A 1,126,061-nucleotide genomic window follows, 5' to 3' on the forward strand; every position below is an offset into this window, starting at 1 on the left:
TTTTTTTTTTTCTTTTTTTTGGTGTGTGGGGGGAAGGACAAAAGGGCACTAGTGCAGGAGTGCTTCGGGAAGGCAACGTTGGAAAGGGAATAACTTCATTAAGGAAAGGAGAGATTGGATAAATTTTGTCTGTTGATTCAGTTGAGGATGAGGATTATGATGGCAGCTGCAGCAAATATCCTGGGCACATTTTCCCATAAGTCACCATCAGGTGTGAGTAAATTAATTGCTATGAAAAATAGAATTATTTTCATATGCATGGCTATGAGATCACTTTGTTACCATAAGCAAGAGCTTTGCAGTCAGGAATAATTTCCTGAGGGTCTCTGAAGGTTTCCTATTGTAATACAAAACAAGTTGTTACAGAGCAAGGGAGGGCAAGAATAGTTAGAGAAATGAGCATTAACAATCTCCATTCATTAGCAGGAATCTGTTAAAGGTCTGTGGTAGTTAATCATATTAAGTAAATATTGGCGAGCCACAATTAAAAAAATATTTAGTGGCCTGTTCTAGAAAGCTTTAAGTAGATACTTCATTTATTGTCATATAAACAATTTTGCTTGTTTTTGTGAAGTAATTGGATCTTTAAGTATTAAAAGGTTTAGATTTTAGGCTATCTCCCCAAATGCATTTCCATTTAAATAAATACCATTATTTGAAGAGTCCACCTCCATCACAACCTTTAAATTCTCTCTTTGAACAGATGTACTTATGTGAAGTTAGTCTCTTTTTTTCCCCAGCATATTGAACTACCAGCTTCCACCATTCATCATCCAGGTATTTCTGAATATTTCAAACTGAAACATCATATGACATTAGTTTCAAGTGGTTTCCCACCAAAGCTATGATCCCTACATAATTTCTGACCACAAAAAAAACCCACAAAACAAACACAAAACACCGAACCACCAGATCCACCAAAAAACCCCAAACAACAGAGTTTGTAATAAAGCCTCAAAACAAAGTAAACTACAACAAGAACTTGTCAAAATGTTTCACTGAACTCCAGTTTCTCTTATTTGGATCCCATCAGTCATTTAGAAAGTAGATTTCTGTTATCTAACCAAAAGCCCCCACCCCACTCAAAAATAAATGAACTTTAAGAAATATGTTATAGGTAACATTGGCTCCGATAGCCAGTTGAGATGGCAAAGAACACAGCTCTTTCATTAAGATTTAAGTCAAACTTCAGTTCCGACACGTTTCCCCAGTGGGGGTACGCACCTTTTCTGGACAAGTCAAGGTTCTACGGCAGCCTTATAGCCCATATAGCAAGGCTTCTCAAGAAGCAGGGGAACCGCCACTAGCAAGTCCTGACAAATCCTGGGCAGATGGGGGGGGGGGGGGTGGGTAAAAAAAGAAAAAAAAAAAACAAACAACAAAAAAAGAAAAAAAATAAAAGAACCAAACAAAACCCCAACAAACACACACAACAAAAAGAGGCGAAGCTGGCAAGAAAGGCTTCCTATAACCCTAGGTAATATAATGTGACCACCATTCCCTGGTCTTACTCACTTATTTTATACTTTCTACCGATTTCAGAGAGAGAAAACGAAAAGCACTCTCATCCTTCCTCCCCTAATCACACCTAAAGACCACTTCCCTTCACCCCCAAATCCAAACAATTATCCCTAGTGCAGCAATATCTTACATGACACCGTGTTATGTAATGCTTCTGTCTCTCACTTCAGACCAATCCTTCCAGAAACAGCTTGCTCTTCAATAAACTTTAGTTATGTTGTACATAACATGCTGACCTCCGAGAACAGCAGTAAGCATATCTTACCTCCCTAGAAACAAAGCACCACAGCCATTTCTAGCATTAAACACCAGGGCCTATTTACTAGTTTATGCTTTAAACATTATTGCAATAGTTTCAAAAATTACTACCCCGTCACAAAAGATCATAATGAGATCTTATGGCTCTTGATTGCTATTAGTCACCTTCAGGGCAGGATACATCACTTGGATCAGGTGCCAGAAAGCTCGCAATAAGTGAAACTAAGCTTCACTCACTCCAGTAAATTTTGTAACGATGTACATGTTTTTAAGCTGCAATAACTCCCTAGATCTGAAACAGACATTGTACTTCTAAAGCACAGGTAATGGCTTAAAGCACCCAATGGCTGAGACTGCCCTTGGATGTTACCAGAACACGAAAGTTGCTTCATAATTAACAATAAATGTGCAAAAACGAGAACAAATTTCAATGGAAGCCTTAAAGGCGCAGGAGCCGGCCATCCCCATGTGCCCAAAGTCGAGCCGGTGGGGAAGGTCGGCCTGGCTGAACAGAGCTTTGGCTGGGACTTGGTGGGGGAAGAAGGAGAGTTTTGTGACCTTTGGCAGAAAGAGCAGGCAGCTCTGGAGGACTACAGCGATGTGGTGAGGTTGGGCAGGGAGAAAATGAGAAGGGCCAAAACACTACTAGAACTTAATCTGGCCACTGCCATAAAACACCACACAAAATGTTTCTATAACTACATCAGCAACAAAAGGAGAGCCAAGGGGAATCTGCATCCTTCATTGGGTGTGGGGGGAACATTGCCACGGAGGATGAGGAAAAGGCTGAGGTACTTAATGCCTTCTTGGCCTCAGTCTTGAATAGTAAGATCAGTTGTTCCCTGGGTACCCAGCCCCCTGAGCTGGAGGATAGGGACGGGGAGCACAATGAAGTCCCCACAGTCCAGGAGGACACGGCCAGTGACCTGCTGCTCCATTTAGACACGCACAAGTCCATGGGGACGGATGGGATCCACCCGAGGGCACCGAGGGAGCTGGCGGAGGAGCTCGCCAAGCCTCTCTCCATCATTTATCAGCAGCCCTGGCTACCCAGGGGGGGCCCAGCTGACTGGACGTCAGCCCACGTGATGCCCATCTCACAAGAAGGGCAGGAAGGAGGATCTGGGGAACTACAGGCCTGTCAGCCTGACCTCGGTGCCGGGGAAGGTTATCCTGGGGGTGCTGGTTGATGGCCAGCTCAGCATGAGCCAGCAGTGTGCCCAGGTGGGCAAGAAGGCCAGCAGCATTCCAGCTTGTATCAGAAATGGTGTGGCCAGCAGGACAAGGGAAGTGATTGTCCCCCTGTACTCAGCACTGGTGAGGCTGCACCTCGAGTACTGTGTTCAGTTTTGGGACCCTCGCTTCAAGGCAGACAGAGGTGCTTCAGCATGTCCAGAGAAGGGCAATGAAGCTGGTAAAAGGTCTAGAGAACAAGGCTTACAAGGAGCACTGAGGGAACTGGGGTTGTTTAGCCTGGAGAAGAGGAGACCGAGGGGACTTTACTGCTCTCTACAACTACCTGAAAGGAGGTTGTAGACAGGCGTGGGTAGGTCTTTTCTCCCAAGCAACAAGTGATAGGACAAGAGGAAATGGCCTCAGGTGGCAGGGGAGGTTTACATTAGATATTGGGAAAGATTTCTTCACCAAAAGAGTGGTCAAGCATTTGAACAGGCTGCCCAGGGAGGTGGTGAGTCACCATCCCTGGAGATATTTAATGAAACGTAGACGTAGTGCTTAGGGACATGGTTCAGTGGTGGGCTTATCAGTGCTAGGTTAATGCCTGGACTTGACGATCTTAAAGGTATTTTCCAACCTGAACAATTCTATGGTTCTATGATTCCAAAGAAATGTCCTCAGTACGTCTGTATCACCAAGAGCGTCTGCTACAGGCATGCTGCAATGGACTACCCATACTAATAGTACCATCCTCTGCACAAAGAGAAAGCAATCAACTGGCTTTAGTTACATTATGGGTCAGCAGTACAATAACCCTTCTTACTCCTTATTCAGACCCCATCAGGTCATGCATACTGTAGATTCCTATCTTCTCTTTGAAGTACAACTTCACATCAGGAAGACATTCTTCACTGTGAGGGTGGTGAGACACTGGCACAGGTTTCCCAGAGGAGCTGTGGATGCCCCACCCCGGCAGTGTTCAAGGCCAGGTTAGACGGGGCTTGGAGCAAGCTGCTGTAGTGGCAGGTGTCCCTGCCCATGGCAGGGGGTGGGAACTAGGTGATCTTCAAGGTCCCTTCCAACCCAAACCATCCTATGACACCCTTAATACACCCACATCTCTTGTCATATAAGTGTATACAAAGGTGTTTGAAAGTATCAATGCTGTGTTTTGGTTTAGGTTTTGACAAAGAAAATGTTTCAAATTAATGAAACCCTGGAAACAGTTTTACCATTTGTTATCCTAGACGTGTCTGGAAATTTTGTCATAACTTTCACAGCTTTCCTCTGATATTCAGCATTGTTTTGACAGAACCAAAACTTCCTGTGCATTTACCTTATTTTTGAGTGAAACATTTTCCAGGAACAGTTCCTACAGTCACAGTGAAACTTATACAGGGATAAGTGACAGAGAATCCCTACGGGCAAACTGCTCCACTGCTGGGAATAAGAAAACCTGAGGTTTCTCAGGATTTTGTCCATCCTGGAACAAACAACTTAACTGGGAGTATGCTACATCCTATATTATACATAATATACATCCTATATTATAAATTTGGCTACAAAACCTTGACAGGTTTGTAGGTATGTTCCACATAAACACATTTTTCATGAAATCGAAATATTTTTTTGGCTCTTATTTGACTAAGAAGCCCCGAACATGCTGCATGAAAGGCTTCTGTTTCAACAGATGTTCTAACTGGTGAGCTGAAACCAACATTGTAAGGCCCGGCCCTTAGTTCCCATCTAAAAAATGAAGTCATCCCTTTGGTATAAATATATATTTAAATGTTTTCACCTTGCTTCCTTGCCCTCACCCTTTAGATAAAAGGCCATAGAAGTAATTAAATATTTACATACCTACCTCCTCTCCACACAGTTACATAAAGAGGATAACAAAGAATTCCAGGTTTACTCACAGATCTGCCTTTTACAGAGCTTACATAGCAGTAAGAAATGAAAATATTTGAAGTGAAATTAGTTTTGTGCTGACAACTCATACAAATTATGGGACTTCAATTTGAGTTTCTCTAGGTGGAGAACAGCACCTAACCTTTCAGCTCTCCTATTCCAAGACAGAATCATCCTGAAAATATAGCCAAAGCAATGAATTGCCTCTTTCACTGAAAGGAAGGTGATTTACGTTACTTGGGACTGAGGCACATCTTAACAAACTATTACTGAATAGTATCTTTGATTTTAAATTAAATGTCAAGCATAGTTATACAGTGGTGAAGTACCCTCAGCTGCCTGGCAAAGTGTAACATATTGCATGCAAACCGTAAGGAGATAAGATAGAAAAAAATAAAGCAACTGGAAAACCTGAACTGCAGAAAGAGAGATCCCAGAATGGACACAGACAAGCGTTGTTGCTCCAATTTACTTTGATGTCCTGCCACAACATGGCCAGTCTGCTTCCAGGGAGCCCACATTGGCATGAAAGGGAGAGAGGGCACAAGTTTAGAAAAGGTTGCATGAGAACAGAAAGATTTACAAACATAAGCAAGAACCTTCAAACTCATGTTACTGAACAATTTGCTAAAACTCAGAAGAGTTATTTGACTGTAACTCAGCCATTTTAGCCAATCAGTTCCAACACCTAAACATTTTTGTAGGACATGTGGTGCACCAAGCATAAGGCAAGAGCAGTCACAAGTACATCTACAGGTATGAACGCCGTCTTTAGACACCAAAAATATTTTATGCCACTTGATGAAATCACTGCCAAGCTATGCAAACAGTACTGCCACTGAGGTATTCTAAGGCTGAACCTCAGTGTGCCACCAGGCTGTACCGGGTGTCCGTGTCCAGGTGTCAGCCTGGGGCTGCAGAGTCTCTGTGAGGGGGGCATGGGGCTGCCCTGTGCCACACGCTGAGAGCTCCAGCCAGCTCTGCAACCGCCCCTCCGCAGGGCACAGCTCAGTCCCTCAGCACCTCCGGGGTTAAAGACACTCAGGAATGGCAAAACACTGTATGGAAGGGAGGAAAGAAACCATCCTGAAAACACCAAAGCGAGAGAAGGACACACATAGTATCAAATCTGTCTTTTGCATGATGGATAAAGCCAAGTTGGACAGAGCTGCGGCTCCAAGCAGCAGCAGTGCGCTGCCTTGGTGACCCCACAGCTCCTTAGCAGCCACCACAGGAGCCGCAGTCCTTACATCACCATGAAAAACTCTGCTTCAGATACCACCACCACCACCCAGCAGGGATGGGTGCATTTTGGCTGTGTGATGGCATGAAGACCCTCCACCTTAATTCCTTTTGTATGTAGATGCCAATAAGCAATCAGGAGCTTCAAATAATGATCAATATTACATTCTTATGATGGCCTGACTCTACAACTTACACTATGTGAAGATATCACGTAAAATGTTTTATACAAAAGTAGTCTTAATAGAAAGCGATACTTAAAGTAAAAACCTAGCATCATTCTCCAGTTTTGTTTCAGGGGGTGAAGTGGAGGATTTCATCAGCTTAGCAAATAAAAATGAGTTTCATGTGGTCGTGACTGATCTACATGGATTTCACAGTCTCAAGAGTCAACAGAGCAGTTAAAACTTCGAAGCATATGGCTTTTACAGCTTCAGTTAATTTGTGTCTTTTTACTATGAAAACATTTAAAACACCTGTCATTTTTAACTTATGAAGTTATTATCAAGTTCAGCTAACAATGGAATATTGCATATTACTGAAATAATTAGTAACCAATTTTCTCAAAAGGCTGATTTTTTTTAAAGAACATGACAATAGGAATAGGTCTTTTAATCTTCATAAACTCTTTCAGGATCCAATATTGACAATTTCATTTCCAAAAGTCACAGATGACAACCTGCTGCAATCTCACCTTTGCCTGACAAATTACCGCTAATGCCATGCAAATACTCATGCAGATGCTGATCTGTTGCTTATTCAACTACTATAGTTTCTAATTGGAGTCAAGTACTTAAGAATATTTCTATACTCAAGCTTGCGTTTGTTATCCATTTTCTCAAGGAAAGCTAATAACAAAGCTAGTAACTCTTAGAACTCTCATTCCACTTAACAGCAAGCTGAGAAACACAAGATTGCACTTGTAAGCATCCCTTCATTGGGCAATGTTTCCTGTTCACATCATATAGGGCTATCCTTATATCCATGACTGCGTTGCCACTGAATTTATTATGATCACTCCTGATCACTTTACCTACAGTAAGACAGAATCTTGACCATATTATAGATATTTGAGTAGTACATTTGTCTTTCTCTGCTTTATGTATCACTGCTTACATTTATATGGGATATAATTCATGGCTACAATTTTACTGTGTAATATACTACTCTATCAGATTGTATGAACTGCATAAGTTAGATTTATAAGGTAAGTTTCTGGCCTCCATAAAACATTTAAAAGCTGTTATCGTAGCATCCTTAAGCTTTTAGGAAATGCTCAAAACCAGAAACTTGACTACAAACCTCCGCTGAAACTGCAAAACCAGAAGGTACAGCATTGAATTTCAGATAAGGTTTGGATGCATCATGATGCAGCCATCTGTACAGCATGGAGATAGCCCAGATAACCTTCGGGAACATGTATGAAAGTATTATGATATTCAATGAAAATAAAGTCGAAGAAACTTATTTTACCCAAGACTGAAAAGAGAGCTGAAGTCAACAGCAGGTTGACTTCCTACTCACCAGAAGGTTTATCTTCCCACTGTACACCAAGAAGGACAAGACTTGGAATAGATCCCAAGCAGTTTCTGAGAAACATTTAATTGAATAACTACTTTTTACACAACAGGACCATATAATCGATAGTTTAGAGATATGAATGAGACCAAATACAGGTATTTGTACCTGCCATCCTTACCTAAAAGCATTATTTTAAAACTGTAATCAGAGTATTAAAGATCAAGCAAATACATATGAAAGCCAATCTATCGCCATCCTGAAATACTGCCAGGCAACCTTTCTGAGGATCTTTAAATAACACACCATATTCTTCCTCTTGGTGAGGTGGGGAACAACACCTGTAGGAAAACTTTGGTGCATCAGGTAACACCAGGAGATCAGTATAAATGAGAAGGTGAGTCATTGTATAAATATTTCAGGATCAAAATACTTTCAAATTGTTATTGAAGGAATTGAGAAAAACTTAGTGGGGAAAAAAATAAAAATCAGCCATCCCTCATTAGCATCCTTCATGCAGGCTGTTTGTGTCAGGAAACAGCACTAACCATTGTAAAGGAATATTAAATCAACACTCCACTATTTAAGCGGGGGAACCACACTATTTCCTTTTTTTTTTTTCAGATTATTATTAAAATTACTATTTAAAGATGCTAAAAAAAAATATTCTGAAAGATGTTTGTACTGGTTCCTAAACAAGTTCAGTTTAGATTATTATACACTGGTTGGCTTCTCTTAACTTGTTTTATTAATCTTCAGTTTCTAACTTCTTTTGTAGTGTTGCTCTTAACTGATCAGCTCCTGAATACATCAGGGCATTGCAGAAAGTATCTCCATTTGCTCATTCTTCCCACCCACAAGGGGGTGAGGAGATATAACAAACTGCTCTGAAAAACTGAAATGCTGGAAGACTTCTACATAAATCCAAGTTTTGTATCTACTTTCTTTAAAAAAAAAAAAAAAAAAAAAAAAGTCAATATAATGATTCTTCTTGAAGGAAACAGAACCCAGCCAGTTAGGGGATAAAGACCTTGCTGTTTTTAAGTTAACACCATTCAACTACTATCTCACTAATAACTTCTGGCTATAGCAGGGACTTCTAGATATTTATATACTTAATCCTACATTATCCAACAGGCTTGGCAGCTAGCATAATTTTGCAGGGAAATGCAGGCCTCTTCTTAAAGATACAGTGTGGTAAACAAGATCAATAACTTTTTGTTTCTTACAGGACTCAGTGGCAGGGCAAGTTGCAGTCAGATATTATTTACATGTGAAGCAATGACCGACACAGTGATGACTCTGGATATGTTAATAGTCCTGTAATTAAAGTACATATCCACTGCACAGCACCAATAGACTCTAAACATGCATTGCATTAGTCCTGCACCTGATCATTTGATCTACTAAGAAAAAAAGAAGTAGTAAAGAGACTTGAAAATAAGAAACTTCAGTGAACAGCAAAGAAAAAGCAGCAGTTCTTCAAATCTAAAAAGAACAGCCTAAATGTATACTAAGCAAAGAAAGTTATTTTTTTCCTCTAAATCCAGAGTGAATTAAAGCTTTTTAGTAAAGCTTTTCTGAACTCAAAAGTTTAACACTTTATAGCTTTATTATGTAACTGTGTATTTGAGATTGCAGGGCACAGATTGGTCTAAGAGTGCAAGGAAGTTATTTTGTTGTATGAAGATGTTCACAAGGGTTTTTTTTTCCTCCCACATTAAGAAATCACAAAACCACTTGTCACATGTAAACTAAGTAATTCATAATATTTAATCTGCCCGAAGGACGCAATTTCTAAACAGTAGAAAGAGAAAGTCTTCTCTTAAGATTGGGAAAACTTTGAGGCATACTCTTCAAATTGATAAGGATGTGCCAACGTGTTGCCCATAGTATATTACACAATATGAAGGTACAGAGAGAGGTTCTAGAAAAAGGAAGAAAAGATTCAACAGTGAAATTAAATGGGAAACTAATTATTCCAGTAATTTTTGTTCAATGCACTTCAAGATCAAGACCACAGTGGGAAGGAACTTGTGTTTAAAAGCCTTCCCCCACCCCCCCAAAGACAATCCTCCACAGGAACTTGAAAACAGCTTAAAATTGTGCTTACAGAAAAAAGAAAAGTACAGTTTTTAGAAGCTAAATTGATTACATGCAGGAACATCAAACATTCAGAAGCTGCTACTAGTGCCAAAGTAAATTTTTAAATTATTTTATTATTGACCCATTGGTCAATTAAAATATCTTTACTATGCATTTTCTGCCTGAAAATAAAAGCCACTTGGGAACCATAGCATGTTTGTAAGCTAACAACACAGTACTTTTAAAATATCCGTAACCAAGTTTTCTTTTGGTTTAAATTAAGTTCTTAATGAGGCAGGGTTTGTGTTTGGGTTATTTTTTTAAATAATTTTGTTATAAGGACCCATTCCATGTATCACCACTATCCTGCTCACCACCATAACACTAGGCCAGACAGCACTTCTGCTGAGAAACTTAAGCTACTGTAAGAAATAATTACAATTTTCAAGCAGAAAATATGTGTATACTACTTTCAGCAGGCAGCTGACATTTCATTATTTAGGGGTGACATATCATTACTGTGTTACACTCAAAGGTTAAAATTCTAGCATGCTGCTGAAAATTTAAAGTATACTGAAAAGCCACTACCTTATTTATAGTGACTTTCCCAGCTGCAAAGTGTGGTGGATGACACGAGTTAAATGTTTGCTGGGAGAAAACCCTCTCTAGTACTAACAAAGTAAACAAACTATAGTCAGTTAGCCAAAAATTAATTGAGGTGTAACCAGAAATGAGCCTGGAAGGCACCTACCCCTTCACTGCCACTCAGAAGTCATTCTACAGTCTATTCATAAGAACAACTTGGAAATTTTTCATTTCTGAGCAACGTCCATGGAAAAAACCACTTTGTACCAAGTAAGCTAGCTGTATTCTTCCAGCTCCGTATCTTACTTTTCTTATGGGGTACAATCTCAATTGACTCATTTGCAATAATTTGTAATTTTGCCCTTTGTAGGCTGGCATAGTGAAAGCTGCTGTGCAAGGAATACAAGCCACTTGGTTATAACCGACGCATGCGGTGTGAGCCCTGCTAGAGGAACATGCCATGACACAAGTGTACAAGAGCATTCGACTTTCGGGAGACAGCAGCAAAGTGCTGACCTCGTCAAGGGAAGGCAAGCCAGGGTTTTAGCTGTAGGCTGAGTGACAACACAGAACATAACTGAACAGAAAATACTGCTTACACAATGCCTGAGGACTGCACTGCAGCTGAGCACGCTACACACGTGAGGAGAGATTTCACGTCCTGGTGTTGCAGCACAATCAAACTAGTAGACTGCAACAAGGCTTTACCGTTGGTCAGAGTCTACTGTCTGCGCTGTATCTCCTTCCTCCAGAGGTCAGACCATGCTGCTCCTCCTCCAGCTGACCCCCTGTCCCACAATCCTCAGGGCTATTTAACCACTTAGTGGGAATGAGCTACAGCTGCACATCATCCATGTCAATCAACCCACTGCCTCTGAGGCAAGGCCACAGCTGCACATTATCAATAATCAACCCACTGACTCCATTCTTCTACATCCTGGAACACACGCTACAACTTAGGGAGACTTCCCTGAAAATCACAGTCAAACCATAGAGCCAAAATAGTCTAAATCAACCCATCTTCAAACCTGCTAGTTTCACACCAACAGGTACAAAAAACCTAACCAACAAACACAAAAAAAATATCCAAGTTCTTCTCCGCTGTCCTCCAGTTCTTTGACTTTCTTCTTGGAAATGAAAGAGAAAATAATGATCTTGGCTGAACATCTGTGTCTATTACTTCCATAGAGAGAACAATCAACTTAAACATCTCTCTACCCTCTAACAAACTTGTTCAAGGAATAATTTATTTGATGTTTCCCTGTCTGAGGGATGCAGTCTTAGAACAGATGTTAAAAAATAAACAACCCCCCCCAAAAAAAACCCCACCCTTAACAGTAACATGGGGGTATGGCAAAAAAAGTTCTAATTTCTCCCCTCAACATTCTGACCTAATGTCTCTTTTTCTTATTAACTACTTAACATTTAAGTATCCTTAAAATACTGCAAAATAGACTGTTCTATCTTAGCCATAGACTCTTCAGACATTGGAAAGATCACACAAGTTGCAGGAAAACCTCAAGTATATTTTGACACACACCGGGCCAGATAAAAATGATTCTTCCACGCGTTTACAGGGCAAGTGACATTATTTCAAAGTTCTGGAAGGGAGAGACAACTAGTAGCCTCCAGGAAGTGCACAGACTTGCCAGTAGTACAGCATTTTGGCATGATACTCCAAGCTGTGGACAAGCCTGCCTTCTGATAGCACTCATCAACTCTAGTAACAACACAGGGCTTCCGTCGGAGCAGTAACTCACTGCTTTGAGCGAGTTACACGTACCCCGAGATACTTGTCCTCCGTTTGTATGTTCTTTACTGTTAAATCAGCAATGTTATGGTTCTTCTATGCTCTGCTTAGTATTACAACAGTGTGGCAGGAAGTTTGCAGGCAGGTGATCTGAAACTATGGTTTGCAAAGATAATGGAGCTACTGCAGAAGCTGCCTTGAAGATAGCTGCCAGCCCAGAGAAAACTGAGATTTCAGACACACTTTGGGGTTTGTATGTGTGATTTGAAAAGAAAAAGCCCAATAATTTTTAAGCTTTTAAAATTCCATTTGCACAACCTAGTATCCTAGAATTTGAACAATCAAATAAAGTATTTGAAATAATTCTATTTCAAAGCACAGAGGGAAAGAGAAAACAAGAAAAACTGAAACCCCACTGAAACTCCCCTAAGTCAGGTTTAAGAACTGCCATTCAGAAAAAAAATTCTATTGCAATACTGTCATAAAATATAATAAATTGTTTCTTTTGAAATAGCAGTGGACCATTTGGTAGAGCTAGAACAGTAAAGCAATCAGCTCATGATATTTTTGAGAAATCAGCTACAGCTCAGGCCTTCAATTCTGCAAAATGCAAACATAACCTAAATCTCCATCCAGCAGGTCTGTCTCACCTGGAGTACATATGAAGTACTGTGCAGAACAAGTACTTCTGAGCTCAGCCTTAAAAATGTGAAATCCTATAGTTTCCTTAAAGGTGGCAAATATTATTATTACTATTAAATTAGTTGAAATAACCATTCTTTTCTCACACTGTTCTCATGGTGAGAGGTGGTAATTTAAAATGTAAACATTTGAGCACATTTACATTGTTCTTCTAATATGTGAGAAAGAAGATGGTGTGTTTTTCAGAAAGCTCACAGATACACATGACTATACGTTTTTCATAATTCTAATATTTCTTTGTAAACAAAGACCGAATCAAATTCTGCCTAGACTTTCTCACATGCAAACCTACTGACACACGAATAACAAGAATCATGACAGTGCTTACTCCTTTGAGTGGGATATCTTCTCCCATTTGTAAGATAAGGGTAGTAACTTCCGGTTCCACTGATGGAAGTGGATTTCAGGGGGACTTTATTGGAGCACCTAAACTGAACTGGACAGGTTTTGAAAATGCTCGGCAGTCAAACAGCTCCTATTTACAATACATGACAGTTAATGGGCATGGAGAAGGTAAGAAAGTATTTTGAAAATTCATTAAACCCTTATGTTGGGACCATTCTTTTTCCTTTAGATCTATTTGTCCTTTAGTTTCTCTAGAATTTGAGCTGTTTCTTTTAGAACTGGTTTCTTCTTGGAAGCCTTTGTCATGAAACTCATGTCAGCTTGGAGTCATCTGTAAGCCAAAGAAGGAATTCAGGTTCACATATTGCAATTTTGTCACATGTCTTCATATACTTTCACCCCTTTTAGTGCATCCTTGACACATCACAGATATTTCAATAGCTTCTCTCCAGAATGATCTCCTGGACCCACCATGTAGCTAAAAAGCTAACATATATCATAAATTACTTTTGGTGCCACCACCCTTGGGTAGGCAACATCGACAAAGAAATTAACTCTGGTGGTTGTGGTTTTGTTTTACAATAAAGTACGTTTCAGCTAGGTTGACAGTCTAGCTAGTTGGAACACAGAGACTAGGAGAAACAGGACAAGACCAGGTTAAAAGACCCTGAGATATCAGCAATCTCTCCTTTAACCTTGCTGCAACTCTTCTTTACAAGATGCCTAAGCCTCAGTGAGTTATAGCTGTATTTACATTTTCCTTTCCTTTTTTTGCAGTCCACATATATTACGTGCTCAGCAGCATACCCAGTTCTACATCAAGTTCTGCCAAAGCCTTAGAGGGACATAGCAATGAAAGGAAACACAGAAAACTGAAGTTCATAAATTTTAAATTACTGTAAATTAAGACAATTAAGAAATAAGAGGAGAAAAAAATAATTTGCAGAGCTGAGAGGACATATCTTTGTTAATAGATAATTTCTAACCTATGGTAGGAGGTGCCATGTCAAATGTTAAGGTGGGGAACAGGAGAGGTTATGTTTGGTGGGTTGAAAGAAACAGATTTCTAACCATTACTACTAATAAGCTGCACATACTCTTGAGACATGTTCATCAGGTTGCATTTAGACATGACTTGGTATCTAAATGGTATCACAATGATTTTTTTCTCCAAAGCATCCTTCAAAACAACTGGGGAGGGGGGAATACTTCCTTTTTTTTTTTTTTAATTTAACTATTAGGTGCCATATGTTAAAGCAATAGTTCATCACAGCCAAATATTTAAAATACTGTGATACAACCCCACTTCTTAAGTTAAAAAAAATATAAATATTTGCATCCATCAATACAGCATTTAGCCTGAAAATACTTTAGATATTTTTTGTCTTCTACCTACTCCAAAGTGATTGCTTTCCACAGTGTTCTTTGCTTCAAATGTTATTTGTTAAATGCACAGTTTAGGAAATAAAAGTTTGTAAAAGCAATTCTAAAATTTTCAGCCAGAATAATTTTCAAGCAGTGTCTAAAATTATATAGTATGACAGTTATTTTTTAGAAATATTCTTTTCCCTCTGCTTGTCTGTCATATTATAAGGAACAGGGAGAAAAGGGAAAAACGAAAATCAAAAGCATTAGTCACCATATGCACCATTCAGCAGATTAAGAACATAAGAAGCCCTAACCATTTTCTGAAACCTTTCTATCTTCTGGTTTCCTTCATCCTTGCAAGCCAAGTCCAGAACTTTTCTGAGGTTAAAATCATCCTGCCAAAACATCTTGAGCCAAATAATGCCTCTGACTTTAGGAAGAGCTGCACACGTATGTTGAAGAATAGAAAGTGCACTGCAGCATGTGTGCTCCAAGTGAAGGTAGGCTTCCAGTCCCTCATGAGTCATTCCTTGCAAATCCTTCTTCAACACTTCCCATTTACTAGATCACAACGTGTGACATTCTTCCCCACGCACTTGCAGGCATAACAATAGAAGCACAATAAGCTGCTTAAATTAATTTCTACAATTACTACTACAAAGAAGATAATGCACCACACTACCTGATTTAAGAACATTTTCCCTGTTTTGTGAAGATCTGTTTATCTCTTCTATTCTTTAGTCATTAACAATGCATACATCAAAGCTGGCTTTAACTGTTATTAAAAAAAATAAAATCATAGGCACTCATGGGAAGAGTTACTAAAGATCCTAAATCTTCAGAGTCAGCATTCATACTGACACACTTCGACACCTCAGAAGAGGATTTACATATTTTAAGACTCGTTCTCTTGCCAAAGGGCTATTCTTTGGAACCTTATAACCTAAACATGTAGTTATTTTCTACAGTAGTTTGACCACTTCTCTAATATGCTTGCTACATTGATCCCAACTGTTTCCAAGATTGAGCTACAGCACGCATACTGCCATTTCACTCTCTCCTGCCTGGTACTGCATCTGCAGTTCCAAAAACATTACATGCGACAAACAGTTAACCATATGTTCCACGGTTCCTTTATTTGTTACGGAGGCATTGTTTCAGAGCAGATACAGGAATTTAAGATGGAAAGAATTCACGTAAACATATTTGCCTGCAACGATATAGTTATTTAGATCAAGAACAGTAAGAAAAATCCAATACAGCAGGATGAAGGTGGTTGAGCACCCAACACCAACACATAACCTGTAGTTCAAATTCTCACCTAGGTAACATTACTAACACATACTCCTCAAGGAGTTACATTCCGAGATACCTACTCGGTTTGAAACACCACAAAAAGGAAATTAATTTCAACAAGTGGGTCTGGAAAAGTTCAGCACTAGAGCTCAGCAGCAGCAGCAGCAAATGCGGTGGCCCAGTCAGAGAGAGGCAGCGATACACAGGTCAAGCGTTCATTCCCCCAATGCTGATCGTGTGTGCTCCCCAGAGACAGCTACAGTAGGATGGTATTGACAAGTACCAGTGATGTACACCTCTGATGGTATATTATATGGAAAAAATTGGATGTTTCGGACCTTGCTAGAGAAGGTGAAATCTTTTTTCAGATAGCACATTGTAAATTACATTTACTGACAGGCAGAGAAACCAGTGCTTTTAGAATCATCAAGTTTCTGATGAGATCTCAGCTTTTCTGCTAACCTGGTATTTCATTTTGGAGGAAGACTCCAGCATCCTTTGACATGCTAAGTTGTGCTGAAGGTTTGGCTGTATGTGTGTAAAATCTGACCTTCTGACTGCATCTGATCTCCATAAAGATTACATAAAAGACTGCTTCCCTTTTGTCAAGGGACTTCAACTCCCTGGTTTATCCCTAAGGTGAAAAAATTCAGTTTACAACCACAGAAAAACATATTATTATCTTCAAAATAGAAAAAAAAAAATCTAATAACTGAAAACATTCATTATTTCAAAATCTTCATTTTACATGCAATTTCATTAAAATGTTTGTTGAAAACATAAGCCAAATATTATAATAGAATTAAAAAAATACATTTGTGCTCATTTTCACAGAAATTGTCAAAACAAAATTATCTTGATTTCAACAAACCCATGTCCATTTGTTGCTTTAGAAGCAAATGGAGTATTGGTAACAGTGGCTCAAGAGTGAGCTAAGAAAACAAAAAAGAAAACAACTATTGTTAATATGCTCCTCTGCATAACTTTGAACACAGCAGGTAAAAAGGCAGAAGAGCAAAAATACAGAACATGTTTTAATCTAGACTCAATTAAAAAAATGGTTTGGACCAAAAGTTATTCTTTATGTCTTCTGGCTAAACATAAGGCAAGATTTCCAAATTTTAACAAGTATGCTTTTCAACTTGTAATTAGTTAAAATTGTATCAAAATTATACAGAAACCCAAAATTATTTTAATATAGTTTAATTTTAAAATCTGTATAAATTCTGAAAGATGTCTTTTTTTGCCATTTGTTCTAGCCAAAGTAAAAATTTAGCCCTCATTCTTCAAAAGGAGGATTTTCAGCATACGTATCGACTATAATTTTCACACTGAAATTCATTAAAAATGTCTGGTTTGCTCAAGTGGTGGCTCTTCCAAATAAAATGCAATATAATTCTGAATACAATCAGGTTGCAACGCTACCACAACCAACCAGTACTTCCCACCTACCCTGCACTCCTAGAACAAAGATTATTGAGAGCTGAAATAAAAAAGCACAGCCAGGATGAAGGAGAATCTGGGTTTACCTGGTACAGAAAGAAGGCAATGGAAATTTATGGTAAGCTATCCTGATTCAGGATACTACAACAAGTGTAATAAGGGTAGCTGCTTTTCAATTTTGTAAAAATAGCCATCCATTTTCTGTACAAATATACGTAAGACACTTCCTTCAACACCTCATCTGCTTAAGCCAACAGTTTATCAGCCTGTTGAAAAAAGTTGTAGGTCAAAGTTGTCATGAAAGAAGCAGAAACGACAATTGAGCTGAACTTTTTTTTTAAAAAACAGGTGTATGCTTACAAATGGCACCGCTGGAAATCCATAGGCTTAAAGGCAGGCATGCTTTTACATACCTTGCTGTTGGATAAAATTGCTTGTCTGATATCACTAAGCCTTTGGAGAGTGGCTATTCTACTTCGCATGGATGCAGCCCTGCACAGATCACACACCCAACAGAGGGGACACTGGGGGCCCTACTCCCAGCTACTAACAGTCCCAGGCAGCCTATAGGGCTGTCTCATGGTCTGTGCTTTTTTCCTAGCTTATAAACTGCTCACCTCCTTGAGCACAACCCCGGAAAAGTTTTACAGCTCCAGTCACACACGTTTCCAAGCACAGTCCTGGTTTCTATTACAACATTTTTTTAACTTTTTTTTTTTTTCCAAGGGATGTAAAAATGGAAAGTCATTCTTTCATTAGCAATATCCTCCTCTCAAAAATGGCCTGTTTTCTTTTAAACTTCTAGTCCCATTAATTCATCAACAGCTCCAAGTACAAGTCTCAAATATCTTACATGCAGAAAACCATAGCTGACAGTGTCTAGAAATAAATCAATCATAGTATGCTAAAGCTGTGAAACCTCCCCTAAAATGTACTAGAAATCCCTAGTGGAGGGAATCAAAGTCTTCAGAGCATGTCTGCTCATTTCCCACCTCTGCAAGTCACGCCAGTATAATGCTGAAGCAGTTTTCTCCAGCTACTCAGTTTAACTTCTCTTAGTAAATAAGATGTTCTAGAGCATGGGAATCCGCAACTCCCCAAGGAGGAATAAAAAAGGGGTTGAGAAGGGAAAGAAAAGATCAGTTTCATACAAAACATTTTCTAAGTCTCAGAACCTGGTTTTTATTTGCTAAAAATGGAAAGCTGAAGCTGCCTTTGAGATAATTATAAAAATATAACCTATCAGTTTCTCTTGGCTCTTGTTCATTAAAGGCCGAGGCTTTTTTTTTTTTCCTCCCTTTCCTTTAAGTTAACTGCTCTGCTGCAAAGGGCATTAGAAATAAGGATTGCATTTCAACTGAAGACAAAGCAAAAAGCTTTCCTTAATTATGTTGGTGATTACTTGAACAATCCTCCATTTGACAGTACAGTTGTACTTAAAGAGAGGAGAATATCTTCATTACACTGAAAAAAGGAGGAAGTGTGTTTTTTCTGGCTTAAAATTGACAGACTATGAGCTGGACATAAAAACTTCACTTAAACTCCAAAAGTTCAGATAAACTTTCTGAAAATACCAGGTTTTTCCCTTGCACAAATATCTGCTACATAATTCGTATTTTATGTTCTTTCCAGGAACTCCTTCACCTCCCAGGGACAAGCTAACCTCAAACCACAGGAGCAACAGTGTGCTATAGTCTCCATTACTGGTTCCATTTCAATATCTGCTCTATTGTATTTCTATTTGTATTACAGAGGAGTCAGCAAAAAGTCATAATGATCCTGACACATCTGGCAGTGCCAGAGGTGCAATATAGCAAGAACACTTACGCAGCTTAAAAGCAAAGGGAAAGAAACCACCATCGCAAGCCCCAGCTGTACAAGGTAATGCCATAAAAAGCTGCTGTGCTAACAACAGGATGGTGATGATTGCCATCCAGATAACAAATCATCATCTTCCCAGGTTTAACCTTCAAAATAATTTCAATATTCATTCTTCAGCCACCCTTTTTAACCCTGTTTTCCAGACGGGTGACTCAGGGAGCTTCAGAGTCAGATCCTCCTTTTCCTGATGGCAGCGGAAAACCCCAGCTGGCTGTAGTTCCATAGCTAACTGGGCTCATCTGGTTATCAAGCACACTGAGCTGGACCCTATTCCTGAACTGATAATCCCAGACACTTTCCAATGTCTGGCTAGATTTGGGTAGGCTCCCAGAAATCAAGCACAAGACAGGAATAATCATCTTTTGAACACTGGGAAACAAGGGAAATAGAGACTTCATTAAAAGGTTAGCCAGGAACAGCAGTTTCCCTGTAGTGCTGAGCACTGCTTTTCTACTGCAGAAGAACAGGTCTTAGCTGACAGCGTCGTGTATTAAACCACAGCCACCGGCTCAGTTACGTTCACAAGTTTGAGATTTATCTGGTTTCATGGAGCATTAAGTTTCTCTACTTATACAGAATATAAAAAGTCCATTTGCTCTGTGTCACGTAAGCCTGCTCCACCAAAGCACAGACAGATTTTCTTCTTTACAACTCCCATCACAACCACCGGCGTGTTCGCAGCCCACCCGCTGGCACGGCGAGGGCACCCCGACCCAGGGGTCCTGCAACCCAGCAGTCACCCTGCGCTTCCAAACGAAGCTCATTGCTTTTCGACACCTCATTGCAGCTAACCCTGCTATGTGACGCAGAGGAAACAGAGAAAGAGCTCAGCTCAAATACTCCAAGTTACACTATTTAATGAATTTTGACTTAAAACCTTTGACCTGAACCAGCCACAAACAAACCTTTAATGAATTAGCTACCAAATCTACCCTTCAGATTTTTAACTATGTCCTTTCCCACAAACTTATCTGATTGTTTTAAGATTAAAAACTCAACAATCAGCTGCCATTTAATGATTTCAATTAATAGCATTTTCTAAACAATAGCATGTATGAGTAGTGGGAACTCAGGTACAATTAAACTTGCTCATTATAGAGCATTGCAAGCTTGTTTACTGTAACTGCGTTAAGTAATTTTTCCCTTCTGCTTTAAAAATAAAAAGCCTCATTTACATCATCCCCAATGGTCCAATTTCAACCACAGTTTAAAGGATAAGATTTTGAGGAAGAAACCATGCATTGTGCCAGCAGTCACAAGACTTTTACGATACAGATAACTGAACATTTTTCTATAACAGAGCAGGCATGGTTCCACCATAATTGCCGTCAACAGCACAACCAACCATCTTACCTCAGGAAAACACCACTCCGCTTTTGTTTTCTGTATTAGGTCTACATTTGGGGTGGGGGGAAGTAGAGTAAGGTATCAGATCCTGCTGTCTATCCCTCTTCAGTAGCTCAAGTGCGCGTACTGAAGTACAAGTATCTCAAGCTCTACAGCCAAGAAAATTCACTTTGAATTGCTCTCCATTACACAGCACCCAATTATCTATCCCTGTAACACTCTCCTAAATACACATATAGAAACATGTATATAAGGAAAAAAAAATGCATGCACATCACTACATTAGAAAGTAAGGACAGACATTTTTATTTCTCAAGAAATAACTCCTTGACCAACTTACCTACAGAAGCTCCTCTCCTTGTGATCAGACCTCCACAAAAACACCACCACTTGATCCCTCAGCTTTTTAAAGAAAAACCTGAGCCCTTTCCCTCCAGGTGAACCTCCTAATAGCTGCAGCTGATCTCACCCTGCCTTGGTGGGGGAAAGGAAGAGGGCTATCAACCTCTACTGATTTTACCTGGCTTAAAGTCCCAATCTAAGCTAAACTTTTCATGCTAAAGCTTTTTTACCTGAAAGCCTTCCAATGTTCAGAAAATTCAAACTGAAAGTTCCCTATAACACCATTACCAGCCCAGGCTGTGTAATTTCTTACTTACTGCATAATGTTCAAGATTTCACACACCAGCAGAGAACCACATATGCTCTGCTCTGTCTATATGCAAAGTTCACTGTATCTTCCACTAGCATCACAATCAATACTCCCTCTCTGTATGTATCGGGAGAAAGGGGCAGTTAGTCCACCTCCTATGGAAACCAATCCACTTTTAACAAAAAAAAAACCCTACACACATTTATGAGACTAAAAGAAGTATGGCTTAGTAGCCTTGTGGTTACTGTATTCCATGAAATGTGAAGCCTGAGTTTCCAACTATGTCATAAATATCTTTCTTTGTACCCAGTGACATCTACCATAAAGAACATCTATGGCAGGGGTCCTCAAACTTTTTAAACAAGGGGGCCGGCGCACGGATGAAGTGGCAGGAGGTCATCTGCGGCTGCTTGGTTTCCTCCCCCAACCCCGGCGGGGTGGGGGTGGGGCGGGGGGGGGGGTCTGTAAATACCGGGGGGGCAGATTGAGGACCCTGGGGGGCCGTATCCAGCCACTGGGCCATAGTTTGAGGACCCCTGATCTAGGGCTTGATAGCAATAAGCTGTTGTGGCACCCTGCAAATTGCCTCCCAGCAAAATGCACTTCAGCAGTGTCCTCCTTCTTACACTATTTGCATTAATTTCTGCACAATAACAAAGCTTCAGGAGGTTTTCATGTGGAGACACGCTTCATTGCTGCAGTAGGGAGGAGAACTTAATACAAATGTTCTGTTCTCAAGAATGAAGATTATAACCAGTAGGAATTTACATAAAATGTGGTAGCAGCACCTTTTTCTATGATGGCATCACTTGTTGGTTTGTTTTTTTTTTTAAAAAAAGACACAGCTCTTCTAAAAAACTATAGATATCTACATTTATCATACCCTCTGGCACGTGGATCTCTTTTAGACTCATGTCACCCACTTCAGGTCTCCACATTCTGAGTGTGGCAAGAATTCAGTACTCCTCCTGACCAGTTCTAAAAAGCCTGTTTTGATTCAGTGTTTGGAGTATCTAGCATATCCATGTATATGGGAAGCAAAAAAGGTTCCTAACTGTGAGAGATTTCTACCAGCAAGGCCAAAAGTTCAGCCAAAGCTGTAGGTATCAACATCCATTATTCAGCTTGGTACTTCTTTGTCAGAAATTGATGTTAGAGGTCCAATTGCCCCAGCAAAGCAAACAAAATCAATGGGACAGAATCTGTTCATTTTCAGAAGACTGAACTCCAATTTGTCTGTAAGTTCAGAACAATTAGATTCAGAATAAACAGTTAAAAATAAATATTAAATTTTAAATGGACATATTCTCTAGCCTACCATAATCGAGGAACTATAGCAATGCAACGCTGGGCTAGAACTGATGCAACAGTAAACTGGGCCTTTAAATCACACCTTCTTGCCATACATCCATGTATTAAGCTCTATTGCTCCATGTTCATAAAGAAAACTTCTTAAAAATGTAAAATTACTTAACTTTTTACTCTGCAAGTGTTAGGGTGACGCATTACAATGAACGTACAAACTAAGAGCGAACACACAAACTCAGAGTAAGAACAAAGGCGTTTCTTTCGTCAGAGTAAAAACAAAGGCATGTTTCTCTCTGCTATCCATACTGTGTAGCCTGATCATGCAGCTGCAAAAGAAAGATGGGTAACATTAGGGGATGTTTGCAATGCGGTGCAATTCTTTCTGTACCTACAGATACATGTGTAGCTACTCGGTGTGCATATATTAAATCTCATTAACTATGACAGAGATATACACAAAGAACATGTTGTATATACCATACCTATTCAGAGAAGCGCTGCCAGAAATTCTCAGAAATGCAAAAGCTCTAGTCATATTTGCTATTGCAGAGCAGATCATTTCAGACTCTAGCTGCTGTTAATCTAAGCAGCTCTTTAGCCACTTTCCATGCTTAAGAACACCTCGTGTGCTGCCCCACAGTTTTACGCTGACATTAGTCAATACCTTACAAGTCGGTTCTAACAGTTCCGATAGCGCTAAGCAAGATCCCATGCCTACATTCAGCGGCATTCCTCTGCCCCCAGCCTGGCTTGGCATGACTGCTCCCTTGGTGCCACCCTTTCGAGCCAGCAAAGCAAGGAAGTGAGATAGAATAGAATACCTGATCAGATTATTCACTGAGCTCTTTTCAAGCAGTGAGAGACTGAGAGCCTGGAAAGAAGCTGGAGCATCCATTATGTTTTAGATATTTCAAAGGTGTTCTACAATTTATCATGCTTCAGACTTTTTTGATGTCTTTTTCTGTACTATTTTGTAGTTTTTAACTCTAAACCCTACCTATATATTTTATAAAGTTCCTTTTATGATAAAAGAAAATATAACGATTGGAATTTTGTATTTACCTGAACAAAAGTGATCTGAAGTTGGTTTAGAGGAATCTAAAACTTATTATTAAAGACTAAATTCTCTGCTTCTTAACTTGGCTCTTTAGGGCCCAGGTTTGCCAATGGATAGCACAAACCTGATCAATTTTGACCACTTACCACAATTATTTAAAACCAATGACATTTCTTAACGAAAGTTAATATGAATGAATATTTGCAAGAGGCGAGCTTACAGCTACCTATTTTGAAATGAAAAGGGTTTTTTCTTTGTTTTTAACCCTTTCAAATATTTATATAGTTTCCTGGTAAAGATATATAGCATATGAAATAGGTGGTGATGTAATGTGTAATTAAGATTTTATTGGATCTCATTTGAATGAGTTACATAATTCAGGTACTCATTAAGACTCCGATTAGATATATTTTCATCAAAATAATAATAAATAATCTATTTCACTTTGTGGTACCTTGTTTGTGAGCAGCTTACAGTTTCACTATATTGTTTATTTCCAGTTATTGATTCCATATAGTCTAAGCAAATTTATTCCTATAAACCTTTTATTTCCCCTGGTAAGTTTTTTATTTATAACATAAGAAATGTGATCTGAAGAATCATAGCTCACAGAGTCAAATCCTGATATGATAGTCACCATCATGAATTCCAAATTTACTTTCTATGAGAGTTCATTGCTGGATAATAGAGTCAGAAACTCCACAGAAATCTCCTGCCAATCCATCACGTAGGGAATGTATTCAGAAACTAGAGATAGGGAGTAATAAAAAGCCTTAAGATAGGTGAAATATTGTCTCCTAAAAATATGCTGATGTTAACACAGATAGCACAAACTAAGTTTGCCAGAAAGTTAATGTAAACAAGCACTAAAAACATGTATTTTTTTTCAAGCAAATGACCCCATGCAGGTATTGCTGCTGCCAGCACCATGCCGGGGAGCTTTGCTCGGTGGCAGCAGCCCTGACGGCAGGGCACAAGCAGAAGTCCCGAGACTTTTCTCTCTTCTTCTATTGGCTTTTTTTTCTTTTAGCCCTGATAAATTAGGTGCTGGGAATATCTGGTGGCTGTTGGGACACAAGTGGGAAGCGTGAAAGGCGGGATGATGATGAATTGATGCTTTTATTGTTGCTGTAGGCATCCCTTGCTTCCCTCCCCACTGCCAGGGGCTCCCCTGGCTTCCTCCAGGCCCATTCCTGGGAAGCAACGCTGCAAGAGCCGCTTAGGCTCAGTGTTTCTCAACTTACTACAGTGCTGCTGGATACTAAAGCAGTTGGTGACTGGTAATACTGCGTTTCTTGCAAAGCCCCATCCCCCCAGTCATGAGAAATCTGGTTTACATTAAAGTATTCCGTCTAATCCTTGCACATTCCTCGCCTGCAGAGCCGCCTTCTCCCCAGTGCTCCTGTCTGTGAAGCCGAGACCAGGAAACTCCTTACACGGGTATAATAAGTTCAAGCCCGGAATTTCAGCCTGGCCACTGGTGTGTGAATCAGAGTCAAACTTTTGAACTGTGTGTTTCTCATTGAAGCTCACACCTGTTATTTGTTTAGCTATGTAAGATACTGACCCAATTCAACCGGTAGAAAAACACTTCTCCTTTGAAGACTCTGGTGTAATTTATTTAGCTATTTCTGGCCAGTTCCTGAGAAACATGATACATGACTGAAGGATTTAAATAAGCTTGTTCCAATTTATATGATTTTCCATTATTAAGTATGGCACAGAAAGAGCAGGATTTCCAATGTATTCTGCTGTCTGTGTGGCAGCCAGAAAAAGCCACGTCTTCTGTGCAAATATAACCAGGCAGTAAAGGCCATTAGCAGCCCTGCCATGGTGAGGCACACAAACTGGAACTGAAAGGATGGGGCTATAAGTGTTCCCAAAATATCTCATGGAAGATATTAACATCTGCAAAGTATGCCTGCTTTTTCAATGACAGCAGCAGATTTGGCTGAGGATCCCTATGTCGCTCCTAGCTTGAGAACTTGATATGCATCCTGTAATTTGCATCCACAACGTTCGTATCACAATTTGTATCACAAAAACACATTGACCAGTAAAATTGGAGGGGTCTGAGTTCCCAGGTCAGAGCTTTTATGATATTTTGTATGAAATACCCTTCTGGACCTCTTACTTTTGTAAGATTGCAGCCTTTTATAGAAAAAAGTGGGACTGGATGAGAATGAAAATGCTTCCAACTTGGAAAATATATACATCAGCTATGTTCTTGAAAATTGTTTTAAAAGGTGAATATCCTGATGATAGAATTAGCCAACATATGTTAGACAACAAAAAAATTGTCCCTCATTATTTTCAAATCCCTCTGAACAGCTACTTTGGGAACCATTCCTTTAAACGAAGCGCTTACCCTTCTTTTAACACCTCGGTGTGTGAAGGGGGTACTTTTTCTTCTTTACAGCAAAAGCAAAACCAATGGCTCAGACATTTACACAAATAAGCATAGCTTCAGAACAGAGTTTTTTGTAAAATAAAACCACAAAACGTTAAAAGAAAATAGAGCAACACGCATCAGCAAAGACCTAATAGCCACTTTGGATCCAGGCTTCAAGTGTTTTCCCAGGGAGCTGGCAAAAGGACCATCCCTGCAGCTTGGCAAGATGTCCCATTGACAAAGGTAGCACTTCAGCATGAAAACATCTTGTGTTTACAATGCAAGTAGGTCACAGAGGCACATATTTTTCACTAACTTTGTGCATTTTAAACGGTCCTCCATTAGCATTTAAGGAGGATTTCTCTCCTTAGAAAATAATGAATTCTATGAGATTTGATATCATGATCAGAGGAATCTCTTTTGTAACTATGAGATACTGATACATGGTTGCATTTCTGTAGAAGATAAACGGATTAAAACTAAGGAAATTACTATTTAAGTATGCTTACACAAATCTCACTGCCTGCTGAAACAATGAGTAGTATCTTTTCTCACATATGAATGAGAAAGGATGCAAAGTCTAGAGCATTCAGTCCAGAGTTATATGCATACTACGTACTTTAATTCCTTTTATTAACTGCATTGTTGTGAAATTGACCCTAAGCAAATACTTTATTAGTTGCCTCTGCTATAATTTGGCATCAAACCCACTCAGTATACTATTCTTTGTCTTTTGTCTGGACTAAGTTCTTTCTAATTTATTGCTGTATATCATTTGCAATAGGATCCTTCAAGTTTCCTCTCTTAACTCATGACACCTGTTTTTTGTTATTTTAAAGACAGACACAGACACTAGGGCATTCACTCCACACATTGTAAAAACACTTTTAAAGGGTGGCACATACATGTGTATAAACAGAAACAAAAAGCCTATTCTGTTCCCAAAAACTTCAGAGTTTAATAGAGTTGGGCGACATGGAAGAGGCTGGGGCTTTTGGTTTCTGTGTCCCTGCCCCTGCACCGTGGGGTGACATGTCACAATTTAATATTGCAAACTTGTACAATATAGAAAAGAATCATTTCTGATTCTGAGCCCCCGAGGTCAGTGAGAGCTAAGGAGCCCAGCAGGACGCAGCTGGGAGCCATTACTGCCCCCGGCCCCGCCACTGCCAGACCATACCTGAGGATTGTACGTGTGCCATTTGAAAACACATTGTATTTAGTGGGAATAAATTCTTCTAAATTCATCTATGATTTTAAGGTGAAGGTTTGAGAGTATCTCTAACAAATATCGGGATAGGTAATGTCATTCGGTTTACATTTTTAATTTATTCACGTTAATGTTACGGAATCAGTCCAAAGGATTTACCTAAGCCCATGCAAGCAAAGCTCTGTTACCAACCCAGAAAGACATGTCCAGTCAAATATAAAAAAAGATGTTTCTTGCCCAATTTTACCCTGCATGACTTGTCTACATTTTAGGGCGTTCTCTAGTTCATATTGAAGCAGAGTTTTAATTTGTTGGTATATTAAAATTACTGGGAGGAAAGTTACCTCGCCAGTAATACTACCCTCTGTGCAGCACTGTCAGCCATCTTGCAATGTCACATAATTCCTTTTGAATTTTAAATATGAACAATGCCAGAGGGCAAGCAATAACATTATGGATGCATGTGGGTTTTGTCTGACAATAAAAAACAGAGAAGTCTGTCATGGGCAGATAGAACACTTTGAAAATTGAAGACATCCAATTACAGTGTTATAGACCAAAGAATTATTATTAAAAATATTCTGTGGCTATAAATCATATTTTGCCCACATACAGCAAACTCTACTGAACCTCAATAAGTAATTTGAAACACAGTGTTGTACAAAATTCTGAAGTTACAGAGCTGATGTTTCCAGCTGTATATTTGTAGTTGGTCACATACTGTTTTTCTGTTGCATTATTAACACTTTCCCAGGATTTTACACCCCTTTGCTGACTTCACCCTAGCTCCACACTGCCTGTTTGGCTAGGTAATAACAGCAACAAACCCACAGGATTTAAAGGTTCTTTGTTTTCTTTTTTAGTACTTCCTAAATAACCAGAACTATATTGAATTGCTAATGCTTGATTGTGGTTTTCCTTAGGAAAGTCCTTAGGAAAACCTTAAAGAAGGAAAAGTAATGTAAACAATTCAAAGAGCACACAGAATTTGACACAGTTTGCCAATTAATTCTTTCTCTGCTTGACCACGGTTTTACCCATCCCTTGCAACATGCTGAGCTCCCATTATTACAACGTACTGCCATGTTCTGAGAATCTTAATACCATTTTATGAGCGCTACAGTGTCAATATAATATCACTTGGGTTAATTTTCCCTTCAGTAGTCAGTCACTACCTAAGACACGGCCATTATTTTCTCACTGGCAATAATCAAAGGAGATAGAGTTTGAAATTCTCATTTAGGTATTTAAGAACTTGAAAGTGTATTTAACTTCAGGCTTGATTAGTAAGCCTATGGACTTCAGTGAGCAACGGAAAAACAAACTGGCTGGTCTAGGGATCAAGTTTCAGAAATCCATTTTCAAAATACCATTCTTCAGAGAGCAATACATTTGTATTAAAATGAAAATTTGGATAATAGCCAAAGCCTCAGCTATTCTAAGTTCCGTCAAAATGTTCGTGTATGAAAATCTCCAAAGCTTCAGTGCAGGGATGTAAAGTTATATAAGCAGGCAAGAAATTATAGAGATTACAAGAATTGTACTGTTATTGTGTTACTTAAGATGCTTCCTTTAAATTTTTTTAGGAAGGAGACTATCTGCTTCTTTAATACGGGCTTGGGCTGAAGAGAAGTCTTTGAAAAGCAGAGGTAAATATGACTGTCAAAGATATTTCACATACCCAGGTGATTTCCTGTCTATGCCCTAATTATGCAGAAGTGCAATTATGTTGTGCGAAACTACACTTAGACCCCTTTAAAACATGGGTTATAAACAAACAAAAGATCCATAAGTCTGGAATTTCATAACTGCTGCAAGACGTACTATAAAAAGCATAAACGTGAAGAGAAAATTTAAAAGATAATGTTTCCTTTAAAGGTCTCAAAACAAATACTTCTGACTATTCTGCAAAATACATGCTGGGATATCAAAAGCAAAATTTATGTTCCACAGAAAAGGCAAAAATCTCTTTAAAAATTATTGTGCTTTGGGGAACCGAATTTGTGACTCATTAAGAAGTCTGATTTTCATAAAACATTAAATGTCCATGCACTGAAAATCAGGCTGCTAACAAAATTTTAAGTTTTTCTGAAAATCAAGAGTACTGAAACTATCAGGTGACTGTTGAGAATCTACAAAATATAAAAGTATCTTAAGGAAGCTTTTATTGTTTATTGTTATTTTCCACTAGTGAAACTTTAAAAAGTATAAGGTACATTCTACAAAACAAAAAAAAAAAAAAAACACCACAAAACAAACAAACAAAAAAGCCAAAATTCAATATGGAACTAGGAGTGGGCAAACAATTTATTCAGTGAATTTTGCCCTTTTCCCTTAAACTAAGTATTCACACATATCAAAACAGTTTTTATCATTCATACTGTTCTCTAAATTATTGATAAAACCTTATTTCAGCCTTATTTCAGTTTTGGGTTTGTTTTTTTTTTTTTTTTTTTAATTGAACAGTTAGTATGTAAATGTGCATTTTGTTGCAAAAGTCAAATGGGCATTTTGGACTTCCCAGTTGGATATTTGAAACTTTCAGAGAAATTGGAAAATTAAAGGAATGAAAAATGCTGGAAGCACCTCATGTGAGCCACAAAGTTTCTCAAGAATTTCCACAATATCTGCTTATCAGCTGTCATATTTTGGCCAAGAATCATAGTGTGCATATGAAGGTTTTATGAAAACAGATCATCACAGATAGTTTTGCAATTGTCATCTGTGTTTGAGGCCAGAGAAGTGATGGCCTAAGCCCTTTATTCAGTATTCACTAAGGCAAGTTCAGGTCTAAAAACTAGTGCTCAGACCTATAGTAGACGAAGGAGGGAGTGGGCAGAGTGGATAGGAAGTTAAACACATAGCCATCATGAAAAACACAACCAACAACAAATACCACCAACAAAAAAAGCCCATAATTCTATGTTTAGAAAGGCTTGGTATTCAACAGACTGACAATTTCAAATGACAAAGAAATATTTTCCCTGGAATTATGCTGAATCTGTGTGAGATGATGACCCATATGGTATATGACGTATATGCCTCATGATCTTGATTTAGCCAAGAATGCTGAGAAGAATATTTATGCATTTTTCCTAGAGCAGAAAGGTAAAACATACTCAGTTATTTTTTACTGTATAAAATGATAGCTGCTGATGGGTGAGATAACATAAAACTGAACCCTAGCAGGGGAGGAGCAGCACAGTGCAGACATTTTCTCCTACAGACACACATGTAAAAAAAAATATATTTAAAAAATCTGTTTGTTTTGCAGTTCTCATTTCCCAGAACCAAATATTTCAGAGATGTTTGCGTTGGTTTCCAAATAGCTTACAAAGCCCAGGCCTTGAAGGTTTCCAAACGGAACAGCAAAGCTCGTCAGTGATATTAATGTTTGGTTTCCTTCTCTTTTAAATACTTATTTTTTTTCCTAGAGCAACATTTGGACAGAAAGACTACAACACTTTTTTTGTTCACCCTTTTTTCTTTGTTTGATAACAGATACTTTCAGAATCAGAAAATGACACAATCCAAGAAAACATCCCACCTGCTCCAGAATCAGCCAGAACTATCAAAACAATTGAAGTCACTGGATGATAGATCTGCCTTTGGTCTGATATATCAAAGAAGAAATACTCAGTGTTTCATATTCAGAAGCATTATTTTAACAAAAATCAGCCAATCAACCACCTCAAGAGATATGACACACTGGTACAAACCTTTATCTCCTAAAGATTTCTGAGGAGGATTAGAGATCACATTGGACTTTGAAAGAACAGACCTGTAAATGGTTATGTTTAATATCAATTAGGTTTAGTTATGGTAGAGTTAGACAACCTCTTGATGGTCATTTCTAAATTTCATGGCTATGATTCAGCAGAGAAAACTGAAAGGATATTAAATAGGCAAAGTAATGAGAAACAAAAATGACTTGGTAAATGTTGTGCAGATTTGTACACACTTTCTCCCATAGAAAGGAGGAAAATCAGTTCTGAACTAAAGTACTTCCCACATAGGGCTGCTCACAGAAATAGTAGGAAAACAATTTGTCAAAGCAAAACCTTTCCATAGAAATATACTGGGTGCAATAAAAACTGAAGAGAATTTCCTAGTTTTTAACTTAATGTCAAAACAAGACAGTTACTCCAACTCTCCATAGTTAAAAAATATTTTGGTGAACAAATCGAGGGGAGCAATGATAGATGGCTCAGCTCCTGGCTCTGAGCAGGGATCTGGTTCCTGAGGAAGCACTTCCATCAGCCTGCTTCTGTCTCTAGCACTGTCTGCACTGACCTGCTATCATCAGTCAGAGATCCCAGGAAGCAAAACACTCCCAGCACTGAATCTTTCACCATTATAAATACTAGCTTGCTATTCTGCTGAAGGTGGATATGGAGACATATGTTTCATTTAGAAGTATCTCCCATTGCGTTGCCTAAAACTTAAAACATTCCATTATAGTTTGAAAGTACACTTCATTAAAAATTTTTGATACTATTTCCTTCCAGGTCTCAGGCGTATAACCAACACATGACTAGTTCTGAGATACACAGGTATATCAGTCTGAATGCTAGCTCCATCTGACTTCTGGAGTCAAACAATGCATGTTATAGTAAAAAAGGAAATTCAGGTCATACTTGTATTGACTATTATTTATGATGTTATAAAGAAGTGTCCTGACTCCTGTTCTCAAAACATATTCTGGATGCTCAGAAGCACCTTTCTGATGACATCATGCTCCTTCAGCAGTATTAAAAGGAGGTAAAATACATTCTCTTCTATTGTATACCACACACAAAAAAGCAGCATCAATATGCTGACTAGATCTACCGAAACAACAGTGATCAATATATACAGGAAAAAAGCAAGTGTGTAAATGTGTTTGGTATATAAATGCTCAGTAGAAAGGGGTTTAATACCTCACATTCTTAAGCTATTCACTAGCATTAAGAGCTGGATTTTGAAGCACATAGGACATAAGAATACACATACTGGCTTCAAACCAAAGGTTTATCTGGTCCATTAACCTGTCTGTAGCATCAGCAAGAACAAATACCCAGAGACGTGTATAGCAGCAAGACAAGCACCCTATGATACTTCTCCCAGTACCCAACAATTTGTATTCCAGGGGCTCCCTGAAAAAAAATAAATATGTATTCTCTGTATTTAGTAAGTCACAATGGATTTACCTACCATAAGTTTGTCTCAATCTGAGGTAAGTTTTCAGCACCCAGAACATCCTGTGGTTAGAAGCTCTGCACAGCTTAATTACATATGGTGTGAACAAGTTACTTGTTTGCTCTGATGTTTTTCTTAGTCACTTTGTTCCTATTTCCTGCTCATAAAAAGCACTGAACAATCAGTCTCTGTACTGTGCAATCCATGGGACACATTCTCACTTGCCTTCCCAGCTCCAGCCATCCCTTCTCTAGGCTGGAGTGCCTTAGCCATCTTAATTGTTCACAGTCCAGAAGCCATCTCGTGCTTTTGATCATCCTTGTTGCCTTTTCCTGACCCTTTTCCAATTCTGCAATATCTTTTTTTGATGTGGCAGAACCACACACAGTATTAAAGATGCAGATGCATCACAGATTTATACAGTTATGTCATGAGGCTCCTCTGTTTTGTTCTCTATTCCTTTCTTAATAACTAATATCTGATCTCCTTTTTATCTATTGCTGTAAACTAAGCTAATGTTTTTCTAGACCTTAAATGTTCTGGCCTGAATTTTCCTTGAGCTACCTTGTTACTGAATGGGATTGGGCAATGTTTTTCACTCACTCCTCCATACATGAAGGTTTTACTCTTGTTAATCACATTGTATTTATCTGCATTTAATTTTGTGCTTCTCAAAGCTGAGTCACTGAAGAACTCACAAGGTCTTTCTGCAGCTCTTTGAAACCATCCTCGTTAGGCAGGAAAGACCTACTAGAATTTTAGTAAAGACTTAAGAAGGTTTTAACAAAATGAGTTGTTCATTTTTACAGCTAACTTAAAAATTGGAATGATAAAAGTGATAATAAAGATAGTTTAAGGATGTTTGCCAAGAAGATTTAGCCAGTTTAAAAACACATAGAAAAGTTTAAAGTATGTGGAAATATAAGAAGAAATATGTCTTCCTATTGTTCTTACATTGGTTAGGAAAAAAATGTCATTTTTCACAGTAGACTAACGCACTGTTATGGTTTTGGCTTCAGCTGGGTTTTTCCACCCCTTATTTTTCCAGTGACCACCCATTTTCAGTTGCTATCATGTCAGGACTGCTGGTACAATTCTAGAGCTCTTTCAAGAAACTCACGACTAAAAAAAAAACACCAAAAAAACCTAGCAACAAAACACCACCGCCACCTTTAGATTAAGGCAGCTTCAAACATTTTAAAAATAATGCACTTTCCAAAGCAGCACCCAGTACTTCCCATGTTTAACTCCGTATCAGCTTTAAGAACAGCTACCAAGAGTTAGCAGAAAATCCAGTGGCATTTATGAAAGAAACAAACATCACTTATGAAAAATTAGTATGATTTTCCTTCTGCAAGATTGGCAAACTTAAAATAAATAAACAATGCATATGTACTAGCTGTAATAATCATGACAGTAGCAGTCTTTCAGAAACACAATTCTGAGATTGTTTTAAATGTTTTGACTTGTCTTCATCACAGACCTCGGGTTTTAACCCTTAGATTTTACCAGCACCAGAAGGTCTCTCTTGGGATCACATAGGAGAGTTTGCATTAAAATAACGAGAATCCACCTCAAGCACAGCCACATATCATATAACAAACATTTAATTTTGGATTTCACAAAAGGTATGTTTATCAACTACCATGTTCCACTAAAATTAAAATCTACCTTTGTACCTAGCTACTGATGTTTCACAGGTTACATTCCTTGAGACAACACAATGCAATCAAAGAATATTAATGTTGTAATATGGCTAATTTAATAAGTCCTGTCTGCCAACAGCATTGCCAGGGAATACTGACATCACATGGCTTGGGCTGAGGGAAAGCTTGGAGATAACTCTGCCAAGGTGTGTTCAGATATGTTCCAGATGATTTTATCTGACATTTTCCCAGACATAGTTTATTTAATGAAATATCTCCTATATGGTCAAGCAGGTAAAAAAAATTTGTCAATGCAGTTAAAGGAACAGAAAATGGGGAAATTTTTTATAGCAAAATTTATCTAGAAGCAAATGTCATATTGAAATGAAACACAGAGTTTTCTTCTGGCAGTGGGCACAACTCTGCTTTCATTAAACAGATGGAAATTAAAAATCTTTAGCTAAAATTGAGCATCTCTACCAGCATAACTTTTCACTGGATTTTTCATATAGGTGCAAATGCAACCAGCGACCAAGCATCAGAATGTATTTGTACTAAAGAGACGAGTATATTTTGCAGCCTTAAATAATGTCCCTAAATGGATGAAGATGGAAAATTTAACTCTGACAACATTGTAACTATTAGAGAGGATCCTAATGACAGATGTTTTCATTAGTTAAATTAGATGAATGTACCAAGGACAGCTTATGCGTGATTTTATTGCTTACAACCAGAAAGCAGTTTAACCGGCAACTGCCACTACATTCAGCAGGTTAAAAAAAAAAAAAAAAAAAAAAAAAAAGGCAGCATCTGATGGTACAAAAGGTGATTGTCAAAGGGGAAAGAGATTAAAAAAAAAAAAAAAAGAAAAAGAAATAAATTGTTGTGAAAGCAGGCAAAACATCCCAGAGTCCAGAAGCAGACCATATGTCCTTTACACCATCCTTTAAAAGGAAATAATTTTTAAGTTAGCAAAATATAACGCAAACTATCCTCCCATTCTGGATTTGTATCTAACTCAGTAGTCTTCTCCATTTTTGGTATTATGTAACTACTCTTAAACATACACCATAAAGTACTCAATTATTCGGCATCCTGCACAACCCTGGATCACCTAAGTTCAGCAGGCCTTCTCCTTACCAAGAGAGGCCGTTAAAAGGAAAAGCAGCATCTGGAGCTTTCACCCCCAACGCTGTCCCCCTGGCTCAGCCTGAGGTACCAGAAGCAGCTTATTGTTTCCTTTCTGCACCATCATTTTTCCTGGGGACTCTTCCGGGAAAGAAACGATGCCATTTCCTCCCATAATGACAGTAAGAGAGAGAAACTGCGGATAAATTCCTCACTTCATCTAGAATTTAATTGGAGCCAAGATTTTAGTACCAATTTGATAGGCATTAAGCATAGGACAAAGGAATGTTTATATTGATATATAAAGCCATACTTGAACCGTGTGTGTATATGTACACACACTGCAAATTTTTTTGAAAGTACGGTGTACAAATCATCAATCCATAGATCTGTAAAAATATGTAAAATAATAAGAAAATTATGTAGTGTTTATCCAGTGTGTTTTCAGTAAATGTCTTGTACATGATTTTTATATTTTCTATGAGAAAAACAGCAACAAGGCTGCTGCAGTGCTGTGACTGCACTGCCAAGTGTGCTGGACTATTACAGTTTGGATTTGGCATATTAGGAAGAGCAGCTTAAAAGTTCTTGTAAAGATTGCAGTATTAAGAGTATAGTGAGAATGGATTCATTTTGTACCGTCTTCTGTCCTCATCAAACTGTGCATTAATCAGTAACACTTTCTGTTCTTTTTATGATATTTTTCAAGAAAGAGTCTTCACAACTCTAAATAGTAATATTAGTAATATAAATTGTGATAGCGCAGTGGGTATGTTTTGCAATTCATTTCTGCATTAGCATGACCAGAATGCATAAGTGCCCTTGTTCTCCAAGAAATCACTATCAATTTAATCATTCTGAAATTATGGAACATCACTTCAGTCACTGAAAAATATCTGCCTTGACTTTGAGGGCAGACAGTCTGGATAAGATAGAGATATCCCAACAGAACAGCAAAGCAGCAGGGTTTACAATGGCTGGATCAACAGCTAACAGTAATTCTAGCATACTTCATATATGTTTGAGATATGAGTTAAGGAATCAGAAATTTTCTATAATCCCCTCAGGAGTGCTGAAAAAATATGCTTCTACAGTACTGAGATGAATTATTTTAGATATATACAAGTATACACCAAATAATTATTTGTTCCAGGTGGTAAAATACACGAAAAATTGATCCATTGTTAGAAAAGACCTTAAACACAGACGTGGCTGCATGGATAATTGTCTCTTTGAAAAAAAAAAAAAAAAAGTAATTGAAAGGTACTGAACTTCTAAGTAAAATTTTAAAGATGCGAACAGCAGGAATGTGCATGCTACCTTATAATAAATTTATCATTTGCTAAAAAAAACCCCCAGCTATACCCTCCTCCTGACAAATTTACTTACGTGCAGAGCAATAAGGAAAGATGATGTCAGCTGTGTTACCTTGCTTTGGTATCAAATTCAAGTTAAGTTATGCTGAGTTTATTTTGGTAATTTTTATTCTTTTATGGCATTTCTGTTCCTCATGACTTAACTTCAGTAATATTAGTCTTGCCATTGGCAAACATATCACTACAAATATTGAAAGCAACTCACCTTAACATCTTCATGAGTATCTCCTATGATTAAAGTTTCTCTATATCCAAACTGCTTTTAACAGGTTCCTACCTAGTTTCAAAAGCTTGCCTGAATATTAGTCATGCACAAAGTTTTTGGGGGTTAATTAGGCTGATCATTAGCTATTCTACATGATCTGTAGACACAGATTTGCTTCTCAGACACAATTGCTTCAGCAGTTACTAAATGTGTGTTCTGAATGCTAAGGTGTCTAGATAAGAGCAGCAATTAATGTGGCAGATTTGTACTGCAACACTTCACTGGTACCTACTCTATGATCTATCGACTAGATCAGCTAATAGTAACACAGATAAATTATAATTGTATGAATTCTGTGTGTGCAGCATCCAGTGAGCAATCTTATCTCTTACTTTATTGTTTCATCATACGCATTACTGATAAATCTGTCTAATAATCAGACAATTCCATATCTTTTTTCTTTCTCATTAGTTACATGCAGTGATGTCGCTAGTGCATAATAAAGTGCTGTCTACTGGTAGCTTCAGTAGTAGGCTAGCACACATCTAAGGCAGATCTTCTTACCTAGCTAGAATATTTGTCCTACCAGAATGTCAGGACTTCAGCCGTTTGCCCAGGATTTCCCAATGAAAAACGAACCCCACAGAAACTCTCCAGAGAAGTAAGAATGACATATCCAGAAAGTACTAGATTATACAGATGAGATATAACTCCAAAATATCTCAACCTTACATGATACACACAGGTTTTCTGGTAAACCTAGGCAGAAATATGGGAGCCTCACCTTGCGCATAATGAGCAATGTGAAATCTGTATTTCAGTACGGGTAGCACGTCTTGCACATGTGACAGCTGTCACATCAGCATGTCAATCCTTTCAAACACAGCAACATTTTAACCTGAATTGAGAGTAGATTAAAAAGAGTGTTAAAAATAGTGCCTCTACTTAGTAGTGTGTAGGGACACTAGGAATGCAGCCTCCCCAGGCAGCCCAGCACGCTTTAGTTCCTTTATGGGAAGAAATTTCTTTTAATAATCCATATCCATTCATTCAATGACACTCTGCTACACACTGAGCTTAGATTCTTAAAAACATGTAACAGGCAAGAGACTGAAAGAAGATCCCTATGTTACCAAATTACCCTGAGATGGCAACTTAGTTTACTGCAAAAATAAGTCTAAAAATAATTAGTCACACTGTGCAATTGTCTTGGTTATTTCTATAGGGTGAATTTTACACTTATGTTAAAATAGAACAGTTTCAGACAGACATAGTGATGGAGCCGCTGTTTATATCAAGAAGCAACTCTTCGAACAATTTTCAGCCCTTTTTTGGAGGTGTTTTTTCCTTACTTATAACAGCTTAATAGGCTGTACCTATATCACATTTATGTGTACTTCCTGGGACCACCATACAAAGGCAGATCTATACTTAGCAGATCATATTTTTGGTCACAAAGAGAGAAAGAACATATTCTTTATCAGACCCTTATTTGTCTAACAAAGTCTCAACTCCTCTTGTCATCCATACCACCCCACTCCCAGCTCTAAGACCACATGGAGCAGATAACCAGCACTCCTCTCAATAGGAGGCTTTGCCTCCCAAGAGTCCCACGTCTGTGGTCTCACCAGTACTCAGTTCCTCCAGTCCCTCTCTCTCATTCCTGCTCTTGAGGACCTCACAGAAAAACCTGACTCTGCATGCTAGTTCTCCCACGCACGTTAGGTTCACCTCAACAGTCTGAACTTTGATGAGAACAAATAACAATCTTCACAGAACCAGCAAATGAGGTGCAGGACAAAAATAATCAGGAAAACTGTGACAACACTGACTACAGTAACCACTACAAATTCAGACAGAAAGACTTCAGGACCTCAAAAAAGAAATAAAATCTCTGACTGTAGTAAAAGAGACTTGTATGTTTGCATATCTATTTCTATCACAAGATTAAGAATTTCTTCAACACAAATGCAAATACACATTACAGGAAAGATTAGTTCATAACCAGAATTACTTGATTTTGATTTTGCTTTACGGCGATTAAGCTGAAAAATTTACAAAGGTCAGAAAAAAACCAATAGAGAATCTTATGTGCTGGACAGTGTGTACATATGTTCAACATCTTTTTCACCATTCAAGCTTAACTGAAAAGTGATTAAGTTCTTGCTGCTATCATAAAGTCAGTCTTACAGCTTTAAATAAAACTGTTGACTTCAGTAGCCTGTTAATGAAACTAGCAATTTCCTACAGAACAAAGCCATAAATGTGACAACTTTCTCTGTACTTTGAAAGTTTATTGAAATAAAGCAGCAAGAAGTAATTTTTTGAGATCTCTGACACTAGTCGCTAAGTACAGAAGCTAAGTTTCCATAAAATACAGTACTTCTTTCTCAGAAACAGTTAAATTTAGGACTGAAATTCCATTCGGTGTCCTTCTAAATAGCATGATGAAGAGTTTTGAGAAGCAAGATCCTTGTTTAAATAATTTTAAGAAATTTTCAAAACTGTATTTTTAACTCATTATTTGTAAAAAAGGAAAGCTACACAGAACTGTAGAAATTAATTTGAGATGCTGCAGCCTTTCTTTCTGTGTCATATATAAAGTAATCCTTCTACCTGAAACAGTGTAAAATAGTAACTTCACATAAACATTAATTTCTGGTACTGATATAAACCACTATATCCCATTATATGTATTCAGTGAGTTAACAGGATTGGCTGAAGTTATCTGAAGATAACTAGCTTCACCAGTTTTCTGGAGCCTAAAAGCACAGTTTTAAAGAATGAAGCAAAGAAATGACACCCTACCATGCAGCAGTCAGCTTTTTTGTGAGGCATATTTTAGTACTCAGTAATTTATCGTTCTGCAAGAGGCATGTTTGCATAAAATAGTCATCTTAATCAAAACCTCTTAAAAGTGCTTTCATTCAAACTACATCTACATATAAATTAAGTGTCTGGCATTTAAAAACAAAACAAAGGCTGATCTCTAATTTTAGGAAACATAAGTGATAGCACTGGACACTAACAGACTGTTTTTGATCTCAGGTTGGCACATGCACAGAACTGTGATCTCCCTCATATTTGCATGTTTCTCCACCTGCTTTCATGACCTGGGTCACTGCAAGGCCTCAAAAAACTGTCCAGTTTTTGCTTTGTTTCAGTACAAAATTATGTCCTGCTGTGACATTGCTACTCGCTCCACATAAATCAAGCAAAGGATTTGCTTGACAGAAGCTCAGATCATCTTGTCTTCTACAATCATTTTTATTAGTACTACCTGTACCTGTGGGCAAGTGAATGAATACGACTGTACTCAGATGCCCTATTTACCGCTTATTGTAGTTTGCCTAGAGAACATGAACCCGCTGCACTTCTTGTTTCCTTGTCCTTAGTGTATAAAAGAATGAACTTTCTGTATCTGACACATACAGGCTCTGCCACAATAAAAAATCTGCAGTGGCAGGCCAAATACCTTTGCCAAGGATAAATAAAAGAGTTGGTTATGCTCCTGCCACATCTGAGAGTTGCTGGAAAAGACATCACTTCTACCCTTTTCACACCCTTTAGTTAAATCTCTGTAGCCTCTCTTACCACCCTTCCTCATCTCTGAAATGTCTGCTGCTACAAGTTAAATAGTTATTCTCAGAGTTTTCCTTGATGCCTTTGATAGCTTTGGCATTGAACAGTCAGTAGAGCGAGTCTTTGGGAAGCTGTAGTACTGTCTCAGAAGCAACAAAGGCAGACATTCACCTTGGCTCTACTTTTCTTTGGTGCACAAGTTACATTTCTGCTTTAAAGACATATACATTTGAAGGGAAAAAATACAGCTCTTCCATCATATTTAAATGGCAGCATTTAGCATGAGAGCAGAGTTCACGGTTACGGATAACTGCTACAGTTACTTGGGGCCAAACTGTTTATCACTTCTCTACTTTGGGCAGAACTCCTTAGACTGAGAAACTCTATCCATACTAATCTGAGTAACACTTTTGTTTGGTTGGTTGGTTGGTATTGCACGAACCACTTTAAGTAGTTATGGAAGCGTACTGGGACTCCAAGATACTTTACAGCCCCATGACAGTTCATATCATACAGCTGCACAGGCAAAAGTAGCTCCTGATTTAAAGGGCTTAAGCATTTTCCTTAGCCAAACAGAGATCAACAAGTTGGATGGGGTTTCACTGAAAATACTCGTCTCACTATAGAGCAGATACAAACATATGTTGTTTGTCTGCAGCTAATTTATACTTTCACTTCTGTAATGGTCTTAGTTCCCACTGGGGTAGGAGCAGCCGGGGAAAAGTTAAATCATAATCACATAAGTAAATTATCAGTGACACCTAAAAGCAGTTGCAAACTGCCTTATCATTTCAATTAAACTGAGAACTCAGCTGGTTTATGTCTGCATTAGTCAAGCAGTACCAATCAGTAAATTATTGCAGAGGCAAACACCATAAATCTTCATTGACTAACAATGATGAGGAATTTCCTGCAACTTCCTCTAATTGATCCTTACCCTGGAATTTTATACCGTCCCGACAGGACGCGCAGCACTGCGGTACCCAGGAGCCACATTCTGCACTTGCCTATTTCCTGCTCCTTGGAAATCCATCACCCTGTTTCTCTCTCTGTTAGTGTTTACATACAGTGAGAACCCAATCTATGCACAAAAGATTAATAGTAAGTCTTTCCAAGAAATACCTAACACCTTTATAGCGGTGATCAATACACAGGTTTAAAAAGCTTAAGAGACTGAAAAGCTATGTCCCCATGTGTCACAGTAAGGCACTGAGATGCTGTTACTCCGGGTTCAGATGCCTGCCATTTGAAAAACACCATGTGATATGACGAACAACTAACCATATTTAACACAGCTTAACACCAGTTCTTATCACATTTCTAGCAACATTTGGTGGTACAGTCTCTGGTGGGAATTTGTTCAGACTTCTCAGAATAGTTTTGGGTAGCATGAAATTGTAGTTCACAATGGGAAGATACCAAGTGCTCTACCACATATTGTTATATAGGAAGATTTATCAAAAGGTGTAGTGCTGAAGTGCTGTCCCTGCCGTCACTCACAAAGCAGCTGATAATATAATATGTAAAAAAGTACATACACTCCTAGGGTTTGGTTTGTTTACCAACTATGCATTTTCAAAGGCCCTTACTAGGGACAAGTAATTCCCAACACTCCTACTATACCCTGATACATAATATATAAGGTTATAGAAAATGTGTATTCATGAGACTTGTTTGGCTTTTGTCAAAAAGAACTGTGAAAAATTATGATGGAACAATTTTCATTTCTGACACATTGTTTTTATAGTTCATTCATGACTGGGAATTGAGGGGTTTAGAATTTTGTCTGCTGCAGATGTCGCAGAGAGAAGAGGAGCTACAGAGCTTCTTACTTTCTGCTTTGTTGCTGACAGTGACACGAAACCTAAAGGAAATACTTCTCTTGACATTAAACATGATGAGTAAATCCCTAGGCTACTCTCCCACTTTACTACATCAGAAAAGCCATGGCACAAGGCATTTGGGAGCACATAAAAATAAGTATGTTTTATAACCAGAACTGGCCTACGGCAAGAAACTTTTGAATTTCAACACAGGACCCTGGAATTGTTTATTATAATAATAATGATTATTACTTAAAATCTAGATAAAAGCTCATAAAGTTTAGTAAGCCTGGCAGACAAATGGAATATTTTGGGTTTGGATTAAATTTCTCTTTAATTGCTTTCAATATGCACACTAACTCTTTTCACTATATTTCCTTTATCCAAACATTTTTTCTGAGGTTGTAAATGCCAGCGTGACAAATTCAGTGCCAGTAAAAGAAGTCAGAATCTTTAAAAAAATACAAATTCCTCCAGCATAAGTAAATAAGAGAGGGGGGGGGAAATAACTAAATAAACAAACCATAAACCACCAGAGAACCCATTTAAATTCACAGCTGCGGTTAGTTGTCAGGTAGCTCAATTAACTTTGATCCTTTTGCAGGGTTGAAAGTTCTGGAGAATAGCAAGAGCATGGGAAAACCTTTCAGATTTGGTCCCTGCCTGAGCCAATTATGAATACAGGGCAGTTTGTGGGTTTACCTCTCCAGGAGATTAGCAAAGATTGCAGTAACCAAACAGAACCTATTTGCCTAGAAGACAGAAATATCCCCCTTCATCTCAGGATGTATGGTATAATTATAATGATTAGTACTGTTTCATTTACTCCACCTTTTGATTTTGATTTCAGCATGTGGAAAAAATGCACCCCAGCCTCTAGTCTCATGGGCAAAGCCCTCAAAGGGCAGACCAGCCAGCTGTACTTACGCAGAGCAGCCAGCTCAACCAGACAAAACCCCTCTACAGTGTTAGCAAGAGTCCATCCTCACCTAGGAACCTCCTAGGTCCTACCTTGCCTCAAAGATCCATTCAACTGAAATTGCAGCTGGCTCTGATGCGTGATATAAAGGCAAAAAGCAGTTCTTTGGCTAAGTTAAAGATGATGCTTAGGTCAAGTTTCTCCTTTAAAATAGGCATTCCTTTTCCTAGATCAAAATACTCTCTGCACATGAAACAATATTTTCTATATCATTCCAAATAACATTTCATCAATGCCTTTTACCATAGTATCAAATTTCTCTCCTGTAAACACCTATCCCAGTCCAACAGAAGATTCAGCATTCCTTTATTTCTGGCCACTGCTCTGTGGTCACAGCCATCCTGCATCTGACAAACACAGCCAACTGTTTCATCTCTATCTCTTTCCCCAAAGCGCTCCCACACAAACAAAAATTATTTTACTATACCACAAAAGCACAATGTTGAACTTTATATCATTAACCTGATCCCAGTAATTCTACTTTACAGAAAAAACATTCCTCCTACACAGTGCTCCAGTTCTCCCCTCTGTTGAGGATTTCAACTTTATCATCAGCAAATTTCTTTGCCATGTTCCCACCTTGGTATTGGCACCACTGAGGAAAATAGCTGTGTGATCCCAAACCCTGTATTTCAAGAACCCTGTGACTACTCTCCTTTTATTCAGAGGGTTCTCCCTCGCTCATACTCATTTGTCTCCTTACCAGTTCACTACTTCACAATTCTTCAGCTTAAATAACATTTTCCCACAGTACATACCAAATCAGCTCCTCAGATATAACTAGACCAGAAGTTTACATCTAGAAAGCCACTACCTTATCTAAGAGATCAGAGCTATCTAGCCTAAACTGTTTTTCATTGCTTTTTACACCACTCTCCTTTATCACCAGTTTTATCAGTGTTTGTTCTTTAATAACACAAAGCCAGCCAATCATTCTGATATATTAAATTCACCACCTTCTGCTTTTACATTATATATGGCAATATCCATATCTCTATACACGTTACTACTGAACCTTTCGCTTTTCTGTCCAAGTTCTATATGATCTATTGTCCTCCTTACTTAAAACCCAGAAAAAATACTTGGATTGGGGTTTTTTAGCCTTTTTTCTGCCCCTGTCTCTTGCCAATGAGATCCATGCCTGACTACGGCTAGGAGAAAACGCATTTCAGGATTCAGTTTCTTACCCTGATTAAGAGGTACCTTATGAACGTCTATCTAGACCCAAAGGGTTATACCTGCTATTCCATCCTCTGTTAAAACATTGTTCTGAAAGAGAGATGCACATATTTGTTTCCTTATGTTTCCTAGAATTTTATCTTTTATTTGAAGTTGAGAGGTTAATACAGGAGGACAGGTTTTTCTTCTGTTTCTCATGACTGGGGGGTGGGTGGGTGTGGAGGTGTCTTTCTGTCTCTGAATTTTTTAAATGTGAAAGAGACAGCAATGCAAGAACTGTACTGTGCCATTTTATCCTCACCTGCTGCTTCAGGCACTGAATTATTAGTAAAGTAAGAAACAAACCTGAAAATATTAAGTTTAAAGGGAGCAACGACAAAATGTAAGAACTATTTCTAGAACAGGCATGGTTCATGAGGCATAAAGACACTGACTCTTAGTTAAATGGAAATCTAATGAATCAAAGACACCTAATTAAAAGTCCAGTGTAAACACTGAAATTGTTAGCCTTTACAAGTAACAGGCAAGAAACCAACTAAGCTCTTATACATCTGCATGCTAAATGGCTAGATTCATTTTTCTTTGCAAGGCCAAGTTAGCTGCTTACAGAAAAATATACAAAAACGTTTTGGTCTGCATCGAGACTTTCTTTAATCTTTTAGGAGTTAATTCCTTAAATGAAAACCTACAGAAGTTTTTTATGGCTTCACTTTGTTAGAGACAGAGAGCAAAAGCAATCACTAATCTACAGCCATTTTCCACATTCTTAGCTCATATTTTCAATTTATGTGGATAATTAATATATGACCATTTAATTCCATTAAATTTTAATACAAGTGTTCAAAATGAGCCTTACTCAATGACCATTTCACTTTATAACCTGCCACCACTCTAATTCTCTTGCTATCCTTCTCATGTTCAATAGCTTTTATTTCAACAATCAGATTTTATCAAATTCAAAGTCTGTTCCTTTTTTATTTTTAAAGAGTACATAAGCCTACATCATTCTCTTAAAGCAATACATCAGCCAAAGCTATAAAGATGTAACCTTCTCTGTGGAAATCCAATCTAAAAAGGTATTTTTTTTTCTTTTTTGTTTTAAATCTTTTTTATCAATTGTTTCAATTTCCAGTTAAAACCCAAGTACATTTTAGGAGACTATTCTGACAAATTACAGCAAAATGACTGCATTGATAATTGCAAAGTTCAAAGCTATAAAATTAAAATTACTGTTCTTTCATTTGCTGTGACAGAGCAAAAGAATCAACAGCAGTGCACAAACTGGCCAATAAGACTTAAGACTTCATTTAAAATTGAAAATATCTCTAAACTGCTCCTGAAAGTCTAATAATAATACATACACATGCAATATATATTTTTTTAAGACTAGATTACTACTTGCTGAAATAAGTTACATCATAACTGGAGGGATACAAGCATGACTCGAAAGCGTTGGACAGTTTTGCTCTAGAAGAGAAAGTGCATTAGGGAACAGGGAGCTACATAAAAGCAACATAAAGATATTACCACGCTTTCTATCATCACTCTCAGCTGTCCCTGATAGTCTGTGACATCTGCGACATCTGTGATGTAGCCTGGAAAAATTCCCCATATCCCTTTTTAACTTGACGCTTTTTCCAGTGAACATTATTAAGCAGGGGGAAAAAACATCCAGAAACAAACCTGACACAACATTAGTTGAAACCTAGTGATTTATGTTTGTTTTCTTTTCATCCAGGCCAATGCAATACCTTTCTGAATCTTTTATGATGCTTGTTACAGCTTTTACACCTGATTTATTTCACACACTCTGAATCATCCCAAATGCAGATGTATCTGTTTTAAAAGATTTTGCTGAGACTTGGAAATGTTTTTCCTTTTCTGTTAAGACTACATAAGCATCCCCTTGAATTATTATTTGCACAAGTATACAATGACAACTTCTACTATTACAGAGTTCAGACAGGTTAATTTTTAGTGGCTCACATGGTAGTAAAGGGAGAAAGTAGGAAACATCTTCCCTTTTTCTTACAAAGAAAGACTGTGGGGACTCAGAAACTACTTCAGCAGTCCAGTGGAGCAAGGCTAGATAATGATACCTGAAGAGAATTCCAAGGACAGAGAGATCTCTATAGATGATGTGGTAGCAGACGTATTTTTACATCTGAATGGGAAGAATATTTTTGCAAGGTCTGTTAGCACAATAATTTACCAATCACGTCCCCCAAAGTTTAATTAAGTAGATGTTTACAGAAAACTGATTTCTTTTTTTCAAGAGCAATTCTAAATGAATGAGAGGCATTTTTCAGTGAGAGGGAAGGAAAGAAAAAAAGCACCAAGCACAATGTTTCATTAATTTCAAAGTTAAACTTTCATCTTTGTTAAAGGTTTTGTTATATTTCTCTGAGGTTGTTCATGTAAAGAGAGTGTAAAAAAAATTCAAGTAGAAAAAAATTAAATAATGGCAAATATTCAAAATATCCTTTCCCCATCATCAGCTTTAAGATTAGGAAGCACTTTTTGCATTAGTTTAATGTTTCAATGGAGACAGGATGTCTTCTTGTTAAAGCAAAAATGTTTTTTAAATTTGTTCTACAATTTGTTCATTTTACAGTAAGAATATTATAATACATATTTAAAGCATAGCTTACTATACTAACCTGAGAAGAATATGTAAAATATTCCATTACTTTCCTGGTGCGTCTGCTATCAGACCCAAAATATTCAGGAAATGCCCCTCAGTGTTACATGGGTCACCATGAACTTACTGAGGAAACACAACATTTAACTGCCAGTAAAACCGTTTGCTTTTTTCCAAACAAGACCCTCAGAATACGTACGTCTCTTCAGGCCTGAGGTTTTGTAGAGATGTTGCTCCCCAGTGAGCCAGTAGCCCTCAGGGTAGCTGAGAACAGTAACAATTTGGTTCACATTTGCACACCTGATCATGAGAACAGATTTGACGTATTCTGCAGAGGCAGGCTGACTCAGTGACACAAGCTTACACTGCTGTGCCTCAGAATATTTTATATATATGTATTATTTTTTTAATAGGTTTTTGATAAATCATGCTTGGCATTTTAAACATTTAACATAGTGGACAAGTCAATCAGTGTAACACTATGGCCAGCATTTTGCAAACCACCTAACAATTTCAGTCTTTTTTTAAAATGTTGTTTCACAATATGCTTAATGCATGTGGAAACACAGGTAGTGTGCTGTGATATGAAGTTTGATTGAAAACCTCTGTGCTACACAAAAACACATTCCCCTTCTCCAAAGGAAAGAATTATATTCAGAAGACAATCAGGGAATGAAATTGTTTTGTTAGTAGGATTTGCAAAGATGCTTCTCACATCTATAATGAGGAAATGCAGCTGGAGAGAGAAGACAGAGGAAGCAGAAATTCTAAAACATCCAGAGCACCTTTTGCTCCTTCTTGTAAACTCTTTGGGCTCTTTCAAACCATCTACATCTACGTTAACTGACAGAATTTAAGTATATCTGCATGAATATTCCGTCTTCCCAAACATGTTTTTAGTACGTGTCCTACTGTCACATGTGATTGACAAAGCACAGTTTCGGTGCTCCAGTATTTAAACATTCTTCTGAATTATCTTTCAAGGATACATGGTGCAAATAATTAAAATTTCTGTAGTTTTATTTTCCGGCCCACATTTTGCTCCTGCAATCCCTTCCACACAAAAAGAGAAGAACAGTCCACCACAATGCCTGAGCTTTCTTATACTTTTTAGTAGCTAAGGTGAGCAGATATCTCCACAGCTTCCAAGGATGCAACTGGGTGACCTGCACTCCCAGCTTGTAAAGCGGCTGTATGCACCTACACACCTGTTCATGTTTCATAGGTAGCACCAGCAAACAGATCAGGAGGGTATGAGTATAAATTATTATAAATTATTATTAAGAGTTTCAAAAACAAATACAAACCAATGTAGGTAAGAGAAACAGTCCCCCATCGGTTTTATTCATCAAAATAACATATTTTCGCATTATTCCTCCAAACTGTACACAGTTGGTGTGTAAAATTTATTGAATATAACCGTGGAACAGGTAGATAGCAATAAAAACCATCTTAAGTGTAAATTAACTCAATATTTATCTCATCTAATATGCAAATTAAGACAATATATTCTCATTAACATCTACTCCCTTTCCTTTAAACTAAACTGAATCTCCAGCTAAAGCAGAAAGTATGTCTGTAGTTGTCTTTGAAGCAAATGAGGGCATGATGAGCCTCCCCCTTCGTTATGAAGTGGGGTTCTCAGGAGGACTTACCCTGGATGAAGCACAACATAAATGTGCACAATCCAAAAAACTAAAGACACACTTAGTACGGTACCGTATTATGCACTAATAAAATACAGATCAGGAAAGGGTAAATTCCAGATACATTCTGAAATTTAAATGTGCAATAAAATGGAAAAGCATTTTCTCCAGGCACACGCTGAACAGAAACAAATATGACATAGACCTTGCTGACAATCTGGAAAGCAGCAAGAGGATTTTTCAGGAGATAGTACATCTTATAAGCTCTGAACTATATCACTTACTACAAAACAATGCATCTGCTGTGTGGAATCTGTGTTAGTAACAACTTGGTTTAAAAGCATATAGCTTTCTGTTTCGGTTAAAAAACAAACCAACCCACCAACCCCCCACCCCCCTCAAAAAAAAAACCACCAAACCCACCAGAATTGCACTTCTAATGAATGGTGCTGCCCTCCCAGCCTCCAAAGATTGATGTGATGACTTGATTTCTTTGCTAGAGAAGACAACATATTATTATTTATTAAACCAGTTTTAATCTATCATTGTCCGCAACAATTGTTCTTGATTAGCAATTTGAATTTTAACAGTTGCACACGCTACCTGCATGCAGCTGAAGCAATGAGCTGTGGCTTTTAGCACCCTTAGGGAGCTGAAAGGTAGAAAATGTTGCAACGCAGGATTGTTCTTAATTTCCATATGTTGCTAAGCAGTTCAAGTGTCACCAGCATGGTGAAGTGAGAGCTCCCAAATAAAAATATGCAGGGAAAGCAGAGGTCATCCTGCAAAATGAAGAGAAGAAAGTCGCTCAGTAAAGTGAAGGGAAACAAAAGAGGAGATCTGCCTCTGAACCTGCTCCTCCAGAGAGACCTGACTGTATCAAATCTGATAGCAGATGAGCCCCTAACAACTTTAACTGCTATATGTACAGGCAAGAGCTGTACAGAGACAGGGGCTTCTGCTGCCGGGCTGTGCAAGGGAAGGGAAATCTGCCGGGAAAGCCCTGCAGGGCTGCAGTTCATGTCCCCTCACCCCATCGCCTTCTCTCCTGCCAGCTGAGAAGCTGCAAGGCTGTCAGCCAGGCTGGCCTGGGAGGAAGAGAGTGGGCAGCTGTGCATTAGAAAATGTACAAATAAATCTATTTTACAAGCCTTCAAAACAACATCATGCGCTGGTCATATGGCAGGATAAGCTAGGTAACACGGTAGAGCTAGAGCAGCTTAGTACAGGGCTGGTCCCAGGATTGCATTTGAGCGTCATGACAAACAACAGTGACTATAACAAGTCTAGTGTCAGCAGTGGATCTACCACCCTTCTGAGAGATGCTGACACACTATAACTAGCTGGATCTCCCTTAAAGTTTCAGTCCTTGAGGACTGTTTTTTAAAACACTCAACCTGTACTGCAGCGGTACTAACAGATCTGACCTCCTCTAATTCCAATCCCCAGGGCACAGGGGGTAGCCTGGAGCTGCCGACACTGCAGGCTACAGCCAGCTGTGCTTCCTCTGTGGATGGAGAACACAAAGAAACTTGGAGGAGGTCACCATCACGGACCCTTCTCCTGATAGGGCACATTTCCTACTCATTACGGCACTCTGCATCCTGCTCCACATCAGAAACAACCGTAGCAAAAGGGCAAATCAAGTAAGCGGATGAGTTTTATGTTCTTTGGAGGTTATCTTACCAAATTCCCACCACCTGCTTTAGTAGTAGTAGTAGTCATATTGCAAAAGCTTGCAATTTAGGTCCTGGGTTTGTTTATCCCTTATGTCTTCCAGAGTTGAGTAGCTAAGAAAACCTGTGCACAAGAAATGGATTTAGCCATCTTCTTCCATATTGTCTATGCAATATGCATGTCCATGCAATCCTCTACATCCTTAACTGGGACGAGATATTGCTAGTCTCTTTTCAACCAAAACAAGCCAAGTTCCTCCAGACAAACCTGTTCAAGTCACTCCATTATATACCCGAAGAGGGGCACATCCTTGCAGGGGTACGGAGCTGGTTACCAGTGCTGGTTGTTTCTTAAGACTGTCAGGACACACAGTACCAGGAACAGGGAGAACTAAGAAAAAGCCATGTACAGCTTTAAAGACAGCAAAGAATACTAGCATTTTAAAAACCTGACAGTGCTTTTATGGTTTATAAATCCATTTTGTTTTATTTTCCTTCATCTTATTTGTGGCAGACTCATGTACTCGTGCTAAAAATTCTTTTCAACTCCAATGTTTTTCTTTTGCAGTATAATCTTGGGGGAAAAAAAAAAAAAAACCACAACACTTTTCACATTACTGAAAAGACATCTAGTATGTTTTATAGTCTCCAGCACCTGGGAAAAAAACATAACAATTGAGCAATATGACATTTTTGGGAGAACATGAAGGCAATCTCTAAATGAGATTTTAGCTCTTAGGCAGCTTTAGCACGCTCTGATACTAATCTGGATCCGATCTCACTTCCAGGAGTGATGTGAATTCAAAGCTTAGGCCGTTTTCCAATTAAAACAAGGTAACAAGCTGCTTTTTGCAGGTAACTGGGAGATATGCACAGGTCCTGGCCCTCCAATGTCAGCTTTTGAACTAGAAACCTCAATTTAAGATGTTCTTTCTTAATGTACTTGTTCAAAGTTCCCAGTTCTTCCCCCCACCCTTGTAAAGCCCCCAAGGCCCCCTCAGAAATACCGTCCTCCCAGCAGACACCCCCCTTCCCTATCACTCTTGTAGAGCTCTGGCTTCTTCCCTGAGGACTTATTGTAAATTCTGTTATCAGCACCACCACCACAAGTTCTTTGCCAGGCGCCTTTCCCAGATTTGCCATGCTGACTAGCAACACTGTCTTACCATCTCCAGACACTGTGGAAGGTACGTTACTGTGCCTGTTTCAGTGCTTCCCCAGAAATCTTCCCATTCAGGAGCGCAGTGACTCCATAAAGCCACTGGTGACAAGCCACACGTCTCCCTGGCTGCTCACACAGCATGGCCAGGAACCCTGTCCTGTGCACCTCTGAGTTGGAGCACGTTACTTTGCCATCTTTGTTCCGGAGAAATAGAGCACTTTCTGATGTGGAAACCTCACCTTTTTACACCTTGCTTTTGCCTCTGGAAGCTCATGCAATGTTAAAGCAAATCATCTCTGGAGAGGGAGCCTATTATTTGACCAGGGCATTAGTTTCACTTAAGAGCTGTGTATTAAAAGACACAGACCTTGAAAAAACAGGCGAGCTGAACATAAAAAGCAGACGATGCTTATCTTCAGGAAGACAAAATCCAGCCACACTAACAGCAGCATACAGAATTGATCTAACGCAAGCAGTCATCTAAACAGCATTACAGTAGTTCAGAAGCAGTGCAAAAATACAGTTTGGTGTCCTGTGGATTGAAGGCAACATGGGAAAGAAAACAAATCGTGAGGTTCCTCAGATCAGGTCAGTTCAAACAAAAACTGGATTTCTTGAGGTATCCAAAATTCTGAAAGTTGTTTTTGTTCTAATGTCAAAGCAAAAACGGGAAATCTGTATTTTTCCACAAAGGAACACATTACTATTTTCTCACATTTTCACAGAATCCAGTTGTATTTGATCTGTGAATTTTGCAAATGCCAGTGCCCCAATACAAATGACACTTACATTTGAAGAAAAGGATCATGAAGTACAAATTTATTAGAGCTGCATGTATGAACAATGAGCTGCCCTGCGCTCTGCTTGCATGGTGCACAGGAGCAAGACATCATTAGAAAGGAACATTAGGACACATGCCAGAAGAGCATTTAACTGACTTCTCTTGTAGCACATGAAGTTCTACAACATTAAGCAACAAGATAGAAATAGGTGCAAAATATCTAGAATATCTAGATACCAAGATATCCTCGTGCAGGGATTAGACTCTGCTGTGCTGAAAATGAGCACCCCTCCCCTTTCCAATACTCTTTGAAATCCTGGCTGTGCAGGAGGTTTCGCGCTGCTCTCGTCAGTGGGTGTGATGTTTAGCTCTGGGGTTTTGCCATCTTTCAAAAGTGTGTATTTCCAGAAGCACAATTTCAAATTTACTTTGGAGATGAAGTTTTTCAAATATTAAAATCAACACTACTGAGGAGCAACAGGAAAATAGGAAGGTTATCTTTAGATAAAACCAGATTTATTTTTTTACAGATATGATGGATTTTAGCAGTTGATATGCATGCAACGTGACATATTTTGCCATTAAGGAAGACCAAATCAATGTGGAAGTAATGAGCATTTGTATACAAGCAATCACACTTGTTGGCTTATAAAAATGACAGGTAAATAACTGAAAGCTCCCTTTTCCTGTCTTCATAAAAATCACAGAGATCCTAGAGTTCTTTCTATTCAAAGTATGACTAGAATAATAGCTTGCAAGAAACAGACAGACTGAGCTATTTGCCATTAAACAAGATTTTCCTATATAATTAACAGAAGTTTATATGCCCAGACATCACCCTATTAAATGTGACATGAAATGTAACCAATAAATAATTAAGTCTCTGATTAGTTATAAATAAAAGATCAACAATATAATGTTTTAAGAGCCACACTCAATCAATATCAGTATTAACTAGTAATTACTGAAGACTTATCACATTAAAAAACATTAAAATAAAAGTCCAAACAGGAAAAAAATATCTATTTGGAAAGGGTATAATTAAAGGAATTTCTTACATCTTGTGCAATCTGTATCTTGTATCTCATATATTTCATTCCTATATAAGCATTAGTTTTCTTGGCTAAAGTGATTACATGCTGCATGTTAAGAATGACATGATGTGTCAAGTTATTCACATTTCTAAAATCCTTGCTCAAAGAATGCATGTTAGTTAACACTTCAATACTTCGAAATATTTTTCAGTAAAGCAAGTGGTTCATTTCTTATTAGTTGTTCCTGTCACAATAATACCAATAGCACTGACATGTTTTCTTGAGTAAATACTGTTCAATAGACAGGGTAGAGATATTTTAAATACTCCCTCACTCTCCGTCACCAAGGCACTTCTTATAAGAGAGCTGTAAGTCACTGCTTATTACGTGTTTCTAGGCATTCACACTAGTGAGGTTGTATCTAGTGTTTATTTCAATGAGGCAGAACATGTGGAGAAATCTTCACTGCTGAGCGCACACGCAATAGTTAATGCATTGTATCACCTGCAGTTTGTATTCAGTTGTTCTGGAAAAGAGTACTGGCAACTGTTAACGCAAACAGTATAGACATCTGCCAGGTGTTGGGTGGCAAAAAACCCAACATACCAAAATGTGTATTTTGTTCTGCAAGAAAACTAATGAAAAAATGAGTTAAGTACTTTCATAACGTACTTGTTCCATCTACTGACAAGATAGAACAAAAATGTACCTTTAACTTCTATTATCAGATATCCTACATTAAAGAACCTTAAGCTAAACAAGTTTGTTTGGATTTGCTTATGATATATAAATTAATATAAAATTACGCACACACATGTAATTATTACTCTCCTTCCATACTTCTGCAACCAAAAGGGGAAAAAAAAAAAAACTAACGAACCACAAACTAAACCACAATGCAAAAGAGACACAAAAATCTAGTACACAGTATCAAGCATTTTGATAATTCAGTAGGGGGTCTGCTGTGTTCCACATCTAAATTGCATGGCATCAAAAAATGGTAGAAGCATTAGCCCCTAAAAAAGGGAGAGTTTCAAGTTAAATGGTCTACGCACACATGACTCAAATACTACTTTACTGTTTTTGTATAAAGAACTTCGGTTATTTTCAGGAAGACAAAAGATTCTTGTCTTTCAGTAGTTGAAGTAAATGCAGGACATCAAGATCTGCAATTATACATGCACATAAATGGACAATATGCGCTAATAACCCACAACATAAATGAAGTGATTTCAGCTGAATCTAATGCACAATAATCAGTATGCCACCTAATTATCTAAATCACAGTATCAAAATCAATGAAGAAGGAACAGTAACTTTTAGACAAAATACACACACAGACACCGCGCGCAAGGCAAGGCTCATAATTCTTTCATCTAAGGACGTGACCTAATTAATTCCATCTTAATGAAAGAAAATATTTCCTATAAAAAAAAAAAATCTTTGCATAATCAGATGTTGTTAGAATTCGTATTCCTTCTAGCTGACGCAAAAATGACCCATGAAGGCAGCGGGAGTCTCAGTGCTGCCATGAATAGTCAGCATCCACACTGTTGACTAAATGTAATCAACTATTTTGACTTAATTTTATTTATTGATCCTGGTAGTCAAAGGTTGTGATGCTATGTATAGCATATGTAAAATATGGTCTTCCTTGGTGCTATTTCTGCACACAACTGTGAAGCAGAACTAATACATTTAACTGATAAATACATCAAAGGGAGCATGTCTAAAGCAATAAACATCTCCTGTGGTGGTGATGTTTATGCACTACAGGAGACATTTTGCTGAGTACGTATTATCCCTTTGATGTAGTTATTATTATTATAATGAAAGCATTAGTTGATTTTATTGCTTTTTAAACACCACTGTTGTCCACCATGGCTCCATTAAATGTAGCTGCGTTCATTAATACTGGGAACGGAGGGGTTTTCATTTAGTTGTGGATGAGTTTGTTGGTAGAATGGCTATCACACTGTAACTTCAGCTCTTCTTTTTCCTCTTAGCCTCCTTATTCTAAGGTTACTGTTAGGGATCAACAACTTTGTGTTTACACTGAGATTCATATAGAGCTTATATCAGCAGTCTGACATTGAAAGTTCTTGTAATGCCAGAAGATTAAAAACCTGAAATAGTCAGTGCACAAAAGAAACTCATTCTGGATTCCAATTCTTATATCTCCCTGAAAGAATTCCCATAAAGTTTCCATTAATTTCTGTTTATTAAAGCTCACCATATATACAAGCCTAGTAACAGGTCTCTGTTAAGTCTCAACAAGACTGAATGTTGCAAAACAGCCTTACCACAATAATATATGCAGTGTGTGCCCCCAAAATGCCTACTCAGGCATAACATTTCGTGGTCAAATATTTATGCTCAGACTTTTAAAATTCTAATACTATGTTTATAGTCAGGATGTCAGGGATGATACCTTGAGCTCCAAAGGAGGGAAATTTAGATCTAGCAAAGTACACTTCTTTCTGCAATTGGTCACTAAGTTTTCTTTAGAGTAAGAGTCCTGTGTTAGTATGGGCAACCTTCTCATTCTGGAAATCAGTTGCGTAACGAACACCAAATCCTCTGTCCTGAAGGATACTAATGAACATCAGCACTGGAACAGGTTGTTCAGAAGCTGAATATTCAACCATGGAAGTTTAAGAGCCAAAGGTTAGATAGATCTGTGCTTGACCCGATTTAGCGGTGGTGACAGTTCCCCCTCAAGCAGGAGGCTGGACCAGAGAACTCCATAGGTCCTTACTACGACTCTATACTAAACATGTAGCAGTCATCCAGTGCCACCTTCTTTAATGAAGATTTTCACAAATGCAATAATGTAAGCCACCTTCAGAGGATGCTCTATCTTCTTTTAGATATTTTTTCCCCCCAATAAACACCCATGGAACCATACAGAAAGGCAAACTGCAGAACCAGTGCCACATATATATAGCGAAAGAGGTAAGCACAGAATTAAGAAAAACCACCCAAAAGGATGCTTTGAGTGTGTTAAAAAAAAAAGATAAATAATCTTGGGGCACTTTTCAGGGACAACTGCAATTTCAATATATGTCTACAAACATAAATACAGTAGAGACAGCACAAGACAATTTTGGCAAAAACAATGCTATCCATCACAGAACTTTGGAAATTACTTTTACTAGGTTAGAAACAAGCTAGAGTTTTAATTAATACTTAATGTTGGAAATTGGTAATCAACTGCAGCATTAATGAAATTTACTACCACAGAGTTCTAAACACTTAGCATTTCAAAGCAGAGCACCTAACAATATTTAAAACTATTTTTTTAAGATAAATTAGAGCACTGAACAGACAAAATAATTAAAAATCCTGATGTACCGGTCAACATGAATATACAAGCATGTTCCATAAAATAGATTCATTATTTAGAAGAGCAACACAAATAACTTCATATTTACAGTAATTTAATTGGAAGAGGTACAAAAAATTCTAAATATTTACTGATTAGACACTGTATCTATATACTAAAAAATGGGGAGGAAGGGTTAATGCACCGCAAGCAATATCCTCACAGTCTAGCTTCAAGACATCCTGTAGTATACTTCTTTTCTGTGTCCCTATGAAACTAATCACAGGTTTCTTATTATGGTCAATTAGGAAAGTGCTACTCCAGATGGGTAGTTTTCAAGTAAAGTTTGCCAGGAATTCTCTAGACAGCTTCTAACTGCTCTGGAAATGTGAAGAGTGTTAAAAAAGCATCAAGTGCCAATATCACATGCTTCCTTGATGCATGCTTTAAACAAACGTCACCACCTGATATTTGCCAGAAAAATTGTAGGTCAGTTATAGTGTATCAATCCAATGCCTAAAAATGCCTCTGTTTTCCATTAAGCTGTTTCGTGGTGAACATGGAAACTGTGTCATGAAACATATGGGAATTTGAAAACTGTTTTATTTAGAAAACTAGATAAATAGGAACTCAGTTACCAAGTCTTCCTTAAAAAAGGATCCAGCTATTTGCAGTTGCCTGTGATTTGTGTCCTGCAGATGAAAAAACACGATAGAGGAAACTACACTAATCCATGGATCCAATTAAATGCTTCCAGAAGGTAGCAGCTATTCAGTGAATGAAAATACGGTGTTGGAAAGGAAGGTGTCAAAGGCAAATTAAGCTGTAAATTAGAGTCAAAATAGGACAAAGTCAGCAATGTAGAAGCAAGCAGGTGTTTCGTATGTGCAAGATGTACCACTTAAAATTTTAAAAACTAACAGTTTGCATTGTTTTGGTCAGGTTCCAGGTTTGCCCAGGTTTTGAAGATAGGTCACAGGCTGCCCTCAGGTCTCATGAGATGCAGGAGTTAGACGAATAGGTGGAAGAGAAGTATATGGTCCTAATGATCTCTGTAAGAAAATACTGCAGAGCTATCCATCATGCTCAGACTGCTGATTCAACATTTGAGGAATTCTTACTCACCACAGGGCAGGACCTTGATTATTGCTCAGTTACAACCTCTGCCAGGGGTGTGGGGCACAGCGCCAACAGCAATGTGTGAAGGAGCAAAGGGGAGAGATGTAAGCATCAGGCATACTTTAAGCCATGATGGCATCTCTCACACTCCAACCTGGGACTTAATCCAAGTTATTTAAAAACCTGACAGAAGAATGGAGAGTTTGGCTTGTGTATGATATGTTACACATCTCCCTACATTGCTCAGTATCATTAAATAAATAATAATAAAAAAATAATAAATGAAAAAGAACAATACACCCAAAAAACCAAGAAAAACCTGCAAAAATACTCAACAAAACTATGTAGAAGAAGGAATGTGAATTTTCTTTTTTAATATTTCAGCTGCTTAGCGGGTATTACATGTGACCCAAAGAAGAATATCTAGGATAAAGGCAGCTGAGAATTCTCCAGAAAAGCAATCCTGTTTGTGAGGAAAAAAAACTTAGTTTTTTTGGTTAAATTGTTTCAGAAGAACATACTGGCTTTGATTACTTTCCTATGAAAAAACTTTTCCTGCTCCACACTGGATTTTTCAGGGGAACACAAATGCCAGTGCTACAGGCATTAAGGTCCATCCCAGGAGTAGGACGAGTCTCATGGTCTGATTGCTGTAACCACAGGCAGGCTGCTCTAAGCATGCCGCATCCTCATACTTTCACAAAAATTCCTGCTGGGAGCTGTGTGGGTTTGTGCAATGCTGCATTTAAACATCCATGGCAGGATGTGGTTGCACAATCAGAGTATACTTGCTGGATCCTTTGTTGTGGCTGTTGTTTTAATACATTAATCTTCTCTAGCCAACTGTGTCTTGCATTATCAATCTTTCATTAACATAGCCCCTTCCTTCTGATTTTTTTTTTTTTTTTAATACAAGGATTAGTGCAGCTGTGTCTCATCAGACCTCTTGTGTCTTTTTCTGGGACTTTGTAAGGGACTCTGATTAAAAACTCTCTCAGCTGCTGTTCTCTTCTGCATTTTTCCTTCCATGTTGCCACTGAATATTAACAATCTTATTGTTCCCTTTTGTAATTACGTTAGCACTTGGGCACTTTAAAGAAAAAAAAAAAAGAAAAGTATTTTCTACTGAATGCTTCCTCCCCTCCCCTCCCCCCCCCCCTACTTTTTAACTAAAGGCTATTTGAAAATGCAACAGCATGGTTTTAGAAGCCTCAACAGAGGATGTGGTTCTGGGTTCTCCTCCGCTAGCATCTGCTGGTCTCATTGTTTTCATAGATTATTCTTCCCTGAGTTGTATATTTTAACAGAACTTCTATTCAGGAAAAAAAAAAAAGCCACAAAACCAAAAAAAAACCCCAAAAAAACCACCAACAAAAAACCCCACCACAAACAAAAAACTGTGCACCTTTTGCTGTGGGTCTTTTATGTCTTTAAGTGCAAGACAAGTTTTCATCTGCAAATTGTAAGACAAAAACCATTATAGTTTCCACTGATTAGTAAAACCACTAGCCAAGCAGACAAAATACAACTTGAAGAAAAGCCATCTAAAAAGGTCTGAAAATGTTCCTCTTCTTCTGTAGTCTTATTTTTAACTGAATTGTTGACTTAGAGCTTTCACTTGCTAAATACAATCATCTAATAAGAGAAGGGTACTGGATATACATTAGACTCTTTAAAATCTATTAACTTTTTGGACATGTATGTTTTTCTTAATTGGTACTTTCATAATAAAGTACCCCTCAAAATTCAGCAATTGTATGCAGTGAAGTTCCTAAAAGCCTCAGAAGCACTGCAGTTCAGGGATCTTTTTCATTAATATATACAGACTATCTGGATTGTGCTTGAGAACTACATAACAAACTTAGGGTTTTTGTAAGTAACTATTCATAGAATGCAGATATTTTAGTCAATGTCATTACAGAATGCTTTGTAATTATAGGAAAGAAAATTAGAAGATATATTTGTAATACAAACTGCTAACTATTTTCAGCTGGCAACGTTATGTCCTTGCATGAAAATTATGCTCTTATATTCCATGACCGTGCATGAAATGTAAAGCTCATGGTTCCGATAAAAGACAAAAAGTGGGCAAAAAATATAAAAAAATAATTATTGGAGTTGCCACAGAAAATAAAGCTAATATTTGCTTTCTTTGATCTTTTTGTTCCCCTCTTTACAACAAGGCAGAATGCAAAATTATATTTAGCCTTTTCAGATATTTCTATTTGTCCAACCTCTCTCAGAAATAACAGCTGATTCCTAGAAAGGCATTTTAATGTGATAAACCTAAGAACAGGAGATTGCAAGAGATCATGTAAAGAGGGATAAAAACAGGGTTCGTTTTCATTTCAGGGATGAGACCATGTTAATGTCAATGAGCATTTAACAGTGCATCTGGTCCTATACAGAAATACCAGTTCCACAGAATTCTAGCCAGGAATTTTATCAATTATGTAGGATCAGAATTTGAATGGAAGGCAACAAACAGATTTTCAATGCTTTAACATACTCATGGTATAACATCTTACTTGCTGCTTTCTTCTACCATTGTGGCCAGATTACATCCTCAAATATGTGAGAAGTATCTAGATGAATTTTAAATGAAGATGCACACAACCTGAAGAGTAGCTTCCCCACGCTGAAATTATTTCCTCTTTTAATATATACCAATAATATCCCTAGGAGAATTTGGCAGCTATTTTGAGCAAGATGATGGCTTATACACTTGTTTTATCAGGTTAAAGAAAGAAGCTCTTTAATGAATAAAATTTGCTTTGGACATTTCTTCTTTGCATATGTCAAACAAGTAATTCTACTCACAAGTGGACAGTGACTTGTGATTATTATGAAATGCAGAAGAGAAACTATCAACAAACCAGATGATACTAACTAGGATAGAAGACAGCAGCTGTAATTTTCTGTGCTATTCCTGTAAATAAGAAGCCAACAACAAAATGCCACTGGAAAATCATTTTATTCACTTCCACCCTTCCCAACAGTCAGCTTCTCTAAGTACACCTTTCTTCATATTTTCACTCATTTTCCACAACATAATTATTCTATGGGCCACCTATTGCCCTTGATGTGAGAGGGAGTTGTGTGCACAAACTGAAGACAATGTATTGCTCTTTGTATCTACAGTTATTTTTCCAACTGTGTAAGACACTGTTCTCAAGACTTTGCTATAAATTCACAGGGGGGGAAAAAAAACAATAACCCAACTAACTTCAAATTTGCTATCTTGTCCTGAGATACCTATGAAATGTATGATAGTTTTTACAATTCACAAAGTAAAATAAGGATGATTTACAGCATTCTGCAATGGCTGATGACAACCAAGGACATCCGCAGCACACTTCTTGTACAATAGGCCATAAAAAATGCTGCAAGTCATCATTTACTAGCCTGCCTTGCAGATCCTCCCAGGAAGGGAATCAAGCCACCCAAGCATTCCTGTCGTTCTGGGAACCGTCCCTGGGAGAAGGGGGTGGGTTTTCATCTCAGCAAGCTATTAGTTCACCTGCAGAACCTCACAGCTCAAAAGAACTGGCAGACTTTTCACAAGCCGTGTTTGCCTCCTGTTCTCTCCATGCTTCTAAATACTAACACAATTTGGCTGACGCTACACCTACAGCTGCAGTTCAGGGGTTTTCCTGCGATTACCCCAGAGATGATTCAGAAACTATTGTTGTTACTGGTAAATTCAAACTTGCTGCCCGGTTCAATAAAAGGGACCCTATTAGGAGAAGGAACAATCCAATATACTCCCATACATGCCACAAGGGATTTGGAAATTATTACATCTACTGCCTTCTCAGAGCTGTATTTCTTTCTTGACATTAGAATGAAGTGTCTTGTATTTTCCTGTAGAAATGATTTTTATGAAGGCACATAAATCAATGGACAGCAATTATTTAGGTTTTATTAGATCTAAACTATCTTAATAGGGCACAGTCACATTATTTATATGCTCAGGGGAATAAGCTCCTTTCATCTTTCCATGATGCTACCTCCAGTGCTATGCAACCCTTTACTACTACTTTCTAGGCATTTCTCCCGGTTACCAGGATCAAGACAGGGATTCATCTGACCAAAGACTGAGTTCTGAGTGTCGTCTTCTTCCCACACAGTGTAGCTGAGGAAGAGTAACGAAGCCATGTAACCTTTTTGATGGTTCTGAGAATTTGGCTGCCCATAATGGCGAAAGAAGAGAGCTGCAAGGAGTTCCTTCTGCTTTCTGAGGGATTTCACTGGATCAGGGCTGCTCCGCAGGGCAACATCTGGAGGAACAGTCATTCCCTATCTTAGGGAAATCATCCTTCGCTAGCTGTTCACTAGACACACTACCTACTTACCACGTATTTTGTTATTGGTTGAGCCCTCCCCAGTGTCTTCAGGATCCCACTCCTTCCTCTAAGTAGCTATTTTCAACCTTGTAAAGAAGATTCTGCATTTAAATTCCTTTAAAAAAATTTTACTTCATTTCAGACATACCACAAGATCATTACAAATAACTGATAGTAATTTATAAAGCCAACAACAAGCCTGTGCTTTGAGAACTGAATTCACTACAAGATCTCAATATGGTTGAATCTTCAGCAAACAGGAGCATGTGAGACAAACACCCTGCTAGGAAATACAGACAAATCCTCATCATACAGGGACAGTGACAGGCACAGCAGCAGAGGAAGCCACAGCTACACCAGGAGCTAGAGCTCACTCACTCAACCTCACCAAGGGAAGCAACAATTCCTTCTATTCATTGTCTTCCTTGGCTCAAGGAAGGAAAGATCAGTATTTTGAATGATCATCTACAATTTATTTCAACCAAAAATATCACAGTAGCATATTATCTTACATATCAAAAGAATTTGCATTGTTACGAGACCAGAAGCCCAGAACTGCCATATTCGTCTTAGCTTTACTATCGACAGTGAGTTATGCAACGTCTCCTCTGTTTCTGCATTTATAAAAAAAATAAAAAAAGAAATCTTAAAATAAATAGTCCTCACTTAAAGTCCTCTCTCAAATTAAGTAATGCAAGGGTTAAATAGCTAATATTTTACTGAGCTTTGAAAACAATGTCTGACAATCTAATGCTCTCTTCTTTCCTCGACAGATGGCTTAAAAGAAATCTGGGAAGCCTTAGCCATGGAAAAAATTACTAGCCTTAAGAACAATTCATATAACAGATATCTGAACACATGGCTGCCTTTCAACACTTATGCTTAAACTAGGAATAGGATTCAAAAGCCACCATCCTCTAGAAGCTTTTCCCTTTACAAAGATCCCACGTTACGTCTCTGTTATCCCTCTCCTCAAATGCAATGTTGCCACGCTATTTACTGAGCTGTTATTTCTTAAGTGACTAAACTAAACCAAACATCTACATTAGTTTAAAATTACCAAGCAGTATTTTAACAGTCTATAAATATAAGAACTTAATATGAATGGCATCAGAGTATTAAGATTGTTAACTGAGTAGATAAACTTTTTTCAACAAAAACTACTTGGACAAAAAAAACCAACACATAAGAAGATGCCTCCACTCAATATTTTCAAAAAAAGTCACACTTTTGCAACTCCTTGAAACTAATATTTAATGCAAAATTAAATCCAGGTATATATTTAAAAAAAAATAATTTCAATATAAACAGTAGAAAAATGCCAGGAAAGGTTTCTATTTAATCTCCTTTGTTCAATGTTAAACAAAATCCTTTTTCAATTTCTCAAAACTATAAAACAGCAATAAGAACAGTAATCTGCCCAAGGACAAAGCATTTGGACAGGTATTTTCAGTAATCCAAGCCTTATCCTCTTATTGCCCTCACCCTTATTTTTTTCCAGCCACTGCCCTGTGTCCAGTCACCAGGTATGGTGCAACCTTTCCCATTCCATCTCATGTCTCATATCCCTTATTGATATTTAAATCCCCTTAACATTATAAATTATATCCTTTTTGTGTGTGTATGTGTATATATATATATATCCTATTTGCTATTCATAAAACTGATTGCTATCTTTCTGCTAACTGGTCTGCTGACCTTTGATGGTCATGTGAGTGGAAAGCATCTTCTTCAAGTGGTCAGAAAACATCCAAGCACATGCTGACCATCACTGTAAATAACAATCAGTGTCTTAAAGAAACCCACCACTGTTCTGGCAAAAGCATCTAAAGACAGTAACTATTGATAGGGGTCAGGGCTGTGCTGGAGGCAGCTCAGTACAATCAGCTGTTAAAACCACAGCTAGCTCCACATTCTGATGGCCCCAGCAAGGCTCTGAACACACTTCTGCCTGCACTTCGGCTGCGAGGGCTCCTCATGCCAAAGGCTCCTTGAATGTTTTCCAGCCTTGGTGAGTTCCTGAAGCCTCAGGCTGGCACATCAGCCTCTCCATGCCACAGCGTCTGGAGGATTCTGAAGTCTACCTGGTCTCTGTCCACACACCTGCACCAGCAGTGAAGTAAACACCCCTAGCTGACTGTGCTAACCTCAGGCCACCCAAAGGAGAGCCCCAGCTCCTATAAGGTAGTGTCTGGATCTGCCTGCCACTCGGCCCAAATCCCAAAATCACCATAATCACAGTAGGATGGACACTCTTCTGAATCCACCATGGGACCTCTGCCACATCCAACAAAAGGTAAGCACACTGCCAAGCCACACACCCCATGCAGTCATCCCAGTGCCCCATCATACCCACAGCCGTACAGCCTAAACCCTACCATGCCTGATGGTATCCAGGGACCACTGGGATAGCACATGCTGCAATTTAACTCTTCCCAACACCTTCACCTGCACACCTTGCACACATCCAAAACGTTTTCTGGTCTGCCAGATACACCATTCCTGTCTCACACAGCCCAGAGACTTGGATTTTATATACTTGGAACCTCTCAAATGCTGATGTACACTCATACAGGGCCACGCAAATAAACACAATTCTCGCAACCCAAATCTTACAATACTACTCATTAGTCAGGAAAGCTAGAGAGCTGGAGATTTACCTAAGGAAAGGTAAAGGGATTTTAGCTGCCGTTTTACTCACCAACAGCATAAGCTTTAGTCCAGCAGACGCATATTGCCTTTAAAGGGACTTTCTTCCAAGCACAAGAACACAAGGCTGTTTCAAGTGACAGCATAGTCAAAAAAAATATAGGTAAATCTGGTGACAAAGTCATAAGTTTACATACTTATATATATAAGCTTTTGATAACACTTCTTTAGAAATAACTGGCCATGTTCTGGACCCAAAGTACATGGGCGGCTGATACAATAGCACATTTATCCACCTAATTATTTACTAAAACAGCCCTGTATGACATCCATGTATTCAGCTTAATGGATAACTTGACATTAATTTCCTCATTCTGACCTTGATCCAGTACTACTCCCAACATCTTCTGCAAGTCATTTCCAACTATGGCCCAGTTAGGATGGGCCTAGCATGCTTGATTTGTATTTATTTCCCTCTCTTATCTCTTTCATTCACGTTTTTGCCTTAATCAAAGTGTCGCTATCATTTGGAGACTCACATCAAATCTTGACTTCTTAAAGACCACCAAAAGTGGTCTGTAGCTGTGCACATCACAATGACTTGAATGTCAGAGTCTTGGGGAGGGGTGGGGGGGAAGGAAATACATCATTTGCACTGTCCATTTAGCTTGTCAGCTAAATGCTTGCAAGAAAGATGAAAATCTTCAATTTCCTTTAGGAAAACGGATATTTAGGCACAAGATATAAGACCTCCATGAGTGTTTAGGTCTGTGTCTGCTTGCAAATGAATGAAATTATGATAAAATACCTTTAGTGGCTGCTTTACTCCCCCTAGAGCCCTTTCTTACATGCCAGGAAAATAGGAGATTCCTTTTCAGCGCTTTGCTGAATCCTAGCAAGGCTAACAATAAACCTTGTAGCAGGCGCTGATTATAAAAATAAATGACATTAAACGATGCATATACTATAGAGGAGACCCATCAGTATTACTTCTATTGCAAATAGTGGTCTTTCCATGTTCTAAGCAAAAGCAATTCCCATTGCCTGGGAGCAAAAACTATCTTACTACATTAGCTTTCCTTTATCTGTGCTTATTCCATTCTTTTACTCTCCTTTCTCCCTGCTCTCTGGCATATCAATATGCACTGGCACTTTCTTCTTTTTCATATCTTAAGTTCACAAAAGTTTGGTCTGAGCATAATTTATTTCAATTCCCATGCACTCTGAGCAAGCAGATAACAAGCCAAGGGAGTTTCTGCACAGAAGCTGAAGGACAGAAAAACCCTCCATCAAGACTCGCTGTACACACAAAACTGAATGACAGTTAAATATGCATTGTAAATAGACTTTTTCCCTTCTGCTGCCTTTGCACAGTGTGATAAAAACCACCAAGACACAGGGGGACTAGAAGTATAGTTAACTCTGCTTTGGGACATGTCTATTACTAAAAGTTATCCAGACAACATTTTTCAATGATAGTCAGTAGCACAAACATCAGTTTGGCCACTACACCATCCCCTTTGTCTTATCCAAGGCCAAGGTCTCCATATTCTTCTTTTTAGGCCTTCAATATTTGACTTACAGCATTTCCGAGTAGCTCGGAACAAAACAACTCAAACAGAAATGTTGTAATTGCTGTGAGGCTAAACCATGCTGGTGCCTGGTTTGTCAAGAGGCACCACAAAACACGGTTACTAGTATATAGGGTGCCAAGTTCAAGCAACTTGCAAATGACTCCTCTGTTACAACACTTGTAATTCTCATGCATGTTCAGTCTGGCAAAATGGGCAGATACAAGGGGACCTGAGCCCAGCACAAAGCTGGCTCTGTGGGGACAGGGACAGTGGGCTGAGGGGAAGGTGGGGATGGACAGGTCTTCTCTATTCACAAGTTTTCTAACAGAAACAACCAATGTGAACTATTAAATGTAACAACTCAACCTGCCACATCACCACCAGCTTTAGATGGAAAAGCAGCACAGCAGTCACTAGACCTGCATTCTTCCATGATGTTCATTTATTAGAAAATAATTCATTTTTATTTTGGTATTTCCAAGTGAAAAAGAACAAAAGGACAACATCAGAAAAGAACAATGACATCACATCACAAAATGACTGACCAATACCGAAACTGAATCCCTGATTTAATTATGTGAGACTCATCAAAATGAATCGTCACCTGTTCCCAATACCGCTATTTCTTAAGATAGCCATGCACAAAAACAAGATTAAAAAGGAATCTGGTATGTCAGCTGTGTATATCCAAGACAGAAAACAGACACTGCTGTGGGGACTTCTAACAATAAATACCTAATACCAAAGGGGAAAATGGAGGCATATAAATTCAGAGAATAAACAATCTGCTGCCCTTAGGCTATTCCCCTAACTGTTCCATATTCAGAAAAATACCTCTACCCTCTGACATGTGGATTAAATCAGTAGGAATCCCTCAAGTGTAAAACAGGGTATTCACTACTAATCTCACCGAGATGGACATGCAACACGACATCACTAATCTGTGGGGGAAACAAAGCAGCCACTGTATTAAGCAACCAAGTGAATGAAGAAATAATTTATTTAGCAGAGATGGCCTTCTAATAAACGTAAAGCCAAACTGTACTCAACATGTTTAGCATGACCTTTAGAATACAAAGTTGCCTAAGAGTGGTCTATTGCACAGATTTCATTGCAATTAAAATTTTCTAAATCACTGGGAATGTGGGAAAATACAACTGCTATGCAAAGTCAACATATCAAATTCTCTTATACTAGAAATCACATTACATTTTACATTTATATTACATTATTTAATTCCATAGATGTATCACAAGCCTATGAAAACCATTCCATTAAATTAATGCTGTATGTCTCCATTAACATGATGTGCTTGATTAGAATGCCACTATATATTTATTTCCTTCCCTTAAAGGCCTAATCCCATAATACTTTATAAAGATCTTATGCAGAGATTGAGCTCTTTTTCCCCCCAAAACCTTTCATCTTATTCAGTTTGATTAGGGTCATGGGGCCAGGCTCATCCCAAGTATAATTCCAGTGTATTCAAAAGAGCTACACCATGGATCATACTAGACCACATAAGCAAACATTTGGTGCCCTACATTTGGCAACACAAAAGGATAATGTATTTACTCTGTTTTCAGTCTGAACCATATTTTGATATATCATTTGAGATGCTAATGAGTCAAACAGCCATTTACAAGAGTAAATACTCCAAATATAACACACTACTAATTAACTCCCTATTCTTCATACTTTGTTCAAATCTTCCAACCCTTTCAGTAAACAGTTTGGGTATGATGTGCTGCTTGAGCTCTCAGGATAGAATTATCTCATGCAAGTTTCTTTAACCAATCCACCTGAGACTGAGTCGCTGGAATCTCCCTGGCTCGCTTAAGGGTCAGAACTCACGACCATCATCTTAAAGTTCTTTATCTTCCTACCAACCATGCAGTAACTTCACAGTAAATACAACAAGTTAAATTTGTTTAGTTCTACATGTACCGATCTCTATTATGCGTCCTTTAAAACAATATCATCTAAGGACAAAACCCACTGAATATGAAAGATCAACAACAATTTTTTCATCTTCCTGCCCAATAAATTCCCAGTGTTGTAAATTCTGCCCTGTTCAACAAGTATGCATTGTACACAGAGACTGCACTGAATAATCCACAACTCTCACTCATTTGGAATGAAAATGAAAAAAATAGAAGCTTAAAGGAAGAAGGTATAAGAAAACTGTGGAAGTCTTTGGAGCCACACTTTCTAAACTGCAAATATTTATAATTTTTATCTCATCATATAAAACTTGGGCTTCAAGATCCACTCTATTTAACATCCACTGTTATGAGGTCAATAGCCCCCATTCATTTCTCATACTCCATGTTTACTGCCTTCTCATTCCTTTAATAATAAAAAGGTGCCACAGATAATTAAAAACAAACTCAGTCCCAGCATTCATTAAGGAAGAAAATATGATCTTCTGAAAAGCTGTCACGTATAATAAAGCAGTGTTATCTGCCTAGAGTTACAGTGATTTCAAATGGACCAGTCTAGAGGAAGAAATCCACCAAAATGCAGTTAAATTAATTGCTGTTTTACAAGGGGGAGCATAAAAGATGCAGCAATTAATTGACCTACTGTTTGAGAAAATTTCCCTATAGTTAACAATCACTTGCAAAAGATGAAAAAGGCAGTCTCTTTCATTTGAAAAAAGGCTAATGAAATCAGCAGAAACTAACACTGCCAGTCTGTCCAGTATCTGTGAAGTATAAAGCAGAAAAACAAGGAATATCCATGCAATGGGATAAATTCTGAACTCATTTTTATCTATGCAGCTTTGCTGCACCTAACAACATTATTTCAAATTAGGGATGGGGTTCTCCCAATACCCTGAAATTTTGAATATTTAGCCCTAGGTCCATAGTTACCTGGGTGAAGAACAGTGTAATTTGAAATTAATTGAAAAAGTCATTTTAGGTTTTGGGATTCAGAAAAATATATGGGTTTACTCACTATAAGAACATTCTACTTACTTGTTCATAACTCTGAAACAGCATTGTGCAAAATACCTTGAAACATGGTTTATTCACTTATCTGCAATTACCTAATTTTTTATGCATAGAATTCCTAGTGATATTAATTCTTTCTAAGAAAAAACAAACTTACACACATATTCCAAAGGCCTCTAAAGCCTGCAAATATGTACAGGCACGTGGTATAAATGCTGCCACTACTGCTTGCACAAAAAAAAAAAATATAAAAAAAAACCCTAAAGAATGTACAAAATTCACAGGCATAACATGTACATAGATCCATCAGGGTTTGAAAGGAGAAACACATGCATGGCTGTGCCCCACAGAAGGGACCTTGCTTCCACAAGAATAGAATAGTGTCAAACTATGCAAAGTGTACGTACAGAAAGGAGCACTACATTCCTAAATGTCACAATTTCAATGACAATGCAGATTTCAGGAAACAGGAAATACAGCTCACATGATGTGAGCCACTGAAAGTTTTATACAATAGCAAAATGGTGTCCTCTAGCTTATTTCTCCCCTTCCTGATGATGCCTGAATTTAGTCAGGATTTTTGGCTGCCACTGAATATTGACCCAACAATTCCATAAAACTGTCAGTGACTCCAATATATCTCTAAGCTGTAATTGTTCAGTATCAAGTTAGCATAATCTCGACTATTTTTCTGTAGATGCATTACCCAAATTCATATACACTGAAGTTCTTCCACTACCTTTTTCCATGCTCAGTTCTGTGAGGTCATCTGGCATTTTTTGCCAACAACACAATATTTGAGGACTCAAAGGGGTTTCATGTCATCTGCAAAATGGGAGATCTCGGTGTTCACTTCAGTCTCCAGATCATCATCTTGCATAAAATCAGCATAAAACCTCTAGGAGCAGAGGACTGACTTTTCTTGAACCAAGAAGTGACCATTAAGATCACTGTTTCTTCTATGTCAAGAACAATGATTTTTTTAATTTTTTTTTCCTTTTTGGCCTTTAGCATGTAAACTTCTCAAGAACTTTTTAAAAATACAAATACATTATATGCCCGCTGAAACCTTTTTTATTCTCCTACTTTATTGACATCTTCATGCAATTCCAGCAGCCAGTAGAAGAGGATTTCCCCCAAGAGAAGTGGACCTTGTCCTAACAGACCAAATTCATTCTTCTGCTTAGTGATTTTATTCCTTAGATGAACTCTTCCATCTCACCATGGGCAGAAGTTGTGTTTATCTGTCCACAGTCCCTCTCTAGCACTTGACCTAGAGCCTATCTTGCAGCTTCAATGTCCATTTCAAAAATATTAGGACTGGAATCCACAGGCGTGGAAATTCTGATTTTGAGCCAGCCTTGATAAAAAAATTATGAAATGCAGGCTTTAGAAAATGCCTCCTGTTACTGGAGAAGAATATATGAGAAAACTAACATTTGTTTAGTGTTATTTTTCTTTCACTTTATAAGCACCTGAAGATTTCAGATCAAAATTAGACCCCAATGAAGAATGTAAATTTCACAGCTCACAGTTATGAGAAAAAAACCATGTGTAAACAGCTTGTAAATTTTGGGGAAGTTCTCTAAAAGCTGTGGGTTTCTCCCTTAAAAATGGCCCTACTTCTGTGAACAACAGGATATATGCTAAAAAAAATTATCAGAGTTTCTATGAGGCTTTTTAGAGCTATGCTGAGAATTTTTGTAATAGCCTGATTCAGTGGTCAAGAAAGATCAATGTATGTTATTTTGCAATTTAATTCATCAATCTAAATGTTATTGACCTATTAATATAAAATATAATAAAATCCTCTTAAAATAGTTTGGGTTTTAATAGGAGTTTGGGTTTTTTTGTTTTGATTTTGTTTCTTTTTTCTTAAGTCCACAAACATACCTAAACACACAAAAAAGGAGTTAAGGTAAATGACAAAATACTAGACTTACATTTTCATGTTTAAATATTCTATTACCCACTCCCCCCCCTTCCACACACATTACACATTTCAAAAATCATGTCAATGGATTTTACTTGAACAGATTTCTTAAAATATGTAGATAACAGTTCATGTCTTTTTGGTGAGAAATAGCTATGGTATATCCGCTACCAGATCAGATCATTTAATCAAACAAAAAAACTTCAGATTGTTCCAGCTAAGGATTAATTGAGCCAGCTTAAGTCAGACAAAATATATTTTTGGCATTGCTTCTGACAGATGAAAATAAAGCAAACATTAAGGATCAGCTTGCAGCTAACAATATGCAAAATTAAAGAATATAAAAATTTTAAACTTTTATGGGAGTGCTGATTAGCTTTTGTTCTAAAAACTGCAAAGAAGAGACTTTGCTGTTAATCTTGTTACACATTCACTTAGCAAACAGAAACAAGGATCTTTAAAAATTCTGCTATTCAAACAGGATAATAGACACAGAACGAATACTATGTATTAGTGGCCTACACAGAAAAATATTGGGTTTTTTAAATTGGACAGAAGTAGAACAGTAAACTACTCAAGTTACCTCTGAAATCGCTTATGACTTTGTAAGCTTGTTATAACAAAGTATAAGGACTGTGCATTTTTCATTTGAAGGTTAAATTCTCAATTAATTTTTCAGCATGTTGCCATCTTTGCTGAGTGTGGCTGCTAGCTGCAGTAAAACAATAGCTTTCACTGTCTGAAATCACATGTTGAATTCAAGACACAGTCAGAGATCTAGTAGGCTCAAAAGTACTGAAGCCCAAACCAGAATTATTGCATAAAACCAAAATCCAAACATCAATCTGAGTTTTCAGATTTTTAAAAATTCTGTTAAAGGAGGAAAAAATTACTACTCTTAATTACATTTATTCCACGTTTTTCAGAATCCTTTGTTTTTTTTTATGAAAGCAAAAGACTTCAATAACTGATGTCTTAAAGGCTTTTCAATAAAATGCATGAAGAATAAACAGAATGCATGTAGAAATATTTTAAAGGTGAGTACCTGAATGAACTTTGTCTACAAATAACAGGCTTAAAACCGTAATCTACTGTAAACCCAGAATTAACAAGCATCCCACTGATGAAGAATATTTCAGACTATACTTTGTTAAACGGCATTTCTTGATACTTTAGAGAGCACAGGTCTTTATGACTCAACACAAACTGTTATCATCTCATATGTTATCAACATAAACTGAACTATACGTGCATCCTTGCTTTTCAGTCTTGCTCCTCAGTGCCTCACAATAGCACTGACAAAAGAGCTACCTACTGCACCTTTCATAAAAAGTTTAGCTCCCAAATTTCTTATCTTGTGTTATTTAAGAAATCCAAGTACCTATAAAAATATCTAGATTCTCTCCTACAGATTCTTTCCTTTTCACTCTACATTTTCCCTAGAGCACAAGCAGCTCCTGACCATGAGAACTTCGCTATGTTGCCTGTCCCTCTCTGTTTATGCTAAGCTAGCCTAAACACATTCTTTGTGTCATAAATAATGAACAAATTCTTACAATAACACTTGCATGAAAGCAGCTTTAAAGCAGATGCAAATACTATGAAGAAAGATTTAAGTTTGAGAAAGCACAAATTCCGATGGAAAACTTCTGCTCAAGGTTGGAGCCCAGAAGAAAGAAAAACATCTAACTAAAGTCAAATGTGTTACAAAAACAACAAATAGCATTTCCATGGTAGTACATATGGCAGCATAACTAAATTCTGTCATGGACTACAGTTAGAAGTGAGGCAGCTTAAAATTCTGTCTTATCAGACAGTCAGTGGGAAAAAAGTGACAAAGTTTAGGTCTAAGAACGTTACAGTAATGCTCCTACACAGATAAGCAAGCTGCCCCTTGGCCCTGAGATCCCTGCCCAGCTTCCTGGAGCTCCCAAGCTCCGGTGCTCAGAACGATGCTCACTGATGACAAGACACCCTCATCTTCAGAGTACAACGACACGTGCAGAGTACTGTTGGAGTACCGTTCATTAAATGGACTATTTGTCCATTGAGTAAAAATTATTGATGGATACATAACAGCCTTCAGTAACAGATTGTAAAGTATAAACCAGGTAATATTTCAACATATTTAAGACACCTAAAATTTATATCAGGTCACCAGAGCACACGAGATCCTCTATTACTCATCTCACAAAGGTATTATGCAAGTAGATGTAGATAAAAATAGAGAAACTGAAGTACAGAATGTCTTAGGTGATTTGTGGCTGATCAAAATGGAAACCTCTGCCTGAGCAAAGACGTACATGCGGTTTTCAAGTTGCAATTCATTGTTCCAGTCCACAAACAGTCCTGTCTGTCCCGCTGTGAACCAAGTCAGCCAAATCTCCACACAGATTAATCTCGACTACCACACTTCAGATGCCACGTAAAGCTATGGAAAGGCTTCTCAATGTCAGACCATTAATCTTACGACCCTTAAAACATTTCTTTGTTTAAGACTATGAAGAAAGACCTTCACTCAAGCACAGTTGCAATCAATGGAGAAAACATTAATCACTTGAGAAGTGGTGTTTTGAGACTCATGAAATTGAAATGAATCGCAATATGAAAAATGCAACTATTTTTAAGGGCTTTATTTTGTTAACATTCAGTCACTCAATCTGCTCTCTGCTTATGTGTTCTTTGAGGGGGGAGAAAAGCATTTAACTGTTGTTTTGATGCTCAGTACATGCTCTCTCCACCCCTGGGTCTGCATCCCTCTGTGCCACACTGCAGGCTGCCTTCGGAACTGACACGGAAAACTGCAGCCTTGAAAACATCATGACAATGGTCTCATTCCCACTGTTATCTTTGAATACAGCACCTCAGTTTAATTCCCCACACAAATAAGGCTGAATTTACCTGTGGAATGACAGTATGATTATCTGCCCTTCTATGTTTTTTTTTTTTTGTTTGTTTGTTTGAAAAGGCTCTGCTTTCATCAGAGGCTTACTGAGACCTGCATTCAACCTTGCAATAAATGAGAAATTTACTCGCTATTTATTGACCTATTAGCTTTGAAAGGCTTACTTAACTAATAGGTTTGGATCTTGCAAAGAACTCAATAAATTGGTGTTCGGAGTAATGTGTCGGTGAACCAGTTCACAAGTGCAGTTTGGGAGAAAAATAAAAGGCAGCTGATGATTTCAGTAACTCCTCTTCCCTGGCAAAGGCAGCTCAGGTTAGGTAGAAAATGAAGATGCGCACACTAACTGCCTAACTGCTTGACCAGTCCATCACGGTTATCAGTCAAATATATTAAAGACTCTACTTGGACAAATGTGTGGTTATCAAAGCTACGATAATGTGATCTCTATGACAGACCTCTTTGAAAGCCATTTTCAGAAACTGAACAAATTTTTACCAGTTTTACTTACGGTAAATAACGGAAAATTTTTGCATAAAACAAGACATCAATTCTTTTGAAGAAACTATTTGTTTACGTTCCAGTAAGTCATGAGCTGATTGGAAAAGCAGTCCAAGAAATGTGTAGGGTTTTGTCTAGTGCAGAAACACCAGGCTGCAGTCAGAAAGGACAACTTTAGTTTCCTATTGTGACAGTGATGTTGCTTGCAAAAGAAGATGACTACCTGGCTGCCTTTCCTCACAGAGGGCAAGATCACGCACATTCCTGACAGAGCCGGGCTTTCCTTTCAGACAACAGCAAGACTCTGGGATCTTTTCTAGGTGGCAGAAGATTTGCCTGAGGTTCTTAACATCAGAAATTATTTCAATGGACAGACCCTGTCCCTACTGAATTTGAAGTTTTGCCATGCAAGCAAAAAACAAGTACTTTGCCTGCAAGTACCTACAAGACAGATCCTACAACACAAGTGCATCTCAATAGCTCTTTCAGGAATAGTCCCATTAATTCTTTTGAGACATGCTGTGTGAACAATAAACTCTGCCTGTGTTAAAGGATTAGAGTCTATTTCCTAACAACAAAAAATAGACCTATCTGAAGAAATACGTAGATTGCAAATATAGATTGAGCAAATGTTGCCCTCAGCTGGATGCACTAAAGCCTGCTTTACAGCACAGTGGTAACAAATTAAACAATACAATGACTTTAGCCACTGGTAGCTAGATACAGACATCTTTCATGAGAGTCCTAAGCTTCCAAAGGATGGTAATTCATTAGAGGGCTGTAGTAATTGCCTATTAAAAACCCAAAACCAACCATCCACACAGTAACAAATTTTAACCTTCATGGTCTATGCAAGGAGAAGAATGGGGAGTGATGCACCACCTCTAAAACCCTCCATTTCATTTTGATTCTGCTCCAGTGCCAAACTTCATTTGTCTTGGGATACAAGAGACATAGCTGGTAACATTTTGACCACCAATGCGTAATGGAACAAAAACGTGATGATGGGCTGTTGGCATTGCTGGGTGTTGCAGGGGGCTTAGGAAAGGTATGCGCTGGGAGTTGTGAGTGGAGGACATGCATGAGCCAAAGAAGATTCAAAGTTATTCTGAGTCAGCTGCCTTCACAGTCACGCCACCTCCAAAGCAGAAAAGTAGTAAAATAAAGGGGGGGGGAAAGGGAGGGGAAAAAAAAAAGAAAAGGAAATACGTTATTCTTGTGATTGTTATGTTAGGATGCCCACAGACCTGGGGTAATATAAAAGTTTCAAGAAGACAGAAGATCTTCAGAAAATGATTAAAACATTAGTATCTGCCAGCAGGAAAAATGTGGTGACACCACCAAGGCTAGAAACCACTTCACTACCTAGGTCACAGAAATTGTGGTGAAAGGGGGGTAGGGGTGGGGTTTGCTTTGGTCCCTTCACACTACAAGACTTAAAACTGATTGCTTGAAAATAAACATAACAATTGCGTTAAATTTTATAGCCAAAAAATGGAGACTAACATAAATAATGAGCTCACTAAGCATAAACTGTGAGGAATCTTTTTCATCTAGTAGAGGATTTCAGCTTTTAATGACAGATACGAAAACCACCTTGCACTGTAACAAAATCTAGTGCTTTCAAAGACTTCTAACAAAATGGCTTTTAACGCAGTTTACATACATGTAAAGTTAATCTACCTAGAGAACCCATGCTCTATATAGCAGAACCATTTCAATGAAAATGTAAAAATACATATTTTGTATTAGTTTTGTTCTGGGCAAGGCCTCCTACCATACAGCGCCTGTGTGTACTTCCTGCTACAAAATTAACCAAAGAAATTTAAGCTGAATCCTATAGTCGTTTCTCATACTAACCCATGTAGAACTTGTTTAATGACTCAAACTTCAGTGTGCCAATTAGAAACTTTCCTCTCTAAACACCCATGACTCCACAGTAGGGAAATTTGACTGCAAACTCCAAAAACAGAGCATCTGTTCTGCCATAGCTGTTTTCAACCAACGTTTTTTTAATTCCATTGATTTTAGTATATTCAGATTTCAGTTCTCCAGAAGAGGCAAATTCATGCACATGCACATGCACCTATGTAAGTATTTTTGTTACAGAGATCAAAGGAACCTTGGCAAAATAATGTACATATTTGTCCCTTATTTTTTGACATATGCCTTTTTTTCTTTTTTTAATCTAGTGCTCAATAAATTCTTACTCTGCTGTGGCTGTACTGCAGAACCCTCCCTTTTATTCAACAGATCAGTATACAGAACTTAGGATTTTTTCACTCTTTTGCTGTCAGAGCTCACAATGGATTTATAAAAGACCACGCTACATTGCTAAAAGCTGTATTATCTAATTTCATTTAATCATCAACAAGTCTTACATGCTAAAGAGCATCTCAGCTAACCAGAGGCCAAATATGGTCACTGAACTAAATGTTTATCTTTTGCTAATTATTTTTCCAATTACATTTAATGGAAATAATTTATTTATTGGCCTATTTTTGTCTCATTAGCAACACATGCAATTTCAATTAGGTTAATTAACTACGTTCCACCAACCAGGCAATCTCAGTCATTTATTCCTTAATAATTTTCCTCCTTCTTCGACAAGTCAAATAAAGCTTTTGTTTGGAGCAAATATGTTGATGGGGGAGGGGCTTTAGGTGGGGGATGGTAACAACTGTTTTATTAAACACCATGATCTGATAAAGCCTGGTGGTGCCAATCCTGTGTACCAGTCATCAAATAAGAAATGCAACTGAGAAGGAAAAAGTTGTCATGAGGCATAAATAGAAAAAATCCATAGGGGAAGAAATGATGCAAGAGGATCACTGATGAGAGAAATTTTGATCACTATGTGCTTTGCTGTGTGAAGGATGCTGTTTCTTAGATAAGCTACAAACAAAAGTTTAGCAGACATTGTGCTTTATAAGTAGATTGAGGGCAGTATAGAACATGTAGCATAAACAATTTAAGCTCAGACTTTAATAAAAATCTTTCATTTTTTTCACTTGTTCTCTGCCTACCTAGCATGTAGTTGTGTTGTTCTATGGATTTGTTAATCAAACTCACATTTTGTAAGAACTGCACGCTGCATGTGAATACACCACAGATCTAGTCAGAAGAGAAGCGATGAGTTGCTTTTGTCCGCAAGTTTTTAACCTCAGCTACAAAGCAGAAAAAGACAACTCAGTTTTCCATAGGATTCTGTTAAGTTCAGCATTGCTTTGATATGTGATATTAATCTACATACATATAAGAAGAAACAAGCAGAGAAAACAGCAATAATACATAAGCTAGCGAGTAGGTCGTTTATGTACAGTTTTTTTCAGTATAAATGGGATTTGGTACATATTTTATCAAACCCACATTCAAATACGGATTTAGAAAAGTCTATTTGTAGGGGGGTTTTTACGTATAATGACCAGACAGCAGCAGTTTATGTATTCTAAAGATACACTTTCATACTGGAAACCCTAAGACAGACCTGACAGAATCATGTGATTAAAGCAGGACAATAATTTAAAGAATAATAGCCTATTCTCTACTCTGGCAAAAATTTAGGCTAGGACACAAGCCCTGTACACTAGTATCTTTAATCAGGGCTTATGTATGAAGTCCTAAAGTGTATTTCAACAACTGTTCATTGACTGGGTTCCACAATGTATCCAATTCTGTACAGCTCTGTGTAAATATATGTAAACCGAAGTTTACTTTTGAAAGAAAACATTAGAACAAAAGGCATTTATTTCTTTGGCTCTTTTCTTTCACTTCGAATGATATGGCCATGCAAACATTCAGCTGCCCTTGTTTTTAATACGTGTTTACACAGTGGCACCTTAGTACTGTTGAGTCTCCAGAAAGCTCTTGGAACAGACAGTACCTCTATGCTTACTTGTACATAGCTAAATACTGTTCTTAATTCTAATCGCCATTTGCATACCAACAGGTAAATCTGGGTAACACCTGAATTAATTATACTCTACTCAATGACAAACTAACCAGGTCACCATTCTGCTTTTATTCCCTGCAGTTTTTATTAATTTCTTACTTGAACATTGAAGATTATGTTTATCTAAGACCTGGATCATGTGACAAAATAGTAGTCATATTTTATCTTAGCAGCTCCTATTTATTTTTTTTTTTTTTATATTATTAAGATGAGAGGTAAACTCCACTTTCATCACCCAATCCTGACGTATAACAGCATCATGGGTGCAATTATTTCCTCTCTTGATGTTAATTTATTTCCTGTAACATGCAGAAGAAAGGGAAGTTGGGTGTTTGTAGCCATGCCTGGGAAATATTAAATGGAGTTTTGGTCAGTTCAGACACTCAGAAGCATGGAACTTCAAATCACAAGGAAAATTCAGCTATAAAGCTTTGGCGAAGCGGGGTGGTATTCTGGAAACACGCCATCCTCTCCAGGTAGTCTGATCACTCTTTATGCATCGTAACAGAAAAGGATATTAGCAGATAATCCTTTGTTTGGGATCCATTCCAAATTTACAATATCAAGTAACTCAAGTTGGTGCAAAACTGTAGCCTTGGGGATTATCTCAAGAGATTTGATTGAAATTCACTTTTCTCAAGAAATGTCTTAGCACAACAGTCTGGGAATCGGATATAAGCCAGCCTTATTTTTAACATCCCTCACCTTGAATTTTTCCATGCTCCCAGTAGTCTTGCGTTAAATGGTCTGCAAAGTAGGAATAGTAACCTATACATGTGATCTTTAATTTTGCTAATCCTGTTACAGCCCAAAAGACCAAAAATGCCTTATTTGACCCACTGTATCTCTGTTGAGCTTTTTCAAGCACTATGTGCCGCAGCATATACTGGACTTCTAACACATTTGTTAGAGATGCAGAATTCCAGGATTTTTCCACTGTTTTATGGAAAACAATATTGGGGGTGGGTGGGGTGGTGGCGGTGAGGGTGTGGGGGCTGGGGCGTTATCCTTCTTTCTCCTCCTCGTTTCTAAAATGTTACTATGTAACATAGTATAGTATCATGATGTGATACCCTATGATGAATTAATGTATTTACTGGACTTCCACAAATACAGACCAGCTAATACTTATTAAAAAATAACTACATACTGTATCAACAAAACAAGTACCACAAAAAAACAAGGAAAGCAATCTGTAGACATCTGGATCAAAAAGAATGAGATCTTTACGTATATGACCATACCAAAACAGGATATTAAAGTTATAATGTATACTTTAAAGTATTATTTTCTGTTACTAATGAATTATAAATAAATGTGATTTGTGAAAGCAATATCTGCCAAGAGCATTATTCTCTCCTGAAAACATATCCTAAACTGCATCTTTTCTTCGTGTCAATGTTGTCCTAACCTAGACCAGAAATGCTCAAAGGGGACATTTATTCATTAAACTGATACTGCCTAGTTCAGCAGAGTCTTAGATCTGTTAAACACCTCAAAAGAAGTTAGACCCTAGAAAAGTTTGTACCAGGTAATATGCACATAGATAAACAGAGACAGACACACAGAAATATACAAACAAGCAAACACTGATCCTCAACTCAAAAGCTCCAAGAATGTTTTAACATCTCCTTTAACTATAAATTTAGATCTTTAACTTTGTAATAATTCTTCTTCCATTCATGCTATGCTGGTCTCTTCCTTTCAAGAGTAGATAGCTCTGATTGATAGAAGATACTACTGATGTAACTAACTCTTAATAGCTGTTGTCAAGAATAAACTTGCTCACTTGACCTCAATGCCAGATATCTGAAAGTACTATATGAAAAAAAAAAAAAATATCATATGACTGGCCTTTATCAAGTGGTCTGAAATCTGCATATGGACAGAGCTTAAATAATCTTTCCCTAACCCATGTCATTAAAATACTAAGCTGGTTTTTCCTCTAGTTACAGAATGTTAATTATTGACATAAATATTCCAACCAGAGATACTCCTCAAGATGCCTCACGGTTGATTCATTAAATATCCTTTTCAGTGAGAAATCTTTCAGTGGAATTCTTCATATGAAAGGAATTTAAATTATTCTAATTATTAATTTGATTTCAATTGAATGGCAGCTGAACAAAGCAGGTTTAAGTTTTAGTCATACATATTAGATGTTAAAGGTTTAATTCTTATGTCAATAAGGCTTAAAACTTTCCCATTAGCTAGTGTTCCTACACTAAACTTCTGAAAAATGTTAGATGATTGCAACAATGTCAAATAAATGCATTCCCACAAAAATATACACAAAAAAGTAATTTTCAATGTCGTTATTATGTAGAAACATCATACTGTTCATCAACAACATATTAAGAGCTCATTGAAATAATAGAGTGGCTACCGTTATTTCCATTAGAAGCTTTATAAATAATATCTGCTGTTTGGTACATTAAGAGAGCACAACTGTGTAATAATTTAAATGTCAATACATCTTCCTTGTGAGAGTTTCTACTTCTAAACACAGGCATCTGGCCTACTGTAGGAAGAATGAGCAATTCCCTCCTCTTCCCCCCCCTCCTCCTCCTCCTCCTCCTCCTCCTCCTCCGGCCTCAACATTTTAGCTGTGGACCAAAGTAGTGCTTGCCATTCCCATTCAGTTGTCCCTCCAATACTAAATAAAAACATATTTAAGAAAAAAAAATATTATTACACACACGTTTTTGTAAATAGAGTCTCTTCAAAATACACACACACACAAATTGACAGCCCTTTTGGATCATTTGTCTTGATGTTTTAATTCTGAACCTAGAAGAAGGGACAGGGCAGGGAACAAACACAGCAAAGTATAACTTAGATAACTGTCACAGTCTGATAAAACTAAGCCACTCCAACAGTGTAATAAGAAATCATGAATTATCTGTTCCATCATCTCTTTTGTTATGAAGAAGCTCTTTATTATGCCAGAATCTTTACTTAGAAAGAGTTTTCAGTTATACAACTGAATTTTTCATGAACAGTTTGCAAGCTGACATTCAGGGGAAAAATAAGAGCTTTTAGATACTGCTGTGTCTAGCTATTTTGCTGATACATCTTACCATTTTAATACTGGCAGATACTCCTTTACAGACCCTTGGACATTGTATAGAATCTTCCTGTTTACATCACTTAAACAATAATTGTTTTCTATCAAAGCACCAAACCTATTGTTCAGTTACAGATAAAGAAGAATTCTGGGCTGAAATTTTCCACAGCAAATCTGAGACACTACAAAAGAAAAAAAAAAAGTGTTATCCGATAAAACAGGCTTGCATTGCTACCCCAGCACCTGCTCTTCAGTAGACCAGTATTATTCTGCACTCAGATGAATGGTGGAGATATTTCTGGTAAAAACATATGGACCTTCACCCCCCTCAGGTCTTTTACATTGCCTGACCGACACGAGTTACTGTATACTAGTTTATTACTGATTAGTTTATGAGTTCCTATTATTTACTCCTTTCTTCTAAGCCAAATCTCTCAGGTTCTGATTAGTCAATATATCCTTTGATTTTTTACTGTGAAAACCAGGTCTGATTGAAGTCTTCTTCAGTCTCAGATACCTGCCCTTCAGCAGATAAGGGCATTTTGTTCACTGAAAACTGATGAGATTTTTAAAAACGTGACAAAATGAAGTAGTCTCTATTTTTGTGATACCTAATCAAAATCCCACATCAAAGTTTGTGAAGGAGAGGAATGGATAAGGAGGAGAAACAGGGTGGGTGCATTGTTTAACAGAGTACTCTGGCATGGTATGAAAGTCTTTTATTTTTTACACTCAAAATCTGTCAGACGGTTTTAAGAATAAGATCTTACGTGGATGATTTCCTAATCCAAATTTCAGAATATCATTTAAACATGAATGTCTGCAACAGTATAATATGAAGATCACATAGGTATATGTTTTTGCTATCTCACCAGTATTATTACTGTACTTCATAGCCCTGTTCTTTAAAGGTGATTCATGACAGTGTCCTGGTTTTGGCTGGGTCACAACAGAAAAAATTATCATAACATAGCATACTGTGGAGTCCAGTCTTCAGTTCTGTTAAAACACTTCCATTAATTAGACAAAAAAAAATTGTTCACAGAATTCTTATGCAAATTTCCTGTGCATGAAAGAATTTGCAAGTGATGTAAATTTGGAATTGTTATCAATGCAAGTGGTCAGAAATGGATCTTTCCCCCCCTATAAAACAAGATGGCCAGAAAATGGCAGAAATGGAGGAAGTAAAATGACAAGAAAACAAACTGATTTCAGCAGAGAACTGGGGATTCAATGGCAGACAGAAACCATTGGTAAACAGAGATGCCCAGGCTTGTTGTTTGATATTAAGCCATGGTAAAGCACTGAATTTGTGCTGCATCTCCACCCCAGAACTGAGACTACAAAAGAGCAGTTTACAGGTGCTCGTGCATAGGTCTTACACACCTTCAGTTATATCCAATACATCCTTTATCACACATCTCATTTGCCTGTGCTTCAAGGCTTCCAGTAGAACTGCAAGGGATCCCAGGACCAGTGCTCAAACCCAGGAATAACTTCAGGCTGCAACAGACCTTGGACATGACACAAAGGCTAACACTTGCAAAAATACCATCTCTTTAAAGCTAAATATTCAGGAGCTGAGTTTTCTATCATCTGGCACATCTGTTTGGATGTATCTTAAAAAATGATACTTCCTGATTCACATTGACACTTTCTCTGCACTCATGCAGACAGAGAAGGGTTCTAACAGAAGGAGCTATATCCAGATCTGAACATAAGTTTTATTAGTCTCATAGCTTTATACAAATTACAGCTGAAGATGTTGGGGCTATTAATGAAAAAATATTCCAAATTTTTATTTTTAAGAAATGTACAAAATTTTTTCATCCTCCAAACTAATTAGGCTGATAGTTCAGACAACAGAATACAGCTGTTTTCTAGACACCTTTAAGTTCAGCTAACTCTGAACTCCTGTTTCATCGAACCCTTTCCACGCTTGTTTCAATGGCAACAGACTGCAAACACAGAAAAATACCCACTTTAATTAACTTTTACTCCTTTCCAGGGGGTGTTAAAAGGAAACCAAGAGCTATTACAGAGACAAAGTGAATGAGCCTTCCAGGCAGCGAAGGCTGTTACATTCAATTGTTTGGCAACACTTCTTTTCAAGACTAACAATTTCAGAGACTTATGTTCTTAACAGAACAGACTAAAACTCTTCTGATGAACAATTTTCCATCAGAAACTGCTGATTTTCTGGATCAAAATGTTCTATGGGAATGTTTATTCCACTAAAACTTCTGATGGAAACCAGGCAGGCTAGCTAGAGGGCTGGCAGACCAGCTTGGAAGCCAGCCCACCAGCCAGGCTGGCAGGGAAGCAGGCAGGCTGGCTGCCCAGCATGTCCTCTGCCCAGTTTGCCAGTCCCTCTTCCTCTAAGAGTTCAGGCCGATTATGTATTATAATGATATTTATTATGAAATTAGTCAACATTTATAATAATAAAAGACAATATTTCAACCTTATTTAAAAAATACTCCAACAAGGTTGGCATGAAAAAGTGTTCCATTTTTTTAGAAAGGTAGTTTAAAAATTTTCTTGTGTGAGGAATATTTATATTTTTGTTCCAATTCAAAACAATAAAAAAAAAAGCAAGTGAAACACTGGAGTTTCTACAGAACAGGAGCTCCAGGTTTGAACCATGTTGAGCTGTACACAAATAGCTCCCTCTTCTAAAACAGGAGCCATATAAAGCTACAGCACTTCCCAGTAACAGGCAGAACTTGAAGACAGTTATTGTACAGTATTACCTTTACTCTTCCAACAATGTAAGGAATTTATTAATTTAACAAGGCTTAAGGACTTACGAAAAGTGTTACTTTCTTCTTATTCATTCTGAAATGATATATTTTTTAAGAAAGTAATTGCTATCTTTATAACTACCAGGAGTTACACTGGCAGGACTTGAAAAACACAAACTCAGATCAAGGAGTTAAAACTCCTTTGTTTCTAACAGCCCCTAAGAGCATCTGGACTACTTATTCACATGACCAGAAGCACACAGACAACCAAACACAAGAACCAGTTGCACCGTATACACAAATACAATTGAACATCGGACAAATACAAACTTTGCATACCATTTCTTGACAGGAATTACAGTTCTGGTGTCCAGCATGAGTGAAGAAATAAACCACCATGAATGCAAGACATGTATTTTGGTCATGTGACATGCACATCTAGGATGTGCAGACTCTACACCCCTACAAGAGACTCCCCTATTACCTTCTAAAGGGCTAGCTATCACTGTCTTCAACTTAACAATATTCCTTATTTAACTACACTGACAGGAACAGACCTCTATGCTCAAAAATCCTGTTCATGCTTAGAACTATAACACTTACAGCTTGAATTCCTGAAAACCTTGTAGGAATTTTCCCTAGAATAACTGCACTTAAAAATTCCAGTGATGAATAAAAGGAAGTTACTCCATTATCCCTTACCTCTCTCTAAACTTTCAGGGAAAGTCTGCATGTATTTGTTTACTTTTATGGCACTAGAGCCATACTGTTGCGTGGGGTTTGGACATACTCCTATATGAGATCTATTTCATCTTTATTATGTTGTACAGGTGAGAGCCATGAATAATCTGAACATAATGGAGAGGATTCACAAATAAGCCACCCAAGATACCTTGCACCACTGGTAAACTACTTCTTCCAGAAATCTAATGTTTTTTACCAGTTTAAGACCACCATTACAATCATCTCTACAAATATTCAGCAGCAGTAGTAGAAGCCTGCATTTAAAGAACTAGAAGCTGACTTAGACATGACAAACATCTGGGGTTCTGGATTTTTTTCTATGCTGAAAGACCTTTGTTTCCATAAACTTCAGAAGCCAATGCTATCTGTGTTCACAGCATTTAAAAATAACTTTGCACTTACCACATCTAGCATTTTTACTCCCTGCATTGCAAACACTATATATAGCACGCATGAACTCACGTTGAAAAGTAAAGGTGACACAAGCACAATGACACAAACAGGACATATAGATTAGGAAGTATTTATAGACTGCAAAAAGAAATACATCGACCATATTGCTTGACCCATGAGGCAAGGGCAAACTGAAATTTCTTTGCCTACATGTTAATACAAAGAAGAACTGAAATATATTCTGCCCCTACAGCACCCAAACACCACGGAAAAAAACAAAATATACTGCTAATATGGTGGTTGTGCCATGTGCCACATACTAAAAAGTTCTGAAATAACAGAGAGAAAATGCCTACTTGAAAGTACTAACATTGCAAGAAGTAGCATTGGTGATTCACACAGGGAATATTCACCAGTTCAACTTAGAGTCCTATAAATTGCAACAGAAAGAACTCCTAAATTAGGTATTTTAAACCTGCAGGTAAAAGAGGTAAATATTCCTTCTAAGTGGCACCTTCCTCTAAGTCAATATTGATTCAAGCTTAATATCACAACTCTATTATTTTTATAAAATAGAGCTAACTCTGGAGTTAATCATAATCAGGCTTCAGGAACCTTATGAATAAATATTGTGAACATTTCAAATATCAAGAGATTCCATAAAACTGAGTTTGTACTGGGTTTATATCACTTGGTTAACCTTCATTTCCCAATATGAACTAACGAATAACTTCACTGTGCACTATTCAATAGCTTCCACCAGATGTGAATACTAGATCTCAGGTCACTGTTTTCAGCTGGTACAATGGTGCAGAAGGGTGCTCCAGTTCCACCTTCTTATCAGATGTATGAACCTTGCACAGAAGATGAATACCAGTTTCAGCTCAGCAGAGGAGCTGCAGAGGGTGCTCATGAACCCCACCATGGCTGCCTGGGCAGAACAAGAAAAAGTTCCTGTTCAAGAAACCAAAAGCAAAGCAAGCTGTTCTGAAAAACTTCAAGTGAAGCACATTACATTGATAATGTCTGCTTCATAAATGAATCTGAACCAAAGTTACAAGGTGAAGCCTCAATCTTTCTTTAGTGTGAGGTTTTCCTTCATTTCGAGACACTACAGTACATAAAGGGCATGACAGAGAAGATGACTTGCCTGCTCACTTGCAAAGTCTTTAGATAAGGCAGCTACGGCATTTTTCCAAAGTAACAGAAGGATAAATCGTCCTTTCTTCACCCATGTAAGTGAAGTAAAAATAAATCCCTGTCACGTGACTGCAAAAAGCAGAATTCACCCAGAGCTACCCACTTCAAAAGCTGTTTAGCTATTAAGATTTTTCTCCTCCCCACTTCATCCCCCAGTGCCTTTCTTCACCTAGGGACCTTAAGTCACCTGCAGCAGATCCTCAGCTGATGTAAATCACCATAGTCCATATAAACTAACAAGAGTTTGACAGTTGGTATCAAGTGAAGAACTGCCATAAAATTTACCTCAGCTTTAAATCTTGCACTATCAAGCCCAGGAAACATTTGGTAAAGTCTGTAAGATCAAGGTCTCTCACAATGGTCCCTAAGTTTAAAACTCTGTGGTTTTCCAACAGATTTCCAAGGATAAGTAAACTTTGACTATTAACTTTTGTAAAAAGAGATCATTGATAACTCAATTGGTTGAGTTACCTGAAAGATTACATCACTTGCTGCTTTAGAAGTGTTCATGATTTCTGCTCTGGTACATCATTAGTTAGTGCTACAGAGTGTGTAACTGTTGGGCATGACATGAAGGAAACAAAACCAGATTTAGCACCCAGTCCACAAGGCGGTGCCAGTTACCTGAACTGAAACAACGGAGTTTTGTGACTAGAATTTTACTGATTAAGCTGTGTAGGGAGGGCTTGTGGGTTTCTGTCTTTTCTTAATCCAATATAAGTTTTACTGTCTCATTAGTGCAGATTAGGAAATACTTGACTTTAAAAATTTATTGAATGTTGATGAAGAACAACATAAACCCCTATGAAGTGCAATATTATTTAGGAGTCATATTCTGAGTAAACTCAGCTAATGCATAAACAAGAGTAAATATTCAAGTTTTCCATAAACTATATCATAGCATCATAGCCACCACAATTAGGACTGAGGAAGCATTTTAGTTAACACAGTTTCAGGGCTCTTACCTGAACACATTTCAGTACAAAGCAAGGAGCACATGCAGGACTCAAGGGGGTTCCACCACACTGCTGGAGCCATCCACTTTTAAAGCAGCCTCTAATCAAACCCAGACCAAGAGCGACAAACAGGACTAAATGACTGTTCTGTGGCATAAGTGAACTCAATAAGTATTTTCAGGCCAAGGTCCTAAAAGGCTATTACTGAACAATCAAGACAGCTGGTGCTAACAAGAACCCTTACAGAGGCTGTTAGCAACTCAGAGGTCCATGACTGAATAACCAGAGACATCCTTCCTTGTCCTGCTCCCCTTGTAACTCATCTTGCAATGGCTTATATCACACCTGATCTATAGTTGAGGTGGCGCTATCAATCCTTAAGACTCAGTGAGTCATAATTAATTTTAAAGTTTTCCATCTCAGCTGAATCATCCTATTCCTCATGCATGCAACATGAAACTGGGGGACTAGAGAATTAGTATCCCTCAGGTTTGTGTGACACAGTATGTTTATTCTGATTTCAGATGGCTTGCTTCTCCTCTCATAATTCAAAATGCATTTACTTAAAACTCAAATACTTGAAACCTTAAAGTGACTTAAAGGCATTTTTTCATCTTTTATATTCACCTGAACAAGCTTCACTAGCACACTGGCAGTACTGTTTCATTTTCTAATGCTGTTGCTTCCACGGAGGTTTCTTGTTGCTGTCAGGGTTTTTTTGGGTTTATTTTGTTTTTAAAGGAAGTCAACAAAAAACCCACACCCAGATACAGTTATGACTAAGTATCAATAGACTAGCCTTGTATGTGACATTTAAAGTGTGTAGATAAACATAAACTATGACATGTTGTAGTACATTGTGTTTGGAGAAGGACCTCCAATGTTCACAACTCTGGCTGTTAACACACACAAATTCTCAGCACTATACAGAATTATTTAATTTACTCCTCAACTAAAATGCATCTTTGGCATATTAGACTGGATTTCATTACTCTCTAATGTGTAGTAATAAAGGCAATTGACCAGTTAGTTCCTTGCTAACTGGAAAAAAATATATTGAACGTCTCTTAATTCTCCCACACCTCCCCACTCCATGACCATTAACAAGTCCCACTACACAGAATTGCCCAGGAACTTTCTGATAAACCATCTTCCAGGGCTGGGGTGGGGTGGGAGGAGTGATAACTTTTATATATATATATATATATATATATATATATATGTGTGTGTGTATATATGTATATATGTGTATATATATGTATATATATATGTGTATATATAAATCAGTCTTGAATAAAAAGCTGTCATGGAAATGTAGTTATGGACAATACTTCTATCTGTAAAATTCTTCAGGCTCAAATGGAATTTCTGGTCAAAAGTCAAAGCCAAAAATAACCAGAAAGCCAGCAGTTAGGTTACAATATGACCATGCTTCCTGGCAGGAATTAAAATCACCCTGTATAACATTTGAAGCTTATGTCTCTATCAGTAGGCTTTTTGACTTTGTGGCTTTTACCATCTGCCTTCTTATTGACAGATAAATAAAATTAAAGGCTTATTTTATCTTGATGTAGAATAAAAACAATTTTCAACTCATCAAACATCTTGTTTTCCAGCCATCTAGTAGTCACTGAATGAGATGTTTACATGATGCTATGAATTACTTGTTATCTGTATACCTTCTAATGTTACTTCTTTCTACACAAATATTGAGTAGTAAGTAAATTCCTGCAATTTTTTACTGAAGGAAGAGTATTTTGAAAAATTAAGAAAATTGGCCAAAAAAAATATATTTTGCTTTTTCCTTTGATTATGGGTCCAAGCAAAAAAAACCCAAAAAACAAAAACAAAAACCCCACAACTGAACAAAACGTCACCCAAAAAACCAACAAAACACAAAACCAACAAAACAATAAAAAACCCAACTACATCACACCAAATAAAACCCCATGTATATATGCTTAATCTGTACAAACACAGGTCCCCACATTCCTACTAAGTAAATAAATAAATAATATTCTTAGAAAAACAGTCCCAATAAAGTTAATGAACAAGAACTACGTAAGTGTCGTTTCTACAATCAAATCCATATTGGTCTGTTGTAAGAAGCTTCTTTCCTTTTTACAATGTCATCCTCTGAATATTAGTGACAAGTAATAGATGAAGTTTTCTGGCTACATTTGTGGTCTTCTTTTGAGAAGCCCTTTATTTATAATAATATTAGGCATAGCTTTTAGAGTGTAGATGGAGTGCAAATGCAAATGGGGATCTTTCTAATGTCTTATATTTCAGATTGTAGCACCATCTCATGAATCTGCCATATAATACAAACACTGCACGCTAATGAAAATGAGGCAGCAGAAGCTTGTACATCTATTTGTGTTCTATCATGAAACAGACTATCAACATTTGTAAAATCCCCAGAAGCACAGCTACTAAGATATATTTATTATCAAGTACTGCTATCTGTTCCATAATTTAACACTGAAGCTAGATTTCTAATGATAAACCCCATTTTTTCAAATGGTTGACTCCTCTACCACCGCTTCCTCTAAAAAGGAATCGGTTTCTCTGAAGTGTCACATGCCACACCACAATCAGGATTAAAGCTTTCCTGACATGCTTAGGGGAAAAATAAAAAAATCCCTAAAGATTTATCTACATTAAAAAAAAAATGTATATACATGGCCTGAAAAAACATATATACAAAATCCTTACATACAACTTGAGTCCTTTTGACAGGTGCACCAGGTCTCCAAGGAACAAACTTTTTAATACTGGAATGTTAATGTAAAGAATGCCAGGGGCTAAACAAAGCTGGCTGTAAAGAGTAGGAACTAAACTGACCTCAAATGTATGGCAGTGGGAAAAGGCTGTTTACCTCAACCATTTCTAGGTTTTTACTATTCTTTAATTCTCTTTAAAGCAGTGGCTTTTCATCATGCAGGTAGCTGGAAATTCAAAAAGTACATCAGAAATACTCTCTTAACATTGTCTATAGGAACATCCAAGCTCTGACTGCACAGGCAGCTGTCCCCACACATTCCCTGGAACTTGTCCTGAGAAGGTCTGTACAGGCAAAAAACAGTAAATGCAATATGGTTCTCCAAACCAATTTTAGCTTCAAAATTTTCCACAGCTCCCTGGCTAATCTGCCTAATCTGCACCCTGTGTCAAAGTGGTGATTCAATTCATACCTCTTAGGGTACAGGAAAAATATCCTGTTGTGAAGTCAGTGACAGATATGCATTTCTAAGGAGTTTTATATTAAGAAGGAAAAAATTGTCACCCTTTAAGCCACCTTTGATCAACTTCTTCTCCAAGTACTTTGATTAAATTTATCTGTCCTTCTTGTTAATTTTGTCAAACAATAATTTTAGATGACAATGGCTTCACTGCTTTTATTATTTAATCCTCTAGAGTCAAATCTTGTGATCTCCATGAAGAAAAAATCTCATACGGGATTCTAAGAGTGCTTGTACATACAAGCATTCCAGAATCTTACCCAAAATAAAAGAAAAAGCAGCATCACAATCATTACCATAGAAACAAACTACCACAGACATAGTTATTAAGGAGAATGAAAAGTAAAAGCTAATTTATAAAGACAACTCACAGTCTTCAGTCTGTTTTAACAGACATTATGCTTAATAGAATAGAAATAGATTTTATTAAGCACTGAACAAATTATCAAAATAATATTATTATGTCCTTTATTTAAACAAGGGCAACTATAATCAATATAAGATCAAATAAAAAGCCTAATTCTGCATCCTTCATAGATTTTCAGTAACATCCTCCAGCTTAAATTCATCACATCATTTCAAATCAGCATCGGATTTCCTTTTTGCCTGACTGTCCTATAATTTTCTCCATGGCATTGTCTCTGTACACTGAAGATGAAAATATCCTAGTAAGTCGCTAGGACTAGGGGCAACTGATCCTATCTAGAAGTTATCTTTCAATAATGCAACACTGTTCTCACTTTGTTTTAATCCCCTTTTATATATAAAAAATACTATTTTTCCTTAAGAAACATAATTGTCTCAAATATACACACGTCTAAATTAAGGACACAGTAACAGTGATGAAGGTTTGCCCTTGTCTTTTGAAGGTTATTATTCCTATCTGAAGCTTCACCGAAAGAAATAGCTCAAAGAAAGAATTATAAGCAAGATCCAGACTAAATTCCACTCATTTCAGATTGTGCACTGCCTTGAACATCTTCAGGTTTCCATAAATTCATCTTAATGACGAACTTGCCACTGAGCCTTTCTGCAATTTCTATAAAGCTACATATCACACTCCCCTGCAGTCTTTACTTTTTGTCTTCAGTGTCCTGCTGTTGATCTTGATATGCATTTTCAATTGCACACATATCTATCTTATCATTAAGTCTCCAACACTGAAAAAGCATACAGAAAAAAATACATATATGAAAAATAAGAACATAAGACGAATCTGTGATGAAACATACATGTACATATATGTTATAGACGTATATGTATGAAACAACCGAATATTGATTTTTTTCTTTTTGCTTCATGGCTATGCATAATCATATATTTAGTAAGCTTAAAAACCCAACAAACTGATGAACTACTGGATAGTTTTAAAGAATCGGTATTCATTGCACAACAAAACTTGTCAGATCTTCGGATATGCTTGAATTGCAGCAACAGACAACTACAGATACTCGTCATCTGACACAGTAAACTGCTCATTGACGTGGGAATTTTTTAGATAATTATAGCATGGGTTACCAGGATCTTACATATGCTGTATTAAATAAATCCCCGTCTTGACAGATGGGCTATGGACTGCTCACTCTTGAAGCTGAAAGGGCCAGTTCTGGGCTCCCTGCTGGCAGCAGCTTTGCCCCCTCCCAAGGCTGCGGTGCAGCAAGGCTGCACAAAGTGCTGCATCGGCCGTGTAGGACCACAGCAGCAGCCTCTGCTTGAGAAGGGCAAACAGACAAGGTGGGAGGGGGAGAGACAGGTTTGAGACCAAAAATTAAACCAGATATTGAAGAACAGAAAAAACTGAAGTATCAGTTTCAAGGCCTGCTCATCACAAACTAGACAGTCCTCCAATGTAACTATTCTGGTTATGCTTTAACTCCCACTGAAGTCAACAGTTCAGACAGCACTGCTTTCTACGTTTCACATACTTTCTGCTAAAAAAAGAAAGTGGGGAAAGTAAACGTGAAAAAAGCAGCGTACTGATTCCTCAACATACTGCCAATGAATTTTTAATGAATAAATTTTGAGTTAGTTCTCTATGCTGCAGAGCTCTCCCCACACTCACATTTGAAGAAGAAAAAAAAAAAAAAAAAAAAAAAAGGAAAACAGAATCATATTTCTATTTCCTAAAACTTTAAATTATTGAAGAAACCTCTTCCACTTCAAAGTTTTACAAATCCATATTATATTTTGAACAAAATCCTCAGATTTTATACCATTCCCTCTCATTTATGTTGTTACACATACCGTGGCATTAGGCTTAAAAGCTAGGCAGCAGTACTGTTCCAAAGGCAGCATAGCAAACAAGAAAAACAATTAAATTTTGTATGTTTACAAGTGAAAGTCTGCTGTAAATAGCCATGTCAAGTAGTTCTTGCTGTGGGAAGGTGGGATCAGAATGTCGATAAGAACTGACTGTGAGAAGGAAGGAATAGCGATCAGCAACAGACTGCAGAAGGCAGAGCTGATACAAGAGAGAAAACTAGATTTAGCCAAGCTGTGGGATAAAGAAAAATAAAGGAAAAAAGGAAAAAAAAAAAGTAAAAAAAAAAAAAGTAATAGAAAATAAGGAAATCCTGGTAAACTGGATCGGGGGTGGTGGAAAGTGACCGAGCAAGAGAATAGATCACAATTCTCTGTTTTTCCTGCTGCTCTGCATTGGTCTATGTTTTTTGATCTTTCTTCAAATATTCGATTCCCCATGGATTTTGTCGTTTGCAGTAGACTGCTTCACACTGCCAGCACTGAATCTGGAACACCCAGGCTGGTGGAACTACCAGCACTATCAAGCCTTTCAGTCTAAGGTGGGAGAAAAATTATTGCATATTGACTGTCTGCAAGACCTAAGAAACAACACGAGCAAACCAAGACCATGACTACTTGGCACTATACATTGCTAATTAAGTGTCATAGGGCTAAGGGATGTTTCCTCCTTAGGCTCCTAATCCAAAGATACTCCTTTATCTCCAACTCTGCCCCACGCTGAGGAGCGTGTTAACCTGCCAGTAACTACCAGTCCAGAAGTGAGAATATGGCAAAGTACTTTGAAGCCTCAGGTAGAAAGTCCCCAGCATGGGTAGCCCAGTCTTTCTGATGTTCTCATTTCTCTCTCAAGTGTCCTTTCTTTGGAGAAAAGAGCATCTGATCAATGATGAGTGTAGCCTTATTAAGAGTAAGGAAACTATAAAGCAATAGGAAATAAAAATGCCAAAAAGGGGTCAGACTGCAAGGTTTCCACTTTGTTAGCCTAGTCTGGCATTTAAAGATAATACAATAATACAAACAGTAGCATTCATTACTAAATGTTTTGTCAGTAGAATCATTTAAAATAATCACATTATACATAAATATCTTTTTTTTTTAACACTTATAAAGGCTTTCATAGCATTAAAAAAACCCCCAACCCTCTCCAGTTCCACTCAAATCTTACACTGTCTGATAAAAAACTCTCACCATGAGAAAAAGCTAGCCGTAGCTCATTCTCTAATCATTGCCTGGCATTAAGAGTTATGAGAAATCAATTACAATCACTATTAAACAAGGAGGTCATCATCAACATGCCAGTAGCCTTGACAGAAAAGTGTGTTAAGAGCACAATCACTAAATATAATTTCATACAGATATGTCTCCTGTGATCCGTTTAAATGTGGGAAGTCAAAGGAGGAAGAAAAATGATCGCTATATGAAAGCCTATAATAATGAATAAAAAGTTTATTTAACAATACTTAATATGGCATCATTGCTGCAATTAAGTAATTCTCAATAAATAAAGAGGAAGGATCACTGGAATCTATGCAATCATTTTGATAAACTTGCAAATCAAAATAATCCAGCAACTTTGACGTCCAGCATATAAATATCAAATGGCAGTGTCCAAAGCGTCACACAGTTTTGGCTGCCTAGACTTCATTGAGAAGTCTCAGTTTGGCCATTTATAATTTGTATTATGTGTTTTCTTCTAAAGTTTCACCCAAATAGATACTATGCATTACAATCTCTTGGGGCAGGGGTGGGGTGGTGTATACACACATATACGTATCGCGTAGACATACACACATATACATCAACTGCTGCTGAATAAAAAGGGTTCTGAAAAACACAAAACAACCGTGGCCTTTATCCCCTCCCACCCACCCTCTTTACTTACTGCCTAAAATTATATTTGCTATTAAGTTTCTTCATAGAAGCCATGCACTAAGCTTCTACCTTCTGGAATATTCACAATGAAAATCCATTTAATTTCACTGGTAAATACACATTTCATTCATTCTACTGTTCACAAAAACCTTTACAAATGGACATCTGATAATTCCAGAATATAAAACTGTGCCATGTGCCAACAGTAGCATCCTTAGTAAAACAAATTAGTTTAATCTCAGTCTTGGACTTTCACTGATATTCTACTATAAATTTGAAGTCTTGAACCTGTCGGCATCCAAGAATGCACCTTCAGAATAAAACAATGAAAAACAAGAAATTCTAAAGAAATTTAAAAATTAGGTCTTCATTTCACTTCAGCTTTTATTTCCAACATACTGTTCTGAAGTGTTACTGTATTTTTCAATTTTGGGGTTTTCTGATTCAGTTTGAGGTTTTGTAAGGTTTTTTGGTTTTGTTTTTAGAGTTTGAACTACCTATAGAGATCACGAACTGAGAAACTAACAAAAAGAAAAACTCACAAATTTTAAGGAACATTCAGTTCTTCTGCATATATACATTTCAGCTGACCACAGATACCATGAGACAGCCTAGATAATAATTACAATTTCTTTTTCTGCTAGCAAGCCATCACAGTAAATATTCTTCTTCAATATATGACCCAATACAAGCACACTGATTACCCTCCTCTTGATATTACACTGATGGGAGAGCAAACACATACGTAGTTTTTTCTCAGACCTATGTCCACCACTTTTAAAAACTTCTCTGGAATGAAATCATAGTTCATAACAACCTAAAGGTACTTTCTCATACTCTTAAATGGCAGCAATACTTTCTGCAGTTCTGCCACTACACTCCTACGTACATTCTTGACGTTGTCACTTTGAGATACAACTTCATTTGTGGAAGAAGCCACCATCAGAAGACAGCAATTTAACTGCAAATAGCGGCAGTTGTAGTACCAAACATTTTCTAAGAAAAGCAGGATTGAACCAACAGATGCTGTCCTTCTCTTTGAATTCTGGCTCTTGAACAATTAGGATGTTAAAGAACTAACTCTTACAAGTTCCTCCTGCACAAAGAAACATCAAAATACTTCTGTGCTCATTTGAATCTCAAAATGGAAGCATATTTGTTTTTATTCTGCAAATGAACGTTACATCCTTAGCGTTGACAACCACTGTAGCAGATTAAATGGTCTGTGCAACAAGATGTACCTGCATTCAAAGTCAGCAGAGAGAAGGATGCAGGAAAAAGATAGCCGCAGGATGCAATGATAGCCAGACCTAAAGCACTTTGTTTATTTGAATTTCTTACCAGCCATCTGTATTTTGCCTTTACAGAGTAGAAGTATTGTCTCATTTGCCCTTGACAAGATATAAATTAAGAAATGCTGCTAACACGCATTCTTTTTAAACAATTGCATAGATTCTCATTTCAAAGGACATTTTAAAACCATTCTCCCTTACAAAACATTAGCATATGCTTCTTAAGTGCTCCTGAAATAAAATTTGTATCACTACAGTCACATGGCATTATTCTGTCTACAACAGCTAGTATCAGCTGCCTTGTTGAGACTTGAATCAGAAATCCATTGCTGCAAATGTTTTCTCTAGGGTATATAATTTCACCTCTCACTCCACCTGAAAATTATAAGGCAATCTAAAAACATCCTCCACTCCTCTTTGTTGTATGAGCATCTCTTTTTCACCAGCCCACCTCCCAAAAAGATCAACATTAATTCAATAAATATATGAAAACAAAATTCCTTCTCCTCAATAACTGCAAAGCTTGCTTTTTAATCAACCTTAAAAACTACTACTACTTTTAACATGTTCAATAAAAGCGATGAATTAGCAGAACTGAAGGAATTGTGTACTCATTTTTCATTTTTTTTTTATTTTTTTAAACAAGTCTTAATTAATAACAGTAAATCTTGAAATGTTATTGTGTCTTAACATGCACAACTCCTGACCTTGAAACCTGTAGTGTCTGTCATGGCCTTGCTGTCAGAACTACCATCTCTATAACCACGTGAGATCTTGTATTTAACTAAATCAACTTGCAGTGACAATCATTTTGGTTTTGAAATGACCTAGTGTTTCAGTTTCCCAGTATACAGTTGAATTGATTAAATAAAGGTATTCATATTCATAATGTTATTTTACAAGGCAGGGATAAAACCAGATATTTGCATATTTTCAGACCAATGTCTGTTCAACTGAAATTCCTGCAATGGCTCAGACTGGCTTGAATTAAACTTCTATTTCTCCATCGGCTCCAGTTAGGAGAGGTTTTGTTGTCATATGTTGCAGAATTATGCACTATAATTACATTAAAATCTTATATAAATAGGCTTAATTTACCATTCTAAATAGAAAACAAGAGCACATTATTTACCATATAGTTCAGCAATAAATGGAGGAAAGTGCAGACTCTGCTAATACTGATTTAGGATGCTGAAAATTTTATAAAAAGATGGGATACTCATTTGAAATAGGCAATTTCCCTTGATTTTTGTGCCAAGCATCGGTATAGAGTGGACCTGCTACAATAAAGGCAATGCTGAGCAGAGATTTCCCCCCACACACACACAAATTTAGTTTTAATCATACTTGACTGATTGAAAAAAGCAGCCATGCTATTTAAAAGAAGTAAAAGGAGGGGGGCACAGGGGAATAAGCAGCTGATAAGTACAAGAATAGTTAAGACAGTATCCATTGGGGAACACAAAATCGTGTTTCTTTAGAAACAAAGTGATTTCGTGCTCTAGATTTAACCTGGATGGGGAGTTATGCAAGACAGACTTAATCAGCAAGAGCCTTTCACTGGGATGAAAACACATGGAGTCTTAGCAGCACAGAACACGTGAGCTGTTCCCCACTAACTACCATACGCATCATATATGTCTTCGAACCTGTCGTGTAAAGCAAGCTCCTGTATTTCCTCAACCCAGCTTCTGCACAGTGCTGTGGTCCTATTGATTAGGGATGAAACTTTGCAATGACAGTAGAATGCAGCAAACGTAAATCAAATCAGCAGGACTACTCCCGATTCAGTGGAAAGATTCCTGCTGAGCCCATTTTGCAATGAATAAGGCCTCACGGGGGCAAGACTATACATTACATAAGCATGATATTAAAGTAAACAACCATATTCTTTCATTCATGGTGGCATATCTGCTGCCTCAGCAACATGCACACCTTTTCAAAATCAGAATTTGGAATATTGAATTTGGCTTCAAACATTGGTTTTCCAAAATAATCATATTACAAATCAACATCTGAAATCTTTAACTCCCATGACATGGATCTGTAAAGTCACTGTAACATCAGAGGTTAAATTCAAACACATCAGCACAACAGGTGAAAAAGTTTATGCCAACTTGACTCATGAACAGGGCATATTTTTCAGAACATTACAAATAGCAGAATAAAGATATTGGAGATTCAGGTCTATTCAAATTTCAAAGTGAATGATAGAGAGTCTGCAGTTCTCCAGAGAAGCACACACATACGAGTCCTGGACAGATGAAGATTCTACCACACTTTGTATGTGTCCACTCTGATATACCAAACTTCTCTTGATGATATTGATCTTAATACTACAGTTCACAGTTATTCCACAAAAAAACAACTGGTCACCCTGCTAGGAACTTAAATATCTAAACCCTTTCTTCTTTCTAATCAAGTTTCAGTATTTTGCTGTTGAAAAACTCAGTTTTAATTTTTATAATTTTAGTCCAGATGGATTGCAGGCTTAGATAACAACATAAAACTAGTTAATCAACTTTCATGCCATATTTATGCTGTAACAGGGAGGTTTTACTGTTGTCTGCAGTTTACCAGTGCATGCTGTGGACTATGGCCAGTGTTTTATGTACTCTTAAAATTGCAAGCTGCAGCCCACTTTGCCATCAGTGACCCTTTGCCGAACATAGATTCGGTTAAATTTAATAATAATAAAAAAAAAGAACAACCAAAAACCAAACACAAAAAAAAAACATACCAAAGAACAAACACCCATACAGCAAGCAGAATTATATTTCACATACAAAATTTATGACTTCTCAGTCCTACTAGTTATCTTGTGTCAGAGAGCCCAGTTAAAAGTTAAGAAACATGTATTTCCTAGTTAAGAAACATGTATTTCCTAATTAATTTCTTATGACATCACTATCCCCATTCTAAATCCAAGTTTTCAGCCAAATTCAGAAATTCCCAGTGTGACTGTATCTCTGATGATCACATTTTGACAATAGTGCTGCTTTGGTTTTACTGGAGTTATTTTCCCCAGTATGCTGAAGGACTTGCATGGAAAAGAAACTGTCAAATGCTGGTATGGCATTCTATGTTTTATAAATCACTTGTGCACATTTATGGCAGCAAGTAACTTAGTAATTAAAATCAAATTCTATAGCTGTTCAGAAAAGTCAAGACTGATAGCAGACAACAATTAACAGTAGATATTTGAACCATACCGATTACATATAGCTTGCAATTAACATAATTACTCATAAATTATAATGCATAATGTGTTTTGCCTTACATGACCAAGAAGCAGAAGAGTGGGAAATTACTTGTATTTCATCAACTGGCTTTACTGCATCACCATCACTTAAGCATTGGAACTGAGCCAGTTTACCCAAAACCACAAAGGCAATCCCAGTGGACTTTGACCAATGCATTCAATTAAAGTTTGCCTTTAACAGCTCGTTTCACCTATACATGAAGCGTGGGCAACATTAACCTATCCCACATTGTGGTTCGGAGTTTTTGGGTGTTGGTTTTGGTTTGTTTGGGTTTGTTGTTGGGTTATTGGGGGGGGGGGGGGGGGGATGCCCGAATTTTTCTGTGTTTTTGTTGGTTTTTGTGTGGTAGGTTTTTGTTACAATAGTGTAGCACAAATCAGGTTTCTATGGAGATTATATGTGGTCTATAATTGATATTATTTAGATTAATAAATATTTGAAGATTTAACGTAACACAGATATATGCTTTATTTATCACAAAAGAAAGGTAGTTTATTAGCTTGAAACACAGAGAGAATTGATACCCGTCACAGTAGACACCTTGTTTTTTTCTCCCAATAAGAAGCATTCTGCCATTCCCAATGATAAAAAAATAAAATCAAAATCTTATTTATAGTTTAAAAGTTGTTGTAACATGGGAGGCTATAAATTCATCAGCAAAGCAGGACTTAGTATTATCTGCAGGTTCCCTGGATTAGTTTGATTTTAAGGAGAATAGGAAGGTACAAAAAAACTACAACCACAGGGTAGGGCTATCATTTGAATTATCTCAAAATTTGGAAACATTATAGTAAGTTCCAGTATCAATGGCTTAGTGGAGTACAGATGAAATGACTAGAAGAAATATTTTCTCAGATAGTTACAAAGTCCTTTTAACTACATGGCTCTGAATCTTGAGGGAGATACATTTCTATCTAGAAATTGCTTAAACACCTTCCTACAATAGCAGTTTTTGAAATTTCATTGTCCTGTTCTTTTCCTCCCTCTGTGAATCTCCTGTGTTGCACATTTTAAAGCCAGCTGAGGCCAGGTCATACTCTCAATAGTTAGTCTGAAATTTATATTTTATTGTCATAACTAATTTTGACCTTTCAGCTTTCCAAGAAACTGCAGCTGTTTAAACCAAAACAATTATTTTCGTAACCCCACTACTTCTATTTTGTTGCATTGTGTTTTGGTTTAGTATTTTTTAATAAAATTCCATTAATTGTCAATAATACCTTTTAAAAAAATATTAATTTTAAAAAATATTTGTTTCTTGCTGGATAAACTGCACTCCAAGTAATAAAAAGCTGGTTTAAATTTCATTTATTTATTGTCATGTCAGCCACCACAAACAATAACTAACTATTCTCTAAAATAATAAAACCATCCTGACCTCTAAAAACCATTTCACATTGTTTTCGTTCTTTCTATAACAACGCACTCAAATGGACGGCAGCAACAATTACAAACACATCTGATATTTCGTAGCATAAAGTGTCCAAAAACCTTTGTGAGAGGACAGGCCTGTAGAGCACGTCCAGAACGGACTTTAATGATATCCAGAAACATGCAAATTGCTTGAGTACCAGTAACACTAAGGAGCTGCAACTCATTTACCTTCCTTAAAAGATAAGTAAGCAGGGCAGGGGGGGAGCAAAATCAACTCCTTGCTGATGTGTCTACCTTGTTACTGGTTGACAGTAACAACAACTCAAGTTGACATGGCATTTGTAACTGCTACAATGCAGTCATTTTTGGGACACTAATGCAATGCCTAAACCCTGACACAAGCAAGAACTACAGACCACTTCAAAAGGATCAAAATAATGTTAATTTAATCAAAAAGAAAGGTCTGCTTTGCAAAAATATTGTACTGAGCCAAAAGGTGATTTGTTCAAAACAACACAGCCTAGGATACGACCCATAGTGGGCTGAATAGAAAAGCCATGATCTGCTTTTAACAGTGACCTCAGAGAAAGGTACACAAAAAATCCCCATAACAAACAGTGAAAATACTCCAGCATGTTTTTGTGATTAGTTAATAACCAAAACAAGAACATTAATGATGTTTTTATTATTAACACAAAATGTGGTTTTGTCAAGAGTTTGACTGATGATGCTAAAAGTTTAGACATTATTTCCACATGAAGCAGAACTTTTGTTTCAGAGTTTGTAGGCCATACCAGTTCAGCTCCAAACAGGAGCAAAGTTAATAAACATTTTCTCAGATCTCTTACCTTCCTTGCCAGTTACATTTTACTGCTTTGCTTTATTATCTGCTTGTCTTTTTTTCCACATTCGTGTTCCACCCTTCTTCTGTATCTCTCCCTTTAAAAACAGAAGAAAAAAGTCTTTCAGTATTTTATAATTGAAAGCATGCTATCTTCCTATCATTATAGGAGCCACACACTACTTCTTTTGTCTTATCAGTTGAGACAGCACCTTGCACTGAAGAACCTAAATTTGTGCAAACCCAGCACAAGACACCAATCCTAGTGGCTACCTTAAATGGTATTAGCACACACTTACTAAATTTAGCAGCATAATTGTGGTTCAGTAAGGATTCACCTTCAACTCCAAAAATAACCTCAATAGATGTATCTTACCCTTGTCTGTGAAAGTTAAAGAGATCAACTGTATGCTCCTTTTGGAAGCCTTGGTCCTCAATGTTCAATAGCAAACAGCTGGTGACAGACTTCCCATTCCAGACCAACAGTATTTCCAATACTAGGATCTGCAGATTTCTTCATCTTTTGATACAAAGAGGCATTCTTGTTGTCAACTTTAATTTTTTACTGATCCATTAATACTAAGAAATGCTATTTGAAATAACAGAAGCCTCTGCTTTGCAAAAACCTGTCCTCTTATGCCCCAACATCCTCCTTTCCACAACTGCTTCATTAAATCAATTTGTAACACATTCTTTACAGCCTTCCTGCAGTAAGATTTCTCTGTTCCTTTACTCCTGCATTTAACTATTATTGAAAAGAACAGGTTCCATCATTAGTTGGGAAGGATAAGAAATACTGGTTTTAAAGCTTCAGTGGAGATTCAGCTATGGAGTATGGTTATTGCCAAAGTTTCAGCCATGAGTAGGGCAAGCATGACTATCACTAGTGCCACACAGATGTGGTTGTTACAGCTGGTAAATGGCACAGTGTATTACAGCTGAGACTACAGAAAATCAAAAGCCATAACTACCAGGCCCAGTGGAATAAACAGTCTTCTTTCTGCTAAAAACTTCTTTTCTAGAATTCGACCAATAAGATATACCTTAACTTTAGACTCATATTGGGTTTGCCTTTTCTTGGCTTTTTTACTATTCCTGCCCAGATAATTCTATAATCATAAAGAATATAATATACTTTGTGTACCTGAATGGTAAGGGAGAGTTACAGAGCTTACTAAATTATATGTACATTTAAGCAACTCTTGATTTTTTTAAAGCAGAAAAAATTAATACTGCTGTTTTACAGGGGTTTCTCCAGTGATCTTCCATCAGCCTCGTATTATATAACTAGATTCACCAAAAAAATTAAAACCTTAACTCATATACCCAGGCTCCATTATGGTAACTATTTTAAGTACCCAGATACACAGTATTAAGGATTGTTTCTCCTCCTGTCTGAGAAAAGGATTAATCAAAAAAAGTAGCTGTACAAGTGGGAAGGTTTTCAAAGTATGGTTCTTATAGGAATACTATATTAAGCCAAACAACACTACAGATACAGTTTCTTAAAATATCCTCTGAGAGTCTAGGTCCCAAACTTTTCCACCAAAAATCACATGAATATTGCCATAGGTTCAAATTAGATTCAGGACTGAACTTTTTAATGGCAACAAGCATATTACAGGAGCATAATACCAAATGTGATGCTGACTTCATTCATCTGAGCACCAAAATCGCAATAGCTCGGTGTCTAGACTGGAACATTGACGCACAGTCACACACAGAAACCTGAAAAGCACTGCTATTTGCTTAAGGAGGTTTAGTAACTCACACTATAAGGAGAGAGAATTGGAACCAGAAAAGAATATAGGCCTCACTAGCACTGAGGACTAACCACAACATTTTGGGTGTTTCATAAAGCTGGGGAATTCATAATTAAACACCTCATCAGAAGGAGAATTAGTTGCTTTAGAGAAAATGGGCTACCATGGGAATCAACAAGAACATTAACGTGAAATTCTGAGACACCTCTTAAAATCCCATACTTCTCTAGAAGCTAAATAATTTATTTTGGAATGCAACAAAGTAACTATTTAAAAAAAAAAAAAAAAGAAGGTCATAATTCTGTCAGAACTTTTTTTCAAAACAGTGGTAATAATAATGGAAGTATTGATTCCCTTTTATTAAATAACTCGGGATACGTGAAAGAGCATAATATTTATACTCAACTTCCAACAATCTCCTAAGGTAGAGTATACTAAATGATGCAGTTACTCGAGTAACTAGTTCTCAGGTTTTGAAGCTGAATATTCTGCTATTTTATGTAAGTATTTACTGTATTCACTAATTACTGTGAACCGGGTTAGTAATTGAAATGTGCTTTTCCTATCAGATTTCTAACTGACCAGCAAGCCTTTGCATAACACAAACCAGCTGCAAATGGATCACACCAGAGCCACATACTGACACAGCTCCCCATATCATCTTTTCCTAGATTAATATGTCAATATTAATAAACCAAAGAATTTCAACTATTCATAACCACTTATGGTCTAAAATGGTTTCAATAATAATTTTGTTGTTTAAATCAATGGTTTAAATAAATCTAGCCAACACTGTTAAATCTGTCTCTAAGTTGTTTCACTATGTTTTATAGTCCTTCCCTTGACATCAGTGCCACTGTCAGGCATTAACTATGTGGTTAGTCTTCTGAGGCTACAAATGTTCCCCAAATTCCTTCTGTTTTTACTTTTTTCTGTTTATTGACGCCTCCTCCTCTTTAGCAATCTTTTTTAAGAACCTCACACAGCCCTTAAGAAAGACCGTGTAAGGTCGCTGCTGTTTGCAAGTACAGACTCTGTATTTTAGAAGTTCAGATGTAGGTAACAGGTGGGGTTTCATGCTTTTTTTCTGCTTATGTCTGCAGATGGGTCTCAGTGTGCTGCAGATATCCTAGCCTTCAGTTTCTTTGGAACAATCAGCATGTGATAATCAGTGCTATACTTCCATTAACTATCCCCTACATGGTTCAGTTAGTAAGCATCAGATTTCTTTCACCCTTTTAACCAACACAACTAGAAAAGAAAATCACAGTCCAAACCCCTGCTTCATCGCAAAGTGATGAAACTTTCCAGAGGGTTACAGAACTACAGTCTATTACAACTGTTCCATTATTGCTCCCAGTATTGCCTTCAGTTGTTCTCTTTGTATGATATACAATTCACAGTAGTGGGACTATCTTAAATGAAACATCTATTCATAGCTGCAGGGTCTCCATAAAACCAATGATGACTTTTAGTCCTACTTGCCAGTGTCCTATGTTTTTACACATATATCTAGCTAACGAGAAAGAAAAAAATAATATTGGGAAAGAGTAAAATCAAGCCACCACTAAGTAACAGAAATGAGGAGACAATCTTCCATTTAACTGGAAAGTCCCTTATTACCTATTCTTATAGAAACACTTCTGAATCTGTCCGTAAAGCACAGTAGTTCTTCCCAGCATTGGACTCACCTGATCAGATATCAGAAGACACTTCCAGTGAGCCCTAAATTATGTCAGAATTTTTTACAACCCCTCTTTCCTTAACATCAAACACAGGAATGTCACAAAGAGACCCACAGGTTTAAGAACTGGTTTAAAAAAAGAAATACTGAGGTGGCTAAACCTATGCTGAGGCAAAACTAGTTAATTCAAAGAGGAAGAAGGATGAACTTCTCAGAGCTTGCCTACAGCTGTGGAGGGCATCACTTATTTGCCAAACAATAGTAATATTGAGGGGTCTGTGGGCTTTTTTAGGATCCTGTTGTTCTTCAAGACTTACTAGCTGTAGTATCACATAATGCCTACTTCTGTTTGTGACTCAACAGAAAAAACTTCATTCCTCTGTCAGAAATCAACAGAAACTTTGGTGTTGATCATAGCACTGCCCTGATCCACGCTCACAGCTCAGGCTGTGGGTGGTGGATTCTCTAACTGTATGGTGTAATGGGGCTGCAATTCAGCCAGGAGACCACTCGCATATGTTTTGATGAATGAGGAATATAGATTTTTTTTTCTACCAATTCACAAAAGGCATTTCCTCACTGCATTTTTAAAAGATAGAGTTTCTACTGGTGCAGTCCACATTTGACATGGTAAAATTAACAGCCATGTAAAAATTTAAATTGTGCACTCCTTTTAAAGAAACTGAGGAGCTTTACGTAACCCGTAAGTGTAGTCTCTTCTTATGAAAAAACTAAAATTTATAACATTTAAGTGCCAAGCAAAACATCACCCAAGCATTTTGTCCTAAACATACCTTGTGTATCTTTACAAATTATGCTCAGACAAAGGATAGTGTACACTTGCAAGATGCATTGCCTCCCAGAGCGGAGCACAGCAGAACAGACAGGAGGACAGGTTTTTTAAATGGCATTCCATCACAAACTCTTTACATGCCCTGCAGGGAGCGATTTCCAATCTGCCTTACGCAAAGGAATGGAGTCTCTCTGACTATTCTATATATATTTTTTATTTTATTTTCCCTCAGTATGCTCAGGCTATGAATGATTGCTTAATATTTTTCTTTCATCTATCTGCTTAGAAGATGTGATGATAGTGGAAGGTAAGAAGATTCCATTATCACTAGAAGAAAGTTATTTTAAGTAGTATCACCAAGATTCAACCACATATATTTAATTTTATAAATATTTTTAACATCAGACTGCATTCTTCTCATTCCTACTCTCAATTAAAAAACAATAGGCAGAGGGTTAAAGGGCTTCAAAACACAAGTTTGACTGTTGCATGGCATCAATTTTCTTACCTCTGTAAGAAAACTTACAGAACAACTTTCAGAATATGATATATCATTCTCTCACTCAAATTTTTTTTCCCTCCTTGGCTGAAGAGCTTCCATGGACAAGAAACCTGAAAATAGGTACTTCAAGAAAGAAGCATCTTGGTGTGTGTTCATAGCTCTATAATCAAGCTCAGATTCTCTTTTATCCTGATTGTTAACAATCATGGTAGAGCTCACAACACTAAGTATAGAGCAATGCTTGGGAAGCAGCTCTGCTTGGTAGCTAGCATCTGCTATTACGTACATCAGGAATTTCTATATGTGGAGAAAGGGTTATAAAAAAAGGGTTTAAGTCCCAATACCAGAACTATAAAGAATGTACTTTATTTCAAAGGGTTTAGTCACCTGAAGAAAGCCTAAAACATCTAACTCTACAGAGCCTCTGAAATAGAATCTCTGATCAGTAAATAAAATAAAGTGGGTAACCAAACTTCTTTTCAAACTTTTCTTTTTTTTCATACATACATGGGATTTATTAGGCAATTTCTTTATTCAGATGAATGCTCAGCATCTTAAAGGATTTCAGAAACAAGCCCATACTAAAATACACTTCAGTATGAAATCAGCAGCATTTTCAAAAGTAGTCATTCTACTTATATTATCTATGAAGCAAATAAAGAAGTTTTTATGAAATGCATACAAAAGCACATGAATAAAAATCATGCCTTAATTCCACACACTTTCAAACCTACCAATATGAGCAAATATATTTTCTAATTTGGATATCAGAAAGTACAAAGTGATCATAAATTATCTAAAAACTTGTTTTAGGAACACCTAGCTGTTCAGAGTTTTGTTTTGTAACCGTAGTATTTATTACAGAAATGTACTTGACATTATAGTTCACGTGGCACTCATGATAATTCTGTAATAGAAACTGGCTGCTATGATTTCCTGTAAAAAGCATGATTCATTCTGGACCAAAACCAACTTAAATACTATCTGCTTTCACTTAAAAGTTAAGAGATTTCTGGCATAAAACGTTAAAATTGATTAGTAAACTGTTTTACTGCATTTTTAACCCTTCTTCTCAACCAAAAGGCCCTGAAAACTCAAGATGCCACCTACAACTTGGTTAAATTAATGAAAAAGTAAGACCAATGGCAATAACTGTAATATCAAAGTTTATATTTCACTGAAGGTCCCAATGCTAAAAGTTGTGGACTCCTATAGATGGTGAAACATACACTACAAAATTCAACAATTACCCAACTACAGAGAGGTTATTTGATCCAGCCAAAAGCAAAAAGACAAAATGTAAATATTTGGCAAGAAATACACTTCATTTTTACCTTATGATACTAAATGTTGATAAAAATATTTTAAGAACAATATTCACCAGATTGCTTTTGAAAGCAAGTGATACAGGACGATAAAACCTGTCAATATTTAACATTCAATCTGAGGATCTCACAACCCTACATTTGTAAACTAGGTATTAAAAAATTTTCCCTGGTGAATATCCAACACTTGGGACCACTTCCTGCAAATCCTGGGAGGAAACATGGAGAGCAAGGTGCCACGAACCCCTCAAGATCTGTCCCTATCATTACAGGGTCAGTGAATAATTTTGCAAGTAGGTCCCCTAAAATGTTATTCCCATGTTACAGATAAGAAAACAAAGACATAAAATTGACTAAAGATGAAAGTCCATAGAAAAAAAAACAACAAACAAACAAGAGAGACACCTAACAGCAAACCCGTCTCTTTCTTACATTGATTTCTGGTTTTGTTTTTATCCATCATTGCTAAAACTCACTTCATAGTAAATAAAAAGACTCTATTGCTTCAGTTTCTCAGAGAAATCTGCATGTGCAATCCATATTTCCTGTTTTCATCTACTAAGGGACTTAACCCCTACAAACTGACAATAGCTACTATGCATTGGAAGAATTATTTAATTTTTCATGTGGAATTTTCTGGGTTTGTAGCTTCTATGTCCCCTTTGATTACTTAAAAAATATATATTGTTTTATATTTTTCCACATTTGTGGGTTTGTTTAGTATCAAAAGAAGCTGAAATGCAGGGATTTGTAGGAAAAGATTTTTGTTCCTGTACAAGCATCAGTGCAGCCACAGGTTTCAGCTACAGCCCTGCTGCTTTTATTTTTCACATTTGATTAAGAAATAAATACAATATTCTCCTTATTTGTAGTTGACAAATCTCTTCTGAAATCTGGAGCCATGCTGATGCAAAAGGAAACTGAAGCCCTGTAAGTTTACAATAAACAGACCCTGATTTCTGAGATAGTCCTCTCAGATTTGTAATTTAACCCATTGGACTCAATAAACTTTGAGTAAGATGAAATTACAATGAACAAGTAAATATACACATGATTGGTCACAAATATTGATCTGTCTTTAGAGTCTCCATTTCATCTTATTCTCTGTACCATTTAAAATATACTTGATTGGAAAAACTAAATTCCATTTTTAGTAACAATACAGTAATGCATAAAACACTATTTGTAGGTGTTTGAGAAGTATTGGGATTTTTTTTTTTAATACAGCAAATACAAAATAAACAATATATTACATAAAATAAGTTAAAGGCAACATTTTTTGCATCTTCTCTACTTTAGATATGCCCTGGATCCTTCCGCATTTGATTAAACAGGAAACATATCCAAGAAAAAAATTGGATTTGCCCTTTTTTTGAGTTTCATAAAACTAAAATTCCATATTTAAAATCTGTTAATACCACTTGAAATATTATTTATAGCCCTTTTAAGAAACTTTCATGGCAAACTTACATGGTATGTAAGTTCACTGTCCATAAATTTGGTTTTGGATGGCATGCCCTCGTCAAAACATGTCATTCCTAAAGTCAAGTGAGTATCTATAGTCTACAAGACTTTCTCAATAAAACAAGCTTTTGTTAATCATCAAGCTCTTCCCATTTCAACCACAAGAAAACCATCACATTTCTAAAATCAGCAAGAATAACAAAAACTGGTCTTGCAAATAAGTATCAAAGCACTTAAGATCAAAACCCAACTGTGCTTTGTGTTTGTGAAAGTGAATCGGAATAGGACTTAGATGACAGTTTCTACACAGAGAGAAACTTCTTGCAGCCAGAAGAGTAAGCCAAGTATCTGGCCTAGATTCTCTAAAACATCAGAAGAGGCGTTGCTTAGATGATGAAATTCCATGATAACATTCCTTGTGTCATAGGCTGAAGACTAATGGTAAGCTTTACATGTTTAAATACTTTATTAGATTTACACAAGTGGATTTTCAGCAGTTATTAATATCCCCTTAGCTGGATGCAATAATGCATTATCTTTGGCTCTTCTCTGTCTAAACAAAATACACCACCTACTGTAGCCACAGCTATTGAACACATCATTGTCAAGAAGCCGCTCATTTATTGGTAATGGCAGTTGGCCATAAATGATCTGACAGGAAAATGCCTCTGCTTGGCGTCAACAGACTAAGAGAAACTATCTTTTATGGTTTAGTTGGTAAACTTTTCTTGTTATTCTATATACGTGAATATGGATTACTTTCAAAGTCCCATTCAAAGGTTCCATCTATGTGATAGAGGCAAACAAAACAGTCAAAAAAACCTAAAGCAAAATTAGCACCTTCAATTTCAAAGATTTATGAACATTGATTTTTAGCTTCAAAAACTGAATTTTAAAATAAAGGTGTTTTTAGGTACTAAGAGGTATTACTGCTTTGTTAAGAACATTATTTAGGTCACATAGACATGCTCACAACCTATATACATATCCTGATGTTTAGACAGTCTATGACATTGTAGTAGCATAAGTGAAATTAAACATCTCCTCCTGTGTCTTATAAGACCACCTTTATTTATGCCACAATCATAATAATTATTTGTAAGCCATATTACTTGCCATATTACTGGCCCAGAAATAACTATGTAAGAAAGGAGTATGCATTTACAAAGAAGAGCTTCTAGAAGCTTTATCATAACATTTCCTCACATCATTCGATATGCTTGGCTGGAACTCTGAGTAAAAATAAATTATCACTTTAAGTTTGAAGGTGTACTTTTGTAGTGGATTAAAATTCATGCATCTTTTCATTTGATGACTGCTTCAGGCTTTCTTTTTAGGCAGCTTCAAAAGGGGGAATATATATATACTTTTTTAATGCTGAGCTGCCTTTTTAAGCTGGACAAATAGGAGTTACAATGTGCTCCAAGGGAAACAAAAAAGGAGCACATTAAAAACTGTCACTTGTATGAAGAACATAACTCCCGAAATAGACATTTCGACATTTCCAGGACAAATTCAACACTATCACAAGCAGACTTCTAAAATATTCTTATTAAATTTGCTGGGAAAGTAAAGCATCTATAGTACAAATCCCACCAACTTTCAAGTTTAAATATCACTTTGCTAAACATCTGACTCATTATTAGGATCTAAAGAGTTACAAAGCCTACATAGCCATCGATTTTATCAACAGAAAGTTGATTATTTTGTTATTATTCAGCAGAATCACTGAGATATCCAGTTTGAATATGCCTACAATCTTCAACTTTGTTCAGAACGTAATTCTGTGCATAGTGTTTAGTCATCTGTGCCTATAGAAAGAAATTTAGTCAAGAGAATTGTAACATAGTTTATATAGCTCCTAAAATCTTCATTTATTTTGGTAGTAGTGTATTTTTTGCTGTAGTAGTTACATCAGTATAGCTCCTACTACTCTGGTCCTGCCCCAACACCAGAATACAGTTTAGTCCTCTGAGTTTACTAGAATATATCGCTCCAGCACAAACCCTTTTCTCTAGAAATGGCTATATCCATAAGTGGAAAAGATGCCACTTTAATCAGGTTATTATATGAAAGGAACGCAGAATATGATGTACAGAAGTGATTTGAGAACTTTGTCCCTAACCTACAGGTTTTCAATTCACATCTCACAGGGAATTATGCAAGGCATCTGAGAATGAGGGTCAATGACCAAATTGTTTGGTACAAAATTAAACCCCACTTCCACAATTATTTTTTGGAAAGGCAGACAGGTCTGATTCAGGAGGGATTCATGCACATTCAGCAAAGTATTAAGGTCTATGAGAAGCAAAACAGTTGAAAAATTCTGAAGAATCAGACAGCTGGTAAATAGATTAGGAAGATAAAATGCCATAACAATTTCTAGGTGAATAAAACTTCCAAAATACTTTAATGCACAATTACTTGTAACGGAAACAAAAAAAAATACTGTGCTTTTTGAGCAGAAAAGATGGAAATTTATTATTAAATTGTCCTACAACACTTTTCAGAATCAGCCTTTAAAATTTTACACCAAACGCCATTTTATATCACTAGGAAGAGCTGTTTCTTTCTGTGTTCTATTAAAAAAAAAAACCCAACAAAAAAAAAACGGAAAAATTAAAATAAATAAATAAAAATACTATTAACTTTTACCACCACTCAAGACTGGTCTATACTGTTCAGGTAGGCAGTAGGATTGCCCCTGGTTTAAAGTCATCAACATTTACAAGCTCTTCAGAAGAATCACTAATAGATGGCATAGATACCTTACAACCACAGCAAGGGGACAGAACTATAACATGATGTAAAAAATACATTCTGTAATTCTTGGCAAAATGGTACACTTGGTTTTGTCTAATTACTGGTGGGATGTTTCTTAAGAAAATATTCAGCAGGACAGTGGGGCAGAGGCTCTAAGAGTCTCTTCACAGTGTTTTCCCTTCAGCAGAGCTGATCTGCAAGAGCCACGCACTGCAGAAGAAGGCGGAGAACTGTGCAGAATTCCCATTGCGGCGCATCTAATAGCAATTATGAACCGCACAATTTAGGTGGATAAAAACCGTAAGACATTCCCAAAAATATAATTCAAAAAAATAATAAAATACCTTTGTAATCACCATGTTTCAATTCTCAGGAAAATAAGAATTTTAAAATAAGAATCACCTGTCAGAAGTTGCAGCCTACAAACTCCAGCAGAAAAGGATTGTTCACCATGGTTAAGATGCCTGACCCAGTGTTGTCTCAGCTGCCAAGAGCACACAAAGAATTCATACAACTTAGCCAAGACCAATTCTTTGATCTAGCAGTGAATCTCCATATTACTTTCCAATAATCTTCACAGATTATGTGTGACCTTTTGCTGTTTCACTAATAACTACTTATAAAATATAACAACATATAACTTAAATGTGCAAACATTTACTGCAACAGCTAAAGGTCTGGCCAAATGAAATTCCTGATGCTGCAGTCATGGAATACACGAGCAGGCATCATAAATCTAGAGTCAATTCTGTATGCCAAGTTGTGCAAATGAGCTCAGAACACACAAAATCCTCTGAAATTGAGAGATTCAAAGTAAACGAGGCTTTTGGATAACACTATATAGTAGTTTAATGTTCTGATTTTATACATGTTGAATAGCAGAACAGGGAGAGAACTTGCTCCTGACTAATACATTATCCCAGGAGTAATGAAACAGAACTGACAGATGCGAATGAAAGCCATGCTGATATTTTCTAAAGATGTATTGCTTTTTTTTCTTAGTAAAAGAAAAATAACAATGCTTTCTGGGGAAAAGCCAGTTCTGTACAGCCATATTTTAACAAGGTTCAAGCAGAACAAGAGTATCAATAGGAGCCAAAAACCAACAAAACAAAAATCAGAAAGAACTGATAAGTCAAGCATCTGAAATGGATAAATTCATTTTACAAGGCACAATAAAATTCTCTGTTCTGTACATCAGACAGTCATTTAGAGCCTACTTCACCGTAGCTCATTAAAGATTTCTATTGACTTCTGTGATCTTTGGTACAGGTGCTGAGATTTTTGTAACTATAAAAAGATACTATTCCAGTTTGCACAGGTGCAAATTACAGTACAAGATGGAAGAAAAAATAAAATTGAGACCCTAATGTATCCTTTTATGGCATAAATAACAATTCAAAAGGTTAATCTAGTAACACCGCACAGATGGCTGTTAAATGAGACATTCTCTGGGTTGCTGAAGGTGAAGAGCACTGAAAAAGTCCAAGATTTGTCCCTCCATGCTGGAGGAGATTGCAATCTCAGATTATAAAACAAACTTTATTTCACTGATTCAAAAAGCAATGAACTTCTCTTTTTTTGATATATTACCTTGATAATGCTGTATCTACAACAAGCTATTTTTACCTTGTCATCTCAGTTCTTTTTTTTTTTTTTTACGCATACTGTACATATTTAGACCAAAATTTACTCATTTTCTATGCTTCCTGAAAGAGTTAGTTTCAAATTTCTATTAAAAAGTGCCAGACATACAGCAATGCACCTTTTTTTAATGATTCACAACATTGGTTTCCTTCCATAAGGAGTCTTGCAGCATCGGGTGTAGGCTAGAACTTCACCACAAATCATAGAATCATAAAATCACGTCAGCCAGTAAATACCCCCAGAGGTCATCTAGTCCAGCCTCCTGCTGAAAGAACATCCAGGAAGAGCAGCAACTGACTCACATTTTTCTTAGCCTTTTTCTTTTGCTCTTGATGCACTTCTCTAAGACATTACGGTTGCCTTTCACATCCTTCTTTTTTTTTTTTTTTTTTTTCAGCTCCAGCTGAGCTTTGAATTTTCTAAATCTACCCTTGTATGCTGAGGCAGAGTCTCCATATTTCTCCTGGGGTAGCCCATCGTTACTTTTATTTTCTCCGTACCTCCTTCTTGCATTTGAGCTCAATCAAGAGTTCCTCACTTATCTGGCCTTCTGCCATACTTGCTTGACTTAAACATTGTAATAGACTGGTTTTGTGCTTTAAGAAGGTTGTCTACGAATATCAACCAGCTGTCCTGTTTCCCTTAGACCATCTATGGCAGTCTTCATCAAGCCTGCCAAGAAGGTCCTTGAGTAAGCCAAAACCTGCTTTCCTAAAATCCAAACTTGTGATTTTCCTCTTACTTTATCTTACAGGATTCTAAACTCCACAGTCTGATGGTCACTGCAGGGAACAATGCCCTTGCCCCTCATATCTTTGACCAGTTCTTCCTTGTTTTTGAGCAGGACATACAGCAGGACATCTCCCCTACTCTCAGCTCATCATTTATCTGCCCCAAGAAAATGTCTTCTGCTTGCACCCAAGCCTATTGTGCTTCCAACAGAATTTGGAGCATCTGAAGTCTCCCATGGATACAACAATCTATGTCTTACCTACACATGTGAACATTAAAATTTGTTTCACCAACATCGCATCTCTGTCTCTATTGGCAATGGCACCACTATACCCACTTTCAAAGGCAGCAGTGCTACCACCTTGTCCTGTTTGTCCCTGCAACACTGCTACTCAGCTGGAGTATATACTACTACATATGCCACCTCCTGAGAGTTACAGATGTAAGGTCCTACCATCCAGAATGAGTTAAATGATCAGCATAGCAAAGTGGAGAACTAGTATAATACATTTTTATTCTCTGTTAGCTTTCACTGCCTATCTTCCTAGTGTGGCTGTTAGTTGTTAGATTGTAACTATGCTCCAACACGAGATGCTGTGACTAAAAGCCAAAGTACTTTCTCATCAGCTTGACCCTCTAACTCACATCCATGCAGAGGGACACAAGTTATCGTATTTCACTGCATCTACAAGAACTGTGTCAACAATTCAGGAAAATAAATAGTGTAGGAAATTGCTACCTTTGCTTTTAGAAGCAAGCAAAACAAACACCACTTGCTCACAAAATTTTTTGAACAGCATGAACAAGAGACTTCGAAGACACACGATCTTTCCCTTTCTTTTCAGCTCAAACAAGGAACATTTTTCTCTTCTCACTCTTCTTATCTCTTCATGTTACAGTGACTTTTTCCTCCTTCATGCTTAGGCAGTGGAACTGAATGCTGATGAGACAAAACTAGGTGCAACACTAGACAGTCACTTTTAGTCTGATACGCTGAGCTGCTACCCACCCAGCTCAGGCTCTTTTAGTGACAGACAAGCCAGACATACTAAACTGCAATGAGTTTTATTCATATATGCTAGGCTGACCAGGTCAATCAGTCATTCTTAACCTGTGACAAATAAACATGACTGGTTGGGGGAGGACTGGAAAAATAAATATATCTTAACAATTCTGACTAATACGTTACATCTTTGTGAAAGAGGTAACAGCAGCCACACAGCCAAAACCCACTGAAATTTCCTGTTCACAAGAAAGCCATCTTACTTCCAAAAAACCCAAGATATTTCCAACTACGTTTACCTGAAAGCTCAACAAATAGCTATGACAAATATTTTAAAGTACCTTATATGATGACATAGGCACTGTGCTGGAAATTTCTTAGCTTTCCAACAAATTATGGTATTGACAGATCATCGTCATGCCAATCTATTAAAGTAACTCATAATTTACGGATGAAAATTCAGTAAAGAGTAAACATTAGAATCTAGGGTCAGATAGAACTTCCTCAAAAAAATAAAACAAAAACAAACAACAACAACCTCACCCAAAAAAAGCTTCTATTGTCTTGATTTACAATATCATTGATCACATGTAAAAAGCTGGTAAAACTGCTAGAGATCTGCAAAAGAATAAAAATTTCAAAGCAAACAAACTTAACGTCTTAAAATCTTTAGGATGACATTGAAAATCTAATGCAGCATCTTGATCCAAGAATCAAATCAGTAAATTATATCTCATTACTTAGTGTCAAATATAGTGCATAAACCCCTTTTTTAATTTTCCCAGTCATTTACATTCATATTTGGATATTGCCACAAAGTTTCCATGATGATTAACCAAAATTCAGAGATTTGGGGGGGGGTTGAGCTATTTTGTGTTAGCTCGCAGACTAAAATTGCACAAACTTGCAATGGTTAAATGGCTTAATAGCTAAAATTTTAATTCCCAAAGAGGTGCAGTATAAATACATCGGGAATATTAAGTTTCATTATGTTTTTACAATTCATGATCCAGAAGTAAGCATTGGAACAACTTTAAGAAACTTCAGCCATGAAGTCATAAATCTGTTTTTAGCTAAAATGATCAAAATTTTACTTCTCCATGCTGCCAATCAAGTCAAGTGGGTTTTTATGCATTTTGGAGACAATGTAGCCTAAGGCCTTGCAGGAAGTTAGAGCTGAGAGCATTGCAGGTCCTTACAATTCTTGATCTTCTTTCTCAGGCCATTTTCACTTTTCACAACTAGGGAACAGCCAGGATCTCATTCTCACACGCTCATAGTACAACAAACTGAAATGAATGTAGCTCTGCTGGTGATAAGAGATGGATGAAGGAATGGACAGGAGGGTGAAAGCCAGTGGCACACCCAGGGAAACACAAAGCATACATTATAGGGTAGCACAACTCCTGATTTCATAGTGCTAACACTCCAAGTCATGGTGTGTACATCGGTTTTAGTCTACCTTTCCGTGGCTATATAACAGACTAAATGGAACAAAACCAAGTCTTGTGCAAAAAAGCAAAGCTCCAAAAGTCATACTGTGCTACAATATTTTTTTTTTAAAAAAATATAATATGCTCAGTATGTCATGAGATCTTTCTAGAAATTTAACAAATGCTACCTAAAATACTCTATTTTTTTTCTTTAATTATTATTCAAAGCCAGCATGGAAGGTTATTCCAGAACTTCATTCTTCTAACAGAAATGGTATTAGATTTTAATTTCCACTCTAAGTGTATTTATGCTTTTTTGTACCAATTTGATCTCATAGAATTATTATTTTTAATTTAAAATAATCCTTCTCCAATATTTACTGCCTACAAATTTTCAGAAACAGTAGTCATTCCCCCTCTCAATCTTTATTTTGATACACTAAATAAGCCAGGATCTTTTTATTGCCTCCATTAAGACTTGTTCTTCATTCCTCTCATAATACTAGTACCACTTTTCCACAACTGCTCTTACTTCCCTGCATGTTTCTAAATTGACACACAACTACTACCATATTATATATACATACATACCAAAAATGAACTATTACAGAAGTTAATAAAATGTACATTACAGTAACATTACAAAAGAAAACCAAAACAACAAACCCACAAAAACCGCGCCACCAAACAACAAACCAGTATTTCTGTACAATTTATGCATCATATTTGGAAACTGCATTCCAACATGTGGATTTCAGTGTTATTTCCTAAGCAAACTTCAGAATAGGCTTAATTCCAGAATGGCTGTCAGTGTTGGCAAAATTTAAAAAATAAAAATAAAAATAAAAATAAAAATAAAAATAAAAATAAAAATAAAAATAAAATCAGCGGGGGTGGGTGGGGAGATGTAAATTTGAAATCTGGAAAAAAAGTCACCCGTGACAATAAAAATTCTACACAGTTTGCTGTTAAACGATAATGGAAACTAGTTTTGAGAGAGGCCTCACCTGAAGATGGAAAATAATATGGATATGCTATTCCCTAACAGAAAAGGACTCTTGAATTTCATACAAGCCAAGAATTAATTTTTATATGACAAGTGTACAATGGTCCCAGTAACAGACTGTAAGGAATAACACTGGTGGTCTACTTGATGAAAATTATTTAGGAATTATGATCTACACCATGTGAAGTTCTGCCAGATAGTTCACTGTGAATTAAATTTAAGAAGTTAGGCCTTAATTAAGCTACATTCTTTCCAATTGGCCTTCTTCCCATGAGTCTTACTTAGACAGAAGGGTATTTGCCTCTAATCTTGAACCTAGGCCTGAAGCAGCTCAAGATTAAGTACACTGTGCATCTCTCCTGCATTTTCCAGGTATGTATCAGTATACAGCCAAATAATGTAATCTCCATTCTCAGAAACATTGAACGACTGCAAAAGACAACTTTCAAAAGGGTTTCCTATTGTTTAACAGCTTGCATGAGTATTAGTAGTTAACATTAAGAAAAAGAACTCAAAGAAAATATATTTTAATTAACACTGATTAAAATTTAAGATGTGAAGCAAGAGCATGAATATGAATTACAGTTCATATGCAGAAACGTGTCCTTTGCTAAGTACAAATAACATACACAGAAAAATATGACAAAGGAACACATTTCACACCTTAGCTACTATACAAAGTTAAGGACACAAAAGTAACCTTTTTGGTTTGTTATGCCTTCCTAATTCAATTAGATGAGACAAACTAAGATGAGGATTACTTTTGCAAAGACTTAGCACATTATTGGCGTCTGCCAGAAAGCTTTTTCCCTTTTTTTACTTCCTGTAAGAGAAAACAAGACAATGGCCTTTGAAACCTTCTATTTCTTAAAACACAAAGATTAGTACTTAATAATGAAAGCCTTTTATTAATTTCATCAACAAGGAACTCATTTGACATGCTATCTTCTTTTTCCACACTGGCATTAAATCACATTGCCAAAAGAAAAAAAACAAAAAACAACACACACAAGCATCAAGATTTTTAGTGCAACCATTTAGCAGTGCCACGATTTCTTACTGCCTTTTTTTGTTAAAAACAAACCAAAAATTTACTCTTTTCCAATGATGTGTCCTCAGAAGGACTTCAGAATGAAAACCAGATTTACACTAGTTTAGGGAAATGTCAGCACTTCACAGGCACAACAGACAACGCTCTTAAAACATAGGAATCCGAGTGTACAATAAACTATTACAAGTACACACAGCAAGTTAGCTACTCTGCCATGCGGGTACTCCCAAAAAGAGCTAACGCACTTCCATTTGTGCACCAAGGTGAGACATCCAAATCATCCCTTCTAGGAAAAAGCAGTATGTGTAAGGAACAGGCTCACCAAGCATCCTCAAATGAAAGCCTAAAATCACAACACTGAAACAGAGCTGTGCTTGTATCTGTCTGCAAGGAACCTAACCTTTGTGTGCCAGTCTCAAACACAGCTCCTTACAAGCATCTAAAGCCAGTTGTGCAAACAAACAAACAAAAAAAATCTGTGAAATACATTTAGTGTAAATAGAAACTTAAAAATGAAACTCCAGGGGGAAAAAAAAAAAAAAAAAAAAAAAGGTAGTTTATTGATTTCTACCCTTAACTAAACTACTTACATGTCTGAAATGGAAGCAATATATCTTTATTTACACAATTTTTCTCTTACTGGTTTATCACAGATCCTATAGAAGAACATCTATCTGCATATCTTGTTAGCAGTATCTAGCACGTTGCCTACAGACAGTTTTCCTGAGTGTCAGCTTCTGCATGTGAATCCAACACTCTCTCTCACTTTCCTTTTATTATACTGAATAGCTTAATTTCTCCTGTTTTTCCCATTTGTTGAAGATTCCTGTAGAAACCGTATTTATAACCCAGATACATCAAATAAAGTGACATTACACTTCTGTTCCTAGAGAACAGAGACAAACAAGAAGCATAATTTTCTTTACATTATTCGCTGTTGTCTCTGTCTTCATATTGATGCTCAGTTCCTACAGAGTAGGTTGCATGTTATGTAATAGCAATGTGTATTGATAATGCAGTAAACAATGTGCAAAAATCTCATAAAACTTGGTCAGGCAAATCTATTCTTCAGAAGGTTCTGAACCAAGCTGGTAACAATGCCCCCCTGCCTCAGCCTGAAAAAAAATAGAAATATCTAATGGATACTTAACCTTATCTTGCCACACTTACATTACAATCTAAATAATGCTTTCTTGATTTTTTTTTTTAATGTAAAAATACAGTACACATCATAACAAATCATTTGCTTTTGATTCTCTTTGGACATTTCGACTGACTACAATATGTCTTTTCAGACTTGCCAGGTATTATAGCAATTGTTAAATAAAATTTCATTTGCGCTAATAACAAAAATCTGTTACAAACTTCATGTTCCAGTTAGCATTGCATACAGCGTGCACAGAAAAATGTCCAAGCTAAACGTAACACAGTGTGACCTAGGCTCTGGGCAGAGGATGCTGTTGGCTGCCTGAGCAGCACTACTCTGTATTGTCCCACTTCTCCCCCTACACACACCCTCCTGTCCCTGTCCTTTACTCCTCATTCACTGTAGGCATTTGTCTGCTGAGAAAATAGAGGCTGACAGGGAAGGTCATTGTGACCAATTGTAAGTCTCAGCATACAAATGTGCCTTTTAGCTGTTGGCTCCACAAACAGTGACCGTGTCGCATTATTGATAAATCCTTGAAAAGACTCTAATGTATCTTCATTTCAGAAAACAACTGCCTTCAAGGTTGCTCTGAGAAAATAGGCAGCCAGAATGCTGAAGAATTCTCAAAGTTGGCATTCTCCTGAAGATTAAAAGATAATAACACTTCTATTAGAATCACTCTGCTACGCTGTATTGATCTCATCAGGGAGGCCACTGCAGGTCTAATATGAACAGAGCAGTTTTAGAATTAATCACAGGGGTTTTTATTATGGTTCATAGGGCTCCTCATTCAAATGGCATCGTTTGCAATATTTATGGCCTAGATTGGTTGCCATTATTAAGTGCAAGTGTGCCACATGGTGTCTGGCCTGCTGTGTTAAAACACAAAGTCATTCTTCAAAAGTAAATCTTATCTAAACTATGCACAAAAAGCCAATTACTTTTTGATTTACATTTTAATTTCACATTCAGCTTTCCCCTTATGTACAAAAACCTTACTTAATCTTTGTTTTGGATTAACTAGCACAGGCATACAAGGTACACTTCGTATTTTAAGCAGACTGTTACAGCATATTAATGCACTCTGCTCAGAAAGATATATATTTGGTCAATGACAAGCTACAGTTTCTCCATGAGAGAAGTAAATGAAAAGGTAGAAGAAATATAGCATCTTGGAAAGTGGACTGGCCACTGATCTTCAAGATAAAACTGATTCATTAAGGTTCTCAACTTCGACTGTGCATTTGAAAATGAAAAAAAGTATTTGCCATAGCAAGCCCTCACTGACCAGTTCCAGTAGTAATTTAAGGTACAGCTCTTTAATTTCCATGCTCCATGCTTTTTTAATTTATTTTTTTGAATCTTCTTTGCCACTTTACCTGTGCTTAGTTAGATCATTCCTGTTTACCAAATCTCAACAGTATTTTCTTGCCATGGTGGTGACAGAAGTTTGATCTGAACAAAGGTGAATGAATACATGCACTCCTGATGCTAAGGTATTAAATGACCTAAAGTCCTGGGAAAATGTTGGGGGGGGGGGGGGGGGGGGGGGGGAGCAGAGTGTGGTTTTGGGGTTTTTGTTTTGTTTTGGGTTTTTTTTGGTTGGTTAGTTGGTTGGTTGGTTGGTGTTGTTTGCTTTGGTTTGGTTTGGGTTTTTAAACCAGCAAGAACCTAAGAAAGCACTCTCCTTTTCCTCACTGAATGCCAGGACGGTCAAACAGGCTGCAGGAGCCTGCAAGCACACTGAACAAACAATTAAGCCCTATCAAGCACACTCAGTTTAGTTTACATCTATACCCCTATGGCAGGGTTAGCTAACTTACTGTCATGTTCTTAAAATCATCCCATACAACAGCAACAGAAGGAGTGCTGCAAACTGTAGGAGCAGGAGGGAAGGGAGCTGTTTCAGACTTGTTACAGGGGGGAAAGCGTACTGGTTTTGTCATGGACTCAATGGTTTTTTTTCAAAGCCTATGACCTCTCTGAGGTAAACAACGCAAGCACAGCAGAGCTGCATCTTTCTCTGTGGAAACCACACAAATGAGTAACCTTTGCATAGGCTTCCGCAACTGGCAAGGCAAACTCTGCAAAGACTTGATTAGAATGAAAGATGAAACATTTTGAAACACATCCCTCAACTCCACAGCTTCTCCAGGATGAATAATTCTGACATTTCAGTAAAGACCTGGCCCAGTAGCCACACAAGGAACAGCCACACACACAGAGAAAAGGTTGTGCCTGCCTTTGCACGGCGAAGGGCACCTGCTGGGGCGCTGGGGGCCGCCTGAGCACTGCCCAGCCCCTGCAGCCCCCGGCCCCTCAGGGGCACAGGCCAGGCCGCAGGTCGGCCCGGGGCGCGGTGCAGCACCTGGTGCCCAGCCTGGCTCCCTCCGGCACCGCGGCCCCACCGGTTACCTCACGCCTGCTCGTGGCACCACCGGGCTGGCCGGGCAGGCCCTCTCCGCCTGGCCACCACCTTGCTGCTCCGCCACGGGGGCTCCTTGCCCCGGCCAAGCAGCTGGGATCCAAGGCTGAACTTCCACAAAGACTAGCAGCAAATACGGTGATTTGGTCCAGAAACACATGGAGGAAGGGTGGGCGAGGGCAGCATTTTGACTGCATCTCTTGTTAGCGAGGTGAAAAGCAGCCCTGCTCTTGAGGCCATGCTTACGTATCAACATGACTTATTTACAAATACATTCCTAGGTGCAGACTTCGACAAAATCAAGTCAGAAATTGCATTATATACAAACAAGGTCCTCCTCCATAACCAAATACTGTTTGTCCCATATAAATTTATCCAAACTACCATCTGATTTTTCCTCCTTTGCAGTTTTTACCTCTTTCTCTTTTAGTTGCTAATCAGAAATCTGATGGAAAAGATTTGGCTGTTGGGATGGTTTGATTGTTAAAATCAGCCTTACTGCATAACCACTGAAACCCAGGGTTTACCTTCATGTTTCCATCACATCCTGGTCACTCTCAACCGCTTGTTGGAAACAGGTTTGGAAAACATGGGTACACCTCAGATCTTTCCCACACAGCTCAGAGTTTAACTAAAAACCATCAGCACTAACTGAATATATGAAACTGTTAAAAAAAAAAAATCCTTCCTGAACGTTAATTATTTAAATATTTTTTTTTGCTGAAAAGGGTTTCCAACATCCCTGGTAATGTTTACTTTACAGTATGGTAAACTAAAGGTCCATAGAATTTTTAGTGAATTTGGGCAAGAAAACTGCACTGGTCTTTGCGAGGCCATATAATGAATCTACACACCAGTTTCCCATTAAACCTAACAATTAATCTGTAATAATATGAATAAGAATTGTCTAAATATCTGTTAACTTTTGAATCCATCACATTGTCTTAATTCTATTTGAAAGAAAGCCTTTATTATGATACTCATTTAATTTGAGGGACTAATTGTATGTGGTAAGCACATACCTAAACGCTTTGAAGGACAAAACCACATTTAATGAACTTTGAGAATAATTGTATTTATATGCTTAGTCAATGCATAAGAACAGGTATGCTGCTCTACGCTCTTTTGTCCTGAAAGTGTGATGTATTAAGCAGTAATACTGAAAAGACAAAAATAAAAATGAATCTGCAAACACCCCCCAAACGCATTAAAACTGCAAGAGATATATTATTACAGGCTTTTAATTTGGTATCCAAAACCAACACCAAGTTCTGCTGAGATGCATCTTCTCTCCGGTCCCAACCTATTCACATCATTCCCTGTCTCAATTCAGTTCTTCCAGGATTATGCATCTACACATATTTTTGGATTCTTCTAGACTAAATGACTTGAGAAACAAAATAACTTTTACAACAGTATCATATATTTGAATACACACACACACACTTTTCATCTTTCACTTATACTGACCCACTCATAACTTCTATAAATAACTTGCACTGTAAACAGCTCTCTTAATGGCTACCAATGAATACATGGGTAACAAAGAAACTGACCCACCTGAATTTCAGCCTGAGAGCCAATGACAGTATATCACAACATGCTATTAAATACATAGAAAGCAGGAAGAAACAGCTTTATTATACTTAGCGGCTTACTCATACATTTGATGAACACTTTAAAGCCAACAATATAGCATATGATGTCTCCTCAATATTAACAAAATTAGAACTGAGATTGGAATACAGAGGTCTGAATCCCTCTCCTCTCACAACATCCTATGGCATCCACTTGTGCTCTTATTCTGATAGCTAGTGAAAAAAAGTAATATTTCTTTTTAAACCACTACATATTTTATGTGTAACAGAACTTCTGAAAATAAGCATCTGGATCACAGCACCATCTTATTTTCCCATCTTTACTAGCTAGGCTCCTGAAATAAAATATTGACTATCATTCTCACCTCTGACAGATTCAGACCCAAGCCTCCTGGAGTGAAAGATTAGGAAGATAATCCATTTTGAAACCTTACTGCAAGATATTAACGTTTTAAAAAACAAAAGTGATGGATGAATATTGTTCAGGTCAAATAAGATCAGAGTGCTAAGAAGAGCTAGTCAATGTTAAGTTCCAACAAACACTGTATGAAAAAAATCCAAACCATAAAATCGGGCACCAAATTTGAATCACAATGTGAATTTAAACACTCATATTATTGCTAGTTGGTGTCTGATTTAAGGACGAAGTTATAATACAGTTTTTAAGTTTATTCCTTACGTACCATAGCATGTTTTGGGGGAGATAGTTGTGATAACCACACCGTTATCATTATCTTTCCATAATGTCATTTTCAGCAATTTCCAGCCTCTTCTGTATGTGCATATGTTTCTACATACACACTGTGTATCTTGATACACACACACACATACACACCCCATGCAGTACCTTTTCTACCACTAAATCGAGCTTTCATATATGCACACACACACACATATATATATATATATATTTGGAAATACTGCCTTCTGAAAACCTCCAAGTGCTGTGTTCAAAACCTGCAGATCATATTTCAGGCTCTATTGGATTTATATTTTTTTTTTAACTGAAATTGCCTATGCAATACTGCTCAAGTGGTTGTCATTAATTATACAATTCTATTTATGTCATAATTTAGTGTGCACTTGAGAACTGCAATTCAGATTCACTTAGATTTAGTTGCCCAGCTAAAGGGAATGAGACTAATTGATACATTAAAAGGGTGAGACTTTGACTGGGTAAGATGAGAACTCCCAAAACAGATATAACCAGAAAACATCTCCGGAGGATGTCAGGAAAGGCTGGTTTTTAAGCTGAATACATGGAAACTGTCTAGAGAATATAAAACAGGGCAGCATTCCTCATTGGGGCAAATTGCCCAGTTCCACCCAAGATTCAAGTATTCTCTGTGCTTTTACACATATTTAGGACATTCCTTAGAGATTTAAGATGTATACTACATAGGACTCAGTGCTATGCCTCCTGTAGCTTTCTAAAGGAAGAATGCAAAACAGGGAACCAAGCAGGCAGGATTTCCTGAAGAACAGACAAAAGAAATAGAAGACAAAGATTTTTTCTTAGACCCTGTTTTAAGTAATGCTGCACTGAAACCGAATATATTTTGACAGTTTTATTAAATGATAACGAAGTTGGCAACAAAAAAGCCCAACTCAAAAGTTTAATTTTTAGAAGAGAGATCTCTAGCAAGAAGTGAGCTTTGTGAATGAAAAGAGCATGATGGGGTGCAAACTACTGCTGTAAAAGCCAAACTCTTGATGTCCTCAGGCACCCTGTTACTTAAAAGGCTATGCAGACAGTGACCAGCTCCATTAATTTTACTGTTTAGCTCAAAACACAAAGCATGCACCAACAGCCTACTAATGCATACCAGCTGTGACACAGCAATAACTGTGAGTGGCACTCTCTCTAATAGAGTACTAATCTGCCTATATTGTATATATGCTTTAAGAATCCTTATTAGTGTAAAAACATTAAAGATAAGCACCAGGAATAATGTTATAGTTTGTGAAATATGGCTCTTTCCCATAAAACGTAAGGCATCCGCTTTGTAGCTTGACCCAGATACTATAATGCTATAGAACCAATCCAAACAACAACAGGTGTGTCACCATTTTTTCTTGAGGTTATTTTATAGATGAAATGGTAAGAAACTACAGAACAATTATAGAGGGACCCCTCAAAATAAATCCTTAATTTCACTTGTTTTCTATCATACGTACTGTGCTAGAAACTGCAGGTGACTTCCTCAGCTTGAGTAAATCCATATATTCTGTTCTTTATAATGATTTTCAAATCACCAACCAAAAATTGCTTCTAGTCAGAAGCTGACAGGCAAAATCAAGCCCTCACAAACATGTTTTATTTTCCTATTGCTGAAAGAATTAGGAACTTAACAGTAGTAACTGTTTAAATACAGTTCTCCTGCATCAAGGTACCTTAAAAGAGCACAGGTTGCTGAACTTCCATCTAGCACAGACATGACTTACAAATCAACAGGTAACAGCATCATCCTATAAGGAATTACTTAACCATCACTGCACTGTTAGTAAGAACACAATGAAGATATATTCCTAACTCTCAGCAAAGCTTGATAGCTCAGGCTCTGTGGCAGAATAATACAGAATCCCAATCAAAGCTGAGTCACAAAAATTCAGAGCAAGTATCTTCCCAGACCTGGTTTTGCAACTGCTCCAGGAGCGAGCCTGCTTTTGCTCACTGTTACCAAATGTGTAGCCATGGCTCCAAAGACATAACAGGGAAATGACTGGAATTATGCAAGTAGCATAAAGTTTCAAAGTATTAGAGCTCTCTGATCCTAGGCGCTGTCAAAACACATAACAAAAAGGAAGGGATGAGCAGATCTGCCAAAACATGCTTAAAGGTGTATGTATATCCCTGTGCGATGATTAGATGTTTTACCCAAACGCGTTAGCTACAAGCTAGCTCTGCAGCTCTCTATTGTTTAGGCCTCCCACACAACCACCCACGCAGCTCAGTTTTTTCACAATTAGTCCAGGCCAACAGTGACACACTCTCACTTCTCAGCTGCTTCTGCCTACCTGTAAAGTAGCCGGGAAACCAAAGAGCTCTCCAGAGCACCAGCACCACAGCCTAATGCTGCTTTATCTGGACGCTGCTGTCTGCTGCCATCCCAACCCCTGCCTCTCTTCAGTGTACTTCAAGATCCCATAACTGAAACACAGTTTGTCTAAACACCACCACCACCTCACACCCATGAAAATACCTGGAGTAAAGGTTAAGTTTAAAATTAAATTTCAAATGTGGAGTTATCTCCTAATTTCTTCCCAGCAATACTGTTTGAAGGAAAATATGAAATACTGCAGTAAAAAGCAGCACATGCATACATCATGTTCTTCCATGAGTTGTTTAGCTTTGATTTTGGTGCAGAAAATAAAATACAGTTGTGGACTTCAAAGTCAATGACCACTTAGAGAAGGAAGAAATTCCCAGAATGAGTTGTCTCCAGTCAACTGATAATGCACCATTTCAGAAAAACAGTTTTAAACTGTCATTGACCTACTTATTATACGCTTGACTACCTCCTTGAACAGAGGAAAGCCATGCATGACTACATAACAGATATAAAAAGCAGATGATATACGGACTTCCTTTTGATGGAATCTGATTGCTGGTTTCTATAAATATGAAAATACATTTTTGTGGTACAAGCAAAGGAAAAACATGCCTTAGTCTCCTAGTTATTTGAAAATGCAGAGGTTTTTCACTGTGAGAAAACACCTGGACTCTGCCTCGGATGGAATGATGAACATGCCTCAGATCCCTATAGCGTAAGTCTGATTATATCTTCCTAACTCCGGTTCAGGGTTTTAATATGACAGAGATTCACTGTGAATACATGATGAAGATTCATTTTCATTTTCATACTGGGAAGTGTTTACTGAAGAGAAGCTCACCTGTCAATGTACATTGACATTCTCCCTAATTATTTTTGATTCCCCATGCCCTCATCAAGTCCCTGTGATCTTCACCTAGGGACCACATCTAAAACCCCAGTTGCCTTAATCTTTTAGATCAAAGTGTGGACTGAATACACTCCAAGTCAAATTATGGGGGTAAACTATTTTCAAAGCTAAAATCATAAATAATAGGCAGGAAGTGTGTAGCAGGGGGAGGCTGCATAGCACTTTTCAACTGAGGAACGTAAGACTACCCCTTAACAGAGCCATCACTGAAGTATAAAGACCACCTCACTAAGCCCACAAATAACATGAGCTTTAGAAGGGGGAGTGCAGATACTTGGAGGTGGGTAGGGTGGTAGTTACACCTTGTATCTTTTCCAGCTCACAAAGTTTCAAAACAAGACTCAACACCTTGGTTTAGAAACTAGATGCAATTTTATTTAGGCTGACACCCTGCCTGTTCACCTCCCAATGAAGAAATATACTGGCAAAGCTATTTTAATGCTCACAGCAAAAGTCCTCCTAGAGTTTCCATGCCCAGCAGCAGCAAAGACAACCCAGGTTACTGCAGTACAACTACGGTACCTCCCCTGTGGCCCACCATGCACATTGCCACAGAGCATCAGTGGGACCCAACACATTTACGCTAAGAGCACAGACACTTTCTACTCAACCTGTTTAGCAGCTTGGAAATCTCTCTCCAGCATGCTCTACTAGACCACACCAGTGTGCCTGGCATAACTCAGGTTCAATTTATCAGGGGCCACTAAACCCATGGTGTTCATTACCCTGAGTACCTCTCATTCAAGCTGAACATTAAGATGCTTCTACATCAGGGGTCCTCAAACTACGGCCCACAGGCCAGATACGGCCCCCCAGGGTCCTCAATCCGACCCACGGTATTTACAGACCCACCCCACCCCCCACACCCCCCCGCCGGGGGTTGGGGGGGAAACCCAGCAGCCACAGATGACCTCCTGCCATTTCATACGCACGCCGGCCCCCTGTTTAAAAAGTTTGAGGAGCCCTGTTCGACATCAAATTGACTCTCAGTTAAGTACAAACTGATGAAATGTCCACTACCTGTAGTAAAGCTACACTATTTCTACCAAATACAAGTTTGTTGCTGCTGTTGTAATTATTAAACCTTCTTTACACGCTCCCCAATTCACTCTCAAACTAACCCTATTTCAGAAGTCAAATCACCATATCCTAACACAAATTTCTAATTACTAGAGATGGGGAAATTGTTATACTCCATCCACAGATCCTGACAACAGTGCCACACCCACTTAATTTCAGCTGCTCATATTTCTCTGGTATAATGAAAAGAATTCGCACACAAGGAATGCTGTGCCCATTCAGTGCCTAGCTGCATACGTCAGATTATCAACTGCCAATTCATACTGGTTGAATTCCTTCCATCAATGATAATGAATCACTTCTGTTAGCATAGGGTTACACACCATGTGTCTGACTATCCTTTTTCCCTCTGAAAAAATCATCTGAAGAGCTATATACTGAATTTTTGGATATGGAGAAATTCAACATTAAAAATTATTGATGCCCATCCTTTATCTGTTTGCATATACAGTCAGCAGGTTGGGCATAGAATGTTCACATAGCAGCAGTGGATTAGTATTTTTAAACAATTTCTATTATTGATTTAACCACTTGAAGCTGCTGGAAGCAGAGTTCCTGTCACAACTGTTAATGTAAAAGGCATTAGGGAAAATCCCTACTGTGAAGGTGTGCAAAAATGTTCACATATAAAATGGTGAGGTTTCACTTTTCATCAGCATCATGTACAACCAAAAATCCCCATTTTTATTCAGCTTAGTTAGATAAGAAACATGAAAGGGGAAAAGCTACTATTATCTTATTCTCATTTACTTTAGTCCTGTTTAAAGACCAGATCCTGCAGTCTACCCAAACTGAACGGTACTTTTTTTCTCCCCTTAAGTTGTTCCATTAAAGCTAGTGCAGCCACTTGCAGAGCAAGGCTATTCAAAGAGAGGAAGGGTATGCATGTAGCTCTGCATGATCACAAATCCATTAGCAAGATCCTTAAAAAATGAAGAAAGTAGCTCTGTCAGAAGTTGGAAGGAATCAGACCCTGCAATACTTACAACAGCTCTTGGCCAATTCAAAGGGTAATTTAAGTTTCGTAATCAAGTTAAAGTAAATATTGCTAAGTGAATAACTGACTTCCAGACCACATGAATCAAGAAGAAAAAATCCATTTAATTTTAAGTTTTGTCTTCTTCGCAGCTTAAAATTCATTCTGATTGAGGCTGGATGTGAAGTCATAGTCTAAAAGCTACTTTAGTATAGTTCCACACTTGGCATGTCTTACATTGAATATTCCCACTCCTAATTTGCTATTCTAAAATAACTCCTGTGTAGACAAGCTCTTATAAGGTTCATGAAGGAAACATTTCAAAAAGTGTAACGATTTTCAAATTCACTGATGGGCATTACATCTTTCACTTATCTATCATGTTAGTGGCATCTTTATTCTAAGTGATTATTTCATGGATGCAAACAAAAAATTAACATATTATTGCCATGTATCAACTTCTTTCGTTGCCTTGACAACGCTGCAATTCAATTCTGTCAACACTGAAAATTTAAAAGTACAAAAATTTGGAAATTGGGGGAAAAAGTTCCAAAATATAAGCAAGTATCAAAACCCAAGCACATACCACTCTCACCACACAAATCCAGATGTATTTCACTTGTGCAAAATAAGAAAGCAAGGTAATTTTCATATGTAAGTGTAAAAACTTGCCCTATCACTACTTCAAAATATGCCTGCATCCTGAACATTTGTGTGTGCTTACACTGTGATTAGGCACGGATTAAAGTGTTAAACTACTTCAACTTTTTCACCAGCATCTAAGCATCTGTAGCTCTATGGACTTCAAATGGCATTCAAAGCATCACTACTCACACTGGAATGAGTGTGACCTACAGACTTCAACAATAATAGTCAGAAAAGCATAGGGAAAATGCTGAAACAAGTTGCCTTTTTAAAACGTTACTGTTCTATTCTGGTTTTCTATACAAAATTGCCATAATAAACTTCATGGTTCCCCACTAAGCTGCTAGCATGCTTTTTTAAACCTGCTTGGTCCAACTGATACATAAAACGGGTCCTTTGCTGCTTTCAAATACATATCTGGCAGAACTGCAGATTTGAGGAGAATGATTTTCTATTTAAATTAAAAACAGACAAATTACAAGAAAAAAATAAAATTAACCAGAGCAGAAATGAGATGATTGCGCAAATTCAGCACCTAATCAGGAAATTTATTATACAGAACTTAGTCCTGTAGAGATCCAAAAGTCTAAGGGTACAGCACAAGTTCAACACAAAAATTGTCTGTTTGCATGCAATATTTCGGTGATGCCGATTCAGAAAATACTGCTTCTGAAAAGCAGTATGACTTAGATTTATAGTGCAGGAGAGAGCTAACGTACCCACTGAACCCATGGCTCTATGGGTATGCCGCTGTTTGACAGTCCTATTGTTGATTATACTCATTTTCTACTTCAGCAAGCAGCAAAATTTTATGAGATCCACCCCCATAGATGTTTGTTCCCTGACACAATCTGGTCTACAGTTACAGAAGTTGCTAAATATGATTATTGCCTGAGAAGCAAGGAGAAAACAGAAATATTATAACTGAATATGCTAATTCTAGTGATTCTTCTTCTTGCCCCCCACCCAATAACATCAATATGAGGCACTATCATTCAAAGCCCACAAAATCTACAAACAGAGAAACAGAAACCAGTTAATTAGTAGAAAGAGTGTTCAGTTATATTTGAAAATAGTGCATGGATGATATTGCATTATATCTTTCTCAAACAGTAGTTGGGTTTTTGTCGGTTTTAAGCAAAGATTAAAATGTTTGTAATTACCTAGCTGTCAAACTGTTGCATGGGTGTAAATGGGGATAGAACTATTCATTGCTGCTGGGACCCAAATCTTATATCTGTAATAACAAACATCTGATAATGTACAGAATAAAAGACATATTCTGGTGCAAATCCTTCATTCATTTTTCCTGTATGTAATTTTTCTGAGCAGTCTGGTGTCATCCTGTAAACAAGTTATTCTCTTCTTTTGCTGTTTTGCCCCTCTGAGTAATTTAACTGAAAGCAGAGCACTGTGCCCTCTACCCTACTTCCTCCCAGTGACTTCTGATAAATTGAGGTATTTTACACCCTGCATCAAGCAGGTGTATTTGTCAGTAATCATTCTCCCTGCTGCATTAAATTGCATCCTTTCATTAGAAAATGTTGCCAAACAAAGCAGTACTCTAACAACTTCTCATTTCCAGGCATATTAAAGGGTTACATCTTAGACCAATTTCAGTTATACATTTAGACTGAATCTCCCTTAGTAACATTGTCCCATTCTGAGCTGATGACAAAACCTGAGCTATCCATATGCTTAATTGCACTCATAAATGGAGCTCTTAACAGTCTGTGGTAGTGATAGTGTTACTGTTGCTGTTTATGGAATTGTTCTCCGATTCCCTTTTTTGTAAGCTGAAATATTTTTCCTAGGAATTGCACACATTCTGATTGAGAATGGTATTTTTCATGAAATGTACTTGGCTTGCAAACAGCAGCAGAAGGGAAAGGGAAGGCAAATGAGAAATAATGGAATGAGGTAAAGAAAAGGTAGCTGTGTACACAACCTGAGAGGAAATCATCCCAAGTGTGATCTTGGGCACAACCAAGCTCCACAAAAGGGGCATCAAGTTATCCAAGCATCCAAGGAAACCATTTGGTCCATGTGTCTTGTGGCAATCTCTTTCCAGACAAACATTACCTGCCAAATTCCCTGCTAGGGCATATCCCAGCTGCCCAGCCTGGACAGCACCTACAAGATGGTAGGAGACAGTACACAAACCACAAAAGAGATCCACACTGCATGTTTTTCTCAGTATCGTGTCAGCAAGGAAAGGATTCAGTTTTGTGAAGAAACATGAAGATGCAAACATAATGATCTTTGTTCATAAAGTGATTCCTTTAAGGTAAATTATCCACTTCTGGAATAGTTCAATGGGGAAATACACAAGTCTATATGGGTAACAAAACATTCAGATCATATAATTTATGTTTTCTTAATATTCATTGACACGAAAATTTATCTTGACTTGTTGCATGTGTTTTTAATCTTTTCCCTGGGGTACACAACGATCTGTATTATCGCCTACGAAATTTCTTAATACAGCATATTGACCAACACTTTGAAATTACATTCCCATTTCAAATGGGACACAATTTTAAAATGGCAACAATGGTTCAAAAAATAATGAAATAAATGATTCACTTAAGCTAAACCGTTATGCCTCAGGTTAACAGAAAACAAAATTGCTGACTGGAAAAACTCCTGTTTTGGATGGGGAAGACAATCTTGGTAAATACTATTTCTAACTAACTAAAGTGAGCATGACTGGGTGGTTTAAAACATTTTCTGAAAATTATTTTCTAAACACTCATGCTAGGACAAAGAATTCTAACTCTGGAAAAGTACTCTTAAAATCAAAACCTTTACTGAATTGTTTCATCTGATTGAAATGCTGCTTTTGAAACTTGCAAAAACTAAAAAAAAAAATGTTACAGAATACATCTTTTTTTCTCTCTGCTGTATGTATGGGCTTCCTCCTCTTCACTATACTAATATGGAATTTTATCAATTTAGATGTAAATGCCTTCCTTATAGGCAATGATTGCTTACACCATTAATGATTTTTGGAAGATTTCTGAAACTACGTCTATGACATATCTGATTCAGTTACATATCTCACCACAAGTACCACTTGGCCAGAGGTGATCGCCCAGTACTGTTCTGCAAGTATAAACACTAACATTAACAAAATTATACTCTTCATTCTATTGCAGGACATCTGACAGGAAGGTTATCTGATATTTGCTAACTGGTTAAAGCCCCTCACCCTGTAACTACAAACTGTCAAAAGGATATAATGATAGAAAGATCTTCTATAAGCTGCAAAGAAAGTATTTAATGATTTATAAGCTGGTCAATGGGGTTTAAAAGCACTCAGACATGCATTAAAATGTGTCTGAGACAGGAGATTGAAGTTAATTTTCAATTGATTCTGTCCAGCAAATGCCACTTAAATAAGAGCATCAGAGTCTGTATTTTTTTCTTCCCTTTTTTTCTTTCTCCTCCAGAAGGAAAAAGCTTAATTAGAAAGATATCATTCTGGTTTACAACTCATAAAGTACGTAATTGCAACATTTCAATAATAATTTTTAGATGTGTACCATACTTGAAGTAGCTTAAAGAATTTGATTCCCTACAGGGAGCTGACAATTAGGTAATACAGTGCACAAGCTAGATCATAAAAACACTGAGTATCACTGTTTCACTTAAGTCTATTTTACCTTGCAAATTTAATGCTCTTCTAACAAGAAAGAAGAAGTTAGGGAGAATCAATTTCACCATTTTAATATATAAAGAAAAAGAGATCTGACTACAGCCTGAGAGGCTGGAATCATATTGATTTTGCTGTTTTTCACAGGAGTGTAATATCAATTCTGTGTGCAATTATTTTGCATTACTAATCAGCTCATTACAAGCTAGTAAGACAATGTTAGTTTATGGTACAATACACTTGCGGTTCATTTGCCAATACCAATAAAATTTCACAATGTATCAGGTAAAATGTTTTTTTGTCATTTACGATATCTATAGAGGCTCATCTGCAGATCTGGTTTATTGATAATGATATAACTACCAGAGATGGTAAAATCATGTTGCACATGAGGAAATACATTTACAAAAGAGCAAATGTCTTTTGGTCTGTAAATTAAGCATCTGTAAAGCAACAAGAAATATCTAGTTAAAGGTACTTAAATTGGGTAAGTATTCAACTAGTAGCCTGTTTTACAAGTAATACTATATATCTCAATTCTGGGTCCCGCACATGCAAGACTTGGGCACAGCCACTGGAACTGTCATCTTTAACAGTAATATCAAGATTGTTAGCAATAACAATATAGCCTATGACACTGCAAGAGCCACATGATAGAACCCTTCTAGATCCACAAAACTTACAGAGCATTGCATTACAAAACTGTAAGCAGCATCTTAAGATGGCTGGCCAAATTTAAAATTTCTTCATAAACTTATAATCTATATACTGCAGTTGGGTTTTGAAGCTTCAGGGATACTTCAAATATGCTGAAATTTTCTATTTTGTTTTCCTGCAGCAGTGTTTTTCCCATAATAAAGTATGCTATAATTTAGAACACAAAGGAGAAAGAAAAAATGTATATATTGAGTACTTGTTTATTTCTATAAATCATAAAACTTATTAAAAAAATATCCTCTTGAAATTTATTTCAAATAATGACACAGAATAGGAAATGTAAGGACAAATAAACCACTTACTAGAAAATAAAACATTTATATATATATATGTTTGTGTGTGTATATATATATATACACATAAAATTTACTCAGCCTAAAATTATGATTGCAGAGTCCTTTTAGCATGAGGTTTGTATTTGCAATTTTCACAAATTATTTTGAGGCATCACAGTTGAGAACAGAACTTAAAGCTAGTCCCCTTCCATGTATGCTGAAGTTCTTAAATACTTTCTTCAGTATGTATTGTCTTTTCTTCAGCATTTCTGATTTGGTTCACGGTATACTAGCTATCTTTCAAGAAGCAGTCAGGCTATAATATTTCTTCTTATTTCCTACTCAGGTTTTGTTTATTCCACTATACTGAGATTTGCTTTTTAACCACTGCAACATTTTGTGGTTTTGCAAATAATTTATCTTCATAACAATACCCTGAGTCAGAAAAATGGCAATACAGAGATTAAAGAAGAAATTGTACACCAGAATATCCAACTGAGACATGTCAAGTAGGACTGCTATGTGAGTAGGACTTCATAGTGAGTAGAACTACATGTATACCAAGCTGTTACAGTAATGAAATCCAGAAATACTGCTAATAATGCCTAACATTTCTCAAGCCAGATACTACCCCCCAAAAAACCCTAAGCACACACACACAAATCTGAAGAGCCCTGCGATTCAGAGGTCAGGTTCCTCCCCTTTTCCAACAGCCTGCCTACCCAGCCATTTTGCAACATTTATTCTGCACTGGAAAAGTTTTTTGTACATTCTGAAATAGGATCAAGTTGAAATAGATGACACTAAGACTTCCAAAAGCTAGACCTTGGCAAGTTTCAAATCTCTGCTGAAAAGAAAAGGGACATGACCAGCTTTTAAGGAAAGGCCGACAAGCACACATTTTAAAAAAATGAAATAATCCTTTTCCTAGTTCGGTCCTAAAAATATGTCTACATATAAATGTCTACATTCAGCTAAAGTTTTCCAAAATGGTTCGATCCAAAGCTCATTCCCAAACAGATGAAGACAGATATTTATCATGGGAATTATGTACAGCCTCAGTAAAGGGCATTTTTATCAGTATAAAATATGTATTAGGCTTGTTTGAACCAGATTACTAGAATGTCAATAGCTTTGAACAGTCACATACAACTTAACAACGTAAGGTTTTATGCTAGAATATGGCTTGTTCCACTCCTTCTTCCAGCTCTTACTTTTATTATTCTTACAAATGCTTACTTTTTTTCATCCTGCCTGAATTAGATGCGTAGTTAGGAACATCTTCAGTTTTCCATCAAACTAAGTAATTTGGATGCCAAAACCACTCACCTAAGTTCAAACAAGCATCCCAATTCTCAAAAAATAAAAGATACAAACCACACCTTCACAATCTAGCACATTGCTATTATGGTTTTCAGACAAAGCCACTAAATACAAAAGCTTAAGAATAATGTTTATCAACAGGTATTTCTTTGGAATTTCTGATTATATACCTGTCGCTATTAAGACATACTACTATTATGGCATGTAAGACTGTAACTTCATGTTTTATAATACTGTTATGTATTTTAATATTGTGAGATTATCTGCTAGATATCATCCTTATTAGATATTAGGCAGTGTATTTATCATACTTAAATGCTTCACAGTTACCAAACCTGAGAGTATTTTTATTAATGTATACAAGTGATAAGAAATACAGAGCACAGCAGAAATTCAGCTGAGAACCAACATTACCATCCATTTCAGAGTCACTAATATTTTTTATCCGTTGTGAAAGGTGATTTGCCCTGAAATGAAATGTTTATCTTGGATAGTCTACCTCACAGCAGTATCCCTTCTAAATGCTCCTTGAAAATACTTTCAGATATTATCTCACTCATATTCCTCCTTCCTTCTTTCCTTCCCCTATTAAATTCTAGGCAGAAATATTTGTTCTTCCTTTTCCCTGCTTGATGTGGATAGATTGCTGATGTGAAGAATTCTTGTTTTGTATATGATACCATGCAAGGGGCACCCTGATGTTTTTCTAACACTGAACTCCATTCAGCGCAGCAGTACCGATAGACTAGCTAAAATACCACTGCTTAAGCAAGAAAGGAAAGTACCACTACGGTAATAGTTATGTTTAAACTTGTTTATGGTCACTATTCACAGAGAGATTCAAAAATTTAAGGAAGCCTTGTATAATACTATCTCATTAGCTTCCTTTTAAGCAATAGACAGCCCTTCCATCTTTGCACAAAAATTAAACACCACAATCTGCTGCATTTAAAAAATACCTTTCAAAGACTATTTCCATTATTATGAGGGATTGAAATATTGCATTTACAGCATAAATATATCTATTCGCTAAACACATGGCTAGTAACACCCACACTTACCAACTATACCAAAGAGTTGGGGTTTTTTTTCCACACAGATTTTCACAGTAAACAATATGTTTGTAATTTTCACATTTCACTTGCTATCTTGGACCTGATTTCTCTCACTATCTCCTTTCTCCTTTGCACAGCTATAATTTAAAATGCACAGGGCACACAAGTGATGCACGAGAGAGTAATCCTCACTTCTCTTGCCACTTAATGTAAATACACCAAGATTCTGTCAGTATGACCAACCTGAAGTCCTTATACAGCACCATGACAATAAAGTAGTACAACAAAGAGACCAGAGAAACTGAATTCACTCCAGACCTATGAAAAAGGTCATTTTAACTAGATCATAGTGTATCAACTGGAAAGTCAAAGTTAGTCAGGTGCAATACTAACCAGATTTTTCTGTGTAGCAACCACCAAAACCTGGCACTCTTCAGCCTGACCTATAACATTACATGGTCAGAAATAATATTTTTTCCATAATCTAAAGAAAGACTACAGCCTAAACTCAACAAACAAACTCTCTGGGCAGTGGTATTTACCTTTCCTGTAATACTGTCTTAAAATAAAAAGGAGAATAATACTTTTGTGTTGGGAGGTTTCCACACATTGATTCAATTTTTAATAGATTGTAATATAACAGCAGCTGCATCAATGTAATTCATCGACATGGCCAGCACAGCTGGAGTAAAAAAGAACAGATGATGTCTATGATCACACAGCAAAGTACTGTCATCAAACACACACTTTCATGAAAGGCTGATATGTAGACAAGGAAGATCAAGTTGACACTCACCAAAACATTCAGCCATACTAGTCCTAAAGTCTCTTAAAAGAAACCAAACCATCATGGGATAAGAAAGCTCTCACAAGGCGGGAATAAGGTTATACATTTTCCCAGTGGAAGTGTTACAGCAATCTGGGCTAGTCAGCTAGCCAGTAGTTCACGAGGAATCAGAAAAAAGGACTGGTTAGATAGCAAAGTTCTTGAGAAGTTGGTAAGGCGTTACTAACGGTAGCATACACAGAAACTGTGGAAAGCCCTCCCAGTACCTAGTGACTGTATGATAAAATGGCAGATGAAATGTTAAGCAAATATCATATCCTGAATACTGGTTATTCTTTTTTCCTCATCTCTAAATGACTATATATTTCCTAGACACACAGAAAGGTACAGAGCAGGGCAGGAAAACTAGAGGTATAGAACAGTTTCAGTGTGAGGAACAGCTATACCTATACGTATGAATGTGCATATGCATGGCACGTGTGTGCATGTGCATATGTCCATGCACATACACATGCATATAGTAAAAAGTCTGCTGACTGGAAGACAGATAAGTGAAGGATATGATGAAGATCTGTGAAACTGTACCTAGTCAGTACAGAAGCAGTCATCAGTGATCCTGTCTCTGCAAGTAAAAGACTAGTGGCAACAGAAAAAAAAATGTAGTATGTTCAGCATTAACAAAAATATTTCACTTCTTCACACAATGTACAGTTAAGTGGTACATTCTACATCTGGAATCTCAGAATGCTAACACACACAGACACAGACACACACACACACACTCATATTAAAAAATCCATTATTCTGTCAAAGGTCATTAAACAAACATACACAGTAAATCTAGTGCACAAAGTCTCTAAGTCACAACGCGTGGGACTCTGAGAACATTCCCGACAATTATCACTACGTCTCTACCCTACTTTTCCACAAACATCCATTGTAAGAGGGCAGGAAGCTTTGGTGTAAAACACAGCTGCAAGGCTAGAAATTTAACCAGTTTCCCAAGTCCAAATCCAGACAACCATTATTGTTTCTCCTTAATACATTTTGCAATAATTCAGGAAAACCACTTTATACAATTAAACATGGTTTCACATTCCATATTTTGTTTTTTATTTACAATTCATATGTTCATATATCTGCGCAAGCAGGGCTGCCTACTTCTTACCCAAATAAAGCGGAAAAATCAAAGGTCTAAAGCAATTAGTCAAGCTACACTGCCAGTACTTAAATGAACCATCTGTTCAAAGGTATATGAGACCAGAGCATTTTTGAGCTGTAAGGCAGCTCTCTGATTTCTGCAATATCTATCTGTGATTTGGCAAAATTTGTCCTTGGTTTGGAAAGGTTATGTGTGCTGCTGTTTTGTAATGAAACACAAAAAGGGCACTAACGTCATCCTTTTATGTCACAGAAAGATACAATTCTGTCATAGGTTTCCTTTGGCTTGCAGGGATCTGGGTTTTGGCAGAGCGAGAATGTACACGAACACTTAAAACTGTGGGAAAAGCCACCCAAAACTTTTTTCCAGAATGCATTGTGCAAACTGTCATGGAAAAAACATGGTCAAGACAATGGACTTAATAGTATTTCACTATGGCACAATGAAATTCTTCCTGAATGAAGAAATTTGACCCTGTCTTACTGCTCAACTACAGCTTTTACTTTAGATGGAAAGGGGAAGCAAAGAATAGGAGATTGCTTTTTTTGTCTTCTCAAAACCAGATCTAAAGCATGACTACCTCCAGCATGCAATTCTAAAGTATTTTATTAGTACATCACTGACATTTATATATGCCAAGACTGAACATGCTCATTATGACTGTTTATTAGACAAAAGGCTACTAGTAGAATGATAATTAATCAGTTGGCATTGATTGAAATTCTTGATGAAATGAAGCATGAGCTGTTGAAAAATAATTGAATGTAATCATAAAATCCATGAATCATCCATGGAAAGCACATTTATTAAACCAGAATTCATAACTAAGATATTTTGTCTTGCTATTTTTCTCCTCTTTATTCTTTTTCCTGTTGAATAAAAAAGCCAGATGTTCCTACAGCAACTCTGAAAAGAACAGACATCAGTTAAATATCCCATACAATAGCAGAATATGAGGTTTTATATGGGACTAACAAACTCAAAGAGCTTTTATAAGCACAAAACTAAAACCTGGTATATCCCATGATAGTACATGAAAAGCAAAACTTTTTATGTTAAAGAAGTTAGTAAAACTATAGCAGCCTTTGAAAGAAGTGACCAAAATTTTCATTCTACTATAACTGACAAATTTAAGATTAACTTAGGATACATCTAGCTATTCTTTCTCAGTACTATTTTTTAACAGAAGAAATACATGATGCAGTTTCACAGTTTCAAAAGCATTGACAGAAGCATCCCTTTGCAGACAGAAATTAAGGTACTGGTGTTCTTTATATTAAATCTATCATTGACTAAAACACTGATACAGCCAAGATGACTAAGGCTTCCAGTATTAAAAGTTGCAGACCATATTATGAAACAGATATTTAAGAAATGGGATTGAGTTCAAAGGTAATCTCATTTTCTGAAGATTACAATCAAGTAGTTTTATGTAAATTCTGCTTTTAGACATCCTTAGTAATGATCAATACAACTATTATATAAATTAATTCCCTCTTACACTTACTCTGCCCTGACAGAAGCTAAAATATTTGTATTACAGGCAAAATTGTAACCAATTAATCCTAAATGTTAGATTAGACAAAAATACATCTTTAATTATGTAATTTTACGTTAAGGAAACTAAAAAGCTCAATGATTTAATAGAATTTCAATACGAATTTTTGTTTCTGCTCACTATATAAATTGAAGTATTAAAAAAAATAAAAATACTCACTTTCAGTGTATTTAATACCCTGAAGATGTGAACAAACATACAAGGTACTGATTTACCTCTTAAATCACAGAAATATGTATCAGAATATTTGAAGTACACAAGTATTTCTGTTGCAATGGTTCATGTATAACAGAAAATCTTATATCCTTCTTCTCATATCCACAGAGAGCCTAGAGTAGTTTAGCAAGTCTTAAGAACAATTCTTTCTTCAAACACCATGTAGCTCCAACATGAAATTGAAGGTGGGACTAACAGGTAAGCAATGACTAAAAATATCTTTCAATTTCCACATGGCATTTCTTCTGGATGAAGAAATATCTTCTTTATGCAACAATAGCACCCATCTTTTACTACAGCTAGAGCTACAAATTCCTTAACTGGTATCATTTATTCATGGCTAGCCCAAACAGGAGGACTAAATTATGCAAGATAACCTCTGAACTCTTTAAGCATTATTTTAGCATCCATCTAGCAATGCAGAGTACTGACCTAGTTCTGCCAAAAAAACTTTTGCAAAAGTCACTATGATAAAAAAAAAAAAAAAAAAAGTCATTCAAAATGCCAGTTGAACAAGTGGAAAGAAGGAAAACACTTTGTGCAAAAATTTCTGCAGCACATGATTCCACAGGTACTGCCATCCCCTTTGCTATAGGATACAAACATTGCTCTAAAGGCATTAATCAAGGATGTGTCGACAAATATGACCAGGCGTAAGAGAAACTGGTTGCGCTATCAGACTTTCAGCCTCCATTTTCCTCCTAGGACTGTTTTCCTCTCTCAGAGGTACTGCAAGTCCTGAGCTTAAATGTTACAGAGGAAACAAAGGAGCATGGGAGAGGTTTTAAATGATTACATTAACTACAAAAGACACTACAATAAATTAATTTAAAATACAGCTGAACTCTACAGAGGTAAAATAAAATTTAAATATTAGCAAATCAACTAAAAAAGCTTTTAAAGCAAATATGTTTATGTTGCTCAGCTGCATACCCTCTGGTATACCCTCTCTATTCTGATGTACATATAAACCTTTAGGCAGACAAGTATTACAATCATGACATTATTTTAATAGCGCACTCAGAAACTACCTAAATTAATACGTACCCATAGAATTTAACAACTAAGTTGTTAATTTTAGTTGACATAGATTTTCCATCCCTACAACTTACTTGCTGAAGAAAGAGTGATTACATTGAAGTCAAATCAAATCTGATTTAAGGTAGACGAAGGCAAACTACTGCTTTTGTGCCATTACCAAAACAGCCACAATGGCAGCAGAAAGAGTACAGCAGTTCCTGAAATTTTGCTGTCATTATGTTATTTAGACATTTCACTGAGCAGAATGATATGACAGAGTGACTATTGCCATCATTGATAGAGCATCCACAGTAAGAAGATAGTACAAGGTGAGCATAGGCTCAGCCTGCATTTTACAGATAAAGACAATACAAATGCAAGTTCTAAGAATAACCTCTTGTAGAATTTTATCAAATAGACTTTGTTTCTATGCATTATTTATCCACATCTACATTTCAGCAAAAATGGCTTCATTCAAATTAATTGATGATTTCCTATGGAAATTCTTTTGAAATTAGTATTACACATAACCTGGTTTACGTTATATTCTAGCTTTGCATCATCACAGGCATCCAATAATTATAAGTTGAGTTATTTAAACTAAATAAATAGCAAATAAAGACTGCTTTTACTTGTTTAAATCAACAAATAAGTGTGGGGTTTGGCGTTTTGTTTTTTGGGGGGATTTTTAGAAGTCTGAGTAACTCATGTACAGGTTTTCTGGTTCTTTCCCTGGTATTATTTCTGAACCAGCGCATTTAAGATGGAGTGTTCTACAATGTTCAAAAACAAAATGAGATAGTTCAGAAATTAAAAATTAAACACGTAGAAGATGCTGCTATAACTAGGAGCCATGAGGGTTTAATGAAAGTCCTCATAAAATTCTTTTAGCATGACAACAGCAATTATTCCTTTTCTTCCTCATCAGCCATTACCCCTTTACTCCTACATTCTGTGTATTAAACAAAGCAGCCCAGTCTTGTAAGCAGGTAGAAAAAAATCCTTGCAGGCAACCTCATCACAGCCCTAATAGTCCCTGTGAAACTCTGGTATTTAGTCCCTATCGTGTTCCCTTCCTGCCCCACCATAGGCAAAAGATTAATGGCTTTACCCCCATGTTTTGAGTTTATTCAAGCCAGACAAATGATGAAGCTGCAAAGTGATTTATTGCAATTTCTGACCAACTATACCTGATGTCTCTCAAGAAAAAAGCCTCAGCAATGTCCAACATCCCTCATTTGTTTGGTTGAGTAAATTTGTTAGCCTCCAGTTGCATAGCAAAAGAAAGGAGGCAACATTGGTGGATTTTAAAGAATAGTTCTTTCAGAATTAGAACCCCTAACCATCAAATTGAGAACAGATATAAGTAAAAAAATAAATCCATATTTACAGCTTTTGAAGAACCCATATTAGAATGAAATTATAAAACCTTATAGGACTCATGCTCATGACTATGTTCTGATTTCACACAGTGCCACTGTGCACTACCCTAGATACTGCAGTTACCTGTGCTTTGCTAGGACGAGTGAGGAAATCTCTGGATATTGCTGCTTGGCTTACTATGTAAGGTGCAGCAGCAAGGAGGAAAGCAGGGAGCGAGTGCTCCTGTGGGTACAGCACAGACGCAGCACAGACAATTATGAGAAGACAAAAGCTAGAACAGGAGAAACAGAGGAGCTGCACCGTGTGCTAAGCAAAGCAGAGAGAGGAAGCTCAAAACAGGAGGAGGAAGGGATCCGATCTGCTGCTGGCTATGTCAGTAGCATGTATGCAACCTTCACCTGTAAGAGAAATATTAGATCCATTTTCTGCCTGCATGGTTTTACAATAGTATCACAAGTGGCTTAATTTAAGGAAAATATTGTGGAGTTTTAAAGGTTTAAGAACACATTAGTAGGAAATGACTACCACACAACTCGTCGTAATGCCTGCACATGTTGAAGTACTCTGCATTTATTTCAAGTGTTCATCTCCCTGCAGCAAACATTCTGCCTTTACATATCTTGCTGCTTTTCCCCTCCCTTCCTGCTCAACTTTTCTATACTCTCCCACAACTGGCCTTCCAGTATACAGCATTGTTTCCCCTCCCCCCCGCCCCATCACATTGCTGCTCTAAAATGGTGCAACATACACAGTGCAGGAAAAAGTGCTGCTCTCGCTACATTATTTCTAGCTTGACAATGGACATCTGGAACTGAATGGATCCACTGTGACATCATGCAATACTTTCTGGTTTCAGTACCAGAAAGCCTTATGTGTTTCTCTCCAAATAAGAAGACAAACTCCTACTGTGTGCTTCCAGCACACAAAGGCTAGCAGCAGTCCCAGCCTGGCCCCCTCTGCCTCCACATAGCCTGAACCATACGGTAACACTGCATCTTCCATACAGAGCAAACACGACCCAAGTCCAGTTTTAATTTTTACACTTCCAAAAGGACTGAATGTCACGATAAATACTACATACATCCCACCATCAACAGCAGCAAATATAAGCTCTGCTACTTGTGTTTCAAACAGTACCTACAAACTGCAGGAGATCAAACAGTAGGAAAGGGTGTTTTTCTTTCCTGGACTGAGAGACCAAAATGGCACATAACATTGTCCAACTGCAAAAATATCATCCTGTGTTTTCTGAAGTTCATCACGCTTACTCTGAAACAGCTCTCAGCTGCTTACAGGATGCTATGCACAAACAAAAAAACATGGGTTTTGTCTCTGATGGTTATGAACGTAGCCTTAGTAAGGTTTGTCTACCATATAATCTTCCCATAGCTGACTTGCTGCACGAACACTCGAGGTAATGAAGGAAGTCCTGACTCCATGGTTACAGTAGTTGTGAAAGATGCTGCCTCCTAGACAAGAGTGTGCCCCCCAGGCGAAGTGGGGGTATTCTGCCTCAAACCAGTATCAAGGTCCTGCTGATGAAATAAGGGAATCCTTGCTGTTGCTGAAGATTATCTGCCTTCTACTTAGCTCAAGTGAGAGTTTAGTACCATCTTTGCAAGAGTCTTACAAATTGGGAAAGAATGTTGTTTTACAGAGCTGATTCTGAACATATTTTGAAGGTTTGTGTTTGTTTTTTTTAAAAAAGGGTGGGGGGATACAAAGAAGCAGTCCCTGCATTCAGCAGTGATGGTACATAATAAACAAGGGTAAAAGACACTTCACTGTTAACCTTAGCAATATCAAAATAGTTACTACTTTTCCTCCTTTTCATTTTGAAGGACAGAAATGGAAAATATAGGGGTTTTTTACAGCCAATGAACTCCAAATAAGAACAAGAAAAAATAAAAATCACATGGTCAATACTACTCATTCAGTTATGCATTTGTCACAAAATGCAGAGAATTTATTCCTGATAATGGCAGATCAGATCACAAAAATAAAAGGGCTAACTTTGAACTTGCTCCCTTTATAAATATTCTGCAAGAAGATACCACTCTCATATGTTTTCCAGTGGTAGCAGTGCTGCTCCCAAAGCAATGAAAGCTGCAATATTAAACTAGCTGCTTACTCATCAATTTTCATGTGTCTCATTGGCAAGTGGCCCAGTCACAGAGAAGATGTTGCTGTAATTAACACTTCTATACCCCAAACAATGTTGACTGTTTAATTATTAAAATACTTCTTTCTAACTAGGTATTTTCAACTAGTGGGCTTGACAGAACTGAGAGAACTCTTCTGTGCACAGGTTTGCTCAAAGAAAAGTTGTTCACTGTCAGATAACTTAAATTTGAACATTTGGGGCTAGCTGTATCCTTAAATGCAAATTCATAGTTCCTTTGCCACTAAGCAACTGATATGAAGCACTGAACTTGTTATCAGGCAATGAGAAGTTGAAGGTCCGCATCTAGTTCCCAATTTCAGTCATATTTTCTCTCACATTGAATTTTTCATTCCTCAGTTAAGTGAAGCAAACAACATTGACAGTATTCACGAATGTTTGGAAAACTATTTATGTTCTTGAAAATGGGTATTTGTTTTTCCCTGACAAGCCTGTGTGTTTTGCTGATAGCAGGAGAAAAGAGAATTAAATGCAGAAGTAAACGATTAATAGCCAAAAGATCTTGCTTTCAGTGCTTTGTGTACCTGTCAGGTAATTTTCAGTCTGGGATGCATGCACGTAATCAGGATGGAAAGGGAAATTTTTTAGGTGTGTAAAGATTCCTTAGACTTACTTATTCCCTGATGCCTAACAGATGGAAGGTCCCTCTCCCATTCCACATGGGAGTAAAAGGCCCCTGACTTGCACAAAACCCCCTTGCTATATAGAATACGATATGCACTGAGGGACTAAAATCAACCTCCCTTAACCATTTCACTCTGTGGCAAAAAAAAAATCAAGCTAGAATGCCTCTGTAGTATCAAGAATCTTATTCCTTCAGTGCACTCAAGTATCAAATTATTTCAGCCTCTAAAGGTAGTGGTCACTGTCACAGTAAAACTGGTGAATGGGTTCAGCAAATGAAGTTGTTCTAATGCAAATGATTAAACCAATCAGCTACTTCTTTACAAGAAAATATGTAATTTTAGCAAATTTCACTATTATCACAGTGCCTTACTTATCCTAATATTAATCTAAAAGAGACTACTCTTCTTTTAGGTCTCTCTGGAGTGAGAAATGCCAGTCACTAACTCAGCTTCTGAACCATTTTGGGTGGCTTTTTAGCAACAGCTAACCAATGTCCAAACATCACAGCGTTTTAACGATCCTTACTCAGCAATGCTGTAACAAGCAGAGTATGAAATAGAGGCTCTAGACACTCTTATTAGAACATACATTATACCTAAAGAACTCAGACTTATCTAAAACTGTCAACTTCTGCTTTTTGTGTTATTGTGTATCCTGCTGCAAGGCTACATACAGTTTGGCAGCATCACACATGCAACATAAGTTCTAAATAAACAGGAGGTCACAAAGCTCACATTCTCAAAGCTGTTATAGAAATTGCAGGCTTCATCCAATCTCAAATCCCAGTGCTCACTTAAAAGATCTAACCATATAATTAAATGTAGGTCAGCTTAAAAGTGGACAATTCTTTTCAGGCTTTATACAACACTCTTCAGTAAAGCCTTCGGCAATTCTGTTCTTTTTTCTTGAAGGACTGACAGATCATTGTCAAAACCAGGGTCTTCATGGTAAAAAGTTTTAACTCAGAGAAAAAGGTACAACAATGTAGGAGGAGATGCTTAAAAGAGAATAAATCTCTAGCTTGCTTTCTTCAAAGCTAGAATTCTTCCCTTGTCTGAGACATACTGAGGACAAGTTTAACCCAGGGTAACTCTTCTGTAGTCTAATGGCCTTACACCAATGAGTATTTTGACCCAAACTGTCTGAGACATGCCTGGAAAAAATAACCTTCTATTTTCCTCACAGTCCTGCTGCACAGGGGGAAGTCTTTCTTGTCACTCCCTCTAGCTGTCATCTCTTAAGTTTTATCTAGAAATTCTCCCCTGGCTTTCGTCAACCCCTACTAGCCATTCTTCGTAAGAGCAGACCGGATTAGATCGTCCCTTGCTCCAGTGGATTTTACTCAGATATATACTACCATAAGTGTTAGAAGAACCTGGCCTTGGGTTTTGGAGTCCTGCTATGGTTTCTTTTTAATCAGAACAGAGTAAGACTATCATAATAAATCAATTGCTTGACTTGAGGCAGGTATGCTTGGACAGGTTTCTCCACTTTTACCGTGCATTTTTAAGGCAAAGTAACACAAAAAGTAGTCAAATTATTTTTCTGAAAGAAAAACTCTTCATGGGAGATGAAGGAGTATTGGAGCCTGAGAAAGCAAAGGAGAACAATGAAATCCTAACCCATAGGTAGAAGCTGCCTACTCAGGAAAGGAAACATTGTCGTGTAGCTTTACAAAGCATACATCAGCTTGTTTTTCAACTTGGCTATATTCTTTTTCAACTTAGATCTATTTTAATCTCAATAGAATTCGGCTCACTGAATCTTTTGTTCACTTTAGCACAACTTAATCTACTCTATAGAATAAATAGAATCATATTAATTTGTCATACTTCTACATATGAACTGAGGTATGTTCAATAATTTCTCATCACGCTATTCTTGAAATTTTGTGTGAAAATATACTCGTTTAAATTCCTTTGTACAGTAACCTATACTTTTTTCTTATCTTTCAAAGAAAAAAGCAATATGTTCTTAGTGTTATTCACAGATATTAGTTATCTAAATATTCTAGAAGAAATCTATGCATCTTAATCTTTTGTTATGGAATTAATTCATAATTTAATTACTTAAGATTAAAGACTGCCTAATCTAGTTGTAAGCTTTTCCAGTCAGTGTGTAAAACCAGTGATACACTGCACCATTAGAGAACCCAAATCATGGTAATAACTAAGAAACTTAATTCAAACAAAAGCCATTTAAATGAACACCTAAACTCCCCATATTTAGACACATTTCCTACTTCAGATGTTTTATCACTATGCAGTATGAAAAAGCATCTTCTACCCAGTGTACAGTTCAGCTAATTACCATGCCAAGAAAAACAACACAACAGAAAAAACCCAATCCAACACACACAACATACTCAAACCACCAAGGTCCTTTGTACTGGACAGTTTTCATTTCCACAAGGAATCCCTATGTAATGGCATTATTGAAGATGTTCAGGGCCAACAGATTATACAAGATAAATGAGCTATAACCAAGGAAAGAATCCAGGCTTAAGCACTTATTTCTCACCCTACCTTTGCTCCCTCACTTATGTTTCTGCAGGGCATGGCTCTCCTTCCCCAACACTGATAATACTGCAGTAAAATTTTCTGCCTGGATCTAGTGTTATTATAGTAATAAATCCACATTATTTCTATATTACTCTATAAACAGATTCTAAACTATATTTTCCATGTATACTGGCATGGTGGAAACCTCTGACATCATCACTAGGATGATTTCACCCAGACTCAAACAAACTGAAGCTTAATTTCTTGATTTTTGATATAAGTATCCTTTCTTGATTTTTGATATAAGTATCCCTTCTTCATGCAAACATATAAAACTCATGGAAAAAATGTTCAGGTCCTTCTAGAAAAGCATACATACAAGCTTTTACAGGCATACATGCATCACTTATCGAGTTCTCCTAGTAGCCTGACAATCTGGATCCATCCATATCTGCACAGCAGGTGCTCCTTTCCACAGTATTCCTGGCATCAAGCTATCACCATGCAAATACAAACACTCAAAACCAGCACCACAGCACATGACTGTTAGTACTAGTACAAACACGTACTTGCCAAAGGCAGGTATGAATACTATGTGTGAGATGAAAATTTTATCCTCCTCCTGTAGCAAGTTTTGACAACTTGTATTATTTATTATTTTAGAATTAGATTCCATCTCCCTCCGCTCTTCTTTTTTTATATTAGTATCAAAATACAATATAGAGCATTCAGCCATTATGCACTTTGGTACAGCCTGTTCCATGAGTAGGATACCTGAAGTGACATATCATGCCTTAAGTCTCTGATATAAACCTGAGACATTTGATACAGGTCTTGAATAATGCCTTCTGCTGGCCTCAGCGGAAAAGAGATCAACTGCTGGCTCTTCACAAGTAAAAAACCCTTTGTAGCCCACCTCTCCAGCGTACTGAAGACACAGCGAACATTCTGGTATCTACCACATCCTCCCTTTCCATCCCTCTTTTCTTCAATCATGTGTTGAATTGAAAGGATTAACCTCTCGTTTATTTGATTTCCAACTGGGAAGGAGGTGTTTTCTTCTCTTAGACAACTAGAATTGTACCTACTTCAAGTCATAATTTTGAGCAGCCCTTTGATAAAAAAGTATATGAATATTGAGATGAAAGACATCTCGTATGCTGAGCTGCAGATTTCCTGCTTGAATAGGGTCTCACTTGTATGAGTGGATGAGAACAGGTCCACCAAACTGGAGCTGGAACTGAAAAAATTCAGTCAGTCCAAACCGAAATACACAATTATTTATGCTATTGCACAACAAACATTTAAATAGAGGAAAATACAGTTCAAAAATACAAATGCTGAACCAATGCATTCTGCATACTCCTCCACCACAAATTCTTAATATAACTTTGTGAAAGGCTATGTTATCTATATGCTCAGCTAGCTTACCTGACCGCAAGTCTTCAATAAGGAAAGCTAGGTCCTCTTTTAATAAAACAGTGAAACAAATTTAAACCATCACCCGTTTCTTCCAAGTTATTACTGCCACTGGAAACAAATGCTGAAAAAGTTTCCAATACTGTTTGTAAATACTGAACTTGAATTTCAAAATTAGGCACTAATGCACAGAAACAAATCAATGCAGAACAGAAATACCTGTGACATTTCCAAACATCACACAAGTAGCATTTGTCTTCTCAACTGATGTAACATGATTCACAGGCTTGTAAGAAAAAGCCTTCTTGTATGATTAATATGGGTAACCATTTAAAATATTTGTTCTATGACTACTCATGTGCTTTCAGTTCTACACTTAAAAGGCCATAGGTACATGCAGAAAAGCTCTGAACACTGAGTATTTCTTCTATCAGAACACTGAGTAGTTCTACTATTCTATCCTTTGAGTGCATCTAAGTTAGTGGAAAGCTGGGTAACTGGCAAGCCAGATGTAACGGCAGGTAAAAATCTCACTTCTGATCTCCAGAGAATTAATACTGAGGAATGTATATTATGAACAATTGCTAATTTGGGGATTTCTTCTTTTCTTAGTGTTTCATATTCTTCATCAAATATCTTTGGATAAAGACATATTATTCATGTCAGAATTTAAAAATCTTTGTTTCAGCACAGAGCTGAAATTATCACTAGGGCAGTAAATTAAAGTCTTAGATTTTTTAAAACCAGAAGGGAAAACCTGAACGTTCAGTGAGATACACATTTCTTCTTGCCTCTTCCCCTTGATTTGTTTTCTTTAAGACAGACTAAAGTCTGTCATGCCTTTTCTATTTGCAGAATAGTATTTGTATCCTTAGACTCATCCCTTTGGCATTCTACTTGGGACACACTACATCTCACAAGAAGACAGAAACCTCATTAGTGAAATATTTCAGTTTCTGAAAACAAAAAGACAGATGCATAAAAACACAAACGTGAGCTGTATCTTTATACTCTAGCAGCCTGGATGCTTTGAAAATCTCTGAAAATCAGGAAATCTCTGAAGCAGAGTAATAAAGGTAAATGAAAATTAGAAAACTGATTTAGTAACAATTATTTTTTTTTTCAGAATTCTTGAGATTCTGTTTGAGGACAAAGCAGCTTTTTTATTTAAACTATTAAAGTTTTGCATGTGACAACCCTGTTCCCAGGTCTGGCCTTTGTGGTTGAGCACAGTTATGTCTTCCTCTGACTGTTGCAAACACTTACTCTCTTGGAATATTAAAACTACTGAGAACTACACGATATTCAGAAACTGGTTTAGCATTAAGTGTTAACAGTAGGAAAATTAAATTATGATTAGGTAAATGTAAACAAATCATAAACTTCACTCCAGCATTAGCTGGTGTGTCTGCCTGCCAATTAGCAATCAATTTTTAAGTAGTCTCACTGGGTCTTTTGCAAGGCACTACAATTTTCCGAATATACACATGGTGTAGGCTGTCTGCCTGAGCCTGCTAGAAAGTGCTTGCTTCACTTTCAAGAAATTCCAAAATTTTTTACTGCTAACACGTACTTGAAAGCAAATTATGAGAACATTCCCAGATTCCACCATATCTGCATCAAGGTGATGTCAAAGCTAGCAACAAACCAAGATAAATATATACTTGTAGTTTCCCCTAGAAGAAGGGTCTTATGCAATCCCTTCACATGGACTCCATTTCAGTAGGGCATAAGGTGTGTTAAAAGTGCCCGATTCAATCTCCAATCCTCAAAAAATAAGGAACAGGATTTTTATGGTACAAACCAATGAGTGATTTATATTATATATATACATATGCTACAAATATAATGGGTGCCACCTACATTATTGATTTGTATACTTCTTCATATATATGCTCTCTCATATTAAAAGCCTGAGATTGGTGCATCAAAGGGGAAACATCTTATTTTACTAATATCCTAACTTCTATATATTTGGTCAGCTTGAAATTTCTCTGGGAACAACTGATTACTCTTCCTGAGGGCAACTGAAGACTATCAGCAGCACAAAGCAATTATAACATGGGACAGATACAGCAAGTGAGGAGCTTATAGCAGAAGTGGAAACTCCTACTTGTGGAAGCCTCTCAGGAAAGGCAAAAGAGAAAACTACAGAGATTTAGTGTCTATTTCAATGGTTCTTTGAAAACTTTCTGTGGTCTGCTTCCATTTCTCTTGCTTAGAACCTGACACATTTCAGTAGTTTCTGTTTCTCAACATCAAGGGAAAACATCTACAATTCTACCTTAAAGTTCTGGTAAATTTGGATTTCAATCATCACAAGAAGAACTTAATTTATTCCCAGGTGTTTTTATAAATACCAAGCTAAAATGAATGCAGGATGCACTTAGGAAAAGAGTTCCATAACACTAGCTTCACATTAAGTTCAGCAGGAGTCTGTTGATCATTACCAATAAATGACCATTAACAGTCTCCATTTAGTTTTTCAATCCAGAAAAAGCAAGTGTTCTTGCCACTGCAAGTGAAAAAATCCCCTGCACCACTCTGTATGAAGAGCAAAGCACAGATGTCTAGCTACAAATTATATCATACAGTGTTTGAAGGAGGAAGAAAAGGAAAATACCTGATCTCCAACAGAGAGGAATTTCCATTTTTATTAAAAAATTATTCACCAAATAGTCTGTTACAGATATTAATACACCCCAGTATGGCCAGTAATAAAATTACTGTTATAGAGCAGAGAATAAAAAACCCTTTTGAAATAACCAGCTATATATAATCAAAACAAAATTATCAGAAATAAAGATTTTTTGCCCCAAACTATAAAAAATCTTTTATAAAAGTCAAACTAAAGACTTCCTTCAGCAGCCAGCAACATTACTGTGGTTTCTGCTTAAATAATGCCTTGGACAGGACTGCAGATGCCACTCCCTTGAAAGCTTTAAAAAGCCCACCAAATAATCCTGCACAACTCTCTCACACTTCCCATTACCCCAGATGTATATTGCGATGGCCAAGCTGAACCTTGTTCTGCATTTATGCAATGCCAGTCTGTGCTACAAATAAAAAACTTGAATTAGAATTGCTATCCAGCAGATCCTTCCCAGAACAAAACACAACACAGCAGTTTAGTATAAATGATCAAAATAGAAAATTATTACTATCGAATAGTATCGCACACTCCAAATCATTCATCTTTAACACTATGCAGTCACCTTATGTTACCTAGGACAGCGATAAAGATTGGAGAGTAAAGACAACTACCACTGTTTTATTTCAGATTTTAAAGAATAAGTTGAATTGAATATTCAGGATAAGAGAACACTACAAATGGAACAACCTTTAGTATTTGGTGTTACGTATGGAGTTTGTCACTTAATGTTACTTATCATCCTTGTTTCCTGGTCTAATACCAGCATGACTGACATTTTTCCATTTCCATAGCATTAAGTCTGTAATGCTTAAAATATCTTGTGAAATACAGCACTCAACATTTCCAGACTCTAACTTATCAGCACAAAGGGAAAATAATGCTTGTATCATCAGTAACCTTGTCTGTCCTAAAAGGGTAAACCTCCAATGTTCATCCTTTTTCCACCTGTTTGATAAATTTAAAATTGTAGGCACTGTTCATCAGTTTTCCAAAACAATTTATCTCATCTCTATCAACTGGCTCAAGTGTGGGAACAAGTTTTAGAAATCTGCATACTGCAAATAAACCTGTTTCCACCTGGATATACTCTGACATATTTTGCTGCTGGATGATGCAACTCTGCTTTTATTCATGCCATGTTCCTCTCACACAAACCCTGTTCTTCAAATATCACCAGGTGATAAACTGAAAGCCCATTTTCACCCTCCACTGTCTGGACTATAGCAACCAGTCCCAAAAGCAGAGACCATACAGACCAGTCCTCCCACCATCAGTCTAGTGTTTTCTCCTTGAGCTGCTGTCAGCAAACTGTTCAGCTTGAGTTTTCTGGTTTATACTTCGACCGTGTGATTGAATACACTGAGATATGGCACATTAAATACACACGACTGAATGGCACCACTTATTTTTTCATAGCGTAATAAGAAAGGTTTTTTCGGAAACTAGTAAATAACTTCACCAACTTTTCTCTGGGAAAAAAGCAAGTGTGCTATCCCTGTTAAAGGTTGCTTTCCTATACCTCACCAATCTGCTTTAAGTGGTTTATGGTGCATTTTCCCTCACCTTATCTCAAGCAGCTTAAAGTAAGCATATGGTTGGAAGCTGCAGATGGCCAGGACAATAGGAGGAGGGAAAAAAATTAAAAAGAAAGAAGAAAATATTTTTCCTCCCAAAGAATTCTCATTTAACCTTCATGCAGAGGGAGAATCTTGTCGAGGGTTACCATAGCAGTGTGTTCCACATCCAGCATCTTAACCTGTGAGACAACCGTAAGCCTGCAGACTGAAAATCTTGCATGCAAATAGGACTTGGTGCTGAGCAGGGCTGAGTACACTGAACTCCTGGAGACTTCAAATTGCAAATAAGTGGAACCAGCCTTTTATTCTTTTAATGTACAGTACTCCTTAAAGCCTGTTTTCTTGCTAACTCATTTTCACATGAATTTTACTTGTCTGCACTACTATTTGTCATTCAACATCAAATAAGCTGTCTAACCACCTGATAACAGATAACTGCTCCTAAACCGGTTTCAAAACTTCTTTAAAGGGGAAGGAAAGCGTTTAGAAACTAAAAAAACCTAACAACAGTCTCTTCCTTTGAGTCTACAATCATCTGTGAATGTCCTCTACCTCTACTCCTCCCTGGGTATCTCAAAATGCGCCATCTGTTTCAGAGTAAAAAATTATGTATAGGAAGTCTCATGCAGCCTAAAACGTGACCGATACAATTCCTTTTTCTCCTTATTCCTCTTCCACCACCTGAGTGTAGCTGGGTGGGCGTTTTAAAGGTGCAAATGTATTAGGAAAAATAATCAGCTAATGGCATTCGCATGTGTTGAGTACAACTACTTTCACATCAAAGATTTATTCCTGTCTAACAAAAGACGTTGAACAAACATCCCTAGCAAAAGCACCTTCTTACAGTCAAACTCTGAATACCTGAATGCTGCATTATAATATCTTTACTGAAAAGTGATTGCAGTGACACCAATGACTAATTGTCACCAAGATGAAAGAATATAATGTGACACTGTTCATTTCAGCATAACAAGAAATGCATTTTAGGAAAACTGGTAGGAAAAGGTGCACCTTGAAACATCATATTAGAAATGAAATACTCTTCTCCTGGCAGCATTAGGTAAACAAGGAAAGCTGAATTTCAGCATCACTTAAAAGGAAAGTAATAATTTATTACAAAGTAATTATCATTACTAAAATAAAGAAACAGAAAGGTGTCTGTTTCAAAGGTCCAGGCGTTCTGTAATTTCTCCCTTCTTAAGTCAGACTACTTCAATTTATGTTAGCTGAGGATCTAACACAGCACTAATACTTGAAGTGCATTTAAAAAGATTTTTGTAGTAACCCAAAAAGGCCATTCTGTGTGGAGGTGCAGACTCCAGGCATGTTCAGATCAACAGAACTGGCCTTTGTCTGGGATATGTTTTCATTACTTAATTGGAAATCTGTTAAAATTTGTTAATACGTAGCGAGACCTCACTATGCCAAAACACAGGACGTCTGTGTTTGGAAAGTAGTCTTCCCCGATTTGTCCAGCTTTTATACAACAGGTTCATTTTACTGCACTGTTGTATTTGACAACTCAGTTTGCCACAGTTTTGCTCTTTTATATATGCTATCCATAACTTCACAACATATATACAGGTTATAAAGTTTCTTTTACAAAGGCATTGCACAGAACCACAAACCTCTACAAGACACACCAGAAAGCATGTCTATTCTGCTTCATTGCTTTCAGCCTAGCCAGGGTGAAATTTTATAAGGACCTTAAGAAGAAAGAAGGTGACAAACTGCCTGTCAAAGTCAGACAGGATAATATTTTCAGGACTTCCTAAAGAAATTTTTAATATATATATATATGTGTGTGTGTGTGTGTGTGTATAAATATAGATGTGTATATATATGTGTGTGTATCTTCAAAAAGATGGGAGGACATCAAACTTTGCAACAAGTTTGTCATGAAAGCCGGCTTAGTGAACAGGAAAACAAATTTGAGACAAAAAAAGCCCAAAGGAAATCTGAACAAAGCCTCCTGTCCCACAGCTAAACAGCTGCCTACTCTCACACAGGTTATACTTCAGTACTATTTTTAACAATGAATGGCAAAGCAGTAGAAGTCAAACACTCATTAACATGTAAGCCTAGTTTTCAGCTTTTGGCTTCAGTGACTAAAAAGCTGAAAGTATTCGAGAAGATGGCTGTGCAGCGGCAGATCAGGGTGAATGTAGATCACCGCTCCTCTCCAGTGTGTGCAATAACACAGCGTTTCTAAGATAGCCCTCCGTAGTCACAAAGAAGTGGGAAAATGGAAAATCTGGAAGAGCTTGCAGCACTGCTGAGCCCCAAAAGCTCATGGAAGCTGCTGTGGCCCAGCAGCTGTGGAGGCCATTTAACTTACTGAAATGAGTCTCACGGGAGTGCATTTAATTTAAGTCCCTGAAGTTAACACCATTAGAAGATCCATTTCCTTGATGATTAAAAATTAAACACACAAGTACTTCAAAGCTTTTGGAATAACTTATAACTAATGAAGGACTAATTGCTTCACTACATGTCTTCATATAATGATGTATAAAAAATTGGTGTCAACTGTCTTATGTCAACTTCCACATCAGTTAATTACATGTTTTCTATCAGTCATCCATAGTCACAGTTAAAACATGAGGATATTCCTATAATTAGTTTTCTGATTTAGAGAAAGAGACAACTGAAGGAAGTGTTTAAAACTTGGTTGACTCTTTTTTTTAATTAAGTTGAAACAAGCATTACCATCTTAGAAATCAACTCCATGGCCAGTTGGCTAACGATAGTTACATTGCTGAGGCTTGATTCACCATTAGGAAATTCTGCGTTTTAGCAAATGTAAGTCCACAAATTTCAATTAGTTTGTTCTTATTTTTTGAAATATCAGAAGCAACACCTAGTTATTTATCAGATTAATAAGCACTGAAATTTCTTGTGAAAAGAAGTCTAACGTAAAATTAGTAGGCAACCTCTACCTCTGTTTTGATGGAAATAAAGAACTAGTAGGAGTGGAGACGAGATACCTTCATCTCATCTTTTGCATTCCTTACTGATGGGGGAAAAGTCTGCATATCACAAGCATGAAATTAGTATGTAGCAACAGCACAAATGCCTTTTGAGACCTAGTTAGTGAACAACTCCCATATAAACAGCTGTATTGAGTTATGCGAGTTTCTTACACTAATAATTAACCTAATTTTAAAATACATTTTTTAAAACAGAATAAAGACATTATAACAGCTCTGTCTCAGAAGCTTCCCAAACACAAATTAGCAAATAAAAAAAAAAAAAAAAAAAAAAAGACTAATATACTACAGCTACAGCTGCTGCTCTCTAGCTCCAAACTAAAGTACAGCTTCAGCAACGCTAGGAAGTCAAATCAAGTGGACATTAAACAGATACTGGAGACAGTGAGAATACCAGAAGCTGTTTCAGGGATAGTCAAGGGATATTACAAGGCAGTACCTTAGAATTTAAACCATTCCCTCCCAGCCTTCTACGAATGAATCCTTTACCACCTCCACCCAACCCAAAAAAAACCCAAACCAACCAACCCAAAAAAATCAAACAAAAAACCAACCACAAACAAACAAACAAAAAAAAAAACAACAAAAAAACCACCCAAACCCAAACAAAACAAACGCCAAACAAAACAGAACAAAACACTCACAGGACAACACAGAACAAATCACCGCCACCACCACAAAGGTGTCAATGTATCTGCATTTGTCAAAATATAGATGTTTATCTATGGATCCAGGTATATTTTTTTCAGAAATACCTTATTCTAAAATTTTAGTTCATTCCTGCAAGGAGATAGTCATGAACAAAAGTGAAATCAGTGAATCTGACTCAAGCCATCTGAAATCAGGAGGAAAACTCCAGACAAAGACTTCTCCCAAGTGTGCAAGTCCTATGATTTAACCCTGAGAGAGCGGTACCCTGTAGTCCTCCAATACAAACAGTAGATACATTCAAAACGTTAGAATTGTTAGAAGTCCCAGAAGCTTATGAGAAACTTAATTTGATTATTACCCAAGAAAACAGCAGTAACTGAATCCATTTGTTCCTTATGATGGTGATGATTATTTTTAAAGCAGAGTCACTGGGGATTACTACAGGTAGTCACGTTCCTGGTCAGCTACCAGCACAGCCCAGGGAAACACCATAACTGACACAAATCAGACACATGACACCGCATTTTCATAAGTGAGTGATAGAAAGTTCTCTAAAGAGCACCTGCAGTTGATCACAGAAATGCGTGAGGGGATGGTGTGCTTTTGTGATTAATGAAAACTAGAATCTGGATATCAAAAAACTCCTGACACCATTATTAATTTTTATATTATTTTTTTAAACAAAACAGCTAGCTTTATTTCCAATTCTCAAAAAAAAAAAAAAAAAAAAGTATTGAGGTTTAACTAAGAGCATGATTCCAAACAGCAAGGGCATTTTAAAGGCAAAGCCAACTCAAGAGTTTTCCAGACCTCTACCACAAAAATTACTGCCTTTGTTATATTGAAATATGATATCCACAGCTCTCAAATTTCAGTGTGTATATGTCTGAACTAAGTCTAAGAAAAAAAAAAACCAAAAAACCAAAACAATCCTCAGAAATACCTTCCCTTACCCACAAACAACACACTGCACTACGTGGAAGATTAAAATAAAAGGGAAAGGACTTGACTTGAATTGTCAGCCCTGTTGGGCACCAGGACCCTGGAGCCCTCAGCATCTCAATACAGGCAGGATTCGTAAGAAAAACAAACAAGTCAGGTTACTGCTCCCACACACCTGGCTGCAAGCAGAAGGGCCAGAGCACAAACCCATCCCCTGCTAAGACACAGCCTTAACCTCCTCTCCAGGAGCATGCAAGCTGCATGACAAGCGTAACCTCAGCCATTGGCAAGGACAACTCCTTCACCCTGTGCCGCCAGCGATGCACCACTCTGAAGCTACACCTATCGTTTGCCATACACAGCAGAGGGTCAGTCAAGCACAGCTCTACTTCGAGTAGAGACAGATCTAAATGAAACACTTTTCCTAACAGCGCTGAACGCATCCTAACCTTCCGTGAGTGGAGTGCCACAGTACCTCACTTGAAAGAGTCACAGAGGCACCTCTCACTTCAGAACGGCTTCTTGCCTCTTCACAGCTTTTACAGATTGCTCCTCAAGAGTGCATCCTTTTCAAATGCCGTTTAATTCCCTGGAATGAACTTGAAATATGATGGACATGAAAAGGAATAATAAACTACGTTATGTGCGATTGCCAAAAAGGATGTGCACTCACAGAATCCAGCTGCGTATGTGCTTCTCTTACATATCTGATCTTGAATCGCAGCCTGCCCTAGATGGGATGCAATAAGGACAGCCCACCCTGCTCTGCAATTCATTGTTCTACAGAACACCTGAATTACTGAAGTCTACTTTCACAGACACAGAACACTTTTTCCAAGCTTACAGGAGAGATGCTGCTTTCTGTAGTAAGGACTTTAGTCTCTTAACAAGATGCAACAATGGAAAATCCTCCATACATCCGTACATTCTCCCTACCATGTCTAACTTATAAGGCAATAAATATTTGCAAGGAAGGTCTGTTTCACATTTTAACCTATCCCCATTCTAAATCAACAGAAAGCAATTTTATTACCATTTGTACATAAAGAGACCTGCAGGCATTAGTTCCATTAGATTGCAAGACTTTACCTTTATTTTGATCATTCTCTCTAAAACATCTTATTTCACCACTACCTGAATTACCCAAGCTGTTTGGCTGGCATTTTCTGATGGTGCTGAATTTGAAACTCTTTTTAAAGACTAAAAAAAAAATAATAATAATAAAAAAAATCAGCAGAAGGTGGTGGGGTGGCAGGATGCCAGGGACAGGCAGGGGAAAATCCCTGGTGTAGGTGACTGAACACATGGGAAGTTTAGATACCTGCATTCCTCAGTCTACTCTTTGTATGTCGTTGTCTAACATATTTTTGTTGATACAAGATTGTAAAGTCAGAAACCTGACTAGAAAAGCTGTTTTCAGTGCTACTCTCATCCCTTCCTCATGTATTGAATAAGCTTTCCTGAAAAAAGGGTTTAAAAAAGAACACGAAGAAGCTTTAAACACTAAACTCTGTCTCTGTCGAGAGAAGCAAATTATTAATTTTACCTTCAAACATAATATACATTCACTGTGAGGGTGCAGTATATAAATCTCTAAAAAATATACTCTTACTTTGCAACTTTGAAATGAAGTCATTTGAATTGCTTTTAGAAAAATATACTGGGTTTTGTTAGTAGGCTCCCAAAGAATAAGCCATTTTAAAATCTGCATGTAAAATAATGTTTCTAAGTGAAGGAGCTGGAGTGATTTTTCTCTTCTGTTTTGCTTATATCTTCTTTTTCACAATACCCTGTTAGCCACCCTGGCCAGGAGCAGCCCATATCCACCCATCCCATGGCCCAGTAAGACATGATGGGGCCAGATATGCACTGTGGACTCTTCGGAGATAAACTCATAGCTCTTCCTACAGCCAGGAAAGTAGCATATTGGGGCAGTTCAGTTCTTTCAGAAGTAAATTTAGAAAAATCTTTTGAAGTACAATCTGACATCTGCATAAAACCATTTCTTGAAAACAACAAAGAACCATGGTTTAGATGTCTCTAAGAGACAGAGCAGCAGTCCCAGCCCTGTCTGTAATTTGTACTTGTCACAGAGCAGTGGCAGGGGGGGCATGTTAATTCCCTGAGGGGGCACAAGCACTGTCCTCCTCTTGGGTTTTTTATTGAGAATAGGACAATCTAGAAAGGAATTTCAGATAAAAGACACCGGTGACAATTCTCTACTGCAAGGAAGTTTGTAAACATTAGAAATTTCTTGGATATTTCAGCTCTGATGACTGATGTTGCAACTCTGAAGTTGATGAGAGTTTTGACATCTACATTTATGAATCCAAAATCATATGACAGTCCTTCCCCCTGCACCCCCCCCTCTTTTTTTTTAGCATGCAAGTCATGCAAGTCTTTCCAACAAGAGCTGCCAAAGAAGTATGCTGAACCAGTACTGGCTCTACAAAGAGTCCTGGAAAGTGAAGATATATTATTCAAAGTGGGTTTTTTAAGCTGAGAGCACAGGGGGACTAAGCTGAGGGAGGGGAGAAAGAGCAAATGGATATATTTGCTTACCACTTGACAAGTTAAGAATCTTATGACACCACAGCCAAAATACAGAGACTGAACAATCCTTATAAAAAAAACTAGAAAAGGCACTAAGGCACTCCTTTGCTCTCTTTTTTAAAACTAAAGAGATGTTAATAGTTTACGCCATTACGATGAAAAGTCAAAATCAACAGATTTTAAAAATTATTTTCCCTTGTGGCTACCATTGGCTTCAATCAGTAGCAGGTACAATGGAAGCGCCGTGTTTCACAGGACTCAAGATGACCGATGGCATTTTAAGCTCCATGTCATCTAATGCTGCTCAGAGCTTAGGCTGCACGTTGGGAATGGAACAGTTGCCAGTACACCCATTACTGCTCTTCATGTGAAAGCAAATTTATGAGTAGAATTAAGAGAAAAGCATTTACTACATAGTTTGTGCAATAAACCACATTAAATCAACACACAGTATTTCCACTGGCAAAATTTACTTTCTTGGAGTGACTTTCTCCATCTACTATTATTCAGTAACTTGAATTTTACTATCCATGAATGAAGTAAGAAACAAACATACTGAGAGAGTTTTAATAAATTATGCTGGAAACAACCCCCAAAACAATGCAGTTCACAGATAACATAGATGTTAGGGTAAAACAAACAAACAAACAAAAACCCATTAATCATTTAATATCATGTATAAAAGTAATGAGATGGAGCTGTATAAAACCAAATCTAAGATAGATCATTCAACTAGTCTACTTAAAAATCATAAGTCTATACAAAAGTTGTCCCAACTTGCTTAGTTTTTAATTAGTAACTCCTTTCAAGTAAGCAGCACCAAGTAGGTGATATAATTTCACATATATTTCCTTTGAGAATGACTTCAAAGATGTCTTTGTTGCTAAAGAATAATTTGGTGACAAAAAAAATATCAAAATATACAACAAAATTAAAAATACAGGCTTTTTTCCATTGTGGTTAGGTAAAACACAAATACACACCATCTCAAAGGTCACCCCCCTACTGCTCCCCCCCAAAAAAGCAGCACAGCACCACCCCTGTCCCCCACCCAAAAACCAAGCAAACAAAATAAGTCTGCAATATTTTTCTGTGTTCATTTATATACCTGACAGCATCTGCTGTCACCATTATTTTCCCTCAAATAAACATCTGCTCCCTGGTGTTTGGAATTATAATCTACAAGTACTCAGTGCTAAGGGATGTAATGTCAAAAAGCTGCAAGTATTAAATGATATTTTTTGTGTCCTGTCCTGCTATCAAAACTAAAATCTCATCAAGTAAATATATCATTTGGATTTTATCAGTCCAGTTCTCGCATATCTTTGTCTGCAGATGAGAAAATATTTGCCAAATCCTTGTCCTAAATGAATTCATTAAGGACTTTGAGGTCGATTGCAGTGGAAACAAGAGGCCATAGTTTATTTGTTCCAGGTTTAGTAAGAGTCTTTGCATAAACACAGTGAGCAGAATTTAGCCTATATTCAAGATCACCACGTTCCCCGGTGTTCACTACAGTTGATTCAAATCTTTACATTCTTCAGGCAAATGAACAGAATACTATGCATTTTACCAACTCGTTGGATTGATCCTCAAAAATAAGATGCAAAATTCCTTAGGGGAACAAGGTTACTTTTGTACCATAATTTTATGAGCTACATGGCCCTGCTGTGAGCCGAATCACCTGCGTGCCCATACTGCTGTTCCGGCACTGCCTGCGGTAGAAACGTAACCCTGAGAACAACGCACAACTGCAGCTCTGCATTATTACTTATTCCGGTAATTAAGCCTCATCCTTCCCCTTAATAAATAAATAAGGAACTTCAGAAAACTTTAATATGAAATTACAAGTAAAATGAACACAACCTTAAGGGACATTTCTTCACACATATTTCTGCATATACGTTTAAGTTTACTGCAAGACCAAACACAGATGGCACTAGGAGGACAGTCCCAGGTTATTTGACTAACAAATTATCCTTTTAACAGGAAGGCATATTCGCTTCCAGCAGAGTCACATTTAAGAAAGTCCCAATGTGGCATAGTTGTGTGCCCTCAGGTGTAATTTCTTAACCTTTCTGAGGTGCAAAATTTGAATCTAAGACTGTTATTCTGCAATTAAAATAATTCTAAAATAGCTATCACACCGTACGCACACAAGGAAACAACTAAAGGTTACAAGGGCAACCTAAGATTTTTCTACTTTTTAACATTTGAGACCTAAAAAAACCCTGTAAGGCTGCAAGCAGGTTTTTGACCTTGGTATTAGGAAGATAAAAGATTTTTCATAATATGTATTTAGAGTTTGCAAATTACCTGTATTCCAGTTACCTTCTACAACACCAATTAGAGACAAAGACCCTGTATATTATTTGAATGCTACTGTATTCTGCTGATAAATGCTGGGGAAAGTGAACACATCACATAGATCCAAATAGCAGAATCAGTTTGAGATCGGTACTCTGGAGCAAAATGCCCAAAAGAAGCTGGAACATATCATGTTGAGAAGTGACAGCCATTGACCCAGTACACTGGCTCAGCAAATGGCAATTAACAGGGCAGACTGCCCATCTAGCTGCTACCATTCAGGAGACAGAAGCCTAATTCCCAAAGTTTGGTTTCCAGAGCTTCCACTTCTTAGAAGCATCGAAACACTCTTCAATGACTGCAAAGATGCTTTGAGCTTGGCAAGAAACAACAATAATAAGGACAAACTGTGATTCCTGTACGGCGAGCTCATGTGAGGACATACGGTTACACAGGGAGCTGCTTTACTCTGCTGAATTCCCCTTCACAGATGACAGTTTGGGGAACGGCAAGGGAGCTGCTACTTGTGCTCTTGCACAGATGGATGGGAAAAGGACACAGCGGACATCCCATACAGCAAGCTGAATTAGGAGTTAAACAGAGCCAAGAAGAGGGTTTATGGTGTTTACTCCCTCCTAGTAGGGGAAATAGCTGAATTTTAATTCTCAGGCTGAAAATAGCTGAGTGAAATTAAACATTCAATAGCAGTGCTAGCAGAGAGCTGCCAGGGCTCAATGCCTCCTCAGCCACATGCACATGTCCCTCGCTGCGCTGGCACTGACAGCACAGCCCCACGCAGAGACCCAGGTTAGGGAAATGACTCGGCAGAAAACCAACTCATCAGCAAAATGTTAATCAGTTAGTCACCTCCCTGATTCGACTTAACATACAACAGTACAAATTCCCTTATCAACAGGAGCGGAAGGAAGCGGCAATATGAGAAAGCAGAAGGGACAACAGGGGCATGGTTGCTGAAGCCAGAGCTTCCAGCAGGAGTTATTTGTCCCAGTAGACTTTAAGCCGTACCCCTGCTTAGCCCTGCTTGCTTTGAGCCAGAGGAACTTACTGTGTCTTAACCTGTCAGACTGCAAGGCATCACACCTACCTATCATACACCAAGGCAAAGCACCCTGAGATGCACCAGAACATATCCCTTTGGGAGAGGACAGAAAGCTTTCCAGCAGGATGCTGCAGCAATCTCCACCACTCAGATAAAAAGGACAGGGGACCACTTCTCTTGCAGGGTCCCTTTAATGAACAGTGCAAGATACTGTTTTACAAAGGGGAAAAATAAAAAAAGCATCCCTCCAACTTTGAGAATAAATGACATGCAAGCTAAGGAACGTCAGAAGTGTAGCTGTGCTTTAATGATTTCTTACACCACCAGCTCATAAAAATCTGGTAGTCCTGTCTGGAATTATTATATTTCTATAATATTTCTTGAAGACTGTAACTTTGATGGGCATTTGTCATGATGACCCAGGACCAAATTCCTGATTGAACGATTGCTTTCACCTGTTCTTTTAGACTTCACACAGTTATATTCAAATCTAAACATCACATATCAGTCAGAAATGAAACACATCATCTTGAACAAAAACTAAGTTTAGGTGGTCTTTCCCACCTGTATCTACTTAACATCAAGAATTGGTAATTTTTTTTGTAAAACACTTTGTTTTTTTAAATATATATATGTGGCATCTCAAACAAACAAAAAAACACCCTGCATAAACCATACAGTAGTTTTAAAGATTTAAAAATTGTAATCTGACCATCCTAGAGATGTGAAAGTTAAAGCAGCTTCTTAATTCCCCTCTGTGACCTAATTTTTGTAATTTTTGGAAGTACCTTCTGTTTTGGCGGTGCTATTCCTGATTGGGTGCCTGCTGGCAGACCTTGGACAGATCAGTCTAGTCTTACAATGCTGGTATTTACACTAGTGCAAACAAATAGCAAAATAGGACCAAGCAGCTGCTTTCTCTTTGGTTCCTATGCAAATGAAAGATAAGAGCCCAGCCGTATTAGGCTCCTTGTTCAATCACACAACCCAGACTCAGTCTTTTCAAGGTAAAACTGCCTTCAGCTGGCACAAATCCCAGTGTCTTATTCTGGCTTTATGGGGCTTTTCACTGCTACAGCTGTCAAATTAGTGACAGTTCAGTATAGCTTGTTGATGTGCACTCTCGAAAAAGTATGAAAAAGGCTGAGACCATCTGATCTCATTTTTACTTCTTATACTGTTCTGAACTGTCATACTGGATGTGTTTTTTTCTCACACTTCAGGGTAGTGAGAACTCCACAGTGGGTCTGAGAGGTTCAAGATAAGTTCATTAAGTCAATTTGTTAATCATCTCCATGAATTGTGCTCCCATTTCTTATGAGGCTTCATGTAATAGATTTTATAAAACCTTAATGAAAATCTAATTAGAGCCAAAGGTCTTTGAAAGATTTCTTTCTTCTTTTTTTCTTCGCTTCTCCACCCTCCCCCCTTTTTTTCCCCTCTTTTAATTATGAAATTGTAGGAAGGGACAAAAAGGGACAGTAAAGGAAGGGACAGTAACAAAGAACACTTTAGAATAAGCTTCAAATTGTCAGCATTTTTCTTTCATATTCATGTGCATCTACAGCAGACATCTCGATAAGATTCTTGATGTTTCTATGTACTGATATTCCACCATAGGAACTGCTATTATAGGAGATACTCAAACAATAGGCACAGCACTAGACCTGCATGGCTCTTCTTCAAACAGGTCAGTCTTCCACATCTGTATCTCTTTAATCCCACAGCTCAGTGCATCTTTCTGTGACCAAATTATCTCAGACTTTTACAGATCTTCATAATTATATATACACACTTGGAGTATAAGAAGGCAGTACCAACTGAGCTATAGCTTTTGAAAGGGTTTTGGTTGGTTGGTGGTTGCTTTTTCTAAAAATTATTTTTGGTATCCTGAATACATATATATTTGATGCTTTTTGTATTTAAATTACATCAGAACACAGAAGAAAGCCAGGTAAAACTCCATGGATAAATAAAAGTGTTACTATTCAAAGATGCATTTCAAGGATGCCACTACATAGCTCTTGCTGTTAGTAGCTCCAACAGCTGACAGGATAGCTGAGGATCAGTCCCATTCCAAAGTCATCTTAGCCATTCACCCTTTTGTCCAGCCATAAGTTCTGCACCTAGCTGTAGGGCAGATATTTCAGCCTGCAAACACAGGCTGTGGCTCTCAGGCTCACCGATACGGGATACACATTGCGTAAGTAACCCAATTGTTTTTAGGGAGGTTAAGTAACTGTTGTATGAATATAAACAGCCCCAAGAGATTATTTCAATCTGGAAAGTACAGTTACATATTGCATTGCCCCCCCACCCCCCCAAAATTATTCCCCCCACAGCCTATTGGAACAGGTCTTTAGCTGCACTGGAAAGAGACAAAAGCTGCTGATTGTACCTATAGATCGCACCTATGTATTTTCAAGAGATGCCTTCACCCCGCGTCCCCACCAATTTATTGGGGGGGGGGGGGGCGGGGGGAGGGAGAAGAAAAATCACATGGGAATCAACTCAACTCAATTAATTTTACTTCCTAAAGATATAGATTCAGTATCTTTAAGATACGGATTTTGCAATTATCATCAGCTCAAAACATGGTTCACCAATGTAATGTAATTCTATATGCTATTTTACTCAAAAACAGAAACACAAAGGAATTATTTTTCAGCTCTTACCTCTTTCACTTAACACCCTTGTTTCTAAACATGCAAACATAAAAAGTCTTTAAGAACACAAATTCGTTTGGGGGTTTTGGGTTTTCGGGGCTTGTTTTTTGTTGGGTTTTTTTTTTTCTTCCCCCAAAAAAATACATTTGTGTGATACAGGGAATTTTTTTTGTTCATTTTCTTTGGAAGGTTTTTTTCCCACTCCCCTGAAAAATCTAGTTTTTTCACTAATTTTTAACGATTAAGAAACTAAGATTGCCTACTAAGTAGACTCTTCAGAATATCCAAATTTGCATTTATAATAATAAGCAGTAGTAAGGTTGCTGTATTTGTCTTAAGTATGAGAAAACAGAGGAAAAAAAACCTGCAAGCCACTACATCTCACCTAAACAGTATGCAAGATGTCAAAGACCTTGAGGGACTAAAATAATTACATCAATTTGTACTATGATTCAATAGAAACAAATGACAAATAGTTTCAGCTAAAAAGAACAAACAGATGTACCAACAGGGAACCAAATCCTGAGGTCTTTGTTCAGTCTTAATCTGGCAACTCCCACTGAGATCAACTGACTTTGCTTGAAGATGCGACAAGTTTAAATTGAACAAGGCCGTTAGGATTTTCCCTGTGAATAGGCTCTATACAGGAGCATCACAGAGACAGAGCTGTATGTCATACTGGATAATACACTGCATACAAGTTAACAATAAAACGCTGTCACATAAAAAGCTAATGCTATTTAGGTCACAGCACTAAGTATATAAAATAAGCACGATTATCCAAGTCCCATTAGGTCTCAGTCAGAGCGCATGTGTTTTGGAGCAGCACGCTTAGGAGATGGACAGATCAGAGGGAGTTCAGAGAAAATCATCTAAGATGATAAAAGGTTTGGAAAATAAAAACCGTACTTTGAGAAAACACCACATGTTAAGAAAACTTTAGAAAGTCAGTAAATGGAAAAAGGAAGTCACTGCAAAGTTTTCAAGGTTCAACTAGATAAAATTGTTTCCTAAACCATTTCTACCATAAAAAAGTCACTTGTGTCATGCAGCAAAATATATAATAATAATATTTGTTTACTGCCCAATTTTTTTCAGTTCAGTGGTAAACTTGTAAATTAAGACTATTAATTGGTGTTAATCTCAGCAATCCCATCCAAGCTGCCACTTACACAGATTGAGTAATACCACATTTTTCTGGAAATCATGCTACAAAATACCAGAGGTAGTAGATTGGAGTACTAACATCACTTCACGTTCTGCCATGCTGCCCGGGTTTTCAAAAGTTCTAAAACCTCAGATGTTAAAAACCTTTGAGCACATTTTTCAAAGTCCTGAATGAACAGACCCGCTATGGAAGAGTTTGAGTGCTGGAAAACCAGAGCTTTACATTTACACTTAATACGTCCAGCCTGTTTAACTCCCCAAAAAGGAGTGGCTGTGTGTGCTTTGTGTCGTCACTGCACCATACAGCACTGCGCCATGAACCCAGGCCAGCTCCAGCTCCACTCCCAACAGAACTACAGAGTCATGCCAGCGCAGTGCTGTATCTAAGCTAATTACACTCAGAAAAGGAGGGAGGGACAGAAGACATATTAATTAGATCAGGAGGAGCATCCCACTGACATGTCAATACTGTTTTCTGGACTTGCACAAATCACTCTGCAGAGAAATGTGCTGCACAGTACAACAATAGAGAGGCTCCTTTTTCAGGAATAAATTGATGTGCAAGAAGAAAGCTTTCTAATGAAGTAAGAGGAAGCGAATGGGATACTGAATCTAGACAAAAATCAAACTGGATTAAGGTTTTAAGAGTAAGGGCAAACAACCAGTGGTGCAAGCTACCAAGAGAGATGATTAGAAGACTTCAGACATGATTTCTTCCCCACACTCCCACCCCAGGTAGAGATGCAATCTCACATACAAATGTCCAGCTGGGCTTAACACAGCAATAACTTAAGGACTAAGTCATATAAGAGGTCACAACAGATTTTCTGCACCCTTCTGGCCTTAATACTTACTGACCCAAATTAAAAATGTATTTGATGCTGTGCTGCAGGTCTGGGAACTATACAGTCTTTTGTTATGTTGCCTACAACCACGGGTGAAGTGACATACTGCTTTTTAAGTGCCCTTTCAACTGAATACAAGAATACAACTTTGTGTGGGAGGAAAAATGAGAACACTGTAATATGCATGATAGGAATAAACAGCAGCTGTCTACACATACACGAAAGCCCATCACCAAATTATAGCACAAGATACCAGGCTGCCCCCTTTCCTTGCTGTAATTTACTTTCTATGCATGGTAGCGTGAAATGAGGAGGTATTGGAGGACACAATGTTGGCACTGCACAAGCAAAACACTTATTTCCCTAGGTGTGGATGAAAAATTGCATTATTTATACAGAATTGATGACACAGAAGGCATTGTGATAATAAGAGACTATTTTAGGGTGTGTGCAACCCAAACAAAACTGCACTATAGCCATACTTTGCTCCTTTACTGGAACTTGTGTGGCTGAATCTTGTTACACCTTTTCTCGGCATTTCAGAAAGTATTCTTTGTTTATTTTGCGTAGACTTGCATTGGTACCCCCAGTGGGATTTTAATTTGCCGTGCTAAATTGGTCTGCTTGTCAGGTAGCTTTTCAGTCACCAAGCCAAGCAAGCGAAAGGCAGAGGAAAGTGAGCACCTAACTCCCCCAGGTGCACACACACACACAAAATAAAATAAAATAAAATAAAAATCTGTTTTTCTGCTTAGGTTAAACGACGGCTGCTACAGGAAGGGCATTGGCCAGAAATACAGAGTCCCAAAGCCTGTGCCTTACATAAGGTAGGGAAATGCAGTTCTTCCCAATTCTTGACTTGCTCTAAGCAGATGGCTGTACTATGAAAAGAACAGAACAAACAGTTTTGTTTTCTTAGCAGCATTTTCTTTAACCCACATTCATAAGTGCAAAAGTCAGGAAGGACCGTTCAACACTTCCAAAGGCCAGATAACTTCTCCCATATTAATCACTCATGTTACTCCTCATTTCTATCTTTAGGTTCAATATTCAGAAGAAATATACTCTTATTTTGAGTTTTCTTCTGGAGGAGTTTTGGGAAAAGGTCCAAGTATTTTTGTGGCAATATTTTGTATCTACAAAGGTACAATTCAGAGTATCTGCATCTTGATTTGTACCTACTGTGTGACAGGCACGAAAAAACATAGCTTACGTTCCCAACTGACTGACAGAATAAATCCAAGTTTCAAACTTAAAAGCCTTATCCGTAAAGGGAAATCTGTGTTGAAAAATTTTCCATAAATCTGTTCATGTTCATCCTGATTTAAGATCAGGATTAACTCAATTTTTAAAATTAAACCTGACCTAGGCCTCCTAGCTGTGATCAGTCCTATAGCAACATATATTGTGTAACTACTTTCTCAATATCAATAAAGGACTAAAGACCTTTACCAAAAAATAGTTCCTGTATTTCCTGGGGATGCAAATTAGAAATCTTACAGTTCCTTTAATGTTTCAAGTGCAAATCCAAAGGCTTGGATCCAAGAGAATATTTATTTATTACCATCAATTTACCACCCCTCTGCTTCTGACAATACTATTTCCATGTCATTTTTGATGCACATACTGCTGTGCAGTTTCAAAACCAAACCAAACAAACCACACCAACCGAAGCTGTTTCCCTTATACCTAAACCTGTAGGGCAATATCTGTAACAGCTGGTATTCCCAGGTTTTCTGAAGTCTATAAAGACAAAATAAAACAAAAGGCTAAAATACTGTTTTAAAAGTTAGGGGACAGGAATTTGCCTTTGAATGTGAGATGACTACTCTTTCTTAAAGCAGAGGGTGGGGGGTGGGGAAAGTGGCAAAAGTTGATTCCTTATATTCTGATTTATGTCAAACACTGAGAGAAGACCTCGAATAAATATGTAGGCTTTTCTAAGATTCTGAGATTCAACTTAGATTTGTGCTCTTTTCTGCTAGCAGTGTACATTTTCATTTTAATAAATATCTTACCTATATGCATTCATGTGCATGCATTTATCATGGATAGTTTCCCTATTTTGATTACATATTTTTCAGTCTTCTGCAAATTAGTAGAATATATACACATGGAGGACCTACATAAAACAGATCCAGAAAGAGATGAAATCAAAATCTCAGTGAAAATGTGGGAATAGTTTGACTTGCATTTTCTCCAGACAAAAAATAATATTTCTCATTTTTATTCTTGGATATTATATGCTACAGTTTCACCATGACTTTATAATTCAGCACTAGAAAGGCAAAGGGCCAGCTAATCAACTTTTCTGCTGCTTGAAACTATTCCCCAGAAGTAATATCACACAATGTTATCAGTTGCTACTTTATTAAGTTATTTTAAAGAATACCTGCTGGTACAGTATCTCTCTGTTATTCACAACATATTTCAACTAACATATGATAAATATTTCAGTAGATTTTTTTTTTTTTTTTTTTTTTTTTTTTGTATATCAGAAGTTTCCTGGAAAGTTCTCTTGACAAATTTTATATTGTGGTATACTGTGTATATGCTTAGTATACCTTAAGAAAAAGCTTAGAAACAAACCCACTTTTCAAAAAAACGAACCAAAACACTGAATTAATACCCAAAATATCTTTTCAGAAACTCAGTTAAATTAAATGCTTGTTTAACTTCAGGAACCATAATCTCCATAGGTCAGATGAGATGTTACAACAGTTCGAAATGAGCTTCTCGAACTTGATGTGTGATTAAGCTGGAAAACCATTTGTTAAGAACAGGGAAAAGCACAAAAATGAGCAATTTACTGAAAAAGGCATATCCTAAACTAAACTGTGTAATACTGTTTGTACTGTTAAAATATTGTATTAAAGCAATGAAGATGTATTAAAACACTGCAAAGGGGGAACAGCAGAGAACTGGACGGACTGCAAAAGACAGCTGTATTTACACATATAGCCAGTGCCAATTTTTAAAGTCTAAATTTTAGGTTGCATTGAGCAACAGCCTTACAAATTAGGTCTTGTAGATGATGGCTGCTCTCTGTAACCATTCAGAAGGTGAGTTCACCCCTACACACAAAGAATCAATAAGATCCAGGAGTTCACAGTATTATTACATTTCCAATTTCCATCCAAGTGAAAGTATGTGATCCCATACCCTCTAGATTTCAAAAAGCCATTACATTAAATCAAAACCCAAAGAAAGCAGATTAAATATAAATAACAAAGTACTTTAACACAACTTTGAAGGAGGGCAAAAGAGTCTTGAAATTTGTTGTTTTCAGTTGTTCAACCTGTCACTCAAAACTCTGAGGAGAAATGCAAAGCTTACATACGGATAGTACTGCAAGTGCAATGACATCAACACAGCAGCTGCTTTGGTCTACTAAACCAAACCTGGCAGGAATAGAGCATCTTTGAACTGTAAAATGCTATGGGAAAATATAAACCACTTCCACAAGTCCATGTCTCTGGTTAGCAACAGTGTTGGTGACTAACACAATCATGACTCTTGGTGGTATTCACTCTGTTACTTGATGGGTTTAGTAAATTTTGCTGCAGTAAGATCCTCTTATCCCCATAACAAAATTAGGGCTTCATTTTACATAATTTATCATTTATTTCTTAATTTTCAGGCCAGCTGTTGCAGTTTCATAGCAGATAATTCATTGTTCTCTCTGTGTTGTCTAACAAATCAGCTTTGGACACTGTGCAACTATTGCAGCAAAGGCTGCTCGTGCTTTAACAGAGTAAGATCTGTCACACCAATAGAGGATAACCAGATAAAAGGGAGAAACCTGCCTCTGTACCACTTTGATCCAGCTAGAGCAGGGGTCCAACCCCCGGTGGGGGGTGGGGGTGGCGGGGGGGTCTGTAAATACCGGGGGGGGGCAGATTGAGGACCTGGGGGGCTGTATCCAGCCCATGGGCTGTAGTTTGAGGACCCCTGAGCTAGAGAATGGCTAACACGCGTCTCTGCAGACTCCTCTGTTGAAAACTTTAAAGCACATTTACTCCTTTAAACATATTATCTTAATTAGGTGAAACAGTACTCCTTAGGAGAAATGTCTTTTAGAAGCAGGAAGAATCCCTCCTCACACTCTCTCACTGTAGTGACTATGTCAGGCTAGTCATCTGTAAGCTCTGCAACACCGGTTTCATTGTCTTCTCACTAAAACACTGATTAGATCTGCATCTGAGGTTGTAATCCCTGGGGATCTAGGGAAGGTAAAATAACTGGGGGAAAAAAGAAAGGAAAAAAATTGGCAGAACAAAGACTACAAAAAAACAGGAGGTGCACTGCATACTATGTAAAATCTAAAAGCTATATGGAGCTCCAAATTATTTTCACTAGGGTCAATCCCTGAACAATCTTGTGGTGGAGCACACAAATTAACGCAAGCATAAAATATATATTGACAGAATTTTTCTAAGAGAAATAATTCAGGAGGTTGTGGTTTTGGTGGGTAAGGCTTGGGTTTGGGGTTTTTTTTTCCAGCAATTCCATTATAAGGAATTCTCATGCAAGAGCTAGTGTACCACTCATTATATTCTATAATAAGAATTGTCAAAGCTTTTTTATTATTAGCAAAGACACCACCTATTTTGACAAAGAAACCTGAAGGAATGAGTGATTCTAGAATGCTGTATCTATCCAGTCAGAAGTTCTTTTGTGACTAAACTTGAAAGAAGCTTCGGAGAATGCTTAGATGCTTAGAAAGGAGTACTCTGTATGGATGGGAGAACACACAGGAACAGGAATCCAATACGCGTAAGTGCTAACATCTCTTTCCTGGTAGTTTTGGACCAGCAAGCCCACAGCAACGCAGCAGATAAAAAGTCTAGCTTAAAATTGCATGAAGGAATTCTAGTAGATAGGAAGAGTCTAGACACCTGACATCCTAATCAACCTGCTCAAGATTTTTTCTATAGTGACTGTAGCAAATAATAATGGAACACCACACAAAACAAGACAACTGCTGAGCTCATTTCTCCTTTTGCCATGCATCTCACAGCTGTGTAGATAGCCACACACAAAAAGTTGCAGCCCTAAGACTCTGCACGACTTCCTCCCTCTCCACTGTTCCCCCAGCAGATTTCCTTGGGCCTCAATTCATTTGTTGCCCTTTCACATCTCCAGCCCCCAGCACCGCCTCAGCCCCCACGGCTTTCTCCCTGCCTCTTCCCAACGGCCCCTGACCCTCCCCAGGTCAGTCCTGTGCTCAGTCCCTGCCTCTTCTGTGGTTTCTTGCTCATGCTGTAATTTTCCCCAGGGGCAACTGCCCCACATCTCAAATAAGCTCTCAAAAGGCAAAAAGAAAAGTCAATCCACTTAATTTCTAAGCAGGCTTCTAAAAAGTGTGACAGGAGAGCTGATGAGCATACAGCACATTTCTGAACAAATACAACATTAAACAAGGCATTGCTTCCCATCCCCAGGACTGTTTCCCTGGCAGGCAGGTACCACGCCGCGGTAGCAGTGCTCTCACGCTGCTGGCACTGCAGCAGTGCTACAAGTCTGTACGGCATAAAGCATGGATGGCTGAAAAATTTATGAGGTTTAAACCTGAGAAAGATTGAAATGCTACTGATTGGTTCTGGGTGCTCGGTAGGCATGACAACTTCTTTTGTGATTAAATCTAACAATAACTTATTTTTAGGGCCTTCTGACATAAAAGTCTTGGCTGCTACAATATTAAATAAGAGATAAACCCAAGGAAATATACCTGTTACTGAATATTTTCTTTTTTAAAAATCACCTTCCTAATACGGCCAGATTAAGATTTCAATTTAGAAAGCACAAACATCTGGAAACATCATGGGTTTTGTCAGGACATAGTAAAAGAATTTTACGATTCCTAGAACCAGTTTTGGATAACCATGTACTGCATTTCCAGACTGAAATTCTCCAGGTTGTGCACATGAAGGCTGAAATTTTACAACTGCTTCACAATTTGAGCAAAATTCCAAAAGGGAATTGGCTGCAGCCATCAGGACTTAAGACCCTCTTCATCAAGCACAGCCCTTTTGCACTTGTGCCCATCCGCTCAGATACTGTTACTTGAAAAATCAAAGCTGACCACACAGCTTCGTACCTTCCTTAAAGACTTACTGCCCAAGCCATAGCAAAATTTTAACTACAATGAATTCAATACAAATTATATTATAGGCATCAGTGAGGACAGGACATTGATGCTGAAATAGACGGAGATTCCTTGAGATACTGACTTACTTTTTTTCACTTCTCTACTAGAATTTCTCCCTATATATATTATCTTTAAAATCACCGAGCGTAACAATGCCTTTCCTCCTTCTGCATGCTGACATTTGGAATTCAACTCTCAGATTGAAAAATAAAGTGATCAGTGGTTGGGAGAAAACGCCTCCCATTGAATACAAGAACAGAAGCAAGGATTACTGACTGGAAGCACTACAAATGAAGAGTAAACAAGTCTGTATCACTGGAGGCAAAATTAAAACATAGTTGTTTAAGACAGATTCTGGGTAGCACAAATATACTGGCAAAATTCAGCTAGGAGCAAAATATCTGACAGCTTTGACAGATACTATCAAGCTGAAGAGGCTGAAGGCATTACTACTTGTAGGTGCTTCTGTATTTCTATTGTCATCTAGAGTCCAGCTTAAAAAATGTCAGGGAAACTGGGGAAGCTGAGGCACAAGGGAAGGTCCCTAACTACCACCCTGCAAAAAGGGAGTAACCTGTAGTGAATGGCAGAGCTGATAATTGGCTTCAGATGTTTAAAACCACATCAGTGCGGCTTTGCAGAGGATATCCATTACAAACCAAGGTAACGGGACCCACAGAGGGCAAAGTGAACAGGGGAGAGCACTTTTTCAGTTAAGTTTCTTAAGAATTTACACGACCACACCGCTGCACCCTCCCTTCCCAGTACCTTCTGAGTCTGCTGGCCAACATTAGTCTAACATTACATACCTTAACGAAAGAGACTGTTATGATGAACACTGAATCTTATAATATTTTAAATGGTGAAGATACACATTATCTGAACCAGTATTTGCTGCTCTACAGAGAGAACAAAGAGAGAACTGGAGAAAGAAGAAAAAATGTATCATTAATAGCTCAAAGCTTTTTCTTGTTCAGTGATGGTAAGTGCAAAGGAAGGTTTATTAGGAGAAATTACTGAGGCAGAAACAGCGTGGTGATTGAGGAATTTTTTTGTTTATATCCCATAGTTTAGAGATAACAAGAAATGTAATAGGTAAGGAATGGTTTCTTATGTACATTTTCTTACTTATATTCTTACCTGTATTTCTTATCTAAAAATAAAAAAAAGGTATTCAAACTTAACATTTGTATTTCTTAATGCATACAGGAGATGATTTGATTTATTATGACATAGTAGTTAACCATATTTCAAGGAAAATCAAATTTGTTCCTTTAGACTCTACTAAGAGGTAACTGAAGTATGAACTGCTATCAAAACAAGCTGACCAAAACATGCTGTCTTTAGGTTTTGCTGCTAAATGCAGGCTTCAAAAAAACTACACACTGAAAGTACAAACTAGTCTAGTTTGTCCAAAGGGTAGAGTGTGAACGAGCTGTTATTGTCTCAGGTTCTGAATAGTCTTCCCCTTCTTCCCAATTTATATTGGAAATGTAATAGGGATTAAAATAAACAAGCATGTTAATTTGATTTCAGTCCAACTACTGAATTAGGATACTCCTTATGACATATTCTGGGAAGAGATTAGAAAAAGGCTTTATTTGAAAACAGCAACAACAGAAACCATAATTGCTAACTGCTTTCTCCCTGGCATCGCTGTAAGGCTTAAGTTCCCTGCATTGCATGTTTGTACTTGTCTGCGCTCCGACTCCTGCAGTGCCACCAGCTCTCAGAGCGCAGCAAGCAGTGTTAATGTCACCTGTAGAAAGGCTGTGCGCTGCCAACATTTAGAGAAGCACTGAAGCCCATGACTAAAACAAACAAGGTGGGGGGGAATCACTTAATCGTGAACATTCTCACAGAAAGGCAGAACCACAGTAATTATATGCTACAACCTGTATGAAAAGCAGGATCAGTACAGCAAACCATTACCTATGCATTTAAACTTCTACTGCCTGAAGTGAGCATCAGTGGAACAGGTCACATCATCATTTTTAGCAAAATCAGGTCTTTAGAATTACATAAAATTCAGCTTTTTGTTATAATCCAATCCTTTTGCATCCAGAGCAAAGAAAAGCTATTTAGAGAAATGAGTAAAACTTGTGTAATAAGAGGATCACCTCTGATCAGAGCCAGCAAATGGAATGAAGCATGACAGGGCAGGAGGAAGACTCTGAGAAACCTTTTGCTAACAGTGTGTGGGGCTCATGCTCACTCTGCTCACGGAGGCTTGTCTTGCTTGCAGAGCTACACTAGGAGGCCACCCACTGAAAGTCTTCGGTTTTGAAATGATCTTCAGTCAGTGTTTTGCTACAATGTGCAAGTGAATGAACAGCAAAACTTGAGAGCCAGTGTTGCACTCCTTAGAGTTTTTCTAAGCAACGTGGGTAAGGTTAGCCAGTACACAAGAACACACAAGGATAATTAACTTCTTCTCTAGCAGATTAAATACTTTTCTGAGATAGTAAGCATTAAGATAAACTGTTAAGCTTTTCAGCTGCACTTTCTAATATCCATAATTGTTTAATTTAAAAGACTGGAAAAGAAGATCATTTTATGCCTTTGCACAAGAAGCTCCCCTCCCCCCCACCCCAACAAAAAACCCCAAAACCCAACAACCCTTAAGCAAGGGATTTGTGTTAACTGTCTTACGATAAATACAAAGCATGGCAAGCTGGCCTGAAATTTGCAGAGGTGAGGCTTTCCACCTTGTTTTAAACAGTCTTAAGGGCTTTCAGACCTACAGCTATTTAATTTCATATTACTACTACAGTGCAGTTCTTTGCATGTCTTTAAGGTAAGAATTCACTAAAACACCCTAATTTAGTCAGCTATGAATTTCAGTTTCTTCCAAAGTCCACGAACAAGCTTATAATCATCACATCACTGTATAATTCATTAATTTTGTTATTCATACGCAGGCAATAAATAACACTGAGGTCCTATAACGTTTTCATATGTATAACTGAAAACCTATTGCAAGGAAAGCTAGTGTTAATATCCTCTTGCTGTAAAAAGAAGAGCGACACGAGTGGCTTGCCCATAAATAACTTATCCCCATCAGGTGGCCAACAGCAGTGCTAGAACATTTTGTTTTGTTACAACTGTAATGTGTGTTTTACTCACTATGCTAAACTGCCTTCCAGCTTTCCTAGCACAGCACAGGCTTCACGATTAGAACAACTTGAGAGACGTAAAGAAACACCAGCTCCAAGGGGGATTCCAGTGATGGTTGACATCACCAGTGAAGTCCATCCCTCACTGACAGAAAGCAGATGGTTCAGACCTCTTGAGCTGTGATATGCTTGTTGAGAGGGGAATGGTTTTAACTCCCACTGATAACCACAGCAGGGCTTTCTCAGGCATGGACTTGTCTCCGCTCCTGAATGCCTAAACAGTTAATACCTTTGGCCACCCAGATATCTAGAACGGTGAGCTCTCCTTTTGATTTAAGAAACTAAAACTTGAATATCCATGTTTTTGTTACTTTCTGGTAAGTCTCTACATTAAATCCAGCCAACAGTAACAGTCTTACATGAATAGTAGTTCTACAGCAGGAAAATGCTCCTTTCATGATGAGGCAGAAATGGGTAAAAGCCTGCTACACCAGTGTTGTTCCAGTTACTGCTGCCTACATGCCAACTACAAACCCCAACACTAGAAATTCAAAACTGCTAATTTCCATTTACTGGAGGCACCAAGACATTTCAGTGAGTAGAAGCAAGATGACAGATGTAAGCACATCCTTCTATGGCCTCAGGAATTTACTGGTCTGTTGTGGTTTATTGCTGAGTATCTGGGGGTTTGGGGTAGCTGAAAGAAAACTTTCTTAAAAGAATCTCTTACACAATCGGTTAGATTCACTGACACCCTACGATGCTCGGAGCAGAGCCGGACTACGTTTGGTAGTCAGCTAACACAGCAATGTCAGACACAGAACCTGACATCAAGCTATGGTCCGACAACGAGAACAGGATTGGCACTGCAGAGGCACATGCAGTCTGTGGGCTCAGTAACAACTCAATCACACAGTTGGAAACACGGTGATGGATTCTTTAAGAATGCATATATTTGTGTCAGTAAATGCAAAACAGAAATCCAATTCTGTGCACTGAGTGTGTAAAATCCCAGTTATTTACTGAACAGTAGATTATGACCTTATATTCAGAATAAGTTTTGTTCATCCATTTTTAATAAGGTGCAGTAGTCTTTGTTTTCTTTCTATGTCCCAGAGAGTGCTGTGGGGCACTTTGTAAAATCCTGGTAAAGGTCATATCATTAAAATCAGACTTTTTCTGGTTTTTCAGGGGTTTGGGGTGGTTTTTATTTTTGGTAAGGAATCGGTAATTTTTATGCTTGCTATGACCTCTCAAGAAAACAGTGAATCTTTTCACAGAAGTAGATGAGGATAGGTGAATTACATGGTATAGACTTCACACTCACATACTATATAAGGGGAGTTAATCAGCAGGGATCCTTTGCTGCAAAGTAGAGGTTTCAAAGACCTAAACTAGAACTTCTATTGCCTTAATCATTAACTTTTGGCAGTTGCTATTTATCAGGTATCAGACAACCGGAGACACAGCACATACATAAGAAGAAAACCTCAAAGATCAAGAACGTTTCTACAGATTAGTTGAAAGCCACCAGTATTTTAAACTTTATACTTTTTTCATTCCTGGCAGGATCCTTCTCAGTCTTCCCTGTGTTGCTAGATGTCATCTTCCCCTGGTTTTTAACTCCTCCATCTTCCTCACAACAGCAGCTTAACTACACCAGCAAACTAATCAATCAACGGTGTTTCCACCTACTGCTCCAAGCACATTAGAAATAAGGTACTTTCTCAGTACCATACGAAAAAAACTTCTTTAAGTACCCTTAAAAAAAAAACAAACCAAAAAAAACCCCAACACCTGCAAAATGCACAACTATTACTCCAAAGACAGTTAAAATTTCTAAACTACATAGTTACCTACATCATTAACTAAGAATAATAGCACCTGCTGTACACTGTTCACACAATGTCTTTCAATTTTTGAGGACAAAACAGTGCATGTGTTACTGAATCTTAACTTTAGCCTAAGGAAGAATTACGCGTATATGTGCACCTACACATCTCCCTTGAAGTTACTCTAAGTTATGATTTGATAGCAGGTCTGCACATAATTAGATGTGGGGTCAGAAGAGAACAAAATGTTACTTTCTTCTGGAGTCTTCTGTCCCATTGCTCTTCAGTGTAATGTGCACTATATTATCTTCATTTCACCTGCAGTACTTTCCCTTCACCATACCAGATAGGGCTTTATAAACCTAGCATAGTGCTTTTATTGGGTCCTACATGGGATTACAACATGGTCTGTATATAAAGAACTGAAATTCTGCCTGACTATTTTCATAAAGAGACAGTCTTTTTTTACAACTTGTATTTCTAAACATTCTCCAAAAGGTTATGTCCTGGTTTCAGCTGGGATAGAGTTAATTTTCCTCTTAGTAGCTGGTGCAGTGCGGTGTTTTGGATTTGGTGTGAGAACAATGTTGATAACACACTGATGTTTTTAGTTGTTGCTAAGTAGTGCTTACTGTAAATCAAGGACCTTTCAGTTTCTCAGGCTGTGCCAGCAAGAGGGCTGGAGGGGCACAAGGAACTGGGAGGGGACACAGCCAGGACAGGTGACTTGAACCAGCCAAAGAGGTATGCCATACCATGGTACCTCATGCTCGGTACATAAACTGGGGGGGCTGACCAGGGCGTGCGGATCACTGCTCAGTGACTGGCTGGGCATCAGTCAGTGGGTGGTGAACAACAATAATGTGCATCACTTGTTTTCTTTTCTCCCTTCCATTTGGATTTCATTCCCCTCCCCTTCTCCCTCCTTTTCATTATAACTCATTATTATTAATTTATTTCAATTATCAAATTATTCTTATCTCAAACCTTGAGTTTTACATTCCTTTCCAATTCTTCTCCCCATCCCTTCAGGGTGGGGTGGGTTGGGGGGCACGGACAGTGAGTGGCTACATGGTACTTAGTTGCGGTTAAACCATGACAGGATACAAGTGTATCTGAAAGTCTCTGGCAAAAAAGCAAGCCAACTGTATAAACACTTAAAAGCATTCATCAGTTTGGAAACTGAATCCTCCTGAAAAGAAATCAATGTGGAAATCCCCATTTCCAATCACTATTATTTCTAGCTTAAAGTTGCTTCTGACATCTTCTCATGCATCCCTAAATCTCACAGAGTTCTGGTATTAATAGCACAGCGCTTTAACGTATTAATCATTTATATACATATGTATGCTTGCCTTAGTTCTTGTACATTAGACAGGGAGCCTGCCCTTAGTTGCTTCAGCTATAAAGTGCATTAGCTGGGCAAGGAAATGCATCCAGGCCATCTGATCACAGCCTGGATGTGGTGATGCATTTGCAAGCACAAGGTAGTTCTAAAGCTGTCAGATCTGGATTCCTTAAACACAAGCCAACACCATACTTTTGAACTGTCACCCGATTAAAATGAAGCTGCTGAAAATTTAATATTGTAGGCAAGCTGGTTCACAAAGTGGCTTGACATCACTGGTCCTGAATTATTAGAAGCAGACAGAGTTAATAATAGAAGAGGTTTCATATGGTTACACCAGTTCAGAAGAGATCAAATACCTGCAAATGTATCCCAATTTGCTCAAAGGGCAAGTGTTTCCTATCTGCCTGCTGGTAGAGATTGACCAAAAGAGAGAACTTCCTTACTTCAGAAATCATTCCTGCAGTTACTCGTTTTTATCTTTGCCATATTAAAAACATTCGGTTCTTCTGACTGTGAAAAAGAAACCATCATTAGCACTACCTAGTACTTTAGATAGAACAATAGTTTAAAGAAAAGAGAAGAAAAAAACCCCACCAACAACCCACAAACCTCAAATATCCCATTACTACATGGGGGCCTGAACTTACACCTAGTAGCTGGTTTCTGTGCCTCTCTCTGCCCCAGGAGCAGCTTGAAGTACTAAAGCAGCAACTCCTTCAGCACTCTGCACCAAAGCCCCCCAGCCTGCTGACGCCTCGCAGAGCGATGCTGGCATGCAGAGAGGCAGCCAGACCTGCCTTGGCCGTGGACAGATATTCAGCCTCAACAGACTTAACAGCTAAGGTAGAGAGATCTTTAGAAGCCTGACAAACGTTTGTAGGAATTATGACACTAATTCTTACTATCCATTTACACCACAGACATCTGTTTAGTTGGAGACTTGTGGCTTGACGAATTCATTTATTATTTCAAATGCATTTAAAAATAGAGTAATTGACATTTCATACTGTAACTATTCACCAGTTTGACATTACTATGCACTTTAATTAATATGAATACCTAAAGCTTGGAATTGAAGAGAGAGCTAGGTCATATTAAAGTCAATAACTGTCATGTTTCAGTTCAAATTCAGACAGAAGAAAACTTGACAAGTCCGTCAAAGCTGACACTTCAACAATACTAGCTAAAGGGGATGATACCAGATGCTTGCACCAATTTAAAGAGCAGTGGTCAATACTCTTTAAAAGAAAAATCTTAGGTCAAGTGCAGTACTGCTACACGTTAAGTACTATCAAACTTCACTTGAACGATATAGTGAAGAAATAAGCACAACTCTATCCAGTTTCCAGTTAATCAATGTTGAAGTCATACGGGGGTTGTAGCTTGGCCATATGTAGCCCTTTCCACACGAGGCATTCTCCTCTTCTGTGGCCATGGGGTTAGCTCTGAGCTGCCAGATTTAGAGTAAAAATAAAACAAAACAAAAACCTACCACACAGCCCCTACACACCAATACGCCATCCTACGCCTCCTAAAGCGATGCAAGAAGGAATGCAACTATACGCTTTAGGCAGAGTATGTTTACAACTCACGTTTAAGTTGCCCTGAGTCACTCTTCCTTTGATGAAATCCAAGTATACCCTTCAGGAAACCCTTTAGCTTTGACTTTAGCAATTCCACTCTGGATAGTATTTCTCCCTCAGTAACAGTTTATGAGAACAAATCTACCCCCTGCTTACTAAGTTTGTCTCTAATTCATGCTCTGTCACAAATGATATTTAAAGATAACTTGATAACTGTGTCAATTAAACATCACAGGAAAAAGACGTATATGTGCTCAATTTACTGTTTGCTATTCAAAGTGGGGAAAAACAAGTCTCAAAATATAATTTTTAAATAGCAAAATCAAGGAATTTGCTAAGAGTGTGTTGTGCTATCACTAGGTTTCTCATGAAAATGTAACAATATACTGGAGTTAAATTATAAAGCTAAGCAAAGAGAAACATTCAGCAGTGGCTGTACAAAATTTTCCATGTAAACCCTATTACATCTAACAAATTCAGATATAAATTAGATGGTTAGCATGTTATTAAAACATGTAAATGAGTAAATATAACTAAACAAACACCAACTGTGCACTGAACACAACAGGAGAGAAAATGAGATCAATGTAGTTCCTTTTAGATCAGGTCTACAGCTTTGTAATGAGACCATGAACAATTCTGCCCAATATATATAGTGTCTGGAAAATGTAACAAGTGGTCATCTACCATGCATAAAGTGCCAGCTTCTCTTTTGCCTAGCGAGCTGTAAAGATACAGCCCTGGTAACCACCCCACACTGCTTGCATATCCACACAAGATTCCCTTCTATCAGTGCACTCTTGCATCACACAATTTATAGAGAACTCACCACTTTAATGAGCCATTTTAATGCTGGACCTATAAAATATACTTCTAAAAAGAAATAATGCTGAAACATACTAAAATTTCATTCTCTCATGAGAAGCACAAGAGTGCAGGAGTGCAAGCCAAGAGGGGTTTTGTAAAGCAGAAGCGGTATCACAGGCTGTGTACAGCCACTAGCCATGTGCCTATTTCATGGCATCAGTAACTGCTCATACTGTCAACCTTCGCTTATTCCTGAATCTTCTTTCTCCAAATACCTTACAACATTATCAAAGCCAAAAGTATTACAGCCAAGTAGTAGTGATGCTGTGATTATGACAGCAGCAGATGTTCACACTGTGTATTATATTTTCCTCTAATCACTGTTTCCCCACAGTAATAACCGAGGTGTGCTATCTTTTACCATTAAGAAATGGTAATCAGGGTAAACAAATTTCTGCATTAGAAAAAGCAAATGGAAGGGGTCCAGGTATATTTTTCTACCTTTTCTTTTACAATAAAGATTTATTAACCAATGACATAAATTTAATGCTGTAACTTTCAATAGCCCTGACCTTTTAATGTTCTTTACTTTCTGCTCTAAACTCCAGGTTTGCTGTCCCTGAGCCAAGGGGTTTTTTGTGACCTTTTTTTTTTTTTTTTTTAACTTTCAAGACCACAGAGCTTTTTCAGGCTTTTTATTATCCATTCTACTACCAACTTTGTTCAATAAGACTGCAAATCACTTGTGGGCAGAAAGGTTGGCTGAGAGCAAGATAAAACGTGTTCTCCAAGGCTAACTGATTATGGTCTGAAGATATTGTTAATGAGTATCTGACTCTTTGTCCGTTGGGTATACTTTAAACATGTTTGCTTCTACCTCTCTTAAAATGACTGAATCATCACAGTGCCAGTTTAACGCTTACGGTAACAATGGGTGCTACAGACACCCTTATGAGAGAGATCTGGGAGTTAAGACACGGGGATTTGTATAGCAGCTATAAAATTCCTTGAGTTTGTATTTCCCACCTGAAAGGAAGTTTGGTAACCCAGCACATCCTACCAGACCAACACAGCACCAGCACATCCTACCAGAAAAATCCTGCACCTTAGCATGGAAGTAACTTAAAAAGTAATAACAGAAAACAAATCCTCCAGGTGGAAAATAGGTGAGGTGTTTTCTTCTAATCAAACAAACAATGCACATAACCCACACTTACAAGCATTTCTTAAATAGTTTACCACGTAACAGCCCTGTGCAACTTGGAGTGCTGCACATGCAGTTACTCCACCAAATTCTTCTGGTCAGTCAGTTTAAATCTAAAACCATCTCATGGAATCCAGGCAGAAACCTCAGCACGAAATGACAGCAAAATCTGGGAGTAAAGAGGTCGTCATTGCTGCTTACATCAAGGCAAGGCAAGGTTAGCAGTTTGCTTCCTTCCCAGTTAATTTCTTTATAGCCACAGGCTTTCAAAGTGGATCATTGCTTCCTTCTAAAGGAAGACATTCACCCTCATGGCGATAACTCTGTGTTCACCCCAAAGCCACATGTCGGTCACAGACACACCAGAGCTGCCAGGGCTGGCAATCCTCTGCTTTCACCAAAGGCTGAAGGAACAGCTTTCCTCCCAAACCACTCCCTATTTTCTCTTTTTCTTCAGCTGTTACAAACATTGGGATTATCTGGGTTTACCAGGTGCGCATATCACCACCTGGATTAAGAGCCAGGCAACAGTGTGGAGCCTGCTTAGCCACTGCTACCCTAACAAATGCCTCACACTCAGGCCAAAATTAAATTCTGTTGAGCTTTTTTTTTTTGCCATTTAGAAGAATCTAGTCCACTGTTTTCAGCTACATATTTTTTTACTCACATGTTACACCATAAATTCACAATTCCTATAGACAACATTAAGCTGTAAACTAGCAACCTATTGTTAATATTCACCATGACTGTGTTCTCTCTTCAGGAAAGACCTTTAGTTAAAAACCTATTCATTATGAGTGAAAAATAATCCTAAATCACCAATGGAAATTGAATATTGAATTTTCATTTAATGGTCTACTAACCTTGGTTGGCAGTTTTCTTTTATGTACACCTTAAACTATAGGTATAGCAGAACACTACTCTCCAATTAAATACTGGCTTAAAACATCCTCTAGTCTTGCAACTTACCAAGACAGACCCTGACAAAGCTTTATAATGCACAACCTCAGAAGCTTTCTGCACCAGAAAGACACAGTCATTTTTTGTCATGCTATTTTTCACTGGTTTGCATCACTGTATAATACAACTCTAAAGAGAGTTAGCTAAATTAACCATCACAACACTATAGATAACTTGCAGAAATGCAACATATTGCCTTCTTTTAAATTAGGATGTATTTTTAAAATTAATTGGGTTATAATAGTGACACTGTGCTCTGAGTAATTGAGTGAAAATTGCTATTATACAAAGACTGCCATCACTACGTAATTAGTACACTAGCAGCCCCTACTTAAGGCATGAATCTTCTGTCCACGCAAATGCCAGGGTCAGGCAGTTAAAGCGGCCTCTAAAAAACAAGGCAGCACTTCTCTCCTGGCTCACATTTATGCAACAAAACAGGCATCTTCCCAGTGAAACAAACAGAAAGGCTGAGGCTGGGGGCAATCAAGCAGCAGCTCCGAAGGCCAAGCAGTCAAAGCTGTCCAGCGCGCTCCCCTGCTCTGCCTGCTGCTGCGAGCTCAGCGCCCCCAGCTCCTCCATGCAGCCCTGCCCTGCAGATCTGCCTGCACGTCCGCTCTTCAGCTGTCCATGTTAACGGTTCTGCCTGAACAGTACCAGTTTGGGGCTTAAGCTTGTTTTCTTTAACTTTGGACCTTCACGCCTGCCATACGCTATTTTAAATGTTATTTCTTATTTGGAAACACCATTTATTGTGAAGAAATCTGAAATACCAAATGAGAATGAAAACACATTGTTTAATCTCAGCATTTTTGTTTTGACAAAACATGTTAATTCTAACAGCCTGCAAGGAATTTTCATTGCGTCTAGCTCAAAATTGTCCAGCTCTGTTTCATTTCAGGGTAGGATAAATCTCCAAGGCATTTAGGTATTTCAGCAAAGCTGATATTTATTGGTACTGATCTGGAAATTATTTTTTTGAAATTTTAGAACTTCTTGGTCTACATAATTGTGCATGAAGCATTAAACGAACTTTCTCTCATGGTACCAAAATCTATCAGTGTTCTTCAATTCAGCTCCCACAGAATTCACTTTAAAGTGACCAATGTTTTCAACAGAAGCAAAATAAGGATGCTGGAAAATTCATGTTAGCACAACCCAGGCTCTGCTGGATATATCAGAGCCCCACCAAGATCAAACCATTTGAAAAGCATATTCTTATTCTCCAATTTATTTGTGTATTTTCAAAGAACAGCTTGGATGTTACTTCACTTTCTTTCCTGCTTCTGACAAACCAAAATTTTGAACATAAAAAAAAAAAAAAAAAAAAGTGTACAACCACAAACTTTCAAGCCAGAGAAAACAAAGTAGTGTGATTTTCACAGGAAAAAAAGCTAATACATTTTGAAGCATACAGCACTTCTCTTAATGCCAAGAATACAATACCTCAGATCACTGACCCATTTACTAAGAGTGGTATCAAATTAAATATAAGTACAAAAATACTCTCATTCCCAAAGCACTTTTTTTTTTTTTTTTCCCCAGGTTTATACAGCAGATGAAGCACAAATTCACTTACTCCATTATTCTGTCAATACAGCAATTATTATACACAGCAGGAATTTAATCACTCTCATGATATACTTAGAATGTGCAGACCACTCGTTGGGTTGATTTCCACGTTGGCTACACATCGAACACAAGTCCTGTCGCTTCCTTTCAGGGGCTGGTCATTCCGTTTGAAATTCCCACCCAACGCACAGATACCAGCAGCCCCAAAACCAGCACGCCTGGCAAACTCACCAGAATGAGGGGCAGCAGGGGGGACAACAGGTTACCTCTAAAGGAGCCTTGCAGCAGGTTACTTCTTGAGAGACACGAGGTGACAGAAGGGAACTGTTTTGGGCACCTGACAGGGAGAAGCGTGGCTGTCATGTAATCGCAGCCTGGCAGGGTGCAGACTGGCTAAAGCATAGCACAGGTCTTCATCCACAGCAAGTATCCTCCTCCACACCAACACGGCATGCATGCCAAAGGGGAGGATGCACACGGTGCCTAGCTCCACCATGGCCTGCAGCCGTTGAATGCTCGCAGGCTACTATACTTCAATGCTTTCGCACAAGTCTGTTTTTCAACTATGGAGGAACATAAAAGCCTGATCCAAGATGATTAAAACCAGCAACAATCTTACCATCACCTCTTATGGGTTTTCAATCTGCTTATAAAGTCCATTAATTCACTTAGATTGCTTTGTAGTTTAGTACTTCAACATTCAATTCTTCCAAAAAGAATTCTTTGAAGATGCGAACAAGTTCCAACCACAGAAGAATTTCGATTATTTAATAAAGTCCAGTAAAATGAACCCTGCAGTTAGTGTGGAAAATTTTGCTCTACTAGCACACAAACAAAATGTAAACCCCTTGGTCCAAGAATAAGAACAGTCATTCAGTCCTTTCATTTTCCCAGCTTTGGTTTTATGTTCCTTACACCAAACAGAAGAAAAATATTATAAATAAACACCATCACCCCCAAAAAACCCACCTCAAATTCCCCCAACCGAGTTACACTGCAGGGGGACAGGGGACAAAAATCTGTTCAGTAGACATCCACCTGTAAGTGCAATTAAAATGCCAGATTACTAACAAAAATATGCATCTTAAATAGCTAAATAGTTAGTGATCTGATCTCATATCTCTCTCACTCTCAATAGATTTGTTTCCAAAGTTTGGTATGGAAACTGATGGTTACCATTCTTCAACAACCAGAAGAGATTTAGAAAATTCATGTATGTTTTTATGGAGAAAAGATCACTGCCCTTTAAAACCGTTGGACATTTGTGTTAAACCATATGCAACTATGCCTCATTTTCATCTTCCCCAACACCCTGAGGTCTTCAAACAATCCAAACAATCAGAAGAGTTTTAGAGTTTCTAAAGTTAGCGTTTCCTACTGTCAGAAACAGTAAAAAAAAAAAAAAAAAAAAAGGTAAGTCAGAAAATGGATTATTAACTTCCAACAAGGTAAATCCTTCATTGCATGAAAATAAATTATAAATTATATCATGAGAGTGACAAACAGGTTAATTTATACCTAAAGTATTTATCCACACTAAATCATTTCTGTTTACCATCAGAATAGAAAGAAAAAATTCTGTAGCTAACAACTACAGAAACTCAACTCAAAACTGCAGGTATGGCACAAATCTTTCCCATAGAAAAAAAGGCTAGAAGCATAAAAACCCACCACAAGATTTTAAGTACAAACACTATAGTTTTTTCTAGTGTAAATTATTGACTCTAGCGATGACCTTCAACAGCTGTATAGCAGATTCAGTGTAATAAAATTCTGCCAAATTACACGCACTGAAATGCTAACCAATAAACGTAGATTTATCAAATGACAGATAAAGAATTATTATTTTTATCAAAGGGATACTATCAGCAGTGATTACTGATGCTTGATATTGAAATAGACACCTCTGCTGTACGTACATGCCTATATTGCTTTTATTTTCTAGTCTCACTGAATATTATTTTTCCCACTGTACATGTCTCTTGATTTCAGTTTTGCAGTAGGTTATTTTAAGCACAGACCTTAGAAGTCTCTGATAGTCCTGAAAGACTGATCTGCTTGGTTTTGCTGTAATAACATAAGCAGCTCTCATCTTATTTTCTCAGAAGGTTACTGCAATGCTCTATTTCTTCTGGAATCATTCTTTTCATTTGTCCTTTTTTTCCTACAGGTACAATTAGAATGGTGAAACAGTACTACATAAAGCGTTCATGCAACTGGAGAAACCCTGTCTGCAAAACAGCAGTGCAAGACATCCAGCAACTGCTGCATGAGTTCTGCAGTAGCTTGCTCTGCTTTCAAATGTGGCTTTAATTAAAACAACATATTAAGGCTGCTCTAGAGAATCAGTTAATTGATTATAGATATCCTTTCAGAATGAGCTTTACAGGCTATATTGCATTTCATAATAATGACTGGAAAATTCTAAGGTGCCTATCCAGCAAAAATATGCATATATATGTATATATGCATGTGAAAACCTTCCTAAATGCATTAATGTAGCTACTGTATATAAACCAGGATCCACACGGACTGTAAAAAGTAAAATAATGAAAATCCATGTGCAAGCCAAGTCTTGTTCCTCTTTATACAATTCCAGAAGGTACATCATTAGTGTATCAATCATCCATCCATAAACACTTAAAAATACAGATACATAATCAGTAATGATTTGTGGAAATTCTGAAGTAATCCTCCTGAGTGCATCTCTCCTCTGTAACTATGCCTTGGGGCCATGATAATCAGCATGAGAAGCAGAGAACAGATTTAAGAGCTTTCATCTTGAAGCCAATTTGTATTCCTCCACTTATGTACAGTTCCTACATAGGTCTGTATCATCCCATGCTGGAGTGCTACTGTAACGCATTTCTCCAGAATTCAAAGCAGATAACCCCACCATCTCCACGCAAGCCTTCTGAAAAGGTATTAAAGAGCAGAGGACACTTTTGAGTTACTTTACCCTCCTCGTTTCTCTGAAAGGTTGCACTGAGACCATACTCACATAATTCTTTCACTACTCAGGGAGTATTGTGTGTATGTGTGTGTCTGGGGGGGGGGGGGGGGGAGGGGAATAAACTACTGCACAGTAATTTATAATAAATCACTCATGAACCCATCAACTTAATCTTCATTACAATCTATTGCTACAAAGATTTCTATAGTATGACAGAAGACTTACTGGGTATAAAGATTTGCCTGAGGGCTGAATGTAATCAGAGACGAGACAGAATAAAAACACAACTAGGTTGTTAGTACTGCTATATACGAACATATGAGGAACTCTTAATAATGGTGGAAATCATGGGAAAAGATGAATGTTTCTCACTAACTCTTCTCAGGATGTCAAGACCTTGCCACATTCAATACATTCTTCACAGTGATATTCCCACTGATTTGAGGAAGACATCTGGTTCAGCCTATGGGAAGCTTTATTCCCCAACACCAGCTTTTTGCAAAGTCCTGTAGAATTTAGTACAGTTAATCAGGGAGACTGAAGGGTGAGCAAATGGCTTGAAAATGGAAAATTACCTTTTCCTTATTATTTCAGCAAAAATACCCTTCAAAAAAATCCAGAGAAAACAACAGAGGGACAGACTTATGGATAATCAAAAATGCTAGTGCTTTTGTCAACCTAGTGTGTCTCTCTTTCCTTCTACAAGTTATGTTCCCTCACAACTGGCCAAACCAGGTAAAAACAGTGAACAGAAAACCTCCCGGCTGACAGATTATAGACTGGTCCAAAGCAGTACATTATTTCCCTGTCAGATGCCTGAGGACCTATAGCTTTGTGGGATCTTAATCTCATTGTCATGTCCTGATTTTTTAACCTGCTAAATGAAGTAAAACATTTGTTTTGTAGCCCATACTATCTTTGTAGCATGAACTGTCTGCTTATATTGACTAGATTGAAGTGAACCAAGGAATTACAGGCATGTATCAAGTCACAGTGAATCCTGATATAGACAAATACCTAGTAAATGCCATTTGCTATTGCAAAGCAATTGGGTCATGTATTTCTCCACTTCAGCTAAACACAAAATTAATACACTGCTGATAAGGACAAATACCAGCGATTCAGCTAGATGGTAACAGTCCACGGCCACCAAAAGGGAAGGTCTGTCTCCTCCATCCCTTGTGGCATTGTGCCTTCCCAACACCTCAGTTAAGCCCTTTGCCCCATGTCAGCACTCTTGCTCGCAGCGCTTCTTACTGACCTAACTGCATTTGTTAAGCCAGCAAAAGACTATTTCTTGGGAAACCATCCCAGTGTTGGGGAGGAAGTGTTTGAGGGACACTGTGGGAGAAATGTCTATAGCACAGGATGGTGAAAATGCACTACCAGAGCACCTCTCAGCAAGACTGAACCCAAACATCGGTGTTCGTTCCTGCAAATGAATTAGATATAATTTTCAAGTCATTTGAGTTCTCCAAAAACTAGGTGATTAGTCTTTTGGCAGTGCATGAAGTGGGACGCAAGCATGGATGAGGCTGAAAACAATCGAAGGAAACAGAATGGGAAATACTGTTTATCAGTAGAAAACAGGGAAAAGAAGAAAACAAAATCTGAGTGGCTCAAGGAGGACGCCTGAGGCAGGCTATCTTTAGTCTAACCCCTTTTAGTTACATAAAGATCAGAGTTTCTGTTTGTTTTTTCTATGCTGCTAACTCAGAGGGCCAGAAACACAGCATCAGCTGCAGGTTTGTGAGATAATTTGCAGCCTTATGGCTGAAACATATTCTAGAATGTGCTGGAGACCGAGAACTAATGAAGACTTCTCCCTTGCTCTTTGCCAAACAGGCCTGGGTTCTTTCCTGGGTTCTTATCAGAAGTGCTAAGCACAGCAAGGCAGATATCATATTGGAGGTGCAGCAGCTGTGGGTCGATCAGGTTTATACCTGATTAGTTATTTGCAAATCACTACCCTGTCTGTAATAGTCCGGTATCACAGAGAGAATTTCATTAACCGAAGTATTTTTACTATGCACAAAATAGGTCAATACATTAACATGCACACAGACACTTGAGTTTGCACACGTATACCCAAATAGATTTTTCATTAGATCCAGATCTCAAATCCTGTTTGCCCCTGCTGCCCATTAAATTCCATTGATTTCTTCTTCCACTCTATCTACTACTTCCTGAATGTTTCTGAGCTGTTTTACAAGGAGACAGTAAAACCACTGCAGTTTCCACACAACTGAACTGCCTACAACTTCCTTCTTTAAAGTGTTCAACTTCTTGCTCCTCAAGTGTTTGTTTTTGTTGGTTGTTTTGTTTAAATCCTCTTTATGCATACACAGCCTCGCCTGTAGATCCTGTCTCTGGGGATAGGCAGGGGTCCTGTCCTTCCTTGGTATTCATATCTGTCTCAAGTTTTGTGTAGTCATTCCCCCCCACCCTAAATCATTATACTGCCATGGACTGAGCATTTCTTGGAATACATCATTTCCTCCCTATCTGTCAGCCTAGGCTGCCTTCTGCTTAAGACATATGGAGAGGCATTCTTTCTCCTTAAGGGGTGACCAAGCAGACAAGGCTTGTAGCGCAAACTCTTCAGAAAAAAAAAAAATGCTAGGAATTGCATGGCTTCAAAATAAGCTCTGGGGAGCCAAAGCGGATAAAATTGCAAAAGCACAGACAAAAGCATTTCTCTCTGATGATCCAAACAACATTTGCTGTAGCTGATGATTAATCTTGCTCCTTAAAACAATTTTTTATCACCAGTTCTTGCTAACTGGTTGGTCTGTTGGCCTGTTGGAGTGGTGAAAGGACAGTCGCTTGGGGCAGTTGACTTCCAATTTGCAGTTGGAACATGTCTCCTCCTGGTATGCAACCAAAGATATTCAAAGTTCAAGAATTCTGCTGCTTTGCCAGCAAACTGATCCGGCCAACTGCTAATCTGTTCTTCAAGATACCATGGTCACATAAGATAACATTCAGAATTCCATTAACCTAGAAGATTTCAACCACTTTTTCCTTCCACCTCACAAATAAAAGTAAATGAGATCAAGTTTTTCCTCACGTATTATTCTCACCACATTTGTCGTGTTTCAGGTCTGTTTCTTGTCTGAATCATTAAAGTGCCTTGATGCACAACGGATTAAGTACTTAAATAAATAGTTCACTTTTCCTCTAAATTGCAAAAGTGATTTCAATTTTTTAAGCTGTTCACAGAAAACATTTTAAAAAGATAAACATCCTATTCATTGTGCAAATACAGAATATATTTTCATGGCCAGCTTTCCTAAAAATGTCTACAAATGCCTGTAGTTAAAGACAAAAGTTGTAAAAAACATATTTTTTTTTCTATTTGTGTATTAAAAGATGTAATAACTGTTTCACATCTAATGGACACAAACTTGAACTACTCAGAACCGGATTGGCCGGTCAGCCAGGTATTTTCAATGACCCCAGTGCAAAAAAAGTTTATGCCAGGGTGAACAAGCCCTGCTTGTTTGGACTGTAAACCTCATGGGAGAAAAGAGGAGCAGCTCTTAGACTTGGTTCATCTGCTGCCGAGAATGAGGAGACCCAGCTAGCAGACTGCCTTACTCCCATTCCAGCACTCTAGTAACAGGATTTGTCTAGCGGAGTCTGTCTTTAGAAACAATACAGAAATATTTGTTTAGATACTGTTTATTTCAGCATGAAAGATGCTGGCCAAACATTTCCCTTATGTTATTTTTGTGCCCCAGGGCAGTCTCAGATGGGGATTGATGTCATTTGCTTGAAATATTTGCTGTAAAATAAAAGATGCTTATTTTTCAGCTAGGAAATCCAGCATGAGAAATACAGAAAGGCTGAATTTGGCACTTTCTCCTGCCAAGATGGCCAGCACATCGTGCTCTCTGACTACACTTCACATCTGCTTTTGCCCTGCAGTCTTGCCACAACTTGGAGTCACATTCATAATTTCTGAAGTGTTTGGAGCCTAAGTTAGAAGCCTATCACCCTGGGCTCCCTACAGGAGGCATCTCAACCCAGGGAGCTACTGACCAACCTTATTTCTTTCCACCATCTCCACAGAGCAAGGGAGCTCCTAATTTGGGAGGCTTACGTAGGTGCTTAAGGTTAGACAGAATTAAAACCATGATGCCAATCCAAATCAAGTACTAGATAAGTCAACATTAGACCCACTGTGACCACAAAGTGACATCTTTGACACTGTTAAAATAAATCTCTCTGCATCAATCTATCAGAACAGTCAATAGGAATCACTGGAGAGAGATCCACTTTCCCCTTCTCCAATCCTGACTCAAGTTAAATCTCTTGTTCGAACTTACCCTCTATTGCTCCTGTATTACCAGTTAATTGTATTATCCCTGATAAAAGTATCTAGCTCACATTCCTTCAGGGGCTGGGAGCTGCACCAGCTCCCCACAGACTTGCACTGGGCACAAGAAATCCTAGTGCATTCCGTACAGGGCTTCCCTTCAGGTCAAGGTCCAAATCGCATGCTTTCAGATGACAGGCTCCACACACAGACAAGTACTTGTACTTCATATTTCTAAAAATATAACACCAAAATGCATCTTGTAATGAATTATAGGTACAGTTCAAACCTCACAATTACATCTGCATCTGCTCAGTACTGTTTGCCAACAGTATATCATAAATACTTCATTGCTGACTCTAGCAGTCATTTCCACTGTAAAAATACCTTTGTGCTTTGGGTTGTCCTCATTAGCCAAACTATAGGTGAGAAAAATTCTTCACCACTTTCCCCAAATAAGAGGTTTAATAAAGAAAAGTTATAAATCCATTACAATACAAATCAGCACCCATTTGAAAAGGCTGGAATTTTTAAATGCAGTATCAGTAGCCTACGCCTACATATTCAATTTTAGAAGTACCACTAAAATACCAAAAGAAATATTTATAAGTATTAATATTGAGAGACAGACCCCCTGGAATCAAGGGATAGAGGAAAAATTTTCCTTGATACCTTGAATCATGAACTGTCCATATTGTAGGGAGAAAAACAAACTCCAAGATGGGAAATGCAGAGTAGATTTATAAGTGCAATATAGGAATACAGTCTGTTTCAGGTAAAGGACCACATAAAAAGATTAAGAAGGAAAAAAAAAAAAGGCCTTGGCTAGAGCATGGGAAATTAGGCAGTGATGTTAGCATATCTCACCGTACATTTTATATGCCTTCCTGTATTTTCAGCTCAGAAATTTCTTAATCTAGGTGTAGCTGGTACATTTAGTGACATCTATCGATCTTCTATGGTTTTGGGGTTTTTTTTAATATATACAGCTACCTTTGAAAAACATTTGTAAAGTAATTCAGAGCCATTTTTCTGCCTGTCTAAAATATGTGATAGAAAAGCAAATATTTTTGTAATAAATTCCATCATACTATCCAAAAAAACCCCAAGGAATTTAATTTAATGGAGACTTACAGACCTACAGGATCGCTTCTCATACAACTGTCTAGATAGGAGGCACAGGCTATATAACACACACCCAACATAAAAAAGTAGTAAGGATACTCCTTACAAAGCAGATTCAGTATTTACTGCTGTCATAATATTCCTAAAAAGTGAAAGACAGGATGTAGTTCCTGGGTTTAAAAACTTTTCCTTACATGGCAATAATTCCATTACTTTGCAAGTATGCTACCTGATTTCTCTTTTCTTTTAGCAAATGGGCAACCTGGAAATGCAGAGCTCTTCTGCTGCAGTAGTAGTACAGAAAAGATCCAGGTTTTAATATAAACTTATATTTAATATATTAATATAAATATATTAGTGTGTAATATAAGCTTATATAAATATAAATATAAATCAATTTAATATAAAAAGATAATAAAATAAATAATGTATACAAATTATATAATTAAAGCTAGAAAACATGTAAGTGTATTGTAGTCTAATAGAAATCAATCACTACCTGATAAATCAGCATGAAACAAACAGAAAAAGTTACACAACCTAAACATAACACGGGAAAACAGAGTGATAAAGAACATAAAAGCAGTGAAACAGAACAGGATTATTTGGGGTGCAAGGCGAACAACCACCACCTACCCTTGGTAACTGCAGAGGGTATTCCACAGTTTCAGACAAAAATGAAACGTAGCCAGACACGCAAGGGAGCATGCTGCTGAAACAAGGGAGCCCTACATTTGAGAAGGCAGAAAGGCAGCATATAAACTGAAAATGCAGCTTCAAGAAAATTTCTTCAGTGATATTTCTGTAGTATATACAGTATTTCTATGTTCTTTCTTGTTATTAAAAAGAAGGGGACAAAACAGTGATTTGGCCTTAACCCCTTAGAGCCATTAGGGTGCTCTTGGAATACAGTTCTTGCTCTGCATAATACCAGCAATTCAGAGTGATGCTACGTAGGGACATTTCTCTTATTTCCCCCTTCCCCTCTAGACTGTTTTTTAAAAGTGCTTACCAAAATTAATGAAGAGGCAAGACACTGACCGTAGAGCCATTAAGCCTGTACTGAAAATGCATATACTGTAGCACAGCGGCACAGTCCCCTGCTGCACACAGCTGACGAAACGTATGCCTTTGCTATAACTGTATCCAAAACACAGGGAAAAAGCGATTTAGTTTCTCAGGGCCCTGAGTCAATTGCAATATATGAGTTCAGAGAGCTCTGAAAATTCAGAGTATTTTCTTAGAGGTCACAATCACATTAAAACAATGCAGCACAGCTTTCTTTTGTTTAACTTTACTTGTATATTTTCTATCCTTCGTTTTGTCAGCCATAAAAGTTCCTTGTGTAACCATAAATTGTAGTTAATATGGCAATTTCTCTGACATCTGACAGGTTTCATCAAATCTACAGGGTTTCTGTAAAATACATAGTGAACAAGATGATGTTCCACAGTTTGTTTTTTTAATTCGTAACAGACCAAGTACATTAATTACTCTACAAGTTGTACAGGAATATCAGAGAGGCATTTTTATGAGATATGGTTATTATTAAAACATAACCATATGCATATTAATTACAACTGTTCATTAGAGGACATTCAAAATATTTGTGCTCCAGACCGTGAAACAATTACCATGGGAAAGCGCTTCGCTGTTTTTCTAGCCTGCTCTGCCCTACTGCAGGGGTTACATTTATTTGTTGTCAGAGGCGAGCACTATTTTCTCTAATGGATTGGCATTTCCAGGTCAGATGAGGTCAATCTATAACAGCAATGTTTCAGGGCTGTTACCATGTTATGCAATCAACGCCGGGCTCGTTCAGCCCAGAGCCATTCAGCGTTTGGAGGAAGAGTTTCACTGGCTGCCAGGGAGAAGAAAGCCAGCTTGCAGAGAGCGATTGATTTCAATAAATGATAAACTCCCACTCACTAAATGCCTAACACTTCTAAATCAATTAGAGCAGGGCAGAGATGGAATGATACATGATGTCTGCTCGCAAAGGCTTGGAAACTATTATTTTCAAAGACTTAATTTCCTTTTTTGATACATTTGCTTCCTTGACACTAAACCATCCAAGTCCAGGGCAGGAACATCAAGTCACATGAATAGGTTTGACAGTTTTCACTAAGACTACTTCCGTGAATGCAAAAATTTTCACAAGTACACTCAAGCTGTGAGAAAGGTGTGTTTGCCTTCTGGTTTATATATCCATCTAATTTAAAAGAAAAGTAGAAACTTTCCAAAGGACTGGGTAGTAGACTCAGAACGCCACAAATTAAAGTGTGACATGACATTCCCTAGATCCAAGCAATTTTATCTCTCCAAAGACGTTCCTTTTACACACTGCTCTTACAGAGGCTGCAATCACTGCAGAACTAGGCAGGGAAGTCTTTGTTTTCCTTGAAGGGTGTTTTTCCAACACGTGTCTTTTAGGTGATGATTGGGGTGTTTGGGTTTTTTTATTTTCCTTTTTCTTCTTTTTGGTAAATCCTGAACTTTCACACAGACACCAATGCCTAAATTAAACTTACTACAACCAAAGAGAAAAGGTTTTTTCCCCTTAAAAAAAAAGTGCTCAAGAAACTGAATATAATGATTTTTCTACTTTTACCTTTGCATAATAGACAAGACTTCAGGCTGACAACTCCGTATATTCTGTATAAAACACTGGCACCCCCTCAAACAGTGCGTTTCCACTTAGTTTCCTCACACTCCTCAAAAAAGGTGTTAAGCAAGATTTTGACCTGTTCACAGTGGTGATAGGCCATATGCCTTCATTCAAATGCATCTCCATTTGTCTCTTAGTCTTAGGAACATGTTCTTGAGAATAGATGTTAATTTCAGTCCACTTCAAGGGCAGTCAAGGCATTAACTTAAACCAGAAAGATGTTCAGGTCTATATAAAAATCAGATGCCAGAAAAAGATAGAAGTCCCTTCTTCCTGACACAAAGAAAAATGTATTATTTTCAGCAAAAATCTTTTCAATAATCCTCTCTTCTCAGCACACTCTATTGTAAATATTTCTGTGCAAAATCTAGACACCCAATCCTGTAGACACTAAACCACACTTCTGAATTGAGTAGCATTAAAGTGCTGATGCTCATAAAGGCTCACATTTTCTCTTCTGTTTGTAATTCTGCAAGGTAACTGCAGTTCCCCAAAGTAAACATCTCAGATACATAAATCACTTCTTAAAAAACAAATACATTACTGTGTACATATAGCTTACTATTGCCTCCATATACCATTTCCCAGAATGCTTCTGACCTCTGCTTCTTCATTTCGTAAGAGGCCCATAAGAGGCATAAATATTTCTCAGGAAACTAGGGAAGTGTTTAAAACCCTTCACCCTTCAACAACTACCATGAAAGTAATAATAAAACAAGCAAAAGATCAGCTGTCAAAATGGTGGAAGGCATGACAAGCCAGGCTTTTCATATCACTCATGAACTCTCTATCAGTGAGATACCGCATGAAGCTACCTTTGTAAACCTAAATGCTATAAAACAAGTTTCAGGCTGACATGACCTAAATTAATTTTCAGGTTTCCGCTGACTGCAATGCAACGTCTGCTTCCTCCAGCACACAAAGGTTAACATCTTCCTCAGCGGACAACCCTCGTATGTTAGCAGAGTGTTAATGCGGGGGGAAGACGCAGGAGATAAGCGATACAAGTACTCTGCCTCTTCACCTCACCACTGAGGACCACAGTGTATTTGGAAATACTCTTCGGAGGCTACTGTTAAAGCCTGTAGTAGTCACACAGCACACAACGAGGCACTCGTACTCCCTCCTCCTGCTTTTCAGCAATGGAAGCACCTGAACTCATCTTACACAGTGAAATAAAACAGGGATTTCAGGCTAGACACAGCCTTATCTCTAGTACAACTCGCTGTGCCCTGAACAAACAGATAGAGGCACAAGGAATAAAATGAACGATGGTGTTTGTATCTTTTTAACTGTGCTAACAAACCAAGTGCTACCCCATGCTTCACTGTTGACAAAAGTAAATGATACACCTTGGCACAACATCAAACTGTGCAAGTCCAAACAAGCGGAACTAAACAGCCAGGGACCCTCGGGTAATGGACAGTCCTCACTGTACGTATCATCTCCAGGCAACAAGGCCAAGGCATTTTTAAAAAGGAAATTAAAATGCTTGCTACAGGTAATTGAAGATTATAGGCCAACACTAAGAAAATTATGATAAGGTTAAACAGCTGGTATGACTTACACAGAATTTATGTTCTGAGTAAGTAACTGCATTTTAAATTGATGTTCCAACACCTAAAAAGATAAAGAAACTATTCCTGAGATTAAAAGGTACAGCTGGAAGGGCAAGCACAAATGATTTATACCACATAGTTTTGGTGGAGAAAAAAGGCGGAAAATAAAGCAAATGAACTCACGAGGGAAAAAAAATACTAGTATTTTGCTCTGGACAAATCTGTTTCAATGAAATCTCAGTTTAAAACTTTATCAGCACTGAACATGTGCAAAATTCCACTGAAGACAATAGGACAAATTATATTTTCAAGTGCTTGTTAGATCAGGGCCCTACCTTCCAGGGAGAACTGTTTGCTCAGCAGTCCGATTGCTTACTGCTGGGGAAGATATTACTTCCTTCCTTTACTGCAGCCACTATGGTCTCTCTTACAACATTAAGACCTGCTATCACAAACATTTCGCATCATCCAGCACACACGCTGCCATCTCAATTGGCCCAATTTGGTTTTTAATCAGTACCTCCCAAATACCAGTACTTCCCTAACATTTTAAAATTAGGAGCGACATTTTTTGTTGACAACGTGTGTGATGACATGGTGATATGAAATGGTCATTCTGACAGCTAGCATAAATCAGTATCACACTCTTTAAATCAGCAGAACGAAGGCATGATAAACAGCTGAAAGTCTAGCTTACATGCAGATTATAAAAAACCAACACAATCGTAGTGCTTCCCTTTCCCCCTCTCCCACCCCAGTTTGGGCTTAAATAAAGGAGAAAAAGATATTTTTACCACAAACTTAGCGAACAAAACGTTTTCTCTGAAATATATCTATAGTATAATAAAATTATGTTAGAATAAACACACTGTAACATCTTTGCAGAGTTAGAACAGTAGAACAGCTGCCAGATTTCAACTGCATGACCCAGGCAAAACCTGAAGATGCTTTCTTGCACTCTGTACCTTGGAGATTTCATAGATTTCTGAATTACTACATTCTTCTTTTGTTTTTCCTGTGTCCCTCGTGCCAGCACTGGCATGTGCATTAGGAAAAAGAAAAATAGAAACACACACAAAAAAAAAAGGTTCCAGTCCTACAGGATGAAAAACCCACTGTTGTAGGGAATGCAAGTAGATTACAGATAAGAATGTATACAGTCTGGAAATAAGGGGGAAAGCTTCTCAATGTCCATTTATTTTTCTTCTAAAATATGGGTATATGCTGCCACAGAAGTTTCTCAGTTCATTCAGCAGCAAACAAGTAAGGCATCACAGAAGGTGGTGGGGGGGTGGTGCGAATCATTCAGAGGGGAAAATGATTTCATGATTAAAGCACTGGCTGGAGACCCTGGAGATCTGAGTTTAGTTCTTATCTCTCTCACAGACCCTTAAGCATGTCCTTAGGCAAGACACCACCCTACCTTTTAAATGGAAGAAATATTTTCCAGCCTCTCAGCCCTAGTCATCTTCATTTTTTCAATGGACTCCTAAGGACAGACAGAGCTTATACTTGGCAGCATTTGGCATGAACGCTTCCTGGTCTAGCTTGGGGCACCAGCTCAGGAGCAGTGCAGAATAAGCCATCCGAATGCACAGTGCCACTGTAACATCTACCAAAACATCTTCAGAAAAAAAGAAACAACATCAAAAACAAACAACCTGGAGACAGAAGTTTAACTTACTGATTTCTGGGAAATCACACTGTGCACAAACACAGTTTTGTTTCCCAGTCATGAGTCTTGCTAAGTAACTCCTTTTGATAAAAATTCCTCAGTTATTGGAAAAAGACTCAAGAAGGTGAACTGATTATCAAGAGCCTCTCTGTCTCTAAGCATGCAGAGAGCTGAGCTTAAGTCTGAAGAATATGAATCACCTTATCCATGTAGTGGCCTCATTAGTCATGCTCACTACAGATAATTTTCAATAATACAATGAGAACTGAGAAGAGCGTAAATACACTGAATTTCATATAAGACTGAACACCCTAATAGTTGCACTATTAACCTGATTTAACAAAAATGATGTGAATTTGGATCTGACAGCCTCTGTCCATCACTCCAGAGCAACAACTGTTCATCACTATAAGAAATAGCATCTCTGCTCCAAGTTCAAATTCCAGCAGACTGCCCTAGAAAACTCTGCTTAGTTCTACACTGAAAATGGGGATTTGCGCAAAAGATAAAGCATTTAATGAAACACATATGCAGTAAGTTATCAAGATCTTCAAGACCTATGTAGAACATGTGAAATGCAGGACCATAGCAAACTGATATATTTTTCTAGGAATATTCCTGCTACCTCAGCCGTATGTCCAATTCACTTAATGGTTAAAAGCACCATCTTAAAAAGACAATGCAGTAAACCTAATCCTGACCCCATCCTCTATTAAATGCCCTCGTTCACTCCTATCTTATGGTCTAAACATACAATCTTATAACATTATTTACTTTACTTTTATTTGAAAAGAAATTTTGAGCCTCTCCAGCTGAGTGCAAAAGAGCACTAAAAGTATCTTTTAAACCTTCAGAAAAAGATGACTATGTAAATATGAAATGTGTTTCTCTAAAGTTACAGTCTGTCATACAGCTTACGTAAAACTAGATAGACGCACTCTATTTCAAGATGTAAATAAGAATATAATTTCACTTCTAAGGACAGAAAATATATATTGATATTTGCATATATTATACACACACAGGTGTGTATAGATCCATAACATGTTCATGTATACTGTCAATATAGAATTGATTTTCAGTGTATGCTGCTGATCTTTCCAATAGCACGTTTGAATTCACAAATAATAATTAAAAGTCACAGCTGGACTTCTGTTCAAACATTGTCAACAAGCTTTGGGGTCATTTAATGTAATGTGTACATACACCTAAAGCGCATTATTTGCCATTTAGAGTAAAAGCATTAGAAGAGGATTCATCAGATTTCCATTAGGAAATAGATTTAACAACCTATCTATCTATAGTTTATGTTATAAAATTGCACTAATATCACTGCAAATGCACTGGAAAAAAACCACAGGAGTAGGAAAGTAGCTGAAGCTGTTACATCATATCTTTACTTTTTTATTATTTTTCAATTTGAATTACATAAAGCTAAACCAAATGTTTTTGCAACTTTTAAACAGTAACTAAAAACACTCTGTAACTTTCACATTTTTTTTTAGTTTTGAACGGGAATGAGCTTTGAAATCCTAAAAATCTCTATAAAATAGAATTTCAGGTCTCCATATACCTCTGATGAGATATATTTGTTCAAATTCACGATGTCCAAATGGCACTTAGCTGTGGTTTTATTGCAAAAGCTTAAAATCATTTTCTTGGCAACTATACAGACTAAAGGCTGACAAGATGCAGATCTGACTCATGAGGCACCTCTTTGCAGAGATGCCGTTAGGTTGGGTTTTGTTTGAGGTCTGTCTGGTTGGTTTAGGGTGGGTTGTTGTTTTTGTTTTTTTTTTTTTTTTTTTTTTTTTGGGGGGGGGTGTGTAAATACCATATAATCACTAGCTTTTAATTATTAGCAATAGATTACTTCATTTTCCCTTTAGCACAGTTTAGAGACTATAAATTAAACTGATCTATCCCATAGGAGTCCTAAAACCTAACAAAAAAACTCATTTGGAAGCCCAAACTCGCAAAAGAGTGACACAGAGATCCTAAGTAGAAGTGAACTCAGTGAATACGTTTATGAGCCAATTTCCCAATACTAAAGCTGAGAAAGTGTTTTAAAGGAATTTTAAATCCCCACTTCATATTTTAGGCTTAAAATATCCTCTTGAAAGAAGGGGTTGGGGGGAGGAGAGAGGGAATATTGGTGAGCAAATAACGACTGCAGCTTCTCTGAAATGTAAAAGTTGTCTTCTCAAACAGAATTTCACATTTACTTGACAAAGTCTGAAATCTTCTTTCCCATCTCAAAACACTGAGCTGTACCTTTTCACTCCTCCTCTAATTCAATAAAATTAAGAATTGCTAGGATTGTTATTTCCCTTCCTTCTCTCTCTTTCACTCCATATCCTTGTCATCTGCGTGCATGCATGTAGGCATGCACACAGCACAAACCCCCATCCCCTCCAGTCTTATTCAACTTCAGAAAACATTCCAAAATTATGGAGACAGTGTCTGGGATTTTATTTTGAAAAAGTGATTGAAGCCAAGAAAAAGCTGAACACTTTCTGCAGCAGTATTACCAAAAAAATTCCTAACAAAAAAAAAATTTCAAAGCCCACATTTTTTGGTGAAACACTTTCATAAATTCTAACTACAGTAGTTAGGAAAATTCCTAGTAGTGTGATGACGAGTTCACTTAGAAGCTGAAAATAGGTTTGGCAACAAAATATCTTGTAAAGAACACACCAGAAAGTTTAACTATCCCTCTTCGCTTCCACATATTACATGCCTCAACTCTTGCCCTAAATATCAGTAACCCAACCACACTTCCCAGCAGTTGGAATAATTTTACATCTCTAATATATCACACACACAAAAACCATACAGATGTAAAGAATTCCCTATTAATGACACATCCTCTTCATAAGTACAATTCTGAAAGAACATAAAAGCTGAAGCTTCCAAACCTAGGAGATAAAGGAGGTCATGGTAGCAAGTATGACAGCCTGCATTTACTGTGTTTCTTTAAGCACAGTAAATTACTAGTAAATGTACTAGTGAGGATCACTTCAATAGACAGAAGAGGATAAAACCCCCTGGTTTTCCAATAACTTTCCAGCTTATCACCCCTAGTCTTCATTTCTGCAGTAGATGCCTAAGGACAGAGAGAGCTGATATGGACAAAAGGAAAGACTTTATTTCTGTATTCAGGAGTCAGGGATATCATGGACAGGGAGCCTCACACAGCCAGACACTGGTAGATTTATACAAGCAAATTCAAGGAAGTTCTTATGACCTATCATTACGTGTACATTCTTTTCTGCCTTGTTTTCACAGATGGAAAAAAACGTGCAAGTCCTCTTATTGCAAGGCCTAATGTTATTTTTATTATGGCATTCTTTATTACTAGTTTTTCTGTAGTTTGGGATCAGAATAATTATCTGGAATATATCTCTACTCCGCCTTTCTACTATCTTTACTTTTAATTTGGTCCAGTTTAATGCTTGTTTAATCCTGATTTTAAGTAAACATGTAGGAATGCATCTTCTATTATCTTTATAAATACTTCCAATTCAAAAAAAACAGAAACAAATTATATTGCAGCCTGGGAATTAGGCTACTACTAAGAAAATTTTCATTTAAAAATATCATAGTAATTTAAGCTTGTTATCAAAAATTGCTGTAAGAGACAGTTGTACATCAGGTTTTTTCATAAATTTCATTAAATCAAGGCTCACAATTACAGCATCTAAACCAACCAGATGCTACAGTTGAGACATAAAAAAAATCCTGAATTCCTTGTTCAAGCAGGACTCCTCTTCAGCCAAGCATCCTAAGCTCTGTAGTGCTTCACGAGCAATTTGTATAGGTTATTACAAACAAGAACCATTAAGAGAATAAAATGCTTCATTTATTTGTTCATCATGTTGATAAAATATCCTCTGGGAAGAATCTTCACAAACAAAACCTGGAATTTTATTTTTGCCACCTTCTTGAAGCAAAAATAAGGACAAAACAGCAAAGCAGGGGATGACGATGGCACCCACTTGAACCACAGCAAACATACGTTTTGAAGAATCACCACATGTAAAGGGCATCCCAACAAATCTAAGTTTTTTAGTTCATTATTCAAATGATATGATGATTATCGACTACCTCATTTTAGAAGTGTATATATATATACATATATATAAAAATAAAAAGAACACGTAAGCTATTGTTTAAAAGGAGATGCATCAATAAACTATGGTACTATCCTACAATAAATTAGAAATCTTTTTCCAATCAACTGAAACTTGTAAAGTCAGCCTACAAAATACATAAAACAAGATACTAGAAACTGCTCAGAGACAAAAGAGTAAGTAACATCCAGCAGGTAAGTAAAACAGCAATATTAGCAAAATTAACAGATCCAAACATTTTTTAGTTACAATATACAGCCCAATGTAGCCAGGTCCAGAGTCCAACAGGTTACTTCATATGGCCAAAAAAGAAAGGGGTGGAGGTGGTGTGGTGGGGGTGTGAGGAATCACATTCAACTAATTACATCTTTCTGAGAATTCTTTTTCAAGTCAAACTTTCCAATCAATGATTAACCATCTCCAAGTCTGAGAACTCACCTAACTAAAGCACTATCTAAGATGTACCAGTCTGGGCATCAGCACTTGCTCAGATGATAAAAAATCTGACACACGCAGAACTGGAAAAATGCCTGAATATGTTATATCCTGACAGACTGCATCTACCCCGATACATCAGAATAAATCTGTAAACTGCAGTATAAGTTTGCACTGAGGAACACAAAGATTTCTTTTTCCCTTCATTACATATGCATGCTCTATAAATTCTGGGCTTATCTGTCACCTATAAGTCAGTCACAAAAAACTTGGTTAAGACAAGCTGGTGCAGAGAAGGGCAATTCTAAGCTCCCACCAGCACATCCCAGAGCTTCAGTGTCACTAATTCCCTGGCCACCCCCAAGGTGTATGTAGGCTCTCTTCCCAATGCGCGATACACAGGGTTCATAAGGGTATTGCTTCCTGATCCAAGGGGAAAATGACCTTATCCTTCTGTGCATGGTGATGTACGTAGCTGTCATGTTGTCTGTCAAATCCCGGCAATTTCAGAGTCTTGTCAAGAGACAGAAACGCCTTGCAGGCTTGCCAAATGGCCCTGACACTTACAACTCTTACGAGCACTAATGCGATATTAAAGTTTCAACTAGTTCCATTCTACAGGAAAGGTCATATTTCAAAATCAATTTTATTCTAACTCAGAACACAAGCTGGAAATGCTGAGGATTCCCCCCACCACAGCCACCATCCCACAAACAACAATGAAAGGATACGGTAGCCCCAAGAGTTACAAGTCTCACAGGTGGAGCATTTCACAGAAGTAATTTTGAGGCAGGAACAGAGAATTTGAGATACCTTAGCAAAGACACAACACATCATGCTTCCCATTGGCGTGGGGCAGGGCGGGGGGGGAGGAGGGGGGAAGAGGAGAATTATACACTTGTTACGCATATAAAGGTTAAATTAAAATGTGGATTTAAAGACTGACATCGTATCTGACCTTTGCCGCCCACAGAGACTTCAGGAAAGAACATTTTTTTATAAAATATTGATAAGGCTAGCCTTAAAAAAAGCTAGCAAAAAAATCAGTGATATAATAATATAAACCCAATTATTAAGTATAAATCCAGCAAGAAGAGTGCAGCTTTTTCTCAGAACAACTGCAGCATGCCTGTGATACTCTTGTCTATTCTGCAACACAAGGGACAACTGCAGCTCAGCTAAAGGTACGCCACCTCACACGCTGACACCACCACAACTGGGATAGCAGATTTAAGACCCATTGGATAACTGACCACCAGCTACCAGGAGAGCACAGTGAACTTGATGCTACAAGAACTAAATTTCAAGTGCTATCCAAAGTGAATAGCTGAAGTTAGCTGGATGACACCTATAGTAGTTATGATCACCCTTCTATTTTTCTGGAAAATAGAGCCTGAGCAGCACTTAAACCTGCTCTATCTTTAAAGTCTTGTCCCAAGGAAAACACAGAATATCAGGGCATACAAATAATATCTAGAAGTACTCTGGATACAAATCCTGTGCTTATCAGCCTAGGTGCACAACAGGGTGTAGTCACCAACTCCCTAGGAAGACGCTCAATGAAGACAATTGCAGTTATCTCAATTGTATGTAGGCATTCAATGATTTTGTATACAAGAACTCTATACCTTACTGATAAAAAGGAAAAAAATACATCAAAACACAAAATTACAATACTCCTAGTTAGAAAACATACCGAACAATAACAAAAAAACCCCAAACAAACAAACAAACAAAAAAAAAACAACATAACCCTCAGAATGACATATGTGTACAGCAACTACTTACACAAACAAAAGTGCATTGCACCAGCGAAGTCAGTCACACAAGCCCAGTTGTCTAGTCTGGCAACTTTTGCAGGAGAGCCTTGATTATCATTATCTGTGTCAGCATGTCAATGGAAAGAACTTTCTATTTTCCAACCACTTTTTGAGATTAGCCTTTTTTCTTAGAGTGTTCCACTAATTGTTTTTTCTTCACTTGCATCAGCAGGAGACCCAATTATAGCTCTATCTTCAATTTGCAATAACCTCCTTTTTAAATAGCCTAAGTCACCTTTTCACCTTTTATTACAGAGATAGCATAAAGGTCTGATAGAGAAATAGTGTAAATCCTAAATTCCATTTTTCAGAAATAGGATTTTATAATTGTTGGTCACTTTCCTTGATTTAATTTAAATCACATTTACATCCTAATATGACCTAGAAGAAACTATTTCACAGTCACAGTTTTCTGTATGCAGTTTTAGATTTTAATATTGTAAAAACTCCCTACTATTTTTTCCGATTAAAATTTATTTTTTTCTCCAGAAGTCCCATGATCAGTGAATCTATTGCCACTCACTGAAATTTGTGGTGGTTTTGTTTTTTTTTTTAAATAAATAAGTAAGCCATTTATCCTTGGGCATGCAGACTGTTAACCTTGAAAGCTGCTGTATGAGTTTGACTGATACGTATTGGATGCACAGAGATGAAGAAACTGGGGCAGTATTTAGCTGGAGCAAACTCCCAAGACACTATTAGTTGTGATTTCAAAAAGACAGCTCTCACTTCCACCTGGCAAATGCAATTATGCAACAGAAGTGTAGTTCAACAAAATAAACAACAGTTCAGACCTACAATTTACAGAATGACGTGCACTATCTACTTTAAATGTACTTGAGAAACAATGACAATAAATCAAAGTGCTCATTCATTTTGGGAACCTGAATCACCAGAAAACCATTCAGTTTTCACTTTAAAAACAATCTTATAAGCAGTCAGTACCATAACAAACATTTTAAAATAGCTCATATAAGTTGACACTTTGAGAAACCTGCTAACAATAATTAATATTATTGAAAAAGAATTTTGTAAGCTTTGAAGAAAAATAAGCCTTACTGAACTCCACTCAGCAGAAACTCTTTCAACTCAAGATAAAAAACGCACTGTACTCACTAGAGGAAAGGAAGGTTAAAAAGGGATAGGACTAAGATCTTAAGATGCCAGAGGAACTACCATGATAGTGCTGCTCTTGCTTTTCAGAGGGCAAATGCTTTGAAATAATGGTAAACACTAGAAGATGACTAGTAAGGTGGGCACTTCATTGAAGTAAATGAGTTTACACCTGCAGATAATTTGCCTCTAAAATAGACTCATTTCTAAAAGTAGTGCATTTTTTAAACTAGTGATGAAAAGTAGCAAGACATTTCACAGCTAGGATTTAGATTTTCTTACAAAAGGTAAAAGTAGCCCTAATGCTTCTCCTTTCCTCCTTTGACATTTTTGAGTCTGGCACAGAATAGTCTTGACTCTTTTGCTAGCAAGTCAAAGTCCAAGATCAAAGAACCGGCCAGAGACTGTTCATAGACCCAGAACTGTCATCCCAAGCTCTGCACACCCAGCTCTGATGGGTTAGGACCCTTTCTGCAATTCAGTCTTCTTGCCCTTCAGAAGTACAGAGCACTTTTGGCTGCCTCCCCTTCCTTCGGGCCGTCAGACAGCTAACCCTGTCTCTACCTGCTGCAGATCTTAGCAGCCTCTTTGCCAGAAAATTAAAACACCTTCAAATTGTCACATGTTTATAGTGACTAGGAAGAGAAAGATAACAAGAAGAAGAAAAAAAAGTCTTAAAACACAGATTCTAGTATTTATCTTGATCTACTAGGAATCACAACTTAATTTCAGCATTAAAACAGTAGCTATGAATAAGTATTTAAATGCACTTTAGAAGAGGAAAGGTAGTAATTTAAACAAAAAAAAACCACAACAAACAAACAAAAAAAAACCAAACCAAAAGCTAAAATCCACAGTAGGAGCACAATGCACACTATCCAAGCCAAGGACTAAAGAACCCGCATGTTTCCTGGTTTACCTGGAAAGAAATGAAGCATCTGTCCTGCCACACCTCCTATTGCAGCCTTACACTCAAAACAGAGTGACAGATCTGTAGGTGGGAAAAAAATCCTGGAGACTTTACCATCAAACTTCATCATCAGAGCTGCACCGGGAGTATAACCTATATACACTGAGACTGCTCTAAAGAAAAATCAGTTTCACTCTAACTACTTTAACATTCCATAAACAACTTAAAATATTTCAATTTTGTGAATTGTACCTGTGTGTGTGTGTGGGGGGGGGGGCGGGGCAGGGAGATGTGTGTGTTTTCTAAGGCATCCTACTCTGTAACAATTACCTGGATTTCTTCTGTTCCAGGACAAATTAATACAAAATTCACCAAGGCAAGGTCTATAAACCACAGACTTCCCTGATCACTAGTGTGCAGCAGTCACCAGCAGTTTTAATGCAACTCAGGTTCATGGAAAGAAATGTTTCAGACTCCCTGCTGACTCAGGCAAGCACCAGGGCTCTGGAACAACCCCTTCATTTTCCTCAGGGGCAGCCAGGTACAGAAGAAGCTTTTTATTCAACTGCTGCATTGCACCTGTTTTCGTCTCTTTGAAGAGCTTTATTTGTGTATGTTACAAGAAAATAAGTTAAATATTATTGGAAATGCACTAACAGAAGTGTATATTTCTTGCAGCTGAACAGCCCGTACTGGCTATGGGATCTGAAAGCACTAAACAAGATCTGAGAGCACGGTATACGCACAATAAACTAAGATAGATGTCATACTCCAACCTGAAAAAGAAAAAAATCATTTTCACTGCCACTGTCAGTATAATTAATAAGTAACACTTACCACATGGTGACATGAAGGCAGAGGGGGTCAGCGTGGGGAAAGCAGCGTGAGTGGCAGCAGCATGACAGGGTCTGCCCTCCTGCCCAGCGCGCACACACCACCACCAAGCAGTGGAGAGCGGGAAAAGCCAGCTCCTGGGCTACGGTGCCAGGCTGATTGACTAGCACAGCACACGTGCAAGGAACCACGATAAACATTATAAACCAGACACAAATCCTGGCCTGCTCCATGTCCTCGGCTGTCCTCAAAGAACGACGGCTTCGCAGGCATCGCCCGCCTGCCAGGGCTATTCCTGTGGCTCATCTACACGAACCCCTGAGTGGAGCAGGCCCGCAGCTACTGCTGACTGGAAGGCTTTGCTTCACAGGTTTCCATACCAGCTTCAGGCAAAAACAAAAACTGTTTTCACCGCCTCCGGGACACAAAAGTGCCGGCCAGCAGCCGCGTGCCAAGGGCCACCTCAGGGCGGCGGGCGGGCGCGCCCCAGGGCCTGTGCAGGGGCCCACCCTGCTCTCCTCAGGGGCGAGCAGCAGCTCTGCCACCCCCAGGCTGAGGGGCCCACAGGTGACAGGCATTAGGCTCCCCGGCCCTTGGGAGGGCCCAGCCTGGCACAGGTGCAATCAGTGCTGAATTGGGTCTGGCCAAGCCCCCCAGCAGCCCTCACAGCGCGGCGCTTGTACTGGTGGCCAGGAAGGGGGTGATAACACACCAGCGTTTTGGCTGCTGCTGAGCAGCACCCGCACGGCACCAAGGCTGTCTCGCCAGCCCCCCCTCACCTGCAGGCTGGGGGAGGGCACGATCTCAGGAGGGGACGCAGCCAGAGTGACCAAAGGCATATTCCATACCATATGATGTCTGCTCAGATATAAAAGGCAAGAGAAAGGAGGAGGAAGAAGGGGCATTTGTTATTTACGACGTTGGTCTTCCAGAGCAACCGCTACGCGTGCTGAAGCCCTGCTTCCCAGGAAGTGGCCGAACATCGCCGGCTGATGGGAACTGAAGAAAAACATTTTTTGTTTTCCTTCATTTCCCCATGCACGACTTTTGCTGTTGCTCCATTAAACTGCCTTTAGCTTGACCCACAAGTTTGGGGTCTTCTTCCTCACTGTGCTGAGGAGCTGGGTGGGCACCTGGCGCCAAGCCTGGGTCAGCCCCTGCAAGCGCCCATGATTGCAACTGGAAATCAGGTGGGTGGGTGTGTGGGGTAAAGGGGGTGTCAGAGCCCAGCTTTCCCACCACAGCGAACAAAAGCCAGAGGCATTCTAGGCGGCACAAAACAAGGTGTTTAATATGAAAAGCAACAGGTTTGGCATGACTGTCACACCCACACCAGCTGCAGCCCACAGTCCAACTGGGGTTGCATGGCAGCCTGGCACCCACAATGGGGGGGCCTGACCATGCCCACAGACCCCAACACCCCTCCTCAGGTTCTGCCACCTGATGTCTCAGCTGTGACAAGCCGTAACAAGAAAAACATGTCCACAAGACGAGCTCACAGGTTAAGCAGGTAACACAGCAAACCACCCCGATACCATGCAAATTGCACCAGCCTATTCCTCTGCTCTTATTAAAAACGCAAACAAAACTAAAGCATTTGGGAAACCGCAAAATTTGGAGTATTTTGCCTTTTATTTTGTCAAAATTACCAGCCAAATCTGATAGAAATTGACAAATAACTTCTACCTTTAACCTGCAGTCTTTCAGTGAAATAATTGTGAGTTTCTAGTCAGTGAGATATGCTCCAGCTAACACGTTCTCCTCTCTTCAGCACGCTAGTCAAATAATAACCTAATCATAAGCTAGTGTATATGTATTTGGTTACTTACAGGAAGCACATTCCAAACAGCACACATGCATAAAATAGAAATCACGTTGCTGGTAGCCAGTAAAGACTCCCTCTTTGTCCAGAAGCCTATATTTATTTTATAGAGAAGACACATCCTCAGGCCATCCCTTTTGCCATAGTGTTGCAGTAAGGACAACAGTGAAATCCCAATGGCAACTTGTTCACAAAAGCTGTGACACAAGCTGTTCCAGACTAATGCTCAGTGCATCTAAAGCAAATAAACTTGGCCATTATGTAATCATAAATTACTGGTGACTTTCCTATGTTAGTGACAGCATTGCAGTATATGTAATAAATACATTAAAAGAGGTGGAAAATCTGCTGAGCCTAAGCAAAGTACTGCAATATGCTGTGGAATCATTGATAGCTGTAGATGAGCTACGGAGCCAGGTAAGCTTATGGGATTTTAATGTGTGATTAACTTCTGACTTATATCAAAAGGAAATTTCTGTCCAAGGAATTTCATCCATGAATTTTCCACAGAACTGCCTCAGAACCAATGTATCTGTGTTGCATTATATTTCCAAAGCTCCCTGCACTGCTCCTGTAATTTCAGCTTCTCCTCAGGGGGGCATTTTCTTAGGAGATCTCCCCAGGAGATTTTGGGTTGCATAGCGCTCCCATTTTTCCACTTGAGAAATCTGGAAAGAAATGTTTGAGCAAACGCGCAGTTTACCATGCACCATGAATAGCACCCTGGGATAGACTGCGTGACAGATTTAATTCACGTGGCTCAGTTCTTTAGCACACAGAGGTGTGCTGCTATTCCTGCATCGCACAACACTGCACGTGCACAGACAGCACTTGCCGAGGATGTCTGAAAAGCAGCATTCCAGAAAAAGGGACATGCTGAAAATCCAGAAACTACCAGTAGGCCAAGTTCTTCACAATTTTTTCACTTCCTGGGTCAGTGGTGCTCCATTATGTCCCCAGACCTTATTTATGAGTCTTCAAAACCCCTTTTCCAGGATGTCTGTGTCTTCCTTTAAACGGCCAGCACATCAGAAATGCCAGCAGGCAGTAGCTACAGAATGCTGCCAAACAACGTCTAAACAAAAAAACCAGGCCCATAAGGTGAAATCCTAACCATGACGCTGTCATTCTTGTATTCTTTATCTGAGATTTAGCAGGTGTGCAATCTTCTGTTGTTTTTTTTTTTAACAGGTGGAAAATGTCATCTTGTCATGGGAGATTCAATGTAAAACACTCTAATGCTCTGTTGCAGTGGTTTATATATCTCAATGTTCATCACCTAACGATGACATAGAATAACTTTTTCTATTCTCTGAGCCATAATTTAGTTTGTCAGTTACTGGCAAATATATGTCAGTGTTGCACCCCACAAACATGTGAAAATATCACATGCATTGTATTGTTAATAATATGGTTGTAAGTCATTCATGGCAATTAAACTTGCATTACAATTAAATCTCTTCTGACCATGATGTTCCTGTTACGCCGTTTTATTATTGCACAGCGAAAAGTACAAATAAATGTATACCCTACAAGAAAATGTAATGAGATATACTCACTTGTTTTAACTGGTTTTAAACATTGTCCTTTGGAAAGACAAACTGGCATACAAATACATGATACAAAGATTTCACACCAAAAAGAATTTGGGGGGTTTTGTTTGTTTGTTTATATTCCTCAACAAATATGCCCACTGAATTCCAGTTATATACCAGTACTAGATATTTTATCTAATAGATATTTTGAGCTTTGGCAGGATATTTTTAACTGTCATTTCCCAGTTGAATCAATGAAATTATAGTACTATCAGAATAGCATATCTGAATTCACACCCTCAAGTAGCATACCGCTTTCCAAGTATTATTTAATATTGTTAGTTTTGTCTTCATAATTTACTTCTCATAATATATTATGTTGCCTACACTAGCAAAAAGCAGGAAATAATTAAATAACTTACCCAACAAGATTTTCAGACCAAAACTCCTTTTCAAGGGATAGAATAAAGAAAACTCTTAATTTCAATGGACCTAATAACAAACCTTTCCTTCCCACAGCTGTGGTACTATATGTGTAGAAATTTCTGGCTAACTCCCATTTGAGGAGGTGGCAAATATTCCTATTTTGAGGACCTAACACTTTTTTTTTTTTTTTTTTTTTTTTTTAGTACTGGAGTTCTAATATACTTTTAACCCCACATTCTGGGAAGATGAATTCAAACTACAATAAGCAAAGACAAGGAGCACTGGAATGATGGAGGAGCTATTGTAGAAAATAAAAGCTTTGTCATGCTTAGTCTCAGCAAATCAAAGGCTAGGAGTGTTATTTAGAGAGGGCAGTCATATCCTACCGGAAAAGTGAAACCAAACCCTCCAAATACTGTACTTGAAAGGTGGAGCTGGAGTCAGTTATGACAGGAGCTAAGATGTTGTGGCTGTTAGTTACTGAGAGCAAATAGATCTATTGCCCCACAAGGCTTCTTACAGTTCAGTGTTTGTCCCTTGCCATGATAGTGGAGGGCTTGAGTTATGAAGTGGTCACAGTGAGTAACAGAGGGGACTGAGCCAGGGTGCCCTTTCAAGGAGAGCTACCTCTGCAGGACAACAGCCAGATGATGTCTTACCATTCAGGTGTAGACTTCAAACAAAATGTTCTTCTTTTTTTTTTCCTAAATTGCATTAATTACCCAGTCTTGCCTTGCAGGGAACATTAGTTAGTCATTAAAGCACAGTGGTAGGAATCATAAGGTTGGATTCTCTCTTAACTCTTTCAAAGCTTTATTGTGGCTTTTTTCCTAACCTTCTTCTGTACCACTGGAATCAGTATTTTGCTGTCGCTCACAGGGGAGCTAGCAAATAACTGACAGATTATTGAAATCACTTTCTGAAAGCTCTCCAGGCACCTATCTGCATCTGTAGATGTCTAAATGCATTTAAAATCTGGCCTTAAAGTCCTCCAGATTGGTAAAGCATGGCTAGATAAGTGCTACAGAGGTGTAAAATATTATCTCAGTTATTAAGCATACACGTTTCCTTGGTTACAAGTCAGGTTAAATAATGCCTTTTTTTTTTTTTTTTTTTTTTTGGTGCTACATGCTAATAGGCTTTTGCAAATTAATTAATGTAGAAATTTGGCGTACTAAGAGAATTACTTGAATGATGCCTGAAGGATTACTATTTTTTTAACTTCATTTGCTTGAAACATTGAAAGTAGGCAGGAAATGTCAGGTTGTGTGTCTGAGTCTTTATACTGTACAAAGAAATAAAGTAGAAAAAAAGCTTTTTTTGTTGTACAGAAACAAGGAGAGTCACCAGAGAGCATTTCAGTATTCCATGTTATTCCTGTTGCTAAGGAAACTTTCCTTCATCTGTGCTCAGTAAGAAGACATCCTCGATAATTCCTCCACGGAAGGATGGCATTACAGATCAGTGTCAGAAAAATCAGCTGACAATTAACCAGAAAACTAGCCACTATAAAGTTTTACCAGGAGAGTTCCCCGTTTCTTTTACAAAGTCCAGAATGATCTGTAGCAGGGAAGAGCCTGGAGGAACTATAAAAGGTCTGCATGATTACTCTTATCCCAATAGAATTTCCTTCAAGAGGCAAACCAGAAAGAAACAGAATAAAACTAATCATATGGCCTGGGTTTTTTTGGCATTGTCCCATTAGCTAATATCCTGTAGACTCTCAACTGTACTTTCTAAAAGAAAGTAAAAACCTCCCTCACAAATAGACTAGTAAATGTTTACTATCACTACTTAAGCCACCCTAAAGAGAGCAGGAAGTAAAGAAATCATAAAAATCTCAGTAGTCTGTAGTAGATTTCACTCTGTTTCATGTGTCCATTTTCAACCCATTACACATGCACCACCATGGCTTTCAGTACCATTGCTCACAAAAGAAGGTATCACTTACCATGAGAAAAAGAGCAGAGTTGTCTCTTATAGAAATAATAGGTGAGGAGTGTGCCATCTAATGTATGTTGCAAGATTTCTTATTCTTACCCAGCGAAGATTTACCTGCTTTCATTACATAAGTTTTGAAATGCAAGCTAGCAGCTAGCTTTATTATGCCCTTTAATACAAATCAAATACTCTAAAAATACTACATTTCCTGGGGGAGTTTGGAATCATCATTCTGCCACACTGCACAACACAGTAAGAAGGGGGGACTTTGCTGTATCTCTCTTCTTACATGCAAAAGGTCTGCTGCTCCAGGACTGCCTAGCTGACCTCCTTTCTCCAGCAGCACTTCACCACAGACACATCGAGAAAGAGTGCAAGAAATGCATTCCAGCATGACTCTGTTCTGACATACTTCCCAGAGAAGGCAGCTTCCAGCAATCACTAGGTTAGAGAGGATTAAACCTATTGCTTTACCCTGTCTGTTTTGTCTAATAGTCACTAATGACCTTATGCTTTGTGCTTTTGTCTAATTGCATTTTAAAGCCATTTGCACCTTTGCCTAGTGTTAAAATATGCATATCATTGGTCCCAGTAGTGTTGCTCTCATAGAAAATGTGATACACAAGACGGTAGACCAAATTGTCATTTGGTATATGCTTATGTATGGTAAAAATGAGAAAAAGGAAAGACTATGATACCCTTTCTCTTTCCTGAAGGGAAGCAGTGACTGGCTTATGCTATGCCACTTGTAATATTCACTCAGAAAATATTACGCCTTCTGAAAAGGAGATTAACCTTGCAGGCTTTACCCTCCTGTTCCTACTCCATGTCATGTCTCTGCTTTATCAGAATTTCAGATCACGATTCCACCACCTTTGGTAGAAAGTCTATTTCCAGAACAAATTTTTGTTTTCCTCTTTGAAGCCATTTGTTTTGGCATACAATTCCCACCTGTTCCAGAACTGAGATAAATGCAAGTTTCAGCAAAGATACAGTTCACTTCCCCCCTCAATCACCAAATGTAACTCTACAGTATCAATCCTAGGAGATACACAGCTCTAATGCATGCAGAACTGGTCTTTCATCTTTAGGTCTGGATGTGGACTCACCTGACACAATTTAGGAAAAAGCCATACCTTCCCAGCAGCATACTTCCTGAAGAGATTTTTCTCCCTTGATATAAGGGATTTCAATATTATTTTCCTGTTCAAATTCCTTTGTTTTCCAGGATCACAAGGTTTTCTATTGTATGATGTAGAGCTGCTGAGAATAGCTTCTCTTTTTTGTTAGGTATTAATGCATATTAGCCATTTGTAAATAAGGTGCTACTGAAATACGTGCATCTGGATAACGTATTAACATCAACATTTATACCTTGGCTTACAGTTACGTCATGGACACAGATAACCAAATCCAGTCCATTCACAGGCCAGTTCCCTCTTCTGATTATTAAGTCGTCTCTGTTTTTCCTTAACAATGTGCATAGCCTTCAGTAGGAAGTCTGTGTATGCAATTTCAAGCCATGAAATGTTCTTTCTTGTTCCTTCTTCATCTCCTGGATGACAGCCCACAAAACAATCTGAACACATCCAGCACCACTGCATGACCTTCTATACTGGCCTGTTGAACGTGACGACAGCGTTACTTCTCTGGAACCTGCCAAAACAAGTCTTACGCTGTGATGTATAAAACTGTAAGCAATTCCCTCTTTCCAACAAATTGAGAACCTCAAAGGGATACCACTTCTTTTCAGATGGCTTAGGTTTTGCTCATAAGACCCTAGCTTTCATCTTGGTTAGCAGTGAATCTGAAGGAATGGAAAACACTGAAGTATTGTGGTATGTCTGGAATATGAAAGATACATTCTGTTGCTTCTTTGATGTCTCATGAAAGAAAACTGAAAGAATACAAATGCAATATCATTAAAACACATTACTAATCCAGCAGGAATGGAGAGGCTTGCGCATTACAAATTTTTGCTCAATGCTACTTCAAACTATGATTTGTAATCTATTGAGGAAACTGTCAGGAATAATGGCTTTCAATATGACAATTAATTTTAAACTTTATTGAGCGAAATATGGATCACAATTTTTTACCACCATTTTGAGATACCTTGAAGTGGCAGTTGCTGGTTAGAGAACAAAAAGCCAAATGGCATGGCTTAGATATACAGAAAATGGAAGATAATGATGCATGAAATAAACAGAGAAGAATTGAGGAAAATACTGGAAAGTGGAAGTGCAGAAAACAGTTTGACCCACCAGTGAGCCTAGTCCTATTTCTATGGAAATGAGCTCATTACTGCTAATTTTTTTTTTTTAAGCTCCTAGTTGATTCGTGAAGTGCTTTTTGAATTCTGATAAGGGCTTCATGAATCACTGAAAAAAAACATTTGAACAAAATATCTAGAGTCAAATGATTACCAACTCCCATAGATTAATCAGCTGTCTGAGTACTTTATATAACAGATCATGCACTAGGAGAGCCAGCTTTTTTCCCCTGGTATCATAAGTCTATAATGTTTCATTCTGCAAAGAAAAGGGATCATGCTTCTGAAACCTAATTCTGGATGGTTACTCCATCCAAAAGCCTATATTAAATAGGAAAGACATCTTTGATTTTTCTCCCCTGCTGTTTCCATGTTTGATCTGTTTTAAAAATCAGCATCACGAGAATTGGCCATAGAATTGCTCTCAGAAATAAGAGCATCTGTGGTATCCATACAAACAGTGCTTTCACATTTGTAACCAAGTCAGTGTTGGCTGTAGGCACTCCTAAGCAGGCAAGGGAAATGCCCCAGGGCCCAACACCGGTTCTTCTTAAACCTTCAGGATGCTGAAATACAAATCAAATAAAGCAATGGATTTAAATAGCAAGTAAACTTTCTTTTATAAATCCAGCAATTTTTTAAGACTGCCTATAGACAAGAGCAGAGTACATGTCTGTGACAGCCAGATTTTTAACTGAATGGTGAATGACTTTACATGTTATACATACAGCATCTACACTGAACATCTTTTATTAATTCTCTTAACACTTTAAAAAAAATGTCCGTGGCAAATTCTGTGACTGTCTGCTAATTCGCCTTGTACTAATTTTCAAGGTGTGTGTAGGTCACTAGCATTCTCCAGCATACATCTTGTAACAATGCACTTGCTAGTAATCGCACAAAATAAATCTAACCCTGTTGCATGTAAGTGCGTTGTCTCTCTTTTCCAAAACACCTCACATTTAAAAATGACTGAATATCATACTTCAAACGTGACAAATAGAACAGAAATAACCAGTCCTCATCAGAGATGCACAGGTCATGGTGTCCTGCGATGTGCATTCATTAAACAGTTATAGGACTCTGCACTGTTCATTTCAAACAATGGGTTAAGTGACATTTGAAGTGTGAGTACTTGGATTGTCTTTTAAAAACTTTAGAGATGGGTGGACATGCACACACACACATACACACACACACACCCCATTCTGCAGTTATGGCAGACCTTAGATGATTTTCATTTTAAGACCAACAGGAGGCTGAGAGATAAAGCTCATGATAATTTACATGAGGTATTACACTGGTGTAAATAAGAAATAATTCGTCATATATGACTCCACTGAACTGGCAGAGACTTAGACTGATTTAATTTTTATAGAATGCAGAATTAATCTTGGAAGAAGGTTATAAAATTATAAAGCATTATGCTATTCAGTTGATAGCATTATTAATAATGCAAAGACAGTACTTTCATTGTATATGCTCCTATACATTTGGGCAGGAGTTGTGAGACACCAAAGCTGCTTTGTTAAAGTACTTCCAAGGTTTTCTTTTCGCATCTCACATTTCTACACTTCTCAGGGCACCAGAAGCCTAAAGAAATCAGCATTTGAAGAAAAAACAGACAGAGGATTGATGTGGAAAAGGAAAATATCAAAAAGCTATTTCTCTTAGCCGTGAACTCTTATGACAAACTTGTAGAGGTGACTACAAGTCTGGAGTGAAAGTTTGTGTGCTCTGCTTATGAAGTGCAAACTGAAGGTCCAAAAGCACTCTGGTATTTCTGAGACCTTACACTCCCAGGCTTTTTAATTGCATCTTGATTTTTGACATTCTTGATATCTCATTTCCTAGTTCCCTAAGGGAAGACTATGTTGTAGGATGGAAGAACAATTCACTATTTTGGGTTATTGAGAAAAAGATAAACAATAACAAAGAGATTATTCTGTCTTTATTTCCACTTATAGTTGGGAGTAATGATACTTTTTTTTCTATTCAGTTCTGAATTCAAGATGATGACACTCATTCAAACTAAATCAAAATACAATAATATAATTACAAATTAACAAAGAGCAGTATTCCCTTACGTGAGGTGCAATGCAGACATACACCATATAGTTACCATTCCAAAATTTAAAGGACAGGTGAAGCAGAGGAAAATGGTAAAAACAGAAGTATCTTGTTAGTGCTGCCAATCAGATATTGGGGAAGAAGCCCCTTACTTTTTTCTTTATTTTAATTATTTCTATGGGGTTGTTATAACAAAGATTTCAAAAAGTGAAAACTGAAATCACTGGGAAGAGAGAAGTGATCCTGGGAAGGAGATTAAGTTTGAGATAGAAATACGCTAAGGAAGGCTGCTGGAAACAGTAGTGAGTCAGCACAAGGTAGAATGTCTAGAAGAAAAAAAAAAGTATTGCTCTTACATCTCAAATCATGCTATGCCCCCCCCGCTCTCTCTCACAGTTTTAGTTAGGCAAAACTACCCCCTTTCACAGCTGTACTTCCTAGCTCGAGACAGAAAACTCCACTTCAAGTCAGAGTCATCATGGAAGCCCACATTTTTTTTAAAAAAAAGTAGATGCAATACTGAATATTTACAGAGTTTGCAATTGTATTTAAGTATTAAAAAAACTCTTGAGCAGATTGTGGCATATTCATACTGTAAAGATAAGGTACAATGTGCAAAGTTGAGTTAGAATTTGGATTTACAGATTTCATAAATGCTATTTGAATCACAAAGATTACCTGTCAAAACAATTTATAGTTCCTTTCCTCACTGCAGTCCTTTAAGTTCTTTTGCCTAATTTTGTTTTAAGGGTAAGAATTACATAATGCAGAAAATTACAGTTATGCAGCTTTGTATTACACACAAGGCTCAACCGATACTACGGAAAGCAAAATAGTCCACTTCTGCTGAAGAAATTTCACCAGCAGAAATCTACTTTGTGGAATTCCACCTGGCTTAATACAGTAACTGAAAGAACAGTATCCAAGCACTCTTTGCACAGCTATAGTCCTTTTTTCTCCAAATATTTAAGTAGCTGGACTTTATTCTTCTATTTGCCTGCACTTTTCTACTAGTATTTCATATTAATTTGCCTTTTTCAACAGCCATTTGATTGGGCAGGCATCATACTTTTCCCATTTTGGTTTCAGTGTTTTAAGAATACTAAATCATAAAAAGTTATATTAAAAAGAAAATGCTTCTGTTTTCTCCTAGTTAAAAAAAAAATAAATCATACAGAAATGTGAATGGGTCATAATTCTTTGTCCTTTTTTCTCTCCAGGTTAGAATATGGACAGGAGACAAGCTCATATTGGAACCCAAGTTTTGGCCAAACAAACCGTAAGGCTGGCTGTGCCACGGGCTGAGACTGACATTCTTGTTCAGCTCCCAACAGCAGCACTTCATTTCCTTAAAGTGGGAACACCGTTGCCATAATGCAGGTGTCCCAACCCACCATTTCTTGAGGGCTACAAGTATTCTCTAGTATAATGGTTTTTCAATAAACATTTAGCTAACCACACAGCACTGGTTTTGCTTATTTAGAGCTACTAGGTGACGTTAAGAGACTTGATGCACAAGAGTAAATAGCTTCCCAATACCCCTTTTGCAGGTAAGCAAGTGTTTCATGGACACTCATGATTACAGTGCATACTGAGAGACGTGATGCCTGGATAAAGCAATCTTTGTGTTACAGCGTGGTTTGCTCTGTAACGTATTTGATAGTTCTGTCATTAAAGGTTTCAGTAAAGAAGCTTTGGTGGCTTCAAAGAGTCATTTAAAAACTTGTCCATGCTACATTAACATGCCACAAAAATAAAACAACAGAGCTACTTATTCCGAGTTTTAGCCAAGATAACACTACTTATGTGTCCACAAAGAGCAGCTGTAATGCTTCGCCCACCCAAAATATTCAGGTCTACTCGTGCTATACAATAAGCTAGAAACTCTTTATTAAAGAAATATTTACAGAGATGCCTCAGTTGTGTTTCCTTGCTGTGTGCACAGAACATATTATTCTTTTTGATTCCCTTTTTTCCCCCCAGGATAGACACATGCATGTTTACATTTTAAAAAATCCCCAACATATAACAATCCATGGTCAGTCAATATAAACCCACCAGAAAGAAAATATCATTGATCCAAATACACAGTCCTGATAAAGTTAGTGCCCTGAATGACTACATAAGACTAAGCAACCCAGTACTCAAGCGTTTTTTTCCTTTTAATTGTATTGTGCCTTCTCTATCCTCCTTAGGAACATAATAAAATACTGCATTGTCAGTCTCTATGCCCTTTGCCTTTGCTCTGCTGTAGTATATTTACACCTCTTAAACAAGTAAGCTGAATTAAAAGCATTTACTCAAAACCTTTTTTTCTGTAATACTGATTACCAGTGTTTTCATCTAGAAAATTTTGAGTATGTTTCAGTTTTCATCGTATTAATGTTGACAGACCTCCTTTATCATTACTTTAATTAACAGCAGGTAAGGGAGGCAAAGTGAGTATGATGCTATTCTACTTGATTTAAAGTCTGCTTGTGAGACTCTCTCTCAACTCGTAGTTGAAATTGTCTTATCTCATACATTCCCAGGATTACTGTTTCATGTAAATGTCATTTTTGCTGTCCAAAACATTAAAAAAAAACAACCCACACCAGTGTGATACAAGTACTGTCTCTTTCCGAGAGACATGAGGGAAGCTGTATGTAGGCTTTTGATCAAAGACAAGATCCTGACTTCAAAGTAACACCTCATCTGTAAATATATTACTCAGTACTCTTAGTAAAGAAAGGGAGACTCCTTGATTTCAAATAACCTAAGGCTAATACGGTGGGATTTGCCCGCATTCGCAGAGTTTAATCTTACTTCTCTGAATACTTATAGATAATTAGACACACAGATTTTAAAGACTTTGGGTCGTAATCTCCTCTTATTTATGTAAGTCTGACAGACCGTAGTCCAGTATTTCACTGGAAGAACACCCGGCTTATTGTGGACTGAGAGAAGAATGTGGAAAATTTACAAATTTCAGAAGCATCTGAGAATTATTTTAAACCTAGGTCTTCCACATATAGCCACAGAAAGCAGTGGCTAGACACCTGCAGATGCTCTACCACTAATTTGATTGGGGTCTTCTAATATTTTTTGTATCACTATTAGAGATGTCTTCATTATTTCTTTCATTGCTGCAGTCTAGAAAAGCACCACAAAATTCCAGATTATCTTCAATGGCTTTGAAGACACTGGCAAAGGACATTAAGTTATTTCATAGTATGCTAATCAGCATGGACCATGGTGGTAACAGATCATATAAACAATACTATTTAAGAGCCAGCTACAAAGCTGCTAATTGCACATGCAAAGAAGCAGTTTTGAGTGGGCACAGAGGGGGCAATTTTACCATCAACTGACAGTATAATCAATAGTGTGAGTGTGCAGATGCCACTCTCATCTGTATGTAGCCAACAGGAAATTGCCTAAGGCACTGAAATCAATGACACTTTTCTGCACAAAACCTTTTTTTCTCCAGAGGAAAAAAAAACCCAAACGTAATTCAGTGATCTAGGTATTGTTTATAAATCATATTAATTTCATTAAATTAAAAAAAAATAATAATCCAGCTATCGGAAAGAACCAAATTTTGGTTTTCAGAATTCTAAATGTTGAGGTTATTCTAAAACATCCTGTTGTTTTACTACAACTTCTTATGTGTCTCAAAAGTAGAAACAAAATTTTCCATGTACCTGAAGTGAATGTTCAATATGCTATAAAAAATGTAAAAGCTGTTACTTCTAATTAGGGATTAAAACCTCTTGAACATTCAAGACTGTTAATAAGCTGAAACCAGCCTTTGTTTCTGCCATATTTACTCTCAAGGTGTGCTGCTTCTCATTTTCACTAAGCGTATTTGCTGCAGTAAATGCATAGCAAAAAGAGCTCAGAGTTCCTTGTCTGGATTTGAAAAAGATCATTTCCTCCTAGGTTTCTACACAATACTTTCACTATCAAAAAGGCAGAAATTTAGTATTGCACCCCATCTTCTCCTTCCTGCCCACACAGCTTACAAGTGTTATTATCATGACAGGCAAGAGCAAAGCTCTGTATGTTCTCCACGGTGTGCTACACTGCATGCATCCATAATGCAGTGCTCAGCTGTCTCTGCCTCCCATCACACCCTGCAGTGCCTCACAACCTGCTCTTTAGGAGAGACGGGAGCAACTTGCTTTCACTGTGTCAGCTACAGTAATATAATTGCCTTATGGACATCTGGGCCATATAGCAGAAGGTGTAGGCAGGAATGTACAGCCCCAGCATTTCCTAGCTCCTTCACATGACAAGAAAATGCCTGTTTGTGCTCTAAGTGTATCTGAGACTTGCGTCCAAACAACAGACTTGTCCAAGGCAAGAGACTTATGGCAAATGTGACCCAAAGAAGGTGGTTCCCATCCTTTCTGTACCAGAAATCTAAAGTAAAACATTTCTCAATGTGAACATGCAGATCGTGTGGCAGCTTTCTTTTTAAAGGCCTGCTCGAGACTAACAGCCACGGAACAAAACACAACACGAGCCACTAAGTCCTACAACATTTATATAAAATTTGACCCTACAGAGATGTCCCCAATTTCCACAAAACCAGATCAGACACTTTCCGGACTTGTGCTGTAAAGACCTGACAGTCGCTGTTTGTGCCATTCGCACAGAGTACATATCCTTTAATATGCTTGGTTGCATTTTGCCATCTTTATACTACTGTCTTGCAGTGAAACTCCCACAACTTCTTGACGGGTGAAAAATTAAACGGTATAGCAGGCACAGAGGGAATTTGCAGTTTGTATAAGATTAGACTTAGCTGAAAAGCTAAAGGCATACCTGGAAACACTTTTAAAACATATAAAATTCATGAATACTTTTCAGTTTGCAGCTCAGACATAAATATGTGTAATGGGCATGTAACAGACATCTTACCTCTCCAGCATGGATATGTATCTGCTGCTTCAATCTCCCTTGGAAGCAAAGTGATTTAATGTGCTTTGCCTGGTAAGTCACCCTCCAGCAAAATAAATTTGATTTCTGCTGCAATCAAAAGGATTTAAACAAAATCACCTATCAGTTCTCCCTAGGTTTATTTATCCAAACGTCCATTTCAGTCTTTCTTTTCAATATAGAGAAATTATACAAGGTTTGTTTGAGGCAATCTTTACGATTCTTTAAGGATAGGTGTGAACTAGTCTTAGATGGCTACATCGTTCATATGCATCATATTTCCCGAGTCTGTGGTTACATGCAGCTCTCTGTAAGTCACTTACCCTGTTATGCTCATTTGCATCTCTCTGTCTCCTAAAAGCAAAGGTCTGGCAAGGAAAGGAGAGGGGACTCTGTGTTTCCTACCACTCTCCCACCATGCCCTGCACATACCATAGCCAGAAATTTCCAAGTGCATTAGTCTCCAAGTAAACAAGTAGAAAAAGCAGCCATGTGCTATGAAGCAATATCAGCTTTTAAAAGATATATTTCTAATTCTAAGCCTGTAGGTAAAGTTTTACATAATTGCTCCAGCAAATTTGTAGGCCCAGTCTTGGTGATCATTCAGTATCAGTGTGGAATTGCAGAGGTGCCAGACATACCTAATTTCTCTTTCCTTGTGTTATGACTAACTGCTTCAGGCATCACATATAGTGCATGAAAATCATTGCAAAACACCCTTTTGCTCAACAAAATACATTTTTAACCTTCCTGCTCTTTAACAATATTCAAACCATCCAAAGTAACCTCCTGCTAATTAGTTTTGACATATGATTTATTAAACAATGGAATCAGAGTATTTCCCATAAAAGAGAAACTGGCAGTAATATTTCTTAATTCAGACACGCAGGGTCTGCACGATTAATAAACCAGTGTAATAGTGTCCTGTGACCATGATTTTTTCACCTGTCATTACTGAAGAAAATTGTCTAGCAACCACTGAATGCTCACACAGAATAGGTCATGATTATATTTTTCCATTAATTCTCCATGTCATAATGTTAAAATGCTCAAATCAAGGACATCTCAATGGATACTTAGACAAAGAGCAAGCTTCTTTTTTCTTCTACAGTACTAAACAAATTATTTATTCCACTCGATTCACACAGATAATTTTAAACAGTATTTCTAATAAACTTTAGGCTAATACGTTGAAAATCGTGTTTCCCATTTGAAACTGTACAATTTTCAAAACCGCCTAAACCTAGCAGCTCTTATTGTTATACTTGCTCACAAATCTTCATAAAAACTCACAAGGTGCTTCAGAAAACACTGATTCAGCAAATATTTCACAGCACTATCTTAATTTCAGCAAATTTACAACTTCAGGATGTACTATCACATATTTTAGCCCAGAATGAGGGAGGACTTACCTGTCCACAGAGATCACGTTGTGCAGGCAGCTGCAGGAGGTCAGAGCCCAGCTCTAAAGCAAGGAATTTGAACCTGAAATCTTGCACTGGGATTCTCAGGATCTGATGTCTGACAACTAATTTTTTTTAAAAAAGGTATAATCAAGTTCATCAAGGAAATGGGAGCTAAGGCTCTCAGACTTTCAGGATCCTCTATCCCACAGAAAAAAACACTTACTGAAATCTGAGGAACTGTGTAGGATCTGCAGATACTGGAGGCTGAGAAGAAGTCTGTGAAAGCTGAAGTCAGTGAACTCTGTTTCAACTCAGAAAACTAAAGCTGAAGTGGGTAGTTTTGTTTCTATGATTGTTTGATTTGTTGGTTTAATACCTACGATTTGAAAAGTTCCTCCACAAAATTCTTAACAATTCCAGGTAACATTGTGAATCATAAAAAAAAAAAAAAAAAACCAAAAAAAAAACTTTTCCTAAATTAATTTTCCCCAGAATATATCTACCAAAGTTTGGGATCTGTCCTTTAAAGTAGGACGCTGTACTGGAAGAATTAGGTCACTGACTTGTTTCCTCATTGAACATTTGAGAATCAGGCTTCCATTTGCCTAGGAATTCAATACCAGTCAAGTAACTTTCCCTACCGCTCAAGCACCTCATATTCCATCTCACTGGAATAAGAATGAAATAAGAATGTACCTGATATTTTCCACAAGTATTCTGCATCTGTTTTCATATAATATTTTACGCCCAATTTGGGTTACAATCGAGCTTAATTGTGCCAAATTATCAGCAGGCCATCTTTTGCTCAAAATCTTTTTCTTCTCTCTACTGTCATTTTTACAGGCAGCTCAGCAGATAATTTTATGCTACTGCAGTCACACAAGGCAGATTCTAATATTGATCTGAATTTTCCCCTTGAATATGATTTGCATTCTTAGCCTGATCTATTTTTTTTTTCTTCCCATAGAACATGATTTACATTCTTATGTCTGGCTGCTTCATTCTAAAGCCATCTTGAAAAAGTCTCTTTCTAATCATCCTTCTATATTCATATGGGAATAACTCTTCCTACCGATGCTTAGCAGAGGAAAATCTCAAATAAATTGATGCTATTCTTGCAGACTATAATGACTGGAAACTGTATTTGTTGATGGAAATTAGAAACTTTTTTATAGCTTACTAATAATCTAGCTTTGGGACAGCTAATTACTAGGGATTGTTATGTCTGAATACCGAGGAAGTGCATTCAATCTTCCGGCTGGTCTAAACAGGAAAAAAACGGCAAGACCAGCCAAAGACCATCCTTGTAGCACAGTAGTCTCCAGTACAAAAACCTTGTTTTACATGAAGCAGGAGAGATACATTTTCCTTGGATTAAACATAAGTAGGTTGGGGAAAAATTAATTTCCCTGTAACCATGGCCTATTTCTGCCTGCGCTCCCTACCCATTGCACATGTGTTAGAGGGGGCATCTTCTTTCAGATCTATGAGCATGGCCTCGCTCCTTTTGGCCTGTTGGACACCCTGCAGAGGACACCCTCCTTCCTTCCAAGGCTAGCTCCTCTTTCCTGAGACACAGAATTGCACCCTTCAGGGACACAATCCATTATATCTGACTATCAAAATGAAGGGGGAACTAATAAAATCAAAATGTTTAAGTCTCATGAATTTTGCCCAAATTTAAAAGAACACCTGGGACAATGATCAGCAATGCTTCTCAGCTGATCTTCCTAAGTTCATTTCCTTTGTGATCTCAGTTTCTAAAAGCACCTATTTTTTAATTTATTTTTCTTTTAATATGAAAACAAAGATGCCTTCTCAAAATTCTTTCTGTGAGGTCTGAATGACAAAACCTAATTTAACTTTCTACTTCATTGCAGTCCCCTTACCATTCTTACATTGATCTTTTTCCACATACTCTTTATTCACTGGCAGTAGTAAATATTATACTTACAGTTCTTGAAAACAGCTGACATATGACAGTTGTTCAAAAACACTGGAAGAGGAGGAATAGGAAGCCACGTTTCCCTAGCATTCTTTGTAGTAGAAGTATTGTATCACACTAGAAAGACAATAGAGAGGTTTTGTACTTCACTAGTCTAGTTGGTTTTGAGTTTATTATTGCAGTGCATCATATAGAAAAAGGAAATGGTCAGATTTTAGGAAACTCCAGAGAGGACTGACTCAGGCATACAAGCATGTTGAGTGCCTCACCCAACATAAACATCTGACTGGAACTCGATTACTTAAAAATTCCCCTAAGATGCCAGCATAAGAGTTTTAAATATATACTAAAACATTGCATTTTGCACCATATGCAACAGTTTCCCTCAGCTTAAAGCAAAATACAGTACTAAGGACAAAGGTTCATGTAGCTTAGAGTATTATTTGCCAATACACATTTAAGTGACAGGTAAAAACAGGAAAATCTGTGGTGGATTTCCTGGTTATATTAACTGAGTACTACTTTTTTTCAATTCATTTGAAGTTCAATTCATCTTTAAATAAACAAACAAAAGATATTAGTAAATTTTAGTAAGCTCCGCAACTGATTTGAATCATGAACACCCACAGATGCTCGCACCGAGTTCAATTCCCCATTCATACCTGCCTTTACCCACCAGCAGAAAAGACGGGTGAGCCAGAGAGGAGCTGTGACTCTATACTTTGCAAAGGGAGGGAAATCTGCCCTGGCATAGTGATTTTGTGGGACTGGCAGAATATCTTTCACATCATCAGAAACTGCATCTCAGTGGTGCTCCTTTCAGTTGTAACCCCTGTCAGGCCTCTCATCCATCAGCACGTTGAGTGGTACCATTTGGCAGAGGGACCTGCAAATCCAGAGTGTTTACCTAAATAAGCCACTTTCACTGCAGAACATGCCCTTAACCAGACCACAAGATTGCAGCACATGCATTTTTATACAGTGCAAAGTATTCAGAATTCAGTCCATCACTGGAATTAATGAGGTGATCTTACACAGCATTGCAATCTACAAATTACACATTTAACTAAATCACATTCGCCTGTGCTATAATTTATCAGGCTTTGTAACTTCCTAGGTCTTGTATTTGCCCAAACAGAGCTGAAGCCTGAAGTTAATAGCTTAGTGACCTTACACTCCATATACAGTAAGTTAAGAGATGTAGAAAACATTAGAGGTTGATTCGGATCTATGATGAGGCAAATCACTCTCTAGAGAGGCCTAAATTACCTTCTGGAAATGTCTGTCTCTTCATTGATTATATAGCGAGTGGAGGATGATTAGGCTCCTAACCTGTGCAGTTAGAAGGAACGAATCTCTCCTGAGCATCCTCAGTCCTTTCTCAAACTGGGCCTTTTAGTCTGTAACATATTTTACGTCACCACTTTATTAATGATCATGTCAATATGCTCAGAGTTTTACTGAGATGAGAAACCAATGCACAATGTCAGACTATGTTCAATGGAGGTTAGCTTTTTCTTTTTAAAAGCACAAAAAAGAAACATGCAAGTATGTGGCTACAACTGCAATACATAGCATTTCTGACTGCTTCATGCACGGAACTTCTTATTGCTGTTTTTCTGATTATTAATTTATTTCTTTGTTGCTGTTATCTTTTTGACCTGTATTCTCAATTCTGTTCTTCCAGAGCAGTTTCTTGGTGTTCTTCAAGCTGTGGTAGGCCATTAGTCTGTGCTTTTCATTCCTGGTTCTATACTACCTCTTAGAGAATAGAGGTCATATAGATTTTTTAATATTATTTTATATTTGGAGATGCTTGCTTTCCTCATTATTTTAAGGTGTTAAGTAATTGCTCTCGACTTCTACCTATCATAACACAGTTAATGGGCTGATTTCTTACAAAGGTCAGCCCTTTGAACGGTGTAGTACAGTCAGTCACGGGAATAGAAATGCAGCAAGTTAGCTACCCTGATTTCTCAGCCTAAAGATGCTACATATTTCTAAAACAGCCTCTGACCTGTTAATCAGATTAGTGGAAAGACCTAATCCTCTGAAATACTGATTGCTCCTCAATAGTTTTTTTGTACTCCATACTGCCTGTAGTGTCTTTTACATTCAGCATCCTCTTTTGTCCAGTAACACCCTCAAGTAATTGATTCTTTCCTATGTCCTGTATTCTATCAATGAAAATATTACAAACAACGCACAAAAGGAACATAAATATGCACTATTAAAACAGAAATCCTATAATGAACAGATAACTTTTGGAATGAATTTGTTATGAATATAAATTTAATATCACTCAAGCTGCATTTTTATTTATGCCTGTATCTTGTAAGTATTTCTTACTTGGCACTGGTGTAAAGACTAATTTATTAACAAGTTTTAGCAGCTATTTCAGTTCCTTTAAGCAGCTTTGGAAGGTGCCTGTGCTTAATATAGCCAAGTGGTTTTGTTCATGACTAAATTCATGTGTCATTTCATACATTATTTTTATTTATTTTATATATCTATATATAAAGATAAATAGAAAATACTAAAAGTCCAGCAGCTACTTACTTTAACCTGGCAACGTAAAGTTGCCATCTGTATTGTGTGCACCAGTTTGTTAGGAAATCCAGGGACTCTGGAAGAGTTTTAATCCATGCAGTTGGTAGTCTCAAGTGTCAAAACATCTCCATTAGTGGCACACCAACACTTTGCCAAGAATTAAAATGTCAAAAGCCTTATGGCACTTCTGAAACCATCACCAAAACCAAAGCAACAAATCTGACACTTGAGATTATCATTGTAGAGGGGAAAAAAACATAACCCTTTTCAAGACCAGCACAACACATGAATCATTTCAGAAACAACTCAATGTTATATGATGCATGCATGATATGCTTATGGATGGAAGACAGGAAGACAGGCTCCAGTAACTAAATATTCATTTTCAAGATCTTGAAAATGCTTTCAAGTGCTCAGAAGCCTGCTGCCGTTCACCTTGTAGGCTGTATGTGTCTATGTATTATACAACATGACTATATTAGCAGCCCAAGGGCAGACTAGAAACTGTCAGTTGAAGCAGTGAATTCCCATCTTAAGGCAAATACACAACTGCTGCTAATATCAGGATTCTCACAAATACAGCACAAGAAAAAGGGGTCAACTGGAGAAGTGAGGTGTGAGAGACAAGGCATAGAGTTATCTGTATAAGATATGCAGTGATAGTTTTGCTCTTGCAAAAAGAGAGAAGAGAGAAGAGTTAGGAATAACCTTCAAAGTAGGAAAGAAGAGAGTATGTAGAGGATGCTTTCAGTATGAAAAATAAATTAGGTTTGACAAATGGAGTGGTTAAGACACTGAAAGATAAGCTATCTTAATTTGGAAAAAGTTACGAATACTGGGTATATTCTCTAAAAATCATTTCACTCTGCTCCATTAGTAGCAAACATACTTCTGGAAGGTACAATTAGATTTGTCACAGCTTCAAAGAGTTACCCTCTAGCTTGGCCTCCTCTTTTTTTTACCTTCTCAATGCAGAGCTTGCTTGTTTGCATACATCACCGTGCAACTTGTTCTGGTTTTGTTCCTAAATTTCATCCATATGAACACAGCCTAAGAATGAGAGGATATTTATTAAGCAAGAATATCAGCTCAACTGATAGTCTAGCACATGAGGTCAAGCAAGGACTCCATATGGGCTTCTGTGGCCAGAGAAGGAGAAAGGAAAAGAAACACCTGGTTTCTGATCTGAAGGAGACTTTCTAAATTCTCAGAGTTGAGAGGAGGTTGGGGGAGCTTATAGCTGAACCACAACACTGTACTAATGAATGCCTTAAAAAATACACAACACAAGGCAGAGGCAGGCACAGACAGTCTGCAATGAAATGTTAAAATGTTCTCTAAACAAGCCCCATAATCATGAATACAGAGCAACAGAGAATTTCATATTTAGACTTATTCAAGTTTTCTGAGTCACAAATTAGCACTTTTAACAGCTTATCTTTTTCCCAATTGACTTTAATCAAGTGTTTCAGAAGCTGGAAAATGTTTTAAGTGAATAGAGCTCTTAAGCAGAGAGCCCAGGGAACAGAACAGCAGCTATTTTGTACTCTTTCAATGTTTTTGATATGCTTTTTTTTTTCTTTGATGTTGCATTTTTATGGTTTTCAATATAAGTGAAGCACCACAGCTGTAGGTTTCACAAATAAAGAGAGAGGTACAGGCAGAAAGAGACCCTTGTGGTGACAAGTTCAAGCAAAAATTTAAAATAATTTTCTTGACAGTGTCAAGTTCATGATCTTTTAAGTGTTCACTTTGCTATGACCTCTAATGCGGTTCACGTAGACAAGAGACTGATATTCTTCAAATGACAGAATCCCTTTGTTTTCCAATATACTGTATGAAAATACAGTGACTTTTACTTTTTAAATAATACCTCAGGACAAAAAAAATCAACACACTTCATAATACATGTCTTTAAAGGGTTTTAGCCAAATGGACTCAGGCAACCCTAGTTAAATTTTAAGGCAGACGGTCTTGGAAAATTTTATTAAAGCCTGCCATGAAACAAACATACGCTGTCTATAATCTGCATGACAATGACAGAAGCAAATCTTGGAGAACATTGCATCATAGCAGGCTCATGAAGTATTTGTTCTTATTACCAAATATATTCAGTTCTATCTAAATACGATCTCCTTGACATACTGTCATTAGATCTTTCCCACTGCCTTACAGTGCCTATTTATCATCTCACACATCCGTCTACTGTCCATGCATCACCTACTGTAAAACACTGCTGCCCTCCTCTCCTTCGTTCTGAGCCATAGGCTATATGAAGCCGAAGCCATATGAACCGTCTTTCCCACTTTTGCCTCTAAATGTCTGTACTTCTAACATAAAGTTTCAACAAATGTAATTAATATCAGCAAATAATGGGAAATCAGTGCTTGCTACTGACACATAATGTGAGAGCTCTCAGCCTACTGTTTGCTCGGTATGATGCTATGTTATGATCCCTCAAACTGAACTAAGCTGTTGGGAGCCAGCCTAGGTGCCAATGGGCTGGATCCAAGAAATTGCTCACAGGCTTCTCCATGCACGTTGCTGGCAGTGTCATGACGGCCTGTGCCCTCACTCTCTTTCAAACATGATTCCTCAGAACAGCTGCAAGTGGCAGCACTGGCTGTGCAGGTGGGTGCAGCCAGCTCAACTGCTGAATGGAGACCTGGGTCTTGCTGCTGTGCTGCTGCTCGCTCTTCCTCCAGCTGCCTCGTGTCAGAAAGAGCAATGCCCATGGGCATCCCGCTCCAACAGCAGAGCTACAGGAAGCCAGTTTACCCAGAGATGCAGGGTTCATCAATGGTGCTCCACATTTTTTTTTCAGGGGCTCTCAGAGGTGGAGTCTGCCACTTAACCTAATACAGATCATCAAAATTTAGGATGAGATGTGACAGTTTTCCAGGCGTGTCTGCATGCTCCTCTGAGTGTGCAATCTCTTTCAGTATTTAACAGGGCAGATCAAGCTCTCCTTGATCCAACGCACCAGCCAAACTCCGTTTGCTCAGATGGTATTTTCCCCAACCAAATTATTCAGGGTTTGGCCTCAGTCTGTCTCCTACAAAAGTAAGAAAATTTAGAAGTCAGGTGACACCACGTTTCCACTCACTTGTTATGCTGCTTGAGCATTACCAGGAAACAACTCCTAAAACTAAGGAACTAATACTGAAAAATCATTATTATTACAAAATAACTGTGTCTTCTAAAACCTTACCTATAAAACTACTTTTGAAAAGGTTACTTTCTCAAAAAATACAATGTCTTTCATTAACTTCTGGGAATAAAAGTAGCTACAGAGCTGACAAGACTAATGACAAGGCAGTTCAATGGAGTGCCCAATGGAGATTAGGTTATCAGAGCTCCAACACTGACTTGAGAAATCCTTTTGAAGTCATTATGATTTAACAATTAATAGAAAGATTTGTTTGATAGCTAGATGCAGTCAGATGAAAAAGACATTCAGTTCCAATTACCCATTATTTTGACTGTAACAGATTAACAGCATACTTTGAAGCATTTTTTATCCAAACCAGTATAATTGAAAGTGAAAAAATTCAATTCACCAACTTCACTACGTTTAAAAAAGAATACTGCGTTCTCTTTTAATAACAAATGTGCAAATAATCCTGACTTTGAACTGAAAGGATGAAAGATACAAGTCAAAACCTCCGAATCAGTGATGATCATTTTCTATTTTATCAATTTTAATACTTACACAATATTACTGTGATGGTTTTCAAATATTTTGTATTACCTGCACTGGTATATATTGAACTAGATAGTAAATGTTCATCCTACTGAAGTCAATGGCAAAAATCTCTTTTCTTTTTGAGGGTTATTCTTTATTAATTGGGTCTCTTGATCCTGACCCTGTTAATTGTTAACAGCAAAGGGATCAAGAGACCCGGGACTGTGTCTGATCTGAGTTACAGCTATTGAATGTGCTCTGAATATTTCATTATAAGACTTAATTTTGCACCAAGAGACAACTTGAAATAGCTATTATTTTTTCTTACCTGTACTTCCCATTGAATGTTTAATGCTTCTCTCACTCTCTTCCCCAAAAATGCTTCAAATACACTCTAACTTGTTTTCGAAACTTTTCTTATTTCAGAAAATTTAGAATGGACTGGATATTTCTGTTGCACTTTTCCCTTAAAGTGCCACGTTATTAGCTGAGTATTGAACTATGGAGCTTTTAATATTACAATAATTGATGCATTTGAGTCTTCTGCTACGTGCTTTGTATATTTCATTATATTTATTTTTTGGTTTACTGATTTAATTTTCCAAGTGCTTCCCTAGTAAGACTTTTTTTTTTTATTAAAAAAGTAGTTTTGTTGATATGTACTTTGATTGGCTGATTATCAAGCAAGTCTTAATTAACTTTTATCCGAGTTCAACTACTAAAAGCTAATTTTCCATGGCCTTCAACAGAAGCTGCAACTTCATTTTTTCCCCATACAGACCTTGAGAATTACTTTGGTGAATGAGTATGTGCTTTTAAGGAGAAAGAATATGATCTGTGTATTTGTAGTGGACAGTTTTTCAGAAACATCATAAGTATCTGGTAATACAAAGCTGTATAAAAATCAGTGTAGGCTGAAAATAATGTCCTATTTGGCAAGATGTAGAAGATGTGGAGTTAAAAACACAGATTTTTCAGATTTTGGAATTGGTTTCCATTAATTGAAATACATTTTTGATTACTTTGTTATTTGTCAACTTAATTATTTTTATATTTTTCTGAGTAAGTCACAACAGCTAACCAATTCCCTTGAAAGGTAAAAGTTGGTCTTTTTTCATAAATTTGTTTGCCTCAGCTTTCAAATCTTATAGAAACATTAAATATTTCAACACACGACAATAAAATCAGAAGTGGCAGTTTGAAATATTTATTCTAAAATAATCAAAAGAATTCTTTGATGCATACCTCAATAATTATTTAGTACATTTTACTCTTATAAATACATTTCTTTGCCTTACAGATGCAATGAAAAGCTCTTAAAAGATATTTCAAATGAATAATTCAAACAATGACTGACAATATAATTGTTTATATTTTTTCATGTTGGCACATTCACTTTATTCCTTCAGTTTATAAACCAAGTTATCACTCTCTGTGATATTTATAAAAATTGAATAAATAAAAGAAACTTTGTAAAGATGTCTTGTCAGTTTTTTTACAATGTATTTGCTAATCTGCTCCCATTATTTTAGTTCTTTAGTTGAGAGTTTCTGGTACCACTTGTATACCACTTTGGTGGGATTTTAGCTATACTAAGAAAATGCATAAGCACTGGCAATTAAATTCCTTATCAATTTTCTGCAGCTTATTAAGTTGTTTTATTGTAAAGGAAGATTAGTGTCTTCAGTAGAAGCAGGAAAATACCTAAGCAGGAGTCCATGGATTAAAGCTGTGATATCTTGTACAAACCCATCTTCTGAATGAATTCTTAAAGAGATAGAATCAAATTGAAGTGGGAATGTAAGGAAATTAAATAAAAGTATATATTAAAAAAAACCACCAATCTGAACAAGAATTAAAATACTAACAGGGAACTGGAAAATTTTTCATATGCATGGAAGAATCTCTTAGGGAATGAACTAGGTATCTTGTGAAGGAAAACCATCTTGTAAAAAAAATCTTAATAAATCTATAAAAAGCAGGACAGTGATAAAGCTCCAAAGAGAGGTTACAAACTCACTAAGAATAATAATCTGCTTGGGGCAACCCAAAAAGATATAGGCAGATATAAGAACAAAACAAACAGCAATAGCAAAGGAGCAGCTAGGAAATGGAGACCAAGACACAGAATTACGGCTTACAAGGACAGAAAGGACTTTGAAGTTACGAGCTTGGCAGCAGCAGCACCAGCTCATATAAAAAAGGAAATATGGGTGGAGGTGCTTTCATGTGAGCAAAAGTAGCCTCTCCTTTTATCCTTATTTCCCTGTATTGTATTAATGGCTATGGACCGCATTCCGTTCAGACTGAAGCGTGTTTCCCAAGCTGGGGATGCAGCACACAGCTCCCTTAATGTACTTCTCACAAAGCTCATCCTACCAGTGCTATTCCTGACATTATATCTGAAATTACATTTTTACTTTCTAAGTACTCGAGCTTCCCACAGCTATCCCACAGCACAACATCGGATTTGAGAAAAATGAAGGCTAGCTTAGCTAGTATGTGTGTGAAGCAGTGCAGGCATCCAACACAAAAGATGTGAAGTTATGTACTCATGTTACTCAGAACCTAAAATTAAGATTCAGATTTGACCACTGTAATCACTAAGTGGAAGTTTGAATTAGGTAATATCTGAGAGAGGATATTGAGAGAGGCATTTAACAGTTTTTGACTCAACTGTCAGAACGTTGCCACTTGCCTAAAAAAATTCAACAAGTATTTCTGAGGGTACATTTTGTAAACAAAAGCATCAACTTGGAAAAACAGAGCCTAAGAAATGCTTAACTTATTAACTATTGGGAGACAATGTCATACATTATGGCTGTGAGGAAGCTGAACGAACAGTTGAATTTCAGAAAATCAATTATGATTAAAGCAGGATGAAGTTTTAAAGCGCGGGGGAAAAAAACCTACCAAAAATATTCTCCTGGGATCAATGCCACCTTCTCAATTTTCTGCCAGACAGTTATGTTTAAAAATATTTTGTTCAGAATTCAGACATCTGCTTTACTATGTGTTTGTTTTCCGGTTTTGTGGTAGAGGGACTGGCAAGGGAAGAGGTCTGCTGTTTAAAATTCTGGGCTGCCTCTGTCTTCTTTGTTTTCAATTTATTAACTTATTTAACTGATTGAGAAATATATTTAAAAATTTGCTAAGGTCTCACTGTAATTCCAAATAAAATTAAGTATGTGCTTAAGTACTTAATGGAATGAGAGGAACAGTCACTTTACTATTTGGTTTTTTGTTTACTATAGACTTGTACCAAACAGAGTTCATTGCTTTTCAAAAGAAATACATAGAAAACTTTGTTAATTCAATTAAGGAGCTGAAAGCACACAATAAGGCAAGGCAAAAAACATCATCCACAAAATATGTGATTTTTTTCTTTTCATTGCAGCAGCACTCCAAGGCAAAAGGACACATGGGCAAAGGGTGGCTACCATTTATAGTACCGCTGCATTCTGGAGGAAAGCCTTTTAGACTGTCTTGAGTTCTGAGAGAAAGTAAGTTCAAAGGGCAGAAGGTTGCTTAAATTGATCTCTAACAACTAACACAGGAAAGGAGGAATGTATTGGAGAAAGGGAGAAGTCAAAACAAATCTAAATCAGAGGGATTTATATGTTGGTAGCAAACAAAGCCGCCATAAAACCTTGCCTAGTAAGGGTATTAATATAAGTGCATATTGCTCTGTTGGGGAGGAACATGTTCCTCTCTTAAAAGCTAAGAACTTCACAGCATTTTTATGTTCTCCTGCTCTCATAAATGATGCTTTGTAGCATCGATTCTGTCAACACTGTTGCTAATCCTGAAATTTTCTGACATTTTCCATTTAGTAAAATAACAAAAGTTTAAAATTTTTAGCTTTGACCTTGACATAATGAACTGATGGATCACAGCAGGAAAATGGAGATAGTATGATCATATTTGTTCCAATCTTTCCTTCTAGTGCTATCAAACCTGCAGATTAAATTATGGGTTTTATCAGAGATGTCTGGAAAATGGATATTCTTTTTTTTTTTTTTTTTTTTTTTTTTTGGGGGGGGGGGCGGAATCTCAAGTACAAATGTTTCACATTAGATGGGGGCAAAAGTCCAAATATACAATAATTCAGGAAGAGTTTCCAGAAGAAAATGCATTTAGGCACAAACAACTGGGTGCATTTTTGTTCAGCTTGCCCAATTTAACCACCTCCCTACAATCTAAGTGAATATCCAATTTAAGATCCAGAGAATGTTCTTTGCTGTTATGAAAAAAGCAAGTTGCTATGCTGTCTTCTGGATAGGCAAGAGCTTGGTACATTTAACACTTAGAACTTGTTTCCTACTATTGCTAAGCCAAGTCTCGTATTAGCTTTGATGCACTAGAGCAAGTCATGCGTTGCCAGAAATCTGGGTGACCCAGGACAAATCACTAGAGTGCTTAGGTAGATAACACTTCTCACCAAAAAAATAATAATCCAGGTAGAAAAAATTTAGAATAAAAAGTTGAGATATTAAAATGCATACAGTACTAAGAACTGTCTACTTTGTGCGATTCAGGGACCAATCAAGTCTGATGATAGTCAAAAGGCAGAGGCGAAGTAGTTTATTTTCTCTTCTTTAATCCCTCTCTTACTAGTAAAAGCACATCATAAAAAGAGCAGTGACATATAAAAACTTTAACTGAAATCATAAAATGCACAGATGTGATACAGACACTCTTGCTTCTGCCTTATATTAGTTAAAACAAATGTTGCGGCTGGTATTGTAAGACCTATGATCAATCAATCAACTTGGCTGACAGCATCGCTTCGTATAATGGGATCAGTTAGTTACGTTATATATGTCTCTTCTTTGGACAATTTCAATAAAAAGGTGTAAGAATTGAGGACTGGAAACAAGTTTCTTAATTTGCATATAATATTGTTTTATCATCATCTTACTACACATTCTCTTCTTGTTCTGTCTTTACTCCCTCCTCCTTAGAAGACCATCTCAGAAGGGGTTTATGGGCTGAAATTTAAACTTCTATTACTCTTTAACATATACCATACTGCCTTCAAACTTTATACAGACTGAGAACAGTCATGGCCAACACTTCGACAGAGCAACCAGGCAGCCAGTCTGCCTCATCCAGGCTTAAAAGAAGGTGATGAACCTAACCTTTGTCTGGGTTAGCATCCTTTCTAACAGTATGACAAGCAGTTAGTAACTGACAGCATAATTTATTCTTTCAAGGCAACATCAGGAACCATAGCAATGGCAAATGAAAAGCCATTATCTTGTGGGATCTCTACTGCATCTGGTAGCATAGCTCACATGTAAATTGGTCATGACCCAAGTGCCATTAGAGTAATTGATAAAGGTTTTGCAGGGATGTTGATGGACTCATATTTCACTTATAAAAAGGCCTTCCCAAATCACTCTGGCCATGAATATCTATTCCCAGTGGGTTTCCACAGGAAAGAAAAAGGGAATGCTGAAGGTAAAAGGGACTGAATGACAAGAAACATAGTGGGGAAGGACAAGAGCTGAGCAACTGCAAGGTAGAAAAAAAAGGAGGTACTACAGGCTAAAAAGGTAGGAAGCAGCTAAGAAAAGTAGCATTTAGCAGAGACAGCTGGCTAGTAAGGACGTAACTGGAAATGAGATGGTTGAAAAGATTTGAAGATTCGTATTGTCATTTTAGCCATTTCAAGTTCTTCCATGGGTTTCTCAATACCAAAACCTAATCTGAAGGATTAAATCTTGACTTGTTAACATAGGCCTTCTGTCTTTGTTTCTGCATGAGACGACTTGGCTCTTTCAAACCATATTAGATAGGTAGATGTTTATAGATCCTGCATGTATGAAAAGAAATACATGTGACTTACCCATTTTAGGTCAGGCATCTTATCTCAGTCCATCACCTGCTCCCTCTAGCAAGGTGAAAGGAATGCCCTTCACTTCAGTAGGAAGCTTGGCACACAGAGCTGAAGGTTGGCAAAAAGTCTGAACAGATGAAAGAGGTATCAGTATTACAAGTAAAACCCTCCAGAGATCTCTTCCACAAAAATGATCATAACCTTCTGACACATTATCAAGGCTGAGGTTATATATAAGTTCCTTTCATGGAGAAATCTATAGAATCAAAAAACTGAAACAAAGCAAGGATCTTAAAGCCATTTGTCCACTCTCCCACCTCTTCAGACAGGCCCAAGGGCAAGCCTGCAAAAGGCTGACAGTGGTGGTTTCAATGTTGCTTATCTTCAGCATGATCCATATTGGCAGTTTTAACTTAAATCTACTGCTTTGTCTTCCAAAGAGGGACAAGTGCTTTTAATAAATCTCTTCCTGCACCCTGTGTTAGCACTTCATTTTCTCTAAACTGAGTAAAGCATCTATCCTGATTAAACAGACATCTGGGAGAGACAGGGGCAACAACATTGGTCCTAAAATCTTCAGGACTGCTCCAGAATACCTTGTAGCAAATGTCTTGGGTCAGTAGTTTACATTCAGAACAAAGATAGATTTTTTCATGTTGCATACTAGCTTCTTTGTGTCTAAGTCAAATGTTATTGGAGTCAAAGAAAATGACCCAGACTGACCTTTTCCCTGTCAAAGGTGGCTGCTTTCCCACACTTCACAAGCTTCATGTTTCTTTCTGGTTGCTAGATGCCAACTAGTAAGTGAAGCTTGAGGAAGAGAATTCAAAACAGGTATGTCCACCTGCATTTTCTCAAAGAGACTGGATGGGAAAAACAATTGTTTAGAGTCATCATATTCCATTTGTTAAAAAAATAGTATCCAGTGTAGTGAAAATCCTTGAGAACTATTTACCTTTAAAATATATTCTAAGTAAATTCAATGTCCCACAAAAGGAAATCGTGCAACTACATCATGAACATGAGGTAGACAACCACATTGTGTTGTAAACAGCCATGTCAGTGGAAAAAGGCTGTTTGCTTATTTTTATTTTCCCTCTAAAATTGTAACTGTCATGTAAACCCTTTAGTGAGAAGATCAGAGCTAGTCACTAAAGTGCTAGTCAGAAATGCCAGGCACTGCAGAAACCAGAATTTTAATTTGAGTTTTGAATAGAATGAAGCCTTAACATAGCTCTCAAGCTATTTAAATATGGAAAAAATTAACTGAATGAATGAAAGAAAATAACACAGCTGTTGACTATTTAAAAAGGAAGAGCGAGACTGAGTTTTTGTAAGTTCAAACAGGGATGTTCAGAAATAAGTTCTTATAAACTATGCAAAATCATATGTTTTACAAATATACAACTGTATATCTATTTATCTCTCCAGAACAAGGCTTTGACAGTAATTAATCATGATAAAGGTTCCTCCAAGATAACTCAAAAATATTTAACTCTGAAGGAGCCTGCAAATGTTTGGTTATGTTCATATATATATATATATATATTTATACACACACATTTGAAAGTAATTGACTGCAAAGTTCATTTAGAAGCATCTCTTCTTTCCATACAGTATTTATCTTCACCAAATTATTCTGTAGCATCTGGGATGACTAATTTAGGCAAAGAAAATTTCCAGCTAAAACCAACATCCAACTTTTTTATAGCTTTTGGACTCCAACAACATAATAGCTACTCAGAGAGTATACACAGACTGCTCCACCCTCATGCCGGGCTGACTTGCAGCAGCTGTCCAACATATGTCTCTAAGTTCTTGAGTAGTTTATTTTGCCATCAGAGCATTACAAAATGTAAAGGTTTTCCTTTGCAGGCAAAAGATTTAAGTGGGTCAGGATCAGCACGTTAACCTGAGCTCCCTAGCATCCTGCACACTTACAATTCTACCTCCCTGAAGAAATATTTCCTTTTTTGTACAGAACCCCAGCATTGCTCTGCAGAATTCATCTGACATCTAATTTTTTAAAAGAGAGAGAAAAAAAGTAAAAAGGGCTTATAATAAACTCAGAAGCCATTCAGGCACTGATAAAACTGAAAGGCCAACTGACAGTTATGCATCTGTCCCTACATTCCTACTAGCTGTCCCTTTTCCCACTACTGCCAAAAGTATTGGATAATGCAGCACCTTTCATTCTAATAATACGCGTAATAGATCTCTCTGCTTCATATTTTCAGAGCTTGTATAGGTCTGCTTATCTTCTGTAAGCCAAATAATTTCTTTTCATGATAAACCCTCCAGGGCTTTGCTTGGGATTTTTTGATTAAAAGAACTTACTTTTGATAGGTTTGTAAAAGTATTTTCATTTCTTGAATTTTCCACTTACTCCCTTACAGGAGTGGCCCCACAAGATTCTTTAGTGGTAAACAGCTGGGCTAAGTCCACACTAGATCAGCTAAAAGATGAGGAACGAAGAAGAAACTAAACTGCTAAAGTTAAGTCTCTGCTGCTGCCCCAAGACCGAAGTGCAACCAGTCCCTTTCCTGGCACAGGTTCTTGCTAGTCCATTGTCCAGGAATGAAATCAGGACCACATTTGCTGCCTGTCAGCCCAGGACTGCACTTTCTTTCCCTGTGGCTGGAGCCCACATTAACTCACCTTGAAGATGTTAACTCGTCTCTTCTCCAACAAAGCAGGGGAGCATTACTTAGGAACCTCCCAAACTAAATGAGACATCTACCCCTTCTTCCATTCACTTTCCACAGCTACGACTATTTAATGCACAGTTCCTTTTATTAAAACCTGAGCACATTTTGAATTCCACCCCGAATGTATTTATCCTTGCCAGTGTTTTTAAACCTATTCAACTTGTAGAATGCTCCAAGATATCACAGCTTGAAGAGCCCAGGTTCCTGTTTTAGACTCTCATTCCTACAGTATTAAGTCTAATCATTTCCAGTACCACCAACTTAATAGGCTGCAAAAACTTGATAAGACAATGTAATTGCCAGGTTTTATGTATATTCTTAAAATAGCTATGTTCCTCATAGAGGTTGTACAGGATATAAATGTTAGCAGAAACAATTAAAGAACTGAAACAATAGAAGCAGATTAGAGAATTATAGCATGCAAAACCTGTGAAAAATCCCAAACAAAATGTCCTTATTCCTTGTCTTGCATAAACAATAATTTCAGATACTGGAACAATTTACTCAAAACCAGAAAATCTCATTCACTATGAATTATGAAGATAATATTTACTAGTGCTACAAGAAAAATACGTATAAAGAATCTTGTTCAGGTAATTGAAGCTCCTGAAAGGAATGAACCTTATCTTAAACATTTCAGGTATTCAAGCCAGTGGAAAAATACAGTCATTTACTTATTCCAAATATTGGTGTTCAACACATCACCAGTTAAAAGGCACAATCTTTATTATAAGTTATTTCCATCCCCGGTGTTAACACTCACACAAGACAAGACACCGCCTGCTTGTGTTAAAGCCCCAGCCTTCTAAATCTAGTGCTGCGATTTCTGTCTGTAGCAGGTCAAACAGAAACTTATTATTTCAAGTGTATCAGAATTAGCCTCAAAGAAAATGCATGGTAGCACTCTCTCATCTACTATTCAAATATCTTTAGGCCTCACTTGCAGACACCTTTTGGCAGATGTTCCCCTATTTTATCCAAAGCCAAAAAAGGTCAGCTCCCTTTAGTAACACAACTGTAAAAACACAAATAGGATTACAGAACAGTAATCCTCTAACCTTGACTGCTAAAGTGTATTTTCTTCTACATATCTCTTGATCACATTTTAACATATGCTTTGTAACAATATTGTCAGGAAGTATTGTAGTTAACTGTTCTATTATGCATCACATTAAAAAGACAGCAAGGTTTTCTCAGGGAAACAAAGGGTGGAAAAAAAAGGATTTGTAGCAAAGTGGTCTGGAAGACACTAGATTAATCTTACACTCTAATCAATCTGCAAGTGAAAAGATACTTGGCTCAATCTGTCAGCAAAATCAGACAGATATCTGATCAACTCAATGGAAATCCTTTTATGAACTCAAGCTACGATGAATACTATAACCTTACTTGAAGAAATGGCATGCCTTGTACTCATATGCATGGTAATAGGGATGAAATTTGAAGTCTGAATACCTGATCAAGGCACTTCTTTGTTTCATGAAAGGAATCACTCCATTAAATGTTTAGGCAAAGGATGGGAGGATGAGACCTCTGAAATAATGATCCTGAGAACTCCTCATAACAGAAAATTTCTACATTACATGACTAGACAAATTCAAAATATCTGCTCAGTGCAATAAATCTGAATGAGAAGAAAAATTACCAAATTAGAAGGAGATTTCTGACCAATATTCTTGCAGATTTCCTGCAATATAAATTTATGCTGTTGGGATAATCAACATAAAATATTATGCATGTAAGTGCAGCAAAGGACAAAGCAAATGGAACTACTTTATAGCTCTCTATGCTCACCTGAAAGTCCAGGTCAACATTAGATTTTTCTAGTACATTTGATAATCAGACCCTTCATTACCTTATGCCTCCAACTGCTATATTATAGGGTACTATAATAGGGTAACCTGATACATTAAGGATGTTAAGCTTTTATTCCAATCACATCCAGAGGTTGCAAACCAGCTGCTTCTTAAAAAAATCAAGCTGTACGTGGAATGACAATACTGCAGTCAAAGCTAGGGTTCAGTTCTATCCCTGTTAGCTTTCACTATCAAGTTTGGATACTGTTGAAATCTATTAAAAAGCATCAGGAAAAGCAGCAGTCTAGCTGCATGTCTCATTCAAATCCCAAATGGGCTTTCCAGTCTATGCTTTGCTCAGTGGTCCTGCAGTTACTATGGTACCGAATCCCAAGCATTCTCATTTCAAGCTGTCTCAGGTTAGTCCCTCCTGTAGCTGCACTACAAAGTGGGGCAGTGTAACAACAGGGAGCTTCACCAGTTTTCTCTTTGAATAATGACATTCCTTCTCTGTAGGAGGGGAAAGCTGGCCCTGAGCCACCACAGAGGGGTGGGAGGACTCCTGTGGATGCTGCCCTGCCTCGCTCCTCTGAGCACCCACCTCTTGCAGAAGTGGCAGCCTAACTGAGCACAAAGGCACGACAATGAGGTTGTTTCCTCCACTTCAACCACAGCCTAGATGTGCTGCGTTCTGGCAAAGTAGTCATTCACTTTGCATTTGACAATTCTGCTTTTAGCTGGAAGCTAAAAGTTCAAAAGACTGCACACAAGCAGAAAGCAAGGGAGGAAAAGCAGAAGGATATTTAAAAAGCTATGGCAATAGAGTTTAAGATAAAGGCTGAGGACATTCTTTCGCATGAAGAACAAGGACATAGTTTTCCACACTAAATCCATACGCTAAACATACAAGTCATTTGGGAATTAAACCTCACAGAGTGCTCAGATACTTTAGTGGAGAATGCTCATTGACTCCAGGGCAAGGTTTTGTCTTAGTTTTGTTGAACGACAATGTTAAAAGCCTGACACAAAGAATATTTCGTCAGATGATGTCAATCCCTTGGCTTAGTTTATATTGGAAACTGGGCAAAGAGGGTATTCTAGGGAAATACCACGTTCTTTGAATATTAGGAGGTTCTGGAAGCTCACTGAGACACACAAGAGCGCAAGCACCTGCTGTGCTTTTCCTGAAAACTTGTCATTTCCCACATGGAAAAAGGAGACAGACAGAGGGAGGGGAGGTGTTGAGTCCTAGTGTGGGTAGTTGTATTGCTGACATTCAGCAACAGTAGGCTGACTTTCAATGCTGAAAATGAGCCAGAAAGTCTCAGAAGGAAGTTTGCGGTATCTGAGAAACACTGCAAAGAGAGAAGCTAAAATATTAAGCAGAGCAACACAGCAATTGCTATTTAATTGACAAGCAGATACTGAGTTTGGAACAAGGTAACTATGGGAACTTCCATTTCTAAGAGACATTTGCAAGTCAAGGCCATGGCCCACTGCTCAGTACTTTCATGAAAATTTGTAGACCAGATGCTCAGCTTGTATGCTGACTTGGTTCTAAGTGAATCTGTCTTGATTTACACCATCCAAGAGTGTAGCCTTAGCACATTATTAGATTTGCAGTGATAAAAGATATATGTCACAGTGTTAGAAATAAGTCAGTTTATAAAAGTTAAAATGAATAAATAAATCCAATTTCAGCGCAGCTCCTGATCTCTGAAGAATATTTCAGCTACAGTGATTATGATGGCAAGTAATGATAAAACATGCCAGCAAACACAACAGACATACCTAAGACTACAAAACAAAAATTCTGTCATTAAAGTTCCCCCGTTCCATTTTGATGCTATCTATTCATGTCTAAACAAGTGCTCTGGGAAACAATGATACCCAAAAGGCCTCTCCATCTAGGAACATGTGACACAAAATGAGCCAAAACCTTCATGACCAATTTTTCAGTTCCAGTACTGAAATTTCTATTCCCAGTGCCAGAGAGACATGCTTACTACAGCTAAGCAGTCTGTTGTCCATCACTTCAAATACAGCTTCACAGGTATTAAAAATCCACTACTGTTGTTTAGTTTCAAGGCATAATTGACAAAGATTTGTATTTGGGTACAGCCCAAATGAGTGGCATGTCTCTTAGTTTGATCTAGACTGACTTATTGTAACAACTTTCTTTTCTTTGCTTCAGTTATGTGCAGGCTGTTCTATCCATTGTTCACTGTAGACCCTATTCCTGATGCGTGAGCAAAGGTTTCTGAAAAATATCAGTGGAGAACTGAACAGAAAAACCTGACAGAATGTAAGATTTTGAAAGCCACATCTTCCTTGACTCTAAGGATGCTGCTAGATAAAAACTAGAAAGGGAAAAGTATCTTTTTTTCTAGCTAGATAAAAACTAGAAAGGAAAGAGTATCTTTTTTTCTAATCTAGCTGGTAAGAAAACACATACGCATCTGGTGATTGTAGACATTACAACAGTAACATGGGGTTCCACTGAATTTAACAAGAGAGAGAGAAATAAATCTTTTACTCATTTAAAGAAAGGCACACATAAAGCTGTATCTTATTGAAGTCTATCACCTACAGCCTATGGCTTCCCTCCTCCCCCAAATAAATTTTGGGCTCTTTCTTGCCGAACAGTGGCCATTGTCACAAGAACTCTGCATTAATATTCTTACTGTAAAGGCACAACTGTTCTAACAGAGAGCTTGAAGCAGAATAACTCTTATCTGCAAAAGAGAATATCATTACGGGCTCCAATAAGAATGAATTAGATGGAAGGATATTGAAGAAAGAACAGAAAACAGCTGCAAAAAGATAAATAATTTACACAGAATTCCATCTAGGAGCACAAAAATCTTTTTTAAAGTCACATTCTTTTAAGCCATTGATTTCTGAAAAGAAACAAAGAGGTGCTGAAAGATAAATGACAGTCTAAAACTACACACAGTGCACTTAGCAAAATAAGGGAAGAGTAAGGAATATAAACAGTACACAAAAGATGCTAAAACCAACAGACTCATCTAAGCCATATTTATTGGCATTAGTTTTTCTTCAAAAAATGTACAATTGCTCTTTTATCATAAGCACTTCACATTAATCCAAGCTGTATTTTGGGAGTTTGTTGTGTATGTGCCAACTTTCATGTAAGTGAGACATGATTATTAGGCTTTTAAATAAAATATGTGAAACTCAAAAGATGGTCGAGATCATTTGTGCATTTTAATTGAATGACTACTAGGAAAAAAAAGGTATTTTTATCACATCACATCTTAATAGAGCCTCTGGATTAAATACTAATTAATTTGCCACCAAAGTTTGCTGTTAATCAGTTGCATGTCAGCATACATTTTGAGTGACATTTAAATTATAAAGTATAGTGGAATTATCTCCAGTCTTGCAAATTACCTCTTTATAAAAGTCAAAGTAAACACCATGCGCTCACAAGAGGTATCATTAGTGTCCTATTTACTCTCTGCATATTTCTTTGGATTACAGGTTGTCTCAGTCCATACATATAACACTTAGATTGCCTTAGAAAAAAGGAGTTGCAAGTTTTAAGGCTGACCTTTGAATATCCAACCTCCAATGCCCAACCTCGTTAACAAATGTCCCATTAGGTTTGTGTAGCCGTGTTTCTCCACAGCAGAGACTAAACTGAGCCTCCCATAGAGCCCTGAAAAAGCTGATGACTCCATCATCAGTACACTGGCCTTGACTCAAGCTCTTAGAAATAGTCTAAAAACTACAGGAAATTACCATCTCCAGTTGGGAGATGTATGAGTTGAGTAGAAGCTCACTTTCTACCTTACACCTGTATGAAACATGTCCATCAATAGTAGAACAATTGTCACCAACTGTAGAACAATATATAAAAAAAGATGGACTGCTGGGTGGATGAAGCAATTAAAAGAAATAATTGACGTAGTATCGGTAACAGTATCACTGTAACTGTGGTTTTATATTAAAAAAAAGTAACAAAAACAATTCAGTAAATGAGGAAACCGCTTTCTTGAAAGAGGAATAACTGGGACAAGGAATCAGAGAATTAGTTTTTAGCTTTCCTCATTTGTGAACAGTCTATTAGTATTTTATAAAAATTATAATTGAAGTGTCAGCTCCTTTATGTAATGTAAACTAAGGAAGAAGGTTGTATAAGGGGATTGAATTATCAGGCTGATTAAAAAGCTATTGAGACTCAGTGTGTATCATATATATAACCATATATGACAAATGCATCCATTAAAACAGAACTTCACAGAACTTCAACATAATAGATAAAGAAGGTCTTCAGAGCAAAATTTAAAATTTGTCACAGCACAGGAGAAATAAAATCATAATTTCTACTGAGATGCACAGATTCCAATGGCCTCAAATTTGTCTAAAATCCAAAGCCAAAATGTGGAAAAATCTTGATGGATGACTCTCAAAGCCTTGACAAATCCTTATTTTTTAGTACAATTAAGAAGAAAGCAATGATGTAATATTAGTTCTAAATTATAATTTTGGTCTCAGTCACATTTTCCAAGGATCTTGAACTTGGCCACTGATCTCAAACCAACAACTGATTCTAGGTACAGATTTAGGGGTTAGTCAAGTGCAATCACAGGGGAAAGGAAAATGTCTCAAGAAGACAAAAAAACCCCCAACCTCCTGAGCATCCACATATGTAAGAGATATTTTTCATTTACCATTGCAACTCTTTATATGTAAAACTTCACCATGATGGAGCGAAAATATCAGTTCTGGAGGAAAGCATGTTGTATGCAGTGTCTTTTTCCTCTTCTTACCTAATTCATGTAACCTTTACAGAACCCACAGACACCCAACCACTTGGAATTTGTGCAGAGGGTTCTTGTGCAGTAGACTCACCTTATTCCCTCTCTTTTGTCTCCACCATCACAGCTCAGCAGAAAGAATTGTTCTTATACATAGGTGGGAGAGTGAGATAGTTACCAAGGAAACAGGCTTAGTTTGACAGAGATTTGGAAACCCAAACCCAGCTGGAGATGGGAAATCTGAGTATCCTCCCCCAGAAAGCACTTGAAAACTAGATGCAATCTGGTACTAATTAAAACCCAGTTAACTCTTACCTTTCTTCCCATTGTGAATCCATCTTTCATTTTACTTATCTACGTTGTCATAATTCTTTTCTTTGGCTAAGTGGATTCTAAGAGAACAGTAACGAACACTCCTGACAGCCAGCATCTAAAAAGAACACACAGATATATCTTTCTATTTAGAAGGACGATTACTCTTCTGTATTCAGGTGAGGAAAGTCTGAGTTGTGCCCTTAGGTACACATGTGGGACTCTTACTTTAAATGAAATTCAATCAACATAACCAAGACCAGAATTCCTCCTAAGGCTGGAACTCAGTCCACAGTTCAGTACAGTACAGACATGCCATTGATTACTTGGAGAGGCACTATAAAAATGATTCAAAGCACCAGGACAGATCCTGAGCTGGTGTAAATCAGTGGCAGTCCCATTGATTTACTCCTAGCCAGAGGAGAGCTAATCTAATTTACACAGCTAAGGATCTGAGGCCATCACATTTGAAGAAGTGGGTAGTGGAAAATGATATTGCACAGAGGAGATATATCAGTGGAATGTAAATATAACAACAAAACAAGGATAGTGAGGAACTGTTTGAGGTGGTTAGAGGTGAAAAGTCCTAGAGTCCAAGAGTAATGGCCATGAGCTAGACACGAGAAGATCCACAGCTGAGTAAAGATGTATTTTAAAGAATGGACTTAAGAGAATCTTTTCCTCAGAGAAAGCACAAATTAATAGTATCTCCTGATGCTTTCCCTAGAAAGTTACAATTGAATCTGAATTTTACCTTAACTTGAATTACTCAAGTTTAAAAGTGGTCATAGCTGTGTTTCATGTGGAAATCCACGACTAGAATTCTGCCTTTACAGAGGGCGGAAAAAACCCCAGCATTATGTACTTGGAAATATACACCAGAAAATTAAGGATGGGGTTTTTTTCAGGCCAAGATTCTGTGATTTTTTTATCATACTGAGATACAAGAAAGACTGTGGAAGTCCCAAGAAAATTCACTGTTGCAAATGAATAACCAGCACATTTCATGGTTTAATAATTTTTTGCCATATTTCAGGAAAAAGAGGTGGTGTAATGAGAGAAGAACGGAGCCATAGCTTTGGTGCAGTGAAACTTTCCCAGATGAATTCACAAACAGCCTTTCTAAAATAATTTTGAGCATCACAATTCTACATTTCAGATAATAGCAGATGAAATCTATAAAGGCTTCTAAGCTAAAACCTCAATGAAAACAAACAACAAATTGGTATCATGGCAAAGCAAATTAAATTTAATTATTTAAACAGCTGCAATTGTCTTGAAAAGGAACTCTGGCTAAACCTTCTGGGATTTTGGTAACATATTATCAAGGTTGTTGAAAATGAAGGTTGTTTTCAGTAAATGTAGTTAACTGACGGATGAATTATGCATAATGCCTCCAAGGGATGACCAAGCCTTGGGCAGAGTAAGCTTGTCCTCTCACACACCCCTGACCCACCCTCCCCGTTGCAGGAGGAGTTCAGCTTGAGCCAGTGTGGGCAGGCTTCATGAGCTACCAGCTGATGATGCTCAAAGATCCAAAGGAAGATTTTTCCAACAGTCAGATCACAGCACCACACGCTCCCTGCCACAGGGATGTACCACATGAAGCACATATACTTTGTTAATCCCCTTTTCACTAGTGAGCAACTTCAGCAGTCACCCTGGGTGTGAGGTCTAGCAAGCACTTTTTTGAACCTGCAAGGGGACTATGTTCTGTGGAGCTGCCCTGTTTCAGCCACAAGATATCGTTCCCCTTGAGAAATAACGATAACATCAAATCTGAATTTTCTATGATGCACAATTTAAACCATCTAGGTGATGACTTAGAGGATGCTTTTTGTACCACTGAGTTCTGAGTCTAAACTCTCTAGATTTATCTAGTCTCCAGCTATCCAAGACAAATCATTTTCTTCTTTAGAAGCCTAGGATTTAGAAAAAATAATAATCAGATTACTAATAATCATTCTTAATAATTATAATAACTATAGATATACATAGTATTTTTCTATTATTTCTCCCCTAGCATTCTGGCAATTCTACAAACATTACTTAAAAGTGTGAAGAAGCCAAGTATTATGCAGAGTGTGGTTCTTTGGTTCCTCTGAAACTCTTTATTTAGACTGTTGAGTGGTAAAGGGAGATGGAAGAACAGATCTGCATTCCCAACGCCCATCTGACATTTAGCTCATCAGCTACCCATTGCTGGTGGATTCCAGGAATGAGAAGGAACTTAAGACAGGGAGACCAGAAGCTGTACTGGTATATACAGCAGCAAAGCCTAAACTACAACTTTCTACTTGATCCTCTTGTTTTTAATTACTGACTTCCTATGACAATGATTGTATTATATCTTTTCTCTGTTCAAACACTTGCAGGTCACTTGCAGCTGGTTAGAGGAGACTATTAAAATAAAAGGCCTATTTAAGTTGAATAGCATACTATATTTTTTTACAGTGTCAGATGCTGTTTCTCCTATTTCTGGATTTCCTTTCTTGTCAGTTATTAGTCTGAGTCATATAGATAGCGATATTTTCACATATCTATAAAGCTATCTATTAATGTATACTCTTATATTATTAATACAGTTCTACAGGTTGGTTTGATAAATATAGAAGCCATTTTCTTCAGTTTTTTTCCAAAAGAGTGGCTTGGGTTATTTCTAGTCAGATTTTATATTTTGTTTATGGCTTTATGAGCAGCAAGATAATTTTAAGAGGGGTAACTCTCAACAACTGGAACAGAGGACTGGAAAAATACGGGGTTTATTTTTTTTTTAAAAAAAAACCTTTCTGTAGAAGCCCGGGCCCAGCAGGCTGTACTTCAGTAAACTGAGGCCTGCTTCCATGTATAGCTCAGTAAGTGAATCACATAGAAATAACCCCCTTGGCCCTGTTCCTAAAAGTCAGAGCAACAGTTGACCTATCCATCTTTCTAGTTCTGCACATGACTTTCACAGAGAGGTCATTATTACTGCTTAACAATTTCTTCCCCTTGGAGGTGTTTTTTGACTGAATTGAAAAGGTGCAAGGAATTTGGTTTGTGATTGACCCAAAAGGCTTATTTTCCTCTTCCTGAAAACCAGTGAGGAGGTCTAGAGGTACTATAGAAAACGTCTTCTACGAGGCGTCAATAGGAAGCTTTCAGGGTATGACACCAACTGGAACTTGCTAAATATCCAAGGTACTGCTTCCATTTCACTCTCCTTATTTAGCTGTGTCTTCTGCCAAGGATGTAACTTGAAGCTGGAATCTGAGCTATAACTTGATACATCAACTGTAAATTTTCTTGGGTTTCCCTAAGCCAGTCAGTTGATACTATTTACAGTAACACCATTGTCTGGCATCAATATACAATCATAATACACCATGTCATGTAGTTTGACACATTTTAAATTAAAATTGAGCAGATAGTCCTTTCCCATATCAAGTTCCACTATCATTAATGAGCCACATATTGTTCCTGAAATTTAATTGTTTTAAAACCATGATGTTAATTCAGAGATCTGCAGGTGGAGACTGCCAGCTGGCAAGCACTAGATGAGAAATGACATCGACCTTCAAACGTGTATCCACTCAACCCTCTGAGAGATCACCTTTTTCAGATGCAAAAACAAAAAACCCAACACTTTACTGGGAACAGCAAAGAACCTTGGGAGTTGGTCCAGAAACCTTTATGAAAAAATCAAACACACTCTTCATATTTCAAGATGATTCTGACTCCATATAACAGAATAAGAATTCTTTGGCTGTTTCCCATATCTAGGCTAAAATGCTTCAGGCTACCCTTTGTCTTAAAAGGCCATGGCATTGCTTCTTGCCTTGACAAATCTGAAACTCTTCCTGGGTACAGGCTATCTACACATAGAAATGGATCACTGCTGACCCAGACACCATGATTAACATTGGCCATCTCTTAAGCAATGACAGAAATTTCTGGAAGTGGAGGAGGAATCCCATATCAAATTAGCTGCTGGACACTAAAAGTTTCAAAAACTGGAAGCTCTGGGGTACAGACTTACAAAGAATCCATGAAAGCCAACCTTTCTTACTTAACTTTGAGGTTTAGAGGTAGAGACTCCAAACTCTATTTGATTCTAGTTTTCTGAGAGCAACTAGATTCAACTAACATCCAAGAAAAAGAAGTGTCTTCCTCAGATCAGGTGAAAACTACAGGGACTATCATATCAAAATAAATTTAATAAATCCGTTAAGACCTGAAACTATGTGCTGCTGTAGTCAAACTGGAAAGACCCTGCTTAAATGAATAGAGTAAAATCATTTATTGAAGTTGGAAATGTACCTACCACTGGAGTATTAAGTGGGAAATAATTTGTACTGTGACAGTAGCTTCTAGAGTTTACCCACATCTAGAGTCAGCAACTAGCTTTCAGATTTCCATTCGGTTCCTGTTACTGTACAGTCTTAAGAAAAATATTAATCTTTGGTTTAAATATTTGTTATTATATCATATATCATGTTGGAAGTTTAACATTCTTGAAACAAACAGAGAGATGAAATTAGAAACATCTTGAGAAGAGCATCCTTGTTATCAATCATGTCATCTTGAACATGTTTAGAAGCTTGCTGCTGGCGCCAGGAACGGATGTTTTATTCAGAAGAATGTATTTAAAGAAAATGACAGCACTTTTCAATGCAACTTTTCTAAAACAAGAAATCTTTCAAGTCTTCCAAGCCATGTGGACTTCAACATTCCAGTGATTAAGACTATTTTCAATTATACATACTTTTTCCATTATTTTTTCATAGCTTTAGGGTAGATTTTCAATACTCTGCATGAAGAACTAGACACACAAATCACTCACAACTATTAATGGGAATTGCACAGACGGTGGAAGAACTGGTACAGAACAAGAAAAAACAACTCAAACCATCAAAAACGTGAGAAAAACCTGTCATGAACTTTGCAGCGTGGATAGATCTGTCTTTTCTCATCTTGCCAAACTGCACACTTTCAACTTCCAGCCCAGGAAGTGATAATGTCAGAGCGCCATAAGAAAATTAGAAACGGTGAGCGTACCTCTGCAGTTGTATGTCTTCAGGATTTTCAGAAAGCAATCTTTTGGTCTAGATAAACACAGAGATGGATGACCTTGTGTGGTCGACACATGCTGGAGCTTCTGTGGTGGGCTCTGCACTTAGAAGAAGAGACAAATATGATGTTCCCATGTTTCTCTGTTTCCATTTGAAAGAACTACAAGTGAATGTGAAGAGAATATAGAACATACTTATCTGTTTTCATTGGAGTGTTCATTAGAAAAAGAACTGCGATAGTTAAACAACATTTGTATATTTAATTTTTTTAGATCAAGGGAACTGTTAATGAAATCACAGAAACTCACTTCATTACTCTCCTCTGTTGCCTCAGCAATCCACTTTTCTCCAAGAAATGATCTCTCTAATCTAATTTCATCAATATAACTTCAAAACCAACTTAATTAAAACATTCATTAAACCAAACATATCAGTCTCAAATTTGTTAGACTTTAATAGTGTGAAGAAAGGTGCCATTTTCTTTTAGGTTTTTATGACAGCTATAGACAGACAAATTCCAAGAGTAGAAAGGTTTGAGATTATGATATGGAGAATGGCTGAAATAAGCCCAACTCACTACTGCACCTCCCCTGTCCCTCATTTATTTTTAAGTGCAACAAATGGCGTTTGATTTTGTGCACCATTCATTTTCTCATGGCATTGTAAATGGACTTTGAGGAATGCTAACCATGTATGTATGCATTCAGATTCATCAATCATGCAATAAGCACCCAGGCCAGCAATTATGCCCCAAGATATTTTGAAATATGATACCGCATTGTGAACCTCTTACTCCCGACATAAACTCTTTACTGATGTTTGTAGTATGCAGTTTCAAAACTAAGCTCAAGTAATTTCAGTTTTGCCCTCAAGGATGTGTGTAGTTGAGAAAATACAAGCTGGAGTTTGTGACAAAAATTATTCTCCTTTTTGTATATTCTCAGCCAGGAAACTGTAAAATACAATTGTTCAGTTTAAGCTGAAGAAATGTATCATTAAGTAATGTACAAACAGTGTTCTTCATTATGCTGTCAGAATTTCCTTGAAAGGAATTTCATCACAGTATGATGTGAAGTATCTAGCAGAAAAATATTAAAGCAAGAAACTATATAAAAGAGTATAGAAGTGCATAAAAGTATACACTTGATAGATAAGTTGGACATACTGAAAAGTTATTGCTGTGTTCTCCACTTAGTAGCACAATACCTAACTGCAACTTGTAACATTAACTGTTCTGTTGTTTAGTCATTTTTATGGCTTACTGGAAAAATAAAGCTGTCTGCTGTCATTTCAGATGTTTCTGGATGGTAGTCTGTTACACAGACAAAGACTAAAATATGTAACTTTATATATACGTAATACCATCACTTTTACAACCCAGAGACTTTTAAAGTTAAATTAAGATTCTTGCTCAAGAGCTGGTTTCTGAATCAAAACTAGAACAGCAAAATGGTGAACAAATGGAAAGTGCAGCTAGAAATTATGGATCACATTTTCTCAAAACTGGGTGCATATGTTCCACAATAAACTCTGAAGTTTTCTGTTCTCTGGAATTTTCTCAATTTCTGCAGTGTTACTTACTGGCATGTTTTATTCCGCAACCACAAAACCACAATACTTAAAAATGGTGAGAAAGCTGTGTACTTTGCAACACATTTTTCTAGACAAAAGGCGTTTGGAAAATACTGACCTTTGCCTCTTAAAACACGTTACCTTCCTGGCACATTGGGATTCCCAGGTTCTGCTGGGAGAAAGAGTGTGCCTACTTGCTGCTGAGATACCCACCTTCTTAGCCCACCCTCTTGTGGGAAACATACCTGGAAAAAGCAAGGAGCAAGCAGCGGGGACACACAGAGCCTTAACAGCAATCAAAGCTGGAGGAAAGGCTTGACCTAAATTTGTTTATTTCAGGGATGACTTGGGGAAGTGAAGACAGTTTGTGATTTCACAAAATGAAATTTGTCTAACAGCTATCTATGAAAGGTAAATTTAAGACAGGTGTCAAAGACAGTATTCCTTGCCAAGGAGAAGATTTAGTCAACTCAGGTCATACGAGAGACACATCAAAAAAAAACCATCAAACCCAAACAACAAAAAAAAAGAAAACCATTTTAAAGAAGCCTGTTTTCATACTAGGTGTTCTAAATAGCTGACCAGTGTTCACTTGGCAGCATTTCTTGGCATATAAAGATATTTACATGAATCACAAATAATTTATGGCTTTAAGTACAGAAAACTCACTAATGCTAAGCATTCACCTGCCTTGCTAGAACCGTAAATGTTTATAAAAACTGGAAGGAAGACATCTGCTAAGCCTAACACATTGGTAGTTTAGAGAAACAGTTTAAAAATTTATACTTCCTGGAATTTTTAGTTGATGTTTTTAGTATGATCTTTGCAGGGTTGATTTGTGTTCTCATTTGCGATTTTTATGACATAAGGTCTACTACATAAGAAAATCTTGATCATCACTAAAAAAGAATCTAAATAATGTCCTAGCACACACATCTGCTCTTTCCCTTGACGCTTCTTGGAATAAGGCTGGCAAAGTAGGTGAGTAACTGCAACGTTCTCGTCATTGTAACTCTTCTGGAGTATAAGGTATAGTTACACTGGAAGTGAACTCTTATTGCATCATATAGTCTCAAAATGAACAGCAATCTCTATTTTTACTTAGAAGAAAACAGACTGTATCTCATCTGTTCAGCTATATTTTATTCCCAGCTGCTTTTTATGTCCTTGTTTCAGATAAAAAGATACTGGAATCTTTCAAGTGCCTCAGAGAGCCCATTTTGTCAACTCTTCTGAAAAGGCTTTCAAACCTCTGCGCTAAAGGGCTAACCTCCATTATGAAGGACACACAACAGCTCTTAGGTCTCTGCACTAGCTCTACACTGACATCTTTCTTCTTGAAAAAATAAAAATTATAACCATAGATCATGCCTACAGATCTTTTAATATATGACATTATGTTAATTAAAACTAAACATCGATCAATAAAAGTTGGGCCAATAAGCACATACTGGTTTGAACATATAAGATGACCTCAAACAAGATGAGCTAACAGCTTCTTAGAAGTATACCTAAAGCAAGTTGTCAGCTCTAAGACAGCTGGTAATGATCAGTTTTGGCACAGGTTTATAAAAGCAGCCTAACATGACAGAGGTCTTTTGAGAAAGTACAGATTGCCACCTTCTCAACATTTTCCTTTAGTATCACAAAAAAATTCAGTGCTGTAATGTTATAATATGCAGCACTAAAAGCTACTCCTATTATTATTAGTCTGTATTTTGAAATCAAATGTACAAGAACAGATTTTAAAAATCCATTCAGATGCTAAATAAGCAGCCACATTTTTAGAAGTTCAGCTCCCATTCAGCTATGAAGAAAACAGGTTTTGAGCTTCCAGCTCCTTTTCTCAATTGAAGTTTAGAAATCTGCATTTGCCTGCCTAAGTGGGAGCTAGAAACTATCCAGTATCCAGTTATCCAAATAGCCAGTTCAAGTAGGTGCCTACTCATACATGATTAAACTCCTTCATTCACTCTTATCAATTTCAGCCCTCCCTACCATAACACATTTCTCTACCAAATCACTAGCAATTGAGAAGAACTAACAACCTTTTCTTTATAAGAATTATCCACAGTAAACACTATTTTACCTTGACACTGGGGAGCTGGGATTTGCCAGACAGAAAAGGTAGTTGTTATGCTGTGCCGCACAGTATCATACTGCACCTACACAGTACTGTGAAACACTGAACATTTTAAGTAACGTTGCAGATCAGCATTACAAAGGAGATGCTCTTATTTTGTCAGAAGTTTGTAGCTTTACTAAAAAGCTACCATAAGCATATTACTTCTAATATGCAAATGTTTTACCTAGGAACCCTTCAGCAAAGATGAACAGTGCTTCTGAGTGGAAATGGACAGTATTAAAGAGAAGGATGTGGGGTAACCAAAGTGCAGCTCCTGAAGCTCACACCCTCCCGCTCCCACCCCACTTGGAAGATTTTAATGTTGACAGTATGTGCAGGCACAATCTCTATAGGCACTTAAAGTTCTGCTTTACATAAAAGCTCTCAGATTCAGTAGAATAAACAGGAAATAAAGATTTGACAGTAGGTTTGCTTTTCATTACACACAAAAATTCAACATAGAGGTTGGGAAAAAAGCCCTGTACATAGCGTAGAAACAACAGGGTCAGAGGTGTCACCTTTCGCTGCAGAGTATCTGTACCAGTTAAAAGAAAGCCACCTCCTTTTCTTTTTTTGCTTTTGTTTTCCTTTTTTTTTTTTTAAAAAAAAAAAAAGAATAAAAGGGAACATTGGCCAAATTGCAGCATGGATATTAACAGAACCAGGATGTGCAGAATATGGTTAGTCATCAGTCTGCCACTCAGGAACAAAACCAATCTTATTAGGAAAATTCAATATTAGAAGAATAAAAGAGAAGAAAAATTGTATTTTTCATATTTCTGAAAAACCTACTTTTCGTCAATGAAAGGTGTCTTATTAAAACAAAAAAAAAAAAAACAATAAAAAAAAGACTAATGAAATAAAGACTCCTAGCACATCCCATGTGTAAAAAGACTCACACACTGTGACGTACAATATAATCTTTCATTTAGGTCTAGAGTATCATAACAGGTAGGGTCCCAGAAGTCAAAAATAAGCATGTTATGATCATTGGCAGCTATTAAACTTATTCTAATAAATTAAATTATGAAGCAAGATATTATTCCTAACATTTTACAAGTTCATTATGATAGTTTACAAGGAAAAAAATATTGAAAAAATTGTCTTTTGAGGAACACCGAGAAGGAACAGGATGATGTGACATGCAGGAAAAAGAAATCCCATGCTCTTTTTAAAATCAGAAAGTTACTATTTGCACTTACTTCAACGATTCTGGATAAGGCAAATAGCCCTTTTCTTAATATCTTAATGAGCAACCACCATTCTATATTCATGTGCAACAAGTGCATTAAGACAAAACATGGCAGTTATCTTAAAAATAAAACAACTATAAATCAGACAAACCCAGGACAGTTAACTTGATTTTCTGTCTTCAATTACTCACTAAACTTGTTGTCTCCTTTATCTAATACCAACTGTAGGTCTGCTGACTCACAAATAAATTCAAGCTGAGCGTGCCAGGTGATAGTAGTTTCAGGTTTGCTTATTTGGCCTTGGCCCTTACATTCAAGCACACACGTGGTTGGAGGTAAGCAATCTGTTTAGCATGATTCAAGCTTTATCAAGCATTTTTGAGGTTTTTCTTCCCTACCTTTAGTAATCATCTCAAATAAATATTTATGCTTTTCTAAATAGCTGAGCGTCAGTACTTATAAAAGTGTGGTTCAAGTGTTCATACAATATTTCTGTATGGTTTTGTTATTATTTTTGTTCTTAATCATTTAATGTGAAGGTTGGTTTGGTTTTACTATGCATTTTGTGTTTTGTGCTTTACCAAAAAGTGATGCAAGTACACTAAAATGAACAAAATCACCAAAACTTATTTACAAACACCACACAAACTGTGGAAGGCACACAACCTTTTCTGTTGTCAGCCCAGTTCTTGCTGTCCCTCTGCTTCCTCATGCTCAGTGATGCCTTCAGGACCATCCAAGATCCGTTGGTCAGACTGAACTCTGCCAGAAGACATAGGACATGAACAAGATAGGGCATTTCCTATATTATGCAACCAAATCCTATAGGTTGCATAAAAAGTTGCAACTTTATTTTGATTTTGAAACCAATTCTCCAGATTCTGACCACTCCTGGCTGAGAAACATGTTGAAATAAAACTTGAAGTGAAGGTCCATGACTCATGCATTGAGTCTCTGGGAGTGCAGAGGCACTGATCAGCACTGTGTGCAGGGTCTCCAAAATGCTTAGGACAGGTCCATAATCAGCTGAGCATACTCCTTTAGTAAAATACTACTCACAAGAGTTTAGGAAAGCTGTTGTTACAGCAAGTGCTTATCATCATGGGACTCATTTAATGACTACTGAAGTCAATAGAAATACAGGCCAAGGGCAAGGGACGTTGACTTCATTAAGACTCACAGTCAATCTTAAAAGATACTCCAAAGGTTCTTCTGCAGTCTCTTATAGCCCTTGTTCAAATAGGTATTTAGTCAATAAATTAGGCTATGAACTTGTAATCCTTTAGAGCAACCCCTTCCTTTTCAAACAAATGATAGCAATTTCCTAAAGGCAATTCATACTTGCTTTTATCTCTTGCTACAAGAAGACAAGCCATGAATAAAATTAGTTAATGGGAATAATGGAAGGTTGCCATCATTTTTCAATATTTCTCTAAGGAAAACACCTTGTAAAAAATGGTATCCCATATCTTCCTTTTCCTTCCCATTGCAGCAACTTAGCAAAGATTATAATTAATAAACTGGAAATATAATAAACCCAAACAGCATGATGAATGATCACACACCCATTTCAAAGTTTGGTACTATCTAAACTGCACTGCATCAAGTGGGATCATCTAGAAATTATGGAATAAATCCCTGAGGTTCTAGATAATGGTTGAAATTCTGTTTGCAATATCAATACAATATTTTACACTATGTCACGAAACAAACAAAAACACATACAAAAATCCCAAACACATCTACAACTGCATTCTTATTATTCTCGGTTATTCAAAGAAAAGCAACACAACAAAGAAATATATTTATCCTTAAATAAAGCTTTTTACTTCTGAGTGATCCATAATCTTGGAGAATATCACTGTATGACATATTCAACACTTCAAGTAACAGGGAAGGATGTTGGCTGATGAGGTTTAATGATCAAAACATCAAAAATGAAGTAAATCTTTCGCAGCAAGACAAAATGAAAGCAAGCTAACAACTGGAAATATTGCAGTGTAAGTCTTGAAATCCAAAAGTGAGCCCAAGCCGTATTAGACAACCTTATAGGAATACGGGATATTAAACCCCAAACCATCTATAGGCTGAATCAGGACCCAATTTACGTCTATGCTAAATCCGTTGTTTTCTATAAAATGTTACAGGATTAACTTCAGATGGTATTTTTCCTGGTGAGGTATTTCTTGGCATTATATGAGCACAGATAATACTTTTTAATATAAAAAGACTTTTTCTTTGGTCTGCATGCCCACTTATAAATTTGATCTCTTTTATGTTTCTCACGAAAGTGTGCCTCTTTTCAGGGCAGCCTAGCTGAGTTCCAGCTTACAAATGTATTTATTGAAAGAAATACAGCAATAACAACTGTTCTTTTGTCTCTGTGAGAAAAGGCTGCCTAAAGCCAATTATCATTTATCATTCCAGATCCACATGTTATGATCACTGTGTTAAAAAAGAAAGTTTAAGAATAAGGAGCCAATTTAATATTTTCAAGTCCAATCTCATCAGAAAGGATTCCTTACTTGTATTTTATGTTGCTTAGCTTAATTGTCAGGTTTTATTAATTTTGTATGCTAAGCTGGAAACATTAGACACAGGTTTCTCCTTGGGAGAGCAGCAAAGCTAAAAACAGCACAAGCACCAGAGGAAACTGTGTTTATAATTGCTCTGTTTCTTAGTTGGACTTTGTCAGCTCAACTTGGGTGGCAGAATGACATGGAGAGAAAAAGCTCTCTTTGATTTGGAAAAGGTTGTTTGCAGGTGTCAAAACAAAGTCTACTAGAAACCAAGGGAAAAATTAAATGCTGTGAGCCATTATTGCAGGTGTGCTCTAGTGAAAATTATCATCCTATTGTTTTTGTCTCAGTAAATACACTGTGCAGTTGAGGCCAAATGTAGCTTGGAAGGAATTTAAAAGACTATAAACTTACAGTGAAGCTCAAATTTAGACTTCTTGGTCCAAACACACAGATTAGAAATTATTCATCCATCTAACTGAAGACGGGAATACAATGCACGCTGATAATGAACAAGCTGACGAATAAATATGCAAAAAGAGGCATTTCTGACACTGCACGGATCTAACTTACAGCATTTAATAAAGAGCCACCTTAGAGGCTGTCTGCAAGTAATTAGTGTGCATTGGCAATACACCTCCCTGTGCAGAAAAAAAGCACTTACGCCATGGTCCAAAGGGGCACGTCAGTGGCTGCACCTGCTGAAGCTGCCCCACGGCAAGCAACTGCCAGGCTCACACTGCCAGCCCTGCCCCGGTGGTGCATGACCACTCAGCCGTGCTCTGAAACGGATGGAGACCATCACCAGCTTCATGGAGGTGGTCTCTCTGCTTCCCAATTCAAGTCTGGCCTTAGGTTTAGGACAGAATGACTGTTTGATCTAGGACCCAAGTTGACTTGAACGTGGAAAGCAGCTGTCTGCAGGTTTTTTTCAGGGCACTGACTGGAAGAGTAGTTGCTCCTACCATCCCACAGCTAGGCTTTGGTTTAGGACAGAGACTGCCTTTTCCTGATAGCTCATTCTTGTATGCATACACTTGACAACAACACAGATGTTATTGGGGGATCAAAAAAGATCTTCCGAAGCACTTCAAGATGTATAATCCAGCCTGAAGTAGTATCCCCTGCAATATCCTGGAACTAGGATTTGGAGTCTTCCATGCAGTCAGTTTCACACTGATTCAAAAATTATTTAGTGATGAATGATGAATTTTCTCCTCTGTTCCCTCAGAGCCTGACTTTTTGATACAACGCCCTCACCTAGTAGGTTCACTTTGGGGTTACTGAGTGAGGTGGGTGGATTCTTAACAATCTAGGTGACAATGTGAGAAGTCCATAAAGAGAATAAGGTAACACTGTCGGTCAAATGGACACTAGGTTACCAGTCTGGGGGCAAATAAAACCAATCCAACCACCACTGGAACTCTCCTTAGGGAAGAATATCAGCAGAAATAAGAAAGACAGTGTATAAGGACCAAGGGACACGGCATGAGCATCCTTAGTATGAGTAACTATCAATGTTGATGTTCCTGCAAGAGTGATACACTGTAAATGGGTCTGAATGCTAAATGGGGCACTCTCAAAAGAAGAGAGGTTTACTAGTCCCTGTGCTGTTGGAACCTATTAATTCTAAAGGGCGCATCCATGACTTTAAGAAGAGAAATGTCCAAGTCCTTTGCAATGCCTAAGCTCTAAGAAGTGCCTTTTGAAACTGGAGGAAAAGATGAACTCTACAAAAGAAGGCTGACGAAGAAAAAAAATACTTCTCACATGGCCAGTTCAAGGAAATTGAGCCTATTTATTTACACTGATATAAAGGGAAGGCAACGGGCTCATAGGAGCTGAATGTGCAAATGAAACATCCTTATGGTGAAAAAGTTTCCAGTTTCAAATGTGTATGCCTATAACCCAAAGTCAGTAAGGGCACGTGTATGCTCTCAAAGACAAAAGTTATTGTTTCCTCTAGAGTGTTATACCTTGGTTTTACATGTTAAAAAGTGGTCCAAATGTCATAATATTAAAAATCATTCATTTCACTTTTTTTCCATGGTTGAAGGCTGGCTCTGCTGCACTTACAACACGCTTTGCCTCAGTAAAGCTCAGACGTCACAAGAATGACTTTATGTTGAGTTGGCTTCCATAACATCTAGCTGTGGATTATAATTTAAAAATACACACGGGCTTCTACGCATGAAAAAGAGAAGAAAGATACACTGATTAATCATTCCCAAAAAAGGTTAAATACAAATATACTTCAGAAAAATGAAGCTGACCTGAATCCACAGGTTCAGAGTTCAATTAAGTTTTAGGTTAGGGTTGTCTTTCTATGTTTGCTTAGCTCAAGATATTTAATTCAGTGCAACACACATTGACTCTCCAGAGGTATTCGTAACAGCAAATTACTTTAGTTGTCTATAATGCTGAAAATGGAGGAGTTGATATATCACAGATGTCCCTAAACTCCCTTCCCTAAAGTACTCAAAAACTGCAAATCCACTGTCAGCTTCCTTATCTGTACCACAGCCATTGGTACCAGCCCAATTCCATTAAGTCTAAACTGATAGTTTTAATTCAAAGGACCTTATTTATAATAAGAATAAAAGAAAATGGTCAGAAAATTAGAAAACTTCATTTCTGCAACCCACCCTTTCCTTAAACTACAAAGAAAATCAGAGCAATCAAAGCATATTGAACAGGTTCATGTCTTTTCTGAACCAGAAAACACATGCCAGTGACCAGCAGCCTGTGTACCAAACCAGTGCAAAACCCTACAACAGCATTTGAAAGGCACAGAGTAATTTCTGCATATTTTGATTAAAAGTTTTAATTACTTTCGATATAACAGGGCAAAAATCAAGGTAAATCCCATGATAGCCAGGGCCATTTACTTCAAAAAGCTACCTATTTGTAACTATATTATTCCCTTACACTAACTGGCAATTTTACATCGCATTTTCTACATATCCAGTGATCACTAGGACAGCTGCAAAAGAATTCTCATTTATCTGTTGGCAACCAACATGTGATCCCTAGTTCAGAAAACACCTGAAACTGTTAGTATTGTAGCTGAAAACTCATATGGTACCACCTCAATTTTGCATTATGGTAGCCACCATAAGCACCACAGCTTATTATTGATGTTACATCTTCAAACACTTTCACTGATATATCAGAAATCAATATTCTCAATTAAAAATCTCACAATATTTCTCAGATTACACTGATTCTTTATCATTTCACTATTAAAATCTTTTGCTTGTGCCTGTACTAGAAACATGCATTTTGCCCCTACAGAGACAGCTTGAGATGCCATTCACTTGCAAAGGATTTGTCTGCCATGTTAATAGCTTTTTGTCATGCAGCACATCAAAAAAAAAATGATCTATGACAATCGAACAACAGTTACGACAGGTGGAAAACCTGTGGCATATTAAAAGGTGTAGTCGAAATAGCTTTAAAATTTATAGCTCAATTATAAAAACACAATTTAAAGCTCATAAGAGGGAAGCAGAGGTAGACCCTTGGAAGTTACTTTCAGTTCAGAAAAATTTACTGCAATTAAGATTCCAGAAATGAGCTATAAAGAAAGTTCAGTAGTACATTGAGGTCTACATTTATGTCCACTACCTTTATGTATATATTTACTCATGGCAACTGCCATGAAACTGAAACAGCTCTCTACAGCCTTCTAGGGAGCTGAGTAGTCATTGCCTGTGTATAACAGCAGGGAGATGGCATTCAACAGCATTCACTGGTACCCCAGTCACCCAGTGAAGTCGTGGGTGTGTCATGATCCAGCTTAGCAGCAGACTCAGAACAAAAACACTTAACCATTATGCCTTAAGTTTTTATACCAAATTCTGCAGTAAAGACTACAAAAAAGGTCATTGTTTATGCAGTATTCATGCAACTGCACAGTATAAACAAGAAAGCAGCCAACGTCCCATTGCAAGACCTAGTTCCCACTAGAGCCTATATTGTTAACAGAAAACATTTCTGAAAATAGACAAAGCCTTTTATTTTGGGCATCATCCATGACAGCATACTCCTATCTTCCCATAATGCTCAGGCAAATTATACACTGCAAAAAAACAGTAGGTTTCAAACACCCTCAAAAATAGAAAATGTTAGAAGTGAAATACCAATAACATATTCCAAAAAGCAACTGAGCATCTTGGTTTATGGAGTAGAACCTCATCATTAGTTAGATAATCTTCTCATCACTGAGCATGGAACTTTATGGAGTTTAGATGAAATTCAAGATATTCTCCATTGTTTTGTTTCTCAGACATCACAGTTGCTACCACCAGTACCATTTCAGGACACCTGAAATCAGGTATTTTATTTGAAAGGGGATCTTCTTGGTCAATAGTAAATATGTCAGGGAGATGCAGAGTGCAGGAATTAATGCCGGTAAGTTTTGAGGGCAGGGCTGTATAGAGGACAGCACACTGCTTGCAGGGAAGAAGAAAGAGGAAAACAGCTACTTACTATGTTATCTGGTTGTTTCTTTTTTGTTAAGTTTTTATTTGGTTGCAATTTCAGAAATATAATTAACAGTCCCCAGGCAAAACTGAAGAGGTGGAATACTAATGGAAATTTTAATCTTCAGCATAAGAAATCAAAAACATTTGAATAGCCTACATACACACATATCCATTATTTAACACTTGAGACCAATTCAAATGTAATATTTTCTTACCACCTAGGTCTACATTTCTTTCTGAAGTAAAATCATTTTAGCAGTTCCATTTCTATGCCCACCTGTCCCTCTGAGAGACATTATATTAGTAAGTGTCATGTTTGTAGAGGCAAGAATAGTACTTTTAAACCTCTGGGGTGGGTTTGTAAGCATGGGGCAGGTGGGATATTTCTGTACTAAATTTATTTATTTAGGTTATGGTTCTTACAAGCAAAGTAAAATAAGCCTGGAATCCTTGTACAAAGGTTCATGCTGCCTCAAAAAGCTATTTTACTTGCTTGCTTGCTTGCTTGCTTTCTGAGGACTGCTCCAAGATCACTACAACACATCAATGTATTTCTGCTACGTTTTATCTTGTCTAGTACAGATATTCTCAAAAACAGTCTTAAATGTTCTGTGATCTGATGATTCTGTGAATGAATCAGTGAGTCACACATAAGGATGAGTTCATGCTATTGCCCCTCACTGGACTCCAGTCATATGCCATATTTTGGAGGATACTATGATACCACATAACAGGTTGTGTATAAGAAGGGAGATCTCCTCTTAGATTTCACAACTTGTGATGTGATTTGCATCTAAGCTATATATACATGAATATATATATATATATGCATGTGTATATATACTTCATATATTAGGCAGATACATTTAAACCGATTGCTCAACGTAAAAGTCAATTACAGCTAGTCAATGCTCATTTGATAGCTGAGAAAGTACCACTGACCATTTATCCTTCATTTCAGGTTTAAGGAAAGTGTCAAGGGTGACACTGACACCCATCATAGAAGTGAGGGGAAGAGAGGCAGAGAAGATTAAAAAAAAAAAAAAAAAAAAGAAACAGGAAAAATGAAGAAGGATAAAAATAGAATAAAGAAAAGAAATGGGAAGTATAACAACTTCACTGCAGGTGTGAATTGCTGTTTCTTGGTGTTACATCTCAGTAAACAGAATAAATGCTTGGTGGTGTGTGACTGCTTTCCAATCAGTGAGAGCAACGTGCTGTGACTAGTAATGGATCATCTTTCAGCCTTCCTTTCTATGGGGAAAAAAACCAATGACAGTGATTATGGTAGACCTAGACTGAAAAAAGGATTACTGGTCCATGCACTAAGTCAGGAAACTCTCTAATTTCATGAGTTAAAATCATTATTACAGTTTAAACTGGGTTTCACAATCAGTGTGACTTGTTTGTAAAAATACTATGGATAATCATTAACCCTTTGCCCACATACTTCAGAGGTAGAAGCACTATCCGTCGCATTCCTCTGACAGTTTTGCTCAGATTGCCATTTATGCCATAATAAAATCTTAGCAGAAACAGTGTGTTTCCAGACAAAGATATGCTAGAGGATCACTATTAATGATGTCCGCAGGTGTTCTATATACTCAGTAACCACGCAATTTTGCAAGAAAGGCATTTAAATTGATGAAATTGGCACAAGCATTTACACGCTTAAAAAAATGTAACATGCACTAACAGTATAAACCATCAACTACAATAACAAACATACGCAAAGTGGCTGATTCCATGGTCCTTGTCCACCACAGATGAGTTTCATAAGATGAGGGGTTTATTTCTGGTAACAGAGTATTTACATTTCCTAGTGGAAGGCCACTTCTTTTACCATGGAGAGCTGCATCATTGCCTAGAATAGTTAATGCCAGCTCAGGTTGCCAACAGGTGACAGGAATTTACAAAAAAGAAAAACAGTTTGTGTATTTGATTCCTCAATGAGCCAGCCCTGAGGATTCAGAAACTTGGAACTGGGATTAAAGGAGGCAGATGTAAGTTTTATCTGAATATTGAACAGTTACAAGCTACGCTATCACTAGCCATTTCTGATCTGCTCAGTGTCCCCACCCCCATTTTTAAACTACTTAAGGTAGCAGTTTAATTTCTTCTCTTACAAAAAGATATTCCAGTTACTACAGAGCTCTGAATGATATCGAATCAATGTCAAGTGCTCAAGTTCTTTTTCATATATCAGCGTGACAATCGAAAGAAATGGAAATTACCTTCTTGTGATCTCACCAAATCCTGATTTTTTTTGAGGGCCGTTGAGCTTTAAGTCATTCCTATAGATGATATAGCATAGCCATTCCTCAAAGCCTACAGAAACCTTGGCAATCACTAGTCTGCTGGGGTATTAGGGTACTTCTTATCTTACTGACCAATATTGTCTTACTATTGCTCTCCATTTATGTTTGCTTGGTTTGTTTCTCCATATCTCTAAAGGTAGACACAGAATTATGTGAAACCAAATGCTTTTTCCATCATCATGGCAACTTACTGCCTCAGGTTGCCACCTTAGAGGGGGAAATTGGATGTAAATAATGTCACTTAATGTACCAAATAACATTTATATGCAGTAAAATCCTCCCTTCAAATACTAACTGCCTAGTCTTTTTTATAGGCTAACACTTAGCAATTAAGCCACTGAACATCTGGGCTTCCGATCGCTCAGTAATCATTTAAATCAAAAAGAAGATCCACTGAATGCCTCTATGGGTCATAGTGTAGAAGATAAGCCCAAAGCAAAATATCTGTGGCACATACAGAAGAGCACATTCTGAGAACAGCTGATGCCTCTTATTCAAAATTTACTAAAGCAGTGTAGGAAGCTGAGCATCCTGATGATTTATATGGATAAATAACTTGGTGAGATGCAAAGGTTTGCACATCTTTATTACAATAAAACAACACCTGGTGCCCTTTTGTTACCATCTGCATGTTCAAAATAATTTGGTCAGCATTATTGGCTTGGAAGATATCCAGAGAGTCAAATTATTCACTAAACGCTACGTATGAACTGAGGAATTACAAGCAGGTTTTTGAAGTATGCGAACAACAAAACTTTACCACATGTTGCCCTAGCTGACAGCTTAATGGCAGAAGGAACAGAAGGCCTCCTTTTATTTATGAAGCTTACTCAAAAACTGCTCCTTGATGTACCTCACCTACCCAGATTTCCCACAGGAGGAAGAGGACATTGCAGACACTTGTCCCTTACAACTGCATCATCTGTTTGTGAAGCATGTCTATCCTGAGAAGATCTGCATGTCTGCACTTAATATTACTAGTAATTTCAGAAATAAAATAATAATAATAATAATAATTTTTAAAATGTAATAATTAAAGCAACATTTTTTGATCTATTTTGCTACAATCAAAACATGTTAGCAGACCTTGGAAAGGAGGTTAAGGAAATGGCAGTACATTGACTGGAGGACAAGCACAACTTCAAATTCTCATGGAAACTTCTCCAATACTTCTATGTTACAAAGAAGCTGGTTACAACTGAGAGAATCAAACATCACACCAAGGAGCTACTCATACTAAACAATTTTTCATCAGAAATTGTGAAAGACATACTTCCTTCTTAAAAATGCATTTCAATCACTTGTTCATTCAGTCACTGCTCTTAATCCAATAAGGAACCTCTTTAGCACCTGGAATTCCACCTATTTGGACTGGACAGATGGAATTCAGGCATTTCTGTTTCCTGGCTATTGTCAGTGTCAGAAGTTGCGAGCATTCCGAAGTGCAACTTCAGAAACCACCACGCAAGGTCAGTGGTACCGTTCTTCACCTCTCCCTTATTATGATTGCCATTTCATTAAGTGCATCTTTCAGCAATTTACCAGATTTTCATGGAAACCAAATGCAAATGGTGGAAAGAGTCCGTGAAATGTCACTAAAACCAAAATACTTCATTGACTTTATAAATATTTTATCAATTAGACTGAGGAAAAATCAGGAAATGTACAGAGCATCGGGCTTACTATGGTCGTATTCGCCCTTTTCCCTACAAGTAGCTGTGGAGCAACTCTGATCCTTTCACAATCCAGCCACAGTCAAGTCAGATTATAGACATTACAGTATCTGTAAAATTGACCTACCTTTTATTTTCTAAACACTATTTTTCATGAATTACTGCCTCATCTGCTTCAAAATGCATTGACCTGAAACATGGAATACAGGCTAGTAGTCTAGAAGCAATGTTTCATGTTCGTATAAAAATAAGTGTAGTGAGGTTATTTTAGAGTACAGAAAACCAAAAAAATCATAATTTGGGTTTCCTTCAAGTGCTCTTCTAGCAATCACTTCATAACAAGAGGTGCATTTTTATATTCAAAACCTAGTCCTGTAGTTCAAAACTTAGTGTTGGCTTATCCCCTGAAGTATTTGAACATGAAAGATATCTAATATGAAAATTAGCCTCTGTGAATAAAATTTAACCAACACCAGATTATTTTTTTCCTATTGAAAAGGAAAGAATGTTGCAGTATCTGCCTTTCCTAACAAGATGTAATTCTAGAAATTTGACAGAATCAGAAATTAGCTCATAGTGAATGTTTCCCATAACTATGAGCCTTCCTTTATTAATGCAAAAAGGTTATTTACAGTAAATGTAAATAGTAACAGAAGACATAACAGAATTCTTGGATATCCTGGGGATAGTTTGCTTACACAGAACTAGTTTAATACTCTAACAGGAAAAGAAAAGGGAAGGAAAAAAAAGATAAATGCTTTTTTATTATTAAAGTGTGGCTCCACTGCCCAGATGGAGGATGTAATTGAGCAAATCCACAGTTAGCATCACTGTAAGTGGGCTTATTTATACCAGCTCAGGACTGGTACAATAAATAATACATATAAAATTTGGATACTGTTGGACTATTCAAATTTCATTGAACTTTTTTTCTTTAGTTTTCTAAAAAAATACAGACTGGGAACAAAAGAGCCACAGTCTTTGTTGCCATCATGTCCTGCATAGGAAACTTGTCTCTCTTCCAGTTGCTCCACAGGAATTATATGAAAAATGCTCAAGTCTCTGATCTTCCTTGTTCATTTTCATAAGAACAGACAATGTTGGGGAAATTTGCCAAAGACGGAGTTACCGTTTCCTCTTTTTTGTTCTTTTGTTTTGTTTTACCCTTTGAAACAAGGTGCAATCTCAGACAATGTTCTCTGTCCAGCGCTGTGAAATCACACTGCTAAATATGGTTTGTGCAAGTTTCCAGCACTGCACTGATCCTGCCGTGCACAGTGCCCACAGGCACTTGCTCTGCTGGGAAATTAAATTCTCTAAACCAGATTAAGGTAAATTTACAATCTGGAATTCACACAACATCAAAGCATATGATTTAGACAACACCAGTCTCTAAACAATTATAAACCCTAATGTGAAATATATATGCTGAGGAAGAATTCTCAACCCTAAGCATTCTCCAAATTGCCCAGAAAACATCGCTACATATACAAGTAACATTCAGTAGCTGTAACTTGGTCATCTAGGTACAGAATAGAGCCCATATGGGTTCACTTGAGGTTAAGTGGAAAGTCTGGACTCCAGCTTTAGATTAGCATCAAAATGTGAGATCTACATTGAAACTGGAAAGGATCTATTGTAATTCTATTTCAAAACCCCCCTCCTCCCCACTAATTTGTCACATAGAAGTTTTCTGTTCACATCATAGATACTGTTCAAGACATTTAAAGTAGGTTTGTTTTTTATTTGCTCATGTACTTGCCTTTGGAACATCAAAATGGTTTTAAGTTTTCATACCAACAACAGTAAAATTTGCTGGTATTTTTTTCTTCCTATGGTCACTGACATCTGAAGGTTAACTTCACCAAATTTTGTCGCTTGGTTTATTGACAGGTCTGGCATGACAGAATTAAAAGCTTGAGTGATTCGCTGATGTTTAACATTATCAGAACCAGTCCTGTGTAGAAGTAGGGAGTGCTTTTTATTCCCATAACAATGATCATGACAACAGCCTGTAGGATGAAGATGAGCTGAGAATGTGAATGAACATTTAAAAAAAAAAAAATATATGAAAAAGTGTTTGTGTCTTGAAAGCATACAGTATGTCAAATCTCATAGCAAGCACTTCTCAAAACTGACTGCACCTAAAATTGGCTTCCACCTTACTCTAAAAAACAAATGGACATTTTTATACTAAGATTGTACCAGACATTCTAAGCAGTGCTAGCACTTCATTGCTATCTGGGTTTCTGGCTTCCAGAAGGATTATTTACAGAGATCTTGATAAAATAGGCCCAGGACTCATAAGATACCTACTTACTCATGAAAGTAAAGACAATACTATATTCACTAGCATAGATTTACCTGTGCGAGTAGAAGATGAAGATAAAGATGTTACAGGATCAAAATCCATAAGCACCTACCACCTACCCACAAACAGTAAAACCGCTGTGGTTTTTTCCTATTGTAAAATGATAATACAATTCATAAACATATGACTTACATTATAGAACAATGAATCTCTGGTGTCACACTAATTAAAAAGCTAGTATTACATTACTTCCTCAAGGGCTCATTTTATAATTTTTAGGATTATAGCACATTGATTAATTTATACAAGTTTTTAATCCCCTAGTATTTAATGAAGACTAGGAACTTGGGAACGTGTGTATAATTTAGATTTGTATAATTTTATTACATAGGAGAAAAGTTAAACTGGTCATGTACTACTTCATGTAGAAAAGTGTCTGAGCACACCAGTTCAACCATCAGCCTATTAACCATTTGCAATGAAAATTTGAGTCTAAATTAATTCTAGGGTTATTAGATTATTTTTCAGCTTGCTAAGGACTCCAACAAGCATTGCTTGTCTTATGTGCTTGTCAACTGCCTTTTAATTAGCTACTGTGTAACAACTGAGCACAGTGGGAAACTAATATCTGTTCAAGTTATCTTCCATATCATTTAGAGCGCCTTGAAAACGACATTGTCATTATCCTGTACAGCCTCAGATTTACCCATTCTGGCACATCAAGTTAAAATAGCATGCTGCAAATAGAGGTTCATAAATGCATTGCAACTAAACACAATAGGAGCTAGCAAAATAAATTGCCGAAGACAAAATTTTCTACAAAGATAAAATGCTGAATTGTGTTTTAGACCAATATCTGGCTCCTTTTTTACAGCCTCAAAAATGCAGTTCGATCACCTAATTGTCAAACTGTTAGACCTACCCACAAATCATAGGCTCACAAACAAAAGAAATTTAAGTCTTCTGTATATAATGTAAACATTCTCAAAAGCTAAAATTTCAGGAAACATAATCCTGAATCCAAACCCAAGCCTCATATATATACTTCATGGGAGGAAACAAACCAATCAAACCAACCAAAAAAACCTAGGCACTGAATCTTGAAGACACGTTTACCCAGACCTTATAATAGGTCAGGGACATACCTCAACTCTGGGCAATTAAACAAGAGAAACAGAAAAATTCTGGATGCTTAGAGTATATTTTCTGCTCAAATGATGGCTACAGAGAATTCAGATTACAGAATCTCCAGCTGTCTACAAAGTGTAGATACAAAGGAAGAAGAATGATTATTTAAAGCACTGAAATAACTTTTTTACGGAGGTGGAGGGGGGCACATGGTTCTATTTACAATGGCACTTCCAGACTCTGCAATCTTTTCACTCAGGATGCTGTAAGTTGTTAGAAATAAGGAGCAGAAGTAAAAGAAAAAAAAAAAAAAAAAGGAAAATAAAGAAGTAAACTTGCACGGTCACAAGTACAAATTGACCTGACCAGTGAATCTTTTTAAAGACAGATTTACAAACAATCCCTTAATGACATGTTGCACAAAATTTTTTCTTGTTTTTGTCATTTGTAGGTTTTACAGAACAGCCTTTTCAATTTTCTCCTTCCCCTTAATTTGGATTGACTAGATTTAGATGATAATAAGGAATTAAAAAAAGACACATGAATGTTGGTTAAGTAATAATTAGCATTGATAAGCACGCTGGTCTGCACTCTGAGAATTTGGGATTTGCATTCTGCTTCACATAACTTTTCTGTTTGGCAGCATCTCAACACTCCCTTCACACAGATGTAATCAACTAAACATGGTATCTGTCTGGATGGGTATTGACAAAGACATTTACTCTTGTATTTATGTTTTCCAAACAAGCGAGCTAGCATGATATAAACCACTACTTAACACCTTGCACAGATACAACTTAATAATGCTGTTACTCAGGAGAATACCTACAGTAAGATAGGAACAGCTACTGTGTTGGTAAAGGTGGTAAGTTGTCTCTACTATGTGAAAAAAGATGTTCCAAAGCCTAATAATTAACTTGAGTCAGCAGACTATTTAAAGAAAATTCCTTTTTGTTCTTATTTTAGAAAGATCTAACACTGACAGCAATGCTAAAAATTAGACTTTGGTGCTGAAAAGTACTCAGCCATAAAACATTTATCACTTCTTGCAAAGGAAACACCTTTAGATTATTAAATATATAGGTTTATTTCAATGTACAGTGTAGTGCTAGGCAGAGAGGTAATTACACAGCAGGGAGAAGTGTCTCTGTAAAGGCAGCGGGAAGAAAAGGCCTTGTTTATTTCAACTCCCCACAATTACATTCATTTTCTAAATGTTCTTGAAAATCTTACTGGCCTGTCATGTTTCCACCTCAGATAGCAGAAAATGATTAGGGGTATGAGCAGGAGTCATGTTTTTCTTTGACAGTGAGTGTAGAAACAATGATAATTTTGGTCTCAGTGTCTTGGGGGGCTTAGATACAGCACATCTAACAAGGTTTCCCTGTAACAGCTTTTAATTGCTTTTCAGTGCTTTTAACTTGCAATATTCATATAGATTAAAAATTAAATTCTCCAGATACTACTTCTCTTGTTTTTCATTTTTCAAATGCAAAATTAAATGCAAACAATTATTTTTCAAAATAATGTAAGACAGAATATGCAGAAATTATACTTGAGCAATACCATAGTCTTTCATCACCTACACACATTCACAGGAAGGAATCTTTTTCTGTGATGTAATCTGGCAAATCAAACAGACGGAGAGTCTCCTTGTAGACTGCATAAGCTCTCTCTGATTAAAACACAATTCGGTATTATTCTTTAGGTTTCCATTAAAAATTCCATACATTCTTTTGTAGTGCTATTACCATGACACTTCCAGCATCACCATAACTCACTATTCTCACTAGGTGTCTACCCTTTTGCTAACTCTCACTGTCCAGCCACTCTTATTGTCCAATGTTGTTCATCCCGCATACACAGCACAGTATCTGTTACACATCCTGTCCTAACAAGCTGTGCAACAGTGTGCTTCATTCCACATCTGCAATCATCGTGGGATCATTTATGGAACTGAGTGGCTCTAAGTCCATACTGCGGTAATAGCAATAACTAATTCCACGTTCATCAGTTTGAACTAGGTAACCGTTTCCCTGAGTGTATGGGACATTACAGTAGCTGACAATTTCTTTGCTTTAGGATGTGTTACTTAGAATATAAGACCTATATAAAGCTAAGTGATACTGGCTCTGATGTTCAGCCAAGACTGCCTAGATCCTTTCTGTCATAAGATTCTGCTTTAGTTGCTTACAGGTTTCTACACTTTAATTGCTCTGACTGACATTTTCCATTACAGGCTGATGACTGCCTCATCTGCCTCAGGCTTTTTTTTTTTTTTTTTTTTAAGTTTCAGCAAAAATGATTCAGCTTTTTTAGAGAACAATTTATGTTGAGAATACATTGTTCCATTGTTCCTACCATGGTATATTTTGCCATTTTATTGAGAATTCTAGCACTCTCTGTTTCACAATAGTGGCCTGATGTTTTACATCAAGTAAATGTATGAAGAAGCTGGAAAATTCATCCAAATCTAGACAACTTACAAGTTTGGGGAGAACTGCAGACAGCATGTTTCAAAAAGCGTGAATTGCTAATGCTGCAAATTGAAGCATTCAGAAGTCAGGAGCAGCAGAACTAAGTAATAAGCAGCAGCTTCCCCCTGCATGTAGGTGTTGTGATTTCATATCATATAGCCTTGTATTTCATAATTCAGAAGCACAGGTGACTGAATTAAGGTTGCATATCTTGATTTTCCCAAGTTCTGAGTGTTTTGTGTTGGTTGGTTTTTGCTTTTGTTTTTGTTTTTTTGCAGACTATCTTATTCCTTTAAACATTACTTGATTTTGTTTGGTATTTCCAATAAAATAGAGCTGAATGCAACATATGCTTACTTCAAAATACAAATCTAGGATTCTCTACCTAAACTCTGTTGAAAACACATAAAGGTTTCATGCTAAAAAAAAAAATCTGAAGTAGACACTTGATCAAACAAGCTATTGTTGGGGTGGATTGCCTGGGAGGGCTTGTATAACTCAGTTTAGTAACATCAGGGATCCTGTCTGAAAAATGTGTTCAGCAGGAGGATCTCTAAATGATTTATGAACAACTGAATCAATAAGCAACCACTGGTGTTGAAAATGTCTTTTGAAGTATGGTATCCCAGTCTGCTTTTACAGTGTCTGTCTAGAGTCCAAAATAAGGAAGCAGGTTGAAGATTAACATCTCAACAGGCTCTTGAGGAGTAGGATTTCCTAAGGAAATCTTTCTTAGTCATTTAACTGCTATTGCCCCTCAGACAAAGGTTCTGTTAGAACAAAATTGAAGATAGTGTCATGATGGAAGCACTGGTGATACAGGAGTTTCCACTCTGCAGGTGAGAAGTGCCTGTTATTGCTTGTACAGATGCAAACAGGATTATTTTCAAGAGGGAAATGCCAACATCTTGAAATGTTCAGATTGTGCATCATGCATAATTTTTTGCTGATAATCTGAATAAAGAATGTTCAATTAAAAAAAAAACAACAACAACAAAAACAAAAACCACTAAAAATATTAGAATACCAGAAAAATTCCTTTTCTGTTTCCCAGTTAGAAATGCTACAGCCATTGGTTGTGTTCTTTGCCTGTCCCTGAGATAGTGGAGCAAGCTGGGAGCACTATTCCCAGAGCCAAGGACTCCACACACAGATAATGGTGCAAGAAGCTCTGGGCAAACTGGTGGAAATCCAAGGGCTTGCTGCTGAGGAGAAGAAAATCTGATGCTCCTAATTTGAGTTAGGGGTCCAAAAGCTTCTGGGTTTACTGTCACAAAGCAGTAAACTCAACATGAAGATGAGCTCTTCAGCATACAGGATTACTTATGTAAAACCAGGATCAGGCTCCCAGGCTTCTAGGCTACCAACCTTAGGACTAAGAGCCTGGGGCAACCATTACTACAGTCTTATCCTTCAGCTGTAAGTTCTGAGAAAGAGGACAACAAGATCTATCAATGCACATTTCCATCCAGAACAAGGAACTGAAGTCAGAAAAACTGAGTCTTGATGTTCTTCTGCTAAGAATACCTACAAAATCTGCTAGCAGGAGTTGTATCACTCCACCAACAAAAGTGACAGAATAGCAACCTTACAATGCTAGCAAATGTGTCATATATTCATGGTTTCAACCAATAAACGGTGACAGACATCCTTCTAATCATTTTCTAAGAAAAAAAATGCTGAGTAAAAACTCCTGAGCCACCATAATAATTATGTTCAAAGCCATGAGAAGTGCCAGGTATCTGAATGGACTTTAAAGGTACTGAACTTCACTGACTATCAACTTCACAGATTAAAGATTTTCTCTTACTTTTTTTTTTTTTTTTTTTTTCAAGGGGGAGATAACACCAGACATCTGGCTGAATGTTAACATTTCTTACTAAGGACTTGACAAGACAACAGATTCACAGTTAATGAATTCAAAGCTTCATGAATATATAACAACTCTAGCTTTGCAAGTACGAGTGCTACCTCCAGAGAGCTAAGCTACAGAGCGGTGATGCTTTCTTTTGTCAGGAAGGCTACCCAACTATGTCACCATAAAGAATCTGCTGATTTCCTTTGGGATCACCACTGGTTCAGAACGGCTCTATCTAGTTAGGATAAAACACACCAAAAACATAAGCAAGTAACATAAGGCTGATTATCTTCCCTTTCAGTGAAGTTTCAAATTCCTCATGACATATCAGCGATGGATGCAGAGTTTTTAAAAGACCCTGTGGCAAGAATGAAAGCACTCAGAGTATAAGGAGAAAGGAAAAGCTCATCACAGCATACAGAGGGAAAAAAGCTGGCACACAAAGAAGGGGTCCCTGACTTGATGTCTGAACAAACTACTCCAGATTGCAGATGGATCACTGAAAACAGAGGAGTTTTGTGCTGCCAGCGAGTATTTTTGCCTAAAATGTACTAGAATCTGGAAACAATAGGAAATAAACCAGAAGAGCTCAAAATGTCATGAATAATGTAGGCATATGTTATAATTAGGCTGCATGAATACAGCAAAAAGTCACCATAAATATTCACTCTGATATTTATAGACATTTGCTATGGTCACACTGACTCACCTTGCCATGAGCATTCCATAGACTGGCACAAATATTTGTAGAAAGCAATTTAGAGCCATGGAAACAAAACTCCATCTGCCTGGGTTTGTTGTCTGAATTGTTCGCAGAGTCAGTCATTGTAAAGAATGAGTGCAACAACATACAATACGACACAGACACCTCACTGCTGGTCCTCTGCCACAGACACCACAAGCTGCAAGAGCGCGACCCAACTATGCATTACCACCAGTTGCATTTGTGTTCAAGCAAGTGTCAAAGCATATTGGGACATTGCTATTATGAAATATTCCTCAAAAACAGATTTAAAACAAGTGCAGCAAATAACTAAATGTGGTAAACATGGATCTTGATATCTAGCCTTCACAGAAATTACAATAATAATGTTAATAGCACGGCACAATTTAGGACCACCAGATCTAATGGCATTCTTGATGTCCCTCTTCCTCCTTTCCGAACAGGGAAAAGAAGAAGGATAGTACCTGCAATACCACTTCTAAATGTCTTCCTTACAACTGTCCCCTAAAAGGAGAGACCCTTCACTCTGTACTGTTTACTCTGGACAGCAATGGGTTACACAGGGAGTGAAGGGAGAATCAGATATAGATGCCCTGTCACAAAATGTTTAAGCTAGCTCTGTGTGTACACATCCCTTCACAATGAAAAAATAAAACAGGAGCTGTCAACAAGATTATTTTAGAGGAAATCAGATAGCAAAGCATGAGTAATTACCTCACTAAATCAAGTAATCTCTTTAATCTTAAAAGGAAATTTCAAACCTTCCTTTTAGCAAGCTTTATTTCAGCTTCCATACTCAATTTAGGTGTAAAAAATGTTTGGTTTTATTTTTAAGAAATGTATAGCAGGACTGAACTCTGAAGACCGTGTCTTGTTGGGTGTGAAGAAATTATTTAAGACAAATTATAGTGCTGTCACACTCATACCTCATAGTTTAAAATAAATCTTGTCATATAATTATACAAAGCTTGAGTTTGTTTAACAAATTTCTCAGAGGTATTTCTGTGGCACTACATTTCCCTTTGCCTTTGATTATACCCTATCATTTCAGTCTTCTCCCTCTATAGCTTTCTATGTTTTATTGTGGTGTTTAACAGGTTGCATTTATCACATCTCTTCAGCTGGGCTAAAGCAGATAAAACCGTGAAGTCTCAGTACAGTTCTTGGCAGTCCACAATTAAAGAATTATTTAAAAACAAAGGCACCCCAAAAAGGGATTTCTGCTCCCAAACTAAGAGCTTCAATAGTAAGAAACTGGGTCTCTAAAAACAGTTTTGATGTTCCACCCACAGGTTTACTGAGAAAATTAAGGGAAAAGGAAAATTCCTTTTGCATTTTAATTTCCATGCTATATTCTCAAAATGTCAGGGCAAACTTGACTAGAATCAGCCAAGTTATGATAATTATTTCAAGAAATTATAGTCTGCAAAAGAATCTGTCTTTTCCTTTCTCACTTATCATTGAAGTCTGATAAGCTGCGAAATGTTCAAGAGTAGTTTTTATTGAGGCAACAAGACGAAGACGGGCAAAGAACTGTCATCAGAAAAAACTTAAGCACAGCTCCCTAGGAAGTGCTTATCCAACTTGATGTGATATTATTGAAAGAATTTAATTGACCAAAACATTAAAGACAAGTCTAAAAGTACACCCTCCATGGGAAATGTGAAGCACTTCAGAAAGCTGGCAAGTCTAAGTAACTAGGCCTGATTTTGAAAGATGACATCTCATTTCACAGATGTTATTTACTGTAAGCCAAGAATAATATTTATGGCTTAATCACCTGATCATCATAATCTGGTTTCTTAGTGACTCATAACTGCAAGTACTTGTGAACATATGATTACACCTCCAGAACTGGAAGGCTGCATAAGGCCATCTTAAAACAGGTCAATTAGCGTTTTCCAGTCCGTATACCGCCAAGCCATAAGATAGGTATTTTCTCGTTCTCTGACCAATCTAATATTATGTATCTCTTGAGACCAAACCCTTCCCCACTGGTGGTTCTAGAGATACTGTATCATAGCTTGGTTCATGTGCTCACTAATTAAAGGTACCTTACAAAATGTCTCAATGTTAAGCTGTGGCTGACATTAACAAGCTGTTAAATTAAATCTTGATGCAGATTTGAGGCCTCCCCTCAAAACTCAAATGCAAATGTGACTGTTTCATTAATCAGTTAGGATCAGTGGAGCTCACACGGAGGGAAATAGTAACTTTTAAAGGGCAATTGTGTTTGCTTGATTTTTTCCCTCGGTATTTTCTGACTGCTGCTTTTCTCTCTCCAGTGGTAAAACTGCAGCTGCTTCAACTATGACACATTCCTACTACTGGATATGTTCTGCATGTATCACAGTCATGATGTCATTGCGTTCAACAATATCCTTGCTGAATTCTGTAGTTTTGTTTATCAGGAATAAACTGCCTGTAGTTTTCTGGCTATGAGCTGAAGGCTTCTAGTATTGACATCTAAACCAAAAAAACTGAAAAAGAAGAGAGGATATCACAGCCCCACCTATTTAGTTTATAGTTTAATATATCCATCAAAATCAGATTTGATGGATATATTCACAGGATCTAAATCAAGATCTTTTAAAATACTACCTTTATTCCAACACTACTTCATAATCAGAAGAAACTTTACTTATAGTAATTATTGGAACCAGATGTTGTTAATAAAAAAAAGAGCAAACAAAATAATAAGCAGCTACTTCAGGAACTTCGAGCAAAAGCAATAAATAAAGGAAAAAAGTATGTGTATTTTCAATAATCAATCATTCCTCAGTAGATCTCTTCAGTTGTTAAAGAAGAATTTCCACTGAAGTCCACCTCCATCTTCTGAAAGAGTGAGAGCCCAGCTAATTACTTTATTTCAGAACAATAAAGATTTGCCTTTCCACTTTCTGTTCCGTGGCCCTCCAAGACACTTTGGTGGTGGTGGTGGTGGTGAAAGAAGCTATTTGCTTGTGGCAAGAACAAGAAAATCTTACTGATGAAAAATGAGGCAACTTTTTCGTTTTTTTCTATTAAAACAATAAAACCCAACATGTGCCAGTTTCACTTTCCATTTTGAAACACATTGGACAGCTGCAGGGCAGAATGTTATTCCTTCATTATTCTCTGTATTAGTCTTGAAATAATGCTATTTGGGATCAATGATCACCTCAGACATGCTAATATAAACACAATTTGTTTCCATAATAATTGGCATACTGCTATTTAGTGCATTATAAACAGCTGTATAAGTTAATCACAGATTCATACAATGGCTATGCACGCTGCAATTTGTCTTTACAGAGTTACTACTGTCAGATAAAGTTTTTATCTATTCTTAATTTTAAGCATTTAATTACATTAGTATTCGCACCATAAAACATACAAAGGGGCCTCACCACTGCCCTTCATGAGATGAATTAATTTAAATCATAAATCCACTCTCTTGTAGAAAGGAACACCCAAAGAATCACTTTTAGCTCATGGACTATCTGGTGTTTTCCTTCTGTTTAAATGAAATACTCTCACTGTACTCTTACTGGAGTGCACAAAATGTCCATTTGACATTGCGCTTTTCGTTTGCTTTCAAGTCAGAGGAATGACCCTTCCTCTATTAGTTTATTTAAATGTCACTGAACCTTTTGGGGGATTCTGCCCCATAAGTGATGGTACATATCCTGTAAATCAAACCTGTAAAAACATCTCTGGCCTTCACATTTGGCTAGATTACCCTCTAAAAGGAACCATTTCTCAAATTGATGGCCTCTGTGTTTCAGCACACTTTACTTCCAGAAGCTGAAACCATGATGGGAAAAAGCAAAGAAAACAAAGAGAATTTGGCATTAGCAAATTTTACAAATGGATCTTAAACCCCAAAGTGTCAGACTGCCAGTCAGAGCCCAGACCAGACTTCACGCTTTGTCCTTCCCCCAACTGTTGTTGTCTTTTCCTTGACTTACTGTACATTCCCACGCGGTGACTGACTACGTACAGATTAACCAAATGCAATTTTCACAAGCCACCAGACCAGGATAACACTTTTCTGCATATAATGCTTGACGCTGCTTGTCTGCCCATGCATTACAAGATGCCTTCACCTTGCACTAAATGTGCATTGCCTGCTGCCTTCCGACATTCCTTAGGCAGCTGCCAGACTTCACTTCCCTGCCGTGAGTACATCCAGGTGCACACTGTCTTCGTATACACACCTTCGCCTGCCTATTCTTCGTGCACCTCGTGATGTCTCCTCCCGTAACAATGACTGCTGGCCTCCCGGGGCAGGGCTCAGGGCCTACTTCTACTCATCCTTCTGCACCAGCCCAGGCTTAAGAGATGCTGACTTTAGAAAAGTGACTGATGGAATTATGTGTAAGCTAAGGAAGGGATTCCTTATATCCTATATAAATAAGATTCCTTCTCTTGTGAGAGAAAGAAAAAGGGATGAGTTTCTAACGGTAAGAGGAAAGGTGTGCAAGACCAAAGAGAACTGGTGAAATGGCTGCAGGATGGGACCAGGGAGTGGAACGAAAGGGTAAAGTCTGGAGCTAGCCAGTGCTGACCCCTGGGGAACACCGCTGGCCACGGGCCTCCAGCTGGGCTCTGCTGCCGATCACAGCCCCCTGAGCTCTGCCATTCAGCCCGCTCTCAGCCCACCTCACCGTCCGCTCATCTAGTCCACACCTCCTGAGCTTGCCCATGAGGATGTTGTGGCAGACAATGCCAAAAGCCTTGCTGAGGTTGAGGCAGACAGCATCCACCACTCTCCCCTCGTCTACCCAGCCAGTCATTCCACCAGAGAAAGCTATCAGGCTAGTCAGGCATGACTATTTCCCCCGATGAATCCATGCTGACTACCCCTGATAACCTTCTTTTCCTCCACATGCTTAGAGATGGCCTCCAGGATGAGCTGTTCCACCCCCTTTCCAGGGATGGGGGTGAGGCTGACTGGTCTGTAGTTTCCTGGGTCCTCCTTCTTGCCCTTTTTGAAGACTGGAGTGACACTGGCTTTCCTCCAGTCCTCAGGCACCTATACTCTTCACCATGACCTTGCAAAGATGACAGAGTGGCTTGGCAATAACATCTGCCAGCTCCCTCAGCACTCAGGGATGCATCCCATAGGGGCCCATGGATTTTTGCATGTGAAGCTTGCTTAAGTGATCTCCAACCTGATCCTCCTGGAGCACAGGAAAGCCTTCCTTTCTCCACACTTCCTATCTTGCCACCAAGGTCTGGGAAACCAGAGGGCAGGCCTTACCAGTCAAGACTGAAGCAAAGGCGGCATGCAGTAACTGCCTTCTGTGTGTCCTTCATCAGCAGAGCACCCACCTCATTCAGCAGTGGGCTCACATTTTCCCTAGTCATCCGTCTCCTGCTGGTGTACTTGAGGAAGCCCTTCTTGTTGTCCTTGACCCTCCTCACCAGATTTAATTCCAAATGGACTTTAGACTTCCCCATTGCCTCCCTCCATGTTCTGACCGCATCCCTATATTCCTCCCAAGTGGCCTGTCCCTTTTGCCGCATCCCATAAACTTTTTTCTTCTGAGTTTTGCCAGATTTGTGAGAGCTTTTCTCCTTGCCTTAGCAAGAGAGAGAAAATAATGTTCAGCAAGCTATCCGCTCACTATACATGAGGTATTTTCTCACTACCACGTGGTTAACCCAGGTGCCTTCATATAAAATGTATTTAAGAGAGACTTTCACTGGTACCCATACAAAGAATTTCCCTGCTTTGAAGTCATACCCATCCCATTTCTTCCAAAATCCCTTTAGGCATCTATTTTTCCTCTACCCTGCTGAGTACTATTAACAGGTTTGCAAATAAGCAAGGGGATTAATTTTGCCTCCAAACAGGAGACAATGATCTAAAGTTACACATAACTTATGTAGACAATAGAGAATAACGTAAACCCGATTCATATTCTGTAAGCCAAATTCATAATTCTGCAAGCAAAAGGATTCACTCTCTCTCCAGTGGCTACTGACTCTTTAAGAAAACATGAGTAAAGTGATAAGAATCTCCAGCCTCAGTACCAGAATGACTTTAAAATTTCAGTGGTAGTTCCTTTATAATCATAGCTTTGCTGTTGGTCTTCAGGAATTTTCAAACTAAGCAAACATTAAATTCAAGCAACAATAATAAAACCAGCTCACAAATAAAGTAGCCTAGAAACATGTCTCAAATGACCCAATATTTTAAACTGCGCTAAGTCATTTCCTCATTTCCCATTGCTCAGATGCCCTAGCCAGCCATAAGAATGATATAAAGTATCCTCTAGCTATAAACTCCATCCATAGTTAAGTCCTGAAAAGAAAATACGTATACTAATTTTCTCATCATTAAATCACTAATTATATTGAAAAAAACTGCAACACACTGATTTTTTTTTCTTTTGCCCTTGGGGAAAAAGTTTGTATGTAATTATCAGTTTCCTAACTCTTTACTTTCCCTTTTGTTTTAAGAATGAAAGAAACTCTTTCGTCTGTCTGCACAACAGTATTGCAATGAGACAGGCTGGAGGAAATATGAAACCCAGCGATGGGTCGGGGCTCTGGAGAAAACAAGCAGTATCTATTCCTAACCTCTTATTGACCCATCACTGGCCTTAGACTAACAAGTTAAACATTCAATTAGTAGAAAAGAAATGGATGTGTCATTTATTAATTTGGAAGAGAAAGTGCAATGTTGTGCATATTAATTCACCTAATATGCCGCACAGCATCTGAACTTCTGTTAGATAAATCCCATCCAGTTTCAGATACTCAGTCCTAAGAGGCAACTCAGTAGCAAAATGTCTTACACACAGGTCTCTGCATATTTGCATTACATAGAGGAAATTTGGAATTAATCATTTCTCAATTTCAACATGTCTTGAACCTTGTTTATTTATCATAGATTGAAGCTGCCTAACTCCTTGTTATCTATTCGTTTTAACTTGTTTTCCATCCTGTATCTATCTTCCCATACTCCCTCATTCCCTGCTCTTTGCTTTGATCTTTAACTTCTATCTCTCTTCTGATTTACATCTGTATTTACAACCACCCTCCTATAACCCCATTACAAAAAAGCCTCTTCAGCTCAACTGCCTACTGAGCTGCCTGTCAGACTGCTCTCCTTCTCCCCTCAGTCCCCAAGCACACTGCCTTGCATCAGTGCTCCCCATCTCCACTGGGCCACATCCTCTCAGGGCAAATGTCACCAGTGCTACTCGTGCCCTCTTCCTTTCCTACCTCTTATGACAGGCTGGTATCCTTGTAGGATCATTATGGACTGTGTGGGTGGAGTGGTCTGCAGTGGCTGTACAACCTGGCTGGATCATTGGCATCAAAGCTTGAGGTCAGTGGTTTGAAGCCCAGCTGGCAGCTGGTTAACAGTCGTATTCCACAATGGTCTGATACAATCTGACATCTTCATCTGGAGCAGACTGCATCCTCCAACCAGTTTGTGAGTGGAACCAAACTGAGGGGGGAGGGCAATACGCTGGGAGACAGGGCTGCTGGGCAGAGAGACCCCAACAGGGTGGACAAATGGGCTGACAAGGCCCTTGTGAAGTTCAACAAGGGCAAGTGCAAAGTTTGACTGCTACTCCTCTCCATTGCAAGACTAGAAATATAATCTCAATGCATTCTATGCATACTGTAAAAAAAAAAAAAAAAAAAAAAAAAACCTACACAAAATTTTCACTGCCATGAGTGGAACAGACTAAAACTTCTGTAACTGCCATGTAAGTCCCTCGGCATTCTAGCAGCAGCATTTCACTACTGCTCAATAAAATATGGATATTGCTTATTTGTTATTCTATTGTCTGACCTTGCGAATGTCTGATCACCACCCATCCACACAGCTTGTACAGAAATCCTCTTCCAATCTGTTGTGCACTATTGAAGTTAAGAAATTAAAGCTCGGGCTGGTTAATTAGATGTAAGAAAGAATGGGACACAGAAATCTAAACTCAATATAATTCATTTCTGGAGACAAAGAGGTCAAGTGTGCATGACACTTGAGAGCTTATACAGCTTTCCTAGGTACATATTCAGTAGTGTTAGTCTGAAGCTTCAATGGGTAGGCAGCAACATCCCATGTCAGTGACACGCTAGGAACTGCAGGTACTCCTGGAATCACACCACAATTTACATTGGACAAAAGACAGTTTTAACACAAATAGCTCTGTCCCACAGTTGGAATTCCAAGTATCTGTCAAGCATGAAAGGGAAGCTGAATGAACAATATACGTTTCTTCCCTTGGCCTCCAAGTGGAATTAAAAAATTAATCTAGTTAAAATATATTTATCTGTCTTGTCTAGTTGGTAGCTAGCATTTGAAATATCCCACTGCTTTCATACAAACAAGATGCCCTACAGGTAAACCAGGCTTGGGGCCCCATTTCACAACACCTTCACAGTTTTATATGTTCAAAAAGAGTTCAAGACCCATACTTACAAATGATAAACAGAAGTTAAACTGATTATTTTAGTCTTTGGATGAAATCCAGTGCCCCATTCCATTAGGAAAGCAAGGAAGTATAGAAATCTGACTCCAAGAAGCTAAATACATTCATGTATTGACATGAACATTTTTCACAGCAAATGTGGAATCTTTTTACAATGACAGATGAATGATAAAATTTTGTTTGTTCTTTCCTATTGTATATAGATATTCTTTACACGTGTGATCATGCATATTTCACTGCATCACCCTGTTACAAATACTGGGTTGTTCTGAAAAAGATGTTCTGAAAAAACCCTCTTAGCCATAAATTGTTGTAAGACCCAAGCTTTTTTTTCAGATTTTTTAACTGCAGAACACCATTTTCCCAGACCCCCAATTGCATGTTTCCTTGTAATGTTTTGATATGCAGCCATTTATTTCATTGCTATTTTGCTAATTCACATTTCCCTTAGGTGGAAGGTCTGAGGACATTTTTGTGAGAATAGATTGCACTAGCTAAATTTGTATTTTTCTCCAGAAGACATAAAAATTGCTGCAGGATGTTTTGTGTATATGGTTAATGTTAAGACCATTTTTCTTATGAAGTTTTATTGTTGCAGAGAAGTCAAGTGAGTGGACTTGCCTTAAATTTACAGACAAGGCAGAAACCTGATGGTTTACTCAAACAGTAATAGTATACACTAGCTGGCAAGGAGGTTTACAAAGTGTCTGTAACAAAGGGCTGCAATATGGAGCTTCAGGAGATCTAAATCTGGAACATTTCAACTTGACATTTCATTTGCTTGTATAAATCACTGTGGAGGATGGTTGAGCACTCAAGTTAAAACAACACTTAGATTATCACATTCTGAAATCATGAGTCAAAGTAATAAAATTGTCTAAATAATGTGAAGCAGTCTTATTTGGTGCTCTCCTGAAGTAATTACAGTGCCTAGTTGGTCATTTTCTCTGAGTAGCAACCTCACAAGCAACAGAAATCATTTTCATAATAAAAGCATAACAGGGAAGGATAACAATATGTATTTTAAAGCAAAATCTATTTGCAGGAATGTTTACATGTTGTCTGTATTAACACCTCTTATTTTTTAGAAGATTGCCTATACAAAACAATTTGGAAGAAACAATTAAATTTCAAAAATCTAACATGTTTGTTTTCTGTTTTGCTTTTCATTAGGTTTGGGGGATTTAATTTCCACACTGTTTAAGTCAATAAGGCTACTTCCGGGTGTAAGAACAAGAAAAAGCTTGAGTGAGTAGGATCTACCATGTGGAAATATCTGCTTGACAGTAATGCCTATAGTACAGGAACTATAAAAAAGAGTTTCCAAAATATTTTATTTACACTCGGGCACATTTTCTGCGAATATAACCCTGGGAGCCAAAGAAAATCTTGGGAAGGAAGTAAGGAAGATACATCGACCCGTAGAGCTGCTCCACAGCCACTAGGCACTGCACTAGCTGGGCTAGAGAGGATGTCAGAGATGACAGCCCAGATCCAAGCACAAAAACACAAGGATATAATTATTGTCAGAGTATTTTATCACTACCTCTTATCTTGCACAGACAAGGTTACAGCTCAGGAAAATAAGGTGGGAGAAGCTGGAAAGACAAAACTATCTTTGCCTTATGGCAAAAAATGCATTTTTGCCTATGTGATACAAAAAAAATAAGGAATAAATAGAAAGTTCAGGTTTTCACAGCTTGGCTGTAGATGAAATGCATCTCGTACAGCCATGAAACTATACTGGAATAAGTGCCACTGGGAAAATTAATAACAGGAACAAGTGATCTCATGAGTACTGGAACTAGCGAACCCTGTTTTTTATAGATTTGAATTGTGTGCTTGGATTCTCTGGTGTTTAATAAAGAGAAGCTTTGTGTGCTTGTCTAAACCCCTGCCTGCTTCAGCCTTTCCCTCCATGAATGTACAAAGGGAGCAGTCATGACATCTTTGGAATTTGTTATTTTTTAGAATCTTATTATTTTATTAAATTTAGTTCAAGTTCTCCAACTGGATAGACAACCTTCCCTGCCCCACACTCAAGATGAGGTGTTGTAAGACTTGATTTCTTAAGAAGCAAGATGAAAAAATACCCAGAAGCGTCTTCCCATTCTACCACAATTGAGAGGAGCTTCCATAAACATCCGCCCAAGTAATGCATTATCCCTTGCCCAAACCTGCTTTAACATTCTTCTTTTCTGCGATGCTGACAAAAAAACCTGACAATGATTAGTTTGCTGGTGTCCTGAGACCACTGCTTATCTCACAGACCAAAAGTGCCTCATTTTTTCTTGTAGTTTTCAGTTTGTCTGTCTGCCCACTACCTCATCTTGGTTGGATTTAGACTGCAAACCCTTTGATACAGATATCACACTTTTACCCCATTTGTTCCTGCAGCAAGAACAAAGTAAACCATGTCTATAACCAAGTTACCATAATGCTGTATTCATTCAATTAGTACATAATAATTATATTAATAAAATGACAACTGAGCAGGATACTTGTTAGAATCATATAGTACTCATCACACTGACCTGCTATCATTAAGAAGGGACTGCCAGTTACTCTAATGCACTGAATGAGATACTATTCATATGACAAACGAATCTGTCAAATGGTTTTACAAGCCTGCCCAAATTCTAACAGAGTGTTTATCCAAAGCAAACCACTGCTTAAAGTTGGCAGACTCATTATTTTTCATATTAATATGTGTACCAACTTGAGGGTTACTACTAAACCATTCTAGGCCTCCCTCTACAGATGGATTGATGATTGCTCTTTGATTTATGGCTCATCACCAGGACATTATTCACAAGGCCTTGATAACTCATTTATATTGGTCAGCATGTGTATCTGACTTGACAGAATCATTATCCACATTATCACCAGAACTCACACACGGACCTCTGCCTTTGCTCTGGAATTGATATTGGATTTGAAATCACTAAACACCATTCAATCCACTCCCCTTAGAGCCACACTGTGCTGCTCACATTGCACTGTAGTCACATACTACCTAACGCCCATTGCATTCTTTTTTACATCTGATCTATGAACAACACTAACTTTTTATACCTGTTCTACATTATGTGATATTTGAGATGTTACATCTGTATTTAAAGTGTCCGATGGTAAAAGACAAAACCTTGACATTATTAAGCTCTGCCATACTATCTTTATTTGTAGCTAATTTAAAATTCTATTGCACCTTCAGTGCAAATTCTATTTTACCATTATTTTATGCAGACCACCACACTCTACGAACCCATACTCAGTCAAACCTTTCCAAATCAGAATAGAAATATCAGTTCTGAAAACAGAATTTCTTATAATCCAGAAAAAAATTAGTTCTACTCTAGTCTGTGAAGCTTTGGCTTCCACACTCATAAACACTTCAAACAGTTAAAAACTGAAATTAAAAGAGGGACCAAAAGAGGATGAAGGTTGTCCCTCTTCTGCTATTTCATGGATTACCTTACTGCTTTAGACCACAGGAAAGAATGAGGAATTATAAATACAGGCTCATAAGCATATGTTCTTCATGTTAATGCATTTTGTCAGACAGCCTAGTAAAGGTAATATTATCTTTAAGCAGTTTTCAGCAAGAAATGACTAGACAGACTTATTTCCCTTTCAGGTGTTATTCACATTCTCTTATGAAGTTATTCAGTGCTTAAACAGAAATACAGTCAGTAAAGATTTGAGAGATCATGTGAGAGAGAACCTTCAGCTGAAAACTAATTCTAAGTGCTCATTTGCACAACCAGAACAGTCACTTTTCTATGGCTTTCCTTCCTCCTGCTGCCTTTTTCATTGATACAAAAAATGAGAGGTAGAAAGCACCAAGTTCATTATCTGTAATTCTGAATGTCACAAGATCATTTCCAAAATCCAGATTATTACATCACCACTTTGGCTTCTAGAAACTCATTTATTTCAGACCTGTTTTGCATTTCTGACCTGTTTTGCTATTTATGTCAAAAGATGAATACTGTCACCTTAGCTGCCACTGCTTCTGTGTATCTGTACATAATATTTATTTCAGTTTCAATTTATTATCATAAACCCTAGGATTATAAAGTTTTTGTTTCAGGTGATAAGTTTTGCACCCATATATTTTTATTTATTGTGCAAGTTAAACTATACAGGGACTTAACTAACTACACATAAATTTTCATGAAAAAACCATGGCAACAGAACATATCCCACACTGAACATATCCATCTCTTGAACATCATCTCCCACTAGATCTTCTTTAGCTAACTCAAACGTCACTATGACATTTTCAGTGTGTAAATAAACTATGTATCATGTTAGTATTTATCCTTAAAGTTCTAAGATCAAAAAAACGTAATAGCTAGTTTCAAATTGCTATCTATCTAAACATTCATCCCAATATGTTTAACAATCAGGACTTTATCATGGTAACAGTTCAGTCAAAAATAAAGATATGTGAAAATTACAGCAATGGGAGCTATAGGATGCCTGTGTTGTTATTTAGCTGTAGAAACTAAAGCATGCCAGACATGTATACTTTACTATAAGATGGTCTTGCCAGATGTCATAAAACATAAAAATGTAATACGTGTCAAACATTACTTTTCCTATCAAGAGAAATTACTAATTTAGATTTAATATGTCTAACTCTTCTAATTGTTTTAGTAGTGATTGCTAGGAAAGTCCATTTAAAGCTATTAAGATTTAAAAGAAGTAATCATCACAGGGCACTTCAGCAGCAACCTGAATTAGCCACACAAGACAAAACCTCTGCTCATTGTTTAAAAACTGTAATAATAGGAAGTATTTTTTTCTAATAATGTTGATGTAAACAATCCTGACTATAACTGACCAGAGTAACTCTTTTTGCCTTTTTTTTTTCTTTTGTGACATTCAAGACAGATTCAGAAGCAAAATCCCTCATGATAATGATGAAAATTCCAATGCTACCGTCAAAAGAACCTGGTTTTTGCAAGACTGAAAGGGCTTTTCTCTTGCACAAGGTTATTCCTTTATATCTGGCAAAACCAAAAGAGAATTCTTTTCCAGCAGGCTGAGCCATTAGGATGAAAATCCCATCTTTTGAACAAGGCTGATACCTAATCTTTATCACTGTATTGATTTAAAAGGGTTGTGAGATTTAACCATATACAGCTTAGTTGCCTGACAGACAAAACAGAAGAAGGAGAAATCTATGCCAATCAAACAACATTTCTTATGAAAAAAAAATAATCTGAAATTAAAAACTAAACCACAATATTTTGGTTGTCTAGAGAGAAGTAGAAATTCTGAAAAGTTCATTTTAGGAGCTAACAAGAAATGAAATGCCAGAATTGTCAAGTTAGTAGTCTTTCTTAGTCCCCTGCTCAGCAGTTCACACCCTCAGGATATAGACTCAGGACCAATTTCTGTGACAGGGTGATCTGCTAAAGAATTAGTATATGTGATAAAAATGGGGGAGTGGGAAAAACTGTCTTTTTGCATTTGTGTTTCAACCCAAAGCTTCCTTATTACCTGAACACTGTCAGTCTTTAAGAAATAGCTCGCTAGATTGGCTTGGTAATTAGCTGAAAAGACAAAGGCTAAAGGTCAATTAGCCTAGGAGGCAAAAGCTAATTGCATACTCGGCTTCAAGAGACCAGCTGGGAAAAGACAGAGCCAATGGCCAGTCAGAAGTGCTCCTCCAAAGTCTAAGAGGGGATTTAGCATAAGGAGAAGGAAGAAAGGAGTGGGAGTTATAGCTGGGTTTCTTTTTTCCTACTTGTAGAGTTAAGTTACCCTGGGAGTTGAAAAAACCATGACTCATCTTGAAGGATTATTTTAAAATGAGACAGATTCACAGCTCAAACCAATCTTTTGACAATTCCTTTCTCTGCCTGAGAAGACTGAATCCTAAACGCCTGAGGAGAGCTTCCACCTTCACAAAAGTGTTCTAATCATCATTTTTGCTAGTTTAAGGGATTATAATGTTTCCATTTTTTTTCTTAGGCAATCAAACCTTTACCGGAGCAAAAACTATAAATTGAGTATTCCACTTCTTAGGTGAGAACTCTTACTATATACCTGCAAGATTCGTTCTGTGGATCCATGCAAACTCAACTGGTCCATGCCAAGTAGACCAAGTTGTACTTGAGGAAGATTTAGCTAAAACACCATAGGAATGGGAAGCAGTTCATTCACAGTGAAACTGATAACAATGAAATCTTTTCAACAGAAGAGTTTAAGAGTAGTAAAAGCCAATATCCTGTACAATCTAGTGGGTTAAGCAATAAACGTTGGAGTGTGGTATATCTGACTTGTTAGATTCTTCCCTTAATCTTGACCTCAACATCTTGTCCCAGCTGAATTCATTTGGTAGGCTTAAGTAGTCTCAAGCTTAATAACACTTCTTTTTTTAGGAATTTGCTATTCAGCGCACTTAAACATTCCACAGACTACTTTTCTGTAGCTTCTAAACATTCAACTTGCCTCACAGACCTCAGATTTTAGCAGAACGGTGCAGTTGTTTCCATAAGAACATGTTCTACTGAGGATAATGCTGTATGCATATCCAGGAAAGAGGGCATCATCAGATGAAGGTCTCTGCTTGGTTTTTTTGGGGGGAGAGGGTAAGGAGTGGGTGTGTAAGGGCTCACCTGCATGGTTTCACATCAAAACTGGGGTCTCTTTATTGGCATCATCAACACCATTCTTTTTCCTGTTGAAGTAGAAGATATTTTAATAGGGAATCTTGGTCACCCAGATTTTCCCTGTTCTATGTGAGGAACTGATTATACACGTAGCTATTGTAGTTCAAAATCAATGAGCTTCCATGTCTTCAGTTTTGTCTACTGAAAGTTTTGATCAGTTCAACATTAGGCACAGTCATAGAACCACAGAATGATTGAGGTTGGAAGGAACCTCTGGAGTTAATAGTGAGGAACAAATGTACTGTAAGACCTGCCAGGTTTCCGCTTCACTTCCTTTACTGTATGATTAGCAAAGTTCAGTGCCTCCAAACTGGCATGAAGGTGTTTAATGTCAGAGCTTAATAATACAGCATACATTAAAAATATAAACACAACATTTTTGCAGCTTAGAGAAAATATTTGCCCAAGACAAGTTAAAAGTATGTAGCCGTTATCGTCTAGTGTTTTGTTAGATATAAAATGACCCTTTAAAGCCTTCTGACATTCTCCTTAAAGCTGAGGATTGAGGCTATGACCTTTTTAAAGCCTTCCAAAGAGCTTCACAATCAACCAACTCTTATAGAGAAAGTTTCATTAGAAGCCAAAGACTTTTTTATAAATGTGGTTGCACAGTTGCCCTCTCATGAAAAATGGGCAAAATCAGTTCTTGTTATTTGAAGAACAAACAGCTGTTGGTGCTGAATGAGTTCAGAAGACATGTTTTGTAATTTGAATCCAACTTCCAACACAAGAAATTTTTATTAAAAGCAGGGGGGGGGGAAATTACCATAAGGGACCCGGGAATACTGTGGAGTGTGTATCCCTGGAGTTATTACAACATGACTGCAGAAGCCCTGAGCAGCCTTTTCTGGTTGCATCCAGTTTTAGTAGGAGTTGGACTAGGTGACTTCTAGAGGTTCCTACCAACTTAAACTAAACCACCAGCTGAAGTTAGCATCCTTCTTCCTCTGTGTTTGCAATGCTAGGAAGGGAAAAGACTACTCATAGGTGTTGAGCTGCTACGGATGACTGAACTGCAGTAAAGGAATCTCTCAGAAATAGAATAGGATAGGATAGGACAGGTCAGGATTGGATAGATCTGAAGTGTGAAATGTGTCACTGTCAAAAAGGGAGGAGTTTCCACCCAAGTGGAGATAGAACAGGGTGATGTGGCTACTACTAGTACAGATACAGTAGAAAGGCTATCAGCCTCTAGGGTAATGGGTAGCTTTGACTATATACTATATATGTCACTCCCAATATACCTTCCTGTTTTACCAGTACTTAACAGAATATTTTTTAATTGCTATTCACGTAAGACCAGGAATAAATTGCTATCACACTGGAAGCAAAAGCAAACACAGGAAAGGAACTGAGTCCAAATCTCTGTATGAAGGGTTTCTTGCAATGAAATTTATAGCCATCTGCTGCTCAGGTCCATCTTAAAGGCAACGACCTATCTATTCTAAATACACAACGATTACATCTACAGTGGTACTGCATCTTGTGGTTATTGAATAAAGAAAACAAGTTACCACATGTTGCCAGTTAAAAAAATAAACATAGTCATTCTGCTACATCTAGGGATTTAAACTTCCTATGTCTATCATTAGTATTGACTGAAGCATTGCCCAAACCCAGAGACCTACAATAGGCAAAAAGAGAATTAGATCATTCTAAACAAGTCCTGTTGGAGGCCTCAAGCACCGAGTCTACAAAGTAGCTTCAATGCTTTAGAAGGCATTTCTGTGGGCTGCTTGTGTAAATATCAAAATAAGCCACTTCTCAAGAAGAAATGAAACAATCTGGTAAAAAACAGCATCCAGTAAATAAACATTTGCAATAACACAGCAAATAATCTGGAAGATCATGATGTAACTACCAGTTCTCTTTCCATTTATTTTCTCTTGCTTCCCGAGATCTTTTTTCCTCTCCTGAAAACTTTTTTCCATTCTTTAGTATGCACCAGACAGAGCCTTAGATCCCTAGGCTTTAACAGAGAAGCCACACTCTCATTTTTCTATTAACAATATCATTTTTGTTTCTGTCAGCCCTTCGGTCCTGAAGACACCCAGACCAGAGTCATTCATTTTTACAGTCATTTGTAGCAGCACAGACCAGCCCACTAGGCACAATGCACAGTGTTTGCATGCTAATGGCATTGCACAGGTATGCTGCCATGGCTGCCATTGGTGGCAACACCGTTTCACAATCTCCTGACTTGATTCTCTACAGTTTTGTCAATCAAAGTAGCCCACTTTGTGCCATAATACTGAGTGTCCATCTGCCGGGTTTGTTAGAAACCTGGCCAGCAGTTACCTCAGTGACACTTCCTACACTAACATCCTAGAGAGGCTTCTCCTTGCCTCACTGATGCGTTGCCAACTCTGATTCCTTTTCCTCATGCAGGATATCTCTCTAAAGCTTTTCCCTCACCATTTTTTAGAAGACATGCTTTTATCAATAGGACACTGTTATTAGTTGTACTATCTCCCTCTATCCAAGTATAATTTCCTCAGGTAGGAAACATTTTCCAGCTGGGGACTGCTGCAATACGGCACATTATAGCTGCTGCTTCACATCCAGAGGTCCCCATGTTGACAGCAGAAATAGATTGCTGCAGTGCTGCTCCCACTGACAGTAACAGCATAGATTTGGGATAATACACATTCACTTCTTTTTATTGGCATTGCTAATTGTGAAAGGGAGTTGATTAAGCAGACAGTTTTGCTCTTTATGTTAGTTCAACCCTTAATAAATCTAGTGAGAGTGGCAAAGCAAGCACCGATTCACACACATTATAGTAATTTCACAACCACTGCCTTCTAGAAAGAGAACTGAAGCTACTAGGGGAGGGAACAGTCATGGCAATTTTTGTTCAGTGAAATGGCTATGGAAAATTCAGCTACAAATGATCATTTTCACTCTGTGCCTAGCTGCCCCAGGCTTCTTGACAGTGCCCTGCCCATCACCAGGGCAGGCAGGGGCAAGGAGCTCTCAGCTCCGCTCAGGCTTACTGCCCACAAAGAGCTTTGAAGATCGACCGCTTCCACAACAGAAAAGTACCTGTCGTATGACTCAGAGGTCTAACCAAAGAAAATCATTGAAAAAGAAACCTAATATGAAAATGTTTCTGTAAGGAAAGAATTTCAACACAGAGGGGGCTTCTGTGTATATTAGTAGGCTTCATTTTATCTCCTTGTGGAAAAAATCTCCATTAAATGTTTCAAAAATACTCCTTCAAGACAGATTGTAAGATGGGACTGCTCCCATAAAGCAAATTATCAGTTCTAGAAGGGTAAAACTCTGAAGACAAAGAGAAGGGGTTCCATCAGAGGAAAAACATGGTGCTCAGTCTCACTGCATAGGGTCTGAGTGCAAATGCACACCTGCCCTCAAGCACATTCAGTGGTCTCCTGAGACTCATAAAGACTACAAAAAGAGTAGATTCAACTTCTGAAGAAGGTTGTTTGAATCACCTAAAGCCTGTTCCCAGGTTCATGATTATCGGGGAGTAACAAGAATGACTCGGGTAGTGTCAGAGAGGTTACAAAGTCTGGAGTATTTCATGGCAGTTGGTTCCTTGCATAAAAAAATATCTTATGGCTTCTTCTCTTACTTAAGCACAGAACCTGTCTACATTCTGGCTCTCTCCACATTTTTTCTTTGTCTGAAGAGCAGGGACGTGCCCAGAAGTTTTCCGTTCTTGCACAGCAATGAAAGAAATGGTCTCATACCAGTTGCAGCAGCAGGGCTAGGAAGTTTGAAACATTTGCTGAGGTCTTTAGGACTGGTCTGATCCTGGCAGGCCCACCCTTAAGATCTGCTCAACTCTTTTGCTTTTTTCATATGATCACTGGGACCATATTTAATTTGGGTAGGGAAAAAAAAAAAAGAGGAACCTTTCAAAAGGTTTTGAACAGTCCAGGGTTCGTTCATCTTCCCGCCCCCCCCGCCCCCCACATTTAGGAGTATGAGAAGGAATTTCTGTAAACTAGACAGCTGTGGCAGATTCAGTAAAAAAAATATTTATTTTCTTTCTAAACTTATGAAAGTTGTATAAAAAAGGAGAGTGGTGCATAACTCTTTTAGCCACTGGCTGGCACTGAAACCTGGGACATTGATCCATAAAACCCAAACTCTCAAACTGCCACAGAGAACTGAAATGCCCTCCTGTGGAGACTGACACAGAGGGGACTGAGAACTTCCCTTCACCTAAGTTTCCAGTACCCCAAAACCAGCTCCTTCCTTTACAGATGCATGCATATCTCTGTATTGCAGTCTGCGCTTTAAATATACCCTAAAGGCAAATTTAATCTCTTTGATTTAGCTTTCCCTCAATAATTTAGTCACACACATCCTTACACAGCACATCCACTCAGTCACACACATAAACAAACAAATGAAGGAGTGAAAACCTATGAATTAATCAAGCTATTTCCCCGAAGACTCTGAAAGAAGAAAGCAAGGGAAATTGTAAATGATATTTCTATTTGGGAGGCAGCTGGATTTTATCACGATGGGGCCATCCAAACATATAAATATCTGAGATAAGAAGGAAGAAGATGAAATGAAATGGATGGAAACATTTGTGCTGTCAGTAAGATGAAAGAATAAAGTTGTGGGTGCAACATAAAATGATTCTTTAAATTAGACCATATCCTCAGCATCATATTTAATATCCTTTCCACTAATCTGCCAGGAAACTATTCCTGCTATTCTCAAACTTGAACCTAACCTTCTCTTTTCTACCCCAATAGTGCTTCAATGCATAATAAATGGGTTACACCCACCAGTTAACTAATGTGGTTGACAGCAGCCTAAGGCGAAACTAGTACTTGCCTGTCATTTGTTATTTGACAGCACGGCCCACTTGAACATTAATACAGCCATTTACTGACCATTAAAATGGTTATAGATATTTTAATTATAAGCCCATGGCTTCAAATTGTATTTATAAAAAAGACATTAATTTATAATCTATATGTGACCAATTTAGTCCCAGAATGAAGCTCCAGGCAGTTACTACATTTAAGCACAATAGGATTCTGATTCTTTAGCTCAGACCTGTCTCATTTTATCAATATTCCTTAAATGGTTATCTTCTGCCCCCTACACTTTTAAATTACAGGTACACAATGAATGCTTGAAGTGAGAAAACAGGACACTGAACTTGTTTTTCTAGTAAAGTATTTCCTGAAGAAAGAACAGTAATCATTTCAAATCGTTCCCAGAAAGTTAAACAAAAAAAAAATTAAGAAAAAAAAAGTTCCCTGAGAATTTTTCCAGACTGCAAAATTCACAAAACAGCTCAGAAAAATGGATTAAAAAAAAAAATTCCCAAATTATAGCAGTTTTATAAGTGTCGGTGAGTGTGAAATAGACAATTTATGGCATATGGCATATGCTTTAGAGATGGAAAAAAAACTTTTTTTGACCAAAGCAATTACAGACTTCTCTAGCAACAGAAGCAGACACTTCATCAGAAAGTCAGATTTCTCTTTGTAGGTAGGTAGAAGATATCATTGCAAAACTGGCATCCATATGGGGTATAAATTTGAGTAAGCCTTCTAAAGGAGCCAATATTGTGGTGTCCACCGACCACCCATTGTCTGATGTAGAAATACATTTACAAAACTTGTATTCAATTTGTGCCTGCAGAAAAAAAACAAAACATTTGGAATTTATAATAATTTACAAATAGACCCCCAAATATTTAGTCTAAGATTGTATTAGTTACTTGTTTATTGACAAACAACCAAGAGCCAAATTACCCTAATGTTTCCATTAATTTTATTCTGCTTCTACTGGAAGTGAGCAGAGGTTAGGGTGCTCTGCATATGAATGTTTAGAAGTTTGATTATGGAAATAAGACAAAATGCTAACAATCATGAGGTAAGTTCAAACCTTTAAAAAAGATAATGCTCACTTATCTCTTTATTGTGCATGCCTCTTTATCTCTTCACAGTCCTTTTCCTCTATGATCTGCAGAGGTGATCTTTTCACCCAGTTAAATCATCCTTATCAAGTCTCCTGAATGCAATAACCTCTTTGGCACATTACCTATCTTTTAGGATTTGTATGTAATATATTGTGTTCTTCTTTCTTTTTTCGTTTTTCTTCCTAGGAGGTTACACCAGGGCTCAGAATTGTTGGATTACTGATTGATTTCACAATTGCTTTGTACTCTGGGTTGTTTTCATCTGTGTGACTGAGTCTGTTGCAAAATGAATACAAAACATTCAAAAAGCCAAAACAGAGAAAAAATATCGCTTTTTTTTTTCTCTCACAGAGATATATAGAAGAGTTTATTTAATTACACACACATTATTTAAGATTGGAAAAAACTCAGCTTCTCAGATATTTTTATGAAACAGAAGAGAATTCTGCACATACCAGATTCAACATCAGACAAATGACCTCAAATTCTCTCTCTCTGTCCATCAGCATTTTGTTACAGTGCTGTAGCATAAGTTTTGACCACTATCCATGGAATTAAGACTGTTTACCAAGCCCTAACAATAAGCTGTACTTTTATGAAGTACAAAAATGATGCTATAAACTGTAGCAGTGGTAGAGTACACCCTTGAAGAATGAACCTTCCTGTACTGTAGCATTGTGGCTTTATACATGTGGTTATCAGGAAAACATGTCCCCATTTTCATTAATGTTCAATTCACTTCACAAGTCTTCTCTCCTCTTGATTTTATGCAGGTTTATAAAAAAGAAAAATCTAACATCAGTCTGGGATTGGTATGGCAGGACTCCGGGAGTTGAGGGTGTGTCCAGTGCCTCATTACTCTCTGTCTCTGCGCTGTTCATTATAAACAGAGCTAAGGAGGGATGCTGTGGCATTAGAGAGTGAAGGTCAGTGTGACTTCCCCTGATGAATACAGGAATCAATACCTAGCTGAGTGAGATGAAAAGTGGGTTTTCTGTAAAAACAAGATTTCAGACTGCAACTAGTTACTCAAAATTTCTATTGAATGTTTCCAGCAGGAAAATTTTCTTGTTGTTTTTAAACGCTTAATTGGCAGTTGTAACATCAAAAACATCAAAGTGATTTTAATTTGGATTCTTATACAGGTCTGGCTGTTATTCAAAGATTCCTGTCACCAGAAACTTGATTGTATTTTCAAACTATTAGCATGAAACAGCCAAAATAAGCAATATAGAAACAGCTGAGCAATATATCTAGCTACGCTTTCTTATCTCTCTCTCTCTCTCTCTCTCCAAATCAATCACATATAGGAAGTTCTTTGTCTAAAGGCACCCTTATCCTTCTAACTCTTACACCCATGCTCAGTTTTAAGAAGGTAATGAGACCTAGTGACTCTGTGTCATTCCAAGATTGCTGTATAAAATGTTTAAATATAGAATGCTGACAAAGAAAGGGGAAGCGAGCTGGCTGCCATCCTCTGAAACTTTGCTTACATAGTGCGTGCTTTCCACTTCCGCCCATATATTCTTACAACCCTCATTACTCAATCCACGTTCAGCCTGCCCACTTACAAATCCCCGGTAAGAACCATCACTCCTCAGCCATCAGTTGTTTAACAGTGGACCTGCCTGCTGCTCAGTATCTCTGTTATTTTAACCTGTTTTCTGGTGAAACATGATCTCTACCATTCCCTTCTGTACAGGACTGATTTGGGGCTATAGTGTTATTTTAAAGACTTGATTGTCAGTTGAGCATCTGCTTTTACAAAACTACCATCCCAGCAGACTAATTTGTTTCCAGTTAAGAAGGGACACAATAATAACACACTGCACAAAGTCTCCCAATCCAGTATAGCTGGCACAGGCTCTTAGGGAGTGAATCAAAGCCATCCTTTCCAGAGCAGTGACTCACCACAGCTTCATGTATGAAACCCTCCACTGGAGGGAACCAGTTCTGTGCTTGTCATAGTAAATTTATGCTGGCCAGGAGATACTTTTAGACTGCTGTTATATCTATTGTTACTGACACCCACAAAAACGTCAAAATAAATTTAGCTGTACAGAATTAAGGATCATTTTAATACAAAGCTTGTTTCACTCTAGATGGGTCAAGTAGAGAGTTAACTGAAAAATCACTGTTATAAAAGCATTTTTGTTACTATCTCTAGTTGCCAAATTCAAGAAAGCTTGCAAACAAACAAGCAAAAAAAAAAAGAAACCCCCCCCAAAAAAAAACACCACCCAAAAAACCCAAAACAAATGCAATGAACAACAACAAAAAACAAAAACAAAAACAAAAACAAAACACCCAAGGAATGTTTATTAAAAAACAGAAAGTCTGAAAAGAATCAGATATTTGGGTGGAAAAAGAAGAGAGATACTGGGAATTAAAAAAAAGATTGTTAACACTTGCATTATTTTTCTGTATTAAATTTGTTCGCTCCTACAGGCAAAATGGGGCCTCTGCACCTGAAGTTAAAGATGGTCACAATCTTTGAGCCTACAAACAAGCACTCCAGAGCACCACAACACTCCAGCCATCCAGGCCCATTTCCAGGAAGATGTGACAATAAAACACATGTTAAGGCACTTGCTAGCTCTGACGCAGCAGCTTCCTCCAATGGAGCACTAGTCTGAGCTGACCCACGTGCTGCCTTCCATCACCCGCTCACCAGCAATAATACCCAATTGTCTAGGAACTCTAAAATTATAAGTTTCTTTGTACATATTTGTTATCTTTGTATAGATAGTCCTCCTATGCATTCGAGAGTTTTTACCCCTCATCACAGCCTCCTAATGGCACCAGAAGGTGAAATCTGAGATCCGGGGACTTCATCTGACCCCATGTATGGAACACAAAAGCAGGAGAGAGGCCAAGACTCACACACTTGAACCATACGAATAGTCTCATTGACTTCAATAAATATACTGGTATTAAGAGAAATACTAAGAATTTGGCTCAACATGTGGAATTTCCATCCAATATATTAGTCTTTCCTGTTCTTTTAAAATAAAAGAGCACTTTGGATTTCCTTCATATTTATGATAATATAAGCTCACCAGCTCATCAGAAGAAATAGATTCTTTATCTTTACATCCACAATGCTCTAACTAGTGCTTTTTAAATTCATAGACAGGCTTCCTATGTGATTAATTAATAGCATTAAGAAATAGAATTTTTGTATTTTTACCATTTTTGTGTCATGTTCTACAGTGAACTGTAGGGTGGTAATACAAGAATAATTTAGAGATATATTAGCATAATAATTAGAAGCCTAGAAGTCTTTATAGTGTTTTTAATATTTATGCTTGATAAATATTGCTCTATTTGTCAGTTTATGCAGTATAAAGTGAAACTTAATGTAAGAAGGTTATTAGCATAAAATTAGCATAATGAGTAAAAAGCAAAACACAAAGGTAATCAAAAATAACAGAGGTTGTTTCCTCTTGCCTCTCTCAAAGGACATACTTTACACCCATAAATCCATGTTATGGAAAACAAATTTCATTTAAATTAATTATGAGGTTCTATTATAGTTGTGAAAAATTGATATCTTTTAACAGTTCTTCCAGAAACTGCTTTTTTGTCTTTTTCAAACTTCTTCCACACAGTCTATCTACTCAAAGAATGAGATAATTTTGGCCACACTGTTTAGGAAAAATGAATTTTAAAAAAGGACATTTGTCCAATGTAGTAAGACCATTTAGCTGTGAGTTAGGGATGACATGAAAATGTCATACAAAACCAAAAAGAGACCACAGATTCATACCACTAATGAAACATGGCAAACTAACGACACTAATGACAGTAAGGAAAAAGACACTAACGAAAAATGGCAAACAGCAATAGGCAATGTTACCTGTACTGAGACACCTATCAGCTAAACAATTAGTTTTGCACTCACAAAAATTTAGGTGAACACAACATTTGGAGCCTGAAGTTGCATGCTTCAGAGTTCATGGAGCACAACTCTGATAGCAGATACCTGACACCTATTTTTGCTGACTTGTACAGCTTCCTAGTGGTATTCCAATCTCTTTTCAACCTCCTTCAAATACAGCTTCCAAAAGTTTGTCCTGTAGTAGTGAAGCCCATGGCTTTACAACCATCTCTTTGAGACAAGGGCAACTGACCCAGCAGGGATGAGATCTGATAGAGGAAAGAGAGACTGGAAAGAGTCCATTCCTTAAGCTCCTCTGATATGACCCACTTCAGGTTTATGAGGGAAAACATTCTAAGACTGGTTAAACCTAGCCAAAAGGGGCTTCAAAACTATTAAGCCATTATTGTCTGGGAATAAATATAAGAAGCAGTTAAGCTTCTTTCTGATAACAGAAGCTGAAACAACAGCAAACATCTGTCCAGAACATACATCAATACTCAGAATTCTGGCCTGAGAATAGAAGAGCATCACTTGGATGGGTTTTGAGAAGATTTATCTGTGAAAGACGGAAGAGGGGAGAAGCTGTACACACAGACATCTTTAGGCCCACACATTTAATCCTCCAAGGGATACAGGTTGCTGAAACTCGCTGCAGTGTCACCCCTACACCCTCTTTTCCTCAGCCATGACTACCAAGTTAGAAACAAGGAAGTAATCCATGGAAATCACTACAGCAGCTCCGTGGTCTCTGAAGATTTCTCAAAGCATTCTGGCAATTTCTCCACTTTTTTGATGCCTTAAGAAAAAAACTGATACAAACCCATGCTTATGCAAAGCACTGTTCTCAGGATGTGTCCCCACTTGTCATGTTCACGTGCAAAAGACCACAGAGTGCAAAGCAAGAAATCCATGTCTGAACACCCAATGATTTCATCTCCTATGTCATCTTCCACAACTCAATCCTCCTTATTGCTTAAAAAGAGCAACTAGCCCAAGCGCTCACCCACAGCTGAACAGTCAGCAGCCGCCTTTGACACTCTCCTCAATCTCCAGTGATGAGAATACAGGTATAACAACGTGAACCTGTGCTCACAAAATTTTTTCCTACCTGCAAAAAAATGATCACATTCTTGACATTTCTGCTGTAGTTGGTACAAGGAGTCCAGGTCCTAAAGTCACTGACAAAGCCAGATCTCCTTGGCAACATATATAGTAAAACACAGCTTGCTTTTTTCTAGTATGATTATTTTTATGGTACCCACTATAGTATTACTCATCAGAAGGCAATTCTTGGTTTACACTGAAAATTTATGATCCTTTTCACTCCACCAGTATTTGTAAGATATACTAATTACCAATGTAAGGATTTGTGGAACAGATCTGGAAATAATAGAAATAAGCCTTTTAACAGGCACAGTAATTATGCAGACACAACAGATGCTAATAACAATTTTCATTTCTGTGGAAAAAATGATTAAGGTTTGAAAGTACAATAACAAAGAGGCATAAGAAGAGTACAAGGGGGCGTAGATGACATGAGACAATGTATGTGTGATCACAATTGCTAATTTTAAAAGAACTTTCTCATTGGAATAATCTCAAAACCATCTCAACAGCAATCTGTTTGCCTTTTATGCTACTTCTCTACTTCCTGTTGCCCCAGCTCTGCTATTTACCACTTCTGGTTCCTGTCACAGGCAAAACGTCAAACCAGGTGTAAAACCAGAGTCTTGAATATCTGCTTACTAATAATTCTCCCAGAATCTTTCTGAATACTTTAAATATTTGTCTCTAGCAACCTGGTAAACTGGAATAATTGCATATCAAATGTTTTTAACAGCTTCACAGGGGCAGGGTGTTGTTTTTCACCTGGTGTCTTAAACCACTCTGTGTGATGTGTTAAGTTCCAGTGCTGAAGTCGTTATGTATCAGTAATGCCTAAGTAGAATCCTATTAAAATACACACAGAGAGAACAAGAGACACATCTTCAAATTACCACCAAGCTCAATGTTTAATATATTGAGTGGTGGAATTAAAGTTCATAGTTCCACTTGTGTTAGTGGCAGACTTCCTGTTAAGTCCAAAAAATCGTTCATTAAGATAATTAAAGTTCTGGGCCATCTCACCCATCAATCAGTCTTTCTTCTAAGCATTTAACAGTTATTGCTGAATAGACTCTGAAATAACCCATAAACTCAGCACAGGTTTGCCAGAAATTATAGGTGCTTTGAGATCGCTAGGAAAGGAAGGTGGCACATAAATCAAAGGCATTGCCATCATTTGATGCTCCTCATGTCGGCACTGAAGTGATTTTAATCATTAAGGGCTGGTATTGCAGTCATTTCCATCGGAAGTTGGGACTACAATTTACTTCCAAGATCAAAAAGGGAGGTGAACTGGCTGGTGAGGTGTTGCATCTGACATTACAGCAAAGATCCCAGAAACAGAAGTATTTATTAATGGAGCTGTCCTTCAGAGCAAAGCAAAGAGTAATACACCTGTTAAAGATATTTTCCAATCAAACCATTTCTTCCCCAAATGTCAACACAAAAAATAGTTTAGCAAATTCCATTGCACTGTGGAAGAAAGTTTGGACCCTATGCATACAGTATTTTTTGAGAATAATGCACCCCTCCTTTTCACACCGTAAGCCACAGAAGCTACTGAAAGAAACAATTAATCAGAACACACTACATTTAAGTGTGCTAGGTGTTTTGTCAATTACTTAATGAAACAGTGGGTATGCCGGCATGACAGCATACAAGAGTTAGCTTTAAAATAGGCACTGTCAGCAATGTGGCTATGGTAGTTTTGAATTTAGTATGAACTAGCATCTTGATAATTTTTCTCAGTTTCTTATATAAAATTTGCAACTAAATGGAACTATTCATCACAGCTGCCCTGGTAATGTGGACAAGGCTCGCCAGCATGAAGTTGATTTGAATAGAGATATACAAGCAATCCCACAATCCAGATGCCACCTCATGGTAAAATTTCGTAACAATTGAAGGAGTGCTGTGTTCAGTCATACCTGTTTGTGGATAAACCCTGGGAGGGCAGATCAAGTCCCCAAGTTCTTTCATATTGCGACTTTCCCACCATCTAGTGGCTGAAGAGTTACAGATAATAAAAACTTTTACCAGTCCTGTACCTCATGGAGATTTTTTAAAAATTCTTTTTGTGTATTGGTAAGGCTCCTTGGTTTTTAAGGAAAAGATCAAACAAGGCTACTTTACAGCTGCCATTTTCTGCTTCAGCATCTAAGTTTTCAAGTTAAAAAAAATTCTTAATCTGAATGTAACATTTATAGTAGCTAGGACCCCAGAGTAAGCCCTTGCAGTGGTATTTGCCAGCAAAGGAAAACAAGAGCAATTAAGGAATTGGTACCTAAATCACTGCTGACTGTTACACTCAAGAAAGAGAGGATGGACATCACAGTAGGCAAATCATTACAAACGTCCTGGTTTTACAAGACTTTGGGAGATGTTAAGACAGGTTTGAGAGGGTGTCACTGGGCCCTCCCCTGCTCTGTTACAGACTCTGGGACAACACCTGGACATGCAGGGGTAAGCTGGAAGCTGTGGTTTTCTGCGTTGTTTCTTCTTAACATATTCAGAGTTATTTATGGAAGTAAAAGTTCAATCATTGCTCAGTACTTTGAGAAATGTGTTTTAGAAATATCAAAAAGGACCCTTTTAACTTATGGCAAACGTTCACTTTATATATATCCTTCAAATAAGTGCCCTAAATCTGTTCTGTGAGCATATACAAAGACTAGATATTCAGATTTGTGGTACTGAGATTAATTTGGGGAGTGCTTACAGAAAGCGATGAAAAATAAGACACTGATCTAGATTTCTGTTGTTCTCTGGCAAACTTAGAAAGAACAACACATGAAATGTTCAGTCATAATCTTTTCTGTGACAGATTTTTGCAGGACTTAAAAAGTACAAAAACTACTGTTGTTTTACAAAAAAAAGTTTCAGATATTTGTAAAGTAAGCAACTAGCAGATTGAGTAAATACCCCCTTTGTCTTATATTTCCAAGTAAACAGCATCATACTATTAGCTCTCAGCTGCATCCTGGTGGTGGAAGAAGCCATGTGAGAACACATTTTCCATGGGTCATGTCGTCTAGAAAGGCTAAGGCTACCTAGAGGCTCACCCCAAGAAGAGTTACTGAATGGCTGAGACCGTTTAAGAAGCCAGAGCAGTATTAAAAATAAATATATGCCTTCTGCTATATATATGCTATCCATATTAGAAAAAAAAAAAAAAAAAAAAAAAAGAAACTTTAAATCTATTTTAAAGGTCTCTAATTTAAATCTTATATGATAAAAACATTTAACCACCTTAACGTTAAAATAGCAAAAGTTTTCCTGACCCTATTGGATATAACTGCATCTCCCATCTAAAGTGTAACAGGTAAAATTGTACAGTGCTGTTCAAACACATATCCCACCAGTTCAAGGAAAAGTTTTAATAACTTCATTTTCAGTATGTTCCTGCACCTGCCATGAATATATGTGTACTCTGGACACAATTTTCAAATTCAAAAGTAATACAAGATCCTCTTTTCTACTTTAAGATAAAGGAGTATTTAAAGGTACATGTCAAAAGCAGTTCTTAGGAGCTTGAGCTGCTATAAACTCCTCAGTAGTAGTCACAAGTCTATTTCCTATGTTCAAACCTAACACTGAAAAACTACAATTAAATACCCATTTGGCCCTTTCTCCTGCAGATTTTTTCCAAGTCTATAGTGTAATTTGTGTGCTTTGCCAATGGAATCACTTGTATTTTTAATTTTCTATTTTAGAATTCTCAAAACGCAGTATCTGCCTTTACATTCAACTGAACGTATGTGGATTCCCCGCTCATGCTGCCCTTCTTCCCATCTATGACACATCCATTTATTTTAATCTGTATTTTCTTTCTTTGCAATGCTCTACACTAACACTTTTTGGCAGTGATTTTGATGTAAACCCCAGTCTAAAAGTGAGAATTGGGCAAGGAAACACATTTACTTTCTTACAGAGACAAGGGAAGAAAAGAACAGCCAAAGAAGGTCCTTGATTTAGGGTGATGAGGACCACGTTTAGTACTATTTTGATTTATTTGCAATAAAAGACTTCAAGCACTCTCCTCCTCTGATAGCTATGGGCATGTGAGGAAAAGGAATATTAGAAATTATTGCAAATTAAATATTATAGACAGCAGACATAAGGCAATCCCCTACAGACAGATCATGGTATCTTACACATTGCGTATCATAATGTGAACACCTCCTATGGTAAAAATAACTCACGGTATCAAACTCTTCTGTAGCTATAAACCGACACAGACATATAACAGAAACACTTCCACAAAGCTATTAAAAAAATCATTGAAAGAACAGATCAGCTTTGAGGCAGTTCTTGAGAACTAGCCTATATAAATATATTTTTTTTTACCGCTTTGTGCTGTGTATTTGTTTCTTTCTTTCAGAGTTTTGGCATTAACTGGCAATACACAGCAGGGAACTGCATGCCTCAGAGAGATTTACTGCAACCTCAGCACAACAATACTGGGTGAAGAATGCAGCACCTGGTGTGTGCAGACAGGGACCTCAGTACTGCAGCACACTAGCAACTGCTAAACATGCATCAGGACTGTGGCCATGCTTTGGAACAGTCCAGTTACACTTCTTCGATTGTCCCAAGGTTAGCATGAGGTCGTTTACTTCCAAAAGCCAAAACCGCACAGCTTATAGCTTAAGCTTAGAGGCTCTTTGCTTTCCTTTGCCAATCCCAAGCAAAAGATATCATTGCTAGCATGTTCAGAGACAGCCCTGTTTTCTTCTCCCTCCTCGTACTGGTAGCGTTGTCACTGCAGGGTGGGAAAAAACAGAATCTGATCTAGAACCATTAAATACCAAAAATTCACAGACCGCACTGAGGTGAGTATCCACAACAAAGACGCTTTTAATCTGGGAAGCTGCCATCTGACTCACCATCCCATCTCCACTTCCTCTCCAGGTTTTAAAAATAGCAAATTCTAGTTATGAACGCCTTTTGTGACTCGTGTTTTTGTCAGCAGACAAGGAATTAATCAGCACTATTCCCTGATTTTAAATAATGAATAAAGAACGCAGCAAGATGTTATAGATAGTTTATAAACAAAAAAGTGGCAGAGCTCATTTAATAAATTATTCATTCTGAATTATTTTGCTAAAAACTAATATATAGTACCTGTACATATGGGAGGGAAAGAGAGAACATTAACAGCTTTTAGACATATTTTAGAAATGTTCATGCCAATTGTATATAATTTTCAAGGTTAATGGCTTTTTGATACATAATAATGGAACTCCCATTTATTGCACATATCCAAGTTGCAAAACATGTTTCATTTGCATAATCATAAATTGCAGTTGAGGAATCCTCAGCATGTGGTTATTCATTTGATGAAAACGTAAATTTCAATTTTACTTCTGTTCAGTTGCATACACACTGCATTTACTGAATATAAGAAAAGGCATTTTGATTTAACCAATGAATTCAGCTCACTACAACCTACTAAGAACATTTTGAGTAGCCCAGAATTTTATAACAAAGTACATTTTTAAGCAATGATTTATAATTGACTTATCTTTTTGTTATAACACCTAGAAAAAGTTACTGTTTATTTTTATGCAAATAGATTCCTTTTAGAATGTAAGATTGTTCCACCCCTTTAGATACAAAGTTAATGTAGTAACATTGAAAAGAAAGGCATTCATTTTAAAAAATTAGTTAAAGGGAGAGATGTAAGCTAACATTGAGTGAAATCTCAAGGAAAAAATGGTTTCTTGTGCATGGGACCTAAAAGAGACTCTGATGTAAAAATGAATACTCAGATCATCTGATATGCTTACATAAGCTGAGAATCTAGGCCTGGCTGTGTCGGAGGGGTAGCTAAATATATATGTCTTTTTCACTTGCAAACTGGATATATTACAGTGAGGCATTCCCAAGAGACAACAGTCATAAACTATCTTGTAAAAGTCTTGCATACAAACCTGGTTCAAGAGCTTTAAATTACCTCTTTTAAAGTCAAGAAACTTTGAAGATAAAGAGAAACGTGTCAAAAATGGAAGTTGTGTCCTGCCTCCTTCCGTGATGTTACAAGTCTCTGTTACTGATACTTGTGTTCATCACTGTGATTGAGCCAGCTGAGCGACTCTCATCATGCAGTTAATGAGAGCTCACTCATCATCAGAGCCTATTTCCAAGCTACAGAGGAGAGTAACAGGTAGAGACTGTGATCCTCAAAGGGACCATTTAGTTGGCTGAAATTAATTTGTTCTGACATTATAACTACTACTTCTAATTAGGCCAAGTTCATGATCTTTATAGAAGAGAAGTAAAGCTCAGAAAGACTAACAAGTCCAAACATTTTGAGACAGTAGAAGTAAAATCTCTACCAAAGCAACTTTGGACTTAATTAAAAATGTATCTGATAATCACAGTAATGGGCCTTACTTTAATAAATAATTTTTATTGCATATCTTGCGAAGATTAACTTGGATACTATTTCTCTTCAGAGGTAGCACAAGTATAAGTAATTAAACTTTACAAATTGATAAAATCTAGCATTAGAATTCCATGCTTGCTTTGCTTCCGTCAACGATTCTCCCTCGCCTCCCAAAACCCATGCACATTCCTCTGCATTCTTTAGCTGCAGTCTTTGTTTGCTTCTGACTTTAGAATGTTATCTCTAGATACAACTCTACAACAGCCACAGACATGCAGACATACTTCTCCTTTTTACCCAAAAATCCTGGCTGGATAGAAAAAGATTTGGGCCACTTGTCTATAATGCCTTGATGCCCCACAGCTCAGTCAGGGAAATAACTGCAACATACAGAAACACCAGAAATGCACAGCACATGCATACATCCCCTCAGTGGTGATAAAGATCAGTCGGTGCATGCACAGTAGACCTTACCTACCCATCACACACAGGACTCGATGTAACATAGCACATTTTCAAAGCTTTCCAGGCACACAGGATCTGCTTGTATGTGCTGCATCTATGGCCCACACATACGTCCCACACAACAGAAAAATGTTGGATTTCCTATGCCTGCCTCGCAAACCAAAGGTCATCACAAAACTACATTATGAGGCAACTGTTGCCTTTGTTATATCTGGTCTGATAACGTCTGGTATGAATGAGCTGAGACATTTGGAATACAACGCATGCTACAAGCCAATACTCACAACGCGACCAAATGTCCCTGCCAATTCCTAGAATAGCTGGCTTGAACAAATTAAAAATATTCAAAAAAAGGAGAGTGAAATACGTACTTTGTTATGCCTTTGCTCCAAAACTGAGGAGATTCACCATCATAAAACCTTGTGATAGCTTGTGATTTCCTTTGGACAACTCATTGCTGAATTTCATTTTCCTGATCTATCTCATGAAATTCCAAGGTCTATTTCTGGCAAAACCAATGGATTTTGATGATTGCTGTACAATACAAATATTTATGACATATATTTTCCTACTAGCAAAAGTTTTTTTCTTTTTTCTTAGAAGTGACAGTTCTAGAGCAGAATGCAATGAACTTAGAAAGTCAAAATCATCACTGAACTTGTCTGCAGTATCTTTATATACGTGTATATATAGAAATTTATATATATTTAGCTACAGAATTCAAAATTGTAATCTGCTATGCAGTGTGGTGTGTTTCCTTATGTTCTAATCACCTAAAGTAAACTGAGAAGAGATACTAGATATGCAATGAGGAAATTTCTAGAAAGAGGGATCCCTCCTAGAAAAAGAGAGGCGTCAACAACTCAACCAGCTGGCATTTCTCTCAAACGATCTGGCATAGTACCTATGCTAGCTAATTTTCATGGCCCTGGTTGAGGTCTTTGCTGGGCATTGTCCAGACTACTGTGCTAAGCCTCATGCATCAACTAAGCTCCTCTCCATCAACACAGACGCTGGCTCTCAAAGCCATGGCGCACTTTTGGACACAGTCTTCCTTCAGAAGCAGAGCTTTGTCAAGAATTTAATGCCTTGAGACCAATTTGGCAGTAGCACCATGGCAGGCAGGTAAAATGAGTGGCACCTAAAACCGGACTGATTTTCTATGTGCTTAACACTGCATTATTCTGCAGAGAGCTGAATTGCTAAATTTCACAGAAATCAGTAAGATGAAACAAAGAGTAATTCATAAAACCTACTAACCTATTACTTTGGATGACGGCATAATTTGCAGACCAAATTAAGAGCTCTGAGTTCAGCTCCTTATGTTCTAACTCTAAGCATCTCTGTGTTTAAGACAACCCAATTTGTATTTATCCCATTTTCTCCTGTGTATGAAATGACAGCAGTATTATTCTGGACAATATGGCACAACATAACAATATGGATTAAAGAGGAAATGAGAATTATATGAAAATAATGTGAAATTGTTGATGTCAATGCCAAAAATGAAACCAAAAAAAAAAAACTTCTCTTGGTGTTTGCATTAGCAGCTTCAACTATCACCAGGGGATTAAACAACATACTGTAGGAGTAATTCAACCAGTAGTTCAATAACTTAATTGAGCAAACGTGTTTAGTGCTTAAGTTTTTCCATCCCATGAAATAAATATACATTTCCAAGCCAGCAACGCCACCCACGCGCACAGCTGAGAAGCCGTGCTGCTATTTCCATCCTGCTGGACCACACCCTCACGCACCGTGCCCCAAAGGCAGTGGGTTTGCTCCATATGTCACTGGGTTTAAGCCATTCTATTTGCTTGCATGCCACTATCAGTATCAAATCTGTCTTTCAATGTACTGCATTATAATGACGCAAGAAAAACCAAAACAAACCCCTGACCATTAATCGCTGCATTTCTGAAAGACCTAACTGGGAAATTCAGTGTGTGCAGCTTGCAAACTAAGAGCTACCTAACGAAACAAAATGCAACTGCTTGAGTGAAGATGAGACAGCATTCTCACGTAAGCCCACCACGAAATGCTTCAGCATTTATATACATACTACACCCACACTGAAGTTTTGTCTTTGTACTTTCCAGTTACCAGGGATCCTATTTAATTATGTACATAAATAATGGATAGTATTCCTTTTCTTGTAAGCCATTACTGTTCTTTCTTCATTTGTTTATAAATTATTTGCCGGGTTCATTCTGCAAAGAAAAACGATAGCCCTTCCTCCAGGAAGTTTAGAAACTAGAGAAAGGCAGAAATAGAAAATGGAGGGAAACTCTTTTCCAGTTATACTATTTTGAGTCCAAATCTAATAGAAAAAGAGGAGCAGGCTATAAAATTTGTTCCAAATTGAAAGGCAGATCCTCAGCTGGTACAAAATGCAGCTATGCCAGCTGACCAGATCCAACCGATGATATAGCCCTGAATTTTCATACATCCTATCAAATGCTGTCAGCAAATTCATGACACTAAAAAAAAAAACCAAAAAAATATAAGTTATGAATTACCAATGAAATAAAATAGAATACTAAATCCCATATAGTCTATCACCTACACATTTTTATATTTGAGTGCAAAGTCAGGCACCATTTCAGTTGTTAACAGCAGATCTAACTTCCTCCCTGCAAAGCTTTGAAAATGTTCTAGGCTAATATCACCCTTGTTAACTATGTCTTGAAATATCACAGATACAAATGTCACTGTTTCTTTCTGCCACACACAGAAATACATCAAAAAGCTTGTTTAAAATAAGGAATTAAATTACCAAAACAAGCTTCCTTTTTAAATTTAATGAAGACTATTCCATTTGTTATTACCTCAAAGAATTTTTATGCCACAGGATTACGATGGTAGTATGATCACAATTCAGCGTTAGTTACAAGGTGAGTAGCACAATTATTCAAATGTGACCTATTTTTATCGTAGAGACAGTTTTTCAATTTTGAATTCTGCCTTTATTGAAATGAGAATGAACTTTTTATAACATTTAAAGATAATGTGCTAGGTAGGACCATTGAGGCAAACACATTCCCTATAGCAGCTCACGTTTCTTGCTAAAATAGCACATAAAATACAGCTAACCATTATTGGCCAACCTAAGATGTCTGGAGAACTTGGGCTTCCTTTAATATACCAGTATTCTTCATCCCTGAAGGAAGACAATACAGTGGATCTGGTTATGTAGACCAGAAGCTTTAAAAAGGGGAAAAAGAAAAAAAAAAAAAAGTAATAGAAGATGCAACTGTCAGAATAATTTTAATGAAGTTTTTTCACCCTTACCCCAATGTAAAAATGTGAGGCTCTTGAATAACCATCTGGATTTGCATACTGTGAGTCAGAATATAATTATGTGATCTATTCACATGTTCAGCATCTAATCAATTGCAACATTCTCGTGAATCACACACTCCAAGCCATACTCAACTGCAAAAGCAGCTTCACCAGGTAACACAGACAATCGAGGGTAGACAAGGTAAACTGCATGTTTGGGTTAGGACTGCAGAAGAATCTTTCATAATCTAAGCCCAACATTTTCATGAATAAGGCGCTTAAATTCAGTCATCATTTTAACAGTAGAACATAAATGGTACTTAGATTCTTTAGTGCTTTTCCCCCACATAAAGATTCCAAGGCACCTTCACATAAAAAAACATTCGTTATTCATACATTGTAAACAAAAGAAACCTTTTAAGAGACTTGGAACTTCTCAGGACCAAGTATAAGCAGCAACAACTCTCATATTTGAGAAATGCAACATTTTTAATCTAAAAAAATCTATAGGGTTGTATGCAAGAGGATTTGGGTTTTCAAAGTTATTAGGCAAAGTCATCATTCAAGACATTGAGTTAAAACAAAAGCAGATATTAAGAATCTATGAGAAAAAAGGCCAAGTCAAGGCATTTATAACAGGTTTTGTGCAACCTCATCTCACAGACCTGATTTCTCAACTATCATGCTCCAAAACCACAGTGTAAGTAAAGCTTCCAGCCAAAGAAATAGGACTGAACAGAAATTCATGCAAGGATCATTTGGCAGGCATTAAAATAAGCTCATGGTCAGATTCGTAATACTTACCATAGGCAGCAAAGGTATATATTCCAAGAGCTTTTAAATACCAGGCTTCAGGCCCCAGATGAAGTCACATGTTTCTATTCCCTTGATTGAAAAGAGACAAGTACTTCTTGAGACAAGAGACTTCCAGAAAAAGCAGGTATTTTTGTATCTACGTTCAGAACCTGTGAGAGGGATCTGACTCACGATGGAGTCTAGTTCTCTAGCTGCTCATACTTGGCCTTGAGATGCACGTTCCTCACATTTTATGGAATTTGTGAGCAAAAATAAAATTACCTATTAAGTTACAGAATCTCCTGAGTTTTTTGATAGACATTTGAAACTTCTCTAAAATGTTCCCTTGGCTTCTGACACATAAATTCCATAGGTCAGTAGTAGTCCTAGGCTCAAAACTAGACAACCTCCATCTTAAATCCTGTGGCTGAACTCCCCAAAGACTGGACGTGTACAGACTGCAATTCTCTACAGAAAGCTCTGAAACTTTGTTAAGTTTTCCAAATTCCATCTGAACCAGTCTTTATTCAGACAAAGTTGCCCCTGAAGTCAATGACAGTCAGAAGTGCCTGAGTAAAGATGAGGATTTGGACATTAATGGTGTATTGTTAGAAAGAAAGAAACAGACCAAACTAAAGAAACCTCAAGTTTCTAATTAGTGAGGCTATAAGGCTGCTGCAAGAAAACAGCCAAGTGCAGGGTCTGTAAAATAACACCATGTTCTTTCCAGCACTTTATATTCTCAATGGGCCTGATCCAATCCTTATTCAGAAAACATTTCACAGACGTCAGGCACATTGCTATGCAGTGATCTGCGATCTGTTTCATTAATCCAGAAAAATTCTAACTAGCAACACAACACCCTCTGATAATCCAAAAGCACAGCAATAAAGAATGTTTACTACTATCTAGTGAGCCATACATAATATAGTTCATCAAACTTCCTTCCTGCAGCAGCAAAAGAAATCTGCAATATACCTTGAATCTTCCATAAATATCAGAGTTCTAAGTATAGATAACAGTCAAATTAGGAGCTGTGCCACTAAAATAACAAATGTACCCAATAAGGATTACAAAGCAAGGCAACCAAAAAGCTCACATGTATTTTTACACTCAGCGCATAACAATTTTGAGTCCAAACAAGCTCTCTTTGTATGCTGCAGGAGGGTGGCCCTCCTTTTGCAGAGCAATTGTAGGTGCAAAAGAAACATCACAGATCCCCAGAGGGAGCTGAGCTTCAGTGCTCTGCTCCTCCGGTACAAGGCCACACTGTTTTACACCCCAGGTTATATAATACACCTATCTAAAACAGAGAATCATTCTTAGGGCAGAGAAATCAGTACTGTGTATAGCTACGATCTATTTTCCTATGTAATTTTTATTAATAATTTAATATAAAGACTGTTTCTGCTCTATAGCAGCACTGAGCAAGCTGTTTGACATACAAACTAATTATGACTGGCAGGCTGATTTAAATAAGAACAAGTTACAAATCAGTTTATTATAACAAAAATACAATGTTGCATTTTGGCTATTTAGCACTGTACCATCTATCTTTAGAACTGCACATTTATAGTATTTTTGCTGAACTATCTCTGCAAATCCTTTAATGCTAAATTGTATTATATCATCTTCCATCACTGTTAAATGTATTTCAGGCTCTGAAAAAAAAGGTCTTACAGAATGTGGCAAACTCCCCTATAATGCAACTCTTCTAATTTTGTTCATCTGCATAAAGGTAAATTCTAACTCTGTCTCAATTGATTTTTATACAGTACAGTGAATATGAACTTAAACAAATAGTGCTATAGCCTTACAGCACGGAGAAATGCATGGAGGCAGAGCAGTCCATTTGAAGGAGGACATGAGTTTTCAAAATAGCTCACTCTGCTGGTGTCCAGCATGTGTCACGCATCCTCAGTTCATTAAGGAAACCAAACACAGGAAAGGTTCTCTGCAAGTAAGTCAACAAACAGAGTCTGAGTTTTGTAACCTGTGAACTATAAAAACATTGCAAGCAAGTACAGACACAGCTGAGCCAATATATTGTAACATCAGTCAATTATCTCTTCTCAGGACAGTAACACGAGAGATGATGACTTAGATACGTGATATGTGAAGAGAAGACAGCAATATACTTTAGCTTAGGTTCCTGCCTTTCAGTGCTCTTAACCCAAAACAGCAAACTATGGAAGCAAAAGGGGAAAGAGAGTCTGGTAACATTTCTTTGAAGCTACAATTGCGTTTAGGTAGTCTGTGCTCACCTCTCTTGCATTTGCATCTCATGAATGCTCTAAGAAACAAATCTGCCAACTAAATGTCTGCAGAAACTGCAAATTTTGAGTAAACACTGGAGCACTTGCAGAAAATGAGTTTATAATACAGAAAGACCAGGTATTAATAATGGAAATCATATTAGAAGATTTATAGTCACCAAGCTACGGAACACCAACTACATGACTTTTAAGTTCAATCAAAAGAGCTGGTGCAATTCAATTCAGGTAAACCAAGCACTTGTAATTGATTTCTTCTGCCTTTAATTTGCAGACACAGATTAAGATTTCTTAGTCGACATGATTCAGAGAAAAATAAAAAGTATATCCTTGTTGCTGACAATTTATAAGGAGAAAAAGTGCTAAAAGAGAATAACATAAAAGAGTCGCTTTGAATTACAAATTTGCTCTAGCACATCTCCTGGGAGGGCTTACTGGGTGCACAGAAAATACAGTCTTGTTTAATAGAATGGAATGTGCTAGAATACAGCACCCTGTGTTCATAAACCCTGCCCCTTCCCATGACATCTAGGTGGTTGGACATATCTTCTAAACTCACATGTTATAGCTAGCACAAAGTACAGCTTTATTACAGTTATTTCTGGCTCTAGTATTTTTCAAACATGCACAATGCAAACATTTTCTGCAGGAGCTAGTTCTGAATGAATAAATCAGGCATCCCCAATGCTGACGGATACTGAGAAGACTCAATAAAATAGAATCACTCCAGGCTCACCCATCTTCTGTTATCATTGGGAAAAAAATGTGCTTTTCCTCTTACTGCTAAAAGATGTCTTTTTTGAGTGGAAATTAAAATACGTGTTATTTAAAAGGCCATGAGATATCAATATATTTTTTTGTGTGTGTGTACAGGAAATATATATATTGATATTCATTAACTATTTACTAGAAGTGTTTGTTTTCTGATACCTTAAAGAGTGCATTCATTAATGGTAAAGAACAGACAATTCTGACACAGAAATTCAATTTATAAACACCAGTAAAGGCAGCATTCTCTAGTAAGCAAGGTCATAGATGGGAACTTGAAACATATGGATTTAATTCAAACCTGTATCACTAACTGTTGCATGACCAAAGGGGAATCACTACCCTTTTCTGCACCCTGCACTTGCACAGTCTATTAGGATGGCAGACTGCAGGAGGGTAGAGACTGCTGAACTTGCCACAGAAGCCTCCCACTCTCTGTTGGATCCTCTAGATTACAGAACTATAGTGACAGTAATCAGATGAGAAAAACACAGGGAATGTAAGTCCATTTCCATATCTAAAATATACCTCCATCAGGAAAACACAGTGACGCAGTGTACTTTATGGAAATTTCTGTGATAACCAGAGATGGAATCTAACCATGTATGTCAATGAGTCAATACACAGTGTGCTTTGGAACAACTGACTAGATCCATAATCAAAGCAATAATGGGATCTGCAATTCCTTGCGCCAGAGGAAGGACAAAGTGGAGTTTCTGAACTCCAAGAGAACCATTTCTGATGCAATGCATTACAGAGTTAGCTATTGGACTCATGAAGCTATCAGCAGGACTTTCTGAATGACAGTTAAATACCTCCAAGCTGCTTTTAACATGTATCCTGTTAAAGTGGCCAGATAGATTTTAATAAAAATGCTAAAACACTCCAAGCTCTTCCATACAAGCAGACTCCAGACCTCTGCAGTGTTAACTAATCTGATCACTGGAACCAAATGCATTGCCACCTGTGCTTTCTAAAAGTACAGATTTTTGTCTGAAATAGAAAGCATGCTCCATGCAATATCGCACTGACCACAGAGAGCTTTCTATAAAACCCAAAATGAAGCTACTTTTACAAGTTTCTCTTAAGCGGAGACCAAGTTTTGGAAAACATAACAGTTAAAAGGTTGCACATATGCTTATGAATTTGGCATCTCCCCCACTTTTTTGGTTATCATTAATGACATTTACATCAACGAAGGCTGAGCAGAGGAAAGTGTCCCTTTTATTCATTGTTCCTCATCTGAAGTTTTAATTATAGCTCCACAACTGCTATGAGGTAGTGATGGCTGCAAACCCGGGAGCGGAGGAGCAGAAGGGATCATTGCATACAAATATTCTGTTACCCTGCAGTATCCTAAATATTCTGGATTTAACAAGCAAGAACAGAGGAAAAGTACGTATGTTAAATAATCTGAATTTATAAAGTTTTCCATGAAATGCTAATGCCTTTAGATGTGAAAGAGTTTTGATTAGGATATGTCTAGTATTGCAGAGATGCTGGATATGCAACATCTTTCAAACTAGATTTCAAAAAAGTACTCTGCAAACTATTTTCTTGTTACAAATTCTCAGAAACTCTGACAAACTGCACTGCAGGCATGGCACACTGTAAGTCACTAACACTGTAATTAGCTGCTTTATAACACAGTTTGACTATAGTCCTCAGCTGTGAGATAATGAAATAAAACATTTCTAATATTACTCTCACAAATATTAATATGGAAATTGGATATATTAGCTTTCAAGAGAACAGAAATTTACCCTGGCATGGAAGCACAGTGAAAAAAATTGAAAAATCATTTCTTTTTGGCAGCAAAGAAGAGAGGTCACAGCATGAGAAGGTAAAACATACCTGAGGAATACAAATTTTTGGATACAATTTGATGATGATTTCTTTCAACAGCAGTCCATCTTTCTTTGCCTTTCTGTTCGTACCACTACATCCCTTGAGCTTCATGCCCAGCCAGGCTGAGAAACTGAGCAAGGTTAAAGCTGTGCCCCAGCTTTCCAGGTCAGGTAGGTAGAAATCCACTGCAGCACACAGCCCTGATCTAGTTCCTGCCATGACTCACACAACACAGGGGGCCAGCAGCACTGGGCTGAGAGACAGGAGGATGAGCACAACCAAACTGCTGCCCTGGGCGCAAGTAATGCTGCTCCTACCACCAAGCTGTGGCCCAACACAGGCGCAAGTCCCCTCCCCAGCTCTGCACCACTACTCAAACTGCTGCCCCAAAAGCTATTTTGGGCAAGCGTGGACAGAGCACACGCTCCAGACTGGACAAGAGCAAAAGATACTGCTGTGGCTGAGGCACTGGGCTAAGACTCAAGATGTCAAAAATGAAGTTCACCAGTCTACAGTAGACTTACTGGTCCACCTTCGGTCTGCCAAGCACTCTCTCCACCTGTCGTTTCCCTGTGGGACAAGGACCTCTGACCATTTGAGTATTTCAAATCTAGGCAGGCACACTCCTTTACTCCCCAGTTTCCAATGTCTCACGCATCAGGGCCACCATACACTACTGTCACAGAATAACAAGAAGGATCCTTTTCAAATAGCACTCGCACGTACATGTAGCTCACGGTGAACATGATGGACAGCTATACACAAGTGAGGATTAGAAATTAAAAGAGTAGAAGAGACAAACTATCTGCTAGCAGCTGATAATACTGCAGGGGAACAGTAGGAATAAAACACTGCAGAAGAGTTGTCAACTTCCCTCTCTTTTCTGTGGTGGGATTAGTAGAAAAGGTTAGACTATACATTATCCAAAAGTCATTCTAATGATGTATCACTCCGAGGTTTTCATAAAATTAATCTCTCAATAATAAGACATAATACAGGTTTCATGCATACTAGGTAATTAAAGAGCTTGATGAATAGATGAAAGAGTGAATGTTCTGGATCCTTAAACAAATCACAGCTTTAAATTTCATTAATTTTAAATTTACTCCAAGACGTAATTTAAAATTGGCAAAGCTTACCTACCACTGAAACCAGAAATCATTAAATAAAACTGAGTTATACTATTTATTGTTGTCTCAGGCCAATAAAATACATCGACTTACAATATCAGGATGACAAAAATATAAAAAAACCTCTACAATATTAAAAATAGTTTGAAAAATTCACTGCAGCTCTTGGTTGAAAATTTAAACAAGGAAGTCAGTTCACAGATACTTTCTCAGCCTTTTCATTTTCTGTCCTGTGCCTAGGGCTGCCACACTGAAAGGTTTGTAATAATTTAACCATCATGTGCTAGAGTTTTGAGGGGAAGGGGAGAGGAAGGCAAAGACAGTACTGATTCTATCTAGATTTTAGGCAAAGAAAACCATGCAAGACATTTACTAAAGTCTGCAGAGGATATCTGAATGCGTGCAGTACTCTGAAATAGCACAACCTGAGTAAAACAGAGACTGCTTAAAGCAGTTCTTCAGTGTTTCAAATGTAATCAGAGTGAAAACTGTAAAATGCAAATAGGGAAAACGAGAGAACAACGACACATAACTGAGAAAACAGTGACTTAAAAAATCCTTTTTACTAAGACATCAGGGAAAAAAACACAAGTGATTACAAAGTAATCTAAGAACACAGTGTGGCAACTAACTGTCTGGGGCAGATCTAGTGGTTTGGTATCTCGGGCAGCTGTGTTGGCTTACCCACCTGACAGCCCCAAAACGTGCCATCTTGGCTCTCCCAGCACATCGTCCCATTCCTGGCTCTAGCCCCACTGCCATCAGTAGCTCACTAAGTCAACAGAGAACTTTTTGCATTTGCCAAGTTCATTTTCTGGTGGTTTAGTGAGCTCAGCAGGCAAGGAGTGCCTTGTTCAGCAGCAGTGGGCTTGGCACTATCCCACTCTGTTAATCTTCCCCCCAGTCCTGCCACACGCACACAACTGCAGGGACATTGGGGCAACTTTTACTCTTACTGAAGGCACATTGTTAAGATCTAGCTCTGAAGCAATTAAGTGCACTCCTGTACAGGAGCGATTAAACTCTGCCCCAGTGCTTTTTTGAATTCAAGTCCAATATCTTCATTATGTCTGTTCCTTTTGAGACTAGTTGGTGATGTTTCTCCCACAAATGCCTGAAAATAAATGCTCTACAAATGTAACACGAGTGGGATAACATAAACTGCCTCTATGCTACAATGCTGTATGTAATGTTTTCAAGATTCTGTGCACATCTTTTTAGGTCTATTTTCTTTATTTGTTTTATTATTCTTAGATACTAGATTTTCTTATCTTTTCTTTTCTTCAGTCAGTCACCGATGACTTATTCTCTTATGTAGACCCATATAATATTACCTTTAACTGCTGACATAACTTTCTCACTCATCCAAATGCAGCAGATGAAGGGGGAAGAGCAGTCTTTTCAGAAGTGGCCTCTGCTGGCAATTACCCAGCATATAGACTTCCTATTGTTTTGCTAACAACTAGAAACTTGAATTATCATTTGCTAGAGCTGCAGAAAACCGTTCTTGATTTCATTACTGATCATATCTTTTATTTGATAACAATCCTCACACCAATTTAACAATTTCTCTAAACTGTAAGACTAAAGGAGCTTAGCAAGGAAACTTTAGCCATGATTATGCTTTGGTGAACACCACTGTCTAAATGTAGCTCCCGGTCCAGCAACACCCCAGACTTTAAGTGTTCCTGACCAGAGCAATTTTAGATCCTAGAACTGAAATAAAGCAGATTGACTTCCTAGTATTAAGAATAATTCCAAACAAACATTCAGACTGCCAAAGGGATAAAGAGACACTGAAAAAAACATTGATAAACAAATAGACTGAGAATCTGTGATGCTCATGAGATGCGTAAGCAACTTGCTGAAACAGCAGAAGCTGCAGGTCATCTAAGAGCACATAAAAAAGATATGTGGGAGTTACGACACTAACAAGAAAAAAAATGAGCAAAGATGGATTGAAATACATGGTCTGCGGTTCTGCAATTAAAATGTTGAAAAAGGAATTATTTTACGATTTTCATACCTGAAACACTTTAACAGGGGCTTTAAACAAGTGCTCCCTAGAGATCTATCCGATTAGCATGCTAAAAATCCCAAAGGAAAACACAGTTCTGCTTACAGGCAGTGTCCAAGACTGGATAAAGAATCCATGCGTACCCCAATCTTTCTCCATTGCCAAAAGAGACGTATTACTTGGACTGCTACTGCAATGTCTCACATATTCACATCTGACACCAAATTACAGGGTCAGGGATACCTGAAGAGACAACGTGAATCAAGGATATCTGACACTGACAGAAGGGAACATGCAAATACTCATAAGATACCATAAAATGTTACTTTTGCAACTATTACTTGTCCTGGGCTGAAATAGATGGAGTTAAACATGTGTATTTTCATAAGGACCATTAAAAGGAATTGATTTCGGAAAAAACCCACATCTTTAACTGGCTGATGAAATCCAATTTTACATTTTTATCCTCTCTGACCTGAATCATGAAATTGCATATACAACGAAGCATCAGATCAAGACTGTACCTAGATTACTGCTGGTTGGCTTGGACTAAACCCAGACAACAACATGGTATTAATGGTAGATTGAAATATCCTGTGAAAAGATTTTATCTACCTTTTGATGGAAGAGTACATCTTCTTGCCTTACCTCAGTTCAGAGGCTATATTAGATCCTCACAGCTGTACCTCAGTGCCCCAGTAGCAGTTCTCCTGAAGATTGATTTTTATCCACCTGAGTTTGATGAGAAAGGAAAGACCTTTGCTTTCCAATAATGAGACCTGTATCACGCCTTTTACTTTCACAGACAGGGTTTCTTTTAAAAGTTTTAGCTCTGGATTATCACTTAAATAGCATGTACCAATGCTGTGGTTCGAGTTGGTTGTCTAGAAGTTTCTAAGTTGCATTTAAAGAATTCTATCAATTTTTAAAGGTCTTAGCCTAGCTGAGATGGCACCTATTTTGCTATGTAATGAGTTAGCAGTTACAGTCAAGACAGACACATAATATAGTTAATCTCCTTTCTGAAGCACTTGTTAAATTGTTAGCCAGCATGCAATAGTCACATGTGGATGCTTATTATTCTACCAACAAATACTGTATTTCATTCTAGTTTGTTTAGTATGAACAGTTCACAGCATATTCTTTGTCACTTAATTTCCTGTGTATATTGTGAACACTTACAAAAACTCAACAGGGTGCATTGGCGCAACCTAAAGAAAGAACACAGAACATTAATCAAATTACTATATTAGATGCTATTACATGTCTTCAAGTTGGAACTAGTACATACTGACTTTTACAGCGTTCTTTTTATTACATCAGAAGAGATCAAAATAACTTATTAGGTCAATTCATCCTTTTTGCTTCTCTTGCTGATCGTGCAGGAAAAGGCACACTGTGAAAGGGAATGTGAAAAGGGGCTCTATCCAAGCATTGTGGGGAAAGGAAGGGCAGGAAAGCAGTACTGTAGCTCTCACACTGCATTCTCTCTCCTCTTGTCCCTGCAGGGAGGTTGGGTTCATGCTCCCCTGGCTGCTGGACGTGGTAGCACTAATGCACCACATTCCCCCCACATACACCGTTTCTACTGAGGTGATATCTGTCCCAGGGCTACCAGATCTGTCCCTTCTTTTCCTCTGTTGCTTCCTCCACCTTCCGTTTTGTGTTTCTGTCAGGAGGAGAGATCAGCAAGTGTAGAGCTTGGGCATTCTTTCTCAGGCAGACAAGAATCAGCAAAGCACTTCCAGTTACCACAGTATGAAACAGACTTTTCTTGAGAGCCTACTCAGACAGCTAGCAAAACTGTGTTGGAGAAAACATGTCAACAGTCCCTTCTACCCCATCAAAAGAAGAAAAATGTATCTGAAAACTCCTCTGCTGGGAAAAATTGTTTAGTAGATTTTATATCCTTTGAAAAATAAATTAAGCAGTTTCAAAATTTACAATTAAATTAGGATGCAGCCAGTTATTCTCTATTCACAGCCTGCTTTAATTTCCTCACTTTAGGAGGTCTTGAGAAGTTTTATGCCCACTGAAAACTATTCAATACTTGTACACAACCAAATCCCAACTTTCCCCTTCATATTTCTGTACCAATACCTCTACAAACATATCAGGACTTTGTCAAAATTCAGATGAAATAGGATATTGTCAGTGCAAAGAGGTACATGAAAAGCACACAGAAGAAAAGATTCAAAGTGAGTCTTCCTAGTGTATTGCAAATACAAATTCTATATAAATGGCTTTTTGGTTGCACTGCTGCTTTCTAGAGTTCAACACTGCACTTGTCTACTGGTTGCAATGACTTACAGTCAGGAAATGAACAAAATTTACTGGTAATTATGAAATGTTTTGGAAAAGAATTGTACCAGTTTCTCTCCATATTCACCTGATTTCATGACCAAGCAGAATTCATCAGACATTTTGTAATGCCTGTGGGAAGCACGGGACAAAAAAATAGTAGAAAAAGAGTTGAAGATGCTTTAAAATAAAGAATATTAGTCAAAGAAGAGATAGCAGCAGAAGATCAGAAAGAGATATGCTGGATTTCAAAGGTACCAAAGGATAATGTAAGGCTAAAGTACTAGAAACTTAACACATGCCTCAAAAATGCCCTGATTTTCTGAGGTAATAAACACCTATTGACATCTTGACATCACCTCCATGCTCCTGGCTGAAAGTCACAACTCTTACCAAGGAGAATAAAACAAAGGCTTTTAGGGAATGCTACATTTTAAAATCTTGGCCTAATACCCAATGAAAGAAATGTATAATCACAGTCTCTAACCTGTGACTCTGTAAGGTCAGAGTCCATGTGCATGACTCTTCATCTTTCATGGGAGTGAAAGTACCTACGAAAGTATCGGGCAGTCAGTCCTGCCTTTCTGTTTGAGGGAAGGGGGCTTCTCAGTGGGCTGGCCTTCATCTCCAGCATTCACTTCTGTCATCCTTCTCAGCTAGACTGTACCAGGGTTGTGCCGAAAGTTAGAGGGAATTGTTTTCTTTCAAGGGTCAAAAGCAATCACATTTGCATTGCACTGATTGGATGCATTCAGCAAAAGGTGCAAAGAGCAATGTTAGCAAGTAAACGATTATATCAATTATTTAAATTAAAGGTAGGGAGTATCTGCAAACAAGCTGGAGTAGGAGAATTTCTCCAAAAACCATCACTGAGGAATCTGTAACTTTGAATTCATTCACTGAAAGAATTGGCAATGAATAATTTCAACTGACAAATACAGTGCTTTCTTTCAAGAATTTACTTGCAAACAGGCTATAAATTTCATTAATTTCTTCACTATTTGTGATCCTTTAGCAATTACCTCGTATAAGTAAATTTAAACTTACAATTAGTGGTTAAAAATGCCTGTTCTTTTTTACATCTTACTGAAGTGACATGTCTAGCTTTCTAATCAGCTTCAGATTTTCAATAAATTCAACCTCCCAAAACTCAGCTTTCCAAAATGCTTCTTCTGGATTGACTGCACTGCTATTTATAGAGACAAATACTTATGAATCTCAGCCAGACAAAAAATATTCTCAAGAATAGATTGTTTTAATATAAGATATAATTAAATTGCAACTGTTTTCTGAATTTACTCAGTATATAAAATGTCCTAGGTAAAGTTTTTACTCAGCAGCACAGAGCCCAGCTGGAGGCCCGTGGCCAGCGGTGTTCCCCAGGGGTCAGCACTGGCTCCGGTCTTGCAAATCCTTGAATCTGCAGCCAGGATTCAAAGAAAGTTTAATAAAATGAGTTGAAAACAGAGACTACAGGATCTGAATGGTAGGTCATGACAGCAAGTACTGAAAAGGCAACATAACATGTAAAACCTACAGCCCAGCAGGAGCCCAGTATTATTTATACTTTTATTGATTCAAGGAATCTTTTGACTTTATCAAACCCACATATACCAGCCTTCCAAGTGTGACCAAGTTCAAGCAAAATGAAAAGGCTTTAGTGCACTGAGCTTTCTAAATTTCCTGACAATTAAAAAATACAGGATGAACAAATTGCAAAGACCACCATGAATAGGGTTTTATTCTGCAGACTTGTTTCTGTCCAATACAGGGTGGTTTCTCTGCACATCATTAGACCAGTTCAAATGGTTTATGAAAAAAACCCACCATCCTGTACCATCTTCATATTTGTGTTCAGACCATGCACAATGGTGATCACTGAAGCTGTTATACAAGCTACCTGACAGGTGTCTGCAAAGATGAAGGGTGGATAACAGATCACAGTTAAGAAATCTTCCATATCTGCATTTGAAAAATACTTCAAGATGGAACCCATTGCCATTTTGTGTGACCTATGCTAACCCACCTAATGTTGAAGTCTAGATTTTACCTGGCAATATAATTTTCAATAACAGAGGCTGTAATGCCATTTTGCACATACTCAATTTGCAAATTTTCTCTTTGCAACACTTTGACTTTCAAAACTGGAGTCCAGGTGTGTCATGAGTTACTTGTTTACAGTTTAAGGTCACGGGCTCTGCCTTGTACAGATGACCTGTAATGATGACAAAGATCAAAACACTACCCATTGGTACATCATTTTGAATACACACAATTTTTTGTGGTTCTTTACCACATAATGAACAAAAAGTTTGGTTTCTCATCTCAAAAGACTACAGAGGATGAACTTTCTTTGTAGCTGTACAATACGAAGTCAGCCCCACGTGAGAGCTCACTGCAATGACCATTACAACAAAGGTAAGGTGATAATTCCTTCATGGTTGTAACTGCTTTCATGCAGTTATTTACAACAACAATCCTTTCCTTGTAAACATTTTACACCACCATCACCCCCCCAAAAAAAAAAAAAAAAAAAAAAATCTAGGTCAGATTCTGCAATGGAGCTGAAGTGAATTGCACACCCAGATTTTCCTGAAGTTGGCAACGACCCTTCCCCATGCTCATTTGTAAATCCCAGCACTATCAGTCATGTCTACAAAAGCTATCAGGAGAAGAAAAATGAGATAAGCAGTAAAAAGAGCACTCAGGAGAAGCAGCAGAACTAAATCTGCTTAAGACTCAGTTCCTGAGCAGACACCACAAAGAGACTAAAGTGTTTATGAAAGGTAGAAGACAGCTTGCAGAAGCATTAAGATACCAGCAAAGGGGAAGGCATGGTCTGTGGATTTGTTTATTTTAGTTGTTGTATAAAAATTATAATAGTTTCCATTTCACTGCAATCTTTTTAAAAGAAATTACATGGGTTACACACCCCAATTACCTATTCAGAACATATTGTCACAGTTAGAAAGAAAACTACATTCTGGCCTTTGGCCAGTTGTAATGATGACAGAACCCTAGAAATGCACTTACAACTTTTGAGAATGGGGAAGGGGGGCGGGAGGAAACCAAGCCCCATAAAAAACCCAAAGAAACATAAAAGCACCCAAACTCTTATTTTTAAACACAAATTATGAACTTTGAAAGGTTATAACAATTCCTTTTGGTCTACTGTACTATAAAAACCTGAGGGACCTTTGCTTACACTTTATAATGCATGCTCAACTGATATAGTCAAGACATTGGGTACTTATGTTTATGCAGTGCATAAAACATCTTCTTTAAATGTATCCCAAAACAAACCTCTTAACATAGCACTTCTAAAATAAATATTCTGCTGTTCTGAACGCAAGGAATTTATTTTCGTAGTCTCATCGGCACATAATGGACAAAGAGTTTATTACCCGAGATGCCAGTGCCCCCAGGGAATGCACCTTCCGCACTGTTCTCAACCTTTTCCAAAGGAAATACAATTGCACTTGTAAAGTACAGCATTATGTGACAGCAGTGAATGAAACCATAATTCTGTTTACTAGATATTACTTACGCTGTGGAAACAAGAGAATGATGATTTCTAGAGGGACTATCAGGATCACAAACCAGGCATTTACCTGGACATTTTTATTACATTTTCTTTTATTAGTCTTTATCAAATCAAAGCTGCAGATATGAAAATAAGATAATGTTTTTATGTCTTCTCTCAATACTAAATTTTATGATATTACACTTTGAGACATGTTTACACACACTTGGCCACCAGGAAATAATATATGGTATATAGCCAGAGCTGCAGAAAATAAGCTGTTAACCTCATGAAAAGTTTTAGTCAAACAACTCAATATTTTATTTTTTTAGTATACGATGAATGCAAACAATCAGCTTTTGCCATTAAAAGTAATGTTTACAGCTTTTCATTTGAAGAACTCTGCTGGTCTGATGCTTTGGGGCAGAAAAATTATATTTGGCTTAAAACTCTGTAAGTGACAAATATGTTTTTCACCTGTCTATATTTGACAAAATTATATGAATTACAATATTTTAATGGTTCTTGCTTATTATCTTGCATGAGTCAATACTGACAGGACCAGAGAGTGCTGGGTATGAAATCCTCTATCAGACCAAATGGCGGAGTACAGAAAGAAAGACTGTTAAGAGGGTGAAGACAAAGTTATAGCACCAGCTGGAGGAATGGAAAAGAGTACAGATGCTAATGTATTGTAGTACATTAAAAAGGATGGGTAAGCAAACCACCTCCCATGAAGTGCAAATGGAAGTCTGGCATCTAAATGCATCCCAGGGCTCAGTCTGAACCCTCAGCTCAGCTAGGTACAGTTGTTAAAGATGGAGATCATCCAACTAATAATGAGGTGTCCTGAGATTAACTATGAACTGAATGACAAGACATTTATTCCTTTAAGAGACCGAGAGAGAAGTAGAGTTGGACATATGTCACCTCTGAATGATCAGCTGCATTACTGTGACTTATGTTTTCACTGCAATTCCAACTTTTTGCTACACTGGTACCTTTGTTGAAGAATTTATTTGTTGTATAATGAAGATGCATTTACTTCAACAGCAGATAATGTTTTGTTTTCCCTTTTTATTATTGACTTGTCAAAAGGAGAGATATGATAATAATAAAATGACAAAATAACATGTTAATTGTTGAAATAAATGGGATGTATAATACATCAGGTAATGGTAATTAATTATATGGCTGATATACATAATGTCAGTTACTCATTACTCCTCTCAAACACTCACTATTATCCATACTTAAAATTATTGGTAATCCTATAAATAGGCTTAATGAATTATAATAACAATGAATCCTAACAGTAAGAAAGGTAAATAGGCAAACTCTAAACATAGTTAAGGGAACAGACTTCCAGGAGACAAATTATTTCAGAGTCAGATGGGCATACATTAAAGATGCATATTTTTCTGCCCGTTCACACAGTCCACTCGTAGCACAGTAACCGGTGAAGTTTTTGATTGACTATTAAAACTAGTCAATAGTTTAAATAGTTTGTTCATTTTATTATTTCCAAGGTTCATCATCAAGAAGCAGGGGATTAAAAGCAAACTGCTTATTTAAGTCAGGCATTGTTCCTTTCCAAATATATATGCAAATTTATGCACCAGGGAGCAAAATTGCATGTCCGGTGCCAGGCTTTCAGTTTTGGCATCTATGTCTTCACTGCTCCTGTTTGAAATATGTATAATGTATAACATGTATAAAATATTAAATTCTTTGAAAACATCATTTTAATTACTCTTGAAAGACTTATCCAGCTGTTAAATGATCCAGGGTTAACCGAAGGGCTACTGCTATAAAACCATTTAAACAGACCATGGTGATTTTATCAAATTTCACAGCTGTTCCTGCAGCAAATGCAGCTTCTCAGAACACAAGATTTCTAGTTAATCTGGTAACAGTAATTTTGCAGAAAACCTGCATCAAAGGAGAAATTGCTACAGAGGAACTGCCTGAGTGGATTGGACCTGCAGTCAGCCCAGTCCAGAAACCTGTCTCCAGGATGAGCCAGCACCAGCTGTTCCCATGAAAGTAAATACATAAATGCATAATACACAAATGTAACTCAGCCTACAAAAGGTCACTCTGGTTAATCGCTAAGACATGGAGGCTTTCTTTTTCTCCAGTGTACTTTTTCAGAATCACACCATGCAAAATTCTTAATCATACTTTGAACCTAAGTCTCTTGGTTCAAACAGTGATGGAATCCATAATTTGATCAAATGTTTGAAGATATATCCTCCTTTATTTATTAAAGATTTTTCACATTTCTATTCTAGTGTTCTTTTATTAGGTGATAATTTCTCTGAATCCTTGACTATTTTGTAGGCTTTTATCTCATTCCCCTTATTCTTCATCCTCGTACAGTGAGCAGTCTCAGTCATTTCAATTTCTCTCCACATGAGAGACTGTTTCTATGTCTGATCTGATTCTCAATACCCATAACTTCCAGCTGAGGGAAGCCATACAACACTTCCTCAGGTAATCCATGCCAAGAGAACAATAAAGATAGGATCATTTATTTTAGTGTTAGAACCACACTTCAGCTAAACCACTGTTTAGCTGCATCTCAGATGCTGTATTTATCTTGTCTTATGGACTGAACCCAGAGGAGAACACAGATCTTCCAGCCAAACCATGTGGAATTGGCTTGTGTCCACACTCCTCTGGGGTGGTCTGACCAAACTCATTTTGCACAGCACTTGGCTAACGTATCCTTCAAGTCCAAGACAATGAGCTCAGTCCTGTATCCATGAGATGTAACAACAACAATAATAATAATTTTAGCTTTTTCAGCTCGGAGTACTCAGGGTAAAGAAGGCAGTTGGGCTGAAGCTCCCAAGAGCTTTATTTTCCTAGCATGCTTTCAGGGTGTGCGCCAGAAATGAAGGACTTTGGATGGAAGGCCTGCCAAAATCCTGTTGATGAATTATCTTGGTCAGAAGGAGGCAAAGTTTTTTCAGCTAATGCCCACTTGCCTGGAATAGGACCCTGGATCCATAAAAGCTGTGCTAAGTGTGTAGGTTTCATCCTGAAATTTTGTCTTACTCCAGAAGGAGGCCTATTCTCAATGTGGAAATGATCACTCACAGAAAATAGTGAGCAAACCTTAGCATTCCCAATCCTTAAACTTCAATGCCAAATGCAGTTACACTCAGACAATTGATCTATTGATAATAAAAGAAAATAATAAACAGCACTATGTCAACATGTCAACATTCCAAGCCTGCAGACCTAGCAGAAATTAGCAGCGAACTTGGTTCATCAGGTTTATATTCCCAAGCCCCATATCTGACCCCAACTATAATAAAAAACACAGGTCTAATCACTACACAAAAAGAGCAAACAAAGCATTAGACCATACAGACAATATTCCTAACTGTGCAGGCTACAGAATACAGCAATAAATTGAGCTTGCAAAGCTTTTATACCTTCAAACACTAATTGTAACTCGTCATCTAACTTCAGCCCTATTGAACACTCACCCTCCCATCTATCTGCAAAAGCCTTAGGAGCCAGCAATAAATGGGGCTCCTGAAACTACCTCAGAAATAGGAAACATAAAGCAAATTCTTTACTGGATTCTTCTGGGTCCTTAAAACTAGGGAGAGAGCCGGTGTCTCTACACTTTATGTTCCGCTTTATGTTCTCTCTTATAGTGAGAATGGCTATAAGTTCAAGATAATTCAAATAATTTCAAATAATTCTGCTTACAACTATATATGAAAGCTCTTTCTGAGTTAGAAAGGTCTCTGGAATGCTACCCAGAACATAAAATTTTCCTTTATATATGTGGTTCAGGAAGTCAGGCTGCATTTGGTGACAGTGAGAAAAACTACAAACTTCCATAATGCTTCCTTTTATTTTTCATAGTAGAATTATCCTTCACATTATGGCTATGAAGCTGAAAACAGCTTATATTCAAGTGGCTGCATGAGCGTCTTCACAAAAGTTCAATCTACAAAAGCCACCCAACCCATGAAAAGTCCTCTAGTTTGATCCTTTGTTAGGTTAAACATAGCATCTCTTCTTTTTTTTATCTTCCTAAATTATGATGGTCCATTAGAGTTCCCTTTGTTCTTCCTTAAGCCAAATATTTTTGATCACTAACAAATTTGAAGTGTAACTCCTACAGCTCAGGCTAGTAAGTATGCACATTTGTGTTAATAATCATGCCTCTGACTTTGGGAAACTTTACAGGTATGTTACATACACGTAAGATAGAAAAGCGGTGTAAGACATGCTTCTGACTTGTGAAATATCAAATCAGACATTGATTTCCCACCCACCCCCTTTATGCTGCTTGTGTTTTGTTGTTTCCTATCATATAACCATATCAAACTTAGAAATAAATTCAACAGGTCATCAATTAGACCAGAGTATGCAACTAACTGTACAATAAGGTTTAGAGATGAAGAAGCTAAACTAAACATCTGGTTTGCCTGAACTGCAGCAAGAAAGTTACCCTGCATTTCCCGATTGCTTATGGACAAACCATCTAACCAAGGGGACTTCTGATGAGCAGAGTAATTGCATGGGTAATTATGATTCTAGTTACCCAGACCTTAGCCATGTTCTGCCAAATAAGCCTCTGCCTTTTCAGACAAGCTGCTGTCTGGTCTCCCGTGAACCTGAAAGGTTATGTCTGAACTCCTAAGTGGCGATTACAGTAGGCAAGATGTCAAAACCTTCTGTCAAATTACTGTATAAACTGGATGTTTCAGATTCCTGAGCTGTCAGTGTTTTATACTGCTTGCTTCAAACTGTTGAATATTTCTTCTAGTCGTGCATGATAATGCCAAAAGTCACTGTGACAAAAAATACATTTTGAACAAAGGCTAAACAACATAAACGCTTTAACTTTACAGATGGCAGTCAGAACTCAGCAGATGGTGAAAGAAATCCCACAGGATGTTCTTCTCTCCCTTCTCTTCCCCGCTCCCCGCCCCCCCATATATATATATGAGTGCATGTGTGTGCGCACAAAACAGCGAAGTGTCCTGATGAAATACTCCAAAGGCTTTCACAGAAGAAGTATCTATCCTTTTAACAAAATTCCACTGCCCATTTTTAGAACAGAAAAGATCCAGCCAGGACTGGGTACCAGAGAGGGAATCGGGAAGCACGTGTCTGTTCATGAGTTTGCCACTAACCTGTAATACGTCTTTGGACAGGCATTTCTTTGTTCCTTTTTCTTCCCCTCCCATTTTCTGTCCTCTTTATTTTTATTCTAAGATCCTCAGGGAGGAGACTCTTTCTGTCTCTGACTGTTAAGCCTTAAAACAGCTTGTACCATGCTGGTGCAATTCAATCCAGCTTCTGTTTCACAGAAAGTGTTAGAGAGAAAGTACACTCCATAGTCTTTTCTGCATTTCACAGAACTGATTATAAAGTTCTCCATAAAATGGAGCTATGCCTGACAGAGGGAAAAACATGGGCAAGGATAAACCATACAGAACCTAAAATCCTCTTTTTGCACCACATCCTTTTAAAAGGCGGGGGACAAATCAAACCAGCAGAGTGCCATGCTAACAGGCAAGATTGTTTCCAGTTCCCTTGGTCATGTTGTAACTCCTGCACAGCACTACACTGTTCCATATAGTTAGGTATCACTTTGCATTTGCACCTTGAGATTTTTACTACATTACACTTCTGTATATCTTCTAATGCAAATGCATCTCAAAATATTATATATGAACTCTTTACAGTTACCTGCAAAACCCCCTGCCTGTTGCAGAAATGTCACTCATGTAGGAAGCACCAGCAGCTCAGTGGTACACAGCAGCTCCGGGCACCAGTGCAGAGCAAAGAACTCCATGCCCACTTGAAACTACAGGTGGGATTGCCAATAGGCAGCATTGAAAAACCCAGGCCAGAGTTCAGTTTGGGTGTTTTCCAAAACTGAACTCTGGCCTGGGTTTTTCAACCAGCCTTTTACTTCTGAAAGAAAACCCCAAGCACCTTTAATGCGGACAAATAATCAGAAATTCTCTTTCATTTGTATTGCACGAGAACCCCCCTATAAAGCAGCATATTATGCATGCCACAGTATTGTTCAGCAGTCACACAACCATACCATGCACTGACCCATCAACCATACTCTCCATAACACTAAATTCCCTGGCAGCTTACTCTCCTGGAACAAACTGACTCATTTGAACTTGTCATTATGATCACATTGCAACTCCACGTATCTTCTGCACAAGATCCAAGACAGCACTCATCTGTAAAGCACTACACTTTCTCCAGGAATACAAGCAGGCACACAAAATGCCTCTCCCTCACCTACCTTCAAGGGGGTGTACTATAGCTGGCTTTAATCATTTATATTTTTCAGTCTCTGATAGATGTATGTGCTGATCTTTGTAGGAGTGAGTTTTACATGCATGTACAAAGGGCTGTGAAAATTTTCCCTTCTGCAAATAGGAATTCACTTCTTTGGGGTGACAGATCCAGTGTGGACATCATGGACGTAACTGGTGAAACACACAAGAGACAGCTAAGCCGCACGTGCCACTACTTTTAAAGATGCTACTAAAATCTGAAGTTGGTCACATAGTCTGAATGGACTACAGCAAGAGGAACGGAGTGACAAGTTTAACTATCCTGAAATTACTGAATCACTGAACAGATGCACTGGTTTGATACAGACCTACTACAGCCTTCCCAAAACAAGGAGTATCAGACATATGTCCTGAAAATTGTACTCATAAGAGTGTACTCAACTATCTTGACACTTACAATTTTGGCAACTCATAGACAAATCTGTTGTTTAACCAGAGAGAAAAGCGATTTTTTTTTCCCCCCATACTTTCACAGCAACCTGGTTGTCCACAGCAGAGATGATTTCAGGTAGAAGAAAGCTGTTATGTATTTACATGACACCGAGTACAGTATGTTGTAGGTTGAAAACACATGCCAAGCACTTCACACCATCTACCTCCCCAACTCAGGAAAATGCTTAATGCAGCTACACACATAGTCCTCCACTCGAAGGCAAACTAGAGAAGGCCTGTTTGCAACACCATTCAGTAGATCTAGAAACTGTTATGTAGCAGCACCAGGTGTGCAGAACAAAGCAGGTCCAGAAGTGGGAGCCAGGACTACCTTGCTGAATACAAAAGGATCTGCCCTTGAAATCCTAGATTACTTCTTGGGAAAGAGTATTTAGGAATGGTCTGGCTTCAGGTCTAAGCCCTCACCATTTCAGCCCAGTGACACTCACAACTGTGCCTCCTTCCAGCAATCACACCAGACAGGTTGGCTGTTACTTCCCACTCAAAGATCTGCATCAGTCATAAAACTTTAGCCAAGCAGTGATTTTTTTAAGAGAGATATCTATCAGCTGTGATGCTTGACCAGTTAGCCCGTCGGTTCCACAACAAATGGTACATTTAAAACTACAACGTCTCTATTACAATATAGAGATTACTGAACTTCCCAATTACTCTGTGGTCCCTGAACACAGAGGTTCAGAGCTGGGTGTAAAAACCTGATCTGATCGGGACCTTTCTTTAAATGGAAACTCAGGCCGTGCTAGTTCCAGGCCTGAGAGCCCAGTGAACACAAGCAGGCTGTTTGCTGGTGCTTCTCCCCAGTCCTCTCTGTCAGCCTCAGGCAACGGACAGGCAGCCAGGATGAGGAAAAACGCTGCAGTGCCAAAAGCATGGAGTGGGAAGGAGACCAGAGAGAGCAAGGAAGACAAGAACACAGACAGAAGCTGGACATACCAGAGACCCTCACTGCTTGATCAGACCAGGAACCAATACAGAGAAGCAAAATAAGACTGGAGGCACCAGTGGAAATGGAAGAAACAAACACTGAGTATTACTTAACTACAAATTGGATTGTTTGGATATAGGACAGGTTCAAACTCAGACTGTACAGGCAACTACATTTCTAGTATTTCCTATATTTTGCAGATGGGACCGTGATCTTTATAAGGGTTTTATGAAATAATTATTATGGATGTGGGTGTGAACTACAGATATAAAAGCTGTCTGAGGTATCTGAATTCTGACAGAGTTTGGAATTCGAAACTACTCGGAGCTCAGTTCCAGGGGATTCATTTGGGCTCATTTTTAGTTAAAATACTCTCAGCTGAGGTCACATGGTTGCACAGAATAAGGGCAGTTTCTAAATCAAACCACTGCAGTATTAGTAATAGATAGGATAGCTCCATCTTTCTGTCAGGAGCCTTTTATATTTTTTCTGCCTCAAAGGAAAAAACCAAAGCTGATTCTGGATGCCTCTGAGCCTGGTGAACAAGTTACATTAAACCTCTGTCTAAAATAGCTATGCTGGCTCAAACACTTTTTTTTCATGAAGAATCTTACCCAAATAAGAGGCTCATATCTCAGAAAAGATCTTACAGTAGTCTACATTAATTAAAGATAAGATGATATCATTACAGAGATAGACATTGTTATCTTCCCGCCCAATGTTAGCAAGGTTGCTTTCATGCCTACAGATGAACACTTCCAGACAGATATTTTTTAAAACCTCCTATTGTGTTTGAAAGTAGCTGCCTAAACAGAATTACAAAGTTTCACAGGGAAGCATATTTTTGGGTCTGATACACAGCTCATTGAAGTCAAAGAGAAGGCATATAAAATCATACTTAACTGTCTCTACTCTAGAAAGCTTCTTTTTTTTTTTTTTTTTAGCAAGTGCATATATAATATTAAATGTATAGCGAGTTTCTTTCGTTTTGTTGGATGTTAAATAAATGTTCAGAGGAGATACTTTCAAGAATCTACCTGGCTTAAGCTTGACAATAAACCATTACGGGGGCAAGGGAGGAAAAAAATGGCTGGAAAGGTTTCAGTTACTGCTAGAATTTGGAGATATATAGTGCTTAAAGCACTGAGAACTCAGCATGCATTTTCTTCTTCAGCAGCAATCTCAAGCAATGAAATTTTTTTAGTGTACCCTGACTTCAGTTAGTATCATATCTGAAGATGCAATCTAACCATACTTCACATGAGAAGTTTACACATAATAACAATGATTTACCTAACTTCATGGGGAAACACAAGCAAAGGAGTATTTAAAGTAGGTAAAAAGGGGTTGTTGGTGTTGGCTTAGATGAACCCCTGATAAAATTATTCTTGTTATTTGAAACCAAATACATAGTCAATCTCAATATATGCAGCAGGATCCCGACGGATACACATGCAGGCACTGCAGCATTCCGCTGAGGTGCATGTATGGGAAAGATGCCATTATGAAACATCAGAATAGAGCAGTGAATCCTCCTTAAAATGGGGAGCCCAACCCTGTCAAGAGACAGAATTGTTGAACAGAAACCAGTGGTGAAAACCAGATGGTGTTTATGTTGAACTTTGTATATTTACAAATGAATTCAGTTTTGCTTTATTGTTTTTCAGCTCTTTTATAACAAAGGACTCTAAGGCCACAGCTGTATAGTCAGTAAATATACAGGATAAAAGAATCTCTACATATGACTTCATTCAGTTAAAGAAGATGTAGAGCTACTGTTTGATTTGTTACATAAGTGTACGAAAGCAGTAACAATCGATTAAGGCACTTTCTATCTCAAAAATTAAAATCTGCATTTTCCCTGGCAGTTCAGACAGACTGTTAAGTGCTGCCTAATGGACCTTTTGGGTTTTTTTCCTCCTTCAGTGTTAAGGCAAGCAGCTACCACATTATTTTCTGCTTCCAGGTCTTAAGGGAAATCCGAAGGAAGAAGTACTACCTAATCCCCAGATTTAATCTTTGAGTACCCTTTTGCTTGGAGAATTCCTATCATAAACCTGAGTTAGTTCATGGCAATCGAGGTTCACAAGCAGTCCAAAAAAAAAAAAAAAATCACAGCAAGAAGAGTCATACCTTGGGAGATATGTTACCATGGTCACTACAGTATATCCCTGGATCAAAGTGATCCTTTGCTCTCAGAATACCCTGAGAGTGAAAGCCCTTACAGAAGTTAATAACAAACAAGCTTCATTTAGATCTATGGAAACACTTAAAGTGGTACAGAGGTATCCCTACGAGGAACCGTACTGCACTCAGATATAAACCAGGCTCTGGGCTAAATGAGCTACTCTAATTCCAAAATACAAAATTCCTTTCTGCTTTATTTTCAGAAATACACTGCCTGTATCAGTTAACATGTTTCCAGACTGATTCTGCTTACTAGTGGTTTCCAACATAGCACAAGTTTGGTAAAATACTAAAAACTTCAAACAATGCACTTTATGAAAAGGGTCAGGCAACCATAGTAAAAGTGCTACTGCCCTCAGCCAAAATTCAGATGCATGCCTGGCTGAGAAAGAATTCAAGGCTAGTATTTAAAATGCAAGATGAAAACCAGCTGAAATTATCATCTTTCATTTTGGAATTGCAGGCAGATTTTTGATACTTAATGTTCTTTGTGACGCAGTTAGGTGTTGAGTGTTTTTCCCAACAGTATCTGAACACCTAACTGCCAAGAAGAAACACCCAGGCACTTCTAAAATTCCCTAGAGACACCTATTTCTACCTCTAGCATAAAAATCTGGCTTTTATAGATTGCATCATCCCGTGAAATAAAGGAGCTCTGAGGAAGTGTGACCACCTGAATCTTCAGTATCTCAAAAGAATTTGTATGCTACATAATGGTAATACCACAAACAAGAATTTGTATGCTAACCTATGCTGCAAGTGCATGCAGGTGGATCCACGCATCTTGGAATGCAACCCTGAAACCTTTTCAGTGAGAAACTAGAAAGCTACTGCAAAGTAGCTGAAAGAGACATAGATTATATTTCAATGACCTTCTTGAGATGTATTCCTTACTTGCAGTCATTTAAACATGTTTGCATCCACAAAGAATTGAACAGAAATTATTCTGTGCACAGAGGCCAAGAGCTGACACTGTTAACCTATGGAGTTGGTGAGCTCTTGTTTGTGCTTTCAATCTCTTTTCTAAGATTTTTAAAAACTGATAAGTCAGAGAGGTTAAAACTGTTTTTTAAAGCAGTAAGTTCTTTACAACCTCTTTGGAAATCAAAAGAAAATTGTTACAAGTGTTACATTGTTTCTCATAGTGAAGTCTTAGGAAAAAAAAGTGTAAAGTGCTTTTTGGTAAATTTAGGTCTGGTTTATGGAAAAATTTTTCTATCACTGTATCAGTTTCAGAGCCATGCACGGGGTCAGCCCAGTATTAATGACCAGGAATGCCTTCCATCAGCATTCCCTGCTTACCTTCCCTAAAAAAACAGCTACAGCAATATGCTGCTTCTTTGCATCAGTATAATAATACTCACACAGGAAACAGGTAGGAAAGGTGCTGAAGGGAAAGAGAGTATTGACTCCAGTACTGCATTGCTTGCAAAGTTTCAGAGACAAACCTTTTCCTATAGCCAGCCTCTCTATGGCATCCTCCCCTGATATCCTTTTAACAATGTTTGCTTAGGGAAGACCAATGCAGACATCAGAACCCAAACCGGGGCAGAGCAAGCCTGCAGAATTAAAGAAAACGGATGATATTGGCACCGACCACCTCCTCCCTTTAGTCTCTGAAAGCTTTGGGAAGGAAGCCTTTAGTTCCCCTACAACCAGGGCCTGCACCCTGAGCTGCATCCCTACCTCAAAACTAAAAAGTATTCTCCCTGTATCCATTTCAGGAATGTCTGCAGCGGTGGTAGGAGCCTGGCCCAAATCCCACGTGCATAGAGAGGCAGATGTGTGCTTCACTGCCTGCTCAGAGCTTTTCCTCCTCCACTTGCAACTGTTTGGAATTTAACACCCCAGAGTACCATCAGCATTCAAACTGCAGGGGAGACCTTATCAAGGGGACCTGTCCTCCTCCACGTCAGCGAGTGGGAGTCTTTCACTAATCAAGGACTTCTAGGGCAGGGATGCAGGAAGGGGAGGCAATGGGGATTATCTGGGCTGCTGCCCTTTAATGATTAAAGGTTTTCAAGTGTCAAGAGCAATTTCCAAATATCAATTGTTTTCCTCTGCATGGCTTCACTGCCACGTTCTGTGTTTAAAAAGTTTAGTTACATATTTTATGAAGCTCATCTGTAGAAAAGGCAAATGCCTCAGAAACAGTGATTTCGATTTGGTGACAACTGACTTCTGAAAATAGTACGTTTATGCAATGAGCTTAAGCACAGCAGTCCCAGTTGTTGACTCTCCTCATGAAAATATTGATTCTAAGCTCCGTAGCTTATAACGTTTTGATCCACATTCTGGGCCTATTGATTTACCTTTGATACTTCAATCAAACTGTTGTTTATGTCAACAGCAAATGTATCTGATCTCTCCAAAATAATTAGGTTAATCACAGGAGGATCTACAAAAGCCTTGTTTTGATTATGTCATTATGCTCTCCTGGGGAAAACAGGTAAATTTGAAAATGTAAAAAAGAGACAGTTGTTAGCCTTTTCCTTCTGGCATCTTTGAAATGTTTTTAGTCCCAGTTTTCCTTTTATGATATCAGGCTTTTACATGATTGCAGGTTTGCAGTATGCTTAGTTATGATTTCCTCAGTGGCTGACATTTTGCAACACATAATGATTTAGCCAATATGAGCAGAACTATCATTACACAATTTATTGTTCCCCAAAGCATTATCTGTTATAGAGACTATTAGGCCTATCAGCTACATTTTACAGAATTTTTATTAGAATTATTTTAAACTCCAAGGAAATTAATCCCTCCCTTCACATCTCCTGTTCCAAGATTTTTCCATTTTGCAAAGCAAAGAAAAAGTATTCAAGCACAAAAGAAGTGAGGGTAGTTGGTAGTTCTCCTGAAATCATTGTTATTTCTCCTTGTATAAAAAACCAAATGAATAGTTCAGGATTTTTACTTTTTAGGGTAAAATTCTCCTTTAACTTGCACAACAGAAACAGACCTGTTACCAGTGGGAATTCTGTGAGAGTGCTGAGACCAGCTGCAAAAAGAACCGTGGATGCAATGCCACTGTTCAAAAATGTATTTTTTATTTGATGAATGAATTGCTAAAGAAAAAAAAAAAAAGCACTAAAATTTTTTCCATTCTGGAAACAACTACTTTGTACAATAATCCTATTGTTCAATCATCACTACAGTTTCTATTGGAACCATGCCCAGAAGCACTAAACATTTTGTTCTAAAACTGTTGCGTACCTTTTCTAGGGGCCTTATACATTAATCAATAGTTTTGATTACTCAATCCTATTATTACTCCATTTTTTGGAACAAACCGTTAGACTTATTAATTACACTGAGAAAGTTATTTATCTTCTAGCAGAACAAAAAGAGCTCATACTGTCACTGTCAGAGAGCTGTTTAATGCACTGTGACACGCTGAACTCCACTCAGCTTCATGCTCTTTCCCTCCCCTCTGATGGTGTCATTGAATGATAGGATCAAACCTTGGGTTATGGAGCCACAGGAGGCTTCCCTGAAGATCAAAGTGCTGCTGCTGCTGCTAAAGGTCACTTCTGAGAACGTATTTCTCAATTTGAGAGGGAGCTCAGCTACTGGAGGCAGTGCAAGGAAAACAAGGCTTGTCTGATGTTGAAACTCAGCTAGGCCAAGGGCACATTAAAAATCAGGGAATGGATGCCAAAGAAAGGATGCATATAATTGAAAAGAAGGGAGGGAGGAGAGAGGAGGGGGAGAAGAAGCACCTAGGAGAAACACTGCTGATTTGGGGGGTTTGTTCGGCTTTACCCCTCATTATGCATGCATGAAATCAGCTCTCCCTGTGTAGTAAATTTCTGCATCTGTCAGGAAGCAAGAAAATCTTGGAACTGCTCTTCAGAAAGAGTAGAGCAACATTACCGAACAAACCAGGGTTGGAGTGGACCAAAAGAAATTATTTTCTGTGCAATGCATTACTGAAGAGCTGAACAAGGAAGCAGAAGTGCTGCAATGACACACATTTCTTGAAGATAGAAAGAGAACAAAGGAATAGGTGGTTTCTAGACATTTCCTTTCCATACAAAAGCAGTATTTATGAAGACAGTTACTCCCCTGAAAGGGCCACCTTCTCTTACTTTGCTTATTATGTAAGGTTATTATTATTTTTATTAGTTAAGAAAACAGCCTTTTTCTTTAAATCATAGCAAGAATTATCATATGGTTGTGTAATTCAGAACTTACAACTCTAAGAGAGCGTGGGAGCCACCATCTAACAGCTTGTTAGGTCTCATGCATATTCTATGCTGGCTGCTGCAGTGTGCTCAGGGTGACATCATAACCTGAGCTGCCGAGCATCTGACATCACACCTTCTGGAAGAACGTCTTCTGCCTGAAATAGCACGCAAGAGCTCAAGCCAGAACATACAGTACCTATTCAAAGTGTACAAGTAGCACAGATTGAACACATGTGGGATCCAGCACTGCTGAAGGAGAAGGAGGATATAATACCACACATCTACCTCACACAGAGCTTACAAATTTCAATCCATTCAAAGCTGCAAGTTTTTTTGTAATACCTGAATGCCAGATAATGCAAATTCTACTGCTATTATGATGGCAAACATAAATATTCTACCTTTATCCCTTTGAGAAAATTTCCTTTTCTGTCCTTTTCAGGGATTAATTTCTCTATACAATTCAGTGGATAGTGTTTGGCCTTTCTTCTTCAAGTGGTTTTGTGTTAATAATTCAACCACTGGTTTCAGGAACACAGGCTGTCTCTTTATTCCGTGTCTCTACAGTACACAGCTTAACAGAAGCCCTTTACATACTTCCAAATATTAATAAAAAGAGAACGATATGGACTCAACATGGATTTGGGAAAGGCATCATTGTGCAAGATGTTAAAACAGAAGTTGTTCATTTTTGTCTGAAATAGTTTGGGTTTTGTATGGCTCAAGAAGTAAGGATAAATTTACAATCTATAGTTTTCAGAAATGAACAGAGAAAAAGGAAAATCAAATAAGAGAATTTTTGCAGCTGTCTTAGATTCACAACTCTAGTGTTTTAAACCAGTTTTTCCCTGCAATGTCTAAATTGACAGATTCACAATTTCACATTACAAGTCAGATAAAATCTCAAGAACGATATATTGATTTTTTTATAGAGGATTGGAGGTAAACCACTTTTTCTCATGCTACAACTAAAATGAATCTCAAATATTTTATGGGATAAAAAAATCTCAGCAGAGTTGAAAGTAACAATAATAAGAAAGGGCCTGCTTAAACTCCAGTGAGTTCATTCAGAGGCTGGGGAGAGATGACTTTTCATTTACCTAAAATTTCCAAATAATGGGAAAAGTGTGAAAACTAAAAAGCAAAACTCACATGCTCACAGGTTTCCAGATTATCACGCCTTCTACCTGTGACCCACTGGCCGCTAATGCTATGTCCTAAACAGCGAAATCACTGTGAACCACAGCATTTTAAAGGCCGATTTAAAGGCCCGTCAGACAAGTTACTTTTCCCTCAATAGTCTTCCCTGAAACATAGCTCAACACATTCCTCTAATTTCACATATGGTAAAGAGAATTGAAACCACTAGCATATTTTAAAGATTCTTTTCTAAAATGTCATCTTTTGATATGCAAATACTAGGCCAGAAATAATACCACTTCTTCCACTAATGCTCTATTCCTTAAATCTAAAGGAAAAGAAGAATCAAATCAAAAAACAGCTCCAATTTCTACTCCTTCTGTCAGGTTGCTTTTAAAACAATATGCACAATAAAATCTCGTAGTTAAACATGCCAGGTCAACATATTGCTTCAATTACTGTCACATAACCTTTTTCAACTTGATATCTGTTATCTTATCTCTAATAGATAAATACCCACCCTTGGGAAAGGATCTGTGCATAATAAACAAGAAAATTGAGTCGTTCTTCTAAGACAGCTGTCACCTGGCACAAGAAGTGGTGATCAAATGATCCAAAATAGCACTCAAGCAGATCAAATTAAGGAAAAAGGTTGGGTTTTTTTCCTGTGCACAGATGTCACTCAATAGGGTCAGTTCCTCCTACCTGCTGTTCCTAAAAGAATTAGTTCCTAAAAGGCAAGTTTTAACAAATGTCCTTTTCCAGTAATGTCTGACTCCACATCAGCTGGCACTAAATTTGATGTGCTGGACAAAAGGAAACCAGGCAATGTAAATCATTTATTAAAGCCAGTGCAATCTGGATAAACAGTAGATTCATATCTAAACTTGGCAAGAAAATCAGAGCAAAAAACCTCTCAATTTTGCAGGGATCCAGAAAAAAGTGAAAAGCTATGGAAGACCAATAAAACTTTTTTGGCATACCATCTGGAAGTATCAGCAGTTTCTGATTTTGGAAAGAATGCATTCTGCTTTTAACTGCACACAATACCTCGTTTCTGCTTTCATGTACTCAAGACCAAGAAGCCTTTTGACAAACGGCCCAAAAATCAATACATGTTATTCTGTCTTACCTAGGTATGTGCTCTTTGAAAACAAACTGAGACATCTTGCAACTTAACTAAACACCGCACAATAGCTTGGCCAATTCTGCCACCAGGAAGTATGACTGCAACACAGTCAAGACCTGCAGACTTTGTAAAGGTTGTGGAGCACTAAAAATGAATGGAGGAGGAAAAAAACAAAGGGAAGCAAGCCCTTCTTATTCTTCTCTTGAGGGACATAACCTGCAACACGACAGCTTCCACCTATGACATCCACCACTCTGTGCTTCAATCCAACAGAGTACTTAACTCGTGCATTAAGCCTGTGAATAGACCGAATTCCTCCCGATTTTTAATAGAAATTCATACCTATTTAGTTATGAATGCCTGACTAGATCAAGGCCCAGGTTACACGGATGATGAGGTTTATTGCCAGACTGTATAAAGAACAGGAGCAAAGGTTATACAGTTTCCTTCTCCTTAGATGGAAAAAGGATGTCAAAGAAAGATGAAAGCAGGAAATCTTCCTTAAACATAAAGCCCACAAATGGCACTATCTCCTCACAAACCCTGGTGCTGTAGTAACAGCTATGCAGACTGGCTCGTGGCTGTAATACAATCAGAGTATGCTTTAAGAACTTATCTGTTCTTGCGAGAATCAAATAAAGGAGGAACCTGGAAGAGAATACCCCATGTGCCAGAGCCACATAATAACCATCTGATCCAGGACAAATGGCACAGTCCTCCATGAACCCAGATGCTCCTATGCTCTGATATAAATCTGAAAACAGGTTTTTCACCAGATCAATTTACATGAAGAGTTCAAAAGGCTTATTTTTCATTCCAACAGAGAATTAACACAAATGTCATAAGTTGCCAGGGAACAGACTGTCACCCTCCAACTGCTTCCTTCCCTTCGAATACTTGGAGGATACTGTACTCCAAGTATTGCCTTTTAATCCTGTGTTCTGGTGTAGGTTTTTTAATATGTGCTTGCTGTATCTGTACAAAATCTGAAAATGCAGAGTAGCCTACCAGACAGAGCTTTGGCTTGGGATTTAGGAGACCTGCAAGCTGTTAGAAGATGTTAAGAAGGCTGCAGTAAGTCACTTCCTTACTCTGTACTTCAAGCTCTGCATTTTGGCAGCATAATATCGACATGCTTTGAAATTGGTGGATGAAAAAAATCTTTCAGACTTTAAAACACTGGAGAAAGCATAAGCACACACAAAAGACACTTTTGCTAGAAAGGAAAGATACAAGCAATCTGTACGGAACCATCAAGATGTCAGTTAGTCTGTTTCTAACAACTACGACACACAACTTCCATAGATCATTCCTCTGATCATAGATCATTCATAGATCATTCTTCAATCATAGAAGCATTACTGTGACTGGCAAGCCACCCCATGAGCTTGCTTTAGGCTAACCAGTTCATGAGCGGCAGGGAATCTTTCACCAGTAGTAGTGGAGTTCAGCGTGGCCTGCTAAACTCATCTGAAAATGTTGGGGTTTCACCGTCAAGGCCACTGTCCTGCTCTTAGTGCCCAGTCAAGGTAGTTTAAAGGTATCTCAGTTATACACCAGATTTCCATTTCCAATACAGACAAGCACTTAAAGAAAAGGCGGTTCAGTTTTACTAACACTGAGTTGATCAGTGCTGTACCTGAGACCAAAGACTAAATAGTCACAAGCTACAATTAAGGACACTGCTCCAGAAGTCTCCATTCTGGTCCATTGCACAACCAAAAACTGAAAACAAAGTTAACATGTATCACAAGCACCGTAGTAAATGCTCTCCAGCTCTGAGGTAGTCTTGCAGAGATGAAGGAACAACATAAGCAGATTCTGTCTCCATGCCTCTGCCAACCATTTAGAATGCAGGGCTCAGAGGACTAAGGCATGGAATGCCCAGCTGTGCTAGGTAGGCTTAAAGTATGTTGAAAGGTAACGTGCCTTCACTAAACACTGTTTTCAATTAATTATTTAACAAAGCTCAAGTTTCATAGGTGCTTTCAGGGTAAAAGACATTGTAAAGTGTACAGTTGTGCTTTCAGGGCAAAAGACATTGTAAAATGTAAAGCCCAATATTCAGCATTTCGACACAGGCAAATCTAACTTGGCTAAATCTGATTGTTTCTAACTCTCACTCACTGTCTCTTCTGTCTTAAATTCCCAGCCTAAGATGGCAACTCTTTCCCCCATAATAATAGTTCACCACGATAGGCTGTATTCTTATGGCTTGTGCTGCCGTAATGACACATTATGATTTCAAATACAAAAATGCATTACTAGAAAACGCATCTTTTAAAGTGCTCAATATATTTAACATGAGAGCTTGCAGCCTCTAGATTGTTGATTTAAATTCAAAGCAAGCTCACAGTACAAGAAAATTCTGCCATCTGGCAGAAGCTAAAGCAATTCGCAGCATGAATGGGCAGGTGCTGACACCCCGAAAAGACTGCCCCGAGGAGTAACAGCTCTGGATCTTCTCAGCTGAGGTACAAAGTTTGAGCGGGCCAGACACTAGGCTGCTTATTGCGCTTCTGTAAGTGCCCAGCAGAGTAAAAGACAGTGCACACAGGCACAGCAGGTAAACAGAGCTTTGCGGTCTTTTCAGTGTACTTCACTGGAAATCAAATGAATGCTGAAAAGGGGAGGAAAACTCTTTGTTGATGAGATACAGGCTGCCTGATGTCAGTTCCAGTGACAAACACATCAGGCTGACTATGCAGATATCTGGAGAGTTCATCTCCTCCCAGACAAACTGTGCACTTATTTTCCAAAATAATCATACTGAAATAAAAACATGCTGAATGAGTCGTACAGAAGGAAACTCCAAAATACTGCCTATGTTTTCAAGACCAAGAAAGAGAAAATAGACAGACAAGCACTAATTAAAGATTAGATTTTGAAAGCACTAGGTGAAACCCACACTCCTGTCCTAGAAAACAAGGTCTGATGGTGTTGCCCTCAAGAATTACTTTTCATCTGATCCTCACCACAGCCTTGGCTAAAGAAGAAAGTAGGTCCACTAACATATCTCATATCCAGATATTGCACGGAAAAAACTGTACATACCACAAGCATCTCTCCAAGACCACGTAGCGGTTTTCAATATAAACAAGATTAAGGAGCTTAGGGAGTCAGGCATCCAGTTCCTCTTACATGAAATGGCTGGTTAGCTCCCACTGACATAGGAGCTTGGGTTTATGCAGTTCAGTAAAGTTCTGGTTTATCATTTTGGAACTGTTTAAAGTCCATTAAGAAAGCAGGAAATTTACCTGCTCAAGAACTTCTTAGGATCTGGGCACCCAAGTCCTTTGAGTTCTTTCACTGCAGGGGAAGCTGATACAGAGCAGCTTACTGACTTGCCACTAGGCGTATGTATGTACACCACATGCTTCACATGTTACATAATTTACATATATAAATACTCTTTTCCCTCAACTTTACAGTGTAATAGGCACGTTTCATAATTGCAATGCATTGCAGCCTGCCATGGGACAACACAAACTGTACAGGCTGCAAAACTCACCTGCCAACACAACTTGCTAAAAAAATTCATTTTTCTGTCTTCAGAGATGACTGATTTTAAAAAACAAACTAACAATCTAAAATCCTGCTCCATAAGGGCTTCCATGCTAAAACCCGGACTGTACTAACATATGTTTTTTGTGTAAAGTGTGACAGAGCTGTAGTCAGCAGAAACTGAAATCAGAAGTAAATACTTTGGGGAACTTTTCCTGATGTTGCTGGAAAAGAATGCTGTCTGGAGAAAGAGCACTGGGCGCATATTTATTTAGAGGTCAAGAGCACAGCTCAGCTCAATGTTCTGCCTTCTAATGCACAGAGAGAACAAGACTTTCCTGGCCAGAGAAATAATTTCTGTACTGTACATCTGGTTATAATATCAGTACTGCAGCCTTTTTGGTATTCATGACAGGTTTTAGAGGATTATAATACTGTTTTCTTTTTATTTCAATTATTCTGGTAGATGCTAAGTCTGCTCAGAGAGTGATGGTAGCTTTGAAAGAATTAGGAAAGCTATGCCCTTTCAAATATATCAAACCACTCCATAAATGTCCTTTTGAAAGATGAGGCAATTCTAGAGACTTTTACAAACAATCCAAACAACATATTTAATAGTAACTGAAATGGACCTGAGCAATTTGATGACTTTCCGGTGTTTAATTCTAATAGTGTTTATAGATGCATTGTAAGGGAAAGTAATTTACTCTCTTCAAAAGACCAGCCTGGTTAGTTTGGACTATGATTACAAACTGGTCATTGAAACTGAAGCGAATTCAATGGTGCCTGTAACTTGCCTTCATATGCACAGACCCCTTTATTTGTGAATTCTGACACAAGGAAAGGATGTTTGCTCTGAAGGAGTGCAAACCTAGCAGCTCAGACATAATAGATGGGGACACAACTTGGGCAGCTGTTTGTACAACCCAGCGGTACTGCAGCTAGTGCTGTGCTGAAGGATGAGTGCTCTCCCAGGAAGCCAACTATTTTGTTGCCTCTCTCCATGTACTAAAGAGCCCCATGCCTCCTACTAGGAGAACCCTGAGGGAAATATGATCATCTGACAAATATGTTACACCTTCAAGGAGTTATCAGCTGTAGGAAAGCTTTTACTTAAGGAAAAGTTCTCCCAGGGGCTCTTCAGGCCTGACAGTTTCAATAACACACTTTTAAATGTTTCACTTAAAAATGCTGCAAATGCCTTTATGACAGGAAATTACATACTTAAAATAAGAAATTAAACAAAAATCACCCAGACCTGCTTTATGATGGATCCAAAACAAGCAAGTTCCTTGGCAGTCCTAGTTCTTGCTGCCCCAGCTACGCCAGCAGACTGCCTCCTTCAGTGACACCTTGGTATGCTAGCAGACATTCCCATTTGTCTCTGAGCAGGAGACAGCCAGCTTACCATATTTTCGGAAACAGGTAGAATGTGAACTCTAATTGTTACATGCTTTAAGGCTCCACAGTTGCATTTTATGAAAATAAATAAATAAATAAACTGATTATGGAAGTTCCTTTAGTAGATTAAAGTTGCACTCTATTAAAAGCCCAAAGTTTTCCTTAGACATGTCCTTATAAAGGCAGCTATGAATCCAATTTATATCTCTACATATTCACTCTGGACTTCATTTTCACCACAGTCACTTGCTCCCTCCCACACACCACGATGGATTAATAGAAAGCACAGACAGTTAGTGGAGACTTGGATACTTTTCCCACTCAACTTAAAGGTGTAGAAAGCTACAGGAACAATAATTTGATAATGACAGAAAGAAAGAAATTTTGATTCTTATTTTACGGTACTTATGTCTAAGTATTAAAACTAATTCCATAACTCGAAACATCCTTTGAGGAGGACAGGAAGAAAAGAACAAAAAAAGAAAGAAAAAGAAAAAAAAAAAAAAAAAAAAAACAAACGAAGAAACACAAATCCAGGGTTGAATGGTATGAAGATGAGTTCTAGTACCTTCTTTCCAGAAATGGGGCCATCATGACTGGGCAGAGCAATGGGATTTTGCATTACTGCTCCATTTTACAATTTGCTACTAAAAAAAAAAAATTAAAAAAAAAAAAATCCTAGATTTTCAGCAGTAGACACTTTTGAGATTTTCCTGCTTTTTGTCCTCCTGAAATGTCTGTCTTTGTGTTTTGCCATGTACCCTCTTACACAGCAGGTTTCTCTCCTCCTTTCCCTCTCTACATTTGGAACTCTTTGGCCCTTTACCCATTTGAAGAAGGAGGCCTCTTGCTGCTTTCACAGGCACTGCTTGCTCCCTGAATATTTAAATACCCCAGCTCCTTTCATGAGCTGCAAGACACCTACATCAAGGCCTAAAGGATCTAAGCAATGACCCTGATATTTAGATCTAAAAAGTTGTTGATAGTCAAGTTCACCCTCAGCATAGTTTCACTGAATTTAAAAGACTCACACGTGGGATACATTTGGTCCTCTGTGTTAAAATTGTAGGGATGATCTAGTGATACATAATAAGCAATGACACTTGAGGGAGTTCAGCATCTTTCAGTGGAAGGATTTTTAGATCTGTACCTTTGTTCCCAAACAAGTTAAATGAATAATGAAATCTCCCTGCAGTGAGAACAGCTGAACTTAATTCAGAGGAAATTTCTCAAAGACCTGCCTTGGTGCCTAGCAAATGTGCTTGTCAAAAAGAGTTGCTCCTTCCCAGGTATTTGTTTTAGAAATTCCCTGCCTACAGGATTACACAAAGTGGCTCAGGATAGATTTATGCTTTAAGCAGGTTTTTATTTTGTAGGTTTGAAAATTATGCTTTTTATTAGCATAAATGTGACAGCAGTTTAAAGACCAAAATTGTATTCAACAAAATGAATTTCAAGCTAATAACTCTTCAGATAACCAAAATACAAACTCCTGAAGATCAGTACAATTTCTTTGAGCAGTTAATCCTTTCTCCTCTACAATAGCAACTGTCAATTTATACTGTATCTGTAAGATTGTCCCTATATCAAATTGGATGCTTCCATTCTGAGGCTTCAAGTGTTTTGGACAAACGACAAAACTACCTGGATATCTGATTACACAATCTGTACCTCAGGAGAAAATGACATACTTTGCAATTTAGAAGGGACCAAGTTAAACCCTAGTGTTGTTCATTGCAATCACTAAACTGAACTAATAGAACAGTAGAATTCTAACATATCTATCTTAAACAGAAATACCAATTCTTATCTTTAATAATCACCACAGTAGAGATGAATCCTTAATAACTGCAGGCTGCAAGAATTACTGAAACAAGCATTGAAATCTGTAAGATACTTCAGTTTTTAACTCTTCAGGAACTACACTGCACATGTAGGCGCTTGTCTTACACACCACCAGCAAAAAGACATCTACAGTAGTGTAGTATTTTAATTAGATTATTCAGGCCCTAAAGAGGTTACCTAGATATAGTACATTTAATCTTGATGGTTTTGGTAGGATAGCTCATCTTCTAAACAAGAGGGTAGATGTCAAATTACCAGAGCTGAATCCTAGTGAATCCTATTCTTCTGTCAATCCCCGTTTTCTTTTCAGTTTCAGGGATGATTTCCAAGCTACTGTTTACTTTTGTAGTTTTTGTCAGCCAATCCACAGAAGGAAAACAAATTGGGTAGACTAGTTCTAAACAGACTGCCAATAAAAAATTTAAACACTACTATCCAGAAGTAGAGTTTAAACAGAATTTTAAACTAAATCAAAATGTCAGAGTAAAGGACCATCAATGTAACAAGCTCTGATGCACTTTACCTAAGACACTGCAAAAGAACATCCTCATTCCTGAATCTACAAAACTGTAATTCAATGTTGAATCCTTCGTGCAATGGCTTGATGCTCAATGGCCTATGGGGCATATAAAAAGTAGCACGCCATTGCCTGTGCTCTGAATACGTGCCTCTTCAGCAGAAAACTTAGGCAGAGCAAATGGATATATTTAAGAAAAAAAGCCATGGTGAGGCAGGGGAAGCCTTGGATTTCACTGTATGTGGAACTTGGCAGAGTGTCTGGGAAGAGCACTTTCTTCTTATTGTCAGTAGTTTCTTTAAAACCTGGCATTTTAGGCCATGTGTCTGAGGTTTGACTACACGGGAAATTTCCCATCAGTCATAACTATATTCTGCCAATTCTGCTATGCTATTCTGGTCTAACTCCCAGTATAAACATAGCACACAAAAGGAATTTTATTTTTTTCCCCAGGAAAATTAACTCCAGTCTGGATTAATCACTTCTATTCTGGAAAAGAGTTTCTAGATGGAAAGGTATACAAGGTAAGAACTTTGCTGCATGGACAGGTCTTTATGAGTTAAAAAAATTGTTCCCGAGGAACTTCCACATTTGTACAAAGTGTCAGTGCCAGCTATATGAAAGCCAACAGCAGATAAAACAACTTGAATAAAGCAGGCTGGGGGAAAAGGTTGCTTCAGGTATGGCTGTAAGACTGAAAGGCGGGGATGTGAGAGTTATGAATCTCTCCTTGCTATAAATCACTCAGCGGTGTTCCAGCTGAGTTGAAAAATAAAAAGAAAAGCACTGGGTTTTACAGCACACTCGGCATTGTTTGTTTTGTCTGCCAAGTCTATTCCTCTTCCTTCAATGGAGTGCTTGTGGTTTGGGAATGACTTTTAGCTGGTTCTGTCTGTCTCTATCTGAGGCCCCAAACTCACATTTCTAAAGTGTCATATAAGCTGAAAGTTTGTACTTCTGTTCTCCAACCTTCAGCAAACACTGGAGTGTTTGTGTCTCAGTATTTATGCCATTTCAGCAAGTACTTAGAGAATGAAAACATCAACTCTACCATACAAGCACAGAGATTCAGAAAACAAAGTTTAATTTTGAAAACACAAACATACAAAGGAAAACAAGCCACTCAGCAATACCAAAGCCTCCCACTAATTGGAACCATTCCTTTCCATGCTATTTATCAACTGTGGATCCCATTCCCTGCTGCACCACCTGCACCACTAAGCTCAGTTTCAAGTTTCTCAAATCTCGTAGTGCCAGGAATGACTACGTTACCCAGACACTTCCCTGGAGTTCCTTAACAGCCTTTTCCAGTGCATTAAACATTGCTTTTACTTTGGCTTAAAGAAAAAATGGGAGAGAACAGGAAACAAAGATATTGCAATAGTTGTCGTACTCAAAATCCCAAAGCAGGTTTGGTAGGAGGCACTGCAAGAGAACATATCTGTCCATTCTAACAAGCAACCATGATCCTGGGACCCTCTTTTTCCCAATCAGAATGGAAGCAGCAATGACACTGTGAGAGGAAACAGCCTCACAAGCGTATGGGCTGGCAGAAGGCCACCTGGATGGTGGCAGAAGACTGAATATAAATCCTGTGACATGTCAGCTTCCACACTGGCTATGTCCAAGGCTTGCATAGAATGGATTACTCTCAAAATGTATTTTGTAAGAAATATCAATAAGACTCACCAGACAACTGACCTCAGAATTCCAAAGATTTGTCAAAATGCTCTCCCTCTCCAACCCAATGGAAAGAAAGCAGGGAAAACCTTTAACCACCTAAAATGCAATGACCAATCCTTCTTTATGCAGCTTTTGCCAATGCAAGTAGAAGTAGTCATTAAAATATGGAGCATGAAACATCACAATTCAGAACAATTCTTTGCAAAATTAAGGGAAATTTGCAAATAAATACAATCATGTGATTATTCAAAGTTTATTTTGAACCACGCTTTTCCTTAGAGAGAAGATTTAATCCAACAGGAGGTACATAACACATGGAAAAGGGAAACCTCTAAGAAAGCTGTAACACAGATCTGCTTGGATCTCTTATCTGCTTGGTCTTTAATAATCCTCTAAAGGGCAAATTAAGCTATGCTTCCATGATCCCTTCTGTCCAGAACCAACTGAGATTGGAAAAGGAGAATAAAAAAGAAAAAGAAGTCATTGCTGCTATTCCCTATTTTCATTACGATTCTTACGGAGGTAAACTAATGGTTCAATTTTTTCCGTACTTCTGCTGAGTACAATTTGTTACGCTGAGAAACACTACTTTCTTCTGTTAACTTTGTGGTTTGTGGACCCACACATAAAGCGTTTATAATGTATTGTGAGGAATACCCAGGTACACACTACCTCTTTTCAAGTGATCAGCCTGACACAACAGTCAGCCTTTATTCAGATTTTAGCACTAATGTCATTGTTAAGACATAGACAACCTACCTGTTTGCACTTTTTCCTCATATGGATTTGATTTACTAAAGTGCTTCACAAGTAATAACAAGCTAAGGCTTTGAAACTCCTTGTACAATAGCTAACTATTAGTAGGACCATTATCTGGCAGAGATGACATCGAAAACTCCCTGACTTTAGGCTACGCTTCAAGAAAATCAAGCAGATCTGTGAATTATCAGTTCCTGTCTTTCATGTTTTCTGAATTTAACTCATTAAAGCATGCTGCTGTGAGAATTCACAGCACTGTGGAAGCACAAGTAACTTTAATAGATGAAATCTGGCTCCAGTGAACTGGGCATGAGGACAGTCTGATGGGAGATCTGCCATTCAGCTCAGGGAAACCCCTGACCCTTCTATCAATCCAAAACAGGTTTCCCCTTCAAGTGCCATCCTTCCAGACCTTCCATCAGGACAGTTCATATGTCAGCTGTAGCAATTTGCTAGCAATTTGTTTCTCAATTATTTCATACTTTGAGCAAAACGTATACAAAATTAAACTGAGTATCTCCTCACATTGCCCACTTTGCTTGCTGTGGTTTTTCTGTATTGATTCTATTTTCTAACTCAAATGGCAAGGTCAGTCTCTGGGCTCTATTCCTGCATGCAGAAGGTTGCACAGGGCAGCAGACCAGGCTTCCATGGTGCAGCCATCCTAACAGTAGTCTCCACAAGAAGGACATGGTCACATAAATGCTGGCATACAAAGAAACTGCTTTCATTTTTTAGATCTGCCTGCATGTGGAAATATGCTTATTTGAGTTTACAAGCAAGGTTAAGCAAGCATATTACACGTAAAATGCTGCTTTTATGTGAACTGTATGGGAACTTAGCCCTAGAGTGCTCTAAAGCCTTCTGTTAACTTCCCTCTGTGGTATGCATTTAATACTTGAAATATTCACTGATATCTCACTGCTTTGGACAAACATATTTTAAAAGGCTTTTCTAACAACTGTGTTAGAAGTACGTACCTTGAGACGGATTTGAACTATAATTAAAACAATCTTTCTAAGACCGTCAAGACCTGAGACACTGACCCAAGACTAGGTAACACCATCATTTCGCTCATTACTAACTTCAGATTTCTTCAACTGTTACAAACTATTTATTTTAGTAACCCTGTGATGTGTGATGCTTCCACCCAGACAGAACTGGTAAGGGAGGAGACTTCACTACAGGAGGCAGGTTGTAATGAGTGCCCAGACACTTCTCCTTAAGAAAAGGTAAGCACCTGCCTCAGGTGTGCACAGGTTGATGATCTGTTATGATAAGTGGCTGACTTGCAGAAAACAGTTAAAAACAGTTAAAAAAAAACAGTGGATTGTTGGATGTTTTTTTTTAAAAAAAGCACAGTATTAGAGGGTCCAAGATAGAAATAGATAGGTGGTTTCAGAACCATGTTCCTGTAGTGGAGACCACAAAGAATGACGCACCTTGGACACCACTGATGCGCAAAAGCAGGACTCCAGTCTCCACCCTCCTGCATCACAACCAGAAACACATACAAAGCCTTGGCAGCAACAGACACCCACGAGCAAGGTCTGCACAGAGAAACTACACTAGCAGCACCCCATAGTTACTGCAAAACAAAACACTGAGCGCTGGTAGTGGGCGACTCTCTCTTAAGGGGCACTGAGGTGCCCATCTGCTGGCCTGACAGGGATCAGGGGTCCTCAAACTACGGCCAGCGGGCCACATACAGCCCCCCAGGGTCCTCAATCCGGCCCCCGGTATTTATAGAACACACCACCACCACCCCGCCGGGGGTTGGGGGGAAACCCAGCAGCCGCAGATGACCTCCTGCCACTTCATCTGCACGCCGGCCCCCTGTTTAAAAAGTTTGAGGACCCCTGATCTAGACGTATGCTGCCTTCCGGGAGCTAAGGTCTGAGATGTTGCCAAGAGGGTGCCACAACTTGTCAAAAGCATGGACTACTAAATACACATCAGCTCCTGGCTTCACGGCTGGGTGCCATCGTGAGGGTTCTGGCTTCTTTGACAATGGAACGTTCTTTGACTATAGCCTATTAGGGAGGGATTAGATCCATCTGTCTAGAAGAGGCAAGAAAATCTTTGGCAGCAGGCTGGCCAACTTGGTGAGGCAGGCTTTAAACTGAAGGACTCGAGGGGAAGGGTCCAAAATGGCAATGCTTATACAATCACATCCAATTGAGGAATAAGCAAGACCAACCAGAGCAGCGATATATGTTCCTTAGCTGCGTCCAAAAATGAGTACCAGAAGGGCAGCACCTCAAGGGTGCGCATGGCTATGGTGGACCCTCTTGCACACACCCTCCAGGAAACCTGCATGCTCGATTACCTCTCTGAAATGTCCGTACACCAACACGCAGCATGGGGAAATAAACAGGACGAACTAGAGATCTGTGTGCAGCTGCAGGGCCATGATCTCACTGCAATTACAGAGGCACAGTGGGATAGCTCACATCTGGAATGTTCTCATGAATGGCTATGTACATTTTAGGAATGACAGGCCAACAAGCAGAGGTGGTGAAGCTGCTCTTTATATGAGGGAGCAACTGGAACATATCAAGCTCTCGCTAGGGGTGAAAGCGGAATAAGTCAAGAGCCTATAGGTGAAGAATAAGGGGAAGGCCAACAAGGGTGACACTGCTGTGGGTGTTTACTAGAGGCCACCTGACCAGGAAGAGGAAGTCAACAAGACCTTCTACCAACAACTGGAGGTAGCCTCACAATCACAGGCCCTGGTTCTCATGGGGGACTTCAACCACCCTGATATCTGCTGGAAAGACAACATACCTAGGCACACACAGTCCCAGAGGTTCCTGCAGAGCATTGGTGATAACATTTTGATGCAGATGGTGAAGGAACCAATGAGGCAAGGTGTGTTATAGCCCTTGTCTTCACAAACAAAGAAGGGCCAGTTGGGGATGTGTAGGTTGGGGACCACCTTGGCTACAGTAACCATTGAGTTGTTGGAGTTCAGGGGGAAGCAGAGCATTAAGTAAGATTGCAACCCTGGACTTGAGGAGAGCTAACTCTGGCCTCTTCAAGGACCTTCTTGGAGGAATCCCATGGGTTAGGGCCCTAGGAACTAGGGTGGTCCAAGAAAGCTGGCTAATATTCAACCATCAGTTCCTCCAAGCTCAAGATGCACTGGCATCCCTATGAGTAAGAAATCAAGCAAAGGGGGCAGGAGACCTGTATGGATGAGCAAGGAGCTTCTGGCAAAAACTCAAACAGAAAAAAAAAAAGTTTATGGGGAAAGGCCACTTGGGAGGAATATAGGGATGTGGTCAGAACATGGAGGGAGGCAACAAGGAAGTCTAAGGTCCATTTGGAATTAAATCTGGTGAGGAGGGTCAAGGACAACAAGAAGGGCTTCTTCAAGTACATCAGCAGGAGACGGATGACTAGGGAAAATGTGAGCCCACTGCTGAATGAGGTGGGTGCTCTGCTGATGAAGGACACACAGAAGGCAGTTACTGCATGCCGCCTTTGCTTCAGTCTTGACTGGTAAGGCCTGCCCTCTGGTTTCCCAGACCTTGGTGGCAAGATAGGAAGTGTGGAGAAAGGAAGGCTTTCCTGTGCTCCAGGAGGATCAGGTTGGAGATCACTTAAGAAAACCTGACACTCAAAAAAGTGGGAGGAGCGGCTGATGCACCAGGAGGCTGCGCTGCCCTTCAGCGAGACCCGGGCAGGCTGGAGAGCTGGGCAGAGAGGGACCTCATGGGGTTCAGTAAGGGCAAGTGTAAGGTCCTGCCCCTGGGGAGGGACAGCCCCACACACCAGTACAGGCTGGGGGTGACCTGCTGGGGGGCAGCTCTAAGGAGAAGGACCTGGGACTGCTGGGGGACAGCAGTGTGCCCGGGTGGCCAAGGAGGCCAGTGGGATCCTGGGGTGCATGAGGGGGACCGTGGCCAGCAGGTGCAGGGAGGTGATCCTGCCCCTCTGCTCTGCCCTGGTGAGGCTGCACCTGGAGCGCTGTGTCCAGTGCTGGGCTCCCCAGTTCAGGAGAGACAGGGAACTGCTGGGGAGGGGCAAGTGGAGGGCTGTGAAGCTGATGAGGGGACTGGAGCATCTCCCTTATGAGGAAAGGCTGGGAGAGCCGGGCCTGTTTAGCCTGGAGAAGGCTCAGAGGGGACCTTATCAATGCATACAAGTGTCTTAAGGACAAGGGTCAAGAGAACAGGGCCAGGCTCTTGTCAGTGGTGCCCAGCGACAGGACAAGGGGCAACAGGCACAAACTGCACCACGGGAAGTTCCAGCTGAACATGAGGAAGAACTTCTTTACCCTGAGGGTGACAGAGCCCTGGCACAGGCTGCCCAGGGAGGCTGTGGGGTCTCCTTCTCTGGAGACATTCAAAACCCACCTGGACACGACTCTGTGCAGCCTGCTGTAGGTGACCCTGCTTTAGCAGGGGGTTGGGCTAGATGATCTCCAGAGGTGCCTTCCAACCCTGATCATTCTGTGATTTTGTGATTAATATGCTTTATGTGTGAAGTACTGCATAACACTCTTGCTATTATAATGAACAACTATACAAGTATGAATGTAGCTGGTGTTCAGACTTCTCATATTCACTTACAACCTAAAGAACTAGTTCCTACAGGCACCTCTAATGTTACAACAGCATCAGGATGACTGACGTTAACAAGCACATCCACAGCTGCACAATTAAATATCCAGGTATACATTAGCCACAGGCAGGATACAGTGAGGTTTGGACTACATTTAACTTCTAGTGAGCCAAAGAGTTAATACTCTTCACTTTACTGATATAAATTATATTGTGAAGCACTTGATTTTTAGCTCGCTTCCAATCAATAGAATTCTTTCCAGTAATTTCACTGGGCCATGTATCAATAATGTAACATTTCAACAGTACTAAAGTAATTTAATCGAGAAATTGTTTCCCCAAAACTTGATAATTATTTAAGGTACAACCAGTTCAAATTTTTTGGAAACCTGATAAATGTTAGTTCAAAGACAGACATCTCTAAAATTAGTTGTTACACTTCACCGAGGCTGTCACGAAACCCAGAATGTTTGCTCTCTTTCCTGTATTGTAACATACAGTAGGTATCAAAACAATCTATATTTGCTTGGTCTTTTTCTATAAGAAAACTAATGAATTATTATTATACACATTTAATATGTTATTAAATCAGATGTCATTTGCTCTTTGAGTGAGAAGTAAAGATTGAGTTCTAGCTAGTCAGAGGCATAAACTCAATCAAGTATTAATAGCTGAATTACTTCCAGCAATAAGATACTAAGGCCAAGCAGAACGTCCAAGGTCACTACACTCCAGATGGTACACTAATATATTTACAGGACTGATGCCTCCTGGCATTTTCAATTTCTTACGTTGGGTTGTTTTTGGAACCAATCAAATTGAGAAGCTGGCAGCCGCAATTTGCCCACAAAATTAAATTTAAAGGATTATAACTCCAGTTTTAAGCAGTGATTTGACTGTATTGATGTGAAGCCACTATACCCAGCTCTTGATTTTCACTGAATGATGACCACAGCATATCATAAATTCAATCGGGACAAAACAGACTGGCTGTCCGTAGAGAATTTTTTTCCATGCTCACAGCCATTGATTTAAACCTTAACTGAGTCAACAATCAGGAAGATAGCAAAAGGACCCTACAATAAATAACTGCTCCTGATACGGGTGCCTGAAATATTCTGCATTCCTCCACACTAGGGAAATTTTAAATAACAAAGCTTTTCATATAGGCAATTATGCTCAAGCAATGCATATACACACACATGATTATGCATATTGATGTCCCTACCTACAGGTGTGGAATATGTAAACACAAACTTACAACTGTACACCAGAATTTTTGCACTTGTGCACAAGCAAATGCACTCTTTATTAACTGCTGTACCAGAATCCTAAGGAACTTTTGTCAATACAGCCAAAAATTTCCTAGAACCCTGTCAGTCAGAGATCACAGTGCCCAGCTTTGCATCCATGCAACCAGAGCCTACCTACAATAATAGTACGTTCTGAAAGGGGGATAGGCATTTATCCCAACAGTAGCCTGAATAGCCTGCTCAAGTTAAAGATGATTTGTGTAGCACAAAGAGCTCAGAGGGGCTCTAAGGCATCCTGTCCTATAGGATACTACTATGAGCTAATGAGCTAGCAGGAAGGGGGGTGGACTCAGCTGATTACCTAACACAAAAAGCAAGCACCTCCAGATCTCTCAGAATAAACAATGCTCAGAACCAGGTATTGGAAGATGCATCCCCAAGCTTTGTTACTCAAGCTGAGCAGTAGAGCCTGATTTTATATTTTTATAGATATATATGTAAAATAGCGCGCGTGTGTGTATGCGTACGTGTATATATATATATCCATATATGTTACTATCCAAATTTAATTTGGAAAAAAAACGTTCTTAACTTATTCCTAGGCTTTCTTGGGCAGTCAATCCTGCACACTGCTCATCTTTAAGCACCTAGCTCTTTGGGTCTTACATTTGTGGTCTCAGTTGTTTATATAGGCAGCAAGCACAGGAAGGCTGCAACAGACTGTCAGGCAACATGACTTCAGAAGTAAAAGATGCAGCACAAGAACTTTGCTCTGTGAACAGGCACCTGAAGTCTCTACTGATGATCTCTACTGAGAAGTCCTGTGCTTTGGGAAATTCTCAGCCCTTCATCAAGTTTCTGAACTACATTTGGTAACCAAGGCAGCATATTCCTTCAAGACAAATCTCCTTTACCCACTGGCATCTTTCAGAGCAGCACTACAACTCCGGTGTTCATATGCCATCATGATATTCCAAAAAGATTTACCACTAAACCAAGAAAAATGCAATTTAAAACTTCCAGTTCCTCCAGGTTACGCTATAGGGATTTTGTATTCAAATATGGACATTTAATATAGCCTTCCTCTCCATCCTCCCAGTGATGTTACTATAAGAACCCATATTTTGTCATACATGGCTTTTGTCTGTGTCGCTGTGGGTCTTACCTCTCTGGCTTATGCTTCTGACCTCTAGCAGTTCCAATTTAAAGCTTTTATTACTGCACCAGCAGATCTGTGACCAAAGTTGGTTTTCCTTTTAAATTTTTTATCTTGAAGAAACCTTTAACTATTGCAGTATGATATTGATGATCTAAATATTCCAACCTTCATAAATAAGTTATCAACAGTGTTCTATTTATACTTCCATGTACGTATACACAAATCCAAAGTTAAAAACAGAAATTACTTCTACAAGTTTTTGTCACATTAAATGCACGGTCGCTCCCAAGCAGCTCCAGAAGAACTGGGGGGGTGGGGGGGGGACAGGGACATGGGACAAAACAAAAACAAAGAAACCTCTTTAAAAATACATGTGCTCAAGGTACTGGTTCAATCAGTATCCATGACATACCTGGATGGAGCTGCTGGTGCAAAGAAAATGGAGGCACCAAAGTTTTTTTCTTTCAGAAAAGGCTGCCAAGATTTGGGAGAGCTGGCCGTACTGAGCAGCCAGCAGTTTACATTAGATACCTTCAGACAGTAAGTGCTCACACCCAGAAAAGAAAAATAGCAGTGAATTTTTAACTGGACTTTTTAGTATTGGACAGAAAATGAAGCACACAATGATTCTTAAATTATTTAACTGGGAAGCAATTCCCCTACTTAAAGAAATTAGGCCTTCAGTAACAATGTCTCTCTAACCTCTTGTTTTCCAAGCAGGAAAAGGAAAGCAAAGATCAGAGTGAACTTCCGAAAACAGATGACTCAAAATATTATTTCATAATACATGTCTTGTCTTGTCAGAAATCTCCCCGACATCACCTCAGCAAAAACAGGTATTGTGCACTATGAAAGAGACACCATTTGCTTTTACCTCAGAACGCGGCGCAGCGACTGGCGCGTGCAGTTTTGGCGGGAAGGCGCAGCCCGCGGCCCAGGCAGCGCCGCGCCAGGCGGCACCGCAGCATGCAGCATGCGGCCCCAGGCCCGCGAGGCCTCCCTGAGCACTGCCTTCCCCACCCTCAGGCGCTCCATACACTTTAGTCACTCGCATGTTATTATTTTCTCCCGTGGCGAGAGCAACAGGCACATCAAAGCAGGTAACATCTCTCTTTCAGAGCGGAGTTATAAAACAAACAATTTGGAAATGGTTATGCTCTTGGAGATTAAAAAATCCTGGATGACAAACTAATTCCTCAAAGTGATAAAGTGACATGTTTTCACAATTTCTTTGTAGTGAAGATCAGGAGGCACAAACCTGACAAGGCTCAAGCATCGGCAGCACTTACAATTGCGATACGTCTTTGCCCATTTGTATAAATGGCTGTCATGGAAAAACTCTGTTTCGAAATTCAAGAAAGCCGAAATTCAAGTATCTTCCACTTGCAACTGCAGCACCCTCAGTTCCCAAATTCAGTTTGAAAGCGAAATATAATCCACAACTATTCTGAAAAGGTGGCATCAATCATATTTGTAGTGTCTCTCATATAGCACTCATTTAAGAATTCAAATGCTTTCTTTAACAAGGTGTAATACTGAGCTTCAGTTTTGCATGTATTAAAAATAAAAAGGTATATTGCCCAAGTGTGTGTGGATATAGGGATATTACTAAGATCTGAGGTCTCCATCTAACACACGCTGCTGTAGCTGGATTAACATACGGATGCATGTGGGATGCATCACTTCATAGAACAGATTTCACAATCTCCAGATGGGAAAAGCTGAGAAATAACAACTGGAAAAGAGGAGGTTGGGAATGTTTGGGGTTTTTTCCAAACAAGGCATATGGCACCAGACATTCAAATAGGGAAGTATTCTTGACCAACTGGATTAATGATGGCACATCCCTGTTCAGACCTGTTTATAATCCATGAACTTCCAGTGACAAATTTGAGATGTCCAAACAAACTTTGCTAGATCCACCAAAGCCTCTGAAATATGAAAGGTCTGCCAGCCTAATGTTCTTACCACAGTATCTGAGCATTCACATCCAGAAAATTTCAAAGCCACATTTTATATTTGCAGGGGAAGTGTTTGTGTCCATCTGCACAAAGTTAAGAAACATGCTTCAAAGCAAAGGATGAAGGTCAGGAAAAACACTAAATAATATATATTAAAACAATTGATAAATATGGAGAAATTGCAGAATCTTTGACTAGAACAGAGAAAATGGCATCAAAGATGTGTTCATTTGCATTTTCCTGTAAATAATTCACTTGCTGCTGCATACTCAAGCTAATGGTCCTTTGTTAAGCAGGTGCCATAGAAGTCTTTTGTCCATCCTAGTCAAATGTAAGAAAGTAACTGAAAGGAAACCTGCAAGATTTAGGGTTGCAAGGCCAACATGCAAGTCTCCATCTCCTTTTCAGCATATTTGCCATCTTTCCCAGCACCTGGCAACGACAGACTCCCCCACAAGAATTGTCTGTGATACATTACTCTTACTGTGCAAATTAAGAATTTAAATGTGTGTGCTTAATCATACGCAACTTGATCTGCTAATTCTGCATCTCTCACTGCTTTCACAAGAATCTGAGGTCCACCTTACCCCAGCTCATACAATTCACGTTTTGTTCGATGTAGGTGAAATTCAATAAACATTGTAGCTTAAAGTACAACTAGGGCTACAGAATTAAGAACTTTAAAAATCTCAGCAAGTAACGTCATATTACAGAGATACAAAAATCTCACAGTACCTTCATATTGTGAGAGTAGAAATTAACACTGCCATTTAATGCATTATAGGAATTTGCAGGTACCATCTTTATAACAGTTACCAGTATCTCTGGATCTTACCCTATAAGAATCAGCAAGGAAGCATTTAGGCTTTGACAGTTCTTGTTTTTCAGTCCTTGCTTTGTTTCTGGATCGATGGACAGGTAGCTGTAAACAGATCTTTGCAACGCTGTCTTAACACAACCACAGCACATGGCATCGATTCACTGTCTATGGGATAGGCTATTTTGTAAAGGCAAGACCCTGAAAGCAAAATCTGAATCATAGTTGGTGATGTTTGGATAATAATGTAGAAAGCAAATCATCGCAAATTATCCCTTGAGAATTTAAAATAAACTACTGCATCACTTTTTTAAGATACTATGCATTGGTGATAGTTACTATTTATAGCAAAAAGAAAAGATTTTAAACTATATCATGCATTTAAAGTTTAGGTTATGCTGTATTTTGTTGTATTACCGTAAAGTGAATGAGCCAGAGAAAAATCAGTTAATATGATGTGATATTTCACAATACACTAACAATGCTGTAAAACAAAATAAACCTTGTTTCAAAGTGTTCCACACTGTTGATTTAATATTTTTTTTTCCCAAAAAAAGAAAATCTAAAGGAGAAAATTCACACACTGGTAATGAAACTTTCAGCATTCAGATATGGAAGAGACAAATGCTTTGCCATGAGTAATGAAGAGCTATTTTGAATTTTTAAGCCTTCAGGAGGTTTTTATTAGATGATACCATAATACTAAAAGTTATTTATACATACATAGGTATATGTAATCATATAAATATAAGCAAAAAACGAAACTACATAAATGAGGGAATTTTGGAGATGATGCTACCAAACCAATTCGAGAATTAATAAAACAGAAGTCAGTTGGTATTGAGATGCAGCGAGTTTCTTTGAATAATACAACCTTTCAGTTTTAAAAATATGCTTCATCTCCACCTACATAACTATGTAACACAAACACAGAATGGTGGAGAAACTGACTTTAAGAGGACAGAGTGCGTATAATCCTGCCTCAGAGGATTTGCCCAAAGCTGAAACACTGTATCCCCACAGTAAACATTTGTTTCTTGCATATCAGCAAGCTAATTTCATTACCAGTCAGTAAATATGGTTCTTAAAATTGAAATTAATAACAACTATACATACTTAAGCTTTTCAGTGATTCTGTATATGAAGAGCTGATATCCTTGGTGTCCGTTCTTTAGTAAGTGACAATCAGTTATTAAAGCACTTACAAATGCTTCGGTCTCCCATTTTTATTTTGAGGGTATAAAAAGCTATGCAATAATGACAGCAGTTAGGACTCTTAATAACCAGGTTTTGCACAAATGCTTGTTTTTATTTAAGATAAGAAGACAATCATAAATTATTATTTTATTTGTAAAAATACAGAATCTCTATTTAGGGTTGGGTGAGGCTGGACCATTTTCTTTCTTACAGAGCACTGTAGGGCTCAGAGTCATCTATCTTACTCAGACTTGCAGAAATGATTTAAAAAAAAAAAAAAAGACACCTATCTCTATACATGAACTGCCCTTCACCTTACCTAGAGATATTACCTTGTAAGTGCAGCAGTATATTGGAAAGCTAAAACTCTAGTACCTTTTCCCAGTGAAATCTTAAGGGGGAGTAGGGGTAACGTCTCAGGCAAACCTGTTGTGCCCTGTATCACAAAAGGATAGCTGCTCATGGGTAGTTATCTTAACAGAGCTGAGAAGCAGACATAACAGCTTTTAGATAACCACAAACATTCTTCTGATTGCAGTCGTAGTAAAAGGACATCTGCAAACTTCAGCCATACCTAGGTTCTCTACAGCCTATGCACATTGTGGGTGTTAGCTGTGCTTCTGATCTCGCACAACTAACCTGAAAAATTTCAGTAGCACAAGAGAACACATCAGCACTTCACAAGTCACCTGAAGAACTGCACTAAATGCAGCTTGCCTGCTGCATCCTGGGTGGGACAAATCAAGAGCAGAACAGCTTGAAAAAATTACACAGAATTTACAGGCATCATTTAGGCTTTGATATAGAGCCCTATTAAACAATCCTTGCACTTTTGCTAGTTCAACTCATCTTTTGAAAAATAAAAGTTCAATAAAGAGGACAACTTTCAGCTGTGAAAGAATCGTAGTTCCCTTTTGCTTTTAACTTTCCTTCAAACAATCCTCACTCTGTATCGGGCTCCTAACTTTGGGAGGCAGAATGTCTCCATGCACATTTTTAGACAGAGGAGTTGTAATGGTTTCAGGAACTCTTTGCACAGTGTGTTGGATAAGCCAGAATAAATGACGCATTTTTAGTAGGTTACTGAAACTGCTATTACTGTGTATTTTAACCACTGGCCCTATGTACTGATGACCTGATAGCCTAGTTTTCCCAAAATGCTATTGGGGAAGCATTTCATCTATCACTTTATTTTTATAGCAGCCTTCAGGTTAAAGCACCTTGGGGTACCCTACAATATTAAATAAACTAAAACATCAAAGCATATAAAGCAAGTTAAAATAGCAGTCTAAGATATAACATAAGACTGCTGCCTAATTCCAAAAAGCTGCTAGTTATTCTTTAGTTCTTAACTATAAGTATAATGAATTTCCTTGGTAAAAGCATGAAATTTAATATGACTGAGAGCCAGAAGAGGTCATCTAACTTGTATTTTCAAGGATTTTTCTAAGTGCAAAGAAATGGTTGCCAGTAAAGAGGAAAGAAACCTGTTGTAATGGGTACAACTGACTGGCCTGGAGAAAGTTAATGAGAAATTACAGCAACAGGTCTCAGGAATCCTTTTGCTCTCCACGATAAAAACTATTCCTATTCAAAAACTCTATGTCCCTTTGGCAACCTGAAATAGCAAACCCTACTGATTATACAGCTCTTAGTTAAAAGCAATTTTGTTGATGTCTTTTCAAGAACTTATCTTTTACTTTAACGTTAAGCTCGCTTGCCAAATGCCATGCTATACAAGTGGTATGCTTCTGTTACTGCATTTCATTACACAACTCTGGATCTGATCTTTGTACATCACATGTTCAGTTGGAAAGAAACAACCGACCAACCAAAACACACACACTTTTATTCTTGTTCCTGTCAGACTGAGCAGTTAGATAACATAACTCTTCCCGGAGTTACTTGCCATTTCTCTAGAAATGACAAAGCGGGCATTCACATAACAGATCCAGACTATACATATTACTGCTAGAAATAATCTTCAGTGTAATCCATACTACTAAACCCAGCAGGTCTTCTAGCTTCTAAGACATTTTGATTTGATTCCACTGAATTAACAGAGCCCATAATCAGCTTTCTGCCTTGTATTGGTTTAAGCTGTCTATATGTACTACTCTAATCTTACCCTGGTTTGCTGTGCCAGAGTCCCAGGTGTGGGTTCTCTTCCACCCAACTGACAACGCTAGGAACACATGCTAGGAGAGCTCTTGCATCCCAAAGGGAAGGAGGGCTGCTCACAGTCCTTCCTCTTCCTCATGTATGCTATCCCCAGGGACTCATTCTCATATTTGAAAAATAAGGTTTCTGTTCCACCAAGAAACTGGCAGAGATGACTTCTTACCTCTGAGACCAACATAAATAAAAACTGACAATTTATTTTGTGGAAAACTCATCACTTCTGTTCAGCTGAAGACACACAGGAAAAGATGAATAGCAAAACTGTCCAGCTGGCTTATTTTTATGTCTGCTGTGCTTCCTGAGTGTAAACTCTAGGGGACCTGCAAATACTTGACCATAAATGATGAGTAACCTATTAATGAATTGAATCCACCCATACAGAATTTCAAGTGCACAGAATACAGGCTACAAAAATACTGCACATAAGCACCATGCATATGCAAGCGTTGTGTCGCTTCATGCCATAAACTGCTCCAAACGCCTGAGCTCTTCAACAGACTTTTCAGCTAGCACAGCAAGACCATGATGGCAGCCTGTGAGTCAACAATCACAGAAAGAGTGAACTGTAATGAAATTCCTTGTAATGTCAAACTTTCTAGATTCTTCCATATTCCAAGGGAAAGATCTTTTAAAGTGAATTCTGCTCTTCCAGATTGGTTAGTACTCCCACTGCATACTCTCAATTCCTACACAAATCAGCTGCATTCATTTCACATATCTGACACACTGACTTTATGCTAGATCATAAAGTTTACCAAATTCTGTATTTTATATAGTCAATAAACTGTAGTAGGTACAGAAACCTAACAATACATAGAGGAATAAATAACTGGAATTATGTAAAGAACCCTTTCTCAATTTGATCTAAACCATGAACTTGCCCACATTTAAAGCCAAGCGACAGGGAAGTGGTGATGTGCCCAGGAACCCTCACCAGATTCTCCTAAGACAACTGAAAGTTAAAAACTCTTTAAAATGCAACTGTACACACAACACATGGGCCTCACAGATATTCTTAGGCCCTTGAAAAAGTCAACTAGCTCTGTGGGGGAAGGCTTCCCCACCAAGATTCAAATCTTTGTCTGATAGATTCTTCCTACTCCACAACACATGCCACATTTACTAAAATACGTGCACATCAAAAAAAACACGTTAAAGGTATTAACTACTGATTCTGGATACCAGCTGCACAAATTTTAGCATGGGCAGAACCACATTACCAAATCAATCCCTTTATGCAATTAAAAAATAGTGTAAAAAAAATTTAGTTTAATCAAACGGCAAGCATGGAAATGGTGTGCTTTTGTGGGGATCTCATTTTAAACAAGATACTGAGCAACTATACCCAGGCTCTTGTTATTTCAGTTTTACAAATAGCAAATCCTCTGCTGTTCTCAATGCATATCTCTGGCTGGTTTCGAATGTATCATGCTGCCTGCTGTTCCCAGCTCAGCTCAGCTCTGACTGGGTCAGTTGCTGTTTTGCTCACTTCATTCCAAATGTTATCAGAGCACCACAGTTGATTTTAAATGCTATTTAATTACGTAAGAATTTTATTCCCAACAAGAACTACAAATCATAAGGTTACCATCAGAACTTATGAAAATAAATGTATTTAGTATAAGCCCCACTTAATACATCATATTCTATCACAAGTATAAGACATAATGTTATTAGCTACTAAAGATCTGTGCTTTCAGCTCTCTCAGACACACGCAAAACAGATCTAAAATTAGTAATCAGCAGAAATGATCAAAGGACTCACATTCATTTTGCATAGATATACAGGAGCCAAAGCAGCACTTTGGTGAGTTTTTGACTCATTTTAATCCCAAACTCTAATCGCTAGACAATAACCATGCAGTTGAAAGCTGCAGTGTGAAAGTACAGTTTTATATCCATCCTTTGAAGAAAAACATGGAAAATTAACACTGATAATACTTCAGTATCAAAGAAAAAGTGAAAAGGTTTTTTTTTTAGCTTGCTTTTGCAGGTGCTGTCAAAAAACCCAGACAATAACATAGTATTTAGGCTTCATTGGGACTGAAAGTGACAACAAGCTCTACAGCAATTGTCCATTACACTTGCTTTCTAACCATTTGTACTATCCCCAGTACTTTAATTCAGAACTGCTATAAAACCTGTCATATTTGATGGGAAATGCCACGAAGCTGCAGTATCAGCAGCTTACATCATGAAGTAGGATGCTGTTTCACCGAGTGCCACTTTCCCTATCAGCTTGGGCTTCTCACCTCTTCCATTTCAGAGCTGCTTTCTCTTTCCTCCTTGCCTTTACTTCCCAAGCAAAAGCAGAAGATAATTTGGGAACGTTACTTTCCTCATATGTATTTTCCTTTTTTTCTGAAAACGAAAGTAACTATTTGCTGTATGTGGGAGATTTTCAGACATAACTTTTCCCTATTCTCTTTACGAAAAATATCACATAAACAATGACACATGCATTATGTTATTACAAGATCCTCTAGGGCAAAAAGACAACGTAAAAGAGCAAATGCTTCCAGGTATTAAATGCTGCAAAAGTAAATATCTGGATTCCAAAGAAGTTTTTGCACCAGTAGATATGCATATGCCATTACTGTATATACAAATTATACATGCAAATGAGTTGTGATTATTTCCATGCACAATTATCCTGCCTGCACCTGCAAGTAGAATATTTGCACATACGAATTAAGTTGGTGTATTGTTTTTATCTGTTTGTTATTTGTTGGGTTGTTCTTCTTTACACAGATGGTCAACATTTATATAAATTACAGTACAGCCCCAACATTTTGATTAATTACTAGGATACTCTCACAGTAAAGGCAATAACATACTACCATGTGTAACTAGCCTGTCTACATTTCCTTCAAAAAACATAACAATTGAGCATCAGTGAAAAACTGAAAGAACAAGTGAGACACATAGTAGCTTATACCAAACACCTAAAAGTATAAACAAAATTTTAAACATGGGTGAAATGGAGCATTTACACCTGCTAAAAGCTAGGAAATATTCAGGACCATATCAAATATCTCTCTGACTCATACCATAAGGCAGCTCCTGTGGTAGGTGGTTTTGACTAGTGACCAGCAAGTACACTCCACAAACATGTACTCAGTCATGCTCTACAAGCAGGAAGCCCATGCAGCTTGTTTCAGGCATCTTGCATGCAACTTTGTTCTTCAGAAAGACTAGTTGTCTTTCCTTGTCTCTCCATTACGGTTACATATACAATACTAGAGAATGGATTTATGGTGATTATTCGAGAACTAATTCTATGAGCCTACGTACAGTGCTAAAGTAAACAAATTCAGTGCTTTTCCTATTTACAAATGCCTAACTCAGTCACGACTTGTAACAGAAATCATGATTTGTGGAAATCAGGCTCATGTAGTCACCAGTTTATTATGAAACAGTTTATTTCAGACTTGCAACATTGCTCATGGAATTGAAGAAAACCCCCTATAGTACAATAAACGGATTATAAAACTTTGCATCAGAGCCTGGATCTTCAGTTCATTAGAAATAAAAATTCAGTCCCATTAGCTCCCTCCTTGAAGATGCTCTCTTTTACACTAACCATGTTTAGCAGCAGTTTGCTCCAGCTGACCTTAATTTAATCTATTTTTCACAGAAGGATTGCTTCAGGGTTAAAACATTTTTGTTGCTAACCTCTGCACATGTTCTAGTACTTGGCCCTAAAGATCTTATATCTTTCTGAGAACATTTGCTTCGCAAAAACATCGTGGGAGTTATCATTTTTTAAAACATATAAGATAATTGATTTGTAATTATCAACAGGGAGAAATACCATTGCTTGTGTTTGCTAATCTAATTGTAAAATATATTGCTCTTTTCAAGTCTTAATGTATTGCCTCAAGTGATCACCACTTAGGCACCAACAGGCTAGAGTAAATAGAGCGACAGCAGGAAGTCAGAGAGGTAGTATTACCCAGTTCTTGCCATAATAAATGTTCTTTCTGACTACTGTTTCAGTCCATTAATGTAATTTCTGAGGGGTTTTCCCCCACTGGGATGGAGACCAGGTATCAGTGCTTTGAAGCAGGATCATACTTTGTAACATAATTTACCTTGCTGGAAATCTTGTGCCATATGCTTAGTTACATGGGGAGACGGCCTAATTAATGCATAAATGTCACTTTGCATGCACCCATGGGTGCACTCCCATATGCATGCATGGGCACCCACACACTACGGCCCTTGCTGTATGAACTTCCATACCTGAAACCCTTTGAAACCACAATACCGAGCTATCAGTCTGCATCTTACTTTTCTGATATTCTCTGTTGAGTGTCTTGTGATTCTTAAGGCAACACTAATCTGAAAGCAGCAATTTCCTCACAGCTAAAAATCTGTCAGTGTCAGCACCACAGTTAAACTTCAATACCTTTGTCGCTAACAAAGAACAGAAAGAGATTAAAAAACCCAGCAATTAGTTGGCCTGAGGGTGGTGGTACGTGGGGCATACCCTAAGCTATATCAAATCAAGAGTACCCATGCTTCAGCAGTCTTTGGAGCAGTTCCCTAGGGCATGGTTTGTATTTATAGTGTGTCCCTGTTTGATCAAAGTAGGTAATTAAAAAGTAGGAAAATGTCTACTTTATTCGTAGCTTCTAGATTTTTTTCACAATATCTCCATTCCTTACTCTTCCAGCCTTCATTTTTTATATCATCTAACATGTTTAATAGACCTTTCTTTCTATTTTAGGTTCCTATGAGCGCTAGGTGAAGAAAGGTCTCCCAAAGGATTGGTTATGAGGTTTTGTTTAATTTTTTTACCCTTTTAACAACACTTGAGCTAGAAGTCTTAGGCAGCATAAATTGTTTAAACTGGATTCTGATTCAAATCTTGTGAAAATGCAAACTCTAGGATTTAGTGCACAGAACCATTTTTTTTATATGTTCAGTATGAACGATTTTGGTACAGACTTGAAAAACATTATTTTTTTTTTCCACTTGTAAACTAAGTTTCCAATTCACCAATAGACAGATTCCAGGCCATCTTCATACCACATTTTTTCAATCCTAAAGTCCATGTGTCTGGATTCCTTTCCAAAGATAATTTCTTCATATTTGCATGGATCATCAATATAGTATCTTAATAAAGAGACAGTTTTGTTTTAAGATCAAGTTCTCGTGATGTCGTAAAATAAATACAGCTACATGTTTTATAGGAATTAGTCCTTCATTAAACATATGTAAGACCAGTTTCTTGTTAGGAAATTAAAAATTACTGAAAGCTAGATTAAATTCATAGACTATTCTTATAAGGCGATTTTATATTAATAGCTATTTTGTTGATATGAACAGACTCCTCATTGCTCTGAGGCTGCCATCACTTATTCACTGTATTCTCTCTATTTCACCAGTAGCTTGCTAAACTGTTAATGCTGCATTAAACTCAAAGAGTGGAGTGAATGTAAAAATTGTCACTACGCTGCATTACTGAGCCAAGAGGAGATTCAAACTGCTCCAAGTGTAGTACTCAATATATAAGGTCACCACAGGCATATCACCATCAGACTATGATCTTTTTCTGTTGTTATTACTGTACTGAAAATATGCTTAATGCTGACCTTACAGACACCACCTTGGATGAGAGAGGCTGTACAGCAAGCCAAAAAGCGGTAAAATCAGCACCCGATAGAAGTTTGATTTTCCACAAACATTAGAAGGGCTGGAGAGATGGAAAGCAGATCTCTCTAATTCAGCTTTTGCTGTTTGTAGAGTAGCTGCCTGAAAATCCATCCCTAGCTCCACAGGGCCCTCGCATATCCAACCGATAAATGCCCACCGGGGCACGTGGCAGTGTGCAGCAGTACACCCACAAGGTTCGGATGCTCTGCAGCACAAGGAGGGCCTGAACAACTGTTGCTCAAGGTCAGGCGGAGCTGAACAGCAGCACTGTTTTATGAGCAACACCAGTTGGCAGGAACATTAAAACCCCACTGCTTTCATCAATTGCTGTGACTTTATGGGGAGAAAAGGAAAGTTAGTTACTAGTAGTTTATGTTCACATTGTGCTTTCAAAGCCACAAGATGCTTTAAACACAATTGTAGAAACAAGCTGAAATGCCCTCAAATGGGTTTCATCACTACACAGCTCTGCTCAAGGGTAGTTTTTTAAACTGGCAAAACACTCCCACGCAAGGGTGTTTCATGCTGGCACGCTGAGCAGCACCCCCACACTGCCGGTGGGCTCTCACAAGGCTTTCAGAAACAACACTAGCTCATACACAACGAGCCTCGCTCTCTTCTGCTGCCCCCCTGCCAGCCCCACGGCTGAGAAAGTCACCCACTGAAGACCAGAATACCCTGGCCTTGATGAAGAACAACTCATAGCAAGGTTTAAACTGAAAGGGGAATTCCACACCATTTTATACATACGGACAAGACTATTTTTCCTTCCTTCATTTTGAACAGTGGTCACACGGAGAGCTATGGTGCCCTGGAAGTTCAGGGAGAGCACTTCCACCAGCCCTGCCACCACACAAAGAGAGGGTCACCCAGTCACATGGAAAACACAGGCAAATCATGGGAGCTACAGTGGACAAATGTAACGCAACTTCATTTCAAAAATCTTGGTATCTGGCAGAAACAAAAGAGACCTCACATAGAGATTTACGTGTTCTTAAAATACCAGTACACCTACACATCTACCAGGAAGTGATGCCTCTTCTGCTTGCTGACCTTAGTGCTTGGGTTTTTTCCTGCAATTGTGCTTTAAAGGCAAGTTCTTGGCTGAACAAACCAAGCAGATGTTGGACTTTATTTCCAAACACACACACCCCTTGGTGGTTTGTTGTTTTTTTTTTTTTTTTTTTTTTTTTAATCCTAAGAGCAACTAAAAACTGCTTGCAGTAAGGCATTTAATTTATTCATCTGTAAAGGGTAAAATATACATATAGGCTATTTTTTCCACACTATACCCTACTTAAGTCAATGCTTATACATAACACCACAATTTAAGCAAGTTTTGTTTAGTTTTGGGGTTTGCCTCCCCTCCCCATCTGGGGAACAACACAGTCTGATCTCTACAGGCTGCTTTGAAAATTGCATAAAAAGCATAGAAGCATTCTTTTTATATACACATATATTTTTAAATATGATTCCACCAAGCCATTAATGTCCACATGATAAACTAGCAAGTTTAGCTTCTGCTATTAATTCAACATCTAATAGCAATTTTAGCCAACAGTCAGTAACTCTTGGTGGTGTAAGTAATGATACAGTTCAAAAGCAGACTCTGACAGCTTAACCTGCGCTGACCCAAACATATATAAAAACTCTGGCTTTAGACTGTTTGGCTGATGCATCATTACTACACAGTAAAATACTTCAAAATGTCTCTGTCAGTCCTCAGGGGATTCAAAGATCACTTGAGAATTGTTCCCACTCGTTTCTTACAGCTATAAAAATGCATATAATAATAATTTCAACAGTCTTTTCAACAATAATTTGAAAATACTCTCTTGATGCTTGTCAATAGGTATATTTAACACAGACCCTTTATTCAGGTTCCTCTGCCCACTGAAAACAAACTTGATGCAAATTTTATAAAAATATATTTGCACTGTCCTCTAGAACCTCCCGTTTTGTCTTGCAAAAGAAAAAAGGTTTTCAAGTTGAAACACTAGGTACTTAAAGCGTAAAAGTTCCCACATTACACTGGACTAGGCCAACCATTGTCACAATTCACAGATTGCTTCAGTATCTGGAAAACTACATAACTCCTGCTAAGTTTAAGGACCATAAAGAAAGCAAACATACGCGTAGTAAGAGGTCTGAAGATAAAGAGACCAACAGAGGGAAGGTATGATTTTAAAAGTAAAATAGGTAATGCTAATATATACTCTGTAGCAAAGGTTTAAAAATAAAGAGAAGCAAATATGACAAAGATAAAAGCTGCAGTCTCTGAAATGTATCATAAAAAGGGTTCTCACATATTCCTTTGGTGGTGCGTTCAGCAAGCAAGACGAGAAATCTGAAACTGCGTACAGCACGTGGTTCGGCCTGAGACGATCAATACGACTTTAAGTAAATCAGGAAGGAAGGACTATTACTACTCTCTTCTACCTGTTTTGCCAACATTCACACACAAACACATTCTGGTTTGAAGTTTATGGAACGTCACATGGTTTATCTTATTATGGAATATCTCACCAGTGTTTGAGAAAATGCCCATATACAGGACCACATGCCGTGTTCTGCAAGTAACACAGCTGGACAGTGTAACCATATCTAGCAAATCATATTGCCAAGACACCACTGCAAAAGAGATTCTGAACCTAAACTCTTTATTTGACAGACGTTGTTTACTTTGTATGTTGATCTTATAAGGAATTTTGTATTTGTACCATCCCACAAGAAGTCAGAACACTTCAGAAATGTGCAGTTCTTTTCAGACTTCTAACATATTTTTACCTACTTTTTCATTAGGACTATTAATTTGCCTGAATTAGAGGTTTGTGATTGACAGTTGTATTTTTCTGCAAATAACATACTAGCCCTCCAAAAAAAACAAAATGCCCAGTTGAGACAACTGATAAATTATCAGTTAGAAAATACAAGTTTGAAATGTAGCTCTTCTGTTTGCTTTCTCAGGTCACAGGACTTTTCACTAGAAAGATACCTGGCCCTAGCCATGATGCAGAGAGGAACACTACAGAAGAAAATCATGCCATAGCATCCTCCTCATGGTACCGGACTGGGATGGTCAAGTTTCCTGACATGGAAAATCACATATCTTCATATGGCCAAGAGCCACAAAACACTCACACAAACTTAGAGACGTAGGTGACAGCAGGGACAGCTCCAGAAATCTTGAAAATGCCTTACATAATGGAAAAATGACATTTTTCCAAGCTCTCCAGTCTCCCCCTCTGCTCCTGGAGAGACCTATGTTAAGACTGCAGCTGGTCAGCATGACCCAGAGATAATTTCAGAGTCATTTTCTGGCTTGTGTTTTCCCCAGACTAGACAGCTGAATTACTCAGCAGCTCCTCCACTACCACCAGCCCTTTTGGGGGAGCTGCATTTGAACTATTTACATTTACAGGAGATTCAACAGCTAGAGGGTCTGCTCCTGTTGTACATTGTTGGTCTTCCTTGATTTCATTATCTTGAGAGCTGAAGGGGACACATCCAGATGACATCAACCTTGTGCAGTAAGTGCCTCTCAGAAAAGCACACCTGTACATGCAAAATGTATTTAGACTGTTTTCCTATATATAATCCCCTACTCCTGACACTTTCAAGTGGTGAATGAAGTCTGGATGATCAGGTTCTGAGAACATATCCTACTGAAAAAAAAAAAAAAAAAAAAAAAAAAAAACCACCAACTGCAACCCCACCACTGGCTTAATCTCTGAATGGGACAGTGCAAGCAACAGCCCCAAAAGCCAGGAGCTTCTCTTTTACACAGGCAGGAGCAGTTACTGCTCTGGGTAACCCTGTTCTTCACCTGCATTGTACCTTCACACATGAATGCTCAGCTGAACAGATGTAAAAATATTTTAGAAAGACTTTCAAGAGAAAGCTCTTATTAAAAATCCTAAGCTGCACACTGTGTGGAACAATAACACTGTCTGACTGAAAATGTCATATCCTTGTCTGAACGGCCCAATACCTTATGTGCTCTGAATAAAGATAGAGATGTAATTGCTTTTCTTGTTACGACTCACTTGTGCATCATAGAGTTTTTAATATCCTGCAGAACACATGTATTGTGGGAAGGAAGCAGGTGACAGCAGTAAACATATGTAATGTTATTTTTCTTTATGATAGATATGAGCAGGGAAGTCTAAATGATGGCTTAGGTTTTTAATAATCAACTATGGGATCTTAGGGAGAAAGTGTGCATTTTGCCAAGAGCAAAATCGTTAGAACTTTAACTCCAGCCATTGTGGGAAATTTCATTCAGCTAATTGTAGCCATTAAGTGACAGGTTATGCAATGAAATTACTCCAGCCTCATCTATGTTCAAAAACAGGATGCTATCAGCAAAGTAGCTTTTTCTGAGAATGAATGGAGTTTAAAAATGTTCAGTGTTGTTAAAAGTCTAATGGACTGCCATGTAAGAGGAGCTGACGTTATACAGCTTTTGAAAAAACGCACGAGGAGGTGCAGAAGAGTTCTGAAAGAACTGCAGCTGACAACATCTTTAAGTTTTCATATATAGGGAAAGCTTGTAAGTACTCTAATCTAAATAATTTCTAAAAATTTGGTGAAGATATAAAGCCAGACCACTCTACCTTGGCACTTCACAGACTGACATAGTAATAAACTGCATAAATAAATTAAAATGTGTATTTTTCTAGAGCAAAGTGTGTTACTGCATATACTCTCTGAAGATGATTTCTAACAGTCTGATTATGCTTCCCACTCGCACACTGTCTAAACCAAACAAGCCCTTACTGCAGGCATCTCCCTTCTTTGATGGCTTTGGTCCAAGCCCTATAAGCTTAGGGCTGTAGGAGGGAAGGGTTTACAGATGAAGCCCTGCAGAAGGAAATCAGAAGCCTGTTGGTTGAAACCATAGGCACACACAGTACAGAAATGCCTGAGCTTTCCCCAGGTCTGTTCAGATAATGCTGCCCAATAGCTTCAGTAGGGCTGCCAGGCATCTTGGACAACTATAGAAATTCTCTGAATCACCTGGAAATTTTCCCAAACAGAAGCATCCCTGTCAGCAAAATGCAGCTCCATGGTAGACTGGCTGGACAAAGGTGTATCCTCCTCATTCGTGCAGTTCAGTAGAGTTACAATGCCAAAAAACTGAGGGAAAGGAGAAGCTGAATGAGGCCAAACCTGAAGTCACCAGACCTCTCCAAGCCTGATAAATCCACCAGCCTCACCCCAAGGATTCACATTCCCAGCACATGCACACAGCACTGTCTTAAGGAAAGAAGAAATCCCTCACGTTTCCTGAAGCAATGAAATAATCTGAGTCTTTCTATGAAAAGCATACAAAGCATATTAAGGTGATATTAATTTAATTAAAACAGCTAATCAGTGTTTTGCATTTGTAAATTATGACCTCAAAGTTTCTCATTATTAAACTGGAAAATCAGAAGCAAGAGGCACACCTGGATTGCCAGGATTTAACAAGTTTGCCTCAAAGCTGTGCCAGGTCAGGGAGTGGGATCAACCCATTCATTTATATGATGATGCTTCTGGCTGTTGTTGGAATTTCCCTCAGCTGCGAATAAATTCTAATGAAAGAGAAAGCTAAAGCAAATTCTTCTCAAATCCCCAAAGCTCTAGGCTGTTACAAATGAAAAACAGTGCTGATGAATTGAGAGAGTACGATTCAATTCTAACCACATCCAAAGTACATTAAACAAACTGGTATTAAAATATTGTCCTGGGACAGTATGAATTCTGCTACATACATGGGAAACTAAGGAGCATCCTTCTGGGATTAAAGCCTGAGCATAGGACTTCCGAAGGGTTTTCTACAGAAGGACTTAAGTGACGGCAAACCAACTTATTTTCTTAATCCAGTGCTGATTTTCGAGTATGTTAAGTCATTTGTATAGCTCTTATTTGGTGGTCCTAAATTCTTGTAACTTAATCCTTATCAGACTATTCATTTGCAGTGATCTAAAGCAAATACAGCCCCACTGGGAGATGCATACTGGTCGTTTACCTTGCTTATACACATTGCCTTCACACCTCTGCTCAATTCCCCAGCTTTTCAAGTCAAACCAGAGGGATCCAAAGCGATACACTGCAGATGCATATTCAATTTTTTTCAGCCATACAGTAATACAGATAAATCCTGTTAAGTCCCTAATAAATGGTTTCTTTTTTTCCTCTAGTCAGATCTTGCAGACTCTTCAGTTTGCTAAGTATGTTCTCAACCATTCAAGCCCTCCACTTCAAATGAACGGACAAAGTCTGCCGTATCAGGATCACTGAAAAGGTCAGTTCATTACAACCCGTCTTCGGGTTTAGACTTTCCTCCTGCAAAATCAACTTCATAAGAACTGGCCTGCTTTTGAAAATGCCAGCATGCAGCCCTATAGCCACATATGCTCCGTGTGGGCCTGAGCCACCCTGCTCTACCTTTGGGCTGCGGCTCCAGCCCACCTCTAGAAGTCAGTAAGGACACTCAGTTTTCAGCAGTGCCAAGCACAGAACAACACACCCCTGGAAGACTTCCCCGTCTCTACTGATTTTCAGCTCATGGACTTCCACAGTTACTGGTATCCCTGTCTTTATAGTCTAGAAAGCAGTTTTCTTTCACAAATATTACTTAATCTCATGACATTTTTTTTACATTTACAACATTCTAACATTACACAATTAAAATGGAAATGTTAAGAATTAGATATGCACATCCAACTGAGTAATATCAAAGAAGTGAAGATTTAATTTCATTACGTCCTTGGAAAAAATTACAATTTTAAAATATTTTTATTTTCAAATTAAGATTATTTTAATAAAAGGCTTCATATATACAGAGGACAGTATTTCTTGGTCAGAGCAAAGGTGTACAGCTGGGCAAGATGGTTACACTGCTGCTGAAAACAATCCTGCTTTTGCAGATAAACAGGACATCACATCTCATGTGTCGCTCTACCAACTGAACTTCACTTAAATATCTGTTCTTTAGTCTCCCACATTCTACCTTACCAAATATAAAATTTAAAACCACAAAAAGGAAAAACAGGCAGGGGTGGGAATAATCTTTAAAGCATGCTACCGTGGTTTAAAAACATCAAAAACAATTCCTTGTAATCAGACTGGTACAAAACAGTAGAATTTATTCTCAAAATTAAAGACAAAATGTTGAAAAGCAGTAAGTTTTAGATTTAAGGCTTCAAAACACCTTAAAGAAAATAGTTTAAAAATTGGGTTTAAAAATCAGTAAGTTTTAGTTTTAAGGCTTCAAAACACCTTAAAGAAAATAATTTAAAAATTGGGTTTAAGTGCTAAGAACTTCCTTGGCAATGCTAGTGGGACCTAGAATCATTCTGATTTAATTCCCTTGAATTTCAGAAAACTAATAATGGTTCTAAATAATTATAAACTGTTATTATATTAAAATGCATGATACATGCTGATTAGATCATATTAAAATAAAAAGAATAATTTGAATTATTTACACACAAAAAAAACCTGAACGTGAGACAAATCTATGGACCATAAAGACAAAGAAAAGAATTGCTCTAATAGTAACAGCTCATTGCACAAGTAACTTTAATAAATATTAGTTATGTCTGAATTGCACCAAATAAAGAATTTACACAAAAAAATACCCATATGTACTTACTGCAATAAAGTCATTTAATGCTTTGGCTAACTCAGTTCAAAACTCATTTTTAAACTACTAGATGCACAGAATGATTTTTCATTAAGTGCAAAATATTCAGTATATTACAAATTATCCAAGACTATGATGTGAAATGCTTTTGTGACAGCAGTTTTATTTAATATTCATTGTCAGCTTCTCTGAGGATAACACTGAGAACTAATAAATTCAGAATGTATTAGTATTATAATACACTACACAACTTATATTTAGTGTTTTATACTAGCCATTACAGTATAAGGCAGGTACACTGAATACAAAAAGATTAGATATACAAAATATATTAAGACATTAAACTAGGTATTAAAATATTCCTGCTCTACCCATAGTTTAAATCTATCTGTTGAACATTAAGCTGGGGGCAACATGTTTGTTTTTCTGGTGACTTTTTGCCTTCTCTGTAACAGCTGAGGCAAACTCCTGGCTCTGCCTTGCTGTGCCCCGGTAACAGTGAAGTAAGGGCTGTCACAACCTTCAGACAATTTGGTTCACAGCCCAAGTAATGCACAAATGTGGAATGAAATCGCTAGCTTTCCTCTGGAGTAGCTGTGAGTAGCCTTCTGTGTGGTTTTATGTCGCACTGAACCTACCATTGCTTAACTTGTGCTCTGCGTGATGGGTGTTGTTCAGTCAATAATTTACATAGCTGAAGAAACCGTTTGATACAATGTGACTGAAGAACATAAATACTTTTTAAGGAACAGTTTCTACATTTCTCCCTGAACATGTGTGAGCTACTGGCTAGAAGAGAGATCAGATACAGCCCAACGCATTTATAGGCTGGTTTCCTAAGATGTCGTATGCAGTGCCATCACCCGCTTGCCGTCTGCCAGTCCTCTCTACAACCCTAAACATCCGTGCCTGCTGGCTGGTTTCAGATAGGGATCTAGCAACATTTGTGACTCTAAATGCTGCCACAGAAAAAGAGTGATGCTATTAAAGCCCCCACTGAAGAAAGGCTGCTGTACAGATTCAAGCCTCCAAACAGAGACCACTGACTGCTCATGGCACGCACACAAACGCCAGCTCATTGCAAAGCTTCAGTCACCCCTTCAGCCTCTGTCTCAGCAGACTGGAAGCAGCAGATGCTCCAGAAAGGCAAGCCACGCTGGGGGTGCTTGGGAAGGGGCACGGTGGAAGGAAAGAAGTCACTCACTGAACAGCTGTTTCCAGTCCTGGCACATGGGGAGGATGGCTGCACTGGCCTGGCAGTGTTGGGGCACGGCGGAGGAGGCACAGCTTCTAAGACTGCGGAGCAATGTGCAGGATGTATGGTCTGCTCTTCAAAGAGAGTATTTTGGCCAAAAGCATCAGGCACACAGAGCTGGCTGATTTCTCAGAAGAGGGCGATATTGAAAAGAGAAAAGTATTCATCTGATAGAGAGAAGAAGGAGGTCTTGCTTAAAGCACCCCTTGCTGAAGCCCACTATCCTCCAGGCCTTAGCCACACCGCTGTCCTTACCTCTGCAGTCCTCATTGGGTTGCCTGCTCTTCAGCCTTTACAACTGCTTCCTCAGCTTCACTCCAGTCACCCTGTTTCTTGGCAGCTCCTCACAGGGAATCATACAAGCACATTACACCCAAGTCCTTCTTTCCACCGCGCAGCAAAGCGGCACACTAACAGAACGCCCTTCCTACAAGCAAGCCATTCTGGCCAAAGGCCTGTGAGGGGAGCAGGCATTTCAGGGGAGGGCTGCAGAGGTCGCTATCATATCAATAATTCAACAAGAAAGGTCAAAAAGTACTGGGGAATACAGTAGGATAACCATCTATGGCTAAAAGACATGGTGGACTGAGTCCCCTTGAGGAATCAGTGGAGCAGGCCATCTTTAGGCGAAAAAGGACACAAAGACATTCTCTACCCTGTCTCCTGGTACAGAATGGAGAGATGGGGAAAAGATGACACAGACATCTGGAGAATGCATTCTTCTTTGGATTTTGCATTTACTGCCCAAGAAATGGCATCAACATTTAGTCACATTTCCTTCCTTTGACTCAGTTCAGTCCTGGACAATCAGCACATTCCCAGCCCCCAGCACTTCAAACCTGAGTGCCCTGAACACTTGCAAGAGGAGGCAAGCAGCTGCACATACAGAAGAGATGCAGGGCATTAGAGCCACCCATAATTGAAAAGATATTAGGAATGTTGACATCAAGTCTGTTGTGCTGGTTTTGATCCTCCACCATGTCAAAGTTTAGGTTCAGCCACCTTAATATAATTGAATTTAAAAGGTCAGTCAGCTCAGACACAAATCTAATGGAAATCTGGCTCCAGTAGCCCTAGTGCTTAAGAAAATACTTATTAAACAGTAGTGGTAAACTACTCACGCCTCTTTAAAATGAATAAAATTACTATTTGTCTAAAAAGTCAGCAGTCAGCCCGAATTCATTTACACCTGTGAAATACTCAGATCTCTGAATCAAGTCAATGTACAAACAAATGATTAGTAGCAAGGAATAGAAAAGCTTCTGTTACACTTACAGGTACATAACATATGCGTCTACTTATGTCTTTGGCATTTACGCTCCTGGAAAGTGTTCAGGTTAAAAAAAAAAACCCAAGCAACAAAACAAAACAACCACACACGTACACAAAAAAAAAAAAACAAACCACAAACAAAAAAGAATTGCTTTGTAACTGTGACAGCAGACAGATCTTGTAGAAGTGATAGCATGCATCTTACCTTGGTCAGGCAGGGGCCATCTTTTTCTTTCCTCAATTTTCCAGATAACTGACATCAAGCTGGCTGACTTTGCTCGGGGTGCAAGTGGCAGGGACTGCTGGCAATAAAAGGTGTAGCAAAAGGCTGGCAAGAAAATCATCAAGATGGGACTTCCATCAAATACGGTAGGAAAAGGTCAAATGAAGGGAGATGACATCATTCCTGCAATGATGTAGTTAATTCCTTCACTCTCATGTCCTTCAAAGTTTTCAAGATAAGAGAATGATATGATACTGGGTTGGAATTACAAGCATTTGTTGTGTCTAATTGCTTGCAAAAGTGAAAGGTTAGAGGCAGCTAGCACGCGTTGGATGTACAAATCAAGAATGACAATAATACCAATTCTAGAGATTCATGCAGCCTAAGGAAATACTGCCACCAAAGCACCAAGTTAAAAAAAATAAGGCTGACCAATTCTCAAAGCACAAGCAGAGCCAACTTGGCATTTGGGCAGGCTATGGCTCAGCGAGATGAAATTCTTTAACATTGACACATTAGCACTTTTAACAAGCAGTGGAGCAGAAGAAAGAAGAGGACATCTGCTTCTCAAAAAAGTTTGGCTCCTGCAGAACAACGGTGGCTCAAAAGTCAATTTCAGAAGCTCTTGCTGACCACTTGAGAAACTTGGCAAGGTCTCCCTACCACTTCTCCTCTTCTGCTGAATTGCTCACTAAACCAGTACCTTTTTTCTTTCTCTCTTCTCCTTAGCGCAGTACCATTCAGCAAGAGGAACAACATTACCACACGCCACAGGGGGATTAAATCAGAATTTACTTGTAAGTATTCCATTTCAAGAAAAGTCAGGTCATTCTCCAGTGAAGACAGACTGCCATTACATGCAAGCTTGGATAGTTTTTCAACTTCAGGTTGTGTTTTCTGTATGACAAACCTGAGGCTGATAGCCTCCTTCACTGCACAAAATATATAGAATTGGCCATAAGTCTTTAAAGCCCTGATGTATTCCAGTCCATTAGTTTTTACAGTTCAATTTATGTTGTATTATGAGGAGATGTGCTGAACTGCCCAAAAGTACAGATTTGCCAAACTATCCAAAAATAATCTGAAAAGCAAGAAAGTCAGGATACCAGCCAAATCATAAGCAGTATGGCCATTTTGCTACCAGTTCAGCTGGTAATAAATTTTTTAAAGCACTGTTAAACGTATCTAGATGAATTTGACTTTATGTCACATTTTCTGCTGAACATTTAAAGAACTACTGATTTAAAATGAAACACACAGACAACTGATACAGGTTCATGTACCGCATGATAACACAGATCTCACCCGCTCTCTTAGCTTTGCACAACATACGATTAACCAAGTTGTTACATCGCCACACAGTAATCAAAAGTGATTACCTATACCAGAAACACAGCTTCCAGGTGGATTTTGCAATATGAAAGGGTTAGCTGGCAAAGAGAGAAGTCTCAAGGAAGTAGAGCTAGTGAGAAAAGAAGCAGCATCATTACCATCACAGCACATCTTCCTACTGTAAAGGAGTAAAGTACTGTTAAATTAAGTTCATCTTCTGAAAGTCAAACATGTTGGGACTTTATATTTGCTTACTCTAAAATTTACATGACAACTGAAGTATTACCCAAATGCAAGGTCATCACATAAGCAGGAGAGAGCCTCTCTGATCACTTCCATATGAAACCACAGCATGTAGTGGAGGTTTGAATTATTTCTGCTTCTCTTCTACACAGTATCTGATAGAGAATTCTAGGCTCCAGGGCCATCACTGTGCTGCTTTGCAATTCATACATATTCATGGAGAGACTCTTCAAGAGTCACTTCCCTAACTGACATCTGACAGTTCTCTGACTTCTAAAGTGCGCAGCTACCCATTTTCCCCTCTTGAAAATAGGGCAGATTAAAAATAATATCAAGAACAGTTAACAAACGCTGGGCTGGCTAAGTATCCAGTTAAGAGCATTCTGTAGATTTATACATAGCTAGGTTGTGATACACTGATGTTTTGCACTGCCATTAAAAACAAGCTGAGAGCAAGGCAAGTTTGTGCTAACTAATCGCAGCAAATTCAAAGTGAAAAGAACCTGCATATAGAGATATGTTTGAAAATGTGCTCTGGAAAACCATATCAGATTGTTATTTGAAGACAGTTGTACATTAAATACCTCCTCTTGGCCAGTATCATTTATGGCATTTTATAAGCAGTGTTAGCAGTCCTGCTGCAGCGGGATGTTAAACTCATTCAAATTCAGCCTCTTCAGGTCAAGAAAATGGACTTTTAACAAGTGGCAAATTAAAATGTCAAGAGCAATCGTATAGACACTTGTTTACAAGACTGTTATTGTGTTGTTTTACAGGTCCAAGAAGGTTTGTATTCCTCAGAACCTGCTGTACTAACATTTTCACCATAAAGAAAAGGTACCAGATAACATCAACAGGTTTGTGACACCTTGACTTAAATTGCAGAATTCTTAGGCAAGGATAGAATCCCTCACAATTCTCAAGTCTTTCATAGTCAATTATAATAAAGCAGAGTGATAGGCATCTGCATTTCTAAAAAGCATATCTAGTTGTCTCTCACAGAGAGAGGATGACCTTCAAATCATGCTGTTTATAGTTGTCATTTTTACTGAGCTCTTTAACTGTATTCAAAGACTTTGCTTAGCATATTCGTTTTCCATGCAATAATAAGATCTACCATAAGTACAAATCCCAATTCACAGGCACAAGATGAACACAGATTTCAGAAAATCAGGCCAATAACATGTCCTATGTAATGTTTTACGGTAATTCACAGACTGTCAAAAGACCATATGTTGGCCCCTGCTTATGTACAGAACAATTCACCCATCACTAGGATCCTTTGAAGTGACATCCTTCTTCCTTTCAGATGTCATCAGTGGATGAAAGTAACAAATTTCTCAATGGACTTAATCTGAATTCTATTCTGGTCAAAAGATGGGCTACACCAAGCACTATATCAAGATCTTCGTGCCCTTTTTCCTTGAGGCAGTAAATTATTGGAATAGGATGAGAAATGATACATATCATACTTTTGTGAGTACAAGTATGTTAATGGGTAATAAGTCTATAAGACGAGCTTTATGCTACAGAAAAAAAAAAACCCAAAAAAACCCCACAAACTACTCTGTTCTGCACCAGCTGATATTACAGTGTTAACTAAAGTGATATGTAACATCACTTCAACATGGTAGCTTCCAGTAGTTAAATGGTTAACAGCTTTTACTGACAGATTTGATTTTCAATCTTTCCACACTGAGATAAAAGCAATGCAATGTCTTGTTTTGGTAGGAACTTGGGCTTGCGTTGCTGATGTATATAAAGGAATTATTATACCCTTATTTTAGAAGAGGTATATCAAAGAAATGCACTTTGCAATTGGCTATGTAAGAGGTAATGTTTATGGCACTATCTTAAAAACATGCAAGTGAGTCAGAAACTTTCATTAAAATCTCACTCTACAGTAATCCATTCCTTGCAAGCAATCTATTTTTCTTTGAATTGACAGGTAAAAAGAGCCTATGATTTCACTGCTACTCGCCTTGGTAAGAGTAAGGAGCTATGCTGAAGGTGGAAAACTTTCCCTGCAGTTTATCTCCTTCCCTGCTGTTTGAATAATGCTAAACATTCTCAAGGAGAGGGCTGTTTTATATTGTTGTTTTCTTTATTTCAAACCTATGTATCCAAATCCTACAAGGAATGAGGTAACCAGTGAGATAACATGACAGGTCAGACTAAATATTTTCATACGAAGCCCATATTCTTGCCTGTATTCTACCGTTTCTTCAGGAAATAATTTTTTTAAAAAAATGCTATTGTGGCTTTTGATAAACATATTCTATTTCTTATTATATAAACTTTTTAAAGTTTATTGCAAACTGATGCTTTGCTTGTATTTTACAGCGCCCAGCCTAACCAACCCATGATTAAGATTTCTAGGTACTACAGTAACACCTGCAACAGTGACAGAGTACACTTAGGTAAGAATTTTAAGATTTCAAATGGTAGCTTAACAGTTCTCTATTTTTCAGTCAGGGTTTTTAAAACATTTAAGATATTAATCTTTAAAACATGTTTATTTAACTAATTCTGGAGACAGAAAAATTGGGACAGGGAGGTCAAGCAAGTCCATAGCAGAGTAAAATTCAAGTCTCAAAGCCCTTGCATTAATCATACAATCCCATACAATATACTGTGTGACATTATAAGGTATTACATTTAGTTCTGTCAAAGACAATTCAGGGACTCACACAGAATAAGCTACAAAACAGCCTCTATGTCAATTCTTCCTTAAGGCCTCTTTAATTAGCAGGTCAGCAACATAACAAACCACAACGGCTCCCTTAGTATTCATCAAGCCAGTGTGTAGAGCAGATAGGGTTTTTTTTTTTTTCTTTTAAACAAAACTGTGATTATGTTCTAATTCCAGGTACTAACATTTCTTTCAGATTTATTTGCTGAAAAGTAAGTCTAGATCTGGCATATAATTTGCAAAGAGAAATCACAAGGTTGTATTATCGGCTTTGTAAATGGCCACTGACTTCAATAGAAGTGATGCTACAGTCCATAATGAGAAGGGGAAATTACAGGCAGCTGTCACATTTTACACACATACCTTTCCATCCCACGCTCCACGAGGAAAACACACACCTCCCTGTGTGAGATGAACTGCTGGAACAAAAAGCCTGATCGTGCAAGAGGGCTGAGTGCCTCACCTACCTCTGAATTCAGTGGGGGCTGAGACACTCAGCACCTTGCAAGATTGAGCCCAAAGGCATTATCAAGTCAAGATTTCAGGAAAAAATAGTTCCAGCCCTCAGACTTACTGAAGAATTGCATTGTCTTATTTAAACAGTGAAGAACCTTGGGGAGACTGAATTTCTGCTGTTACAATGCCTGCTGAGGAGGTCTGAATGACATCAATTAAGAAGAATCTTGGCAGGACGTAATCTGTTAATTTTATGCCATTTACATCCATTCTCTTAGCAATGCCAACTGTCAGCATTTGAACTGTTTAAGTTCTCTTTTTCTCCTTCTGTCTCTGCTGCACAGCATTGCAAAAGCTTAAGTTGTAAAAGGATGCCTCAGCATCCATTGTCACTCCAGGCTTCAGTGGGTCTTTTCCTATGCCAAAATGTGTCACTGGCATCACTGTTATTAGCTCTCAGCAGTGCACTATTATTCCCAGTACATCTGTTATTGCTAGGATTACTGTGTGCTTGTATGCTAGCTCTTTTCCCCTCTCTGTACCTCATAAACTTCCATACCTCATGGGTATATCTGCCCCTATGTATTTGCCTTTGCCCTCAGAGATCTTCTGTTGCAGCACATAGTCAGCAGAACTGCTAAAAACCACGGCTTTGCAGCTCAGGAAAAAAAGGAGGGGTAGATATAATTTCAATGAATCAAACTCCTTAAGGAGATCTGTACAACATCATTTGGCTTCATTTGCATTTTCTGTCTATTTCTGGCTGCTATGAGAAAAGCTGCTTCAGTATACTTGCAGATAGAACCAAACAACAATCATAAATCAGTAAAAACCTGGGAAAATGTTTCTACAACAGTCCTGCCTAATGTTGGAGAAAAACACCATATCATATCTGCAAATTATTCCTGGTATTCACCAGTCTGAAAAAGGGTTTGAAGGGATTGTTCTCCAGCCGCCCCTGGTACTCACACTGAGTACAGCTGCTACTACCTGGGGCACACAGGCTGATAAACTCTGACCCAAGAGGCCACAGTTTCCACTGGTATAAATCCAGACTTAAGTTTAAAACCACTCTTTCATTAATCTGATAGCTCCTTTTTTTCTGCCTGTAACAGCTGCAAGATCAACTAAGATACAAACACATATAGTTTCAAAAACTCCACAAAAATAAGTTTGTATTTCCTCCTTGACCACTGTTATTTCTCAAGATTGTTCATTATTTACTTCTTCCTGAGTATTTCTTGTTTGCCATCTTAGTTCTTTCCCGTTTCCCACATTTTCCATCCCATCTCCCCATACTTTCTGTTTTCCCCTTTCCTCGTTCCATAAGATTCTCTTTCCATTTTTGCCCTGTTGTGCATTCCTAATTCTCCTTCCCATGCTCCCTAACTGATTGCCTCTCACCCTTCCTGCAACCACATACATTCAGTTGTCCCTCCTTCCCCTTCACGACCACTAACCAAAGGCACCAGAAATTCTCAAATTGCACCATCCTCAAACCATTCATGCAAACATTACATTTCCTATTTTGACTCCAAACCTCTCACTGTTGTCCTTTTTCTCTTCCTCAACTAAAAAGACACTCCCTTCCCTGTTATCACCACCTCCTTTATCCATTCAGATAAATGAATTTGTACTAGACCAAAGCCCTTAAACTACTTAGATTTTGGGATTGGCAAGGCGGATTTTGAAGGGATAGATTTACTACTGTGCCACTCACTGCCTTGAACCTTTTAAGTCTTTGCCCAATCTCACACACAGAGACAGAAAGTAAAATTTAAGAAATGGGTTTTTGCTTCAGAATTTGCAGTCTGTTAGGTCTCTCTTTTCAGTGAGAGGGCTCTGAAAATCTAAACCCACTTCTTGATGAATAAAAGACAAATACACCTCTGAGTCCTTCTAATGCCAACAAAGACACTAGGTATTCGTCCACTTATTGTTGAATGTTCATTTAAGCCACATACTTCTCTGAAATATTGGCTGGAAATAGTCCAGTTGCTTAAATATAGGCATTGCTTAAATTCCTGTACTTCTAATGTGAGAAATACAACAGGTGCTACTTGCTACACAGGGTAGGCAGAATAAAGTAGCCTCCTATTGCGCCTAGAGTATCTGGAAGACTCTGGTGGGCATCACTGCAAGCAGTTTTCATAAAGGTTGTTGTAGTGAAAGAAGAGATACTGCAGTTAATATTAGAGCTTTTACGTTGACCTTGTGTGAAAAACACATTGTCCTGTGTGACAGAGGGTTTAATAGCTTGCACTGAAAAAAGGGTAAAAATATCCCAGGCTGTTTTAAAATACTCGGTATACACAGTATTTTCACTTACACACAGGATTCTTGTTACAGTTAATTTTGAACCAAATATAAGCACTAGGAAATTAAAAGCAGGAATATCCGGACAACATAGCATTTGGCTTTACCGCAGATTGCAATGGTTTCTGTTGACATAATTACTGCTGAAATTACTCCTTCACAGCAAGCACATTCAATATAATGCAAGAGCCAAGAGAAAAGAAGAAACAAGGAAGACAGATATCTTGGGTCAGTTGGGTGGCCAAGCAAGAAACTGTTACTGAGAACAGATCAGAGAAGCCTGTCATCACTCTCACCTCCCATGCACTTCCTCTGGAGAAGAACACAGGAGACACACAGCGACGATTCGCCTGCTCCCACGCACCCCTTCCCGCACACGCATGCCCATACACTCCCAGATCTCAAAGCTCAGAGCTCTCCCTAGGACTTCCAGTGGCTGAACTTTCCTCTTTTGTGCCAGAAGCGAGAACTGTCTCACAGAGCTAAAAAAAAGGTGTGTTTTACTGCTCAGAAAATTGAGAAACATTCAAGTCTTGTTTTACTGCTCCTGTAATGACAAATTCGATGTTAACTTCTAGGAGGCTAAATTTTATACAGCTCTGTTTCATGCAGACGTGTTTGAAAAGCTGTTCAAAATGCATCAATAACTTACCATTATCTACCCTGCAGGAAGTATCAAGGCACTCAGAGAAACTAGCGTGGTAATATAAAATAACTTTCAGGTGAGTTGGGGGGTGTGAGGGGGTGGCTATTAGGATACCATATTTATAGCATAAATCCTTAATCATTCAACAGAATGCTTCAGCATGAAGCAGAATCTAACCTGCAGTTTGTAGGACAGAGACCCATCACTTGGAAGCTCAGTTTTACTGTCTTTTGTCATCAATTATGGCAAATACAGATTCTGTTTCCCTAACATGAGAACTTCTATCTAGACACATCCTGACTTATATTTAAGGGAGTATCTCAAACAAGGATTTACTTTAGAGTCAATAAAACCGTAGTGTTAATCCAATTTCACAGATGCAGCCAACCAATTTATTACTCCAGGGAAAAGTATTTTTTCCAACCTAATGATGAACTAAATAAGCAGCAATCTCAATTGCCCATGATCAGAAATGTTTAGCCCTAGTAGCTAATTAGTAATATTTACTTGCAATGTCACAAGAGTGTATCACGAGTTTGTTAAAACTTATTAGACTTTTTTTTTGTAAGGTGAAAGTCACCTTTAAATGCACACTTTGCAGCATTTTCATCATCACCACCCCCGCAGTGGTATTGCCTAAACACAAAATGCAATAATTTTTTGGTAAAAATCAGTATCCTTTGTCATCGTTCATCCTTCCAGTTTTGACTGACAGGAAGTTTTCCATCAGCCCCCTCTGAAACTTATTTCCAGTCTTCCATCCCCAGAGTGCTCTCTCAGTCCCTGTTAACACAGCAGTTCCCTCAGAAGGTAAATAAATGACATCACTCTAGACAGTTTGTTCAGGTAATTCCGTAACATTATCACACAAGTTTCCTTTTACTACAGGTAGGTAACAGTGGAATAACAAGCAAAATGAACCATCAGGGAACTTTTCTTGTATAAAGCAAACATTGTAGGTTTTGTAAAGGAAAAGCTTCCTAAACAGTAACTGAAGACATATCTACTCTAACGTGCACCAAAGAATTCTCTGTTGGGTTGTTTTTTTCTTCATTAAATCAGTGTTTTACACAGTGATTTCCTCCCCCCCCCCTATTTATCCCTGTGATCTAGAACCAAAAATCTCAATTACAATCTGAAGAAAGAGGCAAGATACTGCTGCTGCTGTGTGTATCACTGGCACACAGAATAAGACTCAAAACCTAGTGAAAATATTCAGATCTATATTACAGACCAGATTTCCTGCAAGGAAAATGATCCAGTGTCTCTGTTCAGATTAACTGTTTAATATTCTGTTGGAATACATCACACAGATACCCCGGCAGAAAGAACAGCATTTCCACAAGCTTAAGTACAACGCAGTCATTTCTCTGCTTCAATACCTGCATGCACATTGCGGTACAAGGTTCCTACCAGTGTTTTTAGTCATTAAATGTCTTACGCAGCTTTTACAGAGCTTTCTACTCAACATGAAGAATATGTTATGTAAACTACATTTTTGGGGTGGGAGGGAGATGGTGTACTAGTAACTTTATGAAGAAGCCTGCCACGTTTCTGTGAAAAGGCAAAATATCTCATAGCTACAGCAACGGTTCATTTTGATTCTTTCGTAAAAGCTATCGGTCAACAGCCAGTAAAGTCTGTTAAATGTATGACGCTGTAAGATTTCATTACCACCAAAAATACCAATCTCCTGAGCTGACGAATTATCCCTGACAATTTATAGATACGTTCAGCGGACGTTTGCTACTACCATTTTTTATGCCAAATGTATTTTGTCTCTTACCAAATAGAAACTGAACACCCCATCCAATATCTCTTACCAGTCAAGTCTTTCATTATGCATAGCACTCCTCTGGGACTCAACGCTTCTTGCAACCCTGAAAGAAACAAATGTTGAATAGATTATATTATGGGGCTGAGTTTTGATACTACTTCAGATGATCTGATAATCCTGAAAGAATATATTTGCTAGATTAATTCCCCATAAAATTTTTGGGCTACTCTTTACTACAACAATATTCCTAGTTGTAACACACATGGATGTGACACTTTATCAACACTAGCTGCTTGCATCATCATAGACCTCACTGATACTCTACATGTGCAATCTGAATGCAGATGAACACTGGCTATTTTTAATGCATCTTTTAACAGACATCTAAAATGCAGAAATTCAACGTTTATCTACAGATACATCATGCTGTTCTTTTCTATTTAACTGAGCAAGAGGGTACTAAGGCTTCCATTACAAGGATTTAAGCCAGAAAAACATCATTCTTCCTTAAAAGTTGAAGTCCTGGGTTTTATAGTTGGTGTCTGACCTTGTAAACATACGTTTTGTACTTGCCAATAACAGCCCAAAGTTTTGTCCCTGTGATTAACTGCACAGTTGATTCATAACACTGAGCCAGCTCATTAAACTGGCCCAAGGCTAAACATTTGAAATAGCCTAATCAAATATCTATAAATTACACCTGCAGTTAATTGTGGGTGTAAATCTGGATCTCCAGAATTGGAAGCCAGATCTTACACATAGCCTTACAAACCAGAGCCACTCTCATGTCTGCATGGAAACCAAGAGCCTTCCCAGCAGAATGGGAGGCAGTTCTGGTACAAACAAACCACCGAGAATAAAGCGGGCAGTTACTGTTTTCACACAAAATCAGATTCCAGTAGGAAACAGAAAAATTTTGCTCTGAATATTTAATTCACTTACTTTGTTTGGAGTGCATTTTAAGTGCTTATATGTATAGCATCAACAGGTTTTTAGTAAATACCTGTTTTCTGCTTTAAGCTTTTGTTTGATTTATTATTTGTTTTCACCTTTTACTTTTCAGAGAGAGTGGCGCATGGGTTTAGAAAACTAAGCTGGCTGGTCTCAATAATTATCGCCACCATTCTCTCCCCTTTATTTTTTCATCCCATGAAAATTCAAAGGTGGGGTTTCTTTTTAACACAAATTTAAAAGCAAGCTACTATACAGTAATAAAAAAAAAAAAACCAAGCCAAATTACTTTTTTTAAAAAATAAGGATTTATTAATTTCTTCTAGGAGATATTAACTGCATCTGCCAAGTGACATATTTTTAACTGTTGGTATGTGTAGAGACACTGAGTTTAATTGATAACTGGAATTACAAAAATCAACAAATTTTAGGATTCAATGGAGAAAAAAAGAACAGAGTAGTTATAGTAGCTTGTTAGAAGGTTACAGCACTACGACACAGCAACATACACTGAAAATGCATATGTATAAAAAAAGCAAAGAAACATTCATTTGATTCACATTCAATTCACTTCAGCTTTGTGAAACCACTTAGGGACTGATTTCCAGCACTAGACTGATGACTCTGCAAAATCTCCCTGCAGGCACTAGCGCACAAGGTGAGGGCACAGGACCTGCTTAAAGACCTGCAGGAGCATCTTCTCTTTGGAACTCCAGGAATTAAATGTTATGGCCATGGAGGCAAGAAATGCACATGGTGTGCGCAAGGGACAGTGCTGAACTACCTTGCTTCATAAACTTCATATGGCGCTACGTCTTGACTCCAGATTACTCAACCAATAGCCTTTCTTTAGCTAGCTTTGGTGAGTTACAAGACAGCCAAGGCACTGCTGTTCTTCATCCCTATTTTCCAAAATAGGTGAGGAACAACACTGACTCGGAACCAAAAAATACAAGTCACCATCTTACCAGTAACATAGCTTAAAGGAGGTTTTGAGTATTGGAAGAGTATTGCTAAAAAAAAAAAAATAATCAAGTAATAAGAAGGTGGCAAATTAAGTTAGAAATAAGTACCATTAAATTGATAACCACAAGAAACATTAACAACTCCACTGCTATTAATAGGATGGAATAGTGTTCTCAAAAGATGATAGAATCTCAGGTCTGTGAACTAATAGTAGCACTTCCTCAGTATTCAGTAATGCTGAAACACCCTAAATTCCCAGTGCTATGCAAAAATACAGCAACAGTAATGTTTTTACTTTAGTTTCTGAAATAAAGTTTTTAAGAGATCATATTTCCTGATACATATCTTCCGGTGAGGGGAGAAAGAAAACGCCAAAATTAAAGAGGCTAAAAGGTACACATAGCTGATAGCAAGAAGAAACTAAAGCTGAACAGACAAACTCTTATTCACATCACTCTGATGTTCCTGTAAAAGGATGAGTCCTATTAAAACAGAACATCAGCATCAAAGGGAACGAGTAGAGGTTATAAAAGGAACACCAAAAAAAGCAATGCATCTCAAAAGGATTCCTGCCAAGGAGATGCCAGCTGTCTCCACTGCATCTACTGTCCCACAGCTTAATAAAATACATGGAAATTATTATTTTGCAAAGAATGATGCTGTGATTAGGTGAATCTATCACGACGCTTTTTCTTACAACAGTGCAGATTAGAAACATCACATTCCTACAGCTAAGGAGACAGGGAAAAAGAAAGAATTACAGATTCATGGAAAGATGGAGTACTGCTATTTTCATTCAGAGCTCATAAAAAGTTATTTCTTCCCTCTTCAGCAACTGTTTTCACTCTTAGATAAAGAAGGTAAACTGTGTGGAGTATCTCCTTCATCCTGTATTTCTTATACAACCAAGACTCCCATCAACTTCTGTAAATCCTTGAACCTTGTGGGGCAAATACATAACCAGTGTCAAGTGCAGAACTGTAGCTATCTAACAGTCATACCAGGATCAATGAAGTAGATATTAACCAGGGAGTGGAAAGAGAAACAAACAAAAAATTACAACATCTTATGCTCACATTCAAAATGGGCAATAAAACTGACAACTAAAAAAAATAATTAAAATAGTTCCCACCCAGTTGCTTCTTTAACATGTTATTTTCCATACAGTACACACACAGCCACGAACAACTCCCTTTCTAATTAAGATGTTGTATTTCCTCTGTCTGACTAATGAGTATCTGATCTGCACATATTCTAGAGTTCTGCATCAGAGTGAAACACCAGATTGCTCCCTTGCCTGCAAATCAGGCTGTGCTGGCTAGGGAGTGTTACAGTGGTGTTAAGTGAAATTTCCGTGTTCAGCCATCAGTCAGGACATTATGCAGAGGCAGGCAGCAGTCTTTGTCACCTTCTACTTTTACAAAGCAATGTAATTTTGAGAAGCAAGAATATTCTTTAAAATAGAGTTGAATAGTAAGAAGAATGAGAGACTGCCTTAAAACGTCAATCCCAGAATACCTGCAGTAGCTAAAATGCTGTATAGAATCAAGAAAAGGAAAAAAAAAAGAAAAAAAAAAAGAAAAGAAAAGAAAAAAACCATCATGTTTTCCCTTGTCCACCTGTTGTGAAGAATGAGTAAATGAAGAAATGAGAAAATGACTGGTTTAAGCCCTGAGAGTGTCACCAGGTTAAACAGCTCAGTCATTGCTCTGTGCTCAGCTTGTAAGTGTCACACTGTCCTTGGAGCAGAGGCTGAATGGGAAGTTTGCCTTCCAAGGGACAGAAATATCCTAACTCATTGTTCTATTTCCCTGCCGCACAGTCTAACAGAAGGTCCTCTTTGCCCTGACACTGGGCTCCCTGACTGCATCCATGGCTATACAAGCAAATTTACAGTTGCAAACCCACATGGTTAATATCTTTCCTTTCTGAATTTATCACCCTTAAGCATACCTTTTGCTAGTGAGCTGACCACATCACTACCCAGTAGAAGTTGTCTATGCAGGGAGAAGGACCATAAAATATACTGCTGCTTATAAATTAGTTGTACACGTGGATCCCTAACAATTTTTTTCTGTCTGCAATGTACTAAGGTTTTCAGGATTGCATTGTTTGTATTATGGACCAAACTCTAAGAAAGGGCAAGTATTCACAAGCCCACCATTTTCACAGCTGCAACAGCTAGCCAGATACTCCAAAAATAACTGGGAAACTACTGATGCAAAATGAACAGGCCTCTGTGTACTGTGAGAGTAAGCCATATTCTTCCCAAGGAATTTGCTTTTGCCTTATTCCCAAGTGGAGGTCCCAGTATCACTGCCCTGGGGCTAGAAATGAGACCTGATTTTTGCATAGGATGTTTTCAGTCGTATCAGCAGCAGCCTTATTTTAAAAAGGCTGAAGCTACGCTTCCTATCTGACTGAGGAGCAAACTCGTTTCAACGGGCATACGTGTTTCTGTCTGGTTGCACAGGATGCTATACTGGACTCTCCTGCACATGTGCACACTGTTCAACCCTCCACTAATTGCCACAAATTACAAGCACTCAAGCGTGACCATCTAGTGCATTCAGCTGTTCATCAGAAAAAGCCTAAGAAAAGGGAGCAGATCCAGAGAACAAAGCATGAGCTCCAGGCCACAGGCAGTGTTACGGGCTCCAGATACTGTTGGACAGAAGTTGGCCTCCCTTCTTCTGGAAATACTATTTTTCCCTCACACGTGCTGCCTCTGAGATTTCAAAAGCAATAGAAAGCACAGAATAGAACAGCCCCTAAGGCAAAGGGGAGGAGGAAGGATCTGGGACATCTAGGAAGGGGAGCAAAGCAAGGACAGTTGCTTTCTGAGTATAAACTTTGTCACGGTTTAACCCCAGCTGGCAACTAAGTACCACACAGCCACTCGCTCACTTCCCCTCCGCCCCCCATGCGGTGGGGAGAAGTGGGGAAAAGGTAAAACTTGTGGGTTGAGAGAAGAACAATTTCATAATTGAAATAATAAGAACAACAATTCCAATGAAAAAGAGAGAGAGAATGAGAGAGGAATAAAACACAATGGGAGAAAAAAAAAAAAACAAAAAAAAAAAAAAACAAACCAAACAAACAAACAAGTGATGCACAATACAAGTGCATCCGGTCCCCGAGCAGTGATCGGCAGCCCCCAGCCAACTCCCCCAGTTTATATACCGAGCACGACGTCCATGGTATGGAATATCGCTTTGGCCAGCTCGGGGCAGCTGTCCTGGCTGCTCCCTCCCAGCTCCTTGTGCACCTGCTCGCTGGCAGAGCATGGGAAGCTTGAAAAGTCCTTGGCTTAGGGTAAGCACTACTTAGCAACAGCTAAAACGTCAGTGTGTTATCAACATTATTCTCATACGAAATCCAAAACACAGCTCTGTACCAGCTACTAGGAAGAAAATTAATCTACCCCAGCTGAAACCAGGACACCCATCCACTGGACAGATTAATGAACTGCGTTTAGAACTCAAAGCCATTTTCCTTCCTGATGCAGACACAGCCTTTTACCCTTAAATTCACCGTCACCACCACCTCTTTTTTTAGAAATGCAACGCCATCCCAGCAGTTCGGAGATCTCCATACAAGCACATGTTTGTCTGTACTCAACCTATTGCACTGACAATTCCATACCAGGCTACACTTCCAACCAGCACAGTCTTGAACACAACCGACAGAGAACAGCCTTCTAACACAGATTTTAAAACCAACTTTCAGGTTTTTTACTCCAGTGTAACAACACTCCAGTGTAACAACTGGGGAAATCTGCCTACACAGAACGTGATGGCCTTACTGCACATTAGGTCTCTTAGCCACATGAAAATATATTCCATAACAAGTGAACAGTAAATCTCAGGGATCTGGAGACAGGTAATATGAATGACAACTACTCGTAAACTGTTTGGAGTGTCTGAACAGGTACTTAAGCCTTGAGGTGCGATATGAATTATGCCTGGACAATTCAGCTCTCACGTATGTAGACTGCTGCTGTGTCCAGAAGGTGTCATATTTATTGAGCACATGCAATCAGTCCCAAATGCCCTAGATATGTCAAAGTTAATTCATCTACATATGTGCTAAACATAAGCTCAGGCTTTGAGACATCTAGACTTGCTCCAGCCAGATACAATTATTGTTCAGAAGTCCCAGTCATCCATGTGACAGATCTCCAATCTCTACAGACCAGGACTCCAGGCAACAAAAAAGAAGCAGGTGAAGAATACCAGGCAAAGGCCAGCCTTGCCTTCTGCAGCTGGGGCCAAGCCCTGCAGAACCACCACAAAGAAAGCCTTCACTGCAGCCAGTTCAGGCCAAGGGATGATTAAAAGCAGACAAGATCAGGGTTTGGGGATCTGGATACAGCACAGCAAGCACAATTCAACTGCAAAAGCCCCACTGGGGTCGTGTAACCAACCTACCAACTGCAAGACTGAGTAACTGCACCTGAAGCCATGCTCCAGCGAGCTACCACAAGGCCTCACCTCTGCTAACTTAACTGTGTTATACTGCTGCCTGGTTCAGCTTCTCCTCCTTTCTGAACCCACAAAAATTCTCTTGCCCCCCCTTTTATTCTGCTTTGTTTCTTCCAGCAAATATCTGTCACGGGTTCTCGCCAGATGTTACTGATTTCTTTCTTGAAAGATCAGGAGGTCCATCCACACACTCATCTTCAGAAAAGAAACTTTTTTTTTTCCATTGTCTTGTGTTAAACATATTTTTCCACTTTGTCTGGGACTTCCAGGCAAGCATTAGTCATAAAAGTACAAAGTATTCCCAAATGCAACTGAAATCAATGGGGTAGCAACAAGGTCTCCCTCAGCAGATTTCTACGCCAACAGTATCATATATATACCATACCTGCCTAGCCTATGAATAACCTTTTAACTCCATACCCTCTTCAGTTTATTCTGAAGTTTACTGTTGCTTTCCCCCCTGTCCAGCTGTCCCTCCCCAATGTATTTTGAGGAGATCCAGGCGCAGGAGCCCCCAGGGTGGCCTGCACAGCTGCTCTAGCTCCTCCACGCTAACACAGAAGCTGCACTACAGGTCTGAGGATCTTACACAGAAACTGCAGTGGCATCTAGAGCTCCAGATCAACGGTAAGAGCAGCTTTATCTCTAAAATGGATATGGATTCTTTCTTGCAATGGATTTCCTCATCATGTTTGTATTAGGCTGCTAATTAACACAGAGCAAGCTAGTTTCTTCTTTCTGCCACAGTCTCCAGATTGATCTGTCCTAGAAAACTGTAGCAGAGGCAGTCTTTTTTTTTTTTTTTTTTTTTCCAGTCTGGTGAGTAAGAAGGAGAAGCAGCAATCACGTACAAGAAAAGTTAACATGGTACAGACAGACCCAGCCTTCCAAGCGAAAAGGTATAAGGTAGTGCCATCGCCCGTACAAATTTTTCTCTCACTTCAAGTTTTTAAGGGTTGGGGGTCTTTTTAGATCTGTCTTAAAAGGTATCAAGATATTTGGCTACACCCTTAGTAGATATGAAAAAAATGAATCGGTGAAAGAGAAAAACAACTTCATGAAGCGCATGCAGGAGGAATGTACATGTGGCCACAGACCTGACAAAGCCCAGAGAAGAGTCATAGCCCTGTCAGTTTTCTGGTTGCTTAAAATAGCAAATACACTGTTTAAAATTGCTGCATTTAATTTCTTATCTTCTCATCCTCCCACAGGAAGAAGAAAGGTGTCAGCAAAGGAAACCTGAAGTGTAGAATCCAGTTGTACACACAGCTACTCCACTTTCATACTTTTTAATCGAGACTTTGTCCCATAACAGTCCTACAGTTAGATGAAGAGACTGGTCCAAAAGGGCACAACACAGTTTAATTGCCTGACCCCGGGCCAGCTGACCTTCCATCAACCCACCGCTGGGCCAGCCAGTGTTTTGTTGGCATCAAAAAACAGTGATAGTACTGAACTATATTTAGTTGCATTACATTCTCTCACCTATACATTGTGTTTGGCCATTGAAGGACAGAATAATATACAGTCCTGATGCCACAAAATCCTCCAGCATATTTCCTGCCTTGGAATGGGAATTGCAGTGAATAGCAATGAGGTTCTGCTAAAGAAGATATTCTCTTTCTGTAAAGTACACAAAATCAGAGAGGACCGTATTTTTTTTATTTCTTTTCTGAAAATTATTTATAAGAATAGATTTACAAGAACAAACCCAAGTATGCTCTAGAATGGAATATTTCAACCCATGTTCAAGGTACTATTCACTATGACTTAATAATTTAAGTGCATCCAACACTGCTTGAAATCAAAATAAAGAAAAAGCATGTGAAATATGCTTAGAACTACTTGTATTTCCCTTATTAACAGCATATTTTTCATGCCTTATTTATCCTTTCTGCTGGCATATCTGCTGCAGACTTTGAATCAAAGTAAAGCTATGTTCTTTTTTATTGCCAATTTTGACTGGATCCCTGATAATAAACCATTAAAATGACAAGCAAATACATAAAACAAATGGAATCACTGATGTTCTTGAATATAATAAGCACACCTCTCCTCTTTCTCTCTTGTCTTATATCTGAAGAGGATTTTTTTATTTTTTAACATAATCCATAATTCAAAATTATCCTACTTAGGCACCAAATCATTTCTACAGCTAAGTCTTTTGGAGTTTCATACTACATTCTGTACAAAATTAAGTGAAGGTAAAACTGGTGCTCATTTGTGAATATGTTCATACTGTTTCTCTGTTTATAGACTATTTTAAATTACTCCAAGCTTAACAAAATTTAACACAGAAAATATTTCCTGTAAGAAATCAAGCGACCAGCAAAACTGTCAATTATCAATATGATTTACTGGTCAATTCTAGGGGATGCTTCTACATGGATCTGTGTTCCCCCAAGTCTGTGGCAAGCTTTATCTTAGCCTTGTAACCTCTAGAGCTTCCACACCCAGGGCTCCACACGCAGGTTTGCATCTTCCAGATTTTGACCACATTATTGAGGTTGCCACCTCAGAGCTCTTGTATCAAGAGAAGAGAAACATTCAGCACATTTTACTGGAAGTTACCGAACAGCAGATAAAGGAGTAAGATAGCTTGAACTGATCTCACAAGCAAGCTGACAGCGCTCGCCTTGCTGGAGCAATACATTATGTCTACGCCTCCCTAAGTGTCTGTAAGCTTTCTAACCACTATGACCTTCATGCAGCTCTCTTAGAGAGACTGGAACTCAAGACCACCAAAATGCAAACCTCAGGATAATCCAGGATTCAGCAATTACTGCTCTTTGAAAGCAGTCCTTGGAAATCCTCCCTAGTATGGCCAGTCACTTCAATCACATGGAAAATGAAGAGTTTCCACAGAATTACGCCCATTAATGCTGATACCAAGCTATTACATTGGTCTGTAGTCCAGACCACTGCACTGCAGATATCTTACTAAGCTGAGTCTTTGTTTGTTGTTCCCAGAAACACACACCCTACAAAATGACTTCCAGCTACAGAAGAAACAGATTTATTTTTTTTTAAAAAAAAAAAAAAGAAGAAAAAAAAAAACAATCCCCTACATCTTAAACAAGAGTTCATTGATTAAACAAGAACCTAAACTGGTAAGTCCTTACCCTTGTACTGCTCAAGACATTTGGGCCAAATTCTCAGCACCATAAAGAAATTCATATGAAGTAACTTTTCATCAGCTGGGAGATTTACAATGTAGGACCTAAACACGGAGTCACAAAGAATGTGGGACATGCACACGCATTTTAGAATTTGCACACCTGGCACACATGTAATGCATTTGTTTCTCTCAAAGCAAAATCACAGAAGTTAAACAACATTCCTGATTTCTGAAACTTCTTTGCAGAGAGATAATATTTCTAGAATCTTCTAGTAATCTACAGCTTGTTAATTGTGGTTTAAATTTGCTATAGCTTCCAATCCCCACTTAAAGTCCTTGAAACATTTGTTCTCGTTTCTGTTTGGTTATTTAGCGACCATTATAGTTATTTTTCTTGACAAAACAAACAAAACCACTCAACTAGATTGAACTCAAGCTGTCTCCAGTCCAACACACTACAGCAGCGTAACCTTGGGGATGCTTTCCACTCAGTAGTAACAGCTCCTATTACAGCTCTAGCAAAAAGCCACACAAAACCCTGTGACTATCACATCAAGGCTGTTTCAGCAGACTCATTCCATACTCCTGAAATCAGGACTTGGTGGTCAGCAGCGGCCCGAAGTCTGGCGCTGACTGGGGCCTTCCAAATGATCATTCTGCTTTTCAGACAATAAGCTTTTCCCTTTCACTATACGAATCCCCAACCTTCCTGGCAGATGTATAGTTTTACAAAGACAGAATTAGTAAACATCTCAACAGTTCAAAGGATACCTAAAGATGGCTCCGTCTCTAGCCCATCACACTGCAGTGTGCACTGGACAAGTCAAAAAGCCCTGCTGGGTAAAAACCCAAGGACTCCAGCTGCGGACCTCTGGAATAGACTGACCAGTCTGAAAACATGACAAAGAACATTAACTATGTATTGCTTAAAATAAAAATTGAAACATGCCAACTTCTTTTTATAAACAAAAAATATCATGTGTAAAAAGTGAATTAAAATATCCTCTTCAGAGTTCTAGAGGATACATATATTTACTGCTCCTGTTAATTAAAATCTGTTTGGGCTTATTCCTACTGTCCCTAGAACCAATGGAAAGACACCCTCCAACCTGCCTTCTGGCCTATACGTTACAGACAAATCGGGTTTAACATGTTATTGCCCCTTGAAAATGCATATTACCTTCCACTTAACAAGCTTTGAGTCAAAATCTACCTTCCTGTTATACATCATTCACCTGCGGGAAAGTCTTGCCAGCATTACCAAAACCTACTTTAGAGAACAACCACATTTTATAATCCAAAATAGCTCCTCATCATCTTAAACATACAGAGAGCTTAGATAGTCACATATCCACCTTCCAGCTGCCAACAAGCCAGGGACACCATGATGGTACATTTAGGGTTAAATTAAGATCTTGGAAGATGGTGGAGACAACAGCCTGATAACTATATTTTACGTTCTCAGGATTTTTTAACCAGCTGTGTTTTCAACAAAAAAATCTGAATCCCCTTAAATTGGGATGCCCTTTGCCTTATTTGCTCTTTTGCTTCTGAACTTTCAGAGCTCACATCCTCCAGCTCTTCTCCACAGCCACAGAAACAAACAAATAAACAAAAAAAAAAAAACCTTAAATGTTGCACAAGCTCAGAGTGCACAGTTCGGCAGCAGATGGTTACAAAGACACAGTAAAACTTACATGAAAAGGAATTTAGAAAGAGAGAAAGAGGTTCACTGCTGCTCTCATTCAGGGTGAAATCAGGGTTCCCCGCCCCCCCCCCCCCGAACATGCTGAGTTCAACGTCCAGCTCGGTTAGGACTTACAGAATGCTCAAAGGTGGCCTCGCTTCCTCCTTTGTGAAACCCATTTGCTATGAACACGAACAGCATTCAGAGCTGCTTCCAAGTTTTTTCATTTCATAACTCAAGATACAATTTAAAGGGAGTCCCATATTGATGTAAGCAAGATGTTTTAAGTCATCTTATGGTTTCCAAAGAACTGCCTTATGGTTTATTAAATTGAGAGGGGGAGGGCAGTAAGCAGTGTCACTGATCTGGCTCATTGTGTCAGAATAATGCAGAATATAGCTGGTCATAAAATTACTACAGCCTACATGTGCATAGTAACACCTGTCACGTACATAATAATATCACCAACAGCCTGAGACTTCTTTCCACAAAGACTGTTTTGCTTTCTCGTGTATTTTATCACTTTCTAAGACTTCAGGTTACTTCTGTGTGGTGCTTTTCCCCATCAGTAAGAAAGCCTTTCTCCCTAAACTGTAGGGGTGCCTTTGAAATGCACACGTTGGAATTTATTCCCATTACAAACCTGCTGATCCAAACAAGCTTACAAACAGCAAGACCCATGTCCTGTATTTGCTAGCCTCCTCTTTATATATTTTCAGCTTCTTCCCACGTCCTCCATTCGCCTGGCTGATAACATGTGCTATCTGGTTTGGTGTGGCTGCTGCCTCTCAAAGCAAGCATGGATTGAGTTCTGCCTGACTCTCCCCGAAGGAGCTTTAATATAGGTCTTTTTCCTCTAGCTGAGGATTTTCACCAAACTTGGGGGAATTTAGTACCTCTGCAGCCTCTATATTACTGTCAGCTTCAGTGGAAGCAGGCCACTGGGTTCAGAAGTTGTTAGCAGGACTAATGCACAGGCAGGCAGACAGGTCTACTGTGTAAAAGCGTGTGAGTACTGAAAGTATGAAACAAATCAGTTAAATTTTTTAAAAAATCAACCAAACAAAACAAACAAAAAACTACCACCTACCACCACCCAAAAAAAAAAAAAAAAAAAAAAACCACCAAAAACACACAAAACCACTACCAAAAACCTACAGTCTTTTGGCGAGTCTTAATCTGAATGTGAAGGATATTAGGGCATCTCCAGTGCCATAACATATAGGATTTAAAACCCACACAAGCGATTTAGGAGCCTTTTGTAAATGGCACTGAGTGTGGCAGAAGGCTGTACTCACAGGCTGTACCTGCGCAGGAGCAAACCCAGTCTTCCCAGCTGAGGAAGCTCAGGAGACATTGGAATCTGGAGGGCAAGGCAGCACCAGAAAGAATAGGAGCAGGACAAGAGAAACGGAAAGTTACACAGACGATGTTTTATAAAATGGATTTGTCCTACCAAAATTTAAGTCTGAAACAGTATTTGAGCTTTTACTTTTCATTTATTTCAACATTCTACTTCATGAATGCTATAATATAAAAAGCAATTCAGCCTTAATTATAGTGGTTTAGCTGGGTTGCTATAATTTTCCTGTCCCTTAATTCTCCCCGTGTTTATAACTATCTAAGAGCTTAAGCTCTGGTAAATTTTTTATTCTTCATAATTGCTAAGCCTGAGCAGAGCAATAAGAGCTCCATGCTTAGCACTTCCTTCTGTAATCTAAAGGCATACTGTGCCAAATATAAGCCACTTGAAATAAGTCACTGTGGGTAGCAACGTATATGCTTTAACTCATGGTGCACAAAGTATCTGATGTCATTTTTCAAGTCACCCACATACCTATTCATCTCAAAGCCTACCCCACTGCCAGACACAATTGTAAGACACACTTCTACAGCAGAAACACTCTTCTATTTTTATCCTGTTGTTATTCCTTCGTTAAGTAGTTACAAGCTACTTTTTCTACAGTTTGATTTTACTGGAGCAATTCACACTTGGAACCCAAATAAAAAGAATTCCTGTGTGTTACCATGTGCCTGGGACACGATTCACCAGACCTGTGAAAGCGAAGGATGGCAGTGCCGGGGAGCGTGAAAGAATTAGATCCTTCACCCAGCAGCTTTCTCCTTGCAGAAAGAGGGTAAGCTTCCACTACTCTCTCCCCAGAGTCTATACAGGAAAACAAGCGATCCTTTTAGCAACAAAAAATAAAATGGGCTATTTTTGGTCACAACAATGTGCAGATTTTGCCCCAAATAGGCAAAGAATTGAAAAGATACATTTTTTTAAAGAGTGGGGAAAACCTTAGGCAGCATAGAAGAATATGGGAGAGATTAAGGAAATTATTTCAGATGTTGCAAGATCTCAAATTAAACAAAAAAGAAAAAGTCCCCAACTCCACCGAGGAGGCAGACATTTCCTCAGAATTCCCATTTGACCATGTATGAGGTGGCCATTGCTGATGTAAAGTAATATTCCTGCTAATCCAGCTCCGATATTTTGTGAACAGACCAGCTTCTACAGAACCTGAGAGAAGTTAAATCCTATGTGCACACCTATGCAATCATCTGAGCCCCTCCATGGAACCTGCCACCCAAACGGCTGTATCCCTCAGAAACACCCCTTCTCATGCTTGTTGGCCATTTTCATTTTCCCCCTTTCATGTATAACTTTAATTTTCAAAATTTTTGCCCAGGGCTCTTTACTGGGCTCAACTGCTTTACACAACTGGAGCCATCCTCCTTTAGAGCACCTCACTGCGTGCTCTGACCATGCCCAAGCCACTTTTTCCTGAAAGTTCCTCATCTAAGGATGTGTGTGTCAATGTCTCAGAAAACAAACACACACCTGATAACACAGGCTGGCTAGAAAGCACAGATTTCAAGGCCAGTTTACAAAGGCCTCCTCACCAGGGCCCGAATCTCCAACAAACAGCTTGCCGCAGCTTCAGTTTACAGAGTTCATAATTGTTCTGGGAGGTGCATTACAGAGTAATCAAAATGATAACAATTCTCAAAAATTGCAGCGGGTTGTGTGGAAAGATTAAACAGCTTGGTCTTATTCTCACTGGGAAACAGGAGACTTAGCAAACACTGAATTAACATTTTTAATATCATGAAGGGGAATTAATAACATGATAAATATGGGAGGTGGAAATCAAGTAATAACCTATCGACAGCAGGTATTCTGCTGCTATCTGGAGGCTAACAAAGGAAGAAATATTTTTTCTTGTGAAATCGCGGTAGGGAGCAGAGCATGCATGCAAGATTCATGCAAGCAAGACAGTAAACATGGGGGGATGAAGCAGTAGAATACGGGGGACCATGCAAAGTCTTCACAACCAGCTACACACCAGAAACTCTGTGACTCATTTTAGAGGATTTGATACAAGTGACATTGTGCAGCAGGGGCAGACAGGTGTGATGCCCACTTGCATACATCTTGTCACTCACAAACACACACAAGAGGCAAATGAATACTTTCCGTGATCGCACATCCATCCATCCACCCAAAATGGCAATTCCCCACTGGAGTACAACACATGTGATACAGTCTTTGTTTCTTTTCACTTGTAAGCAAAATAATTTCCAAGCAGTGTTGCCATCATGTTTAATTTAGATGTTAAAACATTCTGGAAACCTTGAATGAATTCTGGAAACATGAATGATGGCTCTTAAAACATACTCCAAAGCTGCCTCCTAGTCTTTACACTAAATACAAGAACTTGAGAGGAGGAAAATAAAAGCAGGCAAGGTTTCATTCACTTTCTTGTCACCTATTTAGTCATGTTTACTTTTTGTTTAATAATTAAAAAAAAGGCAAAAACATAGCCTTGTATCATAACATAACTAAGTATTTGGAGTCAACACACACAGACCTGGGTAAAATTTTCATGCCACCCTTAAAAAATCAGCATGACTTTCAGAAATATGCATCCATTCCCCCCAAAAAAATCTGCATCTTCTCAGCACCGGGCTATATAGGATTAATGCAACCTACAGCCAAGGCTAAGTATATCAGCTAGTTTTAAGTCACAAAGCTCAGGTATTGCTAGCGTAGTAGCTGTTGCTGCTTATATGGCATTCCTGCTGGAATATCCATCCAGCTTCTTAAGTAGATTTTGCAACTCTCTCCAACTTCCTAAAGGTCCTGTGCTACCAACATCGGCATTAGTAAGCTGGAGCTAGCTTAGGAGAGAGAAGCAGAGAAGTAAAACATAAGCTACAGGAATATATATACAAAAAATCTGTGGTTTCAGACTTGAACATCATGAAAAGGGTTCTTTGCTTGATGTTCAAGCCTGAAAACACTGATTTTAGTACAACAAAATAACAGTTTTTATTTCATGATTCAGTTATAGCTGAATACAGAGTATCTGTACACAAGGGCCAAATCCTGTTATCAAATACAGCTACTGTTTTGCTCTGAAGCAAAGCTGGCATGCAAGGAAGCCAGAAAGAGTGCTGGGCTTTCTTCAAGTCACCTACAAACATACCATTCACACAACACCACTGTAAACTAACAAATCCAGCTCCCCATGCCCTGGCATTATATTAACCTCTTAAATTATTTACATGTTTGCAAAAATTGTTGTCATTTTACCACTTACTTCCTTTTTTAAGGCAATTCACTCGAGCTTCATAATGCAGAAGTGACAAGACGTGGGAAGAAAGGTTAAAAAAGCCAACCGATCCTGTTCCGGAATACAATTAACAGTACTTTACTTTCACAGGGCAGTTCTGGCTTCGTAAACATAATGATAGCTTTACTCCAAGGTTGAAATGAGAGGGCATTCATTTTTATTACTAACATACCTTGACAAAGGTTCCAAGATCAAAGACAGACTGTCAGCATAATTGTAAAATAATACTTTCTTCCCCACTTTTAATTACATGAAATAGCTTTTCTATATTATTAATAACATTCCCCACCATTAGAGTAAAACTTGATTAAAGGCATCGCTTTATGCACAAACACAGAGGAGGTTTGTATAACAAAAGAATGAGTTACATTTTCAAATTGCAAACCGGCAACAAAACTAAGAAAATGTGCTCGCTTCAAATCCAGCCAAATCCAGGCAGTTTGAAGCAAGACTGTTCCCTCTGAAACTTTTACATCCCCAAGAGGCAGTTGCCACAAATTTAGCTTGAAAGGCCTGCCATGCAAATGAAAAGTTTTATGCTCACTGAACTTCTCTTCTGAGAGCAGATCACCTTTCTCACAGAAGAAACTGTGATCCCAAGTCAGATCCAGAGCCCGCTGAGCTCTCTCTGTTAATTTCAGTGAATTCTGGAGGAAAAATTTCTTCACTGAAAGAGTGGTCAAGCATTGGAACAGGCTGTCCAGGGACGTGTTGGAATCACCATCCCTGGAGGTGTTCAAAAATCACATGGCTGCAGTGCTTAGGGACATGGTTTAGTGATGGACTTGGTGGTCCTGGGTTAACAGTTGGACTTGATGATCTCAAAGGTATTTTCCAGCCTAAATGATTCAGTGACTGTATGATACCCTGCTGTTACTCTGCCCCAATATTCTTACTATATCACTAGAACAAAATAAACACACAAAAATAGTGCTCATTGTTGTATTAATTCTTCTCAGTTTGACACATCGTTCTCTCCAAGAAAATGCCTTGCATTTGAACATCTGAAGGATTAAGTTATCTAATATTTTCTGCATCCCTGTCTTCCACGACTTACATTTGATAGCTTTGGTCCAGCCTTACTCACTGAGCCATTTCTGCAAACGATTAGCCCTCTGCTGAAAAATATTTTGCATTGCTTTGATTGCATTTAATAGAGAAATACTGTAGTACAAACTAAAAACAAATTAATTTAAAATAGATAAACTTTTATGGATGCATTAAAAAAATTAAACAAAAAGACAATTTGCTTTCCACATGAATTATTTAGATGTTTTTGCAAGAGATGAACTAACTGCAGTCATTTCATAATCCCCAAAGCAGTAAATACAACAGCTCACCAACGTCACAATCACCATTTGTGCCAGAGCACATGCAAGCAAGTTACAAACTTTTTCCATATTTAATGTGGCGATTACACTTATTTTTTCCAAGTTGCCTTGCCCTGTAGTTGAAAGGGCTGGGATGGTGCATCTTCTCTGTGGAGTAGCATTGTTACCCCATTAACTCTGTTAGCAGCAGATCAGAGAGGAAGCTCTCAGAGCAGTTGCGCACAGTCTCCTCCCAAGCAGGGATATAAGCACGTAAGCAATCCCATTATTTCAGTTGGAACTACTCAGACATTTATAATTAGGCATTGGACATGCATTGTTAAACTACACATAAAACAGTGAGCGTCCCACAGCAAAGTTCTTGGTAGTATCTAAACCACCATTTTTACAAGGGTGGAAATGGGAGCAGATGAATGTGTCTGAAAGGAAAAGTCATCTAGACATCACGGAATCACGGCACAGCTTTCTTTTAAAGGTTACTTGCCTCTGTGTGTAACAGCCGTCCCTTGTGATGCCTGCAGACCTGCCAAGTTTCAGAAATGAACAGTGCATCTTGCACCTTATTCAGAAAGTCAGTGGCCTTAATTCTCAGTTCTGGGCCTGCCTTCCACCATCCTGGCACCAGCGTGGAAAAGCCACTTGAAGAGACCAGAACCTACAGCCCAGTGGGCAGTGCATGGCCAGCAGCAAGTCAGGGCTGCAGCTCCACCTTCCCAATTACTAAAATCACCCTTCAGTCAGATCAGGGGCAGACAAGCTTTGGCCTTTCCAGACCTGTGAGAAAGCCAAGACCTGAGGTGCACATACTTTGGCCATGCAACTTCCAGTATTTGATCTATATTTAATGCAAAAACACATATCATTTCAGCAGTACACTCAGCCTTTTAAAATACAGCCTAAAGTACACAAGCCAGTTACACGGCTGGACACCCTCCCTATACCCCAGTCTGCGGTGGAAGTCCGCTCTCCAATGTAACAGACCCGACGGCACTGTCACACATATGCTTTCCACAATAGCTCCTAATATCAATACAAAAAAAGTAAAAGAATCCCAAGAAGTAATAAATCCTTTCTCCGGGAAGTTAAGATGCCTCATATGGGAGGAAAATTGGGTATCCGGCAATTTTAGAATTGTTTAAGAAGACAGTGTTGTATTTATTTCTAATCTAGGCGAGGAAAGGAAAAGGGCTCTTCAAAAAAAGTTTGTTGCTCAATATGGTCTTTTGCAGTAGTTTAACTTCCTTTATTATTCATTGAAAATTATAAGTGAAAGCTGGGAGTCACAAATGGAAAAGAAGGGCAGCTACAACTTCAATTCATATAAGAAATCTCTCTGGAAAACATTCTTATTTTGTCTCAGCCTCACCTCCCAGTAACAAAACCATAACGGTTACAACTGCTGTCCTCTTGTGTACCCATTCTCACACTGGAAATTACAACTAAATTACAAAACAGCTTGTCCAATACTTGTGAAAATAAAATACACAGTCCACTCCACCACAACTAATTAATCTTCTTAAAACTGCATCCCAGAGTGATCAAATGAGACATGAACTCTTTCATGAGAAAAAAAATCCCACTAGAGTTCCTTAACATCAAATGTAGCAAACAGCAGCGTTTCAACATTGGCATCACCATGTTTGAACCCCCATGTTTGCATATGTAAGCACACATTTGCATGTAATCATTTTGTATTATTAATATTTATTAATATTATTATTCGAAGGTAGCAGTCTACCTACGCTCTGCGAGAGGTTTGTATATATGCAGGCAAAACCAGCTCATGAAATGAAACAGGAATAGATTGCTTATGGTTAAGTTCATTAAGAGAAGAAAATATACAACCACCTTAAAAACCAAGCAAAAAACCACACTCCACCTCTCAGCACTTACTGCTCACAACAGCTCCGCTGTGAAGTTTTACAGCATAGCACTTCTTTTGTCTACCCGGTCCTGGGAACCCTTTTGCACATTTTCATATAGTTTGTATTACATATGGAAACTTCAGCTTCTCTCATGAGACACAGTTCTACAGCTATTTTCCCTAAATAATAGCCATCTGTTCTGAATGACCTCCCCAAACAACTCGCTTTGTTAATGGCAACTTTGCTACAGTTAATACACCAGTTGGGATTACTCCAGCCAACTTTCCATGGGCCTCCATTGTTATGAAAACCTATTATCAAGCAATTAAATGACAGCAAGAATGTAATAAAGTACAACAGCTTTACTTGTATCATTATCCTGGGTGCTGATGTTAATGAAAGGCTATCGCACCCTAGACTGTAATTTCTAGATACTGTCATACAGGAGAATAACTCCTGTCAGCAGCTATTTTCAACCTTAATGGTTTGAGCAATTACAATCCTTGCTAAAACCCTTCCCCAGTATTTTGCCCCAAATTAAATTAAGGACAGCTCTGAGATTATCTTCAGGGTTTGCTGCTGAAGGCCAGGTGTAAAGCACACAAGGCTAGTCTTACCTAAATCTCGTCCAGTTTTTGAAGGTATTTGTTTGTTTGATTTCTTGTCAGACAGGCAAGCCTCATGGAGGCACATTCACAATTGCTCATCCTCTGTGTAAATGAAACAATAAACCAGCTTTCTAAATTCTCTATTCTGTACTTGTCTCAGTAGAAAATAATGAAGTTGAATTACCCTTACAGTCCTTTTAGTATCCCTCTGGCAGGTTGGATTTCTGGCACGACACCTTTCCTTTTCTTTTCTCATTTCTAGAACTAAACATAAACTTAAATAAACCTCTCTGAGAAACAAGATGCACATAATTGCCACAGATAACACAAGATGTCTAGAACATTTCATCTTTCTAAATTGTCCTGGGTTTGAAATTTATGCAATCGGCATTTTGTATTTCTGATATATAACCTAGCAGTAGGTCTAAAACAAGTTCTTTTTTTCCCACCGTGAAAATAATCTAAAAATTTATGTTGACATGAAGTAGTACTTTCTCTATCAGTGAGACGATCCAAGTGCAGTCATACTGTTTGGCATAGATTCAGCTAATATGCATTTATAGCTCTCCTTCCTTGACAGAAGACAGTATATTTACCAGTCTGTATGTGCAGTTAGGCTAAAGTGTTGTTTTTCACTGGGACTCATAACCTCTACTATTTGGAATATTTATTTTCTTCCTAAGATGCAATAGGGAAAGTTTATGCAACTCACTATATCAATTCTACATCAATACTACATACAGGCTTCTTCCAGATAGCTGATCAAAACAACTAGACAGAAAAGCTCCCCAGTATAAATTACCAGATGAGAGACAGAATATGAATGAACTCTTCATTCATAAGTATTTTCAGATTGTTTCATAATTCAGGTGATCTTACCGCAACTACATTACTTATAAGACAGAAGTGTTTGACTCTTATCTAGTTACACGGGCAACATGTGAGTACACTATCCCAAGAAGGGCCCTTCAGAAGGAGATTTTTTCCAAATCGAGTGAGAAACGCAGGATTCGGTTACACCACTTCTTAGAGGAGATGACATTTATGTTTGTTGCACTTCTCAGAAGAAACCACAGCAGCTGCCAAGCAGGATGGACAGACGTGGTAGTCTCTCCAAACCCACGCCCTTTGCCATCCCAATACACAAGGACAGTCAGAACCACTTTTCTTTCCTTCGGGCCCATAATCCAAGGCAGCAATGGGAAGGACTAATGTGATACCTTATCCCTCCTCGCTATCCTTCACATAAAATGATGTTAAACTAATATTATACTACTGAAACATTATCTATAAAAATTGTAATAAAGCACAAGGGAAGCTTATAATATATAGGAATGCTCACTGTAAGTTTCTGCCTACTGGGAAAAAGAAACAGGGAAATAATACACTAATATAATAACACAGATCAGATTGTTTCTTCGAAGAACACTGATAATAAAGCAGAAGACTGGAATTATGTTCTGTAAAACAACTTAGGCTAGCACGAGGAAGACCTGCACATCACTCATGCTGCTGAGAGAAAAAACATACATTTCCCAGCTCCCTTATGAATGCCAATTTCATCTCTCCCAACTCTCGATTGTCAAGCAAAAGAAATACAGTGTAGACTTGTATAACAGCCAAACAACTGACATTTGCTTTTGGTAGCCCCTCCAAAGTTGTGCACCTTCAAAATCAATATTTTTTACTAATATCCTCTCTGTTCCTCATCATAACAATTGTTTGGATGTCTTGAGACCTGCCTTATTGAAAATATCTTGCTAGATGTGTCCTTCATACCTACAGTGATGTTATTCTCCTATTGACACTAGTGTTATTTCCAAACACACGGGAGAGAAATGTAACATAGCTGAGTATTTCTGAGAAGTTCCCAAGAGAGAATTTTGCCCTTACAAGAGTTATCAGAATAAGCTTTGTCTGCATATGTTGTAATGGACAACTGCTAAAAAGGTCCAGAAAGTCAGGGAGATACAGTAAAGATGTTTCTGAGGCTGCACAATGGGTTTTTTTCCCCACTTTGTGTCATGGATGAGACAGAGTAAGCAACAACCTGTAGTAGAACTGGATAGTGGGGTCTATTTAAAAACACCAAGGAGATTAGAGCTTTTACCCTCAACCTCCTCAGTGCTATCTTTGTTTGTCAGGTCTCGACTTCACTGTCCAGCAGAGGAGTTAGACCGAAAGTTGTCTTGCTCCAGATGTGCAGCTGCGCACAGTTATTCCTCTCGGGTCTTCTTGGCCAAGGTCCCCAGGCATCCCACAGTATTCGTCCCCCTACTTATATCCGATACCCAGGATCTTTCCTCCAGACAGGATCATCACCACCTCCTTTCTGGTCGCTCTTTTTTCTGAGACCACTTCTTACGTTGGGAACCCTTCTTTTTCAGCACCAGTTCTGCTTTCCAGAACCCCAAGGCCTCAGTTCTCCCTATGTAATCTCCATACAAAAGCCCAACACATACCTCCTAATCAGTGGTTCTGGTTTATGTCTCCCTATTAACTGGAGGATTTGGTATGTGCCACTTGTTTAATTCAGGCATTATCAGAATTTACAGCCATCCCATACCAGGCTTCTGCCTGAGATGAAAAGATCAGTTTTGGACATTCACACACACAGTTACAGGCCACCTGCGAGCATTCACAATTTTTTTTACCTACAACACTTTGATATGAATTTATTAAAATACAGCTTTATGATGAATAGTCAGCACAATTTCCTGATTAGACCTTAATTATAGACTTCCAGGCAAAGCCTATGCACAGGTACCCTGCCCTTGATGAAATCTGAAGACAAAACCAAAGCCTGCGGGCTGACAAGCACAGCAAGGGCTCTCCTCAGCATGCTTGTGCTCCCTGCAGGCAGAACGGCGAGCACACGTGTTGATATGAACACAGTGCCCAACCCATGGTCATCAAGACATTTGTATTCTGGGGCACTGGGCACCCTTGACATCGGTTGCACTCTATGAAGTGCAACAGCTGGCCTCTATTTCTGATGCTGAGCTTCCATTGGAAAAGACAGCCCCCACCAAGGGGAGCAGAGGGGGAAGAGAGCAGCGCCGGCACATACGTAAACTAGATGGTTTAAAAAGTGGAGATGTATGCTGAGAATAGACAAACGAGAGGACTAGATCGTGCTCTCACTTGCACCAGCATAAAACCAGGATGGCCCAAGGGAACTCAGTATAGCTGAACCTACATAAATAAGGAGTGGTGAAATCAAGCTTTGAATAGCAAATAATACACTTCATGATAGTATTAATTTCATAATACTGCCGCATTACCTGCCTTTCTACATTAACTTGCCTTAGAATAAGAGGGGTAAGATTAGTATACAGCTGCTAACCATCTAATCATTTGTTACATAAAAACATACACTGCTTTAAAATTAGGCTCTGAAATAAAGGGAGAAAACCTTGTAAATAATAATTTGGTTGGGTTTTTTTTTTTGGGGGGGGTGTTTGTTTTTTTAGAAAATTCTGATAAATTTTGGAAAATAGCATTCAAGACATCTACTCATTTGCTTCACCTATAAAGACAGAGAAGAGGCACTGTTAGTTTTTTCTTTCCCCCTACAGAGTGCTAGTGAGGCAAGCTTATTGCCTGCACACATCATTTGACATCCTGAAAACAGAGCGAGTGCTCCACTGGCAGCAAAGGAAGATAGAAGCGTTCTCAATATTTGTCACATTCCCTGATTGGTTCTCACTCAGCTATTTGGCATGGAAATGTGAGGAGGAATGGAGCTCTGTAAAACAGAACATGGGGAAAAGCACTTGCAACAAAGCATCATCTTTTTAGAAGTGAATGTTGAGTTAGGAGACAGAGACAGGAAAATGCTCCACAGTGATTCATTTGATAATGCCTTTTACACAAATAAAGAGGAAGTTAATTATTAAGTCCCAATTAAGTATGTGTTTACTACTTTGCTAAAACCCATTAATTTTTAAGAAAGCATACAAGCACACACTTAGCTTCAAAATAGGTACAGCTTCAGTATGTACCTCAAGTTCACCATATACCAGAGCACTCTGCCAAACAGGGATAAACACAAAAAGCCAATGTAGCTTCAACTTCTGGAAACTGCTTATCATAAACACGATAAGCACACAGTCAGGTAGCAAGCTGGACCAGAATTTCATATCCAAAGATGATTGTGAAACACTTGAAATGTAAAGAGAAAATTCAGTTACCCAAGGAAGCTCAAAAGAAGGCCATGCTTAATTTGACTCAGATTTGATTGAAATTCACCCTCATTCATTAAGAGGTCTGAAAACTTTCAGACACCCTAAAATTAACTCTCTGGTTGCAGAGCAGGGTACACAGGGGCCATTTTTCACAGGCTGGATTTCCTATACAACTTTTTTCACAAACGTATCAACTGAACTGATAAAGTTACACAGGCACTCCTAATCCACATATTAGCAAACTATGTTTGTTTTAATAAATAACGACACCTGGCAATGTCTACCTATAGCCAACTGACGTAAAACTTCCAAAACATATTGTGTGTATGCACATGTATAGGCACGTGTCTCCATTTCTGCAGCCACTCCTGAGACCAACATACATTTAACTACATTTAACTAACATGCATGCAACTATTTGATTAAATAGATTATCAGGTTAGAATAAAATTAGTATAAAATCATACAGTTTATTTTGCCTTGACTTCAGCAGGGCTAGCATTTATGCTTAATTTAAGGGCTGCACCTTGTGTCCTGTAACTCATGTGAAGTAGGCAAGAATTATTATCTCCCTGCACTTCAAAAACGGGAAACTGAGGCAAAAGAAGGTTAAGTGACTTGCTCAAGGACACCCAAAAGGTTAGAAAGGATGCTGAATGATGAATAGGAGAGTGGCTAAATAGCCTCTTATTTGAAGCCTCTAAGTATGTACACTGACATCCATTAAAAATAGGCTCTTTACTACTTTTAAAATGGTTTGTTGGAATTTTCCAGCATTTTGTGTTTCTTTTCTACTACCTTCCACCAGCAGCAAAGTTCACACACATAAAAGCAAAAATTAGCATTAAAAAGTTTAAAAGTTATTCTGACGTGAGTGATGTTGAACTAAATTTAAAACAAATTCAAAGTAAGATTTATCATCTAACCTCCACGTTATACCCTTGTGCTAAAGCTCACAGCGTTACCTTTCAGGTAGGCGGCACCTCTGCTGCATGCAGTCAGACCTAAAGAACATCAACAACTTGCCCACCCGAGGGAATGTCCTAGTGCAACTGCTCCTGTCTTCAACACAAGCCAGTCACAAGTGCAAGTCTGCCTTTAAAGTTCAACTTCCTTATGTTTGCACCTAGATGTTTTCTTAGAACATCAATTCAGATTTTTCAAGTATACATCCATGATGGTCCAAAAGCAGTTGTATTTGAGCAGTCTCAGCATATAAGACTCGCCAGGTATTGAAAAGATCAAATACATATGATGCAGAAAAACTGTAATTAAAATTGGAAGCCATGAAAACTCCAGGCATTTCTTATTGTCCAAACTGCACAAAAGGGGAAGACTCAAAGAAAAACTTCCAGCTTCTTTTTGAGCACAAACAACAGGCACTCCTGAACTAGAGAAGCCAGGGTCACAGGGAGATACATCATGGCTATAAATAATTCTGATTTTAAGGCTACAGTTAAATGAAAACAGAAAATACAACTGACAGCACCTATGCTTCTTGTCTTTCTCTATATTCTCTTACAATTGACCTTGAGAATACTTAATTTTAGCCTAAGGGTGGAAGGAAATGTTCTTCTTCACTACAATCATTTAATAATAGCGTGTCCTCCTGCTGCTCAATATCCAAGCAGACACTGCTTTTATAATACCTTCAGAACGTGCTTTGTTCATACTGTTAGCTACTGCCTAAAGCATAGGGACTGCATATGCCTAAGATCTAAAACTGTAACACCAGTGCTGGGCATCAAGTATTCAGATGCAATAAATCGCAGTATCACAGCATAGTACAATATCATGAAACAATTCATCTGCCATTCAATACAGCTATTTAGAAAGCTACTTCTGGGGTGGGGGCTCCTGCCCCCTCAGCTGGAGGGAAAAAACAAACATACATACTGCTAAATCAAACCCCAAATTGAATTTTGATTCAACAGGCATTTCATCAAGAAAAAAATCTCTGCAAGCAGTTTGGAGATGGGGTAAAGTCAGATTGTTAAACTGTATTTTGTTCACATTTATGAAATGCTACGGTTTGACATTGTCAGACGTTTGCTGATAGATGAAGGGAAGGCGGCACAGGCTTCACACCGCCACCGAGCAGCCCCTGAACCCTGGAGCCGCACTGCCCTCTCCCGAGCTCTCAGCACGCAGAGCCAAACACAACCCGCTTTTCTCAGGATGCAACCGTAAAGCAAGCAAAATATCTACAAACGCATTTCAGGCATGTTGGATAGACTTTGCCGTTTTGCAGCCACACTGGAAAATGGCAGAGAAGTCTAATGCACGAATACGGCTGCCTGCCGCAGTCCTCTGTCTTTCCTTGCTAGAGATTAAAAAGCACAGATTTTTAGCAACAGTCAGAAGCTGGGGATCCTTCCAGGATGGAACACGAGCAACAATGATGTCTCTCAGGTTACCTTCTTGTACATAGGATTAGAAACAACCTGAAATCAGCAATGTTCAGGAAAACCCTCTCTCTCAAGAGCAGGAATGTATCCAGTATGCTGCAGGATGACAAAACACAGTCTGTAAAAGGAACTGGGAGCTTTGCTCTCTGATACCATAGCAAGCAGTGAAAGAATTATTCAACCAAATAACATCAGGGGCAATTTTGAATACATTCTTACAGCAATGCATAGCTGCTTCATAATTCCAGAAGGGGAAAATGCATGTGCATTCACATTTATAATATACTGTGATTTCTGGAACAGTCCTAATAAGTACGCAGACCAGCTGCCAGGGAGAAGGCCATTTGTGACTGGAACTAATGCAACCGCATATATCATTCCATCATGCAACAAACTTCAATGGTAGAAATCTGGATCCAAATTGTATATAGTATATTTCCCTTAAAAGCCATTTGCTAGGCTAAATATAGGCTTAATTTTCAATAAAGCCAGTTAAATACTGCTTATCTTCATTTTGTCTACCATAAAATAGTCTCTTGAAATAATTTTTTCCTCATTTTCCCTATTCACGCATTTTCCCAGCCCTCTCATTTGACTTCCTGATTTCGGCTCCAGCCCTGCTTTACAAGCTCATTCCTATTGAAACGGTTAAAGTTCTTTCCCATCTTTCTTCCAGGGGTTCATGAGGACACACGCACACCATGCAATTCAGGTTTGGAGGACAGCGAGTGTAAGGATGATTAAAAACACCGTTTCATTTCTTCCTCTTTATGCTTAGCGCTGCCTTTTTCCTTTGCTGATACACTACAATTGAGTGATACACACTGTAACTTCATTTAAATAGAAATCATGGGTCATGGAGAACAAGATGACCACAAGCCAGCTTTTGTCCAACAAGTCCTTTGCTGCAGCTCTAACATAGAAGAAGTTCAAGAGCTTTTGAATTAAAAGGATTTCTGCCGCAGAAAGAGAGCTAATGGCAAAGGGCACAAGTCCATACGCTGTCTTGAGGATCCACCTCTTCCACCGAGTTCCCAGGAGATCCCACAGCTGGAGGACCAGTCAGACCAAGAAGAGATACTCCCACTCAACAACTTTTCATGGTTTTGTCTGATGTTAGCAGATCACTACTCCTTGCTTATGTTAATCTAATACTTGCTGTCACCAAAGTAACATCCACATATTTTAACCTTTCTGCTCACAGTTGTTCCTTTCTTGCAGGCACCTCTCTCCGTGATTCTTTGCTCTCTTCCATTTAGAAACATCAGTTCTTTCCTAATGCTTTAAACCAAGCTTAAGTTAATGCTGCTGTTCTGTTCAGCAACAGCAAGAACTTCAACTACCAAAGCACCTTTTCATGCCAAAACATCTGTGTTTGTGCACCAGCAACAATGATTAATGTCAACACAGCTCTGGGAATTGTGTTTGTTAATTAACTGCTGATGTAGAGCTAGCAGGCAGAGTACAAAACATGGCGTTCCTACAGGGTGTACACAAATACTTATTATTTTTCTTATGCAAAAAAACCCAATGGACAACTTATTGTTTGGGTTTGTTTCATTTAACAGATTACATTTTTACACTTCCTATTAGGTATTTTGGGGTAGGGTCTCCTCGCCTGAGTTCTGCCAGCCAAAAAACTGGAGTAGGTGAACAGAAAATTAGGTTGGGTTTCTGTATTTCCAAGCCTTCTGAGCTAGGTCACCCCTGGAGTAAGGCAATGTCTGCTCTAAAATGAAGTGTGATAAAATTCTGAAGGGGATTATATGATACAGTTTTCTGTGATAGCAAGAAACTGAACTCTGTGACCCAGAAAGCCCCTTTCAGGTCCTATGTTGCTAAAATGCTACTTCCCAGGCACCAGTTATTAACAGCTGTAAGACACCAGCTATAAGAGAACAATCTGAAGCAACCTGCGTAGCAGATGATGCCGACAGGAGACATGCAGCACTCTTTTGGGGGACCACTTAAATCAGCTGGTCCTGACAGAGCTCTCTGTTGCTCTGGAGACCGCAGCCATTTGGGGCATCCAGATAATGGGAGAGCAGAAACAGCTCAATCTAACTGGAATCTATAGCCTGAAACATTCAGGCTGAGGCTCTGCACACCAGACTCACTCACTGAAATATTCCCCACCTAGGAACTGATCCATAACAATAACCTCTCCCCGTGGTTCACTGCGGAACCCTTTTTCCTATCCTGGATCCTAGGATGCTGCTGTAATTGACTCCATCCATTACCTTAAAATGTTCTCCAGTTTATCCTGTCTTTACCACATCTAGCCATTGTAAAAATCTCTTCTGTTTTACATCTTCGCTGTGCTTTCAGCAATGCTATTACTCCTATAATAAGCTTAATGAGGACACTGAGTGGAAGAGTCTTCACATAAATCATCACAACAGAAAATGCTCCGGAGATGCATATAGCAATGTCACACTGCCCTCTGTTGAAATTTGAGGCACTGAAGTAATTTTTAAATTTCTTCCTTCTAAGGACTAAAGGTTAATTATTTAATATTTTTTAACTGCAACAGCTCTTTCCAGCCATTAGAGAAGATGATTATTTTTTCACGGATTACAACATACACATTGAACAAAGTTTAACTAGCTGTCAGAGAGAGAAATCCTAACATCTCTAAAGTCAAGGGGGCAGCAGGGAGGGACTGCAAGTTCTGAACCTGAATATGAATATGCCTTGCAAACCTGAAGACTTGCCCCAACACTAATCATAACAGACCGAGCCCTTTCAGCAACAGTAGTCAAATCCACCCGCAAGCCAAGCTAGCTCTCGCCAAACTCTCATGGACTGTCATGCAGGCCGCTTCCTTCCACAACCTCTGGCAACCACGGCAATCAACCTCTCCTTAAGAAAATTCACTACAGGTAATACTTCTTCCTCAGCAAAAATGGTTAAGCTGTATAACGCCTTGGGAGGAGGTGCTGACTGGTCTGCAGGTACCGCTAACACTTACCCTCTAAGCTGTAAAGGACTCTCCTGCTGCAGAGCTCACCCTGTCTCTGCAGCATATTAAAAGCATAAAACACAAATCATTCTTCCTCTGCACTTATCAGATTGTGCCACGTCTCTTATTATAAAAATCCCAGATGACATTCCATGATTACACCACAAAGTTTTTGACACACACAGACCCATACTTTAATTAGCCCACTTCGCTTTGAACACATTGCCCCAGAGATGAGTCAGGAACAACGTTCAATAGAAGTGCCGTACTCCCCATTCAGCAAGTCTATTCTTAGGTACAGGAGGAAAATCAGCCTGCCTGAGAAACAAGTATATACTCTGACCCTGTTCAGCCTGATTTTACCCTTAGAGGGGGTGGAACTTGGGGAAAACATCTTCTGAAATTATTGGCAGCAGGCCATCGTCAGGAGAGGGAAGGTGCTGGAATGAGCAGCTCATGCCAGCTGCCCCTTCACATGGAAAGCGGGGGGTAGCACTACCGAGAGGGGAGCTGCACAGCACAGCGTACCCTGCTCTGGCTGGCTGTCCTCACGTGGCCAAGGAAAACATCAGCAAGTACTATGTGTGATAGACAACGAGAGCAGCTTTAAATTGACATCTAGTTCAGACAGAACAAAAAAGGACTGGCCTGTATATTTCAATTATATACTTTCACCATTCAACAACAGCACAGTGCCCCCCTTCAGAGACGTTCGCCCTGTATAGCTGACAGCATGGAGTCTGATGACTCACGAGCAAAGCCCATTTATCCTGATTGTTTGAATACATACTTTTATCATACGTGACACCCACAAAAGCAAAGGCAAGCAAGACTCTTCAAAATGTATTTTCTAGTAAAGATAATGTTTTCTACCTCAGTGACAGCTACAATACCAAATCCAACTTATCAGCGCTCTTCTCTGATCTAAAAAGTAATTCATCAGCTATATTATTGTATCTAATAAGAATATGTTATAAGGTCTCAACTTCGAAAATGCAAGTCAAAGGCATTTTCAAGAACCCCATGGAGCTTGTTTCATTATCCTATGCTTGCTGCAGACATGAAGGCATCAGCCTTTCTTCATTTAAATTACAGTAAAGAATGAGATTTTGGGTGGCTCTAAAAATCTCTTCATGTCAATACTAAAAAATTACATCCTGTGTAGCATGGCCTAAGAGGTTAGGACATAAGGCTAGGAGCCACATAAGTCTGATCCAAGTAAACTATTAGATACACAAAATCAAACACACACTTATTTCAATTTCATCACTGCTAAAACAGGAATATACTAGCTGGCTCTGTTTACAAAACTCTTTCAGGTCTGTGAAAGAATGATCTGGCACCCCCTAGCAAGCTGGGGCAGGTATTTGAGGCCATGCAAGGACAGCACCATGACGGAGGCTGAGCATATTTTAATTATGTATGTACTCCACCCTGGAATAAAGGTGGTCATAAGAAGCACATTGAGCACCTCCTCTTCTGTTAGGAACTTCAACACCAGCAGTGATCTGCAGGCTGATTACCCGTGTCACTGTCACTTGACAAACTTTTTATCAGGACAGAGGTAGAAAACACACTTTCCAGATATACACACAATTTTTTTATTACCAGAACAATGTGTAATAGAAAACAGAAAATGTGTATTCTGAAGGCTAAACATTCAGACACACACTTAACAATAACACACTTGAAGCCTATGGGTAACAGCATTAGTCAATAAAGACGGAGATCACAAAACAACTCTTCCCAATAGCTGCCAAATGCAGATCTAAAGAAGACAGGGTGCATCATTTGATGTTTGGAGCCCAGTTCTGTTAAAACAAACAAAGAACAAAGAAAAAAAAAAACCACACTGGGTTACCAAGAATCATGTGTTAAAACTCATGGCCGTGCCCATGTCAGTCTGCAGGAAAAAACTGACATTTTCAAATCTTCAGCTGAAGAACATTTCACCCTCTTCTAAGTCTGCTGGCACAACAGTTTTACAACACACTTTGGTTTAATTTTTCAGTATCAGTCCTAAAATATTAAACTCTAGTTCAGTCTTTAAGACTTGAGATCATTCAAAACATAGAGTGAAATTTCAAAGAACAGAGATAAATGAGTTGAAACCAGACAGTTTCTACATAGCCCTGTACTGGTTATTCTACAAAGAGAAGTATGTCCTTTTTTGCTACAAGTTCAATGCTAGAAACTTATATGCCAAGCTAAATGGAGGAAAAGCCTAAAACCAAAAAACTTCACATACCTACTTGTGCTTGTAATACCACATATAAACCTAGTCAATGCTAAAACTCATGTATGTTTACATCTGCAATATATGTTAATGCCCTTCGTTTTTCAAAAGATGGTATCAGAGTACATGGCAATGCCACATACAAAAACTAAAAAGACCTTCAGCTTGTCTGCTCTCTTCTCCTGTTGCTTCTACAGTCATACCTTTCCCAGTTTCTTTAAAATTTGATTATCCAGAAGGGCAATATCACTGTAAGACTGCAGAAAAGCAATATATATTCAACGCATTCATTTCCCTTTGCATAAAGTAAACATATCTAATATCATTCAATTCCCATGTTTAGCTTTCTCTGCTTTCTGTCGAATACAAGCTTTTTTTTGTTTGTTTTGATTTTAATCTGTCAGTCAGTTTAAGGTAGGCCATTTCATGACCATAACCCCCTTCCTCCCCAGCAGCAGACGGGCTCAGCTTTTTGCTGGTTCAAGAACACAGGCTTCAGAAACATCATCTGCACATAGCCTGCTCTTCACAACTTCAGGAAAAACAAGTTAACCAAACTAATTATTTTACCTTACGGGCTGAAGGGACATTATGGGCCTGAGTCACTGCTCTCATCACTTCATTTTCAGCTCCCTGCCAGCAGCTGAAGCCAGCGGCAATGCTGCAGCGCTGCAGGCAGCCCCAGCCTGCGCCCCCAGCCACGCGTGTGCCCTCAGCCCTTGCACGTGAAGAGCCCTGTGCGCACCCAAAGCCCGAGCACAGCCCTTCTGATCCAAACCCAGACTTTGCCAGTGCAGTCACCTCTGCAGAAGAGCAGTGTTTGGCAGGCTTGGAACAAAACTGAGGCTTGAGGATTAAGAATTTATAATGCAGTTTCTACTTCTGTTTCGGTCTCAAAATAATTAAAAAAAAAAAAAAGGAAAAGAAATAATCGGAACCATTTGAAGTATTTTTCTTGCTAAAAACATCAAAAATATTTGTGATTTGTGTACTGCTTTATAACATCAAACAAGTCCTCTATATGTCATATTGCCTTTGGTTCAGGACCAAGTCTGATGAGCCCAAGACACCAGCCTTCATTGCCTGCTTGGCTGTACAGCTCCAGCCTGCTCCATTCCCTCTACTGTTTTCACAGTCTTAAACAAATAATGGACGCTGTAACATTCTCATACAACATGAGTGTTTTCAACATTCTTAAAATATTTCTGTTAATGATCCCAGCAGGCTGGGATCTACCTGGGGAGCAGCTCTGTGAAGGGACCTGGGGGTCTGCGTGGACAACGAGCTCAAGATGAGTGAATAGTGTGCTGCTGCAGCAAAGCAAGCCAACAAGATGTTGGGTTGCATCAACATGGGCATCACCAGCAGAGATAAAGAAGTCAACATCCCACTCTACTCCACGCTTGCCAGCCCACACCTGGGATACTGTGCTCAGTTTTGGTCCCCAATGTGGGCAGGCTAGAAAGCGTCCACAGAAGGGCCACAAAGATGATCAAAGGGCTGGGAAGCCTGCCATATGAGGAACGGCTGAGAGCACCAGGTTTGTTCAGCCTTGAGAAAAGAAGGCTTAGGGGAGACCTTCTCACCGTGTTCCAGTAATTAAAGGGTAGCTATAAAAAACATGGAGACTCCCTTTTTACAAGGAGTCACATGGAAAAGACGAGGTGTAATGGGTAGAAGTGGCTGCTGGGGAAATTCTGATTGGACACGAGGAAAATTCTTCACAATGAGAACAACCGACCATTGGAATAATCTCCCCAGGGAGGTGGTGAACTCCCCAGTATTGGACCATTTTAAGATCCGACTCGACAGGGTGCTGGGCCATCTTGTCTACACCGTGCTTTTGCCAAAAAAGGTTGGACCAGATGATCCCTGAGGTCCCTTCCAACCTGGTATGCTATGATTCTATGATATTTCAAAGAAAGTCATATCACTTTCTCTCTCTATGTACAGTTTTTCAAAAGTTCTGTACAACTGCTCTTTCACAAGCTGCTAACACTTCTAGTTTCTTCCTGTCTTTGAAGATGGAGAGGGGAAGTTAATACCTCTTCCAGCAACTTTTAACTTTTACAGCTAGCATCATCTCGGCAGTGCACAGTGCCTCAGTAGCCTCAGGGCATAGAGCAGTCAGATGTTGGATGAGCTAACTTTTTATAGGACCTTGCATTATCCTTCATACTCAGTCATATTATTTTTCCTACACGCTCTACCAGTTGCAACCAGGATGTACAAACAAAAACCAGGAGATCTTCCATTCAGGTTCAAATTATTTTGCATGTTAATGAAAAATAAAGCACAAAGATCCATTGCACTTTTTAAGGGTGCCACCTAGTGTCGAGTATAATCAAGCAAGAACACAAATTTACGATTGCGCTCCTATTTCTCAGAGGAACTTGCTCATCTGTGTTCATTGGAGACAGCAGGGTCAGACCAAGCCAGTGGCCGCTGAAGACGTAGCCCAAAGCCGTTCCTGGAAGAGAAACGGCCAGACCGAAGTGCTCTGGCGTGGCCAGGACGGGCTCAGCCCCAGTTTATTCCCCAGAGGTTTATCTCAGGCATCCACAAAAACCAACAGAAAGTTTTGCTGTCTGCAGCGCGGAGCGCAGAGGTATCGTGTTTTGTTCATGCTTTCCCAAGCAGTTTCCTGTGAATATTTATAAGGTAGGTTTAACATCAATGCGGTTTCAAGCAAACCCAGAGAGCACATTAGACAATCTGAGAAGGCACACATTAGATGCTGAGATACTAAGTGAGATCTCGAGAGAAATAAGCCACGGAATTAATTTATAATGCTATTGTGTTTTCTGAATGATATGGCCCATTATATGTAAGGTACCTATTTAAGTATTTTGCCTTTTCTTCAGCCTCCAGAAAATAAAGTTTGAAGAGCATTCTTCTCTGTAAAAGCTCTCTTCAGTGTTTTATATTACACATGAAGTCTGAATTTCTTCTACAATTATTCAGATAATTTATCTACCAAAAGTGTAAAACGGATAATTTCCCAGCTATGAAAATACCAGTATTCTGCTTCAATACATGCTGTTATTTCCTTACCTACAAAAAAAAAAAAAAAAAGTAACTGAAATCATTATCTACATGTTACAAAGAGATTTCAACTTTTTAAAAAGCTGAGATAAGTAAAATTGCCATTCTCAAAGGTCTCCTTTAAAGCAAGTAAGGTACATTTTATATTTAAAGGTGAAGTTTCTTCTTTCACCCGAAGGGCTTTACATTCTCATCTTGATGTATTAATTAAAGCACATTTATGGTGAATTTTTAATTATCTCCCTAATAAATGGCATCACAAGGAATAAAATGCTCTCTTCACAAGCCTTTCTAGACTCCCCCGTGTCTTGGAAACAGCACTACTTCCACAGCAAAATAAGAATGTAAATTGCTGGGAGGACTGAATGCTGATGGGCAGGGACCAGATGGCTGCCTTGCACTCTTTCCTGATCAAGGAGTCCTACAAAATACTGCAGCCAGAGTTCGCCACACAAAAAGATGAGACTCTGCTGTATTTCCTTCCAAAAGATATATATTTTTCCTACCACTGAAAATCAGAGGGAAGGGATGATTTATTTTGTTTTTTCTGGGTGAGGTTAGTTCCTCTACTCCCTTCCCTGGGCCAACTCGTGCTCCTCTGCACTCCTAGGCAGAGAGGGAAAGGACAAGGTATTTGTGGTATTTCCACTCACCAGTGCTGTTGTCATTTATCTGGAGCACAAAGTCAATCTTTGCCCAGTGGAGGACCAGTCCAAGAGTGCGTGACTGCAGCTGTATCACCAAGCATAGCCAGGCTCAGATTGTGGCAGTTCAGCACCTCCCGAGCTATGACGTCTCCGTGCCGTCAGCAGTCACACAGGGGTTTTAATCTACTAAAATATGTGGCTAGCGGGAAGCATCATGACCACTACAAAACACCACCTAAGGTTACTCGGTTTTAAAGAAAAGGAAGAATGACTATACAGAAAACACTGATGTCGGTCAAATGAGAAAAAGTGCAACCTGTTGTACAGAATAACCGAGGCATTCAGATGGTGAAGGTATGTGACTCTACCTTTTAAATGCCAAGCAATGACAGCACACAGCAGGTGAGAAATGGGACTAATTTACTATCCAAACAGTAGACAGTGTTGCCTTTTTGCCCATATTTATGTACACACATGTACAAAATAAATATTTAGGATGGCCTCTAATCTCGTGGGAAGATTTGATTCTCGGGTCACTTTCCAAGAGTTACTTTACAGAGGACACTCCAGACCCTGCCAGACAAAGTTTACAGGCACACGTTTATCAAAGAGTAAACCCCAAGTATAATAAACCTCATCACAGTGAATTATGGTCTCCCCCTCTGAGAAAGGGCTAATAAACACCTCTGGGGGAGGTGACTGCTGACAGTTCGCTTATCACCCAGCTATCCTTCCTGCAGAAGGCCAATGATCACATCAACCCAACACTTCTAAATAGCTTTTAGTGTATTAAATGAGTAGAGGTATTACTAATTCACTCATAGCTGGAGCTATGAATGCTTTTATTTTGTAAAAGCTAGAAGGCAATTGGTATCATGGAGCTAAAATCCTGTTTGCCGTTTTCAAAACAGACTGCACCTCATAGCCTCAGTACCTCTGGCCTGTTGCCAGTCACTTTAAATACAGAAAAACAATATTGGAATACATTACTGCTATACAGAATACTTCATCGATTAACAAGGAACATATGACTATTTCTTTTAACCACATCTAGCTGTTCTAATCAGTTTTCTTCTCTTTTAGTTAAGAAAGCTATTTCAACTGTGCAGAACAGTAGTAATAGCATATTTCTAAATACACATGCAAGACCCTAAAGTATCATGCCACAGCATTATACAGAAGAGCATTAATGGACTACAAGACCAAAAGTGTAGCATTAATTGACAATTGCACTTCTGTTATTTGTGAAATGGAGATTCTTTTGTTTATTGTGCAATGTTTAAAGGTCTAAGAAGCTCTGGATAATTGAGAACAGGTATCTCCTAACTTGCATTGAGAGGTATCTGTATGCACTGTGACCAAATTCATGACTAGGTACATAAATAACACTTTCAACATATTTAATGATTAGCATCCCTGTGGTATTTTTCTGTTTAACTAAAATTCATTATTAATGATGCTTTAGCAATTACATGTTTTCCAAACTGCCTCCTCTTATCTGCCAAGACTTCAGGATTTTTGCAAGATTTCTCCACTTAACCAGTTCAGAAGCTACTATTCATTTAAGGTGCTAAACAGAAAAAAAATCAATAAGAGTTGTATACATTATGTATTGTCATTACATGCTGGCATGATTCCCCTGCATAACAGATTAGGCTACATCTCCAACATGTTGATTTCCTAATAAAGCTTATTAATTTGTCTATGGCAGTTATCACCTTGAACTACCACAAATTAAGGATGAGGTATTTCATTTTTAACATTTTCATTTATATGCTTATCTGCTGAAGTGCAGACATTATTTTCATGCAAGTTACGAGGTGCATGAATCAGATTCACTTGCTTGTAAACTCTTAGTAGCTTATAATTAAATAGCTTATTTTATATGCATGCAGGGCAGAGATTTACTGCATGTGCACTGTCCTGGCACGTGTGCAACTTCCCTTGCAGACCTGCACAGCATAGGCACTACAAACCTCTATTTTTATACGTAATAATCAAAATCATGCATGATTAGCATTACCCTATAGAAGGAGGACAGCACAAAATTGTGATGACTGACCTAGGTCTGCTGAGGCCATCCAGTGCTGAGCACCCTTAACTCACACACAAATGCATCAGAGGGCAAGCATTCCTGGGGTTTTTTGGTCCTGCCTGGCCATGGTTAACTCACAGCTGCTCACATGGGCTGCGTGCGCCAAAAGCACAAGTAACCAGACTGGGTAACAACAGTGTAGGGCGGTCACTGGCTGAGTCAGTAACACCGCAATAAAACATTCAGATTGTATATCATGGCCTTAAATTGCAGAACTCCCCCATGGCAGAAAAGGCAGAGCAGAGCCCTTCAGTTTGAGCACTCAGCAGTCAGAATTTTCATCAGCTTTAATGTGCGCTTTATTACCCCCCACAGAGCAGGCAGTGTGCAGGCTGCCTCTGAGAGACGGGAGGAATCCTCTTAGCTGTATTCTGGTCACAGCTCCTGCTCATCGCTTGTACAGTAATTCAGTGTCAGAGCATGGTTCCTCGTTTTCATATTCCTATCTCATTTGTGTCACGGGGACAAACTGGAACAGGAGCATTATTATGCCATATATTGGCGGGAGGTCACAGATGCATACTGCTAACTACAGCAATTACTGCCAACGGAAAACCAGCAGACACAACAGAGCAACAACGTGAGGCATTGCAGCATATCTTACCTTTCAATGGGGCGGGGGGGGGACAATGGACAGACGGACACAATGACACACTGAGGACTGTGTGAAAGCAAAGTACAGGTGACTTTAACAAGATGATGGTGCTTCCATTTACAAAGCACTATGTAGTAATCAGTATACGGTTAAAATTAAAAAAAAAAAATCTATGGCACTTACAGTAAAATAGCACAGACAGCTGGAACCAAAGTCATGGAGCACCGTTTGGGAAGTTACGCAAGTATTCTGCAGAAAGGTCATTCCTTTCCAAATTACGCTGCGAGCAAAAATGTCTGTAGCCTCCTAAAGGCAGAAAAGCCACAGATTGCAGACCTTTCCCCTTGCAGCTAAGGCCAAGCCACAGCCACAAACCCCTGTGAAGTACCAGGGAAACCGCCAACTTTCTCACAGAAATGCCTTTTCTTCTCCAAAGAAGTCCAGCTGAGCCCTTCTCTCACTTGACAATAAAGCAGGTCCATTACGTACCTATGGTCAACCTATGGTCTCTGGTTTCTTTCTGGTCCCTTCAGCTGATATCAGAGCAGCCAAAATTTAGCTCTTAAGAAATTGCTATTTCCACTCTAACATGAAACACATCAGAAATTATATTAATAATCTCTTGCACTTGTCATCCACTGAAGTATCAACCTTTTGACAGCTGAATAGTTGAGGTTGTATCAATAAGTGATGTTAGTAAGTTTTTCCATAATAGATAATGCATCCATCAGTTGCTGGACAAACTTTTTATTATAGCACTACATCAGATGAAGAGGTGCAAAAAAGATTAATGAAAAAATGGTAAAGTCCCCCTTCGCCAAAGCAGTTTAACAAAACGGCATTTACAAAATCATGACAAAATAGCATAGAAATTACTAGAGAAGTTTGAAGAGGGGGAAATGTGTTGAATTATGCATCATTTGGCTGAGTTTTACACAGCAAAATATTTATCAGAAACTTTGAAACAGCAGTTTCTTCCTGAAAATTCAACAAAGCAAAACATGGATATCTGCCAGTTTCCATCTAAATTCTTCCAAATCACTAAGTATCAGCACAGCTGCATTAGCATCAAAGGGAGTACTTGGGAAGTAAGGCACTATTCATGGCAATCTATCCCCTGGTTCTGACTAACACCTACTCTGGGATATGCACTTAATTTCTAAATAATTCACTTCCAGTCATGTCTTCATTTTCTGCATAGACCTAAACTCACCTGAATAGCTGCACCATATTAACGACAAGGGAGCATTTGTCCCAAAATTCACATTTTTACAGGATGTGTGTATAGCCACAGCTTTATGCCCTTAATGGAGACTGCCAAGTGGCAGAATATAAAACAAAGACCTGTAATTAAGCCTCATTTACCTTAGCCACCCTCTGCTCCAGCAACCCCCAGAGAGCAGCCCTTCTCCCTTCCTTTGCCTGGCTTCAAATAAAACACACAGCCTGCCCCAATCTGTCTCTCGATTCTGCACCACCTCGGTGTCTGCTGATAGCCCACCCTAGATTCGCCCTTTCTTCAAAAAGGAGATTAAAGGATCAAAAACCTCTTACCACCTCTCACCGGGAGGTTTGGCTAACACCCTAAAATATTCCCTTTCTTGCAAGTATATGATTATTAGTCCTGTCCCATCAAGTCAACCTAAATGATTCCACGCCACCCAGGAGCTTTCGCTCCAGCTGCGGTGGCAGGGAGGCCCCTGCAGCACCACCCCCACCACCACCACCCCCAGACACTGTGCAGCCAGCCCGGCTGCACACGGAATGGATTTTCTGTCTGCTCTGTGCTGTGAAAAGCTTTTGCTCTTCACTTCCAACCTATCTAAAATATTTAATGAATATTTGAAATGGGCACCAATGTTTAGTTTGCCTTCTGAAAAACAAGGGGGAAAACATATGGGTAATATGCAGCTTGTTTTGCAAAACAATAATGAAGCATCTGGTAACTTCTCCAGGAAAAGAAATGAAAGCTGAGAGGGTATTTTACAGAACTTGGAACATACATGGGATGGTGTACTGTTATCCAGCATGTGTCTAAACACACACAGTCTCCTAGCACAGCTTGAGGAAAGATATTTGGTATATTCATTGTAAATCTCTGGCAAGCACACCATACGGCTACTCTGTTCCCGCCAGCAGGCACGGGAGCCAATCCTGCTCCCATACAGTCAGCCCAGACATAAGACATCCCTGAAAATGCAGAGAGTAAGGCTCATGACAGAGCTGCAGGCAGAATCATACCTTCATTGTGGCATCAGCCGGCAAAGCAAATCCCTCGCATGCCAATGGATTATTTCCTGCTGGGGTAATACACCTATCCTAAAATTCAGGTTTTCCCTGTGTTTGAAGTTTATCAAGTCTAATTCTATCCCCTGCTATGACAAATAAGAAAATTCAGTTTGTATGATTTAAATCCGAGGCATCCCAAACATACCTTCAAGATATTACATTTATTGTATTACTATACTACCTATAATCATGCATAAAACACCGAATTTAACAAGCAGTACCTATTATGCACTACATAGTGCTCAGGTACATGTATTAAGTAGTGTATGTTGAGCCACACTATCAGCTGGTATAACAGACCCAGGATGTGCCTTAGTAGGGTAAGAAAGGAATACTAATTAGAGAACGGCAAGACAATTTATACCCAAGTTGTTATAAAATACTATAAAAAGGATCGATGCTGATAGAGGGAAGGGCATGCAGCTTGAATACAGTCAGCAAGGACATGATCAAAGCTAGGACAAATAGACTGCAAATACCGTATAATGTGCAAACACCTCTAAGGTATGCATAAGAATCTGAGAAGCATCCTCACAGCAGGAGGCTGCAAGCACATTTGGCATGGCCTAATTTGCCAACACATCACAGCCAACTAATAAAAGCATTTCTCAAAGACAGGCAAGTTCTGCTGGGCTGGCCTAGCACTACGTAGTAAAATTAAAAAGCTGTTCTCCACACAGCACCCATCCAAATCTTTGTTACGCTTGCAGCAGTGTATGTAATACATTGGTTGAGGGGGTGCTTTCTGCAGAAATTCGCAGTGGGAGGGCATCGGTCAGCAGGCAGCCTCGCATTAGCAAGGGTAGTTCAGCGGGGGACCGCAGTTTGGGTCCCTGCTTGCACCTAGTGCAGGACCAGGGCTTGCTGGTCCCCTCACGCCTCGGAGGGGACAGTTTACACACACTGCTCACTCCCTGCTGCCCTGGAGCACGCGGGCTGCCAGCCCGGGCCACCGAGCCCCCACATCCCCGGGACATCAGCGAGCATCTCGGGTGCCTGAAGTCGACGTCCATCTGAGCTGAGGAAGAATTTTCCTTTTAGATGCAGCTTGTTTCCCTGAGTAACCCTCAGAAACACCACGCCTCGGCTGTGCTTCTTCAAAGCAACAACTCTGCCCCAGTTGCCTTTGCTCAGGAAATCCCCGGAGGGAGCAGCGCAAGGGAACAGCCATGCTGCTGAGCGCCTGGGGAGTAGGAACCCAGCCACAAGGCAGAGCCCCAACTGTCATGCAGCGACTCTGCCGCCACAGGAGCTGCGCTAAGCTGCTTTACCTACTCCCTGCATGTCCCGATGCAAGCGCAAAAAAGCCCACACCAGATAAGGAGGGTTTCATACCTATTCCCCAGCTGCAGCGAAAGTTGTACTCTGTCCCTGAATTTGTTTTAGCTCTCCAAACCCATCGCTGTAGACAGACCCTTGGGCTCCTGAATACCTGTGTCCTTTGAAAATTAAGAGGGGGAAGGTGGAAGTTTTGAAAATTTCAGCCTTCACCCAAACCAGTCTTCTGTACAAGCATGTGCAATGCCTAAGCTTGCAGATTTCCAAGGAAGAATTAATTATTAATAAGTTAATGCAACGCTGCTGTTTTTGGTCTCCTCGCAGCTGTCAGGGAGGCACAGATGCAGCACCACCTTCTGTAATTGGAATCTTTATTTTATAAACAGTGCAATAGACTGTGTTTTATCTCCTTTGATCCCTGTGTAATACAATCAAGGCTCACTAATCAAGGCTCCTTCCCCTTTGTTTGCCCTTCAAATGCTGCAGAGAGCCTCTTCCTGCTGGATATTGTCCTTATGTACATGGCACAGCGAAAACGTGTGTGATACGGAAGGCATTATAGAGAGGTTTTGTCCTGACTTTAAGGTGTCTCCATAGTGCCAACTGGCAGCACACACCAGCCTGGCCCGGTGCTGTTCTCCTAAAGATGCCATTACATACCAACAATTAACAAATCTATCAACAAATTTCTTTTACAATTCTTGGTGCTACTGACTTTAAATACACTGCAGAAGAATAATAGTGCCTGGATGGTATACAAAAACATATCTAGCCAGCAGGCCTGAAATGTGAACAGAGCAAAGCAGCTCCGCCAAACCACAGAAAGGATGGAAGCACATACAAATCATAACCCTGTGGAAAGTCCTTCAGTTGCAGCCAGAGCAGAGGATATCGCTGCGGTTGCCTGACACTTGTAACTGCAGAACACCGTCTTCAGTTGGAAACATTGACAAATCTTAACTAGGCAAGGCATTTCCAAAGGGAGACATTTTGTGTGAGCATTTCAACCACAACACTTTTGCCATTTCTGAGAAGGACCTTGGAGCAGGATTTTTTATGATTTTTTTTTTTTTTTTTTTACACAGAGAATTTGTAAAGGTAGGTGAAGCTTACCTGCCTCCTAGCCTTGCTGCACTAGGCTGACTGCCTTGCTCTTTCAGCCCACAGGGAAGCACAAGACCCTCTCTCCAGTGAAACAAGGGTCAGGCCCACTCAGCTGCCTCCATCCTGGTTCTGTGCCCCAGAGCCACCTTCCTGGCCATCTTCCCTCTCTCCTCTCAAATAGGTGGAGAGAAATCCAGCAACAAACAGATCAGGAGGCTTTGGATCAGAGTCTGCCTTGCCTACCTAAACCCCAAGAGCTCAAAAGCTTTCAGCTGCATCCTATTCACATCTTTTCCTTGTCAGCTATCCCTTGACGAGAACACAGCCTGACAGGAGGGAAGGAAGAAGGAAATTACATAAGCAAAACAAAAGTGTAATTAAATTCCCTCTGCAGATGAGCAGATCAGGTCTCAGCTGTTACTTTACTTCATTCTGTCACATTCTGGACTGTTCTTTAAGGAATCTTCTGATAAATGAAACTAAGAGGCCAGCTTAAGGTTTCCTTTTTCCAAGGAGTGCCAACTGTCTGGTCTCTTTTTTTCTCTCCACTCCGGCTGTCTTATGCCATTCTTGCTAACATGAGCATTGACTGGGTGAAGCACAAAGCATATATTTTCAAGGTACTAAAATGAAACCACTAAGACCATGGCTGAATTATGCAGGAAGAAAGCATGTTTCCACCAAGTGTCAGCCTCCCTGGGGTATAGTCCTGAGCTGTCTTAGCGACTGCTTGCAGCAGTAACAAAAATGCCAGCTGACTGATACTGTTGGCATTTCTAAGGCATCTCATCAATCACAGCTTAAGTCTTTCCCAGTGAGTAACTTAGGAAAACAAGGCCATTCCTCCTGCTCATCCTGCTCTGATGATTTTCAGTGGCTTCATTATTCTGAGGTACCGACAGATGCTTTGTTTCTCCCGTGGCACAACTTCTAGGTGCAAACTACATTTGATTTAGCGCACAGATTAATTCCTTACCCCATCTCGCTTTTCTAATTGGAAAAAGGCCTGAAGCAAATTCAAGGAAAATTGTCCATGCTTCCTTCTTTCATAATAAAGCTCTGCTATTTTTAAAAAGCACACAGAAGATGTTCATCGTAAGGTAAGTTTTCAACACTTGAAGGAGAAAGAATATGAGGTTCTAAAGAGAATGCTAAGCATTATCATACTGAACTGCTATACTCTTGTTCAAGGTTATTAGGCAGAACAACCTGAAGAAGTGGGGAAACTAGATCAACTCCAGATATCTTATCCGCAGGCAGAATATCATCCTGACGTTCCTGGAGTGCTTCAAGAGACCAAGACAAACTCAAGAGGCTAAGGTCAGTTAAAGCAGATTAGATCTTTTAAGAAATCAAATGCAAATTACTGACCTACAACAGGCCTGCACATCCCATGTCCAACAAGAACAGTATTTTTGCTCAATTTTTGATAACTTATTTGCAATACATGCAACCTGAGACATTGCAAGGCTACTACAAAAAGTGCTGAAATAGTTCAAATCAGTAATCTAATCACTTACATGGAAAAATTACCTTCTTTTTCAGATACTTTTAGCAGGTGGCTATGAAATTCTGGCAGGCAATTTATAAGAAAACTCTTCAAGACTCGTAAAATGAATAAGCGTAAATCCAATTTCTTACATAAAATTATGTCTAATTTTCTCTCAGCATTCTGATGAGCTGAAAGCTATGGCTTGTTTTTTGGGGGTGCAAAAAAAGGAAACAGCAAAGTCTTAAATTTAGGAATAGAAATTATGAGCTTTCAAGAAAGTTGGAGGGAAAAGGAAGTGAATCTTTCAACTCAAAAATGCAAGGTAGACAGGAAATCCTTAGTGTTAAATCCTCAGCAAAGACCACACAACGGTACAACCAGGCTTAATGTATTGACAGCTTTATTTCTCAACTTTTAACTTTGTAACATTTAGCAAAGGTTTCAGAAAGTAATTCTTTCATACAGCTGTTTAGTTTACTTTCAGGGCACTTGATTATTTTGGGTTTGGGTTTTTTTTTTTAGCTAATAGGAGAATGGCAGTGATAGTTTAAAAAAAAAAATTACAGCTACAGCAGAGGAAAACTGTCCCTGAATACCATTTCATGTCCATGACAGAGTTATTTCTGAAATTCAGACTCCAAAACCTATCAATTTAATGCATTAGATGGATTTGCATGCATTTAAATTCATTACTTAAAATACCAGCAACTGTGCTCATGCAAAATTAACATGCACACACATTTGCCTACATTCACTCATTACAATTTAACTGACCCTTATTAAGAGCTACCAGTGTTCTCCCAGGTTGTGGAAGTGATTTACATAAACGATCCCTAAGAGGGGGAACTAGGGCTGCAAGTTTTGCCTTCCTCAACCTACTTTAAAATCTCACCAAAAATTCTAGAGGAACCAGTTCCTCATCTTGGAAGCAATGTTTCAGACCACGAGCAGCTACGCTGGAACACACCAGCAGCAGCCTGTATGGGAACATGTTTCTGCTCAGTTCAAGAAACAGTAGGCTTGGTTCAGTTTGACCATCACAGAACGATTTCTCATTATATTAGCCACAGAGTTAATTGGTCTTATTTAGGAAGGCATTGAATATGAAATGGAATGGCTTTACAAATATTGCAGTATCCTTAATGACAGAGATTTTGAGAGTATTGTATCCTATACTTTTGGGAGGACTTTGTAAATGCAGTCGGACAGATGGTTGGATGACTGCATATCTATACAGTTTATTAACTGTGTGAGTTACTAATGATCGTATTTCCAGCCAGTTTTACCCACTGCTTCTAGCTTTTATGCTCAAATCTGCACATGCAATTGCTTAATCCCTGCACTCAAGTGCTCACCCCTCAACCTCACATAACCCAGATCCCTGCATGCAGTCAGTCAGTGCAGTTCCAGTAAATAGGGTAGTGCGAGGGAGCAGACAAAGATGTCATGCTGGCGTGCGCTCAGCGGGTGCGGAAGCTGGCTACTGCTTCATCTTTTGTGCCCACAAATCCCCAGTCACAGTTCCAGAGGACAGCTTTCCAAAGCCTGTCTTCTGGTCTTAGGTATAATTTAAACAACAATCATTCCAGGAAAAAAAGATGAACTATTAAAGCATTTCTACACTATTTAAGAAGGTCTAAGTAATGACACGAATTCAAGTTGCTAAATGAGTTGAGGCTTACAGTTAAACATGTCACTTCAAGGAACCACACTGCTCTGCAGTCCCTGAACGTTTGGCCTTGGGGCTCACACAACTGTGCTACATACCGTCACACAGAAACAAAAGTCTGACCTTGTTCACTTGTACTCAGACATCCCTCCCAACTGTAGTGAAGCAGAAAAATGTCAGATTCTGTGGAAACAGCACTTAGGAAACAGCAAAATTTGTATTACTTGAAAATTCAAATGGAGTTGTTAGGATAGGGTTGGTTTTGGAGAAAGACTTTGGGACCTATAGGTTCAGTTTAAAAAACCTTTATATGTCTTCCTCTAAAATCAAGCTTATATTTGATCGCTTCTGTAAAAAAAACATATTTTGTCAGAGAGTCAATCTAACAGCAACACATTTCTTTAAAAAAAAAAAAAATTCACAGAGTGACTACCGACTTGTGGCACAATGTTAACCCTGCCATCAAATCCTGACAATAATTTTATTGTAAATAGGAGCAATAAATGTTTGCCTATCTCAGCTGCAAAGGACATACAGCTTATATGATCCAAACAATTGCCGGTAATACGCACAAAAGTAAGGAAAAAACATTATCCAGATTACTGAAGGGGCAACCTGCTGCAAGATGTTTATATAGTATAACTTGTAGGAATATTCATTTATCTATTTGCTTAATACAATGTCCAGTACATGAACATTATACTTTGCACCATCTTATTTACTACAGGGAAGAAGGTTAATACAGGAGAACACATTAAAGGTCATTTTCCTTCTTTGAAATAATTAAGTGTAGCACCGCAGAATCCTTTTGAGGAGATTTGCAACAGAAAGTGCCTTTAAATAATTCCACAGGTAACTGCATTAAAATAAATCCTCAGACACCGGACATTTAACAAAGAACTTGGAAAAAAACAGCAGGCCCCTCCTGAGAGAGGGCAGTGTTTTCTTGTCCCAGGTTTTTGTAGTTTTCAAGCCAGCAGTGTCCATGGCACACCATTTTGTTCTATGGCTCTTGTAACCACAGTAAGAAAATTTTCTTGTACTTATAACTAGATTAATTCCAGTTTTTCATGTTGGAGTAAACCTTTAAGGGACTAGAAATATAATACAGTCTGCACTGTCATTTCACCCAGGTCTCCCAATGTTACAAAAAACACTGATGTCATCACAAAACTTTAAAGGGAAGCTCATTAAACAAGTGCGGGAAATGAACTGAAAACGCCATGTTCCTGTGGACAACTGTGGTGTTGGACCCTGAAACTCACCCTGTCAGCACACAGAAAAGGGATCTTCCATTTGCAGCAGACAGAACTGTCAGAACTCATAAGACACCGCGGGGGAAACTGGGTCGGCACCACAGTGAGGAAAACCCCAGGAAAACCCCATCACCACCGGCATCAGTGAAAGAACACGGTTTCCTGCCTCCATTTGGGGTGCGGTATTTGTGTTAAATGGGGCACTTCTAAGAAAATATTTTAAACAGGTGTTATTTCAGTGTTGCCTTCTCTTGAGGCAAAATAGGTAAAATATACAAAGATTATGATAATGAGATGTATGCGCAAAAAAGAGGGGGGAAAGGAAAGAGAAGTGTCCTGCATTTTAACCAGCAATTATAACATACACAGCAGGAATCGCTGCGGTCACCCCATACATAGGAAGCACGGAGTGGGGCAAGCATGTTTTCCCTAAATGAGGTTATAAGAGAAGCAATAGGATGGGGCAAAATCACTGGGTACAGAAACTCAAGCTTCATAACATTTTGATGGTCTTTGTTAGTGCTGACAGCTATAAGGGCACTGCCTTGTTTGAATTACACCAGTTAACATTTTTCAAAACAGTGGCAAGCTTAGAAACACTGCACACCTGGTCTCCAGTTTCACTGAAACGTTACGTCAGCCTCAAGCTGACCACGACAGTGTGAGCCCCAACAATCTTCTTTCTATTTAGCACTTACTGGGCATCAGCAGCCAGCAATGAGATTAACTACAAACCAGGCTTTCAATAGCCATTGTGGACTTGGCTCAACTTCGTAGATTTCTTTTGATTTTGACAATTTATCGCTTTTCAGACTGAACAATAATCATTTGTTTCTACATGAGTCATGAAAACCTGAATGGAAAAGCCAAAGTGATGAGAGCTTTCATCACGTTCTTTAAACATACTTAAGCTAAGAGCTGGAAGTGGCGGCGCCAGTAAATCAATGATTGCTGCCTGCTCATTAATCTTTATGCCTACATTTCTACCTGTGAGGAGCAGGCAGCACTTCTAACCATGGCCACAGTCCCTCTGAGGTCAGGGTAACCCTCCAAAGAGGGCAGCAAGATGCTATTGAAAGGCTTCTCCTTCTGGCACAAATCACTGTGGCATAAACATCAGAAATATTTTTCTCCTGCACTCTGCTGTCATCTACATGACTGTATTTTTTACCCTTAGACCCATTACAAGCATAATGGAGAACACATAAATGAATGCACAATGATTACAGATATTTATATGCATCCTGCTACTAAGAGATCACGCCTATAATTCATATGTGGTAAAGCCACAAAATTATGAAGGTCTTCCTACCACTGCCATTTATAATCCAATGGGAATCCATTATGTTTTTATTTCTTGTGTTACAAGAGGCAATTTATGACTGACTGTATATCACATTATGTTTTAGAGGTGATGATAATGTAAAAGCAGCCTGACCTCAAAATGGAATAACTGATTCAGGCTAAATGCTGTGTCACAAAAAGTGTACTTGGCTCCTTAGAGAAATAAGAAACTACAGATAAAGCTTTTGAAACTTTAGTTACGGCATTCATTTTAGAAAATCATCTTCATCAAAATAATCTCTTTCTGGGGTCATTTAATTTAACTTTCCTTTAGGAGCAGAGGTGTGGTTTTATTTGACTTTTTTAATCACAACCAAACAACAAACTCAGCCTATTTCAGAAGCTTTAAAATAGCCTGTTCTCTAATCTTTCAGTCTGGTCATTCCCAAGCCATTTTGTGATCAATACTGAGCTGTTCCCAGCCCAAATGGAGATTTCAAGACTGCTACTATTTATCTACCTCCTAATTGCATTATGAGGCATAAACTCTCGGTGCACTTACTTGCACTTGAGTTACTGTGATGACATCACTAAAAGAGGCCAAGAATTAAAGAATTACCTAGCAATAAAGTAACATTTGTGATAATAACTATCCTACATCCACCACAAAAGCTGCATGCCACTCCTGAATGTGAGACATAATATGAATGTTCCTTTATCTTCGTTATTATTATTGGTTTTGTCATTATTTCTAAGGGTAGGTGTTCTGTTACATTCATTTTGTCTCGTAGCAGCAATATAATTTTGTTCATCCTTTGCAAACCTACCACATTTTAATTTTCAGCTTCTTAAGTTTCCAATATGAAGGATAGCATTGCCGTATTCTGGTTACGGTTTTTTAAAAGCTGTAAATTCTGTTCTCTCTTGAAGGGCTGCTTTTCTGTGGGTACAAGAATTTCAGAGCAGATTCATAAAAATTGACAGCTAGCTAAACTTCATACATTTTGACCTCACTAAGGGTTCAGTTTCACCTGAAGTAGACCATTTATATTGGCATAATGTGTTACGCAAGTATAGCTGAAGTCAAATTACGCTTAGTAAGCTAGACTATATTTTTAAAAGAAGATGAAATAATGGCTGTAATATTTAATGTGCCACTTAACTGTCACATTAATAGTAAATCCATCAGAAAAGATGACAGAGCTACAATGATTTAGCAGTTACCAATCCAGACCATTAGAGCTTTAGGAGTAGGACCAGTGAACAGCATTACGGGACCAATTCACATCATTTCTCATAGGGAACATTCATCCCTTGAAGTTCCTCAAAAGTCCCAATTAAATGGGACTTGTTATGAGGCTATCCAAAGTCAGTTGCGGTACCAGAATGTGGACCTAGCAAGTGTAAAGCATTACTCCATTTCCCAGGTTTGAGTGGGATATGCCTCTTGACGTGACTTCTATGCAACATCTGAACGATCTGCAGGCTGTGCTACTCCTACAGTACCTAAAGACAGACAACTCCTTCTCAGCGTCGGCCAGGAATTCCTGCTTAGACTCACCTGCGCTAGCAGAGGTGAACTGTTTTCAGTCAGACCACTTCCCTGAAGCAACTCGGCGAGTATCTCGGAAGTGTGAGAGAGGAGAGGGGCCAGGACACAGGACCAGGGTAGCCCAGCCTTAGATCGGATTCAGCTGCCGTGAAGCTGAATACCTCGAGGGGAAGAGCTGAGGACTGATTTCAGTTTCCACAAAGTCTCCAGCAGCTGCCGACTGCAAGTACAGATAACAACTTTCCCATGCTGTACTTTCACACCAAAGTGTTAAGGTCTAAACTGTCTGAATCTTATTATATAACGTACAAGTTATAGTCTAAGTTTAACTTAATACTAAGTAATAATTACATCTGAATGATAAAATATATATATAAAGTTATGATTTTAAAACCATTTGTTAAATATTATATCTTTTAAAATTTTTCATTGTTGAAATGGAAAAACAATGTTAAGTTTGCTTGCTGCATTCAATGCCTGATCTACTTCTTGTAGGTCTTGTCATTTAGTACCTCTTAACTGACGGTCCCTAAACCCATCTGCACTGCATTTCATGTCAGTTATCATTTAGGATATCCTTTAACTCACTGAAGGTAAAAACAGCCAAGAACTGAAAATTCAAAAAAAAAAGGTAAAAATTCAGGACAGCAAAAGACTTAAAAATGCAGGTCGAAATAAATCCTGGGCTAATTTATGATTTTTCTATAAATCCAGCATAATTCTTAAGTTTACCTGTGCTGTGCTTACAAAAAGACAAGTTTTGTTTGCAGGCAACTTAACAAAGTATTTTCTTTAGTTGTCAGCATGCTTAGAGTCGCATGATATTTGAAGGAAATAAATTATTTTCTTGACTTTGATTTACCCTTTCCAAGGAGTTGCTTTGAAGTGGCTCAGAAACAACAGACTTATGTGGGATGCGCTGAATTTTTAAATTTCTTTTCTAATGAAGGATAATCTATGAATTTTAAACTTTGTAATTAATCTCTTTTATCCTGTAATGTGGTTAAGGCACTAGTTTCAACACAAACCAGAGTAAGTTATACCAGTGTGTCGGCCTGAAAATGAGGTGCATTTTCACTGTTACAGCAGTGTGCCACAACTTCCAGAAAGGAACAACAGGCTGCCAAGTAAAAATGACAAGGAAGAGATTCCTATCAAGGCTTCGAAAATGTCAGAGAAGAGAATGACGCTGGTTTAACTAGTTTGGTTCTGTAAACATTTTGCCATTTCAATGAAACATCTCTGGTAGTAGAAGGGGGAGGAAATGTTGCTTTTGTTAAATATTCAGTGACACGTTTCAAGCCTTCTCCAGGAGTCTATTTTAATTTTATTTTTAATATCATCCTGACTACATAGCATTTCATACTGAAATGGTGCTTTCTTCTTCTTATATTAAGCAAGCCCAATGTTGGACAAAGGTGCAAATTTATCTCCCACAGTCTAATGCTTGAACTTTGATTGAGCTTCTGAATGTTTCAGGAATGTCAGCCCCAAGCTCTCTTCACTCACCAAGGAAAACCGCAATTGCCCAAATAGCCGCCTTTTTATGGAAAGACAACAGCTTGAGTTCCACCATGCCCCTATCTGTCCCTTAATTCACTTTAAAGGCTGCCGATACAGGTTTAGCAGATGCTAAACGTGACCCACGTACCATTTTTCCCTTGGGCACTGAACATTGTTCTTCAGCCACGTGCTAGAACAAGAGAAAAGCTCCACAGCTGATTACAAACATCCTGACCTATTTGATCATTTGGATTAGAAAGCCTCTAAAGATTATACATGAAAACACACTGGTTTACAATTAGCTCCTTCAGGCTGTATACTGTATAAATTTGTGCTTGGTGCACTCTGTGGAAAACAAAGCTTGAAGCCCTTGTTTCTATCTTTAGTACTGGCTTCTCCCAATAATAAGTTTCATGGCCACTGTGGTCTGCTCAGAAACTCAAGAGCCTCTGGCCACAGATAACCATCCACTAAGTAACCTTAAATGTTATCCTCTCAGGGTGAAAAAAGTGTCTTTAAGATTAGTCTGGCTTTCAGGTCACATTCTTGCATCCTTCCTGAACTCCTGTTTCCCAGGAGATTCTGCTCAGTGATGGATACAATGTGTTTTTCCTCTTGTTCCTAAAAGTCGATTCATTCATCACACTAGGTGGGGTACATTTTTCAAGCACTGGAAAGAGAGCTGGTCAGCACAAAACAGCGTCCATGAAAGATAAAAACTGTGGTGAAAACAGACCTGGGCTAGTATCGAGGAAGAGTCCAGAGCAGTGCAAAAAAACCTCTCCACCCAGACAAGAGACCTTGTATCGAGCAGCTCACTGCACCTCCCTCTCAAAAGCTCTGTCCCAACTGATGTTCTAATTGTTACGATGCATTAAAGGTTTATTAACATTAACCTGGAATATCACCTAAAAAAATCCAGAATTTTCTCTCGTGTTTGAGGCCTATTCAGAGAAGGCACCCAGAAAGAAAACTGCTCCATGTACCGCCTGGATTAGCATTGTCTACATAATGAACCCAACTTCATAGACAGAAATTATCACAAGTATTTTCCACATAAATTTTTAGAAGACAATGACTTTTCTCCACATATATTTTCTGCTTCATGGTATCTACACTCATCCTCTTAACTCTCCCATATAAATGCCAAAAAAGATCTTTTAGAAAACACAGACCAGCTCTCGCTACAAGTGAAGTCGTATATGCCACTATAAGATATGCCTCACCATTTACTCTTTCACGTTACAACCAAAAGGAATTAGGATGTAATTAACACACATCAAATAAAAAAAATACCCATAAGATTACTGAGAAAATTTCCTTTTAAAATCAGAGGGAATTAATAATAGGGTTTGCCTTTGCACAGTACAGATATTCACATTTACAAAAAAGTCCTCAGTAATGAAAGATTTTGCTATTTTACGTACGGCTGTGACTTTGGGACAGGTCACAAAACTCAAGGAACACAGTTCCTATAGGAACTATAGGGGAATCTATAGGGGTAGTTATTATTGCACTGTGTATACATAAGCAAACCGATTGTTTTAAAACTTCAGGCTGCTCATATGAAACAAAATGCCAGAATACATTTTGAATTCAGAATTAAAAGCACCATTACACTATCAGCATAGAAAAAAATTAAACCCTAAAGATGAAACCCTTCTACTGCTGTTGATTTTCCTGTATCACTAATCTACATGTTCTGTTACTTAATCTACCAGTGTGATCATTGATTTTAATGGGCCAATGCTAATGATACTGTGTTTTAAAAGCTGTCCCTAAATACAGAAAAAAAGACAGACAGATGTCATAGCCACAGAAGAGACACTAACAGGGCAGAAGATGTCTCTCTGCTGAAGTCATATCAGCATGCAAGGTGATTACCATATCTTGGGTCACAACAGCTCTTCAGGAGGGGATTTCAGATGTAGAGAAAGTGGGACACAACCCTTATCTATTGCAGAAGCTGACACACACAGCAAAGGGAGTATGTTTTATTTTTAAAATGGGACTCTTCTTTTTCCCTTCTATTTCTAAAACATATTAGCATTAAAATACTATACCAACAGAAAAAAAACCAACAACAATTCTCTCCTTTTCCTTAAATTTTGCTTTGTTTCCCCAATGGCCAGTTTCTAACGTGTGAAAAAAAAACAATTGCAATAGAGAAAAGCCCACTTTAAAGGTATAAGTTTAAGATTTTACAACAGTCTATACCTTATTTCAGCAAAAGTCCAAACACAATGTACTTCCTGTCCCAAGCTCCGTTATCCAGAGGAAATCCTTTCGATAGAAGCACAGATGGGTCAAAACAAACCAGAGCTACTGTATTCAGAAAGAAAAAAAAAAATCCCATTCCCACATACTATTTTATTCAAAGTGTATTTGACAGCATTTACTGGCATCCAGATTGCATCTTCCCCTTGCAACATGACACGTGGCTTTAACTGAATGCCTTCAAAAGGCTGAGAAATTAGTTGCTTATTTTCTTTTCAGCAAAAATCTCCTATTGTGACCAAGGAGGGGGGACATTTCATAGGTCATCCACTAAGCAAGCACATGCAACAAATGTCATGGGAAATACTTGGGGTACTTGAACTCCAGAGCACCACCTGGCAAGATCAACGCAGTTTCACTCTGTGACAGATGGACAGAAACGGTCACAGAGAGGTCATCAGGGAGCAGAATACCTCACACCTGACTTCATCGGGTATGTTCCACATTTTGCTCTCCTAAACTTCAAAGATCCTTTGGCCCTACAGATCCCTACAACAACCATTAAACCCTTGAAGAGAATGAAGAAGAAACCCTTGACAGCAAGCAGGCCTGCCCTGAAGGGATGGTAGGAGTTCAGTATGTGTATGGTATACATCTTTCCAGCATCATCAGTTTAGGTTTTTATTACTGGTGAAATGCTTTGTGAGTATTTGCATCATTTATACAACTGGAAGTAACTAACACTAAAGAGTTATATAATGCATGTAACAAAATGTAACCAATCCAATTAAAACCAGAAGTCAGCTTCTGCTTTCCAGAAAATGAAGGCAGCATTTGATTTTAAATGGTAATAAAAGCCTTTAAAATCACCATTGTATTCCTTACTACTTCAGAAAGATACACTTCCAAGTCATATCAGCCTCCGGTAGTAAAGCCAAAATTCAGATCACCTCACTCATGCTAGCAGTACTCCTAAAGGAAATGGGACAATTCTCCCCAACATGGGGTACAGAGCTAGTTGTATTATCATAAAATTGTGGGTCATAGATCAGAATCCAAAATGAAAAATCTAAGCCATCCTTAAAGAGATATGATACACAAAAACTATGAAGTCAATAAGGAAATCAATAGGTAATAATATTTAAGTTGATCACAGATTTGCTTCATAGAATCATAGAATCATTTAGGTTAGAAAAGACCTTTAAGATCATCAAGTCCAACCATTAATCCAGGTCTGCCAAGTCCACCACTAAACCATGTCCCTAAGAAGCACATCTACACCTTTTTTAAACACCTTCAGGGATGGTGATGCAACCACCTCCCTGGGCAGCCTGTTCCAACGCTTGACCATCCTTTTGGTGATATTCAGTCACAGAATTTAAAGTAAGCTCACTTCTAAAACTTCATTAAGCTACAGCCAGCTAAGTCAATAAAAATGTTACCCCGGTGCCTTCAACCCCTTGCAGGAGTGGAGAAAAGAGCACTTTGTAGGCTAAGTCTGAACTGAACACCTCAAACCAATGTGCCGTCTGCACAACGCTGAGCACAACAGGGCCCTATTTCATTCTGGACATCATAATAAACTTCATCAGCAAATGGTCCCAGCAGGTCTGATCGTTGTTTGTGGCACTGCACACGTTTTTGTAGATGAGGTGCCAATGAAGCTAACATGAGGCGGTTTAGTCACATAGCACCAGAACAAGCTCCTACATCACACTGTCCTAGAGTAGCTTATGGTATACGTATCCAGTCATCCCAGAAAATATTTTTGGCATTGGGTGGGCTATAATTATTGTTGCTGGGAAAAATCAGCAAAGCAGGAATGCCCGATTCAATCACCCTAGATGCCCTGGTATCGCAGGAGGGGGACTGCTCCCTTCTGCTCTTCAGAGGTTTGAGAGGCACGGTTTCATCTGCAGCACAGAACAATCTGGTAGGTGCTACAGAAGCAAGCAGCACCAGAGAAAAACCAGAGGAGCTGCAGGAGGGAGCAGGGGTAGGATGTTCAGTGCACATGGACTGGGCAGGGAAAAAGGAGGAAATGCAGTGTGCTGGCTGGAAAAGGAGGGGGTGAGACGGGAACCCATAAACAGCCAAAGAAAAAAACAAAATCTCAACTTTGTGACAGGAATATCTGCAGTCACCCAACCATCACCACTTGTTTAGTCCCAGCAATTCCCTTCAAACCAGCATGCCAGACCACTCCATGCCAAGGAATATCTCCAGCACCCCAGGCTCTTGGCTACACCTTCTCAATAAAGGTGCATGCAAATACACTGGTCTGCCTAATAGGCACAACTTCTCCTAGGAAGTAGAAGAAAGAAATTTTCTGACATTCCAGCAATAAGCAGAATCAAGCAAAGATTGTTAGATCACTAAATTCTTTAGTTTTCACAAACCATACATTTATCCTTCAAACTATATTTGTCCATATTTATTAACAAAGGCACATGACATAGTGGCCTCATTTTCTCAAATGCTTGTTGGTCTCTTGATCTGTAAAGGCAAATCAAAACCCGGAATTTCTCATTTTCCTGATTTGTGATGCATTAAGCCCTTGTTGAATAGTTCAACTCTCTGACTACAGCTGCTCTTTATTTTCCTCTCTACCTCCAGACTGTCAAGCCAAAAAAAGCACAGCATTTTTTCAAACACAGCCAAGACACCTGAACTGGTGTCTAACTACTGCAAAAGAAGTAAATCCACACTTTCAACTTTTATTCAAGCTATTGTAAAAAGTGTTTACACAACTGTTGTTTACAGCCTTAGCAGAAGCTCTTTATATTTACACTTGTATAATTATCAGAGATCAAGTCCACTCAAATAGTGTAAACTGACTCATCATAAAAAAAAAAGAATAATGTTACAGGCTTTCCTGCAGTGTATTAAATATCTCAGCCTGCCTATAGGTGCAGCACCACTGTCAAATCATGCTCAGGTACCCATTGTTTTAGTCTTAATTAGACCTCTTTTAAAACAAATCTACTTTTTGTAATGATAGCAGTAACATCTTTTTATTATTTTTTTTCCTCCAGATAAGACAGGACAGAAAATCTTTGCTATGACAGTCAAAGAGTACATGGGAAACAAATACTCTGTGACACACAGATGTGCTTCCTTATTTCAGTGCTAGACAAGCTGTCCCACGCTGGGCTGGAGAAGGCATCTTTTACCCACAGTGAAATCCCACACAGTCAGGACCCCCTCCCACTTGAACTGAAATGTTCTCTCCAGAGCCACGCCACATGCATTTTCTCTCCCCACCCAGATGGAAGCCACGAAAGAGCATCACCCACAGCCAACAGCGCATTCCAGCTTGTTGACTCACTGCATTTCACTGCTGTTGGGTTAGGTGCCTTTTTGTTTCCAACAAGCCAGATTTTTAAAATCTGCTCACATCTAATGCTTACACTTCAGAACACCTCTGCACTCATTTCCTACGTGCAGCCCTAGCTGTGATAATGCTCCACAGGGATGGTTACAAATGGCTCATATTTTATCCAAGCCTCCCTTAAACCAACCTTTCTGAAAACGTAAAGGAAACACGTAGAAGGCATTTCTCACTGTGCTGCTGTACACCTGCAGACGCCGGCCAAGGTCGGGGAAGGAAACAACAAAATTCTTCAAGAAAGCCAGTTCCTTTGTCATCGGAAACACTGGGCAGGAAACACTGGAAGCATCATAAGAAAGTTTTTCTAATGAGATCTTAGCTCAGCCTTGCTGAAGCCAAATCCAGACGATCATCGTAGGTCCCTTCCAAGTAAAATAGTCAATTCTATTCCATACAGCTTTGAGGAAGAAACGCGCTAACATTCAACTATTTCAGTCCAATATTCAAAGAGGCCAGATCCTCACGTTCACAGAGTTTCTGTGCTTCAGACCACAGAAACAGCCACAGAACGCTGGGTTGAGGGGAGGGCAGGGTAAAGGTCTGGGTCAGACCTGCTCTGGCTGAACTGCCCCATCCACCGAAGGGCCTGGATTTGGGATCTGTTGCTCTGGGGTTTGGCCTCGGCAGCCTTCAGAGGAGGCTATCAGTTACTCTGTAACACAATATATTAATTACCAGCTGCTTTATTTCATACATACTTGAAGCACATTTAAAAATACTGCACTTACTGTGCCTATAATACACAAAGGGTGGGTTTTTTTGAAAATCCTAGTGTTTTAAAAATATGCCTTTTCTTTTTAAAGTTAAATCAGCATAATTTTCTGCTGTGTTAAACTGGTGACAAGTCAAAATAGCTGTAAATCTACTTGCAGTAATTCAAGAACATTTACCTTTCCTCTTGTTTATTGTAAATATATCTTTACGCTATAAATTAATTTAGTGACATACTTTTTCAGCAGCACGCTCAGAATATAGATCCTAATAGAATTGTTCATGTACAACCTCTGCAAACCAGCAAGATCAATCATTTTTCTGTTTCTCTGAATTTCCAAAATTAATGTAAATCCTGAAAAGTCAAAGCAAGGATTTAACTGTCCTAAATTTTCCATTGTGCTTTTAAATATACATATTCTCTCCTTTGAGATTCTGTTTGGATGTTAGTAACCAACTCTTACTCTTTTTAATCTCTGTAAAAGAGCACAGGGATGGGCACAGCATAACCATTTGTACATGCAAGATGAAATATCAGCAAAAGAAATTTTTCCAAGGCAGATATATTTCAGCATGAATCATTAATTCCTAAAGCTTGAGTCTTTTCATTATTCATTACACATTTTTCATTCTGCATTATTCCCTCAGTTAGCAGAGTTGCAATGAGATCCATACAGCTCCATAGTGTTAGCATGTAGCTGGGAAGACCAGTCCTATGCCCCAGCACTATCAAACTGAGCAATTCACAGGTGACCAGAAGATTAAAAATTACTTTTCCACTGCATTGCAAAGATCATAGCCACCGAAATTTGGCATTTTATAGACCAAGCCCTTCAATCTCTGTTGAAGGTTTCTAGTGTTGACTAGTTTCCCTGACTAGTTGCAGGATACTTCTTTATGCCAAAACTACAAACAAGAAAACCTAAACCCAAATCCAGATGTCATCAGATCTTCCATCACACTTGTGCTGTCAGAAGCTACAAATATATTTATTCAATTATAAATATATTCCTTCCATTAACAATTAAATGTTATTTTATCAGTTCTAGGGAAAGACTGAAACTTTATATTCCACATTCCACCGTAGTGGCTAAATTCAAACTAGTGAAATCAGAGCAGCTTCACTGCAGAGGAGACAACATCATAGCAGAGAATGGCCTTCAGCATTTAAATAAAGGAAAATACTAGCTGCTGTTGCCTCCACAAAGATGGCTCAGTTTCAATGGGTTGGGGGAAAAAAATCTATACTGACTGATTTCCAAGCCATTAGGATTTCTAACACATACACTCACTGGCTAAAAGAGGCACAATGCAGACTGCCGGATAGAACAATACGTGGGGGACTGTCAGCGATACACTTAAACCATCTGCATTTGCACAGTGTTTGGCAGCAAAACCAGAAATAAGGCAGCCTAGGTCTGAGGGTATAATAAAGAGAGTGGATATAAATGAGTAAAAGTCACTGAACCGGTTTACAAGGCATTAGTGCATTGGCTCCCAGACTCCAGCTCCTCAGCAAGAATTCTTTCAGAGCAGCTCTCTCCACTCTCCTTTTGGCAAACGCTCAGACATGCTCAGCCCAGTGGACAGATCCACAAACAGCTTTTATAGAAAGCACGTGTACTGCCTTCCCTTTTCCCTTGAGCTACTTTAACAAAACAAAACCTCAGTCTGAAATCCTGTGCCCTTGGGAAAAGGGTGGCAGCAATTTGAGACTCGGGTCCATCTGATCTCTGTCGCAGAAGCCTGTGGAGTCTCACACACAGTCTGTGCCGTGCAGCGGAGCCCAGACCCCACACCTCGCACTTCTCCATCCCGTCACTGGCACCTCACACATCAATAGCAGGGTGTTGCAGCCTCTCTCCCACTCCATGAAACCATATGCCAGAGAGATCTGGCCAGCCCCAACCGTGATCTGCCAACCAGCTGGGGCTGGCACGCCGTGCTCCCAGCAGGGCCATGGCTGAGCAGCAGCAAGACAGCACGTGTGTGCACGCGCCTCAATAAAGCACAGCCGAGCATTGCTGGAAGGTGCTCCAAGCGCAGCAGCAGAGCTCTTCTGCCCACCCCTGCATGATGAAACTGGGGGGGAAGGGAGAGGTGATCCATGACCTGGTTCAGGAGACACTAACGTCAATGGCATGACTTCACACATGGAGATTAAACCACTGGAGTGTAGGCAGTTCAATGTAACAAGATAAAAGGAATATCTAGAGACCTCAAGGGGCATCAATGAAAGCATTTCAGATATGGGTCACCTCATGTCCTGTAAACACCCAGTGCAACTTCCCTTCCAGGAACTTGTTTATTTGCAGACTCATCTAGCACAGAACAAAGCACTAGTGAGACACACGCCTTCTCTGGCAAGTGTGCAAGCGGATACAGTGCATAAGCGTTGGGAAAGACACTGAGGAGAATGGCGCCCCAGCATCACCCTGAAAGCAGCCCCAGTTGTGTGACATACACTTTGTTGTACCTGCTCTTTCCACCTCAGTACCATATAATCTTACTCTCAAGATAAAACTCCTGCTGCACTTGATTAGCCACACGAATCCCAGCACCACAGAGCTATTTGTGTGCTGCAGCTTTTGGGATGACATCTTTCCAATGTCTGGAATGGTCATTTGGTATAGAGCCTGCAGTTCAAGCAGTAACCTGACTTTTTATCTCCCCTGAGGCTCTCACAGAACAGTAAAAGGCAAAAAAAAAAAAAAAATAGGTTTCAGTGGTTTTTGAAAGAAAAATCAACATCATTTCAACCTTTATTAAAGTTTATCTCAAATCTTCTGTTTTAGAGCTCCCTAGCAGACGTGCAACTTCGGAACAAGTCAAACAGTGCTGCTGAGCACAGGGACCGAGGTCTGCTGCCCTTGGTCACCCTACCCACCGAAGTCAGGAGCTTGCAGCCAGGAGTTTCAGCTGGCAACATCTGACCCATCAATGGGGAGAATGTCATATGAAAGCCCATATCAGGATGGGTATGTGTGTTATGTAAATAATGTAGGAAGGAAGGAGAGAAGGGCATATCCCTCCTTCTCTCCAGCTCCGTCCTGCTGATATGCTGCATCCCTTACAGAGCAACGAATCGCAGCACACAGTCAGGACACGAGCACAGCGTCCAGAGAAAACACAGGACAAGGCTCAGAGGGAAACCTCCCCAGTCCCTCTTGCCCCAGCAGCTCCACAGCACTACCCCTCCATCACCTACTACAGACTCTGGTTCTGTTTATTTTTAAAATTAATGCCACAGGCATAAAGAGTGTTTGCACTGCAAACTTTACCAAAAATTAAAATGGATGTTGTCCTTCTCATTTCAAACCTGGCATAATAGAGAGAGAGAAAATCTTCTACACCAAAACATGAGCTTCCCATTTACATTACCGGAGGTGAACACTGTGCTGCTTCTACAATCAGCAGTGTTAATGAATGAAAGGTAATGATTTTCATCATTTTGGTTTAAGTGGGAGAAGAAAAGACTGTGTTGCTTTGCGTTTCTATTTTAAAGGACATTTCAATTAAAGCAGATATGTTCTTTGGGAGAAAAAGTTTCACTGAAATGACCGTTTATCAAAAAACATTTCTGGAAAATATTTAATTTCTGCATTAGAGTGGCTCTTCAAACTCAAATCACATATCAAGGTTAATGTGCCTGAGTTAGCCTGCAACCTTGCTTGTTAAAATCCCCGCAGATTGTGTTTTCTATGAACAAAACAAAGGGATTCATGATTCCTTTCTTTCAGTCCATTGGTAAGGCAGTTCCGTTTTACAGCTCCTGCTCAGGGTGCTACTAAGTTTTAGTACAATATGGGCACATTTTCTAACATCTATTTTTTCCTGTAATTTCCAAACAAGGAAACAAGATCATTTGGGATCAATCCCTGCTGAGCATTTTAGACGCAAATCCTGCAGTCATTAGTCTTTATGCAGCCAGAGGTCTCATATATGATGAGAGATTTGCCTGATCATGGAGCATTGGATTTAACCTTCCACGAGAGATCCAGATTAATGAAATGCATATGGTACAGCCACAACAGTACTCTGGAAAACACTTCAGAAAAATGCCATCGCATGTCCCCAGTAAACGTTCAATTCCACCAGTTCTAACTAAAATACCTCAGTAGTTTTTTTAATACGCCTTATATTACAAAAAAAAAATAAATAAATAAAAGAAAAGCAGGGCTACATTCTTTGTTTAACAAACCTGACAAAAGGAAGCTGAGTCAGACTCACTCCAGGATACGCACCTCATCTGTGACAAAAAGGAAAACAGTTACCAAGTGGAAATGACTAAGAGCACTGCACTGCCCTGATTAAAAATCCCAGAAATAACAACACAACATGGTGCAGATATTATGCTTTCCACATGGAGCAGTAATTGTTATTTTTTAGACTTTAAGTAATGTTTCTTCCAGAGAGGTTTCAGACAACAGTCAGATACAATTGCAAATTTAAAATGAGAGGGATTTTACAACAATTATCTGATCTATTCAAAATTAGCATTTCAAGTTTATTTTTATAACTGAAGGAAAGCTTATGCTCTACCCTGCCATAATTCTTAGCTGGTCATAAAAATACTAACACAATATTACTGCTGTGACTGAATTTCAAATCTTGGCAGACCTTCACTTCCATAGTGCCTGTAATGTGCTGGGTTTAGCAAGACAGACTACTAGGTCTAACCTTTACAAACTGTTACAAAAGCATTCTTGAGCTGTATTGCCAAGTGTAAAGCCCTTCTCCAGTGAAGAGTTGGATATTAGGATGACTGCTTTTAAGAAATTAAAACATCATTAGTTGCAGCTGTGACAATAGCAGTCTTTGGTTTTGATGACGGTGCTTATTAAGAAGGGCTTATTTATCATGTGGAATTTCACCGTAATTAGAATCACTTGCAAAGAAAAAAAAATATCCATGTTTACTCAATGAAAGGCATGGGCTGTTTTAGCAACTTTTCTGGAATTAGTGCTGGTTAGGAAAGCAATGAACTTGATCCTAAAACCATGGTTTCCATGAATTCTTTGACGAGAACTTCACAGAGCACTGATCAGATGAGACAGCAAACAAGCACTACAGTGAAAAACTGAAACAAGATATAACCAAAAGCTATTAACATAAGAGTCAGCCTGCCTTGCTGACTAAGCAGAAAGTAATGAAATTGGAGTTTCAGATCACCTGACCAATCTCCTCAGCAATAAACAAAATGTAATTCTGAAAAAAGATGCAAGCTTTAATCTCATATTTATTCTGTGCAGTTATCAATTTCACTAACTTATACTAACCCACTCACAAGTATCTGTGTTAGTGAGAGCAGTCAAATTTAATAGATTTAGCATAGTAAATGAGGGCTCTGTTTCTGCCCATTATAACACATTGTTCCTTTCAGCAGTAGCAAGATGACAGTTATTAGATTCCCAGAAATGTAAAATTCAAACTATGCACAAGCATCTTCAAAGCAAAGTTGAGTTTTACCCCTTTTATACAAGAAAGGAAAGACTGTTTTAAACTTTACTAGCATAAGTAGTCTGGAAGATTGCTCAGACACCAGCACTGAAGTAACATAGGCTAACATTACAAAGTTTCACAGAAAGAGATGCTGATCTGAACCAGACACATCTAATCCAGGTGCCACAAAGTCAAAAAACAGCAGCTAGCAAACATCTGTGGGAAAACCTCAGAGAAAAAGAGAAATGGTCCAGTAGGGAAAGCTGGACATAACATGGAAGAAAACTTGTACAGCAGTGGTGAACAGACCAATGAAAAAGGCCTGGTGTCATTTGGAAAAAGGAAATGCAGAAAAACACTGTGAAATGTAAAGTAAATCATTATCGCTCCTTTTACTCGTGCCACCAGCTCCATCCATGAGTCACACATAGTAGTGGAAAGTTGTTAGATGCCAAGGATTCTATTAACTTTTTACCTATCCCTTTCACCTCCAGAAGTTTCACTATTAAATAGGATTTCTGGCATAAAATGAGGCACCTAAAAGGTAGGTATATCTGCTAATGTCTCATCATGCATTGATGTTTCTCAGCAGCAAAACTTGGTGTGAATTAGTATTTGGTTTAAAATGTTACCTCCTTGCTTGCAAAGCAAGATGTGGTGCTTAGTGATGTAGATGTGGTGCTTATGGACACGGTTCAGTGGTGGACTTGGCAGTCCTGGGTTAACGGTTGGACCTGATGATCTTAAAGGTATTTTCCAACCAAAATGATTCTATGATTCTATGAAAAGATACCAGTCATCAAGGAATTTTTCCGAAGTCTGTTGATTTGGCCCTAATGATAAAAAGAAAGAAGTCTGAAAGCTGAAGATCTACAAGAAAACATGCTTGCTAGCATTTGGAGTCAGCAGCTTTGAAAACATGATGAAATTCATCACCTAGGAAGAGTAGCAGGACAAATGTCTGGGATTAACCAGAGGGCATGGCATGGTCTGAACCAGTAGGAGTTTTGCCACCTTTGGAGAGGGCTGCAAAGATAGGGTTTTCATTTGTTAAAATCCCAACGGACATAGCCAGAAACAAGACTTAAAGAATCTGTTCAGCAGAGATGAAATGTATAAAGCATAATGTGGTCTTGAGATATTAAATCAGGTTTCTAAAATTTAAATGAAAGTACCTTCGTCAAAGCATATAAATGGTTTCCAGTTATACTATTGAGCTCTGAAACACAGCATGCTGAAAATACCTATAGAAACTTTCTCACTTCTTTCCTTGAAACTTTCTGTAGAGATAAAATAAACCAACTAATAAAGCTTATGCAGCTGGCATCAAAACAGACCTTGATAATCTATGTCTCGGGGCATATATAGAGAACATGGGGGGTTTCTCTTCTCCTTTTCTGAGCAGCGGACGTGAAGGGCTCCCTTATCCTCATTCTTTGTTTAGATTAGCTAAATAGCATGCTCACTCCCAAGTCCACAGATATGAACATCAAAGGCTATGCAACGGTTGTAAATACAGTTGAAGTCATTTGCAAAAGTAAATCATATCTGGGACCGTTGTCTGCTGTGCATGCCAGATTATCACTGAGCTGCATCCTGACCAGATAACTGCCGTTCCCTGGAAAACTCCTATCAACATCCTCCCTGCTCTTCTCTCAATAATGTCACAGGAACGGCCTATTTTCTTGTAAGAAAACTTAACTCTGGTTGGTCTCCTTATGTAAGACTTTGAAAAATGTCTCCTCATTAGTTGCTTAACTTTTCTGAATAATTAATGCATCAAATATTTTAAAAAGCTGTTCATCTTTGCTGCTGTACATCATAAAAATGTGAAACAGTCTAACCAACCTCAGCCTTCTAGCAAGCCGGGAAATCAATGCCATCACCTGTGCTGGACTGTGATGACAAATAGGGGCATGAGAGTATTTAACTGTGGAACATTATAATTTAAAGTCCTACTTAAGATACATTGAACATTTGTCCACATTTATTATAACTGGTTCGAAAAAAAAAGTGAGTTTTAAGTTCCACACTTCTCAGATTTCCTTCTGCATTATTTAGTAAAAAAATTCCTCTTCCATCTGTACTGTAGAATGCCAGAGATACACCCTTGCGTTCAGTTTCAAAATGCAGATAGGGGTCAGAAAACAGCAGGCAGCACAGAAGAATGCATCACCATACTGCAGAAAGGTTTGAGTCCTCAGGCTAGGCTGTAAAAAAGCCCACTGGCTCATCAGGCTGGGCTCACTGAACGATATCCTGGCCTAAGTTTTATGTGGGTGACAGTATTAGAGACACTGATGCCTGTGCTTTGCCACGGCCCAGCAAGCCATCCTCAGGAATGTCACACAGATGCTGAATCTTTCCCTTCTGTTTGCCCTAAGTGCTCTCAAGACTTAAAATTAACCATAATCAAGGTGTTACAAACATTTTCTTGTTCTGGAATGCCCACCTATGCTGTCTTGCTTCTAGGGTCATAAATCTACATCGAGTGGTGACAGAGCCTTATAGGAACCTGGCCACATTCTTATAAGGGCCTTAGCTTTTCTGCTTGCAGGTATAAAAATCCTTATAGACAGAACATCTCCAAACTTCTCTGAAACCAGTTTGTGCAAAACAGGCATAGGCTCTGCTGATCAAATACCAGACACTATTTAAAGTACTATTCAGATGTTTGCTAACTCCTAAAACTCTTTATAAAACAATACTAAATAACATACCAACTTTTGTGTTTCTGTCAGAGCCAATTTCCTTTTATTCAGCTCCCTCATTAGAGTCAGCAACAAGTAAGTAGGTATAGCAATAATAAGGCTAAGTTTATCTTGTTTCCTCCACTCCCTTTTCTCACTGTATTACTAAGATTTGGAACAATAACAGGATGCCGGGATGCAGGATGGGAAAAGGCTGACTCCCAGCTGGAAAACCTTGGAGACTGGAGAACTGAACACTCCCAGTATTGCTTAACGAAAAGAGAAGTGGATTTTTCTATTTGATCTTCATTTTCTGTGTACTGCTTAATATTTTGGGATATTGCTGATTTTAGTTTGCCTGACTTGGGAACAAACCGAACCTTCACCAACTGTGACTCAGGTAAGGGATAAATGGTGTTTGCTGTCATTCAGTTATGAAGTTCATTTCTCAGGTTTTTTACTTCCACCAAAAATCTCTTCTAATGCATTCAATAATTCAAGAAATACCAGCAGACAGGCTATGCATTTTATACATACCCACAGAATCCTTTGGGCCTAACTTTGATGGCACTTAAACCAAATTAAGTGCAGACAAAAGCAGAGCTGTTTACAATTGACACTGGAAGAGGAAAATCTCTGGCTTTCTTGGGCTATACCACAATATTCCCAGATTGTTTAAAAGAAGAGGTATTTTGTACTTTTTTGTAGTTCTGTTTTGTAATATCTAGATTATGTTGCCAAAGCTCATTCATAATGGAAAAGAGACAGAAATGATACTGCAAATTTCTCCTGTAAACTCTTAAGGAAAGGATTTTACTTGCAGTGTGGACAGTTACAGACAGTACTGTTTGAAGCAAGCAGGTGTATGCTGTGCTATGGTTTGATGCGGTATGTTTTATCAGAGTGCGGGGTGACTTAGTATCTGTCTTTAAGGTGCTATGGATTTATTGTGACCAATGCCAAGAGGAGGTGAAAGCCACCATGTATACTATCCAGTTTTGGCATCTCTCTCCTGCTGAGAGATTTGTTTAAGGCTTAGAGGAGAGTTTACATAAACACATCAGTGACTAGGTCTCCTAAATCTCAAATTTAAAGTGCCCCAGGTACTTTAGCATCCTAACTCTGGAATACCAGGTTTTACAGCCCCTGTTCTAAATGACCAGCGATTCTTATTTTAAAAGTTTCTTGATCTCTGTGGTTCAAAAAGAGCAACTTATTCTGACAAGGTGTTTTACAAGCAGTGGCTTGATACATAAAGTTGGCTGAAAAGGCTTTATCTTATCCTAAAGATAGTGTAGCAAGTCCCCGAGCTAATAAGTTTGCTGTATGGCTTGCAGAGACAAAGTACTTATGCATAAGAGATGAATAGATACTGCTTTTTTTGTGAGAAGTCTATTCTGCAATAGTGGGTCTGTCAGTGTGCACAGTACCTTACCGTGCTGGTTGTCATGCTGTAATAAAGATAAAGGAAGGAAAGAAATGCAAGGGAAACAGATATGGAAGAAGATTAATTTCCGTGAGAAAATCTGTTCCATTCTTAGCTACCAAAAGCATTAAAAGTTGGTTGCTACTGCAGTTAACAAAGGTATAGTTAATCAATGTGTCCCTGCCTCCACTGATTAGAAAACATTATATAATTTGTAAAAGCATACGGTATTATAGATGTTTATGTAGGAGAAAATATTAGTCAAAGGCAAAGATACTCCAATGATTTACAAAAGCTTCTCATCTTAGGTTAATTTGTGACTTGTAACAACAACCAATATAACGGAAACAAATCACAGAAAAGCTGACTTGTAATTTATCTGTGGTATCTCCAGGAGGTACTTTTTATCCTTAAATAAAGGGTGACTAACAGGAGAAAAGGACACCGAATTAATTTAGCATATGAAAGCCTTAGAATAATACAGTATACTAGAGAGAAGAATGTGAAGTTACAAACAATAAAACAAATGAATTTGAAAGCAAAAGATAAACTCAATTAACAAATCATTCCTGCTTTGTCCACAAACCTGGGCTTTATTCGTTATGCCTGCTACAGCTGCACTGCATTGTAACAAGAAGTATTTGCCGAAGTTTTGCTCTTTAACATAAGATCATAAAACTGTTTCTTAAACATTTTAAAACAAATGCTAGCACTGAAATTATGCCATGAAACAGCAGCTTAGGCAGAGACAGTTCCACCCAAACAGTTAACAAACAGGTTTGTTGTCAGGTTTGCTTCATATCCTGCCTCTGCTGAGTGAAACTGCAAACAGGACCTAGGTAAAACTCACTGGGCATGATTTAGAAGCTCCTCTGATTTATAGCACTTTATGGAACAAAGAACTTCACTGTGCATATGTAAATCGATTACTTCAATTGATATTTCAAATGGAAAATAGAAAAACTTTTCTAAAATTCTTTTTTATTGCCAGGGCACATATCAAAAAAACTACAGGCTTAAATCAGGCCATCTAATCCTTTATCTTTTCTTAAAAAGCACAGGTTCGCAGCATAGAGGTAACTGATCATTTCTAGCAGCTGAGCTTTCTGTAAGAAATCTTCATGGTTATTTTTGTCATGCGTTCATAACTCCAGTTTTTGCTCAGGTCCCAGAAGTTTAATAAAGATGTTCAAATGTTAGTGCCAAGAATAAAATAAGAGGTTCTCTGTCTTTATGAGAAATTTGTCAGCCATGAAAATATTTTGGTGTATTTTTTTTAAAAAACAAGTATCTTTCCTTTTGTTATCTTATGGGTTTAGAAATCAAAAATCCCTCAAAGTTTAGCCCTGACATGACTGGCTTCCCTTCCACCCTAGAACACAGCAGGCAGTGATTATTTGTGTAAATCAGAGATTTGCTAGAATGGAGAGATGCCCAGCTCATAACCACTAAGGTACAACAATTCCTCACCCATGCCTTTGAAGAGCTCATCAGAATCTGAACTAGGAGAACAGACCTTAGCAAACCCAGAGCTGGATACCAGCTTAATTCATGGTGAGAGTTTGCTTGATCCACCTGTGGATTTCAGTTCGGCACCCTACTCCATTTGAAGGGTCTGTGCAGGTATGTTTCCACCACAAACACAAAGCAAACAACACTCTGGTGTCATGATCAGGAGCTACCATTTTTGCTGCCAAGAAACTTACAGGCATCCGGCTTCAGGGCCTGTCCTCAGCCCACGTACAGAGGCCACTGCAAACCCAGGGATCCCACCAACATGACTAATGCTGGGAATAATGATGTGCAACATGAATGCACGTCTCTCACCAACTCACGTGCCACCTACCTCCTAAATTCTGCAATAAGTCTGATCTTGAAATATAAAAAAGGAATAAAAAATTGTGAAGAACATGTTTACAGTTCAGTGTGAAAATACAAATTAGCCCTTTCATTCCATGAGAACCTGAGCTTCACTCATCTTGACCTGAATTTCAAATCTGTCAATACACGTGAGACTAGCTATATTTTCAACATAGGATTTTGCTGAATATGTGAAGTTCTCTCTGTAACATACTTCTGAGATGGATGTTATTTGTGCCATGAGTCTGTTTTGTGCATATGCTGCCATACACACCTGTTGGGTGGGCAGTGAGAAGACCTGGGGCCCAGCCCCCTAGGTGCTAGTTAAAGCCCACGGATGGTCACAGGAACTGGAACAGTTCAAGAGCTGTGTTTCCCAGGGCTGGACAAAGACAGGGGAAGGGCAGAGAGGAAACTTAGCAATCCATTGCAGGTATTCACACTGCCTACACTTCAGTTTTGGTACTCTGAATATATCCAAGTAAAGATTTACAACCAGGAAACCAGAAAGGGTCAAGCACAAGGATGGACACTCAGGCAGACTTTTCTCCAGACAGGTATTTTGGTGTGAGACAGCAAAATTGTTTTACAAAAGATTGGGAGCCCCATGTGAAAGTGTTACATGGTATCATCCATGAAAGGATCCAGAACTTATAGTGAAAAATGACTAATATTTTAGAGAAAAGGCAAGCATGGTACCTAGGACACACTGCAGAAATTGTACAGGGACCTTTCCAAAAGGCCAGCCCTAACACTGTTATCTGAAAGGCAAGGAATTACAGAGCACCACCATAGTTAGAGGTAGACCAAAAGCAGAAGTGTTTCAAATTCTGCATTTTTCAAAATTCGGAGAGGTCAGTTTTCAGAAAGTCAGCCTACATGTCATCAAAACCCTCCTGTTTCTGTCAGAGGTTTCACCACCATCCTCTGCAAAATCTTTAGGAGGAAGAGCCCCCTGTTTCTAGCACACATTATTTTAACAAGCCTACTATCAGTCTCCACAAATTAGCAGTGGCCTGTCTGGCTTTGCCCTCACTGAAGTCATCCATTTCTCTGCATCCTCCTCTCTTTCCCAAGCCCACCAGCAACATCTGGATTGGTCCTCCTGACACCTGGCAAAGTTCACGGGGCACAAGGTGGGTTATCTGCAGCACACACATGCCCTTGTCCTTATTGTGTATGACAGTGTGAAGGGAAATTCCACTTCCACAGTATGTCTGGAGGATACAGTTGAATTCCTTCTCCTGTCTTTGTCCACATTTCTAATGCTTTGGTAGGATCAGCCTTCCTTTTCCCCTTCCTTTTATGTTGCTATCTGATATGAATTTCTGATCTGGAAATCCTCTAGGAGTGCAAAGTCTACCTTACAACATACCAATTGAGGAGACTAAGGGGCTAATGTTGCTCTCATGCAAATGATAGGAAATCCTGCCATTGATGGGAATTGTTCCTGTGATATGTTCAGCTTCATCGGCAGAACATTCCACTGGCACACAGTTTTAGGTTAGCTTCTCCATTCTTTTTGTAGGATACTCCCTCCCTCCACCTCCAATCCTACACCTGAATTCAGAGATTTGTATTATCTCACTGGGTTTTATTGCCATAGTCTTTCAGATATATATGATCTGTATGCAAGAGAACCTGATTATTCATGTTAGCATTAGACCAACCAATCAATACTACTAATAAGGTATCAAACTCTTCACCACCTGAACTAGGAACCCAAACCTACAATGAAATAGTATATACTGTCTGTTTGCTCAGAACTGTTCATTTAGCTTTTTCGACTGTCATTAAAACATAAACAAATACTGCTACACTATGCACATTTTAGTATCGCCCAGATTAGCAATGCACGCCACCTAAAGCATGTATCCAGTACGGAAATTAAGAAGCAAGGGCAGAAAGCAGACAGCAGAAAAAGCAGGAATGATTTTTGGAATGGGTTCATTTTACAAAGACAACAACTTGACAAGACAAAACTGTTGTGGAGATCTATCATCCGTTGCACCATTTAACACATTTGCTTTGTACAACAGATTTGCCAGCAGCAGCCTTGGTAAAAGTTTAGGATTAGAATAGATACTGAATCTTCCGGTAATTGCACTTGGAGACAACCTAAGTTTCAAACAGGAAGAAAGGGGCACATTTCTCTTTGGAATACGTTGCATCATTTTCCTGCTGTGAAATGGTGAGCTGTATTACCTGCCTTATATGGATTGATCTTGGGCTTCTTTAAATGAAGAGGAAGCCTTTATTCGCACAAGAAAGGAGTTTTCAGTGGCCATGATTAAAATATGAGCTGTGAGAGAACTAAATGTTCCACTTACACAGCCACTAACGAAGGAGAAAAAAAAATTCCCACCTCAGCTTAAGAAGTATCTCCAGCTGTGTTCCGGATTCAGGCAGCAAACCCACAAGTGCAGCACTGATGTGAATAAGAACTTCCCAAACAGCCAGGTTACTTTAAAGCCATCAGCTCCTGGGGGGGATGCAGGCTGCTCCCCAATGCTCACAGCGCTGTGCCCCAGCAGGGCAGCAGCAGCCACCAGCCTAGATCCTGGGTGCTGGCTTAAGAAGACCTGTGAGCAGATGCGACCCCAGGCCAGCCAGCTGAAAGCCCCCAGCTCTCACTTTTATCACTGCCACAAAGACTTCTTTCTTACCACATTGTAAACAAAAGCATGGCCTGCCTTGAAACAGGGTCACTCCTGGAGTCACATCTTACATGTTGGACTAGCACCTACTATGGCTGCAATCATCGCCTCTGGGCTGGGGTTGTAAAATTCATCAGACTAATGACCTGCTTAAGCCAGTGCATAGATACTGGAGCAAAACACCACAAAACACTGTGTTAAATCACAGTCACTCCCACATGGAATCAAATCCATGCAGAAAAATGTCTAGCTCTAAAATAAGTCACAAAATTTACAACAGCTTTCCTCATCTATTTAAGCTCCCCTGTGTCTGAGGCCTGAATTTTCAGGCCTTCCAGCTTCCCTTTATCAGTACTGTAAGCTGGAAATGTGCTTCCCTAGTGTTATTTTGATTTGAACAAGAGATTTTCCTGACAAGAGCTAAGCTGTAAGTAAAAACACTGAAAAGCTTGTTGTAAATTCGTAAGAGCAGTAATAATGTCGTATCATCTCACAACACATGGAGATTATAACAATGGAAATGTTGCAGGAAAAGACTAACTCTAGGGGTGGGCAGAAAAGGTCTTAAAGTTAATTAAGCCTGGTTTGGAAGTCTAGCTGAATAAGGGCAGGAAATAGAGAAGAATGAACTGACATTTGAGTTAGACATTTTAAAAAAGGAGAAAAATAGTAATTACCAAACAAAATATATCCAGACACACCCTGGTTTTTCAGCCTCTTGCCCAGCCAGAAAACAAGATATTTATGTATATGTACATGTTTTCTTTATCTGCCACAAAATTAATTTTCAGAGGAAATACTAATGCATTCAGTTACCCAGTAGAATAACCTGGACAAAAGAACTGGAACACACAGCCAGCTAAACATGGTTTCTCTGGTTCAGATTACCATTAGCGCAATAAATATCAATTACTGCGACCTGTGCATGATGCTTGTGTTCAAGACAGATACTTTTGCTCTTGAGCTTTTGTTGAAGGTAAATGTCAAAAAAATCTTATCTGCTGTAAACACAACTACACTGTACTTTTTTAAAAAATAAAAATCATATTTATTACCTGCAGTTCCTCAAAGGATGGGGACTTTTCCTTAATCAAAGCCACTCTGTTGCAGCTCTGTGCTAGGAAGCCTCTCTGATATTAAGGCTTTATCTGGAAACAAAGAGGAAGTGGAAGAAGCTCTATAATTGTCATAGTGTACCTTATTTTGTTTCAGCTTGGCCAAATTCTTAAACATTCAGTGACAGCTTCAGCTAATCTCTGTGTACAGCAGAGCTAACCAGGGGGCAGTATCAAAACAGATAAATTCTGAAATGTGCCTACAATTTGTTGCAGGAAACAAAGCTTCTGTTTAGAGATGCCTGAGAAACCTTTTTAGTGATCATAAACATCTCCAATATACCCACACCGTTCCACCTCTGCACTGGGATGAGCCAAATAATTTTTGGAGGATTTCCTCGTCCTCTGCTCACCCAAACCCCCACTCTCCAAAAATCAAACAACATTATCTGAGTGCGGGAAGTGCAGGGGACAAGGGAGGCTCAGTGCTGAGACACCTGCACTGTGACTCTCCTACCAAACCAACCATAGTTTGGGCTAAGCAAAAGAAAATTGGCTCAAGCAAGCAAGAAAAAAGCTGGATCTACAGCCACATAAATACACCACTGAGAGTGGCAGAGACTCAATCATTCCTCAAAGTCAATGAGACCCTGACTGCTGTATCATCCCTGAAACAAATTTTTGGATACAAGAATGGGAACAAGTTCTTTGCCTGTCTGTAACACTGGTACTTCATCACTTTTTTCAGCATCTGTCTTTATCAGTAATTAATCTGATGGGACATATTTTCCTCTTAGCTTTGTATTTTGGACAAAGAATTAATAGGGGAAAATGTTTGCAGTTCCAAACTATGCATGCGGAGTTTATCCCACCCATCTTATTAGCTCACTTCAGAACAGAAAGGCTGTACTTAATGCAGCTAACCCCCCCAAAATAGCTCAGATTTCAACAGCATTTGGCAACTGTCATCAAAAGACAAGAACAAATTTTCTGTCAGTCAGTTGTTAGCTTCACCCCTGCAACATCTGTAAATGTCCTCCTACCTTTGAGATTTTGGGCCTTGGTGCTTGACTGTCCCAAAGACTTGCCTCTGAATTCTCTCAAATAAACCAGCATTCAGCAGCAAAGGATTTTTTGTGAGCCAAAGTGAGGTCATGATTGTATCTTGCACACCCAGCTAACAGATAGTAAATGTTATGAGTCTACTGATGCAGTTATCAGGATACCTTTGAAGGTTTGTGTTGTAAGGAACAGAGCTGAAGTAGCACCACCAACAAAATTATTTCTCTGGTTGTCCAACAGGTCATGCCTGTATGTAACGGGTCAGATTCAAAGCAATTCAGAGCAAAGATGGACAAGAGCACAAAGCACGATATTTCTGGCCTACTATGATGGCTGACTGCATCTGTAGTACTGCACTATTCATAGATTAAAATGAGCAAAGCTTGCTATAGATTAGTCTTTCCCCACTCATGCCAATATTTCTATTTTTATTAAACTACAGCTAACATATTATTAGGCACATCACTGATGTAAAACAAACTACAGTAAAGTCAGGAGAATTCACTGGTACAAGATCAGATCCTGCACCTGACTCATCCTGCTTCTCTTTCAGATGAGGAGACTTCTAGCAAACAAACTGCAAATCTACACATCCCTTTTCCATAAAGGCTTCTTGGCAAGGAACAAAGACCTTTGCAACCTCTTAAAACCTTCTTCCTCACTCCTCTAAAATCATTCTGTTTACAGCAAATGTCTTCTTAGACCATATATTTCTTATTTTTAGTTCATACTCAGCCTTTTCATACACCCTTCTCTCAATATTTACTGCAGCACTTTAGTCCTGGAATCAGCAAGTCACTTGCTAAAATGCAAGCAGGGGAGTCAGGAAGCTCTGGGGGGACATTCAGGTAGATCTCATCATTCCTGCTCAACTGTCTTCAGTACACAAGCTCTCACTCAACTAGCCTGGAGGGTGGCTTTATTTCTTAAAAAAAAAAAGAAAAGAAAAGAAAAAAAAGCACCAAAACGGTGCTTGCCTCCACCGATTTTAGCCAGTTCTGTATCTGAGGTAGAAGGACCGGGAGACCAATTTTGCTACCTGCTTTCCACCAGGCAGTGAATCTTTAACATATACATGGTATTTATAGATCTTTATAGCCAAATTTCTTTACTGCTGAAAGAGTCATCTGTCCTGGCTGTGGACTTCATCCACCCATGAGACGAAGTTGTATTTTGTATCATCCAGGAGGGAATTTTTGGGTGAGTTGAACAGACAGGGGAATAAAATCATTAATACATTTTCCCCAGACCTACCAGAAACTCAAACCTGAAATGACAAAGAACTTTCAGATTAGAATTATTCTCTTTTTCCTGGAAAAAATATGAGAAGCCAAAACCAGAGACAAAATCGGAAATGCTGAATTATGTCCTCAGCAATATTGACGCACAGTGCTGCAGCATCAACACCAAGAACTGAATAGGACCAAATGCACACAAGAGGGCTCTCACAATACTGAGTGACACGGGGGATTTTTGAAGTAGCAAGTTTAGTTAAGATATTGCTGAAGTGGTTATTCATTCAAAGGTACTATCACAAGTATAAAATGTCATTTTATAATCAGTTTTCAGGCAGGCATTTGCTCTTCAGTCTGTTTAGTCATCAAAGTGGCTATTTACTCAAAGATACTATCACACATATAAGAAGTCATTTTATAGTCAGTTTTCAGGTAGGCATTTGCACTCCAGACTGTTTAGTCATCAGTGGAAACCACTTCTCAGATGCATAAAATCAACATAAGGACAATCAAAAATATAATACCAGATAGGCACTAGGTCTGTTTAAATCAGCTCAATAATCTGGAAATGAAAAAGCACCGCAATGTTCTCAGGAAAAGCCTATTTTTAAATGAATCATTGTACACTGTTGAGAACATGTGACAAGACAGGTTTAATAAGAAACAAGAGAAACACTGAGTAACCACCCGAAATAAATTGTATCTGAAAATGCAACAAAAAAATGATTGCACCAAGTCAAACATTGCACAATTTACTTCGTTTTTTAAGTGATGTTACTAAAGTTTGAAGACCTACCCTAGTTCCCATTCTCACTGTACTTATTTACGTGCCCCCAACTCTGCTCCCATTGTAAGCTCAAAGGAGCGACAGAGGATCACAGTTTTGCAGCTTCGATGCCAAGCAGACACTGGAGTGAAGGTAACAATTACACCCGTGTGATTGCTTTGCTGCCATGTTTCTCTGGGTTTGTTAGCAGCTGGTTAGAGCAATGTTGTGTAATTACGAGACAAAGAAAGTGGGAGGACAAAATCTGAGACTTGTTACTTCTGACCCTGGTCCACTGTCAGGAGATGGCAAACACACTGAAGTCCTCTGTGCTTCAAAGGTACCTTTTGAAAGGGATATTGCTTTTTATCTAGCTGCAGTACTTCACACAGGAATGAGGAGGCTTTATCAATTCATGTTTGTGCAGCCATTAAAGGCCCCTGACCGGCAGTGTTAAGTATTGCTAGGACTATTCTCTTTTAATGGTGTTTTGCTTGCTTACCAAAACTACAAGCATTGCAAAGAAAAAGGTAATTTATCCCCCTCCTGTGTTTGGTATATTACCTTTCCATTTCTTAATGCTGACTGCATTCACACATTTACCTTCGGTCTTTAACATCATATAAATGAGAAATTAATGTTAAAAATGGATTCTGTATGGCAGGGTTGTTCAGGGTCGTTTTGATACTTGACACTAGGTCAGATTCTGCTCTGTATCTATCATGGCTTCACTGAGCATAGTAATTTTGGAGGTGTTTAGATGATGTATCAAAGTAATTTTCTTGCATCTGAAAAAAATTTTGAAGGGTTCTCCACTGTATATTGTAGGATTTAATACACTGCAAATTCAACATTATTTTTTGCACACAGCTCCTTAGGAATATTGGGAAGGGGTGCAACAGACACGAGGGGGAAACAGAATCAGAAAATACTTATTAAACTAAACTAAAGCTGTCTAAAGTCAACTTTCCTGAAAAAGCTTTTGTGAAGAATTCTTTCTTAATTTTCTTTCTCTTTTAGCCCAGCCTGCGCGTGCCCATGGGCACACACCCATCCTGACACCCCACTCCCCAAGACACCACAGGGCCAGGGCCCCCACCCACAGCAAAGGCAGCTTAAGCTGAGCAAAAGCCCTCCTTCAAGCTCCATTTTTCTCCCAGCTGACTGAATACAGTATTTCAGATATTTAGTATTCCCTACATTTACATGGCTGCAGGCACGACAGCTAAGGTTTGATTAAAAACCAGAAATAGCAAAATTGCCAGTACTGTGGAATGGAATAGATTATGTCCTATAGTATTGATTTATTAGTAATGTTGTTGATATTTTCTGCTTTGATTAAACTCTCATTTTTGCATGGGGTTTTTAATTTTCATTTACATTGTTCAGATTTCAGCCATGACACTGTAAGAAAAAATAATCAAGTTTCCAGCTCAATCATCAACAATAATTTCATTTCCAGCTTTTCTGACAATCAGGTATGCAAATTATCTAAACAATATGGACACAAACCTTTTAAAATATATTTCTTTTCTGGTGAATGATAGCCACTTCAAGCAAATTTCTCTCTTAGGATGTTCCTTATCACTATTTCTAGTACTATAGCTGTTTTTCAGATGCTGAAAAATTCTCAAAGACTAGCATAAGATTTTAGTCCAATCAACCAGAAAAATACATCATTTCAGCTACAACTGTCTCCTCATTTACCAAAGTTTAGAAACCTGGTTTAACATCTATTTAGCAAGCAAGCATAGAAGAGATTTCTTTGTCAACTAACCTAACCTCATACAAGCATTAATAAAGAATTTTAGAGTGAGAAGTAAACCAGGTAAGAGGCAAATACCTACCACGGAAAAAAACACAAATGTTCACAAGAATATTTCATCAAATGTGTTTTCATTACATGGAGACTTTATTTATACTGGCTGCTCATTGACCTTACAGTTGATTCCTTACCAAAACACCTTGTAAAATGCAAATTTTTAATTAGTACAGTATTGTCTGTATCTCTGCCTGACATTTGTTTAGTAATTACTCCCAATCTGCAAGAAGAAACTATACCTTATAAGTCATGTGTCTCATAAATCAGTTTGAATACCAGAATTTCTCAAACTGTCTACAGCACCCTGCAGACCAAGAATTATTTGCTAAAATAATTCAACGCATAAAATGAATAATGTTGGTGGGAAACCCATCATTTGCTGAAAGAAAATTTAAGAGCAAAGCAAGAAACTTAACTACTTGAATAAACCATTACCCTGCTAACTTTAAGGAACATTTATAGTCCCTGCTTAAATTGAAAAAAAAAAGTCTGAATTATTGGTCTAATCAGTTAGAGACAGAGGGGTAAGTGGAGACTGTATGTGAAGGTAGACTAGTGCTGGGGCCGCATGGCAGCCTGCCAGGGAGAGCCACACGTGGCAGGGCATGCTCTGCCATTTCCTTCTGCAGAAGCATGTGGCCACAGGGTCATTATTTGAAAGGGTGCATCTTATTCCCTTTTCTCAGTCCTGGCTGCCACAGCAGACATAAGAAGAAATGAAAAGCCAATCACTGCACATCATCCAACCGTCACCCCTCAGAAACTCGCTTGCTTCTGACTCCATGGGAACACACTCCCCTGCTCAGGCATGGGAATATCTCTCTTCTGCTGCTATCTCTGGCATTTCAAATGAGGTCTGCTGGAAAGGAAAACTATCATGGCCAGAAAAAGAGAGAGCATTTAGTACAGCTTGTCAAGAGCTAACATCCATTCAACATGGCCTTCACACCAGGACAGTCCCCTTACCTCACTACTCGATAAGGTCCTGCTTCTGAAGCGTCTGCATGTGCTACCGAAGAAGGGTATTCTTAAATATTGTGATGAATTCAGCTATGTATTCAACAGCAGAGGACTTCCAGCTGCCAAATGGAAAACTTGCACGGTATCACAGAGACAGTCTTTTCAGAGTCAGCCTGTTCTATAGAGCAATGCCCATCAAATGTCCCTAGAAAAGACAGCGTGCAAAGTGCTCGTGTGCTGTGTTACTTCTACCAAAACGAGAAACTTCGAAAGATGCTAGAGACAAAGTAGAAGTCATTTTTTTGCAAAAGGCTCTTTATCTCCATCTGTGTTTGACATACAGTGCATACCAGAGGGCAGACCAAACTCCACCAAACTGCTCACAAAGGAACCACTAACTTACAAAGGAGGCTGGATGAGTATTAACAAGGAATCCATTAATGAGGAGTTAAAGGAAGTCAAGCCACCTTAAAATCTAAGAAAATAAAGATGGATCTGCTGAGTGGAAGGGGTAGCTTAAGCTTCAGCTGAAATGTGCATATATTTAAAAAGATTCTGTCTAGTGCTTCCTGTATTAACGGCTATGCTTCCAACAAGGCCTGAACGGTGTGAAACACGAACAGGCCACCTACTTCAAAGGAGAGTTTGCATTTGCTGCATGGATCCATCAGAATCATCAGGATATTACCTAGTCCCAGAGCTCCTACACAGATAACCACGCACTCGTTATGAATTTGAGCCTTCAGTTTCTGATAAGCAGTGTCCCTGTATGAGGATGCCAAAGGCCCAGAGTTGCTGTTACTGGTAATCACCTGCTGGTAATCACCCTCAGCAACACCAAGAGAAGTACCCTGAGGAGTCTGGCAGAGGGCATGGCTGAATCTGAACTGAGCATTAAGAAACAGAGAGGCAAATACTGGGAAAATATTTCTGGGAAGACATCAAATTTCTCTTTACAAAGTAGATTTCACTGAGACCAGTATGCTTTAGTGGAGATTTGACTATTTCAGTTTAAAAATGCTTTCTGCAAGGATGTTTGTAGATGTGTCACTTCCAGTGAAATGAATGGGCAACTGAAGTGGCCAGTATTGTCCTCGATTTTCCCAAGTAATCTCCACCACAGCAGTACAGCAGATCTCCACTGTACCACAGCAACAAGAGAAAATGACATTTAAACACTATGGCCTGTTTTTCCAAAACTACAGCCTGTACTAGTCGCTGTTAACCAACTATTTTCTTTTGGCTATCATGTTTTGTAATTTTATGAATAAAAGACAGACTTAAGCGATCACAACAGAATCCTATCAATGGTGTCCAGTTTCCAATTGTAGAATGTTCATGTACACAAATAAAGCACAGTAAAACAACTAAATCTTACTTATTTTTCTAAAAATATTCAGAGCCAAAGCGCATAGACTACAAAAAAATAGCTAAATTGATTCAGTTTCATATGACTCCACAGAACTGTATAAAACACAGCTGAGCTATTAAAAAGCAACTTCAAAGCCACCTTAGTCATTTCCTGCACAATCGTAAAGAAGGAATGTTCCTCAGCTTATGTACAACAATGCAGAAGAGAAGTACAGGAAAGCAAAATTTTACGGCAAATAAAATGTTTTTACTGACAATGATGCTGCACCACGGGATAACACTGATTGCCTAGTTACCAAAGAGTAATTTTGGAAACATCTCAACACCTTCCTGCCGAAAATATTAATTTAATCTCGCATCTAGCAACCTGCGTGATGTCAACTTCTCTGTCACAATTAGCAGTTTTATTTTTGATGTGCATGCTGACAGCTCCTAAAAGCTAATGGAAAGTGATTTATGTGTAATTTAAAGTCTGATTATTTGAGTGTTAAAAGTTCCCTGACAGTCCTTTATATTGGGAAGGGGAAATTTAGCACAAAAATGAATCAGCTTTGCTACATGAAAATAACTTCTCAATCTGATATGAAAGTCAGGCCTCAAGTTTGCTAATATTAACATATGATGCAAAAACATGGTTTAACCTGAGAATAATTTCACAAATGATCATTTTGTAGATGGCAAAATCTGAGAACAGGGGATGAACAAACTTTACATGCCTCTTCAAACATTTCAAAAGACAAGAAACTGAATCAATAAATTAGCTCTCTGAGCAAGATAATTTGCTAAATTGTACTTGGAATTGATTGAAAATTTCACATGAATCATTTTTTCCACCAAAAAAACCCAGATTTCATTTTAAGTCAATATTTTCCATATGAAGATATTGACTACAGTATATTTTGTGCCAGGGAAAGTAAAAACATTGCATTTCGGTTCATCAAGCTGGAACATTTCATTTCAAGTTAACATAAACTTTGACCTGGCTCAGCTTTGGTGCTGCTTCCCAAGGCTGGTCTCCCCTTGAGCTATGCTCTGCAGCCAGACTGTGCTTCCCGCAATGCGCAATGGGTGATCTTCACTACTCAATCTTCTCTTCAGATTAACTACAGTAGCTCAAATGGATAATGGCTTTTATGCTAGCTTTCAAAACTTGCACATTTTTTTATTTCATTAAAATATTTTTGTTGGGGTTTACAGTTGTCATCTAGTTAAAACCATTTCATGGAAGGAAGCAGCCCAATATTTCAAATTTTGATGCTCAGACAAATGAAAACAAATACAGAAAGCAATTAGACTTTCCTGTAGAAGGAAAGTCCATTTGCACTTCTATGTCTGCTCTCTCTGATTAATTTGATTCTGTTGTTATTTATAGTTTTAATATTTTATATTACTTTCTAGGCTACAGAAGAAGATGAACCACCTTATCCTACTTTTCTCATTGTTCCTGGCTCCAGCATTTGCTGACAAAGAAAGTCAGAAAACAAACCAAAACTTTTCTTCAAACAATGCCAGTCATAAACGACAGAAAAGAGACTGGATATGGAACCAAATGCATATCAAAGAAGAAATAGATACACCATTACCACACCACGTTGGCAAGGTAAATGGCAGTCTGTTAGCAATGAATAATTAGAAATGCAGACAGCAAATTAGTATCTTGAAAAATATTACTTGTTTGCAGTCTAGGCAGAACAGAATCTCATGTTAAAATCTCAAGAATGTGGACCCAGGGTAAATCAAGAATAATGTCAAAGGGATTCTTACTCTTTTGAAGAATATAAATAAATTTTAGCGAATGGCAAGTATGGAGTATCCACAGTGCAGAAACAATTGCATTGCATGCAGGTGCACAGTTAGGAAGGAAGTCTGGCAGCTTATGTATGTCAATATTTTTCTGTAGCTCAAGATCCTTTCAAAAACCTAGGAGATCATCTGATAAAAACATATGCATTAAAAAACATACACTTTACAACTCTCAGCTTGGATACAAAAGTGTTATGTTTATGAATACTGTTACACAATTAAAAAATTTCTTGCACAAAGTGAAAGAAAATAACTTTTAAAAATAATAATGAGCATTGACCTGCTTGCAAACTCATTTTCTTCAGGGCAGCGCTCATAAAATCCTATGATTAACCGCATATCACCCAGACAAAGTTCTTCCAATCTAGTCTTTCAAATTGAACTACTTTGACATTTTTCAGATAAATGCAGTTGTACGTTTTCCTCCCATGTACAACAATCAGCATCTGTCAAGGCTGTCTCAGTAAAGTGAAACAGACCTTTCTGGATCAGTGCTGCTCACTGGCAGAAAGCACAAGAGAGAGAGAGAAAAGAGGCTATAGGGTACCCTCAGCTAACACAGGGTATCTCTGTTTCATTTCAGACCAATTCAGTAGCAGATTGAGGAGAATGCTTCTATTCCTCGAGCTGTCCTAAATAAGAGTAATTCACTTTGTACTGTGTGCGCTCTGTGGACTTTCAACAGTGGAATGCTTCTGATTGCTTTTGCAATGGCTGTGTTCAGTGCATTGCATTTGCAGGATTGAACACTTGATAAACCCTTTAAAAAAGGCCACAGCAGCAGCGTGGCAGAACTGAGTGACAGCTGCAGGAATATGCTGATACATTTTGATTTTATCTTTCACGACCTTGGATGCTTTCCTTTGTATGTTCATCCCCAGTTTTAGAAAAGGCAGTCTTGGCAGTCTATACCTTTTACACTGAATAAGTAAATAAAAATTGAGAAAGAAGACACAGACTATACTATCTTTGAGACAAGGGTGAGGTATTTCTCATGTTACGCCTCCAGATCTGTAAACTGTTCTTCAGCAGCACCACAGCCAGAAGCATGATTAATTATGTGGAATGAGGGAAGAAAATTTTAATGACACATTTCAAAATAGAAAACAGTAAATGACAACTGCAGGATAAATCAAATCCTGAATACCAAACAGTTGCAATTTATGATAACATCAGTAACAAAAGACTAGAAATTCTTGATCAAACCCAGCAATTGTTGACAAATAGCTTGCTGAAATAAGAATGCTGACATAGCGCATGGAAAAATTGTGGTTTAAACCTTCTACAAGTGTCCTTAGATGGGTGAAGGTATAGAAAAGGAAGAATCATTAGATTATCTGCAGATTAAATAATGTGCAAAACCATTCGGGATTGGATTAAATTACATTTTAAAATTGATTGATGTTCTTTCCTTTTACCAACCCTTTTTCATTGCATATAATCTTTAATTGTAAAACCTATGGGGTGGAAATTTAATCTTACTGTCATAGCATTAGCCTAAAGACTGACTGTCAAAAAACTGCATGTGACTCCACACAAGGAAGCTGTCAGCTCTGGCAGGAATTCTGCTAAATGCTAAGCAATAGAGACTGATGTTGAATAACGTCAGTAGCTGTGAACATAGATATGATTCTGTATTTCTGTGAAATCTAAGCAAAATCTCTGCTAAGTTCAGAAGGTTACTCGCCAACAAGAGTAGCTCAAATTGAACGTGGTAGTGTCTGCTATTTCATACATAATGAGGTTAATGATTTGTATGTGTTAACTGCATGAACTAAGTTTATGTCTTTAGGAAATGTGAGATATGATCTAAAAAGAAATTGCTTCTTGATATATAAGCAAGCAAGCTTCAGTCTGGATGCAAGTTTCATCCTTTAACCCTGCACAGCTGTAGCTGCTGTGGTGCTGTTTGCTCAGTAATACTTCAGCTGACATCAAAAGTCTTGGTGGTTATCCTGGTTTCAAACTGAGTCTGAAGAAGTCCTGATTGTGTGTATCTTTCGTGTTGCATCTGGATGCCAAAGCCCACTTTTATCTCTTTGAAATATACTTTCCTTCTAGATCACATCAAGTGTAAGGAACAACAACGCTAAGTATATTATTGAAGGTGAATATGCCAACACTATTTTTAAAGTGGAAGAAACCAGTGGTGATGTATATGCATTTGAGAGGCTAGACAGAGAAAAGAAAGCAGAGTATGAGCTGACAGCTCTCATTATTGACAGAAGAAACAACCAGTCACTGGAACCTCCATCTAAATTCATTATCAAGGTTTATGACATTAATGACAATGCCCCTGTGTTTGTACAAAAAGTATTCAATGGATCTGTCCCAGAAATGTCACCAGTAGGTACGTTATTCCATCACTCATTTCCCTTCATGTCTCTGATTAATAAACAGAATTTCTACTAAATATGGTGTTTGAAAATCTTTTTGTAGGAACCTCAGTCACCAAAGTGACAGCTGTAGATGCTGATGACCCAACAGTTACTGGTCATGCCACAGTTACCTACCAAGTCATTAAAGGAGACGAATACTTCACAGTTGATGACTCTGGTAGGTCAGATACACAAGTGTCCTTACAGTTTGTAGAAAACAGTTTTAAGGGTTTTCATTCTCACAAGAGGGATAATAATTCAAAATATAATTTTAACCATAATTTAGAAAATATTTTTCATTCACACTCACACAATGCCACTGTTCGCCTCTGGAAATGAAGTAATAAACTCGGGGTATCAGGTGCCATGAACTAAATGAGAAGATAAAAGGTCTTTTTTTTTTCCCCACTGATTAAGAGACTGACCAGGAACCAATATAAGTTCGTGTTTTCAGTTTAGCCCAGATACCATTCCTTTGACCAAACATGAAAAGGAAATACATAAATTCTGAAGCAGCATTCAATAATCAGTAACTCAAGCCTTTGCCTTCCTAAACTTTCTTGTTTAAATTTTGCCTACTTTTAAAAAGAATGTCAGTATCTCTTGTAACCTTACTACTCCTCTGGAGCAAAATAGCTCAGATAAAGAGGTGTTCAAACAAACTCTCTAGATGCTGTAATGACTAAGTTTAGGCATTGTTAGACTGCTTCTAAGCAGCAAAGTTCAGTTTAAAGGAAAGTATAGTACAATATCTTCCAAATATTTCATTGTGTAGAAAGACTTGTAACATTTCTAGCCTTAGAAAAATACCGCTGTAAAAATGCTACTTAAAGCTGAATGTGTGGCGTAACACAAAAATTTGCTGTTAAAATTAAGAGATGTTAGACATGCTGCAAAATCTAATAATATTCAACATTATTTTTCAAAGGTGTGATTTCTACAACAAGGGCTGATTTAGACAGAGAGAATCAATCAACATATGAAATTATTGTTAAAGCAAAAGACGCTCCAGGGTCTTCTGGGGATTCAAGCACAGCTACAGTCGTTATCACTTTAACCGACATCAATGACAACTTCCCAGTATTCAAACACCGTAAGTATCACGCAAGCACTGTAGCATTTGGAAACCAAGGGGTGACACAGCTATAATGAATTTATATCAGGGTTCATCACAATTCAAAACTTCTTAGAAATGGACAAAAGAATCTTACATATTCAGAAGGTCTTCTGTATTACAGCCCTAGCTACGCTTCCTGGGTGAGGCACACCTAGAGAAGAAAATAAAAATCAGTATTAATTTCATCACTTTGTACAAGATCTTGACAATTTTGAGAATTACTTATACATTTATAAAAAATACATCAAAGTTCTGTCTGCAGAGACATATAATGCTGAATTCTCATTGAAATATCTTTCTGTATGTCTATACACTAAGAAGAAATTTTAACTAAGTTCTAATTTCTGTGTACTCACACTTCATGTCTTTTTTGTTGTGTTTTTTAACAGCATCGTTTCACTTTAAAGTTCCGGAAAATATTTCAGTCGGAGGAGAAGTTGGCAGAGTCAAAGTAGAAGATATTGATGAACCACAAAATAGAAATACAAAATACAGTTTTGTCAGAGGAGATTACAGGGACACCTTTGAAATTGTAGCAAATCCATTTACAAATGAAGGAATCATTAGGCCAAAGAAGGTACTTCTCCCAGTAACAAAGATGATTATTTTGTTTTTCCATGTGTAACAAGAGTGTTTGATTCAGTTTGGGATTAGCAGCAGGAAAAAAATGGAAATGCGTGGAAGTCAGCATGAAATACATTTATCCTGAAAACCCTGTTCTGTAAGCTCTGTGAGAAGAGCTGGTGATTCACTAGTTCATTTCAACTGCCAGTCCCAGGAAAACATAGAATTACTGCAGAGCACAATGGGGATGTCAGATACTTAGGTTACACACTTCAGGCTCCTCTCAAACTCCAGATATTTGGATGGTTCAAAGTGATTTTAAGAGCTGAACCAACTGACCAAGTCAAAGAATCTTTCCCTTCTACAGCCCATGTGAAACCAAAGTAGAAAATGTGAAGAACTTCACCTGACCATGCTTCTAAAAGTGCTCTTTACAGTTTGGCACTTGCTCCAACCTGAGCCACAGCTCTCTTAATTTCCTCAGGGTGTTTTCAGAGGTTCCCCACTAATTCCTTGTAACTCTGTAAGAGGGCCCAGACTCTCCAAAGCCTTTATTATGGTTTGCTCTTGCTTTTTTAATTCTCAGATCTACGTGATTTGTACCAAGACTCTTCCCTGCATTATGCAGAGCACTGCCAAGCCAAGAGTTCATTGGTTCATTGATTTCATTGACTTACAGTAAAAAAAAAAAAAAAAATAAAAAAAAAGAGGGAGAGCTATAAATCACCTCCTGTAATCCTCAGATTGACAGGAATGTGTTTTTCACTTCCAAATGTCTCTCTAACTGTTAACACTAGAAATGTCATTAAGAAGAGAAAACTTTAAGGGAAAAAAGTACCAAATATTCCAAGACCAGCAGTAAAGTCTTCAGTTGTGGTCACACTAGATGTAAGCAGCTTGCTTTCACCAAATTCAGCCTTTCCTCTGGTCTTTCCAGGACCTGAGGAATCCATTGCTTGCAACTTCTGCCCAGAGGAGAAGCAATAAGAGACTCCACAGATATACGCACTGGTTGATTTGAAATCAGCTCATCTTTTAACATGCAGTGGGCAAAGTTCACCCCACTGTTTGTAACATGCTTTTGGCTATGCACATGTCATGATTTTAAATACACAATCATGTGAGATAAAATTTCAACCGCTAGATAAGCACTATCACTTCCATTTGCAATGTCTATGTCTACTCAAAGAGAAAAACAGAAGTCACCACAATTAATTACTGTGTATTTCACGGTGCTTTTATAATCCCAGGCAATAGTGCAAAGGGACCCAAAATTTGAAATAAGCGATAGCTTGGGCATTTCTTAGTGCTCTGGCTCCTGGCCTTCCTTCCGTTGTGTGACTCCTTTCACAATCTCAGTCAACGGGAAAAACAAGGAAGCGGATGCCAGTTATCATTAAATGTCCCAGCTATCAGTCAGTGCAGCTATGAAGTCTGCCTTCAACAACTTCAGAGCAGAAAGCCTAGCAAAGGAGAATATGGTCCCCAGCCTTTGAGAAAAAGGAGCTAAACAAGTTTTAGTAGCTACAGAATTATAAAAAGAAAATTACTTAAACCAAGAAATACTTGCTGACCCTAGAATACTGGATGGATCTGTTCAAAACCAGTTGTTGTTCAAGTCACTCTATGAAAGAGAAGTTCTGGTTGGAAATGCTTTCCCAAGTTTGCTAAGATGCAATTTGGTAATATTTCCAAACACGAATTAGAGCACAGAGCTTAAATTTGCATAGATAGTTAATGCAAAGTTTACTTGGACATCTCCAAAGCAAGAATATCTGTGTTTGTCTTTTTTTCTAGCCCCTGGACTTCGAAAAAGTAGCAGAATACAGGTTTGACATTGAAGCAACAGATCCCACCGTTGATCTTCGTTATTTCAAATCCGGTGGCTCTAGGAGCATATCAACAGTCACAATTGAAGTCACGGATGTTGATGAGCCTCCTGTCTTCACTAAACTACCATATGAATTCAAAGTAAGGGAAAATGATCCAGAAATAAAAACACTTGGTTCCGTTTGGGCACACGACCCTGACGCAGCTAAACGGAAGATCAGGTAACACGACATCAGCTTTAGTAACTGTTTTAAAGTTGAGAGTTTGTTAACGATTCCAAGAATTTGACAAAGCAATGAGATTTTGGCCCTGATTTTTGGAATGTGCATGCCATAAAAAAAAAAAAAAAAATCCGATTTGATTTTTCCAGCACTGCAGCCATGGACATATATATATGGTAATCAACAAATACGAACGCAAATTACATTTACCCATGTAATTATCACATAACCTTACAATAAAGCATTTGCACATTTACAGCAAAATGCATAATCCTGGGTATCTTCATATGCTTATAATTTATTGTTACATTGTGTTCAAGCATGTGCTTTGAAAAGAACATAGATTCTGAAACAGCAAAAGACAATAATCTGGGAACTTTTCTGATGGATATATTTCGCTCTCACAGCTTGCACAATTTCAGGGAAATATGCTCAGGCCACCTGGTCAAGTTATTAACATAATTTGTCAAGAAATCTCTGACCTTCCACTGCTAAGAACTAAAGTGAAATACAGTATTATCACCCTTGCATTGACATATTCTTTTTAAACAAAAAACAGATTTATTCGACGAAGAGCTAGTCCTAATGGAGACTATATTAGGGTATCTGATACTGGAATTATTCAACTTCCCAAGCCCCTGGACAGAGAATTCAGTTCCTCATACAACATCACTGTAGCAGCTCAGGAAATCCTTGAAGATGGTAAGTGCTATCTACTTCCCTATTTGGAAGAAATCAGTATACAGCTTTACAGCAGGACTAGCTTATCAAAAAGGAAAGCCACAACCTGACAGCCTGTTTCCACTAAGCTATGAATGAAAGGGGTGTTTGCAGGGTTTGCACAATAATCTTCCAAATCAAATGAGTACCTACAAACAGGCCAAATACAGTTTTAAGATTTGGGCCCTGGCTGTTATAAAAATGAATTCAGTTTGTTACAAGGAATAAAAAGAGCGTGAGGAGAGGAAGCAAGCTTGGGAGACAGGAACAAGCCTGTGGTTAGAGCAGAAACATCCCAGCCAACTGCACCCACTCACGCAGGTACAAAATCACGCTCCCACCCCACCGCCCAGGCAGCACGGCCGCACAGGCATCCCCGCACAGCTTCGCTCCGGTTCAGGAAGCAGGGCCGGCCTTTCCAGGAGGGTGAAAGATATTTAATAATATTGACGTGGCCTGTTCTGTGTCTGGTGCCTTAGTGCCAGAGAATGATGCTGGATCTCATAGCCACACAAGGTGATGAATCGGGAAGCCATAAGCAATTGTCATTTTCTTCCTCACAGATCGTTGATGATTTAGCCGCATAGGAGAGGTTTTAGGAAAATATCTGAATCTGTCAAAGGAAACGTTTTAATTAATGATGGAGCTAGAAACTCACCGTATTCATCATGCAGGAGGCACAGAGGTACACACAAACAGTGGAAAGGCAGGACTAGACAGCACTGAGATTCCAGACATCTCAGAGACCTGTACTACTGTTGTCATTGCAGGCCGTCCTTCTGACAGAGAATCACATGCCCAAGTTCACGTAATAGTTACTGATGAAAATGACAATGCTCCAGAACTTGTTTATCCTGAGGAACCCAGAGTGTGTGAAAACGCTGCACCAGGAAAGGTGAGACAGGAGGCAGTTTTTCCCCTTAAATCTGTATTACCTGCTTGCAAGCTCAAGGGAAAGATGTCTTTTAATAGAAGTTAGTCTCAGCTTTCATACCTAAGCACTTAACCATTTCACTGATTTCCACAACACCAGTGGTCAGAAATCTCTCTTCAGGACTTTACACTCTTGGAATATTGAGTTTTATCTGCTTACACACTTGGGCTGCACAGTTCCTTGCCCTCCAGGCTTTTAAATACATACACGCATCAGCAATTGAACTGTGAAATACAGTCAAGCCTTGCAGAGCAAAAATTAGCAATTCAGTTTTATCACACAAATGTTCATGTGATACTGAGAATAAAACCACTTCAAAATACTAAGAGAAAGACTGCTGTATATAACACCACTGCAGTGTTGGATAGCTCTTTGAGGAACCTGTGCTAGTGGAAGGTGTCCCTGCCCATGGCAGGGGGGTTGGAACTAGATGGTCTTTAAGGTCTCTTCCAACCCAACCCATTCCATGACTGCATGACTCATCAGTGTGCAAGTATCTGCATGCACAAATGGTGTGAGACATTTGGCCTCAGACACAAGTATTTAGCCCATACATGTAATGTTTGTTTAATTAAGAGACATTGTCACAGACTGGACTCTGATGGAATCTGTTAGAACACACAAGGTGTTATTTCACCTTTAATTTAATTTTTGTAATACCCTTGGGCCATAATCATACACATTTTTATATTTTATACATCTACCCCACTTGATTTTTTCCAAGACAAGCATGTCCTTCAAGAGTGGCAGTCTCAACAACATTCGATGAATAAGTCATACTTCTAAGTTGAACATTTTAGAAGACAACCATCTTAGGTATTTAAATGAGCCATATGCCTTTGAGGAGAAGACTTTTTTTGTGCTTTAGTTACACAAGATTTCCTCTTTTGTTTCCCACCTGTGAATGAAGGGGCAAGACTGCTCTTTGTGAAGACCTACAAGGAAATTACTTGCCTTGAAAGAACTTGAAGAGGAGCACCACAAGATATCTTTGTCCTGCCCTTTACTGAAGGGTTATACAGGATACACAGCCCAGCTCTAACTTAAATACTGTAAGCTGTTTTATCACTGGAGGCAATGTATGCTGAAAATTATGACCTCTTCCATCTTTGCAGGTCGTCATCAGGATTTCAGCTACTGACAAAGATGAAATATCACCTAGAGGTTTCTTCAAATACTCCCTGGCCACAGAAGATAGCAACTTCTCCTTGATTGAGAACTACGGTACCGTATCCCTGCAATGCATTTTCTCAGTTAGTCTAAGTGAGACACTAGGACACAGGGAAGAAAAGCTGTGGCAATGACCTATGATTGGTCTAGCTGAGCTAAGTAACAATTTATTTTTAAAGGTTTAACTTACTGGGGGGAAAAATGTTGTTTGTTGCCACCCAAGTTTCACTGGGTTTGCTAAGGGCTGTCTCTGTCTGAGGGGAAGATGTACCAACTGACTGATAATCTATAAGGAAAATCTGGTAGAGATTATCACTTAATTAGATGTCATTACTTCTTCCAGATAACACAGCTAATATCACTGTCAAATATGGACAGTTTAATCGTGAACTTGCCAAAATCCACTACCTGCCTGTCATCATCTCAGACAATGGTGATCCTGAGCTCAGCAGCACAAATACACTTGTCATCAGTGTCTGCAAGTGTAATGAAAAAGGCAACTTCACTTTTTGTGAGGAAAGAGCTAAACAAGTTGGAGTTAGTATACAAGCACTGGTGGCAATTTTTATCTGTATCTTCACAATCATTGGTAAGTATTGGACTTCTGTAGTGTTCTCTGACTTAAAATGTGGGGATTTTGTTTTGTTTTTTCTTAACTGAGATCTACAAAAGCTTTGTGGATATAAAATGGTCACGAAAGCAGAAATACTGTAATTATTGGACTCATCTCACTTTTCTTTCTATTTGGCCCGTTAGCATAGTTTCAGCTACAAAGCTGTTCATTCTATTGAAACGGCTGAGACACTGGAAAGGCTAATGCACGTTTGCATAATATACTAGATTTACTGTTACTAGGCTCACATGCAGCTATAAAACAGGAAATTTGTGCTGGAACAACAACAGGATTCCTGTTTCCAAAGGCTGAACTAGTCTAGAAACCCTTTAAACAGTATAATGAATGTATATACATAAATAAATCTGTAACAAATCAGCAGATCAGTACCTATTTGCTGTATTGGGAATCTGTCAGAGAAGGGGCAACATTTTTTCTTGTTTAAGAAGAGGCCTCCTTTGCAGTTACCACGTAACTGGCATTTGACGCCTGGCACTAAAAGATTTACCAGTTCAAGGCAGTAGTTGATTCAATGAACTTGTGACACTACGCATTTGTTGTTGTGATTCCAGCTCAAGAGTCAGTTGTACAATTCCTGTACAGACTGAACTCCTTCGAGAACATAAAAATCCTACAGCTAAACTATTGTTTAATAAATGTTTAAAAAAAAAAATCACTCCAGAAAAAAAAGTCAATTCAGACTGTGTTAAATATCTTAAATGCAATTTGTTTGACTTCCTTACTTCTCTATTTACACACGCTCATCTAAGTTTTCTTTGCAGTGATCACATTGTTAATTCTTCTAAGAAAGAGACACAAGAAGGATTTGAGCGGTCTTGGGAGGAATGTGGCAGAGATTCATGAGCAGCTTGTCACTTATGATGAAGAAGGTGGTGGTGAAATGGATACCACCAGCTATGATGTGTCTGTACTCAACTCCGTCCGCAAGAATGGTATAAAGCCAGAAGCAGTTCCCTCTCCATATGCACAAGTCCAAAAGCCTCCTGGAAATATACCTTCTGCTGCTGGAGAAATGGAAATGATGATTGAAGTTAAGAAGGATGAAGCCGACAATGACAGGGATTTGCTGCCATATGACACACTTCACATTTATGGCTATGAAGGTGCCGAGTCCATTGCAGAATCTCTCAGTTCTTTGGAATCAGGCTCCTCAGACTCAGATATTGATTATGACTTTCTAAATGACTGGGGACCCAGGTTTAAAATGTTAGCCGAGCTGTACGGATCAGAGCCAGATGAAGATTTTGTGTATTAAGTTCAATTTAGCCATGAATTTTCTCCCTCCCCCTACAGACAGACATCAAGAGACTGCCAATGGCCAAAGAAGAACTCGCAGCTCTTCACTCAAGCCATACTAGAATTTCAAACAGACATGAAAAAAAAAAAAAAAACCAAAACCAAACCTGACAGCAGTAGAGTTAAAAACAAACACACAGATCACATATATTGACTTCCCCAGCACTGCTATCCTTGCCAACATTCAGTTCTTTCCCCAAAACTGCTGCTCGAGGACCTGCTTGAGTCTTCTAGGAAACAACTCCTCTCCCTATCCAGATAGACACTTCTCCTTAAAAAGTGGTTTTGTCCCCAGTTTCTCCTTCATTCCTCTCCTCCTGTACTGTTTTCATCAACATGCATTCAAGGTCACCATCCACTGGAATAGAGAGGTGTGGTGGTGGTGGGAAGGAATGTTTTTAATAACCTCCTGCATCTCCAGCCAGCTGGTTTGTCTGGCCCTCTTGTAACATCTTTATTGGTATTCCACTCTTTACACTACTCAGCAGACGAGAGGTGGAACACATGGTCTATCAATTAATATTAGAAATTATTCCATCACTTTCAAAAAGAGACATGATTTATCCTTCTTTCCAATCTATTAATTATTCTTGCTTTATAGTCTTCTACTACATATATGAGTTGCTAAAGATAAAATTAGACAGGATTTTTAGATGCACAATCTGGTTTCATCTGTCATTTTTAACAGCCTGATAATGATTTCAGGCACCTTTCTGGCATGCTAGAATTTGCTCTAGCTAGCAGAAAAAATTGCTTTTTTCTTTCTGTAAATAGGATCTCAGTGTTACTCAATGAAACATATCCTGCAGAGCAGGAAATGTGCAGATCAGGGGAATGTTAAGACTCCAATACTGTAAATCTCTCCAGATGGAAACATAGGTCTCTAGATTTCTAAAGAGGCTGAATAGGGTTTTTATTCAATGTTATTAAAGCAACTGTAATTTTTCAGGGACAAAAAGATGAAGGGCCTCATTACTGTGAAACTGTTTTGACTTTTTCCTAAGCAGGTACTGTAAAACGGGTATTTTCCACCTAGGAAAATATTGTAGACTTCCAAACCAGAATGCTACACACCCACACATTTGTCTGCATAAAAGAACCGCAAATGTAAGTAAGGTTTTGGAGCTGCAACTACTATGTCCCTGGTAAGCGTGTGTTTAGTTTCTCGCCTGATGAAGAGCTACAGAATGAACAGAATGAAACTTCCCATGCAGGAAATTACCCAGCCAAATACATTTTGTAAAAAGTGGGTCTCTTAGGACAATGGCGTGTCTCTGGCTTCTGGCAATGCAGATTCCCATTGCCCTCAAGAGGAACAGAGCCTTACCACACAGATACTCAATTTGCAGAATCTGTGCTGGAGCTGTATGTATTAGTTTAGCTGATCTGATTATTTAAATTTGGTAGCTAACCAAATAACACTAAATCCTTTTTTTTCCTAAACCAGTGTAGTGGAACCTCACAAATTTGCTTTTCACTTATTCATGTCATCTCTAATTTACACTCCTTTCCCCCAAAATGCTTTCTTGGCAGGAAACTACAATGCATTATAATATGGGCTCACATTAGTCCTCAGTACTGTAAAAAGTTGTCTGATACAATACTTAGCTAGACCCTAATGCCTATCATCATCAACAATGCAATCACTCAAAATTTCAAATATGAACTAAAGGAAAACTAAGCAGAATTCTGCCCATCAGTCCAATCAGTTTTGGATCACAGCCTTTATAAAAGACATACCTTTTGGGATGACAGCCTTGGTTTTATTTTTAATGTGTTCATTCTCTTCTGTGTTGCTTAATCCAGTCAATAGTGTATGCTATTGAGGTTCCACATGTTAGTATATTATAAAAAATGCTAACTAATAATACTTACAGTTTAAGGTTTTCATCAGTAACTAAGGTATTGCCTATCAACAGCTAAAGTTAGTTATGAAATTATTTAGTTCAGTAAGTAAAGTACTTTGGTAAGCATCATACAGATAGTATTAACTGTAATTGCTATTTTTAAGCCTGTTTTATAAAGCTGTTTTAAGGAACACTGTATCAATTTCCACTGTATAAAGATGTTTGCACTGGATAGTTTCTTTTTATATTCTTGTACTGTATTTTTTTTTTTACTACATAAAAGCCAATATGTCAAGTTTGGATTTTCTGTGCATTAATGAGCTTCACACAGAAGACAATACCAGGCTTTGTACCACAGTGAACTCAACCATAAAGATACTGGTACCTACACTCTAAACACACTCGGACTAGACATATATTCACCAAAGGACTTTCTGTAAAAGAAGTTTTCTTCCACTCCTTGGAAAACTGTCAGTAAATCTCCTGGGGTAAGAAAAAAAAAAAGCTCTAACAGTGAAGTCTGGTTTCAGCAGCTGGTAAGGTTGAACCCTCTCACTTTGGAGGACTCATGTATGCCAGTGCTACAGGATGCACTCAATTTCCGAGCAGATGTTCGGTATTTTAGCAGCCAGGCATCCAGGAGTGATTTTGAACCACCATGTTTACTGAGATCCTGCCCTTTTTTCCTACTGGAAAGTACTCCTCTTAAATGGTAAAGGACACACTGCAAAACAGAAAGTACTAACACCCCGGGTCAGTACATACACCATTACCACTGTTACCTCAATGAGAAAAAAGGATGACACTCCCAGCACCACCACCCCAGTCCCTGGCCTGCTATCTTCCTCTTCTCTGATCTGCTGCTACAGTCAAATGCAAGCAGGATTACCCTGTAGCATAGAGAAAGTTCCAGCTTTCTCACAGTCCAGGATTTAGATAGGACATGACAGAAAAGTACAGACCAGTGGCAGAAAACAAAAAGACCTCTGCATTTGCAGCTTTAGATACCACAGTTCCTTACCACTGCCTTTTCTCTACTAGCAATGATTACCCCAATATATCCCCAAGATTATTCCAGCACTTTAAAAAAATCACATCCATTTTCCCCAGATATAGTACTTAGAATTTACAAAGTCTGGAATAAAGCAAAAAAGTTCGGTTCCTTCTCTGCTAATTGCCATGAGCAAACTCCAGATCAAACACACTTTAGTAGGAGCTGTATTAAAAACACAATAGATGTGCTAATTATGTTATAATGAAATGCATTTTTCCATAGAAAGAATTTGATTAAACAGCTACTTGCAACTTGTAGCAGAGATTCTCATAAAGGTTTTCATTATTCATTTAATTAATATGCATTTTAATCTCTTATCCCTAAAAATATATCATAAATTATTTTATTACATTCAGACATAGAAGTTCCTGCTATTTAATAAAGGTTTTTTTACTCCCACCTCATTAGAAATTTTTATGAAATAATGACTTGTGATCAGAATCCTTGATATGTATCAAAGCAGCAATGAAAAGCTGTTTGAATATTAACACCTGGCACACTGCCATGCTTCCCAGATAGGTCAGGTGAGCTAAGGTCCCCTTATCAAAACAAATTTCCACTGTTCAAAGAAAGAAAGAACAATCATATTAGGTATTATCTGATTACAGTCCAGTACTACTGATACACCATCTGGAAGAATTTAACAACAAATACCGTGAAAACAGAATAATTAGTTATAAAAGGAAAAAAACATTTTTTTTCTAGTTCTTGTTCTTCAGTCAGTGGGTTCTTCCCTTTTCTCCCATCAGTGACAAAGGCTTAGAATGCCCGCAGAAAGGACAACCCAACCTGGCAATCAGACTTGCTGAAGCACAGGTACTGTCATCCAGCCAGGACCAACTGTAGTGAGCAAGTCATGTAAAGCCACACTCGTTTTTTGGAGCTTAGAGTTCAGAGTACAGCTCCACATATATATATTTTAAATGGTTTCACTCCTATGCATATGTCACATGCAGGAGAAATGCTCAGGGTGGTAGTAAACATGTAGATCACTATCTATTCTCCCTTCCTACTTTTTTAAAATAAATGTTTCAATTTCAAGTTTGAAAGAGTAAGAAATAAAACTATAAAACTCTTGTGTTTTTACCTTCATGCTTCCTGGAATGAAAGAAATCATCAAGGTGATATCCTTCCCATTTAAGAAGTTACCACAATTTTACTTTAGCACAAGTCATCAAGCCTTACCAGAAACTGAGTAGCTCTGATCAGATCAAAGTGCTTGATTTAGCCTAAATCTAGTCCATAGAAAAAGCATGACAGAAAACAAAACAGCAAAGACACCCTTTTAGACTGCATCAGAAAAAGGAAAAGAAAACAAACCAGCAAAACTCTTTTATGAGCAATAAAAACCCACAGATCTTTGCTGACCTCTCTCAGTTTCCTGACTTTGTTCCCGCCTGGCCTCAAAGAAACGGGAAAAACAGCATTTCCTTCCACTTATCCCCAGCAAGGGGTTGTCCCACCTGCTTTCCCACAAGACTTTTTTAATTCATCCTAGTTAACCCCTTCATCAATGCCCCAATCAATCACAAATCTCTGCAATTCTTTCATTCCCCATTAAAAAGGAACCTCTACTCGAAAGCCAGTGCTCTAAGTTACTGAAACAAGCAGAACAAAGCAAGGCAGAATCCACCAGGAAAACACCTCCAAAAAATAGACCAAATAAGGTTTTTCAGAAAGTCAGGAACAGCTGGGCTGCAAATGGTCCAAGGAGCTCTACTGGCAGCCTCAGTAGAGCTCAAGGCCTCACCTGCAGTGCCTTCTACCAGCCAGTACATTCTCAAATTGAAAGGTTCAGAAGGAGACGTCATGTAGCCATCTGCTCCTCTGACCCACAGAAAACCTCCTGCATTGCAGATATTTCTTGGGACAACGTCTAGCCACTAGAAACGACTTTTATGCAGCTTGGGCAGTACGGAGAAAACAGACTGAAATGTGAGTCCATATTCCATCATTTTAAAACGCCTTTTCTGAACAACTGTCCATGTTTTCCTGTCCCCATTTAAAAAGTAAACCTGAAGAACACAAAAATGCCAAAAAAACTGAAAAGGACCTGAAGCACCAGAATTTTGGCTGCCGCACTTACTGCACACGATATACCCCACCACCACAGATGCCTAAAATGCACGCTAGTGCAACAGCGGAAAATCACAAGCGAATTTAGCACGAGTCAGTGCTGTCAGTAGCGTGCCATTTCATAAACTGTACCAAGGAAAAACCGGTAGCAGCGCCTGCCATGGCCGGGAGCGGCCGCCCGGTGGCACCCGATGGCAGCGCTCGGCGGGGACCGCGCCGGCCGCGCCCCGGCTCCCGGCCACGCACCCGGCTTCGCTGCCGGCCGGCCGCTCGGGTCTGCGCTCTGCCAGCTCGCGAGAACGTCTTACTCGTGGGCAATAACATTCCTAATTCCAGAAAGTTAATTCAATCAGTTTGATGCTTTAACGCTGCCTTCACAAAAATTCTCGGGCTTTTCCAGAAGCCAGAGAGGCTACAAAGCCTGAATTTATAAAGGAAAAAATGGTTCCTTGTTCAGGCAGGAGTTTTGAAGGGCATAAAGGGCAAGGCAATAATTTGGGGGAAAGGATGCAAGCTCCAGATGTCTCCTTTATTTAAAGGTCAGTCCAGATCACCCTGCTTGGGGCATGTTTGTCTGTTTGCCAGGATTCAAATACTAAGTCCTGACAGTTTTTCATATGACATTGAAATCTGGTTTTGATGATAGATGTTGTCCAACCCCACATCTTTAGAATACTTTTCCTTCCAAACCAAACTGCAACTACTGATCAGGATTTTCTCAAGCAATAACAAATAATTTTTATTTTCAGTGACTTTTGTAAAACTTGGGGTTTGCCTTGAATATATACATATTTGCCAAAAATACACATATTTGTGTATGAATCCATGCATTACCCACTAGTCATTATTTGTTCATTATTTTTATATTACGACCATGCAGCAAACCCTTTCCAAGCGGCCAAACAAGCAAACCAGTAAAAAAAAGTACCAGGAACCTTTCAGTGACCACCTAAAAATTGAAAGTATTCGCAGAAATCACTTGTCACACAATTACAGATTAATGGCTTCATGAAAGGCAGAGACTCCTTGAAGTGGATTTAATTCAGTATTTGTAATCGGTAATGTAATCAGCCTTCATCATCTCTCCTACTCCTCCTCCTCTAGAAAGATTACTGTAACTCTGCTGATCCACCAGCTCTGCAGATCTCAGCGTGCCATATGGTAAGAGAGGCAGGCTCTGTCTTCAGGACTCAAAACAATGGTGTCTGCAGATCTTCAGGATGAACTCAAGCTGGTCAGCCACAAAAAGAACAGAGGCAAGCAAACACCTACACCAGTTTAAAATCTGGTTATAGTATTTTACTGGGCTAAGGTTATAATAAAGGTTTATAGCAGAGTAAGTGATTGTGCACACTGACAACCCGCTGTGACTCCCACAGCCATCTTCAGGAGCTGCTTCTCAGTCCACTGCCTCTCCTGGTCACTCCTTTCCCACTCGTACTCCAGCCTCACTCTCTTCCTCCCTCTCTGCACAGCGGCAGCTGTGATGTCCCCCCTGTTCTGCAAAAAGCCTGGTGCTCCTTGTTCAATGTCACCCCTAACACCACATAACCACATACAAGCTGTGCTGGCCTACACCAACACCACACCGATGGAGAGCCTCAGCAGTCAGCCTTGCTTAGGAACAGGCAGAATGACCCAGCTGAAACGCACAGACCTCTTTGAGCACCCATACCACTGGTATGGGCAGCACTATCACAAAGGACTTGGCAGAAGCCACCATCTAGTCCCACCACAATTACTCCTTAATTACTTCATTCCCATGCTACAGACTGAGCTCTCCCATCCATGTCATACTCGGATTTCCCAAACAATGTTCTGCCTGATCCTCTGCCATTGCCAACAACGGTTTGCAGCACACTCACAGCAGGAGGGTTGGGAGGCCAGCACTCCCACTGCATGCCCTACCCTACCACCCCTCCCCTTGAATGCCTAGTGACTTTGCAAAACTTTGCATAAGAATATGCCAAAAACCAGCTCCTGGACTGCAAATAAATCTTGCTAGGATAAGGAGAGAGGAGAAGAGAAACAGCACTATTTGAATTTGTAGGTCAAAAACAGGAGAGAAAACTAAAGTTATTTCTTCCTCTGATCCAAAAAGTTATGTTATATACAAGCAGCAAATTCTCTGTAAGCAGAGACTAGCCTGAGGGACATGCAGCAGCAGCTGAGCCACCTCAGCCTGCTCAGCTCATACATCTGTTCCCCTGACACACATGGGGTCCCATCCTGCCGCCATCTGCTCCTCTTTCCTCCCACAGATGCCAAGTACAACACAGCCAGCAACCAGGGCTCTGCAAGCAAACCACACACTGACCGCAGGTCCCACCCTGCCAGGCCTCCTTCTCCTTTAGAGAACCACAGCACATTTCGCCAATACGTGCAGCTGACAGTAGCTTAGGATTTCTTCCGAAAACTGCGGTCCTGGCAGATTGCCAAGCAGAACTGACAACCTGAAGCCTCCACCCAGGTCAGTAGGTCCTGCACTGCTTGCAGCCAGCCCTGCTTGCACAGCCTTGAATGTCAGCGCAGTTGCCACTGTGATTTACCCATGCCTTGGGGTACAGCAGAGTAGGTGGCTTCCTGGTTGAGGAATTACTGTTTGAACAGGAGGGAAGATGGACAGAGATTACAGAAGTATGTAACACAGCTGGGCAGACTACAAAGCTCTCCTTGAATCACTCAGTTGGGCAAGAGCCATGCACATGGATACTGGAACTTCCCAAACATAATTGCTAACTACTCCAGCTTTGGGTGTCTGACAATTTCCCTGGAGTATTTTGCCATTGCAAACATAGGGGGCAAGCAGAAATAAGCCGTGTGCTGCTCTCCTGACAGTACTGTGCTTGAGAATGACATGAGCTCTGCAACTGCAGCCAGGTAAAGATCCAGAGCAGCAAAACCCACAGCCTTTGTGACCAATACAGCCCAGATAGAGGGCAGAAACACACAATGGCCGTGCCCGGTTGTGCCGCCTTCTAGTACTCAACAGCAACCGCCAGCAGAAGCAGATGTCAAGGCTAGCAGGGATCCACTGCGAAAGTCAACCGTGCAAAAGAGCTGGCATCAAGAAAGCTAGCAGAGGGCCAGACACAGGGCAGTCAGAAATACCAGGCAGCAGAGCTACATCTCACGCTGACAAAAAATCATTCTCGTTCTGTTGTTTTGGCAATGACCACTAGTCACCTGACTGAGTAATCACATCTTGAACACACACAGATCTGTCTCTCAGTACCTGCATGGACCTGGCAAAACCTCTTATCAAGCCAGGCAGTGCAATCGCTTTGAGTAAGTGAAAAGCATAATAAGCCTTGCTGAAGAGACGTAAAAAAAAGTGTTAGAATATAGGCAGCTTCCTCTTCTTTCTTTAGAAAAAGAGCTTTGAGTTTGCCAGAAAAATTAAGTAATTCTCTTCAATCCTAGTAAAATAATCTCCACAATTAACTACTTACTATAAATAGATGATTAAGCATCAACCCTAATTAGAATGGAGTTTCTTAAATTTTTTTGCAACATCTGGATTTTTGGGGATGTTGATGCAAGTACTTGGCAAGCAGACAAGGCATCTATGAGAACAGCTGTGTATAATCCATCTGTTGTCACACACATCACTTCTGAGTGAACTGGAAGCATCACACAGCCTTCCAAGAGAAGAATATCTGGCAGAACATTAAATGGTCACCAAACAGACCTGTGCAAAGCTGACTGCCTTTGATGTAGAAATAGTTCAGGAGGAAATGTGTTACATAAATAATATGCACCAATAAAGCCTATTTGCAAGAACAGAACTCTGGGCTCATATCCTAGCTGTGACACAGACTTCCCTTTACATCTCAGGTACGTCATGTAGGCCGAGATTTTTGCTTTTACACATCAAGTGTTCAAAGTGGGACTCCCTTCTGAAAGGTTATCTGGCCATTGTCTTCCCCTTCATGTGCCATGGCAACCACACATACACACTTCCCACCATCATCTCAAGGGTTAGTTAATATGCATAAAAGCATTCTGAATAAGTAACATTCTCTAATGCTTACGCATCTTAAGGATGAAAGCTTTAGTACTATTCATTATTTTACAGCAACTTCCAGGCACAAGAGATTTTTGCAAAAGATCTACAAAGACCTATAATTAAAACACCCTCCTCTGCACATATTTACAGCTCTGCATGATGTATACGGGAGTATTCCCATTGCAATTAACAGAGAACCTGTAGCATAAGGCATAAGCAGGACCTGCATTTCATAGGTCACTGTGAGCAAGAGTGATGGGTAACACAGTTAATATGAGGGAGAGTTAGAACAAGGTAGTCACATACACATCTGGAAGTTAAAATTACCATGTTGGGGGTTTAAAATCCATGGCATAGCCACGAAGAGTATTTACTGCATGCAGAAAACACTGGTGAGAAATAAAGCACGGATTTTATTTTTATGAGATGCTAAATGTATGACCAACATACCTCACATGGCTCCATATGGGATGGAAAAAGACTTACAAGGACTCCGGTTTCAGTGCCTTTTCATTACTTCAATTCTTCCTCTAAGAAACATGTTTATTTTAGCCATTCATACTACTTACATCAGACCTTTATTGCAGCTGCCCAAATTACCCCATTTTAGACCACAACAAATAATCAGCACTCAGCTGTTTTTCTTGCATAGCTCTAAGATTAGCTTTTTTAATTTCTACCCACCTCTGATATTTTTAATCACCAGGTTCATAGGTTCTCTGGTTCAAATCCTTTACAGGATGTTTACAGGAAAAGACTCATGAAACACACTCATCTCTACTTAATCTTTCCTTTGACCATGGAGAGCTCATCCTAGGACAGTTCTGAAGACCCCAAAGAACAGCTGAACAGTTGGACAAGCTTTCATTTCCATGACAGCAGTTGTTTGGGCTACCCAAGGAATCAGCCTTGGAAGCATTCACATGTAGAATTTAAACTTAAGAGCTGACACACTTCAAAAGTGGCTAAACTGGACTCCATTTAGGTATGATATGGAGAAATAGTGTGAAATGGGGACGCTTAACACCGACTGTGATTGTATATGTCTACTCAGGAATGTGGGTATGGTGACTAGTCATGGGTGCGGTGTCTGGTCACATAGGCACACAGCTCTGAGGAGACAACTACAGTTTTTGAGGAGACGCCTGCCCCTCTTCCTCTAACAAAGGGGAGACGGGGAGACGCCTGCCCTTCTTTCTCTAACAAAGGGGCTATTTAAAAGAGAATGAGAAAAGATGAGAGACATTCAAATGCTATCTAGAAGGAGGGAGTGCTAAGTCCCCTTGCTGGAGAAGATTGGATGGTCACAAGAACATGAATCACCTACAAACCTGCAAGACCACCACATTCCAGGAAACGGACTGATAAGCTAATTAACATACGATGCGGGGTTTAGGTAACGGATATGTATAGGCGTTAATTGAATTTTCATTTGTTTCATTGTATAAATGTAGGATGGTTCGTCACTTCGGGTATGCACGCTTGTGGAGGAGCGATCCCCTGTGCATCTGCGCGCAATAAACATACCTACTTTATAACTTTCGAGTTATAGAGTCAAATTCCGCACGTCAGGTAGAGAATGAAAACTAACATGCACAACACCAAGGTTCTACACTTTATGTGTTTATGCAGTGCATTTTATTTTGATGCTTCTCAAAGGCGCCTAGAATTGCATCATTATAAACAGGACCTACCTCTAGTCATTACTGAAGTGATAGTAGCTTATGGCTCCTAAGAAGAGTCACTGCAACATGTCCTTCATGTGCGGTAACACAGGCACTATATGTTACAAGGTACTAGTCTCAGAGACTTGCTTACAGCAGGCAGTATTAAAGAGGCAATGTCTCAAAACTCTTCTTTTTTGCTAGGAAAGGAGAGGCCTTCACACACCAATATCCATATGAAGCCCCGTAATGAGCAAATTTTTGTCCAGAATCGCTACAGACTTTAGTTTAAGTCTCTGGACTTACAGCTAGCAAAAACCCTGAATGAACATTATACTTTATTTATTAATGTCGATAAGGTATTGATAGCAATGAATATCAATATTAATCCCAAAGGAGATGGGAGAGACTGAACTCCATCATAGCTAAGCTGACAGCACCGAGTTCCCAAAGGAAAACTGAACTTTACATCCAGAGGCTCTCAGAAGCAGCACAAAACGCTAAGTACCTTCAATAGCCCAGGAAAGCATCCTTGTATTCACATGCTGAGTATAACAGTATTGTTAAGTGCTGCCTTTAGAAGCTAAAAGCTTCCTGAGGCGTCCTTGCTTTCTGAAAAAAGACAGGACATTCCTAAAGAGGATGCCCGCCTGAGTCGTTGTTAAGCACCCAGAGTGAGCAGAAATTGAAGTTTACCAAGTCTCTTTCATCTCCTCACTGCAATGAACTAGCAATCTTCTTTAGGTCTCTTATCAGATGAAGTATTTTGAATGCAGATCCAAACTTCTGCCCACCTACATGTGCTAATGGACATTCAGCGGCTCCTGGATCCTCTTAAACCTGAGAGATTTTCTAATGTCGCATATGGCGAGAAAGGGACTGGCACTGATTATATTCCTCCTCAAGCGGAGAAGATGAAATAGGAATCAGACTGTGACTGTCAGTCCAGTCACTTTCCTGCCCTCTTCTGAGCACTGCACAACTACTTCATCATGCAGGGATAAGGCTCTTACTGAAGACAAACGCTGTGATTTCCCTATACCCGCTTGTTCAGCTGCCCGTTTCCCCACAGGCAGGACAGCCTGCAGAGAGCCAGCATTGTCCGTAGAACTGCGGAACACATATATTGCTCTAAGCACCTCTGATCTGAACAAGGGTCCACCACGATAAGAGCAGTTTCACATTATCATCTTTGGACAAAGGTTAAATCACAGCACGGTATATTGCAAGCACCAAATAAAGATTTGAAAGCTGGGTTATAGGACCCTGAAGATATGTTTATCATAGAAATGCTGGCGGAAGCTTAATTACAGCGGTACTACTATATGCTGCTCTGCTAGGCAAGCTATTTAAGTCCTTTCAATAATGTTTTGCTGTAATGGGAACAGTTCAAGCTGCAACAGCAAGTCTGTGACATAGAAAACATTATAGCGGTTGATCTTATTCCTTCCAGTGCACTCATTTTAATAGGGTTTTTTTGCTGCTCCACCTACCAGCTGCCCTTATCTCAAGAGCACAATTGCCTTTTTTCTGCCATTTCCACTTGGTTAGGATTTTCAGATTCAGCTTAGAGGAACTTCACTCAAACTAAAATAAGTATATCTTTCACGTATCTCATTTGAGGAAACCAAAGGGTTCTTATTGAATGCTCAGGATGTGACTGCGCTGCACCCAAGTCACTCTTTTCTACAGGTAATACAGCTGCAACACTTACCCTACCAAGAAGCCTGAGAAAACTAAATACCAACTGGGTATTTCTACAGAAGTAGCCAAAGGAAGGAATAAGACAGTATGAGTGGGGGTCACCTTGATATACCTTTTCCCCAGCCCTGACATCAGATAGCATGATGCCAAAAAAGGAATGAGGCATCTCCTCTTAGAACACAGTTTGGACTTGCTCAGCCTCAAGTTTATTTTCCTTTCACCTTACTTTCCCAAAATAGGAACTGTTCCCTCCATCCATGCTTCCACACACATTTCTCCTCCCTTACACCCCCACCTTTTCCAAACAAGATCCTAAGCCCATCTTCTTGTCACATCTTTACCCACCCAAACAATCCTCTCACCCACACTTCCCTGCATCTTTGCAAATAATACCATGAGGTTCCTATCTGCTTTGTTTTTCTACAAATCTACCTCATGTCATCTAAATCAAGAAAAAGACACTCTCTGCAACTGAAGACAGGGCAATGGAGCCTACAGGGAAATCAAGCCCACTTGACTGTGGGCTATGTAACATTCACAAATGCCAGTGACAGCAGTACCTACTGTAAAAGAGGGCATCATAGCACAAATTTGACTTGTAAAAGAGCAGATCAATTCAGTGCCAGTCAGCTTGAAGGTTCAGATTGACTCATCTTCAACAGCAAGACATGATCTAAGCCCATTTGTATACAAACATTATTATCAATTGTCTGCCATTTATCCTCAGCCTGTAATACCATGTCTAAATATTAATACATTTAGCTTAATCCCATCTCTAGCTACAGCTTCCCTAGGATTCTGACTTTTCTTATGAGTAATCCTCTTTTTCATGTAACAGCCTAATGATCTGTCAAAAAATGGTATATTATTTGCTCAAGTAATTGCTTGTTTTTTAATAAAGCATTCTAAAACATAGGTAATGACTGTAGGCCTATATTTCTCTAAGGAATAAATAAGGTTGGATCAACTGAATTTTTCTTAACTTAGCAAAATAGAGTAAAAACACATTATTCATATGACAGCTTTATATTGTCTTGTCTCTTGTTACATCCTTTTTTTTGCGCTAGCAATTAACTCAATTCAATGGCAGGAAGATAATTTCCATAAACTGATCACTTCAATAAGAATTTCTAAGTGAAATAACCAGGCTTGGCTGCCTTTACACAATAAAACTTGAAATATTAAATGTCAGACATAAAGGTATACTTTTACTGTACCTTGTGTTAAGCTTCTAAAGTCACATGCAAGCCCACATAAATACTAGCAGGGACATGCCCGGTTTCCCTATCTCTTCTGCCCATTTCACCCATGCAGGTTACAAGATCTTCCAGGGAAGCACCATGCAGTTCCCAAATCCAAGTTTATACATAGCCTGCCCAAGAGCCGCTTTAGGATAGGGGACTCTGTAAATAAACCTCTTCACAGCAACACTAATCCCTTTCCATCAACAAAAGGAATGCTCTTTACTCTCCCTCACCTTGGAGCTCCTGCCTCACAGGCCTGCATCTGCAGTAATTTAAAATGCACCTGGATACTGGTTTCTAGTAAGTGTACGGATCTACATCAAGTCACTCACATGGGGCAACTGAGGGGAAAGGAAAGAAAAAGCATGTACAAAAAAAAGCCACTAAGTGGGTGGGACACATGTTCATTTTGTTGTCAGTTCACATTGTCAGAAACAAAATGATTTTGAAAGTAATAGAAAATCAGTGTAATAACACTGTCCTCCGCATGGCTTTGAAATCCATTTATTGGAGCCCCACTGGTAAAGCACATATGTAATTACAGCTGAAGCTGTATGTAGCTCCAGACTAAACACCATCATGAGGCAGTGTATTAAATAATGCATTTCCCTAGCGCTTTTTACTGAATATGTGATCATTTCATACGTTAAATTTATTGTTTTGATAATACATTCTAGTAACTTCACAGCCAACGTGCATACAGGTTTTGAAGATGGCACTGAGGCAGGAAGTATCTGCACCCTGAGAAGTGATCACCACCAATACATAAAAATTTTCACCATGTTTCAGCTGTACTCTCCATGCTTCACCTGGGGCTTAAACTACATCCCAAAGAACTACGGTGTTCAGGGAAACAGGGGCATTGATGCTCCACCAACACCACAGGCTCACTGACTCTACAAGAGGTTTCCCCACTGGACTCTGGGCCACAACCATGTTGTGCCACACGTGCTTACCTCTCACATTGATGCAGAAGAGTGAGCAAGCAACAACTATGGTCACTCTGCTATCATAGTCACTGCAAGGATTTTATCTCAACACATATAAAACATACACAAGGGCTTACTATCTTTTTCTAGAGTGCTCTAACTCTTTTCATACCTTTCTTCTTTCTCAAAAACAGCCTCTATATATTCACTGATTATTTTTTTTTTATTTTGACTTGACTACCAAGCCCCATCACTGAATTTTTTATCAATATTTTCCATGCCAGATGCACACATGTGTCAGCTGGCATTGGCTTTCATGTTGTCAAAATAATAGTAAATCCACAAAAGGCGGCAGTTAAGAGTGGTGATACCAGCTATTTTCTGGACAGTTACCACGGGAATATCTTTGTCCATTTAATTTGACATTTCAGAGCAGAGTGGAGATGTGCTTTCATTGTAAAATGTGGTCACTGGAACCTGGCTAGTTAAATTGACACTGCACACTCTGTATTTATACCTTCTCTGTTATTACTATTTGTTGTATTTACAAGACAAGAAATGCTTTTGCCTATTCAGGACAGCAAACACATCTGGAACTTCAAAATCCACACCTTCTCTTTCCTTCTTAAACTTTGGGAGTTTACAACCAATCTTTCTGGTGGGACAATCTGCTACAATTGCTCCTTAGCTATTATCTCAAAATATGGTAGCAGAGATCATACAGAATCATATATATATATATATATATATATCAATAAGTAAATCTTTTCAATGGTAAGACTTAACAGCTATTCAGTTTTGGTCTTGACTCTAGTACTAAAAAAAAAAAAGTGTTATCTTCATTTTGGCCATAGATATTCCTTAGAAGTTTGACATGCAGTGAATTTATGATGTAGAAAATACCAAAGTCTACCACTGTACAAATCACTTCCGAACACAACAGGATTTGTATTTCCTTGTGCAGCAGCTAAACAAAGAATGATCTTTGTTCATTCACCACGCCGTGGCAGTTGCAGCTAAAATACAGCAGATGGCACTGAAATCAGTTAACTATTGACATCACTGTTTGTCGATTTCCCCTAAATAACAGCCACAGCGTGTTACAAGCACAATTTCAAACAGGAGTTGAACCTGGAGGTTTACATTATCCATAGTGAGCGTGGATACATAGAAAAAAACAACAGATGATACGTAGATGAACACACTAGCTCAACTTTTGGAAACCTGATTTGGTAAAACGCAGTAGTTCCTGGTAAGTCACTGTAAAAACCCTTAGAGTTCCTTGGGTGGTATCAACAATGCAAGCCCCATAACAAGCAAGACTCTACCTTCTCAATATATTCCAAAGCCTGAATAATTGTGTTGGTTTTCAGAAAAAAAACAAAACTCTCAGACTTATTTACAGTGTCTCACACAGTGTCTAGAAGCAGAGGGCAACACAGGTTGAGTCCTTTTCCTCTGTAATGATGGGTTGAGCAAAGGTGCCTTACTCTCAGAAATAATAAAACAGGCTCTTGAATGTATTTTTGGCACAGGGACGAAATGCTGTGAGGTAGATTGGTAGTTTTAGATTAGCTTGGAAAGCAGCAGTTCATACTACAATTTTAATTAGTTTTGTTCCCTCTGTATGCTCATATTCTTAAACACAGGTAACCACCAGTGGGAAAAGACAATGGTGCTGACTGGGGAAGCTGACTGAAGGCATCACTCACAAGCCTGTACCGAGCTGTGCAGCTGCAGCCACCACCAGAACACACAGCCTAGGGAAATAGCAGGGGAGGCAACAGGGACAGAAGGGACGGAATTTCTGTCCATGTCCCTCACATCTTCGGTTTTGGACCATTTTTGGTTCTACCAAGACAACCACCGTTACGCTCCCAAGAACACAGGCCTTTTAGATATACAATAGCTGAAATAGTAGTAGTGGTAGTGAAGAACCTAACACGTAGGAGAGGAGCAGATTTGCGCTCATTACTTTTTCTGACAGCCAAGCTTCATCTGTTGGGAAAAGATCCAGTGAGGCGCAGGAACCAAACTCATGCTACAAAACAGAAATGCATAAGTATATGCCATATTACTGGTGCCTTAGGCTCCCAGTCATGTCAACGCTGGATCACATCCTTGTTTCTGATGCCAGATGATCTGAAGGAAAACTACAGGTGTCTGGAACACCACCTTTTTTTTCCTAGTGCACTTCCTTCCATTGTTGTGTACCAGATCTGAAAAGCTAACTGTTGGATCATACAGAAGAAAAAGATTTATGTAGCCAAGAATTCCAGAAATTAAGTAATATTTTTTAAAAAAATCATAACAACAAGGCTCAATTCTGAAGCCTATTAAGGTAAACCTGATACTTCATTTACAGTATTTGACAGATGCTCATCTTGGGACACTTTGTTGACATGCGCTGCCTTGGGACTTGTTTTTTGTTAAACCTCTGAAACAAAGTAGGATCGGAGCTAATTGACACTATGGTCAGAATTTGCACACTGTGTTCAAGTATATACTTTAATAGCAGCTAGTTACTGATAAGAACTTTTAACAATCTGAATAAAGAAGCCCCAAAAACACTAACCCACTCCAAATAACAAAGTACAAAGCATGTATGCTTAGAATTTTTTTTAAAAAAAAAAAGTCAATTTTCAAGCTAAGAACCAAAAAAGAAAAGAAAAAGAAAAAAGAAACAATAAAGCCTAGCTACCCTTCACTTTCTTTGGCCTCTGTTTGACAGTACATTTTCAGCTAAGCTTGGAGCAAATTTGGATTGGTAACAAAGCCGTGCTCATCAATCCAGCTTGCAATATAAAGTAATGAGAGCAAGGGTGGCAGACACAGAACTCTGGGTGCATGTGTTCGTACCATTTCATTTTTTTCTATTAGGCTCTTGATAGAATTCAATTGTCCTTTTAAGCACTAAGAAACTATGTGTCCTTCATAATTACAAGTCACTACCTCAAGCAGCCCGTGGCTTCTGCCCCCTTCAATTCCTTTCTGTTTTCTCCACTGATACTTAAACCACAATTTCCCTCTTCAGACAGAAGCCAGTTGTACTGGCTTTCACTCACCTATACTCTAGAGTGGTCATTCACAACTGCTCCTTTATAATTTCATCCACAATTTTGAGAATATCTTGTTTTGTCAAAAGGATACACAAAGGCTGACTAGAAATTGATGCAGCCAGTCTTCTAAGTGTGGTCTCACTTACCAACCTTTCAAGTGCTGCAGCAACCCAGTTCATCTGATTTCTTTTTGGTATCTTCTTACTAGTTTGTGCCGTGCTATTGTTTGCTCTTTCCACTGCATTAAACACCATGCCCAAGCTGTCAGAGACAAAGTTTTATCCTAAACTCCATTATAATCTTTTTGTATTGTAAAACCCTCAGGGTTCATTCCTTTTTCTGTGCTTTGCTCTGTTCCTTTTGTCCCCAAGCCTGCCATACATTTCTCTGCAAATGAATTGCATAAGCCACCTAACTGCCCCGGTTTCCCAACTCTCCAAATCGTTTATCACAACGCTTCTCTTTCCTAGCAAGTTCACTTGCTAGGAAACCTCTGCTCTTGAGGTTTTAAATTAATTGCCAGTTCACTTATCCTGCTGCACATTTATTTCCACAGGTTAGAACTATTAAACAGGAGAATACGTTATATCCTTACTTTATCCATTAATAGCTTACAAAAAAATACATCTGACTTCCTAAGTGATGCCAGTCTGTCAGGATAGAGGGAGAAACACAACCTGGAAGTTGCTGATATATTTCTTTTATTCAGTTTCATATAAAATCTGGCTGCATTTAAATCATTCTCTGTGCAAGGTTTTTTTCTGTCACTGGTTTCTGCTTCTCACAGCAATTCCTCTCAGGCAGGAGCCTCACCATTACATAAGACTGAGCATCACTTCCAGCACCTTATTTTACCCTTGCTTTTGCATGCACAACGCCAGTGAAACCAGATCTGAGTTGCACAAGAATTTCATGAGCCTGGGGGTAGGTCCCCAAGCATTTTGATCTCTCGTCTGCATCTCTTCCTTGCTGTTATGAAAAATGTTCAAGGTTCCGGTGAGGAACTTTGTGCCTTTGTGAATTTATAAATATTTCACCATCTTCCAGAGGTCCTGCAGATTCACAAACACTTCATAAATAAAATAGTAATAAAATGGAGCAATACTGGTTTGTGTATTCATCGGTAAAACACAAAAGACAATGACAGGGGTTTTACTTCACCAAGGTACACTAAATATTTCTTGCTACTACACAACAGTTTTGGAAAGATAAAATCAATTTTGAGTCACATACAGATTTTCTTTTGCTGCCATACTGGCTTTTTCTCATTTGTACTTTTGTTTTAAGTTAACAAATGCATTGCTAGGTTCATATGCCTGCCTACACTAGTAATACTGCAGGGCGTGCCTTTTTTCCCCAAGAGCTCTCTATCAAAAGGCACTTTTAAAAAGATTACTGATAGTAAATGGCAAATACTTCACTTTAGTGTCCATCTGTAAAAAATGAGAAATAAATCATAAAACTCCTAACCTCCATGAGGGTTACACTGACCAACAATCTTTCAAATATTCAAGAAACCAGTTTGTAGTATAAAGCTTTCTTTTATTTTGCTTTTGTTTTCTCCTTCCCCGTCACACCTGACACACACAATCAGGGCTCTGCCTGTGCAGGACGTGGTCTCCATAGTAAGTAACCAGCTTTTACGTACAGCCTTCCCCGAGATCACAGACACCCTCACCTTAGGAACAGGTATCAGTGTTTTATGGGACTACAAGTGGGTCTGATCATCCAGAGGTAGGATTTTTAGCACTGAATGCGACACCTATGTCAAAGAGTGGACCTACAACACATAAAATGTTTTGTAGTATCTAACATGCAGAATTACTATTATTACTAGTGCTAGTGGTGTTACCTGATTTTAAACACTGTGTACGACATAATTCAGAATTTCTTTTTATATATCTGTGTCTATTTATAGTTATGTAGCTCCAGGGACACACATATGTTACTACTTGTTAATAATCCATTGGCCATCTTTAATTCCAGAAGTACCATTAGAACTTAAGATAAATTCATACAAGGACTCATGGAAATAAACACTGAGACCGTGCATTCACCGTCAGATGCTTTAAGGTCCTTGAAAGGTCAACACAAAATAAATTGCATAATTAACTATATATTTAATTACTGAGTCAAAGACTGAGAGGGAAAAGAACACTGAGATCAAATTTTCCGTTCTACATCCTTAAACATCAGTTGGCATCGGAAAGATTGAAACCACAGACAGACAGGGGAAATATTATTGGCTTTTCAGTAACAATCTTGGACTCAATTATTTCCTAGTGTGTACATATGAATTAAAAAAAAAATGTACAGAAGGCAGCAACATCATAATTCACCATCTTAAAATGTACAGAAGGCAACTACATCATAATTCACCATCTTCCTCAAAAGTCTGCAAGCAGGTGAATAAATAAGAAACTAAATCTGGCCCCATTCCAAAGCCTAAGAGCATCTTTTGTTCCACAGAAAAAGACAGTTGGTAGCTTTAAAAATCAGAAAAATAGCCTCTGAGAATTTGCCCATGACATAAAATTCCTACAGAATACTTTCTTGACATAGCAACTATAGAAACAAAATGAAATGCCTCTTCATTCTAGATCTCATTTCTTTACATGGCATGTAAAACAACATGACTCCTGCCTTTGGGCCTTGATGCTGCTGTAAAATATTTTTTATTGCTATGTTTCCACTGTATTATTAATTTTAAATTACTTTTCCTCTTGACAGATTTTATGCCTAAAGAACTAAATCACTTGATTTAAACCTCCAAAAAATATTTTCAAAATAAATTTACCTGTCCTATAAATGCTAGCTGAAAAATGTTATACAGTAACTTTATATATTTAAAATGTGATCCTTTTCATCAAAATAACTTTTAGCATAGAGGCATTTCCTTTTGCTGGTAATTCTACAATACATCCAAACTCAAAAAATCATTAGGATCTTGCTGGGAATTCATGTGACTGATTGTATTCAAATCCATTGCTTGAAAACTGCTAACCTGAGAACTGAAAACTATCTTCACCCTAAGATTTCTTCAAAATGTGATTTAGTGAATATTAAATTAAAAAAATGAATTTAAAAATTAACCACCCATCCTACCCCTTCAGGAATTTCATTCACGACAGATCTGAAAACCATAACTGATTTCATTGCTCCCCATTGCCCCTGCATGAAAGCCAGCATTAAAATGGAAAAAAAAAAAACAATGAAAATGAGGAGTAAAAAACAACAAACCCAATGAAAATGAGGAGTAAAATGTGGACAACTGGTACAAAAAATCCCAAAGCTTTACACACAGACTGGCCTGAACAAAGGGAATGATACAGCAGTTGTGTTAATATTCCAAGCTACAATGCACATGTAATATCTCTGACTTTAAATTCAGACTTAAAATAAATAACTCAGATTTCAAATTGAGTAAAATCCATGCCCATGTGAGGCTAATCCTGCTCACTATACTCATGCAAGTAGCTCCACAGGCAGTGAAATGATTTCTAGCGTAAGGCAAACAGGAGTTACCTTGAACCTGAAATTAGCCATCTGGATTCCTGCCTGCCTTCTCTGAGGTGATTATTGCCCTCAGTTCAGCACTTGAGAGACCACATCTGGAGCATTATGGGCACCTTTGGGCTCCCCAGCACAAGAAAGATGCTGATACACTGGAGTGAGCCCAGCAGAGGGGACCGGAGTGTCTCTGTCCAGGGAAAGACTGAACCTACTCGATTTGGCAACATGGAGAAGGTTTGGGGGATCTCACTGCTGCCTTCAGCTACATATCAGGAAGACACAGAGAAGAGGGAGACAGACTCTCTCTGGAGATACAATAATAAGGGGCAGTGGATACGCATTATAACACAGACAATGCGGATTAGATGTAAGGAAAAAAAATTTCACTGTGAGGATAGTTACCATGGGAATATGGGCCAGAGAGATTTGAATGTCCCACTTCGGAGATATCCATGACTCAACTGGACAAGGCTCTGGACAACCTCCTCTGGATCTGCTTTTAGCCAGAAGATGAACAAGGTGACCTCCAGAAGCCCCTTCCAACCTACACTGTTCCACAGCTCTGTGAGATGAACGGGAATTGTATGATGGGAGTAAGGACAGCAAAAATAATTAGTGCACAAATTTATGCCTACAAATATCAAGTTTATTCTGCTGCTCCATTCTTCAATGGTAAATGATGTTAAAAATATCTGAAAAACAATTCCAAAAATTTTGAGGCTTTTCAAAAAAATTAAGTTGAGCATAAAAGTTAGAGATTAAAGACTCTCCATGCAAAAATTACTTTTTTTTTTTTTTCATATTTTAAGTAAATTTCTGAGAAAGCAGAACAAATATCTGGGGTTTTTTCCTGAAAGAAAATAATTTGAAAAATTTTCCTTCAAAGGATTCTTTTTATTACATTTCAGAACACAAACAGCTATGAAAGTATGAGACGCTTCCTATGAAATTCCAGCCCCTCTTTTCCTGACCTCTTGTTTTCAGCAGCCAGCACAGATTTATACAGCCTGGTCCACCACACAGTGGAAACTCCCAGCAAGATACTACCTTAGCCCAGGGCCTGGTGTAATCATCTTGCCCAGAAATGGCAGAGCACTGGGAATGCCCAGCATTTCTGGCACTGCTGGTCTAGCACAGGTGCAGGGCTAGCTGAGCTGGCCCACGGCCTGGCCAAGTAACGTGAAGGCAAACGTATCTGCATACATTTAGTGATGAGATGCCTACAGCAGCTAGCACTGATGAAATCTCACTGCTACTAGATCAGTGCTATTACCACCACCAAGGCACTGAATTTTCTATACAGAAAAGACTTCCCTGTTCCCATAAACAGCGATTAATCAGTTTTGCTCATCCTGAGGCATTTTATGTAAAGGTAATTCTATAATCAAACTAACATTTATTTTGTTAACACCTTTTTGCATTAAAAAAAAAAAAATGTGATGAACAGTATCCCCAAAATGTCTCATTACTAATCCATAAAAATTCCCAGTCAAAAAGAGATCTTGTTATAGCAATAAAATTTATTTTGCCTTACAAAATCCAACTGTCACAAAAAGTCCATGCGGGTAGCACAGCATCAGTTCAGCACTGAGCTCCAAGAACCTCAAATGAAACCACAGGAGACAGTAAGCCGAGTTAAGGAGGTCTGTCACTTCAGCAGACTGCACTAACGGTAGAGTTTTATAATGAAGTCCCTAGACTGAAGAAAATGTAAAATCATCCAAGAATAAAATTACCTGTCTTCAGCAAAAGTTTCTCACTGATTTTCCTTTATCAGTAAACTGGGAAACACCCACTGAGGATGGCAACTTAGTACAGTTCCATCCATAAGGAATGCCCTTCTGAACTTTACCTAAATGTAGCTCCTGATCAGTTACCCTCCCTATTTCTAAAGACTAGGAAAAAACTTCCCTAAGAAACTGACAGAATTCAGATTGCACACACAGGCCATAAACCACCAGAGACGGACACTACTTTGGTCCTCCTTGTTTTGTAATGTTATCAGAAAGACAAGCTAACCCACCGTAAATAGCTATGAGCAGCAGAAATGCTGAATATTTTTTATCTTTGTTCCAGCTCTCCCAAATGCAGTCCATAAGTAAACTCCTTTGTAATAAATCCCTTATTTATGGAAATTTTTCTTTAATATAAATCTATTTTACCAAAACAGAAAAGTAGATGCAGTTAAAAAAAACACATAACAGTGTAAACTACCCATAATATCACTCTGACACAACACATCACTGCTGAAGTACTGCACTAAGTCTGCAAATGAGTCTGGCCTAAGCCCACAACACATCCAGGTTTCATTCAGGTGCACAACTGAATGAGAAAAACAGGAATCCCTAAAAAGTGAAAAACTGCTGCATCTCCATACTCATCTGATGCAGATATAGAAATCTGTGAGGTGAGCAAAACCTCCAACATTTAAGTAGATTCAAGATGAAGATGCTGAGTATCAGCAAGTACCAATAAAGTTATTGTTAACTGTGACAATGTTTCTGCAGGCTTTGATGGATCAGATGTTGTACATTGTGTTGTTTGACCCAGAAACAAATGTATGCTGTGTCAGAAATAGTTGCAACTCCTACTAGAGATAAAGGACATGACTCTCACAGAAAGGGGTCTAAAGCCAGGGCAAGAGAGGGATTTTTTCTCAGAATTGTCAAACACTAAGCAATTCCCCTGCATTCAAAGTCAGTTACTAAGGCCTCTGTATTTTCCACAGTTTGTAATTTTATGTAAGTTTATGTAATTGTCTAAGCGTAGATTTTTCAGTCAAACATAAGACTCCAAGTCTGTCAGTATTAACTTAATATCAGTACTATGGCTAAATGTAAGGCACTGTTTGGGAACGATGTCATCAGCAAAATTTGCAGAAAGCACTAAACATTAGAAATTCCTGAAATGTAAAGTAAAGAAAACATTTTCATATCCTTAAGTATTACATGCATACATGACTCCTCACATGCAGACTGAGGCCAAGTAGGCACACATCCAAAAAAACAACACACAGAATATCAGCTCTTATGTGTACATAGCTTGACACCTTCACAGCATAACTAAACAACAAAGAGCCCTAAAATGAATCCATACAGTTTGCATTTATTGAAATAATAGAGAAGGAGTCTTTCAAGAAGTCAAATATTCTGAGGAGCTTAAGAAATTATCACAAGATAACTTTTGCAGCAGCATTTGGAGGGATTTTAGGGTAGAGATGTGTTACTTAAGAACAAAAGTACAATAGTTTCAGCAAAAGGTACAGGTATCCCTGAGCCATAATGAAACACACATGTAAGTTTCCAGTAAACCCTCATTTCCACCACCTTAGACTTGCTTAGTGCTTGCCTGGATTTAAAAAGAAAAGGGGAGGGGAAAGGTGATCGATGACAGCAGGAAATTCTTTACACAAAGACCAGAGCCCACAAGTTTTACATCCACCCCAAACTCCACTACAACTCTGAACACATCACTATGGAACCAAGGAGATATTAAACAGCCTAGATATCGATGGTGAAGTTGTTCCAATGTGAAAGAACTTGCTCTCTGGACTACAAAGCCACCCAGGGGCAGGGAGGTAAAGAAGGCTGCCTACATACTCATGGAGTATCCATTTCCACTGCCCTCACTGACAAGCAGTTCCAGTGGGACCACGCTGCAAGTGCCTGCAGGGCTTAACGCATTCACAGGAGACAGAAACTGCCAGTATATCTCGGTTCCTAAAAAAACCCCAAACTGGTGACAAGACGTGCCAAAAAAGGCCTTGTTCCTTGCATTCTTTACCTAAGCAGGTAACGGCATGCTTTCCTTAAGAGGTAGACAAACCAATTATGAAAACTCATGTTCTTTTAGTACCCACCACAACCCTATTTTCTCCGTCTCTCGCACTAGGGCTTTAACGTTCACAATGAGAAACGTTTCCAAGATCCCTGGTAACAAGTCGATCTTACTACAGTAAAGTGGTTTTAGCTCCTACTCGGACTACATTCTTCTCCTGGCCCCGATCCAGCCACAGCGAATTATTTCCTCTGCACTGCTCGGATAATCCCGTCCATCCCCGCGGGTTTATTCCCAGGCAGTCCCCTCCCTTTCAGCCCCACGGGCTGGGCTGGACTCGGCTTTCAGGAGCCGTTAACCCCGTACAGCTCCTTACCCAAGCTGCAAATCCCCGCAGCATCCCTAACGCTTCCCTTCCCTGTCCGCGGGGCCGGTAGGAGGCCGGGGGAGGCGCGGAGCCGGGGTTACTGCAGGCCCCGGGAGCTGGGGAGCACCCCCCGGCCGGGTCAGGCCCCCCCATATGTGCAGCCCCGACCACCCCGCCGCCGCCCGGCCCGGCGTGTGGCCTGCGCCGGCCCCGCCGCCCCCCCCCCGCGCCCCCCGCTCCGCTCAGGCCGGGCCGCCGCCCGCCCCCCGCCGGCTCCGTCCCTGCCCGCCGCGGCCGGAGGCAGGGCAGGGGAGGGGGAGCGCCGGCCGGCCCCCGCGGGGCGGAGGTCACCCGCCTGCCCCCGCCCTCCGCCCATGGGCGCCGGCTCCGTCCAGCCGCCGCCGCTCCGACCCCGCACGCAGGAGGAGGCGGCGGGGCGCGTCTCCCGGCGGCGGCTGCGCCCGCCTCGCCGCCCGCCAGCCTCCGGGGAGCCGCGGCGGAGGCGCATGGAGACGGCGGCGGCGGCGGCGTGCTGGGGTAAGGCGCGCCGGGCGGCCGGCGGGGCGGGGGGCGGCCTCCGCCGGGCAGGGCTCTGCCCCGGGGGGCGCGGCGGGGCGGGCGGGGCGCCGGGCCGGGCCGGGCGGCGGGGAGGGGAGGGGACGGGAGGGGAGGGGAGGGCTTGGCTTCCGCGGAAACTTTCTGCCGCTCGGGAGCCCCCTCCCAGAAAAGCAGCAGCACCCGCCGGCGGGGCCCCGGGCGGCGCGCAGCCGGTTCTGAGGGGGGAAGCCGGGGGCAGCTCGGCGGCGGGGGCGCGGCCGGAGGGGCAGAAGCCGGCACCGTCCCTGTGCCCGTCCCCGTGCCCGTGGCACAGGGGCCAGCACCCTGCCCCTGGGTGGAACGACAGCCCAGGCAAAACCCCGCACAGATGCCGTGTTACATCCCACTGACTACCTGGAGCTCCTGCTTTATGTGCATCTGCAGGAGCAAACAAGCCCATCTTTTAAGAAATCTAAACATTTTGTTATTTAAGGTTTTGCATTTTGTTGCCTGCAAGTCTAAATCTTTGAAGTGCAAGTTATAAATATTAAAGCTTAAATGCATAGGGGGAGTACGTGTATCAAATTTTAGAATAAATTTATTCCAACCCAGTTTGACACACGCGCCTAATGTATTCAGGATGCACTTACACAAAATAGCGAACAGTTAATTTTATAGTTAATTTTACAATGGTAGGTGCCTGCTTTAGAGAATGGTGAATGACTTAACAACAATAATTAGCATATTTATATAACACATTGTTGTTTATACAGGGGGGGTTGAATTTAAGAGGCACTGAAATTATATAGAATATTATTTCCTGAACTGGAGTGATTCCTGGAAGCATGAAGCAGTGACTTGTTTGTTTTTTTCAGCCCCATTCAAGCTACATCTGTGCGTATGTTCAGTCTGAAGCGTGTACTCCTGCCCCAGAGAGAGTGGGTGCAGGTTAACACCACGAGATGTCTTCAACTGGCATCTGGTTGCAAAACAAAAACTAACTGCTATTAAGGGCTTTTTTTTCCCATTTTTTCCCTCCTTAGTTCTTTTCTTCCATCTTCCTCTCATCTCTGGAAGCTCCATCCATATTGGAATAGGCAGCAATTATTCCAATCTCTGTAAGTAGTCTTTTTTTTTTTTTTCCCCCTAACTGCATTAATGGCATGCCTTGCGGTCATGTACAGCTGTAGGAATAGTATATTTAAAGTCCTCTAGCAGATAAACATCAGTCCATTAAAAAGCATATAGCTTCCTGACTAAGAAAACAACCGAGTTAACAGAAATGGACTTAACCTTGTGATCTTTATACAGACAAAACTCACAGAAATGAATGAGAGAATTGTCTGAAATAGAGGAGGATGAAGTTTAGTGTCAGGTACAAGTACTTCAATATTTGCTTTTTTAAAAAAAAAATAATTAAAATCCTCCTTTTCAGCACTTTCTCCCACAAAAACAAATTAACGGATAGCTGCTAAAACTGATTTACAAATTAAGCACACTGACAGCAGTCAAAATTTATATTGTTTTGGCACTCACTAGTGAAACAAATGTGGCTAAAAATTACTTCCAGTTATTGAAATAAAACAATTCCTGACATTTGACTTCCTTCCACTCTCCTTTTTATGACTGACTTTTGTAGTTATTAAATGAAAGTTTTTTTAAAAGGAAATATTATAGGAGCCAATTCTGCCCACGTCACTGGTCCTATTTTGGCAGAAAACCACATGTATGCAGAGAAGCAGAGTAGCATGCCCAATCTCTTAGACAAAAGAATGCCTAATGATAAAAATACATGCACAACCATTAAAACAACCAAGATACCTCTCAGAACAAGTGCTGCAGCTCAAGAGCCATGCTGAAATGCTGTAATTAGATTAAGACTTAAGTAATAACTTTCAAGCCAAGATGCCCATCATGGTTTAGAAATCATATGACTACACCCAAAGTTTAAAGAAAGAATAGGCAAAAAGTTATTTTTCTTACTTTGGAACATACATAATGGAACAACAAAGTCAGACAGCTACTATCATTCCCAGACTAGAAATATTATCAAGCTTAACACTTGCTGCCACAACCTACCAACTTGGAGAAATTATTCATAGTGTCAGGACCAGCTTCTGTCAACACTAGATACTGGTAGGACCTCACCCTAAGATAACTTTGGTAACTAGGAGCTGAGTTTAGTTGGTAAATCTGAAGACAGTACAAAATGAAGCAACTGCCAAGTGTTGTCTTTCAGATTGCCTGGTAATCCCTTAAACTGCCAAAAAAACCATGTTAAAGTTGGGCTCAAGAGCAAGTGCAAAATTAGTAGCTACTGATTAAAGTCCGTCACCTTATCTGGCTACCTAATAGATGACCAGGCATCACCTAAGTTGTAGAAAACACATAATAACAATACAGAAATGACAAGAAATTGCAAATGCTTACATTAGTGTAGCTACATGTGGCAGTCTACTCATCTATTAGTGAACTGCTTGTAGACTTGGCAAAAGAATAATTGTTGTGTGCTTATGTTATTACAGGTTAATATTGAAAAAATACTGTTTAGATTATTTTTCCACAGAACTGTTGGTTTTACATTATGCATTTCATAGTACTTCATTACGTATTAGGCAGTATATGTTTAGTTTAGGGATTCATATCAGAATAACATAATTTCTTACCCATTCTTTGATTTCATGTTCCTTGACCCTTAAACTCAGATTTTTCCCTGCTATTGCCCCTCCAGAGAGACCACTTCTTCATGGCAAGACAACTTTGTATTGCATTAACTTTAGATTAGTAGAGTTTTGTAATAGAACTATTTCAGCAAACAGTTCAGTGTAGTCTTGAGTATTGCCCTGATTTCAAAATGGATATCTATGTCTCTTCAAAATTAAGTGTTCTTTAGACAGTATTTTTGTTTTACTTTGGCCTTAACTGGGTACAGTTCAGCCAGGCCAAACATTCTGGCCTTCTACACAAGGGCTATCATGTTTAATTACTAATGCCTAGACTATGAATCGTTCCACTGACAATAACAGATAATGTTAACACAATGCCATGTGGGCATTAACTAGGAAAAAAAAAAAAAAAAAAGAAGAAGAAAAACCCCAAACAAACAAAACTGTGCCTTGTATTATGCTTGTATAGTGAACAACTGAAGAGACTGGTGTTATCCCAGGTTGTTACTATATACTACAGGAAGGAGACTACGTAGTGGATTGTTCAGCTATAAGAATTCACATATATCAGGTCCTAGACCTGTTTACTCTCCCGACACTGAATTTCCTGAGCAAGTGCAAAGGCCCGGGAGCAGGACTGCAGCCCTTATAAGTTGGCTGTGCCTCAAGAATACTGTCTGCTCTTGTACAGGACAAAGAGACAGTCACACAGGCAAAGGCTGTGCAAGCTAATACTCAGGAATGGAGCCATGTGACTTCAACCACACAGTACAAAGGCAGGTTGACAGTTTCAGCATTAAATGGAACTTTCTGATCGGAAATAAAATTTGCTATTAGCTTTGTTGCTTCAGATGTTTCTACAAGAAACGTTGGATTTTCTTTGCAGTGTTTTTAGCTTTTGATCAGGTAGGTATGTTCAGTTTTTAAAGTAAAATTGTCTCTAGAAAATATTGATGATGATTTGTATAAATCATTATTAATCAGCAGTCATGAACCTCAGTCAGTGTTTCTAATACTTAAATGAAGGGGGCCCAAAACTGTCAGAGAAATAAAAAGGCAGACAAATGGTTCTACCCGAACTGCCCTGCCTTCCTGCATGCAACTGCCACCTCCCCCTCCCCCCCAGCAGTTCTGAGAATCATCTCTGAAGACACTGATTGTAAGCACAGGTAAAAGCAAAGAAATCAACTGATTTTTCAATCAATTATCCAGATTGCCAATACATATCAGCTATTATAAAAAGATAGTTATTTTACAACTATTGACTATAAAGTTACATATTTAAATATTATTAATCTTTACTATAACCATATTAACCTATGTCTCTGCTGTTGCACTTAAAAGCACAAGGAATGTCCAGAGATACGGAAAACACTCATTTGGATGCATGGATCAGGAGAAACAAAACTATAAAATATGCAGACACCATTTTAAATTCCAGCCTTAAGATTCATGTGTTATAACCCTTATAGATCTTACAAACTTACTCTTACTAAACAGAATTACCTCACAAAATCAAGAAGGAACAAAAGCATTCATACTGTGGCTCTCTTTCTGCATGAAAGCCCACCTAAGCCAGGCACAGGGACATAGTTGCTACAAAGGAAAAGTGCAGAAAATCCTGATCCTAAAACCTGTAGGCCCTTGAGAAGACACTTTGTATGCTGTCCCTCAGCATTTGCTCACACAGAGTAATAGCACAGCTGGCTGCCAGCTGTGTTGTCATTGACTACACTGCTGCTAGCTGTGCTCCAAGACCCCAAGACGATGGTGGAAGGTTGAATAAAGTTTTACTTATAAACAAGGAATCTTTATGTACACAACGAAAATAAAATACTGTCTCCACTGCCGCATACTAGAGAGTCTGTAGCTCTTGTTCTTGATGGCAAATGCTGTATTTTTCCCAGAATGGCTTCGAGTCAGCCAGTTTAACACAGCTGTCTAGAGGCCCAGTACTCAATGAACATAACTTCACGTGCACTCACACAGGTGGAGCCGAGTGCCTCAGTTCAGACAGGTGAAGAAACTGGGTGATTTTGTGTCTGTGCAAGTATCTTACAGTGGTTCTATTGGCTGCACCAGACTTGAGACATGCAGAAAGACAAGAGATTGCTGCAAGCCCTTGCATGACAGCTTTGCTGTGAGCTGGTGTCCTAGAGAGAGTACATTACACTAGGAAGTTTAAGGGACAGACTTAAATCTGCACCAAGACTTCTGCACCCCACAGCAGCATATTCCCTTGCCCTTCTGGGATGTCTTGACAAGTGTCAGTGATCAAAGCACCAACATTTCCCACCCCTTACCAGTCTCTCCCTTCTGTAACAGAGAATGCCAGAAACCATGTCTGTGATGGCAGGCAGTGAAGGAAACACACTGTAGTTGCCCCCCTCTTCTCTAAGTGCACAGCAAAGTTTAATCCCCAGAATTATCTGCTCTTTATTTTCCTTCACTTATTTTTTTCTCAAAGTGTGGATATTTTCTGAAGGCACCAAAGAGGCTTCCATCTGTCTCTCCTTAAAGGCATACCCCGGATCTCCCTACAGTTTTCCACATTGCACTTCAGGCTTTAATGACTCCAACTGTGCAGAAGGGAAAGGTGTTCAAATGCCTCCAGAGCCACACCTCAGAATTCTTTGTTCTTCTCCCCTAATAAGTCTTATCCCGCTCAGTATCTTTCTGCCATCAATTTATTTTATGATGGCTTGAAATCATCTGTTACATCAAGAATGATGGTTTCACCTTTTCATTTGTTAGACTGGAATCTGCACTAGGAAGGTATCAATTTCTCTCCAAGCATGACAGTTTCTCATCCATGGTTATGAGGAGGTAGGCTGACAACTCTAAATCATTAATTTCCACTGTAACTACTGACTTAATGATTTTGTTTCAGCAGCTTCCCCCAACTCCTGCCTGCTGATTATATTTTTTTGGTGGAGAGAATAATAGATCAGAGTTAATACCTATGTAACAACTATGCAAGAAATACAGATTACAGTCCAACTCTACTTGCTATCAAATAAATAGAAACGATGCTTTGGTTTTCGAAGGGGATCTCATCAAACTGGTACAAGCAGCCATGCTGAGAAATGTCTCAGAGAAGAGTAGGGGGGAGGCAGGTTTTAGAGGTGCTGAGCACTATTAATTCTGGCAGTCTCACATTTCATTATTATATAATGATTGTATTTGAGCTGTACATTCAAGCACCTAAAAATGTACTAGATGCCCAGATGCCTTTATGCAGAGCATCTTTCAAGGAGAGGTGGACACCTAAATGATTATGAGCTTTTGTAAAGCCTACTTTGAGTCTCTGTCCTCAGATACTTTGAAAATTTGGCCTCAAGTCCAGAGCTGGCAGAAACAAGCAATTCATTTGGCTTTAACAGCATTTATGCAAACAGTGATTTTAGCTCCAGGACTTCATACCTGTCTTGCTAGAACTTCCTGAAATCCCTCAGACTGCTTTTTAAAAATAATGACATTATGTGACATTGAGACACCTACAGTCTTCAATGACCTGTGTGAAGATAATTCACTGGAGGATATTCCAGCCAAAGCCAGTTGATCACTGTCTATTGTTAATGCAAATACTGCTTCTACAACACTTTGGTTTTTGACCTCTTTAATTCTAAATTTCTTATCTTTTATTTGCTGGTTTTAGTTGCAAGGATGTTAATCCTTTTAATTCTATCATTAAAATGAGGATTTTCCTTTCAACAATTGTTTTGCTTCCTCATTAGAAGCATTATAAAAAGAAATAGTGAAATACATGCATTTTAAAAATGTTTTACTTTGGAATCTCTCCTATTGGCAAGTAATCTTTTTTAGTTCCATGGTTTAAGAGAAGCAGCTCTGTAAGCATCTGATCTTTACAGGTTTTCAGCATCCTAGTTTTATTCCTAGCTGCAAAATTGTTACAGGATGACTTCTACTTAAAAGACCCAACTAAAACTGAAGCTTTATTGTTCTAGGACCCACACAAAATAATTAGATTTGTCCTTCCAGATTGCAGGTGTCTAAATAACACAAAAGGTGGGAGGAAAAAAAAAGGTTGGCAGAAAAATTAATTGCTTTATATGACACAGCCATTTACGGAGAAAGCAAGGCTCTCCTGGCGCCTGGATTGGTATCTGTCCATTACTTGGCACTGACTTGCTAACAAGCTACTGCACTAGTTATTTTCTCTTGGAGCATCTTTGTCCAATCCCATACCTGTGTTTATTCTTGGACTTGAAGAAACAGACTTGCTGCAAGACAATCTCCAGAACATTTATTCTGCTTCTACTTTTCATATGATTGTTTTATGTAGCTGTATTAATTGTCCACATACAACCTATTGCCTGTCAGGCTCACACATGATAGAGAAATATTCTGAAGTTACACTTTATCTCAACGTGCAGTTCCCACTTACTCAGGATAGAAAAGTAACTACAGCTGGCCTGTACAGTTCTTCTAGTTAGATCACAAATACAGGTGGGTCTCCCTTCCACTGGAGAACCCAAGAGATACATAGAAATGACGTATTTTTTATCAGAAAGTTACACACTTATCCTGAAACCAGGACAACACTTCAATCAGTAGAACAGCTTTCTGAGTCATTCTCAATCATTTAATGGGATGCTTCCAATTTTTAAACATTTAAAACAGGCCCCAACTTACAGAATGGGTTAAATCAGGAATTTCTACAGCAAGGACTCAGGATCTTAAAGAGGTGAGCTTTACAAAAGAGATCCCACATCCTCTAGGGGAGAAAGTAATACAGCATGTGGCAGAGCACCCAGCAGATTGCAAGGTATTTAGTCCCAGTTTGAAGATTAGTTCTTACTAGGATAACTTCATACTGAACTTTGCTTCTAATCCACACTTAGCCATCTCCTTTTATTAGCACAGTTCAATATTTTGGGGTAAATGCTCCCCATTTATGATTATTTACAAGTTAGACTACTGAGGTACACGATGGCCGTTTTCACTTTCCAAAGGCACACAGTATGCAGCCAAGTCATTGCCCCAAACAACTGGCAAAGGAGCACAAAACTTTTTTTAATAAAGTAGGTTATAGAAAGCCCAACACAGAAAAGAAGAAACTGGAGTTTTTAGAAATTTGTAAACCATGTTTCCTTGTTGACATCTTAATGTACTGCTCTGAAACTTGCCTCTAAAAGGTGCGGTGATTAGGCAGCCTACTGTGTGATCCTCATTCCCTGTTCAGCAAACAAATGTAAAAACCCTGCGGACTTGAACAGACAATAAAAGCTCTGAATGACAAACTAACACTCCCACTTTGTTGCAGGTGCCATGTTGACAAGTAGCCGAACAATATCTAGTAATTTGGTATTGTAATTATAACGCTGCCTCAGAGACACATCAGGAGAGGAATGCGATTCCAAAGCATTTCTGTTTTGGCCTGGAACTTGGTGCTAGAGAAAGAACACACATACGCTGCAAAGAGGAGCAACAAAGAATGGCTATTTGGGATTACTTTTATGCATCATTTGAAGAGTATGTTAAACTATGCTAATAATCACACTCCTCACACTAAACACATTCGTGGAATCAAATGTTCCTTTAGAAAGAATATGGGACATTCAATAACAGATTGAAAAAAACAGTTAAAATGTATTCGTGCTATTGTTTGTGTGCTGGACTGTGCGCTGTATAGTACTTTCTTAGCATCAGTCCAAGCAGAAACTGTCCCAATGTTCAAGGAGAGCACAAAAGCAGAATACCCCAACAAAGATTTTGTATATACAGACACTTTTAGAAAAGACTTTGCTTTTAGAACAGCACAATCCTAAATGGAAACATGAGTAGAAACTGTTCTTTTGCAACTCGATCCTGTTAGCCAACCTGAAAGGTGTCTAGAAACCTGATAGTAGTCTAAAAGATAAAGAAAAGAAAAAAAAGAGGAAAAAAAAAGAAGGAATAAAAGCTACGTTCAGAGCTTTCAGAGCTACATCTCTGCTTCTAATTAAAAAAAAAAGTTTCTACTGATGAAGGAAGCTGTAAATTGGAAATTTTCACAAAGCTGGAGACATAAGATCATACTTCAGGAGTGCTAGAGCATCTATAGAGGTAGAAAATAAGAAATTTTTCCCAGATTTTCAAACATAAAACTATGATTCCCAAATACAGCCAAGAACAGCATGGTAAAATGCAGGGCTAAAGGTATTAAGTATTAAGGTATAAAAGTATTAAGGTACCTTAATAGTATAGAAATGACATATTCTGTCTGTCCTCTGATTTAAGGTTACTGTAAATTCCTTTAGTTGCCGTCAACGCAACTAAGGAACTGAGCGGCACAAGAAGTCACCAGACAGATAAGAATCCGTCTTCCTTAAATTGTGTTTTGCACAGTATTCTGTGTCATGCTCATCTAACTCATACAAGCACAACACAGCATTAAGCATCAAACTAGCATGTGCCATGTGTTGCTTATTCTCTCATCCTCTTGCCAAGCACAAGAGTTATTAAATCATCCCTGTGTCACTGGAGGCTCCTTCACCATGACTATCTTCCCACAGCTGGCTACAAAGGTTTCAAAGCCAAGCTGCAAGCAAGAACGAGGAATAAGTTTTTGACAAAGTGCAAAGGGTTACGCTGCAGAGAGTAGTCCCTGCTGGTGGATGATATCAGGGCATTATCAGACTCGGTGGTTGATACAAGAAGTGCGTACCCACTTTAACAGATATATATAACTCAAAGGTCATTTGAATTAAAAAAAAAAAAAGTGATATTACCAACATAGGAAAATACAAATTTGGATAATATACAGTAGCTCTAAACTATCACGTGTAGTTTAATGGTGCAGGTTAATTTTCAACTTGTGGATTAATTTTATGCATCACATTTTCATAATATTGCATCTTAACCTAAATTTGATATGATCATTTTGATATTCTTAAATTACTAATTTTCACTTCATAAATCCATTCAAAGGCATGCTGATTTAGAATACAAACCTTGAAAACAATCAACATGCCATTGCATGGCACACTCGGGTTGGGAACAGGTGGGCTTAGAACTGGGAAGTGTTTCTCTGAAACAGACTTTATTAGCTCCCTGGCATCTGCGGAAAAAAACTGTTTTCAAATAAATTTTACTTCAGGGTAAAACACACTTTAAAGACAAAACACTTTCTGCTAATCTCTATTATAGAGATAGAAACATAATCTTGGAAAGTAATGCATCTTGTCACAAATGAAACTATCTGTCTCAAAAGAATTTTCATTGCATAGAATTTAAACATCATTATTTGTTTAGTCAGTACCAAACTTAATCCGATGCCTACTTCTGTCTCTGCCTCCTGCATGACTATAGGCCTGTGCCTCAGTTTCTTCCTCAAAAAAACATTTACATATTTTCAGTCTTCGTGGGTTTCTTGGTTATTTTGCAGCTCACCTTGAGAACAGATGAAAGACTTGTATCATCAGGATTCACAAAAGACAATTTACTTTCACTACACCTGGGAAAATTTCCCAGGAAATACATCTTTATGGGATAGGTTTGCACACCCCTTTTTTTTAACTATCATTGTCCCCCACTGCTTTTCAGTCAAAAAAAAAATTGGATCTGCCCATATAATTTCTTACAGCTTGCAATCTTAATGGTTCTCCCTAAAGATTACAAAACATCGCAATGGTTTTCTAGCATTTTCATAAAAATAAAATAAAAATAAAGTGACTTAGTAGTTCAACAACAACTAGCAGAAACAGAAAGCATATTATTACTTTCTGGACAAGAAAGAAGAGGCATTTAAGTGACCTTTGAAGTAGAGCCAGTAAAGCAGTGAAAAGTAAAACAGAAATTTTATTTTGCAGGAACTGTAGAAAACTTTCTTCTATCCAAAAAGTAGTGAAATCGTAGCCAGTGATAGAGAATTGGTTTGAGCTAGTAAAAACAGGAACAGTGAACAGAAAGAAAGGGTGTAGACTGGAGCAAGTCCAAAGATGTTTAAAATAATTAGGGCAACTTCAAACTAGATTCCAAACTAAACAGACTTTATGGAAGATACAAGTAAGTAGATGCATGCCAGGACCACTGATTCCAAAAAATTTGCTAATATATTATTTTTTCCTTTTGCATAATTTTCTTCCAGTCAATTATGTTTTGATATTTGCAATGACTGTGTAACCAGTCTAAAGTTAACAGAAGTTGTTCCCCTTTACACAATGACTACATCTGGTACCACAAAGTAATTATTGCTTAACTGCTTCTTCTGTAATATTTTAACTCAAAACAAAAAAACAAACCACCAAACCAAAACTAACAAACAACAACAAAAAAAAAAAAGTCATCGGACCAGAATCCCCACAACTTTAAGCACTGGCAATTCTATGCCATTTTACCCCAAAATTGTCTGAGATGCCTACCAGAAATACAGTAGTCATTTGGGAAACGTACTGCAAGTTGTTCTGAAAGTACAAATTGACATGATCTGATTATTGGCTTCTAGACTGCAGAGCTGACAGGTACAAGCGTACAATCATAAGATTTACTTTAACAGAATGTTGTCAGTGCTGGTGGTATTTATTAATGCATTTGGGGGTACTGACATCTTCTACTGGAGCAGCTATGTGGAGAATTGGAAACCATGAACAACTACTCCAAACTGCATGATTTCACAGCTACGAAGGACAACAAAATGGTTTCAAATTAAAAATACCAGCTGAAACCAGGACAACTGGAGAGCAAACAAAAATGTGATGTAGCAGAACTGCCTGTCTTCTGTTGGGTACCAATTTGCACACCACACTAGCCTTTCAAGGCCTAGTAGTTTTCAAGTTGGGCTTGAACTTCTATTTGCCTGTATCTGTAATGTTTTAGATTGTTCACATAAAGTAACCTGAACACTCTAGAGTAACAGCTCTAACACTCTAATGAAATTTAAAGCTGAATTCCAAAGTCTTTATGCACAAAGGTCTTCCTTGCCAAACTTTAAATCTTTTTATTTTGTTACTAATGAACTACTTTTTGTCTGTTTTACTTCTTTCTCTTTCTCATTATTGGAAGGCCCTACAAAACCATGCAACCAAATTATGTCAGTGTATCCATTTGCACACTCAGATGCACTTGGCAGAATATGGTTTCCTTTTATCTACCATAAAAACAAGACCAGTTTCAATAGCACTACTGATGAAATGTGGAAAAAAAATTTATAAAATAATCCCATCTTTGAATAATGTAGGAGTTTTTTTCCCCTCTTTTCCTAGGTAGCTTTCTGACTTCCTGATCCCCATGAATTTGTTTGTTCCTTACAGTATGTTAAAAGATTTTTAACCTAACAAACTGAAATACATTTATATAACAAGTTCTTTTTCAATTATTTGCTGTGTGTTTTAGATGGTATGGTTGCTAATTGGCATTCCATGGGATATTTTGTATTATGCAGTTAATGTGTCCAAAAAAAAAAGTCAAGATATACTCTTCCTTGCATAAAGATTCCCCAACTCCTTTTAAAATTTTGTATTATGCAGCTGCTGTTTGAATGTTTATGGACATCAAACAAAACAGCTGTTTTGAGTAGCCAGTGAAAGCTAAACACCTGTTGCTTGCTGGCATTGCATTTGCAGTGACCATGCTCTCCCCAGGCGTACCCGCAGCACTGCTGCACTAGGAAGGGTGATCCTGTTCAGATTTAAGAAGTGATGACTCTCCCAACCAGCACTCTCATTTCTTGTGCAAATATGTTTTGCACAGAAGCATAGAAGCATGGCCTGAAACCCTACTTTTCTTGTTACAGGGCTTAGACTGGTATCATCTCTCCTTTGAGAGTTGGAAATTCCTGTTCATGCATGTGTGTATGCATAAAGATAAAAGAAACCACAGTACACTATCAAAAGGCAAGATAAAAATTACTCCTTTTCCTTCTTTCTAGGCAGAGATGTGTGATTCAGTTTTCTACTCAGCCCCCAAGAATCAACAGTAGGCCTGGGAAGCATCTTCAATCTTTCAACTGAGGAGCTAGTCAAAGATTCGGCTTCATGCAGAGCTGCAGACCCTACTGTATAGGATTTAATGTCTCTGCAAACCAAATCTAAGTTCATGTCTCCATAAATTTACCCAAGGCTTTACTAAGATGATTCAAAAAATCCTTCCCCGCTCTATCAGACTGAGTTCCTACCCTTAATTGTCAAACTGGAAAGGGATTGTGAGTTATACTTACAGCTAAGAAGCCCTTAATCCAGTCCTTCAGGTTTATGCAAGATAGCAGATCTCTTTTTTCCCCCTCATTTATCCACTTTGTGTGTTAAGCTGGGGCAAAGGTGGATTATTTGGTTTTGGATGTTAAAGCATGTAAGTCAGTAGGCTAGGTGCCTCAGAGACATGGTACCCTTGTAATTTCTTTGGTATGCTTCACCTAGACCTCATCTGTCTCAAACACTATTTAAATGATCAGCAACAGCAGTATAGGAAATATTTGTCTGAGTCTGAGACCCTTTTCACACCTGACAAAGAGGAAAGAGTGTTATGATCCACACAGGGCTTTCAAAAGCAGAAAGATTGACTTTCAGGAGACTGTGGCTTTGTTGCTTAGGATGGAGTTGCTTGTTACACAAATTTATCTGTTGTTTCTCCTCCTTTCAGATGAACAGCACATTCTGCCTTGTAAGAAAGAAGAACTACAGTGTGGTGACGGACTCTGTCTCTTAAACTGGCTGCGCTGTCACTATAAGAAGGACTGTGGCAGAGACTACATGTCCATCAAATTAACATGCTCAAGTGAGTTACCCTTCACTTTCCTAAGTCATGACACAACATCCTACTAATGTGAATGCATTTGCTCACCAAATTGGTAGCAATATACAGTTCTAAACATTAGATTTGATCTGTCTTTGCTGTTGCAAGGATATGGATATTTAGAGGTTTATTTATTCATATGTCTAAATCATTTATAGTGCATGCTGATTTCAAGTAGAATGGTAGACAAATACTAGCAGTAGTGGGAATGGAAGATTTGGTCGAGTTCAAAATGCATTAATCTAATGTATTGTGAAGACTGCTGCTCTGGATAGCCAGTTGAGGTGCAAGAAGAAAGAAGAAAAGGAAAAAAAAGCCTCAAAGGCAGTCACCATTGGTGGAAACAACTAGACACTGGCAGCTCTGTGGAGCAGCACTGCTGGCCAGGCTCACTCCATTTGCAAATGTTAATGTGAATACACAAACAAACTTCCAGCCAATTGCAATAATATTTGGGCAGGGGAGAGGTAAGATTTACTGTCAAGTCAGAGATACCTAGTGTGTTTAAAAGAGACAGGGCAACTTTTGTAAACAGTGCAGAGAGTTTTAGCCATTTGGGTTTAGAAACAGATTTGTTGCAAATAAGTTGAATGGTGAGTTGGAGGAGCTCTGCTGAAAAGTGTGTTGTAATCTCAGCAAACTTGGTGATGTAGCCATCTCAGCTTTTTCTGTTCCTACTTTTAGCTTGAAATGCACAAGTAAACGTAACGAGCAACAGTTTTAACTCTTGGAACCTTCCTTGTAACATACCCGTTTTGTAACTAGCAACATCTAAGAGGATAAATTACTTTCAGAACTCTATTCTACATGATACAAATAGAAGGTATCACATACTGCTGTCACTAATTACTTGCCAGAAATATTTGCAGACTTGGCGATTTTAGTCAACACATCATTGTACACAGAAGAACATAGTAGCAATTCTGCAAAAAGACCAGAAGTTAGAACAGAGAGACAGATTGAGAGCTACTGGCAATACACTGCAGATGAAAGTAAACAAATGAGTTTCAGGAGTGAGCCTAGTATGCTCCATCCTCTAATTTCATGGAGGCAAGATAGAGCTAATCCAAAGTAAAACCCTCTGAAACATGCACAGTGTAGAGAGCAGGTGTCAACACCATTTAGTCTCCAGATCCGTGCTTGTCATAACCCGCTACCTGCTTTACAGTGGAGTTCCAGCACTCATGCAACACAAGCACTCTACAGAATTGATCATAGTCCATTAAGTAGAGCAGGATTCAGGTCAGATCTATGGAGCATGAAAGCTTATGAGTTTATAATGGAGAATTCAGAAGGGCTACAGTTAACATGCATGGGAGGACATACAAAACCTGAATTTAGGCAAGACCTCAGGTTCTTATGCTCTTAATTCCTAATCTAATCAGCAGATATTAGAACTAGGCATGTGGTTTGCTTTTTTCGCTGAGAAAACATATTAAGTGTGGTTGTGGAAGATTTAATGGGAACACATCAGTTTTGATGGTCTTGCATCTTGCCTGTATCACATGAAAACCTTTCACCAACTTACATTGCACAGAAGTATATGTTATTTTCTGCCCTTCTATAAAGTGCATAAACTAAGTAGTGAGTGGCAACAAGCTCTTTTTAATATATGTAAATATGTATTTTTTCTAAATGCAAAGCTGTTATTCAGAGCTAATAAGAAAAAAATACAATGACAACTGAGTAAAATAGAGTCAAATAGTCACAGGTTTGCTTTGAACATGTTACAGTAGTTAAGAGCTCAAAAACACAAACCCAACATATCATTTGCAGTAGTTACAGAAGCACACACAAATCAGAAATTGCCTAAAGGAAAAATTCATTATTTTTCCTTGGAAAGACTGATTTGCTCTTCACAGATGAAGCTGAGAGCAGAGTGTCATCCAGCAAGACACTAACACCTGTCACTTTATATATACTTCACAGACAGAGAAATGTTTCAGACGAGTGCCAAAGCACCTTTATCATGTGCTGGTTTTGCTGAACAGCAGCAAGACCTGTTAGAAGATCAGTACCAACAGAAAATCTACACAGAATGACTATGCAATTAGATCAGGTGTACCATTTCCTTCAGTCTCATACTGTCCAGAATAGCACTGCTACCTAGTAATAAAGCACAAGGCAGTGACAGAGCTAGATGGAATTCAAAAGCTGACAGATTTCCACAGGCAGTTAGCATTCGCATCAGGAAGTCACATCTGAACATGCAGATAAATAAGCACATGAAAAAAGTACTTGTGTATAAAAAAAATAATCCTTTTCTGACTAATCTATAGGTAACGTATAATATATATATCAGGCTGTGTGTATATATAAAAATAGATATGTATCATCTTTATTCTTTTTCTTTCTATATATGTGCACAATAGAGGCACTCCACATGAGTTACTTCTTGTTCTTATTTCTAACTTTCTGCTTTTGTGATACTAACATCTAAACATTTAGCCCATAGGTTAGAAAACAGTTTCATTCATTCAGTCTGTTTCATCCTAATACATTTTAGAATTTCTTGGAAGGATCCAAGAACCTGTGGTGCCCACTGAAGGCAATAGTCATTTAAAGCACTACACCCTTGAGCCATAAAGCATGAATCAAAATATCAGGCTTTTAGATATTAGTTACCATTATTCTTTCTCATCTTAAATGTGTTACTTTTAACTTTACAGTTTATGGGTTTCCATTCAGTATTTTAATTTTATTTTATTTTGGCCAAGAAAAATTCATCTATTTCATATGAAACCCACACATAATAAAAAGAACAGGTACCAAGAAGGAAGTGTAGTTCGCTTATTGCATGCTCTTTTATTAAAGCACTAGTAAGAAACATCTTTAAAGCTTATCTCAATCATATAACCTATCCAATGATTACCTTGTGTGTCCTTGGACAATTTGTCATGCTGTTTAAGGAAGCTGATTAAAAATGCAAATAGATCTATCAAATGAGAATGTTGTTTTCTTTTTTTGATGTTTTCAAGAGACATAGGGATTGTCACTTTTTTTATTTTATATATATAGATATATAAATAGTACAATTTACTTTCACATTATTATTTCAACAACCTGAAAACCTTTTGGTAAGTGGCATTAAGTCACTTAAACTTGTTTTTTTAACAACAGGCAAGTGCAGTGTACTACAGCACTACAGCTATCAAACTGTCGCTAATAAAAAATGTATGGCCATCATCTCCCCACATATGTTTAGAGGCCACATCTGCATTCCCCTACACTCATGCACACAAATTCCCAGTGAAAATTTTGACCTTCTGCTAAATTTCTGTTTCTTCAAGGACAAAAACTGACAAAATATTTTCTGAGTCAAAATGCTGGTAGTCACCAGCGTCATCGCTACTCTGTGTATTTATGAATGCATATTACTAGCATGCAATAGAGCCTGCTACTACTTGTAGTTGTGATGAAACAGGAAAGGAGCTGTTGACTGGGCTTTTTTTTTTAACCCAAACAAAAGCTATAGTCCAAATTTCTGCCATGCAATATGGTACTCCTAGACTAAAAATGCCTCAGTGAATGCTAAGCAGATGTTTTGAAATTGTTTTCCATTGGGGTGGAAGTTTGGAATTCTCATGATAAATCATAATGCAAAACTAGTATACAGACAGGTTAAAATTTCCATTTTTATCATGTTACAAATTAGTAATTTCAGCATAAAAAATAAGAAAATAAAGTTATATTCCACCTTTTGAGCTGTCTGTGAAAACAGACCTTGTCAAAGTTATTCTTAGCTATGGAAACTGAAAATCGTGACATGCTGGAATTTAAATCCCTTTCTATTGCTTAAAGTAAGTTGTTGGAGTAGTGTTTTTATCATCAATGATTTTATGCTTACAGCCTGAAATTATGCAGAGGGCAGTGAAAAGCTTAAGCACACAGCATTAAATGTTATTAAGATTTGAGAGGATCTTCCACGGTGTACAGTTCTTCATCTAGCATTTGTGTGTATCCTGGGAGCTGTAGATCAGCTCTTGCCTCCAAGTCAAGCTCTGTCAGTTAAAGACTGTGCCATCACAGTTGCTCACCTCCACCTACTAGGAATCATCCTCATAAACCAGTTGATGGAGCACTTAAAATGAGTACTCCCTAATCTGGTGACAACACCAGCTAGGAAGGATAGGTTTATATTTAAATAGGGGGGTTGGATCAGCTCCTCAGATTTTGTCAGCAGCTTATTAGGAAATTGTCTGTGAGCCTCAAGAATTAGAGGGAGAATAACCCTTGGCAAAAGGAGAAAAACTGTCACAGAGAAGAGGGTAGTATCTTCACAAGCATCTGTTCTGATTGAAGCATAGCTTGTTGAAGCTTGACCCTGAGAAAGTAAGCCCGAGATTACTTCCTGAACCTAAAATTCCTGAGTAGGAGGTCCCCATTATACCATATAGAGAGCAAAGTGTCCATAAGTGCCGTTCAGATCACAATCCTTGCTTCTCATGGAAGGGTTGAACATACAAGCATATACCACTGCACTCAACAACAAGCAGATTAACCCTCTGAACCCTGCTCACAAGACTGTTTTCCATGTAATTAGCAAAGCGCTTTTGTGATACGATCAATTCATTACATCACCAAGCGGCTGGTGATACTGTCACATAGTGCGCAGAGTTCTATTTCTTAAATTCATTATATGGAATATTTATCAAAGTCCAAAAAGAATTTCAATATTGATAACATGGTTTACTGTGTTACTTCGTTTTACTCTTTTTATTTTAATTTTGTTCCGCTTCCTTCCCCCACCTCTGGCCTTCTATAAACCCAACATACCTTTTAGTAAAGCTGAAACAGCAGTAATAGTACTGTTTCTATATGTCAATTAGTGAATACACAACACATACACTATAAAGAAAACACGTATCTTTTGGAACCATCTTGAAAAACCTGTACAATACTATTACTTTCAACCATACATCAACACGCATCAAACTAGAAAAAGAGAACCTTTTCAGGATCTTCTGAAAAGCAGTACAGTTCACTCCCCAGTAAACACCTACAGGCAGGACTTAGGTACTTAGTTGTTTCTGCTCACAGGCAAGTCTGTCATCAGCTTTTGAAACTGCAGAATTGTTGGTGGACTACAGCTATACAGGGATTCCCAGGGAAGCTGATCACATGCAATTTTATTTGGCAAAGCTGGAATAAAACAGCAATTCAGTCTCAGCTATCAACTCGTATAATAGAACAGTCACCTAGAAGAACTGGGATAAAATACAGCCACCAAAGTAAAAGGAAGGGATGTCTTTCCTATTGCCCCAAGGAAATTATCCCATCAATCTGAAAAGTTGTCAATCTTTCCTATCAACACTAGAGCCCTTAAAAATGCATCACAGAAGCATGGTGGTACTTAGGTTTAAACTCGTAGCTCTGATGTGAATATTCAGGCCTTTAAACAAACACGCAACTTCAGATTACAGAATCCAAAAGCATGGAAGGTTCTGCTTTGTGCAGGTTTAAAAACAAAAAGCTTTTCCATAGTATACCCATTAGAATTTTATTTGTCCAACAGTTTTCTTTTTCAGTCTGAGAAAGCCTTTTTTCTTTACACAGAGAAATAAATGGCCAAATTCCTCAGTCTGTTATATGTGCTCACTGTGCATGTACATTCACTGCTGGGGATTTTGGATGTGTCATTAGCTAAGGAAAATGTGCAAGATCTACTTAAACACTGGCATTACATCAACCGCAGAAGCAGACTAATGACAGAGTGAAAGGGAAATGACTTTCAAATCACCTCCTGCCCATTGTGTCATTATTGCCTGACCTAATAGTCTGGATTCGCGTACTTAGGCGTTGGGAGGGAATAAAGTGAGAACCTTTTGTTCTAGTATGTTTAAAATCAGATACAGTAGTGTCTATAATGGGGGCTCCTTGTACCAGTAACCACTACCATGTGGTCTCAGTAGTCATTTAGAGTAAGAGATTGCTTTGTATCAGCTATGCAGGTAAGCAGGATCTCAGAAATGGGAAGGGCAAAGGAAAAAGAGATGCTAAGAAAGGAGTTCAGAAATAAATACCTAGGAAAGGGGGAAAAGCATAACTGACAGTTCTTTCTCAACTGTATTACAGCAGTTTTACTGCCGTGTAGCTCCCTGAAATCTCTTGTGGCTTACCGCTGTAAGACACAAATGAGGCCATGGTATTTTAAGGATATCCAGCACTGTTGTGGACAGTCCAGTCACACTGGAACTCTTGACATTATTATTTGTCCAGTTACGACCAAATGGCAGAGACATTCCACTTTTCCTATTTGAGATGGTGAGAAAGATTCCAGAGGGGTTACACACAGAATAGTAGTTATAGAGGAAAGATGGCCTATAGAATTTTAAACATCCTTTCAGACAGGAAAAGCTTTGCAGCTAGCCACAGTAGTGAATTTTTAAGGGAAGGGAAGGGGAGAGAAGGGGAGGGGAGGGAATCAGGAGAATCTTGGGTCCTCAGAATCAACATCCACAGTACCTACTGAGAGTAACAGTGGACCTTCCAGTGACACTATATTCCAGGAGAGATGTCCATCATATGTTGAGCATCCTGCTACAAGATGGAAAACATCCATGCTGTCACCACTAACCATGGTCTAGTTGTGGCAGGAAGAGCCTCAACAAGTGGTGGAGCAAACAAGAAAAATGCGGGATAAGTTATTTTGAGAGGAAGGAATCTTTGTTGTTCTGTAGCACCTTGCACATCCAGTTTCCTAACCATGGTTTCTATGCGTTATAGTAACATAAATAAAGAATATCAGTACCAGTCAGTGTGTTGAGCCATAGCTCCAATATTCCTAAAATGCCATTTATGGCATCACAGTAATCGACAAGCTACATGTGTGCATTCATAGAGATGATTCTTAACACAACCAACCGTATATGCTTACCAACAGATGATGTGTGCATACACATACACAAAGCTCTGTAAAAGAGATGCTTTAACTCAGAAAGAAAAAATAAACTAGGCATTAATTTCATATTACAGAGTTATAAGTCCCCACAATTACGTTATTTTTTACCCTCCACAGTTATCTTGGCTTTCAGAGACAAAATAGTTACTACCTTAGCTTACTCTGAGAGCTTAATTTTAGCATCTAAGAAACAAAACACTGGCATAAAAGTATGTCTTTTAATGTGCACCTACCATGAAATTCGGCCTAATGGGAAAGAATATGAACTATTTAAAGTGTATTTGAAGAATGAATATATTTGCCTATTCCTTCCTGTATCAGTCAACCAGAATCACCACATGAAAACATGCATTCTTGTATCTTTCTTCTTCTCTCTTTCTTCCCCTTCCTTGGGCTCCCTTTTCTTAACTTGACTGGCAGTGATTTTTCACTGTTAAATCCTCTTGAATCAGAAGTAGAACCACCGCTAAGTCTTAACAAAGGCATTGTACTACACGTACTCAAGGAAAACTGCCCTGACAAGCAATGCAGGGATTTGTTCCAGTTGAGAAAACAAGCTAGTATTTCCCTTGCTGTAAAAGGAAATCAAATCTATAATCTTTGCTCAAGGGTTAACCATACATTTCTCAGAAAATACACTCAGCAAAATAGTGTTGACCTGTAGCACTTAAGATGTTCTTGCCTTCACCTACTTTTTCCACTCCTCTAGCCAACCATTTAGCATAGAAGCTTCCATGCACACAAAGAATTCAGCTGTCTTTTAGTATCTCAAATTACCTATGTGCTTAGGGGTTTTTTAAGGCTGTATTATCTATCTAGAGACTTTCCTGAAACTATGAGAAAGTAGTATTAAAGGCTAAAATCCTGCTTCAGATTTAAACATACATTTTCATGGGAGCCAAAAAATCTGCCCCACTGAAGCCAAACATAGTCATAACCTGTGCAATCATTGTTCCCATTTCCAAAAGTTACATGACTGGAGTCTTTTGTACCGAAGAAATTGTCTTTTATGTCACTTGATACTTCTTTTTTTATTATTGAAGTAATTAAACACTACATAAAAACTTAAAGTAACTCTGTCATAAAGACTTTACGTAAGGCTCATATTAACAGGAGCCAGGTTTATGTTTGTTCTAAAAGCTGCACCTACACAGATAACCCCACATATTGCTTTTCTAATAAGTACCACAGGCCATTTGGATTAATAATCTCCATCACTATCTATGCAGCTTTATATAAAATCATGTAAGTAGTCCTGCCTATGGAAAGCTGTATCTAGATAATCCTGCCTAGAGTCAGCTAGGATGGTTAACATAATTTTGTCATGAGACGTTGAAGGAAGTATGAATACTCTCCAGACTTTGATTTGGGACAGTTCTTGTCAGAAAAGCAGATTTCAAGGGAGGCATGGTACTGCTATTTAAACAACTATTAGAATAACATAACATCGCTTGAGATAATAGAGTGACAACAGTCACTCTATTTTAACCTAATGAATGCATTCTTTTGTTTCCATTGGTTCCAATTCCATAAAATGTCCTTTTAAAGTTATTCTAACTGAAGAAAAGGAATTTGTCATTTCACAATCTCCTTGCAAATTTGTATTCAGGCTTCTCCTAGTCCTTGCAAACAGTTTCAGAGAAGGTATAAAGAACCTCTCAGTACAGGTTTACATACTCTAGCTTTCCAGTGGAGACAGACAGGTACTCAGGAAGGTGACTTGATAGAGGTTCAGCCTGCCCTGTAGATGCATCCAGTCTTTTCTAACTGCCCAAATGGTAGACCTAGAAAGTAGTGATTCGTAAAATAAGCTCCAAAGTGAAATTCCAAAAGTGGGTGAATAGTTGCCCTTAATCTGTGCGATACTGTTATGCACCACTGAAATAGATATGAAACCTAGTTTTAGTGATCTGAAGGAAACACAAATGGAAGGCATGTTGGAGGCACTGTCTTTACAGGAAAGAACTCCGAAATCAAGAGACCCAGTCTGTCCTGTATCTGTCAATTTCTTCCCGAAAAATCATTTCATCTTCTGTTAACTTCACTACTTCTCCTAACAAATGTGCATAACTACATTTGTCAGCTTTGAATATTGCAGTAATATAGGAATCCTAGCACTCTTATGAAGCAACAGAATTATATTCCTTATATTCAGGAATATCTTTATATTATAATATATATTATATATTATATATATATTAAATAATATATATTATATATAATATATTATATAATAGCTTCTCTATTAGGAACAACACTTCAGCATCCCAAAAATAGATAAAGGGAGGGGGGAAGGAAAAAAAACCTCCTGTCTGTGTCTTATTCAGGGGCACATTAGTAAATCAGTTCTTACAATCTTGCTGACTAATTCAGGCTTCTTAAGACATCAAATTGTTCATTGTAATGATAATTTAAACAATCTTTGTCATGCAATTAAGTTCTGAATTCAATGCTACTTGTTACTCTTATTTCTTCTTTTTTTGTTTACTTAAAAAATGATGCTTTGGCCTCCAGTTTCATTTCATGAATGCTCCAAAGAACTGAAATCTCTTTCTGTTTTATTACGAAAATTTAGATTGTTGCAGAAATTACTATCTACTCTTTCCTTATTACAACAATATGCAGCCTTCTGCATACAAAAATGCTTTTGCTGGACTTGTTTATAAATTTAACGTGCTACCTTACTCTGGGTTACCAAAACTAATGACAACAATATCCTCTTCTCTTACAACTTTTATTCATCCTTTCTAAGGATTAATTTGTAAGACTGCTTCTTACAGTGTTGTTATGTTTATTCAGCATATTTTTCTCTTATTTGCTGACATTAAATTTTATTTAATGCATATTGTATTGCCTGCCGAGGGTCAGTATTTGTTAATCTTGCCCGGTATAAAAATCCTACTCACATTCTACCAACTTCTGTAAGCAGAAATGAACAATGGACGCAATTGAAATAGCCCTCAAGTAAATGTTAATTAGAGCAGAACTTTTATCTGTATAATACATCTTTAATTTAACAACTTATCTTTTTATAAGCATGCAGCCAAAAAGAATAGAGGGTTTAGAAAATAACAACTAAGCATAGAAATCTGGCATACAATAAACATAAAAGACAAGCCTGCACAGCTCTGGCACCTTTTGTCTCCTAGCTAGAGGAATTAGCAATGGCTAATGGAAATCAGTAGCCTTAAGAAAAGAGTATGATCAGGTACTATCGAGCAAAGACGCCAGTGTCAGGTCTTCCTGAAATGGGACAGTTATTCTGATGATGACCTCTCTTGCCCCATGAACTTAGAAAATACTCAATTCTGCTATATACATCTATTTTCAAGGTAGAGATAATAATACTAAGTTATTTGATAGGATATAAAGAATTACTAGTTCAGTTTCATAGTGGGAAATTATCAGTATTATTGTGGTATTTTGAAACATACTAAAATATTTCTATGTGTGGTTGCATTTTTTTCAGGAAGAGAAGCTCAGGTTTAAAAGAGCAGTTTCTATCAAGGCAGCTCTATAAACCCACAGACAAGAAACTACTCTAGGAGTTATCTTGATATGCCTTGTCCTTCATCTATAATATAAAGTCTACGAATTTTAGAAAAAGCTATTTTAAAACATTTCAGTAATTTTTATTATAACACTTCTACATACAAACTTTCAAAATGACAAGACAAGGAAAAGAGCCCTTCAGCTAGGCAAATACTGTTCCCACAATGTAAATAAGCAAAACAGTGAAAGTTTTTGAATGTGCATCTCAGTGTTCCCTAAATTGGAAAATTTTGCATGAATAAAATCAAGAATGCATTTACAGTGCATAAACTATGAACATAAGCGCTTTCCTGAATTGAGGCCTAACTTATTTTTCCACATTCTCTTTATAAATAAATAGCAGAATTCAGATTTTTGGCACACTAGCTTTAAGAAACATAAGTTAGAGGGGAACATTATATGCAGTAAAATTGAGAAGATGAAAAACACAGAGTAAATAGAAAACAGGTAGTAGGGCCAGGGGGCATAAAGCCTCCTTGAAATCCTAAATTCAAATATGCCTTAAGTCACGACTGAAATAATTTGGTTGGTTTCATCTGAGTGGCTAACAGAAGAGGCTTTTTCATATCATCACATTGCAAGAAGTGTTTATAGCTGCCAGGCTTTGTTCCAGAGAGAAAACTGGCAAATAAATGTGTGTTATATATAAATACATAGGTAGGTTAGAAAAAAAAAATATTCTCCTGATCCATCTTACTAAGCATCATTGGAAACTCTCATAAACAACAGTAATTCACAGACCTGGTAAATGATGTTTATAAATGAATGAAACCCTGCAATCTCATCAGTCCTTCTGCATGGGAGAGCCAGAGAAGCACACAAACCAGTGATATGTGAAAGGAAGACCGAAGAGTTCAGAGTCTAACTCAGATGATGCCTCTGGCTTAAAGCACTCGCAAGTCCTTCACCGTCTTTGTAACACTGCACTTGCTCTAACAGTGGGAAAAAAAGATTCTTTGCTGGGAATTAAGCATCCTAATATAACAACCTTCAGTACAATTACAGGGTTAGCCTTTATTTTCCATGGATTCAGTTGTCTGGCCCCAGGAGTGCTAGAATAATTTGAAGTTGAATTATGTGCCTGTCTGGGATTATGGATCTGCTTGGTGCTTGTAGGTGAGCCCTGCTACTGCAGCATGGCTCTCCAGAGCTGCATCAACTTAGTTGTTTGTGTTTCTGCTCTAGAAACAAGGCCTAGGGACCTGTGCAAGGTCAGGGTGTTGATTCTGCTTCCAGAACAAAATTGTTGTGGGGAAGGTTTTTATTCACACAGTGTGCTTCACACCATGGCTATAAAAAGTTGTGGTGACTTAACTCGAGGAATGGTGCTCTACCAGATGAGGGTCCGGAATGATTAATGCTGGCGTTGCTTCCTGTGTGCCTTTGCTAGTGAAGCCACCAGTCTGCTACTAAGAACAAAAACAAGCCATTCTGGGGATTCTCCCAGGAAAGAGAAATGTCAGAACTGACACAGTGATTGCAGTAATAAGCTGTGTTGGCAAAATTCTTGTAGATGTCACCAAAATGTAAATGAACTCCACTGACTCAGGAAAGCAATCTCCAGAAGAGACTTAGAACTTAATTGCATTTAGCAGGGAATTACAAATATCATTTTTCTCTCTCCTCCTCTCAGACTGAAACTGTTGGCTCAGCATCAGCAGTGCAGAGATCCATTTCTTTTTCTTGAAACTTGTTTAATACCAAGAGAATAAAATCTATAACCTTGTGCTTGTCAGCTAGCTCTTCTTAACACATACTTTGCTGCAGAAATCCTGATTCTCAATACTAGGAATGTAGTATATGATATAGTACAGCAGAAATGTAGAAGTACATAATTGGTACAGAAACAGAGGTCAGTCGATGAAAATACAAGACATGTTCATTATGTCAATAAGATACAGCGAGGTAAGTCCACAAGCTTTTGTTGAGCTCCAAACAGTTTCTTGCACTGAGTACTACCCTGGAGATACTAGTCAGCATGGTCTTCACAAAGTACCATAGACACCCTATTCTAGAAATAGTCTGTGGAACATGAGTTAACAAGAAGGACAGTAAGTTTACTTGATGATAAAATTGCATGAAAGAGACAGGTATAACACAACATTTTAATTTTTCTTGTCTGGAGAAAGGAAACATCAGGATAAAAAACAAAATACACAAAGATAGTAGAGGAACATTCCTTACATTTCCTACTTTTTAAGAAATATAAAGCAAAATACGAAAAATTCTAACAGGCATAAGCATCATACTTTCACTGTGAAGAATAAATAACACAATAAGCCCCACTACAGAAGAGATCAAAGCATCGGGGGGGGGGGGGGGGAAGGAAGAAAAAACCCCACCATGTTGCTATAGCATGTATCTTTTCTCCTATTTTCTATCTTCGTATAACCCATGTAATTAATATTCATTAGAAGGAATTGCTCAGCTCAGCTTAAGAAAACAGTGTGCTGGTAATTCATCCCTCTTCCACAGGTCATAGAAAGTGCAGGAAAAACATGCAGATTTAGAACGTGACTTAACACAGAGCATAACACAGAGATCATGTGCCACAGAAAGTGTCAGTTGGGTTGGATTAAAATCACAAGGCAATTCGAGGGAGAGCAGAGTTAAAGTATTGCCCTTTGGTTGTTGACTTGTGAAACGCATTGAGTTAAAGCAGTGCTCTACGCAAATGCATTGGTGTGTCAATTCACAGCTTCAGTGCAATGATCTGTCCTCAGAAGACAATGCAGTTTGAGCAGTGCCAGCCCTTTCAGTCGACACACAATAAAGTCTTCTTCTGACCAGACTGGATCATACTCACACTAACAGAGGACAGCATGGGATCTCATGACTGAACAAGCCAGTAAAAAGGGTCCGTGTGTCTCAATGTGCTAAAATTGCACACACTTAGTTTACTGTTTAGTCCTTGAGAAATTCACTTGTCTCATGAGAGATGCTAATATCCTAATGGTTCGGTGTTTGGTAACATGCTACTCTTTACCACTAACACCATGCCTTCCCTTTGTAAAGAGAGCAAGCATTAAGACTTTGGATGCCAAGTTCCTGAGACAGATCTTCTCTACCTGGACAGAAAAAACTACATTAGGTATATACATGGTGGATTTCCAGTCACGTAGCTGTCCATTGCACTGCAAAGTCCAGCAAGCACCACATCCTCCCCACTGTGCAGGACACTTTTTTTATCCTAACAAGGAGCTAACACAAAAAAGACAGCATTCCCCCAGCACATCTTACTGACACCCTGCTCATTTGGAATCCTACCTCAGTGAAGTGTCTGCTTTTTTATAATTTCATGTTTGGGAATAATTGAGAGATGAGCAGATAACTGAGCCAGTGCACAAGATAATTTGACTGAACATAGTATTGATTCCTCCTATAAAGACTCAGGAACTAGTGGTGAAGACTTGTTTGGATAGGGTAGTAGTAGTAGTCGTTCAAAAGAAATTACAGAGTACCCATGCTTCATCAGTGATATCTACCTCATAGTCAATGTGAAAGTGAAAAAAAAAAATCTTGTGCTAAATTCATCAGAGGAAATAGGACCATAATTCATACAGCCATAATCATCTTGACAAATATTGTAAATTAATGCATTATACATTGTTTATTACTTTCTATCTCGGTCACAGTCATTTTCTAAGGTTCATATGGATATGTTTCTCTTGCAGATCTTTTGGGTAATCAAACACTGAGAAAGGGCAACATGAAGAATAAACATACACATTATTGGGCTATTTCCAATCTCTCTTCACAGATAGGGTTTATTTCCAAGTAGCATATGAGATGAACAGGAGCAGGGACTTTCAGAACCAAAAAGCTCACTGAAGAGTCTTAGCACTTTCTGAATCAACAAGGTTGCCCACACCTTCACAAGCATTGAGTGCTTGCAAGCTCAGGTATATTGTTAGCAATGAGGCCATCTGTTTTTATCATCAACCCTGCCTTCCTTGGCCCAACCCTAAAATCTGGTATTTTAGGAAACTGTGCAGCAGCTGCTAGTTAGAGAAATCTGTGATCTCATCCCCAGAAGGACTTAACAAGATAGTATTAACAAGTGACACAGTAAATATGAATACATCAATTATTTTAATAATCCAAACAGCATGATATTTCTTGTATCATATGCTGTCAGCACAATGGAGATCAGAGGATCTAAGTGAAAGTCCCTGCACTATACAATATTCAGCACAGCCTTTAGAACAAATTGTTGTAGGACAACATGCACAGGCTGAATATTATAAAGCTGTAGGTGTAGCTCCATAAAACATACTGGTTATCTTTGTTAACATTTCTAGCACATTTCTCCAATTAATACCACAAGCAGAAGCAATTCTAGAAGGTGGCAGGGGTCCAAACAGGATTTTATTTTTGCATAGTGTTCATACATACCTTCCTTGGTAAAGAATTCCAATCTGTTCCTTTATCTCCACTAGCTACAAAAATACACAACACAACAAAAACCACAAACCAAAAGCACACAACAAACCAACCAGCCCACACAAACCACCAAAAACCCACACCTAACGTCAAGTAACAGTCCTTTACCAATTTACAATGGAAGGCAGGACCTCTCCCTTCTCAAAGTCAGGAACAACGTATCACTGTAGTACAGTTTCAAGACACTCACACCACTCTTGATCAAGACCCCTCAAAAGATACCTTGTGATACACAAGACAAGAATGAGTAGTTAAAGGAACTACTTGATACATGTAGACATTTCAAACCTTTCCCATTCAATGTTTTTCCTCAAGCTTCAGGACAGTGGGCACTTCAGATTTTAAAAAAATAAAATTAAAGCCATCATAAAAGTATCCACTTTCCACTGCCATTCTAACTGGGCATTTTGCCAGTACAATTATATCTAGGATATGCTATGAAGTCCGTGGTTTTATAAATTCTGGGAAATAGCTGTTCACCTGCTAGTGCAAGGTAGCATATTTATTTCAAAATTGCTTTGAGGTGATAGAGCAATTCTGAGTTTACATCTAGCCTCTACAGCAGATCAAAAACTTTCTGTTAGCTTTTAAATAATCAAAAGCTCATCTCAGCTTTTTGCATATTTCACTTGCCAGTTATGATAATCATCAGGAGTTCATGCTTACATTAAAGCACAAGAGCTTTAAAGAGAAGACAGTCACCTTTCCTAAGCTTATTTTTGTTCAATTTCAGCAAATTAATCAGTCATTGCATTGCTCTTGCTTTAAGCAATTGAAGTCTAAGGCTTCCATGTCGTCTTAGCATTCACTTGGTTCACTTATTCAGCTGACACACAGGCTGGTGATCTTCAGTGGAGGCCTCAGATTTCAGCCGTGTGTCTCACTGGACTTTGGACAGGCGACCTGTGGAGATCGCTAGGGTAAAATGTGAATTCCAGCCCTGGGGTTCAGTCATGGTTGTTGTTACTCTGTCCCCTCCAAGAGCCATAGCACCTTTTCACAGGAAAGAACCAACTTTCTATGTTGTTCAAAGCTCTGTGGCTGCTGTTGGAAGAAATTTTCCCCAAGGCTTTAATTGCAAAGTCATTATGAAGATAGCATCCAGCACAGATGACACATATCCCATTGTATTTTGCTAAGATTTGATACTTCTCTAGTAAGCCTGGAGCACCATTTTCCCCATTTTATTACTTTCAGTGCTACATCAATTTCATGAACAAGTCTTTTTCAGAATAGCATTCACTTTTCTCCTGCTCACATACTGTATTTCTACTGTGTCATATAAAATAGGACCTGTTTTCGTGCTGTCAGTTTCTTCACAATAAAAAATTCGTTGTCAACTAACATAAAGAATATATAATTTCAGGTTGCTTTTAATCTTTGAATGTCTTTTAATCTGATTGTTTTAAGAAAGTGAAGATGTTCATATACTCACAGCAGAATTGGCAGTGTGTCCAGCTATCTCACATAAACATTAGTCCCCATAAGAGCAGGTGCATACAATTTACATATGTAAATTTAGCAATATCTTTAAGATGGTGATAAATTCTTCTAATGTGAACTCTTTACATCACCCTTATACTGAAGGACATTCTGAGTTCTCCTGTACTGCACAACTAGCATGTAATATGTACCTTTTTGGTAGGGAAGAATTATGTTCAGTTAATTTTAACAGAAACACCTTAACGGGCCACATCACATGAATCCTCTTGGCCTCTTTATAACCCTAACAATGTAACTCTTACCTGCCAGCACAGTTCAAATAACAATTAAGGCAGGTAAAAGGAAACTGAAGAAGGGGTTCCTTTTTTTTTTTTTTTTTTTTTGTGAATCTTGTTTGATTTGTTAATCAACAGTTATAAAATCCCTGCTGTTAGCAAGTATGTAGGATGAAAATCCCTTTGCAGTCATCAGGATAACCAGGAACAGAAATAACTTTATTTTCTGTTACAAAGTTGTTTATACCTTTCTCCATATATTTGCCCATGCACTTAAAAGGGGATAGAAGAGGATTTTACATCAGCCTAGATACTAGTTTCTCCACCAAGAATCCCACAGCTTTTTTAAAAAAACTTTTTTTTTTTCTCCAGTGGGTAAATGGGAACAATTTAATATTCATAGTAGAAATTCATCCGTTAACAGAAGTATTCCTGAAAGAGTTTTCATTTGGGTAGTCTTATTAGAACCACCCTTACAGGGCACACTTATTTTCTAGGACTGAACCATTTTCTGGTCCCTTTTGTTTGAAAGGCTACAAAAACTAGCTACCCTTAAAAACAGTCGGTATTCCAGGTAAAAACATTGTCAAGGCTGCTATGTGGGCATTGCCGAGGTTCCAACCTACATGCAACACCATTCATTACAAAGGGATTTATAAAAGCTTTGTAATTCAAAATTTTATCAACTTTCCCATAATGTATACTTATTTAAATGGAGTCTAATCTAAGAAACAGTGTGCTCATAGAAAAAGCCAAAGTTTTTGTTCTAGCGTTACTCTGCATCTTTCTACTAGTATTCTTGCTCAGTCTCATTCGGTAGCAACACAGAACAATGCACAGTGCAATTTCTGCTTCCTTTAGAAATATATTCTTTTTTTTAAATCCTCTTTGAAAATAATAAATAGTTTAGTTTTAAGAACAAGGAAGAATACCCACAGCCTGGACTTCTAATTGCCTGGAGAGAAAATGGTGCAGCATACACAGATGTCTCTCAGGGCATCTATAAATATCAGTCATCCTCAGCTTATGTCTTCTGTTTGAGGAGCAACACAGAACCTCTTCTGACTTCCCAGCAGATAAGAAGGTGTAGCTACTTCATCTCTAGCAGCTGTTGATGTTTACCCTATGCTGAAACTCCTTGAAGTGGAAACTGCATTTTATATTTAACATTACACATATACACACTGGAGTTTATACAGGAAGGTGAATAAATGTACTTTCCTAAAGGCTACACCTGTCTGGGGTTTTGTTTGGTTTTAAAGTCCTTCCTCTGCCATTTCAAATGGAAGAGCAACCAATATCATGTTATTTATAAGAAGGAACTACGTAGAACCTATAAAATAAGCTATATATGCAAGGCAGCAGAATGTTAGGCTACTGCAGGAGAAACACCACCACCTATCAGCTGGGAGGGAAGTTACTTTTTCTAGCCCTTCAGTGGTATAAGTCTTCAGCTCTGCCAGCCAAGAAATATGGGAGAGTGCAGAATACATGTGCACCAAGCAGCCCCTACACACTGCACAGCATATATATGGAATGGTGTTTGGCTGTATGGCAAGTCCTGCACTCTGGTTTACCGATCCTCTAACCAAACAGGTCTTCCTACTATAGTACGAAATAGGGATTTTAAAGAAAGATATTCCCCCCGCCACCAGTTTTTCAAATATAAATGTTTGAGCAATTTAATTTCAATAGATCTTTCAGTGTCCTTGAATTTTGGTGGCTCCTTCAGCAACAAGTGATTGAAATCATCCCAAGAATCAGTATCTGGTTTTGCCTTTGTTGACATTCCTGCAGCCATCTACACAGGAGCCCTAGTCCTATTCAGACAAGATCTGAGGGAATTAAATCGCTTCTTAATGGTATAAGAAAACTCCTTGATTTATGCAGGCAGATACTGCTGTAGCTTTTACAGATACAAATGATAATATAAGTCATACTATAAGCTTCGTATACTCTGTGACATCAACACCATAATTCATATGAAAGTGCATAACAGCACTGCAAAAGCATTTTAACTATTTAAAAAAAAATCAAGTCACCTTGAAAGAAAGACTGAGATATATCACATATGATATCACCTCTTAAAGAAAGATCTTTGGATTCCAGCATTTGTTAACAAGTTTCTATCTTAGCGCCCAGTTCCTTAATATAACTAGCTAACAAAGATTTCATTATTGTCATTATTTTCTAAGCAGTAAACATCAATCATTCCTCTACCTATTTTTTTTTAGATTATTACTATTAAAGACTAGAGATGAGGATGGAAAAAGAAATAGGACTATTTCAGTAGAAAAAGTCCTAAATAAGAAGCAGCACATAGCCACAAGCACTCTAGAAGCGTTCGAGGTATATACAAGGTGGATATGATTCTGAAGCTCAGTTAGTAATTCAGTCTCAGAATTTTGTTGCAGATGTCATCTTTATTAACTCTTTTCCAGTTTCAAATCACGTGAGCAGGTTAATGATTGCTGAAAGATGCAGGTTAATAGAACCAATAGAATAGTTCAGTGCAGCACAAGAAAAACACAAAACTTCATAATTTAAAAAGTCTCATAAATTTGAGCTAATTTAATAATAATCATAAGTGGATATGGAATTTACAGATTCATAAATGCATATGAATTTATGAAGCAGGCATTTTTACACAAGTCAGCTGCTAACCACTTGTTACTGTTAGAGCTAGCAAAATTTTTATCACTGCCTTTTCATTTTCTCTGGGGAGGTAGAAAGTAAAGTTTGTAAAGAATGGAACTTTTCTGCAGAAAATTTTGCTTTTGGGTTCCCCACCCCCCCACCAGTATAGATCAGGTTTCCTGTCTGGGCTACATCTTCCATGAGCTGTCATCTGCCCTGTAGCTACATCCAGTTCAGACAGAGTTTAGCCTCCTAAAGGGAAGACATGAGACATCTAGATCACATTTCAAGCAGACAGACTGCTGAGGTAAAATACAGAATTATTTGCCAATTACTTTTTTTTCAAACCTTTCCCTCTCAAAATAAAAATTATTGTATTGCTGTGTTTTTTTCCACATGCTATATGAGAAGGCTGTGTGCCAAAATACCAGTTTCTCACAATAAAAAAAAAAAAATAAATACTGCTTTTGCCCTGGTCAAGTCACTACCAGCCTAAGTTGGATCTGAGCTTATGAAGGTAACTTTGATAGGCAAAATAGGATTCTCATCATACTTATTTCCAAGCCCTAATACAGAGTTTCTGAAAAAAGTAATGGGTTTGGGTCCTGCTTAAAAAAACTGTATTAGTTCAAAGTTGTTTGTATATGAGAAAGTAGGGGAAGACATATATTGTCCATCACAAAGTGGGCTACTATACTTGCAGAGTGATTTGTTTCGCTGCAGTGGTATTTATCATGTTGATAAAATAGACCATGGATCTGAAAATCGGAAGATTTTTCCTGTTAATTTGAAACAGCACCTATACATGCTGCTGTGACATCAACATAATACCCTAAAGCCACAGTATCTGAAAAGATTTATTTTCTGAGCCCTTATGCAGCCACATTCTCTTTGCTTCTGACATTCTCAATTTGCAGGCTGCTGGTGATCCAATCTTATTCATTCTGGCTCTATAATAAGGATGTCAATGCAAGAAGAAAAAAGTCATTATCTGATAGCCAGCAGACATGATAAAAAGGCAGAGTTAGATATCTCAGAGGAAAGGCCACCCTTTCTGCCTTGGATGAGCTTCTCAAGGTCGTGGGCGGCTTTTGTACCTGTAAGTATGCTTGAAATTCACTTTAGGCTGAGTGCATCAGATAAAACTGAAATGACCCTATCACATACTCTCATGTCTGAATAAGGTTTTGATTTTTTTACTATTAATCAGTGAAATTTTTTAATTATGATTAGAACATATATATGCCGTGAAGATGATCAAAGAGGTAACGTCAGCTGCAGAGAAACTTAGTCTAAATTTATGGGTCCTTTGGATTACGCTGATCTCTCCCATGATAGCAATAATTAGACAAGACTAGTTAACCATTTGTATATAAAGATTTTTACCCCAAATTTTAAAATAATAATGACTATCATCTGGTTTGGGGAACTTTAAATGTCACAGTTGCAGCAGCTGATAGCAAAAATTTATTTATTCAGCAACTTTGTCAAATAACTACCAAGTACCATTCTAGAAGAAAAGCTACCATCAAGCACACGTTAATGGGCTCTCATAAGCAGTAAGTGAATGAAAGTTTGAGCTGTAATATATACATGAGCTGAACTAGATCAACCAGTCTTTCATCTATGAATAGGTATACCATACAAGCCACAGTAAGGGAAAGGTTTGAAGCAATCCCTACACAGTTATTATTGAATATCAATTGTAGCTTAAAAGGCAGTTTAATTTTATGTGTGCAAATGAGAAAAGCATACAGAAGGACAACATGTGACCGGTCCCTAGGCTGTAGGTAGCAGAGGCAAGCAGTGAGAGAGAATTAAATATGCTCCTGGGCCTCCTGACCTGAAACTTCTTTTCCCCGTACTATTTCTATGGCTCTTGTAAAACTGATTTATAGAAAGGACATTTCCCAGATTATTCTAGTCTTTCACTCTTTTGCTTGACTTTGTTACAAGACAATAAGATAAATGCAGAAGGATCAATAGCCTTGCCTGTTCTTAGCAGCAGCATCAGTTCCTTTTAAACACTATTTAAACATTAAACAGTTTTTATCTGCTTTGTATATCTTTCTAGAATATGGGAAGAATCTGATGCACAATGTTCCCATAGCTAAAGGAATATAATTGGTGAGCTAAGTGGGTTTATTCTTTTGGTTTTAAAAACACACAGATCTGAGTTTGCATTGTAGCATGACAATCTGCACTACTAGTAGTTCAGCTGCTTTAGAGGGCAAGAACCCAAACATTCAATGCATTCAAATATTAAAGACAGTGCCACCTAATTCATTACACTGACACAAGTAGCCAGACCTACAAAACACTTTCTTTAGTGACAGATTTTCTGTTTTCCATACTTTAATGATAGTTACAAACTCCCTGTACTTAGCTTTTAAGTTTTTCTGGGTCCCTAGTTATTCCTACCTTACTAAGCTGCCATCACAGCTGCTGTCGATCTTATGTGATGGAGCACTCAATAATAGGTGTGCCAAGATTAATCTTTCACCAAAGGCAAAAGGTAGCCTTGTGAGAAGACAAAAAGTAGATTGCAAGAAGCTATTTGAGGAGAACCTAGTTTCTGCCCTATCCATACTTGTCAGAACTAGTAAAAAGCACAGTAATTTGCTCTTTTTTCATAATGGGGGGGAGCATTCAGTTCCCATTTTATCATTAAGTGGACTCTTAACAAGGGAGTCAGCAAAAAACATAGATCCATCCAAAGCATTCCATGGAAAATGCACTGATTTCAATATCACATCTGACAGATTTGAGCTGTTCTCATAATCTTTTTCTTTTATGGAATTACTGAAATCTTCTTAATACTTTCACTACACCTACGGATTGGAAAGGTTAACAAAATAAAATCAAAACTTGTTAAATTGCCATTCTGTTTAAAACTGGCAGGTTATTTGCACAAAAAATGAAAGTTGAACCGAGTATAAGTGTAAATCAAATACAGGCCAGATTTGGATCTGAAGCCACTCCTAATGTATACTTGGGATAAGCAAGGTAAGTCCTGTAAGCAGGTAACATCCTGGCATTTATCTAGCATAAGTGAGAGGTTACAGCCTTCCTCAGGATCCAGATGGAATAACTTTGAATCCAACAGAGACTTTTTTCTTCTTTTTTTAAGATTTAGCTCCTATGGGAACTTGCACTCAATGATTTGAATAATATCCCTCTCTTCCTTGCTATAGTGATGCTCCCTACAAAGCTGATGCCTGTGATGCAAAACCTTTTTTCAGTTTGGTTTTATAATGCACCTACCTTACTGATTTTGTGAGCTCCTGCCTGGGAGCTACAGAAATAAGCAGTGTGATAGCAGCCTGATAGCAGCTGCAGCCAGAGGCTTATTTCACAGTGCAGCAGCAAGTGCAGAATCCAATTGGTCACTCTTGGCCAGACTAAATCACCTTTGAACAGGAACCATTTATAAAGGCAGAATCAACAAAATCTTCATCAATTCCACTAATTTAGCTTATCTGTGTGCCTCACTGGGACCTCTCAACTCCTTCTTGCCATCTGTCAGTCTGCTCCCCTTGCTAAAGAGACTGCGTATATTCTCATACTATCCCAACCAGGGATTAAAAAAAAAAAAAAAAAAGATACCAGAAACATGCTTTGAATTGCTTTGGTATTTGAGACACTTTGTCGTAATCATTTAAAAATCAAAGCATATTATTCACTATGCTATACTGAGCTTCCTCCTACTCATTTCCGGTCCTGTACACTTTGTTAATATAGCATATTTGAAGGTAATAGGAGGCACTAGATCAACCCTAAACAACTTGTACTAACCTAAGGCATACGTACATGTAATACAACATTGTTCTGTCAGTGTGCTTCAGCTCTAGTTCAGCAAGTAATCAGTAAGGCCATTCTGTCCTCAGGCAAGACTTAACTGAGGCTGGCAGGGATGTAGAGGCATATTCTGCACACAGAATCCTTCCAGTACAACACATGAACACTTCATGAACTGTTCATGCACATTTCAGTCGAGACAAAACCACTCCATGTCTCATCCTCTCCACCAGTGATAACATGAATTATCATCTTTATTAAGATGATAGATTTTAAACCAGGGGAAGATACTTGCTTATCTTAGCAGATCCAGCTTTAAAATAATCTCTGTTTTTTTAAGGGAACAAAGAAAACCGTATTAATTACAGAGACAATCATGGCTTCACTAGAGCTGATTCGCCTTCAGAGGAAAAAAAAACAAAAAACACCAACAAACCCAAACCAACAAAAACACAATCACAACTATTCCAGTATTTCATTTGTATGTAGTGTTGCCCTTCTGTCTCAGCTGGGGTAGAAGCAGGTAACAGTGAAGAAGAGAGAAGCCACTCCTAATAAAGGGCTACATCTTATTTGAACCAAGCTCCCATGACACATCTGCATACCCAAGACATTTTACTCTGACAGGATCTGACCCTACTGAAACTTCAACATTACTTACTGCCAAGTCAGAAAGGGATGAGAAATGTCCCTTCAAAGACAGTTAATGAGAACGAGAAAGCACAACATACACCAAAAAAGTCAGTTTGTGCTACACCTCCTTCAGTTATGTGGAGTTACTTTACAAGTTGGTTTATTGAGAGGCAGGAGCACTGGGTAAAATAATATAATGTGATATTTAAGGGATTTTGCAGACTGATAATTTATTGTCTAACACTGAACGGGTAGTGTAGGTAATTTTCCACTAGTACTCTCATTCTAAATTGTTCGCTCAGCCATATGTGCCCCTTGTGTTGTATTCATGGCTGCAACAGCCAGCATGTTCCATTTGTGCCGTGTCTGGTTAGTTACACAACTACTATTGCTGGATAAAAGCAATGGTTTGTGCATCCAATATAACTCATATTTAGAGAATTACATATAAAGTATGACATTTATGGATATATTGTTTACAATTTGCAGTTTCATGGAAAAAATACAGCTTACCTCAAAAAGAAAAAAAAAGGTTAGTATTGCTGTTGTGTTTATGGGCTTCACATACATTTCCAGATACTTCTATTCTGAATGAAAAAACATTGCATTTTTATATACAGCAATGTACAGTTTATCAATAGAAGATGTATTTGGGCAAGAGGAGAAAAATTTTTAAGACATTCCTTTGCCAGAAGTAATGTAGACATTGTTTACCTCCAAAAAATTAAAACCCAAAGATTTTATACCAACATAGCATCTCATTCTGTAGTTGTTAGTCACCTGAGTAATTCCCATAGTAGTCAGTCAGTCTGTAAAGTCTAGAGGACTAGACTCAGTGTGTAATTTAAAATAATACCGTAAGAGAAGTTTATCTACTTCATATTATTTTAGGAGCTAGGCTAAAGGGAGTTACTCCTTCCTTCTAATAAAAGTAATATTTCAATATATCTTGTCTTTACCAAAGGCTGCATTCAATTAGATTAAGAGCATTAAAAACGAGAAAGATTCATGATGGTGAGAAATTGGAGATAACATAGACAAGATTTGGAACAGCTAAAGAAGCCCTGAGAACATGCTAGATAAATGGGCTGTCTTGAAATAAAAAATAACACCTCAAGTACAGGTGGAGAGTGTAAGATAGAGGAATTTCTATCTGAAGTCACTGCTAACCTGTTAAATTCCTATAAAGCAAAACAGGACCAGATATTAGTGTTCACACTGGGTGGCACCACAGGAATCTCCAAAACAGTCAATGTGTTAAGATACCAGTTGGTTTCCATACACAACTGAAAAAAAAAAAGAACAAAAATAAGGGGGGTGGACGACCACACACCACAAAACACTGGTCTACTCTTCTTTAGACAGTCCCTTCGTGGTAAGAGGATCATTTAGAAGTTTTCCAAGTTTCAAAAGATTTCAAAGCAGCAGTCACTGCAGCAGCCTCTTTTCTTTCCCACTGAACTTGACAGGCAGTTTTATCACCAACTCCAGGTCCAGAACTGTATGCAATACCAACAGACATAGTTTAAAACAACTGTACAGATGAGAAACATGATTACAATTTTGTAAACTCTGAGGAAGTTTAGTACTAGTGCAAAGGCCGTAAGATTAGCAGGACCTACCCCTCAAGCATATCCCATACCTGAAAACTCTTTGCACTAAGAGTATTCAGTAGGACAGCTTTTCATACCCTTTTGATTTAATGCTACAGAATCAGTTCCACTATCAGAAAATTCAGTTTTCTCTTTTGGCATAAAATGCTTTGTAAAAACTCAGCATATTTTGTGGCTGTTTATCTTAATTACTCATAAAGATTTTCAGCTAACAGTCAAGGACTTCTAAAAAATTAACGAAAACCCTACTACATGCTAATTCCCGAGGTTTTTTATATTTCTAGTCAGTTCTCTCAATGTCAGGCGTTAGCCAATGATAATATACATTGGCTTGAAGCCATCATCATCTTTTTAAGCTTATTGTGACTGCAAGACACGAAGTGGTATATCCCAAAGGAAAAGAGTGGGGAAAACACTGCTGAAAACTGTCTGCTAACATCTATCCACGTAAAAAGCACTTGCACTTCTAAAACCACACATTCACTTTACAGAACATTCAAAAGAGCAAAATTTTGTTAGCCTTAGTTTCTGTAGGAAAAAAAATCATTTATCTGTTCAACTGGCATATAGCCAGATATAAAAATATATCCATGCCATATTTGAAAGTTAGTCTTGGTATATATGCATCTCCAATAATTTCTTGCATCAATAAAACTCTCGTTTACTCAGTACGTAGTCTGATCCTGAGCAGCTAAAGGGAGATTTCTTTTTAATTTCGGGGCTTGGGGGGATGGGGTGGTAGGGTAATAAACTGTGGATTAAGAATAGGAAAATGGGTGGTTGTTGCAACTTCTTTTCAAGACCTAGGCCTAAATTTGGTTAACTTTACTGCATGCCCAAACTTTTGTCCACAAACAAACATATGGAGCCTTTTACTTAAGCAGGGATTTCAGCTGCTGAAGTCCTGAAACCTTATTCCTATCATTAGAAACATTTACCTCCCTTCCTTTAGCAGTACAATCCCCCATAAATACATCTATGGTCCATTAATTCACATGTATAAACATATTTCGCTCTGATTCTCTAGAGAATACTTACTGTTTGATTCTCTTTAGGTTGTCTCCAAAGGATAGTTGGCTTGGGAATAAATTACTGTAGTAATTCTGACTTTTCATAGTTTGGGATATTTTTGCATTTTCCATTTTTCTCCCTTAAGCAGATTTATTATTTAACTTAAATAATATATCTAGGGATTTTATTTTTTTTTGCCGGAGGAAAGCATTTAGAGTTTTGCCACATACAACTTGAGTGCATTTTGACTGAAAAATCAGAATGGGGTGGAAGTAAGTGTAGAAACATTGCTGTGTAGAACTGTTTGCCTGGAACAAAGGCACACAAGCCAGATAGAGCTCAGCTTAGTCTGTGGTCACCTGCTGAAGCACAGGGTACCTACGGCACCACAGTACTTCTACACTGTTTTAAGGTGAGATCTGCCTGCCTGTATAGCTCCTTCCTTACACAGTATCAGGCCAAACTAGGGAGGATGAAATGAGAATGACTGCACTAAACCTGACCTCTCGGCAAGGCATGTAGCCAGTTTGAACACTAGGAAAGCCTGGACTAAAGCACAGGTTTGGCACCATCCCTGCGTTACTGTTTAAATATACGGGGGACCCCAAAGGACAGTAAACTAAGTTTATTTACTTTCAGGTTTTTAATGTGTAAATTTCAAGTGCTCATTGTGATGCTTTTCTATTTCAACAATTTATTAGATGTTAAGGCCAAGAGGACTACCACATTGCCCAAGCTTCTGCCTAGTAAAAAGCCACACCTTTGATGAAATTCCAGTGCCTCACTAAAAATCCTACTCAATTAATCTCTTCCCCTCTCCGCTCCAAATCAGTTTTTTGGGATGCTGACACATCCCACAAACTAAAGCATGCCCTATGCTACAAAAGCATGCTCCTCCATATCACTCTTGCCTGAAACTTCGACTGGAAAACCTTGGAGTCTTTTCATACCTACTAACAACATGCAATTCTTCTGTTCCACTTGGAGCCCATGTTGTTGAGTTTTCACATTCCTCCTTGTGTGTTTAAGTTCTTTCAGCATCAGTCAATTCATGATACAAAGAATCTTTCCAGGAATAAGCAATCAAAATTATGTAACATACATATTGACTCTAGCAGGATATTCCTCAGTAACTGGGAAACAACTGCCATGTGACTTTCCCAGAGTCAGTTACTAACGGCTACAGAAAATGGGCTAATAAATAGGTTGTCCATAAAAGTGAATTTCTACGATGGATCTGTCTCAGGCTGTCTCTTAGGACTTTGAAAGCACTTAGTTTTGGCATCTGTATAACCATACTTTGTAAATGTCTCTTTTCACAACTGACACATTCTTTCTCTCTCTGCTGTGCAGAAGTTCACTTGAACCAGAGCAGCCCAACCAGTGAATTCCCCAGCTACGGTGAAAATGGAAATGATACCAGTTTACTTGTTTCACCCCTTCTGGTGGCTGGAGTAGTGATTGGACTTGTGCTGTTTCTGTCCTGTGTTACAATCATTGTTGGCAGTCTGCGAAAGGACGGACGGTTAAGACACCCCCATCTGAGGAGAGAAGCTGTTTATGGTAAGATACCCAGTTATTAATAAATTTAAGCATTATCTTGCTATATCTGGTGCTAAAGGCAACAAAGAACATCTGGCTGCTGTGCAAGGGATAAAAAAATAAATTAAAAAATTAGGATAAGTAGGTCACAGCAACTTTGAATTCACATAGTACAAGCTCTGTAGTTAATGGTTAAAATAAACAAGGCCAACGCCAACAGCATTTCTTAAACAGCTTATTTTCCCTTGATAAGGTATAAGATTTCTTCTCCATCACTAGACTGCTGGTAGTTTTTCATATCCTATTACAGACTTTGTATAGCATACAATATAATTTCTATTTGATGGAAAGCCAGGAATATTTTCACTTTTGCAGTGTGCACCAACCTACAACAATAAAGGGGCAATTATTTCTTCTCTGACCACAAAAGTTAATAACTGGATATAAACAGATCAGGGCATCAAAACATCATTACAACTGTCAGCATCATTAATGATGTCATCGATGACATCAAAGTCATTACAACTGTCAGCATCATTAAAGAGACTGGCTTGCTGTCAAAAAAGTGCCTATTCCTGTTCCCCTACTCCCTGACAAAACTCCCTGTACTTTAAAAGGGTTTGGGAATATGGAGGAGTTAATTGTATAATTATATTTTTGGCCAGTTTGGGGTTTGCTGACCAGAAGTTAATAATCACATTGTCAAAGAAATGACAGAATCAGATTATTTATATATTTAAGGAAAAAATAGTTACAAAAAGTTACTTTGTAAGTCTTCATCTAATAAAAATTCAAATGCTAAATAGATTAAGGAATTGGGTGGAGCATCAACATTTGTGTCATCTGTAGTTAGGCTCCTACATTTGCAGTTTGTTATGAGAGTACAGTTCTTTGCATATTGTTGAGTTTTTTTCTTTATATAGAAAAGATAGTAATAGTGAGCCACATAATAATACATTGGCTCAAATCTTGATTTTGCTGGCATATATCAAGTATCCACTAGGCAACTGTACTGCATTTAATTATTTGGACTAGAAATTTGTATGTCTAAAAGAAAGAGTTCCTAAGATCAGTTTGTCCACCGGGAGCCAGGAATAATTATTTTTGGCTTTTCCAGAAACATTTATCCAGATAAGTGAATAACATCTATGTTTTGGGAATAAATTTTAGACTCCAAAAGAAGTGAAATGCAATCTCCTGTGGTAACCTATAGAGGGGAAAAAGAAAAAAAAAATACCCAGACAACTAATGTCTACTAATGTTGTAACATCTGTTTTTCCTACCTTTCAGCAGCTAAATTTGGGATTAAATAGTTAAACCCAAATTGGACTGTTTTACCCATGAACAGTAATATTTTGGAACGATAAAACACTGACCATTAAGATTCAATCACTACATTTAAATCTACTGCTATGTTAATTTCAGCTCCTTTTAAAACCCTGAGGCCAGGCAAAAACATAAAGGACAATTTTCAACCTCCTTGTCAGAAATAGCAGTACTAGAGAAATGGAGAAATAAAAGCATGGTGATATTTTCAGAGAAATTCAAAAGAGTAATCTTAAACTATATTTTGCCAGTCTACCCAAGTGAAAATTTTACATTAGCACATGCCATCCTAATATCTCAGCATGGCCAGCATGGGAGCCGCGGGAATCACTGTGAAGTTGGCTTTCTTCATTTGTTAAGCAAAAGGAAAGCACAGTGCGCAACAGACAGGATTAGTCCTGGTAAATTTTTTGAGAATACATTGGCAGAGGTGAAAATTGCCAGAAGGAGGAAGAGGCAGTTCTGTGAGTCCTGCCCATTACCCTCTGTTGAGAGACACTACTTCGATGTCACTTTAGCAGCTGGCCCTCCTCTCCAGGTACTTAATGCATCAAGGGAAAAGGAGGGATTACTTTATTTGGAAGCTGGGGGGGGGGGGGGGGGATGGTGTCATGGGAGTAGTTTGTTGCATTTCCACAGTGTTTGGGACATTCTTAAGATAATTTACCCCAGAATGTTGAGCATTAGCTAACTATCCTCTAAGACAGAAAATACCACTAACTTCTTGGTATTTGTGGAGCTATGAAGCTCTTGCATGACAGCATTAAGAAACTTCTGGAGCAGGCAGCAGAATGATCTTTTCTCTACTATTTTCCAGCTTTCCTCCTTTCTGGGAGTGTTTTTGAGAACAGCATTTTCTCAAGACACATATCTACAGTCACACACCTAAGCCTCTTTTTAAAAACCTTCACAGAATTAGCAAGGTTTCAGTGTATGCAACTCCTGGCAACTTCAGCAATCCTGCTAATATTTGAAGCTGCATGCAGCAGAATCGACACTCCTTTTCAACCTTTGAGGCACAAGAAAAGCTTTAGATACTTGCATCTTGTAGGGCAGCACTAACTATATAGTGCCTGTGCAATAACCTAAACCACCAAAGTTCATCTACAGATGATGCTAACTTGCACTTAAAGGAATAGAAATAGCCTGGGAAACCTGATTGTTCCAGAATACCAGTAATTCCTCTGCCTGATGTAGGTTTTATTTTCAAATTTGTGGCAGTTATAAACAATTATATTGTCTCAGAGAATCCACCATGGAGGAAAAGAGCAGCAAGTATTAATTGCTTATTTTCCAGCTCCAGATGGTTTCTCTTATGGTGGCTCTTTTGGAGAGCTGAGATCCACCTGCATGGAGGAGTTTCCCCCAGCTTTTGATTTTGGTTCCTATCTGGATACACTTTCTCAGGTCAACGTCATGTATCCTGATTCACCTCCACGGTAAGCACTTTTCTAAGTTATAGTCCTGTAATTGCAAAGGCTAATAAAGAAGAAAGTAAAACTGCTGGACCTATACCCACTATAAAAATGCAGGCCACACAAACTCTAAATACAGACAGACTTCATTTAGTTTAAGTTTGAATTTTCCATAGCAGAATATATCTTTATTAACTAAAGGCATGTGTGCAGCCAATTCTCATTTTCTAATACCTTAAAATGTATCATATTTATGGCATACTACTGAAACACACAAGTAGAACTACTTATGAACACCTTTCTTTGAAAGAAATTATTTTAGAAGTCAAAGTTTCAATTCCAAGAGAAAAATACACGCCAATACATACTTTTTTTCAAGAACTTTCAGGTTACATTTATTACTGACCTTGAGACTGTTCAGGTCAGAGTAAACAGGAAAAAACAAAAAGGAAGAAAGAAGTGCCAGAAACCTTTAAAACTTTCTGTATTTTTTCACTAACTCTCACTTCTCAGCTTTCTTAACCCTAGTATTCCATCAGAAAGCAGAACTGAAGAAAATATACCTTTCTGACATACCTACTAATTGTACTTAACTTCCTAATTTAGGATAGGACGAAAATTGTTTGGAGTTGTATCTTGATCTTACATTAGTAATCTGCAAAGAAGGATGATGCCATTTTAGCTGTTTAACCAAAACCTGCTCTGGAGAGCCATAGTGGCATCTCTGGAGAAGAGCATCCTTCAAATATCAGGCAGTTCTAATTGCCTGGGGAGGTAACATCACTAGAAGAGGCTCTTTCCAAAGATAGTTATTCCAGAAATTGTATAGTAGTTCCTTCCACATTTGTGTGCCTGCATTCACAGGATACAAGAATAGCCATCACTAGTGACAAAAGCTGCACTTTAGGCCATCTGTATCTCCTGTGTGTGCCTCATGCACTCTGAGGTTAATAAATGAAGGAATTCAGTTACTCCCTCCAATGAACCAACAGAAATCGCTTTAAACAGAACATCACTTCAAGCTTTCTGTAGTTCTCTGTCTTACAAACAGTAAATAATGGTTGAACAGGTGTGACCACCACCACCACCCTCCTTTTTTTTTTTCTTTTCTTCCTTTTAAGCTGACTCTGGTTTTAGTTAAACCAATATATAAGACCAGCCCTTTTGTTACTGCTTGTATACATACACAATATAGAGCAAGTCAGTAGTATGAACATACAGTATATAGATCTTTGCTTTTTCTGTTCCATGCATGTTCTACAGGAAACCCTTTATGTATTACAAATCATACTATATCATAAATGAGCTTTTAGAGATGGTGTAAATATTTTAGCAGAAAGCTTGCATGTGAAAAAAATATTCTGAGCCTGGCATCCAAATCTGTAGAACTTCATATAAATCCACTTAAAAATTTAGACTGGTTTTTGGACCCACACCCACGAGCCTTTACTAATAAAAGCCAGCCAGCTGACAGCCAAGCAACAGCTTGAGTGGGCAGTTGGCCAGATTTCTGAGAACAAGCTCAGACTCTGTGAACAAGCTCTGAGAACATATTTCTTTAGCAGACAGGTCTCCTAAGATTATACCAAAGGTTGCTTCCATTTCCATTTTGAAACAGGCCCAAAGATGGATTTTCCACCTCTATGGAGTTCTCTGTTTGGAAGGAGATACGTAAGTGATACAGGGTAGCACTAGATGATCCATGCTTTCCTGTAAATCCCCCAACTACTTCTGTAATAAGCCTACCACAAGTTATCTTGTGTCCTATCTTGTTCTAAGAAACTATTGTGGGACATCAATACTAGGATCACAGAGACATAAAGGCGTCCAGCCACTGCCTCCTCAAGATTCCCTTCTGGGCTGAGCGGACTGCATCCCCCAGGGGCCCAAGATACGGCTCTGCATACACAAGGAAACACTGCTTATCCCATCAATTGCAGTTCTGCATCACAGGTCAAAAGCAAAGATTACTGTTACAGGTTTTGTTGTTTTCTCATTGCTACCATAGTTAAATATTTTAGAAAAAACAGCACTGGCAAATCATCAAAATTTTACTAAGTTTTATATCTTAGCAACACAATTTGGAGAAAACTTCAGGAAAAGTAGAGCTTAGCAGATGGCTGAAAGCAAAGCTACGTAGAGACATTTAAACTTACTATTAATACATTATATAGTCCATTGTAACTTTCTGTTCACAAAATCATTGGTTGAGAAGCATTGCATGAATACACTGCTTTATGTAAAAGCCTGAAACATTTCTTTATAGCTATCTTTACACTCTCCTTCATGGCATAACACCAAAGTATATTTTTTCTAATTATTAGAGCATGCAGATTATTTGGACTGATGGGTGCTAACAGCAGGAAAACTGTCAGACACAGCCTTAAAGCATAAACAAGACATGCTTGTGCATTTAAGATATTAACTCTCTGAGATCAATCTTGGTACATATGATAATGTTTTGAAGAGTAGTTTTACTGAAATGTAGCACTGGCTAAATTAATGCAATTCCTCCTTCTAATTCGTGTAGTTCAACATGTAATGTAAAGCTAAACTAGCATGCCCAAAAGCTAATAATGCAACTGTAGCAAAACCAGAACAGAAATGAAGAGCAGCAAGGAAAGCAACTGCATTGGCAAATGACTCTCAATGCATGTCTGAAGTGAAAAAAGTTCCGCGAATGAAAACTAGTGCCCTGCTGCCACAAGCAGACACCAAGGCATTAGCTTCATTTAACAGCCTGCAAGAGGCAACAACTTTAATCACTGCATACTAGGTGCTGCAGAGCTGATTTTTTTTGAACATACCATTTTTGCTAAAACCGTACTTCCTGAAATTATTTCAGTAGAAAGCATGACACCTGTATTTGGCCAAGAGGATGATTATAATCAGTCTAGAATGTTTTCATTAGATTTTACAGGTGGGCTTTAAACCATGAAATGAGTGGCAAAGGAATTTTAGGGGAAGGCTGATGAAACAAAGAGTCAGAGTACCCATTTCTACAGCTGAAGGAAAGATAACTGTCCAGAACTGTCCATTGTCATCTCTTCAGTTGAAAGTCCAATACAAAATATGATTTATATAAAAACTTTAATTGGGAAATTAATTTATGAAAAATGCCTTGGTATGTTAGTAATTTAATTACTTTGATATCTAATCACAAATTTCATTTGAGGCTCAATTTGATTCTTACATTAGATTTTACATTAGATTTAGAGGAGTATGAGCTTTGTCATTAGCCTGCCATAGTTGCAGGGTGGTTACAGAGAAGCTATTTGGTCAATTTGTCTTGACAGCCCAAAATATACAGTGTTCCTCCTGTCCATAAACATCCCATTAGGATAATTAATGACTTTCTAATGAATCTCAGATCTGTGTTAACATCTGTCAGATTGATTTTACATGGGGTGTAGAAGGGAAATATAAAGCCAAAATACAGCGGGTATGAACTAAGCCATTTCAAGATATTGGGGGTTTGTATTTTAGAGTCTATTTCTAACATGTACAGATACTTGTAGCAGTGCTGGAGGTTAAGTTAACGTTTCACAGTTTGTGTTACCAGAGATGGCAGAGTATTTGTTTGTAAGAAACTTCAGTCACCTGAGACAGATGATCCAGGTGATCTAGCAACAATTATAAACCACAGAATTCTTCTCCCCCCAAAATAGGAAAGTTGAACAAATTTAACCAGGGCAAAATAGAAGAACAATCTCCATGCAACATCTTAACTATCATCATAGTAAATATGACTTTGAAAGAAATACTGGAAAGCCTGTAAATCCAGTATTTGCTAATTTATTCAATATTCATTGTGACTGTATGCGTAAAATAATCTAATTGAATTTTTAGTATCTTTAAACTTTTAAGAAGAATCAAAGAAAAAAAAATCCAGAGTTTTATTTGGAATTACATGACAGGCAGCAAACCTTTAATGAAAAAAGTATTCTGGAGTTTGATCAAGATGTCTGTAGTTGTCATTTTATATATTCCAAACACATGCTGTTGACACTGTGAAGATAATACCTCTGTAGAGAGAAATCAGGAGCTCGTGCTCATGATCACTGTGCCCAGAGGTTGTTGTAACACATGCCCTTACAGTAAGCTTTCCTAATTATTTTTTTATATGTATGTAATAAGAAAGCTGTTTAAAAATATTTGAGCTTACATGTTTTAAATGGCTTGAAGTACAGTACTAATCAAGGACTAAGTAAATTAAAAACAACTGCATTTTCTTTATGAGAGTCTCTAAAATCTGAACAATGAGGAGATTTAAGGTTCCCTGTATGAAAGGAATTTTACCAACTTTTCACCTTTTACCAGAGGAAACACATTTCACCCCACTCCACTAAATGCTTTTTCACTCCTTAGTGATTGGATACTGATGGTATGTACAGACCTTTAGGCTACCAAGATTATCACCTTTTTGATCTGTCATTCTTGACTGTCTAAAACAGATCATCATTGAGGAATGACTCCAGAGATGGAGGGATTTAGCTTCAGGTATAGTTTTAGTGGAAGCCACTAAAGTCCTCTCTTTATTTCACATTGAATTGTGTCCTGCGGGGCACACTATGATAAAAAGCTGTTAATCACCCATTACTCTAGCAATCACATTAGAATACATTAGGATTTTTTTTTGCTTGTTTGTTTGAAGTCTGCTTACTTTACCCATTTGGTCATCTTGCCTAATCTATATAGGATCAATTCTAGAGAAAATTGTCTTGTTTAGTCTTGTTAAATTCCAGTACTCTTAATACCCATGTTCAGTCTGCATTGTTTAAATGGGCTAATCCATTTATAAAGTACTTTAAAGTGGCAAAAGGAAATGCTTATGTTTTACAGAGAGATCATCTTTTCTAAGACATTATTTTCCATCCCCCACTTCTAATGAAGTTAGCCGTATCAGACGAAGAAGGCTTGAACCAGCTTCCTAAATTTTCTTGAAAGACAGAATTAGGCTTGCAGGAAACTAACATAAAAACTGGCTATGTTGTGCTATATTCCTTTGCCAAGGCCACTTTTCCTGCAAGCATGCAAGGTAAGTAGCTTTTGACACGTTACAATGACAGCTGGCAAAGCATGAGATGGACATTTGTGGTTAAGTTCAGATCTGATTTCAGTACCTTCCTTGAGATTTTCAGTCAGTAAAGTAAAAAAAAAAAAAAAGGAAATACGACAGTTTTAAAACCATTGGAAATTATGACAGGAGATAAAATTCTCAATTCTTTCAAGTCCAAATTCTGAGCAACTAAACCCTCAAAAGCCCCTCTCCACATCCCAGTGCTATTCCTAATTACTGTTAAGTATAGGAACAAGTTAATTGCTTTGTTTTTAGTTATTTGCTTTCTGATGTGAAGGGATTTTTACATGGTAGTCACATTTCACAGCCCATCTAGTGAACAGGGAAACCGCCTTAGTGTCTGACATTGAGAGGTCAGAGTGTGCAACTGAGATCCCAACAAGCGTATCTAGACTAGTATTTCACAGCTCTGGTATATCTCTGAACAGAGTCCAGTCCCAGTGAGGTTCTTAGCTGATGTGAATGCCACTACACCAGTGGCAGTACCATCAAGTTCTATCTGTTGTATGGACAGGTCTTCCCTCAGGCTTCCTTCATCTTGATATTTTTTACTAACAGACCATCCTTCAGGAAGCCATTTCAATCAGAGGAACACAGGCGTGAAAGGACCTTCTGCAGTCACCCAGTCCCACCCCTGCTGCTGCAAGTCATCATTTTTAATAGAAGTTTACTTATTCCATAACAGAGTTTGCAAGGATCTTGTGTCCCCATTATACTCATTCCAGAATATCTAAGGACAGATGCAATTCCTAATTATTATGGCAACCTTCTTATTTTCAGCTTAAATTTGTTTACAGCCATTTTATGATATTTTTTTTTTTGGTCATTTCCATTCCTCTCAAATACCCATACCTTTGTCTTTACTTACTTCTTGTATTTGTAGTCAAAAATCTCACATTCAGCCTGTATGTTATCAGGCTAAGACACAAAGTTCTCTTTGCTTTCTGTCATCAAAAACATCTGTTGGGATGCTGTATCACCTTGACCAGCCTTTCTCTACACCTGTCCCAGTTTCACTCAAGAAGTGCAAACTATTACTGCATATAAAAAAAACCCACACCTAAACAACCCTGCAGCAGTGAAAGCAGAAAAACCTGATGAAAGAGAGGCAGCAAGTATTTCTAACCAAAAATTTGTGCCATGCAGAACACTCACAACTTAAATCTGTTAAGTCATTGATAACAGTACTGAAAGAAGGAATATTTTTCTGTAAATTCCTAGTAGTTAAACTTTCTGTTGCATACTGCAGATATTATTTCCTTCACCTGCTCAGAATTCATTCCTAGAATAATACAGCAAATACCTGTCTAGGAATATGATCCTAAAACATATCACATGGCAAACTTCCTCAAATATTAATAGGTCCTAAGCCTTCCTGCCAACAGGCAAAACTTGGTATTGTTGTTTAGAACACCGTTGTAGATTAACTCCATGACTTGGGAGGCTACAAGAGATTAATCTGAAATTAATTTGTCTTAAATTATTATTATAACTCAACCACTACCCATTGCTTCACTGCCTTTTACAGTATAATGTTTACAGAAATCCAGAGACTAAACACTGTGATCAAGTGGTTCTTATATAAACTTATATAAACTTAATGCTAGGATTAAGTGTGTCATGTAAAATCTTCATCACAGAATGACTGGTTTTATTTAAAACATTTATTTTAATTATTTAAAGCTGAACAATTTTGTTGAAATTGTATTATGCCAGTTTTAAATACTATCTGGTATATGTTCTCATGAAAACACTGTTTACATTTAATTTCATTTTCCATCTGGAATATTCATCAAAGACTCACAAATTCCTCAAGATTATTTGACACATTGTACAGAAGAAAGATCCATACTTTTAGTGCTTATTAACACAAATAGTCCTACTGTAGTTGCCAGGAATCAAAAATTCCAGAAATAAGTAAGAAGAGAAATAATAAGCCAGAAAAAAAATTAAGTCCAGGTTTCCTGTCTCTTCAAGGTTTAAGTTACTTAAGCCTTAGATGTTGCCTTGAACAATACCTTGGGTTACATGTTTTACTATGTAAAAACATTAAAATAGAAAATAACAGTGTTATTTGTTCACGGTTACCTACTCCGAGATCAGGCAGGCACCTTAGAGGTGCATTTACCGCACCTCTGGGAGCTTAAAAGTCAATTAAGTTAAGAGATCAGCATCACTCTACAACGAACAAAAAGGGAGAGGTTCCTCCAGAGTACCTTAAGAGGAGTCTCCCCCTTGTTTAAATAGCCACATTTCAAACACAGATGACAAAACATTTCCAGAAAATACTCCAGGGATTTTATGGAGCATCAGATCATTCCTTCAGGGCCCTGTCCTGGCTGACACTGTGGGCTTTTATCTCTAGGTGTTAAATGTTTGTTATCTACCCCCTCACCCACTGTAACTTGGGATCAGTCAGAGTCAAAAATTCTGATGTAATACTACCCAGGCTCAGACACAGATGGATATTGATTTCATACTAACACAATAAGTAGGACTGCATAGGAGGAGGTGCCACTTAACCACATTTGCTTACTCTTGCACTGCCACTCTCCTAATTACTAGGCCCCAACAGTTCAGGGTGTTTCTTTTTTTAATAAACAAGTTTTGGCTCTTCGTTCTAAGTCACTGTGCAAGAATTAAATTAAGTGAATGACTGAGACAATCAGTGATATGGATTTCTATGATATGAAAATATTAAAGCCCTGCTTAATAAATCACTGAAAGCATGCAAAAAGCCAAAATATAGTTAGTAAATGTACCTAGTGCCTCAAATGGAAACTGTCAGTATCAAAAATAAACCGAAAACATATCCTGTCTCATGACATATGTCACTATAAGAGCAGTTCTGCCAAGAATGATGCATTTCTTCATGGTAGTTATACATCACCAAAGAATATATGTATTCTAAGAAAAAACACCTCAAAGGAAACACTGACAGATTTCCAAGCTGCTGTCCTACAAACCCTGCTGTTAGTAGATTACGGGCTCAGAGATAGCATCATCAGCTGAACTACTTACATGGTCATCAAACACATTATTTTTTCCTTTGATCTTCTTTTTAAAGATTTACAGTATATTTGTTCTAATTTCAGGTTTTCTTTATCAGGTAACATCATATAAACATCCTTTGTATTGTTTTCATCATAACAAACCTGTCAGCACATGTATTTTCTAGATTTAGTGATTCTGTTTAGCATTATTAAAAGAAGACAGTGGGTCACCAGTAAAATGGAAACAGTGCAACAGGACCAATTTTAGTGGAGTCGTAACATATAACAAATGAACAAAGCAAACAAAAGGAAACAAAAAGACATCTATTTAACAAAGAAGAACCCTTCATTCCCCAGATTTGCCTTTTTTCACTAGCCATTGTTCGCATCTTAAAAAATTTTGTAAGTAGAACCTTCTTTCCCCAGAGAGTAGGTCATAATTTATGAACGACAGCTAGTTAAATAAGCTCTTTTGGGTTTCCTTAGCAACAAACCTATCCTAATACTTACTGCAATGAGACCTGACAAATTCGTGAAGTTACTCCCCGCCCCCAACATTCCAAGTCAACAAGGTCAGATTGAAAAGTTGCTGTATTTGTTAAGCAACATCCTTCTCTTTGCATATCACATTTACATGTGGTAAGATGTTAACAGCCATCAGCCTTCCCTGTCTTTCAGAGTATAATTATCCCTTAAAAACTCAGCAGCATAGTCTACAATGACAATGAACTTATTCTGACAAGAAACAAGGCCCAAAAAAAACCCCACCAACCAAAACTGTAGACAACAGCACATTTCATAACTGCCTGTACTAGCAAGTATTTTTGGTTTTCCACTTCAGTCATGCAAGCTCTATGCTCTTGCATTTTCAGTTGCAAAGCAAATATATAAACTCACATATATACATAGGTGTCATTCCCTTAGCAGTTACTGAGGCTGCACTTTCATAATATGGCTGAGAAGTTCTGCCTGTGAGCTGTGGTCTAAGACCTACCCGACTTGCTCCATCTCTTCTACTTCCCTTGTGTTGCACTGACGCCCTTCTGACTACACTGTGAGCCTCTAACTTTGGTACCTAATTCAGTAGAAATTCAGCCCAGAAAACACACACACACAAAACCAAAAACCACCAAACCCCCACCCACACACAACATTTATGCCTATTTAGCTCCAGAGTGGGTATCACGGTTTGGAGGAAGTAGTGCGAGGAACACAGTGGGAGTATGCAACAGGACAGGGGACAGACACTTCCTTTCAATTAAATGGACATGGGCTCATACTGAAACCACAGCTTTACACATCTAAGCTTTACAGCTGCCACCTTCTCAGATGAAAGTTGCCATACTTAAGTTACTTGCATGTAACAGTATAATTTTAATATTAGGAATCATCATTACTGATTGTTATGGATGCACTGGTTCTTTGTAGTGGTAGCCATCATTACATAGTACCTCTCGGCCCCTGTGGTATCAAGGTTTCCATAGTAGCTGACAAGAAAGCAGCTTCTTCATGCTGTTCTAGTTTGTGAATAAAGAGACCTAAAAGCTCTGTCAAAGGTGCAGACCTCACACTGCAGGACAACTTAGCCATACCACTTCGTTCACGATACACGCGTCACTGCAGTAAAATGCAAGAGTCCATTCACCTCTCCTCCTTAAACATGAAGCTTTACTTTAAGACAACAGTAAAGGTTTATTCCAGTATCACCCACTGCAATTAGCTGCAAGAAATTATTTCTGTTACAATTTTTTGTAAGTAATCCTTTAAATCTTTTGAGGAATGATTTTCCAACTGCCAACATACATGGACAGTGGGTGCTTATCAAATTATGTATTACTTATTATACTTGCTTAGAATCCTCTAATACAAAAAGATCTGGTAAAGCTGAATAAGTTTACATATTATGGTCTCTTTGAAGGAGAGAATGCAAAACAAAATTCATGCTTGTAGTGTTGATAATTCATTAGTTATATTACAGGAGTACCTCTATAACAGTACTGAAAGCACAACCAAATTACTGAGGCTATTAAAAGGAGGATGGAAAAAAAACAAAACCAAAACAACAACCACCATCCACAACACACTTGGAAACCAGGGGAAAAAGAATACACAATTAAAGTTGCTTGTATGACCTTAATTCACCTCCTTTCTATCCTCAACAGAAAACACAGGAACTTTCATCTGTAGCCTTCACTACTAGTATTATAACAATAGCTGTTTGCAATGTCAGCATTACAAGCAAAGATACCATGCTTTGAAGAGAATATAGGAAACAGTATCAAAATCATAAATTGCTAATGAAATACAAGAAGTTATTTAAAAAAAAAAAAAAAAAAAGCTAATTGCATGATTTGTACTTGCCTCCTTGGCCACAATGATGTACAGGCACATCTATAAAGGTGCCAAAAAGTTACTTGATTGAGAATCTTGCATGTGTTCTTTACTGCCCTATTCAGTTTTTAAAATGTGATCTTAATTGCCAAAAATGAGGGGGGAAACATCACTTGCATTGGAGTTGGGACAAAAAGAGAGAAATATTTTTAATCCATCATATGTATGAAGAAAAAGTACCCTAACACTAACATACTGATATTTGAAACTAAACACTAAAATGCCAGGTCTTGAATACCGTAATTTGCTACCCATTTGTCTTGATGCTTAAAAGTCCACTTCACACAAGATCATTTCACTATTTATCCCACGGAGCATGTTAGTTCTACAGAGCTGAGCTACAGTCCATGAAAGATATTAAATTAAATCCAAGGGAGAGAAATGCAGATGATCATGTAACAACAGTAAGTAGAAGGTTCATACTGTGCCCATTTCTCCTTTAGGTCAGTGGCAGATTTCCCTTGTGCTGGGCCTCTGCCCAGAATCGGGAGGCAGAGGAACTTCTTCTCTTTTGTATCTCAGCAAAGAAGATTCAAACTTTTCTACCTTGAAACTCACATTACTGTGGGCTTTTCAAAACTGAAACACTTTCACTATGTCGGTGCTCTTTGTTTACCTGATTAAAGTCAGTCAAAAACCACGGAAAGTTTTTAAATAAGTTCACTAGGATTTGGGTGAGCAAAATGTAAATTAACTAAAGACGCATCTCATAGTAAGTAATCCTGCAAAGAGTGGCTCTTCCTTTACTCTTGCTGAGTTCATGACCAGTTGTGGACATCATGTCCTCAATCTCTGCCTGAGGTCTAAGGTCTCTTAAAATATTATCAGGTATGCTTGAAAGCTTCAGGGGCCTTCATAGAGGCTGGACTGAAATCTTTTCCACATGCTATACAAAAACAATTCGACCTCTAGAAGTATCTAGCAGCCCAATTCAGGATCTTCAGAACAGATTTGTTTTTAAACACCGTTCTTTCTGACAGGAAATTTAAAATTTTCTGATCTGAATTTAAAACCATTGTCCTCATGAATATAAAAATAAGATAAAAGGGAGGTAAAAATAAAACCATCTGTGGATATTTGAGTTATTTAGTAACCTAGTACTAAGATTTCACTTTCTTACCTTTCCCTTCCCCAAAAACCACTTCCATCACCCAGACTAGGAACAATATCATCAAAATCATCAGGAGCGCTCTGAGGGAAAGGTATGAATGAATGCAGCAAAACCAAGTAATTTTCTAAGGCAGGGCCTCCATCCTTGACTGCAGTAGATGGGAGCTCACTCTAACCAGTGCAAGCTGCCCTGCTGCAAGCCACTTACAACCTACAAGTAAGGTTTATTAACTATGGTTTAGCCTGGCAGTAATGCAATTACAGGGGGCAGAATGACTGCCTGCAGTCTACTGGGAAGCCATATGCTAAATATCATAAGTTTCAGGAAATATCCTCAATCTTAATGGCTCTGCAGTTAGTGTGGTTGAGGAAATAGGTTCTTAATTTGTCTGGCTCCAGCAGAACTGTTTTTCAGGTTAACTGAGGTATTTTACAGGAAACATTCCCTTCTTCAGAATTGGATTTAAAGCTATCCTGAAACAGTTAAACAAGACAGCCACCAACAAAGCAGGTCCAACATTTAAGATGATGATGTTATGACTCTTCCTCACCTTTGTAGCCAGTGAACCAGAAAACCAGACCTTCCTTCAGACAACTAGACCTGGGCTGATTTGATAGCAAAAGCGGAGTCAGCTTTAGTTTGTGGACAAACAAAACAGGTGATGCTAAGATAGTCAGGCAGCAGACCACCCAAATAACAGACTAGATCCACCAGTTCTGGTTCAGCCCTTCTCAGGGCCACAGTGCAACCTCTGCAGAGCCCGTAAGCTCAGAGGGCTGGGCAGTGCCAGCACAGCACAGTGCAAATGCATGGAGCCTGCTCACGTCCACTCTGTCCCATCCCCTTCCTACAACAAAGAACATGGGAAAACTCAAGCACAAAGACACACTGGTCTATTCAGGCTCATTATTTACCCCTCATGGGCCTCCCAAGGCTGTGCAGTCCGAGCTCCAGTCTGAGGTGTCAGTCTGTGTTCACACAGGGACAGCAAGCACTGAGCATGGCAGTGGAGTGAGGAGGTAATTAATAGGTTCCCCTGGCTCTAGCTCAGTGACACAGACAGAACTACAAGCCTGGATAGACCTGAGTTGGCTCCTCACAGAAACCCCACAAATTGGTCTGTCTTGCATTCCTCCTTTTTTGGGAGGAACATGACAGGTAGTCTGCCAAGTCTCAGAATGACCAGCATGAGTCTGTCAAGATTATTCATCACAACTCTGCACCTCAGCAAGAAATCCTGCTGCCTCTGCCAGCACAGATCTGCAACCCAGACAACCCACCACATGTAACTGCTGGCTGAGCACCAGAGACCTGCGAGTCAGGAGGACACCGTTTGACATTATACTCTAGAGTCCATCTAAAGTTCTCTATACCTTATTTCATAACTAAAATGGCAACACCACTTCCTTTTCCTCAGCCATTTTCTAACTTCACTGCTTAGAAGCAGCTGAGAGCAGGACTGAGTCCCCACTGTGTTACACTCACGTGACTGGTGCAGCGTGCACAGCCTTGTGTGAGCCAGCAGTGTTATTCCTCCTGCTCCTGCATAACAGGCTGTAAGGAGCTGGGCTTATCCTCAGGGGCCCCAGCAGAACAATGCTGCCACAGATGTTACTTTCATGCGGGAGGATGGGGTCTGAACTTTCACTGAGACCTCTGGGATTATCTTTAGGTAGCTGGAGATGTGCTTTTAAGTATTATGCTCTCGAGTGTCTCACATGGCAGGATAAGCAAGGATGTGGGCTGAGGAACAAAACACCAGATGATCCTTTTCTTCTCGCTTTACCTGCCCCTGTTATGCTGAAAATAATGTACTGTGGCATTTTTTACAGGAATCTAATGAAAAATTATTTTTTTCTTTCAGCTACGATGAATGTGTGGGGCCAGGAGCAACACAAATATATATTCCCACAGATGATCCTCCCCCATATTCTCTTACGGACCCTTGTCAAAGAAATGAAATATCTATAAACATTAGCTTGGAAGAAGCAGCAGCATCTGGGACTGCAGGACAAGCTGCAAATTATGCAGTCAGGCTGCAGGACTTGCAGCAGCCCATTTCATCCATCTCTTTGTCATCTCTCGCTCTGGAGGCTGCTCCCCTGTACGAGACGGTAGTGTGTGAACAGAATATCCCCATCCCACTCGTTCCAATGGAAGTACTGAAAAATACTTCCACTGACTACCAGACCCTTCTGAACCAAATCATGTGAATAGAAGTGGCTCTTTCCTTCAATTCTTCTGAAGAACTCAGACCAACAAAAAACATTTAAATGGAAGAACAAAACCTCTGAAAGTTTTACTTATTTTATATCTTTAAACAGGGATGCAATGGGATTTTATTTTTTACAGCGAATTTTGAAAGTTTACCTAATCCTCCCTCTTTGTGCTTCAAAGTGTTCCATGACATCACACAGCATAAAAGAGCAGCAGTGACAAGTGGTGCATCTGACCTTTTTGAAGCATTTCAAAACACATTGAAATCAGCCACTCTTAACATAGATACATGTTATCCAGTCAAGCCTACTTGATTTTATGATAGTTCGCATGTTTTAAAGCAGAAGGAAAAAGATGAGCATTTTGTTGTCTTTCTAGGTTTCACTAGTAAGTACATTTCATTCAGTGTCTTGGCAACAAAGTATTTTTAAACAATGCTTTGTCTAAGTATGTATTTCCTTAGACAGAGACAGAGCACTGCCTGCAAAATATGACTATCAGTGCCATACAGGATTGAAAGAAAAAGGAGAATAATATTGTGAGTCACATTTTTCCTTTGGAAAGCCTGGCCAGTACCAGGCTTTCCAGAGCATTGCAAAGCCTGCTGTTCAGTCTTCCTCAAAAAGAAACCAGCAGCAAGCGATGGAGAGGTGGCAATGGGAACCCAAACACCAATTGGCTTTACCTACAGAAGCTGAACTACAGCTGTGTGCAGGCTGGGAGCTGCATGCCCTTCACAGGGACTTGCTATAGCCAATGAAGGGCAGTGCCTGGAATCCCAGAAGATGCTTCATGCTGACTCCCAGGCATGACTGCATTTTCAGGCCCTAACTGGTCTCTTTCTTCAGTAAGGAGCCTGTAGTGTTACAAAGGACCTTGATCTCTAGTAATTGCATTAGTGTGATATAAATCATAGATGCTGGACTTGGCATGCACAGTTAACAGAGAACCCTCTTTTATTAGGCATGATCCTTTTCACTGAAATTTTGGTACCCACAAATCTAGCCTCTGTTCACTCACATGTTCATTTGGTAAGTGCATACAAGTTGGAGATGCACACTGGCAGGAACAGCAGAGGCAAACTGCAGATGTGAGTTTAGTCTTGCACAGTACACAAGCACCCTGTCTCCACGTAACAACTAAACTACATGTTCAACCAGTACGTGTTAGTAGAGTTATCAGAGGCTCATCTCCACTAAATCTTAGAGGTATTTTCAGTGAAAAAAATGGTATTTTTTTTTTTTACTCTGATAAAACAGACTACCCCCACTGAAGGATATGTAAAAATGAGTATAGTAAATATAAAATCGCGTTTTAGAGGAAGCATCATCCAAATTATTAAAATTGCACTTAGATTTTTTTGTAAATACTAAATAATTTTCAACTGTAATCATCATTCAACACTGAAGATTGACACAATTATAATTAATACTTAGATGGGAAGTAATTATACGGTTCTTACTGCTGTATAAATTATACCATTACTGAGTCATATGCATATGATGAGATAAGGTAAGTACACATTTTTTGCTAAGTAGATAAGAGTAAATATGTATTTTGCTAAAATAACAGAATTCTGTTGCAGTTCAGCAAGATTTTCAATATTCTTAGTATACTATATCCAAAACAACAAAAAAAATCACAATTTTGCATTGCAAAACCGCTAGCTGGAATTGCCAGAATGTAGGCTGTGTTTCACATCTGTACTTTTAACAGACAGAACTATTCCTCTGTATAAAGTACAAATGTAAAGTTTTGTGGCATGCAAAGTATCCTGCAATAAGAGAAACAACACTCTACACCATCTATTAGGGGCCAGAAATGAAAACCAACATAGAAATGTACCAGTCAGTTTTACTGGCAGGAAAATAAAACATGAAGGAAAGCACAGCAGTTTATTTATGCAGAATAGGACACGCTTTCATAGCTGTGTCTTCCTGCAGCTCTTGGACACCTGCCTAGAATAGGGTAAGACACTGGGACCAGACCGGCTTACTTCAGGCTGCTACTGGGGAGGTGGCGGGGGAAATCTAATAAACAAATATTAGGAAGCAAATGCGATTATTTTTTTCCCCTTGAAAGCATGTCTCTTACATGTCTTATATGACAAACCTGAAGGTTCTTCTGAAGACAAGCACAGAGGGCTTTTCATGCCTGGCAGGAAAACCTCTACTCTGTTACAGATGTTTACAGTTTCTGTGCATGCTGGGAAATCCTTTCAACCTGTTAGGCTTTTTAACCTGACAGGGATTTCATGCCCTTCCACTAACTTTCTATCTGTGGTTTACAAAGTAAGCTGATTTTAAGTCGCCCTGTGATGAAAATGGGAAATGGGTATTTTACCTCATGATAGAAATGCATTTCTAAGATTATAGAAAACTATTCAAAGCCTTTCTTCATTTGGTATGAGTTAAACATCCTTAGCATTGCGATCTGGATTGCATGTAGCAGCATTACTTACCAATAGCTGACTACTCCCTCTTGTGGTGTACTGCTTTATAAAGGCAAGTGATCTGGTTATCACACCACAAGGAGTTCACAATGAGGGGCTCGTCCAGCAAAATAATCCCAGCTCCTTTGTCACGCAGATATGGAAGCCAACCAAAACATACACTTCCATACTGCAGCATTTTTCTAAGTTACCACTAAATGCATAGGCTACATCATTTGTTATAAACAAATACCCTAAAAAAACCCAAAACACCTGTGAATTAAAAGTAGAGTATGCTACCTTCAGTGATACCTTACCACTATCACTTGCAAGAGTGGCTTAAAATTCTCTACTCTTGTTAATCTTTTTAACGAGGAGACACCAACAACGTTTTGGGAAAAAAAGCTTATGAATCCAACCCTGCAAACAGACAATACTTGAAAGAGAAGTTTACAGCTCCAAAGCTGCTCTAACAGCTTCCAACACTAAACTGGAACAGCATTGAGATTTCTAGTAATCATACAGTAAGAACATGTTTTCATTTCTTGAAGAATATTTAAGATCCCAGAAAAATCTTGGCAAAGCTGACAGTGTCTCCTAACACTCCTCTTAAGAAATTCATGTCCTCCTATCAGACTGTATCGTAAACTCTCACATAATTTTAATGGCAGTGCTAAAACTGGCTTAACACAGGCCTTTCATTTATTACATGACTAATATCAGAAAGAAAATTGTTTGGACATGCTGTTTCTTGCTACGTGATAACAGTACTGTATTTCTGTAGTCACCTCTTTTGCTTTGATTTTTAGTATATTGATCTTTACACAAAACTTTCAGTAAAGAACATACATGTATAGCCTCTGTGCTTTTTATTGTGTCAGTATCACTTTGGTACTACCCACAGCCTTTATTTAGCCTCCTGTTAATCAGGCAACTAAGCAACTGTTGACTAAGCAACATCACAGTTCAGCCACTTATATTTGGATTTTACATTTGTCAGAGATCACAGGAATAAGCAGCCATCAGAGCAGTCAGGTCTCTTCTGCTCAGGCAGACGAGTCCATGTGTGCCCAGCCAGGATCAGCCCAGCTAAGCAAGAGCAGAAAGGGAAGAGTCTACAGTACTGCCGCAGTGAAAATTGTTACCTTTGAAATATTCTCAGGCATTTCAAGAAGCATCAGAAACCCTCACAAACACATACATAGGTACATCTGAAAATTACTGAGGTCAGGAGACTGGAAAATGGCAACATGTCACCAAGGGAAAAAGAAAAGGCAGGAAATAACAAGCCAGTCTTCCCAGAAATATTCAACCAGGTAATTTTTTAGCACAGCAAGGTGTGTAACAGTATTTCCTGAATGGAAACTACATCAAACTGATCTAACTCTCATGGTACAGTCTGACAAATTATTCCCCTCCTTAAACTAAAGACATACTGTCTACATAAAATTATAACCACAGACTTCTGTAAATTAAAATAATAATCATCATACAAGGGAGTATCAATTGCTGTTAGTTTGAAAGGATGCATCAGGTGGGATCACCTATGTCCTAATGAAAGTGCTGAGTGTTGCGGGATTTCAGAGCTTTGAGAGAGAATGGACCTATTAAAAATCGTCAATTTACATTAAACTAAGAGAGGCAGGAGTATGTAAGACAACAGGACTGGAATTCGAAGAGACAGAGGAACAGCCTGAAAAGCACAAGATACAGTTCATTGAGGACAAATACAATTTCTGCACTTGAGAAATGTAGGCTCAAATTCACAAACACAACACAGAACAACCTGTTAAGACTACAGGAGAATGTCTGAGAACTAGATTGAAACAAATACGGCCTAACTGTGAGCCAATACTGTCACACTACTAGGAAAAAAAGAAAAACTAATAACAGCCTGGGAATACAAACAGTGCTGTTATTCTTAGAACATTCAAAATAGCTTTTCACTCACTACTGGTCTGTTAGGAAACCAAGTCCAGGCTGAGGCTGTACACTTCAAGGAAGACGACAAACCGGACTACCTAGAAAAAAAGAACAAGAAAGTTAAAAGGCCTGGTTATTATTTTTCTTGGTTTTGCATGACAGAGAATAGAAAGCTGTTCCTCACTGCTACATAGAAATGAGATACTAGAATGAAGGGGAAAAATTCCACATGTTACTGAGAATGGAAACCCCAAGTTTCAGTCCTCTCCTTCTAGTGGAGCTTTCCATGTCCTCTCTTTAACACTGTCTGACAGTGTCTGACACTGCTTCATGGCCTGGGAATTGTCAGTTGTACTTTTGTTTCCAAACCCTAGATGTTCTGCCAATACCCTCTGGGAAGGAGGATTCTCTTAGCCCAGACCACATTAGTGACCCAGTGAGAACTAGAAGATTCCTAACACCATACTGTTGTCACAGCAAAAAGCTACATGTGAAGTGAGAATATTTCTGTTGATATATATGTTGATATAAATGTTGATAGATAGAAACTAAATCCATGTTTTCTGAATCCCCAACAGCATCTCATGTATTAAAACTTCTTCTCAGCTAGCAAAGTTCATCTTTATTTCCCTTTTCCATAGCTCACAGTCACACATGCTTGAACACTGCCTACTGAACTCATAAGCATACCATAAATTAACAGCCCAGATTTTCAGACAGGTCCACATGCTTATTTGTTCTTATTTGTTCTCCTGCATTTCCTATCAATGCCATTACAATAGCCCTTCTCTGCCTAAATTAGCCCAACTACAATGAAAAAAAAAAAGAAAAATCAGGTATACAACTTGATGGAGTTCACCAGCTATTGGCATTATATCTTTTGAACTCCAGGGAAACAGCAACAGTGTGCATGCACAGCTGGAAGCGGCCATTCCTTTCTACTGAATTCCTCTTCTCCCCTAGAACTAATGACCAGGCTTTTATCTTGCTGTAGTCTTTTTCATAAAGTCTATCTTCTGTAACACTCCAAATGAAACTAAATCCATTCACAATGGAGAGACTTTTTTTTTAAAAAAAAATAAATTCAAATGACAATGAAGCAGTGAAAGAACCCTGTAAAACTTAAGATTATTTTGTCACAGCTTTGCTCCTCGCAGTATTTTTTATTTCTGCAAGAGATTGAAATCAATAATAAACAAAATTAATACACCCAGAAAAGAGCAAAACTCCTTTGCAAAACCTCATTGAAAATCTCTTTCAAAATTTCATTGACGAAGGAGGAGCAAGATGGGAGACCTCATAGCTTAGGAAATTGCAAATGGACTTTTGAGCACCTGGGTCACGGGCAAGGACTCTGCCCTGTTGGCAGTGACAGGATTGGTACCACACACACATGCCAGGGAAGCAATTAAGTTTCCCTTTTAGAAAACAGGCTTTCAAAGTATTAAGACCTTCAAAATACAGAAAATAAACCCCATTTTTGGAGGCTGTACTGGGAAACTAATTCCAAATATAACAATGCAATAATAGGTAGATATATGAGATAACTCAGTATTTTATGTATTATACAAATATGCTCTATTGAGAAGTGAAAGTCTCAAAAGAACCAACGCAAGATTCCCTGAATCATTCTACTAAAACATGCCTGGCTTTAACAAAATGCAGCTATTCTATACATTAAGGAGAACTGCAAAGCATAAAGAATCCAATCCTACCCCTGTGGGAGCGGGTGTGCAGAAACATGAAATCCAACCCTTTCATTTGGGTCAGTAAAGTTTTGCACATGGCAAGAAGAGAACTAAGTTGCCTGCAGGCACCCTGCTAAGAGTATAGCCAAGCTTGTCTGTGTATGCATGCGCATATGGTAGAGGAGGAAACGCAGACATCGCGGCAGATGGCCAGATGGCCTCATTTTAACATGTGGTGGTAGTATGGGGATTTGTTCCCCCTTCCCTCTTGGCTAGATCAGCAATTTTTATATAGCAATTATCCATACACAAATTCTACAAAAGTATTTCCTAGTGACATTTCACTTGGAATGACGATCAAAAGCATATGTTTTTGGAAAACCCACTTGCCTGGAAAGTCAGAGAGAAAACCGGTTTGTTTGCAACTCCATACAGCCACTTTCTGCAAGAAAAGAAACAGGACTGCGGTCAAGCCTGAGATTTCATTTAATCAGAAGAAGCCACACATTCCCAGTGGTTAGCAGTGAGACAGATATTCATTTAAAAACCTATAGTGTAATGAAGACAATCTATAATAAGATGAGCCATTAAAAAAACATTAAGTCAAATTCACACTTGCAGCAAGTCAACTCAGCAGAGACACCACTGAAGGCACCCTCCCAGCTGGGCTACAACGAAAATTAAGGTCAAGGGAGGCCGATGCTGACACTAAGTTATAAAATCACACAGGTGAACTACATTGTAGCAGCCATATGAAGTGACCCAAAATTCAGGTTCAGAAAGTCAAGATTAGCAAAACCATCTGGACAAAAAGTCGGGTTTGTTTTCCAGCTGCTGGACTCGACCTCCATTTCAAACCCTTTCCAGGAAACTTCTCAGCTACCATAGCAGAAGACCCAAGCCTGTTTCATCTGAGGCAACATACAACAAGAACAACAAAACACACAAAGAGAGGGTTATGTTACAGATGCTCCCACTTCACCCCACAGCGCAGTCACCATTAGGGCAGCTTTCACCCCCACGCCAGACCTTGACCACCGAGCCGAGCCTCCCCAAGCCGACAGCAGACACCTCCCTTCATGGCCCGCGGGCAGCCAAGAAAGCAGCCGGGACCACAGCACTGGAAAAAGGCAGGAGCAGGCCCGGGGCAGCCGGAGCGGGAAGCGAGAGGCCTCACCTCAGCGCGGCGCGGCCTCACCTCCCCTCGCCTGGGCAGCGCCACGCGGCCGCGCTCAGCGCCACCAGCCCGCGCACAGCGCCGGAGATCGCCCCGCCCACGCGACAGCGCCCGCCCCGCCCCACCCTCCCGCCTTTCGCTTTCGGTTCGGTGGGGCGCCCGCCCCCCATCCTGACTGACACGGCGGGGCACCACTGACCGCCCGGCGCGGCCGGCGTAGCGACCAATGGCGGCCCGAGCGGCGCCGCGGCCCGCCGGGCGGCCCAGCCGGTGCGGCGGCGCCATGAAGGAGCCGGCGGCGGCCGAGGAGGAGGTGTTGCGGGACTATATGGCGTACTACGCGGCCCGAGGGGCGGAGGGGAAGCTGGCGGCCTGCGACGAGGCCGCCCTGAAGGCGAGGGCGCGGCGGCTGCTGGGCTCGCGGCGGCGCGGCGCCCTGGACGTGTGCGGCGTGGCGGAGCGGTGCCGGCGGGCCCGCGGCCGGCGGGGCGGCCCCGTCCTGCGCGACCTGCTGAAGGCGCTGGAGGTGCTGGAGCTGCTCTGCATCAACCTGCTGCTCAGCCCGTGGCGCAAGGAGATCCGGTCGCTGAAGGTGGGCGGCGCCGCGGGGCCTGGGCGGGGGGCGCCGCCGGCCCGGGGGGGAGGCCTCGGCCGGCCTGTGGGGTGGTGGCCGCGGAGCTCCGAGGCCTCTTCCCCGGGCCTGCGGCGCAGGGGGCTCGGCGAGCCGCGGACAGCGTGAGGAGCCCCTTTCGAACGGGGTAGGGGTGCCCTGAGCGCTGCGGGGTGTTCGCTGGCTTTCGGCGGCCTTGGCCTCGCCGAGGCCGGGCCTGCAGGGGCCTTCCCAGGAGCGCTGAGCAGCTCAAGGGGCTGGAAACGGAGACAAGTTATCGTTAGCATTACAGACGTTATTATTATCAGTTGTTGTGAGTTAGTGGGGAAGTAAAAAGATACAGCGAGAGGCACAGATGGCTGTTACTTTGAGTTTTAACCTTTGCTTGCCCATAAGGAGGCGATGCTTTTTAGCCCTGGTTGTCCCTTTTGTTACAGTTTGATGCCAATGGCTGAGTGGGCCGGTATCTTGCTGGGCCGGTGATTTTGCCACCTGCCCAAGCTCTGGTGAGTGCAGCTGGTGCAGTGGGTAGGAAACCCCTCCCCTAAGAAGGAAATGCTGTTGCTGTTGCAAGGTGGAAGGTTACCCTGGTTCCCTAGAACATGTCTCATGGTCCGGAAGAGACAGCGGTCGTCAACGCATGCAAAACCTACTTGTATTTAAACAAAATACCTGAATACCCAAGATGCAAAGTTACTTCCCTTACTACAGCAACGGGTGCTGGTGAGGAAAAGCCATTTCTTTCCTTCTTCCTGACCTTAGGTTCCATCTGTGGATTCTCAAACAGCTGTAGATTCTCCTCATTCATCTCCCTAAAACAGGGCAAAGCGTAAGATAACCAGGTCTACAGTTAATGGGCTTATCTTTTCATAACATGAGAATCCTAGGCGTCGTTAAAATCAGCACCACTGTGGGTAATCCAAAGTGCAAGACAGCCTGCTGAAGGCCTGAAATAATTCAACTGCAAGGCACAAGTTGGACAGTCACCAGTATCTTGTGTACATACAGGTCTGATAAGTTTTTTGTTGTATGTGGAATACTTGTTCACGTGTCCTGCCTCTCACCTGCTCTGATGTCACCCCCCCTGCATGCCTGCACTTTACTTCCCCTCCAGAAGAAACAGAAGCTGAGAAGTAAAAGACACTGTTGACAAATTTATCTGAGAATGGGCTGAGCCTTGGTCCTGCATGGCCTTTTAGGTTAATGGCCTTTTTTGAAGTCAGCTTTGACCTCCCCCAAGCATGTGCTTCTGAGACTAATGCTTAGGACTCAGCCTTAGGAAGCAGGTCAGTAAGTCTCACTCTGGGCAGCCTGAAAATAAGGTATCCTGATTCTGGAGGTCTTGGCTTTGCATTCCTGCCTCCATTCTGTTCTGACTTGCCTGGAGTTGGTTATGCTTATGTCAACATAGTCTGTTCAATCACAGTGTTTCAGACAAAACCAAAAACTACTTCCAGTTTACAAACTAGGCCTCATGCCTGGGCTAGATGTTGAACGATTTTTTAAGTTGTTACACAGCAACAGCATTTTATTCAAGCTGTATTTTGGCAGTGTTTCTGCTAGAATAGTCTCCCTTCAAAAAGATGCTTTCAAAGAAATGGCAGCTTAATTCAGGGGAAGTAGAGTTAAAGCAGGAGTCTGAAACATGGAAAATGTGACAGTCTTGTCACCAATTAAGAAATATGATTAGCACAGAGAGTGCATCATGTCTGTTTCTTTAGGAAAAGATTAGACCTCAGTGATTTATTCTACGAATCTTCTTTTGTTTAAAATTTTCCGTTCTTCAGTCGAGCACATAAGATTTATTTCTGAGGTTCTGTAGTTTGACTAAAATGATTTTTTACTCTGTTTTGAATACTGATGCTCTTAGCCAGTATCTCAGCAGGTTTAAACTGGCATAACTTAACTGAAATTAATGTGCTATAGCAAAGCTATAATGCTTGGGAGGCTGACAAAATAATGCAGTTAGAAAGGCCTCACTTTGATTCAAAATTCAGGCTTTTAGGAACATAGTTTTTTTAAAAGATGTAAGTAATTTTTTAAATACTTTTGATTTTTAGGAAATCTTTCATGCTTCCCCTCACCCCCACCCCCATCCCCCAGTGTTCATCTGTTTTACAATGTTGCATTCTGTTTCAGACATTCACCGGTAATTTTGTCTACTGTATTCAGTCTGTGCTCCCAGATGACATTGTAAAAACAGTACTGGAGAAAATAGGTTACATTGCAACAACAGCAACAGAGTTTTCACTTGTCAAAAAAAGAAACAACGAGGAAACAAAGCAGACTGCATTTGAAATGTTCCTGGCAAGAATTGAGTGTGAAACCATCCTTGAAATGACAAATGAAGAAAAACATAGCAATTTGGAGAAGACCTTACAGAAGCAAACACAAATGCACGGGCATCATGGAGATAACGACAAAGAGAATCAACCCCAGAGAGAAGATGCTGAAAATCTAGAAAATAAAGAAAACAGTGAGACATCTTTGTGCCTTGCTACTCAACAGAAGTCTTCAACTAATAGTGATATGTACTTTGAAACTGCTGAGGATCTCAAGATCAAAGATGACGTGCCTCAGTTAGCAGTTGCTCAATCCACTAACAGGCTTCAGGAACACCAAAGGCAAGTCATTAACACTGTACATTTTCCAGGCAAATGCTCAGACAGCGAGGACTTCTTGATCAAATATAGTGACATTGTTATAGGACAAACACCTATTTTCAGTGAGACTCTTACTCCAAAAGCTTTTGAAAAAAAGCCAAGAGTCAGTCTAAGTGAAGAATGTGTTTTGGCAGTCACTGCGGAGTCAACTGCAAATGAGATCAGGCCTGTGCCACTCTCACCAGGAGCAAGCGGTCCGCCAGCCTTTGCAATATTTGCTGACAGCTCTTGTGACAGCAAAAACACTTCGGTGTACAAAGCTCAAGTCATCCCTGAAGAATCAATTGAAGCAGAAATTAACGATGCCATAAATTGCATAGACCCAGACCCTACAGATGAACCCAATGAGCTGAAGTCTCTGCCATACAAGGACGTTGCATCTGTCCAAAACTGCAGTGTCCCTAGGGAGGAGGAGGTTTGTGAGCTGCCTTTAACCTTCACAAAACTACAGATCAAGGACTCTCAGGAAGACCTTAGGTATCCAGTAGAGGAAACTGGCCAACCTGAGTCAGTATCATATGCAAGTACAAGTGGCAGGCACGTAAAAGACTTTAATCACTCCAAAATAAAACATACATATCTGACTAACGCTCAGATGCAGAACACAGCAGCTGTACATACTGAGCCATCGTCAGATCTGTGCTGTACTACTGGGAACATGGAGGATTCCACAACTGGTTCTGATAGCAAGAGACTATTAATGGATACTTCTCATGCACATACAGCGTCTGAGTGCTTCAGACACATTAGAGAGCCCCCATACCTCACCTACATTCCACCACAAAGTATTGATGTTCGGTCTTCATGCATAAGAAGGACCAACGCACAGGGCAGAAGGAACCTCTTGCAGCCTGAATGTGACTCTTCTGAATGTGGTGAAGTAAAGCTGGAAAACTGTAATTCGAAAGTAAATGAAATCGAGGAGCCTTATGTCATTATTGACAAAACTGACCAAGGAATGTTATGCCATCACCCTTGATTCTACCAGTGCTTTATTTGTAATCTGCCTGGGTTTTTTCCTTTCACTTGTGGCCTTGATCATGTTTTCAAGGAGATAATTAGCTTTGTCAAAACTTTATAAAAACAAAAAAAAAAATCCACCACCCATTTTGGACAGTAAAAAAAGGGAAGTAGTTGAACAAATTCTTAATGGCCCACTCTCATCTGGAACCTTGGGCACTGAAACCTCAGTGGTCGCCTTTCTAAAGCATCGGCAACATCTGTAAATTGGAATCCATTTAATTCATTACCCAGATTCCTTCTGGCTGTACTTAATGCCAGACAGGTTTCTTCAGTTAAGCACACTTCTATACTGTTTTCCTTTTTTTGATTTGTTTTGGGGGGGTTTTGGTTGGGTTGTTTGGTTGGTTTTTTTCCTTTACAGACCTATTCCTGGAGTATTATTTTGAATATAACATGCTGTACAATGATAAAAACAGGTAAATATTTCTAAGCTGGAAGACCCAACTTCATAGCTTACAAATGCTATACTGGCGCTTACTTCTGTTAACTCATTACATTCCTATGAAGCTGTGCTCTGAGCTAATCTTGCTCTTGTTTTCAATTAAAAGTTTAGAAAGTTTGATAATATTCCTTTAGGTTTAAAGAAGGAAATAGCCCTGTGAACACTTTTGGTTTTATAGAGGCAATAACCCATATTGCAGATTTTATACCTGTCTTCACTTGTTACCAACATTTTTTGTGGCTACCACCACAAATTTCAAGAGAAGCACTGAGCATCATAATCATTCACTGCTACCAGATGAGCGACATCCAGCCACTGCTGCCATTTCTGTTACCCCTGTTCCTGCCACTTAAGTTTGCACCGGCTTTGGAGTTCACTGGACTTTTCTGTAAGCCAATTCAACTCGCTTCATGGTGGGGAAGAAATTGCCATTCTCTGCCGTTTTAGAAGCAGGAAAAAAGTCAGATCAGAGAAGGGTCCTGGTGAGCACTGCAGAAGCCAGGCTAAGGAATACCCTGTAGGTGGGAGTGCTGTGTGAGCACTGTGCTGTGAAGCAAAGGGAGCAGGACTGATAGGTCGGATCAGCTGTAAGCTGGAGTCCCAGCACTGACAACCTCTGTCATACAGAGCATTTAATTACATTTAGAAAAGCACACAGTCACTGGTACTGTATTTCAGCACAGTCTTCATTGCTTCTTTATGCATTTGTTACCTAGAAAGACAGCTGAATACTGCTTCAACTAACTTTTCCAGTAGCACATCAATGCTAAGAATGTGTTGTCTTATGTATAGTTAAAATATTCGCTGAAATTAATTCGGTACATATTTTTTATAATTGTTTATAATAAACTTCCCCCCAAAATTCGAAGAGGAGCACATGGATTACGCTAGAAAAATCTCAGGAGCTAAAATGTAAAGATCAGCTTTTTGTCATCACCTGATCTCAGCACTGTAGGGGGAGTAAAACTTTGACCAAGCTAACATGAAGTGACAGGACTGCCTTCAGCTGTACAAGAGGTTGGGAGAAACAGATTTTATGAACATTATACTTCTGTACTGGTTCTGGCTAGGATTGAGATAAGTTTCTTAACAGCAACCTTCGCAGTGATGTGTTTGTGATTTGTAGCTAAAATTTTGAAAATAGGAGAGTGTTTTGGTTATTACTGAGCAGTGCTTGCACAGTGTCACAGATTTCTTTTTCTAAAAAAAATTAGAAACCCCGGTTAGGAACTGGGAGAGGGCAGAGCTGGGACAGCTGACCTGAACTGGCTAAAGGGATATGCCATACATGCTCGGCAGTAAAACTGGGATGGCAGAAGGTTGGGGGTTTTGTCTGCCAAGGTAGCCACTGCTCAGAGATGGGCTGGGCACGGGTCTGCTTGTGGGAGGTGGTGAGTTACTGCCATTGCATCACTTGTTTGCCCCCACCCTCTTTCCTTCACTTACTAAACCTCTATCTCAACCCAAAAGTTAACTTGATTTTGCTCTTCTCCCCTGTCCTGCTGGGGAAGGGGGGAGCAAGCAGCTGTGCAGGTGCTTAGCTGCTGGCTTGGTCAACCCACACTATCTCCTTACTCTTCTTTCAAGTACCCATCCGTTCTTCCTAACCATCTTGGTTTTATAAGCTATATCTTCCCCCTGTGGGGGTTATTAAAATTATGTGTTTTAAATCTTGTATTGTGTCAATTATTCAGGAACTCTGATTTAAAACTGCAAAAACCCTTTCCCGTCACAAATGAAGGTGTCTCCTAAGCATTAAAGATGACCATGGGTACTACAGGATCCAGATACCTAACATCCCACCTTCATCTTTACTGTAGCTGTACAAGGAAAAGTATTTAACAGTAATTTACATGTGGAAAAACCACTACAAAAGGGAACTAGAGACCAGCACCTGAAAAGACACTACCTTGGGCATCAATGCCATGGTGCTGGCCTTCATTAAACTTGTTAACACCTAGGATGAGGAAACAGTTACTTAAGTCTTTACTAAACTTCCCCTCATGGGCCTGTGCACTGTCTTTTCCATCTTCATGCTACTTGGTGTACAGGAGACAAGTTCTTCACTTGGCCCATCTGAGCAGAGTTTTGGACCAGCATCTTCCATACCCAAGAGTTTACGCACAACCTCACATGAGGAAAAAAAAAATTATTTAGAGGGTCTTCCAGAAGAGAGAAAGCATAGCTCTAACTTACTAATAGTACACCACTGCTCCACAAAGTCACGGGAACACTGGTGGAGAGAGTAGTGATGAACAGTGCCCACCGAACAGTTGAACTGCACAACATTTATTAAATACAAAATGGCCATGTTCTGAGGATCTACCTCCTGTTACTCTTTGAGTACCTGGATTGAGGAAGACTCTCCTCTTTATGGCAGATTGGCCAGGACTGGTAGTAAGTGTCCTATCTGCCTTTGTAGGGAGAGCTGCTATGCACTTAAGTCTTCTGGATGTTTTCACCTGAGTTTGCCATTGCTGCAAGAACACTTTTAACTTCTCTTCCTGTACAAACGGTAAGGGTTTGAGGTCTTGTACTAGAAACTACTTTTGTATTTGCAGATTTATGGGGGGTCTCAAGAAACAACTGCTTTACAATTGAAGATGCCTGTGAAGAGACAGGATTTGAAAACCAGCTGAACTAAAAGTCATATTTAGTAGGTCTTAGGCAGCAGTCCTTTGTGCAACTGCTTCCCCATCAGTAAGGTAGAACCAGGTTTAAAATCCTAGTTTTAAATACAGTCAGACCTGAGAAGAGGGACAGACAAAAGGGGATATAAGATTTCTGACCCCATCTGCCAGTGCCCTCCTGTCCCTGTTGGCAATAATCACTGCACCTCTCCTTGGCTAATTAAAATAAGAGCAACCACTCAAGCAGCGCTGCTAGCCAGCGAGAAGGCTGCCTGGGCCCCTTTCTAAGGGGAGGTGGTTTGTGTTTGTAAAACGCGTGCCTATCCTCTGGTGAGCTGTCAACTTTAATTGTGCTACAGCTGGTCCTGATTGTCTATGAATTGAACGGGGATCTACTGACTGATGGGATGTCTTTCCATCGTAGAGGCACAAGGCCAATTCTGTTCACAAATTTATATGCTACACACAACCACTTTGAATGGCTCTGCTCTCCCAAGCCTTGGATTAGAGGAATTCTCTTTTGATCAGTGTAGGCACAGAGCTCAGGCAGGAGACCTGGTAGCTGGGTGATAGTCACACCACTCTCCCTGCAGGGTCTCTTACAATAGTCATTTTCCCCCCCTTAACATTCATATCACACATCCACCCTTGCAGTGATGTAAGGTGCTCATGAAGCATAGTTTGGTTTTAGAACAAACTCTTTTGTTTTTAAAGCCAAGAATGAAAAAAATAATTTCAGTATTAAGACAGGGGGGGAAAACCCCCCACACAAAACGCCACACAAACACTAAATAAATTAAAATTTACAGTTTGCTTCAGAGTTATAAACAACAGTCTTAAAAACAGTTCGCTGAGACACAAAGCATACCTGAGAGAGACTGGCAAGGGACAAAGCACTGATGAGGGTTATCATCATTCAGAGCTGTCTCAACACACAAAGACAACTTGTGAAACACTGCTTCATTGTATTTTACCTGACTTGTACCTAAACACTGGGAGAATAACCACCAGTAACTCACCACCACAGTTAAAGGCCCCACCCACTGGTAATTAACTAGTACAGCTCTAAGTGAGATAGCCAATTAAATCCTACAAGGCTCCTTTTCACAGCATTAAATGGTAAAAAAACTGAAATTAGGATTGGGAATGAATATAGCAACATCTGCGGAGCAGCATACTCACAGTAGAAGTCCTAACACCTCAATTCCACTTGTAGTACATGCGAGGAAGGAATGTATCACTTACTAAACAGAGGGCTCGAGGATGGATCAGAGTATTCAACTCCAAGCCTTCCAGCATAAAAATAAATAAAAGTCAAGTAGTACGCATGCCATAGGTAACAAACAGAGCTCCTCTATTCCATCACTCTCTTTCTTGAACCTCTGTATGTGTTCAGACAGAGATCACTCTTGTAGGTGTACACAGAATGCTTAGCAAAATGGTGCCCTGGTCCTGATACAGCACAAATATCACACGCCAGCCTCTTAAAAAAAAAAAATACATGATCAATGAAAAAACTGATCTGGAGTAGACAGAAGACTACATTTCACTTACATAAGAATCTACCAACTGCTAGGTTTTGTTCTGAAACTACACTTTTCAAAAAAAAGCTCACAACTTTCTGTCAGCCCTTTCAAATGCTGGAGGGGGTAAAAACCACCACCGTAATTCTCACTTTATCCTGCTTTAGAAATGCACAATGTTTACTTAAACCTCCATACACTACAGGAAGGACTGGATTCTCCAAGTCACGAAACAGGACAGTAACTTACCAGGAAAGCCATTATGCAGGAGAGGGACAAGAGAACTTTAAGTTTGAATCTGAATGGCAGAATAGCCAGCACTTCCTCCAGTCTCTGCAGGAAGTGCACTGAAGGGAGATGCTGGACTATTTCCTGGTGTTGGCAGTATTGTGCGCTAATTACACTGGTGAAAACAATTTTCAAGGTTTTCTAAGACCTGCAGTTTTGGGCAGTCACTTCTAAAGTGTTTAATCAAACATGAAAGATCCCTTAAACATGCTTCCCCTTGCTAGAAGAAAGTACACAAAAGGCCAGGCTAACAGAACGCAAGTATTAAATGTTCTAGTTTTTGCCAGTGTCTCTGTCTTACTTCAAGTCATTTTATATGCTGCTCCCAGATGTTACAGATTTGCTAAGACACCTTGACTAGGACAAAGTAAATACCAAAGTCGGGAGAAGACATCATCTATTCAGACTAACTATGTAATAAAGGCAACACAGAAGGATATAATCACTTTTCACACATACTGCAATTTAGATGTGATTGTGATGAAAGTAATTAAACCCCACAACTTTTACTCATCTCAGGTATTCCTACAATATACTCCAGAACAGCCAAAATGTATGCAAAAGCAATTACCTATGGTTTAGTCTACAAGTGTAGGCTACATCCCACTTATCAACCAAACCTTAAAAGCCAAGAGAAGTGGCAGCCTGTTTGTATTACCCATTCCACTGGTACTGAAGTTCACTCTGCCTACAGAAATGAGTCATTTCTATGGTATTTTGCAACTTGCTACCCAATCACTGCTTCTCAGACAGTCGTAAAAGAAACAAAATATGTAAGACTAATGCTGATTGCCCTTTTTTCCCCCCTCCCTTCATCAACAGATTTCAAGAAACAAAACCAAATAAATTCCAGACGTAAAAACAGCTATTTATGGTTACTGCAGTATTTTTATCTACACATCTATAACAGACCACAAACATGTTACATTTATGACACATAACAAGCAACCTGTTTGGTTTTGTTCCCAGTTTTCATTAAATACCCCAACCTTCCTGAATATGAAAATCTATACATGTAAATTAATAGCTAGCAAAACATAAAAAACATGTTCTCTGTAGACATCACATATTTAATTTTTAATAAATAAGTTATATAAATTATTCCTTTATATTCCATTATAATTATGACTATGTATACCTGCCATCCAAACTACTGTTTTGATATAATAAAAAGGGGGGGGGGGGGGAAGTCTGACCAAAATGCATAAATTTCTATCAAAAGCTGAAAGATAACAGTGACAGTCTTTGTACTGTAAGATTCTCTGTACAAAACAATTCAGTGATATTTTCTGGACTGTGTGCAAAATATATATCCTTTGCTTCTACAACCCATAATGAAGTTAGTATTAAGAACAAACCGCAGATGACCGAACTTCAAATGTATAGAACTATTTCCAAAGGAATAGTTCTTTTGGTCTCTCACAGAAGAAAAAAATTTGCAAGTTTAACAGAAGGTTTCAAGAATGACTACTATCCCCCTACAAATACGCTTCAGTAAGATAATTACTTAACATGCAAAAATCTTATTTTTAAGCTAGAATTCTAAAGATTTACAACAGAACAACAGAATGCCAATACTGGGTTCACAAGCTTTGGTGTGCTAATTTAGTAATTCACTAGGAAATGCTCTGCCAGTGCACTCATTGATCATTATTAAGTTGTACTGATTTGGCCGGGGAGGGGGGGAAATCCCACCAGATGGAAATAACAAGAAATTAACTGCATTTCCTGATTTGGAAAACAGTGCAGTCATTTCAATACTACAGTTTTTAGGCACAAAACCAGCTACCGCTAAACTACAAAATAAAAGCGACGAAGCAATCTCCAAAACGAATGTCATCTGATATTGTCCAAAATCAGGTGGAACACGGAAAAGCCAAGTAACTGAAAATTTATATTCTCCAACAAGTTACAGACAAATGTCTGTAATAAGTGATCAATACTAACTGAAGCCTTGGATGTTAGCCATTTTTAGAAGTGTTCCCTACATTGCTGTGACAGATGCTCTATATTAATAGAATTGTGTTTTAAAGCACTGTTAACCTTGCTTGCTCTAGTTAAACCAACCAAAACTACTGTGGAAAAAAAATTAGTGTATACTGTACTTCAGGAATCATTCCTTTCAAATTGAACAGGAAAAGTAACGTGAAAACCATCAGAACTGCTGCATTAAAAGGATTATCCTGAAGACAACACTCGGAGGGTAAAGCAGAAATTAAGGGCAACTCAACACTTCAGCTTAAACAAGTGCAAGAATGTAATCTATACTCCTCAAGTACCTGTAAGTCACAATAAACTGATCCAAGATATAAACCCAAAGACCATCTGCATTTTTCTTTATGAAAAAAAAGTACGAAAGAAGAATCCAAAACAGTTAAGAAATCAATCAATTCTAGAATTTTTTATAACCATTTAAAAGGAACAACAAATACAGTTCTGTGTACCCTGTATTTTCACTAGTCCTCAACTCGGCCGTAGCAAGGCTAGTGATTTCATGAACACCAGAGAGAAATAAGCCCTTTTAAAAATGGGGCTTAAAAAAAAAAAGCCTCAGAGCCGTCCTGCGATCACTTCTGAAAACTGTTACTCTTTTTGCCACTGAATTTGGTGGGAGTATGCTAGTGCATTTATCTTCAAAACTAGAGCTGTATTGTGATTTCATGTAAAGCAGAAGAAACTTAGTGAATTCAATGAAATTGTACTAGTGTAGGCAGGATTAGAGCAAGACCTCCTATTTCAACCTGGTAAGACCTGTTTTAACAAAGCTACTTCAACTTAATGCACTTCACTTGCTTCCTCTAATAATAAAAAAGGACACCCCACCTCTTGTATGGAACTCTTTCTTTCAAATTACAAAAATAGGGAAATTTGGGGGGAAAAAAGGAAGAAACTTGGGTTACTTATAGAAAAGCAGCAGTGAAGTGGGAAATGGGAGAAATAGCCGCATTTTAGCTGAATAGAATTGACACAGTAAAGCTGATGGAGAACCTGAAAACATGAAAGGGAGTTGGCTTATAGTCTGTTTACGACTTGTATCTCAATGTTTCATAGCAGTAAGTCCACAACTTTCTACACAACATAATTCAAAAGCAAAACCCATTATATCTAGAAATATTAAAGATACTCAAAATTGCCCCCAAACCAGACTTAATAAACATGTTTTTTTAAATAAAACAGCTCAGACTTCTATAAATGGCGTTGCATATTATATGGGTTTAGTATTTGGTCCCGGTTTTCTTCATACTTTTCTAGCATTTTCTGCATGTCATGGTCAGCTCCAATAACCTTGAAAAGAAGAACATGAACATTAGAAATGACTGACACCATAAAACACGGTTGCTTTTGAGCAAAATAGAACAGGGCTACCACTGAAGCCAAAGTGATACACTCCTAGAGACCTGTTCAGTTAGCCTCCTGTTCAGAATCTGGCATTCATGGAAACGCGACATGCCTTATCCTGTAAACAACCACAGTGAACAGACCCTCAAATTCCACCAAAGAGATGCAAGACCAGACTTTTATGCTATGCATTATGGATAGCTGTAAACATTTTCCTGAGGTTTTCATTCTCCAAAGGTTATTAGAAAAGCAAATTTACTTTTACCACTAAGTAACACTCTTATTATTTGAAGAGTGCAATCCTCCATATGCGTAATTGGTTATAACTAAAATAATACTCACAAGCACTGGGCAGGAAACTTGAAACAGTGTATGTTTAATAAGCCACTCTTCGTAGAGCTGATGAATAGCTTCTAAATATTCCTAGAAAAGAGGTGTTCAAATAACACATTTGCCCAGGGATGAAATACACATTGCAATTTTTATACATTTGGTAAGTAGTCAAGAACTACATATAAAAGCCAGCATCAGGTACTTCCACTAACAAAAATAAAAACCATCAGAAGGTTTCTAAGAAAAATTAATTCCCAGTATAAGGTTTTACTCCATGAAGAACCTCAAAGACACGGCTTGCAGCAGCCCAAGGCTCTCAGCTCCTTTTAAGATCAAGAACCATGTTTCTCTCCCATAGGTGTAACGGGGTTTTACAGAGAAAAATACAACAAAGAGAAGGGAGGACAAAAAGGGCAAGACTGCAAAGAATATGTATTGAATGCTCTTTCTGTGTCAACACATTTTCCTAAAATTCCCAGTTCACTTTCTCCTAACTCTGACTCACTTTCCTCTAAAAGCACTTGTGCCTGTCATCAGTTATTAGGGTTTATTTTCATGGAGACCACTTAAAATTTGTCATTCATAATTGCTCCTCCCCACCCCTCGGTGGAGCTGTGAAGTAACACAATGTCTCTTCAAATCCATTACAGCAAGGATTTACTTTCCAAGGCAGAATTTCACATGGCCCAAAATGTACTGCCTTGCATGTAACTTCAACTGTCAATTGCTTCTACTGAACTGCCCAAAACTAGAGATACCTTGGGAGTATACACTATGGTTTCTGAAACTACATTTATTTCTGGTTAGGCTTTCTTTAGGAGAAAACCTGTTTAATGAAAGGCCATTCTGTCAACTGACACAGGTTATTCAGTTGCTACAGGTCATTTTTAAGCAGATTCCCACGCTAACAATTTTCAACAAGTTGCTTCTTTTCAGACACAAGCAGAGACAACTTTTCACACACAAACATCCTGGGAATAGCAGACAACAGAAAGCACCCACATAAATCTTCAGCACCTGCATGCTGCGTGCTTTTCTATCATTAAAGGGCATAAAGGCAATTGCTTTTTGACACTTTAGAAGAGATTAACAGTAGATTAATACCGCACCTAAACAGTCAGCTACAGTACACTGATTACTAAAACGTAACACTTGGGAAAGTCAGGGTGCATGATAGATAACTTTTTTACAATAAATCAAAATCAAATATTGAAGGTTTTAGTTTGCAGTGGAAACAACTGACCACATTTTGGCAATGCACTCAGGATATGATTTCAGTATTCTAGACTGGAATCATTATGTTTTTAAAGTTCATTGTAACCACAGATATTGAAAGAACTCCTTACCAGAGGAATGATCTTTTCCTCTTCTCTGCATCTTCTCTTTAACCTCTCATAACAAACTTCAGGAGAAGTCTGCAGGTAAACTGTCATGACAAAAATTATAATAGTTATGTTCAAGGATCAGCTTTAAAAGCAAAGAAAAAATTTAGTTCACAAACCATAGGAGGAAAGAATCCTGACTTGGGTACCACCACTGAACCTCCCCTTTGGCATTACTGTTAATCCATGAGCCATCCACAAATTAATGCTGTCTGATGCTACACATTGCAGCCACTATTATATTGAATAATATGATTATTTATGACCCAAGGAACATTTTTTCTCCCAGTAAGGAATCCACCCACAAACATGCCCCTCCAGATGCCATCAGAATTTTACCTATCAAATCAACAGAAACATCAGTGTTGCTCTGGATCCAGTCAAACCACTCAGTCAGCACAACATAATCCACCTCTGGCATTTTTCCGCTGAATAAACATAAAAGTTACCATTCACTGAAAAGCATGCACAGATCAATCATAAACTTGTTTTTGTTTTTGTTTTTTTTTTTTTTACCTGACTAGAATTACTCCCAATTTACTCCAGCATATGTGAAATAAAAACAAGACCAATATTATGCCCGCCCAAACTGAAGGCCTCCTAAAGCATTGTTTACACAACAGAAAGACCAAATCTTTCTTCTTTTTGTTAAAAAAGCACTAACACAAAGTTCCTATTATTACCAGTTACAAACATTAATTATTTTTCCCACTACAGTTAAGAAATAATTACTTGGTGACTAACAAGAAAAATATTACCATGTTGACATTTATACAGTAACAACAAATTACTGTCAATGGTATTTATTGCTCAAGTTCTTTATATGAGAATCATTTCACATCTATCTGGACTCTACTACAGCGCGTGTCACCAGAAAGGCTTGATTTACTATGCAGCACTGATAATTCCTTACAGAAGTCATAGTAAAGAGCAGTGAAAAAATGATGACACCGTGTAAATAAAATTTACTGCCACTGCAAGAAATATTTGTGGAAAGAGCAGTGAAATATTCAATATGCTTAATTTGAACTCTGTATTCAGAGCGCACAGACAATATCAGAAACAATTGTCCCAAAGTTATCTCAGTAAGAATAATAAAATATCAAACGACTCACGTAAAACGACTCATGTAGACTCATGTCTACAGAGCCCATATTAAGAAGCATATGTTATGCTTTTACTAGTATCAAAATTTCCACTTATTACCATAATCCTAAATATAAAATATTACTAGTTTTACATTAGTCTTTCTTCAAAACTGGTAATAATAACACATACTCCACACTCTTCCCTGAATGCCTCTGCAAGATAAATTCACGAAAAAGAGATAGGATTGAGAGGCTCCTGTCCTCTCCACCTGAATGATTAAGACCAGTTGCAACATTTTAAATAGTGCTGAACAAAAAAGATTCCACAGATTTCTAAACCATTCTTCTGGCAACGTGCTTTGATCACTGGCAAAACTCAGTAAAGATAATCCAGAAAGGTATTTCCACCTAAGTATGCAAGAAAGCAAAACCCATATTCATACTACCTCCCTTCTTTATCTGCCATCCAGCTGAATATCTTGCCTCCCAAAGCACCCAAAACATGGGATAATTCACTGTTATTCTTCTAATACATCAGTCGTGTATGTTTCTGGGCAGCAGGCATATACATAAGCCAAATACTAATTCTGCTACTCTTCTCCAAGACGTCTCATCAAAAGGAATTAGAATTAAGAAAAAGCCCCACTATTCTTACCCTAAAAGACAGGTAAGCACAGGTCAATTCTGCACTGACCTGCCCTGCAGTCACCATGCTTTTGCCTTCCCTCTGACAGTGGAGTCCCCTGCATAATCATAGAATCACAGAATGGTTTGGGTTGGAAGGGACCTTAAAGATCACCTAGTTCCAGCCCCCCCACCATGGGCAGGGACACCTTCCACTGGAGCAGGTTGCTCAAAGCCCCATCCAGCCTGGCCTTGGACACTGCCAGGGATGGGGCACCCACAGCTCCTCCGGGCAGCCTCTGCCAGTGTCCCACCACCCTCACAGTGAAGGATTTCTCCCAACATCCTGTGAAGATTCTGGGTCAGGCTCAAGATCCATAAAGCTACAAGTAACAAAAAAGGTACAAAAGGGTGTTTTCATTTCCAAAGTTGGCAGACTTTCGACTCCTACCAAGTAAGTTTTTACTGCAAAAGTTAAACATCACAGGAACGAGCTATGAATAACTAACTACAAATTCAAATGGCACAAAGTGAATTGCTAGTGCTTACCCTATAATGTACCATGCATACTCACATGCACATTTAAAATTCTTCTACAGTTTTACACCTAATAGAAGTGTGCCTTTCAGTGCTAAACTCAAACGTGCAATCGCAGTAAGAACTTGGACACCCATGCATATCTCTGCATGCTGGAGACTCACAGCAATTGCTTACAATTTAAGCCTTCCTTCACCATCGTAAATCTTACTCTTATTTCTCTCTCTGGGAAAAAGCCTGCAAAGCCAAAACACAAATACTGAGTAACACTGGGTCAAAGAAGAGCTGGTATTCCTGATATTGCCACAGCTCTTCATCCCTTGCTTCAACTCATCGTTCTCCTAAAGGAGAAGAGCTTGTCTAGACTAGAAGTAACAAGTGATTCTTCTCAATCTTTAAGACTGGGACCCTAAGCAATACCTTCTCTTACAGAAAAGCAAGCAGAAAATAAGCTCTGCTCTTTGCAGCATGCTTTCCCCATTCAGTCTGAATCTTACGTTGAATTTTAAAAGTTCTATTTCATTTTTACATACTTTTAATGGGAATTTGCCTTCCATACAGCTATGTAACAATCCCTTTGCTGAACATACCTGTTGAACAGCTTGAGCGTGAGGAGGTTTTTTTAGTAACATTTCAGCAAAATTTAGAGATGTATCAGGTCAGTTTTGTTTTCTAGACATTCCATCAAACAGACATAATTTAATTTCTACAATGGACAACCTCACCAGTGTTCTCTGCATGATTTCTGCATGTTGACTAACCTACACAAGAATTAGGATCACTCCCCGACAGAGACAGAAGATTCCTTCTAGGAAATAGTAACAAGGAAAGAAAAAGCTTCCAGAGGATACAAAGGAATTTTCCTTTGCAAAGTCGGTTTAGTTACAGAATGATTTTTGAAATTTTCATGCAGCAGTTGAACTAAAAAAACACTGCATGGGAAGCAATCATTCTAAGGCTTTCCACTGCCACAGGGCACTATTATCCTGCTACAGAGAAGTATCAAGTGTAAAGATTCTCTTTCTTCCTCTGACGGCTAAGACACCATCTTCAAATTTTTAGCCCTTAATGTATCCATAGCCTTTTTATATCTAATTATTCCTTTGTTATTACAGTCTTCCAGCTTCAGTAACTCCTATTTTTTGTGTTTGCACCCAGTGTGCCCATAGGTGACAAGTGTATTCTCCCAACTTTCCTATACATATGTCAAGCTGGTTTTGTCTCTCTAAACAGGCTTTCAATTCTTTTGATCGTGCCAGTATCTCAGCTTCACACCTGTTTCAATTTTATTTCACAGATCATGAACAAGCAGTTAAAAGTGTAAAAAGTAATTTTAAAAAGCTCTCATAAAAGCTGTGTACAAAAGCACCAATATTTCCATCTCCCTCCTGGAAGCCCTTTGCCAGATACTTCCAAGAGTCACTCACTCTTCTCTGGGCTATGCAAAACTAGTGTTATTTTGCAATCAATTTTTATTGATCTATAAATATTGTAAAAATATATATTTCTGCTTTTCAACTTACAATCTTTCATCTTACAGTTGAACTGTTGTCAGTTCAATGGAATGACAGAATTTATTAGCATACTCTCACCCTTTGTACCAAAGCATCAATCCAAAGGCTGAACCAACACGAGTAGCGTCCTTCTAGCGTGACACATCCCCTGTCAATATCTCCCTTCAACGAGATTTGCTATCACATTACACCACCAGCTTCTGCACTTATGAACCATCATGCACAAAAGTCTCCCAAAACCTGCTTGATAAATACATGACTTCAGATTGATGGAGAATGCCTTTGTTCAAGGGGGCTGGGGGGGGCGGGGTGGAACATTACAAAACACAATTACTAGACTAGTCTAACATGATCTGTTGTTGGTCACTGACTTTACATTTTTGTTCAAAGCTTTAATTACTTTCTTTCATCATTTGTCCTGAAGCTGTGCCTGCGGTTACTAAGATGACTTTCCCTACCCCCTAATAACAGGCTCTGCACTAAAGTCACAGGGGTACTGCCTCTACGTTACAGCACTTTCTCCTACTGTGAGAATTCACGTGCTTTCAGAACTCTGAAACGGACTTCATTTCCACTGTTACTACTATTTCCATACTCCAATAATCATCCTGTCTTTTCTTATATGCAGTTCTCCTTCCTCTACACAGAAGTAAGCATTCATTTTTGAGACAAGTCTAGATGATCTTTAAAGAACTACAACACACTGAATAGGGTGGTGATCAAACTACACGGAGCAAAGCTATAGAACTGCTTGCCATGGGATGTCCTGGAAACTAAAGGTTTACACAAGCTTAGCGGAAAACCAGACAGGTTCATGGAAAAGAAATTCCCTGTGGGTTACTAAATACAGAAAAACCACTGCTGAGTAAGGAATTCCCTAAACTAAGTTACTGGATGTACTCAGAAATTATCATAAATGCTTACCCCGTTCTGACACTCTTTTCAGGTACTTTTAGCCACCACTGGACACAGGATATGAGGGAGGAAGGACAGCTTTACTTATTTTGTTAATGTGACTCAAAATGGCTATTTTCATGTATCCCAAATCTTTCCTTGTTTTATTTATAATCCTTTTACACACCCTTCCATCTTGGTTTGCTATTGGTAGCATCAGCTGGCTTTTAGCTTGCTGTAACAGAACAAAGCAAATGCCTTCTGTCCAATATTAAAAAGGGCTGAGGCCACGAAACACCTTAGATATCCTTAAAAATGTTATTACAGAATTAATACATAGAGTTGACACAAGCAGACTTAGCCTCATAGCAACGAAGTTCTCAGCCTTTGTAGCAAAAGCACTTTGTCTACAATGAAAAGAAAAAAGTAATTAAAAACAAGACACATTCCAGTACGTTCCCATTGTATACAGACTGGGATAAATAATGTCTTTTTCTGTTTGCCTCGCATCTTACTCTGTCTATCTCAACTTTCAAAGCAGTTCCAGTGACAGGCTAGCAGCTGATGTAGCACGGATGCCATCTCGTGGCATGCAGCCATTCTCCCTGCAGACAGGGGGAAGAAACTGGTTTTGTCCCTTAAGATCACTGAAAAATCCATTGAAAACACAATCTGTTGTATACACTTCTCAGCAGAAGCTCAGCATTCTAAACAAAAAAAAACCCACCAAAAATAAACACACAAAAAAATCAGTACAGGTTACTGCCCTATTTTAGTTAGTATGAGATGGGCAAGTTATACATCGGCCAGGTAATAAATGCTTTTCCTATTCCAGGCCACAATCTTATGCTCCAGAGTCAAATAACTTGTGTTCGGCCCAACTGCTCTTCCTCTGGCCCAAGCACACCTTGGGGTGGGGACCTGATTCAGAAAGTGACATTTAGAGACAAACAGCTCTTGTTCTTTCCTTACTCACTAGCCTGCCAAGGTGTAAAGTCTATTTTGATCCTATGAATCCTGTTTCTGAGCAACAGCATGTGAACTCAAGTTCCTGCTTGCAAGAAAAGCCAATCCTGTATGCTAGGTTGGGTAATGCTATCTAGTTCTCTCCCTCCTACAGCGTTAATCTTTATATCCTCCTGGTTCTTCACCTGTTCAGTACATGTTTGCTTTGATTCAAGCACAACTTTTGTATTCAGCTGGAGAGCAGATAAATTCAGTAAATGGTGTTCTAAATAATAAGATGTTCTAAATACACATAAGCACTTCTGAAACAGGCTCTCACCTGGCCCATTGTCCTACAGGTTTTATACTACCAGTGGGTGGCACGTCCCATAAAAATACACTGCCACTCCAACACAGAACTGACAGACTTCACAGACCACTTAGATTCAAATTAACAAAGAAATCATCAATCAATTAGATATATTTTTTAATCTAATGAAGCCAAGAAAGTAAAAAACCATATACCATACCTTCGATACAAATTTTCCACAAAAATGTATTTTGCACTGTGAATTGATCGCTCCATCATTCTTATGGGGGAAACCTACAAAAGACAATCTACATTTTTCAGCCTGTTTGCTTCTTTTCAAGCTCATATTGTATACCACGTCCTTTACATTATGAAATATTTAAGATCTGGAAGAACTGAGTATGTTGTGATAAACTTACTGGGAGGGTGGGAACCGCAAAAAACCAAGTATTCCTAATCTTGCTTATGGTCACCACGTTATTAAAGGCCTACAGAACTAATTTGTTACTCATACACAGGTTTCAAAAGTAACTGCAGAAGCATTCCGCTGAGCAGCTGAAGTTAACTAGGGGCACAAAAATGCAGCAATCCACTTAGGATTTGCAGAGCAACAGGAACTATTGCCACCTGAATTGTTGCCACCTTCAGGTGTTACTGCATCAACAGCACAGGTCTAACATCAGAAAAACTGTAACAAGAAAACAGCACTTTAAAAAAAAAAAGTAATTACGACCTACAAAGCACCAGCCTTAGCCAGAAGTGCAGGTGCTCAAACAGCACCTCATTTTGGAGAAGAGAGATTCTCTTGACGCAATCTGGCCCCTGCAGAACAAGGCAATCCTGGTAGAGCTCTTTCCAACCAGTTATTCATTATGCATGTTAATGACCACAGAAGCAACAATTGCTCCAGCAAGGCTCAAATGGCAAGGACAGCAAAGCCCAGCCTGAAATGCAGCATGATCCTTACGAATTTTTGAATGATTTTTTTCTGCAAGAGGATGAAGTCTCTATTGTCTTGGAAAAACACCTCTTCCAAAAAGCTAACAATTATATGCACAGTATCACTATCATATGTGGTACTCCCAAAAGTCTGCCCTGACACAGGCTCAGAAAATACAATGCAAGAGCAATCAAGATACAAGCATGCCACCTAAGATCAGGTCTTGGAATCAGGGAATGGAAGATTTAGCATAGGAAGTAATTTAAGGTGTTTGAAGGAAAGAGAAACGAACAGGTCTTGTTAAAAGGTAGTGTGTGTGAAGTAATACAGGGGAAAAAAGAATAGAAAGATGCAAACCATCTAAAAAAAGAACAATCAAAAATTTTAATGCAAGTATTTTGGCTAAACACAAGAAGCAATAGCTAAATTTATGCTAGAGAGCATGAAGCAGTAGAACGAATACTAACATGACCTTCAAAATTACTTGATAGTTGCCAAAGATTTGAAATAGCTAAATTTATATAGACACTAATTACATCCAAGTCACTGACGTGTGATGATGGCAAGTCTAGCTCGTAAGGGTGGTGCAAGAAAAGCAGTAGTAGTTTGGGGAAGCAGAAGCTTGAGCAGGTAGGAGTCAGATATTTCACCCCTGGGGCACCATGCTGAGCATATCAACAGCATCTTTGCACCATAAAAATTCAAATCCACTGCAGAAACAAAAAAAAAAACAAACCAAAAAAACCCCGCAAACAGCATCTTAACTTTTGGATACAAGGTTCAAAAGATTCATTACTCATAACAGCATCTAATTTTTTTAAAATTAAAAATATGTTCATTTACCATTGGTCTGGTATGCTGCTCCAACATGGTAAGCTGTATGTAAGTCTGTAACGTTATCCCCCATCTTGATGCATCTTGGTACATTAAGCCCTGGGGTCAGAGATGGAAGCAAGAGAAACAGACGTTTTCATTAGGTCAAACAGCAAAAAAAAGTGAAGTTGGGTATTTAGTAAGCCTTAGCACAACAACAGAATTTCTAAACAAAGTGCACTAAAACGGCTGACAGCAGGTCTGACAAGAATTAAGTGATCATTTGCTCTCCACAATGCACAGAATAATTACAGTCCTGGTCCATAGAGTCACCAAGTAGGGCACATGAAACGCTCGCTGAAAACAACAGAAATTAGTTACCTGGAACGGTCAGGACCAAGGCACAGCTCATTTAAGACAGTTCAAATATGTTTACTAATCAAAAAATACTTTCTGCTACTCTACTATTGTGCACTGACATATAACCAGTCCATACAGAAACGCATATATGGTTCCAGTAAGTATGGTCTGGGCCTCAGAAAATCTGTCTTATAACACAGACAACTGTTCTTCCCAAAGGATCCTCCAAGCAGTTGTCAGATTTTCTACTCTAATCCGATTGCTGCAGTTACACACACACATATATTTACAAGCAGCAGTCTATCCTGCAGAGCAGAGAAAATATCTGACTCGGAATAAAACATCATTCAGTGTCTGTTTGCTGAGGTGACAAGCTTTAAGTCAGCAGCATGGCTTCAGTCCACAGATCTGACCTTCTCTTTTTCTCCCTGCCCAAGATCAGAATGAGAAAGTGTTCTGAAGCGCACAGAATGCTGTGACGATGTGAGACACAGCCAAGCATGCCCCACCCCTCTACTAATAAGAAAAAAGTAAAGCATCAGCAACTCCTAGTAGGGAGAATCTACTTTTTCAGAGGGTCTGCGCTAGCAGTGATGGTATCAAATACACGTTTGGGCACGTGTGGTTTGGGGTGTATCCACACCACTGTGCTGACTCAAGTTCCACGTGAGCTTGAGCGTAGATACACATCTTAGCCCGCAATACGATTTTTGCTATGGAGCTGATCATACAAGCAGGGAAGACCGGCATCAGAAACCACTCCAACCACCCCAGCAAAAGCCTATCTGCAGATGTAGCCAAGCGTCCTGACTGCTGTCTGCAAGCACAGCTGTGACAAAGTGACATATTCGTGGGAAAGGGCTCCAAGAAACAATGACTGCCCAAAAACCAAGAGAAGCTGTCCACACCTCACAGGACTGAATTTTCCTTATCTTCAGCAGTCAAACAATACGAACCGATCAGATCCAGCCCTCACTTTCTGAGCGGTGTTCTTCCCTTCTTTGAAATAGGCATAAGCAGATTTAGAAACATCTGTCACACTCAGGGCTTACCTTCCTGAGAATTTCTTCTAGCTCACACCAAATAAAAGACCCAGTCCTTGTCAAAACCACATCTGATATGCAATGTTTCTACTATATGCATGTCTTAATCACAGTAAAAGATCTTTTGCATCACAGAGCTTTATTTTTTGCTGTATGAGATTATGACCACACCTTTTGTAACAGTTTTGCTGATCAGTGAGAAGTCCTTGTGCATGTCTTTCTAAAAGAACAGTGATTGCAATTGCAGAAATAATTTCTGCCACTTACCAGGATATTGTGACCATGAACATTCCTCCACTTAGTGACAGGTTCTGTCAAAACCTTGGTAAAAAGAATGACTCCATGTTAAACATGTTTTATATTCAAAATACTTAATTTGACCTTACAAGTCTACAACTATAAAAGCATTACTATCTGTGCACACAAAAGCAACTGCTCACTGAAGTTTGATCTTGATTTTGTTTAACATACAGCAAGCCTGACCTCCCCCTTATCTTGTTCTAACCAATATGAAATTAAATATCATTCCAGTCTAAGAAATCTCCAGAAACCACTCTAACAGATTTTTCATTTTTTTAAAAAAGCCATCCATTTACTGGGCTCTCAGTTACATGACATCAGTATTTTTACATGATTACTGCTTTGTCTTTACTCTGCATATTACAAGACACATCTAAGATTTAAGCGACATGAAACAGCAAACAAGCATGCCCAAACATGCCCAAGCCATGTGGGCTGCTGTTACTTTACAGTTTTTACTGATGTTTTGGCATCTAGTACTATATTACATATCATCTAAATTCCTCTTCTTCAATTTGAAGGTAAAGAGTTGGGGGAGGGGGAGGTGCACCCCTGGGGCCCACAAGATGAGCAATGGCTTAACGATGTAGATGAAAAAATGTAAAAGAAATGTATATCGAGTACCTCAATGGTGGTAGTCTGTGCAAAATAATCCAGGCATGTTGTTTTTCCACTTGCAATGTTCCCTTCAATACATATCTGATGAAAAACAGCATCACCTTTAAAAACCGTGCTACCACATAGTTGTGAACAGCACGCATAAAAAATATACTCTTCCCATATCAAGCATACTATTTCCTTAGAATATAAAAAGATTATTTTGTAGGAAGACATCAGGGATCGGTTTGGATTCTGTGACTCCCCGCAGACCACCGCACTTTCTCTCCCTGACACACAGGTACCAAATGTCTCTCCACCCGGCCCTCGGCAGCCTCACCTTCTGGGACCCCAGCTGCTGCCCCTGCTCCCAGCTTGTCACCCCCTTCCCATGGCTCCCCGGAATTTCAGAGGGTCACCTGCTGGGCTGCTGCTCCCCACACCATCTGCCACAGCTCACTGCAGAGGCTACAGCTGAACTTTCAACTTAAAATAAACGCCAGCTGAAGTAATAACTTCGCTATCCATAAACAGATAGCTTACGATTCATTACATTTTCAGAAACCTGCACTATTAAAATAAACTAAGAGATTATGTTTTTTCAGCTGTCTTAAATAATTTATAGTTTAAAGTAACGAGATTCCAAATACAAAAAAAACCCTCAAGCTTCACAGGCAGGATTGTATAGGGCAACTGCAACGCTACAGATGCAACTGACCCCAAACGGACACCTGTCCCCACGCCATACCATGCATTTGCACAGACCCCTCAGGACCTTACCGCAGTTCAGAGCGGCGGGTGAGCGGGGGCTCGCGCGGTGAGACCCCATGACGGAGGCCCCACTGCAGCGCAGCAACCGTGCCCCATGGACGCCAGCACACAGGCTCAGATTGCAACAAAATAAGAGGCTGCATGTTCTACATATTTTACCGAACAAAATGCAAATACTTACAACTGTCTTCCTATCATCTCCTTTTATCAGATGTTTATCTAGAACGGAAACAAACAGGAGTTACAAGCGGGAAGGAGGGCTTCCTAACTTCTAGTTACACCGCGTCTCAACGCCAGCCCCTCCGTGACACCTTTAGGTTCTCTGTTGCTTAATAACGACATTTGCAAAACCAGCGATCCCGCAGGTGTGGGTAACACTGGGCCACGCAGCGGGCACCGCACACGGCCGCACTTTCAGCCGAAGTTCTGCACCGTCCCCCGCCCGGCCAAGAGCCCAGCGGCGGGTGCCCGCGCCCTTCCGCAGGTGCCGCCGAGCCCACCGCGCCCCTCAGCTTCCACCGGCAGCGATCAACCGCGGCCGGGCCGGGGCTGGCGAGAGCCCGCTGCCCGCGGGGCCTGGTGCGGGGCCGGCTGGGCACGGCCACGGCAAGCACTCCGTTGCCCTACGCCTCACACCGGCCTCTCTCTGCACGTATTTATATATACAAAGCTTCCGCAAGCGCCGCCGGGCTCGCTGGGCCCACAAGGCGGCACGCCAGCAGGGCAGCCCGGCCCCCAACGCTGCCGGCCCGGGCCCGCGGGGCTCGGCAGGGGAGGGGGGGCTCGGCAGGGGAGGGGGACTCGGCAGGGGAGGGGGGGCCCGGCAGGGGAGGGGGACTCGGCAGGGGAGGGGGGGCCCGGCAGGGGAGGGGGGGCCCGGCAGGGGAGGGGGGGCCCGCCCGTCCCGCGCACTCACAGCCGCCGCCGGGGCCGGGCCGGGCCCGCAGTGCCGCTGGGCCCGCGGCCGCTCCTCCCGCGCAGGCGGCCCCGGCCGCGCCGCTCCCCGCTCCCCGCCGGCCCCGGGCCCCGCGCAGCGCCGCGGGCCGCGCCCAGGCCGCACCCAGCCGCCACATGGCCCATCCCCGCCGCCCGCCCCCGGCACCGGCCCGGGCCCCGGCCCTCACTTCCGCCGCACTTCCGCTTCACTTCCGCCGCCGGGGGAGGCCGGGCGCCATGGCGTTGGCGATGGACGGCGCCTTTCCGCGCTCCCCGCGGGGCGCCCTGAAGCTGGCCCGCGCGGTAGGCCGGGGGGAGCGGGGCGGGGGCGGCCGGGGGGGCTCCGCCGCGGGCGCTGCTGACCGCCGTGCCGCCCCCCTCCCCGCAGCTGCTGGCGGCCGTGGCCTTCTGCTGCTTCGTGGGCTCCCGCTCGCCCGGCGCCTACGGCGCGCTGGCCCTGGCCGAGGCGGTCATCGCGGCGCTCTTCTTCCTGCTGTACTGGCTGCGGCTGGACCGGCGGCTGGGCGGGCTGCGCTGGGCCCTGGCTGTGAGTACCGCCCGCCGCGCCCCTGCCCCGGGCTCCGGGCACAGCCGGCCCCGCCGGTAACGGGCACCCAGTGGGGGCCCCTCCCGCCCCGCGCAGCGCGCCCGGCCCTCCAGCGGCACCGGGCCCGCCGCTCGCCCCCAGCCCCAGCCTGCCGGGCGTAGCCAGGCGGCGTGAATGTGACGGCAAAAACAAAAAGGCAAAACTTACCCGTTTTATCACAAACGCGCTTTCCGACACCAACCCGCTGGGTGCCAGCGCCCGTTGCATGCGGGTGTCAGCGTACATGTGTGTTCAGGGGGAGCCAGCCTTTTTTAGTGATTCATGCAGTACCAAAAGCAAGTCGCGTTCTTCGGGTGTGTGTTTCAGCATACATACTTTGCTTCCACTGGCTGTTGCAGGACGTTTTCAACTCGGTGGTTGCCGCCTTGTTCCTCCTCGTCGTGTGCTTGTTTGCAGTGATCATCAAGAGCAACAATGGGACGCTGGCTGGAGGAGTAAGTAGGAACGTTATTACGAATGTCAGTTCTGGGAGCAGACGTGGATTCGAATCTCTGGGTGTACTTACATTGTGGTAAGGCCATGAAAATAACTCGTGGAAGAACGTACTCAGCAGTTGAAAACGAAAGCAAATACACATTCAGTGTCTCTCACTTGAAAAACCAATCCTTAAGTCACTAGAATATAAAGATATTACTAGACTTAGTAATTACTACAGAGAAGTGCAAGCACTGCAAACTCCTGGAGTCTTAACTAATTTGAGTAACCAGTGTTTGCTTCCATGGCTTGACATCCTCGCTGGGAGAATCTGTAGCTCTTTTAGGACTACCCAGTTTGGGTGCACGACTTCAGAAGAAGTGTCTACAATCCTGCTAAAAAGAGTTGGCAATTCTTAACGGACGTGCTGGTACCTCCCTCCTGGTGCTTATAGTGTTTTTTCTGACAAACTGAGGAATTATGGTAGTTGAGAAGGTCTTTTTCATACTGCGATTGTAAGGGGTTTGTGTACTTAAGATCAAACCAGTTTAATGGTTTAAGCAACCGCAATAAGCGGGGGAAAACCTCTCAGTTTTGAAAGTATGTAAGCCTCCTGAAGTACAAGATAAGCTAAAATGTGACAATGCACAACCTGCCATGGGAGTTTTTCGAAATGGGCTTCAGAGATGATGAGGTGGAAAGCTGGCGTCTTCACTGGCAACAGCATCCTAAGTCAAAAGGGTACTTTCCGATAGTGACTGGCTATGCCAGAATATGATTTATATTCTCCTTTGTGAAGTTAATACAAATTAAATTTAAGTTGGAAGCAGGAGACAAAGCAGGTTGCTTGGAAAACAAGTTTGGGCAGAACCAGTGAGACCTTCAGCAAACAGCATTGCCCCAAGGCCTGTGCTACCAGGGCACAAAGTGCCTTCAGCTGTGCTCTCCTGAAAAAGCTTGCCTTAGCATTACTCTCACTGATCAGGTAATTGTGTTTTAAAACCTGCTTGCCTAAAAAATCTTTGTGTGCATGTGGGATGGGGCTGAAGGGCAAGAGCCAAGCAAGTAAACTCAGCGCCTCTTCTGCAAACACATTTTTTCCACCTGCCTGCCTGAAGTTGTACATTTTTTAAATACTTGTGTGCATTTTCTTCAATTTGGTGTATGTTCCCCGTTCAGCGCTTCAGAGGAGAGGAGCTCTTCCTGCTAGGCTTGTTTCTACAAATGTTGGCTTTTGTCTGAGCCAACACCATTAATTAGGCAACCCTTAAAGAGACAGAAGGGTTTTAATTTAGGATAAAAGCATTGTCTGGTGTAATGCAGTATTAGCTTAGCTTTCAAGGAGAATGCTTCATCTCCAAGGCTTCACACAAACTTCAAACAAAGCCAGAAGTGTAGGCAGCTCCCTGAAAGGCTGATGGGATTTAAATAAGGATGTTTATCAGCTGTCTCAAATCACGAATGTATTTGGAAGGCCAGAACCAGTTTAGGAGGATGATGTTACTGCTGCTTTGGGGAATAGTACAGTCACTACAGCAACAGCCAGAGATCCCGTGGGGAAACTAACATTATCGTTATTTCTATAGGTGTTTGGTCTTGTATTGTTTGTTCTCTGTGTTGTCGACGCAGTTGTTGTTTTCCAGAAGATTAGCCTTGATGGAACAAGAGGAAGGAATACTCCTGCCAAATAAGATTACCATTTTGGTAAAAGAGCGATTTCTCTGCTGATGACTGGTTTACTCATTTTTTATTAAAGAATTTGTATTTTCATGGGTTCACTTCAGTTTCCCTGGGCATTTATGTACTGTTTCACAAGTACTGGTCCTAACTTCTCTTACAGTAACAAATGTAGTTTCAGTGTTGCAATTTCACTAGTACAAGCTTCACAGAAAATGGTCCTGTTTTTTGAAACTTGATTGAATTTTTACCTGTATGAAAACTAATTTCTCGATTGTTCTCTGTAATAAAAAGAAAATGCGAATGGGCTGATGTGAGTTGTTTTATGTTAATTAGGCATACTTAAAACTTCACTGTACCTGTAAAACAGTTCCTGTAGCGCGGAGGCACGGTAACGCCGGGGCGCGCAGCACCGCGCAGAAACCGCCGCCCGCCTCGGGGCATGGGGCGGGCACGGCAGCCCCGCGGCGCGGCCAGGCCGGCGGTGGGTCCGCGGTACCGGTCACCGGGGGGCGCTGAGGGAAGCGGTGGAGGCCCGGGCAGCCCCGCCAGCGCTGGGCACGGGCACCCACCGGCGGCCCCCGGAGCGCCGGGCTGGCGGCACCGGGCTGCCCCTGCGGGATCCCGCCGCGGCGCCGCACGGCCCGGGGCAGCCCGCGGAGGACACCACCCCCCACCCCTACACTGGGGGATGCTGAAAACTTTTTTTCACGTTTCCGCAGTGTCACGGTTTCCGCTTCCCTCCTTAAAAAAAAAAAAAAAAACACCACCCCCCGCCCAGCCCAGCGCCGAGCCGCCCCCGGCCGCTCCCGCCAGCCCGCGGCCGCCGCAGCCATGGAGGAGCCCGAGGCCGGGGGGGCCGCGCCGGCGCCGGGGCTGCGCTCGCTCCTGCCGCCCCGGGAGTTCCTCTGCTCCCGCAAGGGGCAGCTGCTCCTCGCCGAGACGGTAAGGGTAGGGGCTGCTCCCGGGGCTCGGGACGGGGAGGGGGGGGGCGGGCTGTGGGTCTGGGGGGCCGGGGGCGCCGGCCGTGCCCCCCGTAAGGCTCCGGGCCCCCCGTGCGGGTGGGGGGCAGCCCGGGGCGGGGGAACAGCTCCGCTCGGGCCGTGCGGCTGTCCCAGCACGGTGAGGGGAGCGGGGCCGCAGGGGCTGTCGGCTGCGTTCGGGCACAGCGCGCTGGGAAACCCACATAGCCCTTGGGTCAAGCTTGCGGTGCCCGGCGTGTGCCCCCCCGGCAGGACCCCCGCCCCCCCCGGCCAGAGCTGCCTTCGGTGCACTGTAACCCACTCGCAGCGTGAGCCCGGACACCACCCGCCACCCACCCGACCCCGTTTTCTCTGTGGGCCACGGGCACGGCTGAGCCCACGGCCCCGGCACGGCTGGACCCACTGTTTGTCCCTCGTACCTCAGGGAAGTCCTCACTCGTTCCTCTCCGATGCGTGGCATGGCGTAGGGCATCGCGATCTCAGCTTCTGCCCAGAGCACCCCGAAAGCTGCGTTTGCCCCCAGCCTCCCCGAGGGACACACGTGGTCCCTGTGAGGCAGCCAGCGCGCCCGCTGTGACAGCACCGAACAGTCACCCCTAGGACACGCTTCGTCAGGCCATGGATGCCCAGGTTCCAGGGTCAGGGCTGGCGGCAAGCACAGGCTTCTGACTTTCAGTGTAACGTTTTACCTGTGAAGACTCAAAGCCTGACCACTGACCCCCACCCCCCGGCACCGACCGCTTACCCATGGCTAGCGGGTGTTCCACAACCAGCGGTGAAAGCGGCAGAAGTTAGTGGAGTAAGATTAGACCTTCAGCATCATTTATACCAGAAACAATGAAATCTGAACACCTAAGTTCTCTTCTAATTTTAGCTGGAGTTTTGATAGCCGGTAGTCAAATCCCGGGAGAGCCCAAACTAGTAGCCAGGTACAGGGAGCGTTCAGACGTGTATGTGGCTCAGGCCGTCCGCGCCGCTGGCTCGGGGAAGGGAACACGGACATTCAAGGACATTCAAGCAAGAGCCAGGGATGGCAGGGGCAGGAGGCCGCAATGTCACCAGGCTCCCTGACCAGCCCTCTCTGCCCGCCCCGTGGCAGGCAGCACTGGGAACAGCCAGGAGGTGCGAGGCTTTGGGAGGAAAAACCGTTTGCTCAGGAGATGAGGACACGATGGGGAACACAGAGCTCAGGCGGGGTAGCAGCAGGCCACGGGCTGTATCAGCTCCACCGAAAACGCTGTAAAAATTCCAGGTACCCACCATTGCTCATACCCAGCTGTAGATTACAAACCCGCACATTCAAAAGGTATCAAAGCCCAACTAACTCTGCTCCTTTGGCGGATATTTTTGTTACGTACTGTAATGTTATACTGGAATTTCCTATACAAGCTTACAGCCAGTAAATTATGATTTTCAGAAAGCCTGGCTTTTTAACATCTCTGAATGATGACATGTTTGAGGAATACTGTTTTGGTCATGGGATCAGACTCACCCTTTTGTTGTCGTAGAGAAGCACTGGTTATGCCTCCTTGGAGTAAATAAAAACCACTCTGTCTTGACAAAACAGGGATTTATCCTTTGTAAGGCCACTCAGGGCTTCCTGAGGGTTTGGCCGGCTGAAGGCAGCTCTAAAATCCTGTCTGAAGCTGCAGCGAAGCTTTCTGCGTGCTCCTTGCAGGCCGGCCCCTGTGCTTTAGGACGATGTTTCCTGGCAGAGGGGAGGCAGCAGTAGTTTCTCTCCAGTTGTCTCCAGCTTTGCCAGAAGCCCTTGAAGACAACACAGGCCCCATAATAAATCCAGTCTGTATACAGTTAGAGAAATGCAGTGCCACATAATTGTAAATGAGTCCCAGTTAATTCTATCATAGTTTAAATCTGTTTCATCTTTAGCTTTGTCTTGAACGTTTGATTTTTCCTCTTTGACACAGCACTGCTGTGGGGTGGGGTTGGGTTCAGCATAAATGTATGTAAATAATATTCATGTGAGACAGGTTTTCAATAGTGTCTTTTGTTCAGAAACAAAATGGGGTTCTCATTATTGTTACCAGACCTCTCTGTCACGTTATTACTTAGCAGCTTGGCAAGTCACAAGAAGCGTGCCTTATTTCTCATGCATATGCCAGCACCTCTGCAGGTAGATCAGACGTTCTCTGTTCAGCTGCAGGAAGTGCCAAGTCAGTTTTCTCAACATTTAGAAAGCAAACCACCATATACTAAAAAATACATCACAGCCAAAGCAAGGCAGCAACTTGCCGACATGTCTTGGCAGGGGCAGATGGTATAACCATAACTTCTCTTTTCTGGTCCATGACAGAAAGGGAACAGGGGCCAGCTTCAGCAGATTCCCTCAGCCAGTGGCCACGCTGCCTGTGCGCTTGGTGGGAGGAACTTCATGAAGAAGCCCTGGTTTGCCCAGCGGCTGGCAAATGGTCCTTTCAGCTGCCATAAGCTATAGCAGACCCACTTAGACTTTGTCAATTAAGACAACTGCCACACTCACAGCCACCTGTTCCCTTCCCTTGCACCGCTGGCCACGGCCAGGAGCCTGGGCACCCACATCACGACTCAGGGCCACCCAGGGGAGGGGGCGCAGGCAGCTGCACCGGCAGCGTGGGAACTCAGTGTGGCCGGCGAGGATTGCTGAGTTGAGATGGAAGGAAGCTGCTATAGCCACTTCTTAAAAATAACGTTTACACATGTTTTCACATGGAGCGAGTAAGGATCTTCACAATGTGAGGATGTCATTTACATGTTGGCACATAAACTGCTCTGTGGGCTGGCAAGTCTGGGCACTCCGGCGCTGCCTCTACAACAGGTCAGGCTGGTGAAGCAGCTGATTACTGCTAGAAGCTTAATTACAATTGCAAATCTTATTCTGAGGAAGATGTTCCCCCCACCCCGTTCCTTTTCCTTTTGATCTTCCTGCCTTATTAATTTTTTACTCCACCTGGGGTAGCTACACAGCCACAAAGAAGCAGTAACATGAAGTACATGCATAAGCTTTGCTGTCTCTTCTGATCCTATTTATTCTCACTGTCTTGCACTTTCTAATCACCATTCTTTATCTCCCAGGTTAATTCTTTTCTCTTTCTTTTTTCCTTTCTATTCTCTCCCCATGGCATTATTTCTTCCATATATCTTTAACAGTCTTGTTAAGGTACTTATTTTTCCTAAAGACTTAAGTTACCGTCTTGAAGGTCAGCATCTCATCTATGCTCTTTTCCCCCCTTAAGAGATGCATTTTTCAGTTGCCTCTGTCCTGTGTTGGAACCATTTAACAGCCACTCCTGTATCTGCCACCAGAGCGTGTCCAGGTGAGATCCACAGTGACACATTCTGCTGCTCACCCCAGCTATTGCAGTCAAGCTTTTGTGTCTGTCCTGATGACTGCTTTAATTGGCACCCCCTTAGTCCCCTGAAGCCAGCATCAGTGGCAGAACATATTTTTTTAATAAAAATGTAGTATGAGTATGTAAGGTGGTCCCGTATAAGGTGTGTCACTACAAAGTGACACAAAGGATGCAGAAATCATTGTGCCTGTTTGTCTCTGCTCCCATCTTCTGTCTTTTCAGTCTTCTCTGAACTGACCTTCATAACTGAAACTTGCAGCTGCTCTGTGCAAAGCCTCCTTCTTCAAAGACGACCCCCTGTGCCTTTCTCTGGGTCTGTAGCCAGGAGGAGACCCTTGCAACTAATTCTGGAGGAACCAAGAACTTCACCTCCGTGACAAGTACAACAGGGAAGCAGTTGCTGAATAGCAGAGACCACTAAGCCATCCACTTCCTCTGGCTGCCATTAAACCGTAACAAAATGCACTCTTGCCCACAGAGCACCCTGCTAGCCGCTTATAAAACTGCTGAAGCAAACCTGTTCTTTCCCATGGAGGGGAAGCGAGGGGCAGGCACTCAACCCAGGCGGAGGGCACTGGGGTGTGTGTCGGAGCATGCACTGATGTCAGCTGCTTCCCGGCATCCGCATCATTCCCAGTGGGCTGCAACGGGGCTGTTCTCCCTGCACAGAGGAGACAAACGCCTGCACGCTCTGCCATGACCTCAGCACTGCAGCAGCCTTCCCTCCCTTCAGGGGCACAGTGCTCTCTAACCATTGTATTGAATTATTTTTTATACCTTAAATTGCAAGCTGGTTATATGACAAAGTATAACTTCATAATGCCTGACCAGTTTAAGCAGCGCAGCAACACAATATTAAGTAATAATGACATGGGAGAAAATTACTTTTTGGAACAGAGTACCAAAGTTCCTTTAAAAAAGAAAAAATAATATGTAATAGTTCTCTTTTATGTATATTCTCATTCCCACAGAAAAGGTGCTCAATGAAGGACCAGGCTGCTTTTCTGCCAGGGTTTTTTAAAATCTTACCACTGCCAGACCATGAAAGGATCCTGTTCCGTTCTTTGCTGCACTAGAGCTTGCTGCATCTGAATACTCCTCCACAGTGAAGCTGGCAGCAATCCCATTAACCTTTCCACAGCAGTGCAGGAACACCTCAGGCTCCCAGCTGCTACTGATGTGAGGATGCAATCCCAAGGGAAAAAGAAACCCCTTGTCTAAATACAAATGGACAAAACTGCTAAAACACCCTCGGTTTTTTTATTCCCAGAAGCAGCGGTGCTTTCTGAGTCTGAAAGTGCTAGAAATGAACTTGCAACTGCATTGAGCCCTCACCAACTTCCTCTCTAGCTGGTGTTTGGTTGGTGGTTGTTTTTTTTCTTTAGCACAGACACAGAGCTGTTACAGAAATCACAAGATCCCATTGCTTGACCTTTCTCTGAAATCACTTTTAAACACACAGCTTCAAGAAAAAACAGTGCAGAACAACTGTGATGTTCAGCGGATCATTTGACGGTCTCTAGAGGGCTCAGGGTAGAGTCTGAAGGTTGCTTTTGAGTTTGTCATTTTTAGAGCAACTTTCAGTTTGCCAGGTATTTGTCTCAAAGACATGAAGTCTGGAAAAGTCAGTCAGTAGGTGTTCGTTAATTCTGGGTACGGACTGGCACATCAGTGTATTTATTGTGTGAGAAGTAGATTTTTAAAATTACCAAATATTTAGATGACATCAAATACTTCAGTTAGTGGCACTGCAATTAAATAGACAAGATAACAGGAAACCTATTCACTTTTATAATTCAGAAAAGAAATAATAGATAATGTCCAGTATTGCTGATGAGTCTGTGCATTCCACCTGTCAGAGGGGGAAATGAACTCTAAACAAAAGAGAAACATCGTTGAAAGCTGACAGCTTTGTGGGCGCTTGTATTACACAGGGCTGTGCCCAAGTTACCAAGTAGATCTGGCATAAAAAAACCACATCAGGGCTGCGACATGGCCACTGAGGAGACAAAAATAAGAAAGCCAAAGAACAAGCTGCAGCACCACAGCCATCACCTGACAGAGCATTCAGGCACCTCCTTCCTTTTGCTTCTCTTGCTTTAATGTGTACCTGCCTCCCCTTCCAGCCGTGCCTCAATGAAAGCTGTAACATTTGGAAAAAAACAAAACCAAAAAAACTTTCAAAGTCTTGTTCTCAAATTCTGGTCTGCTATTTTACAGTGTCTGTGTCACATAAAATTTTCCTTGGACCTTTTCAGGCTCTGAATGCCTCCAAAACAAGGAACGATGCTTAACTGGAGAGCAATTACACGCTTCATGTCAGATTATTTCCCTTTTACTATTATCATCAATAATCCATTTGAAAGCAAAGGGGTTCCTGCAAATGAAGCGTGATTTTTTGTTTTAAGGCGGCCTTGACATGCACTTTCCCTGTACAATGGGATGCTGACAGGCAGGGTCAGGAGCAGAGAGCTGGCACGGGCTGGACACAGACGACCACTTAGAGTGGCAGTGACAGCCAAAGCACAGTTAGCGTTCATCATTTGAGCAACTAACTGGCCTGGTAACTAATTTTGAAATGGACAGCTAGTGTTTCCCCAGGTTCCAGCTTCTCTGGATCAGACTGAGTTAGAAGGCTGAAGTGCTCAGACTGATCCTTTTGTCTCTTCAGCAACTTACCTTGCACCAAAGCAGGAATCCCACCAGCATGCTGGAGCAGGAGCCCCTTGGCGCGCTCTTGCCACAAAACAAGTGTCCGTTTGCATCCCCAGCCACATCAGAGCAGGGTCTGATCAAGTTCTGAATCATGGACTCTGACAGCTGTGTTTCATCTGCTTCCACTATCATCATTTTGATTTCCTTATCAGGCACTCGGAAAGAGCGAAGGAAAATTGACAGATTCTGTGCAATCTTAGGGTCCAAAACTTTCAATTCTTTGATTCTTTTCTTAGAAGATTTCTCCCAAATCCTCATCCTCTTTTTTTTCCACCGTTTTTTGACAACAAAACAGGGCACTGCACTGCATTTCAAACCATGTAGACCTGCCCAGGGCTGTCAGGGTGAGGGGAGCACAGTGGGAACCTTACCTTACACAAATTACCATCAGGCTGATCTTAAGAGAACAGAAAGGCTCTTTGTCTCACCCAACAGTTAATGCTTCTGACAGTACAACTTCTTCTCTGCATAAAGGCAGGCAGAGTGCAGGAATTACTGTATCAAACAGAATCGAGATCAAAGTGATCTCTACCATGCATCTTCAACTTACATATCTGAAATGTGCCTCTCTGCCTCCTCTCGCTGCTGTGGTATGATGTATTATTTAATACTGCATTTAATCCTTTCATGAGAGATCTAACAAGTTTAGTTCAGGTCTGATGTGCTGCTGTTGAAAGGGGGTTGGTCGGCAGGACCTATCCTGAATGCATCTCCCTGCTGCTGCTCGTCCCTGCACACTTCTGTGTCTCTCCATCTCCGCTATCACACACTCCTGTAGCCAGAAAAAGGATTTTTTTTTTTTTCAGCGCCAGAAGAAAAAGACAAAGCATCCTAACTACATGGTGGTTTCTTTTTAAACCAAGAAAAGATGAAACCACGTCTACATTATGTTCCACAAATGCCAGCGAAGCAGATTCACAGAGCTGAAGTCCAGTCCTTTCTGGTTTTATTCCATAGGGGTGGAAAAGGAATAGGCAGTGTGATAGGAAGAAGTCGTCCTCTCTCCTCTTAGTAATTTTCAAGTTCTGTTACATCCACTTCTCTTGAAATAGTACCTGGCACTTTTCATTCACAGAAATAAAATACCACATTAAGGATAAGACAGCAAATGAGTTCCTTCCACTATATCAGAACTCTAGAAAAAACTGCTGAGAAGCTATGTAAGCCATAAGCAAAAAAAATAATAGGATAAACAACAACAAATAGGGTAAATATTATCAGGTAACAGGCCTTGATGCACAAGTGAACTCTGTATTTAACCAGATCAGTTTCTTACAACTCAGTGAAACAAGAACAATAAATAGATAGAAACATTTAAAGATAAATATAGTATCTTACTAAAAATATCACATCCTCTCAAACTTTACCACCCAGTCCTAATAGATCAAAACAATATACTCCATCCAGCTGTTGTCATCCAGGTCAAGAACTGACTGCTTTCCCCAAAACCTAAGCTTAGAATAAAGGCTTGTTAATTAAAGAAATAATTTCAACAGCTTTGAACTGCTCTGTTGCCCCCTACACCTAAATGCGCTCTCCTGATACATGTATTTGTGGGTTGACTGACCCCTCACAGGAGTAATTGTTAATCAATAATTAACTGTAGGAGCCTTATCATTCAAGTATAATGATTTTTTTTTGATGTACAGGTGGTTCCCAGGAACACATGGTAGCAGCAAGCAAAGAAATTCATAGATCTGAAATGTAATGAGGTAAATTCATTGATCACAGTCTGCACATTATTTAGGCTTTTCAAGAAGCCATGTCTGCCTTCAGACATGCCAGCTGGGGGAAAAGAATACATCTGTTTCCAGTATTATATGAGGGAGTGTGGATAACTGGCTAGCTGAAAAGGGTCACATAGACATAGTCCAGCTGGCTGGACAAAAATGCACATCCCTCTCAGCTTATCTGAAGTAAAGCAAAAATACACTATCCTTGGCTGTTGTTGTTACACAGTAACAGGAAGATCGAGGTGGGAAAAGAATGTTGCAGGTGGGAACAGATAACTACAGAAGAGAAACTAGGGGCGGGCTTGGTATTTAGGCAACTAACCAATAATGAGCTTAACTTTGTAATATGTATGAGCTAATTATAACAAGGCCTAAAAGGTGACTGTAAGGTACAATAAACGAAGTCTGCTGATCACTCATATTGAGTGACTGTGTCTTCCCTCCGTCGCGACAAAGGAGAATGTCAGCATCCCCATTTCAAATTTAGAAGTTAAAAAACCTGTAATCTAACACTCAAACAGTACCTACTGCTACACTGACCAAAAGCATCCCTGAGCATTGCTAAGGCACGGATTTGTCTTCAGGAGGGCTGAGTGAATAGAGCAGCTCAGGTATAAACTAGCTCATAACACTTGCACTTGCAGAAAATGTTTTATTCAGTATACTAACAACTTTTTGTATTTTAAGCTAAATATGAACAAGCCAGCAACCAGTTACCACGCAAGGTTGCAGAGCAGTAGGGCTGGAGCCTCTTCTTACCAAGTTTCTCCATGGCCCCCTCACCTCCCGCTTCCACAAATACAGTAGCTGAAAGTCCAGAAGTGTAGCAAGCACTTCGGTACAGTCTGGTTTCTGTAAAAAAAAGCATCTTTAGCCATTTTCCCACTGTGAAAATTCCTATTTAGAGCCATAAACGACATTCTAAAAGTATTTTAATTGAATGGGAAAACAAATGCCCTTTTTATTCTTTTGCAGAGTTAGGAAACATCATGGAGAGAAAACAAATCTATGGGAGTTAGCTATCCTATTACTCTCTAAAACAGCTGTCTACAGCAGAAAACTAGAACCAGAGACTTCCAGAAATCACAGAATAATTAGTTCTCAGTTCTTATCTATCCATCAATAGCAGACTTTTTTTTTCCAACTCTAAGCAGATTATACGTGCTAAGTTACTTTGGGCTATCTGAGCAATGATTTGGGTTTCAAATGAGAACTGTCACAGCCAAAAGCTTAGAGCTCTGTTTGCTTGGCAATGCCCCACTCTGTTTGCAGAATTATGTTGTCAGAACTGTTTACAATCTAGAGCAAATTATTGACTGGAGAGGTGCAAATCCACCGAGCAGCCTGGAAAGTCGATTTCACACGCACTGAAAGAAACACCATTACTTTAGATTTATTCCGTGCTAAATGAGAAAATTCATTTGGCCCAAGGGGAAAAAAAAAAGTTGGAAGCAAGATATGCCATCACCAGCAGCGCTGACAGGAACACGCAGGGAGAATAACGCTTCAAAGCTGCTCAGCTGCCTGAGGCTCTGCTATTTCATGCGAATAACTAGAGTTTTCCTTTTACTCTAGGTGCTGTCATTTATCATTTTTATCTGCTATATTGCATCTCTAGCTGCCTCTTTCATGATGGCACCACTCCTAGAGTTTCTGCTGGCACTATTTCTTTTTTTTGCCTACGCCTCTAAACTTAATGAGAAGTTTAAAGGACTCTACTGGCCTTTGACGGTAAGTGAAATGCACAATATAAAAACACAAATGTAATTGTAGAGTGTAACATGAGTAAAAGGCACTATACAGGAGGTTGGGCTGTTAACGACTTCACCTCCTTATCAGAAGCTTGTCCACACTGCCTCTCATTCAGAAGGTCCCAAAGCACCCTTTACACTATGCTATACTACATCCTATAGCTTTCTTGGTGCTGACACAAAGTGTGGTTTTATTAAAGCACAGAATGTATGCGCCATTCCAGGCAAACAGCTTAGAGCTGCATCTTCAGAAGCAAGCAACATCAGCCCAACTGAATCTGCCCACTGCTGGGAGCAACTTAATAAATATTGCCACCCTTACAAATGAGGAAGCTGAGGCACGCTATATAGTAATGCGCACGCTATATAGTAATGCACACGCTATACTAAAATGTTTTCAAGTTCTCAGATAAATGCTGTTGAGGTCAGTCATACTCACACGCAAACAAACTGGCAGCTGCTTCTGTGAAGGGGGAAGGCCCTGCAGCTGCCCAGTGACACAGGGAAATCCCTGGCTGTTCCCGGGGGCCGGCAGGTTGGTGGCTGCGCTGGTGACTGCGCACTGGCCACTGGATGTCTCTGTTGCTTCAAATATAACATTGCCAAGGGAGCACTTGTCTAGCAGTACACGTACTTCCAAAAAATGCTAATGTCATCGATATGCATTCTCTTTTGGTACTGTCTAGCAATAGTTCATCGTAGTGAGATTTGAATTAGAGGTCTCAATATATAAAAATAACATTAGCAAGGCCACTGGTGGATATAACAATAGCAGTGACTTTGACAGTGTGCGTGGTTTTTGTATGGTAATCTCACTTCCATTGTTTTCCCGTTTTCTACATGCATCTGATTACAGAACTAAAACAAAGCACCTGTATGTTTATTATTACCATAATATACTCCAGTCACAGAGACCAGACCTTGTCCAGACTTCAGAAGAGTCGAGTTTCTTGTAGGATTTGTGCTTTGAGACATTCTCTTACTCATCCATCTGTTCCGAAAAGGCAGAAGGTCTAATTGTGAACACAGATTGAGATACCATTATTCCAGCTTACGTGATTTACACATGCCCTGGGAATCGCAGCTCTATTTAATACACAGTTCAGAGACGCCGTTGCTCCAGCACATCACTGCTTGTATTACAGGGCACAGCCCCTGCCCTGCTGAGATACAGTCTCAACCACAGAAGCCCCTATTTTGATGACAGCAACAGGTACAATCACTTCAGGCTAGCTGTTGGAGTTACAAATATAAATCATAGTTTTAAACACTAAAAGTGTTTGGTTCCTAAACGAGACAGGCAGGGCTACTTCTATACAGAAACAAGCATGTGCCTGTTCCCCGTGGGAACTGATATGATCCTCCCCAGAGCCTTTGGTACCACAGGAGCTCTGCTTAGGGATGAAACCTTTTAAGGCACTTCAACTGATTCTTCCATTAGAGCCCGTGCAGCACTCCAAGTTAAAAGATAGCCCTTCTCAGCCTGAAAAAAGGTCTGCCTGACATAAGCACGTTAGAAGCAGGATTTATACAGACGTCAGTAAGAGCAGAGGTTTATACCAAGATTCCAGTCGTCTCCCATCTAAAGATATTTCCCAGATGAGCAATTCATCCACTACAAAATACCAGGCTGTAGTCACACTCCAGAATCGGGCAAGTCCACTGACGCAACAACGAAGGGTTTTAGTGGTCATTTCTGAAATAATTTTTAGAGGAATTTGTATGTTGGAATTACATGACTAATCGGAGCCTGCAACATTGGTTATTTTACAGGATTTCCTGCGGTGCGTCACTGCTGCCATTATTTACTTTGCCATTTCAATTGCTGCTGTCTCAAAATACAACGATGGAGCATCTAAAGCAGCAGGAGTAAGTAGATGTGAGCTCTCCACTCCAGTATTTCAGTGGACTGTGTATGCACATACCTCAGAAACAGTTCAATTTTGACCCCATTGCAAGTAGCAGAAGTTTCTTCAATTAACTAAATTAGATTTAGATTTGCCTAAAGCAAGGAAAAAATGGTCAGTTATGTAGAAAAATCAGGTGTTAATCAATTAATAGGGTTTTTTTCATCCTAACAGTGCTGCTCAGTGTTAACTGTACTACTTAAGGAAGGCGTACAGGGAAGATAAATTTCTCTGTTCCTGCAAAGAACATAAAGATCTTTGAATAAGAGAGAATAATAATAATAATAGAAATCAAACTTGTAACTACTAAGGACAGTCTATATTAAGTAATTTCAACCTCCTACCTCTACTGCTTAGTTTTACTGGGATAAGTTGAAGCTACAGCAGTGTCATTTTACCCTCCAGTATACGGACTGCACAGGAGAGAGCCTTTGTCATCAGCATTTTGTGTTCAGAAATAAGATACAGCCTCTCCATCTGCAACTTGACTCGAAGCATCAATAATGTATGCAACATAAATAAAATCTGCATAGTAATTTAAAAAGATGGGGAAGAACAATACCCAGGAGTGTTAGCCCGCAACCCTTGCCAAACCATCCCAAGTCCAACACAATTTTGAAACAAAAGACCTTGTTTTAAGCTTTGTCACTCCATCTAGACATGAAACAACACAACACAGTGTTTCCCCTAGCTTCTCAGAGTGAAAACCAGCCGACTCTCGCCACACTGCTGCTGCCTTGACACTAAATAGGTAACTTCAGAAGCATTTTATCTCAATCTAGTTCATTCTGCAAGATTCTTGCAAACCAGTAAAAAAATCATTTCCAGAGAAACTGAGGCAATTTCTTGGTGGCACAGAGATGCCCTGGGCTAACAGAGGTGCAGGTTACATTCTCCTGTAGCTCCCAGCCCAGGCCAACGCTGGTGCTCAGAACATACCCAGAGCCAGAGAGGGAGGCAACCTGGGGAGCTGCTACGGACACCTCTGGAGCTGCAGGGATCACCGCTCAGAAATGAGCTGTGGTGTAGCTGATGCCAGTGGCTCACGACACAATTCCCTTCCCAGCCTTTTTAGAAAGGCACAGGTCAAAAAAAAAGAAAATAATAATCAAGCCCAGGTTTTCTTCAGTAATTTTTCTTGCGTCAGTTAGGCTTATTTCAGTTTGCCATTGATGGACGTGACCTGTTATCAAGGACAGTACTATTTTGCCGTTTCAGGTGTTTGGGTTTATAGCCACAATAGTGTACGCCATTGATTTCTACATAACCTTCAATGACCTGGTTACTTTTCTCAAGCAAGGCAGTTCCGATTCCCCTGAAGGGCGCAAGTCAGAAGGTGGGTAAAATTCCCCGTGTGGGTTATACCAACATGTAACAGGAGATTTTCTTCTCCATTTCGCCCTTCGCAGGGAAGCAAGAGCACTCACTCAGTAAGAACAGTTTCTGTTCTTGGGTACCTTGGTTTTGCATTCCTCAACTACGCTGCATTATGAAGCTGCTTAGTCTTAAGAAGTTGGAATTTTAGTGATTTATAAAGAGAACTAGCAAGCCAGCAATGTTAAGTTTCTCACAGTTTTGTGCCATCTAACTTGGAAAGGCCCCAGATCCAATTATAGAAACCACTGTGCAACACAGTTTTATCCTTTCGTCAAAATGTCTTACTTAAAAACAAACCTTTTTTTTTTTTAATAACAATTGAAATCCATTAGTCCACAGTCTTTTATGTCCAATAGTGCTTTTCTCTTTAACTCTCTTTACCACGATTACCTGTTATTCAGGGTGAAGCTGTGACCATCTGTGGGTTAAATGGCCTTTTTTCCAAAGGCCACACAGCATAAAATTAACAAGATCGCTATCAAATTTCTTACTAACATAGAAGGTACAGTCTACCTCAAATAAGACTGATCCACTCAGACAAAGATAAAAAGAGGGACCCGCTGCTGGGAGTTCAGACCCATTTCGAGCCAAGTCAGGACACAGGCAGCTATTTTGCAGCACCTCATGAGCCCAAACCAGGCATCGTGCCCCGGTGGCACTGCTCAGCACACCCACACAGATGAAAGAGACTGTTCCACACTTTAAAACAAAAAAATCCAAAAACACCCGCCCCAAAACCAAAACCCCTCAAACCCAAAACCACCCCAGGATGTGTACAGAATCCTAGAAGGTATATAGTAACACTAACAGCCTTTTCTAGGTGTTTTAGTACATTGTTAAATGTTTTGAAGGCTTTGGGCCAAAGAGACAAAAGAAGAATTCAAGGAATAGATCATAGGAAACAGACTGTAAGGACTGAAAACTGTTTATCCCTACTCAGAAGAAGATCAGGTGACAAGGGTACAAAATTAGGCTAAAGATTAGATCCGATTTCCCTGGAGATGGAGAGAGAAATATATAAACTAATCAATGCACAATCGTGCAGCTTTGTGCTGATGTGACGGTGCAAGAAGGGCTTTGCCCTGCAGCGCCTTCCTCCAGCACCAGACTTACCCTCACACCGCGGCTCTCAGCTGCTGAGCCCAGAAATCCCTTGCTTCCTTGAAAGCGGAGTCTCGAGCTTGGGCAAGAGGTGCCTCTGTAGGCCTGTTGGGATTTCTTAATATCTAAAAGCTTCTGGCTTTCAGACACGTTTAGCTGGCGGAGTGTAACCATGCCCGAGAGCAAGCAGCAACAGCCTAGCGCAGGAGGTATGCCTGCGGCAGACGTCCTCGGGGTGGCCACACTAACACACTAACACCTCCACAAGCTCTCTCATCCCAGCTGTTACCTCTGTGGTGGGGGTCTGAGTCTCTCTCAGCAGCACTTCTCGAGTCCTTGGAAACACTATTTAAAGCTCTACCATGTTAACAAGAACTGTCATTTTACAAGCCTTTTCCTAAGTATGTCACAGCCTTTGAAGCAGACACCTGCTGAAGAGCAACATCTCTTTCCTCGCAAAAGCTAAAACTGACGTGGACATTCCTACTTTTCATTTTCACTATTCCTTGTTTTACATTTCAGATGAGGACTCAGATTCTGACTCCGACTGAAGAACCCAACACCAACCAAGCATGAAGGGAAGATGATCAAGCACCTTCCTCTCTGCTGAATGCACTGCCAATTCAAATATTTCCTTTATTTCAGCCTTAGTAGCCTCTTTCCACCTCACTGTTGATGGAATCACCAAAGCACAGACAGGGCAGTGATGTGGAAAAGGAGACTATTCCCAATGCCGTTAGATGCTTTTTCAGAGCTACAGATTTTACAGTAGTTCAACCTGCCCAAGGTCTGTATCCAAACAACACATCTCAATTCCCTGTTGCCCCTCCTCACTCAGCACTACAATGTACTGAGTAAACAGAACATAGTATTTTAAACATATAAGCAGAGCTTTTAATACGCTTTACTTAATTCCAACTCTGTAACACTTAGAGCTTTTATACTTCTTGCTGTGCCAAAGAAGAGAGGCTTGGAATGCCTCTATTTGTATTTTTCTTGATTAACTAATAGTATTTCTTTATCTGAATATTCCACTATCTCAAGCACTGAAGGCATAGATTGTAGTTAACACGTTGGTTTCAATACATTTGTATCCACTGCCTATCTGGGGCAAGAAAAAGCGACAACTGGAAACATGTAGCAAGAACAAACCTCAAAGTATAATCGTGCCGCAGGGTGGCTGGCTCATCAAACATTCGGTATCACTTTTGTAAGCTGTTTGGATGGGGTCACATCCCATCTCCTGCAATTTCACCACTGATACGAGGTAGAACAGATGAGGCATTGTCTTACCAGCCCCCTTCCTACCATTTGCATGGAAGCCCTTGCACACACAGCTAAGGAAGGCTTGCCAAACACCATCCAACAGTATTTGCCTATCAAAGCCTCCAAGTGTTTTACGCACAAGATACCATGGTCTGATCTCATGCTGTTGCAAACACTGGTCCTCCCACGAGTTTACTGTTTGTAAACTTAAAACTGTAAAACTCAGGATACCTGGGCCCCAGGAGGGCAACACATCCTTCCCACTGTGAAAAGGTAAAAAACCAGCCTCCAAACTGACGAATGTCTGCAATTAATTTCATTTTTGAGACCTCCCCCTCTTTTTGTGTGCGCGCTTTTCTGTTTCGGTTTGAGGTTTGGGTTTTTTCCCCCTGGAAGGACATGATTTATCTTGTGATCGAGTATTCTGGTGGAAAAGCCGCCTGATTTTACAAGAAAGTGTTTTTGTGGGTAGCACAACCTACCTTGAAATAATTTGTGTCCACTTACAGACACATACTGCTTGGAAGAAACATGGCATGCTCCTTATATAAGGCAGCAGATCGGTCTATTGCAAAGAAACCTGTATGCATTAAAGAAAAAATTAATATAGTACCAGAACAGGTGGCCTTAAAAAGTAATTAAAATGAGAGCAGATGGTGCTAACACAGTAAATGAAACACCAGGATAAAACCATAAAGGCAGATTTCCTTTGGGAATAAATGACCACTGGGGTTCTAGCTCCCTGCCGGCAGCTGGCTGCTGACAGGCACAACCACGGTACCGAACAGCGAGCAGGTGCTTGGGAAGGTGCTGGCCGGACTCAGAGCTGCCTAACGGGCAGCTCCTACCTCTCCTCTTTCCAGACCACCGACAGAATAAAGGCAAAACAAACTGTCGCTTCTAGATGTGACAAATCATCTTCGATTTTATGAAAAAAATCTTTGCATCTCTTCCCGTATGAAATTCTACCTTCCTTTCTCTTCTGTTGTCGTATTTTACTGGCATGCACTGTGACGTCAGGGGACCTGGGCTTATTTTTTATATTCAGTGGGTTTGTACTTCTCTTATTTTTATTAAAAAAAAAAAAAAAATGTACTGCATGTCACAGCTGGAAACTTGTACATGGTTAGTATTTAGAAACCATGCTGGATTAAACCTCTTTTAACAGAAGCGCTGGGCGTCTTTACTTATTTTAAGACCTGGTTTTACTGCCTTGCCTCTGACCAGTGAGAGAAACGGTGTTTCAAGCAACTCCATCAGGCAAGATGCAAGTGCTGGGAAGGCAGAGGACAGCACGGAGCCAGCACGGGAGACCAGTCACTCATGGTTGCACACCTTGCAAGGAGAAACTTCATCTTCAGTGTGTTAACCATGAAAGAATTTAACCAAGAATTAGTTTTTGCATATTTAGTAGACACTGGAGATTCAGTACTCTTACTTGGCAGGTAACAACATTGTAAACAACAATCCTCTTTTGGTTCACCCTTCACAGACATGTTACAACCTAAAATCTGCTAAGGTTTTCTAGTCATTTTTTTTCATATTGGAACACTCACTCCTAAAGTAAAATGGAAAAGGCAAACAAAATTGCTCATTAGTTGCTTCAGGACTGCTTTAGCAGGGATGCAGTGAATTGCCTGTCCACAGAATTTCGCTACTAGCATTCGAGCATTTGATTGCACTTCTTTCTAAGCAGCTTGGTCCCAGGGTGAAGTACTTGTGTGCAAGATTCCAGCCTTTATAAAAAGATCAGTTCCCACAACTGAAGCAAAATACACTTCTGTATTTTATCAATATAATTTCAGAGAAGAGAATTAAATTAAAAATAACTACTGTAAAAGCCAATTCTGATTTGGGGAGGAGCTGGCTCAGTCTTTTGTTCATCTCCTACCAGCAATATTACACTAAGCTCAGAGTTTGCTTGATTTTTTGGCTTTTATGCTTGCAAGCTTATTTTTCTCCAACTGGTAAGACCAAAATAGCAGGAGCACTGGTTTCCCTGCAGTCCAGGACTCACAACACAAGCATAACGCTACACTTGCGGCATGGATGCCTTACTGAAATTCCTATTCAGCAGGGTCAAAATCAACCATCTCTTATCGGTTTATAATACATTCTTGTTCCAAACACGAGCCATTTCCAGACCCCACGCAGGTTAACACACGTCTTGGTTACAACCACAGCACAACTATCACCCTTTGGAATTCCTGTGCCTGCTGAACAGCACCCAGCGGCAGGCAAACCTGGGGAAGCGATGAGTTTCCAATACCAAGTGTGTAACAGAAGGATGTGTAAACACACCAAGAAGCCTTGCCATCTGAACCCTGTGCACCAAAGCCACCGACGGGAAGGAAGAGCAATCAGCTGGCATCACAGATGAACGGCTTCATACACCTCTCGCGCTGTCTGAAGGTCCCTTGCCTCCTATCGAACAGCTTTTATATGTATCTGCGGAGTATTTGTTCAGTCTTGTGCAGTAATTTTAGACAGGTGGTATTAAGGTATTAAAAAGACCTTTCCAAGCAGCCTTTTTAGAGTCTGACTGAAATAAGAGGCTCAACTGTCATTTTAACACGCTGTCCATTACTCCACATAATTCTGCTTTTCACCTGATACTGTTCAAAGTTCTCTAAGTCTTAAAAGTTCTAACTGACTAAGTAACTTCCAAGATACTAAGTGAAAAGCAGTATATCTAAGCCTATGTGGTGTTTGAGAAGAATGCTTCCCCTAGCCTGGTGTGTTGGAAAGAAGACGACAATTTAATGCTCTGCATAGCAAGCAAATGTTTTTAATTCATTACGCTTCTGGTAAGCGATCATTGTGGAAATTTCTAAGCCTGAATTTTATAGCTGCATCTTGCCCTGCTAGGAGACCAGCAGCCTGTATCATTAAGTGAACACGTACTTGTGACCAAACACTTAAGTGTATGTTTCTGACACCTACACTTCTAAAATGCATAAATAATTGAGAAAACATACATCTGCTACTAGGCTGAGCTAAACCTCATAGCAGGCAGCTTGTAACCAACCTGATGAAATTTTCAGAGATGAAAAACAATTAAGTGGTTAAATGGCTTCGTTCCAAAGACCAGGATACAAACTGCCCCTGAAGAGCAAATGCAAGATACGTATCACCATGCATATGTAAAAACACAAGAAGCAGCTCCACCTAGCCATCCTTTTTTTATTATTTTTTTTAACATGGAGAGAGAAAGAATACATCAAGGAAGCAGAAGTTTATATAGGCACAGAAAATTTGAATCTTCTTACAGGATGCTTGAGTCACCATTTTGCATGGAGTATTGGTTTAGAAGTCAGGATGGAGACACCATCTCTTGTTTTATTTCTAAATAAACAGGCCTGCAACAAAGAATCCACAAAGCAACTCAGATTTCTGCTCTGGATGTTTTGTAAAACAAAACATCTTCTAGCCCAGAAGGTAAAACAACTCAGAAAATTTAAGTATATTTAAAAAAATAACTAAATTTTCCAATCTATTCCCTTGAAAAAGGAAAGAGCAATTCCATTGTTAAATTTTGGCCAGGTAATACTTGTGTTTGTTTCATGTGTTTTGGATACTGCCCATCACATTTTGTTAGCCTGATCCATTAATTAAGAAATCAGTTACAGTCTTTCCCAGGAGACTAACGGAAGATTCAGTATTTAGAAGTTAGAGAGAATAAACTTTTTTTTTTTTTTAATTCTACCGCTAACAAAGCTTCTCCTGACCAAGCAACACCATCTATAACAGCAGTGGCAATATGGCATTAATCCCAGCACTTCAACTCTTTGTTTTCTTAAACAGCATCTGTTACATTAAGGCCTGATCTCCGAGGCGGTCCAACCGATGCAATACCGTAATGGATGAGAATCTACCACCGACAGCCCCACACAGGCAAACCGAGCTGGCCCACCTTGTAGCAGGTAAGTTGTACAAGCACGTGACACTCCTTAGTGAATCCTTCTGTAAAGAAGCTCAGTCATACCACCACCTCTGTCCACCTCCCCACATGCATATTATCCCTAAACAGTGTTTTAAGAGCATCACTCATATTTCCAAATCTTTCAACAACATTCATTCAACCATCCATGCATTTCCACAGTTCTTACCCTCATTAACCCAGCGCTTTCACCTTGCACCAGAAGCATGTGGATACCAAACATCCTGACTGCATTAAGGTAGGCCTTAAAACGTACAGCCCATGACTGGCACAGCATTACCCACCCACTTTGGGATTTCAGCCCCAAAATTCCTTTTCAGACCAGAACGTGATGCTGCACACCAAAAGATACAGCGCTTCAGCCCATTACAGCACACCACATGGAGAAACTTCCACAACAGCAAGTCCACCACAACTATTTCAGCAAGAAAGCAGTTCCACATGCTTTCTGCTACATATAACCTCTCATCAAGGACTGCTTATGCATGGGTTTTCATTAACTCCTGCATCTATGAAGTCTGTCTTGTCAGAGTCACAAAAAACATAAAAACCACTCAGACAGGGTTGGCTGGTTTGATGTTCAATCCCACGCCGTTCTCTTGCACAGAGAGTGCATTTAGCAACTGAACTTACTGAATTATCAACTTATCAACCACGACATTCAGTATAACGAGTTTATATGGTGCCTTTACAGACGAAGACAATGTTTCAGTACTTTAATATGTCCGTTTATTAAACAGGAAGTCCTTCACAAATGATTCCGTACTATATTGATCAAGGTAAGTGTTAGAAAACTACCATTTTCCCTACATAAAAAAATACAGACTTTTACCACTACGAAGACATGATCAGAATAGTACCGTGAAAATCCATAGAGCTCAAATCTTCAAATATCAGAAAGAAAAAGAGACAGAAAGCTAAGTAAATTAAAAAAAAATTACAAAAAGTATTGTGCCCATATACAGAAGACTGGAAAAGCAAAATGACATTTAAAATTGATAAATACACCATTTAAATTATGCTATAACAGTATGGATTTTTAAAAACAAGACTGCTTTCTGTATTGCAAAACGTTACAATTCTTTAGCTTGTGGTTTTTGTTTAGCATAAACACCAACAGAACAGAAGCACAGTACATACTGAAAAACAGTTACTGGTGTAAGAAAGTCGTGGGTTACGTTTTTTTGTAGTTACCTTGCCTTTGAAGTTGGTCAAGCATTACCAGCACAAGTTTCTCATACAGAGCTGGAACATGCTACACTTACGCAAGTAAGTTACAGCTGTTGATACTGAGAACACAGCGATCACAGCTGGTAGGTACCACTACGGAAAGCATCTGTTTTATCAGCTGGCCTCCTATGCAGTTTGAGAACTTCAAGAACATTTACAAAAATAACGTGAAATTGCTTCAAGACTGTAAATTGTCTCTGTACGGACATTTGCTAATTAGTGATATTCTTCAAATCCTTCATCGAGATGTGGTGATGAATGGGTAGCTGATCTGCAGTCCCCTGAGTCAATGGGGAATTTTGCCTGAGTAAGGACAACAGAATCAGGTTCTGCATTTGCACAAAGAGTACGCCTGTACTTTCCTTGGCAAAACATTACAATATTTCTCATATCAAAAGCAAAATACCAAGGATATTACACAGCAGACTTGTGTTCATTTGATAAAAGGAAAATTGCATCCCCTTTGCTCAGCCAGAGATGGAATTCTCACCCACTACTTCAACTAATGCTTCTGAGCTGTTCACAATTACAAATCTGTCAGTATAGGAGCTATATCCCCAAGGGATAAAGTCCTTCTGTCAGGCCTGGTTACTCCTTCCTTGGACGCTATAAATCATAAATGATGAGCTAGAATCAGAATGTTTAGCATACACCCATTATGTTTTTCTCGAGGACCCCAAATCAGCACCAAGGATACAGATAACCCACATTGAACATCTCTTTGCTCAAGTCTGAAGTAAAGAAATTTGGTGTACCTTTGGCTCACACCAGCAACGTGCTTTCTCTCCATCTTTCAGGTAGCGGCTGAAGGCAGAGCAAAAGCGACACAATCTTTTGATTCACCATGCGATCAGATCTACTGCTTAGTGCACAAAGGGCAGTCAATGACTACAGTAGCCATAAATCTGCTATTAGTGGAAACAAAGCACGATGAAGCCAGAGATGCATTAGCAACTCACATTACAAAAATAGTGTTTACTGGTTTAATAAATTTACATCTCTATTTTTGTGACTGACAAGTGTTTATACCATACATGGAAGGCACCCTAGGTGAAGCAGTTTTTCGGTATTTGTTTACAATTCCGTGAAAAGACATACAAAGCGTCAACTTTCAAATCAAAATTGAACATTACAATGAGAAATAAATACATACTTTACTATTTTATTGTGGGTTCCTGAACCCTTACAAACTTCAACATATACAAATAGTTTCAAAATGACACTAACACAGAAGAGAGTAAGCCTAGACAGATATAATGATTAGCTAAGTCATTCGTTATATTATGTCATAAATGTTGTGTCTTAAGTATAGAAATCATTTTAAAATGCACTAGATTGGCCACAATATATAAATCAAAATATCTTCTTACTCCAGAACTGTGATGTATGAGTTAAAGCTGGATAAACTGTAGTGCTAAGATACACTCTCCCTCCACAATATCCAACAAGTAGAAACCGGTAAACATTCAAGATTGAAGTATAAACAGTAGAAAAATGAAGGTAGCAATTGTTGTAATAAAAGGGTGCTAGCCAGAACTACTTTAACCTGGAGACATCAGGATAAATGTAACATTACTGAAAACATTTAGACAATAGTACTTTTGGGATTAAAAGGTTACCAAAAGTGGTAAATCAGCCTACTTAAGAGAGGGTATTTTCTTTCAAACACATGAAGGTTTTAATTAAATATGTCTATTGAGACATTTGTCCAAAGCAAAACAAATACAATACCCTGAAATTTCTCATATTCTAGACAATAGTCTGTGACAGTCAGAAGAGGCAGATGGTCTATTTCGTTCTGTTACTCACATCCAGATGTTATTAAAATAGCTGTAGGGACCAGCCCCAATCAAAAAATAAGAAAAACCCCAGATACTCTGTTAATACAATCTGGCTATTGCTTTTTAAAATGTTCCTATGTCCTCATCCTGAATTCATGGAGATACGTTTCATATCCTTCCATATATGCTAACTGGCTTCTTAAAATTTTACCCATGAAGTCCATGGTATACAGATAAAACCTTCATAGTAAACACAAAGCTCTATGTTATAAATATGTCAATCAAGGTAACTATGTATATTGTATATAAAATTAAATATCTTCTGTTTGCCAAGTATAATTTAAAAAGGAATATCTGCGGCTAGTTATAAAAAAATATTTATTAACCCATAGAGATTAAAAGGCAATTTCACTAACTCATCCATCCAGCGCATCTGGAAGTTGCACTGGGATTCTGGATAGGTAACTTTAATCACATTCTCATGATAAATAGACAACTTACATTTCTGGGCATATAAGACACTTTTGAAAGCTGCATATCCCAAAAGAAAATTAGATTGTGTTGTATACACTAAATTAAAGGTTATCATAAATCACAGTGTAAGCAGATTTTTTAAAGATTATTTTTAGAATACAAATGGTTAAATTATAGACAGATTTTAAAAAGACAATGCAAAAATAAGACCAAAACAACAAAGGAACCCTTTCAGGTTGGACAGCACCACTCTGACTCTGTCAAACAGATCTATCCAGGTGGCCAAGTGGCTAACAAGGAAAACAATATACTAGGAAAAACTCTTCAGGGGCATTCAGAGTTTTCCTGAATATCTGTAGAAAGTCATTTTTCACCTACTCCCTCTGTTAAAATAAAGAGAGGAATATGGCATAATATTTCTACAACCTATTTTTAAACATTCTGCTGGGGTTTGTACCCATTTCAGCATCATTTTTAAATTCTTACTTTTGTTGCCATGAGAATTCATACACGCGACATACCTATCTGCACAGTCTTTTTGAGCTTTGTTGGCCCTCCAAACAATCCATTATTTTATGCTATAAACAAGACCCAAGTACCCAATTTTCAGAAATGCCACATGACAGCTCATTTCAGAGAGGCTGAGCAAAAGTTAGTCTGAAACTATCCTTTCTTCTAGATGCGGAGCCCCTTGTGACGCAAGGACCTACGTCCCGCAGGTCTCTGTGCCAACTACCACACCTCAGCTTTTAAGATACATCATTAACAACATCAGCACAGAAGCCCTCCAGCTGTACTACAGAGCTAGCACAGCCCCAGAGTTTGGAACAGAGAAATTAGTTCCGATTCAAGGTGTCTCTCTTCCCTTCTCTATAAAGTCCAGAAGCCGTCTTTCCTTCTGTGGTTGGGCATTATTAACGTTCACGTATTTTGAAAGCACTGGATTATTAAGCATAAAGTGTGGGTTTCTCTCTCCTTCTCACCCTTTATCACATCTCAAATTCATGATAGGATTGTGCCTTTTTATTTATCCTAAATAACGCTGAAGATATTTGGCTCCAGAACTTTCAGTGCAAGACCTGTTCTTTATGCTCCAATTTTCACATACCAAGCTATTGAGTATCTTATCTGAGCAGGAGAGAGGATATTATTTGCTACACTATTTGAATGGCTGTTAAGTTGGGGAGGGGTTGGTTGTTTGTTTTTTTAAATTATGCCCTGAAAACTTATAAACTTATTTCTAATTTTGAGTTCGGGGTGGGGTGGGTGGGGTGGGGGTGTCCTTATGAAAGAGAACAAGTAGGAATGTTGACAAAGTTGTCATGGGACAAGAAAGTAACAGACACAGAACAAGAACTAAGGAGGGGGGGTGGGCGGGAGCTGTATTAATAAAACACATATTAACACAAGCATTTGCTGTGCCCGCAACATCCCCAAAACAGCACAAAGGTGCCAAATACCGGATTTGTTTAGGGACCTTAAAATTCATGGAAAACTAGTGGTCAATTCAGTCTTAACAGTTCACATGCATCTTGTAGCACATAAAATTCTGCTGCTGTGTTCCACAGCATTTTTAGAACCGTGCAGCCTGCCGCATCGGGAAGGGGCAACCATCATACTGTGCACAGTAATTCACGAGGGGGGCGGGGAGTAAAGTAAGATTATCTTAGGGAAGACTGGAAACTTTCCCCAGTTCTCCCCTCGTCTTTCTAGAATCAACAATGAAATAGAAACAGATAAAACCATTGGAGATGGTATCAGGAGATGCACAGTGAAACGTATATCACAAAACCTACGAAGAAGCATCCCACATTCCTGATATTATTGAATTGACATGTAAGAGACATCTTTAAGCAAAAAATAAGAAGCTGCTTCCAAGGCAAAGCTCGCTGCTGATGCAATGCTTCTGAATACAAAGCTCATCATGAGTAACACAGACTGGAATATAGGCATCAATCTCTATAAAGTCAGTACCTTGTCTCAGAAAAGGCAGAGGCAGATGGATCTCTAACCCTCTCAACCTCTGCGCATGCGGCTCCTACTGGAAAGCTTACACAGACACACATGCTGTATACCAGCCAGTTTCCAAAGTCCGAGCAGAAAGAATAACGTTTCCCCTGGCACATCTAGCCCAAACATCAAAAGCTATAACAAAGGGAAGAGTATCATAGTTAAGCAAAGGGCCGTATTCTTACCTTCCTTACACCGGAGCAGAAACTATAGAGATCAATAAAGAAGGCTTAAAAAAATCAAATATTAAAACGTAAGATAGATGAGGCATGAATATACAAAATGAAAGGATCAAGTGGAGAGTAAGAAGCAATCAACGTGTCAAATCAGTTCTTAATTATGGTTTTAGAAACTCCTATTTGTAGGCAGTTTGCACACCATTACAGGAATGTACGACAAACTTGAACTAAGGCTGACAATACTGAACATACATAGCATTAAGAGGAGAATCTTCATATAACACTACACAACAATATTATGCTGTTGCTCCAATCATATCTCACATTTAATCTTCTGATGTCTGTGCATAAGTTGCAAAATTTACCATCGTTTCTACATGCAGAAACACACAGACACTGCGCATCCCAGGGCTTAGTTTGACAAAAGAGAACTAATTGGAACCATTACAGATTCAAGCACCTCATTCCTCCAAGGTTCTAATTTAATTTAATCTAAATCAGTGTTTAGATTTGATTTAGTTTTAGTTATAGTGGGGTTTGAGTCCCCTTATAGAGCTAGACAGCACTCAAGGACTAAGAGAAGTTACCACTGTATGCTTAGCAATTACAAGCAAGATTAACTGGCCGGGAGAAGCAATTAATGTCACTTTTCTAAGCATGTTTGAAAAAGAATTTAAACTTTCTACTCTATCTTCTTCCTTTGGAGTTTGTTGTTTGTTTGTTTTATAATGACTGTAGTCTGGATAACAGTCTTAAAATATTACCACCTCTTTAATATAACCATGTAAAATTAAGTCTGAGGGGGTGGGGGAATCAACCCTGTATGTCATGCAATCTTAATGCTTCAAATTTAGTTGTCTCACAGCTACTTTATTTTCCTTCTTTATAATCCAAATAGTAAATAACATCTGTGCAGAGTAATAAATGCTTAACTTAGACTTTTAGAAAGTATATACTGTACAATACTAAAATAATCTTTGGTCCCCAAAATAAGGAAATTACAAATTTACATGGTTTTGTTTTACAAAGTGTATCACATAGTATTTAAATTAATATTCTCTCTGAATTACACCCTGAAAGTTGTGCTAAGCTTATGTCATGATGTAAGTAATAAATAACGGCATACTGTTCTCAGCTCAAGAAAACTCACTTCACATGTAAAACTGCACAAGGTCATTCAGGTCTGCTAAGCAACACGATGAAGTATTACACTGTACTGGAAGTCTAACTGCATCGCTCTACATGTGCCATTCCAGCTAAAAGGTGACAGAAGCTTTTCATGATCTCCAAAAAACGCTCCGTGAAGTTATCCTTTTTTTTTTTTTTTTAGGTGAGGGAAGGTATAAGGATTTGAAAGATACCAAATTCATAAACTTACAGATGCACGAGACCTCCCACAGCTCTGAACAGAATCAGCACAGGGAGCACAGGCGAGGAATGGTGCATCCTCTTACATCGGTACACACCACCGCAGTCCTTGTCGTTAACCAGCACACAGGATACACTCCTAATGAAAAGAAAGCTTTGCTATGCATCGCCTAACTTCTGTTTCTTGATTTCAGAGGATTCCACTCCAAAAGCATGGCTCTTCTGGAGAACAATATTCTATATTTGGGGGTGGGGGTTGGTGGGGGTTGGTTTTGGGGGGTTTCTTTTTTGTGTTTTGATTTTGAGGTTTTTTTGTTGTTTGGTTTTGATGGTTTAAGGTTTTTACAATCTTTATACAAACTGCTCTAATTACAGTTTAGGTATGCTTGGCTACTTTTTAAAAGGTTCTTTTAATAATTGACAGTATCTACAAACTCTCCTTGCAAACTATGCCAATACTAGGCACTGCTGAAAAACAGCAGGGCTGTAACAAGTGCCCTGTCAATAACAAACTTAATTATTTCATACCACACTGAGAATGGAACTGTCCTTTACTTTTCATGAAACACAGAGTAATCTTGGTGAGGCACCACTTCAGTAAAATGTTCTAAACCCAACACTAGAGGCTGGCTTACATGGTTTGATCTTTTTGGTTTCTTTAACAGGTGTTCCCTTGGCATTAACATTCAATGAAGCACAATGAAATGTCACTGTAGTAACTGGTAAACCATTACTCATTAAGAAAATGCAAGTTTTCTTTAACCTCATTACTAACTCCTTCCGAATTTTAATCTCCACCTTAGCCACTAAGATGAAATGCACTGCAGATATTAGTAAACTGAAAATTTAAAAAGACATCCATTTTGTCACTTCTTTTTTTCCACACATCAAAATAATTCTCTGTTGCTTGATTAGAACATTGCAGCATTAGGCTCACAGCTGTCACTATCCCAGTTTCTCCTGGTACTAAAAAAGCCCAGGCACTTCTATTGATCTTCTGTGTGGTATAACCAGTTTTTCATGTTTAAAAATGACCCATCTGCAACATATTGCTGTTTGTTCTTAAGACTCCACTTAACTGCACTCATCCACTTCGGAGTACAGCTACGCAAGAACACCATGCAAAAAGTGTTCAAGTCAAATGTGAGAAATTCAGGCATACATGACATACAGGTCCACTGATTTCAAAGATTCTATCGACTTACACCAGAAAGGAATTCAGCTCAAGAGACCTCCCACACACATTTTCATGTAACACACAGACATGCATATGCCAAATAATGGATTACATAAAAATACTAATAAGACAACCAGAAAAACATCAAGAGAAATCTTCCTAATAATATTATGATATTGTCTAAGTGATTACTACAGAATTTGAGTTTTGAGTGGAGAAAATAGCCTTCTCACCACTAGATTCAATGAAATAAGAAAATCTGAGTTAGGTAAAACTATTTCTGGAAAAATCAATACACCTATATTATCCTCCAATTATCTAAACTCATTTTTCCAAGAAATATTAGGGGAAAAAATTGCAGAAACACCCAGTTAAAAGAATTTTAAAACAAACAAAAACCCCAACCAGTTTTAGCTACTACCAACAGTTTTAGTTTTAGAAAAAACAACCAGTCATCTAAAAAAGGAAAGTATTTATCTTGCATTAATCGTGATATTGCAACCCTAGAAACACTTTACAAAGTGTATCATAATTTTTTGCTAGTTCTTGCTTACCCTATGCTTCTTAGAAAGGCTGAACCTGGAAAAAAAGAAAGCCATGACTTGAATGCAAGTATACTGGATGACAACCCCTTCTTTCTCTATTGTGCCACTCAACCCCCTTTTCTCCACCCTGCCTCCCATGTGTATTTATTTCCCATTTTGAAATGAAAAAAACAGAACGTACCCCAACATTAGCAGAAAACCTCGTACTTGCACTTGATGCACTATGGCCACCATTCTGCACAAGTTCAGATCTGGCCAACTTCCAAGTAACCCATAGAGTAACCAATCCACCAAACAAAAAATGTGAAATGGTTGTCCATTTCATTTATGTAAGTGCACCAACAGTGAAACTGCAGGAGATCTTGCAGATGAGAACTGAGCGGCACTGCCAAGGCTGCATGTAGATCACAGGATCACGGCACGGTGGGGGTTAGAAGGGACCCCTGGCGATCACCTAGCCCCACACCCTGCTAAAGAAGGTTCACCTAGAGCAGGTTGGATACAGAGTTCGTTGGATGTAATACATGCCTAAAGTTATTGCTATTTGTGTCTCACTTCCTTCTCACATGTATTATATTTACTTTGGGTGGATTTCTTTCCTGTATTAACCAATTAATGTAGTGCTGGGTCTTAGTGTTTACAACAGATGAAGAAACAGTGGCAGGAACACACATATGGATGGAGAGGGATGGAAAGTACCGTGCAGTTAATCCAAAACAGTAACATACTTCAAAAACATATATACATATTATATAACCTATATAATATATGTATATATATATGCAAGCATCTTAAACTGATCTTGCTTTTGAATGACCAACATTTACTGCCTTCATGACAACAGCTTCTGACTCAATGTATCTCTGCACATATGCAGGGCTGGGCATTCTTTGCCACCATCTGATCTTTTCTTCCTTAAATAATGAAAAAACCCTTTATTCCATGAGGGAGTCAAGCACTACTTCTTTTCCCTTTGCAGTCCCATTGGAATGTCGCTTTCACGCATCCAGACGCTGAATCTCAGGGCGATGATCTACTTCTCTGGATTCTGTCCGAGCACGTATGTAATCACTGGTCTGCCGACTATTTTGCTGTCTGCTGTTCATTCGCCACTTTTTAATAGCTAAATACGTGTTCACAGCATACACTGCCATTGCCAAGAAACCAAATATCTACAAAAAGTAGAAAGAATTGTCAAAGACAATTTTTGAAAACAAGAACAATAGTAGTTTCACAACAAATTCCTCAGAAGCTTAGTTTTCTACTTTATTTGCACTGACAAGTCATTCTGGCCTGTAAAATTGATGTTTTTCTTCTTCAATGAACTAGAGAATCTGCAAAAGCAAGTAAGAGCAACGATCCCAGAAAACAAAGTTCTCTGTCTACAAACATGACAATTAAATCCTGCAATGCAACTTCAATGGAAGAACCTCTTGTAAAGAAGAACACAGCTCTTCATCCAACAGTTCATTCCTCAGGGCGCACATAACAGTGAACCAATGACAAGAGAACAGACGACCAGTCCAGACCATCAGCCTGGAGAAGGAGCTGATCTGCAGTTCTTCCTATATACTTCTGCAGAACTGTTGTGTGCTTTTCAATACCCAGGTTTGAAAGAGAAAAAGAAAAAAAGGTTGCCAACTCAAGCACAAAATTAATTTGCTTGAACTTACTGTTCTAGATTTTAAATCTTGAAGTACTACTATACTCCACAGAACAAAAAAAAGTGATCTATAGTGAGCAAGAAGAATTCAGCAAATTATGTGTAAGCAGTTCCAATTTCTTGTGAATTTTTGGCTCTATCTTTTCCGTAGGCTTGCAATATAGAGCAGTACCGTCTGAGCTAGCTATAAAGAGGCAAGGCACGTTCAACTGTTAAAAGGGTTCTCTGCAAGTCGTTTTTCTGTTTGTTCTTGCCTCAAGCCTTAAGACAAACAATTCAAAGGACATCAATACTTTTAAAATCAGAATTAGCTTACAGCCAGCTGTAGAATTAGAAGTAAATTGCAATGGCAAAGGCAACAGGAGTATTCAATGAACACAAAGGAAAAGTTATTTTTAGTTTCAATAGAAGAGCCATATATAAAAGAAGTTCAAATTCTTACCACAGCAGCAATTTCTGCTCCAGTTTTATGGTTTAAAGCAGCAAGTACTACAGAGGCAATGAAAAAGAAGAAAGTGCTGAGTCCAGTGTTGACCAGATCCTAAAAAATAAATTCATTAGCATTACTAAACAATGATTCTTTGCTTGCTTGTATTATAAGCAATAACAGAAGAGGGTTAAAAACAAGAACTACAGCACTCTTTCCCCACTTTCTATGCAGTTTGTCACCGATACAAAAGAAGTCAAGGATTATTACACAGGAAACACAGCCATGTGTGCACATTAGTCTGTGAACTGAAGTCAAATAGCACATACATAGAAAGCACCAGTGCAGATTCTGGATGCGCTACCTCAATTTCTGCTAGGGTTATTAGAAAAGTACTATCAGCATGAACACTGAGTAAAGCTGTTCTGCTTCAGCTGAAGTAACCTGAATATCCAACTTCAGCACACCAGGAACCCCTCGGTATCTTTCACATCACAACAGTGGTCCATGCACTGCCCAGATAAAGAACTTGTAAAAAAAAACCGTCATGAATGTTTAGGCCTTCATTATAGAAAACTGCATATTCTATGCTATTTCTACAAACAGCTGCTCATACTGTGAGAATACACAGGTATTTACATATTTATTGCATAAAATTGACGTTTCAAGCAGACATTTTAGAACATATGCACAGCAATACCCCAAGGGCACCTACGTTCACGGGAAACTCTTGCTTTGCTCCAAGCACAGAAAAATGACAGGCAACATGCAATTTAGTTACATATATACACTGTATATGTCACAGTGTTCACAAGATTATGCTGCAATGCCTTACATAAAAGCAGGGTCATTAATGTATCAATGGAACATAAATAAGAATTCTGAACGGCAGTTAATAGCGCAAGAATAACTATGTCAATACAAGACTATCTGATCTGACTTGAGAAAAAAATTTAGGAATTGGAACATGAAAATAACGAAAGAAACAAAATGCTAGATTCATTAGGGACTAGCTGTTCACCATGTCACTCATAGCATCTTTTACCATTTTTCTTGAAATGTGATACATCTCTGTAGTGTATGTACAGTGCAATATACATATGTAGGAAATAACAGACTGTCATGATAACTAAATGAATAGGTGAAGTCAGGGAGCAAGAAAGGTTGTGGAAGAATCAGGGAATGGCAGTTCAGCACAAATATCCTAAAGGAACATGAAAACAGTGAGGTGAATTACCATCACAGACAAAAGGGATGGAAAGAAAACCCGTATACAAGTTTGTTGTGCAACTTACAGTTTTGAGTTAAAGAAAAAAAGAAATACAACAAAACTACACTGAACATGCCAACTTTCACCATTAAAAAATATCCCATCACCACTCTTAAATTAGAATTCAAGGACAAATTTGTTCTACTTGACTCTGTTCTTTCACATGCGAGCCAGGCTCGCTTCCTGTTCCTACTCCTCCACTTACTACAAATAGACTTTTTAAATTTATTTTATTTTTCCCCAAAGTGCATCTTTTGAAGTGCTGTAAGAAGTTATGCTTAAAAAAATGAAGATACAAATCTGAACTTATTCCCTGGGTAAGAAAACTGAAGATACAAATCTGAACTTATTCCCTGGGTATGAAACCCATGACGATGTTCCAGCCACACAGCACAAAGACTTTGAAAAGACCATTGTCATCCAGCCACCCCCAAAACATCTGTTTTTCTAGCCATGACTGGAGAATGCTTTAGAAAGTAACTGTAAAAACCAACGGTTTCTGGCACTGTGTTATTCACAGGGAAAACTATCTATTTTGAGGGCACTGACTCAGCAACAGCTGGTTATCAAAATTAAATGTACCCAGGGATAAACTGTATGATGTACCACTGTGGCCTGGTCCTCCTCTAAAAGGGGGACTTTCCCAAGGAAAGAGAGGCTTCCATTGTTCATTGCCATTTCCACCCACATGTTGATTTCACAAGCCCAGTAAGACCCAAATTGTCTTACCAAATAATAAGGAAACAAAAGCAAACCGTGGGTCTCAAACTCCTACCATCTTTTCACCTGCCAGTATGTAATTATAGAGATACTTTTCATCTCTGTTCAAGCTTACCGAGACAGATGTTATCTGGTACTTACAGCATTAAACAAAATTGCAATGTTATTAAATAGTTATTCCAGTTCTTATTATACAACTTCTTGCTTTGCAGAGATAAAGACAAAATGAAGATACTAGAAAAAAAATGGCATTTCATAATTTCTCCAGGTATCCTCCCCAACTCTACATTTAACAGCTCTAACTGTGCTTCTGCGACTGCAAACAAGAGCTGCAGTTCTCATGGGCACAAACCTTTTCTCACTAGAGGGGAAGTGTCACTAAATACATGACAACAGATACCAGACAACAGTATTCAACACATTCATCAGGCCTCTATAGTAAACGTACGTATGTCACCAAGAATGCTGGAACTAAATACAGAGGAGAGAGCAGCTATGCTCCTGAATAACTTTTTAAAAAATTAGTTCAACCCAAGGTCAAGTTGTGTATTTTACGACCAGAGTACATTTGTCAGCTGCAGGAAGGCCTTGCAGAATGGAGACAAAATTCTAGAAGAAATAACCCAGAAGAACTTGGCAATTAAAGGGGGTAAGCATCTCAAGATGTGATGCCATGGCAAAAAAAGGGAGCAAACCCACTTATACATTCCTCTGGACATATGCACACGATAGGTGTAAGGTGGTAATCTTACCTTCGCAGGGGACACTGGAATGCCGCATCCTGTTCCGGTATCCACATTTTTAAAAGTATGTTGAAAAATTGGACAGGGTACAGAGAAGAGCCACAAAAGTTATTTGAAAGGAGGAGAAAATTTCTCACAGTATGAAGCAAAGAACCTAAACTGCTTTGAATATTAAAGACATTGAGCTGTGTACATGAAGACTCCAGTGTTCAAGTAATCAAAAAATACTAGTTGTTTTACAAGTTTAACATAGAAAAGCACAACAAAATTAATAGCTTAACAAAATCAATAGATGCAAAGTTCAGACAAAAGTCATATACAAAATGAAGTAAGTTTTAATTGTAAGGGAACCAACCATCAGAACAGCCAAAGATGTACTTAATACTCCACCTTTTCACTTCTTATAATCCAGGTCATATTTTTTCAGACACCCATTTTGTACTTCCTTAGTACCATACTTAAAGACTAAGTGGACGACACATAATGCTCTATGATTTATGGGGTCAGATGTGCTTATTAATTAATCCTACTGACCTGCTGACTTTTTGAATCTGCCAGTTTTATCATCTTGCCAAAGGAGAACAGTATAAGCAAGACCGCTAGACCTATCCACAGCATGACACACATTACCATCTGTCCCCACGCTACAAATTGACTTGAAGGCTGCTTGTAAGAAATTTGAGATACTGCAAAACATATATATAAATACTGAAATTAGACTGCTGGTGCCTCTGTCATGATTATTCCAGGAAACCATAGATGTAAGTACATTAGAAACTTTGTCATCATCACTGGCATTTTATTTCATTGTACTCTTTACAAAGAAAATCAAGTTTGTCCCTGCAAAGAATCCACCAACTCAAATCTTTAATTCAACCTTGAGGCTCCCACTTACTCATTTCCGCAATTCCATTTTCCCTGGTTAAGTCAAAACTTTTTAATGCAACTAATAATTGATTCACATTCATACAGTAAGGCTGGTTTCTTAAAAAGCTACCACTAACACAATCTTTCATATCCATGGATCAGACTGTTTGGAGCTTAAGGAGCAATGACACAACAATAACATTCATACACCTATATAATGGTAACATCACAGATGCAAATATCGGTGGACGGTTTTAATCAAAAAATTGGTACTTACTATTTAGAGCAGAAAGATAAGAAAAGAAAAAATACAGTGGTTTTGGACAAAGTCAGAGCAGAAACAAAAGAAAATGAACTACAGCAAGAACTCAAGAAGGACACTCCCTAAAATAATGTAGCTTTCTTCCACGTAAGAGAAATGAATAATCGTGACAATAAAAAAATAAACTAATTGAAAAAAGATGAGCCATTTCAAATCTGGCCATGATATAGCTGAAGTTCTTGCTATTATATTTATAGACAAAGTAAAAACCACATCACACAGATAGAAGAATTTCTGCTGAAATTACAGCAACCTCATGAGACAGTATGCTGTGCCATAAAATACTGTACAAAGCTGCCATCCATAACAGAACAAAATCCATGAGCTGAATCAAATCCACTCTAGACTGCTGCTGCTCCCTTTCTCTTTCCAAAATTATTTAAAATGAAAGACTGACTTCTAGTCACTTGCTGGTTACTGTTCGCAAAAAAATACTTTTAGTCCAAAGGAGAGTATCCAGGGACATATATTTGCTCCTGCCATCACCACCCATCTGTCTGAAGGGGCATAAGGCAGGATGCATCTTAACTTGTGGATGAAGATGGGTTTATGCCAAGACCACATATTATACTAAAAGAGGATGAGGCTTTTGTTCTGCTGATTCTGCTGTAAAGGTGGGAAACTCTAGAAAATAAAGGGCAGCATCCTAGGGTCTTTCGTTTTTTAATGGTATGGGTAGGTACAGTTCCTGGATTAATGAGGATGGAAAAGCTGAATAGGTGCTATGAATGAGAGGTCTGTTAACAGACCTGAAAACTCCCACTAAGAAACTCCTGAAAGCTGCAAGGCACATCAGCTTTGAAAGCTTCTGTTCAGTCTTCCAGTTCAGTACGTTACCAGGAGCTGGCTCTGATGCTCAGACACATCAGTGATATCCACTGCTCTCCATGACTTCACGCATGCAAACTTTTAAAGACATTCAATCAAAACACATGATCTGCCTTTTTACCCTGTGTTTTGCGGCAAAGTAAGAGACTGCACAAGTGACCAGGTACTATTTAAAAGGGAGACAAGGCCATACTGCAATTTTAATTTGTATAAACAAAAATATGGTACTTAAACTGGTGGTTGCTTTTGCCATTTGCTTTCTGAAATCCAAAATCTTACATTTACATCGACTTTAAAGCAGCTAAATGAATCTAATACGGAAAAGACGCCTGCACATTCCAAAAGCTTGACTTTGTCACAACAGGTGACAGAAGTTAGTGGCCTGCTGCTCTCCAGGTTATTTTCCACAAAAGAGAGAGTTGAAAGTAAAATTTCATTTTAGCTCTGTTTGGGTTTTGGTGTTCGTTTTTCAGTTGGCAGGAGAAGAGAGGAGGAGTGTGGTGGTTGTTTGGGGTTTTTTTGTGGGTTTTTTTTGTTGTTGTTGTTGTTTTGGTGTCTTTTTTTTTAAATAGCCCTAATCTCTCCACCAACTAGTACCTCTTTACTTGAAAGGTTTAGGAACTTTTTCTTGTTTCCATATGAAACTATCGATTCGAATTTCACAGACATACCAGTCAGTCCTCTAAACCAAGTACCTCTAGTTAAACTCCCATAATTTTACTCCACAATCGCATTACTAAACATTGCATGAGTATTTTGCACCACAATTAAAAATGGAAACACGGTTTCTCAAGCAAAAATAAGCCCTAGGTAGAATGAACCAAATTTAGCTGCATGGGCATTAATCCCCATCTCGTTTTTTCTCATTTGCTTAGGCTTTCATAGGTACAGAAACCTTTATTAAAACACTAGATTCGCCTAAACATCACCTCCCCCTGACAAAATAGTCAGTGACCACCGGTTTCAGAAACACGCTAGTGACCCAGAGGGCTGGATTCACACTGTGCAGAGATACCTTAGTGCCCATCTCACAGCGTGGGGCTACGCTGCCTGGCCCCTGCGCAAGGCTGAAGGTCCCCATGGGTCCCATGTCACACACAGCAGCCTCCAAAAGTCTCCAGCATTCATTTGCAGGTGCTCCATTTCAGCACTACCATTTGGTCCCCGGTGTCTGGCACCTGCTAGAAATCATTTCTATTTCCAGCACCTCAAGCAAAGTATGTAAAAAAAAAAAATCTGAATTAACAGAAGCAACTTTCAAAAACCTTGGTCAGCTCTCTGAAAGGTCAGGGACAAGCTATGACTTTAAAGAAATAAAGAAGTGGCCTTAAAATGAAGATTCATATGATTTTATTTACTTCTAACTATTTTTGAGTTGGAATACAAGCCCTGTCAGATGTATTAACTCCACTGTAAATGACAAAACACATTGCTGAACAAATGCTTCTACAATCCCAGTTTCATTTTGCTTTCTTGAAGGTCACCTGCCCCATTTACCTCTCAGTTCTTTCTTAGCTACTCCTCACTGCTTTCCCTGCATATTTTTTCAATAAGCAGCCCTGCACACAGACAGGCCCAGCTCTTACTGTCACAGAGCAACAGACCTTACTAGCGGTAACTACCAAACCATGGAGTATTTCTGGTATTTAAAACGTGTGTTTGCATTTCTTACAGAATAATGCATCATTTACACCAGACTGCACCAAATGAGAACTGTCCGTGAAGAGCACTAACCCAGAGGAAATTAATTCTGACATTTAAAAAAATTTGTAAAATACTCATTTTTATCCTTAATGGGTTTTGCTATTTTGACAGCAGTAAACATCAATGCGACAGATGACTTAATTTCTCATTCAACAGCTAAGCAAGCCAAAGAAAACAAAGATGTTTTTTCAAAACAGAAGAAAAAATATTTTTTTTAAAAAAAAACACAAGATTACCCTGTGAAGGCCTTAGAACTACACTCTTCAGAGCCAACGCTGGCATAAGACAGTTTCTCATACTGGCACTGCATAAAATTTTCTGCCAACTGCTTCAGGTGTCAGTTGCTTCCACATAAGGTTTCATCAGTGCAACAACCGGGGGGGGGGAAAAAAAAAAAGCTTGCAAAGACGAAATAAATTTCCAGGCAACACAAAATACAGCCCCTGCTCTGTGTCTTCTAAGAGACATACCTGACTCCTCGTGTCTCCTCCCCGTACCAGTGCTTCCCTGGGACTGTTTCCAGGCTAGTAAGCCTGGTGGGACTCGCTGTGCTCAGTGCTGTGCCTCAGCTTTGAGGCTGCTCTAGGCTGAAAAACTCTGCATTTGGAGTCACACAATACATTATACCAGAACTCCAGTGGATGTTTAAAAAGAAAATAAAAATCAATGTTCAAAATCTATCAGAAGATTTCTTCCTACACACAAAACAAATAGTCTGTTCTACTGGCTGATGATGCAATGATTCACATCTGTAACTACTCAGATTTCTCTCATCATACAAATTCTTATCCAAGAACACTGTCAAATTCCAGTATTCCCAGCCATTTGCCATCACTTCTCCCCCTCCCCAAGTTATCTCAGTTAACAGCCATGAAAAAAAAGGTACTGCAGCATTATAGCAGATCCACTCTGCAGTGACAGTCACTGTCAGAAAGCCTGGCAAACCACACGCAGATTCACCAGAACACCAAAGCTACTACCTAACTTCTGTAAACTTTCCTACCCCATCCCTACTTCGAGGGCCATGTCACACACGTGTTTGGCTGCAAGATCTTACCCTCTCCCCATAGATCACACAAGATTCAAATAATGAATTAAAACTGGATAATTTAGCCAAATAAAATTAGAGCAAGCATTCAGTTAACTCTGAAAACAAACATTTCAAAGCAGCAGCCCATCAGTTAAGGAGGAATCTGTGCTGTGCCCTTCATTCCCCTACACCACTTGCCAGTCTCCTTGCAGAATAGGTTCCCTCTGAGCTGTGAGGCATAGCATAAAGGGAATGGAAATTTCCACTGACAGGTTCCCCAGCTTTGGCATTTTTGCATAATATTCATAGTGCTGCACAACACAACAAGTGACTGTTCTTTCATCTTACTGTAACAGACCTGCCTCTTTCCAGCACACCCAAGCAAGGATTTTTCCTGTCTTACCATCTCTACATTTCTTTCATGTTTACCTCAGGAAAACATGAGAACAGTTGGCAAGTCTTCTGGGATCCAAACAAAACTCTTCTCCCCAAACAGCTAAAAATATATATTTAAAACAATTTTTTAAATCTGCATATCTGTTCAGTGCCAGTATATACTGATCCACATTTTCATTCCAAGCAGGGACTGTGGACATCAGACAATATCCACAACACATTAGAAAGAAGTCTAATTTTAATAAAGTATTAAAGGAAACAATCCTGTGTTGGATAATAGCAGCTGATGGCCTGATACTTTCTGATATGTAAGATCATTTGAAAGCAAGTGGTTTCAAACGGTACCTAAGAAGTTTGTTCAAGTAGCTGTTCTTAAAGGAAGCCTTCTTCCTAAATTTAAGACTACTAAATTCTTTCAAGCACCGTAGCAGCTGCTTCTTCTCACACAGCTTCTAAAAGCCAAGTCTGAGACTCTTCACAAGGGAAACATCCATTATAAAGTCCTTTTTGTAAAGCATGTACATTAATGAAGTTATATACAAGCAGCAGTGACTTCCTCCTAAAGCATTCAGGAGTGGGAAGTCTTGTGCAGAAAGCAGCTCCTATGGTAATTGTAATATACACAAGCTGCAAAATGATCAAAATAACCACCAAAACACAGAAAAGTACTAAATATTGAAAGAGGTAAACAATGGTGGAGTATACATCTACACTGTAAAGAACAGAACGCCAAAATAAGCCCCCAAAAAATTTAGCCACAACTCCACATTCTTAGATTTCCTACTAACTTTGCCAAAGTAATCTCCCATAGGTGTTTTAGCAGCAGCTTTTGATCTCCCACTCTGTATGTGCAACAGCAAACAGCGATCTGAATAACGAAGATACTCTCACACTCCTCTCAGAGTAACTGTTTGATCAGACTAACAATTATTAAAATCAGTAAGCAATACCAGGAAGAAGGATGGGAGACATGGTCTCATCAGTTAACAGAAGTCAGAAGCTTCCAGTTCTCGCTTCTTTAGACATCTTCGGTATAATGATGGAAGAAGCATTTCATCTTCAGTACATAACTAAAAGAATGAGATTTGCGAGATCATGACAATTTACTTCTACCACTATTGATCTGGCAATATGCAGCAATGTAAACTAAACGAAAAGCATTTGCATTGTACTCCACTTGCCCGACCATGTCATGCTGCTCCATGCCATTTAGGTAGGGGATTCAGAGTATGACCATTGCCCTAAAAATCAAAATTCTTAAAAAACACCCACACAAACAAACAAAAAAAACCCAACAAACAAAAAACCCCACACCACAACTGGCTGGGTTTTTAAACCCTCTTTTCTCTGAATATCTCTAATGGAGTGCTGTGCCGAGACAAGGAATGCTGCACTCAAAGCGGTAATTCTTGGCACTCAAAATACTGTAAGAAGTCAGAGTGGCTGAAAGGACCTACCAGTTACACACTGATACCTGCTGCATTATCTGGGGGAAAGGCAGAGCACTGCATTTAGGCTGCTGTGCTTCTGCATGTTCAACACATTGTCAAAGCGTTCTGGGAGGCAGTATAAGTGTGCCACAGGGCTCAACAACAGAACCAAAGGTACAGACATACAGAACCAAGCGTATGTGAAGTCATTACACAGGCACCATGCACACCACTATGGCCGTTTGATAAAACATCTCAGTCAAACTTACTTTGAACCCAAGCTGGACCTAGTATTCAGTGTGAAACCACTCGCACGACACCAGCAAAACCATCATGTATTTTATATGACACCGATGCACCTATACACACTTGTTATCATGCTCTGGTACATCCTACTAGTACATACAGAACTGTGTGGTATAAAAAGATGCTCCTCAATTGCTGTTATGAGCTGCCACGTTGTTATGATGCTCGTTAAACTGCCAAGCTGGCAACAGAAACAGAGACTACCTTCTCTCTGCAGCTGCTGCTTTTCAGCTTGCCACGAAGGTAAGTGGTAACAACACTGGCAAGATGTAGACAAAAGGAGCAAAGGCAAGACAACCCAGTAATATTCCAGTGGTTCCACTGGTTTTGTTTTGCTACTGATCTCCCCCACCTAGTTATCACTCATAGTTCTCAGTCCATCGAATCTGTCCACCAAGTACTCTTAGGAAGAGCTCCTCAACAAGGTACAAAGGATCATCTAATTCCACATTCCATCTAATTTCAGGTAAGTCACTTAGGCTTACAAATGCACATATGGCAAACTGCACATATTAATAAACTGCAACAATTAAAAAAAAAAAAATCACACAGAAGCCTAAACACCTCTGGGACTGGTCTCCAACAGTACTTACAAAATGACAACTATAAAATAAAACAGAACATAGGCACATATGCATCTGTCCCATCTGAAGAAGTTGATATAAATACTGTCCTTGAAGCTGACAGATCTTTTGCTTAGAGTGACTTAACATGTTGGTTTTGTGACTTGTGTTTATGCAACCCAATCTGAAAGTTTAACTCATAATACAGCATGGAAATAGAGACTTTTACAAAAGGAATGTGCACTGCCAGCAGTTCTTCTCCTAAAACTCCTCGTATTTGAGAACACATTAAGCATTGTCAGTCAATGTTTCATAGTTATGTGTAATCAATTCAAAACATCCAATTTTCACAGAAAGCACTAGTTTTTTTTACACTACTACCCCATGATTGCATTAATCTCTGTAAGAAAAATATATGTAGCACAGCTGCCCTAATTAAAAAAAAAAAACAAACAACAAAAACCACCAAAAAAACAGCATAAGAGAGAACAACAGGCTACTGTAAATACAGCATCTGTCAAAGTTAAGTAACAACATGCTGCATTTTTATCCACTTCATTCACAAACAGTAATTGCTGGCATTAGCAGGAAATTCTTCCTTTCAAAGAGAATCTACCAGAAGACAATTTTTAGTTCTATGTAGTTTAATCTTGCTACGTTTCAAAGCTCATTCTGCTGATAAATATATATATCTAAACAAATCTAAGTAAAACGCATACTTTACTCAGCATAAAGAACACTCATACGCAACCTTAAACAACAGCAGAAAATAAAAGTTCCAAGACCAAACTTAAAAACAGATTTGCAGCTATTTTTAACAGAGGGAGGATTTGTACAAACTTACAGTAAGATTCCAGTTGATCTGCGGTATCCTTGTGTGAAGATTTAGACTGAACATAAGCAACAGAACTCCAGTAACCACCAATGCACTACAGCTCACAAACTCAAAGAAATAAAGGCCTTCGCAAGGGGAGCATTCCATGATGGTCTCTATGCAGATGAATGCGATCAGTGCCAAAACCTAGGAAGAAAAACAAGTGGAAAAAAAATAAATAGATTTCCACATTTTCAAAGTAGCCACAAGTATTCCTGAAATTTCCATTGGGAACATGATCAGTTTACACTCAGGAATGTGTGATTTTAGTTTATAACAGGGCACTGTAAAGAGCAAAAACAAAAGCAAATTAATGCAAGACTTTCTGGATATCTTCTGTTCAACAAAATACACTTCAGCAAAATTACAAAAAGTCTAACATCAACACAACTGAGACACCCAAGACCATGAAACCCCTTCAGGCCACTGGCTTAATATGCAAGTGGCACCTCAAACATTCTATTTCATTTTTCATTCACGATATGGTATTCCAAAACCTAAAGATGGAACGCATTTGTCTGTTAGGCCAACCTCAGACTCAATTACAAAGTATTAATACACTGTGACTGTGAAAGACATTTTAATAAAGCCATTATTTAAATTTCATTACAAAGTTGAGATCTAAATCAATCAAAATAGATTCAGGCCCTCTACCAGCCTCCAAAAATGTCCGCCTTTCTCATCTTTATCATCAATACACTTTATTTCATATAAAAACGTATTTTATCATTCCCTTGTAAGAATAAAATGAACAGCTAATAGATGAAGGAAAAACTCCTGGTGCCACAAACACACCCAACTGGGCTAACTGTTAGTCACACTAAATTCAGAAGGTATCTTGATAGAGTTAATACAAATGCAGACTTTTGCAAGACAAGTGTTAAATTTACTATTTATCATAAAACAGTGAAATTCACTATACTTAAAAATCTGACCAAAGGACAAACCCACTGATTAGCTACCACAAAGTACACAACTTACATAGGTCAGTATGTTTCAAACTGATTCCTCTTTACATGTAACTGGTAAAAGAAAAACAGCTGCATGGACAATTTTGTTTATCATTGGGAGATTTTTTGTGTATTGGGTTTTTTGTGGGTTTTTTTCTTTTTACATTTTCCATGGCAAGCAAGTAAGGCCCTAAGAATGTTGTGCTTTGGTTTCCAGTTCAACAACCTCCCCACCCACCCACTTACATTTTTCAGAAAGAACACTTTTTTGCTCTGCCGCAAAAATCTACTGAGACTGAAGTCAGTCACTTAAATTTGGCAATTAAGAACTCGAAGAAGATAGCCGCCTCAGAGCTAAATATTCATAATTCGAAGGCTTTGCACAAATAACACAGATTTAAACGACCGACAGAAGCCACAATACAATTCAATTTCTGCTAAATCCTTCTTTGCCAATTTCAATAATGTTTTGCAAATATACTTTCTTTCAGCACTTTTTATGCTTCTTCCGTTAATTTGTCCTTGCCTCCTATAACAAAGCTAGCAAAATGAAGAAAAAGGATTTTGAAAAAAGTTACCATTTTTGTCACTAACATCAGCAGTGATTCTAAGTAAAGGAAAATACCCTGCATGCTTTGTTTGCCACATACTTCAGAATACAGTAGCTAATTTAAGTTTAAAAATGGATTAAAATATAGCAAAACAAGTTAATAAAAACCCCTCACACTTGGGTAGAAAGTCTCTCACACTTCACTTCGCACGCTCTCTTTAAGAAAATGCATGCTGTACTAATTTTTGCCAGCTAATAGAGCAAGCCAATTCACAGCAAACATTCTGAATGGATACGCTGTGACTGAACACTTAACTTCAGATTGCATCTTTGACATTTAATTACTTTGTACAAAAAAATAAGAAGAAATATGCAGTGAAATGGAACATTCAGTAAACTAGAATCAAACTGTGATTTCAGCAAGGACACACAAAAAAAACTATCCAGAAATCAGCTTCATTTTACAGTATTAGCATGTAAGGAAGTCCACTTTTTCTGTGAACACGAGCCTCATAACTGAAGGTTACATTGAACACAATTCACCAAAAAAAAGAATAAAGAAAACCTCAAAAAAAACAATAGCTGTTTCAAGCAGGATCAGTATCAGGTATTAACGGTACATGTTAGTTGCCAAAATGATATTTTAGATGTTCCAATATAACAAAGTCTCCACTGTTCTTGCCACTATTTTTGATATATTATGACATTTTGAAATTTTTATTCTCTTAAAAGAAATGGTTCCGCAATATTCTCCAGGAACAGTGTAGTACAAGCCCAAGCAATATTAGGTTCACTTTCAAAAAACATGAACAAATCTGAATTGTGCCACCAACATTAGGCTGAAGGAGCCAGAAGTTCTGGCACAACCAATCACTACTATGCTGGGCAACTGCTACTTGGCATAAGGAGGAAGTCTCTGTTGTTTTGCTGATAAAAATCTTACACTGGCTCTTCTCCATATCAGACAGAATTGCTTCAAGGATAACATACCCATCTTAGTAGTCAAAGCTCAAAAATGATGAAATAGTTTCCTGCATACAGCATTAGAAATAAATTATGTACCGAAGAGGCACTTGGAGGAATGAACTCCCAAGATCAAAATTAATAATTAATACATTTCAGAGCAATTCTACCTTAAGATTTCATTTTATCCCTAAGAAACTATAAAATACATTTACCTGCGACACCCCCATGAAATAAAAGTGTTTGTTGTGTACACTTAGGTTTGACTTAACCCAAACCATTCAAATGCAAGTGAAGATGTGCCATCAGTTTAAGTAAGAGGCAGCAGCGTTAGTGTACAGAGTTGGGGTAGCCCAAGTCTGTTGGTACATTTATCAGAAAGGTTGGAAGAAAATCCCCAACTGCTTCAGTTTATGATGGAGACTCTGGCCACAAAGCAGAGGCTGTGTTTTGAAAGCATGCACAACAACCGACAGTTAGCAGGAGTATCATCATCCCAGAGTAGATTGGACATCTAAACACTTGTTTCTTGGGGGGTACAGGGAAAGGAGAACATTCTCATGCATACAATTTACTAGTAACCCTTACATACTTCAAGTAAGATTCCAACTAACCGCGTTACTATTTTTCTGGCAATAAAAAAATATTTCACCATTCCTGAAGATTATCCATCCTGCCAGTGCTACAGATACCACCTTCTCATTGACTGCCCATTATTTGTCTCACAATGACTGCTGTAAGAAATGAAATCCAAATAACCACATCTGAAAAAGCTATCCTCCCACAGAAACTTCTCTTTTCGTAAACACACACAAAAAAAATCTCAGTCTTTAATATGACATATTTTCTCTTTGAAACATCAGGGTAATCTTGTCCTCCTACACACTTACAAACTTGCCAGACGCATCCTTCCAATTAACTACAAACAACATGAATCTTCTATAAAAACACACTAGCACTGCTTTCAGTGGCCATTCCACTCAGAGATTAATCTAATTTTGTTTCTAATGAAAAAAGCAAACTACTCTGAACACATGAAATGAAAGTGAAAGACCTTATGGACTCAAACCCATGACTTAACCAGCTACATTACTTGAAAGTGTGTAAATGCTGCAACGTGAGCCAAAGCAGCTTGCTTGGTCATCCACTGATCAAGTTCGTTTTTAAAAACTTAATGTGTTAACGTTGTAAGAAAAATGCTTCACTTTCTCTGCACATCTAAATTTATGCAATAAATGAGACTGGTTGTACAAAGCTGGTAAGGAATACAGTTTTGCTACCCAGAATGCTGCTGGATTGACATGGCCATAAAGGTGCCTGCCCCTAAGCACGCCCCCAGCATCCCACCGCGAACAGACCACAGCCAGTCACCACCTCAGCACCCCAGCTTATCTTCCAAGGGACTGCAGCGCAGGTTTAGCACTCACCATTTTCCGCTGTTCCCTCACCGAGCTCTGTAACTGTAATGAAAACATCTTTCTAACCTACGTTGTCTCCACTGCCTGTTGACCGTCCATCACTGCCTACTGAATCAGCTGATGATCTACATGCAGCTCACAGCTTGCCAAGGCTCACAGACCTGAAAAGTAATTTCTCCAGAGCTTCCTACGCTCTTTCCACTGCCACACCACTCACCTAAGATAAAATTGATGCCTTGCCTTACCATGCTGGCTAGACACACTCTCTTGGGAAGAGGAAGGACAAAGACCCTCCAGCTCTCCTGGGAAGCCTCCATGCTGCATCCAGACACCCCACAAGAGCACCAAGCCTTGCGCTGCCCCAGATGACTGAGAAAAGCCCTCCCTCCCCAGCTGCTAAAGCTTTGCTCTTGCTTTGTCACACAAGTCACCAACGCTACTTGGGAAAACCAGGAGACAAGATCCATCTAGGCCTGCATCTGCCTCCCATAACTGCAGTCACAGGACTAGCAAAAGAAAAGAAAAAAAAACACCACACAAAAAAAACCCCAACAAAAACTCCAAACCAAAAAAAACCCCAGCATCGTATCAGAGCATAGATCTCAGGCAACAAAATTTGTCCATTTGTCCACCACAGGAGGTGACCCTCACTTTCAAGTCACACCTCATAGTTTAGGGTGATGAGTTTTGACAAGTTTCTCCACAAGCAGCAGTTTCAAGGTTGGTTTACTGAGGAAAAAAAGAGAAGCTGAACGCGGTGAAGATCTCCTCTTACATGAATTACTGCTCTCTCCCACAAATAACACAGCTACAGCTTTCCTGGGCAGAGTCAATAGAGAAAGTTTCCTCTGATGGATGAACCAAACATTTTCATCTGGTTTTCTCTGTACTGAGTACTTTGCAGAGTTTTCTATTCCACCCTAACTCCTCCAATGCCTTCAGACTTGTGTAACTCTTCTATTACTGTTGTTTGTTGTTTTATTTTTTTTAACAGATGCTTTTGGTTTCTGCTTCCATTCTTGAAGTACATACAGGGGACGTTGCGCTGGTACGCAATTTTGTCACAACAGCAACATCTGCTTATCCTACTGGATGCTCCGGTCCACGCAGAGGCATCCCAGGCTGCCTGCAATACCACCTTTTTCTTGAACAAAGGAGATCCAAGAGTCTGGTCAGCAAAGCAGGATCAACAAGAACAAGCTTCAGGGTGAGCTGAGAAGAGGTCTGGGTCTGCCCAGACTTGCAGCCCAACGTGTGCGATACAGCCCTGCATCCTTCACCTCCCACCACCACATGATGCAGAAGAAGAAAAAAAACATCCAAGTAGAGGAATTAAGTACAAGGTATTTCCCAATAGTGGTTTTGTTGTGCTTTTTGTCTTGAATAAAGTGGCAAATTGTTAACCGATTTTCTTGTTTGGGACATTTAGGACAGCTAAGATAACTCATGTACAGCGTGAAGCTATCGCACTTCATTAAACAGCACCCAACCCCCACATAAAGGCTCTATTCAGTGAAGCAGCCCCTCACTGGAAAGGGATGAAGCGACCACAATTTAGGGCCATTTAATTCCTGAAAGACAGCCTCTATACTGGGATCCAATGTCCTTTAATTTAGCCACATTAGCCTCCTACCATTACTGTATTCATCTCAACTTTCCTGTAAATTCCCCTGGAGAAGGGCCCTTAATGAAGAAATCATCTGCCTTAAGGCTATGTAAATGGCTTATATTTACATCACTTTCTTGGCAACACAGTCAAGTCAGACATAAAACACCGTATTCCCCCAAAATGGAGAAAATGTGCTACGACAGGCACCAATGCTGAAAGAGAGCTGAGAGGAGGTTGCTAATGGTGTATTTTTCCTGTCAGAACACTTTGCGTTTTATTTTTTGAAGAAAATAATCAAACATCTTTGCACTAAAAAAAGACAGCTCTGCAATGAAAACAAAGTAAAAAATGAGTTTTCCTGTTTATCTAAAACTTTACCACAGAAAGTCTTATTGTGTGGTTAAATGACATAATCACACACGATTTCCAAAAACCCACAAAATGGTCACCATTTTTTCTGCCTGAAAAATACCCACAGAATTTTAGTAAGAATGTCACACTACCAAGACATTTTTACATCCAGACTGTTTAAATTAATGGTACAGCAGAATACATACGCACAAAATCGAGAAGAAATAAATTGCTTTTACACCACTTAAAGTATCTGAAGACATTAAACTTTCTTGAATTAAAATCTAGATTTATTGTTCTCATTTACTTGGCCCTGCAGTCCCAACTTAATGTATGAAACCAAGTGGGTTCTCATTCCTTGCAAAGCACATGCATTTCCCACATCTAAAACAGCTGGCACAGATATGAGTATTTGGGATCATATGGCTTAAACACGGTCCTGCTTCTCCAGCAGGAAACCATCTTTTACCCTAAGCAGAAGAATGACTGATTTCCCGCCTGTTCCTAGTCTGCATCCTTGAGACTAGAAGAAATCTGTTATTAACTGTGGTAACTGGACTGCAAGGAGCCTTCAATCATGCATGAGTATTGAACTTTTCTTACAAGATAGAAAAGTTAGAAAAACTAGTGGAAAGCTTAAGTACCACCGGTGATTCAGCACCCTGGATAAACTAAATTATGCTCTAATGGCACAAAATACAACACTGAACAAATCTAGAGGAACTCAGCCAGACCTCCAAATTCAACTCTGATTTGGTTTTGGTGGTGGTGATAGAAGTAACAGGAGAATATTTATATTTCAGATCTTCATTGTACCTCTAGGGTTTTTACCTCTAGCTGTACTCCTTAACTTTTAATTATTTCTTCGTTCAGTTTTCGATATAACGTGGCAAGACTTCAGGGCATTAAATATTGTGGAATCTTTATTAAATCAGCTGATCTTTTGCAACCTCCAGCAGTTTTCTATAATCCTTGAAAGATTCAGCTACTGCTAACTTCCCTTTCTCAACTTAGGCAAAAGACCAATTGTAAATACAGAACATATTTCTGAGGCCAGAAACATTTTAATGGCATATTATGAGAAAGGGTCATATTTAAGAATGAGGGTAATCAACACTCAAAATTAACAGCAGAATGGAAGTTGTTCCAAAACACTAAGTACATCAAAACTAACACTTTAAAAAAAATAATTAACTGAACTAAAGCCAATAGAAGAGATTCTCAACTGGCTAAAATAGAAATGCATCAATTTTAAAAGTGAACTTAATCATAGTGTCTAGACCAGAAAAAGGCTGCAGACATGAAGTAGCAACTTATTTCCTGCTAACTAGGCATCAGTCCAGTGTTCTGCTTATTGATTTGACACACCTATACAACAAATATTCTTATCTGCAAGGTACACGCAAAACCAAATACCATCAAACAAATAGTATTCTATAGTACAGAAATACTTCAATTTTTTTGGATTTCTCTTAAAAGAAAACACCAACATTGTTCTTCCAGTTACTGCTAAATAATTCAAGATTTTTTTTTTTTCACATTACATTTATATTGTCCTCAAAGTAAATTCATTTTAGCATTCAAAGTAATAACTGAACACACAGACAGTTGCAAAGCCCTGGTTTGCACAACTCCTGCAGCTCATTCTGGCGGTGTCAGTCACCAGACCCAGGCTGCGGTGCTCTGCACAAGGTGGTCTTGGGCTGCAGCATCAAACACAGCCACCACCTCCTCCCCGTTCTCCCTGGAAGGGCAGGGCTGCTGCCCAGGTGGCCCCTCGCACCAGTGCACCTCTGCCATCAGGGGTGCACCCCACTGGGACTGGAAGGGTCACACCATGACACACACACACCCCCCAGGCTCAGCCACAACGCTACTGGTATCTCACCCACTGTTACTCTGGCACCTGTAAGAAGTTGCTTATCCCTACCTGCCATGGCTTTGCAGACCTGACCGAGTTTGTCTTATTTACTTGCACCCAACTGAAACACAACCATCTTCCTAACAGGGGGGAAAAACCAACAACCCAAAGACACAAAAAGCCGATGCAAATAAACAAAAAGTATCACTCTGAGTTAGGTGTACTTCAGGTTTTATCCAGCCAAGAAGATGACCAAAAGAACCACTGAACAGAATCTGAAGCCAAGACACATTGCAAGGAGGTATCTGTTTTAGGCACATTACATTTCCTCACAGAAACCTGAATGAGATTCAAACTGATTTCTTCCAGCTTAGACAAAACAGGAATGTAACATGCCACTTGTCCCATAAACAGAAGCCCATCAATGGTTTTGTAGCAACCCCATCCTACATGAACATTCATTTGAAAATCATAAGAGAGCCATGCTTTAAACAAAAATGCAAAAAACCCACGCAGAACAACCAGTCCCACCGCTTCCTTTCCACAGGAACCTGTGCCTCCAGTCCCTAAAACTACAATTCATATGCACCATAATACAAAGTATTTTCATAAGCATCAGGTCCTGCAAGATAATGAATAAAATCCCAATGTACCAAGTTATGTATTTCTAACTTTCCCATTTATATACGGTAATAATCACTTAATCCCTATGCAACCCATTGAAACTAACAACTCATAAACGCAAAGACTTATTTTATTCCATACCTACAGTACACTGAATTGTGCCAATGGCTTCAGTGAGTGGACATAAACAGAAAATTATAGGAGGTAGGGTTCCCCCCCACCCCTTTCACCGTATCCTGATGTTTGAGGCTTAATTCTCCCATTCACTGTCTCATACTCATTTTGACAGACATCGGGCAAGCACAGCTTTTACAGCCATCTCCCTGTAACTGCCAAGCGTCACAGGCTAGCCTCTCTAACCATACTGCCTGCTGCGAGACACGGCAGGTTCCTCAGAGGCAGCTGCAACTCACAAAGGTCACAGTAAAATTCTCCCAAGTCACTTCAGCAAGCCTCAGCATCCCCATGCCTATGCCAAAGGAGCAGAGGGGGACACACCACAAAGCAAAGCAAACTCTTGCAGACTAAGCCACTGCAGTATGTCCCACAGCGGACTTCAGAACAGCGCTCTGGAGTTATGAAAACCATAATTAAATCATGCGCATAACAGAAGTGGAAATTCTTAAACAGTATAACTACTCAACCAAGTTTCTTCAAGTCCCATTTTACCACAATTTGACTAACATTTGCATATCGTGCTCTTAGACAAGCTAGGTAAAAACAGGTCACGAAACACATCATGCATTTCTTCGGTGCTGCACTAAATATAATTTTGTATACATCTGCACCTTTCCTCAGCCACTGCCAGCTGCACAGAGTGGGGGCAGAAAAAGTATTTTTCTGTTAGCCCCATTTGCTGCTAGCCCTACTTATGTGGACTTTACAATAGTAACACAGAGTAAAAACTAACTGCAGGAAATAAAGTGAGGGGAAAAAAATACAGATTAACAGCTAAGTTCAGGGAAGCGTAGTAAGCCTCACTTTCAGTCCTCACGGCAGGGGAAGATAGAAATTAGCTTCCTTAAAAATCGTTGGTAATTCTTGTTTGTCTTGAAGACTAGTTTAATAATTAGTGTCACTAGAAGTCACTAGTTTTGTGTCAGCATTTATTAAGATTGTTAATAACAGCTGCGCAGGGAATTTAATAGAGCATGTCCAGGGAACTCAGTACATTGTCCAACTTCCCATACCCAGCCTTTCAGCAAGGGTACAGTATCCTCTCTGGTCCATTTCCTAGTACTTTCTATTAAGTCAAGCCGTAAGAACTCAAAATTTATATCATATCTTTCCTAGTTAAATAAAATGGATAAATACAGTTACCCTATTTTTGCCTTCAGGCTGCACACTCATTCTGTATGGTACATACACACACACGCTCCCTGCTGGAACCCAGCAAGTTACTGAGACTATGTTTGTATGATTTTTAAAGTAGGAAAAAAAAAATTGGCTTCACTTATGAGAATTCTCTACCCTGCTCTTAAAAGGAAAGAGAAAAATCAAGACTTTTGACCTGGCTTCATGTTCCCATTCATGTTCACAGGCCAACCTGTGCTGGAAACCTGGCTAGTCAAAACAGTATTAAAACACAGTACTGTAAATCTGTAACAAACAGTAGGATAAATTAATTGGTTTTAAAAAGTAAAGGTGTACTCATAAAATTTGTCAAGTATTTGATCTGTGCAGCCTCTTGTTTAACTAGCCTGTCAGGCTACTTTAAAAAGTGAGAGTTCTATTTTAAGACTATCAAAATCAGTTTGTATCCTTTAAAACCCCATTTAATCCCAACTATGAGTAAACATCAAACATCCCACAAGTACTAAAACAAGAAAGGAATTTTAATGAGAAAACAATCAAGAACTTAAAGTAGTCCTAAGGAATCCATTAAAGTTTTTTGGGTTTGTTTTTGTTTAAAGGAAATGGTGCAAAAAAGTCCTTGCAATCCCAACCTTCCCAAGATTGCGATCTGAAGGCCCTCTTAGATGCCATGCCTTAAAAGGCAAAAATAGTCTAGACATACTGGTAAAACAGAACATTAAAAAAAGTAGATGTAGGCCAGAACATTAAAGAGCACTGCCAGCTGTACTGCGGAATGCATGAAGCCTTCAAGCCCGCCTTGCTGTTTAGACTTAGAAGCGTTACACAGCAGTGTCTCATCCCAAGTAGAAAAGAGCCCACAAACTGTTGTTGCATAACTGCAAATCCACCTACATGTGATTTTATAACTGAAGAACAGATCTGCCCAAAGACTGCAAACAAACTGGGCACACTGCAAACCGAGAACTATAAAATGCCGTTAACAACACAAGAGCCGTAAGCCTGGCAACAATGCCTTCGCCTGCTTGGCCACCGCTCTTACTGTACTGCCACCATGACCTAGACACAATGAACATCCCAGAGACTTAGGACACCAGCCTGTAATTCTGGAAGAGCACTTTTTCCAAAAATACTTTATAAATGTTACTAAGTGATAACATAAGAAAAAACTCAAAGATCTCAATGTTAAATAAAAGGTTTCACCTATATTAGGTAAAAAATTTCTAAGCATTAAACAACGGTTAGGTTTTTTAAATGATGATATTACACTCTTCTAAGTGGTAGCATCAGTTCTAACTAGAAAATAATTTCATAAGACAGAAGTTACTGAAGGTTATTAAAGACTTGCAGAACTTAAGTATTTCATAATATTCACAACTGTGCTTGTTGCCTTCTTGCATCAAGATTTCAGTGTAAAATGTACAAAAGAACAGGAAAACACTCATAAAGAAATGCTTGTAGTTGGTTCATAAAATTATTTCGCAAAAAACTGCCAGAACCGTCATGAGTACTGCTGTATCACTGGCAGATTTATAGCATTTGAAAACAACAGCACTTAGCTTCAGTGAAAGTTACAGCAGAAATATCGCCAACGCCAGATCTAAGCACAGGACATATTCCTACATACCTGGCACACAGCTGCTGTAGGAGGGGAACGATCGTGAACAAGTCCGGCTCACTTGCAACCTGGACACTTTGTGACCATACACACAAGCCAAAGAAAATTTAAAGAAGTGCCTCAAACAGATATAATTGAAGTATCAATACTTGACTATCAAGTTACATATTTAAAAACTTCAGACAATGCTGAAGACACTTGTTTGGTTAAAAATGCATCATATTCTTCCACAAGCTAAGGCATTACATATCAGAGCCGTAATTAATTAATTACAACTGTCAGGAATGCGATACTTGAAGAGTTTAGTTTCCAGTTTAATTTGCACAAAGTAAGATTAAAACATCAAAATTTACTCTGTTTACCTGAAACCACATTTCAGGCATTATGCCATTCTAATAACATACTGCAGCATGAGTACAGCTTTCATCCTGGACATCTACCACATAAAACAATGCTTGAGATCCAGCACCATAAAGACTGCATTACTTGAATCATGCTGTTCTGTACCGCTTGGGCTTCTTAGTTTGGGTGAGTGCTATGCCAGCTCTAAGACCTCTTGTCCCATAGTCTAAAAAATATTTTTGACCCATCTTTACTCTACTCATGGTTGTATGTTCTTACACCTATTCTACATCAGGTTGGTGTTACCTAGCTTTTGCTTTCCTCCTTCCATATCCTGAAGAGTTGATAGTTCAAGGCCCAGAGAAACCTGAACATTACTTCCATGCTTTCCATGTTTTGGAAGCAACTGACTACACAAATCACCTAAGAATTAGGTGACTTACTTAAAAAAATAAGCAGAATATAATTTTTTAATCCAGCTCTAATTCAGAAGTAGCAACTACTACCACTACACAGTAACAGCAGCTGACCCACTGTTAAAATGTCTATTCATTGTGCATCTAGTCATCTCAATATACAAAATTTCCGTATAGAATTATTTGTTGAGGTCTAGAAGCAAGGCAGGTATTTCTGAAATGCAGTTTTGAGCACAGGATGATGCCTATCAAAAAGCGTGCAAGTTGATTTGACAAAATCATGCATTAAATTGCATCAAAAATAACAGATTCCTCCTATACTGGTTAGGTTAGAAGAAAAACACCTCCTACATTTCTAGTCCTTCTTGTCATCTTATCTCAAGATGGTAATTTAATCACTGGGGAGGCTCATCAACAAAAGACATTACAAGAAAGATTAAAAGAAAATAAGGTAGCTTTCCAAATACTAATATCATTAGAACTACATTTCATACTGGAGCATCCGCAATCAGTATAGTGTACCTGTTACTATTACGCTTGTTCGTAACAGGAGGGAAAACATTTATTATAGAGTTTACAGAAATTTCTTCTGAAAGCAGAATCTAGAACTATCCACCATCTCAGAGAGAAGTTTACAACAGGAATGTCGAGTTTACCCGCAGCAGGACAGCAGCCCACAGGCAGATGGTAGTTAAGCAACACCATGGAAGAGACCAAACCCCATTCACCTTTCAGTGGCAAGACAACAGTCTCTTAGTCACACACAGACACAACAAAAAGCAAAGCTAAACAGTTATCATTCTTCCTCTGAAGTAAATGTCAGTATAAAAACATCACCACTCAGCAATGCCAATCTACAACTTTTAAAGAGACATCAAAGAATTTCAGAGACACCAAAGAGACACGTTTTACCTAAAGACGGGTTTTCTAAGCGTATTACAAATTTGATCCTTTTCATATGACATAACAGCATCACTTTTCTGAAGCCAAATGCCAAAGATCGTAAGTTGTTAAGTATGACAGTGGATACTGGTGAACATGCAGCTACACATATGCCACTGAGAGCCAAAGCTCAACATACAACACAGTCTCACATGGGTTTTTTACATAAACAAGTATTTATTGATTGGAAATTGTAAGATAATGAAAGATGAAAGATACAGCTAATCACAGAAAGACTATAAAATACCAATGCAACCCTATGACATAACAGAAGAGGTATTTCCAGCAGAGGCTTGAGAAATACATGTCATCGTACAGGCGAGTAAGGTACACCTCCAAGGCGACCTGCTGCTCAGGTTGTGCCCACTGAGGAACCAGTGAGCAGTGGTGCACAGCCAGGCTGCTGGGCAGTCCCAAGCCCAGCAAGCCCCTCTTAGAAGCAGAGTCCAGAACGTTCCCTCGCCTGACGCAGCAAGACAAGGGCTAGCTGAGTGCAGACAACTGCTGCAAAGCGCACAAAGGAGTAAGGAGGAATTAACAACAAGTACATTTGCTAGAATTAAATTCACAGCAGAAACGAGGCAGGTTTCTAGACCTCCAAGGCGCAGAACAAATGAACAAAGTGCAACTATCACTCGGGGAAAAAACCATCAGGTACGGGGCTGCCCGTGGCACTGCAGCTGCCTCAGAAGGCCCAGATGTCTCCTGCAGTGTTCTGCTTCTCACAGAGACCACAGAGTGCTTTACACCAGGACCAATGACCTGACCACCACAGAATGACCTTACCATGCAGAGAATGTCATCTACTGACCTGCACTAGGTACCACCTATTTTTCTGTAGCATAATTAACACTCCCATTTACATAAAACCAAACTTCACATTAACTGCTGTGCAAGAAATCTTGATTTATTCACACTGCATCCACTGGCAAACTGGTTAACTCCTATAATTTATAAAATGACAACTGCCTATAAAGCACCTGGCTCACCACTAACAACCCATAAACAAAGCAGATCAGAGATGATACTGCTGTGCAGCTGCTCAGGAGCACCGCAGAGGCACCCCGGGAGAAAGGAGCGGAGAAGAGCCAGACATGCCCTGGGATGTGACACACCAGACCGGGGCGGGAGGGTGGGGAGCCCATCTCATCCTCCCCTCCAGAAGCGATCAGAAAGATGCTGAGCTGAAGGCAGAAGGCAGCAATAATTAAATGAGATTACTGAATGCCTCATAGTGGTTTTCAACCAGATTGTAATAGTTAGCAATTAGCTTACTCCTTGGAACATAAATGTTATTACTCTAATTTTTTTTTTATAATTAACAATGAGAATTCTCAATAGTCTTATTACCCATGTAGAACATGTATTACAGGCTTTCTGAGTTGTTTTCTTCATCGCAATAGATCTTGATCGCAAAGACTTTTACTGTAGCCCTGGTTTTAACCAGTTTCTGGATCTGGAAATGTATAATGACAGTAAGCCACAAAACAACTTTTTCCAACATTCAGCTACTCTCCACCAATGAAGATGGGCCTTTTTATTCTGAAAATTGTGAACATATGAACAGCTATTCCCACCAGATTTCATTTAGCTCAAAATGTTGCCTCCACTGGCGGGCAATAGCATATGCTATAGAGAACAAGACGAGAGCAAGCACGCAGTGATACTTCCCAGTACACTCATCAGCAACTTGTAGCTCTGAGACCTCCCAAGCAGAAGTATTATCTTCTTTAAAAGGAATCTCTCTAATGGATTTTTGTAGCATTTGGAACAGACACATGAAGAAAAGAAAGTCTATGTCTGCGCAGAGCCACAGAGGCCATCACTAACCACCACAAATGCCACCCTCTTTGAAGCTAGCACGTGATACAGGTTTTCTGACACTTGCTACTTCCATCAAAAGGTTGCTCCATGATCTTACTGCTCCAGTTAAACCATTCCTAACCACCACCACCAACCAGCCAGGCACAATCATTCACATGAATCGTCCCAGCTGTTAAAGGTGACCGACATTACATTAAATCAAGTGCCTGTGAAAAACAGGCAGGATCCCAGTGAGAACTAAGGAGGGCTCCCAACAGAACCCTGCCTGGTTTCCTCATAACTCATCTAGTGGCCCGATGAACAGCCCACCCGGCGCCACAGTTCCCAAAGAAACCAAGAAGCAAACAACAGGTAGCCATGACTCACCATGGGAATTTCAGTGGGAAATATATGTCTATGCCCAACTTTAATAACAGTAAGATCCTTGAAGGTGCAGAATTACAACATCAAGGAAAAATAGTAATGCATTTAGAAAAGCTGAAGAGAAAAATACAGTAGGGAAAAAAAAAATTAGGCAACCTTATCTAAAGTGAAACTATTTCCAGCAAAGAGATGGTACCTGTGAACTAGCCCATCTCTTTCAGATGACAGCAATGGGCCCCTCCTGATTACTCACACAGTAAACACCTTTCTTCAGCAGCCACACTCAGAAAAAAGGAGAGACACTCCCTAGGAAATTTAAGGGAATACAGACAAAGTACTGAAATGAAACAAATCATTTGAGGATGCCCATAGGGAAGTTTTTCAGGGATATCTGTATGATTATTACACAATAATCTCCATGGGAAGTATTAAAGCCCCCAAAAGCATGGCAAACATAAAACCATGCCAGAGTAATAAAAATAAACTCCAAAGAGCTTTTCTGCTCTGGTCTCCAAGGACAGCTACCTAATCTTTCCTATCTGTTGTAAGGCAAGGTATTGCTCCATCTAAACGCTGTAAAGTCAGTTGAGATGATTTCCAGCTAGATTTCAACTACCCCAAAGGGAAAGCATTTCTTCAGTTAGTGTACACAAGTGTACTGGCTTCTCCCCGACTTCCATTTCAAATTCAGACCCTCACTTTAAAATAAATAATAATAAAAAAGCCCCAAACCAAACACGAGCAATCCATGCTACTCTCAGTGCCCCCCCCTACCCATTCGTTTCTCTTCATGCCACTTCCTTCCCACCTGCCTGATGACACCTCACCAGGTGCCTGGGCCACCCCAGTAGCCCTGGGCACTCTTTTCCTGATACAGTCCAACACTCACCATCTTCCTTCCCTCAAACTTTTTCACGGCATACAGCTGCAGCCCCAGTTACAGCAGATGTTTCCTCAGAGATTCAAACAAACACACACACAACTATTTCAACAGAACAATAAGATACAAGCAGAAGAGCTACTTTCTGAAAAGCTCACCTACCTAACAATAAAACTTTCAAAAAGAGGAAAATCAGTTCAATACTAAGCTGTTCCACATGAGCCCTTTTTATTACTTCCTTGCTATTCTTCATGTTGATATTACTGACCATTAGCAGGCAGGCAGACGTAGGTACTACATAATCGTTCAACTTAACCATGAATATTAGTAAAAAGCCCGAAATAGTAAAATACTGTTTTCTTAATTGCATACCCAATGTAAAATTAACCAAGCACCATAACGCTATTCAACCTCTTCTGGGAGTCAAGAGAAAGCCAGCCAAAATAAGACTCAAAGCAAGCCACACAATATTACATGTGAATTGTTATTATAACCCGTTACATTGGTGCCCCTTTAATAGGACATATTCTGTTGAAATGTAAGTTAAAACTATTGTCCCCTCTAACAGCACTTAAATTACTCCATATGCCTAAAATGTCATACTGCTTTCTCTCTTGCAACAACTCCTGTAACAGTATTTTGAACTGATGAAGACAAACCTACAACAAAGTAACAGAGCCCTACAATCACCTATTTTCAGTCACATGCGGTTTTTTTCCCCTATTCCTTCTGCTTTTGGCAATCAAGAATGGGCATTTGGAAGAACCATTTAAGCTGATGTCCAACAGTTATCCTTCACCCACAGCACTACAAACTAATTTGCACAAAGTCCTTCAACTGAAGATTAGACTCAACAGCAATTGTTTGTCTTGAGCTGATACTGCTGACTGCCAATCATACATGTATTTTAAGACAAATCCTGATGCTAAATGAAGCACAGGCATTGTAATCTTTCCTGCAGCATTCTTTTTACTATATTTACAGACCTTTTATCTTAACCAATACTTTTTTTCTAAGTTTTCTTCTGTGCAAAGGGAGTTCCTCCTTGTTTTTAAGAGCTAGAGTTCTATATTACAGACTTAGATTTAGTTCCTACAGTATTTCTACAAATGTATTAAACTTTTTAATTAAAACAGCTATACTTGTCAAATAAGTGAATTAAATACACTGCGGACCGTGTTCTCTCTTTTCTAAAACTGCTCAGTTTTCCACCAGTTTGCAAAATTCAGTGGCCTGCTCTACCAATCCTTACCATGAATTGTAGAGCTACTTCAGAATACAATTGTGCAGAAACTAAACGTGTCGAGACAGTACATAGGTTTCCACCCTATATTAGCTAATTTAATTTCTTGTTAACTTCTGACCCACTGAATTCATACACTCTGTAGGAACCATGCGCACTAACTCAGATCACTCTTACTAAAAAGGCCCAGCGCATCACTCAGTTACCCTGAAGATACTAATCCACACGTATACAACTTCCTAACAATGCACTGAAGTAGCGATGTCTTTGTTCAACAGACAATAAAACTCCCCTATCTGTAACTCCAGCACAGTGTGGTTTTCCCTCCCATCTTTCTTTACAAGACTCGAAAATTTAAGAGGTGTACTCCATGTATCTTGGGAACTTGTTCCAAGCAGATCAGGATTTGCTTACTCACGATCAGTAATTACTCATTTTAACGACAAGCTTTTAACGTCACCTGCCACAGTTATTAGTGTACTACAGAAAGTATCAGCAGTAGGAACAGAAACAAAAATCCCGAGGGCAGATTATTTCAGCACCACCCCAGGATTTCTACCACATGGACAGTTTTTAACAGCTCCAAGACAGGTAGGTGTTGCACAGCGATGACAGATCCCTTGGCTTCAGTCCTAAAAACACATCATGCAAATACAGCTATTCCCCGTTGTTAAGACTACTTGGGTAACACACTCATCGCTACCACTTGCGGGCCACATTCTACTCTACGCTGAGGAGAGAAAAAACAAGTCACACTTCCAGATTTTCACTGTGTGTTTGCAAAAAGCGATCACATATTCATCACCGCAGTCCTCTATAAACTTGTGTCACTGTTGAACCTAGGATACTTTGAAGGTATTTTACACAAAACCTGTACAAACAAGCTTTGTTTCGTACTAACCAGTAGCGGCTTTAAATGCTGAAGTTCCTACCTATGAAAGATTTAAGTGTTTCTGCCACCACAGCCCTCAAAGAGCTCGCCCTTTTTAAGGGAAAACAGTTTGTAGTACCCTGGAAGATACTACTTAAAAATGTATTTCAGACTTACTGCTGCTTTCATAAAATGCCTATTTTAAAATAATAGCCTGGAAAAACACATTTGTTGATTTAAAAAACGGTGGTATCCAAGTGACTTTGAGAGCGGATCAGATGAAAACCAACATCAGAAAAGATGACAACACATTTCGGCATCGGGACACACCTGGCTGCTGGGGTGCCCCAAGCCTCGCAGGGCTGTCATCAAACCGAAGAGTTCAGCCTTTCGAAGGACGTGGGCGAACGCCACTTACATTTTATTTCAGACCGGGGAAAGGCAGGTGTGGCTGGGTTATCTGCCGGGGTTTCTGTTCTGGTAGTCTGCGCGCAGAGGAGACCTTCGGCCTGCTGCAGGCAAGCGGCTCGGCCCGGGGGACAACCCGCAGCCCCAGCTCCTCACCTGGAGCCCGCAGGGGGGCCGGGGAGGGCCGCAGCCAGGAGCCCCCTGACCGAGGGGGGGCGGGGCGACCCCGCAGCCAGGAGCCCCCCGCCTGCAGCCCAGGCACCCACGGGTGCGCCCCTCCGGGCCCCTCTCCGACGCCCTTCTCCGTTAAGTCCATCGAAGTGAAAGAACATCCAACACCCGAAGCGCCTTACGTACTGGTAAACTGACTTTTTTGTTGTTTTTTTTTTTTAACCCACGCAAAACCCGTAGCTGTGCAGTTCTCTCAACACCCCGGCGACCAAAGGGCACAGGCCGGCCGCAGCGCGCACCCCCCGGTCAAACCCCCCACCCAAAGCGGCGGGCGCAGCCGAACGCCCCCCAACCCCCGCCGTAATGGAGGCCAGGCCCGGGCCGCTTCCCGCGGCGAGGGGGAGCCACCTGACGTGCCTCCCGCCACCGCAAACACAGCGGCGTCTCCTCCAGCCACCGGGCACGGCGGGAGGCGGGCGGGTGGCTCGCCCCGCTCCCGGGCCTCACCAGGCCCCCCCGCCCCGCCCCGGGCGTCCGCGACCCCGCGCACCCAGCGGGGCCGGCCGCTCCGACAGCGCGCCCCGCAGCGCCGAGCTCGGCCGCGGCGGCGGGTGACACGGCGCGCCCGGCCCGCCTGAAATGGAGGCCGGCTGGGCCGCCGCCAGGCGCCGCGCCCGCAGGTACGCACCCCGCCGCCAGGCCGGCCGCCGCCTCCCCCCGCTCCCCGCCCGCACCGCCACGGGGGAAGGCGCCCGCCGGGGCGCGGAGGGGGCTCTCCCGAGCGCGGGCAGCCGCGGGCCCGCTGCCCGCCGGCGGTACCTACCACCTCGGCCAGCTTGATCCTGCCGAAGGTGCCCCGCAGGTAGTCCAAGTCGCAGCGGAGGCCGCCCAGCCCGTGGCGCTGGCTGACGGGCTCCGTGGTGGGCTGGTAGGGACTGCTGGAGCCCGAGATCATGGAGGTGCTGGACGCCTCGCCGTCGAAGCCCTCCAGGTCATCGCCGTTCCTCATGGTGCCGGTGCCTGCCGGTGCCGCCGCGCTGCTGAGGGGGTGACCGCGGAGCTCCGGCCCCAGCCGCGCCGCGCTCACCTAGCGGCGCGCCGGCTGCATGGCTGCCCCGGCCCCGCGTCAGGCGGAGCGGCGCGGGCAGAGCGGGGGCAGCATGGTGCCCTGCCCCGGCCCGGCCGCCGCCTCAGCCCCGGCAGCAGGAGGAGGAGGAGAGCGGCGCCGCGCTCAGCGCCCCGCCGCCCGGGGGCGCCCTGGCCCCGCCGAGGGGCGCGCGGAGCCGCCGTGCCCGGGGCCGCCGCGGTGCAGCCCGGCCCGGGCTCCCGCAGGGACGAGACCGCCGGGGCCCCCTCGACCCCCTGGGCGGCGCGGCCAGCCCGCGGCTCAGCTCCCTTCCCCCGGTCCCGGCACGGCAGCTCGGCTCCGAGCGGGGACGCTGCCGCCGCCGCCGCTCCTCCCCCTGCGCGCAGCGGAAAGGGCGGAAAGAGCCCGCCCCGCGGGGCGCGCCCGGCCGGGCGGTGCCTCCACCGGCCCGCGGCCCCCGCCCGCCCCGCCCCCGCCGCCGGCACCTGCCCCCGCCGCAACACCGCCCCGGGGCCGCCCTGCCGAGCCCGGCTGAGGAGGGCGGGCACCTGCCCCCGGCCCGCCGCGCCTCCCGGCCGCGGCACCCCCGGGCGCGGCGGGCTGGTCCCTGCCGGGGCCTCGGCAGGCGCTGGCGCCCGCGGCGCGACCACGTTGCCACCTGGGGCGCTCCCCGCCGCACCCGGCCCCGCGGAGGCCACCGGCGCTGGAAGCTGCGTCCGTGACCCGGGGGCCCCGCGGGCAGCGCCGCTCGGGATCGCGCACCCGAGCCGCCCGGGGCCGTGCCCGCAGCACCCCGCAGCCCCTCGGGGCGCGCTGCCTCGGGCACCGGAGCTCTGGCAGCCTCCTTGGCTCGGTGCGGTTGTCCAAGCAGACGGTTAGTCTTGACGGGCGCTGAGTCGCTGTTTGGAAACGCTGCTTCTTACGCAGTGTCACCACAAATAAGGAGAAATTGCAACGTGATGTGGCGAACACAGGCGTATCAAATGCATCGGAAAAAACTTTTTCTAAGGTGCAGGGAGAGAGGCAGCTGCCGGGTACTGCAGACCAAGCATGCGAGTGCTGGGTGCTGCACCCCGTGATGTGCCGCCTTTGCCGGCCAGATCCCTTCCCTAGCTCTTGCCATTGACAGGCTACACCATTCCCTTCCACACTGCTCATGCAGGATGTTCACACGTATTACTTCTTCTAGGACCTTCCCCCAGCCTCCAAGACACCACCTTACCACCCCGGTTTTCCATGAACCCTGCGGATTATTGACCATGTGATTTCCCTTGCTTTGTGTCTGGCTTCATTTCTCCCTTTTGGTTCTTCGGAAGCTCCTTTAACCCTTCTTCTTTTGGAGGGTTCTGCCTACTACCATGTGACTTTTAATTTCAAGACATTTTTCTTCTTTTCCTTGGTCTCTGTATAAATAGATCCCAAGAACTAAGGCCACAGAGAGCGCACTGGAGAGCACCAGGGTTTTGTCTGCCATCAGCTGCCTGGCTAACTGGAGACACAGCTGACGGGCCACGGCTGATGGAAGTCTTTTCGTGGGTTCTCTGATACACCCTGCTGCTGGAAGAGGCTGATTTTCTCATGCAAAATTAAGAGTTAGGAGATGTGCTTAAGAAAACAGAAACGTTGCCCTTCGGTAAAGGGCAAAGGGCAGGAAAAGAAAAAAAGAAAAAAAAAAAGGAAAACATGAGCAAGGAATGGAGAAGGATGGTAACTCTGCTGCTTGGGTCACATGAAACTAGCCTAACAACATGAAATCCTAAATGCAAGGGGGTTATCCTGCATTGGCACAGGGCTGGCCATGATGGACTAACAGGTTTTTACAGTCTCTTATTTCAGTTCTTGTATAACTCTGGGGAAATCAGAAGTCTCACAAAGCTCCTTTCTTGTAGGAAATATCATGGGTACGTAGCTGTCGCTTAGGAGAGCTTCTCTGGATTCCTTTTAACTTAGGGCTCCACAGCTGTTTCAAACACAGTTTATCCACATTCACCTATGGAGACATTTAACATTTGTTTCAAGGGACTGCTGTGGCAGTTCTGGAAAACTATCCCAAGCAAAAGAGTGAAAACATTTTTGAAACATCCAGTGAATATTATTTTGGTGACTCTTTTGGAGTTCTAACCGAAACACATCAGTATGTTGAAAGAGAATCAAAAGGTGGTACTGCAGAAGGCAAATGAAGGACAAAGGGAGATATAGTTGAGTGGTTTAAGAAAAAGGCCAGGCGATAAGAGATCTTGATGCTGGGTTTTGGCTTAGCCTCTGCCTCCTTCACAGCCTTCAGCAAACTTCTTAATCACTTAGCTTTTCCTATGAAGTGGAGATCACAACGTTTAAATGTATTTAAAATCATTAAGAGCATTTTGAGAATGCTGCAAAGTACAGACAAACCGAACCCCCTCTGTTCTTCAGTGAGCTAGCTGCCCAGGTAGCGAAAGCACAGTAAGCGTCCTCTCTGCTCTACCCAAAGTGTTATTTTGAACAATTGCAAAGCGTATTTTCAGCGAGCATCTTGACAGCATCCCTAACCACCGTTTCACAGACGTTGCAGGCAGCTCCTAGGGCAGCGGGGTGCTGGCATTGCCATCCATAGCCACGGCGCCCCGTTCAGCACCACGCTCTGTGCAGCCCGCGTCCCCCTTGCTGTAAATGGCACAGCGCCAACACCAAGCCATACTGGGGGATTTTCTGGCGTCCTCCTGGACGGGTGGGTGGGCTGGACAGACTTGGCAAGGGCTCGTGAGGTTGCTGCCAACATTTAACAAAGGAATCCTTTACACACATTCTTGCCTGATACGGCACCTTTCCAGCCCGGTCTGCAGCACTTGAAGGAAAAAAATGCCTACATTTAATATGTAAATAAAACTATTGATCCAGTAAAAAGGTCATTGCGTTCATCCAAGGCAGATCACGTTGCTTTCAGATAACTTTGTTTTCACAAGTTCATAAGCTTTTCAAGCACAGCCTGCCATTTCATTGTGTGGCTCCATACCAAGAATAAGAAAATGGGGAACCAGGTCAATGATCAGCACTCAAGACACCACCATAGTATCAAGCTAATCAGATCACTGAATTCATCAGAGGGGACTTCATATCCAGCTAAAATATGACTGGACAGTGAAAACAAGAAAGAAACAGCACAGAGGGGAGGAAATCCAAGTGTGCTATTCATAGACACTCTCATGAAATGATCAAAGAGCTGTATTTTTACAGAACAGTTAAGCCAGCTTTGACAGAATTAAAAATTCCCCATCAGAAAGAAACTCCAGGACAGTGGTGATAAATTAAAACCAACTAATGATTTAGGTGTAAAAAAGCAGTGGAAAGAGAATTATAAATATTATCATGGATCAAACTGTACAAAGCAACCCTCATCTCTCAACTTTCATCTCAGCTATTCATACAGCCTTTAATAAACTTGTGAACTGCTTGTGGATTCATTTCATTAAGCATGTTTAAGTTTTATTTTCAAGATTAAAGCATGAGATTTTATTGCAACTGAATAGGACTATCAACTTAAAACCAGATTTTTAAAGCTGCATTTATGTAGTTTTAACACATTTTAAAGTATTTTAATGTTTATACATAAAATTTTGTAGATCTGAATGGTGCTTATTACGAAAGGTGCCTAAACATAGTTAAGGGTGTGAAAGGAATTAGAATCCTAACAGGAAAGTTACATCTGTGCAAGTACCTGAAAAGAGCTGAGAGGTTCTTTAAGAAAATGCTCCGGTATTTCCACATGACCTACCAAAGGGAAGGAGCACTGGTATGCTGCCAAATTCCAAGAGAGCTGAGCAGTGATTAGAGTTTAACTCTGGCATCAGAGAGGAGGCTTTTTTCCCCTTGAATTTCTCAATGTAAAAAATGCTGAAGCTTTTTCTCAACTTTGCAGTTGGGGAAAAAAAATCCCAAACCCCACCCCATTCCACCCGAAAAAGCTAATAAAGAAATTGCTTCAGGAAAACATCTGGCAGTTTTAAGTGCCTTAGTTCAGTAAATTGTCCATTTTCATAGTGTGGGAAGCGTGGCATGCACGCTTTGACTCTGTAGCCATGAGCAGCATGGGAAGCAGGCAAATAAATTTGCTGAGTCAGAGTTAGGAATTAATAGAACAGGAATAAGCTGCAAATTCTGACATGGACTTTAAGCGAAGGAAAACTGGACAGAATGGTGGGGAGTCATGCAGTCAGTTATCTCTAACTGGTAGAGGACAACTGGTGCTGAACGGTGCACGACAGTTCCTATTCATCACGTCCAACTACAGCTGAAGCGGCACCGTTCAACCTCCCAGGGTAAGACCACTCCGCATAAAGGTGCCTCAGGAGCAGTAACAAGAACTGAATTCCTCGGCTAGGACTCAAAGCATGGTCACATCAACTGAGGAAAGCACCGAGAGAAGCAGAGAGAAGGGCAGAAAGAAACTAATTTGAAGGGTGACCTATAAAATCTTCTTCCACTGAATACTCAGGAAAGTTTCACAGGCTGACAACATAGTCCCTGCTTCTCAAATCTGACCGTTTGGTGCGGGTACTTAAGGCACATACAGACACAGCACGGTGAGCGACTCCCTTGGCTTTTTGTCTGGTTAAAAAAAAAGTGCTGCTTTCACAACAGAAAGCGTCAGTGAATCCTATCCCTGTCCTGCAGTTATACCGTAATATCATCCCACGCATACTTTCAACAGCATCACCTGTATTCCAGCCCTTAGCTTTGGGAAATACACACAGCAGCCCTGGAGGGCACTACAGCCCTCGTACACACACTTGTGTGCGGATCCCCCCAGTGCCAGCGCCAAGGGGTGGCCATCAGGTCTCAGTGGGGATCAGAAGGCAGCGGTGGCTGGAACATCAGCACAGGACCTGACCCAGGGAGCTGTACAGGGCTGGCTTCACCTTCAAGGGAACAGGTAAAAGCGTCACTCCTGGATTAATAGCATTGCTATCGGGAAACAGCATTTCCCCTTCAAAAACAAATGAACCAAGAGAAAGAATCCCCTAAGAAACCAAACCAAGAAAGGCAACACTGCTGATAAAGTTAGCTGGACCCTTACTTTGCAGACTTACGAACATGGCTTTATATGCTGTTAACAATGAGCCATTCACAGAGCAGCTTTTTTTTTTTTTTTTTTACTCCAGATTAACAATTGACATCTCCTTCAGTATTGTCTACCAGTCCAGGGTTGGTTTCTCCCCCCCGCCTTCGTCACTGATGGAGTCACCAACTCCTTTCATCTCCAAAACCTTTTAAAACCACGTGCAATCTGCAAGTACCGGCGAGGGGTTACCTTGCAGCCACAGCTGGGCTGGAGGGCAGCAGACATTCTACATAGCAGGGAGGTGGAATTAATTTCTATAAAAAAATAGAAGCAAAACCTCGTATGCTTAAGAAAAGTGCCAGAAGACCTTTAATGGTGCTGGGAACCAGCCAAGGCTGTGAGTTATATTTCTTTTGAAAGAATCCTGTATAATGAAGCATACTGAAAAATATGCAGAGAGACTGACAGCAGTGTTTATTTTATTCATGGCACTACATTTATTCAGGGCACTGGCGGGGGGGGAAGGCCTGAACAGAGAAAAAAAAGATATTCTTCTTCCAATACCACCCTACAAAACACACAGGCCTAGAACAGGTCAGAAAACACTAGTTCCCCTCTGACTGCTTGGCCATGCTGCCCCTGTCATAGCCAGTATTTTTACAGCAAGAGACAGAGCGTGTAGGGTACAGCAGGCCTTTGGAGGGAGAGAGCCAATTTTTATTTTTTTTTCAGGAGGTGGGAAGCTGAAGGGGAGGATGAAAAATTGTATAAACCATGTTTTATAAGCGAAGTTTTAAAGGTCCCTTAACAAGCTTAAAAAAAAAAAAAAAAAAAAAAAAGATGAAGTACACTCACTACATTCCTTCTTTCAACGGACAAAACGGGCCAGCGAAAACAACTGACCTCAACTGTTTTAATAGTGTTTGTTGTTACACAACCAAACCAGTCCCCTGCGCTTCTGGTGGGGAACTGCAAACGTTCAAGAAGTTCATTTTTTAATTATCCTTCTGAATTTGTTTTACTTACAGCTAAACTACAGCTTATTGCTAACATCACCTAACACAACAACAGTTCAAAGAATATCCCTGTTTTTCAACAGCACTTAATTACTCCATACGACAGAACTTTATATTCAGCTAATTTGGCTCATTCCCACTCAGAGGTTGTTTTTTTTTTTTCATTTTCTTTCTTTTTTTAAACAGGAAAAATAATTTCAAGTCTTCCATCACTGGCTATAAACTCAAGGCAGGCATATGGCCCCAACTCTACAAAGCCATACACAGCGGAACTAATAAATCCTGATTCCTTGCAGACTTATGTCTTCTCTTCCCACCTTCCCCACCTCACCCCTCCCACCAAGCCCAGTGACCCAGCACCCTCCCAAGGGTCCCTTTTCACACACAGCAGGCTTAGCTCCTATTTATGTCCTCGAACTACTGCTTGAGCAAGAGGAAGCAAGTGCTATGCCAGGTTCCATGTGTGCAGACCGACAGATTTTTGTTTGGCATGTCTCGCCTGTGAACTAGCCAAACTGACTTGGCGATCCCTACCTAAAGCAGAGGAAATCTTTGGATTTATTGTCTCCACCACGCCGCTAATTTTCATGCAACTAGTACTAAGCCAGCTTATCTGTGAGATCTTTCTTGTTACTGAAGTTGACCAAAAGAGTTACGTTATTTTTGAGGAGGGAGTAGAACAGGACAGAAGAAACACAAAAGCAGAGGAAGCAGTGCTGAAAGTATTTAAAATATGACTTCATTCTCTTTAATAGTTGTGTTGTACTTCCGTTCGGCTAACAGATGACTCGCAGAGATTTTGACAGGCTTTTGCTAAATCTGAAATATTTCAGATTCTGCCAGTCTCACTGGCAATTTCTCAGCCCAGCAAAACAGCATTGCAAGGTTATGGGTCAAAACATGCTAATACAGCTAGTTAAACAGTCGCTAATTATAGCTGCCTACTGACAATCCAGTATTTTTCTGGGGCACCTGTGCTTTTTCCAGGAAAATAAACCTGTAACATTTCAGGTTTGTAACATACACAAATTTCAGTATTAATTCAGGAACTGTCATCTCTTACATATATCAAAGGCTAATATACCACTCAGTTGTTTCAAACCCAGCCCATTACAACTGGAACTCACAACTGTTACTGAAGGATAGTGTCAGCTGACAGCTGCCGAGTCCTGCAGGGAGATGACAACACAGACGATGGCAGCCTGTCACTCTCCTGACTGACCTCCACACCTAAGCGAGACAAATCCAGTTCAGGGTTTGGCTGCAAGTACCAAGAGCTCTCCCCCTAGCCTTTTTGCCTTTGTTTTGGATTTGAGAGATTTTCTGTGCAGTCAGTGACTGATCTTTAATAAAATGGAATTTTTTTCCTATTTCTCCCTTTCTGCCTCCAGGCACAGGAACTGAAGTCTTTCAGATCACCTGAAATTTTTTAACATCCTTACTTTCTAATAATCTCCAAAGCATAGTCAGTATACTAAGTCCTTCATGGATAATCAATTGATTCCTCTGGAAGAGAGGTTTTAATTTGTAATACTCAGTGATTTATTACCAGTGTAAACCAGTTTTTATTAACAAACCACAGCAAGTAACATTCATCTCCACCTTTATCCTACTATTTAAGACAATACGGTCATTTAAACTTGAGTGCGACGTCCAAGTTTGTGCTGAAACCAAACCGTGTCAAGCCTGTGTTCAGATGCAAACTTTAATTACGGAGCCTCTGCCTAGGCACATACTGCGCTGCTACAACACGCGCCCACCATCCCTGTTTGCACTGGGACCATGCTGTGAACTCGCTGTCCCTGGGTCAGGTTTGCTGCCTGTCCCACTCTGCCTTGCAGGACAGTCGAAGGGCTGGTGTCAGACCAAAAACGTGGCTGGGCTCACACAGGGAAACAGGCAAGACAAAAATTGTAGCCAGTCTCTTCAGCCAATGCACCCAAGTCAAGAGTACTCTGTCCTCTAGTCACTCAAATTCAGAGTCCAGTGAACAGTATGTAAGGTTGATGTGGTCCAAGCCTCAGTACCCACCTCCATCCATTATCTTTTCAGTGGTCTTTTTCCCTCTGTTATATCAATTAACTCAATTCTAATGCTGCCATTTCATTCCCTCTCCAAAAGGAAAGTCCCTGGTTTTTGGAATGCTGTCCATCTGGTAAGCTGTGTGCCAGAGATTTACAATTGCATGTTTCCTTTTCTTTTATTTTCTTTATTTTACTGCACATTCTTATGCATATCCATGCAAGACTATTCATAGCACCTTTTAGTTGCAATCACCTTTCTGGTATATTCTGAAGGATTCTTTTTTGGTTTTAAGCATTTGGCAAGTCTGAGAGAAAGACGACATTTTTACATATGTCACAGCTACACTGAGTGTAACATACAAACACGTATCAACAGTACCATTAGTAAATATTCACACTGAAAAATCAGACACTTTTCAAAGGCAGCTTGCACAACCTAGTTCAGCCTTCTTGTGCACAGATCCAACAGTTTCCTTTTAAAAGAAAGAAACCAGAGTGTCTTAAGACAACTCAAAATTAGAAAGAAAAAAAGCTTAACCCATATTAACAAAATGCTTAGAACTGAATGAAACTGCTTTGGGAAAAATTCAGCAATTCACTCTTTGAAAGAGACTTAGCAAAAAAAGAAATGAGACTTAGCAAATAAAAAGAAATAAAAATCTGCCAAACAAGAATTATTAAGGGAACATCACAAGCAATGCATATGGCATCTTGCAACGGCACGCTAAGCAGCATTACCTACAGGCACTGACCCCATGTCTGCCACCTTCTGGACTTGGCACATTTCATCTCCAGAAACTTTCAGCAACATGTAATTATCATTGTCAGGGAGAGGGGAGTCAAGGACCTCCTTCTTCAGAGAAAAAGTTACAGCTAGCAATGCCGATTCTGCCACACAGAAAGCCTGCAAACAAAGGCAGCAGAGAAAAGTGACAGCTTCCCTTGTTTACATTATCTTTCAGGCCTCCTGCACGTAACTTAGTGTAGTTTCATATAACCCCTCCAGTACACAGACCAAAGTGATTGCATAGCTACTTCAGAGGGCAACATTGCTACTTATCAACTTACACTGACTAGTCAAATCTTTTGCATCAGGTATTTCTAAACATCAGCACCACGCTCTTCAGTCCATTGCTGTATTTGGCAAAAGAAATGTCTAAGGTGCTAATACTACTAATTTGGGGGTGGGTGGCTGTAAGCCAGTTAAAAGCAGAATTAGGTGCCCTATACTTAAGGTTTACGGAGACACGCACGATTTTGAAGCATTCTACCACCACATTTATACTACCACTTGTGAAGCACTCCATTTAGAAAATTAACTTCCTTGAGCTATTTTTTTAAGCATCTGAATTTCAAAAGGCATTGATGTACATGTGCAAGTCAGAGCTCGCTTTGTTGCGCTTCTCCAGAGCAAAGGAAGCATGCTAGATCAGATTCCGCCCTCACCTGCACCTCTGCGACTCCCAGTACATCACATGCCTGTTTACAACCTACAGTTACATTCGACTGCAGAAAGCTCAGATGTGTGTGAAACCAGAGCCATGTGGTCTCCCAAAGCATTAATTCAGACTGTTGGCTTTCTTAATTATTTGTGCTTACATCATCTTCTCCACACAATCTGAGTGGATCAGAGAAGAAGTAATTAATTACTATGAAGGCTGTAGTAAAACAGGCTGGAATTTTTATGTCAATGCTTCCTTGAAGGGGAAACTGAATTCCAGCAAAACTGTGCTTTTGGAATTAACACTGCCCGCTAATAGACAAGTTCTGCTTTTGGTGCTAAACATTCAATTTACATATTCCATGCAGCTCTACATACCTACCCAGACAACAAGAGTCTGGTTTAGGTCAATAACAACCTCACAAACTCTACAGCCTTTTCCTTGTAGGTATTTGAACTACAAAGACTCAGAAACTGACGATTTTATCCGAGCACATGTTCTTATCTGAGAAGTTCGCTCCCTACCAAAATCCTCCCATAGCTAAAAAGACAGAGGAGGTACCACCACCATCTGGAACAGCAGAGGCAGTGAAAGATTCATCTTGTAAGAGTAGCTTAGACCCTCCAGCGAGATGTTTTTCCACACCAAAACCTTATTATCCCATTATTATTTTTTAAAGACTTGAAAACATTTTGGTTTCAAAAAAACAAATTACAGTTGAACAGCAGCAAAGTAAAGATAAGAGTTACAAGGGCACTCTTCCATTTAAATCCACTGTTACGGTCTTTCTGACGAAAGTCACTTTCAACTTCAGCACACATCTGGAGATGAAGTCTTCATTTAGTTTCCTTCCAAAGTAATTTCTAATTCTAATATTTTCTAAATGCCATCTTAAAGGGCTAAAATTAATTCTTTGCGTTAATGAACCCATTAAAACATAAAGCATTATGGCAATTCTGAATTCACAATTGTTTCATGGCCTCATAAGTTTTCACTTCTAGAGAAACTACGTATTTTAGAAACCCAAAGCCTAGTTGCTTTGCATTTCAGAGGCAAGGTGACTCAGGAAACATTAATAACTAGAACTTCAAGCAATGTAGGGGAATATATAGACATCCAGTTAAAGTAGCAATGAAGTAGACAAGTAGAATCCTAATTTAATCAGTCTACTCCTTATATGCCTACTAGGAAGAACTTGTTACACCCACCAAAGGGAGAAAACTTAGTTTTGCTATTGGCAGAGAAAAGGCATTTGCACCATTCAGCAATTTACTCCTTAAGTTCTCATAACCTGGATGTTAATCCTGCAAATTTAGGACCACTGCTCTGCTTGGACACAGTATTCCACAAAATAAATTAGAAGGTATACATCTTAACCTGGGAAGATACGCAACTGTTTCCCCATTCTCATGAAATATATGAGATCAAATATATGAGCACAAATATTTTGCATCAAAAGCAGTTCTGCTAACCGAACTGTTTAGGTGTAAGCTATCACGAGCACACCTCTCTGCAAACGTAGCTATACCAGCTTTGCTTTACTTACACAATGTGCATGCGCTAAATGCCAGAGAGGAGCTGCATTAGCAAAGGCTGGTACAAGAACTCCCCAGAAGGAAGTTATCATTCAGGTACACAACTGTAAAAGCCTTATTTCTCCTTATTTCTTATTCAACTTATTTCTCCTGTTCACAGAACTCACCAATATTCTGCTCCCACGGAAAGACCTCTAGAAGGGAGATCTTAAAAACAACCAAGCAGCACAACATAAAGCAGTCTGGATTCGTGTTTATTGAAGCCAGTAAAGACGTCCTCATTTTGCCAGCACTAGAAAGCAAGATTCCACATGACTGCATACTGCACCTGGTTAAAGCCATACAACTGGACTAAGGTTTGTTTCATACATTTGCAGTCCTAATTGTAAGTTGGAAAAAAACCCAATAAACTTAGTATACAGGACAGTGAACTTTCATTTACAGCATGTATATTGTTAAGTTCATGATGTACAGAGCAGTCACCTTAAACGTAGTTAAATTAAATAAAATACGAAATTCTGTTCAGTTTAAACAGTTTTAAATGCCAATAAAAAAAGTGCAAACTTAAAATCAAGCAGCATAACCACAGCATTTTCATGGAGGGCCAATCTTTAAACTTCTCTATTTGCTTCAAGTTGAATGCTTTCATCTTTTGTTTTCTTAAGTTTAAACATGAACAGTAGATGCAGTCACTATAATGCATATAAATATAGTCATATAATAGTTTAAACAGACTACCATACAAGTGTATCTGCAAATAAAATGAAGTTTCACTTGAAAATGTAAAGGCTGTTTGCAATTTGGCCTTTGGTTCCAATGCTTGAAGACACCAGAATAACAACTGTGCAGCTCACCAAAGTTGACAGACTTTGGCAACCACAGGATGCTACATTACTCACAACTTTTGTTCAATAAACTAGGAGCATTCACTTGCAATTAGAAAACGGAAATCTGTTTCTGTTTTGTCAGAAGCATCTTTCTGCAAAGCTGGTAAGTTATCATGCATTATCAGTTTTGATCAATTTTTGTCTATTTAACATTTTCATAGAACAGGAAAGTACTTAGATTTTAAGTTTTAGCCATATTACTAGAGAAAGTGCTTATCAGGTTAGATAACAAAAAAATGCAGTTTCAGACTGAGGTTTTCAAACTATATCCCATTACGACCACACATTTTTTTCAATTTTCCTGTCAGGTTTTTGATGTTTTAGTCTCCAATCTCAATTTTCAGTGTCAGAAGGACAGTGTGTAATTACTTCTTCTGGTGTGGTAACTTGCAGCTGGCACCCATTATACCAGCAAGTACATCCACATTACCCACCAGCCAGCCACAGTCTTAGTCTAACCGTTATCTAGACAACTGTATAACTTCAGGTCATACCGTTCATTAAAAAAAAGAAGTAAAAAATAAAATAAAATACAATAGTATTTTCAACAAAAAAACTGGCACAAATAACATACTCATGTTAATGTTTGTCAAAGAGGCAAGTAAATACTCTTAGCTTTCTAGATAATGTTTAGACAGACTTACAAGAACAGCCTCTTGATGTAACATAGGATTTGAAGTTAACATCCAGTACTGTGTTAGTGGTCAATCTAGTTCTGTATATTTGAGTAACAATATATATTAGGGAAGTTATATCCAGACATCAGATTTAGTACAACAAGTTCATATCAATAAAAAGTAAACTCTGCATAATTCAAATTGTGGTTTTTCCCTTCAGCATTAAGAGCACAGAATATGCTTAGTATTTTTAATTTATGGTAGTGTGTACATGTAAAACAAGCATACCATATAAAAATCAAAGTGCCATTTCAGTAACCATAGCAGTTTTGCTTTTACAGAATCATGGTTTTACATGAACGTGGACAGAGCTCCGTTAGAGAACGGGGACAACGACAATCCATCTTTCCAAATGAAATGCTACATTAAAGAAAACAACAGAACAAGTTATTGAGTATGTCCATCATGTACACATTCATACTTTTTAGGTTGCCTTCAGAATTGGAGTTGGCTGCACCTGCAGCAGATGTGGTTGGGAGTAGGGCCTTGAAAGTTTTTTTGAAAAACCTCCACAGGTGTTAAGGCAGGAAACAATTTTAGCTTGGTAGCTAATATTTAGTTACAAAAAGTAAGAAAAAGAAAAATACTGAGAGTGTTCTGTAGCACATTTCATTATGGGAAAATGATACGTCACCCACCGCTCTTCATAGGCTAGCCTCTTGGCATAAAAAAAGGCAGAAGCTATCAGAAAACAGGACTTAAAATTAAATACAAATTGCCAAACTACTGATTTTAAAATAAAACCAAACAGTGACTGTTTGTACTACAGTGCACAATAAGTTCAAGCACCTTCTAAAGACACATCACACACTGTGCCAGGCACTTGGATCTAAACAAGTTATAGTTTCTCCCTTTGTCAGCTACACCATAAAGGGCATCCACACTCTTAAAGACTTCTTTAAAAACTAAAACGAGATTTATAACAAGAATAAATTCCCATGATGCTTAGTGTTTGGCCTGGAATTCTCCAATGTAAAGTAGTCTTTTTAAAACAGTGATTATTTACCCTATGTGAAACACAGGATTTAACAACATTGCTCCTCTCCAGTCAGTCCAACATTCTAGTTTCTCGCTGTCCCAAATCTGTTTCTCCCCTTTTAGGGCTCCATTCCCTACCTAGGCTTCTTTCACCTAATTAATGCTCTGTTACACCACCACTACCACCACCACCACTCCAAGAATATAATGCATTTGCAAACATACAAGTAGCCAATTCCAGTAACTCCAAAAGAGGATTTCATTTCTCTTTCTTGCCTCGTGTGCAGTCAGTAGTAGTATTTTAATAAGAATTCTCCATTTTGCTTCTCTGTGTTCTTCACAACAGGAAATGCAGCTGCACCTGCTTACCTCCAAAACCAAAAGAATTGCCCTATATAAACTCTAAATGGTTATCTTATACAGAGGGATTTTATATGCAAACTTCCTGAATGTGCACTTTTTACCGGGACAAGGCAATGATGTAGTAAGCTCATTTCCCCTGCCCCAAGAAAACTGATAGCATCTGCCATAGCAGAAAATTCCTGGTCTTATCAGATCAATATACATAGTTATTTGGTCATTTACATATGCATTTTTTTATGCGCTATCAAGCTTCATTCTCTGTTGGAGGAGAGTTTGTTGTTACCATAGAGTCTGGCTTGCGAGTCATCCTATCCAGTTCCTCTTGAACATTTGTCAAAACTGTTTTTTGTCCTAAAAAGAAAAAAAGGACAAGGTTAAAGCAATCTTCATTTCAATGAAATGTTTTAACCAATGAGTACAAGTATTCATAAAATTACTTTTATATGACAATATATTATTTATTTTCTCATTATTCTGCCACCTATTCGAGAATGCAGGGCCTAACACAATGCAAGGTAATGCCTTTGTACCAATGAAGACTGATAAATATTAAGGTTTAAAGGGATGAAATGCATTAGCATGAAGCACAAAAATATCTGTGATATATGGTAGTTGCTGTTTTAGAATTTTAAAAATCAGGTCATTTAGAATTTTCTATAAAAATCACCTGTATACAATTTTATTGTTAGTATTGATAGCAAGGCCTTTTATTTAAAAAAATATGTATTATTTATTTAGTTTTTATCCAAGTTTTCCAAGGTACATAGGACACCTGCTATAAAAATCACATTTGTTTGGTCACACACTTGCTCTATTTTAGTATTAAACAACTCACAGGAAGAACTCTTGTACGTCTGCAGACAATGTTTCCCTTAAAAAAGGGGACATGAATTGCATATTCATGTAATATCTCAGAGCAGTCATTTCAAAGGACTCCTTCAATTGGAAACAGACACACTGAAGTATTTCATGGAAAGGCGTATCTTACATTTTTATATTAGACTCAAAACTTCTTAACAAATCTAACTGAACCATCAGTTTGATTCTCTCATTCTGAAAATTATAAACCCACAGACAAATTAATCACTAAAATTGGAACAATATATTCTAATGCTTAGAGCATACAAGCATTTAAGATTAAAAAGCTATATTTTTAGACAAAAACTAGATTATATAACCATGTACAGCTTCCTTACATAGCCAAAGAATTTAACAAGCATCTGTTTTCCAGCTCAAATGTGTGTGAAATATTAGGTGGATTTTTTCCAGGGTACATGCTGAAAACATTAAGAAGGCAAGATTTGACTGTTAGAGATTTAAGTGTTTTTTTCCACAGTACAAAGACATGACCACGTTAAAAGGTTACCTTTAATCACTATAGAGGTTTTAGATCCAAGCACTAGTCATCTACAGTACTCTTAACAGCATCTACTCAAAGCATGACTATTTAAACAAAATTAAAAATTAGTACATTAACTTGTAACTTAACATGTAACTTACAATACAAAACACTTTACATGTAGACTAATGGTACCTTAGAGTTAAAACAACTTAAACCCTAAAACAATTTTAAAAAACGCACAAAGTTCTTGCCCAATCAAAAGGTTTGTAGGTCTAAACAAAAAATTTATATTTTTTTAATGCTAGATGAACTGGATACTTAAGCCTCCAAAATAATACCAAGCAGCTGTCTCCTGCAACTATTCCACACTGGACAGGAAAAACATTGCCAAGCTGTTCAGTGATGTGTAGGTTTATACACTCCCCTTTACCACCACCATGGGTGAGCACCTTTCAAAGGAGAAGAAATACAAGAAGTAGTTTTTAAGAAAATAAAAATCTCCCCTCCATTATAAATTAAACTAATACTTGCTTTCAGTTTCCCTACAAAGCACTGTCAAGGATGGTAATGGCCTTACTCAGTTAGATGGGTTCTACACAATTATATGCATTCTCCCTTGTAGATTAGAGCAAAAGCAGGGAACTCTAGTTCTTTCTCTACTGCACAGGAATAGAAGGGTGAAGGCAAATGATCTTCCTGTGAATATAAATGAAATAACTTTTTAAGTCTAGAAGTCCATGTGAAGCAAAACAGTCCACCACAGAAACCACCAACTGAAGTTCTTTGAAGAATCATAGTCAACACATGGAAGAAAGACAGTCCAGAAACACAGAGGTAAGATGGCTGAGGAATTACACAGCATGGAAAAGGGACACGACATAGCAGCATCCGCCCAGATGACAGCGTTCTCTCAAGAATTGACAAGGCAGAAACCAATCAACCAACTATGCTGACCAGTATGTTAAGATCCACAACCTCCTCCTGTGACAGAACCTCAGCATTTCAACCACAGGACATTCACAGCTGTGGGAGAAACAGACGGTCTCTTTAAAGCTAGGTATTTTTAGTGTCACCCTTCTGAAGAGTCAGAGCTCTTTAAACAGTTGAGATTAGACATTTAACATGCCTACAAAGATCATTTTAGTACATTTACTTGCACAGAGGATGCTGCCATAAATGCTTTCTCCAAGATATTCTTCTAAACTCTTCCACAATAAAGCGAGTAATCTTTTATGTTACCACCAGCACCTTAGAAAAATCAAAAAGAGCTTTTCAGATACCAACATTGGGAGCCCTTACCTTCTTGGGAAAGTTTAATCTTATATTGGTTGAATATAAGATGTGAGCGCATCAGCTGACAAGGAACAGGCATATGCTGCTGTGAGGGAAAGCCGACTGTTCTGTTCCAAAAGTCAGGGAATGAGCGTGAGCTGCCAACTTGATGCAGCCAAGAAAAGCCAACTGCGACCTTGAGATCACTCAGGAGAAGTGCTTCCACCAAAGAGAGAGAACTGCTGTACCAGACACTACAATGAGATATATCTGGAGCGCTGCATACATTTCTCATCACCCATGTTCAAGAAAAGATAAGCCAACGATGGGAACTAATGAAGAAGAAACTAGTAGGGAAAACAGAGCTCAGCCTCTAACAGAACACTAGAAGAGAACTTGTCTAATTTAGTCTAACAAAACAAGTTAAGAAAGGATGTATGACTGCTGTCTCTAGATGTTTCAGGAGATAAATAATTTATTTAAATTAGAAGTTAATGCTGACACAAGGGAGGGGAGGTGGGGATGGTACACATAGCCATTTGTTATCTTTGAAAACTCCCGAAAGGCACATGATGTTCTATAAGACTGAAAGAGTAAAGAATAAAGCCCATTACAGACTAGTTAGTTTTTACTCTAGTATTTTTTCCAGCAATAGCAATTATGTTTTAGGTGCTTACGAACAGCCTACCAGCACAACAATCAACATGGATCTGTTACCAACAAGTTGTGTCAAGCCAACCAAATTTCTTTCTATGATAGGATAACAGGTCCTGTGGAGAAGGGAGAAGTGGTCCATATCACATCTCACATAACCTTATATAAATAAACCAGAAAAAAACCCAGTCTGGATATTTCAGAAAAATAAGTGTATTGTAATTCTTAAAATCACCCAGTAGTTATCCATAGTACTAGTCATTATTTTTACTCAGCAGTCCACCCTGTCCAACTGTTGAAGATACCAGATATGTAGGCAAGCACGCTTGAAGGGACTACAAAGGATTTTGAAAGACAGGATTGGAGGTCAAATGTTATTTATATAAATATTATCAAAGTGGTGCATAGTAATAGAATGGAAACCAGCGATCAAGCAAACATATGACCTTCTGAAGTACTAAGGTAATTTATACAGACTAGAAAACCTCCTACTAGGAGGCAGGAATTGTATTAAACTGGCTGTATTGTTACAACAAACCCTGACCAGTACCACACAAATACAAAAAAAAATTTGCATCACACTGTGATGTCTAAACAGAAGCACAACACATAACACAGATTAAGTAACCCCTATTTAGGGCAGACAAAGCCTTGTCTGAAATACTACAGTCATTTCTGAGCACCAAAAGAAACAGGTCATCGGAGTAGACAGTCCAAAGCAGAACAGAAAGAATTATCAGAGTTGTGAGAACATGTCCTGTGAGCAAAGGCCAGCAGAAGCATATTTTTGTAGTCCAGACAAAAGTCGCAGGCAAAAGGGTAACAGCTTTCCCACAGGCAAAAGACTGCTGCAAACAGAAAGGGGGCAACACAGACCCCTGCCTCAACTCAAACAAGACAATAGTACAGGGATTAAGAAACACTGACTGTACAAGAGAAAAAATAACTAAGAAATTAAGTACTTGTTAATTGTCTTCCTGGAGAGATGACATTACACCTTTTATTTCAGAGTTTGTTTGCTTTTAATTGCTAGCCAGGAACTCCCTAACTGATTCTGCTTTAGATGAAGAGCGTGGATAAAATAATTCCTAAAAAATATTTCTAGTCCTATTTCTATAAAAACAATTAACATGATGTTGTGGTCAGCAATAGCATGAAGCTGCACTTGATGAAGCAGGAGACACCTTTCAGTGTTTAACCGAAGAAGGCATTCTGGATCAACAAAGAATTGATTAAATATTGTTATAATGTAGATACAATAATAATATGTAAATAATATAATACAAATAATTCTTTAATTATTATCTTTACTATAAATGAATTTACTAAAGATAAATTAGAGAATTCATCATGCTATAATGAAAAAACCCCAACAAAATAATTGACTTCCCATAAGCCAAATTCTAGCCATTTTCAAGCTTTCAGAGCACGGAACGTCATATAAAAGCCTTCCCAATTGGGAAAAAAAAAAAAAATCCTTATGTCTCCTCTCTAGGAATAGTTTCAGTTCAAAGACCCACACTCCAACAACTGCTCTGGTTCTCTCACTGGCAATATCATCACTGTGGCTGGCATCAAATATTTTTCATTTCCAGTTCAGAATGTCTGGCTGGGCCTCACACTCTCCTCTAAGCATCAGAAACCACAGGTTTGGCGTCACCATTAAATTTTACATGATTTAACAAGTTTGGGATCAGAAGTAGAATATCTATCAATAATATAGTAGTAAAATAATTCTGTAAGGAAGGCTCCTGAATGCTAAGTGTGATGGGAAAGCCAGTATCAAAAAGAAACAGTTAAAAAATCAAAACAGTAAATTTCTACTATCAGGTGGAACAACCATGCATTTCACAACACTGAGTTTTGTATAGGTGCCAAGTATTCTGATGGGTTTCTTGATTTTCACCTAAACAGTGCAATTACTTATCAGCAAATAATCTCGTACGATGCAGTCTTAGTCCCATACACAGAACAAATCCACTTGATCAGTCTTACCAGTTGTGTTGGATCACAATAAAATACTAATTAATTTATGAGAGAATAACTTCAAGCTGTCATAAACAGTAATTCATTTAAACTTGAACTCTGGAGAGATTTCAATCATTTGACTGGAAACTACAGTCCAAACCCAATAAACTGCACTTCCTTCAAGCAACAAGTTAAGTCTCAAGAAAGGAAGGAATTCTCAAGTAAAAAAATGGAATCAGCATTTTCTGAATATGACCAAGACTCAAATGTAATTTATAATCCAGCAATATAACTTCGGTCAAAGAATCAAGATGTAGCAGGCTTAACAGAAGCCCTGGAGTTGTGAAATTGCAGTAGTTTAGTTCTTTTTTTTAAAGACTACACATTTTGGCATTGTCATCAGTCAAGGTCTGTCACTTCACTGACCAGTTTAGAAGATATGCACAGTTAGACCAATGTGGGCCAAATACTAAAAAGCTGCAAACCAGCCTGCAATAACAAGTCCAGTACCTGATTTCTTGGCTGTACTTTGCACTCCTCCAGCACCAGGACTCCCAGGAGAACCAGTCTTTTTGCTCAAGAGACTGTTGAAGAAACTAGCCAAGACACCTTCACTTGCAGCATTATCTAAATACAAAACAAATACATACATCTATATACCACAGAATAGCTATTGGTGGTAAATGACAGAACTTGGTTTTTTACATACACACATAACTAACTCTCTTACCAATCAAGGAAATAAGCCTCAAATATGAGAAAGTCTTTCCCTGCTCAATTTAAAGACAGTAGTCCTTTGCATTCTTCGGCAAAGTCAGAGATGACTGAAAGCATATTACTGCTCTTCTGGAATACGGGGGTTTCACAGAATTTTAATCTAATTATTTGTATGCTTTTGTTTTTTCTAAATGTAGAAGCCAAGAAAGAAAGCATTAAGTATGAATGTACAATTTAAAGATTTGTAAGCCTTGCACAAATTGCACAGCCATTTTAGTGCAGTCTTAAATGCCACGTTACTTTTCATAAATCAGAACTTGGATACACAGCAATAAGACACAATCTACAACTGCATGAGTACTTTATCCACTGGAAGTGAGGTATGACACCACAGTGCACAATTAAAAACAACACCAGCGCTACCAACCTTCTTAATGCACAGAGAGGAAAGAAACCACTCAGCAATGTGGAGCTCCACCTTAGGGCTGAGGGTGTGCAAAGGTTTGGAAAAATAATTTCCAAGTTATTTCATGTACTTTAGAAAATGACATTCTAGAGAGGGTTTAGTAGAAGAACAAGTTTCATTGTGGATTCCAGAACAGTAATATGAAGTATAAAACTGCATGTAGTTTACAGCAGTCCTCACTCTAATAATCCAACTGATGCATAATAAGCATATTTAGGCAAATATTAGGGAAATAATACATTTGAACTCTGACTGCTTGGCAGTAGCAGAACTCTACTTCAAGTCATATGAATGACAAAAAGAAGAAAAAAAGAAAACCTGAAGCTCTGTCATTAACTCATTCCTGTTATTAAACTAACTATACCATTAGTAAATAAATTTCCAAAATCTTTCTACAAAACAGGATTTATTTTTTGAAGGAAAAAAAACCACCCAACAGTAAAATGCTTATTCATACTTTTAATATTTGGATCTGGTTTCTTAACTGATGTTATTGGTGAGGCACTGGGTACATTGGCAGGACCAGCTCTGCCTTGAGTTCTTGGGGATCCTGCAGGGCCTCTTGCAGGAGATTCCTTAAAGAAAGTCCAAATCACACAAATCAGAACTTAAGTGGGTTAGTTACATAAATCAAATGTTACATTACACACAAGTTACTTTTAAAACCTTTATATTAGCACTGTAGTGTATGCACACTAGGGAAACAAAAATACAAAACAAAACAACAGTTATTCTGGGCATGTGCCTCCACTAAAAGAAAGGATGAATCCCTACAGGAAATTTTCAGTTCAATAATTGTCAGGTATTTCTGTTTCCACAGTGAATTAGAATGAAGTAATTTATAGGCAACATTTTTAAGTATTGCCACTTTTTTTTTTTTTTTTTTAATTACTTTCTGCCGTCTGGGGAGATTATGTATTTTACATTTTCATTTACAAAACGAACTTCTACAGGTTAGAATCATTCCCTCTTCCCTAGAAGGGAACAAAACACCTCCTACTCTTCTCTTGGATCTACTTACTGATGCTCTTGTAGGCGTTGCTGGCTGTTTGGCAAGGAATGACTGCAAAAACAACATATTTGGAATATTAAATGTATTTCAAAAAAATATAAAGGAATAATATAGAGTGAAGCTGACTAAACATTAATTTCTTTGATTTTTTTCTCCCTATTTCTATTTCCAGGCTTCCTCTTTGATACTTATATGCTTCCAGACTTTACCACTAGAGGACAGTTAAAAGGAGTAAATAAGCTGCAGTCCTTTGTCTTACACAGCCCTTCCAGAACTGCAAGTCAGAACCATAAACACCAAGGTCTGCAACCTCTACGATATTTATAATCAATTATATAGGAAAGTATCGTTAGGTTTTTTAAATAGAGCAATAAAGAAAATAACAAAATACAGCATAACCAACTTGACACCCTACAGTCTTTCAAGCCTCTGGCTGTTAGAAAACTGCAATGCTAAGATGTTACATTTTAGAAGTATTTATATTTTATACATCAACACATTTATGTTGTGAAATTTCAATTTGACTTCTTGCGTTTCTCCTGTGACATGTAAATTATTTCTGTTCTCAGCATATTTTCCTTTCAACTTGCCCAGATAAGTGGCCATACTTTCTACTGGTATTTGTTTAAATAAATAAAAGACTTATTTCAAAATTACATCTGAATTTGCAAGGCTGAAAAGTGGCTACCTAGTGATTTAAATGAGGAATGAAAAACTAAAGGCAATAACAACAGAGAGCTTAAATTGAAATCTTTAGTAAGGACTTATTTTCATTCTTCCATTCTTACCTGCTGCTTCATAAGAAATACTTGTTCATCTTCTGCTGCCAGCTCTTTATCGTGGACTAACTGTTGAACAAAGTATTTTGTTTTTAGAAGTAAAAATTGAGAATACTGTAACTGGTTTTGTGTTTTAGTGATCAAAAGGAAAGAAAAAGAGGCAAAACTTCAATACCATTCTTTACTTTTTAGAAAAAAAAAACAAAACTTCTTTCACATTTAAACGAGCAGTAACATTTAAGAAGTTGTAATTGAAAAAAAACATTTTAAGTGAATGGAGTAGACTAGCACTGAGCCACCCTGTGGGTATTCTCCTAGCAAGAGGAGTACTTGTAAAGTAGTCACATTCACCTCAAAATTTAGGTTTTAATCTCATCAGTATCTCTTAAAATACCTGATATTACCTTACTCCGCAAGACCCCACACTCAATCCCTTGGCCCTCAAAAGCATTACACTAGCTCTTATCAGTCACAGCACTACTACTAAGCAATGATTATTTCCTGTAGGTGCCATGAATTACAAACAACAGGATTAAATCTTTCCCTGGAAACGTTAAGTGTGTAAGAAAGTTGTAAAAGAAGCTTTCCAATGCAGACCAGAATACAGTTTTCATTTACAATTTTCCGTATTATCCATTTTACACCTCTCCTATTCCTGTGCACCTATACTCACAAAACTAGCAATATACAGAATTTATATGGATTATTTACTGTTCTTATGAAGCCTTACATGAAGAAATCTGTCATTAATAATATGTTAATGCAATAGTGATATACTGTCTTGTTTCACAGTATTTGCCTTTACATGGTAACCTCGATGCTCTGTGTGTGTGTGTGTAAACTGTTGAAGTCCTACAACAATATTCCCCATTTTCAAAGAGTGGTTTTGCCCTACAGGTGCAAAAAGGTTCATGTGAAATGGTTACTTTTGGACTGCCTTTCATTCAGTAAGGTGAATGGTTTCCATGTTTGCTTGAACTATTTCAAACAACTGGAAAATGAAAGCTTAATGTTACATGCATTTGGATACACACAAAAAAAATTACATTTAAATTCGGAGTTCTTCAACATTAGTAGTTATTAGCAGCCATTCAAGCAAACGGCACTTTGTGGGTGGGGGGCAGGGAAGAATTTACCCCTTTTTTACCTTTCTTACAGGAGGTTTTACAATGAAATCCTCATATGCATCTTCTGGTTTCACTGTTGTAAAGTTTTCATGTAAAATGGCAATTTTCTTTTCATTGTCCCAACCGGCAGGTCTATAAAAAGAAGGAAAGCTATGCCTTTTCAGTCACAAAAAGCGCCTCTGCAGAGACCATTTATTTACTACCCTCTACCTGAAAAAGGCAATTTTATTACACACCAGTCTTACAAAGATACTAAATAACTAGAATGGTATATTCTGAGTCAAGTAACCCAAGTAAGTTGTTTTTTGCACTAAGTTTTTTAATTCAGGATTTCAGAAGACTCTCATATTAAGCTTTTGAACAACGCAAACTATTCAAATTATTTCTATATATATCTTGTAAAAGTGTAGTGCTTAATAGAAAACATTCTGAAACCATGCTGCTTATACTTACATAAAAACTGCATCCTTTTCTACCACTAAGGCAGGTGTGGTAAACTGAAAACCGTATGTTTTATGTACAATGTACTTATACAACAGATCAAGGTTCTTCTCTTCCTTAACTGATGTATAAATCAAGGCAGCTCCATCTGATTATGTATTTAAGGAAAATTATGGAAGATACACTTTTTAAACTATAATAAGAATTTCAAAACATGAGAGAACAGACATATCTCTGCTGGACCTAATTTTGAGGAGTAGTTCAAGGCAAAAGCTACAGCCATTTAGTATTCAGGGAGAGGAAGGTTGAACAGGAGAAGACTCATGATACTTTTCTTTGACATATACAAAAGCTACCTACCCTCCCAAGCACTTATCTTTGAAAAATTAAAAAACTCGAGACTGCTGAGATCTCAAGTTTATATGGAAATTGCAAGTTCCGAGGGGAAAACACCTCACAAAGTACAAGACAAATCCTTTGTAAAGGAACAAAAGTTCCAATTCCCATGCACAATTTAAAAACCTATTGGAAGTTTTACACGTTTCTCAACATTTCCAAAACAACAAGTGCTACACAGTAACAAACTGAATACCAAGCAATCTTGAAGGGCAATTTCTCAGATTAATTTTATGTGCAATTCAACACTAAAACATATTTTCTTGCTTCCAGATTACAGCAAATCTCTTCACTGCAGGAAAGGATACACTGTAAGCAGAATCTACGAATGTGTGACTGAATGAAGTCGAAGTGTTCTTCTCTGTAATCATGCTCCTTCTCTAGTACGCTCACTGCATCACACTGGAAGCAAGGGAGAAAAACAAAATGAGAAAACCCCAGTCATTTGATCCCAGTACATCGTAAAACAGCTTCCTTAATACTACACACATTACATTTACTTAGAGCCTTTGGCTTTAAAATGCCACCAATAACTCAAAAGATCAAGTAATTAACATAATTTATAAGGTTATTACCCCTTCTGCAAAATTGAAAGTTGACACTAATGGCAGAAGTTTACTTTTAAAATAAATACCTTTAATATTAATCCAGAATTCATTTTACATGTCTGTATAAAGCATGCCTTCTAAAAGAAAAGTAAATTAAACTTTTCTGTAGTAGCAAACAGAACTAAAAACTCACTTTTGTACAAACTACCAGCACAGGAATACCAAGGTTATGAGTCAGCACATTTTCTCCAAGTGGCAAAGAAACGTGTTCATCCTCTTGGCCAGAAGGGCCTCTTCTCTGCGGTGATCCTTGGTAGCCTTCTTCAGGTTCTACATACTCTTGAAACTCCTTTATAACTATTAAGAGAGAGATCTTAAGGTACAATAAAGGAACTAGTTCTTCTTTTTAAACCGTAATTAATCTATGACTAACTAGGAATCTCACCTTGTTTTCCCACCTGTTATAATGAGGCACTACATGATGCAAGCTTAAGCCTTTTGTTGCCCCTTCAAACACAACAACTCTCCTCCACCAAAATTTACAGCAAGCTAAATCAAGAGCAATTTGGAGCCATTACAAATAATCCAAACTAGCTGCAAGAGCTATAGTAGACACAAATGCATATTCCTCAATTCAATGCATTTCATTATACAGGAGTCAAAAACAGAAAATGTAAATGTGGTTTAGCAACACAGCCTATACGCAATGCAATTTGTACTCAGTTTTAAAAGAAAGCATAGTGAAAATGTAACATGGACACAGAACACAGCAAGCTAAACCAGCCACTCGTTCTTAGAAACTATTCTACAATTTAAGTTTCTATTACTTTATACCTCTGCTGCAGCAGTCCGGTGCTAGAAATATAAAAAAAATGCACTGTTTAAGTACAGACTCAAGGACTTCTAAATGTTACCTGAATAGACTCCGTTATATTCTGGAAAACTACAATGGTGTCCAGAGGAAACCAGATGCTTTCTTCAGTGTTTTAATGTTATGGCAGTGACAGTACTCAGTATTATTGGAATACTCACTAAATACTGACGTGCCTAAGAAATAGTATTAATGCTATTCTGGAAGCACAGTGACCCCATGTACTCTATCAAAACTGGGCTGCAACTTACAGCTTTTGTCTTTTTTTCAGTATAAAAGCCATGGACCAGATAAACCTGCCTACGGGAGGTGTCTGCTCCCTGGCACAGCACTTCCCCAAGGCCCAGGGCCCTCCCTCACATGGCAATCCCACCTGATGCCTCCTCCATCAGCCCTCCGGCAAGAGGCAAGCACAGCTCCGCGCTTTGCTCCCGTGAAGGAGTCTATTTCAGAAACAGTGGGAGCAGGCTGCCTGTGCATACGGTAAGGAAAACTCTTCAGAAAAGATCCCAGTCTCCAGCACAAAGAGAGTGTTGTTCAGTACATCCATCCATGTGACAGGGAAGGAACTGCAACCGTAGTGCAGGGCATCTGATACTTCTGAGGCTTAGGAAGTCGTAAAACCTCAGAAAAGTTTATAATACAAATCTTGCAAAATGGAGTCACTGTACCTTTTCAAAATAGGAACCATTCCTGCAATAGAACGGGCACATGGAAGGAAGATCAGAAAAACACTTCTGTTCAAAGCTGCGTAATATACAATTTTTATTTGAAATATAAAATTGTGTGATTCTTGTGGAAAACAAGAGCTCTAGTCCAGAGAAACACTTAAAAAACCACATTAAATATAGACCATAAGACTTCCAATCACCAATTCAATGTATCCCAAGGAAATAAATAAAAACGATTTGAATGCAGTTGCTTTTAAACTTGGGGAGGCAGTGCCTTCTGGTGGAGAGGAAACAACAATGCTTTCAAAGAGATGCTTTCCGCCAGTACTGCTTCATACTCAGCAACTGAAAATGAAAATGCTATTATACATTCTGCACATTAAATATGCTTACTGACTCTCACAGAAACCAAGTTAAATCCAGAGCGTTTAACTTGAAAAGGATTTAAAAAAAGTACTTATTTAATTACTCAAACTCTGCCTAGCTCAGGATAGAAAAAAAAAACAAAACTACTGAAGACAAGTGTATTACAGCAGTTAAGGGAACGTCATGTACATCCACTACAATCATTCAAATAGGTCTCTCTTGACTTAATCAGATGTAAAAGAATATCTGACAATACTGTTCTCAATTTACTACAGCATTTTAATCAGACCATATTAGTTTCCTAGGTTTTGTTTGTATCAAAGCAGGAAAACAAAATAATTTTCTTTATTGAGATACCTGAAATAGTATAAACCCCCTCAAATCCAGGAAAGAAAAACCCCTCTTGAAAACAGTAAGACCGACAACATGATACCAATCATTATTCAAGATACCCCAAGATGAATAATAGCAAACACATCATAGAAACTTCAGAAATCTGACGGCACATCCCTCATGAATTTCTGCTGAATGGGAATGAAGACCATAACCCCAGAGAGATTCCCAACTCTCCCCCCTCCCCAAGCATAAGCGGTACCAAACACCATGGATCACAGACCAGCCATCACTGAGGCCATACCTCACTCTGGTTGATCCATGCATGGAGGGAGAAAAAAAAATTCACTGTGGAGATGGTGTTGTGGATTGTTAATAATGCATATTGTCTGGCATTAATCTCTGGCTAGAGGCTGAGAAATGCTACAGCAAACAGCTTTCCTTAACAAGGACATCGCTGAACAGGTAACTACTAGAGTTACAAGAAGATAAAAGTTATACTACTGTGTCCAACAGCGATACACAATTGAAGCAGTTTAAGTGCTGTTAGTGATAGGCTCTTAAACGCTTTTAAAAGACTCTCATTCAACCCCCACTCCCAAGCCTTGTTACATCCAAGTAAACCTGTTTCACAAGTGCTGCCAGACTACCTCTTACGAACAAACTGCAATCCAAGCAGCTAACAGAGAAGCTCATGTCAGTTAATACTTTTTCCTTACCTCCCATATCTGTTTCTCACTTCAACTCCACTCTCAAACTTTTAATGGACAAAAAGTCCATTGCACATCCAAATGACTTGCACAAATCTTTTCCTCTCTCTTTTTGCTAGTGAGCTATGAATATTTTCTCCTCCACATAATTCATATCAAGGAATCACATTCCATATGGTACGGGAAATTACCTTATTAAGAAGTAGGGGAAAACTACTTTGGTTTACGTTTTTTTGAACAGAAAATACAGATAAGATGATGCACATAGAACAGGAAGCCAAAAAAAAAAAAAAAAAGCCAGTTCATCTGACAAATCAATACTCTGCTACCTATCAATGCGCTTGAGTACTAGGAATGGCCTATTACATTTTAAAAATAATCACCAAGTGACGATGTGCTGTAAAAATCACACATCCACTACAGTGTGCTGATTTATCTATGAAACTCGCGGCTTATCTAGGTAAAGAGCCTTTTATTTAGGCTTTTGCATTTAATATAGCAAATGAATGCAAGTTTCCAGTGAACTATTTTGTTCTCACTATTTACACAAGCTACTGGAAGCTAATTGTAACAAGAACAGGTGTATCATTTGTGTCACAGGAGGAACTGACTCAAAATACCACCAAGAACACAACCCACATTTATTCTTTAGTTTAATTTTCTACCAACAATAAAATCCTCGGTCTTGGAGTACTGTTTAACTGCAATATGGAAACAGCAGACAAACACTACAACTTACTTAACTAGATAGATAACAAAACCACTGAAGAGCAGAACAAGAGAAACACCAACTTTTTCTGAGACAATCATTCCATATTTATATTCTACGAAGTTTCATAATCAATTCATGCCGCTTTTAACTTTTTTGTGCACCATCTTTACTGATCGTAAATTTTAGTCTCGTGAAAAGAATTTCTACAAAAAAGTTGTCTGGGCAAAGTAAGCGTTTCTTTTACCTCTTAGCTTAAGAATTCTTTGAGCTGTATGTCAAACAAATTAAAAAAAAAAAAAAAAAGCAGCTGAGAACCTGAAACTAATTCAGCTTGAAATAGGACACTACTAAAAATTTTCAGAAAAAATGTTACTGTGTTTCAAGCCTTTAGCTTCCAACGCTACAGAGGACATTAATATAACCACTTTACCAATATACCTCCTTTCTGCATTTCTTGACTCTTGGCAGTCTTCTTTTCTGCTCTGCTGTCATAAACGGGGAGGCAGAATTCAGATCTTCCCCAAAATTATTCTTCAAATGTTATTATTTAAATAATGCTTTATCATATTTGAGCCTGAATTAAATTAGAGTATTTGAACTGACATAACTTATTTGAATCCACACTAGCCAAGCTTTTAGCAAGGAATTTCCAGAGCAGTCAAGCAATAGGACCAAGTACAAACAAACAATGCCCTTGGTATATTCTAAATAATTTAGTTTCTTTCAAGGCAGCCTGTTGCTTCCTTATGTGTGTCCTGCCTCCTGTTCTGGAAGCTCTTTTAACACAAAAGGCAAGGAAAGCTGCTCAATACCAGGTGGAGCCTAGCAGCATCCACCCAGCACAGCCAAGAATCAGCATCTCAAATAGCAAACACAAGACAAAACGTTGGGTGGAGAAAGGCCACAAAAGCCTTGAAAGCAAAGACTTCCAAAGTTCCAATATTCAATTCCATTAAGAATGGTGAGCTAACAAAAGGATTTCTGGAAACTGTTAAGAACTTGTTAATGAAGAAAGAATAAGGTAGGACCATTGTCAATAGATGCTAAAGGGATAATACTAGAAAACATTTCCCCAGGGTCAACAAGAACTACTGGTTACTGGTACTGAGTGTAATAGCTAGGGAGAGCACTGCGGACATCCAGCTTGGCCAGCTGTTATCTAGAAGGGTGCGCAGGGGAATATGGTTCTGCAAGCTGAAGTCAAGCATCGTATACATTCATGTGGCATTATGTTGCAGCAGGGCTCTACTGGAATGAATTTCACACTTCTCTTCACTCTGCACCCTGTTTCTACGTTTTGACTGCCTGCTTTGCATAGGTGCTTTATTATCCCAGTTTTTTCAATCCAGGCTATTGCAACACAGTGATTCCTAGTTTTCTAAGTGGCAGCTTATCTCCAGAAGCATATGCAGCAGGATTTTCGAAAGAAAAACTTTGTTGGTGTAGCTCTATTGATGGACTGTAGCCACAAGGCATTATACAAGCACATGTACTTTATATTGTCTAAGCAGTTACAGTAATATAGCCACACTTATAACAGGAATTTCTTTTAGCACAATTTGCTGTTAAGAGAATTACAAGCTACGGTGGTCAAAGTTTTGAGCACCGATCTGGGCTTAGGGGCAGTCTACAAGAACTCAGAAGACAGGTATCTGAGATGACACACAGATTATTATTACACAAAGAGGATATTATGAAGATGATTAGGGGCCTGGAATATCGCCCTATGAGGAAAGGCTGGGAGAGCTGAGCCTGTTTAGCCTGGAGAAAGGACTGAGAGGGGACCTTATCAATGCATACATGTATCTTCAGGGTGAGTGTCAAGAGAACGGGGCCAGGTTCTTTTCAGTGGTGCCCAGCGACAGGACAAGGGGCGACAAACTGCACCACGGGAAGTTCCAGCTGAACATGAGGAAGAACTTCTTTACCCTGAGGGTGACAGAGCCCTGGCACAGGCTGCCCAGGGAGGCTGTGGGGTCTCCTTCTCTGGAGACATTCAAAATCCACCTGGACGTGGCTGTGCAGCCTGCTGTAGGTGACCCTGCTTTAGCAGGGGGTTGGGCTAGATGATCTCCAGAGGTGCCTTCCAACCCTGACAGCTCTGTGATGCTGTGACACAAGTGTCCTACACAATGACAGAAAAGGAGCATGATGGAAGTTCGGGAGTGGAGACATGAGAGCCCCTCCCTGCTGTACCAGCATGCTGATACTGGCCCGAATTTCACTGCTCAGCCATGGGATGGCAGCTGAGCCCTGCAGGCTGGGCGGCTCAAGTCTTCCTTTTCCCTCCACTCTTACTACAGCACTAGAGAAACTAGGAATTTCTACAATACTTTAATTTTGAAATCTTTAAGACAATACTATTGGAATATCTTCTAAGTTCCCAAACACGGTGCTAAAGCTTTGCCATAGCTGTAACAGGCTCCTCCACATTACATATATATATAATGTATATAATACACTCTTAGTGAAGGCTGAAAACACTTCTCTTTTCAAAAGTAAAATGCAAGTGCACGAACTCCGCGTTTATTTGGATTGCCATAAAACCTGCTGTGTCTCAGAAAAGCGTAAATTGGGTTAGCTGCTGTATTTTGAGACTACAGCTGCCCTTCCATCTCCCAGAAAAATCTCACACACATAAAAGAATGCTTTTTCTCTTAAAAACTGTCAGATTCTAGGTGGTTTGGGTTTTTTTAATATAACCTGGTGATCAAACCCAGGTGCCTTCAAACATTAAGTTTAAATTCTAGCTAGTATGCTGTAGGTATAAGCCTTTTGGGAAAGTAATACTTAACATTCAGAAAGGATTATCAGCTATACAAATACGTCTGGATGTTCACAGGCCAAACTGACTCCGCTGCTCCCTAAGGTGAATCCAAGGAAGCTACTAGACAGTATGTGCAAGGTTTTAACACTCCAGCACAGCCAGCCACCAGCCCTGAACAAAAGCAGCAACCAGCAAGCATCAGGCTGAATCTACACTTCAGCTGAAAAAGAATATGTGTTGCTAGGGTCTTCTCCACTGGAGGAATTCATTTTGGAGTCATTCAATACGAAAACAGAAAAAACTCTCAAGAAACATTAAAAACTATTTTCAGAAAGAAAAGCAGCTGCAGGAAACAATACTGCAGCAATGACTGCTTGCCAGTGCCAGATTCTTTCCTGCCACAGATATGCCAGGAAAGAAGGTTAATTTAGACAACATTGCTAAAGTGACAGGGTAGGAACGGCTGTAGTAGAGACAATTAAGATGTACCAGGATCACAGTCTAAGCCCCATGAAAAACAGGGGCAAAAAACAGGACCTGCTGTTAAGACAAACACAGTATGAGAACGAGACCTGGCTTAGATACCACAGCAAAGCAGACAGCTCACTTTGTCATTATTTTTTTAAAATATGATTAATATTTTTTTAAAATTAGCCTTTTAAAAAATCAAACTATAAAAATATCAGTATTACAAGGGATTTAGACCATTAATTCACCTGATGTTTTGTTAGCACAGCAAAACTGGAAGAGTTGTTTTAAAGCCTAATGGAGTCTATTTGAATCAGAGTTGTAGTTACAACTTCTAAGTAATTCTTATCCAATCCATTCTCAAAACACTAATCTGAAGAAATACATTATTACAAAACAAGGTTGCAAGAGCTATGGAAGAAAAAAAAAAAAAAGGACAAGAATGTATGGATGCACAAAGACTTACACTTCTGTTCCATGTCTCTCATCTCTTCTGGAGGAATTTTCATCTTATCAATATGTTCTTGCAAGACACTGGCCCATTTCTGTAAAGACTCCATAACAGTCCAAGGTCTAGACATATCTGCAACAAAGACTACAATGGTGTCTTGCAGGGATTCTGCAGAAACTGCAAACTTCAATAGCCCTTTATGGTATAAGTCTCCATCCAGAATCCAAACATTACAGCGAGTATGATCTGAAAGAAAAAGGTAGTTGTAACTCAAGAGATGCCAACTTTTTGCTTTGCAAGTCTACAAGTAAACAGATGAGTACGTTCGTGTCAAACGGAAGACCAAAGCTCAACCACCAGGAGATCTCGCCTGTTTATTTTTAAGGCAGGTGCGTGTGTAAATCCCTACATGACTCATTTAACAGGATTTTTTTCTTGGTTCAGAATCTTATCATTTTAACAAGTAATTTCTGTTCTTTGGCTTTTACTAAGGAAGGTTGACACAACAGTTTTTAGATACTGCACAATCCTAAATTTGCAGAATTCACATGGCACATATGTCACACCAAATTCAAAAGAGGGGCGTTACAGCTCAGTCCAGCAGGGAAGTCCGAGTGTCCCTCAGACACATAAGCTGGTTTAAAATACTAAAGACATCTCACAACAGAAATAAGCTGCAAACAAGATAGAAGCAATAAGCAGCTTAGGTTTCTAGCACAGGTGTAGGAGGAGCAAACACAGGATAAGACCTACAACCTAACAAACTTTAAAGCTGTGCTACCTGCTCTTAATTCGCACCGATTTAACGTTGGCTCCTACTTGCAGGCTCCTTACAGAATGAGTACTGGACAAATGATTTGGTATTGTAGTTTTTGTGTTTCTCTCCACACATACACCCCTCCCCACCAGTGTTCTGATAGCAACTGGACATTTTTTGTTGAAATGCAAGGCAGGAGGGGGAAATCAGCTGGGACAGACAGCTGGCATGAGTTTTACCCCAAACGTGAACTTTGACAAGAATCGAAGAAACTGAAAATGAAGCATCATCCAGGAATCATGTATCAGGTACTCTGAACAACCAACTCTGTCCATCCCACCCCAAAAAAATTATTCAAAAGAAAATAATTACATTATCCTCAGAACTTCTTCCTGAAAAGGAACAACTCCATTTGTTTCTATCTTCCAGAGTCTTCCCAGTACCTCTTCTAAAGTATTCCCTATTCTACTACAGCTGTCCAGAGGGAACTGTGGCTCTCCACAGGTATTACAGACAAGGTACATGAATTCTGAAGTACATGGATCAGCAAACCAATCCCTGTGGAGTCCAGATTTACAAAACAGCTACTGAGCTTCGTAATTACTCTGCCTCACTATGTTTCCCTGCCCCGTGCTCCAAATCTTTTAACTTCACAAAATAAATCCAGTTGCTGTGGCTATTGTAACTTTACTCTAGGGAAGAATCCAAAAAACTGGCTCTAGAAAAAGGCACAAACTTGACCAGGGAAGTTGGAAGGAGAAGAAAGTATCCCTTCTAATCTGGTCCTGGATAAAATTACCGAACAGCCAAGTTACTGACAGATTACATCAAGATGCTATACGTGGGCAGTCTTCACTTAGCATTTCTTACGCTCCTACTTAAGTACTGTTAGGCTGTCAGAAGACATTCAAACATCAGTCACCACACAAATAGGCCAACAGTTATGCTTTTAACTTCTCAGATCTATCCTTTGCAGCAAAGTTACAATAATTCTTTATCTAAGAAATGCATCTTTGCATATTTGTCAATTGTTTCTGCCCTCCCTTCTCCCCACTTCAGGAAAACGCCTCACTGGTAGCACACAGGATTTTTACAGCACTAGATGTAAAATCTAAAGCGTTCAGAAGGCCTCTAAGGACAGATGGAAAGTCTGGTAAAAGTTTGGAAAAACACAACGTAATGTGAACACATTTACACGTTTACTATTACACAACAGTAAATGAAACATCTATGCCGTACCCTTATTCCCTGCATTCCAGAAACATCCTTTGTACATTCCCAAAAGCAGAAATTTACCAGTGAATAAAAACCCTGTGAGCGTTCTACGAGTTAAGGTCACTAACAGACATTATAATACTCTGTCTATGCACAAGTTTCTCTTTGAAGCAAATATGAAAGTTAAAAACCTAACTTAAGTCTACCTATAATCTATGAAAGTTTAGAACTCTCAGCAGCAGTTTCATAGATTCTCCTGGGTGAGTGCTTTGATTGCAGAAAAGAATTTCACACCTTAGCAAGTAACAAAAAATAATAAATATCCTAATTCACTCCTTCTAAGTCATCTTTTTAAGCCAGTATGTAGAAGTTACAAAGGTTTTGTTTGCTGAAAACCTTTGTCCTACTTAAGGATTTTGTTTCTGCTTAACATCTAGAATACAGACTGAAACCAGAATAGAGGTGGAACTAGAATGCAGTTGGAACTATCACTCAAATGAAATGAATCTGCTAGCAACAGTGGAAGTCTAGCACTCACATTAAAATATACTTCTAAAAAAAAGATAACATTGTATGAAAATGAAAGGGTTTGCTCCTTTCTTACAGTAAAGAGGTATGGCTCATGATTTACATTTGCTACAAATATAAAACACGCTTAAAAAATACAGTACTGGCTGTTCACAATTTGGCAAGGACTTGATGGCAAATTCAACTTTGTCAGCACCATGCCAAGCTCCTCATTAGTCATATGACATGAATGTTAACTGGGCCTTTCGTAGTGGCTATGACATGAGACACCAAAACAGAGCAAACAATTACAACAGCCTGTTGGACAAGCAGGTGCTACTTACTGAAGACTATTACAGTATCTGATAAAACTACATTTCTAAATCCCGTCAATATTTCCTTATCTCTTTAGCCATGAAAAAAAGTTTTCCAGCTTTGATGGATGTTACTGCAGATGGTTGATTCCGTGAACTGCAACTACATCTCCTGCATCTATTCAAAAGGTATCAGAGGTAATTAGATATCCCTTGTCCAAGCTGTGAAGAGAAGGAAAACCGGGGAAAATATTTTTCAAGAGAACTACTTTAAAGATGTTAACAAAAAGACAATTTTCCCATTAGAAACCAGTGTCCCAGCAGCACTTGGCTCAACCTGGAATAACCAGTTCAACGGGAATATGCATATGATATGACTGGGGCCAGTCCAAACCTGAGGCACAAAACCAAGACTGCTTGATTCTGTTACAAGTAAAAACACAACAACAGACTGGCTCTTCTTCGCTGGCACATTTGGCAGAGTCAGGACAACTGTACTGCATCTGTAATGTGAGGCAGTTCAGCTGAAAGTTCTCTGTGGTCTCTATAATTGCCAGCTAACCCATACAGTACCACTACAAAACCAGTCCATGCAGTTTGTCTCATTGGCTTGTTCCCTCTGCACCACCACTGCCAGAGACTCTGAAAGCTACTCCAGAAACATGTACCCTTTAAGAAACTTATGCAGAGCCTCTCTTCTACCTCCTACGAATTAAGATTCTCAGCTCTCAAAAGCAGACTAACCAGCACAGACACAAAACATCTGCTCATCACAAAGGCAAGCAAAAAATTTAAACTGTCCACACTCCCTGAGAAACCCCACTAACAGAGGGCTCTCGGGCCTGAGCTCCAAGGTCGTTTAATATAGTGAGTTAACTTTACAGCTAGTGCTATAAGTACTTTCATCCAGATGAACTACGGTGTTACATATGCAGAAGCCACCATATGCTCCAAGGATATTGTACCCGAGGCTAATGATCTAGGAGAACGCGCTCTCTCTCTCAGGATTGCTTCTCAGGCATCCCCAAACCTCTTCTTGAAAAAACACCTTAACCTAGGCAGAATTTGGGATAGTACCCTAGGAAGGAGATTTTTCAGGTAGGGATTCAGTAGCAGACCTAAGCTGTCCCAAGACCTAGGGACCAATGTACTGCACGCTACATAATTACCAATGCAATGGTGATTTGTATCTTGCCATCCAAGCTAGGTACCAGCCACTGCCAAGAAACAAGCAGATGACAGTGAAAACCAAAAAGTTAGTGGGCACCTGTATTAGCCGCAGGGGTCCTTCAAAAAAAGAGATGCTTTCTATGCATTTCTTTAACTTCCCTAAAAAAAAAAAAAAAAAAAAAAAAAGAATAATTTAATCACTGACCTAATCTTTAGGGGAAAAAACAGAAGTAACTGTAAACTAAGATATGCATGTAGCAATCTAGAGTCATTCTACTTAATATGTAGGAGAGGCCAGATTCAAATATCCTTTAAGGAGGAAGGGGAGGGGGGAAATGGGATAAGAAGCAACATAAAACCATTTTCCTTAAGATTTTTGAAGGGAGGTGGGAGGCAGATAATGACTCGGCACTATGACCAAAATATTTCTCCTGGAAGGAATAAACTTTACCGAAATGAAGAGGAAAAAGGCAAAGAGAGCAAAGAAATCTTCTAGCACCTGGGAAAGAAGTTGAAAAGATCTTCTCGCTCTGCTACAGAGTTTCAGTTACCACTGCTGATTTGAGGCCCCTGGAAATCCTTGTGGTTTGCTGGTCCTGAATAGGCTGGGGTGTAATGAAAAGCAGATACCTTCAAAAATGAACATGTGATCATAAGCTCCAAAATGCCCATCTGGAGCTTCTTTATGGCTTCCAAGAACTGTGGGTCAACTATAAAGGCTTTGTTCCCAAATCTGTATCTGAGCATACACACATCTAAAGCACACAGAGTTTAAAGAAACAAACTCAAACCTGTCCTAGAGAAGGAAGAGTGTTATCTCTGCCTGCTGGGAGGTCCTGACCCACTTTGCTATTTATTTTGCTTGCTGATGACACTAATGAGACAGAAAGGAAAGAGGCGTGTATTATTAGATCCTAACACATCCATTAAGGGATGCATGAAGACCTGAATTCCACAGCTGAGCCTGGTGGGCAAAAAGGTCTCTTTTTCTCCTGCCAGCGCTGCCTAGGTTCTTATGACAGGCTTCTTCTAATCACCTCAAATACTTACCACTTCCAGATTCGCAGGAACAGCCCCAAAATATTTCCAAAGCAGGGACATACTTAAGGCTTGATAGATAGAACCAGGGAAAATAGCACACCGAACATTTTTCTGCTTGTAACGCCATCTCCTTTGATGTTGCAAGAAGCCTGATGTCGCAGGCTGTCTTCACACTGCTAATCATAGGGTTTTTCTTCCCCTGAAGTATTTATGCAGTACTGAAGAAGACCGTGCATGGTGAGAAAGAACTCACACCAAGAACCTCAAGAAGCCAAGAATGGCTCAGCACTTAAAATTACAGCACAACAAATTTTTAGGTACTGCAAGATTAGGTGGCCACTGAGGACACAGGCAATGCACTCATCTTTTGACTGCACCTAACTTAGTATCCAAAGACAGTTTACTACCATGTGTGCACAGGACCCATCTCCATAACAACCAGTCACATATGGTACTTAATCACTCGTGCAAGCCTTCAGTACATTTCCATTTCCAAAATACCATTATAAGACCTTCCTAGTTCATTCGTTTACAGGAACACAGATGAACCACCACCACTGCTTCCCCATTCTGAACGTAAAACTCAGAAAGAAGTAAAAAACGGGGAATGACAGTCTTCTTATTTGTGAAGACGGAAACTAACACAAAGAGGTCCAGCAGTTTATGCAAAATGAGACATGCAGAGGCAGATTTAGGAGCAAGCATAACTAACTCAATCCTCATCTCTTCCTGTCCCTATCCTAAAAAACAGAGTATTCTGATCATTAGACCTGCTTTTAAACAGTCTCCTGTCATCATCCCTCTCCCATACAGTAGAGAAGAGCAATCATCAACAGCAACAAAGAAAAAGACAAGGGCAAAGAGACAAGCTCCAATTTGCGAAAAGGAAATAGTAATGCTGACTTTAAGTTCTGTTCTTTGCTCATCCAATTCTAACAAAACACCTCAGATACAGTTAACCAAAATTCCACGCACAGCCCCCACTAAAACCCCACACCTAGAAATCCATACCGCAAATTAAATTCTCACGGATGTATCATTTACTTTTATGGCTCTCAAGAAGTCACACCAAATGACAATGTATCTGCCAGTAATACACCGTCAGCAAACGTATCTACCCTAAAAGTAAATGGATCCTCACAGCCGCTCAAATGTTTCCTCATACACAGGTCAAGCTGTAAGAAGGGCAAGAGAGAGAATGTACACTGAACGCAAAACACATTTCACTTCTAAGAAATTGATATAGCCTCTAAAATATATGGAACAACACTGGAGCAAGCTACTTGGGCGTAATCCAAAGCACACTGACAAAACCACAGTTATTAAAAAAGCATGTTGGTTACTTAATTACAGTAAAGAGATTACATATAAAATGAACTTACCATCCCTGTCTTCATCGTGAATATTTAGATACAAGTATTCCAGCCCTCTTCCTTTCTTGCCATGCTCTGCTCCCTGTATTTTAGCCATAAGTGTGGTTTTACCTGAACCATCATCACCTGCCAGTAAGTTTTTACAGGAAAAAGAGAGACTTTCAGAATTAATTTTAACTTTGTACAAAGATTTTTCAAAGCACATTTAAGCAATGAGAAGTACCTCCTACATTTTTTAGACCATATTTATTTGTTTTCTTCCAGCTAAACCCAAGGGCTTATGAGAATGATGCACTTAATTATTCTCTATTACATTCCATTTGTTTAAATATACGTTATAAATCTAACAGCACAAACCAAAAAGAAAGTAAATCTATCAGCCTGAAGACAATAATACTGTAGCTCATATAACATAACCTAATACTGATACGTCAGTTTGTGCACATCGTTGTTTTAAACACTCTTTGCTCCTGAAAAAGAAAAATAAACCACCAACCACCCAGCTGCTTGCATATGTTACTTACCAAAAACAAGAATATTCTTGCCTGACGGCAATTTAGATCTTGACCGGGTAGAAACTTCGCTCAGTATGGAGGACCTAGGAAAAGAGCATCCATCGCTGTGGCCGGGCGGCCCCGCACACGCACAGCCCAGGCGCGGCCCGGCTGACAGCACCCATGAGCTCAGCACATCTGCACGGGCCAGCCCAGCTACAACCTTCTGTTTACAAACTAGCTATGATGCTACGGGTAGATCTTTAAGTTCACTGTGGAAGGCCAAGGGCACGCCGCCTTTTTGAGGAAAGGCCCGGTAATTCCCAAACACGTGCGGTACCATTCCCTGTGCTTCTCCCTGGGAAGAGGTCACGTTACTGGGAAGCACCACTTCTCCGCTGATGACTAACCCTGCCACAAACCATTACCGTACTTCACCATTTCCCCTGCCGCGATCAGTGTTTTTAAAAGCGTTCTCTGAGATAAGCGACGGCAAACCAAGCGCTGCAGCCCAGCCTCTGGGGCGCCCCACATCTGCTCTCCCGCGCCCTCGCAGCACTGCCGGCCCCCGCACGCCCCCCGGGCCGGGCAGGCCCGCGTTTCCCCCCGGCCCCCAGGCAGCCGGCCCCGCCGCGGGCAGGGACACGCCGCGGCGCCGCCCGCCGCTCCTGTCACCGGGGCCCGAGCGCGGCCCCGCCGACGCCCACCGCTACCCCGGCCCGGTGCGGCGCCCGGTCCGGCCCAGGCAGGGGCCCGGGCCCGGCGCAGGGGCCCGGGCCCGGCGCAGGAGCGCCGGGGCGGCTGGCGGCGCAGGGAGACCCCCGCCGTGACAGGCGCCCGACGCCCCGCAGCAGCCGCTCGCCGCCGCCCGGGTGCCGCGGCCAGGGGGGCTCCGCCCGGCGCGGCCGCTCACCAGAGGTTCTGCCCCTCCTCCTCCTCGCTGGGGAGCTCGGCACCGCCGGGCCCGTCCGGCCCCAGCAGCTTCTTCTCCACCAGCACCGGCGCCATCTTGCCAACTGCAGCCACAAAGAGTGACCTCACCCGGGCCCGCCGAGGACCCCGCTCCTCCCTCGCCCCGGCTCGGCGGCCTCGCCGCCCCGCGCCGCCGGCCCCGCCGCGCCGTGCCGCCGCCCGCCGCCCCTTGCCGCCGCCCGCCGCCGCTGACGCGCCGCTTTCCGATCAGGCGGTGCCCGGGCAGCCCCGGCAGCGCCCCCCGCCCTGGGCGGTGCCTCCCACCGCGGGTGGGGCCGCCCCCCCCGGCGCCCCCTGGTGCCGGCCGCTGCGCTCCCCACCCCGGGCGCTGCGAGCAGCGGGGCCCTGCCCGGCCCCGGCCCCGGCCCCGCTCCGGCGGCAGCGAGCGGGCGGCACGGCGCTGCTGCTGCCCCGGCTGGCAGCCCCGCCAGCGCTGCGCGGAGCGCCGCCGCGGAACGAACGCCTGCTTTTCGGTGAGGTTGCCCGCTACCGATAATTCCCTACAAAAGCAAGCTCCGCTTCCCAGCTGAGGTCTTACATGCCACCAATAATTCGTGTTCTTCTAATAGAACTACAACGCAAGTCCCAAGTGTTTTTGTAAACGTCCTTTCTTTTGCGATTTGTCCGTCAGTTCAGCTTTTCAAAGTGCAAAAGATCACGCTGGGTAGCTTAAGCTGCCTAAAAACATTAATTATTCTTACGCAATTACATTTGTATAATGCCTGTTACATGTGGATTCTGAAGCGTTACGCAAGAATACGAGTAAGATGTATCGAGTTTGTACAGTCAATCAAAAGAGAAAAAGATATAACTGTCTTGCACAAATTCACACATCAGGTTTCCGCTTGCTTCTAGGCCATGACTCTTCCCTCTCTGGATCATACAAGAATGCTTTAATGATGTCTCTTTTCGGCAACCTGCATTACGAGAGCCGCTGAAGCACCACAAGAGGTTGCCCAAAGAGGCTGGGGGAGTTTCATCCCTGAACATTTTCAGAAGTTGGCATTAAGCAACTTGACTAACTTGGAAATTAGCTCCGCTCGGAGAACATGAGTTTACGGACATCAGAGGTCCTTTCTGACCTAAATTATACATAGGATTAGGTAAACAGTCAGTATTGTGATATTCTGACTTGATGTCAAGTAAAGATTGACACCTTACATATTTTCTCCACTTGAAATATATTTAGGACAGAATCATATGGATTACTAATACACGTTCAGTCAATCGATAAAACAGCAGCTCATCTAAACTAGCTTTTGTACAGTGTACAACAGACCAAAATCTCCCCGTTGTGTGTACCACTCCTCAGTACTCCTTTCGGCTCATATTCTGCAAATACATATGCCAATATTTATCTACGCTGCTTTGAAAAGCTCCATTTAAAGATGTATTTTATAGGTACTTGAGTATTTTAATAATATAAAAACCAAACTGCAACAGCTGAAAGTATTAGAAGACCTTTTTATTATATCACTGGCATCACTTTACTGCAAGTCTTTCAGTTTTTTGTTATCTTGCTCGGTTTTGAGCATTTAAGCTACATCATAGTGAAAACCTAGTGCCAATAAGGTAACTAAACTTTTTCCACAATGAATTAATTAATTAATCATTCCTTTATCAAAATAGATAAAAAAATACAAAATAAATACAAAGGCTATCACTGAAAAATCAATTTACTAAGGTTTTCACTAAAGCTTTCTGTAGAAATTGTGTAATTAGCAGAAACGGTGGTTCTGCTCACTGACTTGAATAATACATTAAAAAATATTCAACTGTAAACAGAAACCAAATGTCACGAGTACGTGCATGCCACTTCGTTCAACACTGAAGTACTTTGGGTAGGTCCAGCCATTAATATCAGTCAAGAAATACTGCAGCTGAACCACACTAAAACCTCTACCAAGAAGTTCTGACATTTCCACAACTTTCTATTTCAATTTAGGTACCAATCTAAGATTTGCCTACTATATGCAGCAGTGTTTAACCGTACATTTGGTGTTTTCTGTCAAATGTAATTTTTTTACACATACAGCACATTAAACACATGAAAAATATTTCACCTGCTTTAAACATTTCACTGATTAAGAGGAAAAAAATTCAGACACAACATTAACCTCAGCAGTTTCTGACATAAAATATTAATTTTAGTAATATAGCCTTTTCTTACAAATGATAAAGCAAATTATAAAAAGTTTCAAACAAAAAGCCAAATCAAATGTTACATAAATCAAATGTTCAAGGTTAAATTAAGTTAAAAAACATCCTTAAATTTTACTGCTGAAGATTTTGTTAGCTATGTTAGTATTCTTAAAAAAAAACTCAAACAACTCTTATCAGATTACATGTAATTTAAATTCACAAAACATAACTGTCAGTGAATGTTATCATCTGAAAATATGAGTCCAAGAAATCTAAATTCTTCAAGGGTTCATACTGTTGTGACAATACCTCAGTTAGGAATGCTATTCTTCAACATTCTGCAACAAAATCCAAAATCCTCTTGAAAGATATTATTGATTATCTTTGCATTTTTTCTTGCTTCTATAAAGCAGAGATAAAAGAGAAAGTATCACAACAAATGTTGACACAAAACAACGCACAATTTTAGAAAACATTTCAATAGAAAAACGCTTGCTATGAAATGCTCCCACACATCTCCAAAGCACAGCAGAGATGCTATCTACTCCATCCCATAGATAGCATCTCTGTGTAATCTCATATTAAACATGGTGAAAACTACCACAGAGATTTTCACAAACCATCATCAGAAAAGAGAGTCAGCAGAGAAAATATCAACTTCCTAATAAACATAGGGATTAGTTTAGAGTCCTTAACTGAAATTCTTATCCTTTCTCTATCCTGTCGGATGGCACTGGAAGGTTCAAAGGCTCTCTAATAGTCTCCCAGTTTAGTTCTCCCTCTCCAAGCACAGCCCCTGACTGAATTATGTCGGAGGCTATTCTAACGCTCAGCCTGAACTGATACAAAGCACAATACCAGGGGCTGACAGCTTGTCTTTATTTTATTTTTTTCCCCCCAGGTCAATTCAGGGACAGCAGCTGGTAACTGAGCTGACAGCATATATGATCAGTAGAAAATTAAATTATTATTACTTACAACAGTAACCTGTGGTATTTCTTGGAAAGATCAACACTTGTCCGTCCTTTCTGAAATGGATAAGACCACAAAATTACATTCCAGTGATTACCCATGGTTTTTACTCCACTCAAAAGACAGTTAATTTCTTCAGTCGTAAAATCTTTTCGTGTTCTTCTCTTCTTTAAAGTTCTTGTGTTCGTGCCCAGGAAACTTATGTCATTGTTCTGCAAATATTTATTCTAGTGTAATTCAAAATTATGTAAATGTACATACTATTTTGCATTTGGATGTAATGCATTATTACTGACAACACAATCTTAAGTAGTTCTACAGAAATGATCACTTTGTCAAGACAACAACAGTTCTTCAAGGATGCTTCACCCACTTACTGAAATACAGTATTTTGTACATGACTTTCACCTTCATTTCTGCCATGCCTACATAGTTTATACCTTTAGTATGTTTACTCCTTTACGTTTCTGTTTACTACGTAAATTTTCATTAGCGCCAGAAGAAGCACACTTCCATATCCATTATTCAGAAAAGACTGCCAACTGAAAAATACTTAACTCTTTTCAGAGATAAATCAGTATGACTGGAGTAGAATCAACAGAGGAATATCTTTTTCATAAGGTTCACTTTGCTACTGGGCTCCTGTTAAAGCAGACTTAAAAAGAAATTAAGCAATTCATAGTGATTTCATTTGGATATTTATAAATATATGAGTGTATGATCTGGCTTTGCATAACTTACCTCATCTTTGTCAAGTAAATATTTGCAATTTCCTTTTAAGCGCTGACATTCCTGGCTGCACATTTCTTTGACTCTTTGTCTCTTTAAGTTAGCATCTTGGTTTTTCTGGAAAACTATGGAATTGTGAACAAGGCCATCTTTTAGTTACTTTAACCTAATTGAAATCTACTGCAAAGCTGAATATAGTATGAATGCTGTAAAGGAACATTTCTTCTAATGAACTTAAATATGTAAATGTTGCTTTATTAGTAACGTCTCGTTTTCATTAGACCTTTTTCTCATCATTAACACATGAAAATTATTTATGCACTGAAAGCAACTAGCAAATAATAGGAAATAACTCAAACATCAGTAATACTATGATAGAAGGTACAAGAACATAACCTGTTTAAATTCCTAGCCATTTGTCTCCAATAGCAAGCACAGGTGCTTTTCTCAATGCCCTGACCTAAATGTAAAACCTAATCTTAAAGTTATGCTTATTACAGAATTAAAATACTGGTAATACTCACAGGTCTTATAGGTAGGTTTCAAGTTATAGTAGTCAGCCAACCTAGTATTTTTACTATGTTCGTCTCTACTTGAAGTATTAGATTTGTTTTTTCTAACTGGAGTCAAAAGAATACCTTGAAAAAAAAGCCAAAATAAATACATCTCCTGTATTATGCATCTTTCTTATAAAAACCCAACCAACCAACCAACAAAAAAACCAAAACACAAAACACAGGTAATGTTTTAGGAATTAAAATTTAAGAAAGAACCATCTTTTGAGCCATACTACTATCTACTTGGAAGAAAGGCTGGAAAATTCAGTTTACTTTAGCAAATGGTTACTTGCTAAAAGTTCCGCTTTTACCGGAAATTAATTAAATAACAATGTAAACAAGGTTTTTAGAAATACGAAGATAAAAATAAGTTCCTGATAGGTGGGCTTATTTTTCAAGAGACTTTTTTTAAAAAAGTAATATTAATGTTTTAGAATTTTACTTCCGATTTAGAGAGCTGCTTCAGCCTACTTTAAAATTTCTGGTCATTGATCATAAGAAACAGTATTGGTTACTAGTTGATGAATGTGGTAATGTATGACTGTAGTTGGAGCTCTGCAGGATGTACCCACAAACACCACATTCTGAAGAAAATTCCTTGTGAATTATGTAAAAATATGTATCTGCAGATTAAGGAAAAAAATTATAACCATTAACTTTTTTGATGTATTACAGAATAAAACACTGTTAAACATATGTACTTAGCTATTTACAAATGGGCAGTTGTGTATTATAAAGAATATCAGTTTTTATGGGCAACTGATGGGTCTGTAAACATAGAGTTCCTAAATTGCACTGCGGAAACTGAGGGAATTTACATTCACTTTTCCACCTTCACCTTGTTAATAACACGTTATTCAACACCTCATAATGCATATGTGTGGTAAATACATCTCCTGTACTTCATTTTCTGGTAGGTTGTTTTCAATTACTTGCTCTAGTATTGTTGCATACATCAAGGTTTACCCTTTTAACTTTTCAACACACAGAGACCCAGGTCCTTAGCAGAGCTCCATGCAAGAACAGAAACAGGTATAATATGATAACATAGCTATAACTGTGTAATAGAGTGATGCTGAATCCAGGAACAAGCAACTGTGCTGTGTTCTGATCCCGACTATATCTCTCCATTTTAAAAATTAATGCCACAAAACTGAAAAATAGCAGATGGCATGGAAGTAACCCTGACAGGATTCAGAGCAGTATCTACAAAGCAAGTGCCAGATAACTTCGTTGTGAACTAATATGTGTAACATAATTCCACGACTACAGAATATGCATTTTCTGACCGATTATCATACAGTTTTTTCACAGAATTCACAGGGGGGGGGGGGGAAAAAAAAAAAAAGGAGTAATTCCCTATCCATAGCCTCCCATGGTAAAGTCCTGCAAAAGAATTACTTAGACAGTAAGGGCTTTCTGCAGTAATTTTGAAACCAAGTCCTTACTCTGGAAAATATCATTTTTGCTCCTAAAAGTTGATATTTCTGTATGCAGTCTTTCTTTCTTCACTGGGGTCAGCAGTATTTCTGGAAAATATAAGATAGACACCAGTACAAATGCAAGTAAATAACAACTGTTTAATTTTCAAAATGCCTCCTTTAAACTAGAAAAATATAGGATGCGCTTTTATTTAATTCATTAAGAATTATAAGCTTCTTACATCTTAAGTCTGTAATATTAGAATGGAATGACCTTGTTACGATGTCATACACCATTCACACTTATTTCAACTTAACATATTTCCTTCTGTTAGTACTTGACTAACTGGCACACAGGAGACTCATCAAAGCCTGTAATGAGAATGTATCACTACTACCAAGAAACAGACAGAAAAAGATCCTCAAAACAGAAGTGGCTAGTTCTGATCTCACTTAGTACAAATCATTGGTCAATCAAATGAGTTTACAAAAGCAGGACAATCAGAATCAGACAAAAAAAAAAGTTCAGAATTTTAAAGACTATTTAAAACAATAGCAACAACTAAAAAAAAAAAAATCATAATTACTCTCAGGAGTTAGGTATCTACTGTTGTTACAAACAGCCAGTTTGCGAAGTTCCTTTTTATATCTTTCTTCAGCTTCCAGAATTACTTTGTGACGGTCACACTGGTATGGACAATTTTGCAACATCTTGGTAAAGGTTTTACTATTGAACAATAGTCCTCCTGCTCTACAGCCTGGAAAAAAAAATGGATTATTGTACAAACAACAACTGCAAATGTTAAAGAAGCCATCACAAAGTCCAGCATTTTATTTTGCTCACTATGATCTACAATTTGACCTCCTATTTTCCATATACACATTTCAAAAGAGGTTATACTTTTATGTATGTCCTTGAACATACTTACTTCTTGTACTTGCTCTCTTGTACTTGTAAAAAAATAAACTGCCAGGTGAAAAAAAAGCTGTTTTAACATGACCTGTGGGACCAAATTACACTGCGCTTCAACTCCTGAAGTACTAAATGAGGCACTGATCCTCTACAGAAGTAAAAATAGTGGGATGGGAAGAAAGGGGCTCAATTCCTTTTGCGTGTTTATCCAGAAGCCAAAATATAAGATGTCGTTGCTATACTTCAAAACTTTCTGTGTTGTAACTTTTATTTGTATTAAACTGAATAAATGGTAAGTCTGGATTCAGTACGAATTTCCTCACAGGAAGCCTTCCTGTTCGTTTTTGAGGACATTCCTAGGGTAATTTATGGTTTAGCTATTCTTGGATGTTCTCACAGCTAGTTACGTCAGCTGAAGGAGAACTTCTGTACTTTGAGGAATTATAAGAAGGGCACTGGTACATACCTGCAATATTCTAGTGTAAGATAAGCAGTGCTAAAGCTTAGGTTGAATTTAGTTTGACAACTCAGATTCATATGCCAAAATGATGTTCAAAAGCAGGTTATGGGCTTTTTTTTTCCTTTGGGTTTTTTTTTTTTTTTTTTTTTTTGCACTTTTGGTGGGTTTTTTTGTTCTGTTTTACTAAAGACACAAGCTTGATTACAAAACCCACTTCCAAAACTGTGTACCAGCAGCATTCTTGTATAACCTATATAACCTACTGAAAGGCCATGTCCAGGATGTGGAAGATGGGGTAACTGAGGGCTACAATCCTGGATTACTGTAAAACTGACTGCCTGTACTTAGCAGCAAGGCAGAGAAAATGGAAGGGCTGCAGAATAGTTAGGAGGCTTACCAGGGGAAAACATGATGGAACTGAGCAGGGCTACATGTTTTTCCTCCCTCCTTCCCATCAGAGGAAGGGCGAAAACACCCACTCTTAAGTATTCTTGTAAGTAGAGTGTCATCTTTTAAGCTACTGCATATTCTGTTTGTTAGTAAAGGCACATTAAGAAAAGATACATAGACTGAAACTGGAATACGTAAGCTTTAGTTCAATATTTGTTATGTTTTAGGGGCAGAAAAAGGAAAGGAAGCAGAAAAGAATTCCATAATAGGTAATCCAATAGATGTGTTAAAATTTCTGTAATGTCAGTTCACTTACTGCATTGCCGACTCTCTTGACTCCATAAAAAGAAGGCTTAAAAACCTAAGATAATACTTACCTAAACACCTTAAGTCTGCCATTTCATGGGATGCAGATGTAGTTGAAGTACTTTTTGCTTCCTTGGTTATCTCCGAGTAGAACAAATGTTGATCTACATTAGGAAGGAAAAAACTACTAAGAAAATTCAACCTATCTTTTGCTGTTGTTATCATGCATCAGCATACCTATATTCAATCGTATTTTCTATTTGTGGATTATTAAATTTTAATAATCCATGCATTTAATAATTCCAGCAGAAAATCCATGTGAAATTCCTCAAGTTAAATGGATTGTATTTACACTTTTCTAAATCAAGAATAATTACATTTAATTCAGTGCTTTTTCATCACACTTCCAAAGCATATTAGTTCAACTTGAACACTACAAAATAACCCTGTAAGCTTACATTGCTTAACTAAGCCCTATATACTTTTTCAGCATCTGATTCCAAACAGAAATAAAAGTGATATACTAGAACAATACTTATTCTCAATTTAAATAGGTATAACCTGGAAATCAGCTTAGTCACCTGTAAAACTACCATTATGGCAAATACTAATCTAATGCATAATTCTAAATTTTATAAATCAACAGGAAACTAAACTATAAATAAACATTTGATTGCACAGATCCCAATTCTGAAATAAGTGTATCAGACTAAGAAGATAAATGCAAATCTGAAAAACATTTCTCTTACACAATGTACTCTGCCATCTAATGATACATAACATCTAAAAAAAGGAGTTATAATAGTACACAAACCTAATTAAAATCTCATTAAGAATAAAATTGTCAAAATTAACAAAAGAAAGGAATATGTATAGCTATTTATACCTGATGTGCATGTCTGTTTCATATTTTTGACAATCTCTGCTGGTTGTTTAAGTAAGTCTTCACTGGGAAGATCAAAATGTGAAGAAATTTAAAAAAAAAATCAAATTCACAACGGACATTTGCCTGTAAACTAATACACATGTTCCAAAGGCAAAACAAAAACCACATTAAAGATATAAGAATTTTAAAAATTGATTCCAATTATCCCAAGTTACGGGGCTAGTAGTATCCAACACGTCATCATTGTGTGTTAAAAATCTACTTACCAGAGAACTCTGATAAGCATTCCTTGCAGTGCTGCTCAGCATGGCTGTTCCAGCATTTGGAATGCAGTGCTTTCAAGGGAAGGTGGTTTCCAGAGTCATTTGCAATTCTGATTCACATAAAGATTACTTAATGCATATAAAACTTTCACAAAATCTTCAAAATACTGTAGCCTTCACCAGATGTAGCAATTGCTCCAAAATGTAATTATTTTCTGCTTTTCTTACACTGATTAACTTTCATGCAACCAGCATGCTCCTATGATATGGCAATCATGCTTTTTTCTGTGTCATAGACTACTTCTGAATGCTGCAGGAGCAAGTAGCCTAATCCATGGTTGTGCTTGGATAACTCCTCTTTTCACACAAATACATATGCATTCTTTCCCCCCCAAAAAAAATTTAATAGTTTTGTGCTTCAGAAATCACAACATAAATAAAGAAGCTGTGTGAAGGTATGCTCATTAGTAGCAAAGCAAAAATTACCTGAATGTACCATGGAAAATATCCTAGGCCCTTGATAATTTCTGTGCTAGTTGCAAAGTTATGGTATAATGCATGTAAAAAAACTGTATAGGAGCAGGGTCCGGCCAACCACATTAAAAAAGCACAATAAAAATGAGGAACTCAAAAAAGGGAGAAATGTAGTTTTGTTCACACTCTTGAGGAATAAATCCAGATACAAATTCAAGATAATGGAATCTGTATTTATCCTTGCAGGTTGCCTATAGCTATTTTTTTGTTTATCAATAGGAAAGATAACCATAGGAAGCAATGATGAGTTAATGTCAAAAACACTTCCACAGAATATTCTCTAGTGATCCACCAAAAGGCTATGTCTTTTCACCAGAAGAAAAAGACATAGTAACAGCTCATTTAAAAGGCTGACATTCAGTTTGGAAATTACTAAAGAACAACTCAATATTTCTGCTTAGGTATAAGATACTTACCTTACTTGAAGAATAGACTGATTTTTTACACAAGCAGTTTTTTCATTCATACTGTGACTTTGAAGTACGCTGTCTGTTTGCAGTTCATTCACTGAGCATGGAATATTAATGTGTTTACTTTGTCTAGTAAAAGCATTTACTGGACCCATAGTGTTCAGTATTTTACTCTTCACTGGAGAAGAAATTACAGATGAAGCAAGAACCTTATCATCTGACTTAGATGCCAACTGCAGACAATGCACTTCACGTGTTCTTTCTGCGTAAGCTTTTAGATCAGCAGGATTCACTTCATGGTATTTTGATGCTTCCATATTGGATTCTGAAGATCTGTCTACAAGTACTCTTCCTTGCACTCTTTCCTGTATTGAAAAATACTAGTTAGTGACTATACAAGCTCTATAACAATATTAAATAAATTCAGTAACAAGATTAACTAGGATAGACCAGTCTAACTCTGTAGGTAAAGCAAATTCCAGAGAAGCTTGAAAAATCCCAGACTGAGTTGAGGGCCAATAAGCCAGCAGTGCTGCTGAAGGCATTGAAGGAGGAGTTACTAAATGGTAATTCCAGGCTGAAGTGATGGATTTGCTACTAATACAAGGCACTTCTAGAAATGAAAAGATTTAATTAAGATCCAACTAACTCAAAAATTGCTATTCCAGACCCAGAGATACCAAGTAGTTATACAGCACAAAGAAAATGTGAAATAACTTTATTTCAGTTTATGTTCACATTTTCCATTACCATCTATCTCACCATATCTGTACAATCACAGGCATTTTGTGCTTGCAAATATTAAAATTACAGGTTCAAATGATCAACAGTTAAAAATAACTTTGTCCAGATGATCTCAATTTTGTAGAAAATCTGGGTTTATAATAAACTGAAATGCTTCATAAAAATACAGATGCCTGAGTTCTCCAATTGTCCTGCATACTTCTAACTCTGTATGATATACAGTAATGGTAAAAATTGCAGGTTGTAGTTTCACACACATCCAGTGTTTTCCCCCTACTTTTCTAGCTCACACTGAAATTATCTTAAGGGTTTACTTTCTATTTCTCCCTAAACTCTGGAAGGATTTGCTTAGTTTTATCCTACTTCGGTAAATAGGCCAACCTCATCATGTTCTTTTTCCATCAAGTTTATTCTGTCCAAAATTTCTTTTGCTTTCTTCCAGTAGTCTTGTAGACTTCTTTTTCTGACTCGCATATCCAACTCTTCTGCATTGTTCACATTTAATGAATTATCATTTATTTTCAGGGACAATTGTTCAGCTTTATAAAATATAAAACAATATTAATATTCCAAATTTTATCACTAAACACCTTAATAATTACTTATTGTAGTTTAGTATGCTGAGGGACAGCCTCATATAACCTCTAAATAGTAATTTTTATACAACTTAAATTTACACATAAACATAATTCACTTCAAATATAAACTTGCAAACAAAAAGTTACAAGAGACAAACTTGCAACTACAGTTACTACCAGCTCTTTACACAATGATGCTGTGCTCTAAAAAATTACTTTATCATTGACTTATTCCTAACTCTATAGGCCCTTTACTAGTATGGATGTGTCTGTTTTTTTAAAAACTTCATATTAATGGTCACTGCAAATCAGCACAGCCTCTCAATCTTAAATATAACTCAGTTATGTTTTCAGTACAAACATGCAGATACATGCTTTTTACTAATTACCAATTGCATAATACCTTCCATGCTATAGAGATTAAAGGGCAAGGTGTCTTTCTGTTTCATTGGTAGTATTATACAATTAATTTAAAAAAAAACTTAAACAGGGTACTTCAGAATACCCAACTTTAAAAATGAAGATCAAGATTTTTTAGTATTGCCAAATAATTGTAGACATGGTGATTTCCAGCTTGATTATTCTCTACATACAATGGTACATACCCAGGAAGAGAGTACCAGTTGCATGGTTAAATTACTTTAGTATTTTACATATAATTTATAGATGGGAATGCTTTAAGAACTGGCCCTACATATATAATTTTCACAAATGCATTATTGCAACATCATTGGAATATGTACTTTTCTTTTTTCTGCCTAACTGCCATAATCAGTCCATAGTGGCAAACATGCAACTCTTTTTGCAGAAATCAGACATCTCTGAGTACACAGAATTACAAACCTCCTACAGTTAAAAATAATTTAGAAAGTCAACAGAACTTTAAGATGGGAATGATCTTTAATTTTTAAAGCAGTAACAATAACCTTACTCATTTGTTTGCAGTTTTGCAGCACAAAAGTAGCAGCTTTGTTTAGTTCCTCATCCTGAGACTCGGTTAATACCTGAATCATAAGTGGAAGACCATTGTTCTGGAGCAGTTCACACTGGTTTTCTTCTAAAATTGGACATTGTAAAGGAAAACAGATTGGTTTTCTCATACACAATCTTAGAGTAATTTAGAACCTAATACTTAGAACTTTCAGGGAAATTCTGAAAAAGAGATTTTCATTACAGATCCAAGCATGCTGTAATTAATGACCTACTACCAGGGCTGCAGCAGAAGTGCTCTAGATCACACAGGATGATTTGACTGCAGCTCAAAGTTCTTGTAAGAAAACTGAAGGAGGATTGAGACACATGACAGAGATCCAAACTCATTTAGTTGTTGCCTAAAATATTGAATTATGGTTTCTGTATTTCTTTTCCTCTGCTATATACTCCTAAAGTATATAGGCTACATTTACGTAAGCCTTGAGATGCAGAAATACCAAAAGTGTAAAGTTTATAATTAGCAAAACTCTCATAAAATTAGTAGTTTAATCCTGGTCTAGCTAATCTGTTCCTCCTTGTTAACCATGTAATTAGCTAATTTTTTTTAATGTGATCTCATTTGTACTATGTATTCATAAAACTGACAACTTTCAAAAAATAATTCTTTGTTGTCTAAACTTGATAAAACAAAAGAATCAGCAAAAGATAAAATATGATTTTGTTAGTGTTGACATTTTAAGAGAAACTTTTATTCTGTTGGTTTAATTATATTTCTATTTGAAAGACACCTTCCATTGAGCTTTGTTTCAATTCGTCATGGAAACATGTCTTAAAATAATCAGATTGATGACTTGCTGAGCTAATTATTGAACTTGTTATTGACACTTAGAGGATGATAATCAGATTTGTGAACATAATCCCTTTTCTTTGAATTTCTGAACATACATGAGCAAAAATGGTAAGTATAAATAATGATCAGTATGTCACAACTTCCTATTCTATTGGCTTGTACTAACATAAAATACCAACTTAAGTGTTTCATTTCTACCAGATACGCTTGGGAAAGCCCAGAGGAGCCTGGCAAAAATATTTCAAGTTACCTACTGCTTATGTTACTTCAAAAACAATACTGTAATATAGCTTTTTTAAAAAACATCAATAGCTGTGTAAACAGTGGACAGAAGCCATATATATCAAGAGTCATCTTTTGTTATGTATGTATTGTTGTAGTTACCATGTCTTGAAGATTTTTACCCTGTGACACCTAGGCCCAGCTCTGAGTTCTTGCATAATAGTCTACTTTTTCTAAGCTCTTAAAAATACTATCTGCTAACATGTTTTAAAAGGTAAAAATTGAAAATAGCAAACATATTTTTCTTAATATTAATAGTACATTACTTAATAGAACTTTCCCTCATGTTCCAGTCTTGATGACATCACACCATGGAAGTAGTGTGTGAGAATTTAATAGAAACTGAGAGAAAAAAAAAATAAAAACAATTCTTACCACAAACTTCAGTACAGTGTCCAATTGTTAGAATAACACTCATTTTATCTCCTGTATCCAGAGTGTCATCCGACAGCAGCTTCAGTAGCTCTGACACAGCGTGATACTTTGTCAAGACAACACCCATGGCAGCTATTATGTTAAAAATAATTTGAAGGAAAATAAACTAGATGGTAAGCGTACAGACATCACCTAAGTATAAAATGCTCTTTTCCAAGGGATCTCTACAAACCTCTAAAAGCCTTGGGACTGCACAGTCCTTCTCTTCTCTCTCTTGCATTTTAACACTTCAAATTACCACATCCCTTCTGGTGCAGTAATTCTGCCCATGCCGTTCCCCATATCCAACACTGCCCTTTCTGCCAGATTGTGTTACACAAAGATGTGGTAGAAGCCCTGATAAACAAGGGCTTTGCAGTGTGCCTCTGCTGAGTTTCTCCCCATCCTTTATCAGCTCCAGAATACAACAAGAGGGGAATAAAGTTTGACACATAAACTATCTGACACAAAAAGAGCTAGGAACGTTTCTGACTGGGGACAGCACTGCTACTACATACATGCTGAAACCTAATCCTGTCACATACCAACATCTTTGAAACTAGGCTCAAAACTAGTGCAGGTATATGCTTTCAAACTTTGTTGAACTTCTGTTAGTAAGTACTTGTGGCAGAAGTGTCAAATAAAATAATCATAGCCAACAGCCCAGTTTCACACTCCCAGGTTTCTCAAAATCTTCTGATGAATACACAAAGACCTCATTCAGATAGCACTGTCCAGGCAGCAAATCAGAGTAAAGGTGTGTTATGCAGACATACCATGTTTGTTCAGCTCCACACCTGAGTTACTAAAGCCTCTTAAAGCTTACAAACCTTATTAGTTTAGGCATAAGCCTACAGAAACACAGCTCTAACTCCAGGATATGACGACTGACACATCCAGTTCTAAGCTTTACTTACACAAAACTAGCTCTAGCATCTTATTTTTAATTCTCAGTAGTTTAACTTCCACTATGTTTATTTTAGCAACAAGGGGAAAGTAACCCACCTCAGATGAACTGAACCATTGCCCATATACATGTTTGAATTTTTAAGACTGCAATATCAGCTGGGATATACATAACTTCATTGCCTTTTAGCATCCATTCATATCACTTTTCCACCAGACCCAGACCTTAAAAATTGTATTTTAAAATTACCATATATAAAAAAAGGTAGTAGTCTTTTCACTCACAGTCATTAGCAATGCAGGCATCCAGAGTCTTTGTTACTACTACTGCAAGTTTTGTGCTTGAGTGACTCATACGGGAATCATGCATAAGCTTGATGAGAACTTTAGCTAATGTATCCAGTCCTCCAACAGAAACAAAATATTTCTGCACATATGCTTAGTGACAAAAAGAAAAAACATGTCTTAAATAATACAAATGGCAAATTGTTTTAGCATTTTATCAATTAGGCTCATCACAATTTTTCTGTGCATGTATTAATCATTGTATTTCCACACATACAACAGAACTTGGATATATGTTAATCCTAAGACATGTAGTTACAGGAAACACGTGGCCCTAATACTTCCATACAAATGGAAAACATTATGCCCGAGTTCTACCCAAGTCATTTTTTTCAGAGATATAATAATGACTTTTATTCGTAAAAAGCTTTTAATCAAAATAGCTTCCAAGTAGTTTTCACTGACCTTACTAAATACAGCAGCTTGAATTATGGACTTAAGCACAACACAGTGTAAGTAAAGATGGTGGAATACAGTTTTCAGGGTGAAAGTTGGGAAAACAGCAAATGAATTTGTAGAGATTGACAGAAGGAAATCAAACATTTAACTATCAAATTAAACTTGCTTTTACAAAAGAAAAACTATTTAAAGCTTGAGGTGCACTTACAGTTATTTGCAACTGTGAGACCAACGAATGAACAAATAGGACGAACTATCTCTGGCTCCGTGCAACTTTCGAGCCACTCTTTGGCATACGGAAAAACTGAACAGCAAATGTTTTGATTATCTTCTGGAAAAGTAAAAACAAATAACCCCAAATCAAAATGTAAAATGAAATTTCAGTTGAACAGTAAAAATAAAAACAAACTGTTGTCACTTTGGAGAAATATTTCAAACATTTCTCACAATTTTAACACCACCACTTACCATTCTGAGGATTGTTAACACAGGCACAGAGAGTACTGCAGACTGAAGACCACAGTTGATAGCACTGATTAGTATTTTCATCTGACAAATTAATCTCAGAGGTGGAAAGAGTTGTTCTGTTAAGAACAATGCAAACAAGTCCCAAATAGTCAAAGGAAGTCCTAAATAGTGTATCATTTTTCTGTTTGAATTACAACTGTTTGCTTACCTGAATAACTGCAGCAGAAGACCAATGCAGCCTGTATCTCTGACATAGGTTTGCCCACTTTCTGAAAAAGAACACAACTCCAAAGACACATGCAACTTGAGACAAAATCTTAATATCAAGTTTCATTTACATATATATATATTCTATTTCCATTTCCTAATCATATATCCAAAAAAACCCAGTCACACCAACACATTGACAAAAATGTTCCATTTCTTTCTATTTTTTTTTTACTATACATTGGCAGAAACTACTGGTTTGCATTATATTTTTTTAAACTGTAATTTCATTTTTAGAACTAAAACACTTTCTGCTATTTAAGGAAATCCCAGTGAGTGATGATCTACTTAGACAATTCAGGTTCAGTTACATGCAACCATTCATCTTATAGAAATTAACTTTACCAAAAAAATATTTATTGAATGTCCCAAATTTCTGTATTGCAGATTGGCAAAGAGAAGAAAGTGGTGTTATAACACAGAAAAAATAAAAACAAAACCAACTTACTATTATTTGAAACCAGTACTAAGATGACATAAACAGACATTCTTTTCAGGTTCACACCAGAATCCTTATTAACTAAAAATAAAATGAGGTCTTCAAACAATGCAGAAGTACACAAAGTTTGTTGACAATAAACTGAAACCAGAAAAAAAAATCATTAGGTCCTTAAGCAAGACATTCATAATCCTAAATAATTTTTGTAATATAGTGACCAGAGTGTAGGTTTAATCCAGCAATTGGTGAGTGGAAACAAAACAGGACTACAAGGTGACTAAGGGCTTCCCCCTGTAGTCAGTTCTGAACCAACCAGGAGGCAGGCAAACTTTGGAACAATCTAGGGGTTATTTAACACTTGCTGCTGAGGAAGAGTAGTAGTACAGCTATCTGGTATCATAAAGACATGCTGTCTACACAAATCAGCAAGGTACTTCTCCAGATCTGGGGATGGACAGTGACACAGTGGCACCTTTACTGCCCCTTCCTTGAACTGATAACCTTGTAATCTCATTTTTTGAGACCAAAAATATAATGGAGACAAAGCACAAGCAGAAGTAGTAACATGGGATCATAACTTATTCAGAAATACAAATAATATTACTTATTATTACCATTACTCTCTATTATAATTCCTAATGTAAATAAAGCTGCTTCCTTTACTATGCAATGAACACTTGACTTTGCAAGATCACTTATAAACATCAAACCACCAATTTCTTGAAAATACTCGCTTGCTTCACCTGTAACAGAAAAAATGAACAAAAGTTAAACCTTTCCTTTCAGTCCTCTGTAAAATGAAAACATTCCAAGATTTTGACTTCTCAAACCTTGTAACATGTAGAAAATTTTTTTTTTTTTTACAGTGACAACCAGCTTCTTAACATACATTGTGAACTTAAATGATTGCATTGTTTCTATAGAAGAATGCTTCTTACTGTTTTGTTGACAAATTGAGTAAATAGTGATCAAAGCCTCTTTCTGAGATACAGGGCAGTCCATCTGATATTTAAGGCATTCAAGCAGTAAGTTCAGATCTGTTCTCACATCTAAGAGCAAACACAAAAAACTTCATGAAAATTATTCTTTTCTTTATTTAAATCTATTTAGTACTACAATAAACTTGCACCAAAATGTAGTATGTATACATATTTTAAAGAAAAAACTGCAAAAAATGGAGCCACACCACTTATATCCATCTATAAATAACACACAATGTAAAAATCTTCCATTCCATAGTTAGTTGTTTGAGCATGATTTCCTTTGCTAAAGTAACAGCTCTTTAATATTTCTGGCTTTAAATTACTAGCAACTGTTAGTGTGATGTAAATTACTAAATTATACACAATTGCAAGGTGCATTAAGTGCATTTAAGGGAATAATACAGAACCATGAAAATATTCAGAGTGAAAATACAAGTGCAAATCTGCAGAGTGAAGAGGGGAAGAATCCAACAAAGCAAGGCTTGCTATATGGTATTTAGTTACAGAAGACTTATTACCACAGCAGCTAGAATCTTGAATCAGGTTGTTAGGTTATTAAGTTAACACAAAGCTTTTTCTAGGTACCCATATAAAACCTAGGTAGGTAAACCACTTTGAAAAACCTGTTTCTTAGTCTTTTGGATATAGTAAAAAGACTTACTTGAAAATTATTTTCAACAGTAACAGCAGATATTGTATATTTAAAACACCTGTAATGTTTGGGGTTTCTTAAAGAAGTTAAAATACAATAAAAATGCGGGTAAACGTTAGAAAAAAAAAAAAAGTGACTTAGTGGTGGTATTATTTATTCCTTGGAAGTTTGTAATTACATTTGCCCTTTAGCTGTTCAATACAGAATCAAAAAATTTGGCAACAAGGAAAAAGAACATGCCCCCAACAGCTCACCACCCCATGACAGACCTATCACAGTCTACTAACACTTTGTAAAATTGATGCAACTAATAAATGACAAATCATATGCTTATCTTACCACACTGTTTTTTCTGCAGCTTTTGAGTTTCCATTTCGGGTTGTACCTCTGTTCTTGTTCTACAACAGTAAGGAAGAAATGTCTTTTCTATTCAGATTAGCAGTGTATATCATATACTGTATGAATTAAATAATTATTCTTAAAATGCATGCTTCCCAATTTTATGGGTTTACTCTATCATCTGACACACACAGTTTAATATGCTCTTGCACAGCAATGATTTCCTGTAGAAATACAGTATTTTAGAGTAACACTGCATTTTTAACTATTGCATTATTATCTTTTGACAGTTAACCTTATACAGAAGTCAGGGGATTCCATGTTACCATTGCATGGCAGCAAAAGCGTCCCTGTCATTAAAAACATACCTAGCTCTGTGTCATTTATCACAATAAATCTGATCCAATTTTCATTACAATAGGTTGCCAACTTTGTCATCAGCCAATAACTATCAGTAAGACTATAAAGTAACATTATGTAGAGGATCAGGTATGTCTGACATCCACGATAACATGATCAGCCTCCTGCTGCTACTCAGTGAGCCACTAAACCATGCGTTGTCTGTATTGCTCAACACCAAAGACAATGAGTGTGAACTGAGACATTGTTAAACTAAGATTTTAGTTCACCAAAGAAATGATTACATTACATGAACCATGTAAACCAGAAAAACCCACAGCATTGATTCTACGCAAACATGTGCCAGCATCTGAGTGTTAGTTGAGTAGCAGAGTCAAATTCAGATTTGGAAACAGAAAGATGGTCCCTTAACAATGCCCTAAGTCCCAAACACAAAAGGTTGATGCAAGCGTCACAGTAACCTATTTTGATCTCTCAAAAATTACTTAGCTCCAGGTAGAAACTCTAAATCAGTGATAAATCCAGCTTAATAATGGATTAGTTATCCTTCTCAAAGTAGAACAAAGGCTCTAAGAGATATCAGTGTAATCTTAATGAAGACATCCAGCCCTGCTTTCCATTCCTGTCCCCATTCCTTGGATGCTTCCATTAGTTCAAATGCTCCATATACGTCTTTACAGTAGCATTGGTGAAGCATGTGTTTTAACAGGGAAAGTTTAAAAATAGTTCATCTTCCTTTACCCTTTCAGAAGTGATGGCATACGTGCATTTTGCTTTCTTGCAAATCTAAGCCTGCCTCAATAGTGGAAAGCTTGCAAGTCTTTCTCGCCGTTCTTTGCCCCTACTGTTACCACCTTGCTAGCCTAAGGGAAAGCAAAAGCTACCTACATATTCCTTAACAGAGACTGTAAAAATGAGCTCACTTCAAAGCCAATTTCATTACATTAAACTTCAGTTAAATACACATGTATACAATTAAAGAGCCTTTAATAGAAGCACAAGGTTTTTTAGACACTATAGAAAGTTATGTCCTGACATTAGCTGGATCTTTTTCTTTTGCAACACATAGAAGGCACACAAAATTGTATTTATAAGCCAAATGTAAATAGCTCAACTCTGTTGTTGCATCACAGGGCAAAGATGAAAAGATCAGTAACAGGATTTGCTGCAACAGACTTCCGGCAAGTGTTGCATGTAAAAGATGACCTCTTCCTCACCAGTTATGGGAAATAACTCGGTAACATCCCTTCAAACCTCAAAGAAACACTCATAGAAAGAGTTTACATATATTAATCTCATTCAGCAGCATTAGAGCACATGGCTTGAACATGCAGAAGGGTGGGCATGGGAGGGCAGGGAGCCCACCCAGAGGCTGTGGGCACATCCCCCATCAGCCAGGCCTCGCTGATGGCCCACACCAGGACAGAAACTGCCAGTGCCAGGGGTGGCTTTTCCTTTTCAAAACCCAGTGGCCAAATCCTATACAGTGGGAGAAGTCTGGATAGTTGGTGTCCTACTGAAAACAAAATTCACATCATGAGCTGAGGATGCGTCTGCTAGAGACAGTGTTCAGTGTGACAGTGCTTTGAAGTCTTCCAGTGCTATTTTATCATTCATCTTCTCCCTCTCCAACAAGCCATGTTTGATTTATAGTCCATTAACAGAGTTTGGCTTTGAAGTATAAAGTCATAGCCAGTACTCCAGATTATCCCAAATATAAAAGGGAAAGCACACAGAAAGGATTTTAAAAAGAAAAAAAAAAAAGGGGGTGGGGTGGTGGAAGAGGCCAACAGTCTAAGGATGAAACAGCAAAATCATTCTGCCGGCTCTGGGGAAAGGCGGGAAGCAGGGCAGATGAGGTACCTGCGGTCCGGCTCTGGTCTGCCACAGCGGCGGCACCGGGCCCGCCCCGCCTGAAGGGAGCCGCCACCCCGCGCCCGCCGCGCGCCCTTCCCGCCAGCTGCGCGCGCCCCATCCGCCCCGCCCCCCCCCCCCGGCCCCCTCACCGTCCTGCCCGCCCGGGAGCTGGCCCCTCTGCAGGCCAGCCGGCCATCGTCCGAGGTGTGGAAAAAAAAGCACCCCTTTTACCAGATGAACAGAGCCGAACGCGAAGCCTTCAGGCAGCAATCCCTCTCCGTAACACCTCTGAATCCACTAAAAGCCCCTGCAACTCTCCCGAGTCCTCCTCACGTTACCTCCTCAGACCGCCGCCTGCCAGGCGCCATTTTCCCCCTGTGTGCGTCCCTCCCCACCAGCTGAAGGGCAGCTTTGAGGAAACACACTCAGCGCTGCTGCAAACCAAGAAAACTCATGTGTAAATGCAACTTACCCTGCCCACGAGCAGCTGCGGCTGCTTTTTAATTTTCAAGGTGAATCAGAAAATTCTAGATTTAAAATAATCAGGATTTGGTATTATTTTATTTGTCCTCAGGAAAAAAAAGAAAAAAAAAGATAAAGTTGTTACAAAGAAAGGAACTTTAATTCGCAGGCAATACAGAACAGTCCCGTCAGTGGCAGAATACCACAGTATATACAGAACACAGCAGCAGCAGCACCTGGTGGCAACAAACGCAACATCATTAACCTAAAGCTGGAAAGTTGCTGATGTCTGTGACATCCCACTGTAAATGTAGGTGTTATTAAAAATTACAAACTGCCCTGTAATGACTTTTATAACCTCCTGTGCAGCTGCTCCTGTAAAAAAAAAAAAAAAAAAAAAGAGATAAACCAGAAGGTAGTTAGCACATCGTATTTAAAAAAACAGTAAAAGACTTATTTATCTAGACACAAATTAATTTGGAAGCACCTGATACAACTCCTAGAAGTAGTGAAAGGCATTTTTTCCTCCTAAGTATACAACAGGCTCAGAAAGCTGCTACTCCAAAGGTCAGCTTTACATACACTGTGCTGTATATACTTCCTCTCTGTGTGTATGTGAACACACACAGAGTAAAAATGTGAGCAGACAGACCCATGCAAGTTGTGCATTCTCCAAATGAAACAGAGAAGTTCAATTAAAAAAAAAAATCATGTACAGTTAAATGAACTGAAGGGTCAGTTGACTGTGATCCCTTTGTGTTCTGCTGTAGCATGAAATATTCTGTTATTTCTTTAATAGTTATCTTCACATATTTTTCTAATGCACTGCACATACAATTTTTCACTTAATCAGGAAAAGATACCTACATCCATGGAGTATTTAGTACATAATTATCTTCAGCACCATATGAAGCCAAATACCAAAAGTTAACTGATATATCAATTTTGAGCATCCATTAAAATGAACTCAGTTTTGGTAATACCTGCAGGTTGAATTAAGGTAAGCAATCTATATTTAATAGATACTTAACATACATATATTGTGTTAATTTAAAGGATTAACACAAAGCCTTCCAAGCATTTTATTTTTAAACACATTTTTAAGCTACTAGAATTGATCTGCTCAGATTTATCTGGTTTCTTTTACTGACTTTAAACCCCTGCTGTGTCTCTTTCTATATGTCACATCTGGAGTATGAAGTGGGAGGATTTTGTTCTAATTCTTCGACTACAGTCTGTGATTACAGTCTCTGCTCTGACAATACAAAGTAATTAACAGCGGAGCTTCCGACTCAAGTATGTACTACAGCAGGTTGGTTGGTTTGTGTGGACCTCAGAAATACAGTGGCATTCTTACCTCCCATGAAGGCAGCAATAGCATGTGGCTCAGCAGCTCCATAGCGACAACTGGACAGCAAAGTAACAATTAGTACTTCCAGGTCAATTTTACCCACAAAGTCGACCCTTAAGATACAATACTTACAACTCATGAACATAGTCATCTTTCACCACTACAGACAACCCATGTTCTTGTAAGAAACCAGTAAGGCATGATTTTAGTTTTCCAATATCATCTTCTACCTGATAGTTGTAGACACCTGGAAAATAAGTTACCTGTTTCATCACAGAACTGTAACTCATATTCAAAGTTAATGGGTTTAAATAGCAGCATATTTTATTTTTCTGAAAAGTTTCTATGTTGATTACTATACTGGAGTATTAATACTACAGTAATAACAATAATTGAGTATTCTGTTGATGGTACTCATTGTAACGACAAATTACTGCATAGCTGAACAGATTTATAACCCATGGAACCCATTTCAGTGGTATAAATTCAGACAAATTTCCTAAATTCCCACACAGGAAAAAATCTTGATTTAATTTTCACATTCTTATGTCACATTAATATGGAAACAAAACTACAACTAATGCCATATTTGTAGCTTATAGCTAGTATTATAGTAAGTATTGGATCTTCATATTTCTTTTGATGACATGAAGTAACTCTGGTATTAACATACCTGGATATCTACCATGCTGCTTGTAAAATCTATCTACAGCCCGTAGCATCAAGTACAGCACTACTTCACTGTCTGGGTTATCCATATGAGAAACTGCAAACAGCAAGAGAACTGGTTAGCTAGTACAGATGAAATGGGAAAAGAAAGGTTTTGTATTACTTGAAATCAAGTATTTTCCATGTGATTGAACTGTAAAATCTGCAGTAAAAAGAAGTCTGAATGGAAACAACCTGCAGCTGAGGATCTCAGTGAGCCAACTGCCAGATACACAATTTTGACTCCAGAGTATATGACAAAACCATACTATATGTATTTGATATAAACTTCAGTAAAGATATTCACTTTTCAACTGTGACAGCTGTTACAACATCAAATGGGATACCCCTTACTTGTAATTTTGGGATTTGAAACATATGCTTCATGTATTTAACTAACAACTGCAATTATAAAACAGGTCTTAAATCCCTTAACATACAGCTCAGTAGTCTAACTACTTAAATCACATTGCATATTACCAATTAGTTCAAGGCGCTTTCACTTAAGTTATAAATATTACAAAATGTATGCGTAAACAAAATGCATACACTTTGTATATGCAAGTCCTCTGAAAGTTTTGGACAAAATGTATAAGCTTAATTTAAAAAAATTATGATAATCATTATAATAATGATTTAAAATAAATTATGATAAAAACTTTTTAAGTTTTTAATATATGCAGGTTCAAAAAATAAAATGCAGTATTAAGTAACTAGTTTGCTAGTTCACATACTGAAAAGATAAGCTGACAGGGACCAATACAGTTTTCTCATATTTTTAGTCAGGTGGAAGCACCTTTCCAGCTCTGTCAGAAACAACTGAGGTACAGAAAAAGAGAAATTTGAAGAAAGCTGTGTTTTATCATGTGCTATCAAGAATAAAATCTGCAATGATAAAAAAACCCAAAACATGCAATCTCTAATGCCATTCTTGACCTTTCAAAATCAAACTGATTTCAACATTCTAGACTTCAAAAAACCCATACTTATAGTTGACACCAAATTATAAAACTGTATAATGAAACAGCACGTGTAATATACAATTCTTTGTGATAACAAAACCATTTCAAGCTGAAAATGCAATTAAAGTAGGTGCCAAAAAGGTACTTACTGATTTCATCCTTGTTAAAGGTGTTTAAACCATATTCTTCAGATAGAGATCTACATCGTACTACTCTGAGAAAAGCTGAGTTGCTGCCTAAGCAGAGGATGCAGAAAGGAGAACATTACCTACTTGAATGTGTCGCAAATTACTAAACACTTGTATCTCTGATGTGTTAAACATGAAAGACTGAAATTATAATTTCATTTAACACTTTTCTGTTTCTTTCAGTGGCCTGGAGTCATAAAATCAATCAAACTACATTTAGGTCTATGATCACAAGTATTTTAGTGAAATACTTCATGCCGCTTTACTTCTAGAATCTAAACATATCTGCCATGTTAATGTAACAGCTCACATGTTTAGCTCTCCTATAGTAATTCATCAATCACTGCCATCAACTTCATGTTTGCCTCTTCCATGCTGCAAATGAACATGGGTTCTCTCCGTGACATCTACCACTGCCCCGCATATTCGCAATTAACATTCTAACAGTACAGCTATGAGCAGAAGGTTCTTCTTCAGTATCATCGCTATGAAACAATCCGATGTGCAGCTGCTATGACCTAGCACTCTGGTATGAGCAACTGCGAGGTTCTCAAAACTCCCAGCATATGATATGTCAACAGGGAGGCAGCATGCTCTTGGCTACGCGCTTACGGAACAATTTTCCAGTTGCTCATGGATGGATGATCATGAGATGGATGCTCATCTAGGCTGCTGTGTGGACATGTACACATATCCAGAACAGACATAACCTAAAATGCCATCAACAATACTGCTCACTGCATCCCTATTTTACCTTTTCAGACTACCAGAAGTTTTCAGAGCCTGCAAAAGTGGACGACAACTGCTACCTGTTGTTTGGACCTGAAAAAACATTGTATCTTTTAAAAGCCAACTTTTATGGCCTCACTACTGAGAGATGCTGAACATATGTTACTTACACTAAAGATGAGGGATGCAACTGCTAAACACTCAAAAAATTCAAATACCAAGTTACTAACAACATTATAATTCAAAAGTTTTGTATTATTTGATCATTTGCATAAACACAGCAACAGAATCCAAGCATACTCACAAAGCAATTTTAATTCTCTCTCTGAAATAGACTCAGGTGCCTAAAAGAGAGAATATACTCATTCCAGTACATACAATGACCAGAGAATTTATATTTCCAGAGATACTAATATATTAATTGCTAGATAGCTTTTTTTTTTTTTACAAGAACAACTAGTTATCTTAAACTGCAAATTATACATCCCTGTATGTCTTATGTCTTAATTTTATACGGCCAAACCAGAAGTGATAAATAAAACAGACCACAGATATTAAATTTCATTAGAACTTACTTAAGCCTTTTGAAAACAATGAGGTAATTAAGCCTTCTCTTTTCATATCTGTCTCCTGCGATTTATTTCTGTACAGAATGTCAGGGAAAAAAATATTTGTAACCTGTCAGAATGGCCGAACATTTGTAATTACCTTGCCTAGGGATTGTAACAATTTAGCAGCATGGTTACCAACAGCAGCAATATCCTTCTTTGCTTTTTCACGGTATCTGTTAATAATAAAATAAGTCTTAATATAGAGTATAAAGCCATTGACCTCACAGTGAAGATAATTCTTTTTATTTTGTATTATGAAGATAAAATACAAGGCACATGAACGGATGTGAGCTACCTCTTATTACCTCCCTGTATGATGTTTTGGCATGGCTGAGCTGTTCATTAAACGTGTGGCTTAAAAACTACATGCTGAACAGTTTTCTAGAAGCCATTTAAAATTACAATTAATGTTACTACAGTCAGAGGAAGAATATTAAGTAGTTTCAGTAAAACAGCTGTATGTCCTTCATTGGGTTTCTTTTATTAATTTCTGTATTTTTCTATTTTTAGCCATAGCATATTAGTTCTGTTAATAACTATGACAATGCAAACACCTCAACAACAGAGTATTTAATAAAATTCTATTTAAGTGCTCACTTTAAGGACTGCAACTGTTTTATCTGCAAAGTAAAACCCTGTAATGCTTATTGGAATTGAGAACTTAAGTATGTAATGATTTGTAAATTCAGGACTAATGCTTACAGAATTCAGATTTGCAGGCTAGAGTATCTGCAAATCCAAGCTATTATGGTTTCATGTAGCAAAACAACGACACAAATTCTTGGCTTTACTGTCGTTATACAAAGCAACTTCCATGAAGCAATAGCAATCAATTATTTTAGACATGTAACAGGTTTAGATTCTTTATATCCATCTTTTTAATGCTATTTGTCACAGTTCTGAGGAATGCATCTCTAAAATTACAGATTCTATTTTAATTAGTAAATACTATTAAGGCACAAAATCCTTTTTCTAGTAGAGGCTGTGTCTCAATCTATGAAGAAACGATCAAAATATGTTAGAAATAATACTTTCTTACTTAAACAATTGAACAGGACAACTGCACAGACAAATTTAGAGTCTTCTGAAAGATAATGCTTCACTAAAGATTATAAAAAAAAGGAGGACGAAGCAATCAACTGTAAAGAAACTGTGGTAACACTGTAAGACAGTCTTTTTGCCCCAGCAGTTTGCATCATGTCCAGGATGCACAGGAATAGTAAGTTTATGTTGAGGATACACGCATTCAGAGATGGTCTCCCTAAAATCTTGATCTGCACTGATGCTGTTCAGAATTTGCAGTTCACGTTCCCTCACAAAGACTCTGCCCTTCCTTACCTACCAAGCACTCAATTCTAATGAATGCCCTTTGAAGGAACTAACTAGTAAACTACAATTCCTGTACCCAGGTTGACATATATATTGAGGAGAAAAAACACAAGGTTGTCTTTAAGCAACAATCTGCTTTGGACAGCAGCAGCTGGGCTATGGGATGTACCTACAGGAAAGCCTTTACTGGACCTGGAACTAAGATAAGTAGTCACTTACTAGCCAACCTTAGGAAACTGGGATGCACTGAAGGCTTAGGCCCTGGTTCCAAATGGCAAGTAACACCTATACGGACAGCAGATAGTGCCAGGCTGCTGTGCTTCCCACACCTCGTCTCACTCCAGCCCCACATACACACTTTTTTTTTTTAAATACAGGAATCCATGCACTTTGTGAGGTGTGAAGTCATCACTACTTACTATCATTAGTAACTATTAAAGGAAAAAAATTTTATACTTACACATTTTGCAATTTGATAAATCTACTGGAGTCTGCTATCATATCAGGAATAGTGCCCCGGACAGGCAGGCTTCCTTGCCCCTCGTTTGCCACAAATTCCTTTACAGCTCGAGCCAAAATCCAGAAAGAAGGTGACTGCAAATGCACAAGACACAGTTATGTACACAAATGTTACTCATGATGCTTTTTCTATATTTAAGTCTTACTCTTATTTATTCATTACCTGCTCTGTGAGTTTTATGCAGCAATCATCATTAAAAATCTCTTCAATACATCTCGGAATCTAGGAAAAAAAAATGGATTGGGTTGTTTATTTACTTCCAATTTCTTGAATTATCTCAACACTCATTACGTAGGTGAGCCAACTGCAAGTGACATCAAATTCATGCCAAAATATTCTCTGAATCCTACATAGTGCTTCTCAGACACATTTCAAATAGTAGCACTGCCTGAGAACAAGGCACATGCTTCTGATCAAGACGAATGTTACAAACAAAATCTCACCTTATTTCCATCTTCTACATGGAAGATTTAAAAAAAACCAAACCTGGTAGCAGCATCAGCAAAAGGTACTACCAGTCCCAGCTACCAATCCTACCTCCTAGAGGCAGAGGAGCATAAAAGGCTGGGGAAGCGAAAAGGGGCTGCAAAAGTAAAGTGTTTTGACTCCTTAACTGCTGCAGTTCACCCTGGCACAGAAACCGAAACCACTCCTTAATATCCGGGGTCATAGCTTGTAGTGGCTGAGAAGACAGCACTAAGTTTTACCTGCTGCTTCCTTGGGAGATTTAACATGACAGTCCAAGCAAGGATCAGCACAGTTCAAATGAAAATGAAAAGTAATCTAGAAAGAATCACAGAATGTGCTTTTACCCCATGCAGCTTTTACAATTTACCATGAATGAGAGATGAAGGAAATCAGAGCTCAATTCTAAATCATGAGTTACTACTTCAGTATTATTTAAAACAATGAAAATGTCAATTTTTATGTTTTTAAGCTTGATCAGTTTAAGAAAGGAATTTAACATGTTTCTTCAAGAGGTAAGTAGTGAATTTGCTGAGTCAGAAGTCCCTTGCAGCCCTTGATTTCTATACAGAATAAATACTGTATTTATTGAAGCAACCAGCTTCAATATGGCACAATTTCCACAAATGCTTTCCAGGTCGCTCGGCAATGTATTTCAGTCTAACATCATCCACACCAGTGACTGCTAATTCTTTGTAACTGTACCAAGCACTTAACAGATTTTCTTTTACAGGCTAAACTGCAAAAGTCTAAGACAGAAATGAACTACTAATGAACTGTGGTTACTGACTCACTCTATACTTGAATTCAAGTCTTCAAGAAGGAAAAGTAACTTCCTTGCATGAGTAAGGAAATAAAAAGAATTGCCAGGTCAATTTTGATTTCTAGAATTTCTAGTCCCGTATTACTTCACATTATTTCATTTTAAAATTGTACTAATCCTGCTTTACCTAAAAATAAATGTTGCAAATGGAATTCCTGTCCTAGAAGTGCATAATATGATCTGAAAAAAACACAAAGCAGTTGAAATTTCTTTAGTTTTATCATATAAATGTTTATTTTACCTCTGTTGTATTTAATGCTGTGTTCACATTCTTTATAGCTTCTTCAAAGTTTTCCTCATCTTCTGGGGTCCCATTTTCATTCTTTAAGATACCTTATTGAAAAGAAATTCAACATGCAATTCCCTGAATTACATCTTATTTATGTCTTACCAAGAGAACAGACTGGCTCTGCGTGTTTTTGTGGCATTAAAGCTAATGAGCAAAGAACTGAATTATCAGTAAGATGTATACGTAGTTAGTTTTAGCAGTAGATTCTGCATATAATTCATTTTCCTGTGATGTTTAATAGCAGTTACTTGTCTCAAAAATACTTTATTTGTGTGTGAGAGATAATAAAAGTTAACAATAACTAAACTAACGTAGATGGAAATAAAAAGGCAGTTCAATTCTCTTCCCATTCCCAATAATGTGTTGGGGTTTTTTTCCTCAAATTTTGCAAATACTTGTGAACCCACACAGCATGCCAGACCAAGGAATGGACTCTACTAAAAACCTGATTTAACCAAAGGTAATTACTAGAGATCAGAACATTTCCATGGCCCAGCCTGGGGATAAGGATGACAAAACCACCCAGCAATTTGCACATATGCCAACGTGAAGTGAGGAAATATCAAAAATGTAGTTAATGTTTTTATTCAACAATCAAATATTTAAGACAGAGGCATTTGTAAGATCTAGAAATAGGTCAATTTTGGCACCTGCAAAATTAGATTAAAACACTTGCACCAATGAAATCTGTTCACACACTGGTTATAGTGTATTCAGTAGCTACATAATCTCTCTTGACTGGTCATTCAGAGATGCAAGGATAACCTGCAGTTTGGTGAGTCAACTGCCCAACCAACTTGCAGTTAATAATAATTCCAGTGTCAAAAGCCACCTGGTTTCCTCTATCACATTTTCCATGTTAAATACCAACATCTTCTACAGGATTTTCTCTTAAGGCCTTTCCTCCCACCCACATCAAAACACACTCTTGATCTTCAACAGCAAACAGTATGAAACAATGCCAAACTGCATTTATAAGCAAGTTTGCGATCTTAAGATCCACCTGTATAAAACAACCATTTAGCAGAAGAATCATACTGCATAGGCCAGCAGATTTTTCATAAATTAACCCCAAGAGAACTTCTGATTATTTTTCAGATACTGCCTTATATATTTCTGCCAGTATGAGTAGGTGACCCCTAGGCCATATATTACCTTGCCGTATCAGCTGTCTGAAGGCTTCTTTTTCTTTGTAAGTCTTAGGCAACTGCTCACTTTTCTGAATTTAAAAACACAAAAAGATTTTTTCTTTAAAATACCTACTACTAACCTCAGACTGCTGAACTCTAGGAGTCTGTCATTGTTCACATACATTCACTTGTATTTCAATTAGTTGGGTTTTTTTTTAATGATTCTACCTTGTTACCTTTGTTACACAGTGCCAAAACAACCACCTAGTTTAGAAAAGACATCAATAACAACAACAACAACAATAATAACAACAATTGACAGGTGACTTAGCCCGTTTTGCAACATACCTCGTTGAACCATTTTGTTAGATACTTGGCTACAATCACAATCCATGGAGTGTGACTATGGTCCTGTAATTGAACAGCAGAGAAATCTTTGTCAAGTTGAGAAAAGATAAAAACAGGAAACATTAAAAACCTATTTTAAATGTCTCCTAACATCCCTTCCACTATTCTGGAAACACAGAACATGTTCCAGATTTTGATTCAGAAATAACATTCTCTAACTACAACACAAACCATTAAATTATTATTCTTTTACTTTTAAAAAAAGGGTGTCTCAGCCGAGTTCTCCAATATTTTTCTGGAGTGGAACTTAGGCTGTGCAGAAATACCCACACTGCAAAGTTCTGCATAAGCAGGTAATCATAAAAATAAAAATTAAAGAGGGAGTGAGGGGGAATCAGTCTAACGAAAGATCAAGTCATTCAAAAATATTCCCTACCTCCCAAGGCCCTGACTTGCTTAAGGTTTAAATACACACTGTTAACACTGGGGCAGAGATCAAAAATAGCACCTCACAACTGATTCTACAGTTGTCTCTGGTTCAGGTGAGACCTGACATCACAAAACCCCAAGTAATCTCTCAAGAGTCACTTCCATAGCATCCCTGCTCTATGCCTGCATCTGTCTTAGAGAATGTAGTGCAAACCACATACCAACCTTCTTGTCCATATGATCCAAGTCATAAGACTGAATGTGTTCCCTTAATTCTGGAAATGGTTTGTCCAGTCTCAGATCTTCTAACGTATTGTCAGGATGAGATTCAATAACTGAAAAAAATTATACAATGCATTTCACTGTGTTATGTTCAGCCTTCAAATCAGAGCTATACATCACATACAGTGTATCACCTTCTCACTTACTGCTCAATTCTCAAAATAAGTGTTTTGCTTAACTTTAATAGCAGGATAATCTCAAATTTCACTATTTGTGGCAATTCAATAATTACTATGCATTCCTCAAAGAATGCTGCTGGTGATGAACTGCAAACAATGTAAGACTTAAATATCAAATACATCACAAGATGAAAAAAAAAATTCAGACTAACATTACATATGGAAGCTTTAAACCTTTTAGAAAAGTGTTTATTTCAGAAAACCCTCTAACCTGTATGTTCTTTAATAATGACTCTCATATAACCAACCAGTCCATAAGTCCTGCAGATGAGCAGAGGAACATTAAAATTCCAGAGAAGTTCAGCCAAACGCAGCAACGTACTGTAAGGAAAAACATATTTTAATTTTTTTCCAGATGTACAAGAGGACAACAGTTAATTATAACATTAACTCTTATATGAGTTATTTGTGAAAAAGAAGCTTTCTGAGAGAACTAGTATTACCATAATTCTAAGCATATACGAATAATTTTATATGTGAACTTACACTAGGGCAGAAATGTGTTTATCCAGTTGCTTACTTATATTTCACTCCGTCCTCCCAAATGCTCCAAATACCAAACAAAAAACTTCTTTCAGTTGTGAAAAAAATAATTAGATCTGTGTGTTGCACAAATGTAAATTCCAGTAGAGGCAGTTCTAATGAGAGATTTTTGAACAACACATAAGAAATACACTTTATTTGCAAGGGAATCAACACCTCAAAGATACAAGTTGGCTCTTATTTCTATGAGAGACAGTATCTCCAGCTCCGCTGTAAGGAAGGGGAGGAACAGCCACTTCCTTAGAAAAGCAAGATTTAACAATCATCCGTCCAGCAACATCTTGCTTCTGTGGAGGCAGCATGTCTGGTGAAACAGAAGCATGCTCTTCTCCCCCAGGTTTCTCAGTACTCAGAGCTGTCATTCTTGATCTGCACCTCTTACTGGAAGGCAGCATACAAGAGGCCTCTCATGAGCAAGAGGTAAAAAAAAAAATAAAAATAATTAAAAAAAAAAAATCAAAAAAAACCCCAAACGACCCCCAGAACTTCTGGTCTTGACAAACTTTATATGGGAAATATAATTACATACACATGTAAATTGGAAAGAGTTATACAAACAATAAAATAAATTTCCAAAGATCTAAAGTTATCACATACCCTATTATCTGATAGGTTTTACATTAGAAAAATACTTGTTACAGTGATTTTGGACCAGAAACAATTTTCACTACAAAAAAAGTATGTGACAGACAAATGCACCTGAAACAGCACCTGGGAGTCACACATGGATCTGAAACAGATTTTAAACTATGTATTAACATATAGAAACATGCCATTTACCATAATTTTCCTTCACAATGACAGAGTTCTGTTTTGCCAAGTTTTCCTGCAAGAATAGCCTGCAGTTGAAACCCACTTTTACAACTGAACAAAATCAAACTTTAGATGATTCTTTACCTTTCTGGTAGTTGTGTTGCAACCACTAAGTTAAACCGACTGAAAAAGGAAGGGTCATTGTCCAGAAGTTCTTCTGCACTCTAAATAGTAAGGGAGGGGAAAAAAAACTGTCAGGAAACACTGAAAATTTCTGAATACACATTGTCTGTTCAAAATTGATCATAAAGTGTGAAGTGAAAGTTAAAAATTATGAAGTTACAAAATAATGTTTAAAGTACATCAATTGACTTTTTGCAGATAACTTAAGATCTTCTTCCTCCAATGCTGTTTTATCATGAAGCTATTTCAACATTAAAAAGACAACACTTAGCTATTATTTCATACTTTTATCACGTTGCATAACAAGAAACGTACAACTAACACAGGAAAACAAACCTCTTCAACAAAGTTTCCAGAAACATCATTGTTCAATTCTTGCAAGAGCTCAGTGGCACTCTGGGCACGATTCTGTTTCAGAACAATCAAAACAACATTTAACCACTTGAAATGTAATTTATACAGTATAACAGTACCATATATGTTACATACTAAAAAACCAAACAAACACCTCCACTGCCACCTCCCCCCAAAAACCACAACACAATTTCATCATAAGCTAGGGTTTCTTATTCCAAGCCCTGCTTATCTGAAGAAAAAATAAACCCCGTAACAGCTGGCACTTGTTTGAGACCATTTTTAATAGTATTTTAAAGACAAACCTTATATAACAGTTATTAATTTCCAGCTTTACTGGAGAATTTCCAGGAGTCACCTATGCCTTTTTGCGATTACCCCTCAGTTTACCTCTCTACTCGTATCTTTACTCCTTCAACCTCATCTCTTCTACCTCACCCTTCCAAAAATTTTCTTAACCCTGTTGCATTCATTTTTTTTTTTGTGCAATCTCGCCAAAACTGAGCTTATTTTCGCACGAGCAACTAAAAAGTAAGCATGGGGAATTCCATCAGAGTAAATCGACTTTAACTTAAACATGCATGTTTTTAGCATTACTCATACTACTGTATTTCACTATTTATGGAATACTTCCATGCTTTCAATACATCTAAAGTGACATTTATTACCACCTTACCTGACCGATATGGCTTTTTTGTAGAAAGAAACTGAAAAGGAGACAAGCAAAAAAGCTACATGTCAATTTTGTTTTGAAAAAAAACAACATTAAAGCTACACTGTGTAGGGCAGAATATGTTGTTGACTCATGCACAACAAACCAAAGGGGACTGTGCTTTTCTTCTCACTGCTGCTATATTTTCCTCACCATCAGGTTCGTAAGGAAACTTTTCAATGCCCAAGCCACAAACCTTCAAAGTAAGACACACCAAGCTCCTCTAGAAGCCAGGATCATACAGCAGATTTTTTTTCACTGGACTAACTAAGGACTCATCAGTATTAATTTCTGCATGTAATGGAATATCCTTCTCCCTCATATAACCCCTGTAAGTAGACCAATTTTGTAGGTATTTACTTCAACCGTAAGAGAAAGTGATCTAGAATGAGTAGACTTTTTTTTTTTAACAGGGTTTGTAAAGAATTTCTTATCCTTTCCCCTGCTGCGCAGTCTTTCAAAGCTATGAAAGCTAATAAATGGTTATCAGTCACACTTTCACAATGATAAACTAATGGAAAGTTAATTATCTTCATCACCAAAATAATGGAAAACACATGTAGCCATGCTGAAACACAAGAAAATCTTGCATTATCATAGACTTGTAAGGTACAAACACAGCAACTAAGAAAAACGTCGAATTTAGCAGCTAACGTGAAAGTGCACGCCGCATATGTCAATATGCAAAACCACAAAACACTTAGAGAAACACAGGCTTTTAGAAGTATTTTATAGGACTTCTTAACAAGTAGAGAGATGGAACTACTTATAAAACCCTGTTACTTCTCAAAATGTAATGGAAATCAGTAACAAACCTACTTATTTCCAACATCTTCTCCAGAAACCTGATGCCCATCGACAATTGTAAATGAACCAATACCTTGGAGAAAAAAAATAATTAATATGAACAACTAGGCATTATGAAGTTAGCAGATACATTACAACAAAAATACAGAAGAGGTATCTATTTACCTGGTAGCACTAAGTTTTTGAGTATTTCAGTTCCTGTTGCTGTTGCATTTATCACACAAACATGGGCAGATTCTAACGCTTCTTGTCCGTGGTCACCCCACAATCTATATGTGGATGGAAACCAAAATTATGAAATTATTTCATTTCACATCATAAAGTCAATACAAAGAAAGAAATGAAAACAATTACAAATGGAGGCTAGTGTGCTACTTTCCATTCATTGTTGACAGAAGCTGAATAGTACTAACCAGTACAAATTTTCCCTAATAAAATGTACTGTGGCAAACTTCGAAGTTTCTAACGCGCCCCCCGATTTTACTGACACTTTGTTCTCTCCATCTTTACGCCATATGAATGCACGCACCTTGCTCTGTTGTCATGTACTTAACTTCTAAAAAAATCACCAGGAGTCAAAACACTCCTTAGGCACGTTTTGTCCTAGACCTGAACACTCTCTTTTTCATCTGTTCTTATGAATAATGCCTTTCTGTATCGTTTATAATTTATAATACAAGACACTGAAACGCACAAGCAGATGGAAATGCCTCTTGACGAGTGTAGTCAGGTATTTAAAGCATCTATAAAATAGCATTCAAGCTGACATCGGAACCCGTCGGTGCTCGGTCACAGACGGCCCTGATTTCACAGGGACAGGCACGTTACCCGCCGCAGCCGCAGCGGAGAGAGTTACCGCACAGAAGCCGCAAACCACGGCAGCTGCTACCGACACCGTCAAGCGTACGCCAGCATGGGGGAGCGGCCCGGGCCCGCCCGCCCCCGGCCGCTCCGCGACCCCGGCCCCGACCCGGCGAGCCCCACACGCGGCCGGCCCGGCCCCAGCCCCAGCCCCAGCCCCAGCCCCGCCGCAGCGCACGGCCCGGGGCTCGGCGGCAACCGCGGCCGCCAAGGGCAGCGCCCGGCGGGCCCCCCCGCTCCGCAGGCCCGGCGCCTCAGCGGGCAGCCACTGCCGCGGCCCCGAGCCCGGCCTGCCGCGACAGGCGGCGACAGGCACCGCGACAGGCACCGCGGCAGCCCCTGCCCGCCCGGCCGGGACGGCGGAGCCCCGCACAGCCGGGCACGCCGCAGCCGCGCTACCTCAGCTGCCGGTCGTATCGCTGCTCCTTGAGGCTGGCCCTGCCCGCCTGCGCCATTGCCGCACGGCCCCGCTGCCGCCAGGCGCTGCGCAGGCGCGGCCAGGCCCAGGCGCTGGGGGCCGCCGGCCTGTGAGGGGCCAGGGCACCACCCCGCCCCTTCCCACCGTCCGCGCCGCCTCGGGGCCGGGCCGCGCCCGCGGGGTCGAGCGGGTTGCGGGAGCGGCCGGGTGCCGGCGGGCTGCGCCCCGCACGGCGCGTTGAAGCACGGCCGCCCCGCGGCACCGGGCCCCAGGGCCGAGCTGCCCCGGCTGCTACCGGGCGTTACCTCCGGGCCGCGGGGCTCGACCCCGGGCTCCTCCTGCGGGTCCCGGGCGGCGCCGAGGCGCGGGGGAAGCGGCGGGGGGGTTTGGCCGGTGCCCTGGGACGCGGAGGGGCCCACGCAGCCCCCGCGGAGCTGAGGGTGGCGGCTGGAGAAGGCGCTGCGGGCAGGGCCGGGCCTGGTGGCCTTGGGCGGCACATGGGGCTGGGGAGCCGCCAGCACGGGGACGGGGGGTGCGCTCTCCTTCAGGGAGGTGTTCCTGAAAATGCGGTACCAGAATTTCTGTTCCAAATGGGCCTTTTCCCTGACCGCAGCCCGCTCGCCGGTACGCGGCTGTGAAGCATTTTACAGCGAGCCGGGGCAGCAGCCCTTGCAGTGCCTGCTCCCGGAGAGACCCCGTTAGATCTGCTCTGCGGGGCGGGGGTGCGGGTGGCACTGGTTGGTACTGGGACAGTAACATCTGAACTCTCTGGTGCCTATGTACTGAGACAATAAAATCTGAACTCTCCTCTGCCGATGTACTCCTGTTAGGAAAATCCTTCTGGACAGGATCAATGTAGATAGCGCTATGAATGTGTACAAAAAAAAAAAAAAAAAGAGAGAAAACTCTCCTGTCTTTAAAAGTTTCAACCAACATCTCTGGCACTCGGCTGCAACAACAAAAGAGAGGTCCTGAAATGTGTGCATGGCTCCTGCTGATGTGTTAGCCCACAGAGGGGCACTCTGTTATCCTTCTAATCTGCTTCCCTTCAGTAAATTTTATTTGCTGTATATCTGCTGGAATGAAGTATACAACAGTGCAATTATAATTTAGTGGTTTATACCTTGCAGATGACCTTGTAATACAATACAGTGCTTCCTCTTTTGTTTTCCCATATACAGTATCTCCTCCCAAGTTCATTTTTCTCAGGCCTTGTGTTTGCTGTGTCACAGTAAATCCTTCCTTCTCTTGAAATTTCAGTGACTGTTGCAGTATTTGTAGGAATGTTCCGTTTACCAAAATCAAAAGTTCTGTTCTTGCTATCTGCTATAATTACACAGTTTCAAACCACAAATTATCAGAATTACTAGTTCAGACTTAGTTCCAAAATATTGTCCCTGTTTCTGGTATAAACCAGCCAACTGTGTATAGCTTTAAAAGTCAAAGACAAGTAATAATAAAAAATGGCATGTGAAGTCTGGGAAGCTCCTGGGGAGCTTGGTACCTCATTCTTTTTCTGCCCCGCTTTCCCAAGAATGCTCTGCATAAGTTCCTTCTTTCCCTTTGGCCCTCTTGGCCCATATTTGATTCAAGTTTTTTCTCTTGCAAAATTATCTGTTATTTTTATGCACATCCTTTTTGTCCTTTTCTTCTCAATCTCTGCTTTACTTGGGGACCCCTTTTTTAATTTTCTTTTCTCCTCCTTGTGCCAGAAATAGTTTCCCAGTAAATAAATGTGGAGTTCTTGCCCTTAGAAATCTCACGAATCTCACTATGCGGCTGTGGGAGAGGGATTACCACTTTCAGCTCCTGAAGTCACACTGGATGCCTGGGAATCTCCATATACAGTCATCACATTTTTGTGTTTGCAAAGAAAAATCTGAGAATATAAAATCTGAAATTTCTATTGTTCATCAACGAGTGTAGGCAGTCACTTTTAAAATTAAATACTAAAAAATGAAAAATAAAATCTGGAACGATTCTGCTTTTTAATGCTTAGTGTTGGCAGTACACCCTCCTGTTTATATTTACCTTGTGAAGTATTTTTGTGCGGTTTCTGGATTCATCATAAATTATTTTAAGGCACACATAAAGAACAGATCTCACCTTGATATAACTCCCTTTTGGAAACTGCCAGTGTTAGTAATGGCAATGTAAGAAGAGAGATGAGCTGCCTGGATAAACAAGATACTCTTTCAAGAACCTGAGGTATAGGCAAGCTCTGGAGTGATGAATGTTTTAACATTTAATCTGCTCCTACCTATTGTACTTCAGAGGCTCTAGAGTGAGAGGCCTGAACCCAAACTGTATTTCTGCCATATTTTTGTTTCTAGGCAATGACACATCCGACACATAGACACTAAAGAAGGTAAGAAGGCACATGACACCTCGTTCAAAAAAGCATGTTGCCATTGTTAAAGATGCTCAGCAAAGATAACTGCAAGTTGCTTAAGCAAATACACCAAATGCCAAGTAACTATTCTTTCATTTTATTTTACATCTCCTAAAATACAACTTTGCCCCTCTACGGTGACGCAGTAATATATCTCGAAAGCATTATTCTCAAGTGACATCACCTCCTTGCACGAGTACCTCCCAATGACTCTAGATCTGTGTTATAGAGGCAATTTGCCTTAGAGAGCCAAAAATTCAATTCCCTCAAACCTGCGAAGCTTAGTACGTTCAGCTTCTGTTTGGCATTCCAATTTTTACTTGGAGCTTTCTAACCATAATTGTTAGTTCCCATATAGCAATTTTAGTAAAGGGAGCTCAAATTAAACTATAAAGAAGATTACTCCATATACAGGAATGGGAAAACTTAAGTGTTTGTTGTTAGTTCAGTATCACAGCACGGTGACGGGCCAGGAGAACCCATGTATTTGTCCTAGGCTGCTGCTCTGTTCACTCATCATTGCTTTCAGAGGGGAATAAAACTCTGAGTATGAAAGCTGGGGAAGACAGAATTATTCTTTAAGGTAGCTTGAAACATTTCACTGTAGTGGATGGGGTTGTGCCTTCCTCTGATTCACTGCTAAGTAGACACTTTTGAGATGTAGTCAAAGCCTGTGAGAATTTGTGGAAATCATGAATACATCACTTTTAGCTCAGCCTCAGCATTGGAGAAATCCATCCTTTAAGCACCTACCACTCTGTTTTTCTCACTTCCATAAAAGTTCACGAGTGTGATGTAATTATCCTCCATTCAAGCTAGTAAAATTGCGAGCAGAATTAGATTATTACTGCAACTTTTGTAGTAATAAATGACAATTTGAGGACAAAATCAGTGAAAATCCATTCTTAGAGGCAGCCAGTATCAAGAAGCATCAGAGTTACAGAATAATGTGGTATTTGTACAAGCAGCGGTGGTATCCTAGCTTTAAGGAAAACTGAGTATTTTCCTCAAAAAGAAAGAAGGCTGCTTGGATGGGGGAGCACATTAAACTGTCACATACACACTGGCTATCCTTTATAGGTAACATCTTATTCAAGATATTTTTTCCCTTCCTCTCAGCTACTGTCATTCTCCCTTTTCCTGCCATGTCCTCAGCACGTTTTTTGTTGCCTGGGAGTTCTCCCTGTGCCCTGCCTTTGCAGTCCACCTGTGCAGACATCTATGTGTTTTTGAACGTGAGAAGATAAAAGCTGAAGTGGTGAACGGTGTCAAATGCCTGTAGGCGTCGGGCCACTTCAATGGCACTGTGCCCTGCCAGCAAGATCTGAGGCTCAGTTTTCAAGTTTCTCTTGAAAATAGTTGCTCAGTACTTTCTGTCTTGCAGACAGTTTCCCCCAGTCTATAGTCTGCTTTTTTAACATACGCAGCTCCTCTTCCATTTCTTCTTTTCACTGGGAAGTTGGTATTTTTTGGTACTTTTCCCCACGGTCTAGAACAGCTTTGCTGACTATTTGCATCTGACTGACTCTCTTCGCATCTGGCTTCCCTGCCTACAAACACAGCACAGAGGCATGCAAGAATAAGAACCAAAGCATCACCACCTCTTGCAGCTCCTTTGTCCTACTAAACAGCAAAGTACTGTAACCCGATGGCAGCGCTGCTGTCCTCCTGCCAGTGTTGGGGTCACCACAAGGACCTGTGTGTGCCGACTGTTTGCCCCAGACATACCCACAGTGCCAGTGCCTGTGCCCGTGTCACGCCTGTGCAGGCACCTGAGTAGTTCACAGTAGTTTAACAGAAATAAATTGAGAAGTTGACCTGAGTAAGTCATTGCAGAGCTGTTCTGTGGGCACCTTTACAGCAGTTTCATCCCTTATTGAGTGATTTAGCTTGTATCAGTGAATCCCAAAGGTTTTATAGCTGACTCCTGTGGAAACCTCCTGGAAAAGGAAATAAATTCTTACAAGGCAGTACCACAACAGAAAAGTTGCATAAAATGCTTTCATTGATTTTTTTTCTTCCATTTTCTTGATTGCATAATAGCCGAATCCCTATTTCTGTGTGCTATTGACTTCAGAAAGATCAATATGTTTATAAAATGTAGCCTTGACAGACAGCACTTCCTCAGATCTAACAAAATTACTAACAAGGAGCTATATTTCTTGCCCCAAAGATATCTTAAGGCATTTTACAGATGCAGACAGGGTATCTCGTTGTAGCCCCTTCATGAGTTTAGCAGGGTGCAGGCAACTACTGGATCATAGCGGGTAACTGAAGCTTCACAGACCTGCTCCTTTCTCTAGAGTCTGCTGTGCTCTGTTCCCTAATATCACCACACTTTTATTCTTGCCTTTTTAAAAAGTTTATTTAGAGTTAAAAAGAAAAAAATATCTGATTACTAATTTATCCTTAATTGATGTGACTTTTACCTTGTTTAAAAGTAGCACAGGTCATTTTTTTCTGAGGTAAGAATGTTCTCCATCTCATCAAAGCACTGATTCTGAAGTCTGAATTACAAATGAGGTCGAAATATTCATTTTTTGCAGCTGGAGGGAGCGTTTAAGAGAAGAGGCAGTGATGTTTCTCCCTGCAGCACACAGAAGCCAGAAGGGCAGCTCCCGCTGCAATCTGCACACATCACTGTGCCCTGGTGCTCAGAGCAGGTTACAGCTCTTGCTTCCTTGTGATGCAGAATGGCAAAGTAATACTACTTTTTCCTAAATTTGATCCACATGCCACCTGGACAGTCCTGGTTCCTGTCTAAGTCCTGGGACTTCAGTTTTCTCAGTTTTACATTTTCCTTCTCCTGTGCTGAATTAGCAATCAGTGAGCAGCAGCAGCAGCAAAGCTGGGAGCAGGAGGAGCGCGGGTGCGTTCCCTGTCCTGCGGGAATTGCTTTGGTTGCTCTGTATCTTTAAGGGGCTGACCCGATCCCACGGTGAGCCATTATAAATGCAGGTAAGCAGCAGTGCCCTGATCAAAGAGCTGAGAGCAAAGCAGGGTGCAGCTCCCCTATAATGACTGGCCACCACAGTTGGGGATATGGGCAGGATGACGGTAGGTTATAGCATTTCCGTGCTGCATCTCTCTGTCTTCCCCCACTCATTTTCTTTCTAGAACTGTTGTCTGAGCCCTGCAGAGCTGCCTGCGTTTTGATGTCTGCAAGCATCAAATATATATATATATATATATATAGCAGGTAATTAATTACTTTACTGATAATAAGTAGCACCCAGAAAGTGGCACCAAAAGATGCACAAACTTACGGCTGCTGCCTTTCGTTGTCGCAATCAATGTTCCTGGACTGAGGGAAGCAGTACTGAGAGGGTTTTTTTCAGGCTGCAGATAATACAGATGGGTCCTCTTCCAAAAAGCTGTTACGAAAAGGATTAACTGTGTCTGTCTCTCCAGAAGCAATTCTTTAAAGCAAAGATTTAGCAGAGCAGTAATACATCTTCTGATCCTGTGTAGCAGTTGAAATGTGATATCTAGGCTTCCATAGAAGTGAATAAAATAAGTTATATGCTGCATATTTCTAGAACATCAATAAATTGTACAGATCAGTATCAGAGACCTCTTACAGAACAACTTATGCTTTCTGATTTGACAGTTTTTAATTTAGTCATCCTCCTTGGCTTCCCACCTCCAAGAATGTGTGTCACAGAGCGAGAGGATATGTGAAGCTACTGAAAGATTCCTACAACAGTGTTTTATAGTACCTGTATCCTTTACAGGGAAGGCTGGATGAGTGACTTGTGTTGCCCAATAAGACTGTCTTTTGCATAACTTTCAGGAGCCTCTCTCCTTTGACAGCAGTTATTTTAGCTCCTGAGTGTCCAACAAGTATTTTGCGTAACCTTCAGGAGCCAGTCGCTCCATTAACAGCAACTTCAATGCTAAGTGAAGCTGGCTAGTGCTAGCAGATAGTTACGCATTTGGGCATATAGTTAGTAGTAACAAAGCCATGTATACTCTTACAGAGCTTGTAAGACAAATTATATTGCCTAAGCTTGTGTAACAGCATTTACATCCTAAATCTGCTTTATAGGCAGGCTGAGAAAAGATATTCTTTTATAAGCTTAGCTTTTCAGAAAATTCCAAAGGAAAGAGTATAATAGATGACTGTTTTGTTACATAAACTCAAGGAGGGTAAATACCTGTGCTTGATTAACAAAGTTTCCATTTGTCAAAGTATGTGAGAATGCTACAATTAGAAATGTGCTTGTGGGGAATCTTAAAGTAAAATTGTTACTGTTAATAATTCATCAACGTAAGCAGTAGAAGAATTTAATTGCTTCTTGCACCACCATACCAAAGTAGAAAAAGAAGTCATAAGTAATTCTTTGATGCAGATAAGGTTTTGTTATCTCAAGCAGCATGACAGTGTTCCAACTCTGGCAGCAGAGAGCTGTGCTATTTAAATTGGTCTTTCTCCCCACTCTGTTGAGGTCAGGAAGTCCAAAAATGTTAATTATTGCACTGTACCCTTTGCTCAGGGTAGAGATACCATAATGGGCATGAGTGAAGAATGAAGCTGCCTCAAAGATTTACTGCAATCATAAAATGGTTTTAAAAATAACTGCATAGTCAGTATCTAAGAGATTGAGTCATCTGCATCTAATTTGAATCACTGGAGCTTTTACACCATCTTCCCCAGGAAGAATTAAATGCTGTTTCTTTGGGGGAGTGTATGTGTGCATGCAAGTATGTTCACACTGCACCCACCTTGGAAGGTCTTCAGATACCTTTGCAATGTAATTTCAAACTCTGCAGAAAATCAGTGGCACAAGTAACTGCAGATACAGCAGTCTGTTGATGTGCTGTGCTTCCCTCAGTGTTTCGTACAAGACATTTGAATCCCCCCCCATCTTGTTGCAGCCTGTCTGTGCTAATAAAAACACACCAGCATAGAATTTAAATGAACTTCTCAGATACCAAATATTTCAAGCCACTCCTGCTCATCAAGCTTTACTCCAAGCCTCATGAAAACCTGTAATGATTATTTTGGGTATAGTAGGAAGAAAATAATGGTGCTTTCCTTTCTTTCTTTTTGAAGGACCTTCAGAGTGGCACAAATCTTATCCTGTTGCCCAAGGGAACCGCCAATCACCTATTGACATAGTTCCTGCAAAAGCAGTTTATGACCCTAAGCTGAAGCCACTTATTATCTCCTATGACTCATGTACGTCTCTCAGCATCTCCAACAACGGCCATTCAGTTATGGTTGAGTTTGAAGATACTGATGACAAGGCAGGTGAGACTAACACACAGCCAACTAACTCGGAATACAGTTTTGTGACTTAGTGAGGGGAAACAATTAAGTACATGCTGTACACTATATGATGCATAATTGAGCCTCGCGTTTCCTGTCTTCAGTAGAGTCTCTAGCGCGGCAGCGCTGCACAGCAGAACAGTGTTTCTCTGTTAGGAAAAGCTCTTGCATCGGAGACAATCAGAAGTTTGCTTGCAGTGCTTCCCTTTTCAATTGGGATTGTCAGTTTGCTAGACAGGGCATCCATGCGTCTCTCCAGCACTTCTAGACCACATCCAGCCTGCAGAGGAGGTGTGTACGCTCCTTACTGCCCGTTTCCATGATCATCCAAATCAAAGATGCTAACACACTATGCCAGTTCTGTCTGGCTCACTGCCCAGTTTCCATCCACAGGGGTAGGGAAGAGAAGAGGATTAGCGGAGATTAGGTCATACAGCGTAATCGTCATAATCATAGTCACTACACCAAGTTGTACCTGGAGCAGTCACTGTTACCTTGCATCATTTTCTTCTCTCCTCCCTGCCTCATAGCGGTTCAGTTTTTTCCGAAATTATAGAATCTTAGCTAGTTCTGAGTTGGTAGCAGCTTGTGGATGTTGGACTATCTGCAGCTGTTTATTTTTCTTGCCTCTTAGTCCTTGGCAAAGAATACTAATGCTTTAAGTGATTGATTACTTCTGTTAATTCAACTTCTATGCTTCTATGTCTGGGGTGTAGGGTCAGAACATTCAAACAGAGATGGTAAAGTAACTGATAAATGGAAAGAGTGCATTTAAAAACCCCCTCTGAACAATTTTCAAAGCTATCAGATGATTTCATCTTCCGTTTATGTGTGTTTATTGATTCTAGCTAAACAGGATATCGGTCCTAGGTAGTCAAAACAAGTTACTTGTTCTGTGAAGTGACTTGTCTGTGCTGGTAACCCTTTGAAATAAGGGCTGGGTGCTAAAATTCTAGCCATTTCATCTTACAATTTCTCTTCTGGAATGAACTTAAAACTGCCCAACTGAACAGTTCAGGTTTTCAAGCATCTTAACCAGATTTGAAAAGAAGGCTGGATATGTATTTTCCAAAATCTTACTACACAGATCCATTAAGCATGCCACCCTACAAAGAATATTTGTAAAATATACCTGCAGGTATTTTCTTAACTTGCTAACTATTTCTGCACAATTCTAAGCTGAACTGTATCTATGTAACAGTGAACTTTTATTCAGCTTCAGAAGTTTAAGATCATCATCTATTACTCTGTATTTAGAAAGATAGGCTCAGAGCACTTGCAGGAATGGAGATCTATCCCCTTTCTACACAAAGCACATGCCTTGTTTTAATAACACTTTCAAGGAAGATGACTGCTAGCAGTGGAAAACATGGTTTAAAGTGTTTTTAGTTGTGTTGAAACAGATCTAGTGACTCACAGCTCTGCATAAATGGCATAACAGAATTTTGACAGTAGCCCACGATAGCTATAGATTTCTTGAAATAATATTTGAGACAGGTGTTGCATTCCATTGCGAAGTTCAGAAGAACATACTAGGAGATAGTTATATTCTTAATTAATACTAAAACCTTTGGTTTGGCATGGCAAGTTTCCTGTGTAAAGGCCATCTGTGGTAGCACTGTCAGTCCCAGCTTTAATTCTTTTAAATAAAATGTTACGGACTACACAGAGGATAAGTGCTTTACAGATACTAAATGTAATTTTAATTCTCTTACTATAAGAATTTTATCAGGTTTTCATGTCTGAGCAGAATTTATTTGATTTAGTGCCATATAAAAGTACAGAAGAATTACTGGTGGTGTTGATAAAGTATCTTTTATAGGTGGCATCTTAAACATTCATCTGTTCTTAGGTGTTATTTCTAAATGATGTATGAAGTTCTCTGTAGTATTTCCTCACCTTTATAAGGTGATTTGAGATTCTGAATGGTGTCATGTAAAGTACAAGCTATTATATTACCTTTCCTATAGGATCAGGTATTTGGAGGAAACAGAATATAGATAACCTCCACTGGAAGTAAAGATACACTAAAGAGGAAATACTTAGCTGTAGTGTCTACCTGATGTTGAAGGTATCTACATTCTTTCTCACAAAATCTCAAGTAGCACTGTCAAAAGTGTTTTAGGTACACAAGTTTCAAATTGTGATATTTCTTAATATTCAACAGGGATTTATTGTGTTTAATAGGAAAAGTATAACTCTAACAATGGCTACCACATCTTCATATGTCAAATTCTCCTTCAAAAAAGCTACAAAATTCTGTACAAGTAGCCACTCAATGTTTTTAACTTATATTTTTACATTAATTCAGGTGCTTCTCATGAAGAAATCCAACCCTTCTAAATGTTTGGATGATGCATCTCTTTCATGTTGGCAACTGGGAGAGGCTGCTGGCTTTTCTTCACTGTTGGGCCAACAGCGGTTAGTTTTACTAACAGGAAGCTAAAAAGCTGGAACGTTTAGGCTTTTCCCTCTTTTCTTCTTATTTATTTCTTTTTTTCCCCTTGCCTAGCTGTCAGCGGTGGTCCCTTTGAGAATCCATTTCGCCTAAAGCAGTTTCACTTTCACTGGGGGACTAAGCACAGCGAGGGATCAGAGCATACAGTTGATGGCAAATCTTTTCCCTGTGAGGTAATGACGTGTTTTTACAGGTGGGATTAATTCATGCAAATTATGTTGACAAATGACCTCATTTGCAGTGGGGACTGGATGCCAGTAAGGATTCTGATTGCTTACCCACCATGGTTAGATCAGCACAGACTTTAATGAGCTGGTGCCATCCACAGCTTAGAAATGGCTTCATCTGGGGGCTCCTGAGGAAGTTCTGCAAAGCTCGGACAAGGCTCAGGCCTTTCGCAGCACAGTCTATCCCAAATACTGCAGTAGCATAGCATCCAGCGCGTGCTGGAGCATAGTGCTGCATGGGATGCTGCTAGGGAAGTTAGGTCGTGGGTTAATGCCCAATTTGTTTCAAATTAAGGCTGTGTGGTGGGCTGAGCCTGGTGGGGGCCAGGTGCCCACCAAAGCGGCTCTGTCACCCCCCTCCTCATCCAGCCAGGGGAGAGAAAATGCAAGGAAAGGCGAAAGGCTGGTGGGTCGAGCCAAGGGCAGGGAGATCACTCGCCACACAGCGGCACGGGCAGAACGGACTCGACTCGGGGAGATCAGCTGAATTTGTTACCAATCAACCGGGATTAGGGTAACGAGAACTAACCTGAGTGTTAAGAACAGCTTCCCCCCTCCCCAGGCTCAGCTTCGCTCCCGATGTCTCTCCCTCCTCCCCGCAGCGGGGCAGGGGGACGGGGAATGGGGCTGGGGTCAGTCCCGCACACGCTGTCGCTGCCGCCCCTCACACGCTGCCCCTGCCCCGGCCTGGGGTCCCAGGGGCTGCGGGTGGGGGTCTGCTCCCCGTTACCCCCCGGGGCTGGGGGCACAGCCTGCCTCGCCGGGGGCTTCCCCACGGGCTCCGGCGCCTGGAGCCCCCCCGGCCCCCTCCTGCCCTGGCCTGGGGGGCTGCAGGGCTGTTGCTCTCCCACGGGCTCCCTCCCCTCTCCCCCTGCAGCTGCTCTTGCGCAGGAACTTTCCCCCTTTTGAAACCCGTTATCCCAGAGGCGCTGCCAGCGTCGCTGCCGGGCTCGGCCTTGGCCAGCAGCGGGTCCGTCTGGGAGCCGGCTGGCATCGGCTCCATCGGGCACGGGGGAAGCTGCTGGCACCTTCCCACAGAAGCCACCCTGTGCCCCCGCGAACACAGCCCTCCACACAGCCACACAAACCCAATGCAGGCTGATACATGAAAACTGTGTGGTGTCTGCCCGTGCTTATGGACTGGTCCAAAACTGAATTTGCTCATCTTTCCAAAGATCCTTTAGAACAAAACCTACATTCTGTTATGAATGGCTGTTAGTGCCTGTTAACATGAAACCACCTTTGTCCATATCTCCTATCACTAATCTGTTTAATTCTTATTTATTTTTCCTTAAAGCTCCACTTAGTTCACTGGAATGCCAGAAAATATGCAACATTTGGAGAAGCAGCAGCAGCTCCAGATGGCTTGGCAGTAGTTGCTGTTTTCTTGGAGGTAAGAATCATAAAAATAGCATGTTTACATGATGAAAATGCTGTCAAGTGTTGGAGAATCAAGCCACATATTTAAGATGTGCTTAAGGAAAACAGATGACTTATTGGAAGCAGTAACTCACTGCAAATTGCTGTTAAACTTACTTCAGTAGGAATGTTGAGATTCAGACAAGGAAACAGCTATTCAAGTCGTAATTATTGTCATTCTTATTTAACCTGTCTGCTCCATTGTTTTAGATTGGGAAAGAACTTGCCAGTATGAACAGGCTGACTGATGCTTTGTACATGGTAAAATTTAAAGTAAGTTAAAGAGCTTAACTCTTTTTAATTGTTTCTGGGATATCCTTTAAAAAACAAGCTCATGTACAAGTTTGAGACAAAAATGGAAAATCACCCACTACAAATCCTCCTGTCATTAGAACATTACTGTACTTGTATTCTCCTCTTCCCCTCCAAGGTCCATCTTACTTGTCCAATTCCAGGTGCCTCCCAAGGCTGTGCTGACCACACTGGCCATTCAGAGTTTCTGCTTTGCCCAGAGTACCTAAAATCAAAAGCTCCATGACCCTGCAGGCTCATGGAGCATAGCCTTGAACAAACCAAAGCTGGCTGGCTATCTTCTGCTGCAAAGCTCTGTCAGGGGACAATCTTAATGAGGTCCTGAGCTAGTTTCTTCTTACAGTGATTCCTCAAGGTTGTCTTTTGCCAGATGTATCAAAGAGCTTTGCTGGACATTGATACCTGCTGTACTTTCTCAAGTGCAGACTCATTGGACCACTGCAAATGTTGCCCTTTCTGGATTTACATGAGGTTAATGTATTCTAGAGCATGCACAAGTACTAATATGCAAAATAAAGCGTATCTAATACCTGAGTGGGCATTTTATTTCTCACTCCTCAGTATAGGCTTGTGAAAGATGGGAAAAGAAGGCAGTTACACAGCAGTATGTAGGCTGCAGACACACTAAATGATGCTTCGATATCTAAGTGATTTCTTCCACTTGCAGGAAAGAAATGGTTATCCCTTAGTTGTAGTGATAGAAGGTCTGCAGGTTTGCCACTGGGGATACGCTGCTCATTCTGTTCCTTGTAAGCAATTTTACAGACAATTAGACTGTTTTCTGAGCAACTAAGTACCTTTCAGATACTCTTACGGGCTGAAAAATCTTGCACCATAAGGCAATCACTACTGCAGACAGCACTTCCTTCTGTTTCTACTGGTCTCTTGGTTGATTCACATTCCTGTAATTTTAGACTTGAACATTTGATTTCTTCAAAGCCAATATTTGTCCTAGCAGACAATAACTGTTTGAGGCCAAGTTTTCAATAGTTTAAGTTTTCTACTGAAATAGATGGGAAGAATAGAAAACAGCAAGCAATGAGACAAGGAATTCTCCATATTATCTGTAGCGTGCACTGAACACTGTATACAGAATACACTTCCTGCGTTATTTTTAGATCTTTTGTGACAAGAACTGAACTTTGGTAGAGGCAATGGGGCAAGAACTCAAAGTGCAGGAAGCCAGCAGCAGACATCACATTTGCCATGCTACTCTTGGATAACAGTTGTTATAAGGCAGCTAAACCTTTAAAGACTTTTCCCTTTGCCCTACTTTTTAATATTATTTTAGCATTTTTTTCTCTTTCAAAGTTTTTTTAACTTACAATTAGAAGTAAAAAGATACATTTCAAGTTGTTTTGTTTTTTTCCCCACAGGGAACAAAAGCTCAATTCAGAAACTTCAACCCCAAATGTCTCCTGCCTTTGAGTCTAGATTATTGGACATACCTTGGTTCTTTGACAACACCACCCCTTAATGAGAGTGTAACATGGATAGTGCTGAAAGAACCCATCAGAGTTTCTGAGAAACAGGTAAACTTTTCATACTCCTTCAGTTCTTGTAGGATTCAACACTGGATAAACAGCCAGTGACTGTTCTGACTTGCAATGGGGCTAAGTCAAAAGGCCATTAACCTGTGAATAATAATAAGCCTTTTCAATAATCAGGTTTCTGTATTTTTCTGTTAATGATTTCTAGGATCTTTGCTTGAACCTGTTCTATTAACAGATTAAAATGTATTGAATACTTCCTTTTGGCCCTTTTTTAGTATTGATTGTTCTCTTAAGCAGTAAGTTTTCACCTGAATTTACAGCTGGAGAAATTCCGCATGCTCCTCTTCACCAGTGAGGAAGACCAGAGGATCCAAATGGTGAATAATTTTCGCCCCCCTCAGCCTCTTAAGGGGCGAATAGTCCAAGCTTCCTTCAAGGCCTGAAGAAAAACGGTAACGGCCCCAAGATCCAAGAGCTTCCGCATCTGAGATACTATAAACAGAAACTCTGGTCATCAGATCACTCATGGAACTGATAGATAATAGCCATTTCCATGAATACCCTGCTTGGAGGGGGACAATCTTCTGATTTTGTATTTTTTTAATTGCTCATTCTTTTGAGAAATGGGATCTTTTTAACTAGTGCTTTTTAACATAAGGGATAGTTAAGTAAACTAGAGTGTTCTCCAAGGCGTGTAACTCTAAAAATTAAGATAAAATCAAAATCCCACTTAATATAAAATGGGAAATTATGTAGTGATCTACTAGTACTGATGGCCACAACTTCTAATTGTCTCACGTGATACATGATAAAATGGTAGTCAAGAATTTGGGACACTTTGGACTTAATTTTTCCTTACCGATCTCTTGTTGGCATTTGCTGAGCTCTGTCTGATTTAAAGATTGCTTTCATTGTATTCTTGCTGTCTGTTGGTACACACAGTACACATGAAAAGTTCTTTTCTTGCCTCAAGTAGGCACTGGTATGAAAACTACAGATATATATTCTAAGGTTACTGTTCTAAGATTCTATTTTATAAGTAATTTAAATAGCAATGTAAATGCTGTGTTTAAAAGCAGGTCATTTTATTGCACCGTGTTGTTCAGACATGTTCTTTTAGCCCATGCAGCATACAAAACTATAATGCCCTTGTCAGTTTTGTTGAAAAGAACATCCATAGCAATTCAGGTATGTGTGTTGTGGTTCTCAATTGTTCAAATTCTACCTCAATTAAGTGATTTGCTCTGCAATACGACCTCCTTTGTTGTCTGCCCTAAAAAAAAGTAGCTATCTGTTTGAGGGATGTAACATGGCTAGACCTTGACTACACTGAGTGTGCTTTGCTGCACAAATCATCCCCTCCCTACGGCAGTCTGTGAGGGATACCCCCTGCAGATACACGGTTTCATCAGTCCTGAGGCCTTTTACCTCTTGAAAAGAAAGTTGCTTTAGAAAATCCATGTGCTAGTATTACTGCTTCTGCAGCTGAGTGACAAAACTCAGGCTCGTGTCTCTGGTACTAAATACAGTGATATTACCTGTAACTACCTGCAGTCAGGGTATTTTCAGCTACCTTAGTTCTGGGTTCAAATGTTCTACTTTATCTGTATAGTTCAGATAGAAATTGCTGGTGTTTATCAATTTTCATCAGCTTAAATGGAGAAATCAAAGATGTACAATGTAAAGAAAAGCTGGGGGTGGGGTGGGTGGGAAGAACAGCTACTATGGGCAGTTCTCCTTTTTCAGAAAGGGAGAAAGATACTAGATGTGGAGCACTGTACAAGGAATGGAAGACTAGAATTCTAGACACAACTCTTCTACGGTTTTTCTGGTAATCTGACCTAAAACTATCCATTCCTCAGTTTCCTCTCATAAAATGAGCGTAACCCTGACCTACCTCACAGAAATGTTGTGAGGGCTAATTCTGTGTTGTTTGAGATGTGAGATTCTGACACAGCAGATGCTAAAGGAAACAATCATAACAAAATGCAATGGTTTTACCTATTATGAATGTAACTTTACTAGTAATGCAAACTGGTATTGCAGAAAATCTATTTAATGTATCTTAATTTCTTTGACAAATAAATGAGAATTTAAAATCAAGTGTGTGTCTCTTCATCCTTTATTTTGAATAGACTCACCTCTCCCTACTTACAGCACTGTTTTTCTTGGAATTTCATTAACAAAAATGCTGCTTAAGATCTTCAAATGATGCATCTATTTCAGATCAAGGAATGCTTTGATTTTTTTACCTTCATTTCATAGAAACTTCTATTATGCCATAGTAGAATAATTTAAGTACAGGTAAGAGTTAGTCCTCCCAAGTTTCTGGGGTTTTTTTTTTGGTTTTTTTTTTCTCTATTCTAAAATCCTACCTCTGTTTTTAGTCTATATCATAATTCTTCCCATCTTTTGGAACTAACAGTTTCTCCTTCAGCTTAATCCTTTCATTCAAATGCTGATACAGTTTGTGCATCTTGAATGACTTCTTCCCCAGTAGAGTTAAATTATTCTTATCATGAATCATATGTCCCTGTTAACACTAAAACCTATATGAAGAGACTAATTTTAAAATGTTAAGTGTTTCAAAAGAAATGAACGTTTTTGATAGCCCAAATACATTTTATTAGGGGTAAACTAAAATACTTTCCTGATCAAAATTTAACCAGTATTACTTACCATACATAGCTTACTCAAGCTACCAAAGCGCTGCTGTATTGCTGTTGGTACCCACTGTCACAGAGCCGGTCACTGATCAGTATTTTCAGTATTTTCTCTCATTCTAGGTAGATTCCTGCTCACTCAGTGTTTTGCAAAAGGTAAAGAGGGCTTGTATACCAAAGCGTTGTTCAGGTTTTCCCCAGCTACAACCACCCAGGCTAAAAAAATTAAAATCGTATTTACCCATACAATGTGTCCATTCTGTAACCTTGAACACAGTACTTAAGCTTCTTTAAGGGTGGTTTATTCATGAGCAACAGAAGGATAATGTTTAGTTCACAAGGTTATTGTAAAGAGCTTTAAATGCTGAATCCGCCAAGGTATTCAGTTTCTGAAAAGAACTGAACTATACCTTCCTTCAGAAATAAATTTCACCTTATTTATGGTTTTTCAGTTGTTGGATTAAAGAACATGATCTATTTTTACCATGGTGAAGCAAAATATGAAAGGAAGTTTTTATATTCTCTATTGTTTCTTGGAACCCTGGTCATCCAATATAAAACTACAAGGTTTAAATTTCTATATGGTTTTAAACTTATAAACTACATTCTAGCATTGAATGTACTTCATGTATTTTGAGATTATAAAAGCAAACTTTGAGAAGAAATATAAAATATTACATGAAATAGTAAATTTTACTGTATATTCAATGAATAATGCAATCAGTATGATGAAGGTTCAGTTAATTTAAGCTTTGCAGTATTGTCTTTTCCCTGTAACTGAAAATATAGCCCACCAGGAAAACATAGCAAAAATAACAATAAAACTGACCGGTGCTTTTAAGTCCTTGGGTGGGGAACAATCTGTTATTTTCAGAAAGGGCAGTACGAAGAACTTTAGTGATGATTCTTTCTCATTTAGTAAAGTTCTCCCGTAATAATATTCTGGGGTACATGGAACTATATTTGTATTCCTTATAATAGGTTCTTGACTTGTTAACATATTGGTTGAAACACAGTTAACTTGAGAGCCTTGTAGCAAGAACTCTTTATTTCTTTTACCATTACTTTATGTTGTTGTCCATGAGATGAGTATAATCAAACCCAAGGACTGTGTACTATATTTATAATATGCTTTGAGACCCTCAGAAGATATTAACTATAACAGTACAAACTTCCCTTATTTAATAATTTCACTTTTGATCTGAGCTACATTTCGGTGCTTGCATATACAGGCACGACCATCAGTTTGAAGTGCAGTATTTTATAAGACCATAGGTATCGAGCCACTGTTACCAGTTTGCCTGAACTCCTACCAGTACTCTAGCTAGTGCCTCTAGTATAGATGTCCCCCGCAAAGGCAATTCACAGGGCCAAATACCCATGCTGAGCATCAGTACTTTTTGAGGATTTGCAGAAACTTCATTTTCTCTGTCGTCTTTCTGAACCATCTTTCTCTGCACACAAGCCTTACGCAGCAAACCTCCTCCATCAAGCTCATTCAAGTTCTAATACATGTGCTGTCCTTATCTTCTACAAACAATGTTGAAGGAAAACCAGCAGTTGAATCTAGCTGCTGCAGCAAGACTTGGCTTAGCTCGCAGTAGGGTCACAGTTGTCAGGGCGGAGAGAAGGCCAGGCCTTACATCCAGGACAGGGACTGAAGCTGCACAGCTGTAAAAGCTGCCTAAAAATGCCATCTAGTGGCTGGCTCTTTCCATTTCTTACCACAACGCTTAAAACTTATTTTTACGGCCAATTCAGTCAAAATAAAACAGATAAGAGAATGTGATTATCACAATAATTATTTTTAAAGATATGGGTGAGTGTAATTGAAATCTCTGTGCTGCCTTTACATACACCGTCCTTGAAGCTCCTTTATCAGATAAAAATCAATCTTCCAAAAGGAACTCAATAAATCAGTTACAACTTTTTTTCCTCTTTTCACTGACAGAGTGGAGATACCCTCTGCCTGGTAAACCTCACACTATCTTAACTTTTAAACTTTAATAGCTATAGTTAAGGTTCAGCTTAGTTGGTTTTTCCCCCCATCCTCTGCAAACAGAAAGATTTTTAGGCAGTTTCAGTGATATCGTTGATCTAGCAGTGATGACGATGATAAATTTCATGATGTGTGTAAATGAACTCCAATACAAGCATCAGCAGGAAAGTGTTGCAAGGTACCTTATCACCAGATGGTGCTTTTGGTAGTGTTCAAAGGTCAGAAAGATAAAAAAGGGAGCATTTCAAGAAAAAAACAGAGATAAACCTGACAAAATCAAGATGTTACCTTATACCTTGGATTAGCTGTTTTCCTCTCTGAATCCCTCGTGCACGCAGAGGTGACCATTTAGTAAAGACACTGAGTATCCAAGCATGTTATTCTATACTGCCTGTAAGAGTGGGGCGCTCCAGATTTTCTCACTTATCCTAAGAAAAAGACAGGGTACTGGTGAAACCTGACTGGCTTTAACAGAACTACTCCCAGTTTGCATGCCTGTAAGGCAGAGAATGTTTATACCTCTGATATTCCATTTATATTGCTACTCGCATTATATTTGAGTTTTAGTAAAATTGCAGCGCCTCACTCCAGGTTGTGAACAGCTACATAGTAATGCAAACTGTCCTTTTGTTTCATTTCACATGAATATAGTGGAATATTAAATGCAGCACTTCAGGAGTCAACTCAAGATTGCTCATCTGTTGGACAAGAAGGAGGTGGAAGGAGGAGAGGGAGGAATGGAATTTAATTACTTTTCTACACATAAGCACTTCATACCAAGTCAGAAGACTTTCCTGCACTTGTAAGCTCTCCCCGGGAAATTTAAACTCACTGTTACAGTGGTACAGAACCTATACATACAGGATATGTATTTCAGTTTAGCTCAAACCAGTTCATAAGCCATGTCCAGTAAAAATTATGTGTGGATTTGAGATCCAGTTACAGCAACTAGATAGGCTTTTGTACCAATCCAACTACAGCAACTTAAACTGGATCTTCAGTTTAACCCCTGGAACTTCAAATATGGACACACCACTTCACCTCTGCTGTAACAGCGGAGGTTAAATGAAGTTGGAGAGTTGGAATGGCATTTTTCCTATAGTTGTTCACTGTGTTCACCTCTGCTCACTGACATTTCTTGCAGTTTGTTTGCTTTCCTAGCATTTGAGTATTTGTTTTAGGTTATACAGGATGATCAAAGACTGGAATTTGCAGTAACCAAACTAGGAAAATGCAATTATTTTAACAGACCTAGAGCAAATTTATTTTTCCCAGTCTCCCTCTCTCTTTTTTTTTTTTTTTTTTGTTTGTTTATAAGAAGAGATCTCTGCATCTAAGTGCTAATTTGCCTTTTGTGAAAATTCAAACTGTGATTTGCAGCGAATGAAATGTATGTCATTATTCACAGGGCAAAATACATACAGCAAACAGCTGACATTTTTAAAGGCTCTTAGCAGGAAGGTATTAAAGTATTTTGTGGACTGGTGTTGCATTTGTTTCAAAAAGCTGGTTGACTAGGCTGTTGTGCTTTTTGTGCAAAGGCAAGTTCTGACTCAATCTGTGTTCTCTGAGATGGACCAGAGAGCGAGTTCTTACAAAGGACCTACCTCCCTTTGCATGATGGCTGTTCACAAGTCTCCAAATGGTTTGGATCTATGGCTATTTTTAAATGCATATCACTAGACAAAGTCTTTCTTTCCATTTCAGGAAAACTTCTAGTAAACTACTTTTCTTTGGATTCAAGTTGTGTTTGTTACTAGTCAGCTTTTTGGAGAAGGATTAGTTATTTATTAGAAATATTATTCTGATTTTTAACTTGCTTTCTTAGAAACATCAGACTTGTTTAATGGTTCTGCTCTTCATGTGTCTCCACAACACGCAATGTTTACACTAGGAGTACTAGGAGTCCCACACCTTTCATGAATATCAATTAGTTTGTGGAAAGTAATCCATCACAGCACCTGCTGTGAAGGCAGTGGTAACTTACAGGTATCTGTTTGTAGCTTCTAGAAGCAGAAGCTGTATTTATTGCACCAAATTAGCACACAGCCACAGCCAGCTGCCCAAACAAACAAGGGGAGAAAAAAACCTAATGTTCCATGGGAGCAAAGGAAATGCCAAATAGCGTGGTATCACTGTAAGGAAAGTCAGAAAACTTGAAGTTTCCCTGCCCAGTTAGTCACAGAATTAGCCTCCTTTTATAAAAGGACATGAAAAATAAGAAACAGCTGTTCTTCCACCTCCTAGATACGTTCTGGCTGTTTCTTAACTTCAACTAAAGACTTCATTATCCCAAATCATCAGAGCTATACCAAGTACACTTTCATATGCCATTTCCAAGTGGTGCATACATATGACATATCTTGCCTTCTAAGTTTTTCAGTTCTTCTAGGCAGAGTTGGATTTTCGGAGAAAAATGGTGATATAGTGCTGTTGGGAGTTCAGTTACTATGGAACCACAATTGAACGAACTCGCATTCACTAGAATTCTTTCAGCAGCGTAGATGCTCCTGGAGTTGAGTTGGCTGCTGCTCTTTTCAAAGTAGAATACAAAGTGCTAAAACCCTCAAGCAAATTTTACAGTCTGTGGGACACCTCCCTGCACTCCCTCCCAAGTAAATTTTTCTTACCTGTTTTGCAGATATCTCCCTCCAGTTCTGTGTACGAAAATCCTCACTGTGCAAATAGTCCCTGTTATCACTGAATAACTCAGGTACCTCTGTATTAATTAACTTGAATCACTCCAGGCATATAAGATTGTTCATCTTCTATTATACTTCATTAATTTTTGGGAACAAATGTCTAAAATTCAGAGCAGACTGTTGAAATATGTCTGCTTTGCAAAGGCTGCAGAAAGTAATTTACTTTTGTCTTTGTAAACAGATTTTGGGAACTGATGAAGCAGAACGAATGCAATTGTTTCTGGGATGGCAGGCATCAGCATCTTCAGTCAATTTAATCTTGAGCTATTCTCCTCCGATCATTCTTAATGCTTTGCTAAGAAACTTGATATAGCTAAGATAATGAATAATAAGACTCATTTTTTGCCTTAATATTGAGTTCATCATAGAATCTGAAATTATATCAAGGCATAAAAGATAACAAAACAGTAAACCTAAGCTTATTTTAAGTCCCTGTATGCAACAGGAGGTATGTAATATTAACAAATTGCTCTATTTCTGCTTATATTTTGGTAATCCCCCAGGGCGCTGCCAATATACATCTCCCTTCAGTCTTGGAACCCCAGTTCTGCAATAAGCATCCAGTATGTGATAATCATAACTCCAAAAGTTTGCGAAGATACACCATGGGGAAGAAGGAAGCACTAGCTTTCCCATCCTTTGTACCTCATATCCAGAAACATGCAGCCTAAGGATACAGGTTCAAGTATCATTCATCCAAACTAACGGAGGACCAATGCCAGAAGCAGCAGTACCCCTCCCCACTCCACATTTGTCCCCTTTCCCTACATTTGATCTAACGATCACGTAACCATGCAGGAAGCTGAGTCACAACTCTTCCTTGAAAATTATTATTTTGTCAGATCTGATGACAGCCTGACTTGCTGTAGGGTGTCATGTGATAGCTGAATCTGACGGAAGAGCTGGGTTCTGGGAGAGAATAGGATCAGGTCTTTAAAAGCATCTAGTAATTACATCAAATTCAACATACAGTGAAACTAATTAAGCCTCTTTCACAGTCTCACACTTCTCCATTCATACAAACATTCAAGTTGGCTAAACTAACAAGCAATGTACTCTTTTCTCACATAACTGGCCAGATTTATCTGTTTAGCAGCTCCTCAGGTAGTAACTTCAGGTCAGAAGTAAATACACCACGTGCTTGAGTGGCCTCATTGCAACCTGTTTGACGCAATGGCTTTTCTCAAACTGACCTTTTAGGCTCTAAAAAAAACCATTTCAATTTATCTGAAGCCTATTGAAGTCTGCTGAAACTATCATTGACTTTAATGAAAGCTGGATTGTGGCCTAAACAAGCAGCACAGAAATGAGCAAAGAAAATGAGAGAAGCTGACTGTACAAACCAACAGATAAAATTATACCTTGAAAAAAATCTAAATATAGCATTTGTTACATTTTAACCTATCACTGCACCTTAATACAATGCTCTTGGAATTATTTGCTTGTTAAGAACTTGCTCTTGGCATAGGACATTTGATACTGAACTTTAGGTCACCTATAAACAGAGAAGTCAAAATCAAATCTTAGTTTTGTTTAAAGAAATGTGAGTTATAATTTTTTCAATGCAAATTAACAAGATAGAGCACTGTGGCAACCAAGCCATGGTTACCACAAAATTTTGCCATTTTAATCAGCTGTTCCTGAAGCCATAACTACTGCAAGCCTGACCTAAACTGTTTCTTTCCTCAAATCGTATCAAAGAGTAGCATTTCTGCTTTTTTAAACTTTAATTATATATCAGTCTGGTTCATCAGCATAACCAAACACTCCAAAGCAGAATCTAAATCTCAATTCAACTTAATATCCATTCCTGTCAAGTACTGGATATTAATCCTGAAACCCGTTAAGTTTCTTGGAAGCTTTCAATAGGGCATTCCTTCTTGTGTTTAGAAAATATGGGATGAAAGCCACACTTTCTTCTGCAGGACTGTTAATTGTTTCACCTTCATTTGCACATTTCCTAAATCACTTCAGTTTATGTATACGAGTGCATGAAATTACTGCATGAACATGTGAGCAATAAGTAATAGCTTTCAGCTGAAGATAAGCATTTCAACACACCAGGAGCACAGTAAACTCAGAGCAGCTGTATGAGGTTTTATCACTGTTGTAAATGGTACAAAACCTGGAAAAAACGTGTAGGTCAGAATGAAGAGTGCCTTGAGACCCAGAAACTACTGTTGGTATACCTGAGCAGCACAGCAAAGCAGAGAGATGCAAGCAAGGGCTGCTGTGGGTGACCTCTTTCAGTTCAGCAGATTTGTCAGGCAAACAATTACGTCAAACTTAACTGTTTTCCTGTGTGCTAAGATATTGTCCCGAAATTTTCCTTTAAGGTGACCTATTTTTTTTCTTGATAAGGTCTTTCATTTGATATGAAACTATGTTTCTTTGTATTAATAGGAAACAACCCTCATCTGCAACACGTTATTTAAATGAAAAATGCTTCTGTACAAGAAGCCAGGAGAATAAAAAACGCACTTGTAACATTAAAGCCTCTAGTGACTTAAGCCTTTGTTTCTGCAAAATCCCTATAACAGGTTAAAGCAAAGGCTACTTAGTAACCAATCCATAACACACAATAACTACTTATTAACCACCATGCACTTTGGGCCCATTCCTTGTCTTAGTACACCGTATAAAACCACGCAGTAGAAATTTTAACCAGGACAAGCAGGTGTATGAAACCAAAAAAATAGGGAGGCGGCAAAATGAGACTTCAGTTTTATTCTCTATAATTTAGATGGGCTATCATGTTCAAAAGGGCTTTGTGATTTTGAGCCTCAATCAGCTGGTGGCCTCAGAAAGTATGCAATTGCTTTTTTAAAAAGTAAATAAAAAACCCCAAACAAAACCCCTAAGGACCCTTCCTCAAGATAATAGTTTTTTGAACTTTATTAATGAGAAGAAAATTCTTGCTGGTGCGTTTTTTTTCTAACACACCTCAGTCGTTTGCTTTTATTGCTCACATTATTATCCTGCTTAAAAATACGCAGGAAACCGAACGGCGCAGAGCCCGGCGGCCCGCCCGGCCCTGGGGGCCTCACCCGCGCTTAGACAGCGCAGCGCCGGGCCCTGGGGGCGGTGGGGGTGCCGGGGGCTCCGGCCCCGCGCATCGCCCCGCACCCCGGGGCCTGGCGGCAGCTCCGGACCGAGCTTTACCCCGCCCCCCCGGAGCCGTGCCCCAGCCTGCCGGCGGAGGCGCTGGGCTGAGGCGGGCGCTGCGGAAACATGGCGGAGGGGCAGGCGGCAGGGAGGACGGACCCGACCCCACCCGCCCCGCCGTGTCCTGACAGGAACCCGCGCACCATCCCTCGGCGCGGCCGTTGCTGGGGGCGGGGCGCCGAGGGGCGGCGATGGCGTCGGAGGCGCGGGTTGGGCGGCGGGGCCGTCAGTCAGCGCCCACCTCCCGCGCCGCGCCGGCGAGCCCGGAACCTGCAGGACGACGGGGGTCGTGTGGCGGCTGCGGCGGCCGGTGGGTGCGCCCGGGGGTGCCGCGGACGGGCCGCCCAGGGCGGGGAAGGAGGCGCCGCTGGCGGGGTGGGGGGCGCTTCATCCGCCGGCGGGTGAGCGGTGCCGGGCAGCGCCGTGCCGCGCCGCGGGGGCTCGCCTGGGCGGTGGCCGCCGGCCCTTCCGCCGCGGCACCGGCTGAGCCGGGCGGGGGCGGTGCCGCGGGGTAGCGGGAGCCGGGCCCGGCTTGACGGGGCAGCGGGAGGACGGAGCCGCGGGGAGCGTGCGGGGTGGGGGCTGGCGGGGTGCGGTGCGGTGGGGATGGCGCTGGGGAGGCGGGGGGCGCGGGGCGGGTGGTGCGGCTTGTGTCAGGAGCGTGTGTGAGGGGAATGCGGGCGGGGGGCAGGGGCTGGAAAGCTGCATGTAATGGATATCTGGGGTTTTTATTGGAGAAAGTGGGCGTTTCTCATCCGTGAGCCCCCAGCTGACACTGGCTGCCCAGCAGCGAGCGGGGCGTGCTGCGGGAGCACCGTGGGTTTCATTGATTACACGAATTGGCCTGACGAGGAAGTACCGCGTTTGGTGCTGAAGTGGTAGGTGTGTGTAAGGTTTATGTAATTGGCTCTTATGTAATGGTCTTTAGCACATTGCTTTTATTAGCACTGGTACTGTGTTTTAACGTGTTTTGTGCTGGAGGGGCTAATGGATGAGGGTGGGCGTCCTGGGCAGGAGCAGCGGAGCCCGCACACTGCGGCTGGGTGGGAGCCCGAGGATGTGGAAACTTGTCTTTATGGGCAGTGAGTAGGGGTGGCTCAGAAACGTGCTTCAGGACTGATCGATGCTACCTGACCTTAGGCCAAACACATGTCTAAATGGTGTTAGGCAACTGTGCTGCTAGGGAAAAAAACACCACCTTGCTGGGTCTGTCGGCCAGCTGATGTGAACAGGGTAAGTTTGTATAAAACGCTGTTTCTATTGGTGTTTGGAGTCGGGAGCGTGAAAGTTGTCATTGTTTCAATCTCATGTGGCTCAGAAGGGTGGGAAGAGAAAGAAGAAAAATCCAGAACAGCATGGGGAATGGCCTGGGAAACCTTGACAAACACAAAGTCTTGTCTTGCGCTGTTGGTGCTTCTTGGGTTTAGCTGATGCTGGTTTAGCGCTATTGGCTGTCTTCCCATTAGCTTTATTTTGGTTGTGTTCTCCCTGCAGTAGAGCAAAAGGTGTCAGTTGTGTTGGGAGGTGCTAGTCTCCCAGGAGACTGCTGGTGATCCTCCAGCAATGAACTGGCATTGCCTTTTCCATCTGTTCTCCTGCCATTGGCGGTAAAATTATGCTTCATATTTGCTTGTCCTCATAGGGTCCCCAGAATTATAGTGGTGGGGTCCTTGTTGGAATAGCTCATGTGCTCTTTTCTGTTGAGCATGGATGGTACGCTTCAGAAATGTATTGTGGCATGTTGCTTTTGTTTTCCAAATGGAATATCAGTAAAATTCTTAGGTTGTATCAGTAGGCCTTTGGTTTAGAATAGTTTGAGCTTGTTTTTAGCTCCTGCTGATTTCTTAACAACATTTTCATGGAAGTGGCCAGGCTCATAGCTCATGAAGTGCCCTGCTAACAAAACCAATATTGCAGTAGTATTTAGCATATCTGGCTGGGGACCTAGAGTATGTGGTGCTACAGGCCACCTGAAAGTGTTTCAGAGCTCACAGAAAACTGTATTGTTCTAACTGGCTTCTAGCATGATCTTTCGGGCTACTATACAGTTAGGTTTTGAAATCTGTGGGGCAAAATTCTGCTGTGGAGTAAGCATCTGGTTGTACGTAGCAATTTCCCACAGCTTAAATACCTTCTGTAAAGAACTTCAGGTCCTCAGGTGCCATAGGTTTTAGCACTGTTGGCAGCAGAGCTCTTCACAGCTGCTTATTCTAATTGCATTCTAAATGAACACACTAAACTGTAAACCTGTAAATGTTGTCAGTGTAACTGCTATAACTTTCACTGCATCAAAGTGCACAATGCCATGATAAATGCATTAACCACCAGTAGAATCTGCCTTCAGCTCCACAAAAAATCCTACCTGCCGGAAGGCTGGTTCCAGACCCTGAAGGTGTATTTAAAAAAAAAAAAACACCACCAACAAAAAACAGTTGAGCTTATAAACTGGAACAGAATTGGAATGGTAGACGAGCTTGCTCAGATGTAAGGATAGTGACAATTCATAAAAATAATTTATTTGCCACATGTGCTGATCTTCTCTTGGTTTTGATATTTAGGGTGTGTTAATAGAATATATATATCTAGTTTAGAAAGTCTGCTGGAGTTATTGTATAAGTTGTGCATTAATTGTCACTTAAGTTGCTGTTTTCTTACTCATTGGATCTGTTTGTTCTGTGTCATGTTGGACGAGGCTTTTCACTGTACGGTTCACAATTACATTTCTTGTAATGTTGGCATTTCTTCTTAGCCTTGCCACAATGAGGAAAAACATGCCTGCACAAAAAAAATTAGCTTTTCTGATGAGTTAACTAGAGAGGGGTAGTCCTGTCAAAAGGTTACAATTAAATGATGGAAATTGTATCACTTCTAAGATGCCTCTATCTATAGCGGTCTATTTTGGAAAAAAGTTCTGAATGTTTCTGTGAGATCTAGACTGGCTTTTGTATTGCTGCTTACAAACCTTCTAAATTTTTTACCTTTCCTGTTCTTATATTCCAGGCTGTAAGGACATTCTGTGTTACTGGAGGAAGGTGCTTCTATTTGTGGAGTGACTTATGATGTCAAGAACTGTATCATCCTGGATCTTGAGCTCAGCAAGAAACAGCATTGTTTTACAAGGAAAAGGATGTTTTTACTCCATCTGTATCCCAAATAGAAACAATATAAAATGGAAGCTTGTTTTCTCCAAAACACGTCTTCACCCTTCTGGGAGCTGCAACTTAGACAAAACTTTCTTCTTAAAAAAAGCATTCCGACACACTTCCACTGAAGAAGAACAATTCTCTTTCCAGTTGTCTCCATCACAAATCAATGATATACTCAGAGCAGGTGAATTATCCCATAAAATACTACATTTGAATGGTAGAAATGCAAGTTCTGTCTTGAGGTTTGAAAGTAACCAGTTGGCATCCAACACCCCTATCGAAGACCGCAGAAGTGCAGCCACTTGCTTGCAGACCAAAGGGATGATGTTTGGAGTCTTCGATGGCCATGCAGGTTCTGCATGTGCTCAGGCAGTAAGTGAGAGACTACTTCATTATATAGCGGTTTCTCTCATGTCTCGGCAAACCTTGGAAGAGATCGAGCTTGCTGTGGAGTGCATGAAACCAGTTCTGCCTATTCTGCAGTGGCACAAGCATCCAAATGATGTAGAGTATCGAGAAATAGCTTCACAATATTTTGAAAACCTCAGAGTTTACTGGCAACACCTACTGGACCTAGACACTGAGCCAGGGTTTAGTTTAGAAGAAGCCATGATATGTGCATTCAAAAGGTTAGACTCTGACATATCACTGGAAGTTCAGGCTCCCCAGGAAAACGAATTGATGAGAAATGTTGCCCTTCAAGTAGCTTTTTCTGGTGCAACAGCCTGCGTAGCTCACATTGATGGTGTTGACTTACATGTTGCAAATACCGGTGATTGCAGAGCAATTTTAGGGGTTCATGAGGAAGATGGAACGTGGTCTACTCTCCCTCTAACCAGAGACCACAATGCCTTTGATGAATTTGAAATTAGAAGACTGAAGAGAGAGCATCCTAGATCTGAGGAGAAAACCCTATTTGTGAATGACAGATTACTGGGGATTCTCATGCCCTCCAGAGCTTTTGGAGATGTGCAATTAAAATGGAGTAAAGAATTGCAACACAGCATTCTCGAGAATAGCTGTGATATTGAGGCTTTAAATATTTATCAGTACGTTCCTCCAAACTACCATACACCCCCTTATTTAACTGCAGAGCCTGAAGTCACGTACCACAAATTAAGAAGCAAGGATAAGTTTCTAGTTATTGCTTCAGATGGACTATGGGAGATGCTAAGCAATGAGAAGGTTGTAAAACTTGTTGCTGGACACCTTACAGAGCTTAATGCACAGAAACCACAACTGGCTTTTGAGAAACCAGTCAATTTGGGTTATATGCACAGCTTGTTACTGCAGAGGAAAAACAGAGGCATTGCCTCACTTGATCAGAACATAGCTACTCATTTAATAAGGCATGCAATTGGAAGTAATGAGTATGGGGAGGTGGACCAAGAGAAACTTGCTGCAATGCTGACATTGCCTGAAGACCTTGCAAGAATGTACAGAGATGATATCACAGTTACTGTGGTGTATTTTAACTCAGAAACAATTGAAAATTACTACAGAAACAATGAATAGAGACTTGCACTGCTGCTGTTCTATACCACTAGCCAGCTTTGATGCTGAAACCATTACTGTTTTTTCTCTAATAGTCCACCTGTTACCAGTGTTATGGACTGGAAGTTCCTAAATCCTTTTGTTATTTACTAGTCTTCAAAATAATGATCTAGAAGCAAGTTTGGTGAAAGTTCCCTGGGTTTCCAGGTCTCTACACACTGAAGAAAAATGTTTCAATAAAAGTTTACAGGAATGTAACTCAACTAGACTGCTGACCCAGTTCTACTTCCATGGGAACTACTGGTAAAACTTTTCCAAATGAACAAATGAGACAAATTTCACTGAGACTGGTACAATTTAATAGAGAGCTGAGTAATACCTGTAGCTGTGTGAAGTGTAAGAAAGGCTCTGCTCTTGTGGAAAATGAGTAGCATCCTGTTGAAGCACTGTAACTGAATTAAATAAATAAACTACCAAACCTCTTTATGATGTAATAGTGTCAGATACTTTAATGAATTACCTTGTATATGTGAAGACAACACTAAAGAAGGCTGTTCAGAGCACCCTGGGATTGTCAGATGTTTCTTCCCTAATCTTTTTTTAAGATAGGAAACAAAAATCTTATTTTCTTCTGCAGTTATTTTGAAGTGTGAATGCCTATTCTCTTAACTCTGTGTGTGGACTTCTGTGGCAATTTACAGCTCAAATACACATGAAGGACTTTATAATTCCCTGTTTAGGAATTAACAGTACTAGACTTTAAGCATTTAAGTGTTTAACTTGCTTAAAGAATATACGCTTTTATTGTGTTGATCTATGAAGTGCTGTGCATCAAATGCACCAACTGTAATTCAAATGAAGTTTGACAAATCCAGAAGTTCAGAAATTCACCTAAATGTAAATACAGCAAAGCAGAGAGCAACATTCTCTTCAGAGAGAAACAGCAGTGCTGATATTTCACTAAGATATGTTTAATCTTTACTCTTATTCTTGCTTTTGGATGTCAGCTTTTCCTTATACGTGCAGAGTTGTTTTCTCTAACGAATGTATGTTCTGATCTCTGAACATACTTTTCTGTATTTCAAAGGTTTTCTTCTATGCTATGCTTTCTAGAGTGTCAATCCAAGCTTGCAAATCAGCTGTATTTTCTTAAATTTTACATAATGGTGGTCTCTAGTGACTCTTTTCCTTGTTTATGCACAGCAGTAACTATTGCCTGCAAGAACGTGGGTACTGGGAATATAGGACTGTTTACCACTTGCTACTGAGTAAGAGCTTGTGTCAGTGCAGCAGAGCAGATAAAAATACAGCTTTTTTTCCCCCCCCTTCTGAATGTCACTTAAAAGCATTATTTTTCTGCACTTTAGCAGATGAAAAAGTACTTAAACTTTCCTTAAGTTCTTAAGTAGATGAGATCTTGGGGCATAGACCTGTAACAGTTGTGGATTTGGAGCTTTTTGTATACTTTTCCTTCAGATAAAAATTCTCAGTGCTTTTTCAGGTGTTTAAATAATCAGTTTTGAAGATGGATTAGAAGGAAACTAAAACTGTTTAAAAAATATCCATGCTTTTGACTATTCAGGATTGACCTGTAAGTCAATACTACAACTGCAATCGCTGAATGTATCCTTAAAAAACTCTGTTCTGGAAAACTAATGTACTTTTTTTTTTTTTTTTCTTTTTTTTCCCCCCTCTTTTACTATTTTCCCCCCATCTAGTACACATTAGAGCACACCCAGCAATTTAACCTGGAGGCAGGTAGCCCTATTTTTCAGATAAAATGAGTAGGTCTATTCCCTGACACTTAGATCTTGGTGATGGGGACTGCAGGAAGACTTTGTATGCGCAAAATGTTGCAGAGGTTGATGAAATTCTGGCTGCTTGGGTCCAACTTAGCGTGCTTTCATTCTTGAGGCTGGTATTGTGGAGCCTGAGCTTTCATCCACTGGAGAAAGGCAAACAACAAAGGTCAGGCCCTGTGCTAACCTCAGGAGGAGTCTGGTCTACCTACAAGGCAGTTGGGTGAGGAGGGGAGAGCTCTTCAGCAGCATTCCTAAACTCTTTTGGCTTTAAGTGGGCAGTTTCCATTTGCTCTTACAAATCTGTTTGTGTGGTCAGTTACATGCTTCATTGCTTGAAATTTAGACGTAAAGCAGTAAAAGAATGAGTTTCTAGCCTACCTCTTAATAGAGAAGTTAACAGTGTAGCTAGAGGAACAAAGCGGCTAAACAATGTTAGAGCTGGTACAGTGATACATTTTTTTAATGAAGATAATCTAGAAAACTTCTAATATAGAGCAAGCCTGCAGCTGCAAAAATAATATAGCAAACCAGCTAGTAGAGAGTCAGAAAACAAAAATAAGCTGGTTCGTTCTTTTCACCACTCAGTGGTGAAATCTAAGTTGTCTTCCAAAAGAGTCATTGTGATACTATGTCATCTAAGTGTGACTCCTGGATCTGTTACTGTGTGTAGGCTGTTGTAATGGTGAATTAATAATGATTGTTTTGGGAACGCATTTGAAAGTAAGAGGGGTTCTACTTTGATTTCACATTAGTTTTGCTTAGTTTAATATGCAAAGCTATAATTATCCTACAGTGGAAAACAATAACATTAAGGTAGTTAGATGTTTAGTTTTTTGTTTCTTTGTGTTTTGTGTTTATTTTTATTTTTTTTTAATGCAAATCATGGATTTAACTGCATGCTCCCTGGAATTTGTTGCAGGGCAAAGAAAGCAACTATCCATACTTCTGGTAAGGAAAATAAATAACGATCCTACCTATTTGAACTGGATCATAGACATTTTTATTTCTAACTGCAAACACAGCTAACAGGCATTAATAAAGGTAGTATTTTGTGACTTGGAGAATCAACAATGTTGAAATGAGTGAACTAAATGCATTAATCTGCTCTTGCAAGCACAATGATGTAAAGATTTGATAGTACATTTAGATAAAAGTCCTTCAATAATGAAAATATGTTGGAAGAAACATCTTTGCAGGCAGTCTGTTTGGTTTAGGTTAGATAGTTCTGCCTGGCATTTGTTTTTGTTATTTCCACAGCAGTCCAGGAAGCAATAGTCAAATCCACAGTCACACAAATTCTGTGTCTCAAAATATGGCGTTGTGACTCTTTAAGTGAAACATCTGAGGTTAAATACTGATGTAACTACTAGAAAAAATACTATTTTCTTCCCTAGAATTTCTTGGGTTGAAATACAAATCTGTCACTTTGATTTTTTTTTTTTTCTCCATAGCTCTTATTTCATGTTCCTAAATTATGGTACTTATTTATATTTAAATATTCAAGCTTCCATAATGTATTTGGAGTTTTGGGGGTGGTTGGTTGTTTTTTTTGGTAATGTCTTTGCAGATAGTGAGGGAGATCACTATTTTGGTAAAAACATTAATTTCACACTTAAAACTAATCTTTATTAAATGAGTGAAAGATTTAATGTTTTGGTTGCTGTACTGGAATCTGGCATTCTTTCTGCTGAATGCTCATATGGAGAGATGCTAGATTCCAGGTCAGAGAGCATAAATGTTCAAGCTGGGGTAAAGGTAAATAGTATGAGCAGGCGTTGTGAGTTTCCTTAAGTGTTTGTAGCTCTGTGGTTTTCCTACAATCAAAATAATTGTTAATATGTAGAATTAGGGATTTCTTGATACTATTGAGTGAAGCTCAGTAGGTTCCACTGAATTGATCAGTCAGCAGAGGGAGCACGAGTTCACTGGCCAAAATACGTAAATTGTGCTTTAGGTAATTTGACAATCTACATAAAAATATTTTAACTTTGATAGGCTTGTATGCATATGTGTTCATCAGCAGTTAAAACATCATTGCAACATTCACACCAAGTGTGTTGTAATTGTCTTAAAAATAATGCAAAAAACCCCTACAAATACAACAACCATAGAAACATTGATTAAATCCTTGAATTACAAGGCAAGTGTTTAAGTGTTTTTGTACTTAGCCTTTGCGGCTTATCTTTATTTCCATTAATTCCAAGTGTGTTTGTTTTTTGGCGGAGGGGCTGTGGGTGGTGTGTTTAAAAAAAAAATAATTATTTGGGACACATTTTTTTAAAAAAATTCTTTTCTTCTTTTCATTCCAAAAGAAGGTGGTGTTTTAGTTGAACAGAGACTCTCTGTTCAGAGCTATAACTGTAAACTTGTGGTTTTGTCAGGTATCAATTGGTGACACTGTTGGTATGTGCTCTTTACTACCACAGGCTTAACACATCGGTAGGAAGTAGAAAAGTAAGAATCCAAGGCATGTGTTTCTCTTGGGGTTACAAAGCATGGTGTGATGTAAAGTTACATTTTAAAAGTTTTTCCTTCTGTATATCTGTTGTAGAGAGGTTAACCTTCAAAGAAATACTATTGTCAAATAAAACACTTAAAATTTTACTAAATCTTTGTCTTTGCCCTGAAGAATTAGTTCAGACTGCTACTGTCTGATCTCTCCAGTTGTCAGTCAGGCAAGAGTTAGTTTTATTTATTATTGCATTAGTTAATTGCTGCTCAGGGACTTTATGACCCTTTGGCCTACACTACAGCACCATGCTAGCAAGCGGGGGGGCATCTGCTTGAGTTTGGCTTCTTTGAGCCTGTGTTATCAGAGACTCCGAACATTTGACTGAAGCTCTTTAACAGCTTGGAGGAAAAAGATGACTGGGAACCAAGCAACTGTGGAAAGGAAGCATAAATACAGTCTCTATTTGGGTTAAGCAAACTTAACTGGGCACTTCTCTCTTCTTAAAGAGAAAAGGTACGTTTTTTTGCCTCCTGGTGAATTTTTTTTGAATTGGAAACAATGCAGAGGGGGAAAAATGAGCAACGGCTGAAAGGGTACTGGAACCCTAGGTGGCAGAAGAGTGGGTCTTTTATATATAAGATAATTCTTGTGCCTCCCTGCTGAAATTTTGGAGTTAATCCTATAGGGACTTGTTCTACAGTGGGATGGTTAGTTCAGGCTCTCAGTTTGTACTTCTCTCAAATCATCCAAAAGATGATAGCTGTTTCTTCCTTGTTGTAAACTACTGAAGTGCATTAGAAACCAGCAGCTTACTGTCAGCTTGGGGGTTCTGAGCTCCTATGGTGGAGCCTTTGACATGCTCTCTTCTATATTTGTTCAGTGTGCTTTGCTTCGTGCTCTCTGAAGTGGTCTTTGTTGCTTTGAGATGGTTCTGACATCACTACTTCATGCTCCACATTTCTGTGATGTTTTTCTTAACAAAAGAGATTTCAATTTCAGTATGTTACTAAATAGATCTTTGATTTTGTATCTGGAGAATTGAGGTTGGCCAGAAGATGTCATCTGAGCTTTGCAAAAAGAAAGCTGTGTTGTGCCCAATCTTTCTTCACTGTTCATAGCACAAATTTCAGGTGCTGTGGAAAAGTGGAGAAAAAAACCCCACCGATCACCTACACACATCTTAAAAATTCTATGTGATTTATTAGTACTTCCAACTTATGAACTGGGTAATTTGAGCAAAAGTTTGATTAATTCTTTTTCAAACCAAGTTTTAATGGCCCAAGTACCCGAAGGGGTTAAGCTTTGTGGAAAAGAGTCTCCTTGTACTGACACTGCTAGGTACAAGTGCATGAAAGTGAAGCCAAGAGGCACCTGAGTTTCCTGAAGAGTCTTGAATTGCTCAAGAAGAAAAGATGCTTCCTAAATGTAATGAGTAAATCTTCGCTCAACCATTAGCTAGTGTCTAGCTCCTGCTGTCCGCAGCTCAGCAGCTGCAGGTGGCTATGGCTCCTCCATGGCAATGCTATAGCTTAGGTTGTTTTCATTTGGATGAACTTCTAGTCTGGAAATTACATTGAAATGCTCCTGGAGGAGTTTGTTGCTGTGAGAAGATGGAGATCTACTGTTCATTCTAGGTGTTTATCTTGGTTCAACCTCATTGTCAGCTGGGATTCCTGAGTAAAATTTGGGTTTGAGAAATAAAACTCCGGTTTGTTTGGTGGTGGAGGTTTTTTGACATCCATCTTCCCCCTGCCCCAATATTCTGGATATAGTTGCCTGCAGCTTATGGAGACTTGCATCTCTTATGCATTCTTATTGTTGCTCTTTCCATGTCCCTCCTCTCCCTTTCTTCTCTTCCAATTACTGTATGGCGTTTCATTTTCTATTTATTCTTCTGGGCAACTACTTCAAGAAAAAGGAGCAGCACTGCAATTTTGTAGAGCAATATGGAAAGGGGGATGTGACTTTCTTCCATGCACAGCAGGTGAGGGTATTCTAGTGTGACAGGATGTGCTTTTAGCCAGGTGCACAAGAGACTGATCCTACAATCCTACAGAAAAGCTTTTTCAAGTTTTCTGCTTCATATGCAATGCAATATATAACAGCAAATAACAAAGATCTGAAGTGCCGGGTGATACAGAATAATTATTTGTCTTCTTTGTTACCACGGTTTAAAGTAATGCACCCTCCACATAGCCCAACTTTACCTTCTGTTTAATCTCAAATTTCAGCCTGAGATACATTTGAATCTGTTTTCTAACCACTTACCATGAAAGTAAAATAATAGGACAATACTGACAACTCAACTGAAAGATTAAAATGATGGGCTGTTGTGGGGTGGAATAAAGCTGCAGTGTCTGGGTTACAGAGTTGATTCTCCATGGACTTGCTCCACACGTGGACTTGGGTCAGGTTCTGATCTCAAACCCATTTGATATATTTGCTAACTGAATCTTTTCTGTGCTCTCTATTATAAGTGAAATCTAGTCATTTGGCTAGGTTTTCAAAGTAACTAGGTCATGATTAAAATTTTTCAGGATTGGGCCTCATATTGCATCCATCTTAGTTTAAAGAAAATAAAATAGTTACCTCTTTCTGTTTGCAAGCATATGTAAAGTACGTAAAAGCTATGCATCCATCCCTAAATCTGATGTTGCCATACTTCAAGAAGCATACTGTTTGCTGGTGGTTCTTTGCTGTGACATCCCCTGTGAATTCCTAAGGCATGTACATAAGGCCTTTCTCTTATTTGCTGCGCTGTCGTTATGAATAAGAGATAATTGCTGTATTTTTTTAAACTATGGTAATAGTAGAGAGTGAATTCCCTAATGACCCTGATCCTTTTTAAACTATGTGCCTAACACTGCTGAAAATGTTATTTTTTATGATGACTCTTTATATTAAGCCCTGTGTCTTTGAAATCTCTGGCTATATTAGAACAGATCGCAGTAGTCAATAGTCTGAAAGTTTCTCTGATGACATGCAGAAGAGAGTGTAGAAAGCTCTGTAAAAAACCACAAAAACAATGCAACATTGCTGCCCTTTTACAGCTGTGTTATAAAAAGAAAAAAGGGTTTCAGTTTCATTCTGACTTCAATTCCTGTGTGGTTTTCCAACCATATGATATAAAAGTAGACGTACTTAGTTATCTTCATTTCCTTTTCTGGAGCGCAAGTTAATTTTTAATATTTTTTTTTCCAGTCATGCTTTTAGAGGCATTCTAGTGTCATTTTCAGTGAACACTAGTGATATATACGTCTACCTTATTCACCTGCCAACTCATCTTTTATTCATCCTGCTGATGAAAACAATCTCCCGTGAAACTTCTGTTGCTGAAAGAGTTCAAAACCTTTCCAGTTATGGATGTAACAGAGCCTTTTTAGCTTAGTGTAAGAATTTTCTATTACTTTATTACGCATTTTTGATGAAGTTAGGAATTGTAAAGTTCTGATGTTTAACTAGAGCAACAGAAAGAAAGCAACCCTGTAAATGTTGCAACAGGTGAACCTGCAGTTACTGTATGTTCTTACTGCAAAATGCCAATGTTGTACCTAAATAGAAACTGGCTGTCCTTATATTTCCTTAAAACTTCAGAGGTGTGGATTTGGTGCATCTGTTTCTAAAGTACTTATTCCTCAGACACTGGTGTGCTCACGTTGTGGCAGCAGTACCAAACATGTAAAAGAATTGAAAATTTTGTCTCTTGGGAACTGGAGCTGAGAATAAATTAATTGACAATTTGTATTGATTGGAAAAAAAAGAAAAGGAAGCTCCCACAGTACTGACTCCTTTCCATATAGGGTAAGAGTGTGCTTACAGAGGAATCTGGGGAGATACCACTAAGTGAAATCCAACTAAGTGATAGTTCTTTTTTCTTGGGTGGAAATTGCTACTTTATGCAAGCTATTGACAGTATGACCTCAGCTTAATTGCTGGTAAGTCTTTATCAAAAGCTAGCAAGTAACTTAGCTGTAACCAAACAGCTTTCTTTCCTGAAGTTGTATTGTGCAAATATGTTTTGTAAAACCAGTGAATTGTTCCAGGACCCTAGACATCTAGATAAAAATATAACAAAACTACTAAATGCACTTGAATCAGATTGTAGTGCTCACCAGACCAACTGATGTATGCAGCTTTATATACTATACATATGTGTATCGAAAACCCATCATTTGGTCTACAGATGAAAAGCAAGAACTGTGGGTAGACTAGTATCTTAGACAGTCATGAGTACAAGGATCTTGCTACTTCAGATATATTTTTGCGATATGAAAATGTGATTTTTATGCTCTGTGAAGAGAAAGGAGAGGTATGAATGTGCATCCATGTAAACTTTTTATCTAAAGAGTTTCTCTGTACTTGACTAGGTGAAATTTTAACTGCCTCAGGAGCTTTCCCATAAATGTAGAGGCATGATTGCATGTTTCTGACATGTTCCTTAGGAACATGTCAAAGTCTGGCTCAGATTTTCAAGATGGTGTTGAATAAAACAAAAAACCCCAAAGCATTGCCTCTGAAGTCAGATCTCTTGAGGCGCTGGCCAATAAGACCATTATCATCTGAGCTGTGGCAGTATTTAAACCAGTGGAGGAGTAAGTGAGCAAACATCCACCTCTTAAAAACCGTGGGATTTTTGTTTCCTTGGCCTGGAGCAGAAAATGCACTGTTGTGCCCTTCCTAGAGATCACGTAATATTTCACTGCCACAACATCCTGGGGCTCGGTCCAGAGCCAATTGATCTCTTAAAAACTTGGAAGGAGTACAGGTATGAAACCCCTGGACAGGTACATTCTAACTGCAAACCAGATGCAGTTTTGGATGTGCAATACCCATGACTGATGATTGCAGACCTATAGTCTTACGGCCATGCAGGAGTATTTTGGCTATTGGCTGTTAGAGTTTATTTTTGTTTATTGCTGACCAGTTTTTGAACTTTGCTCTTTTTGTTTAGCAGAAGTAGGTTAGATCAATACCCTATTAATAACCTATTCAAGCCCAAAGTTCTATTCATCCACATTCTCCAAACAAAAGCTATTTCCATTGTTCGTCATTATGTGCGACTTCCATTTCAGCCCTGAACTCATAAATTGTAAATGAACTTGAAGTATTCATTTCCCTCTTTCAGCACTATCTTTATCTAGTATTTGCTGACATGCTTCATTATAACTTATTTTTGAGCACAGTCAGACCTTGTTTTCTGAACAGATGAATTCATTATTGGAAAGGACTCTATAAATAGAATTTAGGGGTCACCAAAATGAGAAATTCTAACTCATTAGGATCTCAGCTGCAACAATGTGATCTGATATACAGAAGTTTTGAGCTGATGAAATGAAAGCTAAGACTTAGCTAATTGGTTCTAAATTTTAAAATTACAAATGGGCTATTTTTGTATTACTGTTAAGGGTGATAGAAACCATCTGGAAAAGAGATTCAAGGCAGCATATATTGGAAGGAGAGAAAAGAGAAGAAACTAGGGTAGTTAAGGAAGATATATGAAGTGTGTACAGTGGGATAAACAAATGACTTCTGATGTCTTCTGGTATTCTGAGCTATCCTCTTCAGGTGAGGCTTGCATAAAATTAAAATCCTGTTAACCTTTGCCTGTCTTCCTCATATGCAAGAGTCAGATATGTTGCCTTTATCAATACTTGATGTGAAGTGGTGAAGTAAATTTATGGATATGTGACACTATTTCAATATCTCAAGTAGGATTTCCAACGGAAAACACATGAATCCTTTAAACTATCTGGTCTCATGGAAGACTAAAGGTTTACTGCATCAGCCCAGAAATATGTCCTCTGGGAACACTGTGAATAACTGTGTCCATGTCGTGCTCTGGGTATGTGTGTCTGGCACACAGTGCCTTCCAGAAGTTGAAGCTCTGGTGTTAAAGTGTACATGAAGACTTTGCCATAATTCTTCCCTTACTGCCAGGCTTTAAACATGGTTGGATGCCAGACTAGGTCAGTTAGTTTTATTATGATGAAGTAATATCATAACTGATGTCTGCACTTCCTCTTATCTTACTGAGAAACAAAACATACTGTGTAGGGTGAAGACCCTATAATCTTGAGACACAGTTAGTAACTGAGGAGAAGCTGTAGACCATTTTTCTTAGATACGTATATTTGCTATTTAAGAATCACATTATCTCACTTTTTTCTACCGTCCTCCTAGGACAGCTGAACTGTAGCTTTTTCTACTGTGTACTGAAACCAGCTGAGCCCATACATTGCCTCTAGAACCAACAGTTTACAGGGGAAACTGGTGATGTGATTGTCTTTACAACTTACGTATTTCAGATTATTGTGCTTTAAATAAGGAGCCTGTAAAATACGAGTGAGATAAAACACGTGCAGGTATGGGATGGGAAATTTGAGTGGCAGCAGACCGTATAGTTTTGGTAATTAAAAAGTCAGGGAAAACCAGCTGTTAAGAACCATTTGTGACTGTTACAGAAGCGTGCAGCATGGAGACCCGTGTCATTGTTGTCCTGCTGTCCCCTGTAAGCAATATATGCAAATACTGTGAATACCCAAAAAGGAATAAGGGGTAGAAAGGGAAACTGGTGAACAAGTGAGAAAATTTGCTGATATCAGATCATCTTAGGAGTGGATAAAACCTGGTGAATCCTGGTAGTGTGCTGTCCCCTGCTGCTAGTTCCCAGCTCTTAGCTCAGACTGGGTCACGCGGCATAGACAGGCCTTATGAAGTCCTGCTTTCTCCTCCTGAGTGTGGAACAACGAAACGTCTGTGACGTCAGGTATTTTTTTGTTCATATCCAGAATTGCAAAATTAATCTAGTTATACTGAGAATTCAATCTTTTGAGAGGACCATTTAAAGAGATACTTTTAACTTTGAAAAATTGTATTGACTCTAAATCTTTCTTTGAAACAAAAGTAAATGTAACAGTTTTATTGGAAAGATTAGAAGACTTTCCTGTGTTTACAGCACTGCATTAAGAAAAGAAGCAGTGATAATTGCAAGACAGGTGGTTAATTCTCCCAACTCTTTTTTTTTTTTTTTTTTTTTTTTTTCCCCACGTCTTCTGGGTGATCAGGTGGCTGCTGGACTTAAAGAAAGAACTGCAAAAGCTTTTGTAGACTCGCTCATACAAACATAATGGGAGGGACATATGAAGTATCTGAAGTTACAGTTGGGTTTTGTGTTTGTGACTTGACAAGCTGCCTTTTCTTACACAGTGCAGATGGTTGTTTTCTTTAGAGAAACATGAAGCCTTGTCAGTCTCAGTATTCACAGCCTACATGACTTTTAAGATCTGATGGAATATGGGGCACTCTCTCATCAGCAATTTCAATACATGACCAGTCTCTGTGATGCTGTAGAGCATGCAGTACAATGCAGAGGTACCTGATCTAACTCCAAAGCTAGATAGTGGTAATCTGGCACTTTGCTGGATTAATTTGCCTCACTAAAAGAGGACAAGTTTCTTGGATAATCAGTTGACTGCAGCTGGACCATGTTGAGGGCATATATGTACAGCCTATTCTCTGCTTGCTAACTTGTAGATGCATGTTATTTCTCTGGAGCAACTATCTATAGCATAGTAGTGCTGTCATGAACGGGACTAATGTAGAGTGTTGGTCTAGATGCAAGCCAGTTCTTAGGCATAAAGGCAAGGCTAACACTTAACTCATGCTGTTCAAAGTCTCTACAAGTAGTTTGGTATAACTGACAGACAAAGAAGCCCTTTTATTTTCCAGTGAGCAAGAACAGGCATTAAGAAAAACAACAGCTAAGTCATGTTCTTATTCTGTGTAATCTTCATTCAATGACAAGAAGAGTGAATGCATCAATTCTATCTTTTTTTTCTTGCGCTTGTAATTTCGATTGTTAATGCATGTAATGTCAAAGTGATGTCTGTCTTCCCTCCTGTATTTTTTAGACATTTATTTTAAAGAACACTGTTACTTCCCTAAAACAGGAAACTTCTGATGTAGCTGTGTAGATACATTTCTTTGACTAAGCATATTGTGGCAAAATCAGAGCTGTTAAAATAGGTAACTAGTGCATTCAGAAGAAGGAAAACCAAGGCTGAAAGATCACTGTATCCTTTAAATTGTACTTTACTACAATTTTCTGTCCCTTTTCAAAAAACTAAAAAAAACCCCACAGCCAAGCTCTGTGAAGCTATCATCTCAAAACCAAGTAAGTATGAATGGGCAGTCTAAGCAGATTTTTTAGTGTTTAGTGAAGCTGAGGTCTCAGAGACTGCAGCAAAAACCTGCACACACAGTTCAAAACTACCATGCTTACATTCAGCTATACTTGCTGTTTATGTAGTATCCAAGCTGAAAGCACAAACTGGCTTTTTAATATCTATTTCAATTTTAGATTAAATCAGTGATCTTGATTACACTAGGGGTAGTATAAGCCAGGAACTGATTAAGGAAAACAAAGAAACAGAAAAACATGTGCTGACCTGAAAAATAAATTTGCTATGCTAATTTAAAAATTACTGAAGTATTTCTTGCATGCTTGTCTTTTTCCTTTTGTTCTTGCAAAGGATGTGTTGACTTACATCACAAACAATGCTTATGAAAGCATGAGGTTTAAAATCATATATTGCCTAATTTTTTTTAGGCATATGCACTAGATACTCATTTTGCTGAGACTTGCCCTTCTGTGAGGAAAGAATGTATTTGATGCAGTGGTAAAAACGCAATCACAAAAGTACAAAACATAAGCAAGCAACGCTAAATTTGGATTATTCAATACGAAAGTCTTAATGGCGTATCTTGCCTTCTTATGTTAGTGGATTAAATATAATAATACGCATCCTTAAAACGTATGTACTGTGCTCACGGTCACTGTCTCTAACCGAAGTTGTCAATCACCATTACTTCACTAAGTAGTTCGATGTATAGATGCTGACCTGCCTTATTAGTCATCAACAGCCAAGAATGTATGTTACCACCTGACTCATATGGCATTTAATTGGATACCGATGGATGAGTGAATTGTTTAAGGTAAAATAAGAAACTGCTTACAAGTATTGCTGTGTTAAAGTAGGCCCTTTTGCTTTGTGAAAATGCCATGTTAACAGGTATGTATTTGTGTAGTCTAGGTGAGAGCACAGTACTTTCCCAATATGCTACAAGAAGGACTGTGTCCTTGGGAGTTGGCGGATTTCAAAGCCATACCAAAGCAACTGTGGTGCACATCAGGCAAATATCGAGGTTAGCTCACTGAGCCAAAACTCCAGCTACTTCTCAACCATTTCTGGTCATGCACTTGTTAGCACAGACAAGCTAGGGAGCCGGTTTTAAAAAGCTGTTACATCTCATAGTGTTAAATCTTTTAAAGATGATGATTCACAACCTTTGTTCATTAATGGGCACCTGATTCATCACTGGTTATAGTAGAAATAGATTTTTATGTTGCAGTATAATTGTTCATATTGCTTTATAAAGATTGTGCAATTATTTCTATTACTGATGTCTATTTAGAGGATTTGTAGCTTGTCTGTAAAACCTAAAACCTGCCATTAATAGAGCATTAGAGCAATCTTTCTCTGAAGTGCTTTAAAGTGTTAATTTTTAATTTATGAAAAGGTTTTTCTTTAAAAAAAGTTTCAAAGCATTCACAGCATTTTCAATAGCATATAGAACTCTAATTTTCATTTTAGAAAGAAAAATACTATAATTTTCTGTTGGTTTAGCTAAACTGAAACATTTCATAGTCACATGTTTCAGTCTCACTGATTTTCACAGGATAAAAATTGGAATCTTTGGAGGTAATCAACAAAATATTACAGGAAAATAAACCTTGCGATTTGTAAATATCCCCCACCCCGGAAGCAGTGGAAAACCTTAATTATCTATGAAAAGGCAATTCAGAACTTCCATCACTGCTTTTTGAAATTAAATGGCTTATTCAGGAACATCTTAAATGAAATGAATTGTTAATTTTTAAAGTTTCACAGTCTATAACTTGAGCAGACCAGTGCAGATTGAACCATGACAATACAGTGCCATTAGCCTTTAAGGTTATGTTTGTTTCATCTTACCTTGTGAAGAACCTTGATACCTGTGCTCAGCTGCATCTGAAACATGCTGCTTCCTGCAGAGGAGAAATGTGGATCATTCATTACTGAAACTTGCTCGTTTCAAATCCTTTTATGAATAGTCACTAGCTAGAGGTTGACTTCTATTAGCAATCATGTGGTGAGGTGTTTTGTGTGTTTGTTTATTTGGTGTTTTGTGGTGTTCTTGTTTGGGTTTGGGTGTTTTGTTTGTTTGGTTGGGTAATTTTTTGGATTATTTAAGTGTTAATGCACATCTTACTGAATTTCCTGGGAATTCCAGAGGTCTAGCATGCTGCTGGGAGAGCTGAGCTGGCTAATGGCACCAAATTGTAAATGTTCTTTGGCATCTCAAGATTAAAGAAACTGACTCATTTTGGGATACTTCTACTCATAATAAGAAAAATACTAGTAATAGTAAAAGCAAATCTGACATTTAGCCATTATTATTGCTATAATTTCATCCAAAATGCTTTGTTTAGCTTTCAGATAGTCTTTGGCAAGCAGTAACTATTAGTTCTCCCTTACTGAACATGTCTACTCCAGAGGTTAGCAACTCTGCAAAAGTTACTGTTTTTTTTGAGCTGATGGAGTTTATGCCAATGATACTATAAAGAAATTATCTGTTAGCAGATTTTTCCTGGTCACTAGGGGAGGAAGCTTTCACTGTTGTTATGAAATTATTCTTCCTTCTTAGTTGCAGCATGGGTAGGAAGTGTGTGAAAATACAATGTTAAAACCTGGAGCTTTTATAGGTAAAAGTAAATCCATTATAAACTTTCAGATATCCTGTCTTCAAGATCTATTCCTGTCCAAAGGCCATACAGTCAAGCTTAGAAAGATGCTAACTGTAAAAGTCAAGAAAATATAGATGTCTTAAAGCCAAATGATTCTTTGATGTACCTATATGGTTCTGATCTCAATTTTCAAGTATAAAATCTCTGTTTTTATACCACTGAGTATCTGTAGAAAACTTGAACTTGCTGAGTAAAATTCACTTGTATCAGGTAAGAACTGATTGTCTCCAGCTTTATGGTTGGAATGGAAGCTTTATCTTGGTCACCTTCCATAGGCTGCCTCTGAAGCTTCCCTCTCTGGCATTCAATCCTCATACCCATGAACATCTGGAATGCCTGATTTTCATAATGTATTTTTTACAATTCTGATGACAATTCTATTTCTGTTTCATGTGTTTCTTTTTACTCTTCATGGCTTGTTATTTCTTTTCCATGACTATCATTTAAGTTTCTTAAGAAAAGAGTTAATTCAATGTGAAGGCATTTTTTTTTTGTCATTGTAAAAGCACAAAACTAGGAGTAAAACTTTTCCATGAGTTATGTACAGGAGATATGACTGACTGAAATTATAAGAACAGAAATCAGCCGAAGACCTCTGAACAGCCAAAATACTACTGAGGCTTTTCACAGTGTTCTCCTGTTGTTGAAACCCTGACTGATGGTATTTCCCAGCTCTGCGGAGTTCCCACTACTTTAACAGGGAACTATGAAAATGTAGTCTATGTTCTTCTAACTTTATTTGCTTTTACGACAATCCTCTATGCATTTCTTTTTTAATATAAATACAGCTGATTTATATGACAAGTTTCACCTTCTGTTACTGTCTTCTGAAATAGTAATTGCTGTGAAGATGATGGGAAGGTGGGAAAGAAAACAGACTCATATTTCTATATATACAGATATATTTTATGCTAGCTTATTATATTTCTTTCAATTGGGGAGAAAATGCTCTCTTTTGGCACGGTTTTCTCTGAGGGTTGTGACTTGTTTACAGACAAACTTAAGAGAGCAACTGCGGCAGTGAATGAAACATGACTACCACACTTTAGACTGGGCAAAAAGAACTGCTTTTATGTTTCTGTCTCATTGGGAGATGCAGAATGTGAAGATCTCTAATTTTAATTTGTACTTTTTGAGATGCTTTGGCAGTATGCATAGCTTTACTCTGATACCCTAGTATCAGACACCACTTATCAACTGCTTTATTTCTGTGTTCTATTATCTAGTGTTTAACCTCCTTAGAGGGAGCACAACAGGATTAATGAGGTAATCTTATCTTTTACAAGGCATCAGAAATGGCAAAACAATAAGATGTACTGATAGTGCCTTGAACCTAATGTACAAAGCATTTAAAACCTTAATTCTATGATAGGTTCTGCTTTAGTCTCATTATATTTAACTCAAAACTCAGTTTCAAGCCAACAGTTGTCCAAGACAAGGAAATGGAACAAATAGAACATAATTTGTTTACTGTTCAGAAGGCATGTTTTCAGCTAAACACAACTGGATGCATATGAACTTGTATTAATTCACAGTTATCAAATAACTACACTGCACTGCTTGCTCTGCCTGAGTAGTTATACTTGGTACTTTGGGTTTGCCAGGGGAAGAGGGATATAGTCTCAGCCAAGGACACATATTTAAGCATTTGATTTACTTGCTAGTAAGGGCCTTTGTATGGTATCAGATATTACCTCTGTTTTACTGGCGAACTGAGGAATATAATCTGTGGCTGCTATTTTTAATTTACTTGCACATCTTTCTGAAAAGACCAGTGGCGACACGCTCTTTGACACTTGAAACATCTTTATTGCTAATGGCTATACATCCGCGTCACTTGGAAATTTTCTTTACTGTAGATATGTCTAAGTATTTGTATTCTGGAAGTGGCAGGGACTCTTTGCATGGAAAAGTACCAGTTAAAGTTCTATCCACTTCAGACAATAGTAGGAAGATACATTTGTCAGTGAACAATTTTCATACAGTTTTTCTCACATATGTTTTCAAAATTGTAACTGAAAATCACTGAGACAGTAAAAATCCTAGGCTGACTCTAAGTGGAATGTATGCTTTCACTTCAGTGTGAATTTACTCTTACCCATATTTGCATTGTCACCTTTTGATGAGAAGAGCCAAATTCTCTGCTACCGTAAATGAAATTCTACTCAAGTCTATAAACCATCTTACAGAAGGGCAACTGGCCCTCTTAAAGCAAGGACGACTTGAATAGCCTCTATGGATGATATAAACTCCTTTTTGGAACTAATTTCACAGTAAAAGTTTCCCATGTTTTTGAAAAACAGAAAGATATTTTTCAAGTTCCAGTCTTGAAGACTGAAGTTTGTTTTTTTTTTAATCTATAGATATTCTACAATTAACTCCTTCTGAGTGTAAAAGCAGTAGTGTTTCAGTACCCTGCTGAAACTATTAACCAAGCTTCCCAAAGAGTTAGTCTCACATAGATTAAGCCATATCCACAGTATGAAATGGCACTTGTCAAACCAAGTTTTAAGGTAGCTAAACCTGGGCTATGGGATATGTCCAAACAGGTTCCATTTATGTCAGTTTATGCACAGCAAGTTTTGCCATCTCTACAGCAGCAGCAAAGCTAGGTTTTATTTTACAACACCATATTGTTGTATTGTAATATAAAGGCACATTTATGACTAACCTTACCCAAAATTTGTGTGGTAAAGAACAAGCATTGCAATTACTTCTACATGTGGAAATGGGTTATTAATGAGACTGATCTGCCAGGGAGTGCAGTGTTGGAACTTCAGGTATAAAACCACACAAGTGCTTTGTTCAGGTGGTGAAAAACAAGTTACAGAAGCAGCATTCAACTGTGTGCCCATGGGCCATCTCTGTGGCTCATCGCAAGAATAGAGTCAGGCTATAACCCAAACACTGGGGTAGAAAAAGGGTTGAAATCATAGCTGTTCAAATGTAAATAGGCTTTTAAATTTAGTTAGAATGCTCAATCAACTGATATAAAGAGAAATAGAACAATTCTGTTTTAGTGATGTGACTACATATGAAAGTGAAGTTGGTAGCTCATTTCACTACAATCTAAATGAAATGCAATATCATCATTTATCTATTTTGGCTAACTTTTTGTGTCTGTTTGGCATTTAATAGGCTGATAGCCTATGTTTCAACAAGTGCATTTTAGGAGCAAGAATGTGTTCTTTTTTACAGTTCCACTTAGACAAAAGACAGATCCTAATCAGTCACCTTACACTTCTCCTGATGCATGCCTCCCATGCCTGCCAAGTATATGTAGGGAACAGAAAAGTTCAACTAAATACAAGAAGGAACCATGTCAATTGTGGGTAGAATTTCTAGACTGTGTGTTAATCAAAGGAAGAAAGTCTCACTGTCTGGGAACAAAAGCATCTTTCCAAATTTTTGCTGTAGGTGACTTTGCTGATGCCTCACAACTCAGATCACGTGGGCAAGAGAGCTTGTTTGAAATATGCGGAGCATTGTCTGCTTTATGGTAAAAATATCACAGCTCTTCCAGAAAAGAAGCAGTAAATCTGCTGTTGAAATCTGGAGGTAAAAGGAGTAGACGTACTGTATTCAGACATGCTTGTCTTCAAGAAAAGGTAAAAATGTTCTGGTTTTGCACCCTTTGCTGTAAGTGGATAGGACTTCACCTGCAGAACTTCTCTTGATTTCCAAGGAAGGAGCTTTAATAAGAACTTGTACCGAAAATATATTCCTAGTGCATCTATTTTTAGTACCAGTTCTTCAGACTTTTATATTTCTGATATGGAAATAGTTTAGCTAAGTTTACTGATTCCAATCCTTATCCTGTGCATTTAGAAATGTACTAGTCTACACTGCATTCATGTCTGCTGAAAAGTCTATTTATGTCTGCTTCGGGGAAGTGAGGGTTCTTCCTCTAAAAGGTGAATACACATGACTGTCAGTCTAGAGAAACCCCCAGCTCCGACTGACAGCTGGTGCATGTATAACACAGATGACTAGAACTATTCAGTTCTCTGTAAACCATCTACTGACTACTTATCTGCCTCTCACTTGCCAAATGTTAATTACACAAACGTCTCTCTCTCTGTCAAGTGTATATGTTGGGATAGTGCAGCATTTGACTCTATGCTAGATGTGTACTTTATCAGTCATCTGGCCTGCTGTCAGCAGAATCCTCGTTTCCACCTAGCACATCAAACTGGGGATGAGGAAAGCCTCCCTGAAGATATCGTGCTTGACAATTTGTGTGGGATGTAGTCGAATAATGATGCTCACACTTGACACCAAATTTTTTTAAAGAACTTAGAAATAAACTGATAACACTTATATGTAAAAACAACAGTGTAATATTGCTCTGTGGATTTTATAATTGATAGTTATTTTGCTTCTTCCCCTTTAAAGGCTAAATTACAAGGGGGTTTCAGACATACATTGTGAGTTGTCTGTAGTTTGTGTCATGACATTCACCTTTTTTGGCATTATTTCAGGCTGAAATGAAGAGAATTCAGAATTACCCTTCTCTACCTGGCAACCTGCTGTCAACTGTAGGTTGTGTGCAGTGTTCCAAGTGCTTATTGCTTGTCTGACTCAGTCTGAGTAATGTAATTATAAACCTTATGTATTTAAGACATACAAATAGTGTTTCCAGTTAAAAACAGACAACCAAGTCAGGAGAAAAAGAAAAGAATCAAGGTTTTGACCTGTTGTTTGGGGATCAGTCTGGAGAAATTCTTATTCCATTGGGATCACTGAATCCACACAAAGGTAATATAGTTGGAGACTTAGCTTGAGAATTTATAATGCATCCATAAGTTCTCCACAACAGGTTATTACTATCACCCTTTAAAGTATGCGATCTGATAAGTCTATAGTAAAATGAGTACTAGTCTGAACCGGAGTTTGTTTACAAAATGAGTTACTGCAGATTAATGCAGATTAATAGCTACTGCTAGCTGTTTTGCAGTAGTTCTGTTTCCTCCTAAGACAGTTCTTTAATGAAAAGTGGTGTGCAGTGGAATGTGACGCCACTCACTGAACAATATATATAGCTAGCTGGGGCATGGCACCTGAAGAGTGATGAGCTTTGACTCCAAAGACAGCAAGTAGTTACTGGGGTGCAGTGCTGTTTCCTAGTGAAAAAACAAAAAAAAAGTTAGTGGGGCCATTTTTATAGTGCTATGTTGATATGACTGCTTCACTTTGGTTCTGGGGACAGCTTGCTGAAGGACATCTGCACCATCTTTCATTTTAAGGGGAAGGTGTGCCTTTAGCTTGGAGCATCTTTGTGCATGTGGACTGATTTTCTTTTTGAAGTGTTTGCACACAGGAGGTAGTGCAAAATGGATAAAAAGTAGTATGTCCTCACTCTGGCTTAGTGGTCATGCTGTAGACAAGCCTGTTAGTTGCTTCTCAGGAAAAAACTGACTGCCCTAGAACAGTTTAGTAGAAGAGCTTTCTTTCACTTCAGTTTTCTAATGTTCAGATTTTATAACATTAATAAAAACAAGAGAAATTTAGTGTATGACAATACAGTTCTCCTCTGATAATGGCTGCATCTGCCTTAAGCTTTGATACTTAGCAGTATTTTAGTATGTTTTCTGACAAGTGTCAGAATTAAAAATCACTGCTGAATTTCTAAGGTAAAGGAAGGGAACTTTCTCCTACCTAAAGCAGCTCATTGTTTTATTATATATTATTCTGATGCCCATATTCTTGTTGAAAGTTATAATCCTTAATTTTATATATATATATATATACTTCTTAATAAACAAAATATTGTTGTAAGTTATAGCTCTCTATTAACTTTAGTTGAGCTTGTTTTCCGTTGTTTTCCCAAATAAAGCAGTTCTGGCAGATACAGTGCAATCAGATACATACTCTTCCATGGGCTGTTCCCTGTAGTCAGACCTGGCTGTGGAGACTTGGAAAAAGGCAAAGAAGAAATCTGCTAAAGCATAGGGATATATACACAGAGATACACACTTATACATTGTGTATCAGCTTTTAGAAATAAAACTCACTTTACTCACTGACCTTATCCAAAAAATATAGTTACTTTTCAATCCTTTTTTGGTGTTGGTTTTTTTTTTTTGTTTGTTTTGTTTTATTTTTCCTTTTATTTTTTACAGGAAAGGCTTTCCATGGGAGTTTATAATCTGTCTTTCAGCATTTGAAATGGTTATATGCTAAGGGAGAGGGAGATTGTGTACATGCAAAGAAGAACAATCTACTAGTTGGATTAATATCCCTGAATAAATTTGTTAGTGTGCCTTATGGGGGAATGTCTAAAGGACTTCCACTTAATTGACTGGTGGATATCAACATTAGTGAAGAACTGAAATGACTAGGTATACGAAGCTCTGTATTCAGCTGTAGAAATTGCTGACCAGGCTTTGAACCTAATCTGGTCAGATCCTTTCAAAGTAATTGTGAAATGAATTGCATTTAGTAGTCTTAAAAAGTATACCTTGAGTATACCCTGCTAAAATAGGACAAGTTAGAATCAGTCTACTTTCAGCCTTAAGCAGTCTTAATGCACTGGAGCATATTTATTTACAGAAGAAAAAAGGCCCTGTTCACAGGATTCTTGTGAAATGAACTCAAAATTATTTCAAATATTGGTAAAATGACCATAACACTGGTTTGGTTTGGGTTGGGTTTTTTTCCCCTTGTACTTTTATTATGTAGATTGGCTGTTAAGTTGCATTGTTCAGAAGGGGAACATGAGCAAGAAACCTTAATGAAAAAAAATATTAAATAGACCTGGGGATCTGTTCCCAGTTTTTCTGATGATAAGCCATAGATTTTGTTTGACTGTACTTCTTTACCTTCCGGCTCTTTGTCTGTCCTGAAAAATGTATAGGGATTGCACTCCTTGTTCTGTGTCTGTATGGTGCGAAGTATAAGGTCTAGAGACTTTCTGAACTGCAGGCATTAAAGCACTCCAGGAACTAGCATTACAGCTACTAAGTATGAATGCAAGTTGAAAGCAAATCTTCAGCCCCATAGAACTGAAGTAGTTCTGAAACGAGACCTTGTAAAACTAATAAGTTCTGCCACAATTTAAAGAAGTTTTGTTGGAAATCATCAAGTTAGGCTAGCCGAATTCATGGCCTCTAGCCTTATAGATTTTCAAACCTCTCTGGGTGATCTGATACTTTCCTTAACCATCCTTGTTACAAAGAATATTTTTATTATGCCTTGAAATTATTGCACCTTCTGACTACTGCTCTTTGTGCTTTTCTTGTGGTATTCCCTGAGAACAGTCTGTTGTTTGTCTTCTCTGCAAGCCCCACCTTTATGTAACAGACCACAACACTTAACAGTCCCTTTCGGCCCTCTCTTCTCCAGGCTAAATAAACCCCATTGCCCCACCCTGTTCTCACACACTGCATCTTCAATGCCCTGCCATCCTTTTGGCTCTCCAATGTACTCTCTCTAATGGAGAGAGCTGGGAGACCTGGAACTGGACACAGTATTCCAGATGTGGGCCCTCATATGGCCCCTTCTGTCTTTTACAGTTGTCCTTCCAGAGTGTCCACTTGTTTCTGTCTCCTGGTATTATGTTTTCATAGGTAAAAGTTGGTTTGATAGTCCAGGCTAGTATTTAGTTAGCTGCAAATGACTCTGTTGTCATGAAAATGGTAATCCTTGTTTCAAAAATCTTACTAGTGATATTAAGATTTATAAGGATGGGAAAATGAAATTACCTTCCAGATTCTGTATGTGCTGTGGTAATTTAAGTTTAATCTGTGAAGCATTTAAGCTACCAAACATTTAGTAGCAATACACACTTCCTTGAGATTTGGCTCTGACTAGAACAGGAAATATCAGAAATATAATTCACTGGAAAGTTGATAGCAATGACTAAATCAGATGATGCTGCCAAAATGTTACTGTTCTGTTATCCAGTTGTATTGAACTGGTGTGAGGTAAAATAACAAGAACTCTGCCTACATAGTAGCTCCTAGTGTTGTTTATGGCTGGTAGGGTTGTATTAGAGGTAAATTATGGCTTAAAAAAATTATGTTTGTTATGTTTGATAAGGACATCTTCAGTCTGCACTATGAATAAAAAGTGAACTTGAATCTGCCAGAGGGTGAATTTGGCATCTGCCATTAGTACCACATTCTCTTATAAAAATAAATAAATAAACAAACAAACAAACAAATAAATATATATATATCTCCCCTCCACATCATTAAATGAGGAAATACATTGAAGTAATTCCATGGTTACATTTAACTTCTAGGTAATTCAATTAAAAATTATTGTTTTCAGTTACATTAAGTATCAAGCCATCAGACATCTTAGAACTTCCTGAAGTGACAAGCCCCTAACACCCCAGCATCAATCTGGAAAACCTCATGTGGTAGCACCGTCTCCATTTTCTAGGTCAGCTGTTCATCTAGTGAGTACAAATACCCAGTAGAAGAAACATATTTCCCTATCTTTTAGAAAAGCCACAAGTACTCTGACAGCACCTGAGCTATGTGCAAAAGTAGTCATGTAGGCTAAAGATCATGAAAGTTTCTCCAAGCCACTGTGCCAAAAATAGCAAATGTTTGGTATCTGAAATCAAAGGTTTGCTATAAAAAGATGTCTCTAAGCCTGTGGAGTATCCATGTCATTTGTCAGAAGGGTTTATTTTTGGCATGAGCGTTGACACTGCCACTTACAATCAAGACAGATAGAAAGTTACTGAACCGTGAGCTCCAGGAGCAATGTTGCACAAAGAGCACTGTGATTCTCACGTGAGGAAAGCCAGCGAAGGTTACTGTCTGAGAGCTTTGTATCTTAGAGAAGAAATGGTAATTATATAATACAGAACTCTATTCTTCTTGGTGAAGTCTTCTGAGATCTGCATTTGCCAGAACAACTCAAAGGCCCTACATGTAGTGACCCTTTCTGTAGGCTAGAAGGGCAAGACGCTGCATTGTTTATCAGTCAGCAGTGGTTGTTTAAGTGTCAGGAGAGATGTTCATTACCTAAGAGCAGAGTTTGAAGGCTCTCTGTTATCACAGCCTTTTTTGACCCCCATACTTGAACTCTGGTACAGCTGGGTTTTTTTGATAGTTGAAGTAGAAAGCTGTGTTTCCAAAAAAAGTTAGTCCACTTTTCTGGTCCTCAGTCCCATTGCATTTGAGGGCTTTGCAATCTTACCCTCAAGAACCCCTGCAAATATTTTTCAGGCAGCAAACTGAGGCATGGACAAAGCCAATTACTTGTTCAAGGTCACAGAAGAAATCTCTGATAGAGCAGGATGTGAAAACAAGTTTTCTAAGTGTGACTGTCCTCCTTCTGACAAAAGGTATCCTTTGGTAGACTGTATTCTGACGGACAGGCTGAGTCTATTTTGCTGGACTTCTGGAGTGCTGTTGTATCCACATGCCGTCTTCTGGCCAGGACATGCTGCAAATGGCAAGATGCCATACCAGCGTGCTGGGGAAGAAGTCATAACACTAAGAGAGCAGAGTGCAGGCTGGCAGCTCAGCCAGCTGTTCTTCCTGAGCACTGCTGCCTGCTGTGAAGTGCGTGTTGCCTGCAGGCCTGGGTAGAAAAGGACACTTGGTGACCTCTAGTCTCAAATTTGCACAGGTGTAGTACAAGGTAGGATCTAGGCCTTTGTCCTTTTCCTATTAATTGAAATGAATGAATTACCCAGTTTCAAATTCCAATTTCTTGCTGAGGCTGAGAAAGTTGCATAGGCCTCAATGCATAGCAAATAGACAAAACCCAGCTGATAATGTCACAGCAAATATTTTGTATTACATATTGTCTGTATATATTCTGCTTTCAGGATACATAGCTGAACATAATGTTTACTAAGTTTCATAACTTAGTTTTATACACTTATTTTATAATTCTTAGATTTTCAGAGGGATCCAAGTCCCCTCATTAATTTATTGAGGCTATATTCAGCTTTTGCAGATGGTAATAACTAACTCTGTTCCTGCTCTTCTTTTTCCCCTCTTAGTAAGTTTTTATAAAAAGGCTCATCCCTAAAATAAGGCTTTCTCTTCTCACCACTCTCTTCTGATCCTCACGAGCACAGCAGATCACATCTTTTTCCATTGTATACACTGTGATGTGTGATTGAACATGTCTTTTCAGGTCATACAGTTTGGTCTGGCTTGGCAGCAGAATTTGAAGAACCTCCTGCAATTACACAGACTGGCTGGGATTTCTGCAAGGATCTTCAGTGGCTGGTTGTGTTCAGTTTCCACCTCACTCTTTCTAGCAACATGCCTCCATGCACAGGTACTTTCTACAGGATAGAGACTAAGGAAAACATTGAAAAAATTACAAGAAACAGTGTGCGTGGGACTTCCCTCTTTCCCACAGATTATTAGAAGTAGAGACAGCTCTGATCAAGTCCATCCTTTCTGCAGGGTTTTGTTTCCCTTTACAGCCAGACTTCTATTGCTTCTGTTTCTCTGGGTTACATAAAATAATTTTTAAACATTGAAAATACTTGCATCCAGTCCTTGCATATAAAGCTCTGTTTGCCTCCAGCCTTGATGTTATAATCTTTAAAATTATGTAAAAATCTTAGTTTTCTCCCTTATGAAATGATTAAAAAGACTAAAATAAATCTTAGTGTGTGAATACAGCCTGCTTCTAGTGCAAATGTGAAGCAACTCTACTGAAGTTAGTGGACTAAATGAATTCAAAATCACTTTACTCAAAGCAAAATTAGACTGAATACTGCTGACAATAAATTTTCTGTTACAGGTTGGCAATACAAATCTCTCTGCACAAACACTAAAAAATTTAAATAATTCTAAACCCAATACCATTAGTTTGCCCTAAATTCTTGTAAAATGAAAGCCCTGCCAAGTTTCCAGGGAATGTGTTTGATAAGGACTGGGCATCCTTGTGACCTTACTAAATACTCCCCTAGTGTGGGAATATATCTTACACACTGTGCCCAGTAAGAATAGTAACATTGCTAACTTTGTAACAGATAGCTAAAAACAGACTACTTCACACCTTGTGTAAATTATTCCAGTATCTAGTGGATGAAGTGCGAAAACTAACCTGTGAAACCAGAGGTTTGATTTAAAAATGAAAGAGTACGAGAAGAGAGCTCAAATGATGACTCTTGGGTAATTAAAACTGTCTAATCTGGCTCCTTTCTGACTCTAAAGTTACGCATGAAGGTTTATATTGCAACTCAGCCCATTAATGAGGAATAATTGGGTAGACAACTGAAGACTCCACATCACCATCTTTCCATAATTTGTTGATGGAAAAATAGCACTTCAGAAATTAAAATTTGAGCAGCATGAAAAGTATAGGTAATATCACTAAACAAAAATACCACAAAAATGCCCTTCCATATTATGTTGGGGTCTACAAATACACTCTCTTCTCCTCTCCCCTCTTCCCATCTATTTTTTTAATGGACTGAGACACTGCAGAATCTGATACATAGGTACAGATGCCTGAATGCTGTGTTAACAGCAACAGCATTATTAGTTTGTTAAGAAACTTTGTTAACTCCCAGTTTGTAAATCAAGCACAAAAGGTGGTTTTCATGGGAAGCTGTCTAATTCTAGTTGTATAAACTCTGCTTTGTAACACATGAAACACTTCATAAAATTTTACAGTTAAGCCCAGGTATATTGCTAATTTAACTTACTATTAAAGATAACTTTGCAGACTTCCTCTATAGGTATATTTTATTGGTAGACTGCAAAGTTCACTTCATAACAGGTCTTGGCAATTGTGCAGTACACTAAAAAATATACTGAAAGGGGACAGTTTGTTCTTGGATTGATTAGCTAGCCAGCAAACCAGTTAACAGAATTTAGAGTAAATCTGCTGTCTTAAATAGACTAGGACATCCAATCAATATATTCATTTTTTCAAAGTAGTCAAGATTGTGAAGTCTGACAGAATGCAGTGGCTTGAAATGGTCATTGTTGTTTATATTTTTCAGTAGTCTCGATCCAAAACTGTGTCTGTATTTGATGTTTCAGTGAAAACCTGTGCTAATAATCTTTGTAACAGACTTATGAATCTCCTTTGGTTTTGACTTAACTCAGGCAAATTTTAAAAATGGCTACTATTGAGTCTGACTTTCAGAAATTCCTGCTTCACACTTTAGGAGTGGTAAGTCATTTAAATTCAGAATAAGCTTTGCCAGTTGGCCTATTTCAAAGTACTAGAGTAAGTTTACATGACATAGGAGTTGGGGGAAAAGAAATAGATACAGGTGTTTACAGTGTATTTGCACTGAAAACAAGTATGTTCAGTAATGTATGTATTTTACTGCTATATCTGCACGGCTCTCCTGCTAAGTTGCTTTTCTTGAGAATTTAGAAGTTCTTAAATGTCACTGAAATATTTTAAGTCCAAGCTTTATTATTTGGTATTCTCAACATGAAAATTTAAGAAATTTGTAATATATGCATCACAAAACAAACTTTCACTGAAAGTTCTTATCCCATGAATAGATAGCAAGATACTGTATTTTGCCACAACTTTGAGAGGAAATTGACACTGAAGTGTTAGAATTCAAATATTCTTGTCCTAAATATTCACCTTCTATAGCATTCCCCCATATTTTCTAAAATACATACTCTCTTGAACACCAGAAAAAAAATCTCACTTTTCACTCAAGTGAATTATTTACCTTGGCTTTTCAGGCTTTTTTAATGCAATTACTGTTTTGTTTTTTAAAAAGACACGATTTATTAAGATGATCTAGCAAACAAAATAAAATTAACTGTAACTACTCTTAATTACTATACAGTATCTTTCCAAATCTACCCCAGCTTTTCTGTAGATATAACTGCAAGATGTTCATTCTGCTAACAATGGGATTTTTAAAATATTGCTTTATATACTCCATGCTATGCAGATATAATTTTCAACTAGAGTCTGCAGTGTTCTGGGAATCCTTGCATAATCTGGAATGTGCTATAAATAGAACATGCACTCAGTGGAAGGGAAGCGTGACTTATGTTGCAACTATATGCTTGCCACAGATTCAGCTTCCATCCAAAGTCAAATTGCTCTTGTCAGGGCTGCCAAGTTGTCAGTTAGGCAGAGGAAGATCTTGCCGTGTGCAAGGTGACTTTCCAGACTAAAGGGAGTGGGGGAGGAAGGAGGTTTCCCTTCTGCTGAGTAGCTGGTATCAGTCCTTTTACTAGGCTGTTTATATCTTCAGTTTGAGATACCATGAGATCACATCGACTGTCCTGGGTTATGGTCTCTATTGGGTCCCTGCTGGTACCAGCAGGTCTGCCACTGAAAAGAGCTGATCCTTTGCAACACAGAGAATAATGAGGTTGCAATAAGCAACTGTACCTTCACCCTATTTTTGTGTGCCATTCACAGCCGCTGATTTGACAGGAGAGGTGGTTAGGTCTTCCACAGGAGACCACTACAGCCCTCTAAGCCACCAGTTCCTAAAAGGAGGTACAGCTCCCAGCAGGGATGACTCCATTCCTCTCCAGACTTCTCATCCCAGTTTTGCCAGACTTTGTGGCAGGAACAGGGAGAGGAAGCAACAGAAATACAAGAATCAGTGTCCAAGTCCAGATTTCTGTCTCGTTGATTGCTTGCTTGTTTACTTCTTATTTTTTCCATGCCAGTGTTTGAAGGGCATTTTGGAGGAAGAAGGTGGCTCTTCTTAACTTTCTCAGAGCTGTGATCTCATCATGTTTTTTGTTTTTCTTAGGTCTGTTCTTTTGAATCTTTCTGAATCCATACGAATGACTTGCTTTTGCTGCCACTATGGAAAGCTCTGAAATACAAATCTGTTTTGTGTCTTTCTGCTCTGTCTGTCTGTGAAAGTCAGTTTCTTCTCATTCTTTTCTGTGAATGCTCCTCAGTCAGGTAATCACATAATTGCCAAGTCTTCATTCCCAATAAGCAGAAAAGAAAAAAATCAGTCTTTCTTATCTAATTTCTCCAATGTATCAAAAGACCTAATCTTAAACGCTACTGAAGCATAATCAGATTGGAGTGTGATGGACAAACAGAAACTCACTCCCATATCCTGGCTTTCTGAATGTGTCACTGAAATGACTGAATTTTGAAACTAAGGAAAGAAGGCCATTTTGGGTTTCTGTCATCTTGACTGAATGAGGAAAAACATTATATTGTAGCTAAACCATTACTACAAAGCAGCCCCTCTTGATGACTGAGGAAGTTATGGTGAGATTACCACAGCAGAGGGAATCCTTATGAGCCTGAAATTTATGTCACAGCTCCAGTGCACCCCTTTCCTGCCAGGAAAATTTTGTGTGGCTGCACCACTTGTCTTAACTATTTCTATTTTTAATAGGCCTCTTGAGTTTACTGGCAGTTGGTATTACTGAAAGCAGACCATATCCTCCTGCACCCTATGCTTGGGTGCATTTGGGCACACGTCCAACTCGAGAGGAACCATAAGACCTTTTCTGCAAAACTGCTCAAATGTGAGCTAGGCTACAATGGAATTCTGGAATTAAGTTACAAGATATGTGTAAACTCCAAAACCATGTTTAGAAACGGTATCCAGACATAAGGTTGCAATTAGGAGGAGTTTTGGTATTATTTTTTGCAGTTCAGTGTTGTTTTGATCACAGGCAAAGAAAACCAGCCACAAATTTCAAATGAGTCCTGTAAAAATCTGACCTCTAGAAAAGAGAGCTTATATGTAATGTATCTATTTTAAGCTACTAGGAAAGAGTCATTAGAGTAAAAGAGATGTAAAAGTTTGCCTCTTAAGTATGATTTACAATTTTTAAAAATATATCAAAGAAATACTTCACTACTTTGAAGGTTTGGAAGGCACCAGAAACATTGGTACAGTCATTATTAGCACTGGCCGAATGAACTGAGCCCTTCAGTCTGAACTGTCAGCCCTATTCTTTAGATCTAGTCTGCTTAAATCAGAAAATTCTAGTGAGTTCTGTTATCCCAATTTGTGTGGTCATAAAGTTAGCATAAAATATACCCTCAAACGAACTATGTTATTTGAACATCTTATTATTCTTTTCTTACTAATTTTAGTCATTTTCTACCATTTGCATTAAGAAAAATCAGATGGGCGCTCTCGTCTCAGAAACTTCTTTTTGCTTTTAGCAAGTGACTAGGAAGATTAGTCTGTCTCTTACTCATTGATATAATGCTTTGAATTTGATCCAGAGTAACATGGAAGAAAAAAGTGAAGCATATTAAAACAAAAATTGGGGATCCAGCTGAACTTAGAGAAATACCTAAATTGCTGAGGCGCTCTTTAACATTTTCAGTTCTCTTGGCTTTTCTGAAACCTCGTATACGGGCATAGCACTTCACACAACTGCACCTTCCCAGTGTATCTCCTTTGATGAGCTCACTCTCTTTCAGAAGTCTCACAGCCCCTTTGAAAGGCAGGAAAACATACCCCCCAGTACAGGTTACTGAGAAAGGAAACATATTCGTTGTGTGCAGTGAACCTCAGCTGCCTAGACTTCCATTCTACCTACAAAATATATCTGAAACAAGTTTGGAAAGTCTTGTGAGAGCCCCTGGCATACTGCACATTGCATTGAATCACATAAGGAAAAATTATTTCCTGTGTGGCTAAAAAGTAAGAAAAGTGACATTAATGTGCAGTTTGGGTCATTCAGGGGACTAGTAAAAATATGTCATGAAGCTGCTAAAATCTAAGAAGAGATAATAACTAAGTCTGTTTGAATTTATGAAAGTAAGTTACTAGGTAGGACACGAATGCTAATTGTAAGAAGCATTTTTAAGGAGTCCAGTAGTAATACTAGACAACAGGCACTTACTTAAGACTTGCTAGTGTCAGGAACTATTTAGTTTTTATATCTAACCATGTTTTTTCTGGGGACTTTTAATCTGTTTTCCACCAATATCCAGGAAAGGTAAAAAGAGAACATGAGCTAGATGCAGAAAATCTTTACCAGACCTTCCCTCGGTACACACTGAACTTTTCCCTTCCATCTGTTGTATGTCAGTGTCTCTGGAAAACCTATAGACAGCAGAAACATTGTATACTCTGGAGGTCCCTGACTCTGGAATTTGTTAGGCAACATGGTAAAAATGCACTCTTTGAGGACAGTGACTTCAATCACTGGATATTCTCAGCCAAGAAAAGAAATGAGGCTATTGATCCTCTCCCACATTTGCCTTCTGAGAGACGGAGGAATCAGTAGAAGTCCTAGGAGAACTCCACCGAACTCAGGGAAATTACCATCACAGCAGGTTTTGTCCATTGAGAATATAGACCCCATAATCAAATACCCAATAAACAAACTAACAAATAAATAGATAAATAAATATGGTGAGAATTGCTCCCTTTGCCTGCTTCTCCTGCTCTCTGCCTACACCCCTGCTTTAAATCCTTCTCTTCACAGAAACCCTGTGGTTACTTATTTTCTGTTTATTTACTTAGAACTCCATGCTAAAGCAGATTCTTGCTTTCTGACAGTACAGAAGATTTCTGCTTACAGGTTATTGGTATAAACATTGCTAACTTCTGAAATGCAGTCCTGGATTTATTCTGGGAAAGGACTTTCTTCTAAAAGCACAGTTCTTCAATGCTGGCGGTAGTTTTCTTCATACCTTAGTTTCTTATGAAAATGATATTTATACTATCATATTATTAGCAATAACGTAGTCCTATCTCCCTGAAGATGTTTCAGACTTATAGGAAAATTTTAGCCAAATTTGACCCAAAAAAAGGGATGTCTGATTCATAATTAAGTTTCAATGAAACTGAAGGCTGTTCAGAAGAGAAAATCTGCACTAGTGCCATCATTGAGGGAAGCAGAGGTACAACTTGAGAGACACACTGTTTAGCAGAGGCCAGCTTGCAAATCTTCAGGCAAGTGCTATGAGGACGTTTTAAAACACACACACAGAGAAACTGTGTTAATACAATGGTTTACATGAGCAATTGTGGAGATAAAGAATACAAATTGATAGCAGGCCTCTTGTTTCCAGTGCTCACAGAACTTTTCTTCTACCAGCATAGTCTTAGAAGCCTGGAGACCTGCAAATACGGTGGAATTCTTCCCCAGCATTATGCTTTGACTCTTAGCAAATGATAAAATAAACAGATCTGATCAAGCAATCAAGGTTTTCAAAGAATGTTTTCTGTAACTGCAATACTGCTTTTAACTGTTCTGCATGATATAAGGAGAAATTGCCAGCTTTAACCTTATGGAAAAGTTCTGGCACTTCAGGCTTGATCCATCTATGAGACTATTAGTTCAAGGAGAATCTGTTTCAAGTAAACTCACTCACAACATAAACATGTAGCACTGTTTTCCATCTCACCTGAATAACAAGGATTTGCTGCTTTAAAAGTTATACAACTTGCTTTTTGTATCTGTTTAAATTCCACAGCATATTTATGTCCAAGTATCTTCACACATGCTCTATTGAGTTAATATCCACTATGTCTCATTATGAAAGGTAATTTACATTTTGTAAAATCAATATATTGACAATTCTTATCCATCATCCTGAAATTAGATAAGTAAAGATTGTTACTTAAAATAATACGTTTTAAATAAAGCCATTAAAAAGAGTTTCTCTTTAACAGAGCATTAAGTATTAAGGAATGGTAGATGGGTGAAACTCAGTAGTTTATATCAGCACTGAAATCAGATTCAAAAATTGTCTGGAGGGAGGTTGGAAATTACTGTCAATGTTTCTTGTGAAAGCACAGAGATAATGCTCATTGGCCATGGCAGATCTATGCTATTCTTTCCAGGGTGGCCCAACAACACCACCAAGACCAAACTCACTGACCATGCCAACAATCAGCCCACGAGCACAACTGTCAGGCGCCCTCTGAATCACACACGGACACTACTTATTCAAGTATGCCCAACAGTTTAACAAGGCTGGTGGGCTGCCTGGCATGCCTGGGCTGGCTGCCTGCAGCCTGCCTGCCAGCCTGCTCCTGCAGTGGTGTGCAGCAAAGGGCACTGCAGGCAGCTGCGCTCAGGAACCACACAGACTCAGCGCTGCCCTGGAGACAACCATTTTGGTGTTGCATAGACAGAATCTCAAAAAAGAAGCCGTTATGGATATATACAGGAGTATCTCAATAAAAAAATATTGTGTGGATACAAATGGGCTTATCGTTACCCCAAAATAGAGACTACTAGCAGCTTGAGATTAATGCACTCTAAAAGTTGTAGAAAATTGTTCTAGAAAGCCTCAACTGATAGTCAAGTTCATCACTCAGCCACACAGCAAGAAAACTATACAGTGCCTTTCCTCACCAGTGTCCTTAAAGACACTAGTGCTGGAGACTAAAGTCTTCCTGGGTCAACTGTTCTGAAGTTTCACATTTACCATTGGAAAGCTTTTCTAATGTCTAACACAAGCTTTTTTTTTGCTGCTGTTTAGGCTTTTGTTTCTTCTCCTGTCTATCCTGGGCAGGATTTCATTGCTTTCCCAGTTTTCAATGCTTTAAGAAATACAATCCCATTTTGTTTATCCTGCATAGAAATTGAAATATCCCTCATGGAGCCCTCCTCTGAATTTTTTTAATGTCAGCAACAGATTTCTTGAAGAATGCCCCCCAAAACTGGGGCCTGAAATGTATTCCAGCCAAGGTTGCACCATTGTAGAGTAAAGGGTTACTTCACATGTCTTTTAGACTACACTTTCATTTAAACCTCTCAGCATGCTATCTTCCATTTTTTGTGACTGCATTAACAGTGTTGACTCACATCCAGCCTGTGAGTCATTGACACTCTGAGGTTCAGCATTAATGTTGCCTTATCATTTATTCTCCATCTTATATTTTTACAGTTGGCTATTTCTGTTTGGAACAGTATAGCACTTATTCCTATTGACCTGCATGTCTTTTTAGACTGTTTTCCAAATTTATACTATGCACTTGCAGCCTCTCCCAGCTTGCTAACATTTGAAAATTTAATAAGCAGAGTCTCTATTCCATCTTGCAAGTCACTACTGAGAGCAATGAGCAGCACTTGTTCTGGGACAGACTGCTCCAGAATACAGCATGATTAGCCCTTCACTTTTCACTAGGAATCATTGAAGATTTCAATCTCAACGTAGTTTCCAAACAGTCCTACACTATTATGAGCTGTGGAACCGCTTCAGTTACTTCTTTAAATATCCTAGGATGACAAAGTTCTTCAGGCCCGGTTTATATGAAAACTCCCTAATCTGTAATTTTCCTTTTCGAGGTTAAGATCTTATCACTCCCTCACTGGTACTAGTTATATTATGCCCATGCTATTGCAACTGATCTTTTTTTAAAGGGTGACAAAAAAACCTAGTAAACACTTCAGTCTTTTCCAGAGCTGCCATTTGTTGATCTGTTCCTAGTAAACACTGAGACTTCCCTTAGATTTGTTTTACAAGCAGTTTGTGGGTATACTGCCATACATTGATATAAAGAACAGATCCTATTCCAGGAGATTCTGCTCTGGGAAGTGTTTTTATTGCTATTGTTCAGATTCCTTACAATGCAGATATACAAAGCATTTACTTATGTCCTACAGAGCCTAAGGCAATCACATTTTGAAAATCTCTTTGGCCCATCCTAACAAAAATCTTTGTCTTGAATTGAGAAAGTCATTCAATAGGCACAACTTATATAATTCAGAAAATGTGGCTTTACTTTAAGATATATACACTTAATTGTATGGTCTTCAGGTTACAGACAAACGTAATTTTTCAGACAAAACAAGCAAGCAGAAATTAGGAGATTATCTTTACAGAGATCATGCATTTAATCACAGGATTGCTCACAAGAACACAGATGCTCAAGTAAGAGTCACATGGAGGAGGGAAATATACTCATCACTAGGCTAATGGCATCTTTAATTGCTGGTCTTACAAACAAAATTGAATCAGTGAAGAGAATTACAATTTAGTTCGCTTTATAGCATGAACAAACCCTGATCATATTTTAGCTATTTTAAACAACATAAACTCCTAGGAGAATACAACCTATATTCTCCTATATCCTAGGAGATATATCCTGTATCTCCTATATATATGTAAACTGGAACTCTATTCTATCTGGGACAGGGAATGACTCATTTGGATCTACGTCCCTTGACTTTTACATATATGTAGCATTATGGGATTAGTACATGAGTGATTAAAGAAACGTTCTCTTTGCTTGGACAACCCCCCTTCTATCTGACATCTGCCAACGAGTAACAGTAGAAATGGTGGGGTTATAACACAGCTGGAGAGACTGCTTATTTCTGCCAAGCCTTATCCAACATTATGAACATGTGAGCAAATTATCAAGTGATACTGCTTTATCAGATATTACACAAGCGCTTCAACTTGTGTGGAATTACAGCTGGCCTTCAAGGCCAGATTCCCTAACAGTTCTATTCCTAAAGTTTAGGCACTTGATCTCAGGAATAGACTCCATAATCCAGTGCTACGGGACAGTTTGGAAGAGCAAGCAGAAAGGATCTGAAGAGTTGCATGCTGAGCAGGAAGCTGTGTGGTGTTTTCTAGGGAAGTCGTGGAGATAACATGGATCTTATTCTCTGAGTTGCAAGCAATTTTATTTTCTACAGTCAGAGAGGATCTTCTGTCCATTCAAATGCTATAGCTCTGATTCCTCATCTAAATGATACCACTTCTGTCCATTCACTCACAGAATAGAGCAGGGGTTCCTTTTTTGTCTTGAGAGGTTCCTCGAGGGGAAATATATTGGTGACATGTCCTTTTCTAGTAAAGGCATTTGCTCAGGAAAGAGGTATGGAAATGTGTGTTATTCATCCTTTTTGCTTAAAATACGTTACAGTGAAAGAGCTCAAGAGTAATTTCCATATTCTCTATGCTAGAGAGCTGTTCTATCTTCATGCCTCTATCAGAAAAGCAGGGAAAATTACAACTAAAAATGTCAGGCATCTCCAGATGGTAAAAATAAATAAATAAATAAATTAAATCAAAATCACTGTTTTAGTGTTGAGTTTCAAATTAAGCCCAAGTTTTATTTTAGGTACCAAAGGCCGGGATCCTCAGAGATTTATCTTACTAAAACCTACTTAACTACCATGGGAGTTTAATGAGAGTTAAGTGCAAAGATAATTTCACCAATCTGAGCAAGTGAAGCCTTTGATTTGCTCTGGCCCTCAGTTTTGAGCAAAAGATACCTGGCATTTTGCAGGATCATTCCTGGAGTGGTAAGGTAAGGGAGAACATACGTGTTTTGTCTTCCCTGTTTGATTGCCCATTACAATTTTTCTTCAATTATATGTTACGTGTTTTTCAGTTATATGAGAACACCCTGCATCTGGAACTTGACTGTTTCAATGTACCCTGGATTAGCGTAGGTTACTTGTTCCCTTCCGAGTTGTTTATGTGCTGTTCCCTTGTCTTTGCTGTCGGGCAAATGCTAAAAATAAGAATTTGCTTATCTAATTTGTATGGATCTTCACAGTGTATGTGATTTCACTGTCTCCTTTCCCCTCAAGCAGTGGACAGATTTTCCAGACCTTATGACTATGGACTATGCATTCATTGCTGTCATAAATCAGAGGATTTTTCCTTTCAATACTGACATGTCAAATTAAGACACCCCAAATTTTTCCATAGGGAATAGTTAGAGTTTACAGTTTCTGTTTGTTCTGATTGAGCTCTGGACCTACTCTCTCTGATCTGATTATATTTATTTCCAGTTTTGGAAATCTAATGAACACCTTGTGAAATTGTTTACTGTAAGTGTGCCTAAAGATGTGCTTATACCTATGAACTGATTTTCTGTTTTTCTTCAGATTAGATAGGTAAAGTGTATTTGGTGTCAAATTAATAACTTGTATGACAGAAGAAGAATCATGGTAAGCTTCTCTTTGTTGTCAGCCCCTATACTGAAAGCTTACTGGAGATGCCATCTCAGGGAAAGATCAGGTCATTCTGCCTTCAAGCCTGTCCTGTCGCTCCCATTCTACCAAAACAGCTGAACATAAGTTCCCATTTGTCAACTGCAACACTGCTTTTGGAAGAAGGAACTGCGATACAGAGGTCACCAAATGGGCTGGATTGATTGATGATTTGGATTTAAATCAGAATAGGCACATATTTCGATTATTTCTATCATGAATCAGTAGAAAGTTCTGAAATGTAACCTCTGGATGGCAGTTTGAGACAGAGACAGTTGTTTAAAGTTATGCAGACACAGTTCTTTATGTACTCTAGCACATACTCAGAATATGCAGCCAATTTAATTCCTGTTTTGAAAGGTCTGATACAAAATGTTGTTCACAGCAGGGAAGTATAATAATCAATGCTGGTGTTTACAATACTGAGTATAGGTCTTAGGACTACCCTATCTGTTACATTCGTTTATTAACTCAGATCAGTAAAAAATGTTATATACCCTTAGAAGTTTGCAGATGGTAGGGAGGATTACAAATGCACTTTCTCTTCTTTCTATATGCGTCATTCTTTTTTTGAGTTGAACTGAAAAAAATAATATTGAAAAACAACAGAGCAGTAAGTTATGTTTTGACAGTTTCTATCCCGACTCCAGCTGTAGAACTGTTTTGTCACTGAGATGCTCAGCACATGTGGAGTCAGCAAAGGGCAGCAAAGCAGAGCATAGTGAGAAATCAGATGGCAGTGCTGGCTTGCAAAGGCCACAGGCCTGTGATGGTCAGGGATGACTGGAAGCTTCGTCAGGGTCAAAGATGAGAAAGGAATTCCTTGCAAACGTAATAAAATCAGCTGGGGAGCCAGCCAAAAACAAAAGACGGTCTACACAAGAGAAATAAACTGTGATATGGAGAAGATAACCGAGGCTGAGGGAAGAAGGGGAGGATCCCAGAGGACCCTAACCTAAGCCCCAAGAGCATACACATCACATCAGTGATAGTGCAGGTATTCTGAGCTTTTTTAGAACTGCATTGTTGAGTGACTTAACAAGGGTATGTGTGGACCTATTTTCTTCCATGATTACGTCCTCTCACGGTTGGAATTTTGCCTCTGGAGGAGCAGCCTGCATTTGAATAACAAGCTTTTGCTCAGCAAATGCAGTTATGAACACCTACACAAACACACACACACCCCCCTGGAGCCTACCTGGGCAGAGACCAATGTAAGAGCATAGAGGCTTAACATACAGGGACTCAGTTTAGCACCCAGTTTAGTAACCAGCTGGCAAAACTTTTAGTTTGAGAGTAGATCTTTAGCCAGATTCTGACCTCAGTTGCACCAGTATGAATACAAATTAATTTCCAAGATTGTCTGAATTTGTTCAGTAAATCCATTGTCCTTGAAAACAGATCTTGGTCCTTCCTGTGCAATCTCAGTTTTATTCTAGGATAGGTCAGATTATTTGAGGGAATAATGAAACATCTAAGAGATCTGGCAAAACTCCTTTCTGACAATGATACAGTGGTAAAATGCATCAGTGTAGTTTAGGGTTGCTTTTGAATCTATGAGATAGGACACACAGAAGTCTTTTCTGATACAGAAGACTGAATCCTAGGACAGTGAGATCAGTTACTACAGGGAAGATGTAGAGAGATGTAAGAGAACTCTAAAAAAAGAAATTCAAAAGATTTTAAGGCTGCAAACCCAGACAAGATTAAAATAATTAAATATTTCTAAGTAATTCAATACAGTGTTGGCTGCTATTTACAAGTGCTTGAAAGTTAGTACACACTTCTGGACACATTAGTATACTAAAATATAGGAATAATCAAAGAAAAGTTAAAAAATGAAGGAAGCAAAGGAAGTAATTTTTCAAGATTAAAACTAAGAATTTGGAGTTTGCAAGCAGATATAGCTTGTAGTATTTTAAATGAGGTAGATAAAACACTAATCTTAATAAGATGAGTTTTTCTCTTTAGATAGAGAATTAAATTCTGTTTCAGCAAAACTAGTGGCAAATTGTGACACCATCTGAAGTTATCCATAGCTTGCAAGAACAATTTTTGAAGGTATGTATGTCTAAAGTAAGTTTATAGCCTATGCACATGGCAGACACAGATATTTTAATATCTGTTTAATGAAAAAGTACAAGAAAAATAATGAGTAGCTGGAATTAGGTCAAGGCCTACAACAGAATATTTAATTTGGCTTCAATGAAGGGCCCTGGATTTATCATTTGTTGTTAATCTAGGCACTCTACTTGTCCTCATTTATCTTCCCTTCAGAGCTACTGAGAAGAGCTTCAGAAATACATTTCAACACATTGCAGAAACAGTTTATGCTCACAGCTAGTAATGAAGAAATAATGTAATTAATTGCTGTTATGTAATGCCACTTGGCAAATTAATGTGGATTGCTATAGAGTAAATTAAAACTAGTGCTATTTCTGGAATACCGCTTAGAAACATCTTGACCAAAGACCTGGAGCATCCAAACATTTGACTGATGTTTTTTTACACAGAAAACAGTAGCATCAATGGCTGTTGGTTAAAGGCATTGTAAGGAGGACTCTAGAGATTAAGAGCTCCTGTATCGCTGCTGAGCAAAGACAGCGCAGCCTGTGTACTGTACCCAGCTGCCTCTGTCACAGTCCTGCAGCTCCTTAGTTCCTGTCATCTCTGCTAAGCTTGCAAGGGCATCCTGTTAATTCCACCAGCTCCTGGGGACAAAGCTATATGGTCTGAAATGAGGCCACCCAGTGTGCTGCCTAGGGAAGCATAAAGCACAAAATACTGCTTTCCACTGGGAAGCATTCCTAGCCAGAGCCATGAAGCTCTTTTGTGTGGATATTAGGAATCATCTTCTGAGGTTAATAACCTAGGATTTTTAATGTGTACTCCTTTCCTTCACAGTGTGGGAAGTTTAACCATAGCTACAGTCCCTAAATCTACACAATCTATAAGGGCTTTGCAAATGCAAGCAGGCACATGCTTGAGCATTTCCTGTGCAAGGCCTTACACCCACAAAGGCACACTGTGTTGACCAGAAAAACTGTAATAACTGCACTTGGTAAAGGAGGCTGCTCAGGGAGTGCTCACTTTGAGAGGAGTTGTGAGTGGGATAAAATCAGGAAGGCTGCCAGGCTACCTGTGACTCAGAGGGGGAACTCCCACCTACCTACATGGGGGGAATTCAGATCCAACAGGCAGAAAAGCTGAGGAACAAATTGTGGGCAGCTTAACTGGCTTCTGTCACACCCTTGGGAGATCTGATCCTGTTCTAGCAAAGCCTGATGACATTAGCCAGCCCTTGCTTGTTATCAACCCCATCTTTGTCCTAAAATCTAAAACAAAATTAATCTTTTTTATTTTTTTGTAAATGTAAATTGTAAACAAAACAATATCTCTCTATCCTAATGATTGAGACGCAGGTAACCTCTGCCTTGGTTTGGAAGACTTTAGATATTAAATTATTTGTTGCTGTTACTGCACACTTGCATCACACAAAATAGATGAAAGTGTTTTGAGGGGATGGCTTTTTTTTTTTTTTTATTAAGGCTCATATACCATTTCCAATATACTATTTTAAAATCTTTCATCTGCCCATTTACACTGATTTTTACATTCCTTCTTCCTTTCCCATTTGAATAACAAATTTCAAATAACAAACTGAAGCTGCTATTTATAAAATGCAATGGATGAGCTGGGGCTTTTGCTGATTACAATTTAAAGTTTACTCAGTTTTGAACCTTCACATTTAATCAGGAATTGTTTCTTTGTTGTTATTCCTATTGTGAACAGAAAACCAGCTGCATTGACAATAAAAGCAATCAGGTAAATCTGATTTTACAGTGGGGATCCACTAACCTGTAACTTAATGTCTGATTATTTGCTTTTGACAACTTTTTTATTGCTGGTATTTCCTTCCCTTCAGGACTCTTAGACTGAAGCTGCTCACCAGAAATCCCTTGGAATAGCTTATAAAGCCTTAATACCTGAATATTAACTAGCATCACAACTCAGCTGCTGTAGTGTTGGAAGTCCTCCCAGGCTCCACGCTGCTGAGGGGACGGCCATGCGCAGTCAGTCTGGGCAGAGGGATGGCCACCGCTTTGTGGCCACGGCCTGCTTTCCTCATCTCTGTGCCCGCCCTGAAAGAGAAAAGGCTAAAGGATGCACTGGGTCACAAACAAGAGCCAAGTGGCGTCAGCAGGGAGAAGATGGCTGTCTCTCCTCCCTGCCCTGCACCCTGCCTGTGGCCATGCAGGGATTGCTGGGGCAGGCCTGCCACCCACCCAGTGAGGTGAGGCAGCCATTTTCTCCACTAGTACCCTGCTGTGGGGCAGCTGATGCCACAGCCTGTGACCACCCCCTCCCGGCCAGATCAGGCACCCATCTTCTCCTCAGCACCACGCTCTGGGAGGGCTGGAACCTGTGACTACTGCCAGAGAGACAGCTGTCAGCAACTCTGAGGCCCTAACAGCCTTGACTAGCTTCACCTTCACCCACACCCTGCCCACAGCCCCTGGGACTCCATTTAAGCTCAAGTGTGAGCCATCAGCTCCTTCTGAGCTGTGAGGTGTAGTGGTGGTTTCCACCTCAGCCATGACTGTGCCTGCCACAGGCCTCTTCATCTGCACCCTCACCTGTGGACTGACTTTCTGCTGTAGCCTCAGACATTTCTTCTTGCTGTGGATCTGCCTGGTGAGGAGACTGTTTTTCCTGCCGGTGCTTAGCTCTGGGAAGGCTGTGAGTCCTGACAGGGAGGCAGCCATTTTGGTGCCATAGGGTTGCTCCAGGGCAGCTGGCCCAGCTGACTGAGAAATGCACTGTCTGACATGGATGTGCCTGGCCTGAGGTAGCCGGCAGACCTCCCAATGGCCCAGGACCCCTCAGGAGTGCCAGGTATGCCGAGGCAGTAGGTTAATACAAAACTTCAATACCTGAATGTTAAAATCCCACCTTGCCGAAGGCTGGTTTCTGCTGGTCTTTCCAGTTTTTCCTCGCAAGGAGGCTGTTTGTGTGTGGCGATGTTGCTGTGACACAGCAATGTTGCCTTCATGAAAAGGTTTCAGCAAATGGAGGGATTCAAAGGGCAAAGTTTGAACTAGTCTCACCCTTTGTAGTCATCTTGCCTCTGCTTTTCCTGTATTTCTGATGCCTTTTCTGTGAGTGACAGGGAGCCCTGGCCAGCAGGGAAGAGAATTGTACAATTACCTTTTCAATGCCTTCCCAATTTAGCTTTTTAAAATGCGTACTCTATATGTGCTTGGCCAAAGGACAGGATAAAGAGAAGAAATAAGGGCAGGTTTTCCTAATTGGGGTGTGCTAGTGGTGTCATCTGTGAGGTTTTTCCTTTTTATTACAAAAAAAGAGTCTGCTCAAGCTAGTTGATGGCCCAGTTTTAGGGATACACTTCAGTTGGTAACTTCAAACACAGAAGCATGCTTTTGAAACAGGTTTTTTTCTAAATTTGAATGCATGAGTGAATTCAGCTTTCAGGTCCTCCTGTAGCAGTGGTGCTATGACTTATATGTAAACATTTGAAAGCACAAAATGTAGTGACTTCGGTAATTTGGGGTTTTTTTTGCATTCAACTTCCCTGCAGGTGATATGCAAAGATAACCATGATCTATCTCATGGATTGCTTGCATGGTCAGTTCTTGTGGCCACAAGAAGACTTTGCTTCAATAACCATGGTAATTCTACTCCTTCTCTGGTGCTTTACACACGATATTTGTGTAATTATTTTTCTTCCAAGGCATTTGGAGCATTCCCCATAGAAGTGTCTGCTTCTCACTGCTTCTTCAGATTAATTCCAAACTAAAAAACTCAGTGGCTTGAACAAATGACAGAGCTGATTTTACCAGTTAGGTTTATATTTACTAAGTGTTGTGAAATTAATAGTTTGCCTGAAAGTGTATTTCAAAATGGCTTTTTTTTTTGTTTTGGGTTGCTTTTTTTCCCAAAAGGTGTCTTTGTTCTATTGAGGATGTGCTATTTTTGAGAATGTATGGGGAGGGTTCAGTCTTTATTCCTATGCTCTTTCTAATCACATTGTACTTCTTAAGACCCCAGCTATGATCCAGGATTCACACTGTACCAGGCACAGAATGAAAATGCCTTCCCAGCTTCAAAGTCCAAGGTATCTTATTGACTTTGCTGTTTCACTTTTCTAGATTCCTTTTTATTGCTATTCTTGTACATTCTTACTCTTTTGGACTTTTTTGGTTTCTAAATATGGGCTTCTTAGTAATCTTTTTATCAAAGAATTCCTGAGCTCTAATCCTGTGTGTGATATTCACTTAGTACAGGCAAAGCTACTGACTCATTCATAATACTTAATCTAGGGAAATGTTTCATCTTTCAAAACCTGTTAATTGTTACCACCTTACGTGAACAGCATTGAAGGACTCCTTTGGAATAAACTGTGACTATCTGAAACAATTAAGCATTTATTTTTAATGTTATTTTCAGATGGAATCCTTCCCTGATCTTGTTGACCACACATTTGGCATGTCAGTTGTGCTGGCACAGTGGGGGGGGCAATGTGGATGCAGCTTAGAACAGAGACTGTTTAAGTTGGCAGTATTTGCAAGAAAATACAGTGAGGATCCCAATTAGAGCATGTGGGCCCTATCCGGATGCCTGAAACAGTTGGCTCTGCCTAGTAAGGTGAGTAGATGATGGCAAGCAGTCAAAAGGTGGGATGTCTGGCTGTCAGAGAGACTGTCAGGCCTCAGGGAAAAGACGAACTAGGTATGTGCAAAATGTTCTTCTTTGCAGGCACAAGATATTGCAGACAAGGTGGTAATAAAGGTGTCTTGTGCTTGAAAGACAGTATTAGACTGAGAAAGTCAGGCAGATAATCTGAAAAGATCTTAAAGAGAAACAAGTAGTGCCCCTCTCACTGGAAGAAATTAATGTAACTTAGTTGTCTAAGGATTTGCTTCCTGTGGTTGATAAGACTTCAAGTGAATTATAGAAGGCTGAAAGTTGATATGAATCTGTATTACATGGTAGAGGAATGACACAGGAAGAGCTGAATGTGCACTTAGAAAAAATTGCAGCTAGAGTATGTGCTTATTAGATATCAGAAAATCTACACGGGAGTTAAATCTGGGCAAGGGATTATTTGGTGCTGAAAAATGTGAGTTCTAACTGGTATGTCTCCTGTGCTTGTAGTTGCTCATAAATCTCTCCTCCATAGGGTGGTTCTGTATCTAAAAAAAAGTATGGCAGTCATATTCTTGCCTTTAGCTACTTTTCTGCTATTTATTTTCATGAAACCTGCAGGGCACGTGCTGAATTGCAGTGGGAGGCCAAAAAGTCATCAGTGTTTAAACTCAAAGCCTCCTCATTTCACCATATCATCTTCAGCTCTCCACATCTCCCACAACCTTCACTGCACTTGCCCAGATCCTTCCGATGTTTCCCAGGGTTCTCTACTACCCTTCACTAGCTTTTCATTGCAGTACACTCAGCTGTCCCATGTTTTCCACCTGTCTTTCTTTACCCAGCTGACTGAGTTACACACAGTATGTACTGTGGCTGATCTGTAGCCATATGCATGGTAACTGAACAGTCTGCTGGGTTTTGGGTTTTTTCTGCATGCTTTTTATTCTGTTGGACAGAGGCCTCATAAATTTAACATATTAATAGTATTACATTTCTGTAACAGCCCTGCAAATGATGCGAAATTGTCCACTAGATTAAAAATTTGTTTTGAGACTGACATGCACAAGTGATTATATATAAATATTTAAGTGCATAGATGTATAATGTTCAGTTCTTTAAGAAACCAGTCTACATGTAACTTAAAAGAAGCTGTTCCATTTTACCTAACAGCCAGATCTGATGATGTGTGGTGGTTCTATGGGTATGCTGTACCTTCAATCCTTATGCTGTTTCTCAAGCCTCAATACTTAATGCCCCAAGTCATTTGTACAAGGATAACCTCGCACTCGGGTCTTTAATCTCTGTCTCACTGTGGCTCTCACTGTTTGAAGCCCTTCTTGGCAGTGTTATGGCTCACAAGAACAATACGGTAACTGCAGCATAACAGCTACCACACTCCAGCTAAGCAGTGGCAGTGGTCTTTGTACATGCCATTTTCCTGCAGGAAGTGGGAAGCAATGCAAATTACATTTTGTTAAATGGGTGGAAAAGGAGTCCCACATACTTTTTGTAAAGAAATGATAGAATCCTAGAGGTTGGAAAACACTCTTAAGATCGAGTCCAGCACTTATAGAGACTTGTAAGTTCCTTGGTGTTGCACAACATTTTTCAGGGATCTCTCTACATGCAGCCCTATGGTTATACTTTTCCCAGGTTACTGGGCTCAGGGAACCTATGTTTTGACCCAATATGGCTGTTATTTTACATATCTGCAGCTTGCAGGGGCTGAGGAAGCAATATGGGATGTTAGAAGTGTACAAATTATTACTAAATAATTTAGGGAGAAATTAAATTTTCATGAAACATAGGAAACCTGTAGCTTTCAAGGCAGTAATGACAAATAATGTTAGAGTACATACGTATGTGTAGAATAGATACATGGATTGGATAGCAGTCTGATTGCTGTGTTTACTCTGTTAGTAGTTGTATGGCTACATGTCTTCAAGGTGATTATGCGTTTTAGTGATGGAAATATATAACTGGTGTTCCTAGACATGGAAGGAACCACTTTACAATCTTGAAAATAAGGAGGTTTCCAGAACATTTAGCCACTTGAAACAGGTACCTCAGAATGAGATTTCTCTGTTTTCCCTAACTGATTACAAGAATTAAAATATTTAAATGTATAGCACTTCCATTTAAAATTGCTGCCTTTTACTTGCATATGACACTATATATCAAAGCCTGAATGTTCTCTGTTGTATACAAACAGGAAGAAAATTGTCCAGGCATAAACCTCTGCTTTACTGTTACTACACTAACCTTTCCTGTTAAGTAATCGTATTAGAAGTAGTAGAAATATTTCTATATTAGCTTGATATGCAGATGACTTAATTAAGATTGTAAGCCTTGTCGGGTTCTCAGCTGCACACACAAAAAGAGTAATCTTTGATCTAAATAAGTGAAAATCCAAAAGTTTGGGTTACACTTAAATAACCCAAGTTTTCATTTGAACTCAGAGGTGTTATGTTTGTCAGAGGAGTTGAGAATGCATTTTCTTCTCACAGATTCCTGCTTCAATAGAGTAACTAGGCAGACTAGTCATATCTTTGTGAAATGTGAACTTGAATACATATATTTTTGTAGGTACATATGCACAGATTCATATTTCCATTTCATACCTAAGAATTATAACTCCACAAATCTGATAGTAATGGCTCATTACTGGTTTACTGAGCAGATTAAACTAACAGGACTTTCTCAATAGAGATGCATTTGTACATCAATTGAGAATATCAAGATTCTGCTTACAAATCTCTGTTTTAGTTCCAGATAAAACATTTGCCTTATTTAAGGTGTTGCACCATTCTGGGGATGGAAAAAGTTTAAAAATATACTTTATGTTTACATTCCTTGTACACTAGTGGCTCTATTCTCATTTTTTGTTCGTTTATTTAATCATTCATTGCTCATTTTTAAGCTGCTTTTGGACTGGAAACTTGTCTCATTTGGCCTGTTATTAGCTGGTGTTATTCCTGGATCTGAGTAAGTATTGCACATTTCCACCATGAAAGCAAATACTACGTATGGGAGATTGAGAGGACTTGTCAAAATCATCAGCATGTCACTATAAACATCTGACATTTGAACTGTCAGGCTTTAGATCTTTAACAAATGCAGTTTCAGCTCCCCTAATGGCTTGCTGGTTGAATGTTAAGGTAATTCTCCCAGAATATGCTTTCTGGACTCAAAAATAGGAAGTTCACCTTAACAACTTCAATAGAATGCTAATATCCTGGAGACACGCTGGCAAAGCAGTTTAGGCAAATTTTATTACATTTGAATAAACAACACCTGGCTGTGTAAAGCAAATGCACAGCACTGACTAATCAGTGTGCTTTAGTTAAATCTCGAGTCATGAAAATATCCATTGTTAGATAATAATCTCTGTTTAATCATATTCGTCGGTTGAGGACTCGTGGTACAGTCCTTTATATATTGTGTAGAAAGGATCTTGTTTCAGAAGTGATGAAGACCTAACTTGCTTTTTGCCTACCACTAACCTCTTATCTACCACTCACTTATTTTGCTCTTTCATGACAAATTAAGAGATTGTTGCTCATTGCCTGTTTGTTTAATCCAAGCTGTGCAATTTAATAGTAAAGGTTACATTTTCTTACTGTAAGTTTTACAACTAAATACACTAATATCCTTGCAGTGATGCTCCTTGCAAGGCAAGAAGGCCTTGCAAGACTACAAGGAAGAGTGGACCTGAATATATCCTGAGGCTACTTTTGAAATTGCATTACATTCTGAGATTCTATCTAAACAACATAGTATTTGCCAAAGGGCTCCATCTAAAATGTGTGCCAAATCTAATTGATGAGAGTCTTGATTTATTTGTAGCTATTGCCATTCTAAGGAAATATACTCATAAGAAAAAGGGAATCCCTGAATATCTGTTAGGGAAAGTTTTGGGCAACTGCATCAAAACTGTTGATTAAGCACATTAGTGACAATTTTGCTGAGAAATACATCATTTTCCTAGAACAAATTTTAAAATAAACTATGTAAGGAAGCTAATCAGATGGACTAATTGTCTGATACCTAGCATATTCAGAATCCTGTGCCATGAAAAGATGCTCAAGTTTTCTGCTTTCTTCTGATCATTTTACTCATACTTGGTAGAAATACAAAAAAAACTTGGAAAGTTGAAAGTGTCTTTAAGTCATTAAAAAAAGATATAAACGATAAGGTTTACCAAAGGGTAAGAATCCCTGGACAAAGGGTGTGTGTGTTGGTGTGTCCCTCTTGCTCTGAATTTGAGTTGGTCCTTTTCTCAGTAAGCAAAACACAAATTTTATCCAAGTTTTCTCTTCAAGCTTGTGTCTGCTTTGCAGAACCTTTTTATTCAAGGATTAGTTCCTTCTGTCCCCCAAAAATGCTTGTTAGATGAACTTAAAGGGGTTCCTACCTGTTAACTTATTTTAGCCTCCTCCTCTATTGCATTGTCTGGAAACCTCTTGGGACAGAGCAGTCCCGCAAGCTTCCACAGGCTTATAAAATTGTCTCCCACAGTATTTCTACCTGATTTCACTGATCTGTTTTTCTAGGTGAGATTTTTCAGTTCCAAAAATTACTGAAAAATGTCCTTTTCACTTTGTGTGGGTGTTTTCATTTTCAGTTTGATTTGTAGACAGTGTTCAGTACCAAGCCTAAACAGAACATGCTGTACTGCATGCTCCTGGGTGCTCTTCCACTATCTCCCTGCCCTATCACCTGCTGTATTTCCAGTTAAGAGTTACTAAAAATAGATCCAAACATACAGGTGGTGGATTTAATTATTTTACAAGTTCAAAACTATGAAATCAGCCTCAATTATAAGAAAGCTTCCCTCCCCTCATTACAAAACAAGGGAAATGCCCTCTTCCTTGTTACAAAAGTAAAATTTTCTTCCTTGTTACAAAAGTACAAACCCACTCCTCTAAACCACTTGGGGTGGGCATTTATTTTCTTTGAGTTATAAACCAGAAGTCTAAATCGGCAGAAGCAGCCTCAGCTGACTGTCTGTTTTTCAGTTTCCAAGGAGGATCATTCAAATAGCAACCTGGTAAAAAGGGGCTGCAGTTTCATTCCACTAGCCTTAAATGCCATTGTAAGCATAGACTATGTTTATTGTAAAGTAATTTCCATCAGGCAGTAGAACTAACTTTTCTGCTGAATATGTATAGATCTGTTTTACAGAAAGCTGTTGATCACTTTCAACTTTAGGATTAGCTAATGAGAATATGCTTACTGCTACCAGGGTGGGGAAAAATAGGTGTTTCAATTCTTGCTGCTTGACTCAAGATGAGTTCTTACTGTTCACTTCCCTCTTACATTGTGAATATGTAGTTTCTGATTTCTGGCACAGAACCAGTTTCACTTTAAATAGTCATGGAAAATATTTCCTACCTTAGACTAGTAAGATAACATGTTCTTACATGATTAAGAAGTTTGTAAGTACCAGGTAACAAAAGCAGTGTATTTTTAGTGGATACAAGAGGAAGTGATTGACAGGTACAGAATGTAAACAAACAGTTCACAGTTGTTAAGAGTGGAAGGGAACATGAAGAATGGCATGTAAACCAGTTTACCTCTTCCCTTCCGATAGGAAGTATATGAGACTATTTCTTATTCTTCAAGGAATACTGACAATTCTTACTGGTTTATGAAACTCTCCCCATTGAAAAGCTTGGTTCCTGTACATGTAGCTGAAAAACTGACCTCCCATAAAGTGAAGCTGGTTTAAAAGTACTTGCTAGAGCTGTTTCAGAAACAAGTATGCTTGCATTTCCCACCAAAACACAAGTTTTCCTTGGATCCAGAGATCCCTAGGATCTTTGGCATCTGCCATGTGAATAACAGCAAAGTCAAATTTTGTTAGAAGCACTTAAATGACTTCGGAGGAGAATTCCTCCTTTCTGCTAACTTGGGTGTATAGGATACAGTTTAACAGTTGCAAAGTGCTTGATTGATTTAGCTTGTCCTGAGAAATTACCATCCGTCAGCTAACATGCACCATGACTACACCAACCTACCCTACTGCAAAGTGGAATAGCTAGTTTAACCTTGCTAGCTTTTCTTTGCACCTCGGATAGACAAAGCGTTTGTGTTGTTGCAGATGACAGGCAGAATCTTTCAAGACAAAGTGAACAAACCAGTGGAAGTCTGGCACCAAAGCAGGGATTTCGGTTACAGAAGAGATTCCTTGGCCATTTAAATATTTGGATTAGTATATGGCCCCACTCAATTCACATTTTCATGCTTGTTTGCGGTTTTCTTGTAGATGTTTTATAGCTGTTTGTGAATATTCAGAGTAGGAAATCCTGAGCTGGCAGTTCAGCTTTGCTTTCTTTGCACCAAGCAGAAGTGAAGATTCGAGTACAGGGACATGGTTTAGTGGTAGACTTGGCAGTGCTAGGTCAACGGTTGTACTCAATGGCCTTAAAGGTCTTTTCCTACCTAAACAATTCTATGATTCTGTTAACAGCTGCAGATGGATGGAACTGCAGAGGACAGGTGAGACTAGATCAGGTTGCACCCTAGTGGAGGAGGAGGAGGAAAGTAGCTGCCATGGTTGTGTGTCACACCAGGTGATGTGGGTGTATCTCCCTCTTCTGGAGGGAATATAGAGTCTCCTCAGTGCTTTAATAGACCTTTATTAGCAAGTTAAAATTTGGTTTATCTTCAGTTTAATCTTCGTGGATTATTTTTGCCCATGTTTCTTCATCCAGCCTATTACTAGCCAAATATGTGGATGGGCATACAGAATGCCAGCTGTGAAAACCCCTAACCATTTCACTGCTGTCACCTACTGCTCTGGGGAGAAAGGAAAAAATATCCTGTGTATTTTTAGCTATAACCAGCAATGTAACAGTGACACATGCAGCAAAGAAATAGCTGGTAAATTTGCTTTAAAATAGTAAGGCAGTTCTTCAGCAATAACAACTTTCCATCCCCACTTAGCACAGTCAGCTGTATAAACTAACATTTTTGAAGCAAGAACTTGGATTAGGCTCAACTTTATATTTAGCAGCTAAGTTTTGGTTCTGAGAATGAAGGTTTAACCCTAATATGGAATACTACTAAACACTGTTAGAACTAGGTGAAAAACTTGAAACAAATGATGAGTTTTATTTCCTGTATTGTCTGTGAATGTCTGCACTTCAAAAAAAACTTATCATCAATCAAAAAAGTTTGGCAAATGTTTTGTAGGAGGAAAAAATAGCTCTGTTAAACTCCTCAAAACCTATAGGCAAATGATTAATAGATCTGTTAACTTCAACTCCGAGTATACAAATAGTTTTGCAGAATTTAGCCAGAAATTGAACATTTATAAATTTTACAAATATACCAATCGGTCTATCTGTGTGAGCCAAATCCAAAATACTATTAACAAAAAATCCCTGAATGTGTAGCACAGTGGATCCTCATCCTTGAAATTTAAGGGTTGAGAACTTAAATTAAAAAAAAGGACTAGATCTGTATATGGGCAAGAAGACTATCTAAAGTTATATTGGTTGACACTAGGACAATTTTAATTGGTGTGTTCAGTCTCATAGATCAAGGCTTGAAGAAGTCTCTATCAGAGATGATGGCATCTAACATGAAGATGTGATTATCATTCAGGTTTGATGTTTCCTTATGCCACTGTGCCTGGACTCCATGAACAACAGTACCAGTCAGTTCCTTAGTTGGTACTGGGTGAAGTACAGCTCTGATTTGGTAAAATATGCTCATATCTATAGTTTTATTGCTCATAGAATTGAGATCAATTTCTTGCCTGTAGTCTTGTGAGGCCATTTTGACAACAGTCTGATTTCTGAAGCAAAGCCCATTTTGTGTTGTATTTCACTGTTCCTTTATGCTAGCACAAGGATCAATGATGAGGTTTGTACTGTAATCCCACAGGCAGTTGTGTAGGCACAATGTTGGGGGAAGCAAGGCTTAGGGGAACTTCGTAAGCTAGTGTCACTACCAGAACATTATGAACTACACCTTCAGGGTGTACTGGAAGCAGGATCGAGAGGCTGATGGACCCAAAATCACTTCAGATGCAGCTATTGCTGAAGCAAGCACACTGTAAAATAGTTGCCTGAGGGCAGAAGGGTCTTTTCTTTTGTATTTCTCTATTTCTGCAGACTTTCAGCATTGTAAGTGTGCTAGAATTGTGCCTCTGAATTGTTTATCTTTAAATAATCACCTGTGTTAACAAGTCAATTATTGCTACATTTTATTACTCTTAGTGCTGTCTTTTTAAAACAAGAGCTGTAGGGTAGTGATCTAATTTTACGTGACTGAGACACAGTAAAATGGCATAGCATAAATATTAAACGTTTCCATTTATCTTTTCAGAGTGTTCACACTTAGGATGTTCCACTTAACAACCCTTAAAATAGCCACTCTGAATGATTCCCTTTCAAACAAAGGAGAAATACATGCAAGTTAATCACTGCAGCAATTTTTATAACAAACATCAAAACATTACAGGAAACATTGAACCCAAGCATATACTGAATCATGGGCTCTTAAAAATAAGTGCCTACTGACCTTATGAGATATAACTGGGCTTTTGAAACATTTTAGGGACTCAGTCAAAACACACTGCAGTGCACTACCTATTAAAAAATGTTAACTCATTAAACTGGCAAATTGTGTATTAGACTATCACAAAACTGTCTGCTTCCAGTACATGTCGAAACTGGGAACAGGCTCAGGACCCTAATGCAGAAGAAATCTCATGAAATAATGCAATTTCATGAGAAATACTGTCACTAAAGCTAACGTGTCCTTACTGTAGATCAGGCCCTGAGCAATTACTGTGCTTTCTGTCAGTGTTTTGCATTCATTTTAGTGTCCTTATCCATTGAAATCCACAACCAGTACTACCAGATCACTCCATAGCTGTGCCAGACAAGGCTCAGGATATAACATACTTTCTCATGTTCAGGTCTGTCAACAAAACAGCTGACATCTGATACAGTGGTCCACTTAATAAAAAGACATACCTTGAAGACACATGTCACAGGCATGTGATTGTTGTAGCTGGGAGCTGCAAACCAAAGAAGGAAGCTGACATTGTTCTTTAAGTTCAGTCTTGGTGTGCTGCCCTGCGTTGAATAATTACTGCTTGGTTGTGCTTATTTACTTCCTGTCATACTTGCTGTTTAGTATTACCAGGTTGATTTTCAGGGAGGCATTGAAAGCTCAGGCACTTTAGGGAAACCACTATTCATATTGTGTAAAATTGAGTCTGGTTTAAGTATGGGAGTCAGAACTGAAGCTTTGTTTTTGACATAGTACATACTCACTGAGTAAGGGTACCAGTCTGCACCCAGTCTGAAGTCGGAGCTTAATATGACCTAAAAGATGACAGTTCTGGTTTACTGCAGCTAAAAACAGTAGCCATAACACCTTATATCTGAAGAGGAAAACCATGCCTCATTCCAACAGGAATTCTATATATGATGAGTAGGTAGATGGCATCAATCTCACAGGTATCACAGTAGAGCCTTATTTTGATTTGAGCCCTTCATGATGTTGAGGGGCATCAGGGAGACTGGACTCCATGGCTGGCACATTTCTGTGAACTGTTTCAGGTGTGGAGAAACCAAGCACTAATAAGCAATATTCTGGAAATAAGGTAAGGAGAACATAGAAATAATGTAGGAAATAACACTTTAGGTGGACAGCATTCAATCTGCCCTGAACAGCTGTTGTGGCTAGGTGGTACCCTACCTCCAGCTTCAAAGTAAAATGAACTTTTCTGGCAGCCCTTCTTAATTCTAGAATTTAGTCTTACCTTTAATAGAAACAGATCTGAGGTCTCAATCAAGGAAGATTTGCAAAGATGCCAGTTGGCTAATATAAGAGCAAAGCAGGTCACTGCCCTCTTCAATGGGTAGAAACAATTTTCTTCAGCTGTGCTGCAGCAGTAAGAGTCCTTGGCCTTTCCAGACTGGTGAGTAAGGGCCTGGAGAAACTTGTGAGCAATATTTATAAATGATCTTGTAGGTCACTGACAACAGCAGGAAAAAAACATGTTGGCAATCTGTTCTTAATTCTATTTTAAGATGCCATGACTTCTTCAATAGAAGGTACAACGACTTAGCCCTTCAAGGCCAGAGGCAAAGTTCAGCATATAGTATAAACTGACGGCTGTTGTCCTCAAACTCGTATGATACAAATGCTGAAAACTGTGGTGCAAGTCAAATGATGAGCCATTCCATACTCCTCCTATGACTCCTTTTTAGCATCTTAGTGTTATTTGCTCTGTATTGTCACTGTTGCTACCTTCACTTACTAGCCCAATGGGCTGCAAGGCAGCAGGTGTCTTTTCGTGAGTGTCGATTATGTTACTTCCTGCCTTGTTCAGCCCCCTGCAACCTCTGCATTAGCCCTTAAATAAATTTCACTTAGTCTGTCAAACAAGATTTACCGTTTATGTAGGCTTGTTTTTAAAAGCTTATATTTCTTCTTAGTTTTGTGATTTCATCTCTTATTCATGTGTCAAGGATCTAGCCAGCAACAGAAAGCAGACTCTTGATTTCTCCTTCTCTGCTTATTTAGTAACTCACTTTTCTTTAAAAAGTCAGTCCCTCTCTGAAAGTGAATACCACTATTGGAAACCTTTGCCATTATGCCAGCAATTTCTTCCAAATATACATGAGCTGCTTTACTCCCAGTTATCACCGCATGTACTTGAGTCTATAGTATGGAAGAAAGTTTTAGGGAACTGCTTGCTAACCGAGTGATTACACAGATAAATGCCATAAACGGTTTTCATTATTAAAATGTGTTTTTCAACTAAAATACTGCATCTGAACAGATAATTAGAATGGTGTGCTGTTGAGACATTGAGTGCACTTAATCCAGATTGGAGGTGCAAGGGAAAATAGACAGTCTTGGACAAGCTTTATTCTCTTCAGTTATTTCCTGCATTACAGGTAGTAAGACAGAAACAAAGACAGGAAAATAATTTACTGAAGTTGCAGGTAACTTACCAAATGCAGAGACAACTGCTCAGCAGCAAAACAGAAACATAAAGAGTTTTTGTTCATGGCATAAGGCAAAAGGTAGTTTTCATGTACATGTTGTCAGATTAAGAAAACTGCTTTTCCTGAAAACATATTTTGGCATGGAGAACAGTTTAGAGTAAGATAGCAAAAATAGCATCAGTGAGAATGCATGGAGCAACCTTAACATAAGGCTGCTAGGAAGTCAGTGTTATAATATGCAGTTCCCTGAAAAATGTGGTGATCAGGATGAGCTGGCAAGTCAGATTATTAGTGAAATGCTTACTATGAATACCCTTCTTATTTCATAGATGCATAGATTACAAAGCCAAAAGACACCATTTCGATCATCATTCTGATGGTGCCCTAAATCCTTATAAGTAGGTGCAGATTAATCAAGGAGAATAAGGGAATATAGTTTGCCAATTAGAAAAGTCTGCTGTGAATATCCTGGTCCACCTCTGGACATGCATTAGTTATGGTACAGATAAATATTTAACTTACCTATTTTTCTTTAAAAGGTGTACAAAGAACAAAGCTGTACAATGTATTGTTTGTGTGGAGGTGTTCCAAGAATTTCTACCTGTAATTGCAGTTACAGTGAGATCCTAATATGATCACTCACTAGGGAAGGGAACATGATGTTTTCCCACCCTTACTACACACTGGTAAGAGTCCTAGGAACTCTACTGGTCTAGTTGGTTCACACTCTCTGACTGTTATCAGTGCACTTCCTAAAGACACTTCTTGATTTCTTTTCCCTTCCTCAGCATGAGTGAATGAACAAGCTGTACTATTTGCAATTAAACATGGTCTGGAAAACCTCTCCAGGTTTTCCTTTGTCTTCTTTTTATAATCGTATCTCATCACCGTGTTTTAGTTTCCCAAAGATGTTGTTTAGCTGAGGTAACAGGAAAACAGTGTTGCCTAAAATTTTGCTAATGATATTGGTCTTCAAGAAACAAAATTCCTCCCTGTGCTCTCGTTGAGCTTCCAAAATGCTGGAAGGCAAATTTTAATCTTAAGTGCTTGTCTTTGAAGATGTCCTTAAAAATAAAGATCTAAAGTCTGTGGGGTGCTCTACAGCAATAAATAGCAAAAATGACCTTAAAATGTAAGCATATTAGAGTGTCTTAACCATTATCATTGTAGGGGAGATAACTGGAAGAACAATGCTTCCTTGTTGTCTACTATGCGTATGTGTTAGATCTGAGATGGAGTTCTATTCTCTTTCAGAATAACAGGACCAATGAACGCTTCCCATGGTTAGATCCACATACACATCTATAAAAGAGCGTGTAGAAAGGACCAATATCCACAGAAAAAGTGAATGTGCAAGAATTTGGAATGCTCAGAGAGCTTCAAAAAGCACCTTTTTTCTCTTAGCTTTAGTAGAAAATAATGTGCTTTTGAGTGGTTGGCCATCTAAAATATATTAATCTGTTGTGTAAATGAAGATACCAAACTGAAAGGTACTGTTTCTGATGAAGGTCTGCTATCCGTAAAGTGCTGTGTATCTAAAGGCAGTAAATTCCAAATGTACTTTCACTGTGTTTTACTTGCATAGTTACAAAAGGGGGAAAATAATCTTCTGCCCCATTTTGGTCTGTAACCAGTTTTAAACATCAATGTGGTAAAGTGACATAGTTAATGAGCAAATGTGTAGAGATGGAAAAGAAATTAGGTTCATATGGAACATCTACTATAAAGTTTCAGATTAGAAGCCAGTAGGTGTTATGTGAAGTCTTTAGACCATATAAACCACCCATAATGTTGGAAGACAATTCAAGTCATTCTGTCTTAGAGGATCCTAGTAACGGTAGGAAGCAGTGTATTTTTATTATCCAGAACATGTGAAACTTTGTGGCATCTCCATTCCTGAAGATATTCAGAACTCAACCAGTAAAGGCCCTGAGAAGCTAGATTCAACTCTGAAATCAGCCTTGCTTTGAGCAAGGGATTAGACCTAACCAGAAGATGACCTCCTGAGAACCCTTCTAACCTTTATTCTATGAATTTGAAGTGTTGTATTCAAAAAGTCTTAATCCCTTTCCTTATAGGGAATCAGTGTAGACTTTTCAGAGTGAGAGTTTCAGCTATTTCTGTAATTATTTAAACTGTAGATCATGTGCATGCAAGGAAAATACTGCAATAGTCTTTTAGAGAATACCAAATTTGCAAGAATGCATCCTTACTTGTATACACAAATATCTGATGTTTTGTAAGCATAGATTTAGAAGCAGCAGCTGAAAATGCAGTCTATGCTGTGTCATTATAACATTGCTAAAAAGAAATCTCACAAAGTCTACATGACTCATGTCTCAGGTGATACCATGTGATGTCTGAAAAATAGAGATTTTTAAGCAGAAGCAATATAATGCTTTTTTGTGTTGCATTGATTCAACATCATTTAAAGAAATTTGCATAATTTTAATGCCTCACAAAAAAACACCTTTATTAAATCAGAAAGCAGAAATAAGGGCAGAGAAAGGATGATCGGAAGATTACAAGAGAGTCTCAGCCATGTGAGTCCATGAATTCCAAGTGATTCAATCAGTATGTGTAATTGATGTTAGTATTTCTCAAACAACAAATATAAATTACGGGGCTAGAAAGTCTCTTCCAAGGCTAATGGACAAAAGAATTGATGCAAAACAAGCCATGAATTTTTCTTTCTTGACAACATGAACAGATGATGGAAGGAGTAATGTACTGCTTACTTTTGAATCTCACTGTGATTAATCTTTCAAGCAAACAGCTGTGGATTAGTAAAAGTAACAAGTGTGATAAGTTAGGCTCACATGCATAATCCTGCTCCCAGCATCCAAAATTGTGAGTGCACTCTTGGAGACAGGCTGGGAATGCAGCCCCTCTGACACCAGTGAACCTTAAGCTAGGATATTAAAGCTTAATACTAGAAGCTATTGAGTTTCTTGCATGAGACTAAACTCCTTCCAGTTCTGATTTTGAAACCGTTCAGGATTGGGCTTTTGGAGTGCTTGATAGTATTTATATTTAGAAATGAATCATCCCATTTGCTTCTCACTGTAATTGTCTGTAAAGAAAAGTGATCACAGTCATCTTGTTGACCTTGCCCTCTTTAATACATTCAGTGATTTACCATTCAGCAGTTGTCACCAGCTCAAGGCAATTTGAGTGCCAGCCTTTATCCACTGCAGTCAGCTCACTACAGCCTTGTGTGACACAGATGAGTGTTTAAATTACAGCATTTGCTTTCACATATGGTTCTTTCATTCACGACAAGAGTAGCTTCCCCATCTGCTGTCACAGCTAGGTGTGATTCAGACAGAGGCTGAAAAATTCCTGCTCAACTTGGAGGTTTTTTTTAGGTAAATTGGTTGGTGATGTCACCGAAGTGTGAATCACTGCAGAGAAGTAGCTTCTAGAGCAATAAATGGCTGATGTCTCTGCGCTGCTGTGCTTAACAGCTCTGGTCATTAGACATAGCCTACTATTTTTTACAATTAGATTGCTTCCCAGTGTCTGCTTATTTCAAAGTAGTTTTTGAGGAAGAAAAGTCAGAATGAAGTTTTGATGTTTGTAATGCTCAGTGTAAGTGGGTTATCTGGCTGCCAGCCCCCTTGACACATACAAAACTGGGGCAAAAAAGTCTAGCTGTTTCAACAGGGCTGCCGTGTATGCATTTTGGAAGCAGGGTGTATTGCTATTAAGGCTTCAGCCCCGTAAGAGCCATTTAGCTTTTCTTTAGGTGCATTCATACTGTTTTTAATTATATGATGTTGTGACATTAAGGGATATTTTCTCTATTTTGTTATATAACAGCTAACTTTCTTTTTAAAACAAAGGAAAAGACTGCAGAAAAAGACTTGTTTTTTGTGAAAGAAAAATATTTTTGTCACACTGCTGTAACAGGTTGAAGTAAACTTTCTCTGTTGTAGTCAGCAGTAGAATTTTGCAGCAATAAACCACCACATCAAAGGTTTCTAACAATCCTTACAGTATCCACTCTGCCACAGAATCCCCACCTCAGGTCCAAGTGTGCAGGTAATTTGCCTTTCCAGTAGTAAATGGCCCACAAAGGAAGAGCTTCGGTAAAAGTATTTCATACTAGGCAAGAGGGAACTATCAATTTTGACAAGTCAAAGGACAGGAATTCAAGGCCAGAAATCTCTGCCTTCATGTTGCCTTCAAAACTAACAGAATAGAAGTTTCACAGGTGCACATTTTTTTAATATGAACAGTTTCCATGGACAAGTGTGGAGCCAGAGATTATCTAATACACAGCAATTACAGTTTTTTCTAATCATTTATCCTATGTGCAATTGTATCCTACGTGCACATTTACCAATGTGCAACGTATATCCATGTGTGCCACCTCAGAATGTGGTGTGCTGTCTATTCTGCTGGTCCTAAAGAGATGGATGGGAAGGTGCTGTTTTCTGTTGCAGACCCAAAATCCATTCTTGCCTTGATCCTGAGCAATGACCTGCATTGTGGTAACTGCCCTGTCCAGGCCCTCCATGACTCAAACTCTCCATGCTGCCCATCAATGGCAAACCACTTCAGCAACTTACATTGCGGGGAGCAGCTGCAAAGTGAAATGTAGTGGTGAATTATACTGGAGTTCATTTAATATTTTCAGAAATGAAAAATAAAAGGACCTGGCATTCAGCTTGGCATGTGTACTGTCATTTACAGGTTCACAATGGGCAAAGTCAGCTTTAATTTGCCTTTAAGAGAATGAGCAGGGGAATGAAAGGCAGAGTCAAATTAGGCTACTTTCAAGTCATCTGTTGTTATCAAGCACTAATGGTCACTGTATATGTTTTTATTCCACAATAGTTGCAAAGTGATTCAAGACTGCTTACTCCTTAGTGAAATTTAATGATTCTATTGACAGGAATGGGGTGGTACGACCCAGCTAGGGCTGATGGGCCAAAGACAGGTAGTGAAAAATACATAAGGGGATGTGACTGTTAGAGCTTCCTGGTGTTTTGCACTTGTAAGGTATGATTTTCAGCTGCTAATAGTTTTGCCTTGATTTTTAAATTCCATCTTCATTGTCTACATGAACATGGTTAACTTCTTTGTTTTAATCATTATAGTCATGTCTAGGTATAAATCTAGGCAACGACAATGTTTGGGCTTTGTGTAAGAAATTTCAGTTACCTTTTGCTTGAACTAATTCTGTGGTTTTGTGCTTTGGCACCATGATGACTGAAATGGAACAAGAGCTTAGGAGCAAGGAACATTGAGAGAGGACTTGGGTAGTGTACTATCAGCACAGATTAACATTCTGGGCCATTGGTTTTTAGTTTGATTTTTAAAAATGTCCTAGCTTTAAAGATACTTTTGCACTCTGTATATTGTGATGTTGAAAGTTGGATGGTTGTGTGTAATGCATGCTTTGAAACAATCTTGTAATTTGATTGTTTGCAGATAAATAACTTTTACAGTTCTTGGATTTTTTTGCACTGGGGAATGGCTGTAAAATGCTCCATAATAGCAGATAGCTGTGCTATGTTGGAGGCATGCCCATCTCTTTTACCTGGAACTTAGATGTTCAGGATATCTGAAATAGCAGAGAGGAGTAAATCAGTGTGTTAGGTGGGAGGACGTTAAATTAAGAGGCTTGAAAAAGAAGGAGCTATACCAACCAGTCTAGGAAAAGAAACACTGATGCTCACTAACTTTGAGTCTGAGGCAGGATACAGATGTGGTAAAACTTACATGAAAAGATGTACTATGAGCATTGGCAGAAAATAAAAATCTAGATTTGATTTTTTTCTTTTTTTTAAGTTCCTTTGTATGGTATTCTCTTGAATTCAGTCCTATTAACCAGGGAATTACTTAATTTGAAAAGAATCTATGCTCTTATGTTAATGTTGTTTGGGTACACAGTAGCAAGGCAAATAAAAGTAATTTTAATTGTAGACTGTGCTTCGAAAGAAATTATGCATTAATTCATTAGTGCTTGTGTGCTTGCTGGCAGGGTGCCCAAGCATCTATAACTTATTTACTGCCTCAGCTTTAATCAGAACTCTAGACTCATTCATTTACAACATGGGCAACATTTTCACTCTTATCCAGGATGTTCCTTAAACAATTGCAATGTTCATTTTAGGTTCTGAGTGAAAAATGAAATATCAATCTGCTATGCTATAAAAAAACCTGTAGGTTTTAAGGTTGACCACAAATTACTTAAGCATTTTCAAAGTATTCACATATTTTTCATTCTCTTTCCTCAAATGGTAGCATTCAGATGCTATTATATAGTTTGTTCTCTTGTGTTAATTTGAAAACCTCTCTAACATCATTAAGGAAAGAGTCCACATGTTCTCTTGAACAAAATTATTTCTCAGCTAGCATTCCTTATAGATTTTGACTGTTATATTTATTTGACAGTGAAGCAAGTAAATATGGGTATAATTAAGAAAAAGAAAATAATACATGAATGATACCAGCTAAAATTTGTGAATAAAAGTTCATATTACAGTTCTTACCAGGACAACCTTTATGAAGAATGTTTTGGATTTGGTTGCAGTTTGTTTTGTTTTTTTAATTCTCTACCTCCATACAATGCTTAAACTTTTCAGATTTTTTTTGGAATAGATAAATAGTTTTGACTAGAAATATTAATGAACAAGTAACATTGAGCTGACAAATTTCAGCCAGCACCCACTTCAGTTATAAGATGTGGTTGCCAATAAACTTTCACTGAAAACAGCTGTCAGTTTTATTTAATTTTTTATGGCAACAATTTGAGGTTTCACATCCAAAACTATTAGGGTTTTTTGCTTTAGGCTTTATCTAGAATTTACTAATATTTTTCTTTCATTAACTTTTATGTTCTTTCTTTAAATGTCTCAGAAATGGAGCTTATATCTAAGATCTAGTGAGATTCCTGCTTCCTTAGCCAAATCCAATTCCTACATTAAATCCATCTGGACACCAGCCCATTTCTTGGTACCTTCTTTTCTTTTACCTTTTGGTGTTTGCTCTTCTTGGTATTAATAAATTTTTCCATAGCCCATACTGTTACACATGTAACAAGAATTGCTAGTATTACTTCTACTTCAGCTGTCAGATACACTAGACTGTTTTGTAAGGATCTCCTGTTCCATAATTAGCGGTGCTGTTTAAGACATCCACTGTGGGCCAGTGAGCACAGCAGACCCATCTCAGATTTACATGCAGGATTTCACTGGGGTAGAAATCTCCTTTTCCCCCTTTCTGGCCAGAACACAGCTCCCAGTGCATTCTGGGAATTCTGGGAATAGTGTATGCATTGCTTTCTTCTGCTAAGAACCTAATTTGTCTGTAAACAGTCAATGGAGCCTGTGGATGTTTTGGCATGTGGCCCCTATAATAATGAAGACATGACAAAATCATTAAAAGGATGATGCATTTTCACCACAATATTTCCAAGAAGTCAAAAGACTGACATTTAATGATGTTTCATTCATTCCAGAGGAAAAGCAGCTGAGATTCACCAGATGAGTTTAGTAGATAGAGCTACACTAATTTTCCAAAGGGGAAAACTGAAGCAGGATACAGTTACATCAAAGGACCAAGGCGGTAGTTCTGTTCTTCATTTGGGCCTTTTTTCTTCATTTCTGGATGTAGTTTACACTACACAATAAATCAACATTTTTAGTATTTTTTCAGATAATATATGACAGTTAAGGATTAAAACCTTCAAATTAAACACCTTCTTTCCTTCCATCTAGCCTGGATCCTCCCCAGATAAATGTTCCTCTGAAGAAGAAAAACTAGTAAAGCAGTTGGATGAGTATCCCCCACCTAAGCAAAACCTCAGACTTCAGGATCTACCTATCTAAATTCCATTCAAAAATTTGCCTAATTCAAAGTAATTTATAAATCAACTTTATAATTAAGTGAGGTTTTTTTGTTGTTGTTTATTGGTTTGGGGTTTTTTTTTTTTTTTTTTTTAGCAGCTTAGTTTTTTCCCTTTGTTTCCAAGTTTTCAGGCTCTGGCCACACATCTCCCACTGACGGTATAAGCCCCTCCAGACTCAAATGTGTGTAGAATTGGAAAGCATGACAATACAATCTGCTAGTATGCTCTCTCCACCATTGTTTTCTCTACATGCTTTTGTATGGTGTGAAGTGGAACTGAGTGGTGCTACTTAACTGCTCCCCAGACATGCTTATCATGTTAAAGAAAGAGCACCCCTAAGGGAAGATGGCAGCCAGGGATGGCATCTGTATTCAAGCTGAACAGAGAGATTAAAGCCTGGAGAGCCCCTCAAAGTAGAGGTGAACCCCATTTCTAAGGACTTTGTAGAGTACTGGCTCCTGAGGAAGCAGAACCACTGGATAAAAACAGGTTTGCATTTATTCCCCACAAGGTTTTCAGACTTCAGCGTGTGTCTCAAATATATTGTTGCCATATTCCTCTTATTTCACTTAAGAGTATTTTCTGGAGTCTCTGCTGTGATGCAATAGGTTGTATTATGTGTTAAGGATAAAATGTCTTTTTAGATGGCAATACCAAACTTCTTGCTTTTGTAATCTGAAAACTGGATAAAACACTATTTGAACTTTTCACATTTAAACAAATAATTTTAAAGCCCAGTTCTGAATTAACATCTTCTGCTTCTGTTTTAGACAGAGTTTGTACTAAAATTGATATTTACAGATAATGGCCAGCCTTGTCCGAGTCTGTACATATCAGCTTATTGACTGAGAACTCGCTGGGTACCTAGTTTTGAATATTCTTTTTTTACCTTATGCAACTTCGGTCAGAAGCTGAAATTTCCTTGTAAGTGACATACAGTGACTAAAACTCTGCTGTTCTAGCTGACCCCACTGAAAGGATATTATCACTTACATGGTTGTCTGCTTACCAGTATTAGCACCTTCACTGATGACACTAAAAAGCCCTTTCATTGACGTCAGCAGAAAGGTAAGGCTGGTTTACACAGAAGTTAACTAATAAGAATGTACTGCATTATATCTTTTTTTCATTGCCTTTATTAGTGACTCATGGTCCCAGGGCAAAACCTACGCTGTGTTTTAATGACTTTTGTTGTTGCCTCTTAAACCTGTAGAAAAATAGATCCCTATAGCTCATTTCATAGCCCTTACCAAGCAGGATTCCCACTAAAGTGGGGAAGAGGTTTGAGTAAGGAGTATACGACTAGGTCTTGACGACCCTATCTTCTACTAATGGAGATGGCTGTAGAAATAATTAATGTCATTTTTACAAGTGCAATCACTTGTTCTGTAGTGTCATTTGCCACTTCAATTACAGCAAAATTCCTTGGTTGAAGTCAAGGAAAAACTAAATACTAATTTCCAGGAGCTTAAGGCTATATTTTAGGAAGGAGGTAATTTAATTCTAAATTTTAAAAAATGTTTGTATATCCTTTTTTCTCCTGTAGCTTTAAATCTCATTGTGCTGAGCTTTTCCAGACAGGAAAAGAAGGAAATGTCTGTTTTTCATAGAAAAGTGGAGTTAGCTGGAAACTAGATTACAACAAACTGAGGTTTTTTTTTTTCCTTCATTTTAATCCTGTCTCAGTTCCATGGAAAGTGATAATTGTTGCCTGTAATTCCAGCAGACACTTAGTAGGCATGTGTAAGTACTGTTAGTAAATGCAGAGTTCCAACGTGGAGCTTCATCCAGTTCTTATCTCTATATTGTAAGAATCTATTCAATGATGGCATCTGATTTACCCTACTAAAGCAGAATTACTGTACAGTAAGTTGTATGGAACGGGGAGCTTTTGTCCCATTCTGTGTTTGCCGAGTATTAGTATAATAATGTCCTGTCTGAGCAGTAGATTCCTAGGTACTACTATGTTACAAATAATTAGTAAAACTGGTACTTGCACTGTGATAGTAAGAGGAGGGAAACATTTCAGTAAATAATTAGTTGCAGAATAATTGATAGTGCAAGTTTGAGTTGAGTTCTTCTAAGTGCTTTTTGGCAATAGTCGACTGTCCTATGCTTTGGCTTTTTGTAGATCCTCATCTTAGGTACAACACTATAGGAAAAGGAACACAAAAACTTTTTTTAGAATTTCTTTCTCAGACATTCCTTATGAGATACTAGACAAGGCAAATAACTTTTTTAAAAAGCAGGACAGGTAAAAAACATTACTAGGATTTCACACCTATAAATTTGTGGTCTTTATTGTAAGGTTATATGTGAGCTAAATAGGATGTAGAAAATATTAAAGGTTAGTTCCACAGAGAGTGGATTATTACAGTACACCCTGGGTGAAAGCATACTGGTAATCCTGGTTAATATACTTTTCAGTAAGACTAAAGTGCCTTTTCTGCACTGTTTTTGTCTGTTTTCTGGGGGTTTTGCTTTGCTTTTCTTTTTTTTTTTTTTTACTCAGAAGGCTCATGTACTTTGCCCTACAGAAGGGGAAAAAACATTTATAGCAATGAAAGCCAGGCTCAGAATGGGATTAGGGTATTTTCACAAACCCTGGTTACCTTAAATGTTCAGAGAAGACCCTTCATATTTATGGATCAGACTGGACTGCTTCCAAATAATCCTTCTTAGATCTTATATTACAAAAAGGCAAGAGTGCTATACAAGACTAGTTCAGAGACCGATAAATATATAGGAATATAATTTAGTTTGTCAGATTCCATCACATTCAGGCAATTCAGTGCTAATAACACCTTGTCATATGGTATCACAGCAAGAGCAAACTATGGACAGAGCTGGCTGAATAAAAATGTGATTAAAAAAAAAAATCCTGTAGATGTTTCTATTAGTTTTCCATGCATCCGCTGTTAGAAATAATATTTCTAGCTGTACAGTTTATATTTGGAGCTACCGGTATACTAGTCTTTATTAGTCGTATTAATCCAATATGTGAGGTGAAAACACAAATAGCAAGATTCTCATTTCAGTTCCAAGAGAAATTCAGGATTACTCTGCAAAATTCACAGTTACTCTGCATTGTTTTTTTATGGAACTTTGTATTGTTTTTTTATGGAACTTAATATCTAACCCAGAGTTTTAATGTAAAGGTTAGCCTAAACTGGTAAATCTCTTCTGCTGACTTTTTGACCTGTGAATTATCCTAGCTAAAAATATCAACTTTACAATGCTAGCGTAACTTCAAACCTTTTATATATCACAACACGTTTTTCAAGGGACTCTACATACATATATGAGCAGGTATTGGCTGAATTAAAGCTGCAATTTTAGTGTGTCATAGCCTCTTAATTCGAGCCAATTTTAACTAATTGGTTCACAAGCTTCAAATTATTTCTTCCCCAGCCAAAATCCTGTGGTACCATTGCAGACCTGATGCTTGCAGTGCCGGTCTGTAGGTTGTTTTAGACTTTTCAAGGTTCTGTCTTTAGAAAAGTGAATGAATTTGAGTATCATAGCTTTATCTATTGTAGTCATCGTTCTTATCAGTATACCTACTTCTGTATGTTCATGAAAAATGAGTTGTCTCTTCCACGTTGGAAAAGATTATAAAAATAGTAGCTTTTATTGTGCTTCTGGTTTATATCTTGAAATATGTTCCTTTTAGCTATAGTAGCAGATAAGAGATTGGTACAATCTGTAATTGCTATAGTGTTCATATACAGTGCCTGATAGATATCCCCCCCCCCCTTTTTTAATGTAGAATTAGTTAATTTAGTATTCTTTTGGCAGCATTATTGTACCATCTAGGAGCTCAAGTAGTTGAAGTCCAGCTCTGTTGTGAGCTTTATCAATGTGTACAGTTATTATCAATGTGTACAGTTATTATCCATGTTTTAGTAATCCTAGAATCACAATTTAGGGTAAACTGACCATGTGAATTAAGGAGGGGGAAAAAACCCCAGAGTAAGTAGAAGAAGAGGTGTCAGGAGTATTTTTATGTAGAAAAACTAATGTTCATCCTTACATCCTTATCTCCCTTCCAGCACTATTTATGCAAGTGTAATTAGATTTCAAAACAATGAACTAATCTTTGTGACAGATTACAATTAGCCTGATTCTTCTCCTAGTGAAATTAATGAAAATTTTATCACTGACTTCACTGGGAACAAAGTTAGGTCTATCCTTAACCTTTGTCGTAGCTGTCTACATACAGAAGTGATTAAGCTGCTGAGTAACTGAACATTATTCAATACTCCAGAGTGCAATTCTCTAAGATGTCAGCACTCCTTCGACAGCTAGCTATTAGAGTAAAGTTTCCAAGTCTGGTGTGTTAATCTGTCCCCTGTGAGATCAAACATTGCACCTTCTATAATAAGAATGACAACATCTTAACAGGCCAGATAGTTATCAAGGATGCTTGGAATCGCTTATATGTTTTGTGCTGTGTTTATCTCAGCCTTAAGCCTTCACATGCTATTCTAAAAACAACAGAGAAACACTGAGATTGCAAGAAAATGCTGTCCATCTTGTTGGTTTGGGTTCATCAGAGCATTTTTCTAGTCTAAGCAAACCATGTATTCAAAAAACAATGTTGCACCAAGGAGACCTTGTCAAACCTGGAAGAGTAGGTCAGAACTCTGACCTGCTGTAAAAGCTTCAAGAGGCACTTGGTATTTTGAAGAGTTCTTACAGGTATGTAGATATCCACGTTAGTATGCCCAACGCTCATGCTGTTATTGCAAATCTTCTGAAAACGTACTTTGATTATAGCTTTAGCTCCTGGAAACAGGGTAGAAATGTGACTTGATTGAAATGCAGAGGTTTTAAAAACAGAAGGCAGCTCTTCTCCCCTTCTGCCCTTTTGTGTGTGTATGCATGTGGTATTTAGAATAATTGCATGGTGTAGGAGCCTTCATTCTGATTTTTTTTAATACCTTGAGATGGTTAACCATTCTGTAACTCAGCGATTGGGTGAGCAACATATACAAATACGTTCTTGACTGTTCATCAAATACAGGCCCTTGCAAGAGTAGGTAAACCTTCATGCATACCTACACAGATGGTTCACACACACACCAAACTAGCAAATATATGTACTGCTAGGCAAAAAAAAAAAAAAGATATTTACTCCAATACATGCTTAAAGGTGCAAAAGTTGACATATGAGTATGTGTTCAGTCACACATGAACAAATCATGCCTCTGTACAATCACGTACAGATAAGACAACTACCCATGCATTGCTCAAAAGAGATACATACCGGTCAACTCATTAAAACGTTGGCTTGTTATTCACTGCTGATAACTACATTATTAATTTGTGTCCCTATGTTTTCCCCAGTTTATTGGGGTGTTCAACTATGTGTCTGGGCTTCCTTCATGTATAGAACAGACAGGAGGAAAGGGTATGGCTGCAATGATAATCACTTAGTGCATGATGTGTCTGAGAAAGTATTTGCAAATAGAGTATGCTTCCACTCACTGATACACCACTATAGTAAGCAATATGCTGCTGCTAGGGGCAGGAATTTAGTAACAATAGAATAGAGGATGTCATTGTGAGAAGGTGGTGGGAGAGTTGCTTACATTGACCACATTCATGAAAATGTTACAAGAGCTGCTGAGATCTGGCAAGAGAACTCAAGTGAACCTTCAACAGTTATTGACCCAAAGTAAATATTTGATACAGAAGCAGACATTCTTTAACAGGACACAGTCCTGACTGCCACAGGGCCTGTGATGTAGGTTTGACAAGAGATAATGTCTTCTTAGGACTCAAGACCTGCTCTAAATTTGATTACAAGAGAAGTCAGGATAACAAAATTTGAGTGAACTTTCCAGTAAATGATGTTCTATAGCAGTCTTAATTGTAAAGTTATCTGTATTTTGAGTGTAAGTATATGGATACTCTATGTAAAATGGGTCTGTATGCCAGACTGGTCACTCCAGACTGTGATGCCATTGGTATTTATAAAGTTCCTATATGTCATTGGAGCTGGGATAGCGCTGTGTCTCTGGGGGAATCACTGCATCATCCTTGTGAATCATGGTAATGGCCAGTGTAATGAACATGAAGTTAGCAGTTGCTATTTCTTATGGACTACAGAAAACCTGCTATACTCAAAACCACTCAGAAGGGCTGCTGCTTGAGCAAGGAGGCTAGTAATGCTTCACTGAACGGGCATTCAGATTGTAATCCTGCAAGGTTATCATGCCAATCTCATTGCTTATCATTCTAATTTCTTTGCCAATATGAAATGAAAAATAACACTTTCCTGGCTAAGTATCTTGAGCAATTTTAGAATTATTAGTCTTTGGGTCATTAATATTCTTTGCTTTTACTGTGATGATCTCACTTCCTGCAAACTGTGAAAATACGGAGTTGAGAATGAATTAAAAAAACCTCCATAAATACAGCAGTTAAAAAGGTTGTTTTGATAATATATATGCTTTAATCACTACTCAGGAAAAAAAGTTGAAAATTAAATTCAATTATTTTTAATTTCAGTGGTGTAAGACGATTTTTATGTAATATACATTATATAAAGAATGTGATAACAAGTTCATTCTTGCAGAAATACAAATAAAACAAGATGTTAAAGCAAAATCACATGAGAAATAAATAGCAAACATTTAGGTATTACAGATTCACTTCCAAGTAGATTGAGAGCTTTCATAACATCTAGTGTTTTTTTTCCCCCACTGCTGATCCATAAGCCTTTCCTTAAAAGTTTTTTGTTACTTCCTGAATCATCATGCCTCTTCTAGATCAAAATCTATGAATCTTTCAAGTGCTCTTGCAAGCCCTGTGAAAATAAAAAAAAATAAATTGATTTCTCTCATTCAGCAGCTACTAAGGTAAAATTCTCACTGAAGTAAAGATTGTGCAGCTAAGTTCTAAGTAAATTTTTATTCTCCCTCAGAGCTGTTGTGAGCTAACCATAATTTTACAGCCTGTGTTACTGCATAAGAACCATTCTCACATTTGGCTGTATTCTCCTTGAGTGCTATCTGATAAAACTCCTGGGTGAATATTGGCAAGTTGTCATTCTTGTCCACCACTGTTATCAGCAGCATAAGTGGATCACTGTACAGCAGCCTGTCACTGTTCCCAGCAAGAACCTGAATCTCATGCTGATAAAGTTCAAATTGATGAAAAAAACACTTGAGTAATATGATTTAAATGTTCATTATCAATCTTAGTAGAATTTGGCCTGTATATTCCCATTCATGTAAAAACTCTACTATGATCTGTAACATACAACTCCCTTTTAATATTAAAAAAAAGTTTGGAAAAATTATAAGGGTATGTAGGACTGAAAGGGGCCAAGATTATTAAAGTTCTGTGTTGAGCTGCACAGGGTGCTTGTGTTATATGAAACTTCAAACAAGAAGTGTAGAGGAGAATATAATAGTGGACTGCTAGCGTATTTAAAAAAAAACCAACACATAAATTCCTCTTTTTTCCCCTCTGCCAACTGTGTATTTGGCTAGAGTGAAGCGTAAAAATTAATTCTTATGCTACTCCACGCAGCATGTGGACTGTGCTGGTAGCTACTCTAAATTGAACTGCTAGCCTATCTAGTTTGGAAGTGATGCATCACCAAAGCAAGCTAAGTCGTCAGTCTTGTCCAGAAGCTGAGAATTTCTGCAATGAGCTTGACTACAAAAAGCTAAAATTACTTTCTATTTTTAAGTTTTTCTGACAAGTATTGATCACATGTCAAATGACAATATTTCAAATGAGAGTTTGCCTATAGAGATCTTCAAACAGGAGTTCATTGCACACACTATTCTCAGCTTTACATATTCCAGAGAAAAATCTAAAGCCTAAAGGTAAAATGTGTTCTCACTGCCAGAAAATAGACTTCAGAATCCCAGATGGCAGCTTGCAGGCTTTCCTAATACATGGAAGTCCCAGAGCTCTTTCTATAAATGTCTTGGACCATATGTTCCTACATCACTGAAACATCAATAAACTCTTTTCTGTTACATCCCTTTGGAAAAGTGGGATGGTAACAGCATAGTAAGGATGTCAAAAAATCCCAAGACAAGATAGTGTAGACAATAAGATCTGTACTGCATGTCTACCCAACTTAACACTTGGCTTAGTATTTTTTTCTTAATAGTGCTTGTTATGGGCTGATTGATTCTGGGATCACGGTTTAGAGGGATATGAAACTGTATTTAATACACAGAGTCACTGCTGCCAGACCTGCCTTGCTGCAGGACCCAAGCTGCTTTCTGTGCTCACTGTTCTTTCAGAGTGCCCTGTACAGCACCTTTAGCCCATAATCTGTTTCTGTTCTTATTGGGTCAGAGGTTGGGGGTTTCATTCTGGCTGTCTTCAGGTAAATTACAGTAGGTTCCCCATGTATTTTAAGGGAAATCGTGGCTGATTACATAGTGAAAGACCATGAGATTTAGTCCCATTAAAATTACTGTGGAGGAAGTATAAAGGAATGCAATACTGATGTAAAAATCTGAACAGAGTTAATGCTTCAAATCAGAATTTAAGTCAGAGTTAGTTATATTTGAGAAATGTTTTTGTAGTTGAGGGTCAAATCCTTCTAATCAGTATAGTCTTTCTTCTGGAAAATAGAACTGCATTCAGCAATTGATATCAGAAGCTTACTCCTCCAGGGAGGAGCTTAATGGATAAGGCACTAAATGGAATGTAATTCCTAGGTTAGTCACAGGCTACTCGTATGGGTTTGGGCAAATGACTCTACGTGGTGTCTTTTCTTCTGTAGGAGATTGCATTTTCCCACTGCCCAGAAATGCTGAAGAGCTATCCATTAAGAGCGGCAAGGCAGTATTCAGGGACATAAATCCTTATGTTGTGAGACAAGGAGTTACTAGCACGCAAAATATTGTTTCCTTGGCCTTATCTGTAAGAATCCTGTTGTTTCATGTGTGTGGAGTTTCCTTAATCCATTTTAATAAATTCCTCCAGGTACTCGAATCTTCTGAGCGCTGATGGAAGCTTAAGTCACAATACAACTTCGGACTGATTGTTCCTTATATTTATACTTACCTCTGCCTGTCTTTCTCTGTCAAGCTCTAATGTTGCATAAAATTTTCCATCTGGATCAATTGGGAAAAAAAGCCCTGAGGGAGCTCCCCTTCAAATAGTAATGGACCCCTCTACTTTGCCACTGAATCTGGAATCATAGGTAAAACATTAATATAAATGGAAATATTCCAAGTTTTTTTTTAAAAAGAGTAACATTGGAATGGTTCAGTCTCAAAGACAAAGGATCTCTCAAAAACACCATTAAATTTTTGCTGGCAGCTATCAAAGATTACTACTAAAAGTAAGCAGGCATAGAAATGAAACTGCCCTATAGATATCATCTACCCAGAACATGGTCCAGGCACTTTTGGTGGACGTTAGGAAGTTCTTGCGCTATCATTCCATCTCCTTACCTATCCTATGAACCAAGACGCTTGTCTCTGGTGTTAGAAGCCCAGAATTTGTTCTATCAGAGGAACTTAGTTCTTTTTATCAGTTATTCTTTTTAGACAGGTGACAGGCCTCAGAATGAATCTGGAGACAACATTGCTCTTGCATCTAGCTGCAGTACAGTGTCTGCTCTTAAAACAGATGTGGTTGAAGGCTGTGCTGATGCGTTTTCCCATAATAGGCTTCTTAAATGATTTATATTCTAAAAAAAAAAAAAAAAAAAAAGCAGTTGAGATATGGTCTACTAGCTATAGAAGGCATCTGGGAATCAAGAAATGCTGGTCTTGGAGTTTCATTTCTGCCAGACTCATTCTACATATCAGTAGGCAAGCTATTTCTGACTCTGAAGTTAACCAGTTTCTATTGAATTTTAATTGGATTTATGAATGAACATCTAAAAACCCAGCCATCATTGATCTCTGCCTCAGTTATTCTAAAATATAATAATTTATGCCTGCCTCGGGCAATATTGCAGAACTTGGATACTTAATTTTCTCAGTCTGCTTTGAGATCCTTTGGATATGTAATTATTTTATTATTCAGATTTCTGATGAAATAGTGCAAGCCTGTGCAGTTCTACAAACAGCAGCATTTTATATCAAATAAATTCAAAAGGGTAATCGTGACATTTAAATGAAATAAAGATATTCTTCTAGAACTTTGGGACATATTTCTTTATTGTTACATGGTATATTCTTTCCACCATCACAAGCCAAAGCAAAATCAAACCAGTGAAAGCTTTGCCTGACATCCCTTGGCAAACTGAAAATTAACTCATTTTCAGATTGATTTAAATATGAAATTGAAGTAGTGGAGCTAAAAATATTTCTGCAGTACTGCACTGGTGAAAAGCAATGAACACTTTTAAGCCAGAAAGTCTAAGGAAGAATGAACAGCAAACTCTGAGAAAATTATAACAATTTTTTTGCTGTTACCATGGAAATGTAGCTACAAACACTTGTGTTTAGACTGTACAGTCCTCATGAAATACAGCTTGTCAGTTGTTTTTATAAGACATAAACCCTTTCGACTCCATGGATGCAGAACAGTTCCTAACAAGGAGAAAGGAGAAGGTGACTGTTACAAATGGGATGTGTGCAGTGCCTCATCAGTCCCCAAAATAACAAGGCAAAGTCGTTACGGAGGCCTTGTTCTAATTTAAACATCCATTTGTTTATGCTAGCATTAATGTGTTTCTTGGGTGATTTTGTTTAGATCTTGTGCCTCTTAACCCATATGACAGTATTCCTGAAGTATGCAGATACAGTCATGCAGCTCAGTTCTCTCACTGCATTACTTGTTTTTCTATGAGGAAAGACAGTGCAATTTCTAATTCACGTTTAAAGTAAGATTGTTATTTTAAGCGACATTTTCCTACCCCTTTTGAATCTTCACATGCCTGAGGGATTCCCTTTGGAGTTCCAATAAATAGAACAACAGCAGGCTTTACTCTGTGCATTAGACAGCCCTATGTTTCTGTTATTGCTGAAACAATGAGCTGAACAGCCAGGTTAGGGTTGGAGTAGGAAGCTGGGAAAATGCAGCACTGATTTTAGGCATTACTGGGAATGTAAAAGTGTGGAATTTAGCCTTTCAGGGAGAAAAACAGGACTGTCATTCTGAAGCACAGGCATGTAAATTATTTTAAACACCTTCATGTAAATGCAACACACTTCCATTGATTGTCGCTTGAAGATCATATACCTGAGATTTATTTCTTGATCTCCTAATTAAAATTGGCCTGTTGCCGCACATATTCCCCTTTTGCTTTCCAATGTGCAACACATGGGAAATCTGCTTTTCATAATGAAACTGTGCACACGGCAGCATTTCTGCAAATGCACAAGAGAAGGCTGAATTTAATTGGATTATTCATAAGCCTAAATTAATCACAGGTTTGCAGTATCAAAGCCAATGTTCCTAATCCAAAGGAATTGCCCAGAGTGAATTTAAGATTGCAGGAGAATCTTATCTCATAGGAGCCGAACAATTTTGAAAATCTGGATGTCCTGACTTACCTTGGAAATGATCTGAGGATAACTCCCATTCAAGAGTTCTGGAAGGAAAATGGCACCTGGAGCTACCTTGGTGTTTTCCACAATATCAATTTCCGCTGTTGCTAAGGCACAATATCCTAGAGACTGATTCCCCAAATCTTTGACTTGCACAATTAGATGATAATTGCTGACCTGGGATGTGTCTAGCACAGAGTTGTCTACAAATAAGAGAAACTTTTCAAAGACAACTTCTTTATAATTCTTCTGCAAAAGCATGACAGCTAGTCTAAGAACATGAAATTAAGCTCCCTTTCTTGTTAATCACTGTTAAGTAATTAGAGCAGCTACTTTGCTACAGGGATATTTCTTTATTCTTGATTTTGTATATTTTTCTATATTTTTTTTACTGATGGTTCACTTCATTTTTGTTCCTGCCAATGATAGTAAGGTGGTGGATGTGACACCTCTGTTGAGGCTGCCAGAAGGGAAGAAATTGGGGTCTTCTGGGACAGTTCTGTACCCTAGTTTCCATGATATCTATGTGTCTTTCAGAGGCTTGTAATGATTATACTGATCACTCATTGCTGATAATCCTGAGTTACTGGCTGCTAAATCTTCACTTTAAGGTGGCTGCTGGAAAGGAAATGAAGCATTGGCAGGAAAGGTCTTCAAACAGCTCTGAATGAGAGGTGCTAGCAAAGAGAAGCACAGCTTCAGGGCTCTGAGGAGAACGCTGCTCTGCTGAGGGACAGATGGCAGACGGTGTAGGCAAATGAGAGACAGCCACCTAGATATCCTACTGATCTTGTTTTAGGCAACACCATGAGGTGTGTTCGCTATCACTTATCTGAAGTGACGTTTGTTTTCATGATAATATGACTGTGCAGCAATAAAGCATGGGACACTCCTTTGTTCTGCAGGCAGTCAGGTGGAAGAGCTTTCAGAAGTTAGATTTAGGAAAGCCTCCCTTCCTATTTCCAATGGAGAGGCCTGTTCAGACAAGCTAACATAGCTACAACTAGCTCCTAAATTCTTAGGCACCAGGCATCCTAATCTGCCTAGTGTGCCAATGTGGTGGACGTTACTGTCTAAGGCTGGACAGAGATGATGTCAAGCTGACTCATGATGACCAGAGTTTCCTTGCTGAGGACAGTCTCAGACCACTGAGAACTCCAGTAATGTGTCACTGGATTGCAGGCTGTCTCCTGCCTTTCACTCTGCCTGGCTTCTCTGTGAGCAGAAGGTAGCCCTTCCCAAACTGCTCTGTACGGACCTTGCCTCTAGTTCCAGAACTTTGCTGGATTACCTTCCTACCTCCTCTGTACAAGTAATCACATCGACTGGAGTTGGGAATGTCAAGAGTGTGAGCAGATGTAGGGCTTAAGATTGTATTAAAGGAGCCTGGCAGGGGGATGTAGGTTCAATATTCTTCCCTCCTACATTTCTGTTGAGCTGGTGATGCAGCTTTTTGTAATGATTATGTAGTGACTAATACCCGAAAGCTATAGAAATTTCTCTGAACTCTTGAATGACGGGAGATGTATTCTTCTGTTATCACAAGGGAGGCAGAGGATGGTTTGCTTTTATATCAGAGAAGGAGATTTATATTGGGTTGCTGTGTCAGTACAAAAGTAATAGCAGCCATGAGAGAGAAGTTAGGAAAACCTGGTATTTTTCAATCTGTTTACCCAAAACAGAGTTATATAGATGATGTGTTTCACTGCTAAACTGTTCCTGGAACAAAGAAAATCAACTGAATGACAGCTATATTTTAGACAGTAAAGGAGCAATATTAGACTAGAAGGCAGGAAAAAAATCTGATTTCATCTGAATTTTTCTTTTGGGAGTTTGTTGTTTAATTTGACATACATTTTCAGTGACAGTTTAGTTAAAACAGCCTTCATATAATCTAAGAAACTAGCTGTCCAGATTGGTCATTGTTCCTGACTACTATTTTGACCTTAGCATTTATCAAAAACATAAGCAAGGACCTTGTTCAGCAATAGCCACCAGCTGTTTTTCTGGGGGGAAAAAACTTTTCCCAGTTCCATGAAAACACTTAAAACTGCTGTCTCAGCCTTGGGTTTGTTTTTAAGTGTCCTTCCCATGGGATGGTCAGCCTCACGTAGCATTTGGAAATGTAAAAATAAGTGGAAAATATATTGAGGAGCAGATTACAGACTTGAATTTTTAATTTCATGATTAAATAATAGGTGTTTTCCATGTTATTGCATAAAGAATGTGGAGAGGTGACCAGGAACGCACCTCTGTGTGCCATGGTAACACAATGCAGTGACATACAGTTAAACAGAGCATTGTAACCTCTGTTACTTCTTAAAAGATGAGATTTTCCTGCCTTCCCAATCCATTCCATTATTGCTTATGAGTTGTCATGTTCTACTGTTATATTTTCAGGATATTTTTCTCTGTATAAAATGTCATTTTCAAAATGTCTAAGGCAGGAGAATCTACAGAGCCAGTCCATTGAAGCCCAAGACAACACATTTATTCTTCAATCAATACAACATGGGTTATGGGATAAAAAACTTCTCAGGCTGGATATTCTGGTTTGGGGGAGCAGACATTTAGCTTTTGTAGTTCACTTTTACAACATTGGACATTATTAATTTTTTTGTCATTTTTAAAAGGAAAGTAATTTTTCCCTGAGTCTTTTTACTCCCTTTCCCTTCCTGTTTTCTTTCATACTGATGCAAAATAATACACAGAGTTTGTTGACACAATTCCAAGTTATGGGTTTAAAGAAAATCTTTACAGATGTATTTAATCCCTTACCCATATGTATTGACTTCTTCTAGCTGCACTTTCCAAAATTTTCCATGGCTGTTATGTTAGTATGGCTTAGTCTTTTGAGAATCTTTCATACAGTACACAGTGACTGCAGGCGCACAGAATGAACTTCAAAAAGACCTTTCACTGCACTACAAAAAATACTAATCCAACCTGTCATTATTAGTGATGTATTGTGTGGGTGTACACAAAGCAACAGGCAGTGGTTTTTTCCAAGGATAACAATTTGCACATTCTTAGCTGTACTTTATAACCTGCAGATTCAGAAAAAATCTGCTTTAAAATAAAACTTTGCATATTGGATTTTATTCGCAAAAGAAGCAACTATAGGAGTCATCAGAGGCAGCATCATCTGGTGATGGGTGCATTGGGGTACAATCTGGTTGAAAGCTTCCTGCCTGGAGTCACAGAAAATCTCAGCATCTGAGATCATTATAAAGTGCCACTCAGACTGAGTAATGCCAAGGTATTATATTTTTACTGCTTAGGTAATTCAAATTCAGAAATGAAAACCTGATGGAAAGTTTTACATCAGATATTACTAAAAGGCCTTTTTTCATATAAAAAGGAGAGCTGTGTTGTGTGCTCTTGTTTCTCTACAACATATTAATTTGGTTATTCAGAGTTTTATTGCTGGAGTAGTGTAGGGAGTTCCAGAGTTTTTCTGTTTGTGGTTACCACACCTAAACAGCTCTCTAAACCTAGAGCTTAGTCCTAGCTCTGAAAGAGACAGTACATTCTTGAGTCTCTAAAACCATTCCTTTATTTTGTTCACATACTTCTCTGTGTCCTACATGGTCTCAAAATAGATAACTGACTTCTGTTTCCTGAGACTTAAGGTCTATAATTGTTCAAACACTTCAATACAAAACAAAGGAGAACTACCCAGCTGTATCTCACCTTCTACAGATAAAGAAATAACCCATGTCTTTGAATCCATCTGAAATATATGCTCAGAAGCTTGGCTTGGAGTCTGTGTGAGAATTTTATACTGTGACTCAGCATTTGGTGTGGAAGGGTGTAGTGATTTAACCCCAGACAGCAACTAAGCACTACACAGCTGTTTGCTGCTTCTTTCCTGCCCCACAGCAGAATGGGGAAGAAAATCAGGGTTGGGTGGAGATGGTGGGGAGTAAACCTCATGGGTTGAAATATAGACAGGTTACTAGGACAGCAAAGGAAGAGAAAACAATAATGACAAAAGATTATACAAAACAAGTGATGTACAATGTTATTGCTTACCACCCACTGACCCATGCCCAGCCCATCCGCTGGCCAAGTCCCACTATTTTTTATGCTGAGCATGATATCATATGGTATGAAATATCCTTTTGGCCAGTTTGAGTTAGCTGTCCTGGCTCTGCTCCCTCCCAACTTCTTGTGCACCTCCGGCCTTCTCGCTGGCAGGGCATGAGAAGCTGAAAAGTCCTTGAGTTAATGTAAGCACTACTTAGCAACCACTAAAACATCAGTGTGTTATCAACATCATTCTCATACTAAATCCAAAGCACAGCTCTGTACCAGCTACTAAGAAGAAAACTAACTGTCCCAGCTGAAACCAGGACAAAGGATCATCTGAGTCAGTGGTGCAGCCAGGCACAAAGGATACTCCAGACTTAAAGACTGCAAACTGATTTTGGTGGCACGGTAATTTATCTAAAACACAGTGGGGTTCAGCATGACAAATACTTTTTATAGACACATTTATTTTCCTAGTGAGCATCTGCCCATCCTGAAAACATTAAATGCATTGTACTTACAGGCATTTTCTATCAGAGTCTGGTGCTTTTTCAGGTGGAAAAGACAGAGCAGTGTATGCCTTCCCATCATTACTATGTTTAAGCTGATTCTGCATTCACTGCCTGCTTAATAGTTTCATTTCTTAAACTTATATCCTGTAAGTTGTTAAATCTTAGGGCTGCCTCAAATACCTCAAATACTGTAAATGAGATACACTAGCAAGAGAAAATGTATAGCACCTTTTCTCTGAGGCATTCAAGGGCTTTACAGTATTCCTTATCAGCCCCATTTTGTAGGCTCGAAGTTGCTAGCTCTCATGGTACATGTTGTCTTTCTTACTAACCCATCTGCTGGCAGTTTTGATTAGGCTAGTAGTGGAACCACACGGGTTTTTTGATTGCACAGAAAACTTTTACAGTGTGGCCTGAAGCTTTAGGCACAGGTGGTTCTTCCCATTTTTTGCTACTTAAACCCTTTAGCTCAGCTGCTGGAGATGGTTTTTACAGACTGTACGTATCTTGCATTAGGTCTCTGTCTTGGAAACATGTGGAGAAGGCACACACAGCTCCTTGCTGGTTTTGTTCTCAAACTGTCAGAAAGCTTAACATGATAATTTGGGGTTGAAGGGTGTATGTTATGTTTGTATGTGCGATGTGTGGAAGGAAGTTAACTAATAACATAGGATGACTGAGAGAGTTTTCAGGCGTTTGTGTGTGTCTCCATGTGTCAGCTAAATCTCCTGCTGACAGGCTCGCCAAAGTTACAAAACTGAAAGAGAATACAATGTTTTGTACAAATTATGGAAATGCAGAGCCTAGATGCTGGTATGCCTCATTTTTTGTAGTCATCTGTACTGGTCCAAATGGGGTAGAGTACCGTCTCCTGGATTGACGGCGTTTCCTTTTGCTTTGCATTGAGATCAGTTATGGGCCAAGAAATGCAGCAATAGATCAAATCTGAGTTGAGGCCTAGGCCTCTCACAAGGATTTTACTCAGGGGTGGCAATATTTCTAAAACATTCTTCTAACATCTGATGTGAGTGAAACCCAGTTCTCTTACCTCTCTAGCAACAGTGTGAAGTAGACAACAAACGGATATATTGCTTAGAGGGGCAGTGGCCCTGTTGGTGTAACTCAGTGAGTTTCCCTGATGTGAACAATGTTTTCTTTCTGTATTTTAATACAGTGTGGCTTGATTTTTCAAAATGAAACACACTTTGAAGTAAATAGTCCAATTTTTACATTTGTATGTGCTTTAAACAGCTGCTAAATAGCTTTTGTATTCCACACCAGAGGTAGCTGTCTTTATGGTCAAAACATAGCTAAACCCTACCTTTGATTACATGCCAATGTAAGCAGGATTTTCTAGATATAGTAGAGAATTTCCATGTGTTCATAGATTATGCAATTAGGTAGCATTTGATAAATGCAAATTGAATGGTGGTGTTAGGAGCATATGGTTTGACATGCATGGGGAATCCTAAAGAACCTGCTAATTGCCTCATCAAAAATGTGTCTCTTTTCATGAGGGATAGTAGAAGTCCAACAATGCTTTGCAGGATTGCTCTGAGGAGTAAGCATTAATAAAGCACCTAACTCAATACAATGTATATTAATATGAAAGTGGAGACAGGCCATGTAAGGGTTAATATTTGGAACAGTAGTAATATTTAGAAAATAGCATTAGGAAACCGCTGTTACTTTAAATGTCAGTAATGTAGCACTGTGGATGGTAGCACTACATTTTTCCACCTATTTTTGCATTGTTCTCAAGAGGTTTTGTTACAGATTGGAGCAAATGACAAGTACCCATTAAAACATGTTTAGCCTTCACACTATAAATCCTTCTACTGCTTTTGCCTGTTTTACAAAGACATGGAAATGCACAGCAAACCTTTTATAACATCTACAATACAACGAATACTGCTGTTAAAAGCCACATTCTGAGATATGATGCAAAATAGCATGACCAATGCAAGTCAAATTAATACATTGAGGAAATGATCATGCTGAAGACAGCTAAGTATTTCAGACAGGAAAAACTTCTTGTGATTAATCAAGGATCTTATTCTCTGGTTCATACCTCATTTTCATCAGTTTAATAAGCCAGAGTTCAGTGGAGTTACTCCTGGTTTATAACAATGTGAAAGGGATATAGTACCAAATAGGTCATATTCTCTGCTGATTTTTGCCTTGCATCATGACTGCCTGATATCTGTGCTGGCTTTAAAATATTTCCTGTTTCATGTAGGAGCTTTTTATACCATTTATATGTGCTGTGTAAGGGAGAGGAAAATTAATCGCAGTCTAAATTAAATCCCTTTGGGATGCATTTAGATATGACTAAAATGACTTCTAAAAATATGTTAACTAATATGCTTTAAAAGTATGTTGGGAAAAAAGAACATTTTAATATATGTTTTCAGGTAAATGTGATCTGTAGATTGAGTGTGCCTTTGCAAGATCACATCAAGAAAATAGCATATTATACTGCCTGTCCCCACCCCAGTCTTTGACAATGTCCTTAATGTGTTACCTAAGGTGATCTAAAACCAATTCTTTTCCTTTGTGATCTATTCACGTTCTTCTGCATTGTAAACCCTGTTGGCAAGTAAAATATGATGCACCCGATATTGCTCCTTTTCGATGTTAGTAGACCACAAGCAGATACAGAGCTAATCTAATAGACCCTTTTTCTGGGAAAATCCCTTCAGTTTAACTTTCCATAATATTTCCAAAAGATGAGTGACATGCCTCTTGCTCAATGTTTGAAGCATTAGAGCTTGTGTGCTGAAACAGTGATCACAAAATGCCTCATCAGGTACCTCAAGTCCCAGTTATGAGGTATTTCAGAACAATGGACAAGCTCAAGAAGTGAGCCCACGTGAACCAACTGCAAGGTCTTGCAACCTGGGTTGAGGCAACTGCGGGTGTAATACAAGCTGGGGAATGAAGGTATTGAGGGTAGCCCTGCAGAGAAGGACTTGGGGGTAATGGTGGATGAAAAGCTGAACGTGAGCCAGAAGTGTGCTCTTGCAGTCCAGAAAGCCAACCATATCCTGGGCTGCATCAAAAGAAGCATGACCAAGTCGAGGGAGGTGATTCTGCCCCTCTACTCCACTCTGATGAGACCCCACCTGGAGTACTGGGTTCACTTCTGGAGTCCTCAGCACAGGAAGGCCACGAACCTGATGGAGCAGGTCCAGAGAAGGGCCACAAAAACGACCAGAGGGATGGAACACCTCTCCTATGAGGAAAGGCTGTGGGAATTGGGGTTTTCCAGCCTGAGAAGAGAAGGCTCCAGGGAGACTGTATACAGCCTTCCAATGCCTAAAGCAGGCTTATAAGAGAGATGTGGACAGATTTTTTTAGTAGGGCCTGTAGAGATAGAACAGGGGTAATGGTTTTAAACTGAAACAGGGTAGATTCACACTAGATAGAAGGAAGAAATTTTTTATGATGGGGGTGGTGAAACACTGGAACAGGTTGCCCAGAGAAGTGGTAGATGCCCCAACCCTGGAAACATTCCAGGTCAGTTCGGATGGGGCTCTGAGCAACCTGACCTAGTTGAAGATGTCCCTGCTCATTGCAAGGGGGTTGGACTAGATGGCCTTTACAGGTTCCTTTCAACCCAAGCCAGTCTATGATTCTATGAATCCTTTCTATTGCAAAACTGGGAATTATCAAGAATTTGGCCCTAATTTACCATTCCACGACATCTTAATGCTTACCTGAAGATATGCAATTTTCTTTCTATTTCTGACATGTCCTGAAGATTCACACTTTTTCTCCCCATTTTTCTGACAGGCAGAATAATTTTAACATAAAGTCTTAAGTACACTAACAGCTTAAAAAAACAGCCCAACAAAGGTAAACTATTCTCAGCCTCTATGAAGGTCCTGAACTCACCTTTACTTCCATATTAAAATACTCTTTCCTTCTGACTTTACGTTTGGCTAAGCAGTAACATTTGCTGTTCAAAAATATCTTGGGAAGTTTATCTATAGAACTAATGATAGAACAGTCCGTGTCTCTAAAATAGTCTCCTTTTAGCCTGCTTATCTCTTCCCTGACATTTCTTACTGAGCATCAGTGAGCAGGCAGCTTTGTACTGACATCTGAAAGCAAGTCTACAGAAGCAGTGTGCAAAAGGCTATGGAACAAGCAGTCACGTGGTTTCTATATTTTCTCCCTTTGTTTACTGTGTTCATAATGCCAAATGGCAAATTAAAAGAATGCCCTAATCCCAAAGAGTAAGGCATGGTATTTCTCCTTCCCACATGGATGGCTGTGATTATCTTTGGGGAGGGAAGGCATTTTAGGCTTGTTCTTTTGATATTCAGGTCTAGCCTTCTCTCTCTGGGACAGCAAATAATTTCTGAACTTTTGAGTATAAACACTATATAATACATATAAATTGGATTATTTTAATGAAATGTTTGACTAAATTTATGAAGATTAGCAAAACCTTTGTCTTTGAATCTAGGAGGAGACAAAGAAATACGCCATTTTAGAAAGGAGCTGGGAAGGCTGATGTTACCTTGTTATGTTTGCTAAGCACTGCAGGGAAGAAACCTTTGGCCAGCACTGGCATGATGCCTTATTTCATCTTTTACTGCTGTGGTTATGGTCATGGAATTCAATTCTGGATGTTCACCTTAATCTTTTCCAAATGCCAGTATTTAAAACATGTTTTATAAGACATATGAAGTTACTAGAGCTGTAGGAAAACCTCTGTTAGTTGCTACTAATAAAGGGCATGTGATGCTTAGATTTAAAATTATTTAAAAATTTAAATATTTACAATATAGGGGAAAGAAATAAACTTTGAGGTGTGGAGATAAGCTTCCTCTATCTCTGCTATCTGGATTTATGTTCTTCATATACCCCACTGAAAAAAGTAAATGGGAGACAAAAGAAAGGCTCCTATTGAGATCTCCAGGTCCTCCTGTTGCTGCTAGTGATTTCTCAGGGACAGAAATATGGAGTTACAGTTTTCTTTGCCCACAGGTAACAAGGGGGTGATGATTTTTTTGCATCTTTTTCATTATCTTGGCATAGTCACAGTGTGATTTTCTTACTTCTGGATTACTTTACTTGCTTCTGGATTGTTGTCCAGAAAGAAACAATATGAAGAGATCCACTGTTTGGATATTGCTTTATTAGTATTGCCACTGGAGTAGTATTGGGCTTTTAGGATGTTTTTATCTATCACTTCTTTTCAGCTTGTCACCACTATACATTAATGTAACCAGATCCATGCATATTTCTGTCTTCAGAGCAACATCTCCTAGTTTGGAGGTTGCAGTGCATACTTCTGGTTATAGCCAAATACTTCAGCTATAGATTTTCTTATTGAACTCACCTCATATTGAAACTCCCTGGGGCTGAAAGCGACTTTGTTGCTAAGTGTGGCCTGAATCAGTGTCAGGGAAGACAGATGACTCAGGATAAGTACCGACAGAAGTGTAGTCTACTTGTAGAATAGGCTATAAGATGTGATTCTGTGATTCATGAAAAGAGTTCAGGAAATAAGAGAGGTATCTATGAAGCTGTCACCATGAAATAAGTAAGGCCCCATGGTTTTCTTTCAAAGTTTGTAGCTCTTATTAGCCAGTGTGTGGGGGCAGTATTGGATGGATAGAAGGTGTGAGACAAGCAGGTATAAAAGTAATCCATGTTCTTCAATTTGCAAATCCTTACTTGGTAGGGTGATATTAGCTGATAATGTGGGCTTAGTTTTCAATTAATAATTATTTTATCTTCATTTCTTTAATTAGTAGTATTTGCTAATAATTTTCACATTCACATATCAACAGTGAGTCATGTAGTCCCTATAAGATCAAGGCTACCTAGTTTTTCCATTCAGTGACCTCCAAACACATTGCTTAAGATCTGACATAACAAGCAAGCACATTACAAATACAAAAGAAAAGGGATGTATAAATACCCATTTTTTTCAGACTTGGGCAAAGTGTGTGTTGGTTATAATAAGAACTGCTGGGGTTTTTTTTAGTAATATGACTAAGGACTTAGCCTGTATTCAATAGCTAGAATATTTACAGAAATAGATGCATTTGGAAGTAATTTTGTGAGGAAGGTAAATTTACATCAAAATGCAATTTAATTTGTTACTTAAAGAGGTTCCAGTAATATTTTCTAAGTAGCTTTTCAAAAAATATAAAAAATATGTCTATAAATACTTTTTCACATTCATTTAACATTCAGTGCACAAAACTCAAATCTGCACACAGACAGCGGAACAGTTGTGCACTCCAAACACACTTTTTGGCACATGCACAACATTTTAAAATCCCCTTTGAAAACATGTGCTGTAATTTTACTCTATGAAAAATAGTACAGTTGTACTTGGACCATGTTGTATGTTCATGAATTCAGAAAGTGCCAGGTGAAGAAATCAATTATAAGCCTGAAAATAAAGGTCCAATACCAGTTACACAAGCCTGAAAACTGTTTTCAAAGATACTGGCATTATCAGTATTGAATTTAAGGGTCCTAGCTGGTGGTGCAAAGGACAGCAGCAATAAAATGGCAGTGTTCTGTTCAAAGTCAATTTAAGTACAGACTAATGAGTCACCGAAGCACCTATTAAATGGCAGATGGTGCTTATGACTGGAAAGGAGTATGACCATTTGTTATACTAGCAGAGGGCAGTTACTGAAGTCAACCCAGTTATTAGGAATTAAAAGACAAACTTAGCATCCACGACATTTGTTTTGTTTCTGTTGCGTGCTCCATGATAAGATTGAGCAGGAGCATAATATTTATGTTAAAAGGACCTTGACTTTGTTTTCTTGATTAATTATGATGCCTTCTCCAAAATCTCCCTGTTTTTTATGAGAACCCAAGATACAGAGAAGTACACAGTATAAATTGTTTTCAATAAGTATTTTAACCGAGTGGCTCCAGTCGACACTGTTTATACTTACAGATTTAGGATATTGTGTTTGTTTCTCATTTATTGTGCAAAGATTATATAGTATAGTAATTGTAGAACTAAAGGTAGGCTAAGTTTGTCTAATTCTTCATTTAAAATGAGGATGTTAACTAGAAGTGGAAAATTATGGCTTTAAGTAATAAAAAACATGTTTGGAGACCCTCGGAGCCTTCTAGGAAGTATTCCCTGGGTCTCTGAAAGCTCTCCTCTCCTCTATGAACTCACCTCCCTGTTATCCTACTTTTTTTGATGCACAATGATCAGGAACTCTTAAGACATGTAAGAAGCAGGAACACTTTGGTGCTTCATGGATGCATATTGCCCTGTTAGCGAGCCCAGCTCATGCAGTAGAGTACTAACTGTGACACCTTGGAGTTACCACAGCAACATTTTCGAGTCCAAATTTTCATGAGTTTTTTTGAAACTATTCTATGAAATATTTTTTTTAATGCTTATGTGTTTTTGTTGATACTTCTCTTGGAGGAAAATCACCTTCCAAATACTTCTTTTAAGCATTAAGATCATTATTTCAAGTAAATAAAGACCAGACAAAGCTTTTCTAGTCCATTTTTCAAACTGAACACCTGGTCTTGGTCTCCTTCAAGAATGATATCAGTATAAAAGTTTATCTGGATATAAGGCAAAAAGGAGGCTGCTGAAGACAGATACATTAAAATCAATATATTTTTATCTGGTACTAGTGCCTTTTTCTTGTATTTCCTGGACGCCAGCAATAGGGGCCTGGAAGAACAAAAGGAACTAAAAAGCACACAGCAAGCTAAGTTTGAAAGTGATTTTTTTATATGCTGCAAATTTTTCATCTAAGCAGCACCAGTCTAAGCATTGCAAGTGAGCCAGGTTCGTCTGTTTGGCTCATACCTGTTTTACAATGCTGCCATTTCATTGACTTGGGCTACTAAACAGCAAAAACGAGGGGAGAATTATACCTGTGAAGTCTTAAAGGGGGTTTTATGGTAGCAGAAGGAATACAGTGGGTATGAGCCACTGTACTTTTCAGGTACATCTATATATTCTGCTAATGAAATACATTGTTGATAACAACATAAAAACCTGAAAGATAAATTAACCTCTTAATTCAGACTAAACTAAATACAAATAATTAAAAAAAAAAAATTCTGGCACTGCTAGGATGACATCTTCCCTTTACAGAAATGGAACTAATAACCAGTCCCATTCAGTGGCATGACTCCCTGAAAATTAGTCCTGTTCCTGGGAAGTTGATCAATGTGCATTAGAGTAGACTGTAGTCCTCCTTTCTCCTCCTTGTTATAAGAATAATTGCTTATTTTTACAGTGTTCCTAAGCACATTACTTTAAGTTCTCTACTTCAGTGAAACACATAGCAAAAACGTTTGCATAGGTTAACAAGTTAAACATACCATTGTATGTTTAATCTTCCCTTTATGTGTGACATCAATGGCTGGAAACCTGGCTATGCTTCAAGGAAATGTTTAGACTGTTTCTAACAGCAGATAGGATAAGCTCTAATGTAGGGGATTTAATCTTGAATAGTGCTGAATGTTGACAGCTTCCACTGAACCCTCTGGAATTCAGAATGTCTTTGTGTCAGGTTTCTAATCGTGATTATCTGAACTCATCTCCCTAATCTGGGTTGCTTTTAATGCTAAGGAATGAGTTCTGAACTAATCTCTAATTCTGCATATGGGTTATGGTTTGAGCTACTCAGCTGACCTCAGGAACCATTACAGTCAAGTTTTGTGTTCTTTAATAAACTAAAGCTAGCAAGTTATAGTTTAAAGATGGTCAGAATAAACTTGAACAATAGATACTCCTGCACTTTGAAAAAATTTGCCTCAGAATAAGTTTATGGTTCATGCTCATCTGAATAACCACCAACAACCTTGAATCAGGTCTAAATAAAATCTTAGGGTAATTAAACAGATGAGCATATTACACAGGCAGCTGCTCAGGTGACAGGATTGCTGCACTTATAAAGGTCATGTGGAAGAAATTAATCTTATCCCCATCCCTGCAGAAAATGTGTTTGTAACATCACTGGCAGCAGACAACATGGTGAAGCAGAAAACACTTGAACTGACAGACTGATAGGTGTCATATTTCCACGATTTTATTATTGATGTTTTTCACAGATCACATCTTGGGTAAAAAGCATAGAGGAAAACTCTGAATGATGTCACAAATATCTCTTAGCCCTTTTAATAATTTAATGTGGTCAGGAGTCCTTGATATGCCTAACATTACCTTTTGGTTCTGGTATAGTAGTGTATCAATATAAAATATATTTCTCAAAGATGTGGTCCCTATATATGCTTTATATTAAGAGGACCCTCAGAGAAGACGGGATATCCCACATAATTTGTTTAAAAGTTACCTCCTTTTTTTTACGCAATAACTAGAGGTAACAATTCTGTGCATAGTAACCAGTGAGAGAAAGACATAGGCTATTACCGCTCCTCCTAACGTAGAGAAACATGGGCTTAACCAAATCTTGAATGAGACTCTACATTTTACCTTTTTGTATGATGCCAGTCCAATGAAAAATTATTCTGTTCAAAACAGTACAGATGATTCACTTTTTAGAAGAAAACATTTTATGTATCTATATTTGTTGTATTGTGAATCACCATGGAGAGGGAAAAAGAACATGAATAATTATGGACTGCTCCTATAGCTCTTCATAAAAGTGAAGAGACATTGCAAGACTCTTGTAAGTCTTTCTGTAGTATCCAGAAGGTCTAAAGAGCAAAGAAATGGAGACTGCTGCTTTGGCACTGATGTCACTACTTAGACATTACTATTACAAGAAACGTCAGTGGCATTTTTTTTAATAAATATTCCTCTGTTGAAAAGTATGGTATCTGAATGAGGCAAAGTGATGAAGCACAAACTCATTCCTACAAAATGGGGAGAATGTGTATGGTTCATTATTCTGTCAGTGTGCAGCTGTATGTGCAAGAGGTTTATCTGAACCTTTACAAGTCTTCATCATTAACCTCTTACAGTGTTATCACCTGGGTTTTGTACTTTTCTGCTTCACCAGGTCATTGCCTTTGTCAGCCTACACCCTTTTATATATAATTATGGAACAAATGCAATAATAAGCTGACTGTGGATAGATGTATTATAAGGTTAAGGGGTTCAGCTCTTCCAGAATCGTAATCAGATTTTTGTTCATGGTGCAGACTCCTGGAGCACGTTTATAGTGTGCTTCAGGGAGAAAATCAATTCAAACTTTTTATGATCCAGAAGTATCTATGGTACAAAGGACTCTTTTGGTCCACTGTTATTCTTAAAGTCATAATACAATGTCACGATCCAAAAAACCCATTATCATATATTACTATGAATCTGTGTCTGCCTGTTCACTGAAAAATTCTGAATATTTGAATTCAGCTGGCCCTTGCTACCTTAGCTTGTTCAGAGAAGCTGGAATTAAGGCTTGCCTGTTTACCCAGTCATACTCGGTGTCATTGGTGTGGATCAGTCAGCATTGCATGGCAGTACTGAGAAGCTGCAGCTTTGCCATTTGCTAATATGGCTGGAAATGTGGTGAGAAGAGAGCTACGTAACCTGCACAGACAGGATTTTCTACAGAGGTTGCCTCAAGGTGATGTACAGCACACCCAGGTCTCCTTTGCATTGCACCTTGTATCTACATGGAGCAGACACCTCATTTGAGTCCTGTGGACTCCACACTGTTTGAGACTCACTTTGCATAAAAATTCTTAAAGGAAGTAAAGAATGGGGCCCTCTCTATTTCATTCTGATCTCACAGCAGTGTAAGTTCAATTAAATAGAATAACTCTTGATTTAGGCCATGATTCACCTACTTCCTTAAGTAGGCATCCAGTTTTAGCCACATGAATAAGGCAACTACTCATAGGAGGATGATGGCTCATATACTCTAAGTCAAGCATGCCTTTAAAAACTTAGCTTAACTGGATGTTTCACTATTGTGAACTGAGATCATATCCAAGAAATTATGTTAATGTAAATATTTCTATGCCCAGCAATAGAATAATTTCTTTTCTTCTGTTGGAAGGGACATCCCAAATTTAGAATAGAGAGTAGCTTGGATCATAAATTTGTACTTAAAACTAAAAGCGTATTTCCTTATTTTAATGCTAAAAATATTTGGAAATTTAATGCTGTTTTAGTCTTTGTCAGTGACCACAGACCATCTCTATTACAATAGTCTACTATTTCTTTTAACAGGGGCTTTTATGGCTTGGCTTTATGCTACATATAGAGTCCTACACTGTATAGTCTATGGAGTCCTAACGTATGTGCCACAGAGAAGTTAATAATAGGAGCAATCTGCTTTGATTTTCAGGCATATAAAAGGAAATGATCAGTAGCCAAGGCAGTAAATTCTAGTTTAGACATCCTCAAATGCAAAGGAAGAAATAATATATCTTAGCTAGAAAACATTCTTACCTGATTTTAAACTTCTGATTTGCTTAGACATAACTAAAGAAATAAAAAACTATTCAAAACATATTAATGGAGTAAGATACAATTAATATGTTCAAATGTTATTAAAATACATATAATTACCTATATGCAATAATTGACCAGGAATATACAGCACCTAAACAAGAAATATTGAGGATTCATTCTTATGACCTTAGTACCCCTAAAGACTTCTGTCAGCCTTGTCAGAAATCATGTAGCAGAAGAATTTAAAGAAACCCTGATCATTGCTGATACTACTGGGGAAAAAAAAAAAAAAAAAAGCAGATATTTTCATATCTTCTGGATGTAATAGGATTAAAAAGGAACAACTTTTGCAGGTGATCTGTTCTGTAGGCTAGAGGTATATCTATAGATTGTATTACAGAATACCACTTAGACTATATAAACCTGCCCATAATATCACATAATACTACCATATACTGTTTTTTCTCAGCTGGTAATAAGTATTGTACTGTGCTAGGCTAATTTATTTCAGGAAAATACTGCCTTGTACAAGCTTGACACATCTCAAGTGATAAGTATGCTCACATAAATTTACTTTTGGACCCTTAAGTCAAAAGAAAAAGTAAAGGAAAAAAACCCACTGGCTTCTTTCTAAAAGGCCTAATTCTAACCGACCTTGGTTTCTGATTATTTTCTTTATTTACTGTTTCAAATATAATGATTTTTCTTTTTAAGATGCAGAGTTTTAACTGAAAAAGATGCATTCATGTTTTAAAGCAGTCAAGCCTTCCATAGTCTTCAACAGAGATACCTGAAAGGCATTGACATTTAAAAGGAATCTCAGCTAACATATATCCATTAAATAGGAGAATGAGCTTGCTTATGTCATCGGTGCTGTAGTAAATAGTCATTGTAATATTTCAGCCATGAAGTAGACTGATGATAGTTCTGTAGGCACAAGCTAGTTAGCTGAAGTCTGATACTTAAATATCCTTGTGAAAGGCAAAAGGGTTTCAGGGTGAAACAGAAGTTCATTTATACTAGAAAATTAGAAGTAGCAATTTTATCAAGACAATATCAAAGAAGAAAATTTATTTTAAATAGTTTTTTTGAAAATTCGAAGATAATTATTAGAGCTATATGGAAACGCTTATGTTTACTGAAAGCTGAATGGTGGAAGAATGATATGTGGAAAAATAATTTTTAAAGCCAGCTATGCCTGCTGTCTGGCTCAGTGTCAGAAAATTGGCTTAATTGCATCCCTGGTATAAACTAAATTACAAAAATTGACTAAATTTAATTGACCTTTTCCATGATATAAAGCAACAAATTCCACCAGTGGATGAACGTTTTTGATTTCTCCTGTTTTCATGTATGTACTGGACACTATTTTAATTATCCTAATGTCTTTTAAATAAATTATTCTGAGGAAAAAATACTGGTTTACACAGAAAGAAGAGTAATACCACAATGGATGTTCTGGTACACAGTTAGTCATTACAGCAGTAGCTCTGCGAATACATATACATATGCTACTTTTAATTTTATTCAAGTAACATCGAGCACATGTCTAAATGTCAGCATATCAGGGAATAAACAATATTAAAGTTGCCTCTATTAAAGCAGTCTATCAGTTCTAGTTCTGATTCTTTCTTTAATATACATCAGCTTTTACAAGAGGGCTCTACTTGTTGAAAGCACTGATAGAAGAGCTTTGATAAATTCTGCTTTGGATCTTTAAAATGTTCTCAAATGTGGGTGGCACCTCCTCAGGTGAGGAGTATCCAAGTCTTTTTTCAGGCCCACCTTCCCTGGTGGCTTGAGTTAGGTCAGACGGGTGGCTGGGGTGCAGAACATACTAGCTGGCAAAGAGCCGGTATAGAGAGTGAGCTGAGGAAGGTCAGGCCTCCAAATGCCCCAGAATATTTTTAATTTCTTAAATTAAAGTTGTTCCTTTGAACTCGATAAAGCTTTTCTGCAGCATGAAGTGTGGCAGGAGCATGTGCCTTTGTAGGACTCTGACCTCTGCTCTATTTTTAATCAAATAAAATGAAAGACTTCTCTGCAGTTTTGTTGTTAATTGCCTCCCAGACATAGAAACATATTTTTGCATTTAGTCATTCAAATACTCAAGATGTTGGAAACAAAAATAATCAGGAAACCTTTACTGGGTTCATTTTCTTAATTTCTCTGTCTGAATTCATCCATCTGTCAAAACATTCTTGTGCAAGACACGTAACATGAGGTACAGATTTTGAATTCTTTCTGTGCATAGTTCGCTAATTTTTACAAAATCCACTTAAAAATAGAATTAATTTTCCTTTTTGTGCTTTTTCAAATTACATCTTTAATGACAGAGGAAATATAGCTCTTAGCTACAGTCAGGTCTAGGGGAAAACAATGGCTTCATTGGGGTTAGCATTTAACCTATTCTATTTGCCAGCAGAGCTAGGCAGGAAACCACATGATTCTTGGAGGCATTCAATTTTTTTCTTATTCCCAGCCTCAGGACAAACCCCCAAAGTACCCTCTGTTTTCATTAGGGAAGTGGAGAGGGGGTGAAAAGGAATCCTATCAAGCAATGATTCTAGAATCCTATCTAGCAATGAAGCTAGAGCAACTGGATCTGGAGTCATCCATGTTCCAAGGTACACTTGTTCAACTAAATTGGAGTGGGTCTGTATTACAAAAGATGAGTGAAAAAACATGACATGCACCTTTAAGCTTAGTGCTCCAACCATCCAAGTAGCAGACACTTGAGAATGGCTTGCTTTGGGGCTTAAAAATTCCAGAGCTGTACCAGAAAAATAAATGTGTATGTAGAGAAGACAAAGAAGCTCCAGATAAGGTGGAATTACATTACATCATAGATCTATCAATTCAGCTGTTTAAGAATCCAACATGGCAAAGATGGCAAGCAATGTTTAAAAATAAAAAGGAAAGCTAATTACTGTAGGCAAAGCCTGACATGGAGAAAGTATGCTGTGCTGCAAATTTATAGAATCTTATGTTTAAAAAAAAAAATAAAATTATACTTCTAATGAGAATATAAAAAATGTCTAACAGGTCTAAAATGAGTTATTTCTCCAGGTAAGAGCCAGTAGACGGATATGAAATTAATGTTTCATTTCATAAAGTATTCTTATCAAAAAGGAAATAAAGAAAGAATTGCTTAAAAAAACCAACAAAACAAACAACAAAAAAACCCCAAAAACCCACTAAATCCAGTTCTCTTCCAAAATCAGTGCAATTTTTTTTTTTTATTTGCTCTACTGTAAGTCAGAAGAAGATAAGGCTTAGAAGCAAGTTCATACTGGTTCTCTAACTTGGAAATGGATGCTTTCCGCAGATGGAAAGCAGAGACCTTCCACAGAGGTCAATGATACTTCCAGTCTTAAATTTTATCAAAAATTCACAAGCCAGGATTCAAAAGTATTCGAAATTTAAGAAATACCTTCTATTTGAGGCTTTGTGTTCCGTCTAGTTTACATTTTCAACTTTTCCCTGTACCTCCACAGCTAGATCCTTTATTTCTAATAGAAATGAGATTCTAATGTAACCATTCCTCTCCAAAAGGTAGAATGGGTAGAATGTTAAGCAAAATTTCAGCTCTCCCTTTGATAAATTTGCAGAATTTAGAATTATAGTGATGTGTTGGAATTAAATCCTTTCCTTTGGAAAACTATTTCTTAGCTCCATTCTGCTCTGTTGAAAGTCCTGTGTCTATGTGACATTATTATTTTAATGATTTCTTAACTGATGAACTGTAAGTGGAGAACATTCCAAAGCAGAGTTGAATTTATTAGTGACTAATGTAATCCCTCTTTCTTGTTCTAGCAGTTGATACCTGATCTGTCTTATTTTTATGGCTTCTGAAATTAAGTAAAATAAATCATCAGAGGAGGGATTGTTTGGCTTTGGTCTTGAAGCACTGTCCTGTGCTTTTTCATGGTTTTGCCACAGTGTGATTGTGTTTCTCAGAAATTGCCCTGCAATTATTTTGTTTTCAAAACATAGTCCTGATCCTGTAATCATACCATACATTTTCATGAGATGACATAGACACTCTCACAATGCCAAATTCTAATTTTGTTTTCCCCATAGAATAGCAGGAACACAATTCTAAACCAACAGCCTTATAAATATTCAGTTTTACACGTTCAGTGTACCCCACTGACATTACACATGTGTTAGTGTTTCCAAAACCAGGGCCTAAATCTGCTGAGTCTCTAGAAAAAAGCAGGATTTGTCCTGTGATCTTAATAACATTATTTGCATAAATAGTACTCAGCTGAATAAGGAATTATAAAGCTGGGTGTACATTTAGCAATGAAGGTGCTGTGCCTTCTCCACCATACAGATGGGGATGGAAGTAAGGAGTGTGAGGAATTTCAGCTAGGATTTTTTTCTGTTCATCCTTGTAGAAGTTACAAAAGATAAGTGAAACACAGGTACTAAAATGTGGTTAAAGTTCTTCATCCATTATTCACCAAGTGACCTTAATAAGCCATTTTCAATGTCATGTAAAATGTTTTAGAGATTTCAATGGTTTTGGCATCTTTTCTCACAGAAATACAGTTAAATTCAAGGAAGAGTACAGAAAACTGCCTAAACTTTATTGCTTTGGTTAACCAACCCTGCCAAGGTTTGTTCTCTGTAATGGATGGGATTTTCCTGCATTATGTTATTACCAGGTAGAGTTTTAATTAAACATCTGTCCTGCTGTTGGGAAAGAAAGTTTTGCAGTTAGTGAATTGAAATTAGCCCTTTCTTTGTGGTGGGCGAGACGAGGAAGGGTAGAGGTGATGCTTTGAGATGTAGGAAGTTTCCCACCAAGTATGGCTTGGAAGAACAAACTCCTACTTGAGCAACTTTTTACTTGGTCTTCCTCAGGCACAGCTCCTTGCTGAAGTCAGCAATTCTTGTGCTGCAGTTTCTTCTTGAAGCAGCTCAGAGACAAGAAGCTCATACAAGTAATGGTTTTATTCCTCTTCTGATTGCCATCCCTTTCTCTGACTTAGCCTGAGAACCTCTGCATTTGGCTGTAGATTTTGGGAAGGTAACAGATGGCAGCAGGGGTTGATCAAAAAGTGCACGCTGCATCTGGACCTGCAGATCTTCTCTGGCTTATTTATCCACTCCATCCCCCATCTGCAATTTCAGCAGTGATGTCAGAGGTGGTTTGCTTCAGAAACACTCCAGCTCTTCCCTTGAATGGAAATACAAAGTTGCAGATAGATTTCATTTGAATGTTTTCCTTTTTGCTCAGTATTTTATGTGCCTTCTGCAGGTACCAACACAGAGTCAGTCTTCCTATGATACTCAAAGTAAAAAATCCTGGAAAACTCAATGTAAAACAAATGTGATTTTAGAGATATAATTCCATCTTTTATACTTGTCACCAAACGTATCCCATCCAGCATAAAACTGAAAGTTTAGAGTACCTGAATGCCTAAAAAACCTCCTAAAAACAAGCCTAAGAAACACTGACAGTTATTGAGGAGAATATTAAAGAACTTTGTTCAGCCAAGAACGACCTGAAGGTACCACCCTGAATACCAACTTTCCTTTACCATATTCACAAGATCCAAACTCCTGTCAAAATTTGTCTGTAGTTTGTTCTTTTGGGCTTGACTTCTGCTCTACATCATAGTGCTCAAATGAATACTGTATTAGCAGATATTTAAGCATAGTCATTCAGAAAAAAATGTTAAAGCAGAAAAGCAGGCAAAACGCTCATGACTCACTTCAAAGACTGGGGACCTCCCTATTGACTCCTGGGAGGAACATGTGAGAGCAGTGTGAGTTTAAAGGGCTCACAGTCCAAGCCAGCAGAAAAGAGAGAAAAAGTCAACCAACTCCCAATTTCTCTGGTTAAAATGAAAGTGTTCCTTAATCCACCTTGGTCTTGAAGGGCAGAATATTACTTAGGGATTGAAATAATAAAGACATGCTAGTTAATTATTCACCTTGTAATTAAAAATGAACCAATTACTAACAAGGTCAGAATCTGTAGAATTTAACTAAAATTTTAATTTAAAATTCATTTTCTGAAGGTTGATTATAAAATTGTTCATTAAAAACCTCTTAACAAGTTTTTGGTTTTCAATATGTTTTTAGAATATAACATGCTGTTTTCTAGAACCCTTGAAACCAATCTAAAAAGGGTTGAACATTCTGCTAATGAAATCTCCAGGAAGGTAGAAGGTACCTTAGTGCATATTTGCATCCTAAATCTTTGTTCTTGAGGGCTTGGCTATTCAGAGTTTTGTTCTGATACTTGAAAAGCTCAGCATTTGAATAAATGTTCTGCAGACATACATGGATACTTTAGCTCTCCAGTATCTTAGTGAAATGAATGGTGAATAAGAGGCAGATCTGCAGGAGGAATTATTTGCTTACTTGGTGCCACTTACGGCTTTATTTTTGTGCTTATTTCACTTCTATGCTATACCTGAGATTTACATAACTAATCTTCTGAATTACTATATAAGAGAAAATAAGAAAGAAAAACAGTTCTGGAGGTAATGGCTGCATATCAATGTAAACAGAAACAATGTAAATACTGTGTATTTATAATACATAGGAATTGAGTGTCTTTACTTGCACAAGTGAGAGTTTATTATTGGTAATGACAAAAAAGTAGAGTGAAAACAGCCTAGTCGTGTAGTTTCTGTTTTGTCTACTTCTTTGCAGTTTATTACAGACAGTAACTTTAGATCTGCTGCAGAGTATCAAAATAAACACAGAAAATACTTATTATTGACAAAGACTGATGAGTTCTGTCTTTTCTTTGTTTCTCTAAGCAGTTTTTCCTTTTTGAATTTAATGGACTACCACAGTGCTGTGGCCTGTGAGTTGTAAATCCAGCATAGAAGTCTTAATTTGTTGAATAAAATGTTTTCGTTAGTGTTTTTCAAAATCATGAAAACTTTTCCATTGCTCGTATCTTTCACCTAACTTGTTTCCCTTGAGATCTCACATGTCAGACTTCTAAGAAAATTTTCCATATGGGACAGGGTAGGAAGAATAGAGATCTGAGAACTCTATGAATCATCAGAGGGCAGAAGAGCATATGCAACAATACTCCATAGTTGAAAAGATTTCCATTGAAAAAATGACTATAGGGTAAAAATGAGAGGTGGCTGTCAGATTGCATAAGTTTTTTCTTTTTTTCTCCATGCACAGATTAGCTGAAAATCTTCCATTCCTTTTTGCCTTGCAAATGCAACAGTACCCCTGACATTCAAGGAGACAGTAATTTAATTTGCTATGCTGTCTTAATCAGGGAGTTATGTGCAGCAAAATCTGACATTTTTATCTAGACTATATTACGTAAAGCAGTGAGCTGGGGGACCAGGTTCATGTTAAGACTGTTGACAGCTAATGTTTTTCAGTAAGTCATGCAGCAGCAGAGGAGTGCCACTTTCCCGTTCCCACCATACTGCTGAGCCACTGCTGCAAGGGTGATAAGGAGTAACAATGGAGGCTGGAAAGATAAAAGCGAAAAGCATGTGACAAAGAAGCCCTACAACTGAGGTACCCAGAGCTGAAAAATCTGTGAGAAAGTTCAGCACCTGGCTGATACCCAAAGAGTTACATTGTTCTTTTCATTGAAGAAGGTTTGTGAACGCTCCTCAATAAATTCCAACGGCAGGCCTGTAATGAAATGAAGCTGATATAAGTTGGCACGGTTTTAAAATTCGCCGTATGTTCCAATTCAGTTAAGATGTATTTCTGTTGCTTCATGCTTTTTGCATCCTTGATCTGCAAGAGTAATAAATGGGGCATGATCTCTTGCAGTTACCATTGCAGTGTCAAATGCACTGAACTGTTGTGGCCTGAATAGCTGCAATTAGATACCTGACTACCTGCAGTTAGAAATGCAAAGATTGTTCTTGCTGAGCAGTCCAAAATCAAGCAATGCTGCTGGCTTTATAGTGAGTTCAACAAGCATTGTAGCTAGCCAAAAAACATGCAACAAAGTGAAGCATTTTCAACATTAGTCGTGTCCAATGCTGTTTACAGCTTTTCTAGATCATCACTTCACCTGAAAAAGTATGGGAACCTGTGCTCATTTTGACCTAGCCAGCTTAATTAACATGGCTATATTTCCTACTACCTGGAGCTCCTGAAAGCTCTTTGTTAAGCATAATGCATTACAATAATCCAATTTAGATGTAACAAAAATTCTTCTACCAAGGCATCTGCTGAACTGAAAACTGTCATTCCCAAGGCAAGGGTCACAACCTTCAGTGAGGCTGCAAGCCTAACACTAGTGTAATTATTTATGATAGTGTAATGAAGCTGATGCCAGTGGGACTTACTGCCAGAAACAAGCTGAGGAGATTTTTATGGGTCTGACTAGACTGCTGAACAGGAGCACTTGCTCCAAATCCTGTCCTGTCTCCAGCCCCTGTTTCGGACCTTAGAGAAACTTTTTTAGGAGAGTGAGAAAATTAGTATTTTCAGATTATTTATCCCAGTCTCTGCATCTGCTGCATTTTAGGTTAGATTAATATTTTCTTCAGCTTTTGTGATAAATATAGGAAGTATTAGAAAAAAATCTGTAGGCTTCTAATTGGTTTCCAATTATTCCAGCACATATATAAAGGGGAAGAAAAAAAGGGTGGGGAGGAGAGAACAAAAGTTATGAGAATCTTTAGAACATACACTGCCCATTTTTCTAGTGGCCAGAATATTTTTGTGATACATAATTAACACTCTTTAGTTGGTGAATAACCCTGCGTCGATGGACAATATCTTAGCCTTCTTCCTACCTTCTAGTGCTAGAATCCTTAGTACGTTTTTAAGTTAAAGAATGTTGTTCCCCCTGGATTCTGAACAGTGGTTTAGAGTAATCTTATTTGCAGATGAGCAACGGGCATTTGTTCTCTCTTTTTATCTTTTACTCCTCTGTTCAACATCCACATCATAGAGCACAAGGACAGTTGATATAATTTACTATTTCAATTTTTAGACATTAATAAGTTCAATAGTACTGGAGTTCAGATGTTCCTTTATGCAAGGAGGGAGTCAAACTGTCCATTATAATGCTAGAGATCATGTGGTAAATTATAAATTAAATGGTGGTCATGGAAGGCACAGACATCACCTTTGACTGCAACTGCATATCCAGTGAGGTCTCTGTGATGTACATGCAATTTACCTGTACATTGTCTCTGAATAAAACTGAGTATTAAAGCAAATTTCAGCATAAGTATTACCCCACTTTTTTTAAACTACATCTTAGAAATCTTTTATCATAAACTGGATTCTTAATCACTGCAAACTCACTATACTTTTCCTTTCAGTAAAAAAGCGATGTTATGCAATGTTACTATGTAGATCATGCCCTGTTTTTTCTAGTCCTATTTTGAGAAAATACATCTGAGTAAAACTACATTTTTGGTGATGCTAAGTCTTCCCCCAGCAGTTAATATTTCATTTATATTTATGTGATGTGACTTTACACTTTGTGGTTTTAGCAGATGGAGGAATCGTTTTCTTCACATTTTTCATACGGTGAAGATTTTATGGGAGCTAGTTTAGCAATAGCAAGCAGAGGAGGCTTTGATTTGTTTACCTAATGTATGTGTCACATATAAAAGGCAATGTCCTTCCACTGTAGTTGTTAATAACTAGCTGTTCCAAATGGAATTGTGCCAACACAAAATCCACCACCGCAATTAGCAGTAATAGGAACTTCAGCTGGCAGCAGCAGTGAAGGCAGTAAAGATTAAATGACTGTGTGAACCATCCCCCCAAATTAAAACTGATGTACACTGGCAAAAAATAAGAAAACTCACACCACTCTTGCCCCTTACATTCTGTTCTACTCTGGTAATAATAGAGAAAATACTGCTGCCTGGGTCTCTGTTTTTCACATGACAGATTCACCCCATTAATGATAAGAATCTGAGTACCTGTACCAATAAAACATCTCAAATTACAAAAACCTATAGAAGAATTTCAAATGCTTGAGGATACAAATAAGCTTTTGAAGAAGGTTGATATTTAGACGCATTTGTCATTTAGGTACCTGTCAGTGACTTCTAGCTGGTGTTCCACATGTACTTGCAAAAAGTATGCTTGGGAATTCCACTAAATTACATCCAAGAAATTAATTTTTTGGGGTAGAAAGTCTTCCAGAAGCTACAAAATCTCTGCAAAATGGTATTCACGGTAATACTTCTATAGCATAGAATGTGACCTTGGTCTAGAGCAGGTTGTTGTCGGAACTGCAGTAACAACAAACCCTTGCCCTTTTCATGAACCGTGGCTGAATTATGTTAATCTTGTACAGACAGATGAATGAGAAAATTAGTATAATGAAGATTTGAATAAGTATTTTATTGTACCATATTAACTGATGCAATACATTATAGATTAGCCCAAGTTTCTTCAGTGAGATCCACAGTTTATTGTCTCAGTGTCCTATATGACATACTTTCAAAATACAAATTATTCTCCACAGTTTAAATGAAACTCTAGCAATGTGCTAGACCACTTCAGAAATACTTTAGGCTTAAGAGCTGTCCAAACCTCACCTTTGAATTCATGAACACAGTAAGCCATCTGATTTGTAGGTCAGTGTGCAAAAAGCACAGCTGTTAACTGTGACCTTGAAGAGGCTTTGCAGCTGCAGTTACCTTGCAGCATTAAGAGTCATGCATCTTTGTAACATTTTGCACTTTGTGAAATGCCCTATCTTGAACTCTGGGTTTGCATCCCATTCCTTGTGTTTATTATGGACAGAATTAAATCTCACACATCAGCCAAACACGTTGGTCCTCTCCTGGTCGTTCTGAAAGCAACCAAAAGACAGAAGTTTTACAAACATACAGGGAACACATATAGTTTTGTTAGTAACTTTAGCATGTGCATGAATAGGTATGTGCCAGATTTATGTACATGAATTTGGACACTTGCTGTAGATTTTTCAGCACTAGAGCAATTGCTTTGTGTTGACAGTTAAAAGCTTGTGTAAATAGATGGCTGGTGCCATACTCTGACAGTGGTTAGACATTCCAGTGATAATAGTTTGCCAGGAAGCAAGGCTAGGGAAGAAAAGCCAAAACCAATTAAAATGTATCATCAGGTAAATTTGAATTTGGGAAGCGGGACAGAATTAATCACTTGAGACTCCACTCAGGACACAAAGTAAACACCTCTCTTCATAAGAAATGTGACCTCTTACCAGCAACATATGCTGAACTGTACATCTAACCAGTTAGGTCCACCAGCAACACATCAGGAGACACTAATTCTACAGAGCATTACCTACACAAATTGGATGCTGTTTCCCCCAGTACTGACTGTACCCTGATGACTGCTCAGGCACTGGGCTAACCCAGTGGGGGGTTGTTTGTTCCAGCTCAGGGAAGCTCAGTGTAAGGTGTAACAGCTGATGCAATTTCCCTGCTATACGGGAAAGGTCAGCCCCTAGAAAAATCATGGACAGAGCTCCCAGGCAGCTGGAACAATCTCTCTAAAGAACTGGACTCAAGCAGGGACAGTAGAAAGAGATAGAACAGCATATGTTTTACCATTTTTGAGAAATGAGTTTATGGATGATTTTAAAGATAATGTATCCTATGAAGAGGAATTTATAAAGCAAATGCAGTTAAGTCCAAGTTTTTCGCTGAGACATGATTGCTGCCTAACTTCATGAATAGCAAATAAGGAAAAATCATGGAAACACATTAATTATAACACAGTAAAATGAACATGAAAATTTTAACAGCACTGAAGGCCACCATACACAACTGTAGCCCAGATTCTTTCAAACAGCCTTGCCAGCCTGCTTTGAACTTCTTGATACCACTGGGAGGTGGTATCTACAGGCTTGTGAACAGACTAGAAAACCATACTGTGCCCAGAAAACAAAATTAACCCCCCCCCCCCAGAATAAAAATAAACCCCCATATTTGCGTATTGGCTGTAACACAAGACCTTCAAGCCAGGAGAGGACTTAAGATATAGAATATTGCAGACTTCAGTTTATCAGTACAGACACAAGACATCTATCTAACTAAAGGCATTATATAGAGCCCTGTTCCTGCCAGTACTGGCAAGAACCAAGCTGAAGATGAACAGTAATATGAAGGGTCAAGGCACCCCTTCCCAATATGAGCTGCTGAAGTAGAGTGTTCACAAAACAGGGTTTAGTTCTTCAAGAAACTATCTATTAAAGAAAAGGACACAGGATATTCCCAATTCATCTTGTTCCAGAAGTTTATCATATGTAAATCTGCATAGTCTGTGTCTAACATCCTGTATGGTCAAAAAAGGTCACTATAAAAATACTGCTCTCCCATTCTTTATCCATACTATGAGAAAAGCACAGTTCATTATAACAGGAAATAATACTTTATTATAAAATCTGCATGTAAACAAGTAACAAATTAATTGAGTAACAGTTAATGGAAGTGCAAATTAACTTCATAAAATGCTATCTGTTCTGTATTTAAATATATATATGTTTTCTCCCACTCTAATGTGGTTCTACAACCCCCCTCCCCACATTTAAGTTTAAAAAGATTTATCATTGCTTGCTTTATACTAAAAAGAGTGTACGAGCCTGCGTACAAGTTTTAAGTTTTGCTCTGCAAACAACACAAGTCTATGGTGATACTTATCATCATCCTTTCTTATCTTTGCATCTCTGGTATCCACAAGACAAGAGGATATATAACATATGTACACAGTGAAAATGTGGCCATGTCATGCCATTTAAAGTTAGTTCATTTACTTGCACACATGGAAACTTAAATCATTTATCAAAGAAGCAGACATTGTAGTGTAACTTCCAGACTTGCTTGCGCACCTTAAGGCATTAATGAGAGTCTCACTTGGTAAGTCATTTTTGTGATCACCATGAGGATCATCTATACACTTCAACAGTCAAATGCTTGTTCATCACCCACATGCAACATCTGGCCTTGCTGAAAGCTTCTAAAGCACAGATAAGTCGTGGCAAGACTTCGATTTTGCTTTGAAAGCCATCTTCTTATTGTTCTTTGCCACAATTCTCCCAAGGAATCGCTTTGCCTTTTTGCTTATGCTTTCTCTCCTTTTTGTGTTGGCCATTCTCCTAGCATTGTCTTCTTTACTGTCTTTGCGAAGTCTAATTTGCCGAACGATACCTTCAAACAGGTCCTTGACGTTATGATGAAGAGCAGCTGAGGTCTCGATGAATTTGCAGTCAAACACAACAGCACAGGCCCGTCCCTCTGGATGTAAAGAGAAAAAGGGAGATGAGTGGAGATGGACATTTTCTCTTCCTATATACTGGCAGAAGAACAAAATAATTGACTTTAAGTAAGGAAGGTGCCTTCAATGCCACACAGGAACTTCACTACATAGTAGGAAAGGCCAAATTTGGTACTCATGATTTTGCCCCCTTACTCTTCTTGGTTTTGTTGTGGTATGGTCAGAAACCTCATTTGACCAATAGTACTGAATAGAAGGCAATAATAGTCCTCTAGGCAGACCACCCCAGTATTGTTTAAGAGCTAAAGCTGATACAGGAGAGGCACTTGGATGCATGCTTGTTGTTTGATAGGAAACAGTGTGAGGTACACAAAGAAACGGATTTTATTTTTTCTGGCAGTTGATGAGCAGTTATACACCCCTGTCTTGCTGTAGCAAGTGAGTGTTTTCCACACTAGCTGCAACTGAAGCTGGTAACAGTCCACAAGGTCAAGTCATTGAACAGATCACTAGAGATCATGAAGTTGTACACCACTGGATTGGAGTAGGACTGTATTCAAAATGCAAGATGCTCTGTTCCAGACATAAGTACATAACTCTGGAACATTGCTGCAGTGCAAATTTCCACATTCAACTTGTGGCAAATAATGGCAAAGCTGTAAACCTGAGTGAAGTACTGGTACCACAACTAGGACCAGCCTGAAAAAAGTGATAATCTCCTGATAAACTCCAGTCAATTCCCTGTGCAGCCTTTAACACAGGGAACGTGGCAAAACCAGATGGCAAGAGATGGTTCTTAATCATCAAGGCACAGGTATTTCAGGGTATTCTTCCCAGTGGAAAAAGAAACCAACCAAACAAAAAACCAAACCAAAACAAAAAGAAACCAAACCAAAACCACCAAGTATTTAAACAAGTGAAATTAGTACCATGGTGTTGGGAGTGGTTACTGTGCTCTAGTTACCAAAATGCTAGCTGGATCTAGCTAGGAAAATTCTCACCGACCACAGCTGGAGAACATATACAGAAATACTTTAAATTGTGTGAGCCTGGTCCCACCAGCTGAACTCATGTTATGGAATCACTTTCCAAAGAAAGAGGATTGCACAGGCTGTATGGGATCATCCTTTTCAAAGGCTGCCTGGGTTTTATGACATGGCACTCCTGTCCCTTACAAAACCATACCTCCAGCTATCAGATGTTGAGACTAGCAAGTGATGCTGCACACATCACATAAAATTAAAAAATTTCAGTTAATACCAACCAAAAATGAATCCTAAACAAAACAGTATGCTAAAGCTGCAGCTCTGATGCATTTTTTCCTCTTGAACTGCAGTTCAGAGCACGGCTCTGCAGAGTCAGAAATCCTCCACCCTCACCATCTCCACTGTTTTCTGTGGTACAAAGTCCTTCAGCATGAACCAGCTGACTTGGTTTCTTTGGTGTGCCTCAAAACATACATTTTTCTACATCAAAAGCAAACCAATTGGCCACAATCCTCCATAGTCTTTGCTACTAATTTAGACACTACTGTATAAATGAAGTGTTTCTTACCATCAACTGAGACTTCCCGGGACCTGACCAGATCGCTTTTATTGCCCACAAGAATAATAGGAATGTCTTCTGTTTGCCTTGCTCTTCTTAGCTGGATTCTTAGCTCAGAGGCCTTTTCAAAACTAACTTTGTCTGTCACTGAATATACAATAATATAGGCGTCTCCCATCTTCATACAGTGGTTCTGAAGCCATTGGCTGTCATCCTATAACAAAAGGCAAGGAACAGATTTATTGCACTGAAAGATCTATTGAACACTGATCAACGATTTAATTCTTGTAAGCATCTTGAAGATATTTTCCTTTGCTTTATAATAGAGTCAGTAAAGGTGAGCCACAACCTCCCAGTATTTTTTTATTATTATTTAAAACATATTAAAAAACCAAAACTGCGTTTCCAGAAATAATATCAGGTCTGCACCGATCACATTGTGAATCTAATTTTACAGTAATTCCCTGGGCTGCCCATGTAAGCTGCTGCTTAATTAAAGCATGAAGGGATTCGCACTCCCTCCCTATTCAGATTTTTTTTCATTTTCTGCCTAGCTACAAGAAATTAGTTGCAGGAGAGAACAAAGGCAGTAGGAATTCTGATTTTTAAATGTTACTTATTTGATTGAAGATACAGGCAGGCATAGTTGTTCACTTCCCACCTTTTTTTTTTTTTTTTTTTTTTTTTTGAGTGAACCACTGACTGAGAAAGAAGATACTAAAGCAAGTACCTGCTCCCATATGTCAAACACCACGAGAGACGCTTCTTCTCCGTCCACTATAATGGATCTGTCGTATGTATTCCCTAGGGAAAAGCAAAGTTCACGGAAGAGCCGTTATTTTTCGCCGGCAGCCTGGGAGGCGGCGGCCGCAGGGAGATGCCCGGGGAGGCGCGACCGCGCTCCGCGCTACGAGCGGCGGGTCCCCGGTGCCGGCAGCCCTCCCGCCCCCGCCGGGCCGCTGCCACCGCCGCCCCGCGCCCTCACCGGCTTCTTCCGCGTCCGCGCAGTCCTCCACGCCGCCGAAGATGCGCGCCAGGCTGGTCTTGCCGACGCCGTGCTCGCCCAGCAGGATCACCTTGTAGAGGTTGCTGTCGGAGTCGCTGCCCGAGGAGATGACGGAGTCGGAGGAGTCGGAGGCCCAGCTCTCCCGGTGCGCCTCGCCGGGGCTGTACGACGTGCAGCGCACCAGGCCGGAGAGCTCGCCCTGCGGCAGGGCGGCACGCAGGTCCCGCTCGTCCACCGGCATGCTTCGCCGGTGCAGCTGCTGGTGCACGGAGAAGGGCATGCTGCCGCGCCGCTTGTCCAGGTAGCGCAGCTTGTCGCCGCGGTTCAGAGTCATGGGGGTGCCTGGCTGCGGCAGAGGGGACAGGAGCACTGTCAGCACCCGCCGCCCCTGCAGCGTCCCGGCCCCGATCCCGATCCCGGAGCAGCGCTTACCTCGGGGCGCTCCGCGAAGGGCGGGAAGCAGTTAGGGGTTCCCCGCCGCTAGCCGCCCGTACCTCCACGGCAGCTCCCTCGGCGAGTGCTGCCACCACCCCGCTCCTCGCGCCTATTTATAGCTCCGGCAGCCCGGCCCTCCCCGCCGTGACGCGCGCCGCGCGGCGCCCTGCCAGCGCACCCGTGGGCAGCGCCGTCCGCCCCCGGCAGCGCGGCGCGGCGCGGCTCGGCTCGGCTCGGCTCGGTCCGCCTCGGCGCGGCTCGGCGCGGCGCGGTTCGGCCCAGCCCGACCCAGCCCGTGGAGAGCCCGACGCCGGGGGAGAAGCCCGTTCTGTGGGCGGTGGCGCTCCCCTCTCGTCGGCGGGGAGAAGCTGCCGGGGCCCGGCCCGGCCGTGGGGAGGCGAGGGAGGGGCGCGGAGCGTTGCGGCGGGGATGCCGTCCCGCGTAGGGAGGGCAGGCTGTGTGCTCGGTCCGGCGGGCTCTGCCCCGCAGCCCCGCGCCCGCCCCCCGCGGGCAATGGAAGGCAGCGTTTGCCGTTCGTGTCTCTTGTTTCCACTCGCTGCCCTGTGCTAGGGAGCGCGTGTTGTATGCTCAGGGGTTTCCGCAGCGTGTTAGGCTCAATGTCATTGTCCAGGAGTTTAGGTATGGCCCTGGTTTCTACAGTAGTGTTAGGGAAAATATTTGCAAATTTGCAATATTTGCATTGCTTTGTACCTGGTGTACTCAGCGTTCGGGAGTGGGTTATGAGAAAAGCACCAGTGCAAGGTGTTGCGCTTAACCTGGTAAGCTTGTCGATGGGTCCACGTGCAGTGTTAACAGTTTAGGAGGCCAAGATAAAACATAAAGGTCAAATTCTTTTGATTTCACCTGAGCAGCAAAGTGAGACAGTGAAAGCCTTATAAGTGGCACAGTCATTACCGTGTGATCCGGTGAAGAAAACGACTAACCAGATAACTATACTTGTATTCTCGATGGCTCACCCAACCATCATGTATACAGTTCATTGTTTACCTAGCAACCGAAACATGTTAGACATTTTACAGCCAAAATAACTCTGGCTCCTGCTCCCAAAAGATTACAGCCTAATCTGCACGGGAAAATCCCTGTGACTCTGCATAGGACAGTAGCCATCAAATTCATGACAGTTTAAGGGTTTACAGATCAGATGCAGAAACAAGGCTAAAGAAGGCAAGAGGTAGGGAGGTGATGGAAACGAAGTTATAGATGTAGGGAATAAGGTAAGGGGAAAAGGAAAGTAAAGGGTCTATGGCCTCGGGCTATGGGGTGGCATAGGCAATAAAATATAGCATACCAGCTCAGAAACATCTTTTTTCTTATGACATGTTAAACTTCTCAGGCTACTTAACTGCCACAAAGATAAATGGGAGAAATACTTTGAAGGGACTGACCACAGGAGATGCATATTTTCCCCCGTGAAATTAAGTGAGTGAATATTGTGTTACTTTCAGAAGCCAGTTAGAGTTCCCCAGTCCGTGCTCCTGGGGAGGTTTTGGCCCCTTCACCCTGATAACTGCAGTTTGAAGTGTTAATGTGGCAGTTAAAGATCACCAAGTGCTTGCAGCAAGTTCTCTCTGCCTGTCTCACAAAACAGCAACCAAAATAGCCTTGTCAGCTTAAATAGTAAGAGTTTGGCGATGAAATGAAGTGTGTGCTTCAGTTAACTGAACCGAATTATAAACCTCTGGTTAGCATTTAAAATCGTATTTAAATACATTTTGGTTAGCATTCAAAGTACGCCATACTTGCTTCACTTGGATAAACTGGAATCTGCCAAACCATCTTGATTAAACTCTATTTATATACAGTTAATTATGTAAATATGCTTCCAGAAATGGTTCATCTTCAGTTAACTTTTCTAAAATGTGAATGTTTCTCCTTAAAATTCTCACCTCAAAATATCCTGAGTGGGTTTTTAAGTCTTTTGGACCAGTCTTCCTTGCATGCCTTTTCTGTGTGTCAGGGTCAAACTTTAGAAGCTGACATATAAAGTGGGGGTATTTTTAATTCTTTTCTGTGTGAAAGGAGGGAAATCTGAGAAGCATCAGAACCAAAGATACAGTGCCACTTTCGTGCCACATATAGCACCACGGGCTGGAACCAAACTAAAAATGGGAGTTTCACAGGGCTTAAAGAAACCGTGTTTTATTCCAGGCCTTTTGCAGATAAGAATTATTAACATTTTAGCAATGTAAATGCAAGATAGGACCCTTGCTAGCCAAAATCTATCAGGAAAGGCGTATGTAAAAGTGGTAAATAAAAGCTTTGAGAGAACAGTATTTCAGCAGGAAAAGTGACTGAAAATAAAATAATACCTAATAGAAATCATAGAGAAAATTCATTACTCTTTTGCAAGTACTTGTTTTGTGCCAGCACCCAGGTACAACTAATGAATTAACGGTTATACAATACCACTATGGTTACAAGATAGCACTCAGGGCCTGGCACTGGGTTCTGTGAGTTGTCCTTTAACAGAAGGTGAGATGGCCTTGGATTAGGTCCCCAGAGCCTCAGTTGTTCCTAGAGGGATGAGTACAAGTTGCACGGAGTGCTGCGCCAAGGCAGTTAAGTCTGTTCCCATCCACTGCAGGATTTGTGCCTGGAACCAGAGAGGGGGAGATCACAGGGGTCATGTAGCTGGTTTATCTCCTGTGATCTTAATAAGTCCAGCTATTTTGTGAAGTTGGAAGGAATTAACAGATAATTCAGGTTAATCACTTGAGATATATCAAGTGCTTTTTCATGTGTAGTTCTATTTGCTGTTAATTATTGCTATAGATTCATGTGTACATTACTGTGGCACCTGCTGATTTCAGTGGGGTCAATAGGAGACCACAGGCTTGAAATGCTGATCTTTTAGTTTCTTTGAAGGATTTTAAGACCATCTCCTTTCTCACCTGCCTTGAGTTTCCATTTCTATGTGACTATGCTTCTAGCAGATGTATTAACTTTAATTTAATTATATTTAAAATATATTTTCATGTCTTGCTTTTCTAATTTTCCATTGTTCTCACTTCTACTGGTCTAGGGTTTGTTAATGAATGCTTCAGACACATACTGTAGACTTGACATTTTTAGTGAGCCTCACACACCATTCCTTACATATTGAGTTGGAAAGTGGAAATTTTATAATTTTGTTGAATTTTACATAGAGCCAGACCTGGAGTCTATCAATGTTGAAGGTAAAAGTCCACTCCAGCCTGCATGGCGGATTGTAAGTGCATTGAATCAGGGTTATCACAGTAGCAGTGCTACCATCTGCAGTTCTTGAGTCATGGGTGGCTCCTGAGCAATTCAGGTGCCTGTCCCCTGCAGTGGCTGTGTCATATAACCAGCAGCAGAGCTGCAGCCCAGGGGCTGCTGTCTAACCTGGATCCTCTCTGCATGAGGAGATATGACGTAACAAAAGGAACAAGCAAGTTTGGCTGAGGCTAGGAGCACTGTGTCCATTTCTGGTTTCAGGGACCCCAGTCAACTACATCCTAATTATCAGGTTATTCTGTGATCCTGGTGGAGCCACTGTATCCTCTCATTTCCGAACCAATCCAAAAACTTCACATTTGCTTGCCTGCCCAGCACCTGTGGTGTGTGTCCTGTGGTTCTGGTGGAAGAATTTGGTCTGAGACTTAGAAGGAAAGGAACACTAATATCCTATATCATGTGGATTTGAGCACAAAGCTCTCTAAAAGGCATTACTTCTTTTTTTTTCTTCCAATTTCGTGTCATCTTCATATTATTTTAATTTTCCTGCTTTCATATGCTTTTCACTTAAGGTGCCTTTCTTTTATATTTTACTGTTGTAGTATATCCAGTTCCTTTTTTTCTGTTATCTCATTCCTTTCTTATTCTCTCTCTCTCTTTTTTCCCCTTTCAGTTTTGCCCTAGCTTTTGAGAAGTATCAGTGTTCATTTCTAGTGCACTTTCTTCATCATATGGAAAATGTAAAACATGCAGTCCGATCCTGGTTTTCCAGTTATTTATTCCTGGGGTAATAAAGCTTGTGCCTGGAGTTTCTTTATGCTATATTAGGTGCAGAATGCATTTCACGGTCTAAATGACAAGCACAGACTTTGCAGGGGGTGCAGTGATAACTAAGCATGTATAACCTAACACCTAACCTCCTCCTCTTTGAATTTTCAGATAAAAAAGCAGAATGTGGGGGGTTGAATTAACTATATGTGATTCTGCCTCAGCATTGTTTGTTCAAGGCAAAATGCCATATTATAAATAACATTTTTATGTTTTACATCAAATTAATTTTATCACCGAATTCCAGTTTTTGGTTTTGCTGCTGTCTTACATTGGAGTTGTTTCACCTTTGATTAGGAATAATAGAAATATTTTGAGCAGCTCAAAGACTGAATTAGCAGCAGTGAGGTTTGCTAGAAAGTGTGTCTCTATACTGGAAGTCATGGGTTTCTCTTCTCCTTACTTTTCAACTCATCTGCACTGCTTCAAGTCTAATTAATCAGCTGTTATGTGGGTGAAGTTATTTCGATACAAACGGGAGAGATATCCACAAAGGTCTGTTCTTGCCAAGTTATATGAAGCATTACTCCTGCAGAAGCATGACTCTGGCTACCTCCCAAATACCTGGCCTAAAAAATAAATAGCAGCATTTATTATTATTTTAATTACAGAACTGAAAAAACTCAGGCCAATGGGCGAAGAGACAGAGGCAGCAGTAGGAAATGTGTTGGGTTTTTTTGTTTTAACCTAAGCAAGAGAGAGAGAGGCACAGGGAAATTAAGAAAAAAAAAATCAAAACATTTTTTCTTTACCCTACAAAAAGTAGGATATAATGCAAATGTGGTGTCAAGTTTTCCTCACCATCACCCTTAAAATCACAGATTATTGTGAACAGATACAGGCTAACTGGTTTAGTTTATGGATTGTATACAAATATGTATTACACCTTTTCTTGTGTAGCATATGGTATATTGCATTATCTCACAGTTAATACACAGGATGTAAAAGTAGGCTACAGTTTGAACTGTTATAAGTAACTGTAGCAATGTGGAGCTTTCAGCCTTAGCACTAACTCCTTTGTTAGCTGGCCTGATAAATACCACACCAATGGTGAACCTGCATTTGGATATTGCCAAGGGAGGGAGGCACACCCCTTCATCCAAGAAGCCATGCTTTTCTTCATAATTACTCTTGCATTTAACAACAGGGAATATTTTTGATTGAGGAGTGGTAGCCATGAATTGGGGCTGCAACAATAACATGTGAGAAATATGAGCTTTGGAGTTGATAGAAATTGACACAGCTTAGAAAGCTCACGTAGAGTGGCAAGGGGGAGATGCAAGAAGAAACCTAACTAATTCCGTTGTTATATCTGCAGAATTAATCACAGGTTGGTACCTCTCATGGCTACTGTGCTTCCTCTGAGATCCAGACCAGAAATTCTAAAGGCCACTGGTAGGTACTGCAGAAGAATGTAGTACTGTTTGCGTTTTTCAGGTAGAAAATTATGAAATAGATATGTTTACAGTCCATTGCTTGTAATATAAAGCAAAGGCCTGTCTTTCTGAAACTCTTGCAAAAGAGTACAAAAAATAACTTGGGATAAGAATAACTGGAAATGTGGTTCATCTTCCCACTGCTCTGAATTTCTCACGGCTTTGAGTAAGCTCAAAAACTTCCACTACTAGATAACCTCATGACCAACTGAACCAGGTGAATCATTGCTCTGAAAAGAAGTTGCACAAGTGGCATATCTGATTTCATTTATGCCTGTGCAGCTCTCCCACTTTTTTTCACAAAGTGCACCACACTATTAGTAAACTCTCCTGTTAGAATATACTTGGAAAAGCATTCTATCTCAATGTAACTTCAAATTTACACTGATTTCTGGTTTTTCAGATCTGAGTTTACTTCTTACTGACAGAGTAACTGCTCATGCTATACGCTGCTACAAGAGTCAGAGTTTGGATACTCCCTTGGTTTCCTCAGTCACTGCGGAACGGACTCATTAGCACATACTATATGTGATCAGCTGTTTGCTCCTATTGCATTTCAAGTTTGGAGTAAAATCAGAACATGACCTAAGATATTTCCATAATTACTTTCTTTTATCACCCCTGATTCCTCTTTTTCAGTATTAAACCTGTCATGGCCAATGTGCATGACTTACATCATCCATCCATGAATGGAATGCTAAATATCCTGTTACAATTCCTGTGGGATGTATACTCCTTAGTGTGGATTTCAGAGGCCCTTTACAAGAAATATCTAGAAGTCTGATACCATGAAAAGGTTTCTGAATTTACAGATTGCAACAGACAGTTGGTTTAAGGAGTGGGCAAAGTAAATGGCTGCCTGTCTTACTAAGAAGTACATAGTGGTAAGGGAGCAAATTGCAGATGTGAGATTTATTGTTTACCAGCAATAGCTCTTGGCAAGAGAAATGAATCTCTTTACAATAACAAACTAAAGGAGCTGTAGTGGGTCAAACTCAATTTACAGCCAGTTTCCAGCAGCTGTCTGTAGCAGGTATGTAAAGAAGAATGGACAAGAAGAACATGATAAACATAATTAAAACTCCTCCCATACAATTGCCAGGCAAAAAGTATTCCTTTTGTTCAGAGACCCTCGATGTGTTTTTTCAGCTTATTTTTCTAATTGCTTTTTAACCGATGTAGTTTTTTGATATTCTGCAACATCCTCATTCGTTGTACTGTGAAGCAGAGAATATTTCCCTCATGTCTTCTTCATACATGTAATGATTTTACAGCTTTCTGCAGTAATTACCTCTTTTGGCTGGGGAACCTAGAGTATGCAGTCACTCCCTGTGCCAACATGATCCCTGCTTGCCCTTCTCTGTATCTTTTCTAATACATTTTTTTAGAAGTTAGGGGACAAGATGCACACATATTAGAAACACAGATTATTTAAACTGCATGTGCTCATGGACTTCCACAGCGGACAGTGATGCTTTCTGCTTTCCTTGTTAATCCTGAGAATTCCTAGCATCTGTTTAAACTGCCAGCTAAGCATTAAATAACATTTTCATGGACCTACTGTAACTTTCTTTTATTGAGGAACTGAGGATTTAATAGGCAGGAAATTGGGTAGAAAACAGCCTAAAGCTGCCCTTGGTAACCCACAGAGCCCATTTCTTCCATACACCTGCAGAACAATGTCTTCAAAAGTTGCCTGTTAGCAGGCATCTTCCACATAGTACTGCAGAAAAAAAGCGCAGAAACTTGCAAAAGGAAAGTGTAGTTGGAGAACTGTAGCACGAGATTACAGTGAGGGTGCCGGGAGTACATCAGATTGTGCCAGTGACAAAAAGTGTTGCTTACATTTCAGCACATGACAGAGACAGCAAAGGAAAGAAGATCTGGGGATGTGGGGTCTGAAAATCTGGATAAAGTGATCATATTGTAGATGTTCCCATGAATATGACAGGTGAACAAGGAAAAGTGTCCTTGAAGTGAAAACCTGTAAGCAGGAGCAGACCAGTGGTCCTCTGAGGAAATGACCAACGTGCTTCCAGCATGCAGAGTGACATTGATCCGTCCCTCGTAGACAGAAACACAATTTATAATGCCTGTGGCAATATAAAGTGAAACTTTAACTGTGCTGCCCTCTTCTGTGTACTAGATAAGAAAAAAGCACAATGGTTTTTTAGTCTATCTTTTCTTATACAGAGAACTTTAGTTTTATGTCCAAATGTGCATTTATAATGCTTAGAATCACTGCACCTTGTATAAGGCTTCTGGTGGGGACTGGTGGGGACCAGAATGTAAACATAGCTGCCTTTTTGTTTCGGGTGATAAAGTCTGATGTTGTTTCCCTTGTAGGGAAAACTCCATTTCCCTTTCATTTCAACAAATGAAAGCTTGAAGCAGGGGCAAAACCTTACAGTCACAGGGAAGACTTATGAATTTGAATTAGAGAGGCTTTATACTTCTTTATAACCCAGTGCAGAATTTATGGTGTCTTTTCCTGTGGTGAGTGATGTCATGGAATCATTCATGTAAAATGTGTAGGAATTTGGAGATGCTATAATTTGTCCAGTTGGAATGTGCTGAGTTTGGCAAATTCCACATTTACATCATAGCAGTAACAGGCATCTCTTGTTTATTGTAAATGTCTCATTTCCTGCTTTGCCTCTAATGCTATGCAAGATATTCTGATGAAGACTTTCAAAATTCTTATGGTAGAATTATACTAGAATCAAATAAGCTTTTTTAATTTCACTTTAATTGTCAAATTTAAATTGTCAAAGTTCTTTCTGATTTTATTCTTGAGAAAGAATGTAATAATAATTATTGTAATCATAATATGTTTCATTATCTACCACTTTCTCTCCAAAAATACAAATTTATCAGGATCTAGGCTCATGATAAAACACAGCAAGCACAAGCATAGACTGAGGTAATAGAACGGTATGAAGTGTGTACCTTCTATAAAGAGGGTTATAGACAGTAGACTCAAAAAATATTTTTTAATGAAGGCGAATGCAAACCTTAATCTCAGAGCGAGCCCTAACTAGAAAAAGCTGCATCAAAACTCCACTGCTAAATGTCTCTTAGTCCTAAAGATAAAACCGCAGAATCTTGACGCATATCAAAGACGTTCTACACCCAAACCAGTTACAGTGAAGCAAGTAAGAAATAACTTTATTTCCCTGTTCATCTTATTCCTCCCTCAAGCAGCTTCTCCACATCTAGTGAACACCAGCATACTGAAATCTTTGGCAAGGCAGTGGCATGCTGAGCTGCTGATCATGTTGGGGAAGTGCCAGGGAATTATTGCTCATCTCTCAATCGCTGCTTGTCTCATGCATGGAGGCAGAGTTCCCTGTCAGAGGTTTGTTTGACAGGCACATTACAATGTAAATCTTTGGGCCTTAGGCATTCTAAGTGGACTTCCTTAATTTTCCAAATCATCAAAGCTACTTATATTCAAAGGACTCAGTGATCATCCCATTCTCCATTGGTAATAAAATTCAGCAAATTCGTTACATTTCATGGCATTTTTCCCTGTTTACAGTTTTGGAAATGAGATCAGAATTGGACCTTGACAGTCTTTTCCTTTCTCTACACTTACTCATAGCAGTAATTAACATGAACCAGGCAAATGCTTCCTTGGCATCAGGCTCTCACATTAAAACCGTCAAGTCTGTGACTTCACTGCCTGCTCATACACCCAGGGCTGTGGGGGGAAATGGTCTTTATTCAACAATTAATGTCAAAAAAAATATGATGAGTACAGTAAATTGCTTTTCTGCAAAGGGTCTTTCTTTTCACACTCACCCCTTCCTTTCATAATCTTTGCCAAAGAGAGGGTTATATATTTGCATCACTCCTCTGCTAAAGCACCTCAGCACCATCAGAATTGTTCAGATCAATCTACAGCCTTCTAAGGTAACAGCAGCATGTAGCTAGGCAACATAAAAGGATATAGTATTTTTCAGGAAGGAGGGCTTTTCTAGATGATCTCATATAGATGCAGTGCCTTTTTTGCCGTATAAGAAGAAAATAGTTAATTGGAGAAATGTGTCTGTCTTCCTGTCACCATCAAGTCCTATCTCTGTATAGGCTTCCTTTGATTAGCTGTGACAGAAGATAACAATGCATTGTATACTGTTCAGATTTATTCCTCTATTTCTATTGCTAGACTAAAACCCATGAATGATTTTATGGCAGATCTCATTAACTATCATCCTAATTAAAATGGAATGCTTCAATAATTACCAAGTCAGCTGAAATAAATTGTATCACAGTTCAGCTGAAAGCGTGTCAGCTTTAGAAGAGATTTTATGAGTGGAAAAGACATCCGTTGTATGTAAAGTCCATCACTATGTGTAGAAACAGAGCTGTTGTGAACGGTGAACACTGATTTTATGCTTGTGAAGGGATTTGCATAAATGCAAGCCAAAAAACTGATGTGATCCTGCACGTACAGCATAGGCGTTGATGCCTCAGTGCCCCGGATGAGGGCGATGAACCCAACAAACAGAGGATGACAGAGGTGCCAGGCCAGTTTCTGGGCTTTGGAGGGACTCTTTCCAGCCTCAAGAGGCAGCAGGAGCCCTGAGACGCTGGATGAAGACATCTTCCCTTGTTTTCCAGCCAGGTTTGTGCTGGCCAGGACAGCCACTGACCCATGTGAAATCATAGCAGCATCTGCAGGGCCGCTGCTAGCAGCCCCTGAGTCACACCCGGGTGCATGATCTCAACTCACGATTTTAGCTATCACCCATTTCCCATTTCTCCTGTATTGCCTTTTCTACATACTGCTAATTTGACAATTTGCCTGTACATGTGAAAACATACTTAACTTGCAGAGCTTTCAAATTCTGTTTCCCAGTCTGGGTGCAGCGGGGCAGCCTGTGTGGCTGGGACAGGCTGTGCATGGCACTGGCCCAAGACCTGTGGGCACCAGCGAAAACATCTGTCGTGGACAAGGGCAGTGCCTCTCAAGTTTTGTGTGTTTGTGGGAGCACAGGCTCCGTTCATTGCAGTTTCTGTGGCAAGTATTTTTTCTGGTACAGACCTGAATGTAGCTAATCAGAGACATTACATCACAGTCTTGGCAGCTTTCTTGTATGTATTTCCTCTCTTTGGCATGCTATTTTATTTGTGTATTCCAGAGCCTGTTCTGTGGGATGGCTTCCATTCTTCCCAGCTGGACCAAAGAACAATTCATACCATGTTGTCTCTTTCATCTTGTCATTCTTCGTGGCAAAGCAGGGATTGCCCAGTTAGGCATGCAAGACAAAAAGACACAATCTATTTGTAGTCAGTGAAAGACTCAAGAAACTTTTAAGAGGATAGAGACTGGATCACACTAAAATGTCGGAGGAAAGTACACCATCTTCGTAACATTCGTAGTAAAGTTCCTGCACTTTTAAGGATTAGTAGTGTATGTTGCAAGTGTTAAACTAGCATGATACTTGGATGGGCATACAATTTGCATCTACACTACGGTGTTCATTTATTCAGCCGTAAAATGCAGAAAACAATTGTATGACTTGGCAACTGCATGTCCTGCTTTCAGCTGGGATAGAGTTAATTTTCTTCTTAGAAGCTGGTGCAGTGCTGTGTTTTGGATTTCATGTGAGAACAATATTGACAGCACACTGATGTTTTTAGGTGTTGCTGGGTGATGTTTATACTAAATCAAGGACTTGGTTTCTTGGGCCCTGCCAGCAAGAGGGCTGGAGGGGCACAGGACATTGCGAGGGGACACAGCCAGGGCAGGTGACCCAAACTAGCCAAAGAGGTATGCCATGCCATATGACGTCATGCTGAGTATATAAATTGGGGGAAGAAGAAGGAAGGAGGGGAAATTTGGCATTATGGCATTTGTCTTCCCAAGGCACCGTTACACGTGCTGGAGCCCTGCTTTCCTGGGGATGGCCGAGCACCTGCCTGCCCATGGGAAGCAGTGCACGGATCCCTAGTTTTGCTTTGCTTGCGTGCGCGGCTTTTGCTTTACCTATTAAATTGTTCTTATCTCAACCCTTGAGTTTTCCATTCCTTTCTGATCCTCCTCCCCATCCCTCTGGGTGAGGGGGAGTGAGCAAGCGGCTGCGTGGGGCTTGGTTGCTGGCCAGGGTTAGAACATGACACTGCATAAGTACATCTCCTGTGGAGTTAAGTGCTTAGACTAAAGATGAACTGAAATGTGTACACGCAAATGGCATATGCACTTAAAGTAAGGCAATTATGATTGAGGTTAAAGCTGATACAATGTTTACTTTTTGTTTGAAAACATAAATTAACTCTCAGTTGCTTTACTAGGAATGGCTCAATATTCTTATCAATGAAAATAAATGTGACAAGACTTTACCACTTCTATGCTAAAAATGTAATCCAGAGTATAACTTCAATTAAAGCTCTAGGTTTGCAGGATCAGACCTAGAACGGTGATTTTTAAGGGGAAGGGGAAGAACTTGTTTAAATAACAGCTCCTGTTTCAAGCTCCTAGTCAATTTTGTCATTAGTAAGAATCAATAAAGTGGAATTTGACAAGCTTTTACATTATTGACTTACATTTCAAAACCCAATGTCTAAAATGCATTGTTGTGAAAACAAGTTAGTACCAATTTGAAGAGAAACAATTTATGTGACTCATTTCTAATTATTTTCCCTCTACCTCAAAGGTAATCATGGTTTTTTTTAAAGTTGACTGCAGTGTTAATGAAACTGTATTCTGATTTTCAGTAATAAAACTAGTTTTGTTCTATTAAAACTGTTAGGAAAAACATTTGGAATCTATTGGCATTTATTGTTTTTCTCTGAAAGCATTGCAGACTACATAGATGATTTATTTGTCATTTTTCAGGGGAAATAAAAAGTATTGCTGCTTAGATACCTTCATAATCCTTAGTCAGAACATGTGCCAGCTCTTCCATTAGCAAAAGTGTGGAGAAATCAAGCTGCCGGGCATCCTGGGGTTAAGCAAGCTCCTGACAATCTACTGAGGTTATTTTGGTCAAAGACACGTGTGACACATCTGATGGGAACCCAGATGAAACTAATTTGGGTAGATTAAGGAAAAAAGTGCTATGATAAACCATCATCTCAAAGTTACATCAAAATAATGGTGAGGATCATGTCCAGCAGAGAGAGTTTGGCAGTGATGACTTGCCAGTCACTTGGGTCTTCCTGCTTGGCTCAGCTGCTGCCCACACTCTGGGCACTGCCCTTACGATTTGGCAAGGTGTATGTCTCCCTTTGTCAACTTAAAGCATCAGTTTTACATAGATACTTGTTCTCTTGATCCTTCTGTCTCCTCCTGATGTTTGTGACTTGCCTGCAGTGGGACAGCAAAGACTTTCTCATTATCTGCGGGAGCACGAGGGCACTAATGGGATGGGCGGCATAACAGCAAGAGGGCAGAGGGGAGCCATGCTGGAGCCATGCCTTGGCCACAGGCCCCACCTGGGAATCTCCCTTTCAGGCAGCTAGCTTGTAGGGAACCAGGGGTGTGTGAGATGTCTGCTCTAAGGTAATGGGAGCTCACTTATCTCCCCTGCAATTTGGAGGACAAAGCCTCCAGCACTATAGAAACTCCGTGTCCTCCATGTTGCCACAGACCAAGGCTAGTGGCAGCATGGTAGTTCTGTACACCACTGCCATCTCCTTTTCTTTCTCTTCCTGTGCCTTCCCAAAGGTCCCATGCAACAGCTGCTCCCCATTCCCATGTTGTATTTGTTCCACAGACTTGCTGGAAATTAACTTCTGCCCGGTTCTCTCCCTTAGCCCTATGCTGGGAGCTGAGCTAATGGCAGGAACCAGTGACTGTTTCAACTTCTGAACTGAAGAGGACACCCTTGGCATCTGAAGCTTGCATGTGCTGACACAACATGCTGAAAAGCAACAAAACTGATGAGACAACTGGCAGGTTACTCAGTGACCCTGATAAGCGTGTGGAATGAAGCTGGGAAAGCAGGGTTTCCAACCATCCAAACCACCAGGATGTTTTTATCACTGCAGACAGGGCTGCTCCTTTGATCCACAAAGGAAAGTTAAGGAATGGAGATAACCCGCCACAGATGCAGAAGCTCTTTACAGGTAGGACTTAAACGAAGAAATATATGAATTGATAAGAAGAAATACATAAGGTTACAGAATGTGATAGCATGTCTCCTGCAACTACTGAAGTGTGCTGAACAAAATGAGGGCTCTCTGCTATTCATACATTTTGTAAAAATTTTGTGTATTTTTCGCGTTTTGTAGAATGATAAAGTTTTACGTGCTTTCTATTAAATGTTGCTGGCAAATGGTTATGAGACATATCAGCAGACTTAAACACACAGGTAATAGCTTCAGCTTCCCCTGGTTTCATTCTCTTTGCTGATAACTTACCTTTCCATAGTAACTTTTGAAAGGTTTCACTAAACCTTTGGGTTTTGTTTTTGGGTTTTGTTTTTTTTTTTTGGGGGGGGGGGCTGGGGGGGAGGGGAGGAAGAGTTGACTTTGCCACTTATTCAGTCTGTATTTACACCAAACTGCATTTCGTAAAGGAAGAGAAACTGGTATAGTTGTCTGCTTGACAGGCTAAAAGGAGATATTTTCAAGAGCTCTAACAAAAAAACATTGTAAAACATGTAGTTTATAAATCAAAGCTCCAGAGGGAGATATTTATCAAAACACTTTATTGACATAAACACATCTTAAGCATAGACAGAAGACTGAAACAACTTTTCTTAACTAATTGTTTCCAATTACACATTGCTCCACCAAAGGAGCACAAGAAATACCGCCATTAAAGTGCGAAGCTCTTCCATGGACAGTTCAGTTGCTGCTTTGGATACAAAGCTGCTGAGCTGCTTCCCTGCCACTCATGAAACTGGGGGGTGAACAGTCTTCAAAAGCTTCAGATTGCTGGTACTAGGCAGCAGTGACAGCATGGGAGCAGCTGGGAAGAAGTCTGCTTCCTCCCAGGGAGCAGGACTGTGTGAGCAGGCGAGTATGTGCAGTGTGGTGGAAGCCAAGATGCACAAACTGTGTTGGCCCATGAGCCCGAACACACGGCAGATTACTCTAGTGCACAACACAGCCAGTTGCCCTAGAGAGCGTCTGTTGCAGTGTTTGCAGATTGAGAGTAGTGAATGCCATTCAGCCACCCCTGGAAGGCTCTGCCCAGAGCCTCGGAATGTGAAACAGATGTCTGCTTCTGGCATTTTTCCTGGACTTGAATGAGGCTGTTTGTATTCAACACAGCTGCTCTAAAGGGTCATAGTTTCTGTGGAATGTGTCCTATTACAAAGCATTCCAGAGGCTAAATTTAGGGGTAGCTTTTGGAAAATAAAAGTCTGAAAAGAAGTATTTCTAACAAATTAATGTTTTCTTCTCCCACTTTATCTCCATACAGCAGGAGCCAGCTAACAATCATTAAAACCAGGGAACAGAAGATTTTTGCTAGAACTGGCAGCACGTTATCATCCAGTAAGTATCTAAGCTGAGGGAGCCTGTACAGGAGGACCTGTGATCTTCAACAAAGTAACTGTGGTTTGTCCTTACTGTTGTTTCTATCATCTTATAAATACAACATAAACATCACTCAGAAAAACATGTCAGATCTAAAATAGTCAGACCTTTTCTCTGATAACCCACAAAGAGTCCCTTAATTGAAAAGTCATCCCCCAACTATATACTATAAACTTAAACAAAACTAACTACATACTGTTGCTTCTCTGAAAAGGTAAATGGTACAAAGCGCACCCTCAGCGTTACTGTGTACAATGTGCTTCACAAGCCAAGTGCCAACATCCCAATGAATTACATAAGACTATTATTATGTAGTGGTGAAAGCCAAGCAGAGCGATTCAACAAAGCGTAATTTACTGATTCCTTCTCTATTTGGAGTGCAGGTTGAAGCAATCTGTTGGCAGCTTAGTTATCCTTCTGTTTTCCCCCTGGCACATATTTGCATTACTTTCTTCCCCAAAATCTGGGAGGGCAAAATTCATTTTCTATTAAAAGAAAAAATCAAACAAAACAAACAAAAAAAAACCCCAGAAAACAAAATCAAACCAACCAAGCATGTTGCCTATGAGCTGCCTGCATGCGTTGCTATGGTTGAAGTTTCATTTGTGGTGCAAACGTTGGCAATGTCAGAACTAATCAGTTCAGTGATCCAGCGAGAGAAACAGAAAGATAGCATTAACAGCTGGGTCATTCTGCTCCTTTCCCAATATTAATACTACATAAATATTATCTTTACAGTTTCATTCATACATCCAAGCAAGCACTGATCATTCAAAGGATGCTAAGCCAAATAAGCAGATTAAGGCTGCTGCAGAGTTGGCTTGATGTTGAAGCCTTGTGCAAACTGGGTGCCTTATTTCTGACACAGGAAGATTTGCATTTGTTTCTGTCCTATTTTGCTATGTGACTTTAGATGTCACATTTGGTGATCCAAAAACACGTTTCAGTGTTACAGGTCTTGTAACAAAAACGTGTTTTTGTTACAGGTCTTGTAACAAAAACGTGTGTGTTTTTGTTACAGGTCTTGTAACAAAAACGTGTGTGTTTTTGTTACAGGTCTTGTAACAAAAACGTACGCGTTTTTGTTACAGGTCTTGTAACAAAAACGTACGCGTTTTTGTTACAGGTCTTGTAACAAAAACGTGCGGTTTTTTGTTACAGGTCTTGTAACAAAAACATACGTGTTTTTGTTACAGGTCTTGTAACAAAAAAATCACCATATCAGGAGTTCACTGTAATTAATAATGAATATCCGAATAACATAACTTGAAATTAATGATCAGTCACCTAAGTCTGCTGTGTCAGTGCTTCTGAGTTCACAAAATCACAGGATGGTTGAGGGTGGAAGGGACCTCTGGAGGTCATCTGCTCCAGTCCCCTTACCCAAGCAGAGCTACCTAGAGTTGATTAACTATAAAGACTTGATTATATTTCCTTGTCATTATTCCAGGTTAAAACAGCTTGGAAAGTGAGTGAATTTTACTCCAGTTATATTTTCATTCATATGTAAACCCCAAATCATATACGTTAACAACACTTGCAGCATGGCTAGCTTTTCCACTGAATGAAAACTTACATTATGAGATGGCTAACATCATTTCTTGATCGTTTAAGAAGATCTTTCTGTCTCCAAGAAACTAATCTACTCAGTACATCTCCAGCTGAACCATTCATTACAGATATATGGTTTGTATCTGTCCAGATCTCTAATCCAACCAAAACAATCTGGATATTTAATGCTCTATACATCTGGGAAAAAAAAAAAAAAAAGATAATTACTGTCCATCAGCCTGTTTCAACTGACTTACAAAAGCTTACATCACTACTACTGAGTAAACAATATGCTGAACATAATGATTGAGACATAACTTTATTTTCTTTGAAACTAAATGTATTTGTATTTATAAACTAAAATACATTTATACATTACAAACGAAATGAAAATATGTATAATATAAAACTAAATAAGGAAAGAATATATGACCGAAGGAAATCTTCTTCGTGAAGGTACCTAAGTATATCTTCCAGTTTGAGAAGTTGAAAAGACCATGTTCATTCATTTCCTTAGCTAATTATCTAGAAGAGAAGCTGGGAACAGAGGATCAGAGAGCTTATGGAATTGTTCACAGCACTGACAGCTCGCTTGATAAAAAACTACATACATGAGAAATACTCTTCCTAGAAATGTAAAACATAGCAAAGACCTCACGTTCCTGGAGCAGTCAAAAGTCTGGGAGCACGTGGAAGTTGTTTTAAAGCATCTTGCATCTCTCCCCCTGCTTGTGCCACTACAAGACTAGTGCATAAATTCATGATGTGCCTTAAACGTGTTACAAATTGTTGTATAAATTCCAACACAGCTTCAGAACTGCATTAGCTGTTCTTTTGAAAAAAACTATGATAAAGGAGAAACTACTGTATCTGACCTACCCCATCAACATAATTAATCAGCTCAACTGTTTCCCTTTGCACCGCAGCAGGATCAGATTTCTTCATCAAAAACTGTAAAATAGCAGATGAGAATGTCAGAGAAAAAATTTAATGAAGTAATAAAATGTATTCAGCATTGGATGTTATCATTACCCTGTTGTTATCCACAACGACAAATAATTCCACATAGCTTTTCTGTGGCAGGACAGCTCGCTGCTTCTGCAAATTAAAAAGCACAATAAGTTAACATAATAAATAATGAGTTCCAGGTTTTTACTTATCTCTCTCACGATTTTCGTTTCATGTGTTTACAAAGCAATGATGAATTTGTTTTAATATGGCCTTAAAAGTCAATTTGCCTTAGATTTCCACATAAACATCTGAATGTCAGTAATTCACATGTGGTCAGACATGGGGAGGCATGAGCTGAATGGCAGCTCCGTGCCTTTCGTGTCATACCCATGACTGTCTTGGGCACTCTGCTCTTCTGCTAAAGGATTGCTTCAAGCTATCTTAAATTCCCATTGTGCTGTTCTTCTATTTCAGGTTTTCCTTAGCAGTACTCTCAGCTGTTTGGGGTCCATGAAAATGAAGGCCACGAGGCAGTGGCCTGCCAGGCCAAACCCACCTGCAGCAATACCATGCCAAAGCTCTGGAGACCTTGGCTGCTGGAAAAGATTGACAAGATGGCTTAGACTGCAGCTTTCAAGAGAGAAACAGAAATGTATTTACCCTGAAAAGCTTTTCCCTGCTAGAGGTACTGTTTGATAAGAACACGTATTTCACAGAGTGCTTCACAAACATCTTCTCGTGATGAAGGCTGACGTTCAGCACACCACATTGGAAGGGGATATCCTGCATATCTTCCAACGGGTAAAACACGTGTTCAAATGTGCTGGATGTGTTGAGCGGCTCCATTCCATACCATTTGCCACCAATGTAGAGAATTCCTCTAATAATCATAAAAGAATGAAAAATTATTCCACAGTTTTTTCCCTTGTGGTTATGACTAGGTGAGTGAATGACAGCTGGATACTTGAAAACTAGAACTGTTCATACCGCTATGTTGAAATATGTCATTATCTTAAATTATCTTAATATAGGATATAAGTTCAAATGCCCAACAGGTTCTCAAAAGACAAAACAGAACTTGTTTAAAATACTCAGTCATACACAAGTGTGTATGCAAAGGATCTCTTTTAGTCCTGATCTTTAGTCTCACTTCTAGCCCCATGCAGCTAACTAATTCAGCATTTTAGAAAACGGTATCTTTTAAGACAGAGAGGCTAAAAGCAATCACTGGGGTGTTTATGAGGGCAACAGCAGTATTGCACTGCTGAATGCCCCTAAGTATAAAAGATTTTGCATTTGTCCATGGCTCAGGAACACCTGATACATGCCCATTTGCTGTGCCAAAATCTTTGAGAAGCTATTATCTTATTCTCCAGAATCTCAAAACTATATTTAGGACAAGAATTCTCTAGTTACAGTCTTGTGAAGGAAGATCCTCCAAAATGTGAATACAAAGTAAACAAAGGATTTGAGTCTGCGTAAGTTTGCAGAACAGCCAAAATGAAGTATCTGTTCTGTTTAGTGAGATCCAGCACTACCTGGAGTACGAGTACGTTGACCATTTTATTCCTCATTTAAAAGAATGCCAGGAAATATCATTTATTGTGAGTGGCATCTCACTGTGTTACTGTACGTGAGAGATGGGTGAACTTTGCCCCATTTGCCTCTTCCTGCTTGTCAAAAAGCCATCAAACTGAACAAGGCTACTACAACCGACAAGTACATTCAAACTCCTGCTAAAAAGCCAGGCTCAGTGAACACAGTGGAACATGGACACGCTCTAAGAACATCCTGAATATCTGCACAATTTGCTGTGCATGCCATCTCCTTTGCCAACTCATACGGACTGATTCTGCGGGGAGAACACAACCATCTTTGATGCGTTAATCTGGCCCTTTTACGTTTCTCAATGTAAATGTAATTTTATTGTATTTGAAACACAAAAATCTGCTTCAAATTTGGTCAAAACTTTTTCAGGGAAATGGTTTGTCTTTTGAAACATGCCTAATTCATAAGACAGAATTGTTTGCAGGAGTGTTTTAAGTTCAGCGAAAGCATCATCAGACAGCATTTCTACTACAAACGTATCTCTGGTCAAGACACTTGCATCAAGTAACGAAGGCCTCAATTCACGCCCATGTTCTGCCTGTATTTAGATGATGCTCCCTCTGGCATTATCTTCTTTCTGTGAAGGAATTTTGGAAAAGGAGGGAAAAGTGGTAGCTGAGGTAAACTATAAACCCTGTAAAGAGTTTCAGCTTTACAAAAAGGTGAAATACTTGTAAAAAATTTTTGCAAGATAGGATGGTGTTTTCTCTGCAGCAGTACGATGAATAGCAACTGTTTTTTACTGTTTTACTTTGGTACTGCACTATGAATTATCCTGAAGTAAAAAGCAAGAGGTAATACCTAAGGCCATCACATGTGCTAAGAGCAAGCATTGAGTCAGAAATTCCTTCAACAGTGCCATGATAGTAACAGTGTGTCTGAAATGCAACAAAACCACATAATTAATGACAAAATAAGACTGTTGGCTTCACATGCAAACTTATATTCTAACTAACCGTTCTATTTGCATGACATCAAGGCTGGCTGTTACAAATTTAGAGTTCCCTATTCTAAAAGTAATCCCAGCCTTCTTGGAGTAAAATATTACTTGACATGAGTACCTACAATAGTGTTTGGTCCCTTCGTTCTAGAAAACAACAGCTTTTTAGTTTAACCCATCACCATCATTTAGCAAAATATTTTCATCTACTTTGCTCATCCTGTTCTTAAACAGACTCCTCTCAAAGGCTTGATCTGAGAAGATCTCCCATGCACAAAGCACCCAATTAAGTCTCACTAAGCTCACATGCAGTTTAAAGTTGAAATTAAGTTCAACAGCATTTATAAGGTTTGTTTGATACAGGACCTAAAACCGACAGAGCTTTGGTGCTGCCATTGTACCTTTAATTGCAGAAATGCAACCTAATCAGGTAGCTCAAATTCAGTCTTGGCATAATCTCCTGGCATCTCCTTTCACACCCTGGAAAACAGTGGTGCTGTATCCCCATAAACAGCCCACTCCCCCATAAGACACAGAACCTTACGTTTTGTATCGGTTAAACAGAAATGCTACAAATGTGAAAACGCACAAAAGCCTCTTTCCCAGCAAATATATATTTCTTCTGTAGTTACATTACATGCATCACTCATTTTCCCTCCTACTGCCAAAAATGTCACCAGTTTTCACTGTCCTATTATAGAGATACGAAGACACTCAGAATTAATGGTTGTGCATTTGCTATCGCTTTGAAAATACATTTAGATGCACACACGTCCTTGTCATCTTCAGTTTTATCAAATGGTTCATGTGGCCTTCAATTCATAAAGCTTGGCTTCCCTGGTTTGAGGAAACTGATGCAATATTTTGTTATGTACAATACCTCGTTTTGTGACTGTGTTGCCTCCAGTTTCCCATTTCCCCCATATGTATACAGCATAAAGTCTTCACTAAGAAGCTTTCTGGAAACAAAAATAAACTACAGTTCTTTTAACAGTCTAGAAAGCAAGAAGAGTCAAGAATCTTGGTAAGTACTACATTCTGTTAGCACACTCATGCTAAATCATTATGAAAATCCACAGATGTGAAACAAGATACCTTAAAATGAGCTGCATTATTTGGAACATAAGTTATTTTGAAACATTTTAACTAAAATACCCCTAGAGTAGGATCTGAACAGACCGCGTTGCATCAGGGCCTGGACTATTACAGGCTCAGGAAAGAGAAACAACAATAACAGACAAATTTCCTCAAATACAACATGTTTAACAACCCTCCCCCCGCCCCCCCACAATAAAAAGCTAACACTGAACTGAATTTGAATTGTCCATAAGGATTTTCTGAAATGTACTATATTGTGCTGCTAATAAAAAATTAATTGAAATAAATTTCTTCATAACAAGAAAAAATATTACTCCCTTCTATTTGTATCATAACAGAGACAATGTTTAAGAGTAACTTTGTAATTACTACAATCTGCCATTTAAATGTTTTCCCCTGGGTTTTTTCAGTACAAAAATACTCCTCTGTATGCAATTAACTCCCAAGACGGTATGATTCCTTAGAACACTCCATCACATACTTATTTTTCTTCAGTTTTAGAAGATACGTTCCATTTCTGGTTTTAATTGAGTAAGAAAGATTGTCATCTGAATGCTCCTGGAAACAGAACAAAAGATACCACTTAATCAGGTGATTTTTCTACTTGGTTGTGTCCCTTCCATGTTTTGTTGGAGAAGAGCAGTCCAGCTACTACGTATGATTTAAGTGTCTACCAAAACACAGATTCCTAACCCTCATGCCTTCTATATTTTGGCCTCAGCAGCACACTTTATGTTCTTCCCTGTGGAAAGTTTAAATTCTATTACCGTATAAATTTTCACTTGGAAGGCAGAAGGGCACGGCCCATGTATGCACTCCTTGTCCAATGACCACACCGTGTTTCCTGACACTCCTTATGTTAATCATTGGTAGCCGGATGAACAACTCACAGATTCTACCTTAATTGGTTTGCACAAAGATGACTAATGTTATTTCATTAACAGTCACTTCAGTAATGGACTCGTTATCTAGCACAAAAGAGAGTTACCTCAGAACTGAAGAATTAAGGCTCAGATCTTTCTCTTTTAACTCATTTGTTTAACTTGTGCGACTCTGTGGGACCGTTTCTACAAAGCAACCACCAGCCCTTTAGGTGCTACATGGCTGAAATCCTCCGGTTATCCAAAGGCCAGGTTCCATGAGTAAAATAACACATACAGCATGGTTCAAGTTCAACATCTAATCCAGCTCAGAGGAAATGGAAATAGTCTTTATGTTCCTTCTCCCTCCTGTTTTATAAGGCTGTTAACAGCACTAGAAGCTTGAAAGGTGCTAGCTTGGACCGAAATCCCAGACATTTGGGGAACAAATATACTCAACACTAGTTGAAAACACTAAGAATCTAAAGAATGAGTGCAGGGCACATTTCTTCACAAAAATATGTATACTATACATTGTGTGTGTGTGTGTAATACAGAGCAGTATCAGGAAGAACAGCTACATCAGAAGAAAAAATCAGGTAGAATGACAAACCTCATGAAAAAATGGGTGATGTTTCTCTCTGCCTGTCAGACTTCGAGGAATAATTATTTCTAATGTAGAAAGTCTGGATGTCTGTTCAGAAGATACACCTAAAAAAAAAGTTTGAAATGTCTAAAGAATCAGAAAGGGTAAGTAAGCTGTTACGTTGGCAGCTGCACAGTGGTGATTGCCGAAAGACCATTCTAATCTGGCTGTAAATGGAGAAAGAGTAATTTCACCAGTACAGGACCTGACTGCCCATGCTTCAGTTTGGGCTGCTCTGTGCCAGAGCTCTTGGATTATGCTTGGAATGTCTCAGAAATCAACATTTTGATTCATGGCCATGTTAATCTTAATTTCTGAGTGTTTAAAATGTGGCCTCATGCCGTTTTGACTGTACTCAAGGTTACACCACTCCAAACAACTGATGTAAAGTGCTAAAACCTGCAAATTCAAGCAAAACTTTTCTTTAACAGGGTGTTCAAAACTGGCTGGCAATCTTGGCTTTGACTCTTGGTCTTAGTTACATTATAAGCTTGGATAATAGGTCAGACTCGTCTCATTCCTTCATATAGACAGTATCAAACCAAATAGATTAGTCTTTTAAAAAATAAACCCCTCAATGAATATGACACTAACATAATAGAGAATTCCAAGAACAAGAAAAATTAAAATAAAATAAATAGATGCCTTCCTGTATTCAGTGTATGTTTTGATAGTGACGAAGAAAGTTTAGGAATAGTCAAATTGATTAAAAAAAATTAACTTCAGGTTAAAGCTGGGTTCTTCTGAAGCACATAAAGAAACACTATCACATGATTTAAACAATCTTAATTCTCACTTATTCTGGATTATTAATTTTGTAATTTTGTCTATAATTTTCGAAACATTTTTTTTCTCCCATGACTTACGCTTTTAACCTGATGTACAACAAAAAAATTATACAGCTGCCATCTCTGTCCACCTATCTGTGCCATCACAGTAATTTTTTAAGTAGCTGGCCGGTTAAAATTAACTGCAAGAGATGCAAACATCTCAAATGGAATTCAGTTCCTTCAAGCTTTGTGAAATCACCTTGTTGGTGCCAGGAATACTGTGCTGATCCGTAAATCTACAGCAGGGCTCTCTAGGCGTGGCTGGCACAATGGACCTGGTGTAATTGTATGGTACAATTGTTTTCAATAGTGGGTCCAACTTTGCCAGGATATTTCAGAACTTGTTAGACAGATAATTGGAGAATATTGTATCTCCAGGAGAATAATTTCAGTCCCTAAATACACTGGGGGATGTTTCTTACTTTCTTCAACTACTTCGAGTTGCTGTTAGGTCCTGCACTTGCTCTTCTTCCTCTTGCTCATACTTCTACTTCTTTCGGCCCTTTCCTTGATTAAATCAACTCTCCCTTCAGCCCTCTCGTTCCACATAAATGCCTTTACTCGTATTCCTTCCCCCCTTGCCCTGAATGAGGAATACTTGCAGTTGTCCTCTGGATATAATTCTGCCGCCCACTGTATGTACAGTCTTGGCTCACCATGCTGCCTCCTGCCATCACCTAACGCTGCATTTTGTTTGTTCAAGTGACAGTCAAACCTTTGCAAAAGGTTTGTGGCCATTTAAATCATATCACAATTATCTCCAGAACATCATGCCAATGCAGGAAGCTAAAGATGAGAAGTCTTCCACATATCTGGTTTCAGGTAAGTGGTTTTATAAAGTCAAAACCAACCTCCAGTGACTTTAAAAAAAAATTGCGTGAAATTGAATTCATCTTCCTTTTTCTTGTCAGCTCATCAGTCTGGTTTGAGTGTTGACTTTAATCAGCGGAGACACAACTGTTGCTATTAAACAGGCTACAGAATCAACAACATGGGTTTTAACAACAAAAGTGGTTTCTTCCCTCTTAAATTGTTCTTTCATAAGGAAACAAAGAGATTTCTTCTCATTTATGGCAGTACAAACTCACCCTCAGCCTCCCACGTTCCTGTGAAAGGAATTCACAATTGCAAAGAAGCCACGTAATCACCCATTCAAAGTGGGGAGGAGGATTCTCCAGTGTAATGATGATCTCTACCTATCAGGTAACATCAGGACTTTTATAAGCTAGCTGCAGGCTGCACATGTTTAACATTAAAGACTGCCATTGCAATCAAAATGTGGAAGTTGCTGTTAGTGAACAGGTCTGCAAAGAATATTGGCGCTCAGTAACTACTTCTGAATTTGCCCTTAATCTTCAATAATTTCACTACCTAAATAACACAATCCATTCTGCTTCATGAGTTAAATGTGTGTTGAGCTAGCAGTGGAAACGCGGTTCTAACAATTTAAATTTTGACACCTGAAAGCAGGTCTTTAATGTGCATCATAAAAATATCGCTTTCTGAGAAATATTTCGGTTCTTACAGCTAAATCTAAAATCTGAAGACAAATCATAAATGGAAATGAGTTAATGAGGCACTGAAACAGAACTGTAGGCATTTCCTTCACAATCCTGAAGAAGAAATCTTTTTCTACAGTCTGTACTATTGATGAAAGTGACAGTAACTGCAGTTGTCACCACCCGTGTCCTGTATGGAAGATGATGTATTTACCTACCTATACATCCTGGAGAAAAAAACCCACAACAAACACAAAGAGCTCAACTATAAAAAGGTTCAACACGTAATCTTTTCCAGACACCTTTTTCCCGAACAAGATTTTCTCAATTAGCAGGTCAGCTAATAGCCTAACAGCTGGGAAGAGCCATGACTCGATTTGAAAGGTGTGCATCGTTATGATCAGGACTGGAGCGTACAAGAAGACTTGGAGAAACTTTCTGAGTATGTAACAAAAGCTGAAAACTTACCTTTTATCCAAAAAGGTTTTCCAGTTAAAGTTAGTCCAAAAGTGAACAAAAAGAGGCTGTGTTTTAACATGATTAGGTTTGCTGGAGAAACTAGTACAGCATCTGAGCAGATTGTGTACCTGGCTCTTAGCTGCTCTGCACCAGGGAACTAGAGGAACAAGAACCGTCTGCTCCGATGGTAAACAACAGAAAAAGTACTCCGATACTTCGTCTCTGCTAAGGAAATGGGAAGTAAAATTTAATCCATTAGGCTTGCAAAATAACCTGGTTAGGCAGCTTAAGGCAAATAACAAGCAGCGTGTCCTTAAACGCTGATTGGAGAGAGGACCAACCCATGCTGGGATCAAACTGGTTTGTTCTAAAGGACTTTGATACCACAGTGAGATCATATGAGATTAGAAACATAAAATAGTGCTACCAACGTATACAATGTTTAGGATGTTTATACTGGCTATTATCAGCTCAGTTAAAAAACCTCTAGTATAAAACAATCTACTGTTTGAAATTTCAGCTTGTTGTTCTCCATTTTTTCATCTTTACTTTAAAAATATCAAAAATACAATGTGTATGAATGCATGGAAATCCCATAAACATGTGGAAGTCCCCCAAACAGGGATCTTACCCAGCCCCTTCTATGTTAAAGATAATTCTCCTCACCAAAGTAATTTTGTGCAGCTCATTGCTCTTCCAGGATCAGAACAATCCTCCGAGGCATCCTGCAACCACATTGCCACCAAACGCAGAAAAGAAATGCTTCTAAACCAGGATGAATTTGCTATGTGTTTCAGAGGTGTCAAGCGCATTCAGAAACTCAAAAAGGAGACCGAGACAGCAGTTTTCGTTCTAAAACATTTACATTAATTAATTTTAATTCATTCATTCATTAAAACAGAGCAAATCCGTTTTTTCCATTGCCAGTAAATTACATCAAACAACGGCTTAAGTGAAAAAAAGGGGAGAACCGACTGCATCAGTAAATATTAGCTTGTACAAAGCCTGCTCAGATCCACTGCCCCGTTTGCACGGCCTAATTACGGCCCCTCAGCCGGGCACCCACCGAGGAAGGCGGCACCCGCGTCCCCGGGCGTTCGGCCGCCTCGCAGCGCTCCCTGCCCGGCAGCCGGGATCCTACTGGAAATGCGATGAATCCCATCTTTTATTTATCGCCTGTCTCCTATGCGGTGCACCGTCGGCGGGCGGCTCGGCGGGCCGGGCGTTCCCCGGGGCAGGCCCGGCGCTGGCACCTGCCGCACGCCGGGTGTGAGCTCGGACGCCTGGCGGACAGCGCCAGCACCCCGGCAAGGCCGATCCCGGGACGCGAGCCCCGGGCGGGGGTCACCGACCCGCCCCAGCCGCGCTCCCGCCGCCCGCGCATGCGCAGCCCCGCCGCCCGCCACCCCCGTGCAGGCGCCTTCCGCCCGCCCCGCCCCCGCCCCGCTCGGTTCCGGCCGCGGCGCAGCGATGGCGAGTGGCTCCGCGGCGGGGCTGGCGGCCGAGCCGTGCTGTGTGGCGGCGGGGTGCTCCTGGCCCTGCGCGCCGCCGGCCGGCCTGGCCCGGGCGCTCTGCCTGCGGCGGGAGGCGGGCGGCGGCGAGGCCAGGTGAGGGTGGCGGCGGCCGGGGAGGGCCGCGCTGTCCCCCTGGGTCCCCTCGGGCGGCTGCGGCCAAGCGGGCGGCGGCGTGAGGGGGCGCCGGGCTGGGCCGGGGTGGGCGGGAGCGAACCTGGGCCTGGCGGGGCAACGCGGCCGTGGCGCTTCCCCCCCGCAGCACCGAGGCCGTCGTCGTGGAGAGGCGGGCGGGCGGCGAGGCGCCCTGCGTGCTGCACCTGGAGTGCCGGCCCAGCGGCGCCGCCGAGATGGTCTCCGTCGGGATCCTGAGCGAGGCCCGCAACATGGAGGTGTACGTGGGCGAGGAGTACTGCGGCACCGGCCGCGGGCAGAGCCTGGGCGCCGCCCGCACCGCGGCGTGAGTGGGGCCCGGGGCGGGCGGCGGGTCGCTGCTGGGTGCCCAGCCAACGCGTCTGCCCTTCTCTTACTGGCAGCCTCCTTGTCTGTGTGTCCGGGAGGTGCCGCGGCCGGTAAAGCCCCGGTGTCCGCCCGCGCCAGCCACCCGGTTGGGGCTTTCTCGGAGGTCTGAGCAAAAGTGGTTCATTGGGAGCGGGCACCGCCGGGGCTGGGGCCCCCGCTGCGCCCCCCGCGCCCCCCGTGCCTGCGCCGGTGCCGCCGCCTCGGTAGAGCCGGAGGGCTGCAGGCGTGCTGCCGCCATCTGCGTTCTGTTACTAGTGAAACGTTTGATGAAGTTACAAAGTGCCACTTTGAAATTGCGTTGCGTGAGACCACAGCAGGAGTTTAGGACAGGTGCAACCTTCCTGTGCTGTTTGCTCTTTCTGGATGACGGATGTGCTTGTCTCTTCAGCAGATCTCTTTTAGCTTATCTTTATCAAAAGATCTCTTGTCTCTTTGGTAAGTAGGCATTACCCACTTTTAAGGAGAAGAGAGAAAACAAAAAAAGGATTTGTTTTCCCCTTTAATACTTCCATGCTTTCTTAGGGGAATTAAGGCGGTGTGTTCTCTTCTGTTTTTAAGTCATTACATGGCACATCTGCTTAATTAGCTGAATAAAAACAGCTGATGCAGCCTCAGGGAAGATGCATGAATAATGTACTGAACCTCTAAAGCTTCACTAGCAGATAATGTAAGTAACACACAAAGCCATTTTTATACACTATCCACTAAGATTCAGTATGAGTTGCATATAAGCGTTAAAACTGCTATACCACATTAGAAATATTTTCCAGTCACTCATGTTTCTTATCAAAATATTTACTGATACAGAGTATTTCTAAAGAAAAAAGTACTTTATGTAGTGATGTCACAGCTCATTTATTTTATTTTTCTAGCGAAACTGACAAGGTTACTTTATACAAAAAGTACCTGAAGTTCGAATGCCCTGCAGCCTCCTGTAGAATTAAGGTAGGGACCTGAACAGAATTGTTCTATTTTTCTTCATCTTTTTAATCACTTAGTCGACTAAATTGCATTGCTTTTAGTCAAATTATTGGTTTTACACACTTTGGTTTGTATAGTCACTTAAAAATCAGTTAGATGGCGCTTCGTCTTGAAAGCAGAGTTCTCCTTTTAAATTCGGATTACAGATTTCTTTTTATGAAGACAATATTTATATGAGACAGAGAATGCAGTCTTACAGGAAAAAGCTTCATAAACCAGATAAACTGCAGATACTCAATAGTTGCTGTGTAATTGGAACTGTGAACTCTGATGCAGTTAAATAACCGTATGAAAAACTGTGTGGCCACTACTCTAAGTGCTTAAAGATCAAGGCCTGATTCATCTTTAGGTCATGCAGTCACCGCTGTTCCAGTCAAGAGCTTTCTGAAAAGTAATAGCAAGGAGAAATCTGCTTAATTTCCCTGGAAAAGAGTTCAATATTGTTTTTCCCAAAACTCAAGAGTAATGCATTGTCCCATTCATATAAAGAAAACATGAAACTAATTTTCCTAACCAAAGTATTTTTTTTCCTTCTTGCAATAGCTGCTCTCCATTGGTGAGAAACAAAGAGTACTCATCAGTAAAATAATTGTACAAGTGAAAACAGTGTCTGCAAAACTAGCAACTGATTTTCCTTCACTAGGCTCAAGTATAGATCTAGACAAAGTGCAAACTATAATGGAATCTAAGTTGTCTCCGGGTGCTCAGCAGCTCATGGACATGGTTCGATGTCAGCAGAAAGTAAGTTGCTGTGCTTTTCCATAAACATAAATAGTACAGATCTGTGACCTTACCTTCTGTAACTTTTAAGCATGTTCTAAACTGATTTGGTGAGAAAGATTGTTGATGATGTTTTTTTTTTTTAACCCACACCCTCTGCCATTTTAATCCTGGTTTAGCTGTTGCCACTCTTAAATTAGTGCAATGAATAAAGATTGTGTGCTCAAGGAATTGCTGTGCATACACAAAATCCAGAGTTAAGAACTCGGTATCATCATATCACTGCCACCCTACTCCTCTTCTGTGTGTTTCCATTGTCACTACTTGTCAAGGATGGTGGGCATGTTCCCTGTAATGGTTGGGGTGTAGGTTGATGGGTTGGCTTGTCTCCTTTATGGCTGTTAAAAGGATGTCCCCTTCAACTAGAGAGAAGATGCTCATACAGAGTATTTATTTGATTTAGATCCTAATCCTGCAAAGTGGGCTGTTTCCACAGAATCCTGAATCCATCCGATGTTAATAAACTTGGGGATATAGCGTAGTAAAAATGAAGTCGTAAAGCTGTTTTGCTACTTTGAGACTGACAAGATAATTAACGCATAGTAGGTACAGGGAAAATATTTTCCTGTGCTCTTCCTTAATAATATAATTCAGAACTACTTCCCAAATCTCTGCATCACAATGGTAGAATGCTGACTTACAAAGTCTCTCTTATTATTGTATAATTTTCAGTATATTTTGATACTTAAATGTTAATAATTTTTTTTTTCTTCCTATCAGAACAGTTTATCTCTTGAAGACAAATTTAACTGGATCTTTGGGAAAAATTCAGACCTTGGAGGTGATCATGCAATAGATGGATTGCGCAGTGCAGCAATTCAGACATCACGAGACCAATCAGCTGCTGAACCTGTGCCTGTTAAAAATCATTTAACAAGTGAAACAGTGTATGAACACTTAAAAATAAGTCATGATCTGAACTCACAGGTACCTGAAAGAGGGAATACTCTTGATTCTGAAAGACTTGCTGCTCAGCAAAATACAGTTGACCTCAGAAATGATTTTAAAGTCATGGGATCTTTGTATATGCAGGAACAAGGGAGTAAACCCCCAAATGTAGCTGTTCCACAGGTGCTTCTTCCTTTTCTTCAAAACTTATGTAGTCAGGTGAATCATCTTCGGTTAAAAGATGGCGATAGGCATTTTGGTAAAAATGCAGTGACTAAAGAGGAAGGCATTCAGTGTGTTGGGTAAGTTAAATTTGGTACACTTATTATAGTTGTTTGGCTATTTAATTGACAAGTTTAAAAAATAAACAAAATACATAATGTGGGTGTTTTATTCCCGTTAACAATAATAGTGACTCTTAAAATACGTGGTTTTGAAGGCTGTGTGGCGATGAACACGATTACAGTTAATTTTCCAGGTGAGCTGCCTGAATATATAGGAGTTTTTTCAGAAGAAATCAGGTCATTTGGTCGTGTGACAAAACCGACGTTTTTGTTACGGGGCTTGTAACAAAACCGACGTTTTTGTTACGGGGCTTGTAACAAAACCGACGTTTTTGTTACGGGGCTTGTAACAAAACCGACGTTTTTGTTACGGGGCTTGTAACAAAACCGACGTTTCTGTTACGGCGCTTGTAACAAAACCGACGTTTCTGTTACGGCGCTTGTAACAAAACCGACGTTTCTGTTACGGCGCTTGTAACAAAACCGACGTTTCTGTTACGGCGCTTGTAACAAAACCGACGTTTCTGTTACGGCGCTTGTAACAAAACCGACGTTTCTGTTACGGCGCTTGTAACAAAACCGACGTTTTTGTTACGGCGCTTGTAACAAAACCGACGTTTTTGTTACGGCGCTTGTAACAAAACCGACGTTTTTTGTTCTGCCTCAGTTTCCTCAGCTGCTCAACACAGACTAAACTGGACTACTAGGCTGTGGTTTACATGGCGTTCATAAACTTCACCATTTTTAAAATAGTGTCTGAGGATGATGAGAAAGTGAAAATACTACTGAAATATAAAGCAGTACCTTCAAACAGGTGAGCACAATCTACTTTTAAGAAATTGTATTAGTCACTAGGTAACTGATGACAATGAAGGTAATATTGCATGTGTGCAGGCACCAAAACACCGGTATTTTTTTAACCGGTTCTTATTTTTCCAGGTGGTCCACAATTAGACCCATCTTTTAAAAAGTGCTAATTAATACTGGAATTCTATCTTAATGAGTTCTTCTATTGTCAATTTCTGCCAAAGACAACAGTTTAGTAAATGCCACATTTCCCAGACCAGAAGCATAGGCTAGGTATTATTGAGATTTATTCAATACATTTAATGCAAAACTTGTAATTTAGCTGTCAAACTTTGCCAGGGAAGTCTTTCAGCACAGAGTAGCGGAAATGTTTGTACTGGAAACTGTGAATGACTCTCTCCTATACTGAGGCAGGTGCATGTAAAAAAAAAGCCTCAAAGATACTGCATTTCCTACCATAAGTAATGAGTACTTAAATAACTTTTTATAGGGATCTAAAGAGCCCTCCATATTTGGCTAATCCAACATAATACAGTAAAAACCGGGCAGATCATTTAGAAGTCTTTAAACTTACTACTAAAACATGTTACAACTTCGCACACATGAATTTACAGAGGTTTTGGTATCTGAAGCTAAAATTATATTAGCAGTCCAAAACAGTCATATGAATGTAAAGATTTTAACTGCCAGTTAGCTTGGTATACTTGTAAAAGTCGAGTGTGCAAAATGCACTTCTAAAATGCAGTTTGTAACTAATTTTGGATAGTGAGAAACTGGTTAAAAGGTTGAAACTAATATTTTTTTTAAAAAAAAAGTCATACCTATGCAATGACTAATAAAATTTAAAAGTCAATTTTCATTATATTTTTGTAGCTGCCTGTAAGCTGATTTCCCCACATACTGTGTTTTGTAGGAGTAATGAAACACTTAAGAAAATCCAAGTGATTTTATTTTGCTTATAGATGTACGTATAGTGTAACACTAGCATAACCATTTATATACAAAATTAGTTTAATATAACAGAACACTAACGATTTCCCCATCAGGCAATTATGACCGAGCAGACAAACACTGATTCACCACTTCCAGTAAGTGAGAGTTTTCCAAAGCAGCTGCTACACGTTCTTTATCAGCAAGCTGTTTATTAACTGTGCAGGAAAAAACACCACAGGAAATTGGTCAAAACATTGATGTACAGTATCTATTTTAAAGCATTTTATGTTGACACATAATCCCACTGTTGCTATGGTGCTCAGGTAGACTAGGAATTCCACAGATGCTAAGTATGCTGACAGCTGCAGTCTGAAGTCAAAGCTACCATATTACCACAAGTTAAACCAGCAAGCTGTTTATGATTCAGCAGCAGGGAGCTACACATGTGTAGGTGTAACACAAGAAGAAGTTTCCCCCCAGCCTCTCCCCATTCTCTGAATCCTCCCTAACCCAGGCAAATCAATGACTAGCTGACAGTACAGGTTGCCTGAGGAGAGGTTTAAAATACAGTACAGAACGTATCAAAGTGTCATTATGACACATCCCTGTTCTGTAACATCCCCCAGAATCTGATGCACACGAAGTCCCAGACACTGAACACCTGCTCTGCAGGTGTGGGAATCTCTCTCCTCTCTAATTTTCAAGATTAAAAAAAAACCAGACGACCACACAACGGAGCACTGAAAACCTTACCTGCATGCTCAGAGGCATGTGTTCCTGGTGTTATATGAACATCCAACTTAAAAAAACATAATAAAAGAAAAAGGAAACAAGTCAACAAAATATTAGAAGCTTAAGTTCAAACTATTTAATGATAAATCCAAGACGGTAACAAAAAGAGGGGGAGAAGGACATTCTTGCCAATACCAGTTGCTGTATATAGCAGAATAAAATAAAGCCTAAAAACAACATTCTGCATGCCCATCTGCTGAAGCCTGCTTCACCTCTCCTCCCGTGCCCTCCACGACCCCCCTCGCCCCTGACCCCGCTGCCACAGAACCGTAGCTCTGCACCGCTGCTTCACCTGCTGCTCTCTGCTTCCTGCAGCGTCTCCCTCACCCATGACGTGGACAAGGCCATAGTTAATTTTCATTGTAAATTAGTCAGCTTATTTTTTTTGCCTTTTGTTTGTTTTGTTTTTTTTTTTCCCCAACACAACCCCCCTCTTTTGCTTTCCAGGATGATTTGATCGCTCACCTTGAATCTCTCGGGCAGAGACCTGAGCAGTTTCACCTTTATGGAGAGGCCGATTAAGGTCGCCATGCTGCAGTGCGGAATGGTGGGTGTGAACTCCACGGCCACCGTGCTCTCGGCATCATTCACCTGTCGCAAACCAAACGCTGCCCGTGAGCCACCCCGCCTTGCTCCAGGGCAGCTGGGGCCTCGGTGCGACACGCCGCCTGGAGCTGGGCTTTGTCGCTCGGAGGTACGTTCACTGACATTCTTTAAATACTACGTGCAGGGCTACAGTCACCCTCTTTTGACGTTAGCCCGCCGCAGGTCTGGTGGCCCGGCGGCAGAGGCGGCTGCTCCGCCCGCGGGGACCGGCCAGCGGCAGCGGGGGACGGGCTGGACGGGACGGCCGCGGGGATCGGTCAGCGGCCGCGGGAACCGGGCGGGACGGGACGGCCGCGGGGACCGGTCAGCGGCAGTGGGGACCGGGCGGGACGGGACGGCCGCGGGGACCGGTCAGCGGCAGTGGGGACCGGGACGGGACGGGACGGCCGCGGGGACCGGTCAGCGGCAGTGGGGACCGGGACGGGACGGGACGGCCGCGGGGACCGGTCAGCGGCAGTGGGGACCGGGCGGGACGGGACGGCCGCGGGGACCGGTCAGCGGCAGTGGGGACCGGGCGGGACGGGACGGGACGGCCGCGGGGACCGGTCAGCGGCAGTGGGGACCGGGCGGGACGGGACGGGACGGCCGCGGGGACCGGTCAGCGGCAGTGGGGACCGGGCGGGACGGGACGGGACGGCCGCGGGGACCGGTCAGCGGCCGCGGGGACCGGGCGTGAGGGACGGGACGGCCGCGGGGGCCAGGCGGTAAGCGCGCCGCAGCGTGGGTCTCACTTTCACTCGCACTTGCTCGACGACGTTCAGCTCCTCCAGGGTGAGGGGGTGCTCGGGGTCGTTAATGGAGCGAATGAGATGTGCCGGGTTAAGGAAAGCGGAGCGGAGCTGCACCGACCCCCCCCGGCCCGCCCTGCCCGCCGCCCTTCCCCACAGGATATCGAAAATCTCCCGGTCGTCGATGGTGTCGGGCAGCTCGTCGTCCTCCTCCCGCGCCGTCACCGGCCGCTCCCCCGAGCGGCGGTAGATGAGCGGGTTGGCGTTCTCCAGCGGCGCCCCGCCGCCCGGGCCCGGGCCCGGGCCCACCATGGCGGCCGCTCAGACCCGGCCCGCCCCCGCTGCCGGGCGGCGCTGCCTGCGGGGCGGAAGGAGCCCGGACGCCATTTGCCGCCGCACCGGGCGCGGGGGCGGGCGCTCGGCGGCCCGTGTTGGCCGTGGCGGGAGCGCCCCCTGGTGGCAGGCAGCGAGGGCTCAGGGTGGCGGCGGCCGGGGCGGGCACGGGGGCGCGCCCAGCCGCTCCAGGCTCGCACAGCTTTGAACTAAAGCCTGAGTGAGAAGCGAATGGCTTCGCAGGGGCCAGCGCCGCGGCCGAGGGGCTGTGAGGGACCTCTGAAGTGAACTTAGTGCTGCCGACGGTGTTCTTGCTTAATTTATTTCTTTACTCTCCTAATTAATTTGTAAAGTCAAACTGTATCTAACAAAAACCTGCAAACTTTAAGACACTAGAGTGATAGAATGTAATGATGACGTATTTTGGCATCATACACTCCTTTATAATGAGGTTAAAGCACATATTCCTGTGTAAATATATATGTGTTACCTGTTTTAGCTTCCTTGCCATATGTTTGATTTCTCTTTGTATAGGGGCCAGGTTTGCTCCAAGCCCGCAGCTTCACATCATGGTCACGGGTGAGAAGATGCAAACATGCTTCCCCAGGCACAGGGCGGCAGTTTCCTCAGCAGCTGACAGAAAGAAAAGAGGATTTGAAAGGAGCTGAGATTTGGTGCTTCAAAAGATGTTGCAGCTGGAAGAAGAGATGTATGTTGTGGTTCTGTTGCTTGGCACTGCCTTACAGAAACGGCGGTTACCTCAGGTGTGCTTTTGACTGCAGGGAGCTGGGCCAGATCGGGTTTGCCCTCAGCAGGACCTCTTCTGAAGATTACTGGTATGTTTACACATCTGCTGATATTTTAAATAAGACTACCTGTGAGCAAAGTTTCCATTTATCACTGCTTTCATCTTTGTTTTGTATTCCAGTCAGTTAATATATACAGTACATTGGCATTAAAGTTCACTTTTTAATCTAATCCTTTATCTTAAATTGGTCTTTCAATTAGTGTATGTTGTTTTGGATAATACATTTTATTGGTAAGCATCATTTTTCTGGCTGCTTAGGAAATACAAAGCTGATGAGGCTGACTTACCCATAGTGGTGAAGATGATGGCTGCTTTTAAAAGTGGTTTTTGTTTGCTGTGGTTTGTTTTTTGTTTGGTTTGGTTTTTTTTTAAACTGGATGAAGAGATTTCAGTTTGGCAGCACAAGAAGCCCATATTTGTTGGATTTCACTGATGGGAAGCGTTCAACTCAAGTAGCCTCATGGAATCCTGCTTCTTCCAACCCCTTACTCTCTGCCTCATGTTTATGTGCATGAATGGATGCATACATACACAAATAGGTGCATACACCTATTCCCTTATGTTGAAATTTGTCTGCTGGTTTTCGTCTGTCTTCCTAGTCCACAAGAAAAATTGACAAATATCCCGGAGCTATTCACATTGGACTGGAACAAAAATGACTGCAACAGAAAGGATTTTCCATAAAGATTTGAGGGAATTATGAAAAATAAGAGGCGAGTTATATTCTGCAATGCATATTTGCTCAGTTCCAGGTGAAATTCATGAGAAATTGGCACACTTTGCAACCCAGAGACTTGGGAACTATATAAGAAATAGCAAGTAGCTCTGAAATTTCTTGCACAGAAAATCTTGTTTTACCTATCTCATTTGTGATCTTTTTTGTTAAAGAACGGACTTTGACAAACCTGTTTCCCAAGTAGGGTGATGTGTGATCTGTGGTGGTGAAGTTGGCTTCACAGGCTCTGAGTGTCCCTGCTGGAGGTGAATTAAGTGAAAGCAGTGCAGAGGAGCCTGAAGTGGTATGCCTTGCATCTGAATGCTGATGACACCATTCATGCAGGAGATGTGAAACAAAACGGCAGGTTTTTTACCCAGCAGAAGAGTGCACCCATCCAAGCCATGAGCAGCCAGTTTCTCCAGGAGAATGCTGTGGGAGACTGTGTCAAAGACTTTACTGAAGTCTAGGCAGACAAAATCCACAGCCTTCCCCCATCCATGCATGTAGCGGGTCACCTTGTCACAGAAGGAGATCAGGTTCATCAAGCAGGACCTGCCTTTCACAAACCCACGCTGGCTGGGCCTGACCCCCTGGTTGCCCTGCACGTGCTGTGTGAAGGCGCTCAGGATGAGCTGCTCCATGACCTTCCCTGGCACCGAGGTCACGCTGACAGGCCTGTAGTTCCCCAGATCCTCCTTCCTGCCCTTCTTGTGAGATGGGCATCACGTGGGCTGACGTCCAGTCAGCTGGGCCCCCCCTGGGTAGCCAGGGCTGCTGATAAATGATGGAGAGAGGCTTGGCGAGCTCCTCCGCCAGCTCCCTCGGTGCCCTCGGGTGGATCCCATCCGTCCCCATGGACTTGTGCGTGTCTAAATGGAGCAGCAGGTCACTGGCTGTGTCCTCCTGGACTGTGGGGACTTCATTCTGCTCCCTGTCCCTGTCCCCCAGCTCAGGGGGCTGGGTACCCAGAGAACAACCGATCACTATTCAAGACTGAGGCCAAGAAGGCATTAAGTACCTCAGCCTTTTCCTCATCCTCCGTGGCAATGTTCCCTGCTGCATCCAATGAAGGATGCAGATTCCCCTTGGCCCTCCTTTTGTTGCTGATGTATTTGTAAAAACATTTTTTATCTTTTATGGCAGTGGCCAGCCTGAGTTCTAGCTGGGCTTTCACCTCTCTAATCTTCGCCCTGCCCAACCTCACCACATCCCTGTAGTCCTCCAAAGCTGCCTGCTCTTTCTGCCAAAGGTCACAAAACTCTCCTTCTTCCCCCACCAAGTCCCAGCCAAAGCTCTGTTCAGCCAGGCCGACCTTCCCCACCGGCTCGACTTTGGGCGCTTGGGGCCGGCCGGCTCCTGCGCCTTTAAGGCTTCCCTCTGGAAGGATGTCCAGCCTCCCTGGAGCCCTTGGCCCTTCAGGGCTGCCTCCCAAGGGACTCTGTCAGCCGGGCTCCTGGACAGGCCAGAGTCTGTCCTCCGGAGGGCCAAGGTAGCGGTTCTGCTGACTTCCCTTCCTTACTTCCCCGAGAATCAGAAAACCTTGTCATTTCATGATCACCGTGCCCAAGATGGCCTCTGACCACTACATCACCCACAAGACCTTCCCTGTTCACAAGCAGCCGGTCCAGCGGGGCATCTCCCCTGGCTGGCTCAGTGACCAGCTGTGCCAGGCAGTTACCTCCCACACGCTCCAGGAACCTCCTGGACTGTGTCCTCTGTCCTGTATTATGTTTCCACAGACATCTGGTAGGTTGAAGTCCCCCAGGAGAGCAAGGGCTAGTGATGTTGAGACTTCTGCCAGCTGCTTGTAGTATGTTTCATCTGTGTCATCATCCTGGCTGGGTGGTCTACAACAGACTCCCACCAGGATACCTGCCTTGCCGGCCCTCCCCCTGATGCCCGTAAACACTCAACCCCATCACCACCATCATTCAGCTCTCGACAACCAAATCACTCCCCGACATACAGGGCTACCCCACTGCCGCACCCTCCTTGCCTCTGGCAACTTTGTCATAGTTTTCCCGCTGCACAATGACTTCCAGCTCCTGTTTGTTGCCCATGCAGGGTGTATTGGTGTAAATGCACTTCAGCTGGGCTATCAATCTTGCCTTCAACAAGATGTGGTCCCCAGGCTCATCTCTAAGGGGCTTGGTTTTATTTCTTTCCCCTTTGGAATCTAGTTTAAGCTCTCCCAATGAGCCCTGCTAACTCCTGGCCTAGGATCCTTTTCCCCCTTTGAGACTGGTGAACCCTGTCGGTCACCAGCAGACCTGGGGATGTGAAACTGACCTATGATCAAAAAAACCAAAATTCAGCCAGTAACACCAGGTCTGGAGCCACATATTGATCTGTGGGATCTTATTATGATCATTATTATCATAATTACGGTACAGACTTGCTAGCCCTCATGAAAACTTCTGCAAGAATTAACTATTTTTGGTTTTATTCTTTTTAATTTTTAATTCTTATTTTCTAGTTATTTGTAATCTGTAATCCTGTTTTTTGGTGAGGCTGTTGTTTTGGCGTTTTTTTACAAGATATTAAGCGTTGACAGCTCTGGCACATCTTCAGAGCTTCACTGTTTGCTGGCAGGATTAAGAGCAGATTAGCTATGATTAGACCTTTTGTTGTTGTTCACAGGTGGTGTTGGATCATTTCTAAATCATTCATTCCTAGGATCAGGTAATGATGAAATGCGTTGCACTAAGGGATTGCATTTACACTTTGTATCACCTACAGCTCTGAAGGTGCTTAATGCAGTGCATGTTCATAAGTGAATTTAGCTGCACTCCCTAATCAGAATGCCCTCAGCAGGGACCTTTGTACCATTCTCTTCCGGACAAAACCAGAAAACAATCTAGAGTCCACACGGGGGTGAAAAATGGCTCCTGAAAGCCACATTTCTTTGCTTTGTGCCTTGTTTTGCAGTATAGCATTCATCACTTGCGGAGCAGAAGGTAAAATTGAATATCTGTTATTGCTGTTGGGGAAGCAACTGCACTAGCAAGTTGCAGTGTAGTGATTTTCAAAGGCAGATTTTGAAAGTCTACTGCTCTTATACTTTTGTTAGTAATCTGCAGAAGTATTCCAATAAGCTTGTTGCAAAAATTACGGGTTTATGAGCTGAAACCATTCCTGAGATGATTTTATGAGAATAAAACTTTGTATCTTTAAAGTTAGAAAGCAAAAACATTTCCAAATTATCTAAACAAAATGTTTTTAAGATCTTATTGGAGGATAAATTAAGAAAATACTAATGATTTCTGCTTGCTCTGAAATTTGTTGTTAAGCTTTATGCTCTTGCAGAGTGACTAAACTGTCTTGCCTAGTTCCTGTTGTCATTGGCCAATCCAACTTTAAGAGTGTTTGGCAGGGGTTGTCTGTCATTGCATAAAAGCGAAATGAAACTGAACAAAATTGAAAGTAATTAATTGAAAAGTCTGGTAATTATGATAGAGTTATAGAATAATTAATATAATTAATATAAATATATAATATAATAAACATTATATGACAATGTTACAGTTGTGAAGATGCAGTATTTTTTCTTTTATCTTATGTGTCACTTAGGACAGAATGGTGCTGAGCCAGAAGTGACTATCGCACATGGGCGGCTCAAAGGGAGGCAGGCAAATGTGAAGGGGACAGACAGACTTGTAAACGTTTTCCTTGGGATTCCTTTTGCAAAAGCCCCAGTTGGATCCTTGAGGTTTTCCCCCCCTGAACCACCTGAACCTTGGAATGGTCTGAGAGATGCAACTTCTTACCCACCACTGTGAGAGCTGTTCGGTTCATTTGTATATAGGACCTGGTCACGTTTGTCAGTGTTGTGTTTATTAGGGTACGGAGGTCTGATTTTTGTCTGGTAATGAATATGCTGCCAGTACTGAAATATTTCATAAGAACTGTGGGAAAAGGGACCACAAATAATTCCTGGGAAATTCCTGTCTTTGGAAACATGTGTTCTTATTATGCTGTGATGAAATGATTCAGCCTTTTAAGTACTGTGCACAGAGCTGTGCTTTTACAGGTCTCACCTTTAACTGTATATAAGTAACAAACTCTGAGTAGCCTGTGGGAATTCAGCCTGTGGGACAAAAGAAAGTGTGTTTTCTTTATCATTGTTACATTGTTGCTATTGCAGTTTTATTACTAATAGTCACGCTTCCTTTGTTTTGTGAAGATGTCCTCAAGATCTGTCCATGTTGAAAACAGCTGAAAAAAACTTTAAAGAAAAGCACCTTCCATTCCAAACTTCTGAGGACTGTTTGTATCTAAATGTTTACAGCCCTGCTGGTTCAAACAAGGACAAGTTACCTGTACGTAAACTCATTTTACAAATTGTGTTGCACAAAGTTGGCCCCTAATGATAGCTCCTAAGCCACTTAATTGCCCTTGAATATCTGGTGCTGTATTAACAAAAACAATATTATTACATAAAATTCAAAGTCCACCAACCTAAAATTCAGCTCCTATTGAGGTTTGGTGATTTGAAGTTCAAATTCTCTGATGTTGTCGTCCTCTTTCACATGAAATCTACCAAGCAATGTATAAAAGTGTGTCTCACCCTTTTTTCTCTAAGGTAATGGTGTGGATCCATGGAGGAAATTTTATATTTGGTGGTGCTGCTAGGTATGATGGTTCTGCACTATCAGCCTACGAGAATGTTGTGGTAGTAATAATTCAGTACAGACTTGGACTCCTTGGATTCTTCAGGTAAGATGACCTATTTCGTTTTTTACAAAATGCTTCCGATCATGTTTGAAGCATGCATGGTTTTGTTTTCTGAATCAGCTGAAGTTCCACACCAGCTTCCTGCTGTCACTGTGGTTTAAATGTACATAGTTCAGTGACATCAGGACTGGAGAACATTGAGAAATATCCATAAATTCCATTTACATTGTCATTTGATTGGAACCTGCTGTCAAATCAGAATTGGGATTATTTGGTTCTGGATAGGATGTTTGTTCTTGCCTTTACTTCTGTCCCTTGGTGTGTAAAGAAAAAAGTCGTACAGTGTAAAGGCCAGGAAGCTATCTGTATATGGGTAAACAAACAGTAGAGGCAAGTAAGTCAGTGGGGCTTAGATCTGACTATGAAGGATTTTAGGTCAGTAGGCTGTACAGATCTTTCCTTGGCCACGTATGAGACCTTACACAAAATGTAAATTGGTGGGATTTATTTTATTCTGGTGTTAGAAGAACTATTACTCTTCCTGAGAAGCTGGCTTATAATACTTTTCTTTCAGTACTGGTGATGAACACGCTCGTGGGAACTGGGCATTTTTGGATCAAGTAGCAGCTCTTCAGTGGATCCAAGGAAATATTGAGCACTTTGGTGGAGATCCAGGATCTGTCACACTCTTTGGTGTATCTGCAGGATCTTGCTCTGTTTTTGCACATGTAGGCATGCAGTAAATACACTAAAAAGTAAAGTCTTTAAAAAAATCTTCAAAAACTCAAATAGTATAACATTTCGTGTTTAATCTGATTTTTGAAAGTAAGATTAATGGCATATTGTGCTAAGTCTGAACACTTCCCTTGTAAGCACATAAAAATGTGTAATTCCCCACTGAATCCAGCAGTCCAGTCAAGCATAAAGTTATAGGATAAGGACCTTAATTGTAGAATAAATACATCTGTTTTTCCCTTCTTGGCAGGTTTTATCTCCTTTGTCTAAGAATCTCTTTCATAAAGCAATATCAGAAAGTGGAATTCTAATCCCTCCTGAGAAAGATTTACTTCTTTCAACAGATCTTAAGGTAGGCTCTTTTTTTTTTTTAAAAAAAGCCTTTATAACCTAAAATAGGATAATTCTGATATCTGATAATTTGGTTAAAGAGAAAAGGGGAAAATCTGATTGCATGTTATGCAACAAAGTTGATCACATTTATTCTCACTGCATACCTATAAATATATAGATTAGCACTAAGTAAATTTTCATTCAAATAATCTTATTTATTTTCAATCTCATTTGGTGTTGGAAGTAGATTTTACAGTTATGTGATTATAATATTTGTGGTTCAACTTGGGTATTTTCAATTACGCACATGCCAAGGTAGCCATATGTTCATTTTCATGCACACTGTAACTTATAGAGTAACTATGAAATTTATTATGGGAAGTTTAATTAGAATCCGGAAGAGGCATTCAGTTTTTATTCAGATATGGTCTTTCATGGAGGAGCTTTATTTGAAGTAAATGAATTATTAAAAAAAAAAAAAACGCAACAAAAAAAATTAATATTAAATTCCTCTCGGTATGTACCTTTTCATTTCTCCTTCTGAAACAGCAGGTAGTAATAATGTAAGTCTCTCATAAGCTGATTTTCTGAAATTTATGTTACAGCCTTGTATTATGTCTGCAGCAAGGCTTGTGTAGAACAGTGAATAGAAATACAGCAAGAAAGAGAAGTAAGAATAATTTCATTTTCTGATCAAACTGTAGTATTTCTAGTAAAATAAAATACTGAAAGACCTATCAAACTCACCTGAATCTGCCCTTAGATAAAACTATTAACAGTAATGTTTATAATAATTTTATATTTATAAATTCCTTAAAGACCCCTCATAGCTAACAGCTTTTGTCGTTGTTGATAATTTCCAGAAAGTTGCAAGTATATTTAAATGTGAGACGAGCAGTTCACTCTCATTGATAAACTGCTTAAGGAACCAGGAAGCAAAGGACATAGTCTTTCACAGTACGGTAGGTGAATCTTTGCTTAGTGACAGATATTTTTAATGGTACCCTTGCAAAACTTTAGCTCAGCCTCCGTCCAGAATTCATTGTGGGCCTATTCCCAAGTTGATTTTTCTTGACTTTTGTCAAAATACCCCCTAAATACTGAAATAATATCACATAATTTTCAAATTTTCAGTGAAGTCTCACAGCACCTGTAAAGTTGTGACCAAGACTCGAGCGCACATGTCTAATGTCAGTTAGGAGCAAGACAGGCTCAGGAAAACATTACATTACTGCATACCACGACCCATCCAGGCTTGGATTTTTTACTCTTGTGCTGAACTATAAATTTATTTTACAGTAGCTGTAGATACTCAGATTTCTCAAAGCCATTTTTTGCGCTTAGAACATTAAATGTGGATATTTTATTATATGGTTTGAAGGAAAAAATGGAAAATAGCATTAACAAGTAATTTGATCTTTTTTTCTCCTCCTTCAGGAAATGTCGTATCTATCCTTAGTTTTGGATGGAGTATTTCTTCCTAAGTCACCTGAAGACATACTGGCTGGGAAAGAATTTAATGCAGTCCCGTATATGATAGGAGTCACCAACAATGAATTTGGCTGGAATATTAGATCTGTAATTTAATGGCCATTCTTCATTTTTTTGAATGTTTGTGTTAACTGATCTAGGCAACTCTGAGAAGGTATTTGCTGGTAGGACACCTTTTAAGTATTGCCAAAAGGCTTTGCACTGTTGGAAATGTATACAAGGTAAACTTTGCTTGCATTATGATTCTGTAGTGACCCAGAAGCAGTTGGTCGTAAAACAGTGATAGGCTTCATCCTGCAAGCTAAGCTACATGGACATCCCTGGAACATCAATTTTATACAGTATTTTCTTATCCCTCATCATTGTAATCCCTCATCCAGGCAGAGAGAGGAAAAAGAATGCAACAGTCAAGGGCTTATTACTAAAAGAAAACTAAAACCAATCTTTTCCCCCACAACATATGGTATTCAAGATTGATACATAGAATGTTTAAAAATGTGACATTGATCACCTTAAACAGCTTATGCTGTATGTCATTATGAACTCGGACTGCTGGTTATATCACTGCCCCTGTTTTCCTTATTACCATGCAGAAAAATCTATCGTTTGACTATCTCATTTGGGGACAGAGTATGGGGGTAATGCAGGTGTCCATTCCATTCTCAGTGCATTAATTCTTTCTGATATGAATTCTATGGGTAACTCTAAAAAACAAGCAATGGCTATGTGGTGAACAAAGCTGCAGGCAGGGGATTTGTGTCCTTTCTCTTCCTTGTCCTTTTTTCTTCATTTCCCAAGTATTCATGTTCATCTATGTAGTACACAGCATTTGTTTTGAATCTACGTAGTAACTGTGTGTCTCTGGGAGTGCGCTGGTACTGAGTCCAAGAAGAAAAATGTAAAGTGAAATCTGTTCTAATTCATTCTGTTGGCAGAAGAGTCATTTTATGCAATGTTCCAAAAGAGGAGGAGCATTGCCTTATCTTTACTTCGAAGGGTTCAAACAATTGGACTAGATAGAGAGGCTGCCAATAACTTTTAGTATCTCCCCTACCAGGGGGAAAATAAGCTTTTGAGACAGAAACTTTTTGCTTCAATTCTGCCCTAATGCTTTCTAGTCTTAGAAATTTCTTAACAATATGTGTTGATTTAAGGATAAACTACTTAGTATGGGTAGTTTATGTAGAAACTTTCACCAAGGAAACATTTCCTGCAGTAAATACAAGATTTTCAAGACAGATGCTGCATTGTACTGCATTTTTGCATATGATATGATGCTTCAAAAATAAACACTAGTAGTGAGAATGAAGTGGAATAATGTTGTTCAAATGTTAAAAATATTGGAGAAGTTGAATGGCACTAGTAACATCCTTTTTTTCCGTGCAGACATCAAAAATACCAGGTTTGAAGGAAGTAGGAGATAAAAAATCAATCACTTCAACTTTAGAATTTTTACTACAAATGATGGTAAGTACTGTTGCACTAATCTAATTTGAGAAGTGAAATTCCTTTTTAATGTATATAACAGATTTGTGGAGTTTGTTGTTCTCTAATTTCCTGCTTTGAGTCATACTCTTACTAAGTCTTACTAAGACTTGAGGTGATGTTATGCTCTGGGTAGAGGCCCAGCAAAGTTGACAGGACCACAGTGTATGGAGTTACACAGAAACGGGACTGAGTCAGGCCTGGGATTTGGGGAAACGCCTTTTTCCTTCTAGACTTCTGAACCGGCATTTTTCTTTTATGTATTTTTATATAGGATTACTGTAATAGTGTCTCTAATCTCATGGTATCTGATGGCTAATCTCCTGATTGATGGGTTTCAAAACAGGGTTTTCAATATGTTTACGTTAAATTAAAAGTAACTTTTAAAGTAGTTACTTTGCATTCCTAGTTTTGAAATTTATCTTTCAATCAGCAAATTCTAACACTAAAAACGTAAGCTCTGTTTGGAGATCCCACTGGTCTTGACCTGTAGTCTAATAGCCCATAAATCTTTCAAGGACTCAGAGAATTTACTTTTGTTATCCCTATCTCCTTTCTCCTAAAGAAAACAGAAACCAACAGTATTATCAGGAGGCACTGATGCATTTCATTGATTCCTGTAGAGTTTTAACCTATATAATTCTGTTGCAAATTTGACCTGAGGTTGGTTGGTTTGTTTGGGTTTTTGGTGTTAGGTGCAGGAGGGGGTTTCCCCACAAAAAGTCTGAACAGATTTTATTTGCTGTCATGGTTTCCCATCAACATGGGTGCTACCCTGGACCTTTGTGCCTTTGCAGAATCTCTGAAATGTAAAAGATGACATTTATAGCTGCTAATTCAGACTGTGATAAATTTTCTGTTTCTTGTTTCCCCTTTTTCTCTTAGCATGTACCATCAGAGTTTCTGCCTGTGATAGTGGATGAATATCTGGGAAACACTGACGATCCTGCTGAGCTACGGGACCGATTTCTGGACTTGCTAGGGGATGTAGGAATTGTCATGCCATCCATTAAAGCACTGAATTATCACAGAGGTGAGCTAATGAACACTAGTAGGATATTCAAACCTCTTACTACCTGCTGGATCTAATGATGTAGACACAAATCCTGTCATGTGTAGGCATCCCTTCTTGAAATTCCCACTGGGAACTTGAAGGCGCATGTGATATAGATCTGCAGGATTGTGTGAAACAAGTGTATGTACTCCTTTATCTTTGTAGTAGTGTCTTGCACTTGTACTTACAGTCATAATATATTGAGAGCAGAGCATGATAACACAAGTAAATGTTTGCTAACTGAAGTATACAGGCTTAAAAATTAAAACATATTAAAGCAACCTGGAATTTGTCTTTTGGCCTACTGCTGCTTGGGAAGTCAACAGCTCTGTAGTCTGGAGATTTTCTGGTATCTAAGTGCAGACAAGCTGTGCCAAAATACCTGGAACTGGAAAATAATTTGATGTTATTTTGTTTTCTGTAAGTTTTCCTGGAGTGATTTTTTTTTGTGTAAGTACTGTGAGATCTTAATTTTGAATTAAAAAAAATAATACATATTTGAATGTGACATTACACTGGAAATGTGCCCAGTATAAAACTTTGGGCATATTTAAAGTAATACTTTAAACAGCTGATGTAATTTATGCTTCTCTTCTTTAACTCTCTAAATGTTATGTCCTCTAGAGTCTGGAGCCCCTGCTTACTTCTTTGAATATCAGCATCGGCCCACTTCATACTGGGATAGTAAACCAGAGTATGTGAAAGCTGATCATGGAGATGAAGTTGGCTTTGTCTTTGGAGGACCATATCTGGCTGGTGATATTCAGCTACGTAGTAAGGAATAGAACACTCAGTGTTCGCTTATAAATTGCTCTCATAACACTGGCATTATTCTGTTCAGTAATTCAACCTCCATTTTAATCAAAGTGCATGTATTAACAGTGATACCTTTCTCCTGTTAGAATTTGTTTAACACTAATTTACTGTCTTCTTCATTCTTTATCATGTGCAGTTTGCTGTTTCTGAAGCATAGTAAGTTACACATGTTGTCAACAAATGGGCAAATAGGACATTTGCTAGAAAACATCACCATCATTGTACCAGCACTGTTCATGAATTTGCAAGATAGTTTTGGCTGCAAAATAAATTGAAGGAAGGGTCAATTAAACTTGCAGGGGATTAGCAGAGTGCTTGGGAAGAAGGAAATCTAGGCTCTTTTCTTTTCCTGAGGAACTTAAACTAATGTCTCCTCCTTTCCAGGGAATCCCAGGGGCTGTCAGGATCCAGAGAATTTGGGACTCGGTCTCTTTTTCAGATAGTAGGCCAGTTGTGTTGATTAGTGCAAGGCTTGGAACTCTAGTGTTTTATTTTCTGCATGATGATCTAATGGTTAAGTTAAAGACTCAATTAATATTTAAGCATTTTATTCAAAACGGAACTGGTCCATTGAGGAAAGATTAAGGATAATTATAGCAGCCTCATTCATAAAGAACACTGAAATCCTTTCCTGATGATTGCTGTATTACTAGCATATTGCAGGTGCATTGCCTGTGTTGTAATCAGTAAGTTGTTACAACATATTCACAGTCTGAAATGCTGCTTCTGTAGAAGCAATGTTTTGGTTTATGCTACGCACAATAATTATTTTCTCTCTCAGGTGAAGTTACAGAGGAAGAAAAGAACCTTAGTAGAACTCTAATGAAGTACTGGGCTAACTTTGCTCGAAATGGGTAAGAACCATGAGATTCATGACACATTACTAGTTTGTATTGACTCCATAGTGAATTAGCTGTTCTGTTGATTCAGTCTTAATTTCTGTGATTGAATTCCCTTGTGACTGAAAAGGGCAATTCACTTTTTCTTTCTTTTTGTTTACAGAAATCCTAATGGAGAGGGTTTGGTTGAATGGCCATCTTACAACCTAAATGAAGAATACTTGCAAATAAATCTAAACCAAAAGGTGGCCAGAAAGTTGAAAGAAAAAAAGGTAGAATTCTGGAGAAAGCTGATGTTTGAAAAGACAAACAACAAAAGAATGGAAAACAAGAAGGTTAATTCAGAGTTATAATTTACAGTCTAAACATACACATAATATGAAAACTATTAGGATAGTAAAAGAAATTACTTAAAGTAATTTTGAGGATAAAATCAGGTTTCCCTTCTTTTGACCTTTTCTTCACTGTTGCCATATTTGCAATTATTCACTGTAATAATTCCAATTGATATTTTTCCCCTTTTTGATCCTTCACTTTTTCCTGGATTCATGTCTACAACAGGAGCCTCACTTATTAAATATAGGTACCAGATTTCCCCACAAGCAGATTTCTGTTGCTTCCCTGGGACTGAAGACACAATATAGCAGCAACATTTTTTTAATGAAGTGAAATTAATAAAGAACCGATTTAAAAGTAAAACTGTCTTTTGATGTCAAGTGTATCAGCAATGGTACAGAAGTTCTCATCTGATTTAGATACAGAAATGTCCTCTGTGGAAAAATAAATTAAACTTAAGACTGTTCTGCTTTCTAAGTTGGTTTTACCACAGTGATAGTATATTTCTGACTGTTGTGATACATAATCTGTAATGGTAGTGCTGGAATTAAGACTTCTCTCAGAAGTTAGAAAAGGGAGAAATGCTCTCCACTACCCACACTTTTTTCCTTTTAAATTTGGCCATAATTTCCCTAGAAGGATCCACACTGGTAGCATTATTTTCACACTTTCTGTCTTTTCCATGGTGTGTTACATTGTGCTTCAGGCTGTTCTCTGTGCCATCAGTCAGTTCCAGGTGCTCTACACTGGGTCACAGGCCTCCATTACTAGCACTGGAGAGAGATGTGTTTGTACCAGAATTGTTCCAGAGTCCTTACTGGCATGGACTACCAAGAGCAAGTCTTGAACACTTCATTTCAGTGTTGTCAAGAACTTCTTTCTCGGGTCTGTTTTGTTTGTTCCCTGGATCTGGCTCCTAGACTGCTCCAGCTCCCAACCTTATTCCTGACCATACTGCTACTTCACAGCAGCCTTACGCAGCTCCACAGATCCTGTGGGGCACTAGGCACCAGTTCCCCGCTTCTTTCATCTCACCTCTATATCTCTGGAAGAATTTAAGGTTATTCATGGCTAATAATGTCCTACAGCAACTAACTGGCCATCCCTTCTTTCTGAATATTGGAAGAAATTGGGTAGAATTTCCTATGTCTTTCCACCCAGATTCTGTTGCCAGTCAGAACTCAGGAGGTAGGGTTAGGCTGTTAGCCCAACTGCTGTTCTGGTAAGCAGGAATTCCTCCTGGCCATCTGCCCCTCCTCCTTTGTTTTTGCTAACATGTTTTGTGAGGGGAATATAATCTCAAAATAGTCTTGATAAATTTTCATTGCGTGTACAATTCCCCTGAGGTCCTGTACCACTCCCTTTAAAAGGAGATAAACAGGCAGTGTTGTATATATATGTACAGAATATATGCTTATCTTCTAAGTGTATGCAGAGAAGTACAGCAGAACTGACTTCTTATGCACGGGCATAGTGCTAAAAATAAATCACAGTTGGAAAACATCAGAAGATTTTACTCCTGTCTACTTAGGCGTGAGTGCTCTGATACTCCGTCTCATCCCAGAAACACCCTGGTGTGAGACTACCACATGCCAAAGTGAGAGAGTGTTAAAGCTCTCCAAGCTTCATAGATTACAGCTCTGTTTTATACACTCCAGCTTCACTGAATACTCATGAGGGGCTCAGTAAAAAACCCAAACTGACCCTGTTTTAAACGCAGATGTCTAAACACTCCTGCCATACGTACTTGAGGCAAAATGTAATTGTGAGCTCTTATTCAATTATGGGCCTATAAATCTGATGTTTGTCTCTATTTTTTAGCTGTTGAAATCAAGAAAGATAGCAGGACATTGAAGTATAAAGAGGCAAATGTCATATGGCAGGATTTTTTTGTGATTGATCCATGAGGTACGTATTATTCACTGATGTAGGGTAAGGTGCAAACTATTCTGTATTAAAATTAAATGCCAAAAGGATTCAATAATTCCACTTGCCAGGTATGTAGCACTGTCTCCAGATTCCACAAGTTTAGTCTGTGTCACTAGAGTAGAAGTTTCCACATTTCCAGAGCATACAGACATACAGATTGTGCTTGCAGATCCATACAAAGTATCTACAGGCAAGGCTTTAGGGATCTAAAATCCCATCTCTTTATTATCTTATTGTAAGTAATATTGGCAGAGTTTGCAGAAACTGGTTTGCACTGGTAATATTTTCAGAATGGCCCCCTCTCTGGGACTGTGGATGGGACATGAGCTGAGACATTTTGCAGAATGTGTACTTGGAGAGTGAAGTAGTGAGTAGAGCAAAGATTAAAGAGTAAAGCTGGGAAAATAGAGTAGTAAATGAAGGGGTAAAATAAAGGAAAAGCAAATGGGAAAGGACAGAGTTTAGTAGAATCAGTAAATATCAGGAGATAGAAAATAAATTGTTTATGGAGATAAATAAAGTTTGTTACAGCAAAAGTAGAGAGCAGCAAGCAGAGCATTTGACTTTGCAGCAGAGGACCCTTCCTGTAGTTTGTGGGTCACAAGGGAGTCCTGAGGCATGCATGCCCATCAGGATGCAAGCCGAGTCCCAAGCAGGGAATCTTCTAGTTCCACCTCACGTAGAAACAGGTTTCCCACGCCAGGAACCAAAGCAGTCCAGGGTAAGTGAGGACAGTGGAAGAATTTGCAACAGCATTCAAGCAAGCAAACAGGAGTGCAGAGTTGACTACTACTTAGTACTTCTGCCCTTGGCTTCTAGCAAAACTTTGTCACAGAGACAGAGATGGGAGATAACTTATGCTAAACTCTATCACTCGTACTCCAGGCACCTGTTTCCACTCATTGCATTTGACAGCACATACATCTATCAATACAGTATAGACTGTACATTCATAACAGTGCAGACTAATCACAGACCAGTTTTATTGACCTTTAATGTAATGAACTTCACTCGAGAAACAAGAAAAAAGTCTTTCAGAGAACATCTATAAGCTATAAAAATTTGACGATGAAGTTATTGTCCACATTATTTTCTTAGAAACTCAATGTACAGTGTTATCCCATTTGCCAATGTATACTGTGCACTAACCGTACACTCAGAGATGGCTGCTAGCATAGCATTGGCATTGTTAAAGTGTAGCTGCTGCAGCGCAGAGCTTGCTCAGTACAGAAAGCAGGAGTCCGGATCAACAGAGCAAATGCTCAAGATACCCAGCATGTGCTGAAGGTGTACCTGGCCACAGCTTGCTCTCTGAGCAGCTGGGTTTAGAGTTAACCGGGATTTACTTATAAGGGCTGTAAATCACACCTGTGCAGATATACTTGGGAAGATTTGGGATGCAGGACGCAAGCACAGCCGTAGTACACAGGATCACTAGATGTATAATAGCTGTGTTGAACTAATGTAACGACTGTGGGTCTTTATGACTCAGCTGAAATCAAAGGTGCAAGCAGTAAATCAATCTATAGAAAAGTTGTCTCTGCCAACTGAGAATTCACATGATATAAAACTGCATAACAGCCTTTCTGGGGGAAGAGCTACTGAGCCTTGACAAACAAAAGAAGGTGGAGCCCACTACCACAATCTCTTCGTTCACGTAGGCAGAAAATCTCTTTTTTTTTCTCTTCAGCTATCTCTTCCCTCTCTTTCATCTCATGCTCTAATGATAGATGTGAGTTCACACAGTAGTTCATAAAGCCTCCTGATCTTTCAGGGGTTTTGAACGTATAGTTACCACTCAAATCCTTTAATGCTGTTCCCACACTACAGAAGTTGGATAGTCATCTCTTTAGTGTTGCAAAACTTGTGTGTTGCATTAGATGCCAAACAAACATCCCTGAACACACAGGACTGAGTGACATGTGGGATAACCATCCAGCAGGAAAAGCTAAGATTTTTCTATTATTGTTTTTTAAAAAACATGTAACTTGCATAACAGTAATACTTAGCAGAGTATATAAAGCGACAGACTGAGGAGAGGACTATGTGACCAGCTTGCAAAATGGCAGCTGGAAAGGACACATCACTGCTGTCATTGATTCTCACCGTTGGAGTCACAGCGCTGGTAGCTACTGGTAAGCCTCAGAAGGGTTTTTCCCTATCGCTTTCTGTAAGGAAATAGAGCACATGTGCAGCTTGCTCACCTAGGGGAGCCCCTTGCTGCACAGAAATTAAGTCTGAATAGCAAATAGTTCTTCATTTCTTTTTGTGATCTGCTTTCAGTCATTTGTCTTGTTTGCCTTTTTTGCAAATAGCAAAATCAAATTCCTGTCCCAAAATCTTTTCTGATCTGAGGCAGGTCAGGCCACTGTACCACATTTGTAATTTGGTACTGAGAACTTTCAAACGGATCTTAGAATGAATCTTACCTAAATGTTAACAGTATTTGTACATGCCATACTACTTTCAGGTGTGTTAGAAGTTTTTTCTTTTTGCTGTACATACTGTCAAGGGTCCAGAATATATTTCATGTGTTCACAGGTAGAAAATACCTTTTCTTAATGAGAGCAATCTATTGGACTTCTAACAACCTGGATCAAAAAGGTTTAAAGTCTATATGCAATTACCCATGTTTGTGTATAGTGAGACAATACATATGATATACCTGAGGGAGATTATACATACAAACCAATTAAATTGAAGGCTGAAATAATGTCAGCTATACTGATTAGAGTTTGTTGAAGCCTTATGCGCGAAAATGAATTGTTTAAGTGAACAGAAGGTGTATATTTAAGTAGCTAAAGCTCTTAGAAATCTAGCAATTATTTACAAATAGACCAGTTGTGTGACTTTGTGCTCACATTCCCCAGGACAAAAAGCAGAGCAACCAGAAGTGATGACCAACTATGGGAGAGTACAAGGGTACCAATTCAAAGTAGACGCCGCTGGGAGGAATGTAAATGTCTTTCTGGGACTTCCTTTTGCTAAGCCTCCAGTTGGACCACTGAGGTTTTCTGAACCCCAGCCACCCGAGCCATGGAAAGGTGTCAGAGATGCCACTTCCTACCCACCAATGTAAGAAACCATTGAATTTTTTAATAATTTTATATTATATGCAATGCCAGGACACTGATGTACAGGGAGCATTTGGCCACTACTTAGCAATGTTTATAAACTGTGTAACTTTGGAGCAGAAACAGAAAGAAGCCAAGGAAATGTTGGAATGCACTATTAGAAGAAACAAATGCCGAGGGAGTCACATGCTTAATAGGACACATAAAAAATGCAGACCAATTCTAGCCTATATTGTAAATGTCTTACTCCATTTGTACTGCTGCCCTTGTTTAGTGTCTCAAGCTTAATACCTGCCATTACAATAAAAAAAACTGTTGAAGATGTAAAAATTAATTTGCATTTTCTTTTAAGCAATTTATAGCCATATGTATTTTCAGGTATATTCCTGTAATATTTTGAAACATGCAAAATTATATCTGCATGTCACTGTGTACTGCTCTAGACTGTGGCTCCTTTTCATGGATCTCCTTAATGCCATGTCAAAGGAAGAAAATATATTAAAAATGAAAATAATATTTTATGGTTTCTGTTGCCAACCATGTAGAAATGTATTAGAGATTGCTTTCTGGTTTGCACTTGGTTGTGTAAGTACAGAAAAGCTACACTTAGTAGCTCTGAGGTTTTAGTTATTTTTTGTTTATTTGGTTTTTAGTTATTTGTTATTTAGTTATTTGTTTAGTTATATTGCTTGTTATTTTTTCATTTATTCAGGTGTCTACAGGATAAAGAACTAGGACAGTATTTTTCGGATGTTGTTACTAATAGAAAAGAGAATGTTCTTCTCCAAATGTCTGAAGATTGCTTATACCTAAATGTGTACACACCCGTTTCTACAGGAAATCAGGAGAAGCTTCCTGTAAGCAAAACCATTACAAAACCACTAGCAGAATTGTTTTACAGCAAACCTACAATTTGTGCTATATGCAAACTTAAGGTGCAGTTTTGCAACGATGCTCAAGTTACATGCTTCGCCCCAGTAAATGTTTGTTTGAGAGAGACAAAATCTGATTTTACAAATAAAATTTTATTGACATTTTAGCTAGGTGATGTTTGATTTCCTCTAAATAATCTGTGAAATGTCACAGGGCACTGGTATAATGTAAGTATTTAATCAAACCACTGCCATTTTGTAAGACTGCAGGCCTCATATTCAAAAGACTTCTACCATTTGTGACATGTAATCTGAAAGAGTCAGGAGTGAAACAGTACCAAATACTGTATTTTGTTTTATATTTAGTTTTTATCATTGGAAGCTGTTATCTGTGCTGGATTGTTCTTTGTTTTGTTTTTCCAGGTCTTTGTATGGATACATGGAGGTGGATTCATTTTTGGAGCAGCTTCATCATATGATGGTTCAGCATTAGCAGCCTTTGACAATGTGGTGGTTGTAGTAATTCAGTACAGATTAGGTATTGTTGGATATTTTAGGTAAGATTTTATTTCAGGTTTTGCTAAGTGATTTCCAAAATTATGTTTGCAAAACCTTTGTGAAGAGATGTGCAGAATACTTTCTTGTGCAAAGAAACTATACATTGCTTGATTACATATGCAGTAGTTGGGAACAATTTACAGGTCCCGAGTCAGCTTCCAAGTCTGTTCTTGTTCATCTGCTACTCTGATCTCAATACTTTCTGAGACATTTAGTTTTCAGTTGTGTAGAGAAGCTCTGTGTAGAGAATGGCAGCTGATTTCTTATACCACAGATTTTATTTTTCTCTGCCTTGTTTCTTGCACTGAGTATTTAAACAAATCTATTCTTTCTCTGCAGCACTGGTGATAAGCACGCTCGAGGTAACTGGGGGTATTTAGATCAAGTAAGAGCTCTTCAGTGGGTTCAGGAAAATATCATATATTTTGGAGGAGATCCGGGATCTGTCACTATCGCTGGAGAATCTACAGGAGGAATCAGCATTTCTGCTCTTGTAAGTTCATAGTAATATTGAATTTTAATTACTTAGGGAAAAAACCACTCTCCGCATTAATTTTTAGTACCTGTATGAAAAGTCAGTGAGGAAAAAAGGGATGGTTTTATAGTAAATGACACATTACTTTGTTCTGTAATATAACAATACAGCCTCTGATTGATGAAAATGTTCTATTCATGTCCAAATCTTGTAGTTCAGACCCAAAATGTTATTCCTTATCTACTAAATTAAATTCTGGGGTGTTTTTTTTTCCAGTGCCACAAAAATTTATATTTGTGAGAAAAGTCCTTTAAGAGGATGTATTGCCCATTCCCTGTTTGCTTTGACAGTCACTTGCACAAACTAACCAAGACAAATAGTCATGATAGAGGAACCAGATGTGCATTTTGTGACCCAGCTGATTATGTTAAATTTTTACATCAACACTGAACACACTGGTTAAAAGGTTCTTCTTCAGTCTCTCACAATTTGGTAGAGATCCCACAGTGAAACGAGTGTTCAGTGATACATGTGATAAAAATTCCTATTTCCTAAGCTCCTGCTCTCTGGCCAATAGTTCTTTATTCCCCTTCTGTAACACAGCCACACTATCTTGGACACAGTTATATTTGATCCATATCTGGCTTGCAGTGTAGTTCCATGAAATCTTGGAAGCAAGGTGCTATGGGATGGGAAAAAGCTGGCATAAGCTCCTCATCTCCGAGCTTGTGGAGGAAAAGAAGGTTATGAGGGGTAGTCAGCATGGATTCATCAGGGGGAAACAGTCATGCCTGACTAGCCTGATAGCTTTCTCTGGTGGAATGACTGGCTGGGTAGACGAGGGGAGAGTGGTGGATGCTGTCTGCCTCAACCTCAGCAAGGCTTTTGGCATTGTCTGCCACAACATCCTCATGGGCAAGCTCAGGAGGTGTGGACTAGATGAGCGGACGGTGAGGTGGGCTGAGAGCGGGCTGAATGGCAGAGCTCAGGGGGCTGTGATCGGCAGCAGAGCCCAGCTGGAGGCCCGTGGCCAGCGGTGTTCCCCAGGGGTCAGCACTGGCTCCGGTCTTGTTCAACTTATTCACCAGTGACCTGGGCGAAGGGACCGAGGTGCCCTCAGCTCATTTGCTGATGGTACAAAACCGGGAGGAGCGGCTGATGCACCAGGAGGCTGCGCTGCCCTTCAGCGAGACCCGGGCAGGCTGGAGAGCTGCGCAGAGAGGGACCTCATGGGGTTCAGTAAGGGCAAGTGTAAGGTCCTGCCCCTGGGGAGGGACAGCCCCACACACCAGTACAGGCTGGGGGTGACCTGCTGGGGGGCAGCTCTAAGAAGAAGGACCTGGGACTGCTGGGGGACAGCAGTGTGCCCGGGTGGCCAAGGAGGCCAGTGGGATCCTGGGGTGCATGAGGGGGACCGTGGCCAGCAGGTGCAGGGAGGTGATCCTGCCCCTCTGCTCTGCCCTGGTGAGGCTGCACCTGGAGCGCTGTGTCCAGTGCTGGGCTCCCCAGTTCAGGAGAGACAGGGAACTGCTGGGGAGGGGCAAGTGGAGGGCTGTGAAGCTGATGAGGGGACTGGAGCATCTCCCTTATGAGGAAAGGCTGGGAGAGCCGGGCCTGTTTAGCCTGGAGAAGGCTCAGAGGGGACCTTATCAATGCATACAAGTGTCTTAAGGACAAGGGTCAAGAGAACAGGGCCAGGCTCTTGTCAGTGGTGCCCAGCGACAGGACAAGGGGCAACAGGCACAAACTGCACCACGGGAAGTTCCAGCTGAACATGAGGAAGAACTTCTTTACCCTGAGGGTGACAGAGCCCTGGCACAGGCTGCCCAGGGAGGCTGTGGGGTCTCCTTCTCTGGAGACATTCAAAACCCACCTGGACACGACTCTGTGCAGCCTGCTGTAGGTGACCCTGCTTTAGCAGGGGGTTGGGCTAGATGATCTCCAGAGGCGCCTTCCAACCCTGATCATTCTGTGATGCTGTGATCCCTGACAGTGCTGCCAAATCCTTTTGCATAGCTGAACTATGATCAGAGGATACAGTCTTATGACATTTCCTTTCAAAATGTTTCAAATGGCAGTCCCTAATATTGAAATTCTAAGACAGTGATCAGAACATCATGCTTATCATGCTTGTAATGCTTGTTCTTGCTTTTTTACAGGTCTTATCTCCCCTGGGAAAGGGCTTGTTCCATAAGGCCATTTCAGAGAGTGGTACTGCAATCAGGGCTTTGTTCACTGACCATCCTGAGAACGAAGCACAAGTGGGTATTTTGTAGTAATTTTCATTATTTTTCCAGATAGTTTTGCATATCTTAAACTGTTTATTCTAAAATGTAGAAACAGATTTTTTTTTCTTATGAAACTGCAACCACAGTCATTAAAGACAGTATTTCTGTGTGCAGACAATACATGTTTAATGGTGCTTTGCTTTTCAAATACCCAAATATTCATATATGTTTGAATAAAAGCAAAAGACTAAGGAAGCAAAGAGAGAAGCCAGGGAAGAAGTGTGGAATGTAAAGGAATACTATAACATGTACTGTCTTCAAGAAAATTTGAGCTATAATTTTTGGCTGGAAAATGGCACCAGATTCTGATTACTATTCCCCTCCTGTTTGATGCCTGTTGTGTGCAAATAAATAAAACCTTAATCGATTTGTTTATATTTGAAAATAAGAGCTGACTTCAACCCAATATTTTTTTTCGACTACAAGAAACAGCTTCCAGGAACCTAGAGTCAATAATCTGGGATATAAAAGAGACAACATTATAATGAGCTCTGCCTGTCTAATGAGAGCTGTTACTCCACCCAAAAAGACATCATCAAGAATGGTATAACATGCTCTTTTTACCAGCTGAACATGAGGAAGAACTTCTTTACCCTGAGGGTGACAGGGCCTTGGCACTGGCTGCCCAGGGAGGCTGTGGGGTCTCCTTCTCTGGAGACATTCAAAACCCACCTGGACATGATTCTGAGAAACCTGCTGTAGGTGACCCTGCTTTAGCAGGGGGTTGGGCTAGATGATCTCCAGAGGTGCCTTCCAACCCTGACCATTCTGTGATGCTGTGGTCTTCGTGGTCGTATTCTGACTGTGCATCACTCACTCCTTTTTGTCATCCTGCCTTCTCAGCCCAGCATGTTATTTACCAGAATGACTATCTTATTCTGTTTCTGTATCAAAATATTTTGGAGGCATGTATTTTGTCCTTCTGCTCAGCCCACAGTGTGAAGGGTTATGAGGGCTTCTTATTTTCTACCTCTGCAGCTAGAACATGGCTGGCTTCAGTTATCCTTGTGCAGAAGTTTAGACAGCCCCTACTGGACTCTCCAGTCCGGTGGCACATAGAGCCTTCCATGGGAAGTACATGAAAAAGTGAGTGTTTGTTTTTATTGATTGCAGAGAATTGCTTTTGCCTCTGGCTGTGGAAAATCCAGTTCAGCTGAAGTAGTTGAATGCTTAAGAGAAAAAACAGAAGAAGAGATAGTACAGATAACACTAAAATTGGTAGGTGAAATTATACTTCTTGCGTTTAAATGACATTTCAAATTTTATCATAATAGAGTATGCTATTGGTGTGCTGTAATATTAAGAGAACTTAAAATGAATGTGACTTTCTTGTCAGGATTTGGCAACCCTGCCTATATGCTATACCTCGCTTGAAAAATGCGAACAGGTAATTTCCCTTTCACTCTACATGGACTTTGAACTATTTGTGTTTTGGTGTCATGCTCTACCAGGGGAAAGAAAAACGTGTAGGAAATGTTAGTTTCTCTTGGAGAACCTGAAAATTAGTTAATATAATAAACTATGTCCTACTTAATATTTCTTATCACAGTGCTGGATCCCATGTTCCTTTGTAGTTTCAACACAGAAATTGTTTTTTTCCCCCACTGCTCCACACATCCATAACAGGATTGAACTAAGAAGAGATGTAAATTGAACATCATCATCTATCTTTCACAAATGTTAAAAATATAATGCTAATCTTCACAGAATCTTCTGCCTAGAGCAGAAAATATGTCAGAGAAAATTTAGAGATGGATTGAATACTGTTATTTTTAATATTTTCACTTGACACTTCATTTGCTTTGCTTTGGAACTACAGTAAAAATCTGAATTTTTTTTCTAGAAGCAAAATTCATGTATTAATGAAGCTGTTTGTTTGGTTTGGGTTTCTTTTGTCCAGCGTTCCCTGTTCATCAGCACAACTATAGATGGTGTATTTTTTCCAAAGAGTCCCAAGCAATTACTATCTGAAAAACTGATCACTGCAGTCCCATACATAATAGGAGTAAATAACTGTGAATTTGGATGGGCAGTTCCTACAGTAAGAGACTTACAATGTTGTTATTTATTTTTTGTTATATTTATTTATTTATAGCATTTTGTTAATGCAGGATTCTCTAATAAATATGCTTCTCTGTATCATGCAGATAATGAAATTACCTTCTTACACAGATGGTCTGGACACAGATGTTGCATATCAAGTTTTACAGAGCTTCTTATCATCCTCATTTCAGGTAAGACACCATTTTCAGAATAAACCACTGCTGCTTCTTCACCAGCCTGGTTCTGTGTTTGTAGTCCTGGAGGGGTATATTTTAGAGGCAAACTTTGTTCTGTTTGACAGCTTCCTACCATGGGGCAGTAATGGGCAGCAAACACAGTATATTCCTGTTGCCACTAGCGACTGAAAATGCCCTCTGGATTTCTATCCTAAATGCCCCTCTTTTTAAAAAGGAGTTCTGTGGAAATCCATGAGTGATTCAGGTACCTAAACATAGGTCTCCTGTGACATTTTAGATACCATATGTTATCCAAGACATGCATGGTACCAGCAGGTATGACACAAGTCCTATAGAACAAACCCTTCTGAAGCAGAAGCTGGAGACTAGAAAGGAATAACTTGAGATGTTTAAAATGGCACTGAGACCTACATTCAGGTTTCTTGAGGTTTTGCTTCCCTGTAATTTACAAACCTCTTAACTTTCTGGTTCTTTTGTGCTCTCCTGAAACTACTAGAGAAAAATGCAGATTAATAAGTAAGAATTAAGGACTTTATAAACATGGCTAGTACTCGCAATGGATCATTCGGTGTCACAGACATCCATTATGAACTCGGAATGGCAGAGCCCAGGCTTGTTCTGAAAGGGAGTAAATTATGGCCACCTACACCAATAAATGAATGTTATGAAATCCAACATGATTTCTCTGATGAGGGTTATTTCCACAGAACTGAGAACAGACTACCATATCTATTTATCAGCATCACTGACTGATGTTTATCTAAAGATCTTTGATCTTTAGATCTTACAAAACCTCTTTTCCCTGAGAACATCTGTATCTGGGTAGCTGTGTGACTCCCAGTTCTGAGCTCTGAGCCACACTCTTACCCAGTTGAGGATTTTCTCTGAAAGAAGGTAATGTTTGGCCAGGGATATGCAGATGGCACACTCAGTGCTGTTACCCTTTATAATATTCATCATCATTATAAGAAGTATTTTTATTGTTCATGTTCAGGGTGTTACTTCTGAATTTGTTGATCAAGTATACAACGAATACATAGGGAATACAGGAAACCGTACTCAAGTGCGAGATGGACTTTTTGATGCAATGGGAGACTCCTTGCTTGTGATTTCAGCCGTTGAGGTGGCTAGATACCATAGAGGTAAGTCTCTAATTCAGCACCTATTAGAAGAAATGTAGAATTCCATCCTGGGGTGTGTCTGTGGACAGTATGCATCACATGTCATTATCCAAAGAACTGAGAGTGTTTTCATTTTATCAAAATAGCTTGTGATGAAAGTTTATCACGTTTGGTGGTAGGTATTTTCTCAAACTAACACCCTTCTGTTTATTTTCTACTAGATGCTGGCAACCCAGTCTACTTTTATGAATTTCAACATCGACAAAGTTCAGCGGCAGGTGTTGTACCAGACTTTGTAAAAGCAGATCATGCAGATGAGATTGCCTTTGTCTTTGGAAAGCCGTTCTTAGCCGGTGATGTATCCATGCTTGCTAAAGTATTCTTTTCAAACATCATCTTAATCATTTTACTTACTGGAGGGCTTGAGAATAGACTTTGTGTCTTAGAAACACTGGAATCAAGATAAACACTTTCTGTCTTTAGTACTTATCATTAAATCATTCATCTGCAGTTCTCTCCTAGATCTCTGCTCAGGTAAAACTCACATAGCTCAGAGCAACAACTAGAACTGTTCACAGTCTGTTGGAATTCATTTATAGCTGCTACTTTTTTGATTATTTGGTTTTTTAATGTTGCCATTTCATCTCTGACTTCGCAGGGTATACTACAGAAGAAGAAAATAAACTTAGCAGAACTGTTATGAAATATTGGACTAACTTTGCTAGAAATGGGTGAGAATCATAATGTTAATTACAGCTCAAGTTCTGTCTGTGCTGCCTGAAACATACTTATATGCCTGAAGCAATGCTTATATGGTGGTTCCTACAAATTTGGCAGAATTTAAGATAAATATTAAATCATTTCTATTCTTAATGATTGCAAGAAAAACCTTTTAAATGAACCTGCAAGCCAAAAAAGAAAAAAAAAATCCAAGAGCTACTTCTCCATCTGCAATGGAATTTTAGATCCAAAAGTAATGGCAATTATTAATTTTTTGCTATTCCACTGTTGAGTGTTTTGTTAAAAAATATCCAACTATTCAGACACTAAAATCACATAATCTGAGCTTCTGTTGTTAGTTTTCTGAAATGCTCCCAACCTAAGCAGTCAGAGCACAATTGATATGCAAATAGAAAACTAACTTTTCATTATGTTATTTCCAGAAATCCCAATGGAGAAGGCTTGGTCCATTGGCCTCAATATGATCTGGATGAAGGATACCTGGAAATAGACCTAGTGCAAAAGGCATCAAAGAAATTGAAAGAACGCAAAATGGAGTTTTGGGCACAGCTCACAAAACAAATTATGAATGAAAGGAGAGAACACACAGATTTATAGGCGTTGTGGAGGGTATGCTTTGCTTTTAAAACCCAAAGTGAAGTCAAACAAAATTCATTTGTCAGGATGCAGAGTTTAATAATCAGCTTCTAACTCGGTATTATGTCATCTATTGTCATGATCACTGTCCTGGTTTCAGCTGGGATAGAGTTAATTTTCTTCTTGGTAGCTGGTGCAGTGCGGTGTTTTGGATTTGGTGTGAGAACAATGTTGATAACACACTGCTGTTTTTAGTTGCTGCTGGGTGATGTTTATACTAAATCAAGGACTTTTCGGTTTCTTGGGCCCTGCCAGCAAGAGGGCTGGAGGGGCACAGGACATTGCGAGGGGACACAGCCAGGGCAGGTGACCCAAACTAGCCAAAGAGGTATGCCATGCCATATGACGTCATGCTGAGTATATAAACTGGGGGAAGAAGAAGGAAGGAGGGGAAATTTGGCATTATGGCATTTGTCTTCCCGAGGCACCGTTACACGTGCTGGAGCCCTGCTTTCCTGGGGATGGCCGAGCACCTGCCTGCCCATGGGAAGCAGTGCACGGATCCCTAGTTTTGCTTTACCTATTAAATTGTTCTTATCTCAACCCTTGAGTTTTCCATTCCTTTCTGATCCTCCTCCCCATCCCTCTGGGTGAGGGGGAGTGAGCAAGCGGCTGCGTGGGGCTTGGTCGCCGGCGGGGGGGGTCGCGCTGCACCCGCGCTTCTCTGCGACCTTCGCCCGGGCCCGGTCCGGGGCGCGCCTTCACGCAAGGTCTCCGGGATTTTGGGGCGCCTTCAGCCGGCGCCTCCCGCCGCCCCCCCCGCACGGCTGCTCAGCACCGCGCCGACACCGGAACCCTGCGGCTGCCCAGCGCCCTGCGGGGGGAACGCACCCGCCGCCGCCTCACGGGCACGGCCGCCGGCCCCGCGAGCATGCGCACAGGCGCGTCCTCGCCGGTCGGTCGGGCCGGGCCCAGCGATCCGGCGGCGCGTGTCCGCCGGCGGCCGCCGTAGCCAGGCGCTGCTATGGCGGCAGGGCCGCCCGTGCTGCTGGGGCTGCGCGACGCCGCCATGGTGGGGCCGTGCCGAGGAGGCGGGCAGCCCCCCGCCTGGGCCACCAGCAAGCTGGGGGGCTCCGCGGTAGGGGCGGGCCGGGGGGGGAGGGTGGTGGCGGCGGAGGGACCCTGCCCCAAGGGGGTGGCGGCCCGCCCGGCTGTCGGGGCGCCCTCGGCGCGTCTCCAGCGGCGCCCGTGCTGTTGCTCTTCCAGGACTGGGTGCCGCGCGTGCGGGCGGGCCGGCCCCGCTGCGGGCTGTGCGGCGGGGAGCTGGCGCTCCTGGTGCAGGTGTACTGCCCGCTGGCCGGCTCCCCCTGCCACCGCGCCGCCAGCGTCTTCGCCTGTGCCGGGACGGGCTGCCGGGGAGCGCCGGGCGGGTGAGTACCGCACCGCACCGCACCGCACCGCGCGCGGCAGCGACCGGCCGCGCGCGCCCTGACCCCGCTCTCTGTTTTTTCCCGCCCGCCGCAGCTGGACGGTGCTGCGCGCCCAGAGCCTGCCGGAGGGGGCGACGGGCCGCGGCGCGGAGCAGGTACCGGGGGGCGGGGGTGGGGGCGGGGGGCGCCTTTTGTATGCGCTGTCGGGTACCCGCAGCCCCCCCAGGCGGCCGGGGGCGGGGGGAGGAGGCTGCGGCACGGCCCCGGCGGCGGGTCACGGTGAGCACTGCGCGGGATTTACCAGAGGATTAACTTCGTGTTTCCGAGCTGCGTTAGGCTTGTGTTCCAGCAGAGACCGCAGCCAACTCTATGCTCAAAACTGATATTTAGTACCTTAATTCCTTGAGCTACCTCAACGTTACTTTTGAACTTTAAATGGCTCGGCTGTACTGTTTAGGTTTTGGGGGTTTGATCTTTAAGATGCCCGATTTTCTAATTTTTATAGATTTTTCTTTAAATTTATCATCAGTTTTCATTAATCTGATTTGGTTCTCATTAATATACTTCTGGTATTTTAGCTCGTGAAGAAAAACTGCATGTTGGCTTAAGGCTGAAAGAGGAGGGTGGCAGTCACAGGTGGCAGGCAGAAAGTGGTAAATCTTGGTCTGTGGTAAACAAGCTTATACTCTGATAAAATGATGATGGTATTATCCTTATTGTTGTTGTTATTTTCCTCCGTATTCTGTCCTTTGAGCTTACTTGTGGCGCAGGGACTGTGCTTCAAGTAAATGTACCCAAACTGTCAGCGGTCCTGCCAGCAGCCAAGGTATGGCAACATGATGTACAAAGGCTATTCAAAAAGCCAGTGAATTCTTGTTCCAGTTCTCTAGTGTGCAGTGTTTTTTGCCATAACTACACTGCTGTGAAAAGTAGGTGTGGGTGTGCTGGTAAGTACCGCTGTGAGGAAAATGGGTGAAATAACACTAAGCATTAGGTGAAGGTTTTAGTTTTCTTACCTGTTATGAAGCTGTATTTGAAGTGCATTAGGGTGGCTCATCTTGACAATGCTCTTTTTTCTTTCCCTTCGCAGAAACAAGAATCTAACTTTGCTGCAAAGGATTGGTGTGATGAAGCAGATGACTGGGGAGTCTGTGATGGAGCAGAATCTCCTGCATGTGCTTCCCTTCAGCTGCTTGGTTTAAATGACGCGGTGAGCAGCTCCTTGTCCAGAGAGGTGGACTGTGCATCCCAGTTCCAACAGCTTCGCTTGTCTGAGGCTGTGGACGGGTCAGGTTCCCTGAATGCACACTCTCCAGTCAGTGAGGGAATGGTAACGGCAACATCTAGTTCAGCTCCTGTGTTCAAGCCCTTTTACATTAGTGTTGTGGATGAGGAAGACTACTCTGGTTTCATTGATACAGATCATGCAGATGAGCTATGGAAGGAGTATCAGCAGAGAGAGGGTGTTAATTTGCAACATTTGATGTCAGAAAGGTGAGAACGGGTCTGGATTTCATGCTGAAACTGAAGGGATTACGTAGTTTCCTGTATGCTGATTGATAATCTAAATCTGACTCTCCAAATCTGAATGCTTTTTGTTTGTAACTGGCTCCTTCAGGAATCATTGGTGTGTAGTGCTTTGCTGGGAGATCATAACAATGCACCCAGTTCTGACAGATTGTGAGTTATTTGGAGATGCATCTCTTTCTGAGTGACTGTGCAGTTGGAATGTCCTTGGGCTCCAGACAGAGCAGTGGACTGTCAATCTCTGAAACTAAACCAGTGTGGTTTAAACAGTATTTTATGCTAAATGACACGAGCTTATATTGAAACGTTTGCCTTTTTGGTTTTTTCTTTACAAGGCTAAAGTTTTTCTTCTATTCCACTTGCATTATTAAGAGTGTAATTACTTAGGGATTTTGGCTAGAGGCTAGGATGATGGTAAGACTCCTGAAGATTTTGTGAAGGTGTTTGAAAAACAATTTTTGAATGTAGTTACTGGAAATATTTCCAGTATCAACTTAGGTGATCACAGCGAGCACATATCCAGGACATTTGTCTTTTGATTGTATTAACAAGTACAGTGAATTTTCCTGAATTGTGAACAACATTGACTTTCTTGATAACTAAAGCCACTGTCAATTGCAGAGTCTGCATAGTATGCTCTTTAGAAGCGGTGTTACAGTTGAGTTTTGTTGACCTGTATAGGATCATAGAACTGCTTAATTACACTTAATTCAAAATTTAAAAAGACATCATACTATAAAAGCTAAAAAAACTTCTGAGAGGTTACTAAAGGATTGAGTTGTTTGGGGCTTTTTCAAGCAGGTATCTGGTGGATTTGAATCTCATGCAGGTAGTTTTGAAACACCGTTAGTAATTGTAAACCACCAGAAACTGAAAGACTAGAAGCAAAATGTTCACTTGCAAGCTCTAAAGGGAAGTGACTCTTAATTTAACATGTATAATTTTTTTTCAGTGTACTTAGTGTCATTTAATGTGAATGTATTGTAACCATTGCATATTTAAAGCATGCTTATTGTACTGAAAATCTTACTGGAAATTTTGTTTCCTTTCTTGTTTTTCTTATAGTTATGCAGGCGAAGGTGATACTGAAAAATACGAGAAGAGCGAAGTCAAAAGCAGGGACCCCACGTTCCATAAATTTATGAAAAGAATATCTGTGTGTCCTGAACAGATTCTGAGGTATGTTTATCATCTGGTTGTAACAGGGAAATACAGGTCATATCTGTGTGTGTTAGTACATATATGTACTAACAGAATAGATTGTTGGTAAATAAACTATTTCATTGGAAATACACGTATGTTTTTATTAATCAAATAATTTGCTAAGAGAGCTGTTGCCATGCCTGTGTGGTCAGACTTCAGTCCCTGGTTGGGCTTTTTTTATACAAAGTGTAAGGAAATGAGAAGCAAAGCAGGATCAGAGGCCCCAGATCTGGCTGTGGGAGACATTCTTCAACATAAGACCTGATGAGAACAGACCCAGACTGTCTTTGAAGGTTCACAGAAATCCAGACATGGAGGTTTTCAGGAGACAGTTTTGAGTTGAAAGTATAATGCACAGTGAGCGGTATGCCGCTGTGATAGACTTCCAAGGCTGTCTGCACCTCTGAAAATTTCTAACCTTACCCTAATTGCTTACATCTCAGTCCTTGACATGTTACTGAAGTAAGAGATTACTTGTTCTAAAGCCTGAGTTGTTCTGGGGGTTACTGTGATTACCCCTCAGGACCCTGCAGTCTTTAGTTCTTGTAAATCTGTTGCTTTTCCTAGAACAAAAGCAGGTTTAACCTCACAGCAGCTGCTTTCCCAAAAGAGGAGTGAATTTTGAATGCAAGTATAACAAAGAGTTCAAATAATAAATTATTCATAGTACCAAATAATACACATAGTTTTAATGGATCCTACCAAGGGTTAGTTTTTAAGTTCTTTGTTCCAGAGAGTCCAATGCAGCCTAGCTGGTCAAGCTGTCTCAGTGTAGTGACAGGACCTTTGTTTATCAAGTTTCCAGAACCAGGTGGAACTAGCTCGTACCTTTTTGATGAGGAGGTAAAGTCTGAGGGGCTGGTTACACAGATAAGAAGCATTAGAAACTTTCATTAATTATCTATCAGAAATGATAGGGAAAACGTATTAAATGCAGAGTGCAAGTTATATTTTCAGAAAATGTTTTTTCCACTGGATCTATCACTTTGTAGTATTATGCTCTTTTAATTTTCCGTTCCTATAAAACATCACCTCTGGTGATCCCTGTGACTGTCACTAGTTCTAGTTATAATCTTTACGTGGCCCTCCCATTCCCCTTCATGGCTGTGGTGAGTACGCCTCTTAGACCCTTATTTCTCCTGGGCTCTGTTGACATTCAGTGGAAACCATCTTTGATGTTGGTTTCCTGTTAGTTGTGGAGCTCTTATAAATAAGATGTTGTTTCTGTGGCATAACTACAGTGGTTTTGAGACCTATTCTATGTTGAGTATCTTCAACTGCCACAGATTAGCATTCTGATTTTCAGGAAAGTGTAGTTTGGTTGATGGAGTCAGCTACAGCGTATTTTGCAGGTGTCAGTTCAAAGCATTTGTCTCTTTTAAATCCAGGTGTTTCCTTAAGACTTTCCAAGTGTTGGCCTTCCAAATATTTCCCCCCCATCTTTATTCTTTGTGTGATGGCTCATCTGAAGCTTAGACAACGATTCTGGCGCATAACAATGTTTTTTACTTCAAGCAAGTTCAGAGGTTTCAGAGTCCCAACTGTTGCCAACATACAAGTTTTTCTATGAAAATTAGATTTTAAAAAAATTACTTTTTTCCTTTCTTGTTGTAGGTACTCCAGGGGTGGCCAGCCTTTATTCATAACGTGTCCTCCAGCCAACATTAGTGAAGGTATTCCAGCCTGCAGTAACTGTGGAAGCAAAAGAGTATTTGAATTTCAACTCATGCCAGCGCTGGTCAGCATGCTCCAGAGCGATTCAGGTGGTGACCTTTGATTTAGCTGAATGAATACTAGAAACAGTCACCTTCTTGGTAAAGTTTAGTAAACTGCAGTTTGGATTGTTTCTTGCTGATGTGTTTAATTAGCTACAATGATCATCTTACATAGAATCAACTGTTTTCCATTATAGATTTCACTCAGCAAAAGATTATAACTCTGGTTTATGGATACTCTGTGATTACAACTTGATTTGCTCACTAATGAACTTCAATAACAGCAGTATAGATAATTCCATGACCTTGGGAGTAATTGGTCTTTATTGCCTCTTAAACGAGGCCTTGGAAAATAATAAATATCATCAGATAAGATTGCGGACAGTTAAGAAGCTCTTTGGAAATTCTGAGTCAGCTTGCTTTAAAAATCTTTAAAGTTAGAAAATGCTATGTACATAGGAGACTGAATATGAAAAATTTCCTGAATTGGCAAAGATTGAAGCATAGCAATAAGCAATGGCCCTTAGTTAAGTCATTTTTCATACCTTTGCATTACATACCTTTATTGCTTTGTTTTTAGATCTGTCAGTGGAATTTGGAACTGCTATAGTTTATACATGTGAGAGAAGCTGTTGGCCAACAAATCATCAAACCCCTCTTGAAGAATTTGTTTTTGTGCAAGAAGACCCAGATCAGAGATTGTTTAAATAAATTATATTTCTTGGCATAGATGGAAAGTCTGTTGGTTGGGTTTTTTTTACTACAGGTGAAAGTGTGTTATTATGCAACAGTCTTCCTTGCATGTGGTGAAAAACCAAATTCGTTCGATCACATTGTGCTTATTTCCAAGAATAGCCGATTGAAGTATATATTAGCATGCCTCTAAAATGTGGTGACGGAAAACTTGCATACTTTGGTTACACATGGAAATCTAAGTGTAGAGATTGTTTCGTGATGCTAGTTACACTTAACATTTGGGGAGGAAAGTAAAGGAGAAAGAGTGTCTTGTTGCAGAAAGTTATACTGTTAGCATTCATCAGCCGGACAGGGAACTGCTAGCAGTGAGGAACTTCATGTAGGCTTGATTTTTTTTTTTTTAAATAAATCTACTTTGTTTTGACCACAGGTTAGGAATTCATTGGGTAGTGGCTGGAAGGGCCTTGCTGTCACTGTAGTGTTCTACCATGAAGCTTTTCTATATGTTTTTTCCAGTGGATAAGTTAGATTGGCATGCTTAAATGGGCTTGGACAGTCATGTTGCTTTGGGTGGGAAGAGGTGGAGGGTTGTGTTGGTGCTGCTGTTCCCGCAGCGGGGAGCGCGGGGCAGGTGTAGCGCCCTGCTTCTTAGCACCGGCTGGTCGTGCTGCTTTGCTTTAAAACACTGAGTTCCTCTGTGGAGTTCCCTGTTGGCTTAGGCTAAATTGCAGTATTTTAATTGACTTAATGGAGGAGTAATTTAAGTAAGTGTCCTTAAAGCGTTTCGTACAGGTTTAATGCTGCAGCACTAAATGAATGCACTAGAAGTGTGGATCCAAAAAAAAACCCAAGGGGGGGTGGGGTGATGCTGAAGGGATGGACCGTGTGCGCAGAACGACTTTGTGCGGGGGAGGGTTGCAGCAGGCCCGGTCAGCTCCTGGAGGCCAGCCCCTAGCCCAGGCTAACGGCGCGAAAATCCCCCGCGCCCGCAGGGGCGCTTGGCCCGCTCGCTCCCCCGGCCAAGCCCGCGCCGTGGGCCGAGCCCCGGCTGCAGCAGGCGGGCTCGGTCCGGCCTTCCCGCCGGTCGCTGCGGGGCCGCGGGCAGCCCCTAGGCGGCGGCGAGAGCGGGGCTCGAACCGGCGGCTCCGCCCGCCCCGTCCCGCCCGAGCCCTGGCGCCGCTGCGGCCTTCCTGGGCGGTGCGCGGGAAAGGGGCGAGGCCCTCCCGCCGGCAGGGGGCGCTGCGGGCGAGGCGGGCGGCGCCGCTCTGGTCCCGCCCGGGCTCTCTGTCCGGAGTGCGGCCCGGCTGAGGAGAGCCGCGCGGAGTCGCTCCCCCCGCTCGCTGCCGCCGCCGTTCTTCGCCCGCCGTCATGTCCGTGCCGGTGTCGGGCCCCTTGCGCAGCGAGCTGGCGGAGGCCGTGGACCAGGCGCGGCTCTTGGTGGTGGGAGCCGGCGGCATCGGCTGCGAGCTCCTCAAGGACCTGGTGCTCACCGGCTTCAGCAACATCGACGTGGTGCGGGCCGGGGCGGGGGAAGGGGCCGGGGTGGCCGAGGGGCTGGCGGGCGGCGGCGCGGCCGAGGCGGGGGGCCGCGGCGAGCGGGGCGGGGGGGCCGGGGCGAGCGGGGCGGGGGCGCTGTGGCGGCGCGGCCCCTCCCGCCAGCCGCATTGTCTGCGTGTTTTCAAACTGCTGCCGGCCCGCCAAAGCCGCCGGGCGCGGCTGCCGCGCCGCCCCGCCGCCGGGGGACGGGCTCCGCCACAAAGGGGCCGCGGCCTGCGCCCGCCATCCGCGCCCCCGCATCGGCCGGGCCGCCGCGCCCGGCTCTCTCCGGCGGGCCGTGCCGCGCTCCGTGCCGCGCCGGGCGGGGGAGCCGGCGGGGGCGCGCCGGGAGGAGCGGAGGGCCGTGGTTGCTGCCCGGCCGTTGCTCCGTAAAGTCGTAGTTTCGCCGAACGCCGCCTTGGCGGGCGCCGCGGGTGATGGGCCGGTAACGGGTTACAGCGAAACACGCCCACCGTGGGGGGCGGTGGGTTGCGCGCCGGCGAGCGGTAAAGCTGTCAGCTCTGGCGGGCCGGCCGCGGCACCTTCCCGCGGGCTGTTGCTTTCGCTTTTGCTTCCTGATAGGAATCTCTGGTTGTGTATGGGAAAGGCAGAACTGAGAGGGTGGCAGTGAAAACGGGATAGAGAGGAATGCTGTTAGCAAAACGTGGAGTTACCTGGTTTCTAGACCTTTCTTAATTTCTTACCGCAGTTACAGAAAGCGTGTGGTTTTAAGAAATCGGGGGAGTAACAAATCCAGCTAGAGCACAGGTGTGTTTCCTTGAATGTGTTCTTACTTGTGTGTGCCTGGATAGGAGTCACATCTGAGAGTTTTGTATAACGAGTTGTAAGAAATTTGGTTTTGCAGTCAGAGGTCTTGAGCAGAGCATACTGGAGACAGCTAAAGCTATGTCTAAACTATGTATCTACTACAGCTAAGACTGTATCGGCTTATAGAAGAGTACAGCTGCTGGTTCGCTTTGTTACTCATACAACTCAGGCCTTTCTGCTGAAGCACTTTTTAAAACTTGTAGGATATGCTTAAGTGTAATTCCAGATTGCCCCTTTGATTTCAGTCTGCCACTGAGAGTTTATCCGCTTATAACGCTGTACAGGTGAAGTAAACATACACAGAAGAGTGAAAGCCTGCGTTTTTCTGCACTGATTTCTGCCTGTGTCGTTCCCCCCCCCCCCGCCTTTTTTTTCCCCCCCTGCCTTACTATGTCATTTCTGTACTCCTGCGGTCTGTTATAATAGAAAAACTTTAGTATCTCCTGATTTTCCAGTTAGTCATTAGGCATAAATCTCATTGGGGTATGCTTATTGTTTCACTTACTGTAGTTTTGAGTTTTTTGTATTGTTTTTCAAGGCCGACTTGGTCGGACTCCATTAACTTAAGTGCATCTTGGATCTGGGCCATCTTCATTTAAAAATATCGTTGGCAGCATTTTATGCAAGACAGTAACGTTTTGCTAACATATGGAGTGGGTGGGCAAAAGAGGAGGCAAAAGCAAAGAGAGGATTGTTACGCAAAGAGGAAATTTGCCATTAGGAGAATAAATTGCTTTTGTCAACGTTTGTGATGTTTTTGAGGGCTTTCCTCATTAAACACTAACAAACTTGAACACTTGAAAAGGTTTTTTTATGACTAAGTTGTGAAATGTTTTTTTAACCAAAATATTAGCTAAAAAAAAATTTTAGGGGTTTTGAATACCAGAAAACTCACAAATACATGATTTCATTAAGTATATTTTGTGGAAAGGCGGTTGTGTTGTCCTCATGAATGAAGAAAAAAAACAACCAAATTACTCCAAATCCAAATCTGAATTAAGAACATTAATACATATTCTTAGGGAATTCTGAGGCCTTTCCATCTAAATTACTGTCCTGGTTTCAGCTGAGATAGAGTTAATTTTCTTCTTAGTAGCTGATACAGAGCTGTGTTTTGGATTTAGCAAGAGAATAACATTCAAGTAGTGTTGACCCTAAGCCAAGGACTTTTCAAGCTTCCCATGCTCTGCCAGCGAGCAGGGGGACAAGGAGCTGGGAGGGAGCAGCCAGGACAGCTGCCCCGAGCTGGCCAAAGTGATATTCCATACCATGGACGTCGTGCTCGGTATATAAACTGGGGGGAGTTGGCTGGGGGCTGCCGATCACTGCTCGGGGACCGGCTGGGCTTCGGCCAGCGGGTGGTGAGCAACTGTATTGTGCATCACTTGGGTTTTTTCCCTTGGGTTTTATTGCTCTCTCCCCCTCTCCTCTCCATTACAGTTATTACTGTTTTGAGTTGTTTGGTTTTTTTAATGTTCGTTGTTTGGTTGGGTTTCTTTACCTTTATTTCAATTATTAAACTGTTCTCAGATCAGCCCATGAGCTTTACCTTTCCCCGATTCTCCTCCTCATCCCCGGGGGGGTGGAGGGGGAGTGAGCAAGTGGCTGCCTAGTACTTAGTTGCTGACTGGTGTTAAATCATGACACTTGCAAAAATGGCAGTAGTGTAAAAGTTATCTTAACAAGAGAGCTGTTAAATTCTGATAATTTTTAGCAAGATTGAAGCTTCTGTTGCAGTCCAATGGTGTCAGGTATTCTCTTAAGAGAAAAACTTCCTTTTCTTCTTTTGGTCTTGGTAATACTGTTTTCAGTTGCAGTTTGTGTCACTTGTTATCATCTCTAGTTAAAATACTAAAAGCTTTCTGGGTGGTGGAAGTTTTAACAGAATTATGCGTTTAATCATTTTCACTTGAGGTTCTCAGGCTTTTTGGCTTTGGACTAAGCAAGCTTTCTGAGTGTGTCTTATGAGAAAGGCAAGGAGGCAGAAATGCGTTTCCATGCAAATACTATTTTCATGAAAAGATACAAGACCTTGGGAAGTTACTAGGATAATGTATTTCTAAAACACGTATTTTCTTTTTGCTCTGTATCCACGGGTGCTTTTATTTAGTGTTTAAACAAACAGTTTTAGCTAAAACAGTTCTTAGTATCTTGGAACTTAATTCTTAAATTAAAAATAGTCCCTTCAGAAAACAGGAAGTTTAATCGTGGAGCTTGGGTCTTGCATGCAAAGGATATTCAGGGAGAAGAGTCTGGCATAGTTTTTTCGTTATTCAAGTTTGGTTATTAAAATTAAAAGCTTATGAGAACACCCTCAGTAGGTCATGTTTAAACTTCACACTGTACAGTCAGTCTGATAGTACTCTCCATATAGTGGCAAGCGTTACTATGTTGACTGTGTCAGGAATTTGGGAGAAGTATCTCTGATGCTTAGAAAAATTGTCTCCCTCCCCTCCCTGTTAAAAACCTTAGGGATAGGAGAGGGCTTCTAAACAGAGTGGTTGATCAGCGAAACTGTTTAATTAAAGGAAAAGCAGTGGCAACAAAGGTAGGAATAGATCTTCTCAAAGTTCCAATTACATCTTCTTAATTCTTGTGGTGGGGCGTAAACACATTTGAAATTATAATGTTCATGGGTGCATATTAATAGAAACACAGCCGTTAGGGGAATTACAGTCATGGCATCCTTTGAGATTGTACATCACAGATGTTCTGTGGTATATGATTTTAAACATCTTGATTGCGTGACTGGATATTTTTTGTTTAAGTAGGCTTCATTTTTTAATACGCACTTAAGCAGTTAGTGCTGGTGACAAACAGTAAAAGCTTTTGCCCTGCAGTGTATGAATTAGATGGCAGTGCAGCCCTCAGTTTACTGATTCAGTTGCTCAAAGCCATGTGCAAATATAAAGTAGAAGTACCAATTAGTTTGCTGAGTAGCCTTTCTTGGACCTTGGGGAAGCATGGAGCAGGGTACAAAGCCAGCATTCGGGGTGGAGGAGTGGACTATGTAGTCTGGCTGGAGACTGGACCTATCTAGACTGATACCTGCAGTATCTCCTCTGAGTTTGTACACAGTGCTCCTGATGAATTCTCACTAAAATCTTTATCCTACCATAAATAGGACAATCAGTTACTGACTTTCTACCAACTGCTGTGCATACATATCTCAGCATTCACATGTGTTTGTAGAAGGGACTCTCTTCAGAAAGTGTTCTCATGTAGCCCTTAATTTTTGACGTATGGCTCCATTTGCTAGTAATTATTTAAAATGTATGGATTCCTGAGGATGATTAGGTGATCATTAATGCCTCTACAGTTGCTATAGTGCAGAGGTAACACCTATACACAGGTCTGAAAAGGGATCTGTAATGCTTATGCATTTTGGTCAATCACATAAACTCTGTTAATGATGTTCCTTTTAGCTCTGTGTTATTTATTATATAAAAGTGAAATGGCTGTTTGTTGTGTGTTTCTAGATTGATTTGGATACTATTGATGTCAGCAATCTCAACAGGCAGTTTTTGTTTCAGAAGAAGCATGTTGGAAGATCAAAATCACAGGTGAGGAAAAAGTCAAAGCTCAAGTCTTACTCTGTTATTTTATAGACAGTGTTAGAAATATGTCACAATTTAGTTTCTGCTGTGACAAGGTAAGTGTTGGCTGATCATGGCTGTCCAAATGTTTCGTAACAAAAGTATTTAAATGTCTTAAGGTAGTCGACTTACTCAATACTCAACTGGTATTGAGTCTGTCTTTAGAAGGAAGGAAGGAATAATAAGTGGTTTTTTTTGTTTTTGTTTTATTTCTAGGTTGCCAAGGAAAGCGTGTTACAGTTTTATCCAGAAGCTAATATTATAGCTTACCATGATAGCATCATGAAGTATGTTTGGTTTTAAGCTCTACTTAACGTTTTTTGATTTGCGAGTTCTGTGTTATTTAAATGCTACTATGGTGTGCTTTAAGGTGTTTTACAAAGTTGGCGCAGTAAGAAGGAATAGCTGTAAATATGAGACTACCACATATTTGAGTGGGAGTGTGGATTTTGTATGAGTTTTCTTAAGCTCTGGTAGTAAGCTGTAGTCATTTGCTTCTGTCCATTTTTCATTTTATTAGCAACATTTACTATGTAAGCTTCTACACTGTAAGGATGCCCTGATGTCTTGAGCAATAATTAGGTTGAAATAAATGTGAATGTTGAGTCCATGATTAAAAAAAATGAAAGCCTTTGTGTGTATGTAGGTAACTGAATGTCACTTATATATGCCCCAAACTGTGAAAATTTAGTCTTTATGGTCCATAACCAATAAGTAGAGTACAAGATCATGTAGATCCTCATTAGCTATTTTCCATGTTTAAATTTGTGTCCCGTTTCTTAAAAATTTATGATCTGTAATATTAAGGTTTTAACTCCGATGTTGCGATTAGCCACTGAAACACTGACTCATTGCATCCTTCTCCTGAAACTGTAAAACCGTTAGTCCTGTTTCCTCTATGCTCTCTCTTTGTCACCTTCTTTAAATCAGAAAAATGCAATGTAAAGATATTGGAGCATCAAGATTTTAAAATCCCATGTCTTGGCTCCTAAGGGTATGGAGGCGTGGTCAAAACCAATTGAACTATCAGAGTATAATGAATTATCAACAGTCTGATGAGCTATGGTAATTACAGTGTGCACATTTTAGCCTCAGCTGATGGTTTTTAAGGTCAGTTACCACAGCTCAGCCAATTTACTCATTAGGTCAGAGCAGTATAATCACTTTTTCGTTGTCTGTCTGTTTCATTGGTCAAATTAGTACTAATTGCAGTAGCTTCCTTCCAGCAGCATAAAATTTGTGCTTTCACCCAGCTTTAAAATGGGCAGGAGACAAATGGAGCAGTTAAAGGCTAGCAGTATATTTATAATATGTGTAATTTATCACACGAATATCAGTCTACCCTTTGCATGTGTAGTTTCTGTTGTGGCATAATAACCAACAACTTTGATGTGCCATTTTGAGTATTGTTTTTCTTTTCTGTAGCCCTGACTATAACGTAGAGTTCTTCCGCCAGTTCACGTTGGTTATGAATGCTCTGGATAACAGAGGTGAAGTTTTCACTATGATTTTACATTGGAGATGAAAATGTAGAAACAGAACTGTAATGTGTTCTACACTTAGTACTTCTGCAATGTCAGTTAAATAACAAGTATCCTCCTAACTTATCTATAGTTTTACTAACGCTTGTGTGCTTCGCTAGGAACTTGAAAGGGTAGTTACTACTTTTACAGGTGTTTTGAAAGTAAACATTAACTGCTGTGTTGCTGCTTTATGGGAACTGATGAGTATTGTGTGTACATATGTAACTTTGTTCAGTTGAGTTTGCTGTATTTAATAGTGTTGATATATTTTGTGTTAACTGGAAAATGACTGTGAAAATGGTGTAGTGTTCTGTAACAAAATAAGGCAGCTTAAGGATAAATGTTTGCATAGGAGGCTAGTTTGAATTTGGAGAAGTAAAACTTTTTTTTTAATCTTTCAACATTTTCTTTAAAAACTCTTCGATTTGCAGCTGCCCGTAACCATGTGAACAGGATGTGTCTGGCTGCTGATGTTCCTCTTATAGAGAGTGGAACTGCAGGCTACCTTGGACAAGTAACAGTTATAAAAAAGGTTAGGTTGTGTATTACTTTTGTTGCTTTCAGTTTAAATCATTGGCTATTTTAGGCAACAGGGTGTTGGGTGTTTTGAGATACAGTTACAGTTCATCTGGTAATAGCATTTACTATCAGCAGTCTTCACAGTGTGACAAGTAAATATTTCACTTTTCACCAGGGAATGACAGAATGTTATGAATGTCATCCTAAACCAACTCAGAAGACTTTTCCAGGCTGTACAATCCGAAATACGCCGTCAGAACCTATCCATTGCATTGTGTGGGCTAAGTATTTGTTCAAGTAAGTGATTTTTTTAAAAAGTGGTTCAGTCTTCTGGTTTCTAAACCTACTGACAGCAAAATAAGTGGACATGGGTTGGGTTTTTTTGTTTGCTTTTGTGGTTTTTGTTTTTAATAAGTATGGATTATAGCAAAAAAATTCCAGTTCTTTGACCTAGGTTTTGGAGTGGCTTTTTGAGGGTGTTCTTTTTCTTTCTCTTTTAATATAAGGATGGAAAGTTGGTTAGTATTTAGGTCTTCTTGTAATATCACAGAAAATTGGGCATATTAGTTTGGCACAGCAGTGTAGATTAAGGTTACTTTATTCTTCACCTTTATATGAAGTTAACATGTTTTTCAGTTTAATCATGTATTAACAGATGTAAAGTTTGGTGAGATCTTATAGGGTTATAAGCAATGCTTTCAGTCCTGCAATATAAATATAAGGCTAGGGGGACTATAGAGTGAGTTACACAGAACTGTTTTTTGCTAAATTAATTTTTGTATCGGACATTTTATGTTGTCAGTGTTAAGTCCATGTGTGACAAATCCCAGCAAATTTAAAAGCAGCGTATGAAGTTGCGCTTTGCTAGCAAGGATTCTGAAGTGGTTATATATCCATTAGCAAGTATTTTAGTCTTTAACCAGATATAATGAAATTCTAGTGTTGTGTTGTTCTTCTTAATTATCATATAGCCAGTTGTTTGGAGAAGAAGATGCTGATCAAGAAGTCTCTCCTGACAGAGCTGATCCTGAAGCTGCCTGTGAGTGTGATATAAGCTGGTAGCTTACCCTGTTACTGAAATGTTCTGTTTCAGAGATTGTGACTTATTGCTGTACATTTCTTAAGGTTAGAGAGTTCAGCTCTGTTTTCTCTTAAGAGGATTCCATTTACCCTCAGACAAGAGTTCGGGGGGTATTAACAGTAGTTTCCCTTGCAGACCTTCATGTACACTGTGCGTAAGTTAGTTCCCTTATACTGCTGCTCAATAGGTACCTGAAACAACTGCAGTGTTTTTAGTTAACTTGATGCATAGTGCATACCAGAAGCTTTTGCATAAAAATGTGCAAAAAATACTCTTCCGAATGACAAAGTTTAATAGCTTCACCTGTCAGAACTGTGGCTGTTGTGGGCAGCCTAAAACATTTTCAAAAGGGTTACTTCAGCTGTTGTGAAAACTTTTTAATACAGTGTAAGATGGGTCACTGGCATTCACTAGTTGTGCTCAGGTAGTGTGCGTAGAACAGCTGTGAGCTACACAAGCGATACACTCGCTAATCATAAAGTTCAGTTAACACAACTAGGTGCAAGATACATGATTTAGGCGAGTAGGCTTGTATCTGTTTGGAGACACCTGTTCCCTCTGCAGCCAACGGCCTTCCCCATGTGCACAGAAACTTGAAACGTGAGCTTGAAGTGCAAATTAAATATAACTGATATTCACAGGGTGGCCTTTTTTTCCTCTATATATTTGGCTTTGATGGAGTGCTTCCTCCTTCCCTGCAGCTGGGAGGCTTGTCTTTTGAACAGAGGACCAAGAAACTGAGGATTTGTGACCACTCGGCTTCTTCCATTCCTAGCTGAGGGATTGCAAGGAACTAAGGGATTGTTTGAACTCTTCTAGCCTGAAGCACTTCAGTGTTAATCCAAATAGGAAATATGCCCATTCTAAGTGATGTTTTTGTAGCTATTCAGTATTTTTCTGTAGGGACACTAACTGTAGTTACTGTGGAGGTGAATAAACATCATTCTGTGTTGTTTCTTTTGGATTCTTTGATATGTGAATGGACTTTGGAGATGGAGCTTAGAGGATCCTCCAGCTCTTCAAGTTCTCTGAACATCAGATAGTGATCACCCAGCAGGTGGTTCCGACAGGACGTGCAGAATGAAATAAATGAGTCTTAAAAAGTGATGTATAAACTCCCTTAAAACAATGGCAGCTGGAATATTTGGATGCCACTTTACATTTAAAGAAAGATACCAGGGCAATTATAGGAAGGCCTGAGCTGTAGCCTCATGTCAGTGAGCAAAGTGTCTGTAGCAGTAACGCTGTTTGGAATCGGTGGATATATGTGGTGTTGCAGGGGAGAGTCAGTGCAACCTTTGTGAAGGGGAGCCATGCCTTGGGTGGCTCTGCGGGTCCTCTGAAGGAGTTGGCAAACCTGTGGGCAAGCACATCTGGTTTATGCTATGTTGAATCTGCAGGGGGCACTCAAAAACTTCTTGTGAGGAACCCGAAGGAGCTAAGCAGCCATGGGGAGAAAAAAGGATTTAAGATCCTGAAGTGGATAAGCTACTTAAATGATACAGATAAATGGTGATTAAAGGAGTGTCTCAGATTGGTGATGGGACTGATGCTGTTCAGCATACCTGATTAAGCAAAGTCACTCAGAATAATAAAGATGAGGACTAACTGCAAAAGTTGTAGAATGTTTCACGGTGCAGAATGACGTGCAATGAGACATTAGGTAGACTTGGTGCAAATAAATACGAAATGATGTAAGTGATGTGTTGGTGAAAGGGGGGAATCATTCACAAATTTACATGTAAAGTGATGGTCTCAGAGTTGATTTTTCTTAATCAGTCGAGAAGGTAATGGACAGCTTCATGAAAACATCAACGTGCTGCTTATTGGGAATCATGATAGTAATTGCCAGATGTGATTGGAAAAGAAACAAAATGAATAGTATCTCTGTGTGTGGAATTTTTTGTGTAGGAATAACTGGAAGTAGGAAGCCACTTTATTTTTTTGTGTGTTTTGAAGTTCTAACCAAACTAAAACTCTTCAGCCAGGAAAAGAGACCACTGAAATCACAACATTATGTGGAGAAAACGAGTAGGAAACAATTGTTCAGTGTTCCTACCGGTAAAGGAATTAGGTGACATCAAGTTAAATTAGTGAGTCACAGTTACAGAAGCAAACAGGAGAAGTTGCAGTTTGTCTACCTCAGCTTTTGCTGGGTGCAGTAAATCCATTTTATGGGCCCTGCATAATTTTGGGTTTTGACCCTAGGGGAAATATTGGATGTGATTTTCCCTTTTTTGAATTAAAATATTGGTTAACACTTTATTAATAGGGGAGCCAGCAGAAGCAGAAGCCAGAGCACGAGCATCCAATGAAGATGGTGAGATTAAACGTGTTTCAACTAAGGAGTGGGCTAAATCAACTGGATACGATCCAGTTAAACTTTTTACTAAGGTATTCCTTACCCCCAAGAAATGTCTTTATTTGCAGTGTATGAAGTGCTTTAAAGTTAAGTCAAACACTAGTGCAATTATGTTATGACTTCCACCAATTTTGCTGTAGTATTGTTGGTCTTTTACGTTTGCTCGTTTACATCATTCCCTCTGTGACTGTATAGATGGCTTCAGCAGTTTGTTTGTACCATACAGAAAAAACTTCGTTCAAATTACTTTTAATATGAAAAGGTAAACTTGAATTCTGTAGGAGTCTTACTGGGCATAACCAGAACCCATGTGAGGACCTAAAAGCTATAAGTCATCTTCTGTGTATAATCAGGCACTGGTGTAAGAAAATATAAACTGGTTTGGGAGTTTTCCTTCTAAATAGTTGCTGAAAGTGGATAAATAGAGAAAATTAGCATAGAATGAAGTGCTGATGGGTACTAATAACTTACAGAATGTGATGTTGATAGGTAGTAATAACTTTACTTTGGAAAGTCGTTGGCGTGTAGGTAAGAATTAGGGAGAGTATACAAAAAGCTGTAGTGATGACTTCGGTGGACAGGTGAACGTACTGTTTGGACTATTGTTTCTTTATGTTTTACTTAACTCTCCACACCACCACCCCTTCATTAATCAGAGCTGTGTCTGCTTTATGCAGTAAGTGTTAGAGAATGGGGAATAAGAAGTTTTTTTGATGTTTTTATTTATGTGGTTAAAAATATTATCAAGACGGAAAGCAAAATTTCAAAAATCTTATGCTGATTTTTCAATTTCACAGCAGATGTGAAAAAATAATGTCTGTTTTTCCCCTTTTAATTTTAATGGGCTTTTTTTTTTGGTTTGTTGTTTTTTTTATTTAAAATGTTTCGTAGCTTTTCAAAGATGACATTAGATATCTGCTGACAATGGATAAGCTGTGGAGGAAAAGAAAGCCTCCAGTGCCACTGGACTGGGCTGAGGTACAAAATCAAGGTACTTGTCCTTCTTTCCACTGTATATTTTTCAGTCATACCTGCTCTTTGTTAATGCGTCTATGTGATATGTAGATTTTCTCACTGTCACAGGTGAGTACTGATAATGAACATATTAATTCTTTGTGATTCCTGAAGATATTTAAATTTTCTCCATATAGAAAATGTTTTTTCTAAAACTGTTTTGCATTTGTCATTTTAGATACTCAGTATTGGCTGCAGAAATGTCACATTTCATAAAATTATATGTCGGCTTATTCTAGGAGGCTTTACCCATAAGCAGTGATGCATTTCTGAAAGCTGATTCCTGATTCATGCTGAAAATTTAAATTTGCTGTAATTTGTACATATTGTACATATTGATACAAGTATAGCCATAGTTGCAGTTTTAAGTGCAGATTTGTTGTAAAATGTGTGGGCTACTGTAGTTTAAGTGTATTGTTCTTCAATTTAGAAAATACTTAATTTTGCTGAAATGGAAAATTCTAATCCCTCTGAGAGAACTGTGACTTTTGTAAGTATTCCTGATATTTTTTTTCTTTTCCCAAAGAGAAAAACATATCTGATCAACAAAATGAATCCTCTGCAATCTTGAAGGATCAACAAGTTCTCGATGTCAAGAGCTATGCACACTTATTTTCAAAGAGCGTTGAAACCCTGAGACTTCACCTGGCTGAGAAGGGTGATGGAGCAGAGCTTATATGGGATAAAGTTAGTTTGCCAAATAGATAAGAACCGGTTATACTCTACATGCGTAGTACAAGTATTCGTTGGACTCATTCAGTTTCATTCCAAGATAGTACTGCTTAGAACAAAAACGTCTGGCACCTCACTGAAATCGGTTTCCATATGTAAACAAATATATACATTAAACACTATATTTTGTAACTCACTGAGTGTAAGGATTAACTATTGTGATGTAAAATAACTTAATCTAGCAACTTTAAAAAGCACAAATGCAGAAGTATTTGTCATATTTTGATTTTTGAAAATATTTTAATAATTAACTTCATTTTTTCTTTATAAGTTTCTCTAAAACATGTTCTTATACAGTGGTTTAGCTGGAGTTCTGCTGAGCTGTATGCAGTAATTAGCTCTGACAGTAGGTATGTGATGTATTAGGAGTTTTGCTGAAGAAAACCAAGAACAGAACAGTGTAATCTTCCAGCAGTCAGTTGTCATTTGGCATAAGGAAAAAAAAATAGTTTGTAAATATAGAAGGGACAAAAAAGTGAAATAGTATTAAAACAGATAATAAAAATACTTTTCTAAACAGCAGTTTTTTGAAACTGAGCATAAAACATTGTCAGATTTAGGGTTTAGACATTACTTTGAACATACAAGGCATTTTATTACTACTAATATGTTAATTCACTACTAAAATACTAAGTACAATTTCTAAATGTGTATTTAAAGTATTACTGCTCTGTCTAAACGTACCATCTCAAAGAAGTGGTATATTGACTTTGAAATAGAATATTTTACAGACTCTTGTTTTTTAAACTTTCTGGTTTTAAGTTTTTAAGGACCATGTTTTGCAAACCTTTTCCAACGAGTAATCTGATTTGTAAATACTTTTTTTTATTAACTTCTTGTTAGGATGATCCTTCTGCAATGGATTTTGTCACTTCTGCCGCAAACCTCAGGATGCATGTTTTCAGTATGAATATGAAGAGCAGATTTGATATCAAGTGTAAGGATGAAATATAACGTTTTCCAATTTAAATACTTATCTAAACTTCTCATTTTCATTTACTGTTTAAAAATCTGCATACTCTTGCCTATTTTGCAGCAATGGCAGGAAATATTATCCCAGCTATAGCTACCACTAATGCAGTAATAGCTGGTCTGATAGTGCTGGAGGGTTTGAAGATTTTATCAGGAAAAATAGATCAGTGTAGAACGGTAAGTGGGAATAAGATACTTTTACTTTCTTGTTCCTTATAATTCGTTTAAAAGTTGCATTTAACCTGCTTTGACTATTGTGTAGTGTTTACTGTCTCTCACTTGTTGCTTCAGTAGATTCTGAATGTGCTGGGTACTTTCAGCCACAATGAAAAGAGAAGTGGAAGTCTCAAGGATCATTAAATTCCTCTGATTTAATGAAAATTGGCTGGTGGGTAGGAGAGAGAACCAGACTGACATCACTTGAAACATGGTGGTTTCATGTTACAAATCTATTTGGCAATAGCTGCTCAGCCAGCACAGGTGTCATTGTGGACTAGCCATAATCGGCACTTTCTCCTGTTCAGCAAGCATGTCAAAGAGGATTAGGGAACAGGACAGCCTGTGAGACTAAGAATAAATCTGTAAGAGAACAGGTTTTATGAGTGCTGTTACTTACAGTATAACTTGTTTTATTCTTGTCTGTCCTCAAGATTTTTCTGAACAAGCAGCCAAATCCCAGAAAGAAGCTATTGGTTCCTTGCGCTTTGGATCCACCAAATCCTAACTGTTATGTATGTGCAAGTAAGCCAGAAGTGACTGTGAAGCTTAATGTACACAAAGTTACTGTGTTAACACTCCAGGATAAGGTAAATCTTGAACATTAGCTAAATCTTTCATTCTGCTTCTAATACTGTAAATTAAAGTTAGGGTTTTGTTCAGTATATTTTGACTGAACATCAGCTGTTTATATTTGCTCTACATTTTGCATTTCCCTCAGTTACAAGGAGAGCTAGATTAGCCAGTATGCTTCTTGCTCATGTGTGCTTGTATATCTTGTGAAAGGATCTTTATATTTTACAACTTTTTGGTGTTTTTTAAGCCTATTCATATCTAAAAGCAAAAACTCTAAAATTGTTTCAGTTGAATAGTTCAGTAGCCAACATCAGAGTTGCATAGGCACAACTGATATGTAATTCTGTCGTTCTGTGAAGTATTTTAAAAAAATTTCAGCGTATCTGAACCTGTAGGTTTCAGACAACAAAAATATAATTCTGTTCATGGAAGTAAGAAAAAAAAAAAGTACAGGCTTTCAGCAGATGCCTGAAAATGAGCCAGGATACAAAACTCAACTTAATTCAAGGTTCCTTCTTCTATAAGTGCTTTGAAGTCCGATACTGATTAAATAATCATACTCATCTTTGCAGATAGTGAAAGAAAAATTTGCTATGGTAGCACCAGATGTACAAATAGATGATGGAAAAGGAACTATTCTTATCTCTTCAGAAGAAGGAGAAACAGAAGGTATGCATACTGCAGCTTTTAAAGATAAGAGTAGATAAAAACTTGGAAGAAACAAAGATATACAGAATGGAAGTATAGCAAATGTTCTAGTGTTCGTCCTGTAGGCTAATATTTGAAGAGAACTGGATTTACAAGTCTTTAAGTGGCCCAAGAATAGCTAGTGATATTGTCTACAAGCCTGTGTGTCCAGTTCAGCTTTCCTGTGTAAGTACTTTTCATCTGGAGTGTTGGGATTCCTTTCAAGAATAGGTATTCAGCTATAAAGGTACACCAGTATTTTCCTCTGCTTGCAAGTCCTGTTCATTTTCTTGTTCTTCGATTGTGGTCTTTTTATGATGCTTGCAGATGCTACTGTAATATAAATGTTATCTCAGAAATGTTCCTAGATGTAATATTAGCAAAGTGCTTGAATATGATGCATGAGGAGTAAATAAGTCAGCCATAAGTAGTTTTAACTACTCATAGGCTTAAATGTCAGATTTTACTTTAAATGTAGCTGATAAATGTTAATCTTAAGTTTCTACATAACATTTCTGGAGTACTCATTTATTCAGATGTAAAAGATCTTTATATCAATAGCTTTATACACGGCAGTTTTCCACTATTTTTGTAGCAAATAACCACAGGAAATTATCAGACTTTGGAATTCGAAATGGCACTCGACTACAAGCAGATGATTTCCTCCAGGACTATACACTGTTAATCAATGTGCTTCATAGGTAAGGATTATGAAATAATTATTTTTGTGTGTATACGTAGAACAGTTCCACAGGGAACTTCCAACTCAGAATTTTAAATTTATGACTAAAGCTCAAAGATTAAGCTGTGGAAAGAAAATACAGAAGTAAAAGAGGAATTGTCATTTTTTATGAATTTATAGAATTGGGGTTTTTTTGTTTGTTTTGGGTTTTGTTGTTTCGGTTTGTTTTACGAAAGTAATTGGAATAATAAAAATAAGTAATTGGAATAAATGTAAAAATACAGTGCAAAACCTGTGTTCAGATACAGCGGTGGCAACAGAAGTCAGTTTGAAATAATTGGGGTGTGTATTTAGCCCTGGATAAATAAAATAGCTATTATATACACTAAACTAACACACTGCACTTTCAGTGAGAATAGGAATGTGACGTTGAGGAAGAAGGGTAAGCTCAAGGAATTATTCTTCTCATTCCTAAGCGTTTTAAGTCGTGGCACTGGGTGGAACAGTGTATGTGAATAGACAAAGCATAAATTGTAAGGGAAGACTGAACAGATTTTCCTCTTTTTTAATGTTTTTCTCATTTTGTCATAGTTGCAGGGTGCTCTAATACTTGAATCGCGTTCTTTGTGAAAAAGACAGGTTTTTATTTTCACTTGGTTGTTTAAAAGCATATATATGTTTTTTCTATAGTGAAGACCTAGAAAAAGACGTAGAATTTGAAGTTGTTGGTGATAGCCCTGAAAAGGTTGGTCCTAAACCATCAGAACCAGCATCTAAGAATATTACCAATGGTAGTGATGATGGAGCGCAACCCTCAACATCAACAGGTAAATAATGGTAATCAATATGAAATAAAACAAAAGAGTGGTTCAGTAGTGCGGTCCAATTAAAATAGTTGTCTTCAGTTTTATGACTTGTTTGCCAACATGAAATAAAAAGCATTTAAGTTGCCTCTGTGTATAAACATAATATTAAACAGAAAAATGCACGTTTACAATTGTTACAAAATGCACATTTGAGATTCTTACAAAGGCTTACAGTAAATACACCTCAAAATTACATTATTTAACTTGCAAGGGCTTGATGGGGTGTCACCTGAAGTGTATCCTAAATGAAGTAAGACCCATTCTTTCTGATGGTCACGCTATGGCTTGACAAAAAAGAATCAACCAAATCTGTCGCTTTCTCCCTACAGATTAAAATATTACTTTGTGGGTTTCTTTGATCATGTTTCATTCTGTTAATTTAAGAAAACATCTGGTATTATCTGGTTACAAATTAATTATTTTTCACCTGTCTAGGGAAGCATGACAAGAAAAATAGTATTTCCTATTCAGGAAGAAGTACCATCACCTTCCTAATGTAGAGTGTTTCTTCGAACATATTCAAAATAGTTTAGCTTTCGTGACTCTGGGATGGTTAAGCACTGAAGGCTGAAGTACTGCAAACATACGGTTTTATAGGGATAGCGTATGAATCTGAACACTTGTGACAGATGTCAGTTAGATAACTGTAGTTCCGTCTTACACATTTGGATGATGTTCCTTTGCCTGTCAGATGGTCCTATTTAAGATACGCACACAAGTACACAGTCACTTCCACTAGTGTCTTGTTTCAGGGGAGGATTAAATGTTAAAGAGTATTGCTAATATTGATTTCTAATTGTATTTAAAAAAGCATAAGATTAGTTTTTACAGTGAATTTGTACTTCAAAAGAAACAAAATCCACTAGATGTCTTGAAAGCTCACATTTGGTTCTATTTTCCCTTCTGTATACTATCCATTGTTATCCTTCAGCTCTCTAAGTCTCCTCACCCTTCCACTCTTCCCTCCCTGTTTTCTCTCTTTCGTGGGGCATGGCTTCTAGTGGGAGCTCTGTTGAATGCGCTAGTGAAAGGAAAGGCTGGACTACAGCTCAGTTGTATGTAAAAGTTCTTTTCTAAGGACTGCTGCAGACAGCACGCGACTCTTCTATTTTGTACATGCAAAAAACCCAGTGCTAACTAATGCGTTTCCTGCATTACTGCAATGTTTTCCATACCTCTAGCGAAGAGGGGAATAACTGTGTGAAAAGCCTATTTCATCCTTGTTTCAGAGAAATTCTAAATACTCTTGCAGTTGAATGACCAGAGAATATGGATGAAGAATGCTTCAAGTTGTATTTGTAGTATTAGAGACATTAATATTTTTAAGTATGAAATTTGGTTTCAGTAGACTATCTTTACAGTACCCATTTGAATTAAACACATGTATTTTGCAGCTCCAGATCAAGACGATCTATTGATTGTTGATTCTGAAGATGAAGGTACTTCAAGCAATGTTGATGATGATATGGAAATCAAAAGCCGCAAGAGAAAACTAGAAGATAAAGAGTGTGTCGGTACAAAGAGAGTGCGTACTGAGCAGACAGAAGAGCAAGATGAAATTATAGCATTAGACTGAACATGCAAATGCCCCTTGACACAATGATTCAGATAACGTAATGCAGTAACAGCGTGTTATGTTGGGATGTGAAAAATGTCCAGAACTAGACTAATTTTCAGGCCTTTATTCCAAGTGAATACCAAACCACTGGCTTAAATAATTTGTGTCTGTTTCTCTTGATGATAAAGCTCTCATCTCAGTAGACTCTTTCAGAAGTTTTTAGATATAATTCCATATATTAAATGTAGTAGAAGCATAGTTTATAAATACTTACAGATAAGTATTTGCTTAAACAGTCATGGGAAAAGCATGTTATTTTTGTGTAAATGCCTTTTAGGTATAATTCAATAGAACAAAAAAAAACTACTCTTGTTTAGTAAAGTGTCATCATCTGATGCCCAGATTTTAAGTAACTACATTCTTATTTTTTTGCTTGAAGAAAAGTATTTTTAGCCTAGTCCTAAACATTTTTCACACCCTGAACAAGTAAAGAAGAAAATTCATTAAAGCAAATTAGTGCCATGTTTTAACAGTGTTCTGAAACTTCAACTGGCACTATGTACATTACTGTAAAACTGTTAATTTACTCAAGTTTTTCAGCTCGTACTGCCTGGTATGTCAATGTAAGAAGCAAATTTTTGTGTATTGTTACAGTTTCAGGTTATTTATATTTGATGTTTTGTAAACTCAGATACTACTACTATACTGTACATCTGATGGACCAAATAAATGACATCTGAAATACTTGCTATATTTGCTTGCACAGTCCAAGTTTATGCTGACTTACGGGACTTTACAATGTATAGCCTACAAAAATTACTGTATTATTTTCATTTTTCTAAACATAACCTAGTAGAACGGAACTTAAGCTTCACTTGTTTGAGGTGAAAGGGGAATTTTTTTAATAAAACTTTTGTGAATGTTTTTTTTTCTTGGACAATCAATTATTGGCCGCCTCAGTTGGAGCATTTGCACCACCACACGCATGCTTTCACCGCCTCACCCCTCAGAAAGAAAGCACTGATCTTTCATACATGACACTTTGTGCATAGGACAGAAGCTCAGTGTTTAGAATCAGTATCTTAAAGAAAAACAAACTGCATTTGTTTAACTATTTTGGTAGCTCTCAAAACTAGCAGTGTTAATTCTTAGAATGCGTTAATCAGCTATTTCTGTCACTGTACTGAAATTACTTTACAACTTTGTGTTAACGAACCAAAACTGCTTCTATTCACAGATAAGTATGCAGCATTAGCCTTACAGAGCAGAGGAACTGAGCAGACAAGATTTATTCTGGTGCAGTTCGCAAACAGTGAATTTAAACAAGCCGTTAACTGTATAGGAGGAGAATGTAACAAAAAACAAATCCAGCACCTTTTTAGGCTTTGGTTCATGCATCTGGTTCTGTCCAGTACGAAGGCCAGGTTGTCACCAGTGTTAAATTGCCAGTGCAGTGCAAAACTACAATTCTATGATGCAATTAACGTTTTCTCTCTTCTTCTAGGTAGTAATAGTCATATGCAATGGCTTGTTTGAAGGCGTAATACTCCACTGTGACATTTAATCCTTTTGAGCTAGATGCTTCTTGGCCAGCATGAGTGAAGACTGAAAGGCAAAAATGTAAATAAGGTGTTACAGAAAGGATTTGTTATTCCCAGCTTGTACTGGTTGGTATACAGGAATTTAGCTTTCTAACTCTCTTGATTGTTTTATCAGTAGAGGCTGTAATTCTGGTAACTTTATATTTAGTTTTACTGAAGTTGAGCATGTTTATGACTTGGAAGTTGAGTGATATATGAGCTGGATAGAAATACATGCAACACTAACAGATTTGGGGGTGAAAAGGGGGGGGGGCTATTCAGTGTCACTGGCATCTACTCCTTAAGTTATTAGTCTTAACATAAGATGATGGTACTCAAAAAATATCTTAAACTATTTGAGATGCTGCTGTCCAAGAAGATACTCATAATTTCTTAGGGCAGTAGGCAACTGTCGATAAGGCTGGCTTGTAAAAATGTTCACAATTAATAAAGCATTGTATCTTGGATGGGGGCTTCCACTGCAGGGCACTGGTTAGGTTAAGTTTTAGAGAACCATTAAGTAATTTTAATGATGCATCATCATTTGGCTTGCAGCATGAAAGGTAGTCTAGAATTAACTACATAAACAATTATGTCCTGATGCATTTAGGAGAGGTAATTGTGCTGTTCTTGTCTGGGTAGTAAGTAGTTAGATGGCCAAAAAATGCTCCTAGATCCTTCCTGTAAAATACTTCAAAGTGAATAATTTTTAAAATATTTTCTTTACACAGGCTTCTTCTATAGAACTTAGGACAGACTTGGTATAGTGTCAGCTGCTCTATTCGGTTCTTAAGTTTGGCAAAACTGAATGAACCACTGAAAATGCAAACTGCTTCTGTGCTGAATGAAAAACTGCTTTTCAGAACTGATGGGAGTATGAACATCCTTGATTGGCTACTACTCACCAACACTATATTAATGTAGAATTTTCCAACTTAAATTTTCTCTTGCCCTTGGCAGCAAATTACAAATTGAAGCATTTATTAAGCTTTCAAGTAATTAAAAAGAAAAAAAAAAAAAAAGGCAAGCCACTTTTCAACTGATAATTTGTTCAACTCCTAATAGCAGTAATATTGATATGGAAGGAAGTATAGTTGGAAGGCACAAGACTGAAATGTTAAAATGGAGGATCAGTTCTTCCCAGTGCCTTAGCTTAGCAAGCCTAACGTAGGCTCTGTCTTCACTAACAAGTTTTGAGCCAGGCTTATTAAATCAGTCTACAAATTGCTGTTTGCAGTGGTACAAATTGGCTCTTCTGTCACACAGTTTTCTAGTTGTTTGTTTATATTGACGCAAATTTCTCTAATGTAGATAAGCTTTTCTGGCTGCTTTTCATAGTAACAATTAATTGTTGACGTATGTTTTCTTTACTTGGTGAATTTGAATGTCTTGTATGAAAAGGACAAGAAAAAAGGTGTAAGATTTTAGTGTGGTTAAATGCAGCAGAGAGTGTATCTAGTATCTTTGTATGCTGTTGGTGCAATATCCCTTTTCTGCAGTGGAGCATGGAAAGGAATATTGACCACTACTGATAATCAACGGTTAACTAGAGATTCGTTAAGCTGCTCTGACTTACAGTGAAGAAATTTGTAGTGACCTTCCTACACTCTTACTGTAAAGATAAAAAAGCAGCAGTGCAACCGATCTGATTCTCAAAGCATCTAGCGAGTCATCCTTAAGGGGCAACTGATAGTCATTCAGGAGGAAGAACTTTTGGGGCCATGATGACAGACAGCCTTGTACCAGCCCATTTCCTAAAGAGCAATTTTAACCTGTAGATAACCATTTAACATTTGTAGTAGTTCTATGTGACATTTTAAGTTTTACTTTATGAAATCATTTCATTGTTGAACCACGGAGAAAGATGCATGCTTTCCTGACTTGGTGACTCTGACAGCTGGCAAGCAGATTGATGTGCCATTTCAGGTTCTGAACTTTACAACAAAGACCTCTTGCTAACCATTTATTAGATCCCAGAAGATAAAGTAGGCTTGTGTTCAGTTCTTATATACCATTGATACCTGCTTCAAGCCTTATCTCTACTGGCCCAAAATTTTAAATTGGGGTTAGGAAATGGAATAAACGCTAAACTGAGGAAAATAAATTTGTTTTTTTTCCCCATGTCCTGTTTCTGTGCCTGTAGGTAGAGATTTTTCTTTCTTCTTTTTGCAGCTATAAGAAGCCTTCAGTTTTGTGCACCTAAAATACTGAATGTGCAAGAAAGCCAAAACTAGGCTCAAAGTAATACAACAAATCTCACAGAAGTCAAACATCTTTTTTTTGCTTGCCTGAGATTATTCTGGGCTAGTGTTTAAGCAGAATGATCACAGAGAACATACACCTACAGGCAAAAGAATAGGAGGGGAAGGCAATTCAGTGCTTTGATTTGGAGGCCTTAATTCCTTAAGGGAGGAATAGGATTAAGTAAATAAACTTACTCCTAGATATAGCTTGATATAGTAAGAGAAGAAAATTGCTGGTTAGATACATTCATTATCTTTGTCTTTCTCATCAGCATACTTCTTCACTCACGTGAGCAAAAGTGAAAAATTTTCAGTATGATTTCCTAAAGAAACGATACTGGGGGAATTGCTCTACCAGTCCTCTCCAGCACCATTGGAAGCTACTTGCAAACATTAAGCAGCTAACTAGTGATCTCAAAGCTACTGCAATTTTACAGGTAAGTGGCTGTAGGTAAGGAGAGACAGATTTCTACAGCAGCACATGGCCTTTGTAGGTGTGGTACTCGTGCAGCTAGCTGCTGGAGGGTCTGTATACAAGTCCACAGGGCACCTGCATTTTGCACATCAAACCAGTGATAACTGGAGGTAGCAGGAGTGCGCAGGGGGTGGAAAGGGCGGCTAAGATACCTAACTAGAAGCTTAGGAAGCTGCTAGGAGCTGTGGATAATACTGCAAAGCGGACAGAGAGAAGGCAGCATGTAGGTGGACCTGGGTGAAAATCAAAGATGATGTAGAGGAGGAGTGCCAGAGACAGAACACTGACAAGTCTGTTGAGGGATATAGGTGAATATGGTGGGAGGAACCTGGAGGTAAAGAGTGGCCGAGGGCCGGGCTAAGTCCTGTAGCAGGGGGAGAGGTCTGTGGCACCAAGTGGGTGGCAAAACTGCAGTGTAACTGGGGATCTGGAGAAGAGATTACAAGCTAGAGGATGCAGAACACAGACCTGTAGGAGACCAGCCTTCATTAGTGCCATTGCTTATGGAACAGCTCTGTGCTGCTTGCAAATGTGTTCATTATTTTCAGTTAACAAGTGTTATCTCTATAATACTATTTTATATGGAAAATACCATGAAATGTAAATGTAACTGGTGTTCTCAACAAAACAATGTCCTCTTTGCTGAAATGATCCTTCTCATCATTGCTGAAGTGTGTTGTGTTGTCAAGTCAGGAGGTCAGCGCTCGCAGCCTGCCTTATTTCTTGAATGGGTGCAAAGAGGCGCACACAGTTGGTCTGGTACTTTTCACTAGCAGAGAAGAGGGGGCCACGTGTATAGCAGTCTGACCCTCGCACAGTGTTTTTATTTTGTATTAAATGCACTAGCGCTATCTGATTGCTTTGGCAGACGACAATTTGCATATTGTAACCAGGACTTTCTTTTTATCACATCAAAAAAATTTTAGCTCTGTAGAGTCCCAGGTTTGTTTTTGTATTTCCAAAGTCTCTGAAATAACAAGTTCTATAGCCTAGGACCTCTTTAAAAGTAGTAAGCGGGTGCACTGCTAATTGAACTGGCCTACTAAATTGTGTATTTATGCAAATGTAGTGGCCTTTGTTAAGCTAAATGATTGTGTTTGAATATACAGTGGTTATGCCCTGCGATTGCAAGGAAGTATGACTAAGCCCATGTGCACATGAGCCAATAAACTGCTTTGGCCAGAAGTGTTATTTTCTGAAATATGTAAGAGAAGTGGAAGGCGAAACTATAAAAGAAATAAGATACATAAATGGTCTATTAATTGTAAGCGCTTGAACATATGTTGTCTGGCTAACCTAGCACATTCACAAAGTGCCTGTTGTGACTGGAATTTTACAGGCTCTGTCCCAACTTACATTTGTGCAGCGCAGTGAATAGCTGCATTTGCAATGAATAAGAAGAATGTAAAAAATGTTAAATAGTGTTTTATTGCAGATTTAGAATGAGAAATGACCTGTAAGCCTGCAGAGTAGTGTTAGTCAAAAATACTTGAAATAGTTGTGCCTAGCAAAGGTAGCCCTTCAAATACAGTATGTCCGGTCTACCAGAAGATGGTGCCCTAAAACACATTCAGTAATTTCAATTTTTAAAAGTTGTGATCAACTGCAAATGAGTATTTTTAAAAACACATAAGGAAAAATCACCCAAGTCCAAATGCACATTAATATCCAAACTTCATATTCCAAAAATCTTGCTTATACTTAGTTATCACAACATAAATTAACATACAGAACCGAAACAAGCAAAACAATGCACTATAAAACACAACACAGCTACTGTGTCAAAGAAAATAAAAACTTCAGGCTCCCTCCTTCCAAAATAAAAAACATTCTTCAGCATAATTTTTGTATGAATTTCACAAGTTTTTTCCTGTTGTTTTGTTCTTTTTTTTTTTTTTTTTAATTTGACTTAGACCAGAGAAAAAGAATAGTCATTACATTCCTCACCAAGAAACCAATCAATTTTTAAACTGGAAATCAAAACAGTAAGTCCCCAAGTAATAAGTCTTATTTACCTTGTGGACTTGAAGGTATAATTTAATTGTTTTCTTAATGTTGGAGAAGACGCAAATTGCAAAAAATGAGGTAGCATCCAATTCAATAAGCAAATCTGTGCAGCAGCTTCAAATTGTTAAGTAGATGAAGTGAGACAAAGAACCCCCTCCTGCATTGTGTCAGTAAAACCGCATCTGGTACAACGTACACCGAAATGCAAGGCGGTGGGATTTTTGCCATTGTCTTCAATAGGGCTAAAGTATCACCGGTGAATTCATACATTTGCAGATTCTCTGCTTTGTTGGTAATAAACCGTCTGCAACTCTGGGAGACACAATCCCCAGCAGACCATCAGGTCTCCCTGCCTGTTGGCTTGGGCAGCGTTTCCTTGAAGGCACTGGCAATTAGAAGAAACAGGAGTGCACTGCTTGTGAGGCCCAGCCAGCTGATATTCACAGATCAATAACTCCACCTGGCTTTTTTGCTCCCTTTAAGTCTTAGACAAAGGAGTTTATTTAGCAGAAGCAGCTGCCTTTCCTTAACATCTCATTTACTGATATAACTTAAATTCAGGTGTAAGGATTACCACACTAAATTAAGAAACGAAGTTCAGCTTTTATAATACTCCGTGACAGCTTTTGTGCTCTTAGTTGCAGAAGTGCGAGTCTTTTTGCAATATATACATTTTACAGCTGGTTGTTTAAATTAAGCAAATGCATTTAAAATAAGGTGGAGAGAAAACCCTGTCAGGATTGTCAAGCTGTAATTGACCAGTACTTTGGGTTTTCTTATGTGTAACAGTGGGGAGAATGACGGGGGTACCTATTACCGCAACAGCAGCCTTAACTCCACACTTTTTGTCTGCACAGCCCGGCACGTACGGTCCTCTAGGAGAAATGCAGCAGTGCTTGAGTGTGCTATGTGCCACTGCAAACGTATTTATTTCACCCATGTGGGCTACATCTGTGGCTATAGTGTGGATAAATTTTATGTTCATTATGAAGTACAAGGTACTGGTGAAGAGTGGGTCTGTAGTAGGGCCCCTGCAGCCGGGCTGAGATGGCAGCATTGTGCAGGGACACTGCCCAGGGCTGCAGCGGGCTAGGCTGGGCCTGGCTTTGAGGATTTACTGTTGAAAGGCTACGCTCAGTAAGTAAAAGTAAGTGATTTTTATCATTTGATCCACATTGCTTATTAAAAAGGGCTGTTTTCTTAGATTCCTCAGATTCTCTCGGTCCTGAGTATGTTTTTCCAATGAGTTCATACTCAACGAAGCACGTGTTTTTCTTAATGACTTACGTACCAAGAGGCTTACCGTAGAAACTCGCTACCTGCTGGCAGCAGCAGCAGTTCAAACTGTGCTGCCTTCAAAGGTGGAACAAGGGCAGATTTGTGGCTCGGAAGGACAGAGCTGCAGAAGCACAAGCTCCTGCTGCAGTGTGCACTTCTGACTTCACACAGCAGCAGCTCTGCAGCTGCTACTGCAGCAGAGATAGTGGCTCAAAATGCTGCCTTGCATGAGCACACAGGCAGGGCCTCCCGATATGTCCTACCCACTCTGTTAAATTAATAGTAAACTTATCCATTCTTGTGGTTTTTAAAAAAAAAAAAACAACAAAACAAAAACTTAAATTATTTTTTCTTTACATGTGCTCTGATGGCTCAGGTTCCCAGGTTGTCCATGAGCCTCTCCTAGTTTCTCATGAAGACAACCTTATAAAAATTTGCAGTGAGTAGTTTGAAGTCGTAACAGGACAGAACATCCTAGTGCAGGCCCCAGGAACGATTGAAGAAGGAGCGCTGCACCAGGACACTTGAAGGCAGCAGCCCATGAGACACCTGCTGCCCCAGACCACCTTTGTGCTGGAGTCACAGGTGGGGTACGTGAGGGCTGAAGTTAATGGCCATTTCCCATGTGCTCTGTGGAAGGAATCTCTTTGTTCTCAGTGGTTACATGCCCATGCTCCATGGCTAACAGCACAGTTTGTGTCTTTACCAGCTTTACCAGAAAGTCCAAAGCTCGAACGGGATGGCACTTGACGTGCTGCTTTGACCCCGCTCGGTGCCGTGGCGTGTTCGCTGCCGACGCTGCGGACCCACGCTGTTAGCTGGAGCAGCGATGGTGCGCACCAGGACACACAGCTGCAAGTGCTTTCGGCCATTCACACACCTGCAGCCTAAAGGTGATATGCAACGTTCCACAAGTAATAAGCTGCAGGAGCACATGGTAACAGCTTCTTTAGGAGATCAGGAAAAAGTGCAACAAAAGATGTGAACGCATATTAGAAAAGAGCACTTGACTCTCAAGACCGGTTGTATTTGCACACATGTGTTCACACTGGCGGTCGCCCACATCTAACAGATTTGCTTTTCAGGCCTTGGTCTGCAACTTTACATGGTTTCTTCGATGTTTTTTTTTTTTTTGTTCTGCCTGTCCCCCCTGCACACACAAACAAACAGATTGCTAATCAACTGCCCTCCTACAGCTGGGGACATTTTTGAGTACACAGTTGCTTTTAATGTTTAATTAGGTATGATAACAGGATAAAATGTTCCTGGCCCTGCAGAGTGCCTACAGCTCAAACTTGCAACGTATTTCTTTCCTGGTGGGGTGCTGGGCCCCCAGCTGTGTAAGGGCACCCCTCAGGTACCTACTGCTAGGGCTTCACCAGCATTTCTGCTAGTGGCACAAATGACTATCAGGGGTTTGCAGCTTGGTTGCAAAAGAATTTACGATAGGCTGTGGTGTGGTATTGAGGGTCTCCGTTCAATTGGTGTTTCGGGGTGTTGCTTTCTAACAGCCTTTCTCTGCGCAGAGGTAAGGGGCGAGCGGTGCTGGGTCTCGTTTGTTACTGATTCAACAGCCGAGGCTCTTGCAAAGCTACACAGACAGTAGCATGCTTTTTTACACACGCATCAATTCGTGGCTTGCTTTAGGCCGCGATATGTTTATCATATGCCTTTAGCGCTGCCTTTTAAAAAACCCCAAACTAAGTAACTGCAAGTAGTTGTCGGCTGCCGTGCTGCGGCACAGGCCGGTCCGGCGGCTGCTGGCCAGTGCTGGGGGCGTCGCACGTCGCACAGGTGAGCGGCTGGCAGCAGCGGGGCCGCTCCCGCGCCCCCGGCCCGCGCTGCCCCGCCCGCCCCTTCCCGCGGCGGGACGAGGCCGCGGGTCCCGCCGGAAAGTTCCAGTCGGGGGGCGCGAGCGGCGAAGCCCCCCGGAAGGCGGGAACCGCGGGCGGCCGCGCGGCGCCTCCCGCCCTGACAGGCCGCCGGGTGCGCGGCTTCCCGCGGGGCGCTCCCTCAGCCCCCGGCTTCCCGCCCCGCGGCGGCCCGGGGCGCGGTGACAGCCCCGCCGCCTCCCGGTCCGCGGCGAGCAGCGGCACCGCCCGCCAGCCCCGGGCCGGGCTGAGTGAGCGCCGGCCGAGGAAGAGAGCGGGCGGCGCGGAGGGGAAGCCGCCGACCCCGCCGCCAAGCAGCGCCGCGGCCGCCCTCTCCCTGACTGACTCGGTGAAAATCATTGTTTGGCTCCGGCATTAACTACATTCCAGCGGGACGCAGCGCCCAGTCTCCTTCCTCGCATTCCTGCCCCACACAAAGGAGTCCCTGCCTCGCCGCGCCCCGCGCTCCGCTGGCCGCGCCGCAAAGCCCCTCCGGGCCGGCCGCCGTCTTCGCCCCCCGCCCGGGGGTGCGGGCCGGGCCGCGGCCCCGCCGCGGGGCGGCCGGCCGGGGGCGGCGGGGGCAGGGAGCCGCCGAGCGCAAATTCCTCCGCGCAGCGCGCCATTGACTGGACCGAGCAACTTATTTAAGGCTGGAAAGTGACACAGGGGCTTCCTCGTCTCTGCTCGCCGCGCTCCGCCGGGGAACCCGGCCGCACCGAGCCGAGCGCCGCGGCGCGGGGATGCCGCCGAGGTGACTGCCGCCTCGCCCGCTCGCCGCCGAGCAGCCCTCCGGAGAAGGAGCCGCGTCCCGCCGCTGCCCCGCCAGGACCCCGGGAAGGGGCTTTCTTTCGGTTTTTTTTTTGCGGGGGTCTGTGTTGTTCCCCCACCACCTTTCATTCGCTCCGGGCTGCGCTTCCGTAGAGAGTTCGCCGGCCCTCCCCCGCCCCGCGCCGCCGGGCTTCGGCCGAGCATGGAGAAGTACGAGGAGGACATGGCACTGAAGGCCACCAAGTTCATGGAGGATCTGTCCCTCTACGAGCCCTGCCCAGAGGGTCCTTACGGCCGGGGCGGCCGCCGGGACCTGGCGCTGCACCCCGACCTGGAGGAGACCAAGCGGGTCATCGCCGCCCACATGACGGCGGAGCAGCGGGGCCGGAAGATGAACGGCACCGCCGCGCCGCCGCCGCCCGCCGAAGCCTTCCCCGCCGCCGCCCCCTGCGGCAAAGCCTATCCGCCCGCGGCGCCGGCCGCCCCGCTCCGCGCCGCCAACGGCCGCGCCGCCGCCGAGCCGCCACCGACCGCGGGGCCGCCGTGCTGCGAGGAGGGGCTGTGCACCCGCTCCGAGGTGGCGCTGCCCTGCTACAGCGGCTTCGCCGACAAGGGCAAGCGCTACTCGGCCGAGGGCTACCGCTACGCCGCGGGCAGCGCCTACGAGGGCGGCTACGTGGCCAAGGGCGGCGGGCGGGCGCCCGGCGGCCCGGACGGCAAGTACGGCGCCGCCAGCCCGCGGGCCAGCTTGGCCGCCGCCTCGCCGGGCCCCGGCGCCGAGCACGGCAAGTTCTCCAGCCCGCGCTCCAGCCTGGGCGGCGCGGCCGCGCTGCCCTACGAGAAGTTCTCCAGCCCCCGCTCCAGCCTGGTGGTGCCCGGCCAGGAGAAGTACGGCAGCCCCCGCGCCAGCCTGGTGCAGTACGACGGCGCCGCCCTCAGCCCCCGCTCCAGCTACGCCAGCACGGCCAGCGACACCAGCAAGCACTCCAGCCCCCGCGCCAGCCTCACCAGCTACGACGGCGGCGGCAGCAAGCCCAGCAGCAACCGCACCAGCGGCATCAGCATGGGCTACGACCAGCGCCACGCCAGCCCCCGCTCCAGCACCGCCAGCCAGTACTCCTGCACCACCAGCCCCCGCTCTAGCTACTCGGACTCCAGGTACGGCCCGCCGGGCAGCGCCGAGCCGGAGGGGGCGGGCGGCGCCGGGCTCGCCCTGGCCAGCCCCCGCTCCAGCCTCTGCGGCCCCGAGGGCCGCGGCGCGACGGGCGCCGCCGTGGTCAGCCCCCGCTCCAGCATCTCCAGCCAGAGCTCGCGGAGCTCCCGCGGCTCCATGAGCGCCTACCCCGAGCTGCAGCTGCCCTCGCCCCGCTCCTCCCTGCTGGGGCCCGGCCTGCAGGAGGACGGCGCCGTGCCCGAGCTGGGGGACATCTACCACAAGATCCACGCCCAGTCCCCGCCGCGGCACGACCAGCAGCACCCGGCCGCCGCCCCCGAGGCAGTGCCCCCCTACGCCTACAGCCCGACCAAAGGCTCCGCTTCGGCTCCCAAATTCAAGCTCCCCTACCAGGTGACGCCGTGCCGGGAGAGCGGCCCCAGCCAGGCGGAGAGGCGGCTGGAGGCGCTAACGCTGGAGCTGGAGAAGGAGCTGGAGATGCACATGAAGAAGGAGTACTTCGGTGAGTGGGTGACCGAGTCGCCAGGGTGGGCTGCGGGGGGGGGGGGGGGGGGGGTGTGCGGGGCCTGCCCGCAGCGGGCGGGGGTTGGCTGGGCAGAAGGGAGCAAGGGATGCCCGGCGCTGCTCTGGACCAGGCACCTGCGGCAGCGCCTATCGCCGCCAACGCTGTCCGTCTGACTGGTGTCAGAGGTGCTTGTGCCGGAGCTCGTTCCTAGTGTTTGATCTGTGTCCCGGCTATTCCTTACATAGTTTGCCAGGACGTGTGGTGCTTCCCCTTCCACGTGAGAGCTTGTCTGAGGTGTTAACAGAAGCTGTTTGTGCTGCTGGGGCTTATGGTGATTCCCGTTTGCCTCCCTTCCTCTGGGGCTGCTGAAGCTTCACAGATAACCTCTAGCATCACTGAGCCTGTGGCGTTTTCAGCTGTGCTCTTAGGCCGCCTGTGATAGCTTTTATGGATGATGAGCATGGCTGGTGAAGCAATCTTTAGTGCCTCGTTCAATAAAATCGTGGTGCTAGTTCGGAGTACCCATGGGACCCCAGCATTGTTTCTTTCCCGCAAGGCCTTGCAGGGTCCGCTCAGCACACAAGGCTGTTGGGGATCGGTGCTGTCCCTGGGGCAGGAGGGGAGTTTGGGGGAGAGCAGAGCCTGCTGCCCTTGCTTGAGGCTACATCAGCCTGCTATCTCCCGAATTTTTGTTGCTTCTTTATAGAACAAAAGTAACCTCTTGAAATGGGCGAGCACATCTTGTTAGTCACGCTAGTTTAGATTAAGCGGCCTTCTTGCTTACTTTGTACTGTATGGAAAAGGCCAAAACGCCTTTGAAAGACGATCCTGGAGCATGGAAATACTGCCCTGTTTCTCCTGTGCTGGAGACCACAGATGAGCCAGGTGACTGCCAGACTTGGACAGCCCTTGGAGCAGTTTGTCCCCTGCTTGAATGAGGGATGAGGGCTATTACATAGGGGTATGAGAGCTCCTGGCAGAGGAGGGAGAAAGAGACCTCGGAAGATGAGGGGCTGTGGATGAGCCAGCCCCCATCTGTGGCCTTTGAGAGGACAGTTACCTGTGCCTTTGTGTGCTGCCTGGGCATGGGGGAGAAGCTCTCTGTCTGTGATTTCTGATTAATGTGGGCATTGCTGGGGATGGAGGCATGCATTACCTTGGTTGCTGATTTAAGACATGAGGATTCAGACCGCTTTTGGCACAGCGCTAGTGTGCTTTGCATGGAAGGCGGGAGTTGCAGGGCTCCCTGCAAGTGTCTGGGATAAACTTGTAGTGGGACAGACCTGGACTGATGAGCAGAGGTAGCTAAGGGAGCAGTACCCTGTCCTACTAGGAAAACCTTTCTGTGAACTGCAGTAGCATAGTTTCTACAGTCTCTTGTACCCAGACAAAGGAAGCTGACCACAGTGCTTACTGCCTCCCTCCATTCCATCTGGGGCTGGTAAGAAAGCTGATGTTCATCCGCTGCATCGTTTGCTGGGCCTGGCACCTGGCATGGTACTCCTCACTGGCTGAGTGACAGTAATTGTTCACTTCTGAGTATGTGGAAAAGCTGAAGGAGGGCACATTAACGCACAAACTGCAAGGAAATGTTACCTTCAAAATCTCTATGGGTATACAGTGAGAGATTGAGAAATAAGATGTATTCAGAAAAGCAAGTTATAGTTGTCCTGGGCCTCTTGAGAGGGGTTTGCAGTGGCCAGGGAAGCTGGGTGTGCAATTAGGGACTCCAGGAGCAGCTCTGGGAAATCTTGTGTTGTGGGTAGGTTTTGCTTGATAAGAATTTGCCTGTTTTGAGTGTCACTGTTTGCAGGTATATTCTGTAGCAACGTGTTGCAGCATGCCCTGAACCTCAGCAGATGCATCCCTTGTAGTAAGCTTGTGCCTTTATACTGTGAGAGCATATGTACCAGCTGCTCTGTAGGCATTTGTTGTACATTGTTGCACAAAGAAGTGCTGCTGTGACTTGCACCCTGGAAGCAGATGAAACCCGGAAAACTGGGGGGCTTTAAAAGAGAAAGTTGATTTCTGTGAGTTATTGCGGTTTGGATAAATCCTGGTGGGCTTGATCCTGCATTTCTGGTTCAGATCACCTGTGGAGGTGAATGCTGAGCCAAGCACGTGAGGGGTTGGCAGGAGCAACTGCAGGCTGATGGGTCACAGACAAGGAGAGCCAGAACAGCATGGGGGGAAGTCTGCTTATTTAGTTAGACTTGTTTGAGAGGGTCTTAAACAATGTTAATAAAAGGAAGCAAGGAGAAATGCACCCTTTTGCATAACAGCTTGCACATACTACAGCTGAAGTCTTTGCTTACACATTCGCTCCCTTAGCACTGGTGTCTGGCATGCTCCGAAGGCAATTGTGGGGTGTTCCGTGATGCCCATGGAGAACAGAAGTGTTGAGCCAATAGTCTTAACAAGGTAGAGGGACCAGAGGAGGTGGATTGATGCTTCTCAATTATAAGAGCTCAATTGTATAGTAAGTGTTTATATGAGGACACCGGTAATTTTCTTGCATTCTGCCCGCCACCCCTCCAACCCAAATCCCAAAAAAAAACCTTGAAAAATTGAGCAGTGTTTTATTTTGAAACTGAAGTCAAGTGACTAACCAGTCTTGTTGGGAGGACTACCCTACCTTCATTCTATTTGTGGGTCAGCTTGAGTGTTCCCCTAACCATGCTTGTGCTGGCAGTCCTTGGCTTCTCTCCCACACATCACTGCTCTGCTCCAGGGAAAACCTGTAGTCTGGAGTAGATGAATACGTGATGGGGGAGTATGTGCAAGGTTTGAGCATCAGAGAGGCTCCAGGGGAGCCAAGTAGTGTGCAAGTCAGCAGGTCTGAGGGACTGATGGCCATCTCTGCCCATGTTGGTATGAATTGCTCTGTGCTGGGAGCTCTGCTGTGCTGCATCACCTTCTCCGTCCTCCCCTTTCTTTCAGCAGGCTTCACTGCATCTATAGAGAGAAGGAAAACTCCCTTCCGCAGTTGGTTTAATCTGACTGAAGATGACAGTGCTGCAGAAGGAGTGCTCTTCATCTGCCCTACCCCCAGTTGAACAGCTAAGAGGTAGCACCTTGCCACTTCCAAGTGCTCCCATCAGCATGTTGCAGCCATGTGCACTCACTGATGTTACAGAAAATGAAGCCTGCAGAGAAGGAAGGGGAGAGGGAGGGTTGTTTGGGGCCGGATTGGTGAGCCGCTCCAATTTATCTCTGTCAATGAGGTGGCTGGAGCAGACCCAATGGAGACAGTGTAGGCAGAGGGCTCTGGGAGGCTGAGACTATTCCTTTGGCAGCAGCCTGCAGTTGCGTTGGGTAAAGCCATGAGACTTCATTCCCTTGTAGCTGCTTCATATGCAACCTAAACTGCTTCGTCCTCAGCCCTCTGAGATCCCCTGTCTTGTCCCCTGTCAAGGTACTGACAGTTTAGTAAATGCACTCAGTTTAGTGGCAGATGCTGAGGAGAAAGGTAATAAAAAGTACTTTCATTCACTTTCATAACTGTTGTTAGCTGAGCATTCGTATGTGATGAGGTGAATTGTCAAATTTGTTTCAGGGATGTTTTAAATTGAATGTGTATCCTGAGGTATCAACAGGATATTTGTGGGTGTTGGACAGTCCCTTGAATTCTGTTTATTTTGCAGAATTCTTCAGTCTGTCTAGGTATTAAAAAAGACAGTTTAAGGCAAAAACTGGATTTTTGGCATGCCCATCAGAGTCAAGCAGTACTTGCGAGACTGACCGTAAACCTACATCTTGTCATGTGCTGGGCAGGGAAATGTCATTGTGTTGACCAGTCCTGCTGATTTGGCTGTTGTTTTTGAATGAGATCTCTCCGTATGTCCTGTGGCTTTGTTGGTATGTTGTCAGAAATGGAAGAAGTCAACAGAGGGGTGCAGGCACCAATCGTGTGCTCCCAGCAGCCCTGCTGTGCTGCAGCTGTTGCCCAACAAGGGCTGCCTGCTCGTCTTGGCCAGGGTGGTGGGATCCAGTGCAAGAAGTGACTTAATTGTCTCACAGTCCTGAACGAAAGAGGAGATGGAAAAGGCACCATGAAATGAGGGGGGCAGGGGTAATGCAGATTACTTCCTGCCTGTGCGAAGTCTAGAGAGAGATGCTTGCAGTCTCGCTGGCATCCTTTGACACCCCTGTGTGATGCCCTTTGAAGGTGCTTTTCCCCATCTCTGCATATCAAGTGTCTTCCCCGCCTCTTGCTGCCACCTCACCCTCATACCTCTTCCATTTGATATGCAGAATACAGCAAGTTCATAGCACATGTGGTACGCCTCCGTGAGAAACAAGCAGTCCCCATCACAGAGAGCTGTCACCTTTCTTGTCTTCTACAGGCACCTTTGTCTGACCTTCCCCACCCTGAGGGAAACTGCCCCTTTCTTGGTACCCTGTAGGAGGTTTACCAGGCAAAGCAGGGATCTGTTGGTATCTCAGAATAAGACACAAAGTCTGGATTCTGCTACTAACTGTAAGTCATCTGTCTAGCAAAAGCCTGTTCTTAACCTAACAAGTAGGCTTGACTTTTGTGAGCTCCTGGATCTTTCCAGAAAGCCACCCTGTAGTACCAGCACACATTTTTTGGAGCACCACCAAGAAACACTGCTGATAACGTCCTGTTGAAAAGCCTTTGGCCTGGTGGGTAGATGAAAGGAAGAACTAGATCCTGGCCAGGCCCTTTCTGCCCCTTACATATATAGTTATCCATGCAAATCTGGACTGGCTTTTGGGCCCTACAGTACGCTCGTGAGTTCAGAGCTGTATGTTCTTGTAGGTTTTCTGTGCAGGTGATGTGACAGAAGGGTGTGTATACAAGTGAGATAAAAATCAGGACAGGTAACAGTGCTAAGTTCCTAGAAGCTGCACTGCTTAAAGATGAAAATTGAAAATCTGAATGAAATTTAGGTGAGCTTGCAGTTAGTGACCTGAACACTTGAGATATTTGCTGAAGTGAATTTTTTTTTAAGTCTTAGGATTTTCTGTTTTTTTGTGTGTAAAATATTAGAATTTTTTTTCTGTTCATATCAAAGTAGAGGTAACAATTGATACATCATGCTGTTTTTGGAAATTAGCAAAGATTTATTGTCTGGGAATTACTTTGTATTTCTCTTTATCTGGGCCTAGAAATCCATTCAGCTTTGCTAAGTAGCTGAGATCGTTCAGCTTTTGCAGTTGAGTCTGTCCTGTGAAAAATTCTTTCATTTTCACCACATATGAGCCTTTGAGGCAAACATCTAAATAGAAATAAACTTACATGATGTGGTCTCCTGAAGTGTTCAAACAGGTCATGTGCTTCAGAGTTTGGTTTTGCTAATCTCCCAGTTACAGCTGGAAAATATATTGATGAAACTGATTAGAGAGTAGTTGGCCTTTTTTAGCTGAAGTGCAAGAAAGCCCTCAGAAATGCGCTCAGACTAGGGAGGTGTCTGTTCACTGGGGAAGGTGCAAGAGCTGCTGCAGTGGGAGGTGCTGGGGTACGTGTGAATTAGCAGCATCCTGGTGGCTCATGGCTACCGGGAGCCTGCTGTCCTCCTCTCACTGATGCTACACAGAGACAACAGGCAGTGCAGGCCATGTGTGCGTGAAGGGGAGCGTGAATGGTGCTGCTGCATGTGCCTGTGTGCATGGGAGTAGAGGAGGGGGGGAAGAGGGTGAATGATGGGCTGAATGAGCCAAGAAAATAATGAAATAGCAATAAGGAAAGCCTGTAGCTGGAGGGTCATCCAAGGGGTGAAAGGAGTTGGGAGGTGGCAGGGAGAGGATGTAGAATGAATTCTGGACAACAAAGAGGATGCAAAAAGTAAGCATAATAACACAAATCAACAGAGCTGGAAAAAATAAGTGTGGTGGTTTGTTTTTTGGGTTTTTTTTCTTTCTGTGGTATGAAATGTCCTATGAAGGGTGTGGGAGTGCTCCTAGACAGCTTCTGGCATCCCTGCTAGCTGTGCGCATGCTTGTGAGTCGCTCTGCTCTCTGAATTTGGGAGGTGATAAACCATGTCATATATAACAATGGGGGGGAGAGATGTGGAATATAAATGTTTGTTTTATTAAGTACTAGATGCATGTAATGTACAAAACATACATTTTTACATTTAAAATGTGTGACTAAACTTGCACAGAAGCACGTGTTATTAATGGGGAGAACTGTTTTCTTACCTTCAGTTGCAGGAAACTCGACACTGAACAGGAGTATTTGATGGCAAATGTTTTTTTCTTGGTTTTGTTGTTTGTGCTTTTACTCTTGGGTTTTCTCTGCATTGTTATAGAAGTACTGCGTGTGGAGGGGGGATGGCGACATCCAAAGAACCACCATCTGTTTTATTAGTGCTACCGTAGGTGACGTTTCAGATAGAGATTTGGGTGTGTAATGCAAGAGCTGGCACATGCACTGCTGTGGTATAGTAACTCCTGGTTTAATTGTTACCCTTTCCTGCCTCCTTATGGTTTGGGAAATGTACCTGCGTGTGTACCCCTGTGAATGTCGTGCCTGATTACTTTTGAGCCACAGGGTGATGGAGCAGTGTGCCAAGGGGGCAGGGAAGGGACGAACCACCCAGCTCTATGAGTCTGAAGTAAAGGGGATCGTTTACATGCAAAATGCATATGGAGAAGGAAGTTTCTTTTCACCTATTTCAGAGTCTGTATCTTTGTGGAAAGGGTACTGATTTTCAAGGGCTGAGTAAAGCCCGTGTTGCAGTTTGGTTTGGAGTGTGCTGTGCCGCTGGTGATAGCAGACCTGTGGGGCTGTTGCATGCAGTACTGAGCAGTTCATTAGATCTGCTGATTTTTTAGGTCTCTGTGTCTAGCTCCAAGCCACGTCTGTATTGCATTCCTCAAGTAAAAGGCTCTCAAATTCCCAGAAGTAACATCAGGCTTCTATACACATCCTTTCCCCTGTGATTACCATGTGCAAAAAAACCTGAAACAACCCACCCCAGATATTGCCCTCTTAGGAGGCTCGGGGGAGACATCCTAAGGAAGATTCAAAGTAAAAAATTATTCTCTAGTGGAGTTTAACTTGTATTGGCAGCTGTTTACCTAGCCTCTGTGCCTGGTCTTCTGCAAAGATTTGTGTGCAGATGTCCCAGTTTGATGTTAAACCATGCACTGGAAATTTGTACAGGGTGGTGTGTGAATTGGGAGTAAATCATTTAATGGATTCTGTGGCCGCTGTATTTTGCAGAGTAGAAATGTGACCCGGTTGTGAAGGAACAAGGTTAACTGTCAAAGTAGCTGTAGTCACAACGTGATTGAAGTTGATGTTTCTTAGTGGAAAATTTCCCTGAAGTTGTATCATTTTTACATTTAAAATCTGTGATACAACTTTGTGTGCTTCTGCTGATGTCTTGGTGGTAGCAGCAGAGATATTGGTCTAGGCTGAAATCCTTAATATCCACAGTTGATAAATCAGGATGTAAATGTCTCTGTTACAGCCATGCGAATATTGGATGTTTAGAAAGCCTTCTCAAAGCATAAAAATTTGCCAAATACTAAAATGATTATTTAAAAAAAAAAAAAGGGAAAAAATCTGGCAAAGTGATTTTCAGATGTTTAAAAGGGTTGTTCAGCAATGGAAAGAAAATAAACCAGCAGTGATATACTGAAGAGTTATACTAAAACTGGAACAGTTTTGCAGAAATTTAGTAAGCTCTGGGCTTGGCCTCCTACCTAGATCATAACGTCCCAGAAGCTATCACAGGACAGTGTTACACAGCACATTGGCAGAGTTGGGGGAGGGGGGTTCTCAGCAGCACCTGGAGCCCTGCGGCACTGGAGGGGTGTCTCCTTTGCCCTGGACCCAGCTCAGGCACTGGCTGAGGATGTAATCTTGCAGTGCCGTCCAACGAGGGCTGCCTGCCTGCCAGCCGAGTGCTTGGGTAGCTGTCCTTGTCAGGGTGAAGGTGTTGGGATCTGGTGGGTCCCTTGCCCTGCAGGTGCAGCTGCTCCCATGGTGCCTTAAAGTCCGTGCTTTGTCTCACAGCCTGCCAAAGTGGAGCGGTTCTGCTGTCGGCATCAGTTGTGTCCAAAATATTTTTTTTTTCTGTGGCTGGAGAAACTAGTTGTCTCTTAGAGTATGATGTAGTGCTTGATATTTTATTTTTTTATTCTTTAAAAAATTTTTATGAGCCCATCCTGGATGATGTGCCTCCTATCTAGGCTTGGAATGTATGATATAAAGCAACACTGAAACAGCAAAAAGGAAGAAATGCAGGAATGTGCATGGTGTCTGTAAGTTTTTATTACAAGTTTTAAAAGGCTCATTTTGGAGGGTTGCATTCAACTGCCTGAAGGTTCAAGTCCTGACAGGACAGAGGTACCTGAGGCTGTGATGTGGCATTGCTTGGAGATGCTCCAGGGGCGTGACAGCTCCTGAGGCTGGCGGCAGGATTCCTGTTGGCTTATTTGGGAGCAGGACCAGCCTTCAGTTCTTAACAAAATAAGCAGATGTGCTAATGATCAGCCAATAAATGTCAGTGTTTGGCTGGGTTTCTATGCAATTTTTCACTGTGTAACCTGTGTGGATGCTGTCTCTGGAGGTGAATTTTTTCCCTTGTTTTTCTACATTCAGACAGGTATTTCTGTTGTGTGGTATGTGTTTTCCTATTAACCTCACAGTTGTTTTAACTCCCTATCAGCACAGCCTTGTTTGTTGCTGTACCATGGGACAGAGGAGCTCTAGAAAAAGGCTGAGTAAGTTGTGTATCTCTTCCAGCTGGAGTATTTAACATTGTTGGAAACTTAATTCCTTGGTTTTTTGAGTAGTTTTACTACATCTCTAGTGTCACATTTATGTGTTCCAGCAAACTTTTAAGAAAAGGCCTATGACTCATTAAGGAAAAAACCCCAGCACCCCAGAGCACAAATACTCATTTAATGCTCAGCTGAGAACTACCGTGCATATAAAACATGCAAGGGCTTACAGAGGGGGACTCCGCTGGGGTTAAGGATTTATTGCTAGTGACATCTATTTCCCAATTTGAGATGCTGGAAAAGTTCCTGTTGGCAGGTTTTGCATGAAAACCTGTAGGCAGGTGGGTTTAAACCTCTGTGTTTCTGTGTTGCTGGGGTTGTGGTGGTGCATGTGTGCTGACAGGCGAAGCTCAGCCATCGTCTTGTCCGGTGTGGCTGAGCCCTGACCCTCCCTGGTGCTGAGGGAAGGGGGAAGCAGTGGCAGCTGCTGCGTGACTTGGAAGAAGGGTATGTATTGGGCTGGCATGGTTGGTGCTGCCCGCTGGGGTTGGGCTGGCGTGGGGTCTGCTGGTGGGTGCTGCACGTTACAGGCACGCTTAGTTTTCCCTAAGCTCAGGTACCTAACAGAGAATAGAGTTTCTCCAAGTGCTGGGGACAGGTCAAATGACTTCTTTGAAGAGGGATGTGATCAGGTTGGAATAACAACACAAATACTTTAGGCTAGATTCAGGGGGAGATGGTTAATTCTAAAGTCTTTAATTGCAGGTGGCAGCACTGAAAGGCATCTAGCTGATGATAGGTGAGGGTTAAAGCATGTATTTGTCAATGTTGGGAGAAGTGCAGGGAAGGCAGTACGCAAATGTAACGAATAGTAATAGCACATACTGTTATAAAATAGCCAGGGAGTGGATCAAATGGACAATGAGGAGACACTTAATAGGTTACAAAAGGTCATGCCTGGCTATATACCATTGCTTCTCTAAGAATTTGGTTGAGCAAGTCCTGTTTCAGTTCAGAACACGTTTATAGTTTTTGTGAAAAGTAGATAGCTATTGTGGAAGAACTGCTGGGGACTCTCAGATGTTCTGGCCATCCAAACATTTATTTAACCGGTGATCTGTTTCATTTGTGACACTGCAGAACTTCTTGTTTTCACTTTCCAGATGTTTTCTCCCTTTTAATGTGGCCACTTGAAAAAAAATTAGAAAACAGCGAAGCTGAAGAGAAACAAAAAGCCATTCCTAAATGCAGTTTGACAGTTGTGCATATTTAGATGCTGCAGCTCGCTTGGATCATATTTTCTGTGGTCCATGGAGACCCTGTGGCCTCTCCCACGCATGGAAAATACCCTTTTCTTCTGGAAGTCATTGCATAAACCTTTCTCCTGTGTAGCAAGCTTGTCCCCAAGCATATGCAGTGCAGGGAACTGCATGAGTAAGGCTCCTGGGCTGGGAGTTGAGTGGTTCTGCTGCACTTTCTCAGTCTCCTTCAATGTTACCTCTGTGCTGGCAGTACCAGCCTGTGGGGTTTTGGGGAGCATTGGGTAAGGCCAGTCCTGAACTGTCCCTGGTTGTCTCAACGGGGTGTGGTGTTGGACTTGAAACACAGGGCCAGGCAGCGGTTTGTGGATATCCCAAATTTAAATGCAATGGTCTGAGGTTCATTTTTATGTGCAAAACTGCAGCACGCGTGCAAGGTGTAGTTGATTGGAAACCTTTGTTAAAACGGCATTTCTATTAAGGTGGGGAGAAGTGTGTTTGTTACTGTAATAAATTAAGTGCTGACCTGACTGAATTGAGATGGCTGAGGTCTCTGCTGCTGCAGCTTGATTCTGTTTTACTGGCCTCATGGATATGACGTACCCTTCAGTAGTGTTAGAGTAGGAGCTTGGTTTCCTGTGTTTGTTCCTGGTGTGAAGTTCCTACTAAATCTGTTTGTTTGGGCCAGATGTTAAATGACTGGAAAATAATTACTGGAGGAATGGTTCTGAGCAAGGGGATAGGGAACAGACTTTGCCACTTAGACAAAGTTTCCTCTGCTCAAAAGTAGTGTGAACCTGGCCGTGTGCTGCTGTCTGCTGCCCTGCCTGTTCTTGTCATCGACATGAAGCGCCACAGGATTAGACCTGTGGTCTCTGTGGACTGCCTCACCTGTCACACTACTTTCCACCTCTTCATAACTAAGTTAGTTCAAAGAGAATGTTGATTTTTTTATTTTTGTTTTTTAAAAAATAATAAAATTTAGAAGGTATAAGCAGCAGAAGATACTGGAGCCCAGCATCAGCTGAGACAAAACAACTGTTTATACCAGGCAGTGGAAAGAGCTGTCATTGGTAAAATGTTGGATGTCTCAAAGTTTCTCTGTTGTGGCAGTTGCTGTGCTGTTAACCTTGAGCATCCCAGTTCTCAGGTGTAGATGGGGGAAATGGGTAATCCCTCAGGGAATAAGGCAGAAGTTTTGGTGAATGGCTAATAAGTATTGCAGCTCTTTTTTTGCCAAGCAGTTATGTGAAAATGCTCTGCAGTTGGTGGGTTGCCCATTTTTAATGGAAGCCATGTTTCCCAGATCTAAACACTCGATAAATAGAAAACAGAGCTGCACAACAATCATGTTAAGAGTCCAGATTTTAAGCTGGTTTGAGAAATAAGCATGTAATTTTCTGAAGTGTAGGTCAGTAGCTGGTCTTTTCAGAAAGCATGTTGGCTTGTACCTGTTCCTGACTAGAGTGGGGCCAAGCCTCTGTGGTGCAGCCCTGTAAAGTAGCAGGGGTTCACAGCAAGCATTTGCTCCGGTGGAAAACCCCTGCGACTTGGGTGCAGACCTTAGTGGCTTAACTTAGTGGCTTTCGGGGGGGGGGGGGGGGGGGGGAACCCTGAAGACATCCTAAAATAAAATCCGTGCAAGGTATTAACTAATTGCATTTTGATTTAGAAAATGGAACACTTATCTGATAAATCCAGCCCTCTCTCATTCATGACAGTCCTGTTTAGGTCACAGGGACATGTTTGACTTGTTTCTGACAGCTTGGAGTCATCTCTGGTTGTTTTTATTACACCACAGAGATCAGGGAATAAGTAAATCATGTCTGTGTTTTATGCTTGCTGTGTTTCTCTGTCTGGCTTCCCCAGCTGCCTCGGACATATCCACCCTGGAACTGTCAGGTATATGGCTGCTTTGTGCTGTGGCTGTAAAAGCGATATGCCGTTTGCCTGGGAGCTTGGTATCTTGATAGTTAGACACCAATTTCCTGCAAATTATGATGTAAATAACAAAGAGCCTGTGGAGTTAATGGTGTGAAAGAGGGCTATAATGATCTGGTAAGTCCTGCCGACCTCTTTCAGCTTGTACAAAGCCAGCTATTGGCACTGAGTTCCCAAGTTGCTCCACTCACTAGCAGGAGACATTTTATGGAAGATGGGTGTGAATCCTAGGAAAGCTGCCTGTTGCAGAAGCTGGGATCCCAGCATCTTGGGCCACTGAAAGTGTCAGTGTGAAGAAACTAGATCCAGAGACTGAACGTGACTTTTCCGTGTGTGTGATTTTTGGCAGAGTGGGATAGAAGTTGTGTCTAGAAGTGGGTCTGTATCCTCTGCTTTTCCTCTCCTTGTCTTCTGCCCAGAACAGAAGTCACTTAAAGGTGTCAAGAGCTAAACCTGGAGAGGATGTACAGAGCAGAGGAACAGGTGCAGACATGAGTGATCTATGTGACACCCATTGCCTCTGACCTGCAGGTGGTTATAGAGAGCACCCTGATGCACTGCGTGCTGTGGATGAGGTGCTGGGGACTCTGGGTACTGTTGCCACTTTCTTCCTTTGGTTGCCTTTTTTGCTGCAAAAAAAAATAGGGCTTGCTTATTGATACTTTGTTTTTTCTTAAAATTTTGGCAGTCCTAGTCTCAGCTGCTGTTTTACAAACAAATAGAAAAAAGCTTGCGGTTGTCCTTGGCCTGGAAGGAGACTCCCAGTCTTACTTCTGGATGTTAGCTTTGAGGGGGGGCATTCCTGTGCAAGGTTGCCAAGAGTGTCTGTGCTGGGAGGTGTTGCCCAGTCTTGGAGAGTGGTGCAGGATGTTCTAGAGGCTGCACAAGCAACACCAGCAAAGCAGGTCACTGCCCAGTTCAGAGAGAGGAGAAAAATCAAATGCACAGCAGGTTTGGGCTTGAAGCTTTGAACACAGCACAGGGCAGGCACAAGGCAAGGTTTGTCCCTTGCTGTAGTTTCTGGCAGAGTGTAGCTGTGGCAATTCACTCACCAAATCCCATCCCTAGAGCTTCAGAGAGCCCTTGTGTTATGGGGTGCTTGTGATTCAGAAGTGCCAGACCATGCTCTCTTAAAAAACAAAACCTAAAAACCTCCCTGACCTATTAAGAAAAGGGGAAAAGAGAATGGGTAGCTTGGGTTAGGCTGAAACAGCTTTGCAAACTGATGTTACTCTCTTGGGAAAAGGCTTTCTCAGCCCTGTTCCACACCTGGGAGGAATTCAGGCCGGTGAAGAACCAGCCCAGAAAGGTGATCCCCAGAGGCTGATGTGCATTTATTCACAAAGAAAATACTTTGAAGATGCTCCCAGAGTAGACTTGCAAATCAGCTTCCTGGTGTGCCAAGTGTGTGAAGCTCTACCTGCTGCTGCTGCTCCCCACCTTGCAGGGGCTTTGCCTGGCTTCTCCATGGGGTGGCAGGAGCAGGGAGCAGCTCAGGCCCATCTGGCTGCAGTGGTGGCCTGGCTCTGACTGGGCACCCCATCTTGCTGGTGTCCATCTAACTCATTCCATTTGAAATTACTGGGTGTTTTGCTTGGTTAAAGACTGGCAGAATTGGGAAACCCAGTGTTAGATTATTGCAAGGTCAGAGAAAGGTGCATTACAAGGTCCGGGAGAAGTACTTTCTTTCATTCTTCTGACAGAGTACATAGTGAATAACGAGTATTGGCTTAGAGCTTTTTCATTTCCAGGTAGGTCAGCCCACACAGCATGCCTGTGTGGGGAATTTCTAACCCTGCTCTGCAGGTGGGATGACAGGCTGAGGGGCTGCCGGAGACCACCGTGCCTGGATGGGAGCAGAGCTGGGGACTCGTGGAACTGACAGCATGGTTTAGTAGTGGACTTGGCAGTCTTGGGTTAATGGTTGGACTTGATCTTAAAGGTCTTTTCCAGCCTAAAAGACTCCTGACTGCCCTGTCCATCAGCAGTGCTCTATGTTGTGCCTGAGGACTTTCAGCACGGAGCTGAAGCCCACCCGCGGGAACCAGAGTCAGCAACAGCAGTGCTAGTGGGGTGGGGGTCGGCTCTGGGCAGCTGCTGGGACCACACGACTGTGCACAGGCATCAGCTAGATGTGAAGTCACAGATGTCAGGGTAACAAATTATGTTAAGAATTTTTTCCTTTTACATCCCAAATGTCTCTTTCTCCAACTCTCCCAGCCCATGTGGTTGGGTGAGAGTGATGTGCACGAGCTGACCCCTGTAGTCAGTTCTTTGCTTCTCTCCTCTGATCTTTTGGGTGGGGGTTGTCCCTGCCTTGACTACTGTCCCCTCTCAGCTTGCAAATACAAGGCCTGTGCAGACTTGTACTGAGGCCATGGCTTTTGCAAGGAGGAAGCTGCTCTGGACCCTCAAGTTTGCTATAAATTTTGCTGTGATACTGAAAAGTGGAGAGGAAAAGGTGTGCAGTGGTGGGGAATAGTTCTTCAGAGAGGGTGAGGCACTCTGAGGATGTCTGCTGCAACTTGGTGGATCACCAGCATGTGCATTTGGGGGGGCTTTTAAATTAATGTGCCTAACCAGAACATAAAATGCAAAAGAGAACTTTGATTCAAAAAGGAAGGGGGGCTGTACAGAGCTCTGGCAAATATGTGGCAATATTTGCTTAAATTTTTGAGAAATATGTTATTTCACCTTTATTATGAAGATTATGCCTGTGTATTTGCTGCCACCCCCGCCCATTTTCATCGTATTTGCCATATCAAGCATTGTCTGTTTGTTGGTCCAGAACTGCCAGCAGTGAGCTGAAAGTGTCTATAAAAGCACTTTGGTTTTATTTTGAGCAGAGAACCAAATTATAGGGACACTGTGGGGCAATGTTAGGTTGTAAGTTTTATTTTACTTGTGTGTTTTTTAAATTGGATTAGGACTGCAACCAATCTGTAGTGAGATTGATGGGAGTCTCCTCAAAGGATAAGAACTACAATCATTTGTAAGAACATCTCACTAAGCAGTAGACATTCCTGTTTTGAAGAAAGATCAGCAGGTAGGACCTGGGTGTGCTGCTGGTGCAGAGTCTGTTCTGCACACATAATTTCCTCCAGCAACACTACTGTTCTGAAAAAAAAAAAACTAGTTAGCAGCCAGAAAAAGTATTTAATAAGCTTGCAAACATATTTTTTTTATATTAAATTCAAACATATTGAATTTTTGGGGCTATACAGCTTGCAGTTTCTCACCAAGCAGTTGACTTAAGAGAATAGAGTGAGTGTTGTCTTGGGGTATAAATTAGACTAAGACTGACTCCAAGGTCAAGTGTGACACTTCATATGAAATAGCTGCATGTTTATTTTTATCCTGCAGTTCAGGGCCAGGGCACTAACTGTATAAGCCTGGGAGAGGTGAAAAAGTTGAGATAAGGTTGTTCTCATCTGTGCAGGCTGGACTGTAGACCTGAGCAGAGAACAGTCCACATGCTTGGTCCTGAATCAGAAGTTTTCTTCTCTCAAAGAGCTCCAAGATCAGGTCATTAAGAAATAGTATTAAGTAGTGCACTGGGCAGTATTTTACAGGGGAAGAAGAGGTTGGAGGTGGGGGGACACCCAGTATTTCAGGCCTGAGCTGAAGGTCCTGCTATCAACAGATGATTAGATGTTACCTACTTCAGCAGGTAAAGGACTGAGATACTTGCCAGTATTTAAACCTAGTACTGCAGAGGAACACAGCTTTTCTTTCTAGGTAAGATGTAAGTTGCTCAGCCACTCTTGCAGGATACCAGACATCTTTATGGCATGTCTGCTGGTTCAAGGAAAGATAGGGAAAAGGATACATGTTCATCCTGTGTTTTCTCTGCTGGAGACTGGAACGAGCTATTCCTGTCAGCCCGAGTCATTGAACCACTGCAGGATAAATGCTGTGGCTCCCATCAGATGAAAACCAATGGGGACAACAGTTTGCAGTGATCGCTTCGTTTTTCTTGCTTTGCATGAAGAGACATCTCATTCTGGCTGTGATGGAGGACAACCAGAGAAGACGTTTTGTGACTGGTACTAGATTGAAACAGAATCTGTTTTAATTGAGGATAAACAATGATTCCTTCTGTAAAATGGACAAATAGCTCCTCGCCAGAAATGATGAAACCTTTCATCTTTCAAAGGCACCAGTGGGAGAAGCAAAGAGTGTGTAGGCACCAGCTCAGTATCAAATCTGTACTTCACTCTTAACCATACAGAGATGGCACAGTGGAGAGATTCTTCATTTAGTAAAAGCTACCCTAATTTCCGTGGATAGAATTACAGAAGACCTACATTCATCTGGAAACAAAGCCTCTAGTATTTTTTTTTTAAAGGCAAAAATAAATTAAAAAAAAACCCCAACAAATACACTAATTCTTTTAGCTGTTTCAGAAGAGGAGTTTTGTGGGTTGTGGTTGTTTTTTTTTTTACAGGGAACATTTACAAACTTATTCCTTAGTGGATGCAGTGAAAGGAGAAATTCCAAAAGGGCTTTGCTGCAATTAAGGGAATGGTAGCATTAGGTTGTGCTGCAGTGATTTAGTGCATGCGAATGAAAATCCCAACAGGGTGATTTACGCACTGATCCTGAATGTTTTGATTAAAGGTCAGACTTGGAAATACATTTATGCTTATTTGGAAGTCTAAAGAGAATCCACTGGGGAATTAAATTTCTAAGTAGGGGTTGAATGTGTGAACATTCACAGGTAGCTCTTTACTTATTCGTGTCATTTTGTTGTGAATTTAGCTAGGGAAGGCTTTACTTGAAAACTGAAGTCCAGTCTCTGCTAGTACTTGCAATGGGGGAGACTCTTCCTGTAGGCTGTCCTGACTTTGGATCTTGCATATATAAATTCTGTACCTTACTGATTTAAAGGAGTTATAAAGTAACTAGGAAGAAGAGAAAAGGTGTCCAGGAAAGCTGGTTAATTTTTCAAGGATTGTTGTCTCCAAGCTCAGGAATGGTCCATCCTGACCATGCAGGAAGTCAAGTAAGGGTGGCAGGAGGCCTGCATGGATGAGCAAGGAGCTCCTAAGAAGGAAATAAAAAGGAATTTATAATGTATAAGAGGTGGAGGCAGGGACAGGTGACCTGGGAGGAATGTAAAAACATTATGTGAGCATGCACAGTTGGGGTCAGGAGAGCCAAGGCTTGCCTGGAGCTGAATCTCGTGGAGGATGTGAAGGTCAAGAAGTGCTTCTCCAGATGTACGAAGGAAAGGGCGACTAGGGAAACTGTGGAGCAGGGGTACTGGGTTGGCATTCTATGGTGAAAAGCTCTGTGAATTAGGGGAGAGCAGTAGATGTTGTTGGTCTTGTCTTTAGCAAAGCTTTTGATGCTGTCACCGGTAATGTCCTTCTAGACAAACTGATGAAGTACAGACTAGATGGGTGGACTGTGAGATGGACAGAAAACTGGTTGAGCTGCTGGACTGAGAGTTGTGAGGACAAGGTCAAGTTGGAGGCCATTCACAAGTGGTGGACCTCAGAAGTCAGTACTGGGGTCAGCACTGTTTAATATCTTCATTAATGGCCTGGATGATGGGACAGAGTATACCTCTAGCAAGTTTGCAGATTGTACTACACTGGAAGGAATAGTTGATAGACTAGGTGGTTGTATTGTCACTCAGCAGGATCTTGACAGGCTGGAGAAACAGGCTAACAGGAACCTTGTGAAGTTCAACAAAGGGAAATGCCAAGTCCTGCACGTGGGGAGCAACAACCTTGTACCGTGGTATGAGCAGTACCAGGGGGCCCACTGGCTGGAAAACAGCTCTGCAAGAGGGTCCTCTGGGATCCTACACGACACGAGCCAGCAGTGTGCCCTTGTGGCAAAGAAAGCCAACAGCATCTTGAAATGGTGTTCTGTCCCAGCCGAGTTGGTTCACAAGAATACCAAAGCTGAATGCCTGCCCTGGGTGTCTGCCTGGGAAGTGGGTGCCCACACACTCCGTCCGTGCACTGCATATCCTCACTGTGGGGGCAGCTTGTCCGCAAGAGCTGTGTCTAAACGCGACTGCAGGGCATGGAGGGCTGGGAGTGGGTTGTGACAGCTTCTGGTGTGGGTAGGTCTTGGGTGGGAGAGGTGCCAGCTCCTACCAAGCGCCCACGCAGAAGGTCCCTCTGCCGTGGTCTGAGCCTGTGGGGCAGCTCAGGTCTCGCCCAGAATAGCAGCCCCTCTGGTGTGCCTACTCCTCAGGCAGACCCTCTGAAACTTAAAAGGCCACAAAACACTTACCACCTAGATCGTAATCAAATGTGAAATACCTTCTATTGCTTTTGTCATGATCCTAATCTGAACTGCTGCTTTAGTAGTAGCAAAAATACCACTGACATTGCGTGTGGGGTTTCCACTGGGCTCTGTAATGATGGATGAACAGACAGTACGATCTGGGTGGAAAGGGTTACCTCTCTTTATAGCTCCTCTGTGTTTTGCTGAGTATTTTAATTAAAACCAGATACAGGAGAGGAAAATTTTTCACACTGTTTCCAATTTTTAGTGATTTCACCTGCTGCTGAAAACTGCATCAAGACGTAACACTAAAGGGATGATGTAAAGAGGAATGAATGCTCCTTTTAGCTGCTATGAATAGAGGCTTCTCATATCAGTTAAGTGTTGACTTCATAATTATGAGAAGATTACATGTTTCTGTTACTTTTCAGCTGGTCCTCTAAGATGTAAATTAACATTTCACCACTTTGTGTGACCTTTCAAAATGGAGAGGGGAGGTTTGGCTGATAAAGTGCATAAGATCACATTTATTTGGAGATGTTTTCTGTAACTAACAAAGTGGAAAATTACCTTCCTAACTCTTTGGTCTTTTCTATCTGCTCACTCTTTCCTGGTTTTGCAGTTCTTGAGCTTTCTTTTTGCTCTCTCTCTAAAGATTTTTAATGAATAATTGTCCTGGAGGATTTTGCTCCATAACTGTGCTTTAGCTGTATTTTTGTAAGTGTGGCTAAAAATTTAGCCACAGCTCCTTTGCTGTTTGATGTTTGTGGGTGGTGGAGCTGATGAGTTACTCACTGAATGAGTGATGTCTGGGTGGTGGGGTGTCAGGAGTGGGAGAAAAGAGCATCCTGCTGCTTATTCATCACATTGACTTCAGTCTGGCATCCAGTTCCACAAGAAATGGAGTCCATCATCCAAAAATCAACTTAAAGGTTGCCTTGCTGTCTTGGCTTGGAGGCGGTGAGCAGGGTGGGTGCGGAAGAATGCACCCAGTGCTAGTTCTGGGCGCAAGCCTGCTGTGATGTGCGGTTGGGTCCCGCAGCAATAAGGGCTGGCTGGCAGCTGCTGATACCTGTTTTGTGAGGACGAGACTTGTTAGGCGCTGGGGTGCCAGTGCCAGCGCTATACTCAGTGATGGTTTTGAAAGATAAATCCTTTGTCCCCTCAAGCAAATAGCCTTTGACATTAGCCATTGAGGCCAAAGTATATTTCACTGTTTGCATCCGAGTGCCAAGTGTGAATGCAGGACATGTTTATTAATAGGAGCAGCTTAGCGCTTTGACTAAGTGGTCACGCATTTCTCCATAGATGTTGTAGGCCAAGGGTTTGGCTGCAGGTACAGTGGGTAGGTTGCAAAAAGAGCAGATGATGCCAAAACGCTGTGTATAGTCGGGGTTTGGCTTTTTTGCTAGGTCCTTTCTGAGATAACTCACTGACAAGTGGCTTGTATGTAGTTTTTCTTCTCTCTGTGCCTAGCTTTTGCAGAGGAGCCAGACGCTTCCACTGTTGGTCAGTCTGTGAGACTATAAAAGATGGGTGGCAAAAAACCAAGTGTGCTTCTAGGCATGCAGTCTGCTAATTCTGGATGATGGTTTGTCACTAGCTGGGAAACAGTGCATAAGTGAGTGCGTAAGCAGAGTTAACACATACTTCTTAGTTCAGCGCTGATCATGCCTATTTCCCACTGTTTTCATCTGAGAAAACTAGCTCCAATCTCAGCACCCACCCCACACCCCCCAATTTTCTGGCCTTTTATACTGGCTTTGCTCCCATTTTGTGTCAAGATGAGTGAGACGGGAACAAAGCAAGCGAGAGGAGGTGGTCTTGAATGTGATATTTGTGCATTTCTGGTTCATCATCAATACTAATTGGATGTGGATTAAGTGTGTGTTCACATTTCCGTGGAATCGGCCAGATGGACCACGTACCCCAGAGTTCATGCCATCTGCTGGAGAGTGGACCTGACAAGACCTGATCCAGCAAAAAGTCAAAGAAGTCCAGACAGAGGACACCTGATCTAGCAGAAATCCTGTCAATATGAAGTTAACCATCAGTTCTTTACACTGTGTGGCATCTTTTTATATGATACTAAGAGTTGTAAAACTGGATTTATTCAGTCATTGGAACATGGCCTTATCTACTGCAGTGCTGCTGCCTGTCTCGGTGGAAGGGTCACTGCTGGGTGAAATGAGATCTGTCTGCTCCCGTGGATCTGAGCAATGCTGGCTCACCACAGCTGCCTTGGAGAGCAAGTCAATGAAGTTGAAAATGGAGCTCAGGTCCCTTCATAGTTACGTGAAGCTCAGAGTTACCCTCTTCTAAGAATCATTGCAGACGGGAAGATCACTAAACCTGGAACAACCACCGCTTGTCTGCCTTGTGTCTGCAGTAGAGAGCAGCTGAACATACAGGACTGCCCAGGTCTGTAGAAGCCTCATTTTGCTGTGGACGTTGGTACTGTGCTGATTTTCTAATTCTTTAACTACTCCTCCCTGCCCCCTTGGATCTATAGGAAGGAAATGAGCCTACACATGCAGTATTTAGTGTTACTGTTTCCCGGAGGTGGAGGTGGCAAAATTAGAATCTCCTGTTTACATGATGTTAGTGCTGTATTTGACCAGCTGTCCCAAGGGTTTTCAGTTTGCTAGATCAGGACAGGCTTTTCTTATGGTCTAAGAGTCTTCCTGTCCTGCTGGAGTAGAGGAGTGTGGCTGTTTGCACTAGCACTGGGCACCTCCCTGGATTGAGCCTTAAGCTGCAGTGAAGACCGAGCTTTTCACTGTCGCCAAGGCAGGGAAAGCGAGGCTTGCCACATTAGCTGCTTTAGAACTAAAGTCTTTCATGAGCTGAAGGTGGAAGAAACCTATGGCAAATGACTTGATGAAATTGTTGTTCCTGAAGGATGTTCTTACAGGAAGGTATATCCCTCTCCTCCCTATGTTCTTAAAGCATCATTGAGTCACTTGACTAGCAGTGACTGAAAGAAAAAATGGTTCGCCTGTATGCATGCTTTTGTTTAAGCAAACCTATTTATACTTCTGGAAATGATAAAGAACCTCCATGCAGCAGGTGAAAACTAGTGAGCCAGTGTCAGTAGCACTTTTGCAGGGTGGGTGGTGGAAATGCAGGGCTGCTGTGGACATGTCACGCTTGGGTACTGCTTGTAGAAGGAGCTGCTGAATTTATAACCAAGTGTGGCTGTGTAACATGCCTTTTGCAGACTGTCATGCTTGTTCTGGAAATAGACCATTATCTAAGAAAACAGAAGTGCACCTGGAAACTTTCAGACTAGTCTCCTTGTCTAATCATGAACTTGTTTTAAATGTGTCAAGGAAGGCAGCTGTAATATATGACCTTTTTCTGCCATATATTAGAGTGATGACTCATGTGTGCATTGTCAGGAGAATAATGAAAAGTCTCTTCACTTTATGTCTGTGCAGCTGATGTTTTCAGGTGTGACATACTGTAGAGTTCAGGGTATATGGACTGCATGGTGTTGGTGCTTTCAGTATTACTGTTACCTGGTTGCACAGGTTTTTCTAAGCTGAAGTATTTAAATTGAATCTGTTTTTTCCATGTCATCTTGGAAAGCTTTTGCTCTGAAGACTACACAGGTGTCAGTGGCTGCTGTTTAATACAGAAAGGAACCAAGACACATGGAAACAAAATGGTTTGCTGAAGACAGCCAAGAAAGTCAAAACTGCAGAAGGGAGCTGGTACAGCAGCATTGCCGGCTGGTTCTGTACTGTGATCACTGTCATTTTGATAGGAAAATCTGCAATGTGTATATAGATATACTATTATTAATGTGTGGTATCAGTAAGCACAAAGGAAAGGTGATGAAAATAAGAGCTTTAAATACTTCATTTATTGTTTATTTACTGTAATAAAACTGTCCTAATGTCTGTAAACCTGCCACTGGAAACAGCTTAAAAAAAACTTAGCAGGTCCACATTCTGACCTATATTATGCCAGAGTAAGCCTAAAGCAATGGCATGGACAAGCATCTCATCCCAGAGCTCAGATGATCTCTGGTTGGCAATGAGCTAAATGAACTTGTAGAAATTAAAGCGGTGGTAGAAACTGCAGTATCCATGTTGATTAAAATGCATATGTTTTTGTGTGAGTGCATTTGCAACCTGAATATTTTTTTTTGAGAAATTTCTTCTGTTGTCATCTCTGAACTGCCACTTCTGTTATCTATTGTATTGGGGTATGCAGTGTGAAGGTCTACCCTCTTCTTAAATCAGCGTGAATATGCAGCTGGACTGAATGCCCCTGGTGCTCTACACCAGCTTCCCCAAAAGAAACTTGCTGAGGAGCACTGGGGAGTAGATTTTCCTGGACTGAAACTAGGACCTGTAGGAGCATCACTGACTTCTACTGTCTGTGTGACCTATGTGTGTGTCTGTTGGGCTTGCTTCGTGACTCTGCATGTGGTGGTGTGTTGTCCTTTACCAGCAGTTGTACAAGCTCAAGTTTTTGCTGGGCCTTGCCTGTCTGCACCTGATTGCTGCTACCACTGCACTAGAAATTCTGCACTCCTCAAACGGGCTGAATTGCATGTTTGATCACACACGTTATGTTCTGGGCAAAATAAGCACTGTTTGAGCTGAAAGGCCTTGTTGACCTGTCCCTTTGGGCTGTAAGAGGATGCATGTCCACAGCAAGACATCCATATGTTCAGCAGTGGAGGGGCAGTAGCATGGGGAAGGAGGGAAAAGCATATCTGTAAATCCCCAAGTTATTCATTCCCAGTGGTGCTGTCCTTTACCCTCCCTGCCCCACCCCCCCCCCCCCCCCCGCCCCCCAGCCCCAGTTGTACATGTCTCTTTGCTTTTCTGTGCCTTGCTTTGCTAATCCCAGTAGCCACAAGGTACTTTTAGAAGAAGGATTTTCTTTTTTTACAATCATTCAGTTGCTAAAGTTATTTTCCAAGTCCCCTTGTGCTGTGGTTGTCAACTTGAGCATGAACCTTGAGCAGTCAGCTGAGCTCTGAATCGCAGACAAAGCAACCCAAAGTGGCACAGATGATAGGGCAGCCACAAGAACTACTTGGTCTTCCAGTTCATTGCCTCAGTAGCAAAAGATCTTTCTATAAATGCCAAGTGAGAAGTATAAATCGTCCTGGAACTGCCATGCACTAAATCAAGAAGCAGAGAAATGAATGAATATTTGTAAACCAAGTGTCAGCATAACTAAAACACTGCACAGAACAAAAGGCCTGTGATATGCCTTATGGTGTCTGGAGGCTCCGTGGCGGAGTCGGAGATCCACACAAAAGGAAGTTATGCAGAAGCATGCTGGCTGGCTGCAGCCGACTCAGGATCAACTCTGTGCAGATAGTGTCAGTAATTTCATGGTTCAGAGCAGTAATTTCACATACTGTATGAAGCAGTTGATGATCCTTATGGGTCCTTTCCAACTTGAGATATGCTATGATTCTAACTGATAAGCATTTACTGTGCTAGCTTCAGGCTTTCGCTGTGTGATGGGGTGGATCTACTTTAATGGTAACCAAAGCCTTCCAGTTCTCAGCAGCTGCTAATCACAGCTGATACTGGCTCACATGACACCCCCCACCCTGCAGGGCTGACTTGGAGCTGCTATGGTTCAGCTCATCAGCACAGACCTACCCTGGACTCATAGCTTCTAAAATACAGAATCCGGGAGGATGGTGTTCAAGGGTTGTTTCTACAGCCTTCTATGTTCCCAGCCTCTTGCCTGTCACCTCACCCTACATTTGAAACTCTGGAAAGCTTCTGACAAAACAGAATAGCCCATGTATTTACTGAAGCAAGCAGGAATAGGCTGAGGCTGAGCCCTGCTGGCAGTGCTGATCCCTCAGGCAAGTAAAGCTCAGCTCCTGTGTCCTGATCAGCACTATCGTTCCTGGAACCAGCCCCAGTGCCTCCCTTCATGGCCCTGACCTCTCCCAGCAGCTTTGTCCTACACGAGCCACAGCCTCCTTAAGCAATAGGCAGTGTGCAGGTACTGTAAGTTATGCCAGGAGCTGGAGTTAGAACCTAGAGCTTACATCTAGAAAACTTCCAGTGAACGTGAACTTCACCACATTTGTAACCAAACATAAATTAATTTCAAATTTTGATTTTTCTACACGTGCATCCCTCCTGCCCTAAGTCTATATATTGAGCAAAGCCTCGTGTGGGAGGCAGGTACCGAAATGATAGAGATCTTTTGAAGTCAGGGTCTAAGCAGTTTATTGGTGGGGGTTTAACCTTGCTTCCTTGAGGAGGAAAGCAAGTTTGGGGGCAATCTCAGTAAGGTTTGACAGTGACAGCAGAAAGTTTGCTGGTCCACAGCCTGCTTCTTGTCTTGCTTTGCTTAAGCTGTGATTTGCTTTAGGTGTTGCAGCCCATCTTTCTCTAGTTTAGCCTGCTCCAGCCAGGTTGCTGTGAGGGGAGTGTATGTGGGTACTTGCAAGCCAGAGCTGTTACTGGATGGGATCAAGTCCCTCCTGGCTGTGGGGTGTTGCCAGGTGTGGAGGGGCTGTGGCTTGGGAAGTGGAGCTTAAAATGTTTACTTGAGCGTTTCCTGCTTTTCTTTATCATTTTCAACCTTAATTCCAAGTTACGGTGTTTTCTGATCCTTCCCCTGGGGCAGAGGGCAGAGCTTAGCGTGACAGTCCCTCCATCGTTCCTATCACAAGTGGTTGCTGCTGAACATGTCCAGGATACGTTTACTTATTTATAACTTGTACAGACCAGATCTTACTTTATGTTGGGTATTCAAGCTTTGGTACGTTTGCCAGGCATCTGTCAGGGGACAAATTAAAGCCCTCCAGCAAGAGCTACTCGTGTTGGTGAGGGCTGGGAGAGTTTCCCAGGCTGCCTCCCTCGCTCCTGCCTGGCTGCTGGGAAGAGGCTCTGCCCCTGCGCCCTGTGTAGGTGCCTTGTTTCTTCTATCTGCCTCTGGCCGGGAGATGACGTGTGCGTTGGAAGAGCCCTCCTCCTGTGGTTGTTGGAAGGGAGGGAGCATTTTTCTTGCCTGAAGTCGCCTTTCAGCATTTGAGCTGCTGCAGTCCAGGATGTCTGCACAGTAGCTGCTGGCAGCTGGGGCAGGTACCGCTGCAGCAGTGGCACGGCTGCCCAGGCTCAGGGCACCTCTGATGTTTCGCTATTTACCTACCTTAGAAGAATGTGTTTTCAAATGTAGTAGGAACACCCTGTGTAAAACCTGCCTGGGTGTGAGATCACTGGCTGCAGACACTGTAGCCCATGTGGGAACAGCTCCCGTGGCTAGTGACAACTGCAAGCATCTGATGCAGCTCCGCCACAGCCCTCCGGCTCTTGTAGCTGGCCCCTGTTGCTGCAGTTTGATTTCTTGAGCTGTTAAGGCTTCCCTCCGTTCTTCTTCCTGCTTCACAGCTGTAGGTTTTAGTTTCCCTGCCCCTGCACCTTGGGTAGGCCACAGGTGTGGAAAAGCTCATTGAGGACTCAAGTAGAGATGGTCTTTCCCTGTCTGAGAGAAGAAACAGGGATTTTGCAGTAGCCCAGCGTGACGTTCACCCGCCCTTTTCCCAGCACTGCAGCATGAACAGAAATGCAGAGGCAGGGAGTCATTTGTGCCATGTGTTAGTTGTTAATTTTAGCTTTACCATAACTCTTGATGACAGGGCTTGGTTGTTTCCTACAGTAGGCAGTATGTAGCAGTTATCCTGGAGATATGGTGTGGCTGTAAGACAGTAAAGCTGCAGGTCATCCTTGAGCTGTGGTGTGCTGTCAAGGAGTGTGATAGCCAGATTCTCCCTCTGACTCATACAGCTGCCGTGTACTGAAGTTGAGAGGCCATGTGACAGAGGCTTTTCTGGTGTTTGTGCTAAACCCATGACTTCAGGTTAGGTGAGGATGGTGTTAGGCACAGGCTGAGTTCCACACACAACTGAGGACAAGACCTGGCCAAAAGGTGGTTATATATCTGTCATTATACATGCTCCATTTAACCTTTGTCTACTCCCCCCTGCCCCCGCCCCCCAATTATGGGTACCTGGTGAAGTCTGTATGAAGTACCAACCTGCACTGACATGGTCAAAAGAGGATCCCAGGATTTGATGTACAGGTCCCAAACTGAACTTCTTCTAATGCGTAAGCTACTACAGGGAACTCTTACAAGTACATTGTAACAGGCTGAGCAAAAATCGAATAGCTTTAATATTTTCTCTAGGTTGTTGCTGATATGTTTGCATGTTAGAACGCATTGCATTTGGTCTCTCTTAGTCTAGAGCAAAATCATTGACTACATCAGAAAATAGCTGTCTTGTTTTCTTGCAGTGCTGATATTAGTGTTTTGCTAATGCATGAATTACCCAGAAAGCATCGTGCTTCTGATGGCTGTGTTACTCTGCAGTGCTGGAGGCTTGCCTGGGTTGTGTCCAGAGATGCCCTTCTGACGGACATGGTCAGGCTCGGTGAAGTGAACTGGTTAAAGGTGTGGGGCACTGTGGCAATGTGCTGCTGCTGACTCCAGCAGGAATCTCTGGGAGCTCTCTCTCTTTCTAGTGTCATTTTTGTTGATGGTCTTTTGCCGTGGTCCACAGAGTTTGTTTGTTCAGTCTCTGCTCTCATGTTTGGTTAACCAGTGTGTGAGGATGCAAACATCTCTTCACTGCAGTGAAGGAATGCTGTGATCCTGTGCTCGCACTCAGCCAACCTTTATGCAGACTTTGGGTATATGCAACACCTTGTAACATCATCTTTGAGCTAAAGAGAGACACCACATCTGTAGAGGAGCCGATGACTTGAGTGGAAATGCTACAGCTGATGTGTTAAAGAACTGGAGGTGCAGTTGGCTGCGTAGAATAGAGGTGTTGGGAGGGGCGAAGTATATTGTATAAAGGCTGAAGCAGTTGATCTGAAGTCACGTCAAGTGAAGTGTCAGAAACGAGACATGAATGCTCTGTAACAGAACATTCTTCATCGGCAGTTTAACAAGCTTTGGAATTAAATCGGGGCGGGGAGGCGGGGGGGGGAGGGGAGAGTGATGTAGCTATTATGTCAAGGCTTTCACAAGCTTGCAGTGTGCAGTCTGGGCTGTAGCTGGTGGAAAACCAGACCTGAACAGTAATCAGTGCTTTTCCTTGGTAGTTATGAGCTCAAACTATACTCACACCACAGCTGCATGTACGTTTTCCAAAATACACTGTTGGAATTATATATGCACTTTTTTAGTATGCTAATCATCTCTGTGGTCATTCATTCCTGGAGTTAATGACTAGTCTTACAGAAAACAATTTAACAAACTGACAGCTGCTTATAACAAATCACTTGCTGGAGAGGCCAATGTAAGTTTAACATCCACAATAAATCCTTCTGTTGCTTTTGATGGTTCGGTGAAGCAATGGCAAAGAAATGAGGCAATAACGTCATTTATCAAGATTTGTGCATGAGGGGTTATAGACAGAAATGCCAGAGAATTACAGACTGTGGATTTCTGCTCTTTGAATAATATTAAGTGTAAATGGGAAAAGGTAGATCTCTCAGCGTAACCTCGCAGTCAGACTATTAATAGCTGCCAGTCCCGGGTACAGGGTTGACATGGAAGGATGGACAAGAAGGGTGCAGAGAGCTGGAGAGCTCTGAAAGGGCTTTCTTCTGGCTCCACTGCCAAGAGCAAACTGAAATGTTGTACAAAGACCTGACAGTGAAGTAACAGGATAGCTTGTTTCAGATGTGAGCCCCATGTTCTCTGCTGTGTGTGCAACCTCTCTGGCCTGAGGGCCAGGAGAGACTGGGGTTACGGCAGAGCTCGTGGTATATGATGAGGTAGAGAGCAGGTTGGTGGGTGCTGTGCTTCTGATGGGTGTAATTCCTGCAGCTACTGGCTGACGGGACACCTTTTCTGATCAGTGTCCACAGTAATCAATAACCAGCCTTCATCAGCAGTTAACAATTAACTCATGGCAAATAGCAGATATTTTTCATAACCTTTGGTTACAAATAAATAATTAGACCTAACAGTCTTGGATAAGGCACCAAATTTTCTGAAATTCCCATTTCCTATATCAGAGTTGAGCTAGCCTCAGGACCAGTGTTTTCTTGACATTTTGTTTACAATTAACTGATTGATCTAACTGGCAGGTCGTTTGTATTGCACATTTAGCTTGGGACATTGGCATCTGATAATACTAAAGTTATAGTTCCTGCTTCACTGAAATCAGGTTTAATATTTTTTTAAGAAATTATAGGGTTCTTATTGTTGATCATGTAGATCTATGTCTCTCTCTATATATATATCTTTAGCTTATAATCTATACATTAGATTTATTGCTTTTTAAAATTGGTTTCATTTGACAGATATTCTTATGGCCCAAAATGCCAACATTGTGCCAGGATGTTGAGCTAGTTGAATGAAAGGCTCATCACTTTTCATTGTTTGAATTAATGGAGTTAAAGGTATAAACACCAAGAAAACAAAACAAAAAAAAAAAAAGAAAGGTCTTTCCATTTCAGTATTTGAATCAATAGCATAGGAAGATTGTTCAAATACTTTTTTTTTTTTAACTTGACAGTATCGCATTTAAACTGATCTCACTACACAGCCCATACAGGTGGCTGTGTAAACGATGCGTTGAACGGCAACAGTTTAGTTTCAGAAATGCTTTGTAGTGGTTTTGTGTGGAGGGCTGTGTTCGCGGGGGCACAGGGTGGCTTCTGTGGGAAGGTGCCAGCAGCTTCCCCCGTGCCCAATGGAGCCGATGCCAGCCGGCTCCCAGACGGACCCGCTGCTGGCCAAGGCCGAGCCCGGCAGCGACGCTGGCAGCGCCTCTGGGATAACGGGTTTCAAAAGGGGGAAAGTTCCTGCGCAAGAGCAGCTGCAGGGGGAGAGGGGAGGGAGCCCGTGGGAGAGCAACAGCCCTGCAGCCCCCCAGGCCAGGGCAGGAGGGGGCCGGGGGGGCTCCAGGCGCCGGAGCCCGTGGGGAAGCCCCCGGCGAGGCAGGCTGTGCCCCCAGCCCCGGGGGGTAACGGGGAGCAGACCCCCACCCGCAGCCCCTGGGACCCCAGGCCGGGGCAGGGGCAGCGTGTGAGGGGCAGGAGCGGCAGCGACAGCGTGTGCGGGACTGACCCCAGCCCCATTCCCCGTCCCCCTGCCCCGCTGCGGGGAGGAGGGAGAGACATCGGGAGCGAAGCTGAGCCTGGGGAGGGGGGAAGCTGTTCTTAACACTCGGGTTAGTTCTCGTTACCCTAATCCCGGTTGATTGGTAACAAATTCAGCTGATCTCCCCGAGTCGAGTCCGTTCTGCCCGTGCCGCTGTGTGGCGAGTGATCTCCCTGCCCTTGGCTCGACCCACCAGCCTTTCGCCTTTCCTTGCATTTTCTCTCCCCTGGCTGGATGAGGAGGGGGGTGACAGAGCCGCTTTGGTGGGCACCTGGCCCCCACCAGGCTCAGCCCACCACATAAGTGTCTAAAACGTGTCTTGAATAGCTGGGGGGGCACAGTTATCCATGGGAATCGTGTTGTGTGTGACTGTCTCCTTGCTGAGAGCCTGGGTGCAGTCTCCACTGCATTACTGGGTACTGCTCTTCTGCCAGGCTTACTTTTCACCGTACGGGTGCCTGCCAGGGACAAACAGTATTTCTGTCTCTGTGGTGTGAGCAGCTTAGACCAATTCATATGCTGGAGTGAATAAAAGCAAAGCCCATGGACACTGAACTGAGAGACCAAACAGTTTGTTACCTTAAATTTGGTTTTTTTTTCTGCTATTGAAGTTTCTACCAGTGTATAATACGCTAATTTTCCCCTAAAGTGCTTGCATTTGTATTTTCTGTGTGTTTGTATCAAATGTTCACAGCATAGCAGGGGAGAATTCTGGATGATTATTAAAGCCCAGTTTTGTAGTTCTCAAGTTTCCTACATTCAAGTGTATTAGCAGTTTTGTTAATGCTAGTGTTTAATGCCAAGTTTGTGTGTGCATTTGTAGAAATAGGGCTTCAAACAGCACATGGAGTGCAGCAGTTTCATTATAGAGTTGTGTGAGGCAAAAATCTCAATCTTTATTTTCTACTGTAGTATTTTAAAGATATCACACAGCCTTGTCTTGAGATGTACTGTCCTGCTCCAATTAAATAGAGACCATTGGACATCTCAGAAAAACCTAAAATTGGTAGTCCTGAGGATGTGGATTCTCCAGCATTTCATTACTTCTTCATAGGGATACAGAAGCAAAGTGATACTTGAATTTCATGTCCCTGCCCTCATTTGAATTTAGAGAGGTTACATCTAGATAGAAAAAAATGCATGGGCAAAAGGCTTTTAAAGCTATAACTGTGAAGAAACAGCCTTTTAGAAACAAACAAAAACCCACCCCAAAACCTCCTGTTTGTAGAGTTTATTGAAGTTACGACCTTTTCTGTGAGTGCTGTTTGTGGAGCTAACCGCTGACTTCACTAGTGCTACGTTGGCTCTTCATACTTTGGTCCCATGTGGAATTCGTGGGAGTCATCCTTGGCATCACCAAAAGCGGACTTGGTCAGCGAAGGTGAATTTCTGACCCCACTGAAGCAAATTTTTGTGAGCCGGAATTTTTGTCCTTAGACTGTAAGGAGGGCAGAAGTCTTGCTCTTCTCTTTTGTAGGGTGCCAGGTTGTGTTTATGAGGTTACATGCTACCATTCATGGAGAGTGAAACAATTACTAAATGTGACTGATGAACCCGTTTTCCCAGTACTGCATGGCTTTCACCATGGACCAGTGTTCTGGATGTTGCATCTGGAGAGGGGCAAAGAGAAGTATTTTGGTTTTGGACTCGGTGGTTGTTTTATTAGTGATTATTGAATGTGATGTGGTGGAGCACTTAGTTGTGAAGGTCTCACTAAATTATTTCTTGGGCAAATGGAGTTATTTCCAGAGAGTGTATGGATTTTCTGCCCTCTCCTGTTGTGCCTGCCTCCTTTAGATTTCTTTCTTTAGACAGCTTCAATCTCCATGCATTGAAACACCAGCAGAAACTTTCCACCCCTTCGCTTTTTTATTTTTGCTTCTAATTTTATATTTCTATCTATTTGTTGCATTCAAGCCGCCTGGTGGTATCTTGGGTACTTGAATCTGTTCGGGGTGAGGAGCTCATTGAATTCAGGGCCTGATGCAGGGGTATCGTGAGTGTTACGAAAAAATGGCCTGGAGCTGGTTTTAGGTGCTGCAGAGGATTCTAACTGTCATTCTCTTTCTGCTTCGTAGGTATTTGTATAAAATGTGGAAAAGGTGTGTATGGAGCGAGCCAGGCTTGCCAAGCAATGGGTAACCTCTATCATACCAACTGCTTCACGTGCTGCTCTTGTGGTAAGTCGGATCTACCGTAACCTTATTAAGTGGCTTCCTTTTGTAATATGTATTCCTTTAGCAACCAGTGTACAAAGTGAGACCTCATCTTGCCTGCTGCCTGAGGCAAAATTCCCACGCAAGACTCCAGCTTCAAAAGATGTTTTTTATTTGCCATCTGTAAGTGTTCAATGGTGTTTTCCTAAGCAACAGCCCAGAAAAGTAGTATTTGGTTGTTTTAAGGGCTGCATTTACAAAATGGCTTCAACCTGGCCATTATAAGCACTACATGCTTTAAATCACTGTGTTTAATGGAAGTGTAATGTGCATTTATCATTTTTACAGAAAAACGATAAAATTTTGCAGCCAAAAACTGTATCTTCCCTCACTTTCTATTTGCAAATGCAGCTCTAGTCAAGCATGTATACTTGTCATTTTTGTGTATACCTAATGCTTAGAAATTGTTCTCTTATGTTTAAATGTGATAAGAACAAATAGAAACTGCGTGTTGAAATACCTTAAGCTACTACAATATTTTATTTTGTAGAGGAAAACTTGCAGGTAAATCACTGTCTCCTCCTTGCTGTGCTCAGGACCTTTTTAGATTTCTCTTTTCATTTGAATGCATCTGAAAGTGATGTATTCTGTATGTGATTTGGGGAAGTTGTGGCTTTGCCAGTGGAAAAACAGGACTTGGAAAAATTGAGGGCAGCACTTTCAGAAGTGTTTGTCTTAAGTCAAACATTGTGAACTTAACTTGGAAACTTACTTGATGTCTTGTCTGTAACTGCTGAGAGCTCACAAATTCCCACTGAGTTCAAGGCAAGTATGAGAGCTCAATTTTCAGGAGTTGGACAATTTTTTTATATATACCCACATATTTATTTAGATTCCTAATATATGAAAATATTTGCCTGGATGTTAAAGAACTTGTTGTGATACATATACACAGCAGATGATTTACTCTGAGCAGAATGTGCCGAGTATAAATCCTTTATAAAAAAGATTAATTAAGGATTAGAAAAAGATCATTGTCGTAGAATCAAATAAGTTGATAATGAAAAGATCATTGTAAAGTTCACTTGTGAAAGGATAGCTGTTGTCTTTTCTCCTGAGAGTTGTACATATAAATACTGGTTTAACGAAACCTACAACCTGGGCATAGAATTTAGTGACCTTTATAAATGACTCTGGACCATTAGCAGGTTTTAGAATAAACTCATCTCAAACCTTCAGGGATTAGTCTTGACTTTGCTCAAGTCTGACAGTGAATGAGTAGCTATTTTGTTGGCTCCCAAAGTGAACAGCATCCTGCTTAGCAGAGGATTACAAAATACGGTATCGGATAATACCTATGCGCTCATGGCAGACATTAACCTAACTTAATTGCATGGGTGAATTCCAGCTTCTTCTCTCAGGCAGATATGTTTAAGTGGGCAGGATGCATGTTTGCTGCCACAGGGGTCTGTACACAGGTCACTGTTCCTCAGAAGAATGTATAAGGACCAAGGAATGTATTTTAATAGCAAAATACAAACCCAACTTTGTTCAAAAGCACAACGAGCTTTTCTGACTGTTCTGGTGAGGTGTGTGCGGCCAGTGTACATCTACCGTAGGGCGACTTGAGACATGTCCGTTCGGAGCATAGTTTTGCCCCACCCCACCGTGCCAGTGGAATTCTGTGATTCACACAGCTTTCTGTGAGTCATGCACAGGCACGGGGTTAAAGTGCTCCAGGTTGTCTACTGAGGTTCTCGCTGTACTGCTTGTGGGCTGGAGGGCCCAGCTATCATCCACCAGGGTGTTTCACAAGCGAGAATGGCTTGGATATCCTTCTGCCTGCAACCTCTGATACAGTCCCACCCTAAGGGGAATGTGGGGGGTGTTTCTTATGTTGGGTACTGAAAAGGTGGATGTGCTGCTGTGTGGCAGTAGTGCCTGGGCACAGGTAAAAAATCTTGATCAAAGCTTAGGTTCTGCTACACACAACCATAAGTCAAAAGTAGAGCTTTTCCTCTCAACTCAGCTCCAAAATAATATCAAAATGAGCGTAGCTGGAAAGGGAGTGTTAACTCTTTGGTTTCCTACTTTATTTGGGGCTGTGAGGTCCTTGGGAAAAACAGAATGATTCAGGGCAGTGCCAGTGCATCCAGATATTGGACACAAGGCGTGCAGGTCCCATTTGTGGGAGTTGCATCTTGGAATGTGCAGCTCAAGAGGCTTTACAGGACCTCTTGTACAAGTAGCCAAATGGAAATGTGAACAGTATCGCAGTTCATGAACAGGGAGTTCATTTTACCTTCAGTGTGACATTGGTGGGACCCAGGTGAGAGTTCTGTGCTCTGGTTTTGGTGCCCACCTTTAAAGAGATGAAGAAAACCTGGAGAGAGCCCAAAAGGAGTTACACAGGTGATTAAAAGCTGGAGGAAAGCTAATTTTGAGAGCCCAGTGAATTTTGGGTATCAGAAACGATGGGAGGGGCATTTGGCTGGAACTTCTAAATACTTTTACCATGAAATGGCATTAGAAAGTGGTCTCACGTACTGGAGACAAACACAAGAGGTCTCTTTTCTGGAGGGTGAAATTACACAATTCAAATAGGAAATCAAAGACAGTTTTCATAAAATAAGCATGATTAAGTGCTGGAACAAAATAGCAAGAGAAGTGGCAGATTCTCTATTCTTCTTTGTTTTCAAATTAGGACCAAATGCCCCTTTGGAAAGTTTTCAGTTTAGCCAAGCTTTTAGATTCAGTGTACAGGTGATCACTAATGACCTTCGTAAGATTAATGTCACAGCACAGACGAATGCTCCTTCTGAGCCTTTTGACAGGAGAGTGGAGAAGAATATTGGTACACTCAGCCTAAAACTGTTCCTGTGTGCCAGTTGCTTTGTATACTTATGTGGTGGGCTGAGCCTGGTGGGGGCCGGGTGCCCACCAAAGCGGCTCTGTCACCCCCCTCCTCATCCAGCCAGGGGAGAGAAAATGCAAGGAAAGGCGAAAGGCTGGTGGGTCGAGCCAAGGGCAGGGAGATCACTCGCCACACAGCGGCACGGGTAGAACGGACTCGACTCGGGGAGATCAGCTGAATTTGTTACCAATCAACCGGGATTAGGGTAACGAGAACTAACCCGAGTGTTAAGAACAGCTTCCCCCCTCCCCAGGCTCAGCTTCGCTCCCGATGTCTCTCCCTCCTCCCCGCAGCGGGGCAGGGGGACGGGGAATGGGGCTGGGGTCAGTCCCGCACACGCTGTCGCTGCCGCCCCTCACACGCTGCCCCTGCCCCGGCCTGGGGTCCCAGGGGCTGCGGGTGGGGGTCTGCTCCCCGTTACCCCCCGGGGCTGGGGGCACAGCCTGCCTCGCCGGGGGCTTCCCCACGGGCTCCGGCGCCTGGAGCCCCCCCGGCCCCCTCCTGCCCTGGCCTGGGGGGCTGCAGGGCTGTTGCTCTCCCACGGGCTCCCTCCCCTCTCCCCCTGCAGCTGCTCTTGCGCAGGAACTTTCCCCCTTTTGAAACCCGTTATCCCAGAGGCGCTGCCAGCGTCGCTGCCGGGCTCGGCCTTGGCCAGCAGCGGGTCCGTCTGGGAGCCGGCTGGCATCGGCTCCATCGGGCACGGGGGAAGCTGCTGGCACCTTCCCACAGAAGCCACCCTGTGCCCCTGCTAACACAGCCTTGCCATGCAAACCCACTACAACTTAGAAATTAGAGTAAGAACACAAACTTGCCTTTCTTTTCTCTCTTTTTTTCCTAAATAACAAGAATGATACAAACTGTCCTCCAGCAGCTATCAGTCTTACTTTCAATATAATGGATTTAGAAATTAAAGACAGTAACCAGAGAAGAAAAATTCTGTAGCTGAAGACATTTGATTTAGATAAGGGTCCAATATTTAACCAGCTACAATTAAAAAATATAAAAAAATATATTTCAAGCCCTTGGGTAGAGTTGTGGTTTGGAGACCACTCAGGCTGAAATGCGATAATGAGTGATGGATCCTCCAAGGGCCTCGTTTCAGCACTCAGCAGTGAGTGTTTTCAGCTCGGCAAAGACAAGTGCAGTTATGCAGAGGAGTGGGAAGAGACCCTCAGTAGGAAATGCTGCCCAAGTCAGTCCTTTCTTAGGTATTTCTTCGAGTTTAACTTTGGTTTCAGTGCCAAGTGTGATCTGTCAGGGTGCCCTGGTTGAAAAGGGTAGCATGTGGCAGAATGGGCCATGCCGTGCTGGGAGCTTACGGTGCTTGCCCCGGTGCTGTGCTTTTCAGCTCCCACCATCATGTATCACACCATGGCTGGTGAGTTTGTGTTGCTTGTAATTAAGAGAAAAACCTAAATACACTCACAGATGCAGGCACCTCTGTGAGGACTCCAGCCTTGCTAGTGTAGAAGTGTGAGGATGGCTTCTCAGGGTTCTTCTACAGTGATGGTGGTTAGCTCTTGAGATTATGAAGTCAGAAAGATGAGGAAATATTTCAGAGATGTGGTAAATAAACAGGAGGCTTCTGTCTTCTTTAGACATTCTGGTAAAATGCCCGGATGGCAAGTCTCTTCATTGTTTTCCTAGGTTCTGGCAATTTTGGGATAAAACTCACTAATACACTAATTCAGAGTTGTACTGGGTCTCCTCAAAAAAAGGAAATCTGGACAGCGAGCTGAGGGCAGAAGAAGAATGGAAAGGAAAAGTAAATGACTTAGCAGGCACATTTTATGTCCTGCATTTCTGCCTCTTTAATGTGTTCCGTGGGCTTTAGATAGTTGAGCCTTGCTCCCATAACTGAGCAAGTTCAGCATGTGAGAACTTTGTCAGTTAATTTTTGTTACATCTTTGTGTAAACCCCTGTTGCCTACTGCAAAATGCTATGCTCCACAGATAGCGTTGTTTTTTTTTTTCAGAGGTCAGGTAATTCTCTGCAGGTAATGCAAACACCAAAGTGATCTGGTTTCCTGGGATCAAGTAGTTCAATGTAGATCTTTATCCACAATTTCTTATTGGGGAAAACAACTGAAGCTTGCTTGTTAGGATGGTTTAAAAATGTAGATTCAAATTCTCTTTCAGCCCTAACACCAGTGGAACTTCTTTTAGGCCTCGGTTCAGCAAAATTCTTAGACGTGTGCTGCTTAAATACATATTACTCATATGTAAGCACGCTTTGCTGAATCTTAAGTAACAGATGAATTCAGGCAACAACATACACTGTCCCTTCTGTTAAGTGTAAGATTTTGGTTTTGGCAGGAGTTCAGTTGCAGATTTTCCTTACGGGAGACAAGAGCTGAAAAATGTCTGCCTGAAAAGCTCATCTAATTCCTCTTGGTAGTATTTTAGAGCATGACAGAATTTCTTGAAGAATAATTGCAATAATGCCAGATCGCATGTGTGCTCTAAGTGCAGGTGATCAGTTGCAGGAATTCAGGGGCTTTATTTGATAGTCATTGCAGGAGATAACTTATCAGGTGCCTCCAGTTTGCAGCTCATAATGCTATCCACAGCATCTTTTCAGGCTGAAAATTTTAATCCAGTGGTAAATGATTGTAAAAACTGCAGTAAAATAAATCTTTACAATGAGGAATATGGGTTTGGGTTTTGTTACTCTGAGGGTGCAGGAGACAGGCAGGGAATGAGCTTTGCAGAGCTAAGGGTTTGAAGTCTCTGTACTCTCAAAGCTGAGACGTATTTCACCATAAAAACAGGAACATGTTCTGTCTCTTACATGAAGGCAAATGTTTGAGCATGCCATTCTTCTTTAATTTGCACTTTTGCCACGGGATTGAAGGCACAGGAAATCGCCACAAGATCAATCAGAAGCCCAAAGCAAACTGTATAATCCCAAAGGTATGCAGCTCATTTCTTACCTGGTAGCTATTGATCGAATGGGAGCACTCGTGGAGGTTTCATACAGCAGTTTAATTTTAAGGGACAGCTTGTAAAGGTATCACAGTTCAGTTGATTACTGGTGCTGCTGCTGCCTCAGCACCAGCCTTTGTCCAGACTTCACAAGCTAATTGCTACAGCGCTCTAAGGGAAGGATCACAGCAAGGGCTGACAGCGCTGCTGTTTTAAAAGGCCTAAGTGGGATGACAGTAGCAGTGCGTATTGTTACCCTGAAGGTGTAGAGAGCCGTTGTGAACTAGCCCGTGCCCTCCAACTGATGTGAAAGCGCAATTGGTTCATGGTTGTGGATGCAACCTGCCTTTGTGTGCATACAGAGTCTTGGAGACAACAGCTCCCTCTTTCTGACTGAGGCCACCCGGTGCTGCTGTATGTAGATGTCTATTAATAGGACGTTGCTCATGTCCCGTCTTGTAGGGAGAAGTTCCTTGTGACACTGGAAACGGTCTTTTGCGTATTTGCTGCCCTGGGTTGAACCTTTGTTTGCTCTTGGTGGTAATAAGGCACAGAACATCTTAAGGGAGCTGTGTCCCTTCAGTGTATATTTATCAGCAGTTGGTGAGTGTTTAAAATACCCAAATTCCCAGTGGAAGGTTCATTTTCAATTCATATTTGTTCTGTCCCCACAACATATTTATAAGTCTGGCCTGAGTCACTACTTGTACGTTGCGTGCTGCCAGTACTTGCTTTGTAGCCTTAAATTAAATGCTCTGTGAATGTGATTTTCATGGAGAATAAAACAAAATTCAACATCAAATCTATGAGCTTTACACTGAGGTGGGTGGTACAAATATATGTGTGTGTGTCAGTTGTGTCAGTGGTGTTTAACTCTTCAGTGCCTCGTGGCTGACTTTTAGGTAACTCAGTTGCAGGCTCAGTATCTGTTCATCTGACTGCAACTGTTCTGAGCACCGAGGAAACACAGCGAGAAACACTTAAAGGAGAGGAGCTAATGAGTATTGCTGCAAGGGGTACGTTGCTGTGCAGTGAAAGTCTGCTGGGTAGCTAATGTCCTTGCACGCTTTTCCCTGCTGTTTTCTAACCACATACTGTCCATATAGACCAGAGCAGACTGGAATTTTGGGATTTTTGGTCTGTAATCCTGCCAGAGCCATTGGCTAATACCTGGTGCTCAGGGGAGGACAAGCAGGCGGGTGATTCAGTGCTGTGCATGTGGGAACATTCCTCCCCGACCCCCATGGCTTGGAGCGTGAGAGCTGGATGCCCTCAACTTGCATAACTGCAGTTGTTACTCATCCCTGACTCAGACCCGGTGTTCAGATTGAATTCATGGCCACCTGAATGTTTGGTGGTTTCCAGGCCATAACTGGAGCTGGCAGTAGGTCCCAATGCACCACTGCACATGGGGCAGTTACTTTGAGGTGTGATTCACAGGAAAAGCCAAGCACTTTGGAGAGGTGTGAGTTTGGTTAGGAAACAGGACTGCAGAATTTGCTGTATATGCCGCTAAGACTGCGGTTTGTGTAGATGGGTAGCTGAGATAACTTGCAGCGCTGCTGCAGCAGTGCAGAATTTTTGCCCGAGTCACTTTGCATCTTTGGGATAAGTTGCAGCCTGTGCTTAGCCCCGTGCTTTCCGTTTTAACACCTATCAAGACAGATAGTTAAAAGCTATTTCAGGTATGTCTGCAACTGCAGTCTCAGACAAACCCATTATTGTAAAATTCAGGGAAAGGGAGGTGCTCGCTGCTAAAAAGAGGCAGTCAGATGGTAGAGATGTCAGCTGGCTTCAGACGTTCAGGTTCACCTTGCGCAAGAGGCTGAACCATGAATGAGTCTCAGCAAAGGAATGTAATCTTGTCTTCTGGTAATTAAGTCAAACTTGGATACCAGCCCATGTAAGAGCCCAAGTACCTTCAGGTACCAATTGGTGGAAAAATGTTTCCTTTATCTTGATCCGTGGTTAGCCTGATAATATTCTATGCTTTAGAAAAACAAAAAAAGGATGGGATGGGAAAAGGGTAATCAGAAATGTTTGAGGTAGGACTGACACTGGAAACTCTCCTTTATTTAGAATGTATTTAGTTGTTTTTTACATTTTAGGAGGTATTTAGTAGTTTCTCTGCATTGCTCTGTTGTCCCAGCTAGCCCTGGTCCAGCAGGGCACTGATCTGCATGCTTAACTTCAGATAAATAGACCAGTCCATTGACTGTGTCCCGTCTGTAAATGATACTACTAGATATGATGTCATGAAAGGTTTTCAGTTCTGTGACTGCTTTAAATAAAGTTGGTTCAGCTCTAACAGAGAACCTGTTCCCTAAGGGCAGCTCTTCTGGTTGGCCCAGTCCTGGGCCTTACTTCCGTGGTGACATCTCAGATGCTTGAAGATGCATGTGCTTAAAGTTGGGGTTGTTTTTTGGGGGGGGAAAGGCAGGGTCTCAATAGAGAGTATCAGTTTCCTCTGAGGGGTGCCTTGGTGCAGCTAGCCTCGGTAGGTCTGGAGGCCGACCCCCAGGGAAAGGTGGTGTGGATAGGTAGCTAGCTGACACAGAAACGGAAAACATGTCCATTCCCTATTTCTGATTATCAGAGGGCCTGCGATCAATAGTTGGCCGGTGGTTCGTGTCTGTCCTTGTTTCCTTGAAAGGTAGTAATTGCGTTCTGCTATTAATCGTTCCAGCATGAAATGTATGGCTTTTGATGGTTCTTTTAATTGGTGGGGGTTGCCTGGCAACTAACAATGGAAACTTTTCTCTGTGTTGATTGACTGACCATAGATGTATTCCTTCCACAATATTTTTGTATTCATAATGTGGAACCAATCACTGAGAGCACCTGTGATCCTTTCAGGGATTGGAAAACACATAAAGTACAAAAAATACGCTCTAATTAACAAGGTTTCTGCCCCTGTTTTTTATTTCTCAGTAAAACCCACAGAGAACCTAATCACTTCCTTGCATAGTTTTGTGTGTTTGGAATGCCACCTATTGTTTGGTGTAACAAGATTTGCTAAAATATCCCCGTTTCCTTATCAGCATCTGTAATTTGCAGGTCTCAGTTGTCTTAGTCAGAAACCCCCCTCTCCTGTGTGGTTTTCTTCATCGTTCCCTTCTACTCTTTTTATTATTTTTCCCCCCTCCTCTTTCTTGCCTTCACCTCCAACCATTTAAAATGTTTCTTTGGCACACATCTCAATTTTTCCAAAAGAAAAGATTCCCTTGGGCTGCTGTTGAGTTCATCTCTCAAAGGGGAAGAAATTCAGATAATCCAGAACAGAGCGCAGGCAAGTCACTGACATTATCAACAGATGTTTCTGTTTCCCATTTCCAGGTTCTGTAATTTTTAAGTATGACCTGAAAACAAAGGGGAAAAACAGGTGGAAGGAAAAAAGTGAAGAAGAAAATTAACAAAAGGAGGATACACACAGTTGGCGTCCTGTAATTTTAATGATCTTAAGTTTCTGCTATATGTTGTCTGTATATATTTTGCAAAGCGCCTAGTCAATGCTTCAGTGATGTCCTTGATGCTTTACTTAGCTGAAAACTAAACCCCAGAATGCCACAGTGCTCTGAAATAATTTCTGATTTTATATAGATCATTACCACTTCTTCAACAATAAATCAACTCTGTCTCCACATGTGCCAGTTACTCAGTTTTGTCCTTCATCACTTCAGCACTTCTTCCTCCCACAACCAACTGGTGATTTTGTCTCCAGTGCCTGTCTCAGTAAATGTGGTCCTCATACACAAACCTGTCTGTGTACACAAACTCTTTCATGTGCTCTCATGTGTTTAGCCTTCCCTCTAAACATGTTTCATCTGGATACTGTCCTATCATTTGACTGAATCTCCATCTTTCCTTTGCTCTTACTCTTTGGATGTGTGGATCTCACCATCGCTGCTCTGGACTGACCCAAAGCATGCTCTGTGGACAGCCATTACCTGATTGTTTTCCTGGTTTGTTGGAAGGATTGAACTTTAGGTTTTGTCTCTGCGTCTTCTGTGAAGAAGGGAAGGCAAGCATTCCATCTCCTTTGACTTTTTCTTCTTCCTTCTTTCTGCCTATGTTTTCTGTGGCATGTGCCTTCCCTACTACAGAAGAATTCAGACTTTATTTTTGTGTGGGCATCTTTTGTTCTTCATTTCAAACAAGCACAATGGATTTCTTTAGTAGAGATCTTAACTGCATGTCAGTATCTTTTTCTCCGGAAAATAGTGAGCTTGCCCCCTTGTCCTTAGCACTGTTTGAAATCTTATTGTACCCTGGTCATTTCCCGTTTTGACTTGTAATGCATATCTTAGGCTTTTCCTGTATCCCCGAGTTCCCAGGGTCTAAAGACTCCAGACTGGTGGCAGCTCATCATCCCCTTACCAAGGAGGCAAGATTATACTGCTTTGCAGCCGTGGAAACTTCAGTCTGTTCTTCCTCACCAGCAAAGCTCCTTTTCCAAACTTTCCATGTTCTTCTACCACCAAATAGTTTTCTGTTCTTACCACTGTTACCTGCTTTCCTGCTGACCGCAGTCTTGGACTTCTTGCTGTCCCTTCCTCTGGTGACACTCTGCAGCACAGTGGCAGCATCTCTTCTCTTCCCTCTTGCCAGGCAGCACACACCTCTCATTCCTGCCCTAACAATGATAGGAACTCTTAGCAAAGGACACGGTGTGAAGTGCAAATCTCGTTTTGCCTCTTCTGTTGATTTTCATCCTCATGTGCTAAGAAAAGGACTTTATTGGTTTGTACCTCATCCATGCCTCCTGTCCAGACTAGGTTACTAACTCATCCTTAATAATAATTCTTGGTTACTGCTTATTTCAAGGGAGAGGTGTCTGTATAGCCTGAGAACTCATTGATGTTCCACACCAGAAAGCAGCCTGGGTTTTATCTTAGAAATTAATTTTACAGATCAAAGGTTTCCACTGCCACTCTTCACTTTAAGGATGCTTTTACTTCTTTTGGGTCTAGAAAAGCTGTTTCCCATTAAGGATCTTGCTATGTATAAAACAAAATAAAAGATTTTTTTTTTCTTAAAGTTTGTCTTCACATTTATAAAACAGAGTGGCAGCAGACTTTAGCATTCTTTCAGGCTTTCTTCTGGCAGAGGGCATTGGCAGATGACAGAAGAAAAAAAAGGAGAGAGGAGTGATAGGTTGGTGGTCACGAAGGGGTAAATCGGCCCTCTTAATCAGAGGACAGGGTTTTACTCCAATTGCTGTGGGCTTCCTCATCATCTTGTGCAGATCACTTAGCCTGCCTGGCTTCACCCATGTGGAGATAATTCTTCTCACCTACCTCACACGAGTGATGTTGTGCTGATTCCATTAATATTTTGAAAGTGTTTGAAGGTCCTGGGGTCAAAGTACTGGAAAAGTGAGAAGTTTTGTAAATTATTAAATAATTACTGTTATATCACAAATAGATGCATTTGCTGGAGGAAGCACTTGCAGTGTCTGGCAGCCAAGCCATACAGCTGCTGCAGTGTGCTACTGAAAATAATTACTTGCTCAAATAATGCATGTTTACGGTTTATGGAGGACCATTTTGAGGATTATATATCATTAAATACATGGACTAATGTAAGATTTTAAAAAGACTGTTTTCCCAGCATCAGTCCCTGGAGTCCTTAGTGCCTGGGCCACGTGAATAACGTTCCCATTCCTCTGTCCAAGCCTAACGTTGTGTTTTTAATTTATTTTAAGTATCCAAGGAATGCTGTCTCCAGTATTCAGAGGACTCAAAATCGGATGTGAGGCACAAATGCACCAGAGAAGCTTATCAGAGAAACAGGCTTGGCATGAAGCCTACATAAACAACCATAAATTTTTTCTCATTGAAATGACGGGACTTGGGAGGATTGGCCAATTATAGCTGCAGTGGGCTGTCCTTGGGCACCAAGGAAAGTGCTTTGGTGACCCCTGGTATTGGACACGAGCTGAATGTTTTGCTTGCTTATAAACTTACTGTTACAAAATGACCAGCTTGGTTGTGGTAAATTGACTTCTACAGGTCGCTTTCCAGAGTTATTTACCAGCAGTGGATGTTTTCTCCTATCTTTGGACTTCTCGGGAAATTTCAGCTTGGTTTTAACCCAGGTAGGGAAGCGATCTTCTTCCCAGCAACTCTTCCCTGCCTCTCCTCCCTCAAAACACAGCACAGGAAGAAACTCGGTAAATTTGATCTTAGCCAGAAAGCATTTTTCCCCCCTTCCAATAAATACCTCATTTCCTGAAAATCCTGCCTTTGACCAGAACTTCTACTGGGACTTTTTAGATTTATCATCACTCACAGCCAAATCCAGGTTCAGTGAGTGTCAAAGTATCCTTGACTTTGTGGAGAGTGACATGAGTTCTTAGCTGGGCAGCAGGAGCCTGCTCCCATCACACCAGCATTAATGGTGTGGTTTGCCCTAGGTGAGCCTGTTCCCTGTACTTGTATGAAAAGCAGATAATTTTGCAATATAGCTTTGATTATTGAACACCAGGCCAGAAATAGCAAAGAATTATTTTATGGTTTTACTGAGAAACTCCTAGTATTCTGCCAACATGAAACCTGTATGTGGGTGCCCTGCATTGAAGTGACACAAATAAAAATAGATTATCTTCATGCTTGCAATCTCAATCCCACGGTCTTGAAATAGGTATGGTAAATACTTCCTAAAAACAAACCTGAAGTGAAACCCTGCCATGGCCTCCCTGATGGCCAACGTCCAGTCCGTATTCAGTACTCCTCCATTTATAGAATTATTGACTCCATTTGGCAGTTCACAGGACCAGTATCTGATTGAGCGCAGGCAGCACGCTTTGGCAGCCAGCAGAGATAACGTGATATGCTGTGGTGTCAGTGCGTGTCTGGAAATCGGTGCTGGGCTGCAGAGGATGAAAGCAATCTGGCTGGGGCTGGTACCTGATACATAGGTGCTCTGTGCTGTCCCTTAAACAGTTGCCTTCTCTTGATGATGCATTCTCTCATGAGAGCTCACCAGATCTCCTGGCTCAACATTCAGATAAATTAATGAGAATTATTTTCTTAAGGTGATGGAGAATGCAGGAGTGTAATAGCTTTGGGTGTAGTCCTTGCCTGTCCCGAACATCCCAGCAGGCTCAGGGCATGCAAGGAGTGAGGAGGAATTCCTTGGGGAATGGCACTGAGTGTTTGCTGGATGCTTGGTCCTCGTGTTCCTCTTCTCATGGGCATGGTACTTGAGGAACAGGTCTGTGTCCTGTGCTCCTGAGCCAGAATAACCTCCTACTATCATCCTGGGGTAGCGGGGGCTCAGGTGCTTCAGCATTTCACCCACAACATTGCCGTTCCTGGGTGATGAAACAACCACCCTGCAAGCTGAAATGACAGAGCCTCTGTGCCATGTCCCGTAAAGCAAGTGACAGGTGAAGATGTAGCTCAGTATGCTTGCATTTAAATTTTAGTTTGTGTGTGATGTGACTAAAGATCCGGAAGCCCAACAGAGGCAGTAAATGTTGCTGGCACTCTCGGAGCATCTTCTGCTGAGTGGTTTTGCAAGTGCTCCTCTTGCAATTCGAGAAAAGTGCTTTGGAACAGGAGGGTGTAGGGCAGGCTGTTGACAGCTGTGGCCTCTTGAGGTGGTTCAAGCCCCATGGTAAACTGAGTTGTTTCTGAGGTCACTGGGGCCTTGCAATGTAGCTCCTAAAGTCCCCTGTGAGCGCTTGCTGCCTTGTGGTGTTAGAGGCAGGCTTGCAACAACTGGTTTCAAGTCCCATGGATACCCTCCCTTTCCTCTGCCCGTTCGTCCCATGGAGTGCAGGTGGTGCAAGGCACTGGGTGCTCAGCGTGGGGTTCCCTTGCTGCTTTGTGCACCATCCTGCTCCTTTCTGTCTTTATAAATTCCCTTCATAGATGCAAAACCCCCTGTACTTCTTCCCTTTCCTGTTCAGGGCCCCATATAACCGCGTTCTCACCTCCGTATCTGCTGTGACTGTTTCTCCCCCTGTGACTCAGCTGGTCAGTCCCTCACATTGCCATCCCGTACCTGCTCCCTCTTGTCCTGCTCCTGCAGCCCAGCCTTGGCAGGGGGCCAGCCTGCCTGCATTTGGGAAGGGGCTCCCACCTCCTGTCTGCCCAGCCACCCTGCCTTCTGCTGGCAGGGACTCTGCTTCCAGCAGTGATCCCTGCTCAGGATGCCTCTGAGGCTGGCTTCTTTCTCCTCCTCTCCCCCAGTTCCCAGTCTGATTTTTCTTGTCTAAAACCATCGAGCCTTGACTTTCTGTTGCTGTGCTCCTGTGAACTTGCACAGTGTTTGGAATAGTAGTCGTAAAAGTGAAAGATGAGCCAGGCAAGAAATAGGCAAAGAAGTGGAGGAGAGAAACCTGAAGTATCCCCTGTAAGGAGAAATAAAATCAGCACTGGCTGCTGGCTTCTGACAGCACGGCTGATTCGACTGGTGCGGGTGACTTACAGTGCCAGTGTATGTGCAGAACGCAGCTGTAATACCTGCCAGCTTTTTTAATTGTACCTGTGCGGAGGAAAGGCACCCGATTTGATGGAACAATTTTTGATTACTGACAGCTGTGTCTTAATGGTTGTCTATCGGTGTGTTGTTTTAAAATGCAAGTGTGTGTCCTGACATGCAATGGGATACAGTCATAGAGCCTCAGTCACTTGCTTAACTCAGCTGGCTGCCTGGGTACTCTACACTGTCAGTCTTCCAAATGCATTCCCTGCAAAATTTTTCCTGGAAATAATGCAAATAACTTATTTGAATGAGCCAGTGGATTAGCAACCTTGGGAACTACAGCAATGTAAATTCAGATCTATGGAAACAATTTGCTGACTCAGTATTAATAGTCCAGTAGTCTCCAAAGTGGGGTGCAGGCACCCCAGAGAGTGTTTAAGACAATCCATTAGAGTATGGGAAGAAATTACTTTAGTAGACATAGATAATATATAAATAAATATGCACGTATAGGTGTGCATGCCCAAACGTTTTTTACTGATGTAGAGCACAATCAAAGAAGTTTGGAGACCACTGTTCTGGAGGAAGAAAGCCTAAAGAATACGCGGCCACCAGGACTTGTTTTGCTGTTTCCGTGAGTTGTTTAACAAAGGAGAATGTTATACGCTTGGGGAAGTGAGGGTGGAAATCATCTGCTCAAACTTTTAAGAAGGCATGTAGGTGAGCGCCAGAGATCGTGTTTTCTAAGCCTTGTTTGTGAACAGATGTTATTTTGTATTATCCTGGTTAAATTCTAGTAGCAAATCATCCCTGTTGTTACAACTGTTCTTTTTCAGACCATGCTGGGTGAGGTTAGTTCAAGTAAAGTGGCCAGCGGTTAATATCTCAGGAGTACGGTGGTGTTTAGATGGTGATGATAATTTGGGGTTACACATAGAGGTGGCACAGCATGGATGCTGGCAGATGCAGACATACAGTACCTAAATGTTGAAAACTTGGGAAGGTTCCAGTTAAATACATGCAAAGGGGAAATCATCCTTTATCAGTGAAGTTCTGCAGCTGGTTCTGTGCAGTTTTGAATGATTAACTTTGGGGTTTACAGCAGCCAATGCATTTGGTATTTGTGGTTTGCTGTATAGCTGCTTTTTCATATTTGCTGTATAGCTGCTTTTCCACCTGGTCCAAATGTTGGGCTAGTGAACAGGATATGTGAAAACAAAAAAGGGAAAATCAAAAGAAGGAATAACCAAGTTTGATACGAGCATGGCTGAAGGCAGAGGTTTTCGTTGTCTTAGTCACCACTGGCTGTAGGGGTGAGCTGATGTCTCATGCTGGGTAGGGAAGAGAGGAAGGAAGTGGATTTAGTGGAAAATTGATTGCATCTACTTGGGCTCTTTCCAGCTGAATTCTGAGTTAAGTACATTCATCCTGAACTAATCGTTGGGGAGAATTGGCTGAAATCTCACATACTTTTTAAAAGGAAAGCTAAGCATTAAAGGAACAATATCCTTATTGTACCTGAGTGCCAAAAGAAGTGAGTGCACTATCAGGAGTCCTACCTATTCAGCTCTCTGTCTTGGAAGCTGCTTGTGGTTTTAGTTCTAATGTGACCTGGTGCACAAAGCTGTGGTCAGTCCACCACAAAACATCAAGGATGGGCCATTTTGGTGGGCTGATTTCTGGTTATATTTTGGATTGGCTGGGCAAGCCCCAGTTCATTTCATAATTCAGTGCAACTATAATTTTCAATTCTATTTACAGCAAAGTATACTGGAATATTGTCTAAAACACGTATCTAAGGTCCTAGCAAGGTTTTGTTCAAAGTCATACAGAATAAATCTGCAGTAACTTTATTAAGAGTGTAATACAGTTTACCAGTGTGAGCAAGAGAAGAGTTGTCTTTCTGTGCAGTTCTTTCAAATTTACTGCTAAATAATCTGTTCCCAAAGAATGTGCTTCAGAACCAGCAGAATGTTTTAATGCTTTGCTATTCTGAGAATATTTATATTTTTTCCACTGTGTACTAAATTTTCTAAGCTTTCTGAGCACTTCTGGTCCTGAGGACCATTCCCCAATACATTCTTCCGTTATCACAGGAAGAACAAAGTTATAGCTGTTGCTCATGGTGCTATCTCTAGGCACAGTGGATCTCAACAATCTCACCTTATTGCAAAGATTCATCTCAAGGGGATAAGAATTAAGGACTGTGAGCTTGATTTCACAAACACATGGGTGCCGTGACATTGGTGTTGGCTGCTGGACACTTTCTGGATGTGACTCAGATCAAGCATGGCTGGTGTGTTTAGGTTCAGCAGCAGCACCCTTTGATGCTGCTCACGCTGAGGTGCTGACGCATACGATGCTACTGTTCTGTGCAAATCCATTCTTGTTTTTCTGAGACAACGCAGAAGATCGTTCAGGGAAATTGCTCATCCCCCTTGAGGCTCTGTTGCATGTTGCCGCAGGATTGGGCTGTGTCCACTCCTTTTGTTCAACATACTTTTATGTATAAAGTATTAAGAGGTAGGTGATGCTGCAGCTCACTGTTCAGAGATGATATTCAGCAATGTGACTTGCTGTTTTAGCTCTTGATCGATATTCTGACCATCCGCTTCAGGGCCAGGCTAAGCTGTGATTTTTAGTTGAGGCTGAACTTGAATGAAGAAGAGAATAATGACTTGCAAGAAAGAACCTGGTAGCAATGGTGAGGGGTCTGCAGTGCCCTCAGTTCAACAAGTTTACCTAACTTCTGCTAGTTAAGTTTGTCAGGTGGAATCTCTCATGGGTTCTTGCCCTGCTCTGAATGCCTGGATGTCAGGAGGGACCAAACATCTTTCTTTCCCCATCCCCTCTTTGTTTTCCCCTCTTTTTTTCCCCTTTTTTCCCTGGTCTTACTGGAATATGGTGGCTGCTTCTTTTGGATGTATTCCCACAGAAATTATCTCCCGTTGCGTATTACAGCAGTTCGCTCCTTGTGAAGGCTGCTCATTTACCTCAGGCGGTGCAGAACTCAGAGGCTCGATCATGTCTCCTACAGGGAGCTCACACAAAGAGTGTGAACTTTTTGAGTCAGGGACTATCAGTTCAACTTCTATGTGTCCACTTCTGTGCTGTACAAAGAGAACCTGAGTGGAGTCTCAAGAGGGTAAAAATACCAGTTGTGCCTGGATTTGTGTCCCGTTCATTTCCAGGTGTGGCTGAAGACTGAAGTTTCAGGCTTTGACTATAAAGCTCTTCTCTGGTCTGGTGGTGGTTACTGTAGGGGCTGCTTTGTTCTTTAGGATGCAACAGGAGCTTGAGATCAGCAGAGGTTTAAAACAAAAAAAGCGAATGCTTCATACAATGCATAATGAAATTGTGGAGCTCACTGCCATAGGGACAGTGTGAAGGCCAAAAGTATAAATGATCTCATAGAGCAATTAGACAAATTAAAGAAGGATTGGTCCAGCGAGGCTATTAAACATAATAGTTATGATGCAACCTGTGGTGCAGGAAGGCCTTAAGTGCTGGCTGCTGGAAGCTGAGAAGTTATTCTTGGGAACACATCGTCCTGCATGAGCCCTGTTTTAATGCTCTTTCCCATTGAGCTTCCACTCTTGGCCAGAGCTGGAGACAGGATACTGGGCTAGATGGATCCTTGTTGCTGCCATTATGGTGGTTCTTACTGGAGCTTGAATGAAAACCACCCACCAGGTTGCGTGGGTAGCAGCCGGGAAGGCTGCGTCCTGCAGAGTTAGGAAGACTTGGGCTGGAATAGGCTGCAGTTCGGTGATGGCTTTATATTGCCGTAGAGTGGGCTGGCACTGGGACCCTGGCATAGCGTGATAAGACAAGCACTCTCTTAAGTCCTGGCTTATGCACAGCAGATGGAAATGTCAAATTCTTTGCAGATAACGAGCAGGGTCTGTGATGGAATAATGAAACTTCCCATGGAAGCTGCTTTGGGGGAAGAGCTATACCCCCTTCCCTCCCAGCTTGCCGAGTGGTGGGGAGGCCTCTTGTGGTTTTTACCCAGTCTCTGTGTTGCTTTGTCTTTACTCTTTTTTTGCATTTCTAAATCCAGCCGGGGGGGGGGGGGGGGGGGGCGGGAAGGGAATCTTAGTTGAAGTACATTTGGAGCTTTATGTTACGTTTCCCTGTTAGTATGTCTGCTTTCTTACCAAGAAATACATTTTGAGATGCATGTTAATATATAAGCCCAAAATAGGTATTAGATCAATGCAGGCCATTGTATTTCTGTTTTAAAAAATACGCTTGGCTTATGTTTTTACAAACTCCTTTTCAACATAAGTTCTTCTGTTGGAGCTCCGTGGAAATAATTTATGCCTTAATCTTGAAATTGATGGGTGGTATGGGATAGAATAAATACGTAAGTGGGAGAGAAAGGAAACATCTGCCAATTTTAACTTTTGCAAATTATATGGATGCTTGAAAGTATCTGCTAAGTTTATAATACCGTCTGCGCAGGAACGCTTTGCCCTAGTACCAGAGGTCAGAGATCTTCTTGTCCCTGCAGTGTAAATAACCTGACTAAAGAGGAGGGGGAAAGAGAAAGGAAGAGAGAATTCCACACTAGAATAAACGTGGCACGGAGATTATGGATACCCTGCCAAGAAAGGTGGGGGTTTCCAGCAAGGTGACAAAAGACATTAGCTACCTATCTACATAATCCTGCTGGAGACTGACAGTTCAAGCCATGCAGCTAGGTTTGGGCAGAAACGTACCAGCCACCCCCTCTCCAGCCAGTCTGGGGCTTGCTGGTTCTGGTGGTGGTGAGCGCTGCAAAGTGGTCAAAGCAAGACACGTTGCCTGCCTCAGTGCAGAAATGTGGGGGGATTTTGGCAGCAAAGGAGTGCTTCTGGATAGAAAGGTGTTTCCTTCAGTGTGATAGCTGACACAAAGCAAAATCCTAGGGAATGACGTTTTTCATTTTGACATCATGGCAGTTTAAGGTAAACTGCAGAGGAGAGTCTAGAGTTTACCCTGGGCTACAAACATGTCAAAAAGATGAACTACCTTGTTTTCATCTGGATTTTACCACACGTTAGTGAATGCATAGTGAAGACAGACTTTTTTCTGGCAAAGATAGTACCTTGGGGCAGGTCTACAGCTTGTGTAAATTGTGATGAATTCAGTGATGCTGTCGCGATGTACCCCAGCTGCAAATTCAGCTTAGCGTAGTCATTCGAGGTGGGAGGCGAGTGGTACTAGCACATCTGTGTGGCAGGAGCTGGCACGTTGCTCCCATGCTGGAGAGGTGGTGCAGAGCAGAGCGCAGTGCAGAGCCTGGATAACAGCCCAGAAATGGAAATGGTAATTGTATTATACAAGAGTGTACTTCTGTGAGAGTTCATGTAAGAGCTGGGCAACGGTAGCTGGGAGGAAAAACAGTTAACTGCCGTCTGCCTTTTCAGGACAGATCAACCTGAAATAGAGAATGACAATGAATACTGACTTTGTAGCAGTTAATTTGTACTGAAAAGCTCTTTATTTACTGTACAAATACGAGTTGGTATAGGAACTTAAACTAGAGAGGAATTTTCAATTAGGATTTTAAAAATAACTTGTTTTAAATGATAATTTAAATAATAATGTTAAACCATTTTTGTGCTTTCCTTGCATCAATATTTTTAAAAAGTAAATCTAATCTCTTGAAAATGTTCGTTCATATCTTCCTGTGTCTGTCTACCTGATGATAATATTCGATTAGAATTTGTTCACAGACTCTGAATACTCTTTCCTGAAAGAACCTATGTAAAGGGAGAAAACAATACACATCCTGTACTCCACCTTCACAGGCCTCTAGCATACGATGCCACCTTTTGTTTGCAAGAGTTTAAATTTCAAATAAAATCCCAGCATTCTTTTGAAAAAAAGGAAAGGGCCTCTCCCCTGCTTAGATTGTCAAATCCCAGACTAGCCCGGAATTGAATAGGCCAAGTCAGTGACCTCAGGCAGAAAGAATGTTGGTTATTTACGTAGGGCTTCTGCTATTTTAGCAGCAAACCTTTTCTTCTGAAAGGACAATGTATACTGTTTTGTGTTTATGGCCAAGTAAAAAGCTTGTACATTTGAGATTTGCATCGTAATAGCCTCGTAACTCAATATACAGCATCCTCAAAAATAGCAGAGCAAGGCTGTGTTTTGTCTTGCCTGGTGCAGGTCTTTTAGAGGCTTTTACAAAAGTTGTCTGAAAAACCATCCTAAAGGTTCAGCTGCTTATATGTTTGCTTTGGTGGCCTTTTTTCCCCTGGAGTTTTGCTTGCTTCCCCCCCCCCCCCCCCCAAAAAAAAAAAAAAAAAAACCAAAACCCACAAAAAAAACCAACCCCTAAAATTACGCGTGGTTTCTTTATGAGCTATCAGGCCAGTGCTCAAAATATTTTGATGCATCTCAAACTAAGCTGTGCCGGCAGCTTGAAACCAGGAAAATGTGTGAGTGCATCCGTGTGTGTGAGTGTGTAATTCACACACCAAGCATTTTTCCTGAAATAATGGAAGATCTTTACAGGCATTCTGGCCTGGTGGATGAGCCTGCAATTCCAAATGGTTTTTAAAGTGTGCCTTTCTCAATAGATCGTAACCATGAGGAGCTATTGTGTGAGTAAAGCACACATTTAGGATCCAATCCTGCATTCCTTAAAGTCAATGGGAGTCTGAGCGTGAAAGGAATGCAGGATTGGGTCCTGAAACAGGGGAGCAAAATTGTGTGCCAGATTGCTTTGAAAAGAAGAATACAGCACATCCACAGTAGCCACTTTTTAGTGTTTCACATTTCAAACGGCTGGAGTCTGTGAAAAGTGGCTTCTGCCAACATGCAGTATCTTCTATTCAAAGGAATTTGGCATTGATTTTTTTTTTTCTTCTATCTTAAAACCCCTGAAAGCCCTAGAAATTCACCCCTCCTTTCACAAAGGCTGAGCAATTGAGCATTGTGAGGAGGGGAGGGGGCAGTGGCAGTGGGGGATGGAAGTTTCCCCAAGCCCAGGGGTTGGGGCACAGTCCTCCTTGCAGCCCCTCCACGCTATGAAGACCCTGCACTGCCCTGGCACCTGCAACACTGGCTGCCGCTTGAACGCCAGGACCCCACTGTGGGGAGGTTGTGCTCATGTTGCTCAGTGGTTTTGTGCAAGGCCCCTGTAGGAGACATAGGAGAAAAAATTAATTAACAGTTATCCGGGGGCTAAAGCATTCTCAGTGCTCCCTCTTCTCGAGTGGTCAGAGTGACAGAAACCTTGTGCAAAGAAAATCTCTGTGCAGATAGGCAGCCATAAGCCAGAGGGAGGGATGGAGAACTGCGAGCCCAAACTCAAATGTAAGTAAAGGAGAAATGGTAACAAATAAAGGAAAAGTGTTGGAAGCTTTTGTTTTCTTCTGACACATCTTTAATTCCTGGGCAGGCGAACCTCCTCTACCATGTGAAAGAAAACAGATTTCCTGGGTGAAAATCTGCATCAGTTTTATCTTGAGATGATGGGGATAGAGGAGGTAGCAGAGGTGGGTTGTTATTACTTATTTTCAATTATTTGTTCCATGTTTGTAAAACTTGATATTTCTTGTGAAGTTTCAGTTCCTGGAATCATCTTAGCTTCCGCTGTTCAGAAATAGTAGTTGTCCAACTTGGGGTTTGTGGAGAACAGCTTGGATTCTGGACGTTTCATTCGCCCTTTAGCTTTTGAGTTATTTTGGTCCTGGTGTCTCGATCATTAAAATACGCACTTGAGAGCACACAGACACTCTTCAAAGGGCAGGTCGCACCTCGCAGGGCAAGAAAAGCTGCAGTGTCTGTGCCAGAGTATAAGCTGTGGACGGTGGTCCCCATCGTGGTGCCCTATGCTGTCATGTCGGTCCGCAGGCCATCTGGGAGATGGCTTGGGCACAGCTGCCCCTGCGTGGCTTTGGCGATGGGCCCTGCTGCAGCCCACGGGTGGCACGTGGGGCGTGAAAGTGGTTTGGGTGCTGTCTGCATTTGGGAGCATGTGCAGCCCGTGGATGGCCACTGCAGGTGGCTCTGAAGCAGAGCAGCCCCAGACCTGTGCCAGGGGGCTTTTGCAAAACAGAATTACCAGGTTTGGCCGGGTAAACGTTCTGTTTCCATTTGAGCAGCGATGGAGACTGGCGAGAGGTGAGCAGTGGGCACGCAGATACGTTTGCTCAGCCCAAGCCACCTTGTATCTGGTTTCACTTGTACAGGGCTTTGGGGTGATAGATGGGAATCTTCCTTCCCCACTGTGGTCGCTGGGAAGTATTTGAGCAGATGTTGTGCATTAATCCTGCCGTGTATGTTTACGTGTCGCTTTAGTCTGAGTGCTTTGAGAGGCTGTCGCTTAAGGTGCTAACATGAGACAGGTAGCAATGCTGGTGTCACATCAGTCACTGCAGTGGTGTCTGAAGCAGTTAACAAGCAATTAGGTCCATCTTTAACATTTCTAACTAAGCCAGATACGCACAGTTCTTTAGTCAGTCAAGCATGAGGAGCCAGGGGCTGCCATGCTCAGAAGGCTGTGTGAGTCATGGACCAAAGACCAAAGCTTCCAGAGTGCAGAGATTCTCATAGTGCCCCGTTCAGTCTTAGAACTGACAATTTGTAAAAATAAGAAGTAAGGGGAAGAAATCCCAATGAGAGAGGTAATACAATAATGCCTTTTTCCAGAAAGGGCTGTTGAGGGATGCTGTGTATTTGTGTTGCTGCTGTGAGACAAGCCAGGAGTTTGTGGGTGCCCCTTTCCCAGCTGGAGCAGTGCATGGCCATGCTGGGGGCTGGAGCAAGCAGGGCAGACACCCCCATCCCACCTGGTCCTGCCGCAGCCTGTGCCTTGCTCGCAGGGGGTCCCAGGGGGTTGTGCCCCCATGGGAGAAGCAGCAGCAGAGCCAAGGGCTGTGCTTGTGTGTGGTCAGACCTACCCAGGCATGTCCCCAGTCAGCAGGAATGTCAGGTACTTGAGTAATATTCCATGGCAATAGCTTGGGCTGTTTGGGCTCTTAATTAGCTCTGCTTTAACGAATTTCTTATCTTTAGCAGCGGTACCTACAGCTGAACGCTTTGATTACATTCCATATGGGGAGGTTCTAATTACATTTTCTGACTAACATACAATCCTCTTGTTCCACACAGCTGTAATGTTAGAAATAACAAGGATATTAATTGTATCCTACTTTGTCCCTTCTAACGCCGCAACTTTCCCACACACAGTTACAAGAAGAGGCACATGCATCACAGGACTATCAAGAGAGATATCATGATGGCAACAAGGTGCACTGGTCTATTTTCTTCAGCCTGCTGGTAGTCACAGGGATGCACCAGGCGTTATCTGGAAGGCGAGGCTGGGGCTGCAGCTTTCTCATTATGTCAGAGGGGAGCTGTTTGTTTTTAAGTAGCGTCAGGCACTGAGACAATGCAGGCTTCTTACATGAAGTTGCTTACACTACAATACTAGTAAATCATGATTATTACCCAACAGTTGTGTGTTTTTAATCATCAAAGTACTTAAAATATTATAATAATGCTTGGCACTTTCCAACTTCAAAGCATGCTGCAAACAGTAATTAGGTCTAATAACCATGCTGTGACAGTGAGACATTGCTATCTCTTGGCTTACAAAGGCGAAGAGGGGGGTGTTAGCCCCTGATGTGGTTGCATCATCCCATGCGAGACTAGAGATCTACCACTGAAGGCTGCGACTTGATAAACTCACCTCCCTATAGGCAAATACCCCACTGCCAGCAGCAGCAGGGAGGGCTTGGAAGATGCTTTCCAGGCTAGCGGAGGGGGCAGGAGGTTTTCAGTGCTCTTTTGGAGCACCTCCTCAAGAGCGTAAAACCCGGTCTCATTCACATTTTGTTCTGTGAGGGCCTGATGCAGCTTTTGAAACAGCATTGGAAAAAGTTTTACCCTATCTTGGCTTCCTGGCTGGTGTGTTTTCACCACCCAGTGAAGTGTTGTGGAGACTGGAGAGAATAGCTGCGGACAGCCTGTGTCAGCTGTGGGTGGGTTTTCCTTTTGCAAGCTGAATCTTTGAGTTGAATCCTCTGCTAAAGCAGCAGCTTTCCCATTCCTTCCTTTCACTCTGCCACACATAGGAGATAAAAATTGTGCAGGAAGTAATTGCTAGACACATTTAAATACCAGAGACTCATAAACTGGTTAAATGTGAAATCCCATATTAAAAACCTAGAGCTGATTCTGATTTTATACATTTTTTAAAAAGTTTCAAAAGCCTGCCGCCTTTTGCATGTTTGTCATGTTGGTTGCAAACACCGGTTGAGATTGTTCCTTGGGACACAGTAATTTCTAGCTTGCGTGTTACTGACTGCTAGGTTATCTACATGAATATTTGCACTCTTTGCTGGAGCATTTGCAAGGTCTCTGCCTGCCTCCCACCTGCGGTGGTGGAACCCCCTCAAATGTGTGGGTGTCAGTCAAGAAATGTAAAACTTACTTGCAACAAGCATTTATTGTCACAGTGAGTGCCTAAGCTTAATTTTCTACGGTAAAACAAGGCTAAAGAGCACTTGGGGAAAAAGGTTTCTATGTGAAAGCTGGTGTTACGTGCCTGCACGCGGGCTGCAGGCTGGGCGGCTTCTGCCCCATCCCATGGTCCCCCTGCACGTTCCTGGCTGACCTGCTGCTCTTCTGGTCGGGTGTGAAATGGAGCCTCATCCTCGCTGCTGTTCAAAACTGGTCTGACAGGGCAGGCGTGCCAAGGTGGGTATCCAGCAGAAGGAGGGAAGCAGCACAGTGTTTGTGAAACCCCGTACTTGTGAACTCTGCGCTAGGCTGCTCATTATAAGAGCTCATTATAATAATAATGAGCGATCAGCAAGTTGCATCAAGTTTTGTCAGAAACTCTTGACTTTTTTGTTTCAGTATTATGAAAGCAAATAGTGACCCAGGCTCAGCTAGCTATACTCAGTCATTCAAAGGCAAGCCAAGCAGCAGGTCCCGTGTACCAGTGGCAGGATGATAATACCTTGTCTAGCTGGCCAGGCACTTCACTCGGCTGGCTAAAGCAACATTAGGGTTTTTTTTAATTTGTTCTCTCTGCCTGATTGACAGTAGTAGTTACAGCTACACAGAACAGGCTGGTGCTGTGCAGGCCCCCCAGTTACTCCAGGACCTTGGAGGGTGAAACTGCCTTGTCCAGTACATCAAGCTAGGGGCAGGTGCCCTACCCTTGAGGTGCTGCGCCGCTGCCCTGGGGCTGGGAGGTACCAGCACTGCATCTCCTTGATGCTCTCCTTTGTGTCTCCCTGGCTGCAACTGCCAGCACTTCCCTCTTCGCTGCAGGTTTCACATGATGCCCAGGCACTCGCAGAGTTTGCTGTGTGACCGTGTTCAGTGCTGTCATTTAGCAGACTCCTCTGGAGGGCAAATGGAACGCCTGGTTTTTGCCCTTATTTCTAAAATGCAGTATGTGGAAGCCAATGTAGCGCAGCTACAGCTGTTTGTGTGATAACTTGCTGTTTCTTGTTTATGATATAATTATTGTACGATCCCTGAATGAAATTCTTCTAAGGTAAAAGGCCTGTCAATCTTACTAATTATTGCTAATAATAGTAATTATCATGTGAGCAAGCTGCTTGCCTGCTTTAAGAGTTTAGGCAAGCCAGTTCCCTAATAGGTGGCTTGGTTTTTTAGCTGTAAAACGGGGAAAATTGTAGTTTTCCTCAGTTTTGAAAGGTGTTGCTCTGCGAGTGCTGTGTAAAACGGAGCTGGTTTTACCACGTCAGCTGTATGGCAGGGGAGGCCAGCTGTCGGTGTTTGGCAGGCGGGGGGGGCTTGCAGAGCGGGGTGTGAGCAGTGAGCAGGGGCTCACATTTGTGCAGTAGCTGAGGTGGGGGCTTGCAGCTTTGCTCTGCTGGGGTGAGGTTAGGTTGTTTCAAGTTGCAGGGCAATCAGCTGCCGAACACATCTGGTAACATCAGTGCCTTTGAGAGCCAGTCCAAAACACTGGGTTTGCCTTGTTTGCTTTGGGTGGTAGGCTTCCCACTCCTTCCTCCTCTGGGAAAGCTCTGACCCCATTGGCTTCTGCCGGTGATGCTGGGCTAAGGGAACAACAGGACCAGAACTGGGGGTGTTTCTGTCAACCTTAGCACTGCCAGGCTCTGCACACTGGGATGCAAAGCCAGATGTATGGGTCCTCGTGCACCTTCTTGAGCGCCTTGGGAGATGCTGATGGCTCCTGGAATTAAGCTGTTCCTTGGAGTTCAGGATTTGTTCGTAATTATCTCCTGCTGATGCTAACCACGATGGGTATGTGGTGAGGGTGATGGCCAGTGCTTCTCCACCTGAAATAAACACGGTGGTTCTGCACTGGCGGTGCATATGAGCAAGGTGGGAGCGCTGCATCAGCTCGTTCAAGGCAAGTCCCTGTTCTGGGTGCAGCCACTTTGTTTCCACCATCTAAAGACAAGCTGTTTATCAAGGCTGGGTCTGGCAGAGCTCAACGTGTCCTTTAAAAAAGCCATTCTGGCCTCTTCCCTTTTCTTCCCTCCCTTCCATTTACCTTTCCTTTACCTTTCACTGGAGAGGTTTAAAAATGGCTTGGGTAAGCAGGAGGGAAGATCTAGAGATGGTTTGCTCCTGCATCGGTTCAGAGAGACCCTGTGACCCCCTGATTGCAGTCCCAGCCCCATGCCTTGTTTGTGTAACGTGTAGGATGGACCAATTTTACTGAAGACTCTCAGAGGAGATGGGACCAGTCTCAGTGCATTGCCCATGCTATGAGGCTTCTGGTCCCCACCAGAGCTACCAGGCAGCTGGGAAGACAAACAAGAGCTGACTCCACCTACCAGCAGTATGGAGACAGCAGCCCGTGAGATCGACAGCCCAAGAATGTGCACACAAAAGAAGCATTTCCCTCGGCCACGACAGTAAAACCGCCAGACAACTACATGCAGCATGTGATTTCCCAAAAGCATCAGCCCAGATCCCAACTTCTTTGTGCCACACACTGTTTCCCAGGATCAGATCACAGTGGCAACGTGTAAAAGGCACTTTAAAGCACTGAAAATTAATCATATTTTCCTCAATGTTGTTTATGGAAACCGTGGAGAGCACTCCTGCCCCCTCTGTGCCTGGCCAGCTGGCTCAGCTCGCCGGCCCTCAGAGTCAGGCCCTCTGCAAAGATCAGCGGCGTTTATGGTGCAGCTACTCTGCCTCAGTAGGAGGCATCTAAGCTTGTTCTGTGGAATAAAAGCTTCGGCAGTGACCTGGGAGTAGTCATCTGTTGACCTGTAAATACAGAGCCTCTTGCCCTCTTCCTTGCTCTGTGTCTCTACTAACGGCAGCTGGTACGCAGCCCGCAGTAGGCACATTGCCATCCGCTCGCCAAGGCTGCGCACGGCTTGTGAGAGCACCCACGTCTTGGGAGCTTTGGTCAGTGGGACCCTGACACAGAGGGGAAACACAGCGAGTCAGGATGAGTGCGGTTTCCCTTCTCCCTCTCTGGTTTTACACTGATAAAATGGCGTTGCCCTCAGTGGAGCAGCTCTGGCGTGAGACAGATCTGATCGGCTGTATCTAAAAACTGGTTGGGCTCGAGCATTTTTGAATTCCTGGGTTTAATCCTTTTTGTTGGGACTCTCTGGAGTCTGTTGTGCATTTCTTAGCTGTAAAGGGAGCCATCAGTTAACGTTGATCACAGGCTTTGTCAATAGGAGTTCTGCAAGTGCTAATGAAATGGCAGATGTTCAAACTTGAAAATGAAATCTCTTGTTTTCAGTGTGATTTTTCTGCCCTTCCCTCTGTCATGTGTGCATTGTACTGCTTTAGTATTGCAGGCTGTGGGTGTAGCTGCTGTGGCATTGATTAATGTATTAATATTTTTAAAGGTGACAGGGACATCCATATGCAGTATCCCTTGTTTGGTCCTTCAGAGACAAACACACCGCTGATGTTGATTGCAGCGGATATATGCCTGCTGTGATTTCACCTGCTAAGAAAATTGTCTCAATTTACAAATGAGCCTTTCTCCCCAGAACAATAATTTTTGGGTTTAGATTACAAGTTTTCCAGGAACTGGTATCAGCTGGGCTCCACAACCTGCACTTAGAAATCACGTTATTTGACAAGGAATTGAAGGCAGGATGGAGCCGAGAGCCCAGCCCTCACCCATGTCTCTGTATGGACCCTCCGGGGGGGGAGGGGGGCCAGGAAGGCCCTGCAGGCAGCGCAGCGGGGTGTGCTTTTCACTTTGCATCTTGAACATCGGGTTTGGGGACGCAGAACAAAATCCTGATGGTACCCTACTTTAACAGGGAGAAGACTACGAGGAAAAGCGTTCTACAACGTCAATGGCAAGGTGTACTGTGAAGAAGACTTCCTAGTAAGTAAGATTTCCGGCGTTTTTTTATTGGTTTTAAACCAGATTGTTCTTTTATATTGGCTTGTTTGCTTGGAGAGACCGTTTAGTCATCTGGGGCCTCCTGCCAGTACTGGAATTGGGAAGCGTTTACCACTAATTCCATAAAGGCAGGATCAGGCCCTTGGTTTGAAGTGGTGGCTATGAAACCAAGTACGTAACTGTCCATAAGCCATCACAAAGTGTAAATTATGAGAATAAACACTGGAGCTGCTCAAGCTTGGGACTTGAATTGCAGCCACAAAGCCTTGCCTGCCAAGCTAGAGCTCAAAGTCAAACATCTGGGGAATACCAATCATAACAAGAGGGGAGACGTTTTTGACTGGAGCACGTCATCGCTGTGTACAATGTTGCTTTGTTGCAGGCACAGTTTTAATCACTGCTGTGCTCCGAGTGATGTGGAGCTGCATTGTGATTAGCTAAAAACTGTTAGCCACGGAGGAGCAACTAATTTTCTCTCCATACGCACAGAGCTTTTATAAAGGCTTTAATAGAGACTGAGTCATGAAAAGAAAAATGAAGCTTGTTGCTGAGCTGTGTTGTTCCAAAAATAAAATATTTGTGCAATTAAGGGTGAGGATTGTGCAGTACACAAGAATGATTTGATAAGTGGCAGACCATTTATAATTAAGATTAAGAGGAAGGCATGGCTGGGAATTGAAATTGGAGAGGAATGATACATTTTAGCTTAGAGAATGATGAGTTGGAGAATCAGTATGTTGAATGTATACCACCTTCATTTACTGAAATACCATTCATTTAGAAGCTTGGGTCTTCAGAATGACTTTCCATTTCTAATGAATATATGGCCATGCTTTTTGCAAAGGAATTATTCAAAGTATATCCCACAACGAAAATGTTACTGGCAGTTCGGAGTGTGCAAATGCATTTCTCATCAATGCAATCCATAAAAATTATGGAAATTCCTAAAATATAAGCCATATTTGCCTTCATGGGTTACACCTTTACTCTCAGCCTACCACAGCTGGAGCCTGTTGAAAAGAGCAAATTGTATTTTGTGCAGAAAATAAGGTTTTTGTTATAATTGAAATGGGTTACTGTTTTGCTTGCATTTTTGAGATACATTTTTTTTTCTCCCTTGCTTTTTTCAGCTCGCTCTTTCCTGTGTTTCTGCAGAAGCACAGGGAGAGGGAGGAGAGGTGGAGGGGTTCAAACCTTTGAGATTTTTATTTTTAACTGTGTTGGAATGTACTTTCCGCATGATGAAAACCTTTCATCCAGACTTAATCACATGATTGTTGTTATTAGCTTGTAATTTCAGCATAAACATGAGATTTAAAATCTAAAAATTTCAGTCTTTTGGACAACATTCAGTTTTCGAGGGATGAGGGGGAAACCTCTTTAGTTCTTAGACATGTTCTGTAGTAGGCTTCTGACGGGAGACACTTGCAGTGATTTTCCCAAGAAAATGGAAGTTAAGAACCTGATAGGAATAAACTTTCTGCAAGTTAGGGAACTGTTGGGACATTTAAGGCACAGACTTAGAAGCCCAAACGTCCCCCAGGCGTGTCTTAGCAGATTCCCAGTAGCACAGAGGGATGGGAGAGAAGCAGACTGAGGGGCTCACTGCTGTGTTAAAGTCAGCAAAAGAAATCAAATTCTGACATTGTTCCTGCCTGTGTTAAGCCAGCTGCTTCTCAGAAAGTGATTCTGTCTTCTCTCAGCTTACCCTGCAAACATCATAGCAAGAATACTAGGAATTGTCTTGTTTCCCTAATAAAATAAAACAACTTTGCCTAATTTAGAGTTCTGTGGACAGGAAAGCTCAAAAGCTTTTCTCAGGAAAAGGCAGAAAAGTAGCAATTAAAAAGGAGATTACTTTAACTACTTCATATTCCCAGATCTTGCTACCCCACTTGGAAACCCCAGTCCTCTCTGTAAAGAGGTGTAAATCTTAGTGCAGCTTCATGTATGGATTCCTTGCTGAGAGTATGGTAGTGGTACGTGAGGGAAGTTAAAGACTTAGGGGTGGGGGATGTTAAAAGAAAAAAAAAATATTGCTTGAGGGTGAATTAGGCTGATCTTGCACTCTGTCCTCTGACCACTACCATGCAAGCTGTGCAGGCCAAGAAGAGAGCGCTAGCAGAGCTACAGGAGCTGCTATGCATTGTAACAGTCTGTGGAGTTGTCCCATAGTCCTGAATCCACAGGTATTCCCCAGAGGTGTGTGTCCTCCCTCTCTGCAAGCCTCTGCTCTGTGCTGTAGCAGCCACTGTGAGTGCATGCTCCTGCCTTCAACCATTCTTGCACTGGGGGACTTGTCTCTTGGCTCATTGCAGCCTCTTTCTGGCCAGTGAATAGCAGTCAGCAGCAGAGCGGATCACGTTCTGATTTCGTTCTTAGTTAAGAGCGTAAGAAAAAGATTGTTTTAATTTGGGGAGGTAAATGGAGGTAGTTTATCTACGTTATAATTGTATTCCTTCTAAGAAAGTCGTGTCTCTCATTGGTGTTCTTGCTCTTCCTTGGCTTTTGTTTGCCTGGGAACTGATCAGGAGAACTAGATGCTCCTGTAGGTTTGGGAGCCTGGTCACAGCGCTGTGGAGTTGCAACCCCATAGCTTGTGACCAGGTTATTTCCAAATATGGCATAAGCGTAGCAGGAATGGGAAAGCAGAGCAGCTTCAGAAAATTTGGGCAGGAGGTACCGTGCTGTCATGCTGGGGTCACTGGTGGAATGCATGTAGTAACAGCTGGAGGGACCTGTGTGTACGTGGTTAAGCTTGCAACAGCAGGGTGATGTTTCCATCGATTCCCAGGGACAGATGTGAGGGGTCGATGTTTGGTTGCGCACAGTCCTGCCAAAGCACAGTGGTCTGAATGAGCCCCTCATTTGCCCTCCCAGCAGGAGGCATGCTGATGGGAAGCAGCTGACTTGCAAATATGATGCAAATGGGGAGCAGGGGTAGAGTGGCCTGAAGCCTTCCTGCTACCTGGAGGAGAGCCTGTCACCTTCCCACCCTCAGAAGGCAGTACCGAGGGCTGCAGTTCTTGCAGAGCTCTGTCCGGCCCCACTGCTAGCTCTGTGTATCCCATTAATTCGTTGCAGGTCCTTCCCTGTCATCTGGGGCATCATACTGGGGAAATCCCGCAGGCCAGGCCAGACACAGGGACTGCAGTAAACAGCACACGAACAGCGATGGGCAGAAAAGCTGAACTCGTTCTCGCTGTAAACTAGTCAACGAAGGAAATTTTAGGGAAGAATGGGTATTATTTATGGGTTTCTTCTTCTTGTAACTGTTAGACTTGAAGCATCTATAGATGTCAGTATTTCAGTTCTCCCGCAATACTGCTGGTTTCTGTGACAGAACAGCTCCTACCAGAGCAGTCTCCAGAGCTGTAGTTGATGGCTCATATGAGATACTTGGTTCTTTAACTCCCATTCACTCAAGACAGATCAGCTCTTCTCTCCATCAGAGGTGATACATGGAATTCACTGCAGTATTACATATGGTCCTTGAAGCCAAGACCTTGAGAAAAGCCATTATCAGATCCTTATAAATGTTTGGCTCCTGTCTTAAAAGCAGGGCTTGCCCTCCTTGGCTAAAGTGCCCCTTTCAAGGTTTAGCACTGCGCTGGTGCCAGCCACCCCAGGGTGTGTCTGTTCCACCCCAGAGGCAGTTGCACTTCAGCACTGAAATGCCGTGTGGCTTCCATTTCTTGAGAGAGCTCAGTTGTCACTTAAAGCATAGTGAGTGCCAGAGAGCTTTGGCTACCAAGTTGTTTCCAAAAGTCGGTCCGTAAAATTGTGACACGAGGAGCTGCTAGCATCAAGCATTCAAAATGTGGCCCTTCCTTTGAAAAGTGCTTTTGATTCCTGGACGAAAGGTGTTTGAGAAATGTAGATGTTATTCATTATGGGCAATTTCCACTGTGCAGCCATAAAGCTATCCAAAGCACAGATACACCCATCAAAGCCTTTGGCAATAGCTGCAAGGTACATTCTTCTAGCAAATAGTTTTCCCACATGTTTGCTCTTACTGAGGGCACAGATTATCTTTCTCTAAATCAGGCAGCTTATTTTTCTCATTCTTTCCAGGGAAGAAGTGCTAGAAGTTTTTAGACCCACTGGTGGAGTTGTAAACGGGGAAGGGATGCCACATGCCACAGTCATCCTTGTGACAACAGTGCCAGCCTTCTGTGTGTGGGGTTGTGAGTCAGTGGGTAAGGGCTGGTAAACCCTTAGCACCTGGAGGACATGGCATGCCTGTTCCTTCTTTGTGTACTTTTGTCACCTTCCTGCTTCCAGCCCTGATCAGTGCTTAAACCCAAGCCTTATTGACCAAAGGTAGAAAATGAATCAGATTTTTTTTAAAAAAGTAAAACCTACAGATAATACCATCTCTGCCTAAGCATGGCATAGAGATTGTCTAATCTATGCAGTTTCCAGCAGCAGCACTTCAGTAGCAATCCTGCATGTTACTGAGTGTAAGGAGTAAAAAGAACAAAACCAAACCCCCAAACGTTTCATTGCTTTGCTTTAGCTCCAGGGAAGATCCAGTTACTCTTTTTCATGCGACCTTGAGGTAGCGAGTCCAGCAATATGCAAGTCTTGCCTCAGCCCTGTTAGGATAGTTATTTCATGAAAGGAAATAAAACAAATGACAGTTTAATCCTTCTCTGAAAGCTCTCAGGACACAGATGGCTAACTAGCCATAACAGGGACACTGTTCCTGGTGAAGTGAACAAAAAAAATAAATGCCTTACTGTATAATAAATAATCCCAGTCAGATGTTCTTGTTCCATTTTGTTGATAAATTGCTGCATAATCATGGGTGAAGGAAAAATAGCTCAATAATTTTGTCTTTCCTTTTCAGTGCTTAAATATCATGTAAAGAAATTTAAAAGAAATTACTGTTTTTCTTGGCAAAAAAGACTGTAAAATGTCACCAAAGCAGCCTGAATCTTAGATCTATTATCTCTTTCTTTTCTTTTTTCTTTTTGATAGACTTTTTCTCTTGAGGTAATGAACATTATTGACTGGGGGTCCAGCAGAGGTTAAGAAATGAGAGAATTTCCCTCCAGGGAGATGCGAGTGAAAATGAACCTCGTGACAGATGTTAGTTACATTGCTTAATGCACTACTGGAAGACACTCAGATGCTCTGGAAATAACCTATTACAGACACCACAAGCTGCAGTGCATAGCATTAAGGTCATCCAAAACTTTCCCTTTTAAGTTTATCTCTTTCACTGTCTTATTTGCCAAATTCAAACATTTAGGCTGAACTTGTTCACGCTGGGTTTTTGCCTCTGCTAACTTGGCTGGCATTAGTTGTTGAAAGTTTCATCTAAAGCTGTTCATCCATTTCAGTAAGTAAGATTGGAGGAAGATCTGTAACTTTGCCCGTAAATCCTTAAAGAGAGAAGCTCTAAAACCTATATTTCGTGCATGCCAACCATAAAGAGAGGCTTGGTGCGTTGCAAGCCTCCAGGAGGCCTTTGGGCATCCCCTTTCTGCCCTTCCCAGCCCAGAGTGTGGCCAGCCCCTGTGATGGTTGCATGCTGGTGCCTCTGCAGCTCCCTGCCCTGGCCTCGCCCTCCTGCCAGGGAGAGGCAAGGGCTGAGGCTGTGGCAGAAGGAGGGCAAGCAGCCCACAGCCCCAGCAGAGCTGTGCTTTGCAGCCCTGCACGCTGTCTTTCAGGTCTTCTTTCTCCTCTCCATCCGGTTTGCTGGGGTTTCTGATCCTTCTCTCCCCTACACCAGTGACTGGTACCTGCTCAGGACACTGTCCTCCTTGCTACAGCTGCAGCCTCTTTGCTCCGCAGCTGCCACTGCAAGGCAAAAATTGGCTACAGAGAACATACAGGGCCTCGTCTTACATCCACAACTGTAAAACTCTCTATGAAATTAAAAATGCGAGAGGATCAGGGTGTGCAGAACTGGTAGGGAGGTGACAAGTGGCAATGATCAGCTTTCCATGGGGTGAAGGGATGGGGTATCAACAGAGGACTAGCTGGGTAGTTGGCAGCTCATGAGAGCTGGTTTGCACCTTCATCTCCCGTAGCACCAAACGCAAGAAGACCCTTACCCTAATTTGGGCCCCTGGACATGGCTGCAATGTGAATATTAATGCTAATGAAGCTATTCTCAGTTTGTGCATATGTTGTTTTCCAAGCCTGGCAGTGTGGGAAATGGCCCATCCCACTTTCTAGGGCCCTAGGAAGATAGTTTTTATTTAGTGTGACGGAAGCTGGAGTCAGAGGTTTGATTTTCCATCTCAATGAGTATAAACGTTTGGAGATTCCCCTTGGGAACTGAGCACTGGGACTAGCGCATTGGTCAGAGACCCCATTGCTGCTAAGCAGGACTCTCTCAGGAAAAAAAGACTCAGTTGAGAAGGTAAATGATCGAAGTTGCAGCTTGTGTCCGTATCTAATGGGAATCACAGAGCAAACAGAGTTCTAGATAACTGTGCGGATGTTGTTATTTAGGAGACTTGCTATTAAAATGCATACACCAGTCAGAGAACGGACAGACAGGGCTGTTTATTGATGTGTTTAACGCAGTGATGGAATCAAAGTTTGGAAAGGGATTTGCTGCAGTACTTCTGATGTACAGAAGTGTAAAGAAGTCTGTGAGCATTCTCAAGGCACTGGTGGCTCTAGGTTGGGACAGAAGGTGCTTACAAGTTCCAGAGGCATCAGGAATGCCGAGCGTTGCTGTGCTTCTAAATACTGTCGCCAAAAACAAAGGCAAACAGATTATAACGTGTTACGGTAATTGGCACATGAGGGAGTGAAGTTCATGTTGTTGCTTGTGTGGGTCTCACTCCAGCCCCTCCCTGCCAAAAAAGTTTGAATACTTTCCTTCCTTAGTTTTTCCTAAGGCTGTAGTATGCCAGTGGTCCTGGTTTTATTTTATAACTAAATCTGGCAGTAATGATGATTATTTGGAGTATTCTGAATTGTATCAAACGTACAGATGAGCTTAACATTTAAATTTCAAAATACCTGGGATAGTCAAATACTGATTGGCCTCTGCACTTTGGACTTGAATGTGAACCAGCATGAAGAGTGTGCAGAGCTGGCAGTTTGGGTTCACCTCTCGTGGCCACGCAACACTGTAGTGCTGCACCCTGTATCAAGAAGTTACAAGTCCGTTGAAGCTGGTGGCAGAAGCCCCACTGACTTCAGGGGCATCTGGATTTTCTCCCCGGAATTTTTCCCAGAGGACACATTTTTAAAGCTAGGGGCCATGTAAAAATTTGGCGGCAAGGCTGAGAAACTAAGGGTGAATGTTGCAAATACTGCAGGGCATGGCAAACTGCAGGTCAGCTAAGTGAAGAAAATTGGTGTTTTGAAACAGGAGAGCAACTGGAGTCCAGAAAAGTCTCTCAGGTTTATAAAAGAGCAAAACTCAGGCAGTACCTAGGCCCAGGTGATAATGTGATGAAATGTCAATATGTGAATAAGGTCTGTATTCACTAAGAAGATGCCTAGTGTTCCCTGAACTGGGTTATGGATTGTTAAATGGGCCACAGGCGTCACTCTCTGGGCCGTGACAAAATAGACAAGGAGAGACAAGGATGGTTTTTTTTCTGAGATGGATCACTGTGGACTAGCTTTTGCAACTGTCCCGTACTTCACATTTGCTAGTGGAATGTTTTGAAGAGCGTGTTACAAAGTCCAGTTGGTTTCACACCAGGTAGTCACTCCCCTATTTCCTCCTGAGATGGTGATCTGAAATGTCAGATTGTCCCATGTTTCTTCTTATTACATTGAAAAGTAAATTACAATAACTGAAGCACACTTAAAAGAACTAGAGCTCTTTCTAATTATGTGTAACTCCTGCCAAACACTTGTAAGCAGAAAGCCTTAATTTTTTTCTATGGGGGAGTTAGAAAAAAAACATGTGAGAAAGTGGTGTGTTTCCACTTCTCTAGTAAATGTTGGTATTAGTTGCTGTTATGTTTTGAATTGAAATTTTTCAACAACAGTTCTGTGTAAAATCCAGATTTATTTTTTTTCCAGGAGGGTACGTTCTAACGTAGATGGTTTCTTTTGCAGTGTACATGATAGGTAGTAGCAGTGACAATAAATAACCCGCAGCAAGAGTATAGTGCTCTGCGATACGAAGTGCTGTACAGTGTGAATCAAGTTAATCGATTTTTGGGCTGTGCGGTATGATGCAGAGTTAAAGTTGTTGCTTCAGGATTTTTTCTTGATCATTGTCACTGCAAAGCTTCCACAGGAGTTTAAGGAAGATCTACATAAGAAAATTGTTATTGCCTCTTAATTAATCAGACGGAAAGCAGCCTTGGTGAGTGCTTGCACATGGGTCTCTGTAGGCTCTCTAGGAAGCAAGTGGCTATTCCCAAGAGGCTATAAAATGCCTGACTGTTACGGCTAAGTTAGCTATGAGCAGAATTCCTGATTTTTGGCAGAATTTTGTGTGTGGCCAGACCAACTGTTACCTCTGTGCAGAACATGAAGTCCCTCCTGGCCCTACCCATCTCCTTCAAACTTAACAAAGCGGAAACACAGAAGCAAGGAGATAGCTGCTGTGGTAGTGCTTCCTCACTGGCAGCAAGAGGGGGTGAAGCAACAGGCTATATGAAAGGGTTTCAGTGGGATGAAGAGTAAAGTTCTGGACTGTTTTCCTTTGGTTTAATCTCTGCCACCTGCCACAAGGCTCCCGTATCTTTGAGCCGGGGAAGGCCCCATTTTGTTCGGTTCAGTTTAATCGCTGCATTTAAATATGTGTGTAAAAAACCCAACAATAACAAAACCCCATCTGCATGAAACCAAATTTGATATTTTCTCCCTCTCTTAATGTGATCCCATGAATTTCTTGCATTGTTGTGTCCCATGTACTAAGGGTCCCATGCAGAGAGCAAACAATAAAGCAGTGAGAAGACAGATGCTCTGCTAATGGGAAACCAAGGAGAAGAGAGTCTGTGAGGGATTACAGGCGGCCTGGGGTTGGAATACATTATTAGCATAGCACCCAATTCAGAAATTAGTTTTCAGAATTAAATGCCTGAAGCATTTTGGCAAAAACTCCTGATCATCTTCTCAAAAGCTCTTAAAACATAAAAGGGTAGGAATCTCAAGTCTAGGCTGAGCAATCGCATTCAGTGACTTTGCAGTGCTGTGACAGTGAATTGTAGTTTTTACAGCTTCATACCATTACTGGGGCAGCAGCTGCCACACCTACTGAAATGTAACCCACTCGATCTGCTTGCACAAACCTTCAGCAGGTTTTGAACATCCTCATCAAAGAAGAAAGTGGGCCTGAATGAGATTCCAGGGTCTGTTTCCAGGAGGAAGGTTTTGTTTTGTTGAGTGCATAACAGCAGGGAAGTGCATCAGCCTCTCCTTGGGCACGGTTAGGCATGCGAAGGAGAAGCAGCGACTTGTCTTTTCAAAGATCTGACGTTGCCTAAGGTTGAAACTTTGGGTCCTGAAGCCTTTTTCAGGCATGCTGTTTTCTGAATGTTTTTGCTTTCGAAAATCACGACGAGAAGAACATCAAACTTTAAAAGACCCTGGGTAGACAACCAAGATTGGTTACAGGACTGAGGGCAGGCAGGAGAAATTGTTTCTCATAGTACTTGGTAGGATTATCCTCCATGCATAATTGTTCATTATATGCTCAAAATTCATTGTTAATTTCTTTTGGATATATTGCACATTAGACAGAAGAGTTATAAACCCCAAGATTATCACAGGAGGACACTAACAGGCCTAAATATTCAGGACAGAAGGGGACTTGTTTTCCTCTTACATTGAAACAAAGACTCTTGGACAGAATCATTAGAGATCTTTTTGCCTGTTTGATAATCAAAGTATACTGGACAGCAAACAAAAGAATAATTCAGCCAGCCAAGTCTTCTACTTTATTTTTACTCTTCTATTCTAACATAATTAACATATTTCTCAAGGTTTATTTCGCTTCCCAGAGTCTTATATTATGTAAGTATCATTGGGGAGCTTGATTACAATGTCTTGATTCATGCACATGAAGTGAGATTTTATTATCCTGGAAGAGAAGTCAAGGACAAGGTAAATATGGGAGAAAACAGTAGGGTCCAAAATAAGAAATCAGGAAAAATAATATGCCAGCTTTTCAATATGCACTTGTTTTCTTTGCATCCCTGTAACTGGCATCTTATTTCTAAGTCACAGAAGTGAGAGCGAAGGGTAACACTTCATTTTTCAGCTTTGAATTTCAGAACTGTTCATTTTATAACAACTTCTTTCAGTGTTTTTATATATGCTTTATGACCATCTATAATGAATATTTGGGAAAGTTCAAAATCACGCTTCTTACTTGTCCTAGGTACAGACTGTCTGTAGACTTCTGAATGTTTCTGTCTAGTTTGAGATTAGTCTATATTTACATCATCTTACTGGTCTGCCAACATATTTTTTTTTTAATGGCACATATGAAACCCTTAGAGTGAGGCTAGAATTGAGCTGAGTACTGCTTGCATCACGAATGAAACTGTATGTATAAAATACTGTGTGTACAGGAGGCATAGCTGTGATTTGGCTTCTCTGCTAGGGTCTTGCTTATCATCCTGTATTACTTCACTGTTTCTCCTCAGTCTGTTTTTCACGTCTTCATGTTGTGAGGGAGGACTGGTGTGCACAAAAGCTCTTTCCCCCCCTCCAGCTATGGTTAGCCATAAAAGAGGCTACAAGTCTGCAGAGCGTAACCTCCCCTTCTCGTGTGGTTACCTAGTTCACAAGCTGTGGGGGACCAGTGCTGCTTCCACCCAGCCATGCTGGGAACCCACCATCAGGGAGGCTCTTAGGTGTGCTGAGAGATAAAAAAGAGGCCATTCTGCCTTGTCTTGCAGTCTGGAGCAAGTCACAACTTCTTTCTCATTGCATACACAAGATTTGTGAAGGTTAGTAATAATAAAGTGCTTCAAAGACAGAGGTTGCCAATTAGTATTTTAAGCCTAAGTTTGTAAGTCCTGCTTCTAAAATTGAAAACTTAGCACATCCGGCCTGTTTGAACTCTCCAAGTTAAGAACAAACACTGCAAAGCAGAAGTTGACAGGTAAGCTACAAAAATGTAGAGAAAATCATTTATCGTTTACCTTTAAACAGCAGTGTCCACAGTAATACCATCATGTAGAAAACAGTGCTGCTGGCATATGAGGCTGTTAGTCTTTTCCAGTCCAAACAGATCTGAAGCACAAACAGCTGAATCCAAAATCCTGTTCTCACTGAATCAGATCTCTGGTTTGTCTGGGATCGATACTGTGATCAGAAAAGAATGTGGTGGTAAAGGAGAGCTCCCTGAACCCATGAAATATTTTATCACTGCTATTAGACTTCACTGACATTTTGCAAAGTTGTCTTAATTGGGTAATCCAGTTCTGGATCTGTTTGACAAATAACAATTTTCTTATTAAAAACAAATCATGGTTTTAATTTAATAGGGTTAGTCATATAGTGATTTTGTGTCAGCAAAACCTTTCTTTCTGACAGTGTAATTTATGATAATCTGGTTAGCAATAAATGACATTAATCTGTCCACTATGCCATTCTGTTCCTAGGAAATAATGTTCCCTCTTAATCAATAGCTGAGTAAATGCTCCTTTGCATTCCTTATCAAATGACAGCCAGATGGTACTGGTAAATTCATTCCAGCAGGATTTTAGAATTAGCTGGGGTTGTACCATTGTTAATCCTCTGCCGTCTGCACCACTAGGACCTACCCACCTGTTTCCAGTAACCCTCAAGTTTGCAACCTTAGGAAATAGTCTAGCCAGATGGTTACTCAGATACGGTGCAGCCAAGAAGCATCCAAAGCTTTAAGGCCCTTTTCCTGCATCAGTAATAAGAAGAAAAAAACCCAAAACCCAGTATCTTGCAGAAATAGCCAGCTAGGACTGCCCACCTCTGTATTTGCTCCTCAACACACTGGTCTCTTTTGATGAAGTTTCAAAGTTTCTTAAGATTGTATGAGCTGTGTTCCTTAGTGCGTAGTAAATTTGGAGCCGTAGCAGCTGCCATACCATCATTTACTGACTTTCTGGGCCTGTCAAAGTGTCTGCAAGACCTTTTCCTTCATTAATCACTTTGTTGCATAGCAACAATAATTTTGTCTCCAACCTATTTATCTGAAATAACATGTAATCCCCTCACACCAATAAAAAAGAAAACATATGGCAGCTCTAGGCTGGGAACTGCTGGCTTTTGAAGTGAGGGACAGTTAATCCCTACTAAATCAAGGGGGAGAATGGAGGAAGCCATAAGCTCGGTTGGGCTGAGGCTGTGTTAAGATGCCTGAGCCAGTTAACTTGTGTGCTGGGAGAAGAGTCCGGTTCACACTCATCCTCCCCATTCCCTGTCTTTTAACTTGTGCAGCTAAAGTACATTTCAGGTGAGCTTTGCTACAACCTTAATTGCAGAAATAAGCATCGCTGTGCAATACCTTACAAACAATTGGGCACCCCTTCCCCCTGGCAGGAAAGAGTGCACACGCAGTGCTTCACTTCTGTGGGACGGCGAGTGGGTGAGGGTGAAGTTCAGCCACTGCAAATACCAGTTTCAGAATGACATGGCTGGAGTTCTTCAGGCAGGTGCCCCTTGCCTGTAGGGTAGTTGTTTGGGAGGTCAGTCGTCTGGCCTGATAACCTTGTGTGTTTTGGATACCTCTAAACACAGGGCTAAAGACAGACTTTGGCATCTGAAACAGAACCTGCTTTGGGGACGCAAGCACAAAGTTAAGGTCAAAAACACTCGGCCAGGGAACACAGAGCTTTGGTCCCAAGTGGGCAAGGTCCCTTCCTGCTGCCATGCCCCCGGCACCGAACCCAAGGGCTCTGCCACCGAGCCTGCCCAGCCTTCCTGTTTCCCACTGCGGACTGGAGCATGGGCCGATGGCTGGGGTGTGTATCACCTTTCTGAGGTACCTCACTGGTGCCCACATGTGCAGGGAGCCCAAGCGCCTGTGCCTGGACTTCTAGATTCTTCCCTGGATAGAAAGCCTGGTATCTATGAGGCAGCTAAATCCTCCTTGGGCCTGTCTTTATTTTTCTAGCCTCCATATAGCACTGAGTGAAACATGGGTCCAAAAGCTGAGGTCAGTGAGCATCTGGTCACTAATTTGAGCAGGAGTTGGGCGGTAAGTCCTATGCTACTTACTTCCCCAACAGCAACAACCAAAAGAGTGAATTCAAACTAATTCCAGCACACAAAATGCAAACTTGCCAAATGGCCTTCAAAAATAAAAACCGAACTTAAAATAATTGTTAAATTGGAAATCTCATGGAAATCTTGCGGTGGATCAAAAGGCCAAGCTGGTATCTGAGCGTGCTGTGAGAGCAGAGCTGCTGAATCACTGTCTCCCAAACCTATTGTATAGTTTGCTATCATATACAGCACAGGCTGGAAAATAGCGCAGTGTTCACTTAGAAGGTATTTCTGCAGCGAGAGAGAGGAGTGGCTACTAATAATCCTTTCTTTTCTGTCATTTGAACAGTATTCAGGTTTTCAGCAGACAGCGGACAAGTGCTTTGTTTGTGGACACCTCATAATGGAAATGGTAAGAGACCTAAATTCCTAACCACGGGATAGCTTGCTTTTCACGGACTTTGGGCAGCGCACTGTGAGACATTGTGCTTTTTCCCTGGTCAGACTATCGTGTCTTGACTGCTGTTAATGTAATTTTTGAAAATGTGGCATACTCTGTTACTATTAAGTACAGTAAGTTGGGCTTCTTTTCTACCTGAGATCATGGGAGGCTGTTGTTCTGCCACATGCCAGTTAAAAAAAAAAAATCGAATAGAATTTTAATACTAAAAGAGGGAAAATACAGCTTTGTATGAGAACATGGTAAAGGAAAACAGATGGTGTGCTCTGTAAGATAGCAGAATAGCAAGAGCTCTGTCAAGTGGATGGAATCTGGGCTAGACAGGAGAGGGACGTTATCAATAGTCCTGAGGTTTGTTGCCTGCTCTGTGACTTGCTTACCTTCTGCCACTTGCTCCGTGTCAGTTAAAATGCATTATTGCCGCAGGGGTTTGTAGGGAGCCACTAGTCCGTTAATTTTGTAATAAAAAAAAGCAAAGGGGTGTGGATTGGGCCAGATACTGCTGGCATCATTTCAGTGGGAATTTAGTCTGTTCATCCTAAGCAGAAACTACCAAACAAAATGAAGTGGCTTGCACGTTGAAAAATTGCAGATCATGTAGGACATCCATTTGTTTTCCTTTGGATTTAAAATGTGTATGAACCTCAGTATGCCTAATAGGAGTAGCTACTGCATTGCAAACACGGAGGTTCAGTAGGAGCTGGAAGGGAGACTTCACTAATGAGGATTCTGGCTCATATCCTGGCACCACTGGTTGGACAAGGATATTGTTCGTTTTAGCCCAAGAGCAAATTTCTAGAGTTGTGTCATGCTGGGAGGGGGAGGGGTATCTTAACTTGCATGCTTTGAGCTGGCCCTTAATTGCAGAATCTCAGGCAAGAGTCCGTAATATCTCGTTGGTGGAGCTCAGTAGGTGGAAGCTTGGCAGGTGTTTGTCTGCCTTTCTCCCATCAGCAAGTGAGCTCTGACAAAAGGAAACGGCTCTGGGAGCTCCAGGAATTAAGCAGTCTTATTTGGCTAATTCCTTCGTGTTCCTCCCTGGGAGTGCGTGCACAACAAACGTGCCTGCGTGGCAGCGGTGCCCACATGCCGCTGAGGAACAGGGAGCTGCAGCCCTGCCAGCCCGTGCGCCACTGAAGCTGTTCCAGGCTGGAAGTGCAGGTGAATTGGGAGTTACTCCGTGCAGAGGGGTGACCGTGCCACCGTGCCAGGCTGACAGCGTCACGTAGCTGCCTAGACAGCAACACGTGCACAGGGACAGGTTGTTTCTGGCTGGGAACAGGTTTGCAAACCAAATGGATTCTGATGATACTCACTGAACGGAGAGCTATAGGGCTTCATTAGAGGGGGGAAAAAAGGTTAAATTAAATTGACTTCATGCATTTTTGCTATGCTCCACTTCTTATTTCCCGTTTATTCATAGAATTATCTACAGGGCCATGAGAGCTTGGCCTGTGGACATTTCTAATCTCCAGCTTAACAGCTCCAAGCTGAGCACTGCTGCTAGCAGATACTTTCTGAAATTGCCTTCCAAAGGTGGTACTTCCACCTGAAATGTATGCAGCTGGTGTTAGAACCTGTTGAGAGCTGCCTGAAGATGACACTGTCTCTCACTCTTCCCAGAGGCTTGTTCAGGGGCTTGGTGCTTTGGAGGGGATCTGTTCTGCAGTAGTGTAGCTAAGACTGCGTCAGGCCTTCCCATAAACCCTTCTAAAAGGAATAGATAGGGAAGATGAGCATGGGAAAAACCTGGCAAGATGGCTGGATCTATATCCAAACACGTGGATACAGATGGAATTTTAACAGAAACTGATGGGCTCCTGTGACTGAGTGATAACCAGTCAGTTACTATGGTGAATTAGGATCCTTGATTAATAAAGGGACACCTGATTTTTTGCTTGTTTTGTTTGTTGTTTTTTTTTAAGTTTGAGTAATGACTGGTTTGGATTCTGTCTGTCACAGCCTGTTAAGTTTTGTGAATTAACACAGTATCCCAGTAACTTGGATTTGGCTGCAGCAGATTTTCCAAGAAGTGGTCTCTGAAGCCGCTTTTAATTTCTGTTGCCAGTATTGGCCGTGCAGAGCTCAGTGATGGGCGTTAGCCTGATTTTCACAGTTCTCTCTCTTTGGTGCGAGCCTACTGCAACCCACTGAAATAAGCAAGTTGACTGTTTTAAAAGGTCCCTTCCTTGCTGACAGATCTGCAGAGTGGTAATGTCATCCTGAAGTGCTTTTCTCACTGCCATTATTAAGAATCAGCCACAGCAGTATATGTAATCGTGCATCCACTTATTTTGCTGTTTCCCTCTTAAGATCTTACAGGCCCTCGGAAAGTCATACCATCCTGGCTGCTTCCGCTGTGTGGTGTGTAACGAGTGTTTGGATGGAGTCCCCTTCACTGTAGATGTGGAGAACAATATTTACTGTGTCAAAGACTACCATACGTAAGTATGCAAATCCATTACATGCTTGGAAAAATTATAGTAGTAAAATTACTGGTATAGTTATAAGCCTCTGTAGTAGATTAAAAAAAAAGGTCATTCCTGTTTGCTCAGATGTCCCTCAAGTGCTGCTCTCATGTTGTATTTGTAGAGTATTTTAAAGTTATATTAGAGGTTGCTTCATGGGCCCAGTGTGTGCATACAGTGGCCAAGTGAGGTTGAAAATCAAGTTGTATTTCCCTGGTAGCTGTTTCTCTACTTCTTTCAGGACTTCCAACACTAATTAGATCAGGCTAATTCTGCAAGTGGTGGTAGGTTCTGCTGGCTAAGAGTCGAGGTCACGGGTCCTCAAACTATGGCCCACGGGCCAGATATGGCCCCCTAGAATCCTCAGTCTGGCCCCTGGTATTTACAGAACCCCACCACCACCCCCCCGCCGGGGGTTGCGGGGGGAAATCAAGCAGCCGCAGATGACCTCCTGCCACTTCATCCACGCGCCGCCCCCCTGTTTAAAAAGTTTGAGGAGCCCTGGTCAAGGTTCTAGTAGTGCATGACACTGGTGAATGTAAGTTAGGTTAACCTAGACTGTACAGTAGACATGTAATTAGCAACTAGTGTTAAAATGATTTTAGACTCACCTGACAAAAAGTTTTGTGGTTTAAGTGATTGCTTTTGGACTCTGTTCTTCTCCTGCTCAAAAGCTATGTGAATGCTCTTAGCTGCAGTCAACCTATAGCTCTGCTTACATAGCCAGAGTAAATCACTCTGAACTCAACCCAATTGGTACCAAGTTGTTCGTGTTCCAAGGAGAGAGTGACTGTTGGCCCAGTGATTGTCATAAAATATAGCTGTCGATAATAAGACCACTTGATGTATTTGGTTGAAGTAGATCCTAGCCATGATCAGCCCCTCTCCTGTTCAGTGTGATGATGTCTTCCTGATGTCAGGTAGTGACAGCCCCCAAGTCAGGAGCTGCTTTGCAGTCAGTCTCTGGAAGAATTTGAGTGACATTATGGGTAAAGGAAAGTAAGAGAAAGGGCATTATGTGGGAAGAGGGCTGGTTTTGCTATGCCTAGAGGTTAGGAAGACCTAACCAATAAAGCTGGGGTAGATCAGCCTCTTGTAAATCTCCTTTTCCCTGAATATCATCAAATATTTAAGAGGTGTTTCAAATCCTGTGGATCTACATTTTGCTAAAAACAAGGCGTGGTTAGAATAACTATTTTTGTTCTACTTTTTGAAGAAGCTTTAAATGTGTTTTGAACACTTTCTTCTTGCACCCTAGGGTTTTTGCACCAAAATGCGCTTCCTGTAACCAGCCGATCCTACCAGCACAGGTACATGTTAACGTGCACTGACTCTTTAGACATTACAGCTCTTGGCATGTGAACACTTTATTATATAAACACATTAGATGCTTTTCTTCCTTCTTCCAGAATCTATACTATGTCAGATACTAAATTACAGTTCAGCAGTAATGTCGCTCCCAAACATTCCCAGAGGTTGTAATAGTCATACTACTATTATGCAGCATAGTACTTTGTATCTTTAGGGTGCTTTCCAGGTCTTAATTATGCTGTTATAAATCTCTTTTAATTGAAAGTCCTGACTGGGGCTCCAAGAACAACCCAAGAAGCCAAGCCCTGTTTATTTTTAGAATCTCCCATTAGCTCAAGTAGCAATTTTCCTTGTCTGCTACATTTGCATTTCTGATGTGGATCTGTTAAGATGCCCAGACTTCAAAAGACATCTGAGGGCTACCCTGACCTGCGAGAAGGCCACACAGTCTGTCATCCTGGGCTGGCAATGTAATGGAAGTGCTTAAAGGGGTGGAAAAGGCAGCAGAAAAGTTGGCTGCAAGCGAGGCCAGGTGAATGTCTTGCTTGCAGTCTCAGCCTGTTCTGACTATATAGGTAGCACTATAAGACTTCTGCATTAAGACATCCCTTTTCTGGCAGCCCGCAGTGGTGCTTCCTCATACCCTGATGGGTGCAGGACCCTCGTGAGTTTCCTTTGCTGAGGTCACTGATGAGCTCAATTGTAAGCAAGGGCCTCAGTGCCTCCCTCCTTTTCCTATTGTCATACTGATAAGAGCCAGAACTTGCATCCTCTAAGCTGCTGCGCCCCAGAAAAGAAAAGCCTGTAGCTAGAGCCTCTCAGCATGCCTGCTTCTATCACCCTGCACATTACCCTCATTTGTCATTACTATTTCTGTTAAATGGCCAGGTCTCACATAATTGAAAACCTTATAAAGGCTGAGCCAGAACTGCTTGTCCTGGTGATGCAATGTGAGGAGAAAACCCCTCTGTAAATTTCCCTGGATTTGTGTCTTACAAAGAAGAAAAAAAAAAAAAAAAAGCAGTCCTACTGCTGACTCATCTGATGGCTAGCAGGAGAGACTCCATGTTCTTTCCCATGGAGGTTTCTTAAGTTAGTTCAGGTCTAGCAGTGCAGGTACTAACTTGCTTCTCTCAGACATAGCGTACGTCATATCTGATGCTCTAACCACACCTGGAACTGGAAACAATGTAAGACAACAAATCCAATGAGCTCTGTCCTCAGAGGCTTCAGAGTGGATCAGGGAAAGAGCCTGTGAGGTTACAAGAAGGGTATGGGCTGCTCTGCAGGGCCTGGGGCTCAGCCAGGAGTTACACAACTCCACTGCATCCACCCTCACGCTGAGGTTTTGGGCTGTGCACAGGATTACCTGCTGGATTGGTATGTAAATCCCTATGGGCTACATACAGGGACACATGCATGTGCAAAATGGCTGTGCAGCAGATGGTTTGAGAGGAATGCAAGTCCTGGAAAACTCAGGCCAGGAAGTCTACAAGGAAAAGTTACCCAGTCAGCAGGTCGGGTTTTGGCTGGTAATATGTTCACATCCTGGGTGCCCGTGGAAAATTACTTGATTTCAAGACTAATTAGTCCCTTGAGGAAGACGTTGTTGGCTACCGTTCCCAAATGACCTCTACAGCTTAGATATGCCAGACACCCACGCTGCTGCTAAACAGCAGAGCCAGTGGTGCAGTGCTGTGGACAAGGCCCTCCACCGCCACAGAGGTCTGCTCTGTGGAGGAAGAGGGGATCCTCCAGGGGAACAGCTCTGCAAAGTGATAATCTGGGCACTGAAAGAAGATTGAGAAACCACCACCTACAAGCGCACTCTTACCTTCACTCTGCTTCTGTAACAGGGCTCCGAGGAGACCATTCGGGTGGTATCAATGGACAAAGACTACCACGTGGAGTGCTATCACTGCGAGGTAAGCACCAGGTGCCTCCGCTGGCCCGACTCACACCCCAGGGTGCACTTGCTACCTCTTGCACATCTGGGCAGGTAGGGCTCTGCCCCACGGCTCCTGGAAGGATGCAAAGGGGTGAGTGTTAGCTGGGCTGCAAGTGGTGCTGCCCTCTCCAGTACCAAATTATTTCTCTTTTTTCCCTCCAGTATATTAACTTCAAAAGCTGGCTTTGGTTGAGGAGACCTGCCTGTGCAGGGAAGGGCCCTCACTCCTACACTGGAAGGCTTTTTCTAGGGGACCTGTGTTTTTTCCATGCTGAATGAATATTGATTCTTTACTAGAAAAGAGACAGGGATACCATTGACTTTCTGTCACTTTTGGGGGATTAGTTTCTTTTTGTGCAGAACTTTAAATGTTTCTTGAAACAGAGCAAGTTGTGGGATTAGTGCTCTTGCTTCAGAGAAGAGAGCTGTGTTCAGTCCTAGCTCTGCATCCAGCAACATGAGGAGGGAAACAAACTCTTCAATTTGGGACCAACCAAAAAATTCCCTTTTACTGTAAGTTTAGGTGCTCTTGATATGAAAATGCATAGCCGCCCAGGTCCTAACTGTGCTACCTGACTGTCAGCGCTAGAGGTAAAAATGCAGCAATACGATCTTCTGTGCATTTTTGCACGAAAAGGTTTTACGAAGAGGCTGCCAACTGAGGGAGAAAATAACAAAATTCAAGGCATCTTGAAACATACACGTACCTAAATGTAAGGAAGACCGCATCCACTCAGCTGGCTCCTTCCAACAGAGATCCTGGTACTACATCCTTTCCTATTAATTTCTAAAGAGAAATTGGCACAGGAAATGGCAGCATTTTGGAGCGCTGTACTTCCCTCCTCCTCTTCCCCCATCTATTGCTTTGTGCAGGCTTCACCTAAGATGACAGCTCCCTCCCCTTCTCTCTCAGGCTATTGACTTTATATTAGAATGTCCCAATGGGGGTTTATTTTCAGTTCTGTTTCATTATTCATTTCCCCATTCTCCTTCCAGTGTGAGGCAAATTAAGCTGCCTCCACATCTGCCCAGTACGTAGAGTGTGTTTATGTAGAGAAATGAGGGGGTTAGCCGTGTGTTAGCAGGGGTAGGTTACTGCCTGATGATCTCAGATCAGGTTCTTGAACTGTACACGCTGGGTCACTGCTGTCTCCATATACTACTAGAAAAGTTAGTGCCAGTACTTTGAGGTATTTACATAGAGACTTTTACAAACGCTGTGACAACTTACGCAGCCACTTCTGAAACACCAGTAATGTCATCATCACCTGGTGGCCATGCAAGGTTGGTTTGGAAACTTCGTTCCTTTTGTGTATCATCTCTTTCTTGTGCAACCGCTTCTGCTGAGAAGTTCAAGCCAGCTTACAGATCAGTAGACCTCGATTCTAAAACTGAAATCCACTGAGAAAGGGAGGCTTTGTCATCACAGGTTAAATATTATATAAAGGGCTATAAAGTTATTCTATAACATACAGTAACACACAGAAAACTACCTTGGCAGAAACTTTGATTATAGCCTCCCTAAACTAACAAAACCCATTTTTCATTCTTATTTCAGCATTGTAAACTTTGAGGATTTTAACTTAGCTTTAACTTTTAGCTATGAAAGCTGAAAAATCATATTTGGTGTTAATCTAAAAACTTTGCGTCAGTTTTCAATACCAAAATTACCTATATGCCCAGCTTTTTCAATTTCTTTTTTCCTTTGTGTTAATGTTCACAAATACATACTGATTATGTCTGGTTTGTCAGGACTCAGCACAGTAACAATGTTTAAGTATTTAAGATCCTTGAAACCTAAAGATGGACCACTGCCCTTGAAGTCTTTTAACTTTTTTTAAATTCCAAATTAAAGAAAGTGTAACCCTGTCCCATGTCCTGTCCTGTCCCACCCCCTTCTCATTCTATACTTATGCTCCCCTATTTCTTGTTCTGTGCCTTGTTGCAGAATTAACTCCTTCTCTGTCCTAACCTTCCCGGTTGTATGTGTCAGGGTCAGTGCTTGGCATGTTTTTGTCTGATTTACATCAACATTTATTAGATGAAGAGACCAGAATGGGAAGCAATGCTGGGTACTGCTATAGACTGTCCTGTTCGATTTCAGTGATGCCATTTGGCTTAATACAAGATAGTCAGGGTCCACCTCCCAAAAACTGGTAGGGTTGTGGGCTTTGGAGACATGGGATGGCACTCTCAGGGTTATGCAGGATAGATGGACAGTGTTGTGAGGTGACCTACCTGAATCACTCACTAACCTGGGATGTGTATGTTTCTTCTAGGATTGTGGCTTGCAGCTCAATGATGAGGAAGGCCATCGTTGTTACCCATTAGAGGGCCACTTGCTCTGCCACAGCTGTCATATCAGGCGCCTTAATATTAAACTGCCATCACATCCACCTCCGAGCTATCCAATGCATGTCACAGAACTCTGAAAGACATTTCCATTACCAATAAGCCGTTTGAAAGAAAAAGCTAACAATGACTTTTGTGTTCCTTTAAAGATGAGATTCCAGTAATAACCATCTAAACCAGCTATTTATTTTTTAAATCAGAGGTGAGGGGACTTTTTCTGATTTTGTACATATGTCTTCTTTTATCTAGACATTTTCACTGAGACAGCATCTACTTGAACAAATAATTCACCACTAAACTGTAACTGTAAATGGCAGCATTTCTAAAAACAATGGTACAAAGGGCTGTTCTACACTCCGTACTCCCTTTCCTTCAGTGGAGATTTCACCCAAGTAAGGAGTGTAGAATTACTTTCCAAAAGTTAGCACCTTATCATATTGCAGCAAGCATGATAAGATAAATGCTAGCATTTTAGCTAGTTATGTTGAATTCTGGTCTTAGAGAATACAGTCTCACTTTTTTTAAAACTTAGATTCCCAGAAGTAGTGAATAGGAAGCAAACAAGTGTTTTTCAGCAAGGACAGTTTTCAGCATGGGTTAAACAATGGCATTCTGTGAAGAAGTGTCAGGCCAGCTTCCCATCCTATAAGGTTCCACAGTCACACAAAGACTATTTAGATTGTTAAAGAAATATGGTGAACATCTCATAAAAACCAGAGCAGTGTATCCAAAAGATTGGCATACGCAGGGTCAGAACAGTTGAAGAAAGTTACAGACCTCTGTAATTGCTTGCCATATACAAATGTAGTCATGGTTTCAAAATGCATTCGTATCAACTTGATGATTTGGCACTTACTAAAGAATTCCTCTTTTAAACCTGTTTTTTTTTGTTTAATAGGGTTAGAAGCCCCTTTCTATGCAAAGGTACGCTTGTCTTGGACTTCATTTGTTACCAACTGCTTTATGATTGTATGTTGATATGTTATTAAAAAGAAGGACAAAAAAAAAAAAAAAAAAAAAAAAAAAAAGAGGGAGACAGTGGTTTTTGTATTACCTTTTCAGCTTTGTGTTCTTTTCTAGATGTTCTTCTGAACTAATTATGGTGATTGTCTTCATTGGAAAACAAAGTACAGTTTAGGAGAAATAATAATGTAGGGAGTCAGACCATTGAAACATTGGTATTTTATAACAAGTATTGGATGTACATAGAATGTACACACTGTCATGTCTTGCATAAGCTTTTACAGTAACCTCAGAGCTCTGGGGAAATATGTCTTCCATATAGGAAGTTAGATGAATCTTTTTTATGGTTTGTTTTCTACCACGTGTTGATTTACATGCAAATCACATATCTGTATGTTTAAAAAAAAAATAATCCTGCATTCTCATGAGAATTGATGCAGCCTTCCTGAATTTACATTTTAAATAAATCCGTCATTGCTGTCTTTAACGGTATCCAAAATTACAATAAAATAAAATTATTCTTCTCCAGAGGAAGTGGAAATACCAGACCAGATTCTCTGCATGTGTAGATTGGGACATTTCCATGCCAGTTCTCAACATGTCAAGAATCTGATCAATCCACTCAGAAATGATCCCATGTTAAATTCAGCACATAGATTGATTAAATGACTTGTTTGGCAACACCATTGGCATTCAGTTTCTTAGGCTTCATTGACTTTTTGAAAGCCATTTGTCTGCTGAAAAGTACAAAGAAAGGTTGAAAAGTACAAAGAGCATCCAATGGACGCCAATTCCTTAATGGGATAATTAACTCCCTTAACAGAACTTTTTGATAATGTGGAGTTTCCTTATGGGGGAAGGGGGAGCAGGAAGAATTCCCATGAACTGTTTTTTTCTCCTGTTAGTAAGGAACAAAAGGTATGTTTCCTGAACTTTGGCCAAACTTCCATGGGCCTAGATTAACCTGCCCTACTGATGCTCCTTGGCAGGTCAGATGCTTCTTTAAAAAGTAATTTTCTAATTAATATGTATCAGTTTATAATTGACATGTTCAATGCCATAGCCATGCTTTGAAGGAATTACAGTGGAACTAGTGTCCCATTTCTACAGTGAGGCCTTAGAGGCCTGGCCTGCGAAAGAGAGGACGCTGGGTATGTGCATACTTTTTCTGCATTTGCAAACATTACCTCTGTGTCCATAGTCACCAGCCCAGCCTCAGAAGGAAGTAGAAGTACCTGTGCCTGTTCCCAAACAGTAGAAAAGGGAAAAAAAAATGGTCTTAAGTTGGACTGTATGAGTAGGTCAGTTCCTTAAGTTCCTTACTACAAACATGGAAGATATCAGAGCTTCAGGATAAACTTTTAGTGTCGGCTGCAATGTAACACTTTTTCCATTTAAGGAAGCTGCTTTGGACCACATTTAGCTTTGAAGCATTGTTACTTGCTTGTCTTTACAATATATATTAAGGAACCCAAATTAAGAAAAAAATAATTAAAATATACAGAGAAGGTTTGGGTCTGTTCCTGTGCGAGCAAGTCATCCCCTGACAGTACTCACTGTACTGGAAAAATACTTTGCTCTACTAGTATAGAAGCAAAACCTTCAAAATCACAGTGGCCAGAAACAGAGGTGACTTGGTGTTCAGCCCAGGCTGCTACCAGGACCTTCCTTAGCACTTCAACTCCTTCAGTGGCAAGTTTGAAGTTTCCACTGCAATGTACTTTTCAAGGGACAGCGTACTACCTAACATGGACATACCATACCTTTTCTTTTTTGAAAACGATCATACTGTAGAACAAGAGTATTTAATTTCATTTCACTTGTTAATTTGTAAGTCTCATAGTTCTACTCAGTTCCAATGTGTTAAGTATCATGATAAAAATGTCAAAAGGTAGTATTTCAATATAGAATAAGCAATTTGTTTAAAACCAGAAAGCAGCAGTTGTTCCGATATTTTCTACAGACAGGTGCATTCCATTACTGTACAACAAAGTACAGCTTTGCTTTTCCAGCATTTAGTATAAAACCTGGAGCTTGAGTGAAATTTGCCAAGGTTTGGGGATTATTTTTTTTTGTTTGGGTTTCTTCAATCAAAGAGAAAAACAAGCAAATCTAAAATAATGATGTGCTATATTCTTTAGTGCTAGTGACAGTTTCTGCACATTTTACCTCCTATCTGGGGAATTATGTAAAGAGAAAAGCGCTTTTTAATCATTTTTTTAAGGAATAACATTACATCAGTTCAACACAGATGTAAACTTCCTAGAGTTTATTTTATGATGTGACTGTTCTTCAGAAGCCTTTGCTGTACTTTCAGAATATTTCCATAAAGTTAAAATGCTAACAACTTGTTCTCATTTGCATCAGAACTACACCTTTCCATTTCGGTAAGGAATCTTACAGAGTCCCTACAGCACAAAGCTGTTGTAGGCAATTCAGAGTCCCTCATGCACTAGAGGACACATTCCAAAGAAAGGACCAAAATAACAATTTGAAAACAAAACAAAAGAATGCAGTCAGATAATTGAGCTTTCAAAGAAGGTTTGTTTGGGTTTCTTTCCTTTTCCTTTCACTCGTGTGTGTATATATTTTGTAAGGTGGAGCTTCAAAAGGAAAACATGGTTAGAGGAGCTCTTTAAGACCAGAAATTCCAGAGTAGTAAAGTAAACCAAAGCTCTAAAGGAGACAAAAGCTGCTTTCTTGTGTTTCAAGAAAAGTTTAAAAGTTTGTGATTCATCCTGTAACTAATGCCATAACTAGAGTATATAATTTGACTTAAATTAAGTTTTCATTTGAGAAATATTTTCATTTTCTTTAAAAGAATATAGTTTTCTTCCAAGAACTTGGACCAACGTTGATTTTTATTTTGTAGGAAATATATAAATTCCCAGTTTGTATATCATGTAACTACTTTACATGCTGAAAATATACATTAGTTTAACTATTTTTGTATATATATCCTTGTAAAACCTTCCAATGTACTTCTGTCTTTTAGTCTTTAGAATTACTTGTGGTTTTGTGTTTCAGTGTTTGATTCCCTTGATTGTTGAAGAAAAAAATTGGGAAATGTAGATTTATTTATCTAAAGAAGAAGCTACTTGCTATCATCCTAAGTTATTTAATATTAAAAAGTCAGAAGTTTCATTTAACCTTAGATGCTATAATCTGCTTTTTTCAATAAAGACGTTTTGTAGTTATCTTTGATTTTGTAGTTTGTTCAATGTATTATTTTTTTTTAATCTAGGTTGCCATTAAAACAATTTTCAAGAGACCCTTGCATTGCCTACAGAAATTCCTGACTGATATTAATTGATTGCAGCTGCATTCATGAAAGATTTTGGTCCTCTAGTGCAAGTGTTACTAATTAAGGTCTAAAATATGCCCACAGCTAAGGTTTTGCAGCTGCACTTAGAAAAGAATTTAGCCACTCTGGCAATTTTTAATTAAGCTTTAACCAGTCCGGCTCGTTTACATGTAAGACAGCAAGTACTGAGGAACACTTCCTTTTCCAGACTCCCATTGGTTTTTTTGAGCATTCCAGAAAAGAACTACTTGCCTGGGCTACGAACCTGCGTAGTTTTAAGCACTCTGGCCTCGGATTGGGGAATTTTTTCAATATTCTTGCTAAGTCACAGTAACTCAGAAACCATGGCCAGAGCTCTGATAGGATTGAGAAGATGCTTTTTTTAAATCTCTTACCTTTCTGAAGGTCTTGTCTCCAGCTTCATGGCACAGATGGGAGCTTGGTCACGTTTACCTCGCCCGCACAGCAGTCCTGGAAGAGCAGCTATGTCTTGTCAGGCAGAAGGTTCATCAGTGTTGGCATCTTGTTTCCTCCTATAGCCACAAGTGGATGCCTGGGGAAAGAGCAGAAAAACCAGTTTCTTCCTGGTTTCCTCATACTCAGTGGGTTTCCTTTCCATTGAGCTGGTCACACTACCATCTTTGTAGATGCTCTTTCCTCCAGTGACTCAAAGAAATCAAATACTCACAGGCTGCTACTGCAGTGGGGTACCACCCTCTCCTCTGAAGAGGCCTACTCTGCAGCTCTGCCACTCTGCCTTCAAATTACAAATTTGAATATTTTTTTTTCTTAAATTACTTCAAAGTACAAATGACTTCACATTTGGAAATGAAACTGGTGGGTTTTATACAATGGCTATTTTGCAAATTTTTCTTTTGCACAGTCAGAATGGAAAGAGTTACAAATACCACAATTGTTTTAGGGACACAGTCTGCACTTCTGTGCTTTGAAGCAGATGTACCGTACTTCTATAGGGCCTTTATGTCCATGCTATTTTCTCACTCGTAATTTTTAAAAATACATTCAAAATGAGCAATTCCTACCCTCCTTGGAGGAAAAAAAAAAGGCACAAAGACTGGCAAACTCAAAGCATTTGAACAGTGCCCCACCATGTGGGTGACACAAATGTAGTCAATAAAACCTAGGACATTCTCTTAATGCAGCAAGAATTCATACCAGCCCATAACCAGCCTGGCTGAAAATAACAGAGTACTTCAAAATATTAACTGCCCCTTGTGGGCCTCCTTGCAGGAAACACATACTGGAAAATGAACATAACACTCACCGCAGGGAGGGTGTGAGTCAGGACCTAGCTCCCAGAGGGGAGCACCACAGAATTCTACAGTGGTGTAGGACTCCCTGGCATGGTGTCTGAGCCACAGGGCAGCATGGAACTGGAAGCTGTTGCATGACGCACAGTTGCTGATTCTGGCACACAGATTATTTGGAAGAGCTTTGCTAGCCCTGCTTTTCACCTTACCAGCCATCCCCAGGTCTGTGCCCTTCACCTTGCAGCTACTGAGTAGAAAGTCATCCCAGGGCTGCCTTTTACATAGCTTTTTCCCAGGTAAGAATACACCCATCTGAGCCGTGAGCAGCCAGTTTCTCCAGGAGAACGCTGTGGGAGACTTTGCTAAAGTCTAGGCAGACAAAATCCACAGCCTTCCCCCATCCATGCATGTAGCGGGTCACCTTGTCACAGAAGGAGATCAGGTTCATCAAGCAGGACCTGCCTTTCACAAACCCACGCTGGCTGGGCCTGACCTCCTGGTTGCCCTGCACGTGCTGTGTGAAGGCGCTCAGGATGAGCTGCTCCATGACCTTCCCTGGCACCGAGGTCAGGCTGACAGGCCTGTAGTTCCCCAGATCCTCCTTCCTGCCCTTCTTGTGAGATGGGCATCACGTGGGCTGACGTCCAGTCAGCTGGGCCCCCCCTGGGTAGCCAGGGCTGCTGATAAATGATGGAGAGAGGCTTGGCGAGCTCCTCCGCCAGCTCCCTCGGTGCCCTCGGGTGGATCCCATCCGTCCCCATGGACTTGTGCGTGTCTAAATGGAGCAGCAGGTCACTGGCCGTGTCCTCCTGGACTGTGGGGACTTCATTCTGCTCCTTGTCCCTGTCCCCCAGCTCAGGGGACTGGGTACCCAGAGAACAACCGATCACTATTCAAGACTGAGGCCAAGAAGGCATTAAGTACCTCAGCCTTTTCCTCATCCTCCATGGCAATGTTCCCTGTTGCATCCAATGAAGGATGCAGATTCCCCTTGGCCCTCCTTTTGTTGCTGATGTATTTGTAAAAACATTTTTTATCTTTTATGGTAGTGGCCAGCCTGAGTTCTAGCTGGGCTTTCACCTCTCTAATCTTCGCCCTGCCCAACCTCACCACATCGCTGTAGTCCTCCAGAGCTGCCTGCTCTTTCTGCCAAAGGTCACAAAACTCTCCTTCTTCCCCCACCAAGTCTCAGCCAAAGCTCTGTTCAGCCAGGCCGACCTTCCCCACCGGCTCGACTTTGGGCGCTTGGGGCCGGCCGGCTCCTGCGCCTTTAAGGCTTCCCTCTGGAAGGATGTCCAGCCTCCCTGGAGCCCTTGGCCCTTCAGGGCTGCCTCCCAAGGGACTCTGTCAGCCGGGCTCCTGGACAGGCCAGAGTCTGTCCTCCGGAGGTCCAAGGTAGCGGTTCTGCTGACTTCCCTTCCTTACTTCCCCGAGAATCAGAAAATCTTGTCATTTCATGATCACCGTGCCCAAGATGGCCTCTGACCACTACATCACCCACAAGACCTTCCCTGTTCACAAGCAGCCGGTCCAGCGGGGCATCTCCCCTGGCTGGCTCAGTGACCAGCTGTGCCAGGCAGTTACCTCCCACACGCTCCAGGAACCTCCTGGACTGTTTCCTCTGTCCTGTATTATGTTTCCACAGACATCTGGTAGGTTGAAGTCCCCCAGGAGAGCAAGGGCTAGTGATGTTGAGACTTCTGCCAGCTGCTTGTAGAATGTTTCATCTGTGTCATCATCCTGGCTGGGTGGTCTACAACAGACTCCCACCAGGATACCTGCCTTGCCGGCCCTCCCCCTGATGCCTGTAAACACTCAACCCCATCACCACCATCATTCAGCTCTCGACAACCAAATCACTCCCCGACATACAGGGCTACCCCACTGCCGCACCCTCCTTGCCTGCCCCTTCTGAAGGGTTTGTAGCCACCCACTGCAGCGCTCCAGTGGTGCGAGCCTCCCACCGTGTCTCCATGATGGCAACTTTGTCACAGTTTTGCTGCTGCACGATGGCTTCCAGCTCCTCCTGTTTGTTGCCCATGCTACGTGCATCGGTGCAGATGCACTTCAGCGGGGCTGTTGATCCCACACCTTTTTGGGAGGAGAAGACCTAATCCCTACATGACCATTCTCAGGTGGTTCCATGCTTTCTAACACATCAATAACCCTTGTATCTTTGCTGCTGCATGGATCTCTGCTCCCTGCCTCCACAAGACCAAAGGACCTTGCTAGCACACCATCCCTCAAATACTGGCGTGCTGCCCCCAGGCTTATCTCTGGTGAGCCTGGTTTTATCCCTTTCCCCTCTCACATTAGTTTAAAGCCCTTTCAGTCAGACCTGCTAACTCCTGTGCAAAGATCCTTTCCCCCCTTTGAGGCAGGTGTACCCCACCTGTCACCAGCAGGCCTGGTGTCATGCAAACGAGCACATGATCAAAACCCCCAAAATTCAGCTGGTGACACCGGGCTCAGAGCCAGATTGATCCTCTGGCTCTTCTGGTTTATTTCCTCAACATTCCCTGCAACTGAAAGGGATGGAAGAGAAACTGCTTGTGTTCCTGATCCCGTAACTAGTTGTCCCAACGCCCTGAAGTCTCTTGATTGTTGTCAGACTTCTGTGATTTTTTTAGATATCTCTGTGTCTCTGTGTGTGTGTGTAATACCTTAAATATTCCCTTGGGTGTGTCACTGGGGAAGCTGGAATTGCAGTCTCATTCCTACAGCTACAGCATTCCTTAATTGGCCTAGTCTGACAGGTAGTAACAAAGCTGCTCAGTGTTCATATTTGGCATCGCAGGTTTCTTTCCAAGACACAAGCTGGCTCAGTCACTGATGCCCATGCCTTTAACTTCACACCAGCTAAGACAGAAAAAGGTGGCAGAAGTCAGCAAACATAGAGAGGCAAAGAACAAGGCCCCAGCTGAAAACAGTGCAAACAACTTCAGATCAAGCATGAGTGCTGCAGTTCGCGAACATTTTTGGCTGGCATGTAGTTTTTGAAAGACAACACCTGCGATTTATTTTTTTTTCTTTTTGCTAAAACATTCTTATTTCAATCACCAATTTGTTTACATTAAACATTAGAAGATGGCAACAGACACCTTTACTTGTGAAATCTATCTAAAAGCAAAGGACAGTAGTCTGCAATTACAGCCAGTCTCCCATGCAAGAACTCAGACCTCATTACTCTGAATGCAGTTTAAGGCCGCAGCAACCTGCAGGCTTCTTCCTGCTTACTTGCAGGTCTCTGATTTCATTCAGCCTTAAAAAGCACTGAATTTAGCTAAATTTGCCAAGACTATGAGCCCAGTTGAGGTTGTAGCACCATGCTTGGGGTTGACTTACAGATAAGAAACTTCCAAGGAGGAACTACTAAGCAAGGTCTGGAAATGGTGAGCAAGAGCTGCTGGACATTGAGCAGGACACATCAGTATTCTCTGGATGCCTAAGCTGGACATGAAAGCGTCATCCATTAAGCAAAGGGCATTGGTTTCTGGAGTAAGTTGCAGGTCATCCCTCAGTCACCACCATTGGGCTCAGCAGCAGCTGAATTACGTATTTTAAAAGCTATGGAGTTAACCACAATTTTTGTTAAGACTCCAGAAGACCAAAACTATTTTCTTCCTGTTCAAAATTCATTTAAGATCCTATCCTAGTTTTCAATGCTGTTCTCACCATCTCTTCACTTAACACTGAGCTAGCAAAAATGAGTTGCCATACTGTTTAAGAGCACACAGTAAGGACTAGTGCATTTCTGCTGTACCTGCATTTTCTCTGTGCTGTCAGTTTCTGTCCCATCAGAAGAAAATACACTACGCTGGCTAGCACAAATCACTGTGCTCACACACACAGCACAGAAGTACAAACTGAACACTGTACAAAAAGTAAGAAACCATGTGGACAGCTGGTTTGCCAGAAGTGATAAAATAAGTATCTATCCAGCAACACATTTAAAAACAAATTCTTAAAGCTTTGTGTCACAGCTGAAAAAAAAATAATCCACAAACCCCCACATTTGTATGTACATATCTGGGAAGTCATCACCTCAAAGAACAAATACTGCATTGGTTAGTTACAGTAATTCAAGTGGTTAAAAAGACTAGGAAAAAAAAAAAAAGAAAAAACGCAAAAAAAAAAAAAAAAAAAGAAAGAACCCACCACCGGGCCTGTTCATTAAAAATCTGGCACATTTAAACTATTGCAGGAATGTTAAAGCCAACAGATCAGTTACTTACTGGCCGCTGTGGCGAGGCAAATGAAAGCTGGGGCACACCTCGGTGCTTCCAGGTATGGTAAGGAAACAGTGAGTGATGTGCACATCTCCCAACCGGTGTAAATGGGTCTTGCACCGCTAAAACCAAAGAAGCTGGGCTGGTTCATGTTAAGTGAGTGTCTCATGCCCTCTGTAAGACAGGGCATTAGGACAGGAACAAAAATGATTCTATCCTGGTTCATGTTAAGTGAGTGTCTCATGCCCTCTGTAAGACAGGGCATTAGGACAGGAACAAAAATGATTCTATCAGGCTGTGTCTTTCACCACCTAAATGGAAGCTGAAATCTGTGTAAGTTAAATGCAACAAGTTTACCAGAGGGGAAATAAAGTAGCAATAAATATTGCTTTGTGATGGTTGCACACATTGTGTGGCTCTGGTCTCACCTGAGTGCCTTTACCTGAACTTTGCAAAGGTCACACACTGCATCTTAAGGATGCATACAGTGATGGAGTAGGGAAGAAAACAAAAGTGGCATGTGTGACAGGGTGCAACACCAGGGAAGGAGCAACAAGACTTACCATCAAGCTATATGTTTAACTGCACTTACCTCTACCAGTGGACACAGCTCCCAGGAATTTTTTTCCACAGAGTTTCTTTAAAGTGTTGCGGAAAAAAAAGGCACCAGTGTCCAAAAGGCAGCTGGTGGCAGTTGGTCCTTTTTCTCACTCCTCCTTCCTGTATCAGAAAAAGAATAGAAAACAAAAGAAAGCATCACAGCTTTCTGCACTGTTCAACTTCTCCATTCCTTATCTTATCAGGGCACTTTCCAGCAAGGGAGAAGAGGAAAACAGCACCCTGCTGGGCACAGGGCTGTGGCGTCTTGGCACAGACTGGCAGTGGTCAGTCACACATGAATCCGTTTTATCAAAATAGCAAGTCTTGATCCAGCAAATGTTATGATCACTTCAGACACACCCTATTGCTTCTAGCAATGTCTTATGATTTGGAACAAATCATTTGCTACCTACACTCCCAACCCATAAAAGCTATACCTAGTTTATTCGCCTCATTGTTCTTTTATCACCCTAATATACCACACTTAATGGTTAATGTGACAGACATTCAGCTGTAGTAAGATCTACCTTTAGTTGGCTATAAACAAAATTTAGTTCTATCTATGTTAAAAAAAAGTTTGTAACTTTTTTAACAACTAACTTTCCTTGCAACCAGCTGCTAGCTGCTTTCTTACCCACAGCACATTTTCCAAGCTCTGGATTAAAGCCATGGGTTTTTTAGAAGCCACAGAAACCTATTTTAAAAATGAATATATTTACTGCCAGTTAATATGTAATCGGCCAATTATTTTCCAGAAGCCCCATCAGGATGGGAAAAAAATTAATAAAAAAGTCTATACGGAAGAGTCCATGAATGCTTCTGAAATGGAACAGAAGTCCTTAAATGATATGCCATTGCATCTTCTAAACTGGAACAAAACAAAAAAAAAAGGTAGAAAAACCCAAAACTTTTCTTTAAATATGTCTTATTTTATTCTGCAACATACAGCAGAAAATCTGCTAAGTCAATGGATCTGGCAGCTGCCAGACTATGCTTTGATAAAGCATGCTGGATTTCATGATATAATTTAACTTTGATTTTTTTTTTTACATTAATCATAATATCTTCAAAGTTGAAATATTTTCCTTTGCTGACGAGCCAAAAGGTAATATGAAGCCAGGCATCCACTGCACTGCAGTCAGTAATTTCTATATCACCTTTTCCAAAAATCTTATTACTTTATTTGCACCCCATGTCTAAGGATCTCCTGCAGCAGGAATTTGCTTGCAGGCTTAGCTGGCAGTCAGGGAGTGCAGAGCAGGAGATACCAACTGTTTTCTTTACACTGGATCTTCAGTTGCAGCCTTGTATATAAGCATGCAGCCCAAAAGAAAGCAGCACTGTAGAGAGGATGCTGCACAGACTCAGCAACACTTCCATATTGAACAGGAGTGAAGAGGTGAGTGGGACTGTATATAACATGCCAGCCGCCATCCCAGTCTGCAAAGGAACAGCAAAGGGAGGTGTTAGCTCTTGCTGTGGTGCAAGAGCAGCTCTCGATGCTTCATCCAAAATCTCTGCAGTTTTACCATCACTGGATGTTGTCCTTTGTATCTGCTCATGGAAGCGGCAAAAGGTTTTGCTTGTCCTAACAGCACCTCCTACCTCAGAAACCCAAACCCACATATATGAACTTCCTGTCTATACTGTACACAATATATATAAATAAAAAATCCCCATGTAGGGGTGTAAGTGGGCTGAAGGGTTGTTTAGTGCAAAGTTCTCATTCTAGAGGGAACAAGGCCACATAAGACTTTTTTTTTTTTTTTTACATATCTCAGTAGTATTCTTTGGAGGCAGGTGATAACACTTGCACATACATAAGCAGATTTCCTTGCACTATCTGGCAGCGTACATTGTTCCTCACTCCCTCTCCAGCTGAAGTTTACTAAATATCCTATTTCACCAGTGAGGAAATTTTCCCTGTCCAAGTTGCAGATACGTGCTCAAGGACAGGCAGCAGGAATGGTGCCCACAAGCTCTGCCCACTGCAGCCGTGCTGGGGGCACGGGCCAGGGCCAGGCTACAGCAAAAGATGGGGATTGGACTCCTGTGCTGCTCTGGGTGATTGCTTCTAGGTACTGCCCTGCAGCCTGCTGCAAAAAAGCCCTGGGATTGTGTATGGGTCTCAGGTGAAAAAAACCAAGTTGCAGCATGTTGAACTAAAATAAAAAGGGCCAAAAGGTGGGAGAGCCAGAGATACATGGCCAGTGGCTTGGTTTGAGGAGCAGACAGCCACCACTCAGCATCCTGCACAGTGACGAGTGCCCCAACTTTGAAAGACATGGGAAGGTCACCAGAGGACCTTTTCCAGCAGAAATATCAAAGTTATTTCAAAACAGATACCCCTGAGGAGTACACTCTGTCCGCCCCAGTGCTTCCTGGTGTGCACAGCAGAGCCAGTTACTAAACAAACAGAAAGGCAAGACCAGCACCACCGGGTCCCTCTCCTCCTGTTCCAAAATGGCTGTTCAAAGCTGGGGGCTGGCACAAAGCTTCAAACCCCACCACATTGTGTAGGCAACCCCAAGAGGCCTGACAGCACCTCTGTCATGTTTCTTACCTGGAGATCATCAGTAATTATTATCTGGGAGACTGTGGAGGAGACCTTCTTTTTGTGCCTGCTGCTGTGACTCTCAGTGAACTCCACTAAGTTCCACCACAGCAAGTCCAGGTTTAGCTGTGCAACTACCTCAGTATTTTTTTTTTCTAGTAGAAGCTTCTAGAATTCTCTAAAAATAACTTTGTTTGGGTTTTCAAACTAATCCAAACACATTTGTGTCGTCTTTCAAGATGGCACTTCCCCCTCGTCCCTACTTGACAACAGATTTTTCAGTCATTAAGAATGCTCTGCATGCACTGAAATATCTCGGGTTATTTTTCCCATAATCAAATGAAAACAAATCCCAGAGCAGCCCTGGCAGGATGCTTCCGGCCAGCACTGCTGCCCCCCCAGAGACCCATAGTGCTTGGCTGCTGCCTTCAGAGGGCAAACAAGAAAGTTTGCTTTCAAATATAAAATTAGACATTGAAACAAACTGACTTTTTTTAAACAACACCCCCCCCCCCAAAAAAAAATCCCCACCAAACTCTTGTGCAACTACTTTTCCATCAAACATATACATCTAAATCACTGTCTTGGAATATGAGTGGCTTGGATTGCATAACCCAACGTTTATGTTCGCTTCCTACTCCCCTCCTGCTGTCAGTACCATTTGATATATTCCTGGCCAGTCTGGAAGCTCACATCACGCTGCAGTCACTTGTAAGCATTTGTGATACAGCTCAAACCACGCTATCAGCTACCAGGATGCCCTCTGCTACTGCCTGCTTCTTCTCACGTGCTTTCTTCTACAAGGCCCTTCCTGATTATAGAGGATTGGCATTTAGAAGGAACTGCAGTTATATACCTCATTATCCTCCTTTAAATCCCTTCCTAATACCCTCATCTGCTGTGATATCTAAATTAATTTTGCCAATTAGAGCTGGTAACACACTATGGCTACCACCTGTACCCATCTATCCTGTCTTAAATTCAGACAGCAAGTTTTTGAGGGCAAAAAACTATTTTTTAATTACCAGGAAAACATTCTTGCAACTCTACAATTACAAGTTGTAAACACCAACAAATCTTTCAGTATTGCCCTAGTCTTCTTGGCCTAGTGTAACAGCAGTTCTGCTACAGGAAGTATTTCTATGTCTAGCACAGAAAACTACCTTTAAAAAACAAACAAACAAACACACACAACAAAAAAAACCACCAAACCCCAAAATTTATCACACCCATCCTTAGCAGTACCATTCCTGCAGTGGGCTTACATTGCTAAGTATAAATTAAAGAGATTTCATAAGCAGTTCACAGTAATTTACCCAATTAATCGTTTGCTTTCCCTGACCATTATAGGTAACATTGGTGAGAAAATGGCTGGCTGCTATCTAGAATTGTTGATGAAAGTTTCTGGAATGCTTTGCATTCTTTCGATGGGGACCTTAGCAAAAGACCACTGTCGGCACTCTTAGCCTTGGGTCTAACAAGGTCAGATGAGTCACTGCAGCGTCTCTTTTTCACGTCTGATCAACTGCAAAATCCTGAGGACAAATACTCCTGCACATTACTCTTACATCCTGGGGATCCTCATTCAAGAGCATTCAGAGAAAGCAAGCATGAAACAAGGCTGTAAAGCAGCATCAGCTAAAATTTTAAGCAGAGTTACAAAAAACATCTGGGGGCCTAAACCAACCTTTTGCTGTCTACATACAGTACCCAGCACAGTGGAGACCTAATGTATTATTGAGCCCCTAGAATTTATGGTTTAATAAAAATTTTCATTTTAGCAGATCTGCTAATTCATTAGATGTTCCACCTTTAGCATTTACAGCAGCTTTGAGCACCCCAAGATCTTCAATCCTTAACTAAGCTTCTTCCCTTTAAAATACCTATCATCACAGTGGATGTGCCACCACAAGAATGCAAAATAAAAGTTTCATGTCATAGTGTTTCTCAGTATGGAGTTGCACAAACTACACTCCAGAGAGCTCTGGAAAAGAGGAAAATTAGAGTAGTTCTGGTCACTGTAAAATATTCAGAAGGTGAAGCTCAAACACATAAAGGATCCTGGTTGTGAAAGGTTCTTTTGCTGTTAACTGCAAAAAAAATAATCAGAGGCACCACTGACTATCATCAGACCCCCACTGCATCAAGCTTGTAGGATTGCACAAGCCACTACACTAGGATTTTATATTCCCTTTTAAGATGAAACCTAGTTCTCGGTCTTGTTCTTTGCTAATAAGGGGTGTCTGGGACAGGGAAACACACAGAGACTAGATGGCTGAGAAAAGAGCAAGAAGAGAAGACAGTACTGCAAGGGGGAAGGAAAACAACTGCCTTTCGTTTGGAAACAAATTGCTTCATGAGCTTCATGAAAAAATGAACAGCCCAGCATGGCTCCCGGCAGTGTGCTGGCCTTGGCAAAGCCACTCGGCCTGGGGGAGGCACAGCCAGGACTTAAGAAAATTTAATCCTCTCCAAGCTTGGTCCATCAGCAAAGCTTAGCACAGCTCCGCACTCACCAGAGCACCTGAGGATTACCAGAAGTCGGGGACCCACCAACTGCCCTGTGTCCCCTGGTGGTGAGAACATCCTCCACCTAACTGTTCTCATGTCCCATGTGGAGCACCAAGTACATCCAAGTAGCACAAGCATTTGGAAAGATCCAGACCTGATATTACAGACTCTCCCTTTAATGCTCAGATCTAAGGCTCTAAGCAAAAAGCAGCAGCAACACCACCAGCCAACTGCAGCAATCAAGTCCAGTCACCAGAGTCACTTCTGCGCTGGATCTGTACCCATTTGGGCTCTACAAAGATGAAGATGTCTGCAACCAGTGACAAGCTTATGAAAATGAAACTCCTTTTTTCTTTGATTTTCTAATTAAAAAAAAATCATACTGAGGAAGAGGTGTGAAAAAGCAGAAGCGTTTCCATTTTGAGAATGGCCCATTCCCCAACTTCTAAAATATTGCGTACAGGGTGCTGCAGAACTTCATACAGCTGCCTAGTGCTGGAGAAAAAGGAAAAAAAAAAAAGGGGGGGGGGGGGGGGAAATCACTTCCCCAATTCTGTGACTGTCCTCAGCAGTCCCATAAGCATATTTGAGACTAAGTGTCTGGCAAGGAGGAACAAAAGCCAAGTATTTGCAAAAGTCAAGACCACGCACTTCCAGTTATGGGCAGCAGCAAGTCTGAGAACAGAATGGCCAATGAACTATGCACACAGGAAACATGCTTTATCCCAGTAAAGAAAAAAAGACAGACATCCTACAAAAGACATGGTTACTGACTGTGGATTCTCTAGCAGTTGTTACCTGTGGCATCTCTCTCTTCTGTGCTGCTGTGCTAAGCTGAGTAGCTAGTAGATCTGCTTATTTTTAAGGGTACCTGAGCTGCTCACACCACTAACAACCCTCCCAGCTTTGGCTCTCCAAACACGTTGCTCTCTTCTCTCCCTAACAGGGAACTACCAAGATTTGCTTCAGTCAGATCCTTCTCATTTCTCAGCAATTCCTTGCTATTACAGGATGGAGACTGTCTGTCCTCATATCTAATCATGACTATAAATTCAAAGTATAGCATGTTCCTTCCAAGTCACTTGCTCCTACACATGCACACCACCTTCTCCCATGCAGTTGTGCAGCAGAGCAGATGAGGGAACTAATCCAGGAAAGAGACAGACAGACAGCTAGCTTTGCATTCAGCCAGATTACCTGGGTCCCGTTCACCACATTGGTGAACAGATGCTTGTGCCAGCAGGAGACTGCAGACAGCACCAGCGCAAGGTGGTGGCCTTGTGTATTCAGCCCAAGTAATCATCTCTGCTCCCTCCACAGTCAGGAACAACCAACAGGAGCCTGGAACACACCTTGCAATGCCTCCATTAGGGCACAATCCTGATTAAAAGCAGGTTAGATACTTAGTACCTTTCTTTAAAATCATTATTTTCCCATAAGTTTTAGATTGGTTGCCTGGAAGACAGCAGAGCTAACTCTGCTCAGGAAGCGTGCCATTTGGATGTCAGTTTGGAATATCCAACTTTATTGGATTTTTTTTTCCCCTTACAATTTGAAAATATTTTGCCATGCAGCTAGCTAACCAGGTTTTAGAGGAATATGGTCTCTTTTTCTTTTGCTTATAAGGGAAACTTGAAACAAATTAAAATTATTCTGGCCTCGTACTAAAGGTCAGTGTTGTGGGGAAAGATGACTTGTTCGGAATTCAGTCAGGAAGTTTAACACAAATAATCCAGCTTGAAGTTCTGTGAGAACAAGTCCCAGCCAAAAAAAAAAAAAAAAAAAAAAAAAGGCACTGATAGAACTAATTTAAGTACTAAATCTCTCCTTTCCAAGCATTTTTTCCACCAATAAAACCAGAGGCTTTTAAAGCTACCATGTGAACAACTATTTAACTGAGGTGTGAAAGCGATGCTATTTGTACCTTCCCAGATAAAACCAGGCTTTTATCAGGAGACTTAAGCAGGAATGAGCAGGGGAAGGAACAAAAGGTATTGTTGTAAATTGCTGTGAAGATGGACATCACTGTACAGAGTGTCACCATTACTTGTTGTAAAGCATTAGGCTGCCTAAAACTTTTTTAGCAAAATGCTCAGGCCATTAAAAAAAAATAGCAGCTGATAAAATCCAACAGCTTATTTGTAGATAACTAATTCTTTGTTAGAAAAGAAATGCCCTGCAACTGTACAGATGCCTTCTGTATCTGTAAAGCAACATTTGCCTCTCTGAGGCGAGATCATGAATTACATTTCAAAGTGTTTGTGACTTAGAGAAAGCCCAGAAAGACTTCAAGATTTTCTATTCCTGCTGGAAACAGGCATTTGAAAACAGATACCGGAATTAGCAACCCACCCCCCCCCCCCAGTAAATGCTCTACCTTCATGTCACTGCCAGCCTTGAAAGGATCACTTCAGAAATAAATGCTTTCTCTGTAATTCTGTTTTAGAGAATATGTATGTGTTTATGTGTATGTATATGCCTATGCACATGTATTTTTTAATAAAGTCCATAGAGACACTATGGGTTAGGAGACCCCTCCCAAAACTCTGGAAGTGAGAAGAACGTGAGTTGCTGATTCCTTACAGGTTTATACCTCTGCGGTTGGTCTAACTGAAGCCAGCAGGGCTATAAAAGCATCTGTACCCTAAGATTTAAATCCAGACACAGCCAGTCTGGTTTTATTTTTCTGGTTGACCAAAAGCTGTTACCAAGAAATGAGCCCTTCAACCCCCTCTTTACTGTTACAGAGCATTCAGTTCTACCAGTAAGGGCTGGCCACATCAAACAGGTTCTACCTAGGACTAGAGAAACACCAAAACCAAACAACCTGCAATCTTCCTGTCACAGTCAGCTAATACAGCAAACGTGGAGTGTGCCACAGACAGCAATGAAACCGTCCTACAGATAGAAAAAGCCACGAACTGACTGTAGTTCTTAGGACTTCAGTGCATTTCCAGAACTGCTGTGCTGCAATAACAATCTATTCACTTTGAACATCCAGTAGTAAGCTTTTAGATTTAGATATAGAAACTCTATTTACAGAACAACCTGCCAACTACTAGTAAGAAAAAAATCCTTTATGTTTTATGGACAAACATTTTGATAATTTTGCAGAAAGAGTTGCTGTGGCTTACGTTTCACCAGCAAACATGCTTTATGAATATTGGCACACTGTTTAGCACAACTCAGCACTCAAGCCTTTTCAACGAGGTTTCTGCAGTGTTACCTGCACACCCAGTTTTATCCTGTCTGATCCTGCATGATCATGACTCACTGCTGCCCTCTTTATTCCAGTATCAGCTCCAGTGCATGATAAATACAGCAGCACCCGGAATCTTTCTCCTAGTCAGTGACTCGGTCTCCTTTTCTTGCATATTTGTCCTCTCTTCTCAGCAAAAAGTAACTGGCAGAAAGTTGCGCTTCGTTCAGAAAAATAAATAATCCCTGTAGTCAGGCGAGCGGGAATACAGCAAAATGTACAACCGACTCCCTTTCAACAAGCAATGTGATGTTTTGCCACCCAAGGTGTTGTAATCAGATCACTAAAATGTGGCTGTTTCCTTTCAGCTCTAATGAAGCATCAGCAAATGGATAACACATCTATAGCCTCTCTCTTTCTGTGTGTCTCTGGGAAGCAGGTGCAGACTCAAGTAAGGTTCACAAAATGGATTCAGATGTGACCGATTTGTAAATTCCAGGGCAGCTATTCGGAGAAAGCTTATGGCTGCCAAAAATGTGCACTTTGGAACATCACTGAATGTGTTCTGTGTTTACAGTAATGGTTTTGCTTCATTCAGTTCCTCAAGAGAAAGTATCAGGAGGACATTAGAGAAATATTAAAACGTTAGAGTGTTTAAATGAAAATGCCAGTACCAGAGTACCAGTGCTCTTGCTCCACCTGATTAGTGGAAGAGACACCTCCAAGTGCTCTCCCAGGGCAACTGTGGTATTTTCCTAATTTATTTTAAACAGTTATTTCAAGGGAAAACCCCCTAAATCTCAATTTCCTATATAAGGTTACAGAAGTATAACCACGAGTAATCCAACTGTGCCTTGAATAGGAGAGACATTTTAAAAACAGCTTTTGGAAGGTTAGTTTTCCTGTACCATGTGAAACACCAGCTTTGGTTTAGCAATATGGAAATATAAATTTAATTAATTGTCAGCTTATTTTTTGCCAGTTGACTTGCTTGGCTTCCCCCCTCCCCCAGTTTGCCTTGTTTCTCAAAGCAACAAAAATGAAAAAATTCACTGGTGTCATTTTTAATGCTGAACTTTAAAGACAAATGCTCTTTTTGGCCAAACCCAGGAAAGTTCCTACAACTCTGCTCTTCACTTGTAATATGAAGTCAGACAGTCTATGATTTACTCTACACAATGTACTGAAAAATAAGAGGTAGCAAGGCTAACCCAGAGAGTAAAACTTGTCTCAAATCTTTGTTTCAACATTTAATGCCAGCAAAGCCCTTTGGCATAAGCGTAGCATGGCAGCAACCCCATTTTTATGTCCTGAAGGAAGAAAGGTTTTTCCACTAAACCTGTTACACTTCAGTCAAATTTACTAATAAGAATATCTGTATGTTTTCTTGTTCTTTGCTTGTGTATGATATCCATGAAAGAGAAACTTGTTATCTTAAATGGCACCTTATCACTGAAAGACAGCAACAATGAACCAGGCATGAGTATTTCGGTTTTCCCCCAAAATCCCGTTTCTCCAAAAAAAGGTATCAGTTAGGGTCCTAAACTATCAGCTTAACTTTAAGCCTATGAGTCATGCCATAAGCAACCAGAACAACCCCTGTTTCCACGTACCAAAGCCTGTCAGTCATCCTCTCAACACTACAGAGGTTGGAAAGGCAATGGCGTTCAGAAACGGCAGTCAGGAGGCTTGGTATTTGCCATTTATAACTCATTAGATCTAAAAGACAGTCCCACAGTAGAATACAGTAATGTGAAACAAGCAGAGTCCCAAATTAATGCATTAATACTTTGATCATGACTCCCTTTGTATTTGTCAAATTCTCCTTATTCACTGAACAAGGGTGAAGCTCCCCGTACAACCAGCAGCGAGCAGCTCTGTGCAGCACCATCTCCCTCCCACTACTGCTGCCTTCAGTTAAAACAACAACGTGACAGCAGTGACACAGAACAGCTGCCCCCAGAAAGTTTACTTTCATGGGCCTATGAGAGCTTACCATCTGCAACTCCCTGTACAATGTCACATCTACCTTTCCGTGCTGCTCAGGACTTTTAAAAGTCTCCAGAGGAACAGTGGTGGCGTGTAAAGGAGGAAATAGTAAACCTCCTACCTCCAGATTACTTCTGCAGTTTGGAGAGTATTTTTTGCCATCTTGGAAGACTAAAATAGATCAGAAGGCCTGTCGTCGTCCCCCCCAGAATTACTGACTTTCTTCATGGCTGTGAATGTTTCATAGGGCTCCTGAGGAATAGTAAATAAAAAATTTAAAAAAAGACAAAGAACACTTCCCGCCCCACATTCATTGTTTGCTGTAGCCTCAAGCACTGAAACAATACAAGGGAGGGAAAAGGAATTCAAGTGTATACATAGTGGTCTATATAGCTACAGCATAAATACTTGAAAATGTAACCCATGAGAATACTGACTGCAGGCTTAAGAAGTCAGTTATATGTAGAAAGGTTTCAGTTGCCAAGTTAGACTTCAGATGAAGTTTTAAGAGCTTCAAGTATTCATACTCAGGTGCCTGCCTACTTTGTTTTCTAGATATTTTGTTCATTACCACTTCATCATGCATACTTGAGCCAAATCAAACAGCCTTGTTCTAGCCATAGGTACATTTCTGCAAGACAGATGGACCAAGATAACCTGTGATGGATGGCTGATGTGGAAGAAGCTTGCCTGCACCTCTCCCAGCACATTTGACAGTCCTCAGGTGCAGCTCAGCCCTGTAACCATACTTGTGGCAGCAACATGCTACACTGATGCCACACACTGACAGCAGGATCAGCTGCCACCACTGCTTCCTGCACACCTGACTTTTCCTGAAGCTCCTTGCTGACTATTATCATCTGCACATTTACAAGCCCCAAACCCAGTCCTTCCCTTCCCTTTGGATATTTCCATGTTGTACCTCCTGTGGGTAACCAGCGAGCACCACAACTGGCCTCATCTGCAAGGTCAGTAATAACTAACCTTGTTTCCATCCACGAGAGCCTCTCTATCCATACGCAAACCTTTGGTCACCTGAACTATGTATTTACTGTTTTCTTGCTTTGCTTGTGGGACAGCAGTATGATAATATTGAAAAAACAGCAAAAGCTTATGTTCTCTACTGTGACTTTTTGGAAATGAGACATTTCTGGTAATTCAGCAGAACTTTCAGGTTACATCCTGGGGAAAAAAAAAAAAAAAAAAGTCTCCCACATCTCCCACCTGGTTGTCTCTAAGGGTGCAGGTACAGACTGTATGTCCACACCATGGTTTGCTGTGCAGTAATCATTGGTGTGCCCCTGTCACAAAATAACAGTACTCTGTGACTGAGTGCAAAAACCTGGAAACAAAATGGAAAGAAGCAATCAGTAGTTTCCAAATATATATATACACACACACACCATATTAGTTTTCATGTTTCTGCATGCTTGACTTTCTGACATCCCACTTTAGAAATGGAAACCAGTGCAGATGTTTTTATGAAATAAATAAATAAAAAAAACCCAACGCCCAAAAAAGCTAAAAGAGAAGAATCAAGTCACAAATATCCCATTCATGGATCAAAGCATCACTTGGTGACTGTTTGAGAGTGGGTAAGCACTTTTTGAGCTGAAGCAAAGCTTCTGATTTCAACTACATGGATAGCTTCTTGCAGAAGCTAAGCCTTTGTATTTCCCACTATAAAAAAGACTTACTGGAATTCAGGCAGCAATAAAGCTGCTGTGTCTATAGACTTATCCAGGTAACATTAAACACATACCTCTCATAAACAAAGCAAACCACAGGTAACTTAGTGCTATAATCAGCATAGAAGCGACTCTCTTTGATACAGCATCATTTGTAATTATGCTAGCGTTCATCATAAGAATCTGAATAGGTGAACAGCCTACAACCATGATCACATAGTTACACTGCCAAAGAGAACATATGAACAATATTTATACACAGAACCCAAAAAGCACTGCAGCTCCACAATTAAGTATATAAAAAATATATTCTGAAAGAAATGAAACAGATTAAATAATAGCAGTTCCTAGGAACGAAGCTAAGTATTATATGAAGAGTAATAATAGCCCTTTTTTTGGGGGAAAAACCTCACATAATGTTGCAGGACATTTTGCTAAGGCCTGCACACATACTACGAACGCTTCTCTGCAATCGTACTGTGGCTACACACAAGCCGCCACCAAACCTCGGAGCTGAAGAGTCAACAAAATGACAAAAAAGTGCCAAGAAGTGCATTTTGAAACTTGAGCCTCTCTCTAGTTCTATGCAGAAAATGTTTCCAAAGTTGAGATTTCCAAAATTAGTAGGACTCAAAGCACAGGGACCCATTTGTTTCCAAGTCTTTTTGTGGATACCATGGATATCTAGCCTGCTGACATAAAGTTTTGAAGGGAGACAGTCATACACAGGAGTGGGTTCCTGTAGCTGGATGGATAGCTCATCTGTGCAGTGCTGCCTGAAGAGTGGGTGCAAGGCCAATACTTAACACTTCTGCTCCTGCCTTTTCTCACTGTCTGTCTTTGAGCAATTTGCTTAATCCTCAGTAACCCATCCACTGAGCTGAAATAGCAGTATCTATCTCCCAGTGGTATCACAAGAAATAATTTTTTGATGTCTGTAAGCTGTTTTGACTCAGTGGTGATGGACACCAGAGAAAGATTTACAAACAGATGTCTGTGGAGATGGAGGGGGGGGGGAACCCAACCAAAAAAAACTGTGAATGTGTAAGCGTAAAATATTTAGTACTTATATAAATCCAACTCTGTCTAACAGATAACTTCTACTTAGTAAACATCACTAAAGGATTGTTTCTGAATGAACTACAAAGTGACATTTCCTTACAGAAATCAAATGCAAGGACTATACTTGCCATGCTTGCAAGGTAATGGAGGGAATGTTTTACACTGGACATTTCTTTCCTCCTTAAGATCATAGATGAGGTTAAAAGAAGAGAGCCAATCAAGTTGACACAAGGACTGTACCTCAGCAAGCAAACTTTATGTGAAGATTAACCAAGGTAAAGATCTTCCCTATCAGCAAAGACCCTGACATTCCATGTGTGAGAATCACAGAGCTGATACTTAAGGAGGAAGGATTTCTGGTATAAATCAATAAAGTTAGAACATTATCAGCAAGTGTTGGAGGCGAGACTCCCAAGTTTCTGTACATGACAAAGCCTTGATCTGGGTTCACACAGGACTGCTGGCCTTAGACACCAGCACGTTCCTGCTGCTCCATTCCTAAATGTTAGGATTCAGAGAGTGATGCCTCACTAAAGTCAAATGACACCATAACCTGTAAGCTGGGTCTTCAACACCAGCAAAAAATAATGTTGCCCCATTTAAAACCTTAATCAAGACCTGAAAACTGGCTGGGTACCACGTTCATGTATTTTAACTTCCAAGGGAGGTATAATTTAAGAGTGTTACAAGTCATTCATCTCAGCGAACCAAAGGAAAAAAAAAAAGCGCAAATAAAAGAATGCTTGGGGCAAGCACTTCTGAACTGCTTATCTGGGACAGTTTTAGTTATGGTTTGTCATTAGTACATTCTTGTTATCATCCCACACCATTTTCTACCTCAATTAAGGACAGCTGACAAAGTCTGGCAAGGCATAGTTGAGACAAATCACAGTTCTCTGCAGTACAAAATTTTTTGCTATTATTTCATATCTATTTTCCTTACAGTTTTTCTTGTGTTAATTCTTGCCCTTTTCATAGCTTCAGGTTCACTCTTTTGGAAATCAGCCTGTTCAGCAATCCTAATCTCACTTATTTCCCAAAAATGACAGCAAAGCAGAACAAAATCACTTTCTTGACGTTTCCAGTGGAGGAGACTGGAAGAAAAAGGCTTGCAGGAGAGAAAAACACCGATACAGAGAAAGATGACCAAGAGGACTCCAACCAGAAGCTCCCAGATAACAGCTAAACACAGTTAACTCCCACAGAAATCACACTCAAAGAATATAGCCAACTCCAGATCTAATGAGTAGTGTGACTCAATCCTAATTGTAACAGATCAAGGACAAGCCTTTTCTGTGGCAACTATCTGTGTCTTGTACTCCTTTTTTCTTTTCCCCTAATGCCACACAGCACAAGGAACAGAAGTCCTACAAAGCATGGATATTTTGGCCCAATTTCTCTGATCATACAGGAATGGCCATCAAAACACACAAAAGGGGGACTTCACTGGGATGTGGGATGCACACATTCAAGACCCATCTTACCAGACTCCAATGACCTGGAGTGAAAAACTGCTTTGTCTCAGACATTGCAGGTACTTGTTCTCTCACATCCCAACTGCAAGCAATCTTTCTTCTCCCCGCATTTCCTCCCCTGTTCTCACTTGTCCCAGAGATGTTCTAGTAAAGCGATACATTTTGAATACTTTTTGTTCAGCCCAAAATACTCTGACAATCTCTAATCTTAGCATTTATCTTCCCTCCTTACTCCCTGTGGTCACACCACTTTGAATTGTCCCATGTGAAAAGATATTGTCTTGGATGCAAAAGCAGAGTATTTTTAATACTTAGGAGACTAGCAAATTTCTGCATTGCTGATAATGGAGAATCATTAGATAAAATACACATGCACAAGTAAACCTGGGCCAAAAGTCTTAGTTTTAAGATTAGGAAGAGCCTTTCACCGTGGATCTCAAAAGGACCTAGCAGTAACATTTGCATCACAGTCCTGGGTGTACTCCTTGCACAAGGAATCATGTCTAACACAGACCCACCATGAGTTTAGTACAGTTAATACTTTTATTCATAAAAACAAGTATATTGTGTTTAAAGAAACCCTGGTAAATATACCCCCTCTATATTTTCTTAAAATATGCTTCTTAAGGTTGTATTATCATCTTGCATCAAAACCAGGTGACACTTTAAAAGTCTTCTATGCAAATTTCACATCTACCTGGCCATTTATTAGGTATCGATATGACTCAGCCAAAACACAGAAGTCACCAAAATACAAATATTAGTAATGAAATAATATTACATTTGTCAAACAGAGAAACATAAGAAATGGTTATATTTACTACAGGAGTGTTTGAATACAAGTTTTCCAAACAGCAAAACGTGAAATCACCTTGCATTCAAACTGCAGCTGTTCTGCCATTCAATAGGAAATCAACTTTTTAAGCTAAAATCCTGTTAAAGATGTAGGGAAAGTTTTGGCAAGAGATATTATTTTCCATCATTATATGAAACTCTGAAAGCTGTTTCCTCACAGAATATTTCATTGCAAGTAATTTGGACACTTTCATCTGACTTTGAAGTCAATGTGAGATTGACTTTAGATCTGTGCTTCCATCTCTTATAGTTACAAGATAAATAACAGATTTCTGAAGCTAAAAATAGCTCTCCTTTCCAAGGCAAAAACTGGTTTTCAGGGGGAAAAGTGCTAAAATAGTTCATAGGAGTAGATGTTTCTTTTTCTTCTCTTTTAAAGAAATAAGTCCTTCGTATAGTTACAGTTGCACAGTGGTTTAATTTAATTTCCAAGATCTCATTTAAATAAAAACTTAACTTCCAGAACATTAAAAGAACCCACTCTCTATGTTTAAGCATCTGGTGGATGTGCAATAGCCACTGTCCAAGTTAGTTTCTATGAACCTATGGTTAGAACTTCTTTATTCTGGAATAGCCGAAGCAGTGCAGCACATTCCCTTCCTTGGGAACATACTGATGCTTCACAAAAAGAAGAGGACACAACATGCTTATACTACAATGTCATATATTTTCATGCATCAGTGTGTTTCTTGCCTGGCATTGCATTAATTGCAATGATTACACAGAGAAAGCTGTTCTACCCCTTAAAGCTCATTGACTTCTGCTGCCACAGACATCTTGGAGGTGAATTTCACCTCCAAGATAATAGTAGGCTACTGGTCATAGACTATTTTGATAAATGAGAAATCAACAGCAGGAGCAGGTAATTGTACTGAAGGTCTCCATCATCCCCATTAGAATAAACAAAACAAAACAAAACCAACTAACCCACCCCAAACCCACTTAAACACATTGTATTTATTTGACCTCAGGTGTGAGACAAATAAGCTGCTGTTCCAGGGGTGGGAACCTTCACGTGCAAGGGGGAAAGGAGCCGCTACTTCCTTGCTGACATTCAGGGCACAACACAGGATTCTTGTCCCAGTTGTGTGCTTTGACCACAAAATCCACCTGAGTAACTCTAAGCAAAAAACATACTCGGAGCTGTCAGCAAAGCATTAGAGTCCTCAAAAACATGACATATATTCCTCAGTCAGTGCAATGAGAATACAGTCATCTTTCAAAAAAAAAATTAACTGAATTTATCAAAGACTTCCCTGGGATCACAGATAAATATCTTTTTGCAAGTTCAAAACTGAGATTTTCTTTGGAACAACTGCCATTTCTACTAGTTTTGCCCCATTCTAAAATCAGGGGGGGAAAGGTGATAAAAACTAGGCTGATCCAGAGAAAACAAAAAGGGGAAAAAATTCTCACTAATTATTTAATTCCTCTCATGTCTTAGAGTATTTTTACTAGCTTTTCTAGTACAGGTTTTGAAGGGCTTTGTTTCAGATGGACATACAATGTTACCACTGCACTCTCTATGCAAGAACTGCACTCAAATTCCTAGGACACCTCAGAGAGTTAAATTTTCTCATTGCTTTGGGGTATGGGCAGCTCAGTCTCTCCCCTTGGAAGAGAATACCCACATCCAGAATAAATACCACAGGTAGGTGGAAAACATACATACTTCTTAAGGCTTTCCAAGTAACACATCAAAAATAGACAACACAACATGCAAAGGAGTAAGTCACATATTGCTGGGTGCAGTTGTACTGGATATTCCCAAATTGCACAGGGAGATTCAGCTGTATTGTGAAGGGCAGCAAAGGTAGGTGTAAAACTTCATAGGAAACAGGTGATGTCTCAGGTGCCTCCACAGCCAGTGGCTGTGCCAAAGTGAGCAGAGCAGGATGCTTTGCCCAGAACTTGGATGAGATGAGGAAGGTGAAAAGGAAAAGAAACTGGATATGATGCTCTGTCTGATACTGGGGGATCACATTACTGTGGGTATCGAAGGCATAGTATCACAGCCTGCCATATATCAAAGGAAAGCACTTGGGTCAGTTTTCAAACAAGACCAAGTAACTGGGACTTTTTTTTTTTTTTGACAAACGACCCTCTTCATCCAGAAAATGAAACAAGGAAAGGCTTCAGAGCACTCTTTGAAGATCAGACAAAGAAGTGCATCACAGCTCAAACCACCCATCTTTGGAGAAGGCCCACAAGTTTATTCCAATTTTTATAGACATTATGAGGCCCACATGGTGTCAAATCAACAGAGCAGAGGAGCCCTGTTCCTGGGATACATGACTCAGGCTGCTGAAAACAGTACATCAAAGCCCACACTCTTCTGGCTGTGAAAATGCATCTACCCAGATGGGAAGAGATGTTTCTGCAACACCTCATTCTCCTGGCATGCTGCACATGGAATTAACAGGAGTGGGACATTTCTTTGTGGTTTACAAAACAAATGGGAAAAAAAACCCAAAGAATTCTATGACTAGTATGATATAGTGAAAAAAAGAAAATTACAAACATCTGTTTCCATGACAAGGTTTACATATAACAAGATGGTAAACAAGAAGAGCTGTAGCGTTCTAAGTAGATCACACTGACTGTGTAAAGACAGCTTTAGCATACAGTATCCTGATACAAATAAAACCCATTTTTGGCCATATAGAAGCATTATTGACAATGTACAGCTAACAATTATTTCTATCTCCAAGAGGTTAGTTCAAGTCAAAAAATGTATGATATCTGATAGTCACCTTTATAACCACTGAAGCTGATCAACAGTTTTGAATTCTGAGAGGAGTTCTTGGGTTCAAAGGAGCTTGGAGGGAAACATCAGAGCACTTTCTGCCTCCTCCTCCACGTGTGTGCTTTTCCAGACATCAGAGCTAATAATTACTGGAAAGCAAGTGCTCGTACACTAGAGATCACAACATCAGGTGTGGCCATGGAGGACCTATTGGAGCCTAACAGGAATTCAGTTTAATCTGGTATTTTTGCTAATACTTGTGCTTATGCTAAATTACAGCTCAAAGAATAGAATTGCAGTCACAAACTTGGGAGTTTCTTGGGAAGACAGTGATGGCACCATTCCCATTTGATACTAGATGCAACTCCAGCACTCAGAATTGAAGATATGTCCAATGAAACAAACAAAACGCTCACTCAAAACACACCACAAATGCACAGACATTAGTTACTACATCCTAATGCACTGAAGAAACCTGCCAAACATCAACAATAACCATTAAAAAAAAAAACAAAACAAAACAAAAAAACCCCAACAACACAACAAAGCACAAAAAGGGAAAGGACATTGATTGAAGTATGTGCTATTCATTATCCACTGTAGAACACAATATAAAAAGATTCACCTCAACCTACCAGGTAACATTACTCATGTCTGCAGGACTGTAACAAAAAGAAAAAGATAACATTATCTGCGAGCTATTTGTAGATATTGAAGATCTGTCAGGGAAGCAGCATGATAGTTTCCATAATTCATAGCTATCTTGTTGGATTTGGGGAGTGGGGGAGCTTGGATGATAAGAAGACAAAGACAAGAGATCACATTACTTTTCAGCCACAGCTGGATGGTAGCAGACTATTTCAAACAGTAATGAAGAAACAGAGACTTACATGCACCTTGCAGAGTTTATGAACAGCTGGACCCAAATATAATTCCTTATGCAAATGGGTACTTGAGTACATAAATGAGCACTTATACAAACAGATCTCCATGTGCACACTAGCCCCATGAAAGCTGTTCATTTCTTAAGCCAAAACTTCTCCCATTCAAACCTATGGCACAATTTCTTTTCACTTGAGAGGAAGCAAGAACAGAAACCCAACCTCTGCAAAACCATTCTCAGGGTTGTTTCTGATTTTGTTGTTTGTTTTGTTTTAAATCAGACCTACATATGGGACTGTCCATCAACTTGAAGATCATTCAGCAATTGAAATGGATTTATAGGCAGTTATTTCTACAATCTTTTCTCAACACAAGGTCAGTAAAGCTTTCACAAGTGGTTATTTCCTGTAGGCTGCACTCAGATTTACATTGCTGATGCACCCAAAGGCCACAGAAGTTTTGTTGACAGATTCAGAAAACTGAGAGCCCTTTGCATTTGGGATTCATTCACGTTTTCATTCCAGAGCACAGACTATTCTCTTTTTAGCGTAAGAAACATCAGATATTCTACTTCTGTAAGGAGTTTGACAGAATTCTGTTGTAATAATGAAGTCCAAGAAAATAAAACTTATTTATTAATCACAGATAGCTTTGGTTAAGGTTCTGCATGCTGATAGCAACTTGTTTTTCCTTTCATTTCTTTTCTTACAATTTTTCTTTACTTTTTCAATCAACCAACATGGTTTTTACTGGTGACTAAAAAGCATCCAGGAAAAATGATCCATAAAACACAACAATGCAGTATGTTTCCCATGGCTACCCAAGCTATTAAAAGGTTAGTTGAAGTCTGTAGGCAGTGAAATCATACCACCATTATCATTGCCTTGTGGGAGCAATAATTCTGGGTGGTCTGTAACACTACAACTCCTGGCCTCCTAGATAGTATGACGATGTTGTCAAGAAGAGCCTATCTAGGAGTGTAACTATGCTGAGGCTTTTTGACCTCATAGATAAATAGGTTTTGTTGAAAGCCATTCTATTATTTTTCAGATTAGCTTGGACTTGCATTTGGTTCATTCTCTACCATGGGGGTGGGGCGAGAGGGAGGCCCATTGAGATATCCTATAAATGTTTATCCAGCTGCAGTAGCTTGATTCTTAAAGTATAACTGTCAACATCTCCACTCCCTCATGCAAATCAAAATTTGTAAACAATCCTAATAATTCCTCCTCCCTGTTGTTCATTTTAGTTTTACATTCCTGACTGAACAGCTACAGTACTTGAAGCAAGGAGAGAAACACTAGTCAATCCAGTGCTGACTGTGGTGGGAAAAAAAAAAAAAAAAAAGGAAAAATAAAGAGGACTAAAACCACGAGCTCCCAGAACAGACTGTTCAATGCTAATTTTAAATCTTAAAAAACAGTGCCAGCCTAACATCAGTAGGGTATTTTTTCATATTTTTTAAATAATCAAGAGCAACTGTTTTGCTTTTTTTTGAAAAAAAAAACCAAAACCATTTGATTCGGCTCCCGTTCCCTTGTGTAAATAGCCTTAGAACATTCATCAATTGTTTTTTTTTTTAAACTATGTAAACAGAATTGCACTATGCAGGCATTTTCCAACCACTACAATTCATAAAACATGATTTCTTTATCTAATTTTTACAGAGTTTTGTTATTCCCAGCTATACTATGCCGGAGCAGAGGGCAGTAAGTCTACTTACATAGGATATCCACTCAGTTGTCTGTATCATGAGCAAGCTGAATGTTACAACTTTTCCTTTTTCCATTTTAAAAAAATAAATAACTCAAAAATCCTGGAGGACCTGATACACTATCACTGAAGACATTTCATTCCAGACACAGTAAAGAGCTCTTTCCAGCATTTATTTAGTTTCAGAAAAGGCCTGATATTGCAAGAAATTATGTACAGGCTTAATGGGTAATAGCTTTGAAGAAATTAATGAGCCTAATGATCTGCCAAGACTAGTCTTGCACATAAACATTTGTAGCACAAGGGACTAATAGCCTCAAAACTAGAGAGACAATTATCTTTAAATGTAACTTTTTAAAGATCTTGTTAAGATGTTAAGACAAATACTTCTTTGAGCAGCAAAATAAAGTAATCTTTATCATAGCTTTTATGTCTCAAGATTGAAGTCCTCAGAGGATCCTCTAATGAATACAGTTTTTCCCTCAGAAAAAGTTCAAGTTCCTTTCCACCTACTCCCCAGCTATTTTTATATCACTTACAACCACCAAATTTGGTTAGAAGTTGGCCTAAAATTCAGAAGTTGTAAGGGGACTGATAAAGCAATGGCATAAACCCTGTTTCTGGCATGAGTTCTTCAGGAAAAAACTTAATAATGCTATGGAAGTCTAAAAAAAACCCAACCGACCACCAAACCACCACCTGTGCTAAACCTTATCAAACTCACAGTTGTAAAGAGGTGTCTAGTTTTATATAATGAATTGGCAGATTATATGCTAAAAAGAATGTGTAAGCACAGGGAGTTGGCCCAAACTTAATTCTGTCCTTCCTATCTACAGTTGTATCTTTCAAATTTGACCCAGCCTTTATATTACTACCTAAACAAAGAGGCTGAACTACGCATTTCCTTACCCTCGTTCAGCTTACCAGCAAGTGAAATGAATGCCATACACAACCCCACAGCTTGGATATTACTCCATACTTCACATGAAGCCGGCATTCCCTCCCCCTGCCCCCACTGTATCATTATAGCCTACAGTCGTCCACATTTTCTTTGGAGAAAACACACAATTTGTTCTATCCAGCTGCCAAGAAGTCCCCATTGCTACCCCTAGAGCCCTGGAGGTCCTATACCCTCAGGTGGCTTCTCATACTTCATGCCAGCACAGACACAATGACATCTTAAGGCCACAAGTTGTTCTACATGCTGTTATTCGCCAAATTTGCCATCCAACGAAAACTGCACAATCTTAAAATAAATACCATACTTGCAAAGATGCCCGAATTAGTGTACATTCATCCCATCACTACTGAGGGTCACATTCCCTCTTCCTCTGGTAAGTGACTAAGGACCTGCTGTGCACCAGACACCGAAATTTGGTCCAGATTGTCTAGCTGCATGGAGCTGAGGAATTAGAAATCATTCTTCTGGGAAGAAGGGCGATATTACATCCTCGTCCTGAACTCAATGGACTGTCCTTCAGCATTCAGTGATATTAAGTGTGGAATATGGTATGAAAAAGAATCACCTCAATCTACCAGGTAACATCATCCACATCTGCACAACTAACAAGGACACCAATACACAGCTGAGGGTCAGTTTTGGCACAGAGATGTTGCCTTTGTGATCTGACCCTCTTCCCATTTGTAGAATGTGAAGTCCCATGGAGCAACTGCTGAAGAACTCCACATAGAGGAAGGGATGGTATTACAGGGGTTACAGCTTCTCCAGTTCTAAGCCTTTCAGAAAAGAACCTGAAGCTGATCTGTTTATTCAGACATACAAATCTGGACCATCCATTCTGCCAAGTAGTATTTTAATAATTCTTGTCCCTGAATTTCTGTATTGTTGGTACGAATACAAAAAGGAATTTAAATGAGTTCCGCTGTGTGAAGTTTTCAAATTATCATATCCTGTTACATCTTCATATTCTGTTGGTCAGGCCTGGCAGTATTTGTCACTATTAATCTGACAAACCTCACTCATGCACACCATTTAAGTCATTTTTATAAGACCTCATTAATGATGCTTACAACACTGGCTTTGGCTGAACTTTGTAAAGGCAGAGTAGCACATATAGCTTTATTAAAAGGCATTAAAAAAAGACAGAATCTTGAAACATAGATTAAGCACATCATCATTTTCAGATCCACTTTGGCAAGCATTAGGTCCTGTCTTTATAGCTTGTCCTTCATATCTCCTGAGCAGCAATATCTTCAAAGAATTCCAACAAGGCAGCAAGCTGTGACCTCTGCTTCCTGACACCGTGTCAGCCTGCTGTAATCAAACTGGGCTTTTCTGCCTAGTCTTCCATTTGATCTCTGAAAAAAATGGTTTCTAGGATCTTCCCACCAACAGGTGTCAATCTCAATGGGCTGGCACACACAGGTGCTTCCCTGGACAGTTAGGGCAAAGGTGGCACGTCAGCACACGCCAGGCCGCAGGCAGCTGCTCTGAACTGCACCAACTTGGCAAAACACTTCCTGAAGATGTCTTGTTCCCCTTCCTGCTCTTGGGCACAGGGGAATATTGCCCAAATACCAAGAAAGAGGAAGGGCTCAGCCCCTGCCTCAAGTGACTTAGAGCAGGTGCCCAGCACCCAGCAGGCTTAATGAAACGAGCAGACAGCAGCAACTTAATAAATCTTCATAACCTTGAATATGTGTCCTGGTCTGCATCCCATTAGTGGCTGCTTATTTAAAACAAACAAACAAACAAACAAAAAACAAACCACCATATCTCACTGACACCTGGACATCAGGGAGTCCTTACTTTCTATCCCAAAAAAGCCAATTCCTCAGTCAACCAAATATTTGTATATGAAAGACAAATCCAAAATAAGGGTTGTAGATGTTTTGGAAAACTCATCTCAGTTTCCAAAAATAATTCTTAGAGTCATAGAATAGCTTGGTTTAGAAGGGACCCTTAAAGGTCACCTAAACTACCCTCCCTGAAATGAGTAGGGACATATTCAATTAGATCAGGTTGCTCAGAGCCTTATCCAACCTGACCTTGAACATTTCCAGGGGCATCTACCACCTCCCTGGGCAACCTGTTCCACCACCTGCATCATTAAAATCGTCTTCCTTATGTCTAGTGTGAATCTACCCACTTTTAATTGAAAGCCATTACCCCTTGTCTATCACTACAGGCCCCTACTAAAAAGTCTGTCTCCAGTCTTTTTTATAAGCCCTCTCTAAGTGTTGAAAAGCTGCAGTAAGGTCCCCCTGGAGCCCTCTCTAAGCCTCCTTCCAGTTCTTTAAAAATATATTTATTGTGCTTATTAATACAGCTACATAAATTGAGTTTCTGTTTTTTAAAGAAAATCTTGATGGTTGTTTGCAGTAGGAAACAAAAAGTATTTTCAAGGTTCCTATGAATGGGATGTTCTGGGTGAAAATTTGGCATGTCAGTGTTGCATTAGGTTTTTCATGTAACAAAATGTCACTGGTCAGCATAGCATATATTACATTACAGCAGTTTATATTATTATTACTATTTTTTATGTATAGAGGTGAGGCATATTGTTATTTTGTGAAATACTCATGAGGTTTTAGAAGTTTAATAATTTCTATTAAAAAAAGTAAACATTACCTCTTGTTCAGACATACTTGGTTTGTTCCCTTTTGTACTAATTTTCATTTAAAATAGTTGTGAAGTTTCTCGCATTGGGACAGAATCACAGAATGGTTTGGGTTGGACAGGACCTTAAAGATCACCTAGTTCCAGCCCCCCCACCATGGGCAGAGACACCTTCCGCTGGAGCAGGTTGCTCAAAGCCCATCCAGCCTGGCCTTGGACACTGCCAGGGATGGGGCATCCACAGCTCCTCCGGGCAGCCTCTTCCAGTTGACCCGTTCCATATGACATATCACTATGCATTCTTCCTAAGTGGTGGTGTAAAAGTATGTTCAATAACAAGAAAGAGACCTTTAAAAATGGAGGTATTTTGAACAACAGTTAGTGTTTCTCAAGTTATATTCTTCTGAACCAAAAGATTATTTATTTTCCTGGAAAGTTTTGCTAATGTATACAAGCTCATTTGTGCAGGGGGAATTCTATTAAGAAATTATTACAGAAATCAAGATTTATGAAAATGTTTTTCTATCTAGGAATTGGCAAGTCAGCTAAATCTCATCTTCAAAGTAAATTTGTAGTGTCAGAGATGGACAAATGTCCCTTAACATCAGTGAGAATACTCGTCCTGTGTACAGATACTTCCCCATCCTAAATTATTTTTCAATTCTGATTAGTTTTTAGAGCTTTTAAGCTTCCAAGTTGGCCTTTCCCACTCTGTGTCATTAGGAGAACCATGTCAAGGCCATATGTTACTCCCATCCTTCATAATAGCTATTTAACACAGAACAGATCATTTTGTTCTACTTCAGAGACAAAGATCTAGCCTTAGCCTACGTGACTGTGTGCAATGATGCAATTAAAACCACAATATTTTCTGCAGTAAATGAAGAACCAGTGGGCCTATTATCAGCTGTAGTTCCTCCTGACTCCTTGGGCAACCAGGCACCTTCCCACCAAATGAATCAAGGGGGTGGAGTCAAGTTACTCCAGAGAAAGGCTCCAGCTGCTCTGATCCACAATGAGGGAGGCACCAACATACTCCTATACTCCTGCCTCCCACTTCTGTCCCAGGAGGGTGCAATGCATGAGGTCTGGCTAACTTAAAAACTTGCCAGGCAGTAGTTGTTCAGCCTGATCAAGGGACACAGTACGTCACAGGGCAACAGGCAAACTAGAACATCTATTTAATGAATTAAGCTGCAAAACAGAGGAGATTTTGTTCACTTGCTTAATGTTAAGTTTCAAACTGGCCTCAAGTCTAAGCTATTTAAAAAACCATCGCAGTTCTACAGATTTAAAATAATAATTCAAATGAGGAAATTCATACAGAGGGATGAAAACCATTTAGGTGCCATGAACTCTTTTCCCTCCATCGCTCTGTCTGTAGAGAATTAAACAAGGGGAAGAAATGGATGAAAAAGACAGGAAGAGTCAGGCTACAGTACCACTAGTTTGGGGTTTTTTTTACCTAAGTTCTTACCAAACTCCACTGCAATGTTCCTGTTATACTAAAAGCATGTACTTGCCAAAAACCAAAGAAAAGCTGCATGGCTGTGTTTGTCCTTGGAAAAAAAAGCAATGCTTCTCTTGCCCTACAAAGTTTTGCCCTTATACCTTCCCTTTATTTTCATTATAATCTTTGCCTCCTTGCAATGTCTGAGATTTCTTTTTAATCTTTCAATTACTCTCCAGTATCCATTGTCCCAACTCTCTACACTTCTCCTGCTTTACATGCAACCCATGTCCTGCAAGCATGTGAGGAGGCCAAATACCAGGCATCTTGGCACAAGCTAGTACTTTACACCTATTCACAAAGAGAAAACATTCCTCTTTTCTTAAGGAAAAAGAAAAAATAAAAAGGGGGAGCAGAGCTCCACCAAGTACTCATAGCAAAGAGATGAAGTAATGTTTACACTCACCCTTTCTAAAACATGTCTGGTCCTTTAATAATGATCTGTCAAAGCTGAAAATTAAGAGCAGCCTCCAATACAGTGAATCTATTACTAATTATTATGCGTACTGTAGTCATTTCCTTAGGTCCTGTAACTGTCTCCATCACACTATAGCTACTTTACATCCACAGAACAAGAGGGTTTCTGCAGGCAAGGTAGAGCCCAGCACAGCACAAGGGCAGCACCAGGGCTGGCACAACACCCACAGCCAGTGGCATGGCACGGAGGCACCTGAGAGGCTCTCAAAGTCCTCCAGAAGTTTAGTCCCAGACCCAAACCCCCAGAGCTGCCAGAAGAAGAGCTGAGGAGTCAGCAGAGAGCACTGAAGCAGCCTTGGAGAACGGGTCTCTAACAGGGAAGGTCAGATGGGTAAGAGTAGCTCTGGGGCAGCTGGGGGTGGGTGAAAGCAGAGAGCAAGAGCAGCATTTGTTTCAAGTAAGGCTCAACTAATAAAGGAGGTTGGGACCTTCCACCCTGGCCTGTGGCTGTTGGGCTCAGATACCCTCCTTCAGACACTGACTGGAACACCTTGCCCTGTGGATAAGCAAAACACACAGGTTCCCCACCTGCAGGCAGCCCTCCAGAGAAGATGGCAGAAAGCTCAGCTGAGAAGCAGCACTTTACAGAGGAGCACAGAGCAGCTCTGCCAGGTTTCAGCTTGGCACACAACAGGGAATTTTTTCTTCCTCTATCCTACTCCGCCAAAGAAGTTACCATAAGCAGCAAGCCAGAGCCATGGCCTAGCAAGATTTTTTGAGTCAAAGCGTGAGGGTTTTTACCATTCAAGTACCCTTTTTTTTCAGAATTACTTCTTAGGAAAGAATTAGTTACCTGCTATCAAATCATGAGCTGTATTTAGGGGACAGTATGCACTATGCTATAACTCAAGATTTAACAGATTATTTTTGAACTTACACCAAATTCTCATTACCATCTTACTATTTTATTATACTCTTAAAAATCAGTTCCTTTGCACACATGAACCTGGTTAAGACCTCCCGTGGGCACGGGCAGCATTAGCTCATTGACTTGCACAACTGAGGATAATGTGCTCTAGGCATGATGGAAAGCAACCTATTAAGTGCAGAATTTCTCAGTTAGCAAACCTGCAGTAGGAATATTTACCAGCTCCTATTTGTCCTTTTTCAGCTCTGAATTTTCAAGACACTAAGTCAGCATAAGTGACAATTAATGATATAGTCTCCTCTTAGATCATAAGACAGATCCAGCCTCTTGTCTGAAGAATTTACAGTGTAATCATCACATACATTGTTTTTATTTTTTAACTATCACCAAAACACACAACAGTTGCCATTTTCACAAAAAGCACCATCCATGAACACAGATCAGTACAACTGATTTTTTTTAAAGATTAAATCAATACTCCATCAGAATAATTCCTCTTCACATATTTCCACAAGTCTATCCTCCCAAGCAAACTTGTCCATTCTCATGGATGCTCAGACCAACAGGACAGCAGTTTATTCTCAACAGAGAAAAAAAGAAAACTCAAATCCCAAACAAAAACATATCTGGGAGCCGCAAGACCTCTGTCTAGGGAGGCTAGCTGGGAGCCAGCGGCAAAGTAAGGCAGGCAGGGACCTCACGAGCAAGCACCATAGTCCCACAGTCTCTGAAGCAAGCAGAACAGGTCCAGTGGCATTAACTGGAGTCAGCCACTGTCCTGCACTCACCAGACAAGTTTACAGTGACGAGGCAGGTCCAAGGTCAAGCCACAAAGGCAGTACAAGGTCAGGGTCGGCAGACACACAGCCAGGTACAGGCGCATACACAGTGTAGCTCAGGCAGGGAACCAAGCCTAAATACAACTTCTGAACAAAGGAAGAAAGTCCCTAACTAGCCTTCTCACAGCTTTTTTTCACACCAGCCTGATCCAAGGTTACACAGCTGCCCTTGATTCCACCTGAGGGATGAGGAAAACGTTGCAGATCCCGCTGCCACATTCAACACCTGAAATGCATCTCCTGGAGCTGAAAAGCAAGCCTATAGTTGCACAGTCCTCTTATCCTTTTCTCCTGCTCCCATCATCATTACAACTGTACTTCTCAAATGACCTTTTTCTGTATTGCATAGACTTTCAGCATGAAAATTTATTAAGTGGGATAGCTTTTGCATTTGTATTGCATACCTACTGGCTGATTTCTTGAAAGAAGTGTAGCTGGTGAAACAAAAATGAATGTGAGTTTATCAATTACACTGAAAGTATTGCACTGAAAGATTATATATATACTTCAGGTTAATATATATGCTGATATTAATGGCAAATTTGTGAAAGCAAGAATTAGGCCAGCTAATAAAATTCATGGGTACTGTGGGCAAATATAAATAAGATTAGCTATTAACTTTTAAAAATAAAGACAGCATTAATATTTAAATATGAAAGGCATTTTCTTAATATCAGACTGATTTAAAAAACCCAAACCCTAACACCCTAGCTCATGTACGCAAAATTCAACTGTGTCCTCCTGTGTAATAGCTATTTGCAAGGTCCTATGCTCCACAAATACATTGCAGTATGTGAGAAAGCCGGCGGTTACACATTTGGCTTTTACAAAAAGCACACCCATATTTCAAATGTACTAGAGGAAAAGCAATGCAGAGAACAAGCCAGGTTTTATTCTTGGGTCAGGCTAACTCGGCAGAGGAAGGTGTTTTCTCCAGCATAACCCCCAGGCCAGCACTGGCTGAGCACAGCTGCGAGTGTGGCAATGCTCAGGTGATGCAAACCAGCCAAAATGAGGGCACAGGCATGAGCCTGTGTCTCCATTTCCCCTTGGCCACAAACTGAAATTTGAAACACACTACTTGGAAGAGATTTCTGCCTACTCTAGTTTCTAGTATTGAAGGAGGTCTTTTGTTAAAAGAACACAGAATTTGTTCAAACCTGGTGTTTCTGCAAAACCGTACGTTGTTGTGGTCTTGAAAAGAAATCATTTAAAAGGTTAAAAGAAGATATTCCTTGCCAATGGCATTTATTATTATATGTTTTTAAAAGTAGTTTGAAAGACCGCTGATAGGCTTGTGGCGATGAGAACTGAATAGTTACTCTAAGTGATACAAATGGCTGTATAGAGAGTACACTGCTCCAGGACAGACAACAGTTTTGCATGGTTAGACAGATGTCTATATAGACCCATTTCAAATTATCCTCTCATTAAAGCTTTTGTACCACTGCTCCCTCCTTAACAGCTTTGTGTTATTGAACTGAAAGTCAGTTTAGTACAATGAAGAAGTGAATTTAAAATATGTAACGGATGTCATGTGTCACAGTCAGAACAGCTTACTAGCTAATAGTCAAAAATCTCTCCTGCTAAACCCTTCCTCAGGATAAAGTGGTGAGTCTTAAATTCCCCCATCTGCACCTTTCAGTTAGAGCTTTCCTGAAAGCAGTGCAGCAGACAAGAGATCAGCATGAGAAGCTGTGCTGGCCCTTGTCCCCTGAACCCACCACTCAGATTCACATTTCGTCCTCCTCCTGCCTAGATGAGCATACCTGGGCCAGGGCTTGCTCTTTTCCAAATTGATCGCATTGGCCTCAGTCATTGCCCCACTTGGAACGTGTATTTTATGTGGTTTAACAATGGCCTCTCAGTAAAAGTGTTAAGGTTTTTGATTGTGCATGTGAACTGAAGAGCCCACCGAGATTTTAAGAACAAAATGTACTGAATTACCCAAGACAATTTAAATAGACTTCAACCAGTAGTGATGCAAGTTTTCTCTCAAACTAAGCGTTCATAATTACAGCTAGCCAGATAAGGATCACAGAGAAAGCCTTCCTGCTGTTTCCGCCCTGTGAGGTGTCAGGTTCAGCATAGCTCTGGAGTTGCTGCTGTGCAAGTACAGCACACTCCCGAAACTTCGAAGCAAGCACTCAGGAGATAGCTCTTCCCAAAACGAGACCCATTTCTGCAGTTTGCACATACAGATACAATGGACAAAATAAAACATGCAGTTTATCCTGACTAAAAAAATACTGTTTGTTTTCAAATCAACTTACCTTGTATCAGTTTACAAGCAAAACAATCTCTACTAGCAAGTGTTTTTGTTAATACAATTATGTCTGCAGCCTGACCCTGCTTGCATAGAGCCTGACTTGAAAAGAACAATAAAAGCCTTCTACAATCACCACTGTGGGGGCAGAACTCAAATTCAGTTGAACAGTATAGAAGTTTGCATTCTTTAATCATGAGTCAATATACAAAGCAGACTGTATTTTAAAATGCTACAGAATTGCACAGTCCAAAAATAGAAAGCTAAATTGGTCACATCTGAAATTCTTTATGTTGATGTCACCTTCCAGCTGACAAGCATCTACCATCAATGTCTGCTGTGTCAAGAACTGGCAGACTAAAAAAAAAACCACCATAAAATAAGCACACGCTACTCCAAAGGTGAAAACTTACAGGAACAAAAATTTAGTATATAGTCTTTGTCATTTTACTCCTAAGAAAGATTTCTAGTATGAACAAGTCAGCAGGATGTACAAATTGCTGCAGCATGTTGTACTTTAAAGCATACTTGTCAACTGGGGAAGCAGCAGGGGGCATTTAATTTTTTTATTTTTTATAAAAAGTGTAATTTCATTTTAGTAAAACAATCTCTGAAAGGTAATGAGTATGTGATTGCTAATAAAATGCCTTGGCTCAAGGAATACAGCAAAGATGACCTCACAAAAACAAAGGTATACTGAGTCTGTAAACAACACCCCACTTCTAGAAGTTAATGCTATAGCAAGACTGGATGGTATTTGTCATCTTTCTCAAATCTATTTCCCTGTGCATTTGGGGAAAGAAACCCATTGGAAAAAGCATTAATATCATAGCCAAACACATGTTTGCATTGTAACAGTAAAACAACTATTTTAAGAAATGTTATGCTTTTTTCCTCCCAAAAATGTAAATCAAAATGATTTTTGGAAGAACTTGGTCTTGTGCTTCCAGGTACTGCATATACAAACACAGTTAAAAAAAATCCATAGGTCCCTGCCATATATTAAGTATATATTGTCAACGGATGTTTTGGATAAAACCAGACCCAGTCTCTACAGACAGCACTTACACGCTGAGTACCCCTTTGATACACATATTGGACACACAGAAGAGGATGGCTAAATAAGATATTCAAAGCCATAGCAATAGTGATCCCACGTTCCAGCCCACTGGTCTGCTTTTCCACATAGGAACACCTCAGCATTGTTGTCACCACAGTTTATTGTAACTAGTCCACTTGTCACTACCAGCCTACAGGGTGTGATTTCTAACCAGTCAGCGTGAATTGACCTTTCCATTAAAGTTGCAGGTCCAGGACTCCCTCATATGAAAACACCCATCCTGATAGATATGTTCTGCTGTAAATCGCCTTTAACAGAGACCATCTAGCTCCCTGGTACAGCAGCATCAGAGCCCCCAGGCATACTCAGGGGAGAAGTACTATAAAATGAGTTTTCCAGAGTAACTCCCATCAAGCAAGGCAAAGCTACTGATTAGCCTTTACACAGTAATCAATGAAAACTCGTTTGTGATTGAGAACTCAAGGCTGGCCTGACTTCACTTTGAAACACGAATGTGCACATGTATACCCATCGTAAGGGGCAACACTTTGATGTTGCTATTTTCTCAAGCACTTTTGAAGATGCAGTCTGTTTACTCTTTCTATGGAAAAGTTTCTTTAGAGCTCCCTCTGTTGTAAAACAGAAGGAAAAAAAATTAATTCTTAGAGCAATTTACCCAAGGACTGATCATTTTTACATAGGAGAGGAAAACAAGTTATAAGAAATGTAAGGGTTAAATTACCTCAGGAGTTAGTAACCACAAGGGAATAAATAATTTTTGTGTTTGAGAGAGAGACAGAGAGAGACAGAGATTTGAAGCTCTGGGCATTGGTTTGTTTGAGTTTTAAGTTTAGAAAATTGTAACAGGGAAGTCAGAGGCACTTCAGCAGCTGTTCAGACTACCCTCTTTCCACAATTAAAAACCCCACCTTTTCTTAGCAGCAGACTGATCATACTGGCATATGCTCAGCATTGGTGCTCTATTCATTTTCTGTGGGTCGTAGCAGAGATGAATATGACCCCACGTTCGATGTAGCTAGCTAATTCAGACTAACAATTTGAGTGAAATGTTAGCAAAGTCCTGAGAACTCTGCAAGTATGAGCAATGACTGTATTGAAGTGGACTGAATAAGCCAAACCAGAATAACATGACAAAGCCTGAGTTGTGACAGTAACTGATGTGACATTTTAAAAGGACCACGAGATACCTAATTATGTACTAAGACAACAGAACAGATATTACCTTGAATGTGAAAGTAGCTAGAGCATACCTAGCAGTAGAGCATAAAAAGTGAACTGGATTTACTATGTAATATACATTAACACATAACGGTTTTAACCTTGGAAGTTAAAGAAGTAATTTTACGTGGATTTATGCCATAGATGGAGATCAACCATTTTATTCACTCATGCCTACCTTCTGTGTTGGTATGTTGAACTTTTGCAAGCATGTGAGGAAACCCAGTACAGCTGTGCTCAGCTCTTGTTTCTCCCTCTGCTCATCAGTTAGGCTTCCCTACCAAGCAGAGGGTTGAACCCACCTCATCCCAAATACTACCTTCTACCCATTTTCTCTCCAGAAAAAATGAAGACCAAGAATATCAGCACCCTTCCTATAAGTGGGACAAGGGACAGGCACACTTCTAAGCTACAGCTGTTAAATTAGAAGCTTCTACCTCATATCTCTTTCCAGGAAAAAAAAAAAACAAACAACCAAACAAACACTTTTTCTTCATTCAGAAGCCTTCTAGGACAGCCAAGGTCTGGCAACAGCTCCTACCACATTTCCTAGCCAAGCACACACACAGACTGAACACCACCACGTACCCATGCAGAACTTCAAGTTAGCTATTCCAGCTGAATTTACCATCTGGTGAACTGCTGGAACAGTTACAATCCAGATTTATGAAGGTAAAAGGAGGAACTAAGGGGTACTATCACTCACTACTACCTCATGGCCACAATAAAAAACATGCAAAAGAATGACAGAAAACCTGTGTGACACCATGGAGCAGCACTACCACCTCAGTGCTGCAGCACCTGTTTCCATAGCACACAGGGACGCTCCACTTAAGATTCGACTCCTACAAGCATGGTCCTAAAGGGCTGTCTGGTATGGGCACTCTCGAGCACACTTCTTTACATGGCAGATTCACAATTAACAGATCACTTCTTTTTTCACCTTCCACCACAAGCTCAGGGTTCAAATTCTTCCAAATCATTCACTCAAACACCATAATTTTCATTCTCAGATTAGAGACCAGTAGCCCAGATCCATTGTAGCTCTGGGAAATACTGGGGACAGAGCCCCAAGAACTGGGGAAGCTGGCTGTCAGGACGACACATAAACTGTCCAAAAGAAAAAGCAAAGGCCAAAACAGAAGTAGACTCCATTTCTCCAAAAACAATGACTGGAGATTACAGTGACTCCTCCAGTTCCCCGAGCCTCCTGTTACAGCCTGAGAGGCTGTGAGTGCCACCCTATAAACCAGAGAAAGCAAACAGAAACCCTCATTGTCCCCATGGAGCCAAATTTGACTGGAAAATCAACATTAACATTTCTGGTATCCCCAGGGTAATACAAGGATGTTTTTAACAGGGAAATAATTAGCACATCAGAGCACCCAATGCAAATTAGCAATTCAGCTAAATAGCATTCAGGTGCAGCCTGGTTTTAAACAGGATTCCAGTAACATTATATAGCAAAAGTCACACCTCCAAAACTCATCCCACTTGATTAAGTTATAGGGATATTTGCAAGGGTGTAAACAAGCCAACCAAATCTTTATTCTGAAAGCAGCTCATACATCAGGTTCCACCAGTGCTGTGCAGTTTTGATGCTGCTGCATCACTGTAGCTGATGTATTTCAGTGGACCTCCATAAACTTAGGTGAAAGCCACAGGAAATTAGGTGAATGCAAACATTGTGGAGAGGGTTGAGATTTTTTCTCTTTCCCTTGGAAGAGACACAAATAGCTGAAGGCTGGAGGTCACTGGAGCCCCCCAGCAAGCCTTTGTAATAGTAGACAGCGATCTCCAGGTCTGCAGGTGATAAGCTATCGTTTTTCAGAAATATTTTGTATACCTCCTGCTGAGCTTTTCTGGCATTCAAGGGACAGATCAATATTTGGTATTTTCACTGAGCTTGAGGTGCTATTGTTCTTTGTATCTGAAAACAGAGTAACTGTTCAGATGTTTATAAAGGTAGCCAGGGCAGTGTCAGAAGGAATGTGAACCAGAAAGAAACTAAAATATATTAAAACACATTTTTAAAAAAATAATCTTCAAACTTAGGCTAGCCCAAAAGGTTCTATCAAATCAAAGAAGCAATATCATATTTCTTGGGCAACACACAGAGCAACTGTCAAGTGGCCATAAGTAGAAACTACTGTTTCCGGGAGTGAAATTATATCTAAAAATTGGAATACTCAAGAGAAGCCAAAACAAAGATCAAAAATAAGTTTTTTTAATGTCTTCAGATGTCATTATTAGAATAGTGTTTTTAGAAATTAAAGAACAAGTGTATTAGGCTTACCTATTCCCCATATTACAGCTAATAGACTTAGGGAACATCTCTCATTTTTAACACATGAAGGCTAAGCCAGGTTACATATCTGTGTATGTGAGGTGTGTTTAGGTGGAGTAGAGAGAAGAAAGTCCAACCATACTTATACATGAGATCAGAAAATCAAAATACTTGCCAGTTCTACAGGATATTTTTTCTCTAAAAACACCCACCCCAAAACAGGCAATTGCTTAATTGTTTACTTTCTAAAATGCCTGTGTTGCCCAAAGACATTTCAAATTAACAAAAGTTAATTTTGCCTATATCTGTTTTGGTCTGTCTTAAACTCTCAGCACTGGGCTGCACCACTCCAGAGTACGAAGCTGAAAATGGAGATCAGGCATTTATTTGGTGCAACTCTCCTTATTTAAAGGGAACATACCCAAACCTTGCCTCTCTGACACCCATAACCAATGCTAATAACAACAAACAGACGCTTACCTTACAAATCCCAGGCCCACCTTTTTCGTCAGGCCTGTGTCTCAGGAAACCCTGTGTCTTTGCTTCTGCCTAGAACCTTTTCCCTTATCCTACCTTCATCTTCCCATGCTGTGCATACCCACCCACACAGCTGCAGCTCGGCAGCCCCTGACCCCTGTAAGCTTTCCAACACTCCCAGAGAAACTCCCCAGCAACCCTCCAGCTTCACTTCAGCTCATCCCATTGCCTCCAGCTCCCCATTGCTTTCTGCTATTACTCTAGAAAAGGCTTTTCATGTATTTTTCTGCTTGCTATAAAAGAAAGCATTTACCCTACTCACTAGCATTAACAAGGCCTATGATTGCCCACATATCAAACAGCTGTGGCTGCCATAGTCCTAAGGACACAAGGACAAAATTAAACTAAATGTCTTGGGCACAGTAATCATAAGATGACAGAGTTTTCAAATCTCAGTGAAGTAAGGAAGGGAAGTCAGCAGAACCGCTACCTTGGACCTCCGGAGGACAGACTTTGGCCTGTCCAGGAGCCTGGCTGACAGAGTCCCTTGGGAGGCAGCCCTGAAGGGCCAAGGGCTCCAGGCAGGCTGGACATCCTTCCAGAGGGAAGCCTTAAAGGCGCAGGAGCCGGCCGGCCCCATGTGCCCAAAGTCGAGCCGGTGGGGAAGGTCGGCCTGGCTGAACAGAGCTTTGGCTGGGACTTGGTGGGGGAAGAAGGAGAGTTTTGTGACCTTTGGCAGAAAGAGCAGGCAGCTCTGGAGGACTACAGCGATGTGGTGAGGTTAGGCAGGGCGAAGATTAGAAAGGCAAAAGCCCAGCTAGAACTTAATCTGGCCACTGCCATAAAAGATAACAAAAATTTTTTTTACAAATACATCAGCAACAAAGGTAGGGCCAAGAGGAATCTGCATCCTTCATTGGATGCAGCAGGGAACATTGCCACGGAGGATGAGGAAAAGGCTGAGGTACTTAATGCCTTCTTGGCCTCAGTCTTGAATAGTAAGATCAGTTGTTCCCTGGGTACCCAGCCCCCTGAGCTGGAGGATAGGGACGGGGAGCACAATGAAGTCCCCACAGTCCAGGAGGACACGGCCAGTGACCTGCTGCTCCATTTAGACACGCACAAGTCCATGGGGACGGATGGGATCCACCCGAGGGCACCGAGGGAGCTGGCGGAGGAGCTCGCCAAGCCTCTCTCCATCATTTATCAGCAGCCCTGGCTACCCAGGGGGGGCCCAGCTGACTGGACGTCAGCCCACGTGATGCCCATCTCACAAGAAGGGCAGGAAGAAGGATCTGGGGAACTACAGGCCTGTCAGCGTGACCTCGGTGCCGGGGAAGGTTACCCTGGGGGTGCTGGTTGATGGCCAGCTCAGCATGTGTGTGCCCAGGTGACCAAGAAGGCCAATAGCAGCCTGGCTTGTAGCCAAAACAGGGTGGCCAGCAGGACAAGGGAAGCAACTGTCCTCCTGTACTCAGCACTGGTGAGGCTGCACCTTGAGTACTGTGTTCAGTTTTGGGACCCTCACTCCAAGAGGGACACTGAGGGGCTGGAGTGTGTCCAGAGACTGGCAACGAGGCTGGTGAGGGGTCTGGAGCACAAGTCTGATGAGGAGCGTCTGAGGGAACTGGGGGTGTTTAGCCTGGAGAAAAGGAGACTCGGGGGGGACCTTATTGGTCTCTACAATTGCCTGAAAGGATGTTGTAAGCAGTCAGGGGTGGGTCTCTTCTCCCAGGTAACTAGCAACAGGACAAGAGCAAACAGACTCAAGCTGCACCAGGGAAGGTTTAGACTAGGCATTAGGAAAAGTTTCTTCACAGAAAGGGTGGTCAAGCATTGGAACAGGCTGCCCAGAGAGCTGATGGAATTGTCACCCCTGGAGGCATTTAAAAAAATACATAGATGTGGTGCTTAAGAACATTGTTTAGTGATGGACTTGATCTCAAAGGCCTTTTCCAACCTAAATGATTCTATGATTCTAAATGGGAAAAAATGGAATTCACAAAGTGTCTGTTGGCTGACCGCCCCATCACCATTCCCTATGTGCCCTCTGCAAGCACTCAAAATGAGACTCTGGCCATAGACACACATGTTTTCGTTTGTTGCTGTACTAGGGAAATAAAATACCTATCTGCCAGCCTGCTCCAGGCTCTTTGTTATCATACTCCGTACTACTTTTTGTTTACTTGCTGGCAAAAGCACCCGCGTTTTCATTAATGTAAAGTTAAAAGCATGAAGTTGTTGAAAAAAAAAATCCCAACCAAAAAACAAGACAGGCGTGGGGTTCTGCACATCCCAGGCTAGTCATCGAGCTATGCTGTACTGTCTGAGCTTTGCAGACAAAAATGGCACCAAAAATGTTTCTGTTTCTTTACTAATGTGTAGTTGCTACAGCAGCTTGTCAGTCAGCAGCTACCACAGCCTCACAGTTTCACATGGCATCAATAACAATCTGGACCTGGCTCTAGCCGGCAGTGGCTTAAGTTCTTTTAGAGATGTGGCAGCACTACATATAAAATATAACCATATAAAAAAGTGTTTACAGGCCTCAGATCTAAGGACCGTAATGAGTATGTAACTGTACAGGTCAGACTTCAGTCTCAGGATCCACTCTAGCTCAGTCTCCTAAGCATGCTGTTCATTGTGGGACAGCAGGAATGAGGCTAAAACATCAGTACAGACTTCAATAAATGGCCAACAGAAAAGGTAATATGTCCATTTTTAGATATTGCCCTCATTGCAGCGGTATCCCATTCTTTTTTCTGTCTACTTTCAGCTCTATAGCATATGGAAACACAAGGGCAAAACAAGGTACAGAGGGATTAAATGGCTTACCAGAGGCTGCAGCAGGACAGTAACCCGGTCTGGTCATACCACAGGCTCCTAAAGGCTGGGGTCTCTAGGGCTTCCTAGCCTTGACCCTGTGGCCAATGTAAGAGCTGCTCTTCTCTACAGCGAGTCAGTGAACAGTCCAGAATAAGTCCCCTCAGTTGTGCAGGCTAGATCTGAATTGTGTGGCATGGGCCTCTCTAGAGGAAACCAGTGTTTATTCTCTTGAGGTCTCTTGCACGTTGAAGTTCATCAGCAGACACACAACATGGTATCACTCTGCATTTGTCCTTCCACAGCTCTTCCCTGGGCATTGAGGAGATTCATGTCTTCAGCAGTGTGCTAATTACACGCTGACCAGACAGGCCAGGCTGGGGAAAACACCTGCCCATTAAGGACCCTGCAAACAGCTTGAGCTGAAGAAACACAACAATCCATTACCAGTGCTTGGGAATCAGCAGTGAAACAGCTGACAACAAACTATTCCAAGCACTGAGCAGAAGCGATTGTGTCTCACCAGGCCAAGAGGCACAGCACCTGCACTAGACTGGTTCTCTTGTCCTTACCCTATTTGAGAGGCCATGGAGATGGGTCAGTCTCACAGAGAGCAGGTCTTCACTCTCATCCTAGAGTCTGGATGGGGGATAGAGCCTAAGCCCTACAAGAAGCAACAGATTTGGTAATGCAGCTGGTAACAAGTAGGAAGGTTTTCACAAGGGTGAGAAGCAAACAGCTAAACTAACTTCCAGCAATGCTGCAGCAGAAACAGTCACTGCCAGTAACCTGACTAGAGTTCATTCCTTAGCCACTTCACTGATGGGTCGACAAAAACATTTGTAAATGGAGACTCATCATTAATGGATGGCATTTTTAATGACATCACACAGGGCTGGTTCTTGACACTGTTTAGTATCTTTACCTATAAAGTGGAAAATAATATAAACTGTTTGGATATTAAATCCACAGATGACATGTCTGATTGAGAATGGTAAATAGTAATAAGAGCAGGGCTCTGAGACAAAGTAATTGCTTGGTAAGGTGGCTGTGTGCACAGCAAGTATTCAGATGTAAATCTATGCATTTGGCCTGAATACTGCAGGCCATAACTCCTTCCACAATGGGGTGGTCTGCAGGGAAAATGGGAACCAACCTTAGCAGCACATGAAACACTATGGCCAAAATGACTTACGCAATCCCCAGGTCACCAAGTGGGAACACTGAATAAAAGCAGACATGATACATTCTTGCTGCATGTTCTGCTGGTGTAAACCCTACAAAAAATACTGTGGTTGGTATCTTTAATTCAAAGGGGTGGGGGGGAGTGTGGGAAGAGAAAGAAGATTCAGAAGAGTTATGAGACAATATCAAGTCCCAATACAAGAGACCAAGTGAGAGGCTGAGGGAGGCTGTTCTGCTTAATTTGTTCTTGTCCGATTTGAATGTGCTGTTTTAATCTTAAGGAGATTGTGTTTGTTGCACCATATTTGTGGTGTACTTCTGTTGTCCAAAACAGGCTAGGAAACAGTATATATTTCTCCCTTTCACATATAAGTTGACTTTTTAGGACTTGTGGTGGAAGAAGGAAAAGTGATGCCTTTTCCCTGAAGTAGCAGACATTAGGTATAGCCAGGGTATTCATGCTCTTTATAGTATTAAACATCTTTGATGCACAGTGTTAGGAAAAATCAGGAAAGTTTAATTCAGATCAGATTGTTAAGGAATATGACAATAATTGCTTTGTCTTCTTGTGTACTGTAGTGCATAGTTTGCTTTCCAGATAATCTGGGAGTGTCACTTAACAAGTTCCATGTTAACACGAGGATCTAAAAGCAGAATAAAGCCCTTACTTGCTCCAGATCTTCCAGTGGGACATGGCAGATGGCAGCTTTTGTTCTTTTACAGAAGATTAATAGTTTTAAGTTTGTTATAGGGTGTGTTTTGCAACCTGCGGTTTGTAGAATGGGTGTTGTGAAGACCATTCTGGACTTCCCAGACACTGGGATGTGGTGGCAGCAGGCAAAGCTTCAGGAAAAGAGGATTCCTTCTAATCTTATGGTCCTACATGAGCAGAACAGAATTGTGATGTTAACTGTGACAGCAAGTCCTCTAGAGGTTTTGAGCAAGCTGTCTAATTTCAACCCTATTGTTTCTGTACCCACTCAGGTCAGGAGAAAACAGAGCTCCTTTACTCCACAACAGAGTGGGATCAGCTAATGCTAGTAAAGCTCCTGAAGGTGGTATATGTTGGGTAATGAAGATACAGGCAACAAATTTGATTCTCATAAAGGGAGTTCCCTTTGCAGTGCTGCGAGAAACACAAAGAAATCCTGTTTTGACTAGTTAATTGAGCAAACATTCCATCCTGCCCTAAAATATGCTTGCTATGCTTTTTCAGATTTTTTTTTTCCTTTTGGAAGCGTATCACCCCTTAGCATATTCACGTCTCCACCAGTCTGAAGAGCAACTGTTTGTTCCAGCCCCTGGGGCTCACCTGCTGCTCCCCCACTCCTGTCAGGTTGGATTTCTTTAAAGAGCATGTTGACTGCAGCAAATCGTTTCATGCCCTGGGAAAGGGAAGACTTTAATATTTACCACCAGATTGGTTGTGCTGTCTACTCTCCCACCAAGCTCTGCCTCCCTTGACAGTTGGGAAAGGGAAGACTTTAATATTTACCACCAGATTGGTTGTGCTGTCTACTCTCCCACCAAGCTCTGCCTCCCTTGACAGTTGGGAAAGGGAAGACTTTAATATTTACCACCAGATTGGTTGTGCTGTCTACTCTCCCACCAAGCTCTGCCTCCCTTGACGGTTGGTTCTCTGTAGTGCTGTTTATCACATGCTGTCAGCCCTGCCTTTGCTTGCTCCCAGAAACACTGGCTGAGCACTTTTCCACCAGGTGCTGCTTCAGCTATGCCAGACTACCTTTCTGCCCTCCTCCATACAAAAATCAAGTCTCTCCCATCATTTGCATTAACTCAGAAGTCTTCCCTCCTCTCTGATGCTCTGATTTCTCCTCCCCGCCTCTTCCACTAGACACAAGCCCCCTTTCACCAGCTCCCTGGCCTGGCCACCTCAGCCTGCTGTCTCCAAGCCGTGCCAACCCATGCCTGCATTCCCAGCATCCTTCCTGAAGCACTATATCCCAATAGACATGCCAGGCCTGGACCACGTTTCTGGGCTTTCTCTGTTTTCTGTACTGTACTTTAGATGTGTTTTCAGCCTGTTGCAAAGCTCATTCAACCAACAGAAAGAACTGCTTTGACTTCAATGGATTTCAAATGAAGACTTTAGACTAGGTCTCCACAGCAGCACAGAAATAACGAGTGTTGCGTAGAGATACCCAAGCCAGCTTTAAACTAATTAGACTGGATCCCAATAAGCATCTAATCACAGAAACAGGGAGCTCAGTACTGGGTAATTTACCCTAATGAGACTGTAAGCTTGTCAAAGGAGAAAGCTTATGTTTGCTTTAGTCCAGTTCCAATTTAATATCATATGCCCATTGCCTTTTAAGAAACACCTACTACTATTCAAAATCAAACGAGCACACGTCAAGATAATCTTTCCTTTCACATAATGCAGCAATACAGAGCAACTGTCTAAAACCAAAAAGGCAGGAAATGCAGAGTACAAAAGAATATATGATTTATCTGTCATCTTATTGGGGGGGGGGGGGGGGGGGGGGGGGGGAAGCAACAAATCCTTTGTTCCACAGTACACACAGAGACAGCTACACCTTTCTTTGTACAAAATTTAAGCGTTGGTGAGTGTTGTTTTATCTTTTCAAAATGCACAATCAAGATACAGGACTCTCTAGCCAGAAGCATAGGTTTTTCCCTTGGAGACCAGAGGTAATCACACCAGCAGTCTTCAGACACAGGAAAACCCGCTAAGTTCCATGTAAGAAGAGCATGCTGAATAGACAAATACAGGATGTTTCCTGTATTTCAGCATGTACTTCTAACTCCATTTATGCAAAACTTACAGCTTATGCTTCACTTCAAAATGTTATTTATTACATTTGCATAGTATTTTCTGATTCCCCCCCCTTCTGATTTAACAAAAACTTTTATTCTGTTTTAAGTCCATATCCAAGCGTCATTGTTATGTTCATTCTGCCAAAATTGTCTGAAACAAGCGCCCACGTTTTGGAAAGGAGATGCCTGACTTCTTATAGTGCTTTGCATTCAGCAGCCACCACTGAAGGCAAAGGACCAGCCAACACAAGCAGCAGCCTAAATAGGGATTTGGGTTTCCAGCTTCGAAAGGCATGATTTGACTTTACTAAGTACTCCTTAAACCAAATGTTGTACGTTCACCACAAATGTCTTAATTCCTGAAAGCAAAGAAGAGGAAGGCACAAAATCAGAGGAATGTATATGAGCTTCTTTCATATGATACTGTTAGGCCTGAGAAGATTAGCAGCTATCCCTGCAAAAATTAGTTCTCCTCTGAAATAGCAGGCTGTGGGTAAAGGCAGATGCAAGTATCAGTGTGTCGGCAGAAGCTGGAGAGCTCTGGGCTTTATGTTGCCTTGTTTGATTTTGTTAGCCAAAACCCCTTGGTGCCTTCCCAAAATTGCTTCTTTTCCTTCAATGTAAAGTCAAGGGAAAGCTCTAAATTGAGAATATTTGAGTTTTCCATAAGCTTTGGGAAGAGAGAGTTAAGCCTCTAGAGCTAGGCTGTAAACAACTTCCCACTCATCCCCCCAAAAAACAAAATGGAGCTTGTAAGAAACTATTAAGTAAGACACTGTCCTTTGGAATTGCTCCCTTTCCTCAAGGTGAGACCTGTCACAGGTTACTGCTGGGTTTAGAGTTTCTGCTCTTTGTCGACTATAGCCTCTCTGATCAGTGAGAGCCAAAACACAGGAAAAGCAAAAAATGGGGTGTGCTGAAGAAATGCCTGCTAAAACCCAAACATCTCTCCAAATTCACTTTTCTCCATTCTCACCATTCCACAGCAGATAACACCTACATAGGACCATGGCCAGTCTGGGACAGCAGTTGTATGACACAGTCAGCAGGACCTTACAGACACTGCCACATCCTCAGTGTGCCCTGCCAGGTTTTCACAGGCTGACATAGGTCAGGAAGGGGAGAGTTCCTCAAATGGCAGAGGCTAAATTCAAAGCTGCTCAGCTTTGTCCCCCTCACATCTCCTCAGAGGGGTTTGTGGCAGTCTTGTCACTCCAAATGCATTTAATGCTAATGCTAGGTGTACACTGAAAAGAAATGTCCTACTCAGTTGTAGGACATACACTATTTACTCCCAATATTTCTAGTCTCCCTGAGAAAATACCTCCACTATAAATTTGGGGGGTTTACTGTATTTAAAATATTCTTCTGTGTTTTTTCTGGTACAAGCAACAGATAATACTTGAAAATATAGGTTAGGTAAGAATTGTCCCACTGTTCCTTTTTAAAAAAAACACAACTAAAACCCCTCCATTTTTTTTCCTTTTGTTTACCAAATCAAAAATAGTAACATTTTTTTTTTAATTTCCTGGAGAAAACTGTTCAAATATTTCAGCAAGCTTACCCTAAAGAGTGAAATCCTGTATTTTGAGTTGTACACATCTTTACAAAATTGAGACTATTACACCTACTTTTCAAAACCCATCCACAAGACACATTTTTAAAATACAGAAATATATGCAAAAAAGATAAAATAATTTGGTTTCTATAATCCTGTATCATTCTCAGGAGTGTTAATAAAGTTAATGATTATCTGTCTCCACAATTAACATATTAGGCAAGATGCCTCACTTCACCTAATGTTAATGTTTTACTTTTGAGGGAGAAGTGTAAGAATACTGAAATATGACTCTAATTTCCTAAGGGACTTTTTTTTTTTTTTTCTCCCAGTCACACAAACATAAGGTATTACAGATCAGTCCAAATTAGTAAATGCCAAATACATCAAATACAACTAATAAAAGATTTCAGTATATACAGGTAAGGAAAACACTGTATACAACAGCTTTGAGGCTTTTTTTAAGGAAAAAAAATATTCTCCCATGGAGATATGAACTGTATTTTTCTGAGAGTCAAAATGCAGTTGGTGGGCTAGTGGGCAAGGCGTGTTTCTGACAGACATATTTTCTACTCCAAGTAAATCCTAGCAGATACAATCTTTGACCATGGCACTGATTTGCCCAATCGAACTGTTACACACACAAAGAAATGCATTTAAACTAGTGGGCTCTATACCAACCCAAAATTCCATCTTTATGAGTGAGATTGCAAGATCAAGAACATGAAAACCAAGGTTTAGTGTTGTTCAAGTTGGTGTTCTTGCTACAATGTCAGGCTTAGTAAAATTAGAGTAAGTTACATAGCAGAGCTTGGCAAGAAATATAATTGTGAACAACAGAAATTGCATGCATTTAGCAGTTTGCTTCTGTAGAAATACAAATTCTACTTTAAAATAGTGAGTATCAGTCATCTCCATTGCCAGCATTAAAACAATAATATCTATTGTCCTTGTAAAGCCTTCATTTATACCAGTGACACTACTGCACTGTTTTGAGTCTAGAGTTAATACTGTGGCTTAAATGTACTTTGAACTATATTGACACTTGAAGGGAGATAAACACCTGACTGAGCAAGCAAAGGCAAGATGGTGAAAGCAGCAACTGCACAGCATGCCTCCAGCCTGAGTTCAAACTGAAGGGAAAAAAAATAGAATACAGCCAAGCCCCCTGAAATGTATTGACACAGTGGGTCTCCCCCACCTCCATTACCTGGAATTGTGTGAGCCTCTATAGGCTTATCATAACCTTGATTTTGGTATGACATAAGACTATTGGGCTGCTTTATGGCTGAACAATCACCACAGCACTGCAACACAAGAGCACGGCCCTCCTGCTGCCACATGGCACCTGCAGTCAGGCCCTGGCACAGCTGCGCTCCCTTCTCTAGCAAACCTTCTTACTCTCAATGCCCAAATAAACACCAGGGCTCCTACTGCAAGGCAGGGCTTTTCCGTGTTTACCATGCCCATCCATATTTTCCCAGTGTTGGGGGTGGAAGTTGCCTCCCTACTACCCCAGCAAATGTTGCCAATGTTTGGAAATAAGGTACTTGCGTTTCTTCTCTCTTACGTTAAATCTATCTCAGATGGATACTACAGATTAGCATAGAGAGAGAGCAATCCTGAACTCCCTGAGCAAAAAATGGACCAGATAACCCAGAATACAACACTGAAACTTAGTAGGTGTGAGTTTAAAGCTAAATTTTCTTCTGCATTTTTAAATATTCATACCAACTTCAAAATTATAATTATTTTTATAAATGCATTTTTCAGAATTTTATTAAATTCTGTAAAAACAATCTCAGAATCTTTACTGTCTGCCACAACGGAAGTCAGCATTGCAACCTCTTCAGGGACAGACCTTCACAGTTTCGCCCTTCTGTATCTATCATCTTATTATATGCTGGCTTGTTTCATAGACTCACCAATGAAAAGCAGGATGAAACCACTCTGTATTTGAGCAGGAGTTTTCTAGCAGGCACCCATAGATTTTGCAGGAAGAAGTAATGGTACTCAGCTAATCTTTGAGTCCTGAAAGACTCAATGTTTGATCTTGGTACAATGAAACATTCTGCTTCTGGAAATTATCTTCTTGAAAAGATACAGAAATGTAGCTGATTTCTAGAGTCAGGATGAATGAAATTTTTCTTAAATCATTCTCTCCAAATTATAGAGGAAACTATCTTATTCTTTCTTCCCTAAATTCCCTTTTCACTTTGAGTTAATTTCTAGCCTGACATCTTTTCAGTCCTAGATACCATGGTATACTGTCAAACAAAGGCTTCATCATATAGCGTAGTATATACTGTACATAGTTAATTTTAGATGTATCTTAGCTTTCTTCCCCACAAACCACCTTGGGTAACAAATACACCTTCAAACTGAAGCCAACAACAACACTTTATCATTCAGTCACTCCTTCAGTTTCCTATGTCATTTGGACCAAAAACTATTATTCACTGTGATGAAGATTTTTAAAATAAGTTGAGATAGCAGGTGCTGAATGTGGTTATTGTAGAGTGAATGCTCAAAAATTTCAGAAGCCAACCTAAAACTTACATAGAGACATTACAGATGTGTACCACTGGTTAAGGTACATCTATCTATACAAGGCTCTGGTGCACTACCACAAGCTACATGTTAAACCTTAAGCTTTATGAAGCCCTGCTTACTTGGAAACACTAAGGATTCTCAGATCTGAAGTTTCTTATTAACTAGTGTTCAAAAAGTCCTTCCAGCAGATAGGTGCCAGGAAGGCCCCAACATGCAGGACAGAGCTTGGCACTGGGGGCAGAAGGTTCAACAGCCAGCATCACTACCTAGTGGACACTGGCTACTCCCCCGGCAGCTCTGCTCCACTCCTCCAATCTCCATCCACACAGGATAACCTAACATTGCCCTTTGTTAAAGCATTAGTCAACAAGTAAACTGCTGTTTGTATCTGTGTTTGGATCATAATTATTTGTTCTTGGTATGCTAGCACCACAACCCCACATCTAATGAACCACAAAAAGACCCATTAAAGATTCAAGCATAGAATAAATATCAAACCTCCCAAAGTTATTCAGTCTCAGCTTGACATTCCCTGTTATTTTTTAAACTTTTCTTAATGCTTTCTACTTTATAGTAAAACACTTAGCATTTCAGAACTCTGAAAAATCCCAAGCTATCCTTCAAGACTCATCATTTTACAAATACATTAAGGATACCATTAACATGCTTTGGTTCAGAGGAAACGAGTGCCCTGTTAAATTTAAAACCACATGAAACCTAAAGGGAAGGGAAAAGTCCAAAGTAAAGCATCTGGGACTAGACTGCAGAGCTATTTAGGTACCAGACTCCTGCTGATTTAGGAACCAACATACCTTGTAGACTAAAGCTGATTTATGATTCCCTCAGGGAATTCTGTGTTTCATCACTGAATTTTCTGTTGCCATAACACTTTGTCAACATCCTCATTCCCCTCTTTGCACCTCTCCCTGAATTGCTAATCTTCATTCTGCAACATCCATTAAAGGACTCTCTTTTTCATACTATTTGACTGCTTTGAGTACCTTGAATTTCTGCTACATTCCAGTCCTATCAGACTCCTACGATGCCTATATGTTTATGGTGTTGTATATATCAAAAGATTAAACAAATTTTTAATTAAATCAATTTACAACTCCAGATTTTCCCATTTTGGTCATAGCCTATTTTTTCCTGAACTTCTATAATCCAGGAACCTCTGTCCAGCTGGACTCATTAGTATCCATCACAACTTCAGCAGGATTTAGACATTTCTGTCCATGACTGAGGTCCCCAAGATCCTTATTTTTCTGCTACCCAATCATTTTTCCAGTTGGCATCTGCCTTTCTCCAATGACTGTGTTTTATTGCAGAACAGCTCCATAGAGTGTCTAAAATCTAGGCAAAACTCCAGTGTTTTAACTAGACAGATAAATCTCAAGAAGAATCACCTTTCTAAATCTGAAAGCTTAGAGAAGCATATCAGGGCATGCTTCCCAACTGAAGGCAAGTCTAGCAAGGGAGTCACAGGGACTAAGTGGTTACAGAGGTAGATATCTCTAGGAAATGTGCAGTTACAATGGCCACACAGAAGCACTTTGAGTATTTGAGGAGCCTTCAGTCGTTTTTTCTGTGTGAATGCTGCACATTTCTGATTTAGAAGTAATTTTAATTAGAGCCTACCAATTACGAAAACTAACAGACTTGCAGCCCAGGAGGCTCCATGGAATGTGACCAAACACAGAAAATGTTCAAAACCAGATCAGGTTGCCTTCCTTCCATATGCCACTCTCAGCTGTTGGTTTAATAGCACTGCACCCCCAGGGTCATCTCTCCTGAAACTGAATCCTGACTGCATCGTGAAGTGATCATGACTGTACCCAGAACAGCAGCCCTTCATACAATCTGCCAGGTGGCTTTTAATCAGGAACCCTAGATAAGGCATGCATACAAGCAGCAAATAACAGTGCAGTATATGACGTTTTGGCTTAGAGCCATGTGCACCAGAGAGAGCAGCTCTGCTCAGCCACAGCACAGGCAGTGAAAAGGAATGCTTTTTCCCACTGGTGGATGTTAGTCAAAACCAGTGCTCTTTCTAACATCCCTTTGAGGCTCATAAATTTGCCTCAGTTTCCTAAATGCAAACTAACCTTCTTTTCTCATGTGTTTTACTTTGCCCCAATAAGTTTAAGTAACTTTGTTTTACTGAATACTTTCCTTTGGTTTTGTAGAGTGATAAAGCATTTACATAACTAACCACAAGAGGAAAAATAACAAAATACAATTAAAAACCATTTTTCTAGCGACATGTGATTATTAGCTGTATTACAGTAATAAGCTAGGGTCTGAGTGCAGCTCTTTCTGTTAGGGCCATACCCCAAACCTGCTATTTTGATTTAATATGATTGGATGTAAAAAGAGACAATTATTGCTTGCACCACGTCCTATAACATGTCTAACTATTGGAGTGTCATTCTGCATTAGGGCAGCAGAAATGCCCAGTGCTGAAGGAGGAACTGCACGTGTACTTGTGCAAAGCAGAAAGCTAATGCTACTAGCCCTTTTGTTAGTGGAACATAACAAGTATTGTTTCTTTGGGCCCAATCCTGCACCTTTGCCTGAAAACACACCTTCAGGCAGAGGTTTCCTGCTAATGGAGGCAAAGCCACACGAACCTCTCAAGCATTTGATGGTTTTCCTCCCTTGTGAAGACGCATGGGGAAAGCAAGCTCTGTGCAGCTACAAAATGACCTATCATATAGTAAAGAAATTGGCTTGTTTTCCTGTGACTGTCCTCAAATTAGCTTCTAGCTACATCAGGGAGAAGGGTGGTTTATTATGAGAAGAAAGGGGTATTTTGTAAAGCACCTTTCTTCTGATATATGTATGACATGCATCTACCACAACCTACATGCTGAAGACCGCAAGGAGGCCAGTGAGCCCATTTCAGTTAGTGCTGTCACTCTAATCACTCAGGGAAATAAATTCTACCCAATTAGCAGCTCTATACCAACAAAACTGCATCTGAACTGAAGGGGATATATTGATTTCATTATACTGGTTTAATTACAGTTGCACAACCCACAAGCACACAAGGCTTCAGCATATATATATAGAAAACACGTTTCCTCTTAAGACAGTGAGGTAAGATGTAATTCCTTTAAAGTCAGTGAAATGACACTGGGGGTGACCGAGGCCCAGTGCCTCTGATAACAAATATTTCTGTAGCTAAATCCCCTTGCAGGCCAATTAATTACCTCCATACCCTGCTGGTGTGTTCCAAATTTTATTTTTATTTCAAAATCAAAGCTAAATAACTAGAAAAATCATGTGGCTGAGCCAAACTGTGACTTTATGGGTTTTAATTTTTGAGATTAAAGTGAAGTACAAAGACACACCCAGTCAGCAAAGTCTGGAGACAATAAGATGTAAAGCAATCCTCCTTCTGACCTCACATTAACACAGAAATCACCCTACAGCATGCAAGTGTCAGCCAACAACGGCACCTACTTATTTCCTGTCAGCTTGTCCCTTTGATCTAACCTGATCCTTCTTCACTTTATTAAAAACGTTCTAATCTTTTGTCTTTGATCTCCCTGTAGGATTCTTCAAAGAGCTTCAAATTAGCAAACATGCAAACAACAAAAAAAATGTACTCTGTATCTGTATCTGCAAGAAACAATGATGTGGGAGCTGTTTCCTTCCTCAACACACAAGTTTAATGAGGGGCAGCATTTTAAAGCCAAAAGATGCCATAGTTATCTGTTGTTTATTGGCATTAGGGTGGATGACAGAGTCCAAGCTTTTTTACTGGGGGGTGATTTGCTCTGAAGGTGTAACAAGGCAGCCCAGCAGGGGTAGCAAAAAAGCCATGTGCATACTTCATTCAGCATGCCAGATGAAAGGATTATGTCACATTCAAGAGCAACAAAGAGTTCTGTTTAAGTTTGTACCAGGCTGGAACTGTGGGGCAGCCGTTAAAGACCACCAAGGTTTTAAATAAAACCGGACACTTTTAAGTTTCCTCTAGCTTTCCTTGCGGTAAATCCACCCAATATGAAGGGAATGCCAGTATCTCCCAGGAGGAAGATCTCTGAGGTCTTAAAGAGGAAACCAAGTTTAATATACTTTTCTATATGTAAAGCCCATAAGTATATTTTAAATATGTATCTATATATGCATAGTTTTTTTCTTATTAAAGGTACCAAATTCAAGGACACCACCATATTAATTTTGTTCCAGTTTATACTTACTCAAAGGCAAAATGTTTTTAGCAAGGAAGAACACTGCTCTAGGACCTCTTCTACCACATTAAATAGCTAGCGTCATTCCTTTCGTGTAACTTTAATTTAGTCCCAACAGTACACGTGTTCCAAATGAAATTGGTGGTTTTTATTGTTAAATACTGCTCACCTCTGAAAAGAGTTATGAAGCCAGGTTAGAAAGACTCTACAGGTGTTCTTGCGCGTGCGTCTGCCTCTTCACATGGAGACTTGTTTTTAGCTCTCGCTCCATGCAGAAATAGATCTGTAGCCAGGCTGAAATAGTTCAGAATATCTTTGCCAAATAATGCAGGTCACCTGAAACCCCTTATGGTTGCAGCTAATAATCCAAGGCCCAGATCAATGTCTACTGAAGCCAGTGAGACATTTTCACTGGTCCATGAAATCCTAGTTATGAATTGTGAGACAAGTCTTCTCAGTAAAATCTCAATCCTGTGGAAATATAACTAAGCAGGATTTGACCCAAGCTGATATGCCTGTACCTTGGCCTTATACCATGCTCCATACTTATCAAATTAGAATGGATGAAGTCCCCATGCCCATTCTTTTTTCACTTCTTTATCTACAGGTAGCAGTTACATATCCAGAGAATTAAACTTGACTTAATCAACAGATCATTATAACTCTTCCAACTCAAATTTTCTTAATTTATGTTAAAAGGCTGTTGAGGATCAACACTGATATAATTATTTATGGAGGAGTCCAGTGAGGCTCTAGATGCACTGTACTGCCTCTTGTAATATTGGTTTTCTCCAGAAGTTCAGGAAACACTGCTGGTAGAACACATGCATCCAGCCACGAAGCTATGCCAACAGCCTTTTTGTTGTCTATGTTAATGACTGTAATTGGATTTGGGAGAATAAAGCAAACATTAAAAAAACCCTAATGTATCAAGAGCAAAAAAGCAAAGCCATGCAGAGATTTGACTGTATACTTAAAAAAAAAAAAAGGCATGGCTATAGATGCATTTCTTGAAAAGCCTAGAGAGACAGTCCTAAAACAAGCAGCTCCACTAGCACAGCAAAGCACTTCAGTTCTGCATTAAATTGAATAATAAATTAGACCAAGTGTAAACTGAAATCTTTATGAAAAGTCATACTCAAGGTTTGAACTTGTCAAACTCATTAACTGCTTACACACTGGTTACCCACTTTACTGACTTATAAATACAAAAGTGGTGGCTTTAATTAGTCCAAAACCACACAGAAATATTTCATAAAAAACTATTAGAATTGTTACTCATGAGCCTTTTTCTTTTCTTTTTTTTTTCCTTCAGTTCACTAGCACTCAAAATCTATCCAACAACAAACAACATGCTATGCTTTTATCCTGTGTAAGTGAGAGGGCTCTTTCTACCAGATATTGTCGCTCGTGGCTGTTGTTAATGATGAAAGGCAGAGCTCGGCCTTTCTAGGAATTGCCGCATACTTGAGAGTGCTCCAGACGCATCGTTCCAGGCCAACATCTTAGTCGGCTTTTGACACCTCAGCTGAATCCACCATGAGCCTGCTTCCAGGCTCTGCAAGGATTATCCATTCCCCAGCTCCTTTCATTTCTCACAGCCTGGGACAGCCCCATTCAGCAGGGACTGAACAGACAGCCACACTGGCTGTTTTCTCCATGTTAGACTCATTGGTTCACAGAAGTCTGGGCTCAAAATATTTCCTTAGAGAAAACATTACATAAATCTCAAAAATTACAATTTAGAGGAATACTGAGAAATAAGTCCACTTGTGAAACGGTCAAGTAAAATCCAGATACCCTGACCCTGACAACCTGACTGCAAATACCTTTGAGAGTATACTTTCTGAAATTCCAAGTAAATTCAGCAGGTTTGGGAACCGTTGTTTTGTTTTACGAGAATATCAGTTTTCCGTTTTTCTTCTGTCAGAAAACTCAAAATGAGAAAACACACAGAAGGGAAAATGTGAGGGCACAATGAAGTTATATGGACGTTACCAGCCCTTTGGAAATGTTTAGTTCTAGGACTGTTTTTTCATCTGATCCATTTTGACATTCCCCACATGCCACAAAACTAACAAAAAATTGAAAAGCCTCTTTTCAAAGAGGGTACAGCAATATGGTTACTAGCATCCAAGTTTGACTGAAACAGCAGCTAAAAAGCACACTTCCCTCTGCTGAATTTTCATTGATAATCCAAGTTGCTTAACAATTAACTCTGGAAGCCAAACTGCTTTCTATTTGTTACACCATGTAGTCCCCAAAACACTGTTATTAATATAGCCTGCAAGCCAGTTCTCTTCTACCTATATAAAAGTTAGCAGGATGCACACTCTGTCAATATCGTACTGAAAATTCACAAAACCAGATTTACGCAGAACTTTAATACTCTAGACTTCACTATTGTATGCTGTACTTATCTACTTAACTCTTAAAAATCCATTTCCTTTTTACAGAAATTAACAGCAGGAATTAGCAAAGCAAAGTATTTTTAAGAACACCTGAAGATAAGCATTTTGCCTGGGAGAATATAAAAAAAAAAGAAATATGAATGAATTGATTAATGAGGTAAAACTATCTTCTTTTTACTTGACTGATCTATACAGACTCATGGCCTGGGTGCTTCAGCACTAGCACAGCAGATCTGTAAGCGCTTTTTACTTCTCCAGAACAGCAACAGGTTCAACTGAAGCTCTTAGTGTAGCTTGGGAAGTTCTACTCATGTTATCATCCTTCGAGAAGTTTAAGCTCAAACCAATACGATCATTGAGTCTGCAGAAACTCTGCACGTAGTGCTGGATAGTTTGGAAATCAGAATAACCCCAGCAGATCAGATCGCTATGAATTGTGGCAAAGGAGATCACTTACTGATTATTCTTGCCAAATTCTCTTTAGACAAGAGAACCAGAAGACAT

General features: G+C 39.8%; 23 protein-coding genes and 3 long non-coding RNA genes across 52 annotated transcripts; 14 read left to right on the forward strand and 12 right to left on the reverse strand.

Annotated features, from left to right (window-relative positions):
• Nucleotides 1–261,384: 261,384 nt before the first annotated feature.
• On the reverse strand, nt 261,385–580,436 carry LOC308073241 (uncharacterized protein). Of its 8 annotated transcripts, XR_013931949.1 has the most exons (5): nt 580,238–580,436; nt 579,599–579,650; nt 577,549–577,618; nt 482,331–482,387; nt 370,194–397,124 (listed from the first exon to the last, which is right to left on the reverse strand). XR_013931949.1 is itself a non-coding variant. In XM_080411205.1 (4 exons), the coding sequence occupies exons 1-4, from the start codon at nt 434,235–434,237 to the stop codon at nt 262,588–262,590; spliced, it is 345 nt and encodes a 114-aa protein (XP_080267331.1). In that variant the 5' UTR covers nt 434,238–436,352; the 3' UTR covers nt 261,385–262,587. The 8 variants fall into 8 exon arrangements, 1 of the variants encoding a protein (XP_080267331.1); XM_080411205.1 differs by lacking the exons at nt 482,331–482,387; nt 577,549–577,618; nt 579,599–579,650; nt 580,238–580,436 and adding exons at nt 261,385–262,733; nt 434,219–436,352 and having other exon boundaries at nt 387,542–387,664; nt 397,068–397,124; XR_013931950.1 differs by having other exon boundaries at nt 577,549–579,650.
• On the forward strand, nt 462,353–491,747 carry CDH5 (cadherin 5). Of its 4 annotated transcripts, XM_080411184.1 has the most exons (14): nt 462,354–463,124; nt 471,338–472,938; nt 474,175–474,263; nt 478,337–478,538; nt 480,803–481,091; nt 481,181–481,297; nt 482,048–482,212; nt 482,626–482,813; nt 484,598–484,851; nt 485,411–485,553; nt 486,342–486,466; nt 487,621–487,729; nt 488,019–488,264; nt 489,071–491,747. In XM_080411184.1, exons 4-14 carry the CDS (start codon nt 478,350–478,352, stop codon nt 489,562–489,564), a joined length of 2,319 nt encoding a protein of 772 aa, XP_080267310.1. In that variant the 5' UTR covers nt 462,354–463,124; nt 471,338–472,938; nt 474,175–474,263; nt 478,337–478,349; the 3' UTR covers nt 489,565–491,747. The 4 variants fall into 4 exon arrangements, with proteins under 4 accessions (XP_080267311.1, XP_080267310.1, XP_080267309.1 ...); XM_080411185.1 differs by lacking the exon at nt 474,175–474,263 and having other exon boundaries at nt 462,353–463,124; XM_080411183.1 differs by lacking the exon at nt 471,338–472,938.
• Nucleotides 493,507–576,453, forward strand: BEAN1 (brain expressed associated with NEDD4 1). Of its 2 annotated transcripts, XM_080411196.1 has the most exons (7): nt 493,507–499,576; nt 500,164–515,385; nt 516,429–516,503; nt 528,633–528,767; nt 556,445–556,654; nt 559,257–559,398; nt 572,814–576,453. In XM_080411196.1, exons 2-7 carry the CDS (start codon nt 515,223–515,225, stop codon nt 573,160–573,162), a joined length of 1,074 nt encoding a protein of 357 aa, XP_080267322.1. In that variant the 5' UTR covers nt 493,507–499,576; nt 500,164–515,222; the 3' UTR covers nt 573,163–576,453. The 2 variants fall into 2 exon arrangements, with proteins under 2 accessions (XP_080267322.1, XP_080267323.1); XM_080411197.1 differs by lacking the exons at nt 493,507–499,576; nt 500,164–515,385; nt 516,429–516,503; nt 528,633–528,767 and adding an exon at nt 528,775–551,042.
• Nucleotides 580,437–580,543: 107 nt separating the features above from the next.
• Nucleotides 580,544–586,798, forward strand: LOC308073231 (uncharacterized protein). Its single transcript, XM_080411186.1, has 2 exons — nt 580,544–580,977; nt 583,135–586,798. The coding sequence occupies exons 1-2, from the start codon at nt 580,612–580,614 to the stop codon at nt 584,635–584,637; spliced, it is 1,869 nt and encodes a 622-aa protein (XP_080267312.1). The 5' UTR covers nt 580,544–580,611; the 3' UTR covers nt 584,638–586,798.
• On the reverse strand, nt 586,327–606,452 carry TK2 (thymidine kinase 2). The gene is made up of 10 exons (XM_080411198.1): nt 606,271–606,452; nt 605,536–605,573; nt 604,611–604,685; nt 603,954–604,007; nt 602,314–602,403; nt 600,751–600,824; nt 594,958–595,046; nt 594,583–594,662; nt 593,246–593,326; nt 586,327–592,849 (listed from the first exon to the last, which is right to left on the reverse strand). The coding sequence occupies exons 1-10, from the start codon at nt 606,425–606,427 to the stop codon at nt 592,751–592,753; spliced, it is 837 nt and encodes a 278-aa protein (XP_080267324.1). The 5' UTR covers nt 606,428–606,452; the 3' UTR covers nt 586,327–592,750.
• A 9-nt stretch (nt 606,453–606,461) lies between these two features.
• CKLF (chemokine like factor) lies at nt 606,462–609,296 on the forward strand. Its single transcript, XM_080411204.1, has 4 exons — nt 606,462–606,593; nt 606,679–606,837; nt 607,236–607,331; nt 608,898–609,296. Exons 1-4 carry the CDS (start codon nt 606,528–606,530, stop codon nt 609,000–609,002), a joined length of 426 nt encoding a protein of 141 aa, XP_080267330.1. The 5' UTR covers nt 606,462–606,527; the 3' UTR covers nt 609,003–609,296.
• A 431-nt stretch (nt 609,297–609,727) lies between these two features.
• Nucleotides 609,728–626,341, forward strand: CMTM3 (CKLF like MARVEL transmembrane domain containing 3). The gene is made up of 5 exons (XM_080411203.1): nt 609,728–609,933; nt 619,345–619,500; nt 621,294–621,389; nt 622,646–622,763; nt 624,428–626,341. Exons 1-5 carry the CDS (start codon nt 609,823–609,825, stop codon nt 624,454–624,456), a joined length of 510 nt encoding a protein of 169 aa, XP_080267329.1. The 5' UTR covers nt 609,728–609,822; the 3' UTR covers nt 624,457–626,341.
• On the reverse strand, nt 609,951–617,679 carry LOC308073242. 2 transcript variants are annotated; one of them, XR_013931956.1, is made up of 3 exons: nt 614,351–617,679; nt 612,041–613,982; nt 609,951–611,738 (listed from the first exon to the last, which is right to left on the reverse strand). It is a non-coding gene; the product is annotated as an uncharacterized lncRNA (long non-coding RNA). The 2 variants fall into 2 exon arrangements; XR_013931957.1 differs by having other exon boundaries at nt 609,951–610,567; nt 610,717–613,982.
• Nucleotides 626,251–681,985, reverse strand: CMTM4 (CKLF like MARVEL transmembrane domain containing 4). 2 transcript variants are annotated; one of them, XM_080411201.1, is made up of 4 exons: nt 670,560–681,985; nt 650,989–651,165; nt 639,981–640,079; nt 626,251–639,047 (listed from the first exon to the last, which is right to left on the reverse strand). In XM_080411201.1, exons 1-4 carry the CDS (start codon nt 670,743–670,745, stop codon nt 638,874–638,876), a joined length of 636 nt encoding a protein of 211 aa, XP_080267327.1. In that variant the 5' UTR covers nt 670,746–681,985; the 3' UTR covers nt 626,251–638,873. The 2 variants fall into 2 exon arrangements, with proteins under 2 accessions (XP_080267327.1, XP_080267328.1); XM_080411202.1 differs by lacking the exon at nt 626,251–639,047 and adding an exon at nt 639,054–639,468.
• Nucleotides 681,986–682,114: 129 nt separating this feature from the next.
• DYNC1LI2 (dynein cytoplasmic 1 light intermediate chain 2) lies at nt 682,115–710,845 on the reverse strand. 2 transcript variants are annotated; one of them, XM_080411194.1, is made up of 13 exons: nt 710,639–710,845; nt 709,756–709,829; nt 709,241–709,357; nt 702,870–703,100; nt 695,699–695,862; nt 695,266–695,359; nt 694,574–694,709; nt 694,141–694,252; nt 693,003–693,062; nt 692,224–692,265; nt 691,660–691,777; nt 690,530–690,646; nt 682,115–685,134 (listed from the first exon to the last, which is right to left on the reverse strand). In XM_080411194.1, the coding sequence occupies exons 1-13, from the start codon at nt 710,731–710,733 to the stop codon at nt 685,028–685,030; spliced, it is 1,467 nt and encodes a 488-aa protein (XP_080267320.1). In that variant the 5' UTR covers nt 710,734–710,845; the 3' UTR covers nt 682,115–685,027. The 2 variants fall into 2 exon arrangements, with proteins under 2 accessions (XP_080267320.1, XP_080267321.1); XM_080411195.1 differs by lacking the exon at nt 702,870–703,100.
• Nucleotides 703,107–707,009, forward strand: LOC308073244. The gene is made up of 2 exons (XR_013931959.1): nt 703,107–703,919; nt 704,041–707,009. It is a non-coding gene; the product is annotated as an uncharacterized lncRNA (long non-coding RNA).
• Nucleotides 710,846–711,272: 427 nt separating the features above from the next.
• Nucleotides 711,273–732,059, reverse strand: TERB1 (telomere repeat binding bouquet formation protein 1). 3 transcript variants are annotated; one of them, XM_080411173.1, is made up of 21 exons: nt 731,969–732,059; nt 729,280–729,338; nt 728,244–728,354; nt 727,920–728,048; nt 727,315–727,446; nt 726,808–726,868; nt 726,600–726,715; nt 726,340–726,462; nt 725,673–725,825; nt 724,443–724,574; nt 722,934–723,059; nt 721,806–721,963; nt 720,687–721,045; nt 719,740–719,846; nt 718,659–718,751; nt 717,106–717,276; nt 716,546–716,626; nt 715,065–715,178; nt 714,553–714,665; nt 713,818–714,023; nt 711,273–713,241 (listed from the first exon to the last, which is right to left on the reverse strand). In XM_080411173.1, exons 2-21 carry the CDS (start codon nt 729,311–729,313, stop codon nt 713,211–713,213), a joined length of 2,550 nt encoding a protein of 849 aa, XP_080267299.1. In that variant the 5' UTR covers nt 729,314–729,338; nt 731,969–732,059; the 3' UTR covers nt 711,273–713,210. The 3 variants fall into 3 exon arrangements, with proteins under 3 accessions (XP_080267299.1, XP_080267300.1, XP_080267301.1); XM_080411174.1 differs by lacking the exon at nt 731,969–732,059 and having other exon boundaries at nt 713,818–713,867; nt 729,280–731,889; XM_080411175.1 differs by lacking the exons at nt 711,273–713,241; nt 731,969–732,059 and having other exon boundaries at nt 713,893–714,466; nt 729,280–731,889.
• NAE1 (NEDD8 activating enzyme E1 subunit 1) lies at nt 732,039–747,431 on the reverse strand (the record flags this gene model as incomplete). 3 transcript variants are annotated; one of them, XM_080411187.1, is made up of 20 exons in its annotated part: nt 732,039–732,333; nt 733,316–733,365; nt 733,442–733,556; nt 733,983–734,075; nt 735,129–735,215; nt 736,201–736,240; nt 736,605–736,680; nt 738,297–738,430; nt 738,519–738,578; nt 739,886–739,977; nt 741,089–741,152; nt 741,412–741,474; nt 742,066–742,175; nt 742,513–742,622; nt 743,742–743,821; nt 744,117–744,188; nt 744,811–744,841; nt 745,666–745,726; nt 745,819–745,922; nt 747,238–747,431. In XM_080411187.1, the coding sequence occupies 20 exons, from the start codon at nt 747,429–747,431 to the stop codon at nt 732,224–732,226; spliced, it is 1,746 nt and encodes a 581-aa protein (XP_080267313.1). In that variant the 3' UTR covers nt 732,039–732,223. The 3 variants fall into 3 exon arrangements, with proteins under 3 accessions (XP_080267313.1, XP_080267314.1, XP_080267315.1); XM_080411188.1 differs by lacking the exon at nt 747,238–747,431 and adding an exon at nt 746,914–747,091; XM_080411189.1 differs by lacking the exon at nt 747,238–747,431 and adding an exon at nt 746,914–746,947 and having other exon boundaries at nt 745,662–745,726.
• A 313-nt stretch (nt 747,432–747,744) lies between these two features.
• On the forward strand, nt 747,745–762,604 carry CA7 (carbonic anhydrase 7). Of its 2 annotated transcripts, XM_080411199.1 has the most exons (7): nt 747,745–752,381; nt 754,381–754,578; nt 757,109–757,227; nt 758,579–758,674; nt 758,911–758,973; nt 760,389–760,544; nt 760,826–762,604. In XM_080411199.1, the coding sequence occupies exons 1-7, from the start codon at nt 752,342–752,344 to the stop codon at nt 760,946–760,948; spliced, it is 795 nt and encodes a 264-aa protein (XP_080267325.1). In that variant the 5' UTR covers nt 747,745–752,341; the 3' UTR covers nt 760,949–762,604. The 2 variants fall into 2 exon arrangements, with proteins under 2 accessions (XP_080267325.1, XP_080267326.1); XM_080411200.1 differs by lacking the exon at nt 758,911–758,973.
• Nucleotides 762,605–771,146: 8,542 nt separating this feature from the next.
• Nucleotides 771,147–776,156, forward strand: PDP2 (pyruvate dehydrogenase phosphatase catalytic subunit 2). Of its 4 annotated transcripts, XM_080411192.1 has the most exons (4): nt 771,147–771,344; nt 771,776–771,912; nt 772,202–772,267; nt 774,035–776,156. In XM_080411192.1, the coding sequence occupies exon 4, from the start codon at nt 774,091–774,093 to the stop codon at nt 775,693–775,695; it is 1,605 nt and encodes a 534-aa protein (XP_080267318.1). In that variant the 5' UTR covers nt 771,147–771,344; nt 771,776–771,912; nt 772,202–772,267; nt 774,035–774,090; the 3' UTR covers nt 775,696–776,156. The 4 variants fall into 4 exon arrangements, with proteins under 4 accessions (XP_080267318.1, XP_080267317.1, XP_080267316.1 ...); XM_080411191.1 differs by lacking the exon at nt 772,202–772,267 and having other exon boundaries at nt 771,776–771,916; XM_080411190.1 differs by lacking the exon at nt 772,202–772,267.
• A 65,841-nt stretch (nt 776,157–841,997) lies between these two features.
• Nucleotides 841,998–854,164, reverse strand: CDH16 (cadherin 16; the record flags this gene model as incomplete). The annotated part of the gene is given in 6 exon segments (XM_080410611.1): nt 841,998–844,418; nt 844,420–844,493; nt 845,079–845,261; nt 849,570–849,808; nt 853,299–853,443; nt 854,159–854,164. Coding segments are annotated over 6 exon segments (708 nt in total). The 3' UTR covers nt 841,998–844,357.
• A 21,682-nt stretch (nt 854,165–875,846) lies between these two features.
• On the reverse strand, nt 875,847–881,947 carry RRAD (RRAD, Ras related glycolysis inhibitor and calcium channel regulator). Its single transcript, XM_080365032.1, has 5 exons — nt 881,716–881,947; nt 881,263–881,629; nt 881,008–881,081; nt 880,287–880,491; nt 875,847–878,752 (listed from the first exon to the last, which is right to left on the reverse strand). Exons 2-5 carry the CDS (start codon nt 881,615–881,617, stop codon nt 878,475–878,477), a joined length of 912 nt encoding a protein of 303 aa, XP_080221158.1. The 5' UTR covers nt 881,618–881,629; nt 881,716–881,947; the 3' UTR covers nt 875,847–878,474.
• Nucleotides 881,948–895,650: 13,703 nt separating this feature from the next.
• Nucleotides 895,651–911,785, reverse strand: LOC308053596 (disintegrin and metalloproteinase domain-containing protein 9-like). The gene is made up of 5 exons (XM_080365038.1): nt 911,701–911,785; nt 899,853–900,072; nt 899,274–899,339; nt 899,121–899,192; nt 895,651–898,439 (listed from the first exon to the last, which is right to left on the reverse strand). The coding sequence occupies exons 2-5, from the start codon at nt 900,036–900,038 to the stop codon at nt 898,263–898,265; spliced, it is 501 nt and encodes a 166-aa protein (XP_080221164.1). The 5' UTR covers nt 900,039–900,072; nt 911,701–911,785; the 3' UTR covers nt 895,651–898,262.
• On the forward strand, nt 908,496–913,705 carry LOC308053590 (ATPase PAAT-like). The gene is made up of 5 exons (XM_080365027.1): nt 908,496–908,739; nt 908,906–909,103; nt 910,038–910,110; nt 910,690–910,887; nt 911,647–913,705. Exons 1-5 carry the CDS (start codon nt 908,603–908,605, stop codon nt 912,118–912,120), a joined length of 1,080 nt encoding a protein of 359 aa, XP_080221153.1. The 5' UTR covers nt 908,496–908,602; the 3' UTR covers nt 912,121–913,705.
• A 131-nt stretch (nt 913,706–913,836) lies between these two features.
• Nucleotides 913,837–916,346, reverse strand: CIAO2B (cytosolic iron-sulfur assembly component 2B). The gene is made up of 5 exons (XM_080365039.1): nt 916,127–916,346; nt 915,968–916,045; nt 915,096–915,221; nt 914,592–914,637; nt 913,837–914,053 (listed from the first exon to the last, which is right to left on the reverse strand). Exons 1-5 carry the CDS (start codon nt 916,274–916,276, stop codon nt 913,956–913,958), a joined length of 498 nt encoding a protein of 165 aa, XP_080221165.1. The 5' UTR covers nt 916,277–916,346; the 3' UTR covers nt 913,837–913,955.
• A 4,483-nt stretch (nt 916,347–920,829) lies between these two features.
• LOC308053582 (fatty acyl-CoA hydrolase precursor, medium chain-like) lies at nt 920,830–931,527 on the forward strand. Its single transcript, XM_080365005.1, has 13 exons — nt 920,830–921,598; nt 922,007–922,142; nt 922,406–922,539; nt 923,072–923,225; nt 923,483–923,584; nt 924,429–924,527; nt 925,003–925,143; nt 926,443–926,523; nt 927,427–927,574; nt 928,220–928,369; nt 929,193–929,265; nt 929,414–929,585; nt 931,408–931,527. Exons 1-13 carry the CDS (start codon nt 921,357–921,359, stop codon nt 931,438–931,440), a joined length of 1,665 nt encoding a protein of 554 aa, XP_080221131.1. The 5' UTR covers nt 920,830–921,356; the 3' UTR covers nt 931,441–931,527.
• LOC308053581 (fatty acyl-CoA hydrolase precursor, medium chain-like) lies at nt 931,432–944,035 on the forward strand. Of its 3 annotated transcripts, XM_080365002.1 has the most exons (15): nt 931,432–931,494; nt 933,515–933,650; nt 934,386–934,590; nt 935,302–935,446; nt 935,885–936,018; nt 936,359–936,512; nt 938,654–938,755; nt 939,896–940,000; nt 940,119–940,169; nt 940,683–940,823; nt 940,930–941,016; nt 942,017–942,164; nt 942,365–942,496; nt 942,802–942,874; nt 943,307–944,035. In XM_080365002.1, the coding sequence occupies exons 2-15, from the start codon at nt 933,578–933,580 to the stop codon at nt 943,479–943,481; spliced, it is 1,725 nt and encodes a 574-aa protein (XP_080221128.1). In that variant the 5' UTR covers nt 931,432–931,494; nt 933,515–933,577; the 3' UTR covers nt 943,482–944,035. The 3 variants fall into 3 exon arrangements, with proteins under 3 accessions (XP_080221128.1, XP_080221129.1, XP_080221130.1); XM_080365003.1 differs by lacking the exons at nt 931,432–931,494; nt 940,119–940,169 and having other exon boundaries at nt 933,540–933,650; XM_080365004.1 differs by lacking the exons at nt 931,432–931,494; nt 940,119–940,169; nt 940,683–940,823 and having other exon boundaries at nt 933,540–933,650.
• A 363-nt stretch (nt 944,036–944,398) lies between these two features.
• PDCD2L (programmed cell death 2 like) lies at nt 944,399–950,066 on the forward strand. The gene is made up of 7 exons (XM_080365026.1): nt 944,399–944,598; nt 944,727–944,890; nt 944,985–945,045; nt 945,981–946,384; nt 947,483–947,596; nt 949,235–949,383; nt 949,916–950,066. Exons 1-7 carry the CDS (start codon nt 944,485–944,487, stop codon nt 950,044–950,046), a joined length of 1,137 nt encoding a protein of 378 aa, XP_080221152.1. The 5' UTR covers nt 944,399–944,484; the 3' UTR covers nt 950,047–950,066.
• A 1,216-nt stretch (nt 950,067–951,282) lies between these two features.
• On the forward strand, nt 951,283–969,703 carry UBA2 (ubiquitin like modifier activating enzyme 2). Of its 3 annotated transcripts, none has more exons than XM_080364999.1 (17): nt 951,283–951,543; nt 955,875–955,958; nt 956,208–956,278; nt 957,417–957,481; nt 957,946–958,046; nt 958,209–958,330; nt 959,005–959,072; nt 961,387–961,508; nt 962,368–962,467; nt 963,017–963,177; nt 964,066–964,159; nt 964,259–964,371; nt 964,845–965,000; nt 965,559–965,655; nt 966,269–966,374; nt 967,046–967,182; nt 968,616–969,703. In XM_080364999.1, the coding sequence occupies exons 1-17, from the start codon at nt 951,400–951,402 to the stop codon at nt 968,795–968,797; spliced, it is 1,923 nt and encodes a 640-aa protein (XP_080221125.1). In that variant the 5' UTR covers nt 951,283–951,399; the 3' UTR covers nt 968,798–969,703. The 3 variants fall into 3 exon arrangements, with proteins under 3 accessions (XP_080221125.1, XP_080221127.1, XP_080221126.1); XM_080365001.1 differs by lacking the exon at nt 951,283–951,543 and adding an exon at nt 952,032–952,073; XM_080365000.1 differs by lacking the exon at nt 951,283–951,543 and adding an exon at nt 952,104–952,335.
• A 99-nt stretch (nt 969,704–969,802) lies between these two features.
• WTIP (WT1 interacting protein) lies at nt 969,803–1,066,552 on the forward strand. Its single transcript, XM_080364998.1, has 9 exons — nt 969,803–970,446; nt 972,875–980,677; nt 1,012,022–1,012,123; nt 1,040,630–1,040,697; nt 1,054,196–1,054,258; nt 1,056,620–1,056,750; nt 1,058,033–1,058,084; nt 1,059,942–1,060,010; nt 1,062,313–1,066,552. The coding sequence occupies exons 2-9, from the start codon at nt 979,204–979,206 to the stop codon at nt 1,062,463–1,062,465; spliced, it is 2,112 nt and encodes a 703-aa protein (XP_080221124.1). The 5' UTR covers nt 969,803–970,446; nt 972,875–979,203; the 3' UTR covers nt 1,062,466–1,066,552.
• On the reverse strand, nt 1,045,916–1,062,315 carry LOC308053599. Its single transcript, XR_013923687.1, has 3 exons — nt 1,060,741–1,062,315; nt 1,059,920–1,060,106; nt 1,045,916–1,051,965 (listed from the first exon to the last, which is right to left on the reverse strand). It is a non-coding gene; the product is annotated as an uncharacterized lncRNA (long non-coding RNA).
• Nucleotides 1,066,553–1,126,061: the final 59,509 nt, after the last annotated feature.

Source organism: Falco punctatus, assembly GCF_963210335.1.
Source record: "Falco punctatus genome assembly, chromosome: 14".
In the NCBI taxonomy this organism is placed as follows: domain Eukaryota; kingdom Metazoa; phylum Chordata; class Aves; order Falconiformes; family Falconidae; genus Falco; species Falco punctatus.

Bases quoted from the DNA above. Each gene is read 5' to 3' on its own strand.
- LOC308073241 (XM_080411205.1), bottom strand. The intron at 387,665-397,067 runs GTAAGAGATATT...TTTTCTTGCCAG, and splicing joins CATAATGAAAGACTTGACTG to CCTTTTGCTACACCTTTTAT. The intron at 262,734-387,541 runs GTAAGATGCATG...GTCTTCTGGCAG, and splicing joins ATGGCCCCTGCCTGACCAAG to AGTTCAGTCTGACCAACGGA.
- CDH5 (XM_080411185.1), top strand. From the start codon at position 478,350: ATGAACCACCTTATCCTACTTTTCTCATTGTTCCTGGCTCCAGCATTT. The intron at 482,213-482,625 runs GTAAGTATCACG...GTTTTTTAACAG, and splicing joins CTTCCCAGTATTCAAACACC to CATCGTTTCACTTTAAAGTT. The intron at 486,467-487,620 runs GTGAGACAGGAG...CCATCTTTGCAG, and splicing joins AAAACGCTGCACCAGGAAAG to GTCGTCATCAGGATTTCAGC.
- BEAN1 (XM_080411196.1), top strand. From the start codon at position 515,223: ATGGGCGCCGGCTCCGTCCAGCCGCCGCCGCTCCGACCCCGCACGCAG. The intron at 556,655-559,256 runs GTAAGATACCCA...CTTATTTTCCAG, and splicing joins GAGGAGAGAAGCTGTTTATG to CTCCAGATGGTTTCTCTTAT. The intron at 559,399-572,813 runs GTAAGCACTTTT...TTTTTCTTTCAG, and splicing joins TATCCTGATTCACCTCCACG to CTACGATGAATGTGTGGGGC.
- LOC308073231 (XM_080411186.1), top strand. From the start codon at position 580,612: ATGGCGGCCCGAGCGGCGCCGCGGCCCGCCGGGCGGCCCAGCCGGTGC. The intron at 580,978-583,134 runs GTGGGCGGCGCC...ATTCTGTTTCAG, and splicing joins AGGAGATCCGGTCGCTGAAG to ACATTCACCGGTAATTTTGT.
- TK2 (XM_080411198.1), bottom strand. From the start codon at position 606,427: ATGTGGCGGCTGGGTGCGGCCTGGGCGCGGCCCGCGGCGCTGCGCGGG. The intron at 594,663-594,957 runs GTAAAATTCTGA...TTGTCATGACAG, and splicing joins TGTTTCTGTTGATTTGATAG to TTTACCTGCAGACTTCTCCT. The intron at 592,850-593,245 runs GTGAGTATTATT...CTTCTTTTCAAG, and splicing joins AAGTTTCCTGCCCAGTGCTT to GTTATTGGAGCTGACCATGA.
- CKLF (XM_080411204.1), top strand. From the start codon at position 606,528: ATGGCGTTGGCGATGGACGGCGCCTTTCCGCGCTCCCCGCGGGGCGCC. The intron at 606,594-606,678 runs GTAGGCCGGGGG...CCCTCCCCGCAG, and splicing joins CCCTGAAGCTGGCCCGCGCG to CTGCTGGCGGCCGTGGCCTT. The intron at 606,838-607,235 runs GTGAGTACCGCC...TGGCTGTTGCAG, and splicing joins GGCTGCGCTGGGCCCTGGCT to GACGTTTTCAACTCGGTGGT.
- CMTM3 (XM_080411203.1), top strand. From the start codon at position 609,823: ATGGAGGAGCCCGAGGCCGGGGGGGCCGCGCCGGCGCCGGGGCTGCGC. The intron at 619,501-621,293 runs GTAAGTGAAATG...GTTATTTTACAG, and splicing joins GACTCTACTGGCCTTTGACG to GATTTCCTGCGGTGCGTCAC. The intron at 621,390-622,645 runs GTAAGTAGATGT...TTGCCGTTTCAG, and splicing joins GAGCATCTAAAGCAGCAGGA to GTGTTTGGGTTTATAGCCAC.
- CMTM4 (XM_080411201.1), bottom strand. From the start codon at position 670,745: ATGAGGAACGGCGATGACCTGGAGGGCTTCGACGGCGAGGCGTCCAGC. The intron at 640,080-650,988 runs GTAAGTTTGTAC...TTTATTTTTTAG, and splicing joins AGATCAACTGGAATCTTACT to GATCTGGTCAACACTGGACT. The intron at 639,048-639,980 runs GTAAGAATTTGA...TACTTTTTGTAG, and splicing joins GAGCAGAAATTGCTGCTGTG to ATATTTGGTTTCTTGGCAAT.
- DYNC1LI2 (XM_080411194.1), bottom strand. From the start codon at position 710,733: ATGGCGCCGGTGCTGGTGGAGAAGAAGCTGCTGGGGCCGGACGGGCCC. The intron at 695,360-695,698 runs GTGAGTTTTTAG...CCTTGCTTCCAG, and splicing joins TGCTGGTAGTTTGTACAAAA to TGTGATGCAGTGAGCGTACT. The intron at 691,778-692,223 runs GTAAGTAGATCC...ACTTTCTTTAAG, and splicing joins CAACGCCTACAAGAGCATCA to GAATCTCCTGCAAGAGGCCC.
- TERB1 (XM_080411173.1), bottom strand. From the start codon at position 729,313: ATGGAAACTCAAAAGCTGCAGAAAAAACAGTGTG. The intron at 726,869-727,314 runs GTAAGTTGGTTT...GTTCTTTTTCAG, and splicing joins AGTACTGGTTTCAAATAATA to AAAGTGGGCAAACCTATGTC. The intron at 721,046-721,805 runs GTTGGCCTATTT...TTTTCAATACAG, and splicing joins TGGAAAAAGAACATGATGAG to GAAAGAGTGCAAGGAAGAGT.
- CA7 (XM_080411199.1), top strand. From the start codon at position 752,342: ATGACTGGCCACCACAGTTGGGGATATGGGCAGGATGACG. The intron at 752,382-754,380 runs GTAGGTTATAGC...TTCTTTTTGAAG, and splicing joins GGGATATGGGCAGGATGACG to GACCTTCAGAGTGGCACAAA. The intron at 758,974-760,388 runs GTAAGTTAAAGA...TTTTCCCCACAG, and splicing joins TGTACATGGTAAAATTTAAA to GGAACAAAAGCTCAATTCAG.
- PDP2 (XM_080411191.1), top strand. From the start codon at position 774,091: ATGATGTCAAGAACTGTATCATCCTGGATCTTGAGCTCAGCAAGAAAC.
- RRAD (XM_080365032.1), bottom strand. From the start codon at position 881,617: ATGACTCTGAACCGCGGCGACAAGCTGCGCTACCTGGACAAGCGGCGC. The intron at 881,082-881,262 runs GTGAGGGCGCGG...GCTTTTCCCTAG, and splicing joins CGCGGACGCGGAAGAAGCCG to GGAATACATACGACAGATCC. The intron at 880,492-881,007 runs GTACTTGCTTTA...CTTTTGTTATAG, and splicing joins TGTTTGACATATGGGAGCAG to GATGACAGCCAATGGCTTCA.
- LOC308053596 (XM_080365038.1), bottom strand. From the start codon at position 900,038: ATGGAGCCGCTCAACACATCCAGCACATTTGAACACGTGTTTTACCCG. The intron at 899,340-899,852 runs GTAAATACATTT...TTTAATTTGCAG, and splicing joins GCAGGGAAAAGCTTTTCAGG to AAGCAGCGAGCTGTCCTGCC. The intron at 898,440-899,120 runs GTAGGTCAGATA...TTTTTTTCCCAG, and splicing joins TGATTAATTATGTTGATGGG to ATGTATAGAGCATTAAATAT.
- LOC308053590 (XM_080365027.1), top strand. From the start codon at position 908,603: ATGGCGAGTGGCTCCGCGGCGGGGCTGGCGGCCGAGCCGTGCTGTGTG. The intron at 909,104-910,037 runs GTGAGTGGGGCC...TTATTTTTCTAG, and splicing joins GGCGCCGCCCGCACCGCGGC to CGAAACTGACAAGGTTACTT. The intron at 910,888-911,646 runs GTAAGTTGCTGT...TCTTCCTATCAG, and splicing joins TGGTTCGATGTCAGCAGAAA to AACAGTTTATCTCTTGAAGA.
- CIAO2B (XM_080365039.1), bottom strand. From the start codon at position 916,276: ATGGTGGGCCCGGGCCCGGGCCCGGGCGGCGGGGCGCCGCTGGAGAAC. The intron at 916,046-916,126 runs ATCCTGTGGGGA...AACCCGGCACAT, and splicing joins ACGACCGGGAGATTTTCGAT to CTCATTCGCTCCATTAACGA. The intron at 914,638-915,095 runs GTGAGCGATCAA...TGTTTTTTTAAG, and splicing joins CTCTGCCCGAGAGATTCAAG to TTGGATGTTCATATAACACC.
- LOC308053582 (XM_080365005.1), top strand. From the start codon at position 921,357: ATGCAGTATTTTTTCTTTTATCTTATGTGTCACTTAGGACAGAATGGT. The intron at 923,226-923,482 runs GTAGGCATGCAG...CCTTCTTGGCAG, and splicing joins CTTGCTCTGTTTTTGCACAT to GTTTTATCTCCTTTGTCTAA. The intron at 929,586-931,407 runs GTTAATTCAGAG...TCTATTTTTTAG, and splicing joins AAAGAATGGAAAACAAGAAG to CTGTTGAAATCAAGAAAGAT.
- LOC308053581 (XM_080365002.1), top strand. From the start codon at position 933,578: ATGGCAGCTGGAAAGGACACATCACTGCTGTCATTGATTCTCACCGTT. The intron at 935,447-935,884 runs GTAAGCAAAACC...TTGTTTTTCCAG, and splicing joins GAAATCAGGAGAAGCTTCCT to GTCTTTGTATGGATACATGG. The intron at 942,497-942,801 runs GTGATGTATCCA...CTGACTTCGCAG, and splicing joins TGGAAAGCCGTTCTTAGCCG to GGTATACTACAGAAGAAGAA.
- PDCD2L (XM_080365026.1), top strand. From the start codon at position 944,485: ATGGCGGCAGGGCCGCCCGTGCTGCTGGGGCTGCGCGACGCCGCCATG. The intron at 944,891-944,984 runs GTGAGTACCGCA...CGCCCGCCGCAG, and splicing joins TGCCGGGGAGCGCCGGGCGG to CTGGACGGTGCTGCGCGCCC. The intron at 945,046-945,980 runs GTACCGGGGGGC...TTCCCTTCGCAG, and splicing joins CGGGCCGCGGCGCGGAGCAG to AAACAAGAATCTAACTTTGC.
- UBA2 (XM_080364999.1), top strand. From the start codon at position 951,400: ATGTCCGTGCCGGTGTCGGGCCCCTTGCGCAGCGAGCTGGCGGAGGCC. The intron at 962,468-963,016 runs GTACTTGTCCTT...CTTTTCCCAAAG, and splicing joins GGCTGAGGTACAAAATCAAG to AGAAAAACATATCTGATCAA. The intron at 965,001-965,558 runs GTAAATCTTGAA...TCATCTTTGCAG, and splicing joins TGTTAACACTCCAGGATAAG to ATAGTGAAAGAAAAATTTGC.
- WTIP (XM_080364998.1), top strand. From the start codon at position 979,204: ATGGAGAAGTACGAGGAGGACATGGCACTGAAGGCCACCAAGTTCATG. The intron at 1,056,751-1,058,032 runs GTAAGTATGCAA...CTTGCACCCTAG, and splicing joins TGTGTCAAAGACTACCATAC to GGTTTTTGCACCAAAATGCG. The intron at 1,060,011-1,062,312 runs GTAAGCACCAGG...TGTTTCTTCTAG, and splicing joins TGGAGTGCTATCACTGCGAG to GATTGTGGCTTGCAGCTCAA.